This window comes from Polyergus mexicanus, unplaced genomic scaffold (assembly GCF_030449975.1).
Source record: "Polyergus mexicanus isolate NDT 795.1 unplaced genomic scaffold, iyPolMexi1.0 SCAF_12, whole genome shotgun sequence".
NCBI lineage: Eukaryota > Metazoa > Arthropoda > Insecta > Hymenoptera > Formicidae > Polyergus > Polyergus mexicanus.
The window spans coordinates 1-971,656 of record NW_027223332.1 but is presented as its reverse complement, the minus strand read 5'-3'; the positions used below and the strand labels follow the sequence as shown (position 1 = coordinate 971,656).

General features: G+C 35.1%; 42 protein-coding genes, 3 long non-coding RNA genes and 1 pseudogene across 113 annotated transcripts; 26 read left to right on the top strand and 20 right to left on the bottom strand.

Moving 5' to 3' along the window:
- The first annotated feature begins 90,072 nt into the window (after nt 1–90,072).
- Nucleotides 90,073–97,142, top strand: Bbx (bobby sox). Of its 5 annotated transcripts, none has more exons than XM_070304966.1 (8): nt 90,073–90,340; nt 92,774–92,974; nt 93,146–93,598; nt 93,738–93,925; nt 94,011–94,133; nt 94,236–94,343; nt 94,450–94,781; nt 95,073–97,142. In XM_070304966.1, exons 1-8 carry the CDS (start codon nt 90,314–90,316, stop codon nt 95,159–95,161), a joined length of 1,521 nt encoding a protein of 506 aa, XP_070161067.1. In that variant the 5' UTR covers nt 90,073–90,313; the 3' UTR covers nt 95,162–97,142. The 5 variants fall into 5 exon arrangements, with proteins under 5 accessions (XP_070161067.1, XP_070161068.1, XP_070161065.1 ...); XM_070304967.1 differs by lacking the exon at nt 90,073–90,340 and adding an exon at nt 90,558–90,829; XM_070304964.1 differs by lacking the exon at nt 90,073–90,340 and adding an exon at nt 91,857–92,062.
- Nucleotides 97,143–97,726: 584 nt separating this feature from the next.
- On the top strand, nt 97,727–99,629 carry Yippee (yippee zinc finger protein). The gene is made up of 2 exons (XM_070304865.1): nt 97,727–98,085; nt 98,393–99,629. The coding sequence occupies exons 1-2, from the start codon at nt 97,925–97,927 to the stop codon at nt 98,580–98,582; spliced, it is 351 nt and encodes a 116-aa protein (XP_070160966.1). The 5' UTR covers nt 97,727–97,924; the 3' UTR covers nt 98,583–99,629.
- A 753-nt stretch (nt 99,630–100,382) lies between these two features.
- Smg (sterile alpha motif domain containing protein 4 smaug) lies at nt 100,383–105,572 on the top strand. Its single transcript, XM_070305141.1, has 9 exons — nt 100,383–100,542; nt 102,308–102,622; nt 102,744–103,062; nt 103,145–103,377; nt 103,457–103,567; nt 103,790–104,164; nt 104,267–104,426; nt 104,509–104,773; nt 104,850–105,572. The coding sequence occupies exons 2-9, from the start codon at nt 102,409–102,411 to the stop codon at nt 105,015–105,017; spliced, it is 1,845 nt and encodes a 614-aa protein (XP_070161242.1). The 5' UTR covers nt 100,383–100,542; nt 102,308–102,408; the 3' UTR covers nt 105,018–105,572.
- An 8,372-nt stretch (nt 105,573–113,944) lies between these two features.
- Asap (ArfGAP domain of ASAP) lies at nt 113,945–154,080 on the bottom strand. 3 transcript variants are annotated; one of them, XM_070305392.1, is made up of 17 exons: nt 153,043–154,080; nt 134,799–134,871; nt 127,210–127,355; nt 122,312–122,566; nt 122,008–122,093; nt 121,652–121,808; nt 121,029–121,293; nt 120,706–120,933; nt 120,047–120,269; nt 119,751–119,931; nt 119,254–119,529; nt 118,956–119,075; nt 118,642–118,852; nt 118,153–118,287; nt 117,748–117,911; nt 116,258–116,326; nt 113,945–114,983 (listed from the first exon to the last, which is right to left on the bottom strand). In XM_070305392.1, exons 1-17 carry the CDS (start codon nt 153,166–153,168, stop codon nt 114,768–114,770), a joined length of 2,931 nt encoding a protein of 976 aa, XP_070161493.1. In that variant the 5' UTR covers nt 153,169–154,080; the 3' UTR covers nt 113,945–114,767. The 3 variants fall into 3 exon arrangements, with proteins under 3 accessions (XP_070161493.1, XP_070161490.1, XP_070161492.1); XM_070305389.1 differs by having other exon boundaries at nt 117,997–118,287; nt 153,043–154,078; XM_070305391.1 differs by lacking the exon at nt 116,258–116,326 and having other exon boundaries at nt 117,997–118,287; nt 153,043–154,076.
- A 545-nt stretch (nt 154,081–154,625) lies between these two features.
- On the bottom strand, nt 154,626–155,722 carry LOC138938286 (small ribosomal subunit protein eS19A). 2 transcript variants are annotated; one of them, XM_070305148.1, is made up of 3 exons: nt 155,617–155,722; nt 155,317–155,387; nt 154,626–155,064 (listed from the first exon to the last, which is right to left on the bottom strand). In XM_070305148.1, exons 2-3 carry the CDS (start codon nt 155,385–155,387, stop codon nt 154,674–154,676), a joined length of 462 nt encoding a protein of 153 aa, XP_070161249.1. In that variant the 5' UTR covers nt 155,617–155,722; the 3' UTR covers nt 154,626–154,673. The 2 variants fall into 2 exon arrangements, with proteins under 2 accessions (XP_070161249.1, XP_070161250.1); XM_070305149.1 differs by lacking the exon at nt 155,617–155,722 and adding an exon at nt 155,510–155,587.
- A 147-nt stretch (nt 155,723–155,869) lies between these two features.
- On the top strand, nt 155,870–201,612 carry LOC138938285 (persulfide dioxygenase ETHE1, mitochondrial). 3 transcript variants are annotated; one of them, XR_011447675.1, is made up of 8 exons: nt 155,882–156,170; nt 158,806–158,950; nt 161,683–161,868; nt 165,431–165,519; nt 167,231–167,441; nt 168,872–168,975; nt 175,782–175,960; nt 201,559–201,612. XR_011447675.1 is itself a non-coding variant. In XM_070305146.1 (7 exons), the coding sequence occupies exons 1-6, from the start codon at nt 156,051–156,053 to the stop codon at nt 168,937–168,939; spliced, it is 819 nt and encodes a 272-aa protein (XP_070161247.1). In that variant the 5' UTR covers nt 155,882–156,050; the 3' UTR covers nt 168,940–168,975; nt 201,559–201,612. The 3 variants fall into 3 exon arrangements, 2 of the variants coding, with proteins under 2 accessions (XP_070161248.1, XP_070161247.1); XM_070305146.1 differs by lacking the exon at nt 175,782–175,960; XM_070305147.1 differs by lacking the exons at nt 167,231–167,441; nt 168,872–168,975; nt 175,782–175,960; nt 201,559–201,612 and adding an exon at nt 166,525–167,219 and having other exon boundaries at nt 155,870–156,170.
- A 7,544-nt stretch (nt 201,613–209,156) lies between these two features.
- Nucleotides 209,157–219,110, top strand: Appl (amyloid-beta-like protein). The gene is made up of 10 exons (XM_070305145.1): nt 209,157–209,244; nt 212,600–212,825; nt 213,058–213,268; nt 213,526–213,708; nt 214,188–214,259; nt 214,336–214,526; nt 214,663–214,823; nt 214,892–215,118; nt 215,339–215,485; nt 215,676–219,110. Exons 2-10 carry the CDS (start codon nt 212,605–212,607, stop codon nt 215,784–215,786), a joined length of 1,524 nt encoding a protein of 507 aa, XP_070161246.1. The 5' UTR covers nt 209,157–209,244; nt 212,600–212,604; the 3' UTR covers nt 215,787–219,110.
- Nucleotides 219,111–220,730: 1,620 nt separating this feature from the next.
- Nucleotides 220,731–226,483, top strand: Hsl (hormone-sensitive lipase). 4 transcript variants are annotated; one of them, XM_070304932.1, is made up of 11 exons: nt 220,731–220,910; nt 222,667–223,109; nt 223,192–223,393; nt 223,457–223,670; nt 223,897–224,075; nt 224,226–224,508; nt 224,618–224,840; nt 225,036–225,214; nt 225,324–225,643; nt 225,764–225,889; nt 225,972–226,483. In XM_070304932.1, the coding sequence occupies exons 1-11, from the start codon at nt 220,746–220,748 to the stop codon at nt 226,038–226,040; spliced, it is 2,403 nt and encodes an 800-aa protein (XP_070161033.1). In that variant the 5' UTR covers nt 220,731–220,745; the 3' UTR covers nt 226,041–226,483. The 4 variants fall into 4 exon arrangements, with proteins under 4 accessions (XP_070161033.1, XP_070161034.1, XP_070161036.1 ...); XM_070304933.1 differs by having other exon boundaries at nt 220,814–220,910; nt 222,738–223,109; nt 225,972–226,481; XM_070304935.1 differs by lacking the exon at nt 220,731–220,910 and adding an exon at nt 222,147–222,403 and having other exon boundaries at nt 222,738–223,109; nt 225,972–226,481.
- Nucleotides 226,484–227,467: 984 nt separating this feature from the next.
- San (Probable N-acetyltransferase san) lies at nt 227,468–228,745 on the bottom strand. Its single transcript, XM_070304936.1, has 4 exons — nt 228,642–228,745; nt 228,252–228,408; nt 227,802–227,968; nt 227,468–227,716 (listed from the first exon to the last, which is right to left on the bottom strand). Exons 1-4 carry the CDS (start codon nt 228,647–228,649, stop codon nt 227,545–227,547), a joined length of 504 nt encoding a protein of 167 aa, XP_070161037.1. The 5' UTR covers nt 228,650–228,745; the 3' UTR covers nt 227,468–227,544.
- A 1,211-nt stretch (nt 228,746–229,956) lies between these two features.
- LOC138938028 (upstream stimulatory factor 2) lies at nt 229,957–232,824 on the top strand. Of its 3 annotated transcripts, none has more exons than XM_070304722.1 (5): nt 229,957–230,329; nt 230,541–230,608; nt 230,744–231,033; nt 231,119–231,286; nt 231,359–232,824. In XM_070304722.1, exons 1-5 carry the CDS (start codon nt 230,289–230,291, stop codon nt 231,581–231,583), a joined length of 792 nt encoding a protein of 263 aa, XP_070160823.1. In that variant the 5' UTR covers nt 229,957–230,288; the 3' UTR covers nt 231,584–232,824. The 3 variants fall into 3 exon arrangements, with proteins under 3 accessions (XP_070160823.1, XP_070160824.1, XP_070160825.1); XM_070304723.1 differs by having other exon boundaries at nt 229,962–230,427; XM_070304724.1 differs by having other exon boundaries at nt 229,962–230,473.
- Nucleotides 232,825–232,870: 46 nt separating this feature from the next.
- LOC138938027 (V-type proton ATPase catalytic subunit A) lies at nt 232,871–237,803 on the bottom strand. Its single transcript, XM_070304720.1, has 12 exons — nt 237,696–237,803; nt 236,788–236,887; nt 236,609–236,721; nt 236,164–236,529; nt 236,025–236,081; nt 235,779–235,873; nt 235,429–235,700; nt 235,126–235,309; nt 234,761–234,878; nt 234,398–234,678; nt 234,105–234,294; nt 232,871–233,992 (listed from the first exon to the last, which is right to left on the bottom strand). Exons 2-12 carry the CDS (start codon nt 236,867–236,869, stop codon nt 233,900–233,902), a joined length of 1,851 nt encoding a protein of 616 aa, XP_070160821.1. The 5' UTR covers nt 236,870–236,887; nt 237,696–237,803; the 3' UTR covers nt 232,871–233,899.
- Nucleotides 237,804–238,512: 709 nt separating this feature from the next.
- LOC138938245 (uncharacterized) lies at nt 238,513–242,460 on the bottom strand. 2 transcript variants are annotated; one of them, XM_070305085.1, is made up of 5 exons: nt 242,418–242,433; nt 242,169–242,337; nt 241,384–241,478; nt 240,208–241,162; nt 238,513–240,026 (listed from the first exon to the last, which is right to left on the bottom strand). In XM_070305085.1, exons 2-5 carry the CDS (start codon nt 242,209–242,211, stop codon nt 238,825–238,827), a joined length of 2,295 nt encoding a protein of 764 aa, XP_070161186.1. In that variant the 5' UTR covers nt 242,212–242,337; nt 242,418–242,433; the 3' UTR covers nt 238,513–238,824. The 2 variants fall into 2 exon arrangements, with proteins under 2 accessions (XP_070161186.1, XP_070161185.1); XM_070305084.1 differs by having other exon boundaries at nt 242,169–242,460.
- A 2,566-nt stretch (nt 242,461–245,026) lies between these two features.
- LOC138938106 (uncharacterized) lies at nt 245,027–245,670 on the top strand. Its single transcript, XR_011447646.1, has 3 exons — nt 245,027–245,099; nt 245,312–245,396; nt 245,624–245,670. It is a non-coding gene; the product is annotated as an uncharacterized lncRNA (long non-coding RNA).
- A 2,676-nt stretch (nt 245,671–248,346) lies between these two features.
- Nucleotides 248,347–258,687, bottom strand: LOC138938143 (uncharacterized). The gene is made up of 5 exons (XM_070304919.1): nt 257,675–258,687; nt 250,889–251,171; nt 249,799–250,138; nt 249,479–249,619; nt 248,347–249,214 (listed from the first exon to the last, which is right to left on the bottom strand). The coding sequence occupies exons 2-5, from the start codon at nt 251,154–251,156 to the stop codon at nt 249,100–249,102; spliced, it is 864 nt and encodes a 287-aa protein (XP_070161020.1). The 5' UTR covers nt 251,157–251,171; nt 257,675–258,687; the 3' UTR covers nt 248,347–249,099.
- A 6,163-nt stretch (nt 258,688–264,850) lies between these two features.
- Nucleotides 264,851–296,435, bottom strand: LOC138938459 (uncharacterized). Of its 5 annotated transcripts, XM_070305445.1 has the most exons (6): nt 296,275–296,435; nt 295,771–295,908; nt 267,272–267,606; nt 266,699–266,967; nt 266,264–266,428; nt 264,851–265,873 (listed from the first exon to the last, which is right to left on the bottom strand). In XM_070305445.1, exons 2-6 carry the CDS (start codon nt 295,781–295,783, stop codon nt 265,606–265,608), a joined length of 1,050 nt encoding a protein of 349 aa, XP_070161546.1. In that variant the 5' UTR covers nt 295,784–295,908; nt 296,275–296,435; the 3' UTR covers nt 264,851–265,605. The 5 variants fall into 5 exon arrangements, with proteins under 5 accessions (XP_070161546.1, XP_070161547.1, XP_070161544.1 ...); XM_070305446.1 differs by having other exon boundaries at nt 267,272–267,603; nt 295,771–296,435; XM_070305443.1 differs by lacking the exons at nt 295,771–295,908; nt 296,275–296,435 and adding an exon at nt 278,479–279,553.
- Nucleotides 268,655–286,716, top strand: LOC138938464 (uncharacterized). The gene is made up of 3 exons (XR_011447705.1): nt 268,655–268,912; nt 269,227–269,387; nt 285,567–286,716. It is a non-coding gene; the product is annotated as an uncharacterized lncRNA (long non-coding RNA).
- On the top strand, nt 289,491–299,838 carry LOC138938463 (uncharacterized). Its single transcript, XM_070305452.1, has 11 exons — nt 289,491–292,848; nt 296,720–296,811; nt 296,912–297,021; nt 297,094–297,150; nt 297,221–297,361; nt 297,437–297,531; nt 298,353–298,546; nt 298,634–298,746; nt 298,827–298,897; nt 298,962–299,172; nt 299,349–299,838. The coding sequence occupies exons 1-10, from the start codon at nt 292,819–292,821 to the stop codon at nt 299,118–299,120; spliced, it is 1,062 nt and encodes a 353-aa protein (XP_070161553.1). The 5' UTR covers nt 289,491–292,818; the 3' UTR covers nt 299,121–299,172; nt 299,349–299,838.
- Nucleotides 299,211–302,193, bottom strand: LOC138938458 (arf-GAP with dual PH domain-containing protein 1). The gene is made up of 6 exons (XM_070305442.1): nt 302,056–302,193; nt 301,402–301,627; nt 301,025–301,223; nt 300,593–300,952; nt 300,293–300,515; nt 299,211–300,086 (listed from the first exon to the last, which is right to left on the bottom strand). Exons 1-6 carry the CDS (start codon nt 302,135–302,137, stop codon nt 300,019–300,021), a joined length of 1,158 nt encoding a protein of 385 aa, XP_070161543.1. The 5' UTR covers nt 302,138–302,193; the 3' UTR covers nt 299,211–300,018.
- Nucleotides 302,194–302,681: 488 nt separating this feature from the next.
- On the bottom strand, nt 302,682–303,911 carry Prosbeta3 (proteasome subunit beta type-3). Its single transcript, XM_070304895.1, has 3 exons — nt 303,802–303,911; nt 302,972–303,537; nt 302,682–302,861 (listed from the first exon to the last, which is right to left on the bottom strand). Exons 1-3 carry the CDS (start codon nt 303,802–303,804, stop codon nt 302,813–302,815), a joined length of 618 nt encoding a protein of 205 aa, XP_070160996.1. The 5' UTR covers nt 303,805–303,911; the 3' UTR covers nt 302,682–302,812.
- Nucleotides 303,912–304,238: 327 nt separating this feature from the next.
- On the top strand, nt 304,239–308,646 carry Cul2 (cullin 2). Of its 4 annotated transcripts, none has more exons than XM_070305440.1 (8): nt 304,239–304,688; nt 305,288–305,488; nt 305,585–306,083; nt 306,188–306,367; nt 306,450–306,668; nt 306,770–306,940; nt 307,028–307,969; nt 308,063–308,646. In XM_070305440.1, exons 2-8 carry the CDS (start codon nt 305,370–305,372, stop codon nt 308,192–308,194), a joined length of 2,262 nt encoding a protein of 753 aa, XP_070161541.1. In that variant the 5' UTR covers nt 304,239–304,688; nt 305,288–305,369; the 3' UTR covers nt 308,195–308,646. The 4 variants fall into 4 exon arrangements, with proteins under 4 accessions (XP_070161541.1, XP_070161540.1, XP_070161539.1 ...); XM_070305439.1 differs by having other exon boundaries at nt 304,239–304,802; XM_070305438.1 differs by having other exon boundaries at nt 304,239–305,037.
- A 171-nt stretch (nt 308,647–308,817) lies between these two features.
- On the bottom strand, nt 308,818–310,689 carry LOC138938461 (paired mesoderm homeobox protein 1). 2 transcript variants are annotated; one of them, XM_070305450.1, is made up of 3 exons: nt 310,126–310,689; nt 309,538–309,707; nt 308,818–309,402 (listed from the first exon to the last, which is right to left on the bottom strand). In XM_070305450.1, exons 1-3 carry the CDS (start codon nt 310,334–310,336, stop codon nt 309,082–309,084), a joined length of 702 nt encoding a protein of 233 aa, XP_070161551.1. In that variant the 5' UTR covers nt 310,337–310,689; the 3' UTR covers nt 308,818–309,081. The 2 variants fall into 2 exon arrangements, with proteins under 2 accessions (XP_070161551.1, XP_070161550.1); XM_070305449.1 differs by having other exon boundaries at nt 308,822–309,402; nt 309,505–309,707.
- Nucleotides 310,690–310,984: 295 nt separating this feature from the next.
- Prbp (Prenyl-binding protein) lies at nt 310,985–312,358 on the bottom strand. Its single transcript, XM_070305451.1, has 4 exons — nt 312,150–312,358; nt 311,901–311,963; nt 311,557–311,814; nt 310,985–311,482 (listed from the first exon to the last, which is right to left on the bottom strand). The coding sequence occupies exons 1-4, from the start codon at nt 312,188–312,190 to the stop codon at nt 311,401–311,403; spliced, it is 444 nt and encodes a 147-aa protein (XP_070161552.1). The 5' UTR covers nt 312,191–312,358; the 3' UTR covers nt 310,985–311,400.
- A 2,402-nt stretch (nt 312,359–314,760) lies between these two features.
- On the top strand, nt 314,761–321,192 carry LOC138938456 (RING finger protein 207). 9 transcript variants are annotated; one of them, XM_070305436.1, is made up of 8 exons: nt 314,767–314,839; nt 315,312–315,640; nt 316,069–316,217; nt 316,304–317,115; nt 317,544–317,888; nt 317,957–318,242; nt 318,358–318,747; nt 319,125–321,192. In XM_070305436.1, exons 2-8 carry the CDS (start codon nt 315,432–315,434, stop codon nt 319,730–319,732), a joined length of 2,799 nt encoding a protein of 932 aa, XP_070161537.1. In that variant the 5' UTR covers nt 314,767–314,839; nt 315,312–315,431; the 3' UTR covers nt 319,733–321,192. The 9 variants fall into 9 exon arrangements, 6 of the variants coding, with proteins under 6 accessions (XP_070161538.1, XP_070161537.1, XP_070161532.1 ...); XR_011447704.1 differs by lacking the exon at nt 314,767–314,839 and adding an exon at nt 318,820–318,958 and having other exon boundaries at nt 314,857–315,640; nt 319,128–319,214; XM_070305434.1 differs by lacking the exon at nt 314,767–314,839 and adding an exon at nt 314,857–315,169.
- A 75-nt stretch (nt 321,193–321,267) lies between these two features.
- Mtpap (mitochondrial poly(A) polymerase) lies at nt 321,268–324,661 on the bottom strand. The gene is made up of 6 exons (XM_070305015.1): nt 324,156–324,661; nt 323,489–323,928; nt 323,210–323,413; nt 322,914–323,128; nt 322,547–322,767; nt 321,268–322,466 (listed from the first exon to the last, which is right to left on the bottom strand). The coding sequence occupies exons 1-6, from the start codon at nt 324,298–324,300 to the stop codon at nt 321,940–321,942; spliced, it is 1,752 nt and encodes a 583-aa protein (XP_070161116.1). The 5' UTR covers nt 324,301–324,661; the 3' UTR covers nt 321,268–321,939.
- Nucleotides 324,662–324,874: 213 nt separating this feature from the next.
- LOC138938195 (uncharacterized) lies at nt 324,875–326,424 on the top strand. 2 transcript variants are annotated; one of them, XM_070305016.1, is made up of 4 exons: nt 324,875–325,249; nt 325,632–325,792; nt 325,872–326,070; nt 326,242–326,424. In XM_070305016.1, exons 1-4 carry the CDS (start codon nt 325,172–325,174, stop codon nt 326,281–326,283), a joined length of 480 nt encoding a protein of 159 aa, XP_070161117.1. In that variant the 5' UTR covers nt 324,875–325,171; the 3' UTR covers nt 326,284–326,424. The 2 variants fall into 2 exon arrangements, with proteins under 2 accessions (XP_070161117.1, XP_070161118.1); XM_070305017.1 differs by having other exon boundaries at nt 324,877–325,249; nt 325,875–326,070; nt 326,242–326,418.
- Nucleotides 326,425–326,577: 153 nt separating this feature from the next.
- Nucleotides 326,578–329,615, top strand: LOC138938197 (cuticular protein 4). The gene is made up of 3 exons (XM_070305018.1): nt 326,578–327,551; nt 328,401–328,745; nt 329,083–329,615. Exons 2-3 carry the CDS (start codon nt 328,734–328,736, stop codon nt 329,476–329,478), a joined length of 408 nt encoding a protein of 135 aa, XP_070161119.1. The 5' UTR covers nt 326,578–327,551; nt 328,401–328,733; the 3' UTR covers nt 329,479–329,615.
- Nucleotides 329,616–331,539: 1,924 nt separating this feature from the next.
- Nucleotides 331,540–332,765, top strand: LOC138938199 (cuticular protein 3). Its single transcript, XM_070305022.1, has 2 exons — nt 331,540–331,627; nt 331,883–332,765. The coding sequence occupies exons 1-2, from the start codon at nt 331,616–331,618 to the stop codon at nt 332,699–332,701; spliced, it is 831 nt and encodes a 276-aa protein (XP_070161123.1). The 5' UTR covers nt 331,540–331,615; the 3' UTR covers nt 332,702–332,765.
- A 7,781-nt stretch (nt 332,766–340,546) lies between these two features.
- Nucleotides 340,547–342,427, bottom strand: LOC138938064 (cuticle protein 19.8-like). The gene is made up of 2 exons (XM_070304793.1): nt 341,961–342,427; nt 340,547–341,537 (listed from the first exon to the last, which is right to left on the bottom strand). The coding sequence occupies exons 1-2, from the start codon at nt 341,970–341,972 to the stop codon at nt 340,617–340,619; spliced, it is 933 nt and encodes a 310-aa protein (XP_070160894.1). The 5' UTR covers nt 341,973–342,427; the 3' UTR covers nt 340,547–340,616.
- Nucleotides 342,428–347,415: 4,988 nt separating this feature from the next.
- LOC138938055 (cuticular protein 1) lies at nt 347,416–348,789 on the top strand. The gene is made up of 2 exons (XM_070304777.1): nt 347,416–347,549; nt 348,180–348,789. Exons 1-2 carry the CDS (start codon nt 347,538–347,540, stop codon nt 348,777–348,779), a joined length of 612 nt encoding a protein of 203 aa, XP_070160878.1. The 5' UTR covers nt 347,416–347,537; the 3' UTR covers nt 348,780–348,789.
- On the bottom strand, nt 348,188–350,034 carry LOC138938056 (uncharacterized). 2 transcript variants are annotated; one of them, XR_011447641.1, is made up of 3 exons: nt 349,532–350,034; nt 348,876–348,970; nt 348,188–348,787 (listed from the first exon to the last, which is right to left on the bottom strand). It is a non-coding gene; the product is annotated as an uncharacterized lncRNA (long non-coding RNA). The 2 variants fall into 2 exon arrangements; XR_011447642.1 differs by having other exon boundaries at nt 348,897–348,970.
- Nucleotides 350,035–350,233: 199 nt separating this feature from the next.
- On the bottom strand, nt 350,234–356,273 carry Smc6 (Structural maintenance of chromosomes 6). Its single transcript, XM_070305114.1, has 13 exons — nt 356,113–356,273; nt 355,349–355,898; nt 354,952–355,144; nt 354,418–354,570; nt 352,793–354,329; nt 352,450–352,669; nt 352,197–352,367; nt 351,922–352,109; nt 351,609–351,774; nt 351,399–351,512; nt 351,124–351,318; nt 350,905–351,038; nt 350,234–350,729 (listed from the first exon to the last, which is right to left on the bottom strand). The coding sequence occupies exons 2-13, from the start codon at nt 355,448–355,450 to the stop codon at nt 350,693–350,695; spliced, it is 3,210 nt and encodes a 1,069-aa protein (XP_070161215.1). The 5' UTR covers nt 355,451–355,898; nt 356,113–356,273; the 3' UTR covers nt 350,234–350,692.
- Nucleotides 356,274–356,767: 494 nt separating this feature from the next.
- On the top strand, nt 356,768–361,840 carry LOC138938228 (uncharacterized). The gene is made up of 5 exons (XM_070305061.1): nt 356,768–357,037; nt 357,134–357,498; nt 357,719–357,856; nt 357,925–358,865; nt 359,074–361,840. The coding sequence occupies exons 2-5, from the start codon at nt 357,156–357,158 to the stop codon at nt 360,799–360,801; spliced, it is 3,150 nt and encodes a 1,049-aa protein (XP_070161162.1). The 5' UTR covers nt 356,768–357,037; nt 357,134–357,155; the 3' UTR covers nt 360,802–361,840.
- Nucleotides 361,841–362,239: 399 nt separating this feature from the next.
- LOC138938402 (serine protease inhibitor 3/4) lies at nt 362,240–386,147 on the bottom strand. 14 transcript variants are annotated; one of them, XM_070305328.1, is made up of 9 exons: nt 386,039–386,147; nt 380,377–380,504; nt 379,774–379,953; nt 379,301–379,511; nt 378,765–378,979; nt 378,409–378,603; nt 378,192–378,327; nt 373,582–373,733; nt 362,552–362,569 (listed from the first exon to the last, which is right to left on the bottom strand). In XM_070305328.1, the coding sequence occupies exons 1-8, from the start codon at nt 386,118–386,120 to the stop codon at nt 373,591–373,593; spliced, it is 1,290 nt and encodes a 429-aa protein (XP_070161429.1). In that variant the 5' UTR covers nt 386,121–386,147; the 3' UTR covers nt 362,552–362,569; nt 373,582–373,590. The 14 variants fall into 14 exon arrangements, with proteins under 14 accessions (XP_070161419.1, XP_070161429.1, XP_070161420.1 ...); XM_070305329.1 differs by lacking the exon at nt 362,552–362,569 and adding an exon at nt 367,296–367,311; XM_070305327.1 differs by lacking the exon at nt 362,552–362,569 and adding an exon at nt 373,151–373,241.
- Nucleotides 386,148–394,873: 8,726 nt separating this feature from the next.
- LOC138938213 (EKC/KEOPS complex subunit TPRKB) lies at nt 394,874–395,744 on the top strand. Its single transcript, XM_070305042.1, has one exon. The coding sequence runs from the start codon at nt 395,077–395,079 to the stop codon at nt 395,611–395,613; it is 537 nt and encodes a 178-aa protein (XP_070161143.1). The 5' UTR covers nt 394,874–395,076; the 3' UTR covers nt 395,614–395,744.
- Nucleotides 395,745–395,960: 216 nt separating this feature from the next.
- Npl4 (nuclear protein localization 4) lies at nt 395,961–411,626 on the bottom strand. 2 transcript variants are annotated; one of them, XM_070304993.1, is made up of 13 exons: nt 410,861–411,626; nt 410,169–410,249; nt 409,881–410,085; nt 409,363–409,507; nt 409,160–409,297; nt 408,775–409,078; nt 408,545–408,682; nt 408,310–408,457; nt 407,916–408,076; nt 397,126–397,277; nt 396,899–397,037; nt 396,503–396,822; nt 395,961–396,095 (listed from the first exon to the last, which is right to left on the bottom strand). In XM_070304993.1, the coding sequence occupies exons 1-13, from the start codon at nt 410,879–410,881 to the stop codon at nt 396,047–396,049; spliced, it is 2,001 nt and encodes a 666-aa protein (XP_070161094.1). In that variant the 5' UTR covers nt 410,882–411,626; the 3' UTR covers nt 395,961–396,046. The 2 variants fall into 2 exon arrangements, with proteins under 2 accessions (XP_070161094.1, XP_070161096.1); XM_070304995.1 differs by lacking the exon at nt 395,961–396,095 and adding an exon at nt 396,312–396,411.
- Nucleotides 397,730–407,704, top strand: LOC138938192 (uncharacterized). Of its 8 annotated transcripts, none has more exons than XM_070305009.1 (5): nt 397,998–398,248; nt 401,759–401,819; nt 402,229–402,546; nt 403,369–403,518; nt 403,635–407,704. In XM_070305009.1, exons 2-5 carry the CDS (start codon nt 401,805–401,807, stop codon nt 405,000–405,002), a joined length of 1,851 nt encoding a protein of 616 aa, XP_070161110.1. In that variant the 5' UTR covers nt 397,998–398,248; nt 401,759–401,804; the 3' UTR covers nt 405,003–407,704. The 8 variants fall into 8 exon arrangements, with proteins under 8 accessions (XP_070161106.1, XP_070161110.1, XP_070161107.1 ...); XM_070305006.1 differs by having other exon boundaries at nt 397,998–398,670; XM_070305007.1 differs by lacking the exon at nt 397,998–398,248 and adding an exon at nt 398,694–399,067.
- LOC138938190 (uncharacterized) lies at nt 411,037–426,481 on the top strand. Of its 7 annotated transcripts, none has more exons than XM_070305004.1 (14): nt 411,037–411,430; nt 412,738–413,014; nt 415,958–416,057; nt 418,719–418,810; nt 418,938–419,000; nt 422,391–422,500; nt 422,898–423,020; nt 423,151–423,303; nt 423,380–423,561; nt 423,750–424,052; nt 424,290–424,480; nt 424,657–424,845; nt 425,512–425,609; nt 426,076–426,189. In XM_070305004.1, exons 2-14 carry the CDS (start codon nt 412,886–412,888, stop codon nt 426,101–426,103), a joined length of 1,761 nt encoding a protein of 586 aa, XP_070161105.1. In that variant the 5' UTR covers nt 411,037–411,430; nt 412,738–412,885; the 3' UTR covers nt 426,104–426,189. The 7 variants fall into 7 exon arrangements, with proteins under 7 accessions (XP_070161105.1, XP_070161099.1, XP_070161101.1 ...); XM_070304998.1 differs by having other exon boundaries at nt 411,039–411,430; nt 425,512–425,568; nt 426,076–426,481; XM_070305000.1 differs by lacking the exon at nt 425,512–425,609 and having other exon boundaries at nt 411,040–411,430; nt 426,076–426,480.
- Nucleotides 426,482–426,730: 249 nt separating this feature from the next.
- On the top strand, nt 426,731–431,218 carry LOC138938189 (sodium-independent sulfate anion transporter). Of its 2 annotated transcripts, XM_070304997.1 has the most exons (12): nt 426,731–427,532; nt 427,791–427,986; nt 428,149–428,369; nt 428,497–428,674; nt 428,923–429,087; nt 429,438–429,599; nt 429,685–429,825; nt 429,919–430,064; nt 430,170–430,340; nt 430,443–430,599; nt 430,739–430,928; nt 431,170–431,218. In XM_070304997.1, exons 1-11 carry the CDS (start codon nt 427,308–427,310, stop codon nt 430,924–430,926), a joined length of 1,950 nt encoding a protein of 649 aa, XP_070161098.1. In that variant the 5' UTR covers nt 426,731–427,307; the 3' UTR covers nt 430,927–430,928; nt 431,170–431,218. The 2 variants fall into 2 exon arrangements, with proteins under 2 accessions (XP_070161098.1, XP_070161097.1); XM_070304996.1 differs by lacking the exon at nt 431,170–431,218 and having other exon boundaries at nt 430,739–431,024.
- A 2,661-nt stretch (nt 431,219–433,879) lies between these two features.
- On the top strand, nt 433,880–811,546 carry Atg16 (Autophagy-related 16). 4 transcript variants are annotated; one of them, XM_070305476.1, is made up of 14 exons: nt 433,880–433,894; nt 434,159–434,468; nt 434,746–435,004; nt 435,070–435,232; nt 435,407–435,495; nt 436,735–436,782; nt 437,505–437,640; nt 438,704–438,809; nt 441,178–441,320; nt 782,953–783,073; nt 790,714–790,893; nt 792,560–792,644; nt 792,729–792,875; nt 809,332–811,546. In XM_070305476.1, exons 2-14 carry the CDS (start codon nt 434,339–434,341, stop codon nt 809,426–809,428), a joined length of 1,704 nt encoding a protein of 567 aa, XP_070161577.1. In that variant the 5' UTR covers nt 433,880–433,894; nt 434,159–434,338; the 3' UTR covers nt 809,429–811,546. The 4 variants fall into 4 exon arrangements, 3 of the variants coding, with proteins under 3 accessions (XP_070161577.1, XP_070161576.1, XP_070161578.1); XR_011447709.1 differs by lacking the exon at nt 433,880–433,894 and having other exon boundaries at nt 433,940–434,468; nt 809,332–809,702; nt 810,053–811,546; XM_070305475.1 differs by lacking the exon at nt 433,880–433,894 and adding an exon at nt 433,940–434,060.
- Nucleotides 588,798–711,494, bottom strand: Neo (neyo). Of its 3 annotated transcripts, none has more exons than XM_070305472.1 (6): nt 711,445–711,494; nt 652,338–652,776; nt 637,087–637,288; nt 600,161–600,497; nt 597,772–598,437; nt 588,798–591,612 (listed from the first exon to the last, which is right to left on the bottom strand). In XM_070305472.1, the coding sequence occupies exons 2-6, from the start codon at nt 652,720–652,722 to the stop codon at nt 591,049–591,051; spliced, it is 2,154 nt and encodes a 717-aa protein (XP_070161573.1). In that variant the 5' UTR covers nt 652,723–652,776; nt 711,445–711,494; the 3' UTR covers nt 588,798–591,048. The 3 variants fall into 3 exon arrangements, with proteins under 3 accessions (XP_070161573.1, XP_070161575.1, XP_070161574.1); XM_070305474.1 differs by lacking the exon at nt 711,445–711,494 and adding an exon at nt 657,090–657,180; XM_070305473.1 differs by lacking the exon at nt 711,445–711,494 and adding an exon at nt 654,295–654,628.
- Nucleotides 811,547–816,206: 4,660 nt separating the features above from the next.
- Nucleotides 816,207–867,349, top strand: LOC138938276 (platelet endothelial cell adhesion molecule). The gene is made up of 6 exons (XM_070305130.1): nt 816,207–816,671; nt 853,296–853,498; nt 860,389–860,524; nt 863,477–863,610; nt 866,381–866,615; nt 866,862–867,349. Exons 1-6 carry the CDS (start codon nt 816,590–816,592, stop codon nt 866,936–866,938), a joined length of 867 nt encoding a protein of 288 aa, XP_070161231.1. The 5' UTR covers nt 816,207–816,589; the 3' UTR covers nt 866,939–867,349.
- A 415-nt stretch (nt 867,350–867,764) lies between these two features.
- Nucleotides 867,765–868,915, bottom strand: Pfdn5 (prefoldin 5). The gene is made up of 2 exons (XM_070304959.1): nt 868,595–868,915; nt 867,765–868,217 (listed from the first exon to the last, which is right to left on the bottom strand). Exons 1-2 carry the CDS (start codon nt 868,803–868,805, stop codon nt 867,931–867,933), a joined length of 498 nt encoding a protein of 165 aa, XP_070161060.1. The 5' UTR covers nt 868,806–868,915; the 3' UTR covers nt 867,765–867,930.
- Nucleotides 868,916–874,371: 5,456 nt separating this feature from the next.
- Nucleotides 874,372–890,910, top strand: LOC138938174 (tachykinin-like peptides receptor 86C). 2 transcript variants are annotated; one of them, XM_070304970.1, is made up of 8 exons: nt 874,372–874,989; nt 876,412–876,625; nt 881,165–881,299; nt 883,862–883,942; nt 887,252–887,402; nt 888,237–888,433; nt 889,827–889,954; nt 890,735–890,910. In XM_070304970.1, the coding sequence occupies exons 1-8, from the start codon at nt 874,683–874,685 to the stop codon at nt 890,860–890,862; spliced, it is 1,341 nt and encodes a 446-aa protein (XP_070161071.1). In that variant the 5' UTR covers nt 874,372–874,682; the 3' UTR covers nt 890,863–890,910. The 2 variants fall into 2 exon arrangements, with proteins under 2 accessions (XP_070161071.1, XP_070161072.1); XM_070304971.1 differs by lacking the exon at nt 881,165–881,299.
- A 10,850-nt stretch (nt 890,911–901,760) lies between these two features.
- On the bottom strand, nt 901,761–935,052 carry Machr-b (muscarinic acetylcholine receptor). Of its 2 annotated transcripts, none has more exons than XM_070305105.1 (5): nt 934,177–935,052; nt 920,067–920,243; nt 906,307–906,515; nt 905,861–906,055; nt 901,761–905,202 (listed from the first exon to the last, which is right to left on the bottom strand). In XM_070305105.1, exons 2-5 carry the CDS (start codon nt 920,162–920,164, stop codon nt 902,915–902,917), a joined length of 2,790 nt encoding a protein of 929 aa, XP_070161206.1. In that variant the 5' UTR covers nt 920,165–920,243; nt 934,177–935,052; the 3' UTR covers nt 901,761–902,914. The 2 variants fall into 2 exon arrangements, with proteins under 2 accessions (XP_070161206.1, XP_070161207.1); XM_070305106.1 differs by lacking the exon at nt 934,177–935,052 and adding an exon at nt 926,579–926,598.
- Nucleotides 935,053–943,924: 8,872 nt separating this feature from the next.
- Nucleotides 943,925–949,514, top strand: LOC138938345 (aminopeptidase N-like; annotated as a pseudogene).
- A 1,914-nt stretch (nt 949,515–951,428) lies between these two features.
- On the top strand, nt 951,429–959,246 carry LOC138938077 (aminopeptidase N). The gene is made up of 12 exons (XM_070304826.1): nt 951,429–951,630; nt 952,320–952,868; nt 953,242–953,697; nt 954,028–954,226; nt 954,526–954,691; nt 954,769–954,850; nt 955,431–955,804; nt 956,316–956,593; nt 956,707–956,894; nt 957,779–958,078; nt 958,161–958,239; nt 958,816–959,246. The coding sequence occupies exons 2-12, from the start codon at nt 952,360–952,362 to the stop codon at nt 959,020–959,022; spliced, it is 2,838 nt and encodes a 945-aa protein (XP_070160927.1). The 5' UTR covers nt 951,429–951,630; nt 952,320–952,359; the 3' UTR covers nt 959,023–959,246.
- Nucleotides 959,247–971,656: the final 12,410 nt, after the last annotated feature.

Sequence of the window (971,656 nt, the reverse complement as noted above, 5' to 3'; positions counted from 1 at the left end):
AGATCGATGTACGTAACGACCGAGACGCGAAGAGTCTCGTACGTGCCGCGAGGTATCTTGAAATGAAACTGCAGATGCACGAAGAGAGAAAATTGCTATCGATATTTTCATTCGTTTACATGTGAATCTGTTTATAGAATTGAGTGAAGCGCGTTTATTATAACAAGAATGAATAATACTTTTGTGAATTAATATTCTATTTGGTTTATACTTGGGCATGATATTAATTGAGAAATTTAGAAATTGTAACAATATTTTTGCAATATATATTAAGAAAGAATAGAAAACGGCGCATATAAAACGGATTTAGACGGACTGAAAATGTGTAAGAGTCGTTCGACGACTTTTTTTAAATTAAAATAAAATAAAAATGAAAATTGTGCCCCGATAGCTGTTATTACCTTAATTATAATCGAGTTAAAAAAATTTTAAGAGCATATATTATATATAGATAACGAGATACACTTTGGAAAAAGAAAAATATATAATTTGTTTTATATATTTTTATTATATCAATCTTCTTTCAAAAAAATTTTTTAAATAACTTCTATTTTTATCCCGTCCAAATGTATATCACTCCCTAAAACAAAATTTAAAATAGGATTATTAAAAGTCAAGAAATCCGAATGAAATTTGAAAGTTTGTTATACATTAACGAGTTTATTTAATTATTATCACAAATGAATTTTTACATAATTTAATGACACAAAAGCAATGTATTTGCTCCTTATTTTTTCAAATATTTGTTACATATGCGAAAAGTAATATTTTTATTATGCGACATGTTTTTTTCTGACGAGATAGAAAAGTGACATATTCGATATTTTTAACAATTACGATGTCTGGTATATCAAACTATTCGATTGCGATGTACAAACATCCTTATCCTTTATATCTCTTCGCCGATCGGCGGTCTGTCACTAGGGAAATACAACGCGTAGATAGAAGCAAATAAAAAGTTTCTTTCCATGAATTTCGCGACGCAAAGGCATTTTAGCATCGATATAACAATATTCCACGATCTGAATGGGCGCAGTTCTCTGACCGTAAAACAGGAGGAATAGCGCGGGGAGAAGTTCGCTAACTCCAACGCGAATAGCCTCCGCAAAGTCGGAAATGACGCGTCGAAAGTTTGGCGAGAGCCAAGATGATATTAATATCTCCCAAGAGACGTTCGTATATTCGAATCTCGAAGCATTCGATAGTTCACCTACGCTCCGGCTCGGTTCGCTCTTATTTAAAAGCTAAGTACAAGTTAAACTTTGGACGAATGAATCTTCGAACGATACGATATTGAATGGCGACGCGAAATTGCTTATGCAATATTCCATCGACGTCGCATCCCATCCGATGGTTTCCTCTGTGGGTATATTGAACTATGTCCGTTTTCGATTGCGTCATAAATCGGCGAAGTAGAAAATACACGCAATAACAAATGCAAATCGACCTTTGAGGGGGGAGGGGGAGAGGGGGAAACAAATCTATCGTAATAGACAAAAACGCGATAAACGAGGAGAGATATAAATCATTGTTTTTGAAAATTATATAATTTAACGAATTTTGCTGTATGATTATTCGCTTTTTAAACACTATTATGTTAATCTATAAAGGAGCTTGATCACAAATTATTATTTTTGTATGTTGTTTAAGTACTTGCAATCTTATAATAGGAATAACTCTGTGTTAAAATAAAGAATGTATAATAAATCTCTTTTCTTCTCTCTGTTATTAGAAAATTGATAATCTGTTGCGATAATTCCTATAAATTCATTTGTACATATATTAATGTTGAAATAGAATTAAATAATAAAATGGCAATAAACAGTTTGACGATTTGATTAGAGGTAATACAGTGCAATGTATTTTCTTTAATTTTTATTTAGAGATACGATAAACTAAATTTTTGACATAACATTTTATATTTGCGACAGAATAACAGCCATTCAGGCTAGACATGAATATCGCAAGACTAGGGATAATGTCAATCGGAATACAAATCGCTGGTTATCCTCTTGAATATTAAACAGAAGGATCGATGGCTATACATCCGATGTATCTCAGCGATCAAACAGCTGAGGAAAACTGATTAGACTGATTCAAGACTTGGTTACACAGTATGCTCTGTTATAAGGTTACATTGGCTTGTGTGAAACTACTATCACGCTCTAAAAATTCTCTGCTTTATATTAAATACGATGCTATTGTATGTGAATGCTTTTAATCTCTGAATCGCGGGTAATTACGATTCATACACACACACACACACACACATATACGTATTCACATATTTTATTTAAATGTTTGAATATATTGTATAAAAAAAAATTGTGCGAATAGCAATTGATTGAAGAATTTTTTCCTCTATACAGGGTATACTTATCTATTTACTACGCTAGTTTGTGCGAGCAATTCTGATTACATTTTCCTTCAATCCATATTTAAGAGACTAACTTTCCTTTCTTGGCAATTTTTGTTAAATTTTTATATCATCTCATCAATTATAAAGTAAAACGTTGAAAAAATATTTTATATGTTATGTTTTCTTCAATTTTCTATAGACAGAAACGTAAAAGCCGATATCTTGTGTAAGAAAAAATAAAATTGTCATGTCGGATTGTGACAATCGATTATCGTTGAACTAGATGCTTCTTCATATGCCAAACGATGAAGAATGTAGGTTTCATGGGAGATGCCATTTTTCTGTCGATTCCCGTCGATGCTGCAATTCGCGCCACGTATTCGATCCGTCCTAGCAAACTCCCATTATCGAAGAGAATAGCAAAGCTGGGAGAGATGCAGAAACTTCTTAATGAAGCCTGTCCAAGTATTATTGAAGTTTTTGCAAAGGGGACTCGGAGATGTCTCTTGAATACAAAACGATTACCGAAGAATGATGAAGGAATTTTTTATTGGCAAAATTGCATTAAACAATAAGTATCTCTGACAAGAGTGCTATTCTGTCATAATGGTCGAATAATGAGACTGGCAAGAAACATTGCGAAACAATCTTTTATTTTTATTAAATTCGACGGATTTGCGAAATGTTTCGTATAATGAGACACTTCCTTATAGAAGTAATTAATTTCCGATTGTTGCAATAAGAACGCAAACTTTTATCCGGTTTGTTCCGTTAATTATTGAAATTTTTTTTTTAAATATAGATTTTTTTGTCTTTCCAAAAGAAAGACTTAAATTTAATACCTTAGTCTTAAGAATTTATCTATGTATAATATTTCTATATACACGAATCTATATTAAACTTTATTACAAATGTCACGTGAATATATTATTCTGCAAATCAGCCGATGAAAATTACATCATTGCATTAACGAACCAACGAATCTGCTGTTTTGTTTTCGCGTACAATTATGGCTGTGGATTTAGTTATCAATGAAAAAAAGTTTTAATAACGCGTTTTTGATAAAACTCAGTTTTCCTTTCTTAATCAAAAAAAAAAAAAAAAAAAAAACCCAGTAACGAAACCAATTTCCTGAAGCGTATCGAATGAACGTGCGATTGCACGGTTGATCGGCTTTTGCATCAAAATTCGCTCGTTCGTACTGTCAATGTCGATCAATTGCCAAATCAAGATAATAACAAATGTTATATCAGACCGTTTCGTCCGCGATGAAAATCATTGGAATCTCATTAATTAGAACGATTGACCAAAACTGTTGGTTACGCGGACATATATATGCGCTACTCGCGGATTACATCGTTACAGCAACGAAAATCAATGCGCTCTTATTCATGATTTGAAACCCATATCCTCGATAGAAAGACATAATGAATCCTTATTGAGATGACAGTAATAATAGAATTGCATTGCTAGGGATAATATAATTAAATTGCTAGAAATTATAAATATTATAAAAATAAAAATATGATTAATTAAATCACAAAATTGCGAACAGATGTCAACATCAATTTAAAAAATCTATTGTGATGTATAGAAAACTTAAAGAGAGTTATTTCTTTTAGCTTTTGCATGTATACCATACATATAAATAAGATTTAATCAAAATGTAATAATACAAAATAAAATAAATGGCAAGATTAAAAAAAATTATTAAGAATGAATCGAAAAAGATTATTTTTGTCCACGCATATTCAAAAACTAGAAAAGTTGGATGCTTATTCTGAACTATTTTTTAAATATTTTTTTACTTTAATCTTTTAAGAGAGAAGAGCTTTCAGATTTATTTCTAAATTTACTAATCATTAAATCAATATACAATATGTGGATTAAATTTTGTTAGTAATTGGCATTCGGTTTATCATGTAAGTTATTCTATGCAATAGTATTTTATCAATGATCTCACTTATTAGCCGATTAAACTCTTATTATGCTATACATCATTACGCAAATGTAAATCAATGATATTCTGCCAGCGTGATAATGATTCTGCATTATCTATTTCTGCATGTTATAATGCCGATCATGTCAATCCGAATTAAAATTGAGATTTATCATATTTTCGAAAAGAGCACAGCATCCGTTCTCGCTTTCGTTCGTTTAATTTTTTATCCTATAATGGCATCGATGCGCGATGCATCGGAATTATCGCGACGAGTGAATCGAACAAGATAATATAACATGAATAGTCATTGACATTAATATGAACAAACATTTCATTTATAACATTTGCATTGCATTTTACAATATATGGAAACATTTTGTATTTTGCCGATGAAAAATATTTATTTAAGATTGAATTCCAAACATAATAAAATAGAATTTGTACGATTACACAATTGCAAAAAATTATAAAACAACTAATTTCGGCTAATGTAAATGTAATTAGTAAATTCATATTTGCCGCGAAAATAATAATCAAGTAAATGACAAATAATGTATACAATACAAAATGTAATTATTTAAACGTAATTGTAAAAATGTAAATTTAAATCTTGTTGATATTAATATAGTAACATAGTAAAATATTTTTATATTAATTTAATTGAATCTGCTTAACATTTTTAATTCTAAGATGATGTATTTTGTTTTTACTATTCTTTAGAGTTAAAGCTTAATATATCCGCTTAAATAATTTTTCGATTTAATTTTATTGTGTTCCCAATTTCATTTCGTAAAAGAACAAAACAGAAAACAATCAAATAGTCGAGTTTTGTTAATAAAATACAAATGTGATTGATTGGCCATTATTTTTTAAAAAATAGATTTTGTTTGCCAAATTTTCACTTCATCCAATTTTAAAGGGCTCTATCTCTGTAATGAAATCTTTTAACATTCTTATTCATATTATCTTTTTTTATTATTTTAGCGTAGAATTCATTTTCCAAATTAGTTCACATCTTTCGGTTACATCTTGATAACTAATCCAAATTTTCTAATCTATTAAAATGTTACTTTATAATGATACTTTATAAATATTTGCTTCTTTTTAAAAACGGTGTATTTAGTTTCCAGCATTTATGAAGTTATAAGCGATAGATAAATAAATTATGCGTCTAAGATAACGTGCTGAACTTATGTCACTTTGCATGTCTATTATATACAATATTATGCTAAAAAAAGGAACGATGTAGTTTTTCTTGTTAATCCATTCTTATTGTATCGAACGTATTTCATTCAACGAAAGAACGGTGAAAGCTTTTCCGCTATACAGGCAAATAGTTTCTTTTCTCTCATTGTTTCTCTTTAGAGCTTTTCATTATTTCTCTTACAGGAACACGTCCATTGAGTTGTCTCATTGTTAACTATCTCGTATTGTCACGGAATTAATTTTTTTATCCACTTTTACAATCCCTCATTAACATATATATGTATAAATTAGAAAATAGCCAACCATCTACGGTGACAACAAACAACTGCATGGCTAGAAATTAATTTTGGGATTTGTTCATTAATTTATTTGTTAATTTTAAATGATGTATAATTTTTTGAAGTTTTCAAAATATTCAATCTCTGCTAATTTCATGAGTCTTATTATTAGTCAAGAAATTGATAAGGCTCTAAAAAATGATAATCACAAATTTTGAATTTTTGCGGATTAATAAGAGCCAGACGTGGCTCTTTTATTATTAGTATAATTAGTTACATTTCCAAATAATATTGATTTAAAAATTATCATGTATTTATTCTTTTATTTCTTATAGCACAAGCATTGCTCTATTGTGACATTTCATATTTGTTTCTCCTCTTATTTACATATCAATAATAGGGTGTAATATTACCCTCGTATAAATGCAAAGGCAATGCAATATTTAGTTACGCGCTTCTATTTGTTCGTTCCATCTTGTCTTGAACACATGTTCTTAAACTCGCATCTAAAAAGTTATTAGTCTGAAAACCGGCAGATGAAACTCCTTATTACGCTGAATATAATTTCAGTTTAGCCTGCATGTTGGAACGAACGGAAGGAAACTTGTGCTTTTCTTTTGTCGCAATTTAGCGAATGAGGAAACGCGCAGCTTGTTGCAGCGAATCGTAGATGAAAAAGACGACGAAGAAAGTTGTTTTCTCAATCCCAATCTAACTTACGTTCCCGTTAAAATGTTATTTACATAATCATATCAATGAATTTTCTCGTTTTCGATTTTTTAATCCTCTTTAATTCTAACAAGAATCTGAAGTGAAAAATATGTTAAAAAATTTATGCGATTATAATTTTTACAAACTCGTGAAAATTTTATAATTCTCGGAAAAATTTTAAGCGATCGGGTTATGGATTTAGCGCTGCTTATTCACTCTAATAAATCTTTGATGATACGTAAATTGCTTTCTCGCGTTAGAAATGATGAATTGTAGTCTCTTAAATTTTTGTGATTGATGCTTCTTAATTACATCGTTTTCATTATCAATCATTAAATCACAGCAAGAGATAATCTTGTTGTCTCTTTAAGGAAAATATACTACAATCCAAAAATTTAAGATTTGGGTAAATAGCATTTGAAATTAAATTAAATTTCTGCTTAATAAAATTCGAAGTTTATTTGCATTATTTTTTAAATTAAAAATAATCTCGTACAATACAGTTTTCTATATTTTGCTACATTTGCTATTTTATTAATTGCTACAACTTTTTTTAGATGAAAGATATTAATACACTGTTAAAAAATTTGCAAAAGCAAATAATTATCAAAAGAGTTTGCTCTCGGAAATTAATTGCTTCCTATCTTCTTGAACATTTTTCGATCTCTCTTTCTCTCTCTCTCTAAGTTAGTCATAAACATCCCGCAAGTACACATCGCATCTCTTTGCGATTGACTTTGAGATTGAGAGATTGTGTTTATTATGTATTATCAAAAATTTTAAAAAAGAAATACTGTAGCGTTGACTTTCCATCCTTTTATTGACTGAAAGCAACCAGTTGCAACTAGCCAATCTAATGTAAGAAAAACGTGATGACTTTGTAGCGTTTTATAAAAATATAGCCACGACACAGGTAATGAACTCTTAGTCAGACAAGAGAGGCAGCGGCAGTAGCAAGCCAATATCCTCCTAGATGCAGTTTTCCAATGAAACGTTGCGACCTAGTTTTTCCTAGAGAGTGCGAAAGTCAATATGCTAAGTGTCATGAACAAATAGCGTTTAAGTGCTAAATATTAATGAAACTTTCATATTATATGCAAATTTTCTTAAATTGGAGAAACATCTTACAATACTTTTACCTCTTTTATACGTAACCCTATGACTGGTATTAATTATAAGATAAACTCATGCATATAAAAAAGATTCTTTCTCTTTAACATTTTTTCGTATCTTCAAATCTCTGATTATTTAAGTATTCTGTTTATCTCACGCTGTATATCTTGATTACAGCAGACAAAGTTAGCCTCTTAAAAGTTATATTTTAATCATGTAAAACTTATCACTGTCCAGTATATTAGGCACCTTATGAGGTCATCTAATGCCATATCGGCATAGTCTTGCAGGCAGAAAAGTCTGGAAAATGTTTGTCGTCGTTTCACGTGGCGCCGTTCTACCGTTCCGTGTCGTGCCAGAATTGCGCCATTATGTCGAGACGCGTAGTAACTTTACACAAACTATTTCGTCGCAAAAAGACCTCGGGCACTTGCCTCTCATCTCACATTGTTTCGTAGCCCACGAGATGGGCGCCCACGACAAATTACTTTCGGACAATTTATGCGCGCGATGACAAGATCACTTTCGCGGAAGCCCATCTTTCTCTTTCGAGTCACGATATCTTAGATCGAACGAGTTTCGATTTTTAGCGGTATGAAACCCCTGCAGATTTGTAGTCGAAAACCAAGCACAACGCTATAAATATCATTTTACGAATAAAAAATTGATTCGGAAAATTCCATATACAGAGAGAATTCAGCAATTTCTTTAAATAAATACAAAAATAATATTTACAATACGATAATCCTCTCCTTCTCTATAGAAAGAAAAAACGAAGCCCTTCGAATGGAAAAAAAAACACACACACAGAAACGTATATGTATATTCCCGCTGCGATTTCGCCATCACATCGCTTTCACCGCCGTCTCGGGAACATTGGCACGTCTTTGAGTAAGGATTAAGCTCACCCATGTGTCGCGTTCTCGGGAAACGATCCGGTCTTGAATCACATATACGTGGTCGGGCACACAAAGTAGTTCGTATCGGCCATTAGGCAGACTCTAGAAGTCGGAATAAAATGCCAAATGCGCCGCTGTCTGCAGAAGTGTCGCTATTAATTTCCTCAATAGCACGCGAGGATGTGAAAGTATTCACTGAGTGTTTTTCGAGTCGACGAAACTGGGACGAGAGAGACAGATAGGCAGAGAGATAGAGAGAGAAAGAGAGAACCAGTTACCTCGTACCAAAGGATTTGTCAACGGTACCTTTAACTTGAATTGAGTTCGCGAGAGTTTCATGGCCGACCGCCCGGTCAAACCCCTTAAGGATAGCTTGGTTAAGGATAAAGTTGTCTGCTCTGGACGAAATAAAATAACGGCCCGATGACTTTCGAGATGTCTGACTACTCTCCGACATAATTCATTATATACGATGTCGGATTATATTAACTGCATTGCTACTAGATAGTATTGAATATAAGAGAGAGAGAGAGAGAGAGAGAGAGAGAGAGAGAGAGAGAGAGAGAGAGAAAAGACTTTATTCGAAAAATATTAATAGATAAAAAAGAAACATCTATTGATATAATTTTATTGTATTTTTTTTTATTTTATGAGTCGTAAAAATCTTTCGAGTTTATAATATAAAGTGATAAAGTGGTATATTGGACGATTAGTATTTAAATGCAGGTCTTAAAAGCACGGGAAATTCAAATTTTCATGTATTTCACGTACTTTGGTTTATTCTAGTTTAGTCTTTTGTTCCTTAAATAAAAAATTAGAGTTCCTGGAATAAAAAATTTTCGTATAAAGTTAGCGTAATAGAGAAAATAAACGCGCGTTTCTGTAGACAATCATTTCTATTTTTTAACAAAGCCATGTGATATTAAAGAAAACTTTCTTTCATTATTATAACGGAAGCATCAATTATATCAGCATGTACGTGTCATTTAAATGTGTTTCTCTAATGAGTTTTATATTCATTTCATTTATTTTTCATTGTAATATTATTATAGAATGTTGCACGAGAGATTTTATCCTCTATTAAATGCTACAAGGACCGATATTTATATTACTATATTAAAATATCTCAAATCATTTTATTTAAAAAGTTAAAACTTTTTAATTTGGACGCAACAACGATTTATTTAGCAATTTATTTTTTCTGGCAGTTATAATAAGAGGGATTAGATGTAAGATTCAATATTTACTGCAGCGATTTCCGCTTCTCGTGAAATGAATTTACGACAAGTACGAACTCCGACGTTTGCATCACATCGTGCGAACGCTGTCATCTACACGTCAGTCTTTCGGAAAGGATTAATAGCGCTCGTGATTCGAACACTCTCGAACTGAACTATACGAGCTGCAATGAAAGCGTAAGGGTTGCGTTTGAATGGATATATCGATCGGTCTCTTATCTCGACGAAAGCCAACCTTGCTACGGTATTATCTAAGAGTAACACATACACGAGCGATAATGTTAACGAGATTGTGACAAGAATTATAACGCGATCGTCTTTTAAGGTACGAATGGGGAGAATAGCGTATTCAAATTTTTATTTTGTTTTTAAATTGTTATCGCGAAGGGGGAACTATATTACATCGATAACTCGTACATATATATAGAGAGAGAGAGAGAGAATCGATCGATATCGAACATTCTAATAAATTATCGAATTGCTTTCCTGGGGGATATCATTATACATTCTTAGGAAAGGTGAACTGAAATTGGTAAACAGATAAAGACGACGGAAATCTTTAGTTACCGATAAAGTGGTGTCAAATCGCTGACATCGGACACGTGTCCACGAACAAAATGTCAGAGGAGGAAAGGCGAATTATGGCACGATATGGATCCTCTTTCAATTAGAATTGACGATATCTACATCATTGCTAGGCCGCGATAACGCAGCTTTCATATCTATACACGATGTCCGATATTTAATTATAATGTTCGATATATCTCAAGTAATATAATTTATTTTGATTATTTATTCGAATTTATATCAAATATTACTACTTGAATATATTGTTTTTCTTTTTAAGTTTGTATATATATGAATATTTATATTATCATTATTAGGTTCTCGTAATTTATTCGTTCTCTTTCATTTTGCCAAATGCTAATCAACTTCAAAAGTTTCAACAATTTATAAATTTCCCAGAAGAGAATTTAGAAATTCTCCACATTTTAACAAAAATTCTCTATATTTTAATATTACCAAATGTTTAATTTGCGATATTCCAATTTGTGATACTTGGTCTTTATCTGACCTATTTAGTGCTGCGACTCTATAATATGTAAATATCAAACTCGCGTAGAATATTTCATGTTAAAACGGTCATTCCATATATAAGCATTTGATGTAATTTCGGGTTTCATATTTTCCTTAAAATCACGGAGAAATGACGAATTAATTACACGAATTAAAATTAAAATATTAAAAACGATCGACCGATTATAATAAAGATATAATGCAATGGATTTTCATGTAGAGCGATAAAAAAAACTGCAAAATATTATCGTGTATCGGAGAAAAATTATATCTTACATATTTATATAATTATATCGCTGTAACAAAATCGCATATCATAAGAGCTTCGATTTTTCGCAAGACGTAATATTAAAAACTTAGTTTTTGAATAATTTTTTCCCGCCAAGATCACGTTTCAGTCGTTTCGTAGCGAAAATAATAAATCATGGAAAGATTAATGACCATGCATTTTGAAATATCATCCAAAGAAAAGAAAGAATCACGCGCAGTGTGTTGTAAAGTACATGAATGTCTTCCTTATATTTGAATGTGAAATATCCTCTTGAGTATTTATATCTGTAAGCTGGGTGGGCATATATACTTTCCACAATGCAAGTAACTGATATCTATAAATTTACTTGTACATTTATTTATATCTGTGTATATATCATAGCTACGTTATGTGGTATATGTCCCAAACATTCATATGTTTAGTTATCGAATACACGCACGCACACATAGGAAGATTATTATTTACTGCAACTTTCCAAGTTTCAAAGTCGTATATCATCTTTGTAATTAAGCTTCACAAAATTATACTGTAGTATTTGAAAAGTTTCAAGAACGAAAAATATAAATTTGCCATTTTTATTTTTTTCTAAAATTTCGCCCATGCTTTTTCTTCTTCAATCGCTTGTGACTGGGAAACTATTGGCTCTTCGACGTTTTCTCTAATGAAAGTTTGATTTTAAATTTATCATAGAATTCTTCATTAAAATTAAGATGGAGAATTATCTTCCCTACGGTAATTCTTACATACGGCATGCTTTCACCAGTCGTTGTCGTCTTCCACCCTCGTCATGACGAGTATCATCGTTATCGAATAAAGTCGCGAGTAACGCGCGTCTCGGGGATCAACGTCCGATCCGGACTGATCCCTTGGAAAGTTCTACTGGAAAGATGTAGTATATATACGAATCCTATAGGAAAATACTGCCACGTGTTCCCTCGTGTCAGATAAATCTTGTCAACGCGAATCTTCCTTCGTTGCCGAATCTAGCGAGAATTCGAATCTCGTTCGTTCGAGAATCTAGTCTCAACGTGGCGAATCGATTTTGGCTTTTCCATCACGATGAATGGTCGACGCAATTGTCTTTGCGGCACTTTTCAATCACCCAACAGCGTAGTTGGGATTCGTGGATCTTTGTAGAAATCTCGTGTCTCTGTATCCTTCGTTATATTCGATTCAATTCTTTCGAAGAAGGTTACGCAACTTTCTTTTAAAAACTAAGATTTAAAATGGATGAAGATTATTTTTCCAAAGAAATATAAAACATCGCGTTTTGTCCTCTCTTTCTCACATTTGAAAGCAATCACAAGACTCCCTTGATATATACATGTATAAAATTATCCTACATATATATATACATATATAAAATTTTTTCGTAGATAAAATTTCTTTCAAAATATCAATATTCACATAGAATTTTAATTACATTTTTTTTTATATATTAGCTATTTTCTTTATTCTGGAAAAAAGACAAGAAGTATTTTATTTTTGCTATATATTTTATAGTTATATTCTTATGATAATTACTGAGGATTGCCTAAAGGCATTAAATTAAAGAAGGAGTCTCAAGATTCCATGGATTTTAGCAACTACTTTGTTCGCTAACTTACATGTACTTTCGTAACAACATGACTAAAATAGCTAATGTAACTCGAAACATGAACGGACATTAAATAGAGCAATTTGATATTTAATTAATTAAAACATCTGTTTTAATTAATTTATATATAATATTAATTTTTGGAATATATCAACTTTTTATTTGAGAGAAAAATGGATAGTATGAATAATATGTACAAATACAATATATATTTGTCTAGTTATATTTTTTTGTGTCTTTTTATTCAGATTTATTTTTAAAAATTTCGTTTATTTTGTTTTATTTTATTATACCATCGGTTATATCGTGGTTTTTATTTTATAACATATAGTTAAAATGAATGGTTTTAACTTCGACATAAATGGTGGTGTTTCAATCCGATTTATATTTCAAAGGTGGTATTGGTTCAATCACCTAAATAAAACATAATAAATTATCTATTTCATATTTGTATGTAATTACAAGATAGTAAAATCACAATAATTTAATATCCTCATATTTAATGTCTTTGACATTAAAATACAGTGTGAAATTTATTTCTCGTACTTATTATTTATTTTTCGCTTGTTCGGCGAATTGTGCAAATATACAAAATTTCATCCATAGTGTTTAATATTTACAATAGAATCAAATTTTTATTCGCAAATTCTCTCTATCGCCTGCAATTTCGAATATTGCACATTCGCTAATATTATACCTAGATGAATGAGCAGGTAATCGCGTTATTCGGCAATTTCGAGAGATTTGAGAGGATAATTATCGATGGTAAAATAATATTGTTAACCTCATGCTTTCTCGCGCGTAATTCTAGTATCTTGAGAGCTAAATCACAATCACTTCACAGGACAACGAGACTTTTCGCTCAGCGGGAAAAATCGTAAATCGATTCTGTGACGTTACAAATGGTGAATTGCAGGCACGCTCGGAATTTTTGTTTGTTTATTTGTTTACGGAACGACGAACACACGAGGAACAAGTTATGCATACAAATATCGCGTATCGCTCTACAAGCAGCGAGCAATATCTCGTAAAATAAAACAAAGATATCTTTTTGTGACACGCGCGCTTTTGTCCTCTTGCTATTTATTCATCGTTTAATCATATATATTAAAATATATGAACGATATGCGCTTGTGATCATCACGTGTGTTTTGCTGAATGTAAAATTTTCATATGTAGAAATCTTCTGGGTTACTTTGCTTTCATACATAAGGATCTCCCGAAGCATATCGAAATACCTTGCAACCAATATGAGTATATTTTTCTACGACAAAAATATCGGAGAGAGTATCAATATTTTTTAAAAATATTATCAAAAATCTAGCAATCTTTACATATTAAGATTTGAATACATAAATTTTTAACAAAATATCATATTTAATATCACAGAATAAAAAATTAATTTGATTATTTAATTTTATCAATATAACTTATGAAATTAAATGATAATTTAAAGAAAATTAATCACGAGATCGTTCAATGTTATGTGTGAACACACATCAAGCTCACGGGAATAGCAAGTAACATGTCAATGTGGTGGCATATAAAAATCGTAATTAACAATTTCGCAAAGACATTAACTTATTTTGTGTAATCGTTTAATTAAATGTAGCGCGAAAAAGACATATCGCAATGAGCTATTTATATATTTTGCAATATTAAATTATTTTAATAGGAAACAATAATGGTATAAAAATCTAAAATGTAGTATATAGCATAAATATACGTTTTATACATTATATATATATATATATATATATATATATATATATATATATATATTGGATATTGTGCTAATAGAGTGCTGTGAATAATGCTTTTATTATATATGGTATAGTATAATTATGAGATTAATGTAATATTACAATTATTTCAAATTATGAAATTATAAATTTATTCTATGATTTTACAATAATTATATGAAATAAATAATAGATTTTTATAATGATCAGAAATATAGAAATGTTGTATCTAATTCGTCATCCATAGTTAATCCTGATTGAGGTCTCATAAAGAAATTTAACGAGTAATGTCATCAGTTTCGTAAAATTGATGAAGTTATTATAGTTTGATTAATGATTAATTCTAACGCGCCTTGTATGAAATATATCGAAATAAAAACTCTTTGCTATAGATACATTCAATTATCATAATCCATTATTACCTAATAGCAAGAGAGCATGAAAGAGAATATTTAACTAGAATCGATAATATTTCGTTCTTTTGTTACGTTTCATCGGTCGTGACGTCCCTAAAGAATACTTTCATTCAACGTGATCGCAGTGACGTGGAAAAATTGGAGCTTGCGCGAACGAACGAATATTACATTCACGGACAATTTTCCACTTCACTGGCGTGCGAGGAAATATGAAATGGACGTGTGAATAAATAAAGCCGCGGCAAGCAATCAGGATAATAATTCCTGTCGCTTTTCTCAAGTGAGATCTCCCATGAGAAACAAATGTAGTGAATATTAAAGATGTGATTTTATCATTTTTCTAAGAATATTGAATTGGCTATATATATATAAGAATATTGAATTATTATATATATATATATACAATATATATAGACATATATTTTATTCTCCCGATTCTTCTTTTAAAGACCTAATATCTTTCTACACTTAAAATAGATTTTTTAAAAATTTCTTTAAGCAATGAGCAAAATTTAACGTCAAAATCATCGTCATGTGAAGCATGCTAATGCAGTTTTCTTGAATGTATAGAACAATATTAGCGTTTCTTCGATACGCTCCAATATCGGTATGATTAGTATACATCGCTGATAGTATTATAACAGCAGCGTAGATGCTGTTTGCATGTAAACTGATTACTATTTTCCCCTTTCTTGCAGCTTATATAAAGATAGTTTGTAGCCGATTTATATCCGACGGAAAAGATAACAAGACTGATTTGCATTTAGAGTGTCAGCGTGTTTGGAGAAATTTGTCCAGCTGCTAAACACAGCACGCGCCAACTTTTATCGCCAAAATTTATTATATTTATTCTGCATGCATCTCGCGCATCGCATATACACGTCAGATATAGAATCTGATATAATGCCAGTTGTATAGAAAGTTTTCGATAATGCTCAAAATTGTTATAGGATTAATACGCACATATTTAGTGCATATTAAATTTTATTTATATGAAATATAATATCATGTATAATACTATCATGTCAATATCATGCACTGTAACATCTACAATGATATCTAATATTTAATTGCTAAAATAGCTATATATTTTCAGAAAATATATGAATTAATACCGCGATATATGTCACAATAGAATAATAATATTATTTTGTATTGTACATAATTATTATTTTAATAATTTTTTTTTTTTTTTTTTAATTTTATACAGACGTTATTTAAATTTCTACAAAGGCATTATTTGATGGCAATATGTATTAGAGTTTGAATTCATGGTTTACATATATGTAGGTATATATCGAAATTGTTCCCGTCTCTAGCCGCGATATTTTACGCTTCGCTACTTGTCAAAGTAGAATCCGATAGATTGAATAGCGTCGGCCAGCACGTGCATCGAAAGTGCGACCGCATGCCAGATTTCGTCATAAGTATCGGAGAACGTTAAAATCGTTCAGAATAGTTACATATAATGGAACCGACGACAACGCGTGGACGGCATCCAGAATAGGCGGCATGAGAATTATTGGTTGGCAATTTTATGAAATCGACGGCGACGTTTGATTTATACTCCAACTAACGAAACTTCGGTTATACTCAAGGGAGAACTCGCTCTTTTGAAAGAAAAGAAATTATAGAAAAGCAATAGATATATAGAACGCGTAAATTTATTTCACTTAATAAATTTTTTTAAAGCTATTCGATCGAATATTATTCCATCCGTTTTTATTATCACAAATTGTATTAATCTGAAATTTTAAGAAAACAGAAAAATAGAAAAGAAAATGTTAACGGCAGAAAAATGATAAATTAGTCGTTAAAAATAATATTCTACCATACATTCGTTATTATAAAAATTACAATGTTTACGATTATTTTATTGTTAAAAAAATGAATTCTCGATTTAAAAATTAAATCTATATTGTTAAATTCTTTTAATTATTTTAAAATCTAATTTAATAGATTTTTAATAATATAATATATTATATATATGTATATTAGAACATATGTTTGTGTAAATTGTAAGAGTATTTTTTAATCTCAGCTCGCATAAACGTAATTTAACTTTCGCTGCGCGTTTTACAGAAAAGGCTAAACAAATACGGAAATTTTTAATTTCGTACGAGCAGATTTCATTATCGTTACGGTACAACAATAACATCGAACAACGTGTCCCGTCAATCACGATAGTTGCGATAATCAATCACGCGGACGATTGTATTGAGATGTCAATCTCGAGTCTCGCGAGTTTTCTCGCGTGAAGCGACACAACGTTCGTCGCGCACCCATCACAATCGGTGCATGTATCTATAGCTGCAATTAGGTGCGGTTTCGTGAACAAAATTCAACCGTAAAAATTCCCTCTAAAATTCCGTTCCATTTCGACAATCCGAGCGATCCCAATCGCTCGACGCGAGATATGATATTTACCTTCAAACATTCTGCTGGTCGCTTTATCACGAACTAACGAGTGACGAATAAATCGATTCTATGTAAATTTGATCGAAGACACGACAGAATCGAAAAAAAAAAAAAAGACAACAACGTCGATGCGACAACGAAATCGTCGCGTCCGCCTGTCATGCGGTACAAATCTCGCTAGCGGGTGTATTCTAAAAAAAATAAAAAATATAGCTATACGAGTATCCGGCTTATGGCTGTCGCATACAAAAGTGAGAACACGCTTTAGATTCGCGAGTGCACTTTTATCGGAAACGAACGTCCTTTTCGATCGCTCATGTTACTCGTTGAACTCTTTTTCGATGGGTTTCTACGTTGGGCAGGTAGACATGAAAATCTCATTTTGCTATAACATTGTATTGTATCGGAAAATCGTCAACATGTTTTCATCTTATATTTTGATATTTGATTTAACTGAATTTTACAAATGAAACATTATTTCATTAGCGAACGATTTATAATACAATATTTATATACGTATAAAAATTGTGTATATATATATATATATATTGTATTATTTTTTATGACACATGAAATAAAATACTAATTAAAAATTTGATGTTTTAAGAGAGATAAATTTTTGTAGAAATTTACTTATACAAAAAATATAAATATTTTTTAATATCTTTACGGCAAAATGTAAGTAATAAAATTTTTAGACAATAAATTGTTTTTTGATTTATTAGTTCTTTCGAGTTAATTTACCATTTTTTAGAAAAGTCTTTTATACATATTTTGTTATTTCAAGCATTAGATTTCAAACAAGGAAGATATATATTGCAACATTGATGTAATATTGTGTAAGATTGAAACCAGCACAATATGTTATAATATATAATACAGGGAAAATGTTAAATAATTTTAAACATTAATACGAAATAACGAAAATACGATATTTACATTAGCATTATTCTATTTCTGATATTCTCTATATAGCAATTCATCCATGCACGAAATACCATTTTCGTCGAGGATAGCTCTTTCGATATATGCTTTGCACGTGCAGCTAGGATGTTGTTTCGCGCACGGTAGCAATATGTATTTAAATTAAGCACAACGAAATGCAATATCAAATCTAGCGCCATGTCAATTGCAAATCGTGCCGGGATAAGATCAAATAGGGGCAATCTGCAGACTAATTTGTATTATCGCATAAACATTTACGCAAAATGCCCATACACACACATACATATTCTCTCTCTCTCTCTCTCTTTCTGTAAGCAACACGCGCATGATGAGATGATTGCGATATCACGACCGATAATACGATGCCGAATTAGGAACAAATGCCAATACACGCCGGCACAGACAATAGTCGCAAATTAAAGACGATCTTCGAGCGGAAAGTAGCTCGTAATTACTTCTCAATACAATTCACGATCCACGACTCGCATCAGATTGCATTCGTTTGCTCTTTCTCCTTCTTTGTACGTTAACCAAAGCGTTTCTTCAAACATTTGTCAGAGATATAGTGTTTCCGGCTATTGAGAAGGTAATAACTTGTGAGCTAAAAATAGATAAAGTAGCACACACATATATCCCGGTGAAAATACCGAAAATATTTTGACAGCTCTAAATTAGAACAATTCTAGGCAGATGTTTTTACGACAAATTTAAAATCAACTTTAATCAGAATGTCGTCATCTGACTAGAACTTTTTTACTTCGAAGCCTATATATGGTATAGTTTCAATAGTAAGACCCAATAGTAATTTCAGACTGAAGTTGATCGAGTGTAAATTGTTTTAGTTTCAACGCAAAACGTTAACAAATGTGATCGGGTTTTTTTTTTTAGAACGCGTGCTGGCTGTGAAAGATTCGATTGCAAATTACATATATAATCTAATTCATGTTTTATGTTCGGCTAATTCTTTACGAATCTAAAACCCTCGCCGCACTTACGGAAATGTGTATCTACCTACGCAATTATACGCGCTAAAATGATATGATTGCATCATCTTATCGTAGATTATGATTTCACGTTGCTCTCCTCCTCGCCGCTTTCAGAGAAGCCATCGGCTCGTTTTAGCGTTAATGCCGAGATCGTCTCGATCCACTTTCATACATTATTCACGAGAGTTCGCTTGCACGCGAGAGGAATTTGTACGCTGTGAGAAGACCGGAAATTACATCAGAGGGAACTGCATCGGAGAAAACGGGAGATTCGGAATTCCCTGTCGTAAATTTCAATTGATTCCCATATCGTACTGATTGTGAGAGAGACGAGAGCGCATCAACTTTTTTTTCCCGACGATCTCTCGGGTTCGATACAAAGTTCGTTTTCGATTTTCCTCGTTGTCGCTTTAAGCTCGTATAACATATATATATATATATCCACGCCTGACGTCTCTGCTTTTGCTTATGAATTTTACGAGGGCCGATAAAATTCTTGCCTTAATATCTTTCGTGCGACGTGGACAGATTTTAATAGAGTGGGCAGATGCGGAGTGAATAGGTCGCATTATCCGGCGATCGAGTCGAAAAGAAAGATTTCCGCATCGAATTATCGTCGAAGTTGGAACGATTATTTAATTGCGATATAGAAGATTGAAACTTAATTGAGCGATTACATATATTAGAAACAGATTACATACCATAAGGTGTCCATTAACTAAATATTGTATAACTTTAGTGTAATTAATATCACATGACATTGTGCATAATGTCCTTAATCACGCAATTTGTAGTGTTTTATTAACTTTAATATTCTCATCTTACTTGTGTCCTTAATAAAGGATTGCGCGTACATACACGCACACATCCTATACCTTCTTTATGCTTATCAATATAATATCATGTTTTTTTTCTGAATCCAACTAATTAAATAAATTACTGAGCTGAGATAAAATTACTTCCGAGCAAACAAAGGCGGTGATAGCGCCGATGAAAATAAGCTTTAATAAAGAAGTTTAATCTCGCGTCGGTCTACATAATCTCCAAGCAAATATGTGCAATTTCTTTCCGGTTCTCATCTACATCCATATAATCCATTCTCGCCGAGCACCATCAGATGCACTGGATAGTTAACGATCGATGTAATCATTATAAGTCCCCCAGTTAACGTTAAACTTTCCACACCATTCACCTGGCAGAATCAGAATCGAATTCTCGCGGCGAACGAGATCGTAAATATCGTAAATCGTCGTCGTTGTCGCTTATCGAAAGTCACAACCGTTGCGATTTTCGATAAGAGAACATAAATCGCGTCCCAAACGAAGCTATCTCCAAACCCACTATACACGTTATTATAATAGATGGAAAATGGAAAGAGGTCAAACAAAAAAGAAAAAGAAATATATATTCTTTTTATTCTACATTGGTTTGATCGATCGAATCAAGGCACTCGCGTGCTGTTTTCAAATTAAATAGTATTCAGAGTCACAGAAAAGTAAATTCATGCAAGAATGACATAATCTACAATATGTTCTTGATTGACTTTGGAACTGACATGATAATTGTAGCAGTATGATGTGATAGAAGAGATACGAGTTCTCTGTTACCTCATTAATAAATTGAGAATATTAACAATATTATATTCTATTATTTTATTATTATAGGTATATTATTATTATTAAATATATTATTCTGGAATGTTAATTTTCTTTTTCTGCGTGCGCGCAAAATTTATTTATTTTTATTCTTAGAATGTGTAAATTGGAATTATCAGAAAGATATTAAACGGAAATTTAATAACTCATGATATATCCGTCGAAGTTGAATTAAATTGATTACCAAGACCTCGAACAAACGTTGAGTGATTTTCAGAAACAGCTGTCGCAATCGCACGCTTCATTAAATGTTGGTCCTGCTGTAATTATCCCGCATCAAGTGCAATTGACGTTACCTACGACTTGAATTCCATAAATTATTCACGGCTCCGTCTGGGAGTAATGTGCGGTTTCGGATGAGAGAAAATTGCGCCTTCGTGTATAATCAAACGAGAAAAAATTCAACGAATGTGTTGCGCGATCGAAACTCAAGAGAAAACTACTGTAAATAATTTTCATCAAGAAAAGAAAGAAGCTAGAAGACTGTTAACAAATTACTTATTAATTAATTCTTTCACTTTAACTGTTTTAATCACATACTTTCCTCGCTTATAATAGACACACAAAATTATTCAATATCGTTGACAATTTTTCGGGTTTCTTTTTTTCAAATAGATCTGACATATAATAATATATCCAGCAGATATAAAAGATGTATATTTAACAAATAAATATTTAATTAATAAATTTATTTGACAAATAAAAATATTACAATCAGAAAAAAAGTCATCTTCTTAATAGCCGTAAAATTAACGGGAAAGAAAGATGTAGGTAAAAATCAATTATTTAATTCATCAATTGTTAAAATTGATAAAATTAAAAATTCTCCGCAAAAAATATTAATAACGTTTATATAGACATCTAAACAATTCATAGAAATATAATTTTTTCTCTAAATCAACATTCGTTATTGAAAGGCTTAATTAAGATTTCGTCCAACTAGCACTCAATTCATTAACCGATAAGTTATAAGTAGCGGCTGAGCGCGGCTTTAATAGAAACCGCGTTGCCTGGTGTCTCTTCCGCAAAGGTTGCAATTGCACAAATTAACGCGCCGCGATGCATTCGCGAATTAAGCAAGTCTGATATAACAATATAGTTCGCAGTCGCGATGGATTTGCGTCAACGCGCATCCCGTACAATTGTAATTTCTAGCCGTCGTGCCAACATCGTCATCATTGTTTTATTGATGCCATACTGATGCACAGTAAATTACTGGCTGTATAGAGACACACGCGTCTACACTATGTCGACCTAGGAAGTTGCTTGATTAACAATATACGCTGGCAACAGCTGGCTTTCGATAAGTACGCGCGACAAATGTTGCCATTAATAACGGGCGGGACGAGAATATGAAATTAATAACGCGACCAACCAACGTTATATATATAAGTTTAGTGATCCGTAATTCGCCGAGCAACCGTAGCACGATAATGATAAAACGTGAGGCTCCATTTCCGCATCTACACTGTGTTAGTGATTTTCTTATTAGTACATAATATCTAGGTTTATTAAATAAAATAGTTGACACTTACAGAAACTTGATATACCTGTCTCGTTCTAATGAAAAGTGGATTAAAAATAATATACAGCAATACTTTTTCAATTTCTATTCAAGTCAGCTAGATACGTTTTTGGTAATTTAATTACTATAGTATAAGAAAAATGTAAAACACATGAAAGCAAAAAAGAAAAAAATATGATTTTAAAGGAACTCGAAAGAAAGAAAGAAAGAGGGAAATAATCAAATAACCAATCTCCTCGATGACGTTAAGATACTTTCCCTGTAGAATATTACGTATATCTCATGATTACAGAGAGATACGTGTAATGCTCGATCGCAGATACTATTTGCGATTCCCATCACAACACTCGGTATCGGATTCCGTTTGCAATTCCCATCTAAACGTGGATATAATATAAATCGTCGACGCGACCAGGCAGAAATAACACGGGCGCGAAAGCGCCTGTCAATAAAGCGCGGAGAATTGAAATTTATCTCCGTCGAAGAAGGTAACCCGTTAGCTACCTACTAAGCCGAAATTCCTGCCGATTTTATCCGATTATACTCTATCAAACGGATGAAAACAAATGGCCGACCGAGAATCGGCGCGTATTCCGAAGACGTCTGTTCAATCTAATCTTATCCAAACACCGTACAGGAGAGATGAGCAGTTTTTAGTTACTCAGAATTGCAGTTCCTTATTTTTCGATGAAAATAAGTTTTCAAGTTTTTAGAAAATTCTGATAGATTATATTTTTGTTGAAAAAATTAAGTACTTGCGGAATATTGAATTAATGAAAGTTGCAATGTGGTGCAAGCGAACATGCGATCGATCGTTCTCATCGTAAATTCGTCCCCGTTAAACTCTTGAGCTGGTATACACGAGGACCTATATAGTTAAGCGTTCTAATAGCGGTTAGCTATACGTAACATTGTTACTGACGTCCACTGAAAGTTCCATGTAATTCCCTTAATATTCAACATGCGTGTATATTATATTTTCTATGAGAAAATGCCAAATTTCTCCTTATTATAATATATTCAAAGAACATATTTTTTATTATGACACTGTCAAGAATATGCTAAATTACTTATACAATGTTGACAGTAAATAAATGTATACATGTAAACATGTATACATACGTTAAGAATATTTTAAACATCCTGTGCGCGATACACGTGCGCGTGTCTTGTATCGTAATTTAGATAACATAAAATAAATACATTTTTTTTCCAATGGAAAAAATATTTTTGTGCCGAGAAGCTACAATATTATATCGATTTAAAATGTTCATGCGCTTTTCCTGTGCAATTTTTATTTTGCGAAAGATATTTTGCACGTATAGAAAATTTTTCGTAATAATTTAAATAATTTCTAAATAATTTTATATTCGCGTGCGTACACGACATCATAGTTTAATTATAATATAAAAATACAAGATGACTATAAGATATATTTTACAAATATAAGAGAGTTTTTCATTTCAAATGAAAAATTGGCATTTTATATAGTTGACAGAAGAAGGAATAATCAATAACACCGTATCGCAACTCGCGAGTACATCGGACAGCACGAACCATTTTTTAAAAGGCATTTGTGTTAAAAACGCTGTGTGCTTACAGCATGATAACAGATAAACTTCGAAATATTTCCCTTCTAATATCACGTTTACAAGCTTCGTTATGTTATCTCTCGTATAACATCACGTGCCATATTACGAACGATTGAACAAGATCATAGCTTTATATCGTGTTATTAAAAAAAATGTTTATATCGATGGAATATTCGATCTATACGTGTATTTATTCGACATTATTAGCATTAATCTAACTTGTCCGCTTGAGTATCCTCCGACCGATCCGATGAATTTATTACGCATCATCAAACACAACCGAATATTCAGTCACGCTGATAGGATTAATTAGCAAGCTGATAGTTGAAAAGCCGAAGCTCGGTTCACTGAATAAAAGAGCCTTGAGGATGTTTGAGATGGGAATCGAGAAATTAAAGCTCCCGGCGGGACGAATCGCGCGCAACTCGGTTCAATTAAGCCTTATCGTGATAATTTAATTTTTTTAATCCGAGAGACAAACGATTGCGCAGAACGATTTAATTTTTTATAGTCGCGGATTAAAATGTACACGATTGATACGTAATATTTATATAAAAGAAAACAAAAAATTATTTTAAATTGTTATAAAAATTATTTCCTTATATATTCGCGCAGTTTCCCTTTTATTTCCTATATTTTTCAAAATATTAAAAACAATAATTGTCTTAAAATCATATTTCTCTCGATGTTTTGTAAAATCTTATGTATAATGAGATGTTAATATCGCGCAATATTGATGATTTCAGAAGAAACAATTAACTCTTGTCTGTAAATCGGTATCATCAGGAATATCGTAAGAATCTTATAAACTTTCGGGATTTTTTACATTATCGCCTAGTGAAATGAATAATTACAGAATTTTAATCTCATTAAAAAATTTTATGTCGCATTATAAAACTCGGGCGAAAAATACATGTCAACAAATTAATAATTATATGATATCATGAAGAAACATCACACGTTTGTCGATATTCCCTTAGATTGTAAGAGAGATTAAATTCTTGCGATATGTATATGTGGAGACCATTTATAATCGACAAATAAAATTGGCATTATTTTGTCGATTAATCTCACCGGTCATGAAGAGGCTGGTCGCTAGTTTATGATTGTTCGGATAAAGCTTAATGAGTATAGAACTGTAATGTTGAAACGGATCGAAACTAGTCGTTTTGCGCCAGCGGCACGAAGGTGCTGGTATGTGGGATAGGCGTCAATAAATTCGCTCGAGTGTTTACCTCAAATGCACTAATTTGCCGAGCCAATGTAATTCTGTTATCCTAATTGCACATTTGCCGTTGGCCAATGCGAAGATCTTGCTCTCGCAAGAGGTGATTTGTGTATTGTGCAGAAAATGAGTATATCTACGGATGTACATTATAAATTATGTTGTTGTTGTTGTTGTTGCGTTGCAGCATGAATCTCTTTCTCCCTCAGAGCCATTTTAGAAGGAGAGGATGTAACGAAAAGATAATTTATACAAAATAATTTAAAGCTATATATCTAGCTACTTTTTCACTCGTCTAAATTTTTAATCCTAAGCAATTGCGGTTTTTCTCAAAGAAATTTGCATATATATTTGTTTTTTGAATAATATGAGTCAGTATACGATATCAAAGCGAATTATAACTAAAAGCTTCTTATTATAATTTCTCTAAAAGAAAGAGAATTTAAATAAAGAATATAAATATGATATGATAAATATAAATATATGTTATATGGCAGGTTTTTTTTTTTTTTTTTTTTTTTTTTTTTTTTTTTTTTTTTTTTTTTTTTTAGAAAAACGTTTCTTTGAGAAAATGTGTTTCTTAAACAGAAATAATATATATGTATTATATATATTATTTATTTATTTATGTGTGTTCAAGCATACTTTTCATGATAATACCAATAGCTGAATAAATCTGCACGAGATATTCGATGGTATTTATTGAATAACTATTTGCACTATTTGATATGGATACGCCTGTTAAATAATACGCTGCTGACATATTTGCATAAAGTTGTTCGCAATAATACGTGATAAAAAATGCATACAAAAAAATATTTACACGCGATGATCAACAACAGAAACGAAGAGCTTGGATAAGGAAAAATAATCAATTTTCTTCTTTCACTAAAAAAGATAGATTTTTAGTCGCATGTATTCATACATGTATATATCTATATATAAAATTTGTGTAATATTTTTATAAAATTTATATCAAAATAGAAACAGATTTTTAGTCGTAAATATTTATATATATATATATATAAAATTTATATATTTTTACAAAATTTATATCAAAACACAAAAAAACAATAATATAATATACAATCATATATAGCAATTTATAAAAATCTGAATTTAAAAAATACTGTTTATTCATTTTATGTTTACGTCATGCCAACAGCCTTAGGATTCGTCGCAATGTCAAATTTTCAAGGCTGCAAACTCTGGATAATTGCCATCAGTTTAATGCAGAATTGGTGTCATTAATCTAAGTAATACCCTACCCTTCGCATGCTGGCATTTGTGGTTTATTGTTGCGATCCGCGGCATGCGAAACAGCGTGCAATCAAGCGATGCAAGTTCAGCCGGGTTATCGAGCGCAAGTTAAACAGGGTACCATCACACCTGTATTCCAGTAACGCCGCTATAATAAAGTAAGGTACACCGCAAATTCGCGAAGTTCTCGGCGTGGTCATCATGTCCTATCCCGCGCCTCGGGAATGCCATTTCTGATCATACTCACGCCTTGCATGTTACTTCGGCGCGGCGGAAATGCTTTTGGAAGTGTTCCACGTGCAAAGTGGCGTCGACGATGACAGCGATTCCGCACATGTATATCAAGTTCCACATCTCATAAATTTTGCGCGACCGAGGATACATACATATCGCGAGTGACAGAGAAAAGTCAGTAGCGATAATTAATTTTTGTTCGCGTTACGGGAATCTCGTTAAGTTTCGGAAACATGTTTTGGCTAAAGTCGAATATCTGTGCATTTTATATGCCGATTTAGGCAATTATTATAAACTGACGTGTTTCTAATTGCTTTCGTGATTAATCGTTTCCATGTCAAAATTAGAGCAACCCAATAACAAATAAATTTGAAATAATTTTTTCTCGTGTGTATAATACATAATATAATATCGTACCAAAGAAAAATTTTCAAAATAAATTAATTTATCGTTAAAATAATAGGAAAAAAATATTGATACACACGATGTGTAACCATCGAAAAATTTGATTCGATACATTCGATGAATAAGCGGCGTGGTTGAAATAAAATCAAATCGTACCAGAATATCTAGGACATTTTTGCTATATTAAAAAAATGCTTTCGCGTGAAAATGCTTTGCATAATACCTTCTATTGTTCTGGTATTCAGATTGCAGCTTCAAGTTGCATACTTTTATTTCTGTGACACTTTGTGCGCCCAGATGTCAAGTGTATTAATGCGATGCCGATAATCCGATAAATTCGACGAGCGCCGGCAAGTGTTATTCTGTATATATTGTATAAGCGTTCTCGAAATGAGAAACTTTTTACATTCTATGAATACTAATGAGAAGGGTGAAACGTCAAAAGAGGTTTTAAAGAGAACGTTAATCGGCACAAGGACGCGAGTAAACGTGGGGGAGAAAGACACTGACTTTCTTATTCTCTGTTTAACGCATTACTCAAGCCGGAGATTAAACAACTGTACGATATGGACATGGAGATTACGTGCGATTTATGTGCACGCGGCTTACGGCGATTAGGCAAATAACGCCCGTTGAGTTAACCATGGCCGGTATAATCCGGCGCAGACTGTACTTTCGCAAACACGTAAATGCTTGCCATCGGCTGAAAAATAGTTGGCTATCAAAGAAAATGGCTAATAACGAAGTAGCCCTTGTTTGTAACGCGCTTAGATTACATTTAGAACTAATGTATTACGTCATGAAAGAAAACACAGGGAGAAAAGAACACACGTATACTAGTATAGAATCCTATGCTAATTTATGATTACAAGGACAGTTCCGCGATACCTTTTCAAAGAAGATCTTTTTTCATTCTTCTTTATATCTTATGTAACATAATACAGATAATTTATATAAAAACTATAGAAAAAGTCGAGAAAAACGGCTAGTTTAATCCTATAGGAACGAAAAGGCGCAAATAATATACAGGCTTAATCGCAGACGGCAAACGGGAAATTCGAACTGCTCTTGATCGATTACAGTCCCAGATCGATATCGTTGTGATGTTTGCGTGTATCGAGCATCGACAGACATCACGTTTTGTGGTACATGCGAAAACAACGATAGGTACGCGGGGATGCGGAAGGGCGCGAGAGTGCGAGCACGCAACAGGCACAGCTGTTGACAGCAACAGCACTGTTTAATCGCTGATAAAAGCGATATAGGGTCGCGAGGAGGCGATGGCGCGAACCGTCACCTGCTCGACACGCTCGGCGGTTTTAATTAATGCCGGTCGTTCTGCGTCTCTCGGTCCAGCTGTACAGGATATGTTCCCAACTATTGAAATCCCCGTGTGATAAAAAATTTTCTTATAGACATATATGTGTATTAATCGGGGAAAAATGTTTGAATAAACAGGTAATTAAATATTCGAGTAACGAAGGTTTTCTTCAGAGATAATTGAGAAAGATAAATACATTTTTTAATGGATCTTCTTATGAGAAACAAAGAGACTTTTTGTCCGATAAGCTATTTAGATAATCATTATTAAAAGCTTTCTGCGGCTATTATATTCTTTGCGAAAATAAATTAATACATTACACTAAATTGTTTTCAAACTTTTTGCAAGCTTAATCAATAATTCCCTATTTCTATATTTATATGTTATATATAACAGTCTTTTTTAAATATTAAAAATAAATTAATGTGTATGAAGATTATTCTTTAAAATGTGAAAAATGTCGATACATCAATTTGACGTTTTTGGGATAAATAATTAGAAATATGATATATATGTGAAAATATCGAATATGGGGATGTCAGTTATATCAGAATGTAGTTTTTGAAGAATAATCTTATTATATGTATATATGTGATAATTCAAAGTATGGATAAAAAAAGCAGAAAAAAATAACAGAAATAAAGAGCAAATAAAACATATAGAATAATAGAGATAAAAAAGCATAGAAAATAGAATTAATTTCTTTGACGACTTTGATATTTTCCGTTCATTAAGTAAAAAGAAAAAGAGAAAGAGTGCTTTACAGAGATTCAAACACGAGTATCATCGGTCAAAGAGTAACAATTATTTTTTCTTCATCGAGATCAAAGAACGATAGATATTTCTTCCTGTGACATGTGAAAATTGGGACTCCTATATTTTTCACGGCATTAACTTCCCTTAACGTAGAAAAAGATGTGACCTCGGAGTTGACTCGACTAGGGCGAGGTGTCGATCCGTAACTTTGCCTTTTTCATTAAACGACAGCAGGATTTCCAACGCGCATCGACAGGCATGAATAAGAACTCTTCGATTCTCAAGCGGCTGCTTTTCTCGAAATCCAGCCTTGTCGTCTTTCGTGCATGAAGCATGAAGGATAATTCGAAAAAATAGCACATGGAATATGAAGATTTCGAAAATAGACTAAACAGTCTTTCGCATAATTTCAGATTCGTGAAATAACCTTTACGCTTTATATTGTATAATATGTTGTTGTTATCATTGAAAATAATATTTTCTAATAAACCTTTTTTTTAATCAATTAATGCCGGAGCGCAAAATTATAATGGATTGCTTGGGAATAAGCAACTTTTATCGAGATTCAGCGGAATGTAATTACGTAAAATATCAAAGAAATTCTTCGTAGCGCGTTTACATCGAAACGAGTAATTATACCTATCTCTTTGACGTTATTCTCCTTGTTCTTTTTATCGTTCGTATCAAGAAAAATTTCAAATACGCGGTCGTATAAACAGATACTACAAAATACATTGGCTAATTGCTGTTTCCTGCAAGACGAATTAAAGAGCAATATTTTCAAATTATATATTTATAGTACGTTAAATTAGCATCTGTCACGATATTTTTACGAAGGAGTTAAGTGAAAAATAATTAGGCTTTACATCGTGATAAATATCTACTTTCAAATAGATGCGCGATTGTTAAACAACACAACAATGGCCATGACATACGAATATCGCTATTTCATGTTCCTATCTTTTGGTATTGTCGTGTTATCGGACAACTGCGGGCGAATGCGATCGATATGTACGCCGAAGTGGTTTGCGATTACCACACACTTGTACGGACGTTTGCCAGATTCTCTATTCATCGTGCGACGTTTCTGACGGGAAATATTTAGGTGTTATTTAATTTCATGAGGGGCGTGAGAGGAGTAATTTAGAATACGAACTGATCGATATGCTGCACTGTTGCAAGACATTTAATAATAATGGCACGTGGACGCAAGTTTGATCAGCCAAAGACGTTAAATTGTTCTGAACGATGGAATATCGATATCTCGACTAAAATTTAAATAACCTCGTAATAGCATGAAAATTACTTGAAATTAAAAAGAATAGCGTAGCATTAAATAATTAGGCTTTGTCAAAAATTTGTTTTTTGTATGTTCTGCATAAATGCAGATAAATGTGTCATTAAATGAGATTATATGGTATATATAATCACACACACACACACACACACACACACACACACACACACACATAAAATAAAATAATAATAAATTAAATTAGATTAAAACTTATAATTTAAATTTAAACGTATAATTAATATAATTAGATATGATCATATAATCATATATAAAATTATAAAGCAATGTTTAATCTCATTAATTTGGAGATGAATTTTAGCCAAGAGTCATGCATAATTTAGCAGATAAGTAACCGCAGAGGATTTCGATCTGACCAAGGTGCCGCGATAGTCTTGCGGAAATTGGTCTGACCAGTGTCCTTGGTAATTCTACTGAAATCGGTCTGACCAATACACAGTAGCACTACTGCGCTGAAATTAAATAGTAGGATAATTCAATTTGTGAGAGAATGAATTGCTTTTAATGCTTGTATTTCATCTGGAATTGCTACTACTATTTGTTTTTTACTACCGTGACATCATTTAATCAACCTCTAGTAATGTGATTATTCTATCAGTTACTTTCTCTCATCATCGAAAAATCTTCTTCCTATCGTGTTATATTAGAAAACATGACAAGGTAAAGACTTTTGATGCCCGCACACGACATCCTCAGAGAACTCATTAGGGAGGCACGCTCGTTAATGCAAATTAATGGCAATGATCGTCGAGGATGGAAGATAAAGTGCTATATTATAGATTATAGAAGGATTAATTAGGTAGATGAGATAGATGATGTGTGTGTGTACTATTCAAAGTTATGTTAAGTAGTAAAAGAGGAAAACCGTATTAAAATGTATTTAAATATTATTTTGTTAAAATTAAAAACATAACATGATGACTATTATTTTAAAAATCATTAAAAATATCATTAAAAAAGAAAGATTGTAAGATATTTTACTAATTTAATTTTTATAAATACTGATCACATATGGAATATATCAAACATTGATTATTATATTGCGAATAATATAAGCTTAAATAAATATTTATTCAAATCCACTTTAAATCAAAGATAAATTTAAAATCAATAGAATCTTTTGCAGCAAAAAAGTCAACGAAATATCTTGATAATTTCTTTTTCCTTAAGATACGTATTGTTTCGCAACATGGGCGGAACTGAATAGTGCCAGAAGCAGAATAGAATAGCCTGCTGGAACAGAAATTAAGCTGTCGCCGCGAAAAAAAAGAGTGGAAAATCGCTTTTCAAATATTTACATGACGAAGAATGATCTGAATAAAAAATGTACAGTTAGCGGAATGTGAAATGCAACGAATATTGGCGTTAGTGATCAATTCCAGCTATTTCTTCTCATATTTCATTTAATAAAAATTTCAAACAAGAGAAATATGACATATGAGACATATTCGACTAAACGGATAAAACTAATGACTTTAATTTCAATGATTGTTTTCGTGATTATAAATTGGAATCGATCTTTTCTTACATTAATTAAAATGTACGTGTCTCTGTGTACATGTACCTATATATATACGTAAAAACTCCAATATTTTAGAATTATGAGTGATAGAGAGAGAGAAGAGCTTTTTAAGAGATTAAGCTTTAGATATCAAATAAATAAAATCGTATTATTTATATATTTAAAAAATAAAATTATATACATATTTTTTAATATTAATTAAAGATTTTGAAGGGAAATAGAAACTTATATTAAGATTATGTTAGAAATAAAATTTTCCTTTTTCTAATGTCAAAAATAAGATTTTTCATTAGCTAAAATAAGAGTCTTCGCTAAGTGATTTAATAAGTAATCTAAAATGATTGACACACGTTAGAGAATAATAAAAAAATTGCATAGTACTATAAACAAATGAATAGCTTTTGTAAACAGAAACAAAAAAAAAATCACTAAAAAATTCATCATTTAATTTGTCGCTATCCAACGAATAATCCCAGTTCCGAGTTGGCTTATCAGAATTACCTCCCCTAAGGGGATTACAAGCTTAGTGAAAACTTCATCTCGTAAGGCAGAGGATGCCTCTCTCTATCACTCTCTCTTTCTCTTTTTGCTGTTATTCTTTATTTATGCTATTTTTGTCATTGCTTTCTTGAAAGATCGAAGTATATTTTTTCTAAAAATAAAAATCCGTACACGGATAATAGTAAACGTCGTTATCTTACAATTAGCGAATAAAAATAAGTACATTATCGTATATCTGGATTAAGGAAATCCTTATTTTCCCATGTGACAACCTATCCCATATCCGCTTCTTCTTACGGCAAAGCGGCGAACGAATTTCACTCCGACTCTTCTCGAGCCGATTTATATTCCGTGATAATTACTTTCGCGCTCTCTTAACAAGACAACCCTCGTTATACAAGGTGCCCATAAAACGTATCTTCTTTCGCATTTTTTTTTTTTTTTAATGAGAACTGAAGTTGTGCCGAGATTTTACTTAAGATACTTTCGTTTGAAAACTTGAATCATTAAGAGATGGCATCCAATCAAATGTTCATTAAAACAAGATGTTCTCAAAATTCGATAACAAAAGCATAGCGTAGTATAATATCAAATTTTACGGGACACTGTATATAAAGTGCTTTGCTTGTACCATGATGTATTGTAGCACGTGACTTTAGATAGTAATTGCGTGTGCAGCAAGAAAGAAAATTAGGTGCTTTAGCATCGTGAAGCTAATGACGCACGATTTATTGCGCATACCAAGCTACAATATATCACTACAGCATGTTTCTCATTGTGATGACATTCATTACCAATCTAAATTAATTGAAATTACTTTCCGACTTTAGAGTTATAATTTTAGAATTGCAGATCATAAATTAAGAAGAATCCTTATTCTTATGACTGCCTGACTGTAGATTGCATGAAATAAAAACAGCGCAGCTATTTTTTTTTTTTTTACATCATTATAAAATCATCAACAATCTCGTAACAACGAAGCAAATAACACAATTTTTAAAAATTTATACAGATAAAGTGTATACTCTAAATGCTAGAGAGATAAAATTATTTAAAACTAAGTTTATCTTTATTTAATATCAAGATCGTGTCTTTAAATGTTTGAAATTTTTATATACAATTTGATTGATTAAATATATAATTTTTTTCCAAAATTGTTTAATTTTTATTTTAATCTTTTTTGATAACCATTTTTATTAAAAACAAATCAATTTCAAATCTATTGAAGATCCAATGAATGAGTGAAATTCTGGGGACGGTGTGCAAATGTCAATTGATTCGGTGAATCGCAACCCTATACGGTACAAATCCTAACAGCTTGGCGTCAATGCGGCGCCGCGGGAACCGATTATCCGCCGGCGGCGTTAATGGATTTAATGGATAAAAGCCGGTTATCATCTGGTTATCAGCCCCTGCGACCGAGAGGATTAGCCACTCAGTCCTAGCACTTGTATTTCGACGAATGCTGCCGCAAAGAAAATCGAACGAATCGGTCATCGAATGCGTCGTCGAATTAAATAAGATGCAATCCTTCGTGGCGCCAAACTGATTTCGAGGATTTCTCGATTCTTCTGATTCAATTTCGAAAATAATTAATGAAAGTAATTAAGTTCGCTTCTATTATCTTGCAGTAAATTGGATATTATGGACTCTCCTGTTAGTAATAGTAAAAGTTAAGTAATAGAGAAAAGTTTCGCTTAGGAATAATTTTTAGTAGTTTTAGACGATCGCGGAAAAATTTAGCGGATAGAATTTTATTTATAATTTTATGTGCTGTATAATAATAAAAAAAAAAAAAAAAAACATTGGAAAAAATCAGAATATATATATATCGAAATATCCAGAACACAAAAAATTATAGGCAGAGTTCTGTTTTCAATTTTCTGCTGCGAATTATGAATCATCTAAAATTGGTTTTATGATCTCTAAATTTCTGTTTACACTCATGATAACAGGCTCAAGCTCATAGCGATGTATATGAAAACTCTACAGCCGGTTATTCAAATGCTCGAAATAATAATTGTTTTTTTTCGTAAACTGCTTTATACAATATGTAATTACTTCCTAATGACGTATTATGAAAATAACATAAAAATAAATCGTGTTTACTTTAAAATTCTTAATCCAGTATACGAGAGAGCTGTTCGAAAAAAGCTGTGAAAATAATTTCGAACGATGTTGAGAAATAAGGTAGTCTTTAGGATCATAATAGGGAGCTCGGCTTAAATTCTAGCTGCAAATATGTCGCTATGCGGACTGTCACATGTATGCGCTACTTGGTGTACTATTTTGCGATTTTTCATCTTGCTAATGTAGCTCGTATACATACCCAACGCGTACATAAAGATGTCATACGCAAAGGCATGTGCGATCTACCAGCTTTGCAACCGCAATACGGCTACATTTATAGCATGGTTTATACGAGGCTGACCTTGATTTTCTGAAGCATGCATAATCTCTGGTAATACCGGCCAGTCAGCAAAGGAGAATCTCGTTTATATCGTCCTTAAATTACTCGCGCGCCGAATGTTCGTAATTTCGTATTTAATAGTTCCGGGTAGGATAGTTCATGGTAATTTGGTACAACTAAGTTTCGCCATAAACGATTTACCAATGGGCTGAAGTATCTTCTACCAGGATGTTAAACGCATTTTGGCGGTCTTTTACTTTTTGGACAAATATATTGGGTCGAACGGAAAGTTCGTTTTTGCTAATAGATGAAGACCGAAAAGATGGCATGAATTTTCCGTTCAATCCATCATTTAATGCGATAAAAAAAAAGAAAATATGCAAATGACTTATTGATAAAAATTTTAAATGAATGAAGTAAATAATAAACTTTCTCCCTCTCTCTTTTTCCTATTTTCTCTCTCTATTTACACTTCTGGACTATACATTTCGAAGCATTCAAAAGCTTTGATGTTTCGACAAATATATTACTTCCGTACACGTGTTACGGATATGTTTGTTAATTTTTGTCGCACACTCGCAAGATTAAATATAATTAAATGTAATTAATTATCTCACTGGAAAATATAAACTGTTGATTAAATCACAAGATTAATTTAATCAATTTAGAGACTCTTATTAAAATTGTTATTTATGACAAATATACAGTATTTTTTTCATAAAATATTATTACAGGGTAAAAAAGTATCTTTATACGCCCCTTATCCCTTTTTTAATAATTTCATAAAAAGAAAAAATTGGCGTTCTCTCTATACTCTATAGTCTGTATAATATTTACTCAATATATCAATAGAAATAAAAACAATTAGATTAATAGAAATATTATATAGCGATATATATTCTCTTCATTTTTATCCTAAAATTATCCCAAATTAAAATGGAAAAAATAATAAATAATTTTTTAGTAAATGTGTTTTAAAAAGACTAAATAAAAATTCATTATTATTCATTCGACAATTTATATAAATTGAGGTTGCGCTCCGTGTCTTAATTATATTTAGATTAATTAATTCTTCGCGGTAAAAGTACAATTCTCTTTAGATCGAATTTTATATTCTTCCTCATTTATTCCAATCTCTTGCTATCCGTCTTTTGCGTCTGATTGCTTGATGCGCAATACGCTATTGATTCCTTCGTGCGAACACGCTATATCATGAGGACTTATGTAATTGAAGGCGCGAACGAGGGAGCTCCTTTATGACGTTTCGAATCGCAATGTAGCGCGATTCGCACAACCGCTTTTCAATAGATCGCCGCCATTTCGTGAGTATTCTGTTATCAATCGCGCTTTGTGTATCACCGCGTGATGCAGCTCTACCGTGAAAACGCATCCGGCAACCTATGAAATCAGTAAACGGAACCCGAACCTGCTCGATACATAGACGTATAATATATAGACCGCGCGTTTGTACATCTCCCGTATTCAGAACGTGTCAAAAAATAGAAAGAGACAGCAGCTGTACGATCACCGATCTGTCTTTGTCTGACTAGGAATGAGAAAAGTAGAAGGGGTGGAAAAGATGAAGATAGAATGGTGATACGAAGCATGCTATCTCTGTCTAATATTTGACGATCCCCATTCTTTAATTCTCGGTCTAGATATACTATGTCTATGGTTCAATAACGTTCGGTCGAATTGACAAAAATATCGATTGCCTCTCGAAAGAACAAAGAAAAAAACGTTCAAATCGTTAAATGAGCAATGGAAAAACAAAACCGGCCATATTATAAATTTGTTCAGACGGAATGTAAATTTTGATAAGATATTGTCATATGATGTCACATCGAGAGAGAGAAAGATATATATATCTTATTGTTTCACTTTGAAATCGTATTATATAGATACCGCGTTATATAAAAGATGAATAAATGGAAATAAAAAGTGCAAAGAATTAACTTTCGATAAAAAGATGAATTAAAAAGAATTAAAAGAAATTTATTTCGCCAAATCCTTCGTTGAAAAAATTGCTTACCTATTCAGATATTTTAGAGGATTCTTGATAAGCAATTAAATATAATCATTTGCTCCTATTTAACACTACAAATATATATTGTAAGATACTAATAATTAATATTATTAAGTTAATTATTACATAATATACAATACTTGCGATCTCTGCTAGAATCGGTTATTAAGAGAGAGCTGATTATTGGTTAAAGGGATTTTTTATATATATTTCTATAAAATAAAAATTTTTAGAAAATCTATGTCGGATAAAAACAATTATTGCCGCTTATTGACGATAATTCATTAACAAACAAATCTATAATCCTTTCAGTACTCTGTGTATGTATCAAGTACAATATGTATTTAAAAAATTATACTGTACAAAACTGTCATTTCTTATAATATGTATTATATAATACATAACGTGTTATCTCTGATTGAATACAACAAAGATTAAATGGAGAAATTGAAACACTTTCGTAGGACCACAGGCTAAGCGTCCGCAGCACCGAATCGATTAACTTCCGGAAGCGCTCCTAAACATCCGCGATGAATTAAATAAGAGCAAACGACAAATGCTAGGCATTTAACATCCGTGTCAAGGATTATGAGACGCGAGATTTAACGCGATTTACCGCCATTCGTATTGCGCCCGATACAATTTCAACATATTTCATCGCAGAGTGCATCTTTATTCACGATTTCACGTCCTTCGGAACGGAAATGATTGAGCTGTGCGTAAAGGAATTAGAGCGTTTAGAGCAACTATTTCTGCGCCCAAGCGACGAGATTTAGCGTGAAGAGAGGATAATTGCGAAAGTGCATTGCGCACAAATAGCAATCAAAAGTCTTCTATAGTAGAATGTATCGTCCCTTTACTATCTATTAAAATATATTAGCTGATAAAGGAAAAGAGATTTAAAGTCAGAAAAGCTAAATAATAAAATTTCATATAGGAGGAACATTGCCAAAAATATACGTAAATTTATTCCAATTTAAAAACAGAGGAAAGGAGATAAAGGAATTTAATAATAGAGGAATTTAATACTAATAGCTCATCGAACAATCATCCAACAACCTTTTCAAATTTTTTTTCCCGTGGAATTTTGTTATATATCAAAAATATTATGTTTTATTTCTCAAAAGTCTTTCGATTTTGATTTAATTTAATTTTTTTCTCAAACAATGTTTAAATAAATTCTTTTATATATACTTTGTTTAAATATAAAAGCAATTTAATTAAAGAAATAATGAAATTTTCATCCTTTAATTTCTGTGTTACATGCATGCGTACATGGATAAATGCACGAGCGTTATAAACGAAAGACATAATTATCTATTTTCCGCAAGAATACAAATGCTTTTATCATTTGTATGAATTCCGTAAGACTTTTCACTCGATTCTGAAAAATAATTGAATTTGCAGTATACAGCTATATAGTAGATACTATGAAACGGAATTTATATTGTTATCTCGGGAAAATGTGACTAGAATGAATACGAATAGGATATGTATATATATATGTGTATGTATGTATGTATGAGAGTACACTATGACATTCAGATAATGCACGTACGAATATAATTCGCATATGTGCAATTGAATATGCATGTAAGCAAAACAGGTAGAACGGAATTTAATTGAAATTATATAATAAAGTTTCACTTGTGTAATTTTTGGGATAAATTTTGGGGATACGGAAAAAACTCGTGGAATCAGAATATATAACGCGTATAAAATCGTAAGTATATAAAATCGTAAGTGGAGTCCTATTTGGGATTCTGTCGAAAATTACAAATTTTTTTAAATGAATTTTAAATTGCGCATTTTGTTCCATTTCCCATACAATACAGAACATTGCGGCAATATCGCGATGTTGCGAATTGCAATTTAAGTTTATCTCTCTTTGCATTAACGTCTCATGTTCCATCAGCTACGGTATATTAGCAACGCAGCATTATTTGCAGAATAGCATTACAAAGTTTTCTCACTCCGTAGTGCAACTTCCTCCCTAGCTGCCACTCCCCCCATGTAGTACAATCCCGAGATTCAATTTGACGTGCGTGAAGTACGGGAAGCGAATACGTGACTATCCGTGCAATACGACGAAAGGAATAAAGCGCGAGCGGCAAAATACGAAATGTCCTTTCCGCGACGGTCCCGCTCGATATTCGGCACGCGTATCACGAGTGTGACAACAACCCTCGAGTGGTTCTCGAACAAGACCGTGCAATTTTAAAATTTGTTCCGACAAGCGATAAACGCAATTCCCCGTTGCTTTTCAATTAAATCTCCTCGGGAATTTCTTTTTTCGTCACGCGACAAGAAACGAGAACGCGCTTTTTTCTTGCCGGCACAAACGAGAGCAGCCCGAATCATTATCGATAAATGGAACCGCGAAATACATCCTATTCAATTCTCTCGAGCACTTAACCCCGTCTGGCGAACTCTCGAAGCGATGGGGACCCACGATTATCCGTCTCTCGTTTTATATTATCCGTCTGCGTTTTTTTATCGGTAAAAAAAAAAAAAGGCTGCGGGAAAAAAGTTTCCAGATGGATATCTCTCATGACGCGCGCGATTGGCATTACGTCGACCATGTCGAGAAAACACAAAGAAATTCTCATTTGCACATAGCCAAGTCTGCGAAAGCTTATCGATCTTGCGAGAAGAGAACATTTTTTTATTCAATACAGTTTTAATACTTAATGAATTTTTCCAGGAGCCGTGCATAGGTATCATATTATAAAGAGATTGTCGACAATTACATCTGTGCGGAATATCATTATTTAAAAAAAAATATTGTATGTATGTTTGCATCTCTCTCTCTCTCTCTCTCTCTCTCTCTCTCTCTCAATAATCAAATAAAATTCACACACACGCACACACATATATTAATCTATTAATATAGATTATTTCGCCACGTCTAATTGTTACGATTAAACTGATTGCATTATAATAACTATCGAAATTTAGCTACTGACATGGCATCAATTATAATTAATCAGGAAATATAATAACAGTATCAATATATTCCAGCATTGTAAATAGATAACTAGATAATGAATATATGGTATAATATATGTACTAAGATTTTTCTATCTTATCGAAAAATGCGAATATCGATTTAAATTAACAGTCTATTTGGGCCATATATAGTCAATATTTACAATAATTTCTTGTTTACAAACCGTTATGTCGAATCTTATCTCGTGATTTCTTAATGAAAACGCAACGAAGACTCGAGCGAGTAATCTACGAGAACATAAAAAGTTACGAAACGCGAGACAGATTTATGATATCGTATGCGAATCTTTTCGTATATTGTGATTACCCCTCGAGATAAATTATGCGAGAAAACTCGAGTGAGGAGAGAAAAACGATTGGATCGCTATGTTTTAAATACAAAAGACCAGATTTAATGGTGCGTCCCTTGTAAAAATAAAAACGGTGATTTAAAGTGTCGTCCCTAATCGTGCGACGTAATAATCTCCCGAGATACCGTCATTTGCATGTGAAAAAAGATGCGCTTGATGGTAGTCCTTTAGGTATATTAATAAATTATGCCGAGGATATATGGTTTTTGCTTAACTGCGACATTAACGTCGGTTAATTCACTCCATTCATAGAAATTTCGCGAGCATATCGCGCTGTTAAAATTTTAACGACTCCTTCCCCAATGTATCTTCAATTCTTCTTTTACGATGCATAGAAAGAGAGTCGTGTTTCTCGAAAAATATTTAAAGTTTGACATATAGGATACAGATATGACCTTGTATGACCAACCTTTCTCGACTTGTACGGTAACGAAACTAGCACATTTTTATAATTAAAAAGAAACAAGATTAGTAAATTTATACATATTTTAACCTTTTTTATTTTCAGAATTATTTTATGTTAAATCAATTATATTCTTTCTTTCGAATATCATATCGATTATATCGAGAAAAAATTTATAATTTTAATTAAAATAAGAAAATTATTCTTTTTACTTTCCTTTCTCGATCAAACACAAGCTGTATAAGACGATTTGACAGATATTAAAAATGACGATGTATTGTCCGCAAACACGATTAGACTTTTTCATTACGCATTTATTCCTTTCATATCTTGATACTGGTATCAAGCAAATGACAAAGCAACTTGACTTCATCTGCCTGATAAAAATCAGACATAATAGATTTGATGTACTAGAATATCGGAATAAAACGTCCGTATTTTGTCAAGAGTATCATGATAAAGAGATTGTATATTCTTACGATTAAGAATGGCTGTTTGTATTACAGTATCTACTATCGCAAAAACAGTAAAAGTTATTTCTTTAGGCGTTGTCACGTCTTTTCGAGCGATCGTCCTTTATCGTTTTACCTTGTTTTTATCATCCTTTACTTATTGTATACTGGAAATGCAGAACGCAAGATTCTAAAAAAATTATTTTATATAGATTTTTTGTATAATAAAAAATATGTTATAATTATAAACGAGGCATTAAAAATATGGGGATAGTAATGTTATAATGTCAAGAATAAATATAATAAAAAAATTAAAATCGTATATCATGAAAAAAACATAGTATGAATTCGGAAAAAAAAATTATTTTCTAGGTTCGCATCTCGCGTTTTCAATGCTATTTTTATCAATATTTTTATCAAAAAAGTAAAAAAAAAATAAAAACTGATATTTATCGAGAAAAATTGATAAATAAAAAATTTATTTGTCACACGAAGATATGAAAAATAACGCAGTAAAATATTTTCGGGGGAAAAAATATCAGGCAAAAATTTATCTGCATAATATTCTCAAAATTCCTATATACAAACGAGCAGGAAATAGTTACGGAATAGTTTAATGAATTAATTGAGATATCTTTTAATTAAATAAATACAAGTTAAATCTCGCTAAATTAATCGTGTAGAAAATTTACATTAACTAAAAAACATTCATAAAATTAAATCAAATGCATATATAAAACCATATATTTATTATCATTGATGTATACAATTAAGGGGAAGAAAGAGAGGGGAGGGGGGGGGGGTTAGAAGAGAGAGAGTGAAGAAAATTATATTTTTATAATCACTTTTTATATAATTTAAAATAATTTCTAATTTTTTAGAGTTACACTTGATAACAAATATATTATGTATTAAAATATCCATTTATCAATATATAATTTCATAAAATGTTTCATAAAAAGATCTGAATCAATATGTTGCTGCAGAATATTAAATATAAATACTAACAAAAGAATTCATGAATATTTATGACACATTAAAGACACGCTCAAACGCTCGTCCTTTCAACAATTTTTTTTTTTTTTTTAATTTTTATTTACATTGCATAACGAATGCAATTTACTTTGCAGGCGAGCATATTGCAAGGATATTCTACATACGTATATTATATATTTATCCTATATTACTAAAAGCTTCTTTGCTGATGTACGTTGAACACGAATCATGATTGCAATGCGCATACAAAATGACTGAGAAGTTGTACATGAAAGGCATGTTAAAACAACCTATTTCAAATAAATGTTCATCAAATATTTAAATGAATCAGTGTCTCTGTGTGTACTTTATATATTGCTGAGGACGTTCAAACGCGAGTTGCAATTAATCGTTGAACGGCGTGTGTGATCATTTTCATTAAAAGCGAGCTTTAATTTATCGATGACATCGTTCGGCGTGAAAAACCGGCAGACCATAACGTTATTTCACCGCTTTCCTCTGAGATCGAGCGCATGCATTTCTCTTGAAATAGTGATACGGATTTAACCATGGAACAGGATGTCGTATTTCAGTACCCGATAAATGAATGCATCTCTGTGGCAATCAAATTTTTCCGCGCACGTCCTATGAACTCCCCGCGTTTCGCATTTTGATGGAGATTCAAACCAATCCGTTCAAGATACATAAACAATCTTCTATATATCCGTACATGCTTAGAATCCCTATTCGCGGAGGTTCTTAATGATAAAAAAAATGTGTTTCAGGAATTTAAGCTGTTGTAATATATATTATAATCTCTTTCGGATATTAATTATATATCTAAAATAATTTTTTATTCTAAATTAATTTAATAATTAATAATTTAATAATAAAATAATGTTTTATATTTAATATTTAATAATTTAATCATTTTATTCTAAAATAATATTACACGAATTCAATTTTCCACATATAGATATGTATAATCGTAAACAATGCGACAAATAATTGCGACAAAGAATTTACCTCATATTTGAATTATAATTATTGGCATAAACAATTATTGAGAACGATTACGTACACATAAACGCAAATATTATCGTTGATAATATTCGTTATCATAACTATAATATAGAAATTCAATATGTCTTGAAGTACGTAAATGATATATCGGCTATTTCGATAATATTTCCGAGATTTCCAAGATACGAGAAAGAAATAATAAATACGTGTACTGCAGCCTGCAGAGCAAAGATTGATTCGCGAGAAACGATCTTACTACAAGCATTCTCTTGATGCAAAATAATTAAATTGCCAGATTTTTTTTATAGTATTTGTATATATTCTTATTTATGAAAATATCACTATATGAAATGACGCAAATTTCACAAATTGTAGATTAAAAAAATTGCAAAGCAAGATAAATATGATTTGTAATTTTCTTCCTATAATTTCCAAATGTCAGATGTCGATGCAATTAAATAATTGAATATTTGGATTACATAAGCATCTTATATAAATATCGTATAATCATGCGGCGAGTTTTTTGATTTGCTTTGATTCTAAAATCAACAGTCTACAATTAATGATATATGTAGATGTAGATCATTTATTCATTTTTGACAAATTTGATAAACAAACAACACGTTCAACAAACTCTGCATATTACATTTGCTAGTTGATGCTGAGGTAGTCGCAACATGCGCATATTGATCCCTTTTCATATTGAATATTCCATCAGATATATAAAAATATAGTTTTTAGCATTATTTCTAGAAAAGTTTGAAAAATGAAAAATTAAATATTTGTGTGATAAAATCGTTTCTTTATTCCAAGAAATGAGAAAACCAAATTCCTAGTGTCATCCCACGGTGTCTAAGGCTACTTATCAGAATAAATTTTATTAAAATATAATCTTCTCTGTTACATATATGTTACTAATATAAAAACGAATATGTACTGATATAACAACTAATTGTTTAAAAAACTGAAACCAAAAAATTTGGATTTTATAAATCTCGGATTATATTGTCCCAATCTCGAGGTAGGCAACAAAATACTCTTGCCGCAAAAAGTCACATATGAAACGATCTCTTGGAGAGATTGAAAAATGAAAAGCATTCCAACACAGGAGCATAAACTGTCAACAACACGGGCGGCAGTTTCGCGTTGTGGGAATGACGGACTGCCGATCAAGCGAATTGGTAATTCACGATGACAAGTCGAGCGTTGTCGTTTCATACAGAAATACTAACATCTGAGAAATTGCATTTTACTTGCGTCATCGATCGTATTGCGACTGACGACATGAACAACGACGTCTGTCCACCTACGCTTTGCATTATGCTTTCCCAAAGGAACCGCCGGGTTCAATGTGGCCATGTCGTGACTAGTAATGCTTTCTCTGCTTTCTCTATCTCAAAGAACGAAAGGACTTGTTGTATAGGATTGTACTATTTTGATTTCTCCATTATATAAGATTATCCTTCGTCCTTTGATTGTACCATCATTACTATGCCGCCCTCTCCTCCTCACGCTCCTTTCGGAAATATTATTACACGAAGAATTGAAAGCAAGAACGGACTAAGAGAGAGAGCTTCGTATAGAATTTATTTTAAAGTCAAGATAGATTTGATAAATTACAAGCTTTCATTTTATTCTGTTTTTAGAATCGTCTTTTGTATTTGCCATAAATCACACTAGCATTATAAATTAAATTTAATTACGACAGAGCGTTCAAATCATTCATTATTTTTTCTAACACTACAATATATATATATATATATATATATATAGCAGATTGTTAAAAGTATTTATTTAAAGATATAATAGAGTTTTTAGAGTAAAACTAAATAACGATAGGAATAAAACAGAATATTTTGAAAGTATCAAGCGGCGGTCGAGATAGCTACGTTTAATTATAATGAGTTTTCTCGTGTTCGCAATTTTGGTTATTTTGCATCTAATAAAACCCATTAACGATGTAGATTGCAAGTCGTGCATAAAATGCATTATTTCTATGGACATAGAGAACAAAATCGATGCGTGTTAATATTCAGCGCATTACCTGCTCGCCTTGATCAAACTTCTCGTAAGCAAAGGGTTAAACATTGTCATGGTTTTATTCTGACGTAGGAATATTTAATTTTTCATATGAGTGTCTATAGATAGTCAGACATATTTTTCGTGGCGCAAAAAGAAAATTTACTTTACGCGAATAAAAATTTATTTTACACAAGAAAAATTTTTCGATTAAATTCTGCTTAAACTTTGTGAGAGATAATTTTCCAAAGTGTGGAAAAATATCATAGAATGATAGAGTCAATATCACAATCAATATCACGACGATTCGAAAAATTCTGATCATCTCAATCTTTTTTAAATATTATTATTTTAATTTTATTAATCGCTTATTATTTTCAACTTCTTATGAAATTTTTTTTATGAAAAAAATAGAATAAAGAATGTTTTTATTAAATTAAATATTAGTTTTTATTAAATGGCGCGAAATATTACATAAAGCAATATTACATTAAGTATGTCGCATAATACTTGCGTGAAGTAAATTTTCTTCCGGTGCTATGAAAAATTATATACATCCGACTATCTATATGTATATTCGAGAAATTAATAATAAAATATTTTGAAAATGTACTATGCTTTTTAATTTGCGAAGACGCGCTATCTTTATTTAATATATAATTTAATTTATTATATTTAACTAACAAGAGATACTTCATACTTTGAGTAAACGTATATCCCTTGATAACATTAAATCTTTTTAGAGAAATTCTATATAAAAACAAATAATATATGAAAAAACATTTAAATCTGCCATTCTCTTATCAATTCCCTATCATCGATTTCATATTACATTTTACTTATGGGATAAAAATTATAAATTTTGCTTTTATTTTTCAGAAACTTCAATCAAACCTGAAAGGTACCGTCATGTTGCTTTCATCATCGCGATCAAGCGGCTGTCGATCGGATAAATCAAAACGGAGAGAATGTTTTCAAGAATAATACGTTTATCGTAAATTCTGTATAATATAATTGCGCGTACTTGTATAAACCGTGATGCAATTAAGAATAATATTGTAAGCATTAGATAAGAGCATGCATGTATCAAGCTATCGAGCGATAGGCTTCAGAATAAAAAGCATAAAACGTGCAAATGTTATAAATGCGTCTTTATCAATGGCTTGTTCGTGATGTATTTACTTTAAAATAATAAATGGCGCATCTGTAATATATATTATTAATCTTAAATTGTCACCTAATTCTTTTCTTGCAGTTTTTAATTTCTTATATTATTCTCTAAAAGATTATTTCAATATGACAATAACATATAAACTCGTTTGCAAAATCTATTTGCAGAAAATTTGCTTTCTTTTTCTAAAATAATTTTTAAAATATATTTATATTGTAGTATTATTTTCATTATATATACATATATATATAATTTCTATATAATAATTATTTATTTATTGCTTCGAATATATCAAATCGCGCGATATTTATGACATTCCATAATATTGATATCTATCGTATCTTTTTGTACAATAAAGATTAAAGTAAGATAATATTTTATTTCGCTGCTTCATATAACGCAGATAGCGATATGATGACCGAGAATTGCCGCATTTCGAATGCGTTATTAAAACATCGATTCGTCTATTACAACTTTTTCATCGCTTCCAGCACAATCACACAACTTTGCAATTTATTTCCGAAGTTTCCTTCATTCCCATTTACGATCACGATATCAATATTATCGATTCCACTCGACAACGATAAATGATAACGATATCAATTTAGATCGAACCGTATAAAATATACGGCTGAAAATTGCGTTAAAAAAAAATAGATATTTCAATGTAAAAAAATCTTGAAGAAAGAGAACAAAAAAAAATTAAAAAAAATTACAAGAAAGATTAATTATATGTATGGGATTATACACTGTACCGAGGAGAAACTGCCAGGATATCAAACTTTTATGCGTTACAGGTCAGTCAACAGAAAACTGAGCTGTGGCTCAGTCTCTTTGTTAAGAGAACTAAAATTGATTTGGTTGTCAACGTGAGAGAGTAAAACGGACCTGTTCGATCCAAAGCGAGGCCAACATACTTTGAGAAAGCTGAAACCAAGGCGGAAGTGCGTCCTTTCATGCGCATAATGCATTCTCGGAACAGTATAATGATTGCCGAGAGGTCGAGCTTTTTGCGGAGATTGAGCCGCAATTAAATTTAATAATGCCTTTCCATTAATATATATGACTTATATAGCATATATAATTATTATAAATATTATAATTAATTATATTTAATTATTATAAATATTGTGTTACATATTATTTTTAATAATAATATTTTTCATTCTTATGTAAATTTTTCCATTCTGCGATTTGCATCTCTCTTTTATATTTTTAATAGAAAAATTGTTAAATTATAAAGAAAAATATAAAAAATTCGTACCAACTCACACTGATTTTATGCAAACGAGGACTTATGATTGATGTAAGTAAACAAAAAATATTATTAGAGAATTAGAGTGCAGTGCCATAAAAATCTTTTTTGTTAAAAAATTGAAGATGTGATAAATACAAAAAATCCTTTCTAAAAGAAGGTAAAAAACATCCGGCAAGTACACAAAAGGTATTCACACATTTACATGCAAGAAATAAAAATCAAAAAAATTAAAAATTAAAATTTTACATAAATTATACTTACATATACTTGGCTTTTTTTACTATAAATAAAAGTTTGTTTCACTCACCGATCGATGCGCAACAGCGGAGTTAATTACATTGAAACCATGTTGATCTATAACATACAAATATATAAAATTCAAATTATAACAGTGTGCATGATATAATTAATATTTCACGAATTATTTTTTTATTTTCATATCGAGTATAAAATTCAATAAACACGATAATAAGGAAAAATATTTAATATAATAATTATATATAAATTTTTAATAAATTATTTTTTTCTTAAGTACAAACTTTTTTTAAGATGTACACACAAATCTTTTTTTTTTTTTTTAATTTTTTATTAAATCATACAAATAAACGAACCAAATACATGAGAATATATGCACAGAATTAATATTTTATATGTTATTTTTTATATGTTATTCCAAAACGCCGAGGTCTATCTATTATATATTGTCTGTCTGTTTGTCTATCTGTCGGATCGCGAATTACTTGTACATTTATGGATCGATTTTTTCGAAATTGGTACTAAAATTTTGCTAATTTTCCTGTTAGGTTTTTGCAAAATGTCATATAAAAAACGATGATATTTCTTGCAATATTGGTTGAGTTAAAAATGTTAATAGTTTCTTTTATATCTCGTAAAATGTTACCCAGAACTCTAAATAAAAAACCGAAATTGCGAAAAAATTTACCTTTAAAATATTTAAAATTAATTTAAAATATATTTGTATAAAATTTAATATTTTGTGTGTGTGTATGTGTGTATATTATATATATGCACAATATGTCATAGTACGTAAAATATTCCGCCAGCGAATTATCAATAACATGGTATTCGGCGTAAATATTGGCGCGCTATCATTTACACATCTCGACTCTATTATTTATCGTTCGCGCGACGATATTTGAGGAAAATATTTATTATTATAATATAATTAATAATTAATTAACATTTATAAATAATATGTAACTACATATATAATATCGCGACGATAGAATCGCGTAATTTTCGTAATTTATTCATTTAATCGAATAAGAATTAAAGTAATAGAAAACCAAATTATAAATTATCGTTTCATTGCGATTTTTACGAACAATAATTATTTCTTTAATAACACAGAGTCAAATATATTTTGTCCACAATGCTATATCATTTGACTTTTCGACAATCTCGATATAATTTAAATTAAAAACGTGCTGTAAACCGATCAAATCCCAAAATCAAGTAATTAATATAATAATAAGCTCCGTTAATCGTTAATTAAATAATTAATCTATAATTTAAAACATTTATATAATATAATATTTCACGTATATATTTTAAAGTACGTAAAATATTTCGGCAGGGTATTAGCTATACCTAATATGGTATACGGCCTTGGCGGCGTAAACATTGGGACGCTATTGTTTACGTATCATGGTCTCCTTATCATTTATACGGAGACATTCGAGTAGTAAGGTAGTAGTACGAGACGCTCCGTCAAATTCCTTTCCAAAACGCGAAGGATACGTGATAGGTATCCGAAAATAATTTGAAAGATTAATATTTAATTATCTTTTACATATCCTAAATAATAATTATAATTTATAATAATAAAATAATAAATTTCGTTACGATCTTTCAATCATCGGTTCTTACCGATAATAATTATTTAACAATTACTATTAATTGTTATTAATTATTATTCATTTAACAATTCTTATAGTCATATACCATATATATTGTTCGATAACTTTTTCGGAAATGTGAGCATAAAATAATTATTAATTAAACGTTTGCTATATCATTATCTCGGTTTCGTATAAATGTCGAGCGCAAATTGTACTTTCCATATTATTCTCTCATGACTTATGATATAATTAAATGTATATCTTGTGTAAGTGTTCCGTCAATTTGCTTCGCCATTACGCAAAAAATACTGTGTTAATTATAATATGTTATATATAAATTATAATATATATTACATTGTAAAATTATATAATATAAACATCGAATGTTTTGTTTAATTAATGCATTAGAAGTTAATTATTAATCACTTGATTAATTGGTAATAGCGATGCGAGATACTTAAATACAAATTATATATATATATAAGAAATATATATAGGAATCATTAAGAAAATAATTATTGCTTGTAAATGTATCATAAAAGAATAATAATTTAAAATTCCCATCACATCGATTTCTATTTTAAATAAATAAACCGAGCAAAATATTTGCTTCTATAAATGGCTGCCGTCTTCATACGTTTATAAATCTTTAATTATAAAGTCAATTAATTGATCTAATAATTGTTTGCAGAAAATAATTATGTTTCGAGAAAAAAAAAACACGGAGCAAATTGAAAACGTAACAATTAATGATCTATTCCTCGAGATATCTGTTATTAAATTTAATGTTATTTTGAGAGACTTTGATCTATTTAATATTGTTTTATGAAAATACGAGAGGCACACACACACACCTTCTTCTTTCAACAATATTATATATTCTATAGGGGGACTAGAATTTTTTTTTTTTTTTTTTTTTTTTTTTAATATAAAAGAAGTTGTATTCTCCCGTCCCGAGGGATGATTCCCGTCTATGCCATGACGAGGATTAATTTACAGACGCGTACAGAAATGAACCCAAATCTGTCATGTAACGTCCGTTCGTCCGTCTTATCTGTCGCATTTATTCCCGTGGGATATGGAGGATATATAATATACAGGGGGGGAAAGACATTTAAACCGTCGGCGAAATGAGATGGAAATTACGATGGCGAGTGACGAAAGTACGAACTCGTCTTTCATCCGGAGAAAATGCAAATGAGGAGGACAGACCGGCGGAAGTTTCATCGTGAAAAACGGGCTACAATTTTCCGCAGAACCGTTATATCGACGCGGTACGGAAAACAAGTTTGAGACAATCATTAATAAGTGCGTTAAGTCAACGACGGTCGATATTGCGCGTACTATGATAGGCAATGGTCGTTCATCCGCGTTTCGATCGCAATAAACGGCGAAATTGACCGCTTATTAATTATCGTCGCTCACTTTTTTAAGTTGACGAAGGATACGAATGAAAGTTCTATACTTGAAATAATGCAAGAAAAACAGAGAGAGAGAGAGAGAGAGTCCTTCAAAAAATGTTTGCGATAACATTTCTTCTACGGACATAAATAATTTAACCATAATTAAATAAAAATAAGAATAATTATAAATTGTAATCGTAAAATTATAAATATACAATTTTTAACATGGCTAATATATGATGTAATAACACGGTGTATATATACATATATTGTTCATTACATTATACATATAATAATTTTCTATTATATAATCATCTATTCTTTTTCAACTATATTAAAAGACAAACCACTAAAAATTGTTAAAAATTTTTTAGATAGTGACTTCTTACAAGATCAAATTTGTGAAATATAAAAAATTTAGAAATAAATTTTTTTTTCAATTATTTGGATGGAGCATTATATGTATATAATTATACAATATATGTATTATATGTAAAACTTTAATAAAATTTTAATTTAAAGTTGTAAATTAAAAACTCATAACAAAAGATAACGTCTAATTGATAAAATCGAAAAAAGAAAAATATTCAATTAATTGAAGAATCACGTTACATTATTATTTATTCGATAGTTGTTGTTGTTTACATTGCTATTATCAATGCATTATTACAAAATTATCTACTTAAATTATCGATCATTCATCAAGAAACAAATACGGTATTAATTTTCCAAACAGGCAGAGAGATAGAGAGAGAGAGAGAGAGAGAGAGAGAGAGAGAGACGTAGAAATGCGTAACGATGACATATTGAATTGCATTGCAGGAATGAATTATTACCGTTTAAAGCGAATTTGAGCATGCAAATTATATGTTTGAAATTGTGCAGTCCTGTATTTACGTCATTAAAGAAGATTCCAATTTAATCAAACAATCGCGTTACATCATTTATTCATACGATTCTCCATTCTCTCTATCGCTATTATTGTTGCATTACTATATGCTAAACTACAGTGAGATAATAGCAATTGGATTTGTTTTCCGATGGTGTGATTTATAGCCATAAATATTGATGTCCTCTAATTCGTAATCACGTATCGAAGAAAAATGTAATGTGTATTTTAGAACAGTGTAAAGTGTAAAGGAGATATACATTTAAAAATGTAGTTTAAAATTTTTTTGCAGTTTAAAAAAAGAATTTATAATAAACATATAGTGTTGTCTGTCTATCGCAATATTCTATATTATTTTTTATAAGGCAAATTTGATGTCGCTTTATGTTTCATTATTTTTTTTAATATATATATATATATATATATATATATATATATATATATATATATATATATATTAAAAATCATATACAATAAATTATTTATAAAATCTTTATACAAGTTTTTTTTTCCTATTAGTTCAGATATTATTATATCGAGCAACTCGAAGATAATATCTTATGTTCATCAATGATGATTAAAGATGTTCGTAGTCTGATGTTGATTTTTTTGAAAAAGAGAGAAAAACATTTTTTAATTAATCCTACAATGACAGGTTACTGTCAAAACAGAATCATGAAAAGTGAGATGAAGGATGAAGAATTATCGATGAGAAAAAGCTTGATTGTGCTTTTACGCCAATCCAATCGACGAGGAAAGCTCGACTCGTGGCGATAACGATACGTTGCTGATGAGACGGGAGGGCGAAAGCGGAAAACAAAGACATGCCAACAGAGCCATTAATGAAAGCTATCGTAGGAGGTGATAAGTATCAAGTCTGATATCCCACGGTTCTTCTAATTAACTTTCACGATAGAAGGTAAATGAGTAAAAATATTCTCCACGCGCTACTCGCGCTCTTCTGCGTAATTACCTTGTAATGAATCGATGGATCGTGTTTCAGTGGAAGATATATCGAAAGGTTGCCGATATAAATATAAATTTCTTGATTCAAAGTTAAAATGATATATCCATATAAAAACATGTAAGATATTTTAATATTAACTAATAATATACAATATTATATAAATAATCCAAATAATTATATAAATCTCTCACACATACTAATATATTAATTTTTTCAGATATTTTAAAACAAAATTTATAAAGGATATATTTCATAATATATTACATAATTAGATATAAAATGAATTACTATAGCGGAGTTGAATAAAATTAATCTAACAAAATAACGAATTAAATATAAATATAATTTACTTACCACATATATACTCCGTTTTCTCTCCTCTCATTCTTGCTATTCTTTTATAGTATTCACCGAGTACTCGCAAAAACACAATTAATTACGAGCACTCGCGGACTAATCAGTAAAATACGTGCTACATTGTACAGTACTCTTGATGTTAGTGCACATGACACACACTCTGTTATATCGCAATGTAAAAACACCGGGATATTTCACGTGTCATTCGTCGGGGCGAGAGAATTTATTTGCTGTTAACAAATACTACGCTTTCGTTTTAGAGAGAGGACGATTGCTAATTATACTATCTTGTAGTTTAACATACGTGTGAATAAATATACGATTTAAAAATTAATATCCACAAACTATGCAACACTAGAGAATATAGATTTATATTAATATTAGATTTATCGATTGTGTTTGCACGACTGATTTACCTTAATACTGCGCAATTTTACTAATTAATAACTAGTTAAAACGTCATACTATCCAAAAATATACAATTAACATAGAATACTATGTACGTGTACATAGTACGTACATTTTAGATACATTATTCTCGCGAAAACAATATGTATATTTTATGCCTATTTTAAATAAATAAATATATTGCACAAAATATACGTGTTCAAGCAAAATTGTTTCTTTTGACAATTAAAAGCGATTGTGAGCGTGTCAAGATAGCGATTAAAAAGGAATTGATTTCTATATTGTATTATGCTTGCAACTTTGTTAGAAATATTTTTTTTTAAGATGAGACTCTTCGTATAATACAGATTTAAAAAGTGTTATTATATTAATTATTTTTATAATAATTTTATAGAGATTATATAAAAATATTTATTTTTTAATTTTAATTTTTTTTAAATTTATTTACAATTATATAAAGAAATTTATTAAAAAATAAATATCTGTAATAAACGCCATTATTTGGCAGAAATTTCTTAACAAGATACTTACAGCTTTTATTTATTGCCTCTAATAATTTGTAATATATCTATTATTATTTTTTGAAAGTTCATTTTTCTATCATAATCGTACGCGCCACGAATACTCATCCTTTCACTATTCTATCTCGGTGAAATAAGCGTTTATAAGCATTTACAACTCCAAAGGAAACAAGGTAAACAATGCTTATAAACGCTTAAAAAGCGTTCGAAAGAAATGCACCCTAGAGATATAAAATATTATCTCTTTATTTAAATTTTTATTAATAAGCGGATGATATACACGAATCATGATTTTTTGTTATATTGAAATTAATCATACAAACAATCGGTAAATCTAACAGATATTGCATAATTTGTAAATAATTTCAAAATCGTATATTTATTCACACATTTAAGTTATAATACAAGATAGTAATTAGTAAATCGTCCTAGAATAAAAACGTGTAATACTTCTCTCGTCGTAATAAATGACATGTAAATTCTCTCGTTATTTTATCGTCGCAATGTAACAAAGTGCACGTCACGTAAATACAATTAACATCAGAAGTGCCGTGCAAAGCGACGCGCGATCGTCGTTGTTTATTAATTAGTGCCTGAGTGATCGTAATTAAGTGTTTTCGCAAGTGTTGTGTGAACGTTACAAGAGAACAGCAAGAATGAGAGGAAGCAGGAAGCCCGGAGAGGCATCGAGCAATGGCGGAGCAAGCTTAAAGTGAGCAAATTATAACTTATTTAATTTTTAATATTTGTTAATTAAGATTAATTACTCATTTATTTTCGCAGTAATAATTTATTTCACCGTGTAAAATATTCTTCCAAAATTTTTTTGTTTCGAAATATCTTCCTCAAAGAAAGAATTTATATTTATATAGAGTACGCATACGGTTTAAACAAAAATAAGAGAAAAATAGAAAATATTTCACAATCCCATAGCACGTATTTTAATTAATTTAGTTAATAACAAATATATCACCGAGCAGTTATTGTATTTATTTTATAAGATATCATTTTTATTCGGATTTTACGTGATTTTATATTATTCAAGATAAAAAGTACGAATACTGGCACTCTTTAAGATTTCTCACAATAGAGGAAAAATAATTTTCCATAGATCGGATTTAGAAGGGCTTTGTATATTCCGAAAAACTCGCGTATATATGCGCATACACGATTAAAAATTTCTAGCAAAAATTACTTCTCTTTGTATTTTATGCTAAAAATGCACGTATTGTGGCACTTTTTAAAATCCTTCACAATAAGAAAGAAAAAGTAATTAGCCAAGGCGAATTGCACATTTAGCCTAAAATAATTATATGCGCGTTTATATTTTAAAATGTTCGCGACTGTCCTCCTTGCATTTAATACAAAAACATTTCTTAAAAAATTTTATTCTCTCTACACGAGCGAGAATGTCAGGCTTAATCAGAATCTTTTCGAGTTCTATAATTGTTACTACATTATCTTTTTTTTATCATAGAATATCCTAAAGAATACAATAGTATAATTTTTGTATTCGTACAATACAAGGCTAAGTTTTCGTAAAAATTTTGAAGCCTTAAGATTTTTTAGCTTTCTTTGTGTGTTCTTCATTTATTTGAAGTTTGTATTTTTTCTTATAAAATTATATAGAAGTTTTGCACATTTTGTAGATCGCAAAAGCAAATAATAGCTATCATTTCGCCCGTGGATTTAATTCCTGCGTTAAATAACAACTATAAATCTTATCAAATTATAAATTATGTCAAACTGAAGGATTAAGCACCTAGTTACAACAAAATTGTGAAACATTCATAAGCTTCAAAAAATTCGATTCTAAAATCGTCGAATGTGTTTTGTGCAAATGTGTGTTTAAAAATTTTTAAATATATCAAATTCAAACAAATCTGTGTACTAGAACTGAGAGTTCGAATAAATAATATCCGCTGTCCTGGCTTTACTCTTAAGCTGCGCTCTTCTTAAATTCCTAGTCGCGGAATCACAATCGCCCTTTGCAAAATAAAGCGGCTTTGTTCATTCAGCGGTAAGGATTACTCACCATTTCACTCTGTATTAGGTAAATCAAGATAAAATAACTTGCTATGGATCATGATTTTGCACAAAAGCATATCAAGTAAAGCAGAATTTTTCAATATTTTTTTTAATGTAATAATATTATACAGAGAGTTTTTATCATTCTTCATCCATATTAACATGTAATAAGCTTACACGTAAGAAGTATCTTTACATATAAATATAACTTATTCATTTTTTATGTTGCAGTGTAAAATTTTGCAGTTACGATGAATTTTGTTGAAAGTTAATCGTTATCGTGCACGTGGATATTATATCTTTTAATAAATGACTTTTGTATTTATCTTCAGCAGTATATTTTGTTTAACTGTCATAAAAACTCTCTAAATGTATACCTATTACTTGGGATGTAACGGAAAAATAAATCCATGTCAAAGTTAAGAGTCATCCCTTATACAGAAGACAATAAGAAAAGAAAACTTTGACACTCTGTAGCTTCTAATGGAATTTTCACGTGCCTCATTTGAAAAATGTATAAGAAAACGTACCTTCGCTGAAGTATAAGGAAGGAATTTAATCATCGAATAGATTGCTCCTATGCAGAATTCCATGCTAAAGCGAAAGAATTTGCGAACGACTGCCATCGTAAGAACCAGGCAGAAATCTGCACGATAAACGAGACGATATGTTCGATGAATTTCCGTACGGAGATCGTTGAGAATCCCTGTGATAGATCTGCTTTCTTTGCAAATGCAAGTTATGAGATATAATTGAATAAGCGAACTGCTTTCTTCGTTTCATTTCCTTTCACTTTAAAAGAAGATTTGACTTAAAGGAAAATAATATAAGATTTTCTCAGAGACCAAACTGATCAACTTCATTTTTTACAAGATTTTTAATTTTAGTACTACGATGATCATATACTTTGCTAGTATAATATAATAATAATAGTTTATTTCAGCTTCACGCCAAGAAAGGGACTTGGTTTACAATTTTTCCTACCCACATTCATCCATCCATACTATATACTTTGGTAGTAAAATTAGGAAATTTAAAAAGTGAAATTGATTTAGTTCGGCTTGTAGAAGACTCATATGTAATTTAATAAGAGTAATAAGTAATTTTTGATAAGAATATATTTTATAAACAACTTTACGCGCGCCCGTAACATATATACGTAACATATATACATACATACGTATTCTACACTAAAGATATTTTAAATTACATGACAGATAACAATAAAGAGAAAAATATTAAAATAATAATATGATAATTGGATATACAATATAAGAAAAAAATATATAAATTAATACATTTAAAATCTAATTCAAAAGCAAGATCTAAATCAAAATATTTAATTAAAATTTGTAAAATTTTCGTAACATTCGTATATAAGAAAGTATTATTATGTAAATTAATAGCTTTTGTATTTTGCAATAAATTCTCTCATCGTAATTTAAAATAAAATCTCAAATATTGCATGTATTTGGACAAAATAATTGTGTGTGATTCACGTTGAAAATCATAAAACAGATTCTTTCTATTTTAGCTGGATACAATGCATTTTAGAAAATTAATGCTTATATATAAACAAGAAGACAAATTATTATTTCAATAGTCAGCTTTTCTTTCGAAATGCAAGCATTGTTTGTATTGTGACGCGTTATTACCACTTTTTAATGTTTCTCTTTTCCTCTCTGTCTCTTATATCTTTTATCCACTGTAATTGCATTAATTTTTTTACTGTTAGATTACGTTTAAACGTAAAAAAACAAAAAGAAAAATGTAAATACTGTTATTTTATGTATGTGAAATGTTATCAAGAAGACTTTCAGTGATCGGATGAGTATATAAAAGTTCTGTTTTTTTTTTTTTTTGCTGGAAATAAAGCAGCTAATGTTCTGGAAAAATTTTTATTTTATTAGACCATTATTTCTATTTGTATATCTTTATTTCTATGTTTAATAAAATTTAAAAGATATTTACGAAATTTAATTATAATAACGGTAAATAAAAAATAAAAAGTGCAATGGTATAAAAGCATATAACGCAAGCAATATATAATTGCTTTTGGATTTTATTTCTTCGGATGAGAATGGATTTTGTATTTTCAGAATGAGAGATATAAAGCAAATATCCCATTTGTATCATATATTAATTACATTTGAATACTTGAATATCTCTATTTGTAAAAAAAATTGGTAATATTGTACATCGCTCACTATTCGTATCGTCACGTTTTATAAAAGTGAAAATAAAATTGCGCGGCTGTTGTCGCCCTCGCTATCAAAGAAAATTTCAATGAATAATTTCGGTACGCTAATCTTTATTCAATCATTTAAAAAAGTGTAAAATATCTATTGACTTTAGAACGCGATATTATGCATACGTAATCGCATTCATAAAAGTTTCAATTTAATCTCAATGCAAAGACAAACGTACTACAAAATCGCTTCAAAAACAAAACTGCCGGCAATAATCGATATATCTCTTTTTTTTTCTATCGGACATACACAGCTCGTATGTAAATATAGAGGCAATCGATTTAAATTTATATTAAACGTCAGATGCGGCATTATAACTGTCGTGCAATCGAAGCAAAAATCTATTATTAAAGGACTTTGTACACGTCAAAACGTCTTTCACAGAAGAACTGGTGTACAAAATAACTGAGAAACGAGGATTGAACTCTGTTACGAAGTATCGAGGGAATGCAGGAAAGATTGATTCCGGAGTGCGCCCGGTGCATTCGACATTTTCACAATTCTCGCATACCCCGATCTAGCACGGGCGAATACACCTGCGGGCGAATCGCATTGTCATAACTTCAATAAGAGCAAACATATCACGCGATACAATGCATGTAAATTTTAGACGTATTTTACGCGAATCATATATAGATATGTAATATCTTTGAAATAGCGCGCAACAAATTCCTCTTCATGCGCAATTCATCTCACGAACAATTAGATAGAATATCAATTTGCGTATTGTTGTTATAGCAATGTAGCTCGTGTTCTCGCCACGTGCTTCCTGCATAGAACACTCGCACAATTGAGTAAAATCATGCGATGCGCGATCGAATGAATCGCGCCTTTTACGTGCATCATTCGAACTGTTTGGAAAATAATGAATATTATTTATACGATGAAAGGCATTATCCATTTTTTTTTTCCGTTAAAAGAACGGAGAGTTATGTATTAATCGTGTCGATTGTTCGTTACAGTTTCTATTTATCAAAGGTTAAATTTCATTTTTATTATAGCGATTGTTGCTTTCATTCACGACGAAAAGTTTTATACGATGAAATAAGAGATTGGACGAAATTATATATGCGTTAAGGCAAAAATATTAAAATATAGTTTGTTCGTACATGCGTTACTTATATTTTTGACAAGTTTTCAGATATTGATAAAAAGCAGATCTTTTTATTTTTTAAATTATCACTTTTTCTCTTTCTTTCTATTTCTCTTTATCATCAATTTATTAATATTTGACAAAAAAAAATGTTTACTTGTATTTATTTTTTATAAATATTATTTTTATCTTTTCATTCCATTTATATGTCAGAAACTGTAAAAAATTGGTAAATATATATTTACTATACGTAAATATAATAAACTATGGATTGATCTGGTGACATAAAGATACGATTCTATATACGACCCTATCGTCTTTCGAGACGTTGACGCTTCTATTTCGTTTCTCAGCGTCGATATAATTCCCAGCATCAGTACTATAGTCGCGTCGGGCTCATGTCGATGCACGAGTTTTACCGGACAGACGTTAATTTCCTGCGAGAACGAACGGGGAAAAAGCTAGACCGTGAGAGAAGAGGGATACGCGAGCGGGAAAATATCCGAGCGACTTTCCTTCATTCATCGTTGCCACCGATAATAACGCTTTTTCGCTTATCGTCTCGTCGCGTTTAGTTACGTCATTTGCATCTGACGAGAGACTTCAATCTAATATCGAACAAAACACGAATGGAAATCTTTGTATAGAATCACAGCGGATCGTTTTATTCCATTCAAACTACACTCATATTTTCATCAAAATAATCATGCAACATTAAACTCTCTTTCTCTTTCTTTCTTTGACTAAAATTTATAATGTAAATTAAATAATTGCATAAATCTGTTTTCTGAATTAAACAAAAGAAAAAATATTTTCGTCTGTTCGATATATATTTTCATAATAGTAATTAATATATAAACAGTTTTATGCAGCCGTGAAAAATAAACAAAAAAATTAGAATACGTCCAATAGCGAGACTCACTCGACGTACATAGAAAATTAAATATTTATAAATAAAAGAACTTAGCATTGTAAGTTAAGAATATTTTTTTTATATACTACTATATATCATTATTATATTATATTAAATTGTATTAAATTTTAAATAATGAAATATGTCTCACATTCGTGAGAACGAGTGACGTAATCATCTCTGCAATTGAGAGAGAATTAATTTATAATAATATTTTCATGCTGTATAAATTGCACGAGATCTTTAATCTTGATTGTTTCGTCGATTATTCCACACTTATTCCATTCAAGAATATTATGATTTGAAAATTAATGTGTTATGATTTTCTGAAACAGCCTTTTTCTCTCCTAGGGAGACACCGATCGATAAGCTTCTCTTTGATCATTTCAAATAAATAGCGGAAGTGCATCGATAAACGGTTACTTTAATCTTAAACTGTACAGTAATTAAATCTATATTTATACACAATTTTAAAAAAAGGTTACAATATAATATGAAAAAGTTGAAACAAATTTTTTTTTTTTTTTTTTTTTTGCAAGATGTTTCAATTATTTTTTAAAAAGTTTCAAGATTTCGAAAATATGTGATAATCTATATTTCTATCAATACATAATTCATATTTATATCGTTAAAACGCTACATTTTTCTGTCTATAAACGTTTAATTTTCTAGGTACGTCTATTATAAAACTTGCTAACGAGAGTAATAGACATCGTACATTTCAATTTTCTCCCTTATTTACACGACCACAATAAAATTCGAATTTCGCATATATATATATATATATATATATATATATATATATATATATATATATATTCAAGTAGCATGGAAATAAACGTCACATCGACGATTTAAATGCCGAGTTTCCTCTGGTCGCCGGGGAAATCCTCTTCCGACCGTAAAGTGGTCCACTTCATTTTTTCTATTTGTTATTCTCGACCAGCGACTATAACATCGACTCTTTATCCCAGCATGCATGATTGTAACCGCGTATTATATTTATCCGTGTTCATGTTCCCGGTTCTGCTTTGTATGCGTTTACAAAATGGAGATACTAATTCCCACGAGAGAGAGAGAGAGAGAGAGATAGAAAAAGTAAACTCGAGGTCTCGATCTCCTTCACATGTTATCTCATATTGCCAGCATATACGCCATTCCTTTTCGTTATTATCCCGTTAACTTCGCCGCCAGCATCGAGAATTTATCCGTTCTCTCGGGTATATCCTCGTGCCATCGATCAGAGATTATTATACTCTCGTCGCGTATCCGGAGCGCTTTTACCGGAGCCTGGATTTCGCGTAAATAACAGCATATTCTTACGCACCAAAAGCATCTATATTATTCTATCTATTCCGCTCCCGGAAATATTTAGTGCCGCGTGATTTCATAAAAAGTAGCCGTTAGTATCCCAACTTTCTCTGTATATTCATAAAACTCGAGATCAGACGGCCATATAATATGCGCTAGAAATTTACACAAGTGTAATTTCCCTTCGAAGTTTCAATTTTCTAAGAAGACTATTCTTGCTTACATGTGTAGTTTATTTATTTTTAGTAGGAAGCCATCCGTGTGCTTTTAAATAATTAAAGCTAATGATAAAGTACTGTCCTCCGCGCTAAGACATATAAAGCAAAACTTATCTCTTAACCCACTGCGGAAGTAATTTTTATATTAATACTAAGGAGTGAAGAAAATACACTTATGACACTTGAGACAATATTTGTTTAAATTACAAACCGTGTATTTATTTATAAACTTTTTAATACGTTAATTTTGAATTTATATATGTGACTTTTACATATTTTTTACATATTGTAATTTTATAACTAATTAGCTTAAATAATAATTTGTTTTTATCTTTTTTTTAGATTTTGATTTTTAGGTAAAATAATTGATTTTTTTATAATAATTAATGCCCTTTCTCTCACAATTTTTTATGATCAATTTAATCAACAAGTCAATAAATTTCCAATAGATATAGTGTCAGCCTTAAATGAATTTCTTATTAAATTAAACTGCGAATATTACAACGCGCTCGGAAAGAAAGTATTGTAGTTGCAGGTCATCCCAAACTTAAGTTGTCCAACGATATAGCCGTCAAAGCGTACTTTTCTGTAAAGAGCAGATAGATAGTAAGCTCGGCGCTCGAAAAGCATGAAATTGAAATGAACGTGCAAGCTGTATTTCTTTTTAGACGAGATACCCTGAACACATCAAAACTTATCAAAAGCCCGAGCGAACCGACACAATATGCTAGTATACGAAACGCATATTTACCATATTAATCTCACAACATCCGTGTTTATTCGAAAACCTGAGCTAGGAAGAGAGCACGTGAGACAAATATTGCTCTAACTTATTTTTTAGACAGGAAATATGTAAATGCATTTAGAAAAAATTGATCATTTTATAACATCTACGAAGGATAATCAATGCACTATAACTCGTATTATATATGATTATTCTATTATAGAAGAAACTAAGTAGATTCTCAACTTTGTAAATTCTCAAAAAATTCTCTACGACGCTATTATGAGCGCAGGAAATAAGAATAATTATCATTACTTTAAAATTAATATTACAATATATTATCACACATTATTATTAATATATATATTTTGTTATATTTATTACTAATCTTCTAATTGTATATTTATATTTTTGTTATATTTATTAATCTTCTGATTGTATATTTATTATGCTTTTTATTACGCTTTTCAAAAAATAATTCAAAAATAATTTATATATATATAGAAAATAGAATTATTTTATTTTTTTATAAAACATCAGCAATGTAAAATCTATATTTTTAAATAAATCTTGCAGTCGTTTTTAAAACTACCTTTTCAACCAGTCCTCTATCTTTTTCATAATCTAGCGTAGTCTAGTATCTTTCATACTAGATGCATAGAAATATCGAGTCAAAGTACGAAAGATTTATATAAATATAACACACAAGCTGGAGATTTACATTTTTGTCAGTATTCCTAGATTTATGTAGAGAAAACGATGTTGAATTTTAAATAAGATGAGAAACTTTCATAAAAAAATATATATATATTGTGTATATACACATGCTCAGCAATGATAAAAAATATGTGCATTTTAAACTCCCGTTTCTTTGTACTATATCACTTTATACGAAAATGTAAAATATTCAAGATTACACATTAAGTTTCCAAAAGTATAAGAATTTAAATTAATTGACTGAAAATGTGCGTCTGACTTAAATGTCGCGAAATAAATGTACAGTGAATCGTCTCTGTATACTAAATCGATAATATTCGAAGCGCAATTTCAAAAATAAATTTTCATTCACGTTGTGTATACACCAAAATGCAAATTAGGACAACATGCATATATAAAAGGCGTGGAAACTTCGCCATGAAAAACTATCGATATCAGTTTGCTACCGAGCGTTGCTTTACGCACGAGTTCTTCCCGATGGACCAGGAACTTAATCTGAACCTTAAGTGAGAGAAAATTTATATGGATAACTTTCGAATATCCCCCACGATCGAGTAGCCCTCAGTAGTCTTGTCCTCCGCCTCGTGGGAGGCGAGGTTAAAAAGTTCCTCGTCGGATAATTTCCGCGCACTTGGTCGCACCTGGCTACGTATTATCTAGTAATGCACGCTGCAAGATCGAGATAGCCAATCACTCACAGATGCGTGTTGCATTATAATGATTATTTTAATTCATAAAATTTTGCCCGTCGATGGAATCTTCTGAATCTTCTATCTTTCCAATCAATAATCAACTCTTTCCATTTAATCTTCATGCAGACCAATTTCCTATCGAATATTTTCGCGATGGAACAGAACTTTATATATGTATACAATGGGCTTCTGTGTATAATACCGTGGAATTTCTTGCGATTTATCGCTGTCACTAATTATTCTCTAGGGTCCCTGCATTTAAATTTAAACGATAATATGGTCTATTAAAATTAAATTTAAAGCATAATGTCTGACATATTATAGAAAATTTAAAAAACTTGTAATAAAGCAGGCAAAATTGCAGGCATTTTTTTCTTTTCCGTCAAAGTGTTAGTCTTTGTCGTAATCTTTTTTATTCTGCAACATCTTAATTTTTAGATATAATATGTATTGTATTATACCGCATGTCACAAAAATTTTTAACGCGAATCACTTTGAAATTCAAATGCCGATTATATATATGCCGATTATATCACAAATATCAATTGATATTTCCGCGATATACGCACATTGGATATGTGAAACAATCATATTTAATTATTTTATCATTCAAGCAACTTTGCAAATTTGCAAATTCATCTTTCAATTTACATTTCAATATATAACTTGGATTTAAATATCTAAAATAAATTCATAGCAAACTAAAAATGCAATTTCGTCGCAAGACAGATCGATGGAATCCGTAAGAGGGAAGAAAAAGGCTCGAGAAAACATATATCGCCTCGATCAGTTTCGCAAACATTCCTAAGAGAACGAATTTTCACTTGAATGTAAGATACGACACGCGTCAGGACTTTTCTTTTACATGCACATATCCAATAATAGAAAGAACTTTTTATTGCCAATAATCGTTTTCTCAAGCACATATGAAACGCGACGTTAATCGATGACGGTCTTGTATCTCAAATACCGCTCAATTATAAATATCGGACCTTATTGCCACCAAGGCAATACTGCCATTACTGCCCCGAAGAAAATATCGTATCTTGTTAGATAGTATCTTGTTAGATGAATCGATCGTGTAATAAAAACGAGTTTCATATTACGCTCGATAGATTACATTTACCTTTTTGGAAGACTTTTCCTTAGCAATAGCGCTTATATATTCCTACAGTGTTTATCTTTCCGAAAAATACATTTAAAAAATCTAATAATTTCTCTTCCCAACCATCAAATTAGTATCCTCGTCTCTCAGCAATGACATTAATTATCGGATATATTAATTTTTTCAGAAATTAAGAATGCCGATATTTTATTTAAAAGTGCTTAAAGAAAGGTTTAAAAATATTAAATAAATCAGGCTTTATTGGAAACTAATAAATATCTGTATATTAATGTACCCTCTTCCGTTTTAATTTTAATAATACATTTTTCAATTTAAACTGTAATCAATTTTTCTTTAACAGAAGTATCTTTTAATAACTACAAGTTATACAAACAATATATATATATATATATATTATACGAGTAGAGCGATTCTTTCAGAACTTTTATTATTAAAATTTATTGTGATAATCAGAGACATATAATTTGTACAATGCGAAAATACAAATTCTTCGTCGCGACATTATAATCTTTGTTTCGTATCTAAAACTAGTAGTAGAAGTAGTCTACATATCCGGCATTTTAAGAACCGCCACGGGCAGATTATCCAATAAGTTTTTCTTAGTAGTTTAAATTATTGCAATTAATTATCTCGATTTTTCTTTTATCTCTGACTGTCGTTCCTCCACCCTCGTATCATTTCCTCCCCTTGTCCCCGCGTATCCTCTTGACATAGATTCGAATTATTGTAATTATTCTCCGCGGTGATGAGGTTCTTTCAACAAGAATGCCTCTTTCTCTCAGCTATAAAATCGGATTTCCCATATTAAATTGTTATTCGCGCCTTTACATAAAGTGTCATACACTTCTCGCATTCTTTAGCTATTCCACAATTTAATTCCCTCCCGTATTAGCGCAGATCAAATTGCATCACGCAATGATATCTGAATATATACATGTATATGATATGTTTAAGACACAAAATTTACATTTCAAACATACAAGATATAAAAATTTACATTTAAAATATTTAGAATTAATTTGAAATATTTATTTTAAAGATAAATTTTGATATATGTATATATATATATAATTAATTAATATATAATTAATAAATAATATATAATATATAATATGTAATTAATGTATAATTAATTTGAAATATTTATTTTAAAGATAAATTTTTATATATGTATATATATATATATATATATACAATATGCCATAGTACGTAAAATATTTCCGTAGCGAGTTAAGATAATACCTAACATAGTATTTGGCCTTGGCGGCGTAAACATTGGCGCGCGTAAACATTGTTTATGTATCACGGCCTTGTTATCATTTATACAGAGACACTTGAATAGAACTGTAGTGGGGCGAGACGCTCAAATTCCTTTCTTACATATTATCATTCGCGCGGCGATACTCGAGCAATAAAGTAGCGGCGCGTCGTCGGTGCCGTCATCGTGTCGCGGACGGCTTTCGCGTCTTTCGCGTCGCGTGTCGACACAGCATTGCCACGAGTCGCACAATGGCTCATATGTGGCACGCGCATTTGTGCGTTGAACGCACATTAGTGCGTCGTCGTTGCCGTCATCGTGCCGTACGAGCAACGATGCGTCGCGTTGTCGCGGTATCGCGTTTTCGCGTCGTCGCGTCTTCGCGTTGAACTTTTATCTCGTTTTCACGATTGTCATCGAGAATCATACTTCGTTGCCGGCTAAATGGGATGTCTCTCAGCATTGCAATCTTTAATATATTAATACCTATTAATATAATTAATTTTATATCAATATCAGTTAATATTAATACTATATTAATATTATATATTATATAAATATTTATGTATTAATAAATTTAATATATTAATGCAGGCGCAATGTTAAAACGCCTCAGTGTCGCGGCTGAGGTGAATGCCGGCCGCGTAGCAACGTATGTTCGTGCATAATATAGATGCATGTTCGCGCGGTTAATCTTGAACTTCGGTTCGAGAATCGGCTGTTGAGGGCACGTTCTGCTCCGACGAACGGTTCGGCCCGAATCGGTTAGAGTTCGGTCGATTGTTTTGGAATCGTCGTTAATGGGTCCCTTCTCTTGTACCGTCTAACAGCACATTGTAGAAATACTAACATGTTTGGCATCTGAGGAGTCGGCTGTTCTAATTAGGTTCGATTTTCGCTCGCTAGAGAAGTTGATCTCCCGCTTTCAAAGTGCTAGATTGTTAGCACGTAGAAGGTGGGTATCTTCATTCTCGACCCGTCTACCAGCCTTACGATAAACCCGGCTCAGTCTGTACGATAGAGACTTGGTGGTTCGTATGAAATCGTTCCTAACGATGTTCTAGCCGGCCCTCGATGGGAGCAGGCGCGGGTCAAGAGTCGAGCGAACCCCATTCGCGTCGATTCCATCAATCGATTTCGTCTTCTTCCGCTTCCGCTTAACCTTTGCTCGAAGTAATCGGTGAATTCCCGATTTGTCGACTCGAAGTGTGATTCTCACGTGAAACGGGGTTCGATCGTGCCGAAATTCGAAAGTGCGGGAGTGTCGTTCAAAGTATCGCGCGTACAAGTGCGGAAGTAATCTTTTAATAAAAGTGCGGGAGTGTCGTTTAAAATATCGCGCGTGTGAATCAATCTGAGAGGAGGAGGAGGCTTAGGAGAGGCATCGGGCACCGACGGAACAACTCTGTGGTGAGTAAATTGTTATATGTATTGAATATAAAATTCAATGCGCATAATAAATTTTTTAAAATATTAATTATTTTCAATGCTGTTACAATTTAGATCTTCTATTTGCATGTTACAGATCAACGTAGCGATCTTGACATTCTGAGAGGAGGAGGAGGCCCAGGAAAGGCATCCTGCACCGGCGGAGCAACCCAAGGGTGAGTATTTATTATTTGTATATTGGTTGTTAAAAATCGCGTATGCGCATTAATTCAATCTCATTATTTGAATAAATTAAACAAGAGAAAATTAAAAAGAAAGACTTTTACATAAGTCCGATAACTGTTTCCATTATTAAAAAAAATAGCTTTTTCAAAATTTATAAAATTGTTTCGTATTTATGTATCCGCTTATTATCGTACACATCGGATATAAAATTTGGCACGTATAGTAATATCTTTTTGAAATATTAATTATATTTTGGATGCTGCTATAATTTGAATTTTATATTTATATGTTACAGACAGCGTAGCCTCAAGATCAACAACTCCGCTGTTGCGCATCAGTGCTGGTGAGTGACAAACTTTTATTTAATTTTAAAGTAACGGATTTGTAGAGATTGTAGATGTAGATTGTAGATGTAGATTGTAGATTGCAAATTGTAGATAAATCCGTTACTTTTAAATGGATGAGCTAAAATAAATCAAGCTGAATAATTTAAAAAAATTTTTTTTTAATATGCATTGCATCTATCGCAAAAATAAATTAAAGTCTAAATTATAAAAGGAAGATTATAGAAAACATTTTTTTTCAATTTGTAAATTTTATCTGATTTATTAAATATAGAACGTTTGTAATTTTATCAATTATATTATTTTATAATTAATTACGTGTAATGGTAATTTATTTTTATAACGCGCGCCAATCTTATCCTAATTTCTTACAGCTCATCCATATCGTAGAATTTGTTTGTAGACATTGTTTTTAAACTTTATTTTAACTGATATAAGAGAGACCAAATGATCAATCGATTAAATTATCTGTAATATCATAATAAATAGCATAAATATTGTATAAATTAATCTTATTCTATTATAAATTATATATTATTACATATTATTATATAAATTAAAATCATATATTATTATATACATGTATTATTATATTATTAAATAAATTATATATTAATATATAAATTTTAATCAAATTTATACATTTATAATAATTTATCATAATTTTTTAATCAAAATTTTGATTGATAACTTGGTTTTGTCTCAGTTAAAATAAAGTTATATTAAAATTTATGTTTAACGAACGATCGTAATATCACACGATCGTCATTGAGCGTGAAATGTTTACGCTCATCTGTCGATGACAATAATTATTCGGCAAAAGAAGAAGTTTATCTCCTTACGAGCGCAAGAAGAATCTTGCGCCTATCCGCCGGTGATAAAAGGAGTGTGTATCTCCTTTTTCGATCTCGGTTTAGAGATCGATCCAGAAAGTGGCCAAGAGCAACGAAAGATAGGTCGAACTGGCCCGAAGAATGGATATAGGCTACGCAAAATAGGCGGCCAGTACTGGCTAAAATGCGTAGCGAGAAATACATAAGGTATGATTAGGGTGCGCGATTAGGGCACGCAAGTAGGGAACGCGGTTAGGGCACGCGGTTAGGGATATGTTTTCCAAATCTCCGCTGGTTCATCCAGAAAATAGGATTGTTAGGGCTATAGGAATCATCAGGACATTTAAAGAAAGGCTAGCGAAATAAGATTAAAATATATAATAATAATACTCAATTTAAATTTTATTTTCAGAAAAATATTAAAAAATAAATCACAATAATATTATAAAACATTCTAATATATTGTAATATATATTTTATGTTAAAAATGTTACAGAAATATATATATATATATATTATTGTTATTATTATTATTATTAAGTACATTTTCTCTCTTAATAAAATTTTATATTTTTATAATTTTATATATGCATTTGTCGAGTACACAAAGTTTCTTTAATTTTTGGTCCTTTCTGTTTATGGGACTCTGCATTTTTTGATCTCAATTTTTTGCTGTTCAAGTGCTTTCTTACTGTCCTCAACAGAAATCTTAACGTGATAAATCTCTTGATGTATAAAAAGCGCCGAAAATAATTTTATCCGTTTGCAGTTTGAGTGGTCATATGTACATCTATTAAATCTAGCTTGCAACATTGTAATAAGAAGAAATCTTTAAAATTATATAACATTGGAAAAGTAAAACAAATACGATTTCATTACGTGAGCTTTCGCCTCGAAACGACTATGCTGTAAGTTTATTTTTTTTAAATAAAACGCAATCTCAACGTTACATAATAATCCTAATAAAGGCAAAGTATTTTTATTACAGGCATAAGATACTCTTTATTGTATCTCATCCTGATAGATTGTTACGCGGAATGATACATTAGCGACCCTTGCTATGTTAAGTATATTGAAACAAGAATTATGAGAAAATCTATATTGCGAGATTATATTGTATATTATAATAGGATACCGCGTGCTTGCATCGTACTTACGTATGCTTGCATGATCTTATAATTCAAAAGAGAGAGAGAGATAAATAGAAGTTGGAGAAGAGATACTATTGAATCATTACAGCGTACTCTGCATATTTGTCCAATGTATTCTCGTTACACGTTCACAACAATATTATCGCGCGCAAACTGTATTATGTTATATTTTCCTTATTCCCGCTTTGAAACTGAGAGATATCAAGCTGAAATTTATAACTCACGATAGAATATGTACAAAGCCGCGCGTTCCCCGTTAAGCTCTAATTATTTTCCATTTACACGAAATCTAGGATCCGGAGCCGCGCCGCGTCACGCGAAATTGCGTTCTTTTGTTATACAAAGGAGAATCCTTCTCGATTATCCCGTGACCGTGAAAAGCTTAAGTGGCTTCGTTATCACTTTGTTCGCGGCCGCGATCGATGCGCACGACAATCTATCTGTTTCGTAGGAAACTTCTTAACAAACTTTGCCGACATGACGAAGTTACGTTTTGCCGGGAACTTTATTGCAAATATTCGACGGGCGAAAGCTGCCAGCAGCTCTCAATAGCAGTTACACGATTAACATGATGAGGATCACGTCGAGGCGAGTGATTAAAAATCATCAAAAGTAGACAAATTTCCGATCAATTCAGCAGTCGCGATACATTTCTTAATCCGGGACTATTCGCAGATCCTAATTCCCAATTGCGACATTGTTAGTTACATTCGTGACTCCGAACAAAGTTGAGAGACGAAAACTGTCTCGTTTCTAATAACTTGGAACAAAATCGAGAGATAAGAAATATCTTGCCTCCTTAGTTCAGTTACGGCAAAGCTTTCATTACGAACACGTAATTTTTTTTTTTTGATATTACTTTTTACTTGATATTTTAATATCAATCTTGTCACTTCTTAAAGAAATAGAATATATTGTTTAATGTATTCTCTCTCTCTCTCTCTCCTTGTTCGAGATAAGTGTTCGACTGCAGAGGCAAACTTTTGAACGTAAACTAAGATGAAGCTTTGTTCCAAGTTGCTTCAAAGTGCGCATAATTTCATGCTTACACACGTAAGCTAATAGATTTTCCTAAAGTATACAATATTTAACACTCTGAATTACCAACGTCAAACTTCTAATATAAATATTACAACATACGATAAAAAATTTCGTATAAAATTTTTCCAATTGAAAAAATAACAAAATTAACAACTTTTATTTGCACTATACTACATTTCAGTATACAAATATAAAGAGGCAAAAGTAAAAAAATATTTTTTTAAACATAAAATAAATTAATCTCGTGTGTTTTTTTTTCCTAAATGCTAGAATTCTTGATAATTCCATGTTAGTATAAACGATATCAATTGTAAGAGGTGCGTGTGTTTTCTTTTATTCTCAGCTAAATTTAAGAAAATTATTTTACTCCATTGACTAAAACACAGAAGATAATTTAAAACTATAATATAATAAATATAACGGGAAAAATAATAACACAATTATTTACAATCTTTTATCGACGCAATGTACATAATTAACATAACAAAATCGCTAATAAGATTTTTTACCAGAATTATGTTACTCTACGCGCATCGCATAAAGAAGACGAAATTCTCTGACATAAAAGATATCTACCGGTTAAAGGCGTATTATTTCGTATACGGTGTATTTAGCACCAGCAAACACGGCCGGTCGTCATGCGACACTAGTATAATCGTCTCATTGGTCGGCCGAGCGTGAGCCGATGCTGTTAACTCTCCGAAATTGAATCATTATTGAGGTAACACGACCGTAATATCGCGTTGCCGTTGCCGCGGCAGCGGTGACGGCCGACCTACGTCGTCATGAGAAGCTCGAAAGCTTCTGGTACAGAACGGCATCATAAAAATCCCGGCACGTGCGCGGTCGCTACGAGAAGCGGGAGGCCGTTGGAGGCTGCTACACGAGCACCGTCAATCACGTCGACTTTTTGCTAGGCGGAAAGTAAAGGGGTCGTAATCCGCGCCGGTATAAACGTCAATAAATCACCAACCCCCATTGCAAGCGTTGGAAATTTTGGATGCCAACTGAGTAGCGGAGCGTCGTCGAGATAAAGCTCTACCGGATCGATGGGAGAAGATCCCTTCTCGCGGATATACCGCGCGTCGCGTTCAAATCCCGACGACGGTTACATAAATGCGGATATGTCGTATAAGGCATGATATAATGTATATTTCCGATATTTATTTCGCTCCCGGTTTCGTATATAAATGTTTAGAAAATGATAATGACGTGTGGAATTCAGAAGCGTATAATTATCGTACAGCAAAAACGAATAAATTGGAGTATAACTATGAAAGTAAAAGTTACTACGCGGTCTCCTTTTTTTTTTTAGAAGCGAAAACAAATTATATATAGAAAAACATACGATACCTAATGAAAAAGAAAATTTTTGAATTGGGTACCCCTGCGATTGAATAAATAAAATAAGAATAAAAACGCTCACGGAAGTACGTCAGTAAAGTTTGCATGAAAGTTCAAGAATTTTAATTACGAAAAATCGTTAAAAAATTCACAGAGATCAATTTTTACGCGTGGATTAAACAATTGACTGTACGATAAATCAAAGTTATAAAAATTGGAAAACTTGATTAATTAATATTGAGATAATCCCATTACAAAGGAAACTTGAAAATCTTGATAACTGATAACTATTTAGAAAGATACTTTCGCGATTGAAAGCAAAAGGGAAGAGAACGGTTTACCAAGTTAAAGTATATCAAATTATTGATATACCACTACATTAAAAAAAGATTGCAAAAAGACTCCAAATAAATAGAAGAATTGGTATAATAGAAAAAGTGCAATGAACATGAAAAGTACAATACGAAGCTTTGTAATTAAACTTTACAACTACTTTTTTTTTTCTCATAATGTAGGATATGCTCATTAAACTTAAGTTAAATCTATTTCCTATTGTTTAATGTATTCTGTTTAATATTGACAAATGCGAAAGCACTTTAAGATCGGAGATGAAAGAATTCTTGCCTTTTACATCTTTTTCTTTTCTTTAACGTTTCTTCCCGGAATGATACATACTTATTGTATGATTTTAAAATTGCATATTAAGCAGTAACGCTTAATGGAAGGTATTAAAACATAATAAACGTGTTACACTGTATCGAGATATTATTTTATCATGTAAAAGAGTAAAAGTCATTCAACAAATATTTCAGCAAATATCTATCGCAACACCGTTTTCTACATTATGTGTGACATAAGTATATTATATCATTCTTCTAAATATAAAATTAGCTATAAATATGACTACAAAATAGAAAAACGCATACGTGTCGTTCTATAATATCATCCGACATTTCTATATCTAGCTTGAAGTAAACTTAAGATTTCATCAAACTTTACGGTATCATCACCGCAACATCGTTAACTCTCTCTTCTCTACTTTTCTGATTACATCACCTTAATATTCTTGATGACACATATGCATATTGTGGTAATATTATATAAAGCGCTTCTTTCTCATACCAGATAGCTTCATTGGCAAACGATATGCGCAAAGGCTATATAAGAAATGCTGCAAAATTGCATCTTTACAATAAAATTGGATTGTGTAAGAATATATTTTCCGTCCTAATTAGCAAAGAAGCTATAGTAATATTTATGAGAGAGAGAGAGAGAAGAATAATTATATATTTTCTCGTACACTTATGCGAATCTCTGATTAATTAATTAGTTTCATAATAAATAATAACTTTATTCACGCTAAACACGATAATGACGCATGATATCATTTAATATCAATGTTATTTAATACTATACATATAGTGCTCTATTTTTACGTGCCTAACAATATTCCATATTATTTCCACATACATCATATAACGCTATAAAGTCTGTCTCCATCTCCTATATCTCGGAAACGACTTAAAATTATGAAAAACCGCGAAATACATGTTTGATCATTTCAAGGGATTACTCTTTTAAGATGGTTGGGGACGTTAAATTTTTTTTTTTTTTTTTAAATATAAAACCAAAGTCAAATCTACATTTTTTTTTATGGAAAGGTCTTAAAAAGACGAACACTTTCACACCTGGAACGTTTTTTTAGGAAATGGGAGTAATAATTTTGTGAAAATTGGCTTTTTCAAATTTCAATCCTAAATAACTACCGAACGGATCAACGTATCAATCTTCGATTTGCGCCAAAAGCTTTCTTTTTTTATGCCCTTTCAAACAATATATTACGATAGAGGGGGAGAGTTCGATTTGAAATTTTTGAGTTGGTGTCTCTCCGGGACAACAACTTGGGGAGACAACTCTCCCAGCTCCTTTAAAAAAGTAGCCCCTCGAAATAATCAAACACGTATTTCGAAGTTTTTCATAATTTTCAGCCGTTTTCAAAATATAAGAAATGCGGACAGACTTTATAAACATTCTGTATATATATATATATCGTGCAATAGGTAATAGCTTTTTGGCCTCAACATTGAAGAAATAGTTGCAGGGCAATAGAATATGGAATGGGGTGTTTATATATATATATCTATATATAAACAACCCATTCCATATTCTATCGCGCCGCAACTATTTCTTCAATGTTGAGGCCAAAAAGCCATTACCCATTGCACGACCCACATTGCACAATCTAAACCGCATTCTCTAAATACTATCGAATATATCGAATGCACTATTGTCTGTAAGATTCCACCAAACAAGCTGATGTCAAAAATATTGACCTCCAGTGGTGGCTTTGGAATTTCTATATAAAAGAAGTTTACTGCCAGCGATGCGGTTAGAAAAGAAAATCTGAGAGACACCAGCTTGTATATATTTTATCAGATATTTCCAACAAATATTCTATCAATATTTCTTTTTATCGGTCTCATTATTCAATCACGCGCAAAGCTTGAACCGATTATATCAGTCGAAACGCTAAATTTCAGAGAGAGAATTTTTATGCACGAGATGCTAATCGCGTTCTGATTTTTTATTGAACTAGGTCATTGGTTGAGTTATATATTTCAGGCACAATACCGAAAATTAAAGCTCGATAATAAAATTATGCTAATAGCTTTAGCATCCTCGCGCTGGAATTATCTACGTAGATTAATTTTATGTTAATTTTACTTTAATAATTGGTTACGATCGCACGAAAATCGCGCCGTTGATGTTAAACAAGATTATTATAAATAAATATATGCATATGAAATTGCTGATTTATGTTGGATGTTAAATCTGAAATAATTATGATCTTTATGATTATGCTTGGATAATAAAGCATAAAACACTGAAGGTTTAAACATTAGAATCTTTAACATTAATTGAAAGAAGCAAAAAAAGATGTAATAATATCAATAATATTTTTTAGAATTATAGTATAGTGTCAAATTTGATTGATAATCAAAATCTATGATTATCACCAATTACCGCGACGTACAATTAGATTTCATTAACATAGATAATTCGTTTCCAACCAATTTTTGCTCGCGCAGTGTATTTATAACTATACTATGATACGATGCTAAACAATAATTTGATTTTAATTTAATTCATAATTCAGTTTTGGCAAAAATATGAAGACAATATGTTTTTCAATTTCTGTGTCCGTTTCTCCGATCGTAACTTAGCTTAATGTTCGATGATTTGAAAAGTAGAGAGCTCTGATGGTATTAGTCGATTGTTATAAGAGAAATCTCGGAAAATTCCATTTCGATCTCCATATTTACTTCATCTTGCATTTTAACACCGACGTCGAGATGGAAGTTTGCCGTGCATGAATATTCATAAGAAATTATTTTAACGCAATTATTTCTTTATTTTTCTTTTCACACTTTGTCTTAACGAATATTAATTAACTGCATAATAAAGTTATGTCATACTTGTCTCTCCTCCGACTCTTATAATTTAAACTTATTGTTAGATAATATACACGTAATTACAATTGTATATATATATATATTCTAAGAAATAGATGAAAAAAAGGATGAGAAAAGTAAAATTTTTTATAAAACCTTTAAATAATTCATATACAATTAATACTTTTTTATCGTTTTTATAGAAATTAAATTCTATGTCTCTTTTTCTGATTTTCATTAAAATTTGAAATTATTTTGTAGTTATATTTACAACTATTTTTGTATTTAGTAGAATGATATAATACTCATATCGCATAATGTCAAAAATGATGTGACGAATATTTGTTGAGATACTTGTTAAATGACTTTTGCTCCTTTATATATAGATAAATAGAAAAAAAATGGCGTCACATCTGAAATACGTAACTGATGATGACGCAAAACTTTTGTTATACCTACATCATTTGCGAGACATATCTTTCCTTTCGCACTAACTAAAATATTAAGTTACCATTTATATTATATGGGTTCTTTGAGTAAATATACTCGCTAGCAGAAGCAATTGTTGACGACATCTTTGCAAAATATATGACGACAGTACAGCTCGAAAATTCCTCGAAATTTTCGCGTCCGCTATCGTTTTATATAGAAATTCCCGCAGATTCGATACTGCCTTCATTTATCTCACGAATCATGAATTGCTGAACCGAGAATTGAAATATAAAGACTCGCGATGAAAAATACGCACGGGAGTGCACGTAAAAAAGTATCGATGCCCGAATGATAAATAGCTGATGCGCCGTGGTCTTCTGCTTCGCTTGGCGATCGAGAAGTTCATAAATTACGAAACGTGCCGTAAATGATTGCGGTGATTCTTACTTATTGTTAGTTTGGACGAAATATCGCGCTTCCGAGTCTACGAGTCGCGCGAATCGATCGATTGTTTTCGCACTGTTTACCCTATTATATGGCCGCTATTGACAGATAAACTAGAGTGTGCATTAAATATTACGTAAAACAAATTTATGTAGTAATGAAAATCAAATAAAAGGAGCAATCTTTTTAAGCTAATAAGATAATCGGTAATCTCTGAAAAATTTATTGATGTTGAAAACTTTTTTAAATATTGTATAGAATTTTTATAATACGCGATTTTTGTATACATAAAAAAAATATAATTCTTTACATACATGTAAAAATGGCAGCTGCTTTGTTGGGTCAGTCTAACAATATATCAGTAGTATTATTGATTATGCTATAATAATTTGATACAATTACGCGTTATTGATACAGAATTATTATTAATATCTCATATATATCTTAATACATCTTAAGGGATGACTAATTTTATTACACATGGATAGCTGTATAAAAACCATATTGATATTGACATAATAAAAAATATAAAATTTACGCATTCGTAAAATTCTATTAATGTATCAGAAGTTTCGAATGATCTTATGCTCATGGACAGATTATTTTACAAAACACAATTGCTAGGAAAAATAAATAATAAAAACGTGGTTCGCGAAAACATACGCCGAAATTCATTGATATATGCATGAATAATCGCTATTATTTTTTCGTAGCCACGTGTTTCTCGGTATAATAAGCATGCGAGAAAATTCATATTGGTGATGATATTACATATATCTCTTATAAAAGATCGTTAATTAGGTTCACAAATTTTCAAATTTACAGCAACAGAATTAAAATAAGTTTTATTTTAAGCAAGTTTTTTTCTATTAAAAATTTTGAAAAATTCGTAAAGAACGTTTATCCAAAAGCTAATAAAAGGAAATAATTTAACGCGTTATAGTTTAAAATAAGTTAATTATAAGTATAATTTTTTAAATAATAAAATTTTTATAAAAAGAGTAGTCCCCCTCCCCGTGTATTTTTGATGTATAATTTGATGTAACATTCACTCGCCAATCGAGTTCATGCACTAATGCAATATTAAAACGTAGTTTTTGAAATATTCAACTTACAGCTTACAGTACAAAATTTATCAGCTATCTCATCAGTCTTTAAAATGCATGGTTCAGATCAAGAAAAATTTACATTGACCTTTGCAATCGATATGTTTCTTTTTTTGACAATGAAAGTGCAGAAAAGTGATATTGTCAAACATTCGACAAAAAAAATATCACAATTAGATATTTGCTATATCAATTTCAGCAATATTGAATATTGTTTACAATACAGATAAAAGCACAAACAAATTAAACCGAATATGTATGCGCTTAATTATTAAATAATGTGATATAGTGATATCTATTTGTCGCGATATATAAAATCGATATCCACACATTCTCGTTTATCAGATTATAATCACGATATTTCGTTTGAGCATGATATAAGTTTATTGATCGAGATACTCACATATATAATTCAAGTATCTTACCATGTAAATTAAATTAAAATTATCTGGTACGTTGCTATTATAAAATTATCGAATAAACAAATTTCTTTCAAATTTTGAAATAAAATCGTACTTGTATATATGAATATATGTAACAATTGGCGCTTGAAATTTAATAACACGATTTGATGAATCGGCGTCGAAAAAAAGGAGGGAAAAGAGAACAGAGGAATAATTATTGCGAAATAATACGGAAATTAATGGGGAATATTAAGTAAAATTTTCTATGCATTCATTTAACGCGACATAAATTTATTCGATGTAAATGCGGCAAAAAATATCGTCATCGAGCAAAACACTAGTACTTCAGAATTTTACAAAGATGTTAGCTTTCAGATTTAATAAGGATCTCTCTGTTCTCTCTCCGTCTCGTTCATTATTTGCAATTACATTATCCTGTTATGTCGGCAAAATAAGAGGATGGGAGGATCGATTAGGAATAGATAATAAAATATTTTAAGAAAAAAAACTAACAGATATTTAGCGATATAGATTCATTTATATTATCTTTTTTGTTTAACGTTCTAATTCATTTATATTAGCTGAATTTTTTTTAATTCTTTTTAATTTTTAATTTTAATATTTGATTTTAATTTCATGATTTTAATTAAACTGACCGCGTCGTGTGCGATTGCAAATGTATATCAATATAAATGCTTTTATATAAAATTTAATATTTTAAATTACGATTCCCAATCTAAACTAACAATTAAAAATAATATAAATTTATTTATTGTTATTGTCATTAGAATATCAATAGTAATACGCAATGTCAGATATTATTCGTAATATGTTCTTTTAAAAATTTTAAATAAGTTATCTTATATTTTTGTGTATATAAATTTTTTATGTAATTCATACTCGATATCAAAAAATTTCCAAAATTGACTAAAACATTAACAGATGTATTATTCAACTAAAAATTGATACGTCAATTATATAATTGCTAATTTAAATATAAATAATCAAGTTAATTAATATTAGCTAATACTTCTATACTTAATATATTTTTCTATAGTTAATATTTATAGTCAATATTTCTATAGTTAATAATTGCTAATATTTCTTAATATATATCTCGATATTCTTCGTTTAAAGAGAGCGAATTATTTTTCACATTATATTTTATCTTGATATTTTACGTCTAACGTAAATATATCGGTTATCTCTTTCTTCCTGATATTTTAAGATATTTTTGCGCGAGAAAAAAAAGTCACGTCACTTCCGGTCATAAATTAAAAGTCTGTCTCTGTCGTAAACGATAATTGCAACCTTACCGGACAGCAAATTAAACGAGTGCGGAAACAATGAGAACGCCGCACAAAGGCGACGGTCGCAAGTGAAAAGAGCGACAACGAGCCCGCGCGAACGTGACTTCCAACTAGAGGACCGCGCGAGGAGCATAAAGCGAAAGGTTAAAAAGGTGAAACAATCGTTGAGAGTGTAGTGGCATTCGTTCAGCATCCGCGCGTCGACATTCGCGATAGAAGTTTTCTCGGTGTGAAGTCAGTTTTATTCGGTAAATTGAAAGAAAGATGTAAAGTGCAGACGTACGGAATAAATATGGTCGCGATTCTATTTCATCGAACGCGGCAAGAATATAAAAAAAAGGATATATAAAAAGATACGTATAGGAAAGCTAAAAGTGCGAATTATTATTTCAAATAATGAACTTTTCTTTTTTTTAGCCAATAAATTTTTTTTATAAAACAAAAATATTATTTTCCATACGCAAGTGTGTTCAAGATAATTAATTGGGTAATAATAATATTTTCGAAAAAAAAGACGTTTAAAAAAAATTTCGCAGAAAATTATCAGCTACGAACTGCAACGCAAATTGCAATCAGGTATCATGTCAAGTTTACTGATTAAAACGGTTCAGAAACATTCACAGTACACTTGTACCCAGAGAGAGAGAGAGAAAGAGAGAGAGAGAAAGAGAGAGAGAGAAAGAGAGTAACAAGTATCCAGAGATATTTAGAATTTATGAGAGAGGCCGTAGATTGTGTGTATCTTTGATGCAAAATTTCGTTGAAATCAGAATTGTAAATTAAATGACTGAAATTGAACAGCCATCTCTTCCGTAAAATTATATATATTTTTGCTCAGCGTCTTGGCTTGAAATGAAAGTTACTCGTATGAAATAGGGCGCAATAAAAAGATTCGTGAAAGGATTCCTTATTTCAGCGTAACGGATGAATATCAATTATGAATTAAATAAATTAAAATTGAAAAAAAAAAAAATATATATATATATATATATCGAAAAAAATTACAAAATCATTGAAATTATATGTTTACACGACGCGATTTTTCTTTATCAAAATAGTCATCAAGAATTGCTTTATATATATATGCCTTTTTTCTAATATCTCTTATAATGGTTAATATTTTGTCCAAAGACATAAATATCTATGTTAAAAGTAATAAATTTTCATAATTGTTTATAGATTTACTAAGGAAATTATATCACTTCCCTATATTCCTTTCAAGTTATGTTAATAGAATCAACTTTTCACGCGCTGCTATGTTTAGTAATAGTTTCATTATTTGAGACCTTCTTGATATTGATCGTAGTAAGCTATTTCTACTTTATTGCATAGTAATTTTCCAGTAATCTTTAATGTTATTTAAATATGCTAATAATATTGTAAAGTTGTTGCATATAGCTTGCTTCTATTGATTCCTATCTCCAACATCACTATCAAATTTGTATTTATTATCTATTTGCATAAATTTCGACGCCGATCTCTCCCTTCCTCCGTTTCCTTTTTTCGTCAAAAATCTGTATTTACTAATCGTTGTCTAATGAATTGTTGATTTTGTGTAGTTTCATAATTACAGTATTCGTACTTTAACAAAAAAATTTACAAATAACAGATATCGTAAGTAATTTAATAACAAATTATAAAAGCTTCGACAATTTTGAATATATATATCCAAGAAACATTGCATAGCAAGAGAGAGCACGCAACATTCTCTATTTAATTGTAAGTTTAAGATTTATCTTTTGGAAGAGATTTTTGATAGGATACAATCATTTTTCATCATTTTATAATTTTATTATATTGAATATATCGGTAATCTCAAGCCTTAAAGCAGCATTCTGTTAACAATAAATAATATTGTACATTTTTATTATCTGTTGCTTCAAAACTAATTTTGCTGAAATTCTTAATTTTGTAACATTAAATAGCTACGATTAAAATGAAACATAATCTTTAATTTTTCAGCAAAATTATCTCTGAATTCAATGGAGAATATCGTCATTATATAGATTTTCAAAAGACACTCTATACATCATTTATCGCTCGAAGAGTTGATCTTTTTCTAGTGACGCTGATCGAGATTATGTAAGCCGGGTAAATTAATCTGCTATGCTGCTGTTCTTGACAGCACCTTTTTTACGTAACATCATCTGGGGTATTCGATAGATTGCCAATGGTGGTGTAAATTATAACAAAGAATCGATTTAAAGAGTTCATAATTAATTCTTTTCAGAATTTCATCTTGGATAAAATGTGCTCGTTGAAACGGCAATTGTGTAACACTTATTATTTGAAAATAAACTTCTATTGGAGAAAATTTCCGCGGTTATAAAAGTATATTACAACGTTGTTAGTATTGTATAAAGAAAGTAATATTAATATCTCAAAATGTGAAAATAGATGAATTATTACGTGAGATGAAAGCGGAAGAAAAAAAATATCATAGAACGTATAGAGAACATTACTTTTAAATATAACAATATAACAATATAATATAAAAATAATTCGTCAAAAGTGATTATCAGAAATAATTAGAAAATATAGAAAAAGAACACCTTTAAACAGTATTGGAAAAATTGTAGTCAAAGCTCTCGCACTTCTAATTGCATGATTTTAATAACTTTAACAGATAAATTTATAAATATAAAATTGCATATTTTAAATATATACATATATATATATATATATATATATATATATATATATATCGTGTATACGTTTATTATTTCTTAACTGCTGTTTTAAAAAAATATCAAATCGTGTAACGAGTTGCTTCTACCGTTCCGTTTTATACGAATTGATGATACTTAATGGCCCATAAAAATAACGACCGTATAGCTTGATCACAAAAGTAATCGCGATACTCGCTGAGCCATATATCGAACAAATCAAGTCGCAGTAAAAAGCCGTGTGTTAAAGCAAAGACGAAACGTAGTTCACGTTGCATCTCGAATCAATCGAATGGTTTTCTGATCGTGCGCACTCGTTCGTGCAACAGTTCGCGAATTGGTCAAGGGGATACTGTAAGAGACATGCTCCTTTGCATCCTTCGTAGGCAGCGATTCGTGAAAATCACTTTCGTTCTCAATTCGCGCAAATCAAATTCCATTTATTTCGAAACGTGAAACTTTATTGACCCATGACATGGAAAAATTCAAAGATAAATAATATACAATTATTATTATATCCCTTTTATTCGTCATATATTTATGTCGTTATTTAAATATATGTATTATTAAATATGTGAAAATATAATAATATCAAAATAATATATAATATTATGCGTAATATATTAGAAAAAGACAATAAAAGAGAAAGAGAAAAAAATCTCATATATATATATAACAACTAATATCCTCTGAAATATATGTTATCGTTATTAAAATACTGCACAATAAGCAATCCGCTTAGTTTACTTCGCATTCATTATATATGTAATTGTGTAGATTTTTCATTATATTTTATTTATACACTTTAATGAGAAAAGAAGAAAAAGAGATACATATTTTCAATTGCAAAAATAGTGCTTTTGCACAATTTATTTGATGATTTGATAAACAGAAAAATCTAAAGATTCAAAACCATAAAATTTTTGATACTGCACGATATGAAAATTAACACATTTTTTACAATCACATAAAGAAACTATAACTTTTGCGATCAAAGGTATCGGATTTCTATATTAAGAAAGCAAATGTTTGTTTAAAACCAAATGAATATATTTTCTATGAAAAGAAATGTAACGGTATAAAGAAAAACGAAATTTTCGCGAATTTATTATTTAAAAAGCGCGATTCTCTAATAATATCTCCTCCCCCTTCCAAGGCTTTAAAGGTAAGGAACTCATCGAAGAAAGTTTTAAATAAATTTATTTTTGCGTTCGTGCCAAAAAGATCTGTTTGCGCATCATAAGGGGAAAACAGATAAATCATATATATATATATATTGTATATATCTACATTTTAAATAGATATATCTATCTTACAATTAGACAGACATCTCTATGATTTATAAAATAAAATGAAAGATCAGATATATTATTTTTCAAACAAGGCACATTGTTGTTTACAAACTTTTTTGTTAAGTTTATCGTTAATCGATTATTTGCAATATTTTATTAATTCATTTTTTATAACCATAAATTTATTTCTTTTTTCACAATAAATGCAGCAGTTTTTATGTTTATATAAATTAAATGCAATCTCTCTCTCTCTCTCTCTCTCTCTCTCTCTCTTCATATCAAATAAGGATCATATAAAGACAATTCGCACAAACACAGTTGCAAATAGTTGCTTATGAAAGAAATATAATATATGTATATTGGGTAACCGACTTGAGATGCGCACGTTTCACATTCACAATTTTGCTATTGCAAGTACAAAGGTTTGTACGAGCCGACATTGTCTCTTATTACTTCATAAAGTATAATTCAAAATATAATATGTACGCGGTAATTCATCATGAAAGCGATTTTCCCCGTTCAAATTCAAGCGCGTTTAAACCCGATGTAAAGTTACGAGCAATAACGATTAGATTCCTGAAGTGGTGTCGCCTCCTCTTTAAGACACGTTCAAGGAACACGGTGACGGAACGGCATTATACGCGACACAAGACAGAGACGAATTCTCAACGTGCATCTGCATCGTCGCGTCTCGGAAAGTTCCGGTGCACTCGAGAAGAGAGCAAAACCGCGCTTGGTGGTTCAGAATGACTTTGTTTTGCTAGTTTATAAAGACGACCGTTAAAGTTCGTTGATGTTAAGCCTCTCTGTCATATTGAGAATACGCTCTGCGAGAGAATATATGCCAAACTTGGATATTTTAATTTTCATGTCTCGCGAAACCGCATAAACCATTCTCCTTCATCAAAAGTATAACAAGATGCAAAACTTTAATTTATTATATTTATACAAATCGATGTCTTTTGATATTATTTAATGTTGAATCGAGGATTAAAAAATCTTTTAAGAAAAAAGATCGCTTTGAAGAAAATTGTTCAAAAATTCGCTAGAAATATTAGATATACACGTTTCTTAACGTATTCTTAACGTAAATTATATAAATCTGAATAAAAAAATTGTTTTACAATTTTATCGTGTGGAAAGACAAGAATAACCTGATCGAAAGAATAATTCTTAAATACAAAAAAGAGAGAAAGTGAAAGAGAGCGTTTTAATATTCTCATACGCGCGCGCGATAATTATTTATACACGATTGGCGAATTATTAATCGCATAAATTATAATTTAATTAAAATTGGCATTTGATATCATCGAATAATTTTAATCGAATAACAATTGAATTCAATCTCGTGTATAGCGCCTAAACGATCAAGTATTAAAAGGTCGCTTTTAATTACATCCGATGATTGTCAAAGACACGATGAACACATACACACAATTTTAATTTTAAACTCCACTGCATTTCATTAGATTATTACGCAATGTCCCAATGAATTATTCAGCAATATCATATAATTCTCGAGCGTATAAAGCATGATATATTTAACATAAAGCATTTAGCTTCAATATTATATATAATGAAATTGAAATAATTTTATATACACATGAAAAGAACGTTAGCTAGAAATTTCAATTCAAGTGGGAGAAATAGTACACGTGAACATGAAGGTGAAGATACTTTTGATTGTCAAAGTATAAATTTTCCCATATATTCTTTCCTCTGATTCTGAATTACTTTCGCAATGAAAAGAAAAATGTTCGACAAAATTACTTCTTACCATAAACTTTTCTCCCGAAAAATCTGATAAAGTCGTGATTATAATTTATCATTTTTTTTCCCTTCTTACACCAAGGTCTTCCACACTCGCACAAGGTATCCCTGTTTCTGTAACTTGAGGTGAGCTTTTTCTCGGCGATAATTTGATAGAATACTATCATCTTTTCATAACACTAAATATAATTTCTAACCGAGACTCTCGCGCAAGTTAAAATTTTCTTAAAATAAAACTTATATTCGCGTGCAAATAAAGAATGAGAACTCATTATTTATTTTTCTATTTGTTTGAAATTTAATTCTTGAAAATCTCTAGGTGTGTACAACGGTTAATAATTGTCTCGATAATTAATTATTTCATTTTGAATATTCACATAAACGAAAAATTATTTCTCGAAAATCATGGAATACCGTGTAATGCAATTTTATATGTGCGTAAAAACACAAAATTTGATTATTTAGGCTGAACTTGATTATCGTCGTAGCGAGATAAATCCCAAAAGAGACTAGTCGGCTGCGAAACGGACGTGCTCGTAAATCAAAAGGGGGAGGACGTCGCGTGTCTTAAGCTAATCAATGTTGCGTAAATGAATTAGTTACAGCATTATTGTTCGCGCTTCAGAGCCACGTGCGCTCTCACTCTTAAGCCTCTTTCGGCACCTTTCCCCGATCGCCTTTCCTTTCGTCACGTTGCCAATGAAGACAAATCTAATCGATGGCAAAAAGGATTTCGAGCCGTCTTAGACATTTTCTTAGATTTACGGAGAGATCAGCTAAAAGTCATCTGTTCCGTAAGCAAGTTCGGGCAAGTTATATAAGCTATGTAAGACAAAATATGTGAAAATAAAATATAATACAGAAGTCGTAAAACACAAAATAATAATGTTCAAGTGCAAAAATTCTACGTAAAAAAATATTTAAAAAAATGATATGATACACATAATTGAAGACATCTTCAATCTATTGGAACGTAAAATCATTATCACTACAAATAGTGCTCTAATTAAAAAGTATTGCTGTCGTACAAAAAAAAAAAAAAAAAAAAAAATTATATATCACGAGACAGCGAAGATTATATTATGGATAAACTTTTGAGTAGATTTAAGGAAACTCAATAAAGTAGAAGATCTTGGTTGAAAATATTTGAAAGGCTGAAAAATCATTCGACAGGATCAAAAGCATGCAGATCGCAGAGACGATCGCTATGGCTACGGGACAACGGCTGCCAGAGATTGACTTTTATATGAGTTTACATCATACTGAAGCCGGGAAAGAGGAAAAGGCGCATGAAAGATACAAAAGGCAAGCACGTAAATTAAACTTTGCACTATATTTCCGGAAGAGATCCGAAAAATGACGCGAATTTCATTTGGGTCACCAAGGAAGTTTGAAAATATCTATCTTAGATAATAGACGCAATATTGCGCAATGTGCATATCTTGTAAATTTATACTAATTTATACGATATTCATGACGAAATAATAATGAATAACATAATAAATAATAATAAATAATAAAAAAATATATTTAAGATATATACAATATATATGTTTTATAATATATTTTTTTTATTACTTATTATTATTTTAAAATATGTTCAATTGATAAATATTTCAGATAATAATATTTCAAATTTATAGATTTAATCTTTTACTTTTATATTATATGTACATGCGTACATATTACATACGGATCATTTAAATATACATAAATTTGGTCGTACGTTACATAGGAATATAATTATATAAGAGAATTGCATGTATGTTTTAATATGTGTATGTATAAATTAAGAGATATTAATGACTCTACATACATACATATAATTCGGCATGAATTATTAATTTGAAATCGTACGACTCACCATACCGTTGAAAGCCTGAAATTCAATTTCCTATACAAATTCCCGCCATGATTCCGCTATAGTGAACGTCGTGATCCCGCTATATCGAACATCACGATTTCCGTAATCTGTAAAAAGCATTTCCAACAAATTATATCTCTACCTGCGCATCGAAATTATGATGCTTTCTCTTCACAAAACACGTTACTGTCAAAATATTCGCATTTCGAGAAATAATATAATGGAATGTTTATAACAACGACAGCAAAGATATGCAAAACTTCTGTAAAGGATGTAACTTTTCGAAGGCAACATGTCTCGAAGAGAGAGCACGCGATTTATATTTGTATATTACACGATGGGAAAAGGAGATCTCTATTCCCCCCAGGTTTACCCACGTACCTTATTTCAATCCGGATGCAAATTCGCTACGAATAGACAGGATATTGGAAGAAAATGCCGATTTACGAGGCTGGGTTATCTCCACGTTGTAAACAGCAACAATCCACTCGTCCGACTCGCGCGAAAATCCGAAATTGAATTACGGTAATGACTAGTTTCTCCGCGAGCGGCGCCACAAGCAATAACGAATTATTCCAACGTGGCGAAATCAAAGTCCAGTCGATAAAAAAAGATAATCACTTTATCGATTATCGATAATTTCTGTTTTATTGATTATCGGTAATTCTCATTTTATGAATTATCGCTTACCGACTCAAAATATCGCGAAAAGTTTTGTTTTCCAGATATTAAAAATTATAAGGTACATGAAAAGAAGAGATGTTAAAATGTGTGTTTTTTTTTATTCCAAATATATTTTTAAATATTGATGAAATTTTTTGTCGATTGAGAAAAAAAATTTTTTTTTTTTTTCCGGTTATGCATATATTTATGTTTGCATAATAATAATAGTTTTATTTTAGATTAACTGAAGGAGTTACGTGATACATATTAAGCAAATATATGAGCATAATATGTGCGTTGTATCATCGCGAGCGAGAATCCGACAAACGTAATCATATATGATTGAAAATAGAAGCTTAAATGTTTACCATGTAGTTTGTGTCTTCCTATCTACACATACGTGACAAACGGAGCATAAACATACGAGAGAGAGAGAGAAAGAGAGAAGAATTGCAACGCGTTTTAAAGAAGAAAAATTTACGTGGCATTATTATTATTATTGTTCATAGCCGTAATGCGTATGAATAATGTATAAAGCATAAAAATTGAAATCTTATTTACGGCTGCATGTAAATAATGCATGAAACATGAATATTTTATTTATATAATTGTCAGAAAACTCCAATCAAGTATTAATTATTATTTACGTTACCGGATCCGAATTATATATTATATTCTAATAAAATCATGTACTTAAATGGAATTCTAATTTGATATTTTTATGTCGGTGAAATATTATATGACAAAATATATATTGTCTTATATAACGCAAGAATTAAAAGAATAAACTGTATAAAGTGTAAGAGAGAAAACATATATATATATATATATATATACTGTATGGCAAATTATCCTGTTATTATTGTCATTATCATTATTGACTCGTATCGAGCATACAAAAATATTATGTTCCAGCTTTGCGTGAATGATATATTTAACTTGATCTAATTTTAAATATTACGTTCTCAATAACCAGCGGTTTAACGATGATGGTAGACCTCCATGGTCAATCTCGAACCTTGCTCTTTTTATCTTGAACAATAAAGAGACACGTGTTATATAGCGTATATATTATATATATATATATATATATATATATATATATATATATATATATATTCGTCAAATGAGATTATCGATTTGCTATTAGTATACTCAAAGAGTTGACAATAGTCTATTATCTATTAAATGTCTTATGACTAAAGGTCGAAATTTCCCAATAATATTGTTTATATCAAGAACACTAGGTATATATACACCCAGATAATGGATAAGGATTAGAAAGAGACAATAACTGTTATATTATATATATTATTCTATTTTGCATGTGCATCCGATCTTTCTTTTTTGAAGCATCCGAAAAGAATGATTCAGCCGCTTACTCATTGTTTCCGACTAAATTTATGAAGGAAGGGGATAAACTAAGCGTGCCGTGGCTCTAAATTTGACAATCATCCGTACGACAGCTGTTGCGTGGACGCCGCACGGCAATCAGCTGTTACGACGCGCGTCGCGCACACGCGATCTAGGAACTTTGGTAGCGCATGCGCGTCGCGACGAACGCATCACGTTCGCGACCCGCGACAATTCAAAGGATTTCCGCTCGCGATGCGTTCCGGAAATGTCAATGAAATCCTCGAAATTGCTCGCACCTCTATTCTCCAGACGGAGACGAGAATGTACGTGTAAATGGGTCGTAACTAAATGCAGTTATAACATCGGCAATCGCGCGACGTTTCATTGAAGAGCTCATCGATAAAGTTTCAGAGTTTGCGCAACGATTATGATTCGCAGAGATCGTGAATGCGCGTGACATATTTCTCGTTTTCGCCAGCGTTTACCGTCGCTCTTTTAAAACGTTGCAGAAAGTTAACAATGAAAGAAATCCGACTCGCGAGCAAGGAATCCACGAATGTAAGAAGGCGAAGTGAGAGAGCGAACGTCACACATGATATCCCGCGAGAATTTTCTCTCACGTGGGTTGCGCGAACGGCCAGTGTATGAAGCAAGCGAACGTGTCGAACGTCGGGAGTAAGACGAGAGTATAGCGTGGAGAGGGAGGGTACAGAGCGCACGCAGACGTGAGAAGGACGGAAACAGACGAGAGGGAGAGCGAAACAAGCGAGTCAGCGAGTGCGGAGCACGAACAGCAGTGCGCGGAGCACAGCTTTATCCGTGTTTGTCTCTCGTTATTGTTGTCCGCATTATGCGCCGCTGAGTGAATTGTCAAGTGAAATCAGAAATGGCTGCCAACGAGCAACAGCGTAAGGTGAGTGAGCGCCGCGGGGATCGGGGACGGTGCGGATTTTTTCCGCCGGCGGAAACGTCGGCGCGGAAAAACATCGGCCGTACTTTGTCGATTCGACGGAACGAAACGTGCGCGCGCGCCGCGTCGCTTTTGTGTCAAAAGTCACGGTTGATCCATCTGTGCTACCTCTTGTCTTATGTTACATATACGTATATATATATGTATGTATACGTACATCGTGCGCGATATCGACGAGTGACGACAAAGATAGGGACGACGAGTGGACGAGTGCGTGATCCGTTCACGCGTAGACGTGAACGACGCACGATCCCCGGGATAACGCGAGGCACGGATGTCCCCCGCGCGCGCCGCATTCCCGGATAATCGCTCGTCTTCATTCAAAGATCGCGCAGTCGGTTGTCTGTATTTACTTCGATCAGCCGAGCAGCTGTCAGTGCGCGACGTCGTCGGTGTGATAGCGCGAAGATGTACGACGATCACGGTGACGATGTGAGTGTTGTGTTAGCTTCCCGATATGCTCGGGAGCTTTCCGCGACGGGGAGAATCTTCGCAACGTCTTTTTTTTTTTTTTTTTTTAAATTTTCTTATCCATGCCCACTCGCGGAGACACCCCGTGAATTTTGCTGACGGTGCAATCGAAGCGCAGCGCTGTATGTACACTCGGCAACACGCGAATGCCAAATTTATACACGTATCAGAGCCTATATGCATTTTCCATTTATGCCCTGACATGCGTTTAAATTCACGTGTTAATGTTAAGGTATTCCCGTCACCGTTTGTATATGCAATATATAGCGTTCAGCTTAAACCGCAACATATGACAGCTCCTGAACGCTGCGGATTCTCGTCGAACGGATTCACATCTATCTTCCTTCTTTCTTTCTATCTACTTCTTTATTCTTCGTGTGAAAAACCTGGCACAAAGAAACGTACCCTTTTCTGAGAATATTCTGAAGTTTGCGAGCGATTTTATTCGACGTAACATATGTGACAGTTCTCTTTATCATCGAGATTGTTCCTCGGTGACGTTTTACTTGGTCGGGAATTCGATCGTAAAGAACGATCGGTTTCGAAAGAGAGAGAGAGAGAGAGAGAGAAAGAAAGAAAGAAAGACGCATCGATCGAGAATCATAGCGAGCTGTAATTAATTTTTCGTTTGCCATGCTCGGAATCTCCTCCTTCGTTTCGCGGAAGTTCCTTTTGATAATTGAGATAAAGTCCCGTCGTCTCTAGCACGTATATACATATATATCGCGTCTTGTATTTCGTCGGTCGATAAGCGTTAACGTTATTTTGAGTTTACGGCATCGCAAATCGATTGCGCGTCACGTAACGAACGGTCGCGATCGCCGTTTGCGTTTCGTCGAGCGTTAATTGTCGCGCGCTACATCATCGTGAACAGAACGCGTTCCCTGTCACAAAACATCGTGTCATCGCGCGACGACGCATGATTTGCACGAGAGGAGTCACGCGGATTCTTTCGATCGAATAATCCGCGGACGGGATATCGTGATCTTTCTTTCCTACCCGTTCACAGGCGCATTTTGTTATCCGCATTGAGACATATGTTGCAATTATATGCGTGATCCATTTTGTGCTCTCAGGACTGGTTTTTTTTCTTTCGTGCGCGTGACGGATTTTCTCATTTATTTTCATGAATGTAGGTTTTATGCATTCTCAATTACATTTTCTCTCATCAGTCGAATCGATCGGCTAAATCTCGTAAGATATGGATCAATATCAAGCGTAAAAGTTCAAACAGGCGATATATACGAGTCGTCTAATGAAAGGCTGTTTCACTTTAAGGTTTCACCAATATAGCAACATGGCTACTTATGGCTATGATGTAAAACTTGATGATACCACGGATACTTCCTCATACGGGAGAGATAGAGAAAGAAAGATATTTTTGTTGTTTATCGAAACTTGTAAAACATGTTGCTTAGAATATTCTCTGTTTTGAATATATAAATAATTGATGATTAAAGATTCATGTTAAAAGTTGCTGATCGATATACAAACCAAAAATTTATTTATATGACGTAAATATGAATTGCAATTAGAGAAAAATAAAAGTAAATCAAGATTGTGAAGCCAAATTTCTTGTTGTAATTTTTTAAAATCTGTGTTAAAAATAACGTAGATTTTTTCTTTCATACGTAGTCTTTCATACTCTAACAATAAATATAGAATAAATACTAATATTTGTAAAAGAAAAGATATGTAAAAATAAATATTCTTATATATTTATTGTAATATATTTGATCATGTACTAAATATACATATGTGCCCATGAACCACACCTATTTGAAAGAAAAATAGAATAAGAAAGATTTATTTTATATATATATTATTTTTAATCATATTTATTTATTGTTTGTAATGTAATTGTGATCTGACTATTATATATAACATCACTGTGTAAATTAATAGGAATCACGTGAAAGCCGGGAACCAGCCCATCATGCAAGACGTCCTATGAATGCATTTCTGATTTTTTGTAAAAGGCATCGTGGCTCGGTGCGATCTGGCTTTCCACATTTAGAAAATAGAGCAGTCACTAGGGTCTTAGGTGAGTGGTGGGCGACTCTTCATCCTGATCAGAAGCGTTCCTACACAAATCTTGCACAGGAGGTAAGTGCAATTGCAACTAAGAAGTTAATAGACTGATAAGTTTTTAAAAAAAGTAAGAAAATTTTTGCTATCAGAAATGAAACATTGCTTTATTCTCAGAGCTTTCGTATTGTTGAAAGTTTTATATAGGAAAAATTTGTACATATATATATAGCTTAATTATTTTTTCAGTACAAGGATGCGTTTTTAAATGCGAATCCTGACTTCAAATGGTACAAATTACCAGCACCTCCGTTACGTACTTTAAATACTAGGCCTACCAACAAGAAGCAAGAGTCGAGTAGTGGCATGCAATTTATAGATAGTGTCAAATCTGAATATGAGTCTTCCGATTGTACAAAATCAGATAGACGGGATGGACAATCAATCCAACCAGGCAAATTAGCGGATGAATCACAGATCGGGGGACTCAGTTCTCTTTTTACTCCTCAGAAAATAGAGTCATCTGAAGAACAGACAACGATTAATGATATGATAGAAAATGATATTGTTCCAAAACCACCAAAAAAGAGGTATACAGAATCACCTTTCCAAAATGATCAGAAGAGAGATTGCAAGGCAGATCTTTTTGGTGAAAAGAAGAGAAAAAGAGCAGAATCAAATAACAATGAACAACATGAAATGGTGAGATTCGATCTGCTTATGAAAATATAGATTTCAGATTTTTCATTAAATATTTCAAATTTTGCACAATGCAATATTATTTGATTTTTTATATCTAGTATAATCAATTAAAATTTCTGGTCTTATTTCTAAACTTTAGGTCATAGAAGATGAGAAACATGCAATAAATTCCTTTGTAACAACACAGACACAATCAGAGGAGAATAATTTTCGTAGCGAAAGAACATGTAAAGGTTTACGTTATCAGAAATTTCTTGCTGAGCAAATGAAAAATATCGGTCCATCTGGCCAACAAAGCAAACGGAAACGAACAGCTGGAAGCAATGGGTAGGTAATTAAAATTTTAACATAACTAGTGATCTAATTTCATTGATTATAACTTTATAAAGAAAAATATTCCTTGTTGATTTAGACCTGATGAACGTCCAAATGAAAGAAGAAATTCTATTTCTTCAAATGTCAGTGAAAAGACAGATTCCTTAAGCAGTGAGGGAGGAAACAGCTCTCGAGGGGAGCTAGAACATCTTGTAGAAAGGTAAATATATACGGTACATATACACGATAACATACTTTTTCTTCTTAGATTTTTCGAAGGTATATTTTTTTACATGTGAAAATATTTGGAAAATATATTCAGTGCCGAAGGAAAAATGGAGGCTTCCAAACCTGAAGATACAGAAACTGAAGGAGCCGAAGATCAAGTGGATTACGGACCTTGGACGGCACGTAAAAGATTTCGTGCCGAGTATGTTCTTGGAAAAAATCATTTTTATTTCAATCATTTTATTATAGACAAAGAAGAAACATACATATATATATACATATATATTATATAATAAACATATTTATAGGGACTTTAATTTGGAAAAGAAAATTGAGGCACTACCGTCTTTGAGTTTAGAGGAGTTTCAAGAAAAGAAAAAACAGCAACGTACGAAAAAAAAGAAAATTCTACAAAAGTTTAATTCTTCAGCAACCAAAAAACATCAAAATAATCCGTCTTCTAATGATCAAATGAACGGTCAAACACAAAGAGTGAGTACGATAAATGAGAATAGCGAAGATTCAGAAAAAGCCCATCTTGTTGGAAGTCAAAAACGAAAAGCTCGAAAGCAAACTATTACACGGAACGCTGCGGCAATAAACTCCACCAAAAACTCTGATGATCAAGAATCAAATAAATGTAAGTTATATACAATTTCTATCAATTTGTTAATTGAAAATGATTTAATATTATAATGTTTTTACTCTTTATATATGATGTTAATTTTTTGATCATTTTTAAAAAATTTTATTGTTTATACATTTATAGATTTGAAAAAAAATTAATATGTAAAATATTTTTTATAACCTCTTTAAAACACTATAAGCAGAAAAAATTATTACAATTTGATTTTAGTTATAATTTATATAATTTCTGTATTGTAAAAATCCTCCATTAATTATGTATAATTTATATTTTACATCTTAATAGCTTGGTGCGCATCTCCAGATCTTGAAGCTTTAGCATGTCTTGCAACAGTTGCCGCCAACAGAACGAAACTTACCAAAAATAACGTTTAATTGTGTTACCCATTAATAATATGTAAGATTGCACTATAAAAACCAAAACTTTATTAAATTTTTTTCATGTAATTTCCTATTACTGGGAAACACATACTTTTCCAAGTGCTGTTATAAACGATACTATTACAGTATCGATAACAATGATTATTGTTAGTATCCTTATTAATCTTTACTATTACAGATATTATATATATATATACATATATATGTATACATTACAATTATTATTGACTATAGATTATTCCATTATTCGGTATATGAGGAAGATGTTCTTTTTACTGAGAATAATAGTTGTACTGAAAAGATAGAAAAATGGAAGATATTTTTTTCTATAATTTATTCCGCCAAGAATTACGATTTTTTAATTCCGTTCCACTTTCTATTTGTGGTTTGGAAAAAGCAAATTTTATTTATTCATTATTCATTGTTGTATATAAAATAGTTGAATTATTTAATATATTATAATTAATTATTTTTTAATGTAAAGTAAATATTTTATTATAACTAAATTTTAAATAATATCTTTATGCTTTTTTTTTACATCAGAGTTTTTAAAATCTTCTAATTCTAAATAAATTCTATGAATCATAATAATATCAACAATAAACCTGATTAGATAACATAAAGCTATCTATGATCATGTGAAGATGAATTGAGTTAAATAAGTAAAACAAAATATAAATGTACAAAGATCTATATCATTCAATTTTTTATAAAATTAATAATTTTTTGTTTTAATTTCATACAATTATAATATTATTATTTATCGCTTTCTTTAATACAAAATCATATATGCAAATTGGGGTGATTATATAAGTTAGTAATTCCGTTATATCCGCTTTTATGCAAACTATGATATTTAGGAGAATTTGTCATTGTCATTTCTGATAATATGTGTACAGGCACGAAAATATATTTTATCTTATATTTTATAATATATATTCTACGCGCGTATGATGTGTACATAGGTATAGGTGCAGTATTATATACAATTACAAAGTGGAATATCCTTTGCGACACAATTTGAATATCAAAAGGGTATAATCAAAATAATCGATATATATATATATATATATATATATATATACATATAAGTGACCACTATTTACATGTTGTAATACATGCATACATGCAAATAGACACATACACGTGTAAATTTAAATTTGTATAAATTCTCGGGTATATACACGAATATATGATAGATAAATATCTCTTTAAAATATGTGTGAATCCATGTATGCATGTAATAGAGTGATAAGACTATCCACATATGTGAATGTGTATTTATAATATTTATATATATTAATTATATATATCTTATTATACATATATAAATTTAGCATTAAGACTACAAGAATGTGACTTTGTGCTCTGTTTGAGAAAGTAAGAGACTTGTCTGTGATTTTGGCTAAAGGAATTTTTATATTTTTCTATTGATTTCTTTTTTCTGTTTTCTTTTGTTTTCTCTATCTTTTTTCTATATATATACATATATATATCTTTCTATTTTTTTCTTTTTTTATCTTTCTATGCATGTGTATATATAAAAAATCTAATTTTATTAAATTTCTAAATTCTCTTTGTTTGTAAAATAATAGGAACAAGCATGTAACGTTAATAGGTTTTTCTGTAGTTTGCAAAGGAATGTACTGATTATATTTCAAATGTGCCTTGAAGAGATATGAGGAATATAGTAATTAAATAATCGACCAACAATATATTTTCGATTCGTTTCGCTCTTCTGACCACATTTTGGCTTTTACAATTGTACCACAATTTGCGACTGTGCAGGACTTTACAATCGGGCTGAGTTGCCAATGTATAAAGATTGGATATTTAATGAAATCAGGGGAGAGTGTTTCGAATTTTACTGCACAAAACATCTATGTACCTAGCTTTAAAAGAATGTAATTTACACAAGTCTATATATACGTGTACATATTGTAATACCATTTATATGAATAATAAAAATATAATATTTTGATGTAATATTTATTATATTATTATTAATCATTTTTGCAGCTGCTAATTTACCTTATATTGTATTTATCTTACTCTTTATAATACAATATTATCTGATTATTATATATAGGAAAATATATATTATTATTTGTGATCGCATGATGTAATATATTAATATAGGAAATGTATAATTAATGATTTTTTTGTATCGTCTGAATTTTCTTCTTTTTTTTTGTTTTTTGATTCACTATATGCAATTGTAGAAATCATATGCACATATTATATTATTTATATATACTATAAAAATATATTTTTTATTAGACAATTTTAAGATCTTTAAAATTTTGTATATGTTTAATATAAGTAATTCTATAAATAACTAATGTTTGGTAGCTTATATATAGAAAAAATCGATCATTAATAAAATACAAAATGTTTGATAATTTATATATAGAATCTCAATTCTACACTCTAATATGAGTGATAAGTCTATAAATAATATATATATATATATATATATATTCGTTTGCATCTTGCACTAAGTTTCAATTCTACATACATTTTAATGATCTATGGCGTATCGTGAAAACATTTCCCCACTCCTACTTCAAATGTTAGTATACACCTGCCACTGGTTGACGTATATACGAATGCAGGACAATAGGCATGGAGCATGGTGTGATAGCATTGAACTTTGTATAACTTTGTTTTCTGCAACACGAAATTCGTACCAATTCGTTAAATAAACACTGCCAATCGTCGATTGATCTCAATACGTCATCCAAGTTGCTTTCCAAGATGGGAGTAATATTTTTGGAGCACATCGGTGGCAATCGTCTCTTCTCTTGCGCTTCTTGTGACACCAACCTCACCAACAGGTCACAGCTCGTAAGCACACGCTTTACGGGTGCTACAGGACGTGCTTTCCTCTTCAACAAAGTCGTCAATCTAAATTATAGGTGCGTCCTTTTATTTTTTGGATTGTATAAAATTATTCTTATAAGATAAAATTTTATTAATAAGATGATAGTTTTTTTTTGAAAGTAACATGTGCATTGTATTCATGCTTAATTTTCTGGCACTGACATATTTCGTTATAAATTGTATGTTTTTTCTTAGTCAATCATAAAGATATTAAAACCAAAAAGAAACTAGAGCTAAGGGAGATATATAATATGATGACAGTTAAAAAAATGTGAATGTATCAATTTCATGTTTGTAGAATATCTATAACTCTTTGATTTAATCCTATAATATAATGTGCAGCGAAGTGCAGGATAGAGTGATGCTGACAGGTCGCCACATGGTTCGAGATGTCAGTTGCAAAAACTGTGACGCTAAGCTCGGATGGGTGTATGAATTTGCAACAGACGAACAGCAACGGTATAAAGAAGGTCGTGTTATACTAGAACGAGCTCTTGTTACAGAGAGTGATGGACTGAACGAGAATGTTTAATATTTAATATTGAGTAGTTTGTATATTAAAGAATAACCAACATAGTTCTTATATAAGTTATTGCCATTTTCAAATTGTTTGATTTTAATTTTGTCAATTAGAAGAGACTCTCGGTTAGCGTGCAACTTGTTCACGTATAAAAAAAGAAATACTGATGACACTATTAATTGTGATAAAACGTCACTCAACATTTTCGTCTGTAAATATGGTTCCTATTTTATAAGAAAATGTTTCAGAGTCTATACTTATTTACGTTATTTTTCGATTGAATCTACATCTTGTATATTTTATTCAAAATTGCTGAATTTACGTAATAAGAATAAACATCATTGATGTTTTCTTATACAGATGTAACATTAATAAATTAATTTTAATAACTCACACAAGTATGTTCGTCAAGAAAATGAAAGAATGAGGAAAAAATGTGAATGTATATTGTATATGAGTATATTTAATAATTATGTATCGATGAGTGCAATATAGATATAAATGGATCAGCGTATATTATGTAACTTTATTTATATTATTTCAATTATATATATAATTCAAGAAGCAATAATGTACGAGATGTTTGAAGCTGCGCGTTAATCGTGACGTTAATTCATATAATTAATTAAACGCTGGTCGCTTTAATGAATTTTTTCTACTCACATTTATAACTGTAAATATGAATAGTATTTAAAGCTTTAAATTATATTCATATTCACAATTAGTTTTCCTTATTGGTAAATGCCAAAATAAATTTTTATACATTTTGAATGTGTAAATATGATACAAGTACAAATTGAGAAAGCACACACATAAACCTATCCAAGATTCATGAAAGTCACATCTGTTGACAACTTTGAACACTTTCCAAATAAAGAGATGAGGTCGCGTTCAATAAAGAAGGCAAAAATTGTTTATATTTGACGATAAATGTGAGATACTGATACAAACTGATATATATATATTATAGAATTATACTCTGTCTTGTAGAAAAATGGATAATATGCGTAGAATAAAAATAAAAAGAGAATTATGCCTTAATCTCTTTAAAAGATATTAATTAAGAAAAAGACTACGTGCGATAAAAACATAGGAAATAAACGAAATATTATTTCAATATTATTTCAACAAATTATCTCTTTCGACACGTGGTCGCATTTTTCCAATTAACAAATAATTATCAGCCGAACTATGTTTTACCATGTTTTCAACACATTACATGCTTCTATCAATTTTCTTATCGCGCATACAACTTTATCAAGATTTATTAAGAGAGCTCTGTTTTAATCTACTCTTATCGGATTATATTGCATGAGAAATATAAAAATTTATCATACTATGCTCCCCCTTCCTTTTTAACTTTTAAATAAGAAAATTGAATCGTGCATCAGAGAAAATAACAGATGAATTCAGTCTTCAAAACGACACATACATAAAAAATGATGAATTGATTAATTATATATAAATTAATCTTTTCTTTTACTTTTCTTTTATACCAATTTTATTCTCAAGAAAAGTTACCTCTTCTTTTAGATTATATTCTTGCATATATTCCCATAATGTATTCTTTAAAATTGAAAGAAAATCTCCAAACGCATCATACATTTTTTAAAAGATGAATTCAACATGTTCTAATTGCGAATAAATTATAGGAGGATAGTAAACAACTTTGGCAAGCTCGCGTTTCGCGTTACACACTGAGGACGGTCGACGCACTCACGAGACAAACGAACCGCGCCCGCCGACGCGCCCCGATTGGCCGTCGCGCTCGACGTGACGACCAATCTTCGGGTCCGGAGATGCCGCGAGCGAGCTCGAGCGGGGCAGTGTGATCACGTAGTCCCACCACGCCGCATGGTGGATGGATGTTTCTCCTGATCGGACAGCGGGTAAAATGCTGTAAACTGTGCGTCCTCGTCGTCGTCGTTGCCACGCCGGAGAGGAAGGAGCGTGCCAGTGGGAACCATCTCTCGTAAGTCCACTTTAGCGCACGATAATTACAAAGCGCGCTTGAGATCGCGCTAAAGGCGCGGACGAGGAGGGAGAGGAGGAAGACGAAAGGGAATTGTGCTTGCTCGGCGACATCGACACGAAAGCGGCGTATTGTTTGTTTGCTCCATCCTCGCATCTCGGCATTGTAGCGATAATGACACGTCGTTCGCGAGCGACGACCGTCCTCACCTCTCATCTCCATCGAGATTCGTTCGTCGATCGAGCACTCTCCTCCCGGTGGAACGATCGTCAGCGGGTCGCGGCGATTCCGAACGCGAATTTTGCCTTTTATTTTTCTCTCTCTCTCTCTCTTTTTTTCGTGTTCTCCCTTGTTTTCGTCCCTTCGTTCTTCGCCCCCGTCAACGCGTATACGTATTTCCGTCTCTTTCGCTACCGGTTTCTCACTCCCACTCTCCCTTCCGTTCGTGACATCGAAGGTATACATACGCATACATGCAGTGACGCGCGACGTTGACAAGGGCGAAGCGATCATGTCCGATCGGGGAATTATCCGCGTATTTTCGACGAGATTCGACGATATCGCCGAGGTCTCGTGAGTCTTGACGCCGACGCTTACGGGGAAAAAAAAAAATTTATCTTATCGTTTGCATCCTCTTTCTCTCCCCCGCGAAGCGCCCCCTTGTGCGCCTTCTCCTTCGCCTTCCCCTTCGCTTTCCCCTTCGCCTTCCCCTTCCCCTTCACCTTGCCCATCCGTCCTCCACGCCTCCACGTCGCTCTCCGTCTCGCGCGCGCGATGCCATTGCACCGCCGAACGAATCGCAGCAGGAAAAGCTATAAATACACACGCATCGCGCGCGGGGTAAACAAACTTGACCTCAGCGAAATTCTTATCGGCGTATACATACAGAGGTGGCTTTGAGGTTATGTCGCGTTTAGGAAGGAGGCGTCTGCATGTGTGTATTTTATGATCCAAATTGCGGAGGCGGCGATTTTCTGGGATAAAAAATTCTGCCGAACCTCAAACATGCCGGGATAACGCAACGCAACGAGGAGATGCGTAGTAATCGCTCGTTTACTTGACGTCGCCGAATTATTGCTAATATTATTATGATCTCGTTGAACGTGTCATAAAAGTTGTCCGCAAAATATTTTTGAGAAAATGTAACGGCCGTTCGGATGAGTAAATAAGAAAGGAGTCACGTGAATGGAATTGTTATCTTTTAATGTTCGCCGCCGCGATATACCTTTGACAGTCTTTATTCACGATACACATTCGTCGAATTGAATTTTTGTCAGCATCGTGAATTCGACTTGTAAACGTAAATTTTTGCGAGACGTATAATATGATTGCAAGCTGTATCGATTTTAGCAAGATTATTGAAAAATTTAATTCATATTATTCTTTTAAAATAAATAATTTATACTTAAAAATTTTTTTTTTTCTATATGGAATCTTTTTACATAAACTATATTATATATACAAAATAAATATATATTTTATATATACAATTTAGAGGGAAAAAAATATGAAGGCAGTTAATTTCGCAATATATATTTTTTTATATTTAAAAGTAAAGTGTCATTGTGAAACACTTATTAAAATAAAATATTGCTCTTTTTCTAAATTGTTATTTTTAATATTACGTTAAATATTGAAACAATAATTTGTTTATATCTTTTTATGTACTTTTTACCAAAGATATTTTGATAACTACAAATAAGCGATTTAATTCTGTAAAAATAGAATGAGGAAAATTTTTGTGTTTCTTATATTTTTCTAACAGAAAACTGGCATTTCTCTCAGCTATTTGAAGACTGTGAGCACATATTTGGCTTAGGAGGTGATTTAGATTGCATTGGGAGAAAAATTTCTGAGCAATCCAAAATGAAGTGGACAACTGGTGCTCCTTTTAATGAACAAGTTGGCGAACTTACTCGTGTATTCTCTCAATGGAATGAGTGCGAACAAACTGTCGTTCTTTATGCATTGTTGCGTCGTATACCTGCAGTTCAGGCAAGGTTTCTTGCACAAGCGGTACAACATTCTCTGCACTCTGTGTCTGAATTGGATATAAAAGAAATAAATGCCAATAATCCAAGTAATTATCATGTTTATATTCTCTGTATTTAGAAATAATAATGTGATTTAGTAAGATGTACTCTTAATATATTATATATATATATATATATATATATATAGTAAAATATTTTTTATTTCAGCTTATATCACTTCATTAATGTCGGAGTCAACAGAAATTGCAATTAATCAACTCTTAACACATTTGCCCTTACTAAGGCCTGGGAATATAGAGTGCAAACAAAGCTACCTATTGGCAATACCAGAATTAGTGAGTCATTGTGTGAGCACAGGACAGTTTACAGAACAAACACAGCAGCTTTTGAGCTACACTCTAATACACCCGGCTATAACTAATCAGGACAGACGTTCTTTAACTCAATGGCTTAGACATTTGGAAGATCGTATTAGTGGTACACCACCTATTACCGGTCTTGAAGATTATCCAAATACTCCAATCAGGTGAGTCAAGTGGTAATAATGATACTAAAAATATTGTGATATCTTATCTTTAATGTATCTCTAAACTTTGCCACTTTATAAGATGGGAGAGTCCATGGCAAAGGAATTCCAAGCAGCAAAGCGATCAGTCTAATCTATTTAATACGCAACCGGCCCACACGTTTCTACAATTTCAACCCCGTCAACGTCGTTCAAATAGTTTGACGCCACCGGTGCCACCGCCACATCAACTCGAAATCTTTGAACGTACTAATAATGCAAACAATTCATCCAGGCATAAGCCACGTAGCTTTAGCGTTTCCGGAGATCACACCAGTAATTTTCAATTATATATATCATGCATATATAAATTTACGTTGTATCGGCACTTTATTAAATGACGATCTTTACATAGGCAATATTATCGGTTTGGGTCCATTGAGCCCACAGAGTTCCTGTGCGAGTAGCGGTAGCGAGGGCCGTTTGGATGACGCTTCCAATCGTTCGCTCGCGAGTGGTATGAGAGGTGAATTTAATACGGTTTTAATACTTTTATATAATAATAGAAGGGAAGGGGTCGGTAGAAGGATTTCGTTTTATAATATAAATAATTTTTTTCCATCCATATATATATATATATATAAACCAATTTTTAATTACATTCTTCTTTCAACCTTCTTCTCTGACGAATCACATTTTCTTTTATAGACAAGTACATGTATTTTTAAACTACTTTTTTTGCTTTCAGATGTACAATCATGGCTTAAAACATTACGCCTCCATAAGTATAATTATTTGTTTGTTACCATGAGTTATGAGGACATGCTGCAATTGACAGAGGATCAATTGGCAGAGCAGGGAGTTACAAAGGGGGCTAGGCATAAACTGGCTCTCTCTATCGCTAAGCTGCAGCAAAGATATAACACTCTCTTGAATTTGGAAAAGGGTTTGGTGCAACCTAGTGCTCGCGATGGCATGCAAAATACTTCGTTCTCGCAGGGTTCATCTTTACTCATTAATACGATGGATGAGCTCAAAACGATATTAGCCACCCCTATAAAACCGAGTCAAGAAAACGATCCACAAGATATCCCTGCGCAGTTTACAAAAGTGCTTGGAAAGTGTATGTACACAAAAATATTGCATTATAATTCTATTACTAAAATTCCATCAGAGATAGATAATTGAAAAAAATATTGTCGGCATTATCGATTTCTTTATTTAGTATGCAGTAGATTAGCTCTGGACAGCGTAGAAGACAGTGTTTTGTGCGCATGCATCAACATCTTGGAAAAAGTATTGCAGCACGACTGTTTCACTCCAAATCAGAAGGAGAAAGTGCAACAATGGCGCAGTAGACTCGGCAATCCGCGACCAACTCCAAAGTAAGATGACATTTTCGATAAAAAATACAAGTAATCTATTGTGTGTTGAGGTAACTTTCAAAATGTATGTACAAAATTTTAGGTGGCAACATAATTACGGTTACAATAACAGGAGGTATGGCAATTCGCAACAACACAATAGAAAACCGAGTTTAAATTTGAACCATATTCACACCACCCATCTACACAACAACCATTTTATGATTACTCCGCATAGAAACAGTATATCTTCGCCGTATTTGCAAAATAATCAGAATCAGAGTATGAATACCTTGAATACGAACAATTTGCGTACGATACATACGATCGAGAAGAGACCGAGCCTACAAGAGACCAGCAGTTTGCAGGTAAAGTAGAGTCTAATTGTTCGAAATTTTATTTATTTCTTTCTTTTATTAATACGTTGAATATTTTATCTTGCAGCAATTACAAAAAACATTGCAACGTACATACAGCGCGCCGCGAGACCGTTTTTTGGGACACCCTACCAATGGAGCGAATGAAACGACGGAGCCGGAAATCAACTCTCGCCTGGAATCTCTTTGCTTGAGGATGACTGAGCAAGCGATCGGCGGATTCGGTGAGGCCTAAATTTCTAGGATCTAACGTAAGTCATATTTGAACTTTGAATGTTCGACTTCGAAAATTTATTTGAGAAAAATTCTGTTTGCCAAAATACACGAGCGAGCGAGATAGCGCGCATATTCATGAGTCGTCGTTGTAAGGTAATACTTCAATGGGGATGATATATTTTTTGTTGTGTGCAAACACCTGCGTGTACGCACTTACGCTTTAATAATCCTACCAAATCGAAAAAATGTCCGATATGTGCGACATTATTATGAGAGAGAGATAAAGATAGGTCATTCTTCGAGGATCGAATGACTTTTACACATACACAATACACACATATACACGTGTAAATCATATTTTTATTATATCCGATGCAATTGTACTATTTAATTGACAGAATTTGGCAAGCCAAATGCTAATAGAAAGATAGAGTCTTTCCTCGACTATTTGCTGCATCCATATATATAAATATATAGGAAAAAGTATATATATATATACGTATGAGATAATACATAAAATAATATTACAGAACATTGCATGGTAATGTAATGTCATCTTTTTCACTCTTTTCTCTCCTCGTGTTTTATATGATTAAAGTATGAGAAAGAGAGAGAAAAATGAAAAAATGATATTACATTTCCGTGTGATGTAATGCAATATCATTTTTCATGTTATTCATTTTGAGAAAAGGAATTTGTCTGATTTTAAGTACCAGAAGATATAATAACGTAATGTAATTCATTTTCAATAATTAGACTCATTTTATTTTTTTTAAATATTATATTACTATTATTATTATTATTACGTTAAGAATATATTTTTACTGTTATCATTACTAACATTATCAACATCAGTATCACTACAGTATAAATATAATCACTACAGTAGAAATTTTTACTATTATCATTACCAACATTTCATATTATTATCACTATAGTAAAAATATAATATCACTATTGTAGTAAAAATATAACATTAACGTAATAATAATAATAATATTAATATAAAATTAAAAAGAAGTAAAATTAGTAAAATTATTAAAAATTAGCTACATTATGTTACTATGTCTTCTGGCACATACAAACGAATTTCTTTTCTCAAATGAAAAATAATATTGCAGAACATTGCATAGTAATGTAGTGTTATTTTTTTACTCTCCTATTTCTTTCACGTGTTTTATACGGTTTAAAATACAAGAAAGACAGAGAAAAGGAGAGTGGAAAAATGACATTACATCACCATGCAATGTATTGCAATATCATTTTTCATGTTATCCATTTTTTAAAATGGAATTCATCTGATTTTAAGCACCAGAGAATTTTGTAGTAGCGTAATATAATTCATTTTAATAATTGGACTGATTTTAATTATTTTTAATGCTATATTACTATTATTATGGTAATATTATATTTTTATTATTATCATTATATTGACATCACTATCACTATACTAGCGCTACTATTGCTCCTATTACTATTATTATTAGCACAACACTATTACTACTCTATTCCTATTACATACTATCCTCACTATTATCAATCTTACACCACTACCGTTTTATCTATCGCTCTTACTATTACTATACTCCGTCTAGAAAGTGAGCATGCTTAAAGAATTGACACTTTGTCGCATAAGTTAATCCGCGCATACTTTTAAAACTTAATCTCAACTATACCGGAAAGCACATATGGCGGCTATGTATGCTTCGTAGTTTGCGCACAGATCTCGTGATTTTTTTATTTCGGTTGACGGATTTCACCCTGTTTCTTTTTTTCTTGTTTTTATAAAATGATAGGCTATTATGAAAATGCGAATAAATATACAATAATGAATATTAAGGGCCTTACGTGGAAGGGACGAGCGAACGTATATAAGAGATGTAGAAATTTGATATTATAAAGTAGCAGTGAAATTCGGGGGAGGGGGAAGGGGCAGACTGACGCTATACACCGTGGCGCGACATCGAAATCTGTGGCTTTAAATTATAAGCATACATCATATTTAATCTATTTAGCATGTTGAAGTAGCGTCGCGAGTAATATAGCATAATATTTTTTCGTGCAACCAGAAAAAATTAAATTTATTAAATTGTGTAATGCTAGTGAGAGTAATAACCGATTATTATGAGAGGTAAGAAAAAAAAAATGAAAGACTGAATAATTCACGCGCCACGATCCGTCGGTTTAGAATCCTGAATGCTTCACTATCCTTCCGTTCGTATGGATTTCGTGCGCGCGTGAATAAAATAATTGGAAGACTGCGAAGATGGAAAAACTTGTCAAAATATTAAGAATTAGCGAGCGAGCGAAAGGGAGAAAGAAAGAGCGAAAGAGATGCAAAAAAAAAAACGAGCGAGAGAATATCGAAGTTTAAGGAGATAAAATTAGTTAATTAGTATATATTATAGCGATTATTATAACAACAATTATATTCTGCTAGAGGATAATACATGTAAGAGACCGCGCGATGATTTCTCGAATCCAGGATTATCCTGCTAAGAATTGTAATTTATAGTAATGACCGTACACACAAGACGAATATCTATACTTAATCATTATTTCGTTTCACACACACAATATATTTTTACTCGATCAGCGGCAATAGCAGCAGCACCAAAACTATATCCGATCAGTTATATTTATATACATATATCTATATGATATGTATCGCGAAACTCTACGAATTCCAAGAGAGAAATGATCAAAAGCTAGTCAAATGATATGTTTTTAATTTCTACCAGTTATAGTTAATTAATTGTACATTAAATCTACATATACACACATTGTCAGAAATCATATAGAGACACGATAAAACACACATATACATACATTTACATTCACACGGTTACATACACGCAATAAATAAAGCGATCCGAGCGAAAACGTATGCGAAAAAGCTCAAAGACTGCTCCTAAGCGACATCAGGAATTTCATTCAACGTAGAATTACTACTTATATTTCATCTATTATCGAAGCGCATCATCTAATCTCCAACTGATAAAGGCAGGACCTGAACTATAATAAAGAGGATGCAAAGAGATTTTATCCGCGAAACGTATGCATATAGAAATAAAGGAAAAGAAAAAAAAGAAAAAACGATTCTGCCGAGGAGCCGCCGCTACGTTAATTTTATGCCAATTGATCATTAATCTATCATCATTGTTATTTGTGTTAAGCTTACGTGGCATAGTGTAACATATATACTTAGTACTTACACACGCAATCGTTGTCAGGATCGCTGGACACCTGTCTTGCTCAAAATTAACTATCGGCGGCGATTGTTTCGTAGCTTTCGAAGGCGCGATGCGCGTGAACGAGCGATAACGAACGGATAAGCAAATTTTGATTTAAAATCTAATTTTAATCGCAAATTGGAAAATCATAAGGAGTTATGAAAATGAACGTTACGGGTAAATAACATGAAGGAAGAGTTTTTCTCGATAAAACAAATGCTAGTAGTGGCAAATGTAAAACGTAAAAATAGGTTATTAAGTGGACGATACCAAAAGCAAAATTGTAGAAAAAAAATACAAAATTTTTTTTATTTATACGATCAGTATTTATTGATAAAATTACTTCGCTTCGCACACTATAATATGATATTTATATATGTAATTCTCTGTTAATGCGTATACTGTAAATACATAATTTCTTGCGATTTTCCAGTTTGTAATTGCATCTGCGCATATACACGTGTGCACATTTTATACGTTTGACTCGTTACATTCATATCGAGTTTCTCTGGCTATCCTTCTTAAAGTTTGGATGGCGATAAAATGTTCCACTGTTCGCCGTGTTCTGTTATCCGCTCGTCGACCTCGGTTCAGGATAGATGAAAAGTAGATATATATATGGGGCAAAAGTTCGCGAGATATCCTTTGGCCGGATACTTGCATACTAGAGAATTGCGCGCTTAATTGTAGTAGTAATTCTCATAGAGTGATTTTTCTCGATTGAGATTTCGAGTACGAGACGATGCGAGTTTCCGGCTGAAGATGTCCAGACGACGGCCCAGATAGCAAATGATAAATTAGATTCGGTGCGGTAACATAAGACCGGACGTGTAGCGACTGATTTGCTTTAAGAGAAAGCGCGACGCGCCAGACGCTTTTTCTTTTTTTTGTACGCGCGGGAGGGGATTCGCACCCTCGCCGGGAAATACTAGTGTTCACACGTTTTGCCGCAGCTTCTCCGGATAATACTAGATAAGCTGTAATAAGACCCTTCGAATCTTCGTCAGAGATGATTGCTAACCCCTGGGATACCTTAGTCATATAAGTAAGCTGGGCAACTTGTAAAAATGCAATTTTTGTACTGTTATAAAAAAAAAATTGAATAGACGAGGGTACACTGACGTTGTAGCGTGAAAAAACATTTTTCAATAAAAGATTTTTCATACGCATGCATTGTATACTGCAATTAATACTGATATACCTGTGTATTAATTGCATATGCCTACACGAGTGGAAACTGATTTAAAACATCTTTCATTCTGTCATTTTGTAGAGAAATTATGTTAATATTAATTAACTAGTTAATTATAATATTGTAAGAATAATCCATTTTTTATTTGACGATTTTTTTCTTTCAGATATTCACTTTTACATTAGGATACATTTAATACATTTTAATATACAATACGAAAATATTCTCTGTTACTGAATACTATTCGATCAATTCAGTTATACCTAAAACAAATGTTTGATTACTTCTTGCGTAATTACGTCCAATTAAATGTGATTTCTTATTAATTGTGTTTTAAATATTTCTTATTTTTAGAATTTCTTATCGTCTATCCGGATGATAATGTCTTCAATAAGGTAATTTTATAAAAATGAAAGAGCGTGATTGATTTTGTAGTTCTCTAAACAGCATTTATTTTCTTCTTTTGTTACATTTTTTGAAGTCGCGCCCCATTCAAAGACGTTGTGCACAGTTTTAACGGTGAAATATAATAGTAAACGTCGATACAATGTTATCGTTTCGTGTAATATATATAAATATTTAGACCTGTATCGGCGAGATACAACACGCCGAATATCTAGAATCGTGTGATTTTTTTTCGGTCGACTTGCGTCATCATTCTCCCTTTCTTGCTCACCATCTCTAACGGAATGGCTACGTATACGCAGGGATTTAATATATTAATATGTATCTTTTTACACGGAATATCGATACAAGGTTTCTAAAATATCGGATACGAGTACAAAAATTATTTACGTCGCATCTCTTGATAAAAAAGGGTTCTCGAGCTCGCGTTTTTTCATATCGATACGATTATCCTCTCTTCAGTATGGATTGCGCCACTGATAAAGTGAAACTTTTTCACGATTATCTGTCAAGCTGTAAATCACATAGCTCTAGTTATACAAGATGAATAAATATACAGAAACTCAGATAACAAAAACGTCTAAAAATTTTGCTGATCCTTTGTTTCAGTTTTTTTTTTTAATTTTCATTTCGTTCATTGAAAATTAGTTAGCTAAAAAGCGCTGACGTAGATTAAGAGATTTCCCATTTCTTTCCGGAGAACTAGTTTTAGTGTAGACAAAGACAGAGAATTTAATTAATTACGGTGATGCAATCGTTGATTGGCTCGAGTCACGCATCTTGTTATTCGTATCAAATATTCGAAGAACCTGTTTCGTTTTCACTATACATTCACGCGTCCCATCTAATATACGAGAGAAAGTGGCTAGAAAATAATAAATACTTACAATCTATTTAACGACTATTCTTAAGTTTGAAATTGCAAAGGATCTCAATCGCATCATACAGTTATTTAAATAGATAGTATCCACAAACTTCTTAAGTCTAGATCGTAATTCGAGATATATATATATATATATATAATGCGTGAGAATATAATATATATGTTCGGTATAATATAAACATTAATTTATTACGCTTCCTCTCGTCGTCAAGCATACACATACACACACGTGCACAAATTCTACTTTTATCTATACACGTATTTACATAGATCGACGACACGCATTTTACTCTATTCCGAAGATAAATGGGTATTGTGTTGATGCGCTTGCGAAGAAGTCGATGAATTCTCAGACAACATGGAGTTTGGTGAGAAAGATTCTGTTAATCTAATATTAAATAGAGATAACGGATTTTTCTTTTATTACAGATACTACATATCGTCCGTTAGACGAGCTTATATATTTTATCGCTTTGACTTAAAAACAAAATTGCATCCAGCCGTAATTTTATACTTTCTGTTCTTCTAATTCTCTAGTTATGTTTAAGATATCTACAAAAATTTCTCTATTAAAGTGACTCCAGAAGAACAATCTTACTTTGTCTAAATATGGTAACGCGCGATCTTGTGTATTGGTGTTTATGTTACTTGTTTATATAGATATGCTACCGAAAAAAAGATAATTAATAGAAAATGAAAAATACGAAGAATACCCTCAGAAAAATTTTTGTTCTAAACTGCCGATTCTCAACTTGATAGTTCGAATCGAAAATTCCGTAATATTGTCTATATCACTTATATTATGTTTAGAATTTTTTTTTTTTTTTTTTTTATTATTATGATGGATAATATATATATATATATTTTCTTTTTAAAGCAGAACATTTTTTTTCTGTAAAAGTAAATTTTCATGAAAAACACTGCTTTTGAATAATGGCACTTGCAGCCTTTTCCATTTTTTCTCCTGTATTTTATAAAGACTATTGAAGAATTGTGAGGGAATATTTTTTAAAATGATTAATAATTCTTTTATCACGGCAATGAAAGCGAAATCGGAAAAATAAAAACTGAACATTTAGCTCTTCAGAAAAGTATATACATGAATCTACATATATAAGTAACATGATTCATAGAGATACTCTTTTTTTAGCTTCACCGGAATAAAACCATAAGATGAGATATTCTTTGCTGTTCAGAAATTCCTTATAATTACATTTTAAATGAAAGAGTTAGGGATGTTGCGCGCCCCTAACACAGCTAAATCAATCAGTTACGCATAAGAAATTAATGTCACAGTTAATACAGTAGTATCTATCCTAGGTTTCGTTCGTCTATAAATAATCGTAAAGAAAAAAATCATTCGTGCTGTGCCTTCAAGCATCGATACGCAATTCGTATAATAAATACACGAGGAACACACGCCGATCCCGTCGATCAGACTAATGTTACTGAAACGTGATTATTTGCGGAAACATTTTATCGATCGAGAGCAGTAATAAATAATCACGTTATTAGTAGTAAGTATCGTTTTTGCTACAGTTTTCTCCGTTCCGTTCGAAAAACGATCGAGTACCTTTATCAGAACATTATAAAACGGCTCCGCAAATGTTCCGTTCTCGACGCAACTCTCTCCTTTTTCTTTTTTTTTTGCGATATCCTCTTTGGTCTTGTACATTCGAATAGAATATAATAACGTAACGCGACGTGAAGATTTCTGCCTGTCCGCGTCATGTTTTCATCATTTTTCGTAACACGCTTGGCGGCTAATAAGCAGTTTCGAGCACCTTATTCTATTTGATGATCGACTAACATGTAGTATGGCATTACAGAAAAAAATATACACTCGTTCATAACGACATTTAAATCGAGTACGCTAATAATACTATGTCTCATGCAATCTCGGTGTATAACATCTCGTGCTCGACGATCGTAAATTTCGCCCCCTTATCTTATCTTTTTTTTTTTACGCTAATTTTAATCGCTTTGCTATTATAAAGACTACGATTTCATATTTGTATCTTACATTTAACGCCAGATCTGATCGTTTTTCTGAGATTTATTTCTCTCGTATGAAGATTATACATTTGATTGCCATCTCAGACTTGAAGAATCAGTATTTAGCGCTAAATGTAGAGAGTATAAATACGATATTCTATATCACGAGAGTTTTATTTATTCTTACGTTAAATCGATCCATTATTGGCAGTATGAAAAAAAAGAAGTGTTCGCCGGATCAATAGAACGCACGAAGCGTTTGAGACACCGAAACCATATGAATTGTGCATATCTCTTTTCCTCTTCAGCGTAATCAGTATCTCGAGAGTGTATTATACAGGATTTTTCAGACATTGGGATGAAAGCTCAATTCTCTAATCTGCAGATTCGAGTTTTTATATATTTTTTTTTTAAAGAGAGAGTGTTTTCTACATATAATTATTTATTGTTATATATTTATTATTAAAGTTTTTCTCTATCGATAGATGCTTGTTTGTGCTCTTTCTCTCTTTTTTTTAGAAGCGTCTTGTACATACGTTGAATGAATTGAACAAAATCTATATTATTTTATTTATGGAAAATGTCTCATTCGACGCGCGATTTATTCGTTTCAATGCATGTGTTAACAATTCTCTGAAATATTATATATCACATTAGCGTCGCGCAATTTTACGATCAAGAACAATCTTTAATTTCTTGATTTCAACATCGGCCGCTGCAATGCGCGACATGTCCTTGTATCATCTTCAACATCATACTTTGTTAGCCGGATTTCTAACTATAGATTATATCTTGGATATCGTAAAAGTATATATAATATGAATAGACGATTACATATAAACTCTTCAGATACAACATTCTTCGACAAACAGCGGAAACCAGCGAATGTCGACATTACGGCGTTTGTACAATTAGCTTTTTTTTTTAATCTTATGTTTTAAAGAGAACGAGAGAAGAAATTACACCTCGAGGAAAGATAAACCTCGCTGCGTAATAATATCTGTCTGGATGACAAGACGATATTCCCGAGTATCCATTATCGACTATAATATTCACGTGCCTTCAAAGATCTCCATATGATTGTCATCCAGCGTAAGACACTAATAGCCGATACATTATTTTTTTTTTTTTTTTGCAGTCACATAGTGCAATTCACGATGTACGTATTGATCGTGGCTCATTGTCAATGTAAAATCTTCGAGGTGTCTATTAGCTTGACTTAGTTTATGTTGATCATGTATGATACATGACAAAAATAAAAATTGATTTACTATAAAATATTTGATCGATTTGAAAAAATCGTTTGTAAAGTACTGTAAGCTGAGAAGTACCGTTGTATGAACAGAAATAACTTTATGCCATAGTAAAGAAAAATCTTAGAACTCTTTAGAGTTCAAGAAATCGTCAATAAGGTATGTAATCTTTCTGGATAATGAAACTTGAATTAGCAAATAATTATGCCAAATATATATTAACAGTAATATTAATTAATTAGTAAAAATAGAATTTTAATGTATATTAATTTTGCTTTTTAATTATAAATGCATTTTAAAATAACATACAATTTTATTATTTTTTTATGCTATTGAATCACTTTCTCTTTATAGAGCAATAAAAAATAAGAATTAACTAGAATCATAAACTTGTTTCGTGTATTTAAAAACAAAAAAAAAAATATATATTTATATCACTATTTTGTTCAATTTTCTTAAGTATTTATTATCGAGTGTAAAATTCCACCCTTTTTTACTCGCAACTGATGCACTTTTTCTGTTTAAGAATACCAGTTTTTTTACCAGACTCAACGGGAATAAGAGAGTCAACTGCAGAAACTAAACTCTTTACTTAGTAACGGCGCTCGTTAACGTCTCTAACGTTCGTTTCATTGAACGCTTATGATAGTCGTCCAGCTCTGAAGAGACAACGGAAGATAGCTTGAATGCGCGTCATGTTGGTTCATTCCCTCGGCTTCCTTAGCCAGCTTCTTCGGCCAAGACTGGCGACACTCATCGAACTGGCAGTGCTCGTGACGCTCGTTAACGAGTTGAGGCTTACCGAATGTTAATCCTGCAGCATGTGTACGAAGCTGATCGGAAACATGCCCCGTCGTTCTGGCGCTCGTTCTAGCGCACCCTCCATCCAATTGTCATCGTCGGTCTGCTCGTTCGTCACGATGATGACCTCGCCCTCGCGAAATGATAACTCGTCCTCGTTGTCGGCCACGCAGTCGTACAGGGCCCGACAGCGTCGAAGACCCGTCAAGGTCGACGACGTTGGCTATGTGGGATGAAAAAGCCATTCGTAGAATGAGAATCGGGTAAGTATCGTAATAAACGTGCGCGTTTCAGTTATCTCGCAGAAGCAAGCACTTTTGTTGCTTGTATCTTTGTCATGGGACGATAAGCCCGCAAGAATATTTGTTCTTCAAAAAACATTGGAAATTCTAGGAAAGTTATTGTAACTTCACAAAACGTCGTAAAGTTACTTTCATCGGCATCGGTTAATTCATTAATTTATTAATAAATTTTATTCATCATTATTTTATTTATTTATCAAAATTACCTCTAATTATTTACCTTTTTTTCTAGAATTAAAAGAAGTAATAGATTAGTCGCGCGAAATTAATTTATATTATGTAGCAGACTGTAACAAGTAATTGTATAAATATACAAATTTTATTCTTTAATTTAAATATAAAAAATTTTTAATAATTTTGATATGCATTTCGGATATTTTTAATACAATATATATAGTGGTTTTATGTATGTATATAAAAACTCTAGAATTTCCAATATGAAACATCGAGATCATGCTAGTTATACGATGTTTAATATTCGAGTAGCTTATTAGAGTAATAGAGTTTTAAAGGGGATATATCACGAGTCGGAAGAAATATAACAGATGCATTCAAGTATTGCCAAACATAAATCCATTCGGGGAAATCCATGCGAATCAGTATTTACAGTTATATTTTATATTTAATGATTTCCTAGATATATAAAGTGTAGTTTTTAGCTACACAAGTCATAAAAAGAATATAAGTTGTATTAAAAAAGTCACACGTAGATATTAACGAATTGGATAGGGTTAACGATCGATCCAGAAAAATGTAGATGTTAGTTCGTACACAATGCAACGCATTTCACGTTGTCAACGGTCAGAAGACCAATATACACACAGAATTATTTATAGTTCTTGCGAAAGAGAGATTCATATCATTGTGTTATAATCGAGTGGTATCTTAACCGATAAGAAAAATCTGTATGCTCCAACTGACAGCAAGGTCGAAACAATTATAACATGGAAATATCACATCCGAAGTCTCGATATTATACAAATGATGATACGAACGACTGATCATGCAAAACAGTGCTACACTTGAAAGTATCGTTGATAGATAGAGTATAAATCCCTGTTATCATTCAGATTTTATCATTAATTATATCGCGACGTGTGATATGATTGCATTTTTTGTTTAGAGATAACGTTTCTAGAAACAGATAATTTTTCAAGTGTAACATGCTGGATAATGTGGGATGACTGATGTTTACCAGATTCAGATTTAGGAGCAAAGATGAAGACTCTTCGGCGTAGCTCTCTAGCCTGGACCGGTCCCTTCGCTGTACCAACAATGGTTAATGACAAACCATAAAGCACACTGATCTTGAAATTCATGCATTCTGATATCCACACACCGTAGATAGATAGATAGATATTTTACATTTGACCATATATTCAATTCGAATTATATCGCAGCAAATTATTTAATTCGCAATAAATTGCTCAATATTCTGCAAATTCTTCTTTGCTTATTGCTTTATCAATTGATTTTATCTCGAGAAATATATTTCACGAAATGCTTTTAAAACTCGAACTTGATTTTGATACGTAACACTTGTCATAAAAATTAATCCATCGTTAAAGATATTAGTACTTTATCTTTGGGACGTTATTTTTCGCAATGTTTATAAAATATTAACGAATTAGCAGTGATTATTTATATATGATTTGATATGAAATGATAATGAGTGTAATGATTGGAATAATAAAATGATAATTCTTCTAGTTATTACACGTTAAATAAGTCTTTCAATTATTACATGTTCACAATTAATATAAACAAATGTCAATTATGTTACGAAATGTATATGGTATTGTAAATATGAACAATAGGTACGAATAAGGATCGATGTGCGTGACGTATGGTTAGTACTACTATATGCGAAATACTACTCAAGTCTGCACGAGTGAAAACTAAACTACAGTGGAAAACAACCTGGTTAGTTATACCTTCCTCTCTACTGCATTAGTATAAATTTCGATTAAACGGCAACCATCCGGTATGTGTGCGAACAGGTAAGGTGAGACAGTGCGAAAGTTGTATAATGTTGATATCAAACACTTGTTAGGAAATATATAGATGTAATATCAATTTTAACATGTAATTATGCCACTTCATTATGGCAGCTTCATCGGAAAATAAATCGCGTACGAGAACGAGAACTTTACATATTAAAAATATTTTTATGAATCTTGTATAACAAAATCCTATGTTTTCGAGAATTTTGGTCAAGATGTTACATTATATAGATGTTATATTATATTTAAGATTATATCTTTTTACAAGATGGTATTCCACCAATATCTTGCGTTTGTTTGAATTTACTCGGTAAGGAAACTCGTAACTTTTTCATCGAGATATATTGAATTATTAATGGCATTTCTTGTCCATTTGTTGACGCAGCTACATATATTTACAGCTGCAGTCGGAGATCAATATACAAAGCACTCGCTTCATTCGAATCTCCTCTAGGACAATGTAGATAAATCTTGTTAAAATCCTAAATAAATTTCTATTCAATATTTCATTAGTTTTCGAATCGTCAATTAACTAAGATACACGTATCACGAATTCAGAAAAGAACCGCGATCTTATGTTTAGCAAGAAAAAAAGTACTTATCCTGTACATAAAAAATAATATTTTTCCCAATTTCTTCAAAATCGCGAAACTTCTATTGAGACAATTTAAGTACGATTTACCTTTCGCGGTGGCGGAATGGGATTGCCCAGACCGTGATCCGAGCACATGGAGCTCAGGGACTCACTGCTTCGTCCGTTGCTGAGTCTGGACGTGACGCCGGACGGCGCCGGAGGCGGTGGATTTCGCGGTCTCTGCAGCGTCGAGCTGTTTATCTTATCCATACCTATTGGCAAACAGAGAGATACATATTGATATAGTAATTAGAATATCGGCAAGTTTCGCCTGCGAGATTTATCTATCGAATGTACCGTGTCCGGTCGACGAATCGCCACTCGGTGATCTCTTATGATGTTGGCTATTTAGTGTGTTCAACGTATGCGGTAGAGTGTGTAAAGTGTGGCCGGCTAAAATCGGCTCGCTGGTCGTACGACTGTGCGTCGACGTAGCCAATGTAGGTAGCGTACCATAGTGCGATGACGGTAGTACAACGCCACTCGCGGTAGCGGCATTTCCAGTGGATGGCGGCGGTGGTGGCGCTACCCGTTTCTTCAGCGAGCCATGGATGTTCAGTGAAATGTCTGGCGCCATGGGGGTGGGAACTGCGCGAAAATATTAGTATAATCAAAATATTAGAAATATACAAGGAAATGTAAAATTGATTATATAATTATTATAAGCGCGTTCAGCAAAGAAAATAATGTTCTCCTAGTTTTTTGTTAATACAAAATACTAATACAATAATGAACGATATATACACATATTCAATGTGCCGAAAAATGTGCATTTAAATATAAGTGGAAACAATATTCAATTGTAAGTGAGCATGGTCGATTATTATCTTTGCTGAATGCAATGGCAGTCTTATTTGGTAATTATTTTAAATTATAGTGCGTTCGACACAGGTTTCTTATGCAACATATGAAATATTAAGCTTAAAAATACATCTAGCTTACCAGCAACAGGCTTCCTTGCTTGTGGCGGCGGCGGCGGAGGCATTTGTTGACGATTTGTCGAGGCACTCGGAGAGGATCCGCTTTGTAAACTATCGCAGGTGCTGCTCCGACTGCGCAATGTTACCGGGGAATCACCCGATCCAGTACCACCGCCTCCGGCGTATGATGGTGGTCTGCTACGTGATTTCTTTTCAGGCGTTAAGCATCCGTTCTGCAAGAGGAACATTTGCAATTGTATATTAATATATATAGTCAGATAAATACGAATCGTAGAATGTATGCCGATTTATTCTGTTTTAGGTTGATGCACTCACCCTGTCCTCTATTATCGTTTCGTCATCGGAAAAGTCCGTGGAACCCTCATCGTGAGAAAGATTCCAATCAATATTTACGTTGTCAAATAATGTCTTTTGCCTCTGGAGAGCGTGACTGAGCTGAAAGTAATTCGTTGATTTCTTATTTTTCGATTCTTCGAAGGAATCATCAGCAATTGTTTAAAGCGTATTATGATTAATGAAATTTACATCAAATTTGAAAGAACTACATATAAAGTTTAAATATATATAAAGTTAAGTAAAAGTAAACTGAAAAGTATTTATTTCGCTAATTTACCAATTCTTTGCAGGTATGATGTCCCATTTCCTGCGCAATGTCCAGCGGAGTCTTGTCCTGTTTATTCCGATGCGATGGATCCGCGCCAGCTCGCAAAAGCAGTTTCATTGCTTCCGCTCTGTCGTGTCGCGCGGAAAGATGCAATGCCGTTTCGCCTTCGATAGTTGCCCTATCGATGCCACCGCTAGGCATGTTTTGCACTAAAAAGTCCACGATGTGCAGACTGCTGCCCATCTCGCGCAGAATGGCCAAGTGTAACGCCGTTTCACCTACGTCCTAATCGAAATAAATATAGATCTTTATAGAATTTCGCGTAAAACAAGATAATTTCAATTTTTTCTTTTTATATGATCAGATAGATTATTTTCTAAATCTAAAAAGAAATTATTGAGATTAGAATACATTTTATATTATTTATTTCTGAAACTGTGAAAAAAGCATTTCTCTTAATCATTTCCTCCAATATAGCTCTATAAAAATTTCGATAATGCCCTCACCGATGTTGGCAACGGTGCAGCCAGATCCACGTTTTCGGCGTAGACTTGCAGAAGTTGTTGTAAGTCACGGTTATTAACAGCATGCTCCAAATCGGAAAGTAGATCGCGCTCATCCGCGCATGTGCTCATCACGTATCTCTTATCCACGTATTTGGCGCGTATAAACTCGTACCGCTCTTCCCTAAAGCAGCAAAAAAGTAAATATGAAAATACCAAGTAAAGCGATAACGTGAAAAACGTTGAGTACGACTAATTGATACGATTACGCGTCGTTAAAACATTGTAAGTTTGCTCACATCGACGATGTCGGCGACGGCTTGAGATTGTGACGTAAAGTCGCCTCCATCACCTCGTTGAATGCCTGATTGGTCATGTGCCGAGCGAGCAATAGTTGAGCGGTGCCGACGTTATCCAACGTCAAGGATTGTATTCGCGATATGTGCACGCCCAAGTCTCGGTGGATGCCGCTGCACTCTATGCACACTATTATGCCGAAGTTCGTCGACAGCCACGTGGCGTCTGAAAAGGAGACAATTGTCATTCAACAACAAAACGTGCGAGAACTGGAGCGCTAGCAAAGTTGCTGCTTTGTTATACGGGAACATCCATGACAATGCCCCTGCGGCCAGCGAACCAGAGAACATTCATGCCATCCGATGACAGAAACGTTCTTTCGGCGATGCAAAAGCCTTAATTCTATATGAGTATAATCCTAAGATGGAGATATACATTTACTTTGAAATTAAAGACAACTACTTAATAATTTTAATAAAAGATTCCATTCATCGTAGAAGAACGATTTTATCGGAGAAATAATTATAAATTAGTTCCCAGTTTCCTAATACGTCAATTTGATGAAAAGAGACGCTTTAGATACGCGCCAAGTATAACGGAATGGACTTGGCACGCGTTAGAGAAAGGTCAGCCGCTAACGATCTACGACATTCAAAGTTACCGTTCTGCGAGGAGCAATCACAGCATTGATCGTTTCCGGGTAATCGCATAACACATCGTATGACGGCCTGCTGCAGCTCTACGAGGCTAGGATTGCCACTGCCGGCCTCCGCCTTGCCGCTCGCGTCGAACGCCCGCAGCAGAGCACGCTCCTTGCAATTCACTAGGACCGACATCCATGCGCGCTGGTCCGCCTCGTCCTCCGCTTGAAAGTGATACGTCCTATTGTCTGGAACCGAGACAATAACAATATTACGCGGCGTTCGTCGCATTGTGAGGAAACGACGAGAACGGAGTTACTCGGGCATCAAGCGTAACACTTACAACTGATGAGATCAAAGCCTCGTTTGTCGTCCGGCACCAATTTGATCTGGCAGGTCAATAGATTCACCCGGGTGGGCGGTTTGTTCTCGTCCGCGTGGCAGATATCGAGGTAGCCCTCCGCTTGCACGGCACATCGTCTCTTTTGCCAGACTCGCCTCATCTTGCCTTCGCTCTTCTTCAGCAGGTGGCCGGAACGCGTGACGCCGTGTTGCTTGTCACCCTGCAGCTGATGCAGCGAATAACCAGCGTTCGCGTTCGCATTCAACTGTGAAATGCATCGTAAACGTTGCCTATATAATGATCTACGTATGACGTACAACCTGACAGTGATTTGACATGTGAAATAAATAAATAAGTCATAAAATTTTAAAATATATATAAGAGATGATAAAATCTCTTAGTAAAAAATATTAACAAAGTTTTAATATTTAGTTTTATATTAAATAGGTTAAAACACCCGATGAATAAGATGATGCCTGAAGAGGAACGTTATCGTGTACTATGTCGATGAAATGAAAGTGAAGAAATAACGGTACCAATTAAAAGCTATTAAATCTATTACAATCGCGCGCTTTCCGTGACGAATTGATGTTAGGAAGAGACTTGGCTCTCGCCGATGTTACCTCCTTGTCACATCCAGAACTCCTAAGAAGACTCCTGAGTTCCGTTAGTCGTCTCCTTTCTTCATCCTGCGTCTGCCTGATTTTTTGCAGCTTCACGCTGAGGTCGGCTACGTACGAGCCGAAGTGTTCAATGGTCTTCAAACCATCCTGAAAGTAACTAAAATCCCGAACATAAATCTCGTCGGAAAACTGAATTGGCCGCTCCGATCATTCTTCAAAATGTTATACATTAAAAATTAAGATTTCGTGAAAGATGAATGTTTCTTCTGATAATAATTCGGAATCAATTCAATGTTACAATGAAATCGCGATATGATTAATACATCCGATAAGAAGATTAACTGCGTTACACTCACTTTGTTTGCGCGTGATAATATTCGACTAGATGCTGCAACAGCTCGATGCCCTTCTTCGTTTTGATCTCATTCACTTTGATCAAATACTGCAAGCAAACAGAAAGCAATGATCGACATAGTTCAGCGATTCTATCCTCGCTCGTGCCTTCCTCGAATACACTTTTATCGAGCGTGTCGTAAAAGCAAGTCTTCATCTCTTAGTGAAAAACGGCACGAACTTTCCGTTCAACCCAATACATGTATACGTATCGGTGGGGTGCGATCGTTTATACTTTATATTCGGATCTTTGTCGGCATCATTTACCTCGCACATTTGCAACTGAAACAATCGTCTCTCCTTCTCCATCTCGTCGGCGATCTCGGCGGGTGTGACCTCCGTACGAATCAGACCGGCCTCTTTCGCGTGCTGCTTCTTCTCCTTCTCGATTTTCGCGTACTTGGCCTCATAGTCCTTCCAAGCCTTCTCAAAAGGCCTCTTCAGGTCTCCCTTCACGCCCCTTAAGTCACCTTTCAGCACCGAATCCAGCGGAAACATGACGATGTTGTTGATATTTTGCATCTGAAATCATAGGATCGATGGTTGATGAATATTTACACCATGAACATACACGGTATAGATTTTATTCTTTATTAATTAAATAAAATACCATGATTGACATAGAGATCTAAGAGACACAGAAAAATCTAGTCATAAAAACCTAAGAGCGAAACAGAGAGAGAGAAAGAGAGAGAGAGAGAGAGAGAGAGAGAGAGAGAGAAAGGATATCTCCCTATTAAATATAAATTTTTTTATTAATCTGATTATTAATGTATTTATTAATTAAAATGTTCTTACAGTATTAAATATTTTTAAATAGTTTGAAGAGAGGGCAGTATAAAACTCGTGAATATATTTTATTTTTACAAATTATATATAAATATGTATAATATAAATTTAAATTTATAATTAAAAATAAAATATATATGCAAGTTTTATACTGTGTTGTAGCATTCATAGGAATCATCATTCATTTCATGTATTTATTTCATGTATGATCATTTCACATATGAATTATTATATGATATGATCCAATAACGCGATTAACATCTCGATAAAAAGAACCGGTATCGCATCGGTATCTATTAGATATAGACGTGAAAATATTAGCTCTCCTTATCTCTTTGCCGCGAGAAGAGCCAGGAGTTATTTCAGATTAAGTGAAGTATAATATTTTATCTATTTATCGAAATGACCGGTCTGGCAGGACTCGAATGGAAAACGGCAATGAAAAATGCGAGCTTTCAGGACTCTAGAACGGGAATCGCGAGCAACCACCGCCTGACTCTAGCCGATCGGTAAATAGTGAATCATCGTCGATTCGCGTCAGCACTTTGCTTAGCCCATCGCCTCGTTCGCCCTGAATAGAATGCAGCTTCCTCTCGTAACGTGCTCCTTCTCTTTCTTTCTCTCTCTCTCTCCCTCTCTAGGGCGATCCCTCGACCGCTTCACGACTCGCGGCTCTTGTGAAAACTCGGCTGGAAAGTGCTCAAACGCGCCGCATAATGGGACTGCGAAAGCAACGTGCAACCAACTCATCTCCGCGAAGAAAGTGGCACGAATCGTAAGTGAAAATGATAAACTGTGTATTTTCTTTATTATTATTACTTATTGAATCGCGAGTGTGGGCCCGGGAAATAATAAACAAAGTTTCATCCAATTAATTTTAATTAATTTTAATCGTTTTCTATATGACTAAAAAATATTTAATTTTTTTACAGATATTGTGAAGATTATCAGAGGTCTTCTAAAAGGTAATAACGACCAATTTTAATATTATTAATTGTATAATTGTTTGCTGTTAATTAACATTGCTTTCCTTTTACTGATTAGGAAAAAAAGGAGATTATCAAGGTAATTAAATTATATAACAATCTTTATAGATCTTTTGCAAATATTCATCGCGATAATTAATTCGCAAATTACATTCCCAATTTCTTTCATCAAATATTGCGAGCGATTTAAAATATTTATCGATGAAGCAATGTTTTCGATATTAAAACAATAATTATAGATTCAATATTTCCTAATACATTTCGAGAAATGATCTTGAAATGTAAACGGTCGGAAGAAACTATTCGTCCGATTCCAATTACGATTAATCATATCGATCAGAAATGATATACGATAATTCGAGGTCAATTTGATCGAAAAGATTTGCGATATTCAAGCGTTGGATATCGCTTTTTGCTCTCGTTGGATGCAACATGCCAGTTAAATAGAAGCTAATATCGGACGCGAATAAATTTTGACCAATTGCACGTGTGACATCATCGTGGTGCCCATAGATAGTCGAACGCAATGCTTCGGAACTATAGGCGATCGGTGATTAAAAAGAGTCGCATTTAAACGGCAGAGTTTAGATTCAATCCGCGATCGGCCCCGATACAGACATCAAGAACGCGGAGAGAACCCATCGCTGACATCCGAGGCGAGTGACACGTTTAAAGCCCCGATAAATATAAATTCACGGTCGCTCGTGCATGATAGAATCTGCTCTCTTTCTCTAATTATCCCACTGCTGCGTGAGACGCCACGATTTGCGCTGCAATAGGCTAACTGCATAGCGCGAGCTTAGGAAATCGTCGGAACATACGCAGAACCAGTTTAAATCTGCATCCTCCGGCTTTGAAATCCATGCCCGGAGAGAGAATTACACCTTTCTCGGTCCCTCTTATTTTTAGCTAATTCATTGGCATTGGAAATAAGATGTTTTATCCAAATACTTCTTTATCGATAAAATAAAATATCATGCGAGTATATAATTAGAAAATTTAATATAAATTATCAACGTAATTTTTTAATAATACATACTCATATGCGAAGTATATTTTACGTACGTACCAATTGATCTCTCTCTTTTTTTTTGTATAAATTAAATATAATTAGAAACAAAAGATATGTGTGTTAGAAGGTACGTGTTTCGTTCTCGGTATTATACTTCTCTTTACGTGGAGAAGCGCTTCTTCCGTCTCTAATATACGCGTCTTCCGGATTTTTTTACGCGAGACATTCTGTTAACGTGGACTTGCTGTATAATACGGTCGTCGTCGAATCGAATTTCTTAATTCAACGAAACGACGAGTAGCCTCAGGCGGAGCCTGAAGAATAAGAGAGGAGCTACCGCGGCAGGAAATTACGAGCGAGCGCACGAAGGGTTCTCCTCGCTAAGCACAATAGTGTCAGCGTATACTGGGTGTAACTAAATGCGACAAAAGTGAAAATATACGAGCATGCCGAAGAGATTTTTAGTATTTGTCATAGAGTGATATAAGGGATTGAATGTATCTGGCGAGCAAAAAAAAGTGTTTCCTTTCCTCTCAAAGCAAGTTTTATTTTTTCTTAGAAAAAAAAAAAACTTAGAAAATAATAACATAACTTGTAAAGAGAGTACTCTTACTTACACCGAAAAAAATGTACTAAACCCCAAAAAGATATTTTTATATATATATAAAAAAAAAAAAAAAAAAAAAAGTTTAAATACTTGCAAAAAAATTAGTTTAGAAATAGTTATTTTAATCAAGCAGCAAATAGATTTGAATTAGTAAAATATAAAAGCATATTTTGCTTTTATTTGCAAATAAAAAAAGAATTTGTTTTTCTTTTAATTTTTATCATATTAAATTATTTTCTTAAAAAAAAAAAAAAAAAAAAAAAAATCAACTTTTGACTGTTTGTTTCAAAAATACAGGTTTTCTTTATTTTAATAAATAATGTTTTATTTTCAGATATATAAATATCTTTTTATATTAAAATTTTAAATATATTTTAAAAATTATAATTTTTATTATATGCAACTAATAATTTATTATACAAAACTATTTTTTTTTTTTTTCTGGAAACAAAGTATTTATATTTTTATTTATATTCATTTAAGTGAAAAAAAATCAAAATCGGTAAAATGTATTTATTTGAAGGGGGAAAAAAAAAGTGTAGTATGTAAAAAAGCATTATAAATATTTAATTCCACGTGTACGATGCGATCGTCGAGTTTCGATCGATAGTGCATGTGATGTATATGTAATAACAATAATTCTAGAATTCGCAATGTATAGAATTTCCTAATTTATTTTATTAGTACGACTACTATGCAATCTGAATGCAAGTCATAAACCAGCACATCAAGCTGACAAGTCGGGAATCTGGAGACGAAAAGTCTCGAATGTTCGACAAGAGTTAGTTGAATGTTGGACGTAGAGAAGATTAAGCATAGAGAGTCGAGAGTTTACCGTCGTACAAATTTACATTCATCCTGTATTCATCATTCATTGCGACCCAGATACTCGTATACGTCACGCTATATACAATCGTAGGGGGGAGGAGGGAGGGAAAGCGTTCAAAGATATAATCCCGAGGAATGGAAAATTGTTTTAGCAGAATAATTTGCTCTACGACAAAACGCGTGCCGTGAATATCATACGTCTACGGCGAGGAAACACGGTCGCAAATACAAAGCTCTTTCTCGAGAAATATACAATCGATCGTTAATCGCGAAAGTTGAGAATCTCTCGTGCGACGACGCGATCTCTCTGCGGGCACGAAATTTTATTTCGTCGCGCACGTCAGCGCACAACCGGCGCACGCTTTTCATATTGATCGCCGGTTTAGAGATTCTATTTTTGCACCTACACTAACGTACGTACGTACGAAGAACGTACTACGCTGGGCTAGGGTCGTTGCCATTGATCGACGATGGATCGTGAAGAGATTTTTTTCCAATAACGCGCGTGCACTGCGATGCATCGAGGGCGTATTTACGGCATATTGATATCTCCTCCTGATGAATCGTAAAATTTAACATTACGTCGGAACGCTCGGATGAAATCACCAACGATGCCTGCGATTTGCGTTTTTCCAGGATTCGTCTTCGAAAGTTGCACGTCTTTTAAAATTTTTTTTATACGTTTAACTACGCTAATTACGCATTCTTCTAATTGTATTATCCCTTCGACGTCTTTTCCTCAGTGGAACTTGCTATTTTGAATTTTTTCAGTAATTAATCCATTGTATACATTCATTGTCATCGTGAAATACATAAGTAAAAGGGAATAAAAGCGAAATATTCTGTGGATCGCGGAGGATCATCAGCAGTAAAAACAGGGAACCGTGTTCCGTGACTCGAGTATATAATGTGTTAACATAAATTTCGCTGGTGAAATACGTACCAGAGTTTTCATGAGGGCGCTTAGTTCCTTCGTGACCACCGCGAATTTGAGAAATGCCGCACCTATATCCGGTTCCTGTTCCTTTAAAGCGGCGTCGCCGAGTCTCTCTAACGCCCTTCCTAAGTACACCTCATTGTCCACGTGAGCTGCAAAGAAACGCATATAATTTTGTAAAATAACCATCATACACGCACACACGCACAAACATATTTCGATTAAAACATAATAAAAACAGATATCTTATTTAATTGTATGTTTTTTTACATTCATAAAAATACCAAGTTAAAAATAACACATAATAAATATGCAAAAATTTATATACATCTACGACGGATAAAAAACTCTATAAATCTAAAAAAAAAAAAAATCGTGTAAAAACGTTTTTCTCTTGCATCCCTATGTACGAAATCGATCGGAATTAATTCTTGCGCCTTCTTGCAGTAACTTGCGTTGAATCTCGCGCAAATGCATCGGTCGTGAGAAAGAGAGAGCAATAGAGAGTATATACTAACATAATTTTATCCTTTTCCTACCGTAAGACATCGCATACTTTACTCGGATTCCTGCATTCCTCGCTTTGGATTACGAAGCAGCCTTGCAAGGCTGCACCGCGCTGGGTGGAATGCACTCGCGCGATAAACGTTGCACTCTCTCTCGTTTCGCGCTCTGTGATGTCGAAAGAGGATTTCTCTCCCTACATCCCTGTCCTTCCTCTCTCGCGATCCTTCCGCTTCCCGAATCTCCCGACTGTACAATCTCGATGCGAGGAGAAGAGCTCGCGTCCCGCTTTTCAATATTCCAATAATCCCCTTCCTCTTCCTTTCTTGTCGGTTGCCAACTCTTTTTTTTTTTTTTTTTCCCAAAGTACGTACATACATATATGACCGAGAGTATGGAATCTCGCTGGACTACGAAGCGAAGTGAAAATAAAAACATTTCGCGTCCGGTTCGATGAACGGCTTCTCTTTCAGCCGGAGAATCTCGTTTGTTTTTGTCGGAGACTAACGCACGTGATTTTACCAGAGAATTATAAACTCCATAAATTCGTAACTCGAATAATTTTTCATTTTTATTGCTGTGAATTAAATTCATGTGATGCAATAATTTTATCATCCCTTGATGTAGAGGTAGAAAATATAAAATGGTCGAATCTCTTAGAAATATACTAGAATTTTTGGACTTCATTTTAATGATAAATAGTTTCAGGTATTCTATACAGACAAGCTTTGTGCATACTTGCAATAGGAACAATGGCATATGCTTGTTATTCGCATCTTCGAACCATCGAATCCTTTGTCCCGTTCCTCTAAGCAATACTTCCATTTTCTCTTCCTACTTGTTTCAAAACCCTTTCATTCAATATGCGAACTGCATTCCCTCTCACTTGGAGGAGAACTGCAATCTGATTGACTCCGAGTAACGTCGAAAGGCGTTTATCGCTCGACTGAAGGGAGCGCATCCTTCCTCCCGGGAGAAATTTCATTAGCCGAAGGAAACTTCTCAACAGGATGTACCAAAGAACAAGGAGCGAAAGGGAATGAAAGGTATTGTCTCCTTGTCGCGAAATGATATTTGATTGACCCACGGTTGCGAGACAGCAAATGTAATCGTGGTCCATCCGATCGAATGGGTAAGCTGGGGAGCTTGCTCACCTCCGGTTGATGAAACTTTCAATTACATTACGAGTCGAGGTAAAAAGAATTTCTTTCATCGAAAACGTGACAACGACATGGAAGTATTTATTATGTCATGCCTGTTTTAAAATCGCGCGTCAAACATGGTTATTGCGATACTGTTTAGTCATCAAAACTATATGTGCAAAATAAAATCAAAAAAGAAAATTAAAAACTCCCATTTAAGCGTAACGCGCATATATAAGTATACACTGTAAAAAATTTTCTAAAAATTTAAACATTTTTTTATCTAAATTTCAATTAAAATATTTATATATTTAAGTGAAATACGACATAATAAATCTAACATGACGCATATTTGTCTTAAATACTTAAATATTTCACATGAGATCGATGATATTATCACGAAAATATCTGGAATTGTATTATTCGCGAACAAGCATAAAGCTCTCAGAGAAGTGCGAATGGTATATTATGATTTATCACAAAAAAATGTAATTGATAAATTTAATTATCTAAAAATTATTATTATATGGTGATTAAATAAGTAATATTCAAATAATTTTCTTATATATTACATGAGTTTATTCGTTTAATTTTATAGTCAAAAGTTTATGATCGTACCTGTTCGTCGAACGGTTAAATTTCAACGTTCCCGGTGTTTATTATCAGCGAGACGCTTCCGCTAGAAAGAGTTTCGAGAATATCGGACCCCCCCCCCCCCCCTCCCCCATCATTGTCTCCTGGGGACAACAACGCGCGTCATGGCACGTGATTCGCACCCGGAGTACTCGGAGCGATACATCCTGTTTACCGTCAGGTAGCCGGAGACAGGAGAGAGAGAGAGAGAGAAAGAGAAAGGACCGGTAACAGGTGAATGGAGAGAGAACGGCAGGCGAGAGGGAAGAGGTCGGGATATGTTGGAAAGGTATCTGGAGAAATGTGATCTCCATTGTGGCCCGATGCGGAAATAACGCTGACCGGTCCGATACGGATGCAGTTGCGATTTCCAGGGGTCGATTGACGGATGAAAAATAATCGGGAAACTGTGAAAAACATGTCGCGCCACGGGTGACCGAATGCAAGCGTTTAATACGTCGCGCTTGGCTCACATCTATACGACAGCAATTTATTATTCTGACTTCCCGTAAAATGATACAGGTGATACTTTCAATATTTTATTCATCTTGTAAAAATATTGCTAGGTAATTTCAAAGTTACTCATACATTACATTTTGTCGCATATTTTTTTTAAACAATAAATAAAAGTTTTATATTGTTAAATATATTGTATATATACGCTATGTCACGGCTTTATGTAAATATTATAAAATCTGAAAATCATAGTTTTTTAAAAATATACTGATAATAATAATCAATTTTTATAAGAGCAATTATAATGAAAAAAATATATATATTAAAATAATGTGCTAATTAACGAATGTAACTATTTTATATTTAAACAGAGACTTTTCTTTTATTGCTATGCAAAATATATTTGATTTATTTTTAAAAGATCATTTATATAATATATAAATAATTTTAGGGGAAGATAATCGGCAAAGTGATACGGCGCAGATAAAATGATATTAATAAGCTCGACGCGATTATACGAGCTAATAAAGCGGCGAAGACGAGAACCTTCGTGACATAGGGACGATTGCGAAAGGATTACATGTTAAGGACAAAGATAATATTATAACCTAGAGGATATATTATTTAAAAAGAACTATTTAATTTTTCAAGAGAGAGGATTAAAAATTGCTATTAGCTTTATGTAATTTATTTATCAAAATTGATATATTGAAATTTTGATATCGTTGGATCCTAATACTCCCATAACTCTATATAATATAAAAAAAACTTTTTATATAAAAAAAATATCATTACAGTTTTTTTCATCGACAAAGATATTCAAAGATACACCGAGAGACCCATTTCGTTAAATAAAACAAAATTATTTGCTTGAGCCATTTTGTTGACTGAACATGTAATTTGGTTTTATTTAACGAAAATTATGTTACTGGAAAGAAGTTAAATGTTACACTAACAAACTATTTTGTTTGCACATGGAGTTGTTTATCTGAATAAAATTTTATTATTGCGATAACAAGCTCATCCATCTCATCGCGTTCTAAATAATTGTATTTGTTACTTGAACTAAATCGTTTAGTTGAATATCATAAGCTATTTTGCGCATTCATGCGTCACTGCGCAGTCAATAGTTATGCAGTGTAGCGTGATGTGCAGTATGCAGTGCATCTTCAATCATGGCGGATTCATCTGTCCGGGAAATACTGATCAGTTTCTCATTAACGACGAGAAAATTGAAAAGATGGAGAATATAATCTATATATCTTTTTCTTAACGTATCACAAGAGACAACTATCGAGTAAATTTTTTGTTGAATATGGATAAACTTTGGTCGATGTAACAAAAGCAAATGTAACTGCAGTTGGAAAATTTGGTAATATTAACACACAAATGTGATTCAATGAACAAAATTAAAATAAAAAAATTGATTTTATACAATTAATAATGTTGTTCACTGAACCAAATTTGTGTGTTAGTATTACCAAATTTTCCAACTAAATTTTTTTGTTATATTAATAAAAGGATTTGTTTGCCCATATCCAAACAAGAGATTTAGTTGATTCAAACAAATTTTATTTCATTCAACAAAATGGGTCTCTCAGTGTATCATCACGGATATTATCTTGGTAAAAAATTCGCTTTTTATCGTTTAAAGACATATGATTTTGTTATAGAAGAGATTTTTTTATTGAAATAATGGCGAATTATGAAAACTACAAAGTATATTATAATATAGTATATCTAATCTATGTGCGTATTATTGCTTCTAATTAGCGACATAATATCATGCCAATAATATAAATTTTTGTATTAATTACGTAAAATATATGCTCATTTCGTATTATTCGCTAAATTGTTTTCTAAATGGAACTAATCAAAAGCAAATAAACTGACATAATAATTATTATTTAATGAGAAATATTATACATACCTGTGTATCATTACCGCGTCTCAATTAAGGTATAAGGCAAGAATAAAAAGCTGTCATCAAAAAAACAATTTCATAATACTAGGCTCTCACGAGGCATCTTCCCCATTATGCTACATAATTACAAGCCATTCGCGGCTTCTGACAATTACAGCAGGATCCTACCACGTAGTTATAGGGTCTTCAGCAACGTTTCACGACCTGAGGAAGCAATTTTGCGCGACTATCTACTCGTTGCGTCACGAAAGATCCGCAATTCAAAATCCAGTTCACAAAAGGCAATGTCCCCAGCATACTTATTCAAATTTATTTGATACTAAAAATATTTGTCTTCATAAAAATAATTGGCTTCATACGAGAATATATAGCTCATGCTAATCTAAATATGGATACAATTCGTCGGCATGATTTACGAAAATATGCGTATAACTTGAGAATGTGATTTTTCAAGTAATTTTAAGGAGAAAGAGAAATACGCCTGTGAATCTGCTTGAAATTAAAAAGATTTTATATGGAATGCGGTAACGAAAGAATAATTCTTCGCCATGGAAAGCGAAGGAGAGGCTTGAGCACGCAACTTTCGCGAAATAATACGAGCGTTATCGATCCAAGGAAAGGAAACGTCGCTTTAATCTCTCATTAGTCTCGTGGCTAACGCGAGAACGCGACTCGGCCGCTTTATTCTTGTTAGAGGAACACTCAAGTCGATATCTCTCGCCGCGATCAGCTATTTTTCGTCAATATAAATCACATTTTCACAATAAAATACAATATCAAATTTTAATTCGAGAGAATTAAAATATAAAACTTTAATTCGTGAGAATTAAAATATAAAAATTTAATTCATGAGAATTAAAATATAAAAGCTGACGTAGAATATCGTATAGTATAACCGTAATATTCATGATTATTAATAAATGGAATATATTCGTATAATCGTTAATTATAATTATATAATCTCGATCTATATAAATTAGAATGTGCGTTGCTCTTATTGCTATTCTTGTAACGAGACTCTGAGGATGACGCAAGATTATTCAATCTATGGTGTAACCCTTTCGTAACTATGAAACTTATAAATAAGTATATTTAATACGCGCGCAGAAAGCTAGCGCATATAATAATAATATACTAATAATATACTAAGACGCGACAACAAAATCACGTAACTACGATGTTTACATGTAAGTTATATCAGTTTAACACGCTCTCCGACATTTACTGCTCCAATAAGCAATAAAAAAATAAATAAATAAATAAATAAAAAGTTAAACGTTTACACAAGGTGTGACATAATTTTTAAAATTGTTAAAAACACAGGCATAAAATGATTTTGTAACGCCGGTTGAAATATCGTTTCCTAAAATGTACACGTATGTATACGTCGATTAACTTCTTCGAAAATCTATACAACAATCATTATTTTTTTATACATTTCGTTATTAATAATATATTTTTAATATAGTTGTTTCCAATTTTTATAATTAAAAACATAATACGCAAATAAATATTTTAAAACACTTTGACGATTTTCTATGTCAAAGCGTATCGTGTATTAAACGACACAGGTTGATAACCACGACATATTCTGCGAGCGATGCGGCGTGTGATATGCCGACGTTATCAACGATACGTTATCGATCGTCCGCTTGTTTATAGATCGAGGGCGCGAATATAACTGCAGTCGTAAAGATGCCGATCGCAGACTCCGAGAGAATGCGAGATATTCGGAATATAAGCTCCTAGGACTCTGTCCATTCCCGTAGGATGGCCTGGTCGGGGAAACAAAGGGGCGCCAGGGAAATCGATCTGTCTGCCCGATGGAGAAGTCGCGGAAAGCCGGCAAACCCGACTCGTAAAAGTCAGTTCAGTCCGAGTCTATAGACCTTTCGGATGTTAACCTCGACAAGACTTTTCCATTCGAGCGCAATAAAAAAAATCCAGACTACCGCCCGTAGAATTAGAACGTAATATTACGTTCGCTCTACGAAGCGGTCCAAAAAATTTATCGGACAAGTAAACGCCCCGATCGTTTCGATATCGTATCGCTTTAAACATATTTTTATATCTCATAAAAGCTGATTTTTGATTTATCATTTCACCAATTTTTCTAAGCTAGAATATAGGTTCGATTATAGATTAATTAAATCTTTAGATATCTAAATTTTAAGTTTGATCGTGCAAATATAAAAATATTTATAAATATATATATATTTTCGAATTTGATATAAAAATTTACAGAGATATCATGTTGTATTAATTTATGTTGTAATATTAATATAAAATGTTCTCTCGCTCAATTTTTAATTTTATGCCAAGATTATTTTTCTCGTTCAAAGAGATCTCTCACATTTAGTAGGTATATAAAAAGATAAATACATATATCGTGACTATTTTATACTCATCGTAGCTAATATACAGTAAGTATCGCTAAATAATCATACACTTATTGCGATGATTCAATCGCCATTATCAGCGCTGATAACGACATTCAATACGCATGAGAGTCCAGTGTCCCAGAATGACAATATAAATAAATGATCGCGATATGATAGTTTTGTCCGGCCGAATCATCGGAATAATCGAAGCTAACAATTACGTATCCTCCGAAAATTTTGGTATATTTAAATGATATATCCATTTTCATAAAATAAAATAAAAAAGAACTGAGGAATAAATAAATTAATAAAAAAAAAATTAAATTAAATTTAGTCAACAAATCTGTCACATATAAAAATTTAATTATAGGATTTGGGTATGCTCAATGTATAAATATGGCGTAGAAATATAATTTTACGGTTTTCATTTATTATTTATATTCTATCGTATATTTTGAGATGTAAATCAATTTCCTCTTTCAAAAGAAAATTGTTCGTTGGGTTCGCAATCGTAAAAACAAATTGCACGAAAATTGATAATGATATTTGACTTACCGTTTCCGGAGTTATGGATAGCCTTGATAGCCTTTTTCAGCTTCGTGAGGCCATCTCTATCAAAGTCCAAGGTCTGAAACAAAAGCATAACAATGATAATATCTAATAAAATTCGCAATCACTTAAAATAAAATGATAATTTTTTAAACCGCGTTTGTGCGAGGTATTTGAGCCGAGCTGTTATTAAATGCAATGTTGTATTTTAATAAGTTTATGTAAAAAATAATATCGCGCGACATAAATGAAAAATATATTTAAAAGTATCTTTCAATAATAAAGAATTCGTTTTGAGATTTTGTTAAGAGTTAATTTTTTTCAAAATTTATCTAAATAATATATTTTCGAGAGGATTCATAAGGGTTAGATTTTTTTTTACTTAGAATACAAAAAATATTTTTTTCATTGACATATCTCAAAATTGTAATATGTAATTAGACCCAAAAATTTTCGATTGAAAAAAAGCTTTCGATAATCGAAATAAATCTTATCTTCAATTTTTTTCAAATTGAAATTTTGATCGTAGAAATTTTATATATTTCACTTATTAATCTGGAAGAGTATCGATTAATTAAATTTTAAATATAATATTTTTGTATATAAGATGATTTTCTCAATCGATTGTCTTTATCGTACGTTTATCGTTAGGGTTGAATGTGATCCCGAAAACGATGCAAACGATGCAATCGCTCGGAAATGCTACCATTCGTTTATTCACTTTACGTGAAGTAAAGAGACTGCAAATAAACGAAAATATTCGCCCCACTAGCACCGCACATATATTTAGCCTTTTATCTCGGCTGTGATCCCTGAATCACCTGCCATGCATTCACGTGCGATGCATCATACGTTGCATTGCATTTTCGTGAGCTAAATTCGGCATTCACGGTCGCGTCGCGTTTGATTTCAACATAGGCGAGAGAAGAAGATCAAAGCAATGACTTGAAACATAGATGGACAATATTGAAAATAAGAGACGACACCGATGATCAGATAATCTCTTTCCACTTTGAATTTCTTTTTTTTCTGTTTATAGTATATATTTATATCTAATACATAATTGGAAGAAAGATGTTAAATTGCATCCTTCGAAAGAGAGAAGCGCAAGATAAATTATAAACGTTAACAAGTGCGTCTAGCGAATCTAAGAATTAAAAAATATCGAGCAAAAGATATCGATAAATTGATTAATCGAGTGTAAAAATATCGGAAGCACATCTAATTAAAAGAAGACAGCATCGGGCGCAATCTATTAAAACCGATCGACCATCGCCAATACGAAGCAACTCGACAAGTGAGCAGAAAACAAAGAGATGAGAAAAAAAAGATAGGAAGAAAAGAGAGGGGAGATAAAAGGAATAAGAGAGAAGAGGGGAAGGATGCAGCTGTACGATGATCGAGGGCGGTCCGGACGCGCCAGGAATTCGCGCGGGATATAACTGTAAAAAGAAAGATCGGAGATGCTATACTGAAATAGCGACGACGAATGCCGATAAGGATTTAATAAGCGAGCGTGAGGAGCGCACGCGTGATCAACGCCGAACGCGTGGTGTATAAATTTAATGCGCAGCGTGTAATGAACAGAGTGCAGGCGATACCGGGTCTCGGTGAGATGCATCGCGAAATGCGCGGGATTATCGCTGCATTAAATTATTTGTCGGATACTATCATGGACCCGAGTGTCCATTATATCTAATGGAGACAGTTTTATCTCTCGTGCGAATTTTCCCCATATATAAAAATATACAGTGCGATATATGTATACGTGTGTGTGCGTATATTCTTTTATTTTGATAAACAATCGCATCTAAATCGGAATTATTAAACAATTCAATGTAATGAATATTAGTTGAAAAATATAGATTAAAAAAATCAAATATATTTTCGATATCTAAAATAGTTCTCTTATGATAATCAACTTAATAATTAAAAATCTTTATTTAATTATTTCGTGGTTTAAAATTATTGTAATAATTTAGTAATAGTTAATACTCAATCGCTTCTTTTATATGTTGGATAAAAAATTTTGCTCTTAATCGTTTGAATTTTATTTTAGAGAGCCTGGTGTAAACGCGTGTACGCGCATCGTCGCGTTCATCGTCCAATTATTTTCGTCCACGCGGGCGCGATTGAAAAAATCCAAGTGGAAGAAATAGAATATGTTGCTGGTCGACCTTGCCGGATTCTCTCCCCCTCGGCGACTCCCATTCGGGCCGTTGATGCGTTTCGCCGTCCTTGAAGCTCTCTGAGAAGGCCGCGCGCACGAGCCCATAAAGCAAAACGACTCGTAGCTTCGGCCAAGATCGAGATTCTTGCTTTCACCACGCCCGGGACACTCTCTCTCTCTCTCTCTCTCTCTCCTTCTCCTGCTTCTTCCCCCCTCCCCGAATCGTATGAGAGTCCAGGAAAGCAATTGTTTGTGCATGTGCTTCTGGATGCGGGCGTTACATTACAATATGTTGTACGTGTATAAACGCAGCGTTCAAGGAGATGCTTGAATTTAACAAGATAGGTTGATGCGCTGATATTTTCGTGTCCAAAAATCTTCTGTTCGCAACATCATTATTTCTTTTTCTAAAGGGAAGAAAAAATTCTTTCATAACGTAAATGATCAATATGTATTAAGAAAATACGCAGAATGATAAACGGGAAGCCTGATATATAAATCGAGGAGGCGTTTCAGAATGTAATTTATTTAGTATAAGGATAAGACTTGATATATATTTCTTCTTATCAGAAGCGTTTGAATTTTATCTCACGAACGAAATAAATGAGCTGCGCAAATGGCCGAACTTGTTGATTGGAATTTTGTAATTATCATTGAGAAATTGAGAGAATTGTGCGAATCGGTTATATCACGACTTTAAATAGTTGACGAGAGGAATGGAATCTCATATTAATATTAATAATCATGATAACGCAGAGAATAATCTGTGATAAAAAACGCATTATACATCTTATTAAAAAGCTTTATCAGAATTAAAATTCATCATATTTTTATAAAGAAAAAAAAAAAAATATTATTACATAATATATGAAGAAATAAATAATATATCTAAAGAGCTATGATGAGTCAGATAAAAAAATTATGTTATTTTATAAATAAATCCGAGTATATAAAATGCCCAGTAAATTTTCATTTTTCCGTGTCACAATCAATCGAGATCGAGATCGGTCGCATATTCGGCAAATCAAAAGTTTCTTTTACGAATCGAAGACGGACACGTGTCTTGCCCGATAGTAATTAGCCGCGATGACACCCGCATGTCTGCGCAACCTCGCGTCCGACTGTAATTGCTTCTCTCTCTCTCTCTCTCTAATTAATGCGTTGGCGCAAATGTTACGCTGCTGGCAGCAGAGAAGCCAGCAGCATATGGTCGGCATACCGAATGTCTGGAGAATCGATCGTTTCTGTGGCCTTACGTGGTCCGTAGAGAGTATTCCGGAAGCGGTCTGACGTGGCCGTAACGACGCTATCGTTCTACCTTTCTCATTTCCAATGAATCGGATAATTATATATTAGTAATTTATTATTTTTAGATTCGATAGATTTGTGCGAAACGTTTTAGATATAAAGCAATAAGATATCAAGAGAAGCATGAATAACATTCTGTGCGATCTACAATATTGCCAATAAATTTAATCGATTGAATTTCAGAGATCGTGCGCTCTTTTAATCGTAAATAAAAATTAAGTTATTGATTAAAAGTACGACGAGTAATATTTTTTCGCGCTCACGGACGCAACCGATAGGAATTATCGGACTCCGCTCTACATTTCTATCACTAAATTGAGCGTAAAGTTAGAAACTAGGTAAGCTTGGCGAAGAATATTCATCTTCCGCGTGATATGTAACCGAAAGATTAAGAAATAACTTTGAAACTTCTCTCTCTCTTTCTTTCGCTACAATACAATATAAAACATATTGCAGTCGCGTAAAGTTCCAACGGGAAAACTTCCTCTCAAGTTGCGCTATAATTCTCGCACGTGCTTCTATCCGCTTTCATCGCAAGTATGCACGTGCGTGTGTGTGTTCAGTTTGTATACAATACATCGTGAAAAACGTTTTTCTTGCGGCTCGTTTGAGAGCATCCTGTATAGGCCGGTGGTACCGCTTACATTAAGCGATGAATCGTGCCCGATCTCGCTTTGTGCGAGGCTGACAAAGCGCAATTAATGACCCCGCCTTTTCCCATCGTGTCGCGTGCCCACTTCCATACATGTACAACGCGTGTTCTTCTCAGAGGGTGCTAAGTGTTTTTTCCCGCTATTCCTCGAGAGGTTTTCCCCTCGTAAAGATGACACGAATGCAAACATCATCCGTAATGAAATGTGTGCCGGACTTCCTTTTCTCCCAGCTTTTATTAGAAATTTACAGAAGGAGAATTCTTTTAGTCAAGTACAGTACAATTAGTAATTTCGTATATAATTTAATTTATTCGCCTTGCAAATTTAAATATTTAATATTAAATGCAATAAGGTAGCGAGATTTATGATTAAAAAAAAAAAAAAAAACTGTCGCACAAAAAAATATTGAAACGACATAAAGATGGAAAAGACTCGCGTTTCGCGACACGCTGTAAAGATAATCAGCTGGCTCTCATCATCGTCGACTTCGCGATTATGCGAGCGTAAAAAATTCTTAACGACACCACCATCCCTATTTTGCGTCTCGCGTCGCAAAAATGACAGTGGACCACGACGAGACGGAGTGTCGTATCGCATCCGCGCGAAAATCGCCGGATAAATAAACCAGGCCCGCGTGTACGACCTGAAAACGATTCTCGCGGCGGTTTTCTCGCTTGCAAACACGCAACGGATTATTACGCGCCGATTGCCGGAATGCAACCTGTCTGCGATGACGTATCTCGTGCAAGAACATCGCGTTCGCGAATTCTGGAAAATCGACGAACGAGCGAAATAGAGGAACGCACACACGCACATATATACTAATCGCGAATATGTCGACGATATTCGATAATATAGCCTCGCAACAACGCGGCGATTATTTATAATCAGCGAAAAAAAATGCACCGGATGGGATTTCGCCAGTATGGCACTCGCATTGTATTTCTTCGCAAATCGATCGGCCTCTTCTTGTAATATTTATTCTTTTTTTGGTGTGCATTTTTATAGTGCATTTTGTAACGAAGCAAGGATCTATGCAAAAACGTTCTTCTAATCAGATTTTATAAGCCTGTCGGCTTCGCTTTCTGAAAAAAATCTAACGAAAAATATTATATATCGTATTATATAAATATTTTATAGATGAGAAAACACATTTTATATATAATACACTTTTTTAAAGTAAGCAAAATAAACGTAATAATTTTGTCTCTAACAATTAACAAACATTGTATCTATGCCACTTAATTTTTAACTTCACTTCTGCATCATTTGTAATGTCTACAATGCTTTTTGTTATACTTGTAACTGCGTCTTGCGAATACAGACCTGCGGGAAATATATACCGTCATTATTCCTATACAGGCATCTTGGGCATATTTGAAATTTTTACGGCTTATTAGGCGTTGGCGAACGTCGGATTTTCCAGCCACACGCTCAAAGAATTCATTCGCGCTGTTTCGCGCGAAAAAGAATTGCCGGTATCAAAGCACGCGTTCACATTTCCGCTCTGTTGAAGGGTTAATCTATCGAGGAAGTGTGCGGTCTCTAGGAAAAACGACGGAGGGATACTTATGTGAGGCCATTGTATCGGAGCCAAAACTCAGAGCGGGAAGCTAAAGACAAAGAACATATAACTCGAATACGAAAATCTATAATATATTTTTATAATCGTGTAAGAAATCATTTTTATATAAATTAAATTCAGAATATATAATATATTCTATGTCAAAAATATATATAGAAAGTAACACAAGGCAAAGAGAGAAAGAAAGAACGCGTTTTATCAAGCTTTTTTATTTAAAATTCATTGACATTAATATTAACACTTCATTTTATAAAAATATTTTAAAAAATTTAAAATTTTTAAATTTTCTGCGACACGATTTTCCGTATAGATTTTTCCGAGTATTAAATTATAAATTATATTATTTCTAAATTATTATCGAAAACACAATAATAGTTTACGATTAAATTGCGCTATTACTCAAAGAACACGAAACGTCGAATAATAACGGGAAATAACAGCACTTTAGACGATTCAGAAAGCATTTGCGTTACTATGATAATTTCTACAACTGATTAACGCTGGAATACTAATGCCATTCGTTAATGCGGATGCTAACACTTGGTCCCCCATAAAACTCGGCAAAACTAAGGAAATAAACTTAAAACCATATTATAACAAAGTATACGTATAAAGGGGAAACATCATGGATGTTATAAATACAATTAAAAATAATCTATTTAAAATTTTCATCTATATTTCGATGTAACTGTTTGAATGCATTAATTTATTTAATTTATTAAACGGGATATATTGTAATAATGGCGATAATAATTATATACTTTTATTCGACAGCGAGGTAATGAAGTATTAGGGAGGGGGGGGAGAGAGGAAAACGAGATTAGAATCAATCGCAACGTTCATGATAAATATTCGCCATATGCTCCGTGGAAATATATTCACGGTAAAAAATCGCCGAGGAAAAAAATTCGCCGTGGATAATACATCAGGTAAGTTATATCAACTAACGCCTCGAATGGCGATTTTTTTTTTCCGATGAGAGTTAAAATTCGCACATTATTTGTACACCCTGGAAACCCTTCGTTAAATATTATCGCGTATTTTTACATTTTCTTAGAATCAAGGTTTTTAATTTACGGCTTTTGAGAGTCTATGTCTTGATAAAGATTGAACGTGTTAACGCGTTTTTATTATCGGCGAAATGCTCGGCTACAGATGTTGTTACGAATAATTCATTCAAGTTCACACAGACGAAGTATCTTATCACAAATCTATTCGGATTAAATTGATTTTCATCGATCGGCACAACCGGCTCTACTCTCCCTTATACGATAAAATGTAACACATCTTATTTCGTTAATATTAAGAAATTAAATTTCTTTGCGCATATATCATTAATGTTTCTCTGAAATAACTCAATTTGTTTGCGCAACGTATTTTAAGTCAATGATGGATCGATTTTTGCAAGTCGACCGAATTTTTCGTCGCAAAAAACGACAGTTGTCGTTGTGTTCGGCACGTGACTTCCGGGAAGGCCGGAAGAAGTACGTGTTTAGCCTAGTAGAGAGCCGGCTCTGGCAGGCTGCTGCTGCCTGGATCTATCGGGAACGCCCGCTGTTCCGTCGACGATGAGATGCGGATGCGTGAGATGTGACACATGGATTTTCAATAAACCTGTATCTATAATAACGTTTCCGCTCCGACCGGAACATTACCCCAGGTTTCTTATTCGCGCAATTTCTCTCCTTTCTCTCCTTTAATATCGAGACAGCGAATCAAGGTTGAATGTAGGTGAAATCGTAAATACTAAATAGCACTAATCAACTAATTTTAAGTAAGATTCCAAGAAATAATAAAATGTTCTTTGTATATAAATATCTTTGTTATAAACAGGAAATATTCTTCCAGACTTTAACTAATATTTCATTTTTTCTCTTCAATTTATTAATCAGCTTATTTTCTTCCCAGTGTTTCAGCAAGTGGAAAATTGGCACAAGCCCGGAAAACTGCGCTGGAAAAGCGCCAGTTGAGTTTAGTCCTTCTCCCGTTCGAGATTAGATTTCATTATATACATACGGATACGCTTGGTATCCTATATCCTACTCAAGAAGCACAATGGAGATGGAAGTTAAATTGCTGCTGTACCAAGGAGATGCATCATTGTACTCATTCTTCTTCGCTACAGTTCGTTTCGCGTAAGTTTCTTTTCATTTTCCCGCTATCGAACGATATCTTTGCGTACAGTTACAGTTCGCCACGTGTGATTTTCATGTGGTGAAGTATGTTACGCCATTTTACTTTTTAATAACATAAAAACTATTCCATTCAATATAAGAGTTTCTAAAAAAAAAAATTGTCTTAAGAAAAATTGAGATTCTTATTAATAAATTAAAATTACGTCGGTACATAATTTGTGAATTCATCCAATTACTATTATTATATTATTTAAAATGTTTGCTATTGAAAAGTAAAAGACATTTTTGAAATTTTAATTTACATTTTTATTTCTCTGTGTAAAAAACATTACGTTTATCTAACAATAAGTTAATAAAAATTGCGCGCAATTTCTCGAGAATAAAAATTAATTAAATATCTCTTAAGCATATTATGGTACTATGATAACTTGCTGCTAAAAATAAGCGTAAGAATAGGTCGTTCGGAATCTGAAACAGATTAGCCGTATCTTAATGATAGGATATTTATCACATATGGATACAATAAAATCACTATAATGAAGATCTGAATCAATTTTTAAATGGATACATTTATGTCGCATAAAAAAATAATTAAAAAATCGTATATGTACAAAATATTAACAGAAAAATATAAAATATCGAAAATAAAAAAAAAATATATTAAACTTTGATCGGCGCAATTTTGTTTAGTGCGTAACAAAATTTTTTTAAATATATATTGTATATTATCCTATTATTGCATACGCGTTCTTCACTTTCGAACATATTATTTCAGGGTAAATTAGACATTAATTAATAAATTATAACAAAACTAGCCACGCATATTGATGACTTTTTCAAAAGTCATTTCTCGCGCGCATATATTCTATTTTATTTAATATTTTCGAATTCACGCTTCATCTTTAGATTTCGATTTCTTGTCCACTTATTCATAAGGATATAAGGAATAACCGGATGTTTGTAGCTGACACACAGTTTTGAATGCGAGGTCGTATACATATATATCGCCTTCCGCTCAGATAACCGCAAGTTAGTTATCCGGTAACAATATTCGATGACATAGAACTACTTTCTCGGAGTTCGTTATATACTGTAGCGGTCATTGAAATGATCGTTATAGAAAGAATATGTGTTCTAAGTCTTTTCAAGATTTAAAAAAGAAGCACCTTTGCCTTTCGTTTATATCTTTTTCCGCGAAAAAATGTAAATAGTAAAATATAAATTGCAATAATGTTTTATCTTTTTTAGCCATATTTTGCTTGATTTAATTTTATTATTAAAATTTTTTTTTTCACTCTTACATTATTATTATTATTATTACGAAAAGTATTATAATAATACTGTGCTCCGGACGCGTTATTGTTCCAATGATATAATTTTTGTAAAATTTAATTTTTTGACAAGTTTGCTCAAGTCTGTTTCTTAATTACCGGTTGAATTAATATTCAAACATACACGTATCTTGTTTTACGAATCCACTTTTTGACTGATCAGTTTCTGTATTTTTAATGCGATTAAATTTAACGAAGATATAGCAATATAAATTTAATGTTTCGTATTGTAAATTCTTTTGCATGTCAATCTTAGAATCGCGATTTGCTCGCTAAAACATCATGTCTATGTTAAATTGCAAGTTATAACCTGGAAGTTAAGCGAGCGAGAATGCTCATTACATTCCAACGTAAATGGCTAAACACAATCTCAAGAAAGCGTAACGAATTGAATTATCATTCCAGAAATCGATGCGAGAATAAGTTCAATCACCTTCATGGATTGATGTATATAAATAGAGATTTTATAAAGAAGTATCTATTAATAGATTGTAATAATCGTATATATTTATACATGATACAAAAATATCTTACGTATAAAATTCCGATAAGTCACTAATTTGTACAAGCTCTCGTTCTCCCTCTCTCTTTTATTATATTTTTTAAATTCCAGATTTCTTAGACAATCCAGTTAATTTTTTACGGTGGGTAAAATTTCAAGAGAGAAACGAAATAATTAACTAATTAACTTAATTAATTAATTCCGAATAAAAAAAATAAAATAAAACATTAATAGAATTTTAATTTTTGCTTTCATGGATACGTAACGTGTGACAAATTCGAAAATTATTTATTATAAAAATGATGTCTCGATAATTTCTTTAAGAAAAAAGAAATTTTCAATAGAGCATGAAACTTAAAGAGATAAGATTTATGCTCTATTATAAGATATCACTCTATTTTTTTATATTTTTTTATATATTAATAATAAGATATTTTAATAAACTTGAATAATATCAAAGCATCCCCCAATTTGATGTTTCGAACAGCAGGCTCGTTGAGTTTTCGCAGAGAGAACGAGAGGAATTCCGGTCATGTGCCGGCCTTGACAGACCGTTCATTCGTATTGTTGACGTTTACACACCGTGATTTGCAAGCGTTTATGCGCCGCGGCGCATAATCGCTTGCTACCTCTCGAACAATTCTGCGCGCCGCAAATCTCGCTGCAATAACGCCCAGGTATTTTGTAAGAGTTCGTAAAAAGAAAAAGAAAAAAAGAACGTTACGGCGGTATTACGCGATGGCGTAAGAGCGATTATGAGACAAAGAGTAGCGGACGACGTCGATAATTAAGTCGGCCGCTTTCTCGCCGCGGGCGCGGCTCGACGCGGAACGATTTGCATGAAATTGCATCTTGATAGGATGCGCTCTGCGTATCTTCCCGCTATATCAAGAAAGATCGTGCGAGTGCTCGTTCCGCGGAAGTAATAATGCACTTACCGACATAGTCTTAAGCGGTATATTTGAAGAATGCATTCCTTTATCCACAAATGAAAGATATTTGAAACTTCTCATAATTATGTGAACATATATTACCCTTTTTCTTTTTATACTTATGTAATATATAAAGTTTATGAAAGAAAAAATTTATATAATATATCATAAATAATAAAAATATGTAATATAATAATGTAAAAAATATATAATCAAATATCTTTGATTACATACTTATTAGGATAATAAAATTTGCACAGCGAGAGAGCCAAGATTAATCACTACGATACTTAATGCATTCGATTACTTCCAACACTAACGAGAGCGCACAATCGAGAAACCACTTTGGTGAGCGTCCTCGATCGCAAAAGCAGCCTGTCGGCGACTAATATCGGAGTACGTACTCGTTTCAATTGCTAAGAACGCTCTAGCACCGTAACAACGACTTGAAGAACACCCTATTATATCGCGTTCAAATTGCAAAATGTGTTCGCGCTTATTGGGTTACTGCGATGATGTGCGCGAACATTATACAAGCAACTGAACTTGATCTGCTGCCCCGAGATAATTCATAGTCTTCAGTATAAAGATATAGCAATAATTGAAGATAAAATGACATACAGATTGCATAAATGATATACAGATTGGTCGGGTAATGGAACAAAATTTTGGAAATTTTTCTTAGACGAATATTCTGATTTTCCTTATTTAATACAAAGAGTTTAATCGTTTTTATATATTTATTTCTTTAAATAAATATTGCGTAAGAATGTATAATTTTTCGAATTGATATAAAATGTAAGGATACATCACAAAAAAAAAAAAAAAAAAAAAAAAAACACCGAGAGAGAGATTTGCACTTTTTAATTAACTCGCTGTAATAAATATTTTTTCGCAATACTATTTTTGAGAGGAGGAAAAAGAGAGACAAAGAGAGGAAGCGCTAAGGAAAATAATTTTCATTAATTTATGTTGTTTTATATTTGTCATTAATTATGGTAATATTTCGGATAAATATCTAATAACGATGAATAATGTCTCAATTACTGTCAAAGAATATCGTGATACTCGAATGCGATTTCTAAACACACGCATCTTACTCCGAGATTCGCATACGGAAAACGTTCAGCGTTGCAACGAGATGCAATAGTCCGAGCGAAAGTCGCGGAGAGAAAGGAAGATTTTTCATCGCCAGCATCATAATGCGGCACGCGATTCAATTTCTAACTGCTATAAATGTTATAAAACAAGGGGAAAAAAAAAGAAACTTCTTTTTTTTTGTGTTATTAATATGTGTATAAGTAAATTTAAAGTTCAATTGCGGTTCAATCGCATATTGAACGAGATTGAGAACACAATTATAAGTATAATTATATATTACATATCACAACACAACAATTTATTTTCATCTTAGCGTTAAATAATTGCTTAGTTTGTAAATGTAGAGCTTTTCTTCAACAAATATTCTCTGGGATTTTAAATCGTATATCCGTAATGATCCTGCCTTTAATCGTAACGATTGGATAAACGTGCTAAGATATCACGATCCTTAAATATCCCTGTTCGGAAGTTAGATGACAAACTGGATCGCCCGAGAGATCTTTAGTAGAAAGCAAGCTGTGCGTGGATGACAGTCGACCCGAATTAATATTTTTCTATCTAAGAATTCGAGCAATTATATCTTTCGCCATCGCTTTTTCCTAAAATGTAATTTGCTATATCTCTATCCTGTACTAATCTCTCATATTAATCCGCTAATTTTATAATTAAATTAGTGCTAATACTGGGTTATTCGGTAAATACTAAGATCCGCGAATTTTTTTACATTTTTCCTATTTGACTAATTCCTTCATATCACAAAAATCTTAAACTTCTAATCAAGCACTTTTCAAATTTTTCGCTCTTGCATTTATATATATTTTACGTTTTCATAAAATAATAATATACGAAAATAGGCAGAAAATATTTTGCGAACATAATTTCATAGTCACTGTCAGATCTCATTGATCTCACTTAAGCGCAATTATAATCATGCGTCGCAATTTTTTATTTAACTCAGTTTAAGCCCCATCTAAACAACTCAATATACGCCCAGTTCATTTCAATTCGCCGAATTCAATCCTATCAATTAATTTCATTTAACCCACCGCTTATTCGATTATGCTTTCATATTTATAATAGAGCGCATAATACTGATTATTTTGCTTTATTCCATGTATTTTTTTGTTTCTTACTCGTAAGAGTTTGCTTCATTAAAAAATGCGCGCACACACACACACACAGTTGCTCGTGTCAAATGGAATAATAATAGCAATCATTATTATTAGTAATAAGATTTATAGGAAAATTTATTTTCTGTTATTAATATACATAGTAATAATTCATATTTTTATTATTATTACTCTATTATGGTAAGCCAAAGTTTGATTCTGTCAGAATTGGGCGTATATTTAATCCGTTTGTATTCACGCTTGACCGAAATTGATTGTATCACGCCATCGTTTTAGATTCTCTAGATCGTTTGCCAAACTACAATTCCGAGTGTCTGATGGCTCTTACGATCGTAAAATGTCGTCCTTACGAGCGATTAACGTTCACCCGATAATCAAATGCATGCAAGATAATAGATCCTGTCCGTCTACTCGACGCCTTCGAGTACCCGAATGACTCTTACATCATTCCGCGTTAATAGAATCGTTCATTTACGATGCCAAGCATTGTTGTTGCTTTCGCGTAATCGTTATCGAGAAGAAATTGTGAAACCATTACAATTACACCGCGCACCATTAAAAATATTTTCAGTCGAGAATAATGTTATTTTTACATATACAATAGACGATTTAAAATCTGTTTTCATAAAATCTTTTTTACTCAGGTAAAAAATCCTTCGTAGATAATATGTTAACAATTGTTTTCGAGAGAATATTTCGTAAAATCTTGATCACGCAAACAACCTTGTTCTTTTCATAAATATTATGTATTAATGCAGATATTATGCATTTTTCTTATATAAAAAATCGTTTTAAATATATTACATCGAAATAAATAATTTATACTCCGAGATTGCTAAAGTAACAAAAAACGTCTTTTGTGCTCGACGAGCGAAATATCGTTGTGTATGTGTGTGTGTATATATATGGACCGTTTATTTTGAAAGTGGTGCAAGTCCATTTTCTTTTGTTTCGAGAAAATTAAATGTTAGCAGATCTGACAATTAAAAAATATAGGTTAATTATGTGAAGTCTGGTAATGTTTGTACTAATTTATCAATATGTAATTTGATTATATAAATTTCTTTTAGGCGAATTTAACTAAAATAATATATATTTCCAGGCTGCAAATGGACTTACGTCACTTTCATAATTAGTCAATTGTAAATATCATTTAATTTCAATTTTGAAATAACAAATATCACTTAAAATATATTTCATATTAATCCAATTTTGTTTATAAATAATAACAAGAAATAAAATAGAATTAGTATTTTTTATTTTGAACGTTAATTATATTTATATATTGTTAAACTTAACACAAGATATTGGTATTATTAATTATTTATGCTCTTCATGTGGCAGTGTTTTGAAATATTCATGATGCACAGGAGGTATATAAGGTAATAGCTGCTGCATATCCTTATATTTTTCGTATGTAATAGGCCTGGCATCGTGATGGAAATTGGACTTATACCACTTTCATAATCAATGGTTACGCAATTTCTTTTACCGGCCAATTTTAAATTCAACAAAGCATTGGCATTTTTTAAGATATTAAATACTAACTAGTTATAAACAAAAAGTTTACACTAAATTAAGCATAAATTACGTCATATCTCATTTTTTAAAAAAAAAGACTTACACCACTTTCAAAATAAACGGTCCATATATTGAGTTTTCATTATTTATAATGTAATTTTAGAGAGTCAGAAACTCGAGTGTCGCTATTTTAAGACCCGTTGCGTTCTATTTTCGTTACTAGTAAAAGGGAGAGCGAGGGAGTGAAAGAGAACTTAAATAAAACACGAATCCACTTATTTTAACGATAAGCTCGAAATTTCATTTAGACTACTGTAGCATATGTCAAATAAACTGCTCATATATGAATCACGTAAGAATAAGGCTTATATGATTTCGGAGTGTCATATACTATTTATTTACACAATTTTGATATAGTGTATAATATATTGTAAGTTAAAAGCTGTGACATTAAAAAATTGAGAGTTGACAAAGAAATGAGTTTTGAATGTCAAAAATTAATAAAATCGAATAAAAATTGAATGTTAAAAACTAAATATTAACAATTGAAAATCAAAATATTTATGCGCTAAAAACTAAGTTTGCATATTTACTATCTAAAAAATAATGATATAAAGTAAGTTCCGAATTATCTTTTATTAAATATGTAAGAATGTCATGTCGTAAAAAAAAAAAAAAAAAAAATCTTACCGCGATTATACGTCACTGTCTATTCGTCAACATGTCCATAACTGCGAAAGTTATAATCGTTATCGCAATGAGGAAAGAATCCTTGATGAGGAAAAGAAGAACACGAAGACGACAAGAAGAAGATTGGATCTACGAACATGCTTCTAGCGGAATTTTCTCTTCGTACAAATTCTTTGGATCGTTAAGGAGACGCGAACGACGTGCATCTCTTCTCCTCTTTCTCCTTCTCTGTGAGAAAAGAGAACGAGTGACCCGAAAATTTCGACAGGCCAAAGGGAATATTGAATATATTTTTCTTTAAGCAGAAATAACAAGGCAAAGCTTCTCGTTGTTGGTCGATGAAAAATATTTTATCTCGAGATTACGTAATAATTTTATATATGATTCTCCACCATTCTCGGTACTCGGTCATAAATTTTATGTTTGAAATAAGTATATGTCAAAAAAAAGAGCACAGATATTATTAGAATCTTCATATCCGCTGCATATCCGTAAAATACATTATAGAGGAATCCATACAGTTGGATCGGAATTCATTCTTTCATTTCCTCGAACTAGATACCCATCTTCTATCTTTTTATATTTTCGAACGGTATCTTTTTTATTTTCTTGTTTTATATTTTTTTGTACCTTAAAAAAAAATTTTTTTTAATTTTATAATCGAATTAAATAAATGAGCGAAATCAATATTTAAGTTGTTGCAATTTTTAGAAGTAATATCAAGATGAGAATGTGCAATTTAATTCTAATTCCTATCCAATAACATTTTTGCAAAAACAATCACAAAACTGCTTTTTAATCTGTGATTAATTTCTTTACGAGATTATTATTATACATAAAATAAAAGTTAGCTCGCAAAATTATCCTTGAATTTTATTGATTCGATCAATATGTCTAAAAATGTTATAAATTAGTTATTTGTCTGATGAAAAATTGAGTCTGCGATTTTATCTCGGAATTTATGATCTTATTCATTAAGTATTTGAGGTCACATATTGTTCATTAGCTGTCTAAGGAAAGATAAAAGAACAAACCGGAATTTTTAAAACGCCGAGTAGTGGCATATGATAATGGATGAGCAATAAAAAGAAGAACCGTTACTTTTGATCGCTAGTTTTGTGGGTTACGTATAAAGTTCACGAGCGCTCAATATATCCAGTAATTATGCGAAATGTCATCTTATAAAGAACTTCATTTGCCTTCATCTCTCTCTTTCGAATATTATTGACATTTTAGCGATAGGAAATAAAGCATTTTTTGTTTAGGTAATTATTTCTATTAATTATTTTTTTCATTTTGAATAGCAATTTTGAATGGAATACGATATGGCTAGTCATTCCATCATTGTAAATGTATAAGCCATGTGAAATGATAGAATACTACACGGTATCTTATAAAAGCATTTGAGCAACACGTCCGATAAGAACAGTTATAGAACAAGTGCTGTAGAGAGAGAAGAAAGTGTGAGAATTCTCATATATGATAAATTTTATCAATAAATAATATATATTTATTAACACTAAGTCAACTTTATTTTGTATTAGATAATATCAAACAGTTTTTAATCTTTAAAAATAAAAATGTGTAAATATTGATAACAATTCAATAATTAATATACGAATATTTAAGTGATAGAATAATTTATATTTAAGTAAAATCTTTTTTCAGGGGAGAGTTTTTTTTTTCAACGGTTTCTTTCTCTATTAAACAAAAATATTTCAATTTAAATAAATTTTATACTTTCATTTTATTATACGAAAGAAATGAAAAATAAATTTGTTGAGCTCGATATAATATACGCACTCTGCTTGTTAGCTATGTCTTGGCATGGAATACATATATTCTACGCTCGGACTATTGGTTGGATTCTATTTGACAGAGATAGAGTATCATAGTAATCATTCAAGCATCCGCGAATTAAGAGCGTCGACGCGAAGCGATAATCGTGCCGTCAGCTGATGAAATGACAGTCATACAGATGCTGACAGCTTGGTAAAAAAATGTATTAGTATCGAATATTTCTATGAGTATTACAATTTTTTATGTCAAGCTATTCTATGGGCGCTTTATAAGACAGTTTAGTTTTTATCTTCTTTAACATTTCACGTTCTAAAGTGACGACATACCGGAAGTGTTTGCCTAAGAACATTTATAATGCGTTACTAATATTGGAAGAGAAATGAACCATCGAGCAATAAATGCAAGCCGGTAACGCGGCCAATTTCTTGGTAAGGAAATCGGATTTCAAAGCACGTAGGACGTTAATAATGATAGCATCATCATCGACTATTTCTCAGTTTAAATGCTTCGGTATTAGCATCAACTTTACAGCTTTAAAGCGTTAAAACGTTAATGATAATGAAAGATAATAAAACTTTCACGTTAAATATACATTGAAATAGCTAAACAATTAACTGTCAATAAAAAAAAAAAGAAGAATACTTTTTAAGATATTATATCTTCGTGAATTATATTATTAGTATTCTTATACGATCGATCCCGGGTTCATTTCTTCCGGTAAAATAATAACAAAGTTTGCAGAAAATATAAATAATACGATAATAGTAATTCGTCACGCGTATAGATGCAAATCAGAAATATATTATCGCTTTGCGAATTATTATATGGTTTTTTTCGATTTTTATTTTCACATAGAAACAAATTTATACGGATTACACATTGCAAATGTGTTACAAAAACCGTCCAATCGTATCCCGATGTCTGTCATATGTACGAGTTATCACAATTATCGGCATCTAAGGGATTGACGGAGAAAATTTGCGAACCTGTTCCCGGCGTATAATAACACCAATACTGTACGATAGGTACATACACGCCCACGCGCGACCCGGTATGATTAACGTCGACAGAGAGAAAGAAAGAGAGAAGCGGCTTCGATACGAAGCGAATAAAGATGGAGAAATAAATGAGAGAAAAGTCGATGAGAACAAATGCAGAAATATTATTCACAGATTAAAATGTGGCAAATTTATAGGAGTATCATATTGGCCGTTCTCATAATTATTAATTAATACTTATTATAATTAATTCAAAGTGATTCCCCGTCACTTTGTAGAGAATAAGAGTCGAGATAACGTCGGGGGTCAGAGTTAAAGCTTGCGTACAGCTAATTTTAATTAATATTTATGGGAACGTTGGCGCGTCGCGCACGATGATGGTGTTGCTACTCACCTCCTCGAGGGACGTGATGGTCTGCCTACACTGTGGCATTCGCGAGACAAAAGTGGACGTGGTGGGCGAGTTATAATCCTCCCTCGTCTCCTCGACGAACTCGCTCACGGCGATTAGGCCCGGCATCTTTCCTCTCTCTCTCTCTCTCTCTCTTTCTTGTTTTCTGTCAGTTGTTCCGTCTCCCGCCGTCCACCCCACCCCGCCCTACCGCCACCAAGCGCCCAGCTGCAACCGAGGCTGTCCCTTCGGGGATCCCTTCTCACCGCCGCGGCTTCCCCTCGCTTCGTCGTCCTTATCGTCGTATCGTATCGTCGTCGACGACAGCGAACACTTCACCCGTTGTCTCTCACCATGAATACCGCGGGACACCCTGGTCAACCTTATTTGTCTCTCTCCCGTGACGTGGTGCGTAAACGTCGTCCCGGTACAACGAGTGACAAGAAACGAGAGAGAGAGAGAGAGAAACGGAGGAGTGTGAAGTGCGCGGAAAAGCGAGCCCGAGATAGAAGGAGAGAAAAACAGTGAGGAAAATGAATGTCGAGGAACGAGGAAGAGCAAGATAGACGGCAGGTTCGCGTCTCTGTTTTCGCGCAGAGAGAGAGAGAGAGAGAGACAGACACATACACTCGCGGGACCGACGCGATTATTTTCGCGACATGGTCGCGGCGAGCTAGCGGCCGTCGCGAGGATACATAACAATAGCAGCAGCAGCAGCAGTTCGCTCTCGGCGAAGAGCGCGGGTCACCACGCATACGTCCATGCGCGCATGTACATATTACCGCGAACGGAACGGAACGGAACGGAACGGACCGACCGACGCACACACGTATATTTGTACCGCACTATGCACACATGCACACACAACACCCGCGCGCGGGCGCGTACGCAGTTGCGTCCGCGAGATGCTCCTTCGTACGCCAATCTCGCATCAAATCGCGCATCAGCTACTGATTCGGTCGGTGCCGAGTACCGCCGAAACGCTCGCGACTGCGGCCGAAGTTTCACTGCGGCGGCGCTGGCGACGCCCGCGCCACCGGACTTCGTACGCCACGAAACAAAATATACCTAGAGCGGCGACGCGACGCGCGAATAAACGCGTTCAGCGGAGAAAACCGCTCAGCAGCGATCGAACGTGATTGGCTCTTACTTTTAGAAGCAACGAATCAACGTCGAGTGTCGACAAGACAATAACTGAGCGCATTATCTGTCGAACGCGGCCAACGATTGATGGCGCAACGAGATGAAATTCGAAATATCGACTAATATTTTGCGACGTCGCGTTTTGATGTGAAATGTGGACGCGATTAATATATTTAAAAATTAATATACGTATATAAATATATGCTTATATGTTAATATTTGGATATTTTAGAATTAACCAATAATTAAATATTTCAGACATTAATTTATCATCATAATTTTGCTATAAAAATTGCTTTTTCAAAAACCTAGTAAAATTGCTGGAAATAAAGAATGTCGCAACATGTCATTAAATCATAAATCTAACAACAGAAATTATATATATAAATTTGATTATAACTATAAAATATTACTCTGTTAAATACAGTTAAAAAGAGGCAGAGTTGAAAGATTTAAATGTTTTCTAATTTTATTATAGAAACAAAATAATATTAAAGTACAGTCTCTTGAAGCTTAAGCTGTTTTTTGCTCTTAGCTTTAACTTGCGCAGCTATTCGATCCAAGTCCCTGCGTCCCTGACTAGTCAATTTACGTCCACCGAGAGGTGCCTTCTCGATCAACTTCAGCTGTTCCAGGCTTTGGAGTGCCTTGCGCGCAACACCACCCGCCGATCGACAAAAGTGACTGGGATGAGTACCATTACGTTTGCGTCCACCAAAGATCTTTGTAACGGCACCGACTCCGATCGGGCTACGAATATAAATGTGACGCACCAGAGCTGCGCATCTGACGTAATACCAATCGGGATCGTAGGGAGCCAGTTCCTTGAATTTAGCTGTCTTCACAATATCCACCCATTCTGGCACTCGCATTTTGCCAGTCCTACAAAGTTTTACGATAGAATTAGAAGACAATTTTTAACAGTAAATTATATGTTTATGTATTATCATGGTAATAGTATGGAACAAGAATTTTTATAAACTATGTACAATATTTCAGAAAAGAAATATTACGTATATATATATATATATAATATGATGATATATAATAAATGATTCTATCAAGTATATTAGTATATTTTAAGCATTACATGTGCAAGATTTAGGTTAGGTTCTGGCTATATTTGTTACTCACTTTTTCAGAAAGGCTGCAAAGGCCTTCACAAATTTTTGCTGATCTACGTCTTTTAAAGTTACAGACGGCATCTGTGGAAAAGAAAACTTAATAAAACAACCGACGCATAAATTGACATGTGCATCCGCATGTGACATGAGTGAACGAATTTTAAAACAACGCGCTGAACATTCTAGGCTGAAATTTTGATTACCGGTATAAATCATACGAGTCGTGAAATCAGTTGCATACATTTATATGTCGACTATCGGATTTAGTTTACTAACAACAGTTTGCCAGAAAACTGTCATCATAACATACCTTGGTAAGAGATCGCTAACCGGAAAGAGCAGAGCGAGCGGAGTCTGGGAGAAAACGGCTGGGATCATGAAATTTCTCAAGATGGGCAACCTCCATCCCAAAATGGCGTGACTGACATTGACAGGATATCGTTCAATCGGGACAGACTAGGTAATTCACGCCAAAGTTGGTTGATATACCAATAAATTTTCTGATACAATTAATCACTTAATTAAACAAATCAGTGTGATTTAAGAAAGAGGTTATATAACCTTACAGAAAATATCTTTATCTCCTGTACGTATTGCATAATGTTGCTCAATGGATATGATATGCGTAAAAGTGACGAATTATCATCAAGTCAACGGTCATTGTCACGTAGATAGTGTGACGAATCAGTAGGTGGACGATAACCGTGACGGTGCTAATGTAAGTCATCTATATAAAGACGAATCATGATCCGTAACCTCTGTCGAGTATTAACTTCGCCGAGAATTAGGACGCGCGCGTATCAAGCCATGGCCGACGTTCTGATGGAGCAGGTGCCCTTTTCAAGGGATTTTCTGTTTCGCCAGGTAAATAATTCGCACGAAGAACAATGTACGCATGTCAGCCGCCTCTGTCATCTTACGGACGGTCGCTTGCACTCGCAATCCGGCGACAATAAATTTCCATTTAGCCAAATCGACTCCTATGGTCATTTCGATGAAATTCCGATGATTAATTTGATTGTCGATTAATTAGCACAATGATCGATAGTATTATTTTTATTATATACGAGAGATAAATATCTCGTTAGAAATTTCCTTCATCATTCCACAAGTATCTTAATCGACGATTAAGTTAATTGTAATTCGCTCCACGTGACCATGGAGTGACATAGGAGTAGAGTTGCGTCGACTTGTCACTTTAGGGGCAATTTCGTCAAGTCCGGTTAGACGAACCGAAGGTTAAAATTATCAGGGTGGTTAACTGAAATGACGTGAATGTTTGGTTCTCCTTAATCTCTATTTTCTGTTGGCCATCCTGCTAATTTTAACCGTTGGTTCATCTAACCGGACTTGAAATTGACCGTTGGATGGACAACATCCAAGGTAGGAATGGTGGTATTTTTTTATTGCTTATTATTTCTTCACATTTCGTATAATTTGCGATAAAGATGCGAAAGAAATTGTCAAATTAAGTCAAATCCTGTATGTCTCTAGATTTTTCTTCCGACTTCGAAGTTATTACAATTCTTCCTTGCTTATTTATTAGTTTGATATATTTTCGAAATATTTTACATCGAAATATTTCAGAAAAACATAAATCGATATAATATATATATAGCGTATTTTATTGTTAGTACATGATGTAATATTTTTCACACATCTTTGTATATTTAAAATATCGAAATAGAGAGAAGAAGGAAACAAAATACACGAGAAACATCGTAAAAGAGTGAAACGAACAGATATAAAGTCAATATTTCTTTTAGCTGTATTTTTTCTTATATATACATTGCGTTTACAAGAAAATAAAATTGATGTAACTTGAGTATTTCGAATTGTAAGAAATTAGAAAAGTGCAACTGAAAAGTGCATATCAAAAATTCTGTTCTTTTTTTTTAGCTGCATTTATTGTATATGAAAAGCAGATGTTTTTGTATTGCGTGCAAAACAAATTAGAATTTCGAACAGGATAAAAAGGAGGAAGATTTATTGGTAAATGGTGTATATGCGTACGTTTTGGTATTCGAAATAAAAGCCAAAGTGCCAAATATTAAATTTAAAAATTTATTTTGATTATGATTTTAATGTAAAATTTACATGTTTACGATTTATATATGTTTCGGATTAACTGAATATCTTAAAAACGGATTATTTTTACATTAGAGATGTCATTAATTATACATATTTCTCAGAGATTTCCTACATATTGATTACAACAAATTCGTTCTGGTCCATTAAATGAAAACGAGTTACACGTTTTTCAACTCGACATTGATTTTTGCATATAATGGTTTCGATACGATATCTTCAAATTTGTATTGTTACACTGCAATACATGCACTGTATTGGACAAATTTTTTTTAATGATCGCATGTCGTTGATTCAGTTTTTTTTTTTCATTTACAATTATAGCAGAAATTTGAAATAGTTTGGATGAAAATTTGATTTTTTGGCCAAAAGATTGGTGACGGATTCATCCTGAGATATGAAAAGCAAAATATTTATTATTGTTTTTATAACTTTTTTAATTTCTATAACCCAACAAAGTTATATATATATATATATATATATATATATATGTATATTAACAGAATACAGCATTAAGGTAATAAGTTATAATGTAACGTAATACTATTTATATTTGGAAATTATCGAATGAAATTAATGCTTGTTTTGGCAATGAATCCTTATAAACACATATTGATTTATCAAACAAATAATTTTCTGTTAAGAAAAATATTGTTATTATATTTTCGTTATTATATCGATTTATGTGTTTGTAAGTTTTATTTTTACTTAGAATTGTGTGTATGTGGGAATATAAATGGAATATTTGTCAATTAATTATCAATAAAAAGAAAAATATTATATATTTGAATTAATTCAAAAAACGGATTGCTATTAACAGGATTAGTGAATGTTGCGCGTTAATAATGGACAAAATACAAAAAATATTTTATATTTTGTGGTAATGGTTTCGAACAATCGCATATTTTCAAAAAATTATATCTTTAGTTATTCTCCTAATTACGCGTTATACATAAATCAAAAGTCAAAAAAAAAAAACAAAACATATATGACAAAATTTAAAATATATTTAAACATTGTCAAATGTGAAAACACTCATTTACATTAAATTGATCATATTATCTTTTATATTTTTCGCTTGATGTACCATATGTGTCTAGAATTGTGGAAAATATGTGCAGTAAATATAATTTTATCTTTTCTATGTCTTTATTATCATATCTTATGCGTCATATGATAAGAGATTAGCTTTATCTCATTTTATTTTATTGTACTTGTTTTTTTAATTAATCAATACTTTAATATGGATATGTACATATACATTTAATTTTATTTATAATAATACAATTATGAAGATAAAATCAGGAAAACTATATATATTATAAATGAGAACTTACTATTTACAATATAATTTTATTGTGTATCCGCATTATATTGCTAAACAGTAATAAAGAATTATTTAAATTTCCAGTTTTTCGATCCAATATCGAGCACGTATACGTATTTGCTGGCCGATATCAACGATAAAGAAGCAATTTTAATTGATCCAGTTGTCGAATGGGTTGAACGTGATAAAAAAGTCATCGAGGAACTAGGATTAACATTAAAATACGCCCGTAAGTTGTTATCCAATATAAATCATTATCTCGTGCGTGAATATCGCCGTTTATAAAAAATAATAGAAAATTGATATATGAGAGAAATGCGCGGAAGCGAATTATACAGTTTTTCGTATCATCCAATATTATTTAATGATATTAGTTAATGATAAGATTATGTATCTTTTACTTAGGTTACAGACGGAATACATCCATATATTTTTAAAGCAATTTTGAGTTTTGCAAAATATGCATTAAATGATTCATAATAACAATTTGCTTAATTTTCGAAATTTGACTTATGCTGAATATAGAAACTAGAGAAGATATATCGATTTTGCGTCAATCTTTCTTACGAATGGAATTTTAGAAACACATATTTAATCGAAATAATTTATTAAAATATTGTGCTTTTCTCTAACACTCATATACATATTTCCTGTCGAGAATTAAATTATATCACTTTTATATGACTTTTGAGCAATTAAATATTGAAGCACACCATTATTAGCGCGACAAGAAATATCAGCTTCTCCTTAATCATATTACGTTCGAGACATTTTGGAAACATTTAGATACGTCAGATATAAAATTTAAATTTTGTATATTAAGATTTATTTTTACGATATTCATAATTTACAAAATACCAAACTGATATATACATGTATAGATAAATTTTTATTTTTATTTTTACAATATTATATATCTGATTTTTTAAGAATTTTTCCTGTAACTTTAGATCTCACCGAGTTTGATGCAATTTTGTAATTTGGAAAAATTTTTTAATAGTATCGATTGAGATTATAGTCTATAAAAATTATACTTTTTTCTTATATGCGCGATACGTGTAATAATAATTAAGAGATATTTAACATATTAACATTGTGCAAAATCAATCACATTCTAATGTTACAAATGTAACATTCTAAAATTTATTAACGTTCTCTATAAAAGCTTTAATTGATAACTAATTAATTATATATACTCTACTCGAAACAAAATATATTATTTTACTATCGTCGTTACTTATTCGTCGGAAATGTACTTGTCGGCAATTACACGATACCGCGTAATGTGATTTACGAGTCGAGCGCAAAATTATATTGCAAACTATCCTACTAACCGACCAATATTTGCCGAACTTCATAATGAATTGGCATGCAATCCTACTACGCTGCTAAGGACGGTCGCGCATAGTTTTGCCATTGTTCCGGGGGTTAACACGGCGCGGTGGACCATAAACCTGGTGAGAATATGTCCAGGCATATCGTTGAACTTTACTAATATCGATAAAGAACTTCGACTCTCTTTAGATACGATTCGATCCGATTTTGTATAATTTTCGAGTGTATCGCGCGACAAAAGCATTATTTTATCGACAAATCGTGCTTATCGCGCGCGGGGGCGGATCTGTATGGAAATTAATGAAGTTTAATTTTTAACTGTCTCTCTCTCTCTCTCTCTCTCTCTCTCTCTTAAAATACTTTTTGTTTGTTTAATGCAGTATATCTCTTTGAAATTATGTTGCAATTATAGAAATATTTATTATTGAAAATAACAAAGTGGAGAAAAGGACACAAATAAATTATTTCAAAATGTGATTAGAATCAAGTATAGAATCGTGATAATCATTATCACAAAATTTTTTTTATTAATTTCTGACAATATATATGGAAATATACATTATTAAATCGCTATCAAAACATAATATCAAAATTTAAGCATATGATATTATTTCTGTTGCGTAGAAAAGTTACATGCAGTGTTTTTTTTGCTTAACACTTTAATTTCTCTCTCTTTCTCTCTCTCTCTCTCTCTCTCTCTCTCTCTCTCTCCAAAAAGTCAATATTTATTTCTGTTTGCGTGAAGGATATTAATTCTTTTTAGTCAAAATATGGGCCTTAATTGCGAACGACTTTTAGTTCGGCAAGAAGGAACAGAATATGGTGTTGTATACCTATAATCAGAGTTGATAGAATTATCATATTATTTATTATATTATCAGACCGCGGAGTGATTTTTGCGAGAGATCGCTTTGGCCAAGTGGAACATATGCACTTGTTTATGCGAAGCTTTTTATATGCCAATTCTGTCCCAAACAAACGAACATTTCCATAATGCATCTCTCTCTGTTTTCCGATAATGCATGCACTATTAATACCGTTCAACTTCCATAAAACTATGCGAATTATTTGTAATTCAACTGTATAAAAAACGAAATAACTAATTAAATAATTATTTTTAACATAATATTGAATTATTTATATCTACGTTTCTATAGATATTTAAAAGGAATATATAAAATATTCCAAAATTTTTCCGATATTGAGTTCAGATTTTCCGATCAATATCAGAGCGTTATAAGTTTTTAAAAAGGTCGATGTTAAATATCCTAAAAATTAATTCTATAATTAACTAATAAATTGTTACATTTAGGTCAAGATGTCTTCTCTCTCTCTCTCTCTCTCTCTCTCTCTCTCTCTCTCTCTCTCTCTCTCTCTCTCTCTCTCTCTTAAATTTTCTATACTTGTATAATTTTCTAACTATGCCGTTGGATCAATATATCATGAACTGTTCTTCTCATTAAGAAGAATGTTGGTTGGTTCTGGGTCATTCTGTAGCATTCTATTACGGAAGCATGATACAGCGGGATGATCTCGCGCGAACTCGACAATATTTTATTGATTATGCATTTACTGGTAATAGTGACTAGCCTCTTCGCTCCATGGTAATATTTCTCACTATTGCAGTCAATACGCACGTGCACGCAGACCATATCACCGGAACGGGTCGACTGAAGTCACTGTTGTCTGATTGCAAATCCATGATATCGCGCAATAGCGGTGCCGAGGCGGACGTACTCCTGGAGCCATACGATCACGTCCAATTCGGCAGACACCGATTGAAAGTGCTGCCCACCCCCGGTCATACCAAAGGTCAGATTCTTTTTTTTAGATCAATTAATTTAACAAATATAAGTTTTGAGAAATCTACACAGGATGTCCGACGCCCTTATGACATCGAGAATTTTGAAATAAATCGAAGTTTATTAAAGTAAAATTATATGATATATATGTGGAAATTTGATTGCAATCTGAGTTTGCAAGAATCGATAATTTTTATCATATTTTCTTTTTATTATATGTTTTTCTTAATAGTTTTAATACTCCTAGCTTTTTATCTAATATCTTACATGACATGTTAAATATCTCGCAAGACACCTTGTGTGTGTATACGGTTTTATTTTAATTTATTAATCTTTAAGATGGAAGATATATACCATAAACTTGCAAAAATAATATGCTTAATTACTGTTATATTATCGAAGAAGTGTATATGTGCGATCTTTCTTGTCAGAAAGATCACGATTGTAGTTTCTATTTTTCTTTATTTTGTTTTTGGGTGGTAAAATATACCATTGTCCATTTAGCATTTTACCATCGCCTATGTGTCAGCTACATGGTATGGTAAAACAGCGCTGCCCTATAAAGTGCTAAGTGCATAGTGTATCACATTTGATACATACGTGGATTTTCAGCATTTTCTCGACATGTTCTGTGAGCTATTTCGCGTTACGATAAACGTACATGATATATGTTGTTGTCTCCTCGAGTCTAAATGAAAAATTAATATTTATATTTTTTTTCTCTGTCACGCTTCTTTTTTTATCTTTTCTATTTTTTTAATTGCTCTGTTCTTTGATATTTTTATTATGTTCTTTTATATTATTATATTATTTTATTACTTTTTATATTATTATGTCTTTTTAATAACAGATGTTTTGACACTTGTCTTCTCTCTCTCTCTCTCTCTCTCTCTCTCTCTCTCTCTCTCTCTCTCTCTTACTTAAAAAAAATAATTCCATATTTATTCAAAATATCCATTATTTTTTAACCTTTTCTTTTTAATGATTTACACTATATATTTTATATTATGTATTTTGACACTATATGTATTATATTCTGTACTTTTTCACATCATATATATATATATATTTTATATTTAAAATCTTTGTAATGCATTCATAATAATGTATTATTTAATACATTTGTTAATGCTTTCGTTATATTCACGCAATAGAATGTAGTTTTTAAGTGACATAGCAAGTCTCTTACGAAACTATAACGTGATAAGTTACAGATAAATTCATGATTCTATCGGGTTGCATTTCTTGCGCGATCGATCGCGTTCGCCTGGTCTATTATTTTATTAATTGAGCTGCCGAGAAAAGTGGCGAAATATTTTCTTGCGAGAAGGGTGAGAGGCGGTGCTATTTTATACGTGAATTGAAAAGATCAAGGATATAATGCGCGTCTTTTCCGAATACAGAAAACGAAGTTAAAAACTTAAGCATTTAAAATTATGACGCAAATTCAATAATTTCTAACACGTGGAATAAAGATATTTAATTTTTAAGACGCAAAGAAAAGAAAATAGAAATATGAGAAATATATTTATAACTATCATTTTCGAATAATTCATAATTCGAGTAGATTTTTAAAAAGTTGATATTAAATATTTATAGATGTGAAGATTTATATTATCGTAATTTTTAATATTGTAATATATTATTTTTCTTTTTTCATTATTTTTGCATGCTCAGAAGAAAATATATTGTGTTGCATTCTGAATTTTACACGCTTGTTACATATAAGATGTAGTGTTTGTAGAGTAATTAACTTAAGTTGTTCTTTTTGTCCAGAAAATATTGTGTCATATTTTTTGTATAGTTTTTTTAACAAACATATTTGTAGCTGCTAATATACTTTTGTATCATTAAGAAAGTGTTTCCGCTCGGGCTGAGATAATTTTATTCATCGGGTGTCCTAGAACTTACTACTATTATCGGAAATTACATATTTCCCGATCAAGTTGAAGTTAATTTCTTTTCAGCAAAGAAAGATTAATAATGTATTATTCCGTTCCCGGTGACTGCTTTAACATATTCAAATTAAATGTCTCATAAATAATCTTAAAATTTAATTAATTAAAGTTTAATGAATCCTGAAATTATATTCTCGCTAAACTTTATTTTCTATGAAATAAAAAATAATTCTTTTATTATATTTATATTATTTCAGTTAAATTCTTTTTAGCAGAAAAAGATTAATAGTATATTATTTTAATCCCGGTGACTTTTTTAACAAATTCAACTTATAAACGTCTCATAATTAATCTTAAAATTTAATTAATTAAAGTTTAATTAACTTGAAATTAGACTCTTGCTAAACTTTCTTTTATAAAATAAAAAATAGTTTTTTATTATATTTATATATCAATTTTAAAAGACTTGCGAAATTTTTGCGAAATTTTTTTAGTAATTAACAATGAGAAATTAATTTTTTAGCAACAAACCTTGCCTTTTTCTTAGTTCGGTCTCTAACATTTATTCGATAATTTTGGGACACTTTGTACTTGTACACATGTATACTGCTACACATACATCGCTACAGGAATTTACACGGTGGGATGGGACGAAAAAAGAGGGTTCTTATTGATCGTGTCAGATTTGCTACTCGTCGTGACTCAATCGTTTGTCCAGAGGAAATCCTGGAGGCGTCTAAGCTATCTCGATATCGGATCTGCTCGATAGGCTCGATTTTTCGTGCCAAATACGCGAATAGCATGCATTAAATACCTATGACTTAAAATTCGATACCAGCTTCATTCCCATACGCTAAAAAAGTAAAGCTCATACGATGTGAATTCATGCATTGAATTAAATCGTAAATATTCCAACCTTTGCGGTAAATGCACTGCATTTGTTGTACGAGAAAAAAAAACCAACAGATATTTTATAAAACAAATATTTGTATCGAGAACATAAACGATTTGTATGCCGATACGTAGAACGTTCCAAAAAACTTTTCAACAATTTATAAATTCAAAATTGTTGAGTAATTTTCAATATTATTATTTTTGATTAAAACGTCGGAACGCTTATAATTTTGGATATATTTATTATGTCGTTAGAAGAAAAAAAGAACGGATCACACAAAGAATCTTTTACCATAAAATTGATATTAGTAATACCATTTTACATTATGTTTATTATACAATTTTATCAAATGGCAAATTTTTATTTAATCTTTAGTCAAACTTATTAAGAAAATGACTATTGTAATTTTATCATTGGAAGCTCATTGTACGTATTTATGCAAGTATTATATATACAATCATATCCCACTCTACCTCAATTCTCTGGATATAAATCATGGTTTCTATGTCGGGTATTGTCTCATTCAACATTTTTCGAGCGAGAGCAATATATCTGTTCGCAATTCCCTTCTTTCCTTTTTTTGCCAAACGCAATATTGCAAATAGGATGAACGAGCTGACGAACGAGAACTCAATTTATCGTACCGACCGATTACGAAGCGAATCGCCGTGAAAAGATAGATATATATTCCGTTCAAAAAACGACGCGATGCTTGCGCGGATGATGGTCGCGTGAAGTGAAGCATGATATCGTAAATATTCCATCTGATACTTGTGCAGGTTGCGTCACGTACGTTTGCGATGAGCAGGCAATCGCGTTTACGGGTGATGCACTCTTGATACGAGGATGTGGCAGAACAGATTTTCAGGTAAGCCTGACCGGAAAAGTCGCCGGAGAAGTCGCGTATCTTTGCGAATACACGTGATTATCCCACGTTTCATGGCGCATATGTATATGCGCCTTTAAACCGCGTATAATTGCATGTAAGTCGTATTTTTGTTTTTGAGAAATTTACGATAATATTTGATAGAAAATTTAGTTACTTTATTATAGCATTTGTTTGCGATCATATAAAAGAACACAGAAAAAGAAGAATTTAAACTTTTATATTATATAAAAGTTTTTTTCTAAAATATCTTTAAATTTATTATTTTTAAATGATATCACTATATTTCATTTCACAGTTGGTTTGTCGCGAAATCTAGTCATAAATAAAAAATAATCAGCAAATGAAACTTACAATTTGCCGGCCACGTTAGCGTTAAACGTGCGGTGAAAATGACTCGACGAAGTTTCTTTATAAAGTTGAAATTCACCCTTTCTTGCGGAGAACATGTAATCTCTTGCATATTAATATTATATGCATGTTCTTATTCTGCTTGTAACTTTTAATCAGCGATACTTTAAGATGTGACAAATACAGAGTATCTTGAAAATTTTTCGCTGTCTTTGAAATTGATTGAGAAGCAATTTTTTTTTTTTTTTCAACAAAAATAAAGAATAATATGTGATTCTATTCTTTATTTACAAACTTTATTTTAACTAGAATTTTTTGTTGATTGATTTAAAGCTTACTGATTTTTGTTATTCTTAGAGAATTTTTAATATTGTAATTTAAAAGTTGGGAAGAGAATATGCATTTGAAATATTTTAAAGAAATCAACTCTATAAAATTTGTCAAAAAATTTCATGTGTGAAGAAGTGTGATAATTTTCGACAAACTGTAGATTGCATATGTCTCATAAAACTTTTCCCAGACCTGCACTCACGAGTTTATTAGTTCACGCATTAATTCCTATCGATAAGTTGCTACTGCATTTCTTTCAATGAATCGTTGTCGCTTAATCAAAACGAACGCTTCCTTTTTTAATAGGAAATATCGTTCGCGATTTGTCGCCGATATAATCGTCGGATGTCGATAAATGGCGTTTATTTGTACGTCATAACTAATGGACGATCGATGCGGACCTGGAACAGACACGGACGACACGGCAGCATTCTGAATTCTCGTTGAAACTTCGACGGCCGCGCGCAATAACATTTTCTCTTCGTTCCGCATGTAGCACAAGTAAACGTCGATATATCAACCGGAATATGAAAGACTTCTTCTCCGCAACTCGTGTGATGAATAGCCGTCCGTCATCATGTTCGACCGTGTGCCGGTGCATTTTATAAACGTGCCGTAGACTTTTTCTTCTTGAAAGCTCGATTAAACGACCCTTTAACATAGGAGAGTTGAGGGAAATTTCCACCCATGACATATTTCAAGTTACAGCAATTTCGTTTCATCGCTTGACAGTGACTTGACAGAGATTGAAATTGATTCAATTTATATCAATTTCTAATTTTATAAATACATGAAAATGATTTGTTCGAAATTTATTGAGAACAACATTCGGAAGCATCTTTTATCGATTAAATTAATTTAGAATACCATGCATATATTATTTTACTTTATTTATTGATTATATTTGATCACATATTTTTTACTTCCGATCATCGTGTATAATATCACAAGTAGTTTTGTGACATATTGTAATTGTGCCGTCTGCACGAAATGCTGCACCATCTGTGCGCAGGGCGGATCCGCAGCGATTCTGTACAAATCCGTTCACGAGAAGATATTGAGTTTGCCGGAATATTATCGATTATATCCGGCGCACGATTACAACGGCAGAACCGTCACTACCGTGGCCGAGGAGAAGGTTTTTAATCCCAGATTATCCAAGTCACTCGAGGAGTTCGTCGACATCATGAATCAACTGAATCTTCCGTATCCAAAGATGATCGGTAAGTTTTTTTTTATATACAAACGTCCTATTCTCTCTTTAAGTATTGCCATATTTACATTTTATTAACATATAAAATTCATGTCAAAAGAATCTCTGATGGTGTATCAATATAAAACTAGATTTGTAAATTCATTTTTTTTTCTTTTCAATTAAACAACTTGTATCGTAAAATATATAATGTAAAATATTTTTTCGAACCTATTTTAAATTTTGGATTACTGAGACGCTCGTAGCATTATAAATTCTGTTAGTGCAACGTTCCCGATAATAATCAGAAATAATTAATGTATCAGGGAAAGAGAGGACTGTTGCACTATCTATGAGACGTTATCAAAATGGTTCTCTTGCAGAAGCTCGGTTGCATGGATCCCGTTGGGATTCACATTTTATTTTCGGAGTTGCGCGCACTTTGCTGCTATCAGCTCGATCAGATGATAAGCTAATAATCGTCTTTCGGGTGTTACAATATAGATTTAGATATCTCCGTGAAATGAACGCTGAATCGGCGAGAGAATAGCGTTGATCGTGCAGACGGAGCGCTCGATCATTGGTTGTAACTTTTACTTACGAGTGAAAAGTGAAAACTCTTGAATTTCGCACAAATTTGCGAAAACAGTGTAACTTTTTCCCGCGCAAAACAATGGGATACGATTGGATGAAATGTGAAACGACATAGAGCACAAATTGAGCGAAAAAGTTCAAATTATGCGATATAGAGAATTAAATGATAAAAACAGTTCTTAATAAAGTGTACATATAAAATAAAATAGAATTTTAAAAATATTCCCTTTCTTTGTGAAGGTACGAATTTCGAATGGTCGATATTAGCAACTGATTTCAAGATATTAAACATTTCTCGATTTCTTTAAAATTTTGATCTTTCTTTATTTATCACGTGATATTGTCGGAAATTAAAGAAAAATTAATGGAGATGATTTTACGTAGAAAGGAATATTTTTGTAGCAACTGTGTCGCTTACGCATAACTGGCGCGTCTAAATATTAGATGAGCAGAGACGCCGTTACATCTTGTCGGTGAAGCGAAAGGAGATCGATGAAATTGCATCCCGTCGAATGTTGAATAAATAAGCTTTTTGTCTCGCTTGACAGCGTCTTGAGATAAATTTTAAAAATTTTATTAAAATAATAATATTTTAATAAAAGAAAAGAACGTATTAAAATTAGTTATACATAATAATCATATATAATGAATAATTTTAAAAATTTTATTAAAATAATAATATTTTTATAAAAGAAAAGAAATTATTAAAATTAGTTATATATAATAATCATATATAATAAATTATACATTTAATATATATCACAATTGTCAGTATACATTATAAATAGAATGAAAAAAAAAAAATAAAAATACTCATCGTGCCATTTTTGCAACAATGAGCTCGAATGTAATATGACGTTGTTTCAGATAAAGCTGTACCGTCCAACAAAGTTTGCGGCTTGTATGAGGTTGAAAAAGAAAAGAGCGAGCAGTGAGAATCATCGACAGCATTCTAGCCAATGCAGTAACACGTCAGTATTGTAGTTTTATTTATTATACTCGAATAATAATATTGTACTTACTGCTTATATCTAATAGTTATTAATTATTGATACATCATGAATTGTGTGATCATTCCTGATTTTTTATATACTTTATTATGGAGAACGATATTATTAACGTTATATAAAGTATAATCACACATATCTTGTAAGTTTTAATTCAACTTATTGTTAAAGCAATACGCTCTCACAATATGATATTATTATAACACACAATGATTTTTAATATATAATTCACATTATTATTGTTGTATTATTTTCTTCTGTGTGTGTTGAGCTTAAAAAAATTCAAGTTTGCTTGTCAGGAAATGCAATGTTGAGAAGCGTAAAATGACGGTTTTATCTTGAATAAAACGGTCAGTTGAAAATTTGTCAACAATCTATTTGTGCAAAAGATTTTTTTCGCTAAGCTTTCTCTCGAAGCATTCTGTGTTAAAATATTCTATGCATTTAGTTAGCATTGTCATTCCCCTTCGACTGCGTCGCGACGTCACGACGCTTGCACGAGGTTTCCATCTCTCTTTCTCTCTTGAACTATCCAAGTTCTCCGTAACACCTCAATTTCGCGAATTACATCCGCCTTGAGTTATCATTTACTTTGTCGCATTTGACAACGCATTTGCGAATTTCGCGCACGATATCCTCTTTAACAATGGTTGTTTTTTAAAATTTTTTATAATATATACTTTTCATACTGAGATAGATTTCGTCTAAAAAGATTCTTAGATCCGCATATAAGATCGAATACAACCTTCAATAATATAGCTGTCAGATTTTATGCAATATAGTTATTAGACTTTTTCAACATCATTTAATATAAAAAGAGAGCGAAAGAGAGAGAAGCCATCATCTCATCACTTACTTAAATCGTTTTAGGTCTTCAGATTATTATTATCATCACCCTCCGCGCTATTACTGTATGGAATCGCACGGCAGATCCATCGATAATATCGATTGAATATCCCAATTATATATATATATACAGAGCCGACACTCTCTCACCGCGTAATACAATTGTAATCAGGAAGATTCACGAATCCATCATCTACTATAAAAGTCGAGGGATTATTTGCAGTTTGCGATGCGCCAGTAATAACTTTCGGATCAAACAATCGAGACTAGCGAGAAATAAAGAGAGAAGGGAGAGATAAATATTTTTATTGCTAGGTCTTATAGCTCTTAATAAACTCTCAAAGGATTAGAACAAGAGAGAAAAAGCAACATTGCGAGCGGGGGAGAAGGAGAGGACACGTGAGAGGTAGAAAGGATGGGAGAGAGGAAAAGAGACAGGGGCTCTTGTAATCGGGTTGTCGAAACGGGCTTCGTGCGCCTCGTCGAAACTCAGGGTGAAGAGACCCCCATGGTGTGGTGCTGGTTTCCTACTGCATAACTGAGGGTTGAAATCGATACCGTTTCCAGGGTAACCGGTACGGTGCCCGACACACAGGCAAAGGCACACGGGCCAAGGCTACCTACTCATGCATTTTCATGTACCCGCCGAAAAAGACCAAAAGACATGAGGCATTGTTGATACGCGACGGTCAGTTCGCGCGAGCTAGCGGGGCGAATCGCGCGATCTAGTAACATGAAATTCTCTGGTTTTCGTAAAAAATTTTTAAAAATTCCGTTTTCCGCTCTTCGTAACACAAAATATAATTAAATCTTTTCATTTTTAAATTCAATCTTTTTACATTTCTACTATATTGTTAAATTGATTATCAACAATCATTATATAATGTGAACATATTTGGCTTTTTTTTTTTTTTTTTTTTTAACTAGAGAGAACATCGTTGAACAAATTTTTGAATTTATATAATACTTTGATGGTTTTTCATTTTTTGATTATATAAAATTGGAGAACTATGTATATTTAACAAATTTTGTTTCAGGTTTTTATTGTCAAAATTAATGCAAGACAGATATGATTTTTGTGTGTCTGTAATATCGAAATCGGTCTCTCTCTTAACTATTTCTTACCGGTTTAATTTTGCACTAGTAATTTTTTCACATATTTGTTTTTTCCTTTTCGTTGCTTGGGTTGTAATGTCTTAATTACGATTCCAGTTTACGACTGAAATGTGTCTTTATTCATATCAAACTATATAATCGTCAGATATAAGTTTACATAGTACATTAATTAGTTGAACAGCTTACACGTCATGCAATATAAAAAAAACGCACAAATCGCAAAGATTCATTTCATAGTTCTTCAGGATTTCTATGTATACATTTACTTCTAGAAAGTAACAAACTATTATAAGATATAAATCATTTTTTTTATTTTTTTTATTTTTAAAATGTTTGTATATGTAACCTTTTCAATTTAATAATATTGTCAAATAAAATTTTAATTCATTAACTAAGGTAATCAAAGATTTTTAGACAATAAGCGATAAAAAAGAAAGACAACAAGTCTTTACATCGTTCGCGATGAGCCCTCGGTATCTGGGCGGGTCCGGATGGCATCTGCCCCATTTGTTCACGGTGGACGATATCACGGATTGTTCGCCACGTTTTATCGCCAGGACGGCCCTCACGGTGTTATCACTGAAAAATGGTCGTGCTGTTGCGAGGAGAACGCACTCAGCCTGGAACTTAATGCGCTATTTTACGCGGCGGTGACTCCCTTTCTACTCTCATCTCGCCGTCTTTTCCGCTCTCATCACAAAGTTCGTCTCTTCGAGAAACCGCAATAGCAAAAAGCCACGGTCTTTGAAGATCAGCACTGTCCGTTGTAGCGACTCGATAATTGTCATTTTCCTTTGAGAGAAAGATATTAAAGCGTGCGTTCTCTCTCTTCTCTCTTTTTCTTTCCCACTGTACTTTCCATCAGCATGAGATAATAGAGAAAAGGAAAGAGAGAGAGAGAGAGAGAGAGAGAGAAAAAGAGAGAAAATATAAAATTGTGCTATAATTTTCGGTCTTTTGATCAATTGATTCTGAAACGTGCGGAATTCCCTGCAACTGCGTTAAAACGTATTATTCCAGCGCCGCGATGCTGTGAATGCGATACATGGAATGGCAAAATTATTATTTCGACGCGCGGAGCCAATTACCGTGACCAATGTAGTTATGCATGAGGGAATCGATAAACATCATTTTTTCTTCGGTTACGAATGCTGTAAATAACGTCGTGTTTATTTAACCGCGTTTTGCCAAAAATTTCAGCGAGAAGTTCCGCAGTCGAGTAATTGTTAACCTTTTTTTTTTTTTTCCACGAATAAGGTCAGTCAATTAATGGCCGTTGACATAATCGCAAGAGTATAGGTACATAATAAAGAAAGATATACAAATAAACATTATTAAACGTATAAAAGTTTTAACTTTTAAACTTTCTAGCTGTGGGTTAACATATTTTCGAATGGATTTCTATCTGAAGAGTGGGCGTTATTTTTAACTTGCAAAGTGAGTTATGAAAAATCCGGGCTTATATTTTTTTTTAAATCGCCTTTCAACGAGATATACATTTTTAGCTAATATTCAAAGCTATACAAAACCATACGTGCAAAAAATTGTATTATATTTTAGATTAAATTAATGGAAGAGCCATTATTGTAATTTGCCATTTCCGAGAATCTTTCAAGATTTATGTTTTATTGCAGCGAAAGTCTGAGTAATATAATTTGGATGAAGTAACTCTCTCTAATTGAGACGATTCGCTGTCATTTTCAAAATTATTATATACATAGGGTATTATACAGAGGATCCTACGGGAAGTCAAATTAATTAATGCGACTAATTAGCTGTCATTTTTAAACGCATATATAGAGAGAGTAGGATAAATAAAATATTTTCTAATAAAGGATATTTCTTTTTAAGGACTGAATTTTATTTACATATGGACTAAAGACAATCAGAAATATTGTTATCATTTAATAAACATTTATTTTAAAAATGCCAAATGTCCTTTATTAGAAAAGATACTCCCTTGCTTTTTAAACGTGCGTTTAAAAATGTGACGGAGCTGATTAGTTTCAGCAACTTGCCGTGGGACATCTTGTATTATAAGCATATAGGATAAATTAAAAATACCGACAGAATTTAATGCAATTATTATATCTATTATCTTTCTTCTTACAGAATTAAATACTTTGATAATTAAGCCGCAAGATAATATTTTAAAAATAAAATCCAGGAGATCAAGATTTCGTTATCAACTCTCTTTCCTTAACTCGCCAAAGTTTCTGCCTGTAATCGTTTTAATTGAGAAAGCATTAATCAATTTTTTAAGGAGAAGATATCTCTCTTCTCCTATTATCTTTACCAATTAGCTTTTAGAAAATTCTAAAGAGAGAGTTAATAATGAACGTTAATGACATATATAAAAAGTAGCAATTTAAAAAGTTATGTTAAGAACCAAAGACTCTCCGTTCTCGTCGAAGAAACGACTTGTGGACGATCGTGTCGAGCAAAACAACACTCGACTTCTTCTATTAAAAGCGAATGTTGTACTCGCACACACGTGATCCTGGAGTGTCTCGCTTAGGAATATTTGCACGTGAGCCTCATCGTCGTCGTTGTTACTCTTCTCGAACGGTGCTCCATGGAGCAGTAACATGATTTCTTTTTTCTTATCTTATCTTATTGCCGGGGTTATAGCGACAGCCGTGTTCGTATCTACAGGTTGTTGATTTTGTCATCGATGCAGACATTTCAACTTCTGCTCCGCTACAACCCTCTTGACGCATCCTATCCCGCTGTCTCCTTCCGCCTCATTCTCGTTCCTCTCGTTTATTCCCTTCCTCTTTCTCTTCCTCGTTCTCATCTTTCAAGACACCCTCGTTGTCTTCTTCTCGAAGTCTTCGCCTCGATTTCTTGCGTAGGTTCGGAAGATCAATTTACTGCAGCGAACTCTCGCTCCGTTATCGATTGCCGTTGGTCGGTCTTTCGCCTTCCTCCCACACAAAGACGGAGAGCTTCTTTAATTAGCAAAAGGAATCGCACCTCGCATTTTTACGATCGGCGTGCGCTCGTTTCTCGAATTACGTAGAAATCACAGAGTTTCGCTCGGAGTATAGATGATTTATACAGCATTAAAATCAAAGCGCACAAACGACTACGCGTTTTTAAGTAAATAATATTACTTTTCTTTTTGTAATAATATCAATGCGATCAATCGAGAAGGAGCTCTTTATTTATACAGATAAGTTTTTGTTTTTATAGATCGAGAATATAACGAGAAAATGTATCTAAATCTATTGATATGGAAATATATATATCTATATACGTTATAAATGTAAATAATACGTTAATGTTACCGGACACAATTTAACCACTTGATTAAATATTCCGTGAAACAAATCGTTTTATTGGTTTATCGAAAGTTTGGAAAAAAATGACATAGCACAGACAACAACATTATTCGGGGAAACGCTTCAATTACGCAGGAAACAAAGTTGGTAATAATTTTATTCGGGATATTTCTCTCGTGTATATACAGACTCACGATTTCAGAGATATGTCCGCAATTCTAGCAATAACAATTGCGGTCTCTCTTGCGCCTCTGTAATTTAGAACCACAAATAAACTCATTAAATGCATGGATCATCGCGCTACTTGAACATCGAATGCGATTTATCGCAACGATAAACAGGACATATTAGTCAGATAATGAGAAGTTAGAGGGTCAAAGTTACAATAAATCAAAGATATCGACGCGTGAATTGGAAATTTGTTGGAAATTAAAATTTACGATTAATTCTGCGTGAAGCACACGAATGGATTCATCGCCAATTTCCAATATCAATTTTCAATATTTTCACTATTATAGTAAAAAAATATGAAATCATATATATATATATATATATATATATATATATATATGAGACAAAGAGAGAGAGAGAGAGAGAGAGAGAGAGAGAGAGAGAGAGAGAGAGAGAGAAAATATGATCTGAAAAAATAATTCCATCAAAATAAGAAGAAAGAAATCGAAGAATAAAATTGTATAATTAATACATTTCACATCTCTCTCGCGAATATTTTTTCACGGAATTGAATTCTTCAATTAGGAATTCAGATATGTTTATTGGTTTTATTGAAAAACGATAACAATAACAAGCTGATATAATTAAGAATTATCCGATTATTCAAAAATATAAAATTACGTTATATCGATATTCTCATCGCAAATATTTTTCTCAATAATTAAATTAATATCTGCTATATTCATAAAATTTCTTTCTTTGTTATTATAATTTATGATAATTTACGATTACTTATTTATTTATTTAATTTTTTTTTTCGATCTATCGAATAACGTGAATTAAATAAGATCTTACATAACTTATTATATTTGTCTGGAAATTAAATATACATCCATCACGATATGTATTTATTTATCGTAATATCGAACGTATCGTTTTCAATTACGTTTTAACAGAGTCAATCGGAATCCGGCAGTCGACGGGTGTTAATTAATTAATCGAATCGCGAAAATTGTACGACTCCGGACGGCGCGCGCGACACACATCGTTTGAATCCGTGGCGTTCCCGCCACGTTATCGACTGGCCGCAGCGCGCATGCGCGCGAACCGGTAAACGAACGGCGTGATGCTATTGGCCGGGCCGGGTTAACCGCCGCCGACGCGCACCGCCATCTTGCTTTCGCGGCGAGCGAGCGACCCACCCAGCCACAGCGGCAGACAGTAGTAGTTCGCTGCGCTATCCGTGATATACGACGAGTGAATATCGTGCGTCGCACAAAATCGTACGGCAAAGTCGTCCCGTCCCATATCTCTCGATATCGTTCACGCACATCGTTCTCCTTCTCGTCGTAGGGAAGAGAGGAGATAGGAAGAAGGAACCTCCGCGGGATTTGCGGAGAATTCGCCGAGTTTCTTCGGGCATTCTCAACGAGGACGTGGGACTGTAGGCGGGCCGGGAAGAGGAAGAAGAGATGAAAGGGATGCTGGCGCTGGCCGCACTGCTCGGCGTCCTGTCAGTCTGCCGGGTGCAGGTAAAAATTTCATTCTTTCCCCCTCATTCTCTCTCCCGCGTTCTCGCACTTGTCTTCCGTTGTTTTCAACCCGTACAATGTGCATCGGGCGACGATAGCAAATGTGCGAGCGCGCGCCGCTTTCACCCTTGTGTGCCAGGCAAATGTCAGGCGCAACGAGGCGCCCTGTCGCGCGATCGATGTAATGTGCCGCGAGAACTTTTCCCCTTTTTTTTTGTTCTTTTCTCCTTCGAAATTACGTTCCGATGCTCCGATACGATTACGACCATGTCAAATGATCCGATCAATGACCGTGACGCCGCATACAGCGATTACCAAACGAACCGTGACACGGTTTGCTCTCGCGAAACTTTGATTTATTTGATATGATTTTTATTATTTTCTTCTCTCGTATATATCTATAATTTTTCGTATCTGTCTAAAACAGATATAACGCGTCAAAGAATTTTTATCCTTTCATCGCAATATATCATTTACAAATATTTATCCTAATTTTAGTGCGTTACGTGTAAAGCCATTAGTATTTATCGATATTATATGTTATCACGAATGTGTTTTTCAAAAACGTTTACATGCGAATATATTTAATTATGTTGGAAATGATCGATCGTAATTATTTATAGCAACTAAAGTAAATAATGTTAAAAGCACATGATATAATATACGAAATTCGAAAGTATATACACATATATCGATAGATCGATAAAATAATTTATTTCCCAAGTAATTGATTTACTATATATTAATCGTTCAAAGTTTAAAATACCATCGCAAGTTTGGTAATTTTTCGAGACCGGCACTCGACGCAAAGAGACACGCACGACACGTTCGATAATATTATTTCGCTGGAATATTTAACACCCATGCCCGCGATATTTCGCGTCGCACGCGTGTAGGCATTTAGTATGGACGGTGAGAAACCGTGTAAAGAGGCGAGGTAATTCTCGATACCGATCGATTTGATTTTACGTTGCTATATTTTTTTTTACTTCGGAACGATTCCATCGAGAATGGGCGAAATGTCACAAGTTTTTGTATAGTATACAGTTCTCGTAGTAATAGCATGCTTTACGAATAGCGTACTATGACAAAGATATCGTAAATGTCGGGTCTCGTAAAAAAAAAAAAAAAAAAAACGTGGCTTCTTGTACAATATATTTAGCTTCTTACATAAATGCAATACGCTCCGCGATAGAGAATTATTTTCTTCCCTCGGAGAAATTTCGTTCTTTGATACTTAATATTTATATTTGTTTTTAATCTTCCTCTCTCTCTCTCTCTCTCTCTCTCTCTCTCTCTCTCTCTCTCTCTCTCTTTCTCTGCAATTTTATTAGCGTAATAACGCGTCTCTGTTAATATTGTCCCATTACTCGCGATAATAATTAACAGTGCATCGTGCGATAATAATGCAGTTTTGAAAGCAGCCACTTCTCTATAATAAAACATCAAAACATAAACGACAAAGTAACAGTATAAACAATTTACATATCCCGACCGTATCGCTATCGCATTAATTGATCGTTTGTAGCTCGAAAATGATTAGCCATGTTACGGACATCGACTATTGTATTGGTAAATACGCGTTAATTACCCCTTGTATAATAGAGCCATGACTTAAATAATATGTAAGAAGTCTTTTTAACATCATGATAAAGATGTGTTATATATTATTTATATACTCTTCTCTTAAATAGAATCAATATATTATTATGAAAATATACTGAAAAATAGTGGAAAGTCACTGACAGTTCTTATAATTAGTTTATAGGTGTGTAGCACCTCGCATATTAATAAAATCTCATTGAAAGAATTAATTAACGATAGTAACTATTTCAATTTATAATATTAAAATGCGTCTTATATATTATAATAATATTATATATGAGATAATCTTATAGCAATACATATTTTGTTAAAAAAATATTTGAATTTTATCAAGATTCGTGTTTGTTTTTTGTGAGTCACATTTTAAGAATAAAAAATATGCGTGTAATTTTGAATTTCAATAGTATAATTATAATGTTTCATTGTGTATGTGGAGATTTCTCTCTTCCAAAAAATGATAATCTAAAATAAATTTATAGAAAAAGCTTCAAAAGTTACATCATGCAAATATATACAATTATTACTCATTTTTTAGTGAAATTTTATTGTCGTAATTAATGGAATATAAGACGGAGGCGCGGAAGTACTTTCACTGAAGATCAATGAAATACTCATTAAACTTCGTTGAAATTCTTGTGTTTTAATCGGTGACATTTTTCCCGATTCAGTTGAAAAAAGTATGTTGATACATAAAACTTCCGACAGAGAATAGGATATTAATGACATTAATAAGCTTTACAAAAATTAATATTTAATTTAATTGAATCGCATATAATTCTATACTTTAAACATTATTTTAGTAATATTAACTCTTTTGAGAATTTAATATTTTTGTTATATTATAAATTAACGGAAGCATTTCTCAAAGCTGATATTAATCTAGACTCATGAAAATTTGAAGTTTATCGTATTATGTAAAATTCAATGCAGAGTTTCATATAGTAATATTAGCTAACAATTTAATGTGAAACGTTCGATCGCGATATAAATCATATAAATTAAAGTCTGCGAAAATTTATACTTTGTCGTAAACAATTATCAACGGAGAGCGATTCGTAAGCCGATATTAATTCAGAAATTTAGTGTTTGTCATACCATATATATTACTCAATATTGTGGGCGTTCCAATGACATTAGTGACATCAATTTACGAAAATTTACGATAATGATCCTGTCATACGAGACGCATCTTCTGCGTACAATAAATATTCTGTTCATACAGATATAACCGATATCGTCCACTTTTTTCTTTAATTACGAGCAGAATCTATTTTCTCGATTTTATTACGCCATTAAATCAACGTCAATTTTTCCGGTACTTTATGCCATTTAAATCTGCTCTGGCTATTTTAAAAGCGTCATTTAAATCAGTCATGATCGTTATTGCATTAATATACCTTATGCCTCGAGGTGTCATGCTCGTTTCACGCATGTGGTCATGCATGCATGCAACTTGTTGTATTAAATGCTATGTGATACATATATGTTTTTTTGTCAAAAAAGAATACATTTAAGAGTTGTCCGTGTTTTTTTTTTTTTATTATTATTATTATTATTATTATTATTCTGAAGATGCGAGTCGTACAATTCCTTCGCAAATGCACGATTACAATTTTCTAAAATTGTATATATAGATCTTTGCTCTCTTTGAATATATCTCTGTTCTACTAAATCATCAATATTTAATTTAGAAAATGAGGATCGTCTTATTTCAGATAAAAATGTCTTAATATCGCTGGATGATATATTTGGGTGATAACATTTTTTTAAATCAATATTGAATAAATGTTTGGCTTGGCGAAAATTTATATGGAGATCCAATTATGAAAATACCTGTGATTTTAATAAATATTATATATATATATATATATATATATATTTTTTTAAATATAATAATTTTTAAGCTAAATATAAATTTTTTACGCGTATGTAATGATAAATAATTCTGTGTAATGCTGTAAGTTAATAGCACAGATGGGAATTATAATTTATTCCGTTCCCGTACGTGTGCCTGAATGACTCATCTCGTATTATGTAGGAAAAGGAAGTTTTTCATAGGGCGGATGAACCTTATGCCACATATAATTAGCATTTTAGTATCGCTTTCTAGTAATTTCGGAGTAACTCCCAGGAAAAGAAAACTTAATTTTATGTTACAAAGGAAGCGACTTTACAAAATAGAGATTACAGAAATTAATATTAATTTCTTTATGCTTTTTAACAATCTTACGATCTAAATAATCTTTTTACTACTTTGTAGCGTTAATTATTGTAAAAATATATTTTTAATTAAGACACTTTGGTAAAGTCAATATTACAATTTTTTAATTATTCCATTTCAACAAAGGAATTAATCGTGCGTTATATATACGTGAATATAATACACGGTAACGCGCATGTGTATTAACTTAAATTATTCTCAAGGGGCGAAACAAGAATATTAATGATTGATACAACATTATAAATCTTTAAATTTATATTATGTGAAACACAATACGGAGATATTTACAAATTATTAAACCGATTATTTCGTAACATATAACGTAACTAATTTGTTTCTTTTGCTGGTTAAAATAAATTCATAATTATATAATTTAATTTCATATTGCGCTTGTTTCACGTGACATTATATTGTATATTTCTAATTTAATTTCACATTTCATTTGTTTCGTGTAATGTAATCTACTTTTTCAGACTAATCGAATTCTTCTTGTATGGACAAATTAATGTAATATCCAATTTGTTTCGTATTAATGGCATAATATAACAGAGCGCATGCAAACAGTATTTGTTTATATATCGTTACAGCATTAATAATCACATAATTCTATCAAAATTCAATTTAATATTACACTTGTATTCATTCTCTCTTGTTCTAAATCCATTCTCGCGACATTTACCATCTAATTGCAAGCGTAACTCTACGTTGCAAAGTTGCGCGTGTCGAGAAATGTCAGAAACCTTGTTTCTTCTTTAATTTTGATTAAATAAAAGAAAATATGTCAGATTTTTCTCAAAATCGTTTACTGAATACGAGACCGCGTATAATATTGAAATCCCCTTATAAATATAAAATTGCCTCGGCTTACAATACATGCATTTAAAATACAAAATATTAGTATTAGAATTTAAAGTATGAGCAGTTTATTTGTTTCCCCCCACCATTTTTTTTTTTTTTTTTTTTCATAGATAGATTTGTCTTACGTAAACGATAGTACTCGATAATTGTATGGAAATTTCTCCGCATTCTGCAGCGAGAGTAAACGAAAGTAAGCCATATTGTGTCCGCGTTTACTATAGTCAAGTTGGCGAAATTGTCTTTCGCTCATTGGCAGATGGATAATTGAATGCGATAGAAACTATTATTACACACAGGATTAAAATAAAATCACGCGATTGTCACGCGTGGTTTCCTGGAACGATAATGATCGCCACGTTGATCGAGCGTTTAATTCTTTCAAAGGAAAGATTTTATTTAAAATTGTTGTTTTATTCATCCAAGCACAGATAGCTTGATTTAAAGTGATAAAATAAATGTATTATTATTTAAAAGACTAATTATTAAAAATACAATTGACATTTGTAGAAACCAAGTAAAATTTTTAAATACTAAATAAATAAAAATCTGGAAGAGAAAAAAAATCATTTATCTAAATAATGTTTTACTTATTTAGAGAAAATATAAAAACATTTTTTAAATTTATTTTTAATGTACATAAAAATTGTACATAAAAATCTTCAAATATAGTAGAAATGGTTTTAAATTTTTAGTACCGTGGGCTTCCTTTTTTTCAATTTGAAAAATATTTTCCTGCGAATATGTCATCTATCATTTTTTTATGTCAAGTAGAATTAACATATAAATGATTACTAACATATGGAATTAAGAGAAAATCCGAATAGATATAATTTGCCGAAAATATTCGCGAGCATGTGCTTTTTAAAACCGACCTCGCAACCACTTTTGACAGCTTTTCAGCTGCACGCTATATATGGAGAGAAAAAAAAACCACGAGAACTGACAGCGGAAAAAATTCGCGTGTTCGTAAATGCAACTAAACATTTACTTTCTATCAACAAAAACGCAAAACGAGATGTAAGATGTAAATATAGGGATAATGAAATCTGTATACAGGAAAAATATGCATTTAATCTGTCTGTAATATTATGATATGATAGATGAAATATGATAGATGAAATATGATAGATAAGATGCATTCAATATAACACATGTAAGCTCAATTATGAACGCTTATTCGCTTCGAATTATTTCCAATTTTGAAGCAAAATCGTCATGATTAGTTTTAATTTTTTAAAGTTTCTTTAACCTAACGTACCCGATACAAAATATCAACAAATCCACAGTTTTACGGAAGTAGCTAAAGAACGGATACAGTGAGTCTGGGGAATCAGCGCTGATTGCGCTATAATTTATTCATCGCCATAGTGATTGTGCTCTCAATTTATTAATGATTCGCGATGCGTCGTGGCGTTACGTGATTTGTATTGTGGGAGATTCTCTCGCTAATTGGGCGCGAATCTAATGATGACTAACTCATATAAATTAGTCCAAAATAGCACAAAAGAGAGAGAGAGAGAGAGAGAGAGAGAGAAATGGAGCTACCTTATTTATATATCTTGTCTATTCATCGCGCGATCGAAGAATAAGACATAACTATGAAATATTAAATTTAGAATATAAGGTATTTTTTTATAAATTACGATACACGATCAAACTAGAAACGGACAGAGAAAATTCAATTAAAAGACAATAAATTGTATAATAATAAAACCTGTTTATATTTAAGTAGAATTACCATTTTTTTAAATTTCTTTTAATTTGTAAACTCTGATAAAACGTAAACTCACTACAATTTATTGAAGATGCTATATAATTTATCACAATGTAAGATTTTATAAATATTGAGAGATTGTATTCTCTTTGGAAAAATATTGGAAACAATGTCTCGTTAAAATGTTTCAAGAATTAATAGTCCGCGGCGCGTGCATTGGAATCGATTAATAAATACGTGTTTGTCGCGCAGTTGAGCTTTTTGTTGCGTCGACTGTTTCAGCGGGATATACAGCTTCGTCATTTGCCATCGGCGATTTAAATTTCAAAGCGCCGCCCGTGGGTGTCCTACATTATACGCGCCCGCGCGAAAAAGCGCGAAACTACTCGCAATCGCGGACGTAATCCGTGAAGCAAACGTTTACGGATCTCCGCGTATCCATACGTAAGTATGTAACTATGTAATTCTCAGGCGTTACAAACGTGCACCACCACCAAAGGGAAATGATAAATCCGTATTAAACGTGCCGCAACGAGTTTTTCAAGCCGGCTGGAATAGCTTTTAATAACATCGACGTTTTCTTTGATCGAATCCGTTGCGCGTGCGATCAATCGCGCGCGAATCAGATTACGGGAAAAAAAATATATTTCGCGGTTCGAGAGCATTATTTATGATTTCGCTATATACGAGCGACGCGCCCCCGTCATTTTGTTAAATGGGATATTTTCTCTTTTGTAACACTTGGTAAAAGCCGAAAGGAGAGTCCGATCGTAATTGACATTACGATCGCCAAGAAGAAGTTCCTTTGCTGATATCGAGATTTCTTAACATAACGTATCTGACATGTATGCAAAACTCTCGCTAACAAGAGAAGATTGCGTACGAACGGTAATTTTCCGGCTTTATGTACATTGAAAATTTATGGACGTGCTTCTTTATGTCATACATCGTGAAAATGGGAGCTATTGTAGTTCATACCGCGTCGGAAATTTTAACAATGGATTCTTTAACAAGTATTGATGTGGTGTGATATATATTCATATATATTTTCTGTATATTCTATATATAAATATGATATTTAGTACGAATTTATTTATAATTCGCCTTTTATTATTTAAATTTTAATACATTCATATTTTCGCGAAATTATGAAATTATTGGAATTATTAATATAGGCGGTTAATATAATTGGATCGCTTGAATAAATATATATATTGCAACTATTTTTTTCAAGTTTTTTTTTTTCAGATTTAATCGAATTGAATTAAAATACTTTCTCAACAAAGAACACGGAAATAAAATTCATTTCATGAACAGATCCATTTTGCACATCGTCGATGAATGATTTCGACGATCGTGACAAAAATGTCTAGAATGCAAGAAGCTGCGTTAGCGAAGTCGCGGAAAATGCAATTCGTAAATGCGAAAGATTCAACGGTGCATCCAAAGGTACAGTGAAAGGATGATGTATAGAATCGTGTCGACATCAGTCGGCGATGATAAATACGACTGGGTTCGCGGCCAGTACCGCGATTTTCGTCGCGTAACTTTCTTGAATCCCTAAACGGACGCTGAAATATTTTCGCCCGATTTCGGCACGCGCGCTTTTAAGTGGATTTCAAGATGCATCCGCGCATGCTGTAATGCGTCGACGGGCGTGCATCACCGTTATCTGTCCGACGAAGTTTGCTTAACCCCTTTAACGTCTCTCGTCCGTAGTCTTGTCGGCTTGGACACCATTCGCGGACTACGAGCGCAACCCGGTTAGCTGTCGCCGGCTAATTCTTTAAGGCTATTAACGAAGCTGCTTTAATAAATCGTTGAAACGGTGAGCCAGTTCTGTAAGTCGAAATGATGGCCTATCGTTTATTTAAAAGAGTCGAATCAATATTGCCCACCGAGAGATGGACTCTCGGATTGATTAAAATTTGAGGCACATAAAAGTCATCAATTTGATTCCCTTATTCGTCGCGAAGCGAAAAGTCTCGGTATTCTAAGAAAAGCTCATGAGGCAGACAAAGATTCGAGAAAATCTCGTTTTATCAATTTATTTTTTTTTATTTTATTTTATATTGCTTTTTTTTTTAAATAACTGTTTACTAATTTATCGATGTTAATTTATGTCTCTTATGAGACTGTACTGATAAAGTCGGCAATTCGATTCTTTTAGGTTGAACTATCGACTTCAACTTGACAATCATTTCAAATTGATCCAATTATACTTCGTTAGTCAGATTTAATTTCCTGCCGAATCTTTAAGAATTGATATCGTGTCCGTGAATAATTTTTCGATACGTTTTTTTTTTCTCTCTCAATTTTATATTAAATCAGATATTTATATTCGTTCTTGAGATCGATTCCGATAATTGTAGGCTGACCGTGATTTGAAATCTAATCGCAGAATTAATTAAAAAATATAAAGTAACGTGTAATAATATTTAATGATATTTAATTCTCAATATCGAATTGAATTTAATTAGTTGAATTGGTTTAATTGGTTTAGTGCCTATTGAATAATTTACATATTACGTCTTGCTCCTTTCAACCTGATTATACTCAAGAGTAACAGTGTTGTTATATGCTAATTTCCTTAAACTATACGAAAGAGAACTATAATTTATTCATGAAACTAAATACTATGTTGTGTTGTAAGTAATTACTTTCACCTCCTTTCTGCTCCCTGCTTTCTATATTTCTCTTTCTAATTTCTTTACGTAATCTTTTATAATTTTTTACATCAGGTGTCTCTATTCTCATTTCTTTTATATCATCTTTCTACATATTATTTTCTATATTTTTTCTTCTTTTTTCGTTTCTATCACTTCTCTTTATATCTTCATTCCTTTTATTTTTATAAAAATAAAATTATCTTTATATTTTCTACGTTATTTTCTGTTTTCTGTGTTATTCTGTTTCTCTATTTTACAATATCTGCCTATTTTTCATGTTTGGCTCAAAAGTTTGTCACATGCGCATCGGAATATTGCGTGCATTGAAAGCTTTACAAGGCTTTCTCTGCGGCCAGATTTGTCGTAAATGCATTAAGCAAATCCACTTAGATAGTATCTTATATAAAACATCGCATAATCACAGTTTTTCACGATGTCGCGGCTATTGTTTACCGAAGAATCATGTTAATGAGAATCATTTGCCTTGCTCGGTGAGCGAAAATCGCGAATGTTAATCTTGCCACCGGTCTAGCGCTGTGAGAAATAGCGTCATTCTTTTCATCGCGAACGCCGCGTATCACAGTACTTTAAAGTTTTATACTTTTATCAAAATAATCGGATATATATATATATATATATATATATATATATATATATACAGGCTATTAAAAAAAACTATTCAATATTTATATGATAGATAGGATACACCATATTGAGTAAAAAAAAAAACCTTGGTAAATATAGGTCGAACCGTTTCTGAGATATAAACATTTTTGTATGTTAGTATTTTAATTGTTTTATTGGCTTCTATCTGTCGCATGCGATGTTTATCTCAGTGTTTATAAACCGCGTTCTGAATGTTCTCGTTCATTTTCCATACATACCATACTTCATAACAAAAGATTTCATCGGCAATCAGTCAGTTGTCACGAACCGGCCATTGCGGATCTTTGCGATTCGCAAGATGCCAAACGTGTATGGAAATGGAAGGGGGACATGTGGAACATTTTTTTGTAAATATCGAAATAAAGATTTTCGACAGATTATCTTCTTTTTACATCGCATGCGACACGTAGAAGCCAATCATGATGTAAGTTAATCGTGATGCTAAAATATAAAGTTTTTTTTTTAACATCCTCTATATAATATTTTTTTTTACTAAAAATTATATCTAAACTTATATATGACGGCGTTTCGTGTAATTTTTTTTACTCGACGCACATATCACGGAGTTAGAAGGAGTCCTTCAAACTGACAGTATTTTTCTCCCTTCGACCTTTTCCGTCAAAGGTCGAACGAGAAAGAAAATCGCAAACTTCCTTCTTTCCGGTATGCAGTTGGCATGTTGCGGGTTCAAAGTTGCGAAAGAGGAATAGGGGTGATATGCGATTGTCTCCTTTTTCCGCACTACATTATTATGCCATTAAGACAACGTTACTGTAATTATCGCATACTGTGCCTTTATAATTCATTGCGAAGCGTTGCCGACATCAACGTGGCAAATTGTGCCTTAGGGAACAAGATGCCATCGGATATTTAGAGCAAGATTGCTCTTTTATCTTGCTGTCACTTGATTAGCTCAATCTTGAATTATTTATATTTTATTAGATATTTAATTATTATAATTATTGATACGTCTACAAAAGTATCTCCCCTAATATATTTATCTAATTGTAATATTATTATATTTCTAAGCATCATTATGAAAAACATGCTAATTGTTTGACAATAGAATGACATATAATTTTTGGATAGAGAGAACGAATACAATTACGATTATTCTTCAGTAAACAATTTTACTTTTTAATTATTTGCAATCACAACAATTGTAACCAACAACTGCAGTTTATTCGATACGAAATGTATGATACTATACCAGTTATAATCGATACATAACTAGAGCATGTGCTATGACAGATGAAATTATGACCGACTGTTTCTATAGCTTGTCATACAAACAGCACGTGTGTATACAATCTATATTGCACATCTAGATGTATGTGAAAGTTATTTTCTATAGAAAATTGCATGCGCATCAAACTTATGCAGCAAATAATAATTAAAAATATGCAGAGTTATAGGAAGATTATAATTGAAAATCGGGTTTTAGTTGCGATGAAAAAAAAAATTCTTTACTTTTGACTGTATTATATGTTTTTTCAAAACTATATTTATATTATCCTAATTTAAAATATTAATATATAATAATTAAAGACAGTAAAAAATTTTATATAAAATAAAACTAGTGCGTTATAAAATAGAATTCGCTCGCGAAACGCACGTACGTCGACGCAATGCAAAAGTGCAGCATAGGTGTGGCTTGATACGCAGTTGCATCATATTGTAGATTCATGTCATGATCTTTGACTAGCTGGCATCCTTCTCAGAGCAACATCAGCCGACGTGTTCTTTGAGATAGATCAACGGTGTCGACTTTTTATAACGCTCGCTCGTTACGTCATGAGGAAAACGCGCGCGCGGCAACGCCTATTAATACGTCATGAGGGTCATCGATGATCGGCACACCTACACTGAACTCCGTCAGCAACGCTGTGTAAACTCTGTGATATGGTGTAATAATAATATCATTGATCTCTTTAGCGGCGCATAGATTGTAGTAAAAAACGTGCTACCTTTCTTAAGTGTTCTGGAAATTCATATTTTTGAGCAGATAATTTTATTAAATGAATATATGTATATAGTTAAGTTACTGGACGTTTTATAACTTTTATGTCTTTTTAGTACTATTATTTATATTTAGATCTACTATTCGTACACATATATTCAAATTTCTATTGAAGCTGTATGTTTCTCGGATTTTATATATATTACTCTGTCATCGGAAATTTATATTTTTCAATATTTTCAATTTTTGAAGGAAAATTTTTCTACTTGTAATTCGGGATAATTTATGTTTTTATATAATGGATTTTATACAAAAATTGGTTCATATCCAACTTTTTTTTTTTTTTTTTTTTTTTAATTAGACAGAATTTTCCAGAAAAAAAACTAAAAAGAAAAGATATATATGTAGACAAATATATAGACAGAGAAAGAGAGAAATTTTGTTTTCTCCAAAGAATTTTCCTTAAATAATCGAAATTGTACTTCGCTTCTCCCTTTTGCTATTAGACGGTGTAAAATAAATGAGGGTACGGATTCGTATCTCTCTGTGATAAATTGAATTATATTCGATCTTCTTGGTATTTTTTATCATTGTTATTCTTTCCACGAACAGAACGCTTAACTCGATAAAGTAAACGTTTTACATCTTCAATAGCAATACAATCGTGACATAAGCATTGATGCAAGACTTCCTCTTTATAATACAGTCTCGCTATATGAAAACTGTACTTAAGAAATTGAGTATATGAATATCTTTTTTTTCTATTTTTATATTTAAAGACTGCTCTGATGGAAAAGGATTATTGTCGTCCTAGATCCTAGGAGATCATCGATCACCGCAGGGTTAATAACCGCAGTGATTACCGGTCGCGAAAATCTCGAAGTGCACGCGGTGCAGCCACGACGAGGTGTTTGACCCCGCCGAGGCGTATTCTTCGGGGAAGTGGGTCGTGTGGCGCGTTTCTTCTTTTCTGTTTTTTTTTCTCCTCTTTCTTTTTTCGGTCGTCGTGGAAAAATCCAAGTCCGCGATAGAGATCCCTGTGTTGCGAGGAAAGTAACGGTGAAAGAAAGCGCGGTAAGAAAAAGACCGGCGAGAAATGGCCGTTCTCTAAAGGTTAAAAAATAGACGAGAGTCCTTTGACGTCAGCTTATGTCTGAGAGGGGATTTCGTCCGTACGCGATTCGGCTCTGTCTGCGACACACCAGATATATATCGCTATTAGATTATTGCCGCTCGCCTGCCATCATTTACGTGGACTCGCGTAAATCCTCGAATCTCATCGGTAACCGTATCAGTTGCTCCTGAAAAATATATTTATGTTTCGACTTTAAAATTTACGAGAATCTGCAATTCGAATCCCCGCGACATATTAAGTGTTATAAATGTGATACGCCGAAACATCTCCCTCGAATCTTAGAAAGCCAAGAAATATTTCAAGCGGATGGTTTTGAAAAATAAACCCGGTTTAAAGACGATATCTCTTTTAAAATTATTCAAAGTTATTAAGGATACAAATTGTTTTTACGAAACTACATGCTTCTTTTGTTTAACGAAACTATAAAACTCGATTAAGATTAATTGAAATTTATCTATGAAATTTATTTATATAACCGCGTGTTATATACGATATTACTGATAAATAATATACGCATAATAAAAAGAACTTATTCACAGAATCTCTATTATATTCGAAGCTGTGGCGATTATTTAAAATAACTTTGTTGAATAATTCCTACGTATCGAATGATTATACATTTTCTTTTTTATCGATCAATGACGCGAGTGAATAAAAATATGAATGTATACACGAATAAGTTACCTCACATATCGTCGGCGAGAAAGATATTTTAAAGGCCGAGAGACGAGACATCAGCTCTGTTCCCGCTCTGCGGGTTAATTTATTAGTCACCCCCCGTAGCTTGCTACGAAAGGAGGAGGATTATCGATTTTACGGACGGGCGGTGACCAGCCATCACGATCGTGGGGTCGGTTTTGACGCGAGGGGTAAGAAATTCGTGTTACATCAATTGAACGGACACGCCGGAAGCTTTCCATGGCTACTTGCCTCGCATTCCGCACACGTTTTTTAATAATCCTGCGCAACGTCCCGTTTGCGTCCCGTCCGGTATCGTCCCCGTGAAAGCCGGATGGAAAAACATCACCGCGGGAAGCACGAAACGGTTCCATCGCGACACGCCGGGACTAAAAATAAGACGCTATCGATCGACGCCGCGATCCTGCGCTGCTAGTGAGTCGATGAAGTGGTTAGACATCGCAGATATATTAGCGAAGAAATTTCTCCCTGCGATACTTGGAGGAATGTTACCTGTGTTACTTGGCGATCGCGTCTCTCGTTGCACTCGCGTACAGAGTGACAGCTAATTCGCGAGCATGTTCCACGTAGGTACGATATTGAATTAACACAGGTTGAAAGTTCTCCGCGTAATTCAAGACTTTTAAGTTACAATCATTTCCAAGTGTCTCTCGCATCTTCTTTTATCTACGGATTCTTCGATTAATAGGATGTAGTTTTTAAAGCATTTAAGTCGAAAAATTAGTTATTTAAAAAATCTAAGGGGGGCGAAGACATTAAAGTATAATTTAAATTTAAATTATATATATAGTTAGAAAATATATAATTATAGTATATATTTATTTAAAGGATATTGAAATATATTCTTTTGGTTATAGAGAATAAAAAGTTTTTCATGTACGTTTAAAATTTACAATGAATAATTCAAGTGGATCATCTCTCTTGCGTGTTTCGGTCTTTTATATTCTCAGACTAGCCAACGAGAATACAATTTTATATTCATTACTGTTCGACTAAATACGCTTTGTCACTTTTTTTCATTTAACGAAAGTTTCAGCTTAAAAATTTTATTTCGAAATAAATTCTCTGTGAATAGAATAACGAGTAATGTTAAATTATTTATTTTTGCCACTAGGGCTTACGAATTCACGAAAAACTTTTCATAATTCGATAGCCTAAATATTCCAATAGCACGAAAATTATTCAAGTGCCCCTGTACATATAACAAACATCGTCCGTATATTTCACGTGCAATAACGATTGTGTGTTTTCCGCCAATTCTACGGTATTACAATAAGTGGAACGTAATATTTTGTCCGTGAATGTTTCAAAGTAATGAATAAAAAATGAAACAAATCGATCTCACATTCTGCGCGTTTGCACGACGCGCATTATACGTTTCCTGGGAACGACAAAATCTTCTTGCAAAATATTGCTGACGAAATGAAGGTTGAAATGGCTTGCCAGCGATTATTGAGGTATTAAAAATAGGGCGCTTTCTCTCTCTCTCTCTCTCTCTCTCTGTTGAGGTAAAGGTTCCGAGTGGAGGATGATTCGCTCGCAATTCCGCACGGTCGGCCGGGGGGTTGCACGACAAGAGGGTTGGTTGATTTAATAACGCGGTCCGCTCGAGCGAAGCAACCCGTTCGTCGAGCGGGTGCCGATAACCACTACTGTACCACGTGCGCACGCCTCTGTGTCTTTCTATGTGCAAGGGTGTGCCTTGTACATGTCGTCCGCGGTGAGCACACCGTATAGATCAGTGGTTCCCAAATTATTCAGAAATCGGCGTTAAAAAAGAAAAATATATTTTAAAAAGATTTTAAAAATATATTTTGAACAACTTTGGAATATACAGAGTTATCGGGAAAGTAAATTATTATAAGAAACATGGTCTAAAGTAGATTTTATGTCGCGAATATTGGAAAGCTTTGCTTTATTAATCGAAAAATTTTATTCAATTGCGAATCAGATTTTATCCTTGCGGCGATTGATGATTTTGAAATTTGCGAACCCTCGATAGGGATGACGATTATGAATGATGGTGAGGCGTACAAGGATCGTGAACACACGCCCACGCTCTGCACCGTGCTTTTGACCTCTCGTCACGAACGGTGAGTAAGTGAATATTAAAACCGCGGGCGCATCAGAGAAAATCGCCACTAGCTTGTCAAGCATCTGTGAGATGAGTTTTAATTTTAGAAAATTAATTTCACCCGGCGCGGCGCACACAACTCGGCAGAAATTGAATTAATCGTTAGTCTATTCTGGAACCACGTTGCTCCTCGAGATGATATGCGCTTGTCGTCGCTGAGATTATTTAAAATAGGATAATATTGAAATGCGCAGAGAGAAAACTCTCTTCACGTGTGTACCTGACAGTTTCGTAAATTTTAACGATATGTTTAGATGGTTTGGTAGATTTAATTATGGAGAAATTGCATAATATACGATTACAAGCTGTTCTCAGTGTAATTATAGGAATTATTCGGGTGAAGATTATTTCATAATACAAGAAACTAATTAATCAAAAACTATGTGAGTTTAACGGGGAATTTCATAATTTGGGTTATACTGATCAGAAATAAAAAAAAAAGGATTACTTTTGAATTTTCTGATCTTAAAATCTTGAAACATATGGAGATCCACAAATCACAAAGAAGTTATAAAATCTTTAGAAATATCTCTCTCTCTCTCTCTCTCTCTCTCTCTCAGTTTTAGAAACCATAAAGTTTCAAATCCTTGAATTTTTCTCAAGTTTTTGGAGTTTAAATCCTCCCCAACTTCCAGTTTTTCGAATCTACAAGCACCTTAAAGCTTCCAAACTCTCTTTAAAATTTTTATATTTACGGATCCTTCAATCCTTAAATCACGATCACATATATAAATTCTAAGATATCAATATATTATTTCTGACATATAATTCACGTAACATGACGATAAAATAAAAACATTAATTAAATGCTCGATTTTGTATAGGTGTAATTAATCTCGATATTTGCACATCGTTCAAGAACTATTGTTTCTCGTATTTGTTCAACCTAATGCCGAATTCGTGTGAAATAAAATTGACCAGATCGATGAATTCTATTCTATTTACCTTTCACGAAGAATATTCATTTTTATTCCAATGTTATGAAATTATATCTCTTTGTTAACATAGCGATGTTTACTTTCCATCCGCATTTAGATATTATAACACATTCTAAAAACAATAATAATGGTATATGTGAAAATGAAGCAACTAAATCTGGCACATCATCGAATTACAGTTTGGATTAAAATCTTTTTAAAATTTTTTGTAATATTTTAAAAAATTATTGTGAAAATATATTGTGAAATATTGAAAAGTTGGAATGTGTATTTTGAAATTGAAGAAAAGAAGAAAAATATAAGTATAATAAATAATATAATAAATGAATATATCTAATAATATAATAAATAGATATATATATATAATGATAGTTTAAAATCTTCTTTATTTTTCGAAAGAAGTCTACTTTAAATGAAAGTTTTTACCGCCGATTAATTCTCAGGCAGAATAATAAGCATTATTTATATAAAAAAAATAGAACGTTGTAACAAATATTACAAGACAAACATTTGCCTTTAAAAAAAATTTTAGTTTTCTTTAAGACACTGGGAGTATATCTGATTGTGAGTAGAAATTAATAAAAATTGAGAGCAACTCCCAGTATTCGATATAATTTCAATACACGAACAATTATTATTATGCTCTTATTTACGTAAGAATCGTATTAACGAAAGTTGCTCCATACAAAAATAACGAACATATAATAACAGCGAGTACAATTGAACGTAAACTAGATTATACGAAAAGTGAAGAGATTAAGAGCGCAGCCGCTAATTAATTCGCTCGGTAGGCGTACGTGGCGCTTAATAAAATAATAAGCCGTTGAATAGTGCAGCAATTAATTAGGTGTTTAAGCGGCGTGAAAGTTGAATGTCAAATGCTTCGGCGCGTGCCCGGAAATTTAGAGTCGCGTATCGCCCGGCCGTTTATTGGCCTTTTAACGCTCGTTTACTTGCATGAAAGAAAAACAAATCAATTGCGTTATAATGCAGCGGATATTGGCATTATAAATAGGCTTTGGCAGGTGCATCACACATATATAGATTCCTTCGTGAAAATATATGTAAATATCTTCAAGATAATATTCTTTCCTCTGTTCGTATAATGATTAATATCTGGATGAATTCCATCTCAAAGTTTTGGAATTTCTTTATCTTATTTAAAAAAAAATAGATGAAGATATATTTAAAAATCTAATCTATATATTTAATTATCAATTAAAAAAGCTATGAAATAATGCATATACGTTTAGGATAACGTTATCTTAATTATTAATATTTATCTAATGTATATATTTTATATTTTATTTATAACACATTTTTATATATTGTATTGTATTTTGCATTTTTTATAAATCATTTTATTATATCTCAGTAAGCTTGATTCATAACGAATATTGTAAAAAGATTGACTTCAATAATGATCTTCTCGCACACAGCTAAAAATGCATGAAGAAACCACGTTCTCGTCTCGTCTCCTCTTGTGTTGGTAATTGCACTTTACGCACAATTCTATATACTCGATATTTTCCTCGTTTCATTAGCACCTACGGCTTCTTCCTTCTCGTCGAAAAGTCGCTTTTTGACTTTTTGCATCGAGGAAATATTCGATGCCGGAGATTGGAAAGAGCTTTGTGGAGCGACTTGTGATTGCCGCCGTCTCGCTAATAACCGGGAGATAACAAGGAGATTCTGTTTATTCAACGGAATCTCTTTAACTTCGGTGCACGCTTGCTTCTGCGAGGTGAACGTCCCGCGATAAAAATCAAACGCCCTTGTTTATGCATCGAGCTGCTTTTTAAGCTCCGACGAACGGTCGAGTTATAAATTCAAATCATTTCTTTCCGTTTCAATCTTTTTTTCAACTAAAAATTTGTATATATATATTTTTTTTATGTACGGAATGTTCTCTCTCGTTTATTTTCTTTCATATATAAATTCTGAAGAGAAATTGGTGCGAAGATTTCTTTTCTTTTCAAATATGTCTAGATATGGTAGATGTTACTTTTTCAAAAATTTTATTATTAAATATCTCGACAATTATATCTTTAATCAAAGTTCTATTAAAAGAAAGAATTTGGGAAAAAGAAATTTCTGAATAAGTTGATGAGTAATTTATTAGCATGAATATAAAGTTTCATACACTTTCTCTTGCTCTTCTTTTAATATTCGTAGTTCAAGGACTATTCTCGACACTTTTCGTAAAGAACAATTGTCTCGATGAGAAACTTCTCTCGTCGAGAATATTAAATATGTATATCAATTATTGAATATCGTATGTATAATTTTCATATCTTCTTATTGTTTCATCGTATTTTGAAACTAAGTCATGCGAAAGTTTCGGGCGTACACGCAGCTTAACGCGCGTCTCCTCGTGGGAATAGTTAGCCCGTATTACAGTTAGCGCAACGTCGCCAACCCCCTAAATGTGCGGCTCTGAGGTGGTGTTGAGCAAGCCACGACGCCGACCGCACACATCCCAAGAGATTCTGTCGCTGATATCGCCAAGTAATTTCCGCTAACGAGGAAACCATTTCGAACGGAAAGTCGCTTTTTCGAGAGAAAGAGAGAGAGAGAGAGGGAAGCGCACGAATATTGATATTTCAGGCAACAGGATGTTATTTTAATTGAATCTTCCATACCACATATTGCCACATGTAGATGGATACATAATGAGTATAACGACATATCTTATTTTTTTGTAATAATGATTTTCAGGGAGAAAATGTTGCCCCGATTTAAATTTTTTTAAATTCTATTCTCTAAATTCTTTAAGAAAAATATGCGCTAACGAACTGGATGCTAAAATACAAAAGTAACTTTTTTCATCTGTTGAGAAACATTTATGTTAGAATCGCTCCAGAAAATTTGGAAATGTTTTTGAGAAAGAAGCAAAATTTTAGGAATTATGTCAAGATTTCAAAACATATATAAATGGCTAATTCAATATAAACTTATTTCGGTTAACCATGATATGCAAGAGATAGCGATTACTTTGAGAAAAAAGCGAATATACATATAATCGAACAATTGTTAAATCTTATATATATAAAAAACTATTGGAAAAGTACCATCTAGATTTTGACAAGTATAAGTAAAACACGTATATTATTCGTGAAATGACATTTGACGAGGCAATAAGGATGTTTCGGCTATACAATAGTAACAAAAAACTGTCAAAATTAAAAAAAAATATATATATATATTCTTTACATTTATATTATTTTATATTACTGTTTGAAAAATCAAATAAATCTAGATTATATAAAAAGAATTAAAATATCATAAAATGATATGATTTTTAATGTCTTCGTAAAAGAAAATAGTTGTAATTAATATTTTTCCTAATTTAGGACAAAACCTTTTGATCGTGAATATCCTGAAATTAATTGCAAGAAACAAACAAAAAAAAAACGAGTAATTTACAGAAAGAGAGAGAGAGAGAAACAGATAATATTTTTCTACAATTTTTAGTAAATAACTTTTAAACGAGTAAATGGATCTTAATCAAGTTTTGCATAAATATTTATTACAATTTTCATATTATTAATATATGAGAAAATTTTTATTTCGTTGGCAATGTTTTCTTCCTGAAATTTATCAATAAATGCTACAATACACGATTTTCTATAAGAATCAATACTAACTTTAAACTGAAATAATTTCCAAACCGTTAAGAGAATTGTGTTCAGGTTTTATACAGATACTCAAAAAAGAAATAGTAGAACAGTCTACGAAATTTTCATACTCTTGTCAATGTTTTGACATATGATACGTACATTCTTGAGAGATTTTAATATCTAAATTGAAAAATTACATTCTCGGACGAAACAGCAACTTTGTATAAAACGATAAAGGTCATTTTATCGAGTAGTTCATATTTCATACCACGGACATTCAAGGTTACGAGAGCTTTTTGGTCCCACTACTCTCTTCATTTCCCGTAAAAGCGATTGTAAACCACAGGATGCGCGTATCTGCGGCAACCAATTCGGAATATACCAGACACATCGTGTTCGGCTAGTCGATAAGTCGGCCACTGCAATCTGGGTGATGATCGTACCGTGTATTCTGAAAGTGCTATTGCAACGTGTCGATCTACCGGGAAACACAAAGCCATCGCTAACAGCTCACAGTTAGAATCACATACTCATCCTCGCGATCACATTGTTAGGGATACCACGATGACGTCTCCTCTAGTCTCTCTTACGTCAAGATGGACTTGATACAATGATTCATACACGATTATGTATTGTAGTTGCCTATGTTTTTTTCTCAAATATATAGAAGCAGCAAGTGAGATTATGATAGCTCGAGAACTATGTCTAATGGATAAATTATATCTTTATATTTATTATTTATATTTATATAAAAAATATTTTTCTAGGATACATATTGTTTTTTATAGAACATTATAGAGAGATGAAAATTGTATTACTGATGTGTTATATTACTTTACATCATTTCGCGTGTTTAACGAAATATTGCTATGTATTCGGATGCTGTTCCGTTTGAGAACAATATGCGAATGTGTACAACAGTGTAGAAACATACATATACAGGGTGTCCCATTTTAATCTCCTCAGGCAAATATCTCAAAAACCAAGCCCGGAAGAGAAAAATGTTTCACACGAAAGTTGTTTGGTTTCCAGGGGGCCATAAGATGGTACCATTGATTTAATCTTGGAAAATCATTTGAAGGTCATAGTATTCTTGTAGCTGACATCAAGAGCTTTCCAAAACACTATAATAAAGTATTTTTTCATTAAGTACTTTTTGAGTTATTTTATATTTTAATCTGACATATTTTGATATAAAAAATAAAATATTTCGTAAAAAAAAACAAATAATTGTTTAAAAAAATACATTGTAAATAATTTTCTTAAAAACAATTTTCTTTTTATACTAATTGATTTGTCTCATTATTCTGTACATAGAAGTATTACGGTAAGATTATCAAAAACTAAATATTTTACGAGATATTTAATTTTTTTATATCAAAATATGTCAGATTAAAATATAAAATAACTCAAAAAGTACTTAATAAAAAAAATACTTTATTATAGTGTTTTGGAAAGCTCTCGATGTCAGCTACAAGAATACTAAATAAAAAATGGGGATTCCGTTTAAGATGTTAAAGTTGACCTTCACATGACCTTCGAATAATTTTCCAAGGTCAAATCATTGTCACCGTCTTATGGCCCCCTCGAAATCAAACAACTTTCGTCTGAAACATTTTTCTCTTCCGGGCTTGGTTTTTGAGATATTTGCCTGAGGAGATTAAAATGGGACACCCTGTATATAAACAGTGTATTTTATCGTTAACGTATGCAACGAACTTACAAACTTTATATACTTTTAAAATAATGAAATTCCCGAAAAACGTCTCGTCTCACAGAGATGCAAATATGTATCGATAAATTTGCATTTAGATACAATCACAGCGAAATCTGTATCGGCTGTTTAGCTACGTAAAAGGATACACGAATTTTTTGAGAATCTCCCAAGAAATGCCTACATGCTCGATCGTATAAACGATGAGCAAAAATGAGAGACGCGATTATTCATCGAATTTTATCTAGGGCGTAGCTTGAAATTCGAGTCTTCGTGTCGTTATCTTCAGGCACGGGAAGTTTATCGTTCGTCCCTGCCACGGGGTAAACCTGTACGCCGGGGGTTATCGAATCGCTTCCGTACATAATGGCGCGCCATGTCGCGGATCTGCCCCTGACACAGCGACGTGGATCGATGAAATGCAAAGCACCGACGGCGTCGCGACGCCCTCGTCTCACCGGATGGCCGGCCGGCCGGTGCGGCGTCGCAATTTGCGAACGTAAACGAAATTATCGGCCGAACACGGGGCAAACGCCGCTCGTATTCGCCCCTCGCTCGCCGATCGCGAACCAATAATTGGGTTAGCGCGTGCATTTTCAGAACGTATCGCTCTATAATAAATGATCGTAATGATAGTAACAGCCTGCGTCGTTCGCGCGCATAGCGAATACCGCAGTCAATAATGCGACGGCTAGTCCCGTGACGCAGTTTGTATAAATGTGTTATAGTTACTCCGCGTGTTTTAGAGACAGGTCGTATAAAGCCTTGCACGTTCTGAATATCTAATTATATAGTAATGAGAATTTCCAATTATCAATCCAAAATGTTATATACGATCTTTGGATGAGACGCAACAATAGAATCTATAATTAGATGGCTATATTTAAATATAGCGTATTAATAACTTGTTAATCTTTTTTATCTCTATACAGAGATTATCACCAGGTTATAGTAAAAAAAAAGAAAAAAGAAAATACTTTTTTTACACATTAAGATTTCTTTTTTAAATCCCAAAGAGTTCTCAAATACACAAAGACCGCACAAAAATGACTTGTGCAACTGGGTCAATGTGTGAAAATGAGAAGCGAAAAGTTATATAAGAATACTTATAATTTTTTTTTTTTTTTTTCCCAATAAAATAAAGCGATAATATAATGGATTTCCTTGTTTGTTCTTTTCTCGCATTTATCTATAAATAACAAGAGCATTTCTAAAAAATATTTTCTTATTCTTAAAAAATTAACACTTAATTTTTTTTTTTACTTTTCACATTTGAAAACGTCGATATTTATCCTTTTGTCGATCGTAAATTGATGGAAAAATAATCGTGCGATTTTTATTTCGGGCGCGACCGATATTTTTCGCCGAGACACGTCAATCCTGAATCCCGAAGAGCATACTCGAAGCGTGACCTCGCTTATGGTTGCAGCGCGCACGATGCATGCCGATATTTACCAGGTGCGGCTCTGCAACCGCATGAAACCGTCGTCGCACGATCAAAACAAGCCCGTCGATGGCGGCAGGTGTGCGATGTACGTATTTCTTCGTGTCTTCTTGCGAAATTCGATATCAGCACGAGATATTTGATACAACCAAGGGTGAAGATGCGACCTTGTCGATGGAACGGTTAGACGATGTAGGTGACTTCGACAAGACGACTATATGCCGTCGAACTGTCAGGATTATCACAAATCTGGGAAATCCAAGAGAAACAGAAAAATTAAAAAAAAAACTGTATGGAAAAAATTATTTCGTTGGACATTAAGCACTTGTTAATCGAGTCTCTATTCAATAATAATCAATAAATCATTGAATATTGCATCTGTCATAAATTGTAAACACGTATTATAAACGTAAGATCATGTTACAGATATATAGGTATTTTATTTTCTAGTATATTTTATTTTATTTTTTTGGAGGAAAGCTTATCTCACAAGTCTTCTTAGAAATCTCATATATATAAACTTAAAAGAATAATAATTTTTTTATATATTATATAAGTAATTCGTATTTCGATATTTATGAATAGTTAAGACTTTTTACAAGTCGAACGGAGATAATGACATATGTAAAAAAATTATGAATGTGTATAACGCAAAAATAAATTACGTGTAATTTCTCGTATTTTTCTTGTATCGTAATTCAATATACAATAATTATAATGACTATCCGAGCCTAAAATGATACTGCAATCTTTATACGTTACAGCACAGAATTATCCCTTTTGATATGATCTTGTAATATACGTTTCGCTGAGGCGCTTGCCTGATAATAAATAATCGCAACACCCGATACAACGAAATTAATATGTTCTCTACGGCGATAAACGAGCACGTAACTGTCCGCAATTGTTGCCATGCCTCCTTGATGCGTTAACGTATCAACCGAGGATCGTCCGTAATTATCGGACATTATCGAGTGATATAATTAGTCAGTTGAGTATTATGGAACGACGTAATTCGCTGCTACTCTCTTTGATACGACTTCCTGTCTGCGCGAAATATTTGCCGCACTTGATGTTTACATATCTTGCCTCGTCGTTAAAATGATCGAGATTCGTTATTTTTCAATCGTCATTGTTACAATGAATGTATGTATGATATATAAATATGGTATATGATATAAGCTATTATCTTTTAAACGCTCTTATTTTATCTCAATTTTAACAATCGACTTTGTTGTTACATTTTTTTAGTCTTCTTTTCTTAAATATAAAATATATTGCCAATTTTCTTAAAGTTACAAACAGATTTTTTTTTTTTTTTTTTAATTAGATATAATAATGAGTGATGGCTCAGATATAAAGATTAATATTATTAAAATATCATAGAAAGTTATATATATACACTTGAAATAAAACGTCTCATTACGGAGATTTTACTTCGAGAACGTTGACATTAAATTATTGAATGAGATTACCAGGCTATTGTCGAGCAGGTGAAATGAAATGGGTTTTATGTCGTAGTCTTTAACACGTTTTAACCGAGTCAGCATTTATTCCCGTTACGTTTTCCTCTTCAAAATAACGAATTGGTCTGCAAAATTGAATTAGTCTTGCAGAAATCATGTATTCGGGACAATTTAAACTAGCATTAAATATTGTAAACTAGAATGAGAAATAAAAATAAAATTATTTTATATTCCATAAGAAATTATCAAAATAAGTTAATCTCGGTGTTGATCGTAAAGGATATCCTTATTTGGCTTAAGCAAAGCTTTATAAAATATATGCATTCTTATAATTATACGACATCTTATAAATAAATATTTATTATATCATAATCGATAAACTTTGTTACTAATTACAAGTAAATTTATATTTAATAGGAAAAGGAAATAGGTGCTTATATTATCGAAAAAAAAGTATATACCCTGTATATTTTAGTTACGTCGTAGAAATAATTCAATCGTCTCTTTTCGCATCTTTTTAGCCATCTTCTATTCGCCGAATACTTTTTTTTTTTTTTTCCTTAAACGAACTAGGCATTTTTTTAAATCAGGTAGTTTTCCGTAGAGCGAATAAACTATTTACATTTTCCTGTGTGTCAAAGATTTGAATTCACGCGAGTAAGTACACGTTTATCGAGGCGGAAAATGTTTTAACCACCCGTTTCCTCCATCCGTCTATATGCAGCTCAAATATTTTCTCTTACTTTGTGTTTCAGGCGGTGTCAGAGAGGCTCGAATTGGCACCAGCTGGTGGAAGATCAGAGCCGCAGGTGAGTATCGTGAGAGAGTTTGCTCTAGCCTTATTTCTGATTTAAAAAGGAACACCGCGAAATTATATCTTCTCGCGAAAATTTATCGTTGCTCTTCGTTTGCAATTCCCGTTCAAATTTGTTATATAATTTATTTTCCTCGAACGAAATAAAATAATTCCTATATTAAATTAGACTATTGGATTTAAGATTTTTTTTCTCTTTTATAAAGTTTATTAAATGTTGCAATAACAAATTACACATATTTATATACAATATAAGATAATAAGAACAAATATTTTTTCTATAAATTATTCTATATTTTCAACTTTATTTTACTATAAAAAAAATGTAAGAGAGAGAGAGAGAGAGAGAGTATATATTTCTAAAAACGATATTTTAGATTTAAATAAAACTTTAGATTTAAATACATTTAATAGAATAAAATTTAGAAAATATTTGTAAATGATTGTAAACAAAATAATTACAAATAAATAATTTATAAATTCACGCATACAATAGCATTGTCTTTAACAGATAACTCGCGATGATTGTAATAATAAAAAATCTTATTGACTTTATGTAATATCTATTTGCAAAAGTAAAACAAAGATCGATTCGTTCGATAATTAGGTTGAATAATTTCTTGAGAAGCAAAACACTTTGATGAAGTTGTTGACTGAGCCAAATGTGTTTTCCGCTTTGAAGCTAATGTGCATACCTTCAATGACCGTATCTTTCCTCTACGTAAGGTCGCTACCTTGTGCGAACCTGGCGAGGTGTACCTTGCTCAGCATATGGGAGAGCAGGGTCGATGGGTCTCCTCGACCGATAAGAAGAGCTGCATGACGGATAAGCTCGAGATCCTGGAGTATTGTAAGAAGGTAAGGAAAAGAGAGAAAAAAAAAAATCTATAAGATCACGCAACCATTAAATTCTTTCACACGTATAATGTCGATGTTAAATACGTATAGTGGATTAAGAATTATATATAGACATTAAAAATAGATCTTTGACATTTTTCTACTATCATCGAACTTTTTATTCCTCTCTTTTGCATCATTTCTCTATTCTACAAAGTATACGAACGCGTATAAATATTTTGCTCGTGAGATCACTTCAAGCTCTCTTAGAAACAACCTCTTCCATTGAAAACATTTATTTCTCGTTATTACATGCGCGAAAAATACTCGGTTTCAGTTTTATCCTTAAATCTTTGAGATTTTCAAAAGATTGTGAACACATTATAAAATAAATAGATAAAAAAAGAATAAAAATATGTTAAGATTGTAGAAATAGATAAAACGAAAATGAGAATATCTCACGCAATTTCCATTCTAGATCTTTCACAAGTAGAGCACGGTGAAAGGCAAGACTAACTCTTATGGATTACCGGATAATAACGTTCTCCGTCTCGTTTATACGACACGTTCACGCAATCCACTATATGCATAAAAGAGAGAGAGAGAGAGATAAACGTGTACAGCTTGCACATACGTACGTGCTCGTATTTGCTTATGCACGAGCACGGAGAAAAATGACTGTCGTTTCACGCGCCGGATATATTGATCGATAAAAATCGCCGTCTCGCTCTCGTCGCGAAAATACGAAAGCGTATAAATTATTCGAGACGGCATTTAAATTATCGAGACAAAATCAAGTGATCGAGACTCCGAAATCCTTCGCGACTCCTTCGATCGTGATTCGTGTCTAGAGAAAGAATCGGGATCGCTGCGAAGGATGATTGATGAATTAAGACTTGCGGCGTGTTATTTGACATCGGCGCCAGCCGATGGCCCGCAGGCATGATTAAGAAGTCGTTTAATAATCTTCCGGTTCCGTGTAAATTGAATTTTCATGCCTTCGTTGACGCGCTTCAGTCTCGATAAAACACCGAATTACGCGGTTCGTTACCTCCCCTGTCGTCCTTACCGGGAAAATAACGTTAATCTTCGCCAATGCTGACTTTATCGCGCGAGATTGCACAGGTTGACAATTGTTGCATCGTGAATTATTTATTTCGACATGCCTCGCCTAAATTTCTTGATGCGTAAAAAGAATCGTCAAGTATTATATACATAAAATACTCGTATAACATTTCTCAATGTTCTTTTCTCATTCAAGTTCCATGAGTAATATGTAACTTTTTTATACACTTTACTCTTATGAATTTAACGAATAAATCTTTAATTTTTGAACTCTACATCCAACTTATAAAAAGTACAATATATCATATTCTGAATTATTATCGATCTGCTGTGAGAGCTAGTCTATTAGATACGAGCGAGTCTATTAGATATAATTTGCGCATTAAGCGCATATCACGTCGCAAAACATGATAAAGATGCTTTTTGCGGTCTTTTAAACGGAGATGAATAGATAAATTGCCGCGCTCGTTCGCAGTAATAACAGGTTTGCCAAGTGCACATGTATGCTCGATAATTACCTTTATAGACGCGCGATTACAGTCTGATCGAACCATCTGTTAATGATACTTTGCAGGCTTACCCGAAGAGAGATATCACCAACATCGTCGAGTCGTCGCACTACGTCAGAGTCGGCGGATGGTGCAAGCCCGGAAGGAACAAGTGCAAACTCTCGCGATGGGTCAAACCTTACAGATGTCTGGGTGAGTAATAACGATGATATTTTTATGTCAAGTAGCGCGAAAATTTGACACTATCTATCGCAGAATTTTTCGAAAAATTTTTTACGTCAGTGTCACAAATACCTCCCGCGACATCAAAGATTAAAACTTTTATAATTTTAACGGATTGAATCTTTTATGTCTTAAATATCCGAAGAAGGAGCTTACATTAATTTTCATATGTCTTGTCAGGAGTGTCACGATGTTTCTGAACTAGGTTTCTGACATAAAGTAATGATTTATCGCGAATGTACCGCGACATAAATAAAATCCTCGGAGAAAAGGAGATGACGTAAGTCAATATAATGATGTAATTGATACATTTGTATTTGCTACAAAATTTATTATATTGATATCTCAGTCAATCGATTGATTGATAGTGAGATAAAAATATTTATGTAATACATAAATAGGATATTTACTACTTGGAAAAACATGGAAAACCTGGAATTCTCTGTGATTTTTTTGTACCTGGAAAAATCAGAGAATTCTCACGGTATTTTATCGAGATTCGGGAAATTTTTTAAAAAATTATCTCTTTAATAATTTTGCTCTCGCATTGCAAACAATTCTGCAAGCCAAGTGAATTATGCGTTTAAAATACATTATAAATATATATCTATCTCTCTGTTTATATATTCAATGTTTTAACAAAATATTGAATATACAGTATATATTCCTTATTCTAATTTTCAGTGATAAAAAAATGAAAATGTCACACAAGCGAAAAATATTTATCTTACGATGCTTAACTTATTCAATTTTTTTTTAATACAGTTACAAATCTACAATAGCACTTGAAACTTAAGAGGCTCTGTTTTTTTCTTTATATGAATGAAAAACATTAGAAAGCTCATATAATAAAAAATTTATTTTAGAAAGTTGTACAAAAAAAGAAATCTTTATAATATTCTCTTTACTTGGAATTTTGAACTTAAAAATACCTGGAAGTTCAAGGAATTTTCAGAGATTTCTTTTTACAAAATTTGAGTAGACACCTTGATAAAAAACCGTTTGATAATCGTAAAAATCTTCGCGGTGGACTTTGCGATAATGTTTGATCTTTGGTTTGCTTTAAAATTGTAAAAATATATTGGTTCCGAGGGTGATCGATATGGACGAGTCGACCAATCGGTCGTGAACTCATCGATAATGCGGTAGCGGTGGCCATGAGAAATAGATAGATCGATCTCTGACGGCGGGGATTTAGTTATAAATTTAACAGGACGCTCGATCTGTTCTGGAAGAATTCAATTTGTAGAGTCAATACGCTATGTAACGGGCAACGCGATATCTGCTGTCGGATTGTCCGTTCACCTACCTTCCTCATCAGCCATTTTATTCGCGCTCAAGAACGAAAGAACTATCGCGAACGTGACATCGCGCGGCGGTAGGATTCAAGAAATCGCACTTACTTTTTTTTTCTTTCCTTGTATGATGACTCACTTCCAAAGCAATTGACAAATTTAGCGGGTATCTTTATTTCACCTTATAAACCTTTTTCCCGTGCAATTGAATGATTCACTGCAAGAGAGAGGTAAGTTTATAATATAATAGAATTTATCTTAAATCTCTCTCTTAATGTTAATTAAAGTGGACTTTATAAATTATAAATTGATTCCGTTCTTGCTCTTGAGCTCTTCAATTTGCATGGAGTACATAATTGTGGAATATTTTATAAACCAAATAACGCAAACTTTGATGAGATCTGTAAAAAGACATTGGACAAGATTCATTAAAATATTGTATAAAGAAGATATATTTATACAATTTACTTCATCATTGAGAATATTGCATTTTTTATATATATATATATATTTTAAAGAATTATATTTTGACATATTTTTAATTAAAATAGTAATTGCAAATATATAATGTAATTCGATATCGGAAACTGCAAAGTTACGGAACGATAATAATTTACTTTCAATAAAAATCCGCTTCAAGCTCGCTTAAGAAACCACCATTAAAAGTTTGATCTGATACTTGTGTACTTAACATATTTTACAATGACTCAAAAGACAGTGATTTTTTTTTTTCTTATTGAAAATCTACATCTAGATATATCTACATCATTAAAATAAATAATTAAATGAAAATGTGAATAGATGTAATGACACGATATACATATTATCGGTAATATATTTCCTTGAATGAAAAATCTCGTAAGATACGACAATTATTTATTCGCCCATAGAAACTGGGGCGAACGTAGATTTTGGAAAACTTCGAACTCTACTCTGTTTCGAGTGTGCTATTAAAGCGTGGAAAATCATGCCTCTCATTTTCTAATTCTGTCAGATAAATGTCATTATTCCGGCAAATTGGTCACGAGTGTATATATAAATGGTCGCATCCGCTTAACATGTGCATCTAATTGTCTTCGTTAATTTTTTTATCAAATATTTTTATGCAAAACTGATTATAAAGTATCAGATTTTTTTTTTATATTGTATTTAGTAATTAAGAACAGTAAAATAGAGAGACATTAGCAGCCAGTAGTAGTATATAGGGCGCAAAGAAAATTAATGATTAAAGCATACAATGGCTCCTAATGCCTCTATGTTCTTGATTATTAATATTTCGAAGTTTTTTTTGTCAATTTTTGACATTGTATTTAATTTTTGTCTTGTTTTATGATTTTTCTTCAACAATACTTATAAAATAGAAATAAAAATATTCTTTAAATAAAATAAATAAATAATAAATAAAAATATATATCTACATTTAACTTTTTATTACACTTTTACATTTTGGTGAGAAAGAATGACATGCGAAATATACTCGAACAAATCAGGCAATGGTTAATACCCTCGGAGGGTCTGCGTGACCAGCTCTCTATTGATCAGCCCTGGTGAATGTACCGATGCGTCATTCGCTAGACGCGTTTCCATTCCGCTGTCTGTCTGCTCACTTCTTTCTTTTGCATATTCTTCTATGCATTTATAAAGCTCTGTAGCAAGCAACGATACATGTAGACAAATACACTATCGGCAAATTCCGTCGTTGCTTACTTTTTATATTCATCTTTACTGAAATGTTTCTCAAATGCAGACATATGACTACATATATATATATATATATATATATATATATATATATATATATATATATATATATATATATATATAATGTATGTATATTTTCATATAATTCTTCTACTTTAATATTATATTTGCGCGTGCATATTTAAATAAAGAATGTCAAGCAAAAATATTTAAAATATATAAATTCTCCGATAAATTTTATTATTATTATATAATTTGTCTTTAGAAAAACTGTTAAGAGAAAATTGTTGTTATGTTGAAACTTTTTAATATTCAAGCAACATAATTAAATCCTGAATTAAAATACTGGAAAATCAAAGTTTTTATTTGCATTTAAATAGAAAACAAAAATTTTTTATTTGCTTTATATTCTGGAAGTTTTAGCTCACAAAAAATAACTATTTATCATCTGAAAATATTAGTACCTTGACACTTTAATTTGAGATAAATTAATTCGATATCATCGAATCTTTCTCTTTCTATTATTAAAATTGTAATTAAGAATTCTGAGAAGACACCCAGTATATGCATATTGAATGATTCGGCGAGTATTGATTTCATATATTTTGACATGTGTAACATATCTACACGTATGTATAAATAGTCGTCGACAAATTTATACTTTGACTGCTGTAGCGATATAATTGAATTTTTTCTTTAGAGATACAGAGAGAGAAAGGAAGGGAGGGAAAGAGAAAGAGGAAGAGAGATATCGCATCATCGGTTAGAAATAGCGAATAAGAATAAACACCGGCGATGCCCGGCCTTTGCTAGTTTAATCGAGCCTTTTCTCGAATTCGAGCTACTGCAATATGTACCATTTGTTACTTTCAGAGGGGCCCTTCCAGAGCGACGCACTTCTCGTGCCGGAGGGCTGTCTCTTTGATCATCTTCATAATCAAACAAAATGCTGGGATTCTCACAGGTAACGAACATACCATATATAGGCGAATACATCTCCGTTAAATGAAATTATTTCTCGAGTGAGTTTAAGCTCTTAAAACGTCCGCGTACCATCAAAGCGATCGAGCAAATCGAGCGAGAATACTTTTAAGCGTAGTATTTCTGTTTTGCAAAGAAAGCAAACGACGTGATTTTTTATCCCATTCATTCGTTTGCTATTGTATTATTAACGAGCTATTATAAATAAGTTTACCGCTCTCTTATGATAGTCTTTACATATGCGCCATCATAAATCATTAATTAATTATCTCGTTTTATTCTGCCGCGTATTTTATTCAATACAGGGTGGTCCGTAATTTATAGTACAACCGGCAAGAAGTTGATTCTTCATAAAAAAAATAAGACGAAATTGCAGGTGTTTTTTTTTTTTTTTTTTTTTTTTTTTTTTTTTTTTTTTTTTTTAAGGAGATTTTTTAAAGGAAATATCGTGTCTCATTTTAATTTACATCCTATGTTAAAGTACGCTAGACACTGTAAATAGAAGAATAAATAGTGGTTTGTATCTAGATCTGCTCAATGGTGTCTTAATCAAGTGCACGCGTACTCAAGTAATATTTAAAGTCGATTTTGTCAAAAACGGACCCCTATATGAAAAAAATTGTATTCTGCTATTTTTCGATTTATTTTTTTTCATGAAGAATCCAATCTCTTGCCGGTTGTACCATGAATTACGGACTATCTTATATAATTACTTTGCTAATTAACGATACCAGCTACTTGCTATCTTTGCGAATTGATCTAACGATGTTACGTCAATACGAAGATCGCATTGTCGCGAGTCTGCTTATCGCATTATACGAAATCGAGCGCACATCCTTGAGTACACGTGACTGTAACAAGGGGATTTATGTTACAGTTGGAACACCACGGCGGCGGAGACTTGTCGGGAGCGAAACATGAATCTGCGTAGCTTCGCGATGTTGCTGCCTTGCGGTATATCCCTATTCTCCGGTGTGGAATTTGTATGCTGCCCGAAACACCTGAAAGGTACGTAACGTACGTACGCCTGCTTTATCACTCATATTTTTCATTCGTTCATTCATACCTCGCGTTTTGCGCGCGCGAGAGACGCAGCGAGTCGTTAGGGATAAGCGAAGATACGGCGCGAGAAGTCGCTTTCGCGAGCTTTCGAGGAAAACGAATAATTATAGCATATTCTCAGCGTGCGAAGATCCCGCCCGGCTTCATCTTCATGCATATTCCATCGATGCGAACGTTTCGCTGCGTCTGCATCTCACGATATCCTTTCCAGACGCGAGCTCGGGCATCTTCTTGGCGAGAGGTCATTTTACCGTAAAGCGAGAATATTTGCGGCGATTTCTTACTTTGAGATTTAACTTTCGCAAATCTAGCGATATATCTATTAAATATATTGGACTCTTAATATGACAAAATCCAACTGTATATAGTTTGTCATTATAGTATTTTTAAGCACAAATAATTTCACGAGTTGAAACTTACAAGTTTTTATTGAACTTGAGGAAGAAATTATTTTTGGCTTTATTTTGTTCGGGGTAAGATTGTAACAAAACTACAATGAGACGTTGAATAATCGGAGCGCAACATTGGATAAATTCATTATACAAAACTCATTGATTTTCTCACTTGCATTTGTCATTTATTTACCTTGATAATATTAAACCCGTACGTTTTTTTTTTCTATGAAGTCTTGTATTATACAGTTTTTACTTTAATGCGATGTTATAATATCGTATTATTGTTTCGTCTTTCTGTTATTTCATTTTGTATAGCAGAACGCGTTTAATGGAACGCGTGTCTAATCAAAAAGCATATCGAAAGAGAGGAATCGGGGAGGCATGAATATTTACGACGAATTCGCGCCGTATTTATTGCACGGTAAAAATACGCGGCTGTTCGTTTTCAATCGACTGTCACAAAGAACAAAAAGAGAGAACGACTATAGGAGGGTGCAAAGAGAGTGTATTAAACGAGGGGTACCACCTACTTCGCTTCTTTCCTCGTCTCCTTCCAACACCCTGGCTGGCTCGAACCACTCTCCGCAAGCTCTCTCTCTCTCTCTCTCTCTCTCTCTCTCTCTCTCTCTCTCTCTCTCTCTTTTTCTCCTCCCTCTCCCTTTCCCTCGTCACAAGCTCTCTTGTCTTCTCTCTCTCGTGCAATCAATAATGTTCGCCACCGACGTTCCCGACGACTGCGCAACGTAACACGCCGTAGCTTTCGGCATCGCTGCGCAACTTTTCTTTCCTATACGTGACATATAATAGGCTCGATTAACACGCACAGGGCTGTCCGTTTTGTCCGCTATGTGCGCCTGCTTGAATGAATACTCCATTATTTTCAGGATAGGTAATGTAAGTCTGGGATGAGACACATGTCGGTCGGAGAATGAAAAATGGAACTATACTAAATAAAGCTAACAATAACATATTAAGTTCAGGGAAATGGACATTGGTCGTACAGAGTGCTCGGTAATAGATATACTTGACGAACGGAACATGAGATTTTTCCATCTTTTTTTATGGAATACTCAAATCATATCTTTTCATTGAAGCAATTTTGGAAATCTTATGATACATTTGATATTTTAATAACGTTTCGACTTAAGATAAATTACGATTAATCGAGTTTATTAAAGTCGAGAAATTAAAAATTCAAATTGCCATAAAAATTATTTTTTAAAATGTGCCTTAAACTTTTCTTAAATTTTAATTCGAAAGAGGTATTTTTATATTTTGACATTTGTACATTTTAATTTCCGACAAAAGATCCAATTTCAGATGGCTTCCTCCACTCCAAATGCGATTATGATTAAAGATACTTTATAGAGACGTATAATTAGTAATAATGCTCAATTTATACAAATACAATAAAATAGATATGAAAAAATTTATTATTGAAAATAAATAAATTTCATTTTGAAAAAAAATTCTTAATTTTACTTTAAAAATATATAATACAATGCTACGTCTTTTATATACCTATTTAATAATATATTTATTATATCGGCATTGTGTGTGTGATAGCTTTGAATTTCTGTCATTTCTGTATCCTTTTCTGTTCGATCGATTCCGAATAAACCATTCTCGCGAGGTATCTATAACTCTCTATGACGAACAATCGTGACATAAGGCAACCTCCGGAAAACTGCCAACGCTCGCAGTTACCGCATATCTATCGTGTGACCCGGATAAAACGACGACGCAGGTGGATATGGTCAGAAGAGACTTTTGTCTGCTTTTGCAGAAGTCGAGAAGTCGTCTCATCAGAGTATCTATTCTCGGCGAATGAGACACATCTCGAGAACCTAGTTAGCTAAGATGCGTCTCCCGCTTCTTCTCCATAGTAACCCGGTGAAATTAGAAATTCTAAATTGGAAAGATGCGACACACACCGGCAATTGGAATGAAAATGAAATGCGTTTCAACATAAACGCATTAAAACACATTCAAATTTCATGCTATTTCATCGGCGGGGCAATCTTTTCTCGTTATCTTTATCCTAATAGAATATATCACATGAATATTTCACAAAAAGCTTAACAAGAATTTTATCGCGCATAAATTTCCAGTTCTTAATTAACTAACAATTCAAAAATATTTTTAAATTTACATTTTTTACAGAATAAATTTTTCTATTGATCTTTTTAATCTGTCCATCTTTTACGAAGAATATAAGTGTCCGTTTGTATCAAAATTATTTCGATATTCAGTTCGATATTTATGTTACGTGGGGAAATCGGGATTCGCTCGTCAATTATGTCTGTAAAATTATCAAATTACGATGCATGCTAATCGTATTGATTCCCCGTTCTTTCCAAGTATGAGAATATCGATAAATAATCAAGTGGCAGTCCACTGCCAGTGTATCAATAGTGCGCGCATTGATTTAGATTTTAGATTATGGGCCAGAATTCCGCGGAGCTATCTGCGGCCAGCCCAATCCCGTCCATTTACTATTCAAACAATGGCAGTCGATATACTGGAATGTGCGCGCAGACAGGAATTCCAATAATTGCACCTATCGCATCGAGTATATATGTGTACGCGATGGATGCGCGCGCGTGTGTGTATGTATATGTACGCCCTTATATTCGTTAGGTATTGTTAAAGAAACACGAGAAAAACGCAGAAAGATATTTTCATATAATCAATGAGGAACGTAATAATATTATGTATTAATCAATCTACGTTTTTCTTTTTTTTTTCCCCCTTTTTCCTTTACATAGGTTTTTCGCGCAAGCTACACGCGCTGGAAAACCTATTTATTTATCTATATCAGAATCAATGCGCATTGTTTTATATTTACGTAATAATTGAATTTTTCGGATTTGTAAAGATGCATATCGGGGGGAAATATACTTCTTTTCTTGCAGAGAACATGAAAGTGAAAAAACCGATCGATTTGCCCATTCCGAAGAGCATGGACGACGATCTCGACGAGGACGAGGACGATCTCGACGATGAAGATGATCTGGACACAGACGCTGAGGACGAGGATAACTCCGACGGTGATCTCGACGACGTACTTAGCGATCAACCCGATGAGGATGAAAGTGAAGAGGAATACGACGATCTCGACGATTACGACACGACCACCAGGTAGTTATAAATAATACAGATCTTCACTTTTCGAGAGATGTGCATTTTTTATACTCCAATAAATGTGAAGTCAACTGAAGCTCTCTCTCTTTCTATAATTAAAAATAAAATTAAATCTAAATAGCTTTACAATTAGCTTAAAGAATTTATTATGATACATGAAATTGTTTTTTATAGATAGAAAAAAGATTAGACAAATTATTTATTATATATTTATCTTAATATAATTTAGTCGATCGTCAACGACCGTTTCCACGACGGAAAAAGCCAAGCAGGAGGCGACGGCGATGCCGCTGCCAGTCAGCACAAGCACGCAGCAGCCATCCCAACCACAAGGCACGCCCGATCCTTATCTGACGCACTTCGATCCGCGATCCGAGCATCAGAGTTACAAGCAGGCTCAGATGCGACTCGAGGAGGTGCACAAGGAGAAAGTGACGAAAGTAAGTTCGATTCTAGTTGCAATAGAGAAAGTAAGACAATGTTAGTGTACATCTGGTACCACTATACTGCATCATATCTTAACCGATATAGAATGGAGAAAGCAAACGCAGAGTATAATCAATTAGATTAAGCAGAAATATTGAAATTTGTATTCGAAAGAAACGAAATAAGAGAAATACAAATCGTATAGTTGGAAAAAGGAAATTTTATGGCGCGGGACATGGGTGTCGAAATCTTTGTGCTACAACGCTTTCAGGTGATGAAGGATTGGAGTGACCTCGAGGAGAGATATCAGGACATCAGGGCCCACGATCCCGTCGCCGCTGATGCTTTCAAGCGTTGGATGACGGCGCGATTTCAAGAGACAGTCGCCGCGCTCGAGGAGAGTGGCGCCGCGGAAAAGCATCAGTTAAGCGCGATGCATCAACAGAGAGTACAAGTACGTGAAGATTATACGATACGAATCATGAATGTATTCGGCATTATTGCATTTGAAATATTTCAAATTATGGCAACAAGATACTTAATCAATTTTAATAAAATTTTTAAAATTGAATTTACATTATATTCAAATTAAATTATTTGTGCATATATTTAAAGAATTTAAATGAAGATAAAAATCTAGTTTTATAAGTAATCAATGGTATTATTATCTCTTATTATTACTCATTTTTTAATAAATGACAAAAACGCGTAATAGTTTAATATCTTTTCTTCACATGAGAGAGCATATTATGATTCATATAAAAATGTAAAAAATATTAAACAAAGATAGATCTATATATAATAATTATTATTGCCCAAAATCTTATCGTAATTGTTATTTATTCTTTGAACGATGGCAAGTGAATAATAATAATAAGTTTACAAATGAAAATTAAATTCTATATATATATATATATATATATTTTTTTTTAGGAGGCTGTTAAACAGAGAAACGAGGAAGCCATGGCATGTTATACGGCGGCACTTAACGAAACGCCACCGAATGTAAGTTTCTGCGCTCTAACTTTTACGCAAAGAATATTTTTTACCTGTCTTATATTTGGTGTGTATGTCTTTATAGATGCACCGCATTCAAAAATGCTTGCAAAAGTTACTCAGAGCCCTTCACAAAGACAGGCACCATACAATCGCTCATTACAAGCATCTTCTCGACAGCAGCTTAGAACAAGCGCAACGAGAGAAACCGGCAACTTTGGAACATCTGGCGGAAATCGATAGGATTACCAATCAAAGCCTCTTGATGTTGGAACGGTAACGTGTATATTTTATTCTATAGTTTTGTCCCGAACGTACGTTAAACACTCGGATCGCGCGATACGATTTGCATACGAACTGAAAACCGCGGCCGCAAAAACGTTAGATTCATTTTTTCTTTTCTTATGTTCAGATATCCAGATCTAAGCGCGAAGATCGGCCGTCTCATGGACGATTACGTTTTGGCCCTCAGGAGTAAAGATGAAACTCCGGGATTGCTGTTGGCGATGACGCGGGAAGCAGAGGCAGCCATTCTAGACAAGTACCAGGCTGATGTTGCCAGCAAGCAGCAAGGTATTTATGATGAATTATCGAGCTATCACATTTCTACAAACGAACGTGTTTTGCTTTACTTTACACAGAGAAGGAACATCAGAAGCAACTGGAACGGGCGCGCAAAGAGCAACGTAAGGCGGAACGCGGCGAGCTGCGCACAGAGCAGGAACAACATGAAGAAAACGACTCGGCAATTGATACCAAGGATATTCCTCAGCAGTCAGAGCAAACCGTCGCGGTCGCTGCCATGCATAATGAGGGAATAGTCAGAGCAGCTCACAGCATGACTCATGATGTCTCTCATTCTGAACCAGTAAGAGAATTTATTGCAACTATAAAATCTAAAACAATATAATTATCATTGTTTAAAAATTCATTATATATATATATTTATTATTTATCAATTAAATTTTATAGATATATTAAATAATATGGTATATATTTATAATGTATAATATAATACATTTAATAGAAAAGAAATATCTTTATGAATTTCTTGTCGTTACAATCGACAAAATCTATTACTTTTGCAGGGATACTCTGTAAGGCGAGAGATGTACCACAGAGAAAGTCGATCCGTCTATTTCACACTCGCATTCGCTGGCATAGCACTTATGGCGGCTGCAGTTGTGGGTGTCGCAGTATTTAAGAGACGCAGTGCGAGAAGTCCCCATAGCCAGGTATGTTGTTATGTTAAAAGATATATCAGTATCATTGCAGGAATCATATCAATTATAATGTAAGGTGTATAATATAATGTCACGTATAATGTATTGTATAAGAAAAATAATTATAATTATATATTAGTAGCGTGTCAATTATCGTGTCATAATGCGATACGGGTGATGTTTCCTGATTTTCCTGATTTAGGGTTTCATTGAAGTCGATCAAGCAGCTACGCCGGAAGAACGGCACGTCGCGAATATGCAGATCAACGGTTACGAGAATCCTACATACAAATACTTCGAGGTGAAGGAATAATTCGGCTGTCGCCTCACAGTTTTCATTTCTAAAGCTGGTCGCAATCGCGTATTCGTTCTCGCGTATTTCCTTCAAGAATCTCATAGTATTTTGTTAGAGTAAGATATATAAATAATATGTATATCTCTAACTCCCCGCGAGATTCTTCCGAAGATCCGGAACATGTATACTTCCCGGAGATGCGCTAATTCAGAAAACGCGTTTCTTAATCGGCAGATCGCGCTTGCGACGAGACATCGCGCGTATTTCGCGTCCACTTGTTACATACCCCGGCTTCACGTCGCGGTGTAAATCGATTTTCGCAAAGAATTGACAATATCTGTAAAATAAAGTTTGTAGCAGGGATACACGCTGGATGGGAACGAAACGGATTCTACGGGAGATAAAATGACGTAGAATTTACACTTATGTGCCATACGAACACGAATGTTACACGCTATCTTCGGAAGTATCTCATGCACATATTGTTTTCACGTTATGTTGTCATATACATGTCGGTATAAAAACGCAGGAAGGAGCGCTCGTGTTGTGTAAAAGTAGAAAACGTCATTTTTAGACTTACCTCGATGTTCCTTCGCCTCTACACGTTGTGCACTCGAATTGGAAGCTCCGCGGATCGATGTTGATCGTAACTGATCACTCTCATTCCTTGGGGACGAACGTTCGAATGACGATAGAACGTGCGTTTACACGGACAATGTAAACGCCGGTAAACGCGTTGTCGTTGCGCTCTTTGCTGTATTTTTAGGTTCTGATATTTTCGGAGATAATCAAAATGGCAATAAAACATAACGCAGCTTAAGCACTACACGAAAAAAAGCGATAGCGTTTGTAGTAGCTTGTTACTGGGAGCAGCATATAGACGTAAATACTCCGATTAATCGCGTAATCATTAACGTTATGCTAAAATAATCAAGCGCGAGCGAATTACGCGGCACTCTTAAAATATCAGAACATACGCCTCATGTTATCGTTGCACATTTCACTCTTATCTTCGTGATGCAGCTGTTTTATTCTCTCCGTCTCCGTTCGATTCCCACTGCCTCGTTTTATCTCGGTGATCTTTTTCAGTACTTAACGTCTACTTTTAGATGGTAAAGAACCTTAAGATGTAAGAAACTTAAGTATCATTGACGTATATCTCGAAGTTAATGGCGATGATGAGGAAGCAAGTATTCTATCATTCCACGCGAAAACCCATTGTTTTGTCGAGGTGCTGAGAACGCTAGCATGGAGAATGTTCGGCAGCTTTGTTCGATCTCGCCGACGAGAAACGACGATCGTCGCATCGGACAGATCATGTCGATGCTGCTGAATAAGAGGAACAGTTCAACCGGAGATCATTTTCGAGTGGCATTAGTACCTCTGACTATGTTAGGTCGAAAAAGAAAAAGAGTGTGGCAGCTGTTGAGGTAAGCGTTTCTCTTTCGTTTCCGCGTTTTGCGTTCTCGGGAGAAAAAAAAAGGGAAAAAAGATCGTTAATACAATAACTATCTTAGGATATATTACTAATTATATACGACGCGCGAGACGACGATGATGATATAATATATATTACACGTTTAATGCTTATATATTTGTATATGGTCAAACGAAAAAAAAAAAAATGGTAGTAGCCCGCACTTTAGCGCCAGGGTCGCGTGGGGAGAAGAAAACACATACAGTTCTTGATTTTTTTTTTCATCTCGAAACCACGTTAGATAATTACGCGCTTTCGTCGAACTTATTTGGTAAAAAAGAGCTTGCGATACGATACGGTACATTCAACGCCGGCGCACGCAGACGCGCTGCCACAATCTACAGAGCCATTACCGTCCATTAGTGGTTGTGGTAATGTGGTAACATGTAATCACACACACACACACCACAGAAGTCTTAAAGATATCTAAAAAACACGTAATAAAAAGTCACGACGTCTTTACGATGTCTGAGAGATTAAGATATCTCTACGTAGTCGATGAAAGATTGCGATGTATTTTTAAACGTCTAAGAGATTAGAACGTTTTTTTTTTTTCTTTTTAGTCGTCTTTATGACGTCTATCCTATGGCGGGGGCACGATAAGAGCGTAAGCATAGTTATCGTTATTGTACCGTATTGTACTTTGAGATATTCGGGTCAGTCGATCGCCCCGACGTAATCTCGATATATTCAATAATATAAGGGACGGATTCAGCTCGACGGCGCGCGATGGTTACTATTATCTTGGTAAATAGCAATTAAAAGTCGCGTTCTGTATTCTGTATTCTTATGTGAAATACCCCACACGAATGTCCATGCATAAGTACATACATTCCCGATTACGTGCTAAGATAATCCTCTCCTTCAATTGCGCTCACTTTACTACGATTGTGTCGCACGACACATACGATAATCGCTCGCGATCAGAGGGCGATTAAAAAAAAAAAGAAATCCTTTAGATATTATATTCCTAAGCGCACTTGTGAAGCAGCTGCCTTTCTCCTATCTATCTAACGCGAATCACGTGCACACATAGCGACCGTTTGTCTTCACGCAACTCCGGTGAAAAAGAGTGTGTATAATCGACAAGATGCTAGACACGGACACACACATAAACAACACACATCGCTGAATGTTAAAAATATTATTTTAGATATATCATAAGACGATAGCAATTATACCAGTGAATGTACTATGACTATATGAATAACAACAGATAGCATCAATGCGTTAACAATAATGATATAAAATATCGATTATATATGTATATGTGTGTGTGTGTGTGTGTGTGCGACGTATGAATAATATATATATATATATATATATATATACAAAAATATATATATGAAAATATACACATGCATATACATGTATACATATTAAATTAAATCTTATGTACCTATAGCGCGTATATAGTCGTTAAACAACACATTGACAACATCGCATATAAAAGAACCTGACCTTGATACGGATTCACAGATGCTGAAGACCTTCCTTAAAAACGATTGTACTTATTATTTTTCTAAGAGTCTCGCACAAGGCTAGAGCCTCTGCTCTCGCACAGAAAGATAGTTTGCGATTGGCCGGTATCGAGACTGATTTGGTCGCGTATACATATATCGTTCGTCAAATTCAACGCGATTGAGCGCAAAGCAAGCAGCAAGATTTGGCACATTGTATCTCGCGTATATAAGTATGTAAATCTCGAGACCTGCCGACCCGAGGATATTACGCCATAAGCAACAACGGTCCAATATTCTCTCCGATGACTTTCGTAGAAGATATCGGAGTGGTATCAGTATTAGCCAGTAGTCGGAGCATATCATGTTTCGGTGATTCGGTTGTGGCGGGAAAGGAAAGAGAAAGATGGAGAAAAAAAAAGTGTGCGCTTCAAGATACTGTGAATTTGCATCGGGCCATCTCCGTATATAGAAGTTTAAGAATTGATTTTTGTAAAGAGGTAATAAGTGTATATATATATATATATATATATATATATATATATATATATATATATATATATACATATATATATATTATATCGAGGTAACTGAACTTAGCTTAAAAGCCATGTGAGATGTGAGGAAAAGGAGAAGAAGAAGAAGAAGAAAAATATACGTCCTTCAAGCCGCAGTCCAGAGCAAGTCCAGAGATGGAGAAAGAGTATAATAATGAGACTATAAAACACTAGACTTTATTTTTACAATTTTTTCGGTATCTCCTCGCCGTCATTCTATCGTGTTTTAATAATTATCGAGCAGCGCGAATTATGTAAACTCATTCTGCTTCCGCGCATTGCAAGAAATAATTTATCGTATAACAAAGTCTGTTACATTATCGTGACATTCGTTTCATCTCTTATGTAAAAGGCTTAATAATACGCGTCGTATTATCTACATATAAATATAATGTAGATATGATGAAAATTTATCTATGTATGGCGCAAAGATAATCCCAATTGCTCTTAAAAAAAATGTTTTCTTTTTTATAGCAATGAAAATTTGAATTCTGAAGAATACTACTAATAATTATGCACGCAAAAGAGATTTTTCTCTTCTGTGAACAATGGCAATCTTCGTAGCGGAAACGATGCAAACAAATTAATTGTGGCAATTATAAATTGCGACTGCTATAAACAATCATTCCCTGAAAGATATTTGTCTTGTATTGTTGGAATTTTAATCACATAATTATATCGAGAACTTCGCGCACAAAGAACGGCTTTATACATTTCTTTTAAATACATGTGATAATTAACCCATATATTTTGTACGTATAGGGATTAAAAGGCTCAAGAGTGTGAGGCGATTCTATATGATTCGTAAGAAATCTTATTTCAAATACGATTTTCTTTTCATACCTATATATATGACTACTTATATATTATAAATTCCGTAATTTTTGATACTAAAGTCTTCAAAATTCTTCTCTTTTATTTTACTAATAATTGCGATTGAAAAAATGCCGTGATTCGCCGTTGTTCACGAAAAATACAAGGCCCAGTGTCGAAAGACTAAAGAAACAAATTCTCCTCGTCCCTCTTTCTCCTTCGCAGGTGTTTCTCCTCGCCGCTCACAAGTTTTAACGCATTATTACACCCCATTGAAAAGAACGTATTGTGTTTGTGGATAAATGTAATTTTACTTATCAATAAAAATAAATTATAAAGAATCTCGACCGTGCGTCTCATTACAATTGTCTCGTGACAATCTCGCGTTCTAGGTTGAAATAAAAAATGAATTGAATGTTAAAACAGTGTCTGTTGATAACGATTCTCTCCAAAAAAAACTAGTAGCTAAATACTCGTATATATCTTCCCGGGATATAAAATATTAAAATATTAATATTGCACATAATATTATTTATATTATCGCAATGTTATATTATTACATTAAAGTATAATATTAATTTAATATGCAATTTTTTATCTAGTCATGACGCTCACAAAAGTGACAGATCATTTTGAATCAGAACTTTGCATCGCATGATGCGCATGTATCATGCGCGAGACGAAAGTCTATTATATTGTATATGCATGCATAAATGATTTAATCAAGAATCGAAACAGTTATCATCTGCATCCAATTAAGGCTCTACGCACATCGGGAATAGCAAAACAAAACGTGCATGTGCGTTGTATCTACAGCCTACATTACAGTACCAAGGTAATGATAAATCAATTTTATCTCATACACACATTCTTTCTTTAATCCGGATAATAATTTTGGTGAGTTTTTTTTTTTTTTTTTTATAATCTGTCATATATATACTACCATTGCCTAGATCTCTCACTTTATTTATATTTCATTTGTACCATAAACAAAAGCCTATAATATTGAGGAATATTAGAAATTTTATACGATTATAAATTAGATGATATACAATAGAGAGAGAGAGAGAGAAAGAGCTTATTTAATTATTCATATATTTCCAGTTTATCCTTGAAACTTGTCTCATTAAGTATTTATTAAACGCGTATGCTCATTATTTTACTTTTACACAAACAAACTAATATCTTTCTTAAGAATATCCAAGAATTGAAAGTTGTGTTTAATCAATATTAGATATATATGTCAAGATATGTGTTGAAGATAAAAAAAATAAGTTACTAACTTGCTAAATAAGTTTTTTAATTAAATTTACGATTATTGCGACGAGACCGTACAACAAGTTTAAAACTGTTCTTATATATATTGTATTTTGCATCTGGTATAAAAATATTTAAATTGTATAGATCTTCATCAATAATTATCATATCATGTGCGATAATCTCTGTTAGCTCTCTCTCTTTCTCTCTCTCTCTCTAACAACTATGTTAAAATAAGATAAAGAAGCTTACGCAAACGTTTGCATGAATCACGTCTTTATCTATGTATACATAATATATACATCAATCTTCATTAAGCTTTCTCATTGACAAGGGATGGATCTATGTAGCACATCAAATTTTATCAAAACCGCAGACATAATTCTATATATTATACCATATACCTAGATTGTTAACAGCAATGTTATATATACATAAAGCCTTAATATAAATACCTCTATTATCTATAACTTTTAACAAAAAATTCTCTATTCGCATTGTCATATACATCGTTGCGCAACTATTTTCCGACGTTTTAGCTGCGCAACAATTTCATAATGATAACAATATCGTCATTAAGAAATTAGAAAATAGACCTACAGAATAGTTATTTACAATTGCAGGACATATATATATATATATATATATTAAATATATAATAATATATATAATATATATAATAATATATGAATATATAATATGTATAGCTGCTCTCTCTGTTTTGCATGTCATCATATATGAAATATAACCGTGTTAGCAATCTAGGTATAATATATAATAGAAGTCTATGATCAAAGGTTTTGACACATGAAAGCGCAAGAGAGAGATAGAGATAGAGAGACAAGTAAACAACTTTTTCTGAAACTGGAACGCGTTCCGCGTTCTCATTTCACATTGCAAAAAGCGAGCGTGACAGCGCTTGTCAAGTAGTTTTTACTTTATGCTATGAGCAAGCCGACCGTATCAGAATCGTAGTGGGATAATCGTGCAATTATATATAATTAACGTTGTTGTTCTTCGCGAACTTGCATTTTTCCTGTAGAATTTATTCTGGCCACGTCGTAACGAGAAGTATAATATTTCATCGCACATACTTATATTCGCTTTAGATTAATCTGATTTTGATCGAAATCATGCACTAATCATTCATTATGCACTTGTTAAATGTTCTATTGATATAATTTTACATTTGTTATCACACATAGATTTTAGTCTGTTGTGGCAGCATGTTTGAAAATTCAATCTGTCAGTCAACAGACGATCAGTAGTTAAGATGCACATCAGTGGTACAGCTGTTTGTCCCGTTAAATTATTTTAAAGTTAATTAATCACAGAGAAATCAACACACAAAGAGAGAAAGAGAGAAAGAGAATTTTACATCAATCAATGCTATACGCTTCGCCAGGATCGCTCAGATGTCAACGCTCAACGATGACTTTGACAGACCGTTCGAAGAACTTGAACCGTTGCAATGGAGTACTTTGCGAAAATTGTGTCGTGCTAGTGTGGAGTATTTTACGTCCTATAACAACGAGAACAGTGTCAGGATCAAGGCCGCGTTACTGGTCATCCTGGAACAGTTGGACGAATTGCAGCCACTGTACAATGAGATAACTAAGTACGCGTCGCACTTTGATTTTGATGAGGAGACTCCGGGAAATGGTTACAGAAGTTTCCTCTCGATGGTCGACAAATGTATTATACATTCCGAACAAGTCTGTCGACAGATGTATGATCAAAAAGATTCCATATTCTCTCGAAAGAACCATCATATGAAGTAATTGTATATCATAAAAACTGCATACATCATATGTTTATTTAATGTATAACAGTTTGGATTATATACATTTAATTCCCAGGGAAATAGAAGCATGCTCCCAGCTATTGGTATCGTTACAAACATTTTTTCAATATTTAAAAATGTTATACGTATGCAGTACGGATGTAATGAGCGATGGAAAACTGTCACTATTCGCAATGAACTTTGACACTCAAGGAATGCTACACTGGATAGAAAATTTTAATCAATATTGTTTCTTTGGTAGATGCATAGGATTTCAGGTATTTGTGAATAATATATAATATTTGTTGGATCAAGTTTATCTAAAATATTATCCTTTTCAGTTCTGTAATAGTTTAAAAAGGGTATTAAAGACAGTAGCTTTTGCTATGGTATCTTATAGCGAAATATATTATAATAATGATACGCTACTAGGACGATGCACTAATTCCATCAAATATTTCTTTGACCCTGAAGCGAGAGCACGTCGTATTGTTAACATATTTCGATATGCTGATATTTCTTTTACCCAAGCATTTTGGTTCTTGAATGAACTTGGTAAGAAATAAGGAATCAGAAGAATTGATTAATTAAATCTAAAATATTCATAATATTATTCACGAAACAATATATTTAACACATAGGTATATATTATATATATAAATATTTTACATTTTAAAAAAGACATATCTATTTACAACAGATACTGTTCAGATATTCAAACTATTTTTTTATTGTATTTAAATATTTAAATAATGAAAGCTGTATTATATCTATATTCTAGAAATACTTTCTGTAGTAAGCCCCTCGTTAGTCATCAATCAACTGATATCTATTCCACCTGAGGAGTTAATTCTGTCTACTCTGGATGGTGGAACTATTTCAGTTCCGATACCAAATAGCCATATTGGGAAAAAACCAATCCGTGTTAGATTACTAAGTTCCAAACGACGTCTAGGAATGGTAAATAAAATATATATTAATTTGATTATAATATATATATACATATATATTTTAATGGAGTATAATTTATAAAATTTATAAAATAGAGATTTAAAATTATTTAATTAAAGTGAGTAATATAATATTTTTCGTTAACACTACTTCATCAAGGTTGGATCTGGGAGTATAAAGGGAGAATTACATGGTTTATGCGATAAACTGATTATTCATTCTCATGGTGGCGGATTCGTGGCTCAAACGTCGCGATCGCACGAAATGTATCTACATAATTGGGCTACGACGCTCGGAGTACCAATCTTAAGCATAGATTACAGTTTAGCTCCAGAAGCTCCCTATCCACGTGCGCTTGAAGAAGTGCTGTATACTTATGCATGGGCATTAAAGCATGCAAGCACATTACTCGGGAGTACAGCGGAAAAAGTGATATTTGTCGGTAAGGTAAAAGTAAATCTATCTTTGATATGCCTGTAATGTATATAATAGCCGGCCTAATTATTCAAAACAGTAAAAACTTAGGAAATTTATAATTAATTTTTTAATAGGTGATTCAGCGGGAGGTAACTTAAACTTGGGGGCCACTTTAAAATGTCTGCAGTTAAATATAAAAAGACCAGATGGTATTTTTATGGCTTATACACCAATATTCATCGATTTCTTGCCATCGCCATCTCGTTTGCTCAGTCTTACGGATGTGTTATTACCATTTGGATTTCTGATACGATGCATAAAATCTTATATGGGATCTGATAATAAGAAATCTACAAAGTAAGATTTTAGTTAAAATTATTATAGCATTTTTTCTAATCAATGTATTTTTATATGATAAGAAATATATTTTTTAAGTTTAAAAAAAAATGCATGTCAATCATTCGTGTACTTTCTCGTTTATATATCGTATTGTAGATACGATGAAAATGATTATACAATACAATGCACATACAAATAAAATTTATCCCACAGAGACCATGAGAATGAAGAATGCGCCAAATCAGATACAGAGTCTTTTGCCGAAGTAAGCGAAAGTGATCTTATAGCATTAGCCCTGAGTCCAAACGGAGACGGCGCAAACGGCACGCAAAAATTAGTGTCTCTACCATCCGATTCGACGTTAAATTCTGTCAGCTTAACAGAAGTCGATGGTACATACAAATCAAATAGCTCCATAATATTCATATTATATCTTATTCGTTAAAATATATCTACTTCTCTTTTGAATACGCATTTTGAAAGGATCTTTTAATGCAATAGGTATTGAAGATCCGAAAGCGCAGGTGGAGTCCCGAGAATATGTCAGCAGATTTTTAAATATGTATAGAAATTCCGGCACAGCTTCAATATCGTCGCCTGTTGCGGGAAATGGCAGTGACAGCAGAAATGGTAATGTTTCAGGACAAAGTGGCAAATCGTGGTCTCTCTTTAGATGGTCCGTCGAAAGAAATAATAAGAATGTCAGGCAGCTCGATATGAAGAATGATTGGGAGGAATTTACGATACCGAAGGATATGTTCATAAGTCCTCATCTTGCATCAGATGATATCCTAGCCCATATACCGCCTTTGAAGATACTGGTACTTGTTTGAACTTTTATTACAATTTTTGATAATATATGATAATGAAAATGCATATTCTAATCGCTATTAAGATTGAATATTTTAGGACATCTTTTATATATAATAATTTGCTTTCAGACGGTAGAGTTTGATTCTTGTCTCGATGATTCGATTATGTTTGCGAGGAAGCTACGCTCGCTTGGCAACAATGTTACACTGGATATATTGCCAGATTTGCCACACGGATTTTTAAATTTCCTACATGTAAAACTTTTTTGTTTATTTTATATGAGTGAATTATCACGATATATCACTGTATCGATACCATTGGTGTTGGTGTTTGTAGGTTTCAAAAGAAGCGATGGAGGGCGTAGAATTGTCGGCCAGAAGAATAAAAGAATTGCTGGAATTATAATATAAAAAATTATCACTATTAAGATATATTGATCTAGAGTAAACGGAAAACGTACTTCAATATTACAGCAACCTGTATTTATATGGCAAATGTAATTGTGTCTAGATGTAATCAAGTACTCGCGATATTGTTTCAGCGGCTTAACTATCCTATAATATATCACGACTTAGATATACAATGGATAATGCTTTTCCCTAGCAATTTTCTATATGTAGTAGTTATTTTAATTATTATTATGTATTATTGTATATTGTGTCACATTGTGAAAGCAGCATTATCTAAAATAATTAGAATACAAAATGTTTTACATCTAATATTTGATCAGATCTTAAAAAAGAAAAGAAAACGTCCTGTATATATAAAGACAGTTTTACAACTATTTAATATTATATATACATTTTAATTTTTTATATATATAAAGTTGCATAGTTTTATAAGTACATTTTTATATGAAAGTATGTTACGTTATGAAAAATGTTACATTGTAATACAAGTGACATATAGTATCAATCTATGTAAGATATTACATAATAATAGTAGTTATTATGTAATATTTTATATTAGATTGTATATGTTGTTTATTATTGTTGGATCGTAAAGTTGTATAAAATTTTCTTTGCATGTTTTTTATATGCATCTTACTCATTTCTTATAATGATTCTTAATTTGTAAATTAAATACAAAAGATGCAATATTTCTTATTTTTTTGTACAAATATTTTCACAATATGCATACAATTATTTTAATGTCATAATTTTCTAAGAAAAAAAATATGTACAAATTTTTAAATATGTCTAAATAAAAAAGAGTCGATGGACAATAAAGATATACATGTATAAAAATTGCAATTGGGCTTCTTTTTCAGATAAGTCTTTCTTATAATTCGTAATACATAAAGAAAGAAAATAATAAAATAATGAAGTTTTTAGAATTGCAATACTTGAGAAATGCTAATTTGTGTCATTTCCTACTAAAGTATTCTTCTAATACATTGTCGTTTTTATATTTCTGGAAAGCAAAGTTAAAAATATGGAAATTTTTGGAGTTACAACTATAAAAATTCCAGTAAGTGTTGTTTTTTATTCGATCATATTCTCTTGATATTTTGCAATCTTTCAGTTTAAAATTGTATAATATTAAGAGAGAGAAAATATATTCAGATAAAAGATAATAATTAAAATATCAAGAAATGTATTTTCGACAATTCTCGAAATCCATAAGATCAAATTATAAAAATTTAATATTTTAAAAATTAATATTAATATTGCATTTTTTTGAATAACTAATTTTATGATATATGAATATTTAGATATTTGATTCAAATATATCTAAACTTGGAGCAATTTTGTGTTAAAGATATTAATAATGTCGAATGTGTATGTAAATGAAGGAAATTACTTCAATTCATAATACAGATATAATATAAAATGGCTTTATTGACAGAACATGGAAACGTATGTTAATTTTAAATTATAAGATAAATTAATGAAAAATGCTACACTTATTAGTTAACTGTTTGATGATTTGTTTGATTTGCTCGAGGACGCAATGTCTTTTGCAATACGTGCGCGTCCGCTGGTTCTATTCTCTTGTAATAATGCTCTTTAGTTTCGACAATCTCAAATCCAAATTTCTTATAAAAATCAATCGCGCCTTCGTTACTTATCTGAACATGTCTGCGAATATTAGGATGAGTAATATAAGAGCATGCTTTTTTTAAAATTGTACATTACAAATAAAAATATTGCAGGTCATACTTACAGAAAGATAGAATCAAAATTGCCATCCTTGTTAACATAATTTAAAACATGTTGGACCATAACAGTGCCAATTCCTAATCTTCTGTAAGGGTAAAGACAACCCAATGTCATTATATACAAACGCCTAGAATTTTCTGAAGTATCTACACGGCAGCAAACTGCTCCAACCTGAAAATCAAATATGAATTAAAACAAGCTCATATTCTGTTTAAATCAAAGTTTAATATTAAATCATTGATTCTCAAAGTTTTTTAGTCGCAAAGAAAAAGCAATTTCTTCTTATGAGCGTAATACTTTAAATAAACCATCAATATAATAATAGCGAGTCTTTTTTTTGTGATTTCATTCGTATGAATTTCTACGAAGTCATAGATATTAAATTATTTAGATCATAATAATCATGGAGTACAATTTAAAGACTGCTATACTAGAGAAAAATCATTTCAAATACCACTATGTCATTGTAATATGCTAGTTTGGCAAGTTCTCCCGCTTCCAGTACATCCTTATAAAACTTTTCGTTATATGAGACCGGGAACACGACTTGATTGAGCAATTTCAGCTGCTTTATGTTGTGCGGTGTCACGTCGCCTAATTCTATTTTCGACCTGTAATATATTAAATACCCGATGAGAGATGGAAGGCGGCGGATGGTGTAAAAGATCAACCAAATTATCGTAAAAGAAAAGATCGCGATTGCAAATATTTTTATTTAAATGTATTTTCGTTCAGAAACATCGACGAGCAATTCGGTGAACGTAAAAATTAACAATCACGTACACACGTGTACAGAAAAGTCTGCGCGAATAGGCATAACCTTCGAAAGTTTTCTTACTCTTACCTGGTCATTTTAATAAGCACCGGGAAGATTCCACGATCTTAGAGGAAGTTGTAAGGTTACGTCTGACTTTGGCGCCATTCGATGCGTGCGTACGCATCTCCGTAGTGTAGTGACGCGCATAGTAACACTGCGCGTGATTGGCGGTTGTGGCGCTGGCAGCGCGGTGGGCGGAGGCGGAGGGGCGTATGAACCGAGCAAGATATAAGGACTCCGATCAACCCCGATCACCGATCTGACATCACTGTCTGGCATCAGGGATCAGGAGCAGTCTGTGTTCTGTGTCAGTCTTTGTCTGACGACGATAATAAGAGAATCGGTGTTATTTGTAAAATCGCGTTATTTCTAAAACCAAGTTATTGTGTGTAGCCGAATGACAGAAATAGCTATCCACAGCTGAGGATGAAATACATTATTAATTATTCAGCAGCTATATCGCCTGAGTTTCACACCTACGCCATCAAGGACAAATCCTCCCCGTTTGCCCCTTTTCCATTATTCCTCGAGAGAGACATTCCAAGTTATTCAGAATATCTAATAGCTATTCTGATAACCTCGTAATTCAAAAAGTACATTTTACAAAGTCAATTATGATATGTCTTTTTATACGCTTTTCTTCTTCGCACAAAGAGGAATAAGGGAATAAGTGCACGATATCTGTCAATAATTTACGTCCATGACATTTCTACGCGAAATTCCGAACGAAAACATAACGAGATATATGTAAATTAGATATTTATTGAATTTGCTCTTAAAATCACGAATGCCTCGAATAGAGAACGAACGATTCTATTGGAAGAAATTGGAACGTGACGTCCCTTTTATTTACGCTTTACGCCGATAATATTTGAATATTATACAATCCCATAATATTTATATAAATATATGTGCGATAATAAATAATAATAAATAATAAACAATAAGTAAAAATTAAAACATTCCTATATATACACTACAGAATAAGTAAATTTCAAATAATAATATATAATATATCACCCAGTCGCAAATATAAATAAACGAGAAAATGAAAAAAATGCGCGAGACTGCAAATAAGTTTTTCTATCCATATATTTCTTTATGATGTGTGGTTCAACAAAAAAAAAACACGCATACACAAAAAAAGATACGAAAAAGCTTTTGTGATCCTATAATCTTGATCTACGAATTGCTCTATTACATTACAATTCTGAGAATTTTGCAATTAAAATTGTATAAAAGAGCCAATTTAATATATTTTAATGTGTTACAACTACACAATATATATATAATGTAATTTGTTGGAAAATTAATATAAACCTATAAGCTTCTTTTTTGTGGCATCTTTAACTGCAAGTTTTCTAAAATTGCGATGTATAAAGGCCAATTTAAAGGCCGAAATAATATTCAAAGAAAAATTACGGAAAATAATCGGCCTGTTTTTTGTGTTCGAAAGAAAAGTTATTGTTTTGTGTCAAGCTTTTGTAATTAACCCACAATTAACGTTCGACGTGTAACGTGTAACACGACGTCATGCAGTTGGTGTGACGTTAGATGGCACGTGTGACGCGCGCCGCCATCTTATGCACCACATGACCTCGTTGCGGTGTCCCGTGACCAGCTCACGTGAATTTTGACAAATTCAAACGTTTTTTTTTTTTCTGGTGACGAGGGATGGACATCTTGGAACAGCAGCTCGAACAGCAGGATGTCAGGTAGTGTTTACGTTAAATATCGACCGTCCGATATCACGAACACCTATCCCTTCCGTCTCGCCCGAGGTCTCCCCAAGGTCATCATCACTTCGTGCACAGTACGCACTTATTTACGTCGTAGGACCGATACACATAGTCGTCGAAGTAATATGCATAGCGCATGTAAGTCGATTAAGATGAGACAATATTAAAACGTTATTTAATTTTTCAGCGTCGTGAAGGATGATGGTGGTGGCACGGGGATCGTTATAGAAGAAGCAGAGATTGTGGATTGCGAAGGTAAAAACATGCTGTAGCTAGAGAAAAATCTTAAACACACATATCATCATTGATATTTCGATTTAGCACGACTTATCATTTTGTATTGTTGTTAAGAATCAATTTTCATAGATATATATTCTATATTTCTAATAGGAGAGCCTATTGGAGAGGATGAAATGCGTTATCAAGAAGCCTTAGCGTACCGAGTTGTCCAAGTGAATGGCACAACAGCCATACAACCAACCAACGAAATAGAGCTACCTGTGACACAATCAGGGAATAATACTGTACAGGTCTTAACATCACCCATAAATGGACAATTTTATGTTATTGGAAATGCCAATGATGTCTTTACCACAGCGCAAGCATCAAGATCATTGGTGCCAAGAGCAACTACGCTACAAATAGAAACCCCAAGAAATTGCACTAATGGCTTGAAGAAGGTTTATTTTAATGCAATATGCATTGTTATTTTAATCAAAATAATATGTATAAATTAAATTTTTTTCTTTCGTTCTTTTCTCTTAGAGAGACGATAGACGGAGAGCGACACATAACGAAGTCGAACGTCGACGTAGAGATAAAATAAACAATTGGATTACAAAATTAGGTAAAATCATTCCTGATTGTAATGCTAGTACTAACACTGCTGGCAGCGGCAGTAGTGGAGAAGGAAAAACCAACTATGAAACTCAGGTAAATGAACAAGTGAAAGTTTTAATATATAATTATTATAAAACAATATTTGTCATTGTTTGTTGGTAATAGAGCAAAGGAGGTATTCTGGCAAAGGCCTGCGAATACATAGGGGAACTGCGCGTAGCTAATCAAAATCTGGGTCAATGTCTGCGAGATAATGAGAAATTACGACAAGAGATCACAACACTGAAACAATTAGTCACTCAATTAAAACGCGAGAATCTTCAACTCAGAACGCAAATATCGTCCCCCACATCGGCTACTAGTATTGATGTTATACATTTGAGTCCTTAAGCTTCCTTTTTTGTAAGTTGGTTTCTTTCTGTAAATACTAGGATCTTATGAATTGTCTTGTATACAAAAGATCTAATTTTCTATTTTCTTCTTTAGTAACTGTGCACTTAATAAGGTATTTTAATTTTATTGCCCAAAATCAAAATTGAAGTTTCTAGTTGTATAGTCATAACTGCACATTTATGATTTCATATCAACATTCTACTATCTTAATCTATGGATTAATCTAATAATTTATTAACAGTAGCATCAATTTCTAGTCGGTAAATAAAACAAAATTTTGAGTTTGTAGAATAGTTCGCAAAAATTTCTGGTTACAGAAAAGATTTGTGAAAATCAGCATGCATTTTATGTATTTTAATACAATCTGAAATTTTAATAAAACAAGGAAGAATAATGTTCGTTATATTATATATATATAATTATTTCATTATAGTATGCTGCACAAGATGTAATGTAGATAATATTGTATGTATAATTACTTTTTATATTACATGAAAATATTATTGGAAAATCAATTTATTCATATCAAGTAAATTATATATAGAATGCTATATATTTAATATGATATATTAAATTAGAGATTTTTCTCAGATTTTTGGAGATATATTTCTATATACATTTTGTTTAATGATGATATTAAATGATAGAAATCATAAGATTGTTACACCTGTGTAGTTATGACTATTATGTGGAAGATTTGTCTATAAGTAAACATAGAAATATCATATATAGACTTAACATGTCAATATATAACTAGCATACGTTGAAATATCGTGGCTGTGAATATCAAAACATTGACATGAATCATCTTTTTTTTTTTCGAAACTATGATTCGAAATTGTAGTGCAGAAAGACAATTTTGTTTTGATTCATATATATATATATAAAGAATTCACAGATATGACAAATGAATGATTGTGCAAAGTTCGTTACATATTTTTTATTTTTAATACTGTTTTCATATAATTTTAGGATAGAATATTTCGTAGGATAAATCAGGAGACTCAAATTGTAAAATAGATCAATTATACACATACAAGTGTAGTTACACATATATGTGTACATATGCATAAAATTGTATATGGCAATAACATATTTTTTTTAATACAAGGCAATTTTATAAAAAAAGGTGCATCTGAATTAATTTACTAAGCGTTAGATTTCAGAATGTAATATATCGTTGATGTACATACCGCGGGGTTTTATTGTTATATAATTATTATTATTAAAACGCGAAGTCTATTGAAAAAGTAGTCTGTGAATTTATTCAACAATATTACTATCCATTCCCGGTATGTTCATGATCCTCTTATATAATTTTTGCATAATTCTTTTATTGTATTTTCTTTTACATATCATACAATGGAAATGATATCGAAGTCAATGGAACACTAGTCATGTGTACACATTCTTATTTCTCTCGTATTTATCTTCATTATTGAAGATTCCGCACCTTGATTATTTATCTAATCTATTGTGTGTGTTCTTTCTCTGAACTTTCAAATTATGCAATGTTTATAACATTTTATCGTTAAAGTATAGTATATTTAATTACGTGTAACAGTTGCGATTATTATTTATCGCATTCTTTTTAAATAGTTACAATACTTAATATACATTACAATGTATATATATGTTACAATACTTAATATACTCCATGATTCAATCTCTTGCAAGGTAAGAGCTACCATCATCCATGTACCGTGTGATTGATAATTAAGAGAGTATCTTTTCGTAACAATAATTCTAATCTGCGCGCATAATGAAACGGGGGAAGCCGTTTTATATACTTTCATTTATATTACACATACACAGAAAACATGGGAATATTAACTTCCCGATTAACAAAGCGGTTTAGATGAAAGTATATCTTTGCAAAGGATAAAACTACTTTCTCTGATAATATCCAATTAATTACAAGTAACTCTCGCGGATCTCGAGTCAAGTCCATTCTAGAGCACGCCGAACATGTTTTTAAATATATGTCTCAAGTGCATTTAAGAATGTCCCACTTTATTGTCTCAATCGTCACGTACATGACATAGCATTGTCTCGAACGATATTTAACTGCAAGATAGTATCAAAAGTTTTAATGCAACTTCTCTATTTACAATTCATTAGCTTTCAAGGATAATGGTAAATAATATATTATATAATCGATAACGTGCTGTTTTTGTAACCTATGTAGCATATTCTCGCGCGGTAAATTATTTCCAATTCACAAGCTAGACTAGGACATCCTTAAATGTTAGAGCCAAGATACAGAACGACCAATATCTTAAAATTGCTTTTAACAAGTTACAAGTTAGAAATTTAATCTTCTAAATTCCTGAATGCCTGTTGTATGTCTTCATGTAATTGATCAAAATCCGACCTGATCTTTGCTTCGCCATCCTTAACAGGATCCTAAAAATTTAAAGCACATTTTTGTAAGAAGGAAAAATAATGTTAAAGTTATATAGAGTTATAAGAAATCAGTCAGATTTATATTAACATAGAAATATTAAAAATTACTCACCTTGAACTTCATAGAGCTCAATTGATAAAGAATATTGCCCATACTGTCCCTAATGACATTCCACGTGATTTTATTATCCGATTGGGCCGTTGATTCGACCGCGTGTCTCGCCATATCGTAGAAAGCAATCATATTTCGTAACATTCCCACGGTTTTATAGAATGGACAAAAACGATCGTATGGTGAATAGCTACAGAAGAGTTTAAAAAAATCAGAAGATTTTTTCGACCGATGTGTATTTAATTATTTACATAAAATTAAGATCTAAGAAAATATTAAGAAATGATATGTACCTGTTTTGTTGTAAGAAATCGTCTTTTAGCAATTTTGCTACTTCCAGCGTAATTTTATCTGTTTCGGCGAGTGAAGCCTTGCCTACTAACTGAACGATTTCTGACAGGTCCTCTTCTTCTTGCAAGATTTCCTTCACTTTCGTTCTCAGCGTGACGAATTCCGGAAAGTTCTTATCATAGAAATCGTCCAATGCTCGCAAATACTTGCTATATGATATGAGCCAATTGATAGATGGGAAGTGTTTACGTTGTGCAAGTTTCTTATCCAATCCCCAAAACACCTGCAAATTAAATCATTCGTTAAAATATCAATATATTTTTTTTACATATATACTTATATATTCACATAGATATAATTTGTACCTGTACAATACCGAGCGTCGCACTAGTCACAGGATCGGAGAAATCACCACCTGGTGGTGAGACAGCACCAACGATACTAACAGAACCTTCACGATCTGGATTTCCCAAACATTTGACTCTATATAAAAATTAAAATCTGATATTTTAGTTGCGCATCAATTAGTCGCATTTGTATTAATCGCAAAATGTTATCTCTATTTTTTTATATAAATCTCTCATAAGATTGTAAGTTAACTATATAGTATAATAACAATTAATTATAATTAACTAAATAGTTAAATTCTTTCTAATATCGTAATCTCTAGGAAGGAAATACATATTTGACTAATATTTATTAAAAATTATAATATAAAATAATCCCGTACCTTCCGGCACGTTCGTAGAAGCTGGCTAAACGAGCACCAAGATAAGCAGGGTAACCGGAATCGGCAGGCATTTCAGCCAAACGACCTGAGATTTCTCGGAGGGCTTCGGCCCAACGAGATGTCGAATCCGCCATCATCGACACGTTGTAACCCATGTCTCGAAAATATTCGGATAAAGTAATACCTATATAATGAATAATGAATGGATTACTTATTAAGTAATATGTGTGCAGTTTTATATTAATAATACATCTTATAATTAGGGAATTGCGATATATATGAATTTTCTTCAATATTGTATACCTGTATAAATGGACGCTTCACGCGCGGCCACCGGCATGTTAGATGTATTGGCGACCAAAGCGGTACGTTTCATAATAGATTCGGTGACGCCATCAATCTCTACAGTTAACTCGGGAAAGTCGCGTAGTACTTCAGACATTTCGTTACCACGTTCTCCGCAACCGACGTAAATAATCACATCAGAGTTAGAGTACTTTGACAAGGCTTGGGAAATGACCGTCTTGCCGCAACCAAAAGCACCGGGAATAGCCGTGGTTCCACCTTGAACGCATCTGAAACATACACGTTTTAAATATTTCTAGATACATTCCACAACATGTGCTTTAAGATTCAAAGACAAATATTCTTACGGGAAGAGAGAGTCCAAGACTCGTTGGCCAGTGAGTAGAGGATGATTAGCTGGCAGTTTTTCAGTGACTGGACGAGGTTGACGGACTGGCCACACCTGCATGCATGTAACAGTAAATTCACAACATGCACAATACACATTCAAAACTCACACACACACACACACACACACACACACACACACACATATATATATATATATATATATATATATATATATATATACGCTACAAAAGTGAATTTCGTACCTGAAGCATGGTATATTTCTGCCTCTCGCCATCGAATTCAGTCTCCAGTACAACATCCTAAAAATAATTGAGCACATTTATATGATATAAAGCGTAAAGAGAATAAGAAAAATATATCATGTAGAAAATATAATCTTACATCAACGGTATAATTGCCCGCTGGCGCGACGTACGTAACAGTGCCTTTGCATTTAGGTGGAAGGATCATCCAATGTTTTACCAAGGTATTCTCATGTACAACGCCATACATATCACCGCCCGTGATGTGGCTGCCATTTTTTATATTGTGTGGATTAAATTCCCAGGCAACAGTACGCGAGAGTGCCGGTATATTAACGCCTTTTGGGATGTAGATCGAGTTTGTGAGCTCGTTGATATCTTTCAATGGGCGTTGAATACCGTCAAAGATACTGCCGAGGATACCAGGACCCAATTCGACAGATAGTGGCTTTCCAGTGCGAAGTACGGGATCACCGACTGTCACACCGCTTGTGTCCTCATATACCTAAAAATATATTATGAAATTATCTAAACTATCTCCATACTCCAAGATACGAATGAAATGTCTGGACGATTATATATACCTGTATCGTAGCCATATCACCCTCCAATCTAATAATTTCTCCTACTAATTCATAGTAACCGACTCGCACCAGCTCATACATAGCTGACCCAGACATTTTTTCAGCGGTAACAACTATAATAAGAAATACATAAATATGTGTGTTATATAGAAAAATTTTTATGCAAGATAAGAACTAACCAGGACCGGATACTGCATAGACATATCCAAATTTTCCCTCCCGCTCCTCATGTGCAATTTTAGCCAAACTTTGATTTGTCATTTTGAATGCTTAATTTATCTGAAAAAGAAAAATATCAGTTAGCAATCTTTGTCTACTTGATAATGCTTTATTTTACAACAGTTGGGAATTTGTCAAGTTCTGAGAATAAATACATGCAGACGATTATAATTAATGCTTCTTTTAATTATATTCTTTACATCTTTGTGCTTATAAGATATATATAGATTTTTTAGGCAGACAAGAGAAAAAATTAATTACATAGTCAATGCAAAAAAATCAAACACCTTATATTTTCGCGCTTAAGTAACAAAGAGACGGGGATAAGAAGCAACAAACCTATATTACATTGATTAAAATAAATGACATAAAAAAATGCATATATAAAAAGAATGGACTTATTAATCCGGTGTTTTCGGATTATTATTTGCAACGAGCGAACGGTCGAGTCGCTTTGCAAAGGCGAGACCTTCGGAAAAGTACAGCTGTCACACGCTAGCTGCGATTCACGTGAGCAGGCCGTTCAAAAAAATAGGCGTAGCCCCGCGAAGCCCGCGAGCCGTCTGCTAGGCAAGGGAATGGCGCTTTTTTACTCGGACGGCCGCGAATGTCGACGTACGGTCGCCGGGTGATCGAGAGAGGCGCATCGTCGTCGAAAATCCATCGAAAATTCGCGGATTCGCACTCGATCGGGAAAGACGATGGCGTACGCAAAGCGGCACACTGGATCGATATTACTTACACGCGCTGAAGCTCGTTCGCTCGCGTGAATTTCCGCGAAGCGTTGAATTGATCATCCGTTAGGATGACGGCGAGAGGACGGCGTTATCGCTGTGCTTTGACGCGATCGATTCAATGCAATACTCACCGACGAGATGCGACGTTCTCAAGAGCAGTCTAACTAACGACTCGAATACGTGCTTCTCTCACCGAGTCCAGCCTAGCTGCTATCACAAGACAGGTCAGCTGACTGGATCGCGTGCCGAGTGCCGATCCTCAATTATCGGCTGCACACGCGCATTAAGACAAGTCCGCATGAAAACTATATAGCGATAAAATACCCTAGTGTTTAAATTTACATCTTTTTGTAAAGAATGAGTAAATTTTACGAAACTGATACGATTATGCAAAATTATGTATTTGTAAAATTTGTTATCTTTTTAATTCTAATACATTCTTCATTCGTTCGTGTTCTTTAGAGGATTATGAATAATAAATCAATTAAATTGATGTAGAATAATGGTAAACCATAAATATATTACCATAAATATATTATTCTTAATGAAAAATATAAAAAACAATATGTCATATATATAGCTAGATAACACTTATTTTATAATTTTTGACGATAATTATATAATATGTGTAGATATACATTATAATAAATTCAAATATAAGGCACACACAATAGCTGAATACATTTTTTAGAAGAATTACAAGTCAGTACATATATAGTAGCATAATACAAAGACTATCTTCTCTCTCTCTCTCTCTCTCTCTCTTAACAAAAGTATATATTTTATATATATATATATATATATATATATATATATATATTTCTTATAAATATTTACTTCTTTATTAAACAAAATTAAATAGAATTTATGGCAAATAAAAATGTTAAAAAATGTATATATATACATATATATATGCATATTTATAATATATATATATATATATATATATATACACACACATACAATCTAAATTTTATTTGCCTTGATTAAATAATTCTCATTCATATATAACACATAATTAATATATTTGTAAATAAGTGAAATTGTGTGATATCTCATTTAAGGCACAATGTGTATCAGCATATATACCTGGTATATCAAAAGTTTTTTTAAGCCAAAGTTTTGTTCTAAAGTAAATGTCTATTAAAAAGCTATTAATTTATATATTTCTCAAAAATTATCAACTTGTTTCTACAAGATTATTTTGAGCATTATTTCTAATTTCTGTTTTTCATATTGGAGTATATCCGATTTATTTCTTCACGAATTAGCTACGTATTTCACAAAGGCATTACAAAGATTATTAACTATCATGTCGATTGCTTCAAAAACAGCAATAATAATATTCTGTAAAATGTTAAAATCTGAATTGTTTTGGTTATGATCACGCAAGTACTTTTTCCATTGCTTTAAATTTGCTTTACAATACTGCCAGACAAATGAAAAAGCCATAAGTAAAAAATCTTCTTTATTTCTAGAATGTTTCATTAATCTTTCAACGATCTTAAACAGTTTTTTCAAACATTCTTCATCAAGTTTCATAAAACTCATATCTTTAAGAAGTGGTTCAAAGTCAGGAATTAATGGCAGATTCATGCTCTTGGGACAAGTATCGCTCAGATAGAACTGGTTTAATAAATCACAAAATATTTTTCTTAACTGATCAATAGAATCATCAACATAGTTCTTGGAACCAGATGGATTGTTTTTATAGTTTTCATTGAGTATATCCGATTTCATGAGACGAACAACATATTCAACAGGATCTAACAATATAAAACCGTTGACTTTTAGTTTACCCCCTTTGAATGACCATACAGTATTATGTGGAGTCTTGTCTGTTTGACCATGAACAACAGGCTGGTTAGCAGGCTGATTAACAGATAATAACTCTTCACGATATTTTATGTACTTTATCACTTCTGCGTTCTCGGATATTCTACATGTATTATTCTCGGCAGCCTTTCGCGCAACGCGATTAAACTTCTTACGGAGATTTTTCTTACGCAAAGTATCTCTGTAATCATTGATGACTTTACCTTGGGTGCTCTCAATGATTTCGTTGGCGGATTGAACCTTTACTACGGCGCCAGTGAAAAACATAATATGTATTGCCAAATATAACGCATCTATCTTATCGATAGTCTTGTCTGTCTTATATTTATCTATCATATTGTAACCCTGATATACGATACCGGCGCCATTAAAGAATATATTGCCACCTTGTACAGTATCAAATGCCATTTTTGCAAAGGTGGGTACCGTTTTACCACTTGCAGCAGCTTTAGATAGAGCAGCTGTTCCTCCAAACGATCCGAAACTAAATACTGTACCAGCTATGCCAAGCCAATGAGGTAATGCCTCCTTATTCGTAATAGATTCTTTGTGGCTTTTACGATCTGCCAATTGCTGAGAAGATCGGGCGACTGTCCAAATACCACTTGCACCACTAGCAACAAGACCTATAATAAATATTGTAGAACATGTTCAAAATAAAATATAATACGAAATGTCCTATAAATTTATACTGTAATTATTATATGTTGCTATGAGAGAAACGACAGATTATAAAAATTACATAATCAATGCTTAACATATATAATAAAACTGATATTACATCAATTATATCTTGTGACAATTTACCTGTTACAAGAGCAGCTGGTGCGAGAGGTGTGAACAATGATGCCACACCTAAGCCGGCTGTGCCAAGTCCAGCAATAGTAGAAACAAAATCTATTTTTCCGCAGATTTTGTTTTTAAATGTGCATGCGGGAGAATCTATGACTTCAAGCCAAACTGTTGAGTTGTCTTCTGTTACTGAATAAGATGGATCTGCTTGATAAAAGCCGTCTTTGGGAACAACCATAGTGCATTCTGGTAAGTTATTGTTTTCTATATAATCTATCCAACTCTTATACACTCTGCCACAAATATCAATGTACCATGTCTCGTAATCTTCTTCAACTTCATTTTTTATATCTTCTTTTTGTTTTGGACTCTTTACAGTGTCAGGTGTTTTCTGAATATTTTTCCTAATTGTAAAAATAGGAATAGGTGATACGGCAGACTCTTTTTCTTCTTTTTCTTCTTCTTTTACTGATTCTTTTACTTCTGTTTTTGTTTCCTCTTCTACTTCTTTTTCCTTTGGTTGTACATTCATGTTAGAATGGAATATTATGTTGTAAATTATACCAGAATAAATTGCTTGAGTATTATTATTTTCTGTACATTCGCATATTTTCTTATATATCATATTTATGACATTTCTAGCTTTTTCATTGTAATTCACTTTATCGACTACATATGCATCATTTGAATCTTCTGGTTTCCAGTAGCAACTAATTTCTGTTTTCAAGCAAATGTTTTCTGTTATATTTTCACTCTCATTGCTCATTATATTTTTATTCTCATTGCTCATTATATTTTTATTCTCATTGCTCATTATATTTGCATTCTCATTGCTCGTTGGTAAATCATAAATCGTATAACCAATATTCTGTAGTAGGTATTTATGATGGTCAGGTTTATATTCTATGCAGTCAGGAAGTAATTCATAGTAGTATTGTTGTTGTTCAACAGCAAGACTCTTCATTTTTTCCTGAGAAATAAATATACAAAAGATTTTTATATTTCTATTAAATGAATTGAAACAAAAGATCAAAGAACTAATTTCTTTAGCGTTAATTAATTTCAAATTTCAAAAACTTTTTGAGGAGACAAATACAACTAAACTATGATTACAATTAAATAATATTAAGATAATTCTAAATTAAGAAGCATTTCAATATAAGATTGTATGCACTAAAATCAAAAGCTTACCCAAACTGTATCTTTAGTTATTTTGTTATTTGTAGCCATTATATTTGCATAAAATCCGCTTTTCAGAATCTTTAAAGAATCTAGAGATCTCTTTTCTGCAAATAAAATTATTAATTATTGATCTGTGTGTGGTCTTACTCTCAAGGTTATTGATTTATAATGTCAATTTAGGAATTGTAAGATTGACCGATTATTATTCAAAAGTCGCTCTGTTAAAGAGTTATCTGTACATATTTTAAATCTGTCAAAATACATATTACATATCGCATTTGCGCATTCTACCTTATTTAAATAGATGACATCATCTTATTGATATCTTAACCTAGCAAAATGACATTTCATACTAATTTTATGCTCCTTTCTTACGCGAAATATTTAAGTAATATTATGAATTCGATTTGCAACATCATTCCCGATTTAACTGAAGCATCCTATTAATTCTGATTAGAGATCTAATCCTCTTTGATTCTAATTTTGTCATCTGTGACTGTTACAATATTTTTCGGCACTTTTTCGCTATTTCCAAAATCACCGAAAATATGATAAATGTTTTGCAATAAGAGCTCTGTGAATTGAATTATAGTCTTTTATGTATCGGTATATTATACTTTTCCGGAAATATTTTAGAATATCAAGTTTTAACGATGGATAAAAAGATTTGACAGTTCCTTGTCAGTATTCTGTTTTTAGTCATAATCACAGATAATTATGTAATTATATAATTAAAAACAAAGTTCAATATAACAAAATGATTATAATAAAAATACAGAAAATATTTTTATTACCTTTTTTTACTTTTGCTTCCTTATGGAAGAAGCTTTTTAACATATTTTAGCACAAAGCTTTTAACATATTTGAGCACAAAGTTTTTTCTTCTACGATTTGAACTGACACCGATAGGACAAGATAGTTGTTTCTTGGATAACACCGAACGAGAAATGTACGAACACTTTTCTGGAAATCAATTTTATCCGAGTATTCAACATCAAATAAATATATAAAGCCTTATAAAAAGATAAAAAGGAAATGCATACGCGAGAAATAACGGTAAATACCCGATTGGGTATTCCAATGGAAACACCCATCTAGGATTGAGTCATCGTTCTTATGACTCATGCAGACCAGCACGATGACGCGACGCGCAACGCGCGATATCCAATGAGAGCTTCATTCTTTCGGAAAAGCAGAGCTCTCATTGGATATCCCGCGCGCGTCATCGCGTTGGCTGCAAGAGGCCTTGGGTGCATTCAGGAGATACAACTGGTGAGTAGCAATCGAACGTGATTGGTTCTTACTTCTAGAACCAACAAATCAACGTCGAGTGTTGACAAGACGATGCTCAACAGTTGTATTTTCTGAACGCGCCTATTTATAATCAAAATCATCTTAAATACGGTTCGAAGGTGCTACACTGCCAATTTCATTGGGCGCGTTCAGTAGAACAAATCGCTTAATAGTATTTTGTATTTCTACCGAGAAATCTATTGCAATAATCAATCTCAATTTTATGAACAAATGAGAAGTATCTCAAATTTATAATATTTGAGATACGCATTTATTATATTCTTTTTATTCGACATATATTTTTATATTACTTCAAAAATATTTTTTTCTTCTTGAAAGATTTCGTATTCTATGAACTTTCAACGAACGACTATTTTTATAGTTTTCATAATACACATAGTAATTAATATTGTATAATAACTCATAATTAATTTTTAATGCCAAATTTATTAAAATTTTCTTTCAATAATCTTCATCTTTTAAGATGTAATGAACAAATTTAAAATTTGTGAAATCTTTGATTGCATATATTATGAATTATATCCTCAACAATAAATAAAATATAGTTTTAAAATACATTTCTGTTTATAAGTCTTATTTATATAAATATAGAACATATAGAATTTCTTTAAAATAAAATCTGTTGTACTATTACATTTACTCTATATTATTGTGTAGTTTTTACAGATGTTCAGTGATATTTATATTTGATCCTTGGTAAAATTCTTCTTGAATCGCGTAAACATTCCTAAATGACAACATAAAGTATCGTATATAAATCTATTTTCAAATATTATAATAATTTATGAAATACTACAATTATCAAGTATTATAATTAATAAATTATCAAGTATCAATAATTTTATATTTTTCTTTAAATCTAGTTTTAAATCTATACAAGTTAAAATAGCTTGTCAAATTGCTTGTTGTATATATCATGCAGTGAATAACTGAATCGTTATCAATAATAAGATATTACCGTAATTGTAAGCATCCAATCTTTTACTGTATCTGCATTTCCTCTCTATTTTTTTTCTGGAAGAAAGTGTTGAATACGAAACTCTAGTCGAAAAGTATTCATGTGATAAAATTAAATCGAATAATAATTTATGTTATTATCATAATGAGATATTCCACGCTCTGCAATTACAAATAATACAGAACAGTATCAACAGTATTCAAATATGTTTGATTAAGAAATAAAAAAATAAGATGAAAGAATGCGATAAGAATGCATTTTTTTGTTACATCTGATTATTAAAATGAAAGTGAATATAGTATGGATAGATAGATTCGCTTTCGTTTACATACGTGTATGAATATCGAAATAAACAGGTTAGAAACTAGCTCGGTCTATTTATTAAGCATCCATCAACTTTGCTGAAATTGCGAACAAAATATCCAGATTTTCGTATACGATTCGGTGAGCACGGTCCTCGCGAATCATGACTTTTATTTCGACCTGTTTCTTATTAAAAATATTTGCGACATTGCGATAACCGTGACAAGAGAAATGTTTACCATTCTTCATATCATGATACGTACTAAAGACAATTGGAGATAGTTGAAAATTTTATTAAAAATTTGGATGCGTAATAAATGTTCATTTTCACACTACTATGAAGAAAAAATATTAATCGTGGATATCTCGTATCATGCCATTTGCATAAAGACTTTAAACGATTTTAATTCCCGCGCCAAATGTTCGAGAACTGCTCGGCGATTTTCGGTAGATTTCGTGCGATTTCTTCGACTTGATTGGTTAATTTAAAAAATTTCGATTTCGCGAGAATGCGAATTATATTATATCCGCGATATTACGACTTTAAAGCTTGACCAATCAGGACAAGGAATACCGGCGCTAAATTCAAGACGTTACGTCCGACTTCTTCCTTTTTCCCCGCGGAAACGGCGCTTGGTACAGACGCAGAAATTGCGAGCTCCGATAATATCCGCACAGGTAAGCCGACAAAGAGATAATCGAATCAAACAGATACGATTATACACAATAGAATTGTTTTCTTGAATAAACTGTGAGAATATTTAATCGTTTTATGACATATTAGACGGGAATTATAAGAATAAAAACTCAAGCGTCTTTTCGGTTAAGATAATCGGCCATTATGGATATACTTTTGTTCTATCCGTCTTCCGAGTATTTGATAGAGACGAGTCTATTCTTCTACATGTATTTATAAACGAATTTACATTATGTCTAGTATTATCTTTATCGAAAGCTTACTTAGGAATTAATCGTAGAGTATTTTATTAGGTCAACGACGCGGCGCGTCGTTGCATTAATTTTCGAGACGCGATAGCAAAAAATACTGACGCTGATTTCAGGACGTTACGTCCGGCTTCTTCCTCTTTTCCCGCGGAAACGGTGCTTGGTACAGACGCAGAAATTGCGAGCTCCGATAATATCCGCACAGGTAAGCCGACAAAGAGATAATCGAATCAGATACGATTATACGCAATAGAATACTATCTATTTATTAGTTACATAAAATAAAATTTTAAAAAATTATATAATTATATATCTGCTGAGAATATTGTGCGTATCGAATATCAAATTTAATATTTATTTTCTGGAAATAATTATTTTAAGCGCGTCTACAATTTGAATTTTATTAACATATTACAGATCAACATAGAATTGTCGACTCTGACAATCTGAGAGGAGGAGGAGGTCTGGGAAAGGCATTAGGCGACAGTGGAGCAACCTTGGGGTGAGAATCTATCTATTTATTAAATTGTAGTTGTGTATTAAATCTAAATTTATTGGTTGTATTAAATTAAAATTTGTTAATTGTATTCGAAATTTAAAAAATCATATGATTATCTTTTTGTTTATTATTGTACGCATAGAAAATAAAACTCAAAACGTATAATAATAATTTTTTGAAATATTACTTATTTTAGGCGCTGCAATTTATACTCTATTTGCATGTTACAGATCAACGTAGCTTCAACGCAATCAACTTCGCTGCTGCGCATCGAGTGGTGAGCTAATTACATTTTATTACGAGGTAATGGTTTTATAATGAGTTGATTGTGGATTTTGGATTTTGGTTGTAGTTAGTTCCATTACCTCAAAATGGATGAATGGATTACAAAATATTAAATTAATATTTTACATTAAATTAAACATAAAACATTTTATAATGCATTTATAATATGTAGATTTAAACTAATTTATTTTATAAACATACTAATGATTATTGATTGCGTATGTAATTATAAATTTTTTAAATGATTATATAATCATCAATAATTTAATGTTTTATATATATATATATACATTAAATTTTAATTTTTTGTAATCCAATTTATATGGATTGATAACTTGGCTCTACATTAATTGGAGCAATATTGTAAAATAACGTGTATGTGATAAAAGATATATTGCAGATATTTTATCGCGACTGCAAAAAAAGAAAACAGCTAATGATTTAAAATTTGCAGAAGAATTTACGATAATATGTTAGACTTTCTATAACGCAAATTATAGGGGCCAAATTATAATTTATTTTTTATTTCTGAGATTGCCCGGTTACACACTATTACGTATTTCGGCGAAAATAGCACGACAAGTAAATAAGTTGCGGATTAACAGCACACGAAAATTGATAGAACAGAGATATCGAGTTCTCACGTAACAAAAAGCATATAAAATTTTTTTTCAATTAATTGTAATTTGGTAATATTAATATTAATTTTAATTAATATTCATTAAAGAGATTTTTAAATAAGAGGGAAAGGAAAAATATTATTAATACTAGAAAATTAATTACTAATGCGCTTGTCAAAAATAAAATTTCTCAATGTATACAATAATCACAACTCTTGGAAATATTAATTATTTTAGGCATACTGCTATAAGTTGGATTTTATTTATATGTTATAGATTAATGTAGAGAGCTATCAATCTAGATAATCTGAGAGGAGGAGGAGGTCTGGGAGAGACATCGGGCTTCGGCCAAGCAGCCTATAAATAGATTTATTATTTATTAATTTATTGTTTTGAATCAAAATTTATAAAATTATTTAAATACATTTTTGTTAATTATCGTACACTTGAAATATAGAGGGTACAACAATTATATAATTATTGCGAGCGTTGATATAATTTCGATTATTGATTATGTATTGTATTTGTTTGTTGTAGATCTACGATGCTTCGATACAATCAACTGCTACGCATTGGGTGGTGAGTGATACGAATTTTATTACATGATAATGGTTTTGTAAGGAGTTTGATTATATATTTTTTTAAATAGTTATATAATTATAATAACTTATAACTATAATATAAAGTCATACTGACACTGCTAGTTAATACGCCACTTAAAACCCTACAACTTTTATTTGAAACATTTTTCTCAAAAATACTTTATTTTCGAGATGTATTACCGTTCTGAAACTTTTGGGACATCCTATATATGTTATAGTATATAAAATATTTCGATAGTGAATGTAAATACAATAGAATAATCAATAACATGGTATTTAGCCTTGGCGGCGTAAACATTGGCGCGCTATTGTTTACGTGTTAAAGCCCTGTTATCATTTGTACGGCGACTCTTGAACGGTAACGTAGTAGTATGCGAGACGCTCCGTCAAATTTCTTTTCCAAACGCGATCGCGACAAGTATCGGGAAATGTAAGAAGTGAGCAGTGAGCAGTGAGCAGTGTTTAATATCTTACGAAAACTATTCAGTTTTTCTCAGTACATTTGTAAATCTTGTACTTGAGATTTAAGTGAGTCTACGTTTTTCTTTTATAGGAGTAAGAACCATACCAGAAATGCATACGACAAAAAAAAATTTATTTTTGAAAGCATTATTTTTTGCACTAAAAATCTGTAAAATTTTCTTTTTGACTGGAATTTTAAATAACAATACCCGGAAAAGCAGGGAATTTTCAGATAATTGTTTTACAAAATTTAAATAGATACTCTGTTGTTAGTATTCTGTCATTAATGAAACTAATTAAAATTCTTTTAATAATTATCGCTCTCTTTAACGGCTATCAAAGAAGAATTTGTTTTCTGACTTATAAATCTTATATATAAAACGTATATATATATATATATATACATATATAATTTTTAAACGAAAGAATCGTGTATAATCAAATCAAAAACATTTTTTTTAAATATTTTATTTTGTTGTACATAATTATTTACTTATATTTAAGTATTCTTTCTCGCGCAAGACGATATTCCGTTAAATAATTCGTTTACACTTCTGTTTACATTGAAAATTCGCTTATAAAAGGCAGGGTACAGCAACCGTTATGTACCACATGATGCTGATATACATTTACTATATTTATTATGGCAGCATGGTATTGTGTTCTGAAATCTTCAAACACACAATATACGTTTTTCTCCCATGGATATACTTTATATATATATATATATAAAATATATTCATATATCATTGCTTGATTAAAATCTCACGAAGAAAATTAGACTGTTAAAAAAATATCGTTTAAAATTAGATTGCATAAAATTTTGTACGACGGAGAAAAAATTGCAATTATTTCTAGCTAATTCGTACAAAAATTCAATTACTAACGACGATATATACAATGACTCGCGAAATATAGAGAAAAAATCGAGAGAAATAGATAAATAAATTAAATTAAATTAAATTAAATATAATGTGAGAGAAAAAAATACTTATTCAATTTTACTCATTCCTATATGATCACACATGATCGTGCAATACTGATACTTTCTTGTCCGTCAATGTCTCTGTAGTCGTATATTACAAATCGCATCGTACATATACACATACATACAATTAAATATAATCAATAAATCGCAATAAAAATATTCTCATACTGTACAAATAAATATATAAAACATCGATCTTATCATCGATTTTACATTGTCGACGACTAGCCAAACTTTTAGCAGTTTCTTATATTCGGATGATACATAGATATATGTATGTAGTTCTATACCTATCCATATGTACGATATGTTGGCCGAGAACTCGACCTATCACGATGTCATAGTTAGGTGTACGACAATAATGGTAATCTCGTTATATTAACATTACTGCTTATTTTTGAGCTTGCCCTTAAAGAACTATATAAATTTTACATACATTTCGCGAAACATTTATAATCTCGCATATTTGTAGCGTTAATTTTCGAATCTACATTTAAATGACATTTTTTTATTTAAAAATCCCAAGTTAAATGCTTACATTCGACACGAAAGGAAAAATCGTAATATTCTTCATTACAATATGAAGTCTACGAAGGGAAGTCAGCTTCTCCTCATTCTTTGGACAAAGTTTTTGCTTTCATAAAATTTGGCAGAAAATTTCTGTGTCCGAGAAAATAAGCACGAGCTTCTTTTCTCTCTAGACCCTTTCTAGTCATCTCGCGTGTATAATTATAATTATGCAATTGCGATTACATCGGATGTAATCGTTCTGATATCCTCATGAGAGGTTCTTCATCGAGGTCATCTGAAATTTGATTCCAATGCTCATCCTCCTCATCCTCTTCGTCGTGCATCGAATCTTCCCTGAAGAACAATCGAAAAAAAAAAATATATATATATATATATATATATTAATCTTTTGATAAAAATAGATATCTATAATATAATAGTTATGAGACCCTGCATATATTGTATTAGCACGAAGAGATTACTTCGAAAAGAAAATATAATTTAAATAATCGATGATCTCGTATCCTTCAATAAATAAAATAATACTATAAAAATTTTGATGTTGCTAGTTTCTATTGTAGATATAAAATCAAAAATCATAGAAGTAATATTACTAACTGATATTTGTTGGTAGAGGAGGGTAGAAATAAGGATTTCGGACAATCTTTAAAGTAGGGCCAGCACTCGCCGTGAAATTTCCCGCGATTTTCCGCCTCGACGTATTCCTTGAGGAGACTCGCGAACGGCGATCGACTGGCACTAAAAGCGAAATTATCGGAATTTTATTCGAAACATCTCTTTATACGATTATAAAATATACTTTACATTGTACAGCTATTAATTATTTATATAAAACACAAAATTATTTCGCAACGATATCTTCCGAAAAATTCACATTACATCTATATTAATTAGCATCTGAATCGAATCCGACTTACGTGAAGAAGAGCTTTAACATTTCGCCAATCAGGCCAAAGTTGTTGAGATGATGTCCCTGGACCTCGCAGATCGCCCTTAACACGCATGCTTTCCCGTTCATTCCCAAGGTACTCAGCATATCTTCGGCAGTACCGTAAAGTAGGGCCCGTTCACCGCCGTGGAACGCGTTTTTCGGCACCTCCGCCATGTCCCGTTTGTGCAATCTGCGTTTGATGAAGGCTGCGATAAAATCCGCCATCATCATGCCGGCTTGTCGACTTTTCAGCTTTCTGTCAAAGCTAGACGGTAGGGCCCCGTACGGATTCTCGTTGTCCGTCAAGCCCAGCTTGTCGAAGTCGACTGAAAAAGAATTGCGTGAATCGCGAATTGAAGTAATTTTACAAGATTTTCGCGAAAGGCATTTTTCCGTCTCTCGAATTGCGAGTGAGATTGCGTGTGAGAATCGATTATTTAATATTTAAGTTGAGTTAAAAAAGTGGAAAATTCTCCGGGATCAAATATTATTTTTCTTCAAATAGATTTTTTTATTTTGACGGAATTTTAATATAGATCTTAATTTTAATCTTTAAAAGAATAATTTTTAATTTTTGACGTTACTCCTCTATTTACAGTATTGAATTTCTCACAAAAAGTAAATTAATTTACAATGTCGATTAAAACACTGTAATCATTGATGACGAGTTAAGCCACATTTTTCTTGATCTTTTGAATTTTTGAGTTAGAATTAGAAAACTCTCCAATAAATCACATTTGCAAATATATAGCATTATCCTTGTTCAAATAGACGGAATTTTAATATGGATCTTAATTCTAATTTTCAAACAAGAAAATAGAGTCTGCTATCATTCTATTTATAGTATTGAATTTCTTTCAAGAAGTAAATTAATTTTCAATACCAATTAACAACATAATCATTAATGACATCGAGTTAAGTATTTTTCTCGATTTTTTTTTACTTTTGCCTCTATGATATTTACCTTCTCTTTAGTATTTATAATCGCGAAAGAACGTTCGACTGGCAAAAGACTTTGCTTTGTACGAGTTGCCGAGAAAAAAAAAAAGATGAAGATGATTAATGGACGGACTTACTCGTGAACGGTAGACTGATGGTCATATTGCTGAGGAAACCGTACGGTGGATGCCTTACGAAGGGCAACGCCAACGTCGGCGTAATCGTCATGATGGTGCCGGGCGGTAGCGCGATCCGTCCGTCGTTCGTGAACCAAAGGAGTCTCTTCTGCCTGTGATGCCGCCGTTGGCCAGAGGCCTCGTTTTCCGCACCGTTCTTTCCGGCATCGCACGATTTTTTCAATAGTGCCAGACCGAGTAGCAGCAGCAAAAGACCTCTTCGCGTCATCTTGTCGTCCGGCAGCTGCAATTAAAATCCGCTTGTGAATAAATTGCCGTACTCGCGGTTATAGTTAGGAAATAGTTATTATATTCGCGAACATCAATTGCCGGAATAATTAAAATTCCTGCGTTCTCAAAAAAGTTTGTTTCACTCTTGTTTTGCATTGTTTGTTAAAGAGATAATAGATTCGGCCGCAGAAAATAGAGTTAATAGGTATTTTAGCACAGATATATATATATATATAGGTGTGTGTTTTCACGTCGTAGATTGTAGACCGTGCGGATTAAATTAATGGTCTTATTTACGAATACCCCGTAATTCTGTCGTCTTCCTAACGACGCGCCGGCTTTTCAAGTAGGCCGCACGACAGATCCCGCGGAATTATATTTGCGATAAATCGCAACGCGCACGATGCGTGCGTATATTACGTATCGAACTCACGAGACTTACGGTACCCACGTTATTGGATCTCTCCGAAGGTAAAACGTTTCCCCGCAGGCATCGGGGAGGGAAAAAAATTTTTCACCGACAGATATCACCGATGGATTTCGTCATCATTTCGATTAACATCCTGTTTGCGTGCGAGAAAATTTTTGCTTCATTGATATTCGGGACGAGCGCGTCCGGCCGCGAGTTTAGCCAATTCGGCCAATTAGAAACTTAATTTGTGGGTAAAGAGGATAGATCATTTTTTTTTTTTTTTTTTTTTTTTCCGAAATAATCGTGCGTCACATTATTTTTTCGCGGTTAAATCTTTATTCCGTCTAGTAAAGGTGTATATCTAAGCATTTAAAAGGCACTTTTAATAAAAATTTATTAATTATAATAATATGACATTAAAATTTATTAATTTATTTATTATGAAATTATATTGATGAGTTGAGAATTGAAAATTCGAGAATAAAGAAGCGAGAGCTGCGAAATCTTCGGAATTTTTATATTTTACTTTAGATTTTAGATTGTCGTTTTATACGCATGGTTTTGTAAGGACATGCTCGGCGGAAGGCACGCGATACTAAATCGCATCATTTTAATTACGATAAAAACGCGTCTCGACGTCGCGCGCATCTCCTGTCTTCTCCTTTTCACGTCATCAAAGTGCGCGTGACGTTCAACACACGTCGTCGCGTCTCGCGTCTCCCTACTTACGGTTCTCGGGTTCAGTAGGCTTTGGCCGGTTCCGTAACTTTTTGATTGATGTAACAGTATATACAAACTGCAAAACCCCGCGTGATTAACGGGGGAAACCAGGCGACTGGGGTTCGCCCTAGAAAAATGCGATGTCATTTGTCCGTAAAGGTACACATATATCCTCGTGTCACGCTGTAGCGAACATACCGTTTGATTCTCGAATCGCGAATAACCCAAATACAAATATTGATCGTATTATATAAAATATATATATAAAATTTTTCTCTTGAATTTTTTTACAATAAAATAATTGTATATAATTGTGGAAAAATAATTGATAGTATATTTTTATTTTCTTCCGAGTATATATACATATATTCCGTTATTGGTATCGGTATACTTTCTTTACAACGCATATATGTTTCCAATTAATTGATTTATGATATATTATTATAATATATCTGTTCACATAAAATAAATGCAACCGAGCGCTTTAACTTACGGCCTACATTTTTGACAGTTCGCGAGAAGGGTCAGTATCCCCTCCACACATCCATTACTGATTTTAATAGACCCCGATGCAATGTACCGTCTTTTGCGAACTTGCAAAGTTTGTCCACATTTTTCGTGCCTCGAATATCGTAACGGGTATTCTTTACCGAATATGACCATCGGTATCATCCGAAATGTTTCTGCGAGTTTTATGTATCCTCTTCAAGAATTCAGCGGAAATCAACGTAACCAACTTGATTTAATCTAGATCGTCGGCGAACCGGTCCGCTACGGTGAGAGTGAAGTTCGACAGGGGAAAGAGGAAAGAAGAGCAGGGAAGAAAAGGTGGGCCGACCGCTAAGTGCATCTCGCGCGGAATACGAAATGCATTTGACCCGTATATTTTGATATGCGCTCGATGTCGTTCACGCGAGGAGAGAGGGGGAGGCACGCGGTCGAGACGGCGCCTCGCATTAAACCACCTGTAATTAGGTCCCGGTCCCCTGATATCGACCGTGGCACATGTGTTTCGACGAAACACCGTTAGCTCGTAAAGTCCGGGTCATTTTTAAGATCCGCGATTCCTCCTCGCCCCCTTAACGGTTCAGCAGGGACCTTATATTCGCGATCGGATGCTTCCTTTATCGGGTGAAGCGACGAGGTCTCATTGGTAACCATTCAAAGTGTCCGTTAAATGTCGCATTATAATAACGATGTAAATGTCGTTTATGACCGGAACGAGATATTCAAGCCAGAGCTTAAAAAAGGATCTGGGGGAAGACAATTTAAGAATATTGAAAACTCGATAATATTTGAATTATAAACGATTGAAAACGTAAAGATCTTTCTGAATTTAAAATTAAACTTTAGGGATATATATAAAAATAAATAAAACTTTTTATTTTGCATAGAGCGTTTCATTCCTTAAATATCGCATCCCCAAAATATTAGCAGTTAGTTTATTATATTTTTTTTTTCAAGCAAACGGGATTCTTCCTATGTAAAATATTGCATAATATTGAGAATGCTAGTTTCTCCTAAGAAATATGTACTGGAAAAAGATTTATTGCTATTATTAACCACTGTAAAATATTTTATCATATTTTTTTTCATATATTCGAAAAAACAATCAGCTTATTCTATTATATAGTCTCTCGTTTAAATCTCTCCAGTCTACATCCAATACATAAAATCGTTTCGCGGTTGAATTGCGTGACGCGCCAATTTCAACGATAAACACGTGTTACGGTTTCGTTTCGGAAGCATGCTGCACCTGATCTTATATGCATCCATACAGATGCATATTTTACATTCCTTCGCGTCAAAGTAAAGAATTCCTGACCTAGTGCCCGCGCTAACGGTAATATCGTAATACGCCGTATTTAAAAATTGAGCTCTCAATGACTTTTGCCCCCAAAAAAATAAAATTATTTATCTATATTCTTAATCGTCCGATTGTCCGACACGTTACAAAATCTCGTTTCATTCGAATAATAATCAAATCGGTAGTCGAATATTCGATTGTGAAGTTGATCTTTGATCATTTGACCTGGAATCATTATAACGGAATAAAAAAAAAAAAAAAAAAAAAAAAAAAAAAAAAAAAAAAAAAAACGAGTAAAAAGAACCGAGATGATCCGCGAATAGTTCACGGATTTATTCATCGATACGTAATCAAGATCATTTGTTTTTAAAGTGTGATCTCCGAGATTGCCATTCATGACCAATGCCAAGAATTGTCTCGTTGAATAATTAATTTACGGTGTATGCGCGTAGCCAAGTGTGACGTGGAGTAATTATCGCGCGGTCGTAATCTACTACTTTCTAATCATATGCGACACGTGCGGATGTTTTCCCGAACAAACAATTAATTCGAGTTGGCATAATTACTACGAAAAAGAACGTGTTAGGGTAATAGAATTTAAAAAAATAATATTAAAAGAGAATTTTTATTTCAACTACTTTCTATGATACACTTTTTTTAGCAATGATAAAGATTTGATTTTAAGGAGGAAATGAAGGACCTATATGGAAATATTTGAGCACAGATTTGAAAAATTTAATAGACATTAGCATTTTGATTTTCTTTTAACAGAATAATAATTTAAAAAAAATTGTTATACATTATTCTATATATTCCTTGATGAGTAGCGTACAATATTATAGATCGCTCCTTCCACATAATACAAATATTTCTTTCATAAGACGCACGTTCATTAATGCACAAACACGCATGAGAGATCGTGCTTCTGTAATCCGAGATTTTCCACATCATAGCGAAAGCGAATGTGGCGATTCGCAGACGATCTGCGACCGTCTCACGTGCATAAATTATGGCGATCTAGATACGAATGTGAATGAAAATATATATAGGATTTGCAAAAGCTTTATTTGGTTTATAAGCTTTGTTAGAATATAATAATTTTAATTATCATATACGAGATAAGATCGGATCATATCTTTCTCTTACAACAACAACAAAAAAAATTATATTTATAAAATTTTTAGGGTGAAACAAAAAATATTATTAAGAGAGGACCCATTTTTCCCATATTAAAAATCAAGGGAACCAATTAAATATAGTATAATAATTTTGTATATATATAATATTTAATTAATAAGACCCTAAGACGTATATCTTTTTCTAAGCACTATTTTTCCTCGCATGTTTGTTTAACATCCCAATACTTTCTGTTTTAAAATAATAAAGGATTCTAATCAAGGTGAAGTAATCAACCTTAAAACAAACAAGGTGAATTAATCGAAGGTTAATTGAGGAATCGAAGGGATTGATAGCGGTCTCGTATATTAATGAGAGGGGACGATCGTTAAGGTCGAGGCCACGGCACGGATATCGCCTCGGGGATTCGACTAATGTAAGTTGACCAGGTTGTAGACTTGAAACTCGTCGGATAGACCTAGTCGAACAAGTAGGAAAATCCGGATTTTCAAAGAACGGCGAAATATGCCGACGCACGAGGTCGTGGATCTTGACACGAGGTAAAGAATATGAGGTAATGAATGCAAGTACCGTTCGCGCGAGGGGGTGGAGATAAATTCGTACTTGTGACGAAAAAAAAAAAAAATGCGTAATGCGTTAACACTTTTATTTTATGTGTTACCTATAGAATTTAAATATAAGATCTTTAACATTTATGCGATGATTCAATATTTATCTTACTCGTTCTTTAACAATTTTCCATCCATCTTGTGTTCGTCAAAATATTGATAAGAAAAAAAAATTTAATTTCGGAACTTTGAGAAATAAAATTTTAACGATGTAAATAAATAAGAAAATCTTGTTTCTTCTTGTTTTCAGTCAGATTCTGCTGATAAAATTTTAATTCATACTCCTCACGCGATCGCTATAGTCTCGAAAATAACGAGTTTGCGTTGCAACGAGATGCAAAACTTATACTGAGAGACCCATTTCGTTAAATAAAACAGAATTATTTTATTGAACGATTTTGTTGACTGAACATGTAATTTGGTTTCATTTAATGAAAATTATGTTACTGGAAAGAAGTTAAATGTTACACTAACAAACTATTTTGTTTACATGGAATTGTTTATCTGAATAAAATTTTATTGTTGCGATAACAAGCTCATCCATCTCATCGCGTTCTAAATAATTGTATTTGTTACTTGAACTAAATCGTTTAGTTGAATATCATAAGCTATTTTGCGCATTCATGTGTCACTGCGCAGTCAATTGTTATGCAGTGTAGTGTGATGTGCAATATGCAGTGCATCCTCAATCATGGCGGATTCATCTGTCCGGGAAATACTGATTAGTCTCTCGTTAACGACGAGAGAATTGAAAAGATGGAGAATATAATCTGTATATTTTTTTCTTATCGTATCACAAGAGACAACTATCAAGTAAATTTCTTGTTCAATACGGATAAACTTTGGTTGATGTAACAAAAGAAAATGTAACTGCAGTTGGAAAATTTGGTAATACTAACACACAAATGTGATTGAGTGAACAAAATTAACATAGGAAACAACGAAAAATTTGATTTTATACAATTAATAATTTTGTTCACTGAACCAAATTTGTATGTTAGTATTACCAAATTTTAGTATAACTAAATTTTGTTGTTGTATTAATTAAAGGATTTGTTTGCCCCCATATCCAAACAAGAGATTTAGTTGATTCAAACAAATTTTATTTCATTCAACAAAATGGATCTCTTAGCGTATGTTTCGCAGAAAGTACAGTGCGAAATCGTTTCTTCATGATGTCTTTCAGAAGATATACACTTTCAAAGTATAAATACGCGGCCGTTATATGCCGCATCTACACAACTATGTGAATGCTTCTAAATTGATGCTGTGCGCTTGATGTAATCATAAATCTTCACATTTCACTGCACGTGCTTAACCACGGAGATTAATTCGTTCGTTCATTTCAAGAAATTATTCCAAGATCCGTCTGTCAACATATCGAATAAAAAAAAAATCGAACGATAGCATAAAGAAAAAAGTTGGGGTATAGACGATGCGGAGGAAAAAAAGCTTGATGGTCGATTAAATGATATCCTGATATCGCTGAGAAAGAGAAACATTTCTTTTTCCGTTCACTTGTCACTAACATAAAATAATCATCCAATGTTATAAAAATATCTATAAAATACGTATAGGTCTTCATAATAATTCTTTTATTTTGCCATATAATTAAAAGATTTTATTACAAATTTTCGTTGATTAAAAGAGAATTTATACGTATATTTTATAGATAAATAAAATTTTATAATTAAGAATAATGAAAAAGTTCAAAAATGAAAAAGATATACTTTGCGTATCGTTATAAACAGAATTAGTAAAAGCGGAAAGGTTGATTAAATCCGAGATGGCTGTAATTAACAAACCAATGATTAACAAGCTTATTGTTTTACCTTTATTCACAACAACAGGTATGATATTTCGCGATGGTGCAGCGGCTCGGATCGACGGCGGATCCGCCGGCCGGTGATATGTAGGGTAAATCTTGATACACACTGATTAACAGAGAGCTGGCACACAACAGCTTTGCGGGTCGAAGCAAACACGCGCGCACGTCCAATTTTTACGCGCGCATATCTTTTTCGTCTCTGTACCCGAATAAAATGAAAAGTATCTATTTTATCCGGGCATTGTCGGTTATAAAAAGAGAGAGAGAGAGAGAGAGAGAGAGAGAGAGAAAGAAAAAAAAAGGAAAAAAACGAGCCGATCCAGTTCTCGCTCCTTATTAATGCCCGTTCCGTTTCGTGCCTATCCGAAGAACGGACAGACGATCGGATATCGAGATATCGAACGCTGCTTCCCGCGACTCGCACAGATGATGATCTGTCATCGTACAGATGATGATGGCGTTGCCGTATGGATTTTATCCGCGACGCTTCATCTCGCCTGTTGATTGGCTCTTGAGTGCTCCGAATCGGATCAATTGAATATATTGGCACGATTAATTGATTTATGGGTCGAAGGTGAGGGAGGGGAGGGAGCAAAGACTCATTCCAATCCCCGTGTCATCGATCTTGGGCGCAAATCGAGATTGAATCGTCGAGTATTTTCTTCACGTTTATTATCACGTTAATCTATTTGTATTAATCTCGACAGATCGCGCTCGGAATACTACGTATACGTATTCTATTGTCAACGTTTCATTCGCTGATCTTATATCCGATCACTCTTCGTTTTGTCGGGACGTATTCTTCACCGCCGTATCGATCCGCGGATATTGGCGGATGTCTCTCTCGGAGCGATACGCTATCGATCCGAATATCTATTTCCTCGTAACATCGCGCGATTTTTCCTCGTCTTTGTTTTTCGACTTTGCGCTCTTTATCCACCCGCGATAAGTCATCCGTGGCCGGATTCGCTAGCTCGCGCACGCGGAGATAGCCGTGTCAATGGCTCCTCTCGCACGCTGACTTTTACAGACTGATCGCGATTCCGCGATCGCGCCGTCTCCGGCGCGGATCTCGTGTCTCCCCTTCCTCGGATTACACGCGTGTACCCTCCTTTTGTTCCCCCAATACGCGACTTTGAGTTCTGCGCGCTCGATAAATTAATTTATTATATTTATTTATTAATATTTCATAGCGATTTGTTGCTATCTTTATATTGGGAGATAAATATTTAGACTTATATACACATATATATGCGTGTCAAAATATTTATTATTGTACATTATATTCGTTTCTCTCTTGTTGCGTTTGTACTTTTATACATCTTTCACGAAGAAGAAGACGCGATAAACACTTGAAGCTTGATACAAATACAAATAAACATCGATAATAACCTTCCTCCTCGATTTTCGTAATTCTCGAACGAGCCGTTATTTCGTTTCATTATACGAAAAATACACAGTTGGTCCAATCTTCTCGAACGTATCTTGTATTTCGAAGCGAAACGAGAGAAATGCGAATTAAAACTCGTACGCATATATATTTTTGAAAAAGTGCTGAGACAGAAGCAGGTTCCGAAACAAGATATATCTCAAGATTAAAGTGGATGTATACATTGGATATGTATCTATCTCCGATCCAGCTTCTAATATGCAAAGAGTACCGCGTAATGAGAGAAACAAACATTAGTGCGAGATTTATAGCATTCTAGTATATTGTATACGCAAGTTTTTAAAAATTGCATCTTCTAAAAGAAAAATAAATTCGAGCATCAAAAAAGTATTCGAACCGACGATACTGTAAGTATTTACTTTTACGATTTGTGCGAAAAATATAAGAGAATTTTGTTATAATATATTATTCTTTAAATTTTTTTTGACTTAAATAAATTTTAAGCTAAAAAAATTTCTAAACTTAATGTAAATTTATATTTAAATTTTAATTTATATAACAAAGGGATTTTTTAAACTATTAAAATATTGAAATATTTCAAGATTTTTTATAAGGAAGACGAATATATTAAATACGACAAAAAAAAAAAAAAAATCTTTCGGACAAGAGGAGTTCGATTTTATGTCTCTTTCTCATCGTATCACGCGTTTTACAGATGCACTTCTCAACTTCTTAGAGAAATATAGAGTAAAGGCATGATGTATTGTCCAGAATTCGTAACGTATCGCGCAAACCCACTTGGGGGGGAGAGAGAAAAAAGAAAGAGGGAGAGCGAGTTCTGCTTTCGTCTCCCACCCCCGTCGCTGTTCTGGATCTAAATACGGAATTGATATTGAGAACGAAGAGACACACGCGGAAAAGGAAGATGGGCGGTTACGCAAATGAAGGAGCTAACCGGCCAGAGAATGAAAAAAGGGAAAAATCGAGGTACGTCCACACGAAGATAGCGGTATACAGGCGCCGCTGTGAAAACGAGAAAAAGGGGGTTAAACAGGGAAAGGTGGTTACGTTTGCAGAGCGTTATAATGAGATTACCGTTAACAATAATGAAAACGATAGGAATAAGAATAAGGATAGACATCATCGAATCATCCCCCATTAGATCTCTCAATTTTAACAATTTCTTTCTCTCTCTTCTTTGTACGATACACTCAATATTTTTATGTCATATTCTAAATAATTATTTCTCACAATCAATAATGATCATTTCCGTAAATAATTCGATGTTATAACTCGATCTTATGAATATGGATGTTTGTATATGGTCGGAAGGTCTCAAGCAAGAAGAAAACACGCAAAGAGTTAAAAGTTTTTTAACATATTTTATTAGATTTGTCTGTGGAACGAACAAGAGGTTTCATAATACGATAATACTAATCCTAAATGAAATCTTCGAAGGCTCGCGCGATCCTCACACGCTGAAGATTCGCCTGCGTCCCCACGAAAAAGAGTTCTTTCTTTACATTATCTTTATATCTTTTATCGAAGGGATATGAGATACACGAGCGAGAAATATAACTCGTCGGATAACGCATGTTAGGATACGCGCGAGTTCCTCTTTCATAACAAATCGCATAATTTGAACAAATCACGTACGAAGATACGATCGAAACGGGAAGAAGAGAAAAAGAAAACAACATGTACACGTATAACAATTATACGCAATTATAGTCGTAACGTATCGCGTTTTAAACATATATAATTAATCTTAAATCAATATATCTATATAGGACCTTACCATACTTGTACGAATTACAATAAGAAGTCGATAATATGGCACTTACTATATAGTTCACGGTGTATCTCTGTGTGTTGTGTAAGAGCCGAACTTAAAACCGCGGTATATAATAACAAATTAGTTATTGTCTAAGTAGTAGAGCGATATGCTTATCGGCGCGGAGAGTGAAACTGCCCGCGCATGGCTGTAACAGGTTCGTGCAGTTAATTAAAGGCTGACACTTCTGTCGCGTATATATATTCGCGACGCCGATCCTGTATATATATGTGTGTGTGAGTGTATGTGTGTGTGTGTGTGTGTGCCCGGATAATAGACGGAATTGTGCACAATCCTCGTCCCATCTTATTTCATTTCCTGTATAAAAACGTTCAAATATAAGATATTTACGATATATTGCTTCGTCGCGCGATATATAAGGGTGCAGAATCACCGCAAATTTTCCGCCCCGAGCGATCGGGATCTCTAGTTCCCTTTCTCGCTATCATGTATCTTGCAGCGAATTCGCACATCCAATAGAATTTGCCGTTAACGCAATCGATAACAATCTCTTCGAAAAGAATGAAATTTCTCGGCATGATAGATCGCGTGAACTCGCTTCTCTCTCAAAAATCTCGAGGAATCGTGTCGAGAATTTTTTGTTTAATCTTGCGATCGAAATATGAAGGAGAGGATAATTTTTTGTTATCATACACGCACAGTGTAAGTGTAATATCGAGATTAATTGTCTTGAGAAAAGCGAGTCAGACCATCGTTCCTCTCTTATCGCGAATATACATATTTCTGCGAATATGTATAAAAGATTTATATTCATGATCTAATTTCTCTCTTCTCTGTGTGGAGAAATTTTCGAAAATGACCGATAGACCGCATAAGAATATAATCGAACACACGATAAGTACCTTCCGATAACATTCCGAAAGAGAGTGACTTTATTCTATTTCCGAGATCTCGTTTCAACGAGGGTGAGCAAGATTACGATTCTATATAACACTATAGGAAGCTCCGTTCGCCGTCAACTCGAATGGCGGATTAAGATACGTTCTTGGCGAATTGTCGTTGTTGTACGTAATGGTCGTAGCTCTATACGCTAAAAAAGACATCCCTGTCGCGAGTCGAGACGTCCCGATAAAAAGGCACACTTAATTCTAGGTCGTTAAGTTTTTTGTACGATAGTAACTGTCGGATCTGTCGATTTCCCAGTGATTCTCTGAATCCTGCACGCGCTTAATATACGAGAGTTGTAATCGACAAGAAACTCTAAAAAAAAAAAAAAAAAAAAATCGAATAAGGGAGATTTAGACACTTGGCTATGGCATGGCAGTGTGGTCGTTCCGTTGTAAAGGTACGGTGATCCACAATAATTTACCCAGGGTGTCCTCTCACGATTTCTACGATAGAGTTTTTACGAATGAAAGTTTGGAATCGATACTTCCTCGGCAAAAATATTACAGGACGAGTTACGTGATTCAAAGAATTCTCGAAAACTAAGCTTGACAAAGATAGATGCACGCAAAATTATAATTTACAGTTATATAATTTTTCTTGTTTAGATTTTATTTTGATAGTATTTTCATTTATGGTTTATTTGAGAAGATATATAATAAAAATGAAAATTTAAGAAGTATAAAACTATTTTACGAAAATAAATTTTTAAATTTATAAAAAAATAGGATATATATATATAATGTATTTCATTAAAAGTTCAATATATTTGATATTCAAGATTTATTAGATATTTTTAAAAAATATAAATTGAATTATTATATCTGTTCTTAGAGAAAGTTCATTTCATGATATATAAATACATATTATTTAATATAATATAATAATAAATATATAATATAATAAATATTATATTTATATATTTATAAATATTAATATAAATATACATATTATATTTATATATTTATAAATATTAATATATTTTTAATATATTTAATATATTATTATAATATACCATTTAATATAATATAATCGATTACTAAATAATTAATTTTATGAAAATGAATATAATATCGAATGTAATATTAATATATTTAGTGTACCATAAATGTGTGTAAAAAAACAATTATAAATAAATGCAATAATAGAAAATTGGCGATAATTTACAATTTTTTCCTCGATATTTTATAGCTAAGGAAATCTCGATTTTAGATTCGTTTAAAAATTCCTTTCTTTTAGGACACCCTGTATAGATTTTGCACTAATATCGGGCGTGTGTTAGCGCACCGTTCGGATTGTAAATATTAGGACGATAAGAATAATACAATCACTCTAATCTTAATTCACAACCGAATCGGCTCTTTCCGAAAGTGATATTAGAAAGAAAAAAAGCAAAAAATACGCAAGGGATGAATAAACGAAACATTTAAAAGTGCACGTGAAACCGACTGTTATTTTCATTAAAACGATAGAGGGGATGGAAGAAAGGAAAAAAAAATATTAAAAAGGAAAAAGATAACGAAAAGAAAATACACATATGTCAGTCTCGCGAAGACGAGAGAATTAATCTACACGTCTTCGATGACACTTGGCGTTTATGTCCCCAGGTCAATATTAAGAAAACACTGCTTCAAATAAAAAGTAGTCAAGAAATTGAAAATGGAAATCTCTATGCCATTTTATCAAGATTAGGTAAATAGTGTTTTAATTACGTATATAACGAGGAATTATCCGAAACACGGAAATTTTCTGCATTGTCGTGCGATACTGACATCTTATTATATACCTCGCCATCGTTTTTTCTACCCCGTTCCCCCCTTCCCTTTCGCCTTTGCCAAAATTCATCTGTTCTCTCTCTCTCTTTCTTTCTTCGCATTTTTTTTGCCGCTAATAGAAATTACCCTTCCTTATCACTGTAATAACAAGTAGCATCAAGAAAATGTCGTATTAAAAAATAAATTTCAACCGTACAATTAACATTATCCATGAACATTCGCCTTTCTGAGTCCGCGACGCGCCTTCCTAATAGGATGACTATTCGTAGTAATTCGCAAGTATACGCAACTCGCATGCGCTAACCTGGATGCAGTTTTTCCAAGCGAGTTCGCTCGCGAATTCACTTCGTTCCTTTGTAACATTTACACAAAATTCGCAACGTCACACTGTCGCAACTTCGAAGAGCGATGAGCGCAAAATTTAATTATTAGTAATTAAAAATAAGAGTCTTTGGTTTTTTGCACACTTCTCTCTAAGATTTTAGCCTGTGTGTCGTTGACGTACTTTATAATTGATCGTACGAAAATGCATTGTACTGGCATATATTTTTTTTTCTTTCTTGCCACGCGCGCTCGAGCTAATTTTGATTCAGAATGATCCGATATACAATACGAGACAAATACGAAATGCGAGAATGATGGAAAATATTTAAGATTCTTTCTAAAAGTTAATGAAATTTAGAAACGACTTACATTACAATAGGATCAAAATAACCGAAGAGCTTTATTAAAATTTCGTCGGAAAGAGAAATTATTAAATGATTGAATGAATACGAGAGATCATATCTCGATAGAATTACATAAATGTTAATAGTCATTACACTGTGAATTATCCTGTCAATTGTATTATCAAGAAGATTCGCTTCCGTTATTTCGTAAAGCGGACCGATCTATCGATCTACTCTACGTCATATGTGCTATCAGTAGCAATTAGCGTCTCGCAGTCTTTCTGGTTCGCGCTGTTTTTATTTTTTTTTGTTTCGCCATATCATAAGTCTGTAATAGCTTACGTATATATTACAGAGGTAAAGATATAGTATATAATGTGTACTTCGAGAAACTGCGATACATAATATATACCTGTATCTTTACGTCGACATAAAAATCGGAGTTAAAACAAAAGATTAGCGTGAGCAGAGAAACACTATTACTAGAAATAATATAGTCTCGATGCCGCATAGATCTTCATTTATCTCTATTCAGCTAACTAACGATCACGTACTTCTCGAAGAGCGAATATAACTTTTGTACTTGTGCGGTTACTTTTTTGTTCTCTTTTTTTCGTTTTTTTTTTTTTCTTTAATAGCTTATACATATTATTCAGACTTGTTTCTCTTAATTAAGGCAGAGTTTCGTGATGCTCGGGCTAAGCACTTTGGCACTCGCTGGTTTCGGTTAAGCTGATAAATTCCCTTTTACGTCCGCATATACGCACGCATTACACGTGTTTGTCCGGTTCGGTTTTTTTTTTTTTTTTTGCTAGACGCAAAAGAGAATTTTCTTCCTTTTCGCGTAATTTATTTATAATAAGATCAGGTAATGTAACGGTATGGATTAAACGCGTCGTTATGTATAGCTTCAGGAACGAAGAACGGAGAGAAAACCGCACTCATCGTCAAAACATCATCGTTATTAGCTATCCGACTAATCCAAGAATTAAAAATGTAACACTAGTTTAAAAACTTAAAACGCGACACACAATATAAAAATCCAACGAGAGGATTTTGCCGTCATTTTGGTACTGGTATTATCGTGGGCAAACGCGAGGAACATCGATTGCCGAGCGATTAACAATTTATTTAATATATGAAGTCTAACAATCGTTCGTTTTTTTTGTTGTTTTTTTTTTAGAATTTTCGTTTTTTGTATTTTTTTTTCTTTTCTATCTTTTTTATGGACAACGGAAGAAAAATAAAAAATTCATTAAATTTTTCCCTCTATCCTGTAATCACCCAACAGGCGAGGGACGTCATTCTTGTTCTTCGTTGTCCTTGTCACTGGCAATGGTGGAAGCCTTCCCTTCTGTTCGTTTAGGGATCGGCTGATGGCGGTCGTTGCCTCGGAGGCTCGTATGGACTGGCTACAGCAATCTCCACGAGCATCCTGAAGGAGTCCCCGTTGTCCTGGTGAGCATAGGCGTTCTCGAGAGTCCGCGGCGGCAGACCACGATAGTGAATTTCGATTTGTTGTTGCTGCTGAACACCGGGCGTTGCTGAGAGGTGCTCTCGAGGGGCGCTCCAATACGCAGCGGGTTCACCGCTAGAGTTATCGTGGGAACTGTCGGAATTATTGTCATCCCTGTAAAAAGAGAAATGCCACGTTTAATTCATTGATTTCTGAAACACTGACATCTGCGTCATTCGCAGGAACACGTGGCGCGAATCGCGTGCGAGAATCAGCGATATAAAATCTAAATCACGGTGTCACCGAAAACACGCGTTAGATGAAAAAAAGTTGACTGGTTCTTTTATAGGATATTTTTACATATCTGAATGTATTTGGTCTATTTTAGTTTTAATTCATTTTTTCCGTTTTATTTTTATTTTTAATTATTGTGTTCGCGATTGCGACCGTCTTTAATGTATGCAAATAGCTGAGAAACGTTTAGCGGAGAATAGTTGCAAAGCTCGTACTATTCTATTTTTTTCCCTGTATCGAACGCAACCATTGTATTGGTAGAAAATTTACCTTCGTCGAGCAGAAGGATGAGAGATATCGTCGCCGTCTAACTGATCGACTTGAGCTTCCGCATAGGGGCGAACGATTACGTTGGGCCATCGTATCGAAGGACGTTCCTCCTCGCTGTGATAATCGTTTGGACTGCTCTCGTAATCGTTCGGGCTGTCCTCGCTTCTGCGTAGGTAAATCTTGAATGATACATCTAGTATTTTCGTATACTTAATCTACCTATTTTTCTACTTTCTTAAAGCGTTCTCTCAAGCCTCGTTATAGCGAGATGATGGTTAAGGAAATAATTTGCTTCCTGTATTATTGATTTTTTGACGCATGTCAAGAGGTTGATGTTAAGTCAGTAAGTCGATGAAGCCGGCGATATTCTTTTCCGCGTTAGCATCTATATTAAAACAACTACGTCGGAAATAGAAGCGAATGGGAGATACTTACCGATACGCATGTTCCTCGTCGTAATCGTGATCTCTCTCGAGATGTTGCGCCGACGCGGCCGTCCTGTCCACGGCATGTAAATCCCAATTCTGGGATCTCGGTACCTCGATCAGCTCGGACGAATCAGACCTTCGGCCTTGTCGATGAACGCCAGTTTGCACACTACGACGAGCGCGGCGCGATATCGTGTAATGGAGAGGATCCTTGCCGTCCTTGCGCAATAAATCGGGTAAGATACGCCGTCTAGCATTTATGAACCAGTTGCAAACCTGCGAAAAGTAAAGCGGTATATCGTAGCGGGTCGATATCGAGGTATTTGTCTCACGTAGAATTCTCCATCCATCCGTCACTATCCCCGAATTTTGTTCCCATCGATTCGCTTGATAAGCTGACACACGTTTATCGTGATTTTTTTTTTTTGCCTTCTATCTTTCCTTCCCAAGTTTATTATCGAAATATATATTAAAATTTTTAAAAGTTACTCAAAATGACAAATTTTGATTTTAGATATTTTTAGGATATCTTTAATCGGTTAAAAAATTGGCGTTTCGTACAAAGAAAAGTCATACTGACCTGAAGGACTGAGAGCGAGGTTTGCTCGCTGAGATTCGATTTCTCGCTCTCGCTCGGATAAGCGTTGTATCTGTGCTCGATCAGCCAACGCTTCAGGATATTCACCGCTTCCTTGGGTAGATTGCCGCGGCGTTTCCTACGCGAGGAATCTTGGCCGGACGCGTTGTGGCGATTCCGGCGAATGTCAGGCGACGTATCCGGCGAGATGTTCTCCGTTTCCGATAATCCGCTATGATCGTCGTCCGTGCTACTGGACGCTCGAGGTGCGGGTGGCAGAGCTCCCACCGGAGCTCCTGTCGCGGCTGCGGAACGTCGATCGTAGTACGGAGCCACTGCTAAAACAATCGTACACATATATATCATTTAGTATTTAGTTTGTTAATCGTTTATATACAATATATATATTATATTTTTGTATCTTCGTAAAACGAAAACGAGATCCATGCAAGAAACGAATCTCGCAATTCGATTTAGTCCTTCACAAATCATTTCTGTTTTTGTTTTTTTTTTTGTCTTTTCTTATGTGGTGATTGCTAAATCTTTTTATTGGGCTTGGAAAAAGTACGTGGTTTAAATTAAAAAATTAATTAATTGAAAGAGGGTACTTTCGCAAAACATAGAGACGAATCGTACTCGGTGCGTGCTATTAATCAATTAACGAAGAATATTTTTATCAACAATCTTTGTATTTTTATCGCAGAATCATCTAACATCTTGATGTACTTATTCGATCACAGATATCTATATCTTATTATTGCTGTAAAAAGGACTAATCTCATATGAAGAGCATCGTAACGCGTTAATTAATAATCGAGTTTGAAGGTTGATAGTGTATTTAAGAATGATAAATTGATATGATAAGAATTTAAAACACACGATGACTCTCGATTGTGCAACGAGATAACAGAGAAACGCGCATGTGTGTTCCACCTGATGCTGACTTCCGAAAGGCAGCTTTTATTTTTTCTCCTCGGGAGACAACCTCACATAAGCAGAAGTTGTTTGAGCAGCTAAATAAATATCGGAATGATACGCCAATAGTTTCACATAAGTCGCTCTTTTCGATCGGTCGGTTCTATTATTATCATCTTGTTACGAACAGAGAACAGCTTTACGAGCAAATGGCGCCGATATCGCGTAAATCGAAGCGAATCTTGCGGCGATAACGTATCAATTACGCGTTGAAGTAATAGAGAGATTCTCAGCATTTACGCGAACGCACCTACATGTTTCGCGCGTTTCCCTCACGCACAAACGTAACGCCGGATTGGCCGAGATTCGCCTTTCATTGAGGCGGCGCACGCGTATAGACGTCCGGATTATGTAATCCAAGGTTACGGGGGAACGAGCGTAAATAGTAAGGTCGTAAGAGTAAGCGAGTTGCAGTGCGAGAGAGGCAACCGACCAGGACACCGAAGGTATTTATTTCGACGGTCGATGATCGAGGATGGTTTCGCGACTCGTCGATACTTTCTCGACGAGGGTGTACCCGATTCCTGATCTCGACATGTGTACCGTATAAAAGGGTGTTGGAAAAAAAAAAAAAAAAACTTGGATGGAAAAATAAATTCTGCGACTCTCTCAAGATGAAACGAAAATTGATGCAAGCGGTCTCGAAGGAGACGATAAGAAGACAATAAGGTACTCTAATGTATCGAAATTTTTTCTGATTCCTTCGACCTTCATTTTTTCACCACGCGCAAACTCTAGAAAAGATTTATTATAATTTATTTATTATTCACGCTTTTTGAAATTTTGCTTCTCTTGCTTTTCAATTCGAACGATTCTTCAATGATTGATATTTTTTCAAAAATTTCAGAATGGTTTTTCTAAACTTTCAAACAATAATTTTTTGAAAGTCACTCTCCGGTGTTAATGTTTCAAACTTTATAGATTGATGACATAATCTGAACTTTTCAATCATTTATATGAAATTTCCGATCTGATTGTTACAGATTCTAAAAGGATTTCGACAGATTTAATTTATGTATACGAGTCGGATAGATAGTTTCTATTTTGCATCTCAAGGCGGTTAATTGTGTGTTATCATATAGATCACTTAAAACACACATTTTACATATCATTATTTATGAATTAATAATATCATAAAATTCATGTAATGTGTAATTTTATCTTATATTTTTTTATATTAAATTTTAAATGGCTTAAATGAAAAATTCACTATTAAAAACATCATTGATATAAAATATGTTAATTATAATAAATAGTAATAAAGAGAGAGAGAGAGAGAGAGAGAGAGAGAAATTTTCACTCGAATTTATCATACGCAACATAAATATTTTCAAATACTTTTGATGACAAAATGTACATATAAATTATTCTAAAAAATAAAACAAAAATATTAAAAAATATATATTTTCAGTGCATTTATCGTAAAAGCAAAAACATTTGCAACAACTTAATCGAATTTAGATAATTATAGCTTAGTATATTTTGATAGAATGAAATGAGAGATTGAAATAGAGATCTTCAAGAAAAGAGAAACAACACTTGATAATTATACAAATATTATACAATATTGCGCAACACTTTGTATACATGGTATATGCGCTATAATCTAAATAAGTGTGCATAAGTAAATGAGAGTTCAGCTGTTCGTTAGCCACATAATCAACAATTGCATTGTCTTCTATAATATAATTTCTATCGTTTGTTTCAAATGCTGCAACCTTTTCCAGCAGAAAGTTTTTCAGGAATGTCTTGTTGGGTCTCGCCGAAGATAAAATCCTCGGCGAGGCTTTGACTCGAGCATCGGAGAATATTGTGCCGCTATTAGGGCACAGAAATTTTCTCGATACATATATAAAGTTTCAGACGCCGCTGTATCTAACATATCCGAGAGTTAACGGGTCACACAATCGAGCTACGTGGTAAATATTAATATCGGAATGTTACGTAAAAATCGGGGATGATATCTGAAGAGTCAGAAAAAACGCATGCGAGGGTCGCGTCACGTTATTAACATTCGCGAGATATAGAGTTACAATTTTACACATATCCTCATTATATAAAGCGATTCAAAACTAGATTACATTCATCGACGCTCTTAGAGATGAGGAGGAAAAAAATGGCAAAAATTTATAAATGCCAAGGAACGATATTTTCCAAAAATTAATCGGGCAATAAAAGGAAAAAAAAAGAAAAGAAAAGAAAATGCGGGATAAGAGTGTAGTTACTTATCGAAGTAAAGAGCATAAAATAATACCACTGTATAAATCGTACTTCGTACATCGCGTGCGTCGAAAGACACACCGCGCGTAAATCGTATGGAAATAAACTCTAAGGTCGGTTTTCCTTTCCACGCAATGCGGTCTCACGCGAGTTGTTATTTGAATAAGATTATGTAAAACTTATGCGAAGCAGAGGTCGATCCGTAAACAACGCAAACGTCAAAACGTAAAAACGAACAGCAGGGACAAGCGAGCTTTCATGCCGGACAACAAACGCCGCGCGATAAAATTGTATTTCTTCTCATTAAATTTGCGAAACCCACTTTCAATTATAAAATTAAATGATTCTAGGATGATGTAATACGATACAAATTATAGAATGTTACAAAATTATCTTTTCTATTTTATTAATTAAAAAACTAAACAAGATTAAAGAGTAGAAAACTAAACATGATGATATAAAAATAGATCAAAATATTGATAATTTTTAAAATAATAGTCGTCGATGTACAATAAATACATCCTCGCCGACTTAATGGTCGAAATTGTAGAGTTTATAATAAACGATGAAATCTTGTCTTTTTTCTCAATGACCTTGATAAAAAAAAGATCGAAAATATTTTTCGCCCATTAATATATCGCTAATCGAAATCATTGTAGCTAACGTCTTGTTAAGCGACGGTCAACATTCATTCAAACGCATTCTAATTAAACAGCTGAATCATGATCGTCGCTTTTTCGATCGATCGCTACGAACAACAATTCGTTGCGTTATACGCGACACTGCCAAGTGTCATTACACTCCGGTATGCCCGGTGTGAGTTTAGAAACTGGCATTTCATGTCATTGTAAATTTAGCAAGATCGGAGTAGAATTGATCGTCGTTACGCGGCGCGACGCGTCTAAAAAAATAATCGGGGAATCAAACGAACGTATTCTACGTATTCTTTCTACAGTATAAATTTGAGTTGCATCTATACTTTTCTCAATGTATCTTTATAATATTGTTTAGACGCCGGTTAGTTCATAAATAAACACTGTTGATGTGTACGATCACGAGCGAAGAATCCGTAAAAGTTTCTTATAAAATATGTAGGTAATAAGAAGATCTTTTTTCCTTCGAAAATATTTTCTTCGTCTCTTACTTAGCCGAGCGATTATACTCGGCTAGCAGTCGTACCTATACCTAGGTAGTGCTAGGAAGACTCGTCGTTCTCAAAATAATCTAAGTGTTCCGCGCTGGTCCCATATTTAGCGCGAATATCGGACTGATTCGAGTACAGGTCAAACAGAGAGCGAAGTTGGAGGCAATATACGAATATAATTATATTTAAATTAATAAACTTTAAATTAAATTGACGAACATTATATATAAATCTTTTTTATATATATTGTGGACAAACCATTTTATATTTGAATATATTTAAATTGGCGAACAGACGAATATACAGACTGAAACAATTTAGACGATCGAGAGATAGATATAAAATTATTTTATCAGAGAAAATCGAGTTTATCAAAATTATCTGGAATGTCTAAATACATCTCTGAATAAATGCGATAGACACGATATATACTCTTTTAAACGATCACGTGGAATTAATCAGATAATAGAGTACGTTCCAAGCTTTTGGATTAAATCAAGTAATGATCGAAAAAACGAGGATGTGTCAAGTTTATTTAATTTCGACGTGAGCGCGATATGATTTTGAATTTCAACGTGATCGAATCCGAAGACGATCGATATCTCGATATCGAGTATAGCTCGAGGATCTTCTCTCAGGAAGTGCACCTAAACGTCGTGCATCTCGTCGAAAAACGAAACGGTGCTGATTCCGGAAACGGAATCCACTACTAGAGAGTCTAACGCTTAGAGGACCGACTAAACTTAGCGCTTGAGTTTTGCAGTTACGTAAGGTCCAGTAACCCGACGGCGTAAAATTAGGATAGCTCTCCTTGCTCTTGCGTGTGTGCGTGCGTGCGTGCGTTCTCCTATTTTTTACCCGACAACTGTCCTCGTCTCATAGTTCGATATATCTATCCATCATACGGCCCCCGTAACAGAATCTACCATGTCTGATAATGGATAATCTCTTTATTCATTCCGTATTTATTGATATATTGCGAGACTTATCCAGTCATTTATGTATATAAATATCACATACGCAAATTTTTTAAATATTAAATATTAATTAATAATATTTAATAATATTAAATATTGCGCTACACTATTGGTATATATATATATATATATATATATATATATATATATGTATATATATATATATATATATATATATATATACCATGTCTGATAATGGATAATCTCTTTATTCATTCCGTATTTATTGATATATTGCGAGACTTATACAGTCATTTATGTATATAAATATCACATACGCAAATTTTTTAAATATTAAATATTAATTAATAATATTTAATAATATTAAATATTAATTAATAATATTTAATAATATTAAATATTGCGCTACACTATTGGTATATATATATATATATATATATATATATATATATATATATATATATATATATATACAATACGAAAGAGTAAAGTGCAGATATTACAAAATCGCAAACAATGAAAATGATATTGTATTGCAATAAATAATATCAGTATATAAGAAATAACGTTTGATGCGCTATAATTTATATCTTCAAGACAACACATCTTTCTAAATATTTATCGTCGTAGGTTTTTTTATAAATTCAACTTTTTATTTAAAAACTTTTATAAAAGAAATTTAAAAATTTTATATATTAAATATCACTTTTCAAAAAGGCTATAATAAGATAATAAACTAACCTTTTATGCCCTTATACATATGCAAATAACTTTGCTTAATGCTTAACAGCAATGTGAATAAATCCTGCAGATGAGGCGCTAGTCGATTTTCGTTATTTATAAATGTCTCTTTCTAGGATAAAAGAAATTATTTAAAAAATATTTTAACGCTACTTATTGTCAGAAATCTTTTGAAAATGCATAAATAAATTCAGAATTACATAAAAATCATTCTATGAATAATTTTTCTTTCTTAAAAGTACTTTCGAAAATCGATCAGTGTCTCACCTCATGCCCATAGATATGGTTTTCTTGAACAGTGTAAATTATTTATTGATATCTTAAATTTATTAAATTTAAAAAAAATTGTTAAGCTTTCTCTCATCTATATTTATAATAACTATTTTATAAATTTAGATATGAGCCGCTATTCTATTTCAATCGATATATTTTTCGCTTTCAAAAGGTAAATCTCTTTTCCTAGAAAACTTAAAATCTATTATTATAATAATATATAATAAAATATACATTATATAAAGCAACATTTTTTTTTCCCAACAAGCGCGTATATAGTCAGAGCTTTTTTTATCTTCTTTTTTTAAATGCTTTTCTTATGTTTCTTTATACGTTGCATATCTTTCGGAGGTGAAGTGTTAATTTCTTGTTAAGAATAATAAATTCGGGATAACTCGATAAATTAGCAATTAATTTAGCACTTAATTACGCCCATATTCAAATTTAATTTTTTTTCTCGCGCTATCAAATTAACGAAAAATTATTCGGCTATTGCTTACAATTTTATTTAAATCTCTTCGCGCGCGTTTACTATAGTATATTTTATTTATCTATATATATAATTATTTTCAATGTCATTCAAGAAAAATTGATATTAGAAAGAAGGTGTGGGGCGCAAAATTTGTTTCGTTCAATTATCTCTCAAAATGTAAAGTGCTTTGGATCTTTTCGTACCTTCTTTCGTTACTCGAGAATTTTGTAGTATAATATTTTAACCGTAAGTGCAATTATACAGATCTGATAGTCCGTAATACTATTTTTTTTTTTTTTTTTTTTTTTTTGCTGAGTCATTGAAATCTTGAAAAAACTATAGAATCTCAAAAACATTGATAGGACGTTTTTGTGATCAAGAGACAGCGATCGAGATTGACCTACGCATGATCAACCGAGCACATTGCATATGGATTCGACCAAACTAAGGTACGTAATCACCGTATTCAATGCAAAGTGTATTGATAAACCGAGCGTGTACGAACAGATGTCACGGACGTGATCGCTGCGATATCTTAGTACGATACGACCGGATGTAGGGGAAACTATGATACCTGAGATACTTGGTTTTTTTTTTATTTTAATTTTTCAAATTTCTTCCAGGAATTTTGTACATATACACAGATGTTGCCTATATGTAAATAGTTTTGATGTATACGAAAGAGATCTCTTACAATTTAACAACAAAAGATCTTAAAGATCTTAAAAATATTGATAATTATATTATAAAACATTTGTATTATATATGATTATTTATTATAACCAAATATAATTAGATAAAATTAAATTTCAACATTACGGAGAATATTAAAAGTAATTCTACGAAAATTCTGTGACAATTTTCGCATATACCTATATAGCAGAACTAAATTTTGTATGTTTAAATTTATTTATACGTATAAAGTTTAAAAGTTTTCGGCCTAACCATGAACAGTTTCTCTTTCTCTCTCTCTCTCTCTCTCTCTCTCTCTATTTTCATCGAATAAAAATTCTTTTATTTATTAGACTAGGTAAGACCCGACAGCTGTTTCGAAAAATGGGAGAGATGACTTTCTCTCCGTTAACGGAACGAAAAATCGTTCTGTTAATGAGAAATTACTGTGTTATTTCGATGTCATCGTATATATTGCGATTAAGTGTTTCGATGCGTCCGTCATTGCCAAAGAAAGAAAGAGCTATTTATGCAATAGAGATAAATATATACTTGTACATATTAACCTTTCATCAGTGGCTAATGCTCTCTGAGATCTGGGTCAGTGGCGATACGGATATTCCATCAAACATGTATCTCTCTCCGTCATCTTTTAAAATTTTTAATTCATTATTTATTTATTTAAAAAGATGTAAAGACCTAAAAAAAAGCAAGAAGATAAACACTGATTTAAAGCAATAATATGTTGTTATTCTATAACTTAAAAATAGATAGATTTAAAAATTCTGATGACATATAGATCGATATCACTAATAATTAAAATTTTGAGACCATTTTACTAATGGCGGATGCTAAAAAGATTTCTTCTACACACACGAAATACATTAACAACATTGGTAGTTAACTGTTTTAGTAGAAAATCGAATAAAAAAATAAAAAATAGAGATCAAATTTAGGAAATAAATTTGGATAAATGTTGAGGATCAATAGACTGAAGATGTAAACCAGGCAATATCATTTTTCGTTAAAAACTAATGAAGGGTAAACGACCCGGTAACGCTAACCGGTTTAAAAATAATGTCACGTAAACGATACGCATTGAACCATCGAATCGAAAGTGAAGGAGAACGCACGTCGGCGAGTAACATATTTTAGTAGTCACATTAGACAAGAAAGATGACAGAGGAGTACACATATCGCAGATTCTTTATAAATTCTGCCTTCTTAAAAAAACCTTAAAGTTTTTATAAAAAGTCGATATGTGTTATATAAAATATATGTTAAGTCTTTTTGCAGAAAGATTGATTTTTTTGTATAAATCATGTAAGAAAAATTGTCAAAAATCGATATCCTTGAACCTTGATTACTGAATAATTGAGATTTATTTCCATAAATAACACGCATCACAGAAATATTTAAAATTTATATTTTAAAAATGTTCTTTTTTAATATATGATACTATTTAATATAAAATTAGCAGAAATCTGTATACGTTTTGCTTTTTTTAAATTGTATAATTATTCAAGCAGAATTGAGAAATATGTCTAAAATAAAGGAACATCACGGAATTCACACTTGAACGGATAATTTATTAATTTTTATTCTCGAAGCTTCGATGCAATAGAATATTCATAATTTACAAAGTTTAACAAGCAAGAAAAATCAAAGTCAAAATTTTCGGTATCAAATATCGCGAGTTTTTTACATCTTTCGCGTTAAAGTTTCTGCTCGCGTTAAAATTCAAAAAAGGACAATGTGTGTGTATAAAGAAGCACATGTTAATTTCATGGTTTAAAAAATGCTATATGTTAGAGAAGAACATTTTTTAAATATAAATTTTAAATATTTCTGGTGGTTCATGTTATTTGCGAAAATATAAATCTCAATTCTTTTGCATCATTAGATATTTATAAAAGAATAACTCACATTTAGTAGAATTCATATGAACATTATTAATTTACTTTATACGGTAGTGCACGCGAGATGTAGCAAGATAAAATTATTTTATTTATCATATGCAAATATTTTACATTTTTCCTTTGTTTTATAATTTTTATATTAAATATATTAATTTTTAAATTAAAAATTTTTGATGAAACGTATCTACTCACAGAGAAAATCTTGAGAACAGATTTTACGTAATGTAAAGTTCGAAAAATACAGTTTCGTCGCTTTTTTCATTTTAAAATTAGATTTGATATAAATAATAAAACATAAAAGAGTGCGAGAAAAAAGATAAAATGTTTACGTATATATAGGAAAGCAAATAGAATACTTTGTCTGCTAAGATCGTGCGCCATGATCCGAATCTGATAATACCCAAGTTTAACATTCCATGTATCGTACGATAAGTTTATCAAAGTTTCATGGAACGATGATAGTTTTTCTCCGATCAACACGTTTGACGAACGAAACATCAGCCTTGACAGAAGGAACTTATAGCGTATTGCCATTGACGTGAGGAGCACGTGGTCGTCCGCTCTAACGAGCGACCTTACGGGGTTTACACGAGTATCCGCACGGAGTCTTCTTGACGTCACGCGCCGGTGCGGCGGCGGAATGACACGCCGTCGAGAGCCACCACGTGCTTTCGACATACGTGAATCGCCTACGCTCTCGTCGCGGCTGTCACACGTCGACATAATTCTTTAATTTTAAAAAGCGCGTGATTCTGATAGCGATTGGCGATCGACGAAACGAGTGTCGAATATTCGTCTCGGATGAATTTGCCAATATCTTGCGATGCTAATATTTTTGGGCATCATGTGACAATAGCAGCATCATAAATCTCGTGCAATACGCATTTTGTCAATAGATAATTCGAAATTTCAAATGAATAATAGCAAAGCACGACAATTACATATATATATATATATGTCATATATATTAATCAATATAAATAATCGATATAAACAAATGTCATAATTAAAAAAAAAAATTAAGACTTTTAATTAAAATTATTTATTTTTAATATTTAAAATTGTTAGGAGAGTTATAGCTAAATAATGCATATTGACAGATGTCACAATACTATCTACATAATAATAATAAATATTTAAAAAAACAGATGGATATATGAAAAATGAAGAAAAATAAGCAAGATAAAATATATAGTTAAAAATATACAATACAAGCTTTGTATAAAATTTTTTCGTTTGTTACGCGAGAGAGAGAGACTCTCATTTATTATAATCAATCTAACAATTTCGTAAAGAGAAAACTTTGATTCTTTCAAAATTTCATCAATAATTGGCATGATGCCGCATGTGGTGCGTTTGAGTTATATTCAATGATATGATAGAATTTTCGATGTACTTCGTACCGACATGTGACTTGCCGAAATCGTCCGTGTCGAAACGATCATCCAATATATTCGAGTCTCTCCATACTTTCGCCGATCGACAACAAAGAGTTACGCTTGCTTCAATGAACGTGCCCGCGTGTGTACGACGTGGCCGCGAGTCGCACGCCGATTACAAATCTATCTACATCTACACGATCGCGTGATATAATCCGCGCGTGCCGATCATTCATAAAAAAGAAACCTCCGCGCATGACCGCGTGTCATCGTCCGACATTTTCGGCGCATGAAACGGAGCAATTTAAAATCCACCATTACTGTCACTCGCGCGCATGATAAATCTTCACTGTCGAAATAATAATAAACGGACAGTTAAATTCGTCATATTTAAAACTGACGCGAAACTAACGTACAAACAACGGCTTCGAGAAATTAAAGTATTTCGTTGAAAAAGATAAAATGATTTCTCTGTACCTGGCCTGTCATTGCCCATTCTTTGTTCTAAATGCATGGCGGCCGGAGGTAGCATTCTTTTTGGCGCTTCAATGTCGAAAACGTGATGAATGGATTCTTAATAGTCTCTCTTCTCAATGGTTTTTATATATAATATATATACACTTTACGGAGTTCTGCCTTTGTTTAAGACACACAATAACACTCTTTTGTCTAATATAAGCTTCTTGATCTCATATGTGCTCACTTGTCGGTATAGTTCTTGTCGACCATCTATTCTTTCTCTCTTTCACTATATGCTCCAGAACAGAATGTTTTTACTGATATCTCTGAGATACAAAACGATATTTTTTAACGCGTCGTGGACACGATATTTTGAATGCCAATTTCCGTCAATATAAAAAATTTTGCAAAGATCCGCAATGATCCCCGCTCGAAACTCCTCGTGGACAAAAAGCTTCGATTCGTCAGCTGTTCCAAATGTCAAAAATGACAGTTGCGTCCCGTTAATCACCCCGAGTACAATCTCTCTCTTTCTCTCTCGAATCTTTTTCTCGATTACGTTCTGACTGCTCGGAGATACGAAAATAATCCTGTTCGAACTTTTACGCGTACGTTTTAAAAGCTACGACATCTGTGCTCCCGCTTCGACGCAAACTTGTGGAAACACATCGGCCGAAAACCGGTTCGATTGAAACACGAGCGTCCGATCTGGATGGCGAGGCGATGACGACGGTAACGATCGAGAAGACAACGCGAGGACGACATCGGCATTGTCGACGGCGACGTAACCGCCAGGCCGCTTCCTCGGCGCGGCTGCATTTGACGAGGCAAACTCGGTGCGATGAGCGACAGCGACCGTAACCGCCGAGAGACCGTCCGTTCGCGATCGTTCGAACACGATTGCCACATCCGAGTGTCTCTCTCACCCCTTCCTTCGTCGATAACAGGACGGATGATCCGGAGTGTCCGAATATCGCGCATCGACGCCACCGCGACCCGTTTCTTTTCCTTTCTCTCTCTTTCTTTTTTTTACTCGCGAGAACGCGTGGCTGACCCGAATCGTGTTCCGCTTGGCGCGCGACTGCCGGCCGCGGGAGACGCGGCTTCGCTTTTACCCCACTATCTTCCCGCGATCAGAGTAACGCGAGAGACGCACACATACGGCACGGTTGGATTACGTCACGTACTCGTCGTAATGATAGTAGTAGATAGGTAAAATCATCCCGGAGCGCGGAGAGTTGGCGGGAAAACTTTACAGTCGACGAAGGTTGCCGCAAAAATATTCTATGTCTTCCCGCTCCCTTCTACCTGCCTTTGTCATTCTCTCTCTCTCTCTCTCTCTCTCTCTCCTTATCTCTCTTTCTTGTTTAAAATATATTTAACTTTCGAAATATATTTCCTTTGTATATGAAGAGACATACGTGGTCATGTCCAATGGCGAGTATCATGCGCGGCATTTCTTTAATCGTAATTTCAAGTTACTTGAAATTAAAGTTTTATATATCGTGAATGATATTTTATGAAAATACATAATATTGAAAATTATTCTGAGGCGAAACAAATCATTCTGACCGTTAAATTCAACAGGTTGCATATATAAATCTTCTTAAAGAAATGTAAAATTTACGCAGCAACCTTGACAGTTCTTCTCACTTTCTATTTTAAACGTTTATTTTAGATATTTCTACCATATATAAATACAATATTGTCTAAAGTCTCTATATAGAGATTCTGTGTACAGATAAAACTTTCTCTACCTCTCAAAAATAAAAAACATCAATTGTTTATGAATACAATCGTATCTGAATAGCGATGAGTCAACGTTATTGTAAGTATATTGAAATAAAAAACTAAAACATGTTTAACATTTTTACTTTAACGTTCAAAATGCATTCCATTTATGCATCAAGAGACATATATGGTTTGAAATGAAAAAATCATAGTTCAAAAATAGAGATGTTTCAAAATTATATTCATTATAAAATAATTCCTTTTGCGACTTTTTATTCATTAGAACAAGAAATTTAACGATAATCAATGTGGAATATATTTTAGACAATTCGTGTCGTTTGAGAAATCTATTATCGAAGTAAAATGCTAATCGATTCTCGAAAATCCTATTTAAGCAGTCCCCTTAAAACAATTCCTGCATAAAAAGCCACGAAAAATCACACTGGAATTATTTTATATAATATATTTAATTAATTATATTATTATAATGAATTAATAAATTTATTATTATTTATTATTTATTTATATAAATATAATTATTTATTATTTAATTAATTATAATGAATAATTATATTTTATATAATATTTTATAATAATTATTTAATTATAATTAATAGTTTCTGTTTTTGAAAGGTTTTTTTTTTAGAAAAAACTTTTTACAAACAATTAATGGAGAAACTGGCAAATAACAGCCAAGGCGTAGGTATTAGTAGACGAATTTTTTTATTGTTAAATTCTAGTAATAAGTAATATGTAACGGAAAAATGTACGTTTCAGACTGTTTTTTGGTCCATCTTTAATATAAGTAGAAATATATAAAGATTAAATTGGTATTTTTTAACTTAATATACACAATATTCGTTGTTATAGTCGAAATTCAAATCGAAATCAATAATTAGAGAGAAAGACTCACCAAAACCCGCGTAGTCTGTACAAATTAATAGACAACGTCGAAATATCATCGTCACGTGTATATCAACGGTTACAATTCTTATCGTAGATAAAATTTATTTGCCATTTTCTTCACTTAATTGTTAGTACTCTGAGTCTATTGCTATTATTGTTCTCTTTTTAGAATCATTTAATTAATCAAAAACTATAAAATTATTAACAATAAAGTTAATATTTCTCAACAATTTATCAATTTTCACAAGATGAGATACACCAGCTTTACAAACACATACATACAATTGCACTTCTTAAATACGAAAATTTATATGAAAATATTTTTTCAAATACTCGAGTTGTATTGTTTTGAAATATATGACAAATATTTGACATGTATGACATGTTTGACATATATGACATATATTTGACATATATGACATATATTTGATCTGAACACACACAATACTGTGAATATTAATATTTACTAATTTATGATCGTTATTTAAAGAAATTTCAATATAAAATGCATCTCGGATTCACTCCTACGTTCCTCCGCATCACGCACACTCGCTTTTTATCAAAAGTATAAAAGAAATTGCGTAAAATCAAGAGAGATATTAATTGCAAAATATTTTATCCCACGATATAATCCAAATGTATCATCACTTACCATTGTCACTAGTAGATGTCATCGTAACAGACGTAGATGTCGACATAATAAGAAAATTATTACAAGTATCTAAAACTTTGGCTTATGCGTTCTGCCTCGGTCAACAACTCTGTAGCGAATGGTGTCCTTTCGTCCATGTTTTCTAATTTTCAGGATAGCGACACCTAGACTTACAAATTTTCTTATTTTTTTCTCCACCTCCTATCCCTAACCGCCCACCTCTCCTTTTCCGAGATTGCCTGAATTTTCACATTTGTCTTAAATTTTCTCTTTTAACCTACCACTTTCTTTTTTTAGAGCCATTATCAATCATTCGAGACATAAATCACTTTCTAAACATATGTCAAGATTTTGTTCATCTCAAGATTTCGGTCAATGTTGTATGAAAATAAAAAAAAAGAGATTACAATCTATATTTACAAAGAAATTCGTTGTAAAACATTTTACGGAATTAATTATAATATTTACATAGATGCTAAATCGTCCTAAGAAAACGGGGAAAAAAAAAACGAATTTTATGCTTTATTTAACAAAAAATTATCTCCAAGTGGCATAGCATTTTTTATACTATCGTAGCAAATCTGTGATTAAATATCTTGAAAAAATATATATATGTTTTCAACGGTGACAGATAGTAATTTCGAGAAACGCGAAGAGGTCACGCAGGATCAAAAACGGCGACGCATAACAATGACATCATTAAGTAACATCATCTGAGTTTGAAACTATCTGCATCGAAAATGCGGCCATTGTTTCGACCGTTACATACCGTTGCGTGCTATATGTATGTTTTACAAAAAATTCGGATTGTAACGACAAACTGGACGCGCGACCCCCATAGAAGAGCGCGTAACGCGCCTATACGACAATCGGCCGTCGAAATCGAAAATAGAAGCACGCATCTGGTCGCGACGATCGTAGGAGCGGTGAATAAAATATTCGCGAGAAAATCGCGATATAATGTCGCGAATTATCCGGGAAAATCGATTCACGTAAAGATTAATCGCGATCATTACGGGATTGGTATTGAATGAGTAGTAGCATGACTAATGTCATTTGTATTTCTTATGACGGTTTGTCTAGAGACACTCTATTAGTTAATAGCTTGTTAATCGATTCGCAAGAGAAAATTTTTTTTTAATTTTTTCAGAGTTTCTTCGTAATTAAGATAAAGTGCATTATCATTAGATGGCATTATATCGAAATTGACAATGAACAAAAATATTCATTTTAGCCGTTAAACGTTTGAAATATTGGATTCATTACATCTATAATTTATACGAATATTTAAAAAATTTTGTATATTTGCAATATATATATAGAAGCACTATTATACTTTCCCCTAATGACTGAAAATAAACAGTAAAATAAACAGTAAAGGAGAAGAAAGCGAGACAATTAATACAAGTGTCAAATATATTCTACGCGATGAAGTAAAATTTGCCAGTTGAACGAACGATACGTCTTATCTCCGGTGTCAACTTAACAGATAACTTGGCTCCCAAGACTCGCACCGTAACTGACAGATTACGTGACGATTACATGATTTCTCTTCATATCGGCCAGTCGATTTCGCTACCGAATAGAGTCGCGCGTCCGTAAAATATACGATGTCATCTCGAGCGATATCGCAAATCATAAACAAATCGCGATTTTAATTTCTCGATTGCGTCTCAACGTTGTCAAGGTCTCGTCTGCGCTATTCAGGTTTTATTATATATATCTGAAACATTTTCGCCACAAATACGAAGAAATCGCGCATAAACTCTTTTAGCTCGATCAATTAAAATATTCTTAATTAATCCGATCATCGATCATAAGTATTTGCATGTCCGTGTTTCGTTAAAATAAAAAAAAAAAAAAATTATAATAAAGATTTTCTTCTTAAGCAAGAGTATCCAGACAAATAAGAATTTCTAAAAAATTTCTAAAGTAGCATTATGTAGGATTAATCATCTCCACATTACGATCGGAAGAGGAGAAAAGTTATTTTGAATCACAGTTTGAATCATACGCGAGGTAACGAAAAATTTGTCTCATCACAATCATTACACGCGACGTGGTTTATAAAATCAATCCTTCAATAAGTCATCTCTTATAAGACAACTTTTCGCGCACTAAAACTACAACGGTTAAATCGCAGTTCGATATCATCTCAATATCAGCGTGTTATTGCAAATTCTTTGCGCGATAATTATTATTACGAGTCGTATCGTGACGCAATTGTCTCAGCCGTCGATTATTTAAATCATGAATCTTTTGAAAAAGTCGATTACTTGTTCGATAACCGTATCCTGTGTATAACCTTCTCAAAAAATGGTAGTAGAAATTGCCCGTATCTTATCAGTGATGTGCTTGTACCACATATATTCTTATTTTAATTTAGTACTTCTGTACGTAAGCGTTATATTCCAATAAAATGGAACGACATTACTTGAAAATTATCCTTCCATTGTAAAGTTCGATCAATTGTAAATATGTTATAGAATAAATGAGAGAGAGAGAGAGAGTGAAATGTCAATATACTTAAAAAATAATTACCGTAATTTTAACGGACACCGTAATTTCTCTTTGAATTCTTTAACAATTAATCGAAAATGATAATAGAAATCTCTGTTATCTTATCATTCGTCCTTATATTAGCAATTCCTTGACGTTAATACGACAAAAAAATAGGGTATGCCGTTTATGAAAAAATACTAAAAGAAATACTAAAATCTCTCTTATTCCTTGAACAGTTCGCGTTAAAGATCGCTTTAAAATTATTTATTTGCGATTGAATTCCCAGATATATTCCCATGATTTATTAACAATTTTAATTAAAAAAAAAAAAAAAAAAAAAGTTTTCTCCCAGTTTTTAATGAAAAGAATTACATGTATATCCCGTGATTTAGCCCGAAATTAAGTATTATTTTAAAATGAAATTTATATTTAAAACGCATGGCAAGATAAATTTATTAATGGACTTAAAAAAGATTGCATGTGTTAGATTCGCCCGTATCAAATTAAAATTACGAGACATATGCGACAATAGTTTCATTATAATGTTTCTCCGTATTGAGTATAGATATTGCAAGAATTTTCGCGATATGTAGATAAAAAACATAAAGATATGCAACGATGCGAGACGTGGCGCGTCTATGCGCAAATTGATTTTGTCGCTCCATGACATTCGCCAGAGAGCGCGAAGAAGAAAGAAATGCAGGGTGTATAAACTAGATCACTAAATAAACCGTTCTAACTAAATAAATCACGAGCGTGAGTCGCCATTAACGCGTGCCCTCTAAATACCTTGCGCAAATCCGCGCGAGACCTCTTCTTTAACGATTTGAGCAAATCGTGAAACGGCCGGCGAGGAGATCCCTGCTTCTCGTTAGCTCGTCGCTGCTAACGCAGAGAAGACACACACACACACACACACACACACACACACACACACACATACACATTTGCGTTCTTTTCATCTCCTCCATACGATCCTCGGCCGCTCCAATTGCGTGCCTAAATTCCGAATACTAATTACAATACTAACTCTCAACGACGTCCTAGATACCGTGACATTTCAATTTAGCGAGAAGTCAGAAAGTTTGCAATCGAAGTTTCGCCGCCTTGAGCAACGCGGTTACCTGCCATTGACAATCTTATTGTTGAAAGGAAAAACCTTGATAGGATATATTAGATAAATTTTCTCTCTCTTTCTTTACTTTTCTATTTTAATTCGTATTAAAGTACATTAAATAAAAGTAAATTTTTGAAAAATTGTTCTGGGATATGCATTCTGGATCTCTCTCTTTCTCATATACGATGACAATTTTAGAAAAGGGGAAGAGAATTTCATCAGGAGGAAAGAAATATCGTCAAAATCCTGCCACTAGAGAATTGGCCACGGAAAATTGAATATACCAGAAATAGATTTACGTCCAAGGGATGAAAAAAGGATTAACGGATTTAACGAATTCTTTTAAAATTAGCGGCATTCTTGCAAAATCAAAAAAGAGAAAGTTGAAAAGTCAGAAGGATGGAGCTACCTGCGAGTTTTACTAATTCATGCATTGAAATAGAGGAAACTTACTTAAAACATTTAATATACAATAATTTTGAATAAATAATAATAGAAATGAAAAAATGTCTCTTTCTCTCTCTTTCCTATAAGATAAATTACAAAAAGGATGGCAGAAAATGACACGAGAATAACGATTGAATCGAAAAAATGGTAGGAAGAAAGCGTCAAAAATGCAAAGTTTATGGTAATTGAAGAGGAGGAGCAGAATAAAAGACAGGATCCGATTTCCCATCGGATAGTCAGAAATTTTCCCTTTCTTTCTATCTATTTTTATTAGTTTATATTAAATATATATAATACATTATAAATAGAAACATTTTAAAAACAAAATTCCTAAAAAAAAAAAATCTAGTAAATGTTTCTATAAAATTTCCATATACACCGTTTAAATCGAATTAGATATCCAATTAATATTGAAATATAAAACATTGAGAGATCTCAGAATTGATAAAACATCGATGTTATACGGTATTCAAGTACGTAATCCTAAATAAAAATTTTACTTTATTTAAATATAGCGATTGTTAATGATGTACAACAAATGATGCTGACAACCACGTGTTTTTCTCCGGAATATGCAGTTTTCCAGTGAATTCCAGAATATACTAAAATATTTAAAAAGTGCCATATTATAAAGATGGCCGGCCCTTTCATAGGTTACAGGAATGCACCTAACAAATAATGCGCTCTCTGTCCTTAGTACGTTATATTGTATTTCGCTTTCCATCTCTCCAACAGGCTATAGAAATAGCATTATTTAGAAAAATAGTTATTTTTCTCGGCTCGACTTTGGTTTCCATAGGATCCTTACTCTTGTTCACCTTCCAATATATCATAGAGTTTAATGTACAGTTTCCTTATTACGCATCGCTATTGCTGATTAATATTATCTATAAACCTTGAATAGTTGATAATATTTTTAGGGGGGGGGGGGAAGGGAGAGCAGAAATTATTAAACTAGTATATAATTATTGAATAGTAAAAAAAAAGTACCGCGCGCACTCTAATATATTTCGATAAAATATTTCAAAGTTTCAAGTATTTTCGCGTTATTAATCTCGAATTAATCCAGGCGATCGTGTATGCCGTACGTTTAAATTGCATTCGATTTATTAAAGGATAAATGAACGATCGCGGTGAGATTATAGAGTACGGTTGCGAGCATATTTGCGATCACGGAGAGAAAAATGAGCGGCAAAGTTTTTGTCTCGGGTAATGGAATATCAGTATAACATACGATGATGTGACAGACTAGGTCTCTTACGCCAGTCCAATGACCGAAACATGTCAAGGAAACTATCCGATTGTCGGCGCGCATAATAAAAGTGCGTTTAACGATAGACGTACGAGAAATAAATTGCACGGGACAAGAAACGGGATGACGGAATGGGTGAGGGGGAGGAGAGGGAATACGCGAATGATTCACAAAAATTGTCTCATCTTTCTTCTTCTTATGCGCGTGCTCGATTTTAGAGAACGAGGTCTATCTCTCTACCTCTCTCTCTATCTGTCGTCGCCCTTCCCGCCGAGGAGATTTCGCTGTCAAATTGCCAAGAGTCGCCGATTTTCGACGCCTAGCGATCTATTTATAAATGTCGTTCAGACAAACACATCGCTACTCGAAACATTTCTTGGCGAACATCGGTTGTCATCGGTGCAAACAATGTAACGCGGATATCGCATTATGATGAATTTTGCAATCTGGCCGTTCTGTGAGAGCGAACGCGGTGGAGGCTCTGCCAGCGCGGCGCCTAATTATCTTCGGGGCCGAAATTTATCGCGTATCGGTAGTTAACGTTTGTTCACGGCAAATAAACGTGCCGTTCAAACGATTATACTCTTACAGATAACGGTGAAATTAATAGTTTATCTTGGCAAACATGTACTTGTCAATTTACGAATTCTACCTTTCACGAAATGGCAAATGCGATCGAAATCCATAGCAATGAAATAAGATCAATTTATGGCAGGTTTTTGCATCAAGAGAATCGCATATCGTATAAAAATTTCGACATGTGTATCGATATATTTATTTTAAAAATTGTTGAAATTTTATTTCTCATAACGAGACAGGCATAGATGACTGTATTTGAAAAAAAAAAAAAGACATAGCTTTTCCAATCATAAAGTAATAAATAGAATATCTTGCATCTTTCACACTGGACACCCTCTTTGGGCATATAACGGATATTTATATATTTTATATCAAAGACCTAAGAGAGCTTTTGACGGAAAAAATACGTAGGTATGACGATAAGGAGGAAAAATAAATATGTATACATCGAGTAAAAGATAACCCCACACGACCCTCTCAACGTCGAGAAGCAAGAGGGCTTTATAATATTTCGTAATGTAAGAAGGGAAGCGGCTTCCGATAGGATACGTGTCATCCACTCTTTTTCCATCGATAATCAAAACACGATGATGTTCTTCGATTATTTCCAAATATCGCCGATCTTCGCGCGTTGTCGCCACAAAATTACCCTCTTTATTACTAACAAATACTGTGTCTTTTTTCGAATAACCGATGAAAGAAAATTCTCAAGTCAAACGCGTATTGAAGATGAAGTAACGCGAAGAAGCGGGAAGAAGACGCGGGGGGAGCGAGGAATCGCGAATATCTCTCGCGATGCCGGTAAATTCCGGGATCTAAATTTAATGACGTACTATATACACATACATACGAAAAAAGAGAGAGAGAGAGAGAGAGAGAGAGAGAGAGAGAGAGAGAGAGAGCTAGATAGATAGAGATAAAAGAGCGGGAGGAATCGGAGCGCAAGCGCGAAATGTGAGTGTCGGGCCAGAATACGCGCTCTCTCTGTCTCATAATAAGTGTTCCACATGACGAAGCCGGAAAGGATCCTCGCTCTCTAGTGTCGCGACGCGACTGAGTGCCGGTATTTTTAATATCGTTCTTCTATGTTTAGACAAACGAATGGAACGTCAGTCGTCGTCGTCGTCATCGTCGTTGCGCTAAAGACGGAACGGGAAACGTCAGGTGTCCGTTATCGGGTGGCTCGCATGTCGTAGTCGAAAGTCCCGACGCACTTCGGTTCCGCTTTCTTTTCTTTTTTTTTCCAATTTCCCGATTACTTTTCCATTTCTTTTTTTCTTTTTTCCCCCTCTTCTCGCGACCGCTTACGACGAGGAAGGGAAAGACAGTCGCGGGTTCTCGGCCGGCTTTGAAGAGCCTTCTGTCGCGCGAAGAAATGTCAGGACATTCCTCGTAGGTCAGCGAGCAGAACGATTTTAGCTACGGCCTTTAAGCCGGTTGGACACTTCGGACGCGTCCGTCCAGCAGAATCCGCGCGAAATCGCTAATTGTCGAAATCGACTTGTCTACAAAAATAGTCTATCGATAGCAATCGCAGACGAACATCCTTGCACGGTTTAAAAGTTTACATGAATTGATTATTAAATATCTCGAGAATTAAGCTACAATTTCAAATTTTTGAGCATTTAAAATCAAACATCAAATAATATCTTCTTCTTCTTTTTTTATTTGATACAGTAAAAATAATTTTTTAATATTTTTACTCTTTAATTTTGTTATTTACATCATTATATTCCCGAAAGCTAGTTTGTAAAAAGCACTTCACTGCAGTCTCCTATAACTTTACATTATAATATTAATAATACTTTATATTTTATTTATAATTTATATTTAAATAATTATATATATATATATAATTAAATTGTTTTAAATAATTAAAGTGATTAGTTTAAAAAAATTATCGTTAAAATTAAAAGTAGAAATTCCATATTAAAAGAGAGAGAAAGAGAGAGAGAAAGCTTTTGAATCAATGATTGAACCAATATATTATCAATAAATCAGATATAGAAATCGAAGCGTTTAGCATTGAGCAGCGAGCGCGCAATTTGCATCGCGCATTGAAATAGATTAACTCACTTATCAATTCGACACGATTATAGACACGACGAGAATACAAGTGCGAGAACATAAATCTCGTTAATCGACGGTTATGCGGAAGGAAAATCCTAATACATTCTAGACTGGTAGAGCGTGTCAAGATTAGCAACTCTATATGTAATGCAACATGTGTATATAAAACGCGCCTTCTGGAATTTCTTGTCGTTGAAAAAAAATTGAAATCGCGATTTTTGAAAAAGAAAGAAACGATACTCCGATAATAATTTTCGACGATTATATTTTATTATGACAATATTTTTTGATGAGAAAAATTTTGACGTTACAAAAACTAGCAATTGTATTTATAAAATAATGCTTTTAAACCGATATTTTGAGCGTAAAATTGAATCACAGAGGCATTAAACATGCGTAATTACATAGTTGTGATAAGCACGATGGATTTTCAAGCAAAGAATTTTATAATTAATAAATCTATATTTCTTTAGATTTTAGATAAATAAAACTAACGGTCTCCAACGATAATGTCTAACAAGTAGCATGAGTAGAGATCAGTGGGGCGATACAGCTACCGATCGTCGACGATAATCGGATAAATATCTAGCGTCATTCACAGTCATCGCGGAGACGTTACAGTGCTCGTTTTATCGCCGCGTCAACACCGAGTCGTGCGATCGTCTTCGGGTCTCGCCTCATGATAAGCGGGAGTGAAATAACCGTGTAACTTCATAGATACGTCTACTCGTCGGTGGAAAAGTTCACACCTGGACGTGAAAGATCAATCGTTCGAATAAAAAGATCGCAATTTCATTCTTTTTTTTTTTTTTACTTTTCAACCGTCATCGGAAATAATAAAAAAATTGTCCGAAAGATTAGATTAATATTTTTAATCAAACAGTCGCGTCGCGCGCGCGCGCGCGTTGATAAGATCCTCACCATTTTCGTGCATTTATAAAACAGCATCTATAAATCGAAGGAAACAAGATTCTAATCGTCAAAGAGCACCATCGCCTTTTCGAAACGTTTCTCCCTCACTATTAAGAGGTCGGGCCGGGAACAACCGGGTATAAATAGAGAAAATGCAAGATTTCAGGGGTCAGCGGGACAGCCGCGAACAGCCACCTCGATTCGTTGGCGATTCGCCTGTTTAATATATTCGCTTAATATATATTATATATGTATACGGTGTGTGTATGTGTGTGTGTGTGTGTGTGTGGAAGGGGGTTGGGGGGGGCAATAAGAGGACAGCGCGATTCGCGCCGTTTTTCCCGCGCATTTTCACCGCGTTTTATTTTATAAACTATCGCTGCGTTTTATGCATCTTCTACGTACATTGTTGTCGCAGGAATTTCATGTCACGAGGTCCGATCCGGGAGGAACCCGCGGGCGAAGGTTACAGTCGCTGTGCGCGCGGTTATCGTATATCGAATCTTTTTAACAAAGTCCCGCGCTGTATCTGAATATATTATACATTAAATATTTCCGAGTAAGCGACAAGTATACGTATTCTTATACAAAGTATATTTAAATTGATAAATATATTAATTGATTAATCAAGTTTTTTTTAAATAAATTAACGACCTAATATCGTCACGTATTGAAAGAGAACAATGTCTCGTATACACACCCATGCGCGCAGAGAGAGAGAGAGAGAGAGAAAGTTAGTTAGCAATTCATTTAACATCGTCTGGAAAAATAACAAGACCGTTTAATTGGAATCTTTTTATAAATATTTTCGAGATGTTAAAAAAAATAAAAAAAAAATAAAAAAAATCTTGGAATACATAAGATGAAACCAGCTCTTGGCTTCTGTCAAAAGCTAACAATCATCTAGCACTTTAAATATTTCGATGCGGTTTTCTTCTTATAGAACGATAAATTGTACATATTAAAATCAATTATTGTACAGAAAATTTACAGAACAATTATTTTTAATATGCTGCCCGTTGATTTATCCTCAACTCATGTATCATTATGCATTTCCGTGAACGACGTTGACTTTCAATGATCCGATGACAATAGTTGTCACGATATTCCGTCGCCATTCATTGAGAAACTGCTCATTAGTGGTCGATGCGCTTGTGCGTGTCGTGATGACGATAAGAGGCCTAATGTATTGTATTAATACATTACAGCGGAACTGATGCAAAGTGCCTAAATATTAAATAATTTCGGTCACTTCTAAATTTACTCAATTAAACATTTATCCCATTGGCTGCATGCGTGGAGGAAATATTAACAGGGAATAGTAAGCGGGAAATAGTAAAAATAACATTTTTTATAATCGTGGAACATACTAATATATAAAAGAAATTACGCGATATTTTATTCAATAATATTATATATATTATATTTTATAAAGGAATATTGTAATTATCCAAATATTTTTTTTTATACAAATTCATAATCGTTAACAAAATAGAACAAGTATATATAATTTATAATTTTTATAATAATAAATGTTTTAATGTCGTTATATTCCAGCTTTACAATACATGTAAAAAGGGAATATATTTTTTTATGCAATTTGTACTAAATTTGTAAAATTTTTTCCGATGTACGTTGTACTATATTTGCTCTTAAAGCGGACATTATAAAGGAAGCAATAATATAAAATATTCACTGTTCTTTTAATTATATAATTCGTCCCAAAACAATGATAATTATAAAAACTCACGCATCTACGGAAATATTCAATAATACAGATAAAAATTGTATACCTATTTTTTAAATATATCTGCGTTTGTATCGTTTCATTTTAAAGAATATGTCTTTCTTTCCCCCGCTGTCATCGCTTCCAGATCGCAATTGGCGGGGATGAAATTTAGAAACTCTTCTCCGGAATTATGACCGTTCATCGAGCCGCTGTTCCACGCGGCGCAGACTCCTCGAGGACGCGAGATACGGAACGTAGAGCGGCAGCCGAGAAGTGCGGCCTCATCGTAAAACGTTACGTAACACCGATAGAGCGCCCTGTTCCTCGCTCGCCCCGCGCTCCTGTCAGTCGGACTAGACGCGCGTCTTATCACGTCGCCGTGTGTATCGCGCCGGAGGATATATATATACGTCGTCGCTCAAGGTCCGCGACGATTGGGATAACGCGGCGGAGAGGGATCCATGGGAAATTACACATACGGCGAGATATCGGCAAGTGAGAATTTGACAAATAACGGAATCGCGAAGGGCGAACGAACGGTTCGAGTCGCGCGAGCGACCGAAGACGAGTGGGACGCAAAAACCAGATAAAGTCGGTTTTCTCTCTTTTTCTTCCCCCCCCCTTTTTTTTTCCTCTCCCCGATAACAATTATTATTTCGCTCGCGCGTTACGCAATTCTCCCGCCGCTTTCCTCTCTCGGCAATAGCATTCGTGTTACTGGCCAATGACCAGGGCTAGATAGCGCGCATACATGCGACCCACTTACGGACTTGCTAATCTTGGACTATAACTCGAACTAGATTCCTCCGAGTTACTACGTCCTCCTCCTTCTGCTCCTTCTCCTCCTCCTCTATTTTCTCCTTCCCCTCCTTTTACGATAATTTTACACCATAAAAAGCTTATCTCGCGCGAGCTTATTTCTCGCCCTTCGATTTCATCAAGATAATTTTTTTTTTTTTTTTTTTTAAGATCAAGAGAGGGAGGGAGATGACATCTCGAAAAGATAAAAACAATTTATGAATATTTTCATCGTAAAACGCATTATTTTAATTGTAATATTGCAGATAAATCTGAGGAAATATCTCGAAAATTAAGGCGGTTCTTTGGCACGTTTGGAAAAAAAAATATATTGCATGTTAATATATTTCGATTGGCAACGCAGATGTTTTGTAAAAATTGCGCTACACGACTAGCTGAATATTTTTTAGAAAACCTATAACAATAATTCCAAGACATACCTAATGAAAAGAGATGGGAGAAGTAAATCACATAATCTAAGGATGATATGTTATTCTTTCTTCTTTCTCTCTCCTTCCTTCTCTTCATATAAGGCCTGAATATACATACTTATCGCATTTTAAATACAAAAAGTAGAAAGAGGCGCGGCTAAAATGGATAGATCTATCGCGTCATGATATCGAGACAGTTAAACTTGTAATTTCTGGAAGATACTCTTCCGGCTTTGTGTGTCTACGTAATGGAATCTAAATAAACCCAAAGGAGAGAGACGCTTGGCTCTCGACATGAATAGAATCAGATATAAAGGCAAACATGAAACGTAACATGAATACGTAAGCGAAAACGACCCAATTGCATTATAATGGTAATTTATCACGCAGTTCATCTTTATCGTTTGCCTTCTCTAGGAAGACAAAGATGTTTTTTCTTCCGCGATAACATTTAAATGGATAATTCTTTGTTGATCGAGCGCGCAAATGAAAATGCCGCGTGCATTCTACAGATCCCTGTCTCTGGAAGAGAGGAAAAAAAAAGAAAGAAAAAAAAATCATTCCAGAATCTTTTTCAAACGATTCTTGTCCCTGTTGAAAAGAAGGAACATTCAACCATAAACAGTCCTTTCCTAGAAAGTCTATCATTGGATGCGTGTATGTATGTATGTGAAAACCGTCCCATTTCTAGATTCTTCTGACGGATATTATGAGATCATAATTTGAAGGAAAAAAATTGGGAAAAATATCATAAAATCTCTTGTAGCAAATTTTTAATACCGCAAATGCAAGCAAATTGACAATAAATAATAGATAGAGAGAGAGGAGAGAGAGAATGGCATTTAATTCAAATACCTATTGTAAAAAAAGTCTCGGAAAAAACCTTATTAAAATAAATCATCAGATTAATTGAAAAATATTTGTCAAACTTTAATAGAAATAAAAAACAAAGAGAGAGAGAGAAAGAGAGACGCTTTCTCACTTAAAGGAGAACAATTTTTCGCAAGTGTTTAGACAGAGGTAATATTTCTCTTCCACCGGAAATACGTCTATCTTGACAAAAGAAAGACGAATCCTTCTCCAATTTTCTGCAGTTAGAACTTATGCGAGCTACGCTTACCTGAACATATTTAAAAGCTGTTTTATTACGCGCACATTTTTTTTTACAACGCTGGAATACACACCCGTGCACGGGTATATGTATTTCGAGCTTTTTAAAATTTGTCCATGATATAAAAAAACTCTCAAAATATCTACAAATATATTCCAAGATTAAATTCGCGCGATTCTACAAGATTCTTAAATTTACAAAATACGAAATCTATTTGTCTGCATTTCTCTCTGAGAAAGCGAGCTGTCAATGGTATAAGATATCGTATTTCTGAGAAAAGGGCATTTCTTGTATAAAAATCATAATATTTTCAGAGTGCAAAAACGACACATTCTGCGAATACGCGATAGTATAGAATATCTTTCGCTGTGTCGATGCGAGCGGAATGCGCGCGATACGAAAAAAAAAAAAAAAAAAAAACAAAGAATAGCCTCGTCTACGAAAATATGACGACGCTTTCTTTGCCACATAGCCCGAATGAAAAAAAGATTGCGTGCGAAGAGAAACGACAGGCACACATATGTGTGTGTGTGTGTGTGTGTGCACGCGAGTTATACCGGCTAGGACAAATCGATCTCGCTTTTTTCGCGACGTTTACAAACACGTGCTTTCCGCGTCCGTTCGTTGACGTTATAGCCGCGAAATGTTCGGCAACGATTCGATCGAAGGAACGTGTCTCGCTCTTTCAGGCAGAAAAACGGATCCTCGACAGGGATCCGCACCAGGCTGCACGAGAGGAACGAGATGCGCGCGAGGAATATTTCTCCGAATCGGCGCGCTGACCAAAAGACCGAAATCTGACAGTTGTATTATAATGTGTGCTCGATTCCTTGCGGCGAGCCGAGTAAGCCCCGTAGACAGCCGGGTCGGTTCGTGCAGGAAGCCCGCGCGGCGCGCCTCTCAAGTCAAGCACCACGTGCCTACGCTCCATGGTATTGGCTCGCTCGGCGCGGTGGCGTCTCACACCGAAATGTCTACATGCCGCGCGATGGCCGGTGTGCGTGCGCGTATATATACAGATATACACGCTATATTATAATATATTAAAGAAATATCTCTCTGGACAGACTCACCGATACGATCCATTACGTGATCAAGCGTGCCAGGCGAATCGGACCCAAATTCGTGCGGTCGGCCGTTGTTTACGATCGTCGGACAGAAAAAGGGAGAGAGGAAGGAAGAGAGAGAGAGAGAGAGAGAGAGAGGGAGAGCTGTCAAAGAGAATTTTCATCGGTCAAAAGTCAACGAATGTCGAAGCGTAGGCCGAGGCTGTCTCGCCGCCACCGTTGCGTCGTCGTTCTCATCTCGTTGACGTTGTCATCGTCCCAGCGAGACGCTGGGTCCAGGTCGGCCGACGAAAAAAAAAAAAATACGTTTGAAAACACGTGCGTCGTGCGAATTCCCTCGCGTCAGAAGATCCGATGCCACGACGCGTCCATGCGGCGTGGTTGGCTCTGCGCGCGCTCTTCTCCCGCGCGCGTCTTTTCGCGCGGCACGAACGACGCGGCGACGACGACGCGGTGGCGGCGGCGGCACGCGCTGGCAATAAAGAATTATATACACGCGACGACACTCACCGACGTGTAATTAAACGTTCCGGATCCGTCCCACGCTTTTCGATCCTGCACCGATGCGCCGCTGTCGTTCTCGGTCTCGCGCGCGTCCCTTCTCGCCGCTGCCGCCTCTGACAGATAAACAGCGCGAACGCGGCGAGTCAGTCCTTGCCGTCAGTGCCGGATTGACAGTTGCACGATCTGTCTAACAGACAGGTGCGCTTCCATCCGGCGTGGCGGGAAGCTAACGTCAAGCGGCTCGCGGCGCTATCGTGGCGCCGTCTATCGTCAAGGGAAGGACAACGTCTTAGATTTACTCTCGATACGCGTCGATAAAACATCGTAAGATACTGACAGCTGACAGTTTGACAGCTTAAAGAATATAACCTCTCTTCTCTTTTGAAGGTGTGAAATAAAAATTTAATTTTTAATTATAAGCACGTATAGCATAAATTTATTTCTATTTTAGCTTTTCGTTAATATCATGAGGAAGAATATGAATACTCGTATCAACGGGACAAATGTCATTCTGGTACCGTATCAAGAGAAGCACGTCGTAAAGTTTGTATCGTTATATCATACCACTTTCTTTCCTTCTTTATATATTCTATACGTAAGAATTAATTTCGTCGATGATTCATGCGAAACTTATTACATTTAGATATCACGAATGGATGAAGAATCCCACGTTGCAATATTTGACAGGCTCTGAACCGTTAACGTTGCAAGAGGAGTTCGAGATGCAAAAGCGGTGGCTCGAGGATGAAGATAGTAATTATTCGTTAATTTGGTATCAACGTTGTTCATGTTGGACCGAGTAACTTGAGCTTCAAGCTGTTGCAGAGTGCACCTTCATTATTCTGGATAAGTGTGTCTTCCTGTCCACTGGAAGCGAAATAGGTATGCATGGCAGATTGCGTCAAGATTACACGCACAGTATATAATTTTTCCATCGAATAATTCATTTCAGATGCCATGATAGGAGACACGAATTTATTCTTTAATGATTCGCAAGAATCAAATATTGCCGAAATAGAGATTATGATAGCCGATGAGGCACATCGAGGCAGAAAGAGAGGCTGGGAGTCTGTTATTCTTATGCTGCATTATGGTAATTTGAATTTGATACCGCTAGCTAGTTTCAATATTCTTTTCTTAATGCTAATTTATATTTATTTCGCCACAGGCTTCGAAACATTGAATATTAATCAATTTCGTGCCAAAATCAAATCAAACAATGTAATGAGCATAAATATGTTTGAGAAGCTTGGTTTTCAAGAAGTAAGTTGAATGTCTTGATCTTTAGTCGCATGTTTACACTAAATATTTCATTACTACTATATAGATAAAATTATAATTTAGATAGAAAAAAGTGAAATTTTTCAAGAAGTCACTCTCGAGAAGGAAGCGTCTTCTGATTGGATGAATTGGTTACATTCTGAATTACAATCCGTTACGCCTAATTCACATTGACTTGCTGTTCAAATATTGTTATTTTTATACACTATTATAGTAAACTACTAATCTATTTGTAATTATATAACTTTATCCATATATATGGATAAAAAATTTTGATAATATAAAATATAAAAGTTTTTAATGTATGCCTCAGTTTCTTCTCACTACAATGTATAATAGTGATTTTTGGTAGAGCCATTGGGATGTTGATGTAACGTAATTGATGTAGTTAAATCAGTGATTGAACACAATTGAATCTAAATGGTTACGGGCGGCGTCTACATGATAGTATCAGTATCACCCTTCAAAGTGGCACCATCCATTCAAGCACCTCTATCAGTTATGCAATAATAATATTTACCTTACCTGATAGCATACCACGAAACGTGAAACAAACGATAAGGCTTGTGATTTGTTAAGTAAAACGAAATATGTCGGTGACGAAAGTTCTTTGGATGATAAATATTATGCAGAAGAGACCATTGTTGTATAACTCCATGGTATATGGTTCCTTCTTCACGAGCGCCGAGTTTATTCGACAGAGCTTCAGTAATGCATCCAAGGTGAAATATATATTGGATTTTTGGCAGACACATTTTTTGTAATATTGTTCACGCTAATGAGTGGATTGTAATTGTGTATAGTTGCCAATCGCCGAAGAATCGAAAAATTCCGCCGATATCAAAGGGCCGACATTAAGGCAGATACAAAGATTTTGTGAAACATTGAAACTTGTAGATGAAGATACTTCGATGCAATCGACGAATTATAATTGGCCTCAGTTGAAGAGATATGCAATCTATGGCTGCTTCTTGGCCGGACCAATATTATATAGATGGTATTCCGATTACTGAATTGATGTAAAAAGTTCTCTCATTTGGCTTTTTAATGAATTTATGAATTAATACAAATGTTATAATGACAGGTACAAATGGCTCGATACATTTTATAGCGGAACATCCGTTAGAACTGTGCTAATGAAGCTCTTTGCAGATCAATTCATCTTCACACCGCCGTTACTTATGATATTTTTTATTAGTTTGTATCTTCTTGTGCACTTCGTGCAAAATTCAATTCATCATTTTTTTTTATATATGAATTACAATTAAACCTTGCAGGTATGAGTTTGATGGAAGCTAAGTTGGATATCTTTCAAGAATGCAAACTCAAGTTTCTGCGCACTTTTCAGGTTCGTTTCGTGATACAAAAATCAGGTCGCAAGTATTATATATATATTTGTTTTCTTCTTCAAGACTTCGTGCGGATATTGGCTACCGGTACAACTTGTAAACTTTATGCTAGTTCCGCCATCTTTACGAGTGACATACGTTAGTATTGCTTCCTTCTGCTGGATCAATATTCTCTGTTACTTAAAGAACGTACCTATCATTGAATATGAGCAGAGAAAATAAAATATTGAAAATCTATGTTATGCGTACATATCAACATTATGTACCTGAAGAAGTAAGTAAGATTCTCTCGTTAAGATTGGAAGTTTATCTATATCTTTTGGCTTGATATTATAATGTTGTTGCTATCGATGAAACTATTCCAAAAGATATCAGAATAATATTTGATGCATAATTAGCATATGTAGACAAATGTTTGGCATTTATTTTCAAAGATAGTTTTATTTACAGGAACACAGCGTGTTGCGTTGGAATTGAGTATAATTATTTCCCTTCAAAAAATAATGAAAATGAAAATGCTAGGCCCTCAGAATTTATTATTTATGTACAGAATATATCATTGTCACTTGCGGCCTTATATCAATGAGAGATGGTTTAAACAAACCAGCTGAGATTAAGAAATATAGATATAAAAAAAAAAATAAAATAAAATAAAATAAAATACTGTATATGGAACATTGTTGGGTGATCTTTGAAATATTTTCTATTATAAGCCAGCCTTGTGTCATTCAATAGATTAATCTGCAACAAATTGAATTAATCTTCTGGAAGAGAATTTCTTTCGTATTCTGAATGTTACATGCTATCAGAGACAAGTATCACATGCGATATTATTGCTAAGTAAAAATGACGAGCGATTGGTGCTTGGAGTTTATATATCCGCGTTTTATCAACTTCTTCTTTGAGAGCAGTCTTGTGTATGTCTCTATATAAACTACATTATCGTGCGCAGATATACGAGTAAATACATGACTCGACAGCAACAGCACGAGTAAATAAGCCCGACTGTTGAGTATTATTACGCGCGTGCTGAGTCATATATTTGTCTAATTCGATAATACGATTCAATCGTATGATTATCGGTGAATAATTAAGAAAGACGTCTAAGAGGAATCCAACCCTATCTTGTGGACGAAAATATATTGATTGTTCCGCTGGTTGTACGCTTTCTTAGGAGTCGCGCCGCTACTATAATATAAATAAAGATCAACATATGAATGATCAATCAGTCAATGGCCGTATTCAGCAGAGAAAACCGCTCAGTAGCAATCGAACGCGATTGGCTCTTACTTTTAGAACCAAAATATCAACGTCGAGTGTTGACAAGACGATAACTGAGCGCTTTCTCTGCTGAACGCGACCATTGTATGATTTCCGCGCTTAAGTTTACTTACCATTTGCGTCCTGTGGCGTTAATGGTTTATCGATCACTTTTTGGATGACATGAATCCACTGCGATCTGTCGTCATCGCTTTGCGCAGAGAGCAAATAAGTCCTATCGGGTGTCTCGAGAGTAAACGAAAATCCTTGGTCTCTAGCACCCGGCGGTACACCAATCTTAACCGCAAAACCTTCGGAACTGTGTCCTAGGAAGATTTCACCCTTTGGATGTGCATCCTTGTAAGATAAAGAAAAAGTTAACACAAAATAGATTGATCGAGTAATACGAGAAATAAAATTTAAAATATGCAAACCATCGGATCGTCGTGATACATGAGTTTTCTGCCATCCAAGGTAAACCATCTTTTTTTATAAGCGTCAGTATGTCTTGGGCCGGTTTTCCATAGAAAACCTTCGCGCGCAAAATCTCTCGTGAGTTGCGACAGTAACTCGTTTTCAGTTGCACCCGGATATGCCACCTGTAACCGATGTAGCTTCGCACATCTGATTGCGAGGTACCAATTCGTAATTACTTCCGGATCCTCGTGATATACATAGATATGTCTCGTTGTACCATCCTTCATAAAAGACAGCTGAAGACTGTTTTGATTGCCAGTTTTAGGTGGTGCAAACGCCACGTTCAATTCCGATATCCTTAACACAGCTTTGGGTTCCTTGAAATAAATATAAAATCATGTTATCGACATGTATTTTGATACAAATTACATCTATCTCATTTGAATCACCTTATTTTCTTTGACATGATACTTGAGTGTATCCTCCGCCTCACAGAGTACAAATTTTCGAGGATGATAACGTGAATCTTCCTTTCCGCGTTTCATTAAAAATCCTTCCATAAATCCTGACACATAGTTATTTTGTCTTTCGGGATGACAAAATTCTTCCCTCTCATATTTTGCTCGTATCCATTGTTCTACTAAAACTCTAATAATTTTCAAAACTTAGTTCCTATTAATACAAGCACTTTATATTAAATTTTGATAGAAATATACAATTTAATGTTTAATTATAATCTACCACTGTTAATTGATAAAGCGAATAATATGTCATCAGAGATAATAAACTGAAACAGGAAAATCACAAGAAACACTTGATAACTTACTGTGGGGCATCTGGGCTTGGTCTACGATAGCAGGAAGGTACACGTTCCTCATAATGCAATCTCGCTGCAGTATTACCCACTTCACGTATTCTATTCACTTGGGAATCTTCCCATCTATCTAATTTTAAGTGCTTCACTTTCGATATATGTGCTCCCATAGATCTGTGTACGCCGGCACATCTTGTACAAACAAATATACCTATGTTGTAAGACGCCCATTCTGGATCTGAAATGTGTAATGATAATTTGATTAGTAAAACAATAATATGCAAAGTTTTACTTAAAATAAAATTGAAAAGAAAAATCAGATATCACGCCCGTTCTCGGTAAAGATCATTATCGTTTCGATACAGGATGTTACTTATCACACGAGCGATTAAATTTGCTTGCGTTCGTAATCGATTGTAATCACACGAGTGATTAATTACCACGACGTTAAATGAAAGCATTACACGAATAACATCAACACCGAGATCAGCAACACTTCGCGCGATTACACAAATGCAATATTTAAATATCACGATATAAAAACAAACACGTCTCTCGAAGGTTACGCGACGATTTTTCGTAGATGAAATCAAACGTACGCGAATTGCACGCGTCTCGCTTGTCCACGACGAAGGTAAATGAAACCTTCTTACGGAACGCACTCACTCTTGGCCCCACAGTCCGCGCACACGTTGTTTCCAGGCTTTTTGAGGAGTTCCGCCAACAACTTCTCGTTCGTGTCCGCCATCTTAAAACATTGACATACGACAATTGTTCATACACCGTGGACGAACGCGGCTCCTCCTTTTTGCGATTCTGCCATATGGCCGTGTTCCAAAATTCACTGCCAGTACTGAAAATCTATAGTTCACGTCACGTATATTATAGATTTGCAGCACTGGCAGTGAATTTTGGAACACGGGCAAATCATGCACAGATCATAGATATGTAAAACACATAAACGGAGAATTAGCTGCTGATATTGGCAAAGGGAAATGGCAGGAGGGGTAGCCCGTATTAGATCGCATTGAAAATTGAAATTTAATCGATAAAAAAAAAAAAAAAAACTTAGATCTAGCTTTTATACTTTAGAGAACAAAAAAAAAAAAGGACTTTTCGTTCTTATATTTTACAAAAAATAAAATTATTTAAAAACTTTACTTATATATATTATTGAGTTAATAAAATAGAAAGGCAAAATTTTATGCAAAAATAATGTAACGTATACTTAGAACAATATAGGTAAAGATATAAATAATTTAATTTTTTCTTGTAATCAATTTCAATAGATATTTAAAAATAAAAAGGTATTAGGTATTTAATTAAAGAATCTTGTAAGCTTTGTTTCCATTTCTTAGACTTAATTACAATAATAATTGTGAAATGTTTGCCCCAAGCATATTGATGTAAAAAAAGATTGTATTTAATCCATTCGCGTTTTGATAGTCCTCTTTGTGACCTTATCTTTCTCTCTGAAACAAAAGCATATGTATTTAATTTGTGTATAAGAAATATGCGCAAGTATAAATATTGTTAAATGTATTGTCACAAATTTATTCTATGTAAGTATTATCATACTTACATAATATAAACAACAGCACCCCATCCAGATATCGCGTCCCGATCAAAGGCATTGACTAAAGCTTGGCTGACAGTCTCAAACAATTCATTGGGTTCCAAATTCGGCTCGTAAAGCGATTCACACATACCGTACAATTGCTCTGTACATGTTCCACCCACTACAAAATCTTCGGATATATTTCTGGATCCTATTAAATCCATATTGCAAATGAATGGTTCAAATGTGACAGGATCTAACCCAGCAATTATGGGTTCTACAAAATAAGGTCCAAATCTCTTTTCGTACAGAAGATTCGAGACCATCGCGGTAAACGTTTTAGGATGAATCTTTCTATTCTCCTTCAATTCATAAAGATTCAAGCGAAAGCGTAGCCTCTCCATGACAGTCTGGGTATCAGTGGCGAGCCCAGGTAGACTGATGTACAGGTGTGGTTCCATTTCGTAAATCTTTTGAAAATCGCACATAATCGTTTGCGCTTGTATACCGAATCTGCGATCAGCTGCTATGGCAACACAATTCTTGCCCTTCATGGCTATCACAGCACCGCCATTGTACGCGAGAATACTCTAGAAGAAGAAGTTATATAAATTAAAATTAATGTATAAAATGCAATAAAAGAATATATAATACACTGCGATCACACTTTCAGCTTTCTCTCATATTTATCGCGAAACATGCAATGTCATCCGTACAATCGACAATAATATAACCTCCAATAAACTATTTCCAGTTTGTTTTCCAAGTGTTTTACATGATATTTAAGAAATAAATCCTTTTTTAGGATAACTAAACGAAAAAAAGCACAAAATATATTTGTAATAAATGCTCACCATTTTTGCTCCGATGTATATATAACAATTCTACGATGTAAATATTAATAATTCGCAATGCAAAACTTGTCAGTTAGGTCAGACAGAATCGAAATTGAAGACATCGAACAGCATCGAAATGCGAGTCACGACCATGCACTATACAAAAGTATAGTTGTTCCTCTCTCTGACAATACGATTTCATTATGCGTTCGAAAATCTACTCGTCAGAATAAAGTAGCGTTTGATTGGCCAATATTTGACCTTCACTGCATTGCTATTAGAGGATCAGCGGTATTAAAACAATATGACTCATTTGACATTTCTTACATTCGGTACGTTCTCTTTGCGCTACATATGTGACAGGTCTGGAAACACATACGATATCGAATGACATACATATCTTGAGAGAGAGAGAGAGAGAGAGAGAGAGAGAGAGAGAGAGAAATTGTACCCATTTACATTCTTATTAAAAAAAAGAGCATGGCTGTGCAATGTTATTGAGAATCTCGCGAATAGAAACACGGAGAGTGTTACTTCGAACTAAGACATTTCGTGGCTTTATAGAAGAGAAATAAAGAATCGCTCATCTCGAAAACGTTCGAGAAAATCTAGAGCGTTCTCGATTTGGCGCGCGCGAACCGTGACAGCGAAAACGACCCATTTCGACTCTTCTCCCCCTCCTCCCCGCCCCCATCCCTCTGATCCCCTCACCACGCGAAAATGCGTCCGAGTCGTCGCGGATGTCATGCATCTCGCCGCAGCAGGGAATGATTCGCGCCCCCGCCCCAAAAATAAACGGCCCAGTAGTACGGTTCTTCGTACTTGCGGAGTACGATCGCGCGATCGTCGTTGCGTACGAGGATTAGCATTGGAACCCGGAGCACGAATCCTCGTGCAATTTCTTGGTTAGTGATGGCACGCAACACGCGCGCGGACCATCTCGAGCCAGTCAGCTGTGTCAGCCTGATGGCGGATGCACGCGCCTAGCTCGTCGCAATTTCGTCGCGTTTGAACATCTCGTAAAATATCTCTCCTTAATCGCAATCGATATTTCGCAACAAAACTATGCGCCATTATAGTGCACGATTTTGAACGGACGTATGTTTATGCCCGAGTGTGTTTATTGCAAGTTATTAAGATTCACTCAGAGTCCAGATTCTCGCGGGAGTGTTTGCTCGCTATATAAATTGACAGGCAGTGCAGACAAAACAGGGGAGAGAATTAGAGCGGCCATGAGATGTGAATGTGTGCAGTGTATATATTTTACTTTTATGTTATTTTTAAATCGATGATTTGCAAAACATTCGGACAAAGTCTCGTAAACTCGGTCTTTATGCACACTGAAGATTATTCTTGGAATGTACTCTTGGTGCATAGTTTTTGTTAAATTCTGAAAAATATTAAGATAATTTTCAAATAGATCAAATCTTCTTCAAATGCTTAAACATATATTTCATACGGATTGCAAGAGAATTATGAATCTTATAATTTTGTTATTTTGCAGGTTTATAACGTCAGTGAGTTTAGCTTGCGGAATTAGTAAGCTATTGAGTTTAAAAACAAGTAACCAGTGATTTGTAGAAAGAATGTCACTAAAACCTAAAAAAGTGGATTTTAATCAGACCTGGCATGAACTACAAGAGACTGTCAAAGGAGTGATAACATTAGCAAATATCCCACGTGCTATATGGAACGATAGATTTAGGTATTTAAAAATGAAATCTGAGAATCTTATATTTAATTGTCGAAAAACATAAAAAAATATATTAAATGTATAATATATTGCTGAATATTATTGCAGTGATGTTTATTCTTTGTGCGTCGCGTATCCCGAACCACTGGCAGATCGTTTATACGATGAGACAAAGAGGTTTCTGGTTAACCACGTAGACCATTTATTGGTAGAAGTCGATTCATACAACGACAATACGGATCTCCTCACGGCGTATCATCGAGCCTGGACAGAGTATTCGCAGGGCATTTATTACTTACATAGCTTGTACTTATACCTCAATCAACAGCACATTAAGAAACAGAAGCTCTCGGAGGCGGAACTCATCTATGGCGCGAGTTCGAATAGGGACGAAGAGTGTCAAGAGCAGATGGAGATTGGTGAACTAGGTTTGGACATTTGGAAGAAAAAAATGATAATACCACTTAGAGAAAAGCTCGTCTCACTTCTACTTGTATGTATCGACGCCGATAGAGATTCGAAATTGCTTGCCCCGACCGACGTTATTTGTGGTGTTATACAGAGCTTCGTTCGGGTGGAGGAGTACAAGATGAAGGGACAATTAAATGTAATATATTATAATTAACCTTTTATTGCTTAAAGTTTTTTTTACGAGATGAAAAAATTTTTTTCTTTCAAGAATTATTAAATTGATTTTTATCTTTTGGCCAGTTGTATCAAGAAGCCTTCGAGGAACCTTTCTTGAAAGCTAGCAAAGAATTTTACATGGCAGAAGCCATGTCGCTGCTGCAACAGTTGGACGTTACACGTTACATGGAAAAAGTAACGTGGAGACTTAATCAAGAGGAAGCACGTGCGCATAAATTTCTTCACAAGAGTTCTGTACCAAAGGTATGCTCTCATTCTTTGCGCAATCTTTCAAAATCGATGAGTTTGAGGTAGTAGATGATATAGCAGTAATATTTTACTGTAGGTAAGAGCGTGTTGTGAGGAGAAAATGGTAGATGCGCAAGCCGATTGGCTCCACGCGGAAGCAGAAATCATGATAAAAAATGAGAGTAAACGAGATCTGGCTCTTCTTTATCCATTGCTGAGGCCTTTGCCAGGAGGTTTAGATCCACTTGTACAAAAACTCACTCGACACATTACGCAACAAGGATTACAGGCAATCGGACCTTTACAAGGAGAAAATGTAAATATATAACACTTAAATATTTAAAATATCTGAACATTTTAATTAACATATGGATTTGTGTCTAACTATATAGAGAAAATACGATTTTCTAATTTCAGGTATACACGCAATTCGTGGAGAGCATGTTAAATGTACATTCTAAATATTCGGAACTGATTAGAGATGTGTTCAAAGGAGATCAGAGTTTTGTAGGTGCTCTTGATAAAGCTTGCTCTGCCATCGTAAACTACAGGCCTGCTCCAAAACAGCCGGTCCGAGCACCAGAATTGGTAAATTTTATAGAGACGATAATATTTTCATCTTAGAGTACGATTTTTATTAATAAATTATAATGTAACGTATATTGGTTTTTTAAGCTGGCGAAATATTGCGACTCTCTGTTGAAAAAGTCACCCAAGGCAGCGTCCGAGAGCGAGATCGAAGACAAATTGAGACGCTCCATAACTGTGTTCAAGTATGTCGACGACAAAGATGTATTTCAAAAATTTTACTCGCGTATGTTGGCAAAACGATTGATACATCAGCAGTCGCAATCGATGGACGCCGAAGAGATGATGATCGACGATTTGAAGCGTGCGTGCGGTTATGAATTCACGAACAAGCTTCATCGCATGTTTACGGACATGTCCGTCTCGGCGGATCTCAACGCGAAATTTACGGCGACCTTACGGGAAGGTGACGGAGAAAATCAATTGGGCACGGGTTTCGGAGTTAAAGTGTTACAAGCCGGCGCTTGGCCGCTCGCCCTGCCGCCGTCGCCTGGGCCGTTCCACGTTCCGCAGCAACTAGAAAAGTCTATACAGGCTTTCGAAACATTCTATCATATGCAGTTCAGTGGTCGAAAGCTCACGTGGTTGCACCATTTAAGCCAGGGTGAGCTCAAGTTTAATTACTTGAAGAAATCATATTTGGTCACTGTGCAGACATATCAAATGGCGTTACTGTTGCTTTTCGAGCACTGCGACGCGATACCGTGCAGAGAGGCGGCAGCATCGTTACGTCTCTCGCACGACCAATTGGTCAAACACGCCGCCAGTCTCGTAGATTGCAAGATTCTTAACAAATCCATGGAGGAATCCAGCGAACTGGAGGAAGACACCATCCTTACACTCAATTTCGATTACTCCAACAAAAGAACCAAATTCCGCGTAACTGGTGTGTTGCAACGAGATGCGCCGCAGGACGCGGAGGCCACGCATCGTAGCGTGGACGAGGACAGAAAAATGTTCTTGCAAGCAGCCATAGTTCGCATCATGAAGAGCCGTAAACTGTTGAGACACAATCAGCTTATACAAGAGGTGAGTTTAACAATTTTGAGAGTTTGATATGAACCGCACTTGTCAGCTGTCTGGTGAAGCGGTGTTTAATTTAATGTAACTATGTTATTTTAGGTATTGAGTCAATCGAAAGTTACCTTTGCACCTTCTATTGGAATGATTAAAAAGTGCATTGAAACATTGATAGATAAACAATATATCGAACGTACTGCAAATAGCGCGGATGAGTACTCGTATATCGCGTAACCTTTTAACATTTGTCACTAATTTATTTCACACAAGTTGCATCTCAAATGTTTTGCTGAGAGCTATTGAGACCTCGGCAAAGCCAATTACTGAATTAGGTTCAACAATCATGAAATGATCATTCTTTGAGATAATTTCAAAGGCTAAAACGCTTTGTCAGCGACAATTAAAAGAGAGAATGGCTTTCGATGATATTCGAAAGATTGGGAGGAGCATCGTAGACAGCTTATTCGCAACTAGGATCGATCGATTAATGAATACCTTAATTAATTTACTGACTTGTAATATATGCACACACTGAATAAAGATGAAGTTACTATTTTATATTGGAGTAGCATGTCTCGCGGAAAAAATAATTTTCTATGTAACAGAAATTTTTTTTATTACTTTCTTTATAGTATTTATATTTATTAGAATTTACCTGAAATAGAGCAATTTACTACATCTTTGTTTTTCCAAAATCTATATAACTCTTCTTGATCTAAATTCTAAAACAAAGTAATTGCAATATAATTTTTTTTTAGTAATGCATAAATTAATATATTATATGTGTAATAAAATCTCGCGCGCGGTTTTTTTTTTTTTTTTTTAATTAAATAGTATATACATCTTTATGCAATTAATATTAAAATCTTGATCTTTCTTTCTTATCTTCAAAATACATTTCATTCATGGTTAGAGATAATCCATAATAATGGCTTTTCACAAACAAACTTTCATGCAATTTTATAGCAAATATTTTCATTGCTTAAAATTATTACAAATTCTTTACATTATATCTAATATATCACGTAACTCTTTCTCTTCTCAGAAAACGTAGAGTGTTATCAATATTGTGAATAAAACATGTATGTTATATATGTTATATATATAATCTTAATATATTATTAGGAACGTGGAGGTTTTAGTTGTAATAATTCTGGATCGAGCAGTGAATTATTGTCAGTTTCTGCATCTGGTGGCTTATTCACGATAAGGGATGACGCGCTGTCTGCGTTGTTGTAAGGAGAGAAACCTGCCCATTCCATGCCGAGGTATATAGGTGGTGGACTGCATGGTGATTCCAATAACAGATGATCTGACTGTTGCTGCGGTTGTTGCTGTACATCTTGACAATCCGACGGTGGTAAATGTGACGTCATGTGAGTCGCGATTTTACATTGCTTCTCTTGCTTGCGCCATTTCGCTCTCCTATTTTGGAACCATACCTATTTGTATATTGCAGGAAAAGTGTAATTACACACATATAAATACCTGAATATTCCAGAACATATAACAAGATAGATATACATAGAAATATATAGAATTACTTGTACTCTAGCTTCTGTCAATTGGATACGAACTGCGAGCTCCTCGCGAAAGAATACGTCTGGATAATGTGTCTTTTGAAAAGCACGTTCCAACTCCTCTAGTTGGAAATTGGAAAATGTAGTGCGATATCTACGCTGCTTTCTCTTGCCGATGACGCAAGACGGCCTCTCTTCGCTTTCAGAACTAGTCGAAAAATCATACGCTACAAGAAGATACAATTCATTTCGGCGTGATCTGACAAGACTGTTTTGATACACTATAATACTATTGTAAAACAAGAACATTGGAATAGAATTCGCGAATATCAGTGATACATTAGAATTATCTTAATGCGATCATGATGTGATTTCACGACATCGTCATCGAATTTCACTCCGCGTTTCCAATGTTTCATCGCACAGAGAGATGGCAACCGCTTCATAACTGTTAAACTGATTACCGCTAATTCTATTTAAGGAAAAGAGTAGGCTGTGTGGATGATCCATTTAATGCATTTAGCAATAACTTGATTGAGCAACACTACCCCAACTTCGGGAAGCCGGCGGCGGAGATAGGAGGCGGTTAATTAAATCAGGTCCGGGGGTTGACACAATACACGCGACAACGTCGTATACACTTACTGAATTTCGTAGGGAAGCAAACCGAGGTGGATTGCGCGCTGCCGATCAGACTGGCCAAGGCGCTCGACTGCAAATCGTTACTCTGGTTGATATCATCCGGGACACTTGCTGCCGATGCTACGATTGCACTAGCTGATACCAGAGGATCGCGCGGTGCACCCGTGACCAGAAATAACTGCCTGCCGCTCTCATCCTCCTCGTTTAGATCCATTCTGCGAGAATTGATTCCTTATCGAGAAAAAGGTCGACAAGAGTCGGGGATATATTAATTGAATCAATCGCGCGTGTTACGACGCTCAAGTTGATCGCTTGATGAGAAGTTTATTCAGATTCGAGCTAACTGCAGCAACTCCGACGTTTCCTCGTCCTTCGTTCTCTTCTTTCTTTCCTTACACCTGTATACGGCGTATAGGCAAAGTAGGGGATAGAATGTACTAAACTCATGAACTCCCTCAAGGGATGTGGTGAAGCCTAAAAAATGTGTTGCTTGTGCATCACTAATCAATAGTACAACCGTTATAGTGCAGCCGTGCGATGAAAGTTGTTTTATATTTTTCAATGCGGTTTATGATGAATCGACTTTTACAACGTTTACAATTGCATTTATATTACAGTTTTTTAATTTGCATTTTTACAGCAGCAGACATCGGGTATTTATGAAAATGAAGATTTAACAGCTTCTCACATATGCTAACAAGATTATAGATATAATTGCTGTAAACTTTGTCAATTTACACTAATAATTTTTTTTAAAAAGGTTCATAAGTATTATTATTAAATTAATAGATATTACAGTTTAGCAGTACTCTCGATAGATTATAAAAATAAAATACACACAAAGTTTTAAACTTCTTTTAGAACTTTATTGCTTGGTGTACAATATGTACAAAACTTAATATATTTATTTAAATGCTTAATAAATAATAAATCATGTGCCTTAATAGTGCATGGCATGTCTCTCCTTTGCGAGAATGAAAGACGCAATCTAGATACATTAGGCCGTGTTTGAACAGAAATGTCATTGTTTGGCAAAACTTTATTAATAATTTTGCGTGTTCGAACTCTCTAACAGTGTAAATTACCTTAAAATTATGAGATTGTCAAAATCATTTCGCTAATACATGCATAAAAAATATATGATGTAAGAGATCAAAGAGATGAAAATTGATCCATGTTTGTAAGAACCTGTTTGCGTGTGTTCTTCTATTTTTATGTAAAACTTGTTCACACTGATTGGTCCCGTTATATGATTATGAGGACCGTTTGGAAATCGCCTTAGACATAGAAGAGACGAACTCGACTGGTAGACACTAAGAGATCATCGTCGAAGAACTTTGTTTCTATTACAACATTGCCGCTATTCAGAAAAACATATGTTTCTTTTAATTAATCTACAAATCTATAAACAATTAGCAACATATCTCTACTTACTTTAATATATTCGCTGGCATCATCTGACTCTCTGGCGCAGCTTGAATCAAGCTCTGCCATGTATTGGTACTGTTAGGAATAACAAATCCAAATTCGAAGAACCATTCCTCCAAGCAACGGCCCTTGAATAATACTTTTTGTTCCAAGCGAAACCTTTCCATTGGCTCTGCAGAGCTGAAATTAATTTCCCTCGATACTGCACGACATCGTAGAATTTTCTTTGGTACACGTGCTTCATGTTCTACGTCAGGTACAGATCTACAATCATAAAAATAATTCAGTAAATTTAATCTATTATCACCATTTATTAAAAAATGTTCATAAAAGTTCAAAAAACTACTTACAAATCTTCGTTACCCTGCCATAAAATTTTTCCGTTATCGGCATCACGCAGATTCATCCAATTACTGATAAATAAAATGAAATTAAGGAGACATATTTTTCTTTATTTCGAAAGAAAAAAATCGTTATTATTCTGGATAAAGTGCATAATCGTTTGAATCTCCAAAGCCTGATTCTAACCTGTCAGACTTGTCAAACGTACTCTATTCTTTCGTTTTGAAATCGCGCAAAAATTTATATTCAAAGGATACACTTGAAAACCTTTGAGGATATCCTCTCCACGGGACGGCATACCTAGGCACAACAAATTGACAGAATAAACTATAATTACCACCTGCGCGACGCGAACGCAAATTATTGATCCGCCATATCTTTGAATCACTGAATTGTAAACACTGGCGAACTTCCGACTTCCGATGGGGGCGCAATCGCGTCATATTATAAGGAGGAACTGGACGGATCAGCTGTGTCAAAAATGTTATTCTAGAGCTACTACGAATATTTGTGAGAAAGAACTTCTAAGAATGAATTTTTTCCCAAATTTTATTTTCGCATTTCTCGAGTTTTATTCTGGTAAAATTTTTTACAGTTCATTAGTCAATAAGTCGTTAAAGGATCGAGGAACTTGATGGATCAGCTGCGTCAAAATTAATAAATCTAATATATTTCAAATAATAATAATCTAATATATAATAGCAGTATAATAATTATATAATATTTATTATATAATATTTATATAATCTAATATATTTTTTAATCTTTTAAAATATATAGCAATAATATATACCAATATAATATTAATTTATGAGTGAAAATTGAGATTTGTCTTCCGTAGAATATAATTTTATTTCAAAGTCGTAAATATTATTTTATACTATATATATTGAATTAACTTTTTTTTATAGTGACCGTATCTATACCGTATATATAAAATTTTATAGTGACTATACACAAAAATTTATGAAAAAGAAATTTAATTTCACAGGGCAAATCTTTACTTCAATTCATAAATTAATTATTAATTTTGTATTTTAAAAGGCTAAAAGGGCTTCATCATGTGTGTGTGTGTGTGTGTGTGTGCGTAAAATGTCGAATTTATAAGAATCTCGAAATGTATTAGATTTATTAACTTATTTTGACGTAACTGATCCGTCCGGTTACTCCTTAAAATTGAATTTTTAAATTACATATTTTTATATTGCTAAAAAGTTCGCGATTTCTTTCATCTTTTTTCTTTAGTAACACCTAAAGTCAATGAATTTGTAAAAAATTTTATATTTTTAATATTAACGTTGCATGTATATGCGTATAATGTATGCAGTGCGAGAGACAGAGAATAAAGGAGCCGCACAGATGCATCCGGTTAAACTGCGAATCGCCAACAATGGAAGCGCGTCGTCGCTCTTGCCATGAATCGACCGTCGTAAAACCGATGAATAGAGAAACTTTGCGACGCAGAAATTACAAAGCGCCATATTCCGGAATTCTTACGAAAATGCAGAAGAAATTATATCCATCGAAAGGTCGCAATATTCCCTTTCAGTATACAATTATCTTCCATTATCGCGAATATATTTCTTCTTTATTAACTGCGATTTAAACAAAAATTCTTCGTTGCGATTGTAAATTCGATCGCGTTGCGCAATTAATTAACACAGAAATATTTTTCAACAGCAGGAGGGAATAACGGGACGACGAGTAATGAATAGATTCTGGAATTATATCAAATATCTTTATTTGACAATCAAGAGAGATCAGAATTTAAGTATGGAGAAAACTCGAACTCGAGATATATAGATGGAAGGATAATTTTGGTAATTGGATAATTGAGATTTAGATAGGCAACGAGAGCGCTTGCAATAAGAGATACGACGCGATGTGGAAAGAAAGTTTGAACGCAATCTCTCTCAATTTATTCTGCGGTGATGCATATGTGGAGTGGCAATCGGATTTACCGGGTATGCATCAACGGGTCTAGAAAGTATATTGTCCAGTTTTCAAACTGGAGAGAATACGGAGGGGTCATATGTAGAGTCGACTCCCAATGATCCGTTTAAGGAGATATGTACTTATAGATACAATGGAACGAGCTGAAAAAAGCTGCTATATAATTCTGTTACAGAGGTAATTAGGTAACATTCATTGTCAGTTATGATAATAACAAGTTAGTAATTAATTAGTTTTCGCAACAATTCTGAAATTATTTGTACAGAAAAAGAATAATATTGCTATTGCTCCGATTTAAATTTTGTCATTGTGGACTGCAATTTCACGGCGCGTATAGATAAAATACATAAATAATAATCAGATAAATAAATATAAAGATAAATATACATAATAATAAAAATCTCGTTTCTATGCCGTCTAAATTTATTTTTTTGCATTTCAGTATCTTATTTCCGTTAAGCAGTGCGCTTCTCTTGAATAAAATAAAAAGTAAGATAAAATGAAAGTAGAACGATGGTAGAAATATCTTTGCCTGTGTGTGCATGTGGAATACAAATATCGTGTGTCGAAAGGCGCAAACCTTCGCCCCAAATACACGATGTATTCTCCACAGATCCTACTAGTTTATTTCGAAGAATTCCTTCGGAAAAAGGAGGATGGATCATCTGTAGAAAAGCAAATATATATTTATACATGCGTGAGAGCTATAGAAAAATGTGATGTAAGTAGAGAAACATTGTCACAAATATTTAAAGAGAGGAAAAATTACACGATTAATATGTTTTTTTTAGACGTTGCTCTCCGTCCCAGGCGTTTGCTTATACCTTCTTACACCAATATCGTCGCCATATATACATTTGTATGCCTACGTACGTGTATACGCATACATGAACGCGGGTGGTGCAGGCTGCGGAACGGGATTGAAGCGAGAAACGAGAGGGCGAGCAAGCCGGGTCGACCCTCTGTACGAATTTCTCTGTACGTAGGCACACATGTAAGTGTGTACATGCATGTATCGCAGCACACGCACACATATACATGCGCACGCCGTACACGCACACACACACACACACACACACACACACACACACACACACACACCAACACGCGCGCGCGTGTGTGTGTATGTCAGGGATGAGAAAGGGGCAGTAGGCGATGGTGACGTCAGTGCTCAGTGCTCAGTAATCGTCAGTTGCGCAGAGGCGCAAAGGCTGGTCGCTGCGAGCGCGCGCTACGTCGGAATGACGGGGCGAGCGAGCAGCAACCGATAAACCACCCTCTCTGGTCGGGGCTCTCTGCGGGCGGGCCAACGCGCCGTCTAGGGGTAAACATCATTCTAAATTTCGTTGTTCGCGATATTCGCGTCACCATTCCATCGTCGCGTGGATGCCGATTTGTCCATGCTGTCTCGCGGTAAGTTACGCGCGCGCAGCATCCCGATAAACCGCATCCGTTCTCTGCTGCAGAGGGGTACGCGAGCATGGGACAGGGAGCGGTGTCGTGAAGGAGGGCGGAAGGCGCGTGTTGTGGTTCGCGCGCGTCCGCGGTCAACGGGCGCTCAGGGTGGCCGAGTGACGCCGACAACGATGGCGAGCTCGGGCTCGGCGGTCGGTGATGGGGTCGGCGACGATGGCACGACGGGCGTGCCGGGCGGCGGGCCCAGGAACCCCCTCACTTGCGGTATCTGCCACGACTACTACAACGAGCCCTGCCTGCTCTCTTGCTTCCACACCTTCTGCGCGCGTTGCATACATGGCCCGCACATCGACGGAACGATCAAGTGTCCCATCTGCGGGTAGATAATGATGCCACGATTTGTCCAGTGATTAAAATTCACATGCACATATATCGTTATTGGTCTTTTGTGCAGGCTCAAATTTAAATTTTTCATTTATTTGATCGATTCATCATAAAATTAAAAATTTATTTATATCTATATTTTCTAAAGACAGAGTGATACCTGGAAAATTCAATTACAAAAATGCTTTTACAGTACACTTTATTATTTATATATACAACGATAAAAAACATTCATGTTTGTTCAGGATAATTCTCACATTGGGCGATAAGTTGTGTATCGTCCGTTATTTACGATTTATTCATTAAACTGCTTTTCGATGAATAAATATTCTTATGTTATAATTATAATTGTATTTATGTATAATTGATATTCAATAATAATATTGCATGCAATTTTCTAATATTCCGTGATGATATATGCAGACAACAGACGCAGTTAAAGGACGGAGCGCAGTTACCACCACCCGATCAGCTGATACATCAATTGGTGGAATTGGCGAATTCTGAGAATCCACCCTGTGCCAATTGTGACAAGCGCGATAAGTCTACTATGTACTTTTGCACAACGTGCGGTATGTTCTACGGAGATATATTTTTTTCTTATTATTGTTAAGCTAAATACATAAAGAAAAATAAAAGGAATTTCATACGTTTACAGGACAAGCGCTATGCACCCATTGTAGAGAGCACACTCATCGCGCCAAAATGTTCTCTACCCACGAAGTGGTGCATATGAGCAAATGTGCCAAGGACACTCAACGTCGTTGTCCGACCCACGGGGAGCAGTATATAATGTATAGCCAGAGCGCCAAGTGCATGCTGTGCGCCACGTGTTTCCGCGACACGCCCGCGGACGCGCGGGTGCACTGTGTGGATATAGAGAGCGCCTGGCAACAGGCCTCGAAGAAGATGGAACGCGCGGTAAATTCTATCTGCGAGCTCCAGGCTGGCATCAGGGATGGCGTGCTGGCGCTCAAGTCCCAGCTGGACGAGCTACGCCATAGCCTCGAGTCTGAGAAGCGCGCCTTGGGCGCATTCTGTCAGGGCATGCAGGAGGCGATCACCAAGACGCACGCGTACGTACTCACGGAGCTGCAACGTCAGTTTGAGACTAAGGAGCGTATGGTGCGCGCGCAGCTACTATCGCTGGGTAGCGCGTTACCCGTGCTGCAGATGCACCTGATGCTGTGCACCGCGTTCACCAGCGGCGCGACTAAGTATCAGTTCCTCGAACTGGCGCATCCGATGTTGGAACGGCTGAGCCGCGTCGCACAGCTCGGCCATCCATCGCGACCGCCCTTGCTTGCCGCTCACATCAGGACAAATTACCGCGCCGATTTTGCTCGCGCTCTGCAACCCTACATAGGGCAAACGCAAATCGCGAAAGCTGCCGCTGCCGCCGAGTCTCTATATGATCAAACACCAGCCGGTCACACTTTGGGTCAGACAACGGAATCGCAGATGCTTCAGGTACGTGCGGATGAAACGAGAAATCTCACAGTCGATTGATGATGATGATTCTCATCGTGATCGCCTTTACTTTTGTATTACGAGTTTCCTTTTCGCTGCCATTCTCTCGCGTGCACATTCTTCTGTGTAAGTATTTTTTTTGTTCACAGGACTTTAGTCGATATATACGATGTATGGCTTGTGTACTGATTGTGTATATAGCAGGCGATAGCTGTGGTAGTCAGAAAAAAAGAGAGTAGAGGAGTACTCCTTGTAGCGTATCGATTAATATATATCTTTAACGGTTTCCTTTACATCTTTAGATTATTAGATAGTTCTACATAGTCGATGATGAGAGTTAATACAGAACGCAAATGTAAAATGATGACTATAATGTGCTGTGCATATCATTCGCGTTTTTACACGTCAGGAATACATTTTTCCAACAGAGCAGCAAGACTACTCAAAAGCTACCGTCGAAGGGCGGAATTGATAGCGGCCCGTTCTCCAATCATTGTCGGACTTTTGATACCCAGTTGAAGGAACTGAGTCAACAACTGATGGCAGTGAAGGAACGATTGGGTGAGTTGCAACGGGACGTCTCCGTCTTGAAGAGAGCAAATACCCCGCCGTTGGGTACCCGTTATGACCATGTGGCAAGGGATTGCCGCCTATTAGAACAACAGCTGGAGCATCATCAGATAGAACTAGAGCGACTCAGAAATGTCTTTGACGCCCTCTGGGAAGAGCAAGTGTGTAGGATTCACATAGAAAAAGAAATCTTTCATTCGCAAGTGCGTTTTTTTCGTCAAGTTCTCGCTGCATTTTTCTTTCTATCTTTCTAACTTACTTTTATTTGTAGATGAACGATATATTATCGTTGAGGAGCGAAGTGAAGAAATTGCAAGCGCTTGCTCAGCACTTGGAGCCCTTCGTAAAGTCGTTCTCCACGGGCATCGGCGCCGGAGAAGTGAGTCTGGCCGCAGCAGACGCCGCCGACAATCAGCATCTACAGGCTTTGCTGGATCATTTGGCGCGCTTACAGATGCAGGAGCCGCCGCCGCATTCGCAAGGTCAGGCACCTACGAAGGAACATCGTCATCCTCGTAGCACCGCTACGAGTGCCGACAACGCGCTATATATGAAGGGTGAGAGAAAATATATCTCTCGATGTTTTTTCGATCGATGAAATAACAAAGTCGGCAAGTCAGATGCGTTTGTTGCAAAATTAGCATTAATTAGTCGTAAAATCTCTGTTCGCAGAAACAAAGGAAATCCCGACACGATGTCGTACACCGTCCGGCGGCGTGGGCGCTGTATTGGACTCGAGCGGCAATATAGTCGTGTACGGGACGGCCAAGTCAACCGATCCGAAGAGGGGTGTGCTTAGTCAATTGATCGAGAAGGCCAGAACGCAGAAGGAAGATCGTAAGAAATCGCCCGGCAGAGAGGACGGTCGCGATCGCAGTCAGAGTCGGCGCTCGCGTAAATCGCCCGACAGCGCGAAGCCGAAGACACCACCCGGACATTCGTCCGGTAGTAAGATGCGGTCATTGTATCGCTCCTTGAAAGGCAGTACTGGTGACACGTCCGCAGAGGGGCTCGATCAGGCAGAGAGGTGTACCGATTCGCAGCAGTCGCAATCTCACATCGGTAAGGAGTGGTACGAGTGAGTCGCATCGAATTGTCTTGCGCAAACGAATACTGATACATTATGACACACAGGTCTTCCTTTGTAGTCCACTGGGAAAGGGAAGGGGGGCGGGATCGGGGGCGAAATATCGGGTTTAGACTTAGAGGCGATAAACGTCCGACAACCAAATACATAAAGTCGCTCACCGTTTGCAGCACACACAATATATATGTAAATATACATTAAGAGATAAGAGATGTAACATCTGTCGCGTATTTTTCACAGAAAATATATAAGTATCTCATTTGCCGTCGTAGCAAATTATTATTAAATCATGCAATTGCCTCTATCGAACAAGAATCGAAATAGTCCTCTAAGAAAAGACACGTGCTTCCAGCAGGAGATGAAGGCGAGTATCAACGAATTTCGGAGGCTTCGAGCATGGGTGAGGTCAAAAAGCGCGTGCAGGCGCAGGTGCATGCGGTACCAGCGGATGAGCAGATACCGCCAATTCCTGTCAGCGGCAAAACCGCCAAGATCTATCCAGCTAGCGATTCCGAGGAGTTATTCTACGCCGAAGGCGCGAAGGCGGCCAGCGATGCGAGGAGACGGCGACGAGCCAGCTGCGACAGCCTGAGCACAACTGGTTCCGGCAACAGCAGGCGATCGAGCATCGCCGATGGGACGGTAGGTCAACAATCCGTCGCGCAGGACCCCCGGAAAACCCTGGTCGTTTTGATCGGACCGACGTCACGGACGTCGTCGTCTCTCGTGCAGAAGCAGCGTTCCTGGGAGACCTTTCCGCGGCCCAAGAGCAAGCGCAGTGGTGGCGAGGGTGCGGGAGCGGGAGCATCGTCTCTAGGCCAGCTGAAGAAAGCGGACAGCTTCGAGGGCCATGAGGAGGCAGTGCGCACTTTGGTAGCGGCCGTGCAGGAGACGCGCTCTCAACTACGACATCATCATTTGCATCATCACCGTCATCATCGTAAGAGCAAGACAAATTAATAAGGCACTTTCCGTCGTTTTCGATCCTTTTGCAGCTCCTTCTCTTCTTCGCGCGCAACAGAATAATGTGAAGAGTTATTTATCCAAAGATATCTCGAATAGATATCCGCGCGAGTCTAGATAAAGAAAATTATCGAAAGACTAAACACATCGTGCCCCCACGAGGTTTGAGTATATACTTGTTATTTATTAGCAACGGAACGCGTATTATTGCGAGAGCCGACGACTTTCGGTTTTTCGAAGATTTTGAACATTCTATCGATATTATAATAATATAATAATAATCATATAAAAATATATGAAAACACAATAATGAAAAAAAATCTATTGCGCGATATATAAATATTTGTCTTAAGAAAAGAATAGCCGTTGAGAAGCACCTTCGAGAAAAGTGCACTTTCGTCTTTATATTCCTTTTCGAGAGACTATCAAATTTCTTTCAGATCCCGACCAAATGCGTGATGTATTTATATTATTCCGAGTTTTCGAGATTCATATTATGTGTGTGTCTCGCGTGTTAGAGTTGTACCGTGTATGACGACATGCAGCTCTCGCGGACACTTTTTATAGCGATTTTAATTGCACTTGATAATGAAAAAGCGCCGAAGGTCAGTATCGCTGCCTATCTTATGAATCAGACGATAACGGAGAAAAAAGGAGAATATCGTACGTTATCCGCTACTCGTATTGTTGATCTGCGATTTGCCTGGGGCGGTTGATACACGTAGAGCCTTGATTAGGAGTAGCGAGAAAAAAAAATGCGCGTATATAATGTACAATAATTGCAGAAGAACCGCGGTTGACGTTGCAATTTAAATAGTATCTAAACAGATAATGTTTATCTCGTTCTTTTACCCTGACGCATATATTATCTCGGTTTCATTATTATTTTCACGAAAAAGTCCTATATATTTTTGTTTTTTCGTTAAAATTACACGAATCTGTTTAATCACTTTACACGAGATTTTTTTATTTTTTAACGTCAACGGGTCAGATGCATAGTCCAGAAAAGTACGTCGCGCAATTCGATCGATCGAATAAACGGTAATTCTTATAGTTAGTATAAACAACACTGCCAATCTCAAGATACGTTACAAATTTAGTCGACGATATTTGTTCGCGAAGAATAGCCTAATTTGAGCGCGTTCACTCGTAATTGCCAATCGCATTATAAATTCAGATCGCCCTTCAATAAATGTGTCATCGCGCGGGTGTTTCACGATCATACATTATCGATTGTCATGTAACGATAATATTCACAATTATCTAAAACGAAAAATATACGCAAAGTATATAATCGGTGTTACGAGGAATCGGCTCTTCCTTGTGAAAGTCAATACGATCGTTAATCGTTGTTTCGAATTTAACCGAGAACGAAAATTTATAATCTTCAGCGAAGATTATAATGAACGTTCTAATTATAGCGAATATACACTGTAAGCATGTATGAGAAATGTCGATTTACTGGTATAGTAAAATATATACAAGTTAATAAATATATCCTTGATTTATATACCGTATTTGTGTATGTGAAAGGGACGCACATCTTCATTTAATTGAACAAATACTCGCAGTTATATGTCATGTGTATAACATGATAGAAATATGATGCTTGGTATATATGTCGAATTTTACCGGTTGTTGCACATAGAACTAGAAACTTTGACAGATGAAATGCAAAAAAATATTTTAGCCATAATTTTCGAGAAAGTCCAGAATATAACGGAGAATATCCAGGAATATAAATAAATAAATTAACCCGATAACTGATTGCATTATGTTACAGCTGACACATAGGCTGCGTTATGATACAGCTGTAAGCTTCCGATGTTCACTGCCAGTACTGGAAATCTATAATTTACATTACATCCACTATAAATTTTCGGTATTGGCAGTGAATATTGGAACGCAGCCGTATTTATTTATGATTCATATATATAATATTTTATGTACATTTTTCTCCTATTTTCACAATGCACATATTATAGTACACACAACTGGCTGCAACAAGATATCTTCTTCATGTGTTCTCTTCTTTTTTTATTCTTGCATAAAATGTCTCTGTTTTTCTGACATCATCATTAAATAATATCCCAAATCATTGATATAAAAAATTTGTTGCAAGCGTCTCATGCAGGAATATATGTGACATGTGTATTTCTGCAGAGATGAAATGTATATATGTAACATCGCTATTTGTCTAAACATCATACCGTTTTTTTTTTCTTCTTTGATTGATTGATATCAACTTCGTTAACTTCAGGAATTTCATGAAAACAATCTTCCGAATAATCCGCGATGCTCTGTTCTTTTCTATTATTTAACTTCAACATATCCATTATCTCAATGTTTTTCATGTTTAATAAAGCCATAAAGCCCCAGTTGCCATTTTTGGAATTGTGATTAGTTTCTAATATCAATAATGCATTGTGTGCCTTTACCTTTATGCGATTTAACTCGTAAATATTTACGTTCTTGCACACGTTCAACGTCGTTTCTAGAGGATTGGTGATATGAAGCGGCGAGTGCGACGGTTTCCGGATGGGCACTCCCTCGCGAATACATATCCCGTTTAAGTGAAACTTGAACGTTGAAATATAGTCAAAGAAACCATGCAGCAGCAACTCCAGATTGTCTTGATTCGATTTATACTTGTACTCGGGCGGCAATTTTTCAAGATTCCGCAGGAAGGTGCAATCAATACCATTTTCTGTACAACGAATATCGTCACGTGCTGTAAAAAGAAAAACAGACATAAAAAAGGAACAGTTTGTCAATCTATATATACAGATATTGTGATCTTGTCTTACTTACTTGCATAGGATCTCAAGGCTTTTAAAGACGGCAATATGTCTTTCTGTTGTAAGTAGAAGAGCACCAATAATGAAAGGGAGAAATTTGTTATCCACTGTCCTGGCACGTCAGATGTTATCTCCTGACTCTTTGCCCATTTCCGTATTGCTGTAACAAGCGGTCTTACCCGCCAATCTATTTCTCCATATAAGTTTAATAATTCGGACATGTATACGGCAGCCCTAAAAGAGAGACCGGTATTGATAATATATATGCAATTTTTGGGGGAAATATATAAAAATATCCTTAACTCTATATATATATCTGTGATAGATATAGTTCTATTTATATCTCTATATAAATCAGATTTAAATATAATTTAGCTTACATATTCGTTGTGCTTAAGTCGCATTCAATATTTGTGTATTCGTAATGGAATTTAATTATAGGTATTCTAGCTTCTAAGATTCTTCGTACATTACGAACGCCAGGGATAAAATGCTGCATAGTACTTGCAAGTATTCCCATAAATTCTTTTATTTCATGCCTCTCGCTAAGTTTCATAGGTTTTGTATGAAATACCAGTCTACTCGCGAAATTGTTCTATGTAAACGTTACATCTCATTAACGTTTAATATTAAAATCATAAGAATTTAAATAAATCAAATATTATAATATATTTACTTGTTTATCGGAAATGAGAACTAAGTCAAGATCACATCTCTTCCTCCCAAATCCATTCAAAGAGGAACCAAATGGTAAAACTTTTGTATTTTGAAATAATCTAGAGAAATATTGCTCCAGGTGATGGGCAGTGTGAAACCTCAGTCTTATTTCTAAATCGTTCAGTTTTAATGCCTCATATAAATCTATTATTTGCCCCGATATCTGTAAATTAAGAATATCAATTTCAAATAATGCCAACATACAATTGTAATATAAATATAATATTAATGACATTACCGATTTTGCATTCTGTAAGAAATTTGAAATCTCCTTTTCAGTAGGGCATGTGCAACCATTTTCTGTAGATAAGATTATCTTTTTCTGATTATTTTTTTTATGATGCAAAGCTACAAATTGTCCTTTGCGGAACCAAAATACTGATGATTTTACAGAGGCGATTAAGTTTTCATCCATAAAGGAAGCAGATGAGATAATTTCGTTTATCGATACTAGATCTTTAAATTCAACCAAAATATAATTATTTTGCTTGTCTTTTTGGTAATGATGCATACTTAAAATATCTCCAAATTGAGCACAATAATTCTGGAGATCGTCTTGTGAATTCAACGAGTATACCTGTACCAATATACTTCGACGTGCCTGATCTCTTCTATTGGCAATTGTAGTTTCAAACATCGTGCTTTTAACATTTGACGATTCTGTTTTATTTTCTGAGCCTGTGAAATCACCGGACAACATAGATTATGTCATTATGTACATAGATGTTATAGTTGTATAAAAAAAAAAAAACATTATTTAGATATCGGAAAATTAAATCACATTGTATTCGAGAAATAATTATGATAAGATTAACGTACATTTCTACAAAAAAAGATTACATATACGCACAATCTGAATTATTTGTAACTTTATAGGTTATACGTTAAAATTGTGTCATATTTACTTTGTTTAATCTTTTCTTGCATGAGATTTGATGATAGTGAAATGCGTCCGCGCGTTTTTAATCTCACCGTACCCGTCGCGAATTTGTAATAACAGTGATTTAATAATAAGAGAGAATTTAAATTAGCACGATTTAAGAGCGCCATTTTTAAATAAACGCTCTACCCTCTACATACAGCACGTGTATTCACAATTCATATTATGGGCCAGAAGCAAAGAGAATCCTGAGTGGGGTCATGTTTTTCATAAGACGCTTTTCTAGCTGGTACAGTGGCGTCAACTAGATCCATTTTAAAGCCAGCTAACTACATGGCTGGAATAAGCGCGCGATATTTGAATCGAAATTTTAATTGCGACGTACATAAAGAGACGCATAAAAGTAGTCGATTGACAGTCGGTAGGTTCCGGCATTAATTTCATTCAAAGAATCATTAATACTTGTGTAAAATAATCTGGATATTAATAAGTTTACTCGCCGCATGTCTTTATACGCGAATTTTTATTATAAATTTAATTTTTTTGGCGAATTATAGAATTTAATAAGGATAAAAGCATAATGAGTGTACTCCTTGATTATACAATACACACACATATATATATATATATATATATTAAAAATGAGACTATATAACAATAATAATATAAATAATTAATAATTAATAATCAATATTAATAATTGATATTAATTAAAGATAATATATTATTGCAATCTCTCTGAATGTTCAACTTGCGACAATCGCTAGTTGAAAGATCGTAACACAATGACTGTCAAACGTCGCGTCAAAGTTCTCGTTCTCGAGACTAGAGACGCTCGACGCTCTGTGACATGCTCTGACGCATAACGCATACGGTGTATGCGTCACACGCATACAGTCGATAGTGGATAGTGGCGGTGATCGGTGATAAGGCGATAAAGGCGGCCCGATAACGGCCGATACAAGCCGTTATTAAATCACATGTTTTGTGTGAGATGTTTGCGAACTTTTCTTCTGGCGCGGCGAGGAAACGTTCACGAGCATGTCGAAATTGGACACGTACGAGCTCACGCATCCGGAGTCGTTGTCAGAGCGTCAACTCCGCGAGATTTTAAAGAATGTAAGTCACGTCGCGTAGGTTAAGCGTGTTTACAAACTCTTTTGTCTCGAGCGTCTCCGTAATACTTATCTATTCCTCATTTGATATCCATTGATCCGCTTTTATTTAGGTAAGAAAAGATATATTTCACAAATTATTCAATTGATGTTTTGGTAAATAATAAATATAGGTTAAACCAGGATGACGATTATAAACACACTTTACATGTTATTTAAAAATGAAAAAAGGAAACGCGATCGAGTTTGCATTAGGCGCATTACCACTTAATTTTTCATTTTAATTTACATTACGGTAACTGTATTTATATGAAGAAACATTTGATCACTGGTATATTTGAATTTTAGGTGTGTTTTAATTGCATACGCATCTTCTTTCTTCACAGAGTTGCATTGAAATTGTTAATTTTGAAAAACTATGTAAAAGCGAATTGTTAGAGATGTATAAACAAGTTGCCATGCCTTTACCACAACGACAATGTGGAAGGGTTAAGAATTTGGATACAGAGATAAATGTGGTACCAAACGAATCTGTTATAACTATAAGGTGGGTTCTTCTTAAGTAAAAATATCTGCTAACAAAGTATACATTCGCTTATGTTAATTCTAATTTGCATTTCTTTCAGTAGTAACGATATGCATAGCTTAACTGCAGACATAAACAAAGGAAATAAAAGGACATGCCAATTGTCTCAGATCGACAGATTAAAGATTCCTATTAATGATCCAAAATCAGTGCATAAGAAAATCCGAGTATGTTCTACACCAAAAATAGAAACTACCTGCAATGGAATTAGCAAACGTAGATGCGACGAGCAAAACGAGGTACATATCATCATGATACTTTATGATTCAGATAAGATTCTAAATGATTTTAATTACAATTTTAATTTTACTTTCTTACATCGAGAGATCATAATTTATTTAATATAAGAGTTCAATAATACTTTAGATACTAGATATGTCAGTAACAATGGACATACTGAAATCTTTCAGGAATCATTAATGAAAAAACGTCAAAAGATTACATGGCCATAGATGACTAGAGAGAATATAATCCCTTTTTTTATTTGTTACTAGAAATTAAATTTTAAGGAGCGGTATGTTAGCAGAATTCTATGAATGAAGAATGTATGAGAAAAGTGTATGTATGATGGTAAATGTTATTAATGTTTATAAAATATTCTTCTAAAGAATTATTTAAGATGTTGAATCATAGTAATTTGAATTGTGAATTGTGATTAATAGAGATATTAATCTTAGTGATAATTTTATCATATTTTTTAATTACTTAATATTTTAATAACATTAAATGACAATGTTATGATTTTGTGCAAAGAGTTTAACATTATGCATATATGATAATGTGCGCACACATCTGGACAGATAATATACATGAACAAATAGCTAATACTGTATTGATTTCATGAAATTTAGATGTAACAAACATTCTACATTTATACAATTTTTATGGCGGAAATTGAATCATCTTTCATGATAAATTATAGTATTATTAGATTTGACAGCAGATAATAAATGCTAATAATAAACTTTACATACATCATGTTATATGTATTACAATATATATTTGCATCATTGTACTTTGTGATTTTTTTCAATCGACCAATTACATAATTGTACATACACTGTATAAATTTCGAGTTAAATATTAAATCGACAGTATTTCGAGATAAAAAAATTGATAAAGATTTTGTGTTAAGGTAATTTTATTTTCTTGCAATGTAGATAAATAGAATATATATTAAATAACGATAAGTTTACTTATAAAAAGTATTTATAACATCGATCGACTTATATACATATCACATGTACGTGCATTATAGCGAAAATCTCGTCATCTTTGTAAATGCAAAATTTATTATTGGATCGATTGTTGTTTGTGCTGCGCAAATTTATGTATGTGATATTTCTATGCGAATAATGCACGAATGCACCCGTTTACATCAATAAACAATACATCAATTGCTTTACATTAAATAAACGAGAAATGATACTGCATTATATGTTTCACATAACTATTCGGCTATTATATTTTGTACAACATGTCGTTGATAATTATATAAATTTGCGTGTTTAATATTTTTTTTCCACGAAATGCGGCAGGAAGGATGAGAGAAGAAGCACTGTGCAATGATATAGCGTTGCGTAAGCAAGCGAGTTTGCGGACTTGTTTCACGGTCACGATCGGCGCTCGTCCCCTTTTAATTATACATACCGAATGATTCATCTCTGTTTGTGAAGGAAGAAGAAACGAGACGGAGATGATTCATGCTCCTAACGAATCGGTAATTTATCATCTCTCGTCGGGAACAATCGACATATAATATTTTAGTGACGCAAAGAAAGAATTCGGAAGAGGAAGAAAAATTAAAGAATTCACGACATCTTGAATAAACGAGTTTCGCAATTATCTATCTCTTTTTTTTAAATCTTTGTTTATATGACGCTTGTTTATATACTGGGAGCGATAAATTAACAAAAAAGAAAGAGAATGGATTTTGCAATTCAAGCTTTAATATAAATTTTATCAAGTTCGCGTATTACAGAATAATTTCGAATTGCACGAAAGAAAGATTTTTAGTTTTATCAATGGTAAATAAAAATGATCATGATAATTATATCACGTACTTTGACACCTGAAAGCGAAATACGCGACTGTTCCAAAAAAAAAAAAGAATAAATCATCCTCATATATTTGATATTCTCAGTTCGTTCCTGCGACGGAAGCGTTATATTTATGGCTGGTACCAAAACCGCTGGAATTACGCAAGGGTGAAAGCACCGGCACTTCATAGAAGAATTATATTTGTCTCTTTACGCCTTATACATTACGTATATTTTCGCAATCTTGAAAAAACGTCCAATACTGCTAAATCATACGTGTCGTTTTTAAAATTGATTTTCGAAAGCCTCGCTGAAGTTAATATCGGATCAACTTGTAATCATACCGAATTTAAATTTGCAATATTATAAAACTTTTTTTTTTTTTTTTTTTTTACATATGAGAATATATTTTAAAAGGTATGCCCTATACCGTTCCTGTACCATTATAAGTTTTGAAAGATAATTTCGCGGGACAAAGACTTGCGAGTAGGATATATTTATCTGCTAATAGAACGTTTTTATGCTACCAGATTCCATAACAACGTCTGATAAGCGATGATTTCGCTATCCCGTAAACGCTATAATCTCGATTAAACGGTCACGTGAGAAATAAACCGAACAATATATTTCGGCATTCGTAACTTTCTTCGTCGTCGATGCGCATAACGGAGAGTCGTAAAATCGAGAGCGAAATTTCTGTCGTCACATCACGTACTAAACTACTTCGTAGGCTGTTTGCGATGCAACGAGGGATGCCGACGATCACCCCGATGCTCCTATAAATACGTTTGTCATTGCTCGACTGAACGCCAGTCTTGTTCGCGACACATTTATTGTTCTATAGAATCACAACGAGCGAAAAAATGACTTGCAAGGTATGCTAAAAATTATGCACAATAATATCAACCTTTATTTAATCGATTTGAGTTTAAAGCAATTTTTCAAAAACATTGTTAATTGTACTATAAAACGCAAAATTATGCAATCTTTTAATTTTATTTTGATGTAATGCATGTTAACAATAAGATATAAAATATACAAGTATAATATTTAAGAGAAAGAGAAAAAAAATATATATAATAAAAAATAATATAAATTTGCATTAAATTATTTTTGGTGATAAATGATAGATCTCTATTCCTTTTTTCAATATACATACTATCTGCCATTACATTATATTAATACATTAATCATTAATATATTGTATTATAGTCAGTAATCATCCTAAGTGCAGCGATGCTAGCGGTATGCAGAAGCGCAGCTGTCCCATTACCAGCTCTGTCAGCCGTTCCAGCTGTCCCAGCTGCAGCTCTTCCAATCGCCAAGCTTGAGATCGACAGCGCAAGTTTCGATCCTTATCCTCAGTATTCTTATGCCTATGACGTCCAAGATACGCTGACTGGTGACGCAAAGAGCCAGTATGAAAGCAGGAACGGTGACGTTGTCAGCGGCAGCTACTCCCTCGTAGAAGCTGATGGTACAAAACGGATCGTCGAGTATACCGCCGACCCGGTGAACGGATTCAACGCTGTAGTTCGTCGAGAACCTCTAACGGTGGTGAAACCCGTCGTCAATGTTCCAGCGCGGCCATTCGTTTATCACCCTTGATGCGGATACCTCTATAATATTATAATATCGAACGAATACTAGTCATATTATGTATCGCTAAAAATTGTTAGCTGTTTTATAATAAAAATATTTTGCAAACTATATGCGAGTGCGAATTAGCTTCGTTCTCTGAATAACTGCGTGCTCTATCTTTTATTTTCTCACACTATTTGCGCGTAAAGATTATTTTTGTTTTTTTATAATAAACTTCTTTTCAACTAGCGTATGAATCTGTCATGAATTCATAAATTATTATTCGAATTACACGATGTTATTAAATTATGTAATTTTATATTAACATTAATTGTATGTCTGAATTAGATTTCGAGTTACAAATTAATTGGCGTAAATGCTGCGAAAGATTTAGCAATTGCGTTAAATATAAAATTTAACAAAATTTAATAAAAGCTTATATTGATATATTGTAATCATGTTTGTTTTTTATATACTCCGTAAAAATTCAAGAAACACATTTTTTACGCATGTTTCAAAATTTAAGTATTTAAACAATTCTTCCAATCTAACTCATTATATTTAATGCAGTGCGAATTATGTGTATTTCCAAAATCGTAAAATATAGATGCGAACAAAAAAAATATCATAGACGAAAGTTTCAATGCGATTGATATTCGTTTGTGATACGTTTTTTGAGAATGTTATATCTTTTAAAAACCCTTATTACTTTCTTATTGAGAATTAATAACACATTTATGCTTTTCTAAGCTTGAACGGTTTTGTATCATCCATTGTTAAATTTATTTCAATAGACGATATTAAAATATAAAAGGATAGACTTGTGTGAAAAAAATACAAATAATTTCTATATTTTACGAATTTATAACTTTTTCTCTAACATTAATAATTTCAAATTCGTCAATTGAATAGAATGCATATATTGATTTCGGAGTCGAATGTTGCAATGTAGCGAACACGCTAAACCAAATATAAGACTTTGATGATATTTTTTTCTGATTATTTTTTTTTTAATAATTTGGAACTTGATTGAAAATATTCATTTACATCCATAAATGACAAATCGAAATGTATTCATAAAATTTTAATATACAATATATGTCGGATACGTATACATATATCGTTGGAAAATAACAGAGTAATAACGGTTAACGATTACGTATCTGATAATGAACGCGATACTACTATACGTCGATCGATGTTAGCGGATTCATCGTTATTCCCGCTATGAATGCGTAATAGAATTCGATCGATTGTGCAGGATGCGCTTTCGTCGAACGACCTTGATTGATCGCCTGTATTCGACATGTATTGGCACACGACATGCGTGCATGCGTGCGTAGCGTACGATTATGCGCGTATTTCGGTTATCAATTGTCCGCTTGCGTTGAGTTCAGCTTGGCGTTAAGCAACGCTTCTTCTTTACATGCCGAGAGGCTGATGATTTTAGATCAATTAATATTTTTTAATAATTGTTATATATAAAAATTTAATATTATTTTTAATATTATATATAAACCTTTTTTATCGTATCTTTAAATTATAGTGATGTTCCTCTATCGAAATGTCATGTCTCATGTGACGTTGTATATATATAATGAAAAAAAAATGTGATATATTTCACTTTTATTTTGAGTAATAATGTTATCGTATTCTTGTTCTCTATCTTTTTATTACTTTTCTTACGGATATGTCTCTGCGAATTTTATTTAGTACATCGTACCATCGGTTAGGATGAAACAGGACGAAAGCATTCAATGTGCTCGGACACGTGATTTCGTCGAACGATCTCGGCATATTGACATCCAAGTCGCGTGTGTATGCACGGGCGACGACGATATGAAGAAACATAAAGTTTCGTACATATAATGGTGGGTCAAACATTGGTACAACATTGCGGACTCCGTGTACATCGCAATGATTGTCATGGAGGTCACTGCACGCGGCCCCCGAGAAGAAGACATAAAGAAAGAGAAGGAGAGAAAAAGGAGAGAAACGGAGATAGATAGTGATTAGGTGGGGGCGCGGGTGCCATTGGCGCAAGTTCGGCTACGAGGATCATCGTTGTCGTCGCGGATGACACGAACGTCGATGACAGCGTATAAAAGTACGAACGATCTTATCCCGGAGTATCAGTCTTCTGGCGATCCTCCCGCAAACAAACATGGCCGGCATGGTAAGGGAAGTTGGAGATAGATTAGAAGAGCGTTAGAATTTTATCTCTAAAATTCTCACCTTATATCGATTCTATCCAAATACGTTCAATTATTGCATCGAAATATTACAATATCGTATGTGTGTAAAAAAGAAATATTTACTTCATTATATCTTCATTAACGTTACAATCCCTGGTTCTTAAAAATTAACGGAGAGCTCCATAAATTCGACAAAGCGATCAAAATGTCATCAATGACCGTCGACGAATTTACAGATCTTCTTGTTCCTGGGACTGACGGCGTTCGCTCACGGGGCGGTGGTTCCCGCCGTGCTACCAGCGGCGGCACCCTTGGCGAAGTTGGAGGAGTTCGACGCGGCACCGCAGTACAGCTTCGCGTACGATGTACAAGACGCGGTGACCGGCGACTCCAAGGCCCAATATGAGACCCGAAACGGCGACATCGTACGGGGCAGTTACAGCCTGATCGAGGCCGATGGTACGCGTCGCATCGTCGAGTATACCGCGGATCCGATCAACGGTTTCAACGCTATCGTTAGCAGAGAACCGGTGATCGCTGCTGTCGCGGCGCCTCTTAGACCGGCTGCCCTGGCGCCGATCGCCCCAGCCTCGTTTGGACCAGCCGCGTTGACGCCGGTCGCACCGTCGATACCCGCCAGTGGGCCCGACTCCGACGTCGAGGTGGTCGAGGCTCGAACATCGGGTCTCTCGACATCGGCGAGAGCGACGACGCGCGAGCAGGAGATTCAACGTCAGCAGTTCCAGCGTCTGCAGGTGCAACAACGTCAACAACAGGAGCGGCAGCTGCAGGAGCAACAGAGGCAATCGTCGAGATTGCAGATCCAGCAGCAGGAGCAGCAGCAGGATCGTCGACAACAGGCCGCCGCATCTGCAAGGACCACCATTGCCGGTCAGGAGCAACAACCAGCGGCGAACGCCCGATTAATCGGTCTCCCGGCCAGGGCGATAGCCACTTACCCGACTTACCCCTATAGCGCCGCGTTTTACTCGCCGTTCGCCTACGCTGCACCCCTCACTGGTCTCGCTTACAACCCCACTACCGCATTAGCATAAATTTTACTCGTGTGCATCTCGAGTTGCATCTGCATGTTGTTTTTACCCAGTTATAGATGATGAAACTGCAATAAAAATTGTTTATCATAAGTTACTTATAAACGCATCGATTTCTTTTTTATTATTTCTTCGATACAATAGAAATTCATGATGCCTATTTTTATTTTAGAAAGTGTGCGAAATAATAAATAATATAATAATAATAATAAAAATATTGTATACACTGGCCGCAATGTGTCGACTCTGCTCGAGAGATTACATCATTACAATCGCATTAATCGCGTGGGTGTGCGCAACGAGTAAAAGTTGACAAATTCTGGATGTGCGTCGATCAATGTCATCGATGTCGCGGATCGATCGTTCGGCTGTCACGTCGGCGTTCGTGCGAGGTTCGATCGATTGCAGAATTACGTAAGCAACGGGCTCCGGGTCCGTTGTTACGCGCGCCGGATCCCGGATTTCTCGGGTCGTCGTATTTACGTAAGAAACATACGTAGACACGCGTGTATGTACGTACACGTAACGCGACCTTCGATTACGCGCGACGCATTTAACTTGTAGCGGTATATGAAAAAAAAAAAAAAAAAAAAAAAAAAAAATTTATTGTTATAATCGTTAACAAAATAGTGATGCTTATTGACGTCTTTATTGGATACTTTTGCTGTATCTCTTGATGAGAGTATCTTGTAACGTATGAAATCTCTGATTTTTTTCTACAATGCGCTATTGTATGCCATCACATGCCAGCTTTCGTTGGAATATTCTTATGCGCAATCATGATATATCAAAATTGTATTAATCATTAAACGAAAACGTCTCAAGTGACAGTTAAATCGAAAGTAAAGTTATTTCGCGCCATGCTCTTACATATTGTATTTTAAACTAAAGTACAAATATCCTTTGGTATCGTAAAAGAAATAAATTGTACTGTATGTTATATGTTGAAAAACTTGCGTATTGATGGGTAGAATTCCTTAAATAATGTAAAAAATGTATATTTTTCGAATAATCAATTTCTCTTCACAGAGGAAGTAGTAGAGCTCGACGCGAGTCAGACGCGCGAGTAGTTGCGATCATTGTGTGTTCGGGCGTCTGATCAGTGAATGGCATGTTCTACTGTAATAGTTTTTCCAATGAAGCTTTAATATAATAAAATAAATAAAATGTACTTTATATAATTATTTAAAATTATATGTATATTGCGTCTATCTATATAATTTTATCTACAATTAATTAATTTGATCTTTATTTATCGGTAGAAAAATTACGAAACAGATAATTCATTGTCCTTTATCGCCCACCCTCGTCATAGTTAAAAATTCTAATATATAATTAGTCGTTCGTGAGAGAAGAGGACAATCATTTATCGATTCTAAATAGTATCAAAATATTTTTTATATGAAAAAATTCTCTTTTAAATATTATAATATTTTACTTTGCATTTCTTTATATTTTTTACTTTAATCTTTTTCAAAATTTATATTCACACATAAACGTATATAAAAAAACATAATAATTAATAATTTAATTTAAAACAAGATTTAACTAATGCGAATTAATCGAAACTCAAATGTATCGTTTATCGCGACAGATTATGTAAGCTTATTATTCGCGTGCGAAGGCAAACTCTCTCTTGTAAAAAAAAAAGAGCGACACGTACATACATAATTGGGATTATACTTGCGAGAAAAGCGCGCGACGTGTTGTTCTCTTTCTCGCGGCATGTTGAAGAGGAATGCAGCTAACGAAAATATCGCCGTCGGCGGAACAAAGAAAGGAGACGAGAACGAGAGTAGTATTTGTGCGCGCGAATCGACTTTCACCGAACAGAAAACTGCAGCCGCGGCCGTCAAAGATCCGCGCCCAATGTCACTATGCGGCACCTCGTAATAGCGCCCGTATTACGTGCGCCCGAAAGACCGGTTTGCTTTTAACAAAGAGAGATAGAGACCGGTCCGGAATTCGAGTAAGCAAAATCGTCGCGGGTTGGATGCATGGTTTTTTTTTTATCGATTCGATTATAACATATTTGACCGCTTTCCGCCCGATTATTTTATTAAAAATATGCCGGTTAAAATTTCTGTGTTAAATATTTAACATTTATATGTTAATTTAACATATTGCTGTTGCATTAATTGAATTCAAGTATAAAATTATTGAAACAATTGAAAAAAAAAAGTGTAAAAATAAAAAATATGTGCACCCATTTTTAATTTTACATAGTAGATATGTTTCGTATTATTAGTGAGAGGATATGTCTGTTATAAAATTTACAGAAAAAAATTGTTGATTTTATACTACGATAGGAATGACTATAGAATCAATAATTTTTTCAAGTTAATTTTATTATCAAAAATATGTTGATTTTATACAAAATTTATTTCAAATTACTTTGAGGTTGTTTGCATAATATTAGTGTCACCGTTTAACATATCCATATTAAATCAACACAAAAATGTGTATAGATCGTTTGGGACACGTGATATCTGTTATATTTAATTCATACAAATTTTTTCACCGTATGCGAAAAATTGGTGGATAAAATATATTTGTCCCGAATTTTATTTAATTATATTATTTTAATTTATATTTTTGTTTTTGTGTTTTTCTAATAATTATTCAGGTGCAGAACCTCAGATTTTTGTGGAAGAAGAAAATAGGAAAAGTCATGTAACAAATCTTGTCTTTTTCTCCAGATTGTCCAAATTTATTGTAAGATTGTGCGTAATTGTGTGTGTGTATGATTGTGCAAAATCGTGAAACTGCGTCGTTATTAGCGGCTGTCATTCAATTTGCAAAGCATGCACGTAGCATTTGCGCTAACTGCAACTACATCGTGACCTGAGTACATTCAATTTGATGAATTAAGTTAGCAGAGCATATCGTATTCAATCAGTGTTTTCTTCAATCTATCTTTGCGTTAATTCTTAAGAAAATTCGCTATATAAAAGATCATGTATAATATATTTTTAATAATTAAATGCAGAAAAGTTATTATCCTTATAATGTCTCTATCTTAAAATATACAATTTATTGTATATATTATAACACTCATTACAGTTAATTAAAAATTTACGTACGAAATAATTTATCTGCTATGAATCACAGAATCGAATCGAAGCGGATACAGTGTCCTGTCTGCTTTAAACGGATGTTTTCGACAAATGAACGTCCTGTATATGAATGTCCCTCGACGGGACATATACTCGCCGATTAAGGTTATTCATTTTTTTATCGTTTATCCATACTTGTATAAATCAAGGCTACCGACGAAAGTAAAAAGGGGTCGAGTGAATATTGCACGCTTTTAATGCATAACGAATATTCCTCAAATGCATCGTAAAATTATCGCTGTCAGTCGATTTTCTTACTTCCCATAAATCAGTGTCAAAATGCCGATGTGCGTATATAAGTAATACATTCAACGTTAAAAATCTTTCTTTGGTTTTATCATTTTTCATCGATGCACGGAGCGCGAACTTAAAAATTTTTAAATGAACCAAATGCCCGTTAAGTTAGTCAATCGATCGTTAATGTTCGCTGTCGGTTAAAAAATGATGAAAAATGAGAGAGAAGAGAGAATTAAAGAAAGTATGCCATGTATTTATAAAAAAAAGCAAAGGGGAATATATCGTCGTTGATAAATTATTATTATGAAAATGGAATGTTTCATGAGTTTCAAATAACTAGTTATAGTTTACAAAAATATGTAAAACGTATATTTTATCAATGAGAAATCATATAACGTAATGTATCATATCGTTTGATTCGCATACAACGTTTTATCATTATCGCAAATGATTTCTTTTAAAAATTGCTTTGTTTTCCACACGTATTACATACGTTGTACTCTTTTCGTACGCGTGAACTGAGTTCGTGCCGACTTATAAGGGGCTTATCCTCGTATACGGGATAAGAAACTACTGCGCTAATGAGGATTCGTGAAGATCATATGATATATGAGGTGAGAGCAAGATCAGTCCAATAAATATTAATTGGGAACACGTAATATATCGCCATTAAAGAAAGTTTACGCGATATATATAACACGGTCGCGCCCTCGAATTTGCATTTCTAATTGCCGGTTTCGCAGTCGAGAATGACATTTACCTTCAGTTACAATTTAATTGATTTCGTATCTCTGATTTCATCAGCAAAGAAAATAATTAATAAATCTTTTCTCGAAGAACTAGAATTGTTATATCTTCCTCTCCCTCTCTCTTTCTCTCTTTTCCCGTGATATATTTTATTTAGATATATTTTATATTCAGATCTGAACATTTATTATAACGAAAGATTAGAGATAAGAGAAGCACATATATAGATAAGGAGAGAAGCAAGAGTTCTATTCTTCAAATTACACCTGGAAAAATTAATAGATCCTCCGCCTATAGTGTCTGATAGATAAAACGGTTCCGATATTATTAATAAATGCTAGTAACAGAACAATGGTATAGTAATAATGTAATGGAAAGCGTGAAACGATAACCTTGGCATCAAGGCCGTTATTGCCTTGAATGATATTGTTTCGCCGTATCGATCGTTTCTATGGAATCGCCGGTCGAATATATCGCATGTAACGTTCACGTGCTTCCCGAAAAGCGGTCCGCCCTGTTATGCAACAACGCAATTTAAATCGAGGCCTGGAATTTGGACGCCTTTCTCCCGTGGCAAATAGGCCGCGTGCAAACGAGCTCGAATTCGGTGGCTCACGCACACGTGCAATTCTTCTTTCTCTATACTACGTTTCTTTTTTCTCACGTGCTGTGTGCGCGAGTCTTGCGAGATGTTGTTTCGGCGCGATATGGGAATCACGATTCGGCAACGCATAATAGATATTAGATCATCTAATCCGTATAACGTTAAAACTTTATCTTAATAGGACTTCAATTAGCATATAATTTTAAGGATCAATATGTATGTATAATAGCTGACTTCTGTCTTAATTTAATTAAGACGAAGGAGAATACATCAATAACAAAAGAGAATAAATAAAACTAAACACAGATTAATGAAACAAAATAAATATTTTTTGAAATACAACTATATATATAAAATAAAGAGAATATATTGTAATTTTAATTTTTAATTGGATCGTATAAAAAGCTACGTTTCCGAACGTTTAGAATAAAATATCTATAAAATAGAATTGAATATTAATCATTATAATACTAATTATGCGAATTAACGGAGCGAGTGTGTAATGTGAAAGAATTATTCGGCAGAATATGTTCGCTCCAATTATATCAAAATCGAGGATTTGGACCGAAATAAAATTATGGTTTGGTGTTACGCGGTCACAGTAACTGGTTCCATGATAAATAAACAAAACCGAAACCATTTAAATTACGTTTTTTCGATTATGGTTCCGATTCTTTTAAAATTATTGCTCTTCTAACTTTTTTCTAACAAATTATATTATTTTTTATTAGCAATTATAATGTTGTTTTTTTTTATGTAAAAATATAGAATCTATTAAATTTACTTCTTTTCTTCTTTTATATATATTTAATTATAAAATAAAGAAAAGAATGATATTAAACGTAAATAATTCTTTTTATTATTTTGGAAAATGAAATCTTAATTCTAAAAGTAAAATTATTTTTAGGCATTTATTATTTTTTATTAATTATTTCATCTATCTTTGACTTTATGAAAGTTCTGTTTTTATCAGGTAGTTATTATTTTCCGATGACATTTTTTTTTTTTTTAATTTCTGGCTCCCTAAAATATTTATATTACAAAAATTAACTGAAAACGGAAGAGAAAAAAAGAAAGTTATAAAATATATTACAATGCAATCAAATAAAATATTTTATAGGAATAAATAGCGGAAGAATCGAAAAGGTACCGAAAAGAACCGTAAATCGAAAATAATTTAATGGTCCGGTTCCAGTATTATAAATTTAACAGAATTTATATGATTTTTTTGTTTCGGTCTGATTAAAAAGACGGTCATAGAACGGTTATCGGTTTTGATTTCGGTTCGGTCCGAATCCTTAATCAGAATGACTCGAATTATCTCGATTCAAGCCACGAACTGTGCACAAGTCATTATCGGTCTACGAAAACGCGACATCGTGTCCGCAAAATCGAAGTTCTCTCATTGTCATGCCCGCGATTCTTAAGCGATGCAATGGTGCAATCGGTCAATCGAGACCAGCGAACAAAAGTGGAGCTTCATCGCGATCCTTGCGCGGCCGCGGGGAGGTGTTCGAGAAAGGACGAGCGAAAAGCGGAGAAAGTGGGTCAATTCTGGCGAGCGCCAGAAATAACATTACGCGAAACGCCACGGTATTACGCACGAAAGTTTACCCCATACATGAAGGGCATGTGCGCGGGACCCGGTTCGGGATCGAGAAATTTATGCAGCACATATTATACAACACTAGGTATCATAAAAATCGTTTTACGAAAATCTGACAAATAAAATACTTAAGAACACTTGAAAAATACTTTACAAAGATATAATCTTGTATTAAGATTTAAATAACGTTATATAATTGAAGATTGGAATACGTAACAGATGGAATGTTCTCCATGAATCATTATATATTCGACTGAACATGGATTTTTACTCTCTCGATTAAAAATATTTCACATTCTACAAGACGTAAATTGCATTTAAATGCCAAAAAACGCCGCGTATTATCTCGGTTTTAGATAATGACTTGAAATTGTGCGAATGTGCGACATACGCGTAAAAAGAATGAAATAGATTCGGCACAAACAGCGAGGAGTTTCGACATCGCGTGTCGTGAATTTGTATTAGTATGACAACACAGAATACAATAGTTGCAATCGCGAACTAGAATGTCGCATATATGACGCACATGATTAGCACATCATGTGTGGTAATCGCTCGATATCTAGTTTTCGATTGCTATAATCTTTCCTTTTATATGTGTTTGCCTTTCTTTTCTTCAAAATCTGGAATACATTATATTAAAGAGAATATTTAAATTAAGATATTCAAGAGTTGAATTTTTCTTTGATATGATATCATTTTCTCGGCAAATGAGTCAAATACAGAATTTCATGTAAACAACACAAAAATCAAATTTTTTAATTTTATACTTTTTAGAATATTATATTTAATCACTATATATATATATATATATATATATATATACGATGACTTATAATGTGTTGAGATAAATAATATGTTCTTTAAAAAATCAGCATTATTGGAGAGATTAATAATCAGGTACATGCCTTTCTCGAAAATGTAATCAAATGAATATCAGAACAAAGTGCTCAACTTTTTTCATTAATTTATATAAACGTATATCTTTAAAAAATTTAATTACTTTATTTTCAATTGAACAACGTTATTTATCTTTACACATTCATTATAATGTTTTGATTAAATCTCGCACAAATTTATCAAAATATTTATACTTTGTAATGTTAATTCTTATACATTGAAAGTCAGTTTTTTAAATGCGAACAATATAATATTTTTGTTTCGATTTCTTTTTTTTTTCTTTGATTGTTGATTATAATAATATATTTGTCATTTAAAATATGATTTGACGTCGTTTCTTGTTCATGTTAAGAATGGATTCATAGATTATGTTTCTGTTCATATTCCGTTAAATTCACAAAAATACCCAGTATTGCATAATCCGATATACGTATGTATCCATGAGTATGCGTCGCATTTTTCGTAAAAATGTCAAATATTCCGTACATATGTTATACCACACATATAGTATTATATGTACACTATAGACACATATTAGCATATTACAGTATTAGGACAGCGGGTTGATGAGATCTCGCGTAAGTGATTACAATCTCAAATACATATGTATAATTCCTTTTAATCAGTCACACAGAAAAAGACATACAATGTATAAAAATAAATAAGTTCGGCCTAAGTCGACAACGTGAGCTGGCGCGATCAACGCGATCAGTGGATGTAAGAGGCGGGGGCGGCATAAGAGAAAGCAGCGGGTGCTGCGGCGATCTTAGCGATCGGAGCTGCCGGTGCGGCGTAAGCGAAGGGTGCAGCTGACGCGGCGTAGGAGAAGGGTGCGCCGTGCGCGGCGTAGGCGACGGGTGCGGCGTGCGCGGCATATGCGAGGGGTGCGGCGTGCGCGGCATAAGCGAGGGGTGCGGCGTGCGCGGCATAAGCGAAGGGTGCGGCGTGCGCGGCGTAGGCAAGGGGGGCAGACTGCGCGGCGTAGGCGAGGGGGGCAGACTGCGCGGCGTAGGTGAGGGGGGCAGACTGCGCGACGTGAGCGACAGCGGGGGCAGCGATCTTAGCCACGGGGGCAGCGTAGGAGATCGGAGCTGCCAATTTGGCTACCGGAGCGGAGTAAGTGAGGGGGGCAGCGGCGATCGGGGCGGCAAATTTAGCAACAGGAGCGGCATAGGCGAGGGGGGCGGCATGAGCCACGGGAGCAGCATGTGCCACGGGGCTTGCGTATTTGGCGTATGCCAATGGTGCAGCGTGCGCGATGGGGGCAGCGGCGACTGGGGCTACAGCTTTGACAGCGACTGTGGCAGGCTCCTTGCGAACTACGGCGTTGAAACCGTTGACCGAGTCAGCGGTGTAGTCGACGATGCGCCTGGTGCCGTCAGCCTCCAGAAGGGAGTAGCTACCCTGAACGAGGTCGCCGTCGCGGGTTTCGTGCTGGCTCTTGGCATCTCCGGTCAGACTGTCGTGCACGTCGTACGCGTAGCTGTACTGGGGATGCGGATCGTAGTCGGCCTCGATGGTCTTAGCCACCACAGCCTTGGCGACGGGGGCTGCGGCGTAAGCGATTGGAGCAGCGGGAGCGAGAATACCGGCATTGGCGGCGGCCACAAGGGCGGCAAAAGCAACAAACTGTAAAAGATTGTGAGATAAGATTATCTTCAGTTTTACGTAATTCATGAGTTTCATTTAATTAAGTTGCTTAAAAATTATTTTATCCGTGAATTTTTCATATTAAATGACAAACTTGCGATCTGTATTCTTGAAATAATAATATACATAAATATAGCTTTTACGAAATAGCGAAAGAAATCTAATCGATTGAAATTTTTTAATTATATTAAATATCGATTTCGATTTATTATTATACTTTGAAACGTAAATTTGCGCGAGACTCAATTTCAATCGAGTTTTACTTTTCAAAAGCTAATTTCAATATATGTTAAACTTTTCTGAAACACTTGACGCGAGTGTATGATCCGAGTTCAATAGACCTTGGATATATAGAACTGACAAACTCGAAGAGACCCTTCGCGTTCGTGATCCTCTACCTACCTTGAACGCCATTATTCGTGGATTTGGTTGGTTTGGATCGAGCAAAGCGAGACTGATGATGTGCAGCGTTGATCATAGCCGCTTTATATACCCGATGGCCCGAACCGCCACCGTATAGGCCCCCACCGATGATCCCGGTGCCAGACTTTGAAAGTTCGTCGACGATCGACCGCACTTGAACTTGGCCGGCACTTGCGATGGCGCACCCTCGCTCCCGATCCATATACATCGCGGACACTTAAAACAATTTAGCGTGGCGAAAAATTTTTTTCGGCAGAAACACAGTATCTGAAAAATTTTCGTTTTAATAAAGCGATATTTACATGTATATATATAAATATGCAATACTAGTTTTTTTTTTATTTCAAGAAATAAGACATTACCTGAATAAAAAAAAAATAATAAAGTATAATATTTTTCAAAAATTATTATTTACTGCCTAAAATATATTAAAATGCGTAGATTTCAATGTTACATACAATAAAATAATAAACAATGTTAATGAATGAAATATTTTAAAAAATTTAAATTTTTCTCCTTCTATTCTCCTTATATAAAAAAAAATAGATATCATTATTATATCATTGAAGTGTAATAGGAACTTGTTCTCGAGTAGTAAAAAATAAAAAGAACGGATATCATGACTATTCATTTTTTTACATTTTTGATTGATTTGTCTCTTTTATTTTAAAAAGTGAATGAGGAAGGATCTTCGAAAATTATAATAACAAGGGCCAATTGTCAGTGCGTGAATATTGATAATAATTCGTTATCTCTTCCAGCACGTCATAATTCAATTCGTCTGCTTTTTCCGTCTATTGGCATAATTGTCATGTGTCATTGCGCAATACACGTTTGGCTGTTTATTACTGACCATGCCAAACGTCACTTTTCGTATACGGTCCTTGAATGGTTCGACGATTTCTCATGAGGCATTAATCGAGAATAAATTAGAAAATTATAGTATAGACTTTTATCGTGATTACCTAAGAGAAGTTTGTACCATTGGATTCGGTTAAAGATATAATATAGAGTGCAAGAATTTCCAAGCAATCGTGACAGGAGTTGATCTTTATACAAACATATCTTGATATGTGATAGACTGTTGCATATTTATTTTTAGAATACAATTTTAATGGTTCTAAAAATAATTTTGAAATACAACAATATAATAGAAATTCTTTTTACTTAAGGATATTTTAAGAAATTGATATTTTTTGCACATTTTTATATAATGTCCAAATTTGTTTCTAAAATTATAATTAATAAGAGAAAGAGAGAGAGAGAGATTCTTAAATATTCTATATACGTAGAAATAGATTTTAATAATATAAATATATGAGACGAATCATGATTTATTTTGCGAAATTTTCTATAAAAAAGGATTAACACAAATATATTGGATTTTGTCATTTAAAATTAAGATTAAAAAGAGTTCTTGATAGGTTCTAGTACAACCCGTATGCAGATAGAATTATTTATAAAAATAGACGACATATATTGTGGCCTTTTTCGAAATCGACCGAAGTGTTCAGAGATACTCTGTATCCTCTTACATACGAAGAGTGATCTCTATCAAGTAGATCACCCACATAGTCGAGGAAACATAAGTAACACCACTACCTCCTCCTCCTCATCGTCGTTGTCGCGAAACTTTCCAGACATTCCATACATGTCTTTGCCGAATGCGTCGCGAAAGACGGGATACGCATTGTTACGTCATATCATCTAACATCATCGGGGCTCGTGCGACGGCCAGAGAAGGAAAGAGAGAGAGAGAGAGAGAGAAGTGGAGCACTTTCATAAAGAAGAAATAGGTAGGTCGCCCGCGCGAATATCACGCGGGGTCCCGCCCCGATCGATTGCGGGCCCCCGGCTATTATCGAGCAACCTCGTGTCGATCGGGGCTCGAGATTTCGCTCGTCATCGTCGCGTTCGATTTTTCTCGTCCACTCTATCCCCTGGACCGCGCTCTTGCCCATGAAATCTGCGTGAAAACGTTATTTCAATCTAACGCGACGAATTGTCGATACATTGGAACCTGAAAGCTAACTAAATGCCCGTTGTTCGGGCGTTACATGCGATTATGCAATCGAGGAAACGATTTTGGAAATGTTAGACATATTTCGCACATGACAATCACGTGGCATGCACAAGACGAATCGCTTTTCGTGTATCGTTCTACTTATGAAAAAAGCAAAAAAAATATATTTCTAGACAGATTTTAATTCATGTCATTATAATTGCCATGAATTAAAACTGCCTAGAAATATGTATTATAAAATCTGTCTAGAAATATATATATATATGTGTAATATTAATTACGTTATACATTATCCGAGTAATATATATTAGAATTAGGTTTTAATTATATTCAAATAATCATTTTAATTTTTCATTTTTTAATCACATTTTAGTTTATTGCTCGCGAAGAGAGATGTTTATACTGAAAAATTTAATTAATACCGATATAATTCAATGTTACCTCATCGTTATAATTTCATATAATTTATCATCGTGCATTCGTAAAGGACGCATTCAGTAATTCAAGTATATTATAATAATATCGTTCTCTTGTTTTTTTAACATCGCAAGAAAACGCTTTCGACGTTTCCCATATAGGGGAACAGTTTATGAAATATAAACATCGATAGAGACCTCTTTCCCATCTTTCTTTTCGCGTTCGGCACAAAAAAAAGACCCGTTGACTTTGATTCAGTCAATTATAAGAAAGATTGAAGGTCGCGACAGGAAGTTTGTACGTACGGCATTAATTGGCAGCAAATTACATCCCGGACATTGAAACTATTCACCTTCTTGGTCGAGGAAAACACTTTAATCCGGATTCCTGCAGCGCGTGTCAATTATCGAGACAAGTCTTGTAACTCTCTTTTGAAATCGAATCGTGTGAGTTGCGTACTATAACGGGATACATCTACACGTCGTATTTATGTATTAATATTAACGACCTTCGCTTTTCTCTCTTCTCTTCATATACATAAAGATACGAGATATCTTTATATATTTTTCATTTGTTCTGATATTAAAAAACAAAATAAATATCGCTACAAGTGTACAATTTCAATGCAATACATGATATTATACACATTCGTAAAGTAAATTAAAATAAATATATAATTGAATCTCTTTCTCTCTTTTTTTTTGTTTCATTTAATATGTATGTTCTATATTATATATATATATATTTTACATAAAACATTTAAAAAAATATATATATATAAACATAAAGACAAATTCGTAAAAGTTAATATATGTATATTTTTATAATTATCTTTAATTTAAAACATTGCACACTTGTAACATCATAAATCTCTACAAGCTATAATTTTGATTTATGTAAAATATTTATACGCGATTGGCAATATATATATATATATTTTATATAAACTAAAAATTATAGCTTATAGAGACTTGTGATGTTACAAGTATGCAATGTTTTAAATTAAAAATAATTATAAATATACATATATTAACTTTTGCGAATTTCTCTTTATGTTTATAATTAAATTCCCTTTTTTCAATTATTATCAATTCTGAGTGAAGTATGTTTGCTTGTCACGCGCATCAAATAATATATTTCGAGATCCAGGAGATAAATCCGGCAGGTTTCAAATTATATGGGATAAATTTCGAAACAGTTCGCATAATTATTTGAGTTTGGGATACCCAAACAGGCAACCTACATATCCATTAAATTCTGTTTGAATGTCGATCAACAGTCGACTGCTCACGCAAGCTGCAATGCAAGTAGCAATGTGTAATTTTTCATTACACACTACTGTGCAATCTGTCATGTTGATTAAATTGCATTTCGCATTATAATGATAATGTCTGGTAATTAAGACTGAAATTAAAAAGTTATAAAAGATTGGAATAGATATACTAATTATAACACAATAATAACGTGATATAATCGATGAAGAAATCCTAATTTAAACACAATTTTAAATTAGTATCTCATTAGATGTTAAATAAATTATATTAGAGAATCATAAATTGTAGTATCCACCTCCTCTCATACACATATACTTAGAATATTATAATTAATAAAAATTTACTCTGCTATATATATACATATAATGTGAAAAATATATATAACTTCCTATCATTTATATAATAATGCTAATAATATTCAATGCTATAAAGATTTATTAATATTTATGACAAAAAAAAATTAATTCAGTTAGAGAGAAATATGCTCATGTTGTAAGATTTTCAATGTCATCTTCAGACATCTCGGTTGTCGAAATCACTAATTACGAATTTCAATCATCAATTTAAAAAAAAAAGTTATCTCGCAAGAACATTGTAATATCCACTAACGTCATTTCTAAGCAATCATGACAACCATGAAAAATAGCTCTGCGATAAAGGGCCTTTCAATATATTATAGATCAGAATGCCTAGACCGAGTAGTACAGAATTAACAAACGTGCGGACATTAAAATCACCGATCAAAGACGAGCTAAAACATATCTAGTAAAGAGAATAGAATGACGGATGAGTTCTATGAATTTATAAACGAGTAACTTGATGATAGCCAAGAGAGTCTCTATAAAGGTAAGAAAAAAGAAAGTCATGCTATTTATTACGAGCCAAGAGATTTGCAAGCATAAGCTTAATATAAAGAACATGTATGAGAATAAGTATTTGATTATACTCAGTAATTATGTAAAAGAAAGACATGTTAAACCTAAAATAATAAATATTAAGAGAACCTACAATTTATATTAAATCCAAAATGATCTCTGCACAACTTTTGAAAGAGAATATTGTCTTATGTAGAAATGTACAATCCTTCCGGAAAAAAAAAATAACTTTTTAATTATAGCAGATAGACAACCTTTCTCTTATATAAAAAGTCTTGAGAATTATAACAAGAAATATAAATATTACAAATTCTTAGTGAGCATGAATAGAGATCATTATTTTAATTTGCTTCTTAATTATTATATTCACATATATTTGAATTTTCACGAACTGCAGATTATATAGATTCTCGCGATATATCAGAGTTTAAGTTTATAAAATGGACTATTTGTAAGATGTAGGATTGTTACATGTGGGAAAAGAAAAGAAAAAAGATAAAAAAATCGGTAAAGTCGAAGAGAAAGACCGAGAAAAGTATTTTGTAATTCTCGATGCGGACGGATCGAGCGGAGGAGGATTAGCTAATTCATCGGCAAGGACGTGGCCTAGTCCTCGACGACTAGGTGAAGACAACGACCGGTGCACTCTTCGGATCTTTCGGGTTACGAGAGCAAAGGATCGATCTGATCCTTTGATGTTGCTCGCTTTTGTTGGGCGTGGTTCGATTTCTTGCGCAATTTTGCTGCTCGTTGGCCGCGAATCGGGTAACCGTCGAAGGTACCGTCACCCAGTTACATCAGTGAATATGCTCTGTTTTATGTGTACGTGTATGTGTGCCGTGGAATATAGTGCCTCTCTCGCGGTTCCCGAACAGAGAGGTATAAAAGCCGAAAACCATCCATCCTTTGGTATCACTCGCATTACAAACTCACAAGATTGAGCGAAGTACCGATCAACCAAGCAACAATGGCCTTCAAGGTATTGCGTCCAATTTTTCAAGTCCGCTCAACGTAAGCCAACACGTGTGCCGAGAAAGTAGATTCGATCGATTCTCAAGAATTTTGGTAAATTCTTCGCAGTATGACAGTTTACTGGGGTTGGATTCTCCATAATTACGAATTATAGTAATTCGAGAATAATTACGGGGCGGTACATTTGTCGCGTTTTCTCACGGATATCGTCCTTTCCTGTGATATTATTTTATTAATCGATCAAGAAATTGCGTGTGATTAACGACATTTACGGAAATTTTTGCGCATGTACTACATCTTGTATTAGTACCACGATTTCACTCGCGAGTCGTTTCGCGTATGTGTGTGAATCGAACAAAATTGCCGTAATATATTTTAAACTAATTTTATTATAAAAATTAACGAAATATCTTACCGCAGAATGCAAACAATATTAATGGTATCATAATATTTTTGTTAATTCAAAAAAAATATATATATAACTCTTTTCCTTTCATTATCTTTTTTCCAATTATATAATTTTTTTTTTTCTATTGTATAATCATATTATTTGTTTACCCTATATTTTTATATCATTAAATTTTATTATATATTTCCTTTTATCCATTTTTTACTTATATATTTCTTTCTTTTTCAGTTCGTCGCTTTCGTCACCCTGATCGCCGCCGCTAACGCCGGCGTGATTGCGCCCGCCGCCCCCCTGGCCTATGCCGCGGCTCCCGCTGCACATCTGGCTTATGCCGCGGGCCCCGCTGCACCCTTAGCTTACGCTGCGGCCCCCGTCGCCAAGGCCGTGGTGGCCAAGACCATCGAGGCTGACTACGACCCGCATCCCCAGTACAGCTACGCGTACGACGTGCACGACAGTCTGACCGGAGATGCCAAGAGCCAGCAGGAAACCCGCGACGGCGATGTCGTTCAGGGCAGCTACTCCCTTCTGGAGGCCGATGGCACCAGGCGCATAGTCGACTACACCGCTGATCCGGTTAACGGATTTAACGCCGTGGTACGCAAGGAACCCGCCGCAGTCGCCGCCGCACCAGTCGCCTATGCCGCAGCTCCCGTCGCCAAAATCGCTGCCCCCCTGGCGCACGCTGCTCCCCTCGCCTATGCCGCACCCGTAGCTAAATTAAGCTACCAAGCCGCCCCAGCCTTTGCTTACAGTGCGCCCATCGCCAAGATCGCCGCGGCGCCCGCTGCTTTCTCCTATGCTGCCCCCGCTGCCTACCTCCACTGAATTGTGACCTGATCGCCATTTAGGAACATATTTGTCAAATAAATTTCGCTTCTATCAGCAAATATATATAGGTCGTGTAAGAGAGTTGTGGATTACCTTCCCTCATTTTCAACGTACTTTGTTCGGTAATTAAATTGAACTCTGGAGAAATGTAATCTCTGATTTGGATTATAGAATTATTCGTTGCGTTTCTGAAAAAGGAATTATTAGGAATCATTACAAGAAATTTGTTTTTTATGTATAGTGTAAGTTTTCCAATGATTTGAAATAATTGCATCTTAAATTTTAGAATAATTGTAATTTTTGCACGGAATATTTTATTGGTACTTATTGTCAGAGCTCTCATCATAATTACTGATCGACGCGAGTCAAGATCTTATTTAAGCAAAATTGTTGACGATGCGGTATATTACAAATTCTTTATTTCCTCTCTTTGTCAAAATAAATGATTCATCAAACTCAATAAAAACTGCATTGTTTGACGAATAATTCGCAATTATAATCGATATTATTTTCACGATTGAAGCATAAAATTATATAATTTAGGACACATATACCCAAGTCTTCAAATGTTGAAACACCATAATCGTTATCGTGGATAATATATTATCCAACTTTTAATAATAATAAAAAAAAAAAAAAAAAAAAAAAAAAAAAAAAAAAAAAAAAGTACGAAACCGTACGAAAGTTATCGAGAAAACGTGGAAATTTCAGCGGGCCCAATTACTGAAATTAGGTCAGTCAGGTACTACCTGCCGTGGGCCGGCTGTTTGTTATCCTGCCTTTCCGAGACATTACCGATTCACGAGCGCTCGCCGAGCACTTTCTCCGGGACGGTGGCCAGCGTGCTCACGCGCGGATTACGTAATGTCGTTACCACGCCCCGTCCAACCGGCGGATACATCGACAATACACACACACACGGTTTCCAGGCGTGCGCATCACATGTAATAGGCGCGTAATGCGTAAAGGCGTGTTGCGTTATAAGCCCGGGAACCCCGACCGGACCAGATTCGCGCAATGCCGCGCGAACCTTGATCCACTTACCGATCCGGCATGTTCTGCGCGATGTATTTATGTATGTACGTCCCTCCACTGCCTACCTCTGGGAATTCTGGATCTCGTGTTTATTGGCAATGAATCAAATTCGGAGAAAATTCTCGTGAATTCGTTGAAGTATTCGCGAATGAGACTGTAAGAACTTATTATAACTAATAAAATAGATTACATGCAGGTATGATGTATTAAATGAATGTTAAAATTTATCAAGATGTGAAATAAGATTTCTTCATTCTATGCAACAGATATTAAATAGAAATAGGACTCGAATTTCTAACAGATATCATTTCACTGGATAGTTTTAAATAAAGAAATATTATAGCATAGTTATATATAATCTAACTATATAAGTCATATAGTATAATGTATTAATATATTATCGGATAGTACTTTATTATCAAAAGAGAAGATCTATAATAAATTATATAATTAATACAATTAAAGGCACTTTTGTAACGTTTCTGTTGCAAAGTTCTTATCCTTTTATGTACATTGTATATTGTAACTGGAATAAAAAAAAATCTGTCGCGAATATCGTATTGATTAATTCTTTAGATAGGATTTCTCATACATGCCTTATACAAAAATAATTTGCATAATTTTTCGTTACTCTCATAAAAGTGGCGCTTTTATGAAAGTAAGAGAAAACCATATTGGATGTATATAAACATTTAAAAATTTTTTTTCAACAATATGAAAAGATATTATTATGAAAATATGTTATTTTTGCTTATTGCTAGATAACATTTCGCATTTTCGTTGAGCAAAAAATAAATACATTTCCTTGTATCATAATTGACAGAAAAATATTGAATCACCGAGGGGAAAAGAAAAGAAAAGAGAGAAAAAAAAAATTACTGACTCAGACCTCTCCTCTCAGGTGGTTGTAACCTAAAAAGAGTATATTTATTCTGCTGTAATGTGATGTTCTTGAAGAATTGTGTTAACTTCACCTCGCAATATCTTAGAAATTTTACAATATTTAAAAGAATCTCATTCATATAATTAGAAATAGAAAATATCTGATTATTTTTTTCAATAATAAATTGTAAAATTATCTACTTACTCGTGAATTGTTACGTAATCATCGGAAAGAATGTGCGATGTATCTAGAGGTGTGAGGAAAACAAATTGACTTTCTGGGTGCGATCTAGTGTGATCTAAAAGAATGTCCATTATCACCCGCCGATTTACCTTGTCCTGTACAAAAAACACAAAATAGATGATTACTTTATATATATAATAAATATCTCAGGATGTGCTATAGATGTGGGGAGTTGTTTACCATGAATACATCGAATTCATCGAGAAAATAGAATGGTAGTTGAATGCAATCCCATAAGGCCAAAATAAACGCGACGGTCGAGTAAGATCTTTCGCCTCCCGAGAGCGATCTAGTGTCGCTACTAATTTTTTTATCGTCTCGCGCACTCACTTTTAAATCAAGCACTTTGTTTACATGATCAATTACTATAGTACCCTAGTAAAATAAAAGAGGAAAAAAGTATTTAAATAATAAAAATTAAAACGATATATTAAGAAATATTTTTTTATAACTACCTTATATTGTCTTAGAGAAAGCATATCAGTGAAAGATTTTTGCACAAGAGTACTGTACAAATCCCTCAACTTTATAAATGTATTCTGTCGATGTTTCACTCGATCCGTGTGTTTCTACAATATACGAATATATTATTATAAAGTATTTCGCGATCCTCGATAAAATAATAATTTGGTAATCAATAAAAATTATAAAGATTATTTACTCACTTCCCAACTTTCTTTTAATTGAGATGCAAATTCTATGTTTACTCCATATTTTTGCTCATTTTCTTTCAATTGTTGACGCAAGTCATTCATATAGCCAAATTGATGTTCTACTTCGCGAATCTTGTCTCGTAAATCATACATTACAGTTTTGATTTGGTTTACCGATCTAGAAATAAAATAGGTAGCAATGTATATATCAATATATAAAATATATAAAAAATTATATAAGAAAAATAATTTAAATTTTTGAATAAATAATTGCAATAATGGTATGTTGTTACTTTATAATGTTTGTTTACTTTATAATATTAACCTTGTCGTGTTTATTCTGGGACATTTTGCAGTGGCATCGGAAATTGCTTTCGTTGTAGCTCTTTCTTGTATTTCTAATTCTCCCATTGCGCATTGTACAGCTTGACGAAGTTCTGGTAACTTTCGAGTAGCCCGCAAACATTCATGTCGATATTTTTCCTTTTCCTGCATGAACTCTTTTATTTGATCCTGTGCAGATATATGCATATAAAGTTTTATTTTATTAATAAATAATAATTATTGTATTAATAGATAATAGAAAGGGAAAAGATATACATTGAGAGGATCAATCACTGTGTGTAAATTGTGTCTTAAGTCTCTAAAACGTTTGACTTCTATATGGAGAGATTCAACATTTTTCTTAAGTTCCAGCACATTTTCAGCTAAGAGCTTTTCTGTGGCATTTTCCAATGCTAATTTTTTCTCCAATTCAGCAGCTTCGTTTCGCTATAAATAATAAAACAAATTATGTAATCGCATCGTGTTGAAAAACAAACAATCTTATCGAGGAATGATTCTGATTACTCACAAAAACGTCAGCAGATGTAGCTTCATTTGAATCAATTTTATCTTTCAATTCATTGATCATATCAGTACATTCACTTTGCGCGGATTTTAGTTTACGGACCGTTACACTTACATTGCTTAATTCGGAATTAGTGCGCTTTACTTTTTCATTCACAGCGTTATATGCTGCAAGGGCTTCTCCCTTCTTGTTTTCCATTACTTGAAGTTCTTCTCTTAGTGTTCTTAATAGGAGAAAAAATTAATGTAAATAGTATAATAATTATATTAAATTTTCTATCGCATGTTATTAATAAATAGAATAAAATTATTGCAGATTAAAAACTGAACAAAGTCTTTGTACTTACTGCATCGCTTCCATCGTAGAAACTTGCAAAAATTTAGCGCGTGTACCACACTTTCCACCATAACTCCTATAATTTGGATCGGGATAGAATAAGTCACCTCGTTTAGTAAAAGCTCTTTTGCAATTCTTTGGCACTTTCATAACATCTGACATTATTTCACAAGCCTCGCTGCTTGTCGGTATGAGGAGTACACATTCAATCTGAGATTGATCAATCAAACAGTTAGCTACAATAGGATCTTCTATAACCATTGCTTCAAAGAGATTAGAATATTGTGATGACTGTGTACAGTATGGTCTAACATCATGCACTTTGTTAAAAAATTTGCTACATATAATTTGAGGAATATTTTGATTGTAAAATATTTCCTTCATGATGCTATTTAATAACTTGGCATCCTGATTGTTATCCACACAAAACGAACTAAGCATACGAGAATTTAAATAATTTTCTATTGCTGGTGTCCAAGATGCATCCTTCACTTTTATGTAAGCACCAATAGGACCACGCGGTTTCTCCTTGAATCGTTTTTTCTTATATTCTTCCTCAATTCTTCTTAACAAACGTGGTATATTTGGCCCAAACACACTCAATGCATTATCCGATTGTTGTTCAAATGCACTTAAATCTCTTTTGATTTTATCTATGTGTCTATTGAAATTTTCCATTTCATTTTTAGCGGATAGTACTTCTTGCAAAAGTCGCATCTTATCAGCTTCTAAGTGCATCAATTCGGTTTGCTTTGTACGTAATGAAGCTTCCAATTCATCCAGTTTCTCTTCAAGCTTTGATAGACGCTCCATCATTTCTTTTCTCTTATTATGTTCTTCATTGTTGCAACTTTCTAACTTTTGAACTTCTTGCTTCAATAAATTAATATCATCTTCTAATCGTTTTTTTCTGCTTGTCACAGAATGCCATTCACGCTGTTTATTAGACTGCACTTCACACGCGACGGAATATTTTTGTTTTGCACTATTATACGCTTCACTGCTATCTATCACTTCCTGTTCTGCTTTCTGAATTTCCTGTTTCACTTCTTTGATTTTTGCATCAATTTCTTCATCTTTTGTTCCCACAGATAATTCCACATTTTGTACTTTCTTCAGGTTATCTTCATACATTTTTAAAGTTTCTTGTATCTTATTAAGTTTAGATTCCTCTACAATAGTCTTAGACCACTCAAGTTCCATTTCAAGATTATTTAGTTCCGCTCGTGATTCATCTATTTCCTCTAATCTATGTATATTTTCCTTCAATTTTTCTATCTCTGTTTTTACTTGTAACAAGGCTTCAGAGTGTATCTTTAATTTGTCATATTCGCCTTCGCAGATTTCTAAAGCTTCTTTATAATTATTTTTGATGGAGTCTAAAAGAGTAGCTTTCATAAACAGATTGTACTTTTCATCAGCCTTAGAGGAAACTAGAAATGTTCTTGAAACATCCTGATTTAGAACAGAAATTGGATTATCGATTTGTATGTTCATCGTTTCTATAATATTATCTAATTCATCCCGTTTTGCAGAAATAGTATCTCCTGTAAATAATACACGTTTTTTGTGAGTATATATAAAAATGATATAAATGTTTAAATCATTGAAAAATAAAATTTATACTTCAAGTACCTCTCCAATTTTTAATCTTATACGATGAGGCATTTCCAATGGTACGTACAACTGTTATTGTATCGCCATAAATATCATGTTTAAATGCAGTATCTCCTTTATTAACTAATGTTATTTCAATAGTAGCCGAGTTCTTTCCCTTCTTTATAAATTCTATAATAGTAAGCAATTCACATATGTTATTAAATTGTTCTATTAATAAAGAATATTAAAGAAATGATTTAATACTTGCAGAATAGATAATACTCATTTTTGTAAATATTACAAAAGTATATGAGATCAGCAACATTGTATAAGATTTTATTTCATTGTACAAACATATGAAATAATTGTTTTTATATCGCATACAATAAATAGAAATGAAATTACTTGTTTTATTAAAATCCAAGAATTGCTTCTAGCTCTAACAAGATTAATTTTTTGACGTATTCAGTAAATATTTCTTACTGGACCTAATATAAGTAGTATCTATCTTTTTTAAATCCTAAACATTCTTTCAACATCCTATATCTATAATAAAAAACATAAAAATACCTTTGACAGAAGTCCCTCTACTCGTAACATTTGCCCTTGCACCAAGTCCAACAGTCAATGCTGTCAATATGGCGCTTTTGCCACTGCCATTGCGTCCCACAATAAAGTTAACATTTTCATTTAGCACTATCTCCAAAGCTTCATGACACATGAAGTTACGAACACGAATGCTTTTTACCTTTCCAGCCGTATACTACAAATAATGAAATAATTATATGATGAAAACATATCGAGTATTTTTTGTATACAATTTTCAAAAATTACAATATGAGAATTGCTTAAAGTTAAAATTAATTGATTTTTTTATGAGCTTTATATATTTTATATTAACTCGAGATCGAATAATTTTTATTCACATAATTGATACAGTTTTAATAAATTATATTGTCCAAAATACCTCCACAGTATTGTTATTTTCAGCATGCTTGGAACGTTTAGCCTGCTCGTTATCGGGCTTCCCCGTGGCTTTCTTCTTTCGACCGTTCACAGTATTTTCCATTTCTCGAATTGTTGCGACGATAACCGGTTGACGTATTTAAACAAGAAGCGAAAAACGCCGTCAGCGTCTGAATTTGTTCATTGTAACGTCGATATAGATTTTCATCGTGTTCAGATCGGTTTTCAGATTCTATGCTAATTCCTTTAACCGCGTCGAACTTCGTTCGACGAAATAGAAAAACGTTTATCACGCCGTGTCAAGTACACCGATGTGATTCCTTCGTTGAACATCGAAACTCAGGTATGAAACTCTTTTCGGCACATTCCTGTCCTGTACGCGCCTGCACACGCCTGCACGTTGCACGTTCCCGCCAGGCGACAATTGGCGACAGTTCACTTTTTTTTTCGGCGTCCTACGCTCGATCCAAACGAACTGATCTCTGCGCTGATTGGTCAGCGTCACCGCTTTTGAATTCGTTACAAGAATCGGATGTAAAATAATATTCATGCTATGAAATAATATAATATTATTATAAACATATATATAATATAACATATAAATGACGATATAAACGATGATATGTAAATAATGCAATTCTTGCAATGAATTATTTCGAGTCAGATTACTTTTATTTTTCAAGAATTTCAGAGATCACACCACATCTTGCTTAAATAATTTAAACAGAGATCGAAACGAAAGTTTTATAAGATTCGCAATCTCACCTTCTTCTTAAAAGAAAGACGGCATTTCTTGCGCTCGAAGTCCAAATTTCTCCTACATTTTTCTTTTTCTTCGCTCGAATGGCTCCTGCTCTCGAACGAAAGTCAATACGGCCAGAATCTAGCGTACAATGTATACAAAAGTGGCGTTAAATGAGAATACAAAGGCGTTAATAATAAGAAAAATTCTCTTAGAAGAGGAGAAAGTTCAAAAAATAATGATTTCTCCTACATGAATCCGCTCTTGCCGCGGTGCATCCATAGACATAAAATATATAGACGGAGTTGCCGATAAAGATTATTTGCCCTAAACAAATTGACCAATCACAGTTAAGCATTTTCACAATGTAATAAAAAATGTACGCGATTTCCAGAAAATATTTATAAATTTAAGCAGAAATTGAAAATGCGGTTGTAAATTACTTATTTTTCTTTCAATTCGTCAAGTATATATATGTGAAGTCAATATTTTTGACTAGACGTTATAAAATATTAACCAATCAGCGAATCCCTGATAAAGACAGCGTGCATGTTTGCATCCTTTTTTACGAATTGGGCCACCGAACTTCCCGACGTACACCGAAATTGTCGACCCTTTCTTATGAGTTTTAAATGTCTATGGATGCATCTCCTCCCACCACGTAGTCCTGGAGTACTGGTCCCTTTAAAATTTGAAATTTACTGTCGGTTTGTCGGTTACAAGGTTCGTCGTAAAATGTCGCAGATCGTATGCGACGAAATACGAGTGACGAGAAACGAGAGAAGTAGATAGGTATTTGCGTTTGCGCGTTGGTGCGCGCGAGTAGTGTGAGTGCGCGTCTGTGTATTGAGCAATTTCACAATAAATTACTCGGGATCGCGACAAATCGCGACCTGTTGAGCGTGAATCCAGCGGAGAGCGGAGTTGGACGAGGATCAGTGACGTGAGGTGAGTCTAGTTGAAGTGATAGCAGTACCAAAAATAGATATCCGTAGAGGAGAAAGAGTCTGATGAATCCTTGTGACTCGATTAATTTTATTGTAGCGCAAATACGGCAGATGTAACGATGTCGGATACGAGCGGGGAAAACGCCAAGTACAAGTGGACACCCGAGAGCAGTGCGCTTCTCGTCTCGGTATGGTCCGACCGGCAGGTGCAGAAGCAGCTCGAATATGCTCCCCGGCCACAGATAATCTGGGAAAGCGTAGCGCGTTACATGAAGAAGAAGGGCTACAACGTCACGGCCAAGCAGTGTCGATCGCGGATGAAGCAGGTCCTTGTGTGCTATCGTGAGGCCAAGCGAGCGGGTACTCGTGCTGGTGTGGAACAATACTATGAAACTATTGATCGGGTGCTGAAGAATAAGCGATTGGAGCAGGCCAATGTTAATGTCGGTGTGGACACAGTAGGCGAGTACATAGATACTATTGAATGTAAAACGTCAGCTCTACACACAAGAATCCAAAGAATGTCCAAGAACATCTGATATAGATTGGACATGTTTAGACATTTTTAAAATCTTTTTTTCTCGACATTTTTGTTGTCTTTAAATCTGCAGGGATTAGAATGAATTATATAGAAATACTTTGATATTATATACTTACACATACTTTTGTAATATGTCATTAGATGCAACTGCAAATTACGTGAAATCACCACCAAAGGATGTGAAGACCAACAAGAATCTGCAGATGAGACTAAAAGTTCAAGAGCCTGTGCAATCTCTTTTTCGAACGGAAGCTCTATCCCCTATGTGGACAATAGGATGTAAGGATATTGTTTTCTCATAAAGAATCTTGTTTTTGATGTCAGATTTCATGTTTCTTTCCTTGCAGGTGAAAATGATTATCCAGATTCACCCGAATCGAATGAGACCATAATAGCCAAGCCGTATAGAGTGTTTTCTCCTACAAGAGATGTTGCTATAAATACCGGTGAACATTTAGTTCAAATCGGCAATCGGGCGATGCAGACAAATCCAATGGAGAAACCGATACGAGAGGATTTTCGGCCAAACTTACTGACTCCTTATCCATATGGAGAGGTTCCATATCAAAACACTGTGCAAAATGTACAGAATCAGATTATTCAAGAAAACATGCAACAATATCAAAATAATCAGCAGCAAAATTGTGTCGGATGGAATCATTTGCCGCAACGGAATGTGCCGGTGAACGATCAGTTCGATTACCAGCACAATGTGAACCAACAATCCTTGCCGAATAGCATAACACAGAGTAACTTAATGCATAATTTTAATGCGGAGAATATTGCACGCCAACAAAATCAGCTGCAGCAAAGAGCATTATACGCCGATAACCGGGCAATGCCGCAGGAACCGTGTAAAGTCGCTTACGGACAGAACTTGGCCTACAGATATCAAGACACTCGCCTAACTTGCACAGCGAATGCCGTTCAGCAAAACGGATCGCCGGATTACTCGCCGGATGTGTCGCAAAATTTGAATGATGGTTTCTGCTTGTCGAAGAGCGATGAGAAGACACGTAATTTGAACGAGACATATAACCGACCTGTTAATCTGGACAATGCAGTGGACGCAACTGTGGTGACGAATAACGCAACCTGTAACGACGATAGTATGTTATTGGAATTTTTGTTGGAATCGCCCGATCCTTCGGAGAATGGTGGAAAGTCGCGGGACAGCGCTGTGAATACCGATGAAATACCGAGTGCACCGTTCAGAAAGAAGAAGGCGCAAAAATTAGAACAGCTCGTGCTTAGCGCGATTAATTCTCAAAATGAAGTCGTCAATAAGGTAAATTTGTGATACTTTATGCACTTATAACATTTTTTAAATCGGTTTTTATTATCTCTTTTCTTTTTATGTTATAAAATCTTAATACTCATATATCTTATTTTCTTTTTGTACTTCTATCTCTCTTCTCTTTCTCGTTCTTTCGCTCTCTTATGTTTCTTTCTATATTTACAAAATGTAACTTTTTATATTATTTTGATTTTTTTAGATCTTAGCCGTGCAAAACGATATGGTGACGCGATTTCTCGATGTGGACAGAGATCGGCAAAACAGGCTTGAGAATAGATTGGATCATTTATTAAATGTCGTCCATGCTACGGTACTTAATAAAAATGAAATGTCTTCGCCGCCGTCGCCGCCACCAGCACTGCCGGAACCTACGATCACCTCTTTGCTTCCGCCACCAAAACCCGGAATGGTCCCGCCCAAGTTGGACTTAGTTCCTCCGAAGCCTTGTCGCATTCCTTGCACAATACCGAGTTCAAATATCGAGCTAGTCAATCAGAATCCTATTCTGACTAGACCCGGTATAGTATCGCCAATCGCTGTCAGTCCGGCAGGCAGAAAAGTCGGCACAATATGGTCAAAATTGGGTCCGGTGTCCACGTCACCATTTGTGAAAGCTCAACAACGGCTCGGTCTTCAACTTATCAATAATAATAATGCTCGTACGCAATCATCAGCGGAAAGACGCATCGCTAGAGAAACGGGCAGATTATATATGGATACACGAAGTTTGATATATGAGACGGCTAAGTTACTGGAGATGGAACGCGAAGTCGAGGCGAGAATAGAGAACGCACGGTTGGAAATGAATATGGGTCAAATCTTAACTGCACGCAGGAAGCTATTCACACAGCGAGAACCCACTCCCATTATGATACTCACCGCAGCTTTCTTAGACACCGAGTGTCGCGTCTGCGAACAAGATCCGCCTTACTGCGGCACCTGGGAATCGTGGAAAAAGATGTTCAAGTATAGGCAAAGGGATAATCTTGTAGCTGGACAAGGCGAAAGCTACGAGTGTATGCGTCAGTTAAACGTGGCAACTCGACACGATTATCCGGGCTGCGAACCGTGCGATACATCGACTCCGGCGAAATTACCGTTCAATAATATCACCAATAATGAGGCCGCAGTCCCAAAGCAGACTATCCAACAATTAGCGCGACTTGTGATGAATAGCGCGAGATGGCGAGATTCCACTTCGCAAAATCAGCAGCACAACACGCTTCTTCCTGCAGCTGGAACTCGACCGATAAATCAAAATACTGCCGACATCGAGTACAATGCGACTTTCACTGTTCCGAAGGCGAATGCACCTCCATCAGATCCCGAAGAACGAGGGTTTATCAAGAGTTATGGAAATGTGGTGCAACAGAAACAAGGTAATCATAATGAAGCAACATCTGATGGCAGGCTACTGAAAAATGATTTATGTAGCCAATCCAAATTTCCAATGGGCTTTACCACCACTATGTTAACCGTTAATGATCAAAAAGGCGCCACTTTACCGAGACAAACGAACGGCAGAGCGGTTAAATCGTTAGCGTTCGGTGAGAATCCACTGGTCGATCGCAAAAACAACGTTCGCTTTATGGACGAAGCGCTGGTCGAATTACAACGAATGTATATCGAACGTCAGGCCGCTCAAAAACCCGAAGTACTATTGCCCTTCATAGTAGGCGATAATAATGACGCGATGAGCATACAGAATCTCAATATGATAGAACGTTACGTGAGCGATTTGAAGAAACCGATCAAGAACAAGGACACAGATTCGGATAATGATGATGAATTTCTCGACACTACTACTAGCATGCATCCGACATGTGTAGCACGCAAAGGCTCGCTGACATCAAACGGCACAGCATCCACGGAGACGGCCAACTCGTTAAAGTTTGGCAAAACGGCGGCTAACTGCAGAATAAGTTAAGCACAGAGAGAATCTTTTATATATATATAATACTTTATATTTTTATTTTTAACTTGCGCGATTCATGTCTTCCTAATAATTGCTCAATTGTGTGTGCCAGTTCCTCATCACTTGTTATTTTATAAAACACATATCATTTTTCTATCAATGTTTTAGCCTGATCATCATGAAATAAGCAATCGTTTGATAGAATTCTATAAAGATCGAAGTTTAAGTTAGTGATCTAATGTTAAAGCTGGGCTAATACACAAGGCTCTTATTAATCCTCAAATACCCGCTTATATAGAAAGTTATACAAATAAATTTTAGCAATATTGATTATCTCTTTTCCCCAAGCAGGTATAAATATCACATTTTCAAAATTTTTAAAATTAAAAAATTTAATAATACAAAAACATGTTAACTTCTTTCATATTTCTTTTTTTTATAAAAAAAAGAAGATACAAGAGAGAGAGAGAGAAAGAGAAAAAAAATCACTTTGATGAAATTGCGAATACTTAAGAATTAATCTTACTTAAGAATTAGATCTTATTGATATAGCATTTTTATATTATTAATTGCTATATTAATGCAATCTCTAATGGTTACATTATTATTATTTTTATAGTAATTAGTTTTATACTAATACATTTCATAAAAATATATTACACATATACTAACGATTTGAATCGAATATACAGTGCAATGATATCTGTTGAAACATTTTTATCAATTGTTTTCATTGTTACGATCTTATTATATATCACTTATACTCTACATATATATATATATATATATAGCTTATGCATCTATTTTTATATAGTATGCATAATTATGTGCAAATTTTTTTAACGATTAAGCAATTCCATAATTAAGTATCATGCAAGGTTTGAGAGAGGAAAGTTATTCTCTCATCCTTAGATAAGATATTTTTATGGGAGCAACCTTGTATTTTTACACTATGACCAATGAATTTATATATGTAATTTTCTTATTCTGCAATACATATGCATTTGTCGCAAAATTATATGTAACAGACAAAAAATGTTCATCACTTTTGTTCCAAATCAGCGATGTGCAAATTAATTTGTAAACAAGTGCCTTATTACTAATAAAGCGAATTTAATTAAAAATTTTATATATATTTAAATTCTAATTAATTCTAATTAACCTTTTTGAAATTTCTATATAACTTATATAAGCACTGAATTATCAAGTAAGTAGCATCAAGGGAGGAATTCATATATATAAAATATTTTTCATACATCTGGCGAAATTTAACATCTAAAGAGCTGATATTTTCTTACAGAATTAGAAGGGGGGGGGGGAGGGGGGGAGATAAGCTGCAATGAAAAGACCAATCTTTTAATAAATAAATGCAGTGATTATTCATTGAAATAATTCATGTGTTTAGTTTTATATTTTTATATATTGAATTATCATTTTCTCTCTATTGTGATTAAATATAATGTATGTTTATTTGCGCACATAAAACATCTGTTAATTTACTGGTAATTATGTTATATAAAATTAATACGATATATAAATACGTATAATATTATTTCTCATTTTCTATTACTATCACTTCATTGAGGTAGTTGCAATAGTATTTCTCAGAGACAAGACTCTCAATATTCAGGATTAACAACATGTCCAACGAAAAGCGATATCACTTCACGGACACCCGTTTCTTTGTTTGTCGAGGAAGTTTTTATTATATTATATATGAATGGACGGTTTATATCGAATTCCTCTTCATAAACCATAGCGTATCCCATTACCAGAATATCTGTAACATAATCATTATAAAGCATCGGAAATCTTATTAAATATCGCGTTATGAAACTACACATTTGGAAGTCGATATTTATTTCATCTTACACAATTAGTATTTAATATTATATATTAGATATCTCACACAATCGCAAATAGCACGCTATATATAGATAATATCTAATATACATATATATGAATATATCTTTTAATAATTAATATAATTTTAAATATATTTTTTTGTGAGAATATTAACTCAATATTTTTATACATATTTCACATGTGACAAGCATAACATATAAGGAGCATAGCGCATTAATTAGAACTCAATATAATGAAACAGTATATTGTTATACGATAAAAGCGAATAAACTCTAGACAAGCGCGAGAAGTGCCTCGTGTGTATATCGACAGATTGATGCTTGTTAGATTGATCACCGATGATCGATGATTTTATACTTAAAATATGTATTGTCTTTTTTTCTCTGAGGGTATATGTAATTTCCATATATATATCAGGATCGTAATTCCTTTGAGACCTGCAACATGTCAAATCTTAGTAGAAGCCGATAACGATACCTGAAACAAATTATTAATTGTATAAAATCTATCGTGTACAATCTCTCTCTAAGATAATCATTGTAATTGCATCTTTAGACTTGCGGCTTATGCTGTTTTGAAAATGTATTCCAGATACTTAAGGGAATACATCTAAAGCGACGGAAAATTAATATAGTGATAACTTGATAAAATCAAATAATGCTGAGTGATTTTAATATGAAGATCGCAAGAAAATTTATCGGAATGTTATAAATTATTATTATAATTATTTGCGATCCTTGATTAATATTTTTAATTCTCGAAGAGTATACATATAAAAAAAATGTTACGTTTTGTATTTTATATGAATGTGTATTTTATATGCAATCCCGTTATGCAATTATTATATACACATATGTGAGATATATATATATATATATATTAGAAACAACAATTTTTAGAATAACCCTTTATTGATTTTGACAAAATGTCAAGATATAAATTTTAAGAATCCAATTATTACAAAAAGTGAACGATCGTACGAGATTATTATATAAACGATTCGACGTAATTGTTTCGCAACTCAATACAATAATGTTGTATCGCCAATTGCCACGATCATTCACAAATTCATCTATATTGATAATTTTAATAATTTTCTTTCTTAATTATCGGATGTCACTTGGGTGACGATTCCGGCGATCAACGGTATGTAAGCTTCCTCTTTTGGTTTTGACGATACGATGCCATAGAAGAATGGATGGTCGACATTAAAATCCTGGATTGGATGATTGAGTAAAAGGGAGAATTTCACGAATTCACCTTCTGAAACAAATCATCAGTCCCTAAACTATTATGCTTTCATTTTTATTATACTTTATTTTTCCGACATTCTGTTGTTCGAGTGGTCCCCATTACATGCGTTGTAACAATCGATATAAGAATCTGTCCAGGATGTAAATTTCCATTATACGGTTATGCAATTTTGTCTGGATATATATCATTCCTATTTCATGCTGTATATTATGTTGTTGTACAGTTAAGAGGTAAACAGACTCGATCGCGCAAAAGAAAACTAGAGGATTATATAAGATAATGCGACAATAAATCCGGTAATAGAAATAATTATGTTTTGTTAAACAAACTTAAAAAATAACAAAACGAGTTTTCTCCTTTGAAAGAAAATCTTTTCGTTCCATAATTTTAAATATCGCTTCTACTCCTCTTTAAACTATGCAACGATTTGTATATATCATCGCTCAATTTGCATGCTTTTTTATAAGAAAGTTACTGCTAACAAATATACATATGTGTAACGCAATTAAATAATCGTAAAAAAAGCAATAGTGTCCCATTAACAGGCATTTATTTACTATTATCGTTTCGATCACCCAAATACACAACCGAGTATGTGCTTTCTTTTAGTTTTGTAATTTTTTTTTCTTAAATCTCTTTCTCACCTTTTTTTTTCTCTTAAATATATGTTAGTCAAATTAAACTTATAAAGTGTCATCATACAATCGGTTCGATGAAATGTCCAACGAACAAACTTATGATATTACTTCTGAAATATATTATCTAATCAATTTTTATAGATATATAAATATCTATAAAAATTGATTTGATAATATCGTAATAAAAAAACGGACGATTCATATTAAATTCCAAGCGTCCTGTGTGGACAGTATGTGGAATTTCGTCCGTTTTTACATCCGAAACAATTATTTACTTATAGCATAAAATATTTTTTTTATCGATTTTTGTTCTTAGATACTCCATAACGCGTCATAATGTCGCGTTGCTTCATCTCACGGATAACATTGTTATAATACATCGATATCGATGGATTAAACGCTCGAAAGGAGACGTGACATCCACAAATAAATCCGAAATAATTCCGAAATAAATCTATGCTAGCAAGTATATAATTACTTTCAAATTAAAAAAGTTATTTTTACATATTAAAATATTTTTGGACATTTCGAGTATAAAAATGACCAAACACATTATTATTTATATTTTTCTCTTTGAATATGGAATTCATGAAAATTCGTGAAATTATATATTGGAATAACATATGGGCATTGCGTTTGTACGTATATATTTGTAATGAAAATGTGTTGCGATATATCTACATCAATTAATTAAATAAATAAAGAACTGTTATGTATTCGTTATACTTTGCAATGAGACAAACGACTCAATTTCTCATCAATTTCCCATCGATCTATTTTGCTTTCTCAAATATCAAGTTATACGCATTTTTTGGAGAAATTAAAATCTTATTAAAGGAATTTGTCTCTATGTTCGTGTAGATATATTTGACAGTGCTATAGCGCGCGAACGGGCAATCTAACGAAAAGTTGACGGATCTGTTCGGATCGTATATTGGAGAAAACTAAAACAAATTGTTAAACAATGCAATGTAATATTTGCTGATGATCGTTCATCATCTCACTTATAACACAACCGATTTATACAATTTGCGATACATTTTTACTTTTTATTTTTATTTTTTATATCCAACATTAGTAAATCTTAAGTTTATGATTTGTTGAAGCAATATATATTTTTCAAATATCTTTCTTCGATTCAATGTGATGTAAATTTTATTAATATTAAATTTTATTATTGTTCAATATTTTTAATAATTAAAAATGGATAGTTGTTTAATGATGAGGTTTATGATGAGTGTTTGTATCAAAATTGTTATTTTTATACGATTGCAGTCATAAAAAATCACTCAATTATATGCAAAATATATATATTTTTTTTTTAATTTAGTTAAAGTACTAAAAATAATTGAGAAGTTTGTACATTCAGAAGATGCAATCAAGTTCGAAGTTTTTGGGCAATTTTAATTATTGAGACATAATTATGAGACTTAATTATTGAGACATCAGAAGATTATCGAAATATGGAACACACAATATTTGTACATTGACAGCACAGCTTAATAATAATATAGCATTACCTAAATATCAATAGAAGTATTCTGAAAAGATATAGATGTCATTATTATTATTTACTATTTAGATTTAGGATATACGATATATCCTTTAAATAGTGACAAGAAACTAGAAGTTGTTTTAGATTTGACTGATTTGATAATACTATAGAAAAATGGACGATCAACTATGAATATTCCTTCTTCTTGGATAGTTTTGAAGACCAAGTTCATTCCTGGAACACATTAGGATTCACATAGCAACCATATATGACAAAAATCAATTCTTATTGATTTTTGTTTACTATACATAAGAGAGTAAAATATAATAAATGATAAAAAAATACATACTTGCGAAATAAATTAAATCAAACACAAAGACACGTATCTTCCCAAGAAAAATAGACAAGGGAAAGAGGAAAGAGAATCTTTGAAAAAATGTAGAAATGTGAAAGAAATTTTAAAAATCGTAATTGAATAAAAATTTAAACATAAAGAGAAAAAGTAACTGATACGTAGCACAAATGTAGAAAATATAGCACAGAATATAATATTTAATGGATTCATCAGCGATTAATTTTAATACGAAATGTGGCAAAGTAAATATTCTACAAAATATTTTATTAATACGATTTAAATTATAAACTATTTTAATTAACACAATTTCAAATATACTATCATTTGCTTTTATGTGTAAAAACATTAATGTATACCACATATTTTTTCTAATCATATATAATCAGCGTACAAGTTTTCGGAGACTATTTGAATATCCTTTGTTATGTTTTATAGAAAACGTATTATAATATCCAAGTGTTTTTTTGTTTGTTTTGGATATAAAAGATTTACAAGATATCGTTAGGTTTTCTCTCAAAAAAGTTATTAGGCTTAGTGAAAAGTTAATCATAAGAGTGTTGTGTGTTTTTATCAAACGAAAAAATTAGAGTGATAATAATAATATATAAAATATATACACAATATTTTAAATGTATATGTATAAAGATATAAAATAATTACGTATAATAATGTGCGTATAGTGACTGACCAGATATCAATGATTGCTATAATCCTAATGCAGAGGTCATAATCGGCACGATATATGATATTTTAGGATTATTAAATTTTAGGCTTAGCAATAATTCCGGAAAATAGCACGACGCGTTGGCTTCCAGACTCTTGCATTTGATTGAGTTTTACGATTGAATAATAAAACGGACGATCAATAGGGATTTCTACGCTGTAGTCCAAAGATAAGGCTACCGCGGCAATTCCTGAAAAAAATTTCATTGGTGGAAGCGAGAATCTGACTAATTTTCTTCTTTTTCATATCAAATATCGTTGTCATTATTTATGCGATTATTTTAAGGAGGAACTGGACGAATCAGCCACGTCAAAAGTTAATAAATCTAATACATTTTGAAATTCGTGAATTTGATATTGCACAAAAAGCACTTTTAGCTTTTTAAAATATAAAATTATTAATTCCTTTTGTAAGCTAAAGTAAAGATTTGCCATGTAGAATAAAAATTTTCCTTTTCATAAATTTTTGTGTACAGTTTCTATAAAATTTCATGATACAATCGCTATCAAAAAATTAGTTCGATATAAGATAATATAGATAAGTTTGCCTTGTGCAATGTCAAATTTATGAGAATCTCAAAATGTATTAGATTTATTAACTTTCGACGTAACTGATTTATATCCAGTTTCTTCTTAATATAATTAAAATATAAATGAATGATGAACACAAAACAGATATGTTATATATCGAGAAAAAGGAAACAAAGATGATAAACATCAGTTGTTAGCTATTTTGTGTTTCGCTATAAAAACATATGCCGTTAAAAAATTTAATTCACTAAAGAGGTGAAAGAAAAGAACAAGAGTATAATTGCAACTTCATAACCATATACACACACACACACACATACAAAACATTGATAGCATGCAATATACACAAATGCAATTATAACGATTTCATATTTTGATCTGTAGATCTAAGAATACTGTAGTTACGAAAGATTACATTTGCCTGTCAGGATCAATTATCATTTTGACCATAGTTACTGCGAACTTTAATTTTATGCCATTAACATTGAAGAAAACAACTGTAAAATACGGGGGGCAAAAATATTAAGATGACTATGATTAATATTAAGATAACTATGATAAATTATCATCAATATCGCAAAATTATTCTGATGATAACAATATCATAGCCAAAATAATTACAAGTATTATGATAAATACTAATGTGTTGAACATTGAAAAAGTTGGAAAAAATGAAATAGAGGTCTCTATATTACGTTATTTTATATCAGATTATTGTGTTTTATATATTGTGGAATTGTATTAATGTTTATACATACACGTATGTGGATTTATTGGGTATTAATTAATAATCAGGTTCGATTACATATCCAGAGAACAGCGTTACGATATCACGCGGCTCTGTTTGTACGTGTGTATTGGCGGACTTGACGATGGCATAATAAAATGGTCGATCGATCGAAACGATAGTGTCGATCTGATAAATTACTGCAGACTCGACTAACAGTATTACTGAAACATATTGATTACGCAATAATAACATGTGATTCATCATGCAGTTTCTCATACAGCGACGAGTGTCGAAACAGACACGAGTAATGTTGCAATGGGAAATACAATTCTTTATATTCATTGAAGATGAAATCAATTTACTTCATAATTTTATTATAATTATTGTCCTTTGTACGCTGATATGTCAACAGTTATTAATCGTCGATTGCGCGTGAGATCAATGAATACGGATGTTCCAAGACATTCACTCAGTGATAAGAGAACTTGATAATTAGTGTTACTAGTTAATTCTGCTAATCACCATAACGAATTCTGTTATTTTCTATAGCGGGATAAATAATAGAAAGTATGATGTATATAATCCAGTATATATTTTTTCAGATATTGGTTTAATAGTTTACGTTAGATGTATGCAAAATTTTATAATGATATCTAAGCTTAGAACGGAATGACGATTGATGATAAACTGAATAACTGATTTACGGATTATGAATGAGCCCGTTAAATAACGTAATGACGTTGAGATTTTTAGAATTTCTGTCTATCTTGACAATAAGATACGCGAACGGATGATCGATCGAAAGCATCTCCGGCGGTGAAATTGATAATATCGAGATTTTATCCATGACGATCGCTGAAACATATAATTGAATATAATAAAAGCGCATATAAAACTCCGTTCATTTGTCAACTCATCACCAGAACGATATATATGACATGTAAATGTGATGCATAGATGCGTAAGAAGTTATTATTTTATCATTAGCAGAAAAAAAAATAGAATCCGAATGTAGCAAGATAGGAAGATCAATAGAGAAAATAAATAAAAGAGAAATGTTGAAATGCAGAGACGTTAGATAGGAAATAATAAAAGTCTAACGCATTCTGGATTTTTTATTGCGATATTATATCGATCATTGAAATCGTCGTTCTTCGAAGGAAGATAATCTCATTTAAAGATAATCTCGTCTCTCTGAGATAAAATAATACTGCTGTATGGCTTGTTAAAAAGTCAATGAATTCTTAAGAAAGTTTTCAAGCGAGTAAATTATATAGATATCAAGAAACGATATATATACTCAAATTCTGATTTTATTACAAACCCGCTATTAATTTTGGCGTTTTGTTTTAATCGTTGACATTACTATTATAAAGCTATTATAAATGCTTGATTTACATTTCTTGTGGCAAAGTAGGAGGTTCAACTATTACACTTGAAATAAATCGATACAATCTTCTTTTTACCGATCGCGTAACACGTGGCAATAATCAAAGGTTTGTTAAGCTAAAATTAGATTTAATAAACATTAGAAGTTTGTGCAATAAATAATATTCATCTTGGCGAATAATATACCGGTGTAATAATATTATATATGACACGAGAAAAACAGAGAATTACTTTATTTACTTGGTACTTGAAATATTTTTATTTATGATTTCTAACAATCAAGAATATATTGCAAATGGATCACCCCTCAGTTATCTATTATTTCTATATATTATAATTTAATATATAATCCTGGCAAGTTCTCTTAATATATATTTTCTATGTATATATTAATATAATGTTATGATAATATGCAGACTAGATGTGACTAAATTGTACAAGTGGTAAACATAATAGAGATTAAGTAGTAGAGATTAAATATTTTTCTCTTTGTCTCTTTGGTTTCTATATGTATGTATATGTTACGCACATATGTATGATACTATATCTGTATGAACTTTAGATAAAAAAAAGATTTATGTACATATATATTTGCAAACTCTATTTTTTATGGAATAATTTCACACGAAAAACGAACATGTCATCGTAAAGTGTTTTTGTTGCACATTGCTTCTATTTGTACTAGTATAAAGCATTTTGTCGCAATATCTCTCTTCAGTGTGCAAAATGGATTTGCAAAAAATGTGTAAAAATATTTTTTGTTCTCTGAAAATTTGGTAATTAAAATAATTTACCTGGAAAGTCGTCGATGCTTTTATTTTTATCAACAAAAGCGTAATGTAAGTATCATAAAAATTTGTCATGCGACAAATTTTAATCGGAATCACAAAAAACGTTTAATAAATTATACCCACGTACGATTCTCTCTCTTATAAATTGAATTTTGTTAAAAGAACCGTTAAATAAATTCAAGCCTCTATTCCAAATTTAAATATTAATAGAACTGTTAACGATTAATTAGCCTTTATAATATATATCCACATATGTAAAATATGTCTCTATATATTTAAAAAAATGTAGCGAATAAAAGAGTAGACGCGCGAGAATTTTTGTACCGATATTAATAAGAAGTTGAAAAATGTTAAAGTAGTAATTACAATATAAATATATCATCAACGATAAAAAACAAACGCAGATCAACTCTGATCAGACTATAATTAATTACTTTCAGCGAGAATTTTCAAAATTATTCATAAGTGGCGTAGAATATTATTTTTAGATTCAAGCAATCTATCAAAAACCAAGTGTACTTATGCATGCGTACGATTTATATTGTGATCGCTAATAAGTCGGTACGGTAACTGTTCCGATGAATAGCGGCACAAAGTCGCTGTTTCCGGTCTCCCGATGAACCCTGATAATACTATAAAGGAAGGGACGATCAATTGTCACGGTGGTCGTTATCACCAGACAGCGTAGTTCGATCTGCACTCCTGGAAACAGATCATCGGATTGATCGCGCGGTAATCGCGACGAGATAAGGACCAGTATGGTTATTCCTTATTTGCCTCTGTGATGTAGAAGGACGACACAACAAAAATATCAGCATGCATCTTACTAAACTACAATATGAGACGAAACGCAATGTCTAGCCTACACCTAATGTGCATTAACTAGCGATAATACTAGATTTGAAATTATCACAGGAGTCACCGATCCTTTTGCGATATCCCCCCCCCCCTTGCCCCTTCAATTAAAAAAGATAATTACATTGTGTCTACATTCTATGTAGATATTAATTACGGGATGCCCCCAGAGCTACTATATCTTGCAGTCCGATAATTATCATTAATCAGAAGATAGCATATATATGCTATAAATGACAATTGTTTCAATGATTAGCTATCGAAAAGTGTCCAATGATTCTGTTTCATCCTTCGTATTACACAGATCAAATTTGGATTTCCCAGAATTATAGTGATACCTTTGTAATACGAAGAAAGATAGATAAAAAAAAAAAAAAAAAATCAAAGCAAGTTGTAAAAAACACATTTGCTAAAAAAAGCAAAGATTTAAACTGTCTATGTGGATGATACGAGAAGAAACATTACGAATGTGATTGAATGAAGAATTATAAGATGCGAGCTCTTATGACCTTAATGTTTTATTAAAGATAGAAAATGGATGATTCAATGATATCTGTGTAATGAAGACATACACACACATTGAGAAAAGATTAAAACAAATTAAAAAGTGAAAGCAAATATTAAGAAAAATTGATGAAAAAGAATTATTATTTATTTCTGTTATTTCAACGTAATGATTTATTTATTACACGAAGCTGACAAAATATTTTTCATTAATTTCACGTAAATATTTATTTTATCTCTTTTCCAGGAAGATTATTAATTCGTTTGAATTGAATTGATTCAAACAAATGATTTAAGACAGTTGCATCGAACGATATCGTATTTAATTATCCTGTAACCTTGCAACATCAACACGCAATCTGGAAGAATATCATGGACTCGCTGAAGGTTCAACGACGAATCCGACGAAGAGAGATACTATGTTGTACTTAATGGCGTAGTAGAAGGGTCTGTCCGCGTTGAAAATTAATGGTACGCGTGGAGGAGCCGGAAATCCCGGAATGAATATTACATCTAGAAAAAAAATCAAGACCACAAATGGGAACTACTAGGTCGGCCTACAGATGTTCTGTCATGCGTATCGTCGCGATCAAAGCGATTTTGTTGAACACAAGAACACAGACGATGCCAAAAGTCTTTTCGCATCGTAGGATTTTTACGATCAAACAATAAAAAATTTGAGGATAGAGGTACGAAGATTATATGTGTATCGTCTATTTTATCACGTCATGCTGAAGATATCGCTGAAATAGAAATTTTATCGATTCTATTATTTTGCTAACATAGAAATCTTATCGAAATCGTAGAAAATAGAAATTTGGAGAAAGTAATAATAATATTTCTGTAAGTCTTTTAATAATTATATCTTCTGCAGGATTATTTTCTCAAATCTTTTCCTCCTGAGAGGCAAAGTGTGAGGCGAAGTATGCTTTTAATAAGACAAGAAAATAATATGTATACTTAATCTTATATTTAATATTATTTAATCAAAGAAAAAGAGGTAATTGATTAATATTTATAGCGCATATATATATATATATATATATATATATATATATATATATATATACTCTCAATACTTAATTAATAAAATAGTTATTTAAATCAAGCACAGAAAAAAATACATATAGATGATAATTCATTCGCTATCATCGCTAAGATAGTATAAAAACAAAAGGAAAAAGCTTTCTTTAATCGGTTATTGAATTCGCAACATGCCCATTGAAGAGTGAAACAATACTGTGCTTAATGATATAGTAGAAAGGTCTATTGACATCGAAAATAAACCATAATGGCCTGGACTTCCTTATAAGTTCGATTTCTAGAAAAAAAATATATGTTGGATATTAATTATATATTTAAATCATCAAAATTAACACACACTCGACAAAAGCGATTATAAATAATATTTTTATGTTATATTGAAAAAAATGTATGTTAAAAGTCGAGATTATAGAAGATAAATCTTTTATTATTGTAAGAAGCATCTTGCCATTAATAATCTAAATAATTTCTTCTTCTCGTTGCAGGCACATATTATATTTGCGTATAATCTTATATGTTATCTGTATGTAGGTGCATATGTATGTGAGTATAAAAGCAAAATCAAGTTAAGCAATTAGTTTACGCATTCTAGATGAAAATAAACTGCGATAGCCTACTTTGCTCATTTAGACTTTTGGCTCGATTATGTGACCTTCGAATAAAGCCACATTTGGCGAGTTATATTTAATGTAATAGTGGAACGGCCGATTTACGTCAAAAACTGATGGTTCTGGTTTTACTAGCAGGCTAACTAGCATGACTTGTATAACTGCAAACATAATATAATCATCAGCTTTGATATACTCGTCTGAGGAATTCTTTCATCGAATCTTTTTCGCTTGTGCGGAACATAAATGTACGCTTTGTCATGCCGTTTTTCATCCTTCATCATAATCTATTGCTAATAATAATAGCTTTATTGAATTCAAAAGAATTCATAGTATATATAAAATTAGGAATAATTATGCGATAGAAGAGAAATGCGCATCAAAAGACGAGGCGGCAAATCTACTGTGTTTCTCTAATTGTAAGTAGCACGATTAGAATAGCTGCGAACTATTAATTATACTTAATATCAATAATCAGATGTCGCATCAACGATGCTCTTTCTCAATATAACTAGTGCACGAATGTATGCTTTGCATTTTATTCTATTGCGAATTTGATTCTCTTCTTTGTCGACATTCTTCTCGCGGGTTACTACCGATTGTTACTGTTAATAGCGTTTGCGTCGAATTTTTCCAAATTTTCATGTAAAAATTCTGTCATTTGGTAGATAAATCTCCCAAAAATAGAGTGATAATCATGTCACAAAGAGCTTGCGAGATAATCGATTACTTGAAAAGTGTGAAAGAGTTACACTGAGTAGCGATCGCTAAAGAAAAGAAGAAAAAAAAAAAAAAAAAAAAAAGAACGAAAAGTGAAAGAGAGAGAGAGAGAGAGAAAAAAAAAGCAGATTAATAGGCAAGTCTTACAGGTTGTTTAGCCGCTATACCACATTTTAATGATGTTTGCATGTTTCATTAATTTGTCGGATCATGCACGTTGCCTCGGAGTAGCTCGAAATTTGACGCTCGCACTACAAACGAGAACGGCCTGTTCGCTTCGAAGGTCACGAAATCAGGTAGAAATCTTCGGCTGCTGATGCCTATCGGAGAAACGTCAAATCCCGCTATATAATCTTTTACGATCAAATTTGAAGAAGCAACCAGGAAGCGTGTCCAAGTATTTTTAAATGGGTTCAAGACACCGGAGAGAAAGTGTGCTTGGAATTTTCATTTATCATATTCTCGAAAAAGATCTTATAATTTTAATATAATTACATATTTGCGTACTATAATACTTAATATATTCTACGTATTATATATGTAACTACGCCTGTTACAATACATATAACAGGATTTTTTACATTATTGGAAACATTATATTATATGATATTGATATTAATTCACGTGATATTAATAATTTAGAAAACTAACAAAAAATATTATTGATATTAAAGTAACTCTATTACGCCATTTATTATTTTCTATTCCCAACGAAAAGAAAAATTCTATGGGAAAGAATAAAATAAATATATGCTATTTATTATCTTCTATTTCTAACGGAAATGAAAAATCTTATAGAGAAGAATGTGTGAAAATTTAAATTGATAAAAAATAGTGTCTTTTGAACCGATTTAAATGCACTTTAAATCCTCATAATGGACACGTTATATGTAAAATTTGGCAAATAGGACTGAAAAAAAATCAGCTAAAAATAATCAGCAAACGCAAAGAAAATCGATTACGAGAAAAAAATTTTCAAATTCATTAAATCTAAAAGAATATCTATAAAGCGAAAGTAAACGTTTGAATAAATGATAAAAAAATATGCATTGTGATTTTCATTTTTGTAAAATTGTCAAAAAGATACTGTTAATATTTCATACTGTTTTGTATTATTGAATAAAATTCCTTGAGAATATTTTTTTTTACTATCAATTATACTTATTCTTAAACAAATTGTCAAAATTGCAAATTTGTACGTAGTCAATCTTGAAGAGGGTTTAAATGATTAAAAGAATTTAAGAAAAAAATGTAATTTACATATAAATATAATATCAATCTTAAATCTTGTTTATGTATCGTATATATCATATTATTCGAGATATATATACTTTATTGATCGTAAATTATAACCTTATAGTTCATGTACTAATCAAAGAGTTTCTGATAGAGTTGTTGAGTGAATTGTATCGATATGGATAATAAAAAGATATATGGATATATTAAAAACAAAAGATCCTCGAATATTCGCGTCTTCGTCACGTTTATATAACGATAATATATATAAAAAGGATATCGATTACTATTTTTATCTGATTATTGTTTTAATGCATGCAAAGATATAAATGTGCATCATCACTACCACAGAATCTTCGTTATAAATAACGCTAGGCCGTTGTATTTAACGATCGCCAGGAAAGGATGATCGACTTCAAGTGTAATAGGCTCCAACGGTTTCCAGACAATGGAAAGTGGTCTGACAGAGGCACCTGTCAGAAGATGATTCCTTGCATCAATTATTTGTTTTAATGAGCGAACTCGAGTGCCCCTTTATACGCCCAGGATACAGATATATGTATATATATGAAACGCTCAAATGAGATACTACTAATGCGAGGAAGTTTAATCTGGAGCGCAACTAATTAGATCCGAGAATGCAGGAAAAAGAAAGAAGAGCTTGGTATATCGTGATAACCACTCATCCTGTTGAATCAATTAATTTTGATCAATTAATCTTTCCAAAAAAGTGAAATTGCTCGCCTCTTTTATCTTCTATATATACCTCATATATTTTCGGAAAAATATTACTTGTATGTGTTTAATTTTCTAATCGAGATTGCTATTATTTATCGTATAAATTCCTTAGTCCTGCGTTTATTTATGCCAATTTTTTACTTGCGTAATCGAATTAAAAATAATATTTTGTATAAGAAGGCGAATCTCTCTCTCTCTCTCTCTCTCTCTCTCTCTCCGAATTGTATCCGAATCCGTCATGAAATCAAGAAAGGTCTGCTTCGCCGTAATAAAATTGCACAGTAAAATTACGTAGCGAAGAGTGACGATAGTAACAGGAGTTTTCAGTTACTTCTCACGATAAAGTATAATAATTATGACTGGCTTGAAAGATTTTCTCTCAAAATTTCGTTATCCCTTCCTCTCTCTTTTTCCTCAGTGGAATTCATTAGTCTGAGATACTATTGCAGTTAAACTTGATTAATATGATTAAATGGCTTAATACTACTCACTGCAACAAGATTTTGTATTCATTTAATATTACGAATACAGCAGTTACCATACGGTTATATCGTTATCGTCGTGATTGTGAACCGCATAACTTTAACATTAATTTTAATTCTGACAAAGATGATTTATAGACGTTGAGATGGATATCAAATCTGTAAGATCCACTTTAAACGTAATTTCATGTCCAGAAATTCTGAGTTTCTATTGTCTCAGCATCACTCGCGGAATTTTCTTCAGAAATCGGAAAAGTTTGTAAAGCCTTAACTTAAATGCGATATATTGTATTTAAAATTCTTCAAATTTTGAATTTGTATCACTCGATTTTCAATCGTTTATATAATTTTTGTAGGAGAAAGCTATTCGCAATACGAACACAGGCTATGTTTCTGTACTCACCGTCAGGTTTTCATGTTAATTACATGAAAAATGTAAATTAAATACGAAGATTTTTCGAGTATCGCTAGTCGCAACACCGAAACGTTACGCAATTATTATAAAATTTCAATTTATAAGATCATTATAATCCAAAAACAATAAATTACATAAATATCAATGCGGTTATAGTGTTATATAATTGTCATTGTCTGATGCAAATAATAATACGAGCAATAAATGCATGTGAGTAAAAGGTGCACGATCAAACAAAATGCGATGCAGTGTGGTAAAATGCGTGTTTACAGTGCAATAATATGCCCGCAAAAGACAATTAAGACATTGAGAAATGCACAAAAAAAGAAAAAAAAAGAATAATGAAAAGAATAGTGCCGATTAACAAATATAATACGTCGACATAAAAAGCAAATACAAGCAAGTATAAAAAGTAAGTATGTCGATATAAGAGCAATATTTAGCTATCACATTCATGTCAGCTTAAAATAACGGCAGCGTACAAAGTTACGTACATCCGTGCTACAGAAACTCCGAGAACAAAAGATTTGGAATTTTGTAATATTAACAACGTCAGCGCATGCACAGGTATAACGAATCGCCTTTAAAACAATTTCTCAGAGTTTCCCAGAAGCGAAAAAGAGTTTTGATGTATTCCAAAAATAAAAATTGGCGAAATACTATCTTGCTCTTAATATGAGATTATTATTTTTTATCGTATTTGCTATTATTTTTCTCCTTGATCTGTTTCCATTATAAATCACATTATTAAATTATATATTTTATAGTTTTGTTGATATTATAAGTAATAATATTTTATAATAACAAAAATATTATGAAATAATAAATTGATAAAAAATGAAATAAAAATAAGAGATAATAAAATTCGATAAAAAATCATAAAAATATTTGTTTAAAGAAAATTATTTAAGTTGTGAATTAAATTATTTTCATAACTAGGTTTACCTATATTGAAATATTCGAGAGATAGTATTTCGCTCGATTTTAACAAACAAGAATGTGCAAGAAATAAAACAAGGTGTACTTACCAGTGACGGCGGCTGCCTCGCTGCCCTCCTCGTTAACTTCAATGAAAGCTTTTTGCACGACTTTGTCGATTTTTAGAGCTACGTCCGAAATGCCATTGAAGTTGGCGGTATTACTGAATGGCTCGGAAAGACCCAACTATAATAAGTAAGTGATAATTGCATATAAGATATCTGTGAATCGGATTAATCGGATCATCCGTAAAACGTTACAATGTACCTTTGTAGATAATGTATTTCCAAGATCTAGCTTGGATTCGGTCTTGAATTTGGGCAGATACACCCGGACTTCACGCTCGTACGTTTGGGCAAGACGGACATTACAATCAAGAGAAACTGCCTCGAAATTATTGATCAAAGCAGTGAGACCATCGATTTTATCGGGCAGGACAATCACCATGCTGATCTCTTTGTTCTGCAACAATAAGAATAAATTCATGAAGCTTCCCGTGAAGACGCTATGAAATGAAGATTTTCGGAGAAACACAGCAAAATTTAACATATTTCAAACATCTGAAAAAAGAATCTCGTTTTTTAATATTTAGGAAATTTCAAAATTTAGGAAAACAATATTACCGCGTATGGTAACTCGATGCATTTAGCCTCATGTTCCGGCAACTCAACGTATTTATAGTTGCCCTTCCTGTACATAGTAGGAACCTGTTTTACGTTATTGGCGTTAATGTGAAACGGGCGGTTGGTGGTGGCTTTTGGGTCGAATTGATGAGCCCAGTTGCCCTTGAAGTACACGGCATTCGCGAGTACCAATGCGAGAGAGGGATCCAAATCATCTATAATCAAAGCCATGTACAATATTCACTATCGATTCAATAAATTACATAATTTTAAAGAACTTGATCGATCTTTTATATTGTATGTTATTTCAATAAGTATTGTAATATATTATCTCTCTTATATAATATATATTATCTAAATCTAAATAGTTTAAGTATACATTACTTTGGCGAATTACTAATTTTTTTACTATTTTTTGTTATTCTATTTTTTATATTTTAAATTATTTGTGCAAAAATATAAAATAAAAAAAACTGAATTTTTTCGATCGCCATTATAATTGTATAAATAGACACGAAACATGAATTGTTCTTTACCAGCTTGCACGATGCTGTCGATGTGGTTGTTGGTTTTTTCCTTGGCCCAAGTATTGATGGTATCCGCAGCCTTCGCGCTTTGACTAAAATCTACCGAGTCGATGTCAGAATGGTAGTACGTCTGGAGATCTTGTTTGTATTGCGATTTCACTGGGAAATCTTTGCCGATAAACAGCTTGTTAGCGAGCTTCAAAGTAACATTTTCAACATTCTGCAAAGAAAATATTCGCACCGTCTTAATCATTCGAAAATTAAATGTCAAAGCATATATTGCGAAAAATGACTTTAAAACTAATTCAATGGATAATTATATTCTATAATGTAATCTGATCACGTTTATATTTTATAAATATTATATTTTTCGTAATGTTTTCTGATTCTTGAACATAGAGGATTTATGTTTTATAAAATTATCAAGTTTTATGAACATATATTCTTGTACAATATACTATGTATAATGTATGGATAATTACGTTCAGAATATCGATGAGATTCTGAAAGCCGTTCAGGGTCTGCGTCTTCGACGGAAGATGAAGAACATCCCTAAATTGTGTCTCAGTAGTTCCGGCAGCGCCGTTAGCTGCCATGCTTAAAGCGATATTGGCACTCAAAGGAGAAGATATCAGATTGTCCTGCCGTTCTTTTGCAACAGTCTAACAGAAAAAAATTATGCGCTTTGAACATTAAGAAATTAGAATTTCATCCTAACAATATAAAATTAATTTGACGATGCGTTTGTACCGATTACTTCATTACCAAATTATTGACCATTTAACATTAATTGTGCCGTATTAAAATTAATATAAATTTATATATTGTAAATATGAATTGTGAAACCTGCTTTCTAACAATTATTTTGTTGATACTATCAAATTTATAAATGACACTCAAAAAAAATTGTATTATATCACAATAAAGTCTAATAAAGTTTTTTTTCTCTTTAAGAATATTTAATTTTATTATAAATATTTAATAATTAATTAATTTTATAATAATAACTCTAAATAGAAATTTTTAATAGAATAACTAATTCCATTAAGAATATTTAATTCTATTAATTAAATTCTATTATATACCTTGATGAATTTGGAAGAGAATAATTGGGCGCCCTGAGAAACAGCTTGAAGGGCTTCAATGCTTCCAGTTGGAGTTGGCGTTGCCATGGCTGATGCAAACAGGCAAAGTGCCAAAAGAGTTTTTTGTACTGCAATAATAAAAAGAAAAGAATTCGATGATAAATGTATCTCAAAATTCAGTATATTACTTAACTATAATATTAATTCAACTTTGCGCTCCAAAACATATCAATTTTTTATATACAATATTAACAATGTAAAAAATATATATATATGTTTAAATATTTCGCGTTTATACAATTGTCCTGAAAACAATAAATATCACATTATTCCTTTCATCCAATTCAATATACTTTTTAATATAGTAATATATCGTGTTGTTCAAATTTAATGCAAAAAGTCGCTTTTAACGTTATAGAATCGCTGCCGAAAATTAAATGCATGTAAAGGTCGTATACAAACCGAAATAAAGTCTCGTGCAAGTGGTTCAAGGTAAACATGAAAGTACTACCACGAATCTTTCATGTACACATTCAAGGTGTAATATATGAATCTTTTAAAAATTACTGTGTAAACATTACAACAATTCAAAAGAGATAACAATATAGTATCATTATTTCTAAATATATAGTAAAACAATACATTATAGATTTTAAGAAAATAAATATTTAGTAATTTCTGCTCACCTTAATTAAAATATTCAATAAGACTAATTATTAAATTAAATTACAGATTTCTTTTTGTAAAAAAATTTATATAAAGGCTATATATTCTCTCTAAGTCATAAAGTATTAATTGACATCTTCTCTATATATAATTTTTATTCATAAATATATATTATAAATTAATTTTCTCCAGATTATGGTTCTGCCATAATTTGCTATTTTTCTCATTAAATAATTCCGATGATAAATCATGTTTCTACATTTAAGTCGGAAATAATGACTAGTAATTATATTCATATTTATGATTATTATGCAATGTAGATATTCAAGAATAATACTGTAATAATGGAAATAATTCTTCTCTCACGTCATTATTACGATCATTATTACGGCATTATTCTTTTACGGATATTATTAGAAATTCCGAGATAAATGTAAGGAATTTGAATTATAATGTTTTCACGCATGCATCAATCTATACTTTTGGAAAATACAGAGAGAGAGAGAGAGAGAGAGAGAGAGAGAGAGAGAGAGAGAGAGAGAGAGAGAGAGAGAGAGAGAGAGAGAAAGAGAGACAGAGAATAGTTTATAATTCAAAATTAATTAAATAGCATACATAGTATTATTAAAACACGAGTCAAAAAATTATGATAATAAATAATTTCAAATGATTATGCGATTTGTGTTATGTATAATACAAATATTGTATCTGTGCCACAATTTAATTTAATAATAATAAAAATATTAATAATTACTTTTTCTTTCCGTATTTCCACTTTGAGAATTTTTTTAAATAATTTATCAAAATTAAAAATAAAGATATTATTAAAATCTGTAATATTACGAAAAGAATATGTAACCAAACTATATAGTATAATGACTAATTATATAAATAATGATTATCCAGTTCACGAATATATGAAAATTCAAAGTAAATGACTCAAGCCAAACATCGTTATTTATTGTCATCCTTAATTGCACATAAATCTGTTCTCGACAGATCACATATTGTGTGTTTGCGTTTAACAATATAACTATTAAATTGCGTAAGTCTCGAAGAAATAAGTTAAAGATATAGCAATAATTTAAGACGTTTTTTTTTTTTAAGACATTATTATTTCAATCGTCTGTTTTATTTCAATTTTTATATAATTTTTATATATGACATAATTACCACTGATAAATCATCAAAATTTAAAATTAATTATGGTCAGTAAAGTTTGTCAGAAAGTGATAAAGGCCGCAATTAACAAAAATAAGAGCAATGATATTGAAGTGATAATAGAAGATATTGCTTAATACAGCAGATATATACGCGACCTCATCTTATCAAATAAATGGAGGGCAAAAGTTTGACAATTATGTAATGTGGTCACGATAAAGATGGTATTGGACGCCGCGATGTCAACACACGGGTTAGTGATGTAATTTTAATATATAGAGTGCAGAATTACCGAATATTTTTCTTTCTAATTATTTATCTCAACCTTCTTAAAAGTTAATTAAAAAATTCATTTCTCCAAAGCTTTAATGAAGTTCTCAACAAGAATTAAAAGTCTGTTTTAAAATATGGATGGATAGAGATATTATTTTGGTAAATAATGAATTTAATTTTTTTTTGATAAGTACATGGAAAAACATATTTTTCACATCAAATATAGCGCTTATTTTTAGATTATCACGACTAAACAAGTTATCATTTTTTTATGTGTTTTATCTCAAACTGTTTCAAATTTAACTAGTTAATGATACAGTATTTCGTCATTTATTCATTTTCTAACCCGAAATTCACCGCAAGTCATTAATCTTCTCAGTCGCTTTTAATTCAACAATCTGATAATCTGATAATAGAAACAATTGCTCTATTCTGTATATTTTGGCCTTCAGTGTTTCCTATTAAAAGAAAGAGAGTCCGGGAACATTCCGTATACTCAATTGTACCGTTGCGCAATAATTTCAAAAGAATATAAAATATATATAGCTTGTCGCTATGCGCTAACGCGCGCGCAAAGAAATCATACACGGTATTACGTGCTGTTTGTTTAATGATATTTATCCATATCTTCAATTATTAAGAAAAAACATTGTTTGTGTGATAACGAGTAGTAAATTAAACACGAAATTGCATAAAGTTATCATAATGTTTGTTATAATGTCTATGTTTATCATAAATATGACAAGATTATTAGCATGAGAAATAAAAGTTTTAAGAAAGCCGTTGTCCTAGAAGTATTTCATTATCTGGAAATAACATTTTTTTATCTAATTGCAAAATCGCAAACAATTTGATAACAAGATAATTAACTCTCAAAATTGTTTAAAGTAAGAATCAGTCGATATAAATACACGTGACGAGATTTTCTCATATTTAATGAGATGTAAATAACAAATATTTCTTTCTCTCTCACGAGAAAATGACTATGTCATTAAACTGATATTTTCTCATCGGGGAAAACCCATCAATGCGCTAATGCAACAATCTCGTTATATACACGACTAATCATGCTTGACGACTGTATATAATGTATGAGATGAACAAATCTTATAAACACATAGAAGTATCTCTACTGTCATATAAATATATTTCATAAATACATTTTTCATCAAAATTTGTTGAGATAAATTTACGGCAGCAATCTTTTTGTGTACAACAGCTTTCTCGGTAGTAATTGATAATTTCCACATATAAAAAAAAAAAAAAAAATGAGAAGAGAACTAATTGCTTTTAATAAGACAAATATTTGTGTGAAAACATCGGCGGAATAATCGAGATATAATTGATTAATCAATGTGTTATAAATGTATACCCAAAATGACAGTATATAATTACATTTTGCTTAACAAAAATTCCCAAGTTTATACATTTCTTTTCGTTAGAATCTTTTTTTCTTTTTTTGATATTGACGGTACATAATTTTGTTTTATGACAATAGTTACATATAAGTTGCGTAATTTTATTTTACGATAATAGTTATGTGTAAGGAATTTTTACAAGAGATTATTTTGTGATTTTAATATAAAGTAAAAATAAACGTCGTACTAGTCATTCATATATCGTGAATTTGAGGAAATATAAATCGATAGTTATATGATTATTTTAAAATGTATTTTGTAAAATAAAAGATTTTTTAATGTAGCAATAAAATTTTAGTAGATTCCTTATCTTTTGTGTATATAAACGTTGAGTGCAAATCGTAAACATTAAGATTGTGATACGACAGAAAAAAATCCACGTGGGAGTATCAAGAGTTGAAAGAACTCGATAATTATCTCACTATTTAAGAGATGTTTTATCTTATTTATTTGTATAATACTAAAGAGAAAGAGAGAGAGAGAGAGAGAAAGAAAGATAAAAAAATCGATGATAAATTTATTATCAATATAAATTAAATTAAGATAAAAAGATCAATATTATTCCATCTAAAATTTATAAGACTTTTCTTATTTCTATCCTTATTCGTTTTCAGCTCCCCTCTTTCCCCACATATACACATATGAAAAAACAACATAATCATATGGAGCATAAATTTGCATACTTAATGATACAATTAGATCATATATATATTATAATCGCAATATATCGATTCTGACGTGGCGATATTAATTAATACTGATAATGAAAGAAAAGTTCATACTACGCAACTCGAAGTGAATCACGACAAATGAGAATTGTATCTAGAGCTCGTCGGTGCGGCGGATCACCTTGGACCTAATATCATGAGGGAATTACGACTCGCCGAGTCGCATTATCACCGGTTCGACAATTTCGTATGTATCGATAAGACCTCGTCGTCAATTAAGAGAAAATTTGGCGAAACATCGATAACGGCGCACTTATGCAAAGATCAGGTTGGAGCTATCGCGGCTACAGGATTGATTGTATGCGATAGTCTATTTGATTTTGTTAATGCAAAAGAAAGAAAATGAGAAACTAATTAAAATAAATCAGAGTTCTACAATTGTGTTTCAGATCTTACTTTCTCTCATTATTCATGTTCGCTCTCAGTCTCAAATATTATTCATGGCTTGTCACTTTCCTTTCTTCGTTATATTTTTAATTTTTAATTTTTGACGTCATTTAAAAATATTCTTTTTAGATTCTTGGGGAAAGAATAAATCAAAAAAAATTTTTTTATTACACATATAGTAAATCAAATACACGAAAAAGTTGAGAAAATGTTTGGAAATACAATATTTAAAAATATGTTTAAATCAAGATCTGTGTATGCTGTCGAAGTACGATACCAAAAAATTGATTTTTATATTGTAATTTTAAAAATTTAACGCTTATACGTACGAACATAAAAATCAAAACAATAATAAAAGTGGTATGTGTCTTGAATGTTAATGGTCACAGACATACACACAAAATTAGATAGATAATTAAAATAAATAATTGAATTATTTGCTTGAAAATAATATATATATGTTGTGATAAATATAATTAGTTCGGTGATCTTATACAATGTTTGATAATTCTATAGAGAATCATCGCTATTGTATATATATATAATACCTTATAAAATAATGAATAATTTCCTAAAAATACGGATTAATCATTTTCAAATCCAAGCATGCTAATATGCGATGTTATTATAGATGATATATGTATAACAAAAATTGACAGTTCATACAAGACGTTTACAAAAAATCTTTGTCGATCTAAAAAAATTTAAAAATCAATATACTAAATGTTCACAATTTCGGTATAATATTACTTGGTTCGATTTTCGATGCATAGAATTATAAAAATTGTCTTATATATTGTCTAAATATATATGAAAAAGTCATTTTCGTGTATCTGCAGCCTCAAAATCTGCGAACGAAGTCGAAATTACACCGATTACTGATCTGTATTTCGCGCATTTTGCTAATTTATAAAAGATCAATCAAACTTGCTCGCGTCCGATATTGATGGTAAATCGAGAAAGAAATAATCGCGAGATAAGAGCAAATCGGATTAACCAACGTTGCTCTCGATTGATGAATTTACTTACGTATACGCATCTTGTCTATCGAGAATTCGTTTGCTTCGAGCGTCAAACGCGTACTGCGAAGGACAAGCCGGCGAACGAACATGAAATAGCGATCGTTGGTATCCCGTCAGGAAAATCCCAGAGCTCGTCGAGAGAAGGGAGTCTGTCGACGTAGATGATCGTGATGGTATGACCAATCGTGAAGAAGCGCGCGTTCGAGCGGCTCAAATTGCCGTGGCACCTAATCGATCTGCGATCATGACCCTGAGGAACTCGTACGCGTTACATGCTGACCCGAAATAATCTCGTGGGTATACCATATATATATATATATATATATATAACATAAATCCGAAAACGTCATTGCATTCGACAATCGCTCTGCTTCCCTTTCTCCTTTGCCTCCGAAAGAAGCTGACTGTCGATCTATCGCGCCGATCGTCGACTTGGATCGCGATCAAATCACGAAAAGAAAACGTAAGACGACATGTTTTAATGAAAAATTAAACCCGGTATAACGAGACAAGGAAATGAAACTTGATGCAGAGATTCTCTTATAACGTCAAAAATTGAATTCATAAAATTTAGAATAATTTTGGCTTCTACTTTTTCAAGTCATACAATATTATCGATAGTTATTTAAATCATTGTTATTTTTTATATTATTTCAAACTATTCTTTTTATGTGTCTCTTTATCAAATATTGCCTAATATGTATTACAATAACAATTCAATTTTAAACCTTATATCTTTTCTATAGAAGCATAGATTCATTATCTATTAGCAGAGAGAGAAAGAGAGAGAGAGAGAGAGAGATTTTAATGACCGAAGAAATTACTCTCACTCTTTACGAGATAGAAAACTAGTTGTCTACTGGAAGATTAAATTCATAAATGTATTAATAAGTATTTAATACTTTCCGTTCAGTTTGATTTCGATAAATAATCATATAGAAGTAATTATCATACATTTTTGATGCTCCTCTTTTGGTACACATTATAGCATGCAAATATATATGCACTGTAAGATTTAGTATCTTGCAATACCAAGTTGTCAAGTTTATACATAGACATAGAAAAATATATATTTTTTTCTTTTACGCAGACTAACAGGAAAAAGTCGCTTGAAGATATATTACGTGGCAAAACCGGTTATTCTACAGGATTATCCTGAGTTGCGAATATAACAACCTGTTAATATCGTAGTCTCGCGATAAGGGTAGACTACATAAGAATAAATGAAGCAAAATTGAGTAATTCGAAAAAATGATTACGATAAAAAATGACAAGCAGTTATCAATTTTTTAGGACGGTTACGTAATGCGAGTTTATTAGAGTTAATTAGAGTACTTATAAAAAAGTGAACGAATACATGATAAGCATATCAATTTTTTTCGAAAACTTCTGCGCGTGTAACATATTCCTTACATATCAATATTATCCATTTATTTACGTCCAGCATCATTTCAACATCGTCTATATCTACCATATATGCAAACATAATATAACCGATCTTTCATGTTTGTATAAAATCAACCTTAATAGCAGATCTTATGTGTTATAAGATCGTTGAAAGAATTCGACAAACTACTGTTTACATAAACATTTTTTATTTTATTGGAAATATTGATTACTGCGAAATATAAAAAAAATAGTTTCTATTAAATTTCTTAAGTTTTTGAAAATGAACGAATTGCCTGAATATTGTATTTATAAAACATGAATTGAACAATAAATTGTAGTGAATCAAAAAAACTATAATATTATAACATAAATTTCTTAAGAATCTAAAAGCTCTCATAAGTCTTTATTAAATTTAAAGAGATAGAAAAAATACAGAAATATTATATTAGATTATTCGAAAAATTATTACGTAATATGTAAAATATCATGAGTAATATGTAAAATATCATTGAATTATATGACAATAACAAAAAAGAAAAATCTTTTATTCTCCGCTTTAATGATAGAAATCCGTGGCAAAAAGAATCTAATTTTCTCTTTCAATAAAAACTATTGTATATATATATAGATATATAGATAATTATTTAGTTATAATAATTATATTATATTATAATACTTATACTTAAAAAATTTAGAATAAAGATTATTTAATTATAATTATTTAATTATTTTTTTTAGTTTTAGTGGTCCCTAAAGCATTGGAATTTCCAATCGCACAACTACGCACAGCTATATGCCCGACGTTAAACAGGTCTTCTCGTGATGGGTATGACTCACACGCGAGACAAGCCGGCATACTTTCATACTATGCAATAATTCTGGCAAAATATATACATATCGTAAAATACAATCGTAAAAATTTTTATGCATTAATTTACCTGATTGATGAAACTTAAACTTCCGATAGATGACAGCTATCGAAACTTGTCTACGTCTGATTAATCGAGAAAAACACACGTGAACAATATAGGACCGTTCTCACAATCTGCACTCGCTTATTCCACCTACCATGTCAACTCCCATCAAGTTTTGGTCGATTCATTCGTGTGATCGACTCATCGTCTATCACTAATCGAAATATCGTTAGTCAAGAATCGATAGTGCGACTGGACGAAGACGCGCATGCTTGAATGTATCAACAGGTGTTGAGTGTCGAGTTGGCAAACAGCTTGATGTTTATCAATCGTGAGTTCATCCTTTAAATTAGAATCATTTCTGCGATAACGTTGATTAATTGTGAGCAACCCAAATCGGGAGCGATCAGAATTAATAAAGAATTGGAAAATAAAAAAAAAAATTTAAAAAATTACGAGCTTTATTCTTCCAGCAATACAATTACTTTGATTAATATTTCTGAAAATAGTATTTACAAATGACAGAAAATATAATATTATAAAAAAAATTGAACAATTAGTTACAAAAGGTAAAATAATAAACGATTGCCTTTATCAATTCAACAAAAAATAACTGATAAATAAATGATATTGATACAAAATAAATTATGATAAATATTTATTTGTTATCTTAAATTTTAGTTCGCAAGAAGCTCTTCTATTTTAATGGCTTGATTCAGAAACTATATTTTATTAAATACCAATATCTTTAAGTTTCTAAAGAATTTTTTTATCCATTATTGAAATTGAGGTCGCGAGAGCTGTATGAAGATATATTATACGTTTATCTATATTATCTATACTATGCTATAGTAATCAATAAACGAATTTAACTCTGATTTTACCTCGAGCTAAACGGTATGATGAAAAATGCTAAACATCAAATGCTAAACGTTAAACTAATTATAATCAGTCTTGAAAATGTACGTCCCTCTAGTTTTGATATAATTAATGATATGCATAATTATTAAGTTAAAAACACACTTTTGACCTCTACGATAAGCGATTTGATGGCAAAAAATGCCATGATTATTTTTTTCATACGATTCGCAAATTAGGTCGGAGATTAAATGGATTTCACTGTAATAATACCAAATCGAATTATATTACTGTATTATCGGAAGAAAAAATTAAGTATTGATGCTCTAATGATATCCAAAAATAATTATGTAAAAATACTAATCCATTAATTGCAGCTACAAAATATATAATCTATTATATTTTATATTGATTTTTTTATCGCGATATATTCAAATATCGTTGAAATATCTTGTAATAGATCCATTAAACATCACGTTTAATATTATCATGTCTCGTTCAATTATGCAGAAAATGTAGCGTAAAATAAAAATCGCAAAAATGTATCATATATAAAGAAGTTATTTTTTAAAATATTATTTTGTAGACTTACATATAAAAAGCACTGAAATTTTTTTGGTACTCTGCTACAGTTGAAACGGGCGTGTCCTGCAGATAACTGACTCGATCGCATTATGAATATCCTCGACTCGAACTTAGCTTTACCTTTGATAAGATTACTTGTTAGCTGGGCGTACTGAATATGAGTAATCCGAATAGAAGCAAACGAAAGAACCTAAATTTAACCTACCGCGAATAACCGCAGCGTTATTTTTCGTTATAGTAGACTCGATTTCACACTATGGCAAACAGAAAATTATTTGTTTTTGAATTTTCCATTATGTAATATTAGATCCATCTTTTATTATAATTATTATAATTATTTATTATAATTATCTTTTTAAATTAATCAATGTAAAATTGTATTTATTTAGTCATATCAAAATTACGATCATGACTATTAATTATTCAATAATAGCAATCATGATAATATTAAAATAATTTTTTAATATTATCATGATTGCTATTGTAGAGAAAACAGAATTTTAAAAATATTATCTATACATTTCTGAAACATAAATAGGATTGTATAACATGTGCTTATAATTAAATAGAAGAAAAACTCTTACTTATCGCTTTTTAAATCATGCGTTAAGACACATCTTAATGATATTCAAGCAAAAAGAATGCGTAGACCGATTACATTAATCTTATCAATACAGAATTAAGGCTACGAAGATTGTCTAATCGTCTGATATAAAAAATAAATTTGTTTATAGGGAAATGCTGATTTATTGGGAAATAATAAAAATAATGACAGTATAAATACGGAGAAGATTATTAACAGAATATATGTTTAAATATATAAAGCATATCACACAGATCCGATAAAATGTGATTGATATCTTTCTTGTATATAAAAATCAGTTAAAAGATTATTTTGAACATTTTAAAAATTTGTTCATCTTAGAAAAATTATTTATTTACTAGTTTCAGAAATCATATGGGATAAAAAGCAGCTTAAATCAACACGTATCCTTCGAAGGAACAAAAATCGAAAAAGAGATGTGTACTGATTATGAGGTCAAAGAAGAGATTGAGGTACCGAGAAATCTTGTACCGAGAAATAGCCGTATATAATGTAATTGGTAATTATTCTTTTCTTTGCGTGTGTATTCTCTTTTTTCTATTTTAATATTTTGAAATTATAACACTTATATTTCTTGCGTACAGCTTGTTTAAACATGCTAAATCTTCTATGAAATTTTTAAATATGCTTTCTCTAGAATTACTAACCTAAACATGAGAAGTTACGGTCGGACTGCAGCATTTGCTATCAGCATTTCTTTTACAAAGATCACAGCCGCAGATCGGTTTTCGTGGTTGTCGACGATAGCATTTGGGAGGACACGGGGGTGGTTGTGGCTTTATTTCGCAACAGCAGGGAGCATAAGGGTCCTATAAATTGTGATTGAAACTGAAGGATTCAATGCAAAAATGTGAAAAAGTGTGCACAGAAATTTCATTCGCACAGGAATGGTGGGAGGAAAAATATTCTTATTCAATTTTGAGTCAAGTAAAAAATAATATATAATATAATATATATTTTAATTACAACAGATGTAATTACTTAATAATTAGAATATAATAATTTCTACTCGATGTATGTATATATATTCCATTTTTATTTTAGTTACATTTAAAAATTTGAATTTCAAACAATTCGTCTAATTTGCCTCCATTTTTCCTAATTAATGTTTTATTTGTAATTTTAATAAAAAATATATTTATCATATATATATAAAAGAAATTTTTTACATAAATATCGATTTATTCTCTTCCAATCCAATTTATAAAATGCTATTTGATTATAAAATGGAAGAAATATTTCCCGATAATTAATTTAAATATGGACGCGAAATAACATTGATGTATTTTATTTTTTACATAAATATCGATTTATTCTCTTCCAATCCAATTTATAAAATGCTATTTGATTATAAAATGGAAGAAATATTTCCCGATAATTAATTTAAATATAGACGCGAAATAACATTGATGTATTTTATTTTCTTTTTATACCTGCATTTTTATATAACAACAAGAGATTGTTTTGGGACAAATTTGACTGGGAAGTATATATGGTCGTCTTTCGGTACAAGGCGGACCTATGTCGGTCTCTTCGTCTTTCTCCAATTTAGAGTCAGTACATTTTTTTCTCGGTTTTCCCTTTTTGGAAGGACATGCCGATTTAAATTTCTCCGTACCTTGTTTAATTGCTGCGTGTACTACAGGAATAATTGCAAAACTTCCAAAATGTTTAAAGTAATCTTTAAAAATTAATTTTTACACAAAAAAATCAAAATTATTTATATTAGAAGACACAAATTTACCGCAATCGAATAATTGATCCATAATACTTCCGCGCGATGTGTCATCCATCATAATGAGCAGTGATTAAAATGAGGCCTGTTATTCAAATTTTATTATTATGAGAAATAATTATTTGGAATTTTCCTTGATGTGCAGCGAGAATATAGTATGTAATAGTTAGCAGTCGTTTGACAAATGAATCATACACACTGTCGCAAAAAAATAGCAAATTTCAAAACAACTAAAATATAAATTACAAATACTTTTTATTTAAACGCCACGTATTATATAGAAAAAATAAATGTTTCTGAATATGCATCACAACGATGACATATCTATTAAGTGTATGTTTTATTTTCATGTATTTCAGGCAAATATTTATTTGACATATATTTTTTTAACGTATCAATAAATTATTCAACATTAATAATATTAATAATATTAATAATTATTTTATCAAAAATATTAATATTAATAATGATACCGATATACCGCATAAATATAATAAATTTGACATCTTAGAAAAATAAAAAAATTAAATCACTAAATCTTAAAAATATCACTGATGAAACAAATTTACTAAATATTTATTTTCATTTAATCGTTTATCAAAAGGCGATAAATAATTATCTCTTTTATTATTCAATTTCATTATTTTTTAAAGCAAAACGTACATACGCATGTGCAGGGACTCACAGAAGAAGGATAAGGTAACGCATGACATTACCTACCGACTAATTATTTTTCGTTACGAGTTAGTGAGTATTATCGATAGCTGGCGTCACTTTCCAATAATATAAAATTCCTTTCTCCGATTATTTTAAACTCATATATTTCGGCAAATTTGAACAAATATGCTACAAATAATTATACGTTTAAAAAATCAGAGAAGGGAGCGTTATATTGAATAATTTAATATTTTATTATACATTTAACAAAATACTTTCTCAGCTACGATCGCACAAAATTTATTTAACAGAAACTATCGCGCGAATAAAATCGTAATTCGGATATGAAATAAGTGATTTGTAATATCATACCTTATTGTAATTATGATTGCAGCTGATTCCGTCTTTTTCGGCATTCGCGATATTTGTGCCGAATATCACCATCACAAAAGCATCCCGATGCCACGAAAATATAATCGCGTGCGATATACTTTATATATAAACGAGCGCAAAGCACGAAATTTCGGACGCGAAATAAATATGGCTGCCACTCATTCGCGCCAACTGTAGCCAACTGTAGCCAACTGTGAATCATTTGAAAGTTTTTCTATTCGCTAGTTTCTATTGAGAATATGTGTTCGAAAAATTCACTGTCGCTACTAGAAATCTATAATATACGTCACGTGAATTATAGATTTTTAATACCGACAGTGAATTTTGGAGCACGACCTAAAAATCACGTTGGATTCACTTCGTTTGACGTTATTTTCGCTTTGATACGTTTAATGGGCCAATCGCAGGCCGAAAAAAGCTTGCGTTTCGAAAAAACGAAAAAAGCGTCAAATGGAACGAATATCATAAAATAATTATAATAATTGTTATCACTAGTTATCAATAAATACGTTAAAATATTTATTAGATAATTATTCTCTCTCGATACTACAGTAGAGTGACGCGTTCGTTTTTAGGACTTTAAAATACGAATGAGAATCGCGAAAGATCCGTTTACTCCTCATCGTGACAGTCAAGATAGTAATTATCATTTTAATGAATGCCTGGTCTTAAGCGGGGCGCACACACTTTTGCATAAGCGCATAATCATAAGCATAAGGAATTTGATTGGTCCATTTCCTTATGCATAAGGAAACGCTTTATATCTATATCCTACGCAGGCAATGTACAAAGAAAGATAGAGAGAGGATGAGCGAGCGCTTTGTTTATAATGTATTATATAAACATAGCATAGCTGAGAGTTCGCGCACAACGGATGACGTATATGTATGTAAATATAATACATATACATACATACATATTACATTCACCATATTTCTTCGACTATCGCGTCGCGAGAATCAGTTTATACACTTTTTGTAATTTCCGCTTTTGTGTCACATATACGAGCGCGTTACTTACATAATCCTTAATATTACCGAGAACGATAAATTATTTAATGAGCATTGAATTTTAGCGCTTTGTCGATTACTAGCGATGAATAATATATATTACGTTATTCGCATTCTGTATTCGATTATTAACATATATATGCGTTTATATCGGGTTTACTTATATAAAGCTAGAAATTCGCCTTTAAATGGTTTAAATGTAAGAGTGGCATTTATAATTCGCATGGTATAAACTCGAAATTTCAAAATTATGATAAATTTTTGTATAATAATAAATGTACAATAAATATACGTCATTGTTGATTGTTGAAATATGACGATCATTTGCGACGTCAGGACGATATAAATCAACATATTTTTAAAATTTAATTATAAAATTATTAAAATTATTAAATTATTAAATTAATAAAATTAACGTATAATAAAAATGCAGTAGTAAAAAAATTATTCATCTTTTTCCAAATGTATTAATTTTAATTAGTAAAAGGTATTTCTTAATTATTCTTGTGTTAATTTTTTTTTCTTTATTCATAGAGTATTCTTGTTATGCATTTCGTTTATATTTAATAAAAATTGTTTTTGCGCGTATCTTTTTTTTTTCATGTTAAATTCTATTTTTTTCTATTATCATGCGATTCGCATTTACCATGAGTTTTTGACTTAGTGTTTTTCGTTTTAGTCGCTGTGCTGTAAGGGCATTAACAAAACAAATTTTTATCATGCGCATAAAATGAAAGATTATGACGTGTGTTTACATTATATTCAAAATTGCACGTATTTCCCAAGCAATTATTAGTATCGCTAAGCTGTAACGGGCGCGAATAAGTATCTCTTAAGCATTTTTTAGTAGAAGACGAGATTGAAGTAATCGTCGTAATTGTCGAGACTGTAAAGGTTAAGATGGATAATTACAGAGTTGAATTGGATCGAGAGACCGGGCTTTACTGCACATTGTATTTATTTACTAATGTCACGAATGTCTCCGAAATTCGCGAAAAAGTCGTCACTGGAGAGCTTCGTTGTTGTATGGTGAAAGCTTCGCTTATAATAGACGCTTTTCAGGCAGTGGTGGCTGCTAACAAAGTTGTCCTCAATGCTAAGCAGAATCGATTAATCACCAAGACTATATACACAGAGATTTTATTTTACCTGTCAATGTCTAAGAAGATATCACGTGCCTTGACTGAATTTGGTATCGATGACAGTGATAAGAATATTCTGGTAATACTGATACACAAGCTTGGCGAGGAACAATCCATGTTAGAAGAAATCTTAGAAAGTATCAAGGGAGAGAGAGTACCTATTTCAAGAATACAGGAGTTTACAGATGTGAATCTTGTACAAAAAACTTACAAAATCGATAAAGATGAATTGCGCGTTTCTAGTCTTATTAATGCTATCGTATCAAGGATCAGCTGTAAGGACTTTATATTATAATAAAGATTGAAGAAAGTGGAAGTCTGTATGTCAATTATTATATATCAATAATAATAAGAGAGAGAAATTATATTTGAAGTATTTGAAATTCGAATGAATAAATATATACATATAGGACAATGTTTTTTAAAAAGTCTATATACTTACACACACACAATTTCTTTATATTGATCAATTATATCAATGATATTCTAATTGCATTTGTGATAACTGTTGCTTTGCAAATTATCCTACATATTTAATACATATATATTCCATATATTTTCAGAAAAATAATAATTAATATATGTGAAAAAAAATATCTATGTAATGTATACATAAAATCTATACAGTTAAAAATTATCTAATGGCAAATAATTGACATAAATTTAATAATTATATCAGTATTGATTTAACTTATTGTATGTGTATTTTTGAGTCCATAATTTTATTACTAAAATAATTCTCTCATCATTTCTTCATCATACTCTTCCACATCTTCTCTGCAAACATATAAAAATTTATAATAAATAATTCTGATTTATTAGATACAATTTATATATCAAAACTTTTTACAAGACATCTTGTTAGGTTTATATTTAAAACATCTCTAAACAAATTGTTAGAAACTAGCTGTAAAAAAAGAAATGTTAAAGAGACAGAACGAAGGAAGAAAAACCAGGTGAGGAAGAGGGACTGTGTTGTCAGTGGAGAAATGCTTTTGCTTTTGTCTTTTTTTTTTTTATTCACTCATAAATAAGGCCAAAGATGCGTAGAAAACAATTGTTATATCCGCAAGGACACGGTACGCGTCAAATTCTGCGGAAGCGAAGTAGTAGATTCAAAGACAGCACCCCCGTAAACGCATGTAAAATTCATCGTTAATGCTTTGACAGTTTATTACGAGTACCTTGGTAAATTGCACATCTCGCAAACTGCTAAGTCCGCAGCATTGAGAAAAGTGCAATGAGAACATGTCCAGAGAGCTTGATCCGGAGGGGGATTCGCAATCGGCTCTGTACCGACGCCTATCCCTCCACTGCTTTCCGCAGTCGCGGAAGGCAGTGTCCTCGAACTACCACCAAAGGACGTGGCTTGCGGAGGACGCGACGATGTAGAGGCCGCGGATATGAGCTGCTCCACTGTCGCCCAATGCTCCGATTGGGCCCACTCCAATGCCTTCTCTTTATCCTTATTGCGGATAGCTTCGAGTAAAGGTAACATATGATCCTGCGAAATAAAATATTTATCATTATTATTAATAAGCACACATTATTGAATAAAAAAAAATATTAATCGATGGTACCTTCATCGGATACATGTCCATAGTGGCGATGAAAAGGAGCAAATGGAAATCAGAAGTTGCTTCCAAAAATTGATCCGCATTGAATTGTTGCATATAAGTGCACAATGCATTAAATTCCTGAACTTGCCCATCAACTTGTCTGAATTAAGAACATTAATGCAATTATGTAAATCTATTCACATATGGTTTGATAGCCGCTTATAGATTTATTCAACTATAGATAATACCTGTTTTCGACTGGAAATGGAGTGATGTTGTCATCCGTGAAGAAAGTGAATTGAGGAGTAAGTGGTGTGGATGCAGGTACATCCATTAATAAATATTCTACTGGCAAGGGTCTCCCTAATCTTGTTACTTCATTTCCGTATGTGTCTTTTTCCTAACAAATATAACAAAATATACACATATAATAACTACATAAATATTATGTATCGATTTTACACATACATTATGTAAAAATTATATATTTTATTTGTCTTATTTTAAAAGGGAGATCTGTATTCTTATTTTTTTCTATTTTCTTAAACAAATATTGCGTTTTATTAAAAATATAATGAAAAATTGTATTATCTAAATACGAACAGGCTAAATTTTTTTCTAATTAGAAAAAATGTGTTGTATATTTTTTAAATTTCCTAAGTTCTTGAAAAAATATAGGATCATAAATTACAAGTACATTTTTCAAGAAAGTTCTTTATTAATCGAAGGCGACAATGAAAAGGAGAATCATCATGCATAATAACTTTACCACTTGTTGCTGAAAAAAAAAAAAAGGGAAATGCATGTAACTGTCTACACTCTCTCAACGCATTCCCCTACAGATCTAATATTCCCGCCATAAAGGCAGATTCATAAGCTGCCATGACGCGAGACAAAGTGCACGTACACGCGATTGGCGTCGAGCGACGAACGAAAACGACAATGGCGACGTCGACGGGGAAGATACATACTGATGGATCCATTCGACGAAGAGGTACGAGATATATATATATATATATATGGAAGGGATAGAAGAGAGGGGACGAACAGAGATGGGGTGAACAGAAAGGAGAGGAAGAGAGAAAAAAGGGAGGGGGGCGACGAAGCGCGTAAGCGACTAGCGCGCGCCGCGGTGTGTGTCTGTCGGTCGGTCGTCGCCGCCATGCTAGTGGTTAGTTTAGTGAACCAAACATCATGATGTGGCAAAACGTTCGCACGAGCTAAGGCCCGTAGTAGCCACGCCGCGTTAACCGGCACCACCGTCGTTATGTTATCCACACTCACGACGTTCGATAAACACGATAACGCGAAAAGTACAAAAAGTATATATACACACAAGACACACGACGTATATAGAGAGGGAAAGAGAGGGTACGTATTGTAGTAAAGAGAAAAAAAATAAAACGCTAGGAAAGAAAGAAAGAGAGAGAGAGAGAGAGAGAGAACGTACGATTCAGCGAAAAGACATCGCGCGACGAATACAACGACGGTAGCGGCGGCGACGAGGATGACGACGGCAACGACACGACGACAACGATAACGACAGTGACGACAACGACAACGGTGTTAGTGGTGGTAGTGCTCGTGGTAGTGGTGGTTGTTGTTCGGTGCGAGAGAAACCGCGCGCGGCACGACGTAAGTCAGGTCCGATGTAAGTCAAAGCCACCGCCGAGTCGCACGGTCGAAACGTACGTCGCGCAGCGAACATCGTCGCGGCACGCGTCGCAAGTGCCGAGTGCCAAACGGTCAGCCTCCATAGCGCGGCAAGGAGACGATCGCGAAACGTATACACGGTACGGAAGCATTTACAGAATTCTATCCGACTAAGAGAGGAGAGAGAGAGAGAGAAAGAGAGGGAGGAGGATAAAATCGGAACGTTTGAATACATGTGTACGATGTGTTGGATGCTTGATTGGAGAGCGCCCGTATGTGTGCGTATGCAAAAAGGAGAGCGACGCGTGAAAGTGAGAGAGAAAGAGAGAGAACGCATGTTGGACTTGTACGTGAAAGAGAGACGTCGCAGTGTGCTCCCGCGCGCGCTCGGCGCTTGGACGGCGGAGGGGGAGGAGAGCGAGACGGAGCGCGCACAACATTCCCGCGGAATCTGACACGCAGTAGTCCGCGAGCGGTTTTCGACCCGAATGTCGGCTCGTCGCGAATCACGATCGGCGTAGCTATCGGCGCAAGCAGGTAATCCCCGAGCGATAATGATTCGAGTCCCCGAAGCGTCGTGAACGCGGACGCTTCTCGGTGTTCCGCTATTGTGTGTGCGTGTGGTATATTGTATGCGTACAGTACGCGGCATACGACGTCGCGAAGAAGTGCCGCGAACACTCGATATACGTCCTTCCTCCACCCCTCCCTCTTTGGCGCCTCGGTCCGAGTGATTCGTCCTCCCTCCCTCCCTCCCTCTCTCTCTCCTCTGCGTCTGCCGCGAGCGCGAGAGAGGCAACATCGGCGCTTGAAGAATGGCGAATCCTCGAAGCACCCATCCTTCCGATCTACCCGCCGATGGTTTTGGCGGGATTTTCGGCGCATGCGCGCCAACAGCGTAAAGTGTCATCTCTCTCTCTTTCTCTCGCTCGTCCGCGAGCTCGCACACAGCAAGTCTCGAGGCTCCTCTCGTTGCATAATGATTTATCTATCGTGCCGATATCGCGCAGAACGTTGAGCCTACATAACCTCTTTCTTGAGAAGTATCGTTTGTTTGCTCGTCCGCGTGCACAAACTACCGGATGATCCGCGGAATATGGCGAACGCGTGAAGCGAGAAAGATACGCGTGTGGCAGCTTGGAGAGCATCTCATTTTGAATAGTATTTGTAGTCGGCCGCTCGAAGAATAAGGGCTCCTTATTTATACGGAGGGTGTAAATAAGGAATCCTTATGCTTCGGAGAATATATAGATTTTATCGTAATTGCTCCTTGAGGGGAATGTAAGAATCTCTTCTTTACGCTTTTAAAAATATGCTTAAGAAACAATTATCGCTTATCGCTCCCTTAGTCGTGTTGCTCCAAAATTTTTAAATAAGACTATACACAATTGTCTCGACTAAGTAAAATTTTTATTCCGATAAACAATTCCGTATACCTTTGTATATATATTTAGCTGAAATAAAAAGAGAGGGGAGGGTAGAAGAACTGATTGATTATAATTATAAATTCGATAAACAATTGATTAAAAGGATATCGGCGATAAATATGTGCATCGAGTGATTTCGTGTTCAAAAATTAATATATTTAATTAGGAAGGTAAAAAAAAGTGAAAGTTAATGAACGATAATATTATAATTAGAGAATGTAAATGTTTCCGATCAGAAACGTATTACTATTACTATTTCCAGTACGCGTTTAAAATTAATTGAATTAGATAGTGTTATTAAGCTTGAAAATAAGCTTCTTGAATATACAATATTATTTTTAGCGCCCAATTCTTTCGGTATTGAAATACAAAGGAAAAACCGCGAATACTCTTTTTTTTTTTATTTAGTTTTAATTTTAAACACAACTGGATAAATCCGAGTCACGATATATTATCGTTATACTTTGATATTGCTTTATATGTATTATTCTCAAAATAATTATGCAACATCTTTTTAGACTTTGTTTGGCGAAAAAAATTTAAGTGTAAGCGATTGCGAGAATTAAAATATATCTCGTTTATATATGTATATACATATATAAAAGTGTTTACTGAAGATGAAGATTAGATATCGAGATAAGATTTCTCGAATATTAATTATTTTCTAGAATACAAGGGTATTCACAAGGGTTAATTCAATTTCGGATGGAGAGAGTATCGTTACGTGTATTAGACATATCACGTTGTATCTATTATTATAATTTACAATACGATCATCCATTAACGAAAATTCTCGTATGTAAAATCGAAGATTGAATGAGACATTTTCGTTGACAACAAGCGTCAGAAGGATTAAGGACAAACGGTGTCGCGGGCGAGTTCAAGTCGGTCGCGCTTTCCCGCTTTTAATCGGTCACCGTGTTTCCTCGGACCGTGAATCGAACGATCGAGCGACGAGTGTGTTTACCGCGTCGTCACGTGTCGACGCCGCGCCGTATCGATTCATCCTCTTGCCGAATCGCGTATTTAAGCCTCTGTGACAGAGGCAAAGGAACGCGTGGGCCTGTCAGTCGAGCATTGCGTTTAACCCGCGATGAACGTATAAACAATGCCGCGACGCGAGACGATTCGATTTGTGCGCGAGAAACGTTTACGAACTAGGGAACCTCATCGATGACTCGATGACGCACGAATGCGATATGGGTCAAGGAATATGGGCCGACGACGATGGAAGTTTCGCGCCGCGTGTACTTGAAATCGGAAAAGTCCATGGCAGCGGGATGACAGACGAGTCTATGGCGCATAGTAATAATCGTAGTAGTATTAAAGAATTTCCGTGTGCGCGAAGAGAAAGAAAGCGGCGATGTGAAATAAAGGGGGAGAGAAGGAGAGAAAAAAAATTGTGGAGCGAAGGAGAGAAAGGGAGAGAGACGAACGGTCGCGTGTACCGAGTTTGTTTACATACATAAATACGCGGACGACGACTTGACCTTTTAGAGCTTTCCGTCGTAAATGACATACGTTTCTACGTAAATCGGACATTCCTGTGCACACATGGCAAAGTTCGGCTCTGTTCGTCAAAGACAGTTTGATTGTGAGAGATATCCTCTTTATTCGATCATATTTATATAAGTGTAGATCTCGCGCGCGCGAGCTCAATTGATACCACACGTAATTTCCGTGTCGAAAATCATTCAAGGAGTAAAGAGTTTCGCGTATGTTTCGCCAAATATTCTGCGTGAATGTTTGCAAGTTAAGCTTCGCACGAGCAGCGCGAATTAAATGCCAATTGCAATTTCAGGAGCACGAGAGATTGACGCTACGTTCGTAATTTTTACCGTGACGTGATGTTACTTAAACAGGTAATTTCCCGCGTAAAATGAATGAGACGAATGGAGTAATTAATTGCCTACTGAAATGAATAACAATTGAACAAAATTTAGTATGGTGACTTGTACGATAACATCAAATTTATGTCGTACTCTGATAGACTTTGACATAGCAAAATCGATTCGAGTCGTGGTATAAACTTTATCTCGCGATGTATCTAAATTTAATACATCGATCGATACGATCAGAATAGCGTTGGAATCTAATTCCACTACAGCAGAAATTTTATTCCGTTAGTACTCATTATTTCGGCACTTCTTACTTTACATTACGATATATGGAGGAACTTTGTGTTTCGCGTGTGTGTTGCATGCATGTATGCATACGATGAAGTTGTGAGATATGCACGCACGAGTGTGTACATGTATGTTGCGTTTCCAGATGCTGGATCCGAGCGTGCTAACGGACCTGGAGGAGCTGACGCTTTGCGGTTGCTGCAAGCAGAAGTACAATGACGCGGAGCAATGTCCCAAGTATCTCAGCTGTAAGCACTACTTCTGTCTGCGCTGCATCGAGAGCAATCTACTGAAGGGACGAGATCTGTTTTGCGCCCACTGTTGGAAGAAGACAGACTTGGGCGATCAAGGTCCGGACGCTCTACCGACTCATTCTCCTCTACTTGCCCTGGCCAATAATCTGTCACGCCTCAAAATCACGACGAACAACACATCCGGCAAACCCGGTGACAAGGAGAGGAAGGTAATGCCGATTGATTGTTCGATATTTCAATCGAGCGAGAGTCTTGTATGACACTTGAAATCTCATTTCGATATTCTCCTACTCATCCAACAATGAAACGCCATGAAACGCGCAACATTTTCTTTTAAATGTAATAATTTATGTATATATGATTTTTATAATTCAATATTTTACAATTTTATATCTTTTATTTATGTTTGAACACGCGATATATATTGTAAAAATATATTGGAAATATATTGAATAATCAATTTTGAGAAAATGAAATAAAGAAATCGCATCATGAACGTTATATTATACGATTTATTGATTTATCTAAATTTACCGTAAAATATCTCTGCTCGATAAAATTACATTGTATGAAAGATGATGAAAAATTATTCGAGAAAGCAACGCAACTGCTGTAATATCGCGTACGGTAAACGGTGAACTTTTGTCGGCGTCGAAAAAGAGACGGAATATATATCTTCGTTCATGCGGGATGTATACAACATGTGTGCGTGTATGCGTGACAAAGGAAACGCTATGGAAAGTGGGGAAACTATACCAAAAGAGAGAAAATAATTCCGATAATAACAGGATGATGTTGTAAGAACGTCTCTCGATGATTATTTTTGTATTTGTGATAATTTCGCGATTGTCTTGCGCACATTTCTTCTCTTGAAAAAGATATGTCCGAACAAAATAGCGTCCGAATATTTTTTTTATGATAAAAACGAAAAATTCGTATTACTAGTTTGATCTTGAAAGGTCATGGAACTTCTCGTACATACACGTGGTGATGGATCTTGAGTAGATCAATAATGTTTAATATTTTCATAGAGCGAGAATTGTCACACACACGGGATGCCGCTGGCATTATGGTGTGCGACATGTTGCACGGCGCTTTGTAGAGCGTGCGCGACTCCGCAAGAACACCCGGGTCATCAGATTAAATCGCAAATCGATGCCAAAGAACAACTCATTACCGACGTAAGTTGTTCCTACTTATTAGTTAGTACTATTTTCCGTTGAAATTTCGAGGAACAGGCTCGCGAAACTATACATCGAAAAACTAACGTTGTGAAAACGCGTGCATTCGTTCACAGGTTCAATTGGAGTTAGTCGCCGTGGGCAAACTGTCGACCGAGATTCAAAGACTGGCTGTGCAGCAACGCGAGTTTCTGATAAAGGTACTGGAGGCATGCGTAACGTTGAAGACGCACGTAGAGACGGATCTGCAAAACGGTTGGAGCCACTTTCCCGAGATAACGGACGCGCGCGAAACTCTGGGCAAGACGAAGGCCGGTTTGCAGATGAGCGAAACTCCGGGCGACGTGTATAGTCTGCACTCGCAGCTCGTTCTAGAGAAACAGCGGTTGCAATCCAAGTACCAGGAAATGATGCTGCAGTGCCAGCTGGACGATCTCATCGGTAATTCTGGCGTGATTTTCGACTTTGCCCTACTAAAGCAAGCACTGGCAGGTATTCATACGGGGGATCCGATCGTTCCCCAAGGAGTGGGCAATGGCGGTCGCCTAGCGAATCACTTGGCGGCCTCGCAGAATCCGATACTATTCCTTGCAAATTATTGTATGTCGCAATTGTACACGCGTCACGTTGTCAGCAAGCAACAGCATATGCAGAACGGTTCGATGGAATATCATCATTCGAATATGATGCCGCCACCACAACAGGCACCACCGGGATCCGTTCACGTTCATCAGGGTCCACCACCGCCGCCACCGGGATCGAATCAGACTCCGCAGCAGCTTCTCATTCCACCTGGTTCACCGTCCATCAAATCCGTACCGCCCGCACCGCCCAACGCCATGCTGCACCCGCAACAGCAGTCGACATTCATGCCTGATACGGTTGGTACCGGTGGCGCCGGTGGTGGCGGTCTAGTGACCGTTCACTCGTCCCCCCAACCGCCGTCCAACGCGATAACGGCGACACTGACGCGGGGCCCAGCGAATCCGTATCCTCTGTATTACTTCAACATCGAGGTAAACGGCTCACCGCACGGACGCATCGTAATTGAGGTGCGACCGGACGCAGCGCCGAAGATGGCGAAAAACTTCAGCGTGCTGTCGACAGGGGAAGCCGGAGTCGGTTACAAGGGTTGCACGATATTCCAGTGCTGGGAGGGCGAGTCCGTGATCACGGGCGATTTTGAGCTCAACAATGGCCGCGGTGGACGAAGCATATACGAAGACGGCTATTTCATGCCGGACGACACTAAGTTCCCGGCGGTCAGGGGTGCGGTGGGAATGAGACGGACGCAGAAGCGACATGACAACCTCGGCATGGTCGGCTCACAGTTTCGCATAATACTGCAGGAGATGCGTGGCTTCACCGGCATTTTCGGCCACGTAATCGAGGGATTGGACCTGGTGGAGAAGATATCTACGTTCGGCGACCAGACCGGCAAGCCTACCAAGAATATTCTAATCACGAAGTGCGGTAAATTGTAACGTTTATGCTGTCGCTGTCGCGCGGTTTGTTGTAGCGTGGGGTAAACTCTCCGAGAGAGAGAGAGGGAGAGAGAGAGCAGTATATCCCGTATATACATATACATATTATATATTATATAACGCCGTATACACGTTTTCCCGCTATAGATAACCGAAGGAAGGTCGCGACGATTTTCCCGACTCGCGCGTTCGGCGAGAGAGAAACTTATACGTAAGAAGAAATACAAAAAGAAACGAGTTACACGTAATTGCCCAACGATGGGAGACGATTATTATTATAATTATTATATCCGCCGCGTATATCCATTCGGGGACACCGTCGCGATACGTTTATCCACGAATCCTCGAACGCTCCGTACGAGTCACGCAACTTAATTAACTATTAACAATAGTGTCTAAAGATGTCGAATCTATTTTTAAATCGTGGGCGCGTGCGAGAAAAAAAAAAGAAATAAAAAAATCCATATTTTGCTATTGACCGGGAATCGATATGAGATTCTGCTAACAATAATAATGACGATCGAGATACATACACATACACATACGTACCTCAGAGATCGACCGTGATATCGATACGACTTCTCTAGCTGATACGACGTATTTGTTTTTAGGAAGAGAGAGGTCCAACGTTTATTTTGGCTATTATCGGCGTTCACTCTGCTAAACTACGTTATAGTTCTTAGAGCGCGTATCGCGCGTCGGGCGTGATATAACGGTGAAAATACCGTGCGATTCGCGGTAGACAATTCTCCGCTCGGCTCCGCGTGCGCAGCTAATGTTTTAGGTCGTAGATAGATGAATAAAAGGAAAACAAAAGTGTAGACCGGGGAATTTAAGTATAGCAAACTATATCGGGAACTAATCGAACCGCGTATCACGTTTATGCGTATGTACTTTTGAAAGCGAAGTGATGATGAAACCTGCGCGCGAACGGATGTTTGACCCTTTCGATATTTTTTTTTTGTGGACGAGCAATCGTAGGTGGGCATCTTCGCGACTTCATGCTAAAAGTCGCGACTCATGCGATTCTATACAAAACGCAAGGTTTGTTGTTTAGAATCTTAGATTCCGAAAAGAAGAAGGAAAAATATTGATATAGTTAATCTCATAGGAGGGCAATTTGCGATTCGTCAAATACGATGTCGCGTATCGTTCCGTTCCAGGAGCGCGAAGAAAAGAGCTGAAAGGGAACAGAAAAAAAGAGATATTCATCGCGCGCGCGTCTTGCGAAGAAATCTTGTGATTCGTCTTGTGATTCTGCTGCACGAATACTGGTGGCAAACTTGTTCCCTTTTCGTTCTTTCTAAACTAACGAACTATCGTGAAATATATATATATATATCTGTATTTAAGATTAGATCTCAATACGTCGCAAATGTATGCAAGGCCTAACTACTACTATGTAGATCGTAAGCCTCGTGTCGTCTAATCGAAAAACGAACGAAGGAAAAAAATGTGCGAATATATATATATATATATATATATATATATATATATATATGTATGTACACTAAACAAATCATTCCTATATATCGTACTACGATAATGTAATTGCGTTATAACTACTCGTCTGAATTCTCGTAATGAACTCCCATTATGTATCGTTATATATACACTGTCACACGCGCGCGCGTGCGAGAGCGAAAGCGTCTTTTTCTCTCTCTGTCTCTGTCTCTCTCTCTTTCTCTCTCTCTCTTTCTCACGCGGACATGTGCGCGCATATTTCCACGCGCGTACAAGGCAAGGCACACTCACGCGTTACCGTAATAGCAAAAATTGCACGCCCTCGCGTCGTCGCGGATATGCCTTCTCGAAGAAAAGCCTCATTCGATGTTGAACTTGAAAGTTTTAACACTTGTTGATTAGCTAATAAAAAGAAACGCGTCTCTCGCGATCGACATTGCGATTATTGACGCAACGCGAAACGCATCGCGTTGTGTGTCGTCTTTAGGAATAAATATAACTCGCTCCTGTACATGTACAATATTATTATATACACGACGACCGTAAGCGGGGGTGGCTGTGTGCGTTCGAACGGATGGATGAATGAACGAATTCGCTTTCGAGCGAAGAAGACTACGACAAATTGTAACTCTTAGTACGTAATCGTAGAGATACAATCGTGAGAAGAAAAAAAAGGACATATTGTACCGAAACGAGTAACGAAACAAGCCCACCTGTATACATACATGTATACAATATACATACATAACACACACACGTACACGGATACCTCTATGCGCGCGTGTATATATATATATATATATATACACAAATATATAAACTACATATATTTTTATGAACGTGATGAGGTAACAACGCATAGCTTGTAATATCGATTCTAACGACCGACCGATTTGTCTTGTCCCTCGCGTGCGATTAAACGATTGAACGGCTGTAAACAATTGGACAAGTTCTTTCCTCTCATCTTTCTACCTCGCTATTTTGTTTTTTTCCTTATCGCCTTTTTCTTACTTCCGTTCTATCCCTCTCTCTCTTACCCTCCTTTCGAGATATAATGATCATTGAGAATGCGAAGATCGTGACTATTTTTTTCAGGTTCGCGGTAATTACACCGTAGAGAGCCGTCGTTTAAACGAATTTTATTATTTCATTATACATGTACGAAGTGAATGTTTATCGCCCCAACTTAAATGTACTTTTAATCGATCGATTTTGAGTTATAAACTGTTCTCATTTCATGTGAGTATTATGATTTGTGCGTATTACCCTTATACCTATAGGTATATATGAAGTTTTGCGGTAAAATGGCATAACTTTCAATAAATATTAGATTACGATAGATATACAAAATTCAGAGGCACTTGTTCGATATACATATACAGACATAAATCGAAGTGATTCAAAAAAACGTAATCGAAGGAAGAATAAAATCGATATATTCGAACTTACCTTGTAAAAGACATCCGGAATGTATTGCTTATCGGTCGACTCGATTACATAGCCCAATTCCGGTGCGTCTTTTGTAGGAACCAAACAGCCATCTCGTACCAACGCCATGCATTGATTGGATACCTGATAGCCCTCCATGTGTACTTGATTTTTATCGTCACCTGTAATTTACAGGAAAAACGTTTCTGACAACCGTAATTGTACATGGCGTTTGTAATTGATATTTCGTAACAGATAGAAAAAAGAAGCGTAATTATTATGTACTATTAAGTTGATCAAAAAAATTTGTTCGCCTTTTCCTATGTGACTTATCTCAATTAAAAAGGCAAATTTTTAATCAACTTAATATTGTTGAAGAAAAAAATATCTATATCATGAATTATGATTGGCTCACCTGTGACGCAAACAGTTACAAATTTTGAGCCAAAATAACCATTAGGCGAGAAGCGGCAGAGATTTGGATATCGGTTTTGAAAATATCCAGCCATAATGCATTCTTGAGCAGATAAGAAATGGCTTTCTATATTGCGAACGTGTTTGACCTGATCGAATAAAACTGACAGTGTTAATCGCCGTACATATGCAGATTCGGTATACGAACATTACATAAAGAAAGAAAAATATATTACCGTTCCCTTCTTAACATCGTCGGCTATAAGGTCGGTGAAAATCCATCCGATTCTCCTCAGATTAAGTGTCCGGCCTAATTCCTCGACTAATGCTTCCTTCTCGTCTGGCAGAAGTCTTATCGTATCTTTTGTACTTTCCTGATCAATCACAATGCGAATATATTATATTCATTTATAAAAAATATGTATGTTTATAGATTTATCGAAGATTGTGCACGAGCTCTACGTACCTGCGGTGGCTCGTATATAGCCGCAACGACTGCTCTAATTCCTAATGGGACATCCGAATGTACTTCGTATCTTCCGTATAGATAACCGATACGCTGATGCCCAGTGCTACGCCAGTAGTTAAGAAAACGTTCTACTAAACTAGCATTTTCGAACATGACGTTATCCACATGTCGATAAGTCTGGCGGTTCAAAGTGATCGAGTTCGGTTGGCATTTGCTGCATATCCCTCGCGGCCATGGCGGATGATCCTTGCAGCCAGTCTTTATACGGCAGCTTATGTCATCTAATTGTATAAACTTGCCCCTGCGACAAATATATACAAGATACAGTCGAATATTCTGTAATAATGTTTGTACAATCATTTCACATTGTATATTTATGTACCTATCAACTCCGGCAGTGAGCTTCCTGAGATGTGAATGAAAGGAGAGATGCTTGATATTTTGTTCTTTCAGGTAAATCTCATCGAAAGGTTCCAGAGGCGAGCAATGCACGCAGCATCCTTTTGCTCCATGTCGACAGCTGTAAAAGCACGTGTTGTTTTGTTTTGTTTCGATATTATCTTTTAATGTGTTTTACTTTCTTACAGTTTTTCGTCGCGTTTACGCTGGATTTTTCCATCTAGCTTCCATAATTGCTCATCGACATCATCTTCAACTACATTTGTCAGAGATCGTGAAAGACCAGATGTGCGATTTGTAATTCCATTTGTTGTATCAATTGGCCCTGGTTCTATGTTTAAATATACAAAACAAGGTTAGTAAAAAGATCTGATCTTTGATAAATGAAAGAATATACACAGATTCATACATATATGCAATACATACAAACATATGTGTCTGTATATACAAAATTATTCTATATATATACACACACATACATTCGAAAGAATATTTTGAATAGTTTCTCCTAATTATAAATATAAGTATTTTTCTTAGTTATGTCTATGTTTCATAATTTAATTTTGTTAATATTGATACTATGATCTTGAATATATTATATTATGTTTTTATTATGTAATAACTGCTTTATTCTATCATTTCAGATAATTTTAATGTTCTACGTATGCCAATGGTCTATCAATCGTGTAAATAATTATTCATACCCGTAGAAGCATTATTGGAGGCACTGCTGGTTGATGGAGCACTCCATAATTGGGTGCCATTGGCTGGCACAAGGTAAAGCATATCTCCATGGGAAAGACCTGTGCCTAACACCGTTCTACTTCGAGTAGATGTAAGTGGCTCTTTCTGATTTCGTTGCTTACAGAGGTTAAATCCAAAACTATTTAAATCAAAGGCTTCATACACCTACACAAAAGATTAACAGAATAAATTTCATTATTTTAAAACATGATATATAAAAAGATTAGAATATCCTCCGTGATCTATACCTTTTCGTAAAGTCGAGAAAGTGTATCAGAAGCTAGCACTTCTATACGCTTTGTTCCCTCTGATGACTGGACACGTAGGATCTGGAAGTAAATAAACAAATAAATATATAACAGACAAATTTATATTTATTAACAAAAGTAAAATTTTTGTAAACACATTATATCACAAAATATAATTATCCATAAACAAGCAGCACATTGCAACTTTGTACATTATTCATTTTTCATTTATAAATAGCATCTATATATCTAGGTAGAATAACAATGAGATATATATTCTGATTATTTGTACATAAAACATATATACATATATAGATATATTTTTTTCCAGGTAAAAATCAAATATATTTATATTAAGCAGAATAAACTTTTTAATTTCTACAAAGATATCCAATTAATTATCTATTCAAAAAATTATTGTGTCACGAAAATAGGTGTTATAAAGAAACATTTGTATTTGATATCAAACATTCATGATCGTATAATTATCAAATAATTATAAATAATCAAGAAAGCATGTAGAGGCCAGACATCATAAGAGAGTCGGAATTAGACCAATTGTGTAGGTTACGTTCGAGAATTTATCGCGGATACATTACGATGCAATCGCGTGGAAAGTTTCATTAAATAGAGGGAAAACGATTCAACGAAATCGCGCTTGCAATTCATTCCGTGCCGTTGCGATGACTTACGAATTGCCCGGGTTTTGACATTTCGCCGGTGTCGGTGTGGTGAATCAGCTGTTCAAGCCAAGCTCGCTGTATCGTACGGCCGCAGGGGTGCGCGGCGGCGCCAAAGTCCCTAGCGCGTCGCGACGACGCTCCGTGCGTGAAAAAAACTGTCGAGTCAACGTCAGAGAGTCGGTGGGGTCGACCTAACCTCCTCGCACCTCGGGTGACGAGCGATTCCTCGCGGGCGATGCAACGGCTACCGAATACCGATGTCGCCGCGCGGCTGCTCTCGCGACGTCGGCCACGCGCACACGCACTACCCTCTTATTAGTCTCGCACTGCTATCCGTTCGCGGCGCGTTCTCGACGCTCTCCTATACAAGATAAGAGTCAGCTGAGCGCGAGCGAAGCACGAATCTCGTCACCGTCACTGCTCGACGCTCGACGCGGTACAACGAAAACGAACACGCACGAGGAATCTCGACGTTTCGACTTTCGACGACTAAGCGACTATCCTGCCCCACTGGTGGTGATCGAGCGAGTACCAAGTCGCTGTGTACGCGTCCCTCTGGGAGGCTTTTGTCGACGCTGGGTAAGTTTTGCTTGGCGCGCTCTTCCACCGTGCGCAACTTGGCTCTCTCTTTTTTTTTCCCTCTCCGTCACTGTCCGTCGATCGAATTGCGCGATCGTGCGCGCGCGCGCACGCGATGACAAGACGACGAAGACGATACGATTCTCTCGTAATCTCCCTCTCGCACCGAGAGGCCCGAGAAAGCGACGAGCGCTGCTTTCTCTCGTCCAAACGATTATCCGACGACGCGTTACTCCGCGCGCTATGCAACCTGCGCTACGGCGGGATCAAAGCGGACGCCGACCCCTGGCGCTCTTTCGAAAGCACGCCGTCGATATATCTATGTATACGAGGAATCGGTATGCGCGTCTGCACGTTGCGACGGTGCGCGTGGCATTCGCCTACTCTCGCGTGCGCTTACGATTTGCATTTTTCGATGATTTTTCCCACGCAATGCGTGATACGGAGCTCTATCACCTGGGAATCGTAACGGTACGATATCATAAAAATTTAAGAATCAGGTTTTTGTCACCCTGCATTCCCTATACATTTACATTATTTTCCCATCTCTCTTGCTTTATTCGTTTTATATATTTTTTTATTAAATTTCTCAGAGCTTTCCAGAGAGGTATTTTTATTCCCGAATACAAAAGATCTCATTTACGATTATATATCGAATATCTTTATCTCCAATTATATTTATTCGCTGTTATGCGCGTAATGCGTGTAATTTTGCACAACCCGAAAAATTCCATATGATCATCTCGTTGCAGCGAAAATGGCGTTTCGAATTAATCGCGAATTGTTATGTGGTCATGGCCACGATACCTTCAACCGCGCAGGCACTTTACCAGGTGATCGTACTCGGATATAAATAAATCAGATGCTGGCATATCTTTTGTCAGTTGGCGATGAATTTTATACCGTAATTACGCAAAATAATGTTTTATCGATGCTTACCTGTGTGAATATTTTGTTTATTAGCAGGAACTTAGTTGTGTTTTACATTCGTAAAATTATGAAGAGGAGCTCTTATTGAGGCTTGTGCTAAGCAAAGTAGTCTTAAATTTTGCAAGTCACACAACTTTTGCAAAAATGTTTACTATGCATTATAATAAACATGAAAATTTTTTTAAGAATTTATCTTTAATTCTGTGAAGATTCTTATTAGATTTTGTGAGATAAATGATTTTTAAGAGAGAGAGAGAGAGAGAGAGAGAGAAAGAAGGGATATTTAATATTTATTTTGATTATAATTTATTTGTTAACATAAATGATATATAAATAACAAAATTTTTTTAAAACTTCAAAAAAATATTCTCTTTTAGTTTGGAGAATCTTCTCGAGGGATCATATGGTACATAATGTATTTTTGTATGCGGTGCGCGAATGCACGCTTCAAAATATATCTGCCAACGCACATCTCTAGCCAACCAACATCCATTATGTTTCGGAATAAGTATGAAATCATAAGGAATGTATGAAGCGCATCGAAAAAGATGTACGAGAACGAAATCTACGAAACACCTACGAGAGATAGCGTATTGCGTACGACAAGAGTTGACGAAATACGTCTATACATCATTCAACAGAGATGATTCAGCGGTAACGCATACGCAGCTCACGTCCTTTAATTCTGCTGACGCGCGTTCCTCATTTTCCAAGTATCGATATCGTATCGTGTACAGGGATAATTGCGATAAGTCGTTCCGCTTTAATGATGCCAGATAGTAAATAGGTACATAATGGAATGCATTAGCACTCGTAGAAGGAATGCTGCCGAGGTGCTGCCTTCACACGCGCATTATGAACCTCTTACCTCTTTACCATTTCTTCCTGCCAAGAACGACTACCGCGCCGGGAGAGAGACTCCACGGGCCGCGTACTCCGGTGAGGATTTCGGCGCGATCAGTTGCATTTGCTAGCCGGTAGCCATCTAGCGCACCCTTAGCAGAGAGATAGCTCGTGACTTACACACGCGCGTCGAGTTCTCTTCTCGTCGTGATCCAGCATCGATCGTATTGATTTCTTGTCATCGTCGTCTCGTAATTGCCGTTCGCCAGGAGGCCCGTCGCCCCGTCGCCTCTGCCCTTTTCCCATTCCCATCGACGATACGTATCCGATAATCGATCCACCTGTTAGCGGTCGATGAAAACGGGAAGGTAGGTTTTTATCCGCGCGCCTTGTCGATGGCTCGTCTTGTTTCTTTTTGAACCGCTAATTATTGTAGTTATAAACCATCCTTATTTTTATTTTGCTTCGTTTAATTAATTCTCAATATTAATTTGATTCTCTAACGTAAATGATATCCGGATAATATTCCTTTTATAGATTATAAAAATTTGATATAATATGCGCGATAAACATTTTTTTTTCAAACGATATATCTTTTCTATAAAATTGACTTATTCTAGTAAAAAATCGATTGTTGCTATAATAGCATTTGAAAATCCTCCTTGATGATAGTGATATTTTGAGATTGACTAATCAACCGATTAAATATATTGATTTGTTTATTATTTATAATACTTAAAAATTTCTATTAATATTTTATCAATTTCAATTCTTTAATATTATAAAATTGTAATTTTATTAATAAGATTATGAAAATGCTTAGTAAATATATATTACATTTTTTTCCAATGCTTTGTTGAATTTTATGGAGATGTTTGAGAAGTCTAATAATCTTATGATATAATATTGATCTAATATTCATTGCCAAAGGAATATGTTTCTCGCGAGATTATCATTTGCATCATCTATTTCTATATTATGATGATATTATTCAAATTATGCACGCCAGCACCAGCATCTTCATTCAATCTAATGCTTGTTATTACATATTTATGATCATGCAAGATGTATATACGCTAAACTATCCTCATTTTTTTATCTATTATTACACATTTTTTGATTATAATTCTCACAATATCGTGTTTTTACTCGATATTTAAGATTCTGGTAACATTTTTTGATATTAAAATATTTTTTTATGTTAATAAAATTATGTAATTTAAAAGAAAAATAAGTACAAAAACTTTAAAATTAATGGAAATATATATATCTGTTTATATTCTATATACATATAAACAGGTTGATAATATTTATGAAATTTATTTATAGCTCGAAAACTATTTAGATTTTTCTAGATTTGTCGATAGTTTTTGAATTATACAATAAATCAAGCAATTTACATATTAAAGGAATCAAAGGAATGATAGTTAGTGATACTTCGTACATACACATACGCGTCTAAATCGCTTATTCATCGCGGCTTTATTATGCGTGAACGCCGTAACGCTGATCTCGTTATATTATATTAGATGATTTCCTGTGGTGAATTTTTTCAACTATCGCTTATTTAGTTTCATAAATGCGCAGTGAAAATATCGAAGAAATTTTTGCAGTAATCGAAGATGATAAAAAGAAAAGATTGCTACATTTTCCAAATTATGTCCTCTCCTTGAAAAGATTCCGAAACTATTCCATAAGCGATGTAGATCTTTGGATGTTACAATTATCAGATTATTCATAGATAGTATATTTATCAGGTTATTCATAGTGAACGAAAAGAATATCGTTATTATGTGGGAGAACGGAGATTCTTTTTCTAAAATTATTCGAGACACATAGAGATTATTTTAGAGGAGTTTGACCTGAGATATTTATTTTTAGCACTTATAATCTTTATATATATGGTCGATTAGGCACGCGGGTGATATACTCGAAGTCGCTTCAAAACACAAAACATTTTATCTCACCGTTTTTAACATTGAAAACACGGAAAATAAACGTTTTTAAAAGATATTTTAAATCATACGCGGTGAATATAGTTCTTTGCTTCGAGGTGAATAATATATTTGCGTCCTCGAGTTACGTACGGCAGAGACCAACGTTTAAAGTATGTTGAAACGTCTAGAATGATCACCTTTATATTTATTCTTGACTTTCAATACGAGTATCTCGACCATTTAAAGAAAAGCAATCTTGGTAGACTCCGTCAATTCCATCAATTATTTCATCCAACGTCACTTTTAAAACATTAAATGTGCTTTATATATTGATGCATTACTATTCGTAGAAGTGATTTACGAAACGGAAAGTGTCTTAATTATTTTGATTCTATATTGACCGATTATACGTGAGTTTATAACCGCGTTTTTTCTAGCAGATTTATCGATTTATCCTGTTTTTGAAAAAATCTTTTTCAGCGCTTGTTATTATTATTAAAACGTTGGTCAACATGTTTATATGCCAAGATTTCTTTCTGAGAAACATGTCTCTTGGCATATAAACTTAATATAAAAGTCATATAAAATCGAATTTGAGAAAGTCGATGGATAAGACGAAGCGGATAGAAGACACGTGGATGTTTTGATATTATTAGATATAAAAGTTGGAAATAAAAAAAGCGAAAGAATTTGGTGGAATATCTAATGAATGATATATTAAATTTAAACTGCTTGATAAATTTTTAGAAGAATTATATATTACTTATATATCTACATACGACAATATATATTATTTCATAAATAATATTTTTTTCAGAACAAGATGGAGGACACGGAAGATGTAAGGACGGCAGTGGAATTGTATATTTATGATCTTACCAAAGGGATGGCTACAATAATGTCATCGATGCTTATAGGTAAAAATATGAGGAAATAATGATATGATAAATAATATCAATAGTATCAACGATATTCATACAAAGTATTGATCTATATTTTCTTCTCTTTAATTTGATTTTTAAAAAGATCTTATTAGAAAGATTTTGGTTCATAGTATTTACGCTAAACATAAATTAATTAATAATTAATCGAAATTTATAATATATTTTATAAATTTTTATTGAAGATTATTAGTTCTCTTGTCGTACACTTTCTAAGATTAATTAAACCAAATTTGATTTCACATGATGAAAGATAATGCCTTCTTCTGAAGGCATTATCAGATTATTGTAATATTGATCTAAAAAATCGAATGTGTGTGTGTATGTTGAGTCAATTAACGCACACTCCATATGGCTAATAATATTTAGAAGAAAAATATTATGCATCGTTGTTTTCATCGGGCGCAATTTTAAGCTCTTTTACCTTGAGTTAGCGGAATGTTATTTAAAGATATAACGCGACGGAAAACATCTTTCTTTGTTATATGCGCCGCAAAAGCGGCAGAAGATCAGAATTTTGTGCCTTCAAATTGAATGGCGAACAAAGAAGTACAAAAAAAGAAACTAATATATAAACCTTATTTGACATATGAATAAAGTTAGACAATTTTTTCGCAGGAATTTTTATTTCGGCTGTTTATTATCTTTAATTAAAGTCTATAACATATATATATATATAATTTTGATAGATGAAAAACTAACTTGACTATTTGTATATGCACTCGGGTGATATTGAATCATACATATCGCGATTTAATTGCGCAAAAAAGGAAGTTGATATAATCGATCAGGTGTTGTTTCGTTCAATTTTGCCAGTCATGCATACTTATGACTCTTGAATATCGTTATCGTAGTATGAATTTGCAATTAATGCATCGCGACGCTTTTTCATCTCTGCTCTCAGCGAGAGAAATCGAATGTCTCTTAAACATGATGATATGCGCGATTCTTGCCAAATTATACGACGATTTTGGATCAAAGACGATTTAAATATAAACAAGCGCACGAAAGAATCGGTGACACTTCGGGCGACGATGACTAAGAGCGATGACGTTGTCGTCATACGGTTGTCGTATCGATTATCCTCGTGACGAATCTAATTGTTGATGCACTGCACGGCATGTGCATCGAATGCGATGAGTGCGATGCGAAAAATCACAGGTCGCATCAGTTTGAAATATAAAAATAAAATATAAAAAAAGCGCGTGAAATATTATATAATATACGTCAATCTGCAGATATTAAAGAAGCGAATATTTAATTAATTTATAAGAACTTGATAATTAAAATGATAAAAGATTGAAAGAAATGGCAACTATAGAATATTCGCTTCTTCATAGCAGAAGCGCGTGTAAATACGATACGTTCGGGATAGAATTTGAAGAATTGCGTATGTGCAACGAGACGCGGGAGTAACCGGAAGGGATGCGAGAATGGGGTGCTTCGTAATACATAGGAAATTCTATGCGAATGGCGTGAAGCACATACGCGGACCAACTCGCGCCACGTGTCCATGGTTCGCTCACACGCTCTCGAGTATCCCGCGTGTCTATTTTCGAGTGCATCGTGTGCACAGTTTGTATGTATGCGTGATTGGTATCCCGCGGTTTGTTCCAACACTGAGAAAAAGCCTCGTTCGATCTGAATAAATTGGCAATCCTCCTGGACAGAACGAATGTCATGTGAAATAACATATTCGGAGAAAATATAAACACGAAATTAAAAGATTTGTAAAAAGATATTCTCTTATCATTGAAACGAAGAAATTACATTGCATTAAATTGTTTTATAAGTATTATGTTGTATTCGCAACACGTAAAAATTATATGAGATTGGCTTCACAGTCATGGATTCGTCACAAGCCGACAGCGTTGCGTCTTACATCGCTCTGGAAGTAATTATAACGGCCAGGTTATTTCTTGCGAGCTCGACACCACTTGGAGGCCCGAGCGCAATAAGAAAGCCACGAAACGACGCGTGTACGCGGATGTACTTAGCTATTTCCGCGATGCAGAACTGGGTCGAAGAAGGCACACATACGAGCAAGATCGAGCTTCATCCGGGCCCGCGAGCTTCGCGTTTTATGCCTAGATCTAGCGGGCTCATCTACGCGAAGACATAGTCGCGATGATTATTATCGTCTCTCTGTCGGTCCTTGAATAAGAGTATCGGCGAGCTTGAGCTTAATCCTGTCTCGAGGTTGTTTTGTTAGATCACGCCCGGGATAAAAATAGAATAAATTTTCACGATCTCGAGTAATTTCCTGGATTTGAAAATTTGAACCCGGTTGATCTTCTACTTTTCAAGATGGTTGTTTATTTTTTCTCCTTTTTTTTACGGCAGTATAATTATTCGTTGTACGATTATCGTTATTCTTATTTATATTATTACATTATTTCTGCAGCTGTTAATTGTTCATTAACCGATTAATTATTTTATTACTTATTGTTAGTGTAAGAGAAGGATTATTTTATTAATAACTAAAAAAAATTTTATATATTATATAAGAAAATAATATAATATAAATATGTGACGATACATATTTATAATATATACAAGTAATTCTACGCAAACATTTTCTTTTGATTCTGTTTGTTAATAGAACGAGCATTAATCCCCCGCTTCATCTGTTTACAGGTCGTCAGTTAGACGGAATATGGCACACGGCAATAGTTGCATATGGAAGGGAATATTTCTTTGGTCCTGCCGGCATCAATAGTGTCCGACCAGTAAGTATCCTCCTCCACTGGCAATCATATGGTGCGATTATTTCGATCGGGATACGACCGATCATTCGATAGCGCTATCTGCGTTACGATGATGCTAAGGAAATATAAACGCGAATTTTTCGTTTAGTCTCGCAGATGGTCTTCGTCGCGTCATGTTCGATACTCCAGCCGAATGCTTTCTTTTCTCTTTGTGAGTACTTTTGTGCGATAGAAATAGAATAAAGAGAAATATGAAATACCGCCAGTATCGACAACAAATTAATTAAGCATCATATCTTGCCATCCGAGTTACCGCTGGAAGCGATTTCTATTTGCTAAGTAAATATTAGATTTCCTTCTCCACATTTTTTTTCTCTCTCTTACAATATTGTACTTTACTTCCAGCGGTAAACAGAAATGTTTTATTCACACATTGCTACACAATTGAGTGTAATATTAACAACACGATGAGACACCTGACAAATAAGTATTATACTGCGTTCATCGACATTCGAAATAATGATAAAAACTACAAAAAAATCACTGTAAAAATATATCTTAACTCTTCGAAAAGCAAGATTGGCACATGAAGTTAACAGATCCTTTCTTATATTGGAGATATCTTTTTTTAAATCTAAGAATTTCGGATTGCCGATGAAAAATTCCGCATCATTTTTCTCGACGGTGACCCCGGGTGTCGAGGGGTAAACTCGCGCGTTAAGCGTACGCGCCTCGTCGTCATCGCGTGCGACGACATCGTAGGAGGTAGGAGGGGAACGGACGGTGATATAAATAACCGGGGCGCGCTATCAACGAGCGAGAGAATTAATGGTCCCGCTGCTTCCCGTCGTTGCTCGGTGCACAGACCTATCGGGGAACGCCGATGCATCCTCGCGACCCGGAGTCGTGACCGATTGGAAGGCCTAGTCGTAAAGCGGTAGAGTTCCTCGGTGAGCCATACGATACGCTAGACACGAGCAGGAACTAAATTTGGTGCGGTTCGATCCAAAAATAATCCCCGCTGCACGTACACGCATACATACGTGTATATATATATATATATATATATATATATATACGCATACAGGTACGCGTATATACAATTGCTCTTTCTCTCTTCGTCTCTCTTACGATTCTCTCTCTCTCTCTCTCTCTCTTCCCGTCCTTATACTTTACACATCTAGATTCGACGTAAGGCGAAGGCTGCCGGTAAGGTAAGTTCATCCCGTGCTTACATCCCGCATGCGACAAAATGTTCTCCAATCATCGGTGTGATTAATTGCTCCTGCTGTATAGCGTTAACTGCGTTAACCTTCGTTGCGAGCTAGATAGTGAAATTAGAGCAGTTCTCCCTGAAACAATTCTCCCGTATTTTACTTGAACTCACTCCAGACAATTCAGAGTTTTGTAATCTTCGGAAGTTTAGAATGAGACATGAAGCAGCGATGAAAATTATTCGAGACTAAAATACAGCGGGAGAAAAAGTGGTGGTGCGCTTTCGATCAACTCGATTATCTCCTCTTGACGAGTTAAAAGGGTTGGTCCTGAAAATATCAAGTTTACGAGTTTTGTGATACGATGCGCCTTCATGTTTCGCTACGACATGAATGTACTCGGGTGAATACTAAAAATAAAATTTCAAATTATTTATGTGGTATTAATAATTATATAATATAACTATATTAAATATATTTCGAGGAGTCGCTTGATAATCGCGATGCGCGTCTAAAAGCAAAGCGGTGAAATCATTACGGTTGCATTACTACTTTATTCGCGTCGAGTACGCGTGACTAACGCGCGCGTAATTGTAACACGCATTGCTTCACGACATCGTGAAACCTATGTAACTGTCACGTTCATTTCCGCCCACGAAATTCGCCATGAAGCTAGATGACCGGCTGCGTATTTCTAGCGCTAAGATATTTTTCCAAGATAAAAATATTTATATTATATCATATCATTTTTTATAATTCTACAATCGATTATCGACTAATAAAATAATTGATGATTAATTTTTCGCGAACCGATTACGAAGGCTTCTCTGCTGGTTGATTGTCTGTCTAATTACAGACGCGATTATCTCTACTTGAAACACGTCGCAATCTTCTTTTGCTTCTTTTTAGTTCCTATTGTCTACCTTTTTTTGGCAAGAGACGTGCACGGGACGCGTTACAATGTGTGTAATCGTTATCGCTTTTTTTTTCCGACAAAAAAGCGTCACATTCGTAATCTATACAACACGTAACACTTGCGATCAGCTGTGCGTAGTACAGTACGCTTACTCTTTTAGATTTCACCCATCTGCCTGATTGGTCTCACGTTCGTCACTAGCATCTCGCTATCAAAACTTTGTCCAAAAACTTTGCCTAACAAAATAAATACATGTGATATTTTTTTTTATATTATAAAAAGCATTTTCACGCATATATTTAGAAACTGCGAATTCTGGAAATCAATTCTTGCTAAGAGATGCGACATTTCCTTTCGAAATTATCATTATCACTTCCATCATCCATCTAGCGATCCTTTTTTTTCCGAACGGCATCTTCGGCTGCGAATGTGAATCGCGAAGTGCGCGCGCCGCCACACGCGAGCTCCGATCATCCTTCATCGTCGGCATCTCGTTCGCCGGCTCCACCGCAGCATCTCCGAGCACCCGCGGCCGGCAGTCCGTATGCGAGCCGTTTTCCGTTCTCGGAAGCGCTCTCGAAGGGAACAGTCTCGCGAAAATTTTTTCCTCGCCTTCGATCGGTGATCCTGCGGAATTTTTCCGATACGTAAGTGTGCGCGTATCGTTTTGTCGTGAGTGAAGTCGAGGCGTCGAGCGGTATCGAGTGATCTAGAATGACAGATGCTAAGAAGGGAACAGAGTGCGATTTTAGAACGTCGAAGATTTGCGAAGATGGATCGAGGAATAGATTTAAAAGCAAATTGTTACTTTCATCGTTACATTTATGATTCTCGGCGATTGTAATTTGTGAGATAACACAGTTCCAGTTTTTAATTTTTCTTTGCGATTGTCTAATTTACTGTCTCTTAATACGCTAATTAAATATAATATTATTTGTTATATAGCAATATTTGTCAATTACTATTGTATTTATATCCCTTGACTTTTGGACAAAATTTACTTTTATGTCTTTCGACATAAGAATTTATGTACCATATTATTATTGAAACCGTAATTTCCGTCTATACGCGATTCAACTCTCTCGAAAGATCCAATCCTTGGAACGTATAATAAACACTTTGTACCCGGCTCTTTCCCGCTTTCTCTTCACTCTTCACTTCCGCTGCACATTCTTCTTTTGCGTTCTAAAGTGATCGAGATCGCACCTCCAGCGCATGCCGCGGCCGTCTATTTTCGGCGGTTTCTCGTAGGGAAGTGCGGATTTGTCGTAGTTCTAAAATTACATTGCCACTAATGTCAGGAGGGGGTGGTATATTCTCTCTACTTTTCTCATTCTATCTGTTTCTTTCTCTTTCTCTTCCGTTTTTCTGGCGCACGAAATTTGCTGCCGGATCGGCAGTTGCCGCGAAACTGACATTGTTGACGCGACGTAATTTTAACGCGATCGAACGCCGGCATTTCGTGTTTCAGGGCAGCACGGAATTAGGAGAGCCGCAGAGAATCGAAAAACTCGGCGAGACTTATCTACCCTATACGGTTTTCCTGGAGTACATAAACGGCCTGGGAACTTCCACGTTCGCGTGAGTATTATTAGGGACGTCGAGAGTTGCTTCGCTCGGTGTATATTGCTCTTACTCTTCTGTGTCATTTCTCGAAAGTGATTGAATTTTTGAAAATATACATCGATCAGCAAATGTCATATTCATTTTTTATACATATCTTTTACACCTATATATCTTTTTGAAGTTTATTCTTTTTTAAATAACTCGTCTCTTTTTCTTTTTATGTTGTCATTATTAAAAGTATCTTGTATCTTTATTATGTAAATCTTTTTCGGAGAATCGATTTTATTACGTAAGAATTGTTTGGCTAATTATTATCTGATAATTATTTTTTATTTTATTTTTGATATTTATTTGATTTTGTTATTCGAGAGAATTATTTGATTTTGCTTGACCAACGACTTCGCGCTTTCAGACCGGGTACGTACCATCTATTCAAGTACAACTGTAATACCTTCACAGAGGAACTCAGCAATTTCCTGGTGGGCAAGGGCATTCCCAAGTATATCCTTGATCTACCGGAAGAAATATTGCAAACGTATGTCTAATTATATATGGTACTTATCATTATTATTTGATATCTAATATTACATTCGAAAAACATTCATATTATTTAACTTATTTTTAAGTGAGGAATATGTTTTGATACGATTTATATTTATTTTCAGACCTATCGGGCAGGCTTTAAGGCCATTGATAGAAACATTAAGTAGTAGTGCGAGTTCTGGATTCACAGTCGGTCAGAGATTTGTCGAAGCGAGGATCCAGAGGGAAGCTTCGCCGGAATATCAACTCCTGAACACAGCGATTGAAGAAGCAAGGTATTGATTCGTATGTTAATTTATTGTTAGATTATTATATAAATTTTTCGAATACTTTACAATAATTTCGACGCAGATTGAATTCGATTGCGTTAGAAGAACGAAGGAACGTCATTAACGAAAAGCTAGCAAAGAAAGATCGAAAAAAGAAAAAGAAGAAGAAGGAAAAGAAGGAAAAGGGCAGCAAGGAGACCACTGGCAGCGATAGTAATAGTACTGGACCAAGCAATTGCTGTGCAGATATGGCGGAACATGAAAGTACGTAGAATTTTATCGAAAATGGATTATCTTTAACTTCGTTTCATAATGCAATTTTCCGGTTCGTACTTCGCGATATGATAATATTCAACGAAAAAAAAGATCTGTGAGTTGCTCTATATTTATATAAATTCTTAAGCAACTTTTAAGTCACGAAAATAATTTTCAATTGTATCATTGTTTATCAGATGCGGTTGGTGGGACGCAACAGCAGACGGCTAATGGCGAAAGTGCGGAGATGTTACCGTCAGAACGAGTAATGCAGATGGAGGAGGATGAAAAGCGTGAACAAGAAGAGAAGAAACGCCATCGAGATCCACCGATAGTATTCAAGGACTTGGTGAACATACGGGAGGTATATGAAGGTTTGATAAGCGCCATAGAGGGAAAGTTAAACGATGAAGAGCGAACGTGCATGGACGAGCTGCGACAATACGTTTTGGAGAATGAGGGTTCCTGGGCTTTAGGCGATAACTTCTTGAACTTCGTAGGTGAGTCATTAAAATGATACAAATATATATGGTTCTCAAGTTTTTCAAAACTCTACGATATGTTTTTAAAACCTGTTTTGAAACATGTTTGAATTCTAAAGTTTAAATAAATTTGAAATCAATTTATAAATTTGAATTTATATTGAGAATAAATTCCACAAAAGCAGATTTTATTTTTTGTTTCTATTTCTGAAAATAATCTAAAAATATATTTAATTGAGTTAATTAATTAATCAGGTCGAGTTCTCTATGATAAGTCGTTGGACAGTAACGCACGAGTAAAACTGTTGAACGTACTGTCGGTTGCCGCATTGAAGGACGATGTGATTCTATTGTTGCATCAAGATAGGCGAGAACACATCATCATGAATTATGCTTTCGATATCGATCGGCATCCGCAGGAGGAACAACTTCCACTCGCGCAGTTCGTAAGTAAAAAACGCATTTGTTATTTTAAAAATAAAAATTGTTTTAATAATTCTTTTCTCGTGAATAATAATTCGCTAATTCTGTAAAATAAAAAAATCTTAATTGTAATAATTGCGAATATGAGGCTATTGAGATAAGTTACGTCAATAGGTTTAATTTTAATTGTTTCACGTAGTTGGCGAATATGTTTGAGAATCTCAGCAGCTCGGAATGGTTACTCTATATATCCGAGTGGCAGCATCAGAATCAAAGCATTAGTAACATAAGAGTAACGACCAAAGTTGCGGTGCACTCGTTACTCTCGAACTCGGAAGACCTGCAGATCCGCGGCGCCGCCATCATTCACAATCTTGCCTGCAAGGAGGTAAAAACTGTGGTCTGTATCCTTGCCATCCGATTAACATTCTCACTCATCTCTCGCCGATTTTCGCTTTCATTTTCATAACCCGTTCGCCATAAGCGCCTCGCGCATCAAAGGTATCTTGACAAAAATTTCTGTCTGTACATTTTTCTATTATTGCACATTAAATTTTTAAGTTGAAGTTTTTGTATATTTTATTCGTACTTGGAAAAACTTGGAAAAAAACTATCACATTGAAAAAGAAATATGAACCGGAGTTAAATTAATTTATTTTCTTTGATGCGCTATTTCATTGTAATGTCGCTTTCGGAATGCGTGCTTGCCGGTATCGTAGGAGAGGAGCAAGCGACGCTCGTACTATGCTATAAGATAGAAGTGCTGCCTTTATTAATGAAAAAAATTAGCTCTTTATATAAGTTTCTGTCGATGCGGCCATCAACATGGACGTCTCGCCTGCTGATAATTTTATTTCATGGACGAGCAACGAAAAACAAAAAGAATGGGTATTCTATACTTATCATTAATAAAAAAGAATAGTTCCAAGGATATCATGTGTCTCACTCAATGCTCGTTTGCATGCGCACTAGAACTTGAAGTTCTCTAATTGAGGCAGCGGGTACCGCTGCGTGTGACGGATATTTTTCCAGAAATCGGATACTGTTTTTTCAGAAAATGAACAAAAGCAAAAATCTGCGGCGACTTTTACCGAAAGGCAGCATTTCTAAGGTACCTATCCAAATCGATGTTAGATTGAATCGTGCGCTGCGGTAAGTCGTCAATTATTATCGGTGTCTTGCGCCATAATCGCGCAATCAATTTTTTAACACATGAGTGTTCGATAATATTTTGAATATTATATATATGCTAATGATTACTGAACCTGCAGAGGACTTAAAGCGACAGCGAACTCTCAAACTTGATTAAGGCTTGCGTTAAATCTTAATCTTAAATTTGACATAACATTATGCGGTTCCCTGAAAACGGAAAAATAAATTAGGGAAATGGCGTATAACTGTTTTATGAGAAAAATAAAGATGCATTTTTAAATTAATTTTTAAATAGACGTAAAACTTTCCGCAAGCACAATTTAAATTGCTATACCACAATCATTAACTTGTGTTAACGTCGCGTCGTAACAGAATTTTTATATCTATTTACATCTTTTTTTTTTCGTCTCGCAAATATATGTGACATTATTCCTGTATATATTCTCACGCAATGTGTAAACTATAGGTGTTCGACGACGTTGCTGTGGAATTGACGATGGCGTTGCTACAATACTTCAACGGTAGTCCCGCGGAGGAACAGTTGTACGCGTGCATGAAATCGCTCGCGCGTTTCACACAGATCAGCGGCCAGGAGGTGCCGCAGCTCATACAGATGATTGGACCCGAACCGAACAAATTCAGGGGAACTTCTCCAAGAATCGACGAGCAGATCGATCAAGTCAACAAGAAATTGCGCTAAATGTCCGTTGACTGTTCGCGAAAGTTATTATATTCCAGACGCGAGATAAAAATATGACGCGCTTGCGCTATGTTTAAAATGGATTTTTAACTTAAAGATTCTAGATGAAGCAGCCATATTATTGTATTATTATTATTAATTATTGTTACCATTTTAATATTATTACTATTATATATGATATGTTACCATTATTATATTATGCGACACATCGTGGCGCTTTTTCATTGTCCTTTTCACTTTTTTTATTCGACAATGCACATTTTCTTCTTGTAGAAAATTCAAAATAGCGACGCTTTGCTGTTCTGGATACAAAATAAATGGAAATAAAATATATTATATATGGCGTATGTACGAAATATTTCTCGATATATTTTTTTCAAAATGATCGTTTGAAATTCAACATAACAAAATCTCTAAATTAGCTATATCGAGTAATATGTGAAAAAACACACATTCTTATATCATGAGAGCGTTATACGCGTCATATTCCATCAATCATATCTCTAGTCTTTGCGCAATGATTTTTCGTCGAGGAGACATAATAAAATTTTAATCAATGAAAATGACTCTCCGTTTCGATTCCAGGAAATACGCGTAGAAGAAGTTTCAGATGTGCCGAAATCAGGTTGGATATCTTGTTTGATATTGCAAAAGAATTAAAGAGATAGCATGTAGAAGTACACTAGTTACTCGTCAGCTGTTGTTAATCTATCAAGATGTTTGGTGCTTCTTTTTATCAAACTGTCAACATTGTACAATATCGGTGAGAATTAATTACGCAATTAATAGGATTTTATTGTGTCGTTTATATTGAGATTTGGGATAAATGCGTCGGCAACGATAAGACTCCAAGCAGCTGACGCGAGAGCATCGCCAGTATCGATAAGCAAGGTGCAGCAAGTGCGAATAACCGCGTAATTCGCCGGATTCGATATTAAAATCCGATCGTAAAATAGCGAAATAGTCGACTGATTTGTTAGAATCTCATTTTGAACGTGATGTCTGCATCCACAAAGATTTCTGACGAAGAAATCTATTCGTTACCGATGCCGGAACGGAAGTCGCCCTCCGATATGATAACTAAGTATCTGCCAGTGCTCAGCTGGCTACCGCGATATACCCGGACGGAGGCTGTGGCAGATTTTATAGCGGGCATCACTCTGGGCTTGACCATGATTCCCCAGAGTATAGCCTACGCGGCATTAGCCGGTCTGACTGCACAGGTATTTCTTAGCTTGTTACCTTTATTCTTTCTGCTCGCTCTTGTCATATTAACGTTTATGTAATTTACGAAAATAAAGAAAAACAAATATGAAAGTATACATTTATTTAGAATGCTTTAAAATTGTAAATAGTTCCTTCTTTCCAATGCCGTTGTTTTTTTAATTTGTTCTAAAATGTTTTAAGTATCTTTATTAGGATGCAATACTATTACGGTATCTGTGATTGTAAGAATGTCACATGATAAGTAACGTTTTTAGTATGGCTTATATTCTTGTTTCGTGGGTGGTTTCTTATACATCTTTTTCGGGACCATCAAAGAGGTCTCGATTGGTCCATCGTCCTTGATTGCTCTTGTGACACTGCAATATACACATGACATGCCGCCGGATTTTGTAACACTCTTGTGTTTTTTGGTCGGATGCGTGGAGTTTTTGATGGGCGTGTTAAATTTAGGCTGGTATCATGAAATTATCTAATCAATTAAACTACACACACAGAAATGTGTTTATTCACAAATGTTTTGTTTTATTAGTTTCTTTTATTACATTATTTATAAACAATAAATATGTTAACCTAAAATATATATATATAATAATAATTATTGATATGCTGCAGGATGCATGGTAGATTTTATTTCGGTTCCGGTTACATCAGGTTTTATTTCGGCAACGTCAGTCATTATAATTATTGCTCAGCTGCAGGGGCTTCTTGGATTGAAATATAAATCAGTTAATATTTTAGATAATTTGTACAAATTGTTTAAAAATATTAATAAAATCCGACTAGCTGACGTCACACTCGGAATCTGCAGCATCATATTTCTTTTGATTTTCAGAGTAAGTTTCGGGATTATAAGCGGATAATTTATATATATATATATATATATATATATATATATATATATATTTATATATATATATAGCAATATCGTGGAGGAATTATATTTATAAATTCTATTTCTAGAAATTGAAAGACATCGATTGTTTTTGTATGAGAGATAAGAAAAACTCTGTTAGAAATACAGTGATAAAGAAGATACTTTGGTACTTGTCCATTGGTCGAAATGCTCTTATCGTGTTTATAACAGGCGTAATAGCTTATCAATTTGAAGCAACAGGATCCATTCCGTTTAGGGTTTCAGGTTTTGATTTTGATTATAATTTCATTATTGTCAGTAATTGTCGATATTATTGATCATTGAGCAAATATAACAGCTGATTTTTTAACGATAAAATTGATAGCTACCGTAGACTTGAAATATTTTGCATATTTAATAGTTATCGTAAAATAATTAAAATCGATAAATTGATATCATTAAGTCATCGAATTTATTCGATGTATCAATTCATTTATATTATTTTGTCGCATCTTAATATTTTTATTTTATAGGGCAAATAAAATCCGGTCTTCCCACAGTATCGTTACCGCCTTTCTCAGTACAAGTGGGAAATCAAACTTACACATTCCTAGACATGTGCGCTCATTACGGCTCGGGAATAGTGATACTTCCTCTCATATCGGTCCTGGCGAATGTGGCGATAGCCAAAGCGTTTGGTATTGATTATTTTTCAATTTCAAATCAAGCAGATCACTTATATCCTTATATGTGTTTTAATCGTATAAGATCAAAACGTATGAAAAATTTGCAATATCTGTAATAAAGTACTTTTAAAAATTTACGTTCTACAATACGAAAATACATTATATGAAATGATATGGTGAAGAAGAGAGAAAAATTGTTGGATTATATATAATATTAGATACATCTCATTGGCAGAAATTTTTTTTCCCATTATAAAATTTCTTCTAGAAATTAATTCTTAATAATAACTGTCGAATATATTCTTAGATTTGATTTTAGTAATGTTCGATTAGTTTTATAAATATTGATAATATAAATATAGCAATCGACGCCGCCATTAATGCGACGCAGGAGATGCTAACACTCGGTCTCTGTAATATATTCGGCAGCTTCGTATCAGCGATGCCTACCACCGGTGCATTCACACGAAGCGCAGTCGGTAGCGCCAGTGGCATACAAACTCCTATGGCCGGTTTATATTCCGGTAACACAATACCATTAATCTAATATATTGAAAAACGGAAAATATTAAAAGTGAGAATTGATATTGACATTTCTTTCCTTTGCAGGAACTATAACATTGTTCGCGCTGAGCTTTTTAACGCCGTACTTTAATTACATTCCACGCGCGACGCTATCAGCAGTCCTGATAACCGCCGTAATATTCATGATTGACATGAAGATTTTTAAATTGCTTTGGAAGGGATATAGTCGGTATCACATAATCTCCGTATAGGCAGATTTGGTCGGGATGCAGAGGAGATATATACTTATCTAATATTAAATATATTTTTTTTTTTTAGAAACGGATGCCATCGCGGCGATAGGTACCTTTTTGATCTGCGTTCTTATCAGCGTCGAGATTGGGCTACTTCTGGGTGTCTTTTTCAATCTAATCTTCTTCATTAAACCGACCGCGAGACCGACGGTTCAAGTCTTCAAGTGTAAGGTAAAACGAGGAACTTCCGCATGCATGAAATGTGTATGATGTGTTAGTGTAAAATACAATATACATATATAAATACAATAATATATATTATATATATTTTTATAGACTCATTTAGGACATAGATATATAATGTTAAAGCCCGATATATGTCTCTATTATCCCGCAGTAATTTTTTTCTGCGATAAAGTAATGAGTATAGCCAGAAACGAACAAGATGATGTCCCATTGATCGTAGATTGCGAAAGATTCACTAATCTTGATTACACTTCAATCAAGGTATTGGTTATCGTTTATAAGCGAAATTGAAAAATAATTTCTTGAGATCGATTCATGAATGATATTGCCTCTCATTCAAAATACATATAATATTCATGACAGGGCATCGAAACGCTATCGAAAAGATTGAATCTGGAAAGAAATCGATTTTGGTTGTTGCATCTTAATTCCGATGTCGTGGAGAGTTTCGACATTCTCGCCGACAATAAATATATTCGTCTGATTAAAAATGAAGAAAACATCGAAGATATTCTTCATGGTACGTATAAGTTATGTAGTAGTTGCCATAGAGAATGATAACCGGAGGGGGAGGAGGGGGGAAGTAAAATGGTCTATATAAAAAAAAAAAAAATCGCAATGAAATCGTTACTAAATATTTGTTACGTTCATTCTTTTAGACGATGCATTATCTAATAAAGAACTTGACGATGCAATTAATATTGTTACGAAGAAAGCAACGGAAATGAAAAGATTGGATCGTGGAGATTTTTCATATTCATCGACTTTGCGACACAAGGATCCGGAATTCAACGCTGAGGAATTGGTTTTAATGTCATCTTCACCCGAGTCACAAATACAACAATAACTGTAATTCTATTTTAATTCAATTCAATTTATACTTATAAACATTATGTATGATTATTATCCGGACAATCGAATTAAGAACGAATTTTACAAAATGTCTGCCAGAATCTAATTAAAAATGTAATCTATTGTAATATAATTAATTTCTCTGAGAATAGATTCAGGCGGCACTAAAGATTGTCCTTCTTCCCTTTTCCCTTTTCTATTCTCTGGAATTGATCGCACATCCGTATGTCTGTGCTAGATCCATAACTGTGGGAATATCAAACGGAGGCAATCGGAGCTAATACACGCTGGATTAATCTAACTGAATTTATAAATAAAAAAATTTATTAAATAATATAACTAATGAAAAAAATAATTAATAATAAAAAGCTATATAAATTAAAAGCATAATTTAATTTAATATTGCTTTAAATGCTTGATATTAATAAAAATAAAGTATAAATAAAAATATAGTATAAATAAAAATAAGTATAAATAAAAATATACGTAAAGGACAATACGAGCTACGCGCGGTACTTAAGGCGCAAGAAATTTTTTTAAAGATAATTCAAATTATTAGCGTACGTTTCGGTCCCATTGTTTGAGCCATCTTCAGCGCATTACAAGCAACTTACAAAAATAAATACAATAATTCCATAAATAAATAAAATGTTAGGCGGTCGTGCAAATAAAATTGGTGAAAATAAATAAATATAAATAAGTAAGTGATCTCTCATGTCGGTATAAAATTCGGCTTTACTTCCATTGTAATATACGCATCTTAAAATGGTTACGCTCCACAGTTAGAAGGCCGGAAGGTAAGACAAGATTTTGTGATGCCTAGAAAGGCAAAAATGGAGTCAAAAACAAATTGACCAGAGAGACATTAATAAATAATAAACAACAAGATCACTTACAATGAAAACGGAAAGCTTCATATGTCCGGCGATAATTCACAATGTATATGTCACAATAAATTAATCTCGAAAACATGTCGGGAAACAATGACGTATGCGTATGTAAGAATTAAGACGAGACATCGAGAAACGAAGTACCGAAGCAAAAGTAAATATTATACAAACAAATGTGTGTACAAAAATATCACGTAGGGACGTAAATAGATATAAATAAATAAAAGTTTGTACGGAAAAACGATAAGATAATTAATATTACAAAGTCTTTTGAAAATAAATAATAGATACGCTTAATATTATTTTCGTTCGAAGAACGAGGTTCTTCGCCTTTATTTGTCAATCACTTGGGAGCGAAAATAAATTAAACGAAGTGCACTCATTGGATATATAAAGACTTTCATAAAATTTTTATATTTCTGATATTTTTAAACGTAATTTTAGTTGATAAGATTTTCACAAATGAAATGACATAAAAAAACGCGACATTATTCGGATAAATTTTAATTAGATACAAATTTAAAAATTACATCATAAATTTTTTTATCCGAATTATATCGTATTCAATATCATTTTAATCGTAAAAATATCATTAATCCATTAAAATTATTAAAAAAAAATTACTTTCTACAATAAAATATAAATGTTTTAGTTTTTGTTACATAAGATTTTTGAATATTATAGATAAATTATTATAGATAAGTAAAGGTCTTCGATGTTATTGAAAGCAAGAGGCGAGAGAATGAGTAAAAAGCAAGCAAGATGACGTATCATCAAAGAGTTTTAAAATCTCTTATATGCGAGGGGCTTATTCCTTTATATAGGTATAGTATTTCACGAATATATATGTGTCATATTATAATAAAAAATAAAATTTTTATATTATATCTGTTTAAAAATAATTTGAATGATATTTTTGTTATTAAAATAATACCAAACACGACATAAACCGGATAATTTTTAGTTAAATATGTGATCAAACTTTTTATTATTAATTTAATTAATTAAAAATTATCTGATTGATGTGATTTTAGTCGCAAAAATCTCATTAATCCATTAAAATGAACGTGCTATAAAACGATCGAATCGCAAAATCCATTAATTAACATAACGATAAGCTCCGTGATACATTAATCGTTTAATAAATAATTGAAAATACTTACATAATTTAATATTTTGCATATATATTTTATAGTACGTAAAATATTTAGGTAGCAAATTAATAATATCTAACATGCTATTTGGCCTTGGTACCGTAAACACCGACGTAAACATTGGCGCGCTTTGTTCACGGCCTTGTTATCATTTATACAAAAACACTTGAATAGAACTGTAGTGGGGCGAGATTCTCAAATTCTTTTCTTACATATTATCATTCGCGCGGCGATACTCGAGCAATAAAGTAGCAGCGCGTCGTCGGTGCCGTCGTCGTGCCGCGGACGGTTTTCGCGTCTTTCGATTTATTAAATATAGAACGTTTGTAATTTTATCAATTATATTATTTTATAATTAATTACGTGTAATGGTAATTTATTTTTATAACGCAAAATATTTTTGTACCCCCCCCCCCCCTCGGGACTTAGAAATATCTTCTACACATTATATTTAAAAATCAGGAAAAAGATTATTAAGAAAATTATAATTTAAGAAATTTTATTTCATTTTCCATAGTCATATATATAAAAATACTTCAATTATAATTTATTATTGCTGCAGTATATACTAGAATGACAAAACATCACGTGTAATTAATAAAACATTAATAAATCCATAATATTTCTTCGCATTTTTCATCCACGATGTACATATTTAGCACGGACATACACCAATCGGTCGTTTTACCATGGCATCAAAAAGTGTCTGGCTATGTAGTTCCGCCGGCTTTAAAATGGATCTAGTTGGCGCCACTATATCATTTAGGAAAACGGTCTCACGAGAAACGGCGGCGTGACCGTAGTCCCTCTCAGGCTTGTCTCTGTGTTGTATCGGAAAATAACTGCGCAATAACACCGACGAGATACTATTAGTATCTAGTCGGTGGCAATAACAAATATCATATGCGATATTTTTCGGGTATGTATATTTTTCGAATATGGCTCCAGATCTTTCGACTAATCTGTCAGTGATATCGATATATCGCAATGTCGATTGTTACTGATGATGTGATATCGATAGCACAACAATTTCAAAGATTTCAAAGTAGCACAACGTAGTGTTTGGTACACCTATACACGCCTAGGTTAGAATAGTTATTTTCATAATTAAAAATATTTGCGCTAATGTGGCAATGTCATGTGATTTTTATGAGATATTCGAATGTTATATATTGATTGACAGTCGAATGTAATCCTTTATCGGACGAAGTTACACGTTGCCGTGAGAAAGGACTTTATCATGGAGTGACGATTGTTGAAGATCGTTGTTTATAGCTTCCTTGCCGAAACGGTTCCGATCAAGGTTAAATCGATAGTAATTGCTTATTTTTAAGTTAAGCACCGTACAAATCAGTCGGAAAAAATGACCTCGAATGAAGCAGGCGTATCGCTCGTTCCTCGAGATGACATCAATTGGCGGAAAGATTTAATTTCGCAATTACGCGAAAGAAACAGATCGCAAACCAATTGTTTTGCAGATCTCATTAGTCTGCGTAAGTTTTGCATCTAAAATTTCATATCGATTCAATGCAGGTATCAATATGCCTCGTTTTGAATACAGCAGCGGTGCTGTACAGTGTTTTATTGTTTACCATATGTCTTGCTTGGTTATATTTCATCAATGAGTTAAAATTCATTAACAGATTTCATTTATTTATCTATTTTTTTTTCTTTTATAATTTTGAATAATAAAGTATCTGTTAGCTTACACAGGATCTTTTATTTCAATTTTAGTTTGTAAATTAATTTTACAGTATCTCTATTTTATAGATAATAGATTATTTGAAAATGCAAATACGTTGCGAAATTCAAACATGCAATTGACAATTGCAAATGAAACTCTTCGTCGTGAGGCAGCCAATGGCACTATTGGCGTAGGTGGAAATCCTGATCTTGAAGCTAGACTTTTAAAACAAGCAGAAGAATTGGCGATGCTACATAAGAGAAAAGGAGAACATACACAACAAATAGTAGATCTTAATAATAAATTGCAAGAAATAACAAAGGAACTTCAAGCAAAGGAAATCAGGTAAATTAATCATTTACATAAATATGAGTTTCTTATAAATTAATTTATTATTTGCTTTTCTTCAGTCTTGCAGAAAGTTTGGAAGCTAATACCAGTTTACGTTTAGAAATAACTAAATGTCTTACTAGAGAAAAGGAAATAGAATGTATTAATCAGATGCTTAAAGATGAACATCAGGCCTTGCAACTTGCTTTTGCTTCTTTAGAGGAGAAGCTTAGAAAAACACAGGTATATAATATATAATCACCTTTTTTCTAATTATGTTAAACATTTAATAAAATTATATATTATATTCCTATTATACATCTGGTCGAAGTAAGTCTGATAAGTTATTTTTAGGTATTTATTTATTTACCCCCATTTTTTTTTACTAACATTTATTTAAACTTTATTAATTTGCAGGAAGAAAATCGACAACTAATTGAACGTTTAATAAAATATAAAGCTAGAGATGCAGAAAAAATGAATGAAGAGAATGACAACTTTTTAAGGTGAGTAGATGTATGACCATTAATATGTATTTTGTACATTTTAGATGTTAGAAGGTGAAAAATTATTGCAAGAATTATGCATATTGCTCTTTTTTTCTTTTTTACTATTATTAATATAAGATTATAGAAGATTATAGAAATAACATAAGATAATAATAGAAGATTATATAAAATATTATCATAATAAATTTTGTATTGTAATATTAAAATATAGAATATATAATACGCGATTTCTATAGTTTTTCTATAGGTGTAATTGTGCTTCTAAAACTAAGAGCAAAACAATAATCATCCCCATCATGAGAATATTCTGATTGAGCATGTGTTTTGGTTACTTTTATGTGTAATGCGATGAAATATATGCATTTAGTCTTGCATGCTAATTATGATCTTAGACTTCTAATATAATAACTGTATTTTTGCTTAGTTAGAGCTTTTAAGAATTAACTAATTTTTTCTGCATTTTAAAGTTTGTATATATATCTATATGTTCCTATAGTTAGTGCAATTTTGTGTGAAGATAGTTTATTTGAATACAATCTTTTTGTCTCTTTGAAATCTTATCTTTCTTCAGCACCATTTTTCCGTAGAATGCCTGTTCTTTTCTTGAAATGGGTGTTGTTGTACATTATTTCATTAAAAAACACAAATTTCATTGAGTTTAAACATCATTTTTATTTCAATTTAAGATGGAATCTCTTCACAATATGTATGCTAAATCTTTTCAAGTTTGTTCTTAAATTATTCAGATTGCAATTGTTTAAAATAATTAGAACGCATACTACATATTTCCAAAATTAAATATGTAAATCATATGTTTTCATTAACATCGTAATCTGCATTCACATTATACAATAAATTTTTAATTAAATAATATTTATAAATATTTATAAATACAGACCACACAATAAAATTTAGTAATTTAGTAAAATTTTTTGATTATTGTTATGAACACTTATTAATATATATCAAATAATATATGTATCAAATAATAGATGTATGATTAGGTATATATCTATTATTGAATACTAATATATATATATATATATATATGATTATATATTTAATGTATCTGTATGTGTATGTATATATATGTATATGTATATATGTATAACTAATATTTATAAATAGATAAATGTGGACACTATTTATCAAATTTGAATTTTCCACAGAATGTACAATATTCAGTCACTTTAGGGCTTTATACACTAGACACACTGCTTGACATTTTCGTTTCAGTTTTACGAGTCCAACAGCCTTTTTGATGCATACCTTATCAAAGTTTGGGTAAGTTTCATAAAATGAAAAACATTTCGCTTAATGCTAAATAGCTTTGGGCTGGTAATAACAAAACTACATACTGCATTTGGTGTCTTATAATTTATCTATTTCATTTGTAGATGATATTTATATTATACATTAAATGTCTATTTATATTGATTATTTCATTCAATATAAAAATGATACACAATTATTAAATAATATAAATCTTTAATTTTAAGCTTTTATATGTAAATAAAAGATAAAAAAATGATATATGATGTGAATACTATGTTATAGTCTATAATCATAGAAAACAAACTTGAAAAGATAAATAATATTTTTGTTTCGTTATCTTACTTTTAATAATGAAAAACAAAAGTGAAAATTACATGTCAAAGTTACATGTCAAAATTACATCACAAAGAACAATTTTGAGAGAAAAATATGTATACATTACAAGAAAAACGCAAAATCATATTTTTAAACTATCTAATAAGAAATTAATTAAAAAAATTCATCAAAAAATGGTGAGTTATTCATTTAAATAATATAGTGTTTAGTTTTTATATATAATATAACTTACAAAAAACCATATAATGTAAAAATTGTATATATAATAATATATCAATGTTATGATATATGCTTTAAGTTGCTTTGCAACTTGTGCAATTTTAATTTATTTAATGTATTTACTAAATGCATATATTTATAATTATCATTATAAAAAATATTTGTTATTATTGCAGAAAGAGGCAAGCAAAGATGCAAAAAGAATTGGAAGATGCAGCACGAGATACACGACCTGTTAGCCCAGATCGTTTAAGCTTAAAAGAAGTCGCTGGTCTTCCGACAGCAGTGCCAACAAAAGTATCCGTAACATTTGTACGTTGAATCTAAAATATCTCATATTGTGTTCTCTTTATCATGTTGTCAAGTATTAACATCGGTCAATACTTGATATCCTAATAATTGACATGGGGCTGCATGCTTTGCATACAAATATATGTATATGTATATATACATGTATATAATATATGTCTATGTATGTATATATATATTTTTTTTTGTTATATAGTAATATATATACACATGACTCGGACACACACACACGCACACATAGACAAAGTCATCGTACATTATTATACACATAATCTGTAACATTAGTATAATAGTAGTTAAGTTTTTATTAAACTTTGAATATGTTGAAGCAAAATATAATATCGTTCGTGGAATTTAATGTGCATTAGTGTTAGGATAGATTGCATATTATTATAATTTTTATTTAGATTAAACTAAGTACAAATGGTTGTAAATGTTACAGGATGCTTTTATTAACATAATCCGCCATAAGACTCCTCAATCCCATTATTTTTTTCATGATTTTATTCTCAATTAGGTATATAAATCTTCATAACTTTTCGTTTTGCACTTTCACTTTCGATGAATGATGTTATAAATCTTCCATACTTTTTTCATCCATATTTTCATTCTAGATTGGTTACACATACAACAGCAGTTTAATTTTACACATATACTTTAAATATGAATGTGAAGATATGAATACGATTCTCTATACATATTATACCGGTATCGTGGTACACGATATCGATATTTATCTTTTTAGAATATTAAGCTTTACTTAAATATTATACAATATTTGCATTTTTATATAAGTATTCCTATCTACGTATGACAAGTTGAATAACTAGTATTCAAAACTAAGACAGTACGATAATTTGAAATCATGTACATGAATAAAATATATATATATATATATAAAATAATAAAATATGTGCGCTTCTTTTTTTTTTAACATTGACTTATAATTTTTGTCTTGCAATATTATTATCATATACTTTACAATCAATGCATCACATTTACGTAATAGCTTGAATACATTCAAAATTTTTAGCATTCATATATCAAATGTTTATAAACCTTACAGAGTGCCCATGAAGGAGAAGTATATGCTGTCAAATGGTCGCCTACTGATAGAATGCTGGCTACTGGTGGTGCTGACAGGAAAGTGAAACTATGGAACATTACTAAAGGTAATTAATACAAAGAGAGGGAAAAGATATTTTTATTAATATTATAATATTAAATATATATATATATATATATATATATATATATATTTAATGATATTAAAAATTATAATTCTTTAGAGATCTTTCTACTTGAACCTCTTTTTTAATAATTTAGTGGATGTAATGTAATAAAATATAGCATAAATATAATTTTTATATTATGGAATATATATTAAGATGGTCATCATTTGTTGCAATTTTTTAATCTTTAATCTTTAATATTTTTTAATCTTTAATATCTTTAATATTAATATTTAAAAAATATCAAAGTCTAAATTAAAATCGTATTTAAGATTAGATAGAAAATAAAAAGTTTTATTTATATTATATTATATATAATGAAATACGAGCGCTTCTTTAAAAGTTGGGTTTAATTATAATTCCGAGCGTTTCATAAAGTAGCGTTTGATTGATTACTCGAAGACGAAGAGATCCTTGCTCCCTTTATTCTGATTGGTCAATCAGACACTTCGAAGTATTTGTAGCGCCAAGTCGAACAGGCATCGTTGCCACAAATTACGATGGACATGGCCGATTGCCGCGGTAAAAGGATGTAAATTATATTGACGGCGTCGAAAGCGCGTGCGAGGGAAAGAATGTGATTAACCGGAGTATTCACGCGGGTAAACGACACCTCAACCGCATAGTAGCCCTGAGTATCGCATGCAAAACGAGAGATAGGATCTCCGTCAGAAATTTATCGATTGATTTTATTGAATTCTGCCGCCTTTTCTCTCCCCTCTCGCGTGAATTTCGGCAGTTATGGCGATTTCGTCATCCGTGCAGTTAAACAGTTTGGTGTTCGCGAAAGATATTTGCAGTTTTCTTTACTCTGGCTTCCGATAATTATCATTCTCCAACTAGTATTTTTCCATCTGATCATCGAGAAACGAAAAATTTTATCGATCAGGACCGAGCAGGACGTGATTTCGAACGGATCTTTCGATCTGCGAATTCTCGCAATTCAGTAAGCATTCGCTCGATCCTCGCTGCTACATATATCAGATTAATGGCGTACTTATACTTTTATGATCTAATTATAGTTTATACGTGCGTAAAATTGATATCCTGCAGCGAGTCAGGATGATATAAAGACTTTAAGGACGCGCTAGTGCTAATAAAGATGTCCAATCAAGTCTGTGTAGAATAACTTGGGTGTATTCGTCAACACAAATGCATTTCTCCTGCACTACGTTGCGTTTATTTTACAGCAAGATTTTGTCGGAAATTATAACCTCTGATTCAGGGAATACATTTAGAATAAGAATTGTCTTTAATTTCGACTTGTCTATATGACAACAAAGTAGTATTTTCTTAGAAGATTGATATGCATAATTTTTAGTATTGAGATATAATTCTTGTATTGAGAGAGAGAGAGAGAGAGAATATTTCTAAATAAAAAATGTATTATATATTTGAATATAATACAATTCATGCAGATAAACGACATTTCAACTACATAATAATCGTGAATATTGCATGCAAAACAGTAAGGGAGAGGATCTTCCGCCATAAATTTATTGAATGATTTTTTTAAATTCTGTCTCCTTTCCTCCCTCCTTCCGCGTGAAGTTAGGCGTGCTTACGCATTTCAGTTATGGCGATTTCGTCGTTCGTGCGGTTAAGCAGTGCGCGATCTTCGCAAAAGATACTTACAATTTTCATCACTCTGGCTTTTATATCAGGTTAATAAGGCAATAAACAATCATTTTGATAAATATCTCTAAATCAAAATAAATTTTCCGCCTTTTTTTTTTTTTTTTTTTTTTAACTTAATAAAGTATATCAACAAATCAACAGGTTATTCTTTGCGTCGAACAGTTCGATCTTGCCTCGTCTAGCAAAAGCCGGCCATTTCGGATCGTACAGGTTATAATGTTCGCGAATCTAGTACCCTCGTGCCTCTCGTTACAAATTGGATGAAACATACAATCCTTATTAGGTTATATCCGCTTAACTCGAGATCTGCTGTTCTAGATTTCCACGCATTATCTATTTCTCGGTTTTAACCCGCGCGCTTTTCCATTGCTCTTCCTCATTTCTATCTCGGTTTCTCTATCTCTTTCCCCCTTTTTCCCCTATTGTCTGTTTTGAGTTGCTTATAAGTAGCTTTAAATCGCAACGCAACTCGCTCCTTGCCAATTAAGCCATCAGAATATAAATTTAATTAGTCATATTCAGAGAATAACGCGCGGTATATAGATGAAAGGGAGAAAGAGAGATAGAATGAAGAACAAAGTAATTGATAGAGGCGCGTAAACGCGATGAATTGAGCACAAACATCGTAAGATAATGCTATGATAACGTGTGAATGAACATTCTGTTGTAGGTACATCGGAGAGCAAAGGCATCCTCGTCGGCAGCAACGCCGGTGTCATGTCGGTGGACTTTGATTCGACGGGCATCCTTATTCTTGGAGCGTCCAACGATTATGCGAGCCGCGTCTGGACCGTCAGCGATCTTCGTCTAAAGGTAAGTTTTTGCATCAGTTGTCTTAGTGCGTGGTCTTATGCTTCTCCCACGCACTGCCAAAATAGCATGAAAGCTTAAAAGGGCCGCTAAAGGATAGCCACATCTCTGTAGCGTTCAAGATTTTACACAGTATTTAGATTTTTCTACGTGATATTATGATATAACATTTACATAACATTGTGATATAAAGTTATATCACGTGAATTATGTTTAATTCATTTCTAAAATTTCTTGTATGTGGTAACTAATTGTAAAATATTATACAATAATTGTATAAATAAAATTTGCCGTGCGATGAAAGTTAGGATAATAAAAACAAAGAATATAAAATAAATGTAAAAGTCGCGTGTATCATGATTACGCGGGTTATACACGAAATTGATTCGAAATTGCATTTCTATCAGAATTTTTGCAAAAAACTCTTGCACATTTGTTCCGATACACAGATTCTCTTCATTACTCGAGAAAATTTAAATACGAAATGAAATGCTCGCTTGCAACTTTTGCAAGCCGCAAATACGGCAGCATTATATAATTATTATTTATCGTATATAATCTTAATATTTGCATTCGAATACAAATAATATCGCAAATGTAAAAATCAATTCAATTGCCCAATTTTTTTTGTACGAAACATATCACTTGATCCGTTTTTCCGTCATACGTTAATATTGATAACTGTTTTTAAGGATTTAAATTTCCGACTTTCGATTGCCATTCAAATATGCTTCTGCTCGTTCGTAATTGTACCACGGTTCTATGGATATTCACTATATAAAGCCAGATGTATTACGGAATTAGCGGCTCCATCCCTCTCACGAAGAGATGAAACGTTCCGCGCAACAATACTCGAGCGAAATATCGAAAATTCATCCGACAGGGCTGAGTTTGCAAATTTTTTAAATCCGCAGATTACGAACGAAGCGTCGAAATTACGCGCGTCGAAAGCCGTAAATAAAATAATATGAATGAAAGACTGTGTTGCGAACGAATCCAATTTTTTTTTTTTTTTTTGCAATACATTATTAATTTTAAAATTGTTTTTTACAATTATTGACAAGCAAAAATGCTTGATGACATTATTAAAAATATTACAAATCATTATATATTTTATTGGAGAATATATATTGTATACACAATATTATAGATTTATTATAAAAATTAATTTAAAAAATAATTGCCATGAATTAATTTTATAAATTAACAAGAAATTTTGATTAATTATTTCTTAAAATTTTATTTGCCATTTGAGCGTACAGAAATATTTATCTTAATTTTTAAACTAACTTTTGTTAACTCGCTAAAATTGAGAATGGGCTTGAAATGTCTTAGTATATTTTCGATTCTTCATTGGCAATAATTTGCTCTTTTAACTAGTTGAGAGTTATATACGATAATCATGTACCTATGACCGTGCTCAATCAAGCTTTCATACCGTATTATTGCGTTAAGTACAAAGAAAAAGGAGTTACATTAAGATAGAAGAAATGGCCTAACAACTACGATAATGAGACGCGTTCGTCCCTCGTCTTCGTGAAAACATGATTGGCTGTACGGACATGTCCCAGGAAGTGCAAAACATGCATTAAATTACAAGTCTGTTCCGTTGGCGAGACAGCCCGCGAATCTACCAGCAGTGGAATATGAAATTTATCGTCACCTTCTTCTCCCTCGCGATCTATTACGGTACGGTTCATGTAAATCCGCGGCGTTGGCGCGATCGTAAAGCTAATGACAATCTGCAAAAAGTCAGTCAGGACCGAATCACACCGTGAATCTTATCACATATTATTCTTGCTTATATCTATATATGTTTCGAATGGCGGCTCGATGTTTCCGGATGGCTTTTTGACCTCACGCTGTCTAAAGTTTGCTCGTTCGCTTACGCTTCCCTCATCATTGTTACATCTATAATACAGGAAAAAACATTCCGTTCTCGCGTTTTTGACAAGCGTGTCGACTTTTTTCGCAATCCTTATTTCCTTTTCTGATAATATGTATTGAGAAATTACGAAAATAGAAATATATTATATCAATCATTTCTAGTAATAGATATTGAACATCTCAGTAATATTCTCGGTAATAGTATTAGAATAATTATCTTTTGTGGCAATAGCGTATTATTAAATTGATCGTAATATTTGCAATTTTGAAGTATTTTTCGATAGCGTTTATTTGTACGTGAATAATTAAGAAATAATATTTTTCACCGTTGCGTTTATTTTTTTTACACGTTTGATTCGGATGAAAGATTGAGCAGATTAAAATAATCCGTGATAAGATCCAAGATTAAACCAGTGTGACACTGGCAAAATTCGTAAATTAGTTTCTAGAATATCCGTTAATTTTTTAACGAACAATTTATGGCAGCGAATTTTTGAAGCATAATTTCGTTAATTGCTTGATAAAACTATACGCGATAAATATTGAATATTTCAGTAATATTCTCGGTAATATTAAAATAATTATTTTTTGTGGCAATAGCGTATTATTAAATTGATCGTAATATTTGCAATTTTGAAGTATTTTTCGATAGCGTTTATTTGTACGTGAATAATTAAGAAATAATATTTTTCTAATTTTTCACCGTTGCGTTTATTTTTTATACGCGTTTGATTCGGATGAAAGATTGAGCAGATTAAAATAATCCGTGATAAGATCCAAGATTAAACCAGTGTGACACTGGCAAAATTCGTAAATTAGTTTCTAGAATATCCGTTAATTTTTTAACGAACAATTTATGGCAGCGAATTTTTGAAGCATAATTTCGTTAATTGCTTGATAAAACTATACGCGATAGATATTGAATATCTCAGTAATATTTTCGGTAATAGTATTAGAATAATTATCTTTTGTGGCAATAGCGTATTATTAAATTGATCGTAATATTTGCAATTTTGAAGTATTTTTTGATAGCGTTTATTTGTACGTGAATAATTAAGAAATAATATTTTTCACCGTTGCGTTTATTTTTTTTATACGTTTGATTCGGATGAAAGATTGAGCAGATTAAAATAATCCGTGATAAGATCCAAGATTAAACCAGTGTGACACTGGCAAAATTCGTAAATTAGTTTCTAGAATATCCGTTAATTTTTTAACGAACAATTTATGGCAGCGAATTTTTGAAGCATAATTTCGTTAATTGCTTGATAAAGCACAATGAATAAATTATTGAGTAATATTTCGGTATTGTAACAGGCACAAATTGTTAATTTTAAGTTTTAATCTTACGATAAAAACAGTACATTATAACGCAAAAGAATATAGATCAATTTAATTAGATGATTTGTGTCAAATATGACGGTCGAAGTTTAGCGTATGACAGGAAATGCCGATCACTACTAACGTACACTATATTCCCTTTGATCTACGCCCGAAGCCGGGTTCTCATATATAAGAACGTAAGTATACGGTCTGTCGATAGTCGGAGGTATACACGAGCGTAGTCGTGTATGGAGGAGTAATCAGGGATGATCGATCGCGATGAAACTTTAAGTCTCACGTCGTACGTATATCCCGACCTGCGCACCTCGTTACTTTGATAGGATTGTCAGAGTGTCGTACCGATGTAAAACATGATTAAACGTTGGAAGCAATGATTGTCGGAAATGCCGACGGGAATCGATGGACAGGGGAAGCTTCTGCTTCTGCTAATCCCGCGATCAGTTCTCGCAGTTCTAGATGACACTCGAACGGTACTTTGATTTGTGCCGCGTATGATCGAATCAGCCAAATGTTGATCGTATAAATATTTTTTTTATTACCGCGATTCGTCGATATCGTTGACATTTAATCGATTCGTCGCGGTATGTTTGCCAAGACACATTTGTAAATAATTTATCCTTAACGTTATAGTAATGTCGTGCGAGAATATCGCGTCTACTCGTGCCGCTCTCTCGTAAGAGCCCGCCTTGGTTTCAGTATCTAAGGGCAATTTCTCTCTCCTTGGAACAATTACACACGTGTTCACGTTAGATCACGTGACAAGATTCGGCGAAGATGTTCGCGCTGGTTCCTAATGGAGCGAGATTGGACCGATAGTATATGTTCTTACCAGCTGCGTAATTCCATTACATACTTGATACGTCGTTTCCCAACGTCATTGCATAAGTTGCCGCTTGTTCTGCTCTCGTGTAGAGTAATACCGTACCGTCGTGTATTGGCGCGGCGGTTACCGATGGAGAATACAATGTAGAATATATCCGCGCGCGAGTATACACGCAAGACATGGTATATCGGTCGCGAATCGCCGGATGTGTTAAATGTGTGTGATTATTCGAGAGATCGCAGCTGCCGTCTCGCGCGAATCGTCGCGCATTCCGTTGCCGTCGACCGCATCTTTCTCTTTCTCTCTTTCCCTCGGCCATGCTTTTCGCCCTGCCGCTCTTACTTACTTCTTCACGCGACGTCCGTAAAACGGCCTCGCCGGGAATCTACCGAACAGCGGTAGTTTCATTCCGAAGATTGGTGGTCAATGGCGCGTAAACTTACGGGGGGAACAACACGAGGACTCTCGAGGGGATTCGAGCTATAACCAGAGTCTGTAAGTTATTTAGGTTGAGAGGTGCGAGAAACATCACCATCTGATGTTTATTCCAAAGTACCGCGTCTCGAGAATGCAGCAACACCTGTCCACCTTAACGAAATGCAATTTTTTTTCTTTGTTCAATTTCTACTGTTGCGCTTTTCAAAATTGTTTATAATATATGTGTTTTTTTTATAAAATATAGTTGTGCAATTTATGTAGGAGAAAGTATGCACTTTCTCTCCAAAATTATTATCAAAATTAATTATTGATCTCAACGAGTTTCTATCATTTGCATTATTTACAATATTTCTTATCTTTTTCAAATTTCCAATCAATAAAAATGATATATTTTTTTTTTAAACCACCATTTTTCAAAATCAATAAATATATCACAACCAACTCAATATCTATTTCAAAAACAAAAGAAATATATATTTTAAGCGCAAAAAAAATTTTTTTTATTTTTTTATTTTATAGATTAAATGTGTGATATGCACTAATACTATATGTACATGATATTATATTTTTTCATAACGATTAATAGATTGTTATAGTCTACATTAGGAACGGAAAAAAAAAATTCATACCGCCATATAACGATTTAGGTTCATAATCCACTTATGTGGTTTAGTTAAAGTGGTGGGAATTTTGATCCTTATTAATTCACAGGACGGTAAAAGATATAAGATAAGAAGTTTTAATGCGAGATTATCACTGCTTATGAAAATTGTATCCCCTAATCGGAAAAAAAAAAAAAAAAAAAAAAAAAAAAACTGAGACTTCGACGCGATAGAGACGCGATTGTTCGACTTTTTCTTTCTTTTTTTTTTCATCTCCTTTCTCGATGTCTTTTTTTCTGGAAAACGATATACCTTAAACACTTTTTTCTCACGCTTCTACTTGCTAAATTTTATATTTCTCGCCAGACCCTTGTTTGTCACTCCCTCGGCAAGGAAACGACGCGTTAAACGAATATCGATGGTATTGGTGGGTACCTGGCCAGAGCGATAATGGAATCAATTTTGCGGCAGTGGGTCGTCGTCGGTCGTGGAGTTTGCCTTGTATGCCGTCACTTCTATCGATTCGCCGACAGTGGCTGCCGGTGGTTTCCTGTCTGGCACCAGGCGAACTCGTACTTTCTTTAACGCGACCTCAATTTTCTCGTAAGAGACGTAATCGCTCGCGTACTTTCCCGTTTTCCGCGGCGTTCGTGCTCCTCGTTACACGGTATCTGTCTTGTCTTAATCTTGACTAATGAGTAACGAGCGCCGACGAGTCCGATGTTCTGTAAATTGAATAACCAGAGAGAAAAGGAGAGACGTTCTAATTGCTGTAGTTCGGTTAATTCGATCGAGCGTCTTTCTGGAAATTGCAACGTCCTTCGCGGACGACACCGAGATGCTTGCAGACTTTACTCTCGATATGATATATTTTTATTTAATATCATAGATAAAACCAGATATATATATATATATATATATAATTGTAAAATGTTTATATTTAAACAATATTAAATTGCTTATTATTATTTCTTGTTTAAATAACATAAAATCATTTTTAAATACTAATTATTAATTAGAAGCCATTATTTTGTTTTAATATTTTGATAATTGGGCGTTTTAATTGTTAATTTAGAAATTGCCAATTTTTTCAGCGTTATTTGATGATAATATTCTATTCGGCATGTGCGTTGAGTAAGGTAATAATGTAATTTCAATATACATATAATGGTTTTCTGCTGATTCGCTTGTAGGTTTCTTGTGATTTCGGCAAGATTATTTTGGATCAGAATAATTAAATATCTCATTATTAAGATATATAATGTAACCATTATTTTTTTTTGTAAAGCACAGATTCTCCCTCGTTTATCGTTATCTTTGCCTAGGTTTTTATTCTAGATACGCGCTCATTTCTTATACAAATCTCGACTGTGTTGTCATTAGGTAATTTATTTGACGGTTGAATTTCAATTACGTCCTTTGAGATTTCGCTGTTTATGAAACGTAGATGATACGTTTTGAACGGCAGTTATTACGGGAATAATGCGCGATAAGTTTCATCAAAATTGCTTCCTGTAAGGTTAAAAGGGACGATGCGTCGAGGATTTATCAATTTCAGAGTGCATGTCACTCGTAAAACGCCGACAGACAGGGTTGCTTAATTGCGGGTTTCTTGACGTCCCATCAAAGGAGGAGTAAGGGGAAATATTTCTCGGCGCTCCCATGACGACTCTAATAATCAGGCTGTTCGGTCGGGGTCTGAAACGTTAATTCAGAAAACGCGCTTTCAGGCGTCTCGTCCAATAGGGTAATTTCAGGGTAACATAGTGGGCAGCGGCCATTCTCCACGTTGGTAGCCCTCTCCGTTCAAAGGCATTACTTTCATGCCGATCCCCAGTAATTACCTTGCGAAATTACCGCATTTACATCCTTAATAGGAATAGGTGGATATAGGTAGGAATGTCAGGCATGCCACAGGAATATCGCGTATGGAGAGGAAAGAAACGTGGGGAATTAACCTGAACAAGCCGCTCGCGCGTTGTCCTTGCACGAGGGCGATCCGGAGCGTACGGAGCATCTCGCGTTATTTTCTTTTTTTTTTTTTTTCTCTTCGTGCTCCCGTTTTTCTCATCGTACTTGCTTGCAATCAGGGTGGAGAAAGACGGCGGCCGGCTATCAATTTTATCGAATTAAGATCGAATCGCGCGTAACGTCTATTAGATCCCCCGGTACTGTGCGCGATATTCGTACGGCGAGAGTAGTTGCTGTGCCTTTCGTTCTTCATTCGCTCCGCGTTAGTTATTCGCGTACGCACTGAGAGAAGCGAATTTATTTCTCCGTTATTATTTCCACGTTTAATAAACGTACAACCTATGCTTTTCCGTTTTTTTTTTCTTTCTTAATAAAGAATCTTAAATTATAAAGTAATGAAGGCGTGTGTAAGAACATAAGCGAGGAGAGAGGGGAATATTTTTTATTATTCGAATTGTAACTATCTGCAATGAAGATTCATATACGTAAGATTTTATTCGACTAAAGTATTGTATTTTTATTATAATGATTTATACGTTTGTGTCAACGTACCTTTAATTTGTACGTAAAATAGTTTCATGCCTAAAGAGATATATTTACATATAATTTATATGGAGGGCAAGTCATATCTGCGTTAATTAACGTTAGATAGGAAAGACAGTAATTATTTGTTCTTGGAAAGTTTGATTAGCTTAACAATGTTAGCTTGGTACTAGTGATATATCGGCGCGCACGGTGTTGGGAAATTGCTTACCGTCGACATTTCCTGAGAGTGCTTGATCGGTTGACTCTCCCCGTCCCATTAGAGAGCGTGTAAACCACTCATCGTATATTATGTCGTGCACACATGTACCCGTATCGCGTACACCTTGTGTCAGATAAATGATAAAAAAAATTGACATTTCTTGACTTGGTTTTTTTACGTGTCACAATATAATTTTTTAATATTGATTGAAATTGATTGTTACATTACTAAGAAATAAAGAATAATCTGACTTATTATAATATACACGAGTTATTGCACAACGTGCGAACTTTTTAATAATTGGACATTGCTTGACAAATTTTAATTTAATTTATCTGAGTGAAAAATTCAACTTTAGTTTCTAATTAACGATTAAATTAAAATCTTATTAAAATACAATTTGCTTCAAAATAATTTAGAGAAAAGAAAGATTTTATTATTTCTCTATAGACATGAAGATTAATTCGTATAAATAAGAGGGAGAGAATGTCATTTATTTCTAACCGCTTGTAACTCGCAAATAATCGATGTTGCATTGAAAATAAGGCTACTGTACTCTAAAACAATTTGTGAGAGAAAAAGTATCCGTATTTTAATTTATATATTATTTTCATAAACTTTGATTCGGCATATTGATATTTCTCGAATTTGTATAAACGTTACGTTAATCGAACCAAATTACATTTAAAATTTGCATACCAAAAGTGTTGCAACTACCACATTATTCGGTTGCGTAAACGTTTTGGCGGCGAGCCAAACCGCTGCTAACGAAATCGGCGTATTTATCCCGTAACAATGTACGGTACGTGCTGCTGCGAACAACCTGTAGATATTTGGCGAATCGGTCGTAATATGAGGAATGTATGTCGAGAATCATGCTAGAACGGGTGGTATTTTTAAAAATCCTGGAAATAAGGATTTGTCACTGCGGCGTTTTAAGTATATTTTTTCACTGACAAATAGGGATACCCCCCCCGAAACATACACGTATACACATACGCACGCATGCACATATACAGACACACACATGCTCGTAATATACATCGCGATATAAAGAGACGAGGACGAGCATTTTACGTCTCGCATTTTACGTCTCACATTTTTCTTGCGCTTCTTTTCTGCTGCTTTCCCGTTCTCGACGCGAGAACGCTTGACTTTGCGAAAGCGTTGAGCTGAAACTAATTAGTATTTACGCCAGTTTTCAAAAGTACGCTCGTATCTTTCCTTTATCGCGCTAAAGTGCGTCTTAACACGGCGTAATGTAGACAACTGCGGGCTTGAAAGCATCAAACGCGAGATACGCGCGAATAATACGTATTTGTAGAGCTATAAGAAAACACACTTAGCATCTAACGTGCGTGTACTGGTATAATGCATTCGCGGCAACCGTATATGGAACATAGTATATATGTCTTCCATGCCCTATATTAGGTACTAATTAGAAATTAATGCCCGCACTAAACTTGAATAGCTTTGATGGCGAAGTGTAGCTGGTTACAATTCTCGTTTCCCGCAATTGTCGGTTGCACGATGTACGATCGGGGGAACGTGAAATGTTCTAATTACATTTTCACGTGACATATAATTACCGCGCGTTTGTGATTGGTTATTGGACTTTCTGCGTCCAATGCGCGTAGATTTTTCCAGCGATAGAATATTCCATTGTGTTAAAATAATGAAACGGTATTTCTTTTTATTCTCTTAAAAATCGGAAATTGAGAGCTCATATTTAATATTCATCAATTATTAAATTAAATTATTTTTGACATTTGATTTATATATTATATATTATTCAACGATACATTCAAATATCATAATTATCAATTAAAATAATACGAACTTGTGCGATTTACTCGCGAGATTTGCCGATCTTTATAATTTTAATTTAACGTACTTTTTGTATCTGAAAAAATGTGATCGTGTATAAAAACGAACGACTCGAACATCTTCCAAGTTCTATCCGCTAGTCGTTTAATTCTGCCAATTTTTTCGCGACCAAGTAACTGGGGAAGAAAGACGGGATTTGGTTCCTTAGACACGCTCCGATTATTATGTCCGTGTAAGAGCTTTTGAAGAGATTATAGGTATAACGCAATGTGATTGTTTCTGATCTAAATCGAATTTAGGTTCAATTGAAGATTTTATTTCCCGGAGCTTTGCTCGCTCGCGTGCCACGTAAATGCACTGCCGGCTGCAAGTTAAAATGCGTTGTGAACCGTGTACATAGCTCCACGTTGGAGATAAAAGCGAAAGGGTGAAATCGGCTGGAAAGCGCACGCTTTTACACTTTTGACTTTAGCTGGCGTACCATGCTCTCTCATGTAGTACTGTGCATATTACATATACATTCCCCAATCTCATGCCTGATATTATACACCTGACGCGAGACGACGTTTTAACGCTGCACAATATGTACTTTCTTGCAAACCACTCGAAATAGAAGAGACTAAAATCTCTTTGACACTCTTGACTTTAAAACACGCTCTCCGATACTCCGCGATTTTATTTATATGCATGGCGTTTTTTTTCAACTAGATATTCGCGCACGGAAAATATCGACAAGAAATATATATATATATAATTGATACCGATGTATGTAATTGATGTTTTTCAAGCTCAATAAACATTTTAATAAACGCTAGCTATTTAAATTATAACATCAAAAAACGTTATAATCCTTTTCAACTTTTTATTTCATACACTGAAAGACCCATTTTGTTGAAGGAAATAAAATTTGTTTGAATCAACTAAATCTCTTGTTTGGATATGAGCAAACAAATCCTTTAATTAATACAACAACAAAAAATTTAGTTGGAAAATTTGGTAATACTAACACACAAATTTGATTCTTATTAATTTTATAAAATCAAATTTTTGGTTGTTTTTTATTTTAATTTTGTTCACTGAATCACATTTGTGTTTTAGTATTACCAAAACTTTCCAACTGCAGTTACATTTGCTTTTGTTACATCAACCAAAGTTTATCCGTATTGAACAAGAAATTTACTTGATAGTTGTCTCTTGTGATACGATAAGGAAAAGATATACAGATTATATTCTCCATCTTTTCAATTCTCTCATCGTATATCGAGAGACTAATCAATATTTCCCGGACAGATGAATCCGCCATGATTGAAGATGCACTGCATATTGCACATCACGCTACACTGCACAACAATTGACGCGCAGTGACACATGAATGCGCAAAATAGCTTATGATACTCAACTAAACGATACTTTAGTTCAAGTAACAAATACAATTATTTAGAACGCGATGAGACGAATGAGTTTGTTATCGCAACAAAAAAAGTTTATTCAGATAAACAACTCCATGCAAACAAAATAGTTTGTTAGTGTAACATTTAACTTCTTTCCAGTAGCATAATTTTTATGAAATAAAACCAAATTACATGTTCAGTCAACAAAATGGTTTAATCGAATAATTTTGTTTTATTTAACGAAATGGGTCTCTCAGTGTATAGAAGCCGATATGTAAGATAGTAAATTGTGCGCGAAACTATTTTCGATCTCGCGCCGATTTGGATCTAACGAACCATCGATGTTAGTTCGCGGTATCTATCGCAAGCGCGTTGTAAAACTTCTTGGGAGGAATTTAATTAATGGGACACGGTTTGTATGATGTTATTCGAGGTGCCGCCAACTACCTTTCTCTCTTCTCTACTTCAGATATGAACCGGATTTAAATTAAAAGTGTCGAGAACTTTTGGCGAACGACTTCAACTCACTAGACTGAGCTAATTAAATTCGGAGTTTGGTATATTCTGAGCTTGCGGTTATATTGCATTTGGATAATTTTGATAAACTATATATAAATACAACGTATAATCTTTAAAAATTAAGATTTTTATTTTATCTTTTATTTATATAAAATACTGAAAAATATTATAAGATATGCTTTCAGTTGAAGCTCTTTAAGAAAATTAATACAATTGTAATTGTTGATGAAAAAGTTTATAGGCATGCACGAATGAATTATCTTGCATAATCGAAAAATGGTAAACTAATATCACTAATAATATATATATTTACATTTTAAATAACATTTATTATATATTTTATATTATTATTCTTAGATTATATTTTCTGTGAAAAATGTTATTATTTATATAACATAACTCTAACATTATTTATGTATATTCTACTCTTCGACTTTTAATGTCAAACAGAATTAAGAATTTTATCTATCATTTTAGATACAATCTATTCTACGTGAATGGGAATCAATCAAGTTTAGTACTAAATGCGTGAAAGACTAATGGTTCGTTGCCTCTGTTTATCAACGTGGACACATTCTAATATTTTAGTTAACGAATGTGAAACGTCAAAACGTTGCTGTAGCGATGCGCTCGATTTTGTCACTAACTATAACAAATATCTCGACGGTACCTTAACGTCGCGAAAAATCGCATCAATCCGTCTCTGAATTAACGGATTAACGGGTGAGGGCTATAAATAGCCAACCGTCCCCAAAATCTCGCATCGGTGACATTGTTCGTGTTTATTTTCAGCGAGTGGGAGAAAAGAGGAAGGCACTTAATCGAATTAGACATAGCTATACCGTCGAAAACAATCGCCGAACGAAGATTATGATGAGTAAAAAAATTATAATTAAAGCTGATTCTTTGAACGGAGAGGGCGAGATGGTTTCTTCACGAACCATCGTTGCTATAGTTACGATGAGAGCGGACAGAAATATCGATCGAGGAACTGCACTAGACGAACGCATTCGAGGCGAGTCGTTAAATTAAAAAGAGAAAAATAACGTTTAAGGAAAGAAACGATAGCGTGGGACACAGCGGGAGCACATGCATAGAGGAAAAGATAATTAGTTAATTTGCTGAAGTATAATTAAGTGGAGTTTCCGTCGAACCGCATCACACATACACACACCGATCTCACTTCTCCTCGATCAGCATATTTGCGAGATAGGAGGGATTGTAAGAGGGTGATTATCACTTGCCGACTTGCAATTAATAACAATTTTGGAAGTGCCGCGACGACATGCCGGTTAAGAAAACTTGAACTTTTCGTTGCCAAGCTGCGATATTAGAAATCCGCCAACCATGAAAACGTAAATTCTTTCACAGCGAGAACAGTCCCGACAAGATGGTGGTTTGAATGATAAATTGCGAAGTACAGGAAAGATCTCGAGGACTTTATACGTTTTCGCGATGCGGGAATCCCGGGGTTACGATTCCGCCCATGATGAACGGCGCTGTCTGGCGGATATCTTGCGCTAAAATCGCGTTAACTCTCGAATACGGGTTGCCCGTGATTTCTGCAATTGGCCAGTTTCAGGGAAAATCAAATCTAATTTCACTCTTTTGATGGTCGCCTTTCCTGCATATTTGATTAGTTTTATTCGGAAATATCTATATAATACGATTGAAATTATTTGAAATATTACAGAAATTTCGAGCCTGAATAGATTTATTTCGCAACGAAAAAGATCATAAAAAAAGGCTAATTTATGTCTAAGATATAGTCTCTACTTACGAATTAATAATGTTAATTAATAATGTATTTACACATAAATATACATATAATCAAGTGAAATTAAAATTGTAATTGAGATAGCTAACTTGAACCGCGATACTGATTTTACGATCGCATTCGTAAGATCTCCTAGCAGTCTTAGCCTAACTTAAGACTACTTCGAAGAACGCGAAACTCTAACTTCCATCGAGCATTGAAACTTGAAATTACATTGAATTACACTGAATTACACTAATATTAAACTGTAAATTTAATAGGAGATATCTTAGTTACGCGTAATATATTTCGAAATATACGAAACGTATTTTTCTTTCGATGTAAATTAAAGTTTTTATTACACATTTCATATGATGTTTGTAAAAATCATGCTGAACGAATCAACATTGCATTTTTAATTGAGGAATTAATTTAGTCTTTCTCTTTCTCTCTCTCTCTCTCTAACATGTACTTTTACATAGTTTTTAATAATTGAAATTTAAAGTATGTAAACACATATAGATAATATATGATAAATGCATATTCTGTAATCTCTGATAACACAGGTCTACAAATCCGCGAGATAAAATAGCTTATCGCGTCAGGTTTTCGAGAAAAATGAGGTTACCCTCCGAAAAACGTGTTTTTTTATCATTTGTGAAAATTTGTAACAGACGAACCCCCGACATACAACCCCGACTTCAGAAATCAAATGAAAGCTTGAACACATTGTACTTTAATATAATAATATCGAATCATTTACCGCAGATACCATCGAATCTCAGACTTTGTTTTTAAGTATAATCGCATTCGATTAAATAGAACGATTGCCCCATATAGTCCAATTGCAAAACCGTTGCAGACAGTAAAAATTTCAATTATAGATTCAATACGCGAGATTAAAATTGCTTAATCGCACTGTTTTTTTTTTTCATTTGTTAACAAAATTATATTTTGTTTTAAATTATTATTTTTTATTTTCAACTAATTAATTTTACTACATAATTTTAGTACGTCTCAACGCCGTTTTTCTCGAAATCGCGATATGTCATTTTACCTCGCGGATTTGGATTTAGCGCGCAAGAGGCAATAGGAAACCACTCGTTTTTTCCAGAACGCAGAAAAAAAATAAAATTATGCAGACCTGTGTAATGTTTCTAAACATTGATTTTTGCAATGCTCATTAAATCATTGAAGACGAATATATTTTACTTTAGATTAATTTCATTATATAAAACGGATAGAGATAATTTTGTCCAACATGCATGATTACTGTTGTAAAATTCAATCTCGCAAAGCGTTTTACTTTCGCATACGGATCAACGGATCAAATACGACGGATAACTGTTTTTTTCTGCGTTTTACGAGATTTTTATGACCTTGGATCGTAAAAATTTGACGGCATTGCAATTTTCGCGGAATCTAAAACATTGCAACGCCGCCGTCGCATCGATTTGTGTAAAATCAGACGAATTTCATCGCATTTTTCAACAGTATTTTTCCCTCTAAAGCCTGACGTGCTTCGTGCGTGATATTTTATGTCTCGAGGGAGGTGCCGAACGATTTACGTCTCGGTAAAAGACGCGCGGAACGTAAGTCTCGACACCACGTAAGAGTGCGCGTTATCCTTTCGTAGTAGAATCGCTATGGGATTACTCTTTCGATCACAGCAGCAGTAGCAGCAGTAGCCATGGCTCTTTGATCGTGCAATTAATGCCAATTCCCTTGTCTCGATTATGCCAACTAGACCGATAATTAGTTAATTGGCACGAAGGCATCCTCGCGAGTTGGCATTTCCAGTGGATTTGGAAAGAGAGAATAGCTCTCTTTCATACGGCTGGTCCGGATTATGTCGTTCGTAATAAGGCTCGACCCGTTTCTCGGCACGTGCGCACAGTCGATTTACACGTCGCGTTCGCGGACTATGTTTCTCGCGCCTCTATCTCTCTCCACTTCGGGACAATATTCTTTATCGATGATTTTCAAGAAATAAAAGATTTTTATTTATTAGTCTACATCATAGAATAATTTTTCGTAGTCGTCAGAAATTTTCATTTACAGAAGCTAAATTGCAAAACGCCGTTTTTAATCCAATTTTTTGTTCGAATTACTCGAAAGTTTATTTGTGAACACATACTCGAAATGTAAAAAATATATATATATATATATATATATATATTTTGAAATATATTTCCTGCGCATAAAGTTTGAATATTATAAATTATCATCGAGCCTTAGAGAATATTTTGATTTAAAAAAACATTCTTTTTTATGAAGGTCCGTTTATTCGCGCGATGCTATTTTTTCCTTCGAATTGGACACCGTAATGAAAAAATTGCTACGTAGACGTACACTAGCGTTTTATGGGGCATCGAAAGAAAGTTTCTCACTCGTATGTAATATGACACATTGTACGTTAATAATAATTATATTTGATCTATAATACAATGTGGAGACTATTTTCTAAGAAAATTCTTCGCGCAGAGATGTTTTACTTAGAGAAATAAAATCTTACCTCACAACGGAACAAAAATCTTAATAAACTACTTCTGTTTCCCTTTTCTCTTCTTTCTCTTACGCGCGAAATGCCAGACGCGTACGAATCGGAGGAGCAATTCTAAAGTTACGTCGTTTTCACTTATTCCCACGTCCACGCGCGTCCAACTTTCTCCTTTAAGAATCACCGCAGCTTTCGCTGGAGTGCATCCTTCGCGCTATTATCCTGCCGAGCAGACTGTAAACTCGAGTATCTTTTAGATGCCAGACTTTAATCGCGATATTGTACCTTTCGTGTTTCTTTATGCGCACATTATTTTACTCATTCCGCAATATCAGATATGTGTTAGTAAGTTTATAATTCACGGACGTATATGAGCGTACGAATTTATCTATTTACCTATTTATATTTATAATGCCGTATTTTGTTATGCGTGTTCTTTTATAAAAGAGTCCAGTTCGGGCTTCAATAAAATTCCTTCCCAGTTTTATCGTACGCGATTCACAAGCTTTAATTGTGTGGTATAACGTAGGGATGTATTCTCCCTTTATCAAGTCTTCGTCTCTCGCGAACGTCGGTCCCTCGCATGCGATGGATGTCATGTATCGCGCACGCGCATATATATGTATGTATGTATATATGCGTCATATTATCGTGTATATATTAATTATGTATACATCCATCAATTCGCTGCTGACATATCGTAGACGGTCGTACATAAACGCTCCTATGACGTGGTCAAAGTGTCAGCTGGCTGTCCAAGTAGGCGAGGTTCCTTTGATCAGGTGTGTTAGGATGATCGATAATATGCATAAGCATATCTCGGCTCGAGTTTGTAAATGCTTCCTCTACTTTCCGGCAAAAATGAGACATTTAACTGTGTCGATACTTTTAGCAGTTTATCGGAAATATTCATACGAATATTAAAACGTGTATGCGTATGTATAGGCAATCATAAACAATGCATTTTTTTATATTACAATTTACTTTTTCATTATCTTCTTATTGGCATCGCGCTACATTTGCATGACAGTGCACACATATATCATGAAGAGCGAGGTGTGCGCCGTAACTTTTATTTTCGAAGCAATGAGTCATCGTCAGTCTTCCTATCACCTATATTATCGAGTCACGATCGGCGATGTTCGAGAAATGCAGCTCGTGCAGCGAAAGGCGCGCGTATGTTAACCCAAAGTCTCACCTCGCGATTGAGCGATGATCGAGCGAACCGTCCATCGAGCGACGGCGAAAACGAAAGTTTGTCGATTGATAACGGGCATATGTCCGGTTATGGTATCGGTCTATTGTATCGCAGAATAAGAGGCAGATTGAGCTGCCAGTCGGCTCTGCGTATCGTGCTCCCCTTATCAATCGTCGGAAGCGAGGTCCGAGCTATACTTTCTCACATAACACGGCGTGTGCGGCGATCAACCTTCGTCTGCCTAGTAGCTTCGTCTCTCTACTTTCCTTTTTCCTCTCTTTCATTATTCATCCCCCTCTCGCTCTTCCTCTCTGTCTCTTGTTCTCCCTTTTCTTTTTTTAAATTAATTTTTTTTGCGCGTGAAAATTCTCAGCTTGTCAAGCGCGGATATGCGCAGCATTGATCGAACTTTGCTCGACTGCCTCGGGCATTGACTACATATTCAAGTCACGCGATTTCTTCAAATCAGAAACTTTCAATATCCGTGCATTGCTTTAATTTAGAGACGGACTTGAGCGAAATTGCTATTAAATAACTGAGTATACCTTAGACAAGTTATTTCTATTCGATTCGGCGGGATAATATCTTTAACTGAAATTACAGTTGACGGTAATTTAATATAATAAAACGTCAACTGTCTTCAAACATACGTAATAAAGTATAATTTTGTTTACGCTTTTTTTACGAACGTGATATATCGATTCATGTATTTCTTTTTGCATTTAATAGTATATATTTATCAATTATTATATATTATAATTATTTGACATAAGAGTTTCGTCATTTATCTTTCTCGCAACGACAGATTTTTCAATATACAATGTATGATAGTGAGAGAGGACGCAAAAAATACAAATGCTGAGAATAGCTATATAATACCAAGACACATGTTGAAGATTCGAGATAAATAAGTATAAAGTAACCCGAGAGAGAACACTGGGGCGGGAGACCCTTTATGGTGATCTTAATATGGTTTCATGAACCCTCCGCGCATTTTCAATGGGCTTTGCATTTGAATTTTATATTCGGCCGATATGGTTGAACGAGATTATACTTTACATAGAGCGCTTGTTCGACACGGTTGATTTTATATACGCGCAACGTGATTATTTGCGCGATACACGTACAAGCAGATATTCTCCTAAAATTCATAAAAATTTATAAACGAATTAGAGTTATTCAAAATTATTCAACGTAAAAATCATCAAATAAAAAAAATTCCAAAAATTGGCGATTTGTGGCAATTTTGAGTCGCTTTAACCCTGCTCTCTTCCACTATTTCGATAAAATTTTCCGAGTACGCGTACGGCATATCGTTCATTTTCAGAGTACGTAATTTCTGGACCGGTTTTGTTCCGCATACTAAACGCGCGTTAGTCGACGAATCGTCAGTCGTTTGTAATTCCTGCTTCTGTCTCGTTCGCGCCGCGCCATCGTAACGGTGTACGTGGACAGGTAAGTAATTCAGCGATCGACAGAATTCCCGCACTCCGTCTCGTGCGTCTCGTGAACCACGAGCGCAGGATGAAATGCAAATCGCTACTCGACTACGGATCGGTGAATCCCCTCGAGATCCTCCGCGACACGGTTCGTCTTGGCGCGAAAATACTCTTGCGGTCTCGGGGGGGTTCGGGCCAGACGCTCTCAATCTTCATCGCGGCACTTAGGAGTCCGCGTAAATTAATTCTCGAGGTTACCGGACGAATACAAAAGGCGGGGAATGTGCTAAGTCACGCTTTCACCGCTGGGACATTTTTTCTTTTTTTGCGCGGCGCACTGCCATCGGGCAAGACGCGACGCCAGGCGCGTGATAGCAATATTTTTTATTATTATTTTTTTTTTATGCGAAGCACGCGAAAAGTCAAGTATACGAAAGGAACGGATAAGCCACGAGCCGCTTAGGATTATAATTTCGCGCTTTATGGGATAATTGATTGTTTGATCTTTATGTCTTCTTAGTGGGAGAATTATGTAAAGCTTTTAGAATATTAAAATAAAATTAGTTTAAGAAATTTTATATTCTAAAAAGAATCTCTTATCCTATAGCTTTCTTTAATCGTTATTAGTAAGAAAAAAATTATATATTTAAAGCAATGTTATCGATATCTTTGATACTACAATAATAGTTCCTTCCCCTTAATAAAAAATAGTTTCCCGCGTTTCCAATAAAGTGTGCGGAATGCACCAAGTTAAGAAGATATCTTTCCAACTAAATATAGATATATAGCATAACCGAGCTGTAATGCATCAAAGTAAGAACCGAACTCACTCTTAGTTAACTTCATAACTTCTCGTGTTTCAGTAAAGCAACATCTAACCTAAATAAAACTCTTGCTAGCTTCTCCCCTCGTACCACCGTCATCTCTTTATACTGGCGCACCTATCTTACGACCCAGCCGAGTACAATAATACCGAAATCTGCCGCTATCGCGTGATTCTAACGACACTATTTTCCCTCGTAACTCCCAGTCTTATCCCATTGTGGATCTCGTCGAAACTTCGGAATTTCTCCTGCCGAGAGATTCGCGTCTGCGAAAGTACGATATATCTACATAACGGAACAAAATCATCTCGCATTAAGGGCATTTATTTAAAATAATAATTTACCCAATTCTCTGAATTTTTTCTACGCAAAGCATAAAATTATTTATCTTGTATAAATTTTATATATGCGCCCGTAAACTTATAAGATTTCTATAACACATCCTACTTTTTTATAAAATATAATAATATAAGATTAAAAATTTTATGAAAAAAGTTATATCAATTTAAATATTAGGTATATCTCGACATTGCTATGCAATTTATTAAGTAAACTTACTTGTGTTAATTTAATAAATTGCACACGTCAGGATGCGCTTGGCTGAACCCGCGAGATAGCTGCGCGGTATAACGATGTTTCGAAAATTCGATAAGATCTCAGTAAGCCGCGAAAACTAAAAATTATAACTTGTTCGGAGAAGAAATATATCTACCCCATCGCGATCTGGCGAGAAACATTTGCGGGAGAGTATTATGCACCTCAGGCGGAAGTGCTTTTTTTGCATTGCACCAGATCTGATATTATATATTCGTATACCTATCTCTTCTATGTAAACCACAGTATACATACGTATACTTCTATATGTATGTATATGTGCCATGCATGCATATATGTATGTCTATGTCGGACCACCGAGTGGGTGTTATTAATTCACCTCGTACATCACGACGCAGTCTCCTGGCTGGGGGGAGGGAGGGGGTGAATGCGGTTGCTGAGGCCGCGTTACTCCGCGTTAGCTCTGTGTGAGCGCCGACCGGATAGGGAAAGGGAAGGTCGGTGCAAGAACGTTGTAGGGAGTCTTTCATTCCGGAAAGATGGTGGCGGAATGTAAGCGGATGTAGACGCGTTGATGCAGACGTCGCGTGGCATAGGATGAACCAAGAACGAGCGCGGGGTGTAGTGCGGATTCTCGCGGAGATCGAGGAGGGTGTCGTCGGATCTTTGTCGGAATACGGAGGGAGAAACGATGGAGAGGGGTTTGTCTCGGCGATCTCTCGTCGATATTAAACCCGGGTCTGTTTATTAGCCCGTTTACAGTAGACGCCAAGACGGCGAGTCGTAATGCACAAAGAAACACGTCGCGTTATTGCATTCGCGGCAGCGGTGGCGCGTTATGGGTAGGTGGGGGGAGGGGGGCCTAAAACAAACGGCGAGAAATTTATGCATTCACTTAGCGGACCTCGGGCGCGAAGCCGCGAATTTCTACGGGCTGCGAGTGCAGGGTGGATCTAGTAGAGGCCGGAGAGGGAGGATGGGGCTGCTGGGGCGCGACCGCCCTGTCGCCAAGATTGCGACCGCGTGCGGAATACGCAACTTGGCGGTGGCGGCGTGCGAGAGCGATTGCGCGTGAGCGAAAAGTAATTTTCCACCGTCGCTCATGGAAAACAATCCCCATCGTAGTAATGCTAAAGGTACCCAGGGGCTTGAGGGCGTGCTCGAGAATTTGCGTAATGGAATAATTTCGCTTTCCTCATAGTGGAATACAATTTCGTTCCACCGAAATAATGTTTCGTCACAGGGTATTGTTGATTTTCTGACACGTATGCGTCTCGCGTTGTAACATTTTTATAATATTTCTATATTTCAAAATATACAAAATAATTTCTTCATCTTCTTAAGAATAGCCATTTTATTAAGTATTGCAGGAAAAATATGAATATCGTTATCGAATGTTATAGGCTCGATTCAGTTATAAATACAAATTTTAAAAAATTTTCCGTCCAATTTATTTTACATAAGACAAAGTTTGTATATCGCAAAATATCTATTTGCGGATAATCGCAACGTTATTCATACGTTCATACCCATGTTACGCTACCGTAATCCCGCAACCGGACACAGTCATTTATGTCACGATCATGTCTCTTTTTGCAACGACACCGTATCATTGCTATCAATTACATTAGCGCTGCTTCCCGTTCGTCCATTAACTCGGATACAGCGGTGACAGCGGAATCCTGTTAAAGGGAGAACGTCTTTACGCCATCAAAGATCTACTCGCCCGGTTTTCCCGCTCGTGTTTACCGCTCGCGCTATACGGGCGATGTGTTATTTAACTAGCTAGAAATTAGAAGGGTGGAAAGAGAGAGAGAGTGGGACCCTTGGTAACTGTGCGGTGGAAGGTCGAAGCACCGTAAAAGGGGGAAGGCGAAAGATCCGCTGCCGGCTGTTCCAGCGACCGCCATCGTTACGCGATTGTGTCTACATATGCGCACATATATACGCATACAGGCATGGTGAACGAGAGTGTATACATACACGAGGAGAGATAGAAGCTCCGGTCTTGCACCCAACCTACCGCGCGTGTAACTAATTGCGTTTGGATTCCGGCCACGATCGCCCGCGGTTTCCGGGGTCCGACTGCGCGAATACTAGGCTCCGCTTCCGCGAATCGGAACATCGGTTAATTACCCGGCGCCCCCTTTCTCCCCCTTTCCCGACCGACATAACGGCGGAATCGGCGAACGGAATTTACCTCCTTTCGCGAGCGTTTCCCAAGAAAAGCAGTTAGGCTATTCCGCAGAATTTGCGGATTGCTCTTTGACTTAGCGAAAAGTCAGACACACCGCCCACAGCGAAAACGGGATTTTGCTATATCTTAGTCATATATAGTTTAAATAAGCCTAGAGGAGGAAAGAGAGGAGAGAGAGAGAGAGAGAGAGAGAGGGGGGAGAGAGGAAATGCACATATAAAAAAAATTTTATATTTTTGCATAAAGATCTAGACAAGTTTTTTTGGGATATATTTGAAAATTGTCTTCTTTGTCGATTTAGGAACATTTGGAATATATTTGAATTAGATGACTAATATAACAAGGTTTGGGAAATTTTACTATCGAATAATGGATAATATCGAATATGTATTATATTATATATTACCAAAATTTAAACATCATCGTTCAATTGCAATTATTACATAATAGCAGAAAATAATATAACGGTATAATAATTATATTTGAACAATATTATTATTGTCCGATAGTAATGTTTTAGTAGAACTGTTTTATGTTCTATATTTTTTTTAATTTCCCGCACATGCATAATTTACATTTAATTTCGTATGCCAATGTTTATAAATTTAGAGTAATATAGTATGTACGCCGGTCAAATGTTTCCCGTCGTTATGCGACGGGCATGATGCATGCGCCGGGAAAAAGTGAGTCGGGAAAAGGATCTCGGGGATACGTCTAACCATCGCGCCGGTTTTAAGATCTCTCTCTGCCGAGAGAGAATCCGACGACAGTCATCCCCCTCACGAGCGTAAACTTCGTGACTTGCCGTCACCGCCCATCTGACGTGCAAAGACGCGAGTTTGTGCTCGAAAGACACCTTGGCAACCGTCCTTAGTGACATTTATGGTACAACCTGCTGACAAATGAAACGTCAACTGATAAAGGACGCCCGGCAAATTAATGCGTCGCTTCTGGTGGAGTAATAACGGGCGCACTACTCCACCGTTGATGGCAAAGTGGATGCCCGATCTTTCCCCCCTGTACCTCGGTACAATCGACTTATTGACGGATACTCTTGAATTATAGCGAGTGGTCGTGCCTGGCATTGTGAGTAACCGGTACGATGTATTTTCGCGATTCTCTATTTCGCAAATTTTATTTTGACGCAAAAAGGATTGGATCATATATAGATGATATACTTTTGCGTGTATGAGAGTAAAAAAATCAGATTGGTACAAAATTTTGAAAGGAATATATTTCTCTTCGACGAATTTAACTATTCTTCAACAGAGAAATCTCTCTTTTTCATTTATCAATCAAATATATCTAGCATCACATTATTTCGGCGATACAAAATATTTAATTTCTTATGTAACGAGGAAATACGTATTAATCTATGCGAAAGATGTTTCTGGGTGTAAAAAAAAAACTGCAATCTTAATCTAATTGAAAAATTATCATCATTTCTTGCAAATGCAATTTGTCCTGATTTTAATTTTATTTGCTGTATCGCGAAGCTTCATTAGTAGAATATTAATTCTGGCACATTGATTTGTTTCCAATGGAATATTTATGCGTTTCACTGCCTTCACAGTCGGGGAAATGTCGATAATTACAAGAACATCGCGTTTACAAATCATGTGAATGCATCGAAATGGAATGCGTTTGTAGCATGATTACTAGTGTTGTACTCTGACTAAAGCAAATTGATCTATCCGATTTGTATCTTTCTAAATCTACTTGCGAGCATTTCATTTATCCTACCATGAGTTATGTACTATTATTTGTGAAATACGTTCAAGTGCACCGATTACTAGAACTGTGCTATGCGCAGCTTCTCTCCGGCATTCAGAAATTGACTTTATCGCACCGCTATGGTTCATTCGCTTTTTATCCGTTCGAATCTTTCGCGAGCGTGGAAAAGCCGCGCGGTCGAAAAAATCAAGCTGACGCTTGCGATTGAAAATGGTGATAAATAACGATCACGTTTCATTAGGATAAATCGATCGGGTAATGGAATTGGTTGATTATAACTGACAGTGCAGTGATTGGATAAGTTATCGCCCGGTAAAGCGCTGCATTATGCAACATGCGCGCGAGATCGAGCGATGCAAGCGGTGCGGAATGATCGAACACGACAACGACGAGAACGCGGTTCAAGGCTCGTCCTTATTTTAAAATGACTGCATTTCGTATTTCATTATCGCTTCGCCTGTTATTCTCCGTCCTTCTCTTTTAATATTTTATTTTGAAAATTGTTACCACTCTCGTACATTTCACACGCTCTACTTTACTCGCGACGGGATATATAACGTATTATAATATGTTGTAGATTTGTTTTCTTATGGGCAATAAGTCGAAAAGTTTATACGATAATATAAAACATGCCCACAATGCAAATAAGATAAAATCTACGAAGCTAAAAATTTCTCTCTTCCTCTCTCCACTTGCAGTTTTCTGTTTAACGGATTATTATTTTACATATCATTGAAGTATTTTTTACATTAAACTCTGCTTATATATTGCCTTTGACCCTTCTTTCGAATTGTGATTAATATCTCTCTCTTTTTTTCCATTTTTCTCTCATTTTTCGACAAAAATTTATGAAATATATAAATTAATATATACAAATTAAATTATTAATTTAAATTGTTAAAATTATTATATATATTATTATATATATAACACATGTATATTTAACCTTAGGTTAAATCATAGTTTAAACTGTATCGATGTCTATACAAATTGATATCTCTAAAATCTCACAAAACGTTGTTTTATTTTATTTGGAATTTATGGCACGATGCAAAATATGGTAAAGAAAGAGCAGAAAATGGTATTTAAATGGGAAGAGAATGCAAATGTTAGCTACCTTCATTCTTCTTATCTAAACAAAAAACTTTTATCTGAAACAATTTTTTCGTTTTATTCATCTATACATTATGACGGATTTGACTTTATTACTAAGTTATGACATATGATGATTTTAAATCAACAATAAATTTCTACAATTCTCGCGTATATATTTGAATTGCTTATCGAGATTTATACATGTTTTACTATATAAATTTAACATTGATAATGTTGTTTTTATCAGGCATAAATTTCGCATAAATATTCTTTTTTTTAAGTTGTATATGGTAAATGTTTTATCAAAGACTAATAATTTTTAAAAAATTATAATAAAGTTCATAAATAATTATGAAGATTCAAGTGAAACTCTACTTTCATAAATAGAATTAAACGTGCTAATTGTAAGCATTTTATATGAATATTTTTCATTAATATTTCATAAATTTTAGCTCTCTTGCCATGTGATTTTCACCTTCTTATCTCAAGATATAATAAAACAATATATAAATGGTAAATATATTTTTATTTATACCTAAATATTTCTGGACCGTCGACACACATCCTATGAAAATGCAAAAATTATATCCAAACTCTGGAATATACACAATGCGCATTCGTTATACGTCTAATCTAAAAAAGAATATCGGCGGTTGTCTGGTAAGAGGCTATCAAGATCTGCATAATATATATATATATACGGATTTAATAGCGGCGAGGCTTATTCCACTGCGAAATGCTTGGAGCGTAAAATTATTTGTCGTCGACAGGGTTATGACCGTCGTGAGGTTATGCAGATTCTTTATAGCGGCGCAATCTGCACAGAATTTACTATTTCGCCGACGTCACGTTGCGTTATAATGCAGAAATCACTTTAACCCACCCGAAACGCGACGAGATGTCGTCGCGACGTGGGAATCTCGGTATCTCTTTCTTTCTCTCTCAACTTCTCTGCATTTCTCTCTGTCTCGAGTAAACCAGCCTTATTTGCAAACGCCTCTTTGAAGAGCATCCAGGCATCGTTCGAAAGGTACAGCCGTGCTGTCAGCAGAGGCTAAAATAAATAGCCCTGATTTAACGAGATGTTTCGTCGCGCCCTACCCCGGCGGCCCGCACGCTCTTGAAATATGGGTCACCCCGTTTGGAATTTTTTCATATTATAAAATTATATTCTTCTAGATTTATACGAAAATCGTGGCAGGAATCCCGACGAGACGGCCCACAGCGCTCCGACGCGGCAGGAAAAATTATGAGGACGATATTAAATTTCAACTGTGATTTCTTTAATTATGAAATAGGAACAAAAGAAACGTTTTTTCTTCCATGAGAGATATCGAATACTTATATATATATATATATATATATATATATATATATATATATGTCGTATTATTTAAACATTGTCTAAAGTTGTTGTTTCATTATTTATATGATGTCGCGAATGAAAATAGTATATAGTTAATAGCATGTTTTTTTCATCGCAATTATCTCGAGACTTAAAAAAGATAGCAGCAGGATGAGCAATGCGATACGTTGCTCAAAATTAAGTTAACATCTCTTTCCATCCGCTCGCGTACTTCGTGTTCCATGTCGCTGGAGCGTTACTACGTTTGGTAACGTAATGAAATGCCTTTCGTCGGCGCCGCAATTCTAAATTCGGAACTGCTATTCAGAAAATAAATCTTGTCCCCGTTCGCGAAACGACGTTGTTCGGCCATCTTCATTCACATATATAGTCCCGAGTATTAATAAAACTTAAATTTTTCAACTGGTCTCATGCGCGAATTATGATATGATATCACGTTATCGCTGACACTTGGTATTATGTGTAGTTGGCAATTATTAATGTTTTTGTTAAAATATATATAACAATATAATATAATATATTATATATTGAGGAAAATTTTTAACTGAGATTATTTATTATATTATTTATATTATTATCCATGTTCTTGTTTCAAGATTTAATACGTGTTATGCAACTCCTGTTTTAAAAGCAAAACTTAAAAAAAAAAAAAAAACGATTCGACATAAAGAGCCCAACTCTCATTAGTACAACGGCGATTTTACTAAGTTGTAATGAATGAATTTCAAATTCCATTCCGATAAAGTTTTCAACTAAATAAATTTTTTTCAAAATTTTTTTGCTGCTCGAAGCGAAAGTTCACGTAATCAATAAGACCGTTGAATTTCCGCCGCGTACAACTTTTCGCGGAAAGTACTTCGACTACCTTCCCTTGTCGTCCATACGAATCATTTGACAGCACCGTGGCTCGATGAAATAGCGAGGAGGTAAGAGAATGGACAAAGATGAAAGAGTGGAACGGGACAGCCGGAAAACCTCGTTGGATTTTCCAACTTTGCCATTTTCTTTAATTTCTTTTGGCATTTTCACGGTAATGTACCCCTCCGTCGTAGTCGTAGCCACGTTTCCTTGAACTGAAGCACCTACTCATTTCAGCAATAATGTTGCGGACAGAAAGAAAAAGATACAGAGAGAAGAAAACGAGAGAATGAAAGAGCGTCTTTTCCTTTTTCAAGTTGCAACGGTGCAAATTGGCGAAAGTAGAAAAGGAGCCTTGGGTAAAGCGCAAAGGCCCGCCCCCCCTTTCTTTCTCTATCGCTCTAGACATACAACTCGCGCTTGTACTTGCTTTTGCACGCTCATTGATTTTACTAGCCACGTTTCGCGTGTATGCTGACGCGTTTTTTAGGGCTATTGTATCTCAGCATGGTGAACCGTTTTTTTTTTCGTGGAATTTATTTTCTTTATTTTATATTTAAACATATAATGATACTTAAAATATTTCATATGATATAAAAAACATAATATTTTCAAGCTTCAAATAATCATTGATAGTTCTTTGTTAATTTATTATAGAAAACACATATTACATATGTGAATTGATTTCAACAATTATTAGAGGAATAATTATTTATGAAATTTTTAATTTATACTTTCAAAATTGATAAGAAACAAAAATTGATCGTGTTCTCAGTAAGGACATTGGGAAAATCTGTTAAAATGTGCGGAAAAGTCATTGTCCGGCAAGAATGACAAATTATTTTTTAAAGCGTTCGTTGAGAGCTATTCTAACGCACAACAGAAATATACCGAATCTGAAAACTCTGCTATGGATGACAAATGGTCGTAGCAGGTGTTTGCGAGAGATATGAGATACGATCTTATTCGGGACTTATTCGCGTGTCTTATACATTTGAAGACGGCTTGAAGTTTACGACGTTTGATAAATTTTGGTATTTACTATGACGAAGTTATGGCAGATTTAATCGCATCATTTTTAATCTTTCGTATAACGTATTATGAACATTAAGGAGTAATAATCTCTGAAAACGGACATTTTATATGATAATCATGTTTAGTTTACTTGATGCAGATATTTTTATCGATAGTGAAAAAAGGAGCTTTAGTTGGGGGCTTGCCGTTTTATTGTTTTCGTAAATGATACCGATATCACGTAGGATATTGAAGCGAGATCGATTGGCAGGTGGATGGAAACTATTAATTCATAACAACAATGAATGCATGACACTTTGCTACATGTAGCGGATGCTGAATCGATAATTTAAACTTGTTTGTCCCGCAGCAGTTCGCCAGTGGTTGGAATGTTTGGAAATTTTGATTGTTCAAATCCCTCGCAGTTAATTCTGGTTTGCTTGCTGTGCAATATTCTCAGAGTTTCCTGATATCGGCTTTAAATCTCATTTCTCATATCGCTTCTGGCTACGTTCAATTGATTTTCTTATACGTTTATTTATAGTAGATTCATTCAAGATTAAGAATTTTTGTTCGCAAAAGTTAGATCAAATTTTCTCTCGTTTTAAAGAATGTTATATTAATAATATTTTATACATTATGCTATATATAAATCGATATATATATATCAGATAACGTGAATTTTATTCTAGATTTTTTCATGAAACATTTTGCAGAAACATTCTATTTCGAGGAAGATTTAAATTGAGATCTGATCATGAAATTATTCAAAATATTAGAGGGGAAATTAAGCACTTGGGGTGAATTAAGTATCATAATTAAAGATGTTATCGCTCGAAGATGTTTTAATTTTAGCAAATGAGTTTTTCCGTTTAAAAAATATTGAGCCGCGTTTCTTACCTTACGAACAACGATGATACTTTTAAAGCGAATCGTAAACTCTTATCGGCAATTCTTCTAGAAGCTATTTACTAACGGTGCGATGTCGCCCGTGGCTTAAATCGACGATCTGAAAGGATTGTCGACGTGGAACGAAATGTGAATCTTCCGTCCCACGAGTCCATATTACCGAAACGAACGGACCGTCCCATTCTAATGCTGTCGTCGAAGGTAGAAACGAGGAAGCGATTTTTAAGAATATATGGTACGGACGATAACGATAAGGGATTTAAGCACAATAGGGGTTTGCTTCCCGCGGACATAGTTAGGTGGGTCGATGAAAAATACTAATACGACGATCGCGCTTGTAAAGGTAAATTTAGCAAGCGACTGATGAAGGAAGGCAAGAGCACATAATATGTGAACCGCGAACTCAATTTTTAATAAAAACATTGCTTGTATTGTGACTTACTCCTTGATTCGTATATCTAGCTGTACTGGAATTACATGATTTTACATGATCTAGTTACTTTCGATTATCAAGTGCGATGCCATTTCTCATCTTGTCTCGTATACAACTGCGATTAATCGATTTTCGCCTTTCGCAGACTTTGCGGATTCGTGAATTGGGAAAGAGCATCGTACGTTTTTCACGATTAAGTCATGCATATGTTGCATGCACTTTCGTTATTTTCACAGCACGGTCGCTATCCCGCAAAAAACTTTCGAACAGGTAGTAAACATTTCAAGCGCGCACTTCTCAATTCGTTAGATATTTATGCGTATTTTAATGCGAGTACGAACTCTCATCTGATTTACTGCAGTTGGTGAAAAGCTTTAGCCGAGCAAACTTGTTGAAATGATGCACTAGTAAATATGCATTTATGCGAAGAAATTTATGCGATCAGTGAACTCGAAAATTGATGCATAATAACTTGAGCTTCCAGTTTTCGCACTTAATAGTTGAATTTTTTTTCGAACTGTCGTTTCTTCTTGTGTGATAATCGCCATGGAAAGTATTGATTAAAAATATTTTGAATGATGTCGTAAATTAAATTATGGTAATAACTTACGGTAATAAATAGTCGATTATATATGTAATAATAATATATAGTTGAAATAAATTTAATATTTTCATATAAACTATTATTTCACTAATCATCAGATAGCAAATAAATTAATAACTTGTAGAAAGAATTTGGATAAATATTTGAAATTATTTTAATAAAATAGAAATAAATATTTAAATCTATTTAATAATTATAATAATCGCTAAATAATGTAATGATACTTTTTAATATGCAATTTCTAACAACACTTTGCCAATTTTACATTTATAAAAATATTAAACGCCGCAGAGATTCTTAACAGCGAGATATATGTATATGCAACTCCTGTCAAGACGAACGAATAAAATTTCCGGAATCGTGAGCGAATTAATGAAATGCAGATTGCATTTAAGAGTGCGCGAGCTGCCTTCCGTCTCTCCGCTTTCGTCGGTCGGCACTGGGATTTAATTAGCGCCGTCCCTCCTTTCTCCCCCCCCCCCCACCCACACACCATGAGAGATTTGGGAAACACTCGTCTCGTCTTCCCTTGCGTTCCAATCCTTCCGGCGGGCTCTCATCGCTTTTCGGAAGTTGTTAATTAAGAAGCCGACTGACAAAACAATCGTCTCGAAAGCATTCACGGTCGCTTATTACATTCGGATCGGAATATCATCTACAAGTTCGACACCGCGCGACTTGGATTCATATATTTATCCATGTCCGAACACAATATTTAACTTTTAAAATATTGCGTAACATAAATTTTTAAATATGTACGCTGCATTCATATACCTTTATACGATATGCTAGAATTATTACGATTTTTATCTACCAATTTTTTAATCGATTTAATTTGGCGTTTTCTCAATATTTTATTAGCCTCTTTTTTCTTAAAATTATCTGACTTTTTAAATTATTTCTAAAACTAAATCTCAGAATTAAGATGTCAAAGTAAAAGTCATCACTTGATGGGTTTCCGAAAATAATTTTTTTATGCGACTTTAAAAATAAAAAGCGTAAGAAAAAAATTTAAATTTTGCACCCCAATCTTTTCTGTAGATCAAATGTTAATTAGCGTTTAAATCTTCTGAACAATAAGTAAAATAATGAATAATATTTTTAAATATTATACACTAGGAATCTGTATATTTCATGTTTTTTTTTTGCATAGCACAGTATGCAAAATTAAAGATGCGAGTATTTATGTTAATTGATTTAACCGCGTGTATAAATGTGTGAAAATATATGTTTATTTTTCACCATGCACAGTCTGCCGTGAATATGAATCTTGCTCCTATTGTTTACGATATTCGTAATTTATATTCGATGGGATTTAATATCGTACACGCGTGCATGTGATTCGAACCGTTATAATTTTCCATCCGCTGTGAAATTAAAACAGGATTTTTGTTTGGAATACAAAAACGTGTGTGTATTTATGTGTTAATTTATTTTTAAACATTTTGAAGGTATTTTGATGACGTATACGTATAATATAAAATGTATATTGATCGACAATTTTTTTTTTTTTTTTTTTTTTTTTTTTAAATAAAAACTGAGAATGATAAGTTTTAAAATATTTTGTATTTCTGGCTTTATTAACGTCATGTTATTTTATATATAACATTACGCCAGAAAAAATATTGAGTTTTGACAAATATTTTATCCAAATTATGTAATTAGAATAAATACGGTATTTCAAAAAAATGTAAAATATTACAGCTTATTTTTTTGTAAGAAAGTCATATATATATATATATATTATAAATATCAAATTATATAATATAATTTTTCAAAATGGAATTGCTACTCTTCTTCTTTCAATGATACGTCATAGTTTTTATATGCAGTAGGCCATATATCGTTAGAATATTGCACATTTTTCTCACATGTGCACATCTTACTTGCTTCATATAATATAATACATAGATGTGTACAATCACACAAGCCAATGAATCCACGACTACCTAACTTAGAAAGTACGTTCTTACCTTTACTGCAAAATCTGATCTAATTAGGTTAATGGATAATGGGAAAACTTAGCTCGCGTTGACGGTTTATTGTTGGATATCGGTTCAGCGGAACTAAGGACAGCGCATAGCTTATTTGAAGTTTCGCTGTCACAGATATCTTGGGCATCTACGTCTAAGTTGGATTTCTTGTTTCTCATTAAACAAGCCAACCAATCCATTCGCGTATGCAAACTCTCTCATGTATCGCGCGGAATAATTATTTGCGATATTCTCGTAAATGAAGCCATTGGATAGATATAGCCCGATCCTGTAAACGAGCTTCAACAGTGTCTATTGATAATAATTGCTTTCATGCTTTACAGTTGCGAAAGCTTTATCTGCGCACCAAGTATTGTGTGTCTGCGTTACTTCTTTTGTATATATTTGCATACAGGGTATAATGCATTTCATAAATAAGAACTTGGTTTTAATGATGAATTACGAATATATAAACATATAAGAACGAATAATTATGTAGTTTTTTTTTATCTCCAGAGAGCGTTTTTTGAGCAAAAATTAAAAAGATGCTGTCACTTTAAGCAGATTTGCAGAAACGCTACATATGTGCCATTATTTAATCCATTTATTTTGAGACATAATGGATATCTACGAGATATTTATTTACAATATTCTCGTTATATATACTCTTAATCTAAATTTTTCATTTCTTTAACCATTTAAAAATGATAGAAATTAATATAAATAAATATAAATATTTAAAAATATTGTAATTTTCCATCTTTTTTATTGCAAATTAAAATTTTTATATACTGATTTATTGTTAGTTTTCTAATTTTTTCTCTTTTCTTCTTTCCTTTTCTCTATTATAATTCTCTGAAATTTATTATCCCTCTCTCTTAATATAAAAAATAATTTAGTCAACGGTGCGCAACGACGGAGTTGTAGTATACAACGTTGATCTGTAAAATGTATATACTATATTAAAATAGTGTCCAAAAAAATTAATTTTTTACTCTTTGTTCAAATAAATATTGAATAGAAAAAATAATATGTGAAATTTACGAAAATAATTGTTGTTGAATTGATGTAAAAAAAAAAAAACTAAAAATTAATTTAATAAAAATTTAATTTTTTTATGATTGATTTAAATTATTATAAATCTTTAAAAAATAATGTTGAAATATATCACATATATCTATAAAAAATATGAATTATTGTAAATATTTCATAGAATATTTCACGTATTTTCAAATAAAATGCAAAATATTTTATATAGCGTTATATTATATAATAATGTAAATTAAGTTATATTACCGTAGAGATAAATGAATAATTGAAAACATTTTACACAAATAACAAATTTATTAGATTATAATTTGTTCACGCTATTGTTGCTCCGTCATTCCTTGATGCTTCCTCAGGTTCTTCCCTTCTTTTATTTTGTTTATTCTCAGCTGGTTCTTCATGGCTCTCATACGCGTTCACGACATTGATTCTCGAAAACACTATTAATTATCGCGCACGCAGTTATTAACAGAATACGACAATCACGCACGTCCGACGTTAATAACACGCAACGCACACTTTATTATACTACGATACAACAGTAGAACAAAGAAACGAAAGTTGAGCTATAATATGTTTTGCTTTCAAAACTCGTAATGCGTTTAATTTCACGCGTCACTCAGGAGCGACAATACTTTTACTGTTGCTAACAAAATGTTTACGTTTTTATACTGGTAGAGCCGTTTCTCCTAAGTCGAATCTCGTCGCGTGAACAATAATAAAACGATCACATATAAATAATAGTCGCTATATGTCACCACCAAATAAAAGCCGAACATAAACATTGTCAATTCATTGTTATTAGTAGCGACGTATAGAGTCTATTGTTGACATATGATCATCTTGTTGTCAATCGCGCTGCGAAACTCGAACGGGAAGGTAGTGATAGAAACAGCTCTTCGTATATCTTCGCATTCCATTCTTTGCGAATAATTTTATCATCTCGTATTAATAGTCAAGTAGATAAATATACAAGTTAGAATTAATACGACTCGATATCGCATATATCGTCGCATTATCTTTCGTTAATAAACGCAAATTATTACGGAACAATTATTACAATTAGCGAACGATAATTCGTAAACGATAGTTATTTATCAAAATACATATAGGAATCGAAATCACACACGGAATAGAAATTATAAATTGTAATTTTTTTATAAATTATAAAATTATTTCATCGAGATTTCATCGAGATTTCTCGTCTCACACTTTAAATTTTTTGCCTACATAAACATAATTTACTTTAAACTATTTTCACGCGCGTGGAGATCGCAGAATAATACACGAATTGTTGAAACGGGTGATTCAAGACAACCTTAATATGTCTGCCATTTATTAACTACATGTTTTTATGTGAAATCTGTCGCATTTAAATAATCGGATGATAAAATTTCTCTGAAATAAAGTGAACATTATTTGTTAGCAATAAAAATAACATTGTCGCAAATTTGTCAATTTAATTTTTGAGTATTAAACGAATCGTAGTTTATATATAATAAAGTTTATAATAAAGTGCGCATTGTGTACTATTACGCCGAGAAGTGCCGTACAATTGTCGTATTCTAAAGATGATTGGTACGAAATCATAATTAACAATGTTTTCGCCAATGAATATTGTGAACGGATGTCAGTGCCATGAAGAAGCAATGAAGGATGAACAAGAGAGGAAGAGATAGCTTGGGGAGGCATCGGGCGATGGCGGAGGTAGCATAGGAAGTGAGTAATTTATAACTTGATTAATTTGTTGTTTATTACTTGTTTGAAATTAATTACTGGTTTGTCTGCGCGATAGTAATTTATTTTACAGTATTATATAATATAATGCATATAAAATATTAGATTTTATTTCGAAACATTTAAAATAATTAATGAGATATTCGCAATAATTAATATTTTTTTATAAATATATATAACATATTTTTTTAACATTACTTAAGAGATTTATAATTATCTATATTTCTTATATGTAAAGAATTAGGTTTTTTTTTTTTTTTTTTTTTTTAAGTTTATATTTACAGGAAATTTTCTCTCTCTCTCTTTGTAATGGAATAATATATATTGTTCTTCTTTATTAAATATTCGTTTAAAATACGAATAAAAAATTTAATTGTCTTTATAATAACTATATATTTTTTTATTATTATTTTGGACATTACTTTAATTTGAACATATTTGTATCTTACAGATCAACATTGCATACTACAATTTCATCGTTGCACATTGTACCCCGTGAGTATAAAATTATTTTTTCATTTCAACTTGAGATAATGTATTATTATAATTTTTTATTTAATATTTAATATTTTGTACTACTTATATTTATACACACACAAACTGTTTGATATCTTTATATATAGTTTTAAACTTTATTATTAATATATTTGATAAGAGAGATTTGACAAGAAGAGATAGCATCTAAACATTTTCTAAGAAAAATTCATTCCGCGCTTTCTCGTTTATGCTCTCTTGAAATTTTATGAAAATCTAAATCGAATCGTTTTGCGTTTATAACAAGATAACTTTAATTTTATAAGTCTCCGTCTGTCTGTCTGTCTGTCTGTCTGTCTCTCTCTCTCTCTCTCTCTCTCTCTCTCTCTCTCTCTCTCTCTCTCTCTCTCTCTCTCTCTCTCTCTCTCTATGTAAAAATAAAATGAGTAAATATATTAACGTTAAAAACATTCTGCACATACGCGTGTAGTTGAACGACTATCCAGGAATTTATATTATAGAAATTTATGAGTGCCCTTAAGCGGACTTACCAGGGTGAAATTTTATTACGGGAATAACATCCAATTATTGAGCCGACGCGCCCTTCGGGCATTTTGTAACTGTGGTTTTGTGACATTATGAAACTCAAATGGCGACAAGATTTCAAATTGTTGGCCGGATGAATATCGTGATATCTTTTATACAGTTCGTTCTACAATCACTGTATTATCGCCACCGATACACGTGCAGGATTTCTAAATTTATAATGACGGAGTATATTGGTCTCTGTTTGCGCAGAAATGAGCTCGATTATTCTGTAATATTAGCGCTTTTACGCTGATTTTACAAACTTTATTCTCTCGTTCGCGATTACACGGTAGTATACACCGCGACTAAGTGCACGGACGACATTCGCTAGTTTCGAAATTTTCTCTTGAGATGAGAAACGTAATTTAAAGCACTTCAAAGAGTCTAAAATAAAAGAGAAGGGAACATTGATTATTAACCACACTGAACTTTTTGAAATTTTTTAAAAATAAAACAAGAAAAATCTCGTTTTTAATACTATAACTTTTATTTTCTAAAATATGAACAATCAGAGAAAAACGTATTAAAGCATCGTCTATTCTTACGCCCTTCTAATCTCGATAATTTTAAAATATTTTAATTTTAATATAATAACTTTTGTACCGGAGAATAACGATCTTTATTAATTTATAATATTAATAAGAACGTGGCAACCGGGCTATGTATGTGTCAGAGCGAGGTTGGCTCAAGAGGATCGCGAAAAGCAAGAGAGTGAACTAGAACGGCTATATAATTCTCTCGCCAGCTGCTCGCGACCCGATATGCACTGTATTAACGGCGTAATATGCCGCATCATGCCCGAACTATCCACATCCAACATATTCGAGAGTCGGGTTCTTACCAAGCTACCAGTACCTCTCTTGCATCTTTTGCCTCGTCCCTTCGGTGCGTATCCTCTCGCGCACCAACTACGCCACCGCCGAACATACTAGCATCTTCCTACAGTCTACATGACGTGAATTCACATCTTTCGTTCGTCATGAAATATTTAAGAGTTCATTCCGCGTTTTCATACCTACGTAAGGTTCTCTTTCCGCACGTATTCGCGCCCGAGCTCGTCAGATTATACGCACGTACTTATAGGTGGAGTATACTTATTCGCGGCACGATAGCATTTTTTATTCTTCCATGGCGCAAATTTATATTACCGTATGGTATTGTGTTTGAATTTACGAAAAAACATTCCTGTTTTGACGAGCGTGTTTCCTTACGTATCATCAAGCCGTTATATCGACGAATGAATTCATATAATATTCATTTACATCGTGGAACATTTATATTTTGTGCATTATATATCAGTTTACCAATAATATTCTCTCTCATCATTTTAATATCGATACGTATATCTAAACTGTCATAGTGTATGAGTATAATCGTAATTCTTGAAAAATCTTTTAACTTTTAAAACACATAGCTACGTATAAGACGCTTACTGTCATATAGTGACAATTGTATATATGCACAAAATATCTATAATAAATGTCGGTTTTTTCGAATAAATTTTTTATAATGCTTAAAACGTGAATTCTAAAAATAGTAAAAAATAGTAAAAATAGGAAAAATTACGTATTTACAAGTTAAGAAAAAAATAGACATTATATATAACGTATTATATCGTTCATGGGGGTTATAGAGAAGCATCGCAACAATGCCTTCGACATAACTTCCATCCGGATAGGTAGTAATGCTATAAGCCGTAATATATATAAAACGATAAGGAGAAGTTTGTACCAACATTCTTACGGAAAGCTTACCAACTTTCGCTACCTAGGCGTTAAGTCTCGAAGAAACGAGCGTTCGCGTTCGTCTTTCAGAGAGAGAGAGAGAGAGAGACTTTCCGCGCTCTTATTTTCTGCAAACGTTTTCTTCTCAGATTAACGTAAGTAGCTATGTGCGGACAAATCTTTTAGATATGCAATAAGGAGAAAGAAGGATAAGAGCAATATTCCATGTCGCTTTACGCAGAGTTGGCGACGGGAGAGTGTACTACGTTGCAAAGTATCTCTAGGTAGTGCAGGCATACACATTGATGTCGCGGTGAGAGATACCGCGTAAATATTCATGATACTGTTAGGAAGGCCAAGTGTCGAGCATCAATGCCTACCATCAGTAACATACGTGTACATCTATATCGAGTGTAAACAAGCAATGCAAACGACTACCGCACTGCTCTAGAGACGCTTTTGCGCAATCCCGAGTGTAACGAACGCGCATCCGCTTATCACGAAATTTGTCCCGAGAATCGAGCTTCTCTAATCACTCCATTCTGCATCATAGCCATCTGGTATTCGTTGTCCGTATATTGTCTCGAAGTAGCATCTACGAGAAAAGATAGTTATATCGGAACAAGTTGATACAATTGTCATTGTGTGACATTAAAGTGAAAAAAAATTCAATTTTACATTTTATTACATGATAAGATCGAGATATTTATTTTTCGAATATTTTATTTTATAAAAAGATACATGAGAGTAGGGATTTTTTTCTCTGAATTCTCAAGACATTCTATTATTTTCTTTTGATTCAGCGCGTCGGAAGCATTGTTGAAAATTTCGTCTCACTTTACACAATGACTAGCGATAATTCAACGCACGATTCTTTCGTATGATATTATTGTCACCGTTAGAGACTACTTTAGAATCAGTACGAAACCCAGGGCGATAAAGCCTTGTTGACGGCTTTCTCATTCTCTTCTTATATTTGCAACCGGCAGAGGATCGTTCAATTTTCTTCTCTACGATCTCGCAAATACTCGTCAGTGTATCAGTAAAGTCCGCTTTATATGGTAAGAAGTGTGTATGTATGTGTCACGTTTTGTGTGCCATCGAAGGCGCGAGACGATCTCTCGCTCGCCCTTCTGATTTATCGCGATGCTGCAAATTTCTTACCGCCCTCTCCGCTTTTTGCCCCGCGGTATCCGGTTGATTGCCAACCGATCGTTTCGAGGGAGAATCGAGGATGAGCTGTCGGGCGGATGAAATGCGTATTCGCGAATGAAGCATACGCTAGAAAATCGCCGGTCGTTGCGTCAACATGCGAGCCGTCTGGTTCGCGAACAACACATCTGCCGTTGTTATACTCGAGGCTTATTTATGCCAAAGACATCGAAATTGCGTGCAGTTAAATAGACGATATTCATTGATACTTCGGTAGGCTCGATCCGCCATAATGATCCGATAATCATATTTATTCGACAACTCGAAGAGTGGTGACTCTACTCAAGGCAAAATTATGGCAGGATGCATAGCCACGTGTCTTTCAAGCGTGTAATTGGCACGGTGGAGATGATACTCTCGTCGCGATATAAATTTATATCCCTAGGTAAGAAATAAATTTACAGTTCACTTTTTTTTAATGGTGTCTGATATAGTTAATCCATTAAAATGAATTTTATAGAATTATGAAGGATCTGTGTATGAATTTAACAGTTTCAAACATATATTACGTACAAATTATTATATTATACATATTATATGAATTTTTTTTTTATGTGCATAAACTTTTATAAATTTACAAAATTCAATACTTTACGCGCGATTTATGTCTTAAATTGTAGATATTCGCATATTAATATTTATGTTGCCAAACTATTGCTAACTAAATGAAAAACTCAGGTAAAATTTGAATGTTTAAATAAAAAAAAAAAAAAAAAAATATTAATCTTACGTTTGATAATACGTGCGAAGCTTGTGGTTCAATGATTCTCTAACTGTACAGTAAATATAAAATTATAACGAAAAGTGCAAGTAGCAAGAGGAAGAGATGCAGATTCTACCTGCTTGTGATGCCACAATGTGGTACTCGTCAAACCTGTTTGCGTCGATTTTTTACTGTTGAGTAAAATATCTTCTACCGGATATATGTGTGTGTGTATGTGTGTAGTGTAGTGATGACAATGATATAGCGATTTAAAACTTGATTCATATCGGTCAATCTAGCAATCCGTTGTTAATGGATCTGTATCGTAAATTTTCAATTTCTTCCAGCAAGCAGAATAAAGAAAATATTTTTAACTTACAAAAATTTTCAATAAACTACGGAATTTTTAGTATATATATTTATCTTTTTAGTTAACTGGAAAAATATCATGCACAGATATGACTAATTTAAGCAGCAATGAAATAATAGATAAAATAATAGATAATCAAATCTTTTTTTTTTTATTTCTCTACAAAATTTAGATATTTCGGAAAATCTCTAATTGAAAAAATATCCGAATAACTCGAATATCCGGCGATAACGGTAATTATCAAAGAGATATCTGCGTGGCATATTACACGGTGAAGGCTAATATTAACAAATGCTGCATATATTATCAATGATAAAATTCATCAAATAAATACTAGATTCTGTTTATTAATTAAACTGCAAACAATAAAACGATAAAAATATTATCCTTTTCAAATTTCATATCTTATAAGTAAGAAAATAATAAAAAATCCTACTGACCTTCAATGTGTACGATTGTAAAAGGTCTTCATCCTCGTGCGAACCGTTCCTTTCGCGTTGTGTGTACAGCTGCTCTTCGGCATAATCTCTCGGGCTTAAACCGAAGAATCGAGTCGAAACTAAACTCTCGGAAAAAGAGTATAACGGTCTTGTTAGTCTATAAACCAAAAGTATCCCGTAACTCCGATGTTTCCGTCGCGACACGGGACCGATATTAACGAAAATGTGCGCTCGTACCTTTGTCGCGTATAATCGTAAATATAATACGAAATATTTTAGCGCTTAACGATACGTCGCTTAGTCGATACGTTTTATTAGAATCTTTATCGGTAACTTTAATTTCATTTTATGACTTCATCTATCGTGCATTTGTAGTTACCGGTGTCGCATACGACAGATTTTGTTTGTGACCGTTTTCCGTGATGGTTTTCCCTCGGGCGAACGATATTAAATACATGTATAAAAGAGACGTAACAAACGATGCTGTGTAGAAATTAGGTTTGACACGCAATTTGCTCTAATTTTATTATTCATTGAAACTCTTTTTATCAAAGCCGCGTTTTAAATAAGTGACTCTTCTCTTCGCCATTTCTCTCTTATTCCCAAGCAAGCATCTCCACATTTTTAATCTGCTTAGAGGAGACATTATTCCTTATTTCTCTCCTTCTCTTCCTGCGTCGCTCATACAATTACGAAATATTTAATAAGCGATTCAGTTATATTTTCCGTACGGAATCATGGTTTTTCTATTTTACTTATCTTTGTTTTAACCATTAATATAAACATATAATTGTAGATAAAAATATTCTTTAATTCAAAATAGCGATTATATAAATTTTGATATCATTCGTATTCTTGCCATTATTTCGCTTTATTTCGCCTTTTTATTAATAAAATATTATCAGTATTAAAGTGATTTTTAACAAACAGATAGCGTATCTTGGAAAGTTTTTTTACAGTTAATATGAGAAATGTGTGCATGTGTGCGCGTACCCGTCTTTTCAAGAAACCGTTTTGTCGAAATTATCGCCTAAATTCCAAGGATTACCGTTATCAGGTAGTAGAAAGTGGTACTGGTATACGCTGGCTGAGGAAGCGAGTCGTTAGTCATCCCATTTCCATAACCTGAACCAGCGTTGCCTAGAGCGCGTAAAAATGGAGTGGAGATAGAGGCTGCGCACAGGGGCGTATATGCCGTGTGAAAAACGACCGGTTGCGTGGCAAAGCCGGATGGTGAGGCACGTCCACTCGCGATAAACTCATTCAAGGTACAATGACGTGTCCTCCCGATCGTCCGACGCTCTCGTCCGAAGCCTCTGCGTGCGAGTTAATATATGCGACAATCATTTTCTTCGGGGGTAGGTAATTCAGTCGTGTCGTTTATGACGCGTTCGGCTTGACTTTTTTAGAGGGATCTCATTCTGTGAAACTCGTACTCGCACGAGTGTCGATCAATTTGCACGCCGCGGATTTCCTTCCATCGAGTCGTAAATGCATCGAAGTAACGAGAGCCCGCGAGGATGATCTCGTAATTCTATGATCTCCGTGCGGTATCACGGTTAATTGGTAGGTTAATTAGCACGAGTTGCAGTAATTTTCTGTCTTCCTGGAATTAATGAACGACTAGCGATTTTTGCGACTACCCATGAATAATTCTATAGTCTATGTAACTTACGTCTTTGGCGGAAACTCGAGAAAGCGTTTTCGCATTGTTACCGCAAATATCCTTACTTGTGTAAGTACGCGCGAGTTAATATACACTAGCTCCGTTATTATGGATCTTGAACATGAACAAAGAAGTTATCGTCGCGTTCGGTTACGGTACCTCAATGATGAGGATACCACTTGAACGTAAATGTCGCTTTGTGAACCATATTATCATTCGGTATCATTTAGGAGATATTGCTGCTCTAGCTTGTGATCATCAAATTATCCTTCTTATATGCAAATTTCGCTATTATATACCAAATGCTATTATAAACTTAAATATACGAAGTTGTTAATATTATATAAACTTTATTCTAAAAAGCTATTTTCTTGAAAAATCGCATTTATAATTATACGAAAATATATTACGTGTGTTTAATAATATAATTAACAAGAATTGTGCGAATAATTCACGGAGTAATAAATATTTATTTTAACATGTACACGGAATATATTTAATATTCAAATTTGAATAGAAATTTCAATTTTATTTTTTTAATTAAATATAACATTTTAATTCTTTTAAATCTAATACGTTACACGAGTTTCTGAATGTTTCTGAATGTTTATTTTCTTTCTCTCTCTTCTTCAAGATGCATTGAAATTAGTCCGAAAATTCATTCTTTCAAGATCATTAATCATGGTTATTCAAGCTCATTATAAGTCGTTCTATTCTTCTTGATGAGAAGCTACAACATCGAGTTAATGAATATCTATGATCCTATTTAAAACGTAATTAATGATCTTGACGTTGCAAAAAATTCTTAAAGAAAATTATTTTCTTATCTTTTAACCCTCTCTCTCTCTCTCTCTTTGTCTTGGTTTATTTCTTAGACGATTAAAAATAACCGTTACTAAAATTTAGCGCAATATAAGTAAAACAACTCGTATTATAAATATGCATGTATGTGTAAACATCGTACTTGAATGATTCCGTAAAGACGAAAGATTAAGATATCACATACAATCAGTCATAATTTTGTCGTTGATAAAAAATTCAATCCGTGGTATGATTATTTGCCTGGCTGTATATAATTGAGGCCCATAGGAATAAAAAAGTCGATCAATGGATTCTCGTACACGTTGGTTACGCGTTCAAGAATTTCAACTTTAATAAAGGCGGATAGTAAAAATTATATATCGATACCGGCTGTAAATACGTAATTATTAATGACCATCGGGTATACTGATAATTACAACGCGGGAGCTTTTCATAACGCTTTAATTGGAATCTTAATTGCGAGAGCGAGTAAATGAAGCTGGATATATACGAGCTGAATGCTGCTACATGCCGATGACGATATGGGGGTTTATTCGATGCCGCGGGGCAAAACAGTCAACGCGGACGGGGCCGGGTAGTCAGTTTATATCTATCCTAGACGCGCGCGCGTTTATCTGCATAGTGGGTTTCCGCGCGTGTTAATATTAATCTGTGAAATATAACGCGCCGATCGCTCTCGGGTAAACGTAATCTGCGTAAGAGCCGGAACGTAACGACCGCTACTATCCGCCTAAAATGTCGTTACTCGTTATCTATCGAATCGGTCTGGTATGTCGGCAATCGTTCGCAGAATTACTAGCCGGATGCCATTGATAGTTACCGACGAGACCGGGGAGGGGGTGGGGGGGGGGGAGGGGCGGTTGAATAAACCGGGGAGGAATTTCTCGCGCAGGATTCCTCGAAAAGGTGAAGCCTTGCGATGGAAGGTTCGCGAGAGTGCTCTTTCTCCGCTTCCCCCCTTTTTTTCTTCTTTAGTCTGTCGATTAGTTCTCACGTTCGTTCATTCGTTTGTTCATCTCGCGTTCCTCGAGACGCAGATCCTCGCGAATGCCGCGAATAAAGGGGATCAATCCGGTGGGAGCTACGGGATGGATATACCTCGAGAGCCGATCGAGTGTTTGCGCAGTAATTTCCGAAAGAGCCTTTCTCCACGACGGGCTCGGGTAATATATCTCACGAAGATATTCGCGTATAGTCTAACCGATGATGGGCACGCCGGGTTTTCATGCCAGTATCGCGCAAACGAGCGAGCGGTTTTCGCCAGCTCGGCGCGGCGCGGCGCGGATGAGCGTTGCAAGTGGAGCGCATCGATATATGTTCCGGACGAAGTTAACGCGAGTAGGCGTCCTCCGCTGATCATCCTCGCGGAAACGCGCACCTCGTTTGATTTATATGCTTGATTTAGAGTGCTAATTAACGTGCCGACGGCAACGACGTACAACATGCGCCGACGAGACCGAGCGGTTCGTGTGCACGCCGGTGATCGGTTCGTTTGACGCTGTACAGCATTAGACAAAAGTTTCGACGGTTAATTTGCTTAACTCCAGAGAGCACAGCTTGATTCAATTTAATCGAATATAAAAATAATCTTTTATTAGTTGTCTTCTTTTATTTGCAATTTCGTTTTCTCAACACTTTTTATGTAAATATATAGATATATATAAAAGGAAATTGTATGTGAAAAAATGGAATAAATTCCTTAGAGAAGAGACGAGAAAAGATGGCGATTTCTAAGAGAAATGCTCAAATTTGTATTAAATATTATATAAGTATATGACATAAAGCTTATACACGATTATTTTGATTGTTGTTTGCAAGATTTAAACGAAAGCATCATATATGCGTTTATTTTATTTTATTTTTTTTTCTTCATTTATTAAATTTACTTTTCTTATCAATTTATACACTGAGAAAAAAAAGTTGTTAATTTGACTAAATTCGTCCAACTAATTACTATTTCTTTGTATTTCTTTAATTGAAATATTTAATTATTTAAATCAAATATACCTCATGTTAGATTTAATTATTTAATATGTCGTATTTGACTTAAAATATTAAAATATTTCAATTAAAGAAATAGTAATTAGTTGGACGAATTTAGTCAAGTTAACAATTTCTTTTTCTCGGTGTACAAGATTTTTCAGAAGGGAGGTGTCATGTTGCAAACTTGTTTTCTCACTTTATATCTTGTGTTTGGTAATCTTATCCATTTCAAGCTTGCTCGGTGAACGAGAAGGAAACAACTTGCCTCAATTTTGCAAAGATTTTCTTTTTTTTTTCTTTTTTCTTTTTTTCCTTTTTCGTTCGCATCGTAGAAAACGATCGCGCGCGCTCATCCTCTTCTTTCCTTATCGCCTTTTTCTTGCCGCCTTCTTGGTGTTCTAGTATCGTGGAAATGGAGAATCAGTTGCCCTCACTTTCGCATACATTAATCTTCATGACTTTCACTTTGCATGAAGATATTTTTAGTTAATACAACGCGCAGCGCTAAGTATAAAATAAAGCGATATAGGTATCCTCTGTTACTAGAATACTTTGCAATTTTTATAAATAATCTTTATATATTTATAAATATAGATATAAATAAATGCAAATATTTTAACATTTTTATTTTGTTGATAATTTTATAAAAGAACTCTTGATATATATATATATACATGTATATGTTATAATCAAGAAGTTGAATCGTCCGAAGCACATGTTTTTTCAAGATATGCAATTCGAAGTATGAGTTATAGCAAGAATATATATGTATATAAATTATAATTTGAAACGCGCTTTATATTAATAAATTGAAACTAATTTAACTGTAAGACATAGAAAAACAAATAGCTTCTATTCGTTCTATACCTTCTATTTATTGCTTTAATTACATAACTTGATATATAACAATTTAATTTAATCATGATTCTCTAAATTTTGTTTCTTAGACTTATATAATTTATAATTGTTTAGTTTGATGGAGAGAAAGAGGATGATACACACTCATATATATTTATATTATAAAGAGAAAGGAAAAGAAAGAGGGACGGAAAGGGATTTAGAACGTACATACAATATAAGAACAGCTCTCACACACACACACACACACACATATCATTCACTTACGTATTTAGTCATCTTTTTATCAATAATTGCGTACTTGGTAATTACGATGTGCTTGGCGTTTATACACGTCGTTGGACTGAAAATTACGTTACAAGTCATTGAAATCCACGCGGCATGACCATTTATGGTCGCATAACACTTGGTAACGGGAAAGCCCTACGCGCTCGTAAATCGACCGGAAGCTTTTGCGAATCTAGTGACACGGGATCGGCCTCGATTCGGCGGTAGCGACGGCGGAGGTGCAACCGACAAACTGCGACTCGTGCATACATCAACGAGCGCGTTATCGCGCACGCGGTAACGTCAAGCGAATGGTTGGTTGGTTGAATCGGTAGTCTATACAGAATGATTCGCAGCTGTGTATGGGAATAGGTACAAGCCATATCCAAAGTGGCTCCGACACGACCTATTGCGCGTCACATTATCAACGACAGAGATCACGCGGCATGCGTATTACGCGTGTCATATGTATTGCGGTTCGACGCATAAACGACGGACAAAGACGGTATTTAACTGCGGACGAGACGAAGCTAGTGATCTGGAAAGGGGGTTGACAAACGTGTATATCTGCGGACTATTTGACACTTGGCGCATCCACGGTCGGATTGACATTGTTGGACACTGGCGGTTACCGTTCCTATCGTCAGCGTTGCGATAACTTGGAGAAACTGCACGGTGGCAAACTACGCATACAAGTTGTCGTATACGTCGATCGATTTCGTAACAATGTGTGCGCGAAATATGTACTCGAGAATCAACATCTCCCGCGTTTCCGTTTAATCTGGTTGCCCGCAGAATGGAGGCTTGCGCGAGTGTGGAATTGCACTTGCAATGTCCATCACCGAATACACGCGCAAACTCGTACATCTCGTTTTCGCACTATATACATATAGCTTTTATACCTTCGGTACATAATATACGAATGATGAATATTTTACATTCTACTCGGAAATTTGCGCCATTTTCTCTCTCTTCTTCTCTTTCGCCTCTCTTGCTTTCCGTTTCGAGGTTGATCTCGGTCGTTCATCGAGTATCTCATCGCACCTAATTCTCATTCCGTACCTCGTCCCTCTCTCTCTCTCTCTCTCTCTCTCTCTCTCTCTCTCTCTCTCTCTCTCTCTCTCTCTCTCTCTCTTCTCCCTTCTCGACCAGGGATCGCACCATTTTTCTACCCTTTGTGTTTACTTTCCGAATCAGCGAATTATCGAAGCCGCCTAGTTTCTCTACCACCAATCGCCACCAACCGCTCTTACCTGCGAAGTGAAATTGATTCAAGCTTCGCATTTGCCCCGGGGCAATCCATTTCCATATCCAAGTACCTACTTCCGTCTCTAACCTTGCTTCCGATCTTGAAACCGCTCGATTCCTCCGCTCTTCTGGTTAGCACGACAAGCCGAACATCACTCGAATCTTCGATGGAATTTCTGGGAAAATCTCTCTCTCTCTCTCTCTCTCTCTCTCTCTCTCTCTCTCTTTCTCTTTCTCGATCGTTTATCGTCTTCGCAAACTCCGTCGTAAGACTCTCGATATGAGAGCGGATGCGGCTGATCTAGAGAGGCTGTGCAGCCAAAGCCAATGAAATGGAGCTCGTCGGCCGGGTCGATTTTAGCGGAGTCGCGATCTCGATGATTGAATTTTGTCGTTGGCCGTGGCCGCTTGGAGTGTGATCTTGTTTGGATTTGAGAGAGAGAGAGAGAGCTCAACTTCGAGCATCCGCTGTCTGTCAATTTCCAAAATTGACAAGCAAAGTTCTGGATTATGTGGAGTACCTTCCGATTGACGTAAATTTTTGCATCACTCTTTCTAACAGGTTATTTCGAGCATCTGTAATTTCTTTTACTTTACTTGCTCTTTGATAGGTACAATTCATACTTAATTCAGTTTAATTCAGTTCTTTGAATCTTGATTGTTTCAATAAATTATAATGGATATTTATGGTATAATGCAAAGAGGCTTTAAAAAGCTTTAGAAAATTTGTAATACGGGATTATATATTTATTATATAATCTCTCTTGTGTGTGTGTGTGTGTGTTGTAATCTAATATCATATATTTATTATTTCCTAATTTGGTATTGAGAATTACAAACTCAGTGTTGAGAATTAAATCATACTTGCATTTATGTTTATATGATTTAAACATATGTAATATATTTCTCTGTGACTTTCGAATAATGTTGACTTTACATATTATAACATCATACGAATGAAATATTTATAATAATAAATTATATTGACTCGTTACATATGATATTAGCTACGCGTGAAACTTTGTTCATTTCTCCAATTTAATCTCTATAACGAAATGTTTATAAAATGTTTATTTGGAGCTAATTAAAAGATCAATTCTAGAGAAAAGTTAATAATTAACAAATAAATTCTACAAACGAGATAATGTATTTGAGTTATAATTAATAATAATACAAAATCACTTTCACGCATTTAATATTTTCGGATGTAGATAGCTTATATACGAATCAACTATTACACATGTATGTGATAATATCTATTATTATCATCTCATGAATCTCGTATAAAACGCATTACGTTTTTTTTTGTAGTATTTTTACGAGATGCCTTAAACGGAATTGGAGCCTAAATGCCCAATTGATATCTTATTGAAAGAAGAATGAATAAAATTATTAACTTTTTCCATGATTAGCTTTGACAAAATTATCTCGCTAATGTAAGAGAGAGAGACTGCAGGTTCGTACTCTATTCTCACTGTACATGCTCTTGTGTATGCTCTTCATACATATAGCACCGATTTGCTATCCGCGCATACAGTCAACAAAATCAACAACCTGTGGATATTTGGCAATCTGCTTTGCATCGCGCGAACGAGGGTTATAGCGAAACAGAACAGGAAGGAGCGAGAATGAGCTAGGATGAGGCGAGGGACGATGCCGATGGTGGAGCGAGAACTGGAGGACAACGGGAGAGAAGAGATACTTTGAAGCTATCTCGAGAGTAGGTGTATTGTGGGTACGGGAGATACCGTTGAAAGCGATATGGCTGCGTGCGTCTCTACGAGGCTTCCTCGGCTTCCCGGATACGTCTTTGCATATCGTACTTTGCGCGTGTATTACGATATACGGCACGCGACTCGCAAACGTCAAAATCCTTCTCTGCGCGAATTTCTCTAGCTCTAATGCGGAGGCAATCGTGACAAACATTTATGACATTTGAACAGCCGTTGTTTATGCGAATTTCCCTCGCGAAGGCCGCCCGACATTACGATGGACGTTTCAATGTTCGAGTTGACATACATCGTGACTTAATAAATTTAGTTGAAGATTAGAGATGGCAGGTGATGGTAATGCGAAACGTCTATATTATCTGCATTAGAGATTAACGCTATTGCGCAGTTAATAAATATAAAATATATATTTTCTTCCCAAGTTACTTGGAAATATTAAGAAAACTATATAAAAATGACTAATTCTATTTATATTTCACGTAATTAATTTAATAATACGATAATACATTTAACTTTATTCTTGATATTACTTGTAAGATTTTAATTTCTTTCTTGTTGGAGGCTTGGTATTTTAAAACACTGATTTAAATTACGTCGCGAAACGCCTCGCGGTACTGTCATCATTAAACGCATAGAATGAATTATACCGGCTGTGCGTTTTAAATGTCCCTCGCGACGAATGCTTTTTTTTTTTTTTTGCTATTTAAAAGACGTAAAAGTCACCTCATTGTAATACAGATGCCGCAGCCCGGAGCACTTTGTTTACTCGGGGACTTAAGCGAGAGTAATTTAGAAACCACTTGGAAACGTCGCGGCACGCTTCGGCGAACAATCCGGAATTAGCAAGCCGAGATTTCAAGTGCTGAAATAGTCACTCGGGGAACCGCGGTACGTACCGACTTCGTCGTCCTCTCCTGCCACCTCCGACCCTGCTCCCCGGAGCGGCTCTCCGTCTTTCGGAGCTCCCTTAACGGCTGTTGAGGCGAAATGAATAATCCTCACGCGAAGTCGCAGAATAAACGACATGAGTCGGCGCAAACGACAAGTGCACTCCTGACTCGCCGCAGCGAGGGCGTTCAACGCGCGATTAAATTTTAGACGGAGGGGGGGGGGGGAGGGGGGCGCGCGCGTTATAACCCACTTACGATAACTTTTATTACAACATCCGACTTTGCATATCTACTGGAAACTCCATTCGATAGATGGATTACGCTTCGGCGCTACGTGCCATACAAGTCGAATTAACAGAGCATGTCAGAGCATAATGTACTGCGATGAATTCGGCGGCGAATGGAATAATTATCCGCCACATTGTTAAGTATTAACACGGAAATAACGTTGCATGGGAGTGAACGCGACGTATCTCGATTACGCGTTTAAATATGCAAGCTACTTCCGAATTGTTAGTGCTTCTCTCTATTTCAGATGCTAAAGGATACGCGTCACAAGGAATGATTCTCTCTGTCTCTCTCTCTCTCTCTCTCTCTCTCTCTCTCTCTCTCTCTCTCTCTCTCTCTCTCTCTCTGTTGTTGTTACAATATATAATGAAGGGTATACTATATACATATATAGACTGTGTAACATATTGTATAAATACGAATATTTGAACGTTTTAGTAGTTTTCCAATCACGATTTTATATTTATGACATCCTCATCATTATACACAGTAAACCATATCGTTGATAATGAGTATATAGAATTATCAGTTGCATGTTTTATAAATAATTAAATAATGCATATTTAAAGTGCACGTACGATATAAGAAAGAAAGTAAAAAAAAAAAAAAAAAAAAAAAGACTAGCAAAAATATATGAATTTAGAATGGTATTAATATGATTGTTTATTTACAAAAGTATATAGGAACATACATGCAAAATTAATTGCAGCATGATAAGTAATTATAATCTGATAATTTAAATGCAAGTCCATATCCTTTGCATTATGTTCGCGGAAACGTTTTTATTTGTCTGTGAGTGTATTAATTTTCTTTTTTGAGACGCGTAGCGCGCAGAGATGCGTATAAATATGGTATGGCAACGATTCCCTTATGGAAATGGTGATTAAAATATTAATTAATTGAAATTGCGCTGTCACATTGCAATACGTTGCAACAGAGTTTTCATGTCATCGTTTCTCCCGTGGTATCGTTTCCCGGATTGATAGATGCTGTCGGTTTAAATTAACTTTACCCCCGGGGACTTTAACGGAACCGCGGAGAGTTCCTTTTACCGCGCGCAGAACCATAACGATAAGCTGGTGATAATAGTACCAATTCCACGTGACATCCTCACGGGAGAATATCCTCCCGGTGAGATCGCATAGTAGCGCGAGCTGGCGCGTAACACTCTGAAAACTCGATGTAATTTCTACTAGCGTGCTGCGCTGCTTCGCGGTAATTACGTTCGTATGTCCCTGCGCGTCCACGAAGAGAATAAAGTGTTCGAACACTTATCGTTATCCGTTATAGTAAACAGCTTAATTACGGTGTGAACGACCGTATGTTTCTTTGATGCAGATTTAGAAGAAAGGGCACGGCGTTGATAATTTCAAGCGCAACTTTTTTTTTTTTGTTTTGTTACATTCTCTAGCCGCGCTTACAGTCGGCGTCCTTTTACATCGTTTAGAAATGTAAAAGGACTATTTGGCGGAGACATTAACACTGGAATGTGCCGGATGAGAAAAAAATCCATCTCATTCTTGACCACTGTTTCGCACTTTCGTGCAATTAGAGCTGGAATGGATCCTGGAATGTTTGGTATCTTTTCTTCGGCAAAAGAAAAAATGTCGACTCGGGACGAATCCGATATTTTTTAGCATTTTTCGTAACTTGTATACTCCGTTTCTAATAGCCAATACAGATATATTAATTAACAGTTCTTATGTGGTTTCAACTTGCTAGAGAATCAATTATTTTAAATTGTAATCACGATATTATACATATACTAATTTTTTTTTCATTATGCCCATTAAAATTAAGTGCTATTTCAAATGCATATTAATTAGAATTAACGCAAATCTTTTCCCGATTGGATTAAAGATATTAATTGCGCGAAATTAAACGCGCACTATTTAAAATAAATAAAATTATTAAAATGTGTATAAATTTTCATATATAATAATACTAACATTGATGGACACTCTCTCTCTTTTTCGATGCTTTTATTTAAAAAAAAAATTAATATATTTTGTAATTATATATAGTAGAAGTTTTGTAATTATATATAATAGGAATTAATAATTATATGAAATTTTGTAATATCTATGTATAGTGCGTTTCGCGTGTATAAGTTCAGTATACAACATATAAATATATACAAACATTATTATCTGATTAGACGTGTTTAACTATAGTAATAATATATGCAAAATAGCATGATATTATGCAATTGTAATATATATATATATATATATATATATATATATATATATGTACTATGCGTATAATAAACATAATAATATAGATAAAATGAAGAAACGAAGAATATACAATGCAACACATATATATTGTATGTTAAATCATTGTTGCACACGTTATTATATTATTACTAATTTATTCATTCAGTCGGGAAGAGATGAGAAGATATTTGATTTTATTTTATTTTTAAGTACGCGGGTTTTTTTTTTTTTTTTTTTTTTTTACGAAGTATACATGAAATTTTTATGCTTTTCTGATCTGCGAAAGATTCATTGCTGTCAAGCATGTAAAAGCATAATAACAGCTGTATATTAAATAGCACGTTGTCAGGTGATAATTAGAGCTCACACGTCGGTCGAAACCTTCGTAAGGTCCTTGAAGGGGCGGCAATTATACAAACGCGCGTCGAATCCGGCCAACATTTTGAACGAAAATGCGCACGTATATTTCGTTTCGCGAGAAAATATTCTCAGTTTACGTATTTGACAGTAAAATAAAAGTGTAGAAATAATTTTTAATTTCTTATTCTTTATTTTGATTTCTTGTATGCAATAAAAAAAAATTAGTTTTAATTAATTTAAAATAGCTGATAACGTAAAATTACTATACTAAATTGTGCCTCGATGAAGTATAATTATCTCTCTGCCAATTTTTAAGAATCCGCGAACGTATGAGATTTACTAGCCGAGAGACTCGTCACTGCTGTTACACGGTGGTTGGTCTCTCTATATCACGATAAGAGAATCAAGAATAATATTGGATATAAGAGAGGCAACAGGGGGGGTGGGGGGGGGATTGAATAAAAAGAAATAAAGCTAGAAAAATCGGGAGATGTCAATGCGAAAACTCGCATTGTGCGGTTCCGCCTACAATTTTATATCTATATATATATATATACACACATCTTTACAAATACAATACACATACATATGCCAGCAACTGTTTCGATATGAATCCTATATGCATTTATATAAGGTATATGCGCCATTCTTTAATGAATGTGAATAATGTCAATTTTTTCTGACAATGATTTTAAAAAATATCGTAATATTTTAATGTTTAATATTAAATATCGATTAAATTTCAAAAATGAAATGTTTTGTTAAATTAAAAGATATTTATATATTAGATTATCATATATAAAATTATCTGAGGATTATGGCTTTATTATCTGTTTGCATTTTTAAAATTTATCAAAATTGTTCAAATTTCAATTATTTGCAGTTTTAAAATCTATTAGTTTTTAAGTTTTGATTTTTAAACAGTATCCTATTTTGTTATTTTCCTCAGTCATAAATAATCTTGAATTCTACCGTCTAGACTATGTATTATAGTACACATATAGAGTGCACACAACTCGATATATGTGTTTTTACTACTTTGTTTTATTACTCTTAGCTATTTAATAGACATAGTGATTCTCATCTTTCCCGTTTCAGGTTATAGAAGCATCGTAAATGTGATACCATAAAACATTGATATCACCTGTGAATCCTTTCGTTTTTGTAGACACATGCGAATGCTACGCGTGTGGATGCTGCAACTGTTGAAATCGATATTAGAAACGAACTGAACAAACAGCATTCTCCATTTTGCTACAATAAAACTTGAATTTATCCGTATTTAAATAGAGTTATATACAATATAATTGCATGAATTAAGTGGAGCGAATGCTCTGTGTTTATTTATCGTAAGATAAATGTTTCGAAGAATATGAATAAACATAGTTGAGTATTCATAGTCATGCGTGTGAGAATTGAGAGAGAGAGAGAGAGAGGGGAGGGGGGAGGGAGGGAGAGATCACATTTATAAAAGATTTTTATCCAATGCTGTGTGCATATATAATGTGAATAAATAATAAGTAACTTTGTTATCTGAGAGGAAGATAATATTTATATGATTGTGCTCAATATTTGCTTTACTTTTATTCATACGATCCAGAAAACTGTATGTAAATTTGACATTTATCTTATTTTTATTTTTATATATTTTCTTCATTTGATGGCTGTTATTTAAAAAAATTAGCTATTTTGATAGTTTAATCACTGAATGAGATAATTAATTTATAATTAAATTTAAACGTATAAACTTTTGCATAACTGAGAACTCCCGCAGCTGTATTTCTTCCGCTTTAAATTAACATTTGAAATATATTTTATTTGTTTAAAATATATATTGTCGTATAGGACAGTATATTTGTATTTCATCGGAAATAATTGTGCCATGTGAGAATCTTCTTTTGAAACATATTGTCTCTGGAGATTCTATATCACGGAGCACGGTTTTCGTAATACAGTCACAAGTTTCACGCACATGAAAACGTGCACATTGTCATAGAGAGGAAAAAATATAGCGAACTCGTCGGGAACACATCGCAAGGTGAGGATTTGCATTCGAGCCACGTAAATGTGCGGGAAATCCTTTGTACCATAATCCCGTACGCGCGTTGGACGCAGGATACGAGTGCTATGGCTGTGCCATGGGGATAAACGAGAATACGAATCGATTCACTTCGTACTATTGACAGCTTCCGGTATGTCGAAACGGTCTTCTCGTTCGAGCTTCATCGTGGTCGTGCGGGAATTGTCATTGTGATCCCGGTATTGCTCGCTAGAGCCACAATTTAGCCACATCACATATTACATCGGATATGTTTCAGGATAAATCGCGTTATGCGATTTTCTGGTATATTGACTATTTTATTAATCCGTGTTATCGCGCTTGATAATAAATAGATAAATCGTATTTATCAATTTTGTTTTATCTACATTGTTCGTTAACGTGTTTCAAAATTTATGCTTATTTATAGCTTAAGTTTAATTTTTATTTGCGTATTAACTTTTTCTTTAAATATGAATATATATGGAGTTAATTTTGCATCTTAAGCATATAAGTTAGCGACAGTTGCAATTTAAATAGTAAATCTGTCGTTTCGAGATAAGTAACGAATGAAAATTTAAAATCCCGAGACCACATTGAAATGGTACGCAAAATGCGGCAGTGGTGTAGAATAATAAAAAGAAAGACGTTCAGGAGAGAGTAAATTACTACCACAAGTTGCAATCGATTATTGATTTAGATTGAGCCAATTCAACCGTAATACCCGTGCTTTCTATCACTTAAACGTATTCTAAGCAAGCTTGCTACAATTTCGTATCTTTGTAAAGAATGAAAAAAAGCTTTTCCAAGTAATAATTTTTTATATTAATTTTTATTTTGTTTATTACATTTTTTAAATGTAACTTTTCATAATTTATATTCATTTATAATTCGTATCGAGTAAAATATGAGATTTTCTTTTAAATTTGAAATTTTTATGACGAAACACATACATATTTAATCTCTTACATTATAAAATAACTTTTGAATTATTTTATCTTTATTTACCTTTTTCGTATTAAATTAGTGAATTGAGAGAAAAAAAGAAAGAAATATCTTATTCTAACTTTAAAAGTAAGTAATCGTTTTTTTTTTCCATTTTTACATATGCGTGCATCTATGTATAAGCGAATATAGAGATGTATTTAAATATGGGTAAATTGAAACATAGGATCTATATAGATTTAAATATAAATTCATATACATGCACATATACATGCACATATACGTGTCTTTATGTTTGTTTCTTCCAAGAAACATTGAAAATAAGAGTTGGTGACATCCATCCATCCTTGCAAGCAATTTACGCGTTCGGGATTTAGGAGGGCCGGAAGCTCTTGCTTCCTGTTCGTTCTCGCCCATCTTCCGAGTTTCCGAGGGCGACAGCTGAAATTAATTTCGGCCGATTCAATTAAAGCTTGGACGGCAGACCGCTTTCTGTGAAATTCAAAGCTGCCATTGGATGGCTATATGCTCATAAGTGAAGGACGTGCACGATCAAGGAGAAACTCTAGATGCGGGGTACACAGTCTCTTCCATCAATTGCACTATTCACTATTTATATATATCCATGTCTATTTAATATGTTTTATATATATATATATATATATATATATATATATATAAAACATATTAAATAGATATATTTAAATCTATATAGATATTATATTTAAATTTACCCATATATACACACACATTTCAATATATGGTAAGATATATCATACCAATTTGTGTATTAAGTATAAATATTTTTTAATATTTTATTTTTGTGCTTATCTTGTCTCAATTAATAATTTATTAAAGCTATTTTAAATTTTTCTATAAAATTAAATGAGTAAATCTTTGTTATTTATTTGCGTTTACAAATATTTGATTAGCATAATATTATTAAATTTTAATTAATGGTTATTTAACCATTAATATGCTTCGATATTTTTATTACGAAGAGATCAAGTTGCAAATGATGAAAGAATTTACTTATATGAAGGCGGTTATGGAACAAAATGTATCTTTTATATTATATTTATATGCGTGTCATTATTTTTGACATTAATTTCCCAGATTTAATTTTCACTGGTTCAAATACATTTAATAATAAGTAAATTATAAAGTATTAATCAATTTAATTCTCGTGTATAAGTATTACACGTTTTCATTTATATTCAATTATAATAAATGATATCATATTGCATTGTGCACGATAATTAATTAATTATTTGCACGAGTTGTGTTTCCCGCATTGCCTTATTTGGAGTTTATGAATAATATGGAATGTGATACAATTTAATCATAAATTAAAATTTAAAAGTTAACTTCTTGATACGCAAAATTTTTTAATATTTATGAATGTACCGGGAACATATCTACACAAATTGACTCAATTACTTAATTTTATTTATATGTAGTATAATATATAATTACGTTATATATATATATATATATATATATATATATATATATATATATATAAAATGTTAGTTTTTTATCTTCAAATTATAAAAATCTGTAGAAAATTATATGGAATTGTTAAAATATTGATTTGTTTGATAAATTAGAAATAATTTATATTTTATTTATTAGATCGCTTGTACTATTTATTCAAAACAAGATTGATTTGGGTAAATTATTGTGGATGAGTGACTTTGATATGCATGTTTCCGAATTAATCACATTAAATGATTTATTAAGTAATATGAATGGCATGCTCATTATAAATTGATCAACTCAAATTAAATTAATCAGTAAATTTTTTAGTTCTGTTAAATCTTGATAAACTCATTGTATCGCTTGATAGTGAAAATAATCGTGAATGGGGCATTCTTTATTTATTCAATCGATAAACGGGCGTATAATCTAGAGATTTTAATTAAAATCTGGTAAAGCACTATATTGAGTATATTTTTATGTTGTATTGTTTACTCAGCACATAACGTATTAACACGCAAGAAATTTTTTAATCTAATTTATACATAATATAGCACACAATTTTGTAATTTAAAATACGTATGTTTAAAATATGCATGTTTATATAAGTACTTTTTTTTATTTCTTTCCTTAATTAGATTTAGTTGTATTTACGCTTGATTATTGTGAATTAAACATACAAAAGCACCTTAACTTATCTCATCATTGCTTTGATGTAACTAAAATATAATTACATTGCTTATGTATTTATTTACCTGTTTAAAGACAATGTTTAACAAGCCGCTGAAACTTTCCGAAAGCAATGATAATGATTGAAATATGTTTCGTATACGCCATGTTTTCGCGTAGAGCCGGAGTGAGCGCAATTAGAAATAATCCGGTAATTGGTGCAATACTTTGAGAGCTCTTGATAGGAAGTTTTCTACAGCTAAATATCTCTTTCGTTATTTTTATTGCATTCCACCGTGTTCCCGTAGTTAAATACTTTTATAAATGTCACGGCATTCATTATGCGTACATGTACACGTACGGATGGAAATGCGTATCTTTGCCCGTTTTATTCCAATTAAACTCGAATCTCAATTAATTCATATCATTTTTCGCTTAAAGCTTGAGCAAATCGCTGTGCTCCTCGTCAAAGCTGCCGCCGAAGGCATAACACGCTTATAAGCAGTGGACATGCATCCGGACAGAATAACCAGACCTCGGCGTGTAATCAAAGAGCTTCGCGAATTTTTTTTCCTCGTTTTTTCAACCGCGATCTGACTGCCTCTATATGATTGAATATTTTTCCACGTTTTGTAGCATTTCACAAATCTGCATAAAATGCATATATCAGAGTGCTCGCTGATCTAATAAGAGATTTTAATCCAGTGAAATTCAATTATGTTAATACAAATCCGTCCACAATTAATTTAAAGCATGGCTAATTCGTAACGTCTATCTACGTATTGCCGCCGGATATGTCTACAAAACGAGCATGGAATTTTAATGCAGTAATTAGCCTATACTTATATATTATTAGTTTTCACGATCTCTCGCGCATTCCTTCTGAATAATAAATATATCGTAGATAGATCAAATTTTTTAGCGGAATATAAATATCGAATCTGATTTATTATTAATGTCATAATCACAAAGCATAAGACCAATCTTTTTTTTTTGTAACATATCTCTTTTATAATTGTCACATTAATAAGACAAGCCCAATATTTCTGTTTGTGTGTGTGTTTTATTGTTAATTAAATTACAATTATATTATATAAATATGAACGAAAAAATACAATCAAAATTTATAAATATAATACTACAAACTAAAGTTCTATATAAGTTACAATATTCATTTTCACATTGCTCTACCGATTATTAAGCCTTCGAAAGGATGGCGCTTGGCATGTTTATTTTGCTAAAATGTACATTTAAAAAAAAAAAAAAATAAATAACAGGATTTTTAATAAAATGTACGCGCAGATATAAATATTTGTTTGAAGCCGCGATTTCTCTTTCGTGCAGTTCGCTATTCGTTTTAGAGCGAATGGTTGCGGTAGACAAATGCTCTTTGAAATACTATATCGAGCAACGAATGAATGGTTGCCGGATAAACGCCGTGGCGCGTGTGCGTCTGCTTTAAAAAACGCAGAAATATAAATTTTATGCGCGCTAGCCCGTAAAGTTCGTTGCGTTGCAACGCGCATGCTATCCGCGCCCATATTGATTTGCTCTCTCTCCCCCGCACGAGCACGGAGAGAAGTTTAAAGAGTATTCTAATACACTGTACGCGTACGTATGTACATGTACGTGCGCGTATGTGTGCTTAACCCCGCGTATGTTTGCTTACGTTTCTCTCTGGCTTCTCGTGTGCACGAAGCGCACGGATGTGCATTGAGCAATTTACGCCTATTCTCGGAGCACCTGAGCTAATTCATTTTACTCGCGTAATTCCTTTTTTAATTTTCTGCAATACCCGCTAAAAGCCAAACACCAGCAAATAAAAAGCATTTTGCTATATGTTTTATACATAGTGAAAAAAAATATTTTTGCATTGATAAACAAAAAATATATTAGCGCACGTGTGTATCTATGTGCGCACGCACACGTTTTTTAGGCGCTTTATATGGGGAGATCCAGGAAATCTATTTTCCTTTCATTTCGCCTGTAAATTAAATTTAATTCATCGTTAGGATATATGAAACGTGCGCAATCGCTTTATCTGTCTTTTGCGATGAATAAGAACAAGTCTTAATGAACGAGTCTCTTGAAGATTAAATGTCTTGTATGTTAAACGTTTGATAATATTGTATATTATAAATTATACACGTAAGATAATTATATGGTTTCACGTGAAACGATTTTATTCTCGTAGTGGTAATAGATCTCAAGGAAGATACAATGGAAATGTATTTTAAAGCTATCTATAATTTAGTATATCGAAGAATGTTTCTTGATATCATATATTTTTATACGATGTATTTATTACTTTGGAAAATTCTACAGACACGATACAATTGAATAGACTTTTGTAAAAGATGTTTGTTAAATTTAAGAGAATCTGTATTGCTTACTATATGTCTTAGAAAGTGGAATATTGTCTAACAACTTTTTAGCGGTGTTATCTTTTTTCAATTTCTTTGCAGAGCAGGTACTAATCACTAATTCTCCTACGCGCTCTCTTAGATAATCCCAAGTGCTTAATTTTCCCGCAATGCCTTATAAGCGAATGTAACTAGAACGCTAAGAGGATCTTGCGCATAATTTCTTTCTCTTTCGACGATGATCTACACTTCCGTTGAAGCTATGCATTTAACGAGCGCGCGTGCTCATCAATCTATCAACGGCTTTTGTATTTGCGTTTTCGCGAACATCTCAAGCTGCCATGTCATCATGCTTGCTAACGTATAATCGCACCAGTTGTCCATCATTGAGTTTTCCGCGTGAGCTTATCGATGAACGTTGAATGAACGGTTTTGTAAAATGCTGAAGATATTCGAACGCTGTCAAACAATGTAAAAAAAATCGAATTTTACTTGAAAGTTTCTGACTTGATTAAATAAAAAAAGGAAATGAAGAGAGAAAGAAATATAAAAAAATTTTTACTACAAAAGTAGAACCAAAAACCTTTTTTTAACTTTTCTCTATCATGGATTCGGAGAATTTCTAGAAGATTTATTGCGCAATTTTATTTTATTTAGTTTTTAGAATAGAATCTTTTGTTGTTTGAAAAAGTTGTTATTATGCATAATTATCAGTTCTATCGTATATTATAACTTGCTGAGAAATATGGATAAATTAACATTGAAGAGATGATGTAATTCGTAAAATAAGAGAAACGCGCTTGCGTGTTACAACTATGTATATCGCGGAAGCATTATTTTACCGCATTTTAAAAACAATAGCGAGGACAACAGAGGCTAACGCGAAACGAGTACCAAAGTTACGAAATGCTTCCCTTATTGGCGGACAAGAAAACTTTTCCGCGGCGAAGTCCTGCGGATAAAGTTTATCATTTAGGACAAAGGTACACGTCCAGGGTGGCCTACCCCCTAAAGATTCTTCAGTAACGGGATTTGAGTAGAGAGTCCGGGAGGTCGAATCAAAGAGAGAGAGAGAGAGAGAGAGAGAAAGAGGGGGGGGGGGAAAGAGAGAATAATACAGACGAGACGGAAGACCAAATACTTTTTGAAAATCCGTAGCAGCATGGAAAATTCAATAGATAGAAAGCTATTCTTTCACCTTTCCTTTTTAAAACATCGTAGTCTTTTTTACAATCCAATCGCGACAAGCAAAAAGAGGTCAGATCGTTACCAAAGGGACCGCCCGCCATTTCTGCTTTAAGGTAAGATTGTCCGCGCGGATATTGTCCGGACTATCCTTGTCGCTCTTTCACAAGTAAACATAGCGCAACGGCTTGAGGAAGTCTTCCGACACAGCATGTTCGGAGCGAGAACGCTTCACCCTTTCGCGGACACGAGTGCACAGTAATGCGACTTACGCGGAATGTATACGCGAGATAGTGTACCGTACAAGGCACGATACGTACGTATCGTGCACGCGGATAAATAGACACGATGGACGATTTACTTTACTGCGTACATTGATAATCCGCGTTTACATCGTCTTTCTTTTACCGCGATCGTACGAGTTGATTCTGCGAAAATATTCTTTATTTTTATTTGAGTTTTTCTTTTCTATCAGATTTCCTTGTGGTTGGGAATTCTTATATACAACTATGGTTAAGCTTGCCCGAGTTAAATATTATAAACATTACTTATTCCATGTAATAGTTTTTCTGAGAAGAAAGAGTTGCGTGTACGAGAAACAATTATTCTTAATTAAACTACTAATTTGTTGTGATTTTATATAATGCTGAGATTTTTTTAACATATTTCTATTTCTTCGTGCCATTGTTAAGCTGCCATTCGATTTTTTATCGCTTTAATCAATCATATTTATTATCAATATTTGGGATAAATAATGTTGTCCATTAAATATAATGTAAAAATAACACGATGATTCGGATTATGATAATAACTATAATTTGATTTTATAAATCTATGTTGTTCATTATATGAAATTAATTAATATATTAATACATTATGCCATTAGATTTATTTAATATTATTTGCTGGCCATGTGATGGCAATTGATTTAATATAAATTTATAACATGCATTTTCTTTATAATTACAATATTACGAGTAAAATGAAAAATCGATAACCATTATTCAATTTTAATGGAATTTCTATGATATTGTGTTTATCCGGCATCGATGCATGACGAATCGGGACATTCATTATCGGTGAAGTGATGTTGACAACGCCGTCATAGGTCGTCGCAACGCGTTATATCGTTTAAATGCGTTGAAGCAATCAGACTCGCGCTTTACAACCGCAACGACGAGGAGCTCATTAACCTTTTTCTCCATAATTCGTTGTTACGCTCATAGGCTTCTCGTCGTCGCTGTTAAATAGCACGTTGTCCCGCCTGTACAATGAACATCGTTATTTTATTTTCATATTAAAAGACGTATACCTCTTCAATTGTTGGGTCGCGACAACGACCGTTATATGGTATACGTAGTTGCCATCGTCGTGGTGTGCTTTCACCTTTTACGGATCGATAACGAAATATCGGAGGAGGCTGGTGGAACGAGGTCACACGAGCAGGAAGGAAATCGATTCAAGATGAAATGTTGTTCTCGCGGGAGAGCAAAAGGCCGCGCGTTTCACGTATATGATGCACTAAATTATCTACAGGGATTGTCGAAAAAAATCGCTCCATCCTCCCGCTTTTGCCAGACTAGGCATGACTTGCGTATAAAGCGCGAGCACGCTTTTACGCCCTTACTTCCTCTTTCCTGTCTTTGGAAGCAGATGATAAATGATTTCGCCGCGTACATACATCGTGTGCGCGTATGTACAAGAAGAAAGTGACAACCGTCGCACCGCAACTCCTTCCGTCGTTCTTACCGTTCTATAAAGCATATATTATATCTTCTCTCGGCCGGAGAACTGGACACGAAATCTAGAAGAAACACGGGGCCCGAGACATTCTCGCATCACTACAAACGCGTCGCGTATGATATACGGCACATTAAATACGGTTTGAAATTGGATGCACTTCTTGTTAGGGGGCTCCTTGTATATCCCCCGCGCGGTCTCGCTTTCACGTGTAACGGATTTAACGAGTAAGCCTTATTGAGCGTCTCTACGTGCTTGATTCTTTATCTATTTCTCTAGCGTCCGCTCTGGAAAATTAATTTGCTCGTGGCTAGAATTCAATTTAATTCAATCTACGAGAGGAGTCTAATGGAATGAGATGCGCATGTCAAAGATTCTGACACGGTTGATTCCTCTCACGGTTGCGCCCTCTCTCTCTCTCTCTCTCTCTCTCTCTCTCTCTCTCTACGCTGTGCGCGGACAATAAAGGATAATAATGCGTGTATATGGGCACACACGAAGTAAAGTTTCATTTTAATTCCCTCGGGGGATGCGACCTATTAATCATAATTCTGAGGTACCAGCCAATTTGTTAGCGACTCGATTCCCAGAGGATGCTACGTTGAGTTAAAATCTGTCATTGTTTCGCGGGCGCGTTATTGTCGAGCGCGTAACGCTGAATCGTTATTGAAATTTATCGTACCCGCGGTGTTTTTATTACTTTCTGTTTTTAATCATTCTTTCATTTTTCGCACATATATTAATTTTAATAAGGTCTTACATCTCTTTCTAGCAATGTATCATGTTTCCAACAAAACTGGTGTAAAACAATACTGTCGAGCATATAACGTATTTTGATATATAGAAAGGTGTCATAATTTGTTATTAAAAAGAATGTTAATGAAAAGAGAAGCGGAGATTATATACTTATACACAGCCACACATCGTACAAACGCGAACAAACAAAATATAATGGAGGGTCCATTTTAATCGCGTTTTACACTAACATATATTATCCCGAGTTATTTTATCTTTTCGATTCGAAATTAACGCGCGAGAATGTTTTATCTCGAGTAAATTTATATTGAAAAACAACAGCGTATTCATATATATTTGCGTGGGGAATACGTGTGTTATTGTCCGTCATATTCGTTATCCAAACAACGGCGATCACGCGCGCTTCAGCGCGAGAGGAGATTTAAGAACGAACGTCCCGTTTTATTTCAGGCACGTACCTAACCAGTCCTGGTTATTGTGCTGCCGCGGAAAGTGCCTTTTTCAAGTGAAACAGACGGATACCTCGGGTCCCTCCCTCTCTCTTCTCTTCACGACGCGCCCCCGTCTATTTCGCCGAGCGGGTGATGAAAGGGAGCAAAACCTGGAAAAAATAAGCGGTGGTCGGGGTGGAAAAAGGTAAACTATTTTTCCCCGTTCGTGCTTTCTCTCTCTCTCTCTCTCTCTCTCTCTCTTTTTCTTTTTCTTTGTCTTTTTCGTTCCCTCATTATCTCGCACTTATTGTTTCTACCCTCCCTCTGGCAAACGGACGGGAACCTGATCAAATCTCCTCTATTGTTATAGATTTGGCACACACACATACATACTCAAATATTTATATACGCCACTATCTTATTATTTTCGTGTTTAATACATATTTGTGGCGCATATGATCGAACTCGCGCGCACATAATAAAAAAATAAAATAATTAAAAAAAAGCCCATGAACTAGATTTAATACGGATGGTGATTTTAGTGTCATCAACAATACATAGTTGTATTCTTACAACGGGCATGTGATGGTAATTATCGATCGCATCGAAAGAGAAAGAGATAGGAAGTGATCCGAATGTTTCTGTATACGTCGCCATTACTTTGATTAGGTTATTCGGTTCGTTTTGGCGCTGATTGATTTAAACCGAGTTAATTAAAATCATCTTGCGTTACGAATGACACGCGCCTGCATTAGTTGCTGTAGCGTAGTACGAGCTTTCGTCGTGCGTGTAACAACGCGCCGACACGTGTTCGTCGATAAAACACGTACCTTCATCGGGATTGGAAATGGGTGATTTGTCAGCGTGTTCGGCATTTCCGGATTAGTGCGGAATACCAGCGAAATTGTATTACCGCAGGGGGAGAAATCGTTTTTCTGAAATTCTCATAAAAATGTTTTATGCGGAATGAACGATGGAAATCGACGCATGTGATTTACTTATTCACAATAACTTTTTTTAAATCGTATTTTAACCGTTGTATTTAAAAAAATTAATATGGGATGCAGAAATTAGCATGAAAATGTCATTGTCTATTTAATACGAAATAATAATTTATTTTTCATCATCGAGTTTTATTATATATATTGTATACGACATAAAATGTAAATTATTATTGGAGTTTTTGTTTTTTCATTTAACATTAATATTTTTATAATTTTGCTTCTTTTTAATTGTAAATATAGCAATATAATATGAGTTAAGTTTTCACATATATTATAATAGAGAATACTATCTGTTTTATTTACTTTAATTTTTATTATATTTATTATATTTATTATTTTTATTTTAATTGCCATTTATTTTTTCAAAATTACAAATATGATGCTATAACTTTCTGTGTTTAAATTTTTCATTTTGCGTAGATATGTCCGTTTTGTATTTTTTCTGGTCGATTGACTTCAAACAATTACTATCGAATGAAGCGGAAAGTCGTAATCCCCAGCTCCAATATTTTTCAATTAGAATATTACATATTTGTATGTATTTTTCGCTTGACTTCATATTCCAGCTCTAGTTTTGTTTTCACCGAAATCAACGTACAATTTTGATCATATATAGGTACATGGACTGAAATTGCGCGCGTTATTCGAGATATCGTTTCGTCCTAGAAAGACAGAGCTTTTTACTAATGTAAATTGGACCCATGGTAGTGAGCAAGAGAACGGTATTCTGCGCTCACTGTCTAAGCCAGATTAGGGAACCATAAGAAAAGCATTGCTCGGAAGCTTTGTTCAGGCTTGCTCTGATATGTCGTGATGAGCAATGGAGTAACCAATAGCGGTTCTCTTGCCATCCCGGGGGAATCTGAGAGCGGTTGGTACTTGCATCTCACCCCGTTCGTGAATCCTATCCTCCACCGCTTGCTGGTTTATGTTGTTCTATTCTATTCTAACCACGCGAGCGGCATTTCTCTTTCTCTCTACTGATTCTACCTATTCTCCTCTTTTCTTTAACGAGATCCTCCCTTACTCCCTTCGCATCTGACGCATTTCTCTGGTTCAATCTCCCAAACGGTTTAAAATAATCTCTATTACGAATATTCGATTGGATGTGTATAGTATGTAGGATGTGTTGAATTCTTCATGCACTCATTATGCAGAAATTATTAAAATGAAACATGGGTGCCCGGATCGTTTCTATCGGACGAAAATTACATGATAACGAATTTTGTCCACGTACGCACCGTCTCGGCATGACGTCCCATAGTTTATACTTGTTTAACGACTATTCGTGACCCGTATAGTCTCTCTTCTGTAAGCATGCAAGCCATTTTCACTGGCAGAATAATTAGGAATTAATTTTTAATCCCAATCAGGTATAATGTTGTCGAGCCCCGATTCTCGTCGACGTGAATTAGTTGAAATTATTATAGATCTACGCTTAATTAGAAAAAAATTAAGTGAGAGTCAAATAAAAATAACTGAAAATGATAAGGATTTGTATAATTCTCATGAATGGAAAATTTGCAAGTTTATATATAATAACAAAAACCATTGTTGATTTTATAGGCATGTGCTTTACGTGTTTAAAAAAGCTATGTCGACCCTGAACAAAATTATGCTCGGTTTTTACTTTATTCGGCTTGTGTCATTCATTAATTTTTTTCTGCCATTTTTTTACTTTTCAATCAAATACGCTCAAAAACTTTTGACTAACATAGTGTTTTTGATTAGAATTTATGTCACGTTTTTCAAAGATATCTAGCTTCTTTTGCAAAGGAAAAACGCATGTAAATTGAAAGCTTGTCAATGACATTGAGTCACAATTTTAATTCCCGCGTATGTATACATTTCAATGTTCGAAAATTACAGTAATACTATAATCTAAAATTTCAAGTTCACCTGATGTTATAGAACATGCCTTCGTAATTTATATGTACCATTCTGTGAGATACAGTTAAAAAGTTATTATGATATATTAAAAGTAATGTTTTTCATAGAGCAAAGTATTTTTTACAACAGATTGAATTTTAATACATTCAATTATATTTGTATCATGTAATTTATGCGACATGATTGAGATTCAATGGCTACGGAAATTTTACATTGTGTGAACACGAGATATTTTCGTACATTTTTTAATACCTTTTATGTTACCTTCATTTTTTTCGTACGTTCCGGATTGATGTACCCGTACCCATCGTTGTTCCGCTTCGTGTCAACATTGTAATGAAACTACCGTCGATCGATTAACGACCGCAGCGATTCACAGTGGTCTTCTACCGCAATTTCGGCGAGTATATACGTCCATTGCGTTCAGAACGACGGCTGCGTATAAAGGCATTGTTTTTAGGCCGAAAGCAATAAACGATATTTGGGTCCAATAGGCGATGACGGACAAGAGGATTCTGGTCCCCGAGAGAGTTGAAGGCAAACGAAACCGTGGCTAGTTATCGATCCGTGAAAATCGATAGTCAGGGCCATTTATTCATCCAGTCGCTCGTCGAATATATTGTTTCCGCAATTTTGTTCTATGCAGTTTTCCAACGCCGCTATAAATTTTAGGGATGTGGATTTTTCGCAAACACGCAAAATCGATAGGATATATTAAAATTTGTTATTCGATTAAGGACGGTTGGTGAGATTTTATTATTAACCCTTTATGTACTGACAAGCTTGCAAAAATTTTTCTCTGCAAATATTTTGTTTAATAATATCTTTTTTTGAAAATAATTTAATCGATTTTGCAATTATGTTTTTAAAAAATAATAATAATATCAAATTAATTGTTGAATATATATATATATATATATATATATATATATATATATATATATATATGCGATACATAGGAAAGCGCGATTAAAATTTAGTATAACAGATTAACTCGTACGGACTTTGCACAGTTAAGACAAATTATGTATCGTCGCGCGTTTAGGATAATGGACCTCGGGTATAACGCATTCTCTCAATAATATAACTTACGTTCCATTAGATCGCGGAAAGTTCGAGGAATTTATAAAACATGCCGAGCAGGATGAAACTTTCGGATATTGTAAAACTCCTTTCATATTTGATAAGATAGTCTTTATTGTCTCGGCAGCGCGCAAATATTGCCGTTACAAGACTTCCATTCATCGTACGCTTGTTGCAATACACTATATACATAATATTTTTAATGCAGTATGAAAGAAAGCAAACAATAAGACAGCATTGACGATAACGTATGTTACTTTTTGATCGATAAGAATTTTCTATGCTTGATATAAATATGATTTATCCAAGCATCTTTTAATTTTAGAATACCTTTATTTTTGATAGAGCAAACTTATGTTTTGCAAATATTGAAACAGTTTTACGAAAGTCGTTATATACAATATATATATTTTTTTAAGGGAAAACGTAATTTTCGAATTTTATATGACGCATACGATGTTTGATAGTTTTAGGTATAAAAAAATATAGGGCACGAATTGTCACTTTTGATATACTTGAGGAGAACGTATTCGGCGATACGCGGTCTCTGCCAATAAAGGCGAGATAAAAAAAGAGTGTGTTTTTATTGCTCCAAGGGTTCAGAGGATACAGACTTATTTCTCCCTCGTTTCAATATGCCGCTCGTAAATTGTATTAGAATCCTTAGTATCGCATAAAATCAATTATGGATTATTGAATATCCTCTGTCACTATCATGTATACGTTTTATTAATATAATTTGTTTTTTTGCAAAAAAATAGGAAAAAGATATGACAATCATAAATAATATTAATAATCTCTTGTTTGTACAAAATAATGTTAATTGCCCTATAATTTATATATATATATATATATATTTATATCTCATTTATAACGTGAACGTGATATTTCCTTGGAAGTTCTGACATTTTATTAAAAGATCTTAGACAATATTTATTGAAATATATAATTATATGTATGTTACGACGCGGTTTGTGTTTTTGTAAAAATATGAGAGCTCGCGTAAAGAAATATTGAAAGATAAAGCTATCATGATTATTTTTAGTGTTTACGCGCTTTATTTTTAAATTGTATTAATTATTCGAAAGATTTGTTATAATAGATAGCGATTGAATCATCTTCGATTGGAACATTCTATCCTAACCAACAGTAATTTGCAGACGTGCGATATTATGTTCAACGAAACGCCAATATTGCTGAATATATGCGTATCTACCATGTGCATTGCGGTTTCCTCGTACTATCCGTACATCTTCATTAAGTTGCATTGTGGCTTGATGCCTACCGCAATTGGGATTCATATCATCCAACAAAATTTGATATTATTAATCAACTCAATATCGAATGACGTATCGAGCGAGAATACATATTGTACTACTAAAAACAAATTTATAGTACGTCGTAAACTTTATTAAAGTGCGTCTCTATTAAAAAACGTACAATTTTTTAAAAATTTTGTAAACTATAAGAGCATCATATTTCATCCACTGAAAGTTGTATTTTATATTATATATTGTTATTGATTTTAGGGAAAAGGGAGTATTTATATAAATTTTTAACATAATTATTATATTCGATAAATATATAGCGGCAATCTTAATTCGTAGCTTCGATAATTCGAAGATAGAGCAACCCGTCTAATATATCAAGAAATAAATCTGAAAATTTATCGAAGGGAAAGGGAAAGGATATTAAATCGCAGTAAAATGATATATCTCTCTCTCTCTCTCTCTCTCTCTGCCTATTCCTCTCTGCAAAATCTGCTTCATATGATTTAGCGTATTAATGTTTTAAATCTCTATCATATATAATAGTATATTTTAATATATAACTAGTTAATATTTAACATATATATATATATGTATATAACACAAATTTATATATATATATATTACAACTCTCTCTCTCTCTCTCTCTCTCTCTCTCTCTCTCTCTCTCTCTCTCTCTGTGAGAAAATGTCATTATGTTTCCTGTATCAAAGACACCCTCTAGAATCACTATATGTTGATTTATGATTTCATCATTTTCGCAAAAGCGTTATCGATCGTCTTTCGGAGAAAGAAGCGAATTTTGCGTATGAGTTTCTGCTCGTATGGATAAGGGTAATGGGAAGCTAGACATCCTAACGACATAGGGTTCGAGACATGGGGCGATAGGAAGAAGGATCCGCTAGAGTGAATAACGAAGTGGAAACTCCTCGACATCCGTCATCTGGGGGAAAATTTGTATTCCGTCCGACCGTTCCCCCGGATCACCCTTCCCTGTAACCTTATCGTCGCTCGGTCCATCAACTTGACTTTCGGTTCGTCGGCGCGAGGATCGCCCATCAATTTCGAAGGCAAACCCTTTCCATCTCTTAGAAAGCTTTTCAAGGATCTGTACTGATAATGCTGACGACTTTGAATTCGAACAACCTTCCTGCGTGGATAGATTACCAATTTGTTCGTCATTTGACGTCACTCTTGCTACATCTCTATTCTATTATGATTTTAATCTTATCGGTGTGCTGCTTTATATGAAAAATAATAATTATATATTCTTAATATATATATATATATTTGTATCTCTAAATATATATTCATATCGAAATTCGTTATCTTTTGCCTTAGGCATGAAAATTGCGGACAGAAAATCTCGTTTATATTCCGTTTACTTTTTCATGAAAGAAATTAAATTAACTGGGAATTTTTTAATTTTATAAAATAATTTGTTCTTCATATCGAATGTAAATATTATAACGGCTAAACGTACAAAGTATTTTTAAAGATTTAATACAAACAATTGTTATTTTTCATAAAATTTATTCAATTTTTACGATGTCAATTTTTATGTATCATAATATAATTAACATATTATTAAAATCTCACGATTATACAAATAAAACTGGATTTACTTGAGTGAAGAATCCTTGAAAGTTTCAGATATTCTAACATATTTTTTTAAGCTCCATATTTAAGTTATTCAAAACATGTACACGACATATGATATTATGGTAAATAACGTCAACAACAAATTAGGATAACGAGCGGACATCAATAGCAATTGAGCGCAATCAAGTTTATTAACGTAATAATGCGTAACGGGAAATGGGGTACGACATATTTACGAAACATATACACAATAAGCGAAAATAAATAAGAAGAGACAAAAATAAATAAAACGTATGAGAGGGAGAGAGTAGAGTGGAATCAACTGCAAAAAATACAAGAAGTAAAAAGGCATACAAAATGTAAGACTGAGAAAATGCACATCACTGATCTTTTCAACTGGTACTGAAGAGGACGTTCTGCTAAAAGACACGATGAAGGTATACAGAGCATGATGGAAGCGAGGAAAACGCAGAGTATTGTTGGAGTATCCAGAAAATATACGTGAGAGAGTCCCTTGCTATGTCAAGAGAACGCGGCGAGCGCACTAGTACTTTACGTTGCGTATACATTGCACCGCATCTGCATACGTTTCGCGTCGGTTAGATCGTGCACAAACCACCACGTACCGTATTATCATAAGTTTCAACCTGTGCTCGCTTCTCGCTGTCACTATAATTATACTTAATGTAGCGCAACCTGTATCGCAAACGCGATATTATCCGCGCATTCTCCGCGCGCCTTATTTTCCCTCCATCTTTGTAACTTATCCGTTCTCATTGCACCATTTATTTTACGTTTGGTTGCACTTTTATTTTGCATCCGGAACGGAGCAGTCTACATCTGTGGCTCGTGACATATATTGTCGCTTTCATTAATTTAAAAGGAGTACGTAATAATATGCGGCACTATTTTGCGTTACTACGATGCACCAATTTCATAATTTTTATTACCGCTGCAATTACGTTTTATTACTACCCATTTCTTTTTCTACTTCTTCTTAATCGTTTGCTTTGCTTTCTCTCGACCATCTGCGTCCATTCGTATTGTAACTTGTACAAACGATTTACTGGAATAGTTTTCGTTATTTTATCATGTGGTTTTGTACGATAATTTTTTGATATACGTGACATAATTACATAAATTAAACAGATTTAATATTGTTTTGAAAGTATATATGATTTTATGTGAAAGTGTGATACATAATTGTTATAAATAATTAATTATTACACAATACTTAGTTATACGCTACGATATCGATATATTGATTATTTCAGTGTATCAGTAATTGGTTACATAATTAACCATATTGATATAATTTATTTATATATCACAATACGAGACATATTGGCATATTGTTACATATTAAATGATTGTCGTTGTTCTTTGCGCGTAAAGATGTACGAAATATTCAAATTATCGATCCCCCAAGATCACCACATTGCAAGAACATTTTAGCTTTATTCTTTTTCCAATTTCATTCTCTCTTTTAAAATCTTTTGTTTGTGCCGTCCATCGTAACGCGCAAACATCTATATTTGCCCGTGTGGACATTTCACAGAATGTTGCAAGGGGTGTGATGCACCCTCGGGAAATCAAATAGTGTGGCTTCAGTCGGCTTTGCCAGCAAAGGAATTTATTCGATCCGATATAAAAGCTCCATGATATAATCGCGCAACAACAATTATTAAGAAAGTCATTACTACAATTGCGGAAACTGCAGTTCTTTTCTCTTAGATTTTTATACATATTTAAATCATTCGCACGTAGAACTACAAATTTCGGGTTAAATAAATAAAACATTTTTTATCAATATTAAACATATATATAACATATATATATTTACAATATATATTGTATTTCAGAATTTTACTTGATGATCACATTGTCTATTATTAAATACATTTTAAAAATATATTACAGATATATATACATTGATACAATTGTTAATTTTCACGTCGTTCGCTTTTAGGCTTAACAGATTTTTATTGTAAAATGAATTTTCGTTGGAGATACGATGACATGTATATTTTCTTGTATAGCACGCGATGTCGTATAATATCCGTGTTTCTTTTGGCTTTATTTTTCGTTATTTTGTTGCACGGACGGTCCATATTTGGGATATAGCAGTATATATGGATGGACACAGTAAACACATATGGATGCGAGACATTTTGCGAAAAGGATTTCGCCTTGCGAACAGACATCGGCTACGGCGCTACATTCCTCGCCGTAAGTAATTCTCGAAGACGGGGAAAGAAGAATCTTGGGTATAGTCACCGTGTGAAATTGAGTGGACGGCTGTTCGTACCGCGCGACAGGCTTGGTGCTGTTCAGATATCGTTCTTAGAGATATACAAGCAGTATCACACAAACGCCGCGCGCGAAAGAATTCTCCATCTCCGAGAGACGCATTCCTACACCGATTTATTTCGTGGAAAAAAAAAAATCTTGCGAAATCGCTTATATAAGCCTGCTTATATGTAGGATATAATTTATCATTAATTTTGATATTATTTCAACAGTAATTTTTGTCGAGCGTATCTTTTGAAAAGCCATTAGGAAGAAACATTATCAGAAATAAATTAAAGTAATACGTCGCCATATAAATGTGCTTTTTTGCTCAGTTATAAGCGAATTTTAAGCAATTCGTTAGGAAAGATGAATTTTTTCGCATGTTGGAATGTGAACGCACATGCACATTCGCATTTAAATAACGCGTTTAAAATATGACGATATTTTTCACTCGTCGATTTCATCGCCTGAATAGAACACGATAATAGAAATAAAGGTAGCAATCTGTCGCGGACGGTGAAAGGATGATAGAATGAAGAGAATTCAAAAGGATCAATTTTTTCCGCGAAAAGCTGTGAAAACCAGCTATTGATATTAGCGATTATATTCGCCTGAGCGATGGTCCGTCCCTGATGACGTAATCTATACGCGGCTCGTATTATAATTTTGTCGTACGTGTTTTTAAATATGCATGAATTACAATGTGTATTGACGGGGTTCTGGAAAGCATTTAATAAATTGCGTCGATTTACGAGCGAATTACCATCCGCGCTGTTGGATACACGCTGCAATTGTTTATTATTTGCTTCAGAAAAAAAAAGGGAAGCTCTTATTCTTCGGTGCCTGTCTTTCGCTGTACAAAAGCGCGTTTATTATTTAATTTGAGAAAGACACGCGTGAGAAATGCAATTAAGCCACTTTACGATGTTGTTTGCGGTGAATTAAATTACGTCTCGGAGAATAAGGTACCTCGTATAGACACGTCTGCGTTGCCGTCGTTTCGTCTACCGGTAACGCGGCCGCCTACACGTTGGTTCTTACTACTGATTTCCAACCGGCGATGCTCCGTCAGACACTTGCCTGGCCCTTGTCACTCGAGGTCGAGACTACTAATTTTTTTTTTTACTTTTTAATACATCCTGCTTTTTTTCCCTAGCTCTCTCTACATGCATTTATTTCTCCCTTCTTTCTCGCATCCCCTATTATCACCGCGTTTTTTTTTCTTTTATTTCGCATATTTTCTTTTCTCTTTTTTCTTCGCACTTTAGCGCATATCTTTTCTGTTTTGGTCTTTTTCTTTCTATCTATCTATCTATCTATCTATCTTTCTATCTGTCTATCTTCTGTCGCGTTAGCTTCTAGTAACCGTGCGTTTCTAGCGTCCGATGCAGATTCAGATGCAAATGGCGAAAGAGAGAGCGGTGAGGAGGAGGCTTTGCGGTCGGTGCATGTGCGAACGCGTAGGTATGCGGCCATGGACACTTGAAGTAATTGAGTTTTTATTCGATACGTGATGCGGCTGAACCATTTTGATTGGTTCACGCTACGATTTACGATCCATGTCCTATGCTATGAATTGAGTGGTCGAGTCGCGATTGAATCGAGATCTCGAATTCGTGTTGTAACTATAATAATTTGCGAGATTTTCGAAATTTTACGTTACCGCAACGCGTTTTTTGAGCACATTAACCGGATTATCCGCGCGCGCGCGCATTTCTACGCGACAAGCCCTTTTCTTTTTCTCTCTTTTGTTCTTTCTCCCTTTTTTATTTTTTAAAGACATCGCGCCACCACGGTAACGGGATTTGCATAATTGCGAGCGATTGTTTGTCCTCGTATCATGGCCGCCACATACACGTTTCGGGACCCTCGGTGCGCTCCTCTGATCCTGATTCATATGCAAATAGCCGGGTACACGACGGGCGCACGACGCGGAATTGAAGACTAACGCTTACTGGACCACGCATTCCTTCTCTCTTCCTCCCTCTTCCTTTATCTATCTTCTTATCCTTCTTTCTCTTTCGCACACATAGATTCCCCTTTTCCCATCCTCTTTTTATCCTTCTCTCTGTAGTCGACCGTCTACATTCTCTCTCTTTCTACCATCCCTTTTCTACATTTTTCTCCTGCCATCGCGTACCACTCTTCTATCGTTTTTCATCCGAGTTTCCCTTGGGTCAATCTGAAAGTCGTGTTTCTACGCGAACATAGCGAATCCATGCATTTTGTGGTTGCAATTTCTCGCGCAATTCCGACGATTCTACACGTACACTTAACCATCCATGTTCTCCGTAATGTATTTGCACTTGGAATTAGAGTTTGAAGCTCTGTTAATTAATGTCCATTTTGGAATTACAAAGTTTCAACCACGATATTGTACAATTAATGCGTCCTATATAAATAACAAGATCGCTTGGCGAACGTAACTCTGAAAATATCTTTCCTCTAATAAGATTATTGGCGAGTCTTTGATACGAAGGTAATTATCGCTATAGATCCGGCTATTCTATTTTTTAATTGAATATTATTTAAATCATAATTGATGAAGGCTTTAGGAAGCAGCAAATTGTAAAATAAAATGCTTTCAATTTGTAACACTGGTGATCAAATACTTAGATATTTCTTAATAAATGTCATGGAATCTGATATTCGTTCACTTTAATAGAATTGCAAGTAATTAAAAGTACGGTAATTGAATTTCTTACTTTGTTTTAATAATTGAGAAGTTTAAAGCCAAGCGATCTCATCAACAGCCATTAAAATATATATGTAGATAATGATAGTACTTTACTTTTCGGAGATATGTAGATAAAATAAATATTAATTTGAAATATTATATTACAATTAATTATACGTAATAACGATTTTTTTAAATAAAATGCACAATTAGACGATTTATGTTATAAAATTTTAATTAATAAACATCGTGTTTTCTTGCATTATTCGCCAACATCTTTTCTTTATATTATTTGTCATGATTTATAATATTTAAAAAAAAAGTTGTACTCTTTTTTTTTTCTATTTGTGTTTTTATATATGCATTGTACGATATAAATTATTATGATATTTATGATATAAATTGTTTTTTAAAACGCATTACCTAATAATGTAATCATGAGAATCGTCTTGAATGAAAATTCAATTTAACCCGCAAAACTGAAGCGTGCGATTGGATTAACGCGGTCGGAAAAACCGCCGCGTTCTATGGCTATTTTTTAAACGTTCGTATAAATAACGCTTGAAACGTTGAGCTCGTGCCGCACACTCTATCGATTCATGTATCTTTCGTATATACATCGCACGTGGTTCGATTAATCAGAGGGACGCACACACAAGTGCATGTATCTAATTAAGTACAATCTATGGATTACCGTGCGGCGGGTCTTGTAGCACTTTGCGGCAATGGTAAGCGCGAATGTTTGCTTTCGTAAAAACGATCTAGCTATTGAAAAATGTCAAGATATCAATCAAAATGTCAAGAATAGTATATATTTTCGTGAATCGCAAAATATAGTGTTTCTTCTTTACACATAGATTTAATTAACTCTTTCCTCTTTGAAAATACAAGATGTAATGCTGTATTGATTTTACTCTCTTGCGTATTAAAATTATATTTATGTATTTAAAGAGCTCGAAATTCGTTAATATATGAGATTACAGACTAAATCCTGCGATGATATTTAAAACTATACAATTTAATATAAATATTATAATACTCTGTGATATATTATTAACGAATATAAACATATATTTTTCCTATTGACATCATTAATTTGTTAGAGATAATTTATATTTATTCATTATTAAAAATGTTTAATCCATATTTTTCTAATTATCTACAATCAAAAATTAACAGTTTCTTCTTAGCGTATCAAATTCTGGAATTATTAGCATTTAATATTTTCCAATAACGTTTGTGCGGAAATAATCACTCTTTACTTACGTCGCGTATCATTCGCAAAAGCTCATTGTCATATGTCATACCTGTAGCTTGGTAACTCATAGAGTGACATAGAGTTGTACTTAACTTTGTTTACTTTATCGTAATAATTAACAGCTGCGGTTTTAAGTAAAGTTGAAAATTCGTGGTCGTTATTGTTAACCTTTAAGTATACGCGAGGCGAAGTTGGCGTAATTAGGTACGAGCTACGTGTTACGCTGTTTTCTGAGATAAGCGTTTAATTATACGATAAATATATTATAATGTCTTACGACAAGACACTAAGAATCGATCGGCTTACCGCTGCGTATCATTATTATATATCAGCGTTTATTCCCGACTATATCAATTATTTTAAATTTCTCTTGTGTCAAGACATCAACTAATATTAATCTTCACTTGCGTTGCGTCTCGCTTATTTTTTCGTAGTTTCCATCAATTCTAAAAAATGTTGGCAATAACGTGTATATCTCTGCTTATAACATCCCATACAATATATATATGCATATATACATTTGCAGATTAGCACAAACACGGAATGTTATTACAGCCGGATACGACCGAATGCAAATCTGACACGTGGATGCATTGTCGAATGACAGCGACGGTGACCATTTTATGGTACTATGTCTATCGCACATAAATCTCTAGCGACGCGTAATGAGAGGTCGTTTAGCTTCGTCAGCTCTTTAAAATCTCTGCTAACGCAAGTCGACAGTGATTACCGACGACGGTCGCGAGGTCGATTCTATGTGGTAGCCAAGCAATCAGAGTAAAACTCGTCATAAAGCATATATGTATGTATGTATTTTCGAACGATGGATGCACGCGGTAATTCAGTACTCGTACGCATCGGCAAAATACAATAGTCATAAATTCTTCAAAATTATCGAAAAAAAATTTTCTTACGGTTCGATATATTCTTTTTCATCAATCTGATTATGTAAATTTATGACGCAAAACCAGTAAGATAAAATTTATATATTGATTCTCGAGATTGCCCCTTACGCGTTTTCATTTTACAGAAGATTTTACAAGATTAGTACAATTGGTAGAATTAATGAGATTTTCAACCTCGTGAAAATAATAATAATTTATCTGTTACAAATGTATTATATAAAAATAAAAATGCATCTAACAAGCACTATTGCTTAAAGTGCATTTAAAAATATCTTCTTATATACATATAACTATTGTATTATTAGTACACACATCAATATATATTTGACTTGTAAACTTTTTAATATTATTAATTAAAATTGCATAAACTGAAGAGAGTTCCAATTTTAAATTAATTCTTAAAAGTTATTAATTCATTTGCCCCTATATGATGCTATTGTATAACATTTTCATACATTACATACGTCGTTTCGTCTTTTTATAAAATTTCCTCTTTACCGGATAAAAATTCACATCTATATATTTGAATGGCTGAAAGATATTAAAAGAGTGAGCGAAATATGCGCATATAAAATTGCAATCGATGTTCAATATAATTTTGCATACGTGTTGGAAATGTAGAAATTCTCCGCACGAATGTACGTAAAATATCGTAATGAAAAGAATACTATACGGGTACGTATATCTATATATATGCATATGCATTATATATATTCGAAAAATGTGAACCACCAATCGACAGCATCTGTCAGTGACAGCTCGCGTAACGGGAACAAATTGGTAGCGCGACGTAACTTTGCACCCCTCTGCTTTACCTTATTGTGTAAATTGCTTCCGGACAATTTTAAATCTTTCGTTAAAATATTTTTTTCGTAAGATATAAAATTATCATAAAATGATTAAAATTATAGTGAAGTGTATGAAACGAGCATATGTAGAAACAATGATTCATACGTTGTCAATATAACATGTGTACTCTTAAATGTATCACGTATTTATCTTGTTACACATATTTTCTCTCTCTCTCTCTCTCTCTCTCTCTCCCTCTATTTATACATGTATATGTATGATGTGTGTATATTGCTTGATATATCAATTTGAATACTTTTATATAGCTTTTAAATTTTCTTTGGAACATACACCACATATATTCTATAAATAAGATATGTGTGAAAAGTGTTTTGTAATGCGTCAAGCGCATTCATCACGTTTACGTTATCATCGTCTTTTGCAAGATGAAGCGTTGCGAGAGTAAGCAGCCGCGAATTTCTTCTATTTGCAAAGATGTATAGAAGAGAGAGTAAAGTGGCCGTGATATCAAAGGCGATCTCGAATGTCTGTTTATACGCTAACCTCGATATCAGATGCAGACTGGATTACGAGGTCGATATCGCGCATTTAATCTAACATCAGTACCCGCAGGCCCATTTATATAGCGGGGTTGCGTATCTATGCGCCGAGCATTCGAAATTCTCAGAGACTCGGCGAACGGAGTACGGTGTGGCATCCCAATGCATCCCAATGGCCGTCTTTTCCGCAATAATTCCGTCCGTCCGTCGCCACTCTTCCGGAGAGTCCCAAAAGCGAAGCGGGATAAGTGTAATTTAACGTCTTCCTGGCTTTTCTCGTCTCTGTTTCCTATATCTTTCTCCCTCGCGTCGACGTTGGCTGCCGCAACTTGGCTCCGGCGCGATTCACCGTCGACGACAAACCCACCGCGAACGAATGCCTTTTAACCGTTATTAATTGCACCTTATTAATATAAACGCGCCGAGCTTAAGGAGAATTAATGCACTTAACCGTCCGCGACTTAGCCGTTCCGTGGAAAATCTGATCCGACGGTTTCATGCGGTTATTCGGATCTCGTCGGCCGAGATGGTTGCCGTGAAAATTAACGCGCCGTCGTATACACGGATGTTAATCTCTGACCCAATGGTCTTTAGTCTAATAACTGACGTTCCGCAAATCTTCTGTACGGATTCTCGCATAAAGCGATATCGTTTTCGTAATACGGATTTTATGCAACAACGAATGATGGTTGGTAGACATGAATCCGCTTGTGCGCTCCGCGGTTTCCTCATGCGAACCACATTGCGGACACAAATAGTCACATTTTTATTTGTTCCAAATACAATATAACGAAAAGAAACTCGTAAACTTTTTAAATTACGGTATCGCTTGCAATAAAGCACAGTTTTATCCGATGAAAATGATGTGGAGATTTTTTACATTGCATGTTAAGATTTTTCTCATACTGATGCAAACAAATTGCTTAATAACATTTGTCATCTACTTAAATTACTATTTACCCGTTGACAAATTTAAAAGGAAGATATCAAATATTTATTGAAAAAAACGTCAATTAAATTTCATAAAAATGTTTCGAATGTCGATGCAATCGAGATATACAATACATGCGCGCATACATCCAGACGGAAAAAATCGCTATTCTTTTTGCAGAAGAATGTAACTTGATGTTACATTTTTAAACTTTATACGCCGCGTCTACGTGGAATTTTTGACATATATTTCATATTTATTTATCGAATAAGATTATCAATTGATAAATTGCATATTTCAATATACGTACATGTCAAGACGAATGCCGCGCGTATGCATGTCGGCGTGTGTATCGAGTTATCCCAGTTTCGAGTCATGAAACTGACATAGTCCGCGCGCTATCGCACAGTTCGGGATGTTACTAATTCCCCTTATCAAATTCGCGATACAGGCCATCTATCGATCTATCCTCTACGTTATCATTTAACTTATCTTCGTTGTCTCCTGTCTCTCGCGTCTTTTCTCCGCGTTTCCCACATATTCACGCGACGGACATGTTCAAAAATATAGATGAGATGATCGTTGATTCGCTCGTTCACATTTCGCATCGGTGAGCAGAAAATTGCCGGGGAGCAACGAGTGGTCCATTCGATGAGAAAGGTAACAGGATACACGGTTTTGCATGACAGTTAATTATTTTGTTACGCGCAACGTTCTATACAAACGCGTGGGTGAAGAGGAAGGGACGTTGAAGCTTGTAGATGTCATCCGTTGATGTTTTTTGGATATGTAGAAATGTAACGATTATCTTGATCAATATAATTTTAAAATTAATCACTGCTATCTATATTTTCACAATCAAAGAGGTATATAAATGCAAATATAATAAAAAAACTTTTAATCGTAGAATGTTTCAGTAAAACAAAAAGTCACGCAACGAAATATAAAAAAATTCTATGTTTACTTATTCATATACACAATTTATACAATTTTATTTGTTTAATATAAAAAAAAAAAATTAACTTGTTATCACTTTTTACTATCACGATAGAGAGATACTATAATAAAAATATGAGAAACACTACACGTGTTCTCCGCTATGCAAATTTTACAACTGGTTAAAATTCTATGCATCAGAATTGATGACAGAGAAGAAAGCAACATTTCGCGTTATCCGTAAACAACCGTTAGTCGGCATACCGACATTAACTATTCTTCGTGTCTACACCGCACACATTTCTTTCTGGTCGCTGTCTGCACGTCGGGAATCGGGAACGTGTAATACATCGCGCGATGAAGTTTGACCTTTAATTTGATGCACGGTGCGTGATTCTACATTGTCGTGTCCGAGATCAAGGGAAGCGTAATATTGAGACACAGGAAAAGAGAGACGAGAGACGAGCGGGATGCAGCGTAACTTCCTTCGGCTTTAGTGTTACAGTTAATTATGTCCGCCAGCGTAGCTCGTCGCGACTATCGTCGAGCGGCGCGTAAGCGGTAAACGCTTCGCTAAGTAGAGAGGATATTAATACGTTGCCTTAACGGGGATGCTCCACGTCCCCTTTTCTCTTGCCCTTCGAGGCCCGACGAGGGCTATAAGCTTGCGTTGCGAAATCATTTCCTACAGCCGCTAGCGGCCAAGTTCTTCGTCCGCCGGTGTAATCGATATTAACCGGGTATTAATCAGCTGCTCGCTCATTTTCCTGCCCTCTACGATTTAGACACGAGCCGCTGCTCCTCTCGCGTGCAGCGTATTAGAATAGACATCTATTTGTATATGTACATAAGGAACATCTGTCAACGTTAATAAGTAACGGCGAGTATATTTTCGCGAGATATCTTGGACCGTCTCCCTTTCAATTTTATATTTGCCGCGAGATTGTTCAATCTTGCGATGCTTCTGCTTAGAGCATTAAAGAATACAACGAATGCGTATATAGCGTCGATCTATCGTTCGCTTCGAAAATGTAACATCGTACATTTCGAGAAATACCTTCATAAATTTACACACGTGTACGAAACGGAGAGGGGATATCTTATTGGGACAGTTTTCGTATCCCTGCGTTATGATATCGTAATATCCCATGGCCCCGACGATACCATCCACTCTATTTTCCTCCTCGCTCTTCCCTTCCCCTAATCCTCAATTCTCGGTCACTTTGCGATCTTTCTTTCCTTTCTGTCTTCACCTTTCACTACCGCATTCGGTACCTTGTAGGTACCTTTAGCTCCATGCTCCGCTGCCTCTCGCCGCGCGCCACGGTATCGAACGATCCTTTTTTATTCTTGCGGCTTACCAAGGTGCACGCATACTTTCGCACACGCAGCGGTCACGCTCGCGGAGCTCGACGAACGGCCGTACATATCTCGCGTCGGTGTGCTTAGGTATATAGATGTATACTTAGATATAGGTGTGTAAGAGTTCTGGGACTCTGCGAGGATCCTTCTCCCTCTCCCTTCACGATCGTTTCGTTGAAATATGTGTGTGTGTGTGTGCGCGCGCGCGCGCAGGAAAGCGCGTGGAACAGAACAGAAGCGGAAGTTCATGGTTACCGCAAGCCAAAGCGGCTTCGGCAGCTGGTACGCTCGCCGCAGAGAACATTTCAATCGGAGCCGCGAGAATCTTCGAGGTCCACCGATCCTGATCCGAATACCGATATTCAACTCCTTGGAGGTCGCTAAGATCTCAACCGGAAGGAGATGTTTCGCAAGACGCGGAACGATATCCAGGAACGATATCCAGGATATCGATTGGCGAAGATTGCTCCTGACTCTGCCTCTTCTTTCCCGAGGAAGCGCGTGACTATGTTTCGAAAAATCTTTGTAAAATTTTATAGAGAAAGTGTCTTAGTATGAAACATAGAATAAAATGAATAAAACAATTTGTTTTTCAATAAATAAATTGTTAGATTAGATTTTGTATATCACGTTCGGAGTTCATGTATCGAGTATATTTTTTGTGCTGAAATAGTTTTAGTTTAAATATCCGGTTAATGATGTATTATTATAATTTTACAAAGATTTTTTTATCATTTTCTCGTATTCTTCTATGCCACAGAGAGAGAGAGAGAGAGAAAGAGAGAGAGAGAGATTTTCTATGAGGGAGAAAGAGAGAGTATTTTTATGTTGCGTTTCGACTTTCTAGTAAGTAGATGGATTTAGCAATTATTTCGAAAAGAAAAATAAACAAGTGCATTACAATTGAGTGATATCAATAACATCCGCATTGAGAAAAATGCAAATTAATGGTCAATCGTGAATAAATATGAACCAAGAAGAACGATCGTGTATATATATATACACTGCGTATATATAACGTCGTTTCTCGAATTTTATCATCATTTCAGAGAAGAGAGAGTTGTCACATTCGATATAAGAGTAAATATTTTTCAAGATAAACGGAATAATGTTTACCGCACGTCTTTAAGCTTGCATGTAATTGTCATTCCGCCAGAGAAATTGACAGTCGGCGCGTTTCCATCTGGTCGCTGGCGATATTACTAAGAATTATTTATCTTGTATAATTGAGCGAAGGATGTGTTTATCTGAGGAAGTTAACGTCTCGCCCCTCTCTCTCTCTCTCTCTCTCTCTCTCTCTCTGTCTCGGTGGACGATGAACGATTCCATAAGGCAGTCTCCTGTTATCGATCCGCGGAGTGCAGTCACCTCGGGTTAGAGGAATTTGGGCCGATACCGGGAAACAGGTGTCTCCCACAGGACGTGTACAAGGACCATCTCGAGAGTTAGAGACGGATAGCAGAAATTACGGCGGGTATTTCCTACGATATAACCGTCTCGCCGCGCATTTTGCCCTTTCATTGCTCCCTTTACCGCTATCCATTCAATTCGAAATTCGTGATTCGTGTCGTCTAGGAAAGGAGATAAGAGCTTTGGAGGGACACTCGCTCGTATGTATGTGTATACGAGAGTACACGTACTACGATATATGTGCGAATATAAGTGAAGAACAATCTATATGTGTGTTTTATATATATTTATCTACACAAATACATATATATGTGTGTGTGTGTATGTATATATACACGTAACACATATACATCGACACATATGTGAATAGCAGGGAAAGAGAAGACCGGGAACCGTTAGCTAGGATATTCTCGCCGGGTGGGAAAAGAAATTGGGAATTTCACGCTTCCGTTGGCCATTTGAGGACTGGCTGGCAGTATAAATATGTGTAGTATGTGTGTGCGGTCTCTAATGGTCGCAGAAGAGGACCGGACCCCTCGTCTTTTCGATCCTACGTGAAATCACATATTCCGCCGATCTTTCCCGTTCTTTCTACCTTTCAACTATCTCTCTCCTTTTTTCCTCTTCTCCCTCTTTCTCTCCATCTCTATCTACTTTCCGTTTCGTATTTCATCGATAATACCATAGCGATGGACGGCGGTCATCCCGTACTTTACATACTAAAAGCTTTTAGCCACGATTATGGCCGCGTATACGATAGGATCGTCAGATATACGGTATATATTGTGTTTCCTTTACTTTATTTATTAGTTGTAAGTGCCTATTTATGATAACTGATGATGTATCGATCAGAATCCTTAATACCACTTGAGAAAAGCGGTTTAAAGGAAAAATTAAAATATTGTTATGCCGATCGCGTAACTCGTCTCTCTTTCTCTCTTTTGTATATATAATCGGGAATATAATTTATACTATTTATCTTAGTTTTGTTATAATAATGTTGATGTTGAATACGCGTATGTAATTTGAACAGTACTATAAATTTTGCTCTTAATTAAGGCGAAATGGCTTTCATAACCATTATATTAATAAATCAGCGATCAATTTGACCATTCCGTATTAACTATAATATGAATAGCAGCATTTGCACGTAAACAGAAATAGTTTTGCATAAACTGTCTAAATTATCATTATATATAGTTTAATTAAAAGTAAAATCATTGATATTTATAACTTATATCTTCTTTGATATACAAGATAATCTAGACATTATTATATTCTAGATACACATACGCATACAGATCAGTATTGGTTTATATTAAACTTGAATTATTATGTTAAATTAGTATTAATTTTTCGCGTTTGAGGAAGTTTATTAGTATAGATTAAATAAATTATAAAATTAGCATGAAAGAAACACACGTGTGTTATATATAATAATTATCAAGCAAATTTGTTATTTTATAATATAATATATAACATCGTAAATTATGGGGCGAACATGAATTTCAAGCAGCATACACATGAAATTATGCAAAACCGCCCTTTGTTGCTAACGTATACCATTAACTAACTAGTTCATACAGTTAACATAGATGCTGCATTATTAATCCAATCCATGTTCGACTTCGTACCTCGATATGTGTATAATCCTTAGACAGAACGCGCCCATACCTTAAGCTGGTGGGGATAGTACATTACCGAAGTCGGTGCAAGTTACTTCGTCTAACTAATAATTGATCCATAAAGTGCTCCCCGGGCTTTAAAGTTTCTTAAGTCAACTTTTCACTTGCAGCGGTATGAAAAGATGCACTTTAGTCTAATGAAATTTCGATGGATTTGTGAAGGACGCGCTCGAGTAGCCCCGCGGTATTCGTAATTTGATAATTCCTTAAATTCCTAATGAATATCATAATCATGATGCGCGCACGCTGTCCGCGCGTCTCATAGATGGAATGAAACGCGCGTTAGGAATTTCCAGGCTTCTCGTCTATTATATATACGTACGCTAGTTTAATCTTTATCGCGGCTCTCGCGGCAAACACGCTATATTTTTTCAAACATTCATTTACATAACTTATTTTTAACCTCCCGAACATCTAATTATCTAGGATTTTCTTCGTGTAATTCGTGGCACTGATTACGTCTCACCGCCTGTGCGCGAGGACAAGGTTTCTGCATAACTACATTCTTACCTTAATTTAATCTACGGTATGAACATGATACTCGGCGACTCAGTTTCGTTGCTTCACAGCGAGATTGCATTAAATTGCAGGAAAACTCGAAAGTGTCTCAGAATATTCTGACGCCCTTAATCTTATTGTTGAGTATAAAAGTGCTATACCTAGAGAGAGAGAGAGAGAGAGCAAAAAAGAATAACTTATATAAAAAGTATCTTTTAATATAATTTTACAAATTGGAGGCGCGCAAATGTAAAACTATGTATTGTGTACGGCGAAGATAGTAAAATTATATCTAATGATAATTTGAAATTTGTATTGTAATTATTAACGCGCATGATTTATATACATATATAAATATTAATATGTATAGAAATCTCAAGATATACATAAGCGAGATATATGCCAATTAAAAAATATCACACGATAATTTACATACGGTAATTTCTTTCGGAAAGGTCAACAAGAGATCGGAAGTTAGATTTTCCTCCTTCATTGCTTACTTACAGTACTTAGTTACTTCCGATGCTATCGAGAGTGAGGCTTTAATTAACTGGGCAAAGTAAAATTGCCACTACTGAAAAAGAATATGGGCTTCTCCTACAATTCCGATTTTAAACTTTTCTATAGTGTTGTAAAAATAGACTTTTTCTATGGCTTCATTGTTGTTTAATAACTAAGGAAAATAGCTTTTTAAAAGCAGCTTATTAATGAAGTATTGTTTTTATTTCTATCACAAAGGAGATTATAAAAGCAGATTTAACATTATATCATATTTTATATGTACATAATAGAGATGAAAAAAATATTTGTATTGTTATTTTTACATATATTGAAGTAACCGTAAAAGTTTGTTTTCGATTGATTAATTCAATATATGTTCAATATAATAATTCAATATACATCGTCATTATTTTTGGTTATAATTAATTTTATATAAATTTTGAAAATATATTTAAGATAAGATTATATTTAATAAATGTTCACATTTTTTTTATGGTATTTTGAAAACAGGTAAACTCTGTATTTTTTAACATACGAAATATCTAATAATATTAGTACAACACGTAAAACCTTTATTTCAATAACTGATAACTACTTTTCTCTTATCGGTTGCAAAGTCAACATTTTTCTACGATGTCGTTTCAACTGTCGCTTGTCGGGTTAAAATGTCTCCAATCCAGGAGATACGCAGCGAAGTGACGAGCGCTGTCGACTTCACAATAGATTCTGTCGAGAAGGCAGCGTGCCGTGGCGGACGACGGTTTGGCGGATCTATTTTACGGAAAATGCGATTCATGAATACGCGGCACAACTCACTACCGGGATTTCCGTAAATTCGAACCTCACAAGCGTCAGCTCGTGAAGAAAGCGCGGTGGGAGAAAAGACGGTCGGTATTGAATTAGATATTGGTTCGGATGAATCCGCGTTAGCACAGCGGGATATAAAAGAGAAGCACTTACTCAGAACGTTGAGTGATAAAAGATGCTGGAAAATATGTTTGAACCATAGTTCAATGGAGATAAGGAAAGGGAGAAAGTGAGATAGCAGATGAAAGAAGGAAAGAGAGAGAGAGAGAGAGAGAGAGAGGGTTAGAGGCTAGAATAAGGATGAGGTGATCGTTTGAGTTAAGCGTTCTTATGGAAATCCTAAAGTATAATATTCTCTGCAAAGCGTCCCAGTCAAGGCAAGCGCGCGTGAAGTCCGCGTAATGAAAGCTCCTCGCAAGATGACGGGATGATGAAGAAATTTCCATTACTTTGATCAGCACGCGCTACGTATGTGATGTATGTAAGAGTGTATGGCAAAGAACAAAGGGGATCTCAACAGTTTTTCAAAGACGATAGCGGGAACTTCGATGAAATTCTCACTTTACTGCAGCTCTATCATGCAGACTATCTTTTTTCTTTGCAAAAAGCCAGATTTTCAACAAAGATTGCGCGACATTTCAAGGATAATCTACCTCGAACAGACTTATGTATTAATGCCAATGGCCAGTCATTGAAATTAAATGCTCTTCTCGGTTGTGCATGGTCGGTTCGGTATTGCATCTTGATGAAATTGCAGTCGATAAATCTCCCGCAGCGAAATTTCGGAATATCACGAATTATAATGATTCGTTCGGAAACATGATTCGAACCGTGTTCCGTACGTAGCACAATATTTCATTTAACACGTATCATTAAACTTGCATAATTAAGTTAATAAAGTATCGAAATATTGATTAAGAGTGATAACGTTTAACAGAATTACACAGTGGTTAATAGCATTACTTTATCTCTCGTTCACCCAATATTTTTTTTTTATCAAAGATATTGAAGCGCGCAATTAAAAACGAACGACCGTTATTTCACGGCCGTGGTATTTTAGATAAAAATTAGACCGCTTTTTTTTAATGGCAATTTTGGCGGAATGTAAAATGCACCCGTACTGCGAGCAGTCTTGAAAAATATTTATCAACCCGCATTTCATCGGAGTTATAAATATTACGAGACGATTCAACGTTCAAAATTTAAAGTATCTTGTTGGCGCGAAAAGGAGAGAGACTTGAGATCTCTTCCCCTTCTTTCTCTTTCTCTCTTCATCTCGTCATCTCTTTCCTCATCTCTTGTTCAACTCTCGCTCGTCCTTCGCACGAAGGAACTCTTTACGGAAGCATAATAAAATTTCCGTAGAGAAAACGGCGGGCGATGCGCAGGATGCCGAGTGGAATTTTCTCGTCTCCTCGAGACAGAAGCTCTCGAGGTGTCACCCTATTACATGGTTTCCTCTTTTTACGCGTTATTCTCGCTGCGTAGCAAGGCGAGAAAAAGTTTCGCTGATTTCGCAAATTTATTTAGTTTAACGCAATTTTTATAAAGTCGAATTATGAGATTTCGTGAAATGTCCTTACGATTAATTAGATAATACATATATACATACATATTACGGTCTTGCAAAAGAATTTTGTCAATGATATTATAACCATCAGAATTCAAACATCAATAGATACATTAGCAAAAAATCTAAGAAAAAAATTGCAAATTGATATTCATCCAAATCTGCAGGATTTTGATTTGGACGCACAAGGATGACTGTGAAAGAAAGTGCTTGTATAAAATTTCGTATACTTATAGACAGTTTAAAATTATAGTATTTTACGCAGAGGGGGGGGGGGAGATATCAGCAGTTCTTTGATCGGTAATAACGTCGATGTATGTAGATAAAATCAGACATTGGCTACGAATATACATTCATAGTCAGCCTAAAGATAAGCAACGCTTTGATATGTTAACAAAAAGATGTGAGGGAGAGATTTAAAATATAAATGTTACGTTCTCGCAAAAGGAATGCGTTATATCTCGTATAATTTATAGATTTACATTAAAAACAAAAGAGTTTAAAAGACGTGTCACTTATTTTCTTACATTAGTAACTTGTTTGTATTCGTTAGATTGAATCTCTACATAATAAAGACGTAATAAAATAGTAATGGAAAAAATTGAGAATTAGCTAGTTCTCTACTTCTTATCGTTTCCGTTCAATTAACTGACTATCGAAACGACATTATAAAATCATAGTTTCACGGAATATAGTCTCAGGGAATTATCCATCGGTTTTGATGGAGCACGTCTTGTATGGCTACTTAAGTTTTTACGACTACTTGTCAAACAGGACGAGTCTTCAATCAATCATCATCGAGATATATGAACGTAGGAAAGCAGTAGGAATTTAATGGAATCTAACTTAGAATCCGAGAGGTTTCAAATCGATATAATTACTACGCTTTTTCCCACGGTAACGAGAACGAAGGTCGACGAACGAGGTTTCTGGCTCGAATGGGCAAGAAGTCGATTCTCCATTTGGGTAAAAACTAATGTAATTGATGGAGTTGTGTACCGAGGAGAGAGATAGCAAAATTGCGAAGTGAAGCATTTTGTCATACAATGTTTGTCATGGCTGGCATCTGACCTGAAATCCATGAATCGCTGGATGCGATAAAATAGGAGAGCTTCGCAACGTTTCTACATGCGCGTACCCGTTTCAACGGCAGGTATCGTTTAAACGATTATCACCCAAGCGTTCCTTTGCTAACGCGCAGAATGACATATAGTATGCTTTCGTAAATCGGATCTCGCGGATAATAAGGTAGCCGATAGCGCGATGGGCTCTGACCAAGGACGGCGGAGATTTACATATTATTTCACTTGGGAAGTTAGTAACGTCCAATGTCGAGTGGTCCGTACATATTATAGGTATACTTTTCCGAGATAAGATGACGCGTGAGCGTACACATTCTAAACGACGTTACAATTTTCCGCATCGTTACATGTTAACGTAATATCGCATGATGTAAATATATGCCGGTGTATATTATATTTTGTACGCTCTCGCAGAAAGATATATTACGCGATCAATTTACTTTCTTACGATTACGTTCTGTATGAGCAATTCCAGACGCTATGTTGCGAATCATAACGTGCGAATTATAAAAAAGGCGTGAGCGCGCGTGATGTAGAGCTTCGTCGTAAATACGTTATCGTGGAGCGTATAGGATTTAGTATCAGATCGTGCGTGCGAAGATTAATGAAACCGGTAACTTCAGAGAATCGTCTGGCAAATAAGAATCACGCGAGTCCGGACGGAGATTATCATAGAGAAGTGTAGCAAGAGAGATACCCGCTACTTTGTTCAAATGCTGCTCCGAGTTACGGAAGGAGCGCGAAAATTGTATAGCGCGCCGTAAAATCGCGAGTGGCCAAAGTACACCAATCGGTGAGGATAACAAATGGATGACATCGCTGAGTAAAGATAAGATCGTACGGGCGTTTTACACGCGGAACGTATATGGGCGATCTCTTATGATAATAGGACGACGTGCGTGATCTTGGACGGATTTCTATTCACGATAAGCCCCGCTCGCACGGGATATGAATTAGAGGGCAAAATCGATGATTTGAAATTCAATAGTCGATAAATAACACGCTTCGTAAATTCTGTAATCGACGGTACACCGGATACGACTTAAAGTCGGCAGGCCGTACGCGACGTGAGAGATAAATATAGTCGCGCTGCGATAGGTCTTCGTCATACCGTGGACTCTCACTTTGCGCTTCTAGCAATTTCGCTTCTCGCCGATTGAGAAAAACTACAAAATCTCTTCAGAGAAGCCAAACAACTCGGATTGTCGCGTAAACATTTAGAAAGTAAACCCCGCGTTCGCAAATCTCGTAATACTTGCCGGTTTCAGTATACATATGACATGCGACATGACGAATTGCCGACGAAATGTTTAAAAGGACGAAGAGATATTTTATATGAAAATATCAAGGATTTTTAATTTTCCATTTCTTTTTTTTTACTGTACATCATAGTTTGAGCTTTATATATTCGTTTTATAGTCGAGATTGATATGTATATGGTATCTATATTCTTTTGGCATGTTTTTAATTCCGAGACAACTTTTATTAATGCGTAATCAGAGTTCTTAAAAACTCTCGACTTTCAAGACAAAACAATTTCGCTCATTTTGCGAAATGCGCAATATACTTTCCGATTTTCGCTGGAAAATCCGGGATATCTATTTCTTGGATAACATCGTGGAATATTCGAATCCTCGACGATGATATTCTATTAGTTTGTATAACGTAGGTTGGGAATGTCAAACCGAGGATGCGCACGTAGCGACACGTGTTGTGTCACGTCGTATTGACTATCAAATAGATACACCAAGGCTGCGGAGGCTGCTAGCTTCTCGATGCAAGCGCATCGGAACGCGCGCGCGCAGGATGTGAAGTTCTTATGCAAACTGGCAGCGGCCCAAGTCCCTGGTATTACGAGGTGTCAGTTGTGTCACCTTCCTTATTCCTGAGATTCTCGACTCGATTTGAGTAGACTCAGCTCACGACGTGCTTCGTTTCGTATCTGATCTGCCTCTCTCTCTCTCTCTCTCTCTCTCTCGTTTCTCTTATGCTTCTCTACGCCTTTTACATCCCTCTCTTTTCGCTCTCCCCTCCTCTCTATCTCGCAATTTTCCGCCTTTCGCATTTACCTTGTACTAGGACAAGGTCCTTCGCGCCTTCTGCCGAGATACGAGTATGCGCGGGTAACAACTGCGAAGTATGTGTGAATAAACGAATGTACGCACTCATCCGGACTCGTTCTCAAGAGTGCGGATAGCACAGCGCATGGTATATATTCTGAAAAATTCTATTTTTGCACCTCTTGTAGCGTGACGAAACAGAATTTCCGTTCATCTCCAACTCGGATTTGAGAGGATTTAAAAGCTTTTAAATCTACTTAAACATATTTGGAGAGAGAAAGAGAGATAGAGGGATTTTTTTTCATATATTTGCATCCCATGTTTTTATTTTGTAATTTTTATTTACTAGAGAACTTAATATTGTTCAACTAATCTTTATTTTATTTTATATGTAATTCCTCTCTTTCTATATCAGGGAAATTAAATTCAAATAATAAATCAACTAACTGTTTATCAGAATTTAAAAACTCTCGGTATTCATGATTATAAATATCGTGGCACGCCCACGCGTGTATATCTATTGTTTAATCGCGATGTTATTGGCGAAGAAAGGCATTTTATGAAGACTCGAGAGAGGGAGAGAGAGAGAGAGAGAGCCTTGTTTCCCCTTTAAGACGGCTCCCACGCGCGGTGAATTAGAGACGACGCGGCCACGATACAACAAGGCCTTCGCTGTCCTGTTAACCCATTAACCCTTGACGGTTGTTCGATAGCTACTTTCGAGTTATGATCATCTAGTCACGTTTCCTCTTCGGCCTCCGTGGGATCTTGCATGGCTGATCCCGCCATACGAATGTGAAATCCGCGAGTACGCGCGCCTTCGAAATTATTATGAATAGACGCGTGCGCTTTATCTTCGATTCCGCGAGCGTAAACTCGTCTATGTACATGCGCGTACGGAGATAGGTAGAAGCCGCGAGCGCGGTTTGAAATTCATAGAAATAACCACTCGCACGCCAAAAGAGACTTATACATAATGCGAGAGTTTATCGTTAAAAGCATTCCTGCACAGCCGTAATCTCACCTCGGTTTTTGCGCGCGAGCAAAAAGAGCATAAACGACCCCAACTTTCTACTACGAAGGTGTACTGTATTCGTTAATACATTACCGCGGGATTTCAGTGCCCGCGACACACGACCATAATCTGTTGGCAAAAATAAAAGAAAGAGAATATTACGAGATATTCTACAATTTGTGTCATCACTTTTTTTAGCTACATATAATTGATATACGAGAGAGAGAGAGAGAGAGAGAGAGAGAAAATAATTATAAAATCATTATAAATAAGAAGACTTTTAAAAAAGATGAAATTTTTACATCTTATTCTCCCTATATTTTATTCCTCTTCTTCTTACACTTTATTAACCCATTTGAAAACAAGTTTAATCAATATCAACGCGAAAAGTTATTTTACGCAAGATTTCTCCTCTTTCTTTTCCCATCGTGCGATATTTTGAGAATCAAACATAGAAAGAAACTTAACGAAATCTAATAAGCTTCATAAAACATTATTCATTTCCTTTCGCCGAAAGGTTACATCAGAGTATGTAACCTTTTATTTATTAATAAAACACATTTTGTGCATTATGTTCATTCGTTAGCGATGTGATCTCGTATAGTCTTTCGTAGACGCAGGAATGTTCTCGTGTGAAACTACATTAAAGTAATGATGGTTGCCTTTCGTCATCAGCCGAGCAATAGTAAGATGCGCCACATTATCAGTGCTATTGGCCTACCTCACGTGACGTATAGTAGCACGTAATGTACACAATATCAATTTTGAGCTATGTATCCATTCGATATCTACATAATGTCATATATCTATTATATATGATGTGATACGTGATACAGGATATTCGCTTTCCCTAATAATGCCGAGGAGATATGTGGAATAGACTGAGAATGTGAACTCTGTATTAGATAACCGGTATCGACAATTAGTATTACACTAGCATATTGCATTTGTATTGTAGATACACAATAGTATGATTTATTGAATAAAGTTATAAAGTACTTTCATAATGCACATATTATAATTTATAATTTGTATATCAGTTGCGTTTTCTACGTAAGATCGCACCGTCTCATTAATTATATTATAACTTGAAACTTTTTATGATTTTTGATTAATCTGAAACATTCTAAATATTGATATTTGAATTCTTCCTTTTTACTATGCTTTGAAATTATTTAACATATAATATTGAAGCAATTTTCCGATACTTATTATAATTGCTTTTGTTCAATTGTTCACTGATGTTTGGAAAGTGAAATATGAGAATTTAAAAAAATTCTTCATCTTTTTTTCTTTGTACAAAATTTACTTTGTTTACAACAATTATGTGCAACATTTTCTATGTGATATTCTATATTTTTAATGGCAAATAAAATTAGCATTAAATTATCAGCACAGAAGATGTACATTTAAATATTAAATTTATTAATATTTTTAATTAATACAGACCCTACAAGCGTTTTCCGAATCCAAACCCCATGGAAATTTTTGAATCCACTTTACGATCCACATATCACTGGTGTACGCGCGGCCCATCGCGGGTACCGTAGGGAACAATGGGTTATAACGATCCGGAGCCTAAAGGAATTAATAGCCTTAGAGTTGCTCCCTTCCTCGCGAATACCTCCCGCGCGCCCTACCCTCGACTCTATTAGGTATCGGCGAGGGAGTCGAACCGATTGGAAATCCTCGCCTCGTGGAGTCAATGCCGCGCGCGATGGGGGGGGGGGAGGGGGCGAGAGCTACATTATGTAAATCGCACTGTGATAACTAGGTAATTAAAGTACGGGAATAAACTATCGACGCTCGAATTCTACTGCAACTTTGTTCCATTTTGCAGTTTCTGCCGCGCCCTAGCCATGCACCGGACTCACGGCTGCGCTTCTCTTTCTTTTTTGACGCGAAAATCCCTGTCTTTTCTCGTTAGATGCTATCGAAATCCGCTAATGAGAAAGCGTCCCATTATTTTTCTCAGATCCTAATTCCTTTCCTTGATCGCCAAGTTCTTAATAGCGATCGAAGCGTTCAAAGGCGGAGAAGAATTGAAAATGTCCAGACTGCTGGCTATCGCAAGCGAAAGGGGGACGCGACGGGGTGGGAAAGCAGTTTGAAATCGTTAAGATGCCGCTGGCAACGGAAACTAGCTGGGACCAGAAACGGCAGTTTGAGAAATCCTAAATTCTGGCCGGAGTACCGATTAAAGAGATCGGTTTACGTTACGTGAATAAGGATTAGGCTCCGCTGCTGCGCAGCCTCCGCTCCCTACACCGCGAATAAAAGATACCGCCCTGCTCCATACTGAATAACTCGCCGTGTTATATAATTCAGGGTGAATATTGATAACGCCACGTACTCTGAGTACGTAAAATGATGAAAATGGAATAATGTTATTTCGCGTAATAAAAATTAATCATTTGTTCGCGATAAACATTCAATAACATAATATAACGAGTTTTACATTGTTATATGATGCTATAGTAATTAAATACCGTTGGACAGCTGAGACCGCACGGTGCATGTAAGTTGGCTTTATATGTATGCATACATATCATCGGGGTAAAAGAAACGATGATTATCAGTAGGCACGCGAATAACTTTATCTTTAAACTATTTTTCGATATTTAATTATAATGCATACAATTTGTATAATGTGTACAGTGACACGCTTTACAAAAAAAGTTTATAAACAGCATGCATACATTTATTACAACGTTATTAAGTGCTATATATTTCGTTTCGTTATAACGTGTTTCCGGCTTAATAACTTGTCACATGACCTTCCATGGTTAATAAATGTATCAGCGCAGCATTTGCATTTGTGTTGCAGCGAGCACATGTTTTTTTCATAAAACCTCCTCGTTTCATTAATTACGCTTTTAATCGCGCTAAGCGTATTACGGGAGTTCGGATAATGACATGCATGTTTGTTCACACGCGCGTTCTCTTATCCGCGTGCTTTTTCATGCGTAATTCTCACCGTGATTCGTTCGCGCGATTCGACCCGATAATTCGCACGTAAGTAAATCGTGGCAAAGAACGACATGTGTGTCGACGCGAAGTTCACGTCCTTTCATACCTCCTCGGATCCGATCCTAATGCACACATCGTATTTGATACTGTATGAGAAAATCGGTACACGTGAGTTACTCGCGAAACAGCTGTAATAAACGGCCGATCGGACACAATAGTGATCGACGAATATCAGGCCGCGTTAAGCATCGATATTAACGTTGCGCGAAACGTCGGGAGCATAATCGATCGGCCCTCGGCGGAGGTTTCATCACTGTTTGCATTTTCGGCCAGTTAGGAAGGGGTCAATTCCATGGAACATCGGCTGTGTTGGCCTCGCGCTGATTATTCCCCAAGCTCTACTGACCATCGCTTTTCATCTCCCGTCTCTATCCTCCCGCTTTCTCTCTCTTTCTCTCATTATCGCTTCTTCATGCTATCTCTCTCTTCGATACGCTTTGCTCTTCTCCCTCTGGTACATACTCGATGACGATGCAAATGGCAAGCAGCGCATATTCAATATGTCCCATATTCGATTCGTCGTTGACGCGCGGTTATAATTCGATGCGAACGCGCGGTGACGTTGAGTACGTATCGGCCGGATTATCGACTTGGTGGTTTTTCATTTTTCCGATGCTTCCTGGCTTCGCGCGATACATATACATATACACATATATATATATATATATATATATATATATATATATAAGAGAAACGCGATATGCATTCATGTAGATATGTTATTGAATTTTTCTTTGGACGAATGATCGCGCATCGTGAGATCGATGACGCGAATTAGCACACGCAAACGCGGCGACATTGTCATCACGACTCGGGGTTGTGATTTATCGCGCGTGGCTAGTTGCATTTTAATTAATCGGATACGGCGAAACTTACGACTGGACAAAGATAAATTCGTTGCAGCCACGAACGACGGTGGTACATTTATTTATAGGAAAATGATAGGGTATTTTTTTGCCGGTGCGAATGTCGTAAAGTTTTAATGAAAACTCGCTCAATGCCTGGCACATGTGTCCGTTATAGCGCAATGCACGTGCATTGGAGTAGCCAGTTGGAGCAAAACTGGTTAAGTGTATATTTGTAGCAGACGGAAAATTAAATGTTTCTATTATTTTCCTTCTCTACTATATATTGAAAGAAAAAAAAAATTTCAGGTTATTATCAATAGATTCAAAAATTAAAGGCCAATTTGTATAAATGATCCTAGAAACCACTACTATCTTGTAATATATACATTGCAAAATGCATATGTGTAGAAATATTGTATCAAATTTATGATGGGATTAATTAAAGTGTTAACGAATTAGCGAAACAAGGAATTGTCAATGATAAGAGTGTCAATAAAATATTTTGCTCGTGTTGCCAGCGATAAATAAAAGAACGAATTGACGAGTAACTCTAATCGTTCTGTTTCCTTAAGATACTGCCAACGGAACCTTTCGTTAATTATTTGTAAAACTCATAAATATGCAACGCTACAAAAGAAAGCGTAAAAGAATTAGACTCGGCAAAAGACAAAGAAGACAAACGACAGTTTTCTTTACCTAACGCAAACGCTCTGAGAATATATCTACCGGACTATTCGTAGTGCCATTTCTTTAATTGCATGGGAACCATGGCAACTGGCCATGGTGCCGGCTCTGTTCGATGCGGAAAATACTACCCGCGTTTCTCACCTTTCACAGCCGGGAGAACGTCCATTCGATTAAATTGCCTTTGTACTAGGAAACACAACGTTTCGAGGAACTTGAAACGCGTCGATTCCACGACCAATACGTTTGAGATGCGATTTTTCTCGCGATTCTCGCGACGTTTTGTTTCGGGTAACAAATTATCGTATTCTTTTATCGCGTTTTACGTTTACGCGTTAGACTTTATCTTTACCTGTGTTGGAATAAAGATTTCTTTGAGCAGCCGATCTCTTGACGTTAATGGGATATATCCAGAAGCCGTTGCACCGCCGTATAAAATATATCATGTGAATCCAGTTGCGCCATATCGTCCATATACCTCGCGGCGTGCTCCTTCAGAGCAGGTCAGATTATTAATTTCCAATGCCTCGCGAACTAACACGCACACTATAATAGATAAACATAAATCTGACATAAATAACTCAAGATATTTCTAAAGAGAAGCCTATTATCGCATTTATCAATTTGGTAAGCGTGCTTCGTCTACTTTTAGCTGGCTATAAGATATATCAGAATCTAGAATCTCCGGTAGATAGTATAAGGATCATAAATATTTATGATATCAATGGTTTATCTCGGTTATATATAAGCGTGCCGTGACTCAAGTAGAACGTTCGATCGACGTGACGTTTCTTTCGCAGTCTGATCCATTTTAATTTTGTCTCCTTGATTTGTCGGGATCGCGCAACTTTTTTATGGCGAATGACACGATCGATGGACTAGAAATTTTATCGGTGCAAGGATTGCGTATTGGCAGAGGTAATATAGGGCATAGACATTGAATACCTATCGGGAAAAGTTCGATTGGAAAAAAAGATATATATCGCACCACAGCTGGGCGAGAGTCACCTAACCATCATCATCACTATCGGTACAACACATTTTTTCCGTGCACACGGCGTCGGCGGTATTCGTGGGATACTCCAATACATCAACGACGGCAATTTTTAGGTGGCTTTTGATGCATCGTCGTAATATTGGCGATACATTAATTCAAGGTGAATGGGAAATATATCAGCCTCTGACCACATAATTTTCGCGCATCCAAGCCACCGACACGGCGTCCCCTGTCCAATGTATTCTCGTCCACTGGCAGTTTTTACGAATGTGATTCCAACATGTGTCCGTGCTGGACTCTTCCCTGACATGATCTATGACGGTGCCGACCCTCGCAATGTACGTTCGCGCGAACCAGCACATTGAAAACGTTTCGTCATTCGCGTCCGAGTATGGTTATTCGTCAGATTAAATAGCGATTTTTGGCGGCTCGACACGGACAGCCCGGCCTAATAAAATCGCCGTTCAGGGTCGAGGGTGTCGCGTTCGATACTTTTTTTTTTACAAGCTTTTTTACAAAATAGTGTACCTTTTCATACTTGATACTCGATGAGGCATGCGGATCAAAATCGCGCACAGGGCTCTATCGGCATTATCGATCAACTATTATTGCGTTGCGAGAAGTCTCGATTATAAAACAGGCAAAAGTCCGTGACTCTTGATATGTAACATTTACATTCCACGCTGAATTGTTGATTGCGAGCGTTATTGTTTTCGAGTCGTATATTCCGCCAGAGACGCATCAGAGTTTGCGTTTCACGTTGAATGTATTACCGACGCGCAATCGCGTCTGCAAAAATGCTTGATTTTGAATCGCACGCACAGGAATTTATGAGCCGCTGCGTTACATTAAATCTTAACATTCCGGTACTATTTACGCAAATGGGCTTTATCATTTGTAAACATAAATTGCTTCTCTTGAGACAGGGATACATATAAAACGATATACGGATGGTAATGCGCTTGACGGTTTTTATACTCGCGCGATGGGTCGTACACGATTATCCACGCCTCCAGCGACTGCCTAAAGAGCTAATCCACAAAGTGAGAAAGTTACCAACCTGCCGTAAGGTTGTGGCATTAGGAGCGCGATCGCATAGCAGCCGCAGATATAACTGAACTTTAATGTCGTAAATGCATATCGTAAATTACGAAGCTGGCGAGGTCTTGCGAAGATCCAAATACGAAACAAACTTTGTTACGAGCGTCTTCCGAGAGAATCATAAACATGGGTATGATGAAAGATGTAAGGAATCTGATTACTGTGATGTTTGAAATTTATAGATACATCGCTACTCGAATATACAATACTTTTATGAATTATTGCATATATATATACAATATATAGAGAAATTCGATATGTTCAAATATTAATTACATATTAATTATAATTCTCTCATGTTCAATATACAATACATGTTTGTTAAATGACGTTTAATCCACAGTAAGCATATGATTTTTATGACAAATCATTTTTTTTTTTATATTATAAGTTTTTATTACTATTAATATTGTTGACAACATTATTTACGATATAAAGAGTTTTTACTTTTCTTCGCTAGAATCGATGATATAAAAATATTTTTTTAGATTGATTAAAAATTGCGTTTAATAGATAGATAATTTTATTGAGTGCACAATATTATTTCTTCGATGCTTCGTAAATTCGGATTTATGTCAGGTTATAAATTACACAATGCGATGCAATTTCTCGGCTTAATCTAACAATAAGAACTGTACACGTTCTGGCACAGCGGGTTCTAACTTTAACATTTCAATATACCATTTTTTGTTATAATATACGTGCATGAAGAGAGATTCGTATATAATTATTTTATATCACTCTTTCTATTGTTTAAATATTTATCTTTAGTACGTTTAATCTTACGTTTCCGTGTTTTTACTTTTTACCAACCTCCGCACGCCATGTAAAGTATTGTACAATCTTAAGTGCATCATGAAATCCGATTGTCTTAAACGAGCTGTCGACTACAGTTCCACGACGACGTCATATTCTTCCGTGAAAAGTCTTTAAGTGCAGCTCCAGTCCGCAGTTGAGTCCGCAATGAGCCGGTTAATACGGTGTTTGTTAAGGTCGTTCTACGATCGCCAGATACTCCGACATGTTTACCGTACCTTGCCTCGTGTTTTACGATCTGCTTCCAAACAACCACGTGGAATATACCTATGGAATAGAATCTTTGAACCTTGGAATAGCTGCTTTAAGAATAGAAGCTAGTTGTCCGCTTAAGAGGTACATGCTCTTCCTGTTGTTTGCCGACCTATAATTATATAATAATTTTCTTCGTTTGCGAATATAATAAACCCGTCAATGTCTTTATTAGTAATAGACGTTCGAGATAATACGCCAATATATACGCATATAATCGTTGCACGAACTTATACATAAGATCATTTTTTTAAACACAACAACTCTGTTGTTGAAGGATAATTTCAGCAGATATTTTCTCTCCCTCCCTCTCTCTCTCTCTCTCTCTGGAAAATCAGGCGAAATATCGAAACGAGAGAGACATCCATTTGAGATATCTGTTAGAGATCTGGTTATCGGTGTAATCACAACGGCGTGTCAGCGTCGTTCCGATGCAAGCGACGTCGTGATACGACCTCTCGCTTTCTCGCGAGAATACGACCGGTAACGATTTTTACATTCGGTTGAAAGTATGACAGATGCTCCGCGCGTTGTGGAGAGGCGTTTTATACGAGCGATAGAGTCGCATGTAGATAAGCCATCATCGACGTGTCCTATCGCCGTGAACCTATAAACCTCGGCCGGAGATAATATCGGGTACCCTTTTCCTGGACTTTTTTCACGCTCGCGTTTTCTTCCCGAGACCCCATCTATGCCCCTCCCTTGCCGTCTTCTCGAGTGCCTATATATCAGAGGAGGAGTCCTCGAGAGCGCAGAGGATTTTCGTCGAACTAAAAGCGAATAAGGGTCACGAGAGCTCTACACCGATACGATTCTGAGAACGATCTCGCTTCTAGCGATCAATGTTCGTAAAATTCCCGCCATCCTCAACGACCTGCATTTGTATGCGCGAGAAATCCTTGGACAGGCCGCACGGTTGCGGGAAAGTAGAAATTGGATGCCGTCAGGACAGTAAAAATATTTGTACGCTCCCCGAAATTGATTTCCGCGGTTCAAATGTTATGGCAATGCGGCATCGGAAATTTAAATCTACCATGCGAGATTTAAGATTTCGCCAGCTTTCGTGGCTACGTTATTTTACGATCGATCACTGCGCGCAAATACGATTGAATTCATTGATCATGAGAATACTAAATGGAAATCTCATTATTAATAATGTCAGACTGAAAACTTCTATTCTCTCATATCTCGCGCTTGCAAGTTTCTTATGCACAGAAACATTCTTCTCTTTCTTTTTTTCGTGAGATTATCATGTTAAGAAGACGGACAGGGCTGCTTAAATGCTGAAATCTCTACCAGACGAATCTGGTGCTGCAGTACCGGTGGTTGTGAAGCGTTATTAACTTTCGCCGAATGCCGGAAATTCTCTCTCATCCTCCGAAAAGATTTCAGCGCGCGTCCTGATTTACGCTCGTTAAACGTAATATGCTATAATATACATCTCATCTTGCTCGATTTTCCCATATCTTTCTCTTTAGAAATTTCTTTATTTAAAAATGCCCGATAGAATTTCTCTAACTATATGTTTCATTATGCGTGGGAGTAATTTTCGTCCAGCAGTATATTTAGATATTTATTATTTCAACAATAATTTTGGAGCGCATAATAGCATGCAAATGTACGTGCATATATATTTTTCCTCCAATTAAACAATAATTACGCATTATTAAAAATTCGAATAAAATAAGCATTTTCTACTCTGATATTTTCAAGTTATTACATTTCTGAAGTATCAATTGGAAATTATTATACATTTAGTACATAATATATATTTCTTGAATTATCGCGCCATATAATTCAAAATTATTATCCCAACCAAGCGTAGTTTGCATAATTTGCGCCGGTGTTTCTACCAGTTTATGTGTGCGATTTTTATCTTGATAAGTCATGGTACATCGCGACAGCACGCACTCTGACATACCCTCACACCATACATCGCCTCGATATCGTTCTCTTGAATATTTAAAGACATTTCTATAGCCGCGTCGCATTTTCTTCACAGAAAACGCGATAAATCGATATCACCTCAATGCGCCTGCCCCATTCTCGAATTTATCTCTCATACGTGTCGCACGCGACTGTTGAAATCTGCTCTCGAGAGAATCTCGAGGTTGGAAGCGCGTCCGGGATACGAATCAAGCTCGTAGCATATGGGCGGCGGTTGCTTTTTCGTCGGTCGAATGTCTCTTCTATCTCGCGGCTGACACTCGTTTTCTTGTTTATTTATTTATTTATTTTTTTTTTTTTCATGCATACATTTCATAATACACACAAATTGACCTGTACCTCATCCGAAGCCACGGCCGGGCGCAACCGCGGCCGCACTCGACACGCGGCACTCGAGCTGGCGTGAAATACCGGTCACGTGTATAGTACGAGCGCACACGCTGCCCATTACTTGCGGCTTGCAACTGCGAATTAATTAGCGATATTAATACGCGTATATGGTATATGCCGCCGTCGAGTACCAATGGGAACGTATAATTAGAAGATCATCGAAGTCTTGTAATTAGGTTCAACTTGAACGCACATGACGAGCGAGATAATCGCTTCGAGAATGATCGTATTATAATTAAATAATTATAATTACATAATTAAATTTTTAGGAAGGAACAATATGTTGACGTAATCTTGTTAATAGATATGGTATAATATAGGTATTAATATTTTTTGCATTATCCGTTAAGATTTTTCTGCAGTCGCATATATATCAAGATCCTTTCGAGTAGTACACAATGCAATATATTAATAAGCTGGTAATATCAGGTTGATTAGATACCTACTGAAGAGGATTATCTTTTAGTTCATTTAGAAGATTCATCAGAAACAGAATAAGCATTGGATAAAATGTATTACTATGTTAGTAAGCTCTATGCGGAAATTATTGCATTATGTACACAGCAACATCTGTGTTTGATCAAAAGAACTTGTCGGAATACAAATCTCATTTAATAATCGGATATTTTTAATCCTCCAGCGCATGGATATTAGATATTTAAGCATGAACGTGACACGTTGTACATACATTACATTACTAATAACAAACATGCCATACATTATACCGCATGCATCGTATGCGGATATAAATGAAATCACATAACGCTCTGTTGTATAGTAAACTCCACGTGCAATTTATCTCACGAAATGTAGGGTACATTCGTGTCCACCATAAAAATTAATAAATGCAAAACACATACAAATTACAAGCACGTTCTGCAGATTGCGCAGACTCGTATACTTTAGACTGCATATTCAAATCGTACGCTCCTCAATTTTCTTCGACGCAAGCATAGTATGTTGTCTATGAAGTTTTGCCATATTTTCATTGTGCCGACATTACTCCAGTTTCTTTCTCCTCTTGCATTCGTCCGGCGCAAATTGCAGCAAACTAAAATTTTAATATTTTTATTTTACGCTGTGCGGCGATGCGGAATAAAATATGGAGACGTCTCGAGATTAAAAGAATCTTTTGAAATTTTTATAAGTTACTTTCGCAAAAGCGCATACTGCCCTTTTTGTAATTACTTTAAATCACGGAAAAATATAAATTAATTTTAGTTTCTTATAGTAAAAGTTTTTTTTTAAACGTAACTATATGGTTGTCTAGATTTTTATATTGTTTTGTAATTATTGTATCATTAAAATTGATACAATTTTAAATACATTTTATAATTTTTGATATGGATACAATCAAAAATATTTTTATTCTTCCACATCTCATTACATATCTCATTATTATATTCTTCGTCAAGCTAATTATGATAACACAGGATAATATCGATAGAATATTTATGAGAGATTAAAACATGATTAACGATTTATATAATATAATTTATATAATTAAAAAAACGATTTATATAATTTTTCATCATAAATTACATAAAAGATAATATGTTGAAATATTAAAAATAGATAAATTGATGCCTGATGAATGATTCAGATGATATTTTTATTTATTACCATAGCAATTGTTGCAAAAAATAGTATGTATATATTGTGTAAAATGAGAGAAATTGTTGTTTTTTTTTATTACACTGTACTTTTCTTACAAATAGCGAAGCACAAGATATTTAATTCTAACAATTTTAAATGAAAATTTTTACTTTTTAGTTAAATATTAGTTTTCTCTTTAACAAAAAACTTGTTGTTTTGAAGCAGTAAGAATGAAATATCTTGTTCTGCTATTAATATGTATCATATTAAATACGAAATTTCTACCATTGCGAAATACTTTGTAATTTGCTGTCTACAATATTATGATACAATTTCTGTGATACGTTTATAGAGTATATGTTTATTATTATTGTATAACTCTTAACTTATAGACCGCGCAATAATCCATTATTTTTGTCTCGTTACGTAAACATTCACGTAGTCTGTTTTATTTCGAAAACCTTCTACGTTCTGCAAAATATGGCGTATGCTAGCTCTTACATTTACCAGCATGCATGTGGCATTACATGGAGCTTGCAAATGGATGCGTGCGATTCGCGCATTAATGCACAGATGAGCGAATGCTGCATTGGCCAGAGTGGATGAATGCATACATCCTCTAGTCGCGTGTCACGTGTCTCTCATTACAGGCTGCTATCTTCTCCATCATCTTCCGTTTATGACACGTTCTCGTTATCCGTATAGATTTATTCAGATTGCCATGTGGCGTGACTTTGTTACATGACTACAAAAATATTACATAGCAAAAATTTCTATATCCTTGGGGAAATTTTTAATACGTATGACATATATACATCGCCGCTAGCTTGTTGTGTAAATATAAATATTTAAACAAGATAATATATAGCAAAAAGTTCTTAAATACATTTTCAATCATTTATAATCGAAGATTTATTCTCAACGTGAGTATTAAAAATTTCGTAGATGCAGGAATGAATTAATTTATATAATTTTATATCATTTCTTTTCCGCTTGTACTACCAGTTCCGAGACATCCTTTATATATGTTTAGATCTAAATATAATAATGCATTTGTTGAAGAGGCAAATGCAAATGATTTATTTAGTCGAGAATGGTCATCGGATATTCAGGAGAAGCACATACAACGCATTTTCGTTTTTCCAAGTGTACGTAGAAAGTACTGAGATTGAAAACATTCCTCTAAATCGAAGGGGGTGAAATGCTTGCTCCCAACATTTACTTTCCATTGGGAAGTTCGACAATTGGCGACAAAGAGGTCGATCCGCGTTATTTATTTCACTAAGTGCTCTCGATCGTTCGTTACTTGGCTCTGGCTCTCGTTCACTCACGAAAATTTATAGTCGCAAGCTACGTGTAACTCACTGATTCCACGCACTGGCTGGGAAAGCAATGGGCCTTGCGAGCTCGATGGGAAACGCGAAAATTCTCTGCGCGCTCGGAAAAGCTCGTAGAAAATATAACGGAGTCGGTAAATTCTCGCAAAAATGTAGTGATATCTATTTTTTTCATTGCGGTTTTATCAAATTTTATTATCATCTTATACATATGCAACATTTTATTTTTAATTTGAACTCACTTTCTATTCTTTCGCTTCCAAGGAAAATCTTAAGCATTTTTATATATGAAACAATTTATTAACTTACTTATCTTTTTTATATTAAACATGCTAATTATAATCGATGTAAATAGTCGTATTGTTAGCATCTCAACATAAATCTCTGTATGAGTATATAAGTATTTATATCTTTTTATTCACAAAACTTTTATTCAGAAAAAAAGAAATATATATATATCGCATTTATACTGCATTATAAGAAAATGCTATTTATAAAAGAGCTCGTTCAACAAAATGCAGCAATTCTCCACGATGTCGCGAACCCCCGAGGGATATCCATGCCGACTGTCTTACCTATATAATACGAATCGACCTTTATGGCCGTCACTAATGATCGGCAATGTGAACAGTCTCCGATGGACGATCGTTTTTGTCACGCTCAAGACGGGATTTTCACTTACGTATACGCAAACGAGACTCTGTCACAGCCTCGGGAGTTGAAGAAATCGTGGTAGAAGATAGGAGCAGCGACGTGTAAAGTTTTTCCGAGTACCCCTTGAGAGATTGCACAAGTAAAGTTTTATTGAAACGTTAGCGTTTAATGCATTGCAATTGTATCTAGAAATTTAATATATCTGCGCCATTTCGATAATATATGTAAAATTATCAACTTTTATGGAATCAATTATATGGTGTTTTAATGAAAAAAAAAAATTGAGACGAGATGTCTCATTGCGAAAATAATAATTCTCATCATTCATTGTTTCATTTGCTAAAGAATCTACATCGTATAAGTATAGGGAGAGTAAGTTCTTGCTGAAATGTATAGCACCGATTCTGCTGGACATTTCTAGAATGTAGAATACCAGAGACAGTGTGACATTACAGTCGCGCGCGCTGGTTACAAGAACGCGGAATTCTGTAATGACTTTACTCATCTGGCTTCCATTCTTGCATTTCCCACAGTGAGCAAGTACTTGCATTATATTGTACTTCACAGGAGTATAAATATGACCAGAGTATGTGCGCTATTCGCCGTCTGCGACTAATTGTATAATATTTTTCGCTTGAAGTTGATACTTTTGCAACTTTTTTCGTAGCGAGAAGAAACAATGTGGAAAGTAAAAATTCTTTTGAAATTGCTACGCACAATGTAACTCGTTGTTTTTTTAGATCTGTTCATCTTTATGCAAATTAATCTTTTTTAATTCTAATTTAATGGTATGAGAAATAATCACAAGTTTTTTTTTTATTATTTCAAGTGCAACACACGTATCGAAAAGGAGAAAAAGAATATATTATTTGAACAATATTATATATTACTAATAATTTTCCCTATATTTCTCTTTTTGCATCTATAATTATTATTTAAAAATATATACAAAAGAAATTATTAATAGTAATAATACAATTAATAATGTATTTCTTTTTCTAATTATTTACATTTGTCAAAATTTAATAATTAGATACAAAAAGTATGACCTTTTTAATAACAGGTTTTAGATTGAGCAATTAGCTATTTTTATCATTAATTTCATTGACACATTAATTTACGTTAACTAAATTTTTCTTTCCTATTTATGTGTCTGGTATGATTATAAGGACAAGGGACCGTTAATTTTGAAATTGATCAGTTTGCTGGTACAGTCGAGTAACAAAAGAGTAAGCGCTAAATTTCTATTTGCTTTTAAATCGTGAGAACTCGGAGAACTCGCGGTAGGCAGGCTGAGAAAAATTTTCCAAAAAAAATGGCGAAAGTCCGTACACGGTCCCGTAACGACTCGACGTGCGACTTCTTAACATCGCTCGATACAGCACTGTACCCATAATGACCGTGCTCGTCTCATTCCCATTCTCGAACACCCCATAGCGCTTGGATGCATGCGTGTCGGACATGTACCACCTTCGCGCTCGATTGAAGCGCCTCGAGATCAACTCACAGCTAACAGTTAAATTGTTTCCGAATGCTTACGACTGCACGCGGTCATCGCCGGCAGTCCAACCGTCATTCAGTCGCCTCACGCATCGCGAATAGATAAATACGGCAAATATGCGCGCATGTGTCGCACTTGACATTCCCGTCTCCCGAAGCGGGATAAATCCCATGAAGTTTTCCCGACGGTAATAACCCCGCAGCGTCGCGATAATGAGCACAGTTGAACGATTAGACCTACGGCACCGTGTGTCAATTTACGTGGGGAAATCAAATGTAAACCGGTTTTATTTATTAGACAATTTATTATCGTTTGCGCGAAATCCGGCTTACATTGAGAAAGACGCCTGTTTAACACGAAACATAATCATTTGAGAATTCTCGGAGTCAATTGCATCTAATTTCTGCGCAATCAACTTTTTTATCTTGGAGAATTAGTATAATTTTGTCCCTAGAAGGTTAATAACATCTGGGAGAGGAATTTATCCTTGAACTGTCAGTCTCGCGATAGTTTATTTCTTCATTTACGGACATCTTCCTTTTCTTTGCGTTGTGCGCTGCAGCAATAGTGATTATCTATAATTTTATTGTCCACTAGGATGTCTCGTGAATACTCTATGAATACTTCGCGAGGATGATAATCGAACGATGAAAAATCGTAGAAGCGTACAAATCAGCAGCACGACATAATCGCGAGATAATATCGCGCCTGCTCTCCCTCTCTATATCCGACTTTGTCTCGATCCCGCGTTCACTGAAATCATCGATTTCAGCCGATATTATTTATTGTGGCTAAAACGATAAATCTCCCGCCATATATATGGCGAAGAGACAATAAAACAAGTCACCCGCGTAGGAAGTAATCAAAGATACCTCTCTTATGTTCATTCGTGTATTCTTTTAAATACCAGTGCCGTGGTGTCCATAAATCTTGACTATGACGGGAAAGAGTTCCGCGCGTGTGTTTCTGACATTGAACATTTATGAGAAGAAGGAAAAAGAAAAGGATCGGATGCTGAGCGAGCCGCGCTAGGCCCGGACGCGGATTTACTCCCGATCCCTTATCCGTCAATCGTCGAATTACGTTGAGATGAGTTTAGCAAGTCTCCTAGCCAGCGGCCACGCGAGCGTGAAGCTCCGATTTGCTCGGAAGATGCACGCGCGCGCGCGTCCGTCGTGATCGAGGCGAGTCTCGTTTCTCAGAGCCTTGTTTCGAGATTCGATCGAGCCGAAAGATCGATATCATCGACCGTCACGTATTTTACGTAACGCACCCCTGCTTATGGCCAACTCTCTCGTCGTCGTGCATTATACGCGCGCCTCGCCTACCCGTCGCGGCCTGGAAGCGTATCGTCGTTCATCGGGGGATCATTACCTCGTGCGATTTGGTACTTAGCGTTCGCAACCAGCGGATTAAGTCATAACTTGTATGCATGATGGGAACGCTGCGGTGATTGGATAATAGTCGATCTTGGCCCGAGGAGAAAACGTTGCTCGCATGGGCGGCTTATTAAATTTTATGCTATTCACTCGTCTTATACCTGCTTACGCAGGTACAATGTTCCATTGTTCGATGCAGAGCAGATCTGTAGCCTGTATTGCTTCTTATATTTTAAATCTTTTTCTCGAGTATTTCGAAAAGTAATCTTAAAGAGAATACGTTGCCCTGCGCAGATATAATAAGGCTGTGTGTTTGTTTGAAGATAATTAGCATCAAACAATAAAGGCAATTATCATATGTGTGAATAGTCATTTAAGCGTAACATACGCAAAATGAAATGGGTAAATAATCATGTAATAATTATTATCACACGATATAATTATATAATATTACATATAATTAACAATGAAGCCATGACATGATAAATGCAACAACATAAATACGTATGTAATAATCAATTGTTCTCATTAATTAAATTAGCGCTTTTAGATAATAATCGCAATAATCGCTAAGCATCCTTTCATCATGTGTCATAATAGCGCGCAATATAATATTCCTTTTTTTATGATTAATTAAATTATAAATTGATTAACTAATGCCTGACACACGAAGTGGCTGATTATCCAATGTTTCTTCCACATCGCTCGCAAGCGAGTACAGATGCGCGATTTCACTAAAGCGAGAAATTAAAAATTTAATGCTATCCGCTTTTTTCCTTACAATAATAACTTTTCTTTAGGAGCAGCCTCGCGGTATTATTTTCTCGAGAGAGTAGCGATGTTCTTCTTTCGATCGTGACTGATCTACCATGCTTCCTCTTCCACATCTCGTCGTCGACACGTGCTCTTCGTTCCTCGTCGGTCTTGGGTCATTGCATCTTTCACGTTGGAACGGTGCCGTAAAACGTTGGAAGAAACGCGAAAAAACGCAAGGCGAATGCGGCGCACGTGCGGATAAGCACGCTCGGAAAATATTTTCGATCGTCCCTGGAGTTTCGGTCTTGATACGAGCCTGTCTGCCCGTTTCCTAACTTACACCGCAGTTTAATAATCGGCGAAACGTGCCAGGACGAGCCTTCATCACGACAATGCCGGAGATTAACGCAGCGCCGCGACATGTTATCGGTCGCGAATGCATCACATGCGGTTATTGATCGATTAAGGCTCGTTAATATTCATTATGTCGGCGCATACCGTCAAATAGATCGTCCATGTCAGTAGTTGCGATGCGTTATTGTAAATAACGTTACGACACGCGTTTTTCATTGGTGCCTGATTAGACAGCAGAGAAGCACTCGCAACCGCGTTTCTCGACCACATATTGTCATTTGGTGCATGGAAATGAAATTTTTGTTACGAGCGATACCGATAGGCCGTATCCGTCCGCGAGTGGCCACAGAATGTTTAAAACGAGACGATAAAGGCTAACGTTTATTACCTGTTACTGAAAAATATAGCAACCGGAAATAAAACCATTTGTATGTTTAACGTTCCGTACAGTATCGCGCGCGATATGGTAATAGTTGTATTATAGACTTGAACGTTAAGGAAAGATCCATCGTTAATTCGAGTCCTTGATAGCCGGCGAAATGTAGAGACGCAGGGAAATGGCTCGTGAAAAATTCAGGTCGCTGGAAACTTCTGTCTTTGCCGATCCATCCTATCTTCCATCTCCAACGCTATATAAACTAGTGAAGGTAGTTTAAACATTTCAAATTGCATTATATTTGTAAAAAAAATTTGCATGTAATATTAATTTTTTTTTTTTTTTTTTTTTTTTTTTCCCCAAATCTCTCAACAACAGACGATAAAATAATATATTAAACATAATAATAGTCCCCTATTGTAGATTAAATCATGATTTTTTTTATATTGTTAGAAATATTATACATAATATTTTCGAAACAAATAGAATAATAGATTCAAATCCTGTGCTTTAATTTATCGTTGTAGTTGTAGCATCGCTTCAACACATATCGCTTCTTGGTATTTATTAATTGATTGCATACAATTGACAATTATATTTTTCGTCACTGTGATTTTCAGGTAATCAATCATTTCTAATTTGCACAATTTTTTTTTTTTTACTATAAAATGCAACGGAATAATAGTTAGCAACATGAAAAATTATTTGTTTATTTGATACGTAATATGAACATTCAAAAAGAAAAATATTTTAACCACTAATTTTATTCATATATTCTACGAATTAACTAATCACAACTTGAATATCTCATTTACTTTGTGCGAGTCAATCCTTTCGACATCGATCCGATCGTATATCGACGGGATTATCTCGGCGATACGATGTTGCACATATCAAATTTAGTTTGACGATCGAACGGGGAATTTCAGTCGACAGATTGTACAGTTAAGCAAACCGCGTTTCTACTCCCCAAATGGCTTCGGTACTACACGTATTAACGATTTAACATCGCGCGTGGAATATTTACTTTCGACCGCAACGCGGACAGGATCAAAATGTCGTAATACGTTTGACCATAAAGTTATTGTTTGTCCGCAATATTACGTTTAATTTCCTTTAACGCGGTCGCGACGTAATAAATTGGCTACGCACGCAATTGTCTCGCTACATTTTGCTCCGATTATATCTCATTAATAATCGCCTTGTTTCGATGGCGATTTGATTTATTGCTTTATCCATCTATAGATGCACAAAAAAGTATGTAAGAGATCAGATTTTTGCCGATTAATACAATAAATATGTAGAAAAATATCTATATTGATTTCTGTCTTTGCGAAATTTTGAAATGTACCAAAATAATACATTTTTAATTAAATTTCGTTTCTCTCGCATTTTCAATTAACGCTGAACAGAAAACAATATTAAAAGGAAACGTGCGCGTGTAATACTGCCTTTGGTTTTTAAATAATTAAATATTTGCAGCAGCACCAGCCATGAAATTGACAATATTACCTGCAAATTTTGCGACGCACGAAAAGTCAGATAAAACAGTGATATAATCTAATTATAATAAATTTAATGAATTTAAATACATTAATAAAAGGCAGCACAATTTTTATCTTTTTATAAAATAGCTTTGTGACAAAGTTCTCAAAGCCTTAAATGTACAAATAGAAAATTATGATGCATTTAAATTAAATTCATTTTATTGAAAGATATATATATATATATATATATATATATTCAAATACAATATACATATATGAAAATATATGTGTGTAATATGTCAGCGAAAATCATTATTTTTCCTCTTTCTCTTGATAGAGTTGTATATTTGTATTTTTTATAAATTATTTTAAAGTATTTTCTAATTTTTTTGAACATTTCCGCATTACGACCTTTTTACGTTCTTCTTTTTTCAATAGATGCGATTGTTAGCTTCTGTTACCATCTTTTGCTCATTGCGTATGCTAATAATCGAAAAGAACAAGAGAAAGATTTCGTTCGATACTCCGAGCGGATTCTACTATTAGAATCCATGTTTATGCATTATTTATACATTTGAAACCGACTGTGTCGACTGCCGCATTTGTACCTGTTACGCTACTATCGAAGGCAATACTTCTTCCGCCGTAGGAAAAGAATCAATCTCGCTGCAGAGAGAGTCGAGCGATCGGTTTCCTGTCTTTTGTACGGGGCCTTGTTCAACTTCGTGACTTAAGCCCATATACGATGATATCGTACGTGCCAGTTTGAAAATTATCGGCGCGGTGCTATCGCGGGTATCATTTTCCCCGGGTGATATGTATCGAGCAGCGGCACGTCGAGATGGTAGAAATTATAGAAGTTCGGCGCGCGGCATCGGCGAGCACTCCATCGATTACACGAGCTGCCATCGACTCGAGCGCGCGAGAAAACGTTCGTGTCAGAAGACAGGGCCCCAAAGGTGAGAACTGTGAAATCAAATCAGCCTATATCGTTGGAAAAAAAGAGAGAGAGAGAGAGAGAGAGAGAGAGAGAAAGGCTAAAAAAAGGACTCGCGTCGAATTCGCCTTATTATGACGATCGTATCGGCAACGTAATGATGTCGGCTATCTAGCCGCTAGGCATCGATTTCAAATTGGGATTCGAATTGCAAATGCACCAATTGAAAAAGTACTTTGAATCCATTGTGTGTCAAAGGTGGGCGAGAGAGAAAGAGAAAGGATGATGGAAAGAGATGCACGCGCGGGGCGCGATACACAGAAGCGTTCGACTGTACACTTTGAATTGATCAAAGTGCTCGTTTGGAAGCGACGCGCGCAACGGCACCTCTCGCTTTATTTACTTAATATTGGCCGGCTAAACTTTAGCGATCTAGTGAATCGAATTGACACACATGGCTCACCTGTTACCGTATATCATCGATCGCTACCGGGATAATCTGTGTGAATCCCGCTAGCAGCTAGCAGCATTTTGCCTGTAATATTATTATTGTACATACCTTGTTACGACTGTGTCTTCTCTCGAGACTGTTACGTTATATTTACCGTTAATATAGATGCCTTAAATTTACAAGTTATTTATGTAGTCGGGTGTTTGTTCAAGAAACGTAAAAAGATATAATATATTTACGCATATTTTTATAGTTAATGTCACATTTGCTTGTTACCTATTTACGTAATGCCGGAGAAATGTTTCTTTTCTCAGCAACTATTACATACATATTATACGATATTAAATTACAAAATGTTATACTCGCTTAGAGCTGCGATGAAAAGTTTTAATTAGAGTTCCTGTCTGGTATAATTATGACTCGAAATTACAACACGTAATATACGAGTGTGGAACACCTTTCCTGTTGAGGAGGCCGTCCAAGATATTACACTCTATCGCACTGTTGAGTACTAGGAGCTAGTAATTATCTCTTTTGAATGACGCACTCGCCGCGGCGTTTTGCGCGAGGATTTATCATCGGACCTTTTTATATCGCGCGTATCTTTTTACGCGGAGAGCAAGCACGCACGATGAGTCGTCTGTCGAGTCTAGATACTCTCTTTCTCTCTTTTTCTCTCGCTTCTTCTTTCCCTATCAATCTTTACGCGCATATTTCGTACGTAATTCCAAACGAGCTCGACGGAAATCATACGAGAGCACAGGGGGGACTCCCGCGGGTGTACCATAGACGCGCCGTGAGCCAAGTCCGTTAGTTTCACGTGTCGTTACGGTTTATAAGCATAGGATGTGCGTTCAGCGTTACGGCGAGAGAAGAGAGCGGGTTCAATGCACCCGGCCCGGCTAGTAGTAGTAGTAGTAGTAGGAACGAGCCGGGCGCCTCGACATCCATCCTCCGCGTCCTGGGATATCGCTACAACGGACGGTGCGTGATGGAAGGTGCGGCGCGGCGCGGATCGCGGCAGGATATCGACTTACAATTTGACACGGACTAGGTACCTGCCACCGTTAAGTTCAAGAAAGAGAGAGATTTCGATCGTTCATCGCAGAAGAGATTGTTCTCCTGGTCGCCCCACCTTTCCACCCCCTCTTCTTCCTTCCTTTCCTCTCTTTCCGCAGGAATTTGATCGCGCGGCGCTCTTAAATGAAACATTTGTCTCTCGATTATTTGCGCTCGTCGCCAACCCGATCTACTCGAAAAGAATACGGCTTATACGGAGATTCGTGCGATTGTTCGCGGACGAGAGCAATTGGAATTTCGCCATCTGACGATGAGTTTTACTCGCTCGTGCGACACGGATAATTTGGATAAAAGCGATAAGAGCGAGAAACGCGCGATGCTAACGATTTTAATTAACGCTTTGGCGCCACATATGCGATATTTGATTTAGCGGTTTCTCGCAAGAGCACGATTACGACGCTTAAAAGCTATCGAGCATTATAATTACATAACATAGGAATTAATCTCGCGATGAAACTCGGTACGTGCGCTTTGCCGCGTATAGTTACTTGAAGCTTATTCACCCAGTGTGCCAATAGCAACGTGAATTCCTGCAGCATCTGAAGCAGAAAATCGTCGGCACGGTGTAATACGATCCATTGATTTTTTTTTTTTTTTTTTTTTTTTTTTTTAATCTGAAATCGTCGTTTAAAGACAACCCGCCACTCGTTCAACCGACGTAAATTATGAAACGGGTAGATTGCGGCTTTGCAACGTTTTGGAGAATCGCTCGTATCCTATTATCACTCGGCAAAAAGCATCCCGCATCAGGACGATTTCTTTATTTCTATCGAAATACTGCGTACAATACGCCGCTGTATATTAAAATCTTATCGTCACGCCGAGCACGGACTGTTTTATAAGAAAATACATCGCGGCGAAAGCAATTTCAGTTGAACAAATATTGTATCACCTCCGTTCTTTCCCCCTCCCTTAAGGAAGTAATAGTAACGCCGTCGTGAGTTAACGAAAACGATAACGAGAGGAGAAGCGATCACTCTAATAAGGTATTTCCTCTCTCTTTTATTAAACGCAGGCGCGACGATCATGAACATTTGTCCGGCAATGTCTCCCTGTCATTCTCCGTAGGTCGAGACCAATTAATAAGTAAGCTGCGTCTTCGAGGGCATTCGCTTTAATTAATCGCGCGGAAAGAAAAGCGAAATTGATAAAACAGTAGGTTGTTTTGGTAAAAGGCGATAGAATATTTCGTAATATTTACAACAATATGAAAAAGTCAAAATATTTTAATCAGAGACTTAAAAATATCGTATTTTTTCGCGTTACAAAATTAATATCTAGACTACAGTATGGCAGTTTACCGTACGGATACTAAGTTCGCGAACCGTTTTACGATTCGATAGGGATAATTTGTGAAATTTATAGTCCCGGGGGGCCGTAATGTCACGAAGCACCGCGTTAACGAAGTCCCAATGGTACGCCGGACAAGATATTTATGCACAGCTTACGTTATATGCACGCCGTACGAGTCGTCGCACACGCGATCGCTACATTATTGTTAATTAATTATAATTAATTATAATTAATTATAATTCGGGACGGATCGCAACCGGGTGCGTCTACGTTACGTTGACGATGGCGGCCGCGTTGCTATTACTATCGCTATCCTGTCATTACCACCTGCTCCCGTTTGCAATCGCTTTCTTCTCTTCTGACAAGTCGCCACTTCTGGCCGTGCCATTACTGCCTGGATTCGAGGGGGGCCAGGCACGATAAATGAGATCGTATGATGACGATGCGCCTTATCCGTTGGCTGCCGCTCCGCGTCGGAGTGTCTTCGCAAAGAGAGAGGGAGAGGGAGAGAGAAGAGAGAACCATCACGCGACGGATAAGCCGGCAGGAATGAGATGGACCAGGGAAAATAGGCGAAAAGGAAGGCAGATTGAAAGGGAAGTGCTGAGAGATACATAGAAAAGGGTAGAAAAGAAAGGAAGGGGGAAGAGAAGGAGGAACGACAGAAACGCCGAGAGAGAAAGAAAGAAAATGAGGCAGAAAGGGGGCTCGGAGAGAAACGACGACACAGGCCGAAGCGGATAGCCGTGTATAATGCATAAGAGAAGCGGGGAAAGAGTAACGAACTGGCAAGGTCGAGCGTGGTAGGCCAATGTCTCGTCCTCGTACTACGAGGTGAACCAGCGTCGCTGCAACTACCTTGTAGTTACCTCGCTGCCTGTCGCTGCGACGGTGTGTGCGTCGGCCGTTGCCGTCGTCGTCGATGCTGCAGCTGCAACGGTGCAACAGCGGCCGGCGTCGACGGGGTAAGGGGTTCTACGGCCGTGCCTGCAGCATCGCAAGGCCGCAACGCAGCCGCGAGAAACCGGCCAGAAGAAGAGGAAGCGCTGCTGCCAGAGTGGGAGTGACGGAGCGCGAGATGGAATCCCGGGAAAGGGGGAGGGGGAGGGGGGGAGAGAGAGAAACCGGGTATATAGCCAGGGCGGGAAGGGATACAGGCGCGACCGCACAGAGAGCGCGAAAGACAGAAAGCGAGGTGGAAAGAGGAAGTATGTATTCGGACACGTCACACTGCCATTGTTGCGCCCGGCAAAAGCGGAATGCGTAAATCAGCGGCGGATCCCGCGCGGCCCTCTTTTTCTCCCTCGTGTTACATAACTAATTCGAGCATGTACCGTTCGCGCCAACTCTCGTTCGTTTACAGCCAGTTATCAACTTCCTTGCTCGCGCGAGGAAGAAGAGGGACACGTCACCTGAATTTATTCCGAAGTTTAGGTTTAGAATAAACATTTATTTTCGGATTATATCTCTCTTGACTCATTTGCTTGCAAATAAATCGCAATGATTTACGTTATGAAAAAACTGCAATGAAATATTCTCGTGATTAATCCTATAAATACGAATATGTGTTACGTCACTTTGAAGTCGAGGAACTCTATAGAAGATTAACGGTAACGGTGCACGAGTTCTTCTAACCATTCCCTTCCCGCCAATATCTTTTTCGAATCGTCGAAGCGGAAGCTCTACGAGCTCATTGTTCTCGGTCAAGAGGCGAGATAAAACTTATGTGGCACAGAGTGGGCGAGAGTGTCTCTAATCAAGTCGGCAGATACGTGTGCAGAATTCTATCGTTCGCTATAGTACGCTATAGACGTCTTTTTGTCTTTTTCTAATTTTGTTTCCATCGTGATAAACGGAAACGGATGCCTTTTTTCTCGGGGGAAGACATAAAATGATATTTGAAATAAAATAGATGCCGCGAACCAATCATCGCGCTCCAATCATTACGTACATTGTGGAGCTTCGATTTATATACCATCGATTATATAAATTGTAATATCTGACGTAGAATCGATGAATGAGAGTGCGAATTTACATTAAAACTGCACGAATCTTAATATATATCGCGGCCTGTAATAAATTTACTGGCGAAGCACGAATGAAAAGCCATTCGTGGCTCTCCGAGCAACACAAGTGCGTGCGTGCGTGCGTGCGTGCGCGCGCAAGCCTTAATATCGCGTTAATAAGAAGCGAATAAGTGGAAAACAGGTTACGAGGAGCGCCGGGCGCTCTAATCTCGTTCCTTCGCGCAGTTTGATCATGCAACGAGCGCGTTGCAATGATAAAATGACTTTTCAACGAGTCGCTCGCTGCAACTTTACGCGATGCATAACATTGGCAGTCGCGTGTAATGTTATGCGATTCGTTTGGAGAAGCTCGCTCATACAAGCGCGCGAGTAGCTCCTCGTAGACAGGAGCGAGTAGTTACTCCTCGCGGAGGACAAGTGGACCGAGAAATAAAGGTAAAAGAAAATGAAAGAGGGATACGCCGGAGCGTATCTCGATGTATCGATTCTTATTCGGAGAACGAGAGAATATATTGTACTTACCTCTATCCCTATCTACTCCCGCTATGCGGATCGTTCATAGTTAAAGTCTTCTCTTCGTTGCTCCTCTCTTTTCCTTTTGCCCGTATACACGCTCTGTTTCGTTCGTCCTTCTGCCTCGCGGTCCTGCGCGTCTTATACGTCGCTCGTCGTCCCCGCTAACTCGCGGTTACCTAAGACCGATACAACCGTAGAACGTTCGCGCGGCTCGTCACGTAATATACCCGCCTATCGTTAATTTTCCGAACATCATAACTTGAGTCTTGGGGGATAATTCGAATACCCTCGGGACTCGTTATCGTCGAAAGGCGCCTCAGCCGTGGATCATTGCTCGCTGCTTTCTCGATGCTTTCGTTTTTCGACCTCTGTGACGAAGACGGTGCGCGAGATACGTCGTAGCGGTGCTATCGTATCGCACATTATCGACCTCAACCACCGGTCGATATCCTCGACGATACTTGTCACGTGGCACGGTGCGGCGCGGCGCGACGTACGGAGTGAGGAAGCATTCGCTCGTATAATTCATTATTTGGAATCAGAGGGGTAGAGGGAATAGTAGTCGGGTTCATTAAAGCTGGAACGCGCGCCGCACTCGGTTTAATCGGATGAGTACGCGGATCGCGATTGATACGAGGGGCCGCGAAGGGGGACGTAGCGCGGAGCAGGTTCGACGTGACGTTGAATAAATACGCTATCGGCATAAAGCGGAATATAGTGCGTAATGGTCTGTGTTCGCGTCCATCCTAACGAACCGCCTCGTCGATTGTCCCGTTGCCTTTTACGCTCGTAAGAGCGCGATCAGAATGCGCTAAATATAGATGCGTTTGCATTGCAGTTATTATTTATGCCTATGTAAATCTTGCGAAACTAGTCGAGAGTCTAGCGTCTCTAAGTGCGCTACGCGAATAATTACCTTAGTTGGTATTTTCAAAGAGAAAGAGAGAGAGAGAGAGAGAGAGAGAGAGAGAGAGATGCCATCGCAGGAATACATTTCAATGAACGAGATTGTTATCGTCGCGGAGAAGCCTCAGAAAATTAACGTGCCTCAAACTGTTACATTGCACCTGGGGCCGTGATCGTCGGTTTCGCCTTTTTGCGCCCAACGAAGCTACGCGAGACTTTTCTTCCTTATCCTTCCTGATATGCGTCTTGGGGAGGAGGAGGAGGAGGAGGAGGAGGAGGAGTGATCGATTTCTTTAATACATTCGCTGTGTCGAGGCTCTGAAACCTATTAGCATGCTCCATTATGTGCTGTCAGTTGCATAATCTTCAATGATCGATACTTTACGATAACATGCAAAATATCGCAAATCAGTATACACAAATCGTTATACAAATGTATATAATACTATTTTCAAAGATAAGATCTTTTTCTTACACAAGTTTTGAATTATGAATATTAATTCACGGAAAAAAAAATTGAGATGTATAAATAAGCACGTCTCACACGCGATGTACGACGTTATGTTATACGAGTTTGCGCTTCGCTAGTTCTCGCGCCTGTATATAGTTGGCATTTTTCAAAGAAAACTACACGGTATTATATAAGAGGGGTCGACTTTCGTGTGATATTGCGTGAGATACCATTCTTGAAACAATAAATTTCTCGAATCTCTCCGCTCTTCCACGGCATTTCCCCGAAACGAAAAACTCGTAGTTAACCACTCACATACGCGCAATTCTCTATCCATGCACGAAGCCGCTTTGATTCCGAGATAAACGATAAGCAAGCCCCGTGCAAACTTAGCTGCAGTATGCAATACAACGCCGGTATGTCGCATAGCTCGCATTGCGACGACAGTTCGAATTTGTTGACAAAGGTTTCTCTCTCTCTCTCTCTCTCTCTCTCTCTCTCTCTCTCTATCTATCTATTTACGAGTTTTTTTATCCCTGTTGTTCCCTTTTTTTATTTTACGAATATTCACTACGCCGTCCTCGTCTGTTACGCGCGCCGCAGCCACGATAATTACATTGTGGCTGTTTGTTTTAGCGCTAATAGACGCAAACGCCATCCCTTGCTCATAGGTCTTGCTCTTTTTTTTTCTTTCTTACGGTATATTCTGTGTATGTATTTGTTCTAAGTTTTTTAATCACGGTATCGATAAGGCAGATAATAATTAATTTACGGGTAACTGTACGGCTACCTACCTGCCCGCCCGATCGACACGCCTATATCTATGAGCACCAGCCGTCTTACATTGTTTGTAATTGACCGTAACGATTCGCGCTGCTCACGCTGTCTGTGCGTCCATCATCGATCGTCGCTTCCGCCGTTACAAACGGAAAGTAAAGCTCGTAAAAAAAGGTCGTCAGTGCGGTTTACGGTGCCTTATCCTGGCTGTCGGCTTGAGAATTACATATCGCGCAGATAACGTTGTTACAACCCTCTATAAATTCGAGAATGCATTCGAACGATGCAATTATAGTTGTACATTTATTATTATGTTGAACGATTATTTTTCTATCGTATAGTGAAGCAAAATGGAGTAGATCTTCAAAGTTTGAAAGTTAAAGAGAGAGAGAGATTTGCAATTTAATAATGCATATAAATAGAGATTTTTCCGAAACAAAGTTCAAAGATTTAAAATTATGAAAGATACTATCGTGATAATTTGTAAAGATATTTTAATATTCTGAAAATCGAATAAAGACATTAGATAAACATATAAATTTTTATTTAAAAAATTGATAATAGAATATTGCATAGCATAATTGCTTTTGTTGCACGATTTTGGTTTTAATATAAATTGTTTTTCTTTTTCGTTACAGTTCGTGAAACATTAGCCAACTCATTACGCGTATGCTGCAACGATAATCTTTAGAAAGAAGTAATTGCATAGAATTAGCATTATTTCTTGCAGCAGTGAGTTTTACTTATAACAGGAATAGCATTAGTTTCAGTCATTAACGTATAAATATGGATTTAAAAGCTTTCTACTTCATTCATTGTTAAGAAGACTATATTTTTCTCGACGCTCTTGACATGTTATGCGCGCGCAAGATGATCATCATGCGCGTAGTTTTGCTTTTTAAAAAACGGTGTAAAAATTTATTCCAGAATCTTTTGACTCGCGCGTATGTTTTATTTCATATTAATTTCATACTGCACTTTTCTTGTGCAGACTCACGTATTTAATAGCAATTGAAAAAAAAAAATACATCTCTATATGAGATAGTGAAATATTATATTCTGTAGGTAATTGTATATAAAATAAAAATAATATATAATATTATAAGATGATCTGTGTAAAATATAAATTTTTATCAATATTTAATTATTTATTGAGAAAAGAATATATTGTGAAATATATTACATTTTTAAAATGCCTTAGTAACTTCTTATTGTTTAAACTGAAATTTAAATATTTGATATGTAAATTAGAGAGAATTTAACAAGTTTTTATTCAACTATGTTTCGTGAAAAACATTAAATTTTCGCGTCATTATGCGCTGAAGCGTCAGATAAATCTGCAAAGAGAAATAACGCAAGAGCGATTCCCCTAGATTTTCCATCTAATTCGTGTGATCCTTGATGCATGAAGACATCAAGGGGCGCTCATAGCAAGGAACATTCGACATACCTGACTTTATTCGTTACCGTGATTCCACAATCGCCGAGACACAAGAGCAGTTCCTCTTTAACGAAAAGGAGTGGCGCTTACGCTTCGCTTGTAACGTGATTAAAATGTCTGTATCAGTACATCATGAGATATCATGTACTGAATCTAGCTAGCTTAAAGAGAATAATACAGTTTTACGTGAAACACATTTTCATACTTGCTGCTCAACATAGAGAAAACTCACATAAAAACATACTACAATTATACAGATAATTTTCTTTCGCAAAAAATTCTCACAAATTCTAAATATATGTATACAGATCTTATTACATCTCTACTAAGATTCATAAAAATCTTATTCTCGATTTTGAATTTAATTTAATTATAAAAGCGATTTGAAGATGACATAATGAGATGATATAATATGTATAAAATTTTACTATATCGAGTCTGTTAAAATAAATGATTTAATGAAAACAGCATAATGCATTTGATAAAGTAAAATGTTTGATGTAATAAAATTTATTGTATCCTATACATATACTTTCTATAAATTTCACTAATTTTATTATCGCACATTATAATGATTTTAAACTGGCTAAGCCGGCCAGTATTTAATTACGTTTCATCGTTACTTTAATACGTAAGATTAGACCGAAATCAAGCATTCGCTTAGTGCCAAACTGCATTTTGCAATCGGTGAAGTGCAATCGCACGTGCGCAGTGCTCTCGTCGGAGCTAATTCGTGCCCTGGCGTGAACCAGAGCGCGCGTTGAACCGTCAGTAGCTCTCGGCTTTAGGACATCGTATTTAAATGTAACTACGTGCTGCCAGTGACGGCCTAATATATAAACCTGTTATATGGAAATAGATGCATGTTTTTACTGGCTTTCCACTACGGCCGGCAGTGGCGTACTCCCTGCGGTTATGCAGGTCAATTTAAATGATCCGGGGTGCCGTCCACGAGGTAGGCTCGTTACCAGTCCGTTTGACGTTCGGTACTGGCCATTCGGCCACTGATAACCAGATCGTTAATTAAAGATGTTATCCCATTTGGCCTCGTGGACGTGATCAGACACAACTATTAAGACTATCGTCGTCGTTAATATTTATCGTAACTTAAGATCGCTCCTCGTTTATTTTTCCAAACTTACGCTGACGATCTTTTATATGAGAAAAAAATAGCGCTTTGACGATCTCTCTCAGTAGTGAAGATGCGTTTAATAACGTGGCACGATAATTAATCTGCCTCTCATTAAGGATATGTATTAGAATCTGGTTTCACGAACATGGCGATGTCTCGCTCAATGGCTGGCGTATAATCCGATCGCGATACTTTAGCTTTATCCGCAGATTATAATTATATTAACCGATTATTGGTTCTATTTATAAGAAAATGGTGAGCCGCGCATTATCTTGCCTTCATTTTCTCCAGATTATTACCTCTGATTATCGCGATTCATGCATATTCTTGAATTTAAAGCAAATCACACATATATTAGTAATATCGGTTGACAGGAAAGCCGGATTTGGCGCTCTCTCGTGTCTAAAAAATCGTTAGGATTACGGAGAAAGAAAGTTTATCGGGCGAAAAACCCACGTTGAGCGATGATTATTCCGCGGAAGGAAATTTGACGAACTTGGGAATCGCTCGTTAATAAAGAAAGTACTCTTCGAGCAACTTCTCATTAAGGCGCTCGGCTCCTTTGGCCCAGTGAGCAATTTCCCATCTATTATATTCTTTTCGGCACGAGACGGTGTCAAAATTGCAGCTAGACGTTTCGCTTTAAATTACCTTCTGCAGAAACGACAAGGAGGACTATCATGAACGAAAGGACGGTCTCGAGTGTCATATCGAGTCGAGAGAATCGAGGATTCTCGGAAGCAAAGTACCACTTTATATCTCCTCCTTCGCGCTTACTGCAGTCTACTTTGCCGAACGCAATTCCGCAAGGTGCAATTTCTATGGAAAAATGTACCAGTTGAAATATTCCAGATACAACGACTTCGTTATAAATGAGTTTTTCGCCTATCGCAATATTAATTCTCTCATTATATCTTTCAACACAGTGAGATTCATACGCTAGATTATTACTTTAATATTCACGATTATTACGTTAAGTTTAAACATTAATATAAACGAAGCTCGGTTTTGAATTTCTCAAAATAAACAATAAACATTTGATCAGCATAAACCAACGGACCGACTCGTACGGACCACTTACGTCGAAATTGTAGCGTGAAAAATTGATCAAAACGTTAAATATGTGAAACACGTCTTGCTCGTATTTTCTACTATTCACTAAATTGAGTGGTATACTCTTCACCTAACATTTTTACCGATATTTTCTTGACACTCGAATAACATAAATCTTTTAAACTTATATTACGAATTTGAATGAACGGTACGAAAAATATATTGTTAAATCTATTCCTTCCACACGCGAAATGTATCCTTATTAAGCACACGCTTAACATACAATAACTTTTACAAAAAAATACAGTGTAATCTCGCTTATCTTTCAAACCATCTTTCCATTTGTCCTTTATCCGCTGGTCGCCGCAATGAATATATGCACAGCGGGTGAAATCACATGGTAGATTTCTGCGCCAGATATGACGAACATCTTCTCTCCGTACGTACGTACGTACGTACGAGCTATGGGTACTTAGGCAGGTTGACGTCTATCCCGAAGACACACGTTTTACTTTCCGTGCACGTATACGCTTATGGACAATAATAAATAGCGTCGGGGAGTTAGTCAGGTGGAAGGAAGGGAAGAAAGGAAAAGGGGAAAAAGTGGGCGGAAAGAGAAAACGGCCCCGGTTGACTCAAGAAACCTTGTATTTCCGACACTCATTACCCGCGTGACTGATGACACGTGAATGGAAGCGACAAGAAAAGCACGGTTATAACTCCTTTTTCTTCTCCTCGAGCCTCCCCTCGTGTCCCCCTTTCTCTTGCCTTTTCCGTTCTTCTTACACCGATGTATATTCTGCATCGTGGCACGTAACACGCGGATTCGCACTTTTCCCTTTCTCGCGCTTGGCATCCTTTGCACGACGGCAATTGCTCGATAGACCGGACGTTTCGCACGCAATTTACCATATCGTAGAAAACTGCCGACTGCTATGTCCGGCCGTTAGTAGACGCGACAACAAACAAACCTAGTTTCTTGATTCGCGTCACGCTCAAGGGACCCAGATTCAGATCCCTTCGTTTAATATTGTATATATGTATATATTTTTATACCTGCTTCGTATTTATAGTTAATTGTAATCCCGCGGTAACTTTATACATGCTTATTATTGTAGTCGCGCACTTACGCACCATTAGCAGCGTACGTTCGCTTAATGTTCTTAATGAAACTCCTTTTTGCTATCTATTTCGCACCACCGATCTACCAATTTCAATGGCCGGGCGAAGAAACTCGGATCTCGCGATGATCTTCCTTTGCGCGTGGTAGCACCGGCGGCGGTAGCAGTGCCACTTTGACGACGATGAAGAGGGCCGTATTATAATGCAATCGAGTATAGATGCGCTCACGCGAGACTCGGTAATGACTTCGTAATGAGCTCTTATGTTAAAATGCGGCGACAGTTAGCGGTCGCGAGAGACTGACCGTCATTGTTTACCATGCTCTCCACAATCTCCTATCCTCTTTCGCGACTTCTTCGCTTCCTCGTCTGTCTCTTCTCGCGTCGCTCTTTTAGTTGCATTTAATCTATTACAGCGGCTTCATAAACTGTTTATCGCTCCGAATCAAACGATTGCGGACGCGAGTAGGTGGATAAGACAAGACGGCGCGCGTTAATCAGCTCCGTCGCCTCTTTTCTCCCTTTTCCTTTATCTTTTAGAGCGCTCGCTGACTCGCTCGCCGCTCGTGTATCCGTACCCGCTTTCTCTCTTATTTCTCCCCCAGTCGTTGCTGAAGCGTCTCGTTCTTTTCGCGGTAGACGCGACAAGCGAAGTCCCCACACGCCAAGTCTGTTTCTCCTTCGCGTTGTCTTATTACATCGCGAGCGATAAGCGTGCGTTATCCGTACTTCTATCGGAAATCTCGCGGGCAACCATCGTCGCATGTCTGAAATTCTTTGTTTTATTTAGACGATCGCATTAATTAACGATTATAATCGGCAGGAGTCGTGTCAGCGGGAGTTATAGCGCGCTTCGTCACGATTATTCTTTCGACTGTCCATGCTCGCTGGGCAATTACCCGGCAGCGATGAGTTGACGCGCGTTGTCTGACGCGCGTTGGCTCCTTCATTTCGACGACTCGATAAAAATCGTGATAACGCGTCGAACCGTGTATTACGCAGCTCTTCGCTTCCGACGAGTCTTGTTTCAAATATAACATACGCGATGCGATGCGATGCCGTCGATATGTTATGACGATGACTCGCGAGAACGCGAGAAGACCGTAGGGGGAAACGTCGTAACTGTATCGATGCCGCACCGTTTCCCTTATGGCTCGATACTTTTTTCCGTCACACACGCACCGTCATCGTCGATCGATCATATCGATCGATCGTTATTGTTGCATCGAGTTTTACGAAGCCCACTGTGTACTCATCACGCGAGGCCTCATCGCTGGTAGCCGTGATATTAAAAGCAACGACAGTTTGCGATCGAAACGCGGACCACGCTTGTTCGCCTGCTATCCTTCGACGTCTCGTAGCTCTATTCGAACTTTTATTGCCAATATTCTCTTTTGCGGCGCAGCACACAAAGATGTATTTTTCTCGTGCGTTTATACGATGGATTAAGGAAACGGCAATGGCAGTGGCTTAAGATCCACAGGATAAGGAGAGCCCGCTATCGAGTGACTCGACGCTTCGCATCCTGTGTCCTGTTCTTCTACGGAAGCTACCGACGTTTATCCTCGCCCTGCATACAAATCGATTCACCTCACGGGCTGAAAGCTGGATTTCAATTAGTGGTCGATCGATATAATTCATCGCGGCAATTATTCATCGGATAGCGGTGCGCGCGTTGCGAAAGAGATTAAGAATTAATATATGATTCTTAATTAAATGACACGTTAATATAATATTTAGCCTTCAGTAATTTATCTAAACTATATTCTGAGACAAAAACGTTTAGAAATTAAGTAAGTTTGATAAGAGAGTTCAAGTACATCTCGCTCTCGAACTTAAGACAGTTAAAGCGGGAAACGTAAACTTGGTTTTAGTTTTCGGTATATTTATTTTCGATTAGATTTAGTTTCTCCAGTCTGACCCTTTTCGTGCCGGTCTACTATCTACCCGCTGCTGCCGTCTTACTTCCCAATTCTTTCTCCCGACGCATCGACGTAGTACTTGAAACTTTTTACGGCGCTCTCATTGCAAGCGAGACCAGAGAATAGAGCCTCGCAACAGTTTATTGAAAGAGAAGCTCGAGGCGTCGGGGCGCATCCTCTTGACTACGCTTCTTAGAATCTCATTTTACCTCTGCGATTAGTGCGAAAGACTCTGAATGGACAAACAAAGAATGGATGGAAATAAAACGATGGTTAGATAGCAAGACAGAAGAAAAGGAGTATCGCGAGGAAGGGAAATCCTCGTTGCTCACAGGCGGTACATTCACAATGCGGAGAGAAACCAAACGTCTTGAATCAGTAGACGAGAAAGCGAAGGAAAAAAGAGCGCGGGCGAGCGAAGACCGGGCGCAGAGGAGTTGGTACGGGAGGAGAAGCGAGTAAAGAAGGAAAAGAGAGGAGGACGAGGAAGAAAAGCCGGGATTCTCTCTCGAGAATCGTGAGTCTCACCTCCGCGCGCTCGCCTCATAATCATAATAAACTCAACCTCGGCACTCTCACCACCGTAGGGTACATCGCGCCTGCACTGGGAAGGGCGTGCCCACGATGGGAAGCAGCTAGCTATAGTTAAAGCAGGATGTAGCCGAAGTAAGATGGAATTGAAGGCAGGTTGCGGCGACGGCTTCTCGCTATGTCGTTGTTACGTTGGAATATCAGTTTACCGATTTTCTCGTTCGCACCCCCTCACCATTGTACAATATAGCGGCCGATGCCGCGTTAACCGCGCCTTTTATCTCGGATGCAAATTGAATGCAATTGCCGCTGTGGCGCGCGTCACTGTTTCGTGTGACAGGGGCGAGTCGAGTCGGGCTGCAGGCAAAACAACGCGAGACGACCGTCATACAGGCCCAATTACACGCGTGCACACGGTCGATTGCGGTTTTGTTAGCCACTGGGAAAAAAAAATCTAGAGCTTTCTCGCACGCGATAAGCGCGTACATTTTTCATCGCAAAATCTGAAAGAATTGCGACACACATATCTTTGTGTTGTAGCACGACTGTTCTGTTCGTGCTCTTTAACGTTAATAATAAATTAATATTAATTAATAAGCTTGGAATTTCATTTATTAAATATTACATTTATTTTTTCAATTTTAATCTTTTATTAACTGCGTTACTGCATTACTTTATCGCGTACGGAGATTCTATTCTTTTCTAATCCTTTCGCTTGATTATATTATAATTGGCTATTCTTCTCTTATTTAGGATTGTCGTTCGATAAAGAGAGATAACGTTTTCATTCTGTTATTGAAATATTCTTACATCGATACGAATAGCACATTCATAAATAAACTGCTTTGTTTCAAAATTTTAATGAATCAATATGATATAAATTATCGACGAATCATTAAGCATTTTGTTAGTACATAATTGATAATTTTTTTTTAACAAAATATTGATTTAAAATTTATTATTAATAAAAGAGATTAATGAAAAAACGATAGCAACCTGTGTACAGTATCATGCATTAGCACGATAGTACATAATAAAAATTTGCTTATAAAAATTGAGGATCTATCTAATTAATCTAATTAACATGATTTAGTGAGAAAGAGAAGGTAAAGATATCGATTCGAGAATTGAATTATTTTATTTGCGTGTTTAGTGGTTTCAATGTTCAAACTTTACCGACAGATCGAATCAACCGCGAAACGATTGCAAATGTGTGACCTATCTTGTTTACACGGAACTGATTTGTTCCGTTACAGATGCGGAATCGGTATTGAATAATTTATGCGATCGGGAGCTGTTAGTGGGTGGCGCCATAATTCAAGTGGCAGCTATCGATAAAATCGGGTGGATGCATTTAAGCGTGCCGAACGGGTGCGTATAGGAGGTGGGCGTATATAAAGAAGACAACATGTCGATCTAATCGATCCATTGAAAAACACCCATGCGTGAATCTGTCACGGGCCGATGATTCCTCTGTGTCCCCGTGCGTATACTCCCGCATTCGTTGAAACGTTGGTACGCGATAGAAACTAACTCATCTCTATTAGCAATAAGCGAAACATTGATATAAGCACTCGTCACTTTTTATGACAATTTGTTTATCGGAAAATGTTTACCAGTAAATTATTCTTGATAACTATTTTTGAAAATATTATCATGATTGAAAAGTTAATATTTAGTGAGATCGTTCTTTGCTGAGTAAGCTTAATAATATATTTAGCGTAAAATCATTGAACGAGAAAACTCAACAAACGCAACAAAGAGGAATGTTTCCCTCTCCTTCGCAAAGAGATTATAAACTAGTCATACCGGTGTATTTTGCGGACGGAAATGTAATTGCGGTTACAAATCTCCGAGTAGCAAGCTACAGCATGAGATGAGATTATATGACAAAATAGAATAGATAATGTGAATAATTGACTTATATAATTTTGATAAATTTCAATTTAAATTACAATATTGTGGATAAAATATCTATTTTGTGCCTTCTTGTACTTGTATATGTTTAACAAATATTTATGATTAAATAATTATAAATAATCGGTTCAAAAGCTTATACGTTTGCCGTGAATAAACATTATTTTAATATAATTGTATAAATATATATAGATATTTTGTATATAATTAATCAAGAACTTATAAAATATAAAGTTTTAATATGTTCTTATTAAAAATATTTAATATTTAAACATTTATCGGTTTAGATATCATATCACGAAAATTTTAAGCAAATAATTTTATTCGAAATATTTATTATTCATTGTGCAAAATTAATAGCATATATCATCTTTGTCCCAATGTGAACAATAGTACTTAGAGGACATTGTATTGGTAACGAAATGTCAATTTCAGCCTTTCGGGAACTGTGGCTGAGATTTAATTACTGGAGAGTTCTGGCAATGTCTCGATTCCGAGTAAATTTCAGGTCGAAACTATTAATTCCATTAACAGTTTGTCTACGTGACCATTGCGGGATTTTGGCTTTAGATAACAAGAGAAAGAGAAACTAATGAATGATACAATAAATTGTTATACGTTGTCCATAGCGATCGCTATACACGTCTATTATTTTAATTTCCATAAACCTCAATACATTCTTGAGACGAGTAATATTTTTTTTAACTAACTCATTAGTATTTTAATTTTTTTTATCTTATTTGATAATAAATGTCTTGTATTGTGTAAGCGAATGATGATACCAATAATTTTTGCTATGTCACATAATATGAATTGGAAATATATAATCATTACTTTGCTAATGTCGCAGCTAAAGATCTATGTATGTAACAAATTATTGCACGTTGGAAATCGAATTCGCTCCTATGGATATTTGTGTGGTAAACCCGTAGACCGCATAATGTTAACGCGGCTTGGATCGATACCCATTGTTTTGGAAACGCGATAGTGCAGATTCCGGAATACACGCGTACCGCTACATCGTGGTGAAACCGCGGTTATACCAGGGTCAAACACATAGAAGACACCGTCTTGAAACTTTACCGCTTCCTAGGAAACTTGGTCTCTGTACGGGGGTCAATTAGACAGAATTGACGAAGTTTGTTCGTATGGTAGACATCTTGGACACAATCGCGCAGTCATCTTGAATTTTCGCCTCGAGAACCATAGGAAGTATTTTCCCTCGCTGATGTTTGTTCCCCCTTTTCCCCTTTTCACTTGCCTTCACTTGCCAATTTAAATACAACTTTTCGCGCATATACGGTTAATATCTACAATACAATAGTATCTGCTGCTTGTTAACTAGTTTAATTAGTATCTTGAGAGTAATACGTGTGCATAAGAAGCATGCATGTGTATGTTAGATGTGAACACCCTTACAACGTCTATGTCATCCTTCAGAGTCGGGACGGGGAGAGATTGATTACCAAGATTACTAAAATTATATCCCAATACTGTTTAGGTCTTGCCGGGAGCGACACCTGAGCTTATATTGAATCTTACAGTATAGTTTCGGAGACAAATGATCTGTGTTGAACCATCATTTATTTTTGCTATAATGGTTTCTTTGGAACACGTACATTATAAAATATTCAAACTGTCAAACTAGAAAATGAAACAAATTTTACGAGAATGTTATGTGCAAATTTCCATTTTCATTTATGTACGATACATACCTACATGCCGAAGACATAATAAATAGATACACGCTATGCACGTTGCAGCAGCACAAAAGACGTATTGCATTATTATGGCATGCATTGTACGCGAGAGACAATACAAACCGTTATTCCGATTAAAATTTTATTTTGCTCTTTAATTGTCGATGCATCGTCAATATGAATTGCGTCAAACATAAAATAACGGTTAACGTATAAACGTGTCAGTTTAATGCGTCCTAGTTCGCTAGATATTTTAATTTGCGAAATCGTGCGAAGAGCGTATACGTATTTTATGTTTTCATTCTGCAATCTAGAGTGAAAGAAATATGTCGGAATGCATTTAAAGAGGTAAATAAAATCGATGGTTAAGCGGGCCGCGCGTATATACGTGTACGTCGTGCGTCCGTGAAGAATTTTATCGTCGTGTTCTCAATTGCTACTCGTGATATGCACGTATATTCGTCTATACATACGTATATTCTCGAATCTCCATCCGCAAAGTGGTTCGTTCGATCGTAACACGATCGATGTGAGAGCGGGTGAATCTTTAACGCGGCTTCTTGTCGAAGTTTCCCAGGTTCGGATACGCCATTGGCATGGAAGCGAAAAACTGGCCGTAATACAGCTTTCCATATTTCGGAAAAGTCACTTTAGCCGATCCTCATGGAATGGAATTTATTTCGACTGAACAAGCTCGATTCGCGTTTTACGCAAAATCCATCAAGTATACGATTTAGCGTACCGATTTTGCTATTCGGCATCGTTGAGCTCATTGCTTTTAAGAATTGAGGATGCATCGAAAACAAGGGAGAAAAATTACGTTATCAATAACAAAAAATATTTTATATAACAATATATATATATATATATAATAGAGAGAATCGAGGATATCGATATGAAGCAATAAACATCGAAACCGTTGCGATGTAAAAGAGAAACGGAGGAATACGCTATATGGACTATATACGGATTCGATTGGCATGAATTGCTGCTCAGCATTTATCCCGCAATACTGCAGATACGCTTATGCTTCTCATATAATTATCTTATAATTGAATCGATTATTTTCATAATTAGAAAATCGGTTGTAATTACGAAGGTTGATTATATCGCCGTAATAACTCTCTTGTAGAGATTCTCTGAAATCTGCTTTCGCGTTGACTGCGTCGCGTTTCGAACTATTCTATCAGGTAAATCTCGTTACGACTATCTGCAGTTTCTCTCACCGATTACTTGGATGCTTCCACGGTAATGGGATGTAACGTTGGAAAAATGCGAGCACGGCTCCCTTCAATCGATTCGATCTCTGCGAGTGGATAATCAGGATGGGCAGCGATTGTGATATAGCTCCCGGTGAGCATCTTAAGATCGAATAAGGATCGTATATCCCGTCAAAAGAGAAGGACGAAGTTCGGCTTAGGAAGTTAGCGATAATAAAAAGCGACGACGACGCGGAGGCAGAGCTCCTTTAGCGGAGCCATCGATGTTTCACTTATCGTGGGAATTAAATTTGGATAAAGCTGTTCTCAAGAGCTGACGTTTCGTCGTTTATCGGTTACTTTATCACCCGTTAAACTTTCTTCTTTACTCGCAAACTTTTTATAAACAGACGAGATTAATATTGAAAGATAATGCAAAGAGATACAATGCCAATTTGGGGGATTGGCAAAGTAATGTTATTAGCATTTAATATATATATATATCTTATTTAGTAACAGTTTTTTCTCTCTTTTTCTCTGTCAATTTTTTATAAAATTTTTTGTTACAAAAACACATTCGAGAAACTTTCCCACGATGTTTTGTTTATCTAACAAAATTTATTTTTTGAATGCATGTACCAATTATACCATATTTTTATAAAATTTTAAGCACACAAATTTTATATAATAAATATATAATAAATTGTATTATCTTTAATATGCTTAATAAAAAATTATGTTATCCTTAAACCTATATATATATATTATGTGCGTATATATCTAAATTGGAAAATTTTCAAACTGGTTCTTTATTTTTTATTTAATTACTAAAACGAGAAAATTAATATAGCAACATATTTTTTATACATACAAATATTTTTGTTAACCTAACAGATTATTCGACAGATAACAGATTGTTATTTAATTTTCTGGATTTATAAATATGCACAAAATTTTAAGTTTTAACGCTATTCAAGATATTACAGACCTATAGGTACCTTTTGGCTTCAGGAATCTATCAATCCATTCTTTCCTTTCTTTCATAATCTACAAATGATGTTACAACTTATCTTGAGCGTATATCTGTGCCTTCGTGCATGTAAATTACTTGCCATGCGACCGGAAACTATTCCTGCTGGTATCGCTTGCTCTTAGCATACAAAGACTACGTTCGTATACCAACACTGCGGCTTGATTATTCTCCATTTCCGTAGTAATGTGTAGAAAGAATACGCACACGTCTGCGAATGGTGATTTGCGTATGAGTGGGCGTTCCAAAGTCGTCTTACGGGCACCGCTTGTACAGCGGGATTCAACCGAGGCCGCGTGATCGTGGAACGAGCCATGGTAATGTGAAACATGATTACTCGCGCAGAGATAATATGTGTAATAACAATTGCATTAGCTGACCAAGAGCCGGCCGTAGAGCTGCGGGGGATCCCGGTCTCTTGCTGATGGAGTCTATGTCGATGTTTCCCGTCTGGCTCGACAGCCCGTCCAAGTGTTTCGCTATAAACCACAAACATCTGATTGAGTAATAGTAATTGTCCGCGGTAATGTAGGTATCTTTTAATTGCTCTGTCTCATTTAAATCTATTAAATGAACGCGTCGTACGTATTTGTCATATTTTCACGAAATAATTAAAATTTTTACATTTCGTAAATATATTTAGTGAAAATGATACTATAACTATTTATGATACTATTCTACAAAGAATATAGAAGATTTTGCGAGAATGATGATCAGCTATATAATTTTTCTATAAAATTTTTAAACTTTTTAAAGACAAATTTTTATTTTTTTCAGCGTTGCATAGAAAAATATTATTTATTTTATCTTCTCTTTTTTCCTCTCTCTCTCTCTCTCTATCAAATATGCACACATATACACAATAAAATAGCGAGGTATTGTGAGTGCTCTATTTATTGCTACAATATAATAAATAATATAAATATATCTAGTACAAATTGCAATAATTATATAAAAGATTGATACAATATGATTGTGTAATATAATAAATTATTGTAATATAATGAAAGTAAATTGATCAACGACATTAATTGCAATCGATTCTGTTCTCTGAACTCGTTGTTTTAAACGTTCTCCATGCGTCATGTACAAAAATCCGTGAAAATTGACAAACAATTCTCGTTTGCAGTACGTGATAATGACAACAAATAATCGTCACTATCTGTTCTCGAAATGGAGAGTCGTTGTTTGGCGCGCTCGTCCCAGCCATACCAACAACTTTAATTGATGGGACTCTTCGAAATGAATTCGATGAACATTAGTGAGAGACTCTGCATGCACGGACTATAAATAGCTATTTTTTTATTGAGATCCAGTATGCGCCGTTGCGTTCTACTAAAATAACTTTAGTATCACACTACGGAAAATGGCTACCACCCACCGAATAATCCGATTTCTCTACGGTTCATGGTTTAGCTGCAACCATTTGCCGAACGTAGCCTCGGAAAGCATCCGCGAAATTGATATGAAGAATCGTTCGTGCATCGTTGCGTTAATGGACAGAACTGACGTGCCAGAATATTTAATCCTATTTTGTTAGTCGCGCTGGAGAACGCTTTTATTTACTCTTCTCCTGTCTCTATTTGCTCAATTCATTCCTCTTCGATCGTGAAAATTAACCGAACAGGCTTTAAGTTCGGAAACAACATTATTTTCCCGTTTCCGTTCGATTGTTTTGTTAATTTTAACTTTTATTGAACGACGAAAGATGACGCGCGCAAACAGAGCGACAAACTGCAAGAACATTTAACAAAACAAAATGAATTATCATCGTTTACCAAAAATAATTAATTTATTGAACGAGATTGCTGGTAATTTATTTCATATAATTATATGAGCGATAATTAAGACGGCAGAAGACAAAGAGGTTCAAAGAACGCGGACGATAGCGCGCTCGGCGTTTATTCCTTTTCGCTTATCGACGGCATTATTCGAGAATAGAATTTATTGAGAGTTATTCTATAAAATTGGGCTTTTGTTCCGCAAAGATCCATTCTCGTTAAAGTCAACACTTTTTTTTTTACTTTTTTTTCCTCCGCCAGGCTTTTTTGCTCTCTGCTGCCGTATACCACCCCCTTCCTCGAAGGAAGGAGAGAGAATAAAGAGGGCGAGTCGGCCACCACACCGATTCAATATCGATGCCAGATATTTCGCGCGACCGCTCGACACAATAATTCAGTTGAGCAGGTAATATTGGCGCGGTAATGGTCGAACCATTTGGCTGTGTCGTTATGCTGCATTGGCGCTTGCACGTTTACGGGTCCTCCGTTCCGCTTTCAGCTACCCCTACGTTCAGCCCCTCGTCTCTCTTTTACTCTCCCCTGAGCTCTATGTTCATCCCTTCGCTCGCTCTCATCCTCCCCTTCTCTTCTCCTCTACTCCCATACATTTACCCACCGGTATATACCGTCCGGCCATCCACGAACGGTCGACAGTTCGTTGAAACGAAATGTTATCATTGGCCCATACGTCATTATCGTACTCTCTACTGTTTGGCAATTACATAATTCTTACTGGCATGGCCAGTGTTACAACTACGCATACATGTTTCTTTATATTCCACGCGGATATTGTTGGCCGATATGATCGCCGTTTATTAAAGCGGCTACGTCAGAGTGTGCCACAATCGAAAGAGTATCGTTGGTCGATCCAATGGTCCCATCGCGATCAAAAGTAACGATTGGAAATGGCTTTTCGACGGTCCGTTATCGAGAGAATGCGAGATTTTTTTAGTCTTTTATCTGACGATAAAGTATGCATTTGTATTACAAAATTTATACATTTATATCACATCTCGTACGTATTTTACTCTGATAAATTATAATTATATAATTTTGTTATGTCTTTCATGTGAAAAATTATATTCATCGTTTTTACATAACAATAACATATAAATATAAAATTATATAAAATTAAGATCCTTGTACATGATGCGCGACAGAAACAACTTTAAAAGAAATTTACGATTTTAAAATCATAATTGGAATTGTAACGAAAATTATTATTAATTTTATTTTGGGAAACAAAGTTACATCTACAGTATTGTATTTCGTCGCTTCTTTAAATTTCATCGTTCTTCTTGTAAGTATCCCGTTGACGAATAAAGATGTTTGCGTCTTCAATAATGCTAGTTTAAAAAAGAAACAGAATCGACAGCCGTAGCAGCGGATAGCAACAGCTTTGAGATTTGCATAATTCGTTGAAGAAGGGAACCAAGTTTCACGTGGAACGTGCCTATGCGGGAACTTTAGGCGATCATAACTGGCAACTCACTTAAAGCGACAGCGTGAGTTTGCGCCTTCGAAAATCATATTTGTTTTCCGAAATTGTGTTTTACAAGGATCGTAACGCTTTGTTTCATGGAACGAACATAATGAACTAAAATGTGTAAAGTATAATATCTTAAATTAATATATATATACGTGTACTTGTTTTATTAACAAAAGGATTTCATTCTGTTAGAATAATAAAAATTGAATAATATTTTCTCAACGGTGAAAAGAATACGCGTATACGCGTATACCATTTTTACATTTAGAAATAATATTTAACTCGCAGTTTTTATTAAAGAGTGTATATGTAAGTTAATAATATACAGGATTTAATTAATTTACATAGTACAAATATAACCTGCATAATGGTTTTATTTGTAATCTCTTTTAAGGTGGACAGTGTTCGTTAGTTGATAACAAAAAGTTGCCATTCCAGAATAGGATTAACATCCCACGGGAAATCAGTTACTGCAGAAATAGTCTCTCGAAGATGTTCCGATCTCTAATAAAAGCTACTAATTGTCACAAATTCAGAGACGTCGTTGAAATATTGATTGTATTATCTCCGGCGCGACATTAACTGTGATACAATCATTCATTCTTGTTCAAGAAAAATAGAGTTTGTCTTTTTTTTAGGCTAATTTATAAATTGATTTTGCAATGAAACGCATTACAATGACATTGAATTATATAAAAGAAGAAAGATATGTCAGGAATCTTTATAAAATAGAATTTTCAAAAAAATATTTTATTATTTGATAACATTGTATTACCGTATTAGAGGATAGATTTGCAAAAGACATAGATAGCAATTAATATATTATCAGCGATAATGTACGGCATGTATGTAGCAATTTAATGGTAATTAATAAACAATGGCAGGTACATCGGGAGATTTCGAAATTTATAGTTGGTAAAGCGATGCCATAATTAGTCTGTTAACTACTATATACCATCGCGAATGGTAGATGGCAGTTTACATTAAACCACGCGGGATATTCTCGAAAGTCGGCAAGTTGAAATTGGCTGTCTGCGAAACCAATTTAATTTCGTAAGAGTTTGAACTAACCATTAGCATAATTGGCTGTGAGTGCGGATATACGTCCGAATAAAGTTCGAATGGCGTTCTTACTTCCACATCATAGACAATGCAAATGCTGAATGATGAAAATCTACTTACTTTTCGTTGCAATGAACAAACACGCTCCTACGACAGAGACGGTAGTTGCGATCGGCGAGGAATGATCTTTTATCTAAGTATTTTGTTAGTGTCTCGTTGACGTACCGTATCATCGTTTGAATGGCTGAGCTTAGTGAGAAAATAATGCGTCTGAATCTCTCTTTTGCAATCACTGTTTGGTTATTCAAGTACTTCCTGACACGATTTTATCGCATTAAGTTAGAAGAGCACGCTGAATTCGACGAGACTATTTCCAGTCAAACGAACAAACGAAGAGGCCTTTCCGAGTAAGGCTTGCGTGGCTGCAATCGGTAGAATACTTGAGACTCACGAGCGCGGCGAGAAGTCGGACGGATTGGCTCTTGGAGGTATGACTGGAAGATAAAGGTAGACATTCGAGCGAAAAGCGAACGAGAAGGAGGCGACGAAAGATAAGCATAAGTGGTGGAGAGAAAAAAAAATGATCTAAGAGTTTATGAAGCTTGAAGCGAAAGGAGATGTAGGGAATTTTCCATGTTTATATTACCTGTGAATCTAATTAAACAAGGACAAGTAATTAAATGAATGTCGCAATTACTATTTTATTGGTGTGCTAGAAATATATCAATTTTTTTTTTTTTTTTAAATATTTTCAACACGTATCGTTTACATATACACGTTTTTCTTTTCGATATCGGAGAATGATATCGCGTTACTCGCTTAGAGCAACATAAAAAATGCAAGAGAATAGTTGGATGCATCGAAGGTAATTGGTGAAATGTTGAACCAGCATAGGATATCGAAAATAGAAAGTGTTTTCATTGAGTTTACCCGACAGCGCAGGCCATTCGTTACGTTTTGACATTATCCATCCAATGTATCACAGAAAGGAAGGAACTGTATATTATTCCGTTAGTTTGTACCATGCGAAAGCTCTAACAACAAACTAGCTTTTGCCTTTGTTTTCAATGCCATTTAGCCATTCTTTTCCTTTACTGTTATATACATCGTATTCGAATCAGATGGATATTGTTATCCATCTGATTCGTAAATACGATGTTACGTATATTATTTTAGCAGCAGTATCAATTCTCCTTCAGTTTTAGTATTGTGAGAAAAAGTATGTTTATCTTCTCACGCTTTATTATCTTTTCCGTATTATTATTAATTAAAATACTATATATATATAAATGTTACTACTAGAGATCTTGATGTTTTTTATTAACATTTAATAAATATAATTATAAGTAAACGTCATATCTTTTGATATAATTTATAGTAATAAAATAATACATTTCTATATATTCACTTCATTTCTCGCGAGCAAAGTAATTTAAGTAGAGTCGCAGAGTAGTTTGAACATTCCATAGTATATTATACATAGCTTGTGAAAAATTAAATTGTGCGGTTTTCAAAAGGTTCCAAGCAAATGGCAAAGTATATGATCGTTCGTATATGCCGTTGATCCGCCGTCGCGTACAATTTTTTCTTTATCTATTTTTCTTCGTCGCCTTTCATGTGCCAGATTTCGCTTCTATTTCTTGTCACATCTCCATTCCAGTTTTGCTTGTCGTCTTTTCTTACCTGAATGCCGCGCGCAACAATCCTCATCTAACTCAAGTACAACCGTAGCTAAGACGAGCGAGGCAATCCTGTCATTCGAGGTAGTCGCACTACTCCGATCTCCTTGCCGATCCCGAGCATCGACATTTCGATGGCAAAACCACCCCGCTATTTACTCTGCCACCGCTTTCCTCGATCGCCGGATGCGCATTCCGATTTGTTTTACAACTTTCGATGTGACCGAACGAGGGACGAACTTTAAGTGGATTGCGCGCGGTATATCAGCGTATGACGGTATATATGTGGAGAAGAAGACACAAAATCGTAAGAAATTACGATGTATTTATTGGGCTATATCTTTGAAATGCGTACTAGGATGTACGACTAGAACCAAGCGTTTAAAAGAGATATCACAACATTTATAGACTATGAATTTAGAATCAAATGACTTTCGCTGCATAATCTTTCATCGCGATGGATACTTCTTTTTTATACGCAATATATATATATATATAAGTTCGCGTTTAACGACTCGGATCATATTATATTTTCCTTTAATCGCGCTTTCGATCACTGTTAACATAATTTAATCGTTAGATTTTTGTAGCGAAGAATCTCGGAACGCTTATACTAGTCCATATTCTATTTTACCTGAAACATGGCGACTCGTAAAATGGCGAAAAGAAACTTTGGCTGCGAAAGCATCTACTTTGAGAAAGAGCGGAAAGAGATATTTCGTCGAAATCGCATGAGGATTGAGAATGTAGTGCTGCGAAGTAGAGAACAGTGGAATTGGCAGATCGATAACCCGAGGGTTAATGTTGGATAATTCGACCGGGACAGATTGTCCGGAATCCCGTGGGTCCGGCGCCGCCGGAAGATAATTTCGGAGAGACACTTCGATAGGATTGTCTCGGCTTTTGACAAATGGCTGCTCCACGTGAACGTCTTATAGCCGGCGTTTCTCATTCGCGATGACGCAGTGACTGATGATCTCGTGTGCACGTCACTTTCCTGCTGGTATCTTATCCGGTTAGGATAGAGCGCGATTTCCAATTACCGAGACATCTCTCAGTTTTTAGTCCTTCTATGTCGTTCATTGAATATTACTGCGAATTCCTGGATCGTCCTTAGATTCATTAATATTGTTGTTAAAATTATTATCGCCCAGCGCGTTTTATGGTTTATATCATACGTCACTATTGACATAAGCTATTGCTGACAAAAAATTCTGAAATATTAATTGATATTATTACAATATTTACAATATTTACATTTTTTGCGAAAAATACTCTTTTATTAGATATCGATGCTACACTGATAAATAGTACAAAACAATATTCCATTTTACCTGGATTTACCGTGAAAACGAAGCGTAAAACTTTTAATCAGAATGTAATGTTAGTTTTACGAGCGATTGGCGCGTGTGGATATAATCAAGTGTATAAATTTATAATTGATCAATAAACGGATATGAACGCGTAATCGCGACATATATCGGCATACGAGATATCATTCTGTGACATCTTTCCGCAGCAAAATAAACACAACGTAATCGTTTCGCAGCGACACAATGTCGCCGTGGTGAAAAACGAATCTTCGGCGTTCTAGCCAGAGATTCGAACCGCCATACGTACATAGTACGTATCCCTATTCTCGTTCAATCCTATTTTCCATTTTTCTTCCTCGCTTTCGGGTATATATATAGACCCTGCCTTTTTCTCTCCGAATATTGCCGGAAGTTCTGCCACCGTCGCCTCTCCCTCCGCACGTCACATACCAAAGAAAAGCGTACGACCGAGGCGTTTGATATCTGCGACGCAACTTGCGACGTTATCGCGCGATGATGACGAAAACAGCAATGCCTTGTCGAAACGAAAAATCCGGAAAATATCCCGGAATCTATCGGAACTTTTACACCAAGTCAAAGTAACGCACCGCTCGCTGCTTCTTCCGTTTCTACCTGCGAACGAGCGGCGAGCCTCCGGGTCGATACACGCTGGGCTATACTTGTCACCCGATAGCTATATACCGTACTTCCGGCCGCGTCGGCAGAATCGTAAACTAGAGGAGCGTCGCGTGGCATTATCTCGATCCGGTTCATTAACATAGCCAACCGAATGGACTCGCCAAATCGTACCTGGGCAACTTACGCTCTCGTTTTACGCGCGATAAATTGCATCCTAGCGAAGCGCTTCGATTGGAGGGAACCAGACGCTGGTAATCTCGGAGCTTGTCTTAAAACTCTAGCAGTGGCACGATTTCCAGATGAGATGAAAGTATATTCTTCTTTTTCGTTACCGTCGCGCATCGCTGCGAAAGAGAAGAAGCGATCTTACGCTAGATGGGCGAGACTATGTAAAATAGCGTGGTATAAACTTTTTTTTAATATATGCTTGACTGTGTATAGCAGAATATGATTAAATAGGTGGTCGATTGCTTCGACTCTCTTTCTCCTCCCTCACATACAATATTCTAATGTACACTTTCAAATTCTCTTCGATTGTTCGCTTTTTATTGTGCCGTTCTTGCAGAAATGATTTATAAAGATATCTCTCTCTAAATTTTCTCTATGCATCTATGGTATCTATAAAATGTGGATTTTTGTAATTTACATAAAAAGAGACGTAAAAATTAATAATAAAAAAATGCTCGATTATATTAGTAAAATAAATATTATCTTTATTGGAATAAAGAAAGAACTGAAGTTTTTATAGTTTAAGATGATTTCATTTTTTTTTTTTTTACGAAATTGTAATTAATAAGATTAACGTTTCATATGTACGCTTGTATTTACGCGACACTTGGTTTTTTTTTCTATTTTTACGCAAAAAAAAAAACTAGGTTTTTTTAATAGTTTGGCTGAATGTTGGCTATTAATATTCTCCTCTCAACTATTCTTCTAATATTTCTCACTGGCACTTGACAAGATTCTCACGCTTATTGAATCGCGCATCGCAGATGTGAACTAACGGAGGCTGGAAACCAGTGATCTTGTACATTTACATGGTCTACTTTTCGCTCGTGCAGCACGATTCACCTTATATTCTCCCATCCGCGTTCCTCTTTGCCCGCGAGTCCTCTTTCCTGATACAAATCATTTTGCGCTTGAAACTATAACTGTCACGAAGAGACTTAATTTTCATTGGTCAGCAGAGTTTGGTGAATGCCCGCGGCCATTATGTGTTCAAACTCTTGATCGTTGTTAACAGAATGTATAATCTATGGGCTACTTAGTCATGTACATGTATGAAATATCGATTGTTAGTTATTGTTGCGTTGCTATCGTAAGCTAATCACGTATACGAATTTCAAATTCGAAGTATTTTATTTTGAAATTACATGTTATTTTGCATAAAGTATAATACTCGGTAATGCTATATTTCTTATTGTTAGCCACATGAAAGGAAAATGAATTTCTTGAATGTGTATGGATATTTTTGTCCAAGGAATTATTAAATATTGTATAATACTCTAATAAAAATAACGTCTATCTCTATTTTAATGTTTATATCTATATTAAATGTCGTAAAATCAAATTGTTTACTGTAATTTGATTTAAATAATTGTTCTTAATAACAAAAAAATAGTTATATTAATATTTACATTAATATATGTGCGAATATATTTACCTATTTATTTCCATTATACTTCTGTCAAGGAAATAATTATTCTTGCTTTTATGTTTTCTGCGTCGAAAGATCGAGCGAATATTTTTTTCGAATAATTTGATTGTTGGATCTGTCAAACTGATTAATCTGTGATTAACAATACATACATGAAAATAATTCGCCAAATGACAGATGGCTTATTATCGTTAACGGCGATTTTCTGGGCACACTGCCACAGGCAGTAACTATTTTCTCGTCGCAAATCTTTTCTCTGCCTGCGCGAGTCATCCCAAGGACCTTTCTTACGTAGGAATCTAATGTCGGCGGGATCCAACGTTGTATCTTATATCCTGGCGGAAAGTTACACGTATCATGAAGGGCGAGAATCCGTATGTGAAAGAAAACAAGGATTTTCGTTATAAAATGAGTTTATTTTCTCTGTACCATATATGCTATGTACAACGTGTGTGTTACGGTACTGACATATACGACGTTTGAAGAAAGATACGTCTTGATAATGTAGAAAAAAAAAAAAATGGAAATTAATTAGAAACACGCACGCATTACGTTTAACGTCAGCGGAGTGATTCGTTAAATTGCATAGCAGTTTCAGTGCGTGGTTGGTGTGACGGGTATATTATTAAAACGGTAGTTAGTATGCCGGTCATGTATGGGCAGGGGAAGAAAAATAGGCGTGATAGGGTACGAGTATTCTTGAAGGGCAATATACGTTAACGTAAGAAATAAATAAGCGATTAATGCTGGTGCGCGGATATAATATATAAGGACGCTCGCGATCGTCGGGTAAGTTCTGTACGTGACGTATGTGTTGACGAATGAAAATGGTTTAATTTAGCGAGAGGCGACGCGCACTCTCAGCAGCAGGATGGCAAGGAGAGGAGAATGGAGGGAAGACGAATGGATGGCAGGGAGGAAGGGAAAACGAACGAATGGATATAAAGAATGGAGATGGGGGATGGAAAGGATGACGTGTGTAGGACATAGAAGAAGCAAAAATACACGCTTATCATGGTACAGAACAGACTCGAGCTTCTCGAGCTTACGACGGAGCAGGCGCGCACCTCAGGCTCGAGGACAAGCACCGACATCTCTACAAACTCGTGGATACTCTTGATAAAAAGTACGCGATATAAACATAATCCTCATTAAGATGGGCGATAGGAGCGGAGGGATGGGGAATGAACGGAAGAAGGAGATGAAGAAGAAGCGAGTGGTTGAATTGCTCGCGGCTACCCGAGTCGGCCATTCGGGATTGCAGGCGCGTTGATATCATCGAGAGAAGTGATCGTCCTCGAGCCCAATATTATCTTTCCTTCGCAATTGCCTTCCGCGGTCTCGATCTCATAGCGCCAAGACCGCGGGCGCGTTAACTTAATCTTAATTATGTTATTATATTGATGAAACATGATTGCTCCTTTTACGTTCATCGTATACGCATTAAATGTAAGACAATTAATTAATTAATGATAGTCCTTATACTCTTCGCGTACTCGGCAGTTTCCATTGAGTTGGATCAAACGTCAGAGCGATCGAGCATGGTGTGCATGCCGCGCACATACAGTTCGATCAAGTCGATGAAAAGTGCTCACACATTCGTTATCGTGTTATACTCGAAACGCTTGTTGTCTACGAAGTGACGCGAGAAAATCTTGCACATCTTCGCCCATGAAGAATAATGACTTAGGATCTATTCCAGCAAGTATCCGCATTTTACACCAGAGACAACTTGATCTCTTTTCGCATTCGACGTCTCTAGTCGGAGACCGCTTCTCGCAAGCGAGGCGAAGAATTGTCAGATTTTTCTTGCGTCACTCCATATATACGCTCATACATATATACGTTGTTGAAATTACATCGCTAAAGCGTTGCGCGGAGCGACCGCACGCGCACGTTTGCGCCTCGAGTGCGTTCACGCACGCATTGGCGCGGTGCGCGCGTTCGCGCGCGCAACACCACGTTTGAGAAATTGCGTTCGTACAAAAATATCGTTCGAACATGTATAAAATTGGCTCTACCCTCTCACCACAAGCAGGTTGGATATACTACTGCAGCGTTAGCGCAAAAATTCTTAAACGTAAATCCATATAATTCAAGGGTTATCTTTCAAAAAAGTAAAAATGACAAAAGATAAAATCGCGTTATGCATGTCTTATCCTACGTACGCGTAGGGCACCTTCGTTCGCATGTTTATCATCGTATATGTATACGTTTGTATATATTTATATTTATATATTTACTTGTATTTATATACTTATATCAAGCGAGTCACGCATAGAAGCAGCAGTGAAGCGGAAAGAAAGTTATGGAGCAAGTCGCATCCGCGACTAAGAACGATACGAACATCGGCGTACTCGTTTACATCCGTAATGCGAAAGTAATTAAACCGCACTTCGCGGAAATATACCGGAAAAACGCCGATCGCGCTTGTGTTTTCTGCATTTCAATCATTGCCTCGCGTGCTTCGCGGAATCAATGGTGCTTGATTTAAGGGTCGAAATTCCATTTGATTCGGTGTCGACGCTCCAACGATCTCGCGCAATGCAGCAAAGCCTAGCAATATCCACGGCAATTAGATCCGATAATTAAAGCATGCATTGGAATTTTGGATGGACAAAACATACGCGCAATTTCTGCCATTGCGCATCCTTTTTCGTTCAATTTTGGCTATTGTCGTTGCGTTAGCGACCGCTAAACGTTAATAGTGAGTTACGCGTGCGGCAAACGTTACACGTGGTTATTAGTTATTAGATATGATTAGATGACAAATTTTGCGAATCGTAAATTGATTCTTTATACGATTATTTCAGCATTTAACAGATCGAGTTCTTATTAGATAACATTATCGCGCGAAAGATAAAATTTTGTTGCGAGCAAGCACATGATGATTGTTTGCGTACATAACGGTTTCGATGCGATGAATAATAAAAGCAAAGTCTGAAGTACACGAATCTTCGCCATCCCATAAGTAAACGTCAAACATCAGAACAATCCAAAGTTCGGTTAACCGTAATGCAAACACTTCAGAACGATTGGAAGCTTTCATTTCGTCTCTCTCATGCCCCGTGTTTGTCTTAACGAGTGTATTTTAATCCTCAAGTTCCTCAATTAATCCGATCTCTCTGAGTCCGTCTTGTGTGCCTTGGTGAAATCGATAAGGTGCCACTGGCACAGTTATTCGATTTGTATTTCCCTTTTTTATAATGCATTACACGCACTAATTCGATGCTAATTTTTATTCCGCTTTACATACTTTAAAGAAAGATAAAATTTGAATCTCGATATGGCAAAATTAATCAGTTATTTCAATTATTTTTATAAAATACAAATTAAAACATAAATTAGTAATCTGTATCTCGTATACCATTTGATTATTAATTTTGAGAAATATTTTATATCGTGTACAAACTGATAATTTTTTTTTTTTTTTTTTTTTTTTTTCCTCAACTTGCCGCAAAAGTAACGCGAATTTGATAAATACATTTTATTTGCGGTTTATACAGAAAATGTACAATAACTGTTACGAACTGGATTTTTCTGCGTTTGACATTATCGATGCGGCCATTGTCCTTTAGAATTTTCTCTCAAGATATCCAGCGATGAAATGGCGGACCAATAGAGCGCATTATTCTATTGCTTACCAGTGCGTAATCACAGTACGAAGAAAATTCTTTTCATTGTATATCAAGCAAATTTTTCATAGCTTCCTTCAAGTCAAGTAAGCCAATCTAGATTGATAAACTCAGGTGTTGCGATGTAAATTAACCTGGTCGCCACGGGATGATTAAAGATAAGGGATATGGCTAAGGTTAAGTCGGAAATCGAGGTTACCTGGTTCCGGTATGGAGAGATGGCTATCCTTGATGTGATTCTGTGCTCTCTCTCTCTCTCTCTCTCTCTCTCTCTCTCTCTCTCTCTCTCTCTCGTCTCCCCTTTACTCCGGAAGCTAGACTCAACCCCATCAAGTGTTACTCCCACAAGCTTAGCTTAACCCCGAGACGCCACAAGAGGCAATTAACCTTCCGCCAAACCCTTTGCGCGCGTACCTTCTATCCCTCTTCACCGAACTCACTACGTTTTGATCCTACTACCGTTTCTCGTTCCGTTTCAATCCCTTCTCCTTCTTCATCTCCGTGTTTAACTCGCCGCCCGATCTCCTCGTGCGATGTCCTTCTCTACACATCTGCATAATCATGCCCAATTCCCAATGCTAATTAGAGGCCAACACCGGTTGCCTATCCGACGTAGCGAATACACGTCGGTCTCCATCATCATGTGGAGCCACAACGTGTCGAGAGATGTCTCGCATCGCGTTACGTGAGCTCGCGAAATGAAGAGCTGGTGAAAGCGCTTTTTAAAGGCAAGACGAAACGAATAGGAAAGAGCGGCGAGGAAAGGATGGTACACGTGGGCGTAAGAAACCGACCAAACTCGCGCGCGAAATCGATTACTCTCTTCGCGGCTGAATTTTCGCACCGTTACGTTATCAACTGCTCATCGGAAGAGGTGTGGCGAGATCGCCACTTTCATCACGGAATAAAGTAAGAAATCGATTTGACCACGGCGCGAGGCGTGTGATTCTTGGTATGCCACCATCAGATACGGATTAAGTATCGACGCGATATTACGAGACGTTTCTTCTTTTCCCTTTTCTTCCTTTTCCTCTATCGTGCCCATTCAATCTGCTTCTAAGAAACGTCTCTCCTTAGACGATGTCGACTTTCGTTGAACCGGGGTATACGCACGAAGGTCGCTTAGACATTGAACGTCGCGTTAATTAAAGATTGCCGGTATGGATCGCAATTACAGTCTTGCTCCTTCCACGAAATAATCGGCCGAACCAAAGACAGAACGACGAGATTGATGATACATTCGATACGATTCGTTACGCCGCGACCTTGGCTAGGAATACCGAACGGCAAACACTGATATTTGTGCCTCAATAAACGACAGATAGCAAGTAATCAAGCGCAATTGTGCTAATTATTTCGTTTGGTAATTCCACCGGCATTATTAGCACGTGTGCATATGCGAATGTACGTATATAATTGCGTTGCTCCACCCGGGAAGATGAGCGTAGAAACAACTTCAATTAAGTGATATAATGATATCGATTCCCTTATGCTACCAGCTGCGTCGAAATGAAGTTTGAATAGAAAAAGAATATGCGTATGTAATAGTATCTAAAATAAAGATATGGTATATGGATACAAAAACATTCGTACAAATGAGCAGCGAACATTTTCTTGTTTCTGATCGAGACGATCAGTTTCTCTACTTGAACAGACTTCGTGATTCGCTCATTTCTAACCAAATCTAATTAGGATTAGTAGAACGCTTCTGCAAAGCTTCCACCCGACTACAAGGTAAGCGTGGGCGGTAAAGGGCATACTTCACTAAAAGCTACATATATTGGCTTCAACGCGGCAGATTCGTAAAAGTGTGATATACATATATGATATATATAGCAAAGTAGAGTCTTCGTCCGAATTGCGGAGAAAAATTTAAAGTGAGTCGTGAAAATTCGTGATTATCTGCTGATCGCTTTCGAGAACCGTGACACGCGCGCGCGAATCTCCCAGGGACTTGAATTTAAAAAACTCACGTTCACGTGCGAAGAGTCAGCCCAAGATTCGTAATAACGATTTTTACGCAGGAAGACGAGATTGACGAATGATATCGGATGGAAGGAAAAATCATTCAGAAACGACGTCCGGAGTATCCGGTATCGTATAACTTACAAAGACTGTCGGTGCGCCCCGGCATGGAATGCATTCCGGGCACAGATACAGATACCGAGAGCGCTTCCTGATGCTTCAGCATCTGTCGGCGTCGCTGCCAGGTAAAAGTCCACGCCGCTATGATGGCAATCTGGGCGACAAGGAAGACCGTGCCGGCAATGATGGCCTCGCCCAGGTTGATGCACATGCCCATCGTCGATGATATGTCTTCGCTTTCGATGAAAACGGTGTCCCTCGTCGCGGAGGCATTCGATAACTTACCGTCACGCTCGAAGCCGAACTTGTCCGTGATCTGAATAGACTGCACCAAAAGGAGATCCTCGCGGCTCTGGGAAACGGCGGCAGTGGAACGGCGGCGGCGGCGGCGTCTGCCGAAGGAGATCACCGAGCGTAATTCACCAGTCGTCTCCTCCTCATCGCACTGCACAGGCTCACAGGCCGGCATACACGGAGTGACCAGAGCGCGGAATTGCACCACTTCCGAACTCGGGAACTTGAAGGCATCGAAATGCGATAGCAGTATCTGTAATGGAAGCACAGAGAAAAAAAAGATGATAAGAATTTACTTAGAGTAAAATTTATATGAATGAAAAAATAATTATATTTATATGCATACATCGAGACCAAGGTATTATATAGATCACAAGCTTCAATAGCGAAGCCATCGAAGATGTTTTATAATTTTATGAATACGAGAGATCACACAATTAAACATACAATTAAACGCACACAATTAAGAAAAAAAAAAAAAAAAATACAGTGATACGGGATACAAATTTATGTTTCAGATTATTTAAATTAATTGAACTCAGCCACACAGTTTCGGTAAATGAATTTAATTATGAAAAACCTTTTTTAAGAGATCTAAAGTTTTTATATAAATGAATTAAATTCTCTCAGCTATCAGTAATAATGATCCCTAAATGAACTTCATAATTTTCGCTTCTAATTTTTGGCGTACAGCGCAGTGAATACATTTCACAGGAGCAGAAGAATTCGATACGTGAAATGTAATAAAACGAACTTCCTCGTACCCTATCGGGGTCTCTTTCGACGAATTGCAAGTCACGTAACCAATTGTTTCACGCCGTTACCTGTCGTTCGGATAATACATAAACACCTGTGCCGAATGGCTATTCGGAACGCAACGCTTTCGCCTTTCGAGGGGGAGTGAGGAGAGTAGGGGGGGGGGGACGCTTTTACCGAGCTCGCATACCGTTAGCAAACTACAGCGCTGATATTATGAGATTTGCGGCACGTCTCCTCCTCGTCACTCCTTCTCTTTCGCCGCTTTTTATTATCTTGGTAGCTGCGTGTACAATTTTGCGCGGTTTTTTGATTGCGCGAAAGAAACAAATTAAAGTGCCATCAAGTGCCTATGTTAATTGAGAGGTGTTTGCGTCGGAGATTTCGAAATGTCAGATTTTTTCCTAACTTTTTTTTGACGAAGTTAGGAACTGCCCAACAATAACAAACGTAATCAACGCACGAGTATCTTCCTTTTTTCCTCTTTTTTTTTTATTTCGCACACTCGTAATTCATACGCCGTCGACTCGACTAAGCTGTGCCGTATTAATTTTGAAATTCCGACATGGACGCGGTCGTTCGATTACAGGATTCAGCGTGGATGCGGAATAATCTTATCCATATATGTCGCTCTTATATAAATTTTCAACTGTATCCCAAAGTCACGAACGACGTAATTTCACTCATGACGCGTCATAAACATGGACAATGTAAGGGGAAAAAAAAAAAAAAACAACAAGCTTTTACAAAAGAAGGATTATATATATACAAATTGCGGATGTGTATCAGGGATATCGCGTAACTCGATGGGCGTTGGCCGTCACACGCAATATACGTAAGAGATGATTGCTTCAAACTGGTTTTTCGCGACAGCTGCGTCGAATTTTTTTGTTCTTTATTAGGTAAGGCCATGTAACGGCAATTACACAGGATTATGACATGAAAAACAGCCCAAGTACCCGCTTTTACGCGCGCCATTATATTCGCTCTGGTAAATGGTGCGACATTGCTGCAATTCCTATTTTCTCGCGACAAGCGGACCTATCCGTTAAAATCTTTTTTTCATTCGTGTACATTCTATTACAGTTATACATTAGGCGAAAAAAAATTTTTTGTCGCTTCTTGATAGCTGCGATAGCTGGTATTGATCTCTACACGTATCGAAGAAGTTTATATTATTATCCGTAGTCTTTCTTCTGTAAAACGAACATATATAATAATCACTCTTGTTTGCTCGTTAGACTTGTCGTCCGCGAAATAAGCTCGCGAGGATCGCTTCACCGAGAAACACCGGACGTAATATATTCATAGCGGCCGCCGTTGGATGTACGTAACGCGCATCATTGATTTCTCTTCATTCGGATCATTTATAAGATCGCGTTGTCAAGCCCCCCCGATGCGTTCCTCCCAATCCATTCCCCTCTTGAAACTGTGAAAGGCCTGGGGTAGGCAGGGTTAGCGCCACGCTTTTTACGTACACGTTGAAAACTGGTTTCTGCGGCGCATCGTATTTACACACCGAGCGCGTATATTATCGGCGGGAAGTAAGACATTAAAATATGCTTCGTTCCACGTACAGCTTCATTTAACCGTTTCTTTGCCTGCGTTGCGCGTCTAGTGGAACGAGCGGAACTTTATTAACCCAACGTCATTCCGCGCAGAAAGAGAGTAGCGGAAGGTCCATTCTCCGCGGGAGAAAAGCGAGAGCGAGCGGCTGCATCCGAAGCGGAGAGAAGAAGAGCGTAAAAGCGGATCGAAGAGGAAGACGGAAGGGAATAGAAAAGCCCGGGGACGCGAATCCGCGAGGGAGAAAAAGAGAGAAATACGTAGCTAGACGCCGGGAAAAGAAACACGGGTTGTATCCGCGGCATCTGGTACGCGCCGACGATAAGTCTCCTTCAGTGGGAACGATGTCGGCGATGAGAAAGGACGAGGAAGAAAGGACGGCAAGAGGGGTAGGGGGAGGGGATCCGTCATAAATGTACCGCGGCAGATCAGTCAGATCGTAAGGATCGCGCCCGCGCTTTTACGGCGCGGCTCAACCTGATCCTCCTGTCTGCTTTATAAGTCGGCCGCGGGCTCTCTTCTCTCCCTCTCCCTCCCCCTCACCCTTTCTTCATCTTCCTCATTCTTCCGGTTAGTCCTAACATACGTAGATACGCGCTTCCGTACGAGCTTACGTACACAGATGTGTGGCGTATGGCGGTTGAGAAATGTTTCCAATTTCATTCAAACCAGTTGTGAAATGGAAGAGAGCCTCGTAGCGCGGCCCGGTTACGTGACGGACATACCGGAAAACCGAACTTTTGGCAAATACTGGTTAGAGACGGGACGCAATGCCGCGGCACCCTATGGAGCTACCGCTTCGCGCGCTTCCTCCGACAACAATCATTTCTCTTTTCGCGCGTTTTCTCTCGATCTAGGATTAATAAAATCCAACGGCGATGTACCGGTCTTATTCTTCGCGACGCGTTTATCGCAGGATTTTTTACATTTATGCACAATTACTTTCCATTTATATAGAAATTCATATTAACAATTACATTCTGTATATATATATATATATAAAAGTATATATGTGTGAAGATTTTTTTTGTATTAATAGAATAGAAATTCACAGAAAGAGCTTATGATTTTATATCTTTGACCATTAAACAGTTGGATTCGCACATAATACGTTACACGATAGAATTTATATAGAGATAAATATATTTTACGAATAAATCGGATCAAAGTTTATGATTTGTCTTAGGTTTAGAAAATTTATTTAATAAGACCGAGACATTAGATTTTATACATTGTCATTAGAAAATAACATCATTCCATATTTAACTTTCTAATTTGTGCCTGACAGTTTTCAATGCATTAAATTAATTTACGTGTATTCCGAAGAATTGTACATTAATCAAGATATTAATTGTTAGATAATTTATTATTGTAATGGTAACCGATACATCATAAATATTTTTATCAATTTCAAACTAACATTACCTAGTGTTCTTGGTAATAATTAATTACTAGAGTCATTTATTATTATAGCTCGTAACCGCTACTACGAAAGAAGAAGGCCTTTCAGCTTCCCAGATATTAAGAAAGACAAAGAATCAACAAGTAACTTCCTCTGTTATCGATATATCTCGGGTCAAACGATGCCCTTCGTTTACCAAGAATCAACGTTGCGAGCATTTATTACCAAATCTATAATGACGATATACTATCGTAAAAGACGGAGATTATTGATAGCTGATAACGCGGCTGATATATCAAAGTTATCTCAGACACTTTATCACTCAGGCTGGTCGACAGGTAAGATAATATACGGCGGGGGGATTACATGTTGATGCAATTTCTTCAAATTACGTTACGCTTCTGCAGATTAAAATTGATCGATACGCCCGCTCCTTTTCCTATTTGATTAAACGAGAGAGAGAGAGAGAGGGGGGGAAATAAAAATTAAATATAACTTTTCTCACATTCTTGTTCGCTCGACAAAATTCAGCAAGAGATTAGCAGCATCGAGATCTCTAGTTTCGTATCTGACGCTCGACAGGAAACGGGGTTAGCTCTCGCGATCAGCTGCGGTCAGGAAACGAGATCGAGCAACGTGGTGTGCACGTTCGAAACCGGAAAAGGGCGCCGCACGACGCTTGATGGAGAAACGGGCTCGGTGATATATCTTGATGCTTGGCGTCTTACGTATATATACCCCAGTATATAAATTTACTCTTTGTTTCTAACCACGACTGTTATTACTTTCTAATAAAGCGATATCGCTCCGTATAGCGCGGACCATGTTCGCGCGAGCAAATGATGTGGAACGACGAGTTAACGAGGCCCGTATGCCTCTTATTGCTCCACCTTCGCTCCAATGCTCGTTCTTACCTGCCACTATCGTAACGATCCGTTTGTTTTACTCGTCGACACACGAAGCATCATCCGCGCGGTCCACGGATGGCACAGCTGGTCGAATGCTGCGCGCTCCTCGAACACAATGTAGCTAAAGAAAACCCCTTGTTCCGCGTTACTTGTCTCTCGATGCAAAAGAAAATGTAATTGGAAAAGCCGGACAGAATGCAAGAACGAATACTCGAATTATCGGGAAACATTTTTGCAGGTTTATTAATGCGCTCCAGCGCATCGCGGGATCGTATCTCTCGCTCTGGCGCGCGCGCGCGCACGCGCACGCACCTGACGTTATATCGTACAAGTCATGGTGCAAAATATACGAGCGGTATGTGTGTAATTGGTCTATCGAGGTCATATACGTGGCAATTGCCTACCTATTAACCGCGTAAGAAGAATTATTGTACTTCCGCTCTAATGCGTTTTCGCTCTAGCTCACCCACGATACTTTACGCTTTACGCGTTGCGAAGAAAGGAGAGAGGATTAAACTATTTTTTCGTACGATCTAATGGGATCGCAAAGTCAATTCCCGTGTTACCTTATGCGGAAAACGCGGAAGTAATAATCACAGTTCTACGAACTCGGTCGTTTTCAACACATACTGGTACGTTCCATTATTTAATGATCCATCTTCATATATTTGAATGGAAGAACGTCCGTTCTCAATCATGTAAATATATACGCGCGTCATCTGCGAATATTTTTCTTTTTCCTTTCCTTCCTTTTCTCTTTCTAATCTCGTATAAGGCGCGGATTTCGCGAGAATTTACGCGACAAAAATATATTCAACTATTTAAACGTATTCATTATACGTGTAAATATAACTTTTATAAGTTATATTTATGGCAATGTCCGTCAAATAATTGATGAAAATTGAAATAATACGAAGGATACGGATGATGATCGAACGAATCCCGCTCTTAAGCTCGAACTCAGCACCGAGAGTGATCTTACGCTCCCTATTATGGAACACGCGAAAGTAATGATCGCTGCCAGACGAATGTGCCCGCGTGCCAAGTATGTCACGGCACGTCATCGTCAAGACGGCGGCGCATCATCGACGCGACCTATTACAGTTCGGGCAAATTGCTTTCCATCATAAAATCCGTCCGAATGATTGATTAGCACGAAGTCAGATCGCTCGGTTGACTCGTGCTCGCTTCCATCTCTCGTCTTTTTCCCATCCAGCCGCGCGTATTTCGAGGAGTAAACGCACGTGGCGCGTTCCCAAGGTGTTGACAAGCCTTATCGGCGTCAATCATCTTGATCGTCTCAAGACCTTGTCGTTTTCAGCTGTCATACGATCGTCAAATTAATATCAGTATTTATCAGTATATATATTATAACGATGCCGCCACGAAGTAGCCACGCGTATATATAATATCATATCTGCCCGCGGTTTTATAAAATGATAGTTTTTGCTCTCGCAGTTCTTCCTTTATTGCACTTCGCATCCGCTTACAGCTGCGACGCGCGAGATGATCGAGTATCAAGACGTTCTTGTTAGAACGGTGCCAAGAGGGACATTTAGCGCAAGTGTGCCGACTACATTTATTTCGTTGAGAATAGTATCTCATTGCTAGCAGCGCTATGTTTAACGAAAGTAAAATCTTATCCGTTTCTATCGTTCGACGATTAACTATTTTTTGATTTCGTATTTATTGTTTCTTTCGTATGGGCCGTTTAATCAAGTTGGATCTGATTTTTAAAAATGACGTTTATCTCAGAATTATGCAATGTATTGAGACTTACCTTGCCAGTAGTGGCCGATTTGTAAAGTGGTCCCATGATGACGTGATCGGTAGGGCAGCCATCGGAATCGATTAGGATGATTTCGCTGGAGTCGACACCGTCCATGGCGACTAACTCACGAACGAAAATCTCGTACGGGCTGTTAGGATCGAGGATCTCGAATTTGAGCGCCAGAGGGTCGCCGACTTCGGCCGACGGGATACCCTCGTTTCCGCTGCGATCGGTAATCTTCATGGCGACATTCGGTGAGTCGACGATCACCTCCTCCGACAACGCGGGCGTGATATCGCCGTGTACGCCGAGATCGACTTCGTTAGACACGGTCTTGTTAGTGAGGTCGTACTGACAGGTCACGGCCAGTCCGAGATCAGAACTGGTGACGATAGTGTCGTGATGTTGAATAACCACGTCGTTCAAGTACCGGCCGAGACCCTGCTGCCTTATGTTACATTCGAGATCGTCGTATGCCATGCGCAGCTCAAAATCGAGCGCACCCTTGACATCCTGCACGCACGAGTTGGGCGAACCTTTTGCGTATACCTTGCCGTAGAATAGCTTGCTCGTTTGAATTCTGGTCACCATATCGCCGGCGCGGCAATCGATGGTCACGTTGTAGCAGGAGCTCAGTTCGTACGTGGACGCCTCCGGTACATCGAGATACGGTTCCTGAAATTATCGTTTATTTTTTTAACCGTTACTCATTGCTCGCGCCGAGTATCGTTTGACGTAAATCGCGCATTAATGCTATTTGTCGTATTAATTTAAAAGAATTATAGCGGGCGCGATAGTGATAAATTTCAAAGTACGCGAAGCATGCGGATGTTTCGCAATTAAACTTCACGAAGCTACTCCATGATTTATTGATCACTCTTCTATTTTGTTCGCTTTACGTGGTTGGGAGATTTTGATAGCTTGCATCGGGCTTACACAAAAATTCCCAGAGAATTTATGACGAAAATCGAACAGCGGACCAAAAGGGTGCATCGAAATTCCACGCACTGTATTGATCTTCAATGATATAGCACGCATAGCAATTAATATGTTACAGTATTCTCCAAAAAAACATAAATTAAAAAGCGTATAATATCTGTAATTTTATACAGAAAATTTTGTCAATGGTATTTTTAATTTTTTTTTAATTTGTTGCGTCTCCATCTAACAGAAACTATGTTATTTTGTATCTTATCAAATTGATTCCCACATTTCTAATGCAATATGTGACGCAAAATGATAATTTATTTGTACAAACAATTAACCATACTCTTTATTCTCAACATCTAAAGCATCGCATTTCCATTAATCTGATATATCAAAAACCAATAATTATCAATCGCAGAATGATATACGTATACGTGCATTTTCATTTATGTCGCGCAAAATGATAATCCGCTCTGATTCACGTGCATGTCACTTGACAAAGAATTATCCGAAATCGCTTTACATAACGCTATTTATCGCTTTCCGTTCGAAGCTCTCGATGGTCCTCTTCGACGAAACAAATTAATCAAATATTGCGCTGATAAATACTCTTGACAGTTCGTACTATTTCTGCAGTTACTAATTTGTACATTTGTGGAGATGTACCGCCGTGATGCTTGCATAACCGCCCATGGAAACAGTCACGGTTTCTATGCGCATGCCGATCATCCTGCCATTATATACAATATATATTATTTGCTTCTCTCCGAACGAATAATCGATTATGAAATCCCATATGGCCAATAAACTATTCATATTGTGACGTCGATGCGATATTTCAATTTACTCGATATTATTTAAATACCTCATTACAACAATTACTCGCTTATGCAGAATTGATTAATGCTTGTATTACCACTTGTTCCCGTATAAAGCGCGGATAATCGAATTCCCAATGAATCGGTGGTCGCTAAATCTTTCTTTTGATTTTCTCTCGAAATACTGAACACGATTCGGACGAATTCGAGTGTTATTCGAGAGTTCGATAGGGAAAGCGTCTGCGATGGAAACTCGATTTTCCGCGAATGCCCCCTCGGCGAATTGTTCAACCTGGTTTGCGTGTGTGCGACGTAATCGCATTTATAGAAAATCCCCACTGGCCTTTTCAAGAATCCGCTCTGCGATGCGATGAGCGAAACGATGCAGCGGTCGCAGAGCTGCTCGTGGGATTCTATTTTAAACACTCCCGATAAATTAAATCACATAAAGCGCTCACGAGCAAATAAAATTGGAACATGACAATGTCTATTTCTCTCGCGTAGCAAGAACTTTATTATTGATTCGCCAAAGTTGTTGTTTTTTTTTTGTTTTTTGTTTTTTTTTCCATTTTATTATTGTCCGTTTGTTAGTATATATCACAGAATTTGCGTAATATTTTTATGAAATTCGCAAAATATGAAATTTTTCTTACCTGAATATCGGAGAGAGTGGCACGGGTATGATGGCTAAGACGGCAGACCATGTCACCAGTATCACCATAATCGTAAGAATGGCAACGGAATGGCGAATTTAGGCACAATTCCCGGCATTCATCGGATGTGCCGACATCCTGATAAACAGAGTCCACGGTCTTTAGTATTCGGCCGGTTAGCTTCTTAAATTCGCAAAGTTTCACTGGCTCTTCCACGCAATGGTTTTCCAAATAATCCACTCCCTTCGCTGCCTGGAAGGCATTTGAACCGGCAACCGTCAACCTATCCATATCCGATAGTTCGCATTGCTTAGTGGCGTTGACATAATTGGCAGATCTGAAATCCAGAAGAAAATTCTCATAAACGTATATTTGCCGTAAAGCTAATAACGAGTTACGTTAGCTTCTTATCTATGATTTGCACAGAAGATAAGTTCGTCGATAAATTATCACGAGAAACGATTAGATATAATTTTGCCGTTATGATTCATATCTTTCATCATTTCTGGAACTTTTATCAATTTCCAAAACTGATAAAAGATCCATATTGACCATAGGTCGTGTAATGCAAATAGTAATAATATTTTATCTCGCACCAATAATTTTGTATATTTTTATCATATTATTTTTATTGATAAAATGTAAAAATAAATATTATCTTTTAAAAATAGTTGAACGAATTTTCAAATATAAACTATCTCAACAAATATTATAACAGTCTTCTACACACGTATATATATATATATATATATATATATGTGTGTCACTTCTAAACAGAAAATTGAATGCGCACGGTATATTCAGAAGTCAAAAATGAAAGAGAGAAATGCAATCCATTTTATTTGTCACGAACAGCGTTACTCGTCTCAGTATGTAAAAACATGAGAGGACGCACGTGCTGTCTCCGTATAATCATCATACCCATGTTAATCTCGGACGGTAAGTTTAAAGAAAACACCTACGCATGAGCAAATCCGAGCGCGCATCCGGGTTTCGTTTTCAAAGTGGCAGCGGAGATGCGACGGCAGAAAGTCTGTCCGCTGGAATAATTGCTTTCCGCCACACTTTACGGCGCCGTAATAATGCGTGGTTAATGATAGTAAACGGAACTAAGCAAGGAACAATTAAGAAGATGCTAATTTATTAACGCTCCTTTGGGGATGAGAAGAGGAGAGGGAAAAAGAGAATGTCGTACGTTCGGTCCATTCTTATTTCTCTCTTTCACGCGTACCACGTGCATTGCATAGATATTGCGCATTCGGCGCAAATCGAAAGAAAGATACATTACGATATGCCAATATTTCTAAAATTTTAACGATGAAAATAATTTACAAATTTGTGTAACCATTTTTTGACAAATTGAACATCCATTCATTCATCCTTATCATTATAGATCATTGAAATGATGAAACGATGCATTAACGTTTTAAACGCCATATGAACACGATGTGATAATATGTATGAGCGATCGACACTCGAATTTCCTATTTATTATAATTGAAATTTCCTGTTTATTGAAATTCCTTTAATTTAATTTAATTATATGATACGTGAATGTTCCGATAATATATTCTGATTAAGTTGTAACAATAATAAATTGATTTTCGAAACATAAAAATCCACGAGAAAAATCTTAATCTAAGAAAAATCCATATTGAAAAAATATCGGAAAAATTATTCACGATTACAAAAATATTTCTCTCAGGCGTATAATGCGAATAGCAATAATATTTCATCTTGTCCCAATGAAAGAAAAATATTTTTTTTTATCGTGAATAACTTCTAACGATCAATATAGATTTTTTTTTCAGTTTCGGAAATCGATAGTAGTATCGGAAATGATGGAAGATTTGAAATATGAGACGGCAGAATTATTTGTGGTTAAACAAATATTTATCTCGAACCTGCATTGCGTACATATATGTACTGGTCACTATAGAATTGTTCTGTAAACATTTATATTGCAACTTTATACATATATCGGTGGGAAATGATAGTATTTTATTCATACGTTGTATAGAACAGTCAGCAACATATTTTTTGTTATATTTTTATTGAATCTTTCCCTATATTCATTCTATGATATTCCTGTATATGATTATGTTCAGTATATTTTGGTATATTTCATACCGATAGTTTGCTTTACGGCTTAATTAAAACGGAATATTTCGTATTGACAATTGCTTTATGACCAATACAAACGCAGCATATATATATATATATATATATATATATATGTACCGTTTACAAAAATTAAATTTTAGAAAATTATACAATGACTGCAGTAAATCCAATCTCTCGTAATCTAACTAATTTTCTCGAAGTAAATGATTACTCTTTCGAACAACCGAGAATTTTCCACTATGATTACTTATAATCTGTTTTCTCGGGTCTGCAATTTTGTAAATCGATATAGGGAAACGAGAAGATATTAGGGGTAAAGGCGTAGAACGCGCTGTCCATTAGAACATGCGCGGTCGCATTCTTGTCGCAACCGCAACTTCCTCTACCATATTCGCGTCCGCTTGATGTAGCGCGCGTAAACGCGTGTTCAACATACGCAATATACTTTCGAGACAAGAATCCAGGAAAATTGCGGCTCCGATTCTTTTGTATCTCGAGATCACGTCTTCACCTCTGGCCGCTCTATAATCCGGGATTACGTATTCCCCGCATCGAATATTTCCCAGATAATACGGAATACTTTTCGGCTTGGCCGAAACATTGAAATCATTACCGTCTTTTCTCCCTTCCGAACAAAAAAAATTGGAAGGACTAAGCAAAGACGAAAATCGCAGACAAGACTTTCGTGGCATTCTCAGTTGCTCAACCGGCATCATCATCGAATCAAAGTTTGTCTTCCGACTGGTATCCGGACCGGTGATGGGGTGGAAGCCGCTCCCGCGGGGCTTTAGCAGGGAAGAGTGAGGCCGCCAAAATTTATTCCACGTCGCTCCATCGATTTTGGATTATATTGCCTTAAGACCTGAATAATATTCATGGGTGCCACGTTATGATTTCAATATTCCTGGCACTCCGTCGTGCGGAGGCGAAGTCGAAAAATCACCGCGATCTTATGCGGTCGGGCGCGATAAACCCCGGGACTCGATCGAGAAATATAATCGAATCGGTAGCGGCCGTCTGTAGCTCCCCCGCGATTATCAATGTGCCTCTCGTCCTTACATATTCCGTCCCGTCTACGTTGCCATTTCGCGAATCGATAGCCATCGATGGGATGGAGGAGGGGAAGGGAGCTACCGCCGTGAACAGAGCGCGATTCCGCGACAATAGTCCGCAGTAAAAACGGCGACGCGAAATGGAATGAATGGGTCGCGAAAAACGCGTCCCCACAGCTTTGTTTCATGGCGCTGGTGCATCAAATATATGTATATACGAATGAATATTTGCTCGTTAAATCAACAAATTTTGGTCCAATTGTTGGTCCATGATTCAAATACAATAATTGTCCGATTCTGTATGCTGCCTCCCCTCCTATCCTTCATCCTTTCTCCGGCGCAATCGTTTATTACGTCGTTTATTATTCATTTTACACGCAAATACGGACAATCGCTTTTATTCGAAAAATTATTTTTAGCCTATTCACTGATCATGTCCGTACTGTCCGAAGGATTTGTGCTTCGCTGATGAAGATATCGAATTTGCATTGGATACGGCATCTCATTATCGTTGACGTGCAAAAACTATTTAAAAAGTTTGAAACCGCGTTACCGCAATGTTGGAAAAGCTGTAGTGACGCTACTGAGTTGAAAATATATCGGATATTGTAATAAAAACACATTGAAATTGTAGCTAACGAGTTGCCGTAAGTTGCAACAAAGCCGCAGTGTCGCTAACAATGATGGAGTACGTCAATCATTCTTACAAAACTAAAAGTCGCGATATACCTCACAGTTTTTCCAGGCATAATTCATACAGTTTATCACGAATTATTAATTATACGAAGAAAATAACTATATATGATTGACGAAAAAGAATGATGATTATCCACTGAACCGTTTTGATAAAAAAATAATCGTGATAAAGTGCTTTAAATTTCTATGACATTTTTATATCACTTTATACAATGAAAATGTTGCGTTGTAAAATGTTTTTGTCTACCGTGCTGACAGGTTGACATTGTAACGATCATGGTACGTTAATTTATAGTATAACGAGATTTATTACATTGCTTGCACGATGAATAACGAACGTACCACGCATATATAGAAAAAATAAAAAAATTTATACAATTATAAATTTAATTAATCTTTTTTTTTTTCACAAATTAGAAAAACAAAGTGAAAGCAAGTTAGAATATTTTTAATGTTGTGTAGTATCTTATTGTTGGTTCACGTATCAATTCTATAACTTTATAACGAATACTTTAGGGATAACTCTACGTTTGAGGCAACCTAAGAGAGATCTTTTCTCGTATAAAATATTTTATTTGTCGTCAAGCTAATTTTCTTCATGGCATTATCGTCGAGACGTTCTCTACTTAGGAAAAAAACGCGAGGAGATACAGCGACTAAAGGCCCGGCCTCTCGAAATTTATTTCGGACAGGCGATTCGGGTATCTTACATGGTAAATTAATAGATGAAAGGGTAAAGGCACAGTTTACACAATGTGTTTCGTACTCGTATCTCCTTGCATGTCTATCGTTTCCCTAACTAAATTTATTTGTTAGCAAGAATTCGATTGAATTCTTTTTCACAATATATGCTAAATATTCGGATTAATTTACATCTCATGGATCGTTTTCATTTTTACATATATTGTAGAGGGAACTTTCATAAGTATTGTAATATACGCTTTCAATTTTGTGTTTTGGCGCTCTCTTCTGGTTCCAGAGATATGCGATTTTGAAGTTTCATAGTTTTAATGCTTTTTCTCAGGTATGAAGTAACATTAGGAAAAGTGAAGTTTGTGTATATTGTATTTGTTGTAGAGCAGACGAAAAAATGTTTGTTTGCATTTACGGGATTGGTACACAATCATGTTATGAATATTTTATCAATAATATGTTTTATTTATCTCTCGCAGTTTCTTAACATCTTTTAATATACGACTACATGAATTTCTGAAGTTTGGGTTAGAGGTTATATCTTCTGGAAGTGGAGCCCCCCTTATAATGGGGCCGGGGTGGAGGGGGGGGGGGGGAGACACTGTGTCCACGCATATACTTTGCAACGCGAAGCGAGTTCCACTCCTCAATTATTGTATGGATGAGAAAGTGTATTATCTATTCTCAATTTAATTCGCGAAAAACTTTTGTTTTCAATGCATTGTAAATCAAAAGCAATTTATGCGAGATTTTTCTCATAAAAAGAAAGCTTTCTCCAAAGTGATATAAAAATCCAAGAGGATATTACGGTGAGCCTGATGTATATTGGGCATGCCTTCTTCTGTCTCACGACTAGAATTCCTGTTGCCTGTGGATGGAGCAACACGAGTTCCGACTGCGAGTCTGGCGATGTGGCACGAGACGCAGGAAAAGATATGAGAGTAAGTTGAAAGTCTATTGCGCAACGAGCAAAGCCCTTTCTGATTTTCTTTTCTTCATTCGGGACAAAAGTTACCCGGCACTCGCGTCTCGTACGACTTAGAATAAACATCGAGGGGAAACTTTAACCTTCCAGGCAGATGTTAAATGCGAAGTTAACTGCGACGGGACCACATTCCGTCCGTCTCTCCTTTCTTCGACTTGCTATCTTTTTTCCGTCCACGATATTCTCCCCTATCTCCCTGTTGTCGCTCTATCGTAATTCTCTTTCCACACTTCTACGTCTTACTATTCCGTACAAATGGCGAGACAAAAAAGACAGGCCGGATCAAACCAGGGGGGCGAAGGTATTCGAAAGATGTCAATTGCAAAAAACAATTTTTGCACATCCAAGTTTTTCGTTTGCCGATATGAGTGCTGATTTTTTGAATTCATCCAATAAATATTGATTGACAAAGAACTATGCGAAGGTACTTTTATCGCATTGTTAATGCCGATCGTGGAAAAAATATGGTTTAGATATTATCCCTATTATCATTCTTTATTCAATTCCGGTATAGACTCTTTTAATGAAAATCGATAGAATGGAATTTTTGACGTTTTTGTCAAATAAAATTTGCAATAGGACATATAATGACATGCAAGATTAAACTTTTTCTGCATACCGTTGAAGTTTATCGGGAATTCAAGAATATTTCAATTTCACGACTAATTATCAATATGTATTTAATGCTAACAATTAATGTGGAAAGTGTTGAAAGAAAAAGAGGAGATCGCGAAAGAATTGCATAAAAAGAGTTGCTACGACATCCTATGTAGCGATGAACTCTCAGTTTTTGTACATTCTAAATCGAGGCCATTGATCGCAAATCGACGATAATAACTAAATAATGAAGTTGTACAAAAACCATATGGGGGAATTTGCAATATCCGATAACAAAATGTATAATGTGTTGGACATGTCACGTTATGTACGGACGTATCTCAAGTACATCCATATACGGAGTATAAACGGCCAATAAAAGAGCAAAGCTAATTTGCATTACTTTTTTGTGTTTGCTCACTCTGCCCTAGACCGTTGACCCGTAACGTTGGGTAATCCCACTAGACTCGGATAAGCGACGATATTAATGATCGTTGCGTAAAAACCAGGCAAATTTCATGCACGCCACCGCGCCCGCATATCTGGTAACATTATTTAGCCTTGTGCTCTCTGGAATGAACTAATCAGCTTTATATTGTATATATGTATACGGAACATTGGAGGGGAAAATCCTGCGTATTATTCATAAACATATATCAACAAGATACTCGCGTCTATAGTAGCGTTTTACAACGCAAATTGTGTGAGCGATTGAAAGAAGAATCTGACGGAAAGTATTTTTATAGGACGACAGCTTTCACAAATTCTTTAATGAAATAATATAACGAAAATTGTTATTAGAAGAGCGTAATTTATGCAGAGATTGCCTTGTATTATTCTTAAGAACATATATGAAGAAAAACTGAAGAATGATATTTTTACGTCAAACAAGCTTTTATGTTCAATTAATTTACCACCTAACTATTTTGCGTTTACATTATGATTGAAGTTATTAAATGATTAATTAATAGTCATATTATCCTATTAATAATAACAGTTATCCGCGTAGAGAGATTCGTAATATCTTGATTGCAATGTAAATTGCAAGTAAATGCGATTTTCATAATGCCAAATGCTAATAGCCACACATAATTCTATAGGATTTTAACGCAGGAAAATCCATATTTCATACGATTTTAACGTATTTATCATATTTCATTTTATTCAATGCGTGACGAGGAAATGGTTAAACAAATTTATTCATCCCTCATGATTAAAATTACAGTGACGCATGTGCTAATGTCCGCCCGATGAAAGATAAGGGCTTAATGCTGCGTTACAGAATGATGGGAAAGGATACGGATAGAGAGCCACTCTGAGAGGGTGAGGGATTTCGGCGAGCATTTAGGTAGCTGCCGGCAAGCTTTGGTCCACCAACCTGTACCTCCTCGCTATTACTTGGAGATATACGTCGTCTACGCAATCCCGTGATGCATTGCGCCGTTCAGCCGCGACTGCGAGACGCCCTCTCCACGAAATTCTCTCTCTCTCTCTCTCTCTCTCTCTCTCTCTCTCTCTCTCTGTCCTCTCGCCCTCATCCCTCACCATCTCTCTCTCCATCTGCCACCCCAACCTTCCTCTCGCTTTCTCGACAAATGGCCACAATTACGTACATGTGCCAATACATAACCGACACCGTTAGCCGCGCCTCTCTCGCCATCCCTTCTTCGACAAAGTGCACCCCACCACGAGTAGTCGTTCGTTTACTTTCCGATGTTCTCGTCCGATACCGCACCTTCCCTCTCTCACGATTCACTCTGTCGTCGTTTGCCTTCCTCTTTCTCGCTTTTCTCGATCCTCGCAACCCTTTTCGTTTCTTTCCCTATCTGGTTTCCATCTCTCTCTCTCTCTCTCTTCTCTTCTTTCCTGCGCTTCTCTCTTATTCCCCGATAGTATCGCGATAGACGCGTAAGGGTGAAAGGAGAGAGAAGGTTAACCGGAACTCGCTCGTCCATGAGTTATCCACCGAAGCAAAACGAGACATCGTTTACGAGTACGTCGCCGCGCGCTTTCTCAAGCTGTCGTCGCGATCGCGCGGCTTTCACGGGATATACAGCCCCGGTTAGGGCACTGTTGGCGAGGGCGCCATTATACGAAATTAAACGGGCTGCTGGTTGTCGACGCAACAAACACAATACCAATGCACGCACGGTAATTTTTATTTTTTCTACTTCCTTCACAAAACAAGTATATTCCAGAGAGATACACATTTTTCTCTCCGTGGAACGTGTCTTAACTTTGTCAGAAAATATTATTGTAAACGATATTAAAAAGTTACTCTATTATGAGAAATTTCATTTCTCTCGACTCGATGCGAAGCGACGCAATATCTGCTGTTGATACCAGAAGGTTATTATTGCGATGAGATGATGGAAGTTTCAATGGTATTCGAAAGTGTTATTCGTAGCATGATTAAGTAATTTGATTGTTATAGAAACAGCATCTCTCTCTTCTTGCGACGCGCAGCGCGAAGAGAATAATAGTATTTAATCGTGATATATATTGGATTCGTATTACATTATGTTCGAGTTATACGTTATTATATTATTTTGCTTTTATCTCTCTTTCGCAATATGACGATTATTCTTAGGAAAGCGTTAAGCTGTCCGAATTAAAGCCGCCTCATAAAAATCGTAATAAAATAAAGCCTAGTGTATATCAAACAATTCTCTGTTTTCTATTGACTGAGACTCTGACGCTCCATCGCTGCTTTCTTGAAGTAAACTTGTTTGCTAGGAAACGCAAACACGATCGAATCGCGTATTGTCTCGAGTTGACACAGTTAGTCTCTGACGAGCGGAAACGAAATTTCAGACCAGCGTAATCCCGATAATGGCACAGCGTCGTTGTATCTTCGGTACGAGTTTCGGAGGAATCTCGATACTTCCAAGAATAGGACGACCGGTTTAGCGGGTGGTGGATGAAGAAACTTGTTCTATCGCAGATTGGGAAACGGAAGGCGTCGAAAGATGCGTTCGCCGGATAGATGTTTCCATGACGATATATATTCATACATGCGCGTTGACCAACTTGAACACAACGGATGTGTGTGTGTGTGTGTGTGTGTGTATACGATTCTAGATATAATTACGATAAAGTTAATGTAAGGGTGTCGGGTAGCCCAGCTGGTACCGCGGTCGATCGACAAAGGCAGGGGATGTGTAACAGGTGTTATCTCGCGAGTTTCATAGTGTTGGCAGTTGCTTTTCTACTGTGTGACGATTAAACCGGATATATTTTGTCGAAAGTTCAAAAGTTTGATCGCGTGTGGTCCGCAAGCTTTTTCCCGCCAAAGATGTCGTGGAGTTCGAATCCCGGATTCGTATCTAATCGTAAGTTGTATCTCGATCCATCACATCAAAAGCAAAAAATACCACAGTTTGCTAATTTATTGCGTACACTCTCGGCGAGTTACAGCCACTGAATCTTCACGTTTTGCACCGAGAGACGGGGAACGCAATCAAGTATCAAAGAAAGGCGCATTGCGGTAATCGATAACGAGGATTAAATCCTTAATCTTCATCTATATGTCAGCGGTACCAATTAATAAATATACGCCACGACTAATGAATCGCGGTCTGTTTGCGCGATATATAACGAAACGATAATGCCGTTCTGATTGCGAATTAATTACTTATATCACGCCATTTGCATATGCAAATTGTACAACCGACCTGCAGACACGAAGGAATTGAATGAGAGAGGAGGGTAGGAGAAAAGGAGGTTAATGCCACCATCGTCGCCGACACGACTATGCGCGAAGGAGAGATAAAGTGGTGCAGAACGAGAAGTGCTGAGCAATGCCGAGCATATCTCATACTTATCGCGGAATTCCTTTCTATCGTGAGCTCTTGTAACAGTCCTTGTTAACGACAGTGGATAGCAATGCCGCCATTAATACGCGCACGTCAATTGTAGAGGACCAATACGGTCGCATAACTTGTTTAATTAAAATTTATATAAATGTGAGATTGAAAAAATCTTGTATATGTATAATATATTTTCATTAATAACGCATAAATTTTTTTTTTTTTTTTTTTTTTTTTTTTCAAATTACTTTATTAATGAAAAGCGTGAATGACAAAAGACACCAATCAAAGTAAGTGAGACGAGTGGGACGAGCGAGAGAAAAGAAACGAAATTTTTCGCTGTTTCGGTATCATGCTACAGAGAGGCGGTTCAGAGATGCATATGTAGATGTACGATATAAAGTCGTATCGCCCTCATTGCTATCTCGGTCGTAATCCTCCCTAAGTCGCGGGTATGTGCGAGAATTGTGCGATCAGTAGAAGAGCGCAATCGCCAGTGTATTGCTAAACACGTATACATGCGCGCGCGCGCGCGCATACACACACTTATCAATGAGATATAATTTAATCCTGGGTCATCTTCGTGTTGCATGCGCGTCCCTATCTCTCAATAATAACGACATCCTTTTACAGACGGCGCGTGAACCATGACGGAATATAACATGGGGTGAGTGAGGTCGCGCGGAATGACAAAGAGTTAAAAGGAAGATTCGCGCCGCCGATCGCGAAAGTAAAGTATCCTCTTCAAATGTGCATCGCCTCTCGATCGTATTTAAAACAAATCGGTTTGTTAAATCACGGCCTTTAACGTCGAAGGTGTTGGTTTTTTTGACACGTTCCGCTCGTTTTCTATCTCTCGCAACGCATTATCTTCCTTTTCACAAAGAGGAGGGAGGAGGGGGAATGAATATCATGGCAATTATAACCGGATGACTTTTATCGAGGCAACGTGCTGCGATCCTGCGATCCATTCGATTTAGCAAATAAATCGTCGCGAGACTTATATAAACGCGTGCACGCGGCGGCGCGAGAAGGCGAAGATGGATGAAGAAGGTGACCGCGCGGCTCGAATGATTTACTCAGATTCTCCAATCGCCGAGTTTAAATGATAGTCGTCCAGGAACTACCGGTTGTTGGCGAGAGGTATTATCGTGTGTGGTGGTCTCCGCGCGATCGCAATGGCTGCTGTCTAGAAGGCTGTCACTGCCATCAAACTGTTGTAGGAACTGCGGGATCTGTGACGGGGGTGGCGCGATAACTCCCCAGCGGGGGTTTCGACCCGCCGAGATGAGTATGGGCGATTGTGCGAATGCCGCCGGTTCTACGTTGAGTACACCTATCTACCTACTCTACGTTCAAGGCGCATCTCGTCGGAGATAACGCAGAGTGACTATTTCATGGGCATTGATTCCTTACGCTCGTAAATCACAGTTTGAAGAAAATCTCCTTTATGAAATTCCCTTCTCATCGCTGTGCGCTTGTAAAAATATCATCGCTGTTAAAGATTACTGTGCGCTTGTCTACTATAATTGCACTTGTAAAAAGTATTATATAAAAGAATGGATACAGATCCGTAAAAAGGATCAATTAATTGTAATAATTTTGATAAAATATTAAATGTGTTTAATTCACGAAGTGTATTAAAATTCTTCATTTCTCTCTCTCTCTCTCTCTCTTTTTATAGGAGTATAATTAACTGTTAATAAAATAATCATGTTTAATAATTATATATATATATATATATATATATTTTTTTTTTTTTTAACGTACACACACATATATAAAGTTAATTTTTATTAATTATTTTATTATTATTATTTTCGTATTAGAACATACTCTCTCTATTTTTGTAGAATTATTCAATACACTTTCCGCGAATCTGTTGTATATAATTTACATCGTACGTATTTAATCGCTATTTTTTTTTTTTTTTTTTTGCAAACACCCATGTCGTTACATATCGCGAAAATAATCATTACCGTTTATTTCTCGGTAAAGCTCTTCTCTGATGTATTCTTAAAGAGACGGCACAGAAGGACAGGTTAATGCGCGCTTAAACATCACAGGAAATCTCTTCCTTTTTGCTATTTGCTGGGATACGCCAACGCTGCCTCGTATCTTTGCGAAAATATTACGTGAAGCAGATTTTTAGTAAAAAATATCTATAATATTTAAATGGTATTTTTATATAGCGTGCGTATAAAATCGCGTATATCTAATAATTTTTATATTCTAGAATGTGTGTATGTATTGTATATACATACATATAGATATAATAAATGCTTTTATTTACGCGTGCATTTCGCTCCACTATTTCATGGAGGTTAAAAAAAAAAAAAAAAAAAGAAGAAGAAGATCCGGATTAACGGACCGAGCGCACATACGCGGCGAATCGTTTTACCTTGCGTAGGATATTATGCATCGAGTACAAATCCCTTCGTTCGTGATTACCGCAAAACACGATACGCAAGATACGGTGGTAATTGAAAGACTAACGTAAGAAAGCGATAGCAGGGTGTTCCAGCTAATTAACGGGCGTTCGTGTCCGCTGAAATATCGACATAACTGATGGGAGAGTAGGAACTTGAAAATCTTCTGAATCGGTAATCACGGCTACCACCGTAACTGAGCTGGCGCGCGGTCGCGCGCGCCGCCATTCCGCATAATTTTACCCTTCTGAGGAATTTCAAGAGCCAGACATACTATGCTTTCAACTAAAGCTCCTCGACGCCTTGGCCGGCTTCGTCGGGGCAACCATGGCAAATCTCTCGATCGCGGGCATTCACGCGGAATGCAATTAACGTTCGTAGAGAGCGTTTATCAGCAAAAACGAACCTATTCCCCTCAACTCTTTTCCTCCTTGTTTTCTGGGTATCTCTTTCTCTCTCTCGATTTAACTCGTTTCTCCTCATCGTTTCTAGTCATCGTTACGACTAAACTTTCCTTATTACCAGGATCGAGCAACTATCGGTTTACGTTAGCAGATCGAGCGTAACTTCTTCTCAAGAGGTATCCGGAAATTTATTCTTTCAAACGGCGTTTAACTCTTTCCGCGAGATCGTAACAGTGATTTCTGTGGCGAATGCATTAATATAATACATACAATCGTACATGGGAAAATTGCAATTTCGGAACTCGTGCACATAACCGTAATAACAAACGGAAACTACTGGCATAAAATCCCGTATCTTTAAACGACCTCGATAATTCTAGTGCTAGGAAAAAAAATTAGGATTTATATGCAACTATTTATTTAGAATTAGATTAAATTAGAGCTCGCACACGGTCCTTTAACCCGCTACGATTCAAACTATTCATCCGAATCTCGGTGCATAGCGATGCGCATCGCAACGCCCACACCTAAGCAAAGCCAAGGCCCTTCAACTACTAACGATTTTCTAGCGTGCCCGCTTATCGCGTGATTAATGATACACGAATGCAACGACGACTTAATCCTTCCGACGTTCGCCTTACGCGCACTATCGCCAACGCGATCACCCGCGGATGTCTTCAAACAGATAAGACCGTAGAGAGAAGAGGAGAAAAAAGAAAAGGTAGATAGGCAACAACGCGGCTTTAATGTATGAGCTGACAATAGATGCGGAAGCGCGGTGCGTTGAACGCCAAAGATGAATGTTGCATGAATTCCTACTACGGATCCACGATTGTCCGAATCGCATGCGTGCTCTCGGAACGTGATGGAAAAACATTACTCTTTGCTCAATTGCCGTAATTCGTAGGACATCGCGCCCGTACATCCGCGAAAGGTACGAGTTAGGATCGTAGGCCGCGTATATATTACGGACCAGATACATCTACTACATTACCGCTTCTACGAGCCGGAAGTAACTGTATTACATGCAACGAAAGTTGAATATTATTCAGATAATGCCCCGACTATTTATTATATACACGTGTATATATCGCATCGGACGTTGGTTATCGAAAGATTTCCGTTAAGTAACGAGAGACGTTATTGACTATACATGAGAATACGGTTTCTTCATGCATATAAGTGTGTCGGGATCTACGTTCCAGATTCTGTAGAGTGTACAGAGAATAATCGTTACTACGAAACTAAACCGTGCGAGGAAGCCTCTGATGACTGTTTAGTCAAACGAACGTCGGTCAATTTACACTTTAATAGCTCGTGCGGTCGAGGTAGCATCGTGGAATGGCCGTTATTTGGCGTACGCGCAGTAACAACGTGTTATCCCCACCGTGGAATTCTACGGCCGTGTGTTAAAGTGATAAGAACCATGCCGGAATGACGACGATTCTCTCCCCGAAGACTGTGACGGTGAAGAGAAGCGGATTCGATTACGGTGCGATCATCCACGAGATCGACGGCATTCTCTTTGCTTTTTTTTCTCCTTCTCTTTTCGGTTCCTTCATCTTTTTCTCGCTGTCTCGTTTCTCCCTTTTTCTTTCTTTACCGGGTTTCTGTCGCTACTTGGGCGCCATTCGGAAGCACCGCCTAACGATCAGCCATCCTCTTTGCAACCACCGTTCCGTAGCTCTCCTTTGTGACGCTCACACACGGGGAGGAGAGAGATTCCGCATGAGCGCTCGAAAAGTCGACGTCTGTTGCGGAATTTGGCTCTGGGGAACGATGGTTTCGTCTCTTTGCTAGATTCGATGGTTGGTTGACCGATTTGAAACTAACGAGGTGCTCTTTCTCATTGCTACGTACGGATCGCAGTAGTAAAAACAACTTACGAGTAGGATCGACCCAAGTCGTCACGCGCAACTCTCTTTCCGGCTCTTTTTCCGCCTAATTATCAATCGTATATATTTAAAAAAAGAGAGAGAGAGAGAGAGAGAATATTCTGTAATAAAATTAACATAATTTTCAGACAATGTCCATTTTTTTTTTTAGAAAACTATTCATATATGTATATAATATATATACTCTTAAATTATCTTTCCTAACTGTACCTGCATATGTCATGCATTAATCTTATTATCCCGTTTTCATTGGTTGAAAGTAAGTACATGATTCCGAGAATGTGAATGATTTATGGCCATTCGGAGAGTATTCTCGCAGTATATCTTACATTTTCTATATTTGCTCGCGGTCTGAAAAATAACTTTTCTCCTTGACATTAGGTCGAGTTGAAACGCGATTCGTATAAGGCAAAGGATCAAATAATAATTATCCGATGTACGGAACAGCGAGAATCACTGTCTTCTTCCTCATTACTCGATCATTACTCGATCGTTCGTTCGATGAAAATTGACTTTGGAAATTTTTAATCTCGATACGCCACGCCTGCGCCTTGGCGAAAAGAGCAGAGGCTGAGAAAATAGTTTCGTAAATCATCGTAAGATTGGATTACTTCCGATAGTCCGGCAGACAATATTATTCGTTCTTTCATAATTCGATGTCTCGTCCACGTTCCCTGTCTTTTGTGCATCTTTGTAACTTGTTTCGTTTTCCTTTTAATCCCTTTCTTTTCGATTATCCGTACATCATGCTGCGTGAATCAATTGTCACAAGTAATCGAATTGTGTCTAAAACCGCAAGTAACGACAAAAACAAAGGGTGTTACATCTGGCATTTTTCTATTATTGTTGTACAGTTAGCGTGCACGCGGTACGCATCCGTTCTTATCACCTTTATCATCGACCGAGAATCAAATCTTTTTGCGGCAGATGTACAAACGCGTGTAGGAAGAATGAGGGAAATCCGGGCATTTGTGTTCTTGGTTAGTAATGAAACAGAGGCATCGCGTGTCTGGGAGATGAGGAGGCGGGAAGAGGTAACAAAGAAGCTAACCGAAGCCGATAGACATTTACCTCGTCGGAAAAGGAAATGTCCTGCATCGCAAAGAGTGCATCTTGCCTGAATATTTTAGCCTGAATACATTTTCTGTTTTATAAATACCTTTAGAGCTTACTCGCGAAACTCTATAAAGTCCATTTTATAAATCACCTCGCTGCATCGAATGTTACAATATTAGCACACTCGGCTGTGTAATGAGGACGTGCTCTTTGTTGTTTGAAAGCCAATTAAAACGGCAGAGAAACGTTGGAAAGAAAAGCAAGCTGCCGTAACAAAGCCTGATATTCTTCAATAAGAGAATATTTTTGCCCTTTGAATTGTGTTGTCGTATATATTATGTATTGTATATCTTATATATTCTTCGTGTTAAGTGTAAAATTCTATTCTTCCAATAAAGTTGAGAAAATCCATACATCTATTTATACATCATACGCATATAGATATATATGAAAATTAATGAACACAGAAACAAATATATCTCTAGAAATATTAAAATAAATTTGATATTATGATACAGATAATGTCAGATTTATCTTTTCAATAAGAAAAATACTATTTTTGGAGCATGAGATATATAAGTACAGTATATAAATTACGAATCGATAATACATGCTGCAAGACTCGAAAGCTGTGGGATTATTCGAAAGATCGATTTTAGATTTGGGTGAATTAGATCTGGAATAAATACTCGATTCGAACGCGTTGATTACCGCGAAGACACGCGAGAAGAATGGACGAACAAAATATTCTCATGGGAAAGGTGGAAAAAGAAACGAAACATATGTATTTATATATCGCGCGAACTTCGATTGTGCGATGCGCTACAGATGCGTTGCGCCTTTGCGTATATATATGCGGCGAGTATGTATGTACCTAATGTGGCAATTGTGTGTGGCTAATGCTCGTTATCTCGGCGTGTCGACTATTTAATGGTCCTACGTAATGGTCGGCCCAACGATATATTGTCCGTTTCTCGCAGTACGCGCGCTAAACTCGTCCCGCACCAATCTATGGCATTATTCTCGACGGTTATTTTAGAGGGGTTACGTCACCTTGGCGAGATTTGCATAGAGAAATCTGCGGCGGCCTTTTGACGCGACGCGCATCGCATGCACCGCATGCATACATGTATCCGCACGTTTCTGTTACGATTATGCGCCTCTACACGATTTCTATTCGCGGGGGAAACACTTGCGAGGAGGCGACGACGCGAAATCAATATTAGGCTGCCGGATTGATCGCTGTCAGAAGAGTTACGAGAGACGTGAGATGACGCGATAGTTTTTCCTGCTACGGTAGATCGTATTACTCGCGGTTGATTCAGTCACTTCGACTTCATCTATCTTTACCCGACTAAATGAAGCGAGCACAAAGAACGTTCGGAAGAAGATAGATGCATCCTGGAATTTCACTTATATCGATTCGAACCTTTCGTCTTGTTACGTGTCACAGGAAAAACTCACACAGTTTTTTTTGATTTTCGATTTTGCCAGGCTATTGAGGGCTTTTTTACATTGGATGTACATGTATGTTACGAATCATCATTCCTTTTACACATCTGTTTAAAAATTACACAATGTCTGCACGTACATAATGAACGTATTTCCAATTTGCGGTTTCCAATGCGATTGTAAACAAAATTATCTCATTTCAAAATCATATCATTGCACAGAATTATGCTTTATATTTAAATTATGCCAAGCGGACTGATGATATATGGCGAATGCATATTAATGTAATCGACCCAAGTTTCCGCAGAGCGCACAATTCCCAGATTGACTGGCATAGAAATCATTTACATAATTCTGAACTTTTATTCTTTATCTTATGAAATCTGCGAAAAGTTTTTCATTTTATAGAATCTTCTCAATCATAACGTTACGCGAACATGATCTTTCTACATCTTTTTCTATTTGGATAATCAGGAAAAATAATAAACTTCGAAAGACACTATTATCGACCATCTCTTAATGTAATTTATAATCGAAAAGCATAGCGGAAAAAAAAAAGAAAATTCCCATGAATACTCAGTAAGTAAAATTTCATTATCGACATTGTCGATGCAAATTAGCCTTTAAAATTAAAAAAATATCCTGTACGTGGCTTCTTTCGGAATGTGCAACTATAGAAATGTAAGCGATGTACAAAATGGACAAGCGGCGTTACGGATGAAGTTAATTCTACGATGCTTACTTTGTTTGTATTGTACGGCCTGTACAGAAGTACAGCGAAGAAACACCGCATAACTATGCTAATATACCTAGAAGACTATACCCACATATTCCTAGTTATTCTTCGCAACAAAAGGACCCCCGTTGCGGTGCCTATTGCTATCTACGATATGCATAGAGTGCATAAGACGCATAAGGTGCCTCGCCTGAAGGCCGTAAGAATTTTCGTGATGCTCAAGAACGCGGATACAACGGTCGATGAGTAACGAGACATTCCTCAGAAAGCGTGTGAAACATTAAATAGAAGATAATTATTTCGATTTATTAACTATTCTCGCGGATCGCGCGCTGTGAGACAATTTATGACATTTCATGCGGTCGAGAGGCACTTTATATACAACGGATCTTTGCTGCAAAATTATAGTCGTACGGTCGTCCACGATTAAGGCTTAGTCTTACGTTAAACTTATACATAGCATATCTCTTGGATAGATTAATTAATATTCTCAATAGCCATATCATTTTAATCTTCTCTGGATGAGTTGTGGGTAAAAAATCAAGCGCAATCAAGACCCGCGAAATTAATGCATTAAATCGGATTATGCTTAAAATTTTATTTTATAGTAGTAGGCTGCGAACGATATGCTTTTATATGCTAATAATCCGCATTAATTCGATATTAGTAAAAAGATATATGAATGTAATTGATAAAATTCATTTTCAAATTATAATAATATATACGTCAGATATGCAATATTTTTTAATAGCCGATAAAAGATGAAAAATGTATTATTCTGTGATTAACAGATACTATGAATATCAACTTTTTAGCATTACTAAATTCAGTCAAAAAATGCCGCTCCTTTTTCTGCATTATGCGTCACAAAAATTCAACTGGTTATAAAAACTCAAGAGAGATAGGAAGAGATAGAAGAAGTCCTACACGATAGAAAAGCAGAAATCTTTGAGAACATTGCGCAAAACGAGCTTTTGCACGAGAACTATTGAATTGAAATCAGATTCTCTTTCATTTTTTTGGGGAAAAAAAACGTCGATATCCGGTGCAGATACCAAATCCATAAGGTTATCGCGCCTTGGCTGCTGACGACATTTTCAATGTTATATAATAACATTGACTTGCAATCGACTAGAATCACAAAATATTCCAACTCATTTAATATCTTATTATATATATATAATGTCACATTATTTATGTAATTGAAATAACAGATAACGTTCACGAAAGACTTATTTTTTGTTACATTAAACAGTTCATAGAAAAGTCGAGTAAAAAGGAGGGCATATAGTCGTATAAAAGCGGCTTCTTTAAGTTCATTAAGATAACATTTCTGTCGCAATTAACGACGATGGACACGACTTACTGGCAATGTTTATATACATTATGCTATGTGGAGGAAGAGGAGGTGAAAGCTGAAAGCTAAATTGCTATCTTTCAAGCAGTCGTGAAAACGATGTCGCCACTGCACAGCTCCTTTTTACTTGCCCCTTTCCATCTCTTTATTGCTCGTGCTTACGAAATGGCACAAGCGATCATTAAAGCCAAACGAGGTACGTAATAACGCTAATTGTCGCCTTTCCACCTAGCCAGTGTTTGGTACCTGGTAAAACCGTTTCCAATGATGAAAAGATTGACTATAATAACGACGTTGTCGCGTATTGTAATCGGTATATATCATTATTGACAGCACAATGTGATATTTTCTACTCTGCAAACCGTGTATTAATGTTAATACCAGGTTCCGAACTGTATCAGCCTGCAGCGAGTCAGCAATTATTTTCGGCAATTAACCACACCCTCCGACATGAGCTATAAGGCTTCTTAATCGGTTTTCTGCGATAATATCGAGTTTAGGCCCTCAAAATACTGCTGGTTCGATTAAAAACAAGACCAATAGGTTGATCAGATGTATGGAGAAAAATTCCGCAGGAATAATCAGTGAAATAAGGATTTTGCGCGAAATGTTTGCTCTCATGATTCTTTCACAATTATTTTTACTCTTAATTTACCGCTAATTCTTTTGTGTTTATTTTTGTTACAGGTAAGATTACAAGTGTAAAAGGGATTACGTGCAGAGCACTAGAAAGCCAAAAGGGATCGTAAACGGTACGTGTCCACGTATACATATGTAACTAGACGTATATCCGGGCGTATTCATTTCCATCGTGCGGTACAAGCTTGAAACGTCGACCCATCTGTCGGCTTTGCAAGATAAAGTTCTAGTATAACACTTGTTACGCAAATATATATATGACACTATTACTTTTCCTGCTCGCGGAAAGACGTCTGTTAAAAACGACTCCCGACTCTGTTTCGGTCTCGACAGATGGTCGAGGTAGACAGTAACATGATGAAAATTTCCTACATTTGTGCCGTTCCTTTGTATTCAAAAAATATATACGTATATACTATAGTATAGTATACATCATTGATTGACTTTAATCCGATATCTGAAATTTTCGAAAAGTGTAGATATTTTTCAAAAAATTTAAAATTTTATCAATTGTTTATACATTGTTTGGTTATATAACTGCAAACGGATTATGGTAAAATAAAATTCCCAGAGAAAAATATTTTTTTTACATTCAGCGATGATGAAATAACTTGATCAAAGGGACGCATTGGGGGCTGTTAATGAGTATAGTAATGTCTTTCTTAATTTTCGCATTCTTTTTTTTCTCTTTTTGCTAAAAACCCGGGCAGGATAAACGAATCTTTTATGCGAATGGTAAAAAGCTCGACTCAATTAAACTCTTGTATAGCGGAGGTGGAGGCGACAACGCGAATCACGCTTTCCGTACTTAAATCCCCAATTTCACGACTACCTTCGTATCGAACAGAGCGTGACGCGCCTCGATCGTTTCCGTGACATTTTTCTTGCTCGGCACGCGAAGCCAAGCAAAGTCGTAAAGTCCACAGGAAATGGAGACAGAGTTAGGATAACCTGAACCCCGTGTAGCTTTTGGTGTGTATATATATATATCCGAGACGATTCCAAGAGTTTCCGAGATTGCAATTGCGAGGTCCCATTAAACGATTTATTTGTCAAGTTGAGAACTGATTTAATTTTACCTCAGGGCCTTATTGCAAATGATAGTCACGCTGACATTCGTAACGTATATAAGATAATTAAAGTTGATTTCTTTACTTACACGATATAATATAATTTTTTTTTTTTTTCTACTTTATCGTTGCCGATTATTAATACCTTCTTCTTTTGTATAATATGTCATTGAGCATATTGTACAATAGAAATCGGCAACTACAAATCGGTTCGCGTTAATAAAAAAGACGGTCTAATCGAATGCATGTAGCATACGGTAAAACGAATAACCTAAGGCAGAAGAGAAAGAGAATGCTGGAAAGAAAGAGAGAGTAAAAAAGTGTAAAAAGCAAGAGAAAGGAGAGATCGGCGAGCGGAACCAGTGAAAATCGCTGCTTTACGCGGATCATAAAAGTTACAAGAGAACAGGAAATGCAATGCTTAAGTTGAATCTCTCTCTCTCTCTCTCTCTCTCTCTCTCTCTCTCTCTCTCTCTCTCTTTAAGCCGTATCTCGTTTGCTCTTTTCGGATAGTTATATATCGGTGATTCAGAGCTATATACAACAACGCGCAACGAGAGCAACGTTACGAACAGTTTGCCAACTCGTTGAGCGAGACTCGAACTCGATAGGCTATCTGCAGCCAAGCTGGCGAGCTGGTCCGTTTCGATTCTTTGCTTCGTTCCGTCGTTCGCGTTCCACTCCCTCGGACTCCCTCGCTCGGCAAAACATGCCGCGACTGGGTTGTTTTTTTTATTTTTATATAAAACGTCTATTTCACTGCGCGATATACACTGCCTCGGATTTTTTTTATCCACTTGCGGACCCTCCGCTAATCAGCTGTATCCTTTCTTCTTGTATTCTCGCCCTCTCTTTTTCTCTCGCGTTCTGCGATAGATCGACACGAAACTGCGAGGTGTAGGCAATTGCGAGTGCGAAATTAGACAAAGGAGAAGAAAGGAGAGAAAGAGGAGGAAATCCTGAAGGAGAACCGTGAGCATCGAACCCGGCAATCACGAGATTGTTACACATATTACCGCCATCGTTTCGCTAGCATCGGCATTATTCTCTGTTTCGCCCTTTCTCTATCCCTCCCTCTCTCTCTCTCTCTCACTACTTATTCTTCTTCCTTCTTTTTCTGTCTTTGCAAATGTCCTCCGTACTCTTCCTCTCATCTTCCAACCAACTCAACCATGCCGGAGCTATCTAAGCCCGCTGGCAGGATACATCCGTCCGTACAGTTCCGGACCTCCATCGACTAACTCGATCGCTAGTACACGTATCTCGTAACGCGGTGTAGAAACCGCTGCTACGAATACCGGGCACGAACTTTTCAGTGGACTCTATTACGTACTTCTCTGATCTGACCTTAAGGAAAGTACGTTTGAGAGAGAAGCTTACATCTCGCCGCTCTTTCCGAGACAATATACGATTAGGACGCGTCGCGCGGGAACGATCGCGTTTTCCGCTGACTGTAGAAATAGTCTTTGGGAAGAGTAAATGCCCTTTCTTTTCGAAGAGATACATGTTCAAAGAAAGCTTGGAAGCTGCTCTTTCAAATCAAGTTTTCGTATCTTTTCTTCTCCAAATTGCACTCAACGTCAAATAGCATGATGGAATAATTTTTGATACTGCAATGTGCATACTGCATTGTACGCTATAATATATTATATTTGCAACTATCATTAATTAATAATTATAATTCTTTTTTATCCATATCAACTTTTATTTTCCGTGTACGTTGAATTAATATCGAAGTAATAGTGAATTTAGCATAAATGTGAGAAAAAAATTAATTCTTATGTCATTTAACTTAACCGCGGTGCGTAACGGCGTGCTTTTAGTCATCCTCAAAAGGGAATAATGGAAAACCAGTTATATCGTGCGGATACAACGATAATTGCCGGCACCGTCTGAATCTGAAGACTGCGAGCGCTTTCATTTTTCCACGGATGGAAGAAGCCTCGACCGTATCCGTGAGTCTTGCGTTCTTTTCGAATCCTGGATCGTCGAAATCACGTGTCGTACGATTATGTACATCGCGCGACCTTGCGTGCTTTCTCCTCACCGTCATCGAGGCATGTTGTCGCCGTCTTTGTTATCGCTATCGTCTCGTGCCTTTCTTATGCAATTGTACGGAAAAGGCGATGCCGATGCAACGTCAGCCGATGCGGCCAGTCGCTTTATTAGGTATGCATCGGAGTAGCCACGGCGGAGAAAAGAGGAGGAAGAGGAGGAAGAGGAGGAGAGGAAATGGTGGCGAATAGAGCTCTCGTGATTCGCAGCCGGCGTTATTAACGTCCGAGCGCTAGAAGCGAGCACCGATCACATCGCGTTCGTGATAAATCGCTTCGGTGGCTTCCCCCGGCCTCCTGCGCCATTCGCTATTATGTCTTGTACGTTTCATTACAAATTTCCTTTAGTGTCGTTACTCCTGCGCATATATACGCGAGCGCAAGCGCACTCGCGAGAATCGGACGTGCGCGCGCGAACATAGGAAAGGAAGTAGAATAAGAAGAGGGAAGATGTATTTATTGTGGGACGACGTTCCGAGCGGACAAGGCAAAAGTGAACGCTCTCTCCCCTACGGGGACCGCGGGATATTAATTCTTGTTACTCGTATCGTTACGTATCGCCGCGCGATATCTCTTGCAAGTACCCAATAAAAACAAAGAGAGGAAAATGCCATAACAAAATTGACCGCGGTGAATGATCGTATCGAATGAATAGGATTACGACATGGCGCGCAACGATAAGGGGCGAATTCGATCATGTTCCATTTCTAGCGAGATACCTTGTCGTTAATGCTATTTGTATTCATAACTTCCAATACGTATATGTATATTTATGATTTGCATCTAATTCACGGAAAATCATTGCGGGGCACTTCCGCTCCGCGAATAACGTGCTTCCTTTCTTCTCAACGCATGACCGTGTACGCGTGAATCTATGCGAGAATGCATATTGGCTACTTAATTCACCCGCCACGCATAGGTAACGGTGTATTATTCGTCATAATCCGATGGCGAGTGGACAAGACGAGAGTGAGAGAGAAAGAGAGAGAGTTAGAGTTAGAGTTTCTTACTTAGTACGCAGGATATTAATGTGCATTATTCGTAACGTACCAACACGCGCGAACATAAGATATGGAAATACAATTTCAGTATCAATCAAGTTCTCTTCCGATATTGCTTTCTGACAAGAATAATTTAATTTCTTCGATACTCATTTAAACCAATTACTAAGCACATTTAATCCAACTCGAAACTATGCTACTCGAAACGATTAATGAAAATTAATAAATTTATTGTTAATTATAATTTATCTACGGAATAATTAACAGAATATTTACACGCGTATGGTAAGTGTGTTTGCTCGTAATTGCTCTCTTTCTCTCTCTCTCTCTCTCTCTGCGTCTATATTTTTTGCGATTGTCGAGCGCAACGACATATTTTAAAATACTAATCGAACTTGGCGAAGAAGCAAAGTCGATACTAGACAACAGGACGAAAAAGCTAAGTATTCATGTCGTAGATATGAGATAGACAGTAGCGCAACGATGATACGACGATTGCTATACGACGTGGCGTATTTACGACGTAGCGTCGTCGTCACGATAGTACCCGTCTTCCCTTCTTCATTTGTATTGCGACGAATTGCTAATCAAGCAGCCAGTCGGTCAAACGATATCGTCTCATACGGTCTAGACTGTCCCCGTCATTTTCGTCGTCCTCGTTCTCGCCCACGTAGTCTCCCTTCGAAGAAAGCCGAGAGAAGAGATCCACGCCACTTTGCGCGCCTGCCGTCTCGCGGGAACAAGCCGTCCGTGCGAATCGGCCGAGTTGAGCTACCGACGCTTACGCTGTTCGATTATTCGTACTTTGGTACTGTGTACTCTACCATCGAATTGATAGTCGGTATCGAGGTATGGAATGTAGGCTATCGACTGAATCCAGTTAAGAGCATAACGTAGAACGAAGAGAGAGAGAGAGAGGGGGGGGGGAGGGGATGTACGAGAAGAAGAGACACATTCATGCTGTGTACATATTCATGCAAAGCGAGAGAGAGAGAGAGAGAGAGAGAGAGAGAGAGAGAGAGAGACAGTGGAATGAGGGAATGCGGCCAGACACAACAGACAAGAGGCTCCTCGCATCGTCCCGAGTAGAGAGGTGGGTAGGTAGATTCAGCCGTTTACGTACACCCCTTGGGCTTGTCATGCGGCGGCTATCGGCCGACCGCGATCGAGGGACCGGCTGTATCCCCAATGCCACCTTGTACTCAGCGGCTATGTCGGATCGGACAGGCATGTGCTCGCCGTTTACCACGATGGGCTTTCTCTTCTCTCTCTCTCTCTCTCTCCGGTCTCTCCTCCTTCTTCCCGCATCTCTCCTTGCTTCGCTCGCTGCTTTGCATCCTACTAAAACGGGTTATTTCGGACCACGTGGGTGGCTGTCTAACGAGATATACGCCGAGCGCACATTCCGAAAGTGGGACAGAGCCGGGTACTTGTTCGGTCGGTGAACCGCACGCCGCTCGTGATGCATCGCGAATATATGGCGATGATCGCGATGACACTCGGCGATAGCCATCCCGATACCGGGCCGCTATCGCTATCGGCGACGATCGTGGATGGCGCGAATGCCGTGCGCGCGATTCGGTCGAGAGCAACGGGATTAACGAGCGTCAACAGATACGAGTGGACTTTTGGTACGCGACAGTATGACGTGGCTCGCGGTGGAAAAGAGAGGCGGAGGGAAGTAAAAGGAAAAAGAATTCACGGTATTCGATCTTTTCTTTTCTCTCGCCTCGCGAACTCGCGCAACTCGTAAAGTCAAGGATTACCGTTATCGCCGATCGCCGACCTTGCGTCCACCGCTATGTATCCCGCATGTATATGCGTTTACGGTGACCCACACACATATACATACACGATGTGCGCCGATGGCCGAGCGTATACGTGAAATCCGGTCGTGTGTATGTATCTGTAAGTTTCGTTACGACATTTCGTACGGTAGGTCGCGTACAATGGTGAATATCGTCGGATAACGGTGTCGTCGAGGATGCGCAAGCCTACTTCCTCCTTCCGCCTCTCGCATTATGGCTCCACCTTTCTCGGTATAGTGCATATACCACGCACGAATATTCCTCCGTTCGACTGTGTATTTTCCGCGGGCTAATTGCTACCGGCTAACGCCGTTACTCGTCCGTTGGATTATGCGAGCGGCCAGTGCCGTTAATTTTACGCGCAGCGCGGCGGTTCCCCGGCCTGTTAAGTATCCTATCTGCCATCGCGATAAGGACGAGATCATCGCAGCGAGGTGCCGCGTTTAAATACGGCGAATTCCCGATGCCATTACGCCGCCGTGAAATAAATTTCTTCGGCAAATGGTGCGAAACATTCCGTTAGACTAAGGCAAAATTGCGATGAATGGTCGCCAATCTGTGAATCGATGCTAATGTCAGCGATAATCCTTAATGCATCGAGTGTTTCGGTAAAGGATATTGACCGCATTTGGTTGAAAAAAATATCCTATTTGCTAAACCTTGACCGCAGCGGCCCGGCTCTACATCAGGCGTGATTTATAGCTGCTAACAAACGATGATGGATCGCGTATATAATCTTCGGGTATGTTCATAAACACGAACTTATGGAATGTAGTAGTGGACAGACTGACAGTTACGCTTTCGCTTTCTAACGACAGTAAAACTCGGCAAGAACTGTACGGAGTGCCCCTCAAAGCACGGTTCACCTAGTTATCCTATTTTGTGCGTACAAGAACCTGATTGATTTTGCGTTAAACGTTTTTATTAGCATTTATTATTACCGTATATATTACTAACAAAATGAAAAATATAATATAATACTGTATACGAATGCTTGATACAAAATTACGATATTTTCGGATTTTACCACGCATATTTCTTTTCTTATCGTTATAAATACGATATATATTTCAATTTTTGATATATAATTATTTTGATAAATTAGCAATAAACGAGTATTTTTAAATTGATAATAAATACAATATTTTCTAATTGTCGAATATTATATAAAATTTATTATACGTGCAATTAAATGCACATATTATATTAAATATATATATAAAGTTTCTCAAGATTAAATTGCTTTATCTCAATTAAACATCTTATATGTCAATTTCAAATTAAAGTATAAAATAATATAGCACAGCGTATTATCGTAGAATATATATTAGGTTAAACAAATAAAGAGTAATTCTCTATTTTCCACGTATATCCCAAGCACACGGGAAAATTTCAAAAATCCTTCGTTAAACTCTGTCGGCGAGTAGAGCAGCAATTGCGAGGCGAATACTCCTTGTCGCCAATATCATCCGTCCCCCGATAAAGTCTCTTTTCCCAGTCGGACAGTAAAGTTAATCCCCGCTTCAATTTCGGTAGCGCGGACAGTAGCGAGCCAGTGGAGAGTTTCTACACGGGAACGAGATTGTATGTTCCGAATCATCCGACCTCAAAGTCCACCGGCATCCTTCCACGTACGACGGAACGCACGTGGAAGCAGACAGAATCCGATGGATGGAATCGATAATACGTGCGGGACGAACTGCAAACGCGAATAAATCGTAGAAATCAGTCACGTACTTCTATCGCGGCCTTGGGAATCATCGTTAAGTCCTTGATCGCAATTTAATCTCGAAGGCCGCGAGAGCAATACCGGATCGCAGGTCCGGACGATTATTTAGCCGCGTGTACGGGTCAGATTCCGCTTTCTCTCTGTATCTTTCTTAATCATTTGCTCTTTCACCGGCTCGAACAGACTGACCTGAGTTCCGGTCCACATTTCGGTACACGCTGTAAGTTCCATGGGTGATACGAGCGCTTGCGTACGCTCGTGGTCGAGCGTACGATAATCTCGAGAACGCGCGTGTCCTCGAGAATGGTTCGACATCGGTCCGCGCGTAATTACGCGTGTACCCGTGCGGAACCGCGCAACGCGCAGCTGCGTGCTTGGCGCGGTTGGGAAAAAAATACTCTTGCGGTTTCGCGATAATACCTGACGCGGATAGAATGGAGCGAATTCGCAGGGCCGGCTGAGCGTGTCGCGTCCAACGGTAAACGAAAGCGGGGAAGCCGAATGCGAAGAGGAAGGAGAAACGTTGACGACGAAACGATCTCCCGGCAGCCGGAAAAAGATGGTTCGAGGGCGGGATGCAACCGGTGCTTGCGCTACCGAGATCAAAAGAGGCCGGAATTAACGCGCGTATGTTACGCTTCGTGATCGCGCGAGTGCATTTAATTAGACATATTGGGCGGATCCTCTTTCTTCGGGAACTGCCGTTAGTGCCCGACCAAGCGTCCAGACACTACCGGCACGCGGTATTCCAACGATTTCATAGGCGTTCATATTCGCGCGCGAGCCAAATAAATTTTCCACGCGTTGTTTTCAAAGTTATAATTTTCTCACGTGAGGTCTTTCTCGTTCGATAACAAGTCGCTGCTTACGCTGGTCTCGTGGCACGATACGTTGGCGTGGCGCAAGTTATTGCTGGGATTAAACAACTTTGCCGGATGATTGATTGCTTTGTGCTCGCCGGCGTTAAAATCTTTTCACAGAGAGATATGCTATCCACGCGGGAGATGGCTGCTTTATCCGTTCCTTCTCTTCTTTTTTATCCTTTTATACTTTTTCTCGCATCTTGCAACCTACCGATGCGCGGATAACTCACTCCCGTCTTCGTGTGTTCCACACTTTTAACGATGCTTCTCGACGCCAAAATCCATCTTGTTTACAGCTCAGTCGTTTATCTTTATTAATTTTATTCAAGTATTTACATGTGTATGTTATACGATGTGCACACACGTCGCTTCAGCCGACGTCCGTTTTCTTCCCAACACATTCCGCATCCTATCTATATATTATCTATTTCGTCGCGAAAAATCTCGAGACGTTGAAAACCGCATCGCATGGCTCGTCTTCAGTTTCTTAACTATGCGGCAATAATTTGCCTTTTTCCGGCGATTCTCGGCGCGGTCCCTCTTCTCGTCGCAATTACCGTGTCAGCGTGTTGTGACTTTTTCAGTTGTCGATGCGAGTAACTATGAATTTCATGCGGTAACAAGTCTCTCTCTCTCTCTCTCTCTCTCTCTCTCTCTCTCTGGACTATCTTTTTATATAATTTTCCCATATTCACACACTGCGGTGAGCGACCGCGGAAAGTGGTATGCCGCATGCGGGAGCGTCTCTAACTCGGCTGCATGATGATAATTGCTCGTTGCATACCAAATAGAAGTGCTGTTGCACATTATAGGCTCGGATCAAGCTTATTCTTCATCGGCAACATCGTTCTCGTATTTTATCGCCCTTCATGCAAACTGCCCTTACCGCACTTCATTTAACCCATCTTGAACTTTCTTCATATTCGATTCGTGTCTTTTTAAACTTGGTTATCGGACTTTTGCCGCTTGTGTCGCCGATACCATTGGAGTGTCGCCTCGTTTCTCGAATTCACAATCAACCTTTTGCAATCATATTCCCCATCAGCGATCGTATCTAGTCACGCAGCTATTTATGTTTAACGACTCACGATAACAGGAACAAAAATTACACAGCGAATATATATTGCGAAGAAACGTGCGAATGCCGAGATTATCGTGCGAAAATTAAGGACGCATCGAATTCGAGCGCGCAGTCGCCAGAATTATCTGCAATTGGAGCAAATTGTAGTGTGTACCAAGATACCTGGAGCATTATAGATATCTATAGATTTACTGTTCGTCGCAAGGTACAGTCGGGTGACAAGCCGAATACAATAGAAAGAGTTAATCCGTGATGCGACATTAAATGGCGTGTTTCGCGAATTTATGGTTGGCGTATATCTTCTAGTATAAGCTGCATCATCACGATACGCTGTAATCGTGTTTCTTTGAACATTGCCGACATAACACATACTTCCTTTCATAATCAAAGATAATTTCAATTATCACTTTGCTCCCTTACCTAGCGTGTCAATAGGCGTGATAACAATATTTTTCTCTTTATATGTCTTCTTTTTCTTATCTCTTTATCCACGTGTAATATAAACATTGTTTGCTTCTGCTGCCGAGAATTCTATCAAATTACTCTCTCTCTCTCTCTCTCTCTCGCTTTAATTTTCTTCGATATGCCGATGTCCCCTTCGCTTTTTTGCGGTTATTTTCTTCCAACGCTCTTTTCGGTGCACGATTCACGGAGATTTCTCGTGGGAGTGTCTCGACTTCGAGATTGTTGCTGCTCTAAGTAGTTCGCCGGTACATTGTACCGAAGCGTATCTCGCCTGTTGGCAGTCTTTCAAACGCCTGAGAGTAAGTCGAATTCTCCCGGATCCTCTAACAATGAATTTCACACTTATAATTGGACATGTTATGTCGGGCAGCGTTCCTAACGTTAAGTGCATAGCTAAGCGCACGGCGAGAGGGACCAATCTTCTTGTACAAGCGTAATAATAGAAGAGCGGTATCGAGAAAATAATAATAATAATGCTTAATGTGTCAAAGGGTCCGTATAGGATTAAGAGAAATGATATTTAATTAGCTTAATTTTGTGCTAATTGTATTGCGATGAACAATTTACGATTATGCAAAATTAAGCTAATTTAATGTATTTTATTGTTACTTTAAATTATAATATATATCATCGATTTTATGGCTTTGATATATTATAATTTCAAATTTAGAAGCATTATAAAAGTATACAGAATTATAAGTGAAAATTATGTTAGAGTAATGATGACTTTTCTGATTAATGTATGTGCGGGACCATGTATCAAAATTTTCCCAGCCTTTTTTATATATAAATTTGAAACACTATGCCCCGAGAAACTTGCATAATTCACGGTCGCCGTTCCTCCTAATTATGTCACAATTAGTATAGCGGGCGTGGTGGCGTTTTCATCCTTCTCTCGCACCAAAAATACTCGAGTTGCCACATTTCGCATTCCACACGTTCTCTTCTTGCTCGGACCGCTCCTCCCCAAACGAATCCCGTCCGTAATACTCGACTTTGTGGGATAAAAGCCGGAGCCGAACTCTCATTCATGCTGTAGTGCCCTTGACGTCGTGCCGTTTCAAAACGTTAATTTTTTTTTTTTTTTTTTTTTATTCAGAAAGTTTGCCGCGCTCGGCACTTCGGCGCAGTGACGATGCGTAAGTGCTCTTTATCTCGCCAGCTTCGGCCTTCGTTCATTTGTAGAATTCGATTTGAACGCACAAGGGAGGTGTCAAAGAGCGAATAAAGTGACGGGATATTACGGGACGCGCCAGAGTCTGCGTATGTCGGTGAATAATATCTACTTTTAGGAAAGCGTCCGAACGCGATCGGTACGGATTCACGCGTCGAGGCGTTACTGGAAATAAGAAAGCTTTCTTGTACAATTATCAGCAATGCAAATAATCTGAATTCTCGGATCGTTGAGTTAACCTCGAGATAAAAGGAATTTCGTGTCTGCTGTTTCCGAGATTCTTCGTTTAAGCTATGTCCAATGTGACACGTCAGATTAATGATCTCTGGGAATCTTGGTTCCGCCGTCGTCGAGAGACGTAAGATTCGAATTTTTCGTCGCGAACTTTCCGCAAGTTTTTATCTACGCGCAGCGCGCGCTAGGCACTCGACTAAACTTTTTCCCGAGATTTACAACTCGCACCCGCATACGCGAAAGTTGGCGCGAATGTTTCCGCTATCTCGCTCTCTGCTCTTTCGTTTCGCTTCGCTTCGCCTTATGCACGCACGCGTACAGAAGGTATGTGGATACATCTACGATACTATATCGTTCGTGCATTTTACCGTACTTACACGCGCGTTACTCGAATATATATGCCGGCACGTGTGTACGTGCCTAGAATGAGTACGAGGCCACATGCGAACCAATACTCTCATTAGGGAGAAGAGACCTCATTATACATAACGCGCCACAGGACTTTGCTACGATTATATTACATTATTGTAATTGATTGCAGAGAGAGAGAGAGAGAGAGAGAGAGAGAGAGAGAGAGAGAGAGAGAGAGAGAGCACATGTACCTAACTCCGCGGCGTGATTCTTAAATAATAAACTGATTACCTGGTAACAAGGAGAACGCCGATACCAACGTACCGCCAGTAATAATCTATCTCTCGTCAACAGCCATTGCCCAGGTTCAAGCCCCCTGTAGCAGCAGAACGATTCTCGAACGACCGATTCGCGTTTGATCGATTGCTCGACCAGTCCCGCTGGTCGTAAGCGTGCGCAACAATCTCTCAGCCTCTTTCTTCCTCCCCCGTCTTTTCTCTTTGTCGTTCTTCTTATTCTCTGCCGCACGCTCGAACGCGGTTCTCTCGAACGCTCATCTAGAGCACATCACTCGGGATGCGCTCAGTCCTTACTATTTGTTCGCAACAAATCACCAATGCATTGAACAAAAGAAATATATATCTGTTTCAGCGATGCATCTTCGATCGCATCATTTTCATGCTTCGGTTGGCTTTGAAAATTTCTTCAGTTCCAATAATCTCATATAAGAGATAAATTTTCGTACATGGCAAATACTTGAAATATTATAATTTCTGTAAACGACAGAAACTATAGAAAAATCAGCTTTATGAAATAATTTATCGACAAATGAAGAAAATATGTCGAAAAAAAACGGTATTTATAAAGCGTAAAATGAAGAAAAATCTCCTAGAAACAGAATCCGCTAATGATTTTTGATAATGCGCGAAACGTAATTAGAAAATGAATCGTGTCTGTTATTAACGTATCGGGCGTAATCTTAAGCTGCAACGTAATAAATGTCAATAATTCCGTTGTAGTTGGAGCGTTAGTGAGGACCTTTTCCCGCGTTGCGAAGCGCCTTCGTTGGAAATGGGGGTGTTCCCGCGAACGAATTCCGCGCCGACAATGTCTAATCAGGCGATTGTACACGGAGGGAATACCCGTTCCCATAGAACGTTAATACAATCTTCATCGGCGCTCTTCTTTAGAGAATACGCCATGGGTCTTACCTCGTGCGAGACAACCGGAGCGTCACGATGTCTACGCCGACTTTCGAGATCACACGCGTGCATTGTTGCGCAATAATGTAATGCCGCGGGTTTCTTTTTTGATTATGGAGGATGCGCAGCTGCCGAGATTTATCTACATTTAACGAAACAGCCAACTTCCTTCCCGCGATTTCTTCCGTGTGTCGATGTCGAAGGGCCGAGGTCACCTTCCTCGCGGCACTCGCTTACCGTTCGCTTCCATTCCGTTCTGACTTTTCCCGAACGACAGAGAGTATGCATTTATGTAATTTCCTAAATGTTTTCTACCGCTATAAACCATTGACCTTCCAGGGTTAGCCGGGTTAGAATAGAGAGAAAGAGATTATACTGAGATGACTCTAAGGATGTATGCGCCTGTACTCGGCGCGCAATGATCTCTGAATCCGTGCATTATCTCGCCGTGTATTATCTCATGGATAAATGTTTCATTGTTGTTCCTCTTTGCCGCGGCGGGACTGCGCGGCACGTTTCTGTCGATCGCTTCGGCTCGATACGGGACTCGGATTTATACGATTCTAGTCGATATCGCCCTATGAGCTCTCGTGCCGAATTATTCCGCGGCATTTATAAATACGGATGCTCGCGATTAAACAGCCTCCTCCGGAACGAGCGTATATCGAATAATTATTATTCCCCTATTCAATTTACAATGCCAATTAATATTAACGTTGCATCCGGCACTCGCAATAAATCGCCCCGAAATAAATTAACGCTAATTATTTGACCGAATTCCGCATGGCAGACGCGATAGCCGAGCATTCTTCTCGCATAACGAATCGGATTAAAAGGACGTAACCGCAATTAGCTATTTTCCGTCTAGTTTTATTACGAAAATTCTGGAATGGAGAAAATTTTCAATTTTTTTTGGCTGTTTCTTCTTTTCTTTTTACGCCGTTCCATTTCTTCGAAGAAGATTAAAGCGGATTATGCCTGCAGTCTGGATGGCGCGCTTGTTCAGGAAATTTGCTTCAGCATTTGGGTCGCTCATGCATATATTCACGCCGGTGCTCTCTTTTCCACGATTCCCTCAACCACCGAGCGAGAGGCCTCAAAAAGCGTAGCTATGCCACTTTTGATACGGTTCCGCCTGGCCAAGAACCTCTCGACCTTGTCTCGGGTCGGAGTCGACCGGGGGGCCAGGCTCTGGAGTCGCTTGCGAGAGACCAGCTGGCAGAGACCTTTCGCTTTGGAGGCTCTTTCAAGGTGTATACGTGCACATTCACTCGGCACGCTCAGCCTCACGGACGCGAACCTTGACGCGTCGTCGGCGTGATACCGCATAAACGCTCGCTGCAACATCGAGCTTTATCGGAATCGGAAGACGCGCCGATCCATCGTCTTCCGCATACTTGGCCAATGAAAAGTGTCTGATACCTTGACACTCGGTTTCCCATAACTAAGCCATCTAATTTTATTTATGTCGTGGCGACACCGCGTAGAAAATTGCAAGTAGTTCTCTTTTAATAATGAGTGAGAGAAAGAAGCGTTGCAGAACGTGTGTGTAAAGTTAATAGCGTGTTAGAAAGATATAGAAAGTAACATGTGATCGGTATACTTTAAGCACACGTAAAACCGACAAAAGTATCTTCAGTTCAATTAAAGTCATACAAAAAAAAAAAAAATTTTTTTTTTCCCGCGTGACTTGCTATTGCATTGAGCAAGCACGTGTTACATTTGAAACGCTTGGCGCATTCAAAGAGCATTCTAAAGCGAGTAAAAATATACTTACTAAGATATGCGGTAAAAAGCGCATTTCTGAAAGGTGAATGTACAATACAATTGTAGATCGGCGCTGTAATTGGTAGATGGATTAGCGTATAAATCAACATATAGCGAATCATAGAAAGTCTCCGGATCGATATAATCATTATTTCCGTGAGAGAAAAATTCTCAAATGTCTGTCTAACGGTCGATCCTGGCACAAGAGATTATTCTTGCCTGGACGTTCGCTTGTAACCGATGATAACGATCGGGGAAAGAGAATTGGCGATAACGATGCGCATATAAAAACGCTCTCCTCTCGTAGATTAGAAAGAACAAGAATACGGCAATATCTGTGTGGCGATACGTTCAACTTGTGTATTAGAGGGAATACGGGACGCGTGCACGAACGTTTTACGGGATAAAATTTGCAAATTTTAATGTACAAAAATAAATCCGATTATCGAAAGAACGCCACGTGGCATAATTAGTATTGTAATACCATAAATATCTCTTCCGTCCTACCGAAACGGGATATCCGTTTTTCACGCGATTTTCATATCTATAATGTATTAAACGAGAAATACAATAATTCGTAATAATGCACGATGGGAAGAGTTTGCCACAGCGGCACGTGCGAAAGAGAACAATTAAAATGCAATATAATCGTGCCGTAAAGTAACACGATACTCGTGACACTCTATGCCTCTTTCCCCTCAAACTTCCCTTTTCGCTCTCTCGCTCCTTGTGCAAGTAATGAAAGTGTATCGGTCATTACGCTCTATCGGTCTTATCACACCGAGCGCATATAGAGCGCACTATCCGGAGTCCACGCGGAACTACGTTATTTATAAACGAGCGCAATAAGGACGCTCCGCGATATGCATTATCGCATCCTGGTTACGCACCGTTACGCATCACGATAAATAAGACCAACGTGACAATGCAAGTAATCTGCAACAAGGACATGTTCGTCAATGCAGGATTAGCGGCGCCTATAGCTAGCGTGTATAGGTTCACTTCAATATCTAGTTCATTAGCTAGTAAAGTCGCATACTATGTCAATTTCTTCGGTCGTTGCACATAGACGCGGAAATGATCTATAAATTTTAAAATATGATTCACGATAAGGATGATGTTAAGGGCGCGGTCAAAATTAATCGATAACATTGCATTGTAAGATGCTCGAGTGCGTAAATAGTGCGAAATAAACATTTTATTTTAAATGATTTTTGATACGAATGAAGAAAAATTACCCGCAATTATATAATGTATTAATTTGATTTTCATTATTCGAGTTTCACGAATACATCAATGATAAGGGATTGAAATTCTTCGACAATAAAAATTTCATCTGGGTGTATCGTTACTATTATAATGATTTATTAAGGTCACAGTGGTGTGGCGAAATAAAATATATCACACCGTGCATTTAGAAGAATAATAAACATATTGAGAGAAAGAGAGACACGAGCATCATAATTTTTTTACGACGAGTTTTATGGTACTTTATATATTTCTCGTATAGAAAATTAATAATTACAGACAAAATAATTACTGTTTATCACAATAATGAGAGAAAATCTTTAAATAATGTTTCTCTGCATTTTGAATTTCGTATTTCCCCTTTCGCATTACATGCGCATGTATACTAATTTATTTCCAAAAATATCACATACGAACATTTAGAATATCCGTGTACTTACCTTTTAATGAGATTTTCTCTCACATTATCATTCCGTATAATAAAATTTAGGATTATCCTGCACGTTATTCTTACTTATGCCATCGTGGAAACTTCTCTCGAAAACAGAGCAATTTTAGTACGGACTAGATTGACCCTTTCTAACTTCCCCTACGGTATTGTTAGCCGTTTTCTTTCGCATGAAATGCGTTCCAACGTACGGTCCTTCGTGTCTGAGAAATACTCGAGAGTGTATGGGAGCGTAGTGTAACGTCGTCTAGCTGGTCCAAGAATCCAATAAGTGGAAAATGCATTGGAGCGTACGCTCTTCGAAGGCTACTCGAACCGTCCCTTCTCTCCGCGTACCGATTCGCGACGAATATTACGACGAGTCAGTTCGTCTTTTCGCTCTACATAGACACGGTATCCGCGACGGAGCGGATACGAAAGCAGTTTGGTGGAAAACGAGCAATCGGACAATTCTACGCTTACGTATATAAGATGGGAAATGCTCCGCATCGCGCGCGGGATACTCACCGACACAGAAAGTCTCGCTCGCCGAGGCAGAGCTCGAGGCAGTGTTGCCTCGAGGAGGCGGTCATGGTTCTGCGTGCATGACCCTGAAGACGGTGTCCTTGGACTCTATCGATACACCAAGCGCGCTCGCAAGGTTTCACCGCCAGGCAAGTCTTTTGAGCGTAAATCGTGAATACTGGAAATTGGGATTGCGAAAGCGCGCCTGAAACATAGGAAAGTGATCCCAAATTAATTGCGTGAAGATATTGCGGGCACACATATAATGTTAAATTAAATATATATCAAAGATAACATCGCAACATATTATATACAAATGACTTAAAAAAAGTATTTTTTTTACTTTACTTATTTTCTATACAACTCGTTTAATTTCAATATTAATAATCAAAATTAATGTAAAAAATTTAAATATACATTTATCAAACGTAATGTATGTTTTGTTTCAAAAATTACGTATGATCTTTGATTTTATTTTGATAACCGAGCTTTGTACATCACTGTACATTAGTAAAGTGGCATTCGCTGTTGTGTCATTTAAATCCGACGCGTATAATTTCGGTATTCTATAGATATTGTCAGGTTGGACTACAATTTTGATAGATCAGCGCGTTTATCATTTGCCGGCGCGCGAGTACTATGTTCTTCCTCGGTTATTGGCCCGCGTTGCGATAAGCGACCAAGTAGGCACTCCACCCACGTCTCGTCGTACGTCATCCGCTCTTTGCTAAATCGTAATTAATCTTCTCTATGTGACGGGAGCTTCGATCGTGACTCGTGGAAAACTTGCAATCGAAGTTGGGGTTGTTGGAAAGAGAAAAGATAAGAGAGGAAAGAGAAAATAATAATTAAAGTTTAATAAAATAGAATCAAGATATGTTCCTTTTAATATTATTTAGATATACCTTTCAGCACTTGTAAAATCTAAAGCTATGCTGATTAACTGAAAGAGGAATATTGATGCGCGGTTTTATAAGATTTTGTTATATATATATATGTAAATTATAAAAGGAGAGATGCATTTGTATGTGCGAGAGACAAGATGAAAAATTACGTAAAACTCGAAGGGGACGTAATAAGCCATTAAGATAACGAAGGATACTTGAGAGATTGCCAGAGAGGGGATGTATGAAGGGAGATTTTCTGAAGCGAGACGAATCGAAACGCGGCATGTCGATCTTCAAAGAGGCGCTAAAGATATTCAATTACCTGCCATCAGCAGGTCACGCCTTGCGAGGCCGTGCAAGCTAATGCCGTTGCCTGTTTTTAATGGCGACTACGCGAGACTGTGGTCGAGGTTGCGGCCACGGTATAGATGGATTCTTTACAGCGATCAACCGCGGTCGACTTACCCGTGAAACTTGAAATTGTAGGAAGATGTTACTTATTGTAGACGGAGACTAGTACGCGCCATATTATGATCATGAATGCCCACTTGCGGAGCTCGCAAGTTCATACGCAGAAAAAATACGTATATCACTTATTCTGCATAATGCTACCGTATTATATGCGATAATTGGAACATTGTCGAATCTTAAATACTTAGATTACGTAGAATAGAACTTTTCAAAATGTTTCGTTTAACGCTTGATCTACCTATCTCATCTCCTCCTACGTTTTCTCTTTTCTCTTCTTTTTCATTTTCGTAGCTCGGAATCTATTAAAGTAAGGAAAATAAAAGATACACAGATGCAAAATGAAAAAGACGTAGATAATAATTAAAGGAGCGAAAGGATTTACTCTCGAGCGCGTATACACCATAACCGCGAACCTTTACATTTCGAGATACGATTTGTAACCTCTGACCTCTTTCCAATTAGAAAAGCGAAATCGTTATTTCGATCGACGCAAAGCGCAATTCACCGCGGAATCAGCATACGCACAGCAGAACATGGCCGGAACAAGCACTCTCTCCCGCACCGATCGATTCCGTTATTTTACGTGGGACGTGTACTTGTTATATACGATCCGCGGAGAATGGTATTACAATGGTACACATGTGCTATCCATTGGCAATGTCGTCACGTGTTTTCACCGTTCATTTTAATTACTGCACTTAGCTTTATATGCCCCGTGTGGGCATACGCACTTTGAAAGAAATGAATATATTTACTAATTCATACGTAAATTTATTACCGAACGTTAATTGAAATTCAAAATGCAAAAGTTAATATTAACGAAATATAATCTATAGATTATATTTGCATAACTAATAATAAGAAAGATAAAGATACACCGTGTTATATCAATTTCCTACCGCTTTTCCATTAGCATTTCCATTAGCGCAATTTTAATGAGCCCAGTGGAATGCATTCATTACATTGAAATGCGATCGCAATGAAACACACTCTCCTAAACTTAAGCAGTGAAAATAAATACTGATTAAAACTGTGATAAGATTTCATTGTATTTTAAATTACGGCCTTAGTAGAATTTCGTTATCGACAGGAACACCTTGATAACGCGTCGCGACACGAAATAATAACGTTTCACATTGTCTCTATTGCATCTACCGCTGCATCTCGTATTCCTATCATAAATACTCGAAACGTCCCGTAAGTCAATCGTAAGCAACATCGACGGAGAAAAAAAGGGAGTAAAGAAAATATCCGCTCGCGGCTTGTCACGATATCGCGAGACACGAGAAACGATCGGGTCTGCAAATGTCGCATCTGCAACAGAGTAGCGCGGCCATCTCGCGAAATGACATACGTAAACCGTCGTCCCGTACCAGAGAACGCCGAGGAATAGTTCGATCTCTGATATACGAGGTACATTTAGATACGATTTGAGCTCAAGTAGCATCGGCGACGACGTCGTCGCCCATCGACGTCGGCGTCCTGAATCTGATGTATAATCTGGGCTTTCTCGGAGCCCCTCTCTCTCTCTCTCTCTCTCTCTTTTTGGCTTCTCGTTCTGGCGCGCCAACAAAGGCAATGAGATTCCTTTTCTATATTCTATGCGGTTAGACTTTCAGCGATCTACAGTAGTGAATATCACTGCGAACGCGGTACGAAAACCTGTTCAGAAGGCGTAATCTCTGCCGCAGGTGGCTCGATAAAATCATAAATAAGGTGAGGTAAGCTGACCTAACTGCTGGTTCCGCGTAGTTGTTAGGGTTTTTTTACACATGTTCATTAATTCTGTTTCTATCGTAAAATACTGGACAACGACATATGTAAAAGCGACATATATGTATTTCGCGCCGAGATAGGATAACATTTTTATTGCTTTGCGAATCAAATCAATGCAAATTAAGTAAATGAAGATTATGATGATAATGATGATGATGATGATGATGATGATAATAGCGATGTCTGCGTATGATGTCTGTGATTAAGATCCTAAATTTGAATTTTATTCGTCTTTGGAGATTTATCGCACGTTGCTCGAAAATTAACGTTAATAATTGTATAAATGAGACTGGACACAGAGAGACTGAATTGGATTTTAAATTATTCGCTGACAGGCATTCATTTATTTTTAATCATTAACAAGCATTTACTCAAATGCTCTATCGGTATATTTTTCTTCGAGTGCGAGGTTTTTAACCTTAACCTTAACACTAAGGTGTTTTCATCCTTTCGTTGATTCACTCGTAAAACTAAAGTCTTTCGATATCTATTTAATATCTAAACTATAAATTTTTAAGTACCGTTTTTTACATTTTTCTCTATGTATTTGTTTATGATTAGATTTATTATTAATTACATTGGAATATCTTAATCTTATTTTTTTATTTCTTTGAAATTATATTTATAAAATATTTTTGTGATTTTTATCCATGTTTTTTTTTTATTAAGATATAATAAAGATTTTTTCTTTCAATTGCATTTTTCGATGCTCCTCTCCTCGTTGAAGTAAGCATACGTGTGTGTGTAACCAGAATGTAGATGAGGAAAGAAGAGAAAGAGGAGAAAGGATTTATATAGAAAGGTACAGGGGATATATACACGGTGCCACTAAACAGAACCCATGTAGCCATATACCATCGTCTGTATATCTAGCTATTTTATCATTCATATAACTGTATCTAGATATTTTAATATCGCAGGACTGTTGTATCAGGATTGACTTTACAGTATGTCATGCGCTTTGTTTCGCGTAGGTGCACAATAGTTGAGACATTCGCGAAGTCATCCTGCGCTCCTCCGAAACATACGCGTATAGAGCTTGCACATTTGTCTTCTGACGCATAATTGCGGATGGTTGTTATACGTACTTAACACGCTGTGTAAAGTCGTAGTTTTTCAACTAGCTACCATGCCGGACGGCATAATTGTCCCCCGCTTCTGCAACTCGTTTCGGTTTTCTGAAACGGCAGGCGTGTACATACGCGACGTGTCTGTCTCTGACAAGCGTTACAAATTTACTCGACACTCTTTGTACGCGCGAGAACTTTGCAAGATATGATCTAACATATTTCTTCGTATAATTACGAGAAGCCGTAAGTTAGAATTGTACAACCGCTTTTGCCTTTGTTCTCGACGCATTGTCACTCTATGTCGCTATCGCTCCCATTTCTCTTATTCAAATTCCAAGTTGCCATATCGAGCTCTAAAAATTTAGATGCAAATAAATGCGAAGATGATGGATAATTTTTTGTCATCTTGATATTATATACATTGCTTTCATAAGCAAGATCATTTCCATCATACAGTAAATTGTTAGTGAAAGATTATATTTCAAGTTTTGCGACCGACAGCTTGGTTTCTACTCCAACTACGTCTTTTCGTGCGCTTCCGATATTGAAGATTCCTATCGAAATTTATTTATAAAACTAATATTATGGATAAGAGGAGACGTTCCTAACATGGATATCAAGCTCGAATAAGGCATGCTCCTGCGTTGGATCGAAGCCAACATTTTCAATCGCCCTTTACACTCGACAGAATTTCCATTCTCTTTTGCTCTGTGTGGACGCATTTCTAAGAATTGAATGTGCGCTCGTACTTCTAACATATCTTGGGACGGTCAGTTTTCTCATCCACATCGTACCCGCTTGTCTTCCTCCTACTTTTGTCGATACTTTTGTTTTTCAATGCCACTCAATGTCCGTGCCCGCGTTCGCGGCACACGTCGCAGGAATTTTACTTTCAAAAATGTATCGACGTCCATTTCCCGCGGCAATACGGTACTCTGTCAACCGCAGGACTGTGCTTGTCTAGCGCAGGAATAAAATACAAACCGTAAGCTTGTACATATTTTGTTACTTCAACATCGCATTTCGCAATAAGTGCTCGTCACAAAAGATATCGCACCAAGTGTCGCACGAAAGATCGCAATATTCGAGAAACAAAGTCGAGAAAAATCTAATTCTGTGATAATTATGTAAGATGCGTCGTCACTTCACGTTACATTCAAGCTCAAATCTAATGACACATTCCGGCGTTAGCGAAACGAAAGATTTCATTACCGCAAAGTATAACGCGTGCCGACACATCCGTTGTTGCCTCTCATTCATCTCCGACGTGAAAAAAAAAGCACGTTTCGGTCACCTTCGTTGCTATCGTCATAAATATGCAGGAGCGGTAGAGACAGCAGGTAAAGGCAGTCAAGGCCCGGCTTGTCCCTCGTCACTTTTTAACGTCGTGTAATGTCGTCAGAGCGTCAGTTATATACCACATAGCTGTACATCCCTGATGGTATGTGTCTAATTTGCGTGCGTGCAACGTGCGGCCTGTTGCAAGAATTTAATACACAAAACCGTATCTAGGCGGGACCAGAGCTACGTGGAAAAAGGGCTAGAGAAACGTATGCAAACGTCGCATCCTTGCTGCACAACGTGAAACTAACACGCGATTTGGTCTTGCACGATCTAAGTGAGGGGGAACGCGAGGAGGAACGAGCCAATAATATAATTACTTTCGATAGTCGTACGGAAACTATTCGCACCTCGCAGATTGCGCGTTCTCGCGCTGGCTGCAATTGAATATTCGGCGGCACCGGAATTACAGGACAACTCGCTCAAGATCCACTCAAGGAGATCACGCGGCTACGCCATTTCGTTCCCGGCTCGCAGGGAATGCAAAGTGTCGAGTAATTGTCTTAAGTTCTTGCCATTAACGTTACCGCTGTGCACGCGACGACGGCTGCGTTCCGATAATTTCGATATACACTAAGCGCGCGCACTGTGTTTTACGAAACTTAATTAAGCACGTTGGTGATTATCGTTCTCGTGGGAGATGCTATTTAGTTATATCCAAATGGTTAGAACATGAACTTAATCGCGCCTGCATCGTGAGAGAATCGAGTACTTTTGCTTGAAAATCCGTTTGTGCGCGCGTGCGTATGTCATTCACACGGTTCAGATATCTCAAAATATACCGTTTCTTATTAGACTTGTATATTGTATCTATTGCACTCCCGATATTGTTTAAATAAAATATATAATTCTGTCTAATAATTTAAATTTAATTGATTGTTCGCCATGTATGTATGTATGTGTGTGTGTGTGTGTGTGTGTGTGTCGATGTAGTAAGTGCTTCAACGTAACTATTACTGTCGGTCTGCTCGATTGAGTCAAGGGAATTAGCTAGTTAGAGTATGACGAAGGCAATAATTACTGTTTATTTCTCCATGACCGTCGATAACCTGCTAGGATGACTCTGCATGTTGGATTCGGAAGTGGTCGAAGATTTCTTCCGAGAATGACTATACGATTTTATGATTATTTTTACAACATTCTAACTACCGACTGCTATTAATAACAGTAATTCCAGATTTCTAGACTCTGTCTCTCTTTCTATCGCAATTATAATAAAATGAAATATATCGAAAGATGGACGTGACTATTCATTTGTGTGAAAAATAAGCATTTATAAATTTATAAATGACAAATGATATTTGTTTAAAACAAAATAGTATTAAATTTACATACATTAATATTATTAAAAATTTTATAGAAAGTACATTATTGTTATCGAATTATATATTGTAATGATAAATATTTTTCATTTTGTTACATATCTATTATATACGTGAAACACGGCAATAATTTCGAATTAGTTTTATTAAAAGCAGTTTACTAGCAGATATAATAGATCAGATATAAATTTTCTGTTAAGAACTTAAATATTTAGCGTTTGCGTATGTCTGTGCCTTACTTATCTGGATAAATATGCGAAAATGTACACGTATTCGTGTCTGAGGAACAAAGTTCTTCGCAAGGCATTTCGATTCCGGACGATCAAGTGCGTTTTACGTGCCGGCTGGCACTTGGCGTGTACGTATTATGCAGCACGAGGTATTTAGTATTCTCGACGCTATCGGACCGAGACAGTACTTCCCACGGCTATTTGAAATCCAGTCTGCAGTATATAAGGCACTTTGGCATTCAGTATCTGTGCTGTGCACCAACACGCAATGTTCATCGTCCATCGCGTTGGATACGCGAAAGGAGGAGGCACGAGACTCGCTGGCATAAGTCACCATCGATTGTTCGCGTATACCGGTGACAGACGTACGGTGAATGCATTCTTCTTCTTTGAGCATGTCAATTGAGAATAGCCGCGTAACATAATTGTTTGGAGGAACGATAGAATCGCGAAAGGACTGAGGACATCTGTTATTTCGATTCTTTCTTCACTACTTTCTATATAATTTTAGATCATTTATCAATATTATTATTATATTATTGACTTTATGACTGATACGATCGCATTGCAATATATGATAATGATAAGAAAAGTATTGCTCGAAAGGATTCGAAGAATAGCACTGCAAATTACTTAACTTTTATGCACGTTATTTATCTACGTTGCGTACATTATACGTTAGACAAAAAAACAGAATCGCATAAGCGATTTCAAAGAAGGAAGTTGAAATCAATTCTCTTTTTGAATATTTATAATTCCTTTACACGGTGAAAAGCTTACGTTTGCCTTCATCTATAGAAGCAGCCCATTCGTTTCTCCAGTCGTTTGGCCCACCGTGACTGTGCTCAACAGCTCCATCTCCCGTAGCGAGACAATCGTGTATGAAATTGACTCGTGAATTATGTATAATTTGTCAAACTATCCAACTAGCGGCATCAGACTGCGACTTTGTCATTATAATCGTCAAAGTGCATATAGCAATTATTGTGCGTTGCTTTGTGTCAAATGTTTTTTAAATTTGCAAATTCGTCTAATAAAATTAACGCATTTAGTTTTACTCTTTTACATAATCTTTTTTATTTATGTATATTATTAATTATCATTAATTATGTATATTATTAACAATTATTATTATGTTATTCATATTGCAAATTAAACAGAAACAGAAAGTCAAAATATGCATATTATAAATGTTACACAAATACCGTGTTCGAAAGCTCAAGTTGTATCTTCGATCAAAGGGCTAATCGGTTAATCGTCTTTTTTACACAGTTCCATTCAATCGTAAAAGTACTTTTACACGGTAGATAGATATATAGATACGACCAAGTACCGATAGCCCGCGGTTCAATATTGCTTGCTGCGAGTCAACTCATGTTTCGATGCGCGATGATGCGGCGATACGGCATTATTGTCACCCAGGAAAGAAGTCGGTCTATCGCGATACGAGTCGTCCTCCCCAGATACAGGACAAAAGTATCAATCGACCGACCGATCGTGCGGGCCCGTTCGATGAGACACATGGAAATGTTAATATCGCTCATTAAGAAGAGACAGCGCCCTGGTAGCGCGAGTGCCTTTCGCGTTTTATATGGAAATCGTTATTATGCATCGGTCCCGAACGCTATGCACGTGCGGCATTGTGAAGTCGCGACGTTGCAGTCGATGGTAGGCAAGATCCGTTAGTCGACGCCGATTCGATAGCGAAGAACCCGCGGTGATGTGTCGGGTGACCACAATAAATACGAGAACAATCGCACCTTGGCGACTCGCTCGGCGTTCTTTCGCCAGACGTTCTATGTTCTTCGTCGGCTTTAAAAGAGGATAGGAGAGAGAGAAAGAGAGAGAACGTCGGCCGTATCCGAATGTATTATCCGCGCGTTGATCTATAGTTCTAATTACGGCGGATCGTAATAAGCGCGCGGCGCAATTTCAGCGCGAATCGGTCCGCGCGCATAAATCCTCCAGAAATCGGCAGTTTAAGAGCTAACAGCACTGGGGTAGATTTTAAAGTCGGAAATGCTAAAAGCTGGAGACGCGCCAGAGCGAATCACTGGATACTTTATGAGCGCGGATTCCCGCGAAGATTTACATCCGACGCTTTGGCACGAGAAATAACAATCGTAAGTTGGCCTAAAGTCGACGTCCGCCATGACTTAACGAAATCCGATAAATCCGAAAACGTCGCGTCTGCCCGCGCGAATAAATTGCACGGGGTGGACAGATATTTTTTTGTCACAAATAACAGTATAACCGAGATCGGCGCGTATCGATTATTTAATAAACAACACTTAATCCTCTAAGCGCTTCTCTATTAAATCTTCGACTACAGCATGTAGACTTCACCGGTGAAGTCATATCAAAATTCTGTATAATACCAGCCAAGTTAAATCCCTTGGACGCGAGGCGCCAACTTGGTATCGGTCCCTTGGTCCATCTTCTATCAAAGCGTGCAGAAAACTTTTGCTCCGGGACCGGGCTTCTCTTCTAGGATCACTTATCCGTTTATATCGTTATAAACTTCTCGCGATACCGCCACAATTTTCTCTTAGGCCCTCGAAGATGCGCAGGACCGTTACACACACTCGCCTACACGTAGCGGCGCTCGAATTCCCGTTTAAATAAAGGCGGGAGGATAAGAATAAAAAAAAAAATGACTCACGCGGAAGTCGAGGTATTTCGTTCAGGTGTACCTGAACAACTGTTCTTAAGAAAAATATGTATACGGATACCGCTTTTGTTTCTTTCTATCGGGACTACACGCTGCGTGTACGTACATACGTGCGCGTGCGGGTAAATAACGATGATGGGAACGAGGAAAATAGAATCACGAATGACGATTGAAGGAAAGTGCAATCGTAAAGGATAGGAAATGGCTACGTACACAACGCTGTTGTACATACGCATATATAAATTTTTGATGGACGTGCGTATTCTGTCTACATTTATATCCATCGAATTTGCGCGGCATAGAATTCCCGTTAAATCCACGCCGCATATTATGTTGAAAGAATCTTATAAATATAAAGTGAATCGCATACACAATTTTCTTTTTATCTTAAAAAGAAGAAACTCATTTATTTAAAAAAAGATAAGAGGGTCGTGTTACTTCTCATCGTTACTTTTTCAACTGAAAATTAATAAACTAATATAAATTTGCGCATAATTTCTGCCTGAATGTTTTAACGCGTTGAAACAAATTTAAGCGATCGGCGGAAAAACTGTTTTACATTCCCCTCGAAAAGTTTTAGTCGCGAAGTAACTTTATGTAAATATTAATTATTTCTGTTATTTTGTAAGACCGCTCGAATAAGGGATAAATCGAGGAATTGTTAATATTTCGATTATCCGTTAATATAGATTGTTTTAAAAAGAAATTTCTTTGATTTTATAAGCAGTTGCATTTACTTCCGATGCTCGACATGCTTGACCCAAACTCACCGTTGAAAATCAACGGAAGCAAATTTTTTCTATAACCCAACTTAGGAAATTACAACATCGAGATGTCGAAGAACGAAAGAATAGCATTAGGGACGAAGCTCGATATTAGCAGAGAATTCGAACCCCAGATCGGACGGCCCAGTAAGCCGTCTCTAAATCTGATTATATCGTCCAGAACTAATTACCCCGACCGTCGGTTTGCTGCTAGGTACCTTCTGTACCAAATGGTTCTTCGCAAACGAAGCATCGAGGACGGAAAGAGGGAGACGCTTGGAGACGAGACGATGAGAGAGGTCGGCAACTCGCTCGTCCGTTCGCCTGTCTAACGACGATCCTATCATCGACTAACGGGGCCCACGGCTTCACAAGTTTCGCGATCGTGACATTGGTGTGTCGTCGTCGTTTCTTCTTGTCGTCGGCATCGATGCCCTGCCGTCGATCACGATCACGTGCTATATATAGACGACCGAGCAACATTTTATTTAGCTATTCGTCTCGGTTTCGGCGGATAAGAGTCGGATCCGTGCAGGTTTTTTGTTTTTTTAACGGACAAGTAGCGGAGATGGTCAGCGAGAAGATTCATTCGATGGCCGTGCTAAAAGGAAACTCGTGTCAAGAGACTATTAAAGCGTGACCGAGATCCTCCTCGTTCTCGTCCACGTCTGACCGATTTGCAGTCGATCGAATTAACCTCTCCTCCCTTCATCCCGCCGTATCCTGTCTTTGGTCTGTAGAAGATTCTATTAAATTGACGTATACGGAGTCTAACGTGATTTCGCGTCGTCGAAATCTCGCGATTAAATCTTTCGCGATTTAAGTTCATAGAGAGAGAGAAACCTGAACGCGCGCTCGCGACGGATGACAACGAGCGCGCGAAAGCGAGATAAGAACGGGTTAAAGGCAGTAAAAAGTGTACTTTGTCGACGTCAAGCTGTCACATACAGGCAGCATACTTGCGCGCCGAGAGGGCCCGATTTTCTTGAGAAATTCGCCGTAAATGTTCGTCCGGTGCGTAAAATGCTCCAAAATCCTTTGCGTATCCGCGCCCCGCGAATGCCTTTACTTTCTCCGCTTCTTAGACGTATGCTAACATTTCTTTACGTATCTTACCGTACCGTTAGATTATCACATGTACTCTCGAACAGGCGTTCATGGTTACGGCGGCACAAAAGATGCGAACGTAAAACGAAGGCTAACAACGATCGCGCTCCCTTTGACTTTGGCACGTCGTGCCTTTTGGCAATTATCCGGCACATGATTACGTGGGGAAAAAAAAAAAAAAAAAATACCGCGCGTAGATTGTACGAGAGATCGTAAGACACTTTTTATTTCCATTCGCCAGATGTTCGTAGCACGAATTACAGCCATGGCTCACGCAATTGGCGAACGCGATGCCATCTTTCAACCGAATCTGTTCCGGTCATATAGTTAGTTCTCGATGTAAAAACTGACACGGAATGAATTGCGCACGATTCATCCATTAGATGATTTTTATGCCGTGCAAAGACTTCCAAGCGTAGGTAAAAGGTATTAGAAACGGTATATTTCACGGTGGTAACGAAATTTAGACAAATTTATCAAAGTTAATTAAAATAATTTTTTGTGTAATAATAAGTTTAAAATAATTAAATAATTTTTAGTATAATAATAATAAATTAATTAATATCATTACAAGAAATTATTGACTTTATATTTTTTTATGGAAAAACATAAATATGTAATGATATAGTGGTAATAACGGTTGTACAGATTGTACAGATTGCAATTACTGTTTTAATTTCGTTTATTGTCAGTTCGTGAATTATTACTGATCACTTTGAGATACATAAAATGATAATAGTTGAATTTTTCGAGATATTATTTCAAGTATTGAAGCTATGCAATTATAATTTATACACGCACCCACTTTAATTTCCTTATCTCGGAAGCAAATTACCTGGTTCGCGTTATTCTTGACAGATGCGCTTGAAAAATATTACAGAACGATACCGCTTCTCTATAGGTATAAGATCTCATTCCGCCATTTAATTAATGCCCACAAGTCCGACGTCTGCGGACGTATAGTTTATATTAATTATACCCCGGAAGATTCAATTAGTGCGTTTCTCATTACACTTACTTATACCGGTATCTATTATTCATGAGGAACCACCGCAGTAGCACCCTCTGACAATGCACGTGATCCTTATAATTCATTGTTGAAACCAAATATATAGATGTACCTGACGTATATATATATATATAAATCTTCTCTTTTCCGTATATAAAACGCGCGAAATATGTTTTTGGAGACATTTATTTCGATATGATATATAAAAAATATTTATATCTTGTTTTTATATTTATCTTGTTATTTATATATATTTTGTTTTTGATAGATAAAATATCAAAATTATGGTGAAATATGAACTTTTATCCTCTACTCTCAATTATCTTGTACGCTCAATCATAACTATAATAATTGTGAAAATAAACTATTGCATATATCTACACCAAATAGTAAATCTTTTGACAAATGTTTCTAAAACTCACTTTTATTATCGTATTTAATTTTTTGATCAGGTCACACATTAAAACATTATTTCACATTAAAAAAATTAAAAGATAAGAATAACTATACAATAAGTATAGATAAATAACAATAAAAATGACAAATAAAATTTACTACGATTCTCCGAGTTAAATATATTCGCGTATGTGCCATAAAAGCATTCGACAACGTTGGAAAAATAATAGGTCAAGGAATACTCGAGAAAAAGTCTACCTCACAGACGACACCCAATATGTTGCTCCATCGGGTGCAGTCTCTCCTAGAAAAATCAACCGCACTGAAAGTGCGAAAGCTATTTCGTACTCTGCAAAAATTTAAATAAGATTCGAACGCGCGAACGAAAACGGATGCAATTCCAGAGGTATTTGCCACAGAGCACCAACTACTATTCGTATATTATTCGGTAAAGAAATCAATATCACTTGATGAAACGCATTGTGCAGAATTTATTAACTTTACAAATTTTACGCGTTTCGATCCGAGTTATTTGATTCAATTTTCGTTTATCATGCCATGTATTTATTATAAACTGCATATTTTTAGATATTTTTATAATATTTAGTGCAATAAATGATACACAATGCGCATGTAATTGAACATGTATTATATATAAAACATAAAATTCGGAAGAAAACATGTTGGAAATGTTTGGAAAAAATGAAAACTAACGTGTGGAATTATGGAAGATAACATTTGTGATAAATTGTTGCGTGCGATGGAAACGATCATTGTGCGATTCGATAGAGAATTTCCAATATTTTTGCATGGCTGGACATTGCGACATTAAAAATTTCGTTTAAAATACATATTAAAATTAAATTCTTACATCTGCTATGTTAGTGATCTATACGAAAATATTTGAATGATATTTGCGAAGAAAATTAAGAAGAAAATTCAATCATCGTCTTATCACGAAGAAAGTAATTTGCATCAAACTAACAAAAAAAAAACAAAAAAAAAAAAAACCCGTTATATTCTTAACTGACATAATAAAAACGAAATGTTTATTTATAGTAAATTTATATTAATGTTCTTTCAAGTATACTTAATAGAGACCTTTAGATCTTTGACATATATGCGAAAAAATTCATCTTTTAATATTTACTATCTACAGAAATTAGTAGCATACAATCTTTTGTACGCGTTATAGAATTCTTAACCAATTCGCGAAAAATTTATCTCTCTCTTAATATCTTTCCATTATTAATGTATCAATTAACGAATTAGACGGATGAAAAATTACGCGTACGGTTTGTGAAGAACGTGCGATAAGCACATCGACCCGATTCTCACCGACGTGAGTACTGGACGACATCGTCTATTATCCTTCACGTTTTGTTTCGCTTATTTTCATCCGGTAGATCAAGGCAATTGGTACCGCAGGCATTGTACAGAAAATTATCGCGCTTCGCCCAAAGCGATCCTTACATTACACAAAATGTTTATACCAGACTGATGGTGAAATGATCTTAACATACTTCGGTTATCCTATGAAGCGCCGTAATTGCGCAAAACAACAAGATGCGCTGGACCTCGAGGCTTGCTCATCCCATATGTACATATGGAAATCTAATTTTAATGATAACGGATCAAGAAATATTATTACATCTTGCTTCTCTCTCCCCTTTCTAAATATTGTACTGCCGTTAGTCATTTATTTTATTTACAAAAAATAATGATATCGTTTTGTAAATTTGTCTATTAAGGCTAGGTTTCAAAAAAGGTGTAAAATTTCCTCTCTGAAAAAAATTTTACTCGATGGCCGGTTTAGAATCAATCAGAAACGCTCAAAAAAGTTTCGGAACAGCCATCGATTGAAATTTTCTTCGGAGAGTATGTTTTGGAACGTAGCCTAAAGCAATACTATACTTAACGTTACATATATACGGTGTATAACTAAATTCTATAAAATATTTAAAAGAAAATTCTTGCAGTAGAAACTATTCTTTTTATCGTCATTATAGAATGTTCTTAATTAACTCTCGTATGTAATAAGACAATTCAACGTGCCGCTAAAGTTTCCTTCGTAAAAAAAAAGTTCGCATACACCTTAGAGCAGTTATCAAATGGGATAGCTTCGGGAGTCTGCTAGTATCGGCGCATACTACATAATCGATAGTTCTTACTAGAGTCTTTAGAAAGATACGATAACGATTCAATCCTACCTGGATTGCTGTCGGCGTTAGAGCTGAATAGGACGCATAGTCCCGTCTCGTAGTTGACCGCCTGACAGGAGTCGTTTGCCTGACAGGTCTCGAGGCAATCGGTGAGCATCAACGTGCCCGGTATGGACTCGAGCATGTTTGTGGGCGCGGTGTACACGTAGCCGGTTACCAACTCGAAGCCAACCATCTCGGGATCGCATTCGTCCGAACCCGCGGATGGCCCGGTATAATCCGGGCCGGAGAGACCGGACGGCACGGATGCGGACGGTGGCGACAGGTCGGCCGCGTGCGTCGATTCTGCGGAAACCGCGTGACCGTACCTCGAGGCGGTTTGCAACAGCAAAAGTAACGCGACAAGTTGTCGACGATTGTACGGTCTCATCATTGTCGCACCTTGTTTAGACGCTCAAAATGCAGTAACGTCGCAGACGTGTGTGATCTGTAACAAAAAGATTTACACGAGATTATTTATTGCTCGAGGAACAAGAATTATCACGTAGATATTTTTTATTATATCTCTTATTAGAGAAGGATAGTAAACTCTGATCTCTTGAGACACGAAATAATTCGAAGAGCAAATATTAAATCATTAAAGACTAGACTTATTATATTTGAAGAAATAAAAAGATACGAAATGATTTTTTTCCGCAGAATCTTGACTACTTTCTTATTGAATTTCAGAAATCTTTTAATATTCATTTTTCGCATTCATGATATTACGATACGATAAATTTAAAAAAGAAGCTAAGAATGAAGGGAAAATAATACACAAATATCGTGGTGAACTGATTCGCTGAATCTTGTAGCATATTTAATGACACTTGACTATTGGATTAATAATAGTTTTTTCTATTTTATAATAATTATAGAATAAAACGACTGTATATAAAATGAAACATCTTAAACCACTTTTCTAGATCCTTTTTTTTTTTACGTTATAGGATTATATTTTATATTGCTTATGCGAAGATTTCAATCCTCTGTCAGATGGAATAAAGGAGAATTAACGGAAGTAGAAATTAACGGGATGGAATGTATCGCCGTTGGTCAAGTGTCGTGCTGTTCTTGTTAAAGAACGGGAACGGGAACAGTAGATTGGAAAATAAGACTTGCGCCCGCATTAATAACGTGAGCTGGGGCATGTTTTTAACGACGACAAGTTCTCAGGAATTTTGTGCAAAGTCTTAGAGATAATGTAGAAATTTCGGAGCAACGTTCGGTTAATGGCATGCGTATACTTACATAGTGTATACTTTTAAGAAGTAATTTTAAAAAGGTAAAATCTTGAGATATACGTACAAGTTTTATAAAAATCAATTGACATCTTAAAATAATTCTATTAATTGACACATTTTCATACTACGATATACGGATTAGTTTTATACACGAATAACGTGTAAATATATATGAAATACGATTATTAGATTTTAAAATATTTTTGAGAATTAGATATAAATATAGATACAATTTATAAATTTGTTAAAGGTCAGTGCATCTGCATTCGTTAATATAATTAACATAACATATTTTACATCATAAAATCGGATGAAGACGACACAAAGAAATTAAAATAAGAATAAAAATATTAAAAACGTATAACCAGTAACACGATTACAGTAATAAATTAGGAATCATTCATATTTTTACCCCGTTTTACCCCGTTGCATACATTGTGCAATAAATAACAAACAGCGCGTCGCGCATATGCGGGAATTTAAATATCCGCCGGATACTTTTGTACACCATTATGACCTCGTGGAATCGAGCGGCGATTTGCGTAAATTCTGGCAATTTTGTCGAAAATAGCACATCGAAATAGAACATCGTGTTTCGCAATTGCATCAAATGCGCGCTCGCGATTTTACGCACGTGTTGCACGTGTTGTTAAAAAATAATTACACCGACGTGCATTATCAATGTACACTTGATACATAGTCAAATTCCAGGGAACACATACCTGGCCAGTACAGTTGGGAGGGCGCGTTCGATATATCGATGTTGAATTTTGCTGGAGACAAAAATCGTCCGGCGATCCGCTGCGGGCGCGATGTCGCACGCTTGCAATTCGGCGGCGCTTTATTCCGGCAGTCTTGCGCCGTGCGAAGACGAATTCCACGAGCACCTTTCTCACGGGATCGCGTCGAGTAAGCGTAGCGTACAATATGCTGAAACGGTACACACAAACGTGGGCTAAGCTGTCGGGGCGACCGAGAGAGAAAGAGAGAGGGAGAGAGAGAACAAAGAACCGAAGAAGAAAAGACGGATTATTTTTGTTTATCGCGCATAGTGTAACTACGACGAAATCACAGACGCACGCCGATTCGCAATGGTAACGCGGGAGATTTCGCGACCGCCGCGGTCCCGCTCACTGGAGATATAACTATGTCGGTCGACTGTCTCTTAGGCACTGTGTACACCTGGTCGTGTAGCTCTCTTCCACGAGCGACCAAAGACGTCTGCCGGAGGGGACCGAGGCCGCTGCGGCTGTAAGGAGGACAGAACGGTACGCACAATTCGATCGTCGGTACAACACCATTGAAAACATCACCGTCGGTCTCTTCTCCTACCTCCTCTTTCTCTTTCTTTTGATCGGCCATCTCGCGCCATCCCCGCCCAGATTCCCCGCGTTCACACTTCCCTCTTTCCGTCCTTTTTACATTCTCGGTCAGATCGGTGAAGTCACGCCGCCGCTTCGAGAGCGACGATGAGCGACCTGACTCTCGCGGTTGACAGCGCGATTTCAACGGACCCTAAACTTCCATTGCCGCTCACCTACTTTAGAATCTTTCGCGATCGCACATTCAACGGGGTTTCTATCTCGCACGATGACGCTTACATTATATACGCGCTCACGCCTAGTAAGTCGTGACATTTTACGCGTTAAGTCATACGCTGACAGGGATTTACTAGCTCCTTGACATATCCTCTTATTCTCTTTCAGAATACGCAGAGTCTTCACCATCGTTTATATTTGATACGTTCCCTCTCACATGTTGACAGTCAAGATGCTACGAGTGAAGGGATCTGACAGCGAATAACTAAACGCATTATCGCCCGACTGTTCTTTACCACGGTTCTACACAACCGTGAGAAATAATAGAGTGTATTTTTTTCCTTCATATTGGCTCTCGGATCCTAGCCCAATTCTTCCGCGACATAACGGACTGGTCGCCTCAAGGGATCATCGTCGAATCCATCAGAAAGTTAATTTATTTCGCAATTGCGTTTTCGCCGTTAGCGTGAGAGTGGCATTATTTATAAATTCGTGAGCCTGTCACGTGGACGGATTCACAGATTTATCCAGCCGCAAACTTTTGCCGCGTGCACGCACACATCGATAACAATCGATGTGGCAATTTTGAAGATCCGAACGTTGGAGGATGGTTGCGTTTCATAGATGGTATAAATATGTAGCTCGATATAGTAGCGAGAGCCACGCTGCAAGCTTGCTAGGAATCGGCAGAAATGTGTGGTACATGCTCGACTAGCGAGGATAATTTTCGACGAAACGAGACAGAGTCTACGGACGCAGAGACGTTCTATGTCATTAGTCGGTACCTGTTGCGGTCGCGGAAGACTCGCGGAGTGAGTCGATGATGCGTGTCGGGTAAAATAGTAAAATAATTACGTCGCGCGAGAGAACGTACGCATACCTCGTAGCCGGGCAGTCGCTACGAGTCGCGCGGTGAAATGAGCGAAGAAGCGGGAACGAGCGAGGGGGAAAAGCAGGGGTCGGTCATTCAAAGGGAGCAAAATTGAATGTTCACGTGTGAACAACGCGACCCGCAGCCGGGCGTCAATGTCTCCACGGAAACGTTGGAAACGATCGGCGCTCGGTGAGCTTCTACCGCGAAATGCGCGTGAGAAAAAGAGAAAAGAAGAGAAAGAGAGAAGGAACGAAAGAAAGAAGACGGCAGAATGGAGAGAGGGAAAGACGGTTGGCGGAAGGGGGACCAGCGCTTCGTACCAGGTGCCTATACCATCGCGTCACCATGGCGGAATAACGGTTCCTGGATGTCCCATCGGGTTCAATCGCAATCGGCTATTTGGCGTCGCGGAATTTTCCCTCGTCGCGGGGAAACGACCGATTCGCCGCAGCCATCGATTTACGAGCGGCCGCTATCCGTTCGCCCTTGAGTACCAATCGATCCGATGGATCCCCTTCGTCTCCTCCCCTCCCCTCCCCTCCTCTTCCCTTCCCTCCTCACCTTTTCCCTTCACGCCATAATTTCGCGGTCGTGCGCATCTTGCGAACATCCTCCGATAAAGAGGACAGCGACACAGTCTTACGTCGTCGACTACCAGGTTTTGCGAGCACCATTGGAATTACGCTCGAAGAATTACGAGTTAGAGATGGTGCGACCGAACGAGACGCTCGCTTCCCGCAAAATCTAAGGAAACGCGATCGATCATCGCGATACAGTCACCGATTAGTCAACCTTGCGGTTAATAAACGTTGCGGAATAGTCTGGGTGTTATTAACGTGCGCGCGTTAGTTATTATTAATAAAGTAATATTAAAGCGCGTATCGGGATAGAGCACGTAAGAAGAACGATCGTGCAGCTAGATAAGATAATTACTATCGGCAATCGGTGGCAATGGCATTAACGCAGCACGTTACACACGCGCAGCGCGACGGTGTACGTACGTGTACACGCGTGTACGTTACAGAACGATGCATTAACTTGTATAAACCGCTCCGGACGGACCGAAGCGATCCTTATGGAAATTGAACGGATAACCAGTACTTACTTCTGTTGGATTTGTTGCATCAGGCGTTACGCTATAGCACCGGTCGATTATGTTCCGTGCGTTCGATCAACCTTCGTTTTCCCTCCGTCTGTTTTCCAGATATAATCGGGGCGTCGTGAGAATTTAACCGATCGATCAATTACGATAGAAAAGAATGTCTCTTCGGTCAACTGCCAAATATGTTACGAGGTTACCTCGCCAAGTGACTCACGCCACTTACACGAGTACCCGTGTGAGTGGCTCGCATCGACATTAACGGACACGCGACTTATCACATAACGGCGTAAGACCGTTCTCGATACCCGTTCTCGGTCAAGCGGATTCTTAAAGTTATGCAGAAGGTTATAAGCATTCGTGAGCGTGCGCGCCACGTCGTGGATTCCACGGTACGTACAGCCACGTACGTTACGATCTCCTTAGATTTATCGACGTTATCCGCATATCGTGTTAAGAAAGTCACAGAGTGATTTAATTCGTACCACTTTATCACGCAAGATTCTTTCTTCGAGCTAGTGTTAAATTTCTAATTCTCGCGACGTATCTTTAAGCGGATGTACTTTAGCGAATGTACAGGTAGAGAGAAGTGGCGTATGCGTATATGTGAATTTTTATGGAATAACGTTTTATTAAAAGCACGTTTAAACTTTTATACCGTTTATCCATCGAATCGCCCACCTTTGTCCCCCCTTGTCGAGCATTTGATTAAATTTAATTATTGGAATGCACATCTGCGCGCAAAGGCTCGTTTATGGTATATCGTTCGTCTACGTTCGTCTTCGATTGATGTACACAATCGGAAGCTCGATCTACTCTCGCGTAATACGGAGGGCAACAAGATAGCGCGAGCATTGTCGACTAAGAATTTCGCTCGAAAATTCACCGGTAATCTCCAAGTCCCCGTTCAGTTCGCTATGCCGTGTCTCGCATACCAGACGGACGGATAACGTCTCTCTTCGGAGATGGTCGCGACGTATGTACGCGCGTAGAGACGGGAGCTCGTTACGTAATTATTCGATGCTCGACGTTGGGACATGTGTGCACTCACGGTCTTTCTGAAAACCGGCATCTCCGTCAGCACCGACTACGTCATTTTAAAGCAATACCGATGAGAGGCCTTTAAGCACGCTCCGGCTGGCATCAACCGCCGGTTTGCAACCGGGCCCCCGGTTGATCGTCGATCGCAACAGCAGCGCCGTAAGTCCCGCGGAATCGAGCCGGAGAAGCCTCCGTTAATGGTACGTTCCGTATACGGGTTGTTCGACGCGCCATGCGTCGACCAGGAAAATGCGAAGAGTCGGATAACCAGGAAACTGGTTTATGCGTGGCTGCGCTCTCTGTGTGGTTCTCTAAGTACGTATCTACTACCATCTTCATAACTGCGCGTGCGCGCGTGTACACACACACACACACACACACACACACACACACACACACACACACACACACACACTGACACCGTCGATGGGAGCGAAACAGAGATGCGCGAATAGAATGGAACAGAGTTGGAAGGAGAATTAGATAGAGCACGAGAAAGCGGATGGATAGAGTTGGGAGAAGCGGAGGGAAGAGAACGAAGAGAAGGAAGAGCGGTGAAACGGCGCGGATAAGCTGCCACGGCGCGAGCTCTATGAGCATAAACGAACGAATACTCGGAAGGCAGTGAAGGAAAGATGAAACGAGAGAAAAGCAAATCGCAGGAAGGTCCTAAAGCTATGGAACTTGGCGGACGAGCGACTTAAGGATGACACGTCTCTATCTCCCATTCTCTATCTCTCTTTTCTCCCTTCTATGACTTTATCTCCACGTGTCTGCTGAGATACTGTCGTGTCCGCTGATGAATCCGTCGACGAAGGAAGGTAGAGACGGGCGATTTCGGAGAAGCGGGCAAGCCCTTTGCTGCTCGCGAGGCAACGTGGTAATTAAACTTTGGTCGCATTACGCTAGTATCTCGCTCCATTCTCTGCACCTCAAACTTGTTCTCGCTTGAGCGCGCGAGAACGTTTCAGCGAAGTGTCGTCGAGAGATCGATGGTGGCCCAAGGCGGTAACCCCTCTTATTCCTTCCCTTCTTTCTTTCTCTCTCTCTCTCTTCTATCCACGTTGTCTCTAGGCCTCTAACGCCGTGCTGCGCTTGATTTCCACGACATGTCGTGCCTTTCCTGGTTCTGTCCTCTCTCGGTGGTTCTCTTATCGCGACGATGCAGGGAAGGTGGCGTGTTGCGACTCGTGCTTTCAATCGCGATAGAAGATCTTGTCACGAGGCTGGGAGCGGCATTACGATCCGTAAACTCGAGTCTCTATATCGTATTCGCTCGTACGCTCATTGCGTGAAGTGGGTTTATTTGCATAGAGGCTAATGCGCCGAGGTGGTAGCGTCTCATAACTTTTATTTTTATTTCTCCCTTCTTTTTCTATCACTTTTATGGGATGCGGACTGACTGGCGCGGTAATAGTCTCGATTCAATATTCGAAGCGTATGCGTACGTGTCTGCGACGAAGACCTGTTCGCGTTATACGCAGATAATGTACATTTGTGTCGATGCACTTTTCTTTCTTCCGAATTGCGCGTTATCGAATCCTTCATTCAAATGACGAGTGTCCATTATAGAATATATGTGTAGCTGAATTTGAGAGAAGTGAGTGTATCCCACGAAAATGTATCCCATTGAATTTCCTACTGCATGAATTTGTCGCACCTCGTGAGTGTCACGAGGCTGAGATTGAGATGAAATCGATCCGAGCTGTACTTTCCACGATATACGTACGCAAATATACGGGCGCTCCGATGTTGTTTATGATAAAAAGGCATCTTCTAACTCTGTTAAATAATACGCGTGTCTCGCGTAACAGGGACGAGCAAATAGAAATGTGCCGCTGTTAGACAGACTTGCGTTCGTGCAAGGTCGTGAGAGACACCTGCAAGCTTACCTGCGAGTGAATCGACGATTACGCGCGCATAATAGAACTACCGCTCTCTGATTGTCATTACCGTTGCTTTCCGCGCTCATCACCTTCGTACAGCACACTTGACGATTCGCGCTCGGCATGGGCAAAATAAATGATTGAAGATAAATCATCGAGAAATGTACTTTGACGCCATCTCCCGCGTACGATGATCCACCTTCTTCAATTTTAACGCCGTGACAATATTTTTTATGCAAGGATGCATTAAACAACTATTGTGTCTCTCCGAGAGTCACGTTACCTCCTGTAGTTAGAGAGAAGGCTAATTAACGATACTTGCGGATTGGACAGAATGGATTCGCATCGGTACGAGAAGTAGAGGGAAGCGAAAGAGAGCGAGAGATGGAGAGAAGGCGGGAGCGACAACCGGTAGCAATTAACCCACCTCCCTATGTACGATCGATAACCGCGACGAAAGCTGTTGGATCGTCGAGCGTAAATCTTGACGACGACGACGACGACCGCAACGACAACTACTTTCTCGATCGTGCAGAACATAAGTTCAGTACTACGCTCGATTTACCGAATCGTTCAGTCGTTCTGCCCGTATCTTAGTTAAGCGGCGCTCCACTGACTCTTCTAAGGGAATCGATCCCCCAGCCTATGACGCTTCGAGGTTCTCCTCGAGGACTCCCTTTGAAAGCTTCTCTACTCGCGTTCTCAGGATGAACGGTAACAGCGGTTGCAGAGAAACGCTATCGTTCTCTAATCGTTATCGGTGAATGAATCGCGTTTAAAAGATGGAAAAGTTTTATTGGCAGAAATCACCGTCGACACTTTGCCGATAATTAATGCTACAACTGCGCACTATCTAGTTTCAAACTGTCATAACTGAGGGCTGTTTTGCAATTTTCCATTCAAAAAGATTAAGCGGGTGATACAATATATCGGTCATTATATATTCACACGTAATAACGTGAGATATCATTTCGAAGATGCTTTTATCAGACCTTATATTATATTCACGAACCATTATTTTTGTTCTCTATTTTAATCTATAACATACAAGACCAATAATTATATCCGTTTTTCAAAAATTACTAATTAGTAATTAACTCTTAGCATTTTTTTTAAATTAATTATAATATAGTTTATTTGTAATATTAAACCTTATTTTAATGTGCAATATTCTCAAAACATATAATACGCTATTACTTTACATTACATAGAGAAATTATAGTAAACGAGATAATAATTTGCATTGGATAACCATACATAATATATTACAGCTTTATATAATGCATTAGCTGGGATGTTCGATCTGTTTATGTAATGGACGTTATACGTGGCAAAGTATATACATATGCTAGTTGCCTCGTAAATTTGTGCCAACAATGGTTAAATAATACATCTTCATTTACATAATATCTATGCGCATTATTAATGCTTGTTACACAATATACGATATAATATTGCATTTAGCAATTTTAAAGATTCTAATTTGTCGACCTTCGTCTGAAATTGTAATGATGTAATACTCTAGTACAATTTCTATATTACGATTGTACAAACGAGATAGATATCGAGCTTATTTTAATATTCATGTGCTATCGAGCACACGCAGATTCATCGATGCGCGGCTTTACCTCGAGTCAGATGTCACAAATTGCTTGAAAATACATATGGAACTATGCAGTTTGTTGTAATATTTCTATTTCGAATGCATCATTCATAAATGACCTCCTTTTTTTTTGTAATACACTATTCGGTAATATCGATAAGTTCAATTTTACTTGATAAACACAAGTAGCACTTCCCGTCTTCCCGGTAACGATAGCGCGCGCGCGCACACTTCTCTATTCCGCTCTCCGTCTTCTGCTAAGCTCCTCCGCAAAACACCGCACCCTTTCGCCGATACGTTGCGAGAGAGCAAATCGTTGAGAGCAGACGCATTCGCGATTTAAGCGGCTCCATAAAATTTCACGTTTACCAAGCGCTCTCGATCGACGTCGTGCGGAAATAAACGGGGCGCTCTTATTTGTTTGCTTCGAAATCATGCGCGCGAATTTTTCTTTATCTCGCGAAAGCTTTCACGAGCTTAATACAGTTTAAATATCCGGTTAGGTGAGAAAACTTGATGAGATCGATCCTCTCGGAATGTATTTTGCCTCTCTTGTTATCCGATGAATGAGATAATAAGTAAGCGTTTCGCTTCTGTAATGTTTTCTTCATCTGCCTTTTATTTAATATCTCCTAACACAAACGATAATAATTTTTTCATTTACTTTAATTCGAAAATGTAGAGTGATGTGTATATCGCGATATATATCTCTGAAAAGAAAGTAATCTTTTTTATAAAAGACAAATGCTCGTATCTTCATATTAAGTTGTCACAAGTAGGGCGGAAAAAATATTTAAATTGAAAATATAAAATAGTATCGCAAGAGAGAGAGAGAGAGAGAGAGAGAGAGAGAGAGATGAACGTTTCTCTCTATGTTCCGTGTGACACTAGTTAAATAAAATATTGTGCGAGCCGCACGTATACCGTTACTTTTAATCGACGATTTTAATAATCGTATTTCATTTTACCAATAATCGAACGCATGCGAGGCACAACTGGTTATACAGAGCGTAACATCTAAATTTGTATTTATTTCCACATAGCTTTGAGGCGATCAAATTATATCTCGATTACGCAGTCCAAAGTGAGCTAATATTTACCACTTAGACGCACGGAAATTATTATGCCGCCGTAAAGAGCGCTTCACCGTTATGTCGCACTTTTACCAATGTATCCGTCACCCTCTTCGCGGCGAAGGTCGTTGGACCCGTAGAAATAATCCATCGCGAAATCGTATTTCTGCAAATATGTTACGGTTGCCGCGGGTGGGAGCGCGCAGTATGTCGCGAAATCTTCTCTTCCCTCCTGCGCGCGCGCGCGCATCATCGCTCATAATAATAAATTATTTTCCCATATGCGGCGGGTCGGTAACGAACGGGCTTACGCGGTAGCTACCGGCCACTGTCCGTAATGATTTATAACGATTTCAACTACGGGTCTCATTCAGCTAGCGCGCTGCTGCCTTTCTTCCGTCTTGGTCAAGGTGATCCTCGAGAGTTATCCACCTAGCACCGCTACTTCTCGGGCAACGAGCGGTCGATCGCCGGATGATATCATACGGTATTACTTTCATCTCTCCCTTCTCCACGATGCTCGAGAGAGAGAGAGCTACGCTGACTCTACGTACGCTCTCTTCTACTTTAATGAAATCCTTTCCGATGACATTTCTCACTCTGATATCATCAGCTTAATTATTTTCACGATAAGCGCGCCATCGCGATGTAATATGCGACAGTTTGCCTCTCTTTATCGATAACGATGAGAAATCCATGTCATACATAGAGCACTTTTTCGATACGATTTGCGATATTCAAATGCTCCGAGTGTTGCGATAAAACGTGACGTTCTTATTTTTATTATGTCTATCAAATGATAAGAAATACTCGGCGAGATTCGTACAGAAGCGTATATGTATTATATATCGACGTATATCGTCAATAATGTCTGTTGAACGCTTACGCGATGGCATTACGAAATACGACTCGAGCCTTCTCGTAGCTATGTAACTTTTATCGTCTCGATGTAATCCGTTATCACAATTTCCGATATTTTATGAGCGACCGATGGAAGTTGTACCGATACGCGTCCTCCTAGATAATCGGTAAAATGATTATCAATGTCTCTGCGCGGTAGATTTATCTCGCTCGTTGACCCTCTCGCGAACTTTCCGCAAAGGAAGGGGCGCAAACGAGGGAAGGGAGAAACGAGATGGTCTCTACTAGAGACCATCGGATTTCGCAGCGACCGGCGTCACTCGTGTGATTCACCGACGGTGATTAAGGGCTGACGATCGATCGTCGATCATCATCGTTGCTTCATCGATTCTACCGGCATGCGGACGCGATTAGTGAGTTCTATCGTACGATCGCGCGGGGTTAAGCGTTTCCCAGGGGTGTGCGGGAGAAAATGCGTCTTCGTTCAGCGTCATTCCCTCCCATCGTGTCCCCTCCTTTCTCGTGCTCGCCGTTTTCTTCTTCGTTAGGATACAAGAAGGCACGCCGTATGTGTCGTTACCCGGGCCATAACGATCGGTCAACTAGGCACAAGCGGAGATTAGTCATCCGTGGATACTTAGTAGCGGGGATTTTACATACACACATCGCGTACACGCGCATATACGTACATCTGTATATCCTTCATTAGCGCCGGTCGCGCGATAAGACCGGCTAATTACGCGTACACGTAAGGCCATGGCGTTACGCGCAATATATTCCCGGTAGTTAATCGACTGTGTCGGTGCTTCGAGTAATTTTTACACGAGCAAAAACGACGAGGCGCCATTATGTAACGCCGTGCGCGAACTCCGACCGCGAGAGATCGATGGTCCGCATCGTTTCGCGAGCGCATCGCCAATACCACGGAAGAATTCGGGACGCGAGATTGATTCGAAGACATTACGATCTTGAATGCGGGACGTAATAATCGTAAAATTTTGTGCTCTCCTTTCGCTCGGCTTACCGCTTCGACGGTCGCTGCCGTTTTTTGCCAACGTTAAATTTCATTTTGCGCAATCGCGTACATATTGTGCATACATCGTATATATCATATAGTTTTTGCTCTTATATATAGAGTCGTTCTACTAAACAGATATCCCCATACGAGTTGTAGTTAAATATGCGAAATACGTCAAACCATCTAGATACTGGTGTTAGCCTTGACGGCATCTTTTCATCGCTTTCTCGGGCTCGAGTAAACGGTATAATTGGCTCTAAGAAAAAATCAGAAATGAGATAGCGGTGTTAACGCGAACAACGTGTTTTGAATACGCGCCTAGAATCGAAACGAAAAAAACCGTAACATTGGTTCGACTACTTATTCAGAACTCGCCCGTATCTCTTTATCCCTCAGACTCACATGGTTGCCTTAGAAATTATACATAAAGATGTAAGAATCTTTCTGCGATATAATATAAGAAAAGTGCATAAGAAAATTAGACATTAAAATTTGTTTAAATTACTTAAAATATATCACAAAATTATTAAGTATTAATATTCACAGCATGTTATAAATTTAAGTTTAAACAGAATTTTTTATTTATATAATTTAAAAAAAATATAAAAATTTTGTAAAAATATATATCATTCTCTAAAAGAGGTACACGATAGATTAAGGAGGATAAAGATACAACGAAAAATTGAATAAAATTAGAATTTCATACATCGATAAACCGCGGGAGTTGCTTCTTGGTCATCAGACCCACGAAAGCGAATAGTGCTCCGCGTGAAAGTAAACGCCAGTACAATCGGTAATCTGTCATCACGATAGATACCGTAAAACTTTTGCGAGAATGATATATTACTGAGTTAACAGCAATGGAAATTACTCTCACGCCGCCAATCGTATTCGCAGAAACTGACACGCGTGAGCGTGTGAACGCCCGATGTTGCGACGGGCTAAATTACGAGGCGTTGCGTTGTTAGCCGATGCTCTGCGGCGCGTCCAGCGAGAAAATATAATGTCCGCTATGAGAAACTCGCGGGGATATCTGTCTTTATTGCTCGTGTGTAGCCGGGTATTAACTCGAAAGGATACTTGGACTTCGTCTTACTTCTATACAGGTATACGCGCCTATACGCATACAATCACGCGCGTCTATATCTAGGTAAATTACCATTTCATTGCCACGTCGACCTTTATCGCAACGCGGAAATTATTAAATTAACGATCGAGATCTCCTTCTCTCGCTTCTCGAAAGCAATTCCGGCGGTTTCTTCGCGGCGTCATCCACAGAAACCCAACACGCCCGCTTCTCATGGCATTTTCGAAATCTCGTTAAGCGGTAACGGAGATTTAATTATAAGCAGAACGATGCCAATTACTCTACGTTTTCAACTCCATTTTATATATAGATGGATCCTTGAGATACGCAAATTACATTGAATTACAACGGAGGCGTTGATTTCTTTTTGATCGGCTATTTCTATTTAATGCATAAATTAACGATTCGCGGAGATGTACGAGAAACGCGATACATGTCTGATTCGCGAACTCTGTGCGCACCGATGAAGTTGATTTTCTTGGCGATCAAACGCATCGGCTTCTTGTATATTTCTCGACAAGGTCAACGACCTTAAAAAATGTACCGGATAATATTTGAATCTTTTACGAAATTCGCATTTAGTTCTGACGCTTTTAGAACACTTATCGGTTTCCTTATTGCACGTGACCAAGGCGGTTTCGAAGCTCGCAAAGGGTCCCGTTTTCTCGATATCGAGATTAATATAATATTACCGCGTCGATCTGCAAACCAGTCTTATCGTCCTATCGCGTGTAATTAACATTTTTTTAAGTAGATCTGCTTATCCGTTCTCACGTTACGTCCCGTCTATACGCGCGTTATGTAGCGATTCGAGATATATCAATGCTGCTGTCACTTACCTAAAAACATCATCCGGATGTTTTATGCTCATTTCTAGATCTTGGATTAATTAGGCCACGTGTCTTATTATTTGAACAAGATTATTCGTAATATCAATCGTTCTGTCGCACACCGATGTCATCGTACAATTTCTTGTCGGTGCATTGAAGTCTGCTGGATTTTCTTGTCGCGAATAACCGAGACGACAGCTTTATCGGACTGACATTGACAATCAACGTTTACGGCGTCACGGATTTTCATCAGCAGATCGCTGCTTCGATTTATGTCGGCGAAAATTTTTTATGAATATTTATCCACGACCAAAATATCCAGCGATACGGAATCAACCTCGATCAGGTTCGTCGCGTTACTCTAGCAGATTTCAATTCGATATCAGCACGACTAGTATGATAATAGAAAAAGACGATCAGACATGTTTCGCGCGAATGCAAAGTCGCGAGAGTATTAAAATTTCCTGCGATTGAGCGTTACGCGGTAATAATATCACGATAACATCATAGAAATACAGCGTTGCGAAATGTTGTTACAATTGGAAGGAAAAAGGGTAAAACTGTATAAAAAATAACATACTTTCGATTTTATTGCCATTTAAATATGTTGCAGGAGAGAGTTTTCTGAGCACGTTGAAGGCTGTTAACGAACTGTGAGAAATACATGTGAAACACATTGACAAAATATTCATAACCATGTTATCTATCCTGTAAATGTAAACAAATACTTTTTTTCCACGTCTGCTCTACAACAAATAATAACGTACACAAACAAATAACGTATACAAACTTCATTTTTCCTAATATTACTTTATATTATATCTATTGAGAAAAAGCATTAAAACTGTTAAACTTTAATTTGTTATATCTTTTCAATCGCAACGTCGTCCCCCACTTATTTCTTGCGGGAAACTACTCGGAAGAACTTCCCCTACAACATATTTAAGTAGTGATAAAATCGGAGGTTACCTTTTATGCAGTTTAACCAGAAAAAAATAAAGAAAATTATAGGACGATACTTTGTAGAATTCTGTTGCATAAGATATTTGTCGATCGCAAACATAAACTCGAATTTATGTGTAGTAAGCTGGTAATGGCGCAATAGTGATTCAATATATGGGATTTATCATAGCAACGCTGAAATCTTAAACGTGAAAAGAACGCTCGGTGGTTTAGCGTGACGTAATTGCATGGCAGTAGATTGAAAGCAAAAATAAAGAGAATGGAAGAAGAGCGAGGGACGAATTTTATGTAAACACATGATTACTATCTTCTAATAGCCCATTCTTGCTTACGTATATGGTACTGTTTCTTCTATATGCTACTATGCGCTCAGTTTATTCCATTCTATTCTATTCCGCTTTATCTTGTTATTCTCTTTAGATGCCGCCACGCGCTTCCAGCACGTTCTTCCAAATTTGGAGTTTTCGTAATTCATCGAAGATTATCGGTACGTCATCACGCTTATACGGAACTCGCGTGATTGCTAACACACACTGTCAAAGAATACTATCGAAGAAGCAGAATATAATGTTATCAGTTGTTACGATGGATAATGCGTATCCTCTAAAGAACAATCTCATCCTCTTAGAGCGAATGCACTTCCGTCTTGTGAAATGTGTCCTCCATTTCCCTTCATGATATTCAAACCGTGATCTGAGACTTTTTCCACGATCCTCACGGACGTCCAATTCATCCTCAATTCTCTGAAATGTAGTAAACATTCTTCGCGAGGGAGGATTTCTCACTTTCTCACGAACTTCTCTCGGGACTAAGACTGTTAATGAGGGCCGAAAAAATCAACGTCTTAGCATGACAATAGGACAGGCTCGCCCTTAATGGGTTACATGGCGGTGACGAGGGAAGGGTGAGCGAAAGATAAAAAGCGCTCTGACGGCCGGAAATTTCCATAAAACAATACCTCGGATATTAATCAACCTTTCTTGCCCGTCTGTCCAGGTCGTCGTCGGCTGCCTTCGTCGAAACTCTCCTCTCCTCCTCTCTGCCACGATTCTCGCGTTCCGGGTGCAACAAAGATGAACGCTTAATAGTTCAACTTATTTCGGTAGTACGTATTTATTTGCGTATTTATTAAAAATTAATTCTTTAAAATCTCTTTTCCAAAAGAACAATTGTTCCATTAAATTAAAACGCGAACGATTCTGAAAAGTCATATTCAATTAGCGATTTTAATCGAAACCTCTGTTACGCGCGCATCGAAACTTTCGTACACGAGCGTTACGGATGAATTTCGGTGAAACAATTCGGGTTTATCATCGCTTCTACTATTAATCGCCAATTTAATTTTGAAACGCACAGATTTGATGGTGGATTTTTTTTTTCTTTTCTGTTTTACACTGATCTCTCTTCTCCGTTGATGGTATTATTAACTTAAAAAATAAAAATTGTCTATCCTATAGATATATATTTTGCATTCAAAAAAATATAATTTCTCGGTTTTTGAAAGAGCATGCACGCGAAAGAAAAAATAATCCAATGCATATACCATATACAATATGTATACTCTGTGCATGTATATAACATCTCTCCTATTTCCAATATTTTTTTCCCAAATTACCATGCGTTGTATCAAAGAATTTACATCCGCTGGTTTACGTTTGACGTTTTAAATTACATTAACGCGCTCTCGATTATATATAGAGCTCAGTATTATATATAAGTAATTAATCACAGCAATTTGTATGTTTTGTTTATGCTCAAGTCATTATTTAAATATAGTTTTGTTATTAGAAAAATATAAATTATATTATTGGATCTAATGGACACAAATACGTGTTATAATATTTCATACATTCTGTTGAAAGCACAATCCGAAAGAAAATATTTCGAGGCAAATTTGATGAAGTAGATTGGCTTTTTAACATTTATAAAACTTGAACGAGTCCATAGTTTATTCAAAATAAAATAAAAGTTTTCCAGCGACTCTCCGTAACAAAATCGATCAAGCATAGAAATGTGTGGCGGAAATTCGCATCGGTGTTCCGCGTGTCAAGTCGTATATCACGGCGGAGAAAATGGTTCGCTGACTCGTTACTCCGTCCGATCGAAAGTTACGTCGCGTTACGGAATTATTAATCGAAACGCGGCATGCGGATTCTAGATACCTTATGTTACGTGCCTCTGACGTTCGGGGTATTTGCCACGATGGCAACAACGCAAGGCGAAACCGGGGTGCAAATTAGTATTCCCGCAGATGCCTTCTCCAAATAGCCTCGCCGTGTGGCGGCGCTTTGCGCATCCTCGCGCCGACATCGTCGCGTCGTATCGACGCTTCGCGAGCTTCGCCGCGAGCGATACCGCACGGCCATGCATTTTGTCCTATTACGCGTAAATACTGTTACGCGAGATTAGAGAGTGAATTAGCGTATTCAATTAACGGTTATGGCCGCCCCAGAACGCGTCGCATCGCGTGCGCCGCCGGCGCGCATCTATTTCACGGGATTTCTCCTAGCGATCTGGCGTCGTATCGCACGTACCGCAATTCGGTACGATATAATGCCCGCGCGGAGGATGCTGGAAAAGCGCGGGATAGCGAGAGCCTAAGGGTAGAGAGCGAAATGCAGCCAGAGAGTCTTTTGCGGATTTAAGACTCGTCGATGCGAGGTGTATGCGACTTTATCACGATTCGATATCACGTCGTATTAGCCGGCCCACGTGAAAGTCGCGCCGGACCACCGGCAGAATTGCCGCTGAAATGGCCGCGAGAGCTTTTAGAACTTATTTCATGAGATTCCTTCTACCGAAAATGCAACACGTACTGCATTTTGGCACGATACCTCCAAAGAAATTGGTGCATCTAAGAACCATCGATATATTTTATCTCAATTGCAGGTGGAACGTGTGCGGTTCTCCCGATACGGTCCGGTCTTTATATTGCATTAGATCAAATTGTGCAAAGATTGTATTTATCGAACGATAGCCAAATCGCCGAATTATAGCTGAATGAAGCGAATATTTTTATATATAATTCTAATAAATCGTTATAGTTCTAACATATCGTTATATATAGCAAATATATAATTTTAATAAATAATGCTGAAAATGTATCTCCCTCATTATTTTGATAAAAATTTCATATATGTTTATAGTAGCACAAAAAATACCGTGTTGTTTCTTAATATCAAAGACACAACTCTGTGCTGTTATAATTTTTTGCTTTTATTATACAATATGTATGTGTGAATTTTACATCGTTACTGTATATTTTAATGCATAACGACGCCTACATAAAATCACGTGCTCCTTCATAAATGTCGAAAGCGGTCAGAACGTGTGCGATGAGAATGCAACGTCCGAGATTATCTCGCACGGGTTCTCGGACGACGGTGGTTTAATCGAGTCGGTGGTAATCTAATTCGACCTTTAGAGTCACCACCGCCGTCACGATGGTTGCAAAGCAACGAAACCGCCGAGGACGGAGCGAAGAATGCTCTCGATTCCGTCGTTTTCTCTCTCTCTCTCTCTCTCTTTTCCATCAACCTTCATTCTTTCGCTCCCGAGAGCTGACATTCCTTGCTTGTTGAAACGAAATTAAAGCCTTCGGAAAGAGTGGCCGTGAGAGTACGTTTCGAGGATCAGAGATAGGTGCACACGTGTTACAGTCTGCGCGTCTTGTTTTCAGACGCTTAATTACGAAATGCGCGACACAATGTTCCTCCGCGAATGTTTGATACAACTTTTAATTGTATTCATCGCGAAGCGCTATTACTATTAGAGCACGTTTCAAATATTGAATTCTGTATTCTATAAAGTTTTAGTAGCCATTATTTTATCGTAGCAAAAGTTTGACAGAATCTATACACATATTACTTTGTCACAATTATTTCATTGCATCGAGATATGGATTATTTGACACGTTTCGGTGTAATGTAATAAATAATGTCGATAATTAAAGATTGAATATTATTTTTCAATTACCGATTCATACAATAAAAAGGAAAAGCATTTTCAGTTTTTATATACAATAGAATATATATATATATAAATCTATGTTATATATACAACAATATATATATATTATATTACGAATAAAAAAATAAAAGAAAAAAATGAAAAGATTTCGACCTATTTTCATTATTAAATATTTATCATTATTTTTAATTTTTACAGTTATTATTTTTTATTATTATCATATCAAATAAGCAATGCAAATTAATCTATTGCAAGCGTTGAAATATATAGACATGACAAAAATTTTTCGATTTTTTTTTATCCCAGTATACAAGCATTCATATTCTTTGCACATTGTCGGCATATTTCAAATTTACGATATTGATTTTGGATTCTGGATTTTCTTTGCGATGATTGCGAGATTTCTGTATACTTTATTCGTAATATAACGCGTGCGTTTATTCATATAATACAGTACGTTTGATCCTTATCGCGCTGAATCGAGCACGAACGGATTTCGCGACAACAAAAATTACTACATCGATATAGAGGGCATGATCCCAAGTCAAAGGCGATACTGTAAGAAACGATCGTTTCTTTCGCCTACACAATGTTACGGTGTGAATACAAATTGGAAGTTTTTCACCAACGCCCGTTGTGTCCGCGTAATAGTGGGTCCAACTACTCTTCTCGATCGTGAACGAAGCGTGCCACGAAGCCGTTCATTTTTCTGGCGGGTTAAATTTCTACGACTTGACAGCGCGACGTTGACGGATGCACCGGCCGAAGAAATCGTGCCTCGCGACGCGCCATCCAGACGTGCTCGCGCTATCGTTTGCATGAAAAATCGGTGCGATGTACCCTAAATCCTGCCGTGATCAGAGGCGAGCTCGTTCCGTTAGTCCACGACCTTTCGGATAACAAAACAGGTTTTGCGAGTGCATTCTTTCGTAAAACAGTCTTCTAGTCTTATTTCAATGTAAATTCAATCTTTCATCTATTAGACATGTAATGAAATTCATTTATACATAATAGTGTTTAAATTAATTCGCTATTCTAGGAATCTCTCTCTCTCTCTCTCTCTCTCTCTCAACAACTTACAAATTTAAATGACGTATTATTATACATATAGTCTGAGAATTATATTCTCGAATATTAAATGCTTAAATGAATCAAGTATTTAATTGGGTGGCAAAATTATAAGATTTAGATGTTGCATGTATAATCGACAACAAGATAGTCAAAGATTGACTATTAACTCAAATCAGCTCGTTTACATATGGATGTGATTCATTGTTATACACGAAGTCAGCAACGTTTGCTATCCAGTGTCATAACGCAAGAATAATTTATATCGCGATAAAACATTCGTAATCTATTTGATTGCAGTGAGCGTTCTTTTTGCATTAATGATAGTTTTGTGTGTGTGTGTGTGTGTGTGTGTCCGAGTAAATAACATCGTTACTAAGCTCACGACGCGTCACATAGATATAAAACGGGTTATATCACTTGCCAGATTTGCAAAAGGAGGACTCGTTCTTCAGACTTACGCATAGAGCATAAAATGATTGAATCTCGTAGAAGCACGAGGGCAAGATTATGAAGCGAAATAATCGTGTTGTACTGTTAAATTTTCCGTTTAACGTATTCCTATGAGATACGATGTAAAGATTTTAATAAGACAAGAAGGCCGACGGACGATCATTAACATCGCACTGTTGACGATGAAAAAAGCAGCGGCGCGTTCGATCGACCAGTCTTCCAGGAGCCCAGAACCGAGAGCGACTCGAACCGGTACTTCATCGTATGTAGATTGCCGAGTTGAGAGACCGGACTGATACTCGCGATTGTGTGTCCAAAGACACGATATTAATTTAATAAGAAAAAGAGGGATGAGGTATTACACCAATACTCGTGCATATAGATATGATATACTGATCTCTGCGCGGGTGTTCAATTCTAATTTTAGCTTCAACTTTCTTTTCTTTTAAATATTTCTCCTTTCCTTAATTAATTTCAGAGATATAGACTTTATTTTAATGGAATATTATATAATTATAGGCTTAGTTGTGTGTGTGTGTGTGTAAAACTATTTAAGATTTTGCACCTCGCGTGTATGGTATATATCGCATTCGTACATGTGGTATACTAATCCCTGTACTCAGATATTCGATTATAATTTTAACTCTTTTTTTTTATCTAGTTTCAAGTAGACTTTACTTTAACATATTTTTGAAATTAAAAATTACATATATATATATAAAGTTATATAATATTGAAGACAATGTTAGAAAATATATTTATATAATCAAATTTGTCTAAAAATTGTTTCAAATTAATTTGTGGAGATTGGAATGGAAATTAGTTTGCTTGACTCGTCTCTTATATTAAACCTTCTTCAAACGCAAAATATTTCTCTTGCAAAACAGCTTTTGAAAACTGAATCTGATTTGCATAAATAGAAGTGTGTCTAAGAAGCTTAATTAAGACTTCGAAAATTCATAATTTTCGTATTAATTGGAATCGTACTCGGAATCGTCTCCCGCAGCTACTACTACTACTACTACTTGTAAAACCAGTCTTGGCCGCGGCACTTGATTTGCGTTACTTCGTGATGTTAGTTCCGTGATCTTGGTTGAACTCGCGAATATCGATTGCAATCGAAATGTTATGAATAGGTCGCTTTCGTATATTTCTCACCGGCGCAGCCTGACTTTTTGTCGTCGATAGGTGAATCCGAAACGCGAATTATATGTTTGCCTAGATACTTCTCAGTCGAGGCCGGAGACTGTAAACTCGTGCGAGAGATCGTATTCGGTCGTACACGTAACATATATCCGAATGCATCTACGTGTGTACAGTGGAGTCCCGTAGAGAGTTCTCTTTCCGCACTCGCGATATTCCGCGCGTATTCGTTGTACACGTATTCCGCTCCGCTCCGCTTCCGGCTCCGCTTGCCGCGGTTTCGGTGTCTCAAGAAAATGTATAATATCACACGTAAAGACAATCGGAACAGAAATATTAAACACTGGTACGGCAATAGGACCTTATTTAGAAGATTCGATATTTTTTTGCTTTTGGTACTGATAAGAGGCTGATGGCGTTTCTTACGATCTACGCTGTGAATTGATTGATGAAATAATACATATTTGAAAGATATAGAGTTTTATAGACAAATTATGAAAATAAATAAATATATTTTAAGCTAGAAGAAATTTATATATAGCATCGATGTAATAATATGAGAATCTATTTATCATGTATATTATTACGCTATATAAATTATCGTAATTAAAATATTTTAGCGCGCGGTAAAATACGTAATAACAGACAAGATGGTACACAATATCGCGATAACAACATTAATGAATAACGCAAAAGTCCCACTTGCACACACAAGTATAATATAAGAATTTTATTGGCGTATCTAATTGTACGTATGTCATAACATGAACACGCTCCGAGACTCGTGCAAGAACCCACATTTAAATTTATAGATGCAGTTACGTTATATGTTAATGCTGACGCGAGGCATTTATAGATTATTAACTGAAATATATATATATATATTTTTTTTTATTGATGATCCATGAAATCGCAAGGCGTTATTAAAACCGCCGTTAAACGTTCATAATTCAAATCCGCATAATATGCGGAATTAAAGATTACGATTATGGGATAGACGACTTTTAAATGTCATAAACAGTTTGTACTTTATCGGAGCGCCATTTCGAGAGCGAGCAGTATTAATATGGTACTAATAACAATGAAATTTTTGTTGATGCAACAAAGTAAAATGCTCTTATGACGGTCACATGTATTGTAATAAATCAAAATAATGGAAAGTTTTCTTTGTCAATCAATCAAGAGTATTAGTAATAGTATATATAAGCCTCAAATTATTTTAACGTACATGTGACGTAGCAGCTGGAGCACTGATGCTTTATTACAGATTATATAGGTAGGGACACCGCTATTGCTGGTTTAATCGACCAACTTTTCTATCGTTCATGGCTATATAGCTGTTTCTGACGTGGCGAGGAAGCAGCTTGGACGAAAATTAATGGATCGGGCGTACACGCTCGTACAGATACGTACTTATGCAGCATTGTTGCACCTAGCCATTCGTGAATTCACATAAATTGTGTCGCGCGTTTTCGCACAGTCGCGATGGCGCGAGCTGCAGGTTATCGTTTTGCGTATCCCGTTACACGGAAACAAAGTTTGTAGCCGAAAACTGATGGCTCATTCGTTATGCATTTTCGGCGATTCTTTGTTTTCGAAATGTGCTAGAAATACACGAATATGACAGCGTACGGAGAATGAAGTCCGCGAAGAAGATAAACTTCAATATATTTTACATATAATTTAGTTTTAACATAATTAACTGTCGTTCATATCTTATAATCTCTTATATAAAGAGATGTATTTTATCTTTATAACTTTAATAAGAGATTGCGCAAAATATTTAATAGTATTTGGGATCGAAATTTGGAGAAGAGAAAGGCGGAATCGTGATTGCTCGAAATGTCCGACCGATAATGCGCTTTTCTTGCTCCATTTCAAGCTTCGTATCTCCAATATAAAATATCTTATATTATTTTGTCCTATATTATTGTGATATTTATGATTGACCCAAATGGATAGGACGGTTAATTTCGCTTGTTCACGACTGGTCGACTCAGTTATTTCGCGCTCCCGTCGTCTTCTAATATGAGTTAACAATGTTGTAGACATACATTTTGGTCTTGATATAGTCAGGAAAGAATAATGAAACTGTTTCTATCTTTAATAAATTGTGACGCCAATTGCATTGTAATGTCGTACGTATATGTGTATGATCGAAGTTAGTTTTACATAAAGTAAAATGGTGACTCTGATTGAGCGTGTCTGGTCTTTTGTTGCACGCTTTTTCAAATGTAATTAAAAGACGCAGAATCGAGAAATTACAATGCAATAATTCTCGGGGAAAAAACCCGGTTGCTCAAAGCATACTTTATGGCGCGCGTGCCAGATACGCGAATTCCGAGGTACTTTCGCATAGTTGTTCGAAAGTCATCTTACGCGTATCATACGGAATGAGAGAAAAATATTTCATGTTCTTGAAGGGCCGCCGGCGAACTCGACGGAATTTCATGATAGCGTAGCAATTTTGCTGCTAATACTGGGTTATATTTATTTTACCTGACTATTGGAAAATTCTAATTTTGTTTAAATAATATCTCCTTTTACTTTTTTCCTCGAAAGCGTTACGTAGTAAGAGAGAGAGAGAGAGAGACGGAATGACTTTTCATTTCTCTTTAAGGAACGCTTCAAAATCAACCTCTTTTATAACTCTTCTTAATAACCTCGAAGATCGTTTTGAGGGGGCAGGTAATTTTCTCAAAACATATTAATTAACAAAATAAAACAAGTCGATTAATAATTAGAAATTTCATTTCCGAAGTGAGAGAATTTGTCATTTTAAAACTAATAACTTTGTTCTAATTAGAAATATTAACAAAAATAATCTTATTAAATGATAGGCTGTTTTTTTTTATTAGGAATATATCTAATCAATTAATAAATTATATATCTAATTCTACAATTGATTGTAATATTATTAATATTAGAAATTGATTTATAAATCACGAATCATTAGCGTAAGCTTCTTTCTTCTTTTTTTTTTTCAATCTGAAGTATATGAGTATATAAATAATATATATATATACACTAAGGCTGCGTTCCGATATTCACTGCCAATACTGAAAATCTATAGTTTGCGTCACGTACATTGTAGATTTTCAGTGAACTGGCAATGAATATCGGAACGCAGCTATAGTTATATCTTCTATAATATTTGGATATAATTTATATCATATATATATATAATCTCTTTATTCTATAAATATTTTATATAAGTCGTTAAGAGAGAGTGTGCTCGGATATCATCAACTTTTCTGGTATATCTACATTTCACAAAACAGCATAACCTTCCTCTATCATTCTCCGGAATAAGTACCGCTTCATATAGCCCCTAAGAAACGTAATATCCGGTTGTACATTGGCCTCGATTCCACTGACACCTTGAGAAACTTTTATCAGGGAAATAATATCGTTGGAACTTTGGTATGAAGTTACGTTTCCGAGCTCCCCCGAATAACCGTCCACGCCATTCGAGGAAAAGTTCGTTCCTCTTGCGTCATTGCCGGGCAAAAGTTGCACCCCGTTCGCGTGGAAACACGCGTCGAAACTCACGAATTCAGTGGATGTTGTTATCGCATGCGGCTCCATGCGCAAAATATACTATACATCCCGTTGTGTCGTGATATCGACAAGAATAATCGCGTCGCGTCAGTGCGGCGAATCATTTCACTTTCGGCACTGTTTCTATCGAGGGAGGACTTGTTTTCATCGCGTAAAAATTTTAACGGACAATAACGAGCGAGCTCACGAGCGAAGAATAATGGCCGATGGATACTTTCGGCGCGCGGTCGCACGGTCGAGATATCGATCATCCCCTCCTCCTCTTCCTGAAAAGCACGATTTTCCGAGGCCCGCGTACACGTTGAGAGGACGCGACAGCGGAACCGTAGCAAACGCGACTATTCGTTAATAGGTCCGCAAAGGAGAGAGGGAAAGAGGAACGGGGATAAACAGGGGATATAGAAGCGAGCGAGAGCAGGCGAACGACGAAGGTAACGATCGTGAGCAACGGGATGAGATAGATACGAGAGCCTTCGCGGCGAGAGGAAAGTTGTGAAAAATGGACGACACTAGACCTGACCCCTCTTATCCGCGTACAAACAACTTTTACGTCGGTACCGCATAATCTACCGCTGTGTCGCTACATTCCCCCTGGGCTGATGCGGCGGCGTCTCATCGTTTTACCTGCCTGCACAGGTGATACCGGCGTCGACGAAGTTAGGCAGAAGTTAACGAGCGTTTGTCGGTGTACGTGTTAAAACGCTTAGGAACGCGAATGTGCATTATGTACTCCCGGTCAAAGAACGGTGGGGTCATAGAAGGATGCGAAATCGCGACGACGGAAGTCAGCGAAGCGAGGGTTGAAAGAGAGGAACAGAGACATAAAAGGCCGCATTCCACGTACGGTCGTATGGTTGTTGGCACTTTCTAGTCGACAGATTGCATATCTCACTACTACTTACAATTAGTATTCTCTATCTATCTATCTATCTATCTATCTATCCCTCGACATAGTTTCTTTTCAGTGTTTCATTTCTACTCGACATTTCTTTCGATCTTGTTTGCTTCTATTCTCTTCTATTTCTATTTCCTCTGCTCTTTAGCTCTCGTATGTTATACAGTTATTTTTTTTTTTCGACGACCGGTCACACGAGATACGAATAGTAAATATTTCTCGCGTTGCGAGCTTTCCATGCGTTTCTTATTCGTTAAAAGGCTATATTTTTTATTTGTGTGATAAAACTGAATAATATCCTATCATCGATAGCATAGCAGCGCAATACCCGCGAGGCGAACACAAGAGCGTGATTTTTCGCGACGGTAACGCGACGATATGTCGACACGAAACACTGTCGGTCATTCTGCACGTTCGGCAGGTGTATGTGTGCGCGTGTACGTCGGGTAGAAACGTGTGCGTTTATGTGGATGCGGCAAACCGGTACATATAGCCCTACAATCTATAGTACGTCTTCGCGTCTCGTTTACATATGTTATGAGGGGATCTTCTTCTGCCGGTTGCGCAACAATGCGCGATAGCTTCATCAGCGGCGCGCCGGCGCGCCCTCGACTAGGCGAGGGTGAGTCGAGCAATGTCAGCATAGCTGTCGTAGCTGTAAGCCACGGCGAGCTGTTTTCAAACTAATCAGGCATCGCCAAGAGGAGGAGGCAGGCGCAGCGTTATCTTTCGGCGACGATGCGACAGCGCGCTAATGCGCGACGCTCGACGTCGCCGTGCACGTGCACGTGCACCACTCGTAGGCTTTTCGGGGTACGGTAAGAACAATCTACAAAGTCCTGACTTTGCGCGCGCGATACACGATACACTCTCCGTTTCATGGACGAGCATTTTTTTCGCGCTTGCCGGGAACGCGCAGTGAAAATGAAAAACGAGGCTGGACTCGTTTAATGAGAGCACGGTACGCGGACGATGCATAGGATCGAGCGCGCTTCGGACCCGCGTTTCCCTACGCTAGTATCACGTATACCAGAGATAAGCCTTTGTGCGCACGAGAGTAGATAGGGCGTTTCTTTTTTGTTGCGTGCGCAAAAATGACGAAAAAGGGTTTAACGGACGGGTTGCGCGTAGAGGCTCTTACGCGCCGGCTCTCAACGAAGGAGATCGTTTGTGACGCTGCGCGTTTTTGCGTCCCGCGATTCAAGCGAGGCAGTTTTCTGGGCAGATAGCGCGCGCCCGTTTTTGCATAGAGGAAAAATGTTTGGGACAACTTTATTATCGCCGCAGAGATTACAGCGCTTTTAGTCGCCGGGATGGTATTTACCGTGGCTGTTGTTGTCCCATAGCGTTAAGCCAACGATGACCGCGTCTGATTACTTGGTGACCCTTTCGAAGCGCGCGTGAAATGCCGCGGTGATTTGTCATTCTCGTTCACGAATCATCCTCTTTGTCGGTAAGAGTAAAATTGTTAATCAAGAGAAACGAGCGTTTCGACGCATCCCGCGTGCGAAAGTGAAGCGCGCTGCGTCGTCACCTGCGTCCTTTCTCTATTCAGCGCGTCCACCGGGGTGTTAAATGATATACCATAGCGTCTGTCAAAATGACGCATTGCATTTACCTTTGCAAGTAATATGACCAATGACGCGTCATGTAACCCAATCAATTGCTTATCTCCATTCGTATATTTGCCGATGTATATTAATGCGTTAGTGTATTCCAGTGAGTCGTGATTCTCTCGCAGGGATGATGGATAGCTATTAGCGAGGTTATACAGCGATATGATCTTGATTAAGCATCGATGTTTACAAGACAAACGTTAGAAAACGGCGCCAGATGTTTCACCTCAATTATTATAGCTGCGTGTCATAAAATACTCTAAACGAACAGAATAATTGGTTTTTAAAAAAAATTATAACTATTACATCTGACATGTGCGGACATTCCTAAATTACTATGTGTCTTCGAAAAATAAACGATATACCAATTTTGAAACGTCGAGAGGATAGTTTCGAAAATAAGATATTTAGTCGTAGCTAAAATGACAATTGTCCATTGAAATTCGAATCATAATGAAATAGCGTGTTTGTAATTTTATCGTAGCTCCGTTTTACTATCTCTATTGTCAACGCAAGTTGAACGAAACAACAAACGGACGATGGCAACGATGGCAACGTTTGGAATTCGCATGGTGCCGCATGTAGAGAGAAAGAGAGAGAGAGAGAGAGGCAGATATCGGTTTTTGATGAAATCGGTATTTGTTCCACATTCCGCGCGCTGAGCGCGGATGTCTACTCTACCCACGTCGCCGTCCATCAAAAATCTAATATGCAATGTACGCTCGTGGAAAGGATATTTTACCGGTATACATACACGAAGCCCATGTCTTATCTATTAATCATTGCGTCCATATGTTCTTCAGTTATGCTCGAATTTTTCTTCATTATCATCTTGTTTAAAAAAATGTAAAGCCAATTATTCCTCAAAATTTCTTCTCCCGCTTCAACAAAAGCATTGCATGGAAGGCTTAGGACATATTTATATATTATCACGTCTTGTGATCTTTCCATTTATCCGTATCTCTATTTCGTGAAATTGCAAAAGATATCTTTTTTATATGTTGTATTATTTTGATATGTGTTTATCACATGGCGATTCTGAGACTCGATGAAAAATAATCCGTAGATGAATGCAACGCAACAGTAGAGATTTAATGCTTGAAGCAAAACAGTGGGATTTCAACTCTTGTGATAAATAGCGGTCTCTTGTCTCCCATTCCCCTAAACAACCATGACACATTGCGTGGTGCAAATTTATGCGCTCATGAAATTTTGCGGCTGAATCGTATAAATTTATCAAATAATGCAATTACGTGTATATTATTTGCATTCGCGTTTATATTAGGAGCGTTAGCCAATTCAACGAGATTTCTCGTAAATCTCTTTTTGAAACTTATACACAATGGTCAATGTATAGACTCTGTTAATATTCGGACAAATAAAAGCGAATGAACAATTGTACAATATGTGCTTAACTGGACGAATCAATATTGATGCATCAGCTGACTTGCTGTCACGCATCGTCTCGTATCGATTTACTTCATAGAATTGTCAATGATTGGCGTGATTCAAATTCATCTCCCTAGCGTTGTTTTTCGAAACTAGCATGTTGCGTTCGAAACTATAATATCGCTTACGCGCGTAAACGCCATCACGATTATACTATTCGGCATCCGTGATATCGAGCTGCTGTCCGCTATTTCGCGGGCTCCGAAATTATTCGTAATGGGATTTAATAGGATTAGTACGCGAGAGAGCATGCGTCATATGTTGCTCGGGCGATGGTCAACGACCGATACATACCAATTTATTCGATAACAGCCTTCGCCTGTGGAATTTCTGCTTCGGCGAAAGCGACGACATACGTCTCGTTATACGCGTTTCAACATATACGGTTTATTGACGATTACGACTACCTGTCTCGCGTAACGCATCTACATATCCATATATCGTACATACATATCCACACTTGCCACGTTGATGCCTTAAAAGCGCGCGGATAATAATACCAGCAGAATAGCTTTTTTTATCGCGTCCAGTCTATTTTGCTCTATTTCGTCTTCGTTACGTCACGGCTAGTCGCGTAGTAACGAGATTAGTTTTCGTAATCATTCCCAAACGGACGAACACGTTCGACGAACGAAGACGGAGCACATTTGATTCGAATATCCGTTAGCTCATTCGAGTCAATTATCAGTGCTGTCAGGTTTCAATCTACCGTCGGCCCAATTAGTTCGTGTCGTTAATGAATGATATCCCGTACTCTTGCGACACATTGTTCGGCCGATACATTCTGACTTTACAGCTAGATTCTCGTACGTAATAAATGGAGAATTTCTTACGAAACCGATGTAAAAAAAAAGGGCGTACATTGAAGAGAAAATACTTTATAGAGGATAAAATTAAACGTTCTTGTAAATCAAGAGACAAGTAGCTGGAAGGTGGTGCATTGGGTTATTAAAAACCGGATTTATTACAACTGGAAGAATACTCATTACGGAAAAAATATCACAACAATTACGGCTGTCAGCTTAATAAGGGCGATGAGTATCGTTGTTAAAGGTGGTAAAAAAAAAAAAAAAAAAAAAAACGTCAGATTCGCGTAATGTAGACTCGCGGTAAGCTTACGTTTTGCCGAACGACCGTGAAAAAAAAGATTATTATAATGATCAAAATTCTGATATAGTGCAGACTAATTATTTTGCTCTCGAGGTTCTGTAATAAATTCTAGCATTTATTAGCACGTACTAATTATTGTATAATAGATATTAAAAAACACGCTTCGCAATTATAAATCGTGTTCTCGTTACGGACGGATATTAAATATTAACGGATTGCGCCGAATATTAAATAATGCAGCTTGAAACATGACATGTATATGCATCGATTTTTTTGTAATAAAAATTTCCATTTATATAAATATTGTAGTTTATATAACAGAATCCAGTAAGTAGAGTATCTCATGCGCTAATATGCGTTGCGTGAATCCTTTAATTATTCATGTTGCGGATGAAAATGCATTAAATCGCGGTTCTCCACGTATACTATATCGTATGATGTATTCGGGGGCCATATACCCTCGTATCTTCTTCGAAATAATTCGTCGTCGTCGCTCGACGGTAAGTTATGCGGCCGCTCGTGCGCATCGCGCGAGAATTATGTTAACAATGCCATTAAGGTTCACGTTGCTCCATGGTAGAAGTGTCATATCTTTTATTTCCTCCCTCGCGCCGCGCCCGAGGCCCAATGATAGCCAACGGGGGGAAACGAAAGAGACAGAGAGGGGAATAGAGGGAATGGGAAGGGGGGGGCGGTGGAGAAGCGGCGGCTACTCGAAAATTGCGGTCACAATTCTTCGCGAGACAGATATTATTACCGCACTCGCCGAAACATTTCCGCGGCGCCGGCGCCGCACCTTCAATTACGCAGAATGCATTTAAACTCAATACACCTGCGATGTGTAACGGTATCGAAACGCGATTGCACGATTCGTGAAGACGCGTTCACGAAGACAGACTAGCTATCTATAACACACGCTTGATGCAATCATGTCGCAACCATTCTCGTGCTCCCTTTCCGCGATTTTTGCTCGTCCACGTCATCGATATCGGCGAGATGATCTTCTTTCTCGCATTACGAAAATCTCCCGCGTATACGTAGCCGTAAATCTTATCGCCGTTATTTTCTTTTTCTAGCCAATGTTTTATCTTTTCGTCATTCAACAATCAGAGAACATCGCGTTACAACATTGCATCATATATTCGTCCAGCTATCAAGCTCACATATAATTCGAATAGATTGATAGGATATTAATGCGTTATATATATATATAGATTTAAAAAAGTTTTCATATTTTACTAGATGTATAATTTTGCATCGCCGATTACCATTTTTACGAGTTTTGAACGAGTTTATAACGATAACTTGTTGGAATATGCGCGAGTAAAATTAACTGCGGACTGAAGCTATTGCAGGAGTTGAAATCATATCTGTGTATTATCCGTATTATATGTTTATATATTGAGAACTTTAGAGAGCAAAAGGAAGAGCAAGGAAAGGGACAGATACGCAATTACTAAAATTACTTAAAGTTACTTAAAATTTGGTGGAAAATCATAAAATTTTGAAAATTGTTCATCAAAATTAACGTTTTGAGTATTAATAATAAAAATAGTTATTTCAATAAATGAAATATCTTATATATCGTAGGAAACAAAAATATAAAATACAAAAAAAAAACTGTAATCTCAAGAAAAATTTCTTTTTATATATGTATAAGCCATATCGTGTATGCATTTTTTACGATAAGATAAAAGCACTTTCTGTCGGTGCTAAATGTTTAAAGCTTGAGAGATATACGAAGCACGAAATATCGATTCTACAATCTGTGTCGAAATTGCGATCGCCTATCTCGCGTGCGGGATTGAAACTATACGCGAATGTAAAAGATACGCGTATTACTAAAGGTGCCGGGTATAAATTTTATGCTGTCGTAGCAGAATCCATCGGGGCCCATACAACTTTGTACATGCATAAACCGAGTACTTGCTCCATCTTAAAACGTGCCTCATAACCCATAGGACCTTTTTATGAAATACCTTTTTGCGAAAAAGCTCTTACTCTGCGGAGCTTGTACGTGATCAAAACAAAAGACACGAAATATAGCTAGCATCGTCACAAGAACTTTGCCACGTGTAACTTTTTATGTACCATATATTTTAGCGAATTAATAATATATGATCTTGAATAAATATACTTTCCTTGTGCATTCATGCAAATTACAATCGTTCGATAGCCATGTGAATTTATAGCAAAAAAGAATAACTAATTAATTGAACAGTGTTGTAATAATCTTCGATAATACAAAAGGGACGCAGGCTCTGCGATATTTATTTATGTTAGATTTAATTAGATCGACTATGAGAGAGAAAGAATTCTCTTTTATAATTAGGCTATTAATTAATATGAGAGTTACAACAGATTAAAATATATAGAGCCTAACTGACCCGTGCGTCTTTATCTTGGAAAAGTAAATCATCCGGACCTTTTGAACTTGTACGAGTGGACGTTCTAAGCTCTCTGAGAAATGGTCGTAGTGGCTTCACCCTTTTTTTTTTTTTTTTTTTCCCCCGGAAATAGCATGGCGCAGCTGCGGAACGTGCGTGAACGACATAAGAATCCGATTAACTTTATTCAAGAAAATTGTGGATTTTTATGTGTGATAACACTCTCATTTTATGCGTCCATCCGATGTCATCTCTTTTCGAATTTCGTGATAAAGAAATATGAAACATATTTACATTTTGAATTTGATCCTTCTTGAAATATAATAGAAATATGAACATCCTATTTTTACCGTACTATATATCTCCTCATGCTTGCGCTTTCACGGTTATTTGCCTTATTGTACAATATAAAAGAGTCGTGACACGGGATAATGTTTGCGCGCGACTTTCCGAGATGTTTAAGGGTTAACGAGAATCGGGATTGCGAAATACGAACGAGAGGATAGAGGACACAGAAGAAAGAGAACCAGAGGAATTTCGAGAAATGATTCGGGCGTGCAAATATCGTTAAAAAACTTAAAATAGCGGCGGTATCAAAGCGCGATAGCCTCTTCGCCTGCCATGAATCAAGCGCCGCAACCAACACGGCGCACTCGTCGCGGTGATTTCGGAGGCTATGGGGCTTTTACTTATATGGTGATATATTCCGTGCGCGCGCAATCATCTAGATATATCGGGTTGTCTCAGTCCTCCGACACTATGCCTCACTGTATGCCCACGAAATGCTCGTTCTCTCCTTCATCGTCGTCTTGCTCCCGTCTATTCCGCTCGTTTTTACTTTATCCTATCTCTCTCTCTCTCTCTCTCTCTCTCACACACACACACTATGATATAGTTATACATTATTCGATATTGCGGCATCACGAGTTCCCCCGAGACGATATTCTCATTGTACATCGTGCCGCCAACCGCCAACACATAGCAATACACGATAGGTCTTGAGTGAGAGAGACACGGGGTAGATGATGCTGAAGCAGACGGGACGGCGAGGGTGCAGGGAATCATCCGAGGCGACGACGGATACGAAATGGGGCGCGACAAACGGAAGGACACAAGTACAATTCAATGTACAATGTTTGAACATTACTTGAATGCTTAATGAAGTCGCGTCTTATATCGAACAATGCCTCGAAACGTTCATTCGCATCTAGATCCTCCCTATAAGCCTGCCTCCGTCTCCTCTCGTTCCGGCTAGCCACCCCCTCCGATTCTATCCGCTCGTTTCTCTGTCGCGAGATAAAACGTCTCTCCCTTTCTTCCTTTTTTCCGCATTTTGCCTCCTCTCGCATCGTCTTCGTCGCGTGGTCCCTCCGCTCTTTTACGTGGCTCCTTTCCTATCGTCTTGGAGCTACCTCGCCATTATATTGCAGCCTTCCCATCGCCATCCTCTTCGCGGCACCTCTCTCGCGGTATTGGTATGTCGCGCTGTGACTGCGCAGCCACTATGTGTATACCAGCGAAAGAGCAACATCGCGATCTTCTTCGGGCACGATAATACGTCGCTACATAAGCTAATAAATTCTCATCGTCGGCATTCTCCGTGTGATGTTCGGTTCAACGACATATTTCATACATTAATAACATTCACCACTGTTATTTCTCGCGCTTGCGCGAATGAGTTATACGCAAAGTGTATATCCAGCAATTTGCTTCAAGTTGCGCCGCGATGATTATTTCGCTCCTCCGTACGGTAATTACTACCCCCGCTGATGCCGTCAGTCTGTACTGTACTGTACTGTACGGCGATAGCTGTAAAACGTAATTAATACGTTGAAAAGGCCAAAAAGGTTAAAAAGTGCCCGACGATGATATTGTCAAGCTTTTTCCTCCAGGCATGCACGGGTCGTCGTCTTGCACGGGTGATCCTCGTGGTTTACCGCGAATACTCTTCTCGACGTACCGAATGGTGGTTAAAGCTCAACGCGCGATTTAATATCTGGCGATTCTTAACTGACGCTGTTGGCATCTTCACGGCAGAGTGGCCGATACATTAGGCTGTATAGACGCGGAGCCGCGTTCACATGACCGACGGCCGTATCGCCGTTCTTGTAAATGTTTACCCTCACCCGTACCATTACCTCTGCAGGCTTTCCTCGTATACTCGAGGCACCTGAAAATCGTTCTCGATGCGCGCGGGACAATCGCCCTCGTTAGATCGGTACGTGGCTACGGGCCTGGGCGGATATATCTCGCTCAGTCGGCGATACGTGCGTGTACCACCAACACTGTGCGCATCGCGCGTCTTCGTCGTGGTCTTCCTTTGCCGCGTCCTCGTCGTCCTCGTCGTCCTCGTCCTCGTCCTCGTCCTCGTCGTCGTCGTGGCCGCCGTCGTCGTGTCGCCGCCATCACTGTGGCCAACGACGGCGGCGTACCTAGTTATCTACCACAGGCACATCCGAGAGATCTTACGGCGCGCTGCATTTCCAATGATTCATCTTGTGTGGTAGCCGGCCAACGATGCGGTCTGCCGCGAGAATAGGGGGAGATAGAAAGGGCATTCGCGGAGGTAGGTGGCGCGAAGGGAAGCGTACGGATGGTACACACCTATACGCGCATCGCGGATCCCTTCTCGGTAACGACTGAATTTACCATTCGCGTTTATCACGAAGCGTACGATAGCAACGCGATAATGCGCGGTACAACGTGCGGGCGAAATTATTGGCCTTTGACCCCCTTTTCCGCCTCCCCCTCCCTTTCCCCCTCTTGCCACACGCGAAACAGCTCGATGATCTTTCGCGTGGTGGTTGGGCACCGCGGTAAAACGCCTAGGATAATTCTATCATGATCTTGCGAGGATGCTTATTCATCCTCTGCGTTACAAGATACTTTCCCTTATTGAAACCATGAACTTAATTAATAATTTGGAATTAATTTAATTAATGGCTTAAAAGTTCAATATTAAGATAAAACATTTTTTACGAATATATCACGCGTTCTTCTAAAATAAAAATTTGGCAACTGTGACGTTATCTTAGCTTAGTTATGATGAAGTGATGTCATCTTAAAGATTTACTAAAAAAATATTCGATAAATAAGTATTTCTGCAGCAATGCCGAGAGACTTTCGATTTTTGTGACTTTAAGAAAAATATTTACATTACTTTTTTAAAACAAAATTCTTTAATATAAGGATAGAGTAGTAACCCTCGTATGACAGCGGAGTTAAGGTTGCATACAATCGATTCTTCACAAGTACCGTTTTATAATACTCGTTGCAATGTAAAAATACTGTCCCGACATTGACGAAAACGATGATGGAAATTTCTAGATTTTCTTCTTCATAAATATATACTACTCTAGACTTGTTCACAAGTTTGCCGCATTCAATATATGCACGGGAAAATCCGAAGGATAACAAGCCCATCGATGGTCGCTACGCATCGTATATCACCGATACAGCGGAGAGGTATTTGAACAAAGATCATAACGATTCCCGTTACGGACGATGCCGATCGTGAAACGCAACCAGCGTCGTATTACTTGGAGAGATATACTATAAGACAAGAGAACGACAAGAGACTAAGACTCCATCTTCCTTCTCATCGTTCTTGCCCAACGATGGGGGCGGCGCGTATTTTATTTATCAATCCGACACAATGCACACCGAAGTAAGAGAGAAGAGGGGACGAGGGAATGTCAATTTCATCTTTAAGATTAGTATTCGTCGCATCTACTACCATCGAGCCGGGCGAAGACATCGGTAGAGACCAGCGCGCAAACGGACGCGCGGATAATGCGGTTATCTCGTAGCCGAGTATTATTTCCTCTTTCAATATTGATACCGCGACACCCTTCGCTCGCCACCTGAGTCCGTCTCGATCGTCCTTTAAACCGATACTTGGTTGCCTCTTCGTTTCGACCTGTCCGCCTACGAACGAGTTATAGCGAATGGGACGCGAATGGCACTAGCCGAGCACCGGTGGTACCGCTATTCCGGACACCGTCGATATCTATCCGATATTCAGGCTGCGTTCTGGATGACTCGTTGCCGGTGGAGAGGAGGAGGGTTTCGTGGCCGGTCGTGAAACCGCTACAGATATCTAAAGATGGCATTAAATCGATCGGACGAGCGCGAGACGCGAGCGAGCTACACGACGAGATAGAAGGAAGGAGTGCGCGCAAACCAGGCGGCCGATGAGTGCCGTTGTCGTTGGATTATGAACAGTTTAACGAGACCGGAGATCACATCGTTGCCAAGCCGAAAAGGCTCCGTATTTTTTTTTCTTTTTTTTTCCGAACGCGACGCGCGCGGAAAGAGGTTACCTTCCGGCTCTGAGAAATCCCGGAGATGTACCGTATATGCACCAGGAATATAAGCAGGTGATAATAATCGGTTGGGGCTAGTACTTAGGACGGTGTGTATTCACCGGGATAGAGAACAGACGCTTTGCCCTGCCTCACCTGGCCTCGCGAGCCGCGAGCTAGTCTTTCAACGAGATTATTTGCGGAGTAATATAACAAGATCAGGCCAGGGCTACCTCGGATTGCATCAGAATTCTATCGAGTCCGTCCTCGATCACGCTGCACTACGCGTTGTTACGTAAAGAGAAAAAATTCCAAGTCCTCCTCTCCTTATCTACCGTAGAATGCTATGTTACTCTGCGGATGCATAATAAATCTTACGCAAAGTTTCTTCGATTTAATCTGGCATTATGGGAACTTTTACAACTTTCACGTGATCCGCTAAAGACGGAGCCGTAACGATCGTGGTTTTGTGTAACGAGTTTTTCTATCGACATAGATAGTTCGTCGTAACGGTTAACGACTTTTAAATCAAAATATATGTATATCGGCTTTAAGAGCAATATAAAAATTTAATATTCGCTTACGTATGATATATTTTATGTATATAATATTTAATGTAATATATATATATATATATATATATATATATATATATATATCTTTATGTTCTTCTTTATATATATTTCAATTTTTATTTATTTTAAGAACTTTATATCGAAATTTATTATTTAGAAATTTTTCTACAAAAAAATCTCGATACTCGATACATCGTTAACTGCGAAAGTTAACGCGAAAGTTGTATCTTAAAAATCTAGTTGAGATAGAAATTAGTATGACGGGTTAAATGATGGAGAAGTGTGTAAATGGATACGAATATCTATTTCATCAGAACCATTAAAATACCTATTACCATACGTGGTATACGTGTTTGTCAGAACATCAATATATATGTAGTAGTAATTGCTAACGAATATATAGAATATTTCTCTCTCTCTCTCTCTCTCTCTCTCTCTATACAACTTTATAATCTATAAATCTGCAAAATATCGTGCTTTAAGATGATAGTAGTAATTATGTAATAACGGAATATGTAAACGGGATATGCAAAGTGTAAATGACACTGTAAATTAAAAATCACTCGCTTCTCACAATAATTTAAAAATCGTTAAAAAAACAAAGATGTTTGTATACGATGAAGATGAAGCGAAGCAACACATACAGAAATGCAATATATGGTATAAATAGCATATATTTTGGAGATGCTTGAGTTGGAAAAAGAATTTCACGTTTCAATTAATTTCAATCCTTTACGATATTCTATTCCGATATCCGATATCCGAAAGCGCTTTTTCTTAATTCTGAGGAACGTCACGGAAGCGTCGTTGAATTTGTGGCGCAGTCATTCTATGCAATATCCCAGTTTTCCGCGCAGCCATTTACGCGCCACGCACGCTAATTACATTAAACGTTAAACGTTCATTTACTACGCAGCGTGCGCCGTAAATTCCCCGGAAGGGAATAAAGGGACGCGCGCTCACGCCGCGGAGCGTAAATTAAAATACACCTCGGAATTGCGACCGTGCGTCGCAAAAGTGGGTCTTCTTCTCTCTTTCTCTCTTCTCTCTTGCCGAGCGTAATCATAGCGCGAGGGACGCTCAGCGCGAGTAATGTCGTAATAAGCAAGGTAGATGTATCTCCCGCGCGTACTCTGCACGCTGGTTCTGGTAGGCAAGCGCTCTACCAAGCTCTCTTTCTGCATGCGCATGCACCTGCAGCTGCACGAGCGATGTCGGTATTATGTTACACGCTTGGTCGCGCACACATGTACACCGCGAAAAACCATGGTGGTCGAGACAACGCACGCCCATGGTCATAGATCAATGGGACACGCTTCCAGCGTATCCATACGACTCTGCCGCGACTGTTGTTCATCATCGAGACAGAAATGAAAGAGAAGACGAGTGCTGGAAAGAAGAAAAAAGAATCTATAACGGTCCGTATATGCGATGCACACGACGACGACGACTCGCGTCGTCACTGAGGATAAAGGACTCATAGAACGCAAGTGTGGTAAGAAACACGCGGAAACGCAGTGACAGTTCGTACATACCGCGACGTTATTTCGCAGTCGATTCTTTTTTTTATCCTCCTTTTTTCATTCCTTCTAAATCCGCTATCTTGCTTTAAGCGCGTTTCGCGCTACTAACCGTCAAGAAACAGCCTTACCAATCACAATTTAAGAGATGGATCACCGTTTCGCTGCGCGAATAAAAAGTTGGAACGAGAGAAATAAGAAATGTTTAAAAAACCAGGAATGTGTTGCAAAATCTCGCCATGTCTTAGATAAATGGATTGGATCGCGGTTGCCACCAAGTTGCGTTTTATGCGAGGGGACGACAACGCAACCGTTGTTTCAATTTTCGGCTAAAGATCAGATAGCGCCGTCCTTAGGGCAATTACGGGGGCGCGTATTGTACAATCAATGAAGGCACTTTGTGGAACTATTAAACCACTGGAGATTGGCCGGTTCGTACACCAATTTACGTAGTTGAGATATAATTTAGATTGTACATAGTTGCTTTATATTGAATCTCTTGAAAATAACAACTATTTCCATAACACAAGAGCAAATCAAGTTCCCATTGCGTAATCTAATAGTTGCCTTTACTGAAAAAAGTTTTTATCCGAATAAAAATGTGCGAGAGATGATATGAATCGTATTATTTTCAAGAATAGATATCTCTGAGAGATACATAATCACAGACGATTCATTGTATGAAATGACTTTAATAGAATTTGATCACGTTCATTGCAAAACATCGTGCAACTTTATTAGCAATTTGATTAATCCCCACGATCTACGAGTTCTCTTGCGAATCTTTCATAAACGTGCACAATTCATACCATCCGTTATGAAATAGCTAATTAGGAAAGAAATTAAAACTTATCGCTATGTTGGGCGCACCGCAAATAATAGCTTGAAAATGCTGTAATTGACTCATAATTGAGCGCAATCCATATTTATATTCGTCGAGGAATCGACTTCGGACGCCAAATGCTCTCGGTTACGCGAAAGAATTGCGTACGCGTGCGGCATCGAATTTTCTTAATTGAATAGCAATCATCTTTATTTTTAACATTCCCACCATAACAAATTCAGCTGTATGCCATAATTTAATTTATTGCTAATTTCTGATCTTGTCGTTGATTCTATTAATTAGTTTAAGAAATTAATATTAATCAGAAGAGAGCTGATTTATCGTAATAGCTTTCTGAGTTAAGCGATGAACAATAAATTTGGTATTGATATATCTTGAGAGAAAATAATTCAGGAAACATTTTAATTAAAATTGAGGGAGCAGTTAATTTTGCGATAATGCAAGTTACTTTTTTGCAATATGGAATGATTGGACGAAATATTTTATTTTTGTTAAATTAACTATTATTTTGCGAACAATAAATTCGAAACTAAAATATTTCAATAGAAGTTATTCGGGAAATAATTTAATATCAAGCTGATATTGCCTTCTTATTTTTAGATTGTCACTTTCTTGTTACAAAGTTATAGTACATATTTTATATTACGTCCATAAAAATTTAATAAATTTTCGGAAAACAGTGTTAGAGCATAATGTAAAATAATTTCAGCATCTTTATCTTTAATATTCATTTTTTGCTACTCGATATAGCAACAATAAATTTTACAAAATTAACGCAACAAATTATTTCTAAATCGATACTTAATTGTGTCATACATAGAAATTTGATTTGTTGTGGTAGGGACACCAGGTTGACGGCGGTGAAGCGATACACACGTAAACCGGAAACGCATTCCGAGCGATAACGTTTCGCGTCATCATCGATTATGCGTAAGCTTTACTTAATCCCGTCAGCGACGCATTACACGTATGCATGCGAACATTAAGATGCATATATACAAACTATCGAAGAACACAAGCGATTGCGATCATTCGGTACTTCGTATTCGTATTCTTATTTATTCGTATACTTTGTATTCGTTTCTCCTCCCTACGCATACCAATACCGAACCTTTATCATTTATTTGAAAAAAATTTATGAAGAGAGAGAGAGAATATTCGCTCAGTGGATGCCTACCTTTATATACAGAATCGCGAGTGTGTTCGGCTATTAGGTTTGCAACAGCCACGAAGGAGCCTATTTGAACGGCAAAATTGCTTAGATTAGGAAACATACGCTTCTGAATTTCCATTAACTGTAACAGGAAATGGAAAGGATAGGTAGCGGGAGTAGTAAGGCAGATACCGAGAAGACTAGGCAGCCGCCTATCTAATGCCGATCTCTATCTACGCGCAGGCCGTTGCGAGTGGCGCAACTACCGCGCAACTAATATCTTGTCCGGCGCAAAACCGGAATACCGCCGTAGAATTGCAACTTGTATTAATTACGGGCGACATTACACCGGTCGGATTAGAAATCGAAGCATAGAGAAGTCTAATCGGATCCTAAAGTCGTACCGCGAAGCCGCGAAAACTCGCCCCGTCCGATTGTATCCTACAGCTTTGGTCGAGGCCAATTTGCTGATTTACTTTTTCTAATTAGTCACGACGGAACATGTGTACATCATGGCATAAAGATCGCACGATTTTCTCATGGAAATACGAGAGCAATTATCTTATTCTCAGTTCCTATTCTTTGCGAATTACTTTTCGCGAATAAGTCCATGTTCGCCGCATTTACGCACAAGATCTATAAACTCGACGGGAAAAAAGAAAACGCATAAGTTTTTTCCTCTTATCTCTTTTGATCAAGATAATTGATAAAGATAATTGACGTCGAATGGACTTTTGCATAATTTAATTTATTTCTTACGCGACATGAGCTTCATTGGTAAATTATATTCGATATATTGTACTTTGCGCGCTCTTGGCAGATCAGTAAAAAATTAATAGCACCTGTAATCACGCGAGATTGCGTGGGATAAGGAGTAGATACATGTATTGGAACTGCATTTTGCTAATTGATTGGCTACACGGATAATATCTAATATTTAAATTCTTGCACCGTACGACCCAATAAAATATCGACAGTAATGCGCGGCGATGTGTTATTCGTGAAAAATTTAACTCCATCATATTCCCCGTTTATTTGATTATCATATCATATTATTTTATGACATTTAGAGAATATATGCGATTTACGGAATGGACGACATTGAAGTTACACAAACTTTAATGACTCTATGAATATATATTGAGGCATATATTTATTTAAATGGAGAAGAGATTCTGATTTGTAGAAAACGATATTCTATAACGTTCAAATTACGATGCGTAATATATCTTGTATGAAAAAGGTGTTTATTGGAACTTATTGGTCGGCTGGAATATTAGATAAATACTGAGGCTATACGTTATCGTTGAATTATTGATGCAAAATTTCTCTTCTGCATTAAGCGATTACACGAAGTAGCGTATAAAATGGTAAATTATTTAGATTCTCGGAGCGTATCTACACATAACGGAAGAAACGCAGATGAGCCATTAGAAATCCGCATTAGAGACGAACACCTTTCTCGGAAAACGATTTGATTTACAATCTAATGTTTTTTTTTGTTTTTTTTTACATTCCGAATCCCTCCACCTGTTTCGCACATTCCGCTTACATAGTGCCGTAACCTTGACTGGAGATTGAAAATCTTCAATCGACTCTCTAATTGACTCTGCTCACTGAAGAGGAATCCGGGAGCTCGAGGTCGACAAGGGATTCGGGGTTTCGGGAATTGCTGCAGGATGACGAAGCAAGCTTCTCCCCTTTCCCTAAACCAATAACCCTCTTCTATCCCCAAGATAGCATTTTAGCCGTATTATGATCGACATACCGCCGTTCTGTTATAATTACACTAAAATAATTGCTCTGTACTTGCCCGATGTGTGATTTGTACGTGCTTGTGTGTCACTTATGCTGTATATTATTAATATTTTCTTACATATCAATCACCGATTAATTTAAAAAAAACTACACTTGTTGTTAGTCATGTAATCGGATAAATTGTTCAATTATCTCCTTTTTCCCGAATTCTTTTTAAACAGGAAAAATAGAGCTATATATTTATTGAAATCTTGTACTTTTATAAAACGATGATTATATCATGCTTAGCGGGGCGTTGTGAATTTTGTCAAGCGCGTATTTATGTAGATTTAGTTGAATTCGAAAAATACAGCAGCAGCAGCAAATTCGTAATTCTCTCAGATATCAAAAAGTAAAAGTTTGATTTTCTACAGTCAACACGGAGGTAGGACCATCGCTGATTTCAATTTGTGTTGATTTTTGACATCGACAAACAGACTCTTCCCCGTGTCTCTCCGGCTTGTTTATTTTTCTCCCTGTCACCTCGGTTCATTTAATTCTACCAGCTAAGGCTATTTGCAGCATTACTTGTGCAAAATATTTCGTATACATTTTTAACTGCATCTTTTCAAGAGCGTTGCTTCGTCAAATAAGTAACATCTACACTAGTTAGAAGGAAGTATGCGTGTGTTAGTTTTACATTTAATATTTAGAAAAGTTTATAAAGATTTTGCAAGTTAAAAATTTGTTCAAGATTCCTGAATATGCGTGCACGTGTAAATATTCAAATTTTTATACAATATAAATTAACCTGACAACGAGAAATATAAATTAAACATTAATTATAATAAAAGATCTTTAGTAAACAAATCCTTGTAAGTTTTTATTCCAACATATATATGTAAACCTAACAACCGCACAAACTGAAGTACTTAATGAAAATACTTCAAGAAGCTTAAATAACGTATATAAAATAATAATTGCAAATCCATCAGGGTAACTATTTTTAATTTTATTATGTTATCATATATTGCGAGTATTTTTTTATTTTATTGATCCATAATTTATTATAATAATGAATTGAAATGCAACTTATTGTAATATCTATTATTATTAAACAAATCTTTTAATCACATTTTGCAATAAATGATATGATATCTATCTGTAAAAACGAGAAACACATTATAATTTTAATAGAATTTATCTCCATTGTATCTATAAAAGAAATTTAAAGAGAGAGAGAGAGAGAGAGAGAGAGAGAGGAGAAGAAATAAAATCTAAAATCTTTTTCTATGTAACAGGAGGGAAGAGAGAAAAGAGGAATCTCTTCTCTGGTCGGATTACCTAGCGAGAGAAAAGAATTCTTCGATAGCAAAGATAGTGGTAGATGACCGAAAGATGATTTGTAAGAAAGGTTTTTGCACTATTCATCGGTCTTTTCCTGTTCACACTCTTTCCATTTTTAGAAAAGAATTATATTTTGTATGATAATATATATAGAATAGAATAAAAATGTTAAACGTAAAAACATAAAATTATTCATCATAATCCGATTTTTTGCCTTACTCATTTGTCAATCAATCTATAGCATTACATATTTGTCTAAATCGTTAGGTATATAAAAATACGAAAAAGGAAATGCATAAATCGATCGAGCTAGGTATCTAAATCATAATATTTAATCAACTAGACATAATTTCGGTTCCATGGGCAGTAATTACTCGTTATCCTTCTTGCGATCCTTCATATGATTCTATGTTCCACGATATACGTGCGTCGGAAAGAAGAAGCGAAGCCAGGATGGTACGGATTAACGGATCTTCTATACGTATTATCACACCATCAGTGAGAGAAAGATTAAGTGCCGGTGTAGACCATCCGTAGATCTAATACGGTTGATAATGTTAAGGAAGGAATCCGCACGGATACATATCTCGCAATTATATTACCTCGCGATGCCGCCGCTCTCGATAGCGTCCGAACAGTCGGATTTCGCGTAGGGATATACGGTCGTTTGTATCGGAAACGAAACGAGACATGGATAGGATACAGACTCGCGCGTTTATTTTGGTCCAACAGAAATCGGTACTCATATCCGAATGTGAGCGCAACCGAGAAAGACGAGTAGGTGAGCGATAAAATCCATTGAAGAAACTTCGGGATGTAAGCGGGAGCGGGGGAATTGGCAGGTCACGACCTGGACCGTCCGGTCATAGAATGAATGCAAGCCAGCGACCGACCGACTCTCCCACATACATTAGGAAGTTTCTCCCAACTTTTAGCCACACTTGGGCCGTAGTAGTTGGCTTGGTAACGCGAAATCGGATAGCCACAGCTGACCTCCTCGCTTCATCTTTCTTCTCGTTCAGTCTCCTTCCCTCTTCAGCATTAACTCCACTTTGCCTCCCGTCTCTCTATACTTCTCAACTCTCCACCGTTTCCTGCGGGACCGCGCATTTTTGCTCGTTTCTCTCTGTCAGTCGTCGCGTTCCTACTTCCGCAGTTCTTCTCCGCTATCGCCCCTCTTCCGCTCCGCGATCTCTCCCGCAAGTAACGAAAGTGCCAAGGTTCCCGCGGCTTAGCCCATCCTTGGAGAAGGAAAGAATATAAAAAAATGGAAAAGAGAGGGGGACGGATGAAGGGATAAGTAAAGAGAGGAGAGAGAAGCGGGAGGAGAGTCCAGTAATCTCCCGAGATACCACTAGAGAGTCAAGAACCTCGGCGAAAGTGCCCGCGGCCATTGCCACAATATTTTGCTCGATTACCATCACAGGAAAAGCTGCTCGATCGACCCAGCTGAGGCCAGGCCAAGCTGTTGGAGGTGTGTGTGTGTGTGTGTGTGTCTCTCGTTAGTATGCTAATTTATCGGGGCATTAAATTTTCGCACCCCGGCCTTTGATACTGCCCGGAATTTATGTTTTATATTTCAGACTCTTTCAAAGTAGATTACTAGCTGCTGCGGATATACAGCACTTTCTCACTCTTTCTCGCTCCAACATTTAAACTTTACCTTAGTCCTTTCTCGTTTACAATTTTCTTCGCTTACACGATATTGTTGTTTGGATCGCATCGATCAGCGGATGGAAGTTGATCCGAAACACCATCTGTTGTATGTTTCATAACGAAATAATATGATTTATGCAGCTGATACAATGTTTCAAACTTGTCTTTAATAGAGACTCATACTTGTTGTTGTTGCGCTAATAAATGTTGCGAAAATAAATGTTTATCGAGGGCAAGTCTGGACTCCTAAAAAGTGCATTCATCACAATTTATCACATCGCAGATTACGTTAAAAACATATATATTTCGCAGTCAAGTAAAATTTATACTCGGCTCAATATAGAGAATAAAGGAGATGAACTTAACGCCCTTAGACGCGAGTTTCTTCTCTAGATATCCGAGAATAACGCGACGAACAATGTAAAACTTGACTTTTATCGTTGCATTATTCAACAATGATGGAACAGAAGGCATACGAAGTCAACATTTTAAAAGAAAAGTATAATTAAATCACACGACATAATTTACACATAAAAAAAAATAGAAAAAGAAATACAATTATTTGTATCATAAATTTTGTTATAGTTTATATATTAATTGCGTTTTGAAAAAATCGAATATTGATAGTACGACAATTTCACTTGCGCATAACTCCGTCTCGATGCAATCTACAGAAGTTGCACTGGGCACACATTTTGATCTATAATAATCTATAATATATTTGTGTGTTGTATCGGATTGTTGCGTGTGTCATGCCATTCCCGTTACGATTGTTAGCATACTAAACGACCTAGCGGATACAAAGAGACCGAAACCTCATCTGAATATTCGGCATTTGGCCGCGTATGATATCTGGCCTGAGAGCGACGGAAGGAAGAGAGGTAGGGGATCGTATACATTCGGCTAGTAACTAGCGCGCAGCTGGCGAGCTTGGCAAATTCAGGATATTCGCGGATCGGCGGAAGTTGCCGTGTAGGTTTCTCGAGCCAGTGCGGTGCGGTGGTTTATGGGCATTTCAAATCAACGCGGAGCTAAGGTTCTTGCCAAGCCAAACCGACTCCACCGGCTTTCCTCCCATCTATCCGGGTCACCGAGGTTATTTTCGAAATGACAAAATTACTTTGCTATTCTGACAAGAGACGAACGCTGCACAGCTGATTCCGACATTATGCGTATCGCGCGCCTAATCTAGTCTAGGGGCATAGTTGTCCGGTGCGCGCTAATTCTCTTAGTATAATTGCTTTATGCGTTGCACGCATCCTCGCACACACATACGACTATGTGAATACGCGGACCTGCTTTACTTCCCAAACTGATTATTTGATGCAACAGCATCGTCAAATCTCTCAACACCAGCCACTAATCTACCGCCAATATCTGTGCATGTCTTCCCCACATCCTTAAAATTCCAATGATCCTCTATTATTAATCTTGACACGATACATAACTATGACACTTTAAACTTCAGATTGACGATCAATTTTCTTCGTGCATGCTCATGACAGCAACTTCTCATGTACATGAATATAGCTGCCATTAATCGCGCAATGCAAATATTTGATATTCTAGAAAGTAGATGAGAAAAGTTTCTCATGTAACAGAATGAAAAGAATGATTAAAGTTATTATATTAATAAAATTATATCGCGCTATATGTATCAATATATATCAACGTACCTGCGATAGCAAAAAAAAAAAAAATAAATAAAGACATGAAAAACGCGCATAAAAATTTTTCATAGAGAAATTTTTTTTATCGAAATAACCGATTTTTTCCGAATCACAATATATTATCGATATAAACCGTATCAAGCGCGTCTATTGGAAACAGCTGTACGTCGCACATGCTTATTTGAAGCCAAGAACTATTCGCAGTAATGTCCTCGAGTCGCGCACGAACGACGGTTTGCCGTAGAGCTCGATCACTTGATCACGAAGTGGATAGGTGTCGGTATCGAGTTTTACTCCCAAAAATATACGGCATCTATGGTGAAGATTGAACGAACGAAGGGATGCAAGGTAAATAAGAATCTCTACGAAATAACGGGACTCGTAGAAGAGTCCCTCTCCCTTCGTCTTCGCCATTTTCGCTCCCGTTATCTTCCCGTTCCTCCATCTCCCCCTCCCCTCCCTCGTTACCCCACACTCCGCCGGGTATTATATTCCACCCACCGCAAGGATTCCCATTATCGAGAGCAGTCACGACGTATCGTCCGCGGAAGAGCCGGCGCAAGACAGATCGTAACGTATTTCACTTTCTTCCCGAAGGGCTTGGCGGATCTTCCCTATTCCGCCGGTTCTCCTACGGACGGATGATGCATGTAAAAGAGAGATGATGCACGAGAAGAAGCGCTTCGTAGCTCGGGACACGAGAGAACCGTCTAATCGAAGGCGGAAAATCGCGATCACATTACCCACGCCGTATCGCGACCGGACAGGTTACCCTTTACGGCTTCGGCGAAGCATCTCCGCCACGAAGCAGAAAATTATGGGTATGGGCGAAAGGACAAAAAATTAACAAACCGCGAAGATTAAAAAAAAAATGCGATAATGCAATTTTTCACAGTCTTGTCGAGGAAACAGAGACGAATCGAATTTACAAAAGAATAATCTAAAGCGGAAAAAAACTTTCAGGGTTATAATGTATAAAAATACAATAATCTCTGACCTGTCATCTGTTCTCGGGAAAATGCAACGTTACCGCAGCTCGTTCCTAGATCTGTTGGCCGCTGATTTGCGCCTCAATAGCAAATTGGCTCTTGCCCAAAGTTGCTCTCATCGTTCGTGCCAGCGTAACCGCGGAAATTTTTGCCTGATTAACGATATAGATTTCGATATTTCCCTCCCCCCCCCACTCTTCTTCATCGTTACTTGCCCTCATGCCTTTACCTCTGGCACCGAAATTTCTTTCGCGCATCGACATCCTTTACGGTCACCGTAGCGGAAAACCATACCGGCGAAAACTTACGATCACAAGGTGCGAGGATAGGACGGTCTTATACGACGGGCAATAACGGCAACGCGAGCGTTATGTCGACGTGGTAACCCATCCTCTAATGTATCTCCGTTATAGGAAAAAATATTTATTTCGTTATGTAACACGCGGGATATCCCTCGTGAAAAACCACGACGTCCCTCGCCTTGTATAGGCCCAACTCTCTGTACTCATAATTATATGGTAATAACGCGCGCTTTATTACAACCGTGACTACACGATAACAAGACCGATGAAGGGCCGTGGAAAGGACAATGCCGTGCCAGCTCACGCTCACGTGTTCAACATGTTCGTACAGTCATCGTCGACGTTCATCGCTTAAAAACGGGACATCACATACATGCTCGTAACCGCGCTTCTGAAAATAGCTTCCTCGTTCTCCCCCTTCCTCGTCCCTTCTTGGAAATGTGTAAATACAGGCGTAATGTACTCGAACGAATCATAAAACAGAAATTGTAAGAGCACACAATTAGCGAGGGTATATCACGGTAAATTTATATCGCATACGTTTTCATAGTGGTGACCACGTTGCGGAAGATGAAAATGTAGGCATACACATGTACGTTTTTATACCGTTAGCTAGACGTTGTATCCTATCGCTAAGTATTCCGCTCGCGGTTTCTGCCAACAAGCGGAAACGTGCGATATCATATTCCTGGATTTTGAACAAGACGCGACTTTACGGAGGTGTTAAAGTTTCTCTACAGTTCCTTACGTCGTTTACTTGCGTTGCCTTCACGATTAGGATGATAATGAATACCATCTATAGACACAATTACAAAACGTTTTCCATGGAAAACGGAAAATTCTATATTAATTTTTATATTAACTTTACGTTAACTTTATATTATAGATAATAGAATACAGAAAAATCTCGGAGAAAAGAAAGCAGGGCGTGACGTACTTAAGGGAATTGTGTATTCGTAACAATATTTACATATATATTAATTTCTTATAAAATAAATAAATCTTTCCATGTATCTTCTTATAAAAAAGAATTTTTTTCTGAAAGCAAGATATAATATATACGATTTATCTTTTATTTTAATATATAAATATTTGGAAAAATTATTTGCTATATAAATAAATTATCTACGAATAAATTATAAATAATAATTCTAATATATTGTAAAGACCAAAATAATAAAACAGATTTAACAGTAATTTCCATAAGCGATTTTATTGTTGTGAAAAGAATGTGCATCACGAAATGATTGCGGAAGTGAAAAACAAACATATCATTATCTCGTAACGCCGATATATAATCAAGCGGGATCATTACTAGATTGATTCAAGCTTCGACAACGTTAATGACACTTGCGAGGATAAAAAGGCGGCGAGGACACAAAGCGCGAGGAAACCTTCAATGAATCCGGCTAACGCGTGACGCATGTTTTATCATCCTTATACAAGTCAGAGATGAACGGTAGCCGCTCGGTGGAATCGCTCAAAAACGATATGAGATTTGCGACACACCGCGAATCTCGCGCACGGCATAAAACATTAGCGTAAAACGTATAGTCGCGCGCAGCAATACGCGCGAATTAAGAGTAAACGCGAGCAAAAACGTCTCCGAGGCGAAAATGGGAAAAGGAAAAAGGGCTGGGAGCGATGCTCGCCTCGACGCGTTTCATCGTTCCAAACGGGCGCGACACGCAAGAATGCGTGTACACGCCAGGGGGGCAAAACCGGATGCGTCCCGGCACGCGTGATTCGCGCGCGCCAATGACGGTGCGCGCGTCACTTAGGCCGCGCGCATTCTCATTCGTGATTATTATCGTTTTGTCGTCGTTAGAGATAACGTCATAATTGTGCGCCATACGCGGCTACTCGTTCCTCGCGCTCCCTGGCAGATCACGTGGATGACGCAAGAGCCAGCGCAAGCACAACCGTGAAGGACCAGCGTATGTATTTCTCGGCCGATAATATTCTAGCAAGTAACCGCGCGCGCGCGATACAACGAGCGACTTTACTATAATTGCCATTCACCCTCGATCCCTTTCCCGCGGTGTTACTCGCCAAGTTGAACGGTGATCGATAACAAAAGTGAATGTCTCCGATGTATCGAAGGGTGTGCTTTATACGGGAGTGTATCTAAATGTGCGTGTTACGTATGTGAGGAGGGTGGGGGAGAAGACTCTGTACGCTTCAGACTGCTATTGTATATACTCATTTGTATTTTCGCTGTCAATTTTTACCTCTCGCCATTAAGTAAGGGAGCGCTTCTCTCACGATATTTATTTCGCAATAGACGGAGCCCAATCAACGATGAAACGGTCCAAATGATAAAGAAAATATATATTTTCGCTTGGTATACACAGCTGGAATTCCGCGGTGGGATCGCAGCTTTTATTGCGTTTCAAGGTTTGTTAGTATTGGCCCGTAGCGAAACTCCTTCCGTTCCCGGATCTTGGTATCTGTTTTATCATCTATCTTCATTTCTTACCGCATGACGCTTGCCCTAACTACTTCTGGATGTCCTGTTTAAATTCTCAGATGAGATTAGCCTCCTGATATATATGAAATTAAGTGATCAATGAGAAGCGTTTGTATCCGACATTGCGCAGCTTCTGAACGGTAGATCATCGAACTTATCGGAACGTGTATCGAGAATCTAACGTTGTAAACAATTCGTGTGTCTGGGTGCAGATACGATTTCTCGCCCCTATATTGCACAAATCGTATTGAACGATCCGACTGTAGGAAAGAGAGATAGAGCGGTACAATCGTGGATATACGGAGGACGGGTGGTAAGGAGTACGAAGGACGAAACACGCCGTTTCATTTGTTTGGTGTTCCTCCGGGGTATTAGAGAACGTGCTAGCGATACGTGGTATCCGTATAGACACCACCACGTAATAGAAGCAAAGCAATCTGATGAAACCAATAAGCGTGAAGGAATGCGGGCGTCCTCTCCCCTCTTTTCCCTCTTCGTTGTCTCCCCTTCGATACAGCGCTTCTTCTCGCCTTCATCGAGCCACTTCGTATCTCTGGTGCTTGTTCCTACAAAAGAACCCCGCGTTCTTCCCCTTTAGCTACCTTCGCCCTCCGATCCTCTTATTTCGATCTCGAAAGATCCAATACCTGTGCAAACTTAACGGAGGCAGGATAGATGGACAACGGGGCAGATCGAAGGGGGAAGGGGGATAATCACATGGTTCGTGTCAACTTGGGTAACAATCAGGAGGGAAGGTCCAATTTGGCCAAGAATTTCGTATAGGCAGCAGAAGAAGGATCGCGTTGGTTAATTAAACTGACCGGAGAATTTAGCGGCGGCGGGGGGGGGGAGGGAGGGGATTTCATATCGCATCTTGCAAGTTATTCTCGTTTTGCATCGATTTTTAAATTATCGGATAAGACGGCTGCGAGAAATAAACGGCGTGGGAAAGAGAAACTCGGAGAAAGAGAAATTTTCCTATTTGATGAATCTTTTTATAAAAAAAAATAGCAAAATCGCGCGTTTATCCTATATTAGTTGAAAATTACGCTAAGCGTCTACGAGTTGATTTAATGAATGTGGTAGTGTGTGGTAGTGTGTAATAATACAAGACGTAGAAGGACATAACCGACAACGCGCGATTACTGTGCCTGTCGTTTCCTTTTATCCGTTCGAATCCAGGATTAATCTCCCGTCCCTTTGTCGAAAAGGTTCTTTTACTACTCGATATGGCCGTTCCTTGAGTAGAGTAAAGGGCAAAAGGAATAAGATAAGGAACAGAAGATAGAGAGACCGGGTGCCTTCCTGTCCTCAGAATCTACGGGAACTATCTTCTCTTTATACTTGTCCATTCTTCAAGAACAGCATTTTTTATGTACTTCAGCTACACTTATCTCGTGTATTATCTTCTTCGTCACAATATATTGTAAAAGACTCACATATATGAACACGTCTTATATAAATACTTCTCGATATTATTTAATGATATCTCGAGAAAATCGCTATTATCGCATTTGTCATTGGTCCTTCTTACAATTACGCCATGTAGATATCTTTGCAGTTTCTGATGCTTGTCTATTTTTATTATTTTATTTGAATGTCAAGACGAAAATTCAACGAATAAAATTGTCTTACTTTTTTTATCATTTCTCTTTCTTTAATAAAGTACACGATTTCTCTCTTGAAAACTATAGTCCTTGAACGAGTAATACTATGAAGAAAAGTCGAAAGCAATAACACAAATTCCGCAACTAATGAGATCGAGTCTGTAGATTTTGTTACTTTAGTGTACATTAAATCAATCGACGTAATCGTAGTAGATGGAGAATATAGACTATCGATTGTAATTAAAAATTGTTCCTTATCTGCCGGCAATATAGATATTTGATATGGATTCATGATTTGTATTGTATAAAGTAAAACTGTCTTGTGTATATATATATTGAAACACGTTTGCAATCTAACTTCGATGAACATATATAATAGCATAGTCTAATTGGTCGACGCACGCCGAAGGCAGATCAGCTATATTTCTTCGCTGTTATTTGCATTAAATGATAACGATTACACGTATATACATCAAGATCCTTTAGATAAGTGCAAAAGTCAAGATCTAGCATAATACAGGCTTTAATAAAAGATGAAATTTTAAAAGAAATGCTTGCTTGCATTCTTTTACTCGACTATAAAATTTTACTTTTATTATCTAACTTATCTGCGCATTCTATTCCTACATAAAAAAATTTAATTCTCTTGTTCGTAAACGATATTTTATAATTACAATTTTTTTGTAATTTGTTAAAATTTATATTATCTTGTTGGTTTTATTTTCCATTGAGATTATTATTCGATTATTTATTTGAGACTGTTGTATGGTATATTTTAAGATATCCATTATATTTTTATCGCGACGCTGACAGTGAATTCGATTAAACATCTAATAGCCACGTTCTATATAGTTGCCTTGATTATTTGCCCGAATGGTGAGCATAAATCGAATTTTGAGACTTCAGCATAGTTACACACTGATCATATTAAGGACCGTTTTGTCGTATTTCCTGCGTGCTTAAAGTGCCGGCAGCAGCGCGAGACGTGGTTCGAGAGCCCGCTCGGTACCGCCGATACACGGTGTAATTTCACGATGCCGTCGATGCAATTCGCGCTTTCGATATGCCACAATTTCTGCGCGAACCGTTGTATGAGTTACGGCGTGAGTGGGGAACCTGCTTTGAATGAGGAGCACGGGGTTCCCCCGGATGTGCGAGCGCGTACGAGCGATGCAACAACCGCGGACAAACACAGTGTAACGTACACAGAGGGCATGGTTATCGTGAACTATGTATACGATGTAATTGAATGCGTGACCTATGTATACAATGTAAACTGAATGCTTGTTGAGAGAAAGGAAGAGATACCACGATGAAAAATCTATGCGACGAGATACATTTGTCGTGGCTAGTTAGATATAAAGGGAGAGACACATTTCTTCCACAAATTACCTTTAGAAAGAAACATTTAGTAGATTCTGAATCAAGTGGAAAGCATTTCCGTATCTCGTAAGGAGAATCATGACGAGGACGATGGTGTTTTCGAAATGATTCCTTTAAAAGCAAAGCTTTTTCCTTCATTCCCGTATAATCAGTCATCGTCCGTCGAGAATGGCCGAGCCATAATTCACAAGATGGTTAACTCTTGATTGTATCACGGTCGCTCAGATCGACGTACTTCTCGAATCGCTTCTCGTGGTTTCGTCGGGGTAATCACGTCGCTACGTTTACCACTCTGGAAGAACGGAATACAGATGAAAGAGAGAGAGAGAGAGAGAGAGATTCATCCGTTCGGTGCAGCGCGTAAACTTGATAGATAAATTTCGCCCTTGAACATCCTCGCTTTACACCAGCGCTGCTTTCTCTCCCCGAAGAGAAAATTCGTAATACCGAAATCCTACGGGAATATGCTGATTTTACGATCTCGCTGTTATACATCGGCGTCGGGTAATATTTCTCGAAAATTGTCGGAACCATAAAATACGTAATCGCGACTCAATTTTCACTTTGAAAAGAACGTTCATGCTTCGCTCTTCCTTTCCCTCTTACCGGTCTCCATTTTCTTCGATATGCACCACCTCTATACTTAATCGTATATATCCTGCCGCCTCGCCATCATTTTGTACTTTGCACATTATTTTCCAGCTTCTTTCCTTTTTACGCGCTTTATTAAATGATGTCTAACCATACCGACGGCAATCTTGCACACTTGTGCGATGGATTATGATCTTAACCGAAAGAAATATCGCCACGAAAATAAATAGTATAGCGAAAAGCTTGTTCGCAAAATATCAAGTTGAAATTGTAACTCTCTCATCTCTCATCGCACATATCTTATTTTATTAACGTAATAATTAGGACATATCATATTTTAGTAATAGAGTTATCCGTAAAAAGAATCGTCGAACATTAGTGTATTACAAAATATTAGATAAGACATTTGGACTTGTAATATATTTTTTTCTTTAACAGATGTAACTATTCTCAATTTTTTTATACGACGAATGCTATTAGCAAATGTCTTTAGAAAAATATCAAATCTTGAATAATTGAACAAACGAAATAAACGTTCGAACATGAGATCTAATTAACTTTTTCAAAACATTTTCGGTATAATTATCATCCCGCAAAAAGATACACATTTTTATTATATCTATCTGCATATAAGTGACAATGACAGAATGGAAACTCGAAACGCGTAGAGAGAGACGAAAGAATATAGCGGTAAGCTTTCGCTGCTTGACAGAATACGTGACGGAAGAGCGACGAACGGTAAAGACGCGCGCGTCGCACATCATCGTGCAAACAAGCGTGGAAAAACGCCCTCCAAGTCAATTCGGTACAGGGAAGGCGGAGAAGAACGAAAGGCTGAAAGGACGACGTCCCGTCAGCTGTGGATGCATTACCTTTCCGCCGGGCGTCTTTTACGACTTTTTAGAAAGTCACAACAAAGTTCGACAGCGAGTTTCGCACACAATGGCTCTTTGCGATCGTACCCACCTCCTTTCGGTTCTCTCGTTCCTTCCGTCCCGGCCATTGTCTTTGCGCATCGTCGGGTGTCCGCGGCATCCAAGTAAATACGATCAGCCGACACCAAATCCTTTATGCCGATTATCCTCAATAAAGTTCCCGAGCCGCTCCTTAAACTGTTTTATCACTGCGGGGCGAACGTAATCGAGTTTCCATGTTTAATTTCATTAAAGAGACCGAATTGTACACCCCGACTCTCGAATTAGCCCAACATGATAAACCGTTAAAGTTACTAAAACAAACTTTCGATGCTGTAGATTGAATCTTTTTTTATTTCTGTCTTAAAAAAAATCCAATAATAAAAGTAAATTTCCAGAGTAGGTTCAAAAGTATAACACGAAAATTATGTAAAAATATCTTGATAACGTAGATCGAGAACTGTAGAAAAACTCGAAACAACAATATTGCAGCTTGTATCTTGATCGTTTAGGCAGAACATATTACGCTGGGGATTTTTATTAAGAATTTTTATGATTTCATTTTTATATATAATTTTTATAGAAAAATTTTGATTGCGGTGTATATAATTTTTATATCATATTCTTCCTAATCAAATTTTCATGTTCGTAAGTCGATATGTGTATAAATTATTAATTATTTATTTCATAAACAAACGATATATACGATGTACCTTTCTATTTAATCGCCTGTATCAATTTCATATGAGATACCTGACTAACTAAGACTCTATAACTCTTACTTGATCGATATGCATCTAAAGTTGTATTTGCTCCATCGTATTTTAAATAATCAGTAAACGCAGACAGCTACATCGTTGACTTGTTACGTTGAAATACGTCCACAAACACTTCTCACGCTCTAAAACGCACATTATCGGCGTTAAAAGCGCGTATAAACCTCTCGCACATGTTTCGCTCGCGACTCGCGGTTAGTAGCGCGGGCCGTAAAAGCATCGAGATAAACCGGTGCATCTTTCGCGCGCAACTTAGCGAGAAATATCTCTCGTTGCATCCATCGTCCCGACACACGGACGCATAACTCGCCGATTACGAAACGGCGCCGGACAGTTATACGCGAGGAAACGAGCGCGTCGTCACGGACCATCGCCGCGTCGACCCACAACCAGCATCGAATAACCCCAACCACGACGAACCTCTTTCGATGCTGGCCGATAATAATATTCCATTACAGCAGCAAGACCGTACATCAGCGATCGTCACGCGGACTCCCCTCGCGTATCGTCCACGACACAGCGATAGCATCTACACGAGGCGTTAATTACGTACCGTCCTACCGCGTTACACTGGCACTCGAGATATTTCGCGGTAGCCGAACAAAGACGGGGAGAATCGTCAACTCGAGATTTCTCTCTCTATCTCTGTCTCTGTCTTCTTCCTTTCTTCCTACCTACTTACTCTTCTTCGTGCCTACTCGCTACACCATTCGCGCTCCCGCCAACCGTTTTCATTTCTCAGGATCGCGACTCTCTATAGCGAGACGCAAATATAAGATCGAATTCCAACGTTTGTTCAGACTCGCCGCCGGCGCGCGATCTACCGATCTCCTCGCACCGTTGCGAGATAGAAGGAAGATAGATGCGATGCGATGGTATGAGAAATCGTCTGTAACATCGAACATACAACCGTTTCCAACGACACCTTCCAACCGGTATTCGATCGGTTCCGCAACGATGGATCGAGCTCGGGATATAGTTATAGATGCGAATAAATAATATACATCTCGAGTTTACCCATCATCCGTCGTGACGATAACTCTTCAACTTTTATCGATATTAAGCAAATTGCTAAATATATCGTCTAGGATTCTTGCAAGATAGAATTGTCTTTTTAAATTCGATAAGAATATCGCTCCGGTATTCTTGTCTTACATTTCTCTCTTCGAGTCTTCTATCTCTCTCTCTCTCTCTCTCATTCTCTCAAGTATCCTATGAATTTTTGTCAGTACCACACATTTCTTTTCATATTCCTCCTAAAGATATATTATATCTTTCATAGTCAATGAAAAATGCGCACGCTCCATCCAATATTCAAGAATTGCGAATTGCGATACGCGCATCCTGCGCGCGCGTTCGGTTCCAAGACGTATAGAGTTACCTATTTGCGCGCTTCGATGCTCAACTAACTTACGTCTCGTATAAGGCTGCAGCGCTGTTATAAACACATTCTGTGTGTCAATTGACTTGATTCTAGTGCCTGCGCGGAATAGGTAATCTATGCGTTTCAATTATAAACCTAGAGCTGTACACGAGATGTAGCGTGCGCTTACGACGCGAGCGTATTCCGCACCTAGACCCGGCACGGAGATACGCGAGGAATTGATAATTTGCAGCCTCTAACGAGATCCCTGCCGGATTATTATTGTACGTATAGCACGATTCCATAAATGAATATTCTGTATTTCGGGTCATCGAATATTTTCAGCTACATTATTTTAACCAATGGTTGCATCACGGTAATTTTACACGCCCGTTAAGCACGCGAACGAGTTTCAGGTATTATTATTCGAATCTTTTTCAAAGTTACGATTAAAAAAAAGAGCGTATGACGTGGAATTAATTTAACGCGAACTACGCGGCAGCCTAGTCCTAGCGACAGCCAATACATGAGAGAAATAGCAAACCATTGAACGAGAAAATAGCTAGTGACAGATTCACTAGATGGAAAAGAATTGTGCGGTGGGTGTAGAAGCATTTTATCGCTAAGAAGAATATAGAACTTTCACTGTCTCTCTTCCTTCCTTTCACGACGATTTCAGCAAATATCGTCGGTTTGACTGACTGAAATTCCTTTCGATCGCTTGTAATTTGCAATCTTGCAGTCTGTACATTTTCACAGAATCGCGAGAGAACATACGTTCTTTTCTTGATTTTATTAATGATAATACAAAAATATCGATCTCAAAAAAAGTCAAATAGTATCTCGAATAATATCGAATTGAAAATCTTGATCCTGCTGCATCTTTATCGCATCGAGGGGTGATCGTTAGGCGTACTGGTAATAAATTCCCAAAATATCTAGGATCGAGTAAAATCCCGGATTACAAAGAGCAGTCGTAAACTTGCTCGGGCGAACTCGAGCAATGTTACCTTATCTGCACCTAGAACGATTCTCATTAACCCGCCGTTGCGCCATTTTATGCGCTATACGGAAAATGTTCCGTATCTCCTTTAGGCGAAAAGTTAGCTGACATATTTGGTATTAAAAATATTTGTGCATCACTTACCGCTGTTGGTGTTGTACGTTCGATCCTCGCTAAGGTTCCTACGTCCTCTCTCTGCAACAAGAAAACAAGTTTTTCGTTAAAAGATATATCAGAGAAAGAAGTTTTACCTCTTACACATCTTATACACACCATACCAGCAACTTTTTAAACATTTATCTTATGTTTATAACAAGTATCGGACGACCGTTTATGGTATGCGTATATCAAGGTGACTAACATTGTAAGATTTAAACTCTATTGGAATATAGAAATTTTCATTTTCTTCTCACACGATATATCAGCGAGCGTTTGCATTTGGAAATATTCCACCGGCGAACGCGTAAAAATTCAAATTTCGCCTTATCAAAGTAAGGAATAAGTGACGTCGCGGTGCGCCACCGCTGGTGAACTTTGTAATATGACATATAGTCTTCTCACACCCATACCTAGTCGTGCGAACGCGCGGGATACCGAATTTAAATTCTTTTCGCAGTTTCTCTGGGAATCCGCCTTAGAAAACGAGCGGTGCGGACCGGGAGTAAGGTGTGCGACTGTAGAGAGAAATATTAATTCCAGTTCTTTCTCTCCCGCCCGCTAACGTAAGGAATAGCGCGAGTAGTGTGCGCTACTCATATTCCGAGTACGTAGTGGTAACGGACCCATGAGAGAGGTAGGTAGGTAGGTAGGTAGGTAGGAAGACGAATAAATTTCCGTCTCCTGAGTCGGTAATGGAAAAAATGGCAGGGCACGCGTGGTCGGGTTAACAACGTGCACGAGGGTGGATTGTTAAATCGGGGTAGGCCGCGGACAACGTGAGCGCGCTCGCTCGTATGGAAAACACACATGCGCGATATTATTATTTCTAGCGAGAGAGAGAGAGAGAACAGTCGAATAGTAGACGATGAAATAATCGAGAAGGAATATTTGCGGGAGAAGGAATTATTTCACGATCGATATACAAGTATACCGATGATTTAACGAGGAATTGCAAGTTGCGCGAACTTTAGAAATTCAAATTTCAATGGAGTAACGTCAAGAATGCCGGATATTCTGAAAATCGAATTCTGCAAAATCTCTTTTGGAATCTTCGATTTACACATTATGAATATTTCTTTTCTCTTTCTAACCTTCCAACGTTTCTTACAGTGCATATTGATTGTAGCTATCCTGTCCGGATTGACCTTCGGTAACCACCCCGTATACGACTCTTTGAATTTCACGGAGCAAATCGAAGCGACGAGCGGATATCTTGAAATGTCAATGAAATCGGGGCCATTGAACGATCCTCTCGTTTCGACTTTACTACGCGAGCGGTGCACGTACACGATCGTGCCATAGTGAAGGACGCAGAAATGCAACGGCGCGACGCGGTCAGATTCGCAAGTAGTTTCAGCCGATTGCTGACCGCGTACATTTTGCGGACGATGCTTTCCGAGGGAAAACGTATCCCGGATCCAGTTTCTCCCGCGGGAATCGGGTGCAGGGATGGCGATGGTCCAAGAGATAGAGCTCTCTGCGCATCGGGTGCATATTGTCATTCGATGCGTAACTACATCCAATTGCTACCAGACAAACCTTTCTGGCAATTCAGCGAGTCAGCCGCGTTGGTTACTACACCGATGGCGGATCGAGATGAGACGAGAGCGAAGGAAACGACCGAAGGAGAAGGTGACGGACGTAGAGTAAGAGAGGCATTACAGACAGGCCATTCTTTATAGCATGAAATGCAGCGAGCAGCTTGGCGCTGCCATTTGCCGAGTGACGTATGCTCGAAAGGAGAGGTCGCTTAAACATCCAAACGACTGCGGAGGATATAAAATCTATCACGAGAGAGAGAGAGAGAGAGAGAGATCGCATCAACGAGTGATCGGTCGATACGACGTCATCGTTGTCGTCGTTCAAGTGTCCTTTCAACGACATTCCTTCGGTGTCTTTATTCTTCTCCGACGTTAGTGTCGCCGAGGTTACCGCGCCTCTTCTCGGCGGCTTCTCGCCATATCGTTTAAACTCTTTACTTCCTCGCGAACTATTCGATATCTCCAACGGCATGCTACATAAATTATCGACGCCTCAACGTAACAGCTCGGCTTCATTGCCACATTCATCGCGCAAAATAAATCTATCATTAGCGATTTTGCCGTTTAACATGTGAAGAAAAGATGCATCTGATCTTCGGTTATTCATACGAGTTGCCAGACGTGGCAACATTTTGCGACACGTTACATCTTATTGGTTATTAATTAATTAATTGAAGTTATCATTTCACGCTTGTAAAACAGATGTACATCTTGCGCTTGGTCTTCTTTATCTGGTCACCATATGACGTTAGATTTGCACGTTGTTCGCAGCAGAACCGGAGAAGAAAAGCAACAAAGAAAACGGGGAGAAGCGAGAGGGAGGGATAGAGACGGAACTTGACCGTCAGACATCGCGCCTCTCGTTGCTTTCGATCTATTATACGGCCGTTGTACACGACCCTCTCTCGTGTCGTAGATACAACGTGGCGCGGCGTGGTTCACGGCGTGGTCGTGCGCGACGAACGGTATGGCACGCTTCCGCGGTAACTCCGTCGAGAGAAGCGCGCGGTTATTATAAATTCTCTGGGAGTAAGCGCGGAGAGTAGGTAGGTAGCCGCGTACAAAACTCTCTCTCTCTCTCTCTCTCTGTACGTAGGTACTTGGATATAATAGTCTGAAACAAGTACCGCCACGAAAAGGGCGAGGTCAGCTTGTCTGTCGCATATTAAAGAACACCGGAGCCTGTATCTCTTCCCCTTTGCGCGCGCGAAGGGCAGGAATGCGCATACGGGAGGTTGCGCAGCTCGTAAGTGGCTCGTATATTCGACGGACGGCCGTGTGCGGTGGCCCTTGGTATCGACGAGCAGGCGGAAGGAGTTTTAGCCCTGCTCTTCTCTTCGATACGGTCTATTGCTGCGGAGACTCATGGGCGGCGCGAGTAAATTAAAGGAACGCGCCTGCGACAAGCACATTGTTACATGGTCCAAGATTTTATACATGTATACATATATACATACATGCATACATATATATATATATATGTATAGAGTAGGACGTGTGACACAATATATATATATTGATGTATATATACGTTGGTTGGCTGGGAGAGACGCGGTGGGAAGAGAAACTGTGTGAAATATAACATTATAAGACCCGTAAATGTGATTTCGCACGTGATAATCATGGGTCGCGATTATCCGTGAGCTCTTTTCCCGCGCGATTCTCTTTTAATTAGATTTTCCAGCTAATAGAGATAATACCACTTTGTTATTTTACTCGCGTTAAAAATCGCACGTAACGTCCGGCGATCGCTTATTAGCACGTTGATTAGAGTCCTCCGGTTTTATGCGCACTCGTAATTACATGGCTGTTTACCGGTGCTTTACCGTTTTAATTCGCTCGCCCGGATTACGAACGATCTTTTCATGCAAACTGCAACGTGCGCAGAATTTTGGCGCAAATTGATCGTGCGAAGCGTGCACAGAAATGCTGCGTTTTGTGCCGTCACAGTTTGCAAGTAGTTTGTAGATAATTAATGTCGTGTGATTCCTGGGAAGCACCTTACCTAGCCACGTTATCGGTCCAAGTGCACTGAGTAGATGCTTTGTTCCTACCGAGAGCTCAATACTGTCAAAGGAAGTATACATCGGCGGTTGACCGTAAAATTAGTAGAACATCTTGGTAACTTGTCCAAGTAAAACTGAATCTGCTTCACATACAAGCGCAAAATTATGTCACGGGACTCTTTCGATTAAATTCTCAAGTAGGAGAACAAAGTGATAGACAAGCGCGGCGTTCAACACCGACAGGTAAATTACTTTGTTCAGATTAATCTAGTTTTCAAAGGATCGAGATATGGTCTCATTTTTCTCCCCTCATCAGCCATTAATGAATACAAACGCTTTAACGATTACATATTGATCATTGAAAAATCTCCAGCGCTGTTATCCGTTTAACACGATTAAAGGTAAGCCGTGATATCCGGTGGGCTAACAGGAAAGTGTTAAAATGACAGAGGAAGATTTTCAAAAAGAAATAGCAATTTTATATTTCACATGTCTCCATGAGAAATTTTGAAGCCAAGTATTCGCTATGGCGTGTTTTATACTCTTTCTCTTCTTTCTTCCATCTGATCATTTTCAGATCAATCATAAGGCGAATACCGGCGCAAAAATTTCCATAAAAGACCGTGGACGATGTAAAATATCCATACAAAGGACGGCTTTATGAATTCGCGCGAGATCTACTCGGTTGAAACGTGAATAATATGCACCTGCTGCGACGATAGAATGAGTTACGTGCGATCATTCGCCCTAGCTCTATTCGGAAATCACGTTCTTGTCGAATATTCACCTGAATTCCCTCACGTTTTATCATCCGAGTCTTGATTCTCTTGCAATCGAATCGGTGGCCTCGTGGACCGGACATAACCGCCATTCCCACGATTCCGCCAAATTCCACAGCATTTACAAAGATGCGCAGACGCGTGTAAAATCCGAACGATCGTAAGCATTTCTTTCGACTATCTTCAATATCCCGTTGCTTAGTATAGCTTACTGTATTATTATGAGATATATAATATAACTGATCTCAAAGTGAGACAACAATATGATTAATATGACTGCATTATAATAATATTACGTATAGATTAATAACATATATATATCTCTTTAATTTGTCATATTTATCTGACATCTCGGAAATATAAGTTTCGGTTCAAATTGTGAAATATATCGAGGTAATATTCATTAACATGAAATACAATAGGATATACATCGGATATACACTTTGCGAACAGAAAATTTACGTCTCCCACTCTGAATGCAATAATAATAAAAGCTATATAATAACCAAGCGGAATCATGCGCGTATAGAAGATAAACCAGCATTCCGGTTCATACATCATAGCTATTAGGCCGAAGCATTTGTGATCTACAGACCTAAATGATATTAATGTAACGGCCGGCCGTATAGTGACCACGCTGCAAAAATATTAATTAACCACAAACCGCACGTCGTAAAGAACGCGGTCGGAGTTGGTATGCAGAGTGCGGTGTGTAAGCAATAGTCCTATTCATTGACCTACCCAGAAACCAGCCTGAGCTCGTTACATAAGTAGCCTACATAAATTTCCGGCTGATGGCCCGTACCGGGTGGGATGAAGCGGAAAAGGAATGCATATATGTAGAATAGAGAGAGAGAGAGAGAGAGAGAGAGAGAGAGAGGGGGGGGGGGGAGAGAATTGTATCGAAGAAATTCGCGAAAAATTAATTATTTTGCATGTGCATTCGTACAGAGATTCTGAATAATTGCAGCAGAAATTACCCGAAATCAAAATTATTACACTTACGCGAAACGCGAAATAAAAATATGATCGTGCGTCGCGTGTGCCAATGTGAATAGATGTATGCGCATACGCGACGATGACAACATGTACGCGAGAAGAGATTTCGCATTATTGCACCGTAATTTCGTTAGTTATTTTGATTTAATTAGTGAAACGTAGTATCTTAACACCGCTTAAGTTAATGATTAAAATGATATCTTCGCGTCATGTAAATGCGATACGTAGTATTCGCACAAGAATCGTTTCAATAATAAAATAGCGTAGATAGTATTAATCCAACATATCAATGAATGAATAATCTGCTTTTGCAAGTAAAATTATCTTTCCTTACGTACGTTCACGTACGTTAAGAATGTATGCGATACGCATGCGAGAACGAAGGTGAATAACGGTCGTGAAAATTCGTCCTGCGTACATCGCGACGGCGAACCGACCCATTTATATTACGCGATTCTGTTTATATCGGTCGCGGAGCTTATGCACACGTTGCATTTACAGGGAATGCATCCCCGCCTGCAGGAGCGAGTGTATCACGCGAAGCGTTACGTGTTATTTTGGCGCCTGCCATAACCAGACGCATATTTCACGCGTTCCACTTTCTTGTCACAGATACAAGATTGCCGGGGCAGGCAGCAAAAGGAGCTCGCTCGTTGTTTTGTTTATGGCGCAGCATGCATACGCCGCTACCGATAAACGCCGTATAGCGTTTAACGGTATCCTCCAGATTGCAACTATCTCTACGATAGAGTCTAGTCGTTACTTTTAGCGGAGAGCCACGAGAATATTCTCGCCGTGACAAGCCGCCGCGCGTCACGGTACACATCTAGAAAAGTTATCCAAGCGATAAACCTCTGCGTTCGCGCGAGATTAATTCACGAGTCGCAATCGCGTATCGGGATCATCGAAAGGATGCGGGAGTCGTTTGCGAAGCTGCATCCTATATGAAAAACCATTCTTTCGAGAGGGAAAGGACGGATGTATAATCTCATTCGAGAGCGACAAAGAAAATAAACATGTAACGATCAATGGGTGGCATTGGTGAGAAACTGGGCAAACGGGAAAACTCACGCCGATATCTCGAGAACTTTAATTTCCTTAATATGTCAGCCGTAACGTAAAACCAATTAGTATCGAACGATATACTTGGTGAAGGTGATTCTCTCTGAGAGAGGAGAGTGAGAAACCCGGCACCGAGCGACCGGTGTGTAGTGTCCAGCCTTCAATTTCCTCTCCCGTTAACCTCGGGGTATCTATACCGTTGCGCCGTATCTGTACGTTGTCGCCTGCCACCTCTTAGTCCACGTCCGCGCGTTGTCGTCGTCTGTGACCCGACCTGAATGTACACAACAGAGGTGAATTGCAACTGCAATTATGCGGGCCCGCTCGCAAACGATGTGGATATCCTCGCGCGAGCCCTGTCGTTATCTAGACAAAGGATCCTAAGTTCCTTTCATTCAAAGCCGTGTTACACCGCACAACAGACGCGGGCAAAACGCGCGCGTTTATTTCCTTCTGGCGATCTTCCTAACTCATAACGACATTCTCGGCTATAACAACGACTCGCGGCGATCGATGCGTAAAGATGTTGAAAGCGATAGCATTGAATATGTTTAATAAAATCTCTCTAACGCGCGTTATCGTCGATTCGTATAAGAAGAGACCCATGATAGAAAGCCATGCGCGGTGCCTATATCTACCTTTTACTCCTCGATTATTTTAATCGGTTCTCAGGTGTTATCTTACGCACAATATAATTTCGGCGCAATTATACTATACGCCAACCAATTAAGCCTATTCACGCAATATCGCATCATATGTACTTGATTTGCGTTCGAGATTATAAAATCAACGGTCTTTTAACACGCGCTACGTGTACAACCGCCGTCGAGAATATTGCCAGCGAGACCTTTGCCACGTGATAATATACAGCGGATGTACAGGTAGAAAATTGAATTAAAGTCATTTAAGTGTTTACTCACGTTCTCAATTATACACGATGAACCCCTGGCATCGAAATAATTATCAGTCCATTGCAGTCCGTTACTCCGGTGCGCATAGCGCGCAAATCGATCGTACGGTATGGCCTAGCCGTCATCGTTGTCGAGGTTGTCGTCGTCTTTGTCATCGCGCGCGGGTGCGTTATATATATATATATATATATATAATATCACGATACATCACAACATTTCTGGCCCGTTTGGCGTATGTAGTATGCATGTATCGCGCGTTCATCGAATGTTACAGTGACCGTGGTATCGCGATCGCGCGCGAGGCCCGTGTAAGGCCCAATCTTCCATCGATAGGAAGAACGCAGTTAGCTCTAACGTAATAATTATCATGATTTTCTGTGGATCGCGGACGGCCCACGGTAGGTCGCGGACCTTCTACGGGACTACGGGCTACGGGATCGGGTATTAGGAGCAAGAATGGCGACCGGATGAATCCGCGGACGAGATTTAATGCTGGTTTTATCCAGGAATGCCAGACTCAAGATGCAAGAGATATAGCTCCTCCCTTCTATAGCTCCGGCATACGAGATCGTGTCGGGGTGGTCTTTAAATAACAGTAAATCGATTTTATTCTTCTTTCGTACAATAACGCGATCGATAAGACGTATTCGCCTACGTTCTTTGCTATCTTTATGTCGTGCTGATCAACAAATCAGTTCCCGTTCGCAGTTTAATGGGAGTCACGAATAAGATGAACTGTCCCGTTTTCTAAATGCAGTTCTTATCATGTATTCTTATATTTATTCGTTATGAATATATATCGATCTACAATCAACAATGCTGCACATGCTGCATTTAGTGTGAAAAAGAGGTATAATGGCAATTTCTTGAAAATATTAGGCTAAAGATAAAAAGAAGGAATAGCCTATATGAATCTATAATAAACTAGAATTTATTTATTTTTCTTAAGCGATAAATATCGACAGATTTCTGATATTTACACACGAATGTTAAACGAATATGTATTTTCGAATTTAACCATATTCTTAATATTGTAAAATGGCATGGATAGAATTCGACACGAAGTGCGTTTACCGCGTGAAGGCCAATCTGGCAGGTTCTCGTGAGCAAAATCGGGTAGTATCTCGAGCAATGTGTGTGAACAAATATTGACTTTTATACGGAATCAACTGTGAAACGGGCGAGGTAAAATGGGAGAGATAACACGGAAGAGAGGTATAATGGACGTAGAATTATAGCGGGGAATACCGAGGGAGAAAGGAACAGGTCGGTGTATGGACAAACGCGTGCTCCAGAGCAGCCATGCATCGAAAACGTGGGAAATATGTGGAGAAAGAAGCACTTTTCCGCAGCCAGATCTCTCGAGCGTGGCTCGCTTAGCCGTTTACCTTGCTGCCATTCGTGGCACGAATGAGAATGTCAGCCGCGGCGATGATACGGCCACTACACTTGTTCTACAGGATGAGAACGTCCTATCGTTCGCGACACCCTCTTCGTTTCTCCTTCTCCCCTTCAGTCTCATTACGCCGTTCTGATTTGTCTCTCGAAACAAAGCCGGAACGTGTCCCCGACCTCTTTGTTGTAGTCTTTCAAGAGGAGGAAGAAGCGCAACGCGCGAGCGCGAGCCCCTTGTTCAACGGCGCGACAGGCAGCAGTCACGAGCTCTTTATCGCCGCGCGCTAATCAAATTCAACGTAGTGGAACGGAATTAAAGTCTCTCGGTCGTTTATGCGCCCGTGATTAATCCCTCCACGACTCACCGCTTGGCGCGTCTTACGCGATTTATTATCCCCCGGCCTTGAGCGAGTCGACAGATTGAACATCCTGACTGATCGATAGACAGAAATGAAGTATAATAGGTTGGATTCCTCTATCGTCATTTATCATAAAATTATTATCTGCGAATTACAATAGTGTGGAAAAAAAATATCGGCTAGAACACTGAGAAATTTAATTTTGTCTGTACTGACTGGGAGGAATGTTCTCTGTGTGGATATCGCTATAAAATAATGTACTTAATTAGAGCGAAAATATTCCTGTTATCGATTACATTTTTTTTTTTTTTTTTTTTTTTTTTGTGAAAATATTTCCTTGCACTTATGAATATTACGATACATGAAATTTTCTTAGAGAAGAAATCTATTATTATGATGTACGAAAACAGCTTCTTGTTACTGAACGAGATATTCCATATTTTCGAGCGAATGAAAGTATTCTCTTTTCCGCATGCGACTGACGAAATCCATGACATTTTTTGACGTATCGATGTCACCCATAGTGCTTCCTCTCCCTCCTCCCCATCTCTGCCTGCTCCCAATCTCTTCCCATTACCGTTTGCAAATGGGATTCCCGTCATCATACGCAAACAGAATCCCACAAAGTTTGCAGGGTCAGGGAAGGAAGTACTTTGAGGAAATCGTCCTGGGACACAAACAGACGATACTTCATCTCTCTGAAACGATTTACACGCTGCGTCCGCGCAGTTTCTTCCGCGGCGCACGGGACGGTTAAGGTACGCTGAATTATCCATCGTATAGACCGAAGATGGACACGAGAGTTAACCTCTAGTCTCGGCTCGAGACCGCATCAGCACGTTAATGCGAATAGGAGAGAAAATGAAAAAGAAGAGGAGAGAGAGAGAGAGAGAGAGAAAGAGAAAGAGAATCCGACTCGCGCATTCGCGTTATCTCCGTAGTGCGCATGCATTTGCTCCGCGAAGCAGTTCCGTTTTCTTTACTTCTCTTTCTCTCTCTCTCTCTCTCTCTCCTTTGCAGCGTGTGCCATTCCCGACCGGTAGACGAACCTAACTGTTCCGAATCGTCGCGATAATTTCGTATCTCGCATGCAAGGCGACAAGGTGCCCGTTCTCGTGCATCGTACTTGGAAACTACGTCGCCCGCTCTACGTGCTCGACTCTCCTTCTCTGCTCCAAATAAATCGATAGATAATCCGACATTACGGACCGCGATGCAGCTTCCATAATCCAAGGAGGAGGTACGTACGTTGCGAATTGTATAGGATGGGATATCTAGAAATTACTAACTAGCGCAGAGTTCACGAGCAAATGTTATCAGCGAACGGATGGAATCGTTGCGAAGGGCCGAGAGATACCAAGAGCATGCGAACTAGGATATTAATAAAGATCCAGCGCGCGCGAGAAAGAGAGAGGACGAAGGAGAGAGAAAGAGAGGGAGGGGGGAGATGAATAAGGAAAAGAACGAGTAAGAAAGAATAATTTTTCCGTCGAAAAGTTGTAAAAGATAAATGTCTCATCTCTCTCTCTTCAATTCTTCAAGAAAGAACCAATTTTGAATCGATATTTAAGTAATCGTAAATATTAGAGACAACGGCATTTTTCTTTTTACATTTTTCGTACACATGTATCGTTTGAAATTTAATTCAGATTTATGCGTATGACTTCTATAACCAAGAGAAGGTTGGGCGTCTACTATAAGTTTAACAAAACTTGCGCACCGACGAGGGAAATGTGGTATACGCGTCGAATAAAAATATTATATCCCGCGCGTCTTTCCGCGAATATAACGGTGCGTTTAGGCGATACTGTGCTAACTGCCGCAGAGCGCACTCGTATAAATCAATAAATAATGTCGGCATTATTGCAACGTAACATTACGATGTAACAACTCGCGTTTAGCCTTTCGCAAAGGAGCATCGCGTACACCTTACCATCTATCCTCGCGATGTATCCCACCATTTTCCATCTACCCGCCGTGTGCCGCAACGCGCAGAGTTAATGACGCCATCGCCGAGAATTATACCCGGTCGCCGAGGTCGTACTCTCTTACACGCTTTGAATCTCTTTCCGGTATTATTCATTACTCCTTAATAATGATCTTCGCGGCTTTCTTTGTTTCCTTTCCCCATCTCTTCCGCTTGCCGGGACCCGCGACCGTGACAAAGTGCGCGCTTGCACGCGCGTGCGAGAACGCGCGAGAAGGTGAATACGATCCAGAGAGAGAGGGAGAGAAACTTGAACGTATCGCTCTCGTTTCGTCCCCTTTTCTCCGTTCGCCGAGTCCCCCGAGCTATCCGCTCGCTCTTGTCGTTCGATCTTTCCCCCCCCCCTCCCCCCTCCCTAAACCATATAAATATAAATCTCAAGAGCATCGAGAAAGTATTGTGATCGGCGATCGTACTCGCGCCTCTTCTGTTTTCGCGATGTCGAAACGGGAATACGCCAGGGTACGCAGAGGTACGCGTACACGTACCTACTTCCGCGTACACGCGCGTAGAAACGAGTGGACGAGTTACTGGTGGCGTAAGAGGAGAATCTTTGCCGCATATACTACCATATGTTCCTTCGGTAAAATCGATCTTCCCTTTCTCCCCCTCCTTCCTCTCCTCCAAAACGTTTTATTCGCTCGCTCTCGACGACAAAAGAATTTTCGATCCGGAACTTTACAGACAGACAGATAGACCGAAAGCTCGTATATTCTGTATTCTGTAGCGATAACGTGGGACTTTACGATCTCTACGTCTGCGATCGACAACCACGTATTCCCGTTTTGATTAACTCTTTTATAACGTACGAAAAAGATTTGCGAAAAATATCGTTTCAGAATGATGAAAAATATCGTTCAATAATAAACATATCCCTGATTACACGGAACGATCCGTCGTAGCATACATCGAATAATAAGCGAAGTATATATTATACATTGCTCGTGTAACTCGCCACTCTATAGAGAAGGGTTGGAGGGAGGGAGGGAGGGAGGGAGGGAGGGCCGGCGAAAATTCCCAAGAAATTCCCAAGTATCGATAGCATCAATATCGAAATTCCGTTATTATCGAAATTTTATATTTCACGTAACATGCTTAATATCGAGTGTATTGCATAAGCTGTCATGTGTGAGCATGTTAATAATATACGGATGTATATACATAAACATGTATACATGCGATGTAACCAAGCGCTTACGCGAAACGATCGCTCCTCAGTCAGCATTAGTTATCTCTTCGCTTTCGGAAGTTGTCTCTAATACTCCTTGACACTCCATTGAGTGCATTGATTATCAATGTTTCGTGGCCGCGTGACATAAGTGGGTCAAGCCTTTCTCGCGAGCTCGAGTATGACGGATAATCTCTCCATTTGGAGATTCCTCGGAAAGATTCGCGATTGATATCGAAATGCACGATCTGACGTGTAATTAGAAACTAAAATGAAAACTTGTTTTTGGAAGATATCTAATACATGTGTCGATACGAAATCTGCGCGAAAGCAATGAAATAACTTATATAACGCATGTAACGATACGCGAACGTCAATCAATCAATCACGGTTTGGAAATGAAAGTCATGCATATAATAATCTTTCTAGAGACTTGATCCCGTCACTCTTAGTACACAGCCGTCATATAACAACCGAGCTTTTAACGTAACTCGAGGTGGTTTTCCTCAGACCATCTCATTTTTAAATCAACGAGTAACGACGTATCGACGAGCAACGTACCCCGATATGTCGTCTAATAAATCTACTCGTTTTGCATCGGTGTGGATCTCGTGAAAAATGTTATGTACTCTATTTATCTCGTCATCCGTAGGCGGATAATATTAACGCGGCGTATGAGAGATATCCGGGGTGCCTCGAGATTTCTCGCCTGTTCTTCCCCTCTAGAATGTCGCGAGGTAACGCATCGTCCTTCGTGTCGGCAGAGACGCGACGACGAGCGAGACCACGACGACGAGGATTACGACGAATATCCCAACAGCCAATTTTCTTAATAAATGATCCTATTACACGGCGCGACGTTGACGTCGCTAAAAACGCGACGTTAAAATGTCTTATATATCATTCTAACTTGAAATTGGATATTTATTCGCGACAGACGGGACATACTCGCTCGAGTGAATCGCGCGAGCACCGCGCGCGATCAATCACCACGTAATATAATACACTTTAGTTGGCCGATGTGCCAACGATAATGAATTGCATCCGCGGTAATAGCGGGTCAGTCGGCTTGAAAAATAACCGTAATATCGGCGCGTTCGCGCGCGGACCGTTCACGCGGAATTAGAGGATCGCCGAGCTTTCTCGGCGCGGGACGAGGTCGCCGAAGGCCACCCTCTTTCCCCTTTCGGCTCTCTCCCAAATGCCGACACGAACGGGGGCGGTGCCCGAGGGGCGATGCGAACGCAAGGCGTCGCGACGCAACGCGAGGCGACGAGCCGCTCGGGAATGAAACGTACACTACCGCGATTTAATATGCCGGCTGACACGCGAGATCACTGTTTCCAAATCTCTGCGGTATATCGCGCGATCGGTCGATTTCGATATTGCCATAGTTGCATAGATACATCCTATTCGCATAGAGAGAGAGAGAGAGATCGAATATTTGTGTCTGCGTGTAGATAGAACGATCCGTGTCGATCCGTGCAGGAGTTATCGGTTAAGCTTGTTAAATTTAACTTCGGCTTTTGCGACCTCAGGTCCCGAGGGGCCCGTGGGACGTAACGGTGCCGGCAATGACAAATGGCGTCGGGCTCGAACACAAATCACGCGCACCCGAGGGCCCCTACCAGGAATCAAATCATTTTTCTAAACGTTCTATCGGCACGAGAACTTGTAACCTAGTAGATTGTCTCTCTAGCGAATCCGCTCGCCGTGCTATACCATTCGCTTCCTACGCAACCGCACCTTGGAAATACATATCGATCTATTCCATAAAGTTATATGTTCACGTTCGCACGTATTTAGCGATATATATAATGATTATCATTGGAAAGAATCGATGATCGATAAAAAAACATGCGTGATGTATATAATTAATACTATAATTAATAATATTGAAATAACAACCAATAATATTACCATTTTTATTACGAATATGAACTGCACGTCGCGTACATATGATAATTTTTGTTTCAAATTTTCCATCAGCTAAAACGAATTTAAGTATACTATTGTGTCACGTGGATGGCACGAATGCATTTATCCGTGAGAAATAATAACGTAATAAGAAAGCGAAATTACCGAAATCAATATCGGGCTTTTGAGTATCACTTTGCGATTTATCCTCGGAAAGCATGATCTCAAGACAAGACGATACGGCGTGCTCACGAGCCGGGGCGCTCGAAAGGATGCCACGACCTACCCTCGGTGTGCCGGAACGTCATTAATACAATTAGCAATTTATTACGGCGCTGTCTGACTGCCTGTCTGCCACGATGGTATCTTCGGAGCGTTAGTGGCCAGCTTCCCGGCTTGAATCCGGTGAATCCGACGCATATGCGTGTCCCAGAATTTGCGCGTAACTCTATTCCGAGTCGCAAACCACCGTATTAAAGAAAATATCGTGCCATTATCAAGGCACGATTATGAAACTAATGAATTGTGCAAAATGAAGTCGTAAACTTCATATGACGAAATACAAGTATTATTGCAAATATTTGTTTTCGATTAAAGAAATTTTGCGGAGACATTTATTTCATCTTTTAATTCTTTCTTTTACTTTAAAACTTGAAATTAAAAAAATATGATTTCCTATCTAAATTTTAAAAGTTCATAATTGAGGAGAATTACGTGACTAGTGAAACGTCCTATATATGCCAATAAAGATACGAGTGATAACGGTTCATTGGAATATAATCCAAAAAGTGAGACGTAGAGAGATAGCAAAAGAGACAGACAAGGTGATTAAGAAATATCCGCTTTTACCGCGAATGTGCGCATGCAGCATTAATGGAAGGAACATACATCGGACGAGAATCCGCAGCGTGCGATCGCGTCAAGATGAATCGAAAATTAAACGACTTTGGGCGCTGATATCCTGGGCACCGTACGAAAACCCGTAGTAAAAGGAACCGACGGTATCGGACGAGAGCCGGACGGTAATCCTCGGGATTATGTCGTCCACTTAGCGGAACGTAAATGCGGAGGTGCAGGTTCTCTACGTTTTGTACGTGTTACAACAATCGCGCGCACAGTCCCATATATATGTTTCGCGCACACGCATCCATGTGGATCGAACGCGAAAGTGTATCTCCGCGAGCATTTTTAGAAAGAAGCGATACCTCGGATCCGATCGATCGAATATTCGGCCAAGAGCCACTTCGGCATAGATTCCGCGTGAGAGCTGCTATAATCATCCCGCGAATGCCCTCGAGTTTCGAAATAATTGATGACGGACAGGCAACTTTCGACGCGCTCGCTTCATAACCGAGTATTGAAGCGCGGCTAAAAATGACGGAGTTCGGTCCGCGGGCGAAACTACGTTCTCTATTAGAGCCAATTAGACGCTATTCAGCGACGAAACCTCCGAATTTCGCGTATTCGAGAGAGGAAACTTGGCTTTTCCTATCTTCGCAAAACTTTGGTTTTAGTCAGCGTCGCTGATTATCGGCAAGTAAGTTTATTTATACACAGCGATGACGTGTACTTTCCTTTTAACTAAATAAACCTGAATCTTGTAAATATAGAGTAAATATAATATAACCAAACTGACGTTTTCGTTATGCAAACGTTAATTTCGTATCGATCAAAGATGCTATGTTTAAAAGGCAATTGGGACACTCTAACATAAGTACTGCTCCACTTACGAGAAATTGTTCGAAACATCGATGTGACGCATCGTACGGTAAATCAACGCCAAACCGACACACATAGCCGTTGACTGACGCGATGATAGACGAAATCAGATTCTTGTGAACATCATCAATTCGCCGACTAAAAAAAGCAATGATTTGGAGTAATAATTCGAGACAAATATATATCATTTATCAAAAATGTTCAAAATAAGATGCTTGATATGTTAATAGGAAATAAATGTTTGCATCGTTAAAAAATAGTAAATATTGCTAAAAAAAAAAAATTAGAATATACAACAAAATGTTATTAAATCAACGAGGAATAGATACATTTAATATTGGTATATACGTAGTATTCCACATGCACGATTCCATGAATGTAATCGCTTCGTATCAACGGCTATCAGTAGCGCTGAAATTGATTTTTCATGTTCCGCGCCACATATAGAAGGCGGAAATATAGGAAAATCGGAATAATCGATGCAATCGGATGGATCTCGTCTCGCGTGGCGATATAATGTCTGTTAATACGCATTTTCGGCGTATATCATTCGACGTTCAATAATATACATTATCGTTTGTACCAGTTACGCGCTATGTAGCGCGGATCTCATTTGACATTTCAGATATCAAAGCGTACCAGTCCTGCCGGATTCATGGATATGTACGCGACACGTGCTCGCCGTGTACCGTAGATGTTTATCGATATAATCCAACGACATTGTATACATTTTTATATATATTGTACAATCTTGTTTTCCATCCTTAAGATCTGTTATATACGATTGACCGATTACTAAATAGAGCGAGATAATCGACCACCATCAACATAAACATACATGATGTTTATCAAATTGCTCAGATACGAAACCAGATATTGACGAAAACTGCGCACAGAGATGTAGTCGCAATTAAATACTGATAAAAGACTGGATGTAAACATATGCGTAAAAATAATGACACAGTTTTATCCGCGTGTCTCGTCGCGTCTGGCAATCGCATTGCGAACGCGTTACGATGTCCCCATTCCGGCGATACAGGTTATTTATTCCGCGATCAAATCCGTTTCGTGTTATACTATCGCGTAATTTGCACCCGACGAAAATTAAATCATCGAGAAAACGTAGAAATTGCTCGAGACGTCCAACTTATCGACAACCGTTTATTACAGGTTGCAGCTGCTCGATGAAATAAGATGTCTATTATCTGTTTGCTCAAACCTGCGTATATAGTAGATGATAATTATTGTAGAATAATAAAATTATATTATGTCAATATTTGTTGGAACACCAATACTTAGGATACAATGAAAAAATATTAAACATCCCGCACAATTAATCGAGCAATAATTTTGCGTTGAAAATGATCGCTTACGTCGTGTTACACTTTCTCTATCCTGTATCTGACGGGTATTAATTTCTCATTCTATTAGAGTATAAGGTCTTAATGGTTTAATTTCACAATACCGCGCACAAAACATTTTGCATTTTTTCCTCCGACAACAAAATCGCGTAAATTTAAATATATTCTGCGCATCATTCTGTTTAGTCTTAATTGCCATAATCTTTTCCTTTACATATGATATAAACGAATAATAAATGTTTGCAACACACGCGATAATAAGAGCTATAATTATATCATTATTCATAGAAAACGGTAACCCGAGATTATTTCGCGACTTGACGTAAAAAATTTATGTAACGTTTATAATCCATCTCATTTCTCGCGGAAAAATATACAAAGAAGTTGGATATGTATGAGCGCGCACTCAGTGTGGAAATTTGCGAATATTCCCTTTTTAAAAAAAATCTCGTTTAACGCACAAGAGCGAGATTAACGCGAGTGCACGGGAGATAGCGATAATAGCGAAGGAATTGTAACGTAAATAAATCTTACATTAGCTACGAATGCACTAAGGTCGGAATAATGCGAAAGCCGGCACCTCCTCACGTGGAAGTCGATGTCGTCGGGTGAGGTATACGCTGGTACGGCCCGCTCCCAGGGCGCGTGCACGTCTCAAACGTAGGGTAAGGTCTCGCCTTTGGCGAGAGATATTCGCCTCAAGGGGCGGGGGATGAAACTCGATACCGAATCCTGCTGTGATTAACGACGTTTGACGCCGGCCGGATGTCGCTTCTCGACCACTCGGAAGGATTTGCGACCCGCGAGATTTTCCTGGGGCGATGACCTCCTTCTCTCTCTCTCTCTCTTCTGTTGGCGCGCGTATATCGCAGCCTGCGGCCTAAGGAAGGTGCCGGCACGAGTTTCTCGTTCGGTACGAGCGTTGGAATTCTTGCCATCGGCGAACGTTTCCGTTCCGAGACAATCTGCGAATCTATACCAAAGTCGGTAGACGAGTTTGAGCTTCATTTTCGCGATAGCGCGTCTCGCGTTTCGCATTACTTCACTCTTCTATACGGAAGAATACGACGCTCTGGGCGCATCTTCGAATCGCGTTGCATATATCCGAACGTATCATGTTGCTCGTCGATCGTGCTATATAAAAACGTAGTGAGATATAACTACAAAAAAATATGAATCTACTTGTAATTCGTTTAACGACTGGAAGAAGCGTCTCTTTCAAGAAGAAATAATTCTGTTGGGTAAAGTATGTACCAAATACTGATCGGATAGGAAATTATAAGATGCGGAAGTGGCATCGGAGAGTCACATCGCGGAAAACCGTACGAAAGCGATTCGATGTTTATCGCGGGAAGGTATGATAGTGGGAAGCGCGCGCGCGCGCGCGCCAACTTAGGCAGAATAAATCCCCACTGACGGCGATGCTTAATTAAGCTGCCGGCGCCAAGGGATAATTGTAAGTCGTCCACGAATATATTCGCGATACGGTATAGGAGCGATTGTTTCGGGAATTGGAACGTGCGGTATCAAGATACCATATTGCCGAGATATATTGTATATATGTGCGATAAACTCTTTCGCGACCCCACGACACACCGCACTTTCTGCCTCCTCCCTCACCAACCCTCCTTCTATTCGTGCCGGTCTGGTTGGTATCTCTCTCTTCGAGCTTCGTGTGGGAGAGGAATTCTCCAAGACGAATGCCCGACTACCGGACTATGCGGTTTCTCGCGGCGCAGCTAAGGCTCGACCGCGGTAATTAATAGCCGTCCATTAAGGTCTTTAATATCATGCGCACATGAAATTCACGCGCGCCGGCAAAGAGCCCGCATATGTCTGGTTTCTATTACGACGCGGTGCGCGTTTCGCGGCCGGGCTCTGGTCGCCTTGTCGTTTCGCGACGCGCCGGCCGCCGACACGAGTCCGACTGACACCGCACGTGATGCAGATGAGTCAAACTGGTCGGCACGAAATCGCGCAAGAAGGTCTCCTTCGATGGGACCCGCTCTGTCTCTTGTCACGCATACCACGATCAAAAATTATGGTATCCCCGTCTGGCAACGATATGTGCATCGCTTAGCTCGTCGTCCAAAAATATTGTACATTTCAGATCGCGCGACTAACGAGGCACGATCCATTTCTCTTAGTTAATACATTATCGATCTCAATCATTTAACTGTTTATTGATCGTCACTGAGATAGAGAACACGTCGTTAAAAATTAATCGAAACTCTCAGGCGAAACGTCCTCGCCTCCTTACGTTTATCGATTCTGTAAGAAATCGAGAATCCATTTTTCATTGTTAAGTTTTCACGCGGTGCAACACACATCGATATAAATTTCGCTATATATATATATATATATATATTTTAGTCGATTTAAAAAATTTTTAAACTAACTTAAATTTGCATCATCAAATTATTCAATACCAAAATTTGCAAAGTTAAGTTGATCTTTTATCAAAGCTTTTGCCGAAAAGAAGTTGATTTTAAATTCGCGAAGAAAAGTTCTGACTGGAAAAAAAGTATGATTTTTTGAAGATAAGTATATGAGATTTTAATCGGAATAACGGAATAGGAAATATTTGCGTAAAAAGAGGATATACGAATATAACGATTGTAATAATAAGCAAAGTCATATGTCATATGTTTATTTGACATAGAAGATTTTAATCCAAGTGTATCGCGCTGCTGCACGCAATAATACTATAACCGTTAATTTAGTTGCAAAACAGTTGCTGTTATACATGTTACCACACTTCGTGCGCTGGTGCTTTCTTGTAGGTGTAAATTAACTCTCGTGTAAATCTACCGTGTAAATCAAACACAAGTGATCTTTGCAACATCGGGTGAAGATGAGCAATGCACAATGTAGCAATGTACAGTTTCATATGGAGTAGTAGAAACTTAATTGCTCGATTGTCCTCCAATCGTTTATTATAAGTCTTTACATTTTTTAATTTTGTATAATACAATAGATTTGAGAGAAGACGCGTATGTATAAAAAATTCAAGACAGTCCTTAATTCAGATGTTCGCTGCAAACGTATTGTAACTCTTTCACATTGTTCATAAATCTTGATGTCTAAATATAGATGTACGTATTCTATCGCGTACATATGTATATGCTATTGTTATATATAATGTGTCATTTCACAAACGGATTTCGTTCGCTTGTATTTATTATCGCGAAATATCTTTTTGTTTGCTATTATATCTGAGAATGTGTGATTTATTAAGATTGTCATTATCTATCCTACAGTTTACGGCTAACTGGATGGAATACATTTTATCGATAGAGCGAAACAATGATTTAACCCGTCTCGTTTAAAACCAGCAACGGTATAGCTATATGCACGTGGGACGAGGTGCGTGACGCATTCCTGAAGCGTGGGTATTGCGAAACGGGACACGTGCCAAAGTGCCGGGCCGTAGCCTTATTCACCATCGGCAGGTTGCTCGAATCATTCATATGATTCCGCCGATAAGTCTCGCCGTTACAGATTGTTAACCTATTTGTAAATGAGCTTTTGTATCGCGATTCTGAATTTATCCGTATTCCTGTGTATTCAAAATTTATGTAAGTAAGTAAACTTGATCTAAATCGCGCATATATTATATTTTTGAACATAATTTTTTCTAATATCATACGTGTGATAAAATTCATAGAATATTAATTATATCTTATATTTAGCTCCTTATTATATCGCATGGATAATGGATAAAGCAATATATAAACATAGATGAAATCGATGAAAAATTTTCTACGATAATTTTAAGCCTCTAATAGTTTTCCTTTTTTTTTTTTACTTATAAAGAAATACGATAATTGCGACTATTCCTTTGTTTACTAGCGCTGATGCAATAGTTTAAATATTTTCCGCTCTATTCTCAGGCCATTTATAATCGAAACGTTCGAAACGATTGTTTTACCATCATTGCACGTTTCTCTCTCGATGAAAGATAGGAGCGAGACGCTCCGCAAACACGAGCAGCGGCTATCATCGCGTGTCTGTTGGCTGCTTTGTCCATCCGTACGTTCGTTTAACGGGTTATCATTGGAAGCTCTCGTAATTCCGCATGCCATGTGACAGCTCAATGTACCACAAATAGCTACCGCGCGCGCAATGCAGGAGAGAATAGTCATCCATATTCAGCGCGTTGAGGAATTCGCAACGCAGAGCGCCGCTATCGCGTCAGCGCGTTGTCGCACCCCGTTTCAGATTTCACCGTAATAGCGTGAGCGCGAGGGCGTGAAAATTGATACGCGCACATGCGTATGCGTATGTGTGTGTTACACGCGTAGTCGTTGACTGTGGCGGAAAATTTCGTATCTATCCCCGTCGTCGCGTTGGCCGATTGATTTCTTGCCTCGTTTCTCGCGATAGACTATTCCACGTTGACGCGCGTAAGATGAGATAGATAAGCAGGTATATACGTATGACTCCGATATGGTCGAAGCTGTATCGTTCTATCGCGTTTCTTTGGCTAAAGCAGATATAAATCTCATGATTAGTTGGCGCGGGAGAATGTTATGCGGCCAGTCATGGTCAAGCGACATTTTCGTACCTTGACCGACAGAACTGCACATAACTCGACACGCAGGGAAACACAGGTGACCCGGATTTACGCTGGTTTACCGCTCGTGTACATACAGTAGTTGCGCGAAAACGTAATTCCCGGCAACATACCCCGACGAATCCGGTTCTGTCAACGGCATATGTCACGTTAGGGACTCCAGATACAAAGTGGACTGGTTCTTTTTCCGCGCGTCACCTCTTGCTTGACCTCCTCCTCCGCCAACCTGCCAAAACGACCGAATACATCACGATATCCACACGAGAAATTGCGAAAGGTTGTAATCTTTTCTGTGCGGCGACTTGACGCGATAAACGGGCCAGTTTGCATATTAAAAGTTCTCGTATTTCTGACCGCGCGCGGCGTGCGAGCTTTTAGAATCAAGTTCTACGCGCTTCTCGACGCGTATCTCGCGCTCGATCATTCATATATCTTGGCGATATACGATCAGGTGGTGGTCCAATCGCGTATCACATTTGGCGCGTGTTCTACAACACCCATAAACTATTCTCCGCGCTTGAAAGACCGTGCGAGAAGTATCTTTGAAGATTCCTCTCGCGTTTCTCTCTTATCGCCCTACTCGGTAACATACTTATGTGTCACTCGTAACATAGTCACGGCAAGACATCGCATCGCGGAAATATAGTTGAAATAAGTCGACTGTATTATCCACGTAGTGGTGGGTATATACTTGGCAGTACCGTGGGTCAAAACGTGGGAATGTTACCAACTACTTCGGTTAATGGCGACAACTTTAAACCTGTTACATCGGCGTGAATTTCCTTCCCGCGAAGTATATAGCTAGTCTTGCATCGTTTCACGCCAGTCGGATCATTTGCGAAATACTGTTTTATCAGAGTTTTGCGCGAAATAATGAAATGTGCTTTACCTATTTTGTCGGGTTTTTTTTTTTTTTTTTTTTTTTTTTTTTTTTTAATTTAGAAATCCCAAATTTTACTCAAACAATTCTCGGTGTCTTCATTTTATTACAACTATAGCATAGAATACTTGTATATATATATTGTGTGTGAACATTCTGTATGAGAAAATATATTTAGGTAAACATAAATTATGTATGCTTGCGCATTAATTTTCTTCTCACGGATTTCTATTTATAACTTAATCTTGACGACGCTAGATACTACAAAGTATTACGCTTCTATTATATATTTCATAATAATTGTAATAATTACTAGTCATATATGACAACTAACGAGGCACATGTTTCTTTCTTGAATTTTTACGAATTCTTACCGATGAGTCGATGACGTAGAAGGAGTTTTATACGTTTCAGCGACCCTTATTTCGCGATTGACCACACCTCGCGCGCACTTTCTCTCTCTCTCTCTCTCTCTATCTTTCTCTCTTCTCCTCTGGCCGTCTCCCGATTCTTTATTCGCTCGTACCCTGCGCAAACTTTCTTTTCACATCGCACGCAATTTCCAAGCACGCTTGTCTACGCGCTGCCAGCGACGGCGCGACGTCGCGACACCGCAAGCAAGCACTGTGCTCTTGCGCTGATGGAAGCGAGCAAATGGAGAATGGAGAGGGTGCTCGCCGTACCGGGTACAAAGAGACATCTGAAATTTCTGTTTCCACACACCCATTCACCCTCGGAAAACGCGTTTCAGCGAAGAGAGACGTATGTGGGTGCAAGAGAATTAATGGCGTGCGCGCCGAGGATAAAGTGCCTCTGCGTAAGCGATGTCGTTGAGAGAGATCGCGCTCAGGGATGCGCCGCGGGATGTCCTCGCGACGCGGATTATACGGTGTGCATAATTATATTTGGTAAACACAACGATAAGAGTTAGATCGTGCGGCAAATGATTCCCACTTAGTAACAAAACAAAGTTTGATGCGTGCGCGCGATCCCTTAAACCGTCGCTTGCCTTTTCATCCCTCTTCCGTCACTCCTATCTCTGTCCCGTTCATCGCAAATCTCTCCTCTTCTCTATCGCTAGCGGGAGTCGCTTCGCTCCTCGCACAACTTTAACGGCGGGCCTGTTTATTCGAGAAAGTAATTACGCGTCGTCATCACTTGGTTTCAATGCGACCCTCCACCTTTCCTTTATCGTTCTTGACTTTTTCTTGAGTTCGTTAATGCCGACACTTCATAATTAGAACACGAGATCGCGTAGGAATGCGGACGAATCCCAAGGCCCGTTCGTACCAACGCCAATTAACATTAATCCCGCTGAATAAAATATATTCTTTCTGTCTGTATTATCAAGGTTAATTAATTCGAATTGTCGGCGCGCAATTCAGCCTATTACTTCAACGTAATAATTTCCCATAAGATAAAGCTGAACATAGAAGACTCCATTGCATTCGATCGCTTTGATCAGCTAACTTGACTTATAAAATAATTTCTTATTTCTTTCTAGATAATCGTTATATCTGAACGCCCGCGAGTAGATATAACAGGAGGATTTAATTGATCGCGTTAATTAGCGCTCACAATTATAAGCGCGCCGACAAAGACGGCCCGTAATGTCGATGTAGAGCATCAACATGATATTTTCCTTCGCAGATGCAGATTTAATCAAATATGCGAGACATGAGATATACGAACGAATCATGAAATATGAACTAGTTCGTATGTAAAGAACAGCGTTACGTTATCTTTGAGATTGGAAGAGTTACGTGCGTGTACGGGAGCCTTAACATAGCGATAACATAGCGATTTGTCTGTCATGTTGCGAACATGCACGCGAATATAATTCGATTTCTGCTGCTCCCAAAGGTGACCGATACGTCGACATTCGTACTCGACAGAGTCAATAACTGCTTCTATTATGGCGGATCCATATAGCTGGTGCAATCAGACGTAATCCATTCTGATATCATCAGCACTAATAGCTCAATATATCTCGTCTCTCTTGTTTCCTCACCGCGCTTAATCTGACGGAGATGTCGGGTCGTCCCTCAACACGCAATATAGTATGTAGATGTATATATATATATTCCATAAAATCGTATATAAAAACGTAAATAAAAATGTAAAAGACGCTCATTACGAATGAACAAGTGATGATTCCGCAACGCGTATAATCGCTTCTCGATAAGGCGTTCCGGAATGAACCCTGAATTGCACCGCGGGCTGTCATTTTGTCAACGCGGGTATAATTTCCGACGTGGAGCCTCGCTGTTAAATCATGTAGACTACGCATTCCTGGCAAGCGGCAACGCGGACGGGCGGGCGGGCGAGCGTCCATGGTACGCGCTCGCATAACAGCTGTGCGTTGCGCAATGTAATCGGTCCGCCTAATTCCGCGGTAATTTAGTCCGAGCCGTTAGTCGAGTGATTTCATCCGGCTACATACCGGCAGCGGTCGACGAAAGAGGGCCCTCCTACGCGCTGCAAAACTGGCTCGTGACGTTCCGGCTTTGTTCACATACGCCAATCAATTATGTACATAGCCTGGCATTTGAAGTACAATCTACCCGGCGCGCTCGTTTCAAATGCACGATTTAACTATTCGAGTCGCACAAGCGATCCGCGCCAACGTATAGTGTGACGGCCATCGTAAATACAAACCAATTTGCAGGTAACGAATCGTGAACTCCGCGATCGAAGCGTAAATGCTATTTTGTTATCAGTGGCGCGTTTACGAGAGTAATACGCGCTTTGTCAGCCGCGTTTGCGACGGCGAGCGCCAGAGCAATTTTTCTCTCGCCCTCATCGTTACGTAAAACGACCAAGAAGGACGGCTCGAAATTCCGCGACTTTCGCTTATTGGAATGTAGCGAACAATATAAAAAGCCAGAAGCAATTTTTGTTGGCGTACCAAGAGTCTGCGACGCTGTTAACGCAAAATATTATGCGGTAAAAAGTTGTTTATCTTATGCAATGTAAGAATTAACGTACAATCACTTCAATTTTTCAAATTCTCTTCTTATCCACACACACATACACATGAAAAACTATTGAGTAGACATCGCTATTTTTGATGACACTTTGACAACTTGACCAGCTCCGATGTCGTCTACGCTCATCAGATGACTGCACACTAATACGAATTGCGAAATTAATATTCGAGTCAGGATGAGATAGGATCATCTCGCTTTCAATATACTTGTCGCGTATGTATCAGGCAAATGGCAAATGCAATCCTGAATTTTTTTCTTTATGTGAAACTTGCGCCGTTGCAATATGGCAGCATGCATAAGAGAGACGCATGGAGAACAAAATAAGGGCAGCCTGCCAAAGAAAGAGAGAAAAACAATACGGAAAATGCAGAGGAAGGGAAAAAGAGAGACAGAGAGAGAGAGAGAGAGAGAGAGAGAGAGAGAGAAGAGAAGGATGCAGTCAGATAGCGAGTGCTATTGCGGAAGCGTGCGTGAGCGGAGCGCATTTATTGCCGGCGTAAAGTAAAATTACCGCTAGTAAGTGCTGTTACCGCAGAAGCAACAACACGACCCGTTCCTTCTGTTTCTTTCTTGCCGCTCCTTTCTTGCCTAAACGCACTCATAATGCAAAGTTCTCATCGTTTTAGTGGCTTCAACCAAAACGGAACTATTCTCGGTGCACGAAGGCGGTATATAACGGTATCGGGCCGAAATAATTTTCGCGCGGCAATATCTCTTTTCTGTCCGCGCGAGACGACACGCAGCGAAACTGATGCGATTGTATCGTCAATAAATACTATACTCTGCCATTGCGATTCGCAAATGGCAATGATACACGCGATAATTCATCGAAAAAGATACTGTCAATTTGAACAAAATTTAATATTCCGTTTATTAAAGAATTTCACATCTTTTAAATTAACATTAGAAATAATATTATTAAGATTTTCAATAAGATGGAATAAAATATAAAAATATATCACACATATATCAAGTTTAACTCGAAAATATCGTCGTAGTGCGAAATTACTGATTTCTTTTGTGAAAATAACATAATTGAATTGTACAATTTTACATGGATCAAAGCAAAAAAAATCATTCGTAAATTGACAGCTCTTATACAGTATGTATGCAAATTGCGATAATGATTCCGCGAGAAAAATTACTCGCCCTTATGTTGGTGTCAACGAAATTATTACGGTCTTTGCTACAAAATAATACGGCAACAAAGTGACAAGAATTACGTGTCTTATACATAAAAGATCCTTGCAAGTTTCTAATTAGATTTGCAAGTCATCCATTGCATTTCCGTGAGCGATATCCCGTTTTACATTAGTTCAATACGCTTTGGATGTTATTCTTATCGCGTGAAAAGACCGAGGCGCACAAATTTGTGTGCTCGTGTGTGTGTGCGTGTTTAATGCTAGTGGCGATGAAACTCTCCTACGGAGAGTTCGACGACTTCGTTAAATGCCTTAGGGCAAGTTTGTTACTCAACAGCTGTGGGTCCGCGTGCACTTTCGCAAAATTTCGCTTTCTTGGTATCGGTGGAAACGAGTAAACTCGCAATATATGTGTTAAAAGTTTGCGATGAAACAAAAACTTGGAATGTCTCGCGAGTGCGAGATAAAAGTTTGCAAACGTATTAATTAGTTTTTTCTTGTAGCATTTTGCTATTTTTAACTGCAATTGCCATCACCATTTTTAAGTTTTTCTAAAAATTACAGGGTGTTATAAAAGCATTGAAAATGCTTATTGCGTTTTCGAAAATTGATTGATTCAATTTTTAGGAAAATATTTATTATTACCTCTTAATTTTTATATTTATTTCAATAAAAAATTTAAATAATTATTTCTCATAATTCTACAAATCAAATAAGCGGTTTTTTGTTTTGCATAAATGCATTTTGTAAAATATATTATTGTGCAATTTATGCAAGAACAATTGGAAGATGTTTATTGTGAATAATATAATTGATAAACAAAAAAATTTGAGACATTTTAGCAAATACAATGCATGTTGGCGCGAGACGCGAAATACTCGGCGCTGGGGAGAAGTCAATGACCAGAACCGAAAGAGTAAGAAGAACAAGGAAACTGAACGAGGAACCGAAAGAGAAAGAGAGAGAAAGAGAGAGAGAGAGAGAGAGAGAGAGAGAGAGAGAGAGAGAGAGGTGTGATTTTCGGTTAGTCCGTAATTTTCGGGGTCCCACATCGTTACATCGAGTGGCTCAGGGGACGATGGATGTCCCTTTTGCTACACTCACTACCCGTTGTACCACTTTGATGCAAGACCGGTCGAGGTACGGCGGTGGAAGGAGGGCTCCATTAGCGGAGCCATTTGAATATTTGCAAAGCGCGCGAGGCGGGCCTGGAGGTTAAAAAGATCTGTAATATACTGGCTGACGTCACTTCCACTCTGCCTGTGAAATTGTCGCGACTCGGCGAGGTCGGAGAGGCCGCTATGTGGGAGTAACGGGACTACCCGGGCAAAAGAGCCGGTTAAAATATCACCTCCTCCCTTTGAACACCTTGTGGAATCTGTTGCGCGCACGTACGATAATATTCGAGTGTCGGGATCATCATCGCCTACTTTTTTTTTTTTTTTTTCCTTAACAACGACACGCCACCCATTTGACAAGACACGAGAACGAGGCTGGAATAAACCATTACGTAATATCGCTTCTGTGTCGTGCGTGTGTATGCGTGTGATGTTTGGAAACTTATAAAAAGAAAAAGAAAAGTCACATCTCGCGCGTTACCACGATGCCGCGTAATTTAAGACGACCACGGGCGAGAGAGAGAGAGAGAGAGAGACGCTTTCGCGTGTTACGGCCGGAGTTCTAATTAAGCCGCAAACTTACGTATCCCGCGCGCGGTTTAACCGCGTTAAACAATCGCGAGCTCAGCATCGTCGCACGCGGCTGCCTGGCAAGTAATTGCTGCCGCGCAAGTTACGTCCGATGATACGTAGCGTGCCACTCCATCCACCGGCGCTTTTTCCTCTATCTTCATTCCACGTAACACGACAATCTCATAACCGTATATTTAACGTAACGAGGCTGCGCAGAGTGGATACGACATAAAGAGGGTAATCCGAAATGCGGAGAACGCATTTTGTGCACGCTATCGTGTATACGCACAGAGACCGATGATGGCGATGGCCGTGGCAGCCATCCGAAAGCGAAGGTCGGCGGCGAATCTATGAAGTTGTCGGTCACGCTTCTTGGATTCATTCGCCTCGTTGGGCCGGGGCTGTCCGTTTTCCACCTTGTTATCGTCGGCTAATCCGAGCGTTTTTAATTACGCACCGGAAGCCAGGCTTGATTGGAACAAAAGTTTTTGCTCCGGGACAAGGTCGCAGAAACGACTATATCTGTTTTTTTCTTTTGCAGAGCCTTCATTTCAATTTATAAAACTATCGAGTAATTGGAAAGCGACTTGATCGGCTTCAATTATGCAGCGTTGAGTGGGCCGCTGTTTACGGAACGTTCCGTACATTAAAGCCGACATTTAATTCGATATTCCGAGACTATCCGCGTTCTCGGGCACACTCGGGTATCTTGCTGGATTACCCAAGATACAGTTCACTACCGAACTCTAGCTTCGCTTGTAATCCTCCTCGACCAGCTCGTGTCTCCCGGAAGTGGCGCGTTGTACCTGGAGGCATTTCGATCTTGTTCGGCCTTCCTCGGCAGTGATTTGCAATTCGTGACACTGACGCTGGTTTAGCGCGGCAGCTGTTGCTATAGAAAGAGGTCTAGCGAGCGAATCGGTGTTATCGGGCGTCTCAGAAAGTCTTCAAATGCATTGAACAGAGAGAGAGAGAGAGAGAGAGAGAGAGAGAGAATGTGATCTATGAAGAAATACTTATCTCCGACGAATAACAAAGTAGTTACAACATCTAACGGTCCACCGATCACTGATGTAATGGTTGAGAAAGAATCTAGGCGTGAGAATAACATATATTAAAGTCATTGGAAATTTTATAACGCGTCCCTTTGTTTCGACGAGGAACTTGATTGCACAGGCTTCAGCCTGCTAAACGTTCGAATTAGATTTCTTGCAGCAGATTCGCAAAAGGATGTTTTCCGACGTTTACGACACCGACGTGGAACTTAGTTTCGAAGTCACGTCATGCGCCCGTAACGTTACATTAAATTTCCTACTTATTGTAAAAAAAACCCGTGGATAACTTTAGTATTTGCGCTTCATCGCGGGATATTCGCATACGATATAACACAGTTTATAGAAATCAATATCTCGAAAACTTTCGTGTATAAAACTTTGAAGGCAATATTTCGTATAATGATTGCAAATTCGTAAATTGATACTTTTCGAAAGAGGAACGCTCCGTGAATTCGATCAACATAAGCTTTTGTATATAAGATAAATTGTATCTATTCTTTAATTCGATGTAATGCCTCGTTTGATTAATTTTGATAATTTCAATAAATTCATCAAAGTAGTCAGTATTACACAAGTCACTAAATAATATATAAAATGTTATATTGTATTATGTATATAAACGTGATCGATTAATATTAGATGAAATTTTTTGTCTCGTTTTTAAAACAATCAAATACAAGGCGTGATTACACAAGCGTTTATTATACCGTACTGATGGACTGCGTGAAATATCGTAGACTTAGAGAGAGAGAGAGAGAGAGAGAGAGCCAATAATTCGGCATTATTGTGTTTGGTACTTACTGTTAGTACTAATGCAGCGGATAGTAAGCGTTGCTTAGTAAGTCTAAAATGAGGCATTTGCCTCTATTACGGGTTCTCGGATCGATCTATACACAGCAATACGACGCATCGTGCACCTGCGCGTACATATTTGCCCGCTAACGAGCCTGTAATATTTACGTCATCTCCAATACGCGAAGGTTGTTCGCATCTCCACCGAGTCCCGGACGTGTAATGGAGAGGCGGGAGTCCCGTAACGAGCGCCCGGACTTGGGTTAAACCTCCGGGCGACGGAAACGCTGCCCGACTAGCGCGAGACGCTCTCTTTTTTCTCTCTCTCGGATCTTCTTCCTATCCGTGAGTCCCGCTTCTTTTCTTCCTAATCTTTCCGCCGCTTTCCATCTCTTTTCCACCGTCCATATTTGTATGACAAATTATAATTGAATTTAATGATCTTCCTCGTGTCGATTATCGTCTCTTCTTGCCGCGATTATTTTCCCGTAGATCCTCCGCAATGCTCGAGTAATGCATGATACGGTGTAATCTTTCTTTTTTTTTGGCACAATTAGTCCCGTAATGGGATCTATAAAAAGTTAGATTTAAGAGATTCATTATCACGGTACTTTGCACTTGTACGAAATCCCCGTCATTACCTCGTAATCACGCCACCTTACTGCCGATTATTGCCAGTTGCAACTTATCTTTTTTCTCTTTTTGGGAGGGGGGGGATAATTCTGCAACGTGTAACGCGTAATTAATTTTGTTGGCAGATTTTCTGATGGATTTGGATAGAAAGAATGAGAGAGAGAGAGAGAGAGAGAGAGAGAGAGGATGCGAAATACGTCGTTTTTTGTACTATTGTCTTCCATACAATCTGTGTAGCGATAATTATCGTCATCATCATTATATCTCATTAATAAAAGAATTCGCCGTCTTATTAACATATATCTACATTTATATAACATCGATGTTCTTAATCTTAATCTTTGATTTAAGTAAGGTTTTTTTTTTTTTTTTGTTTCACATCTCTTCGACGTGCATTTATTAATGTATAAAAAAACAATTTAAACTGGTATGTTTTTAAAGCAGCTCCTATTTCTCACGATATTTCGCATTCAAAATTCTTATCGCCGAAACTTCCAGACATTGTTCGTGTCGTTATCGCGATTAAAACGCCCACGCAATTAAAATGTAGCGTACATTTAGCCCGCCCAAGTTGAAATAGAATTTTGATGGAGCTAATCAATTCAGGAAGCCAGATGACACGATCGATTAATTACTTTATTAAATAAATCGCCCATGGCGAGATAAAATTTAGTGAAATGTTTCGGGATCCACCCATTTCTCTACCTGTGATTTCGTCTTCTCTGTCCTCTTCTCGCTACTCTGTATTATTATTACTTCTTGCCCCTGTTAGGTCAGAGTCCAATTTGTTAGAGCCGCTTTTCCCTAAAGCCATTCATCTCCACTAAACGTTTTCGTGCCCGTAATAATGGACTTTCTACCCCGCGTCATATAACCAGCATCCGCTGGTGGTCCCGTCTCGTCTCTTGTTTCTGAGATCGTCGATTTGGCAGAATACCGGTCAATCCGAGTACCGCTTCGCCTCGGCCAGGGCGATCTTCCTCTTCACGATACATCTGGTATCTCCGGAAGGGCCTCGGGTGGCCAATTATTTTTAATCGGGAACGTGTGTTTAGTGTGTTTCGGCGCGTTCAAATGGGCCGCGCACTCCTTAATCGCGAACGCAATCCTCGAGTGTGTCTCCTCCCCCCCCCCCCGATTTGTACAAATCATCATCCCTCTTCCTCGTCCTCGTCGCTGCGCATCGCCGTCGAGGTAACCGTTAATTCTTCCGAGGGCACTCGAGCCTCGAATCCCACGTATATATTGGAGGGAATTGAGCGATCTGACTGAGCTTGAACCATCTTGTCTCTGCACCGTTAACCTCGCGAAGGTGGCTTACGGTTGGCATGAGTAGTATGGATGTGTGTTATCTTTTTTTCGATCAAGGTGATGAACGCTGGTCTCCCGTCTTCCCCCGGGCTATTAACGTCTTTCCTTCTATTTAAAAATTGTCTAACCTCGTGATGATATACAATGTGAATGAATCATGCTTATTCTGTATAAGGGCCGTAAAAACGACATCGCCTTGTTTGTGATTGTGTTCTTGTAGGGGATAAATAGCAGCTAATGCATATATGTACCACATATGTGTATAAATATAATTTAACTTACAATGAATTGATTGTTTGTGAAATATGATTTGACCGATTATACATAGATTCCCTTCTTCCGTTTCGCATTCGCTCGAGTGACGAACGTTGTTTCTGCGCATCTCTTTGCCGCGCGTAGGACTTTTTCGGATAATCTCACTTTGCAGATGAGACGCACAGGTCTCTCTCGTCGGCGAAGACAACCGTATACGTACCTCTGCGAGCCGCCTACGATCTATGAAGCTAACGGTGCCGGCAGCAATTAATTTCACTCGTCCACGTGGCACTCCCATTCACGCCCGAAGTCTTCAATTACCGTTCGTGGTGAGCAGCTTGCTCATACGTAAATAAAAAAAACACACACATGTACATATATGACGAGTATACGAGTGCAAAACCGGAAAAAAGAGAGAGCGCATACTCACACACTCGACGTACGTATGTATATACTCGCGTTCTGCTCTATTCGTGTAAAACGGATGTTCACCTCTGAGAGCGCATAATTTTCCGAGGGAACTGACGGAGAACGGTAAGAAGGAAACGAGAAAGGAAGTCAGCCAGAAAGAATCAACTGGGAGTACGGAAGAGACGGAAGGTAAAGAGGAAGGTAGGGCCAAGTATGTGTATGCGCGTGTGTGGGAGAAGAAGCAAGAAACGAGAGAGAAGGAGCACGAGCGCCGCAAAATAAAGACCAAAATAGGAAAAGGGAAGAAGGGGTATAGAAATGGAGAGAGAGAGAGAGAGAGAGAGAGAGAGAAGTAAAGGCGGGGGAGATAGAAGATGGTTTGCGCTTCCATGAGAGCGACCAGACTTCAGACAGTCGGGTAGGTGTGCCTAGGGGGCTATTAACCGTTCGCAAACAATGATCTAGAAGCGGAAGTGGCTGCGCTCTCCCCGCCACAGTGTCTTATCAGAATTCTAGTCTAGACAGAAGACAAAGACGGAGATACGAAGCGAGAATATAGATATATAGAAAGAGAAAGAGCTGTATCCAGAAACAAGTCACACAAGGGAGGGGAGGAGAAAGGGAGAGCTCTTGTTCTCTTTTGAGAATCCTTCTAATTAAGCGGCTTGTGCAACGAGATTTGCGGTTAGTATTGGAATGATTTTGAAATGGATGGTACGGATGATTACGATTATCGTGTAATACCAACTGGAAATATCGCCAGCGGCAACTAGTTAGTCGCTTACTTGCCAGAAAAGGTTCTTGGATTAAGATCTACGACGATATATTGGCGATTCGCGGTATTCATTACCTTGCACACTCTGCGATCCCCTCGTTATTTTATCTTACACGTTGTGAGAATCGCGAGTTATATCTCAACAAAATACTTTTAGCAACGATATTAATGCTTACATAATTTTATTTCGAATATAGCATACATGCGCATGCGTACGCGCATACACATATCCATGTGTATTCTCTTCGATCATTTTTATGTTTCACATGGCTTTATATATACATATGTATTTTTCAATATCAAGAAATATGAATTATGCTGTAGTCGCAAAAGAAAAATACGGCCGTTATCTATGAAGAGCAAGAACAAAAAGAATATTATCACGCTACTTCGTTGATACATTCTACTTGTTATATCGTTATATCTTTTTTTTTTTTTTTTTTTTATTTACAGATCTACCAAACAGATAAATCGCGAGATACATTGCATAAGATTTTCAAACAATTATCTTTTAATTAAATTACTATGCATTTTATCTAAACAAACGCTATATTATAATTTCTGAAACTTTTTATGAAGAGAAAAAAGACATAGTGTACGTATTTCTATTATCGTCTATGAAAGAAATATTTTAACACTCTAAGATAATTTGTTTGCTTTCTTCCTTCTTTCTTTCCACAGAGTGAGTAAAGAATATAGAAAAATAAAAAGTTCTTTCTTCTATATTAAATTAACATATTAAATCAATTATCGAATTAAGATATCGAATAATTTCGCGTTTATTTGAATATCTGAAATTCAACTTTAGGAGTTTATGTTGCAGACTCGAATAATATATAATATATAATATAGAATTTTAACACTCTAAGAGTCAAAGATATAACTGAACGATGAATTGGTTAGATGGCGAGATCCTATCGTGACCGTTTCTTCACACTAACGGGAAATGGAAACATTCTATATCGCGAACGCGGTCGAATCTCGAAATTCGCCTCAAGCCGATCTCGTGCATGTGTGCAAAATGTACGAATTATAAGCCGTTACCAAAAAAAGCGTACGTGACCGGACGTGGATAGTTATCGAGATGAAGGACGCGCGTCCAAGATGATATTCCGATGAGCGCGATACATAAGTGTACACGCGTGTTGAATGCGCGATACCAGCATTCGTGCTTCACTTGGAGGAAATTTAAAGACGATCGTGCTAGATGCAACGGTCGATCTCTTACTTTCTCACGCAATAATGACGAGTTTCTTCCTCGGTAATGCCGGATCGAACTATGCCTTACAGAGTTTTACGACGTCTCGGAAACGCGCACTTGAATAAGCACCGTCACTTCCTCCCGCACCGATAACTTTTAGATGTAGGGGGATTTCCGCAAGAGATGACGCGATGAGTTTTAGGAGGAAGGGGAACATGGTATTCTGATTTCGCTTCGCGCATAGCAGTCGCCTTGTAAGTATTGTACATACGCGTGCGGGTGTGTACCGTTATAACAGCGAGGCGGCTGTTAATCCGCACAGCTGGCTGCGAATGCCGCGGTTCTGGGAGGGGAGTATATGTTATATGTTAACATTTCATCGATCATCTTTTCAAGGAAATTGTATATCCCAGAGATTGCATTTATAACAGAACAAGTTATGTATCCTCGCAATTTTCTCACCGCTTTCCCGGAGAGGGATTAACACGCGGCGCTCGTTAAGTTCTCTTCTAAGCAGGATTCGATCTAGGCATTAGGCGAGAAACATATTTACGCTATCGAGGAATGTATTCGTAACTTTTTGCTTTTTGTTTTCATTTATCCGACAATGGCTATTCGCGTATTATAAAATAATATATGATAAGAACGTAAGTGTCTCTTGTTTTTCATTAGAAAAAAAGTTTCTTTAAATATCGTTTCAAGTGGCTGAGTATTTTATTATTTCGTGTACAAAATTGATTTATTTTTCTTATTATATATATATTCTGTAGAGCATATAGTAATAAAATTGATATTACAAACAAGTCACACAGGGCGGTTTTCATTTACACGTTATGCTTTAGAACAGAAAGTTGAATTTTCATGTTCGTAATTTGGTTTGCGAGTAGCTATCTGACATCGCAATTTGTAACTCTCAAACGCCAGCGGTCAAAGTTCCCGGACGCTTGATCATGCGACTTTTAAAGCCAGCTTGCTCTGGTGAACGCAGGTGTGCTCCCCTTTGTGTGTAAATTTACAATCGCCGCAATATATCGAAAAATTTATAAAAATAAAAATTTCTGCTTGTATGTTAAATTCTTTCCCGATCCAACGTGCCGTTGAAAACCCGAGCATACGCTCTATAATTTCAAATCAATATCAAATAATCACGAAGAAGCAAAAGTATTATTCTGAATCAGGTGCTTGTCGAATGCTTATATGCAATGTATTTATTTCTGTAATGTTGTATAATGAAAAATATATTTATATACGATAATTTTTTCAACTGGAGGAAAAGGAAAAATTTGATTCACACAATATCTCAGAATAAAATTAGAACAGAATTTACCGACGAATTTATATTACAATATTTACAATTTAAATTCAACTACAACTAAATTCAAGCGCTTTTATTTGAGATTAAAATAAAAATACGACAATCGCATGAGGAATAAGTTTTGATTAGAATTTTAATAGCGAGAAAAAATAATATATTTAATCAATCCAATCGTATAAGTTTTGAGAGCATTTTTTGACGAGTATCCAGTATGAGTGGTCATCCAATCAATTAATAGATCGCAGCACGACGGAATGTACGCGCAACAGTCGTTATCACGTCGATAACGTGCCGTTGATGACACGTGACACAATAATTCACCATCTTCTACAGTTGAGCAATAATAGAAGTCATGGTAATTTCGGATTGACAAGCATATACAGATTTTAGAGTTGAGATGTTATCCATTAATCTCTTATCCATAGAAATGGCAACATTAAAATCTAGCGTGTATAAGAAAATAGAAAAAAAAATGGCAATTCTTATAATTGAACCTGCCTGCTTCTTCTCTAAGAGAATATGTTTCTAAAAGAGACATAATAAAGACTGAACGTGATATATAATAAATAAGAATCTGATACGTAAGAACGTTGCTTTGCTTTTTCAAAACTACTTTAATTATTCACGAGTAAGCAAATAGGTATCTCGTTTACTAGATACAGCTCGTCTTTTCTCGATAACTTCTCCGCCACCCGCTGTCGCTCGTTTACGAAAACTCATTACCATCCCGATCGCGGTAAAACTTCATTGATTATCTGCTATCTTCAGCATAGCGGCCCGGAAGTAGTCAATCATGCGTTGATAGATATTCGACTCGATAGGAAATTAACGTGTGTGTGCGCGTGCGCGCATGCGCGCGTATGCTATGACGAATTTATTGATACGCATGAAGAGAGGCCATGTGAAAAGCTGTCATTTGAGTTCGATGCTCGTTAGGTTGAGTTTCCACAAATAGGCGAACGTAACCGGAGATGCGTTTAGCGTCTATTAATCGCGTTCGCGTCATCTCGTAAGATATATACTTTATGAATAGTCCGTTAATATATATATTCAGGATCGATATATCGGGAATAGCCGGTTTTTTTTTCTTTTATACGATTTTCATTAATGTTAAAAGACTCGAATGCACATCGTAAACTTTCGCGTCTCGCATTTGTGTCGACTTTGCATCCGCTCAAGGACAAGATTGTATGCGCGCGCGCGCGCACACACACACACACACACACACTTGACACCAATGTCACTCATCCTTTCTCTATGCGTATCTATGCGTACCATTCACACAATTCGATCGGAAGAAAGTAGTATCATTAGCGACTCGCGATGGCTTGTTACGTGCCGCGTTAATATCCTCCCGTATGTGACGTGTGGGCTTATCGATGGTTCCGCCATCGCGGTAAATGTCGCGTCGAAATTATCCACTCGTTAATATTTCATCGACATTCGATTAACGTCAAAACCAGAACATACGCGATATGTTCAGTTTTCCCGCGGACGATGATTTATCATTCGGTCATGGATGAGAAAATTTGTATGTGTTCCATCGCGCGAATCGGCAATCGGGGGCGTCCAAAGAAACGAAACTTCTCTATCATCCGACGACGGAAAATTGTTTGTGTAACTTATACGGGCTATTAAACATTATAGCAAATTTCTTCATAGCGATGTACCATATCGATAACTCAGTGCCGCGCGCTGATGGCATGAGAAAAGGTAAACCAAGATTCGCTGCAAATATTTATCGCGGTCGTCTTCCTTATCCATGCTCGATTGGCCGTGGAATTGGGGCAGGGATATTAGTTCGAGTATACCTCGATTTTTTTCTCGGTCAAGGCCGTTACGTTTACCTTGGATCTTCAAACTAAAAATTATTGCATTATTCAGCTATTATTAAAAATTAAATGCTTTCAGAAGTTGACGAACTCGTCCATATCGTTTGTGTGCGTCTTCGGAAAATTGTTGCTCCATGGTTGCTGTATGTTATTGCCCATACTTTATCCGTAATACTTTTTATCAAATTAAAAATTACTCGCGGATAATTCTTAATATGTGTATATGTGATTTGCTATATGCATATATATGCGACGTATAAAAATAAAATATTGATAAAAAAAATATTTATATTGTTCGTTACGGTACGCCGAAAGCGGTCTCGTTTTCTCGCGGCTCACCAAATTGTCAATAACGTTCAAAGTTGTCCAGATTCAACTGCTCATCGGAATCCGATTCGCTCATTTATTCTTGGTAAGATCGTTGAAGCGTTTTAAGTAATCAATATCGCGCCGAAACGTCAGTACGCGCCGATAGGCCGAATCTTATTATCCTTCGCTGCTAAGGCCATCGTGCAGCCGAACTTCATTATCCGAACTAATTATTTCAAAGTTAGTCCAACAGTTCGCCACAATGTAATGGCGAAGGAAACGGTCTTAGTACCGAGAGGTCTCGAGATAGAACGGCAGGAGGAAGATAGCATAAGAGAGGGGGACAGGGGATGAGATAAGGGGGAGTGAATCGCGCAGAGAACATAATATCGCTTGGTACAAGGCTCTCCTGCCTTTGTTGCCATTCATTAAGGTAATTACAGGAACCGATTTTCCCGCGAATGCCTGGGTGCAAGTAAGAATTGAATACTGGTGCACTTGGTATAGAGTATATATATATATATATATATAAAACTTACGAATAAGAATAAAAACCCATTTGTCAGAATCATGTAAAGGCGACCCGACACATTATAACAGCCAGAATCTGACGTATGAAAAATGATATTGAATAATATTCGCGTTAACATGTACGAGATATTTCCACACGTTATCAATCTTATTATATACTTTTAGTTCACTTTTTGCACCATACAACACTTGATGCGATATACATCTATATAGATGTTTCCAATAATAAAATAAATATCGTGCCATAAGAGGAAAATCTTGCGATTTATCGATAGAGAATAGCATATTGCGCGCATTCTCCATTTTGTTTCTCAGAAGATGTGCCGGCAAGTATTATATTCGATTCTTAATCAAGCGTGCGATCGATAGCATACACGAATGCAGACGTACACTTATCACGTATAAGCTGCTGATTCGAGGGATCGTTCTATTATATACGACCCTCATTAAGTATATGACGGAATTCTTCTATCGGTGCCAATAAGATTACGCTACCAGTGAAAACCGTTACCTTCTTTACGCAATACCGTTTCTACTCACGCAGAATTCTACTCGTGTTCACGATGAAAAAGCTTCAATATATATATATATATATATATATATAATATATATAACTTGATGTTTCTCTCATATTATTATACGTCATGCACAGTTTGATCAGCACTATATGGATATTCTTGGCATTCCGGGGTAAATGGATAAGATGCGATAGGATGTTACAATCATCTTTCCGCCTTCTTACGTTATATGAAAATTCCAAAACAATCTTCGTTTTAATTATGTCGGAAATGAATTTCACAGAGTGCCGCCAAAGTAATCGTACGGTTGTTCAAAAGACAGGAGAGATCTTCTGAACGTTAGGCTCATAATTGCATTTCAATCTACCGTAGTATCGTGCGGCACGAAGCCAAGAAAATTGTAGGACGTTCCTCGCGACAAGACGCGACCCGACGTAGCGCGATTATGCAACGATATAATGACACTCGCACATGCGTTGATTCGACGGACCAATCAATTATTTCGGATGGCCATCGAGGGCGGAAGATGGAAATTTCTCTCGAGTGTGCGAAATCGCCGAGACGGAAAATTGTTTTTCCGCGATTCGCCGTACGTAGCTGTATAACTGCCGCCGCGGATGGAACTTTATCGATTTCATCGGGAATACAATCCATCGTCAATGGATTGGGGGATACATGTCGTCCAGCAGTCGGCGAGACGTGAAAATGCGAAATGGAAAAACTCGAGCCTGAATTCGGCACGGGGACGAACGCGAAATTTTTGCGTTTAATTGAAAAAAGAGATGCGCGCGACAAAAGGAAGCGATTTTGAATTTCTTCGCTCCCTCTATCACCAGCCTATCCCGGTCGACGATCCCGATCGTCCCTACTCCCGAATTTTCGGTATCGCCCCGCGGCCCGTACTTGGAAAACGCGACAGAAGGAAGGAGACCTTTAACATCGGCGAGAAGTTCACACTATCCGGTGAAATATCCGTTCCTGCTTGCGCGCACCGGGGTGACGCGCAAGATAGATCGTTGCCCGTTTTTATTCGCGCTACGTTGGTGCGGTCCATGCGACAGCATCCCACCGAACGGATATCTCGGCGACGTCTACTCTGTAACCCGTTCCGAGGCGACAGGAAAATGATCGAAATCGCCGTCCGGTAGAATCTCTCGTCCGAGACTCGCAGTCGTGGAGGGCTGCGTCGAACTTTACGATTTCACTGATTTACGAGCCGCTCGATACACTGTTTATCATCCTCGCGCACCTCGGCAAGTAGAGGGTCCAGCGCGAGAGTAGCGGTCGGCCATAGGACATGTGTCTTTTCGTCGAATCACGTACCTGGACGATTGCGATGGCCCGCGCCGAAGAAGAAACCAGAGTAATTCTGCGGCGAAATGTGGCGGATCGCGCACGCAGGGAAGTCTCTCCTAGGCACTCGATGAGGCGCTCTCTCTCTCTCTCTCTCGCTCCCGCGTGTCCTTGGACTTGAGCCCCGTTCACGGCCACAACCAACACAGAAATGCTGGGATTGCAAGGCGTGCGGCCACTTTTCCTGCCGGTACCACCAGGTGGGGGGATGTGCCCGGTTGCTGTTGGCAGGTGGAATGCTCAACATCACCGCAACGTACTCAGGAATTATTAGTGCGACGGGACGCCTTCGGTGGAGAAGGAGAGAGAGGTAAGAAGGAGAGATGATGGTGGTGGAGGTGCCGATGGTGAAAGAGTGGGGAAAGGGATATATAGAAAGAGGAAGATGCGGGGTCCCCTCCCTGGATTCGGACGATCCACCGTGTGATTTCAAGTACGTTCACCGGCTCCACGCTTCCGCGGTTCCACGGGACATATCTTTCCGATTTCTGAACTTCAAGCTCTTCCGCAGACCCAAATACTCGCGTATGCCGCGCCCGTCTAACTACTTTTTTTTTAATTCGAATTAATTTTATTCTGTATTTAACGTACACGAATTTGTTGTCAATATGAAATGATAGTATAACCACGAGATTTAGTAATTAATCGGAAAGCTGACAGATAAGAGCCAAGGCTCGGGTATTGATGCGCAAACTTATTATTGTTAAATTTGTTGACAAACGTGCATTAAAAATGTACGTTTCAAATCGCTGTTTGATCCATCTTCAGCATGGATATAAATATATAAAGATTACATTGGAATTTTAAAATTTGACGTACATAATATTTGTCGTTGCGGTCAAATTTTAATATAAAATTAATAATCGGAAAGGAAGCTTCACTAAAACCTGCATAGAGTCTGTAAAAATGAGTGGACAACGTCCACTACTGTTCAAACGCCATCGCCACATATATTCATCATACTTATCCGCTAGTTTTCCCACTTAATTGTTAGTATTCTGAATCTATTGTTATTATTATAAGATTTAGTGACGTATAGATATAATAAATATATTATTGTTTGAAACGTCTTTCCTAATAATTTCCAATTATGAGATCTTTATGATAATATTTATTGGAGACATAAATTTCAACGATATATATTAAAGAAATTAACTGGTAACGTAGGTGCTAAATTCATCAAGTTAGTGTAAAATGATAGTGCAGATGACGACGCTTATACCAAAATCGTAAATCAATAAAAGTATTCTATAAACTAATTACTTCCGTCTATTATTCTCATATTATCTTCAATAGTGTACATATGCTTAATGAACGAAACTGTAAAATTAAGTTCACGTCTCGGCTTAATAGCACAGCTAGGCGCAAAAGGCACATTTACTACTACGAAACGACATGATTTCAAGTAGCCGGTTTCAATTTTATGGCGTAGTTAGATTGCATGCGACATTACAACAGGCGTGCGATGAGTGTATAATGTCGACACTCAAACGGTGAAACTGCGATACTCTTTTATTCATCAATGACGCGATATGAAATTTCAATTATGCCATTGCTCATTCATTTTCATCGACGGCTAACATCGAACGCGTTCTAAAAATGAGGTGTTGTAATCATATTCATTCACAGTTGTAAATGACCACACCACGTTTAAATGAGAAAATTAAGTCATTGCACGGTTATCTCTCCATAGTACATGATTTTACGTATGTATTATCATTTTTTCGCAAAATTAAAATATTATCTTTATGAATAATTTTATATATTTAACGTATTATATATCATACAATATAAACTGTGCACAGATTTAATATTTATAATAAGATGAAACTACTAGTCTCAAATTTATCATATATTAATTCTAATATTATATCTTTTGATACTTGATTTTGTATATAATCAACGCGTTTTCCTCTTTTTATCCTTGTAAAAACTACTATCCCCCAATATATTTTACACGTGTGCACGCGGAGAGCCATGTTTAAAATATAAATTCTTTTACGAGAGAGATGTGCGCGAGAAAAATAATATTTATTAAATTTATTAACTTATTAAAGAGATAGAAAAAGAGAGTACAATTGTGTCAAATTAATTACATAAATATTTTATTTAATTAAATTTGTCTTTTTTATAATTTTGACAGATATAATTCATCTCTTAAATGCCGTAATAAACATTCGCAAAAAATAATTTACTTCATTTTCAGGTAGCATAATTTATTTCTATTACATCAAATACGCGAGAGCGCCGTGAGACAGGAAATATAATTCTCATCGCATGCTGAATATAATCACATGCTGATATAAAATTTCCACTTGGAAAAAAAAGGAAAAAAAAAAAAAACCCGAGTACTTCAATTAAACGCATGTTCTCGGAAAAGAGCTATCTATGGGGACGCGCGCGTTTATTTAACCGGAATACACTGCTTATCTCATTTCAATAGTGTAATTGAACAGCATTTATTTGAATATCGATTATCATACTTGAAGATTCATATTGCGAGTTTGCTTGAAGAATGCGGCATTGCAGGATGGACGAATTATTACAACGACGAACTGCTAATGAATACCCATTTAGATTCAACCTACAATTAGCCTCTTTCTCTTTTTCGCTCATAATCGAGAATCGCTATTTCAATATACGCTTCTAACACGCATGCACGCGGATAACCAAGCTTGAAAAGCTCGCTCGGAGCTTTCGATAAGAGCCATTATTGTATGAAGCTGAATCATACCAGTAAGATATAGTTCAATTAGACCAGTGATTTTCAGATGACGATGCCCGAAACTACGATAGAATGAAAATGAAAGGGCTATGTCTATGTGTTTGGGCTCCCAATGATTAGTCACGAGTCATATATTAATCGATAGGGAGGTATTCAAACAAAGTACGAAACAAAAGGTTTTAATTGCCTAATTGAAGTCTGACGAACTTATCCCTTCAGGTTTTCGTTCCTCATCGGAGCTCTCTAATATTATAAAAATATTGCTGGCTGTTCTTACTGGCATATGGATGTCTTCGTCAAGGTATTGGGCATATGTCAGATACCATATGACTGTCATCGCATGCACACAATACTCAATCGTACAACATCCATTTTTGCAAGAGTAATAATATTCTCTAATGGCTTGTGAGCTCCTCCTTCACCATCACGTGCCTGGATTGTATTCGGGCTTTATACTTTTATTAATTAATTATTATAATAATTAAAAATAATAATAATTAAATGAATAAATAATTAAATACATTCCAAACATATTATTTCAATGTCTTTGGTACAATCAATTATCGCCGTCACAGCGGAGAAGTGTTGTCCTGAATGGAGAAAAATTGGATAAGACCAGTGATACATGGTCATAATAGCGAACTTTTGGACAGCTCTAGCACTCAGGGTACTTATTTTACAAGATTGTGCTCAAGGAATTTTTTAATCCTTTTTTGATTCCCTACAATTCTAGGCATGGTCCTTTCCGCGAGAGATAACACATCGCGATCTTTTTTATTTACTTAATTTTTTCTTATATGTTTTTTAATTATTTCCAGACGAAGGATCTATTAGAAGAATAAATTATTAAAAGCCTCATTAATCTCTCGATAGATTTCTGTATAAATCGAATTGAAAAATACTGACTTATACTCGCTGTCCGACAAGTCGTTTGCCACTGCTGATCATCTTTCTCGCTCTTGTGGATTGAGATAATATGCAGAGCAATCTACGCGGAATACTTGCGTTTCTCATGAAACGCACCGTGCGGTACCGTGATACGAGCAAGGTTCTGGAATTCCGCGCTGACGTTATCTCTGCAGCGAGGAACGACGATTTTATAAATCGCCGTCGGCAAATACGATCCCGTTCTTTAAATCGTGTGAATGCGCCGCATTAAAGCGTATTAAAACGGATGTCGTAAATTCCGGAGCTACTTTGCGCTACATTTGAGCCGCTACGTCGCATTGAAATCCGACCCGCGGTCGTCGTCTGCGTGATTCTCATTCTCGACAAGTTTCTCGAAAGCTTTTCGCGACACAGCAGCCGTCGCTGCTGCAGCCGTTGATTCGTCATTTCTCGCATACATGTGACTCGTGATCATCACCGTGTGTCGCCGTTGTTAACCCCGTAACTTATTGTAATCCAGTTGCGCTAACTCGCTTAGCGGCTTAATAGCCTGAGAACTCTCCTGGGACTGGATGAACGAGTAAGTAGGACAAATGGCTTGTCGTCGCCAAGTCGCGATCTGACGGGGTATTTATAATCGCGACGGAGATAAAAATTTCTTGATATCATCTTTCAAAGCTTACCCGGTTAGTAACATCAGAGGTATTTGTAAAGCTTGTTTTTGAAGTTTGTAAGTATTTTTGTAAATAAAAATTCGAACGTTCTCTAAATCATGATCTTTTTAAAGATAGATATATAGAGAAGTTATATTAAGAAAAAGAAAAAAAAAGAAAAAAAAAGAATCAAATTGATAGTTGAAAATTTTTCACACGAATTTATGTCATCATTTTGGATCAGTATAGATTTTTATTGCACGTGTAAAAATTCAGGTTATTTTTAATCGTAAGACTCTTTTCTTGTTTTCCAAAGATTGAAATATCTAATGAGTAGATAATATTAAGTATTAGAATAAAATACATGTTGCATAAAATATTGAATTTTTCTTTCATTAAAATTTATATCTACGAAGCACTTCGTGTGAAATTGGTTATTAACTTTGCGCGTTTGCAAATAGATGGATGTGAACTAGTATTGCGGCTTGTACAAACTTCTCCATATTAAATCTCAGATCGCTATTTTACAATTTACGATGAACGAGTGCGTGCGGAAAATGATATTTTGCAAACGCTTAAGGCGAGATGATTTCGCGCGACACAACACTGTTTCACGGCTACCTTTCGCGCGGCGCGTCCTGTTTGATGGATCACGAAGCTCTCACGCAACCGCGTACACAGCCAAGTTCTCTTGTTGCAATCAGTGGACCTTGGATGAACCCGTTTAGTTATTTCGCGATGAAATTAACATACTTACGGCGCAGACCCCTCGAGGTATGAACCGTAATTTTGGGAAGCGGGTAAGAGCAGCGAAATGCGCTCGCACAGTTTATACGAATGCTCTATGTACATGTATAAATTCTTCTTCTATGTACATAGATGCGGAACATAATCCGACATTATAAATGTGCATTACGAAATTTGGCTAATTTTCGAAGCTTTTAGATATAATGAATTAAAGCTGCTTGCGAAAGGAAACAACGTTGAATGAATGAATAAAGAACGGTTAAAATTTTATATAATTTTCTGCAAGCATTGGGCATTGGTTTTTCTAAAATATTGAAAACGTTATTCAACAGATATATACATATATAGGTAAATATCGATTGCGGTAAACCGATATCTAAAATAAAAAATGAATAATCCAGTAAAGAAATACGTGTAAATGAAAAATTTACAAAGCTGAATTTTTTAAATTTTGGAAAATGTATGGATAAAAGGTCACACACCTCCGATTTTATCGCCACTTAAATATGTTATAGAGGAGATTCTTCTGAGTAATTCCCCCCGCCGGGGAGGAGGGGATGGGGGTGGGGGAATTGCGGCGAATTACTCAGAAGAACCTATCTCCCCTATAAGATATTTAAGTGGCGTTAAAATCGGAGCTGTGTTACCTTATATGTATTAGTTCTATCTAATTTTTGATATATATTTAATAAAATTTTCCCTATTTATTTAAAAATTTTATTTAATCAATTTATTGTTATATCTTTCTCGTATTGCCAGTTTATGTATGTCAAATATTGAATACACTGTATAAAATATCATCAATTTATATCTCTTTGTTTTTGGTTACGCCAATATTGTTATGCGAATTATACGCAATCAAATAACGAACGCTATTATTAAACAATATTTTTTATGACAATTTTACAATCGGCGATATAAAATTAAGGAGCATTTTTCCATTCGACACGCAAAGCATCATTAAAAAGGTAGATCCTAAATCATAATCGAATTAATTCGATCTTTATATATGTATATTCTGTAAAAGATGAAAGCTGTATACAAAAAGATTCATTCTCGATTCTCTTTTCCCCATGTTTAATTTTAAATTTAAATTTTATATATTTCTATTGCTTATTTTGTTCGAAATGCATAGTAGAATCCCCAACCGTTAATCATTCGTTTTCGAACAAATAATGTTTGTTAACGAGGTCTCTATCAAAAGATTTATAAAATCATTAAATTTCATCTAACTGTCAATCTTTCTGTTTCATCAGTCTACTGATACATGGCGAATTGTCAGACTGTGTGTACTTGTCGATTCCATAGTGACGCTCGGACACAATATTGATTCGTTGCAGTGTCCGAGCCATCCTCGTTTTGTACGACCGTTTTTGACGTATGCTGGATGGCTGTGTTTACGCAGGATAGAGGCATAGCGTGTTTTACGTGTGTAATTGATCAAAGCCATGGAATCAGGAAGTTTGCGGTATTAGAGAGCTTTCGAATATTTGCAAGCAGTATCGTGCTGATCTTTTTCTTTTTGATGCAGGATTGCAAATGCGCAAAGTTCGCAAAGAGTATATAAAATATAACTAATTATAATTTTTTTATACATGTTTGGTAGAAAAGGAAATAAAAATTTTAAGCAATAAAAAGAGTCAGGGATAAGCGACATTTTAGCTTTTCCCCGATGTGTCTTGTATGTTTAATTAAAAAGATATTTTCAAAATAATGTGTTTAAAATTATATTCTTTTTATTAAGATAATTAGGAAATTTTTTAACAAATTAGCATTCATAGGGATTGTTTACCATTCATATCAAGTTTATGAAACGGATTTTATGCGTGACGGGTAAACTAGAACATATACATTTCTCTTTAAAAAAATTGTCTTTCTAGATTTTTAATAAATACAATATTAATTAAACGTCAAATTGATACCGACAAAACAGAAGATATTAATGATATATTTGGATTCTGATGTCACTGATGCAAATTATATCACGTCATGTTTTCATCGGCAGAAAGTGTTTATTCGTTCATATAAATAAACGCACGAGACGGGTATAACAGCTGTCTCTGGACATTTTAGTGTAAACTCTAACTCTCATCCGCTCTCATATACAATATTTTCATCGCGTCGATGAGTCCGACGTAAGGTTCCGATCGCGTGGACTATATAATACACTCGTTGCTGCATTTGCAAAGTAATTCCTGTCCGTTATCGATTAATCGGTTTGCTCAAACGATCGTTCAGTTCGCGCACGTCCGGATAGGTTTTTGATGCCTGTCAAACGTACGTGCCTCATGCCGTGAGCACCTCGCCTTCGTAGCTCGTCACAAAGCTGCTGTTTACGAGTAATTACACGTTTACTGGCGTTCTCGATAAATTACCTCGTCTCGGTAACCAGTAACTTTACGACAGGTGAAAAGCGATTAATGGCCGTATTACGTTGCAACTTATAAATGCAAGTTGTGATCGTCCATTTTCAGCCAACTTTCCGTTGAAAGACCCCTCTCTCACTCCTCTCTTAATCTTTGCTACAACGAGACATCGGGAACACGAAAAGCTTTTCCCGCTTCACTCCCTTTCATTTTCTTTCGCTCTTGTTCCCATATTTCTTTCTCTCTCTCTCTCTCTCTCTCTTACTCTATCTTTCTGTCTTCTTCTTCGTTTTCTCTCTCCAGCTTCCGTTACTTCCGAACAAAAAGCGATATTCTAGCGCGCCAGCAATAAAGAAAGTAATCGCTTATGGGCTTTCTCGCGGCCTCACTCTGTCTCGTGAGATGTTGCGGCCTAATTGAGTCTGTTTGTAATCCTGCTTATGGTTCTTTATGAAAGGGAAGGTTTACAGGCGCAGCATAAACCCCTCCATCCATCAACTGAGAGCGGCAGCTAAAGACCTCATCAGTTCCGGTGCCAGCAAACACCGTGTCTTCGGTGATAAGCTTTACACCGAGATAGAAAAAGAGAAGGCGGACATCCAAGACGCGTCAAGCAAAAATTCGCATACTTCTTCCGGCATCTCTCCCCGCAGCCGCGACAGAGATCTTATCCCCTGCGTGTCGTCAGATTTATCTAAGCATCAAGAACGCACGCCGCGAGGGCATTACATCTATAGAATGTTTAGAAGAAATAGGATAAATATTGTATGTATTAAACATACACGAGACGGCGCGAATATTTTTGCGGCGCGGCCGCCGACGCTTCATTATCGAGTTATGCGCGATATTTTTGCGTCGCTTATCGTCATCTATACCGTGACAGGACTTTGAAGAGACCTATCCTTTATTTCCTGCGACTTACCAAGCTCGTTAGGAATCAAGAAGGATTAATGTTCGCGTGTCGCAGTGAAGCTTGGTTAGTCGTGGAGAGACTGATGCGTCTGAAAGTTCCGGTTTGGAAGCTAGTGTCGCGAGCATTCGCGTGTACAAGCTCGAATAATGAGCTCGAGTCCTTCGCGAAAGAAACGCGGCAAGTTGCGAAAGCGGCTTAATAAAATTTCCCACCGAGAGCGCGACTAAAGCGTGTCATCCCTTATGCAAGAACAAGGCCGCGCGACAAAACCCTCTTCACAAGAGGCAAGAATGGGAAGACTTAATTTCCAGCATTGTCTATCAATTCCATGTGCGGCGTATCTAATATCTGCTTCTTACACACGCGCGACGTCGCGTCTCACTCTTACGCATTGTCACCGCGAAACTTTATCCCGGTGCACACACTAAATAAATTCTCCCTCATCTTCCCGGTGACACGCACGCGATGAATGCGAGATGGTACAGGGATTTACGTAAGGCTCGCGCGGCCCGAGTGTACGTGCGGGCGTAGTAGCGAGCGTGTTGGAGTATAATGAACCCTCCGCGCGCGCGATAATCCCGGTGAAACTCTACTTGTCTCTTCAAGTGCGTTTTCCTGGGAGCGAGGAGAAAGAGAGAGAGAGAGAGAGAGAGAGAGAGAGAGAGACAGACAGAGAGAGAAAGTCCTACCTTCCCGTGAAAGGAATCTCCGAGGATAATCTGAGCCCTGTGGTACATTCTTATTCCGTTCCCGCATCAAGCTTCAATGGCATCGATTTATCACGTGTTTTGCAGACGCACTACTTGCCCCACGCGCGTTGGTAGATAGAGAGAAAGCACGAATGTACACGCGAACACTTATATATACGTATCTTCCCCTCTTTTCTCTCTCTCTCTCTCTTTCTCTTTCTCTTTCTCTTTTTCCGCGTACGGTGCAAAACGCATGTATGCCTGAGAACACGACTCTCAAAAATTTCTCAGAGGTGTGCACTTATAATACGTATAAATACCGGGCGCAGTATCCACGACGCGTAACCGCTTTTGCTTTATAGACGGGGTAACGACAAATCAATTTCTCGACAAACATTTTCTTCAACGATCAACAACGGCAGGTTCTTCACCGGGAGAACTCGCGCTGCAACCGCAATAGTTGGCGATGCCGCGGTGCGGTAGCTCATTGACGGCAGCCAATATCGCCTGTATCACAGCGCGTCGCTTCGAGGTCCGTTTCGAGATCGCCCACATCCTCGCCCTGGTATCGAAACAAATTATGCCCGCGTATATCGCTCGTACGTTCCCAGAAAAGACAGCCTGATGCATGGTGTCGGTGTACACGGCGCTATGTATACGGCTAACCCCTTTATTTTTTTTTGTACCTTTGCGGAAGAGAACAACTGCCCGGCAACCGCTCTCTACTGCGCGCCGTGAGCTGAGGATAGGCATTAGAAATTCAAACTTGTATCCGCTGTGCCGTGTACTGTTTTATAGCCCGTTCTGTCAGATCTTTATTACAATCGATGCGCTGTTACGCATGTGGCTGTGCTAGAAGCTTCCGTTTTTCCTTAATCATCTAATGTCGAGATGCCGTTTTCGAGAATTGAGATAAAAAGTTTGGAATAGATAGATTGTTAAAAAGGAAATATATATATATATATATATATATATATATATATATATATATTCTCGATTCAGCGACTACGTCCCGATATTTTTCTCTCCAGGGGGATAAAGAGAGATTATTATAAATCTCGAATTGAGATTAATTTTAAAAATCTTGGTATAGGATCAAGTAAATTTCGTGCCTTTGCACATAAGAAAACTTATTTTTCTATGAAACTGACGTACTAACATCCGAGTATGGCTCTTACTAGCCCGCGATTATTTAAATTTGTGATATCACTTGAGGGCTTTAATTTCTTAAATTATATATATATATATTTATATTTCTTATATATATAGAAGAAATCTTCAATAATCATTATCTTTTTTCACTATACATTTCTTTGCCATACGAAAATTAGTCGACGTGATTACGGAATAAATTAATAACAGTAAATTTATGTACTTACTGAATGAAAATTGCCTCTCTCTCTCTCTCTCTCTCTCTTTTTCTTTTGGAAATATAGTATTCTTTGCAAGAATTTATAGATTATCTGAGTAGCAAAGGGTCAATCGTTCAATTATCGGAGATGTCGCGATCATTAAGTAACATATTCGCACCTGAGACTCTAATAAAGCTACGAACGTTCCGAGTTATGTAAGTGCCTCGCGGATACATCGTGCGGTACAAGCTGCTAACTTGTAACGGCCTTTACACCGTTGGTAACAGCGTTGGAATAATTTTTGTCGACGCCGCGATCATTCGCGGATACGAATAACTCATGCCCATATTCAATGTAAATTTCATATTTTCGCTTCGTTCCCGTCTCACGCGTTCTACGTCTTCTTTTCTTTTTCTCCGATCGTGCGATTTATCCGATACGGTACCGAGTCATCGCTGTCAAAATTCCAGCATTATTGTGATAACTATCTAATCGCGAACGTGTGTCTTAGCGACGAGGAAGAGTATGAGTTTATTAAAGTTGCACGATTATTACAATATTAGCGCATTCTGCTCATTACTTGCGCGGTTTCAGCGCAAGTCAATGTACTTTGAAGTACGTAGATGTAAATCTTTAAGCGTCCACATTCTTCTCAAGGATGCGCTATGCTTAATTAATATCATGATTTTCATTAACACAATAATGAATCTGTTGATAACGTGCCTATGTGAAACATTTAATGAGAAATAAATTCTTAGTTTTATTTAGAAACGAATTTTACTTTCTATTTAAATATTATCAAAGTATCTTATACAATTTATCGAAAGTGCTTTGCATTGTATATAGAGAACATTTGTATACGAGAAATATTTAGCAAAAGATTTATCGCATCGAAGGCAATATCTAATAAACTATTAAAAATCTTTTCGATATACTTCCCGCGGCGAGTCATAGTACTTGTCAATCATAATATATCATTGAATTTTTATATATGAATAAGTGTGTGTAATGAATAAATGTGACTTATGTTATTTATATTATTTTAAACCGAGTCGAGTTCTCATCAACAAAATCGCTATTTTATGGTATATTCACCGGCATATTAACCTGCGCAGTCAATTGAAAAAAAGCTGATAGTCCAGTTGGTAGCCGGAAGGCTTGTACCCTTTTGACCATTAGTCATGAGCGTCGAATACGATACATGCAAGCTCTTAAAGGCGGCGACTGGTTTTCGTAGACGAAAACGGTAGCGAGGTTGACGTAAGAGGCCAAGAAGAGGCATAACGGCACGCGTCGAGTCACGGTTAAACTATTGACCCCTATTTGGGTTACCGAATTGTCACATGGACAATTTATTATTCGATCGCGAGGTGCCTCGTATCAGCCGGCGACGCATACCAACCAGGAGAGAGAGAGAGAGAGAGAGAGAGAGAGAGAGAGAGAGAGAGGGAGAGAGAGAGAGAGAGAGAGAGAGAGAGTGAGTGAGGGGGCGGGGGGTGAGGGGGAGGGAGGGGAGGAAATGCGTCGCGGCCGTGTAAAGGCCGCCGCGTCCATCCTGAAATGATGCGGAACAGTTATCCGCAGTCGCGGATGAACATTTGGCTACACGTCTATCTACGTGTTCCATTGCGATTGCATCGGTGAAATATAAAAGGCTTAAGCCTTTAACAGCTCCGCGGCTATAAGCGCGAATAAACATGAACGTGTGGTGCTGCCCACCTCTAGATGTGCAAAAATTTTCGTGCAAAAACATGCGACAGCACCCGCATCGTCCGTGAGATAGGAACCAATGGGAAACAATGAGAAGCGCAGAAAAAAGATACGTCTGCAAATTTATGCATAAAGTAAATTCACATACGTGCTATATTTCGTTCTTTTTCAGTAGATATTTTGCGTTTCCACATATCACGCGCAAATATATTTGCAATTACGCGTATATAATATTGCGATATTTATATAAATAGAAATGCATTTTTATCTCAGTACACATATATAAAAATATAGCGTATACGTATATTTATTCTATGCAATTATCATTCGCTTCCTGCATATTCGTTCGACGATAGGTATATGTTGAAGATATATATGGTATATGTCGAATGCAAATATCGTTCCAGCTTTCCCCTCTTTCAGGTATATCTCTCTGTCTAACGTTTCTTTGGTCGGAAACAGTTTACACCTCGTTGCGGTCCGTATTGCAAAACGGACGCTCTCTCGATCAAAAGAATCCACCGTGTATTGTGCTTTCTATCTCGTATAGCGCAAACCAAGTAGAATTGTAAACAAGAACGTACTATTCCTTTTAGAGAGGATACGGAGGCGCAATTCCAATTGTCTGTCTTCGAATCGTGCGATCGTCCCGAATGAAACATTTCGCAGGTAAATCGCACCCAAACGTCATCGAATCAATTCAAACAGAAAATAATAATGCAACATTCGGCCGAAAATACAATATTTCTTGTTCGCATACGCGCCGTGACATTTTATTCGCCAAATCATAAAACATGTTTGTTTCGACGAAGTCGATATTTTCACACGGTACAGTGCTTGTTTTAACGGAATCGTTTAAAAGTTATAATCCATTCAAAGTATATCGAATTAAATAATATTGGAAAACTTTCCATACGTATTCAAACTTAGTTGGATAAGAGATAGAGTACACAGGCATATAGCATCTGAGGAAAAGAGCGGCAAAAGTAACAGTGCCCGATAACTAAATACGAACATCTGTATAGAGTGTGAATACAGACGGGACTTAAACGGTACTGGCGGCAGAAAAATATTTCTTATTCATTCGATATGAAAATTTACCGTTTCACAACGCGAAATTTCCTTTTCGATCATGATAACAGTTGAATCATTTCGCTATTGTGATTTATAATTTTTTTTTCTTTAATTGATAAAATAATTAGTTAATTAAAAACAGATTTGAGGGAGAAAAGTTTTACTTTTGTGTATAAACAATAAAAAAATACACGAAACGTAAGCATTATGTTTATTAGTAAAGCACTTCGCAACTTTTCGTTACGGTTGACGTTATCTACTGTATTATTTGCTTTCGTAAACTATTCGGTATACGATATATCGTTATATAGTATTCGAATGCAAAGGTCTAATTAAGACGTAAAATATAGTCGCTTTACGCAATCCAATTAGTATCCAATGCGCGATAAGATTTCCCGGTTTATATCCGAGCGCATTACTAACTTGGGAATACTTGCGGAGGAGTCAGCTCACACTTCGCTCGTAAAGAATCCCACCGTTAAGGGAGGCGGTATATGCGGGCACAAAAGTATGCGTAACTGCTGACATGGTCGAGTATTGACCGAGCCAAAGTTATTTTTCGGTTGCGAAATGCGAAACTTACGGAGGGACATGGATACTCCCTATGCTCCCATTTCATGAATGTAAAGTTACTGGGAGAATAGCCTGCAACTCAACCATTAAAAAACTGAATCGAGTCCACTTTCATCTCTAGCGTGATACGATATGTAATTTGTTTCGCCTTTTGATTTGTTATATGTATAACTCGCACGTACACATTGGAGAATCAAGAAACGAGAAACAAGCGCGAGCGCGCGGAGATAATTGCGTCTATTAACATCCGATACTTCCCATTTGCAGTCTATAACTTATTTAATCGTGGCATATATAACATCTAATGCAGAAGAATATGCGAAACTTATACAAGTATGGAAAGTGCTTCTTTTGCTATAACCATATATCGATTCTGCTGATATATGCGATAGCGTGATCGGCACTTTGAAAAATAAGAGAAGAACGAGAGAAGTATATTTATATACAATACATATAGGAGTTACACGAACACTGTTCAATCATGTGTGTTCATTAATTTCAGATGTGTTATCTCCAACATATTATCATTTTAATCAAACAGATAAATTTATGCATTGTGTGTCATTGATATTTATGTTATTAGGATTATATACGTGTGCTATGTGTCATATTTATATATATAATTATTAATTTTTTTGCTTAATTTTACGAGATACATAATTTACTGCGAGAGTTCCGTAAAAAATGCGAAAGCACAATTTCTATTTAACTCCAACGAGACATGGCGATATCGGTGCACATTCTATTCTAGCATCCGTACTGTCAAAAGTATGAACGAACATATTTATGAGATAGGCAGTATAGTACAATATACGAGCATACGCATATAAATAGGATTCTCGGAAACACGAGAATCGGCAGCGAAAGGAAAAGCGAAAGAAGCCTCGCACGATTCCGGTCTCGTTCAATTGCGTTCTCATCTTCTTGCTTAGAAAGAAGCGCGTTCCGTTTCCCGCAGCGCGCCATTAGTTTCGTCGTGTGACTTCTGGTCGAGCGACCAAGTACGAGGGGAGGACGAGAATACGGAAAGAAGGTCCGCCACACGAGTGAATTTGCATTAAGATCCGCATACATGCACACAAGACTTCCTTGTGTCGTGTTGACGGTGCGATGCTTTCCCGCGTTACAACATTTTTCCCCGCGGGCGATCACGCCTTTGGTTCGCCATTTCCGCGCGAGAACCGCCTCGCAACAACGATGTCCGGTCATCGATTATGCGTCGAAAAGGTGAAAGGGACCGAAAGCATCTGCGATGGAATTCTAATTAGTCTGTTGAAGTATAGACGTGACGAACAAAGTTTCTTCCAAGATCGATCTGCGTTATAAACGAATCACTTCGTTTCTCTCTTCAGCCTCGCTAAAATAGCTGGTTGAAGAAAAAATTTCATTTTTAAATTCTACGATTCCCGTTAGAGGCAATCTCGACGTTTTCGGTTACGCAATGCTGTATAGGTGACTGACATCTATTATTCCGTTGCATTTGTATATATGATATTGGTCGTATAATTTCTCATAATACGAGAATAATTTTGCTAGAATTTGTTAAATATATATATATATATATATATATATATATATATATATATACAACTTATTTTATATAGAAATTACACATGCACGATATTAATATATTCCACACACAATTATTTGTTTCTTTATCTTTTTGTAATACAATAAATATTGCATAAATAAATCAATATAAAATGCTTCGTAAAATGTTTACGAGGCGTGCTTGATTAAATTTATGTATGACACGAATAAATTCTAGTACCATTTTCATTTGTTTGTAAATAAGAATATGACATAGAAAGTTAGTGTGCTTACGCAAGAAAAAACATGGATGCGGAAAAAGAATACTTAACGCATGAGAAATTACTTGCTGCGAAAAAATTATAGATTCTCAGAAAATATTTTAGTTTTTGCTACGTACACATATATATATATATGTATACACGTATATGTACTAGTTGTATAAAAAATGACAAGTTTTGCGCATAAATTTATAGAAAGTATATATGGATGCGTGCATGACATAATTTATACTTCCCCAAGTACAGGTAGTTATTTAGCAATGTCGATATACACATATACTGTGACCATTTCAGAGAAAACTCGATAGCACATACATATATATATACACTCGTGTTTTTATAGAGCTTTTAAATAAAAATTAAACTCTATCTTTTTCATAGTATTTAAATTTCAGAGTATTTAGATTTAACGATTTTTAATCATCATAATAGCGTGTAAAATAAAATATTATCATTAAAATACTGCTTTAATATTACACAGATTTAATTGGAAACGAAATTGTCGATTCATCATATAGCATGCGAAATATTTCTATATATTTCTACTTTTCTAACTGTTTAATTTTTTTAATAAACAATCAATGTACGAAACTCGCGTATTCGATTCGATTCGATGAATTCAGCGAGTTACCCCCTGTTCGTGACTAATTTACAACCCCTTTGAAAATGTAACACCCACCTGAAATCTCTCGGGAATAGCGATTAACGCGCGTTTTCCGCGCGCTTCGCTTTTTTTAATCGCAAAGTAAAACCATTCTGAAAAATCATCCCGACGTGTATCCCATCCATGGCGTTGGTCAGTTTCATCACGCCAGCAGTCGTCACCGTTCGCGAGAAAGGCGGCTTTGAAACGCAACGACCTCGTGCTCGCACGGATTTACGAATTCTCAAGGGCGTTTGTCGCATCCTTTCGCGCGAGCATACGCATGTACGTGTATACGCCCGATAAGAGGATCATTCCGAGTAACGTCGTATGTATAACCGACGGGTAATGTGGCATACGGACATGGTTGGCGTTTCGCGCGAGAGCCCGCTGACGGAGCGAGATGGTAGAAAAGCGAGTGGATGCGCTGACGGCGAGTGGAGTATGCGGTGGAAAGGGGGTGGGCCTCCGCTACTACCAACGACTAGTTACACGTATGAAATAATCTATTATCTGGATGGGGAGTTATCTGGTGCGGGCATTGAATCGCCAAGGCCGTGGAGGAGAGGCGGGGAAGGGGCGAGAGACGGGAAGCGGTGGGAGTGTAAGAGACGGAACGAGATACACGTAGCGTTATAAGGTGGAAGCGGTGAGAAAGAGAGCGGGGGGAAAGGGGGAGGAAGAGCAAGATAGAAATGGCGAGAAAGCGAGAGAGGAAGAAGGAGAGATAGACGAGAGTCACACAGCGGTCAACGAACCTCCCCCGACATCGAGCGCGGACTGCACGTACGTAAGTACCTACGTACTAGCTATGTTACCTGCGTACGTACGTAGATACGTAAGTACGTGGAGAGAGAGAGAGAGAGAAGCCCCTCTTCTCTGCCTACCGTTCATCCGTTGGGTCGGTGTTGCTTTTGCGGCGTGTTCCACCGCAGCTACGGCGTGCCGGCAGCGGCGGCCTGTAGGCGCCCACGTTGTATATACGCGCCTCGAGTGAAGCGCCTGGCAGCCGAGAGCCGAGAGTCTTTCCTCCCCTTCCTTCTCCACCTCTCTCCTCATCCATCTTCTCGGTCATCCGCTTCTTCCTGCCCTTCTCCTCCTGCATCTCCGCGTCTTCCTAGTTCAGTTCCTCTTCCTCCTCGTCGCCCTTACAGAGTAAGGATGCCGCGCCGGCAAGAGCGCGCATTCGTACGGATAGACTCCATCTCCTACTAAATAACCACTGCCTAGATTTTTACCTAGCATCTCCGCTATAGGCTTCGGCCCGCCGTCCTATTTGCCCCAACATCCTCCCGGCGCCGGCGTACCCGCGTATCGTTTGCGAGCGCCAAAGACCTTCCTTCTGTCCTTCCTATCGGCCGTCTCTGATATTCGCCGATCCAATAATTAGGAAGAATATCAGCGATAGAAGCACGTAATTTCATATCAGACGCCTTCGATACAGAGCTCCTCGGCGCTCGTTCCGTCTTCTCCTGATGCGCGAGGAGATGTTAAGGATGTGCTATGGAATCTCTCTCTCTCTCTCTCTCTCTCTCTCTCTCTTGGCTCGGGTACTGACACCTGGCATTTTCGCTGATTCAGTGCGTTTGATTCAAGGTTTGCTACAAGGCGGGTCGTGGGTGTTCAATGCCTCGCGAAATGGCGCCGGCGTCTCCCTAATGCACTGCCGTATTACTTGTTCTTAATTGGTTCCGCGTTCGTCGAATTACTTGGTTGCGCGCTGTTGAATTCCTCGACCGTACAATTGATTATTATCCTTACAACGGATCATGCTTTGTTAACCGACGTATCGGACAAATAAAGGGAGAAGAATGTGTTGCCTTTATTGCGCGGATTGTACAACTTTTATTGCGTCTGTAATGTATTGTATATAACCGACGTGAAAATAGGGTCCGGGCTCTCTTAATGCGCTCTCTTTTACATCGCTCGCACTTAATTAGCCGCCGAGTTCTCTTAAATTATGCCATTTCCCGATATTAATAATAGAACGATTCGAGATAGAAACTCTCGACCAAGCTCGTAACAACTCGTTTGAGGAAAACGCGCTTGAACTTAATCATTCTCGATTAATCTAACATCTTTATAAGATGCAATTAATTTATCTTACATAATCGAAAATATACATCTCTTTTTTAACTCTATACTCTGTCTATTTAATTTATTTATTAATTTTTTTTTTTTTGCATTTATGAGCGTGCTGTTTTTACAGCGTGTTCGTTGACTCATCTGTAGACTAGTCTCTCTGACCAAGATTGATAGCAAGGGAAGTAATATGGTCCTGAATCATTACTGCGCTGAGAAACATGAATTTTCAACAATATGCAGAAATATCCAATTTTATATGCAACAATGACAGATTCGAGCTATCTCTGCACTAAACTCTTCAAGTTATAGCCCTTCTCCGTCAATTTATCATCAATCGACTTTTAAATTGATAATAGAAAAGGTAATTTCCTTCAAGGTATATATGCGTTCTAACATGCTACTGGTTTAAGAAAAATTTATCATTATCAGAATCACAAATGTGTCACTGAAATGATAAATGCGCTGTTATAATTATTCGTCTAATTAGTTTCAGGATTATATTGTTATTTATAACGATCATAATTATTAGTATTGATTTTCTGCTATAATATATTGTATTATAAAAACATTTTGTAATTATGTATTAAAAAATATTAGAATTATACTTATTTCTTTTTCATAGCGTCTCTCTCATTATACATACACGGTATTTCGCGCGATCATTATAGGTTCGATTGCCAATGGCAGTCGCAAAGATCGTCTGTAAGAAAATTTCAAATACTCGTGTTTGGCCGTTGATTTTTTTACTGGGTTTTTACTGGGATATTAAATTTTTTTTTCTTTTTTAGAAAGAATTCCTTCATCGAGAATTTGAAACGACAAGTCAGCTTTGATGTCGCGTGGTTTCTTTTTATCACCGAAACTAGTGATTCAACTCAACGGTATTTATTTCGGTACTATCAAGAGATCCCCGCGAGAGAAAAGTAGGATAGTTTTATAAAGAATAGAAACGACGAACTTTTATATACACGAGGAGAATGGGGATGGGATCGTTTATATGTATCGGAAAAGAGATCAGAAATACATCTCATCATTTTTAATATGGAAGATGTACTAAAACATTTTTTTTTGCCTAACCGTATTGTCAGAGCCTTTGTACAATACATGAACCCTACGGGGTTCGGTGACGTAAGCGCTCGCAAGACTAGTCTCGGGCTCTACTTGCTCGCAGATCGTGCAGGCGTGATCGCATTCGAGGAGAGAGCGTTCTCGGCTTTACTGCCCCGAGGCCGCGAAACGAGCCCCCGTATCTACAATTATAAATGTTTATATCATTACGGAGATTAGAGAGCCGATTCATCGTGACACATTGAATATACGCGTATTATATGCGCATAATTGCGGTAGCGGAGTAATATAGAACTTAATCTTGCGTAAATTCAGAACGTTATGCCCCTTTCGTGCGTGCAGCGGTAAATAAATCGCAACGGACTCTTCCGTCGCGGAGAATAATGCATCGTTCATTTAGGTTCAAACCCAATCCCTCCGATCTTCAGGTTAGCCCGGAGCGTTACATGTAGATGTTACTAGCGGACACAAATAGGTTACATGGAAAACAGGCTCGAAACATTTAATCTTCCGATAGTCGCTTCCTTTCTAATACATCCCGCGATCACTCACATCGTACGCCGTTATTTATCATTGAGCAATCTAACGCGTTATGTAACGACGATAAAGTATATATATAAGTAGTTGGAATATGTGAAATATATATATAGAAGCATCTGTGCAAAGATCTTTCGTTTAAATTGAATCCAAAATTAATATCTACAGTTTAATGAGAAACATTTTCGTTGAAATCAACATGCGCGCAGATGGATGCAAAGATCAAATATAGCCTCGCTAGTAACTTGTACTTATTCTCAAGTCTTCTTTTTTTTTTTGCATCGCAAAGTACATACAAGCATAGTTTTGAGATATTGTGTGAAATTTTATCGTCAAAGTGCAGAATCTGCGCGCGCGCGCGCACACATATTTTGATGTGTGCGAGACAAACGTATATCTGAACTTTCAAATTCTCCATTCACGTCGATTTTATACGAAAACTCATCCCGTTCTTTCGCTCGAAGTCATTACATCGCGAAGCCGGTCAAGTGCTCAAGTACTGGTTCGCGCGTATCGCGGGATATGGCAGAGGAAACTCGTTCCGCGAAAGTGATCGTACGGTAGCGCGCTCGAATTAAATTACGATCTGTCAATTATCGTATAACATCACATGGTCCGCCAACTCCTGTAAATAGCGCTTATGCGAATCGGTGATTAATCGAATCGCGCACGCAAACGCGGTATTTCATTTTCGTTGTTACTCGCGTAATGTCGTTCTCGCTCTTAGAGAAATTCCATTTTACGTATATTGCCGATAAATCTTGACGAGCGCGTAACCACGAGAATTGCGAATTCGACAAAGTTTGCAAGTAATCCGCTTGCTTTCGCGCGCGTACATGCGTGCAGAGGTGCGAGAGAAAAGAGGCAGAAAGAACGAATGCGCCGGTAGGAAATGGCCTTTTCCGTCTTTTCCGCGATGCAATTATGAAAATATGGGCTAGCCTAGGTAAAGCCGAGAGTGGTTGAACATTTGAATCGCGTTCAAATATTCTTTGATAAAAGTCAAGTGCCTTTGTGTTATGCCGTGATGATACATACGAGCTTCATCCTTTTCGTTTCATGCCTGCATATATCGGTTTGTCTCGACACGCAAAAAATTTGCATAAACATTGATAAACGTTTTACACGCAACATGTGTGCGATTTCAAGATCGATGTATATAAAACTTTTCCCGAACACGATAAAATCTCATTGTACAATATTTCACAAAATTTTCAAATACGGATGAAATTAAAAAATTTAAAAAAATTTTAACACCAGATATGTTGAAAACACAAATAATACGAATTTTTAACAGTCATAAAGAGCAAATTGATAGTGAATATTATAATATCACAGGAAATGATACTCGTAGGTTACTCGTAGGGCACTTGAGAATTTTCACATCCTTGAGCTCACTAATTAGGTTTTATGGCAACTTGTTTTCTTTTTTTTATTGGACACATTTTAATGTTAAATAGAGTTGTTTGATTTTCATCTTATCGGTTTGATAATACAATATTAACGTGAACTTTATAATAGACTTATCAAATTCGAAGTAACGTTATCAAAGCTAATCGTAGCAACGAACGTGGGTGTTTTTTGAGTAGTTGAGCATCTAAGGTGACTAATCTCATTAATGACTCTGTCGCGCAATTTTCTGGTTTAGGACGTTAGGAAGAGGCATAATCGATTTACATCTATTACGATAAAATGGTTATTATGTACCGTGAGCTAGTCATTCGGGACGGGTTTTGCCGGCAATCACTGTAAAGCCGCGGTATAACCTGCGCGCTTTTTTCATCAATTCATCATTCCTCCTGTCGTTACCGTACGACAGCACTAAAGTGGTTTACATTAACGTGTAATGTATACAGCGCGACGTAAGAAGATACAATGATATAGAACATCGTAACGTATCGTTTGTAACGCTATGCGCATTCTCTTAAACATCAGACTATTAGAATCCGATAGGTCCATTAATATTCAATATGTACGACACGTTGCTTTCGTACGTACAAGATTATGATCAATCTCCGCGGCATAACTCGGAATTTTTTCGCGCGGGTCAGGAATGCACGTGGATATGGTTTCTAGCACGTTGTCTAGCGTTCCCAAGGTCAAAGTACTGTTCAAGCATCGACGGATTTGCGCGATAAAAGTCGATCCGGAAGTCTAAAATTCCAGTCTACGTAGTTACGATCCCGAGTAACGTACCTTCCGTTTCCTCGCGCGCGCGCGCGCGCGCGCATATATAGCTGCGGGATATAAATACATATTCAGAACCCGCGTTTAACAGACTAACGGCATTTATACCTGTAGAAATCGAATAGCGCTAACACAAGCGGCGCGGCCAGGGTTAATTGGACTTCGGCTTTGACCCTTCGACGCTTCGTGCTGATATTTCGCCTCGAAAATTATTCTTCCCCGCCGTCTGTAATTATATCGCGAAAAGAATCGCCATTGCATCATATCCGCCGTACCGTACCGTACCGTTGTTAAACGTAAAAAGGTCTAATTTCAACTTCAGGAGTAACGGCAATGAGACTTTAGGTGGTAAATATTTCTATTCACGAGCGTCTATATAAAATATCTCGTATAGCTCTTAAATAAAAAAAATATGTATACGACGTAACGAATTCGAAATAATATTGTACCAATTCTCTCTTATCCGAAAAAAAGTACGACGGATAATATCGCTCAAAAATAGATATGAAATTTATTCAAATACATTAGGTTAGCTAAGTGCTGTTACTAGTTTAGCCGCAGTTGCAGAATTCGCGCGTGCACGACTAGCAACACCAAGTTGCGGTGCAAAAACTTGGTGTGCCCGGTTCGCATTAAATCACGATGAGCATCGCATTTTCTCGTACTACGTCTAAATGTACATATACATGTCGGATAACATATGCGCGTGGATATAAATCGGTTGATATCAAGTTTATCACATTTGTTATGTAACAAATAAATATTGAAGCATATTTTGCTCTTACTCTTGTAACTTATTTTTCTCTTATTTTTATACTGTGTCTTTTGTTTTTAATATCGAATATATATAAGGTAATATTGTATATAAAGTAATTATTATATATTCAGCAAAAAAAAAAAAAAATGAAATATTTTGCGGAATATATACAAGATATCGCTATTCTAAATCGTCTTCTTTAATTAGAGTATAAATCTCTAAAATATTCTTATAAATTAACAGCTCGTTCGATAATCCTAGTCATGTGTCGTTTATTCTCGACGAAATCATTCGTTCCGTCTTTCGTATAATTCATATCGAAAAATTCAAAGAGTGAATTCAACGCGAACATTTCGATAAATTTGAAATTTTTTATACTAATATGCCGTCCATTTTCCAGAGAGAGACTCTCTACGTACTTTCTACCAGTTCATGTACAATATCGCCGATTGTCGTGCACGGTGTGTGCATTTTTGCAATCGGTAGACGGTGTAATTTTCCAGTTTTTCATCGAACCGACCAAGATTGTCCGCTAGCAAATCAGAATCGTTGTCACGAATGGATGTAATTATGGTACGACGATAAAACGAGAGCATACTTTACTTCGCGGAAACACACGCGCCAGCGCGAGCCTGTACTAACGAAGTGGCAGCGAAGAATGACGAGAACGCTATATAGCTGACGTGCTCGACTCGCGTGCAAGCATTCTACTATGTGTAAACAGTGCTTAGAGCAAGGCTTATAAGTTTCTCATGTCCCGCCATGCGAGACGCTTTCCGCGAAGGTATCGGTAAATGTTTGCTAGGAAGGGGACGACTTCTGATTTGCTTAACCCCGCCGCGATGTGTTGTGTGTTTTCATATGTGAGTTTAACATGTTTCTTCATAGGGGACACATAGTAGCCGCCAAGTGCACGCGCCTTAACTATTACGATACCATGAAGCCGGGGCTTGTATAATACTTGTTTACACTAGTATAAATAGAATGCAATATTGTTACATAAATCGCAAGATCGCCGCGAAATTGGTCAGCGCTGCACTGGAAGAGGGTATGACATTGATAAAGAATATCTACATAAAATGCAAGTGGAGAATGTTACCTGAACATTAATATTTACAGTAGCAATATGATAAGTTAACCTTTTCATGCAAATAAAGTCGTCCTTTTTTAAAACTAATAAATTAATTGCGATATAGGAAAATCGATGAACGTGTTCAGGCAATTTGCTATATAGAAAATAAGGCATACGCGACTATAGAAATATTAAAATTGCATTGTACATACATATGTCAAGTACACTCGCGATAATATGTTACTTCATTCTAAGATTTTACTACGCGACAAAAATTTGAATAGTAAATTCAATCAAAAGGTTTCTTATCGATCTGTTAAACAACACAGTTACAAAAGCAATAGCATCATTGTATAAGAAATCAAGTATCGGTCTTTGTTAGATAATAATTTAAATATAATATACGCTTGTAGCTGGCTTTACAATAATATTTATTCGTTGGCTTCCTCGAATGTAGGTGTCATAATTAACACACTCGTATTGTACAATTACTAATATGTATATATTACACATATTATATAAATGTATATCTTCAGTGAATAAAAAATGATGACAATAATTTATTGTAATTCTCTTTTTTTTTTTTTTTTTTTTTAATTATAAGAGATATTACGCGCGCGTTGTGCATTTCATAAATACTTTTGGCAACATTATAAAATAAAAAAGATTCGCCAATAATAAATCTATAATTATTCTCTTCTCTTAGTTTTTCGTTTTATATTTACCATTAAATTAACCTTTTCGTACTCACGGACGAATTATCTCGTATCCCGGTGTCCTTCAACTGACGCTCTTTCCCTTTTTGAATCACTGCAAAGTGCATCGAAGCGCATGCATGAATTCAAGTGCGAACGCTTGAACGAAACAACTGCATCACTCGGGAACGGAGGCAGACAGCTTTTTCCTCTCTCCATTACTTTAATCCTCTTCATTCTTTCAAAATTTAAAATATTCGATATCTTGTACTGATATTGTTATAAGAAATATTTTGAATATCTGAATTAATTTTTTTCTTATTAAATTAGAAATAATAAATTTTTCTAAGCTTTTTAGAAAATCAAAAAATAAAGCACATAGAAAAATGGAAAATATTTAAATATTTAAAATATATTTATAGAATACAATTTAGAAGTAGCTGAAATAATATAGAAGAAATTCTGCAAGTTTCCTTTTTTATCTGGATATCTTTATCTAGTCAATCAAATTTCTCTATCGCAGAAGAGCTGGTGGGTTATGAGATACTAACAATAAGAGATAAAGTGTCTGACTGGATCGTGAGTTATCACAGGCTACAGCGAGTGAGCTGGTGTTGATTTATGAGGAATACGTGTACTAGCATTTATTTTTGGAGAATTATTTTCCTAGAGGATATTAGAATGAGAAATATGTAACTTCCGATCACGAGAATGTTTATTACATTAAACACTGTCGCGTGTGAGAAGTCGCTTACAATATGGCTTTATTAATACATATATCTCTCTGTATGTGCGAATATATGTGACTTTAAAATGTATTTATTATATTATTTTTTTACGTTAATGTTTTTATTTAAATGCTACAGCAAAAATATGATATTATACAATAATTTTTCTAGCTACATATTTTCTACATGAATTTCTCGAAAGAGATATTCATCATAATTACAAAAGAATATGAATACTCTTCTTCTTCATTTAAACTCTTAAAAGTATTTATACAGGAGCGAGCATAGAGTGCCTCTCGATAATAACTATGTTACTGAAATTAACGAGCAGGAATAAAGATTAAGTATGAGATTAATAAATATATCATATTCAAGAGAAAGAAAGCAAAAGCACCATCACTTGGGATAGGCAATAAGGATGGTCCATATTTGAACACTTCGCTACCCTTGAAAGTGTTTTCGGTGACAGATCGTTCATGCACATGCTTAAAAATGGGGCGAGAGTACAGCGGTCATAAAACATAGGTCGCTGGTTGCCTTCAAAAAAAGGCTTCTCCCCCTTTCTCTCGTTGCTCTTTTTACCGACTTTAATTGAAGCCTCGTATAACTTGAAGGATCCCTCTCTTCTTGTTGTTGTTCTTTTTCTCCGCTCGCCGCACATTACTGTGCGCCCTCGATGGAGCACTAGGAGCTCTATGAAGAAGTTTATGCTTTTATTGCGTAGAGAGATGCAGACCGAGTGTACGCACACCATCGAGTGTACCTCACCGATACTGGAACCCGGATGACGCATCATAAAAAAACGATATCCGTGGATTCCACAAACCCCGCGGTGTGTACTTTCTTAGAACGATTCTCGCTACGCAGATGTAAAATAAGCATCTCCGCGGTAATAATGGATGTAATTCGTTTCTAATGCTTTAATTTATATCATCGATAAAATTCACCGTCATCTACATAAAATAATCTTTTCAAAAAAAGAAAACGATATAAACGATATCTCGAATTCTCTTCACCGCAGATTCTTTGGCGAATTTGAAGTCGATCCTTTCTGAATAAAAATTTTATTATACCTAAATCTCTTTTCTATAATTTTTGCGAAAAATCTTTAAATTTTTTCTCCAACGAACGCTGGATTTCACAGCTTTACTGACGTTCAACATTTAATATCTGAGAGGATTGACGTCGTTTGACATGTTTCGAGTTTATATACAACAGCAAAGAACTCCTGGAGACGCTACTACCCTAAGCCGCATTACGCGCAGATTGTTAGAATTTCTTTGCTTACGTTTGACGCTTCTGAAGCACTCCTACTGCTTCTTCTTTGATTGGGTACTTTGATTGGATGTTATGCCACATGATAATATTGTTATTATACGATATATTTGTGTGCTTTGACGCGTTGAACGTTATATAAATACATATATCTCGCATGCATTATCGCAAATACAATATATGATTGGACAAGTTCACCTTTTGCTGGATTCGTTACGATTATTTGAAATCGTTCAAAAAAATATAATTCGTATATAAGATGACTGGATTATGATGAATATTCATGTTAATAAACTTTCAATTGCGCCTCCGGCTGTATATGCTTCGTATTTTGTCGTGTGACTCGAATTATTTCTCTCTGTGTACATATAAAATACAGTTACTGAATTGTCAATCAAAATTCTTGAATACCCGAATAAGTTTTATCTCTTTCTCAAGTATTATTGTAGAGAAGGTTTCTACTCATGCGTTTATTATAACATCAGGTTTCTGTATTGTTATGAATCTTGAAATACATTCACATTTTACCATTTATGCGTGACATTTTCCATGGATTATAATTTCAATTTTAAACATTATTACGTAAATAAAAACTATTTTTGTTAAAATTTTAATGTAAAGTATTACTTTTATTATTATATGGAAATTTTTAATTTTTAAATTATATTTTTGTGTGAATAAATGTTCTCCAATTCTTTTTAATCGAATTATATTATATTATTACATTATATGATTAATACGATAGCTGTTAACACTGTTATATGATTATATTAAACTCGAGACAACTATATTATTATTTTTTATTAACAGCTAGAAAATGGGAAGATAGGAACAATGTCGATTCTCATTTAATATTAAACAGAAATTCACATTTTTTTTCGTGACTTTAGTTATACATAATATAAGACTTAAAGAATTACAAAATATTGAAGAAGTTTGTATTTAATGTACGAAAAAAGTAAGAAAGAGCTCAGTTGTAAAAGATTACGAGTACGCTAGAAGTGTACAATAAATTATACCGCTTCTTCATCAGAAGTTCACTCGTAAAAAGTTGCGTGTATATCATAAAAATCTTAAAAGTAAATTTGTATATTAAGATAATAGAACTTTATAATATAATATGTAGAATAAGATTATAAATTTCTGAAAAATAACATTTATTTGAATTTCATAATAGATTTTTATAGAAATAAAGAAGAATTTCAGAAAAGAGCAGAATCTTTTGGTGACATTGAAATTTCTCTCTTTTCTGAAATTCTTCTTTATTTCTATAAAATTTTATTAAATATTTCTATAAAACACACTCTCTCTCTCTCTCTCTCTCTCTCTCTCTCTCTTTCTCTCTTTCTATATATATATATATATATATATATATATATATATATATACACAACAACGTCATGTATTCAGTTTTCGTATAATAGAATGTCCATAATTTTAGATATTTTATTTCATCATTTTAGAAAAATACTTTTTTTATCTCTATGGTATCTCAATGATATAAGTATTGTCTTGACAAGACAAGGCGATTGAAAGCAAAGTCCATTCGATTGTTTAAGGTTTCGCGTGAAGAAATGTAGACTCGTCTTTTGATAAAGTCTTCGAAACTTTACATTATAGTGCACTTTCGTCGGTGGCCTCATCCACTGACGTCTTTGCGCAAAAGAGTAAAGTTTTTTCGCCGCTTGTGTATAAGACTAAGGGGCAGAAGGGCCTCACTCCTATCTGTGTTTCTTTCACGTTATAGCCTTTCCAGCTAAACTTCCGGGCCATTAATTTACATTAGGACATTTTTCAAGAGCGTGCTAGCTCCTGACGCCGCGCACCTTAAAATTGGCGAACTCCTCTTTTTAACGGTTCTCCTCTCTTACACAGAAAGAGCCCTCGAGTCGCTTCCCCACACCCCTTGTCGATGTCACGCTTGAATTCTTCACCATTAAACGACGACGCGACGGAAAAACGAAGGGACGAACGGAGCGTATATATGAGATAACTTCAGAATTTCATTTAGCGACGACGCGCGCGAGCCAAAGACGCTGACAATCATTAAATCACGCTCGTGACGGGTCCGTCGTGCACGGCTTAATTGATATATGTAATAAAGCGGCCCATCGATATCGGCGTTTTTAACGCAATGTATTTACATAACCGTACAAGTGCTACATATATCACCTAATAATTTCATTATACGCCTAGGTAATTTCGCTTGCGCGAATCCATTGCGTCGACATCGAAACAACGAATACATATCGAACGTCCTTAAATAATTTATTAACTCGTAAAACACAAACTGACATTAGAGCGCGAACGCTTATCGTTTATTTTTGAATTTTTTGGACATTAACATCTTGATCATAAGGTCATTAAATCTTCTTCTTCTTCGGTATGAGAATTTGTGTGTATCATATTTGGAATTTTATTAACAGTTTGCGCTATTAATGCGAGATACGTATTGTGTCATTGAAAAATCTATTTATAAAGTGCTGATCGATACGAATACTTTCCGTCCATTTGCAAATTCCTTGCTGATAAATAGTTATTGGAAAATATAAATAACGCAATTAATTTTAAAACAATAGACGTTATTAATATTCTGATATTTTCTGTTTATGATTATATAACCGTGTAATAATGCATAGCTAAGTCGCTACGATTAGTATGCTATTAAAGAGAAAAAAATGTTTATTTTTGCATGGACGAACAGAAAATTAAAAAAAAAAAAAAAAATTTTTAATTGAAAGTTTTTACGTTGCCAGGATTGTGCATTGTAAAAGATAGAATCATCGAATGTATATCGTTTTCAAAAAGTTCGATAAGAGAACCCTAGAATATCGGCGGCAGCTCACGATGGAAAAAAAATTATTCATAAAATGCGCCGCCATAGATGTCAACGTACGGGTGTAATGTTCGTTCGCGTAGACGTCGAATAGGAATGGAATAACTGTCGCTGACATCGCGTCAATGACAACACAAATATCTACCGGCTATCTGGCAATATTTTCAGCCGTAATATTTGTATTATATTATACATGAAATGCGACAGTGTTGTGTACAGCTGCCCTTAAGCCTCTGCTGATGTAATTTTTGATAAATTTGTACAGTTTTCGTGCGTGTACATAGACTGTTCATCAGCGAATATGGGGAATAAAAAAAGGAACTTTACAACATGAATTGAATTATCTTCTTCAACTCAATATGAGAGTAATAATGAAATCGAACTCTTTTCTTGTTACTCCGTTAAAGGATGACGTATTATTCCGCTGAAAACGCATGCTTTATACTGTCTGTCTGTTTCCGCCCCTTGCAGCTACATTCATTTCTCATTTCGAACACGTCGAACGCTCGGAGCAGAGCTCGATTCGAAAATAGAAGAGAGAAAATCAACTTATGAAAGCCCCCGTGTGCTCGATCTAACAAGTCCTTGTTTAAAGTTCAGAACTTGAGTTGCAAAGTGCCAATGACTTCGGCTTCTAAATTGTATTTAATCAAAATAGTTTATAACTAGGCAAATTTGTGACGGAAAGTTTATATATATATACCATATATATATAATATTATATTAATAATAATATAATTTAATTATTTTTTATTATAACTCGTTTTATGTGTGTGTGTGTGTGTGTGTGTGTGTGTGTGTGTGTGTGTGGCTAAAATAAATACTACAAAGCGAATAATTGATTTTAATATTTATTTAACGCAAGCATATTCAGATAAATATTAAAAAGTTTATATATTTTAAAAGAAATAAAAGAGAAATAATCTCACAAAATATATCTAAATATTTTTTTTAAATTTAAATGCTGCATTTAAAATGTGCAATTATATTGAAATAAACAAACAATATGTCTATGTACGTTATATATTATTCTATTGTTAAACATTTTTCAACATTAACAAAAGAGAGAAAAAGAGAGAGAGAGAGAGAGAGAGAGAGAGAGAGAGAGAGGGAAAGTATAAATGTTAAGATAGATATATAAACTCTTAAAAAAAAAATCTTTAAATATTTTGTCTTTCTAATTGTGCAAAAGCATATGATATGCAAACTTAGATAACCAAAAGGGAAAGATATCTCTGATTTTATTTATCAATATGTTATTATATTTGTACCCATATTTTACTTATGCCAGTCAAGATAGGTTCACATGAACGAATCTTTGTATTTCTGTTTCAGCACACGCTCACGGGCCACTGCGCAAAGGTGATGGCGGCGAAGTTTCTTGGCGAGCCGTCAAAAGTAGTTACGGGAAGTTATGATCGCACGTTAAAAATCTGGGATCTACGCAGCAAAGCATGTAAGTAAACGTTATTTTATCGATTAATATTGTAGAACAAAAAGCAGATATTTTTCGTAAAACATCCGCTAATAACGACGATTGCGAAATAATTTATATATTCGTGTGTGCGCGTATAAATTTCTTAAATATTAAACAATTAACTTTACATTACTATGTTGTGCAAAATATTTCAGGAAATGCGCACTTTTTTTAATCGAAAGAAAAAAGCCAAAGGTGTTGAGATTTGAGCCAAATTTTTCTACGGAACGATTTTAATTAAACTAACTTATGCAAATTCTGAGAATTTCATCTGCGTATATTTACTAACAATCGAGATCTCGCTCGGTAATCCTAAAATCCGTGGTCTCTCGTACCGTGCAACAAAGATAAACATTTATAAGTTGAACAAAAAAAATCAGCAACTGATATCGGGTTACATAATATTAACATATTACATTCGTTTTTGTGAGTCGTAATAGAAGCGTAAAAGATATGAGCTGAAAGTAATATACAGCATTAAAGAGAGAGAGAGAGAGAGAAAGCAGTAATCACATTGCCCATTATCCCTATTAGTCGTTGCATAATGCAAATATACTTACGAGCGTTCCAAGATAATAAAACAAACGGCGAATCTGCATGATCATTCATATGTATATTCTGTTACGCGGTTGCACAATGGACCGCCACGCAAAATATAACGCCTGTAAAATACCACGGCTTGGTTCATACGAGGCGCGCCGGCATCAACGATGCCATAATGGCTAAGATTGAATAAAAATTACCCTCCCGTTTAACAGACGGTTCGTTGCGTCGTCGTATAACTGCGTAAGGTTAATTAAATCGATAAGATCCTTTCACGGAACAACAGATTCTCCTCTAACTTGCTTCATCCTAAACGATCTTCACCGGCACAGAAAACTCTTTATCTCTGGATATTGACGTTTTTAATAGACGATCCCTCCGGATAATGAGGGCGAGTTTTGGAAAAGGTTGCGACTTAATACTTGAATAAATACGTTAAGAGATAAAAAGAAGTTTTTAGAAGATTGGCCGACTAACCCGGTAACTTTGCGACTTACACGGCTTTAAGGTAAAAATAACGCGTGAATGATAACAAAGATGAATTTATATAATCTAATAGATGATCTGTCACAGAAAAGAAAGGGGAGATTAATCATAAATCCATTACCCACGAGAAAAAGTACTACCTTAATTAGCTCTTAAACCAAGACGCGGGTTTATCCAGGGTAAGATGGTATAAGACGGTTATATTACTCAGACCTCTTCATCGCATCATTAATCAGTTGTTAATGAACGTTATTTTACACCCGTTAGAATTGATTTTTTTTTGTCTTGAAACAAAAGACAGAAAAGTTGTAAAAATATTAAGTAAAATATGATATTTTTATATTGATTTTAATTAGTTCTCTTCAGTATTATTTTTGTTGCTCGATCATTTGCGAGTAATAAAGAAATATATAACAATATATAACAATATATATATATATATATATATATAAATGTTGAAAAATATTAGTGTGAAAACTAATGTAAAAATTAATGTTAAAAGTAAATTAATGTAATGTAAAAATACCATGGGGATTATAATACGACTACGACTTTTAATATTTCTAAGTATTTTTCTATACATTATATTTGTTATCTAAAGAATGATCTGTACAGAATCCGTTTGAATACAGACGATATAGAAATTATATCCTTCAACACGAGAATTCACGTCTACTAGGTCGATCCGAACGCGTACAGTCACCATTAGATGACCCTTTTGTATTAGAAAGTTGGCGCGCGTCGTGATCTAATTTCGCACAAACAACTCTGACAGATTGGAAACACCAAATGCGATTATTTGAAATTTGAGTCTTCTTTCGCGAACATTATTGTGATCTTCGATGCTGGCAGATGTTGGACGAGAACTATACCTGTGCCTATATATAGGTCTAATAATGTGGCTTTCGAGTCATTGAAAATCGCCACTGTGATGCGATAATTTCATGCATTCAAGGACAAAAGTAATTTCCTCCTTCCCAGAAAATTGTTTTCGAGTTGGAATGCGCGGCAATCGTGATCAACACTCGTGCGAAACGCAAGGATGCTCGACGCGCCTATCCATGGGAGATGATTTATCACGCTAATTGTCGAGCACTTGAAAGAAGAGCGAGCAGCGGCGTCCGATCGTCCGCTCTCCATTGTCCACGCGAACTATCTCGTCGTATCGAATCCTAGTTCGTTCGGCCGTAAAATAGAGAAATCTTTCACCACTTTCGTCGGCGGGGGCTGCGAGGCTCTACGCGATAAGCGCGCCGCTTCGAAGACACGGGGGCGAAAGTGATAATTTACAGCCGGATGAAGGTGGCCATTCTCTCGAGGTAAAGCACAGATCGCGTCCTTCGTACGAAATGTAGGGGGGGCTTTAAGTAGCGCGAAAAATAAATTGGACAAGCCTCACGCAGGCGGCCGGACGGCGGGCAGATAGCGACCACGGAGGATCTCATTTCCCGTAAATGTATGTGTCGGGATTTACATTCGGCGCCGGACTAATCTCGTGAAACGGTGCGCTCTATCCGAAGAACGGCTCGAGATATCGATTTACACTTCAGTCAACAGCGTTACAGGATTCTGCGGTATGCGCGACCGGTAGCCGAGGAGGAATCGTATTGACAAAGGATACAAAGCTGCGGACTGCTTAACACGACGCAGCACACACAGACAGTATTAATTTGCAAGGTCTAGGATCGCCTTAAACCTGGCCTTTAGTTACGGTTCGCTCACAACACAGAATCCGCGTAATAATAATTTACGCCATTAATCAACGTACGCGAATGCTCAAATTTCGATAAATCGCATCGCATCGGAAAAAAGCATTGTTATTTTTCAATTGAAATATAATTAACGACGAAAACAAAGTTATCTATATTATGCCTTCATTACCTATAAGATATGTGATAAATGCAATAATTTGTTTCCGATCGTTTTCGATAAATAGATGTTGAAATGTACGATAAGAATACGATATTATTTACATTAAAATATAAAATTAAATATATATATAGTTTCAAGTCGTATGTCACCTTCATTAATCATAATGATGAACGATCGTACAGTTTACGTATAGCGATTGATTTCACTTATTGAGAATTGATGCACAATTGATACAAATTTTAATATCGATTACTGTTGATTTACTATTATTTCATGATCTTGAAATAAAAAATGTATTTAGTGATACGAATTCGTTAATGTGCGGTTATTGCAGTCAACTACCAGATTACTAACTTATTACAATAAAATATCAGTTATATTCGAAGCGACTCGTTTCTTCATGCCTTTGCCTTTTTATAAATTTTTTACACTTTATATATTTTAATTATATGTACCTTACATATTTTACATGTTTTATTCATATTATTTTTTACATTTTTAAGAAATAAAACATACAACGTATCCAGTAACTGTAATTATTCTAATGCAATTGTAAAGAGAATTGATGGAGATTTTTGGTTGTCCTTGACACAAATTTGACAATTATATGTTCCTCGTATTAAGTTGAGACCAAAACCGTAAAGTGCAAAGTTTCCTACGACGGAAATGAGAAATAGAGAACTGTATTACTATGCGATATGCAAGCCCTTATGAAACATGAAGAGAGCAATTTCGAAAAATGTATCTCCTTAAATCAAGTCGCGTAAAATGATGCAGCATCGGAGTTGTAGCGGACGATAATTAATGTAAGAAGTCGAGCGGCATCACAAATCGTTGTCCCGACTGACAATGAGTTTGCGGCCGGCCCGGCCCATCAAACTTACTACATAAATACAAAACTTTTTCTCGTCGCGGACGTTACCATGTACACTACGAAGGGACGAGCGAGAGGATTTGTCTTATTTTTTTATGCAACGCGGATAACAACGCGGAGCGCGCGCGCGCGGAACGTAATTAACCTGTGGCTTAACTTCGTCACGTAATTTATAGCTGTCGTCTCGCCGGGTCATCCAGTAGCCGAGTCTAAGTTAATTGTGCGCACGCGGATACCTGCGTGGATACACAGGTACTTCCGAGGACATTCGTTTTAGCCTCGCGGCGGCTTTTGTTTCTCGTTGTAAGCCGTGATCCTACAGCAAAATAACGAAAGCCGCGCTATCAAGGAAGACCGGCGGAGAGTTGGGAGGAGGGGGGTAGTGGGAAGGGGGAAGGGGGGGGGGGAGGGGAGATGGTTGTACAAAAGTTTCGCACAAATAAATCTCCGAACGAGCGAGGTGCGCACAATGGGGAAAGCGGCGCTGAAAGGGCGTTTAAGCGTGAATTATTGTTTACCCGCGGACGCTTTAAGACAAAAAGGACGCTTAAAGTGGATCAGCTGTTTTCTATCGCGCTATTATCTACCTCGCCACGTCGCGCAATTTCGCGAACGCCTCGAGCGACTCTTCTGGACACAATCATGCCACGGACAGACACACCGCATCGCATCGCATCGCATCGTATCGCACCGACGAAATATTGTAGTACCCCGTATTCGTCCCGATGACTGAAAAGATTGCATTAATTGTTCTCTAAATTTCCGAGAAATTAATCCTTGTCACTTATTTTTCCTATGATTCTTAGAAAATAATTTTTGTTTCTTTAACATATAATAAATATATGTAAGATTGCTAATCTAATGCCTCCTTAATCTAATCGTCTTTATGCTAACTATTAAGCGCGCAGAAACAAGTAATCTTTTTTATATTTTTATTAACGTTAGTCTAATACAGTTGCGGAATAATTAAGTTTAATTTCAAGAAATAATTAAAAAAGATATTTCACTAAATTTTTTCTAAAAAATAATCCAACAATATAAGAGAATCTAACGAGATATAACAATATAAGAGAATCTAAAATGAAATATTGCTCGATATGCCTTATAATTATATTAAATTAACATACATTCTCTCTATATAAAGCAAATATGCATAATATGAAATACATATTAATGCGAAAAGCATGAGGAAGAGCAAATTAACATGAAGCTTTTATCCGAAAGCTCTTATCATGGTTGACTGTTGAATAAGACTTACATGCAAAGCCGGTAATCCTTTATGCCTCGTTTGGGGGATAGATGTACGTTAATAGCATATATATATCATGCACTTATCTGAATAATACATTTGGGCTTAAGGACCAGTACATAAAGGACTATATTATGGACGAGAATATACTTCGTGCGACATGTTGCAAAAATTGACGTTCCAAAATTACCATTAGAAGCTGAACTAAAAATAAGATTGTTCCTTTTAATAGCATAAAGTCACGAGTCTTGTGATTTATGATACGTAATAAAGCTGTATAGGTATAATAAATCAGCTATATTTTTTAACTAAAAATATTCTGTAAATTATTTGTCTTTTTTGTTTATACTGTTATTAAGTAAAATTATCATCGTACAAATAAATGTTAAATTTTTTATGTTATGTTAAAATATAACGCTAAAATGTTAAAGAAATAGAATTACAGGAAGGATGACTTTTATTATCTACGATGAAATGTCATATTTTTTATATGAGAATTAGCATCGTCTTGTAATTGTAGGAATATTTTTAAAATAATGCTTAAGTTAGGCTAATCATATTTTGTCGTCTTGCCATCATCGTCATTACAATTCAAAGCAACAATTATGTAATCATTAGATGGAAATATTCGCGTATTATTATTTCGAGTCCACTAAAATAGATGTCTGTATGCGTTTTGCCGCGCGATACCTCATTCACGCAAGAAAGATATGGTTTATAATTTTAACGCTAATAATTTTGCGTCCATGTTTATTAGCCCTATGCGTTTCTCGAGTATTTTACTGAACGGTGCGTTGCGGATATAGTGCGGTTACTTGTCGCGAGGTAAGAACGAGCTGTGAACCGTGCGATGTTAAAGTGAAGTAGGAATTGTCGACAAATTTCTCTTTATACACGAATGCACTTTGGAAGAAATTTTATTGCTTCCGGAGAAGTGCCCTACTCATCGCGTTTGAAGCTCGTGAAGTACTTTCTGCAGAACTTGTATGTCGAACTACGGGGATTGAGTGCACGCCGCGCGCAAATATCAATATGCCGTATATGTATATCTTCATCTGCATATACAACAATGCCACAATAAGAAAATGCTTACAAAATGCCAAAAAAGCTAATACATTGCATCTTGTATAATGAGATTTGAAAATTTGTATACCCGACGTGTTACTATTATATCACATATATTCGAGATTTGATATTCTCTTCTGCAAAAAAAAAAAAAAAACAAAAAAAAAACTGCTGAATTATTACATAAAACAGATAAACGAATATTACAAACATTAAAATAAAAGAAATTAAAAAAATTAATTATCATCAAAGTTTTCTACAGATTTTCTAAAATGCAATATTTGAAATTTCAATAGAAATTAGATATATAATTGCTTTTCACTGATTCAGAAATTATGCGACGCGATTGAAAGACAATTTAACGCGCTATCGTAATTGAATATACGCGCTCTTGCAACATGTAGAGTTTGTGAATGAAGAAGATTTCCTCCCCTAGCATGTTACACTGTCGTGAAGTAATTGGAATCCGTAATACCATCTTCGGAATAGAAACGGTGGACACCAGCCGTTCTTCGACGTCCCGCCGTAGAAACTTCGACGGACTAATCGATCGAGCGGTAAATCACATTTGATTTAATGTGGAGCCGGAGTAAAGTAAAATGGAAACTGGCACGCGGATTCGTAATTGCACAAAGGTTGAGGTTAAGGAAAGGTAGACTAGAAGGGCGGTAAGAGCGGACGATCCTAAGCGGAAAACTCGTAATTTATCCTGTTTTCAGTCTTGACACCGGGCGGTTTCCAAGAGGTTCGCGGAAACATGGTGACGCGAATGTCATTTCCCGACGTAAATTAAGTTTGAAATCCTGCTTATTTCACCGTGGAGATCGATGAGAGCTAGGTACAACTACAGTTTGAAAGGGGAAACTAGCCGTGATTCACATTCGATACAACTGTTAACTCGCTCCGCTTAAAGTCGGCGTGCGTATATGCAATTCGGGAGGACGTAATTCTATTACTACCGTAGAATGCGCAAATTAAATGCAGAAAGCTTTCCGCATGCATTTAATTCGATCATACTGTTATTCTCGAAAGGCGAATTTTACATCTGAAGTCTTGCGCATTAAAATATTGTATCTAGTATGAACAAAAATGCACCGGTATTTTTTTTTTGTGTGATCACACACGATTTGAACATAACTAATTTGAACATAACTAATACAAAACATTAGGTATATAATAGATTGATACATTTTATAATAATTTAAGTTTTAATAATCGTACGGAGACAAAGAATTTTATTCTATTGGCATTTATTACAGCTTTCATTGATGATAATTTTTCAATATATATATATATATATTGAAAATATTTCCACGAAATAGCTATACAATTTATGCATACATAAAATTATTGACACTTTTTACTTAAATGAAAAGAAAAACAGTTTATTATTATTATTATTATTTTAAATCTCTTTTTCTCTTACTCTTTAGTAAAATATATCGTATTAAAGTAATCGAACGGCGAAAGTGCAATTTAATTGCCTATAGGAATGGATCTCTTAAAGATGAAAAATTTTATGTTGTGCAGGTATAGAGACGAAATTTGCTGGATCTAGTTGCAACGACCTCGTAACTTCAGACGGTGCTGGCTCCACGATAATCAGTGGTCATTTTGATCAAAGAATCAGATTTTGGGATACGAGAGCTGAATCTAGCTCAAATGACATTCTACTGGAAGGAAAAGTTACATCCTTAGATTTGTCCCGTGGTAAGTAAAGTTACATATATCAAATTACAGAGTTTGTACTGTACTTTAATAAAAAGTAAAGCAAAACAATTGCAGAAGTACAATAAAAAAATAAAGCAAAATATCAACAAGCTCGATTATATTAATTTTTATCAATGAAAGACTTTATTAAATATTAATTGAACATATTATACTTTTTAAAGAAAATTTTTTGATTTTTCCTCTATTACAGAGTTTAAGCGAATATCATCAAAATTGGAGAATAAATCTAGTATATTATATATTTTGGAAAGATTTAATACAAATTGTAATACAATATGAGATTACGTTTACTATATATGATATTAAAGTAGAATATCGATTCTATATTATGTAACTATATGTGTATGTGTAATGTGTATGTGTATTTTATAATATCGATTAAGGTATGCCAAATGTATGTGAAGGAATAGCTGATGATTAATTTCTTTCATTATTGGTATTTAAGTATTTAAATCAAACATACGGTTTAACAGAAATATTACCGATATTGAAACGCCATGGAAACATTTATATATCGGTAATTACATAGTATTTTATTTAAATTGCTTATTTTATTTATTTTGTAAAGAACACGAATCATATTTTTAACTAAATTAGATTAATAATCGTTTGTACTATATTACATGTCTCTATTTATATTTGAAAAAATTCAATATATTAATCACAGTTGTAAAAATATAGATTTTTGTAATTTTACATTATTAAAAACGATACAGATATTTTGATTATTATAGAACTCGAATATAATCATTTGAGAAATTTCATTTATTAAATTTATAAATTATTTCAGAGAGCGTAAACTGCAAATTAAACGAACAACAGAAATTCAAACATTGAAAAATAAAATTTTACTTTTCCAAATTGATGATAGATTTTATATTGTTATTGTAGGGTATTTATACGTAACACGTACCTATCCATTCAAAAATTAATGAAGCGAAACAAGACACTAATTGGCATTTCACGCCAATTGCTGCACGAGGCATTTTGTTCTGAGAATTCTGTTTCGTTATGCAAATAACGCTGTTTTGTTTTTACTTTTTACTGCAATATTTTAATGATGCGAATGAATTGGCTCGTGCGCGATTTTGCAATATTCTCAAAGCAGTCATATCAGATGCATTTCGTTCATTCAAAAGCATTTCATGCAAATATATCGTCCTATTGCATGTCATTAATTGTCAATATTGCCAAAATACAAATGTGATGAATTGAAAAATGAAACAGTATCTTATCCTGATTTTTAATTTTTGCAGTTAAACAAATATATCGCGCCTTTCTAGTATTATTCATCGTTTATTAATTATATTTGTCGAAAAGATTTGAAAAGAGCCTAAATATTTTTGCGTTAGGTATTTCACACATCAATATGATATAAAAGAAGATTACTACAAACGGATTATTTCGATGCATTGTAAACTACGATACGTACAAGTTTATTGCACTGTACTCGATTTTTCAATGCCTAGAGATAGAATTGGTGTTATCGTGTATATTTTGTAGATGTATTTTTATCAAATAATTACAATGTGTCCGAAATATTTGTTTAGCTAAAGTTGTAACTCCGCAAACATTTACGCAAACAATTTAAATATTATTCAATCATAGACGATCGCGAATCATAAAGGCATCTATTTGATTTCAGACGCAAATTATCTTTTGAGTTGCGTGAGGGATGACACGTTGAAATTGATTGATCTACGAATGAAGAAGATTGTTGGGTCCTTCAGGTAGGTTATGTGGGCATTTATCGCATATATACGCGACTAGAATATTAGAATGGTAAATCATTGTATTTTTATTTTATTTTACAGCGCTGACGGTTTCAAAGTGGGATTCGATTGGACAAGAGCCGCTTTCAGTCCTGACGGGCAGTACATAGCGGTTGGTTCCGCAGACGGTTCCGTCTTTATTTGGTCTATAGCGACGAATCTGATCGAAACAATACTAAAGGGACATACGTAAGTAGATATTATTTTTATTAATTGTTTGTTATGCTTAACTGAATCTCGAAAAATTAAGTTAAATCCTTCTCTACTAAAAAGTACAATGATCTTTTACAAGAAGACTAATAATAATTAAATGTTATTAGCCTCATTTTAAAAGATAAAGATGAATTATAAAATTTTAACAGATATCTATATGATTCTATTACTCACATTCTCACATTCGTGCATGGTTTAATATATTATAATATTTAACCGTTGCAAAATGTATCCATTAATATAGTTTTATCGTTGGCTTATGGTCTGCATATTTATATATTCTTGACAAAATATTGTATTTAATTTTTTGTTCTAGAGATAAAAAATTGCAATCCTTTTCTTTCATATAGATTGGAATGTGCAATATCAATATTAAAGCTCAGATCATTATAAAATGGATGTTCCGAAAACAAAAACTACTAAATTTTATATGATTTAATGGTCTATGCTTGCCAACGATGAAAAAGTGTATCAAAATGCGAAATATTCTTTCCGATATTATAGTAGATCGAATATTAATTTACGAAGACTAATCCGAGATATATTGAAAACAGAGCTGCTGCGTCAAACTTTCATAAAGCATCTTATTGTTATCGCCTTTTTATCGCAGTCTCTTTATTTCGTAATCTATACTCTCATGTACTTGATGTTATATTATTATATTAAACTCTATGCGCGGTGCTTGCAAGTATAAGTATACAATTAAATTTAACGTTTCCATAATCGCTTTATTAATTTTCTATTGTCAATACTACGAACGGCCAGGGATGATTTAGAGATTATTTTTTTGTAATCCTGGTGCCGCATTTGCGACGACATTTCTCGGCCGCACCAACGTACGACTTTATTTGCGGTCACAAAATCGATAGCGTTAACCCGCTGTTGCCCTTCGCACGTTCTATTTTGGTGTATCGTCGTTATAATTTATTTCTCTCTGCCCCCTTTTCTTTATCACGAAATACGTTTTGACCCGTTTGATGGATGCGAATTTCTCGTTTAAATTCGCTCGCTGGAGCACTAAAGCGCCCGTAATTTTAGGAGGCATCTTCGAGTGCTCTGCATACCCACCTGACACGAAAAGTTCCTCAAGTACTTTGGTCCTCTGGTCCACCACACGCAGCACGTGTATACACAGGCACACACACATACATACATACATACATACATACATACATACACGAGTAAATGCATGCACACGAAGAAAAAAATTTTCGCTGGGAAAAGACTGGAGGGGATCTAAGAAAATATTTCGACGTGACCCGATTTTCGCTCCAACTTTTGCGCTGTATATTCACGTACACATATTCGCTCGTATCTATACATCGCCGGAAGACCTTGCGATATTGCGAATTTATACGGCACCCTGGATGCTTCCAACTCTTGCCGGCATCTACGTCGATTCTCGCCATTGAATATGTCACTCCGAATGACCGAAGACTCGTTTACCACCTCTCGGGGGAACACGGAAATCCGTGGAAAGAGAAAGAATCGCGGTGCGGATGCAACGAGAAATGAAAGTGGTACATAAGTAGGCAGCAACATATCTCGTTCCCGTGCTTTCAGCGTCCTTTCACCTACATCAACCACGTAGCTTAATCGGTGGACGCGTTAATCGGTGATATCTCGCGGGGAATGCAGTATAAGGATCTCTCTTGTTATCGAGGTGCAGAAAATCGATATGTTTTGAACACTAAAAACGTCGATTATGACTATTACGAGCAGGTTAAATACGATATCATTCGTAAATTAATTGCAAGCGCGATTAACAATATCCAGGTATCTCGCATACCTCTGCACAATAGCTAACAATTCATAAATCGGTCAACAATTGAAACGCCAGCTTTTTGGCGTGTTAAAGAGATTTCCATCAATAAAATTTTTAACATTATTTTAAAATCAATATTTGTTGAAAGATATTTATTTTAATTTAATGTGTGTGTGTGTGTGTGTGTGTGTGTATTTTATATACAATTATGCTTATTTTAGTATATTTAAAAATCGTGATATTGGTGAGAAATAATTCCTACGTGGTTGTTAAATGGCGATAACGTTTAATTATTCTCAATTGAAACATGACGTGCTTCGTACCAATCATACTATCACGTTCCCGGTAGCAGCAATTAGTTATTACGCTCATGTTGGAACGTTTACGAACATAAACGGTTTAATAGTTCATAATTACAACAGCGTATACGCCAATATTAATATATTTTCAAATTTAGCTGGATGATAATGGTTTTTCATATTTTGTATTAGAAAGGCATCTAAAGTTTTTTACTGATTTCTAACATCTTTTAAATTCAAATATATATATATATTAATTCTGGCTTATTAAATTATGTTATGTTAAGAGAATAGATCTATTCTGCAATTTTATTACAAGACAAAAATGCTTTTAAGATCGTCATTGTTCTCTGCGGCTGCGGCAATGAAAGTAAATGCCGAAAGGAAATCGGGGTTATATTCCCCTATTTGTACTGTTTTATCTACACAAGGCCCAACGACGATTGTCTTGGAGAATCTTATGGGAAATCGTAAACATCCGTTCTGCAATTATCGTTTAATAATTATCTCTCTCCCCGCGCGATCCCTCTCTGTCATCGCGGCGATCGACCGTCCCTCGTCCTCGGCGTCTTCGAGTTTCTCAAGGACGCGGGTATCTTTGGTGGTGGCTTCTCTGAGAGAGCCCAGCGGGCGGCTCAAGTCCGGCGTGCATCTAAGTACCGGTCATATCGAAAAATGGCTTAAGCACGAGTCACGTACACACATCGCTCGGCACCGATGTGCGCGATTTCAACGCGTGCGCGTGTGTTTCACTGTTATTACTTTCACCCTAGCCGGACCGCTCATCCGTGGACTGTGGACTCATCGTCATCTTTCGTCGTAATCTCTGCCCATCCTACCCCTTCGCATCTTCGTTCTTCTACCCGATCGCCATCGTCGCCGTCGTCTCGTCTTCGGCGACTTTGTTTTCGTTTTCGTGTTCGTCTCTTCGCGGCGGCCGCCACTTCGTTCGTTGCGCGTAGCATCGCACGATGGTAGATCGTATAATTCGTACGTACGCGCTCAGCTCAGGAATTGCCCGAGACTAACTTAATAAGCGCCTCGCCCTTTCACCCTCTTTTCTCCATCCGTGTCCTCTTACGACGCTTCGCAAGAAGCTATATACGATTCCGTAGGTATTTAATGCGCGGGTTCTCGTAGCGCTCTAAGCTCTACCTGTCGCGGCGCGAGCTATTAAATTTACATGTTATTTTAGAAACGCACGAGTGTGCGAATTAAGGTAATAGTCGCGGAAGGCGATTTTCGTCTTTATGATCCCTGCTGTACGATCGTGCGCAAAGCCGCGATAAATATCACGAACTTATAAGGAATAATGAAATGTTTTATCAAACAGATATTGCGTGTAAAATAATAAATGCAAGGAAGGTGCTTACGTAAGAATTTCCATTTATTAATATAAAACAGATCATATTCGCACACATTTCGCCTTCGTTATGTTTCAGCTTTGCTTTAAACTTTTCTTTTACTTTACTACTGTAATCTGATATTAGTAAGTAGTATTATCCTTTCGTAAGGTGAAGGTTCTGTAAAGGTTGTAAAATGTCTTAAAACAATAATATCTATTAATATAACATATAATATCGTAGTCTCGTTACTTTTCCTATAATATAAAATGATGAAAATTAAATATTTACTTATTACACGCGCGATATCACGAAATTATTGTATACTTATCCAACGATAGATGCAGTAACTAATATAAGCATATAAATGTAAGTGAGATTTTTGTTTAATAATAAAAAATATTAATTGGAAAAGAATCTCTCTATTTTTCCGCATAATTTTTACGACATACTTAAGTTGTATAAAAATACGGCTTTGCGCGCATTCAATAAACCTACTGCAACGTTTCTTCTATATTGCTCCATATCGAAGGGCATAACTTTCCTTCTGGCGAGCACTTTAGACTCGGATGCGCATTCGTATTGCTCGATAAGCTTACGCGCCCGTTCGTGTTCTAATTTGCAATCAACCGGCAGAATCCGCTGATACATACGTCGGAAGGCGGGAATTTACCGCGCGATCCCCGACACGGATCTTGCCCGACGAATAAATAGTGCCTCGCGATTATAACAGAACAGGTAATTAGGAAGGCAGAGAGGAATTGGAATACCGGCGACAGGGCTCTTCTGGGCTTTGAGATTAAAGTGCAGTTTCGTTAAAGAATTTTCGATTCGGCGCATTACGGAGAATCAGTGACCTCATTATATTCGTATTCAGAACTTTTCCGTAAAGAAGCGAATAAATGTATAGCCGCGACATATTTTCCGCTCGTTTCGTTCCATTCTATCGCGATTACTTATATATTGCATCTTGGATTGTACGCTAAAAAAAGAATTACGCGTGAATTATATAAATAATAATTTATCATTAATTTGATATATATATATATTCTTAATGGCTTGTAAAATTACAATCTTTCCTTCACAGATTTTTTGGAAAATCGATATTCGTTTGAAATCGTGTTTTCAGAATTACAAAAAGAAATGACGAAAATCTTTCTGTATTGTGTCGGCACTGTTAATAATAAACGCCACCGTGCTACAATTGAATAGCTATTATATGATTTGTGTAGCTTGTTATTAATAAATAAATGTGTAGCAGGGTGTGGTGTAATAGTACGGATCATTACTCTCCTCAGTAGTAACTGACAAGTAATAACGTCTCATAAAGATTACTGCGCCATATTTCAGTCACGTGTGCATTTATGGCGATTTTGCCTCGCATTTTACGAGAGGTTGCCACGATAGTTATAGAGCATAACTAAAACCTCTAGAAAAGTAGCACGATTAGTATATTTCATGCGTTTTTACAGCCGTGCTACAGCTCTGCGCGAAGTAATCCCTTTAATGCCTAAAGCATATCTTCGTAACTTGGAGTGTCGCGCGCTTGTCGCATTTTCGCGTGCACATTCGCGCCTAGATCTTCTCTTTCCGCGATTCCCGCACTGAGTCGGGATTCTATTTTCGCATGATTTTACATCCATCGTAACAACGGCGCACTTTTCATACATTCGCGTCCCGAGTTCTCGCAACTCACCCCAAAGTTCAACAAACGTTACAGTTCGTTCGCGTACGTTATACCGCGAGTAGAACAGACGTAGTAATGAAAATTCAGCGTTGTCTCTAGATGGAAATAAGTGGTGCGGAAGAACGGAAGCAAACATGTCAGGTGAAAAGAATTAGATTATTTACTTCTCCGTCTCCCCATCAACGATAGATATGTACATATATGTATACCGTTCCGTAAGATAGGATTCAAGGAAGCGATCTCCTTGGCATCCCCTTTCCCTTTGATGAAATTCGGTCCGGTTTTCATTGTCGCTGTAATTCGACGTAACGAAGCATCGCGAGAGATCAATCGTCCCGCGATGCTCTCTTCTCGCCTAACTCGATTTCGTTTCCACGGCAATGATCGACCAAGTCCGGCGTCCGGCACGATATTATGTCATTTATCTTCGTCGTGTCTTCGGGAGCCGACCGGTGCCGAGGTCTTTATCTATTTTTCCCATTCCAACAACCACCCTCTCCGCGCATCGGTGCCAGCCGGTCGGTGCTTGGTACGGATATACACGTCGAATCTCTCATCCCCGCGACCATCACCGCCACCACCTATTCCCATCCCTCCGAGAATATCGTTCCTTTTTCTTTTCTCCCAGCGTAGGATCTCACCGCCAGCGGGCAGTCGTTGATAAAAGTTTTCCGTCAAATCGGACATATGGATTTTTGGACGCTATCGCAAGTTACAATCGAGAGAGGATGCGATTTAAATATTACAATTTATAGAGGGAAGATATTTATCGCGCGAGATGAACCGTAGCTGATATTAATTGTCATCGATTTTGCGTAATAAGGAATCAATTCTTTGGAATATATTTGGACAACAATTTTCCGGATATTATTCAATTTTCTATTGAAGGATGCTGGAGAGATTTTAGCTAACGTTGCATCGACAATCGTAGATAGCATAAGTTACGGTAAAAAATAACTATAAAAATCAAAAGGAATAATCATCTGTTCAACACAGATTAACTTGTGTAAGACTCGTGAAATGTATCTCGGTGTAATTTATATCTATCGGAAGCTTTATGTAATAAGCTTCCATTGTTGAGGTATCGTTTGCCACATTATTGACAGCTCAAATAACACACCTCGTTATCTGAGCGCTCTTAATGTGATTATACAATTCTAAAATGTCATATAAGATCGCATTAAATGTTAACACGCGATGAGATAATCAGACAAATGTAACGTAACTCTGAATATGTAAAGAAAGAGAGAGGGCTATACAAGTTAAAAACTTTATCGCTAATATTGCATTCAACGATACGTTCCTATTGAAAATGATGAAAAATTTTTTGGTTACATGCTATCATACGGAGGTCTAATTAATTTTTTTCCGAATTAATATGCGTCAGATAATCGGGGGAACTTTGTTAGCGGCGACTCCGATGACGAGGTTCTAACCAAACGCGGCGAATACGATGATATACAAAACTATAATTACGCGCAATTTAATATTTGTTACTCGTATGTAATAATGTAAGTCACGCTACGTTTGTGTAATGAATAAGTGATTAAACGCATGTTTTCCCCGATGGCACACATATACATAATTGTTAATTCGACGGAATTAAAAGAATGCTATCCTTTACCGCGAATTTTTGCGGCTAATGCACGACAATAAATAGGTACTTTTTGTAAACCATGAACATTTCCGGGCTTGTGTGCTCGTGACTTATCCATCTCGCTCACCCGTCGTAATCGGCGACGTCGCGACGTTGTACCCCTCCCTTCGAGGAATATTAACTATATTAATATTTAATAAATTCCGCGTATCCATCGACGTTATCCATTACGAACACGCATACTATCCCAGTAAATTGGCCGATGCAATCGCTATACGAAGTAACATTATAATTGCCATGAAATATATTGTATAAACAAGTTTTAGCTTACAGTAGGCGAACGTGGATGTTCGGAAAAACAAGTTATATTATGTATTAACGTGTGCCACGTTGATTGTTCAACAAAAGATATTATTATATACAGAATGTGCCTTTTGGCGTCATAATTTTATAATTTGCATGTATCACTTATCTCTTTATCGAGTCTCTTGGAATTCTTTTTTTCGTCAGGCTATCCCTTGTCAATTCACTTTGATGTCGCGCAATTATTTCTTATATATTCATTTACTACTTACTTTATCACATCTTTCAACATTGACTTTTCCAATACTATATATATGTTATAATATATATACATACGTACAAGTATACACATAGAGGTGTGGTTTATTATTATCTAAAAATAAAAATGCTTTATCGTCTAAAGCTTCGATGATGGAATATTTCACAATTTAAAGCTATGCTAATTTACTTTCTTGCAACGAAACAGTTGCATACGTCTGTCTATGAAATATTGGATGAAAATTGACAAAATTTTAATATAGCACAATTTTATGAGTTTGACGATTTGCCCAATCTAATTCGTTAACATGATATTATTTGCTTGTAAAAAAATAATTTGCCTCGAATGAATATTTGAAAATTTTTTTGCTTAATATAATCTGAGAGATATATCCCATTATAAAAATTAATTCACGAATGTATCATGGTACGGAAGCTATTACGGAAGCATACGTGTGTATAATAATAGCGCATATATTCGGATAAATAATTCGTCAGATAAAAAGTAATTCTCGATTATATATGAATTTTACGTTATCTCGCTGGAAAATATTACGCGATACTAGTGATATTATCTCTCTGAAATTTTGCGATGTTATTATTTTTGTTTGTATTTGGCGCGTCAGAAACAATTTTATCTGTAAGCGAACATCCAATTTCGTACGTATTTTAATGATGCAAATACTTTAACTCGCGCCCAGGCTTTAATTTTTTAGATAATCTGCGTCTTATTAGCCATGTAATTTTAAAAGTTTAACGGCGAAATTCCATTGGAAATTACACATTAGTCCGCACGCGATTTAAGACGTGCATGCGACATGATGTTATACATAAACTTATGCAATAGGTGTCGGAAGCTAGAAAGTTCCTTTTTTTTTAATGTATCCCATTGTGTATTCCGTAATTATTTAAAACTGGAAACTTCAAACCTTTCAAACTTTCGAATAACGAGATTAATACAGATAAGTAACTTACATGCTTTAATCGGTCAGATTAAAATTTTCTTTTTCCAATTTTTTGCATCGTATAAACACTTAAATTTGTATAATTGTTATTGGATATTTACCGATTTCATACGGAAAATTTTTTTATATCATTTGAAATATTCAGGGAACATTTAATATGTATGATATTTTGATATTATATAAAATAAATATTATATTCTATATATATCATTAAAGAAATATTACATACGCAATTTGCTCTCACTAGAAATAATGAAGTGCCTTATTACTCTGTAGTATTATTCTGTAGCACTCTTAAATTGAAGCGTTTCATGCACGTATATAAAATGTAACGTTTAAACATTAATGAAATAAATATAGCTGTTCATTATGCAAGTATGGATACAAGTGGACTTTTCGTTCAAGAGGATCCATGTTCAAATGAAAATAGTAATTATCGCTTAATAATCTCATCTCCTTATACATACATATTTGTGATAATGATTTTATATAAAAAGCTTTCATCCCTATTCATTCTTCATTGAATAATTCAGCTGCAATATTCAATTTCAATGAGAAGATTTACATTTTAATAATATATTTTTTTCAGAATTTTTCAATATTACGTTAAATTTTTTTTCTGTTGTTTTATTTAAAAAAATATATGTATATTATTTATGAAAAAAAATTTTTTTTTTTTTTACATTTCCGTAAAAAATGATCGAAATTGAAACACAGAAATCGTTATCGCGAATCATTAGCTTATTGTTAGTACAGAGTGCTGTTAGATAATAGTTTTTTTTTTTTTTTTTTTTTTTTTTTTTTTTTTTTTTTAATATAAGGCATAATGTGCTTCATTTCTGCATGTGTATTTCTGTAAGTTTCAGTGCTAAGCGAGATACGTTGTCTTGTGCATTACATTACTTTTACTTCATTAGAGTAAAACTTATCAACAGCGACATGCGAAGTTAAGACAAATTGCTAATGTGTATAGAAATGAGAATACGAACTTGAGCGAGTTAAAGCGTACAGCAATAGTTATTCACAGAGTCCAGAACGCTAGTGTTTAAACTATCGCGCATTCATGTACCTCACTTTGTGGGTGAACGTGAAGTTAGGACCAAGACATGGCGGATATAAACTTAGAATGACGCACTACCGGGAATTTCGCTAGTGTCACTACAGTCGCTGCTTTTGAATACCTCTTCAAAGAAATGTCGAACGTCAAACGTGAATTGAAAACGCTCGGCGAACACGTATTAAACGGAGAAACTTCCGCCAGATAATTCCGCGACGTAACTACTTTGCATTTTCCTCCAAACTATAGTTTCGTATTAATCATGCTTTTATAATATCTCTGAAAGTGTACGATTCAATAATGAAAAGTTATAAATAAATATTTTTACTTATTATCGTGTAAAAAGAGTAAAAAATTTTTATTTATAAAAATAATATAATTATTTTTAACATGTATATATGTATGTGTGTATTATCATAATTTATTCTTATGATTTATTAATAAAAATTAAATATTAACGGACTTATTAAAATACGACAAATAAAACGTTTCCATCCATAAATTAATACATATGATATTTTAATTAAATAATATTAACATACCATATATATATATATATATATATAGCTGGGATAAAACATCGCATTTTTGATAATATCATTTAATAGAAGAAATTTCAGGCAGGATCACTTGGTAAATTTGCGATAGCCGCCCTTAATGGATTAAATTTAATTTTGCAAACTACGGACACATATCCAAATATGTCAGCGAAATTTATGGGGACTAATATTTTTTTCCGTTACTTCCGCACGTTTCGACCAATCATAAATCCATTTGTCGCTGGATTCGATTACGTTACGGCTTCTTCTGAAATTCAGCATTGTTTTCATGCTTTGCTTGTACTAGGCAATGCATCCAAAATTTATGACTCGATATAACGTTCATCAATGGCCAATTATTATACGACTAGTCGATCCAGCATTGTTACGGAATTTTGAAATATCTACGATTTACGTGCGTCGACGCATGACACGAATTGAAACAATCTATTATAACTCTAATACGCAAAAAAATAATCCTGAAAACAAGACATTTTATTCGATTAATAATTGCAACCATAGAGCAGCAAATTAAATTCCTCCATTAGAACAAGAACGATAAGCTAAACAGGTTTCGAAGGAAAATATCTCAACCATCTAATGATTTCAAAATATACGTAAAGCATCTAACGGCATCTGAGAACCTAAAACAACCTAAATCTAACAAAAGAGAGTGGTTTCAACACGCGATTATTATATCGCAGAGTAAACGGACATGTGGGAAACATCGGAGTCCGGCAAATATCTTTGTTTGTATCCGTTTCTCTCGTACGTTTAAAACACAACGGCCACATACCGCAACGTTTCTCTCGTGATATCAATGAGGTAACGTCGAGTGCTAATGACATTTAATGCACTGCTTGCTGCTTTTCCAGGATTCTTCACGCGAGGCTGCATTCTTGGCAATCGTCGAAAGCCAAGCCGTCGAGAAACTCCCACAAGGCCGCGACGGTGACCGAACGAACGTAAAGTTTCCGTCTTTAACGGCAGTTATACTCGCCGCCGCTGCCGCCGCCATCGTCGTCGTCGTCGTCGTCGTCGTCGTCGTCGTCGTCGTCGTCGTCGTCGTCGTTTCGCGTCATTTGCCATGAGAATAACGTCGATCTAATCGTCGCCTTATATTGTCCCTCTTTCGTCCTCGTTTCTCTTCTCGTTCTCGTATTACGAGTCACCTTGTCTTCCCAATGAGTGCACCATTAAATGCCACTGTTCGCGATCGAACGAGTATTCGCGATCGTATAGATTAATGGCGCAGATTCACGATAATTAGGCGAGATTGTCGCATCTTATAAAGCTAAACGCTTCTCGAAACTACTGACGTTGTTTTCGCTACGTGCAGCCCATGATGATTGTGCATACATATGATTGAAAAATACAATAAAAACGAAAAAAGAAGAAATATTACGCGGTTACGATCTTATAATCCCTCTCATAGCCGGGCAATAATGTGTATGTAATTGAGTGCTTTAATAAACTATTTTTTATATCGCAAGTTCGGCAAAAAAAAAAAACATTGGTAATTATGGCGTAACGGAATGCCATCTGTGATAATAAAACAATAATGCTTTTATTTTTTTTATTTACAAAGATATAACATTTAGCATTCTACCACTTTCTATTGTGCACACATACTAGGTCTTTACTTATTGCTTGTTGTATTTATAAATTTACATTTCAATTGCTGCCTATAGTACGTAATTTTAAATACAATTTTAGATTGTTAATTCCTTTCGTGGTTATAATCATAATTAAGCGCGTGATTCTATAAAATTTTCCGTTTTTGCTTTACCATAATGTTGCGTAAACCTCTTACGTTTTTCACGTGCAAAGCAAAATTATCTCATCTCGCATTCGCAGCATTTTTGCCAGCGCGAGTTCGTAAGCGATGGATTAACGTGCGGAATTTCTCGTTGCATTGTGTTCTATCTCTCCAAACTACAACCTTTTCCCTCTTTCGTCTCCTGCCTTCCTGCATGAAAATCTCGAGCCCTTCCAACAAGCCTACCTGCTACATTCTCATGCGGCTGATTATTATATCCCGCGTCACATGTTCGTTAAGATCCTTATTTTGTTCTTCTCACACGGAATGTATCACTTGAGGTCTACGTCGTCGCTATGTCAACAGGTGGCACTCATCATTTTATACAGACATATTACGAAGTATGTGTGCGAAGTATATAAAGAATACATTATCCAAAGATATCGGCCTATCAAACTGCGACATTTATGATCACGTTTGCAATCCCTGTTTCGATCCTAGAGATGCTTACGATATTTTACATTTAATATTGATTAAATAACTATTCTGCCTAAACATAAAAAGTAAAATAATTTATTTATAATATTTATGTACGGTGTATATATTACTTGATAGTTTCGGTTAAACTGGCTTTTAATAACGCAATGTAATGTGACACAATATATACGTCACAATTATATAATTATATTATTTTATATATAATTATATATATATATATATATATATATATATATATATATATATATATATATATCACGCTATTTTATATACTATGTTTTGTATATATTATCATCGATATTAATAAAATATCGATGCTTAATCAAAGATCAGTATTCTTACGTTCCATTAATCATTATTTCGATGCTTCTTATTCGACAGTCTTTTTGCATATCACAACGGATTGCGTATTTGAACGCGAAATTTTAAATCTGGAGATCTCATTCCGATTTTATTATCACTAAGCCGCGCCGCGATCTAATTATTGCCGACCGGCGTTATGCATCCACAATGAAGAATAATTATTTTAATTATCCCTTGCGCTCTTGACGACAAACGAGCTGCATCTTTACGGTGATGCGGACAACGTCTCTTCCTTCCTCTCCCCGCCGCTTTTCTTTCGTTAAGTATTTCTGTCTCTCAGCCCCCCCCCCTTCCTCTCGACGTCCTCTCACTATCCTTACGCTTCGCATAATCCATCGCTCCGGGTTAAAGTCTAAAATCCACAAGCGCTCTATCTCTTTCCTTTTCTCTTTATCTCTTCTCTACGCTTCTTTCTCTTTTGTCTGTTCTCGATTTCCGTAAATCTGTCCTTCTCCCCCCCCCCTCTCTTTCTCTCTCATATATGTTTCGCTTTTCATGTCCCTTTCAGTTTTTCTTCTCGTTTTTTCCTTCATATATCCTCGCGTCGACAAAGTACGAGGTTTTACCGGCATTTATACGTTAACTCTGTCATTTGCAAGAACGACAGACAAAAATGTTCTCGCGGCGTACATTTCAAAGACCCGTAGCGTCCGTCAATCTCTTGCCATCATGGATGCACGCAACCTATTCGCTTTCTCATGCTCTTTCGCGTCCTTCCTCTTACTCTTCTTCTCTTCTCGTTTCTCTCTTCCCTTCTTTTGTAAAAATATTGTTCTCTCTCGGCCGCTCTATCCCTCTCTGTTTCTCGCGTTAGCTTTGCGGCTAGATGAAAAAAAATGAGTGGGCGGAATGAAATGGCAGGGGGAGATGTGAAGGGGTAGCGAAGAGAGCGGAAGCGCATCGTTCGCGAAAGCTTATTTCTCCACGCTCCTTCGGCAAGAACGGATAGATCTCCTTTATCACGCTCGCAATATACACCACGAAAGTAGCTGCTACTCGCGAAGGTATCCCGGATACGAAGCACGCTGCTTTTAGAAATATCGTCTCCACTAACCGACGACGCCGACTACGACGATGCCGACGGCGTTGACGGCGGGCGGCGGCGGCGACGGGCGGTCGTCGCGACGCACTCGTGGGGCACACAACGCTTTTTCTTGCCTCGTATTATTGTTTCACCGCGATATAAGCTCGCTTTGCCTGACGGCAACAAGCTTCGCGAGAGAGTAAACGCGCCAGTCAAACCGTGACGAAGCGATGTGCTCCCTTCTTTACACATCTTAGCCGTGTTCCTACATTCCCTCCCCCCCCCCCCCTATTTAGCATGTTGCATCAAATGACACGATTCTGCTTCACGAATGCAATTTGCGAGTTACTTTTATACTAAATCAAATTAAATCCTACGCTCGGTCACGCGTAGGATTTACGCTCCTATTAATCGCTCGCAGTATAAAATGTAAGGATCTTATATCTGGGTACATATTTGTGCGAACGTCCTAAAAAATATTTGAAAAAAGTATCGCAAATAATAAAAATTCATTGAACATTTTTGGTTGATATATTTGGAAAGCTGGATAAACGATATATTTAGTTTCGTCCAAATAATGGCAACAGACTATCGTGTATCTTTTCTCGTTATAGCGATATTGATTAAATTATGATGCGATAGAGTATTAGATTGTCTTTCAATACGCTGTGTCAACGTATCGATTATTTGATGAGAAACTAACAACTGCCAGGTCAGTTTCTCAATAAAGAATTCATATAGGAGCAGATTCATTAAAAATAACAGTCAACGTGTAATCTCATACGAATCATGACATGCATGACCGTGCAAATGTCATTTATTCGATTCGGTTATTGTTCATGCTGTGATTTTATTGAACGCGCTATATTATTCATAGTATTATATAAATAAATTGTTCTCTAGGGTCTTGATTTATTGTATTGTTTAATACAGTTATCGAATTTTTATAAAGTACTACAAGGTGTTGTAAAGTTTTATTATGCTACAACTGTCACATTGCCTAGAAATAGTCTCTCTAAGGAAAAACATTTAATCGATAAAAAGTATCTCAATCGTGATATATTGTAAAAGTCAAAGAATTGAAGTAACATCGAGACATTGCTACGAAAGTATTGCTCGATACATCTCATTTACACTATAAATCGTATAATTTGAACAGGCTCGTCACGCGTCTACTCCTTTTCTCTCAGGAATACTTATAAAAATTGTAATCGTAGTTTATATAGCAGATATATCCTGCGAGGCGCCACTCCAACCCTCCTTCGGTGACCTTTGACCTCGCGCAAAATATTCACTGGGTCCGTTCATGAAGGATTCCTTAATAGTATTGTAGGTGACGGGGGAACGGAAAAAGGGGGAGGAAAGAGGAGAGGCACACCATTTTCAGCACGTTTGTCCTCGCATAGAAACACCCTTTTACGATTCTGCCGCCAAGCTCTGCGAGTCACTCTCGGGAATTCAGATTTTATAAACCTTTTGCCGCACGAGCGAAGCCGCTCGGACCAGAAAATTACGCGGCACTGTGTTCCGCCACGTTCAAATGGAATCTTTAACGAAACGATTTAAGCAGTCGCAGATTTTCCTGTGTGGTATATGTTCAGCCGTTACGCGAATCATATTTATATTCGACCCATTCGCCACATTCGCTATGATTTCCATTTTCCATTTTATTTTTTTCATGGTCTCTAGAAAAAGAGGCGAGAAATTAAGTTGCACGAGATTCAAAATATGTTATATATGTGCGACACATTCCCGAGCGTTTTCCAGTTTGTCTTTTACGCGGTACAAGGCACTTCCGTAAAGATAGGCAAATAATTGAAGGACTCTTACGCGCAGCTGCAGCGGCGGCGCGCGAAATAATTCCAGGTCGCCGTAAGAAAATTAGATTCGCACCAAACAGAAGTTAGGAGACGAGAATGGAAAAAGCTGGCTCTGAAAGCTTTTGGATGTAGCTGTTTAAAGCGCGTCCCCGTTTTATACACCGATTCACGGGACGCAAATCCGCTTGCACAAATCGGGCCATTGGCTTACAGTTTCTTCTCTCTCTCTCTCTCTCTCTCTCTCTCTCTCTCTCTCTCTCTCTCTCTCCCTTTTCTCATTTCCATCTGTCTCTACGCGCCAGACATCAGAAGCCAGTAATACAATCAATCATGCTAATCAAACCCATAGCTTTCCACGCGTTATATTTCAATTGCAATACATATTCGTGTACGATTTATGTATTGTTTTGTAATGTTGGTTTTTGCAACTATTTTAGTGATTATAACTAATCTGCAGAAATTACAATCTTTATTTTCACCTGAGATTATTCCTGTCTGATTGTGAGCCAAATCGGTTAATGTTGCTTTCGCTATATAACATCACATTTTTGCTAATTCTTGTTCAATTTCTATCATCGGTACCTCTACAAATATGTGTTGTATAACACGCGATTACTATCTATTATATTTGAAATTATTTTAACTTTCAAGCGATATCAAAACGATTTTATTTTATTCGAATAATTTTGTTCAGATTTAAGTTATGTCCGATATTGATAGGTAAATTCCTTTCGGTTTATCTCATCTATTCGATATCATCAGTATTAAGCACCACTTTTAATTTTCTCTCTCTTCAAAGTTTCCGAGGAACACGAACGTTTTTTTTATACATATAACATTGAGAAACTTAATTCTTCAATGTATCGATATTTTAACGGATAAAAGTAAATGTTTATCAGAAGAAAATATTTGAGAGAATTCTTGGCGAGAGATTAATTTACTACCATTTATATATTGTACATAACTATTCTGTGTGCTATGTGCTTATTTGCACTTGATAATATTTTTAACATAATCTGTAAACTGTCTTTCCATTTTGCGAGAAATTTTTGCTAACGAAGAAATTACTGTCCACTACGTTAAAAGATTAAAGGAGGCTCAAGGTAAGACTTAGCAGCGTCCACTAATCTATTGTTGGCATTTAAATGTATACAGGGCAGCAGTAACCGCCGTATCTTGGCACCCGCACGGCACGTACTTGGCGTCTATCGATCGCGCCAAGACAGTGACAGTTTGGGGCGACCACGTTTGACAGGAGGAGTGATCCCGGGACAGACGATTATTGTTTCACGCATGAAGATCTCATGCTGTTTTCGAGCTTCTCGCAACTGTGAAAACGAAGCGATCCCGCGCGCACGTGTTTGCGATTCACGTCAGCAATGCAGCGAGAAAATCACTCAGTGAACGCCCAGCAGGAGGATAATCAAAATCGTCGATCGATTTGGCCGCGCGGGTTATAAAGCCTTGTAAGGATGCCGTTTCGAGACTGTAAAACGCAGACACCACACTGAACAACTCCAGAAACGGTAGAGACTATTGTATATAAAATCGCACTTATTGTTACTCCCAGGTTGTAAAGATTCCCTTTTTAGAATAGTAAAACGCCGCGCCGCGCGCCGTCTACCCACAGAAAATTTAAGAGATTATTCTAGTTACTGGTGTTTCCAGATTCGCTAGGTATACGCATTTCTTTACTATTTCTAAAAGTACAGTCGCGTATCAATCGTCTGTACCGACAACAAATTTGGGCGCTCTCGAAGTGGAAAGTCTACATGCGACATTCATAGTGCTGCGGTAGAACATTTTTTTTTGCACGAATGAATATTAACCTGTTATAAAATATATGCCCCCTACATTTTTTTTTTCTTTTCAACAGAAAGTCAATTATTGAAATATTTCCTAGCAGAACTGGATGTTGTCAACGATCGAGCACGATAAATGATACTTTTTGAGATATAATGAGATAAGCAAATATAAATATACAAACACTAATGTAAACGCGCTAGATTTGAATGAGATTATTTCCTCAGAATTAATTAATGTTATTATCAAAAGCAATTTAAGAACTATTTCAAACCGACAAAAACAATCAGCTTTAGTTTAGTTATATATTATTTTCCTTGCGTACTGAAAATTATGTTATACATATCAGATAATCATTCAGATAAGAACTTTGTTCCTATAATTTGTAAGATTAATTTCCACTGGAATAATCTCACTCTAATTTACATTACTTGTAATTTGATTCGTCATCAAATTCTTTAACATCAGTGAAACTCGTATGTCTTAATATGAATATGATAAAACGGAAATCAGAAATAAGCACAATAATATTGTACGATATTGATACTAATTACGTTACACTTACACGATTAATTTACACAGTTTAATTATTTTTATTGATAAATGCGATGATTAGTTAATTAAAATTATTTTCATAAATTTTTTAAAGTAAGCTAATAATTAAATCTTAGAGAGAGGATTATAACCATCTGATCGCGAATGGGCTCTACCAATATAAATTAAACGTCGGATTTTTGCAACTATGATAGTTTGCTAAGTTTTTAGCATTTTTGACAATCACAATTTTTTTATTATCATATCGCGCATATAATATTTTATTATGTCCATCATTCAGGAATAATGTACAACTATATGATTTTATATTTATTGTCACACATATATCTCTCAATGCTATCTATCTCGCAATACTTTTTATTTTTTTTTTACAGAGCTCTTCAGTCAATGTGTTTGATATTTATTGTGAATCTATTTGCATAAAATTAGTAGTATTTTATATAGTATTTAAAAAAAAACTACGCGATTTTGTTCTCAAATTTATATACCGTTTTGTGAAACAGCTATAAAAAAGTTATTTAATTGCGTGTTTATATATTATATATATAATTGGATCATTCTCTATGCACAATACTTATTTGCCTCTTATTAGAAGTGATTAATTTCCAATTATTAGATAAAGATTTGGTCATTGGTTCCCATATAATATATACATATTTATATTAATAAAAAAATTTATTTTTTTAGTATCTGAGGATCTGGGCTAAATTTTTGAAGGAAAGATGTGTGTGTGCGTGCGTGTGTGCGTGCGTGTGTGCGTGCGTGCGCGTGCGTATGTGACATTATTTCCTAATGGCAATCAATGACCATATCTTTTCGTTATTAATAATCAATATAATGTAATAATTACTAGCTCGTGTTTCGAGCAAACAAATGATTGCGTCCAAGGTATTGTGTAATAATTTTAATAATGTATATATACTTACACACCTCATATTCTGATTCGATTATTTAACCATATATATATATTGTAATCTTTTTTCCCCTCTACACATGTAACAACAATCTTAACGGAAATCTTATATACATTGTTCACATATGTAAATATATATTAAACGTTTCCCTCTTGTATTTTATAAAAATGCGATTTGTTCTTTGAATTCCTAATTATTCCAGTAAAATTTGATTCATAATAAATTAAAAAAATTTGTTTTCTCTCTTACGTTATTTCAGCAATCCATACAAAATTTATCAAACACTTCTCGATACCAACAAAATACATCAGCAATGTGGTAAGTACTATATATAAATAAGAATAATATGATCATGTATCGCAACAAAAACTACTCGTACATCGTTTAATTTAAGATTACACACTTGAAATTTTCAATATAATCGCAAAGTTGTCAATAATTCTATACAGATCATTTCATTTCGATTTACTTTTTACACTCTCTGTTACTTTTCACTCGAGACAAGTGGGCTTGTTCACCACACTGTAATCCCGGTTTTCGCTTCTACCATCTCTTCGATATACGATATGTGGTATGTATAACACACACCCTATACATACACTTGCATATGTACGTATATATATATACACGTGTATGTGTATCACGAGATTCCCTCACAGGAACTCGCCGCGGCATTGCACAGCAACCGTGTACCTGACAGTACCTAATGTGCTTTCGAAAGCGCTCATTAGTCACCGAAATGCGGTCACGAAGTGACAACTCGCACGTGGAATATTATACGCTCCAAGAACTTGCATCGGACTCATATCGAGGCTCGCGTCCGCGTGCTCGCGCCAACACGTCTATCTCTCCTTTCTCTCTCTCTCTCTCTCTCTCTCTCTCTTCCCCTCCTTCCCTCTGTTTGTAACTTTCGTATTATACACCCTTTGTCCACGATTCGACAGTTTCGACAGTTTTGCAATGGAACGTGAGAACGCGACAACCCGCTCGGCCGTTCGAGAGAAGCCGCTTGCAAACGACATTAAAGTTCGATCGGCCAGCCGCATCTGTGACAGTCGAAAATTTTTTCCCGTCGTGATGTACGCGCATACACCGGACGTTTTACGAAAACATATACACGGTCTCATAATCAGTAGGTTTTTATTACGGGCGGCGGATTCCCTGGCGAAAATCCCTGCGAATCCGTTGCGCGACAATGATAAAATAATCTTAGTTTAGTTTAGTTTCGCGAATTAAAAAGTTTGACAATCAACATAGGTGCAAAAATAATGTCGTGATAATTATTTTCGAATAATTAATGTATCGAATTATCTATAAAAGTTAATAAATCAAGTATCTACGTGTCTGATGTGCTATTTTAGGTATTTTATCGCGAATAACGGTCAAACAGCGAATTTGCGCTCGTTTAAGTCAGTTTGAGAGAGAAGTTAGGAATTATTATTTTCGTAGTTCCCGGAAGTAATCATCCACGCAGTGCAAAATGTTACTTTCTAAAATCAACACCTTTGTAACGCATTTATTTAGTTATCTCGTTTCGCTTCCTCGTTTCGCGCTGATACCTGCGAGAGAAGTACCGTTTCTACGATTACAATCCGCACGTTCGCTTCACTCTTGGGCCTAACCAACGTCAAACGTCCCTATTAACAGTTATTTCGGTCGTTTATTTCAAAGATAATGAGAAAGATGTTGGCAGAGCTCGAGGAGAGGAAATTGTGTACGAGAGTGGAGAGAGTGACAAATTAACTCGCGCCTTGACTTCCGTGAGATTCAAATTCTTCCTTCGCTTTGCAGATAGATCTCCGCATATCACCAGAGGTAGAAAATCTTACAGAAATGCCGGTCGTCGAGCAAATACTAGCGGTACAAAGTTTAAGCGGAATGTTTAACCTCTGATGTAGAAAACGTCTTTCATAAAAAATACGTCTATCTATCTATCTATATATATATGTGTGTGTGTGTGTGTGTGTGTGTGTGTGTGTATTTTATCAAATTGTATACATTTAGCGCTTTGACTCGTTGCAATCGATCAAACGCGAAATAAGATTTTTATATATAAGATAATAAAATATTTTTAATAATATTATTATTATTATTATCACAGTTTTAAAATAATAAGAAATTATGAACAAAATTGAATGAAATTTGTGAACAAAATTATGCGAAACATAATTTTACTTCCATCGTGAGAAAACGTCAATATGATATAACGCGCAAATTAAAAAATCGCGGAGGTGTGTCCAATTAGAACGCTAATATGTCGAGAAACGGCGGAAATGAAGCGGAACGAGGCTTTATCGATAATTTTCGAGGCATGCGTCAATCACTGTACCGTACTTCGAATGAAGATTGGATATTTATCTGGAGTCGACTCATGCTCAATTAACGTAACTGTGCGTGATATCCAGATGTTTCCCAGCTAAGAATCATGATCAGCAGATTTCTTCTTATTGTTAGACTACCCGAGATATAATTTGAAGGATTCGTCTAAGTTTAAAATGAAGGAGAAAAAAAAAAAACAAATTGTCATTGATATTCAAAAAATCTCTCAAGAAAATCATGATCACTACAATATTTCATCTTTTTACTTATCACATTATAATTATCACTCGTTCAATATCTGAGGGGGAAAAGTTTGGAGCTAAATGAAAAAATTTGTGAATAATGAATGCTTCCTAAGCAGAAATGCTCAATCTTGAGATTTATTTATCAAAACATAGAATATGAAAGTGAAAATGTTATTCATAGAAATGCAAATTGTGAAATAACAGTCGAAAAATTAAAAGAATATTTTTATTCAATCTCTGTAAAAGATTTAAAAGATTTTAAGAGGACGTTACAGTAGGGTTATTTTTAATTAAATTCCGGATATTTTTTATTTCATTTTATTAAATGTCATTCTTTAATGATGCAAGAATTCAATAGTGGATATTATAAAATGATGAAAAGTATAACGTATATATGTATCGATCGACATACTTTCTGCGATTGATATACTTTATCAAGATATTTACTTATCAGATATTTCAATAAGAATAGTTTTAAAATATAACCTGCAGTGTGAAAATCCGATGAGAATTATCGAAATATCTGATATTTATAAATTATTGAAATTGTATTGCATTAATATACGTGCTTATATGAAGCTTTTACTTAATATAGAAGAAAACAATGTATTCTCAGAATCTGCTGTATATTCAATAAGAGGATACGCGTACACGAAACTATAAAGACTTTCCTCCGCGTAGTCTATCACACGTGCGTGTCAGTCAGTTTATATAAAATTAAAAACGTAACGTTACGACTGACAAGCGATCGCATCGTCAACAATGTGTCAATGATCGTAACAGTATCCGATATCCGGTAGATATTGATGACCGGCGATTGACTCTACACTCGTACCATTTATGCGGAGATATGCTTGTCGAGTGAAACCAGAGCAACGATCGACCATTTTTCTCGTCAGACACATTTTTAATTAGGAAACAGGCTGTCGCTTTTTTGCAAATCTCCGCGCGGGGCGGCCAAACGCACAGCGCACCACGCACCACGCATCTTGGTGCGAATCTTGTTTCTGCCCGGATTTCCTTTTATCACTTTCTTGCGCATGCCAGCTGCGATTATCCACGACTCGTCATTCATACCTGATCAATAAGCTACAGTTAATTGCACATGACGCGGTAGAACGAATTATACGTCAGAGTTCAGTGTCCCAACTGGGATACGTTCGTCTGGTTTTAATTAGCGCAACGCGCGCTATATTCAATGAATCTGATCTATTCCAAACTAGATTAAATGACCATCGAGCTTTCTTGCGAATCGAGTGCTCATTTGAAATGTAAACGAAGCGCCCGAGGCAATTCCGCGTACACTTTTTTTTTCACCCTTAAACGTGGCATGAGTAAAGGCATTATGCGGTATTCGAGATTCAAAGATGAGTTTGCTAAACTTAAATGATAAAGCATGTAAGCAAAAGCACGCAATTCAATCTTATTTATCAGCGATATTTGCAAGCTATTTTCTGCTTTATTTGTTCGCGTTCAGAAATCAATTTGATAACAAAAGTTACATTCGACCTCGTTACACGTTAGGCCACCCGGATATCGGCGCGATACGAAGAGAGCGGCTACTTAGTACCGGGGATACGTCCGTCATTGGTCGTTGATCGCGAGTGTAATGGAAAATGAAGTAAAGTTATGCGTGGCGATTCCCAAAGCTTGCGAGAACGCGAAAGCTCGCGTTACATAGCGCGTACGTGTAAGGCATCTAGTATCTCGGAGCTTTCTTTCCTCGCTTTCTTTCCCCGCGCCGGCCCCGGGATATCGATATTGAAACGTAAAAAAGATTCAATCAGTCGCGAAGTTTCAGCGCCAATCAATCACCCCTTCCCTTCCCGCAGCCCTTCGTCCGTTCAGCTTTAGGACGCGAAAGCTCCCTCGCGCGCGCAGCCCGCACTGGCGCGCCTGATCGCGACGACGACGCTAAAATGGCCGTGAGGGAGGCAAAGAGAGGATCTGGGCAAGAGGAAGAGACGAAGAGAGACGGAGAGAGAATGATCAGAGTGTGACGGAGAGGCATCGATGAACTACGTGAATCGGAGAGAGAGAGAGAGAGAGAGAGCGAGTATCGCGGCTGAGAGAGCAAGAATGCCGCGGGGCCAAACGCGAGAGTGAGCCGGAGAATGAGCTTTCGGGTGCACGACGGAGTCGACGCACTGGAAGCTTGCTGTGCTTGCGGCGGGAGCTTCAGTAGCCGCTCGTACGTCGACCGGAAAACTTTTCACGTTACGTCGTCGTCCTTAGACGCGCAGCGCGCCATCGTCGGCGAGGGATCGCAGGGGGTTTTCGCGACCCCCCGATCGTTTGGTGTCGATTTCTTTTTTTTTATTTCGTTTTCGAAAGTTTTATCACCTTCAGTTCGCGCGAATTCATCGAAAACTAAGCGCAAATAATCGCAAAGAAGAAATTGAAGGGACAGAGTCTATCGACGAATATATAGTGCAGTGTCTGAATCAATGAATCATCCTCTCATCGACGGATCTCGGAGCTTGAAAGTGTCGATATGAAGGCAGATCTGTGACGGATGAATGAGCGCGCGCGCGTGTATATGAGTGTGTAATCGAGACGAGAGCATATCCAAGCATCATGCAAAGTGCCGCGAGATACCGAGATGCGCGTTCTACCCTTTCCGCGTTGCTTCTTTACGTTCTTCTTGTCGCCGTCACCGGTAAGAAGTAGAATCGCGTAAAGTGAGATATGGTGGAGATTTAATCTATTGTTTTTAATCTTTAAACTGAAATTTTTTCAATTCCTTGATACATATTAGTTTTAAACTAGTGCAATTGTGTTGCGCGCCAAATGCGTATCGAGAATAATGAATAAAGAAATGAATATTGTCTCGTTCGGGGTGTACGGCGAAAGAAATTCGCGTCTTCTAATCAAACGAATCGGATTGATCGCACATTATAAATTTGTACGCATCGCTGTTACAAAAACAATTCACAACTAATACTTGAATAAATCATATCCGTTAACGTAGGGAGTAGTAAAAAAAAAATGCAATAAAAGAAACCATTAACTTTGAGGGGAATCTAATTTCAAATCTGGGAAAATACAAAAGAGGCAACTTTGCGTACGAAAGTGGGAAGACGATATGTCTGGATTTTATACGGGGACCAGTTGCCAATGGTCCCACAATAGCTCTACGATCGAATGTAACGAAAAGCTCGATTTACCGTGAAATACGCACGTATTCTCCACAATTGCGCTCGATCCTCCCTTCGCAAATGGAAAAAGCGGATACATATAGTCATAAAAATCGGATGTTTAGAAGTATCTCGTAAGTCCGGTTCTCGAGAGAAGTACCTACGGGGAAAAGTTTTTGCTCCCCGTGTCTCGACCGAAATTCGAGGGCGGGTCAAAGAAGTTGATTCGAAACAACTTTTCCGATGTTTTAAACAAAGCGGGCGGCAGTTTCTCTCGATCCGTTCTCCAAACACGCCCAGATCATGGTTTTCAAGGGTCGGAGTTTGAAAATGGTTATAGAGTCTGAGCCGCGGAGAGTCGTGCCTCACTTAAGAAGACTTCATAAAGTTACCTCCCGGGATTGGGATAGAAAGGGATACGGAGAAGGGGAAGCTCTCTTCTCTTTCTCATCCGCATTCGCGATCGCATTCGATTTCGTGAGTGTAGCCGAGGGTGATCCTCGTTCGATGACCGCGTCTGCCGTTCGATCCTTTCAAGGTAGCGGCGAGGCAGCGCGAGATACGCTGATTGTGAGATGAGAAAAACTACCGAAGCGAACTCTCCTTCCACGACGAAAGATCGGTATATCGGATCTAGTGAGTCATCGCGATTTCCGTCCTTTTGTCCGCGGCAAACCGGATCGGCGGATAAAATTAGAACGCCTTTTGTATCGTCTTAACGAGATGGAATGGCAAATATCCGACAAAATGGAAAGAAAGGCGAAGCGTATCACGTACGCGCGTCGTACGTACGCGTTTCTGGCAATGAAACCCGTGCGATCACGTTACAGAGAATAAGCAAGAAAACCAAGACTAACCAGCAATATGTGATCAACAAAAAATCTAGGTGTTTTGTACCTCGACGCGACTTATTTAAGCCACTTATCAGGAATTTTTGTAAAAAGTTTTGAAAAAATTGGGAAGAAAGCAAAGCACGATCCAATGGGGATAAATGATGCGTTAAATGCGCGCTGAAGCGAGCAATTTAATTGCTATTTAAAGTGTTGATGGAAAGATATGAATGGAAAAGCATCTTCAATAAAACTTGATAAAACGCTTGTAGAAAAAAATTTGTAACAATTATTACTTTTATATCGTTTCATTCTTAGAGATTCTATCTTATTTCTTATACTCAATCTATTGTGGTTCTCTTTCATGAGAATTATTAACCTGTAACAGTTTTCTTTCCCTCTTAATACTTCATTATATACAATATATATATATATGTATATATATATTTTTTTTTCGCCTGTTTATATATTACTATCATATCATTTAACATTTGTTCCTATTTAATTTTAATAATCGAGACAGAAATCATTTTAATATTTTAATCACAATTGAAAAGGAGAAATTTGATGAAATTGAATTAAAAGGAAGGAAAAGGTGAATTGAAAGCGACAGATGATCGCTCATATGTGAGATAACGAGAACTACAAACTTAAATTGCAGTCAAAGGAAATACGTAAAACTTATTTCTATTCTAACTTTGTAATGTAGTAAACGTTAATCAAACTACACTCGGCGCGCAGGAATCATTCCGTTGAAGTGTGACAGTCGTCGGAACTATTAAGCTACGCGGAAGAAATGATTCTCTGCAAACTTTCTGCATTTCTTGCACGCGATCTTTACGAATAGCTGCGAGTTATTCCGTAGTATAAGAAAGAAATCGTCTATCTTTAATTTATATGCTAGGACTTTTGCTCGCTTTTCGGCTCTCTAGCTCTATGTAAATCGGAGGAAATCACGTAAGAAAAACGACTTTCCCCGTCGAATCGTGAGAATATAAGAGAACTTAACTGTTTGCCAGAGAGGCGGAATTCTTTTAGTTTGAGAGTTCGAGAGATATTAACGAAGGGCCACGCACGCGCTACTTGATCTAAATCTAAATCATCATTACCAAGCCGTTCATCCACGCCATTTGCCTCGAAAACGCGATGGAAAATTAACTCTCCATCCGCGGATCCATAAAAAGAGTTCGATATTGATTTTGAAATGTACCGGTAATTTCGATAAGGATATCGTTTCGTTGTCAGAGAAAAAAGTAATACTATAAATACGCGGTATACATATATGTGAAGTATTATGTAAATACATAGCGAAATTACCTATCGATAATCGAATAAAAGAAAATGTATTCATCTGATTACCGTTATCTTGCATTCATATATCTATTACGTGATACTCTGATCTAATATTCCTATTATGCTCGACAACTGGAATATCCCAGCAAGACATTTTCATAATCCGATTCGATGCAATGACTATTGTAAGCCGTACAAACGTTGTTACATATACCTTAATCGATGGAAAGGAAAGAAACGCGCTTATAATTAGTATACTGTAATGAATCTAAATGATTGTAATTTTCACGATTGTAAGGAGCGCAAAGAATCAATGGTGCTGGAAAAAGTGATAATTATAACTCCGATGCATTGCATATCGATTAATATATGCTAAATATTTAATCGGAATTTAACTGTTTATTATTATTTTTTTTTATTTCTTTGCAATATAATATAAATATAATACATTTTACTAGTATATTACTCGGTTATACGATCGTCGATCGAAGAATCTATGCAAAGAATGAAAGCGGATGATTTGCAATCTATCGCGCTTAAATTCACATTAACCAGAAATTATCGGCGAAAGAAAAAGCAATTGAAGATAAATATTTTTATCGCGAATATTTTATGCCAATTTTACTATCGCGCGTAAAAAGCAACATGCGTCCATGCGTTCTAATCGCATTAAACACCACACAATCTACGGAATGCTATTTGAATGCTGTTAATATACATGAATTATTAATTTAATTTAGCACGAGAATTCTTGTCGCGATTACCTAGGAATCGGAGCCAAAGTTTATAGCAATTCTCCTGCATGAATATATATGTAAAATTTATATGTGGAATTCTTTTATAATATCGCACGAGCTACTAAACATAGCATCAATATAGCTACAACAACATAGCATCGTTTTCGTAATAATCGTCAAGTCATCATAAAATTATCTTATTTAATTGCTTTAATACTGCTTTAGCATTAATCAGATTGGCAAAATAATGCAACGACTGTAACAATGAGTGTTTATAAACATTGTAAATTTGAGATAGAGTTTGCGACTAACAAAGAAAATAATGCACGCTGAATATATTGCAGCATTAAAAAGTCGCGATATGCAAAACTTTATGCGTAAAGAAGCATCTAAATTATACAGTTTTATTCGGGATATATTATTTCGCGTCGCAATCAGCGAAAATGTAATTTGATGTTTTTTTTTTTTTATAACAATCGATTAAATATATCTGATGTTTAATTATTTTAATGCTTTAACGCGTGCGCATAATCAGTATCTTTAATACATATTATTCTTCGATATCAAGAAACGCACAAAAAACTATTCTTACCGGGATCTGTGTCAAATATAATACGTTAAAGTTAAAGTATTATGATATAAGTGTCAATCTAAAAAATATATTATTTATTTTCTAAACTTCCAGTTATTTATTATTTTACGTAAAATCAATATTGTGAGTAATTATTTTCTGTAAATTATTTATATTATCATGATAATCTAAATATTGTTCAAATATATGTATAGCTTTAACAAGCTTTATATAATCCACTACCTATCGATACTACTCGGAATACTTTGCATAAGTTTAAGTTTTTTCTTCGAAGAATGCAATATTATATATGCAATATTATAATTTTTTCTGACCTCGTGCGCGCACATAAGATAAATATACATTCTCTATCTATCATAAATACCTAACAATAAGTAAGTAAGAAATTATATATGTATAAGAAAAAACGCGCGCGCGTATAAATAAGTAAAGTTTAAATAAGATACAACGTTTTTATGTTTTTGTGATTTCGTGAATTTTTATGTTGGAAAACTCTTTGTGCTGCGCTGCTGAGGATAATAATCCATTTTACTTGCTTCCCATCGTATTCGCAATTTGTCCAGCCGCTTTTGTATCGCACATGACGCAATCGTGGTGATAATTTGGCGGTTTAATAATTAAAATTGGATCGTAGAATGAAAAAGGCTTTCTTTTACCAGGGCGCGTCCCTTACGTCTCCTGTCCGATTTTCGTGGCGGTATAATTAAAGTGTCGCGCGAGAAGTAATGTTGATAGGGTGTAAAAGTAAGAAGACCGAAGTAACGGGCGCATGCCTTTGTTCTTCAGTGTTGGCGGGAGGGAGGAGGAGGAGGAGGAGGAGGAGGAGGAGGAGGAGGGGGGGGGAGGAAGCGAGGTGAGGGGGAGAGCGGGCTTAGCTGTGAGAAATTAAGCAATTAAGCCGCGTATTTTACTACTCGCAGATCCGAGGTTCAGCCAACTCTAGTCTTCCGATCTAGACTTGCTTCGCTGAAACCGTGAGTAGAGGATGTATGGTACACCCGCGTTATTAAGATATCGCGTAACTGCAAACGCGGACTATTGCGAAAGAAAGCAACGATAAAACGAGTATAAAAAGTCGATAAAAAGATACAAAAAATAAATAGCATCGTATTACAACAGTTTTGAGAGATCTACAGCTAACGGAATTATTATTAAATGTTCTTTCTGCGTTTATTAAAAATTTGGAACGATTACTGATCTCTATTCCTTTACCGACTTTAAAGTAGTAAGGACATCTCCTTTTTTTTTTTTTTTTTTTTTTACATATAGCATCAAGAATTATTGCGGAAAAGTCGCGAAAAATGAGATAACAGTGAATTAATTTTTATTATTATTACATTTTTATTCACTTTAAATAGGGGTATCGTCTTTTCTCGAATAGGAAATTATTTTGCTTATTAAAAGCTTAATAAAACTTTCCGTTCAATTGTATCTGCTGTAATTATCGGAAGCAATATAAATGTGAATAAAGCATAACATTCATAATACGGTATAATTCAAAGCACACAGATTTCGCAGGTATTATATTATGTGTCTTATATTTAGTTCTTGTTTTATCGAAATAAAATTGATCGACAATAAATAAGCAGCATAAGTTAATCTCATAGTTAATGATCGGAAGTACGAACTGAAACCAAAAGTTATTAAAATATTTAATAAGATTATATTCGTCACGATATCGCAATAGAGATCAAAAGTATATACATATGTTAGAACGTAAGAGGCTAGCGAAAATAATAAGAGGAATAAGATGGCAACTCTCAGACGTTTCAGAAAAATGTCTCATTGAGAATACAATTGTAACTAGAAATCTAATGAGACTATTAATAAATTTATCGAACAACAATTAACGTCTTCTTTAATTACCGCCAAGGCACTTTAGATGCCAATTATGAGCTTAAGTATCTGCGCACGTGTTTGTGCAATGCGCAGAACATTAATAATATTATGTTGATGCTCGTGATTGATTGATATGATAAGTTTATTACGAATCTTTAAACATGCTTTTTTGTTTAACGATAAAAAAACGTGTAACGAGATTATCATGGTATTACATAGACGAATGAGGAATGAAACAAGGGAACGCGGAATAGGAAGTTGATGAGAAAATAAAGAGAGAAGATGTTAGCGAAATATAGCAGTAGTTCAAGACAAGATCGGATGAATGATTATAATTAAACGTTATTTCTGGGAGAATACCGCGGAGCTCCGATTATTGATAAATTCATCGAACAATGTTCAATATCTCTTTTTTAATTACATCATAAAAGCACTTTGAACACCGTATCGATGAGCTCAATGTAGAGGATAAAGTCACTATGAAGTGAATGCGAAACAAAAATTCATTATTCTTTATTATCGTAATAGCCATATTATCCTAAATTATTAACAAGACACATACTTTTAATTTTTATTGAAAAAAGCAAGTATATTGAATTATTAACTTATTTATTTCATAAGGATTAATTAAAGATCTAATTATAAAGTATCTCGAATATTTTTTAAACTGAACTTTTCTCTGTCTCTCTGTCTCTCTCTCTCTCTCTCTTTCTTTCTTTCTATATATTATATATTATATATCATATAACTTTGAATCATTGATTATATTGTTACATTGTATAACTCATATCGTAATAGAGTTAACGCACTGTGCACAACAAATGAATCAAAAGAGGAGTGCAAAGTGCACAGTAAGTTTACGAAAAAATTAGGGAAGAGAAAAAAACGGGGAAGAGTAAAGTGAAAGTTTCGAGCAAAGGTCCGTTGAATGGATGGTCGTAATTAAATTCTTGTGATTATCGAAACTTTAAAACGATTATTAATAAGTTTCTCGAGTAACGCTTAACATCTTGTTAATTACTGCATGAAAGCACTTTAAATGTCAATTATGAGTTTAATTGTAGAAGATAAATTTACGCCACACGTACTATCTCATAAGAAGTTTAACAAATTTATAAAATTATACATATCAGAGAGAGAGAGAGAGAGAGAGAGAGAGAGAGAGAGAGAGAGAAAGTAAATGCATAATAATTTAAACAATTTATCTATAATAAGAATATAATTCTCGAGAAATAATATTCTTATTTTATAATTTTAATAAAGATATTATTAAATGTCACAGATGTATAATATAAATTAAAAACTAAAAAGTTTAATATTTTTCTTTAATTGACACAAAAGCGCTTCAAACGGCAATTATGAATTTATGTGACGTAAAAGAGTGTCCTTTATCTTCTCGCTAATGTGCCCGTTCGCATATCGGATATGAGAGATGAACGGTCTATTTTCTCATCTCCGGTCGTATAATTTTAGAAGCACATTAACTTTGCATACAAGTCATTCTTTTTTTTTATAATAATCCTTTGACATTTTTTTCACCGGAGAGCTTAAATTATCCCACGCATATTTTCATTTCTTGCACTTATCTCCATTTCTAAGCGTAACGCGTTTCGCGTATGTTGCTCGATTCCACACGGGAGCTCTTATTTGTAAATTATTTTTATCTCCGCCGTCGGTTTCGCGCTTATGCATGTGTGTATATATGGTCGATGAGAAAGTTGTTAGACTCGTCTCGAATGAAATGCAGGCGCGACGCGACGTGCAATGTGCTCGGGCTGATTTATCGCGAGCGCACCGACGGCGATAAGAGCGCGTCTGTCGTAAAATAATACTCCCCCGACCCTCATTATACGAGAATAACGTTGACGGAAGGAAGAAAGAGAATAACGAAGAAAGTTAGCGTTTGTATTAAACTTTTGATAAAATGCCTCGCAGTACTCTCGACGGGACCGGCGCCGGCGCGAGCAATTCGCTCCGTCGAAAAGGATCTCGCTGCCTATCCGAACAAATCGTCCAACGTGCCACGACAGAGAGCGTTTCTGTTATTCTTATAAGAAAATGTGCTCGCACGATTTTGTGACGAGCATTCCGAATATATATATATATTGTAGAATATTTTAAAATATAAGAGGTGCAGATTTTTTAATTTACGAGACTGAAGATTAAACTCCTCTTTGTTAAAGCTAATTCAATTCATATTTCATTCGGACCAAATATCGCCGAAATGATATGTTATGAAATAAAAATGATACATCTTCGGCAAAACTATATTAAGACACTAAAAATAATTTATAATCGCATTTACGAAAAAGTAACATTCTTCTCGAAAAATAAAAAATTGTCGTTATGCGAAACAATCTTTAATATATTTTGCTTTATCTCATTAATATTTCGTCAGAAGATAATCAAAAAATTTACATGTGAACGAGACTTTTCTTTTATATATATTTTAAGCTATTCTACAATATTTAAATTATTATTTGAATCGTACAAATTCTCAAAAAAAATTGAACAAGGACAATTTGGAGCATGAGTTTGATTACCATCCGTAGTCGAAAATTTCATATCTCGTGGGAATATCGATATTTGGATAGCTGCGTGATCGTTACGATATTATTATCGTTATTGAGGCGTGCAAAATCAAAATTCATAAATAAATATAAACCGCGACCATTTCAAACCGATAAGTGGCTAGTGGGATCGATCACCAACCTCCACCAACATCCTACCGGTGTGAGAGATGTCGTAAGTAAGAGAACGGCGAAGAGGAGCGGAGGAGAAGCTGAATTGTAACAGGGACTTTGAGTGTCATAACCCCGATAAGCCCTTGCTGATTCCTACGGAACTTTAGCCACATTTGAAAGGGAATCGCCGGGATTACCATTACTTCCGGCTGAAATCCTTTTCCCAAACAGCGATATCGCTCCTTCGTCCATGGATGAGAGAGAAAGAGAGCGAGAGAAAAGAAGGAAGAAAACTAAAATGAAAATCGGGTCTACAAATAATCTACTTCAATTTGCAGTAAACTATTTTGCGAAGAGGCGCGTTCAAAAATCGATAGAATTAGCTAGATAGAGATTTCCAAAAGTTGATCGATCACATACGCTGAGAGTTTTTGTTTCTTATTAAACAAAGCAATATAAAATAAATATTACTCGACGTGATTAAAAAATTATTATTCTTCATCACATAGATAATGCGACATTGGGAGTGTACATTTATACAAAGCAGATGCAATGCATAGATTTATGAAACATATTTTACATTTTACTTGCATATCTTTTCTAATTAATCATAAGAAAAGAAGTAGTTAACAAGTAATGATAATGATATGACAATATATAAATTATGGAATATAGAAGCATATATATTCTCCAAGCATCAGATTGTGTATTGTGATTACAAGTAGATAAGTAATTAAGAAGACATAAGAGAAATGTTAAGTTTATCGACAAACGCGTTAATCTATAATATGTTACATATAAAAAGAGAGAAGACTTGTGTGAACTAAATGCTAAAAAGAAATCTCGTGTATATTAGGTATTTCTTACTACACTTCTTTTTTATGATAAATATTACATGACTATCAAAGAGTATTATAAAAATGTTTATATAGCAAAACATTGCTTATCATATTATTTCTCTCTCTCTCTCTCTTTCTTTTTCTCTCTCCTTTCTCGGGTCGCTATTTAAAATTATCAAAATGTCAAGGAAAGCAAATGAGATAATGAAAATAATTAAGCTACCCCTATAGTGAACAACATTCTTTAATGAGCACTTTCTCTTCTCTCATTTTCTATCTTCTATCTATTTTCTATAGAAAAATCACGTATTAATGTAACCATCGCGAACCACATGAAATTCGGTAATGCTCGGTAATGACTCATCATCGCGCAGCATCGTTAAAGCGACGCGCGATGCCGCGCTCTTTCTCGAGTCATCGGACGCATTTCCGCGCGCGGGCAATCGATGCAGCTGAAATAAATTCCGCCCCTCCGGCTTTAAACTCGGGGTCGCAAACGATGAGAAGCGCGAGGACGATTTTGTCGCCGGCGCCTAGTTCCGCGATAAAACTCAAAATCTCCATTCATCGTGTAACAGGGGAAACGCGCCCCGATTCTATCTTCCCCGCTCCACCTCCTTCACCGAGCGGTCATTGTATCGAATCGTCGGGGAATCCGTCTGTCGCGATTGTCAAATTTACCTGATTGCAAATCGATACCGGATTACGACACGCACCGAACCATACGAATCGCCAGCAGTTGCTATCCAGCGACGACACTGATCAACGTGGCCACGTTTTCGTCTCACACTCGTATTATTGTATTTAGTTTTATCAGTAAAAATTGAGCGTACGTTATATATGCACTCATAATCCCAGTTTCTTTATATTGCAAGGTTTAAGGTAATTGTAAAGTTTATAAATATTTAAACACTGATATTTGTGTTTCATGAGATATTGAGATATTGTTTTATCTCTTAACGTTATTACTCTATACTATATGATTGTCTTAAATATAGAAAAATTCAAAGATATGCAACGCATCTTTCTTTTTTTACAATGTAAAAAATAAATATCAATCAAAACAAATAAGATAATAACTATTCATACATGTATGTGGGATGCATATTTTTTTAATAATTAAAACATACCTTGTTTTCTTTTGTAAAATGGTACATGAATTAATTAAAAGCGTCCGTTGAAATTGATTTAATGAACATAAAATATTATTCGATACGTAAGTTGAATAAATATCGTTAGTCACATTACTATATCGCGAGAAACAAAGGAAATTAAACAATTTTCTTGTAGAGTGTACGTATGTACGATACAGTTAAACAAATTGTAAAAGTTTTAGACATTTATTTCAGCGTAAAACAAACAAATTTAATTTTTTATATGTTCTTTATAGTATCAAATTATATTATATTATATTATATTATTATATCCGCCTTGATATTCGAATTTTATCCCTTGTTATATCCCGATTTTTATAACAACGTCGCGTAACGATTCTTCGGGGACGCCAGTGACATCGTGAGATTTCAAGTTTATGAGTCTAACCGTGATGCTAGTTTTTCTTCGACATCTAATAAATATGATATTAAATTCGAAATTTTTAGGCATACCACTGATATCAGCACCTTTTTTATGGCGTGTAATAATTCTTCCGAGACAATTAAATGTCACAGTTTGCAGATCCTACCAATATAGTAGATTATACGAATTGATATTTATATCTTGGCGTTTATTATTGTGAGGATTTATAGAAATTGAAAATAAAATTGATTCTTTTTCGCGCGCTACGCCAAGCACGATTAATAGCTAAGAGATTACAAACCCAAGAAGTTGTGTCAAAAATATTTATAAAATATTTAGGCAAAAAATTTAGAACATATATTATTCGAACGAGAACATTTCGTAAATTATATATTATAAATTCTATGCGATAATCAATTTCCCTTGTAACATAATCAATAAATGAATTTCTCCCTAGCGGTATATGAGCTTATGCCGTAATCATCGTTAAATATGTAACAATCCCTAAAGACGTGGTTAACCAATATTTGATGAACATTATCACAATGGATTGACGTAAACTTAATCAAAACTAAATTATTTATTAAATATTGACCGAGTAATACATTAAATGCTTGTGCAACATTATTGTGTATATGAAAATTATTATTCTTTTTTAATACAATATATAAAAAAAGTATCTATTTAATAACAAACAAAAATGACTTTCATATAATTCGTAATCTATAATAGCAAAATACTACTAGATTTTTTCTTGTAATTATTATTCAATATTTAAAATAAAAAAGAAAGCAATATTAATGTTAATTATTTGTTTGGAATTATTAAAACTGAAAAATTATATCCTATTTGAAAAATTTCACTTATTTCAAGTTTTAAATATCTTCAAGTATATATGAAGTATAAATCGTGAGAACGACTTGTAAAATTTTCACGTTAACGCGATAAATTTAATATTTTAATTTCTCGCTGATATTTCAATGCTGACATCTATTAAATTAATTGCGCTAAATATTACTCGGAATTTGAATGTTCATCACACGATATAATTACAAAAAATTAAAAAAATTAAATGATATAAAAATGAAATGTACATATTGAAATTTCTACAAGTTTTTAGTTTCATATGTACAATATAAATTACTTGAAAATTAGATGAGACAATCAGGATATTAATTTCAAATTTCTAATCTATATCTTAAATATATTTTATCATCTTTTCATCATTAAACGACATATGAATTTTAAATTTATTTATTGTCATACATGCGATTTTTTTTTAAATATCAATAACAATCATTTAGTTATGAGATAAGATATAGCATTCTTTTCAAATATATATAATTGGATGTTATACATTGATTTATTTATATAGACGATATAATATTACAGTGGCTCGCTATATATATATTGTATATACATGTACGTCCGATGCCTGACGGGCATACATACATTTCCAGGAAATATTCAAGAGGAAAGCTCATGCATTTGTGTGAATGTAAGCTCTTCCATATCTATCAAATGTCCATCAACTGAACGTAATGCCTCCCATTGCATACGAACATAAGCTCGATCAACGTTGAACCCTTCGCAGTGCAGGTTCGCGTGGTTATATAAATTTCTCACGACACAAATCCTTGTTTCAAATTTCGATTCCTAGACGATGATATAGAAAATCTACTTGCAAACTTCAGTGACTTTTGATGCGCGCATAAAATATAGACGGTTTAAAATTTCGAGTCGATCCTATATATACGCGTGTGTACGTATGTACACCTATCCGATAAGCTAAATTACGATAGGAGGCGAAACGTATAAGTTTACTGGCAACAGTTATATGCCGAGGATTGGACTGGCAGATAAAGTTACATAGGATTGGCGCTGCGCACCTGCTTTAACATGCACACGGAAACACCTGAAAATTTTCACTGTTAATCATCCGTTCGTGTTTACATGTTATTACCATGTTTACCATTGGCGGTATATCGATATTTCAGCTGTCGGATAAGATTACGCAATTTTTGTCGCGTATCGTATGCGTGTGGGGAGATACTAATAATGATTAAAAAAATAATAAAACGATCATTAATCAGTGCAGATTTCTATATATAAGCACGTTAAGTTTATATTTAAAAGAATTAAAAGTTAATTCTCTCTCTCTCTCTCTCTCTCTCTATCTATCTATCTATCTATCTGTCTGTCTTTCTCTTCAAACTACGATTGCATACGCAGCTCTAATCTTGAGATCCAATTAATCGTAGCAATTATAATAACTCTATAACTCTCATAGTAAAATTATAATAACTCTATGTGTGTATGAGCATCACGAATGTGAGTTAATCAGGTATCTAAAAAATTTTTCATAATAATAAAAAAATAAGTTTCTCAAATTTCTTATTGTCACGTTTAGAGTAGTAAAAATAATAAATAAGATAAATTAGATATAAGATACTTGGTTAATAACTTGTTTTAAATAGTTGAAAAGTCAGTAAAAAATAAAAGATCAAAAATGTTTTGATTAATATTAAGAACAAAAATTGAAATCTCTGGCACGAGATGATCTCGTGTATTCTGATATTTTACGATTGAAATCACGATAAAGTCACGTACGCGGAAGATAATGACATCCATATTGTCAGTTAAATATCGAGATATTGCCAGAAGCGAGTCGCGACCGGCATCTAAATATCGTGCTCGTGAGCAACGTGAGAACGGTTACTCAATTATCGGATCAAAGCCGCCGTCCCTCTAAATCACAATCAGGTCTATCGTAGCTGTATAGCGCCCGGCGGCGAAAGAGGCGTTATGGAGCCGGCTACTTCAAGTTAAGCCATTTTTCGCTAAACCAGTTTACGGTGTCAAACTTTGCGCCAAGAGTTGCGCCGAATCGAGACGTGCTCGGGATCGATATCGAGAATGGTTCACGGCAAAAGTCGAGAAATACGGTGATCGTTATCGATATCTTCTATATATCTTTTTTGTTTTCTCTTTTACTTTGAAATATCATATCATGTATCATAAGCCACATAGATAGATATTTGTAAAGCATATTGCGTGAAAGCGTTAGTAATTAGATGTCACAGATTTGCGTCTACTTTTTGTTTTTCTTGAAAAGCTCTAAGTACACGTTATTACATAATCGCATTGCTAGACAGTTGTATAACGCGCAGCTTGCAGTTTTTATCACCTTCCAAAAACTAATGTAATGGTTTTGCGATAGTAAAATAAGAAAGGCGATTTACTTAAAATACTCTGTAATACTATGTAATATCTCCGTGATGTGAATTCTATTCCAGGCTCTGGAATATATCGACATTTGGAAAAGATACAGTTTCATTCGTCTGCAGCATGTGCGAGATATGTGTACACATCGTGAAAAAAAGTGAATAATTCCTCTTAGGAGCTAGTCAGGGAAAGAAAAGAAGGGAAAATCTACCTTTCGGGTCTTTCCAACTACTGATATTTGTCAAATAAAACAGTTTTCTTTTTTCCCTCCAATAAGAGAAAGAAAAGAAACCTATATTATAGATAATCCATCTGTGATAAGCATGTTCATTGAAAACTGGGCAGCCAATTACGTAAGATCAAGAATCTTGGTATTACTCGTGGTACTTGAAGTGGTAATCTTCGGGAAGCGGAGACGTTATCGGGCATGAAAGATTACGTAATGTTTCCTGAGAAGAAGAAGGCCGGGGTGCGAATTCTCTCGCTCAGGTACAACGTCGGCCCGTGTAAATTCACATTTCCGTGACGAAGCAGTCTACGCTGAGCGAAGAATGATGAGCCGCAGATCGGTAATTCCGGCGGACTAATCCTCGGAAACGAGTTTCTGGACTCGTAAGCGCTTCCGCTTCTCGTATGCTCCGTAATATATGATGCATGATCGCGAAAGGTGACGTATTAAAATAATGATCGAACGCAAACTCGTAAGTTGTTGATGAAAATTCATGATTTGAACGTGTTACGTTTAGAACGTTTTCGCCACTTGTGCGGACGTTGATTAATGGTAAAGAAAAACATGCGTAAGAACAATTGGATTTTTATGTGATTGAAAAAAAGAAATAATTACGCTATGAGGCGATGGCGATGAAAATTCATGACGGCGTGCATCATATTTATTTCTGCGAGGGATACGCCACGAATAAATCGAACAAATGAGGATAATTTAAGATTGATTATAAAAATTATCGGCGTTTCAAATAAATATCTTTCTATTGTATAAACAAAATCGTCAGATATTGCCAATTACCTACACAAACATACCAATAGCAAACTAAGATTTGTTATAATATATTCCATAAAATTTTTTATAACATTTTTTAAACGTCTTATGGCATAATAAAATGTTTTTGTAGCAAAAGTCAGAAGGAAACGTTACACGTTTTTCTCTTAGACGTACTTAATTAAAAATTAAAAGCGTACATATATTCGGTGTTGTGCTTTAACAAACGAGCAAATTAAAGCACTGTAATTATTTTCCTTTCTCTCTCTCTCTTTCTCTCTCTTTCTATCTTAGTATTTTCTTTTTTTATTTTTAAAGACATAATATGCGGTCTCATCGAACGCATTAGCGTCGTTTCATTCTGCAGTTGACTCATAATAGCGCTGCCGTGACTTTGTCGTTCGAATCTCCCATTTTCAAACCATGGAAATTAGCTGCAGGCGCTTCGTAAAAGTCATCACGAGCCAATGTCCCCATTTCCGCCTTGAATAATCGCAGCCTCTTGCGCTTCTCAAGATACTCGACAAACCGAGCTTGTTGTTTGAAATTGAAAAGCTCATTTTTCTTTTTATAAATTAACCCCGAAAAATCGTACAATATCTATATTTGTTTTTTTTTTCTATATTTTATAATATATGTAATGGAAAACTATCTTCACAACTCATTGCAATAATCTTCAAATATTAAATTGATCCGATGTTGCTCTCTCTTTCTGTTTTTCTTTATATAATTTTTAAAAATTTTCTCCCAAAAGCAATTAATTAACTATATACTGATAATTTAACACAGAATGAAGAAAAGTCAGAAGAGAGAATTGCGGACTTTACAATGAGATTTATTAAAAGAATTTAGATTTTTAAATCATAATTGTAAATAAGTTTAAAATATCAAATATTCAAATCTATTCCTTTTGCAATTTATCATAGCAAAAAAATATAAAAATATTGTATATCATAAAAAATATTGTATGTAATAAAAACTCAAAAAATATTTCGTGAGTGAGAGATTTTCGAAAGTGATTCGAAAATTTCAACTATCACTTCTGTGTGGTATTTTACTAGATTTTTTTCAATTTACTAAAGAATAAATCGAAAGAAGAGTGGATCAAAAATATCAATGCAAGTTTAGTTGTCTGTGTCATGTGATATTCCGCTTAGGACAATGGCTACACCGCTACAGCCAGAGCAAACCGTTATTTGATTTGCTGAAACCAATTCGTTTGCCATTGTGCAGCGGAAATATTGCCTTCTGTACGGAAGTGATAAAAAGAGCGTTATCAAGGTGCTACATGATACGTTTTTTATCGATAGGAAATATTCTAAAGCATTCTGATGATAAACGTCAAAATGTTTCCGATGTGCATCTATATGTATATATTGTATATATATATATATATATATATATATATATATATATATATATATATTTTGCATACTATCTATTCTATCTCTTTGTTTAAAATTATTTAAATAATTTAAAAAATGAAATAATATAATATAAATTATAAATATTATAAATAATTGATAATATAATAATATAATATAATAATATATTAATATAATTATAAATTATAAATTATAAAGTATAAATTATCTTTTTTATTTTTTAAAACCCATGTTGATATATAAAAAATGCAGATTTTTCCTAACGCAAATCTCTCGCATAACATTATTTGCTAAAATAAATTTAGACGGCTTTACATATCGTGTGAATTTATTTCTCGCTCGCGTTTTAGTAAAATTTTTTTATACACTTAGTATATCGACTGAGAATAAACTTTATTATTTCTACAAAGGATGACGAAACACGACTGATCGTAATAAAAGCAGCAACTACTCGTATCTACGGTATGTGCAAAAATTCATCCCGGCACGATCCGACGCAACTAGAAATTTCGTTTTCGATCCACTCCGATCGCAATTCAAGAGACTACAGCGAAAGCACTTTTGTCTCGACATTGTCTACGGAAACAAAATAGATTTTCGCTACGTCGGCGATGCACATTCTCGAGTTCGCTCGAAATCGCCCTCACCGAGATGTTCGACTTGCCCATTTTCAAGCCACGGATAGCGAGCGAGGGCAAAAATGAGGACTGCCGTAAAAGTCATCATCCACCCTCGCTACTATCGGCCAACCCAGCCTCTTCTTATCCTGCCACCGTTCTTTTCTCATTCTTTCACGCTCTCGACGGATAAGACGGTGCACATTTTAAAGATGAAACTTGAGTAAAGTGAATCGGCTGTGCTCCAAGCTGAGAAGCTGCAATGCCAACAAGAACACTAACAACAGCAGAAGCAACATCGTCGTCGCTGCACCGGCGACGAGCCGCGATTACATGTTACCCGTAATTTTCTGCTGTTTACTGCGCGATAAAATTGACCGCGATAAAAGAGGCCATTTTTCTTTACTTGTTTATACTTCATTATTTCGCAGCATTTTGCGCACGGCAGGGACAACGATTAATCAGACGCGATTGCGAAATGTCTGCATCTACGCAGCTAGCTTGCGATCTTGTTTTACAACGATTCAGCGCGCAGAGTAAAATTTAAACAATTAAAATGCAGATCTCTTTCTCTTTTCTCTATTTCTTTATTGCTCGCGTTACTGCAGTAGTTGGCTACCATGTATTCTGGAGATAAAAGGTAAATATTAACTGTTATACATGCAACTGTTTCTGCAATATAATGTAATGCAGTTTCATAAGTAATGCAGTTTGAGTCAAACAAAGAGAAAGATAAAAAAAGATGAGCGTAAATTAATTTTAATTAATATTTTTTAAATTTCTTTGGTACACTAAATAAAGATCGTTGTATTAGAGATTTGTATTACATTTGTATTTTAATAGATTTCATCACATATGCGTGAGCATATATATGAGAATATAATTATATTTGACTCTTTAATCAATTTTATAATAGATGTTAACAAAAATAATGAAAAGTACAATGATTTCCGCGACTCGTGCAATAAAAAATATCATTTAGAGCTAAATAGACCATAATATATTCGCGAAGAGAGAACGTCTCGAAGAAGAGTCAGTAACCGCATATATCGTCGTCGACGAGGAAGAATCGTTACGATATAATTACGTATGCTGAGGCCGCCAACGAAACTCGTTCTGACAATTTTCAATTTCCTCATGCCTAGAGAGTACCTCGCCCTCGCACTTATAGTTGCCTACGTTCGCATAAAGTGCGTGGCGAAGGAACATGGTTAGCTTGCGACCTTCATACCGCAACTTCCGCAATACGCGGCTATGCACTCGTCTACTTCGTTATGTAATCGCGACCGACGAATGCAATCATGCGCTCGGACGCCACGGCTCCATTTCAAAGAAGTAGAATCAAGGAAAAGACATGCGTTGCTTGTTACAAAGTTGCAACGGAAATTCTGTACAACGTGCATGCCAGCTACATAGGCTACCAACGGTGTTTTTAATTACTTGAATAAACATAGCGAATTATTGTACAATGTGCTGTATTCTGAGGAAGGAAAAGACTACAACTTTCATGTAAATTGAAGTTGAGACTGCTGTAATATTTCCCAAAAAAACGAACGAAATAAATAAATAAACAGAATCGAAAAATAGCTTGAGATATAATAATTTTAATTCATGAAAGTTTTGCAGCAAAAATTAAAAACTACATCTTAATCTTCAATTAATTCAACTTAATAATTGATTTAAAATTATCAAACCGTTGCAAATTAATGATAATTATGCAACTCGTTGTCAACAATTAATGCTCATTATATTACTACTCTTCTTATATGGTAGATCACGGAAATCTTTCGTATCATAAAACAGAGAGATTGCAGCTTTATAACAAGTTTTAATAAACTATGTAGAATAGATTCTAAGGAGATTACAGAATAATAATCTTTTTAGACATTCTAAAATAAATTTTCCAGAGAGTCTAAAGTGAACTTCTCAGAGATTCTCTGAAATAATCTGACTATGAAAATCATGTTCAGAGAGCTGTTGTATTAATATTGTTTACAGTATTACATTATGCAATTTTATCATATACTTTATAGCGTTCCATGTATTTTTCGCGCTGGATTACCCGCGATCCGCCGGCGTCAGGAGGGATACGTTTAATTAAAGAACACTGTTTGGAATGTGTGTACGACTGGCGCGGAAAAAAGCGCTCGCTACAGCCGAAACGAAAGCAATCGCGTTTAGGTGCAGCGCGTGGCGAACTGTCGCATCGTCCTAATTTCGCACGCGGCAATTAAATGTTATTCGTCGGTCATGTTACCAGCCAGGAAATTGCTCGGTCAGAGAGCACTATGTATCGTTGTCCCTCTTTTTCACTCTCCTTCATCCACGGATTTCGGCTCCGGAGTGGCCTCGAGCAAAACAAAACAAAGAAAAAAGAAAAAAAAATCGATCGACTGCATTTCAATTAAAGTTCTCGCACGACACGCGTTGCCGTGGTAATGATTAATCACTTTGCTACATTCGTACGTTCGATTTTAGCACGAATTTTCCGAAAGTTTCGTCCCAATAGACAAATTTTTGTTCCGATAGAAATGCGCAGCAAAACGAGCATACGGATAAAGCGCAGGCTACGCTTTTTTTATTTTTATTCAGCAAACATTTTAAAAAATTTTAATAAAAAAATATTTAAAAGATTTACATTTATAGATGAAGCTTTTGCGTTTGTAAATGTAAAAGATTATAAGAAGAGAAATCTTATAAGATTGTGAATAAATATGAATAATAAACAATACGATATTGTGATTTGCGCCACAATTAATAATTACATATGCAAAAATTGCAACAAAATTTTCAACATTTATTGTAAACGTAAAAACAAAAAAGAAGACGTTAAGCATAAGTATCTCATATAAGATCATAAGATCTCATTGTCAGTATAAGATTAATCATTTTCATAGGAAGATTTTTTATAAATGCTTTTATTTCCCATATACTTTTGACTGTATCGATAACAAAAAGTTTACTGTAAATCTATTAGTGGAACCACAACTTTGTCAATGATTATGAACAAGCATTATTTTAACTTTAACTAAAATCCGCCTAACCCGAATTTGCGATGTGCTATATTCACCTTTATAGCTGTATTAATTAATAAAGTTAGCAGCTCTCTTCAATAATTTTGTTGCAATTATACAATTTTTAATTAACGATATCATTCGTTGTAGACATTATTCATTTTCTACACAGTTTCTCTGTAAATCGTTATAATTAGTATAAAAATGATGGAGGTTTCTCTTTTCATAGAGAATTTGTATTTATACATCATCTCTCTCATTAATTTTGTCACAGCTTTCAAGAGCTTATCCTTTGAAATAAACTGTGGCGATAGAAATAATCAACCAATATCACTACATCGTCAAATATTTCGAGCAAATTTAAATACTTTTTCTTATATTAGACGTTAGATTTTTTTATAAAAACGGTTGAAACTATATGTATGTATTTTCACAAAAAAATATATACATAGTATTATTTTGTATACTACGTATTGTATATAATTTAATCAACGAAAAAATAACGATATGTAATTTGTATTTTATTTTCACGATAAGATAACCAAGAAAAATTTTCGCTTTATTTTATATAACGAAATTGTAGAAGCTACAAAACACATCGACTGTGCACTTTAATCGTATTCTTCATCGTGCCAGCGCTCAAATTCCGTGACGAATATCGTGCGCGCTTCAAATGAATTCTATTGTACGAATCGGATGTGAATTGCTCAAAGACAATTTTCATGTTGCCTTGTAATTCAAACTGTTCGAAAGCAATTTAAATTCTCGCCTGGCAAATTCGAATTGCTTTTACTAAATTTGTATCGTACCGTGTGTTTGCGTTGCAACGCGTAATTCGTGCTATATGGTATTTTCTAATAAAATTCATTTATTGTACGCTATTCTATTCAATATTAACAAAAATTGCAGTAATACCTATATTATTATATATAAAACATCGCTAAAGTTAAAATTATTTTATAGTTATTTTTATTTTATCATACATTATAACACATTACAATCCATTAATTCTATTTAAAAGAATCCTTACTACATGTTTAATCTAACATAGATATCAATTTTTTATGTTAAAAAAGAATCCAAAATATATGTTACTTTGTTAAAGGTGCTTGTAAAGCGCAACTTTTGCATATTTTAAGAAAAATATTTAAATTTCTCCTGTACTATTTAAAGAATATGGCTTTCAAACGAAAGAAATAAACGCACGACTCTTCGGGAAATCACGGAATTAATATAATTTCATCAAAATTTAATTAAAATCGCACACAAAAGTGTTTTAAAATGGATTTTAAAATAATAAATACAGAGAACATAGACACAACGCATGCAACAGTGAAAATGTCGTGATCGCGATGAAGCTTTCAAGCGGCGCATCGTCTAATGCCCGGCATGTGTAAAGTAACGCGCGCACTTTCGTTGCGGATGCGAGCGGAACGCGTCGCGTCACGAAGCGTGGGTACCGGGATCCCGAAGAATGCGCGAACGACGGTGATTGCCGGGGTTCATTAAGACGGGCCCCGGAAAAGTCTCGAGCCATCTAACCGCGGGGACTACGTGAAACGATAAATAAAGAGAGATAGTAGGAGAGACCTAAGACCAGGAAACACGTATTACTGCTACTCGAATGCGGAACCATGCTGGGCGCATCGCGGAATATCGGGACCGCGATAGAAAAAGGTGGACGCGAACTCGCCATGGAACGTGGAACAAAATCATTAGGCCGAGACGGCGATCGAAAGAAGTTACATACATCGTCTGCCATCGCCGCGGCGGCTCTTAATTTTGCTTCCGTCTGCCACTTTGGAGAGCAGCGGATATTCTCGCGAGATGTATGTTCTATCTAATATTGTATGAACTGCGTGGAGAAGAAAGTTGCTGTGCGCGCGCAGTTATTATTTGCGAGTACCGATAATATTGCACGCTTGTTTTTGAGATAACGTTATTTGAGAATTGAAGAGAATGGCATTGCCATTCGATTAGTAATGATAAATAATTATATCTTGAAAATACCTTTCTAAAATGAAATAAAAAACATAAAACACCAAGTACATAAAAAAAGATATTTAGACTTGTATGCAATAAATTAAATAGAAATTAATTGAATAAAAATTTTTAAAAAGTTAACATACGCTTATATGTACTTGGCAGTTTTTTTATCATAAAATCAAACTGTTGTTACTCACGGATACGATGCGCAACAGCAGAGTTGACTACGTTGACCTGTAACATGCAAATATAAGGCCCCCAAATTATAGCAACGCTTAAAATAATAATAAATTATTATATTATTGTATACGCGTCGAATTTTATATGAATATAATATATATATTTATATATATAAAATTTGTCATGTACAATACAATAATAAACATATAATTTAACGAATAATTATATAATTTACAAAACACAACTATTCTTTTTTGAAATACAAATCTTTATAAAATAGCATATATAAAAGAATCTTTCTTTCCTCTTCTTATTTCAGTTATCCAAATAAATAGGAATAAATATGTGCGCGCGTGAAAAAGTAATGAAATACTGTATAAAATATATATAAATAATAATTACTCACCCCAAAATTGCTCCGCCGGCGCCTGATGCCTCCTAGGCCTGCTCCTCCTCTCAGGATTGTCAGGATCGTTAGAGAATTATCAGGATGCTTTAACTCACACGCGCGATACTCCCGCACTTAAACGCGCAACACTTTAGACGGCACTCCCGCATTTGAAAAGCGCGACACTTAGCACAATATCACCGAATTCCATAATCGAGAATATCCAAATGTTCCGTTTCATGCGAAGATCTCACTTTAAGTTAACGAATCGAAATAGCAACGGAGACGCGCTATTTGCACAGCACTCGTCAAAAAATTAAAATACGACGAATTACAACGAATAATGTATCTGGGATATACTTAATTTTCCCTTGCATAAACCTTCCAGATACTAAAACTTCCCATCAACGTCAATGGACAGGTCATATTATATACAATTTTGTAATATAATATAATTTATAATTTGTATTTTATAATTGAGAGATTACATTTATATTTTTTGCATCTCTTTCATCTCTCGACGAAAAGGAATATGATATAAATACGCTCCAAAACACAAGCATCAAGCACAAGCAGCAATTCGCCTCGGCGGTATAAAAAATATTTTTTCGATTATAAAATAAATTATAATATAATATATATTATATTATATAATAAAATTATACAATATAATCAAATGCGAATATTTCATAAAATGCATCAGAAATTTATTAATCACTAGATCGATGTTTAATTGCGATGCAAGATATATTCAAAAATATATAAGAAATATATATATGTATCGTTGAGGAAATAATTATTATCTCGAAATTTGTCGCAACAAAACGGTGATTTATAATTCATATCCCCTATCGTTTCTACTTTGAATCAATAAATTGAATCGATAAATAATTTTTCGATAAATAATTTAAAACGTCTACGTATCTTTAATCGTGGAGTTAATTAATCGTATGGATTGCTAATCGTTAATTGTGTGTGGTGAGTCGTTTATAGAGAATAATTGCGATTTTAAGGAAATTACATACGGAGCGGATCATCATCCTACGACCTATCAACTCGAGTTTCGCCATGCGAATGCCATAGCCGTGTACGCGTACACGTATTCGTCCTCGTCCTCGTCCTCGTAATATAAACAAACTACAAGGCCGCATACCAACGGGTATGTTGTCGCCCGTGTTATCTAAACATATCGAATATTTAATGCTTCATCATATTCCACATGCTAAATATATTCAATTTCTCACATTTTTAATTATAACATCTTTGATTATTAATATATGAAAATACATCGATACATTTTAATTATTTAAATTTTTAAATCGTTCGATCCGGCGATTTATGTGTTACTTCTTAATTCGAAAATGTGACAATAGTAACAAATTATATACCGGCAAAGGTTTAAAGCAATGCGAAACACATTCGAATCAAGAGAAAAGCATTATTAAAAAAATAATTGCTGTCTGTAAATATCATATAAATTAAAATTTTAATTTCTCTATTGCTTCGATTTCTACTTTAAAAATAAAATAAATCATACAATATATCTATATATTTGTTGGATACGTAGCCGTTGCTTTAATAGACTTATGAATTGTTAATAGTAAAAACTAAGTAAAATCTCGTGGACTATTAATAGCCAAAATTGTTCGTAGAAAATTTTATACGAGCCTCACATTAAAAGTATGTTATATATATGCATTTATATGCGCCTTATAAATATATATGAAGTTATTTCAGTTTCATCGATACAATCATAATCATTTATTCGCTCATTGCGCTATTTATTATAAAATTATCTCTACGATAATTGTCATCTCTGCGAATTATGTTTGAACGTAAGAAAATTAAATGTTCGGGCCAAGTCGAATATTGGAAATGAAATCTAAAATAAGAAAAATTGTCAAATTCCGTGATTTGAACCCTTGAATCTTGAGAATAATTGCATCAATTTTATTCGAACCAGTAGCAATCGAAAGATTACATAAAGATTGCATGAGAAAAGTGCTGTTAGATTTTTGGTTACGCTTCTAGAAATATTTTAATTGAAAGCATGTTTGATATAAAAATTCCATAACAGCGAATCGCTTTTTATGTATTGTACTTACAATGAGCATAGGGATGCTATCCCATCGCTTGATCTCGATTTTCTTCCCATTCGATGGAAAGATTATTGCAGAATAATCGATGCAGAAAATTCAAAAAATTTCTCGCCCTAACTTTGATTAATTATTTTCAATATTATTGGTGTTGGTTAAACTAAAAAATAATTATTCGTTCAAGTTCAAGTGAAACCATATTATACGAGGATTGTGTCTAATATTGTAGTACATTTCTGAATTTATAGATTGTCAGATCTTTCTTTTTCTCTCGTTAACAAAAAAAAAAAAAAAAAAAAAAAAAATCATGAAATAATTTCATAATAACATGTACAAGAATTTTTCATTTTTTTCGAATACGTAATAAAAATTTACAGAAAAGATATTTCTCTGATGACTGCATGTAATGAGGCGAATTATACAATAATATAGGTATATTACATGTTATGTAACAATACATTTCTCTCTTCTTATAAAAAAATAACAAATCTAATATAATTAAATACTCTATTTCATCTTGTGAACAATCTCAACTTATTTCATAAATATTAATTATTGTCAATTTCTATGGGAGAATTATCAATATTATAGCATAATATTGTATGTACGATACATATATATAATATAAATCATATATAATTCAATTCTTACTCATATATTGTACATCATGACAGAATAGATTTCAATTTAAAATTTTTTAAATGCAGAAAAAACTACATATATCTTTAAAGAACAGTTTCTCTGATAAGCTTTTTTAAAATCCACTTTTCTGTTTCGAATTTCTCTAGTGTAACTATCTTCTGATTAAATTGTTTAAACACAACGTATATATCGCCAATTGGCGGGCGTACAAGCATCTAGGAGCTAAAATAATTTCGCATAATGGTAAAAATGCAGTACTGATACGTTCGTTAGCAGAATAAGCGACCCGTAGAACATGCAGCGTATCCTGCTGAACGAAAGACGAAACGCCTCTGTTTCGTGTATCCAATATGCAATTAGGTTGATAGAGGTATAATTGAAGCAAGGGGATATCAAACTCTGCCTACATTTATCCACAAGCTATTATCTCGCATATACATTGTTCTGCTCATTAGATAACTAGATTATTTCTCAAAAATACCTTTATTTCATAGATTTTAATTTTATTTATGCTTCTCGATAGAAAAATATACGCAATTTAATTTTTAAATATAATATGTTTAAAGAAATAAATTAAAACTGTTACGCGCAAGTCAATGCTTTGTTAATTGAATTCATTAATTTAATAGTTTACCACTATACGTATACATACATATATACATACATACATACATACATATATATATATATATATATATATATATATATATATGTATATAATATAAAATTATTGCGTTATACTATAAATATATCATTTCTTTGATATATATAAATTTTTGAAATTAAAATATTTTCTTAACTTAAAAATATCAAATTGTCAGATTTGATAATCATTGTCAGTATTTCAATATTTAATGTATTCATGTGTGATAGAAAGTAATTATAATTATTTTATTAGTGATATGTACTGTGACAAGTAAAAATATTACTTTAAGACGCCGTTAAAGAGTTTAAAATCGAGAACGAATTAGATGACTATAAATTATACTTTAATTCAGTATTTTTAAATCCTACTTTTTTCAGACAAAGTGGATAATAAATATTGTATATATATATATATATATATATATATATATATATATATATATATATATATATATACATATATATTGTAGATATATAATTTATATATAATAATAATATAGTTTTTATGATATTAATAGAATATATTGATCGCGAGCGTTGATAAGAGAATCTGTATACTCTCATGTGAATACGTGCAGAAATTGCTTCACCGATTGCCAGACCTCTCCCATGCACGAGCAAATTAAGCGCGCGCTGTGAACACGTGTCTTCTCCGCAGTGACGATTGGTGCCTAGTACAGCGTTAAGGTTTCAAACAAGTTTACGATTTAAGGTCACAGTGGAAGTATGGTTCAACAATCATGAAGGTGGGAAGAGTCGGGGGAAACATGAGAATATGAGTTCATTGTTGGCCAAGTAGATTATATGTGCGCGAGTATGTGCGTGTAGTGCGTGTATAGAGAAGTACAATATAAAGGGATTACATCTTATCCCTTCCAACGCCATTGTTAGTATAATACGCACCTATTATTGCATTCGCTTCCTCAAACATCGTGTGTAGAGGAACGAAGGATACGCATCGTTCTTTTTATTACATTTCTTTTGTCTAGTCCTCATTTCGATTTCAACGCACCCTGTTTGCTCGTTCCTTCGAATATATATCCCGCGAATAGAGAGAGGTCGCATTTTTCATCCCAGATCATTATTATTCAAGTTACTTGGTGCGCAACGTAATCAAACTTTGCCTGACAATCCGGATTCGGTATCGCGCTACGCTAGCGTAACTCTGAGAGGCGCGTCCAATCTATCGAAAATACCGAGTAACAGTAAAATAAGAGAAAGTCGACTGCAGAAGTCGTGGAGATTTTGAGAAATTGCGATCTCGTAACGCGCGTCGCGACCCGACTATTATTCATCTTGACGAGTAATTCTTATCTCAATGGCACGAAGAAAGCACGACGCGTTCTTTACCGAGAAACATGCCGGCCGTTGTCATTCTCCCCATAATATTCTCATTATCCTTACAAAACTTTATAATTGGCTGCATAAAGTATGTAAATGAGAAAACGTATTGTGTTGAATAACATCTGACGTTTTATTAAATGACTATCTTCCTAAACGTCATTACATTATGACGTTTAGGAAGATAGTCATTTAATAAACAAAATATAATATATATGTCACAAACTCTACAATTCCAGCTTTATTGTACTGTAAAAAGTCCAGTCTTTTTATAAAATCCCGACCTACAAAACTTTAGGGGTTTATAAAATAGCTAAACACAATACAAAAACCTATAACACATATTGTATTGTACATCAATTTAATTACTATAATATAACAATCGTTGATATTCTCATGCTTATTATATTGTATTTCGCATAATTATCTGCTTCTAATTACACGTTTATTTCAAATTTTACATAATAAATTCCTATAAAATTTCAGATTTTTATTATTTTTTAAATTAAATTAAAATATATTGTAATAAAAAAAAGAATTAATTATAAATTAAGAAATTGATGTTTATACATATGTAAAAGATTAAAATTGTTGAATAACAAAATCTTCTTCCTTCCAAAGAAATCTGTATACCAAGACTCGTCAAAAATTTTCAAATATGATTTTATATATAAACATTATATATATTATATATTTTGTATGCGCAATCGGCTTCATTAGTTTTGCAACTTGAATTGTACACGTGGCTTATCTAGCAGACGACTTAGCCTTTTCTATTAAATCGCGGAACGGTGTGTCTAGATAGTAGTCTCGCCACCAGTTTCAAGATCGTGCCGCTTCGAGAACCCGCGATATCAGTTCTATGTGACTAGAATGAAGTTTACTCAGGGTTCTCCGGCAACGCCCGCGGCCAGTCGTGTTACGAGAAGCTTCCAAGACGGTTCGCGATACATCAGATGCCGTAGCGGTATATATCGACGAATTCACCACGCTCGGAGGGTTCGAAATCGACAAATTTCGCCCGCGCCTGCCAAACCCCTTTACCATCACCGTCGCTCCGAGATTCACTCTCACGCGAGAGAGAAGCCCGAGCGGTATCTCTCGAAGAGCTAGTAAATCACAGCCGTATACAAACATGCCGCACATACTTCCAAAGTTAAGCTTACCGAACGGGGGGGGGCTTCGACCGAGCCGGAGCGAAGGATGATGCCGAAGGGTGGAAGCGTCGATGCGCGAACGAGAAGACAACGTGAAATTGGAAAATCCATTGTAGCACGCTTCCCCAGTTCGTTCGCACATAGCACACACACACACACACACACACACACATCCGCATATATCATATCTTTACATTTCAAGTCACATATCATACGCGTGGATTCGTCACAATAAATGTATATAAAACATGTAAGCATATAAGTATATACATAATTCGTAATATTTGCATGATTCAATTCTGTTACCTGCTTGTATAAGTGTGTATTTCCAATTTTCGTATCAGAAATGAAGATTTTATTAACAATAAGACAGAATCGGGGCAAATGTAATGATGAGCTATGATCGATGAATTTTATATTCAACTCTATTGTCCTAAAAACATTTGGAAAATATTTTGCCAATGAAAAAATTATTACAGTTAAAAATAAATACGTATCGTACTTCGCGTTCTAATTTTTACATTTAATTTAGTTATTAATACGAAGATAGCCTAATAGAAGATCATTCGTCTTCATCGCGCATATTATTTCAAGACACCCATTATTTCGATAGCCAAGTATATATCAAGATGATGAAAAGTTTCAAACCAAAAGCCATTAAGAAGTTAGCGAATCTTGATAGGGGATGTTTATATCTATAGTCGGTTCACTGCTTTTCCTCCCGTTATGTAAATTACTTTTAACTGATTTTTCGATAAACTCAGAAAGATGGTTACTGTATTAGCTTTTAACTTTTAGCATCAAAAAATTGATTTGCTTCAATCACATTTCTCGACTGACATATTTGTATTAGAAAATTATTTTCCCATAACGCTCTGCTCAGAGAAAAAAATCAGCGCTATTTTTCTAAAATATAAATATAATATATTTCTAAGATAAAAGAGAAAAAGATAAATATATAACGTGGCTATATTCGTGGCAAACGTAAATATACGACGACTCGCCGACTTTGCACCTTTTCTCCACTCGAAAAGTCTCGGCGAAGAAGAAAAGGGCCGACGATGGTCTTGGAAGGATATCGCTCGGGTTTTCCCGTTTATTTCCTCGGAACAAATTCAACGGCGCGCCGGCGAGATACGCGACGGGTGGCCGTACGCAAAGCAACGCATATCCGCTTTTCCGCACCGCCGATTTATTCGTGTGGCTCAGCGGCAAAGCCACTTCGATCCACGCGACGGTAAAGACCTTGCTCGCCCATTCTCGTATTTGTAGGCGTCCCCACGTCGTTCTATACTCCGCGGACCTCCTATTCCCGTGCGACAATGCGTTATACAACCGAAAGCGGGCGAATACGGAAAATTCATATTTGCATGTACGTGCCGCAAGGAAAAAGGGAGGCTATTTGCTAGCGACTTATATATGCGGTAGGATTTATTTTTATGTAACTCTCGAAATCTTAACAATACTTTTTCAAAGTTTTCGCGAAGCATAATTGTATGCTGTACGGAGAAAGTTGAAAAGATAAACCATTTACGAGACATTTCACAAGAATCGATTCTCAAAATATCTCCAAATTGAGAGAAATTATAAGCTATTGTTTGCACCATAATAAAAACATTATTGTGAAATAAACATTAAATTTAAGAATTTCCTACTTTATGTGTGTGATAATTGTAATTCTCAATTTTTTCCTACAGCATTAAATATTAAATTAAAAATTTAAGAATATCCCATACAAAAATGCAAAATGATCATTTCAAAATATCGAAATATGTCTTATCTGTGAGTTTATTTACTTTACAATACGCATACAGGCGATATATAAATATCGATAAAATAGACAAAGTTGATTTATTTGTAATTAAAAGAATAAAGAGTACGATGGTACGGTAAGAAATTACACTTTGTGCGTGAAAATAAGAGCAGAGTCACTCCTACAATGAAAGATGGAGATAGATGGTTTGCTCATTATTGCCTAGAATTACTGAAACTCATTTTCCTCCAGCAAGACAATGGTGTGATACGAAAACGCGGCATAAGAGGTTCCGATCTACAATGTAACAGTATGTGTAAGCGATTAAATTACAAATTCCAAGTAATCACTTTTATCATTAGAAGCATCCACATGGCAGCAAGTTGATTGCTGCCGGCAATGCACAAGGCAAATTTCAATTGTACGTTGAATAACGTAACGGAATTGTAGCGCCGCGGAAGTAAAAAATATAATGCGAAAAAGTAATCGTCAAATTATGCGTTCTCACGATCAACTAAATCAATAAAACAGAACATTTTCTTTAAAACGCGCTTCAATGGAATAGATGCATGCTAGCATTTGCTTTGAATTTTTACATTTGAATTTTAACGCATTTGAAGACTCAAAACGCGAATCGAATTGACTCGAGTAACTTTATAGAATATTCAATGGCTCTGAAAATATCTTCAAGCTATTCGATCAATCAACATGTTCCAAGAGATTTTAATTTATCCCGATATCTATTTAAATATTTCGCTGCTAATCCCAAACGGCAAGCGCGCTCGTAGTCTATTATACATATGTATAATAGTCTAGTATATGTATATCAGCTTTAGCTCATAAGTAGTATTACATTAATGGTAGCAAAATTTTAAAAATGGGAACACAGTACTGTGTTATCGATCGCAAAGTGTTAATATTTTTGCGCTGCTTTCACCCTGCAAATCAATCATTCATGTATAATCGAGTACATTAATTCGAACATTTTGAACGTACTGAATGAAATGTTGCCGACTCAGTTTTGCATTTTTAATTCATCTGCAGTGAAATTAATACATCTCATACTGCACCTAACATTATTCAGAAGAAACAGTCTTATCGAACATTGATATATTACTGATTTTTGTCAGTAAAATATCAATCTTTCCCAACTTTCGTACTATAATTGACTACTGATATTGTATTTGTTTTAATGGCGGTTTTTATTTGAAAATAAAAAATCGTTCCATTTATGTTTTCAATTATTGTAACCAGAAATTAACTGTATTATAATTCAAGAGTTTATTTAAGTATTTAAACACAAAAATAAAGTTTCAGTTCACAGGGAGATAAATTTTGTGACGTATATTTTAATCTTCTATGTGTGCGAGTATTAATTTTGTTCTTAAAATAACTGATTATATCGTCTAAATAATTTAATTTCTTATAAAAATGACGATGTAAAAAAGAATGTCGAGGTAAACCAATTGGAGAAAATAAGAGAGCAGAAAATTCATGCATAGTCTACACAGTAGCATATTTTATAAATCAAAAATACACATAAATACATAAATTAATTTAAATATACTCTGTTATAAATAAATTGTCTTTCTCTCTCTATGAGTTAATTAAATTTTGAAAAGAATACTGAAAAAAAAGGAAGACAATAATTTTGAAGAAAATGTATTTTCTCAAAGAAGAGTTTCATAAAGAGTTACGATATAAAGAGATTGGCGGAAGTATTAAATCATACTTACATTTTTTGATTAAATTAGAATCAATATTTTTGTTAAGTCTTGTAAATTGATATCCTATATTACAAAATGTCTGCATTAAATTTTAACAGATTCATTAGTAAGATTCCAAATTCATTGTGTATTCTACGCGGTTTTGCGAGTAATGAAAGAAATTTTTTCGCTGAAAGATTGAGTTTATATAAATTCTGGAATACGACGTCAGCTTGTTAAATAAGTTCTAAAAAAGGTGGAAAGAGGTGTCCGTGCAGCTTTCATTCATTTGATACGCGATTCGATCGGTGAGAGCTCGCCAAGTGAAAGGTTTTTGCAACGCGTATTTTCAATATCTCTTTTTCCCTCCCTGCTTTCATGAAACAATAAAAGCTTCTATAGCTGACGTTCTCTCGCGAGGATGGGTTTTTCATTTAGTTGAGTTTCGAATAAAGAAAGGGATCTCATTTCAGAGCACAGGCTCTTTACGCCTTTGGCTTTTCCGGCCTCATGTCTGTAAGATATCTGTCTGTGGAGATATGCATATAATGCGCAAAAGGCTTCTTGAATAATCACACATCAGCGAACGTATAAGTAATTACGCCGCAATTAAAAGTTTAAGATTATTTCACGACTTCAAGACTTTTATATATATATATATATATATTTTATATATATATATATATATATATAAAGCTGCACACAGCACTTATATACGCTTTGAAAAACGCAGTCGCGCAAATCATAGTATAATTGCTTTTTTTAATCATAACTCGCGTATAACGTCTAATTGCTTATTATAATATATACGCTATATACATCCTTGTGTTAATATTGTTATTATTGCATATTATTACATTCATATCTGCGTATATATCTTAGCTATCAGAATACATATATATATATATATATATATATAAATAACGTTCTATTGAATGTATATAAGTGATTTTGATATCCCATATAATATTGATTAATAAATGGTTTAAATTATTTTTTGAATTGCTTTTTTAAATGGAATACACGCATGTTGATTTCGAAGTCGATTGTTCCAATATAGTTATTATGGAATACGCGAAACCGAATATATTGTATATAGGTACTAACGGCCGTATTGATTTCTTCCAACATCGTAAAAAACCGACTAACGTCATCTATTTCGGAATCAATTGCTTGAAAGAATTTTACGTAGATTTTTGAGTCAAATAGTGTTTCGCACAAATATCATGCAATATGATAAACATCCACTCCGCTTTGCTTATTAAGTTGTCGCAGCCCTTATATTAGCTGATTAATGTGTTCAATCTATTGCTTGCTTCACATTCGATTATGGAATATTCGGTGCGTACGGTTTGCCACGCTTCGCTGTTTATATTTTTGCCTCTATTGTCGCGACAATTGATAAATTCATAAAGGAAGATTAAAAAAAAAAAAAAAGTTACAAAGAATCTGCTTTCGAATCTGTTTGAATATGCACTCGTGGGCTCTTTATTATTCCCGCGATTATTTAAGACTAGCCGGATATATTCGTAGAGCGAGTTTATACGACGCCATTGTCTCGGCGCTGCCGTTATTTATGGGAAGGTTTCGTCTTCCAAAAACGGAAGGCCCGCAGTACGGTAAGCCGCGATGCGAATAACAATCGCGCTCTCCTACCGAGGAGCGGTAATTAAGGATTAGCGAGGTGATTAGTGAATGCCTGGTATTTAAATCTCGATGCAGCGATCCGCGAGCGCGCCGTTGCATCCGCGTGCATTGAGACCAAACAACTGATTATACGTAGCCCAACGGTGAAACTTCGCGGAGCAGACGTTCCAATTACCGCTTCTAATTACGCATCGCTCTTCTAATACGTCGACCAAGTTCAAAACTGTGCGGTGATTAGTGATAAAGAGGCGCGCGTCTCTGTAAGTGAAAAACTTTCGCTTTGCTGAGACGGAGATGTTCTGTCAGAGGGAATGGAAACATGCTTACTTAAATGATACCGATTATATTACGGTTATTAAAAGCAATCGCAAATGAGAAGGAGCGACACAGAAAATCGCCTTATTTTTTCGTCACCGTAATTACGATATTAATTTTTTTCCCATATGTCACATCAATCTCATGCTTATTAGAATACTCAACATGTGCATTTACGACCGTTATGTTTGACATCAAGGAAATTGTTCAGATATACTGTTATTAGAATGCATTTCACGATTAAAGGACACGTCACCATGATCTTTTCCTTGTCTTCTAACTCCCGCCCCCCCCCACCCAAATCCCCCTCCCCCCCACCCAAATCCCCCTCCCGTCTCATCCAATTTCCAGATTAATTACTTTTCGTATTAATTAATTATCGTTTAATTACTTTATCAACACAATGAGTACCGATAGATCAAGTCATAAATAATTAATTTGAAGAGGATCCACCAAAAGAACTGTTAATTAATGATTAAACTTTTGCGTTAGTCTGCCATTGCGAGTCCACGGCACGCTCGCTGCATGGTAGCTGATCTCGCAAATTTGCATACCGAGTGAAATATATAATCTCTTCGGGTTAGATTTTTTTTCGTTTAAGCCGGAACAATAACGGAGATCTTTAGCAACGTCGCCGATAAGAGCTGGAAATTTGCTATAACGACGTAACACGCTTTTGCTAACACTTGTATGTATAGCGCTTTTCGGTTCATAGCGCCGACATCTCCCTAACATATTTGATATTTTATAGCGCTAAATGTCCGCAGCACCTATCCTGCATGCATATTAATTGAGTTATACCGGACCAAAGTACAATAAAAATCGTACAAATCGTCTTACGTATAATATATTCTTGAGTAAAATTATTTTTTTGAGATATATAAATAAATCATCCCGTTAGTTATATAAATCTGTTGTATTTTTTTAAGTCAAGTAAAGATTTTGATCTTTCAATTGAAGATTTTGTAATCTTTGATAAAAAGATTTTACTATAATAACGACTTATTTAAGGCGCAGTGATCCAAACTTTCGATGAATAATGCATGACGTGAGAGCGCGCGTAAAATGCACTGAAATAGTAATAAATTTCAAATTCGATCTAAGCAAGTACGCAATGAATGCTTAAAAGTCGACGGCCGTGATGTTATTTTTCGCGATCTTTACCGGCGTTTTCTGGCAAAATGCCTTTCCGCCAGTTTGCCAGTTGTAATCCTCGGAGTGAACAACGTTGAAAGTGGCCGGATTACATTGAAAGTTTAAGCACTTGTTCATTTAAGTTATTATAAGATAAGCATCGCGCACAATTTGCTTTTTTTGTTAGAAACAAAATAAAAGTAAGCTTTCGTGATTTTATTTCTGGAATACATAATATGATTTCGTATAATTCACAGGATAATCAATGATACAGACGAGCCATAAAGACAACTACGATATATCTGTTATTTCATTATATCATTATGTAAAATAAGTAAGATGTTAATTAATTATCAATGTGTTTTTCTTCTTCTCAAAGAATAATTTTCGGTATGAAAACGGTACATAACATAAAAAAGAAAATATTCATCCGGCTCGGACCACATGTTTTGGTAACAGATTATTATATTATCATTAAGTAATTAAAGCTACATAAAAATCGCAGATAAAGAGGATTAAAATTCCTCTGCGATATTTATTCTAAATACAGAACACATACACATCATTAATTTATTGATTAATTAATGAAAAAAAATAACTATACCGCCGAGATATGACAGAATATTGTTGTCTGAGTTGGGTTGACCTTTCTTCTCTGGATTACCGTCATTCTTCGAGCGTTATACATATAACAAAGAACGCGCATTCAACGATAAATGCCACTGACTTCAATTGGAATTTTAAAGAAGTATTAAGTTAGTATTCAATGTGACGTGGAGTATATATGGTATAATAGTCATATAAAAAATTATAGTGGACATAATGGACTATAAAAATTTGACAAAGATTTCAATGCATCTAAACAAGATATCTAAGTGTAAAATAATTTTAATGACAGATTTTTTTGATTAATTTACAATTAAATTTTTTTAAATGAATGTATTAAAACATCAGCAGTGTTCTGCAAATTCTATACATCCAAAGAAAATGGCTCTTTGCGAATATAAAGATTCGAGAGAAAGATAGATAGAGATAGAAGCGAGATAAATAAATAACTAATAAAACTATTGTTCTTTGTTTTATTCTAATTTTGCAAGGAGAGATTTTTCTATTTTAAAAATATTTTAGACATGAATGTACACGCAAAGATACCTGTCAATAAAATTTGTTTTGCTCATGTTCGTATACACGTATACTTATACCATGTATTTATATAATATATGCTCGGAAATATATTTATGCTTTTCTAACATTTCTGAAACTTTATGAAATTTGTTTAAAATGTATGATAATATCAAAGAATTTCTATTTGATGGGCTTTTTTACATTCTTTAATATATTGTGGTATACAACACTATTTCTACGTACGAGTATATTAACAATCGTTACATTAAACATCAGTAACATAGTTGCGAAATATATTATAATATAAATATAATAGAATTTTTTTAGCTATACATATAATAAGGAAAACCACAGAAAAGAGTAATTATTTCAAAATAGTTATTAAAATATATCCGGGCAATTTCTAAAATTTAGGTAATTAATTGAATCAATAGCAAAATCTCGTTTTCTGCTGTTTCTAGGCATTCATGGATTACGCAATATATCGATCGACATACCATTGGCAGTGGCAGCTGGTACAACAGTCAACATGTCCTGCAGATACGATCTACAATCGGACACCCTTTACACTGTCAAATGGTACAAGGGTTCAGAATTTTTTCGATATGTCCCCAAGGAGATGCCACCGATCGCAGTATTTGGAGAACTTGGAGCAAAAGTCATAGTAAGTAATACATTAAATGGAAGATTTCAATAAACTATAATATAGATTTGCAGGATTTGATACTACACTATTTCATCTAGGAAATAGATTAATGTTTTCCAGATAAATATTTATTGATATTAATCATAATATGCCGACCAATCCGAATCTGAAAAAAATTTTTCAAGTACTCTGTAATTATATATTGTAAAGTTTCTATAAATTATTTTACAGGATTATAATAATTATGTATATTATAAATAATTTTCTTTCAAATTGATTTTAAAATTGGTAAATTTTGTCTGCATGCGATATATATTCAATTTCTTTCTTCTCACGCTTATTCATGAGAAAGTATTGATAAAAATGGATTCTATCATTTCTAATTAGAATCGTGCTCTTATATAATTTCACTAGTTTGGTATACGCAATTGGATTATTTCAGTTGCAAACACCCGTTATAGTGTCGTATCTAATTAAAATTTGATTCCTAGTTTTTAGCGAATCAAGTTTTATATTCCTACCTGACATGTAAATATTAAAGTTGTGCAAAAGACTATCCAAAACTCACATGTTCAAAATTTACCAACAATTTATTCTTCCTTATGTGTATCTTTGCACAAATTTTGTCTCTTATTATTTTATTTTTATTTATTTTATATTTTTATTATATCTTTATTTCATTATATCTTTACTATGTTTCATAAAGAATTAATATATTTATTATCATAATATTTATAAGATAGAATATAATATAAAAGAAAATATTTTATTTAAAAAACTTTTATTTTTAATTATTTATAATTTAAAAAGAAAAATTATCTCTACATTTTTATCCTAGAAAAATCGATGTTAAATTAATATTGTAAAAAAATGCACCTATACTTTTTTATATATTATATTTTCTAATATCAGAGACATCTTACGTAACATAATTATAGCATTTATAACTTTATTCTTATTATTGCATCATATTTTCAACTTAAAAATGTTGTTTCAGCATACTTTACGGTAAAACAACAATTTTCCTTTTCCCTCAATATCGGTGAAACGAAATGGCATTCATGTTATAACATGCGCAAAACGCATGGCAGATTGCATTCTGTATATGCAGACGAATATTTGCAGCGCATATCTGGCATATGCATGAAAAAGGAATAGTCATTGCTTAGCGGAAATTTGAAAGTCTATAAAAAATATATATATATATATATATATATATATATATATATATATATATTTTGCGTTACATATTTTCTGCCCAATCGAATACAGAGAAACATAAACAGCTGATTTTTTTATCTAAGATATGAATTATGAATTTATCTATAACTAATTAAGTTTAAACACTATATTGTGCTTAAAAATCTTTCAGGATATACCGAATGATATTTTTATAATAGAATAAATACAAATAAGTATATAGGAGTAGTGTATAGGATATTGACGAATCGCATTGCCATTCGCATTGCCCTTCCTAACACGTTTTAAAGTTTCGCTGTTCAATATTTGAAATCCGTTAGCGCGACGATTTATTCCGGAAGAAAACATACTCCGCACCTTTCTTCCGTGTATACCTTTCCTATCGCAACAAGCAAATATAAAATACATTTATTTCTTATGTGCAGATATTATGAACAAATATATTTCCGAATCTCACATTTTACGTTCGGAAAATAAAATCATTTACACGTGACATCTCGTTCCGGCTTGTATCGTTGTAATTCGTAATGAAAATTAATTCAACAAAATAGGAACAGCAAATGTATTACAGAATTACAGTATTCTTGCATCAAAGAAGCATGTTGTGTAGCACCAGTTAAATTAAATTATTAAATACTCGAAATAACAATTCGTGTAATGTCATTGCTCATTCGGCGACAGAAATTATTACCAATGTCCATTTTGCGCTTAATAAATACACAGGGCATATTAGCGTACGTTTGCGCAAAATATATTTTTGCGATATAACCACGTGTGTTGTGTTATAAATACAGAAAGACCGCAGCAGTATATGTATTGTATATTATAACTGCAGATAATAGCTTTAATATTTATTTCAAAAAACAACTGTAAATTACGAGGTAAAAATCCCGTATGTATGATGATGTTTTCAATTTTAAGCTTTATCGTTCGCGATTACTGCATGATTTGCTGTTATCAAAATTCTTTTCATCAACTAATAATTTAATTGTTCAAGTCAAAGTTTCTATCGTTTTCTCACGTTTCGACTTGTTGTTAAAAACAAGAGTTATATAGTATTCCAATGAAAACAATGCATTCACATTTTGCCTTGCAATCTAGCAGATATAAAATGTCGATCAAAGACTCCATTATCATTGCGTTTTTGATGTAATAATATCGTATACAGTATACACGGATGCATATAAAGCTCGCGTGATAAATCAAACATGATAAATTTCAATATTATTTTGAAAATGGGTCGGTTACGTACTCTGGTTTCTGAATGCTCCCTTTACCTCGCTTTTATTAATGCAAAAGATATTACTTCGGCTAACCAACACTTCGCTATAACGGAGCTTAGTAATCTGCTTTTCATTACAAACCGCACATTTATATAAAAAAGTTATATAAGAAATCACCCTTGTAATTCTAAATGTATGATAGAGAATTCAATAATTCATACAATAATATAATAAAATTAAAATTTATATATGGAAATCTTGCTCGAACTTTATAACACTGTTGACAAATTTTCTTTTAATGAGATTATTTTACAAGAGAAATCTTTCCAAAAGAAACGTCTTCATCTTAACGCGACATTTCAAAAACAACTTTGAATTTATCACGATAACCGCGTCTCGCCCGTGGTCGAGAATGGTCACGAACCATTATCTCGATGGAGAAAGAAACGAAAACAGAGGAATTCAATCCGCGCACTATACGATATTTCGAACTATGCACATACTCGCGTATGTATGCGTCGTAAGCGAAAAAGAGGGAATAGTGGCTTCAAAATTAATGTTTTTGGAGCGAATTAAAAAAAGCTGTTAAAAGAGAGCTTTATCCAAGCTAAACTAAAGCACAGTTCAACAGCTTCATTCAATTCAAATTAAAGGCAAAGTAAAACATTTACACAGTCTCTCAAAATATTTCAGCTTTAATTGCAGCTTAATATCCCAGTTTTAACGTAATTTTTTTTTTGTTTTAACACAAAGAACAGCTAAATGATTACGCAGTTTTTATTAATTTTTTTAATTTATCAACATATAATAAATCTTTCATAACTTATTATAAAATATATTTTTTAATCAGTTTGATATCGTGGCATTTTAATAAGAGAAAAATTTTTATTACATTTTCAAAACATTATTAAATTATGTAATCGATTATGGAGATTTTTTTCTGTCCTTTAACGCGATATTTAAAGTCTAACGATAAGTATAAATTTATCGCGCGCGCGAAAAACTTTCAAATTTGTATGGACTTTTAATTTATTATACGATAATGAAGCTTAAATACTTTATACACAAGACACAGGTGCATGTAACCGTTACGGATAAAAATAACCGTCGAAAAATCAATGTTTTTGAGTTTTTCAATTGAAAAGGGGAAGATAAAAAAACTAACTAAATCCCTTATGCGGTTTCCGCGATAACCGACGCAAGTTCGGTCAACGAAGCGTTTTCGTACACGCAATGGTTTCCCGATTAGATTTTACCGGCGGAAAGTACAGACAACACTTTGGCCAATAAATCGCGACGCACTCGCCGCGGGGGAGAGAAATATAGTTCGAGAATTGTGGTTGCGCGACCGCGGATGCGAGGGGATTGCGAATATAAAGCAGAAGGGAAGCGCGGCAGAACAGTACATAGAGAAACAGGCATAGAGGCCGTTTTGTATTTCGCGGAAGAGAGTAACAATATTAATTTCGCCAAGCGAGTTCGATGAATTTATGCGTGAGCGTATCAGACCGAGCATTGTTGAATTGCTACATTACGTAATCCGGGCGTAGAGTAAAACGATACCTCCGTTGTTGCCTTTATACGCGTGAGCGTGCCAATTGATCTTCAATCGGGATATATCCGGTCGTTATTCTGATTTTTCAGATAAACGTGTGATGAACGTGCAAAAAGATCGATTATTTCATTAGGTCATAACTATCGTGTATAATTATTCTTGGACGAATATGTATATTAAAGTAAAACATTATAATTAACTGGTCTTTTGCTATTTGCCTTCTTGCAATATCATTTAAATGGAAATCAATGTGATAGATCCATATCATATAAAAAGTAAAACATAATTCATCACTCACCGATGTGACGCGCAGCAGCAAAGTTGTAACATCGATACGTTGACCTGTAAAATATAAATATATAATTCAAATTAGAATAGCAATAAGAATAACAAAATAATTATAATATATCAAAAGATAACCGTTGCGCGTAATGAATTTTTCATTTGTCTTTTAAAATAATTAATAAAGTAATTATGCAATTTTTCTGTGAAGAAGATTTCTGATCTCAAGAGCATAAGCTTTTCTAAAAATTGACAAATTAAAATTCTAATTTTGAAAAATGTAATCCAAATGTCTGTTGAGGGAATATACGGTGATATTAATTTTGTGCACACAAGTAAAAAATAAAAAATAAACAATAAATTACGCCATGATTGTTCCGCCGTCGTCCGATCCCTCTCTGATCTCCTCCTCCTCCTCCTCCTCCTCCTCCTCCTCCTCTTTCGCTTCTCCTTTGTGGCACTCACGTAACAGTCTCCCGCGAAAATAAGGTTAATCACGGTCGCGCGCGCACTAATTACCAAAACACGACGATCGCGCGGCACTTTGCACGGCACTCCCGACGTTAACCGCATACACACGCACAGACGTCTACTCGCGCACATACATAGCTCACACACGCATCATATATTTTATTATACTATATGGAAGAATCTATAGAGATAATATGTGTATATGGAGGCGTCTCGAACAATAATAACACACGGAATTCCTTACGCCGTTGCCTGCCCCCTCTAGCTATGATGTGAGAACGAGGTCCCGGTGTGAGCCGGGACCTCGTTCTGACATCAGAGCCCTCTAGTCACGTCACTGTCACGCGATTGACAATAATGTTATTAAATATAAACAATTAGGCTATTATTCAGAAAAAATTTTGTCACGTCGCTGTATATGGTACATCGCAGCCGAATATACGACAGATTCACAAAAATAATACCAAGATATACAAAAGATAGTAAGAAATATTTGTAACATACTATAAAAAATTAAACATATGTTAAAAATATAATATTTTATTATTACAAGAAAAGTATTTAAGATCGGCAAAATTTTCTTTATGTTATTTCATTTCTTATTTTAATACCGGAGTGCTCGAGTACTGCTAAATACGATTAATCATGTAAATCTCGAGAGAAACTCGCTCATTCGAGAAATGATAGAGATTATTTTTTTTGTAAGAAAGTAATTTTTGTTTATAATAATGAATATATTTTATGTTCTTTTATAATTATTAATAAACGTCGCAATGTATCACGGCTTTCTCTGTCATATAAATTATTTAAATTAATTTGTGTGTAGAAAAAGAAATATCTTTTTAATCCAAATTATCACTATGTCCGTTCTCGAACTAGCAACATAGAAATATAATCAGATTATAGTAACAGCATTGACATTTTCTTCCAATATGTATACACGATTTCTCTAAAGATATCTTTGGAGATTAGTTATATCTCCTTTCGCTATGATATCGTTGCTTATCCGTAATATGGCATATAAGCGTGTCGGTGTCACAAACACGAAGCAAACCACAGCAAAATTAATTGTGTGATTTATACGCTGCCATCGGCAACATACAATTAATCCCTGTTGCGAGATATTGTTTGTCGCGGACGAGCGAATGCGTGAGGACGAGTGAGTGCGATCGATTTGCAATAAATGGCACTCGCCGATCCTGCACTTGGTCAATTCTGTGGTCAATGCTAAATTAACGCAAAATTCAGTAGGTCCACCGATAGAGTATCGCTGACAATCACTTATAGCGAAATAAAATATCTAATTTATTCGTCCAAACAGCTCGCTCTTTTTTTCATGCTGCCTCGCATGAAAGTACTCTGAAAAGAGAGTTATTAATCTTGATCTTTTTAACGGCATATATACATATACAATATATATATATATATATATATATATATATATATATATATAATAATTTTGCCACGGTGAAATATCATCATAAAGAACGTCGTCTTTATAGTTGCGATATCGGTATAACGATGAAATATCGCCAACAATATTATAGGAGTGACTTGTGTAATTATGTAATTTATCTTCCTAGAGCTAGATATATTGTGGAGAAAGTAGAAAACATGTATAATACGGTTTTTCAAGTCTTTTAAGATTTTTTAAGAGATTTAAAAAAAATTATCGACATTTATCTTTAAACAATAATTGTAGAAAGATGGGTGCATGTGTGTGCATTTTCATTTATGTAAACTTATATAAAAATATGTATATAACTTTTTTAAAAATAATTATTACAAACTCATCGTTATTCGTGTATTTTATTAGCTATATTTGATGTAGTAAAGCGATGAATGCGTAAGTACACAATAAATGGTAATAATAATAAATTTGTAAATGGTAATAAATAAAACATTATCTCGAATAAGAGAATAGAGGAATTAAGTAAAGCGCATTATTTGTTGAAACGTTTCGATTTAATATAATTTTAAAGTATATCATATAAAACATACATATTTATGATAATATTTTACATTATACATCCTTAATAACATCAATTTTATAATCGCAGGATTTTGTCGATTATTGCATATATTTAACGATAATGTTATCGCGAATATATTATATATTTCATAATTTATGGATATGTCCTTGTTATCATGAGTAATATATATGAATTACATTTCAGATAAATCAAAGCGATACGCATCAAGTGGTCCTGAAGGATATTCAACCCAATCATACTGGCAAATATCGTTGCGAAGTCTCCGGAGATTCTCCTTCGTTTACTACCCTAATGGTTTATAGTTACATGCACGTAGCAAGTGAGTATATTGAGAAAAACGTATTTTGCACATCTGAATAAAAATTACATAATACGGTCTGAAAAGCGACGCCCAACATATGGCTGAGCAAACATAGATAAATATAAATATATGTACATAATTAAAAGGACAAAAACTTAATGTGATTTGTACATATTTATAAATATAATAAAATATAACAATATATTGTAGAATAATGGTTCTTTTTCAATATATTGCAAAATAATCAACTGTGAGCGTGAACTTAATTAATTATTAATTTCGATATAGTAAAGCTTTTAACAAAATAATATTGCAGCATTGTGTGATAGAAAGTATATAAGAAAGATTTAAAGAAATATGCAATTTTATAATATTTATATGTATATAATGATCTATAAATAAAAAAAAAAAAAAAAAAAAAAAAAAAAAAAAACGGATAAAAACAATAAATAAAATTTTACTTGAAAATCGCGAGTAACGTAATTATGTAATTTAAAATAGATTTTTATTTTGTTTTCACACACATATATGATCTACAGCAAGTGAATGAATACATCTCGCGATATCAAATTTTTGTTTTGCGTTGAACAACATAAACAAATTAAACTCGGATATACTTCTCTCAGTTAACCTGTATACCTTTTGTAATATTTTTGCAACGAGTTTTTTGCAATTTTGTAGCGCGTTTATACACACAAACCTAATCGTTACTTCAAAAAGATGCAATAACAAATAACACAACAATTTATTTTTATTCAAAGTCATTTACAACGATGTTTGCTTGATCGAATCAACAATTATTGGCTCCATATTCGCCTTATGCTTTATAAAATTTATAGTAGTTGACCTAATAATTTTATTAAGAATAGTAATAATAATCTATATAATAGCATCGATTTAACAGTTTTTATTAGCTCTCATAAATTTTGAATTTTATACGATTTATAGTGTCAATAACGAGATTGATAAATTTCGAATCTTATCACACAATTTGTCAATCTTAAAAAAGTATAGCATTCGGAAAACAACTTCTTTCACTTTATAAAATTATGAATAAGATACATACAATAATTTATGCCTATTTTCAATTATTGTATATACTCTGGTACTCTGTCATAGTGAATAATCAACGACAACATTACAGATAGCTTATTAGCAGTTGCTTACGAGACGACAAAAAGCTGGCGTCATTAGCCTTGATAACAGCACGCAATAAATCTGTCTGCAAGACAGCAAATTATTCGATTGGCGATGCTTATTGAATCCTGCGCCCATCTTATCTTTCGATACGTTCGAGCTGAAAAAGATAGCCGCCACTAATTGCGTCATTTAACGCCATCAAAGCGTTAAATGGATATCGTTAATTTATAACTACTATTCCATCGGTTAAATGTTGTTTCGGCGGGCGCGCACGATCGTTTCGTATGATTGTCGTTCGTAACGCGGATAATTGCTGCGACCAATCTGTTGCGAGACAGGGCTTTTTGCGGCGTCCTTCATGTATAAATGACACCTATTCCACTACGAGCTGTGTGTTGGGGATACATTGTTAAAATTCAATAAAAACATTTTATCATCTCGTTCGAGGATAGCTAACGGCGGCTGGCGAGGGGAGGGTAAGAGGGAACGAAACGGGATATGCGAGGGTCCGTGATGAATCGCGGATTCGATCGTGACCCGTTAAACTTTTTTTCGGCCGTTTTTATCCACGACTATTCTCCTTGTGCGCTACCGGATACGCTCTCTCCGTCTCTCCTGCGGCATATCTTTCGCGCGAGCCTCTTTCATTATCGTCGTTGATTATTCTACATGGTGACTAGTATTGTCACCGTAATCGCGCCCAATTAAAACGCAGTTAGGCGAGGAGAGAGAAGAAGATCGTAGAGAGGACAGAGACGGCGATGACGACGGCAACCGTGGAAAGAAAGAAGACCGAAGAAGAGAAGGTCTTGTTCTCACTGTTCCCTCCTTATCCCCGCTGCTGCGCTATCGTCGTGCGTCTACCTAACGACACCGCAAACACGGTAGCGATCCCCCTTTGAAGAGACGAGATGATTGCCTCTTCTTTCCGATCACGAATCGCTCGTAAAAGTTCGATACTATGTGTGCGGATCGAGGACTCGAATCTCGCATTGTATCCCCCTCCGTACGCTCTCCGACTCTCCATTGCTAAGGAACAATCAACGGACGCGTGCGTCTCTTGTTCCTTTTTCCCGGTTCTCACGAGACCGGCCGCGATTATCCCGTTCCATACGTTGAAAATGGTAATATTCCTCGGCCGTGTCCTTGAGACTACTCACAGAGAAGCTAAAAGAAGCGAGAAAGAAGCGGCCCGAGGCGGAAATTGTTGCGGAGAAGTGAGACAATTCCTTGATGGTTTACCGGATCGCTACCGTGACTGTCTATCTAGTGAAGAAGGATCGATCATCTTTTGCGGACAATATAACGATCTCCCAAGATACATTACATGTATTTTATAAAAAGTGATCAGAGAATATATTATCCATATAGAAATAAATAATTATTATTCTACGCAACAGAAAAAATAATACGTATTGGTGTAATTTATAAATTGTCAATGCACATTGATATTAAAATTATGTTAAGATTCAGTAAATAAGTTAAATAGTATTTACCAATAAGCGTATCATCCTTAACTGTATGAACAATTTTAAACTGATATATGATATGTCTTACAAAGATTTTCGCTACACTATTCGATTGTCGAGATTATGAAATAATGCAAGAAATGGCATTCGCAATTTTTGCGTGGCATGCTTCTTGATACCGCGAACAATGAACCTACTGTCAAACTATCACGGCGCTTTTGCGGTACCAAGACTGTTTTTGTAATCGACAAAAAGCGAAGAAACACACGTAACAATAGCCGAGACCGTTTCTCTTACAATAAGAACCGTATTCGATCATCAATCGCATTCAATTATTACTGTAAGGTATTTTGGATTTCAGGTTTGCCAGACGGCGATCCTCAGTTGCTGGTCGAGAAGAAGCGATATGCAGTCGGTGACATTGTACGTGGAAACTGCACGGTACCATCGGGAAATCCTCCGGCTAACGTGACGTGGACTGTCAATGGGATACCGGTAGGTTGATAGACGTAAAAAGTGTCAGGGGACCTTCTTTTATCGTTCTGTTTCATGACAAATATATAAATATTAATTTGACCTGTGTTTCATTCTTGAATAGTTTCATTCGTCAAGCAATTAAATTTCTTTTGTAGTAATCATTGCCACGTCTAAGGAAAGATAATAAAAATAAATTATATATAATTATACAATATATAAATTATATCGTATGTGGCATATTTAATATATAAAAATATATGTAGCTAAATTTGCAATAAATAGGAAAAACTAAATTTATTTCGATCATTTGATACGTTTTTCGTATCGTATCGTAAACCTCGAATTGAGAAACACTGCTTCATGTTTATTAACTCCATCCAATAGGCCATTCAGTTGAACGTAACAGTTGATAATAACGATTTTAAAGTATGCTGTTATTTTATCCACTTGTGATATTTCACTTTGTGGTCTTTTGTTTTTTTCTTTCTATGCTTGTCATCATCATTGTTGACAACACCGTCGCCGCGTCGGTTTGAAAAGTTTTTCCAACGTCTGATTTCTACTAACTCCAGCATCGCGTTTACAAATGTCGTTTTAACGCGAAACACCCTTAATAGCTATTACATATTTTTATACATTCCTGTTTGGCGTATAAACATATCTTATATTAAGATTGCTCTGTTGTCTGAAACTCTCTGCGAATGTCCATCTAGAAGATTCCAATTTTCCGTTCAGTTGTTTTTTATGAAAACATACTGTATAATAATGAGAAGAAAGAAACTAAATTTTTACAAATATATAATGTACATACACGATTGTTACGAGTGGTATCGCTAAAGAATAAAACATTCTACTAATTTAAATATTTTATCAATTGTTTTCCATACATTTTTAATTACTGTTGAATAATAAGCATCGTCGAACAAATCTATATTTTCGTTATATATTTTTTATAAAAATCCTATGTCGACATTCTTTTTGTTTTTCCTATCAAAGAGTAGATCCCTACTCTTGACGCCGAGATATAACCTTTTCTTTATATTATATCCCATAATATTATGTGCACACAGAATGTCTCGTAATATTAATCTATCATGTATATTTTAGCAAAGAGATAATATAGGCTTCTTTATTTATATATTAACGCTAATTTAATTTCTCACTTTACAGCGGCTATCCAAACCACATTCAAAGGCTATGGGTATCGATTTACCAAGAAAAGCAAGAGAGAGCTTTACTTTTAAAATATATTAATAATTTTCTAAGGAAAGAGAATCTCTTAATTATTTTCTCTATTTGTATTTGCTATCAGTATCAGTATATGTAAAAGAGGATCTGCTTAAGCAACTTTTTTTTTCTCCAAAAAATAATGCATATAAATTATAACGCCATTAAGATATATCTATCTATTATTAAAATGCCAATGGCTTAGAAGTTCAACAGTTTCTTTTCCTTTTTCTTTCTTATTTCACTTCGCGTGCATATAAAAATTTAATCGCTCTCGGAAAGCACTGGGAGGATTCTATCTTCCCATTAAAGAAAATTGCTTATACGTGATCGACTGCATTAAGCGTTAAGTGTAACGTCGCGGACGATCTTCACGACGAGCCCAGCTTGTGTCAGCCTAGAGGCCTCAGAGGCCGAAACAGCACGTGTTCTCGTGCGTGAATATAGCCTGAGAGACGCACGAAAGGGATGCGCGGAAATCGTGTTTCACGGAAACAACAGGAAACGCGACATCAATTTATGATGGAGTTATATAGACGTTATTGAGAGGACTGAGAAAATTGATAAAATCACATTCATCTGCGAGACGCTCTTCGTTACACGTGTAAATATACACGAGACAATACAGGAAATAATACAATATAAAGAATCTTTTTGTTCTCGCGGATCATTTTCTAGTCAATGTCGATATGCACTAGATAAACTTCATTTAATCCGGAGCTTTGGTATAGCAAGCCAGTAATCTAACAATAAGACACTTTACGAGTATTTTAAGAATCCGATAAACATCGTTATAGCCGTATGCATCGCAAATCAAATCCTTTACAGCTGCTAAAAGAGACGCGTTATCGAATGGCATGAAGCAGTTACGAATGAACTGTGATATCTCGTCATCGCCCCATTCTGTTCTTCCGCAAGTTTTAATCATTGTCGAGATATGTCCAGATGCCTACTTATCCTAATCTATTATTCGCGTTTTCCCGGTTAATTTTTTAAAAGACCGTTCATCTTAATGACTAATTAGCAAAACTATGAGCGTTTGAAAAATTGAAATAGCGTTATTCTCTATCAGACGATTTAATTCTATATAACATAATGATAAAATTGGGCTATTTACGAGAGACAGTCTCTCTAGAAATATATATAACTCTTAATTTTTAATTGCAATAAATAAGCAGCTTAACTGCACAGTAACTATGTCGTAAAACGAGCATATCGCATAAAGCTAATTAATTTCAAAGACTCTTAAATCATATATTATGACCTCTTGACACGTCTATTATGCTCGGAAAAAGAAAGTTACAAGTAGTGCATCCTATTGTCGAGCTGATAATTAACGAGTAAATGGAAATCAATTACATATATAACTTTTATATTTATAGTATCTTATGCGTTATTTGACAAAAAAGATTTTATGCATAAAGAATAATATAAAATCTATATTATATGCGTTTACATTTATTTACAAAATCGGAATTAAAAAAGCTAGGGTATAAAGAGAAAGCAGACAAATCTTTAAAATTATATCTAATGGTAAAATATAATATATTTTTTATTACAGGTAAATTCAAGTTTTATCATGAACATCACAAACAAAGTTGGCGACAATCAACAACAAATGACGATTGCTGGATTGGATTTCGAAACAATGCAAGAGAATTTCAGCAACAGCAAATTACACATCATTTGTCACGCTAATGTCTTTCATCTGTATCAAAAAAAGGCTGATATATTTTTGAAAGAAGAACGTCCGAGATTGGCTTCTGTACTAGGAACACGAGAATCTTCCTACACTGGTGGGTGTATGGTTAACCTTTTCATTATTTTATGTACTCTAGTAAATATATTAGTAAATTAAAAAAAAATATGGAAGAATTTATATATCTCTTTCACTTATATTGATCCATAAAAGTTCAATATATATTTTCCTAAATATATATACACGATATAAATATTTTTCAGCTTTTATCTCTCTTATTCTAAAAGAAAAGATTAATTTTAATCTTTTAATTTATTTATATATTATATTTTTTTCGTTGCAGGTAATGCAGCCAAGAGACCCGTAGAATACTTTTACATCACTGTCATAACTACACTATTGGTATGCTGCCTAAGATAACATCAATAATTCTGCAATACGTTTTACGCGCATGATTGTATCGAGATGGAGGGAGTAAAAAAATTGTTTGTAAAATTTTGAAATTATTAACTGGAATAAAATCTGAGAAGAGAAATCTTTTGTTGAAATAAATACCGAGAGCGTATGTTATTCGTGTAAATAGGATATAAAAATTTAGTGAATTATCTATATGTATGCGATCTGCATCTGCCCTATGAGCGAATTTGTAATCCAATAAATAACGTCATGTTATTATGTAATAGACCAACAAAGTATTGCGCCAAACTATCAACGATTATTCGAAAAGACATTGTACTGCCTCTTTTCTATTCTCTGATGATGATTTTGATACCTTCTCTAACATTGTAGCCAAACAATATGTCCTGTCATGTTTATAGATAAACACTGTTATTGTTTATAAATGACATTTTATTTCAATGAAATATGAATAAATAATTCATCTTCGTTATATTGATTTTCAATAATAACCTGAATCTCCTTTAGTATATAAGTATATCTCCCTTATTCTCAACACAAAAAATTTGTTATTTAGCAATTAATAGTTTTTTAAATACATTACTAATCTATCTTGATCATATATAAAAGCACAATTATTAGTTATAAAAAAAATCTATTTAATAAAGAATATATTCTAATTTACTTAAACAAGTAAATACGTATCACATATTTTTCTGTAAATACATAACAACAATAAATATATTAACACATATTTCTGTAAAAAAATTCATTGTATTGATTTATTAAATAGATGAAATCAAATAAACGAAATATGACAGGATGATATCACAAAATAAATACGCCTTGATTGCGCTAAATAAAACCATCTTATTACTATTGTACACGGAATTAGTTGCATTCATATGTAATATCTCAAAGCAATTGGATTCAACAAAGATTTCCAAATAGATGCAAATAATAACGAATTATTTATGATGAAATGTATATAAAATAAAATCGTCCATTTAAAATTATCACTTTCTAAATCCTAATCCACGATCTTTCTCCCAATGAGGTTGAATCTTTGCATCTATTATATCCATTGTTGCTTCTCTCAATTTGGTTCTTTCAATTCCAACCTGCTGGATCTTTTCCATTTGTTCCGTTACATAATCAACTTTTCTTTTAAAGTAGTCCTTTGCATCATCAACACTCTTTTTTGCATAATAACCAGTACCAACGTCTACAATCACATTATTTGCTTCCGCTAGTTTTCCAGTCACATACATAGAGCCTGTCAAAGGTACTAATATTTCGTTACCTGTAAATACACCATGTATAACGAATCATATACAATTATCATTTTTGTGCTCAAAAATTATAACGCTTACATCTTAAATAGAAATTCACACAAACTTATGCATGCGTTAAAACAAGAATATATTTGCAGGCAATAAAAAAACCAAATAGTTAAAGAAAGTATAAGATTCTTTTTTATATAGAAATTAAATTATATATCAATGCGAAGGAATTTTCAATCGTATCGTATCATTTTCTCAACACTACTTTGTTTTTATAAAGTATGTTTTATAAGTATAAGCATCTAGTAATCACATTTCCTAACCTCATCAGGGAGTCTTAACCAAAAACTATCGTAAAGCTATGTGCACTTTAAAAAGTGGAATTTATATGACTCACCTTCGGCGGCCAACGTAATTTTTTCGAGACAAGCACCCGATTCTTGAAATCTGCTTTGTGCGATCTTTAAAGTATGCAAAGAATCCTGAAACACTTCGAGCTCCTTGTCCAATTGTTGTTTAAACATTGTCAGTTGTTGGATATTCAAATTTGGCAGAGTCGCTGAATTGATCACCTCATAGGGAGGCTTCACGGAAACCTCTTCTGACATCTTGACGTAGTTATTATCAAAGATTATTATTCTGAAGATATATGTTCCGATGATTCTTAATTGATCCCGAAGCTCGTCGATATCACCAAACACGGGCAACGGCACATCTACTCAACATCCTGTCACTTAATTTATTAAAATACCACCGGGTGGCGTTACCATACACACGCAACACGCGTGTCATCTCGCGAGAGAAGAGATAATCATCTAACCCTCTTTCTAGACCGGAAGATGATCCTATTTGTGATTCATTCGACTAACTTCAATATGATTTTTGCCCGCTTACGCTCGGGAATGAGCCACAAGTAGGATCATTCTCCGATCTGGAAAGAGCATAACATCGTTAATTTTTTAACAGCAAGACTGAATGTGCAGATATAATATTAATGTAAGTTGTTCAAATTAAACTAAAGTAAAAATACTACCCAAACAACACATATCCTTAAAAGACGTTCAAAAATGACTACAGACACTTTATCGAACTTTAAACATTAACATTCTTAAAATGTCTTTTAGCACTTTTGTATTGTCTGGGAAATCAGAGATTTCTAATAATATATCTAATCATTGTTTCCATCATAATAATACATTTTTATTACATTATAAAGTAAATAAATAGAAAATGATATAATTATTTACGGAAAAATTATGCAAAATCATTGGTATTTATAATCTTAATATTAATATGTCAATAATACTTTCTCTTTCGCGAAAACGTTTGCAAACTATTTTATTCACAGTTGGATAAGATAGGAGATCAGGATGAGATCAATATTATATTCTAAGCCAGTAAATATGTATTAACATATCATTGACAGATATCATAGTTTTCAATTTAAAGAAAAATAGTTTATATGAGTATAAAAATGGTAAAAGTTAAAATATATTATAGGTATACCTAAGTAAACTTTCAACATCCCAATTCTCCAACTTTAACAGCTTATCATTTAAAAGTTATCAAAGCGTCAATATTTTGAAATTATTGCGCTAGTTGGCATTTCCGGACTTCTTCCTCTAAAAAATATTTAGCAATAATAAACATAACGATAATAATTGCAAAATAACATGTATAATTTTAAATTATTAAAAATTACAAGATCTATATAAGTAATTTTAGAATATTGTGAAGTATGTATTGTGAAGAAGTTCGTTTTTACATTCTACAAGTTATAATAAAAACAGATTTAAAGATGATTAAATTTTGATTTTATTGACAATTAATCGTATCAATGTAAGTTTTCAATAATTTCACTCACATATTCACGATTATTTATTTTACCAATTTAGACTGGTAATGTTTTTTACTAAAAAAAATAGAACCTATATAAAATTTATATTCTTTTAGCTAAGAATCAGTTATATAATTTTGTAGAAATTAATATCTAAAATTAAAATTAAAATTTTAGTGTAATAAATTATCCATGAAATTAAAATTCTGTTTTTAATTAACAGTATATAAATAATTAAAAAATAAAATTTTAATATTTATTTTATATTGAAATTTATTATATGTATATTATATATTGTATATTATTATATCTATTAATAAATAATTTTCCAGTATAAAAAAGCCAAGGCAACTAATCCGATTTTCTTTTTATTTTAATTTTAAATTCTCAATAGACCGTGTTGTCCTAAAATTAGATTTTAACAATGGACAAGAAGAATCGCAGAAATTTACAATCAATCTTTGCGCTCTGCGCGTTCTCTTTCGGTGCTCTACATCTACATAAATCATATAATATATATATATATATATATATATATATATATATATATATATATATATATATATATATGTACATTTGGTGGGACATTCTGTATATATACAGGATGTTTCACCAAAAGTGACCACAGCCTTTTATCTTTTAAACTAAAAGAGACAGATTATAAGAAATATATATCCATTTAAATGGTTCAAACTGAACTCTATTGTGAGCATAATAATTGCTCATAAAAGCTATCTGTGTTAACAAACGGAGAGGTATGCATACTTTTTCTTTAAACAATATTGATGTTTCGACACAATAAAAGTTGTAGGACTGTTTGAAACAAATACAACGATATATAATTTAATGAAAATATTTCATATACGGATTTTATTGGCTTAAAATATCACGGACAACATCTATCTTTTCATTTTCGGCCCTAGGATATGGACAACCTCTGACTCGAGTATTATGATCAATTGACAACGTGATATAATCTCTAACGCACGACATCTAAGTAATAATTCTTTTTAAGAGAAGAAAAGAAAAGAAAAGAGTAACTTGAGATTTAACGATTAAAACTTTAATGATGTCTCCCAAGCTGTGAAAGCAAACGATTGAATTTATTTATCTTTCCGTTTAATTTGAAAGATTGATAGCGTATTTCCATTCATTGTCAATACTTTTATTGTTAGAAGTATTGATTACTTTTCCAGATTTGAACAAATAGTCAATATTATTCGCGCGAGTCAGTTTTCTCAAGATATCTAGAAAAGTTTGTCGAAAATCTTTGTATCTTTGTGATAAGATACTTTAAGTCAGTCGTACGCGAAAAGAATACGTTTTCATACTTTCATTTGAGTTGAAACGTCTGGATATGAACATTGTGAAACGACAAGAATCTCTTTTTTTACTCATCTAAAACTGCAAACTTTTAGCTTTATATAAATGCAATAAGCTCAACACAATACTGTCTTTAATATTTACAATTATGGTTAATTGGAATTTTAAAGAATATCATTTCCATGTTTTCAAGAATTTTAATTATAAACGACATTTAATTATATACGAATTATCATACAAATGCATTTTTCTTACATAATAGGTTTATCACAATAGCTTATCTTAAATAAGCTATAAAAATACTATACAGTAAAATATTTAAAAATATAATTGAATTAATTAAAAAATATATCATTAAATATATACAATATCATAAGTTTATAAATTTAAAAAACTTAAAAGTATATTAGCTTATTTGCAAAGCATTTCTAATAATTTTTAGATGTATGAAAAAATATTTACTATAATAATATGGATAGTATGTAATAGTATGTTGTTATAGCTAGTTGCAACCAGTATGCGATAAGTTTTTATTATTTCGCAATAACGGTTTTTATTACTTTATCCTTTAAGAGATAAGTTAAATATGAATATAATCGTATAGCTGACGTTGCAAACTTGTATGACGCAGTTAGAGAGACGCGGGTTCTGCTATTATACGCTATAACAAGCGTAGGTATAATTCTACAATTTGATCGTTTTCGATGAAATATGATTGCGATTACTATCATCTTTATTCACCCAGATGAGTAAAGTGACATTTTCCACGATAAATTGTCAGCGCGAAGATCGTTCCTGTATGAAACAAATGCGGGAGATAAAGTTCTATCAACGTCACGAAATATAGTTCTATAAAAAGATCGTGAAAAATTCTGTTATGAACTGTATCAAATAGCAAAAGCCAAGCTTTTTGGCAAAATGATATAACTTACTGTGCAACAACTTTTTTTCACGCATTTTTTGCACGATAGCTTATGTATTCGTTATCTTTATCCAAGCGAGAAAATATATTCTTTACTACCTCAATTTATGCTTCAACAAGAAACTTTGTTGGCAAGACAAATGTTCGTGTATTTTCTAGAAATGGCTTCTTGAATGTTTAACACGCACGGATGTTTGACGCGAATTCTTTTTAGGCGGAATAGGGGCGGAAAAATATTTTACGCGTAACATTATTTTATTTTTGGATGGGATCACATACTTAAGTTTATCAATTTTTGCGTATTAAAAAGATTTTATATTAATAAAAACTCTTTCTCTCTCTCGATGTAATATTGTAATATATAAATCGATGTATAATTTACATATGTGTGATAGATTTACATATAATTTCTTAAAACCAAAGAGAAAATTAGTGCGTATGTATGTATGTTTATACATGTATGTATACATGTATATTTACACACACACACGCACGTATGCTCGCGTGTATATGTGAATGCAAAATTACACAATAATATGCATATTTATAAATGTATAATTCTCTTTGTAAAACATAAAATATTATTGAATATATATATATATATATATATATATATATTATAAAACATTTTTATAGCGCGCGCGCGCGCTTAATTGTGAGTAATTTTTTAAAATAAAAAATTTAGAATATAGCTTTTATATGAAAAAAATAATATAAAACAAATTAAAAAATAATTTAAATAACAATAAAACGTAGTAGCTTTTAACAATTCGAGATCAGAATTTACATTAAATCTTATAGAAGATCTTAGATTTCTTTTGATGCATTTCTGCATGCAAAACATTTGTTGAGTCTGAAAAATATCTCACTGCATGTGGCGTGAATCTCTCAGCTTTTATCCTGAAGAACAGCTATCATAAATCGACAAACGTGCTAATATCTGACTCGAATCGACACAGATACTCGCGAATCTTCCCATCAGTTGACACTTGTGTCTAAGTAGAAAGTCTCGACCGGGTAGGTGACGAAGGAAAGGGGTGCGAGGGTGCGCATGATGCGCACGCATCTCTGAATGAACACGCTTTTGAGGCATTCAGTTTCGCCGATTGGGTTCTTCGGTACGGTACCTTCACCGGTTGTGTCTTTCTGATTTTTTTTTAAATTTGATTTATTTGAGGAGCGATGTAGATCGTGACATCCACGCACCCGCACGCAAATATTTTCGACGATCTTCTAACAATAATATCGATGGTATTATGATAGTTGATAGCTTGACTAATAAATCGCGAGCCAACAAATGATGGGGATTGATCAACAAAAAACGATTAATATTCGACAAACGTACGGATATGTATCATCAAAAACTCGAATGCAACATGATGAATTTCGTTGTTTATTATCATCAGTGACAACAGCTTTGAAACAATTATATCGTCAATAATTTACGGATTCTATCGATCGATTACAAAGAGAGACAGAGAGAGAGAGAGAGAGAGAGAGAGAGAGAGAGAGAGAGAGAGAGAGAGAAATGCAACGGTTAATAATACTGCGTTAAAATGTACAATAAATGTGAAGACAGTTTAATTTTTTTTTAAAAATCTTACGGAGAAGTTGTAGAGTCCGTAACCATATAATACATGTTTTGTGAAGAGTGTTTCAAAGTTTAACACTGATGTTGTATTTATCTAAAAATTTAACAATAAATGTCAAATATCTATAAAATATGGAATAAAACACTACATTATATAAATAATATAATAATTGATCCGGTATAATTAAATCGGTGAAATTAAAAAAGAGTGAAAAAAGTGTGAAATTTTTATCTGGATAAAAAAATTCTTAAACAATTTTACATTTTTATTGACACAATTGTAAAATTTATGCACAGTTAAAACAATCTGTCAGCTTCGATTTATATGAAATAGATTTTCATATTTTCAACAGTTGGCTTCATAAGCTAGTTATCCGAAGTTTCTCTGAAATAAAGCGATATAAAATATGATTATTACGTACAGCGTTTATTCCGTTTTTGAAGACATTATTATATTCCTAGGCGGGGATAATAAGTTTAAAAGAATATTTGATAGTAAAAGATAAATCGAGAGAAATGATGTGAATAAAATATATGCTTGGTAATTTTAACGAACTTTATATATTGCAAAACTATTAATGTCAATAGCATTAAGTATCGTAAATATTTAGTCGTATAAAGCCGTGCATGTTTCCCTGATAACAAATGATGTTAAACCACTGTAATGATGGTCAAAGATCAAACACATACCAGTTCATTGCACGTAACGTCGGTAATAATTGATAAAATCAATTCGATGCTATTCGAAAGAAGTTCCAACAGAGTGATATAATAAAATTCTTCAAGACACACTATTCACATAATAATCATCAATGACGACAAATATGAATAACATGACTCTGGAACGTGTATACAATTGCAGTGAATGGATCCTGGAACTTAATATTACTTTGCTTTTAAAAGTTAATCGTAGCGAGTTCCATTATTTTTTCGAGGAAGCATTGAACAGATCAACTCGACCTAACATTCTTCGAGAGGCGTTTTTGGATTGTATTCTCATCAATCAAGAACGGCCATTTGATCTACCATGGTGGCAGAAGCTCTTCTGGTCGCTGATATTCGCAGTAATACTGTTGGTTGCAACCAGTGGCAATATCATCGTAATGTGGATCGTACTTGGTAAGAAAATAAATTGCGCAAACGTGATAACGGTTTAAATTATTTCTTAAAATTAATATTAACATTTTCTCTCTCTCATAACATTTTGTATTATCATACATATAGAGAATATCGTGAAATATTCAATATAACCAAACTAAATATTGTATTTATTCTACGTTGAAAACAGTTTTTTCTCGATATATGAAATAGACATTCGATAAAAATAAATAGAGCGAAAAACGGAATAAATTTTTACGTACGTTAAATACATCACTCTATTCACATAAAGAAAGCACTTTGATGGCTATATATAAATCTTATATAAGATTGTGGGTACACACACACACACACACCTACGCACGCACACGCGCACGTACGCACGCACAATGTGATAAATTATATATATAATTATATACATTTCTCTATATAATTAATTTCAATTTATTTATTTTTGATAAACAATATTTTTTATAAAATATATAGTATAAATATATATTTTTAGTATTGCAGAAACATTCTGTAAATTTTGTATCTCATTTTTTTTAATGTACATTACAGTATTTTTTTAATGAAAAATATATGTTTTCTTAACTTTTTAAACTTAAGACAAAATTTTTAGCTTATTAGCTCTTTCGGAAAAGATATTAATTATTCCTAAAAAACTAGTGTCAAGCATTTCATCTAGTCTTTTCTTGATAGATATACTATGTACTGTAGATACCTTTATATGTTATTTACTAATATATATATATATATATATATATATATATATACCAAGGTATTGCCGATGCGTAAATACGATAAGTACAAAACAATAACAATTTTCTTTGAGTTTCAAAATAACTACTCATATTCTAAATTTTAAGCGAACGAGATGCAACGTAACATTCGAAATCTAGCACGTGATATATTATTATGTGTATAGTAACACAATCATATTACACTACACATTTTATATTAAATAAGATAAAAGAAACGTGATACTTGACATTCTTTTGACAATTAAGCAGAAATATTTGCCGTAGTGTATCTTGCTAACGAAAGACATCTTTAATTTTTTTATAATAAAATAATTTAATTTGCTCCCAATATTTATCTGCTATTCTTTTATTAAATTGTCATCATAGCATTATAAGTCCTGCAAGCAAAATAACAAAGATATCAACTATAAATATATTATTTTTTAAAACATCCAAGCGAATGGTTTTCTTGCGGCAAAGATATTCAGAATTTTAATATCGGCCGAAGGCACGCTACGTAAAACGAGCGCGGAAAGATCATGGTAATACTTTTATGGAAAATTCGTAATTTGCAAGGAGAAAATAAAAATAAAAAAGTTAAAAGTGGAAAAGTGTTAAAGCGCTTTCATACATTCGCGGATATAGTATGATAAAAAAATTTTATTTATAGATATATCTTTTTTTTTACTTCTTATTGCAGCCCATCAGCGAATGCGTACCGTCACTAATTACTTCTTGGTGAATCTTTCCGTGGCGGATCTTATGATGTCATTGCTCAACTGCGCCTTCAACTTTATCTTCCTCCTCAACTCTAATTGGCCCTTCGGAGTGGTATATTGCACTATCAACAACTTCGTAGCACACGTGACTGTCAGTTCCAGTGTTTTTACCCTCGTCGTAATTTCATTTGACAGGTAAATTTTTATCAGGAAATCTTTTCATACATATGTCTCTTCCCATATCATATTATTTCCGATACGGAATCTAATGTCATCAGATATGGATAATATCTGAGAATATTAATACATTTTCATATAAAAAGCCTTAATTTACGGAAACTTTATTTATTCGTTTTAATTCCTTTATTTCCAAGAACAAATAACTTACTTTATTTGAGATTCTATTTGATGTCATTTTTGTAATTATATTTAAAAAATATTTACTTTAAAGATTATCGCAAAAAACTATTCAATTAATGATTAGTCATAGGAATGTAAGATTTATTTATATTTTTTATATACTTGGCATCGCGATGCTACCGCGTCGCTTGATTTACAAAGTCCAGATTGGACACAATTTTTTACGATTATGTGTGTGTGTGTGTGATCTATTTTTTCTTATATAATAATATTGTTTGTCACAGTTGTCTAATCTATAGAACGCAATTAATGATTTACATGTACGAAAATATGTGTACAGGTGTACCTATATATTTACTTTAGTCTTAAATTATTTCCCTATTCTCTCAAAATTTATAGAGAGCTTGTTTTCTCACACGTTACGATCGTGGGGCTTAATTTTTCTTTTCTTCATTGATTTCTTTTGTATGAGATAAAACAACAGTGTTTCCGTCGACATATGCGGCTTTATGCTTAATCGTAAAATACGTCGAGAAAATGGAGACATATAAACATTGGCTTCCATAGATCCTTTTTAATAGTGACATGTGATAGAAAAGCTACTATTGCGTTGAAATCGCTGTTAACCATGAAGGAAATGCTCAAATCGCGATAGGAATATCTCAATTTTTTTTTTAAATTTATAATATTTATTATAATATTTTATTTGTATATTGCAAGTAAATTTATAAAGTATAAAATAATGCAAAATAAAAATGTCTCATAGTTATATAAAAAAACCTTATTTTAAATAAGCTTTTCTTTAAATTATAGAGATGATTAAAGTATACAAACAATATATGTAAAAAATTATTTAATGTATTTTACACACACAGATTACTAATTATAAAAAATTTTTGCAGTTAGTATAGTTTAATTATGAATACACATGCGTGTATAACAGTCTCAATTACGAGACTTTTGAGAATTGCATGTATTACATATTCAGTTAAGTTACAAATGTACATTTCTGGTTACACGATGTTGATGCATATCTAGATAACGATACTTAGCATTATTAATCAACATCTGTGGTGTACGATGGATAGCGTTTACTCTCAGGTTAATTGAATTAATTAACATCTCAGGGAAATTCTTATTAATAAAAATGTTTTACCAGTTCAATATAATAGTATTCATTTGCAATGAAAATAAGAAAAACATTACAAATATACAAAAGATAATTTTTCTCTTTTTTCTTTTTTTCTATACTATTGAAAAACATGCTACAGTGATTTTTGTTTGTTAGTATAAAATATAAAACTAAAAGACAATACTTTATACAAATTATAATGTTATATGTATGAATTTTAATGATTATAATTTATTTAATATTTTATAAATGATAAAAAAATTTGAATTAATAATATAAATGTTTAATTCCAATGTAAACAGAAAACCAATTATTATAGCTTGTAATAAAACTTTTGTCGATTAATAGAGAAAATGATTGCATACATGTTCAATTTCAGTGTAATCTATAGTTGTTTAATTATTTAACTGATAAAACGACGCGAAAAGAAAAGTTCCACAGTTAAATTATTTAATGATAAATTGCGCGCTGTGGAAATTGAAGCAGAAGTTGCGCAGAACTTTCAGGAATAGAAATGGGTAAGGGAATGGGTATAATGAACGCTAATTGATTAAGAGGATCAGAATTGGCGTAAGTTAACTGTTATTATAGTAAATAATAGTCCAAATAAAAAAAATGGAAATATTAGAAAGTGTGTACACACTACATTTGCATTTACTTAAATAAGAAATTGTTGTGAGTTCAATTTGGTTTTTAACTTATTCTTATATATGTATATATTATGTATATAGTCTTATATATGTATATATTTGTTAAATATGTATTTTAGTATTAAAAAATATCACTTAAAACACGATAGAGCCGGCACTTAAAAAGATAGGATGATGACTTAAATTATCTTTTTCTGACATGCAGATTAATAAATTCAGCCGACAGTTTGTTTTATTGGCTTTAACATTGCTTTGATTGAAATAAAATAAACTTTAGTAATATGAAACAAACTTGATATTAGTTACTCAATTAAAATCAGATAAGCTAAGCAATATTTTTTTTTACATTAGTAAAGAGATGAAATATTAAAATAAATGTTTGATCAAGTAGAAAAAATAATGAACTTTATGCCAATATATGGATCTATATATAAGTATTATATCAGAATGACGTAAAAGAAAATAAATCCAAATCCATAATTATAATAAACAAGTTCATCTGTATTTCAAAAATTTTTGTTAACAAATTTTCCATCAACGATCAATCAATTAATAACGGTTCATTGAAAATAAAATCGATTTAATGATCAATCAACGTCAACAGCTAGTAATTCGTCTCCGCGATAAGATATTACGATATTTTATATTTTATTACATTTTAAATTATGTCTTATTCGCAAAATATCAATACTTTTCAATATGAAAATATATGTAGTTAATTTTAGTAATAGTATAATATACCATAATGAAATTTATTTGTAATACAAAACACTTTTGTCCGTAATACGTATTGAATATTAAAGGATTTACCGTTTTAGAAATATCTTCTACGATATAATCAGGGGGAAAGGGGGGGGGGGCGCAGTTGAATACAAATAAATTATTTTAAACATCTCGAAGCATCAAAGACCCAATGCATTTCTGTGTTACGATACCTTTCGTATGCTGATAGTGAAAGGAAAATCGAAATTCAAAGTTCTGCATAGCTTTGCTTCTCACGTGTTACGGTTTGTGCATGTCGAAATGTTTCATGCTACCGAAAATTAGATTGAGTATCCATTGAAAATTTATTAGATACTATTCTGTAACTTTTATAATTTCGTACTGTGTCACACTTGCATATCTTTCGTTATGTTTAGTTGACTTGTATAGTAACTAAATATAAGAAATATGACAAAGTTAACTATGACTTTTAATGTAAGAAAAATTATATATAACTTAATTACCGTGAAACAATAAAGTGACAAACAATAGAAAATTTCTTAATTCTTAATTAATATTATTTGACTTCTTACTCTCTATTCTCTTGTGGTAGACGCATCAGCATTTCTTCTTGTAATGTAACTCAAAAATAATACTAAAGTAATTCAATTATATAATTAAAAATAAAAATTATAGAAATTAACTTTTTCGCATGTTATTTTATCATAGAATAATATTAATTAAAAATATTATATAGAATTGTCAACTAAACTAATTTGTTTTAGACTGCTAATTCTTACCGCGCGTATAAAATACTATGTTTTCGTGGCGCCTAATGTCGAATGTTATGATTTCGACGACGCTTCCAAAATAACTCGCAATGGTAGTTCGCTATGCGTATATCCGAAAAAATCGCGTGGAAAACAATGCAGCCATTTTGTCCACGTCGCTTATTGTTCCGGCGTACAATGATGAAGTGACGGCTGCATTTCTACGCGATTAAAAGATGAAGGTCAGAGTGGAAATGCATTTTTGTGCTGATGAAATAAAAATATATAAAAACAAAATGGGAAGCTTTAATAAGTAATATAAAAACAAGAAGACAAACAAGAAGACAGCTATAATGAAAGTCAAGCGCAAATAACAGGTGCGAATAAATTATTCGCAAAAAATTCCTTTAATTATTCAGATAGACGATTCCTTTTCGACTTGTTCTCAGTAAATAATATATTAGAATGTTTTGTAATATATCAGTTAAAATAAAGTTTAGAAACAATGTCTACAAACAATTTCTACGATATGGATGAGTTGTAAGAAATTAGGATAAGATTGGCGCGCTTTATAAAAATAAATTACCATTACACGTAATTAATTATAAAATAATATAATATTGATAAAATTAAAAACGTTCTATATTTAATAAATCAGATAAAATTTACAAATTGGAAAAAAATGTTTTTTATAATCTTCCTTTTTATAATTTAGACTTTAATTTATTTTTGCAATAGATGCAATGCATATCAAAAAAAAATTTTTTAATTTTAACACACACACACACACACACACACACACACATACAAAATAAACGGCGCACGCGTAGCGCCATTATATTGTTTTAGTACTTGTAAAATAACAAAAAAATATTACATAATTAATATTTAAAAATATCTTTTTTACATATCACCTTAAAATAAAATAATATATTCCATATTTTTTAAAAATAATATTTGATAGTACTAAATAAAAAGATTTACAGTTCTTATGCAACAAAACTCTAAGATAGGAAAATCTTGTCAAGTGAGAGATGACAACAGATTAATTGCCATAAATCTCAGTAATTCGTTGGAATCTGGAGAATATTAAATAGCTATGTTATGCCGTTTGTTATAGATACATGGCCATTATGCACCCTCTGAAACATTATATGTCTCGCAAGAGAACGGTGATTACTTTAATTTTAATCTGGAGCATTTCATCTGCATTAGCGATTCCGTGTCTTTTATATTCCACTACGACATCTCGCAGGCAAGTGTAATTATCAAAAGCCATTTGCTGTTATTTACAGTAACATCGGAGCATGCAGTTGTAATGCATTTTTTATTATCTCTCTCTTTTATAATGATATACATTCTTATTTTTCTAGATTGAGAATTTAGATGGTATAAAGTGTAATAGAATGTAATGTTTTTCATATTTTACGATAGTGATATTATTTAACTAATATATTTTAATTCTGTGTGTTTGTGTTTTTTTCATTTTACATGTCATTCCTTATATGTATATAAATATAACAGATAATATCAATGGAATATATATTCTTTGAAGATGTATTTAACAGTTTCAAATGCGTTCAGTGATAATAAATACATCATGTTGCAAATGTGAAATTCCAGTCACGTCTACAAGGATACATTACATACTATAAAGTTGCCAAATCATTTACAGAGTAATTTTGAAAAAAGAAGATAGAGAATATATGTAAAGTAATATTTTATTTTAAACTTTTTGGTATATATGTATATATATATATATATATATATATATATATATATATATATATATATATATATATTGTATATCTTTTATATTTTATATTTTTTATTTTGTACTTCGAGCAAATACATCTATGAAAAATTATCTATAGTTAAATTTTTGAGACTAAATTTTAACATTCATAAATTTTCTTATAAACAAAAAATACAAACTTTCTTGAACGCTATAAGGAAATAAAGAAAAATGTATTTCGTATTAAACCATAAAATTATTTTATTACGTTATCTGCAAAATCTGATTCTTTGCATGATAGGTCATATCAAACTTTTTATTTCGTTTCGTTATTAATATACATTTTTCTTTAAATAAATTTGTGTAAACAGAGCTCATAATCTGTTCTTCTATTTATGATTTAATTATATACAATTTCAAAGTAATATTTGAGTTTTTATATTAGAAATCGGTAAAGAAATATTCAAGAAAATGTGCTTTATTAAAAATATTTTTTATTTTATAAAAACGACATAAAAATACTTTTAAATACGTTATTGTCGAAACGTGGCTTTGGCTTCTGTAGTTCTTTTCTCCATGTATCGACTCACGATCAATTATAGAGCTTAGTCCGTGGCTTGTACGTATTTTGCTAGGTAATGTTATCTGCGTATTGATATTTTTATAAGCCATTTCATATGTAAATTTGTGCATTGTACACTATTTTATATATTTGTACGTTTTACATTAAGTGTTTAAGATAGATCATTATCGTTGTAAGTTATTAGTATATAAAGATATGATAAAATAAAAAAGAATAAAAGCATGTTATATTTTATTTAAAAAAATGTGTAAAATAAACTAATAAGTTAAATATTATCCAAATAAAAATAATGTTAATTAAAAGTAAATGAATTTAAAATTTAAAGATAGAGATTTTTAATAATGATAACATAAAATTATTTGACATCTTAATATTTTTTAATTTTAACGTTAAATATTTTAAAATAATTCGCAGACTATATGTATATTGGTTCAATGCATAGTCCGCTTGTGTAACTCGTTAAATATTTCTCAGAAAATGTTTCAAGTTTTCTATCACTCTCAGTAAATAAAAAAGCCAATTATTTTCTCGCCTTAAATTTTTCTCTTTGCTTATAATTTTCCTTTATATATTTGCTATTTACTAATTACTTTAATTTAAACAGTATATTATTTATAATTAAAAAATAACAAAAGTTGTAGTTTCTAAAATACAAAAAATTTCAGAAAAAATTTTTAAAATGTTGTTTTTCCATAAGAATATAATTTTTAAATAGAAAAAATATGTAACCAAAATAAACTAATTCTAAGAATCTTCTTATCCTAAGCACACTGCCACATACCATATATTACATTTGCTTCAATGTGAATCCCAAAGCTGATCCTATATTTTAAAGCTGACCGCATGTTTCTAAAGCCGTTTGCACATTTTTAGAGTCAGCTATGTTTTTCTTTTCTAATAAATAACCTTTCATGAATTTTAACGAGTTAAGAACAGCTTTGTGTAATGGAAAATGAATTGCACGCATTATATTGCAAATTATGCTAAATATCAAGACATGCAAATTGTTATATTTAGTGTAAAACAAGCAGTGATGTTTTAGAATGTTAGTGTGTTTCATGGAAATTCAATAATACGCATACGCGAGCAAACTTGATATCTTTATTATCGTTAAATTTTATTGAATTTTTTTGTAGTAAATAAGATTTAATAAATATTAATAAATATTCTTTAGCAATTCCAAAATCTACTTTACACGGTCGCATTGCAAATGCTCCATTCCAATAGCTTTCACACTGTTTCGTGTTTTATATCCATCTCGTTAAACCTTCTTCTCGACTTCAATACGATTCTGCATAAAGAAACATAAAAAACTTTCAACCCTTGATTTCACCTATTGATTGATATTCGAAAGCGAAAAGCATATGCACTTTAATAATAGAGTAGAAATATTTAACGAGTTCTTTCTCTTTATGATTCCGGATAATATACTTATTACGGCAATCAATAATCATATCTATTTCAATTTGTTTAAGGAAACTAATGTATAGCAATTGCAGATATTCTCATGGAACAATCAGAATTTCGTGTTATCTCTTATGGCCTGATGGAGATTATTTACGTAGTAAGACAGAATATTGGTAAGTAATAAGTTTTTTTCTATTGATTTTCTTTACATTGAACCTATTACAAATCTCGGTGTAATAAACTTTGAGATATACATGCTGCGTATATATATATATGAGAGAAATTGAAATTATTAGACGTTCTTTGATAGGAAAAGCGTACGCATAAAATCGCGTGCAGAAAGAAATTTCTGTAAACTCCGCAAGCGCGATCCATTACAAATGCAAAAGAGATTGAACCAACGATTACCTTAAGAAGGTAGAAAGATTGGTGTATGTCTGCTATCAACATATCGCTGGGGAATGATAATAGTAGTACGACTTAATTACGGAGAGGTTGCATTTGATCCATTGTCCGCATCAATTGGAGAATATTGCGTTATTAATCACTAAACTTTACTGCTTACTATAACTCATTTTTATTCGGAAAAAAATATTAAAAATACAAAGTATTGTTAATTGTTATAAACAAGTATATTAATAAAAGAATTTAACATTATTCTACAATTAGTTCCTCTCAACTTCAAAATTTAATAGAATTATACTTTATAGTTTAATAACTATCTAATGTAGGAGAATTGAAAACAATATAAATTATAAAAGAAAGATTGTTATAAAAGAAATCCAATGATATAAATGTTTAATAGAATAAAATTTGTCTTCAAGTATAAATTTATTACTTTGAACATATTACTTTTATTTATTACTATTATTTATATTTATTACTTTGAACATATTACTTTGAAAAAGTAAACATGAAATACAAATTTTATCCATGCAATATTTGATAATACAAAAATTTAGATTTTTTTCTGAATATGAATTTAGACTAAAAAAATACACAGAGAGAGAGAGAGAGAGAGAGAGAGAGAGAGAGAGAGAGAGAGAGAAATGTATAATTTATAATCTGTAACAGTCAAATATATGAATACATATTTATTTTTTATCATTTGCGTTATTACTTATAGCTTCTTTTCTCTTAATAAGTTTATAAAATTTGGTTTAAAAAGATTTAATTACCGAGTTTCCAAATTTTAAAAATCATTAATTACAAGTTATAAAAACAATGATTATTCTCAAATTTTTTATAAAAAGATGTTAATTTCTAATTGAATCTTTCTGTGAATTTTGATTATATTTGATTCAGGAAAATAATTTATATACATTATCTAAGAATAAATAAAACTTTAGGTATATGTATTTTCAAAGTATTTTCGTTTATTGGATGGTTTGTGAACTTAAAACCGTTAGTGCAATATACTCTTCTCTTACGAGAACATCACTTGAAATTTACGCATAAACTGAATATCTCTGTTCCTACATATCTACAAAATGTCTTCAAGTTAGATTTATTTGATAATAATTCTGCTGGATTTAACGCATAATAGGATAATTTAAAACATTTCGACAAAGGAAGTGGCTGGGTTATACGTATGTATATATGTATCAAATTAGTATCCAAGTTCTGCACAGTTTCTATCTATGTCAAGTTTTAAGTAATCTCAAAGAGAGAAGAATGCTTCTCTTATATGTAATTTATATGTAAGTTATTAAACGATCATGATTTTTGCGTATACTTTGGAATGAAATTTTGGGATTGAAATTTTAATCGAAAGCATTTGCTATGTTACATTTTGATTTAATAAAGTTTGATCGGTTTTTGGGTCAAATCATTTAAGAAATTTACTCGGGTGCGGACCTGGTTTGTGTACTTTTTAAAAATTATTATTTTACTCTGATCCGAATAATTCACAGATTTTATAATATTTTCGACGGGAGTCGTTCGAATAAAAAATCGTTCTTTTTAATTAATTCATAATTGGGATATTTGATTTCAAATTTAATTGGTTTTAATTTACCATGAGATGTTGTTGATTTATTTCATTTGTAAGATCGTGAAGTTTTATAAAGAAAAGAAAAGGGTCTTGATCGGAAAATAAAGCTCTTATTGTTTAGAATTCTTTTAGTTTGGACTCAATGGCCAGTCTTATCGGGCATCGACACTGAATTTTAAATTTTTAATTACCTTTAATAAATCGTTACTAAATTTTACAAAGAATTGAATTAAATTACAAATAACTCCGTGTTAAATGACAAATTACAAGTGATTGAGTAATGGATGAGTGATAAACGAATGTCTGACTAACAAAATGAGTGAGTGCGCTAATTATCTCGCTTATTTATAGCAAGTGGCAAAAATCCCCGCGCAAGATTTCCACCTTAGAACTCTTTAGAATTTTAAATTGGGAGATGATTTTTATCCACGATAAAATATAATAAATAATCAATATTTTGCATCAGGTTTGTGGCGACGATCGTACTTCGCGACGAAATAAAATAAGTAATCAATATATTGTTTCGTTCATTGGTATGCGCTTTTATTTCTTATAATCTAAATTAATTTAATTTTAGAAAATTTATTTCTTATAATCTAAATTAACTTAATTTTAAAAAATTTAAATTTTGAAAAGAGTACGTAGATATATATAGCAAAGACAAGATCGAAATTATACTGTCTATGCCAGACAATTGTCAAAATATTTCGAGCAAATAATGACAAAACTAATGATTAAAGTGATATTAATCTCAATTAATTGCATCAAATAACTTTACCTTCGAGAATGATTATACAAACAGCAGAAACTTTTTTAATAAAACTCTTTTCATCCACGATATATTGAAACGAATAAAGAACATTCATGTTGTTGTATCTATATAACATATTTGAATTAAATAAAAAATATTTGTTTTTTTTTTGCATAATTATTTTGTTTATCTGCATATCATAAAATGAATTTTGCATAATATATTCTGGAATTAGCAAATAATAAATTAAAATCAAATCAGCAAAACAATTTTTACTTTTTATTATCTGATTTCACATATAGCTTTTTCTCTAATTAAGATTAATAACTATTGTGTCTTTCATAAATCGTTCTCTCTTTTTTTATCTAATAAATAATTTATTTAGTTATTAAAACTAATTGAATTGTTTTGATTTTTGTGCAGAAGTTTTGAATTATAACGATAATATGATTAATTATGCTGCTTAAATTTTCTACCTAAATTTTTTCTAGCATAATTCTAAATATACAATACTACAATACTAATCCAGAATTAAAAATTGTTAATTTGCTTCATATTATTGTTATATTGCACTTAAGTATATCTCAATTAATAAAAACAGATTCTCTGCATTTTTCTTGAGTAATCTGTGTTGTTAGTTACGTATATTTTATGAAACAAGTTATGGTTTTAATAAAATTTGATATAATAGCAGTGTGTGGGTTCTTTATGGTTATATATAAATTATTTATTCTACAGCTACAATCTCCTATTCCTCACTGTAACGTATCTGGTTCCCATGACGGTGACGGCTGTGTGTTATGCATGTATGGGACGAAAATTATGGGGCTCAAAATCTATCGGCGAACTTACACATTATCAAAAAGAATCGATGAAATCTAAACGTAAGGTATGTTATTGATTTTTTTCATATTACTCTTTAAATAATATTTCATATTCATCTAACAATAAGTATAATGTATTGATGTAAAAATTTGTCGACTGTCATGTTGTAAAGTTTAAAAATAAATATTTTCTTGCACATTGTATTCTTATAGTTTCCTGAACTTTTTAACAAGACAAAGATGTATCAAAAAATTTTAGAAATAATCACAATAAAATAATCATAATAAAATACAAAATAGAAAATTTTCACTTTTCAAGTATCCAAAAATTTTTGAATGCGCTTTTATATATAAACTAGCATTATTGTTACGAAACGGTTAGCAATTTCATTTATACATGCAAATTAAAAAAGTTTGTTTCAATTATCTGTTTAAATATAAAAAAAATATGTATTTTTAATGACATAAATCAATTATTTACTTCTGAGTTTTACATGAAACTTTTAATTACGTTGTGAATTAATAACTTGCAAACGCCTTAATACTATTGCCCAACAGCGCATGTTACAATGGATATTGTTGATATAAGTTTCGGAATTAGATACAACTATAAACGTTTGTTGCAAACATTGTTTGTATCAATCATAAAAATGTAACGGCAAAATGCAGCAATAAAAATGTTTGCCAAACTTTATTAAGATCTTAGTAATAATTTGTCCAATACATATATAACAAGAAAGGAATTACTTAAAAAAAAAAAAAAAAAAAAAAAAAACATTTAACCAATCTCAAATTCATCAAAATGTTCACAATTAAAAAAATATATAATAATAAAGGATAAAATGTATTTATGTAAAAGATTCTTTTAATATTTTTTTTTGTTTTTTTTTTTGTTACAGGTTGTAAAAATGTTTATCGTTGTGGTGACAATATTTGCGGTATGTTGGCTGCCATACCAGGGGTTCTTTATTTTTGTGTATCATTATCGTCGTTTCGCAGAGAGCAGTTATGTACAACATGTATATTTAGCCTTTTATTGGCTCGCCATGTCCAACTCTATGGTCAATCCAATTATATATTATTGGATGAATAACAGGTATTGCATTGTTTCTTATAATATAAAAAATGTTCATAAACCTTAACAAGAAGAGAAATGCAATTGTTACTTTTTTTATATAAAAAAAACAGTTTCACATGTATTTCAATTTTATATTTGTTTTATAGAACACATTAAAATACATCTAATCTTTATTTTGCAGTAGAACTAATGAATGAAATGAATATAATATCGACAATTAAACAAGACTTATGTATTATAAATACAAATATTTTGTTATATGTATATAATATTTCTGTAACAGAGTTGAATGAAACAAGCTTGAAAAGTGCAGAAAAAAATTTATTATATTTTAAAAACATAAATTAATCAAAAAAAAAGTTTGAGATTAATATCACCAAGAATAAGTTTGCAATAAATTGATACGACACAATAAGATTAACAGCACGACGTGATGAAGATAAAGGTATATACCTGATGAGACTTTACGTTCGCATTAAACTGATTGAATTCGAGTCTTGTGTAATAGATGAAACTTTTACGTAAATCCTAGTAACATCCAATCAAACATAATATTTTGAAAAATTGGACATCTCTTGGGATTGTATAAAGCAGTCTCTGACAATTTAAAGGGATGAAGACGAAACTCAGGATTAATGATATCAAAAATATAATTCCTCATCTTAAAACTTTATCGAGAATTTCTGTACAAAATTATATAATCCCACTGTTTCAATATAATTAGTATTGCTTTGAAATAAAAGTATAAATTATAAATTAATTGCTTTTCTAAAAAAATATATTTAATAATCTTTATTAATAATCACGTTTAAAAAAAAGTAATAAAAAACTATGTAAAAAATCTTTTATAAAAATACAATTATTTCTACGTTAACGTTAATCTACATTAGAGATGATTAATAAATGATTATATAAGTTCAATAAAATGCAGTAATTATACTTATTAATTACACTATTTTCTGGTCTTTGCTGCTATCACGATTCTTACTTACAATCTATTAAATTCTACATAATAAACGCTCGAGTTCTAAATAACAGTGTTTGATAATATTATTTAAAACTTGAAAAAAAAATAGGGAAATAAAATGTGCTCTGTTTATTAACAGATTAAACTAGTTATTCATAATATTTTTAATTTTTAAATTCATTTTTTTTATAAATAGATATATAATATAAATACAGGAGTATTATTATCCGATTTGAACTCAAAAAGCGCTAATCCGCTTGATTATAATATAGTGAGAATATAACTATCTTCAATTTATTAGAAATTTGATTCATGTGTATGAGCGCGCAAATCGCATTATCTTACACACACAGTTCTTTGCATCCAAATACACTTTGTTGAAATGCACTTTGAATTGTTTATAGACGCAACCATATGAGTCATAGAGCGTAACAATTGTTTCAGGTTTCGAGTTTACTTTGATCTAGTAATCTGCAAATGTTGCTGCGTGATGGATCGAACAAATGTGCGACGTCATCAAATGCAAGAATTGACAGGATTTCCACGCTCCGATATGCTTGCATGCAGTTCGGGTAATTACCTATCATTATACTTTGATTGCAAATAACATTCGATCAACATTTTATTTTCGTTTTATATTTACAAATATTCTCCATTTAACGATTTGCATAATATATTTGGCGATTCGATATAGTTTATTCGCTACTTTAAACAATCATAATTTTTTATAATATTATGTATACAAAAAAAAATATTAGCGATATTATTTTAAAAACATTTATCCCCAAAATTTTATATTATAAAAAATATATTTTTTAATTGTAAAGATATTAATAGAGACCAGAAATCATAAACAATTCTTGGAAAGTATTAAATGTTTTTAAGCTAAAAATAGTTTAATAAAGAAGAAATGTGAACCAATTTGTGCACCAATTTGTCATGCCCGACTTCAAACATCTGCAATAATAGCAATTTACGACGCGGCTTAGTTGTATTGATAGATAGAAAAAAATTCTATTGGAAAATATTCTTTTCCAGTACTGCAAAAAATATATAAACATTTTTTTATTGAAAAATTATATGTAATATGTATAAAAAGTTAACTTTAGGTATTAGACAGAAAAAATAATAAATTTTGGGCAGCACACTTAAAAAATCCAATTTTTAATAATGTAAATATATTCACGGATGTACCATACACAATGCATTATTGCATTATGCAAAAAATGTGCAATTTTTTCAAATTTTGCGTAAAAAAATTGCACAAATTCAACAATATTCCAGATCTTAGCTAAGAGAAAATAATTTTTGCAAACATTTGATCTATTGCTTGCACTTTGCTTTGTTTCCAGGTCGTTTCAAATCGACTTCCATCAGGTGGCGACAGAGCATGACAGAGAGCCAAGTACAAACGTTTAAAAAGAATACTCGAACAATGAGCGGGAGTCTTAAGTTTAAAGAAAACGTAGCTATAATTTGAATCAAGTATTAGTTTAAAATCGCATTACAAAACAATGTATTCGTTAAAGATGATGTCCTAATATTACCATTTTCGTGCTTTACATATGCTTTATTTGCCTTATTATATATATTATATATACACATATTAGTTATACACATGCACGGCTTCTTTGTCAAAACAAATAAATATTTATCTATATATTTACATTATCGTATTTAGAAAAAATTAATAACTCCGATTTTATAAAAGTACAATGTTTTTAATTGTGTGTAGTTTTCAAAAATTATGAGAAATTATTTCAATATTTCTTTCACAAGATCATTCACGTATGAAATAACTTACACATTATTTGCAAAATTAACTTAATTTTTTTTCGCGCATCAATATCGGGAATAATGTAAAAAACTTAAATTTAGCTGATTGTGAGCTTAATATCTTTAGATTGTACGGGCAACATTATATTCGCAATATTGTTCAGCTACGATCGCGGTCGGTCATGTTTTGACACAATCCTTGCTGTAGATCACTCTTCAGGAATCGCGCCTCGCGCATTCCCGAGACTTTACTCGTTCTGGACGGAAATTATCCCTGTATTATTATTTGTACCGATATTCCATAATATTGTGTCATATAAGTTTTCTTTTTTTTTGTGCAACAATCGTTTTTTGACTTTTTTTTTCACCGAAATGTCTTGACGCGCATCAAAAATATATCTTATATTAATTTTTATTAATTATTTTGTTTTTATTTAATTATTTATTGCCTATTGTCGAAAAATGAGAACTTGAATTTTAATTCTTACATAACAAATTTAATCAATGTTGGTTAATTTTAATTGTAAAACTTGATTCTTATTTTGTCATCTTATCTATCTTCTAATTCTTCTAATTTTAAATTTAACTAATTAACAAATGTTGATAAAATTAATTACATAGCACATAATAGTAATCATTCATTATAATGGTAAAAAATAAGAGCTAGAGATAATGTCAAGTTATAAGAGTATAAAGAAAATAAGAGAGGTCTCTGTATATTTTGTATAATTAACGTAAAAACATAACAAGTGTAATTTGAAAACAATAATTTTCCTTATTTAATAACCACGTATTTCTGAGAAAATATCAAAAGACATTCCCGAAAACAGCCTTGTCAGCATTATCAGTTTATTCACTAAATATAAGTATACCGCAAAGATTTTATCTATTATAAAAAAACATAAAGCTCTAGTATTTAAATTAGTATCGAATAATGCAAATTCCAAGTGTATTACAATAATTTAGTTATGAAAATATTTTTATAATATTTTAGCACAATCGAGTTTCATGGTGAAAATTCACGAAAGCCATACATATTATTACTGCATAGTGTTATACACATGCCTTATTATTTATATATTAAAATATAATAAATTTATATATATTGTAGAATATATTATATATTTTGCAAAAATATTACTTGACATCTAATTCCATTTTTTTTGCAATAAACTTTGAATAAATCTTATATAATTAACAAATATTTTATAATAAAAATTACTTTGTCATAATACTTTAAATGAATGACATTGTTATACTTATCGTTTTTTCCTTGTCATTCTTTCTAACTGCCAAATCAGCATTTTATATTGTATCATGTATATGCAAAATTATTACTCTCATTAGCGCGCATGAAGGCTCGTTATAAACTTCGAAGCTTTGGTAACCAAATATTTCGCGCTGAAATGTAAAATATAATGCTCGAGAAAAAATAATAATTTGTTTGAGCATTATTAAACAGCATGCATTTATTTATTAACAAATTATATTTATTCATTATTATTTCTCTATTACAACTTTGATTCAAAACAAATTGAATAAAAAATAGAAAATATTTAAATGTAATCATATTATTGTATAATATATAACATAATAAATAAATATATACCATTATATTAATAATGCTAATTGTGTCATTTCTTAACCTATTATTATAAAATTATCACCGTTTACTTAAATGTAAATAAAGAAATATTTTTAAATCATTAATTGTATGTTGATATGTGAGTATTAAATCGGGAAAATGCGGCAAGATATGGATATTGGAAAGAATAACAGGTAATTTTACGATGGAGATTTATAAACAAGCTATAAGTACTTCAAAAGATTTGAATATATTAGCTATATTCGTATAACGCGGCAAGAAATAACGTGCAAACTATTACACATATATTAAATTTGATTTTCTTATTGCTCTCTGTTAGACATGCACTATTATTAGAGAGAAAGTATCTACGTTTTAATATCGAATTTGATGTCAAATATTCAAGTGAAATGTTTAATATGTTATGCAAGTTAATAAGAGAAGAATATATAAATCAATCTTAATAGATTAATATTTTTAATAAAAGTAAAAAATTATATATATATATATATATATATATATATATATATATATATAAATTATATTATATTATACATATAATTATAAATATGTAAAATTAATCACACAAATTTAATAATTGGAAATAATTTGACGATGTAAATTTTATATATATTATAATAATATAAAATAATTTTTACATATTTCATATATTTGTACACATTTAAAGGATCCCGCACACTCCTTATGGAAAACGGCTCGCGGTTCAATTCGTCCAAACTTTAGGATTTTGTAGTTTGTGGGATACTAAACAAAAGTCTAAATAAAAGTCTCAAAACTACTCTCTATAAGCTATAGTTTAGCCTATAGAGAGTGTTGAAAGTTGATGATCTTTTTGAGATAATTATCATATTTACAGCTCTCTGTGAGTTTCAACAAGTGAAACACTTCCAGACTCAGTACGTGGAAGTGTCTACAATACAAATCTCATCGAGAATCTTTCAACTACCCGTTCATAAAGTTCATATGATTGCCTAATCATTATTAATGATTATAGTTCTATTAGCCGCTTCTTGGCTCCATTTTACTACATAGAATAAGATTAGAAAAAATGGAGACAAGATTTTAAAATTAGATCTCTTAAATGTTGCGTTACTTTTGATGCTTCATTTGATCTGCATAGTTTTAATTTAATTTTAACTGGCACAAACCAGATTACGCGCCAAATAATGCAATGTCGTTTAAGAGATCTATTTTTAAAACTCCTCTCCATCTTTTCTAATCATATGTCATACGTAAAATGGAGCCAAGAAGCAGCTAATAGAACTATAATCATTAGTAATGATTAAGCAATTTATTAATAATAACTTAATTATTTATAATTATTTATTAATAATAACTTAAATGAGTTTCTGAGATCTGCATTTGATATGCTGCAATCAATATCAATTTGTCTTGCAGAGTATTTTTTTATCAATTGCAAACCAGTACATTATATATTTATGCAAATAGTATTCTATGACTATTTTAAAAATAGAATATCTTCTCTTGATAAAACTGATAACTTTATCCGTGTATTATCTCCATTTAATGTTTTACAATATATTGCATTTAATAAATCAGTTGCATTATCAACAAATATTTTAAAGAAAAATTGCAAGCTGTTTATATAACTGTTACTTTGTTGCAGAGAGAAAATGAAATCTAGAATAAAACATAAAAAAGCTAACCTAACAATAAAGTTTTCAATATATTTAGAAATGCATTTTTAATTGCATTACTTGTGTGGGTGTATTTCTGTTTTTTTAACTTTAAATCTATTGCTATTTGAAATATATAAGAAACAATTCGTATATAATAAAGTAGATTTAGGTTGTATTTAAAATAGGAAAGAGATGATTTCTTATTTAAATTTTAAATTTAAGTATTAATATCAAATGAATGGTATTAAATATTATGATAAGCAAATATTTAAAAATGGATCAATTTTATTATCTTTCATATTCGGAGATATGAACGTGAAGCGAGAACGAAGCGAGAACGCGAATGAAGGGATTATTGCACATTTTGCGTATACGTAATATATTTTAAATTTATAAAATTCTCAATTTATTTTTTTCTATTTTATATATATCTTAAAATTATATATTTTATTTCAATAAAATTATAAATTGCACATTAGAGCTTTTTAAATTGCATAGTTTTTGTCCAAAAGTACAACCGATAAACGTGATGGATAAATCGGTCACACAAAACATACTGTATATCTTATAAATTATCTTTGATTAAATCAGGCTGAGTCACAGTATTTTTTTTCTCATATGTAACATTTCTGTTTAAATATATTAAAAGTGGTATTATATATATATATATATATATATATATATATATAATAAAAAGTTGTATACGCGCTAGTTAAGTTATATAAAAGATTGAAACGTATGCTCAGAATTTGAAATTGAACGAAACAGAAGTAATATAGGACACGCAAATATCAATTTAAAACGGACCATTGAGAGACATTTTATGTTAACAAATCGGTTATTTTAATTACGGTAAACATGTTTTACATAAATATCACATTTATCTATAATCTATATCATAGATATAGAACTAATAGATACTGAAATAGTACTTATTTTATTTTATATTTTTCATATAAGTACATTGTATATGTGCCTCTATATGCCATAATTTATAATAAGCTACTTATTAGATACACAGTATAACTTTACAGCAACGAACTGATTCATAAGAACGAAAGTGAAGCAAATACTCTTTGTACAAATTAAAAGCAAAATCTATTTTTACTTTTTTTAAATGTAATCATGAACAGATTCTACATCTTTTATGAATAATCTCTTGCTCTACTACGAAACATTATTTTCTCATATAAACTTTAACCATAGCCATCTTATTATAATATCTAGTTTTTTATTTTTTCTATATTTTACGGCAGAAAGTTTTTGTAAAGTTTTTTTATAGAATCAAATTTTTACTTCAAGTATGCGAAATCTCTAATATTTTTATCTTTTTTTTTTTATAATTTGGATTTTACTTAAATTCGATCCATTTATGAATGTCGTGCTATTCATCTTGTGGTTTCCATCCATTTCAGTACACGTAGCACGTCCTGCACTAGGTATGATTAGACCAGTGCAGCTAAATTATTTGCCATTGATTTTAGTCACGAATTTTCACATACAAATGTCATAGCTACAAATACGAAACTAAGTTATGATGTGAAGAGAATTAATGTTTCATATTTAAAACAAATTATGGAAAAGTGCGTGTAATTAATAATGGGATGTAAATGGTTTTGTTAGGATGTTATTAATACAATAAAATTTAATATAATATGTGCTAGATAATTAAACCTGTTTTAATATTTTAAACAATAATAATAAAATATTAGATATATATTATATCATTATTGTAAAGTTTTCAACATTTTGCAATATCATACCTGATATTATTTCTATATTTGTACTAAATTTCTGTAAATCATACAATATAATGACTTTAAAAAAATACAATAATATAAAATCAATTAAAATTAATTAGCTAATTAATTATTAACGTGATTTTAAATTGGATTAAAATGCTTAATAAAACTTGCAATTATTTATTAGAATTTAAGACCAACACGAGACATATACTAATTAGCAAACAATAGCCTATAAAAAAACCGGGAAAAATCAAATATTCTCTTCCAACATTCTGGCGCAAGCTTGTTCTATTATCGTTACCGATTGAACGTATTAATTATTGAAAACATAAAAGAAATTATTACATTATAATTATTGTAATCTAAACATAATAGTGCATGAGATGAATATAAAAACATTTGTATATCTTAATATAATTTATTAATTTTTTAACTACATTATTGACTAAACGGGTTATCATCTGTTGAATAAATCTTTCTTTTAATATAACTAGTTTTTATAAATTTAAAATTATTACACAATAATCTTTTAGCAGTATTTAAATCAGATATAATTATTTTAAGAATAAAAATTCAAGTACATGTATGTTTCATTCTCTTAATATTAAAATTTTTTTACAGAAATGTAAGATACATACAGATAGATAAAGAAGACTATTTTATTGATTTACAACACTATAGTTTTATTTCCAATTTGTAACTAATCTGTTTGTTAACTGAAATTCTTTTCACGAACTTTGCATTGACAACCGTAACTTGATATGACACCCAATCAATTTCATACATGCATTAAATGTCAAAAAGAATGGAATATGTACCATATAGTGGTATCGGATGACTGGTCAACAAAATCTTACGCATTTCCGTCGCGATAAATATATATGCCATAATTACAACAATATGTTTATTTAATTAATAAATTTTTTAAATCAACATTTTCTTTTAAATATTATTAAATTATTGAAAATCAGATGTATATTACATGTGCAGCTTGATGCAATTCCAATCAGATCTCACCACTTTTATCATTCCTGTTTACGCTTAAAGTTTTAGAATATTATCGTGTATAAAAAATTACTATTTATTACTGTCTCTATCGCTTCATACTTTTTATGTTCTGATTAAGATTAATCTACAGATAAAACTTGAACATTAATGATATATTGTGTTTCTTTGCACGGTATACTGCGTAATGTATGTGTGATAACATATTAACAGTACTTATTAAAGTATGTTATTGTATTAATATCTTAGTTTTATATCCATTTTGAATTATTATTATATTATTATTATTAATCGCGCAATAATCACATTATTAGAAATGTTTATATTTACATTATTTATTCATATATTATTATATTTTTAGATGAATTAATTGATGCAAGAAAGAAGACTCAGTATTACATCGCATAGTTTCACTTTATTACATAGTCATTTTTACTTATAGGTTCAATAATTATCATTTATACTTCAGGATGCGTATCACTATATTTATTTGCATCTTTGTGCATGGCTTGCACATAAATCTAATACAAATAAAAATCAATTACTATTTTATAACATCTATGTCACAATTTCATTCAATCTTAGCTTTTACTATCTTAGCATGTACTTTAATTAAAATCGTCAATTTGCAGTATAGACATTTGACATCATGCGTGGCGGCTAAATCTCTAAATATTGATCACATATTCACAATCAGAATATACCGCATTATTCTAAAAGATTATTATAAAGCATTTTTACGTAATTAGCACAACATACATTACTTATAAACATATTACTTATAAACTATACATATCCATGCAAAACTAATAAAATAAACAGAAACTAAATGTTATTAAAATGTTATTTATTAAAATATTAGCTTTTAAAGATTCTTAAAATCAAGATTATTGAACAAGCATGTATTGTCTATGATTTAATAATAAGTGTATTCTTAATTTGATCTCGCGCTATTTTTTGGTTAAAAAAGCTCTTTATGAAATAATATTATATAATTATATCAAATTAATATCGTGCTTACGTTATTATGTAGATTACAAGATATTGTAATTGTTGAGAAATAAATGTTCCAAATACTCAATCTATCGTTTAATGATATTAAAAAATTCTCTATTAATATTTTGGTATTCTACAATATGTTTTTTTAATTTCAAGAAAATTATTTTCACCAAACGCACAAGAAATCTGAGGCACATTTCGATATAATTTAGGCAAATGAGACAGCTATGAAAATTAACAAGATTTATTCGAATTTTAAATGAGTTGTTTACAAATGGAAAATTCACTATTTGAATTTTCCACGATGGAATTGAATTGAAATTGATCGAGCATAAAATATACATGAATCATACATTTTCCGTTCGATTGTGCATAATTTTGATGATCATCCGTTTCATCCACAATAAACAATCTACAATAAAATCTTGACTGCGAGAAAGAAATATAATACGCGAATATATATTTTCTCCGCGATATCGATGATCTACACAATATTATGCTTTTTATACGATTTCATAGAGAGGCTTTATATATACGGCTATTTTTGTTATCTGCGCTTCTTTTAATCGTGCTAATGCCTAGAGCTAATTATATTTCTTCGCTAGATATTGCACCGTCTACCGGTTTCCCTTCTCTTTTTAGCACTACAGCCTTTACTGTCTCTTCATCATTACGCTATGTGTATATATATTATATATATATATATATATATATATATATATATATATATATACATGCTACACACAATACAGCGCTCGCTTTTATATTAACTTAGTTTTTTTATTTTTCTACAAAGTCTGTTATCTCTGTACAATAAACGCACCGTTATTTATGCCCGCATTTTTATCATTTATTTAAATATAGATTACATATCATACAGAAAAATTTACTACATAGTTGCGACGTATCGTTTCCTTCAGTTAAGCTGATCTTTAAAGCCTTTCAATGGCGAAATATCATTTACATCATCGCATTGATCGTATCGCGAAATCTGTCGTTCAGAGAAATACTTCGATATAACATGATCTCTTATTGATAAAGCACATACGCACACATAACAATTTTTTACGCTTTCTTCTATTACTAATCGCAATAGCGTTCAACAATTGCGCTCTAAAATAACAAAGACGTAGCAGATGTACCGCGACACGATTTTTTCTGATATTGATTAATATCATAACGATCTTTATTTACGAGAAATTATTTTTGCGTATTATCTTATGCTATTGTTATTAAATGAAGAGTGATATACGCGTGTAGCAAAAAGCATACTGAAAAGCTTTGTAATATTAGAAAAGCATAATGTAAATATATCACTAATTTACACAAAATATCTTACGCGAATAAATAATTTATATGTTGGGGGCATAATTAAATTGGATTGAGACTCTATTAATGTTCTTATGGATAAATAAAACTTTTTGATTATAGATCTGTCATTTTGATGTTAAGACGATCTCAATACATGTATATTTATAGCTGATAGATATATTTAGCGTAATGAGAAAACATAATAATTCTCACTATTGGCAGTGAATTTCGGAAGATATCCAAAGTGCCAAAACATTCTCGAAGTGGTTCCAAAATGTCAAACCATTTACATGCAATGTAAATATAAAATCTCATTGCTTTGGGACACTCTGTATTTTTTATGGAAGAACATGACGCGCTTTTAGTAATAAGATGCTGCAGCAGAAATATCAATGAATTTACGAGCGAAATAATATTGCATATACGTATATATATATCAATATACAAGGTGTCCCCAATTTAAATGGCAAAACTTCAGGAGCGTGTAGGGGACCAAAAAGCTAAGACAAAAAGTCCTTTAGAGGTTTGCTCGTCTTTGCTCCATTTTAGAGAAAATCACAAAAAAAGAAACAAAACAAGTTTTCGTTTTTTTACTTATTTATTTACATTTTATTTATGTTATCATCTATTTAATGCAGACATTGTTCAAAATGTTGCCCTCTTGCAGCCATGCAAGCATTACATCTATCATTGACCTCATTAATTGCAGCTAGATATTGTTCTGTGATATTTGGTACACTGCATCTATGATTCGATCTCTTAATTGCTTGAATTGATTGGCACCGTAAAGGATAATATCAAATGTTTACATATGTAAGAAACCTTGAAGCAGAAAGTTTATTCGGTGCCAATCAACTTAAGAGAGCAACTGACAACAGCAGCTGTTTTTGCGATTTTCTCTAAAATAGAGCAAAAACGAGCAAACCTCTAAAGGACTTCTTGTCTTAGTTTTTCGATCCCCTACACGTTCTTGAAGTTTTGTCATTTAAATTGGGGACACCCTGTATAAAGATAAAAAACTATACAATAGAGAGAGAGAGAGAGAGAGAGAGAGAGAGAGAGAGAGAGAGAGAGAGAGAGAGAGAGAGAGAGAGAGTTTACAATATAATAAAAAAACCGTCTGTGATTACTTCCAATTGATCGACACAATTAAAAACAATATTGATTTTCAGATGCATTAAATTTACGAAACGTAGAAATAGGAATATAAAGAAACAGTGCATCTCTCACAAAGATCGACACAAGCTTAAAATCGTGAAACCTTTATTAAATACCTTTCCTATTCGCCCAACTTTAGCATATGTAACAAGAGTTTATATAGCTCTAGAGTTTAATTTATTTAGACTAACATGTTGTCAGATTTTTATTTAAGCAACAATTAATTAAAAGCAATCATTAAGATATATCGGTGATATATTCAGTTTAATATATTGTCTTTTTTTTCAAAATGTACATTGATATGAAGATAAAATAGCAATTAGATGAAGAAAATGTTACTGAAACTTATTTGTTTAAGAATTTTCAATATTAGAGTTTGATTAATAGTCATAGTAATTTGATGTAGTAAATATTGCATATAGATCATTAAACGATAAGTGCACTTTGATATCAAACTAATAAATTAATAATAAAAATAAAATGAAGAACGGAAATTAATAATTTATTTGCTATAATAACTCAATTTTTGTAAAAATGTAAGATTCTAATGTAATCTAAATGTAAAAATGAGTGAATTAGTTTTATCCATTTACTTTCTCAACTGTTAATTAATTTTGGAATCTGACGCAATGTATAAAATTTAGACTAATTTATCAACTGTTTGTCGTTTTTATACCATTTTATACTACAAGCATATACTTTTAATATATATTATATATGTATATACAATACATTTTTATATATCTCATTTCTACTAATTAATGAATTATAATTTTGATTTTCCGAAATTTTGCATGTGACTGTATTTGATTCATTCACATTGAAATATGAAAATGATGTGAAAAGGTAATTTTTTTGTGTGAATATTATTAAGATATGACGAGATATATGGATATGAATTAATTGCTATAATTTGTCGATTTCCATCTTTTAACAATTTGCAGTAATCGCGAGATACATATGCGCTTGGAATAAGAAAGTTTAAACATTGTTTTTAGAGGTAAACAATATTGAAGCAAACCTCATAATGCCGCAAGCTATAATCACAATCTGTTAATGATTTCTACTAAATCTTTATACCTGTGTAATAAATTTTTTAATTAAAATATAATTTATACATATATATAATAATAATACAAATGACTTATAAAATGTTGCATAATAAAGCATGTTAATTATTTAAATGAAAATACGTAATTGGCTAACATATTAGCTAAATAATCCAATAATTTTAATATTCTAATAATTTTAAATATTCATTAAAACAAAATACTTTTATTTTCTGTGCCATAACAGATGCAAACTTAATGCTACAAAATATTAATCAGATATCGATGGGAGCTCGTTTGTATGAACAGTGCCAAGTGTCACAAAATTCGAAGAGGAAAAGCCTGCGCATTAGGCCATCTCAAGGCAGTGCATATTCCGATCTATGATCGAGAGCCATAAGAAAATCGTCAATTGCCCGGTTCTTCTACGAGACGAGCTACCTCGAGCTGATTTGTTGTCCCTAAAAAAAAATATAACATGCTAAATAATACGTTAAATACAATATTTGAGACTAAAATTAATATATAACGTAGCGTAATAAGATTCTACGATTACTGCATAACGGTTATCTATTCAAAACGGCATAGCGTTTTATAATATATAGTCGGGTAATGTCTTTTATATACTTAATATCATCACTCTTCGTCTTTCGTGATAAACGATATTTTCGTTCGTTTATACGGCTGTAACTTACTACTTAAGTTCATTATTATATTATTTTAATTATGTAACGTGCCTCCTACGTAACGTTAAGTTTCGCAAGCTCTCTTTACGGTATTAACATACGAATCGTTATTCCGTTTGCATCGCAAGTATTAGGAATGCATTCGATTCAGAGCAATGTGTTTATTATAATAATACATATATAAGTTTGCTTGCACACTACTTGTACATGTATGTCTACGCGCACATTCTCAGTACATTACAGATTACACACATTAACAAATATATTCACGCATGTATACACAGCATATATACAATACATAGGAATATGATTTTCGATCAGCTTGTGCGCGCTAACGATATATTATGTACAAAAGGCGAGTAACATCCGACTTTGCCGGCGAGTCTTAACATATTATTCTCATTGTATTATTGTCCGCAGTTCAACACAATTTTATAGATGTAAGAGTATAATTCAATATCAAGTATGGAAGGCCATCTTTTCTGCAAAAAGCATCCGTGTTGCTACAATTAGCTACATTATCGAGACAAGAGTATCTTCGAACGATTCGCGATGCCTTATGTCATATGCAGATCACCTCTCAGTATCCTGGTGAAGGTTTTCTTGAACTGCTGATTCGCCAAGGCATAGCAAAATGGATTCATGGGACTATTGGCGTAGCACAGAAAATATGAGAACATGAAGAGATGCTCGTTCGTGCATGGTGGATTTGCACAGAATCCCTCCACCAGCGCTAATATGTGATAAGGGGTCCAGCAAGCGACGAACGCGCCTAAAATGAAGGATATTGTACGAAAGGCCTTACGCGCCCTGTTTTCCGTTCGTGATTTCTGCCGACCTATTGTGAGATCCTTCTTCTGCGTCTTAGCCTTCAATCGTTTTCCGATGGACTTGACAAAATCCCGTCTGGAACCGTTATGCTCCGCGTCTGACGTGGTTTCCTTCTTTTTAGACTGGATCTTTGTTTCCTGACTGTTTGTAGCCGAGGCCGTCGGCATTATGCTGCTGGACGACGAGTTTTGTGGTGGATTACTCGCTTTGGTAGGCTGATCCGAGAATCGATCCGTCGGGCTGTTGGACAAATCCAGCGGCACAGCTATAGCCGTTGTGACCACCGTTGTAACGGGTTGACGCTTCGTCTTGTCGACATTGACAGAGACTTCCGTGTGTACCTTGCTGACAGTGGGCGACGTCTGCGACGCGACGTTGGTTTGATGTGTGATGAACACGCGCGGCGGATGCGTTTGACTCGATGCGTTCGACATCGTTGGTTGATGATGCTGTTTGCTTTGCGCGATCTGCGCTAGTTGACTGGTACCGGCTTGCTGTGCCGTTGCTCTGATGAGAGCAGTTTGCAATAAACTAGTGCTCGCGCCGGCTGCCATGGCGCTACCCAGAATGGGCGATGGAGGTGCTGTCGACAATGGGTTTGCCAAACTGCAAGAGAAGGAAGACGGTGGACTCTCATAAGAAGGACTAGGCAGAATGATGGAGCTCTCATCCATGTATCGCAGATCACCGCCGTCAAGACCGGTGAGGATATCGTATGTGCCTTGACCGTGGGAGCGTACGATCAACGATTTGGGTCTGTCGGTTGACGAGGACGTCGTCGGACTGTCCGACACGGGCGGGCTACTTTGGAACTGCGTAGGCGGCGGTATGATGTTCTGTTGAACGCTATTGATCGACGCACGTTTAAGTTGAGCGGGCGGCGTCGCCTCGACCGAGGGAATCGATTGTTGATTGCCATCGGCATCGTTCGATTTTAAGGATTGTTCGGGTGTCAGCGTACGGCTGCTGGATTTGTCTGGCTCGACGGGATTGTCGGTGTCCAGGAGATTCAACTCCTGTATCTTGGGCAGTGTTTGAGCTTTTTGCGTCGCCATGTCGCGCGTAGGACTCGTCGGCAACAATCTCCTCGCCGTTGGCACACTCAGCTCGACCTTGACTGGCACGATGCCGTTCAGGCGTCCGTTGGCGGCGAAAACTTGAAGAGCGCCAGACTGGGCTACCAAACCCGCCAACGAGGATCGTTTTCTAATGGTATTGAGCTGCTGAGCGGTGCCAACGGTGCTCTCCTCGTCAGAATCAAACGCGGGGCTGCTGGAGCGTTCGGATTTTTCAGTTTCCATGACCGTGATGTTCGCGGTGACATTCTTATTTGCGGCATCCGGTGCGCATCCGACAGCATCGGCGATCTTCGTAACCGTTTTTTGCGTAGTCGTCGCGTCCGCACCAGCAGCACCATCGTCCACCGATGCGACACCGATCTTTGGCTTGTCCTGGCTCAACAAGGTGCTCTGAGTTTTGGAAATACCTATACCGGCGGCACGACCGGCCATACCGGACATTGCGCCGGCACTCAACGCAACCATCGATTGCATCTTGCGTTGCTTAGCCTCGCTCTTCTTCTGCATGTCGTAAGCGGTCTTGTATATGCCGCCGTAAAGAATGAATAAGACAATCAACGTTGTCCAATAATATCCGATTATCAGGGCGGTATTGAACACCGGATCCTTGAGGAACTGTACAGCACATTGGCCCGGGTTTAAATCTCTGTAACCGATGAAATGCTCCCAGCCGAAGATGCTGATGAAAAATAGTAGCGCCGGTATGATCCAGGTGATAGTTACCATCCAGATTACGCGCTGCTTCGTCCGCCAGCTGCGATACTGTGCAGCTATCTTTACCGAGCAGAATCGATCGATTGTGATTAACAGAACGGTGTACTGAGACACCAGACATACCGTATAATCCACTGACAGCCATAGATCGCAGAGAAGAGGTCCTAGATTCCAATATCCCATTAGCACGTAGACTGTGTAGAATGGCATCGACACGGTGCCTGTACAACAATTACGTCGTTACCTATATAATTAATTTCTGTTGCTGTGTGTATCTGATTGCGCATATTCTGCATCCGAACAGAGGTCTCGCGATAACGAAATTACATCTCTATGATTCTCATCGTGATGAATATACGGGCTTCCGCTCATTATTAATGAATTTGCATTAGAAATTCTGTCAAACGATCGTGATGCCAGAACATCGTATTCAATATCAAAGAATATAAATTGACATAGCGAGTCTATCCATATGTAAATAGCGATCATATTTAGTATCGCAACTGAAATGAACGAAATCAGGAAAAAATTTAATATAAAAATATATATTTGTAGAAACATAAATTATTTTTTACGATAAGCAATGCTGCAATATAATTTTCGTAAAAGTTACATAAGATATGTATAATACAATATAAAAGAAATTATACTGGATCTTATTATACGGACTTATCATATTTATTAATGATATTAAATTCGACACAACCTTTGGGAAATTATTATTATTCGTTCGTGATATATGTATATAACTATGCGTGTGATTTAGATCTATATATCTCAGGATATATTCAAACTCAGACGCTGAGTTGCATCTAAAATGATGCAACGTTTACTTTAAGGGGAGAAGAAAATAAAATACGGAAGTACCGTAGAACTTACCGATAAGCATATCAGTGGCAGCTAATGACGCGATGAAATAATTACTTGGTTGTCTGATGGCTCTGTCTACGATGAATGCCAGAAGGACGAGGATATTACCGCCAATAGTTAGCAGTATGCATATTGCCAGACAGATTGCAATCAAGACCGTTTGCCAGAGCGTGAATGGTGGCAAAACGGGTGTCAGAGATACATCTGTTTGATAGATGTAAAGCTTTATTAGAGAGCAACATATAAATTGTTAATCGATGAATAATATGATATATTTATAATAAAACGATATAGTATTAACAAATATTAACATTTGCATAAAAATTTAACATATTTGGACAAATGCTCATGCGCTTTCATAAAAGAAAGTATTATGTTTGTAAATCTTTCCTACATAGCTTATGATACATTCTACGCAAATCGCATGATGTGTAACTTAATCTCAATTACATTACCCAACGTCGACGAAGTCGTTGCATTTCCGAAAGCCGAGGTATTTGACGCGTTCGTCGGGAACCAGTCGGGCAGAAGTTCTGCGTATTCACCGCTGTTCCAGCGCGGGTCATCCGGGTCAGGCCATGTTCTATTTAACTGGGTACATTCTGCTGTCAAAATCTGGTTGTACACGTACCGACATAGACGCTCTCGTTGTCTCTTTAGCTTCCTAATAATGTAAACAATGAAGTTTTTTTATTATTAATTGCGGTACATGAAAAATGAAGAAAGTCGGATATATCAGTATCGACGTAGAAAATTGAATGAAAAATTTATTATACAACAGAAAAATTGTTTCGTCAGTTATTGTCATTAATATAAAATTAAACAAATATTGCAGTTTTTATAGAAATAAATATAGTTCGCGTGAGACATAATCACCTTTAATTTTTTCTGTATAATTCACTGTAACAACAGGATTAAATCTAGACTAGCGACATGTATCCAAATAAAGTATCAAGCATTTAGATAATTACAGATCAAGAGGAAAGTGTAGAATAATTCCATTTATGCTCGACATAGCTATTTCTATTCACACGTGTAAATTCATATTTTACGCATAAAGAGAAGTTCGAGATGTAGTTTGATGAATCACAATGTTCCTATTCCTTCGTCGTGGCTGTATGTTTGTTGTTACCATCGAAGAAAATGTGACACCGGCATTTCCTGATTCTCTACACAGCGCGAGACATATACGGCCCTATACTCCGTAGAGCGTCGTTGCAGCGGTAACACGAGAAGCGAGTCAAAGGCTGAATACACCAGGCGCACAATGAGCTTGAAATAAGCATGAATGGAACCACATTCAACCCCAGCGCCAGTCTCATCGCCGGTAGGCAAAAAGCGACAGAGTACATCTTAAAGAGGGCAAGTCTGTTTTTGAATCATTCAAGCAGTCGATCCGAATCTCACATGATCTGAAATTGCACGTGAAAATCTCTTCTTTTGTAATTTGTAACAAAGATTTGCTTTGAATTAGAGCCATCAAACTGTTCGTCGATATCTCACCACTTCAAAGCGCATGCTGTCCTTTAATCATTCTGCTATACGTATTTTTTGATATATTAAATCCTTAAAAAAACATTAAAAAATAGTTATCTTTATTGATAAATAATATAAAAGCTTCTTTATAAATCCCTGTTTTCTCGCGCGCGCGCGTGTGTGTATGTGTGTGTGTGTATGTGTGTGTAGAACGACACAAGAAAAGCATATAACAGGTATATAAATGTTTAATCAATACAACTTTAGTACACAAAACAAATTAATTATTATTTAATGTTTAATATTGACACGAAACAAAATTCTATTTTGCAGATCTGTTACAAATTTGATAATATTCATCAACCTAATAATATAATATTCATATGCATATATACATATTTTTCATATATGAAAGTAGAGATTCAATCTGATACCTGGAAATAAAATAATGCAAACACTTTATATATGAGCTGCCAATGTAGTTCCGGATACTTGCCAACCCCATGTCATATTATTATAACGTTGAATGAGAACTTCAACGCTAGCTTAATAGGACATTTCAGTGGAGAACACGATAGATTATGTCTGAAGTTTGACTGATTGTGAGATAAAGTTCTTATGGGGGATAAAATTGTTCAAGTGTATGATTACCATGATTATCATGCTTTCTTCAACGTCAAAGGAATTTTTTGCGTTCAAGAAAGGTCAAATATTATATGTATAACCATAGAACATATTGACATAATATATGGATAATGTTATTTTTTGTGCATATAATTTACTAATCATCGAGAACATATTTCTACCCGTACGCTACATATTATAATACATATAATAAATTATATTGTATTCTTGTATTAATTATATTATAAATCATCGACGCGCGTGCGCGCGTAACTATGGCGTTTGGACGTTATTTATTAATTTGTACAGATTAGTAAGCCTTCTTTTCTGGATTATTAATTTTAATTTAAAATTTGACTGCGACAACAAATGTTGTACATGTCGTACTTTAAAATTCCGATTTATTTTTATACATATTTATATCCATGCTGAAGGTGGATTAAAAAACGTTTTTTACCATTCTTAATGCATATTTATTGGTAAAGTTTGGAAATAATAAATTTGCGCACCAATATCCGCGCCTTGGCTTTTATCTGCTAGTATTCCCACTTAATTAATATAATAGAGTTTATAGAATCATCATAGATTTATTCACAAATATATAAAATTTTTTTTTAATTAATTTATATATATATGTATATGTTATTTCGACTGGAAATGAAGTGTTATCAGACTTGGATGGCATCTTTCTATATATGTATATGTATAATCCGTTTTTATTTAATATTATTGGCATTAAATTTACGTAGGATAATAATACTACAATATTTTGATAGCAAAGATCCATTTTCACAAAAAAAAAACTGCAAATTTACAAAATTGAATTCTATGCGAATTTATTATATACAAGTTTTCAAAGCTGAAATATATAACAGATAAATTAAAATTATATTTTGTCATTTTTATGTAAATTAAATATTTGCTCCCCATTAATTTTATCTGCACATATTGTGTAATTTAATTCTATCTAAATTAATTCTATCTAAATCTGAATATTTTTAATTCTATGTTTGCTAAAATTTGCAAGAGAACGTCTCTCTATTCCCATTATACGTTAACTTCAGCTCCAGCAAATTTTACAAATTGATGAATCCCATGTTAACGTTATTGCAACGGTAAATCCTCAGCGCAAGTATCTAAGGAAACCGCGAGAATAAAGAATGCGCTATGAGATTCTTTGTTTCAATGTTCCCCAGAGTAAATACTTGTCCTCGTTATTCGTGAGCATCCTCCTTGTATAGACCTACCGTGAAATCATTTGTAAATACTTGTCCTTGTTATTGCTGTACTTCTACTTTACGAAGCTATTGTGAAACCGTCCATAAAAAAAACCGACCATCTGTAATTATCTCAAAATTCAGCCGTTTTGTTTATAAAAAAAAAGTTGTAAAAAAGGTTGTAAAAAAGAATTGAAACTAGTGATATTAAAATAACAGAAAATGAAATCTTTATATAAAAATAAAAATTTCTTTTCACAGAATATCACATTAAATATTTTTGTTGATCATTATATGGAATAATTACATATATAAAAACCAGATTTATTAAAATTTTATGAATTCAATCAATTTTATTTATTTAATTAATTTTTAAAAATTATTCTTTAATTAATAATTAATAATTCCAATTTTTTATATATTTAAAAATTTATATAATGTTTGCTTTATATATAATTTTTGTTTAAAAATAAATTGTTATTTTTACAATATTATTTAGTAATGCGCAAGTATATCATAGATGAACAATAAATTAAGTTTCTTATTTTGCAAAAAATACGCCTCTTTAATTATTTAACAATTTTAAGTAAAAATGTTCCTTTTTTTATGAGATAAGATTACTAGAAACTAATTTATCAGTTTGAATTAGATGACATAATGAAAAAAAACTTATAGCTCAATATTTGCGATATTGAGCACCCTTTTCTCAACTATCACTACACAAGCTAACTTAATCTATTATCAAATGACGCAAACTACAGCAGCTACTTCCTATCATTTGCGTAAGCACCGAATATCAACATTTTAGAAAGCCTTTTTATTACAGGAGAGAAAAGAAGCAGTAAGGAAAAGGCAAAGGGCGTTATGTTGAGCGTCAAGATGAGATATATACAAGTGTATCATAAGATATACGAGGAGAAACCAGCTCTCGTCAGAAAAATATCTTTTTTGAAGCTCTACGCATAAAGTTCCGCTTTATTAATGCTAAAAAATATCTACCATATGTCAAGGAGACAATAGTATGTTCTGATATTGTCTTAAAAATTTTCTATTTATGTATAATGTATTTCCAATAAATAATCCTTAAGAAATAAACATGTAAATTTTGAAATTTATTATGGATTAAAATTTTATGAAAAAAGAAAAGATAATACAAGCAACAAATATATGGTAAAATCTGTATTGATAAAAATTTGATAGTTTTATATTAAAGGAATTAAAGAGATCTCAATATTTACAGAATGATAGAACATTTTTCATGGAATTGAATAATTTGGAAGTTCTTCCAAAATTTCAAAAATTTGAAAAAGTTTTTGGAATTTTGGCTATATACCTTTTACATACACAATTTCGGGTATGTATATTTATATATAAATACGGAATTACGAAAGATAATATATATATATATATATATATATATATATATATATATACATATACATATTTTATCTTTTGTAATTCCGTATTTATAAAAACAAAGGATTTAACTTCGCGCATGCAAACAAACATTCTAAAAAAATTATTCATATTTAAAAAGCATATAAACAGAAAGATATTTGTTTCTTTTTATTCATATAATCCATTATCCCTGCCACATATTCATTGAGCGCGACTTGTCAGCCCGTAGGCTAGCTTGCCAATATCTTGCCAGTCGAATGGACGCGGAATCGGTGTATCGAATCGTGTGGACATTCGTTAACACCATGGCGCAATAACGCTTAGTGGCAGAACGTGTTGTGTGCACGTTCCTTTTAAGGTGTGCGCGAGCACATTTCGTCAGTGTATATGTACCAGTGAGAGGGTGGCAAAAGGGGTGGAAGCTATATAAGCCCTGGTGAGCAGAGGATCATCGCCGTGGAATGGCATGATCATACGGACGGATGGAAGGGCCGCTGAAGAGAGAAAGACTGCTGAGAGGGCGGCTGAAAGAGAGGAGTGAATAAAAAGTTGGATCGCATTGTAAGCGGGGAAAAATTGCGAGAAAGAATATGGCGAAGCAGAAATATGGAATGACGGCAAAGGACGGCAACAAGTATCCGGTCGGCATCGTTCCAGCGCGTTGTAAATACCAGCGAGCAAGAAACTCGGTTTAATGAACTATGAGACTGAACTAGACTCGTTGCTCGTCAAATCGAAGTAAATATAAAAATATACAATTGATGACAAGTTCTCTGCGCTAAGCAATTTGAGATTTTAGAAAAAAAATATATATGAACGGATATAACAAATTATATATTACTCAGTTAATTTTAAATGAAACTTTATTGCAACAAAAAATATTACGCATACATACAGACAATTTATAACTTACAAAATTATTAAAAAGTAAGATAGCGATTTTAAAAAGAAAGATTTTTATTAACCTTAATTATAAGATTAATTTCAAATTAGTTAAAAGATTCCTCTGCACGATAGAAAAGTCTCATACATGTATACATATATCTTTGTATAATGCATAGAATATTATGTATGGTTTTTTGCGTGTAAGCAATAATTTTACTGAATATTATTATTTGTTTTTATTAGTTAACATTATGTTAACATTAAGATTATGTTGTGTTGCTCTTACTAACATGATTCACGATTTCTGATTGATTACTGACATTTTATTCTCAGGATCGACGAGCACCCCGATTTGTAATGTCACGCTTGTATCCTTTCTTTGCAGTACATTCGCAATTCCCTTCGGGGAGATCTTACTTTTATTTTCTAGCCCAGTTACTAGATGGAATATTTCAAAAGGCTCCCACTTTCTTTGCCAGACATGAAATATGTAACCCATAGCTGCAGGCTGATATTGGGGCAGCTAGCATCGTACCTTCTCAACATGGTGCATCTTCAAGTGACATGGTTTCCTTCAAATTTTCCTGTGTATCCTGTTCAAAGCCGAAGCAGCTCAAAATCGATTTTCGAAGAAAGCGAACACATGTTGACGTGAATCAAGAGTTATCTTACGTTTGATATAAAAAAATCATAAAATGCATCCGAGAAAGATGCCGCTTTGTTGTAACACATTTTTATCTTTTTTTCTCGAAAAAACAATGCTCTTTTTCATATTAAAAAATCTTTATAAAAAAAATTCTTCTAATAATAAATATTTTCCGAATAGCTATTTATTACTATATATTTCAGAAAATATTACAAAAGACCTAAAAATAAAAAAAAAATAGAAACTGTATATTTATGAAAATAAAAATTTGTAAAATAAATCATAAAAATCATAAAATTTGGAAAATAAATCATAAAAATCATAAAATATGTAAAATAAAACATAAAAAATTTATTCTTTTTCTTTTTTTTTTACATCTTTTATGTAAACATAATCGTAGTTTTCATTATTTTTGTTACACGATAACATCCCGTATATCTAATTTCCTAGAATAATTTAAACTTAATAAATAAAATATCAAATATTTTTAGAATAATTTTATAAAATAAAAATAATATAATTAGATATATTTATGTTATTAAATTAATTATATATTCGCACATATGTGTATATACTTTTTTTGCAATAATAATTTTTAGAAAATATTTTATATGTGATATAATTCCCCGCGAAAAAAAAAATAATATTATACTATGCTACTTTTTCTCGAATAGATAAATTTTTATCTGGTAATAAAAGACGATACAGCATGTAAGTTCGCAGATTCAAGTAAAGAAACTCGGGCACAGTTTTTCCCAAAATTACATTTTGCAGCGGTGAAGAGGAATAGATCTTTATGAGTCGCTAGATATTTTCTAACTTTGTAAAGGCAACGTCTACAAAAGTTTGCAATAACTTGATACAATACTTTATGAGATAGTAAAAAATCAAAATCTAATTATAAGCTTCTAAATCTGCTTATATCAAGATTTTATATAGAATAAACTTTTCTTCTAAATGTTTTCTTATTTAAATAAAAAATAAAATTATTCTTAGTAAAAAGCCCTTCATACATTTCATTTTTTCGTCAGAACGTTTGCTTGTAATGTGTCATGTGTGAAACAATTCTAGCATCTCAAAGCATTTAATGCAAAATGAAAAACGCTTTACATCTCGTGTTGCTACGTGATTATCGTCAAGGGCTTGTGGGAACTTAACACGGGATAATGATCAAATCGGATTTACACTTTAGGGCGGAGGGTGAACGCAACTCCATAAATATCAACGGAATATGTTACGGCGCACCGAGGGATGATAGCGTTGCTGCGATGATGTAGCAGACTGAGAAGGGGGAATCTCGATCGCCTGGGGGGAATTGAACGAACCTATTTAATAACTCTCGCTGACGTACGCGATCGCCCTCGGCGTGACACTGAAACCACCGGATAACCCGACCCAACGGTGCTTGAAAGCAAATCGCAATCTGTACGGCGGTTATATCGATGACGAAAGACATGGCAATGTCGTTATACTTATGCAACTTTATCATCATTACAAAGCTACAGAGAGATTGTGAATAAACAAAATTTTCCAACAATTGTAATACTATTTATATTGTGTATACTATTTATAATACAATATTTATTTTGATTTTTACTTGCAGGATTTCCATTTTATCATTAATAATAATTATATGAAAAGATAAAATATACTGCTGATTTTCAAACAGGCAGTTTATCTTCGAAAATGCTGGTAGTTGATAATCGGCTGCTTTCTCGATAAATATCGCCTTACACCGGCTAGATAAACAAAGGACGCCATTATCTACATAATAGGATTCTGATAAGAACTTTAATAGGCTAGTATTATGAACTACCGGAGCTTGTAAAATGTGACGGCGGTCTAAAACTGTAGAAAACGAGCGTTGGATCGGTAAAACATATCAGAAAGGCCGTAGATTTAAGCAAGCATGACCTTAGACCAGTTTTCGAAAATGGTGTATATAGATTGAAGAGGTATATCTGAACCTACATCTCATGAATCTCGATATGACCGCTGCACGGACATATTAATCGCACTTTTATACACTTTGATTGTGATATAACGACATAAGAGCTAATACATATATGCGGGAGTAGATCAAAATATGAAACCAGTCTTGTAAAGAGATATGTTGGAATATATGAAAAATATTTTCAATGTGTCACAATTATCTTCTTACACAAGAATCATAAACATGACAACGGTAAAAATATTTTTTGAATAAAAATTGACGTGTGTTGTATGTTACGCGTGCAGTAACATATAATGTAATTGTTGCATGATTTTGATTATAAACGAAATAAAATACTGCATTTTATTTACATTTAATAGAAACTTACGAGCTATCTATGTTGACTGCATAACCAGCTTTTATCGTTTGACACTTTGAGAATATTATATTCTATAGATATTTCTCTTTCTTTTTTTCTCTTTCTCTCTCTCTTATAAAAAATTACAAAACTGCTCGTTATTCATTTATATATACTCCTAATGCATCACAGATATAATTTGCAAGTAATCTTAATAAAAATTATGCATAAAATTGATATGCATGATTAATCGTTTTCTTCATATTAAGATACAATCTCTGTCCTTCAACGATTGTTTGCTCAACAGACTCGACTAAATATATTGACGAGTGTGTCCATATATCCCTATCTCTAAAAATATTATTAAAAAGGTTATTTTATATATACAAACACACATATACACAGTTTTTCACACAGGTTGGACATGCTATCGATTTTCCATTACATTCCGTGGATGTGTACCATATATTGTACATATCTAATATCGTACATGATATAGTACAGAGTGTGTTTATAAATCGCGGTGAGCTTTCGGTGTATTTGCGAAAAAAATAAACAATTTTCTCTCGAGTCTCTTGAGTGAAAAATATTTATACATCGTTTAAAAAAATTGAGAACGAGTAACGTCATTCCACAATCGGCTGGAACGTTGAGTATTATGCGCAAAAATTGCTATCTCTTGTACATTTTCAGGAGACTGACATCGCCTCCATAACCGTAAACAAGTTCATAGATAAATTAAATATATCCTATGATTTTGGATATGTTGTACATCCATTCGCTAGGAAAAACAAGAGTATGCTCGATATAAAAGTCAAATGCGCCGCTGCAGCTTGACGAGAATGCATTTTTCTCTCGATTCTCTTCAACAGAGCAATGAAAATTCGAGAATCAATATTCACCGTGTGTCATCACAATGTACCCCAGCGTCGTTCCCGTTGCTCGAACTATTTTATTTTTTCTCTACATGTACGCTGCAATCTCGTGCGTCGCTTCTGGTACACAAAACCGGAGAACGACAGAGATAATTTTGTTGCACGTTGGCGTAACTACTCGGGAAGTCGAAATATGCGAGAGAACGATCATATAAAACAATTAAAGCAATGCACGCAATTTTGCGATTTATATTGTTAAGTCAGTCAAATTAAACATTTTTATCTTATTATTATACAATTGCAGAGTTAAAATTAAACTCGTGCATCTTAATCCAGAAGTGCCAACAAGTAACAGCAAAAAGAAAACTTTTTTTTAACAAAGTTTTAATGCACCGAGAAGATTTTATATAAAAGAAAAAGGAAAAAGAGAGAGAATAAAAAAAAACAATTTTTGTAAAATAATGAGATTTGGAGAATTTCTTTTAGTGATACTGCGAATATATTTTGTTCTATAATACCGAATTTCCATAAATTTTATAGATTATACACAATTAAATATAGAATTAAAATAAGAATAGATGATAAACGACCCAACCAGAGCATAGCGAGAATTCCTTAGCAAACAGAAAATAATATGACAATTGATTGTCGCATTATAATAGCGTTGTGCTAATCGCATGCATCAGCTAGCTAGACGGTAACGCTACCATTCGTGCTTCTACAGAGTGTCATTTACGTAGTTAAACGAAACAATAGTACCGCTTCGTATTGGATGCAACAGTCGATCCATTTAATGGCTCTGCTCCCATTTTAACATGTAACGTCGTCGCGCTAAAGATGCGAATATCGAATGCAGTAACTGCATTTTATCTAATATGTTTTTCAAAAGCAACTTTTTTCTCTTTTTATTTTTGCCAAATTTTTCCCATATGGATGTTTGCAGACTTTTTGATTATTTGCTCTCAAATATTGATATTATTATTAATTCAAATATATATATTATTTAACGTATTTTTATCGTAGCATTGATCATGTCAGCAAAATATTGTATTTTAATTATATCGTTTGCCTTTAAATATGATAATATTTATGTTGAATCAAGTTATGTTTTTTTTTATTTTTTTATAAAATTTATTTATTTATTTTTTTTTTAAGTTAGTAATCTTCTATTATTTATTCAATAAACTTTCAAAAGCTATAAAACAAGAAAACAAGAAGATATTAATAAATGTACATATTAATATGAGAGAATTGTTTTTGGTTGCATTAGATTTTGTGTTATAAGAGATCCAAAATAACAATCTATGCTTCAACTGATTACGATAAAAATCAATACATCCGAGAAAAATATAACCCATCGTGTCACACAACTTCATACTATATACTCGTTATATATATATAGGTATAAACGCAACTTTAACTTTAATCCATTATTACCATCAAATGAATAATGTATAAAACTGAATAATGTATAAAAAATGAATAATGTATAAAAATATGAAAATGTATAAAAATAAGAAAAATGTATAAAAATGTAACTCATACCGATATATACTTTCTTATATATAAAGCATCATACGCATATACAAAATATAAATATATTTATTGCAAAATTATAAATATTATTTAAGGATATATTGCACATACAATCGTAGCAAAAAGTAGCTGAATATGATTCGATATTGATGAATATATCTACTTCTTATGTAGTTTCAGTATGAGAAATTGCGTGGAATATTACAATTTGATCATAGCTACAGTGTAGACATGTATTTTTGAATTTCTGTTGCCTTATTACCGAGAATTCGAATTTTGTGAATCAAAATGATTAACTTTTAGCAGACGATACCTCAAATTCAACTATTTTCACAATGAATTTTGCGTCATATCGGATGAAATGACCAATTTCATCGAGTTATATTTAATATCTTCTTAACCAGTCAGGACTTGTTAAATATCATTTAATCAAATATTTCCTTTATATATAAACTACACTTTTGTAAATTTTAAACAAATTCTGAATTTAATCTAATTCCATTTGTTTTGGCCATTTGAATCGACGTGATCACACGTTTTCCATAAGATCACGGGTTAAATCGCTGTAAATAAAAATCATCATAACTTTTGATCGCTTCAGTGAATCCACTCAGGATTTTTTTATAAGTTTCTGAATATATGTAAGAACACTCTGTACAATTTTGGTTAAATTTCTAATATTTCAAAAATAGGTACAAAACATCTTTAATCACTAAAATAAAATTTGATTAATTTTTGACAAGATCTACGCGCATTATCGTTGTGTGTTGTGCACACATTAACTTCATTTTACCCGTCACGTTTTTCTTTCTTAAGCATATAATACAGCCTTCTAACAAATGTAAAAATTTCACGTACATTGTGACATACATTGATGTGTTCCAGTGGACGACTTTCGTCGTCGCGACGTTGTTGACTCACGCAATATTCGAAATTTTCACCCCAATCGCGTGTGCTCCGACAGCTCGTTCGACGTCGCTCGCGTGATTCCGCGTCGTTGCACGACATCGGTTTTTTCTTTTGTTGTTAAATAACGACCAGTATTCCCGTTCGTATGCCTGTGCTTAACGTATTTAAAGCCGAGCTAACCCATCAATCAACTAAACCGCATGTTTCACCCCGCGTCGCATTGCCAGATTACCGTGGCCCTGCTAAGTCAAGGATGCGATTTCGCCCGGATTGATTCACATGAATTTTAATATACGTCGGCATTCATATAAATCTCCGTTATTTTATTATATATATGTGATAACTATGGATTATTTTAAAATATTGTACAAGCAATATATACTTACATAATGAAAATTCGATCATTTGATCATTCGATCATAATTCCATTTTGCGTGCGAAATATCGATGTTATATGCAAATGGCTATTATATACAATCTTGTTTGTCGTGAAATGTCATTATGCTAAACTATATTCAAAAGTACAGGAAAATCAACAGTCATGTAGACATAATATTCGAGGTTGAATAATTTCCAATCAAATATATTCAGCAACAAGTCTATTATAGTTCTTTTATAATCTTTTGTAGAAGAGACAGATTCATCGAATAGAAATATTTAATTGCAGAATTACGTGATGTTTTCTCGCGATGTAAGCGCTAAATAAATTTGAATTATCGTATAAATCATGTGAAAAAATGACTATAACAATTTCCAAAGAGAATTTGCAACAATCGTACATTTTGCCATTCGGCTGGATTAAGATGAAAAAAAGGTTGAACCAAAGTCTCGTGTTGAAAAAAAAGGAAAGAAAAAACAGTTTCCCGAGAGAATTCTTTTTACTCCAATTTTGTCCCCGATGAAAGTTCATTTCCTTTAGCCTTGATATTCCCAGCGAAGTAGGGAATACAAACGGGGAACGTTGATTGTATAAGACGCGCCGCGTGATGTCATTACCCCTCGATAATGAGCAGTCCTCAGAGATAACGATAACTTGGCGAGGTTGCTTGGAATTTAAGAGCGCCATTCCACCAAATGATGAATCGTTTATCTAAACGCGTTTCCAGCGACAAACCTTACTTCCGTATCGTACCGCAGGTTGCAAGTATATTTTCGCAGAACTAATCAGATGACCATACACGTAAACACTATCCTTATCTTGCGCGTTTTGATTAGAATAGAAGAGCTACATCCATGGTAAAATAAATGAATATAACAAGATTTATATGGTTTATAATTTAATCGTTGCAAACTGCAGCATTAATATAACAGTACAATTACATTTGTGTGTCATAAGTAAAATTCACTTGCAAAGCGTTTGCACATGCCACAAGCAAATAAAAATTAAATTTAGCACAATGCAAGAATTAATTTTTATAAATCTTTTTAAATGTAATTTACACACGCGAAACAAAAACGTAGTTTAATAAACAATGCATTTGATAAAAAAAATATATGTATAAAATTTTGATTAAGAAATTAATTGTGTGTAACTAATCAATTGCGTGAAGAGAATAAAACTTTACTTTTGTAAATTATAGTATACGACATATTCAGAATAAGTTAATTAATAATATCAATTACTGTCATTCTATTAGCATAACTTTACGCCATCGATGTCTGTTCCAAATTTCCCACAGCGCATAAATCTTTCAAGGATGTTGGGAATTGATGGAACGAATAGCGTTATATAGTGCAAGTATATGTCAGCAAAGGGGATTTAAAAGCAAAACGTTGTAACTATGAAAAAGTAAGATGCGATAAAATATAAAAAATCGGTACCCTTAAGAAACTAATTTAAATATAACATTTTTTAATAAAAAATATAGATAAAATTGATTTTAAATCATTATCTTTTTCTTTTCTTAGATACGTTTTGTGATGCGTGGAAATTCTACAACGCAACTTTTATTTGCAATTTACAAATCTCCCGAGAGATTAACAAATATGATTGCCTAAAAATTAGTTTTCATAAAAACTTTTAATTCAAAAGCAATTCAAAGTTGTAATAATATATCAAAAGCATAATAAACTATGTCAGAGTTATAATAACATACGCAATACGCACAACGCAAAATAATCGATGCAAGTATATTGTATTCACACCAATTGCAGTGACAGTTTTACATGCGTAGAAACGGTAACAAAAATTATATGATACAACCGCAGTCTACATATATGCTAAAATTTGCAAAAATCCAAGAGACTACTAATGCAGCGTTGCAAAAAGTTACAACTCACATTCATTCGCACTCTCGTGTTCCATTCTATCCGAATGCTAATCTCTATCCATTTTGAATAAAAGATACCTGCGCTTACCATTGTGTGATAAAATCCGTGCCAATAGTGAAGATTGGCGCAGAAGTACGATTGACCTCAGTGCCGTTCAGGCTGCTTTCCGTGCCGTTCATCTCCATTCCATCCAACCGAGGTGGCAGCAACCTTCAAAGTCACTGCGCCCTCTCCTCCTCAATACCCAGTCATCTCTCGAACATCCTAGAAAAACGAGCTACGATAGAAACATATTTAAATGCCGATACAGACTAGGAAAAATATTGCACTTTTTTTTGGATATACTCATGTAATGAATTTCTATATGAAACGTTTGAAAAGAATGTTTCTTATGACAAAAATTTGATTTAAAGATTATAATTTTTTTCTTCTAATTCTTTAGACATTAAAATTTATATTTTAATAAAAAAATGTAAATATTTGTAATTTTATAAATTTCCTTATTAATTTATAGAATTAAACTCAAAATTACAAATGGAAAAAATGGAACTTTCCATCATAGTATATAAAATGATTGAAATCGTTATCATTATATCGCAAGCTTAAGGCTTATTGGTATTAAACATAACTTAAGATTACTCAACGTTTTACTGTCGATAATAAATATCTACAAATGACTGCGATAGAATTGTCAAGGTCGAGCAAATGAAACGCAAAAATCTCCCCTCGCGTGTTGGCAGGACGGACCGGGTTTTTATATTTATGATTATGTCCTAGAAAATATATGGTAATTACAGAAACATTAATATGTATATGTATATATATATATATATATACTATTATAGTTATGTAAATACTATTAGAATAGAAAGTATTATCTATCGTTTAATTCTTGCATTTAATTTGAAAGAGAACTTTATATCTGTAATTTATAATCGTATTATATATATATACAAGTTTTTGTTATGTATGTAAATTTGAAATGAAATATATATATATATATATATATATATAATATATTTCATTTCAAATTTACATACATAACAAAAACTTGTTTTATAAATTTAATTGTGAGTTTCGTACAGTAAATTACAATACGAAATATATTGTTTTTTTCAATTGTGAATATGAATATTAAATTTCTGAAGATGTAATTAAAATTGCGGTACATACAGATATTGTTATACAGATATGATCAGATAACTGCTGCTAAGATTTCATTCTAAAATATACCGTACTTTCTGATATATATTAAGATTTCACAAAAGAAATTTAATTCTCACCAGTCATGCTTCGTGCTCGGTTAATACTCTCCAACATCAATAATACTGCAATATTATCATGTGTCGCATCGGACCTAATAACGTTAACGCTACGAAAACGCTTCTTAAATTGCAAACATTAATGTAGCTATATTTATTATTTTTTTCACAAATTTGTGAATCTTTTTTTATATAGAAATCTACGAGATGAAAACTTTTGATACCAATGAACAAAACCCGCCGAACCTCGCCAAACAATTTGCTTGTTTTATTTTAAATCCCGTCCCGACAGAAAGAATCATTTTTAAGCAAACAAGTTCTCTTGAGAAAAATTTATATAAAATAATATTTGAGATAAAAAAAAGAATGAAGATATAACGATTTCTATAGCATAATTATAGCATAATTTTGTACTCAATTGAAAATATATTTAGCTTTGCTAATTAATTACGCAATAATTAATTATAAGTAGATTATTAGTAGCAATAATAATAAAAAATGTTTTGCAATTTTATTTATATTTTATTTTTTATATTTATATTTATATAAAGATTATATCTATGCACGTTATGAAATTATATATACCTTAATACACACATATATTAAAACGCGATGTATGTAAGGAAGCGTATAATTTATTTTACTGAATCGAATTATTACACTGAATCAAAAGCTGCATTTAAGATATAGTATAAGATTAGTTCATAATGTTCAATTACCTAATGCAAACACAAACTTATATAGTAATAATAATATATATATGTATATGTGTGCGTGCGTGCGTGCGTGTGTGTGTGCGTGCGTGCGTGCGTGCGTGCGTGTGTGCGTGTGTGTGTGTGTGTGTGTGTGTGTGTGTGTAATATATGTTCTCTATATGTTTTTCAAATATCTATTATTTATGAGAGAAACTGTTGCGCATGATTATCAGGTTAATTTTAATCCGGAGATCAAACGCTTGGAATGGATGTATAATATTCAATATACTTGCGCCGTAATACGTCGGTGAAATTAACCGTATGTGATTTTCATCAAAGAGCTCTAACGTTACAATTACATTTCATACGTGGTAATTTTCTTCTTTGCTAGTCTGTTATCTAATTAAGGGCGAATAATAAACCACATTGCTGCTACGAGTTCATTATATAATTATCTCTCTTAATTTTTCAACAAAATATAGCATTTTTTGTAATGCAATCGATAACATATTTTCCGCATACTAACGCAATTTAGAGAAGTATACATTATAGCGCAACGTAATGCATATTTATGAGTTCAGTAGAGTGACACGCAATATTTATCAGATTGACAACGCTTCTTTCAACACATTATTTTCCTTATTCTTGATTTACGATAACACAACTACATGATGATATTGTTATCTGTCACCGATTCAATGACGATAAATTAGAACATTCTAGAAATATCTTTCAATAAAAAGTGTTAAGGTCTTTGTGTAATTTTGAAAAAAGATATCATAGAAAGAGTCAGATAGATAGATAGAAGATACGAAGTCCGTAAATAATAAAAATTGTGTTATATATAATTTATATTTTATCATATATATTACAAATTATATCTACCACACACACACTAGCAATTTACAATGTATTGTTGATAATGTTACAAATAAAAATAACATAATTCATAAACAAAATTGATTAGCGATCTGAATGCAACTGCACAAAAAGAAAGGATTCATCTCACTCAGCCTCTTAACAAGACCCCGATTAGCATCAGCTATTATTATCCAAGAATATCAGATTTCTTTTATGCTTTTGAAATAAATGCTCCGTAACTTTTCAATTAACACTGCAGCCATAATTGTAACATACATAAATACATGTTTCATTACTTAAATCTAAATTATAAAGTATAAGTGTGTTATATTACACACAAAGTAACGAAAAGATAAGATATCGTATTGAAATTATATATCAATCTGTCAAAAAACCTATTTACAAATGAAATATATCCCAAATTTAGATGTAACCTTAATATAATCTGTATCTTTAGATTTTAGATAGTTAAAATAATTAAAGGATTGCGTGCGCGGAGCATATTTTTTAGAGGACGACACTGTCAGCCATTTGTAGCTAACATGGAAATCGCACAGATCATACTTCCTCGGTCACTAATTCTAGATCAAGATGTAGAAAATGTGCTTTATCTCGCCCTTAACGAAATTAACTAGTTTAGTGATTGTATATAGATATATGTAACTTTTGCTACTTATATCTAAATAACTGTCTCTAATATCGTATTAGAGTATGCATTAATATTATTAATTTATAAATTGACATATTTATTGACAATTGTTATTTTTATTAAACATTGATAACTTGCCGTATTAAATAAAAACCTTTTATTTTTGTTAAACGAATTGCAATATATTATATAATATTATATATAAAATATATGGAAAGAGAGAGTAAGTAAAGCATGTGCAACAAATAGATTCTGATAAATTTGATTTAGTGTTAATGTTTACGTATGCTTATCTAACAGTAAATTTAGATTTTAAATGCATTATTCCGCGCATACAAAAATATTTTTTCAATAAATACTTATTAGCATGATTAAGGCCCTGCTTGAAAACCGTCTGTAACATATTTTATCATTCTCATCTCCGGATTTTTGTCTTGCTTGACGCTCGTTCTCTTCGGAATGGGGATAAATTTGGACGAGGACGAGTATAACGCGGTACTTTAAGCTTTATCAGCCTGCAAATTTATGCAATCCCCGGCAGCTTCCCCTTTTTTCATCTTACAACGCAAGCGCTTTATTTCCGACTACTCCATACTTTCTGCGATTTACGCGGGGAGAAATATCGCGAAACTTTTACGTCAATCCTGTTCTCCCGCTTATCGCCTTCGAGCCGTGCATTTATTTTCGCTCGAATGAGAATCAGAGATACCTATATTTTTTCCAACCACATAGATTTCGCCGGTGGTTCCTCTTCGCCGGATTCGCAGCACCGGGCAATATGACTTGCGCACGCAACAGGAAGCGTAGGAAAAGTGTGGCGCACGAAACAGAAAATTATGAAAACGAGACGAGTGGATTGTGACGTATATTTTGCCGTCGAATATTTCGTAACGCGAAATCTGAGGGAAAATTATCAGGCATCTCAATTGAGATGGAAGAAGCGCGCGTGACGGGACATCGCGTAACTGACATTTGCGCAAATAATCTCTTCTTCAATATCGTTCAAAAAACTGCAATCTTTTATAAACACGTTGAATATTAAAGAGGACAATTTTTGAATGTAAACAACTTTCATAGTATTTCCATTGTATTTATCTCTAAGAAAGCAATAAATAACGTAAGAATTCGTAATTCACTTTCACAACGAAAAGATGCTGCGCACATACATTCTAAATCTTTTTATGCAATATATTCATATTATAAAATACCATGAAATGTACGATCTTTCTTATACTTCAACATATTTGAAATTATTCTTTCTCTTCCTTTAATTTTAGAATTATGATTTTTAAATACACATTTTTATCTCCGGATATCTTCGTATAGAAGATTTCCGCAGATTACTATATCTTAGAATAATTTAAGACATTAATGACTTTGGTTCTAAGCCATTTAAACTAAAGCCTTTTATTCTCATTAAAGAATTGTGTGATTATTACATCTCTCTAAAGTACAAATTATTAATTTCTCAATACAAAATACTAAATAGAATATTGATTATTCGAATATTTTGTGCTAGAAGCATATCTATATTTTATATGCACGTGATCCAGAAATAGGTAAAATTTTCTGATCAAATATTAACTGTAGAATATATATTTAAAAATGTACATATTTAACTTTCTTTTTTTCCTTCTTCTTGTTTTTTTGTGGAGAATTGATTCGAGCTATCGATTTGCACACACTTGGTCTGAGAATTTACGCAGAAACTTAGTGCTATCAATCACTTTTATTGATACGGTGCAATTAATACTTATTTATTTATTTCATGTATCCGAGTATACAAGCTGCAGAAATAAAAAATGTAACGTGATTCATCATCCGATGTATCTCCGCGAATAATTCATCAGGCGTCGAAAAATATAAAGTTACCGTTCACGTGAAATAGCTTAATCAATTTTAGTCTGCGAGACCCAGTTGCGCATGATTGATTAATGATTTATACCAGAAATACAGGCTAAAATATAATCTTGTAATATATACAATAATTATTAAAAATTATTTTCCATAAATTTCTAAAATACTATAATATTAATTTGATGTCGATCTTTTCATATCAAAGATTTGTACGTATATACATATGTGTATATGATAGTGTATGTACATCTAGATTCTTTCTTAAATTTCTTAACGCGGCTATTTTGTCACGTTAACAAGCGATAACTTATATTACGGTAAAAGTTTGCGACAATAACATGTAATGCTAATATCACTTTATTACAACAATATTGACAATTATTTTATGACATCGTCAAAAATAAGTTTAGCAAAATTGTAATATATCATAGCGATATACATAGAGTTACAAAAGATTCTTTAGTACAACAAAACACTTATCTGAAACAAGATTTTTAGAGAGAGAGAGAGAGAGAGAGAGAGAGAGAGAGAGAGAGAGAGAGAAGCAATTTAATAGATAGAAGCAATAAAAATCATAATTTGATAAATACTAATAATTTATTTTGCGATTTTGATACAAGGATAATATTTCAAAGATTTGTGCTATAAAAATGTACATATACGTAAGTTAACTTGTTTATTATGGTTGCACAATTAGCTCATAAAGCTTCTTGGAAAATCATGCGCGAAATTGTATTTCCCCGACATAGAAGCAATCAAATCTTAAAATGCAATTTACCATACAAAACAATTATATCTTTCGGCACACATTTTTATCGTTAATACTTACAGATAACAAAAATATAGAGAAACAATGAATACTTCTTAAATTATAATGATCACTGATTGAATCAATTGATTAAATTAAATTAAATTATGCAATAATACAATTATACAAAATTGAACATTGAAAAATTTTAAAAGAATTGATCTCTAAGCAATTAAAATTTTGCGAAAATTTCTAAATAATTAAATTAAGTAGAAATTATTCAAAAGTGTTATATATAAGAGAAACGGCATTACTAATAAATATAAAAATATGTAAAAAAGTTTTTTAATTTGTAGATATGAATATGTACAAATAAATGAGCTAAATATATTATATGAATTTGTAGAATTCAATATCCGAATGGATTAACAATGTAGAGAGAGAAAATTATTTTCTCTATAGGAGCTATTTCTCTGAGAGAAACTCGTGAAATGATATCAACGAACGAGGAAATGGTTTCAACTCACTTGAACTCGATAGAATTCGCAGTCCAAACACCTTTCGAGCGGCTCATATAGATTGCCGAGCTGGGCGTTGGAGAACAATGTCGACACATATATTCTCATATTTCGATCAATCAATCGAGTGTCCATTTCAGTAATTAGCGTGTTGGACCGTATGCCAAACTTCGTCTCGTTTATACATAAAACTTTATTATTGGAGATTACAGGCGTTTCGCGCATTCTCCGAAGTAGTGCAAATGACAGATTCCGGAGAGGCATTCTCAAACGTCTAGGTGTAGCCCACCCGAATGGGTTTTAGTGGGTAGTCCCCTGGTTTTCCGTTTAAGCCAGGGGTGAGTCCCACATAACCCCGTCTCGAAGCCCATTGAGGCGGGGTATGTGTAAGGGCATTTCTCCTCCGTTACAAAAAAGGCGTTTTGCGCAATATCATGAGGAAACCTCAGATTTTGCTACGCAATACTGGAAATATTCTCAAAGCTATTTTTCCCTTGCGAACCAATTGACTTCTCTTTGGGAAAACTCTTGAATTTTTATAAAAGCTTGTATTATTTTCTTCAATCCTTTCACATTTATCGAGTCAAATGAATAAATACATAATAAGATCTGTTCCTTTTGACATTTACTATATTTGCGGACATATCTAAAATTTATTTTTATAAATCATTGTGTACTATTAATTTCAATATTTATACAGAAAAACTGTTTTTAAAACATTTATTCTTGTTTTCCTACTTTTATTTGCTTCAAAATTTTGTAATAATGATAATTTAAATCTTGATTGTTTTGATTATCTTGAATATTTGATTATCGAGGAAATCATCTTCTCTTGCACTTGTATTAATACACGCCGCATAAATAATAAAATGATAAATTAAATATTTAATTTATATTATAAAAGCATATTTTATATATAAAAATTACGAAAAAATAATTTTTTTACTTTCAAACGTGATTTTTTTTTATACAAGAACGAAGAAATGTACTTGCAATATTCGTCACTGTTACATGACGTGATGATGATGGTTGATTCAGATGAATCATGTTTCGATTACGCAAAGCGTTAGTCAAATAAACAAACAATGTAATGACATTTACTTTACAATAAAAGCATTGTATTAATCCACAGTTGTACTTGCAAATCAGTTTTACTGCCACTCGCAGATTCGCATTACATGTGTTTACGCGTTTTCGCTTTACGACCGGTATTGAATTTCTATGGATGTTACATGGACCAATAGAAATCAAGTAAACACGATAGTATAGCAAAACTAACACTGAGCCGACCGCGTGTACCGTTAATTTAACGTTTCTAGCACTCGCTCATCGTAGACAATACGAAGCGAACGCGAATCCGTCAGCTAACCGGCCCAGAATCGTTTTGCGGATCTGCGTGCGTTTGAATTGGCCAGCCGCACGATATTTCTACCATTCCAAATGTCCTACTCATATATATGAGTCACAACAAAATTAATTATATAAACGATTTCCGCGTGTCTTGGACATCTACGCAAATTACTAGTTTACCAATGTTTTATAATTAGCGAGCGTTTGCAAGGTAACCGCGTTTACGCGTGGTCGCTGAAATAATTTCCCTAATTGACCAGCTTCTCATTTTCGCTGCTAAAAAAAAATATTTGCACGTTTGGCTATAACAATATACAACGCGAAACGTTTATTATTTTATATAATGTCATATAAATATAATTAGATTAATTATCATATGCCACATAAAATTCATGCCGAGCATTTTATTGATACGCATGAAATGCAGTGCTCTTCTATCTCTCTCTTAATTCTGATTGTTAAATTTATTTGAAATTTAATTTAATTTAATTTAAAATCAAAGAAAAATATTAAATCTGCTTTTAAATAAAAAGATTTTACAATGGAAAAACGCGGTAAAAATTCGATATTTATAGTTCTGGAAACTCGATCAATCGACACGGTATATCAGAAATATCGTAATACGCTGTGATACAACGTTGCTTTGAAATCAAAGGAGATGCGCTAGCGATACTGATTACGTGAATTCTCTTCTCCCGAAGTAGCCATAAATCAGTATTGACGTGTTTCTAAGAAAAACATGTAGGCGCATATATAGTAGAGTGTATGATATAATAGATAGCTTACGGTATACACATCTGTAAACTATTATTAACCATACTGATCAGAACTACAAAGTTCAAAGCCAAGATTGTTGATTTACAATTTGCGAACGGGAAGTTTCGTATCCCACTGAATCCAAGTCACATAGACATGGATTCTCCAGATCGTTTAAGTCGGAGAATCGAGTGTACGATCGCGTGAAATAATACTTAACGTAATTTCTGTGCTGATTTACGTATTCAAAATGCCGATTGTTCACCGGCGATAAAATATTTTATATGCTAAGATATCTTAATATTATTAAGAATTAAAGTTTTTCAACTTAACATATATTTTTATTTTTTATCGCGCGCGCGTGTGTTTGTGTGTGTGTGTGTGTGTGTGTATTATACATTTCTTTAAAATATCAGAATCACAAGAATTTCGTTTTCACTACAGATATGCGAAATACGGCAATACTAGAACGTGTACAGAATATTTTCTACGGACATTACAGACATTTTTACAGGACATTTTTTGCGAAACTTAGAGAGAGAGAGAGAGAGAGAGAGAGAGAGAGAGAGAGAGAGAGAGAGAGAGAAGAAAAGACAGAAACGGTCGCAACGTTCTTTCTTTCCAAGACACGTTCTCTGCGCTTGATATACCCGAGACCATTCGTGACGCGCTTTTCCCGTATTGGGTTAAACGCGATTCACGAAGGGTGGCGTGTATGCCGGCGCCTCTCGTGCTCGTTATCGTCCAGTTCGCGAAATGTGCCCCGCCGCGTGTCCTCGCATATCGAGATAATCGTAATTATTTCTTTCGATTTTTTTCACGGCATATGTACCCACGCGAAACAAATTTGGGCGATGCGCTCGATAAAGCCGCTCGTAATTACATTTTGGGATTCGTCAATTTTACTCAGCTTCTCGTCGATGTTTTTGCTCGTTGGAATAATCGCAGGGACGCTACGGCCAAGACACGAAAATTTTTATTTGTGTATATATCGATTTTCATGTCCCTTACGTTTCTCAGCCGCTACTTTCTCGCCAATTGTTAATTCTAGCGAGAAAAACTTTGATTCAATTGAGACGAGCAATGAATACTCGCGAAAATATAAGTAAATACAGAAGAGTATATTCAGAGTCTCGCTTTAATATTTAGAGTTAGATTTGAAACATTTTTAATTTTCTCTTATTCCGTCTCTTCCTCTTTTTGCCTCACTTATATTGATAAAAAATCAAACATTAAAAAAATAACTTATATCATAATAGAAAAAATCAAAAGGATTTATTTAAACGTTTGTAAGAAAAAATAAAAAATAATTTTATAATGATATATAAAAATCAAAAATTTAGCTTTATATTTATATACTAAAAAAAACCCAATTAATTCTTTTCAACGCATCCATTTTTGCAGACTAAATAACTAAGATTTTGCAATAAAAATTATGTGCTTTGTAAAGTCTTAAGTAGTATCATCATCTTCAATAAAAATGCAAAATTATGTCGTTTATAGAAAAATTTTCAGATCTTTAGGATCCTCAGATCTTTCAGATCTTAAAAAAAATTTAATTTTGTATATAATATCTTATATAATATATTTTACATGCAAAACGTATTTATGATATTTACATATTTGTTTTATGAGATACAAAATGTCTTTAAATGTATAATTAATTTGCACATCAACAAGTAAAACATTAAACATACAGAGAATAGAAGAATATGTACTACTACTGACTTTATTACTATTTAATTTGAATCCTTAGCCCGAAGATGCTACAGCATATTTATTCATCATTTTCATCTCATGCGGGAAATGCGTCACGTTAGACACGAAATTTACGAAATTAGCAGCTTCCGGTTGTTTGTTCTGTATTCACATATTTCCGTGCAAAGATACTCGCCCTTGTATTTCTCATGGCACTGCGAGCACTTTGTACTGCGCGACGCGATATATCGATGAATATTTAAGCTAACAACTCTGTCAGTGCGCGGTCCGATTAAGTTAAAGCGCAAATAACATTTTAATATTTCACACATATAGCGCGTTAAAAACAATGGCAACCATTCTACGAACATATCATCCGTAAGAAATATTTGTTTAAAATCAGACCGCTCTTTGAGTATCTGCGATATGACATTTATTGCCAAGGATAGCGCAATAACAGCATGCGGAATGTTTCAAATAAATTCGAACCACGTACGATGCTTCTCATATTTTGATGACGCGATGCTCGAGGATAAAAATGAGAATATACAATAGTATGTGTAATTCGCACGATAAATGCACTGGCATTTAATAATGAACATATAAAATATTCGAAAACTGCTCTACCCATTGTTGATTTTGCAATAAATTTCAATTAATGAAAACTTGATGAGATAACCATCGTTTTTGAGAGATTTTTAATATTAGATATCCTGATAGTTTTATGTGTAAAATTAAAGTTTTTTATTAAGGCAAAGCTTAATTACAATTAACTTGCAAGCTTGTAAGTACTTTTATTCATATGAATCTATTATTACAAGAACTCTTAAAACTCGTTTAATAAACATTGTAAAGTTATTTTTTTGTATATAAAATACAATCTAATTTGCATGTATGTATGTGTGACTGTAATATATATCTAAATATTGATGCCTCTCTTATATAAATGTTTAGGCGTTTTAATATTTTGCTGGCTACATATTGTACATGAAAAGTCATATTATTATCGAAGATTATATACTGCTACCGGATACAGATAAAAACTTTTAACATTATAAATGTTCAAATATTCACGTTCGAATATTTGAAATACAGAATGGTCAATAAAGTAGTTTGGAATCGGATTTTATTGAATTACCTTTATGCGAACGTATGCGAATGTTTCTAGAGATATAAATTTTTCTTCTTAATATATTTCACGACACGTACGCATCATGAATAAAAGATTAAACATATTCTGATTCTTGCAGCTGTATATCATCAAATACAGTTTATCATCAAATGCAGTTAAATAATTAGGTACAACATGAAATTTTTATCAAAAAAATTAAGATAGATTTAAGATAATTACAACATATTAGATTATTATCTAATTTAAAAAAACTGAAAATTTTTCATAACTTTGTTAAGAGTTATATTAACATTATTTTAATCATATATTTTTTATAATATAGCTAAAAAAGAAATAGACAGTTTAAAATAAAATAGGATATAAAATAATATTCTAATACAATAATTTTTTTTTCATTTTTAAAATGTCTCTGTTTTTTTATAGATGCTGCCAAATATAATGTTATTGATTTTATTCATAATTCTATTATATTATCAGGAAAGTAGCTTCCCTCGAACCATGAGCACTCGTCGTGTGAAATGGCCGTGACAAGAAAATATAGGTGTAGGTTTATGTATCCACAAAGTATAAGCTAATCGATATTTATCGATCGCCTTACCAAAGGCGTGCAAAGGACACGCTAACAAGAATCCTTCGACACACGCAATCACTCTTCGATAAACCCTCATACATGTACCTTTCGTTTATTGACAGTTGCTGATTAAATAAAGCAAAGAATATAATATTGTACTTGAGAGAGAGATGAAAAAAAATATCGTCTAATGCAATACATATGTATACGTTTATTATTTGCAAATATAATATCATAACATTATATCATTAAACATTATATCTATTACATGTATATATATATATTGCAAAAATGGGAATATCATATTTAATGTCTTGATAACTGCTATTATATATCATTTTTAATTTGCACAATAAATTTGTGAAGTTACGAGAAACAAATTAATCTGATGCCGATTATAAACTGTTAATGAAATGTTAATAAAATTAAGCTACAACCAAACATACGAATTAGACTTCGTCGTTCTTGAAATAATTTCGCGTAAATGATAATGGGCGATACGCGATAATCGAACGACACATCAATTATCATCGCATTTTGCCGTTCTGTCGATCAGTCGATCGTAGGTCATGGCCATCCGCATTGCATGGAACGAAATAAAAAAGAAAGAAGAGAAAAAAAGATCCGATAATGTCTCTTCATAGGACACAATCGCGACAATCATATTTTGCCAGAGATTCTCTTTTTTCCGTGCGAAACTTGCTCGGCCTATCACTCACGACCTCGATGCCGCCTGGTCGAGCAGAATAAAACGATCTAGAGTTCGTTTACATCGAGGGCTGCTGTAAAATCGTGATGTGAGACTGCAACTCTTGCAGATGGTTAAAAACCTACGATCCAGTCATTCATCAGGTATTTAGCCTTAGACTATATGATTATCATCTCCCGTTGACATTGAAACATCGCAACGTGCACAGATTGAACAAATAAATGAACATTTAGTAGTAAGAGGTAATAGATGACGCAACAAATTTAAATTAAAATAGAAAATTGAAACATATAAGAAATGCACACAATAAGCCAAACGCAATTTTAGCGATATTGATTATTTTCATTGTTAATGGAATAATCTAAATTTTATTTTGATAATTTGATTTAAAAGTATTCAAATAATTATATCTCTCTTTTATCTCTTTTTTAAATTTTATTATATATATATATATATATATATATATATATATATATATATATATATTACTCAAATATTTTAATAGAAATAATAACCAATGAAACGTTTGGAATACATATTGAGAATGCATATGTATTTATTTGTTGCAGTGCATATTTTTAAGATGAACTCGATTAAAATATGACTATCATACTGATAGCTAATTTTCATTTTTTTTATGACGTGACAGGCAGTACGAACAAAATATAAAGCAGAATAACATGGTGATTTGTAAAATGTGGCAATGAATAATATCAGTTGGACATGGGCACTTATTAAACTCTGAATTAAATATTACATACATTTCTAATTCGTATTGTAAGCATTTTAAATAATTGTTGGAAATGTAATTTACAACTTCTACTTTTCCTTTACTATTGCATGACATATAATTACGTACCCAACCACAAAATACAGTAAAATTTTTCTGGTTTTATTTATTAATTTTGCCCAGCTAACATGAGCGATAATTTTACATTTATAAAGCAATGCACGATTAAATAGACACTTTCTAAAAAAAATGCTTGTAACAAGATAATATTTTCAACATCTTACCATCCTCGAAGGAAAAATATAAAATTAAAATATTTATTTTTATTCTTCAAGATTTGCAATAAAGTTAAAAAAGGAATTTTAAATGTACCGATTGGTTGAACTGCTCGTATTTCTTTCATTTTAAATTTTGATTAAAAGTATTTTATGTTAATTTTTAAGTTTGATAATAAAGTTTCAGAATAATATAATTTCAATATGAAAAGAGAAAGAGAGGGAGAAAAAAAAAGATCAAAGAGGATATAATAAGCTATAATGCTCTCGTTCTCTCTTTGACGATAAGACATCGATGTGCAGACGAAATTTGCCTCTTCGTGTGATCAACCAATCAAATATCCCCCCAAAATGCACGGCAACAAGTAACCAAGTAATAGCCTCACCTCGCGCGCACTCCGTCTGGAGGACAGAGCCGAAGTAGGCCACCGGAACTTTGAAACTTTAGCCCTTAGTACTTCACGCGGACGCACGAACGCGAGTTCTTAGTTCCATCTTCCGTGCACGAGTCGGTGCCAATTTCTCCGATCGGCACGCGACTACTGTCACCTGACAGCACGACGACCGACGGCCATCGTGGATCGTTTCGCGGCATTGGTATGTACATCGGTTATTCGACGGTATCAATCAACACTTGACGTCCACTTGAGGAGTTTAGGAGGGATCCTGCAAACCTTGGTATTACCTTGAAGCGTCCTCAAGCGACTCCACATCTATACTCGTTGAATATCATCTCAATCGCTAGTCGCAGAATCGCCGCGAACATTTCAATCGATTCGATCGTCCTAGACCCGTTAATCAGCGTTTAACAATCTTTCACGCGATTATCCTTGACGATAAGTCGCGGTCGGCTCGATGTTGTCCGACGGAAATGTTAGATTCTGAGAGGTTGACTTTGTCGAATTAAATCACCGAACACTCGACGAGCACTATCTATAGAAACATTTTCGCGCACGATACCCCTACCGGGCTGATCCCAGTCGGTTCGTTTTCACTCGCTGTTCCTCTTTGCACTCGCGTATCGCATTATGTATTCGCGCGTGGCATGTCCGGACGAGCGCGATTTAATAAAAATTTGTATTGACAAATCACGTGTGTCTCGAGTGATCGTTGCGGCAACATGTATTTTTACAAAGCATCGATTCACGATCGATGGTATCCGAGCCGCGAGCTTCTGTTGACTACTTCCAATCCAAATGTAGGCTTTCTTTTTGCCGTCCGTCGTTCTCGGACACAATCTTTCAAGGTGAATCGCTCGACGAACATGCGGCGAGGATTCAAGTGAGCGCCGGTGAGCGTCGCGACGCCGTGCACCGTCGTCAACCCCGTTCCGGCACACGCGTGCGCAGGAGCTCTCCGCGTTCTTCGTGCAGGGGGATGAATCGTTTCTCATGGAATCATTATCAATTCACCTACTTTCCTATCATCATAATCATCGGCGATTCGCGGCGCCGTTAAAATACCCCGATTAACGGAGACCTGCTCGATTGCGATTGATTTGCGCAAGTCGCGAACAAAAAATTCGAAATCCGTTATAATTTTGATGAATTTAATTGGCAAATGTACTGCAGAATACGTATTTATATGCTAATTGTTACGAAAAAGAGATGCAATGGATCCTACTAATTGTGTTATCCATTTTCTTGCATTAAATTTATATAATATTATTTTTAAAATATGATCTTTTTACAAATGATATATTAATCTTTGCAATTATACAGAATTATTAACATCGATTTTCAATTATCCAGGTATGTTCTATCTCTATCTCAAACACTGAATTGTGCAAACTAGTTTCGTACTATAATGCAAAGTTCGATTATATTATTCAATTATCTCTCTTTTCTTCTAAAGATAATGACTAACATATTATCAATTGAAAAAAATGTAACGTGTAAAAATAATCAATAACACATGCAATTAAAACCGTTTGTAAACCGATTTGATATCTAAGGTTTGATCAAAGTTTGTGGTTGGGTATGCGAGACAAGAAGACATATTGATTATATTAATTATTTGCTACGAAATATTTCTATTCTGGATACTGTGATATCTTGTATGCACGTGTGTTTTAAAAAGTCTTCTGCTATATCAGATAATAATTTGAAATAAATAGAAAGACATTTTAAAAAACAAAAGATATTATATCTATCTATTATATAAAAAAAGAACACGATTAATTTTATAATATATTTATATCTTCAGGACAAGCTTTTTTCAAACTTGAGACCGCGCATGTCTTTCTTTGCTAATAATAACTTTGTTGCAGACCGAATGTAGACGAAGTTTTCTACACAAGAATATCATTATAGTACGAAATTGTGGATATGACAATTGCAACTGTTTCCAACAGCGACTTGCACGTTTCGTTGTAGAACTATTATCAAGTTATATAAAACAAGTTTTTTTTAATAAAAAGAGTGTGATAACCACAAACAGCCTCACATTGTTTGCCTCGCAAACTTATATTCCTCGCAGTTGCGTCATCTCCTTTGAATTATGCGGCGTATCGGCTGCTCGCTAATCCGTTGACACTTCATAGTTTGTCAAAGACAAGTTTGCGCTAGGGAACTTCTGTTACAGATGAACGGCAACCAACCAACTTCGTGAATACAGAGCGGAAGAACAACGAGAGTGAACTAGCGATTATATAAGTCTCTGAAATTATCATTAAAATAGATCAATAAAAATTTATCCTTACCTAATTGCAACATTGTCCGATGAACGTTCGTGTGTACTCGTACTATTGATACATTTTAATGTAATTGTACATTATTACAAATAATATTACATAATTATTACATAATATTTGTGTTAAACGGTGAAATAACAATAGATGAACAATTTTATAATAATCTGTTAGAGTAATGAAATCAAAATGATACAATAATATTCTACGTGTTTAAACAATAGCCGAGGTATTATAATTTTTATTAACTATTGCTTATACGATTGGTATGCTTAGAGCATGTATTTTTTAAACCCAAAAATTTTGTTGGATTGATTTGTCTATCGATCTAACTAATGGACGACTTTAGAAAATGCATTTCACGTATCCAGTGTAGAGTCGGAGCAATCGTACCTGACAGCAGTCACTGCACACAAAGCTTCTGTTAGCTTGTGTCCTTTCCTTCGCTTTGACGTAAATGTGCGACAGACCTTAGTCCCAAAATTAACCCCATTACACGAAGTAATGAATGGAATGACGCGATGTCATGAACATCAAGAGACTAATCAAATGCAAACCAAGACGCTGCTGCCAAATTTGTGTCTTTGTTATTTAACCAGAGTCGCTTGGAGTTTACCTATATAACGTTTAACGGGATTATATGTATACATATACATATATGATATTTAGGATTTTATAATCTTTCACAGATTTTTTTGAAATACGATTAATATCTAAAAAAAGATATAACTGAATAAAAAATATTCAAAAGGAGAAATAAATAATTTTGTAATTATCACATTAATATATAAATATATATTTTACATCAAAAAGTATACTAATAATAAATATCTTCAGATATGTAATAAATGCATTTAATAAGTGCACACATCCTCTCAAAATTATTCTGTCTATCGAAACATTCATTACGGCCAAATCGAGTTGTCCTTGAATGGCAATGACTGTGTGTGTGGCAACAATAATGTGTTAGTATGCGCATTAAGGTGAGAATGTGCTTCTATTCGATTTATCTGAAATGAGGAACCATACACGACAAAACCAGATTCTACGTCGTTTGTGACGTCACTACATTGTATTCTGTACTTTCCATGCATCGAGGGTTAATTTTGGACTACAGTACTCAATCGCACGATCTTCATCAATGCTGAACGCTATTCATGAGACAGGTGTGCCCGTGGGGACAGGCTAGGCATGTATCATGTACTTTATTGAGCAAAACTGCACACGTGGTAAAGACAACCTTAATGCTATTAATCACAGAGTTTTTACCAATAGAAAGAAGATATTCCTATACATAAAAATTATTCGGGAAAATAATTACACATAAAAAATTAGTATAAATAAAAAATTTACAAATAAAATTGCAGACAATGCAATTTTATGCTTAACCTAACCTTATAAACTATGCTGATACATCGTTATCAGCATAGTTTATAAGATTAAAAGTACTCAATTATCGACAAAAACTTACATTGAAACAGCATTAGATTTGATTCTCATACTGAGTATGCAGTTTTCTGTGACGCGGAAGAGAAGGCGCCGCCGTGAATGCATACTTGAATAGAGACAATATTAGAGTGAATTTTCGGTGAGATCCGTCGGTTTGAAGAGGACAGATAAAAGCCTCTAGTTTTCAGAATGACATTGCGACGGAATGAACGAACCTGCCGGTGCGACGAGGAGGGCGGGTTTGCGACGCGTCGTTGAAAAGAAGAAGGAGAATGGAAGAAAGAACGAACGGGAGTGCTCTCATCATCCTCCGCTAATATTTACCCGTACAGACACAAAGCCCACCCTGGTCATCTAAAGAACGATCTTCTTCCTGTCGCATTTCTGGACATTGATAAAAATACACGGAAGTCGTGCTTAACTCTGCTTACAACACCGGCAATATTCTTGACGTGACTTTCTCGAAAATCATCACTCGCTAAAATTAACATCGAAACTTAGCGTTCGATTAAACCGATCATATTATTTTTATAAGTAAAATGTGTAAATAACACAGAAGAATACATGACGAAATATGTTTTTTTTAATTTGAATGAAATCTGAATGAGATTATTATATACGAAAAAGAATTCTTATTGATTCTTTCTGTATTCATCTTTATATATAGCAAAAAGTAGGATAAAACCGGATACTTTTTTGGATTTGTTTTTCTACAAAAAATCTGAGAGTAAAAAAAATTTTGCCGACCGTTAGTAGCCTTTAGTGAATCTTAAACTATAAGAAAATGAGGCTAGTTACAAATAAAAATCTTGTTTTTTGGTTACCAAGAAACAAGATTTTGTGGATAAGTCAAAGTACCCGGTTTTATCCTACCGGTAGGGTAAAATCGGATACCTATTTGAAAATATGCAAAACATTGTGTAACTACAAAATCTAGATTTATTTTAATCAAAATATAATACAAAGATGTATTCTATTGACAAAAATCACAAATAAACATACCTTCTTGTTTGACATGTTGCAGAACTTTCTTATTTAACTTTTTAACTTTAAGGTTCTTAAAAAGCTTTTTTTTAGTGGTTTCTTTTTCTGAACCTTAGTTTTCGTTTCTAATTGCTTTTTATGGGGAGACAAAGTCAGGATAACAGTTCTTCCCCTTTTCATTATATGAGATGTGTAAGTACCCAGTTTTGCTTCAACACAAGGAAAGTAACAAATAGGCGGTTGTACATTTCGGCGTATAAAGTGCCGATCAAAACTAATATGATATACTCTCTAATATGTACAGAATGCAATGCTGCACTTATCAAAACAGATGCTCTATGTGCTCGAGTGCACGACGACTCGATTCTTGCCTCGATATCGATCTTTTTTGGGTTAAAAACTTTGAACTTTTATTAAAAAAGAAATATGGTGTGCCCAGGGGCACGGTTTGTTTTAAAATAATAATGGCGTCAATCTACAACTATAATAACAAAAGTTAGATATAGATAGCAACACTTATTACGAAAAAACAGGGGTACCAGGTTTGATCCGCCTACCCGGTTTTACCCAACTTTTCCCTATATATATATATATATATATATTTATTTATTTATTTATTTATATATGTTAAATTAAATGCGTTGAAACAATTCTAAGAAAATTTTTGAGACGTGCGACGAATATATTATAATTTAATTTATCAACAATAACATATATATTTCTATAAATATCATGCTTTCCAAAATAAATTAAATTTCACAAGAGTATATTTGCCTCGATACAAATGCATCTTTTTCAAAGAAATCAAATATGATCATATATGGTATTGAAAGCTGTAGTTTTAGGTCAACTCGATTCTCTCTACTTTCTCGTAATATTTTTAGTAAACATCTTTTCGAGAACAAAGACACAAATAACGAACAAAAAGTCAATTTAAAAAAAATACATAACTTATCAACTATTTTAGCGTTTAATTCAAAATTTAGATTAGAAACAAAATTAGAAATAAAAATATGTAAATTTTTATAAAGAATTAAAACTTTAATACGTAAAAAGAAGCAATATTAAATAATAATAAAATATTAATAACAAAATTTAAGATTATGCATTATATATTACAATATAATATATAGGAAAGAGAGAGATATCAAAATAAGATAGTCGAAATAAGCAAAATAAAATGTAAACAATTTTTTTATTTTTTTTTTTTATAAAAGAAATTTAGTAGTTTTCCAATGACGTTCAAAATTGAAAATACCTTTTATAACAAACCGTACACTATACAAACAATTTGATTAGTACATTGAAAAAAGCCAAGCGCTCGAGGAACCATAATACGATATTGCATAAACGTGCACTCAACAGTCCCGATACGGTAAATTTCCTTCTCCACACACTCTCTACATTATAAATAAAATATTAATAACATTATCAAATCTGATTTAATCGTTTATTAATAAATGTTTGCAAGATTTCTTGAGTTGATTTTTATACGCCAAACGTCGCAAATGTAATTTATCAACTTAATTTGATTCAATTGATATGAAACTTCAACGTAATAATCAAAATAGTTTGAGGCGAACATATTATTCTCCGCGATTTATCGATAATGCAGACCATTGCATTTATCACAATCGCCACATCACTATATTATGCAAATTCCATAAATGTCCTTCTCAAAAAATGGCAAATGTTTTTGACGAGGTTAATTGGCGTACCTAATAAATTAAAATATGAGGTCAGTAGACAATATTAAGATATCAACCGATTTACACGCTTCACATACGCACATTATGTATGCATAATTGTATATGCACGTTGCGAATGCAAAACGCGAGCAACATCAGTATATCTAGAGAAGAGATAGGACGAAGCTTTCAAACAGCCTTATAATCGAATTACCATGCTTCCGTCATCGATGTTACCGGGACAAGCAAGCAGGCAATGTAGGCGGCAATTTGCAAAGGCCCCCGGAGCAAAACTCGCCTTCGTTGGCGTGACTAAATTAGGCCTCTGTCCCGGCTAAATGCTCGACTTTTTATTTCACCGCTTCCTCTTCGTCCTAGCACAGCGATCACCTCTCGACCGTCGTCTCTATCTACGATCTGCGGATCTATTGATTCAATTTTGTCTCCAAGAAAACTCTAAAGAAAGCTTGGAAAGCAACTGCTTGAATCAAAAGTTAACGTTGATTACTTGATCATTTTATGCGATATTTTGAATTCGAAAATTTCACGAAGCCAATCGGAGCACTTAAAATGTTGAATGAAATTTGTGCAACTAAAAAGAAACTCAATCTATTGTTAATCTAATTATTTGCAAAAATAGTTGTTTCATGTACCATAAAATGAAAATGAGAAACGCAATATTGTGCAATGTAAAACCGCAATCGTAAAGATTTAATCTACAGTAATATTAAACAAAAAACTAAAGTATAGAGATATTTAAGTAATAGCTATTATTGAATTTGCAATATACATAATTAACGATTCGCGGAATGCCTGCCTCTTTAAACTGACGGCATTCCGTCGATATTTATACGCAATTTTGCTTGGTGAGACATTTGATAAGAACGGGGAAATTTATTATCAATCGATAATTTAATTTATCAGTAAGATTAGCGAACATTATTTTGAAATTGAGTTAACTCTAAATTTTTTAAGTATGTTTATCGATTCGAGTTTCTTTTGTACAACAAACATTATACATATATATAATTACATTGCTCAGATTCTAATACATAATTACATTTAAAATACATTTTAAACATTGCAGAATACAGAATATTTTTTATTCTACTAAATTAAAACAGTGCGCGCATATCTGCACATACTACGAGAAGACGAAGTGCATTTATGCATTATCGATACAATTTCAAAGTCTCTCTTAATTATCGAGAGACACGAAAGGAGAAAATCATGCTAACACATACGCAGCCCGTCATTTTATCCATACGAAGGCTAGGATAAACCGAACAAACTTTCCTAGGGATTGCTTCTCAACGGGGCAACGTTTCAGGATCGTCACGAGGTATCTAACCGATAGGTGCTGAAACTTTAAGCTTGCCATCGAGTATAATGGCGTTTGAGCTTCTTCATTATGCAGGCCAATCACGACTGCAACTTCCTTCAAGTCGTTCGTCGTGTCAGTATTTCTATTATACATATAGCTCCCCATTCATGCGTTTCCCTATGACCTATGACATACGCCTTTTATTTATGATTAAATGTTCTATTTTGTATTTCTTAATTAAAAAATTGGTATATCCTATAATGATTTTCTTAACACTTCTGAAAATTAAAATATTAAAAAATACACAGTAAAATAATAAATTTTTACTAATTACCTAACCTAACCTACATAAATAATATAATAAAATGACAATGTCCATTATCTTTTACCAAGGTAACGCTAGATTTCACGTTTTTTGACAGATATAGCGAAATTGGACCGGGATGTTTTCCATCCGTCGTATTCATTAGACTTAATATCATTTAATTATCATTTATTACACTCTCTACAGAATTTTTTTCATGGTAAAAACTTTAATACTCTAAGGAGATTTTCAAAATACACTTGGAACAAATTTTCATTCAAAAAAAATAAATTTCGTGGAAAAACGGGATTTTTAAGCTGCCCGAATGATGGTCAAACGGTGCATACATTATTATCGAGAGAATAAAGATGTATCCGAATATATATAAATTTAAGTAAATTTAAATAAAATTTTTTGCAATAATTGTATTGCAAACTTTTAAATAATTTATTATATTCTTTTTCTAGATATAAAATTTCGTAAATTAGTTTTAAGATACCAAATAAAAATATTTTTAATAGTAATGTTTATTACACGTTTTCATATATCCAGCCACATAATCTCAAATTTATATTCAGGCATTATATTGCTTTAAAACAGTTTTTAATATAAAAGAGATTTTTACATTTGTGTTGTTCATTTGATATGAAAAACGCAATATTAATTTTTATTTCCGTAATCATTAATTTTATCTACAGAATTAGTGCCCGTATTTTTCTTTATATATCATTCTTGTAGATAAGCTAGAATTAAACCTAGGACCGTACAAACTTGGTATATTAGGCTTCCAATATCCACGCTTAGGCTTCCAATATCAAGGTGTATAGAACGTAAGTAAACCTTAACGCAGCCTAAAGGCAAGACATGTAGCCTACGGCAATTACATGCAAATCTCAGCAAGTTGTGCCTAAAACCTCAACACTGTCATCAACTAACAGCCACCATTTCGACCGAACAAGGAATGTTGCAAGTGTTATTCGCCGATCTAAATGGACAATGCAACAAATCAAATGTAGAAAAAAATAGATTTGAGACAATAACAAAAAAAGATATTGATTAAATTTTTCAGTCTTTTAATCGCGAGTATTTTGCTTAACAACAAACAGGAATTTATTATTTTCCACTTGTTAATCTGAATTATATCTTAGACATTTTGCGTACAGCTTATGTGTAAATATATATAAAAATAACTATTTAATATAGATAAACGTGTTCTCTTATGAATCAATAGACAGTTGATAGTACAAAGACAGTTAATTAATTAATTATCAAAGTCAATACTATTCAATATCGTTGCAAATTATAAAAAAAAAAAATTACAGCAAGTATGTGTGATTTTCTGCGCAGATATAAGTACAATATATCCTATCATATTCTCGATGAAACTTGTTATCGCCATTGCCCTGGACAAATATTATCTCGTTAAATGCTCGCGAGGTCGATGTCGATGTATCTTTATCCGTAATCGTTATTGGCAAATAATATAATAACTACGCACTAAACGCGACTAGCATATATTGTAGTTTTCATCGAATGATACAGTATAAACATTGTTGAGCGTTGTATAATTAAATTTTCCATGAAATTTTTCGTGAAACTTGATTCAGATTACAATAAGTGATCAAAAATATCATCTCATGATAATATCCGTTAAGAGTAAAACTTGTATTTTAAATTCGCGTGTGCACATGTTACTATGAATGCATGTATGTGCGTGTCCGTTTTATATATATGTATATATATATATATATATATATATATATATATATATATATATATAATGGTTATCTCATTATCTTACACATGTATTAATAACGCAAGGTGAAAGATAGTCGAATAGATACCGCTCTTATTCATTTAAAAAGCAATTCTTAGAATTGGACTGAATAGATCTATGTTAAGAAATAGTCATCAGATTTCTTATCGCTTTCTGTTTGCTGTGTTTTTATTCTCATCGCTCTAAATCTGATACTCGCATATGATAATATCAATATGGACGGAAACAAAAATTTGAATGAGATTTTCGCACGATATCGATTACCAAGGGAAATCACACATTTCCGTATTATATAATTTATACTAATTCCAATAAAGCGGACTACGATGGTCACGTACGAATCACCTTGCAAGTATTGGGAAAAACAGACTTTATCGTTCTGCACACAGATACATTAATCGTACAATCAAATGCATCTTTATCAGATAAATCAGGTCGATTGACTCCGATTTTGTATTACGTTTGCGATCAAGAAACGCAGATGCTTACGATTAAACTCGAATGCATACTGAAACCTGCAAAATATACGATAGAATTATCCTTTAAAGGATACATCGCAAATGATGTTTTCGACTTTTACGTAAGTCTATACGTAATTGAAGGAAAATTTAGGTAATATTTAAATTCTAAAAACTCTCTTATATACATATATATAATTATATATATATATATATATATATATATATATATATATATATATACAATATATATCTTGTGTGTTATACAAGTTAATGCAAACTTTCCGAAATGTTTATAATTTATCATACTTGATTCCGCATATATTTTTCCTATTTTATTGTTATTCTATATTTATTTATTGTATTTTTTTTTCTATTTTATATATTATATTTTGTATATCTTATATATACTTTATATTTTATATACTTTATATTATATATATTTATTACCAATGAAAGGAAAAATTATATTTCCAGAGATATCTATACACATTTACAGTGATAAAAACAAATTCTATAACAATTATTGCACATTTGATTCGAAACATATTATTAAATATATATTTTTTAGACGAATTGGCGTAACTCAGTTTTTGCCCACGTATGCACGTCGTGCATTTCCATGTATGGACGAGCCACATTTAAAAGCGGAATTCCAAGTCCGAATTGGTCATCATAAAGATCAAAATGCGACGAGTAATATTCCAGTGGAATCTATACAAATAAAGTGATGAAGTTATGATTTTTCTAATTTATATTAAATATTAAAAGAGAAATATATACATATAAAAGCATACACGCAAAAAGACAGTTTCATCTCGTTGATACTTGCAGCAATGATACTTACTATGTAACCACATTTCGCCGCACGCCGCGAATTTCCACATACTTGGTAGGATGGATAATGCACAACTTTGTTTTGCAGCGATCAAGAATTTCGGAGAATTTCAAGATATGGACTAGAGACTCCATGAAGTTTCATGGATCGATGGCCTTGAATCGCGGCCAGACAGTCTTCTTGGCATTGCAGACGTGGTTATCGATGAAGAGCCCGCTCGAGAAAGTCGATCAACTTGCAATACCGGATTTCAATTTTAACGTGATGGAGAATTGGAGCCTCGTCACTTACCGGGAATCCATAGTATTGCACGAAAACGGAATCACACCAACAAGAATAGTGTTGAATGGATTAACAACGATGGTTCATGAGTACGCTCACACCTGGTTCGGAAATTTGGTGACACTCAAATTCTGGGATATCATCTGGCTGAAAGAAGGTTTTGCTACGTATTTCCAATACTTTGGTGTATCTATAGCGGAACCGGATCTGAGAATTATGAATATGTTTACGGTAGATTGTCTTCAATCGGCGCTACTTACTGATTCCGATGATCATAGACATACACTGAACGGTCGAGAGGTCGGAAACCGTAGCAGCATTATGGCTATTTTGGATTTTGTTTCTTATAAAAAAGACTTGTACAAACTATATAATTGAACATTTTTTTATTTCTGTAAATTCTGTGATCCTGAGTTTACATTAAAAATATTCCCACTTGTAAAATATATTGGAATAATTTGTATATAAAACATTTATGAAACAGGAAACTGTAGAATACGACTAACCATAAATAAGAACAATTATATTCCCAGTGACATGAGCTGAAACAGAGAACTATTTAACAGAGAAGTATTTTGAAAACATTCTGTATATTCAATCACTTGATTCTAGTTACATGTGCTGCATCATTTGTTTCTTACGCAACCTGTTGATCATATCGCTGTACAAATTCGCAAAAACAGATAAAGATATCTGTTAATCATGTGATAATTCTTTCTCATCATTGGTTACATATTTAAATCATATATGCAGAAAATTGATTATTGGCAAAATTAATCTCTAATGCATATCTTTAATAATGCACGTCATGAATTCTCATTCACATACGTTATCAATTTCGTATAAATCGTCATTTCAATTATCTGTCTACATCTCGTAATTTTAGTAAAATTAGCGATGACGCGCGAAATCGCAGAAAAATATATTTTAAATTACTATATATTATACTAAAAAATCAAATTAACATGTGCGAAATTGTTTTTTCTGTTTTTCTATAATTAAATAATGAAATGTGAAAGACTTATTTATTAAAGTTTGAGTATTTTTTTATATTTTATTGTACATTTCTTTTTATTACAACTTTTTATTAGAAAAATATTTAATAATATATAGCGTTTATTTTGCGTAGATATTAATTAGTGTAAAATATAAATATTAATATTACGCTATCGTATTTTCAGGTGCATCCGTAATTCGTATGATCAATTGAATCATCGGAAATATAGCATTTCAGTTAGGTTTACAGAGTTATTTGCGCGACATATAAGTCTACATGCGTGGAATGTGCCCAAATTCTACTTATAATTTTTTATTTAATACAAAATCATGAATGTACATTATTATTGCCAAAATCTAATTTGTTGAAAATGAGAATTGCCATTTTGTTTTCTTTTGTCGATCCGTTAATACTACTCTACAAAGGTATTTATTTCTATTACTAGGTCATATCAAGCAACACTTCCATCCGATTTGTATCGACACTTACAAACTGCATCAGATAAATCAGGACAACTGTCTAAGCATCTGCTTATAAAAGATATCATAGAATCCTGGGCAAATCAGCTAGGATATCCCCTAATAATCATTACGCGGAATTACACCACGAGCTCTTTTCGCCTCGCAAGAACAATTTTATCTGAATCGCCATATAACGCGAACAGATAAATCTAGTTGGTGGATATACCGTTAACTTTTGTAATTGAAGAATCGAATTTCACATTTGATCGAATCAATATATTGTAGTAGCATGGTTGAAGCCACAAGTCGAGAGTTATAATTGGTTCTTTCGAGCCAAATTCATGGGTGATTTTCAAAGTTCAGCAAATTGGGTATTATAGAGTCAATTATGATGAGAAAAACTGAAAGATGCTTATCGATTATCTGAGATCAAAAAATTTTTTAAAATACACGTGATAAATAGAGCTGCACTTCTATGCCGGTTATAAGAATTATTCCATTCCATTCGATATTGCGACGTATCTTATTCATAAAACCGAATACAAACCGTGGGTTGCTGCAATAAATAACTTTAATTTTCTCAATCATATTCTCGCTAGCTCGCCGCGAGTACAACAACTTTTTTTAAATAAGCGATTATTTCTTTAAACAATGAATCAACAATAAATTTTAATTTAATTTAATAATTTGTTATAATTTGTAGACCTATGCAAATCACATACTTAAATCTATATACTGTTTACTAAACTTTGTCGAAAATCCCGCAGACAATTTAACAATAAAAATACATCGCGAATTAATCTTATCGGCTGCGTGCTTGGTCAATTTGATTCTTGGATTTCTATGTCGGAGAAGAGATACGGCCAATTATACTATGAGAGTTCCAAAATATATGTATGTGTGTGTGTGTTTACATTGTTTACAGTAATACAATTTTTTTTTTATAACAAATAGTAGATTTAAATATTCCAATACTTGAGCATACGTAGAAATAGCGCAGTTCTTTTAAACTGTTATAAGTCTTATCTTTTTTACTTTACAGTAGATATTCTTGTAAAATACGCTGCTTCTTAAGAGAAAATAATTAATTAATTAACACAATTTTTTATAATAATATATTCATCATATACAACACAGAATATTAGTTCTTTTAAATTGTTATACCTTATCTTTTTGGCATTATAATAAGCATTCTGATACACTTCCATTCTCCGAAAAAGATGATCGATTAATTAACATATCTGTTTATAATGATATATTTCATACATATACGCAGAGTATCAGCAAATCTCAAGAGTTTCATATATTGTACGGGCATTCGCGCAGGTGATGATAATGATTGGCATACAGTTTGGAATTGGTTCCTCCGCTCTGATCTACATACAGAACAAGAGCTCTTACTAAATGCGTTTGGATGTACTAAAAATCCACAATTAATCAAGAAGTGGGTTTTAAGAATCGGATTACATAAATAAGCATAAACATTAGATTTTAAATTTGCCAATTTCCAGATATCTTAACATGTCCATAACTTATGAATTCAATATCCGCAAACAATATAGAATGATGATAATTAATGCAGTTTTGAATGCCGATCCTGAAAATGTGAATTATGTTATCGATTTTATTCACAATAATTTGCATACAGTTCTAAAATTGTACGTAATATTTTTGTTTTTACTTTCTCTATTTTATATATAGATAACATAAATTTATTTGATCACAATTTGCAATTTGAAAATCAATAAAATACTGTTGTTTATTATATTATTTGTTAAAATGATATTTGATTGCGTATATTTGTATCGGAGAATATAGATTTTCATAGAAAAATATCCAACTTATTTAAAATCTTTTATTTTATATATTTGTTTATTAATTATAACACAAAAGAGAGGGAAAGAGGAAGAGAGAGAGAGAGAGAGAGAGAGAGAGAGAGAGAGAGAGAGAGAAAGAGAGCCGTAATAATATATTTTTTATTTATTTCTTCAATACTAATTCTAATCTAATGCTCAAAATCAATCTAATAATATTTTCTCTTTGTTTTTTACAGAAGAGGAATAAATTTCTTAAATAAAATGTTTGCTGCTATAAGAAATAAAATTATAACAGAAGTTCAATTAAATAAGATATTGCTATTATATATATCACATTTAATGTATTTAATTTAGTATATCTTTTATATTTTATATTACTCGACATATATATATATATATATATATATATATATATATATATATATATATATATACTGATCAAATTTTCTGCATTATATCAATAAAACGGTATAACATTAAAATATTATAATATTTATAATATTACTCTATAGTTTTGCTCTTTTATTGACAAGAATATCAAAAACTTAAAATCAGCATTAAATTCAGCAAGAAAGGTCATAGTTGTTTCTGAAGCGTTAATAACATGGATTCATGAATTTTTACTTGCAATCGAGGAAGTATTATTAGTTAATTAATTATTTAAAAAAAAATTACAAAAATATGTTATACTAATATATAATATATGAATATATTTAAACACGTTATGTTTGTAATTAGAACTAAATAAATATACATAGAGGCACAAAAAAAGCCTCATGAAATTATACTTAAAAATGTGTAAAATTGCATCTTGTATTAATTTTATAACACTAACTTTCAAAAATATCAAGTTTACAAGATGTTATAAGTCATGAAAAAATTTAAATATAATCACAAAAAAATTATCATGAAATATATTACTTTGAAAATTATTTATTATTTATTAAAAGATAATGTATGACAATATTTCGTACGTTAAATATATCTAATTAAAATAATTTGCATTAATATATATATATATATATATATATATATATATATATATATATATATATATATCAGACTTTAATAAAAAAAACTTTATTAAATCTTCTCTTTAAAGAAAATAAAAAAATTCAAATGATTTTTGTAAAAAGAGAATATAGTATTTTCTCAATAAGTTTACTAAGTATATGAGTATTTGTAAGCTAAATGATAGAAAAAAAGATTATTGAATATTGTTTAATCTTTAATCTTTCCGATATTAATTATCTGTGCATAAAACGAAAAATGTTATACTTAAATTGATTACTCAAATACAAATTATCAAGAGAATTATATCTAACAAATTATCAAGATTATTAATTGTTTCATTTTCTCATCTTTTTATATAAAATTGATAAACGTTATATATGTGTATATCTTATATGTATACTTTTCTTTTTATTTTATACCAAATAATTTTATTATCTTTGATAGTATATTAATTTATGTAATTGTTTGCATGTTGTTTGCGCGTTTCTTGCAATATATTTTATGATTTGGTTGTGTGTATGTATGTATGTTAATAATGCTGTAAAGAGATACATATACATATAACGCAACGAAACTTTTGCTCAAGAAAATTAATATTTTGCGAATTTGAATTACATTGTTTGTATGTTGCGTTGATGATATCCCGAATGAATCAATCTTTATCTCTTTCTGCGTAAATATACTGTAGATAATGATAAAAAAGATTTATAAAAAAATCTTATTACGTGCGAATATTTTTATACGCTTTAACATTAGAACATATTAGAATTGATTTTGAATATCATATTTACACATATTGCATAAATAATTTAATATAAATAAATATATATATATATTAAATAATGTTAATAAAATTAATAATGCATACACAGAAAGAATCATAATGCAATAATAAATCTTATATCATTGTAATCGACCGCCACTATAACTATAATTATATTTTAATTTTACAAATAAAAAATTAATTATAATTACACATAAAAACAAGATTTTTCGGAAACGCTAGTGATCTGTAAAAGCTATACTGTGAAACAAAATCTCCACAAATTATTTTAAATTTTGATTAAATATGCCACTTGTCGTATCGATGCTGGAGAGACGGATTTTGAACAAAATACAATTATAATTATTTCAATTTTTTTTAAATAAAATTGAAAACTTTCATTATTCAGCTTCTCAGATTGTGTGTTTTTTTTCTAACGTTGCATAGTTCTTCTGTTCAAACATCAAGCATCTAATACGAGAAAAAAGATATTATATATATAAATTTTTTTCGAATTAAAATAACATTTCATTTATAAAAAATTAATTTTTAATATAAAAGCACAAAATTTTATACTAATTTTACTAGTCTATAACAAAGTGATGCGGCGTTTAGCTTAATCAATCGACACTTTTCACTTATCAGCGATAAAAAATGGGATTTCTGTGATATCTATGATCTGGCTTGGCATTGATTGGCCGGATAACAACGTATTTAAGTTATCGCATTATCAGCGTTGTCAATGTTGAAACTATCCAGAAAATTTTGCGAGTCGCATTCAGAATAGTCCATTTAGCGATCTTACCCCAAAGAGTATAATACTTACTGTTCTGTGAGACTGTTGCGATAAGATTAGAAAAAGCAGCGACATTGCGTCCCACCGTCGTTGCCTTATAAGGCGCCGAATTTTGGCCCGGCAGTCTTTCAATAAAACCTTGCCTCTGCGGGGAAGTGGCATCGACCCGCACGGCTCTTCATCTTTGATTAGCTTTAAGGTACGTTATTTCGATCTCATTAAAATAAGAAAATTGAATTTATGTAAGAGAAAATTAATCTTATTACAAAAGAAGAAAAGTGTATGTATAAAGGATTTTTTATATATACAATAATTTGATTCTTGATAGCAATCAATTACGGTTATGTGTATGCAGTTTCATTTTTATCAATTTATTAGTAAGCAAATTTACCGTACATCTAACATAATACATTGGAAATTATATTTTAATAATTTAATTATAAAAATTAAAGTAAATTAAAATAAAAAATCAAATTTATTTTTTTTATAAAACTTATTTTTTTTCCTATAGAATAATATATTATTAATTAATGTAAAAACAGCATTTTTGATAACAAAAACTTATAGCGCGAACGGATGTTCATTGAAGTTATATTTCTCTCTCGTATAGTATATAATTTAAATACCTGCATGTAATATCTTTTTCCTGAATCTTTTCTTCTTTTTATTTTATTACAAATTCCCATTTAAAGTTAAACAGAAATAATTATCAGGTTGTCAAGTTATCAATAAATTTCAAAAGAATCTCGCTTATTATTATAAATATTTATTCAAATATTTTCCAAAGATCAATAATTATATTCCTTTTTTTATATTGTTTGCATCAAAACATAAACACTATCGAATATATATTTTTATTATTATTTATTCATATTTTATTTATAATAGGGTGGATCGCGCAGAATTCTTTCATTTATAGCAGATATTAATGATGAAATATCTGCTGCCACTGATGCTTGCCCTGGCAATTTGCTGGGCAGGCAATCCTCTTTTTGAAAACGTAGCTCCGGAACTCAATCACGAATTAGTAAGAGACGAATTAGTACTAGACAACTATAGATTGCCGGACGATGTCGTGCCTACTAACTATGTCATCGAATTGACGCCATATCTCGACACCATTGATGAAAAGAATTTTACTTTCGACGGACATTCTGAAATCGACCTCGACATTAAGAGAAATACTACGACTATAACATTTCATGCCAAGCAACTTAAATTCAATGAAGAAGACGTGAATTTGAAGATTGATAATAAAAATATAAGTATAGAAAATATAACACTAAACGAGCAAAAAGATTTTGTAACTTTAACTTTGAAAGAACAAATTACGTCTCAAATGAAAGGAAAACTAATTTTAAATTATAGTGGAGTGTTAAGAAATGATGAATTACGTGGCTTCTATAATAGTTCTTACCAAAAGGAAAACGAAACAAGGTAAAATAATAATTATGTAAAAACCTATTTAAATTTTTTTTTAAGACTAAAATTCTTTTATACTAATATAAGCTTTATGCCATACCTAAATTCAAAAAATTATTACGATTTCAAGCAAATTATCAACATTCTAGCTTAAGTAATTTTTTTCTATATAGATTTTCTAAAAATCTTTCGTCGCAATAACCAAATGATCAATTCTATTTGTGGATATTAATATTTATAGAACAATGTTGATTTAAACTTCACTAGTAAATTAAGATCAAAATAAATGTTTTCTTTGAAACAAATAATTTTATTTTAATAGGCGCAAATATATAAAATAGGATAGAAAATTATTCTTTGTAATAATGCGATCTTTTATATGTTATAGATGGCTCGCAACGACCCATTTCGAACCAGTAGGCGCAAGACAAGCATTCCCATGCTGGGACGAACCTGCAATAAAAGCAACTTTTACGATTATTATCAATACTAGAGCACTTAATAAGGAATACCAAGCGGTCTCGAATATGCTTGAGGATACAACACAGAAACAGGAGAACAAGACGATTTTCTTCCAAACACCAAAGATGTCTACCTATCTTGTGGCCTTTGTAGTTTCGGATTACAAAAAGGAGGGGAATGAAACGTTTGGCGTTTGGACAAGATCTAATGCGATCAGTAGCACAAAATTTGCATACGAAATCGGGCAAGAAACATTGAATAACTTAATTAAATTTACTGGCATCAATTATAACCAGCCAAACATCCCAATGAAGATGGATCAAATCTCAATCCCAGATTTTGGGGCTGGTGCTATGGAGAATTGGGGTCTCGTGACTTATAGGTAATATTGGTCAAAAATCGTTAATCAGAAATTGATCAAGACCTATATATCTTCATTAGTACAAACTCCCTAACCGCTTTATCTTAAACGTGCAAATTTCAACAGCTTGCTTTATCTATCGATCTTTTAACTTATCATATTGTAATGCGCTAATCTCAATTCTGTATACAATATAAAAATTTTTATTACATATCTTTCATGTTTTTCTAAACAAATACGTCGACCATTTTATACATTATATAATTTTTATTTACAATCTCGCAAATTTCAATATCATATTTATAAACATTTTATTAGTGCATTAACAATAACGTGCTGTTTATTTTCAAGAGAGTCTGCGCTTCTCTACACCGAAGGCAAAACAACTACGCAAGACAAACAGAGTATAGCGACAGTGATAGCTCACGAATTCTCTCATCAATGGTTCGGTAATTTAGTAACTTGCGATTGGTGGGATTATATCTGGCTAAACGAAGGTTTTGCCACCTTCTTTCAATATTATACAACCGAACAGGTTGTTCAGACACTGGTAAATATAAAATATCAAAAATTAAATATATATATAATTAAGTTACAATAATATAAGAAATTTTATGTGTGCACTACAAAAATTCCGGATAAATTTTGTTTAAGTAATTTAATTAAGAAAAGACATTGAATACATTAACATATTTATATTAATAAAAGACATAATTTATATCAACATTATAATTAATTTATTTTACGCTTATTGTATGTCAGCAATAAAATAATGCATCGTAAGATTGCAGAATCGTAATAGATAACAAAACCGCTGGCTAATTTAAATAATGTTATTTTAAATTGCAGTTTCATGAGTCCTGGCGTCTTATGGATCAATTTGTCATCAAAAATCTACAAGCATCCGCATTTGTTATTGATGCAACCACTAAAACTCGTCCATTGAATTCTGAAATCAAAACAAAAAATCCTAATCAAATTCAAGCTTTGTTTGATGATATTGCCTACAAAAAAGGTGAGTCAGCTTTTTCATTTTATCTTTAATAATGCAATGACAGTAATTATCGGTATTCTAATTTATTTAATTTGTAGGTGCTTCTATTCTTCGGATGTTGCAAAAATATTTGACAGAAGATGTTTTCCAAGAAGGACTTAAAAATTATTTGACTAATCAGTAAGTCATAAATTATAATTATTGCATATTTCTAATAATAAAAAAGGTTTTTATAAATATTTACATTTGCTAAACATTATATAATATTATAATTATTTTTAATAATTACACATATATATTTATGTGCTAATTTAATACATTTTTATATGCAACATTTTTAAATGCACTTTGTTGTTTATTTTCTATATTATTTATTTATACTATTATTTTCTATTATGTTGATATATATAAATTTAATTAATTTAAATTTAAATAGTTATCAAAATGTACAAAGCTATCAAATAATATTATAATACCAAATATATATATATATATATATATATATATATATATATATATATATATATGTATAACTATATAATCAAATATATGTATATGTATATATATATATATATAGATATAATACATCTATGATTATTATAATTATACATCGTATAATTATAATTATTATTCGTATTATAATATTATTTGATAGTTTTGTATATTTTGATAACTATTTAAATTTAAATATATATATTGTATATGCACCATTCTAAAAAAATATACTTAGTAGAATAATAATAAATTTTTTTAACTTTAGTAAATATAACTCCGTTACTCCGGATATACTCTTTAACGAGATTGAAACAGATGACATTAAGAAAGGTTTACCAGATAATCTCTCGCTTTATAAAGTTATGGACAATTGGTTAAACAAAGCGGGATATCCTGTTGTCACAGTCGAGAGGCCCGAGAATTCAACTACAATAGTTAATCTGAAACAGCAGCGATTTTACTTGGTAAAACCAGCGAAGCAGGATACGACTCAATGGTACATACCCATCACCTATGTCACAGAAGAAGCACCCAAAGATACAAAATCATTGTGGATGAAACCTGAAAGTGCTTCAGTTCATAATAACACAGTTTGGGTGAACAATACACAATGGATACTTTTCAATAAGGATCAGACAGGTACACATGCATTGTTATGCCGCTGTTCAATTTTTCGCGTCAGTATAACACTTTAATGATATCAATCATTAATTTGGTTATTCCAATAACTGATAATTCAATTGATTATTCCATTATATACATATTTTCTTTATAAAAAATAAAAAAAGTATATAATAAAAAAATTATCGTAATTGTAAAAATAGTTTATGTTATATCCGTTGCTTTTTTAAAATAGAGAAGCTTTTGTATATTTATATATCAAAAAATATATTTTAATTATTTAACAAAACATATTTGACGCACATGCTTTTAACTTTGCCGTTGCCATTAATATTCTATGTAATAATAAAATTGTATGAGTATGTGACAAATAATATAAAAAGATAATATGATTTATTTCAAATTATCATATTTGTCATAAGACTATATTCACAATCATCGTTATGAAATGACGTAGCGTAGACAAATTTATCATGAAAACAACAAAAAACATTGCTACAAAAAAATCCAAGATAATACCATTTTGCAGGATATTATCGCGTCAATTACTATCCCGACAATTGGAATCGTCTAGCGGCGTATTTACAGGAAAAAAATTATACAATTATAAGCGACACCAATCGTGCCCAGTTGATAGACGATGCATTAAATCTCGCGCGAGCGGGATACTTAAACTATGATAGTGCTTTGCAGATTACAAAATACTTAAACCAAGAAACTGATTACATACCATGGTATGCGGCTGTTAGAGCATTCGATTATCTGGACCATATATTACAGGGCATGGAAAACCATGATAAATATCATGTAAGTTGAATACGATGAAATACACGTGCTCTCGCGTTATAAACCTTAAAAGTGCAAGAAAAAGATATTTGCGAGTACGCTTTCTTTCTCTTTAATATACGACTGAATTTCAGGCTTATGTCGCTCAAAAAATAGAAAAGTTCGCAAACAAAGTTAATTACACAGATCCCGAAGGTTCGCATGTAACAAAACTAGGCAAAGTATTGGCACTTGATACAGCTTGTAAATATGGACAAAAAGACTGTGAAAACTTTGCTAAGGAAGAACTCGAACAATGGTTAAAAGAAGAAGGGGGAAAAAAGTAAGAACAAAAGCTTACCGTAATTTAAACCTATGATTAATTGTGAATCTATAATTAAGATTACATTTGCTATAAATAATGATTTATATTTTCATTACAGTCATCGTACAAACGTAATTTGAATATGAAATATATTATCTAATGATGCATTATAATATACAATATATTTTTTTTGTTTCGGTATAAATGTAGTATGAAAGAATCTACGAATCTATAAATCTTTGTTCTAAATATTATATCTTTTACACACGCGCACACACACACACACACACACACACACACACACACACACACACACGGAGAGAGAGAGAGAGAGAGGATGTTAAAAAAAAACCATTCAATACTTATATGGTAGATAGGACACACCATACCGTTTCTAAGATATAATCATTTATGTTAGCATCATGATTGACTTACATGCTTCTACGTGTCGCGATGTGAGAAGAAGATAATCTGCTTAAATCTTTATCTCGATATTTACAGATGTTCCACAAATCCTCCTTTCATTTCCATACACGCTTGGCATCTTCTTCTTGCGAATAGCAAAGATCGCAATCGCCGGTCGATGACAATTGAACGATTGCCGGTGAAATCTTTTGTTATGAAGTATGTATGGAAATTGAATGAGGACATTCAAAACGCGGTTTATAAATATTGAAGTAAACGTCGCATGCGACGCGTAGAAGACAATAAATCAATCATGATGCTAACATACAAAAATGGTCTCAGAAACGGTCGAGCTTTCGACCTATGTTTAGTATATTTACTCAATATGGTATGTTCTATCTACCATATAAATATTGAATAATTTTTTTAACACTCTGTATATAAACAGATAATTAAAAAATATATAGTTATGATAATTACTGGCCATAAATTTGTAGACTCTCGCCAGACTTGAGAAGGGGAATTATTTGTGCTGGATTGCGAAAGGGGGATGCAGATACGTGGCAAAAAACTTTAAAGAAGTTCCAAGACAGCATAGATATAAACGAACGGGGTGACATCCTGAGTGGCCTTGGTTGCGCATCCATGGAAAATGTAGATAAATTGCTCAGCTCAACTATCAAAGAAAATGCCAAAGATATTTTCTCTGTGATGAGTTCGATAGCTGCGGGTAACGCCAAGTCTGTCGATGCTCTTCTAGATTTTATTAATAAATATATCGAAGAAATTAAAAAAATGTAAGTTGTTTGCTGTTATTATATATAATTTGGTAATACAATACCATGAATACAAATTAATAATATCATGCTTTCTTCACAGAGATAAAAATAACAAACAACTTTCCGCTCTTCTTAATAAACTTGCCATTAAGGTCACAACTTACGAGCAATATATACAGGTAAAATATTATTCTTATATGATTTATTGCGCTTTTTTAGTAGATAAACTTCATGTGCCTTATGTGACATATATTTTTTTTGAAAATCTTAATCTATTATTTTCAATTTAATAATTATATTAGAAGTGCTATATTATATGATATAAACTAATTTTTATTATAATTTTTGCAATGTAATTTAATTAATATTTATAATTTTATATCAAGAGCTAATGTTGAGAAAGTTTTTTTTTTTTTTTTTCAAAATTTTATATCGTCTCCAATTTGAACTTTTTTTAAGCAGTTACAAATCTCATATGTGGGCGGGGAGGATTTTAACATGCGATAGTATATTTTTTGTGTTAATAAATTTCAGTAATTATAATTTACGAGAGATTCCATTTCTATCTTGTACTTGATCGCGCTTACATCTTATCTAGGAGTAGATTGATTAAGTATTTCGCAATTTCGCGAGATATTGCATCTTTAACATGTAGCATCACCAAATACGCACCATATCTAAAAATCCAATAGCATTCACACTTGATATTGATGATTCTACAAATTCTTTCTATGAGAATATTTTTACATTTTTAGCTGTCACTAGTCGTCTACAAATACGCGCAAGAGTTTACAGTATTGGCTCAGGCAATAGAAAACCTTGCCTGGATTGAAACCTATCAACCAATAGTTCAGAAATGGATTGATGATAATCACAAACAAAAAGAACCAAACTCTGCAACTTCCTTTACTCTGGCATCGTTCCTAGTGATCATTCCAGTACTACTCGCACGATTCAACTGAGAAATTCAAATATATAGTCTTTTACAATTCATTATGGTGTTATAATGTCTCTAATCGATTAAGTTAGATTTGATCAAATTGATATCATGCAACATTTTTTTCGATTCTTCCAATATTAATTCTGTTGTTGAGACATTCTCGCACTTGATTTTGTAAGTGAGAAAAAATGAAATATCTCATACATGTATTATATTTTATTTCAACAGCTTCATATTAATTGCGAAATACATAATTTAGATTTATAATTGTGTGTGCATGATTATGTAAATATACTTACATATGCTGATTGCTAATATTTATATCACTTATACAATAAGTTTAACAGTAATTTATTGTTATTTATAACCGAAATAAAATGAAAAAAAAGAAAAGAGAAAAGACATTGATCTTTTTATCAAATTTTAATAAATATACAATAGAATTAAGATGTTTGCAGATATTTTTATGAGATATTATTTTTACTAAATCATAAAAATATTGCAATAATTCAATTGATTGTTATCGCATGTTGTTTTAAATAATTTAATTCTAAAATGTTTTAATATAACTTTAATACTTAATAAAAGATCATTTATTTGTAGTATTACACTTTGGAAAATTAATAAAATACACATCTCTGATACAAGATATATAATTTGTATTATTATATAATAATTACAATAAAACAATATTTGTAACTATTTTATACACAAAATAGTATAGTAGATAATAATAATAAATAATATTAAAAGAACAATACATATAATATTAGAAAGAACTTTCAAATGTTAATATTTACTTACATTATATTTCCTTTTTCATTGACATAAGAAGTTCTGAAAAAACCGTGCAAGTCATCGTTTAGAATACCGACATATTGCATCTTTAGAATATAATTTCCAGGTGATAACTCGTCATCAAAGTAAAGAACTAAGATTTGTGTTATATTGTCGTAATTATACATTGCCGGCGTGTAGACAATGTCATTATTGTCGAGAAACAATGTCGCCGCTTCGTCTATTGTTAATTCCAGTACATGCAAACTCAAGTTTTGCGTTATACGATGAATTGTGATGTTAATACTGGATTCTCCGTCGAAAGTAAAGTTACCTTCCTCAATATACGGTATTAGCTTAATATTATAATATACCGGAGTTATGTTGTCCGGTAAACGATAATTAACCGCCACGTGCGAATCATTATTCGAATCTTTATCAACAGGGAAAGCTATTGTAGCAGTAAATATTAGGCCAATATTTACTAACAATTTCAGAATCGCCATGCCAATTCTCCTTTCAAGTATTTGCACAAACGTTATCAGAAGAAAAATAATATTCTATAAAAAAGAAAAACATTGTCATGAATGTTCTTTAAAATGGAGCAATAAAACCGTGACGCATTGTAAATGTATAGATCAAAATCATTCACATTTAGTTTAAATTTAGAATATATATATATTTTTTTAAGAAATTTATAAGGCTCTAGAAGAAAAATCACAACTTTGAGATTTTGCGGGAAATTAAGAGCCAGATGCGGATGGAAGTGCGTCAGTTTCACAGAAAACAATTTTTCTACAGGATTAATTATTGCGCACAAAGGCACGAAATTTTTTTTTGATCAAGTGTAATTATATCTAAATTCGAAATTTATAATAACCTCTCTTTACCTCCCCCCCCCTGTGAAATCAATTCCATAGAAGAATTATTTTCTATGAAACTGACGCACTATCATTTGCATTTGATTACAGTTGCCCAAAATTTTAAAGTTGTGATAAAGTTGTGTTTTCTTGTTTACTCGTTAAAAAATATTAAAAATATTTTAGCACTTTGTTATCCAGAAACTAAGAGAGAGATTTGACCATTGTTTAAAATTAAAAAAAAAAAAGCATATGCCTGACACGGTTCCCGCCTCCCGCGTGATTTACCGCATGCAGGTTGCACATACATTATGTTTGGGCGGATATAGGCATTTATTTAATGTACATCAAGAATCAAATTTCAAAAGGATTGAAGAAATACATTACGTGCATCATAATTGCACGTAATTAATATTATTTAGTTATTTTTCGATTGTTTATTAAACCATATTCTAAACTATAAAATCGAGACAAATGAGGCAAAGACATAAACGATGACACCTCGCTTTGATAAGGTCGAAAAATAGATTTTCCGCGTGAGATCAAGCTCTGATGAATTTAAATGACTCGTGTATTCCATTTCGATGATCAATTTCGTTCTAGCGGACAGTTTCTGATGAAGACTGATCACAAAAAGTCATATTCCTTTACGATATTTTGATTTACAATTTCAACTTCTGTCTGATTAGCTGTCACACGTATGATGCTTAATTTCCGCCCAGTGCAAAACGAACTGCCTTGTCTGTTGCACAACGTCTGTTGCACAACGTTAGCTTCAATCTTGACGTATCCTACGACGGTGACATTTTCCACCTCGAGATAAGGCATAACGGATATAACATATTTTGTAGGACTTATATTTGTTGGAGGATGATATATTTGTTGTAGTCATTGATGAGTAGGATGAAGCGGATTTTTTTTTTTTTTAATTATTATTATTATTATTATTATTATTATTATTATTATTGTTATTATTAATATTATCACTGTCATTTGTCAGTAATTACATCCACATTACGTTACGTACATATGTGTGTGTGCGCGCGCGCGTGTGTACGTTACGCATGTGTGTATGTACGTTACGTTCGTGTGTGTGTGCGTGCGTGTGTGTGTGCGCATACGTTACGTATCATTTGTCATCGTCTGGTCGGGTCTGGTCGGGTCTGGTCGGGTCTGGTCGGGTCTGGTCGGGTCTGGTCGGGTCTGGTCGGGTCTGGTCGGGTCTGGTCGGGTCTGGTCGGGTCTGGTCGGGTCTGGTCGGGTCTGGTCGGGTCTGGTCGGGTCTGGTCGGGTCTGGTCGGGTCTGGTCGGGTCTGGTCGGGTCTGGTCGGGTCTGGTCGGGTCTGGTCGGGTCTGGTCGGGTCTGGTCGGGTCTGGTCGGGTCTGGTCGGGTCTGGTCGGGTCTGGTCGGGTCTGGTCGGGTCTGGTCGGGTCTGGTCGGGTCTGGTCGGGTCTGGTCGGGTCTGGTCGGGTCTGGTCGGGTCTGGTCGGGTCTGGTCGGGTCTGGTCGGGTCTGGTCGGGTCTGGTCGGGTCTGGTCGGGTCTGGTCGGGTCTGGTCGGGTCTGGTCGGGTCTGGTCGGGTCTGGTCGGGTCTGGTCGGGTCTGGTCGGGTCTGGTCGGGTCTGGTCGGGTCTGGTCGGGTCTGGTCGGGTCTGGTCGGGTCTGGTCGGGTCTGGTCGGGTCTGGTTAGGTTAGGTTAGGTTAGGTTAGGTTAGGTTAGGTTAGGTTAGGTTAGGTTAGGTTAGGTTAGGTTAGGTTAGGTTAGGTTAGGTTAGGTTAGGTTAGGTTAGGTTAGGTTAGGTTAGGTTAGGTTAGGTTAGGTTAGGTTAGGTTAGGTTAGGTTAGGTTAGGTTAGGTTAGGTTAGGTTAGGTTAGGTTAGGTTAGGTTAGGTTAGGTTAGGTTAGGTTAGGTTAGGTTAGGTTAGGTTAGGTTAGGTTAGGTTAGGTTAGGTTAGGTTAGGTTAGGTTAGGTTAGGTTAGGTTAGGTTAGGTTAGGTTAGGTTAGGTTAGGTTAGGTTAGGTTAGGTTAGGTTAGGTTAGGTTAGGTTAGGTTAGGTTAGGTTAGGTTAGGTTAGGTTAGGTTAGGTTAGGTTAGGTTAGGTTAGGTTAGGTTAGGTTAGGTTAGGTTAGGTTAGGTTAGGTTAGGTTAGGTTAGGTTAGGTTAGGTTAGGTTAGGTTAGGTTAGGTTAGGTTAGGTTAGGTTAGGTTAGGTTAGGTTAGGTTAGGTTAGGTTAGGTTAGGTTAGGTTAGGTTAGGTTAGGTTAGGTTAGGTTAGGTTAGGTTAGGTTAGGTTAGGTTAGGTTAGGTTAGGTTAGGTTAGGTTAGGTTAGGTTAGGTTAGGTTAGGTTAGGTTAGGTTAGGTTAGGTTAGGTTAGGTTAGGTTAGGTTAGGTTAGGTTAGGTTAGGTTAGGTTAGGTTAGGTTAGGTTAGGTTAGGTTAGGTTAGGTTAGGTTAGGTTAGGTTAGGTTAGGTTAGGTTAGGTTAGGTTAGGTTAGGTTAGGTTAGGTTAGGTTAGGTTAGGTTAGGTTAGGTTAGGTTAGGTTAGGTTAGGTTAGGTTAGGTTAGGTTAGGTTAGGTTAGGTTAGGTTAGGTTAGGTTAGGTTAGGTTAGGTTAGGTTAGGTTAGGTTAGGTTAGGTTAGGTTAGGTTAGGTTAGGTTAGGTTAGGTTAGGTTAGGTTAGGTTAGGTTAGGTTAGGTTAGGTTAGGTTAGGTTAGGTTAGGTTAGGTTAGGTTAGGTTAGGTTAGGTTAGGTTAGGTTAGGTTAGGTTAGGTTAGGTTAGGTTAGGTTAGGTTAGGTTAGGTTAGGTTAGGTTAGGTTAGGTTAGGTTAGGTTAGGTTAGGTTAGGTTAGGTTAGGTTAGGTTAGGTTAGGTTAGGTTAGGTTAGGTTAGGTTAGGTTAGGTTAGGTTAGGTTAGGTTAGGTTAGGTTAGGTTAGGTTAGGTTAGGTTAGGTTAGGTTAGGTTAGGTTAGGTTAGGTTAGGTTAGGTTAGGTTAGGTTAGGTTAGGTTAGGTTAGGTTAGGTTAGGTTAGGTTAGGTTAGGTTAGGTTAGGTTAGGTTAGGTTAGGTTAGGTTAGGTTAGGTTAGGTTAGGTTAGGTTAGGTTAGGTTAGGTTAGGTTAGGTTAGGTTAGGTTAGGTTAGGTTAGGTTAGGTTAGGTTAGGTTAGGTTAGGTTAGGTTAGGTTAGGTTAGGTTAGGTTAGGTTAGGTTAGGTTAGGTTAGGTTAGGTTAGGTTAGGTTAGGTTAGGTTAGGTTAGGTTAGGTTAGGTTAGGTTAGGTTAGGTTAGGTTAGGTTAGGTTAGGTTAGGTTAGGTTAGGTTAGGTTAGGTTAGGTTAGGTTAGGTTAGGTTAGGTTAGGTTAGGTTAGGTTAGGTTAGGTTAGGTTAGGTTAGGTTAGGTTAGGTTAGGTTAGGTTAGGTTAGGTTAGGTTAGGTTAGGTTAGGTTAGGTTAGGTTAGGTTAGGTTAGGTTAGGTTAGGTTAGGTTAGGTTAGGTTAGGTTAGGTTAGGTTAGGTTAGGTTAGGTTAGGTTAGGTTAGGTTAGGTTAGGTTAGGTTAGGTTAGGTTAGGTTAGGTTAGGTTAGGTTAGGTTAGGTTAGGTTAGGTTAGGTTAGGTTAGGTTAGGTTAGGTTAGGTTAGGTTAGGTTAGGTTAGGTTAGGTTAGGTTAGGTTAGGTTAGGTTAGGTTAGGTTAGGTTAGGTTAGGTTAGGTTAGGTTAGGTTAGGTTAGGTTAGGTTAGGTTAGGTTAGGTTAGGTTAGGTTAGGTTAGGTTAGGTTAGGTTAGGTTAGGTTAGGTTAGGTTAGGTTAGGTTAGGTTAGGTTAGGTTAGGTTAGGTTAGGTTAGGTTAGGTTAGGTTAGGTTAGGTTAGGTTAGGTTAGGTTAGGTTAGGTTAGGTTAGGTTAGGTTAGGTTAGGTTAGGTTAGGTTAGGTTAGGTTAGGTTAGGTTAGGTTAGGTTAGGTTAGGTTAGGTTAGGTTAGGTTAGGTTAGGTTAGGTTAGGTTAGGTTAGGTTAGGTTAGGTTAGGTTAGGTTAGGTTAGGTTAGGTTAGGTTAGGTTAGGTTAGGTTAGGTTAGGTTAGGTTAGGTTAGGTTAGGTTAGGTTAGGTTAGGTTAGGTTAGGTTAGGTTAGGTTAGGTTAGGTTAGGTTAGGTTAGGTTAGGTTAGGTTAGGTTAGGTTAGGTTAGGTTAGGTTAGGTTAGGTTAGGTTAGGTTAGGTTAGGTTAGGTTAGGTTAGGTTAGGTTAGGTTAGGTTAGGTTAGGTTAGGTTAGGTTAGGTTAGGTTAGGTTAGGTTAGGTTAGGTTAGGTTAGGTTAGGTTAGGTTAGGTTAGGTTAGGTTAGGTTAGGTTAGGTTAGGTTAGGTTAGGTTAGGTTAGGTTAGGTTAGGTTAGGTTAGGTTAGGTTAGGTTAGGTTAGGTTAGGTTAGGTTAGGTTAGGTTAGGTTAGGTTAGGTTAGGTTAGGTTAGGTTAGGTTAGGTTAGGTTAGGTTAGGTTAGGTTAGGTTAGGTTAGGTTAGGTTAGGTTAGGTTAGGTTAGGTTAGGTTAGGTTAGGTTAGGTTAGGTTAGGTTAGGTTAGGTTAGGTTAGGTTAGGTTAGGTTAGGTTAGGTTAGGTTAGGTTAGGTTAGGTTAGGTTAGGTTAGGTTAGGTTAGGTTAGGTTAGGTTAGGTTAGGTTAGGTTAGGTTAGGTTAGGTTAGGTTAGGTTAGGTTAGGTTAGGTTAGGTTAGGTTAGGTTAGGTTAGGTTAGGTTAGGTTAGGTTAGGTTAGGTTAGGTTAGGTTAGGTTAGGTTAGGTTAGGTTAGGTTAGGTTAGGTTAGGTTAGGTTAGGTTAGGTTAGGTTAGGTTAGGTTAGGTTAGGTTAGGTTAGGTTAGGTTAGGTTAGGTTAGGTTAGGTTAGGTTAGGTTAGGTTAGGTTAGGTTAGGTTAGGTTAGGTTAGGTTAGGTTAGGTTAGGTTAGGTTAGGTTAGGTTAGGTTAGGTTAGGTTAGGTTAGGTTAGGTTAGGTTAGGTTAGGTTAGGTTAGGTTAGGTTAGGTTAGGTTAGGTTAGGTTAGGTTAGGTTAGGTTAGGTTAGGTTAGGTTAGGTTAGGTTAGGTTAGGTTAGGTTAGGTTAGGTTAGGTTAGGTTAGGTTAGGTTAGGTTAGGTTAGGTTAGGTTAGGTTAGGTTAGGTTAGGTTAGGTTAGGTTAGGTTAGGTTAGGTTAGGTTAGGTTAGGTTAGGTTAGGTTAGGTTAGGTTAGGTTAGGTTAGGTTAGGTTAGGTTAGGTTAGGTTAGGTTAGGTTAGGTTAGGTTAGGTTAGGTTAGGTTAGGTTAGGTTAGGTTAGGTTAGGTTAGGTTAGGTTAGGTTAGGTTAGGTTAGGTTAGGTTAGGTTAGGTTAGGTTAGGTTAGGTTAGGTTAGGTTAGGTTAGGTTAGGTTAGGTTAGGTTAGGTTAGGTTAGGTTAGGTTAGGTTAGGTTAGGTTAGGTTAGGTTAGGTTAGGTTAGGTTAGGTTAGGTTAGGTTAGGTTAGGTTAGGTTAGGTTAGGTTAGGTTAGGTTAGGTTAGGTTAGGTTAGGTTAGGTTAGGTTAGGTTAGGTTAGGTTAGGTTAGGTTAGGTTAGGTTAGGTTAGGTTAGGTTAGGTTAGGTTAGGTTAGGTTAGGTTAGGTTAGGTTAGGTTAGGTTAGGTTAGGTTAGGTTAGGTTAGGTTAGGTTAGGTTAGGTTAGGTTAGGTTAGGTTAGGTTAGGTTAGGTTAGGTTAGGTTAGGTTAGGTTAGGTTAGGTTAGGTTAGGTTAGGTTAGGTTAGGTTAGGTTAGGTTAGGTTAGGTTAGGTTAGGTTAGGTTAGGTTAGGTTAGGTTAGGTTAGGTTAGGTTAGGTTAGGTTAGGTTAGGTTAGGTTAGGTTAGGTTAGGTTAGGTTAGGTTAGGTTAGGTTAGGTTAGGTTAGGTTAGGTTAGGTTAGGTTAGGTTAGGTTAGGTTAGGTTAGGTTAGGTTAGGTTAGGTTAGGTTAGGTTAGGTTAGGTTAGGTTAGGTTAGGTTAGGTTAGGTTAGGTTAGGTTAGGTTAGGTTAGGTTAGGTTAGGTTAGGTTAGGTTAGGTTAGGTTAGGTTAGGTTAGGTTAGGTTAGGTTAGGTTAGGTTAGGTTAGGTTAGGTTAGGTTAGGTTAGGTTAGGTTAGGTTAGGTTAGGTTAGGTTAGGTTAGGTTAGGTTAGGTTAGGTTAGGTTAGGTTAGGTTAGGTTAGGTTAGGTTAGGTTAGGTTAGGTTAGGTTAGGTTAGGTTAGGTTAGGTTAGGTTAGGTTAGGTTAGGTTAGGTTAGGTTAGGTTAGGTTAGGTTAGGTTAGGTTAGGTTAGGTTAGGTTAGGTTAGGTTAGGTTAGGTTAGGTTAGGTTAGGTTAGGTTAGGTTAGGTTAGGTTAGGTTAGGTTAGGTTAGGTTAGGTTAGGTTAGGTTAGGTTAGGTTAGGTTAGGTTAGGTTAGGTTAGGTTAGGTTAGGTTAGGTTAGGTTAGGTTAGGTTAGGTTAGGTTAGGTTAGGTTAGGTTAGGTTAGGTTAGGTTAGGTTAGGTTAGGTTAGGTTAGGTTAGGTTAGGTTAGGTTAGGTTAGGTTAGGTTAGGTTAGGTTAGGTTAGGTTAGGTTAGGTTAGGTTAGGTTAGGTTAGGTTAGGTTAGGTTAGGTTAGGTTAGGTTAGGTTAGGTTAGGTTAGGTTAGGTTAGGTTAGGTTAGGTTAGGTTAGGTTAGGTTAGGTTAGGTTAGGTTAGGTTAGGTTAGGTTAGGTTAGGTTAGGTTAGGTTAGGTTAGGTTAGGTTAGGTTAGGTTAGGTTAGGTTAGGTTAGGTTAGGTTAGGTTAGGTTAGGTTAGGTTAGGTTAGGTTAGGTTAGGTTAGGTTAGGTTAGGTTAGGTTAGGTTAGGTTAGGTTAGGTTAGGTTAGGTTAGGTTAGGTTAGGTTAGGTTAGGTTAGGTTAGGTTAGGTTAGGTTAGGTTAGGTTAGGTTAGGTTAGGTTAGGTTAGGTTAGGTTAGGTTAGGTTAGGTTAGGTTAGGTTAGGTTAGGTTAGGTTAGGTTAGGTTAGGTTAGGTTAGGTTAGGTTAGGTTAGGTTAGGTTAGGTTAGGTTAGGTTAGGTTAGGTTAGGTTAGGTTAGGTTAGGTTAGGTTAGGTTAGGTTAGGTTAGGTTAGGTTAGGTTAGGTTAGGTTAGGTTAGGTTAGGTTAGGTTAGGTTAGGTTAGGTTAGGTTAGGTTAGGTTAGGTTAGGTTAGGTTAGGTTAGGTTAGGTTAGGTTAGGTTAGGTTAGGTTAGGTTAGGTTAGGTTAGGTTAGGTTAGGTTAGGTTAGGTTAGGTTAGGTTAGGTTAGGTTAGGTTAGGTTAGGTTAGGTTAGGTTAGGTTAGGTTAGGTTAGGTTAGGTTAGGTTAGGTTAGGTTAGGTTAGGTTAGGTTAGGTTAGGTTAGGTTAGGTTAGGTTAGGTTAGGTTAGGTTAGGTTAGGTTAGGTTAGGTTAGGTTAGGTTAGGTTAGGTTAGGTTAGGTTAGGTTAGGTTAGGTTAGGTTAGGTTAGGTTAGGTTAGGTTAGGTTAGGTTAGGTTAGGTTAGGTTAGGTTAGGTTAGGTTAGGTTAGGTTAGGTTAGGTTAGGTTAGGTTAGGTTAGGTTAGGTTAGGTTAGGTTAGGTTAGGTTAGGTTAGGTTAGGTTAGGTTAGGTTAGGTTAGGTTAGGTTAGGTTAGGTTAGGTTAGGTTAGGTTAGGTTAGGTTAGGTTAGGTTAGGTTAGGTTAGGTTAGGTTAGGTTAGGTTAGGTTAGGTTAGGTTAGGTTAGGTTAGGTTAGGTTAGGTTAGGTTAGGTTAGGTTAGGTTAGGTTAGGTTAGGTTAGGTTAGGTTAGGTTAGGTTAGGTTAGGTTAGGTTAGGTTAGGTTAGGTTAGGTTAGGTTAGGTTAGGTTAGGTTAGGTTAGGTTAGGTTAGGTTAGGTTAGGTTAGGTTAGGTTAGGTTAGGTTAGGTTAGGTTAGGTTAGGTTAGGTTAGGTTAGGTTAGGTTAGGTTAGGTTAGGTTAGGTTAGGTTAGGTTAGGTTAGGTTAGGTTAGGTTAGGTTAGGTTAGGTTAGGTTAGGTTAGGTTAGGTTAGGTTAGGTTAGGTTAGGTTAGGTTAGGTTAGGTTAGGTTAGGTTAGGTTAGGTTAGGTTAGGTTAGGTTAGGTTAGGTTAGGTTAGGTTAGGTTAGGTTAGGTTAGGTTAGGTTAGGTTAGGTTAGGTTAGGTTAGGTTAGGTTAGGTTAGGTTAGGTTAGGTTAGGTTAGGTTAGGTTAGGTTAGGTTAGGTTAGGTTAGGTTAGGTTAGGTTAGGTTAGGTTAGGTTAGGTTAGGTTAGGTTAGGTTAGGTTAGGTTAGGTTAGGTTAGGTTAGGTTAGGTTAGGTTAGGTTAGGTTAGGTTAGGTTAGGTTAGGTTAGGTTAGGTTAGGTTAGGTTAGGTTAGGTTAGGTTAGGTTAGGTTAGGTTAGGTTAGGTTAGGTTAGGTTAGGTTAGGTTAGGTTAGGTTAGGTTAGGTTAGGTTAGGTTAGGTTAGGTTAGGTTAGGTTAGGTTAGGTTAGGTTAGGTTAGGTTAGGTTAGGTTAGGTTAGGTTAGGTTAGGTTAGGTTAGGTTAGGTTAGGTTAGGTTAGGTTAGGTTAGGTTAGGTTAGGTTAGGTTAGGTTAGGTTAGGTTAGGTTAGGTTAGGTTAGGTTAGGTTAGGTTAGGTTAGGTTAGGTTAGGTTAGGTTAGGTTAGGTTAGGTTAGGTTAGGTTAGGTTAGGTTAGGTTAGGTTAGGTTAGGTTAGGTTAGGTTAGGTTAGGTTAGGTTAGGTTAGGTTAGGTTAGGTTAGGTTAGGTTAGGTTAGGTTAGGTTAGGTTAGGTTAGGTTAGGTTAGGTTAGGTTAGGTTAGGTTAGGTTAGGTTAGGTTAGGTTAGGTTAGGTTAGGTTAGGTTAGGTTAGGTTAGGTTAGGTTAGGTTAGGTTAGGTTAGGTTAGGTTAGGTTAGGTTAGGTTAGGTTAGGTTAGGTTAGGTTAGGTTAGGTTAGGTTAGGTTAGGTTAGGTTAGGTTAGGTTAGGTTAGGTTAGGTTAGGTTAGGTTAGGTTAGGTTAGGTTAGGTTAGGTTAGGTTAGGTTAGGTTAGGTTAGGTTAGGTTAGGTTAGGTTAGGTTAGGTTAGGTTAGGTTAGGTTAGGTTAGGTTAGGTTAGGTTAGGTTAGGTTAGGTTAGGTTAGGTTAGGTTAGGTTAGGTTAGGTTAGGTTAGGTTAGGTTAGGTTAGGTTAGGTTAGGTTAGGTTAGGTTAGGTTAGGTTAGGTTAGGTTAGGTTAGGTTAGGTTAGGTTAGGTTAGGTTAGGTTAGGTTAGGTTAGGTTAGGTTAGGTTAGGTTAGGTTAGGTTAGGTTAGGTTAGGTTAGGTTAGGTTAGGTTAGGTTAGGTTAGGTTAGGTTAGGTTAGGTTAGGTTAGGTTAGGTTAGGTTAGGTTAGGTTAGGTTAGGTTAGGTTAGGTTAGGTTAGGTTAGGTTAGGTTAGGTTAGGTTAGGTTAGGTTAGGTTAGGTTAGGTTAGGTTAGGTTAGGTTAGGTTAGGTTAGGTTAGGTTAGGTTAGGTTAGGTTAGGTTAGGTTAGGTTAGGTTAGGTTAGGTTAGGTTAGGTTAGGTTAGGTTAGGTTAGGTTAGGTTAGGTTAGGTTAGGTTAGGTTAGGTTAGGTTAGGTTAGGTTAGGTTAGGTTAGGTTAGGTTAGGTTAGGTTAGGTTAGGTTAGGTTAGGTTAGGTTAGGTTAGGTTAGGTTAGGTTAGGTTAGGTTAGGTTAGGTTAGGTTAGGTTAGGTTAGGTTAGGTTAGGTTAGGTTAGGTTAGGTTAGGTTAGGTTAGGTTAGGTTAGGTTAGGTTAGGTTAGGTTAGGTTAGGTTAGGTTAGGTTAGGTTAGGTTAGGTTAGGTTAGGTTAGGTTAGGTTAGGTTAGGTTAGGTTAGGTTAGGTTAGGTTAGGTTAGGTTAGGTTAGGTTAGGTTAGGTTAGGTTAGGTTAGGTTAGGTTAGGTTAGGTTAGGTTAGGTTAGGTTAGGTTAGGTTAGGTTAGGTTAGGTTAGGTTAGGTTAGGTTAGGTTAGGTTAGGTTAGGTTAGGTTAGGTTAGGTTAGGTTAGGTTAGGTTAGGTTAGGTTAGGTTAGGTTAGGTTAGGTTAGGTTAGGTTAGGTTAGGTTAGGTTAGGTTAGGTTAGGTTAGGTTAGGTTAGGTTAGGTTAGGTTAGGTTAGGTTAGGTTAGGTTAGGTTAGGTTAGGTTAGGTTAGGTTAGGTTAGGTTAGGTTAGGTTAGGTTAGGTTAGGTTAGGTTAGGTTAGGTTAGGTTAGGTTAGGTTAGGTTAGGTTAGGTTAGGTTAGGTTAGGTTAGGTTAGGTTAGGTTAGGTTAGGTTAGGTTAGGTTAGGTTAGGTTAGGTTAGGTTAGGTTAGGTTAGGTTAGGTTAGGTTAGGTTAGGTTAGGTTAGGTTAGGTTAGGTTAGGTTAGGTTAGGTTAGGTTAGGTTAGGTTAGGTTAGGTTAGGTTAGGTTAGGTTAGGTTAGGTTAGGTTAGGTTAGGTTAGGTTAGGTTAGGTTAGGTTAGGTTAGGTTAGGTTAGGTTAGGTTAGGTTAGGTTAGGTTAGGTTAGGTTAGGTTAGGTTAGGTTAGGTTAGGTTAGGTTAGGTTAGGTTAGGTTAGGTTAGGTTAGGTTAGGTTAGGTTAGGTTAGGTTAGGTTAGGTTAGGTTAGGTTAGGTTAGGTTAGGTTAGGTTAGGTTAGGTTAGGTTAGGTTAGGTTAGGTTAGGTTAGGTTAGGTTAGGTTAGGTTAGGTTAGGTTAGGTTAGGTTAGGTTAGGTTAGGTTAGGTTAGGTTAGGTTAGGTTAGGTTAGGTTAGGTTAGGTTAGGTTAGGTTAGGTTAGGTTAGGTTAGGTTAGGTTAGGTTAGGTTAGGTTAGGTTAGGTTAGGTTAGGTTAGGTTAGGTTAGGTTAGGTTAGGTTAGGTTAGGTTAGGTTAGGTTAGGTTAGGTTAGGTTAGGTTAGGTTAGGTTAGGTTAGGTTAGGTTAGGTTAGGTTAGGTT

Excerpts from the sequence above, each read along its gene's own strand:
- Bbx (XM_070304964.1), top strand. The coding sequence starts at position 91,919 with ATGCGTGATCCATTTTGTGCTCTCAGGACTGGTTTTTTTTCTTTCGTG. Across the intron at positions 92,063-92,773 it reads GAATCGATCGGCTAAATCTC|GAATCACGTGAAAGCCGGGA; the intron begins GTAAGATATGGA and ends GTAAATTAATAG. Across the intron at positions 94,782-95,072 it reads TGATCAAGAATCAAATAAAT|CTTGGTGCGCATCTCCAGAT; the intron begins GTAAGTTATATA and ends ACATCTTAATAG.
- Yippee (XM_070304865.1), top strand. The coding sequence starts at position 97,925 with ATGGGAGTAATATTTTTGGAGCACATCGGTGGCAATCGTCTCTTCTCT. Across the intron at positions 98,086-98,392 it reads GTCGTCAATCTAAATTATAG|CGAAGTGCAGGATAGAGTGA; the intron begins GTGCGTCCTTTT and ends TATAATGTGCAG.
- Smg (XM_070305141.1), top strand. The coding sequence starts at position 102,409 with ATGAAGTGGACAACTGGTGCTCCTTTTAATGAACAAGTTGGCGAACTT. Across the intron at positions 104,427-104,508 it reads AATCCGCGACCAACTCCAAA|GTGGCAACATAATTACGGTT; the intron begins GTAAGATGACAT and ends ACAAAATTTTAG. Across the intron at positions 104,774-104,849 it reads AAGAGACCAGCAGTTTGCAG|CAATTACAAAAAACATTGCA; the intron begins GTAAAGTAGAGT and ends TTTATCTTGCAG.
- Asap (XM_070305389.1), bottom strand. The coding sequence starts at position 153,168 with ATGCCGGGCCTAATCGCCGTGAGCGAGTTCGTCGAGGAGACGAGGGAG. Across the intron at positions 121,809-122,007 it reads TATTATCACGCGCAAACAAA|TTACTTTCAGGATGGTTTGA; the intron begins GTGAGTGTAACG and ends TCGGGATTTTAG. Across the intron at positions 114,984-116,257 it reads TGCTCCTAAATCTGAATCTG|CCAACGTCGTCGACCTTGAC; the intron begins GTAAACATCAGT and ends CATCCCACATAG.
- LOC138938286 (XM_070305148.1), bottom strand. The coding sequence starts at position 155,387 with ATGCCGTCTGTAACTTTAAAAGACGTAGATCAGCAAAAATTTGTGAAG. Across the intron at positions 155,065-155,316 it reads TTTGCAGCCTTTCTGAAAAA|GACTGGCAAAATGCGAGTGC; the intron begins GTGAGTAACAAA and ends AAAACTTTGTAG.
- LOC138938285 (XM_070305146.1), top strand. The coding sequence starts at position 156,051 with ATGATCCGTAACCTCTGTCGAGTATTAACTTCGCCGAGAATTAGGACG. Across the intron at positions 161,869-165,430 it reads CACCCCCGGTCATACCAAAG|GTTGCGTCACGTACGTTTGC; the intron begins GTCAGATTCTTT and ends ATACTTGTGCAG. Across the intron at positions 165,520-167,230 it reads GTGGCAGAACAGATTTTCAG|GGCGGATCCGCAGCGATTCT; the intron begins GTAAGCCTGACC and ends ATCTGTGCGCAG.
- Appl (XM_070305145.1), top strand. The coding sequence starts at position 212,605 with ATGAAAGTGAAAAAACCGATCGATTTGCCCATTCCGAAGAGCATGGAC. Across the intron at positions 212,826-213,057 it reads GATTACGACACGACCACCAG|TCGATCGTCAACGACCGTTT; the intron begins GTAGTTATAAAT and ends AATATAATTTAG. Across the intron at positions 213,709-214,187 it reads TGCATCAACAGAGAGTACAA|GAGGCTGTTAAACAGAGAAA; the intron begins GTACGTGAAGAT and ends ATTTTTTTTTAG.
- Hsl (XM_070304932.1), top strand. The coding sequence starts at position 220,746 with ATGCGCGAGACGAAAGTCTATTATATTGTATATGCATGCATAAATGAT. Across the intron at positions 224,076-224,225 it reads CCAAACGACGTCTAGGAATG|GTTGGATCTGGGAGTATAAA; the intron begins GTAAATAAAATA and ends TACTTCATCAAG. Across the intron at positions 225,890-225,971 it reads GATTTTTAAATTTCCTACAT|GTTTCAAAAGAAGCGATGGA; the intron begins GTAAAACTTTTT and ends TGGTGTTTGTAG.
- San (XM_070304936.1), bottom strand. Across the intron at positions 227,969-228,251 it reads CATATTACAATGACATAGTG|GTTGGAGCAGTTTGCTGCCG; the intron begins GTATTTGAAATG and ends TTTGATTTTCAG. Across the intron at positions 227,717-227,801 it reads AATTTTGATTCTATCTTTCT|ACATGTTCAGATAAGTAACG; the intron begins GTAAGTATGACC and ends TAATATTCGCAG.
- LOC138938028 (XM_070304722.1), top strand. The coding sequence starts at position 230,289 with ATGGACATCTTGGAACAGCAGCTCGAACAGCAGGATGTCAG. Across the intron at positions 230,330-230,540 it reads CTCGAACAGCAGGATGTCAG|CGTCGTGAAGGATGATGGTG; the intron begins GTAGTGTTTACG and ends TTAATTTTTCAG. Across the intron at positions 231,034-231,118 it reads GCACTAATGGCTTGAAGAAG|AGAGACGATAGACGGAGAGC; the intron begins GTTTATTTTAAT and ends CTTTTCTCTTAG.
- LOC138938027 (XM_070304720.1), bottom strand. The coding sequence starts at position 236,869 with ATGACAAATCAAAGTTTGGCTAAAATTGCACATGAGGAGCGGGAGGGA. Across the intron at positions 235,310-235,428 it reads TGAAGCGTCCATTTATACAG|GTATTACTTTATCCGAATAT; the intron begins GTATACAATATT and ends TTCATTATATAG. Across the intron at positions 233,993-234,104 it reads TGAGCTCTATGAAGTTCAAG|GATCCTGTTAAGGATGGCGA; the intron begins GTGAGTAATTTT and ends TTAAATTTTTAG.
- LOC138938245 (XM_070305084.1), bottom strand. The coding sequence starts at position 242,211 with ATGTTAAAAAGCTTCTTCCATAAGGAAGCAAAAGTAAAAAAAG. Across the intron at positions 241,479-242,168 it reads GGAAGCAAAAGTAAAAAAAG|AAAAGAGATCTCTAGATTCT; the intron begins GTAATAAAAATA and ends TTTTATTTGCAG. Across the intron at positions 240,027-240,207 it reads ACCAGCTGCTCTTGTAACAG|GTCTTGTTGCTAGTGGTGCA; the intron begins GTAAATTGTCAC and ends TATTTATTATAG.
- LOC138938143 (XM_070304919.1), bottom strand. The coding sequence starts at position 251,156 with ATGACGCGAAGAGGTCTTTTGCTGCTGCTACTCGGTCTGGCACTATTG. Across the intron at positions 250,139-250,888 it reads CATCAGTCTACCGTTCACGA|TCGACTTCGACAAGCTGGGC; the intron begins GTAAGTCCGTCC and ends ATTCTTTTTCAG. Across the intron at positions 249,620-249,798 it reads ATGTTAAAGCTCTTCTTCAC|TGCCAGTCGATCGCCGTTCG; the intron begins GTAAGTCGGATT and ends TTTCGCTTTTAG.
- LOC138938459 (XM_070305443.1), bottom strand. The coding sequence starts at position 278,533 with ATGCTACCTCCGGCCGCCATGCATTTAGAACAAAGAATGGGCAATGAC. Across the intron at positions 267,607-278,478 it reads AATGGGCAATGACAGGCCAG|CAGTGGCTCCGTACTACGAT; the intron begins GTACAGAGAAAT and ends CGATTGTTTTAG. Across the intron at positions 265,874-266,263 it reads CATCCTTCTGCTCGACGAAG|GGATGACAATAATTCCGACA; the intron begins GTAAATTTTCTA and ends CTCTTTTTACAG.
- LOC138938463 (XM_070305452.1), top strand. The coding sequence starts at position 292,819 with ATGGGAAATTACACATACGGCGAGATATCG. Across the intron at positions 297,151-297,220 it reads GTCCACTGGAAGCGAAATAG|ATGCCATGATAGGAGACACG; the intron begins GTATGCATGGCA and ends AATTCATTTCAG. Across the intron at positions 297,362-297,436 it reads TATTCTTATGCTGCATTATG|GCTTCGAAACATTGAATATT; the intron begins GTAATTTGAATT and ends ATTTCGCCACAG.
- LOC138938458 (XM_070305442.1), bottom strand. The coding sequence starts at position 302,137 with ATGGCGGACACGAACGAGAAGTTGTTGGCGGAACTCCTCAAAAAGCCT. Across the intron at positions 301,224-301,401 it reads CCAAGCCCAGATGCCCCACA|AGTTTTAGTAGAACAATGGA; the intron begins GTAAGTTATCAA and ends GAAAATTATTAG. Across the intron at positions 300,953-301,024 it reads ATCATGTCAAAGAAAATAAG|GAACCCAAAGCTGTGTTAAG; the intron begins GTGATTCAAATG and ends ATTTATTTCAAG.
- Prosbeta3 (XM_070304895.1), bottom strand. Across the intron at positions 302,862-302,971 it reads GGTGCTGTTGTTTATATTAT|AGAGAAAGATAAGGTCACAA; the intron begins GTAAGTATGATA and ends CTTTTGTTTCAG.
- Cul2 (XM_070305440.1), top strand. The coding sequence starts at position 305,370 with ATGTCACTAAAACCTAAAAAAGTGGATTTTAATCAGACCTGGCATGAA. Across the intron at positions 306,368-306,449 it reads ACAAGAGTTCTGTACCAAAG|GTAAGAGCGTGTTGTGAGGA; the intron begins GTATGCTCTCAT and ends ATTTTACTGTAG. Across the intron at positions 306,941-307,027 it reads CGGTCCGAGCACCAGAATTG|CTGGCGAAATATTGCGACTC; the intron begins GTAAATTTTATA and ends TGGTTTTTTAAG.
- LOC138938461 (XM_070305449.1), bottom strand. The coding sequence starts at position 310,336 with ATGGATCTAAACGAGGAGGATGAGAGCGGCAGGCAGTTATTTCTGGTC. Across the intron at positions 309,708-310,125 it reads TTGCTTCCCTACGAAATTCA|CGTATGATTTTTCGACTAGT; the intron begins GTAAGTGTATAC and ends ATCTTCTTGTAG. Across the intron at positions 309,403-309,504 it reads TGACAGAAGCTAGAGTACAA|GTATGGTTCCAAAATAGGAG; the intron begins GTAATTCTATAT and ends ATATACAAATAG.
- Prbp (XM_070305451.1), bottom strand. The coding sequence starts at position 312,190 with ATGCCGTCCCGTGGAGAGGATATCCTCAAAGGTTTTCAAGT. Across the intron at positions 311,964-312,149 it reads ATCCTCAAAGGTTTTCAAGT|TAATTGGATGAATCTGCGTG; the intron begins GTATCCTTTGAA and ends TTTATTTATCAG. Across the intron at positions 311,815-311,900 it reads TGGCAGGGTAACGAAGATTT|ATCTGTACCTGACGTAGAAC; the intron begins GTAAGTAGTTTT and ends TTATGATTGTAG.
- LOC138938456 (XM_070305431.1), top strand. The coding sequence starts at position 315,246 with ATGCTGTCTCGCGGTAAGTTACGCGCGCGCAGCATCCCGATAAACCGC. Across the intron at positions 317,116-317,543 it reads CGGAATCGCAGATGCTTCAG|AGCAGCAAGACTACTCAAAA; the intron begins GTACGTGCGGAT and ends TTTTTCCAACAG. Across the intron at positions 317,889-317,956 it reads AAGAAATCTTTCATTCGCAA|ATGAACGATATATTATCGTT; the intron begins GTGCGTTTTTTT and ends TTTTATTTGTAG.
- Mtpap (XM_070305015.1), bottom strand. The coding sequence starts at position 324,300 with ATGGCGCTCTTAAATCGTGCTAATTTAAATTCTCTCTTATTATTAAAT. Across the intron at positions 323,929-324,155 it reads GCAAGAAAAGATTAAACAAA|GCTCAGAAAATAAAACAGAA; the intron begins GTAAATATGACA and ends GTGATTTCACAG. Across the intron at positions 323,414-323,488 it reads TCTTACAGAATGCAAAATCG|ATATCGGGGCAAATAATAGA; the intron begins GTAATGTCATTA and ends CTTAATTTACAG.
- LOC138938195 (XM_070305016.1), top strand. The coding sequence starts at position 325,172 with ATGTCGAAATTGGACACGTACGAGCTCACGCATCCGGAGTCGTTGTCA. Across the intron at positions 325,250-325,631 it reads TCCGCGAGATTTTAAAGAAT|AGTTGCATTGAAATTGTTAA; the intron begins GTAAGTCACGTC and ends CTTTCTTCACAG. Across the intron at positions 325,793-325,871 it reads GAATCTGTTATAACTATAAG|TAGTAACGATATGCATAGCT; the intron begins GTGGGTTCTTCT and ends CATTTCTTTCAG.
- Smc6 (XM_070305114.1), bottom strand. The coding sequence starts at position 355,450 with ATGGAAAATACTGTGAACGGTCGAAAGAAGAAAGCCACGGGGAAGCCC. Across the intron at positions 355,145-355,348 it reads AAAATAACAATACTGTGGAG|TATACGGCTGGAAAGGTAAA; the intron begins GTATTTTGGACA and ends CATTATTTGTAG. Across the intron at positions 354,571-354,951 it reads TAGAGGGACTTCTGTCAAAG|AATTTATAAAGAAGGGAAAG; the intron begins GTATTTTTATGT and ends TTACTATTATAG.
- LOC138938228 (XM_070305061.1), top strand. The coding sequence starts at position 357,156 with ATGTCGGATACGAGCGGGGAAAACGCCAAGTACAAGTGGACACCCGAG. Across the intron at positions 357,499-357,718 it reads TGTCGGTGTGGACACAGTAG|ATGCAACTGCAAATTACGTG; the intron begins GCGAGTACATAG and ends ATATGTCATTAG. Across the intron at positions 357,857-357,924 it reads CCCTATGTGGACAATAGGAT|GTGAAAATGATTATCCAGAT; the intron begins GTAAGGATATTG and ends CTTTCCTTGCAG.
- LOC138938402 (XM_070305317.1), bottom strand. The coding sequence starts at position 386,120 with ATGTTCGTTCGCCGGCTTGTCCTTCGCAGTACGCGTTTGACGCTCGAA. Across the intron at positions 380,505-386,038 it reads GATAGACAAGATGCGTATAC|TACAAAAAACTCTTTTGGCA; the intron begins GTAAGTAAATTC and ends TTATTATTGCAG. Across the intron at positions 378,604-378,764 it reads GCATCGAGTTACCATACGCG|AACAAAGAGATCAGCATGGT; the intron begins GTAATATTGTTT and ends TTATTGTTGCAG.
- LOC138938213 (XM_070305042.1), top strand. The coding sequence starts at position 395,077 with ATGGATAATTACAGAGTTGAATTGGATCGAGAGACCGGGCTTTACTGC.
- LOC138938192 (XM_070305005.1), top strand. The coding sequence starts at position 397,851 with ATGGATCCATTCGACGAAGAG. Across the intron at positions 397,872-402,228 it reads TGGATCCATTCGACGAAGAG|ATGCTGGATCCGAGCGTGCT; the intron begins GTACGAGATATA and ends TTGCGTTTCCAG. Across the intron at positions 402,547-403,368 it reads CCGGTGACAAGGAGAGGAAG|AGCGAGAATTGTCACACACA; the intron begins GTAATGCCGATT and ends ATATTTTCATAG.
- Npl4 (XM_070304993.1), bottom strand. The coding sequence starts at position 410,881 with ATGTCAAAACCCGGGCAATTC. Across the intron at positions 410,250-410,860 it reads TGTCAAAACCCGGGCAATTC|ATCCTACGTGTCCAGTCATC; the intron begins GTAAGTCATCGC and ends ATTTACTTCCAG. Across the intron at positions 396,096-396,502 it reads GAGATGTGCAATTTACCAAG|AGAAGATGTGGAAGAGTATG; the intron begins GTACTCGTAATA and ends ATATGTTTGCAG.
- LOC138938190 (XM_070304998.1), top strand. The coding sequence starts at position 412,886 with ATGTATGAAGCGCATCGAAAAAGATGTACGAGAACGAAATCTACGAAA. Across the intron at positions 416,058-418,718 it reads AATGTCATCGATGCTTATAG|GTCGTCAGTTAGACGGAATA; the intron begins GTAAAAATATGA and ends ATCTGTTTACAG. Across the intron at positions 423,304-423,379 it reads ACAGCGATTGAAGAAGCAAG|ATTGAATTCGATTGCGTTAG; the intron begins GTATTGATTCGT and ends ATTTCGACGCAG.
- LOC138938189 (XM_070304997.1), top strand. The coding sequence starts at position 427,308 with ATGTCTGCATCCACAAAGATTTCTGACGAAGAAATCTATTCGTTACCG. Across the intron at positions 428,675-428,922 it reads CATTCCGTTTAGGGTTTCAG|GGCAAATAAAATCCGGTCTT; the intron begins GTTTTGATTTTG and ends TTTATTTTATAG. Across the intron at positions 430,065-430,169 it reads TTCAAGTCTTCAAGTGTAAG|ACTCATTTAGGACATAGATA; the intron begins GTAAAACGAGGA and ends ATATTTTTATAG.
- Atg16 (XM_070305476.1), top strand. The coding sequence starts at position 434,339 with ATGACCTCGAATGAAGCAGGCGTATCGCTCGTTCCTCGAGATGACATC. Across the intron at positions 436,783-437,504 it reads CATACCTTATCAAAGTTTGG|AAAGAGGCAAGCAAAGATGC; the intron begins GTAAGTTTCATA and ends TTATTATTGCAG. Across the intron at positions 792,645-792,728 it reads AAGATTGTTGGGTCCTTCAG|CGCTGACGGTTTCAAAGTGG; the intron begins GTAGGTTATGTG and ends TTTATTTTACAG.
- Neo (XM_070305472.1), bottom strand. The coding sequence starts at position 652,722 with ATGATGAGACCGTACAATCGTCGACAACTTGTCGCGTTACTTTTGCTG. Across the intron at positions 600,498-637,086 it reads GAGCGAGACTTTCTGTGTCG|ATCTGCCAATTATGTCAACG; the intron begins GTGAGTATCCCG and ends TCTGGATTTCAG. Across the intron at positions 598,438-600,160 it reads CCACTCTCTCCGATATTCAG|GAACCGTATCTCGATGTACC; the intron begins GTAAGAAAAATT and ends CGATAATTTCAG.
- LOC138938276 (XM_070305130.1), top strand. The coding sequence starts at position 816,590 with ATGCAAAGTGCCGCGAGATACCGAGATGCGCGTTCTACCCTTTCCGCG. Across the intron at positions 816,672-853,295 it reads TCTTCTTGTCGCCGTCACCG|GCATTCATGGATTACGCAAT; the intron begins GTAAGAAGTAGA and ends TGCTGTTTCTAG. Across the intron at positions 853,499-860,388 it reads AACTTGGAGCAAAAGTCATA|ATAAATCAAAGCGATACGCA; the intron begins GTAAGTAATACA and ends ATTACATTTCAG.
- Pfdn5 (XM_070304959.1), bottom strand. The coding sequence starts at position 868,805 with ATGTCAGAAGAGGTTTCCGTGAAGCCTCCCTATGAGGTGATCAATTCA. Across the intron at positions 868,218-868,594 it reads AATTACGTTGGCCGCCGAAG|GTAACGAAATATTAGTACCT; the intron begins GTGAGTCATATA and ends GTGTATTTACAG.
- LOC138938174 (XM_070304970.1), top strand. The coding sequence starts at position 874,683 with ATGACGACAAATATGAATAACATGACTCTGGAACGTGTATACAATTGC. Across the intron at positions 883,943-887,251 it reads CGTAGTAAGACAGAATATTG|CTACAATCTCCTATTCCTCA; the intron begins GTAAGTAATAAG and ends TTTATTCTACAG. Across the intron at positions 889,955-890,734 it reads TATGCTTGCATGCAGTTCGG|GTCGTTTCAAATCGACTTCC; the intron begins GTAATTACCTAT and ends CTTTGTTTCCAG.
- Machr-b (XM_070305105.1), bottom strand. The coding sequence starts at position 920,164 with ATGGAGATGAACGGCACGGAAAGCAGCCTGAACGGCACTGAGGTCAAT. Across the intron at positions 906,516-920,066 it reads ACGGATTTTATCACACAATG|GAAGCTAAAGAGACAACGAG; the intron begins GTAAGCGCAGGT and ends TTACATTATTAG. Across the intron at positions 905,203-905,860 it reads TGCCACTGATATGCTTATCG|GCACCGTGTCGATGCCATTC; the intron begins GTAAGTTCTACG and ends ATTGTTGTACAG.
- LOC138938077 (XM_070304826.1), top strand. The coding sequence starts at position 952,360 with ATGATGAAATATCTGCTGCCACTGATGCTTGCCCTGGCAATTTGCTGG. Across the intron at positions 955,805-956,315 it reads TTTCAATAAGGATCAGACAG|GATATTATCGCGTCAATTAC; the intron begins GTACACATGCAT and ends ACCATTTTGCAG. Across the intron at positions 958,079-958,160 it reads ATCGAAGAAATTAAAAAAAT|AGATAAAAATAACAAACAAC; the intron begins GTAAGTTGTTTG and ends CTTTCTTCACAG.